This window comes from Chlorocebus sabaeus, chromosome 9 (assembly GCF_047675955.1).
Source record: "Chlorocebus sabaeus isolate Y175 chromosome 9, mChlSab1.0.hap1, whole genome shotgun sequence".
Lineage (NCBI taxonomy): Eukaryota > Metazoa > Chordata > Mammalia > Primates > Cercopithecidae > Chlorocebus > Chlorocebus sabaeus.
The window spans coordinates 108994418-110094400 of NC_132912.1; the positions used below are offsets into that span (position 1 = coordinate 108994418).

At 38.7% G+C, this 1099983-nt stretch overlaps 1 protein-coding gene across 4 annotated transcripts; it reads right to left on the reverse strand.

Moving 5' to 3' along the window:
* Positions 1-375686: 375686 nt before the first annotated feature.
* On the reverse strand, positions 375687-964237 carry SORCS1 (sortilin related VPS10 domain containing receptor 1). Of its 4 annotated transcripts, none has more exons than XM_038009546.2 (27): positions 963482-964237; positions 759721-759788; positions 641833-641932; positions 580155-580313; positions 565138-565211; positions 533362-533426; positions 513378-513496; positions 510718-510807; positions 503344-503523; positions 492290-492436; positions 483668-483770; positions 483327-483403; positions 481390-481481; positions 479087-479194; positions 476940-477057; positions 475302-475432; positions 471752-471865; positions 456863-457034; positions 433231-433417; positions 423684-423817; positions 421411-421534; positions 414515-414627; positions 409782-409913; positions 399356-399455; positions 381124-381229; positions 380846-381006; positions 375687-375971 (listed from the first exon to the last, which is right to left on the reverse strand). In XM_038009546.2, the coding sequence occupies exons 1-27, from the start codon at positions 964037-964039 to the stop codon at positions 375892-375894; spliced, it is 3612 nt and encodes a 1203-aa protein (XP_037865474.1). In that variant the 5' UTR covers positions 964040-964237; the 3' UTR covers positions 375687-375891. The 4 variants fall into 4 exon arrangements, with proteins under 4 accessions (XP_037865474.1, XP_072875418.1, XP_007962244.2 ...); XM_073019317.1 differs by having other exon boundaries at positions 375687-379055; XM_007964053.3 differs by having other exon boundaries at positions 375687-379325.
* Positions 964238-1099983: the final 135746 nt, after the last annotated feature.

Consider the following 1099983-nt stretch of genomic DNA (forward strand, 5'->3'; position numbering starts at 1 on the left):
ATTTTTTTTTAAAGATTAAATAATGTTTTTTAAAGTTTTCCTTTGTTGTTCTTTATTCTTATTTCAAAGTATTCGCTCTTTATAATGAACAATTATGTATTTTTCTCTACGTAACTGTAATACTGTGACTTCTCCCTCTTCAATTCCAACTTATTGATATAATTGTTTAATATTATACCTATCCATTCATAATAGTTTTCTATATACATATAAATGCAAGCGTTTTTCCTTTATTATTTTCTTCTTTTTTTGATAAGGTTAACTTATATGTTTACTTCATTATGGTGAATAATTATGCAGTTTACTATCCAAGAAGGATAGTAAATGGTTGTTTAAATTTACACTCACATCGTCTATGAGAATGCAGCTATTCCTAAGCTTTTTTTTTTTTTTTTAGCACCAACTGAAAATAATCCTTTCCATTTCTCCAATAGAAAAAAATGGCATATCACTGTTTTAATTTGCAGTTATCTATCTACTAGTGAAGTTGGATGTCTTTTCATGGGCTTATTTGATGTTTGCATTTAATTTCTTGTGAATTTCCTACTGAAATTTATTGTCAATGTTCCTTCTTCTGTTCTTTTTAAAAACTATTTATAGATCTTTTTATATTAAAGAAATTAACATTTTGTCCATTTTTTGTGATGTCAATATTTTCTTTTTTTTTTTTTTTTTTTTTTTTTTTTTTTTTTTTTTTTTTTTTTGAGATGGAGTCTCTCTCTGTCATCCAGGCTGGAGTGCAGTGGCGCGATCTCAGCTCACTGAAAGCTTCGCCTCCTGAGTTCAAGTGATTCTCCTGCCTCAGCCTCCCAAGTAGCTGGGACTACAGGTGCCTGCCACCAAGCCCAGCTATTTTTTTTTTTTTTTTTGATTTTTAATAGAGATGGGGTTTCACCATATTAGCCAGGATGGTCTCGATCTCCCGACCTCATGATCCGCCCGCCTCGGCCTCCGAAAGTGCTGGGATTACAGGCATAAGCCCAAATTGAGCCATATAAAAATTTTAAGTACAGTGTCATCTAATCTGTCGGGGTTGTTTGTTTTACTTATTATTTTATGGCTTCTTGGCTTTTTTGCTCCTCTCCACAAAATTACACAAATATTTTCTTCAAAAGTTTTGTTTTTTATATATTATATTTAAAGCTATAACTCATCTAGTGTGTGTGTGTTTGTGTGTGTGTGTGTGTGTGTGGTGCATGTGATATGAGATAAGGTATACTTTTATATTCTTCTAATGGAATAGTTATATCAATCAGGATCCTGGTATGAAAAATATCAAACGGGGTAAAAGTAGACAACTTAATAAAGGTATAATTTATAAGGGAGAGGGCAAGGTTGAGGGAAACCAAGAAATAGTGAAGCATCCTCCTCCTTCATTAGACTTGGAGAGGTAAGAGGAGGATAGATGTGTTATCAGGACCTTGCAGGAGATGGCCACCTAAATGAATTTATTGCCCCAGGAGAGCAATGAAACAAACTCCCAGTCCAACAGAGAGGTATATGGAGGAATACATACAAACATCACTCTCCTTTTATTCTCTAAGTTCATCTCTTTGATGTCTGTCCTTGACTGAATTTAATAAGAAACCAGATAACAAGGGGACTGATCAGTGTAGTCCACAGCTTTGGTTTCAGTGAATGGTGAGGGTTAGAGACAGGATCCAATATGGCAGGCATTAGTTACAGGCAAATTCTGAGTTATTTGAAATGTGGCCAGTCTGGAGATGTTCTGTATGTAGGAAATAAGTACTGGATTTCAAAGACTTAGTAGGAAAAGCAAAGAAAATGAATATGCAATACTCACTTATAATTGTTTATATTCATTGCACTGAAATGGTAATATATTAGATTAAATGAAATATATTAAAATTAATTTCATCTCTTTTTACTTATAATTGTGGCTACCAGTTTGAAATTACATACATGACTTATAGCAGCAATATAGAGGGATAAATGGAAAGTATCTAATTATTCGATGATTAAACAATCTATCCCCTTTCCACTAAATGGCCATCTTTTACATACATTAAATTACTTTATTAAATAAAAATGTTTCCTGAACTTTCTGTTTTCTTCTGCTTATCCACTTCCCTATCCTTATTCTAATCACACATCATTAACATGAAAGGAACTTTCTAATGTGAGGTAGATACAAATGGTTTATCACTATTGACTACATTTTTGTTCCTTTTCTTATTTCCATATATTTATTCTTCTATGTGTAATTACATGTGGGCCTACATTTTCTTGTCTTTGCAAAAAATGTCAGCTGGTGATATGATTCAAAGTATATTTTTAAAAGTATAATTAAATAACCTAATGTAAATATATTTGATAGGAAATGTCATTTTCATGTTAATTCATACCATGTAGTAAAATGATCTGTTATTCTACTTATCAAGATCTTATTTTATGCTCTTCTATAGCATTTTTTAGATTGATTTATATTAGGTGCCATATATATATATCTAAATAAATTCATTTTTAAGTATTTTATATTTTTGTGCTCATTATTGTAAATACTCTTTCATTTTCATTCTTATTTTTGAATAAAGAAAACTTTTTGGATTTCTAGATTTATAATCAAACATCCAATTAACTTATTAATTCCTATATATTGGATTCACTTGGATTTTTCTAAAATACAAACATGCAATCAATTCTTCTAAGCTAATTGTATTTTTTCATGTTATGAAATATTTTGAATTATGTTAATTGGATAAACATCTGTTAAAGTACTGATTAATAGTGACGATATCTATAATGTTAGGATCCAGATTTCAGTGAAAATGACTTTAACATTTAGCTTTTTAAGATGATGCTTGCTATTAGTTTAGGGTTGATAAATAGGATCATATATGGGTAGTTTCCTATTATTTGTATTTTACTTTCATTGAATTTTACTTAGATTGTATTTTTGTTCTTTTACGTTAATCTATGTCTCATTTAATATTGTGTGGATGTTACTTTTTACTTTAATTTAAAGACAGTGTTCACATTTTGATAGATTAACACTGAACATTTTTGGCACTCCTAGAGTAACCCCAACTTGCTGAGAAGTATCTTATTCTGACATATGATTTATTGATATTTTATCTTGGATTTTCACACCTATATTTGTAAATGAGATTTGTCTATAGTGTTTGCACTATCTATTTTAGGTTTTGTTAAGAAAATTTATGCTAACCCATAAAATTAATTGGATTTTTATTTGGTATGGACCTATAAGAATTATAAATCAGCTTTAACTAAATTTTTATGTAACTCCTGCGGAACTAACAAACTTTTTGCACTTTTTTTTTTTTTTTTTTTTTTTTTTGAGAAGGAATTTCACTCTTGTCACCCAGGCTGGAGTGCAATGGCGTGATCTTGGCTCACTGCAACCTCCGCCTCCCAAATTCAAGCAATTCTCCTGCCTCAGCCTACCCAGTAGCTGGGATTACGGGCACCCGCCACCACACCTAGCTAATTTTTGTATTTTTGGTACAGACAGGGTTTCTCTATGCTGGCCAAGCTGGTCTAGAACTCCTGACCGCAGGTGATCCACCCACCTCGGCCTCCCAAAGTGCTGGGATTACAGGTGCGAGCCACTGTGCCCGGCCTTGGTACCTTTTAAGTTACATTTATGTAGGCCAGGCATCGTGGCCCACGCCTGTAATCCCAGCATTTTGGGAGGCCAAGGTGGGCAGATCACTCATGACCAAGAGTTTGAGACCAATCTGACCAACATGGTGAAACCCTGTGTCTACTAAAATACAAAATATTAGCTGGGCGTGGTGGCAGGTGCCTGTGGTTCCAGCTGCTGGGGAGGCTGAGGCATGAGAATTGCTTGAACCCGGGAGGCGGAGGTTGCAATGAGCCAAGACGCCGCCATTGCACTCCAGCCTGGGTAACAGAGTGAGAGTCTCTCTCAAAATAAATAAATAAAATTAAGTTACATTTATTTAACAAATTTCTAAAACTTTCCTTTGATTATTTTTCTGTTAGGGCTTTATAACTTTCTCAAAGTATTATTTATATTTTGTTACAAAATTATCTACTTTTTATAGTTTAAACATATTTTCAAAGAGTTCTACACAACGGCATTTTGTAACTTTCTATAATTTTTACAGAAATCAGGTTAGTTTTCATTCTTAATTTTGGATGCATTTATTTCTTTTCTTTAATCAAACCAACAAATGTTTTGAAAAGTAGATATTTATTGGCTTAGATGTAATTTCTCTACTTCCTTATTTCATTGATTTCTATTTGTATCTTTATTAAAACATTGCTCTCAATATTTTGGTTCATTTTTAGTTTTACTTTACTAGGATCTTGAAAGAAACAATTTATTCACAGGTTTATTTGTTAAATTTAAAAATATTTAGAGGTATGTTTCTGAGTGTAGCTTTAGCCTAAACTCATATTTTGTTATTATTTGTTACTTTGATTCACATCTAGATAATTTATAATTCTGGGTTTAACATCACTTGAATTAGGAAATGTTTAGAATATTGTTTCTTACCTTTGAAGGTGAAAAATTTTGTTTTCTTGATATTTGGAGGTTATATGTTTGTTTCTTTGTTGTTACATAATCTGATTTGACTATGATAAAAGAATTCGTCGTATCAAGTACCCAATATTTGGAAGTTTAGATTTTCTGTTACTATTAGTGGGCTTTTCAGTGAATATTTCATCATTTTAAGAAAACAATATGTATATATGTGATGATCCCTGTGAAAATACTTGATTGTATTTCAAATTTTGACTTTTGACTACTGGATGTATCAAATTCTGTAAAATACCTTCCTTTATGTATTTCCCTGCTTTGAGGTTTGGTACAAGAAGGGAATGACTAGTATATTCCTATAGATTGTATATATTGGAAAAGAAAGCTATTCCTTTATTATTAAATAATGGAGTTATCATTGAATGAAACATTGTTAATAAAGCCAGTTTCTATTTTTGCATTTACATATTACCATATTTATAGTAAATACAAAATATATATTATAAATGAATGCATACATATAAATTTCCTTTATTTTAAATACATGTTTAATTAAAACATAACATTCTTAAGGGGTAAAAATAAAATCATAGTTGGCTAAAATATTATGAAGTGACCATCCTGCTGTAACTACCACCCAAAATAAATGCCATATATTCAGTTTAAAAAAAAACCTCCTTGTGCCCCATTTCAGTAATTTCCCACTATACAACTTTGTATATATAGATGGCAGACAGACTTTTAGGGGCTTCCCCCAAAACCCTACTAATACGGTTTGGCTGTGCCCCACCAAAATCTCAACTTGAATTGTATCTTCCAGAATTCCCATGTGTTGTGGGAGGAACCCAGGGGGAGGTAATTGAATCATGGGCACCGGTCTTTCTCATACTAGTCTCATGATAATGAATAAGTTTCACAAGATCTGATGGGTATATCAGGGGTTTCCGCTTTTGCTTCTCCTTCCTCATTCTCTCTTGCTGCTGCCCTGTAGGAAGCGCCTTTTGCCATCCACCATGATTCTGAGGCCTCCCCAGCCATGTGGAACTGTAAGTCTAATTCAACCTTTTTTCTTCCCAGTCTTGGGTATGTCTTTATCAGTAGTGTGAAAATGGACTAATAGACCTACCAATAACACTGTCTTTTTGCATTCATGCCTTTGTAGAAACCCATCCTACTGAGTATGGGTAGGACTTGTGATTTGCTTCTAACCAAAAGAACACAGTAAAGGTGATGAGATGTCACTCATGCTTAAATTATATTATATATGACTGCATTTGCTAGAAAATTGGCTCTACAGACACTTACTATTGACTTGATGATGTAAGTGATCATGTTGAGGAAACCAGATAGTTAGGAATTGAGGGCAGGAACTGCAGGAAGCCTCTAGGATCTGCGGGCAGCTTCAGGTTAACAGTCAGCAAAAATTGGGATATCTCAATCCTACAATGCCAAGGAAATGAATTCTGCCAACAACCTGGGTGCATTTGGAAAGAAATTCTCAGCCAGACCTCCACGTGACAACTCAACTGAGCAGACACCTTGATTGCTGCTTTGTGAGATCCTACACAGAGGACCCAGCTAAACCATGCCTGACCTCCTAACCCACAGAAATCATGAAATAATAAATGTGTTGTTTTAAGCCTCTAAATTTGTCATAATGTATTATGCAGTGATATACAAGTAATACACCCCTATAATGAATTCTATCACCATAAATTTGTCTATTTAGAATTTTATATTAATAGAATCGTTAAGTGTATGGTCATATATATTTGGCTTAAGTCAATATTATGTGCTCCTGAAGGTTTTTGATGTCTTAATATAAAATTTAAACTTCATCTGTTTTTTTTTCCTTTTTTTTTTTTTTTTTTGAGACAGGGTCTCACTCTGTTGCCCAGGCTGGAGTGCAGTGGGCCAATCACAGCTCACTGCAGCCTTGACCTCTTGGGCTCAAGTGATTCTCCCACCTCAGCCTCCCAAGTAGCTCAGACTATAGGTGTGGGCCACCATGCCTGGCTGATTTTCGTATTTTTTGTCGAGACCTGGTATCACCTGTTGCTCAGACTGGTTTCAAACTCCTAGGCTCCAAGTGAGCTGCCTGCCTGGGCTTCCCAAAGTGATGGGATTACAGGTATGAGCCATCACACTCGGCCTCCATTTGTTTTTATGAGTGTTTTGACCTGTATGTCTGGTACTCCACTAGGCAACTACAGCCAGTTCTAATTATTTAAGGAGTTCAAGTGTCAAGTAGGAAGATGACAAAAGTGCAGATGAGAAACACGTATTTAATCACCCATCTTTCCCAATTCTCCTCCATTCCATTTTATTACTAAATTATACTAAATAACAAATTATTCCTTTTATTTCAAATTTTGTGTTTAACTTTGAAATTACACAGATAGACTTATCTTTAATTTAATTCACAATTCAATATTTTCTTCAGTTATTTTGGGTGAATGCTACTTACTAAATCCTGGTGATGAAAGAGTTTTATTTTGCCACTAGCTAATATGGAGTGTTCTCATAGAGCCATAAATAAGCTCAATATTCATTATGCAAATGAATAGAACCAGACAAAATTAAATGGGTTCAGCTTGGTGGCATCATTTCAGAGATCTAATTTGGGGGTTTCAGTCCTCTAGGCTGAGAGAGCTGTGGAAGCCACATTAAGTTGCTCTTAATAAATAATAAACCATATCAAGCAGAAATTGCATTGAGAGGGGTATGACCTTAGGTAGTTCAGAGGAAGAGTTACAGGGAGATGACAGTAGGTCTGATGATAACTTCATCATACACTGCTCCACGCCTGAAGGTGACTTACTGCGATCAACTCTTAGCTTTAAGGATGAAACATCTATTTTTACTAGCTTCTTTCTGATAATCTAGGAGGTATATAATCTCATCTATTTAACATTTTAAAAGATAGGCAGAGATCAACAAGAAAATTTACCCAATGTGTTGACCTCGAAACTAAATCTAGCTACTATTCTTGGCTCTGCCAAACACACATACTTGCACGCACATGCACACACACACACACACACACACACACACACCTGTATAACTTTGGGTAGATAACTTCAACTTCATGAGTTTTTATTTCCTTGTTGATTAAAACATAATAATAAGGGTGTGGAGGATGGACCAGATAATCTGATAGGGACAACAAAAATGATAGGCAATGTAATTCACAGTCCTTATTTACAGAAGGGTTAAACTGATGCTAGGTAAGAAAATATAGGAACTCATTAGTGAGTAGGTCTCAGCTTTTTAAATTCAATTTCTGATTTTTTTTTTTTTTTTTTACAATGACACTAATTTCTAAGTACATTTGAGCTACAAAAAGTATATACATGATTTCACATTCTTGTCTAGACAACATCAGAGTGTCCATAGACTCTGTAAGATAATTGCCTGCTATGTTGGAAAATACAGCTGAGACTGCTGTGGTGAGAAAAATAATCTCATCGATGAATAACTACTTTCGATTATAGATGATATGCAGATAAATCTATATATTCTGTAGTCTTATTCAACAATGTTAAACCTTGAAGAGGGACATCAGCCCCTGCCCCAAAGAAAAATGGAAGGATAAATTGTAACAATGTGGTCTAATTATGTTAGAGTCAATTCTCATTGTGAAACCTAAATATGGTCTAACAAAACAGATTTCACAATAAAAGTTGACTCTAACATACTAAGTCCACATTGTTACAATTTGTCCTTCCATTTTTCTTTGGGGTAGGGGTTGATGTCTCTCTTCATGGTTCAATATTGTTGAATAAGAATACAGAATGTATAGACCATATTTAGGGTCTAACAAAACAAAGTTTTCACAATGATGATTGACTCCTGGCCAGCTTCAGAAAAAGAAACAAATTCATAATTTTTACCAACTATATTTTGCATTTAAGAAACAAATGAATAGGTAAGAACAATAATAAAATTAGGCTTCATTTGATGGTTAAGAAAATCCTTTATATATGTAATTTGAATCTTCACTGATCATCCCATGAGAAGTAGATATTATTGCCACTGCCAGATACAACAATTCACCTGCATTTTTCAGGTAGAAAATTTGACTTGAATTTTGTAGTATTACCAAGAAAAATAAGGGAGCCCTATAATTGGCTCAGAACATCTAAATAAGCCCAATTCTTCAAAGAGAGCTATAATTACTTTGATGAAGTTATTTAAACATCCAGCCATCCTGTCTTTGAAGGATTAGATTCAGAAGAAGCAGATATTTCTCTAATACTTTCTGCTAATCTCAAATAAATGTTTTCAAATGGGAGGGAAAAGCTCAAATTTTTTTCTTAGAAGCTGCTTTTAAAGTATTATTATAAAATAATTTCAATTTCCAACTAATCAAAGATACGTTTAGGTGCTCAGATAATTTTATATGCAACTCATACTTTCTATCACCAGCCTCATGTATATAATTCCCCAAAATCTATCTGGAAAAAAAATCCCTTTTTCTGCTGGGCACTGAGATTCTGAAATAAAACCCACAAAGCCATTGCCGGCTTAAACCAGTGGCAGGTCACTGAGGAAGGTCTGCATCTGCCAGGTAAGACTCAATCTCTCTCCCTTAGATCTCACTCCTGGTATTCTAACAAATAGCCATTTTCTCTATGCTATGTCTTGTACAGCACCTTCAACAGTCTTAATGCTTACTTGAAGCTGAGTGTTATAGTCATAAGACAGCAGTATCATTTTAATGAGACATTTCCACTCCACCCAAACCTTAATGACTACTTTCAGGTATCTTCTATGAGAATCCTGGGCAGTTGTTTTGAAGATCACATCCAAGAAAATAAAGGTACTATAAGTCAGAGCAGAGTTTGATGGGTTATTGGGATGGATGTCTTATTCTCTTGGGACAAGGAGGAGAAACCAGTGACTAGTGAAGGCTGCAAATTTTCAAGAATAAAAAACAATCCATTTCGAAACAGGAAGAATAGATAATACTTCTGGTATTAATTTTCATCTTATAGGCAATAGAACAGGCTAATAATATTGTCTAATTAGAGTATTATAAATAAATTATTGTCATTTATTTTATAGCAAATGATTCTAAATTCTAAAAAGATAAATGATTTGTTCAAGCCCACATAGCAAACCTTGAGGATCACTCCTACTTAAAAAGATCTTGGGCCGGGTACGGTTGCTCACGCCTATAATCCCAGCACTTTGGGAGGCTGAGACGTGCGGATCACTTGAGGTCAAGAGTTTGAGATCAGCCTGGACAACATAGTGAAACCCCATCTCTACTAAAAGTACAAAAATTAGCCAGGCATGGTGGTGCATGCCTGTAGTTCCAGCTACTCAAGAGGCTGAGACAGGAGAATTGCTTGAACCCTGAAGGCAGAGGTTGTAGTGTGCCAAGATCATGCCACTGCACTCCAGCCTGGGGGACAGGGCAAGACTCTTTCTCGAAAAAAAAAAAAAAAAAGATCTTAGAGTAGAATAGCGTGGAGCAGAATTGTTGCCACGCTGTCTTATAGTCCACTAGTCCACGCCCCCTGTAATTCCTGCCAAACACCTGAAGTTCAACTTTTCTTTCTCTGCTCTTTGCTCTGTGACTTCCTAACATGGCAATGCAGCAAAACCTGATCTTGGCAATACTTCCTTCCTGGATCCTCCTTTATCGAGGCCCAACATCTCATTAGCCTATCGGGTTGGTTTCTTCCCTTCAATGATTAAGGTGTTTTTTCCTTTTACTCTAAAGAAATAACAAACAACTCCTTATCTGCACTTCTTATGAAAAGGCTTTTGCTTAAACACCAGCTTGCTGTATGTGAAGTGTATGTATTTTTGAACCTGAGAGTTAATCATCACCCAATTATCATCTTAGGCATTACTTGAGAACTTTGTTTTTCTTGTTTTCTGTGCACCTGATATATCACGAAGAACAAGCTTCTGTAGGGGAATCAAGGGAAGTAGTTGCCATCTATTTATCAGGATAATTAAAAACAGTATCAAATGGAATCAGGTAATGAATACAAAACAGGCAGATGCTAAATTGATTTTGAAAATAAACTTGAATCTTTGAATCTCTTGAGGTATGGAGTCTCAGGATGAGAAGACACGCTAAATGTCAAAATACCTGACCCCTCAGTCACTCTATGCTTAAAAATGCTAATGATTGGAAACTTACTATTGACAAAGGCAACCCATTCCATTTTTAAGTGCCTCTGACTCTCAACTTGTTTTTGTTATATTTTGTTTTGTTTCTTATATATATGTGCATATATATGTATACATATATGAAATGTATAGTCACAGCAAAATTGAGCAGAAAGTACAAAGAGTTCCTGTGTATTTCCCCCTCCTCTACTCCACCAGCCTTTCCTACCATCAACATCTCCCATGAGAGTGGTACATTTGTTACAGTTGGTGAGCCTGCAATGACGTATAATTATCATATATAGTCTATAGTTGACACTAGGATTCCATCTTGGTGTTTTACATTCTATGAGTTTTGACAAATGTATAATGACATGTATCCACTATTATAGTGTCATAAGGAATAGTTTCAGTGCTCTAAAAAATCTCTAAGCTCTGCTTATTTATCTCTCCATCCACCTCCCCAACCTCTGGCAACTACTGATCTTTTCACTGTTTTGCCTTCTACTGAACGTCTTATCATTGGAACTCTACAGTATGTCTCCCTTAAATGTATATCTACTGGTCCCTGTTCTCTCATTTGGAGCTATACAGAAAGACAGAATAGTTCTTCCTTAGCCCTTCAGCTATTTAAGAAGAACTACCCAGTCCTTTTAGAGTTTATGATTTTTCAGGCCCAAACCTTGTCATTCTACTGATTATCTTAGGATATGCATCTGTGATTCATCTTAAAACCATGAAAGAAAAGTAGTAAGAGGTAATTATTATGAATGACTTGAGTGAAGTAAATGTAAATAAGCTACTAAGTTGGAGACAAAAACCCATTCAGCTTTCAAGGAAAAATCTAACGGGCACTTCTTCCAGGAAGCCATCCATGGTCATCTCAGCCAATAGAGCCCAGACAATTCCCTATGGAATGCCAAGTGGTATCATTTCAGATGCTTATACCTTTATAGAATGGTTGGGATTGATTCCTTTTTCTAGGACGATACCATAGAAAGGAAATCCTAGTAGATCCACAGATTTGGATGCATTCTAGCATACCCTCCATGTAATCCGGGGAAATAATCTCCTTTTAACTTGTTAGCTCAACCATGAACAAGGAATTTGTAATACAACAACAACAATTACCATTATTAAATATCTAATATGCTTTGAAGATATTTTCTTGATATTACAAAAACCTTTTCTTGATATTACAATAACCTATACAAGGAGCAACAATTCAGAGACGTTAAGCCACATGCCCAACATTGCCTAACGTCACCCAACTGATAAGTAATGTGATTTTAAACTCTTCGGTCTGAAGCTAAAATAACAAAATGCTATTGATAAAATTATTAAATTATTAAAATATATAGTCGATATCTCAGTTTACACTCCCACAAAAGCAGAAACAAAGCAAAATCTTACTGAGTTGCTTTGTTATTTTGGAGTGCAACCCCAAGGAGCAGGAGTGAGGGACTAGGATTGCAGAGCAGGAAAGGAGGGTCAGCCTGTGACAAGGATGTGCTATAGAGCTCACAGCTCCAAAGGGCAAGTGATTGCTCCGTCTTGTGATCATCCTCCAAGATGTCATGTAAACTATGTCTGATTGTATGCTCTTCATTTTATCCAGCTCCAATACTGCAGGATGAAATTCCCATTTGTAGTAGGGACAGCATGCTTTGTTTTTCCTTGAAAGGTGAATTACAAACCCCATCTTTCATAGAATCCTATTCAAGGTAAGAACAGACACAATATCTGAAAATATGTAAGCCTAGAAGGCTAGTGAAAAAGCTACCATCCACACTGCTACAGTTTGCGCCAAGACTATCTTTGGTATTTATCATATCTGGTTCCATCATCCATTCTCAATTTCCCTCAGTTTTGGTTAGCACTTCAGTTTATCTGGATGGCTTATCTGGGGGGGTGACCCAGGCACTTATCCCTTCCATATCTGTGTTTTCAATGGTTTTACTTTTTTTAAAGTCAAGGTTTATCAAGAGTTTATTCTTATCACGGGTACAGAAACACAAGGTGCCACAGTGAACCCTGTGCATTCAAAACAAACCTTCTTCTCATCCCCACCTATGTAGAACCAACCTTAGCTCATCGTGGGAATCAGGGTGTGCTACTCCTAAGTCTAGTAACACTTTTTTTTTTTTTTAAACACCTATTCACTAACTTAAGAATCCCAAAGCAACCAGAAAGTAGCTAAAGCCTAAAATTCAACAGAAACGTTAGTGCCTCTAAGAAAAGTATTCTTTCTCTCAGGATCTATGACCACTGACTTGGCAAAGCCTACAGTCAGGGGGACAGAAAACACAAATTCCACAAGCAGATCATTGGGGTAAGGTAAGAAAAGCCAGCCCTACTTCTACTCCTCGGTTCCCAGGCTTATGTATACCAGTTATTGTGAGCACTTTTGGTCCAGCACAGACTGTGTTCTGGTGAGTAGAACCTCAGTGTCTCAGGATGTTGTTCCCTCCCTACCTTTTTAGCTAATCCTTTAACAATGCATTCTACGGCTTCTTCTGGTTGATGGGTTTATGGTAAGAACAATGCATCTGTTATCATGCAATCTTTTTCATAGCTCCTTTGCTGTATAAGAATCCTTTGTTTCAAAATAATGTGTGGGCTACCATGACAATAGGTCAGGCATTTTTAAGTCCTTAAGCTGTGACGGTGAAAACACAGCGGGTAGGGAAGGAAGACCCATATTTGGAGTAGGTGTTGATTCCTGTAAGAAGGAATGCTTTGCCTTCTTAGTGGAAGGGATCCAAATTAATTGACCTGCCACCATGGGACTGGCTGGTCTTCTGGAGGAAGGATGCTGCATGGAGGGGTCACTCTTAGAATGAGCCTGGCTTTCAGTGCATTCTGTGCTACGGCTTCAGAAGATGAAAGTACCCTTCATAGCTGTCCCAGAGGCTCTTTGGCTTTATAGTATGCTTAGAGTTAGCAGTTGGCTGCCCCAAGCCTATCATGTTCTCATTTCAAGTTTTCCAAAAAAGAATAGAACAAAATCACATTTCTTATGATTATCATTTCCCCCACATCATCCAAACCCTCAGCCACTGCAAAACCAGTGGTTCACCTTCTACCTGCCCTTTGTTCTGATTATTCACAATTGAAAACCTTGATGGTTATAACCACCCCAATTATCACCAGCAATGATCTTATTGTCACCAGATCAAAGAGTCATCAAGTTCCAAATTTTCATCTTCTTTCTAGAGCTCTGCCACCTCCCCCGCCCCATACCAACTGTCTTAATCTGCCTTCTGCTACAAAGCAGAGTACAATGCAAAGATGTATAATGTATGGCTTTATTCAGGAATGGCATCCCAGAGAGCAGGATAAAGGTCAGGAAAGTGAAGAAGAAAGCAGGTTTCACTATTATAGTCACAGAGGAATGTCCACTGCATGCAAAGTCCCATGTCAACACAGAAGAACCGGGGCAGGAAGCAAGAAGTACATGGCACAGGTATGAGGCAGACACTGGCAGGTTGAGCCTGAGTGAAGCTGGTCAGAATCCTTTCAGAGTGCATCACTGCAGCCTCTGCCGAAGTAAGACTCAGGTAAAACCGAGAGGCTATGCAGTGGTGCATGAACAGTGCCTGATGCAGTGAATAAGATTGGGAACAAGTTAATGCATTTATGACATACTATGTTCTCCCTAATCACTGAAATCATGTGTCTTAGTCACCCAAACTATTTTATATTACTCCCCCTAATCAAAGGATTGAATGTGCCCCAGCCTTCCTGGTGAATGAGAAAGGCCATGAGATCAGCTATAAAGTCTTCGATTTGTAAGCAGAGTTTCTTCTCCATCTGATTTGTATATGCAGGCATCTCTCCTGTTTATTGCCTGGATAGAAGTGCAAACACAGCAGAGAAACATAATGAATGCTTTATTTTGATTGTCCAAGCTGAAAGTAATGAAAAAGCCAAACTGATAGAAATTAGGAAACATAAATCCAATTTACAAAATTCTGCCAGGGCTAATAAAACAAGGTATAACATCAGTTGCACAACCAAAAGACTGCTATTTTATGGTCATTTTTATGGCATATGATTTTGACATTGACAACATTCTTTTTTATTTTCTAGTGATATGAATATTCTACTCAATGTTTAAATTTAAAAAGCTGCAGAAACAACGCAAAGAGCATAGCTCTCAATGACCAGAAAACTAAGAGGCACTAAATTATAAAGTATGTACAAACAATGATGTATAAAACAAAGAATTTCAGAGGCCATAGAACTACTCCGAACTGCAGCTCAGATATCCTCCTTTCACACTCCCCAGTGCCTTCTACTTCCACCTGGCATCCTATGCATGTCCTAGAATATGCCTTTTACACACTGCTGAAAAGAATGGCCCAAAGAAATTTTCCCACAGTCTCAATCTAAACAAATAATATGGGTGGTCATAAAGTCAATTATTGTGACAAATACATACATGTTTAAAGGTTACTATGTACCAAGTCCTGATCATAAGCAACATAATATTGAATTAAACTGACAAAAATGCCTGCCCACATGAAGATTACATGTTAGATGTGGAAATATGTACTAAACACGGGAGCAAGTAAAACAGAGTATATGGTATGCTGGTTGATGATAAATGCTGTAGATGTGATAAATTAGGGAATACCAGTAGAGAATGAAGGAAAAAGGAAGAGCATTTGCAATTTTAAAAGCGGTGATCAGCCGGGCATGGTGACTCACACCTGTAATCCCAGCACTTTGGGAGGCCGAGGCAGGCAGATCATGAGGTCAAGAGATTGAGACCGTCCTGGCCAACACAGTGAAACCTTGTCTCTGCTAAAAATACAAAAATTAGCTGGGTGTGGTGGTACACACCTGTAGTCCCAGGTACCCAGAAGGCTAAGGCAGGAGAATCACTTGAAACAGGGAAGCAGAGGTTGCAGTGAACCAGGACTGTGCCACTGCACTCCAGCCTGGCAAACTGCACTCCAGCCTGGCAACAGAGTGAGACTTCATTTCAAAAAAAAAAAGGGGGTGTAGTCAAGGTACTCCTAAGAAAGTAACATTTAAAAAACAGACTTGATTGGGAGAGAGGAAGGGAGAGGAAGACGGAGGAGATATTCAGCGATTCAAATGGAAACTATGCTAAAGGGAAGAGACAGCAAGCGTAAAGGCCTGAGCCAAAAGTTAGTGCTTTCCAGGTTCAGAAAGAAGGCCAGTGTGGTTAAAGCCCAGTAAGTGAGAGGAAAAGCAGGTGGAGATGAGGTCAGAGAAGAAACAGTGGCCTCATCCTATAAGCCACATAGCCCATCCTAAGAACTTTGAAAGTTCTGAAGAAAATAGGAAGCCTTTGGAAGGCTTTAAGCAGCAGAGTAAAATTCTGACTTGCTGTCATTGAAAATAGAACAGATTAAACTCAGCATTTATTGAACATTTAAATGTATAAATCACAGTGCTAAAAAATGCCAGTCATTCAGGACCTTAAGACTCAAGTTCTTGAAAAGCACAGTCTGATGTCTCACTCACTAAATAGAAAAATAAGACAGACAACGAGAAGGAGAACGAGAGAGAGACATTTCCTAGACATTAAATAATTCAGAAAAGACTCCAACTCTATCATTTATCACTTTTCTAGAAATTCTCCCACCTCCAAGTACAACATGGTTGAGGTAAGCACAGTCGGATACATACTTTTGCCCCTTGGTCATGAATGTATAATTCGTAGTTAAGTTCTTGGCCCAAAGTGCATAAATGGAAATTTCTTTTAAGCCTTTCTTCCATTTCAAACATTTTCCTGCACATGGGCCAATACAAAAAGAGAAACTTGTCTGTAATACGAAAGGAGAATACAATAGGTCAAAATGAAACAAAAACAAGAGATGGAAATAGAGAACTTCTGCTTCCCTACAACTACATGATACATGATTCCAAACTGTGCCTAAAGTCCAGATATTGTGAGACAGGTAGCTTCTTGTCTACTAATTATTTTTTATGGTTTAACTTAGATTTAATAGGACTCTAATACTTACAAGACAATGAGATTCCTAAAAATCTATTTACGACACATGGCTAAAGGTTATCTCCCAGAAAACTCTAGACTTTGGCCTTTTGAATGATATAATATGTTTGGAGCTATTCAATGCAGCTTTCCAGAACGAGCTTGTTTCCATGTTAGCACAGTGTAGGACAGATTTTAAGGTGGTCTTCATGGTTCCTGACTCCTATCATTCATACCTTTGTGAAATGTCTTACCTTGAGTTGGGGGTGGGATCTAGAACTTGCTTCTAATCTTAGTGTGGCAAAGATTATGGTGATTACATAAGTCTCTAGTACCTGTCTAGGTATTGCTAAAGTCTCTTCCTCTCTGTTTCTTGCCTTGAAAAAGTAAGCTACTGTGTTATAGGAGGACCTGTAGGGAGGGTAATGGGACAGATTTGCAATTGGCCTCTTATTGCTGACAGCAACCCCTGGACAACAGTCAGCAAGAAGCCAAGAACATACACCTTTTAGCCTCAAGGAAATGCATTCTGCCACTGATCTAAGTAGGCTTAGAAGCAGACTCCTCTTCAATCCAGCCTCCAGATGAGAATCCAGCTTGGATGCACTTTGGTTACAGAGTTACGAGACCCTGAGCAGAGAATCTAGCTAAGCTTTACCAAGACTCCTAACCCACAGAACTGTGAGATAATGAATGTGTGTTGTTTTATGCTTCTAAGTGTTTGATAACTTGTTATGCAGTAATAGAAGACTAATACATATAAGAATAAACCATTCAAATTATAATATCAGAATGTGACCGTGACCTGAGTCATTGCAGAGGGATATGATAAACAGTACTAGGGTTAATGGCAGGCAGAGGTTGCACTGAGCCAAGATCGCATCATTGCACTCCAGCCTGGGCAACAGAGCGAAACTCCGTCTCAAGAAGAAAAAGAAAAAAAAAAAAAAAGATTACTAGGTTAAGATCCTCCCTCATTATGTTTTCTTGAGTCACTCCTTATGGAAAACACCAATGTGTTATCTCTTTAAGGTAGACATTTAGAACTACAAGTAAGTTCTTTAAAAAGGAGATATTTGTTTATCATAACCCTGAAGCATTTTTTTGTGGATTCTTCTGAATCTGGGGAAAAAAAAACAACTATGCTTCCTAGAGTTTAGATCAATAACTAATTTGAAAACTAAATCTCTAGGCCTGGTTAGATGGTTTGTAAATGACTGCAGTGACTAAGTGACAAAAGAAATAAATTGTCCAGCTAAGTGTCCACTCACTCAATTGATTCCATTGATGTCACATTTGATTTGTCATAAGTGGACTTATTACAGAAGATACACCCTAAACTTTTATGACTTATTAAAGTGAGCACAATAAAAATAGCAGTTCACTTTTTCTAGGAGACTTCATTGTGCTAGTAGATAAAATTACACAATTGATGCCTCTGTGTGCTTCTTATTAGAAGTGGTACTGAAGTCCTATTGATGGGTTCCAATTCCAGCTTTGTCCTTTATTAACTTTGGAAAACTGGATGAACTACAAAAGTCTCTTAAGCACCTAAAAAAGCTAGTTCAATAATGATCATCTGGCAAAGGTTAACAGTAAGGATACACATTGGTTAGGATCAGGACTTTTGACATCAGACAATACTATGTTTCATTGAGAGCTCTATCTTTTGTTTGTGTCTATGTGACGATCTTAACCTTATAAAACCTCAACTTCTTATGTATAACAAGAGCATTCTAATTCCTATCCCATTCATTTGTTATGACGATTAAGTAACATAATATGCAAAAATTAGATCTAGGGGATGATACGTAGTAAATGTTCAATAAATGTTTTCTATTATTATGACATTTTCTATTATTGCTATTATTATTTAATATTAGTACATAAAATACCTAGCATATCATATAGTCAACATTTAGTTTCTTTTTCCATATACTTTTTATCACCCTTCCCTGTGTCTCACTCCTATGCTGCAATTTAAAAATAATTCTAGGAAGTCCTGGTACTATTTTCTTAAAATAGTTTACTGATTCAAAAAATATAACTATTCTGAGAAAATGTCTCAAATGATATCTCAAATATCACACTATCCCACGGCTGCTATGGTTCTCAAATTAAATACGTAGACACAAAAATGGGAGAGCATGAAAACGAAGAAACTCTCCAGGAAGAGAGACATGTTCTGTGTCTCGGGTTTTGTCCTTGGAGTAGGCAGAAAGCTATTCCTTGGGTAGCACATTGTAGTGAGTCGGAGTATTGTTTGTGCAAAAAGACTCTCTGGGTTCAAATCTTTCCTCTGCTGCTCATGAAATGTATGACCCACCGGCAGATTGCCTGAATCAGTTGCCTCACCTGTAAAATAGGACTAATGTTATTTATCGGTATGGTATGGTCATTGTGAGGATTGAATCCGTTATCTACAGGAATCACTTTGGGCCAGAGGGTTTCCACTAGCCTCCATGGGTTTACACTCCACTTTTCTCCCGTCATTTTGGTGCCTGGGGGGCAGGCTTGTGTACTCTGCTGTGATAAAGTCTCCTTCTCTTCTGGCTTCCCAACAGGTTCAGCAAATGCAAGACACTGCAGGAAGTCGGAGGGCAGGAGGAAAATGAGGGCTGTGTACTTTTCCCTATGGGCCAGCTCCCTGACAGGCCACAGATAGAGAGTGCTGCAGTTGTCTACCAAGACTGAAGTATCGAGTGGCAGACACTGAGTGGCATTCTTCCACACCTACAGTTTTGCCAAGTGCTGTTAACCTCTCCCACCTTTTGCTCCTTCTAGTTTAGAGGTACCTCACCACCTTCTATTGGTTTACCTTAATTCTGCGCATGTTTTTGTGAATAGTTCCTTAATTAAACTCCCAAATACTCCTTTTTGAATATGCCATCTCTTTTCTTTTGGGTTCCCACACACTTAGAACAGTGTCCATCAGGCAGTATCTATTAAATAAATGTTATCTATTATTAAATAAACTGTGGAGGTAAAAGTGGTATTTTTTTCTAAATACAACAATCACCATAATAAAAATAAACATAAACTTTTATAGAGCAAAATAGGGATTCAGAGTTTTCAGAGGGCCAGAACTACTACTACTTCATTCTAGAAGCAGTCCTCAGGAAGACTGCTGTTCGTAAAAGACAAGACAAGTAACAATGATTAAGATATGCAGGAAACGAAAATAAAAAAACCTGTATCCCACTACACTTTTATTTAAATAAAATATACAATACATGAGAAACAAAATATAGAATATCTAAGGGCGAAATTAAAAATTGTTTTTTAAAATGAGCTAAATTAGAAAATAGGCATACTGGAGTAGGGTTAGTTCTTTTTATTTTATTATTTTACTACCCTAACAAACATTATTATTATGATATATCCAGCTAAATAACTCTGCAGTCATATTAGGGGAAATACCATAATACTGAGTAAGTTTGAAATTGAGTCTGATCACAAGGTGAAAACATCATGCCAAGTAACTTAGAGAGCTTATCAAGAAAAAGATTATGTACATAAGTGGTTGCAGAGTTTTTCATCTTTCTTATTTGTGAATTGGAGAAAGGTTGGCACAGTGAATAATAACACTGCGATTTGTGAAGAACAACAAAAGCGATCATAAAAATATTGACAATATGCATTCACGCTTCATCTTATATCCCATATATTTAAATGGCTAATCCATAGCATATGATTGTATAAACTTTAGAAGGTTTATTTACTAGAATTTTTTCTTTCTTTACAAGCAAAGAGGATGCAAGTCCTTTAAAAGTCTTGCCATCTATTTTAATAAGCTGTACAGAATGTTATCAGCAACTTACTTTAGGGACAGTTCCTATAAGTAGAAATAAATGCCAGACCAAACATCGCTGCTGGTTTGTTCTTGTAAGTCTGCCAACAGGATAATATATTTACAAATAGAATGTGTTCTCTTATTATTTTTTTTAGTATTACTGCAGAACTGCAATGATTTTCCATTTAATAGGGGAAAAAAAACACTTCACATTCCTAGGAAATTGTTTCTTAAGGGGAAAAGGGGGGGAAAACAAAGACTATGCCCTTCTCAGCAGAAATCATTGCCAGGCCGTGAAGGTAATATATTTCATCTCCCAGTCTATTATAATTTTAAAGGTTTTATTTTTTTCCTTCTCCTCACTTCTCTTTTCAGCTGCAAGTTGTCTCATCAGCCCTCTGAGCTGATCTGATGTCATGGTTATTTTTCTCTCCCGTTAAAGGTGAGGGATGCTTCTAGGATTTGCCTTTGCTCTTTATATTTGTGGCAAAGGAAATACAAGCAGCTTCTCTTTAATCAAATCGAGTTTAAAGCAAAATAGGGACACAGTTCTACATGCATAGGCAATCAGGAAAATCCAAACAGGATAGATTGCAGGTAGCATTTAAACTTACAGAGACCTGTTTGGCCTGTTTTTATTAGGGCTGTTCAATGAACTGGTAAGCCATCTATGTGCTAAGAATTCTGTGAACTAAAGTAGCCTTTTTATGTTATGCACAATGGGAGGAAAATAACTATATATTCAATGCTAATACAATCTTTATCTGCAAATTGCTGAAATTATGCATTGGATGCCAATGGGAAAAAAAAATCTGGAACCATTCCAATTAGGCAAGCTATTTTAATAAAACAGGAGGAAGGAGCTGTTAGCAAGACACTCACTGAGAAACCATGTTTATTTGTAGGGGCCTGCTCAGTTCTTCTCTGTAACTAATCTCTACTCTATTAGATTCAGATCATTCTCTCAGTGTTTCATATTGAAACTGAGCTTAGACTCAGCATAATGAAGTGAAGAAGGAGATGAACTTCGAGTCTTCCTCCATGAAGGCAGGATAATATTTCCTATACAAACACTTGTAATGAAAAATGACAAGAAAGATCACAGCATGAATCAGAAGGCTTCAGTTAGAACAATTTGCAGGAACAGGCGGAGATAAAGGGTTTGATAATAGATTGGGGGCATCTTAAAATGAGGAAACTAGTGATTAAGAATTCTATTTGGTTTTAAGCACATTACTTTTTTGTCTTATCAGCATGTGAAGTGGTATAGTTGCTGTGAGTCAATCTAGCCATAGTTTAGTGGTTTATACTACGCACTACAGATTTTCAATGTCATCACGTTATGGAGCTTTTCTGTATTTGTGACCAACACATTCCCACATTTTCTCCCGCTCATACCTCCAGGGCAGAAGGAATTCTCTTTTGTTGAAGCCCTGGTGCAGTGAAAGACCTTCAGAACGAGCCAGTGTTCTACCTCATATAAGATTACTATCTCTTATAGATCTAAAGACCCTGTAAGAGCTTTAGGATGAGACAATAAAAGGCTATTAATGGTGATCTAAACTTGAGGGTCACTGAAAAAGTCATGGTATCTGTCAATATTTTTGCTTTTGACTAAATTTCCAACATAAGAAGTCCAATTTCAAGGGAAATACAACTTCACCTGTGAAAGAATTATCTTAATTTGATAAGAGCTTGTAGTTAATTGGAGCAGATATCTGAAAACGTGAAGCTTGGGACATGAGCTATGAGACAGGCACAGAGTGGAATGGGAAATGGGAAATAGGGAACACAAAGAAGAAAAGCATGCATTCATTCAACATCCAACATGCACATACTGAGCAGCTCATATATCAAGCTCTCTGCTGGACAATGAGATAGAGAACAGACATTCACCAACATACACAGGTTTCTCACTCTGGGAGCTTTCATTTTAGTGAGAAAGTACATACAGTAAACACATAGATGGTAAATAAAGGAGATAAGGTCTGATAGTGATAATTGGTGATAAGGGAATAAAATAAGATGGTCAAAAGTACTGAGGGTAGGGGAGAAGGAGAGATACTTGAGATGGAATGCTCAGATATAACCTCTCTGATGAGAAGGCATTTAAAATGAGACTTGAATAAAGAGAAGAAGTTGTGCAAACTGTCAGGGAAACAGAGTTCCAGATAAACAAGCTTCACGTGTAAGGACCTTGATAACTACTTTTTTCCCCAACAAACTTTGTCTGTCAAAGGAATTCAAGTCCCTGTGGATGGCATGTAGTAGGAGCAAAGAGCAGGAGATAAGTTTGGAAAAGTGGAAAGGCCAGATACAGAGTTTCAGAGGTCGTGTTAAGAAGACTCAATTTTATTCGGAACTAAGAGGGGAGTGATAGAGACTTTTAAGAAGGTTTTTACATTGGCTAAGGCTGCCACAACAGAATATCACAGTCTGGGTGACTTATACAACCAAATTTTTTTTCCCCACAGTTCTGGAGGCTGGGAAGTCCAAGATCAAGGTGGCAGCACGACTGGTTTCTGGTGAGGCCTCTCTCCCTGCCTTGCAGATGACTGCCTTATGGCTGCATCCTCACCTGGCCTTTCCTCTGTGCATGCACACTCCTGGTGTCTCTTCCTCTTCTTATAAGGAATCCTATTAGATTAGGATGCCTCCTAATGACTTCATTTAACTCTGATTACTTTTGGAAAGGCCTGTCTTTAAATATAGACATCAGACACTAGAACTTCAACATGTAAATTTGGGGAAACACAACTCAGTCCATTACACAAGTCTAGATGGTATTTGTAAAATGCCCCTTTGGCTGCTATGTGGTGCTTGGATTTGGGGTGGGGTTTGATGATGTAGAAAGAGCAGAGACAATGTTCCTTTTCTGTACTTTATGCTAATGTCTTCCCTGAAATTTCATCAGTGTTAGATGCATGTAAACAGACATTGAAAAACTAGCTAATTCGCTAAGTCAGGGTTCAGTCCAAATAAAAGAATCTTGGATGTGCTAAAAAAACAAACAAACAACAACAACAACAAAAACATAACATTTTTTGTCAGTTTCTATTCTTCCTGTTTTAAAGATTGCAAGGTCATGGGGTTTTCTGTCTATAAATTCCAAGAAAGACACTGTTGTAACATCTGTAGCAACATCAACATAGTAAAAGTCTCATAGATCGTAAAGGTCCTGCCTCCCACACAAGGCAGTTGGCCACTGTTGTTATATGAAACCAGAACGAGTGATTTGTTGGCTGTGCCCCACTTACCAAGGTCTTTTCAGAACTTGGATAATAGCCCTAGACATGTTGAAACAGAAAATTCTTTCCCTTACCTCCATCCAACTGGAGCAGAAAGTAAGAAAAATGGGGATATAATGATGCCTACAAATTTTGAGCCTATAACACATGCCAACTAAGTGCTTTTAAACAGCGTTTTCTTTTGAATAGAGAACAAATACATGAGATGGGTATTTTTAACCCAATTTTAGAAATGAAGAAATGAGGCTCAGGAAGAAGCAACTTGTCCACGCTCTTACTTACATGGTAAGTAAGTGCAGAGCCAAGTTCTGACCCTGCTGACCTTCATAAGCCTTGATTCTAAGCTAAGCGCCATGACACATACCTCTGCACACCAGTGGGGTTTCACTTTTGAAGTTATGCAACACAACAAGCATTAGCAAAAGTCTCCTAGATTGCAACAATCAAAACCTCATCCAGATGTACATTGTACAAAAAGTTCTTGTCCATTCTGATAAAAGATATAATCCTTAAGATATGCACACTTTGCCTCCTAATCAACAATAGTCCTCCCTTTATGCCTGCTAAGTTTGGACTATACACAGCTTGCCACAATAGAACAATGCAGAGGAGTGCAGGTTACGGAATAAGACAGTATTCTTTGAATGCCTGGTTCCCCAATGACCTCTTTTGTGGGCTTGATTCTCAATGAATAGCAAGGTTTGAGTGAGAGATAGGGGGAAAGAAATTCAATTGTTTTCTTGTTGTATGTGGAGTCCCATTTGATCAATCTATGAAATTGCACACACACACACTTAAATAAAATTAGGAGCATACCATGCCTCCTATTCTGTATTATGTCATGCAAATACTTCCATGTTAATATACAATCAACTCTAAGGTAATGCTGTTGTTGTCCCTATTTCTTTCTGCAAAAGCAGGAGGGCAGGTAGGACCAGCAAAGGTCTTGCTAACTAGTACTAATGCAATCTGTCACTTGTTTCCTCTGAACCAGGTATATGTTAGGCTCTTTCTTCTCTGTGGTACTTTGTAAGTTCTTCAGAAACATCTACTCCTGAAGATTTCTTCAGAAACAATTACAGTTCTATTGACTCATAGAAATGTGACTCTACCAGTGGGCAGTTTCAGATTTCCCTTCACCCTCTGGCATTTGGTGGCAACACTTTTAGCACAGGTTTCCTTGCTCCTTTAGGCAGCTCTCTCCAACAATACCGGAGCTGGTCTTTCTCACACGTGGTTCATATCTAGCCAAATGAAAACATGCACTGTTGATCTCTCATCCACAGAAATGAAATTGCTTCACAGATACAACCTCTCCTTTGCTGCCCCAGAACTCTTCATGGGAAAAAATTCGATGCCCTCTTTTAGAGGAGGCTTGAAGTGAGGGAAAAGAACATGCTGACCAAGGCATGCATGGATAGAACCCACAGTACCAACAATTCTCTCCAAATAAATCCTTTATCTAAACTTCAGCATCTTCTTTTTTGGTTTCCTCAGACTTAAAGGATGGAAATGAGTGGCCAATAGCAGAAATTTTATTTCCTTGCTCTTAATCAACTCTTATAAGTTCTCTATAGTTGGTCTATAGACTCACTTTAAAATGTAGAGTTATTGACATTTGGGGCCACAAAAGAATCTGAGAGTATTTATAGTCATAAAACCATATCAGCAAGAATAGATAGCTTGCTATGAATAGTAGTTACATCTAGAGAGTTGATTTATATAAAAGAAACCTTCTGTACTATTTGCATTTCTTCTCATTAAATATTACTTTATAATTATAAAATAAGATGTTTTTATGAAAAAAACCTTCTACCTTATGAATTGCTGTGAGCACTTATAGAAAGGTTTGGAACAGATTAAATTCTGGTTGAATGTAGCTGTTATTGCTATAATTATTATTATACTATAACATGCATTCAGTAGATACTTAGTGAGCATTTCTTTTATGTAAAACACTGCAATTTTCTAGGCATGTAATAGCAAACAGGACAAACCTGTTTTCAGCCTTAATGTCTGTTAAAGAAGACAAAGTAAACGAGTAAATACATACAAATTGTTACAAATTATAATTAGTGATAAGGAAACAAGAAACAATGAGAGACAGAGAAAGAACTAAAATGATTAAAGTAGTCATCCACTTGTCTTAGCATGGTCATGCGAGGCCTCTCTGGGAATGGAAATTTAGACTGAGACCCAAAAGATGAAATAGCTTTCAAGAGAAAAGCCAGTAGAGGGAAATTACCAATAGAGAGAAGAGCATTTCCCAAGGCAAAAAGGAACTTGGTATGTTTTAGGAACTAAAAAGCAAGACCAGAATTGTTGGAATATAACAAGCAAGGGAGACTGTGGTATAAACTTGATGGTGAAAGACAGAAAGGGTCTCCAAATTCATAGCCTTGCAAGCAGCGGCCTGGACTGGATTTCATTTTAAATACATTATGATTGTCTTGCATGGTCCATTATAGCATGCCACACAACATAAACCTGGAGAAAGAGGAGTGACCCACTGAAAGATTTCCTTTGCTTTAAAATCATAAAGATTTATGTTCCTTGTCCTTTAACCAATAAACCCTGTGAAGATAAAGATGGTGACTGTCCTGTTTACTATTGTATATCCAGCGCTTAGAAAACGATCTGGCACAAGATAAGCTGGATTAAATATTTTCCAGATGAATGAATACATGACGTCAATATTACACAGCGGCTAAATGCTTGAGCGTGGAATCTGACAGACCTGTATTTGAATCCTTACTTTCTAAATGTATTGGCTCTATGGCCTTGCACAAATACATTAAATACTTGAGTTAAGGGCTAACTCAGGGAGCCCCTGAAAGATGAGTTTCCTGAAGGATGGCCTCCCAGCAAAACAGTTGGTCTCCTACAGAACAAGGCCATTTGAGAATTGAAAACCGCTCACTGGAAACTGGCCACACCTGGGTGTTTCAGGCAATCAGTCTCTGAGGCAGCAGTGGACTACACTGAAGTTACATCATGTAGTGGAGGGACTTGGGCCTCTCAATAAGAATGTGTTGAGGTTTGGGCAAGACAGAAACATTTCAACAACCCAGCTGCAACCAGTGCATGAATTCTTGCTCCTATTTATGCCAGGAGAGTCACTAGTGCTCCACCAACCCTGGATATCAAGGCACAAGAACAGTGCTTGGAGGCTACTAGTCCACCACATTATAACAAGCCAGCTTCATTTTCATGAAGGAGATCAGTACTGCCCCTAACTTTGCAGCTGGAAAGCCAAAAACCCTTAGCCATGGATCCTTTCTGCGTCTGCCATCTAGTCCTACCTAGATTCCTGTGCACTGCCCAGGGCACAATGGACATTAGGCGATACCTATGTCTACCTCTGAACTTCCAGCAAATGCTCTTCCAAACCTGGGGCTGCAAACTCTCAGGTGATTTGCTCTCTTTTTGTTCTTCATGACTCTAAGCCTCAGGTTTATACTTTTTCTTCTGTTTAAGAATTTTTTAATCACATTTTTCTAGAGAGCGGGTCTCCCCACATTGCTCAAGCTGGTCTTGAATTCCTGAGCTTAAGCAATCCTCCCACCTCAGTCTCCCAAAGCACTAGGATTACAGGCACAAGCCACCATGCTGGGCCTCAGGTTTCTTATCAGTAAAATATGGATAACAATTATACCAACTCTATATGGATGTTTGGGATATTAAACCAGACAATGTAAGCAAAGAGTTTTGTACCTTACTATTAACCCTGCTTTATGTAATAATCTGATATTTTTTCACCATGAAATATTTTGTCTTAATTATGATTTTTTAAAAATACAGCTTTAAAATGTTATTAATTTTGATTACTGACTTTGGCACGTTCCTAAATGTTGCTTCTGAAGTGAGTACCTCCCTTGTTTCACCCTAGTCCCATCCCTGTCTTACCTAATAGATACTAAAACACTAATATTATACATTATTTCTATTATTGTTACTCTTATTATACACACTGTCTTCTCATTCTCTCCTCCTTCATACACATGCATACATGCACATACACATATGCACACCTCAAAAGGCTACTACTATAACTGCATAGTTATTTATTGATATAGAGCTTGCCTTCTAAAAAGTAAAAAAATACAGTGCATGTATATAATATAGCCTTTTAATTTTTAATACTTCCTATCATAACACCCAGCACGCATTGTTTTAGAAAGGATTCTATACTGGAATTGCTGTGTAATGTGGGCTTAAAATGTTCTGCTGTTCTACAAGACTCTCTCATCTAACTGGATCAACAATTTTCACAATTCTAGAATTGTGCCTCAGGAAACAGCAGCCGATTTAGAGTGCAGCACTATTTCTTATAATGCCCAGCAAGAGAAAGTAGCCAAGGATAGGTCTGATCCCCACGGGCCTTTTTAACGTTCTCCTACTCCACTGAAGTAGGACAGTGACCAAATTAGAGAAATACACGTTAGAGAAGGAGCTACAAACAACCTCTCTATGTGATATCAAAAGTGTACACATAGCTAAGGAAATGGCCATCTACTTATTACTGTGATATTAATTTTTTTATATTCTAAAAATTATACAGGCCAGGTGCAGTGGCTCACATCTGTAATTCCAGCACTTTGGGAGGCCAAGGCAGTAGGCTCTTTTGAGCCAAGGAATTCTCGACCAACCTGGGCAACACAGTGAGACCCTGTCTCTACAACAGATTAAAAACAATACAGCTGGGGGTGGTGGTGCATGTCTGTAGTCCTGGCTACCCACGAGGCTGAGGTGGGAGGATCATTTGAGCCCAGGAGGTGGAGGCTGCAGTGAGCCATGATCATGCCACTGCATTCCAGTCTGGGCAACAGGATGAGACCCCGTATCAAACACACATACATACATACACATACACATACACATACACATACACACACACACACACACCCCAAAACAAAACCAAACAAAATAAAAAATAATAGCAATATGTGATTTTCACAGCTATGAGATTTACCTTTCATTCACCTCACAATTGCATGCTAATATTTTCAATATGTGCCGTACTTAACTCTTGACAACATGGCCATTGTAAGAAGAACAGAGAATGGGGAAAAGCTGGAGGAGAAAGTAAGAGGAGTAGAATAGAAGGACAGAGTAATATGGAGGCAGAAATAGATGCTTCCAAATAACAGAGCATTTGAGTGGGAACTCTAAGTTCTGAAAATCAGTTTTCATCTTACAGAGTACAAAGCAAGTCTTAATAATAATAATAAAACATTTGAACATCATAGTAAAAATTGTAAGGAAAATGAAACATAAAATCTATATTATAAATGTGAGTTTTCCTAGATTTTCATACTTCCTGCCCTTCCTGTCAACAAAAGGCTTGTTCCATGATTGATGACAGAATCTGACTATTAACTGAGATCTGATTTTAAAAAAAATACAAAGTTTGGGAATAATTAGGCTAAAGAAACAAAAGACAAGTGGAATCACTTTCAGCCAAATGACCTTCAAAGAGCAAGAATGAGGAGTCATGGATACGCCCCAAAACATCCTGATCATCTTCAAGTAGGTGCTGTCTTGAGAGTGTGTGGAATTAATGAAGTCCCTCGCTGGATGCTTTAAAAATATATCTTTCTATTATCAGCTTCTATAGAATTGGAAAGTGCCAGATGGGACAGAGGCTTTCATGAATGATTAAATAATCAAAGAAAATAAAATGAAGATGAGTTGCAAGCAAACCCTGGAGGGTCATATTATGGGCATAATAAAAGTGACTTGATATAAAATTCTTGGGAGTATTTGCCATTTGGGTTTCCAGATAAGCAGGGGGAAGAATTTATGCGATTCGTTTAGTAACTGACTTTCTCTGGACTTTGCATATGGGCAATCTCTTTGCAGACCGTTCTCTCTTTGTGTGTGTAGAGTCTATTCAGAATAGAACCCTCTTTGTTCGGTGTACTATAAGTCACTATAATGAGTCAGACCATATTTCTCTAGTGAAGGAAATATTTGTAGTTTCATTTTAGGAAAATGCTAAGCACCAGGTTGATTTTTAAAAGTAGAAGGAGGGTCAAAGGGGATTTCACTGCTGTTAAGGAGCGATGTTTTCGCTTCACATTTGTCATCCATAATCTGCATCTTTCTCCCCTGACTCCAAAGTCACAAACTATGCATTATTTCCTTGCTAATAACTGACAGGCATCCTGCATTCTAGCAGACTTGTAATGAAAAATAATTGTTTATGGATGGAAAAACACCTTAGACAAATATTTTAATAAATTAATTCTAGCAATTTGGATAGTGTTACTTACAATTTTAGATTCAATGTTCTGGTAAAAGAAATAGCTAGCTAATGCTAGAACATTTCATCTTTTTTAATATTGAGAGGCATAATATTTTACAGTAAATTAAGTGTCTCGCATAGCCTACATTCTTGGTATATTCTGTGTTACAAATCTTGTGAGATCTAAAAACTCTCCAAATTTGCTGGTGAATAATTCCAAAGAAAATATTCTAGCATATGCCACTTCTAAGTTATTGTTAAAGTATAATGGTAAAAGAACCATTAATGGTTCTTATATAGGCTTCCCATAAAACATGCATAATAAGGTAGTCCCTGAATCTAGTACCCAACTATCAGTAAGACAATAAGGAGCTACTTCCCTATTTGTCATGTAAGTGAGAAAGAATAACCACTTTTATTTTGGTGTGGTTTTGAGTGAACCTGTAGAGTCTTACAAAGTAACTTAGTTAATGGAAGACATAAATTCAATAGTAAAAAAAAAAAAAAAATACAAAGACAATTGAGGCTTCAAGATTAGGAGGAAAATGCTCTAGGCTTGATATTAGAAGGTAGGATCACACGGTCATTTGGAGAAGGACCTATTGCGAACAGTATTATGGAATTACTGCCTGCAATTACAGATGTTCATTGCAGAGCAGGTTTTCTTCATCCGGGTCAACAAACATGTTCTTGGGGAATCAAAACCAAATTGTTTCCCTTATAAAAGTACCCAAAACACAGTGGCATTTGGGTATCATTTTGATGGAATAGTTCCCAAAAGACACGCAAATGAGGAGCTGTTGTTATTTTTGTCCTTTATTTCGTGAGACCTTCAGATGACAGTGAAAAGGAATTGGTGAAACAATAGCCCACACTGACTCTTGTAGCCATCTACTCAGATTCCCCAGAGGATTTTTCTAGGTAACAGAGAGAGCCCATGTTGTGCTGGGACAGGTTTTAAGGTACAGAAGAAGGCAAAATGCAAGCAGCTTTAATAGCATTTATTTATGTCTATCTAAGAGGTTGTGTCTGAGACTCTGTTTCATGGACACATACTTATTAATTTGATACATGGGGACAAAGAGAGCAACGCAATAACACAGGAAGCGATGTTTATCAGAGCTCACTTAACATGCAGAGTGGTGTGCCATCGCTTAACCAAAGAGAAGGGGAACAGAGAAGCCTGCCATTCTGTCAAAATATTTTAGGACACTGGGTCCAACATATTCTTAGGAGATGTGGGTGGGGAGGAGGACTGTTAAAAAGTAAACTGAGGGACAATAAAATTTAAAAGAGTATTTGAGCAAACAGCAATTCATGATTCAGGTAACTCCAAGCCAGAAGTTGTTCAGATGCTCCATCAAGGAAATACAACAAAGAGGCTGATTTGTTTGTTTGTTTGTTTGTTTGGACAAACATGGAAGTAAAGCAAAGAAAATATTTTGATTGGTTATAGTTCTATAGTTGCCTTATTTGATGTGCCCAGTTAGAAAGTCTCTAGTCATATAATTATACATTTGTGACTGCTTCTAACTGGTAGAGCTTAAGTTCTGTTTTCCTTTAATAAAGGAATTTACAAGAAATGGCCCAGGTTAAGTTTCACTTAACCTTAAGGTTAAAGTCACTTATGAGGCTTAATTGGTCTTGTCTGCTCAGGGATTCTTCAAGCCTGGTCTCCATTTTTATTTACTTTAACAGGAGCCAGAAATAAACCAATAGAATTAGCATAGAAAATCCAACTTTGCAAAAAAGCCAGGCACCACAATTAAGACTTTCTTCCTCTAGATTTCAAGGTTTTTTGGTGATGATAACCAAGGATTTCAGTCAATCTGAAAATGATGGAAAAATCAAACTTTCCAAAGTACAACTGTGAGGACATCACTGCTTCACTCATAGACTTTCCACATTGGATCCTCTGCCACTTTGCATTAGTCTAAAATACTTGGCCTGGTATTCAAAACCTAGAAAAACTGATTTTAACTTACATCTCCACTCTAAGTTGTTATCTCTTGGCTATATCATAAGCTTCAATCTTATTGTTCATTCTACATCACTTGGCTTTTTACTCTCTATTCATATTGCATTTTGACTTACAGCCAATTCTGCCCCTCCTTGCCACATGTCCTAATATCACCCAGCTTAAATGCTACCTCTTCCATAAAACTCCACATGATTTCACCCAGTGGGAAGCACTACTTCCTTCTTTGCTGCTTCTCTGTTCTTTGTGCACTCTAGGACAGGCCACATGACAGAGAATGAGAAATACAGGCTATAGAGCTAGAATGAACTGGGTTGGAGAGGATGCCTCAAGGTCCCAAGTGTGTAATCATGGACATTTTTATCTTGCTGCATATCAAATTTCTCATTGCAACGACAGGAATCACAAGAAGATGTGGTAAGGGTGCTAACACTGTGCATTCCTTTCATCCATCCTCTTTTCTCCTTCCCTTATGGAACCCCCTTCAGAATGATAGCTGGTAAAGCTTTACCCCTGTAAATTCATTTCCTCTTTATGTTAAATCTCTGCCTCCATCCTTAGTTTCAATCCAAAATTTTCCTATCTCTGGTGAACCTCACATTCATTATGTCCCAAATGAAACCTCATCACCTCTCTGTTGCTGTCCTCCATGTCTATTTGTCATCTTGCATGCCTATTTCCCAGGGTCTGACCAAAAGAATCACAGGTTATCAGTCAACTAACAGATAAGAAAACTGAACCACAGAGAGGAAATGTAACCTGTGACGTACATACAGTGAGTACAATCAGAACCTGTTGAGTGTCTGCTCATTGAAGGCAAAGACCCAATTTTTCTTGTTGAGTGTTATATCTCTTAGAGTCGGCACAGGGCCTAGGTGCTCAATAAATGTTTTAAAATAAATAAATGGAGAGAAGAAGGAGTATAGAGCCCTTTTTTTTGGCATTTTTTTTTTCATTATATTACGCCATTAGACTTCTCAGAAGCTATTATATGGATATTTATTGTTATTTATTTATTTTTAAAAACAAGGCTTCTCTGGAAAGATGAGGGCAGGAGTTGGCACCATCCTTAAGATATCCTTTCCATCATGAAGTCTGCTCTCTCTCAGTGCCTTCTTGCAATACCAGCACTCTGACATGCTCACTTTTTACCGGTCATACATCAGTGGGTTTAATTAGCTTTTTAAAATAACACTAAATTTTGCTTCCCCAGGACAGAGCATGGACTCTGTTGGCCCACAGCAGAATCAATGTATATGCCTGGATCTGTTATAAAATATATAGCCCCGCACTTTGTCTTTCAGCAAGTGATGTAAATGACTTTCTTTGGGTCTTTAATCATCTCGGGATGATGGCATCTCTTAATCTAGCTATTGCTGAGTTCCCTAGAACTCTGCTAACTATAGAAACTGGTTGTGCAAAAATTTTTCACCCATGGGGTAATGACAAAACTTCTTTATATTAGAAAGATAAAATACAGTAGCTGTACAGTGAGGGCATACCAATTATTTAGTGCATATTCTCATACCAAATAATCTGATATTAAGGATTTCAAATTTATAATAAAAACATGTTATCTTGGTAACATCTATTATCCCAGGCAAGGTGGCAAACCTCCCAAAAGTAGACATATTTGTAAATCCACAATGGGGTGCTTCCAATGTGCCTACGTGCCTTTCTGTCATCTAAAGTCACCACAACAAATGTGCTCTATCCTTCCTTCCTTCTTTAAAATTCTGTTTAATTGGCTGCTTGGAGAAGTCTCACAGGTGCCTCTACTAATCATGAGATGACCAATGTCTGTGCCAAGAGTGCTATATTGTATGTTTCCAGAGTTTGTAGTCCTAGTGTCACGAGATCGACATCAGGTTTCACGCACACGATGAAAAACTGGCCTCATTATGTATAAGCATAACCAACCTAATATACAGGAAAACCCTGTTTAATAGCTCTCATATTAGCTTCAATTTACAGAGATTGAACTGGGGACCAGAAAGATAAACTTTGCAAAGTCACACAGTTAATAAAGTGTTAGAACATGGGTAATATCCCAAGTGACTGGTACTTTGTAAATGGTATCATCTAAATAATATTACTTGCCAGCTATGGTGGTATCCACCTGTAGTCCCAGCTACTTATAAGGCTGAGAATGGAAGGATAGCTTGAGGCCTGAAGTACAAGGCTGCAGTACACGATGATCACGCCTGTGAGTAGCCACTGCACTCCAGCCTGGGCAACATAGAAAGGCCTCGTTTCTAAAACTAAGCAAACAAACGAAACACTGGGTTAAAATCATCTTCAAACTTTAATGATATTCCTGAAAACACATGACATTTGCATCTATCCTCACACACACATTTTTCATTTTTCATACCGTGAGTATAAGCATCAAATTTGAATTTCAATTAATTAGACTCTGGGTCAATGAATAGGGGAGAGAGGGATAAATAGGAGAGACAGAGGAAAAACAAAGAGAGAACAGAATACATAAATTACAAAGACTTTAAATTTATAAAATACCTTCTTGAATCTTTTGCAACCAGATTTTTTTTCGACAGTAGAGAAGGCCCTGAACATGTGGCCAGAAAAATCTGGGTGGTAGCCCTGGCTCTAGATCAGTGTGGTTTAAATCTAGACAAGCCAAAATTAGTTTTGCCTTTAGTTCTTTCATCTGTAGTGGAAAGAAGGGGACATATACTTTTTCTTGTTCCTTATTATAGTGACATTCTATGATGTTATAGGTAATAAAATCGGTAAAATATACATACATATTTATATCACACATACATTCATATATATTTTTTCTTTATCAACACTTCTGGTTGAGGGAAATAGGTATGCTTTTAAGTGCTGAGTAATTTCTTGAAAAACTAATATTACTGATTTAAAAGGTGTAATTAGGTGCTTACACAATAGTTGGAAGGGCAGAGTGGTGCAAGTCAGCCTCCATCTTATTAAATTTAGGAACATTTTGCTGTAGTTACAACCGTGAAGTTAGCAAGTTGCTGCAGCTCCCGCCTTAAAGGCCTCTCACCACTACAATTCTGAAAACTAAACACTAGAGCAAGACATTCAGCTACTGTAAATACTTACTAGCAGGCATCAAGAAGGGCAGAATGATAGATTCTGGAAGGAACTACTCATGGATTTGCAAACATTCTGCTAATATCTTTACCTGATTCATAACTGGACCCAGCTCCCAGGGAGTGTGGGAAGTGTAGTTTTCAGTTTTCAGCCTCTCTAAAGAGAAAATGGATAGAAAGAACGCTAAGAGAGCCAATGCACATGATTTACCACATCTGGTGATTGGGTTCAACAATTATAGGATAAGCTGAAAATTGCTTCAAATGAACACTACCCTTGAGTGTCCTATAAGTTCCACTGAATGACCAGTATTGTATTATCCCTCCCTAAATTGAATATAGCCACATTTACTGCTAGTTTGGATAAAACTGTTGTATTCCAGTTTTGTGATTGGCTTATGTTAAAGACAAGGGCTTTCCAATCATTACAGTCATAGTAAGGGAAACAGAATGCTGAGGCATACAGAGAACAGTGAGCACAGGTGTCCCAATGCCCAAGAAGTGAAATATCAAAAAAAAAAAAAAAAATTGAAAAAATAGCCTAAATCTATGTTCTTAAGGAAAAAAAAAACACTTTTATTCTTTGCTTGTATAGTTGTATTTGCATATGCTGAATGCTTATGTTGTACAATTTCAGCAAACTTATTGTGTATTACGTAGATTTGGTACTATGGTCAGTACTGTGAACATTATCCATATGCGAAAAACAGGGATCCTAACTTCAGGGAGCTAGCATGTGACTGAAAGAGCGAGCATGTTGACATACATGCAAGCTAGAACGAGCTAAGTAAAAGACACAAACAGAAGAGCATTTAGAGAGTTCACAAATCAGGGAGGAGGCCCTCTTGACTGAGAGAAGTTAGCATCTGAGACAAACAAATGAGAGAATATATGAAGCTACACAGCTTTTGCTTCTCTGGATGCAAATAATCTGGTTTCTGTCACTATAACAAAATCTGTAGTCTTGACCTTCCCCTTAAGAGTCCGTGGTAACAGGTTTTTCTGATATTCATTTGGTCAAATACTTAGTCAATTATAATTTTCCTAGTTGCAGCAATTTGAGATATTAGTTTGGTTAAAGCATTTTTCACTTCTTCCCTGTTCTGTGCCCCTCATCCATGCCATGCCAGTCTTAGTGTTTCCTTGTCTCAGGAATTTTATAGGAGTAAATCAAAAGCTTCAAAGTGAAATGTTTCCTTCATGTCTTTAGTAAAAGTTTAAAATCAGGGAAGAGAACATTCTTGGATTACTAGAGAAAAAGAAGGAGAGTATATTAGCCCATGCTGCTGATAAAGACATACCTGAGACTGGATAATTTATAAAGAAAAAGAGGTTTAATGAACTCACAGTTCCACATTCCATGTGGCTGGGGAGGCCTCACAATCATGGCAGAAGGCAAAAGGCATGTCTTACATGGTGGCAGCAAAAGAGAAATGAGAGGCCAGCAGAAGAGGTTTCCCCTTTTAAAACCATCAGATCTTGTGAAACTTATTCACACCACAAGAACAGTACGGGGGAAACTGCCCCCATGATTCAGTTACCTCAAACAACATGTGGGAACTATGGGAGCTACAATTTGAGTGGAGCACAGCTAAACCATATCAGAGAGTCTCTACCTTTGTAGATTATAAGAGGAGAAAAAGAGATTCCTCTGCCCAAATGAGTAGGAGTTGGAGGTCTCTGGGTTTTGCAGGCAGTAGGAACACATTCTCCAATTCCAGACATCACTTCAGCATGCTGGTGAACCATGCAGAGGTTGAAGTTTGGCATGCTTAGGGAGGCTAGCCCCTGGCCCCTGACTCCTGGCTACTCCTGCTTTAGTGAAGAATCATATGCCATTATGTGTCATGGAACCCTAGAGCTTCCAGTCTTCCAGGAAACACATGGACTTGAACAATAAGGCCAGCAGCAACAACCATGACAGGATGGAGACTAGAATTTGCTGGATTTCCCTAAAAGCATGGACATCTCCCATAAATGAGTTAAGTATTAATAGAATTCCTACCCTCCCCCCGGCAAGTGTTCTTTAGCGCACCTGAGTTTGGTAACTGCATCACATCCATCACATGTATCTCTCGTGTGTGTGTGTATGTGTGTGTGTGTGTATATAGAGAGAGATTTGCAGGTCTCTGAAAGAGAACAAAACATTTGTGAAGAGAGTTGTATGGACTAAGAGACGAGGAAAATAAAATTCTGCTGACAGATTTATCTCCAGCTGGTGCCCAGCAGAATGCACTGGACCTGGCCACTTCAGGAAGCAGGCACCTTCTCATCTCATTTTATCTCCAGCCAGTTGTCAGACATCATTTCATTTCTACCAAAATGGGTAGACTTTTATCTGTGGCTGTAAAGTTTCCCTGTAGCCATTCTGCTTTAATCAGAACCATAGTATAGAGAGAAAGGTCAGAGAATGATTGGATCTATGAAGTCCAGCCAGCCCAATGCACAGAGGCGTGATTTTAAGTAACAATCCCACTTTAGAAGTGTGTATGCAGTTCCGAAGCACTGCCGTGAATAGTTTTTAGAAAGTCCAGTGGATTTTTGGCATTCTCCTCTAAAGTAAAAAACACGCAAGGAACATAGTATATATAAAGCAGTTTCTTAAATCATTTTGTACATTAAAGAACTCTTTGGGGAATGCACATTAGATTGAAGAGATCTCAAACAATACTAGTATTGATGACTAAAAATTTGTGGGACAGAAAACTTTAAAAAGAGACTAAAAATTTTAGATTTGTAATTATTCTTTATAGCTGTGAGTGTTAAATACTTTTTAAGCAGCAAACTACAAAGCAGTTGCCGACTACTTGATCTCATCACTGTATATGTAGCAAAACATCACTGTGCACCTCATGAATATATACAATTATTTGTCAAGTAAAAATAAAACTTTCTTAAATGTTAAAAAATTTTAAAACCCAGTATAGTAAGTTGTTCCATCATTCAACCAAATTTTTCTATTTTAAGATGAAATGTTTAAAAGGATTTAAAAAATGGTGTTACCTATTTGCAATTTAGTACCATGTCTAAGAATAAAAATTTTAGGGACAGCCCCATCAGCAGATTCAAAAGTACCATGTATCAAATAATTTAGAAGAAAATAAAGATGATATGCTCCAACAACTGTGTTAGAGGATCCAAAATGTGACTGTAATGATAATGAAAACACTGATGGCAAAGGTGATTTAAAGAATTTAAATAACATTGTTTAATGAAATATGTGAAAATTGTATTACATGTAGATGTTAACATGCATTGGTAACCAAATTAATTAGTAAGTAAAAATCTACTGTAAGAGTTTAAATAATCAAGTATGTAACACAAAGAAAACCTCTTGAAGAATCTTCTCCACTGGGAAATAGCTTATATTTGATGATTTTACATACATAAAAATATATATACATATTATATGCTATATATTTATATTTACATATAAATAAAGCTAAGCTAAAATATATAGCATTGATATATAAACTGTTATTCTATTCTTATAGGACAACATTATAGAGTAAAAATAGTGGCTACCATCACTTGATTTTCTTTTTAATTTTTACTTTTTGAAATAGCTTTAGATGAAGAAAAGCTGCAAAAGTAGTACCTTTATATCCTTTACTTAGCTTCCCCTAATATATACATCTAACATAGTCACACTAAAGTTATAGAAGCCAGGAAATTAACATTTCGCTGTCTTTCATGGCCCTGATGCTTTTAACAGTGATTTTTTCCTGTAAAATGTCCTTCAATGAGGTTTGATGTCTTCTCATTTTTAGAATGAGATTATACAGTTTCAACAAGAGTAACACAGAGGTGGTGTGTCTTTCTCAATGCATCCTATCAGGATATACATTTGTATATCTTATTGCTAATAGTGTTAACCTTGATGACTTGATTAGAGTGCTGTCTGCCAGCTTCCTCCATTGTAAAGTTGCTATTTTTCCTTTGTAATTAATAAGCATATAGTATAGAGTCAATTTGAGCTATGCAAATTTTCTATTTCTCACTGTACTTTTCCCCACTAATTTTATCACTCATCAGTGTTTTTTGCCTGAAATAATTATTTTGATGGTGTTTTATGAATGGTGACTTTCTTTATTGGTTCTATTTGATTATGTAGCTTTTCTTCTTTAGGGATTCTGTTAATATTATTAATCATTATTATTCATTCTCTGCCTTTTATTTCTCCTACCTTTTCTTCTATCATTTTTAAACCGTTTATCTCATTTTCTTTCTCTTGGGTGATTCTCTGACATTCTTCAAAAACTCGTGTGTTAGTTCGTTCTCACATTGCTATAAAGAAACACCTGAGGGGACGGGCGTGGTGGCTCATGCCTGTAATCCGATCACTTTGGGAGGCCAAGGCAGGTGTATCACCTGAGGTCAGGAGTTCGAGACCAACCTAGCTAACATGGTGAAACCCCGTTTCTATTAAAAATACAAAAAATTAGCCAGCTGTGGTGGCTTGTGCTTGTAATCCCAGCTACTCGGGAGGCTGAGGCAGGAGAATCGCTTGAACCTGGGAGGTGGAGGTTGCAGTGAGCTGAGATCACACCATTGCACTCCAGCTTGGGCAACAAGAGCGAAACTCTGTCTCAAAAAAAAAAAAAAAAAAAAGGGTGGGGGGAAGAAAGAAAACAAGAGGATGTGCAATTTATAAGAATAAAGGTTTAATTGGCTCATGGTTCTGCAGGCTGTACAGGAAGCATAGTAAGTGGCATCTGCTTATGGGAAGGCCTAGAAAGCTTCCAGTCATGGCAGCAAGCAAAGTGGGAGCAGGCACATCGCATGTTGAAAGCAGGTGCAAGAGAGCAAGTGGGAGGGTGCTATACAATTTAAAAGACCAGATCTCATGAGAACTCACTCACTATCACAAAGACAGTACCAAGAGGAGCAGTGCTAACCCATTCATGACAAATCTGCCCCCATGATCCAATCATCTTCCACCTGGCCCCACCTCCAACACTAGGGATTACATTACAATGTAAGATTTAGGCAGGGACACACACCCAAACTATATCACCTGGTATTAAATTTTTATTTCAGTCTCTTCTCTCTTGTAATTTATTTTTCATCCTGAAAATAATTTTGTCTTTTCTTCATTTTTTCTTGAGTCCAATCAAGTCTCCTTTTATTTCTCTCTACTTTTTGTCTATTTTGATGTTTAATTTTTGAATTTCTCATTCAATATGGTTTTCATATCCTCAAATGCTTATTTCGGTATATTTAATTCTGTTTGGAGTGTTGGCTTGCAGTTTTCTCTGCTTCCTGGACAATTTTTTGCAGCTTGGAATTTTGTTTTCTGAATTTTTACAATAGCCCTATATGCTTTTGTTAATTTTCCTTTTGTGAATTTTTGTGGTATTGAGGTATTTTACAGGATTTTTAGAGGTACCCTATTCTGTCTACGTAGATAGTAATGGATTTTGTTGTTTATTCTTGTGGTAGGGGAGGATTTAAAATTCTTAGATTCTGTGGCTTGCAGATCCTAAGTTTTATCTTAAAGAGCGAAGTTTTTTTTTTTCTTCTTTCCCCTTCATAATCCAACAATGGGGGTTGTTTCTTACTTTTATTCCCTTTTCCTCCTTCAGAAACTATGCATATCAAAACTGCTGTTCTAAATTATGCATACTTTTAAGTTTCTCCTAATAGTCTATTGTCTGATCTACTTTGACACTTTTTCAGTTTTTTCACACTAATGGCTGTGTCTTTACATTAAACTTAGGCCTCATAGGTAACTGTGCCTTCTCTCTTCAAAATTATTTTCCATCTGTCTTTCTGTGTTACAAAATTTTGCAGGGGGCAGGAGTAGAGGGAGAGCATGAGAGAGTGTAGAGCTAGGATCTGGTGACTTTTCTTCTTTTACTTTAGGTATTTTGAAAATTGAACATGTTATGGTTTTTGAATTATCCAGAGCAATATATATACACACACACACACACACATACACACACACACACACACGTTGCATATACATGTATAATGTTTTATATATGTTAAATATGTTATATATGTTATATATTTATGATATGTTTTTTATATGTATGTAATTCCTCTTTTTACTGTTCTGAATTGTTTTGAGAGGAAATATTGGGTAGGTGGGTTGTCTTCAGCCACCTAGAAAGCTTTCTAAAAGTATTATCTTTTTGTTCCTTTGTTTTCTTTCTAATCTTGTCTCTCTTATTCTTAACTTCCTCCTTCAGGCTATGTGATTAAAATATAAGCTTTAATATTTATGATAGAAATATTTATGCTTGAATTCTTCTTTTCAAAAGAGACAAAATAATTGTGCTATGAAATAGAGTAGAATAGTAGGTTTTCTAATCCATGTGGCGGCCACCTCAGCAAACAGCTGCTCAGGGTTCTAGCATGATGAAACCAAAGTTAAGGCTACACAGCTAACCGAGGTCAGAGAGAAAACAAGTTGGGAGATAGGAATACACAGAACAGAGAGCTCTCTGGAGGCAACAACTGCCAGGATTCCTCAGACGAATCGTGACATCACATCCTTTCCAGTTCAGTCAGGAGCTTCTTTTACTGTTTCTAACTATATAATGAATGCATTTTTCAGACAGGAATGGTAAAGAGGTTTCAACTTGCGCGCTAACTTTAATCCATCAGCTGTGAATCATGGAACTTATATGAGTTGACGAACAGTCTATCCCATTTTGCCTAGGATGTTATTGCCATTTCAGACATTTTATTGAAGCATATTTATTAATAGATTTCACTTTGACTCACAGGAGGGTACTACTTTCAATCATCAATTACATTGTCACCTCCCCTATGAGAAAGACCCTCAGTCTTCCTAAGATTCCATAGAAATATTTTTGATTGATTTGTGATGTCTCCTCAGAGTTACGAATCGTTTAAAACCTGATAGAGATGGCTGCAGAGCTTATATACCTCATGTTTGCCATGTCCATATTAATGTATGAGTCCATTGCAAATATTTTGTTTAGCTAGGAGAGTAAAGGAAGTAGATAAATGGGAGAGTATAACTTGACAATATATTCTATATTGGCATATGTAGCTCACATTAATGACAGTGATGATAGTTAGATTTATCAGTTGATGAGGGTAAGTACTTTATAAAAGTTTTATATCATTGTCTTATTTCCTTGAAAGATGCATATTTTTTCACATTTTATCATTGCTAAATTCAGGAAAAGTCCCATAATTGATGTAGTTTAATTACCAGGATATTCTCTTTTAGTGTCACATAAAACAGTAGTGTGTTGTACAAGCCTTGATTTACTTTCTTTTCCAGTTGTACCTCCATCTCTTTAGGAGGTCTGTCTTTGATAAGAGCTGAAGAGTCTTAGAATTTACCTCTCACTGGAACAACCCTTATTTCTTAAGAGTTATTCTTAGAGTTATTTCTTAATTCTAAAGTGGATCTATATTCTGAAGTATTTCTGCAGGACTTCTCCTGAGATCATATCCTTGCTTTGCTTCCTTCTTGTTGTAGGCAGAATGAGACCTCCCCACAAAAGTTTTCATATCCTAATCCTCAGAACTTGTGAATAAGTATGTTATATGGAAAAAAAAAATTAAGTTCATAGATGAGATTATGATTGTTAAATTGTTAATAAACTGACCTTAGATAGGGAGATTATCCTCAGTTATCCAGGTGGGTCCATTATAATCACACACATCCTTAAAAGTGGAGGAAGTCAGAGTGATGAAAAGTGAAGACTGCACTCACTATTACTGGCTTTGAAGAAGAGGGAAGGGGCCATGAACCAAGACATGTGGGTTGCCTCCAGAGGCCAGAAGAGGCAAGGAAATGGATTCTTCTAGAGCTTCCACGAAGGAACACAGTTCTACCAACACCTTGATTTTCACCCTGGGAGACTTGTGTTGGACCTCTGATCTAGAGAATTCTAAGATCCTAGATCTGTGCTGTTTGAAGCCACTATGTTTGTGCTAGTTGATTACAACAGTGATAGAAAACAAATGCGCTCTCATTTCCTGAACTGCTTAAAGTCATTTGGTGACTTGCTATTGCACTCAAGGGTTATCTAACGTTCCCATTTAGCTTACAAGGTGCTATATGATCAACTTTGTGCCTACATCTGTCAACTCTCTTCTTTCTACAAACTCCTTTCCTGTTCACAGCTTTTGCACATTTTTTTCTTCTCCCTGAGCCGCTCTTTCCACCTCTTTTCTCCTGACCAACTTCCCCTCTTCTTTCAAGTTCTGTTTAGTATTTTTTTAAAGGGAGTCTATAATGATTTTCAGACTTCTAAGCATTTCATTAAAATTTGGTAAACATTTAAGTAAATAATCATTATGCATGATTTAATATTTTACTTTTCTCTCCCCTGCTACATGGTAAATTCCCTGCAAACCTAGATGTTCATCTTGTTCAGCCTTATGAACCAAGACCTGGTACAAAATCTGGCATAAATTATTTCCTGATTGATCAATTTTATGTTGCAAACACAGATGAGATAAACTTGAGAATCAAAGAAAATAATAAATTGCCCAAGGTAACATAGCTGGTAAAAGGCAGATGTAAAATTCATATTAAAGTCTTTTTGGTGTGAAAGTTTGAAGACTTATTATAGAATACTCTCTTATATTGCCTCTTATGGACTTTTAAAAATTAACTTCAGAGTACAATATATAAAATTTAAGGTAGGACTAGGTTTGTAAAAGATATTGAATATGTAAGCAGATAATGCACAAAAAAGATAGTTGGGGGACATGTATGCAAATACATAAAATGAATTTGAGCCAGCAACTGAATAAAGTGGGCAAAGCACTATCATGAAAGAATGACACTCTGCTCTCATCTGAAATGCCAGAATTTTAATCATGAGGAAGCCATTGTTGATTAGGCTTCTGATCGTTTCTCTGATTTTAAGATGCGTCTCAATATAAACAATAACATCAATGATGTGTTGACCCAGCTTTGCAGGTCCCATGGCCCACTGTGATTTTATTAAATGCTATTGGGAAAGTTAATTTCCCTAAATTATTTCAGTTCAACTTCAGTCCCTGAAAACAAAGTTATCCTGCCTAACCACTAATAAATTGACAGAATGTTAAAGAGCACTTTAATTTTGCTTCATTAATGTTCATTAAACAACCAAAAAAGGAAGGAAGTTGATTATGTCAAGCTCACAATTTTTAATTAAAATGGAAAGAAGCTGGAGCTCCTAATTTGCAAACACAGAGCTTCAGACAGCAAACAGATAAAGTTTATTGTGCACTGTGAGAAGAAAAAAAAATTACTAGTTAATTAAAACTTTAGTAGTTTAAAATGTCTCTACTTTAGACATAAATTGCTACTTTGCATCTTCCTATAAACCTTCAAACTCCATGGAAAGCGTCATATACAAAATCTTAAGTATTGATGATGCATTTTGTTATACCTTGAATCACATGTGCTTGAATACTTTATTAGGGAGCACATAGGGGAACAAGGCTTACTAGGAGTCAGAAAATATGATTCTACTTCCAACTTGAGTTTTATCTGATTCATGGCATGATTTGAAATATGTCACTAAATCATCATGTACCTCAGTTTGCTTCATCAGTGAAATGAAATAATACTTGCTCAAGAATTTTTATTGTTTGTTTTGTCATTATTTGTTCATTTGTGTATTGTTACAATAGGTGCTTGGGCTGCATTAAAACTGGGTCCCCAGTTCAATTCAGCATCAGGAAAGAATATTCATAGAGTGGCTTACTTTGTCAGCTTGACCCTTGGGAAATTTGATTCAGATTCAAGGTGGCAACATGTCTACTCAGAGTCTGTCTAAAAACCAGACTTCTTTTCATCTTTCGTGTCTGCAAAGAAAAATGAAATACCCAAACCTATCCATTTTGTTTCCTCCAGCCAAGGAAAGGGAGAAAACTTATGATTCCCTGATAAGTAAATACAAGTGAAATTCACCTTACGTTACATATGTGTTCACAGGGAGAAAAAATATGCAATTTGAATCCTATTTCAAATGTATTTGTAGAACTTGTAATTTAAGAAAACCTGGCAAGGAACATGAAAATAGAAAGCTCCATATATATATGTATGTATACCACATAGTCAATTTCACTTTACTTAAAAAATCTTATCTGTACCTTAGGTACACAGAATTAAATTATTCATGCCCGCTCTTCTGACTCACCCTTACAAAGCTCCCTTTTATTTCGTTACTTTTCCCTTCATTCTCTTTCCTACTGAGATTCTCCCTCTTCTGAAAGATATTCACACTAGTGTGTTTAATATATATTGTTTGTGTTTGTCTGTCTGTTTGAGACGGTGTCTCACTCTGTCACCCAGGTTGGTGTGCAGTGGCAAGATCTTGGTTACTGCAACTTCCGCCTCCCAGGCTCAAGTGATCCTCCTACTTCAGCCTCCCCAGTACCTGGAACTACAGGCAGGCACAACCACGCCCGACTAATTTTTTGTATTTTTTGTTAAGATGGGGTTTCACCATGTTGCCCAAGCTGGTCTCGAACTCCTGGACTTAAGCAATCCCCAAACCTTGGCTTCCCGAAGTCCTAGGATTACATATTTTTACAATGTCCCTTCTTTATACCTATTTAGATATATGTGTATCCTTAAAAAATACATGGTGTTGTTTAGCACCTGTGTTTTTAATTTGCATAAATGGGGCTATAAATTTTATTCTACCTTTTGTTTTGTAACAACATGTTGGTGAGATGTAGCCTATTTACATATATAAACCTGGCTTTTGGCTTCTGACTCTGCATCATATTTTATCTTACTCATACACTATATTTTACTTACCCATTATCCTGAGAATGGACATATAGATTACTTCCAACTACTGAATTCCAGCATCAAATAAAAGTATTGCTATAAAAATTTTGTTTATGTCTCGTAATGAACATATGCAGGCTTTCTCTGGATATAGACCTTGAAATGATGTTTCTTGGTCTTTATGAAATGATATAAACATATATGTGAGGCACTAACAGTGTGTTCCCCACAATGAATGAACAGTTTAATCACATGCCAGTAATAAGCAGGGGTTGATAATATTCTCTTAAGTACATTAATATTTGAAAATGTTGTAATTTTGCCAGTTTCTGTAAAGAAATTATCATTTATTTTTAAATTGTTTTTTCTTATCATAAAATCATGAGGAACTTTATATTTCTTCATATTTTGAGATATTTATATACATTTTCACCATGTAGTCTATTATTACCTACAGTTATATTTTCCAATGTTAAAACATAGTTGCATTTCTGGAATAAACCAATTGATTTGTGATAAATTATTTTTAGCACATTTTTACTAGCTCTGTTAGATTTATTTTATTTAGAATTGCCACATCTATAAGTGAAATTGACCTGTGACTTCTCTTCTTGTATTGCCCTTAACTTGTTTATATATCAACATTATAATTAATTTTGTAAAACAAACTGAATAATTTTACTTTTATTTGATTTGATTCCCAAAATTTCTTATATAAAATTTAGATTATATGCCTCTTGAAAAATTAGCTGAACTCACCTTTGAACAATGCCTGGAATTTTTTGGTAGGAATGAACTTAGAGGTATCATTATGAATTAAATTTGTTGTTGTAGTGTTTTTCAAATTTTTATTCCTTATTTTGCCAATTTTGGCATTTTTTGTTTCTAGAAATGCAGGTTCATATAGATTTTCATATTTACTGATATGTAAATTACTAATACACTTTTTTAAAGATGTAACAAATATAATTATTTACAAACAGAAGAAAATACAAATAAGCAAATAGAAAAAACAGAAAAGAATGAGAAAATGTATATGCCACGTTTGTTGACTAAAGTTCTATCTGGATTATCGTTTTCAAATTGCCTACATATTTTCTTTTTTGTGTTTGCTTAACATCTTACTTTCAGGAAAGAGTATTTTGCATTACTGAACTATAATTGTTTATTTTTTTCTCATATAGTTCTGTCAACTATTAATTATGAATTTTTAAATATTTTCAACAAATATATGTTAACCATCACTTGTATCTTTTTGATACATTTTCCCTTTCATCTACTCTTATAGTAAATTTGGTTTGATTTTAAATGTCCTAACCTGCATTTCTTTTAGATTGTACATTTTTTTCCAAACAAAAATAATCATTTTATATGCATCTTTCCTATAATAATATTAGAGGTTCTTGATTTTTATTCACCTTGACCATTATTGGAACAATGAGTTTAGCCTATTTACAAGCATTATAACAATTCATGTATTAGGATTTATTTCTGAATCTTACTTTTTGTGTTTTCTACTTGCCATATTTACCTTTTGTATTATTCAGGTGGTTCCTTGTATGTACGGATCACAGTAAAAATGCTCCCTATTATCTTCCTAAACTTGAGAATATTTCTGCCTCCAAATTATAGGCACAAACAAGAATCCAACATAATCTCCCCTTCAGTCTCTTTTACCCTTAATATCCTCTACCTACAACACCATATGTAGAATTTTGGGTTGAATTTTGTCCCCCAATTAGTATCAGCCCTACCAATTATTAAGTATTGAACTTCACACAAGAAAATGAAATGCTCCCATGCTGAGTTTCCTCATTAGTAAAATGGACCATTTTACTAACACACTCACCTCACACAACTTCTTGATGAATCACATAATTCTAAAGAAAGGAAGAAGTTCATGCATAGTGATGTACCATATATTAAGACATGTACATTTTAATGCCTGGGGTCATATGTTTCCTAGTGATGTGGAAATATGGCCGATTAGCTTCTGAAAGAAGACAGCAGGCACTTGATAAACAGAGCAAAGATCTATTTTACAATCGTTTACTACTTTCAACCTCGGGTACTGCCTAAGAAGGGAAGCATTACTGTGGCTTATGACAGTTATAGAAAGCATGTAGCACTTTGAATTTGGGAGAGCACCAAAAGAAAAACTTCACCTAATTCATACTTTTCTGTAACCAATATACTAGTTTCTCATTGTATCTTAATCATATCATTAAAACAAAAACATGATGTATGAGCAGCTCTTAGTCTTGACTTACCACATTTTATGAAATCAGGTAATTTCAAACAGACTGCTCCTGACATTTGGAGAACTAGGAACAGAAGCATACATGGATAACTCCCACCTTCTCACTTCACTCCAACTGCCACCCACTGCCGCAGACCTAGCTGGTATGTGTAGAGACATCCATCCAAACATCCACACTTCATACCCACAGGCCCCAGGGCCAGCAGCAATTCTCCTTAAAGGGTTGGTGTGACTTCAGCAGGATTGATTTTGGGAAAAGGTTCTTATAGACCCTGAAACAAACTTAAAACAGCTTGAGCAGAGAAACGTCTGGGTCCCAGACGCCTAAAATGTGTCTGGAGGAGAACATAAATACATATTCCAGTTGTTGACATATTTCATTGACTCCAGTGGAATCCTTGTTCTGGAGAAGGGATGGGCACAGCTAGGAACAGCAAGAGCAGACTCCTGAAAAGCATGGCATCTGGGACAGGGGTCCCAATAGCTCGCATATAAAGAGATTATGCATCCCAGATTTCTCCAGAGTCATATTAGTTGGTAACACCAAGAGGCATCTTCTCCAAAATCATTAAGCCAAGTTTGTCCAACCCACAGCCCACAGCCCACAGCCCACAGGCCACATGCAGCCCAGGATGGCTTTGAATACAGCCCAACACAAATTTGTAAACTTTCTTAAACAATATGAGATTTTCTTTTTTTTTTTTTTTTGCAATTTTCTTTTTTCAGCTCATCAGCTGTTGTTAGTGTTGGTGTATTTATGTGTGGCCCAAGACAATTCTTCTTCCAATGTGGCCCAGGGAAGTCAAAAAATTGGACACCCCTGCACTAAACTTTTATTTTATTGCCTCCTGGGGTAGCTTAGTGAAGAGATTTCCATGTGTAATATAACAGAATAACCCTATGTATTTTGTTAGTTTTTGTTTTTAGACATCATGCGTGGAAATTTTGATCCATGAATTATAAAGTAGAGCTGAGAATATATATCTTTAAGAATCTCATCTGCCTTTTTTTCTTTCTTTTCAGTGTGAGGAGTCATTAGTTAACTAGATTTTTTTCTAATGGAGATGCTAAAAATCTCTGTTCTTATAAGATGTATGACTACCCTAAGGGATAATTCAGAGATCAACAATGTTCAATATGATTATAAGTGATCAGAAATTTAGTGCACTTTATTGAGCACAGCACCTATCAGAACACAGCCTTAAAACTTGTAAGTTGTCAGGAAATGTATAATGTCATATAAGTTTAAAAGGGGCCATTGAGTTAATGGTTAAAAAACAAACAAAAAAATATCAAACCAAGGGTCAGAAGAGTTGAAATATCTAAATTGTAGTCCTAAACCTACCACTAATTGTTGCTTTTTCTGGACGGCTCACTTCCCTTCCTGAACCAAGTTCCTTCTGCAAAATGTTAGGTTTCAACCAAATAATAATTAAGTCTTCCCCTTATCCCTGAAAGTCCATTAATATTTAGACGTATAGTAGTGGAATGAACAGAAGTCTGCAATTTTGTATTACCATCCTGCCAATTGCCACAGCCTTGGTAAGGGTTACAGCAAAGAAAAAAAAAAAAATTGGGGGGGCTTCAGTTTAGAATTAGAAAGGAAGATTATTGGTTGCTATCAACAAATCAGTCTCAAAGGTAAAATTATGCCTGGGAGAAAGTCTAATTATATTTTAATTGTTCTTTCAACCAATTCAATTATACGCATTTAAATTCAATAGCTATCAAGAGCCACCGATGAATGAATTTTAGCATGTTTTTCCTCTCCAGAACTTTTGGTTAGAATTCCATTAGAATTTTGAATTGAATTTTGGATTTTACTAAAGGCAATTGAGGGAATGGTTTTAAGTGGAAATAGGATGAAAAAACAAGAAAAGATGGAGTAAAAGGAACACCAGTGAATCAGAAGCCTAAATTCTCATCCTCCTCTTCATTGCTCAGTGAACAAAGGAAGTTGTTTACCCTGTCTAGGCTTTTGGGTCCTCATCTTTTGAGAAGGGTAAGGTCACTCTATTTGTAAGCAAAGACGTTTTCAGGGAAGATATAATGAGAAATAAAGATAAACAGTTTTGCATTTTTTTGACAGCGCTGTTGACATTTATGCACTAATGATGACATTCTTAAATTCTTAAAATCTGGAAATGGTGGTACTTTAAACCTTTCTATCCTCTTTGAGGAAGGTTAGGCATGTACATGCAGTGAAGTGGAGTGGAGAGAGAAGACAGACAATAAAATGGCACTCATTAGAGTCATTAGGATCACAGCAGTAAAAAAAAAGAAAGAAAGAAAAAAAAAGTCACTGTGAGAGAATAGAAGCATAGGATCAGGTCCATGGCTGTTTTCATTTTCCTAAGACATTCCTGCCATGGTTTTTACCTTTTTCAATGATCAGACATGATTCTTGCTGTCCTATTATTTCTTCAAAGCTATGCTCTGATAGGAGCTACTGAATGGGTAAAGCAAACGTATCCATGTTGGTATGTATTTCTAGAAAATATTAACCCGGCCGGACACAGCGGCTCACGCTTGTCATCCCAGCACTTTGGGAAGCAGAGGTGGGCGGATCACCTGAGGTTGGGAGTTTAAGACCAGCCTGGCCAACATGGTGAAACCCTGTCTCTACTAAAAATACAAAAATTAGCCTGGTGTGGTGGCACATGTCTGTAATCCCAGCTACTCGGGAAGGTGAGGCAGGAGAATCACTTGAACCTGGGAGGTAGAGGTTGAGGTGAGCTGAGATCGTGCAGTTGCACTCCAGCCTGGGCAACAGAGTGAGACTCCATCTCAAAAAAAAAAAAAAAAAAAAAGAAAAGAAAAGAAAATATTAACCCATGTTGTCGGGCGTATTGATGTATCTAGATATATATCTATATACACACACATCTGTCTCTGTATATAGATATATATATATAGATATATACAGATATATCCATATCTAGATATATACACACATCTCTATACACACACATATATCTGTATACACACACACATCTATATACACACATATATATCTGTATATACACTATATATCTATATATACACACATATCTATATACTATACACACATATATCTATATATACACACATATATATCTATATACATACATATATCTATATATGCACATATATCTATATGTATACACATATCTATATATACAAACACATCTATATACACACATATATCCATATATACATGCACATATATCTACATACACACATATATCTGCATACACACATATATCTATATATACACAGATATATCTATATACACACATATATCTACACACATATCTATAGGTACACACACACATATATACACACATATGTCTTTATATATAGAGAGATTCATCTATACGCACACATAATGCACATCTCATGAAATCAAAAATGAATCTGGGTCATATGAAAGTGAAGTTCTGACAAAAGAAAATTAAAGGTATAGAACAGGCATGTGATTTAAATATAAATGTGATATGAGGGATGAAACAATAAAAACACTTTTTATTAAGCATTTATGGTATAATGACTACTGTAGTGGACATGTTTATATATTATTTCATTTTACCCTTCCTATATATTTATAAATTATGATTATGAGACATGCCTAAGGCCATGGAACTATTCCAGTAAACGATGCTAGAACAGAAATTTGACCCAACTCCATCTGCAGTTGAGGACCAGACATTTTTGTCTAGCTATGCTGCCTTCTGAAAGCTATGCTAGTTATCTTCAGTTATGTCCACGCTGTCTCCCTTTGCCTTTTCCCCAACTATCTCCAAGAAGAAAAAGGTATTGGAGGAGGGTGCTGTCCATTTCAGTTACTTTTCTCTACACGTATTTCATTTTGACCCTTTAATTCAATATGATGTTTATCATCACAGACAAGTGATTTGCCCATGTTTCTGCCTCTTGTCAACCCAAGCAGAAAACTTTTGTGACAATTAGGACATTTAGCCACTGAACTCTCATCCCCTGTGAATCATACATTAATTAGTGTCAGATTGGATACAGATTGTCAAAATACCCCAGATGCATTGCACAGATACCCGTGCTAATCAACACCTTATTTTACTTTCAGTCTATTGAACTATAAGGTTAACCACTTTCCATGAGAAATGTACTAATTTAATGTAGCTAATGAACTCACCATCCTATGTACCAAAGAAAGGTATATTTACCCTATTATTTTCAAAAATATTTACATTTGTTTCAGCCAAACTAGCAATAGAGGTACTTCCTCTGTCTCTTTCATATCAGACACAATTCATGCAGTTATCTTTCAGTGCTTTGACTATTTTATCGAAGTATTTCTCTGTTCTTATGGTTATGAGTATATAGATCATATGTTCTATTTCTATTATATATCAGGGCCATTAGGTGTATGAATTGTTTCTGAAATTATGAAAATAGTAAAAAAATAATTCATTAACCATTGTAAAACCATGTTTTTTTACAAAAGTAAAAAGCAGTGCAACCCTTAAAATGTATTATTCTTTCTCTTTCAATAATCTAACAAATACAAATCAGATAATTGATTTTTAGAAAAATGTATAAATTTAAATCATATATCAAATTATCATAAACAGAAATACAGATAACAACTGTGAACAATTATGCGGTTTCCTTGCAATTATGTCTCCAAGTGAGGGATACGTATTAGAAACTAGCAGCAGGAATTTTTCTTGGAAGCAATGAGATTGGACTGATTTGCATTAGAGGTAATTGCATAAAATGCAGATTTAGAGAAAATCCTTCTACTACTCCACCTGTCAAAACAGTATGGCAATATGAGATAGCCACTTCCCACATTTTCACATTTGGGGTGACAGCTGATTTCAAGTACAGATGGCAACACTTTTTTCCATGTATTAAAGTCAGCAGCCACTCCAGCTAGAAGGAAGGCACCTGCCATCTTTTCTGCCAACATCTGACACTGACTTCGCCATATGCTGCAGGAAAGAATTCATAAACTCTCCTCATGTGGTCCAATGGCTCTCATGCCAGATGAAGGGAGAGAAGTGAAGTAGCTGAAGTTGTCTCCCTGCCCTCACCCTCCCCCACCCAGCCATGCACAGTTTGGTGTCATCATAAGGAGGAGTGGCAGTGGAGGAGCAGGGAGAGCCAATGGAAGCATTACTTGGCATCAGGAGAGAGCAGTTATCTCTTTTTCCCTACTCACTTATTCCCTATATCAACATTTGTCAAAATGTGTTTTATGGACTAATAGTTCTAGAAGATATTCAATTTCAAAAAGGATTCCGTGAATATGTACATTTGGGAAACACTTAAAATGTTAACTCTCTTTAAACCTATTTGGGACCCTAGGCTATTAAAAGTACCAAGAACTCATGAATTTCTATGTATCTATATATTTAAAAGTCTATAAAATTTTTTTCCACCAAAGATGCTTAAAGAAATATTATCCTGGTCAGGTGCAGTGGCTCATGCCTATAATCCCAGCACTTTGGGAGGCCGAGGAGGGTGGATTGCCTGAGGTTAGGAGTTTGAGAGTAGCCTGGCTAACATGGCGAAACCCCACCTCTACTAAAAATGCAAAAAGTAGCCAGGTATGATGGTTCACTCCTGTAGTCTGAGCTATTTGGGAGGCTGAGGCAAGAGAACTGCTTGAACCCGGGAGATGGAGGTTGCAGTGGACTGAGATCACACCACTGCCTGGGCAACAGAGCAAGACTTCGTCAAAAAAAAAAAAAAAAAAAAAAAAAGAAAGAAAGAAAGATTATTCTATAAAACTCAAGTATACATTATTTCTAAATACAAATCTCAGGTTACTCATCCAGGGGAATTTGATTCTTCCTTTCACTTTAATTATATAAAGAGATACTTTGCTTCAGATAAGCTCTATGTGAATAGGGATTTGTTTTGCTATTATATCCCCCACTGTTTATTGTAGCTGTAATGTCTAAAGGAGACTCCAACACATAGTGGTCACTTCACAAGTATTTGTTGAATGAGTTATAAGCTCTTCTATTGGCCTTGGTTCCTTATTTATTCTCATCCCTTTTATCTTCCCCATCAGCACTTATAGCTCTCTTGGTCCATGTCAGTTCGCCTGGCTGTGAGCTCTCCTGCGTGTTTGATTTTGGGGTCTTCCTTGTTTTAAGTCGTCTAACTAAATCCTGATCCTCTGTCATGAATCTATTCAGCATCTGTTTTGTCTGATTCGTATTCTGCTCTGACCTCTGATACCCATAAGACCTTTCTGTACTCCGCTTCTTGTTTTCCAGTTCTGACTTTTGTCCTGACAACCCCAATCACCTATGAAAACATATGCCACCATGAGAGAACAAGAATAAAGCCCATCCAAGGAAGACAGACCAGTTGGACATAGTGACACATTTAGACATACTGTGAATCATAAGTTTTCTAAACAGCATACTGGAAGCACCAATGGGACATATTTTTACACAATGGGTCAAACGCCAGAAGTAAATCAGTACCAATGTGCAAATTAGGGAAGCTGGCTATAGAATAAGATAAAAATAAGAAATCAGCATATCCAGAAAAAAAAAAAATAGATTTCAACTCACACAAAAGTTAGCATTTACCTATCATATACAAAATTGTCAGAAGAGCCAATGTGAGTAAAAAAGAGGCACAGGCTGGGCACGGTGGCTCGTGCCTGTAATCCTGGCACTTTGGGAAGCTGAGGTGGAAGGATAGCTTGAGATCAAGAGTTGGAGACAGCCTGGGCAACACAGTGAGACCCTTCCTCTACAATAAGCAAACAAATAAATAGTCAGAAGTGGTGGCTATCACCTGTAGTCTCAGCTACTCAAGAGGCTGAGACAGGAGGATTGCTTAAGCCTAGGAGTCTGAGGTTACAGTGAGCCATTATCATGCCACTGCACTTCAGCCTGAGTGATAGAGTGAAATTGTCATTAAAAAAAAAAGGCACCGATATTGAGATAACTGAATGACTTAGGTTTGACAGTGTCTTAGATGCTTCCTGCCTTCTGGAACAGGAAAACTCTCTTATCATGCATCAACTTTTTGGCCTTGATGTATAACTACAGCACCTTGACTCAATTAATTAGAGAAACATAACAGGTATGCTTTCTGTTATTTTAATTTCTCAGATTTTTCAGATGTTGGTCAAAAGATATATAATCACAATTAGACAGGGGAAATAAATTCTGAGAGGCCTTTTTGCAGCAAGGTGACTATAGTTAATGAGGATACATTATATTCTTGAAAAATGTAAGGAGAATGGATATTATGTTGCTCTCAGCACACACACAAAAGATAGCTATGGAAAGTGAAGAATTAATTAGCTGGATTTAACTACGCCACAATATACATGCACTTCGAAACATCATATTATTGACAAAAACTTATCATGCTATCTGTCATTGTAAAATTAAATAAAGAAAATGCATGGACCAGAAATCCAGAGAGGCCACACTTTATTCCCCAATGCACCCACAGAGACTCTCAGCATCAGACATTGACAAACGCCAGCACAGACTACAGTCAGTAAACAATACTCTGGACAGCGTCTGTGGGAAGGACGCACAGGCAGGGTGAGACAGAGCCTTGAAAGCTTTTCTTTTCTTCTATAATTCAGGCAAACTACATGGTGAAACATAATTAAGGTTCAGCCTCATTTCCGTTCCCTTACAGAACCAAGCTGCAATGAGAGACATGGAAACAAGAATAGAAAGGATGATTGGTACCCTTAGGTGGCATGCATATAATGAATTAATTTCCCTACAGCATTCCTATGATTGAACATGCTGTGCTGAATGTGGTGAGTCTGCGACCAAGTGCCAGTCATTCCGTGACTGCCCTAGCTTTTCAGTGTATTTAAAATAGAGTGACTCCTATGCACATAAAGGCATGTGTACTAGGATGTTTAGTGTTTCATCTGTTTCAGTAGCAAAGGACCACAAACTCACATCCTAAATATATATCAAAAAATAAGAGATGGGGTAAATAAATAGTACATAAATAAAATACTCTGCAATATTAAAAGCAGTTTAACATATTTAAGTGTGATATGGGAGGAAAAGGAAAGCATAGAACAGTCTGCAAAATATGTAAACATTTTTGTGTTTTTAGCATGTGTGCATATGAAATATATGCTTATGTATACATAATTATCTTACAAAGAAACTGGTAATAACTTTAATCTCTGGGACAGAGGAAATATTCACTGCATAACCTTTCCTACCGTTGGTAAATTTTAAATGCGCTTATATTCAGAAAAATACTACCCCTCACACACACATCTAGACACTAAAATCTATATTTCCTCTCAAAACAAAGAAGGGAAGAAAGGAGGTACAGACCATAAATCACAGTTTCATTTTAAAATGTCTAAGATGTATTACCTTTACAATTATTCCAATTTATAATCCACATGGTACTTTCCTCAGCCTGCTATCTAGGTTTATAAAGGATTCATAAAAATTGAATAAAACATTTGAGTATATCTGCATATATCCATTTTCCTTAGGACAGAGTTCATAGCTTCCATCACATTCACAAAATAATCTAAGAACTAAAATGTGTTAAGAAATACTGTTCAGTTTAGGCTGACTTTATAGACAGCTTTTACTAAATTCTGTAAATTCTTTAGATTACATATGATATTATTTGATAAAATAGCCATGTGACATGGTTTGCTTGGCAGGGTAATAAATATTCATCATTTTTAGTGAATACTATGGTATGTAATCTGATCTCAGTTGGATGATATAAATTTACAGCAATGATACCTTACTCTGTGCTTTTTAAATGAGAAAACGTTGACTTCTATGCTACTTTCCAGCTGACTAGAGATTCCTTGAGGCACAGAAAAAATGGAGCACACCTTTTGGGAGTACTGAATTTACTCAGAAATTGTAAAACTTGATTTTATAGTAGAACAAAGTTAGATTGATTATGCAATATTTAAACTTATTTTTGAGACCACATTTGAGATTTTAAAAATTGTGTGCTCCAAGAAAGGATACAATTCTTGGTTATAGGCCCCATAGTCCTAGAATTTGCATTTTCTCTCTGCATACTTTGGTAGAAATATTTGAAAATACCTGCCTTATATTAATACTTTACAAATTACAATGCATTTATACTTTTTTTTACCCCTTTATTCATTCAATATTTGAAGGATCAGTAGGTATTAAAAATCAACATATATATTTCTTGCCCTTTTGGAGCTTATAATCTAATTCAGATACATCATTTCCTTATAACACAGACAGGTATGTAGGTGTAATTCTCTGGTAAAATAACTTACTTCACCTGAACATTAAATGACAAGCAATCAAAAGACAAAACTAGGTCGATTTTTACCATTTGTAGCCTAATAAGGCCTGCTATTATTTACATATACTGAACTTTATTATTTCCTAATGTTTGCTTTTATGGTTGTTCATTCTTCTTCCCTCAAAAAGAAAAATGACATCAAAATGTAGAAATAGGCTTACAGGCTGGCATATAAGAAGGTTTAGGGTCTGCCCTTACAAGTAAAAACTGACCAAAGTGAAAAATCAACTCTTCTTGGATTCATCAGAGAAATGAGATAATAGGGCAAACCACTGCCCCCAAATTAGAGACAGACAGGTGAATACAGAGAACCACAACCTTCCAACTAGAAATCTGTGAGCAGAAATCTCTATAGGAACCAGGACTGGAACAGAAACACCTGAACTGTAATTGATGAATTGCTGGAAGTTCAGCATGGACATCTCTAAGATTTAAAAACTTCATGGAGAAAAAAGTCATAGGGACACTCCACAATATTGTGAGATCTACCTGCAGAAGGTCAACCAGATTCTCACAGTGAATATCAGAGAAAAATCCTCCAGTGTTTCAGGCAGGAGGAGGGGGAAAGTAACCGTTTTGGAATATATCACAATTTTCTGTTCTTAACAAAGACTGACCTCAAGAGAAACTATTTTACCAGAGCCCAAAGAAAAGAAGAGTCTAGGAAAATGAATAAGTGAAGGTAAAACAAAAACTTTTATTTTTATTACTCTTTGTTGATCTAACAGTTAACAGTTTGTTCAAATACCAATAGCAACAATGTGTTTCAGTTTACATATATTTCAAATATATATTTACATGCTTATAGGTAAGTGAAATAAATGACAGCAATGACACAGACATGAGAGGAAAGAATGAGAACTATTTTATTATGATAAAATACTACTGATGAAACAGGATAGTTCTGTTCAAAGGTGGACTTGGATTGGTTATAAATGTATCAGGTGGGTGCCATTACTTTTAATGGCAAAAAACACAATTATGTTTGCACTAACCTGATATATTGAAAACTCCAGGGCAAGCACTAAAATGGTTTTTAAAAAGTATAATTGATAAGCTAAGAAAAGAGAGAATATAGAAACATATACAATGCTTAATTAAAATCACAAGAAGCAATAAAAAAGTATGAAGATAAAAATAGGAAAAATGAATGACAGTGGCAAATAGAAAACAGTAACAAATATGGTCAATATTAATCCACCTATATCAATAAACATCTTAAACTTCAACAGTCTAAATACACAAATCAAAAGGCAAAGATTATCAAAGTATATAAAAAGATGACTTGATTATATATTGTTTACAAATACAAAGACACAAATAGAATAAAATAGAGGGATGGATAAAGGTACGCGATGCTAACATGAGTCAAAAGAAAGCAGGAGTAGCTTTGTTATTTTCAGACAAGGGAAGTTACCAGGGAAAAGTGGAGCATTACATAATGATAAAGGGTCAACTCTCCAAGGAGACATAACATTCCTTATGTGGATGTGCCTAACAACAAAGCATCAAAACATGTGAAGCAAAAAGAGAATATTATTACAAGAAGTGATAAATGGATCCACTATTATAGTTGGAGACCTTAACACCCCCTTATCAAAAATAGATTAATCAGACAGAAAATTTGTAAGGATACAGTTGAAATTAATAGCACCATCAATCCACTGAATAGTTGACATCTATACACTACTTCATCCAGCAATAGTAGATTACACAGTCTTCTCAAACTCACATTGAACATTCATCAAGATAGATCACATTCTAGGCCATAAAGTACACCTCGTCAAATTTAAAATAATAGAAACCATACAACATCTCTTAGATAATAATTAAACTAGAAATCAATAACATAAATACAGCTGGAAAATTCCAAACTATCTGAAGATTAAACAGCAAACTCCTAAATGACACATAGGTCAAAGAAGAAATCTCAAGAAAAATCTAAAAAATATACTGAACTAAATGAAAATAAAAATGCAACTTAATAAAACTTGTGAGATATAGTAAATGTAGTGCTTACAGAAAAATTTATAGTATTAAATACATATATTAGTAAAGAAGAAAAATATAAAATCAATAATATAATATTCTACCTAAAGAAACTAGAAAAAGAAGAGCAAATTAAATCCAAAGTAATCAGAAGCAAAATATAATAAACATTAAAGCAGAAATCAGTAACACTGAAAACAGAAATTCATATAGAAAATTGACAAAAGCAAAAGCTGGTTCTTTGAAAAGACTAATTAAATTGATAAGCCTTTAGCCAGACTAAGAAAAATATTAACAGAATTACTGATAATCTCAAGTGAAAGAGGGAACACCACTAAAGATCCCATGGAAATTAAAATGATAATAAAGAAATATTACAAATAACCCTATGTTCACTGATTAGATAACTTAGTTGAAATGGACCAATTCCTTGAAAGACACAATCTGCCAAAAATCACATATGAAAAAAAAACAATTTAATAGGACTATATCTATTAAGAAATTTGATCAATAATTCATAACCTCCCAAAAAAAGAAAAGCATTAAACCCAGATAGTTTCACTGAGGAATTCTACCCAAAAGATAGAAGTTGAGGGACTACTTCCTAATTTGTTATCTCAGGCCAACCTTATCCTAATTCTAAAACCATATAAAGACATTGATAATATCTCTCACAAACATAGATGCAAAAATCATTACAAAAATTCGCAAATTGAATCCAATAATGAATAAAAAGAATCAGACACAATAACCAAGTGAGATTTATTCCAAACATACAAGGCTGGTTCAATATTTGAAAATCAATTAATGCAATCACCCCATCAAGAAGCCAAAGAAGAAAAATCACATCATTATATCAATAGATGAAGAAAAAGCATTTGGCAAAATTCAACAGCCAGTCATGATAAACACTTTCAGCAAACTAGGAATAGAGGGAAACTTCCTCAGCTTGATAAAAAACATGTACCAAAAAAAACAAAACAAAACAAAAAACAAAAATAAAACAGAAATACAGCTAACACAATTCTTAATGATGAGAAACTGAAGATTTTCTGCTAAGATCAGGAATAAGGCAAGAATGTCAGCTCTCACCATTGCTTTTCAACATTGTACTGAAATTCCTAGATAATGCAATAAGAAGAAAAGGAAATAAAATGTATAAAAATAGGGAAAGAATAAAACTTTTTGTTTATATATGACATGATTACATAGAAAATCTGAAATAATTAAAAACTTCTGGAACTGACAAGTGAATATAACAAGATTTCAAGACACAAGATTAATATATAAAAGGTAATTATTTTCCTATATACAAGCAATGAACAAACAGAATTTGAAATTAAAAACTCATTATTATTTACATTAGCACCCTCAAAAATGAAATATTTGAGTATAAATATTAAAAAATACAAGATCTATATGAGGGAATCTACAAAACTCTGATTAAAGATATCAAATAAGAACTAAGTAAATGAATAGCTATTTCATGTTTATGGATAGAATGATTCACTACTGGCAAGATCTCAGTATTTTCCATCTTGATCAATATATTAAACACAATGCCAATCAAAGTCTCAGCAAGTTATTTTGTGGTTATTGATAAGCTGATTCCAAAATTTATGTGAACAGGCAATAGACCTACCTAGAATAATCAGCTCAATATGGAAGAAAAAGAACAGAGTACTGACACTCCCTGACTTTTTAAGAGTTACTATAAGGCTACAGTAATGATGGGAGTGTGGTACTGGCAAAAAGAAAAGACAAGGAGATCAATGGAACAGAATAGAGAGACCAGAAATTGATATAAATATAACCAAGTGATCTTTGACAAGGCACAATACAATGGAACAAAGATAATTATTTCAACGAATGGTACCGGAACTACTGGACACACACTTGCAAACCAAAGAATCTAGACACATACTTTACACCCTTGACAAACATTAACTCAAAATGGATCACAGATCTAAATGTAAGATGCAAACCTATAAAACTCTTGAACAGTAACAGGAGAAACCTAGGTGGCCTTGGTTTTGGTGAAAACTTTTTAGATGCAACACCAAAGGTGAATATAATCACTGAAAGAAATAACTGGTAAGGTGGACTTCATTAAAATTAAAATTTTCTGCTTTGTGCAAAACAATGACAATCAAAAAAGACAAGTCACAGTCTCTTGGAGAAAGTATTTTCAAAAGACCTATCTGATAAAGGACTGTTATCCAAAATATGCAAAGAATTTTTAACACCTGACAGCAAGACAATGAGCCACCTAATTTAAAAATAGAAAAATGATCTGGAAACCTCCAAAGAAGAAGACATACAGATATGAAGTAAGAATATGAAAAGATGTTCAACATCATATGTCATTAGGGAATTGCACATTGAAATAGGGATAGCATTACATACCTATTAGAATGGCCAAAATCCAAAATGCTGGTATCACCAAATGCTGATGAGAATGTGACACCACAGGAAATCTCATTCACTGCTGTTGGGAATGCAGAACGGTACAAACGCTTTGAAAGACAATTTGGCAGTTTCTTACAAAACTAGACTCTTACTATATGATCCAGAAATCTTGCTCCTTGATATTTACCCAGATGAATTGAAACCTTTACAGATATTTATCTGTAAATAGCAGTTTTATTCATAATTGACAAACCTTGGAAACAACGAAGTTATCCTTCAGTAGATGAGGGCATAAACTGTGGCACATCCTGAAAATGAAATAGTACCTAATGCCAAAAAGAAATCAGCTATCAGGCCATGAAAAGACATGGAAGAGACTTAAATATTTCTAAATGAACAACGCCCATCCATAAAAGCTACAACATATTGCACAGTGCTAACTATATAACATCCTGGACAAGGCAAAAAGATTTATGGCTGCCAGGGGTAGGTGGGGAGGGAGGGATGAATACACAGAGCACAGAGGATTTTTATGGCAACTAAACTAGTATGTATGATACTATAATGAGAGATACATGCAATTATATTTTTGTCAAAACCCATAGAATATACACCACCAATGTCAACTCTAAGGCCAACTGTTGACTGGGGGTTATAATGAAGTGTCAATGTAAGTTCAGAGATTGTAACAAATGTACTACTCTGGTGTGGAATACTGATGGTGGCAGAAACTGTGTTTATCAGGAACATGGAGAATATGGGAACTTTCTGTACTTTCCTCTGAATTTGGGGGTGAATCTAAAATTTCTCTAAGTTTATTAATTTTATTAAAAAGTAATATGAAAATTGCTCTCAGTAAATAAAGACTCTGATCCATTTTTCTATGGGTGTGTGTTTTTTAATCGATAAAAACTTTCATCCTTTCAATCAGAGTTTCTAGTGAAACAAAAGCATTTGGTTAACCACATAGAACTTGGTGGAAATGGATCTATTGATACAAAGTTTTTACTGCTTGCTATAAACAGAGAATCTAGCTAATTATATGCAAATAAGGCTCACTAACAATCACCTAAATAACTCAGCCGTGTCTTCATTAAGCTACAAGATATAGCACATTTCTCAGGGAATTAGACAAGGAGTATTAATCAAAGATGCTTGTAAATCCTAATGAGTTTATTGATTGTTGGCCTCAATGCTACCATCAGCCGCAGCAAACCAAATGACAAGCGTTATTTGAGTAAGCAAATGTTAATCTTCAACATTTAGAATAAAGTTCATTGGTTCATTTTTTAGATATTCTGCTCAAAGCTTCTTTTATGAAACTTCTTTTGTAGAAAGAGAGCCTATATGTAAAGCTCTCTCTCATTGTCTGCTAAATACCAAGAGTCAGGAGCATTTTCTATTTTGCAGCAATCTGGAGAGCATTTGTGGCTGGGAGAGCTGAAAGTTACTCTTTGAAGTAAGGGCGGAGATAAACGGCAGACAACAAATAAAAAGGCAAAAGACTGAAAAGCAAAACTGATTTATTTTTTTTACTAATGGCTGACCTTGAAGCTGATTTCTCCCTTTACTCCCATATTCTCAGATATCAAAAGTTTCTTTTCACTTCCCCTTGGCTAAAGTGACTACTGAGTATATACAGTTGTTAATTGGTCTTAATGTTCCCTAAGAGCTTTCCACTCCATCAGGATCCCCTGAAACATGGCAGCTTTCTGTACAATAGTTTCTTGGTTACTTTTCTGTAATAAAATGCCCCATTCTCTACTGGCTGATGATTCGATCAAAAATTTTAAAGTGTAATTTAGCCCTTGTTATTTTCCATTTTAAACTTCTTCAGTTGGGCATTTATCTCATTCCTTGATATCAGTGATTTATTTCAATTAAGATTCCCCATCTTCAAGCATCACAATTAGCTACCATCATTATTGACTCCCATCCCCAGGGATTTGTTCATGGTCTCAAAGTTGACCATTGACAGGTTAGCACTAGTCCATTGAGATTAAATGAAAAGTGAAGGTAGCAGGACTCTTCTAGCAAAGAACTTCCTTACAATAGCAATAATAATAAGTACAGATACAGTACTTATGCTGTAGTAATGTTATATAAATTTTAAAATTTTATATATTTTAATATTTACTCTTTTAATTCTCACAACAATCCAATAAAGTGGTGCTTTTATTATCTTCATATTGCAGATTAAGGAGCTGTGAAGCACAAAGGTTATTTCCCAATTTGATAGTAAGTGATGGAGCCAGGATCTAAACCAACACAATCCGGCTTTAGAGTCTATGTCCTTTACCAGTACAATCTACAGTCCAAATAACTGATATTATTGAATGAGTGATAATACTTTCATTAATAATAGTTGCCTATTCTGATAAAAAAAAAATCTTCCATCTTTGGTCTCTCTTGGCTCTATAATTCTGTGATTCTTGATTTGTTCCAAGCTTTGAAATTGAACTGAGTGATAATAATCACACATCTAGCTAATGGGTAAATCAGAACCAGAACTTAGGTTCCTTTGATTTTTACTCAACATTCTTTCTGTCACTCTTACTAGGGATGTAGAGGTTGAACTATTCTGATAAATTACTATTTTTGTTTCCCACAACAGTAGTTTTCTTATGGTTCAATCTAATGTGGGAGAATGACAGTAGCTCTTTCTTCCTATAAAGAGATTACATTTTCTGGATAAAATTGATAGTGGCAGGAGGCAGAAAAATTCTAAGGAGGCAGGGGCGATCCTCAGTGAAACTCCACCTTCAAACCAAAGTAGCCTGAAACATGCAGTCCAAAATGAGTACTTCTATTCCTATTTGTCCACTCTCTCCCAATTGTTTTTTCCTGAATAATGTCTTTTTACCAATCAAATGTTGCCTTTTCCGAAACTACCTACCAGCCTGTCCCAATCCTGTGCCTATAAGACCCCAGACTCAGTTGGTAGAGAAGAGAGAGATGGCTGGACTTTGGAGAGGGGAGATGGCTTGACTTCAGGGAAGGGATGGCCTGACTTTGGGGAGAAGACGACCTGACCTCAGGGAAGCCTACCTGCCCTTCTTGTCCCCTCTCCAGCTCCCCACTCCACTGAGAGACATTTCCACCACTCAATACAATTCTCCACCTTCACCATCCTTCAAGTGTCTGTGGAACCTCATTATTCTTGGATGATGGACAAGAGCTTGAGACCCAAAAAGGCTGTTGCACTGGCCTTTTGCACTCACTGGCAGCAGGCAGCCCCCATGCAACAATAGATGGTGGATGGTGGACCTAAGAGAGCACTGTGGATGGTGCTATGCTATGGATGGTGGACCTAAGAGAGCACTGTGAAACTTCCTTTGGGGTTTCGGGGTCACAGGCACCCTCACCTGGGTGCCGATGTGGGCACCGCATGGAGCTTGCTCCCACCAGCACCCAGAGCAGCCAGCCAGATCCCGCACTCACTTGCTCACGCCTAGCCTGGCTATGTGCCCTGCATGGAGCTTGCTCCCACCAGCACCCAGAGCAGCTGGCCATGACCCAGGCTTGCATGCCTACATGCTGCATCATGCAGCGGGTTCAGTGTGGTGGGCCGAGGAAACAGTCACCCCTGCTGGGAGTTCGACAAAAGAGGCCAAGAAAAATCCTGCATCATCTGGGGGCTTGCCAGGGATTCTCACCTCAGGAGGGTGAATAAATGCAGGTCTGACTCTTCACCATTTTTTTTTTCCAAGACTTCTTGTCCTCAGACTTTCTTCTGAAGGCAGATGAAGCGTCGAACCTTTGAGTGGCCAGTTAAGGGCAAATGACACAGCTACAGAGGACAGGATGCAGCCCTGCCAGTTATCTCTTTATTTTGGGTAAAAGGAATGTTGTTGTTGGTTTGTTTCACTTCATGGAGGTCTAGCCATCGTGTGGGACTGGAATCATGTCCTGTAGCAACTGAGGTCATCTGGCTGAGGCCACTCCTCAGCGTTGCTGGAAGGCCCCTAGACTTGGCTCTCTCCCCAACCACCCCTTGGGGCATCAGCCCAGACCCCCAGACTATTTTTATAGTATTTTTCCTTCCTTCTTTCATGGTTTGAAATGGCTTCTACCTCTTCTTTTATAATGTTAAGGATGTTACTCCAAACTGTGAAATATTACTAGGTGGAATGAGCATTTGGCCACACCATCAGATATGCAGTACAGAATAAAGCAATTTCTGTCTGTTCTTAGAGGCAAGGAGGGTACAATGATTAAGAGTCCTTTCCCTGTTGAAGGAACCCACGTGCATAGAGGAAGATGTTTTGTTTTCTCTGACAACTTTCCCCAAACCCCCTACACTTAAGCTGTTTTTTTTTTTTTTTTCTTTTCTCCACCATGTCAGGAGTTTACATAGCCCTGCAAATACAGGGATTTTTTCTATGTGAGAGGGTTTTCTTTCCTACCTTAGCACTCTGCTTATGATAGAGAAGCAACAGAGGAGCGACCCCCACAGCTGCTGGCAGCAAATTTAGTGAGGACGATCTGGGATTTAATTTAAATGAATCCATGCACCCTTGAGAGACCTTTTTGTCCCAAACTCAATTCCAAGCTTTGGGTTGAAGCCCTAGAAAGGAAAACTAGAGGCTGGGCATAGGGGCTCACATCCATAATCCCAGCACTTTAGAGGCCAAGGAGGGTGGATCACGAGGTCAGGAGCTCGAGACCATCCTGGCCAACATGGTGAAACCCCGTCTCTACTAAAAATACAAAAATTAGCTGGGTGTGGTGATGCCTGCTTGGAATCCCAGCTACTCAGGAGGCTGGGGTATGAGAATTGCTTGAACCCAAGACGTGGAAGTTGCAGTGAGCTGAGATCACACTACTGCACTCCAGCCTGGCAACAGAGCGAGACTCCATCTCAAAGGAAAAAAAAAACAGAAGAAAGGAAAACTAGATCTGAGGGATCCAGAGGCAGATGACCACGGAAGCAAAGGGATACAGCATAGGTGGGCAGGACTAATTTCTGCTGCTTAATCCCTCATTTCATGGATAGAGGTCATGTTAGTATCCATGGAATAAATGAAGCCTAGGGAACTCACAGCTTATTGACAGTAGGGAGGATAGAAAGCATAGGTAAGTGAGAATAATCTGCCTTCTAGGCTTCATGCTTCATGGTTGCAGATCCTATTGGCACCCATGGGTGGCATCTGTCTATGTCGCTGGGACTCAGGGATAAAAAGATGGAAGGAAAAAGGGGACACCCTTTTTTTTCTCCCTCACACACCCCACATTTTCACTCAAAGAGAGAAAGGAACTAAGGGATGCCTAGTTCCCTCTCTCTTTCAGATGGGTAACCAGCCATCTTCAGTCTACATTCCTCTGGAGTGTATCCCAAACAACTAGGACAGCTTTGGCCCTCAGACTCTGGAGAAAGGATGTCTCATAGCCCTTTACACAAAGGTCTGGCCAAAGTATGATTTGCAGGAAGGACTTGCTTGGCAGATGGTCCAAGGCCCCATATGTGCAGGTTTTCTTTACCTTGCAGGGTAATATAGATCTTTGCCAACATTGTAGGATTGATCCAACCCTCCTGTTGGCCAGCTCAGACAAGGCTGCAAGGGACAATCTCAGAAAACTAAAGAAACAAAGCCCAGAGGCATCTCCAGCAGGAGAACAAGCTCCCTCCAGCCCTGCTCCTCTGGATCCACCCCAGAGGAGTTTCTTCTCTAGCTTGCCCCCTCCTAGAAATCCCCACTCTGGACAGGCCCCAGTCTCACTTCTGCCCCAATGACAGATGCCTAGTGAATATGGCCCCAGTAACGTCCAGGTCCCCTTCTCTCTACAGGACTTAAGGCAAATTAAGGGGAATCTTGGCAAATTTTCAGATTACCTTGACAGGTATATAGAGGCTTTCCAGAACTTAAACCAAGTGTTTGAACTCTTCTGGGAAGATGTTATGTTACTTTTGAATCAAACCCTGATTAACACCGAGAAGCAGGATGCTCTGCAACTGACAGAAAGATTTGGGGATGAGCTTTGTATCTCATATAGTATCAGGGAAGGAGATGAGCCTTATCCAATTGGAAGAGAAGCAGTACCATTGGATGACCCTAAATGGGGTCCCAATAATGAAATGGGAGAATGGAAGGGGAAATACTTTCAGATGTGCCTACTGAAGGGCTTATGTAGGACTAGATCTAGGCATCTCAACTACTCCAAACTATCCATGATAAACCAGGAATTTGATGGGAATCCCACTGCCTTCCTGGAAAGGCTAAGGGGGTCTTTGGTAAATCACATGTCTCTATCTCCTGATTCAGTCAAGGGATAATTAATTATTACTCAGGGAGGCCCTGATATCAGGAGGAAGCTGCAGAAGCAAGTCATGGGACAAGACAGTGCTCTACAGAACTTCCCGAAAGTGGCAACCAAGGACTTTTACAATAGAGATAAGGAGAAGGCCCAGGAGGGAGAGGAGACACAAGAAAAAGGCAGAGGCTTTAATGGCCTCCTTTCATGCCCACAAGCTCCAGAATTCCTGGAATCTACCTACCAACTGCTACAAATGTGGCAAGTCATGGCCTTTTAGGAAAGACTGTACTGACAGCATGAGGGAGCCACCTCGACCCTGTCCAATCTGTAATGGGGACAACTGAAGGGCCGACTGTCCCTGGAGATGCAGGTCACCAGGTCCAGAGCCAGTCTTACAAATGGTCCAGCAAGACCAACAGGTTCCAGGACTCCTCTCCCTGGCTCCAATGGTCCAGACGACCATTACCATACAGGAGCCCCCAGGTGATTCTGGTAATTGAAGAGAGGAAGGTGGGCCTCATCCTGGACACCAGAGTGGACCTTTCAGTTCTCCTTCTCCAACCAGGGCCCCCCATCCTCTCTTAGCACAACCATGAGGCACGTCTCAGGGAAGCTGTTAACCTGATATTTTCCCCAAACCCCTTAGCTATAAATGGGGAAACCTCTTTTTCACCCATGGCTTTCTAATCATGCTTGAAAGCCCAGCTCCTCTGTTGACCAGGGATATTCTGGCCCATATGCGGACCACATCTTGATGGCCCCAGGACAAACTATTTGTCTCCCCCTAGTGGAGACCGATATTAACTCAGAAGTTCAGGCAATTCAAGGTAAAGTTGGCCAAGCTATAACCACCATACTGGTCCAGATCCACCTTAGGGATCCCACCTCCTTTCCACCAGAGGCAATATCCCCTGAAACCAGAAGTTAGGAAAGGGCTTGAAACCATCACTGATAACTTGAAGATGCAGGGCCTCCTCAAATCCCACAATAGCCCTTGTAATACCCTGATATTAGGGGTACAAAAACCCAACAGGGAATGGAGTCTGGTCCAGAACTTCTGCCTTGTTAACGAGGCTGTGGATCCAATTCACCCAGTGGTTCCCAGTCCGAATACCCTGATAACTCAAATACCTGAGGGAACTAAATGGTTCATAGTCCTGGACATAAAGGATGCCTTTTTCTGCATACCATTACACGCTGACTCCAAGTATTTACATTTGAAGATCCCTCCAACCAGACCACCCAGCTAACCTGGACAGTGTTACCTCAGGGATTCTGAGACAGCCCCCACCTGTTTGGGCAGGCATTGTCCAAAGACCTCTCTGAGTTCCTTTATCCTCAGGTTAAAGTTTCACAATAAGCAGATGATATTCTCCTCTGTGCCCCAACTAAGGAACTCTCTCAGGAGATCAGTAAGGCTCTTCTTAACTTTCTAGCTAACAGAGGACATAGGGTTTCAAAATCTAAAGTTCAGCTCTGTCAGACTTCAGTGAAGTACCTAGGTCTGGTCTTGTCAGTGGGGACTAGAGCATTAGACAAAAAAAGGATTAAGCCCATCTCCTCCTTTACCCTCCCCCAAACCCTTAAGCAACTGAGGGAATTCTTGGGCATTACAGGATTCTGCAGACTATGGATACCTGGGTACAGTGATATGACTCATCCCTTATATCATCTAATAAAGCAGACTCAGGCATCTAAAACTCATTCCCTATCTTGGGAACCAGAGGCTTAAAAGGGCTTTGACCAATTAATACAAGCCTTGCTTGAGGCACCAGTCCTTAGTCTTTCCATAGGGAAGACATTTAATCTTTATGTGTCAGAAAGAAAGGGAATGACCCTGGGAGTTCTAATCCAGGCCTGAGGTCCAGCTTAGCAGCCCATAGGCTAAGTAAGGAGCTTGATTTAGTAGCTAAAGGATGGCTGGCCTGCCTCCGGGCAGTTGCAGTGGTAGCCTTGCTGGTACCAGAGGCTATGAAGTTAATCATGGAGAATAACTTAAGTGTTTATACCCCACATAATGTGGCAGGACTGCTGTCTTCTAAGGGGAGTCTCTGGCTAATGAATAGCTGCTTCCTCAGATATCAAGCTCCACTATTAGAGGGATCTGCAATCCAATTAAGAACGTTCCCTCCCTAAATCCAGTCACCTTCCTCCCAGGGTAAGCTGGGGAGCTTGAATATAACTGCAAACAGATAGCAGTACAAACCTATGTGGCCAGAGAGGACCTTAAGGAAACCCCCTTATATAACCCAGACTGGATTCTCCTTACTGATGGAAGTTCTTTTGTAGAACAAGGGATCCATAGAGCAGGGTATACAATAGTTATGCTGAATGATATTGTTGAGAGCACATCTCCTTCCTTGAGTACAAGCGCTCAATTAGCTGAGCTAATTGCCCAAACAAGAGTGATCAAGTTAAGCAAAAGGAAATAAGTTAACATTTGTAATGATTCTAAGTATGCTTTCCTAGTCCTCCATACCCATGCCACTATCTGGAAAGAGAGGAACTTCCTCACAGCTAATGGGTCTCCCATTAAATGCCATCAGGAAATTAATAGACTCTCATCCTTGGTTTTCTTCCCACAGGAAGTGGCAGTAATACATTGTAAAGGCCACTGAAAGGGGGTTGATGAAATAGCCAAGGGAAATAGGTTGGCAGACCAAGAAGCTAAATCAGCAGTGAGAGGGCCCCAGATTTCTAATCCACTTGAAGCCCTTCTAACTGGGAGGGGTCCATAAGAGAAATAAAACCTCAATATTTCTCTTGCAGAAATAGAATCTCTTGGGGATACATCTTTCAGTCCTCAGCATGGCTGCAATTGGAGGATGGCAAGCTGCAGCTACCAACCAATGGAAATTTCTTAAAATCCTTCACACTCAGGTACACAGGTCCTGACATTCACAGACTGTGTGCAGTATGTTTTGTAAGAAGATTGGCAAGGAGTAGTACTGCTTTGCCAAAACTGTTTTTGGAAAATGATTTAGATAAAGGGAACCCTTGGTAATTGAATGTTAACATTATCTAATTTTTTGGATAAAGTTTTGATGAACATGGAAGTGATAATTAACATGGAAGTAATAGTGAACGTGGAAGTCAATCAATCAAAGGAAACTTTGGATCCTCTTCTGGGTTGACTGACACAACTCTCTCAGTTTCTCAGACCCTTACTACAGTACAATGAATCCCAGAATCTATTCTAGTGGCCTTTCTTGCCATAGGAGTAGAAAGAAGTTAGTACAGTGTAAGGTACTAACCAGGACTTCCACTTTGGTAAGGATAAAACCCTTCAATTGTCCTAGAGATGGTTCTCGGGTGAAAATCTGCTATAGTCAACAGGTCATTAATGCTTGCAAGATTTCCCTTAAAAATCATACCCTCAATGGATGGCTTCTTTCCCCCAGAACCCAAAGGACAAGGTGTTATCTGGGAAAAAACTGGCAAATGGATTTCACCCATATGCCAAAGACGAGAGGCATCCAGTACCTCCTAGTACCTTCACTAACTGGGTAGAAGCATTTCTTTCCATGTCAGTCAGAGAAAGCCTCTGAGTTGATAAAAGTATTAATTAATGAGATAGCTCCTCACTTTGGATTCCTCATGTACTTCCAGAGCACTAGTAGCCCCTCGTTCAAGGTGGCTGTGACCCAGAGAGTCTCAAAGACACCAGGCACACAATACCATCTTCATTGTGCTTGGCGACCACAATCCTCAGGAAAGGTAGGAAAGACAAAGGATATTATCAAAAGGCACATCAGGAAACTGTCTCAGGAGACTCATCTCCCCTAGACTATCTTTCTTCCCATAACCCTAATACATTTTAGAAACACCCCTTCAGAGCTAGATTTAAGTCCCTTTGAAATGATGTATGAATGGCCTTTTCTCACCAGTGATTTCTTGCTAGACCAAGAAATCTCTGATTTAATAAACATATAACTTATTTGGCGCATTTCTAATAGGAACTGAAACAACTGTCAGAGGCGCATTCCTGTGAACTAGGGTCACTTCTATTCGACGCAGGGGACCTAATGCTAGTAAAGGTACTTCCTTCCCTTTCTCCCTCTATAGACCCAGATTGGAAGGCACCTTACACTGTACTAACTTCTTTCTACTCCTATGGCAGGAAAGGCCACTGGAATAGATTCTGGGATTCATTATACTCTAGTAAGGGTCTGAGAAACTGAGAGAGTTGCGTCAGTCAACCCAGAAGAGGACCCAAAAATTTCCTTCGATTGACTGACTTCCACGTTCACTATCACTTCCATATTCATCAAACTTTATCTAAATAATCAGATAATGCTAACATTCAATTACCAAGGGTTCCCTTTATCTAAGTAATTTTCCAAAAATGGTTTTGGCAAAGCAGTACTACTCCTTGCCAATCTTCTTACAAAACATACTGCACACAGTCTGTGAATGTCGGGACCTGTGTACCTGAGTGTGCTCATGCAATTCAAACCTGGAACACACCTGTCCAGAGAAAGTTTTGCTGCTTGAAGGCCTACTTTTTAAAATTCTTTCTTTTTCACATATTCCCACTGGGTGACCAACTAATCATCTGGTTGTTTCATGTAATTCGCTCATAGTTGCCAATACATGTAATGAAGCTATTCGCAGACATATCTGTGTGCCATAGCTCAACCAACTCTTATCATAAACATGGGATACAGCTTCAAGTAGGAAGCACCCATCTTCTCAACTTACAACCAGTTGTTACTCTGATTTCTCTTAGTGACATATATTATCACTCCTCCTATCATCACGTAACACTTCCCTGTTACCCTCATAACTTGTCTCTTGGGCTCTTGCACCACTTGTCTAAACTACTCTGAATACCCCATCTCTTCAATGCACCCATCACACTGTTGCCATAGTAAGGTTCATGACACATTCTCTTTGTTATTTTTCTATTCAGAAAAGATTGACAGTGAGTCTCCGCTGCTAACCAATGAAAATGTTCTGCTTGGCATTCAAGGCCATCTATTCTCATTCACAACATACTTCCCACTTGTATTTTCCCTCCTCTCTTACCTGGGTCAGACCTCTTACCACAACCCTGGTACGTCTATGTTTGCTCACCTCTATTCTTTTGCTTCAACTCTTGCCCTAACCTATTACCATTATATTCACTTGTCAAGGCTTCAGTCAGACGTCACTTGCTATTACATAAATAAAACTGTACCTGATCTCTTATTTCAGAATGATGACTCCTACTCCGAAATCAGTGCATTCTGTGCCTTTCCTAAGGCACTTCCCACATTTTTACATCCTAAAAATCTCTATAAGTTTCTTGAAATAGGAAACTATGTCATTAATCTTTGAACCCTGACAAGTAAAAAAAAAAAATAGTTTAGACATGTTTAATAGCAGTAAATAGTAGTAGAATGAGTGGGTGACAGTCACGTCAATAAACTTTAAAGTCTTCTTTAAGAACTCCTATCCCATGGGCTTTTCTTTCTGAATCTCCCAAAGTTCTCATAACAGCTCCTATATGACATGTGATTTTGCTGTCTTTCATATACGGTGAAGAGAAATCCATAGTAATTGAATGTTAACGTTAGAGATTGGGCCCAATGCAATAAATATCTGTTTTTTAGTTTCTTCTCCAATACTGTTGACCATCATTTATTTTACATAGTATCTACCTGTGGTTATCTGAAAAATCAAACTGTCTCTGTCCTCTTAGCCTGTGTGCAATGCTGCTGCTTATTCCCAGAATGTCTTTTCTCTACTGGACCCTCAGAATAGATTTCAAAACCCAGTTCCAACTTCTCCTCTACAAAATCCACTCTGAGAATTTACTTCCATGTTCATTATTACTTTAGTAATAAACTTCCACGTTTATTATTACTTCCATGTTCATTATTAGCCCTTCATTGTGGCTCTTATCACATGGTATTATGAAAACCATTATTTCATTGTCTTTGTTTCCCACCATACTGTGATTATTTTAGATTAAGAGACAGCTTTGTTTTATTTCTCTATCTGTAATGTCAGCCCAGAAAAGTTTATATATATGTGTGTATGTGTATATATATATGTGTATATATATATCTCTAATGTCAGCCCAGAAAAGTGTGTGTGTGTGTGTGTGTGTGTGTGTGTGTGTGTGTGTGTATCTCCAAATTGGATATAATTTATCCATTATATATCCATGGATATATATATATATCCAAATGAAAACTAGTTAGTACCAAAGTGAGAAATCAAATTCAAGGGGGGAAGACTGACCAGTCCCATTCTCAAGGCAAGTCTCTAAACCAAGAAGAGGGAATGGCTTTAATTTGAATAATATGTTACATTTGCACTTGGACTAACTTGAACTTTTTTATAACCAAATGTGACCATAGGTTTGCAGAGGAAACCTATGCAATCTGCCCAAAATATTGAAAGGATGATTCTATAGAACGTGACTAAGAGATACTATGGGAGTGAAATTGCCTGATGTATGTCATCAAACTCATATCTTTCCAAAAATTCACAATATTAAGATACTTTTATCAAATATGTTAAAAAAAACTTACACATAATTTCTGAGAGCTATTAATCTGCCTAGTATATAAATGACACAATGTAAGTCATTCTCAGGACACACTTAAGAGCAACTGTGGGGATCTTTCCCACAGATGCAAACACAGAATAACTTTTTGTCTTTCCTAATTCGTAATTTAACTTGCTAAGGAGAACTAAATACATAATTGCTCCTTGAAAGTCTATGCTATGAATAATAATTTATAACATCACTTGGTGGAAGTGCTACAGAACAGATTTTATAAAAGGTGTTTTTAAACTGTAAGTTTTTAATGCTTTTCAGCTCTGTTTAAAATGTTTGCAATAGCTCTACAAACCTTTAGATAGTCTTCTGTTTACAATATAAGTGGTTGCTATTTAGAAGATCAAAAATACAGTGGCATTTGAGACTGCTTTGTACGAAGACCTTTTTGGATTTATGGGAGTGTTTTGCATTTATTTATTTATTGTTATGTTTCTTTCTCATATCCTTTAAAAATATCTTTAGAATTCAAGCCAAAAGGCTATTGGTAAGTACAGGCCTGAGAGAGAGTGGTGACGGCTATAATTTGGTTCTTCAAAAGAGTGAATAACAAACTACCTTAATACTCTCTTCATCAGGTAATCATCCATCAGAAATGATACACAGAACCTAGGAATTAGAGGCCCATATTTACAAATTGTGGGCTTTTAATAATGAATCTCCAAATATGTTCATTATTCTTAAGCCCCAAATGCTTAGATGTTTAATATATAAATTCAGAATTTTTTACTGATTTGAACTTGGCTGTATTTTTATTTTTGAATTTCATAAATTATACAGGAATAGATTAAGAGGTCAAAAACCTAGAGATAAAAAATCAAGATTGTTCCACTTGTCTTTGGGAATAGAGTACAGTTAACCAGTTAACCTCCTCTGGTTAGGAGGACAGAATCCAGGGTCTGATTAAGGCTATGTTCAAGTCCTAGTCATCTACTTTAATTAAGCTGAGAGCTGAGCAAATTGCCTAAATGTCCCGAGCCTGTTTTCCACTTTTGTAAAATGAGGATAATATCAGTATTTGACCCACGGTGAGCATAAAGACTATGATATAACCCATGTAAAGGGTTTAGCATAGTACCCAGAGTAAAATAGATTATCAACAGATGCCAACAACTGTTATCTTTCTGACACAAGGTCAATTTGGAGAAATTAGATGGAGCTGGTCAATTTGCTCAACTCCATCTAATTTCTCCCCAGAGTTGTGCCCCAGTTACATAACAGCCAATATTGAAAATGAATATTACATGAAATAACATACATTTTGTTGTGGCTGTTTATCAGTTGTGGGTAACTCAGAATTTGGAGTCCAATACCAGATTGAGAGAATGGTTGTTTTAAGAAAAGGCAGCTACTTTATGAAGAGATCCTATTGCTTAGTATGCTGCTATGTGATTATTCAGAGAAATATACAAAAAGCTAAATTTCTAAACCAGTGTTGCCATACGGTGCTTTCTGTAAGTAGCAAATTAGAAGACTGGCTGTCAGCCCACTTGTAACATGGAGAAATTTATGAAAAAATCTGCCGGTTATTGGGGATGGGTAGTCCTGATTCAAAGCGTGGGGAAACACTAAAAGTAAGTATTACCGTTAAGGGACTGACTCCCTCTGCTGGGTACTAGTTGGTTCTTGTTTTATGTCTCTAGTGTTTAAACGGTGACGGTTTCCTTGTGCTATGACTCTGTTATTAACCTCTCTCTGTGGGATTGGTATGGTTTGGCTCTGTGTCCCCACCAATTTCATATTGAATTGTAATTCCTAATGTTGGGGGAGGAACCTGGTGGGAGGTGATTGGATCACGGGGGCGGACTTTCCCCTTGCTGTTCTGGTGATATTGCATGAGTTTTCAGGAGATCTGGTTGTTTAAAAGTGCGTAGCACTTCCCCCTTCATTCTCTCTCTCTCCTGCCACCATGTAAGGATGTGCCTGCTTCCCCTTCACCCTCTGACCATGACTATAAGTTTCCTGAAGTCTCCCCAGCCATGCCTAACTGTGAGTCAATGAAACCTCTTTTCTTCATAAATTATCTAGTCTCAGGTAGTTCTTTATAGCAATGTGAGAACAGACTAATACAGGGATGTAAAGTAAGTTACATCTGAAGAAAAATATCACTCCTGTGTGCACATGTTCCCCCACATGGAAGACAGAAACTTAGGGTTCTGGATGATTTCAGCCTGGTCTCTTCACTACTGGAGAACACTTAATGGGTCCTGACATGGCAAGACCCCATCACTCGGGTGGGAAATAAGATGTATCATCCCCTCGTGGAGCTCTGACAAGCTGAGAAAGTGGAAGCCCAGGGCAATATCAGAGACTTTGGCAAACATTTGGTAGCAGAACTCTACTAGGTTCATGGGGTGATGGAGGGCAGGGGGATTTGTCTGAAGCCTTATCACATAGATCCTCCTCAGATTCAGACTTCTGGTCTTAGCGTCATGAGAGATTATAAATACACCCATTAGAAACTTATAAAAAGTGCCAATTTCTAATGGAAATGTTAAGTGGAAAATCTAAAGTGTCAATAGGTTAAGTAGATTTTTTACAAAATTTCACAATTTCTGCAACCATTTTTTATTTGATAATGGAATGAGAAACAGAAAGTGAAAGGTGTATACCATGGTCTCTCTTGACTCTGAGAGACTGCGATTATAGGATCAGCAGATGTTCTTTAGAAACTTGTTTCAGTTCTGTTTGTATTTTCTGTTAGTGTTTTTCTCAGTAGTTAATGAAATTCTTTTAAAATGCCAGTGTCTTAGCTTTTCTAAAGAGAACTGGCTAAAAGATTTCCATTCAGACTTAGGCAGGGGAGGCAGGTATGGTGCTGGTGAGAGGGAGAGCTGAAGACCTAAGGCAGGCAAAAGGGTGATAGTAAGTCTCAATCATGAGGACGCCCCTAATACTACTTTTGCCCATTCAAATTTAGGCGACTTGGCATTTCAGTTTTCAAAAGGAAAGCTGCTACTGTACAGTATCCTTCATCTTCTGAGGGCTCTGCTTAGACAAGATCAAATCCAGTCATTTCATTTGGCAGAGATGGGACTGCATCTAAGCTGTCTCTGCTTCTGTGTAACCACAGGGAGCTCAAATCAGTATTACTTCTTACTCTGCCTTTCTTTGTCAATACCCTGTCTCAATTCAAAGGCAATCAGTAAAAACGGCTATTTTCTGTTCCTCCTTTTTGCCTATAACAGAACCATGGTACTGGAACAGACCAAATCTGCATAATATGACATATGTGATTTAGTTCTTCCAAAGGAAGTTTGGAGTGAGCCGTGGAGTCCATTGCTAGTTGTATTGCAACAAGCGTTTCTTTCAGAGGACTGCTAAAAGGTACATGCTAATTGAAATCTGGAGGATGGGGACTGGGTGTCAGTCAACAGATGCGGTCTGGCTTTGGGGAGGCATTTGTCACAGATAACATTGCTGGACACAAAGCTTACATACTGATCCTAGAACAAGCTGAGCACAGAGAAGCTCCCTGTCTCCACGGATACACCAAGGGCTGCTTTCCGCCATGAAGCACTTGGGCTCCAGCTGCTGCGGGATAAAGCAGATCAGATGCTAATGCTTCCTGTCTGTGTAGGATGAGTCTGAACTTGTTGCCAAGGAAGGACGACAGCTTTCAGCTTCGAGAAATCCAGCTTTATCTTCTCGGCTACAGAGTGTCATTAAATGAGTGCCCTTGTTGAAGGTACAAAGGAGGAAGAGTGAGAAGAGAGGGTAGAAGGAGAGACAAACTGATGAATAAAACCTGTTTTCAGACTCAGTGCACAGCATCTGCATATGGTCAGATAAGGTTTTAAAAGTAGGTAGAAAGGTAGCTGCCCCCGGGATAAGTTCCTCACAAGGGAAAGCGTAAGGTATCTCACTAAATTTTATATCCCCAGACTATGAGAGTGAGAGTCAAAAGACCCTCAGATATATATTTGCAAGGAATTTGAGCTAAACTGTTTAATGTTTGTTGAGGGACTGCAGGGATTACTCAAGTCAGTTGCCTTTAAAATCAATGTGCTCAAAATGTGTGCCTTTAACTGAGCGTCTCCATCAGCATCACCTAGACCCCAACTCAGCTCTACTAATCATAATTTCTGGATAAGCAACCCTGCAACACCCAACCCACCTCAGCCCCACCTAATCCCACAGGCCCAGATGAATAATAAACATGCCAATATTTGAGAGATGCATTACCTAGAATTTCCAGAATGGATTTATCACTGAAAAATCAATTTGAACTACCCTTCATCTGAAGCTTCCCTGTCACACCATGCATTTACTCCCAGTTTGTTATCATCTGGTATTGTTTTCATAATTTCTGTATTTTAAAATTGCTTGTTTGCCAAAAAAACACATTAAAATGGACAACAGACAACAATAGGCACTCCTCAAAAGAAGATATGTATGCATCTAACAAATATATGAAACAATGCTCAACATCGCTAATCACTAGAGAAAGGCAAGTCAAAACCACAATGAGATACTATCTTACACCAGTCAGAATGATTATTACTAAAAAGCTGAAAAACAACAGATATAGGTGAGGTTGTGGAGAAAAGGGAAAGCTTATACACTGTTGGTATGAATGTAAAGCAGTTCAGTCACTGTGGAAAGCATTTTGGAGATTTCTCAAAGAATTTAAAACAGAACTACCATTTGATCCAGCAGTACCTTTACTAAGAATATACTTAAAGGAAAATAAATTGCTCTACCAAAAAGACACAAATAAATTGTTCTACCAAAAGACACTTTTATGTGCATCACAGTACTATTCACAATAGCAAAGACACAGAATCAACCTAGATGCCTATTAACATTGGACTGCATAAAGAAAATATGGTACATATACATCATGGAATCCTATGTAACCATACAAAAGCATGAAATAATGTATTTTGCAGCAACATGGACGCAGTTAGAAGCCATTATCCTAAACAAATTAAAGCAGAACAGGAAACCAAATACCACATATTCTCACTTACAAATAGGATCTTAACATTGAGTACACATGGACAAAAAGATGAAAACAACAGACACTGGAGACTAATAGAGGGGTATATTAGTCCTTTTTCATGTTGCTGATAAAGACATACCCAAGACTGGGCAATATACAAAAGAAAGAGGTTTATTGTTCTTACACTTCCACATGGCTGGAGAAGCCTCACAATCACGGTGGAAGGCAAGGAGGAGCAAGTCACATCTTATGCGGATGGCAGCAGGCAAAAAGAGAGCTTGTGCAGAGAAAAACCTATTTTTAAAACCATTAGATCTCATGAGACCCATTCACCACCATGAGAATAGCAGGTGAAAGAATGCCCCCATGATTCAATCATCTCCCACTGGGTCCCTCCCACAACACGTGCAAACTATGGGAGCTACAAGATGAGATTTGGGTCAGGACAGAGAGCCAAACCAGCTCAAGGGGGAAGATTGGAGGGAGACAACGGTTGGAAAGCTAACTATCCGGTATTATGCCCACTAACTGGGTGACGGGATCATTCATACAACAATTAAAAGCAATCTCATGCAACAATTTGTATGCAAATTTACTCACGTAACAAACCTGCACATTTACCCTCGCAACTAAAAGTCAAATGATATATATTATTTGACTTTTAGTATAATATCTATATATCTGTATATACATTTGACTTTCAGTTTTGGGGGTACAATATTTATAACAATATAAATACTTAAATTTATAATGATATTGCTTTATATACATAAAACAATATAACAATAAATATATAATTTCTTGTTTAGATATGGGTATTCTTTCCTGAACTGCTTTCTGCCCTGTTATTACAATTGTGTTCTCCAGCTCTAAGACTAGTCTGTGAATTTCAGTTGTGTCCTTTTGGTGCCCAAGCCACACTCAGTGCTCTCAATAGGACTCTCTTTAAAGCCTGCCCTGACTTATTACTATTATTCCTCTAAGTCTTAAAGGATTTTTTAGTATTAAAGAGTAACTCTACTCTCATTAGAAAGATATCCTCATTACTGGTGAGCAATTTAGCAATATGAATTAAGCAAGATTTTTAACCATACTTACCCAGTAAATAAACAATGATATAGACTAAAAGAGAATGATAAATATTAATTATGGAGTTATTCAACATATAATGGTAAAATTTTGAAGCAATGTAAATGTCTGTGAGATAAGTTTTACACGCTACATGAGGAAAACTATTAATAATATTAAAATGTCCTGGCCATGTAATATGAACAAAAATATTTAAAACAGTATTAAATCAGATCATTCAGTTTGATCTCAATAGATTTTGTCCCGAAAGACTACTTATGCCATTCAAAATTTAAAGTAACCAGAAAAAAAAAAGAAAAAAAAGAAATGGAAGAAAATAAAATTGAGAGTGAGCTGGACTGGGGGAAAAAAGAGAGAGAAAAAGGGAATAAATGAGGAAATAAAATTATTAAAAAGACAAAATAGGAAGAACATGATTATAAAGAGTGCACTAAGCATGGTGAAACCCAGCCTTAGCCTGCTGTCTCCATAGTATTCTCACCAGGTTTAATTTATCAGGGACTCAGTGAAGTCACTGGCACAAGATTGCCAGCCAAGATAAGAGCTCTAAAATTGTGTGAATGTTGCCAAAGGCAGTGGAGTTTTGGAAAAGGAACCTCCCCAAATAAGGAAAAATGCAAGGGAAAAAAAGCAGTTTTGGTTCTTGCCAGATGAAAGCTACCTTTTCCCTGACAAGACACCCTAGTATGATCTTACATATGGGGGAAGCATTAGATAAATAACAGTAGACAATTCAAGTGTAATGAGAATGAATTTTAGGCCACAAACTGAGAGATGCAATGAATCAAAATTCTTTAATTTTTTATTTTGCAACTATATTTCTATTTTAATCCCTTCCTCTGCAAAGGTATTGGAATATTTGATCTATTTCAGTTTATCTACACTTCACAGATTTTTCTCCCTATGCTGACTCTGAATATCAAGGCATGAGAGCTCATCATGCTGTTAGTTCAGCTTTTCATTGTTCAGTCACTCTTTGTGCCCATCCACAAAGCCCCATTCTATTAACCACTTCTTTCTATTAACTTTGTGTCATTTATGGCTACAAAGGAGTCTTCCTGATACTTCTGTGCCTTGCAGAGCCACTGGAAATATCCAATATCTGCAAGACTGTCTAAGGCCTCATTTTTCTAGACACATCACACAGTCACTTCCTCTTTATGGAGCCTTAGTACCTTTCCACAAATTCTTTTCTTCCCTGTATCCATGCATATGCAATGCGACTTAGTTTTTCAATTCCTTCAATATGGCCTTGTAACTTGTTTTAGCCAATGCACATGTACCAACCAAGGTATAAGCAGAAACTTGAAACGTGTCAGCATACTTTTCTCTGACAGGATTGGAAAACTTGAGACCATCCTGAAAACGTGAATAAGCCTGAGCTAGCCTTTGGTCTCCTTAACTCTTTACTCCAAACCAGAGGCTGGTGGGATTTTAGTCCCCTCACTAGACTGCATAAGACGGAGGGTTTAATTTAATTTTTTACATTGTAAATTGTACAGGACAGTTGTGTACTGAGTCACAAAGGTGCAGTACACATGGAAAAAGTGATGATGTTAGAGAAACCAGACATAATAGCAGGAAGTCCTCGAGAAAACAAGCAGCAATGGGGCTTAGAGCCTGAGTGTAAGATCCAGTTAGTAACAGGGGCAGGGATGTCACAATAGCAGTGAGAAAGAATGCTCAAAGTGTGAGTCCAGTTGCACACAGGTTGATAGATTCAATGGTGAAGGAGAATTTTTCTTACTTCCATGGGTTTTTCACTGAGAGTAAAGGTGGTCTGGAGAGAATATGGAGTTTGAAAGAATAACTAAAGTGAGTTCACGAGACAAATGTGGAAGGGTGTCTGGGCACTTCCGAGTGGTCCTGGGTACTCATTTAAAATTTGTTGTTATAAATTAAAATGGAGTCCTAGTGGTAAGGCTGTATGATTCCTCCAGACACTGGGAGCTGAGGGAGACAAGTAGGGAGGACGTTAGGTTTGGGTAGTGCTGGAGTTTTGTGAGACTGTCAGCGAGTGTCAGGGGAAGGTGGAAGGAATTGAAAGTACATTAAACAACTTACTACAATGATGGACCCATGAACCCTAAGTTGGTTAAGAGGGAAAATGAGTACATAAGTCAGGAGAAAGTGGAAAAAGTGTAGTCTAAGTGGGTTGGAAGTTCAAATGGAGTTAAATTGTTGTCATGGATGGAATGGAGTAAACGAGCATAAAATATAGAAAATGGTGATCAGAGAGATTTGAAATTTAGGCTTTGGAAAGATGGTATAGCCAGTACTGATAATGACTAAGCAATTAAGAGAGAATTGGGTAAGGTAAAGTGGTAAAAATATGAGAGCCGTTTACAACGAATTATCCCCATGACTGTTACTGCCCCCAAGAAAGATTACAAGTTAAGGATAAAAAAGTGACTACAGTGCTAAAATTGGAAGAGTAGTAAACAATAACAATGAGAAGGGTGATATGGTTTGGCTGTATCCCACCCAATCTCATCTTGAACTGTAGCTCCCATAATTCCCACATGTCATGGGAGGGACCCGGTGGGCGGTAATTGGAATCATGGGAACGGGTCTTTCCCATGCTGTTCTCATGATACTGAAGAAGTCTCACGAGATTTTATAAAGGGGAGTTCCCCTACACCAGCTCTCTTGCCTGCTGCTGTGTACGACGTAACTTTGCTCATTCGCCTGCAGCCAAGATTGTGAGGACTCCCCAGCCATGTGGAACTGTGAGTCGATTAAACCTCTTTCCTTAATTACCTAGTCTCGGGTATGTTTTTATTAGCAGCATGAGAACAGACTAATACAAAGGGATAGAAAGTGGCCATGTATGACATCAAATAGCAGGGGTTTTTGAGGGAGAAAAGAAGCAACAGCCACATCAAGAAACAATTTTATTTATGGGACTTGTGTTGTAATGATTATGAGTATCAAAAAATAGTGATGACTTCACAGAGCCTCCAGGGAAGCAATGAATTCAGTAGAGATGCAGTGTTCTAATCATGGCAAGGAGAAGAAATAATAACTGAAAACGTTAAAGAGACAGAGAATTTTTGTGATGCTAGATTGTAAGGATTTTGAGGATTCTGAGCGTTTTGGGGGACTAATGAACAGTATAAATCCAATTACAGGATGTACATATTCACGCTGGGGGAAATCCATCTAGGTGTAGAAACAAGGAATTTTAGACTTGTGAAGGTGATTGACATAAGCAAGGACATAGGGAATGATTGGTTCTTTCCAAACTATCTAACAGGGAAAGATAAACAAATTATAAAAATATATTCTCCTTGAGATTGGTTGAAGAGGTGAATCGCAGTCCTTATGATATTGTTTATCAAGGAAGAGCTAGGTAAACACATTATTTCTGACTACATTCTATTTTATAGCCAAGAAGAACATGTAGAAACTTTAGAACTAGACTTTATTCTAGTTCTAAAGAAAGCAAGAAAAAAAAAGGATCATGTTCAAAGCGACTTTACAAGAAAACTTACACGAGGGGAAAGGAACTAGACTTTAGTTCTAAAGTCGCCACATGTTCTTCTTGGCTTTTAAATAGCATGTAGTATAAATTCAGAATGTATTTATTGTTAATAGAGCTTCAAATGCTAGCCCTTCAGAAATGAATATATGGCCATTGTATTTACAAAACTGTCTTAGACTTTGTCAGAGCGCTCAGAGTCTTAATGACGGAGATCAGTTCCTTAACTGGAAATGGCTGAGCTTTACTCTTCCCCACTTGGGATGAGTCTAGTTTCTTGCATTAAGGTAATGCAAAAGGAACCAACCTGGCAATAGCAGGGTGTTTCAGCAAAATGCCTCGGATGTACTTAGTGCAGTCTATGAAATTTGAAAAGGACCTAGGGATGTAGAAGCCTTACATCTCCTTCCCCTCCTACCTAACACATTCATTTTCAAATGTCGATGTTAATACTTTTCCACCTGAACTTGCTAAAATGGTGCAGAATGATTATAACCTTATCAATAAAGTCAGAATTTTTAAAATGGACTGCAAGATTTAATTTGCAGATCCCATGAATTTCTATTGATTTGGGAGTACACAGCCAGGAGTAGTGAGAAAGTAATCTGCAATTTGTATCAAGGATGCCTATTTCAAATGCCTTTGTGTTCCAAAGTTGTTACACTGCAGAAAAATAGGTAACACTGCTGATGAAAAAAACTCATGAAAATCTTCCTAGATATTACATTTTCCTAAATTCAGTTTTAAATGTGAGTAAAAGAGATCATGGTAACCTACTAAATATGTGAACTTACATACCTTAAGCTGTAAAAAAGGATCACATTCAAAATGACCTTACAAGGAAATTTACATGAGGGGAAAGGTTTCTATTGTAATTTTGTCTTAGAATTTGTCTTTTGGACTTTAAAATGCCTGATTATGAGAACAAAATGAGAACAACTAAAAAAATGAAGTATATGAAAAAAGAAATTTGCCTACAGTTATGTCATTGAATATTTCCGTGTGCGCCTAATTTTTCACGTTCAACTAGAATGAAAGTATGAGTAAACTTAGAGAAATAAAAAAGTATTATACAAATATTTCTTCAAAGATGGCAATTATTTGGTTTCCTCTACAATGTCTAATTCAGGTGTCTTTACTTCTAGATCAAGGGCAAAATGAAATGAGTGGAAGCACCGTGAATAGTGATGCTTTCTTACTCACCAGATTTACACAACTAGAGGAATACATAGGTAGCAAAATTATGGTCTATGCCAATAGAGAACTTACTCTGAACTTGCAGACAGAACATTTATTAAATGGTACATATAGAAATCTAAACATTGCTAAGAGTTCCTACAGTTCAACATTGGCCAAGGTAAATTGGAGAAGGTCATGGGCTAGAAGGGAGGTTGCCTTAAATGAAGAGACACGATCTAGAGAGGAGATGGTTTTGAGTGCACGAACATGGACAAAGCAGACTTAGTAAAATACAAACTTCAATATACAGGGATATATCATTATTTTTCCTCAAATTATACATTGTAATATGCCTGGATTTGACAAAATATAAACATTTTTTCATTGATTATATTTTGGAAATGCGTTTTTTTCATTTCAGTTTCCAGATCACATTAGGAAAATCAACATTTCTCTGCAATCTCTTTTTTAAAAAGCAATAATGTCTCTGTGTTTTATTTTATACTCTCGATATATTGAATCCTTTGACCTCCAGAATGCAAAAACACAAACAACTAATATCAATTTTGTATATAGTTCTGGGTAACTATGGATTTACTAAATCACTCCTGGACTTACATACCAGGTTAAAAATTTCTATATTGCTACTCTATAATACATATTTTCTACAATAAAATAAAATATTCACAGTGAAATGGACAGATTCATCTCCCTGGGAATTAACATGCTTGTTTTTGTGAAGAGAGATCTACATTAATTAATATATTGTCTTTCCTTCCAGTAGCTTTCAAATTTTTATGGAGAATATGAGACACAAATTGACAGAATATGTTTAAACTTGCATATGTCCATCACCTAGCTTCAACAATGAACTCATGGTGAATCACATTAAATCTATGACCATTCACCGGTTTTCTCAATTATTTTGAAAAATATTATATACCATGTAATTTTCTTCATAAGTATTTCAATATGCATCTCTAAAAGACAAGGGCTTTGTTAGACATAAAAACAATATCATTATCACGCCAAAAATAATTTAAAAATCATTTTCAATATAATCAAATTTGCAGCTAGTATTCAAATTTCCATTGTCTTACAGAGTTATTTTTAACATTTATTTGAATTAGGATTTAAATACTGCCCCGACATTGGGATTGCTCGATATATGTTCGAAGTCTCTTTTAATCTATATAATCTTTCTGTTTTTTGCTCTATCCCTCTCACAATTTATTAGATAAATAAACGGGGTAATTTTGTTTGTGGACTATTACAAAATGAATATTTTGTTGATTGAATCTCCATAGTAGAATTTAACATGCTCCTCTGTCCTCTGTACTTACTATAAATTGGAAATTAGATATAGAAGCTTGATCTGATTCAGGTCAGATTTTCTTTTTTCAATACTATTTTATAAATGATTTTTTTTCATTAGGAGGCAAAAATTATCTAGCTCTCTCTCTTTTTATGACATACTCAGCCTTTGTTGCTGAATGTCTAGACTTATTTCTTCAGTGGAGATTGAAAATGATTTAACCCCCTTTCCTCACCAAAGTTCCAGTAGACTTCCCAGGGCAGACAGACAGGAAAAAAAAAAAAAAAAAAATCTCCTAAACTGCATAATTCTTTAATACCAGACCTCCTAACCCCATCAAAACAAAACAAGACAAGACAAAACAAACAAACAAACAACAACAACAAAAAACCATCTTGAATTCTACACCTATCAGTCCATTATGGCTCCAGGAATGTAAAAAACCTAATGCCATGAATCACCCTATGAGGAACAGGTGAGGGATAATTTCAAGTTCACTGTGTTTGAAATCTATGCAGGATAATAAATCAGGTGTTTGTTTGTTTCAATAGCTTCTTGATTCTTTAATTTTTGCTAATATTCACTAAAATCCCATCAGTGCTGGAGACTGGTCAGACATTTGCTTATCCCAAGCAGGAGCGAATGGATGCTTTTCAGCACCCATTTAAGTTGCTTTTTCCATTGTTTTCTAAGCAAGTTGATTGATCACAGGATCCTCTAGGATCAGAGTCATGCCTGAGGGCATTCTGAGTCATGCTGGTTCTGCTACTGATATTCCGTACGACCTTATTTTTGGTTTTTGGTTTTGTGTGCAATGAGAGGTGCCAAAGAGTAGATGCTCATTAATTGTTAATCTCCAAGTTGAGACCTTTTTTTTTTTTTTTTTTTTTGAGACGGAGTCTCGCTCTGTCGTCCCAGGCTGGAGTGCAATGGTGCAATCTCGGCTCACTGCAACCTCCGCCTCCCGGATTAAAACGATTCTCCTGCCTCAGCCTCCTGAGTAGCTGGGACTACAGGCACGTGCCACCACGCCCAGCTAATTTTTTTTTTTTTTTTTTTTTTTTTTTTTTTTTTTGAGATGAAGTCTTGCTCTGTTACCCAGGCTGGAGTGCAGTGGCGCGATCTCGGCTCACTGCAAGCTCCACTTCCGGGGTTCACGTCATTCTGCTGCCTCAGCCTCCTAAGTAGCTGAGACTACAGGTGTCTGCCACCACGCCCAGCTAATTTTTTGTATTTTCAGTAGAGACGGGGGTTTCACTGTGTTAGCCAGGATGGTCTCGATCTCTTGACCTCGCGATCTGCCCGCCTTGGCCTCCCAAAGTGCTGGAATTACAGGCGTGAGCCATCACGCCCGGCCTAATTTTTGTACATTTAGTAGAGATGGGGTTTCACCATATTAGCCAGGATGGTCTAGATCTCCTGACCTCATGATCTACCTGCCTCAGACTTCCAAAATGCTGAGATTACAGGCATGAGCCACCGCACCCTGCCTGAGACCTTTCTTAATTCAGACATTTCCACTTCCGAGATTCTCTTAATGGAACACAGAGAAAAGTATATTAGGGAGGAGCCAATGTTAATGGACTCATTTACAACCACAGTACACAATCTGCTTTGCACAATACCTACTACTGGTAGTAAATCATTACTTATTTAGGAAACAAATGAATGAAAATTTTAGCCTGTCTGCCCCTTTTAAAATATACTTTCTAGCAAAATAGATAATCCATGGGATTTTTGTTTTCCAAAACCCATGGGAATTTGTTATAATTATACAAAACAATTTTCCTTCCCTAATCCCTTCTCCCAGTTACCCCATGACCTGGACACATTAAACAATATGCAGTTCCCAGAGATTATCTGATGTTCTTAAATATCTATACCTTTGCAAATTCTGTCATCCTTCGAAAACTTCTCCTAACCTACCTTTTTTCCTGCCCACCTAATTTTTTAGACATGCAGCTAAACAAGCATTTATTAAACGGGCACAGGCACAGTGAGACACAGACGAGAACAGGTTGGACCCCTCAAAAAATCTGTAGCTAAATCAGGGAAACGGACACATAGACAAAACATGTAATGTGTTGTGATGCGTACAATCTAGAGATTGTTCAGTGGTGAAATGAAGGGGGCAAATTTCAGCTTCTGAGGCTCAGGAAAGGGTTTTTGTTTGGTTTTGGTTTTGTTTTTTAAAGAAGGACTAGGTATCCACTAGGCAGATCGTTGTTGGAGGAAGAGAATTATAGTCACAGGCAACAGCATGTGCCAAGGCACAGAGGCTTGAAATAGTATGGCACAATCGAGAATTCAAAGTAGGTTGCTATGACTGAAGAACTAACAGGCATTTTTTAAAAATTTATTTTTAACAAATATCCACAGATGGGCAGAGGCTAGGACAGGGGATACCTTACATACTGTACTAAAGAGTTTGAAATTTATCCTACAGATAAGGGACTAATGAAGTTTTTTTTAAACGTCAGATATGACACTGCTAGATTTGGATTTTAGAATGATCATTTGGTGACAATACATATAATATACTAGAAGTAAATTAAATAGGAGTTTCTGAAATTAATTGGAAAACAATACAGATAATATACTAGAAGTAAATTAAATAGGAGTTTTTGAAATTAATTGGAAAACTGTATGGGAGTAACTAGTTTAACTTCATTTTAAAAGGCTTTTTCTCATCTCCTAGCATAGGTTGAGTAAGGTAGTCATATAACTTATAATCGCAACCAGGATTCTTCTAGGGTGAAATTGGGTGCCAACAATAATTACTGAAGGACATTTGAAGTAAACCAGAATTCTCCCAGGTAAAGTGGGATATAGAGTGATCTTAAGCTTAGGGTCCCTTGAGTGCTCCAGTGGCCCACTTGTTGAATGTTCATATTTCTATGTTTTGCAGTTGTTGTTCTCTTGCCTATTTATCCACATAAACTGTATGGTTTCTGAAGACAGAGCTGTCTCTCACTTTATTTCTAGTCCCTTAGGTTGTACCAGCTAACGGGAGGCTCCCAATAAATGTTTCTTAATTGAGTTTGTGAATGAATTGAAATCCAATTCAAATTCAAATTAGGAGAATTGGTATTGGATTGCATCCCACTAAAAGAGAATTTTTAATGTCAGGATGTTTTCATTCTTGCCCTTGGTTACAGCACATCTCTTCACTAAATGGCCTCAACTTCTCCAAGACCTCAGTTTCCCATCTTTAAAATGGTAGTAGATATTGCTGACTTTCCATATAATACAGAACATCAGATAGGAAAAGAATGTTGTGTAGATATGAGGGTTAATGAATTTTTTCCATCCACTATGTTCCTAGAACTTTGTTTCAGTTTTATTCTCTATAGTCATTTGTACAAATGTAGCAATGCCTTCTGAATATTAAAAATCAAAAAAGCCTTGGGGAAATGTTTTTTTCTGAATTTTGTCCTCCAGCTCCCTACCAATTTTGTATTTTGCTAACATGGCCAGAATGCCTTACATTTTCTTACAACTCTGAAAAACATTAATTCTAAAAACTCCAGGAGCTAAACTTTTTTTTATTTCATCGACACGTATTCAACCAAAACTACAAATTAATAGTGTCATTACTGCTTTTCTCTGGCAGAACCAGAGTTCCGCATACTGTTCTGCTTCACAAATAAAGCATTTGACTTGCAAGGAAGACGACACATGCTGATCCCTGCCCCGCTGTGTTCTCAGACTTTGAGAAACAAAGGTCCCTTTTCAAACCAACTAGTTATTTCTGCTTTTAGAGACCATTTTTTAACATTAGTTTGGGGCTGGGTTTCATAATATCCTAAGGTAGCTTAAATTTGATGGGCCTGATGAGGTTAGTTTGAATGTTAAAAGTATTCCAAATAGACATGAGGAAAAAAGTGTGTATTCACTTAAAGCATGACATCTATATAGAGAATAGAGGATATTTAAAATGGTTATTTTGGCTAATATGGTTTGGCTGTATGTCCCCACCCAAATCTCATGTCAAATGATAACCCTCAATGTTGGAGGAGGGGTCTGGTGGGAGGTGATTGGATCATGGGGGCAGACTTCCCCTTTGCTATTCTTGTGATAGTGAGTTCTCATGAAATCTGGTTGTTTAAAAGTGTGTAGCACTTCCCCCTTAATTCTCTTTTCCCTGCTCTTGCCATGTAGGATGTGCCTCCTTCCTCTTCATCTTCCACCATGATTGTAAGTTTCCTGACACCTCCCCAGCCATACTTTCTGTACAACCTGCAGAACTGCGAGTCAATTAAACCTCTTTTCTTTATATATTACCCAGTCTCAGGTAGTTATTTACAGCAATGGGAGAACAGATTAATACAATCCCCATTTGATATTTTAGTGTGACCTAACATCATATGAGCCAATAGTTTTTCCCACCATATTTTCCAACCTTCAGTTTCGATCTGTTAAAAGATAAACTTTGGCACAATAAAAATGTAAAGAGTTTATTTGGGCATTTGGTGATTCATGAATTGGGCCACACCAATTCAAATGCAAGTGATTCAGCATTCCCCTGGAGATGAGGGGCAGAGAGGGCAAGAAAGTATAAGGTGTTTGCAGAAGCAAGACAAAAAGAAATTTGATTGGTTAAAGTGGAATATCCTAAGTTAGAGGTTAGTTGGAAGTCTCTGATTAGTTAAAGTTAAGTTTCATTTTGTTTTACTGTTTACATTGAGCTTCAGTTTGCTTACATAGGAACCAAGATGCCTAATGGTCTCCCAATTAATTTTTTTTAACAGATCCTTTGCTTATCTTTGGTGATTAAATGTATTTAGATAGCCATAACTTCATGTTATGAGTCAACAAATATTGATTGCACAGAAATCTTGGAAATTAAAGCAATAAAATATATCTTATATGGTGTTGGTTTATTTTGTTTGTTTTGTTTGTTTGTTTCCAATAATAGCTTTTCTGTTTTCTTGGATTTTGGCATCTCTTCATACTTAGGAACTGTACCACTTTTCTTTCCTATTTGGCCAGCTGAAAATGATGCCATAAGAATCTTCTATCTGTTTCTCTTCCTTGCAATATTTACTCCTGTGTGGTGATGATAGTCGTCACCCTCTGAAACTGGCAAAGAAAGGACTGGTCAGCAATAGTACAGCAAATTATTATTTACTAAAAAGGAGGTTGGGTTGGAGATCTCATCTAATCTTAAAATACATCAAAATTGTTCTGATGTTATTGCCAATTAGGTAGCCAGTTCTAAGCAGCTAAGGACTTTGTTTACCTGCAGATCGATTACTTATCAAGGACAAAAGGTTTTGACTCAAAAAATCCTTATAAACTTCAAATACAAGATTGATCTTCGCTTCGTTGTTTTTGTGGCACTTAAGAAGAGGATTAAGTCCTTAAACCCTTCCCCTCTCACAGAACTAAAGATGTGTAAAAGCATAAAAATCCTATCTTACATTTCACAGCAGGAGCAGGGAGAGGAGAAAAGAAAGGAGGAATTTTAAAGGCATCCTTTTAAAAGTATATTTGTATTCATGTGCTCAGATATTCCCTGCCCAGTGCCATAATTTTTTCACATTATCTTATAGGCATGGGTACAGAGGAGAGTGTTAGATATCACAGTCTTCATGATCTTATGCTTTTCCCCACTAACCAGCAATTGCTGAACACTTACACTGAGGAAAGATTTGCACCGCCTAGGAAAAAAATTCCAGTCCCTACTTCATAAAGCTTATGATCATTTGGAGAATGTACACATACACACTTCAGATGCTTTTAAAAACTCATGTTAAAGATAATTCTTAATCAGGTTGTCTTCTAAATTATTTGCATTAAATTGACGTGTAAGTGCTGAAAATCAGTACTTTTCAGCCAATGGAATCACTAAGACAAAGAAGAATATTGAGACCCATAAAGTCTTGATTCTAGCTTCCTTGGCTCTGTCCCAAAATAGCTGTGAGACCTTGGGCCAAGTCAGTTCTCTTCCATGGCCTCAGATTGTTATCTAGAGAAGCATGGCTTGCATTTTTGCTTTCTTTGAATTCTAAAAGTTTATGGTACCAGAGGAAAGATTCATGGTATCAGAGAACAATGGGTATTATCAGTCAATGTCCAGGCTACCACTAAGCATTAAGGTCTTTTTAGGTCACTGATGAGCTCCTTCCCCAAAAGTAGGACTGGTTATAAGAGATTAACTATTCCTTCACAGTTTGGATGTACTTAGGATTTTCTTGCATTCCACAGTATTTCTAGGTGCTTACATTTCAGTTGGTATTAATAAGTAAAATTTCTGACCTCAAAATAACTGGACAAATATTTTAGAACTTAGTCTACATTATTTCTCAGGGGAAGCAAAGACAGGGTCCCATGGGAGAGCTGACCTTGAAATTCATCTCTGCTTAGACAACATTTCAATATTTTAAATAGATCCAAAATGCAAGCAGAAGGAATATTTTCATCTTCCTTTACCATGTGTAAAACCAGACACCTCTTTAAAAAGAAAAAAACTACTTTGAAATCCTGTTTGCTGGCTGTGGATGCTGATTAGCTCTCTGTGGAAGAAACTTTGCTTCAAGTATATGAAAAAAGTGCTTATAGTCACTAATAAGAACTCACAGAAGGGAATGATAAAGATCCCCGTTATATTCTGTCCACAGGCTGCCAAGAGCTCAGGCTGTGTCCTCTGAAGTCAGAGTCTGATATTCCAGACTGAAGCCTGTAGTAATTTAGACAAAGTGTTGGAAAGGATCTCAGCCATTCTAATACAAATGAGTTTAATTGAAGCATTTGGTTATGGGGTGAACGCAAATCAAATATTGTGAGATGTTTCAATTATAGTTATTGGTTCTCTTGAAAGAAAGGTTTCACATGCAATAATTTTATCCTGTGTTCCATTTGCTTTTCTGCGCTCTTGGGAATGCTGATTCAATGTCAAGTTTCTTTACTATCACAAGGGCTAATTAAGGCTTACTTAATGGTAGTGTAGATGACATGCACTATTTCAGTGCAGTAAGTGATTAACTGAGTTATACATGGGGGCAATGGACCAAGCTTTTATCTCTGGTGGTGGTCCTCAACCTGGGAAGCACAAGACAGTTCACTAGTATCAAGGAAGAAAATATTAAAACTAATATATTTGTATTTATATTTACTTTTTAAAAAATGTAAGCTTTACTCATATATACATTGCTTCTGTGGTTATTGTTGTGGTTATTGTTGTTGTGGTTATTTATCATAGTCAATAAAAGATGTTTTGATAGAAAAAGTGACTTTAAAACTCAGAGTTTAATAACTGACACTTCAGTGATACAAGATGATTAGATTCTAGAGATCTATACAGCATCATGGCAAAGTTAACAATTCTGTACTGCACATAAAAATTATTTAAGTGGGTAGATCTCCTGTTAAGTGTTCTTAACACAATAATAATAATTAAAAAGAATAAGTTAGGCAGCCTTACGGGAGCATTAGTGAATACACTAGTGGATCATCACGAATAATAAACTAGGGACTCAAACATAAAAGAAACCCATACATGCATTGGTTACACAAACAAAAAATTAAATTTCAAATGGTTTCTTACTCAAAACTGTTACCCACATATTTTTAGATAAATGTATTGCACAATATGTGCTTACATATAATTTTTAACAATTTGAATTTAATATGTGAAAACACGTTCAATAAAAGAAAGCCAAGGTAATCATTTCTCAGCCTTTTGGCTAAGATCAAGTGTAAAAGAAATTCAAGTTTTTTTTTTTTTTTTTTTTTAAAGAGAATTATTAAGAATATCCTAAAATTATTTTCAACTTTCTACAATTTACATGTGTTCCATTTAACGTGTCTAGTTAAGACAACTGAGAGAAAATATATACTCGTTTTACTAACCTTCACAGAATATCTGCAAAGCTTAAAAAATTAAGAGATAGGCACCATGGATTGAAGACAATATTCCTACTACAAGCAAAAGTAGACAATAAGAAAATGACTAAACTTGTCATAGGTGAGTCCTTCAACAGCTATTGCATAGAAAGAGTATCAGTTAAGTTAGCAGACACTTACAGAAATGATATTTTAATAATGTCATTTTAAAAATAAAAATAATTGGCCTGTAATCCCAGCATTTTGGGAGGCCCAGGCGGGCAGATCACTTGTGGTCAGGAGTTTGAGACAAGCCTGGTCAACATGGTGTTTAGTAGAGACATGGCTGTCTCTACTAAAAATACAAAAATTAGCTGGGTGTAGTGGTGCACATCTGTAATCCCAGCAACTTAGGAGGCTGAGGCAGGAGGATCTTGAACCTGCGAGGCAGAGGTTGCAGTGAGACGATATCATGCCACTGCACTCCAACCTGGGCAATGCAGCAAGACTTCATCTCAAAATAAATAAATAAACACAAATAAAAATAATTATTGAAATTATAGTATTGAATTTCGCTAAAAGTGTTCTGTTGAGAGAGCATTTTGAACATGGATTTTAGAAATATTTTTGTTTGATAATTTTGTTGCAAAAATTAATGTATGTCACTGATAAAATTCTTCTCACCAGTGCATTCTTTCTTAAAAGGTAGAAAACGATCTAATCTACTTAAAAATATCCAAAATATATTTAATGTATTTCAATCATTTGCTTAAAATAATTTGTATTAATTTACTAATAATTAATAGGAATGAATTACCAGGAACCAACAGAGAAAGTGAAAATTTACTAAATTTTGAGAAAAACACATAATTGGTGATTGAGACTAAAAATTGAGAAGCATTTCTTTTAAATGTAAGTTTCACAGGTCCAAGAGCTACAACTGATTTTTTAATATCTGTATTCTTAGGACCTAGGACCAGTCATAAATCCTGCAGGTACTATTAAGTTTAGACTAACTCTGTCTCTTTGCATATTTTAAGTTCAGCCTAAAAATTTCTCCGTACCTAGTAAACCACAACCTAACTGGATATGTAAACAGACTATAAATTACTCTCGTGCCAATCACTGAGTTTCAGCCAATCACAGTCAGTCCACTAATCACACTGTGCTAAAATAAGGCAGATGCCAAGCTGTAGCCAATCTGGCTATTTCTGTACCTCACTTCCATTTTCTGTATGTCACTTATCTTTTTCTATCCCTAAATCTTCTTTCACTATGTGACTGTGCTGGAGTCTCTCTGAATCGATTCTGGTTTGGGGGCTGCCCGACTCACAAATCATTCTTTGCTCAGTTAATCTCTGTTAAATATATTTTATCTAAGATTTTTATTTTAACAATACTCAATAAATATTTGTGAAATGAATGACTATCGCTACACTGGCTAAGTAAAATATAGGACACCCAGTTAAAGTTGAACTTCAGATAAACACCAAGTTGTTGTTGTTGTTGTTGTTTTTTAGTGTACGCCCTATGCAATATTTGAGACATACTTACATGTTAAAAACAATTATTTTTTCTGAAATTTGGATTTGATTTTGTGTCCCATATTCTTATTTGCTGAATCCGACAATGCCATCTCAGAATTTTTTGAAGTTGTATGGGGTGTTTAAAGTAATCTAATGTTACAATTTGACATGAGATTTGGGTGGGGACACAGAACCAAACCATATGAAAGGGTATCAAGTTAATTCCATTTGTATAGACAGTATGAAATTTCTAAACAGATATATTTGTCAAGTCAGCCTTGAAGCACCACCAATCCCTAAATCCCTAAGAATTTGTCACTCTGAAAAACAATACTCTTTTGTTTTCAGTTTTGCTTAGTACCACTCTTAAAACAAAGCAGCAATGTTACTATCACAAAAGAGAAAAAGAAGTTAACTTTTAATTTCCATCTTTAAATAATGTAAAAAACTCAAAGCAGACCGTGCTACTCTGAGCAACTGGATTAAATATGAAGCATATGTAAGAGCATCAAGTTCAGCTATACAGGAAAAAATGCTTCATGTACACATGAGATGAAATTGTGACTTCCTACTCATAGCGCTTGGCACACAGTTGGATACTCATAATCAAAGTTGGACCCTCAAAAGAAAGGAATTAATATTTTGCCTTAAGATATCCCCAAACCTAATACATTATGATACAACCAAAGGTTAAATTCTCAATGAACAACAATGATCCCTAGGCTAGTAGGCTATCAGGTCATTCTCAGATTCTTTCAAAAGAAACCATTACCTCTTTTGTCCTTGGACCTGAAGTCTGAAAAAAAAGTATTTCACCCTAGTCTATATCATCCCATATATAAATTTTCTTTGATGTTCACTTCAAGTGCCATCTTGTCCATGATATCTGAGCTGAAGCTAGAGCAGTGACCATCATTCTCATTCCTTTGCAATATGTATGACCTTATGATAGTTGTTCTTCTGTTATTTAACCTTAAGTGTTTGTGTCTTCTCTCTTCAATTCTGCCATGGAGGATATAAGCTTTGTGTAATCCAACAGAGAACTTTTTGTCCAATAGAACTTTCTGCAATGAAGAAAACAGTTTAAATCTACACTGTCCTATACTTTTTAATGTAAAATGTTTACTATTAAAATTTTTATTTTACTTTATTTAAAACAGTCTAAGTCTAAATACACTCCTGTGTCTAATAGGTATCATATTGGTCAGCCCAGCTCTAGAACATCTGACATAGCTTCCTGAGTATAGTATTTATTTCCTTATTTGTCTTCAAAGACACAGACTCATTCAATTATTCTTCAAGTCTCAATGATGCTCTATTTTACAGTTGGATGCCACTTACTAGTGAATACATTTCCTTACTTGAAAGCTGGTTGGCTGCCAAGGCACTGATCACTTTAGAAGCAAGAAGTCTTACTTTGTCAGGAATATTCTACCATTTTTAGCCCTAAATTTTTCACTATATAGATGACTTAAGGGGAAATGTTTAATTCTAGGTTCTCTTTTGACTCATAATCCTGACTTTCCCCCTCATTTGTTGACCTTGCAAAAACATTTTAATATCGACCACATCAGAAACTTTTAATTAAAAATTAAAATATGGAGCAGCTACATACACACACATTTATATTACAGAGTGAATTTTTTTAAAGACATGACTCAGTGCAGAATACCTGGACCTTTTTCAGGATAATAATGATAGCTACATTGATATTCCCATACCAATTGTCTGTTACCAAAACAAGTTCACATACCAGTGAAACTGGAGAAAGGTGAGAAAGTGCCACAAGCAAGACAGGGTAAAATGGCATTTAATATTCATCATTTTAATTTTCCAAAAGGAGAAAACACACAGATATAGATATTGGCATAGGAAAACTTTGAATATACAAGCATGAATATTTTAACAGTAGTTTTATCTAGATGTTAACATTTTCTACTGGTTCTTTTAACATGTTCATGAATTTTAAGTGAACTAAATTATAAAAATTGAATATACTTTTTGTACAATGAAAACATTCATAAAAATAATGAATTCATCTCTACGTGTTCCAAAAGATTTGGATATTCTGATTTTTTCATTTCACTGATGCTCTGATTTCAAACACTAACACCTGAGACATGTACCTCAAAGAAGCTCAAATACTTTCTGATCATTTGTCTTTAGCAAAGCTTGTCTACTCCTGTGCCTTAGAATCCATCATTTCACCCAATACTGTCAACTGTTTGACCTTTTGCTGTTCTTCATCTCACACTTATGACCATTCCCTGAATTTCCAGGGAGGATAGAAAGAGGATAATATCCCAAATGAAACTCACAGTGAACTAGAACAGGAAAAAATACAAGGAATTAGGGATTCTGAGTACTGGTAATAGCTGTGGCATTAAAAAATACATTAGTCAGTTTACTCACTAAATTACAGAGTGCATGAAAAGTATCCGACATATACTAGGTATCCATGCTGTGATGGTAAGGGGAAAAGACAGTCCCCTGTCACATTGTTTGACCATGAGTAAGTCATTTTACTTTTCTCAACTTTGGCTCTCTCTTCTGCTATTTGAAGGGGTTGGGAGGTTCTCAATGGCCCTCTTTAGCTATACATCTGTGGATTTACAGCTTTTTCCTCTCTGTTAACTTGGAAAGGGGAGAATCTTTCTGTACCCACCCTAAAGCAATCAAACAAAAAAAGATTTTGGAGAAAAGAGAAGGGGAAGAAGAATTAACTGAGAGTTTTTCAGTACTGCTGTGTGCCCTGTGTGAGCTCACCACCATCTCTAGGAATAAATGCAGCAATGGTAATGATATTATTCGGTAAATAACCTCATACATATATTTACTATTTCTTGGAATCCTAGCTATTATTGGATCAATGTATTTTTAAGTATCCCATGCTATTTGGTGTCAGGCTAGGAAAATGGCCAATGATATCTAGGAATGGGACTACGCACCGCATACCGCTTTTGTGCAACTGTCCTTGTATTCCAAGATACAATGGCTTCAGTGACATATACATGTCTCTAAAATCCTATGTCTTTTGTTCACACACTTTCACATGATCTTCCACTTTTATTGCTCAGAATGTCCATGTGATTGAAAGCATGGTTCCCATACAGGTCATTAAATGAGTTTCTCCCTGCTGATAACATTATTAACAGAGCCAGATTGTTTGTATTGCAGTTTTAAGAGTTCATGGTTATAAACACATGTCCCAAGGGATCAAGTCAATGGTGTGAGATGTTAGGATGTTGAGCAAGGTAGGGATTGAGGGGATAGAGTAACACACAAGAAAACAAGTGAGATACTGAAAAGTCTGGTAACCTAGTCCCATTATAAAGGAACTATAGAAAGTACACAATCATAAAATGTAAAAGAAAATGCAATGAGAAAGATCTTCCCATGACTCTTCATAGTTAAGGGTTATATAGTCTTCATACAGCCCTGAAAGGATTAAGGAACCTGCCATCTTTAAGGAATGTGATAAGTAGATCCTTGTGTGCAGACTGGCGACTTTAGTTAATAGAGTTATGTCTTGCAAGACAGCTGTTTCATGGTGGGCATACTTCAGGGAACTTACTGCCTAGAGACAACTTTCAGGACATTTTGGTTTGTGCTGTGTGGTGTAATTTCCCTTAGAAGCCCAATTAAAAAATCTTCAGTAAAGATGTACATGATTTTTTCCAAAGCTTTCAGAGTTGCTATGTACTCCTTTGTATCACTGCGCTGAGACCAGATCATTTCTATGATGAGAGCAAAGCTAGCCAGTTTTACTCAGATTATCCATTAATTTTGGTGAAGTGGAACAATGCAGTAGTTTTCAGTACTGACTAAGTTTAATGTGCAAAGCTTATAAAATATCTTGCCTATTACTCTCAGAGCAGCAGTGATTCTTGATCTGAAATTATATGCAATCAATTCAGAAAACTGATTTTATTATTACCATCTGTTCCTGGGGTGTATTGGAGACTGCTTCTGTGCCCCAAATCTAATGATTTCAAATAATTCTGGACCAGCTTACATATTTCTGTTCACCCTGGGGCACAGAGGGCCAAAGCATCATTATTACTGTCATCATTATTATTTATTAAGTTCAATAGTATAAAATTAAATAATGTAAAATAATAATTAAGAATATTTCATTTCAAGAGAAAGCATAGTTTTGTGCTTTTCAATTTGGGTAAAATAGTTTCAACCTTTGAGGTTATTCAACCAGTTTAGAGGATCTAAAACACACTTTGTCACTTTGCCATTTTGGACTTTTCTTCTATACTAAGTACACCAGTACTTTTGGGAGCCCTTTATTTGGCTCATTGAAGATACATCTTTGCTTATTTTTGGAAGTGATTTTTATAGCCAAGATTTGATATTCTGTGTGTTTTTTTTTTCACCAAATGTCTTAACTATCTGAAAAGTTCTGACACATTTTCCTTAAAACTTTTGTCTTAGGAAGCCATGACAGTGGAAAGATCTCACAGGGGCTTTGGGGTTTTACAGACCTGAGTTGAAATTCTGATTTTAATTTTAAAATATCAGTCGAATTGTTTATCTTCTAAATTATAAAATTGAAGTATATTACTTCACTTCTATAAGGCTCAGTTTTCTTGTAAAACAATGTTTCTTATAAAACTATTTTTAAAATCTTTATTTTTGTGGTAAAGAGTAGGTATATATATGTGTGTGTGTGTATATATATATATATGGGGTACATGAGGTATTTGAAACCATGCATTTCATAAGAATATTAAATACACAAATAGTTGCTTGAGAGGTACATGTGTGTTTATGTGTGTATATCTCAAGAAATGATGTTTCAAGAAACTATGCATATGTTTTGATTGTAAGATCAAGTTTTTTAAATTCCAAATACTTCTCATACTGTTTACAAAAGATAAAATGTTGGTTTGCTGTTTATTTGATTATATGGCAATAAAACTCTAATAAAATTATCACCTTTACAGTCTGGGGGGTATTTCTCTTTCAGTTAAGAAGAATTCGGGGATTCTTTTTCCTTTTGGTAAAAAATTACTCTTCTCCTGAAAAGAAGTTGCACAGATGTCTAATGATCCTGTACTTTATAGTTGTCAATATACACTATTAGCAGCAGAGATACCCTCTATTTTTTTGAGGGTAATGATGTATCCTTCCTGAAGTTTTGTGAGACCACTATATACTGCAAAATAAAAATATATATTTATTACTTGTGTGCACGTGAGGCTATGGGCATGATTCTGATGTAATCCTCTGATGGGGCATTTAATAATACTATTACTTCACTGATCCAGACCAACATGTACCATGGTCAATAAATAAAATGAGGTAAAAATGTCTGCTCCTCTAGTACCTGGTCAGGTTCCTAGTCTGTAATAATCTAGAGCTGAGTAACCAGTTGTCCAAATTAGGACAGGGTTGGGAGAAGGAGCCTAGAGGTGAGTGAGGCATTAAGAGTACAAAAACGAAGGTAACTAATGATGTGTCCAAAGGTAAGGGACAGACAGTTGGAAAGCAAGGACTGGAAGAAGCAGAGAATTGGATCGACTCCCTGAAGCAAACATTCAGATATTCATGATGGCTTTATTTCATAGGTGTCTATGGAGTCTTGGGGGAAAAGTTAAAGAACCTGCGCTAAGCAGACACAGACACTACACAAGCTTAGTAAAGGGGTCTCATCCAATTCTTCATGCTATTCATCTAAGCAAGCATTAATTCAGAGTCTACATAAGGCCCATGGCTACAGATTTCTGCTTTTAGGAAAGCCAGATCCAACAACACAAATATATTTTATATTTATTTCACCAGTGTATAAAGGGAAATCACTGATGATTTGAAGGAGAAGCCACAGATCTTCCATCTTGGCTTGCCTACAAACAACCTCGTATGTACCTTTTTTAGTGGTCTCACACTGACTCCTCTAATGTCTTTTCACCATATTCCTACCTCCTGAAAAATCCCATGGACCGTGGGTCCATGTGCTCAAGTGTAGCAGTTATTTTCTTTTCTTCTGGAGGGATTAAGGGGTAGAGTTTTAAAAGGCAAATAATTAAACAAAAAATGTAATATTATGGTCTGTATTTAAGGAACAATAGTGATGTTCATTTTATAAATTAGAGAAAATAAAATGTAACAAAATCTGTGTAGCTGGGGGAAAGGCAGAGTTTTAGTTGTTCCTGGTAAGTGATGGATGATTACTATATTGGAATCTGGAGAAAGGCTGCATTCTAGCTAAGGTTGAGTTACAATTGGATTAGAAAAATAATCCTGTTAGGATACAAGAAGAGGAAACAGAAAGTTTGCTGGCAGTTTAGTAATCCAACAATAAATGTGCATGCCTCAAGAAAGTACAAATGTTTGTCTTGTGAAGATATAGCCCCCAGGCCCCATCATTAAATCAAAATCCCAATCAGGGCATCACCTGTGCCACCATCTTGTGATGCTTTAGTTAGTTGGTTGACCATTCTTTTTCCCCAAAATGAATCGCCTCTGATAAGAAGGGCCAAAGGCAGTTTTTAAACTGTCAAAAAGTGATTTTTAGTCACTATAAATGTTTTGCTTTAGAATTTAAGAAACCCTTCCCTACTGGCATTAATATACCTGGGCTTGTAGAATCGATGGTGCTAAGGGACAGAAGATGTGCTTTGGGATTCTCTACATCTGGGTTTTAAATCCAGACTCTCCACTATTTCAACCACTGCCAGTTAACTAATGACGTCACCCTGGGCATAGTACTCACATTCTATTGCCTTATTGTTCTTCTGTAAAATGAAGATAAGAATGCCTACCTCAAAAAAATTGAATCATACATGTGATAATAAATGTAACATTGTCCACCTAAAAGAAGGCCTGAAACATACCAGCAGCTCAATAATGTGCTCTCCGATACGGATCTTAAACAATTCTTGGAGGCTAAAAATACTTCATTGGGTTTTAAGGAAACCTATGTGGACAAGCAATGCTAATGAAAAATATATTGAGACAAACTCTTCCTGGAAAAAAGCAATGATAGCACTTTTCATCATTTTTTGTTGATTTATTTAAAATTCCATGAAAAAGAACAAATAAAAGCATCTTTTAGAGTCTTAGGTGACAATACATTTTAGAAAGATTCTGTGATAAATTTTGGAAAGAGAAAGAAAACTCAGGCTAGGAGAAATGCAATAGAAATTAGGAGAACAAATAAACAGAGAAATGGAAACTGAACAATTTTGTAAAAAGGAAGAGAGAGAAGACAAAAAAGCAAAAAAGGGAATAAATGGCAAAGCTAAAATATAAGGTTTAATATCTTTATCAAGCATTAAAAAACAACCTGTGAGTTATAACAACAAATACTAACCTAAAATTCTGGGACCTTTTCCAAGCTACTCTAAAATTAAGAACTTACGGAATTTTGCTCATTATACTTCCTTTGTAAAGTCATTAGTAAGGAAAAATAATATGTTACTATCATTTTTTAATCTCAAAATGAAACATTCAAAAGTGGGTCTCCAAAAATAGATTCTGCTGTCTCAAATTAAACAAGCTACTGAAAATTATTATTTTGAAACCTACTTATGCCCTTGTACCAACTGTTCTGTTATATAAAAAAATATTTAAATTTAGGATAAAATAATTTTGGGGTCTTCTTTGGTTTTTTGAAACCAGGTGGCTCATAGTGTAAAAAATAACATCCGTGTCCAAAGCTCCTTTGAGAATTGCAGAAAAGAACCATAGGATGTTAGTGCGAAAGGGATCTGAGGCACTTGTGTTTTATGGATTAGGTCACTGAAGCCCAAAAAGGCAAACCGTTCTTTCATGTGGGTGCTGTGGTCAAAAAATGTAGCAAAGAGCAGCTATTCAAGGAGGGAAAAAAAAAAAATCCAAATCTGAATCATAGAAAGTAACTTTATCGGAATTATCAACACAATCAGCCTTTGGAAGAACTGTATCTATGCAAATATGTGTCTGAGTATGGGCAGCAGGCATTGTAGATTGAGTGAAAACATTTGCTTCTCTGCATGACTCTGAGTAGAAATAAAGGAAACACTGATTTTTTTTTTCCTCCATAAATGTAGAAAATGCTTGACTAATCTCTGATTGCTATTTTGCCCCCATAGTCTTGCCTATTATTAGGTTTCTTAGCAAATCAGATTCTTTCATTTGCAGTGGCTATAATCACATGAATTACAGGTTTCATTTAGACTCATCTCACCTCTCCCAGTGGGAAGTATCCTTCTATCACTTTCAGCAGACAAAAATAACAGCTGCCAATATGAATGAGGAATCAAGAATGTTCAATTACACAGCTGATCTCTGTTATTTGTGAACATTCGAGGACCTTGTACCTTGCTCAGAGCTGTGTCCTGCTGAAAAAAATTCACTGTGACTGTTTGATTTCTAGAATGTCCTTTTGGGTAATCTGCATGCTGATAGTTATCAAGCCCTGTTATAACCTGCATTCTGTCTGTTATCAGAAACTGCACCTTTTGCTTCTCTAGGCTGTTAATCTTCATGAGACCTTAGAATTTCTGAACACTATTGAAACTTGAAACCAGCCTATAGTGTTTAATGAAGTTTCATTTCCAGTGTATTTCGACAATTCCATTTCAATTCTGCATTCTAAATGTTTACACAAGAAGCTTAAGAAAACACTTTTAGAATCTAACCAGAAAGGTGGACAACATGGAGAAATCACATCTGTACATATATAGGCCATACTCATTAAATTGTTTTGAGGATCAAGGGAAAGAGGAGAGAGGGAAAGGAACATTGATCTGTATAATATATGGCAAGATGGGACTCACCGGTCCTATCTTGACAGTTGAAGAACTTGATTAAGTAACGTAGGGCACAACCGAGGCATCATCTTCTCCAAAACACTGTCCCAAATACCTTCTACTCCAAGCTTTAAACTAGGTTAGGTGCGTCTATTGTTACTGTTCTTTCTTAACAACAATAGTAATAATAATTGTCAGGGAAATAAATAATGAATGTTTCAGGGCTTACTGTATGGTGAGCTCTGTAATTAGCGTATCCCATGTATCATCTTTCTTGGAGCACCCTCTAGAAGTGATGTTGTTTTCAACAAGTTACGGATAAGAAAACTGAGGTGTTGGGAAGTTAAATAATGTCCCAAGATTACAAAAGTGGTAACTGGCTACACTTGGAATTCAAATTCAATTTTAGCCTGGAACAAGTCCTTTTGCCTAATCCTCTCTGATCTGTACATTACACATTCTTAAAAACCCTCTTTCCATTTATTTTTGTATTATTCAAAGTCTGTGAAATGCTTGGCTCATGTGTACTTCATGTTTGCTGAAAGAATAAACAGAATAATTAGAGCAATCTGAAATGCTAACCAAGTCTGTCTCATGCCAGTTTTTCACACTACACACCCTCTAAAATCAATTTTAAAACAGACTTTAAAAAGGGTACATGCTATTCAAATATAAGGTATTAGTAGAAGTTAGAACATTCACATAAAAGGATGCTTCTGAGTTTGGTTATGATTGGATCTTTTCCTCTCTATATTGAGTTAGGGGTTACTTTAGCAAGTTGGATTCTCAACCGTTCTTAAGGGGACAGAACTAAGCGTGGCTGCTCCATATGCATAAATTTGGACTGAAAGATTTAGAGAAAGGTTGTGGTGGAAGATAAAGTATAAGAAAAAAATGAGAAAATATGAATGAGGTGGGTTGTTTTCCTCATGTAACCTGCTACTTGTTTTATTAAGCATAGGTCTTCTGCAATATGAAATCATTCACAAAAGTTTTTAAATAGCCTAAAAATTTAAACATTTAATGATAGATAATTGTTAACCTAAGCCATACTCTAAAACCAAAGAGAAGGGTTCTTTTAGCTTCTAAGACTTTGGAAGCATTGAGAGCTGAACCCTATGGGACAGTACAGAGATTCACATTTTATATCTGCATTTTTACAGATATCCTTAAGGCATGAAAGTTTATCCTTTCACCAGAGACTACAATTAATATTTCAAGGCTGAATTAGATCTGCTCACCTAAAATGGAACAGAAGACCCAAGGAAAACATTGTCAGGAGAAGGGTATGTAAAAAGACAAGTTACTGCCTAAAAATGTACCGTTAAAAAGTATGAAAACCTTCAACTAGAAAGGATAACACTGCTGACTTTTACCTTTAAAAAATGTAATAGAAATTCCTGTCAGGTCTCTTCTGCCTGTGGTGAATATTTAAAATCTAGATACAATATATTCCTTTTGGAGATGGACTATCAAATCACTTGAGTGTCTTTGAATATAAAACACAGAACCAAACAAATCCAAAGCATAATTTAAGACAGTCTTCCGCTACAGCTCAGGTTAGTCTTTCCACATCATCAACTTTACCGAAGGCCCTGGTCCGTAGAAAACAAATCAGATATTTAAATATTGTTCATGAGGAAAAAAACAAAAGAATTTCCCTCCACTCTCCCCTGTAGATAGTAGATTACTAAATGGGGTTCATATATTTAAGAAACATTTCAGAAATAGTTACAGATAGAGAAAGCTCCAGTTATAACCTTGCTATCAAAGAACTAGGTTAAACCATTTTCAGTTGACTATATTGAAACTAAAGTAACCTTTATTGCTATAGTTTAGGTATCTGTCCCCTCCAAATCTTATGTTAAAATTCAATCACTAATGTGGCAGTGTTGGGAGGTAGGACCTAGTGGGAGATGTTTGGATCATGGAGGTTGAACCCTCATGAATAGATTAATGCCCTCCTGGTGGGGTGAGTTTTCGTTATGTTAGTTTCCATGAGAACTGTCTGTTGAAAAGAGCATGGCACTTCTCTCCAAACTCGCTCTGCTCTGTTGCTTCCTTTCTTGCTAGGTGGTCTCTGCACAAACTGGTTCCCCTTCACCCCAAGAGTGGAAGCAGCCTGAGGTTTTCACCAGACACCCGATCTTCTAACCAGATCATCAGCTGAATAAACCTTTTTTCTTGATAAATTACCTAGTCTCAGGTATTCCTTTATAGCAACACAAAATGAACTAAGACATCTAGGTCTTTTTATAATTAGAATCAACGTATTCAGCTATCTGAGCTGGTACTACATCTGTAACTGGTGTTGGTAATCCAAGACCAACGGGCCAAATCTGGCCTGGTAATTGGATATGGCTCTTGAGCAAAGAATTTTTTTTTTTTTTTTTTTTTTTTTTTTTTTTGTGGTTAAATTGCTGAAACGTATTCAAAAAAAAATATTTTATGTTTAAAAATTATGTGAAATTCAAATTTCAGGGCTCTTAAAGTTATGTTGGAACACAGTCATGCTCATTCATTTATGTACTGTCTATGGCTGCTTTCACTCTACAACAGCCAAGCTGTGTAGATAGAATGGTGTTTGGCCCATGGTGCCTAAAATACTTACTACAGCCTTTTTCAGAAAAAGTTTGTGGATCCTCAAGTTATGACATTCCTGATTTTGGGGACAACACCAGTTTCACATATTATCATCTATTATGAGTATATGTGTCCTAATCATTTGAAAAACCTGTACTCTAACTAGAAATCCCCATCTGAATAGTATAAAATGATTCAACTCTCAAAATAATCAAGTCCATGGAATGAAATAGGCACTTGAAACTGGAATGTATTGCTCTTCATTTTTTTTTTTGTTTATTGTTTATTTCTTTTGCTCTCCCAGCTCTTGTTTCTCATTCACAGCCCAGTGAAGAGTCCAGATTTTGGCCATATTTATTTAATACTTGATGATCATAGGATCCTTCACGGCAGAACACCCTTAGGAATAACATGTGGTTCAGCTTATTGGATATGAGCCAGCAGCTGTGTTGAGAATGTCATCGAGGTTCTCTCATGCACATGGGGCTCTGGCAATCCAAAGAAAAATGAGACACAATCCCTGCCCTTCCAACATATAGAAGAACATCACCAAAGCTGGGAAAGCACAGATGTGTTTGCTAAGTAATCTGCTCCTGCAGTTTCTACACCATTATGGTAGTTATCCATAGGTTCTTGGCAATATATTAAAAAAAGAACAAAATCATTAGTGTTTTATAAAGACAAATTGGTTCATTTAAAAAACAATTATTTTTTCCACATTTGTAATCTACGTTTTAAGTTAAAGCCATATTTATTTCATCAGTGATGACACAGTTATAGCAGGTGACACTTGTAGATATTTTAATCCTTTATTGACCTTATTAAGGATATGTCCAAAGCACAGAGCAATAATAATAATAATAATGTGCAAGAAATTCCAAAGTCTGGAAACTGGTTGACTAGACCAAGTAGTGGAATAATGGTTGGAAGAGTTCAAAGGTGAGGTTAGTGTGTTCAAATCACCCAGAGTCATGATTACTAAGTGAAAGAATTTAAATTTAATTTATGAGTCAAAGGGGAGTCATTAAAAGTTTTTGAACTAGAGAATGACATAATTAAAGCTGTGCTTCAGGAAGATTAATCTGGCAGCAGGAAGGATTGGCTGAGGAAGAGACTGAAATCAGGGAGCACATTTTGAAGATTGTTACTTCCAAATGAGATGTAATGAAGTCCTGAAACCAGAAACTGTCACAGTGGGAATGCGGGGAAAAAAAAACAAAAAAAAGAACAGATGGGAGACACACATGTGGGGTCAGACTTGATGGGACGCTGTGACTAATTGGATAAGAGAGGTTAGAGAGCAAAAAGAGTCAAAGAAGCCTCCATGCTTAAGTGCTAGGTGACTGGACCAACTTGGGTTCCATCAACAGAAATAGGAGATGGGGAGAAGGAACACATTTGAGAGTGATTGCAAGATGCAATATTAATTCTAAAATAAAAAGCAAAAGCTAGTCTAGATTTAAGTCACAGTGTATAGCCACTGAAAACAGGAATTTGACTAGGTAAGTGCTTTAACACTTCATGTCATTTTCACTACACTGCTTAGAGCTATGCCTGCCTACGGCACATACAACATAAATCTATAGATCTGTATTTCCAGAGGACTATAAGTTCACCGTATTTTGCAAATCTGAGCAAGCAGATACAGTGAAGGTTAGTCCCCCTTAACCAACAAAGCAACACAGAGGAAAACTACATTGAAACATCTAACATTCTTACAGATTCCTTAGTTTGAAGACACAATAATGGGTCTCCAAAATTTCATAGGAAACCTGCATTGTTTATGTACATTTCCTGGATCCATCAGCTACTAACTTAGCTCAGAAAAACAGCCAGTATGCTACATTGTAAAATTATCACTGCAACTACCTTAGTTACCAGCACCTAGGACCATGGATCATAAATAATTCTAACAATACTAACCTTCAAGAATGTAATGAATTATGAGCTTTTCATCAGAAGACATGAGGATCAATAGAAGCAGAGGGTTTCTAGATAAGCACATTCTATAATTACTGCTTAGGATTGAATAAATCAATTTAATATCACACTTCAGAAAAGTTTTCAAAATGTATTTTCCCCCAGATTTATTAGAGTAATGGTGTGTGTTGGTTCATGGTTCCATCCCATCTCCTTTTTAATATAACCTTTTAAGGAAATTTAATTTCTACTTCAAAAGGAGTTACATAAAACATCAATTTTCTATAACTGTATTTGACACATTTATGTTTTCTTTTTTTTCCCTGGAGGAGATGAATCAATCATTCAGTTACTTCTCAATTTATCTTATTTTTTTCAGTGAGCCAGCAACTTAAATTTATCAGGCTTCTTTAGCAATTAGATAACAAATAGGTATTTAACAATTCTTTACTTGCAATCTAACAGTTCAGGTAATGAGGCTGAAATAGACTGCATGATGCATGTCAAGCTGGCCATTTCTTTCCAATTTAATATTCCTTTTGCAGAATAATTAAAAACACACACTTGCTGATCACCTACACAGTCCAGAAAATTGTAAATAATTGAACACATCAATGCTAAATGCCAATAACTATTGAAAAAATTCATTTTGATTATCTCTGTTGTAAAAAGCAAATTAAAAATTAACACAGGCTATAACACAAATGCTTGTATTTGTTTTGAGGCCTGTGTGTATTAATATAAATGATTAAAAATTTGCTCATCTTTGAAAAAATTGTTTGCAATGGAAATAAGAGGAATGCTTACAGCTCAACATTGTAAACGCCTCAAATATTTAATAACTGATGATGTTTTGAATGTGAATAAAGAATCTTGATAAAACTAATGTCGTCTAGCTCTTCAAGTCTTTCTTAGTGTTCCCGTCAACAAGGTATTGTACTCATGACTTTAAAAACATGTGTTAAATATTCTAAGAAAAAAAATAAGAGATGTGTGAATGTACAACAGAAAAAAAATTAGGCATATAAGAGGAAGCTCTTACAGAAGGCGGACTGTTCGATGTTAAAGGAAGTTACTCTTTAAAGTTCATAGAACTTCTTTTGCTATTGAATTAAGCTGTATTACCCAAATAGCTTCAAGAACTCAAAGTCAAAAGGGAAATAGCAGACCTTGGTGGTCCTGCAAACTTTTCACCCAAACACTTGAAAAGACAAGCAAGTCCCTCTCCCTTCCTCTCTTAGTTCAGAGTGCCCCACGGAGGCACAACGTCCTGAAGCCAGGGTCCCAAGGGCACATCATTATAACTCAACCCCAAGAGTAATCAGGATATTCAGAAGTCAATGAAGGATTTTTTTTTGAGGAGAAGATAATCAATAATTACAAAAGCAGCACTTTTGGAATTCATTTTCAATCAGGGATAATTTTTAAATGAGATGTTGAAAGAAAAATTTAGAGAGATTACCATGCATCTTGATATCATAAAATTTTTCATCCCTGGCATCTTGTGAATCAGTTTCCCTGTCTTCATTTTTTAATCTTTTAAATTCAGCCAAGTAATTTTCAGAAGACAACATTTCTCTTTTTTAAATATTGGTGATTTAAAAATATCTTTCCTTTTGTTTTTAATCGTATACTTAATATGTATAGGGAGCCTGAAAATGGAATGGTGACTGGTCATCTTTTATGAAGTGTTTCTAATATATTGAGGATTTTATATCAAGAATAGTTTTCCCTATTCCTTGAGCAAAGCAAAGTTACAGAATGAGACGCCAGTCTAACCTTGTAAGCATTAACCAGCATTCTAAATTTTTGCTTGATGCCAAAAGTGTCTGATTCCCCAAATCATTGTAATTTGACTTCAGAAATTAAGAACTTGCATTAAACTACTGATAATTCATACAAGTTCTAGCCCCTAAGTAGCACATATATACACAGTACAGTATTATCTCCTTTACTACTGAATATTGGATATGATGATTGTATTAATCTCTGAAAAGGATGCTTAGCAAAGCAACTGAAGCTATCCAAATATAGAGATGACTTTGAATTATCAGTGTCCTAGTGATTAAAGTTGTGACTAGAGTTAATAACCAATTTCTACCCTGAAACACGTGCTAAAATTGTTTTCTTGTCTTGAAAATTCTTCTAAGCATGATTTATAACTGGGGATCTTTTTCAGATACTCAGTTCAAAATTGCATATCCATCCCCTTGTCTGGGCCCTTCTACCAATTGCATAGTTACTTCATGGCAACTTTTCTGCCAATGTTACAAGTGCAACTAATCCTACCAAAGGGAAGATTTGTGTTAAACCTTTTCAGTAAATCAAGTTTCTGTGCCTGCAACATCCCTCTCAGCTACAGTAAACAATCTTTCCAGGGAGAGGGAGGGTGGAGAGAGAAATAGGAAGTTCTTGGCAGATAGTTCCTACACTCCAGACACACTGATCCCTTATTGCATGGCTGCTTTTGACTTTATTTGAATCCCTCCAGAGGATCCAGGATGATGTAGGCATCTAGCTTAGTACATAACCCAGCCAGCTCAGTAACGAAAAGCTCCTGAATAGCAAACATGAAAATCTTTGTAAGTAGTAAACATAGACAGAGACTAGCAGGAGGACAGTAAGTGCTTGATTTCAGACACCATGAAAAATTGCCTCTAGTTCAAGAGTGGAATCACACCCCTTTGGAGCACAGACTTAATAACTAAAATAAGTATCCTTTGCTTTTGGAAGGTACATCAACACTAGCCACAGTTATTTAAAAAAAAAGAGAGAGAGAAAGGAAGAAAATCAAGAGGAAATAAGGAAATGAGAAAGAAAGAAAATGGCAGGTAGATCCTGAAAAAGGCACATTGGTCAAAAAAATTGCAAATAATATTTGTCATTTATACAGAGGATATCCTTTTCAGCAGGCTTTAGGATACTCTCAATGGGAAAACTCCAACCTGTCTATAATGACACCCAATTGTATTTTATCTTACACTCAATATGGAATTGAATCTCAGTCTCTACAAAAAAAAGGTTAAATGAATCCCAATTGTTCTAATTATTTTACAGAAATAAGTATGATCTATATGATCTTGTTTCATAATGTTGAACATATAATGTTTTTGAATTCCTTTTCTACATAGTCTTATCACTATTATAGCGAGCAAAATATATAGTGCAGTAATTAAAACCACTGGTTTAAAGGTCAGAAAAACATCAGTTTGATGCTAAAATCACCTATAAGTTATGATCTTAGGACGGCAATTTGGCCTTTTTATGTCTTAGTTTCTTATTTGTAAAATGATGGTAAAAGTATCTATAAGATATTTGTGGGTATTAAGTGAGATAATATAGATAGCTCCTGGAATATATATAATTCAATATAACTTATTATTATGGTGGCAATGATAAGATTGTTAGCATTGTTGTTGAAAATCATTTATTATTTCACAAAGTAAGTTGACTCCGCTCCCTGGGCTACTTAAAGAATATAGATACATACTTAGCTTCAGGCTTGTATACCATGACTAGCTTAATATTTTTCTCTTCCATCTTGGAAAATAATATTCATGGCTTGGGGAAGTGAATTTCCGTACTATGCCTTTTTCTTATCTGCATCAGAGCACTTTTAATTATCTCTTGCATTGAAATGGAAGAATAAAATGAAGATATACAGCTCAAATTCATCTGGAACAGGATTAGTGAAAAACACTCATTCTAAGTGATAGAGACTAAAAAAATGTAGGTGGCAACTTGACCTTCCTGAGACGGGGTATATTAGGCAGAAAAACAAAAAGCACTGTAAAATTTTGATAAGTAGTCTCTTTTCAAACTTAGTGTATTATTACTAGGACACCAAGAAATATTTTATTCCTAATAAAAATGCCCCATAAAAACCAAAATCCTTGAGCATGAGAAGGTCTTTGTCCAACTCTGAAAGGACATTCAGAATAAATCAATGCCTGTTCTTACAATTTTATTTAAATTGCAAATTCAAATCCCTCGTCACTGGTATTTCTTTTTTTTTCCTGTTTGTTAATATTATCCTTGTTCTAGAAGAATTCACGAGTCAAAAAGCTCTACATGACAAGTAGACAGACCTCCCCAGAGATTACTTGCAACAGGGCCAGTGCAAAATAAATCTGGAAACAATCTATTTGTCAGAAAGATTTGGAGAACCATCTAAAGATTTAGTGTTTGCATGTGCAGGCTCAGATCATTTTTGTTTCACAGTGTGCCTTTGATTGGCAGTAAGGCCACCTCTAAACATGTTCATCTCAAGAAAGAGTAAGTCAGCACAAGGAATTTATCAAGGTAGCAGTTACTTTTAACACCACAGAACTGGAGACCTGAGCAACTTCAAACAGTAAATCCTAAGTGCTGAGAAAGAAACTCTAGACAGTCAAGTCCAATGCTGCAGAGTCAAGAGAATCTATAACCTGTCACAGACCCTGACAGCTTTAATTTCTCACTAACCTCATTTGATAGATTAGGAAAAAGCAGACAGAAATGGACCACAAAGGAGTTCTTGATGATACACAGAAAGAGTAATTGAAATACAGTAATTCATTCATTCATCCAACCATCTAACATTTATTAAAGACCTACAAATCGTATGGCATCCACTGAGATAATTGACTTGTGGAACAGACTTGTAAACATGTAGTTATCATGTAAGAAGATTTTTGTAAGTATAGTTTTTTTTCACTTTATTCATCACAAAACTGTCTTTTTCCCCACATTGGTATGTGGAAAAAAGATAATTTTTTTTTAATCTTTGTTTTTTTTTTTTAATACTTTAAGTTCTGGGATACATGTACAGAATGTGTAGGTTACATAGGTATACATGCACCACAGTGGTTTGCTGCACCCATCAACCTATCATCTATATTAGGTATTTCTCCTAATGCTATCCCTACCCTAGCGCCACCCCCACCCCGACAGGCCCTAGTGTGTGATGTTCCCCTCCTTGTGTCCATGTGTTCTCATTGTTAAACTCTGAGTAAGAACATATGGTGCTTAGTTTTCTTCTGTTTAGTTTGCTGAGATTGATGGTTTCCAGCTTCATCTATGTCCCTGCAAAGGATCTGAACTCATCTTTTTCATGGCTGCATAGTATTCCATGGTGTATATGGGTCAGATTTTCTTTATCCAGTCTATCATTGATGGGCATTTGGGTTGGTTCCAACTCTTTGCTATTGTGAATACTGCTGTAATAAACATACATGTACATATGTCTTTATTGAATGATTTATAATCCTTTGGGTATATACCCAGTAATGGGATTGCTGCGTCAAATGGTATTTCTGGTTCTAGATCCAAGACACTTATGCGGCCAACAAACATATGAAAAAAAGCTCATCATCCCTTGTCACTAGAGAAATGCAAATCAAAACCACAATGAGATACCATCTCACGCCAGTTAGAATGGCAATCATGAAAAGGTCAGGAAACACCAGATGCTGGAGAGGATGTGCAGAAATAGAAACACTTTTACACTGTTGGTGGGAGTGTAAATTAGTTCAACCATTGTGGAAGACAGTGTGGCGATTCCTCAAGGATGTAAGTGTAGTTATTAATTGACTACTGCCTAGGGTTATGACTTCTATTTTTAAAAAATCACATTCACAATAACATTAAAAATAATAAAATTAAGATACACAGAAAAAGAAACAAAAAAATGCACAAGGCTTTACAGAGAAAATTATAAAATAATATTGATGGACATAAAGCCATTAATAAATGCAGAGATATAGTGCAGAGTAAGTACTCACTTAACATCATCAATAGGTTCTTGGAAACTGTTAAGGGAAACAATGTATAAAACAAAACCAATTTTACCATAGACTAACTGATACAAATAATAGTTAAGTTTCTATGGCATATTTCTGGTCATAAAATCACCAAAATTCTAAATAAAGACCCAAAACACTTCTAATATTTATCACTGATATTAATAGGAGTTATATGTATATTTAAGAAAGGTTAAGAAAAACAAGGTAATTATTTACTCAAGCTGAATGCTTTCATGGCACAGTGTTTATTGTCATGCATTTGCATGATTATCTTTATGGAAATTTACTTTCACAATAATTAACATTCATTCATTCACCTTCCAATCTGCTTATTCAAGTTAAGGGAGCCCATCCTGGGAGGCTGTCCCAGCAGCTCAGGGCACAGGACAGGAGCCCACCCTGGATGGGATACCATCCCATTGCATGTTCACACACCCCTCCCCCAAATTCACTCAGACTGGGACGACGTTCATACGCCAGTTCATTTCACGTGCACGTCATTGGGATGTGTAAGGCAAGTGGAATACCCAGAGAAAATTCACACAGACATGGAGCGAACATGCAAGCCACACAGTCAGGGGCCAGTGCTGGAAATCATTCCTATTTTTCTCATCAATGTTATAGTGAAAGATGTTGAACAAAGTCATGTTATTCAAGGACCTGCTATAATCCTAGAATCATGGATGAGAAGATGAAATAGTATAAAGTTACTGGTGTTTTCCTAATTAAAATATTAAACTAAGCTAATGTAAGTTACATTAAAATTGCAGTAGTGTTTTCCATGAAATTTTGAGCATGTATCTATTACTACAAGATCAAGAGCAGTAAAGAAAATTTTAAAGAATAAGAATGAAGGGAGAAAGCTTACCTACTATATGCCAAAATTTATGACATTATAATTAAAATAGTATAACTGGCACATAGACAAATTGACCAGTAATCAGAATAGTAAGTGCAGAAAAACAGACTCATGAATATCTTAAAACTTGATAATGATGGGAACGGCAGGACATCTGGAGTGGCCACTGCCATCACTCAGCTGCAGCGGGGAGGTGTGGGTGCTGGCTGTAGGAGCAGCAGTGGTGGTGGTAGGACCCCTGGGCCCCACATCCCCGATGCAGCTGACTGTATCACTCCCACCCTCGCACAGCTGGGCAGGACCTTCTCCCAAACCCAGAGGCTCCACCATGGCGGGATGAGGGGGGTGCCAACTGGGCTGCTGGTCCTGCAGACTGGGAATTTACTGTGGTTTTCCAGGCCTACCATGGCCACCCATGGAACAACAGGCATGCACTTTCTCCCCTCAGGCCCATAAAAGCCCTGGACTCAGCCAGACTTGGAGATAACAGGACAACCAGCTGCAGAGAGGAGCTACTCTCTCTGCGAAGAGCTAAACACATATTGGGACATCTTGGCTATGAAGAGGAGCTACCCACTGTGGGTCTCCTCTGAGGTGTTCTATTATTCAATAAAGCTCCTCTTCATCTTGCTCACCCTCCAGTTGTCTATGTACCTCATTCTTCCTGGACACAAGACAAGAACTCGGGACCCACCAAATGGCAGGGCTAAAAGAGCTATAACACAAACAAGGCTGAAACACGACCCTTGTACATCACCTTGCAGGTGACAAAAAAGAGAGAAGAGAAGAGCTGCAGCCCTTTGGGGAGCTCAGACCTAGGAGCTCCCTGAGTGAGGGCTGTGACACCCTCTTTAGGGCTCTGTGGTTCCTGGCATGTCCAAGCTTCCAGGTGCCACCACATTCTGCAGTGTCAGTGGAAGCTGTTCATGGTAAGTCTGGTCCAGTCACAGCCTCACAGGGAGCTGACACCCATGTTGGTGTCTGGAGCTGCCCACCCCACCACAGCCGGTGTGTCTGGCTGTGTGCAGTGGACAGAGCCCATGCTTGTTCACACACCCCTTGCTGCTCTGCACCTGGCTTGCCCTTGGCAGTCACGGGATCCAGGCTGGTACTGTGAGCTGAGCACAACCTGCTAGCCCAAGTGGCCAGAATGAGCCCAGCATGCCAGAGCAAAACTCGAGCAAAGGTGCCACTGGCCACAGAGGTTTCCATCTGGTGAGAAGACACCTCAAGGATCCCACAACAGTAACATACCAGAGGTAAAATTAATTAACAATGCTGAAATAATTTGTAATTTATATGCATATGTACTTTATATGGTACACAAAAATAATCTACACACATATTAAGTACCTAATTATAAAAAGCAAACTTTTAAAAACACTTTTCTAAATATATAACAATTTAAATGACCAGAACATTGAGAACAAATTAGACAGTAAAAGCATGAAATATAAGAGCAAAGATGGATTTATTGAAATGGTTATGTAAAAGCAAAACATTTACATAATACACAGATAATAAATAAAAGACTGCAAGTAATATTAAAAGTGATAATAATAGCAATGCACAACACTGCCGATATTTTGTGTTCAAAGTATGTATCTTTCTCCCCTACATCCTATAAACCAATAGGAAATACATACAATAAATGGACAGAGATTATGAATAGACAACTCAAAGATAAAACACAAATAGAAAATAAAAAATGGACATATGCTCAATTTCACTTGAAATATAAAAAATGAAAATATAAACAATAATGTATCACATCATGCTGATGTATCCTTTTCTATGTTTGAAAATAGAGAGAAACTGGAACTCACTTTACTGTGGAGAGGGTAAATTGGTATAGCTTTTATTAATGAGTACTATGGTAATATCTTCTAGAGGGGAAGATGTATAACTTCCTTCCACCAAGAAATTCTATTATTCCTAAAAAGCTCAGAAAAGTGAGCAAGGAGTTATATCAAGGAATATTTTGCACATCATGGTTTGTAATGGTGGAAAATTGGAAACATCTCAATATTCATGATAGGAGAATGGATAAATATACTGTGGTTAAGGCCACACAGTGGATTGCCATAAAGCAGCAATGTAAATGACAGAGCTACAGAGCTACATTCATATCTACACCTAGGTCATTATCTATTGAGCTAGATAAATCTGAAAAAAAAGCGATGTTAAATAAATAAACGAAGTTGCAGATAGAATATATAGTGTGATATTACTCATATAAAATATAATATGGTGATTATAATAGAGTATGGCATATTGTATATAATATATATTCATGCACATAGTTTGCTTCTTATAGCTGCATATATATCATTAACTAGTGTTAAAAAATATTTATGAGGACAGTAAACACATCCAAAATAGTGGTTACCTTTGGAGTAAAGGATGGAATGAGATTGGGAAAGTATCAAAGGCATAACCAGCTGTAGCTGTGAAGAGAGCAGTAACAGGAGAAAAAAAAATGTAATCTAAATATAAAACAGAAAATATAAGATTTGTTAAAATTAGATGGCAGATACAGATGTTAGTAATATTCTCCACATTTTCCTTATATTTAAACTAAAATTATACAAATGTTAAGTTTACTCAAATTAAGAATTTCTAGCCTAAAACGTTTAAGTTTGAACCATTCAACAGGGAGTCCTTGAATGTTTTGAAATCATACAGTAGTAAAATAAAGACCACTTTCTTCAGCTTAGCAGCAACAAAGCCTCACTGACTGCAAATAAATATAATCAACCTTGACCTATTTCTCAAACTCAGATGTATAACCGTCTTTTTACATTTCTACTTGGATGTCCCACATGGTTTCCCTGAACTTCCTTCTTAAATGTGCTATGTCTGCAGTCTTCCCATTCTCAGATAACAATTCCATCTATCCAGTTGGCTTACACACTTTGGAGTCAGCCATGTCATTTTTGTTCACTTGCCATATCCAGTTATCTCTAGATCTTACTGGCTCTATATCGAAATATATTCATGTTTTACCATTTCTCACCACCTCCATTGCTACCATCTCCATCCAAATCACCATTTCTCTTGCGTTACTAAAATGGCCCCTAATGGGGTCCCACTATTTCTATTTGTGATACCCTACATATTCATACAGAAGCCAGAATAATGCTTATGAGACAAGGTAATTTCAACATTTACTTGAAAATTTCCAATACCTCCCCATAGTGAATGCAATAAGGTGTCACTCAGGTATCGTCTAAAGTAAAAGAATACCCATTCCTTAGTCGTTTTGGCTGCTAATAACTGGGTCTCTTTCTAATAATTTTCTTTGGCTGAAGGAAATTGCCTCATCCAAGTTTGTACTTTCTTCCTAGAGGCAGGTCTCAGCCAGTGACTGGCCAGTGCCGTGGTACAAAGGTCCAGGCCACTTTAGACAATCTCTGATGGCTCATCTCAACTCTAAAGCTTCCCATGTGATTTCCGGAGCTTCTGTTGCAACTACATTACAGTCGAACCACTAACACTCTGAGAGAGTAGGAATTGATGCCCACATGGGGAAAAAAAAGTAAGTAAAATATAAGTAATCATAGATCCCTAAATGGGATTCTGCACTTTAGGTAAGGTAAATTTTTATAATAAAGAATCTCCCCTTACTTCCCCAGACAGGAAGAGTGACTTAGTGGAGGTGATTTTTTTTAAGGCCAAGATTAAAGCCATGGGGACAAGGATTGAACAAAAGGGTAGCAGAAGCTTCAAAGTTGTAAAAGTGTAATGAAAGCAAAGATCCAACCTTTGCACAGCATCTCCTTATTAATGCATTGCCTACAGGCCACAAGGTCATCAAAACTTACATTGCTTGCTCAGCGTTGATTTATGTATTCCTTGCAAGAAAAAAAAATACTTCTCTAGAGTCTCTTTGATAAGAAGCTATTATAATATTCTGCATTTTGAATACATTTAATGCATGTTCATACCAATTTTATTATCTAACACCTAACGTAATCTTCACACAAAGCCACTAGTGAAATCAGTAGGACCAGCATTATTCCCAGATGGCATGAAAGGACACTCAAACACAAAGGCTTTGTTAAATACCTAAGATCACACTAAATTCATCAAGGAGTTTGAATCTTTTTGCTAAATATAATCACGCTTTTCTGTTTCCTGCAAGAAACTGCTGTGCCGTGAAAAGGGGACTAAGAAGCTTCAGTGGATAATAACGAAATCTGAGATCAAAAGTGTTTTCAAGTTTTTGTTAGAAACAAATCTGTTAAGAAAATGCAAACTGTAAAGGCACTAAAGTAACACACAGATAAAACATAAGCTCATAGTAAGAAGGAAAAAAAATACCAAAAACCCTTATTTAAAAGGAGATAATTTAGTACAAGTGACATTGTAGTTTATTGCACATCGACAAAGCATATTTCCTTTGTTTCCCTTTTAAATTATGAGGAACATCAATCACTCAGGAGAAAAGAAGCATGTCAGAATATTATAAATCTCTGAAGTTCAATAAAAGCCTTAATTGTCTTGATTCAGAAAAACCCTCCTCTGGGATTTCTTAAAATCTTGTTTCATTATAATTGAAATTTAATCAATATGCAGTTCTGATTACTTATACCCATGAAGGAGTTATTAAGACTCTGCATACAGAATGCCATGACTAGTTGATTAAGGGGAAAGAAAGTCAAACTCATTGTTAGTAGTGCAGAGAAGAAATAACAGTGAATTCACTTAGAATTCCATTTTCAATAATTGTGTAGGTAGAATTTAACTCATTTCACGGTTATATTCACTCATCTGCTTAAGATATGGAATGTTGTAATTTCTTTGTCACAAATGCACTCTACAAATTGAGTTTAAGTTTTCAAGGTATCCTGCAGTGTGAGCCAGGTTGACGGCAAAAGGTCCTCTAATACTTCACCAAATGGTCCATGATTGTTATTTTGTAAGGATTGTATAGGAAAGTGTACAGCAAACTTTGATAAAACTTTGTGGCAAAATAAAAACAATGAAAAATTGAGGAACACTCCTTACAGTGTGCCCTGGAGATATATGTATAGGTCATGGATATCCTGTGAAAGATAAAACAAACATTGTCAAGAGAGGAGAAAAATCTATGATGGGCAAGAAAACACTGGATTTTAGCTGTGTTATTGTGGTAAGTCCAGGCCAACAATTCTTGGCCAGTTAGAAGAATTAGTATACAAATGGGTATAATTTGTATGCTAATTATGCTGCCATAATTCAGTCACCTCCCACCGGGTTCCCCCCATGATACATGGAATTCTGGGAGTTACAATTTGGATGGGGACACAGCCAAACCATATCACTATGTCTTTGCTATTGTGAATAGTGTTGCAGTGAACATATGTATGCATGTATGTTTGTAATAGAATGATTTATATTCCTTTGTGTATATACCCAGTTATGGGATTGCTGGATCAAATGGTATTTCTGGTTCTAGATCTTGAGGAATCCCTACACTGTTTTCACAATGGTTGAACTAATTTACATCCCCACCAACAGTGTAAAAGTGTTGCTACTTCTCTGTAACTTTGCCAGCATCAGTTGTTTCTTGTCTTTTTAATTATAGCCATTCTGACTGGCATGAGATGGTATTTCATTGTGGTTTTGATCTGCATTTTCTCTAATGATCAGTGATGTTTAACTTTTTTCATATGTTTGCTGACTGCATGAATGTCTTCTTTTGAGAAGTGTCTGTTCATGTCCTTTGCCTGCTTTTTGATAGGGCTGTTTGCTTTTTACTTGTAAATTTGTTTAAGTCCCTTGTAGATTCTGGATATTAGACCTTTGTTAGATGGATAGGTTGCAAAAATTTTCTCCCACTCTGTAGGTTGTGTGTTCACTCTGATTATAGTTTCTTTTGCTGTGCAGAAGCTCTTTAGTTTAATTATATCCCATTTGTCAATTTTTGCTTTTGTTGCAATTGCTTTTGGTGATTTCATCATGAAATCTTTCCCAATGACTATGTCTTGAATGGTGTTGCCTAGATTTTCTTCTAGGGTTGTTACAGTTTTGGGTTTTACATTTAAGTCTTTAATCTGTCTTATTTTTTGTATAAGGTGTAAGGAAGGGGTCCAGTTTCAATTTTCTGCATATGGCTAGCCAGTTCTCCCAGTAACATTTATTAAATAGTGAATTCTTTTCCTATTGATTGTTTTTGTCAGGTTTATTGAAGATCAGACAGTTGTAGATGTGCAGTCTTATTTCTGAGTTCCCTATTCCGTTCCATTGGTCTGTGTGTCTGTTTTTGTATCAGTACCATCCTATTTTAATTACTGTAGCCTTTTAGTGTAGTTTGGAGTCTGGTAGCATGATGCCTCTAGCTTTGTTCCTTTTCATTAGGATTGTCTTGGATATGTGAGCTCTTTTGTGGTTCCATATGAATTTTAGAAGTTTATTCTAATTCTGTGAAGAATATCCATTGTCATATTTAATCCTTACAACATTCCTGTAAGTCTTATTAGCCCCATTTTGCAGATGAAAAAACTGAAGCTCAGAAAAATAATCTAAAATTTTCCAAAGCTTTTAATGTTAACTTCTGCTTTCTTTCTGAGAACTCGTTTAACTAAATGTCAGCTGTACATCTTCACTTGGAAGTTCCAAATACCTTAAATTCAATATGGCCATAATTGAACACAATCTTTCCACATATATTTCTTATTTGGTATTGTGTAGTTCAACCTGCAGCCATCTTAGGTCTACATAGACAGAAGCTACTTTTCAGTAAGACAAGGAAATATTGGCCTAATACTAAGCCTAAGTATTAAGTCTAACTGCATGATGCCAGATACATTCCAAACTTCTTGGCTACATGAGCCATGAAATTGTGTTTTCTTGAAGCTAGCTCAAATTGGGCTTATTTGTAATTTTAGATTACTTTTCTGAACTTCAGTTTTTTCATCCGTAAAATGGGGCTAATAATTAGGTTTATTTGTCTTAAATTTCAAAGATCACAACATGGGCAGATTTTAATTTTTCAGATTCTGTGTATATTCTAGCAGCTAGGTTAGAGTCCCAGGCAAATGGAGGCTGGGTTACAGTCCCAGGTTTCTCTGTCAAGAACAGACACTGGTTTAGAGTTCAAGACTCCTGTGTTCAAAGACATAGAGGCTATGTTAGAGTTCTACACTTTTTTGCTTGCAAAATATGATAAGAATGTGGGAGCTTCTCAATTGACTGACATCTCTCAACACCTTTCAGAACCCCCTACTGTCTATATGCTCTGCTACTATGTCACTAATTTTGTCTGCTTCCTCTCTTACTGGCATGATTTCACTAAGGATAATTTGTAAACATGAATGTCTTCCCTAAACAGGCTCCTTTAAGAGCTCTCCCTTCCATTATTTCTGTTCCTCCTTCCTCCTTTTACCATCTTACCACCTTCAATCTTTCCTTAAGTCTCTTTAATCCTTTGATCTGCCCCCCTTCAAACTTCTACCTCTTCTAATCCTCTGTTTATCCCCTGGAGACTTTCTGCTACACATTCCAGCCCCTCAACTCTCTATGGTCACTTGAACTTTAGGCTCCTGTCCCCATTGGGGGTTCTCAAGGAACTCATGAGCCCCCAAAATAAACTAATAGCAGGACAAAATACCTTAAAACTCCTCCACAAACGTTGATAAAAAGAATTATTTTTAATATTGAACACGTTAACCTTAATTTGTCCCATTTGTCAGAAAGAATTAGGATAAAAATAGGAACTGGGGCAAAGACTAGAGCCAACTATTTTATATAAGCCACTGAGTTTCATATTACTATGTTTACCTTATTCATGGCTATAAGATTTCTGCATCTGTCTATATGTTTACGTGGGCATGTAAATGTTATATATATGTGGTATTTTTCTACCTCCAAATGTTATTACCACATAAGTTTATAACATCCTGTAAAGGATCTCTATTCTGATTGGTTTCAAGATCAGTAAGAACTTATGTAAGTTAAATATTTTTTAAATTCCACAAAATATAGAAACTAACCTAAATACTTTTCAAATTTATATAATTTGGGTAAATCTTTGGCCTATAAGACTAGTTTGATATTTTTAAAAAATTATGACAAGTAATTTTGGGCACAGACTTCTTACAGAGTTGCTTATACAACTTTGAGTCAATACTGTTGAATTGATGTAAGAATTTTCAAAACTCTAGTAGAAAAAGTAAGAGGTTCTTGAAACTACTAAACCAAGATCAAGGAGAACAAGAATTAATTACATAGGACTGAATGAACTAATAAAAATGACTTCTTTGTAATGGCTTTTTATGGGGACCATTGCTAGTTCTCTAATTTTTACTTTCTGGATATAAGGGACCCCTTTCTCTTTTCTCTAATTTTATTTGTGTGTGTGTGTGTGTGAGAGAGAGAGACAAAGCCTCACTCTGTTGCCCAGGCTGGAGTGCAGTGGCGTGATCTCATGCCTCAGCCTCCCGAGTAGCTAGGATTACATGTGCCCACCACCACTCCCAGCTAATTTTTGTATTTTTAGTGGAGATGGGGTTTCACCATGTTGGCCAGGCTGGTCTCAAACTCCTGACCTCAGGTGATCCATCCACCTCGGCCTCCCAAAGTGTTGGGATTACAGGCATGAGCTACTGCACCTGGCCTCTCTTTTCTCTTATCTATCGATTATTCACAGCAATTAGATTATACTTTTATAAAGAGAAATAAAATATTTTTCTCCCCTACTGATCTATCTAGAATTCAGAAACTCATATTCAGTGTTCTCATTTTCATGGCAATATAATTATTTGCACAAGAATCTGTCCTCCTTCTAACAAGTCGTAATTGGAAAAACTGGCTATATAACCAAGTATTTGACAAAGTTGTGTTTGAGAATTCCGATGCATTGAATCAGATATAACCAGGCAGTTTTAAAGAACTGAGGTTGAATTTATGAAGCCAACACTTATGAAGCTTTATTAGGCAAACCAGCATTGTACCTTCCTATTCCTATCTAACAGGCGAGTAAACAGGGTGACTTCCTGGCAGGCACAGAAATCTTAGGATATTTTGGGGACATAAAGAAGAGGAATTTACCCAAATCTGTAGGTACTATTGATGAAGTCTAGTGCTGAGTGCATGGCTTGGCCTCCTAACCGTGAGAGACTTTTAAAAGTCTAATCTGAGATTGCTTACGAAATGTTCCAGTAAAGCAAACTTAACAAGGCCTATATTGCCAATTACCATTTTTGATACACTTATGTAAATGATCAGGCCAAATCTAATAAGACCAGATTTGTTTAATAAATGAAAAAATCTCACATTGTTATCTTTAATTAAAAAGAAGAGTGACTATAGAGAGAACTGTTTTGTTTCAGTAGAAAACTATATAGCACACCTTTGTGGGTTGTTAAGATTTAGTTCTGTTCATTGTCTTTGAGCTGTTTTACACCTCTTGTTAAGCTACATTTTGTTTATTCTTTATCTACCATAAATTAGACTGGGTCCTGCTGTTGTGCACATTTTGTCAGTTCTAACCAAATTCTCAATTTTGTATTTTTCTTCAATATTTTTCTACAACACTCCAAGTTACCATTTCCAATTTGTCTCCCATTCTCCTGATTTAGATCTCTGAGAACTAAACCCTGACTGCCCAGAACTTTACTGGGACTCTAAGTTGTCTTGCAGTTGACCTTTCTCCCAAAGATCTAAAGAAACCTTTGAAGGTGAAGCTGCACAGCTTAATATAAGCTTTAAGAGCTCATTACTACAACAAGTTGGGCAAATTTCATGCCTGCTATTGTGCAGGCTGCTCAGGAAATTCACCAAACACCTGCACTTTCCATGCTCCTCTCCCAGAAATAACCACTCTGTCACTGATGTCTATGACATGAAAGACATTCAAACTTCCAACCAAGAAATCTGTCATGTTGCTACCACTGTCCTCACCTGACCACTTAAAGAAGCTTTGGATCTGAAATCCAGACATCTTCACCAGCTGCTCTCCAGAATCAGAAACTGGGTTTGTGGTTGGCTACAATCGTTCATTTTTGTTTTTATTTTGTTGTCATAGAAATGCCTCTCATTGAATACCTGATGGCTCACACCATCCAGCAAATACCCTCTAATACCAAGTCTCAACAGATAGTTCAGCTGTTCCTTAATAGATAAGAGAGGACCAAACGGGCCAGGTGCAGGCACTCATGCCTGTAATCCCAGCATTTTGGGAGACCAAGGTGGACAGGTTACCTGAGCCCAGGAGTTTGAGACCAGAGTGGGCAACGTGGCAAAACTTGAGTCTACAAAAAATACAAAAATTAGCTCAGCTCAGTGACATGCAGCTGTAGTCCCACATACTTGGGAGGCTAAAGCAGGAGAATTGCTTGAATCCAGGAGGCAGAGGTTGCAGTGAGTCAAAATTGTGCCATTGCATTCCAGCCTGAGCAACACAGTCAGACCCTTTCTCAAAAAAAAAAAAAAAAAAAAAAAAAAAAAAAAAAAAAAAAGAAGAAAAAAGTAGACTTATACTGTTCAGAGGAAGACTGTCTCTTGAACAAGCATCTTGTCCTTACTCAAGCATTAGTCAGGCTCCACTGACTCCTCTTTTCAACTAGGCCTTGACCTTGGCACTGTCCTCTCTTTGGATGGCCTAACCTAGCCTCAGCAAGAAACCTGCTAAGACAATTTAGTGAGGATCTCCTCACCCTTGAAATCTGAGGAAGTTGCTCATTCCCTGCCTTTAATTCCCTACCTTTAAGTCCTTGGCTTGCATTCAGCAAGAATCTTGTTAGGTGAGGTTAACAAGAACATTCTACCCTTAATGTCTCATATTAGTGATTTTCTATTCACTGACTCCCTCACCCTGCTCCTTAGTCATAAATCCCCGGCTGTCTTTACTGTATTCAGAGTTGAGTCCATTCTCTCTCCCCTATTGCAATAGCTTTATTGCAATAGTTTGAAGAAAGTCTTCTTTTCCATTTTAAAAAATGTCAGAATAGCTCTTTAACAAAGCAAGCCCCTACCTATAGAATTCAACAGCCTTGCTAAGAAGAATTAAGAAATGGGTAACATGTATTTTAAGTAAACCATAGAAGAGACAATTTAAATATCCCACATAATTGTTTCTCACTGGCAAATGGAAACTATTTAATCCTGTTATAAGAACTACGTACCACAGTTACATAAGTTTAAGATCATAAGTTTTGGATACAATTTTTTTTTGTTGTTTCAATCCTGGTTTTGCCACTTACTAACTGTAGGATTTTGGGAAATTAAAGAGAAACTCTAATCTTCACTACCCCATGAGGTTGTTGTATTGGATGTTTATAGTTAATATGTGTAAAGCATTTACAAAACTACCTGGCACAAAATAAATTTTAACAAGTGTTTGTTATTTTATTCTTGTCGCATCCCTACACAAGTAAGGGTTTCGTATCAATGGGACATTAGATAACTTTCTAATATTTGTATTGTTACATAAAATCCTGCTCAATCCCAGACTGATTGGGTTAACAATTGGGTTAACCCAATTAGACTGAGTTAGGATAGAAAATATTTCATTGGAATAGGCCTCTAGCATGCTATGCTTGGTATAATACAATAAAGATTTTTAGATCCTCATGGTAACAAAATAATAGGATTATTACCACAAATACCCCCCAAAACAGCTCAAGATACTTTATCACACTTCTCATCATCCATGAGCATTACTGATGCATTCTCTGCTGCTCCAAAAATTATCGATGATGTTTTACACTTCTGAAGGGCCAATTATTTCAGGGCGTGGCTAAGAAAAGTACGCTTATAACCAATTTTTGACTTTATTTAGTATAAACACAATGCTTCTTTTTTCAGTAAGTATTCCCATACAGAAAACCAGACTTCAGTAAAGAAAACTTAGTTCAAATTATTATATTAAGGTAACTATCCTTTAAAACAATTCAAAGTACATTTTAGCTTTTGGTAATGTTGCTTAATTTTCTAACCACAATTGCAATTTGCAAACTTCAAAATCCCTGTCAATTATGGACGAGAAGAAAATTTGCCACATAATTACCACTGAACATGAAATAATTTAGTTCACACAAATAGGCATCTTTTATGTATTTTCCCCTTGTCAGTAACAGTCATACGAATAGAAGTTGTAAAGGTCGAGAAGAAAATTATTTCTACCCACAAAGCTCCCAGACCATTATCTGAAATTCTACAATAGATTATATCCATGTTGTTGAGGGAAAGAGGGTGTCAGAAGTTTGTCAAGCTTCTGTGGTCACTGAACCACATGGAAGCATGACACATTCTATTGTTTTGGTGGTCAGAGACCTCTCATGATGCCCAGATGTGCAGAGAGGTATTTGAACCACACTTGGTATTTTTTTGAGCAAATAACAAAGCCCTGTTTTCCAAGGGACCTGTTCCCACTTTCTTATGAGGTTCAACAAAGAGAATATATTTGTTTTATAAAAAAAAAAAAATTGTAGGTAACCAATACCACAAGTTTGTATAAGGAGCATTAAGCTCTCTCTGACTCGTGATATGCAGATGTATGTTTACTCCTCTATTTGTCTTTGCTCTTTTCCAACCTCAAACTAATCTCTCAGATGACAAAAATCACCCACCCTTTATCTTTGCATCTCTCACACTATCAAAGCCTGATTCTTTGTGACCACCGGCAGTGAATAAATGTTATTTTTTTTTAATTTAGTTGATTATTGTTCATCTCTAAAACCAGAAGTTGTGTGTTTACTTAGGGGAAAATGGGCTTTAATGAATTATTTTTTGATTAAAAATAAGCTATTTTACCATCCTAATTGCCATGGACCTGAGAATAGTTTCACAGAGATGACTTTAACATAATTAAAGACAAGAAATAATTGTTTCCTCATTCCCAAATGCCAACATTTTGCAAATTATGTCACAAAACTCACCATAGAAACATGGTTTTTTTCCAAGGGTAATACAGAGGAGGAAGAATACTGTTCAGTTTCTATAGTGAAAGTGGGTAGAATTTGTCCTTAAAAGTCATGATGAAATTGTTTTTAAGGTTTGTGTGACTGTAATTACCCTGGGGCTGAATGTAGTAAATGCCATCTATAAAACAAAAAAAGGCAATACAATTAGCTTCACTCCTTAAATGGTTATGCCTTCTGACTATGGGATGGGGGAGAAGGCATGATTTTTAAAAATCAATTCCTCTTGAATTGTTGAATAGAATAGCCCATTGGAAGGCCTTCTGCTAAAAAGAAATATGTAAATCTTCTGATGACTTCCTAAAGAAAATAAAATTATTAAAAATAAATATTTAAGTGGATTTGTAAACGCTATTCAGGGAAGTAGAATTGGTGTTTCTATGTTCTAATGTGTTTTCTATGATGTTTAAGATTTACCCTATATCCAAATGGTTTCTTCTGGTTAAGACTTTATGTAGGCTGAGCACAGTGCCTCACGCCCATAATCCCAGCACTTTGGGAGGCCAAGGCGGGCAGATCATGAGGTCAAAAGATCTAGATCATCCTGGTCAACATGGTTAAACCCTGTCTCTACTAAAAATACAAAAATTGGCTCATTGTAGTGGTGTTTGCCTTTAGTCTCAGCTACGCGGGGGGCTAAGGCAGGAGAACTGCTTGAACCTGGGAGGCGGAGGTTGCAGTGAGCTGAAATCATGCCACTGCACTCCAGCCTGGTGACAAAGCAAGACTCCGTCTGAAAAAAAACAAATAAAACCCCACAACTTTATGCAACTGTATTTGTACCATAAACTATCAACAATAAACATGCCCTTTGTGCTACAGTCGGACAATGCGATAGAAACCATAGACTGTTCTGAGCTAGCCAAAGAGGTTACCAGTTATCAATCTCTGCCTTATAGGAGATCATCTTCATGAGTCTGAGCCATCCTTACCTATTCAAAATTGAGCTGATTTGGGGGTATACTATTGTAGCACACAAATGCACTAAGTCACAGATACTCATGGAAACAAGGAGGCCTTTTTCCTCTTAAATACAGAGATAAGAAACTACAGTCTGTAATACCAGCCGTGGTTGAGGGTGAACCAGCCTCACTACACTAAAAGAACTTGGAACTATCAGCACATGTTACTAATAGGGCAAAATTATCGGTGCAGAAATGATGAAGGAAATAGAGTATTGTTTCCACTGCAACTAATAAGGGGGTATTTTTCTTCATTACAAAGCCTTGACTTCCTTAGCAATGAACTTGTCTCTTAAGCTAACCCTCACCAAGTCAGTAGTATACAATGAGTTAAAAATATGTCTTAACAGTAATGATTCTAAAATCTATTGTCCAAGGAAACTTAGCCAAACCTCATAGTCTTCCAACCCTCCCACTTCTATAGAACCAAATATCCAGACTTTCTCTGTTCTATTCGTTCATCATTTTGTAAATACTGGGTACCAACTCTTGAGCAGGCACTATGTGTGACACAGGGAATAAAATGATCATTACTCTTTTGTTGCTCAGAATCTTGTAGTACACACACCTAAGAAAAATAATTTTAACACTAGAATGTTGTTATAAGAGTCACACAGCAAGAAGTGTTCATTCTTGGTTGGAAATCCAAGGAAAACTTCAACAACAGGAAGGTAATATGGCATTACAATAAAGTATAAAAAAGAGGAAAGGGTGGTTCATTAAGTTCAATAGTTTAACCCCAGCTTAAAACTATCCACAACTCCATATTGCTCTTAAAATAAACTTTAAAGTCCTTATTGACAAGGTCTTTATGGTCTACATGAGTTGACTTCTGATTAACTGTCCAGCATTATCATTGGGTTTTGTCCACTAGATTTTCAGAATGTGCATTTTTCAAGTATTGACTATATTTCTACCATGAACCAAGCATTGTGCTAGGCCCGGGGAACACAGTTGTAATGACAATTAAAGTCCACATGGGTGAGAAAGACAATAAATTAATAACCAAATAAAATTATGGTATGTAGTAAGAACGATGAAATAAAGAAAGAAGGTGTGGTAACAGAACGATGAAGTAGGAGTTAGTCTGGGGTGGGTTTAGGGCTTACTGAACAAGTGACAGTTAAGAATAGATCTGAGGGGGGCGGAGCAAGATGGCCGAATAGGAACAGCTCCAGTCTCCAACTCCCAGCGCGAGCGACACAGAAGACCGGCGATTTCTGCATGTTCAACTGAGGTACTGGGTTCATCTCACTGGGGAGTGCCAGACGATCGGTGCTGGTCAGCTGCTGCAGCCCGACCAGCGAGAGCTGAAGCAGGGCGAGGCATTGCCTCACCTGGAAAGCGCAAGGGGGAAGGGAATCCCTTTTCCTAGCCAGGGGAACTGAGACACACAACACCTGGAAAATCGGGTAACTCCCACCCCAATACTGCGCTTTAAGCAGACAGGCACACCAGGAGATCATATCCCACACCTGGCCGGGAGTGTCCCACACCCACGGAGCCTCCCTCATTGCTAGCACAGCAGTCTGTGATCTACTGGCAAGGCAGCAGCGAGGCTGGGGGAGGGGCGCCCGCCATTGCTGAGGCTTAAGTAGGTAAACAAAGCTGCTGGGAAGCTCGAACTGGGTGGAGCTCACAGCAGCTCAAGGAAACCTGCCTGTCTCTGTAGACTCCACCTCTGGGGACAGGGCACAGTAAATAATAACAAACGCAGCAGCTCTGCAGACGCAAACGACTCTGTCTGACAGCTTTGAAGAGAGCAGTGGATCTCCCAACACGGAGGTTGAGATCTGAGAAGGGACAGACTCCCTGCTCAAGTGGGTCCCTGACCCCTGAGTAGCCTAACTGGGAGACATCCCCCACTAGGGGCAGTCTGACACCCCACACCTCACAGGGTGGAGTACACCCCTGAGAGGAAGATTCCAAAGCAAGAATCAGACAGGTACACTCGCTCTTCAGAAATATTCTATCTTCTGCAGCCTCTGCTGCTGATACCCAGGCAAACAGGGTCTGGAGTGGACCTCAAGCAATCTCCTACAGCTACAACCTACAGCTGAGGATCCTGACTGTTAGAAGGAAAGCTATCAAACAGGAAGGACACCTACACCAAAACCCCATCAGTACATCACCATCATCAAAGACCAGAGGCAGATAAAACCACAAAGATGGGGAAAAAGCAGGGCAGAAAAGCTGGAAATTCAAAAAATAAGAGCGCATCTCCCCCGGCAAAGGAGCGCAGCTCATCGCCAACAACGGATCAAAGCTGGACGGAGAATGACTTCGACGAGATGAGAGAAGAAGGCTTCAGTCCATCAAATTTCTCAGAGCTAAAGGAGGAATTACGTACCCAGCGCAAAGAAACTAAAAATCTTGAAAAAAAAGTGGAAGAATTGATGGCTAGAGTAATTAATGCAGAGAAGCTCACAAACGAAATGAAAGAGACGAAAACCATGGCACGAGAAATACGTGACAAATGCACAAGCTTCAGTAACCGACTCGATCAACTGGAAGAAAGAATGTCAGCGATGGAGGATCAAATGAATGAAATGAAGCGAGAAGAGAAACCAAAAGAAAAAAGAAGAAAAAGAAATGAACAAAGCCTGCAAGAAGTATGGGATTATGTAAAAAGACCAAATCTACGTCTGATTGGGGTGCCTGAAAGTGAGGGGGAAAATGGAACCAAGTTGGAAAACACTCTTCAGGATATCATCCAGGAGAACTTCCCCAACCTAGTAGGGCAGGCCAACATTCAAATCCAGGAAATACAGAGAACGCCACAAAGATACTCCTCGAGAAGAGCAACTCCAAGACACATAATTGCCAGATTCACCAAAGTTGAAATGAAGGAAAAAATCTTAAGGGCAGCCAGAGAGAAAGGTCGGGTTACCCACAAAGGGAAGCCCATCAGACTAACAGCAGATCTCTCGGCAGAAACTCTTCAAGCCAGAAGAGAGTGGGGGCCAATATTCAACATTCTTAAAGAAAAGAATTTTAAACCCAGAATTTTATATCCAGCCAAACTAAGTTTCATAAGTGAAGGAGAAATAAAATCCTTTACAGATAAGCAAATGCTTAGAGATTTTGTCACCACTAGGCCTGCCTTACAAGAGACCCTGAAGGAAGCACTAAACATGGAAAGGAACAACCGGTACCAGCCATTGCAAAAACATGCCAAAATGTAAAGACCATCAAGGCTAGGAAGAAACTGCATCAACTAACGAGCAAAATAACCAGTTCATATCATAATGGCAGGATCAAGTTCACACATAACAATCTTAACCTTAAATGTAAATGGACTAAATGCTCCAATTAAAAGACACAGACTGGCAAACTGGATAAAGAGTCAAGACCCATCAGTCTGCTGTATTCAGGAGACCCATCTCACACGCAGAGACATACATAGGCTCAAAATAAAGGGATGGAGGAAGATTTACCAAGCAAATGGAGAACACAAAAAAGCGGGGGTTGCAATACTAGTCTCTGATAAAACAGACTTTAAACCATCAAAGATCAAAAGAGACAAAGAAGGCCATTACATAATGGTAAAGGGATCAATTCAACAGGAAGAGCTAACTATCCTAAATATATATGCACCCAATACAGGAGCACCCAGATTCATAAAGCAAGTCCTTAGAGACTTACAAAGAGACTTAGACTCCCATACAATAATAATGGGAGACTTCAACACTCCACTGTCAACATTAGACAGATCAACGAGACAGAAAGTTAACAAGGATATCCAGGAATTGAACTCATCTCTGCAGCAAGCAGACCTAATAGACATCTATAGAACTCTCCACCCCAAATCAACAGAATATACATTCTTCTCAGCACCACATCGTACTTACTCCAAAATTGACCACGTAATCGGAAGTAAAGCACTCCTCAGCAAATGTACAAGAACAGAAATTATAACAAACTGTCTCTCAGACCACAGTGCAATCAAATTAGAACTCAGGACTAAGAAACTCAATCAAAACCGCTCAACTACATGGAAACTGAACAACCTGCTCCTGAATGACTACTGGGTACATAACGAAATGAAGGCAGAAATAAAGATGTTCTTTGAAACCAATGAGAACAAAGATACAACATACCAGAATCTCTGGGACACATTTAAAGCAGTGTGTAGAGGGAAATTTATAGCACTAAATGCCCACAAGAGAAAGCAGGAAAGATCTAAAATTGACACTCTAACATCGCAATTAAAAGAACTAGAGAAGCAAGAGCAAACACATTCAAAAGCTAGCAGAAGGCAAGAAATAACTAAGATCAGAGCAGAACTGAAGGAGATAGAGACACAAAAAACCCTACAAAAAATCAATGAATCCAGGAGTTGGTTTTTTGAAAAGATCAACAAAATTGACAGACCACTAGCAAGACTAATAAAGAAGAAAAGAGAGAAGAATCAAATCGACACAATTAAAAATGATAAAGGGGATATCACCACCGACCCCACAGAAATACAAACTACCATCAGAGAATACTATAAACACCTCTACGCAAATAAACTGGAAAATCTAGAAGAAATGGATAATTTCCTGGACACTTACACTCTTCCAAGACTAAACCAGGAAGAAGTTGAATCCCTGAATAGACCAATAGTAGGCTCTGAAATTGAGGCAATAATTAATAGCCTACCAACCAAAAAAAGTCCAGGACCAGATGGATTCACAGCTGAATTCTACCAGAGGTACAAGGAGGAGCTGGTACCATTCCTTCTGAAACTATTCCAATCAATAGAAAAAGAGGGAATCCTCCCTAACTCATTTTATGAGGCCAACATCATCCTGATACCAAAGCCTGGCAGAGACACAACAAAAAAAGAGAATTTTAGACCAATATCCCTGATGAACATCGATGCAAAAATCCTCAATAAAATACTGGCAAACCGGATTCAGCAGCACATCAAAAAGCTTATCCACCATGATCAAGTGGGCTTCATCCCTGGGATGCAAGGCTGGTTCAACATTCGCAAATCAATAAACATAATCCAGCATATAAACAGAACCAAAGACAAGAACCACATCATTATCTCAATAGATGCAGAAAAGGCTTTTGACAAAATTCAACAGCCCTTCATGCTAAAAACGCTCAATAAATTCGGTATTGATGGAACGTACCTCAAAATCATAAGAGCTATTTATGACAAACCCACAGCCAATATCATACTGAATGGGCAAAAACTGGAAAAATTCCCTTTGAAAACTGGCACAAGACAGGGATGCCCTCTCTCACCACTCCTATTCAACATAGTGTTGGAAGTTCTGGCTAGGGCAATCAGGCAAGAGAAAGAAATAAAGGGGATTCAGTTAGGAAAAGAAGAAGTCAAATTGTCCCTGTTTGCAGACGACATGATTGTATATTTAGAAAACCCCATTGTCTCAGCCCAAAATCTCCTTAAGCTGATCAGCAACTTCAGCAAAGTCTCAGGATACAAAATTAATGTGCAAAAATCACAAGCATTCTTATACACCAGTGACAGTCAAACAGAGAGCCAAATCAGGAATGAACTTCCATTCACAATTGCTTCAAAGAGAATAAAATACCTAGGAATCCAACTTACAAGGGATGTAAAGGACCTCTTCAAGGAGAACTACAAACCACTGCTCAGTGAAATCAAAGAGGACACAAACAAATGGAAGAACATACCATGCTCATGGATAGGAAGAATCAATATCGTGAAAATGGCCATACTGCCCAAGGTAATTTATAGATTCAATGCCATCCCCATCAAGCTACCAATGAGCTTCTTCACAGAATTGGAAAAAACTGCTTTAAAGTTCATATGGAACCAAAAAAGAGCCCGCATCTCCAAGACAATCCTAAGTCAAAAGAACAAAGCTGGAGGCATCACGCTACCTGACTTCAAACTATACTACAAGGCTACAGTAACCAAAACAGCATGGTACTGGTACCAAAACAGAGATATAGACCAATGGAACAGAACAGAGTCCTCAGAAATAATACCACACATCTACAGCCATCTGATCTTTGACAAACCTGAGAGAAACAAGAAATGGGGAAAGGATTCCCTATTTAATAAATGGTGCTGGGAAAACTGGCTAGCCATAAGTAGAAAGCTGAAACTGGATCCTTTCCTTACTCCTTATACGAAAATTAATTCAAGATGGATTAGAGACTTAAATGTTAGACCTAATACCATAAAAATCCTAGAGGAAAACCTAGGTAGTACCATTCAGGACATAGGCATGGGCAAAGACTTCATGTCTAAAACACCAAAAGCAACGGCAACAAAAGCCAAAATTGACAAATGGGATCTCATCAAACTAAAGAGCTTCTGCACAGCAAAAGAAACTACCATCAGAGTGAGCAGGCAACCTACAGAATGGGAGAAAATTTTTGCAATCTACTCATCTGACAAAGGGCTAATATCCAGAACCTACAAAGAACTCAAACAAATTTACAAGAAAAAAACAAACAACCCCATCCAAAAGTGGGCAAAGGATATGAACAGACATTTCTCAAAAGAAGACATTCATACAGCCAACAGACACATGAAAAAATGCTCATCATCACTGGCCATCAGAGAAATGCAAATCAAAACCACAATGAGATACCATCTCACACCAGTTAGAATGGCGATCATTCAAAAGTCAGGAAACAACAGGTGCTGGAGAGGATGTGGAGAAATAGGAACACTTTTACACTGTTGGTGGGATTGTAAACTAGTTCAACCATTATGGAAAACAGTATGGCGATTCCTCAAGGATCTAGAACTAGATGTACCATATGACCCAGCCATCCCATTACTGGGTATATACCCAAAGGATTATAAATTATGCTGCTATAAGGACACATGCACACGTATGTTTATTGCAGCACTATTCACAATAGCAAAGACTTGGAATCAACCCAAATGTCCATCAGTGACAGATTGGATTAAGAAAATGTGGCACATATACACCATGGAATACTATGCAGCCATAAAAAAGGATGAGTTTGTGTCCTTTGTAGGGACATGGATGCAGCTGGAAACCATCATTCTTAGCAAACTATCACAAGAACAGAAAACCAAACACCGCATGTTCTCACTCATAGGTGGGAACTGAACAATGAGATCACTTGGACTCGGGAAGGGGAACATCACACACCGGGGCCTATCATGGGGAGGGGGGAGGGGGGAGGGATTGCATTGGGAGTTATACCTGATGTAAATGACGAGTTGATGGGTGCAGCACACCAACATGGCACAAGTATACATATGTAGCAAACCTGCACGTTGTGCACATGTACCCTACAACTTGAAGTTTAATAATAATAAAAAAATTAAAAAAAAAACAATAGAATACACTTCTTATACTGAGAATATTGAATAAAATATGTATTAAAAACATGAAAAAAAAAAAAAAAAAAAAGAATAGATCTGAAGTTAAAGAAGGAACCCGCCTTATCAAAAGCCTGGAAAAAAATGCGTAGGTCAAGTTAGTGATTGGAGACAGGAGGGCAGAGTCCCTGGCAAGGGCTCCACCTTCAAGTCTAGGCCCGCAGCCCTAAATGAGAACAGCCATTCCTGTTTTCATGCCTGAATGTTGCCCTTTCCAAGACCACTCTGGCCCACCCCACCCCCTATCCTGCGCCCATAAGAACTCCAAACCCCAGGCTCCATGAGCAGAGGAACTGCAAAGTGGCAGAGCAGCAGAGCGACAGGGCAGAGGAGGAGAGAAGAGACAAGCAGCTGAATATTGAGAGGAGAAGAGGTAACGGAGTGTGGGAGATTACATATAGACTCAGCTTAACTTCAGACAGCGCGACTTTGGAGAGGAGCGGCTGGGCTTCAGGGAATGATCGCCGTCTTCCCACTCCTTCCCCTTTCCAGCTCTGCGTCCATCCCACTGAGAGCCACTTCCATCACTCAGTAAAACCTCTGCATTCACCATCCTTCAAGTCCATGTGACCGGATTCTTTCTGGACACCGGACAAGGACCCGAGTACCAAGAGGGCAGGGTTTAAAAGACTTCTCACCTTGACTCGCCACTGAGCTGGTTAACACATAGCCATCTGCAGATGGCAACTGCTAAAAGAGCATTAATTGTAACACACCCGTAGACACTATTGTGGGGCTGGAGCCAAAGCTCACCCCAGTCACCGCACCTGCTTGCCTGGGTGCTTCCCCTCCCATGAGGGGTTTGAGCGCAGTGGCTGAGTAAGCAAGCCACAACCCTGAAGCAAGTCCGGTGAAGGGGTCCAGGGAACTCCTCCGTCTTATTATGGTTCTCCAGAGGGACAGAACTAATAGGATATATTTATATATGAAAGGGAGTTCATTAAGAAGAATTGACTCACATGACCACAAGGTGAAGTCCCACGAGCGTCTGCAAGTTTAGGAGCAAGGAAGCCAGTGGTGCCTCAATCCGAGTTCCAAAAGTAAGGAAGCTGACAGTGCAGCCTGCAGTCTGTGGCCAAAGGCCTAGGAGCCCCTGGCAAACTACTGGTGTAAGTCAGGAGTCCAAAAGCCGAAAAACCCGGAGTCTTGTTGTTCGAGAGCAGGAAGTAGACAGCATGGGATACATACAGAAGGCCGGTAGACACAGCAAGTCAGCTTCTTCTACCTTCCGCCTTTTTCTAGCCACCGTGGCAGCTGATTGGATAGTGCCCACATTGTGGGTGGGTCTTCCAGAAGGTAAGTCTTCCTCCCCCAGTCCGCTGACTCAAATGTTAATCTCTGCTGGTAACACCCAGAAAGAGTCAGGTACAATCCCAACAAGTTGTCGCTTAATATTAACCATCACAGATCATGAAATGGAAAGTAGAGTAATATCATGTCAGGAGGGACAGAGGGGCTTGATGATCCGAGACTTTGCAGGCCCCTTTAAAGGTCTGGATTTTATTCAAGGCACATATAAAATGCATTGAGCTCTCTTTTCACCTCAAGCTTTTGCACATGTGGTCCCTTTTGCCTGATTAACGCTCCTTCTACCTTTTGCACCTGGCTAATTGTTAATCCTATCAGGAAAAAAGTCTGAATTCACTTTTGCATCCTCAAGGATGGCTTCTGTTAGGTGTTTGATGATTGGAGAAAGGAATGAAAATATAGAGACTTTCTTTGCTTAATAAGACATTGATACATTGTGAAATAATCTCTCCTCCATTTCAATGACAAATAGCAAATAAAATTAAGATCTGGTGGAATAGGAATTAATCTTTAAGTTTGAGGAAAGAATCTACTTGCCTCCACTGAAGAGTACATACAAAGTATCGTATGTAATTCTTTACACTGTGTACTCAGAATTCTAAAAGCCATATTTTGGTCTTAATTTGTCTTGTGGCTTTTTTTTTTTTTTTTTTTTTGGCTCTTTTTATTCCGCTTTACACAACTGGTGCTATTTGCATTGAGGGAGGATGATAATTCTGCTAATCAGTTGTGACTGGAAACTAGCCCCTATGAATAGATCTCCTTGCAGGTGAGAAATTCCTCAATAACTAAGATATATATATATATATATATAAAGATATCTATATGTGTGTGTATATATATCATATGTATATACATATCTTACACACACACATCCTAGCTCTCATACAATTATATAGTATGGGCCAGGCACGGGGCTAACGCCAATAATCCCAGCACTTTGGGAGGCTGAGGCAGGAGGATCACCTGAGGTCAGGAGTTTGAGACCAGCCTGGCCAATATGATGAAACCCCATCTCTACTAAAAATACAAAAGTTAGCTGGGTGCCTGTAATCCCAGCTGCTCGGGAGACTGATACAGGAGAATTTCTTGAACCCAGGAGGTGGAGGTTGCAGTAAGCCAAGATGGTGCCACTGCACTCTAGCCTGGGCAACAGAGTGAGACTCCATCTCAAAACAAACAAACAAGCAAACAAAAAAATACATAGTATGAGGGATGGGAAATGCATATATATCCTAGGAGGAACTTCTATGTGGATATAAACACAGTGTTCATACAATTGTGCAAACACACACACAAAAGCAGATGTGAAAGAAATTAGTACATATGTGTATAGCCACACACAGAAAAATGCATATATTCATAATGTTAAAAAATGAACAGTTTTGTATTAGGTCGCCAAGGATATTGAAAAATAAAGAACACCAAGGATGATGCAGGTACAGAGAACACTCAGACTGTCTCTCCTTTGGGAAGACAACTGTCTTTTAACAGAGCTATTGATATATGGACTGTAGCTTACAGGAAGCATGTTGCTAGAACTTTCTAACAATTCTGCCATGGTACTTTCTCATAAGGGGAATGTGGCTATCACTGCTGTTGTTGTCAAGGATATGCTTAACACATCCCATGAATAATTTCTCAGCTGCAAGGGGATCTATTCACAGGGCTAGTTTCCAGTAACAATTGGTTACCAGAAACATCATCCACTCTCAATGCAAATAGCTCCAGTTGTGGAAAGGAAAGAAAAAAAGAGCCAGTTGCTGTGAGTAATGACTAATTAGGAAAATTTTGACAAGGGTGTAATTTTAGTTGGTGATTCGCAGCACTGAGATAATTTCATGCTTTGTGAAAATCATTTGGTGAAAAGTTAATTTGAACCTAAACTTTATTTTTGTAGGAATCCAGTCAAATTGATTTGACATTGGCTAATAGTTTTATAACAAGCAATCAGAATGAAAGGACTTTAGGAAAAAATTTAAAAGCCTCTCTTTTTTGCCATGTGATATCTAAATAGCATCAGAAAGACTCCAACAGCTATCAATATACACCAAAAATGTTTAATTTAGTTTTGGCTAGGTGGGAATGGGAGAGAGAAGTCTGTATATTTATTTAACCACAATAATATAATTTAGGTAACTGGTGATCTCACTGTTCCAAATGCAAAATACTGGCAAATATTTATTTGGCTCAATTTATCTATTTTACAAATCTGTAAACATTTCAGTATGCCACATTCAACACAGTCTTTGAAATTCTTAAGTATGAGATGGATGGACCCTTATAGAATATGACATCCAAAAGTAACACCAAAGCCTATAAAAGTTATCCATTTCTTCAGATTTCTGAAGGGAATCATACTTTTTAAAATACAGCTGGCTAATGTAATTATTATTTCCTTTGTAGTAACTATTTCTCAGTGGTAAACATATCTTTCTAAATCCTTCAATGCTCTGAGGATTTTTATGAATATTTTAAAAATTCACAATCCCACAATGTAATTCATTTTCTATGCTGTAAAATATCCAGAAAGAAGTGTTCTAATCAACAGACCAAATGAATATTAAAGGATTAGTTTATGTACCAATAGAGCAGAGATTGACAAACTTTTTCTGTAAAAAGCCAGATAATAAATATTAGACTTGTGAGCCATATATTCTCTATCACAGCTACTCAACATTGCTATTATAATTAAAAAGCAGTTATAGATAAAATATGTAAAGGGAGTATATCTGTGTTCTAATTAACCCTTTTTTAAAAAAGCAAGTCATGAGCTAAATTTGGGGCATTGTCTATAATTTTTCAATCTCTTCTATAGAGGAATAAGAAACAGTTGATATTGAATATGCATTTTGAAGATAATTCCTTTATCATTGTGTTGAAGCCATCAGCTTTTATATAAGCTACATTAAGGACCAAAAATAACTGAATAATTGTATCTGTATATAAATATGTGTATATATAATTGTTTAATTATTTGTGGCCCTTTGTGAAGCTTGAATTAAATATATAACTGAATTACTCTATAATTTTTTTTTTTTTTGAGACGGAGTCTCGCTCTATCGCCCAGGCTGGAGTGCAGTGGCTGGATCTCAGCTCACTGCAAGCTCCACCTCCCGGGTTTACCCCATTCTCCTGGCTCAGCATCCCGAGTAGCTGGGACTACAGGCGCCCGCCACCTCGTCCGGCTAGTTTTTGTATTTTTTTTAGTAGAGACAGGGTTTCACCGTGTTAGCGCAGGATGGTCTCGATCTCCTGACCTCATGATCCGCCCGTCTCGGCCTCCCAAAGTGTTGGGATTACAGGCTTGAGCCACCGCGCCTGGCCCAAATTACTATATAATTTTATAATATTTATTTATAAATATATATTATTTTCCATACAACTGTAGAAATTTAAATATATAAGTAACTATATGTGCATTTCTATAAATACACACACATATACATATACACATATACACACACATATAGTTAATTATGATTATGATAAAACATATAACTGAATATCATGGACCATCCTTTCCTCTGTTTTTATACTTTATACACACACACACACACACACACACACACACAAAAGCAGGAGTGAAAGAAATTAGTACTACTTTGTAGCTCCTTCTATTAACTCAGTAAAGTATTACTTTAAAATTATTGTAGATTTGAGAAAATTAATAATTCAGATTGTTCCTTATGCACAACAGCCCGAATGGATAGCCAAGTTCCATGCATTCTACTTTCTTGTCTCTCAAATCTGTTTACTTCTCTATATTCCCACAACTGGCCACGTCATCAGTATCATCTCCTTTCTTGACCACAGCAATAGTTTCCTAACTTATGTCCTAAAGTCAATTATCCATCATGTCTTGCAAGCACGTCCACAAATCTCCATTCTGTTGCTGAAAGATCAGTAATAAAGGAAACTCTAATCATGTCTCATTTTCCCTCTTGTTTGAGGCTTCCAAAGCTTCTGACGATGTTTAAGGTAAAGTCTAACGTTTATGTGGCCTACAAAGTCTTGACTTGCTCTTGCCTACACACTTAGGCGCCACTATTCTTTCTTTTCATTTATTGGGGTTTGGGGGGGGTTTTGTTTTGTTTATAGACATTTGTACATACTATTCACTAGAATTCTTTAATAAATAATTGTCTCCCTACCAAGTTTCATGAGGGCAGGTAATATACATTTCAGTATCTAATCTAGTGTTAACATATGGTAGATGATTGATATAGTAAGTGCTCAATAAGCACATGGAAAGCATAAATGAATCAATGAACAAATGAATGGTATCTTAGAAACTATATTTGGACATTTATTGAAAATGTTATGCTTTCATGATGGAAATTGGGCAAAACCATTCATATTACTCTTAACAGTAATTAACTGTATGTATTTCCTTGTTTCCTAGCCTATAACTTTTTCTGTAAAACCTTTCAAGAGCCTCTACCCCTCCCCTCGCCCATGTAGCATTTCAGTCAGCTTTCATTAAATCCAACTGATCAGGTATTATGTTTTTTTCAGATTAGTAACACTAATTATCAAGTAAGAGCTTTCATTCCCCTTAAAGCATTACTAATCTGGGACCCTAGGAGGGACTTCAGAGTAATGGAGAGCTGGAAATGTTCCCAGGTCTTAGATCCAACCTGCTGACAGCTTCTGGTCATAAACCATTCAGAGGAGCAAAGCTGTTAGATCAATTTGTCTTGTAGAAGTTCTAAGACAGCTTGCTCACGCACACTTTCTTTCTGATATGTTCAGCAGTCTACAGCTCTTTTGCTGAGCTGTCAGAAGACGTGACTTTCCAGCTGTTAAAACAGCTGTCATCTTCATCCTTAAGGGAGCACAGCAATTGCTAAAGTTTTGGGGATTTTTTTTTCTTCTGGATAGAATTTGCAAAATGCTTGAGACTTTGTCCTGTGAAAGCTGATCTTCATCATTCGATGTTGCTACAAAACCTCCTGTATATCCGTGAGATGTGCAGGTGGAGGAGGAATTGTGGAGCAAGGGTAGAAAGTCATAAATGGACTCAGCACACAATTTGTAGAGAGAATGTTATTTCTAGATTTGGTGGGCTAAACGGTATCTTTCTTCCAAAATTCAGTTAGTTGGCTCAATATTGAAAGAAGCCTTGCTAGAAATAAATATGAAAGTACCAGAAAGATACTGACATGTGTTAGTCCAAACTGCACCATTTTGTAAGCTCCCTGCTATTTTGCAGACCTTAGTCAAAGTGAAACATTTCACGGGGGTTCGGGCCATGAGAAATGTCCTGCCTAACCACCTGAACACAAGGCAGACAAAGGCCCAACTGAAGAAACATCCCTATCGTTTCTTGCTGGACAAAGATCCAAGGAATACCACGAAGACATCCCGCCGGAACGAGGGCCAGAACCGCCTCATCATGGGAACATCTTATCAGTATCCTGCTGGGCAGCAAGCCATACTGCCCAAACCCCTCCCACCCATACCTCTAAGTACCCCCAGCCTATAAGCAGCAGTGGCCTCTGGCATTAGGCTGGTCCCCCACTTCTGCAGGTTTTATGCTGGGCAGAAAGCCTGCATTTGCTATTGAGTCACCCTCTTTCTGTGTGAGTGTCTTTCTTTAACTCTCACCTTCCCTTCCCAACCTAACAATATGTATCAGGAGCTAAATGTTTCCCCAAATCCCTATGAATGTCTGAATACGTGCAATCATATAAATTCAATATTCTTGATTAGAAATCTAAGTTCTTGCTAATTTTTCATGATTTTAATGTTATATTTGTGATTGTAATAGGGAGGAAAATTGATGTAAATAGATCATATGTATATAATACCATGCATTTCCAAAACTTTTTGGAGAAAATGGAAATCATTTAATCAAAATACATCACTTTGCAGATAAGGAAACTTAAATCAAAGCAACAAAGTTTCAACAACTTGCCCAATATCCCAGAAATAGTGAGAGTTTAAGCCAGCATTCAGATACCCTGACTTGTTTTCAAAAGTACTTTCTATTACATCACACATAATTGTATTACTAAAAAACTCAATTTTATCTGTCATTCTACAAATAAACTTTTTAGTTTAATTAAGATGTATGATTTTATTTTTTAACCATGCTTTAAAATTCACAACTCTAAATTTTATACAAATGAGACTTTTTCCCTCTTGTCTTAAAAAGTGGAATAAGATTCACACATCAGCTTATACTAATTAGGTGCATTTGACATCCAAAGGAATAGAAGCTTTCAAGAAATAAAAAAAAAAAAAAAAAAAAGTAAAGCAAAAGGTTATGCATATTTAATGAACTCTCACATTTTTTTCAGAAGAAATTATTTTTGTATGCTAAATTTGAGTGAACACATTGCAAAATAAGGGCCCTGCTTCCACTAGATTTTTGTCTTCAAATGCAGTTTTAGTCACCCCTCCATTCTGCTCTCCCCAAATCAGAGCAGCTTACTTGCAGTAAACCCAGGTTATCTCCTGAAGCCCCAACTCTTTCATTACTAGTATAAAGTGAACATACATTTCTCCCTTAAGTTTTTTTTCTGTGAAGATATAATGACATAAACGTATGTAAGTTTCATCTCCATAAAGAAGAAAGGTTTCCATATAAGAAGTGATTGATATAATTAGCTATTGTGCTAGCAACTATTAGCTACTGTGATAATAATAACACTAGTACTACTGGTAATAGTTTCTACAATTTTTCCCTTTTTGCCCTAATCAGAAAGAAGCTTTGATGTGCCTATTTGTCATGTGACTCCTGTCCATTAAAACAGATAAAGAAGTTTATTGATCTAAAGGATACTTTGTCACACCATCATACAGTTATCTACTGATTCAAATCCTGAGCCAAAAGAAGTTATCTGCAGACAGGACTCTAGCTTTGTGATCTCCTGAGATAAGAATTCAGCCCCAGCCGGACACGGTGGCTCACGCCTGTAATCCCAGCACTTTGGGAGGCCAAGGCGGGCGGATCGCCAGGTCAGGAGATCGAGACCAGCCTGGCCAACATGGTGAAACCTCGTCTCTACTAAAAATACAAAAATTAGCCAGGCACAGTTGCGGGCGCCTGTAATCTCAGCTACTCGGGAGGCTGAGGCAGGAGAATCGCTTGAACCCGGGAAGTAGAAGTTGCAGTGAGCTGAGATCATGCCATTGCGCTCCGGCCTGGGCAACAGAGTGAGACTCCATCTCAAACAAACAAACAAACAAACAAACCCTCAACCCCAAAGGACATTCAACGTTACATACTGAGCCATTAACCAAACCCATCAGAAACTCTGTCTTAGGGTAGCTGAAGGCAAGATTACATAAATGCAAAAAAAATGCATGACACAGTAGCTGGTATAAGGTGTGTACTAATAAGTGAAATGAGTATTAGAAATTGCTATACAAGTAGACTGGGAAGTGCAGAAGCACAGAAAACCTGAGTAATGAGAATAAGCCAGGCATGGTGGCTCACGCCTGTAATTCCAACACTTAGGGAGGCCAAGGTGGGTGGATCACGAGGTCAGGAGTTCGAAACCCTGTCTACCAAAAATACAAAAATTAGCTGGACGTGGTGGCACACGCCTGTAATCCCAGCTACTCAGGAGGCTGAGGCAGGAGAATCATTTGAACCCGGGAGGTGGAAGATGCAGTGAGCTGAGATCGCATCATTGCACTCCAGCATGGGCAATAGAGTGAGACTGTCACCAAAAAAAAAAAAAAAAAAAAAAAAGTTGAGTGTGGTGGTGCATGCCTGCAATCGCAGCTACTGAGGAGGTTGAGGCATGAGAATCGCTTGAACCCAGGAGGCGGAGGTTGCATTGAGCAGAGATCAGACCACTGCACTCCAGCCTAGCGACAGAGCGAGACTCTGTCTCAAAAAAAAAAAAAAAAGAAAAGAAAAGAAAAGAAAGAAAAGAAAAGAAAAAGACACATTGTTAGAATTGCTATTGCTTTTGGACTACAAGGGTAGTCTGTATGAATTTTTATTTCTCCATAAAAAATCACCAAAAGGTTACTGACATGGCTTTCTGAGCATCCTGACTTCCTCTTATATCCTCAAAATTGATCCCATTCCCTTAGTCAATCTCTATTCTCACCACTTGAAATAGCCTAACTCTATCAAAGTGGCTACCACACATTAGGCACTTTGTATATTTTGTCATACGTAATGGAAGCCATTTAATATGTTTGGGCAAAGGGAACAGTGTCACACTGTCAGCATTTTGTCACCTAACCTTGCTTAGTGAACATGTTAATCACTTTGATGTAACAGAGGCAAATGAATTTCCCTTCATAAATTTCTAGTATTCAGAGGAATGTCTTAATTTAAGGAGCCAATTCAACCTCATGTGCCACACTTCCAATGTGTCTGAATCACCAAGGGATACTTTGAGATGAATGAAAGACTTAAAAAAAACTTAAGAAAACTCAAAACCTAAGAATTAAGTATTGATGGGTCTTTTAAGGATGGACATAGAAATTATTACTGCATTGTTTTTCTTTTCTTTTAGTATTTGTGAACAAAGCTGAAAGGAATAATTAGATACGGTCAAACATCAACATATGCCAATACTTTATGTAATCGAGAAGAAAAGAACAATGCCACTTGGAGGCAAAACTGTAGTGTAAAATGTATCCAAACTGCAGAATGTTGAAATGGTATCAGTGAAGCATGCCGTATTACCAGGAAGTAGCTCTTACTTCCTGAAAATAGTTACGAAAGTTTATCTCCTTGCTTTTTGTTTTGAAAAAGCAAGAGTTGAACTAGAAGAGATGCAGGAAAGTAAAACCATCCATAAATATGTATACGACACTTAAAATGAAGAGATTTCAAATAGAAATTGTAAGAGAGAAAAGAGCTCGTCCAGGCTTAAAGGATTTAAACTCGTGAAAGGCATATAGCAAAATGGTCTCTGTGTGTTTACTCCCCCTCTTTATTTCTCTCTGCATGATTCTAGAAAACCTGAACTGAACGTTACTTTTTCAACTCAAAGACCTAACATTCAGGGAAGTCAAAATAAAAAATTTCTGTAAGCAATGTACATTTCAAAGTTAGTACTGGTAGGTGACCTTGGGCCATGGTAGATATCCAGTGAGTATTTACTGATTTGTAACACTTAATTTTAGAGCCTAAAGGAACTTTAGATTACTATCATTTATTGAGTACATATGATAAACCAGGTATTTTGTTTAGATTATCTCACTTTATCCTCACATCAACCCCTGAGGAGGGACTCTTCTTATCACTATTTTAAAGTTAGGATAAATGAGGGTTGGAGAGGCCAAGTGACTTACGCAAGGTAAGAAGATCTACCCACAGATGGTGAAGCTGAACTTCACATTCAAGGGTGAGAGCCTGTATTTTAGTCTTTGCCTCTGAGTGTCACTTATTCTAACCCCCATTCCTTCAACAAGAAAAAGAAAAGAAAAGGAAAAAAAAAAAACCAGATTTTTGAGAGATTAAATATCTAGACTAAGGTCACATAACAATTCTACACATGGATGGACTTGAAAATGGTCTCAGTGCTATTGGTTCAGAGCACTGACGTTCCTGCCATTCTATGTTCTGGGTTGCTTTTCAGTTTATAGGGGACTGATCTAAAAGTCATGTGGGATTTATCTTCAGCCCACTAGGTGATTTTCGGCAAGCCATTTTCGCTTTTCTGGCTTCTATTTTCTTCATATTTAATATTTGAACCTTAGGCTATCAATCAAGATTCTTTCCATTTCTAAAATATGACAATTCTATCTTTCTGTGACCTATGACTCTACTGGCAAACTATATGGCAAATACCACAGCTACGATCCCAACTTTTGATCAAGCTGATCAGTATAGTATAATTTTCAGAACTGGAATCATGGTCTTAGGAATCAGAAAACCTAGATTCAAATCTCAGCACTATTTCCTAGTGGAGAGACTTTGGGAAATGTATCTAATAGTTCTCCATCTCAGATCTCTCATCTGCAAAATGAAATTAAATATTGCCCCTACTTTAGAAGGTGGTAAGGATTAAGTGACGTCTTACATAAAATCTGAAGAACTGGCAGGGTTGAGCACTCAACAAGTGTTAGATGATGATGACAGTGATGATTAGGATGGTGATGGCATAATAATGGTGATATTGGGAGATGTCCTGTGATTCTAAGATATAAATTTGCTCTCTGCTGTTAAATACAATATAAATTTGTTCTAATAATAATCTTTGATAATGATGTACCATACAGACTAAAATAGAAAAACATAGACGAAGATGAATTATTGCATTTATACTAAAGGCTGATAGTCAGAACTTACACAACTAATGACTAGTCCCTTCCTCTCTCATTTCCCACTCCCTTCCTTCCCAACCCTCCTCACCTTCTCTCTTTTCTACCTTTTCTCTTCTTCTTCCTCTCCCCTAATAAATGTAATTTAAATAGATAATTTCCCTAGCAAGACAATGACAGTGGTTTTATAAGCATATACAATTGCATAAAGGGTATGATGCCAATTTGGTAGAAAATATAAATTAATATATTTAAATTATGTACTTATGCATGAACATATGCATATAAGTATACAGGTGTGTTTTATATGAAAATTTCCCTACATGTTAATATATCTGGATTGTGTGGAATTCTTCGTGATTTTTACTACCTTCTTTATACATTTCTGCCTTTCGTAAATAAGTGTATTACTTGTAGTATAAGAGTGGGAGCCTTTTTAGGTCAAAATCATAGCAAAAATGTTATAAATAAACCTAGTCCATCAGAATCTTATCAATGGTTATTTCTAGGTAGCAGGATTAAAGGTAGTATCAGTTTAACTCTTTATCAGCTACTGTCTTCCCAGTTTTCTAATTAAGTATGCACTAATTTTATAATGTGTTTAAAGATTATTTTAAACCATGTATCAATACTCTAAAATATAGTAGAGAGAGTTATGCCTACTATTTAACCATTTGACTTATGGGCTTAAACAGCTCCACCTGTGAGACAGCTATACCCTCACACTTCAAAAGGTCATAATTCTTTTCACATTGAGCAAGTCCTTTAATTTATACCTCATTTTCTTCTTCCAGATAATGAAAGATAAGTATTTCCCTTGCAGAGTTATCATGAAGATTAAATTGGAAAATGTACATGGAGAGTCTATAACAATGCTTGGCACTTAATCGACCCCAAACTACCATCACCCCCCATGAATCCAACATTGTCTTTTATTTCTACTAATGTCTGCAAGATAAAAAAGATGGAGGCCTCTTGGCCAACAAATTGCTTCTTAATTCTACCTTCCCTTGAGTTCCTAGTATATCTTCACAGTCCCATCACATTGTAATCTGTTAAGAGTTCTGCCAAAGATCATAACCATTAGGATGGCACCACATAATCAAAAATTACTGCCTAATTTAACAAACCCTGTATGAACGTCCAAAGGAGCAAACAGCAAGTTGAATTATGACCCCCGAAGCAAAGAACTGTTCACTACAGTGCTTGTTCATTAGCTAAAATGCAAGACAATTTGTCTACTCAGAGTAGTCTCAATGCACAGTTGTTATCATCAGTACTGGTGCCCTTCTGAAATGATGTGGCTTTGAATGGAATTGCTTTGGATAAAAAAATGTCACTTCAATTCACTGTGCATTTGAATTTCATGCTGCTCACCCGTGGTATCTGACTCACAAACTCTACAACACTGTGTTTACTGACAAGCCAAAAGAGCAGGATAAACTTCAAGGAGACATTTAGATCTGAATCCTCAATGAGAGAAAGTCCTGAGATTTGGTGATCATTTATGGCCTTATGGTATATGCCAGTGTCTGTCAGATCTGAGAAGATGAAAGACGATGGATCACTAACTCCTAGCTAAAAAGGATGGTGTTACTAAATAAGGAAGTACAGCAACTCTTGTGTTAGGTCAAAGGCAAAGCAGACATTTTCCCCATGGATGTTTTTCATGAGCTTCATCAGAGGGTCTGGCACATTGTAGGCATTTTATAAATGTTTATTCCAATAAATTGGTTAATAATAATTTATATTAACTTTTTATCTGCATTCTAGCTTCCTATCGTATACATATCTGTTAGGAATCAGTCTGCTTTATTGAATATCTGAGCTTGATCTTTTAAAATTCATAGCTTCTATTTGTGTGGTAGTGAGACTAGATGCATGGGTACTATAGAGAAGCCGTAAAAGGAATATAGAACCTGGTTACAATGAACAAAAGTAGAATTAAATGATCACTTTCAGGAAATGTGTATGAATCGCTATAATTTACTGCTTATGATAGATCAGGCATTGTAGCGTTTTATTTATGATTTTGTTTAGTCTTCCCAACGCAGTTGTATCACATTGATTAATATTGTTTCTCTTTTGTAGATGGCAGAACAGTTTTATTATTGCTGTTGCTAAGCAAACTATCCCCAAAATATAGTAACTTAAAACTACAAACATTTTATTATGTATTTCATATGTTATAATTTGTGGGGATGACTTTTCTTGGTTCTCCAAAGTCTGAAATCATGTCTGGGAAGGCTTGAAGGCTAGGGTCACTCAAGGATTGAAGGAAGGAATCACCTGCGATCTCCTTTGCTCTCACATTGGGCATCAAGTCAGAAAAGACTTGGAAACGAAGACTGCTGAGTGGATTGCCTTCCTTGCAGTGTGCCCACCTCAGTGTTGTCAGACTTCTGACCTGGTGGCTCAGAGACCCAGGTACAAGTGTTCCAGAGACCACGGCAGAAACTTCATCATCTTCTATGACCATACCTACTTCTGCTGCCCCTATTTTTTTCCAGCTTTACTAAGGATAATTGACAAATAAAAATTGTATATATTCAAGGTATAAGACCTGATGATGTGATAGATGTGTACATGTAATGGTTACCACAATCAAATTAATCAACATCAGCCATAAAAAGGGAGGAAACCTGCCATTTGTGACAACATGGATGAACTTGGAGGATGCTATGCTAAGTGAAATCTGTCATACTCTATTGATTGAAGAGTCCCAAGCCACCCAGTCTCAAAGGGAAGGTACATAGTCCCCACCACTTGATGGGAAGAGGATCAACAAATTTGGGGTAGATGAGACAAAGAAATTAAGAGGCCGGGCGCGGTGGTTCATGCCTGTAGTCCCAGCACTTCGGGAGGCCGAGGTGGGTGGATCACCTGAAGTTGGGAGTTCAAGACCAGCCTGACCAACATGGAGAAACTCCGTCTCTAATAAGAATAAAAAATTAGCCAGGTGTGGTGGCGCATGCCTATAATCCCAACTATTCGGGAGGCTGAGGCAGAAGAATTGCTTGAACCCAGGAGGCGGAGGTTGCAATGAGCCAAGATCGCGCCATTGCACTCCAGCCTGGGCAACAAGAGCGAAACTCCATCTCAAAAAAAAAAAAAAAAAGAGAGAGAGAGAAATTAAGAAACCTGATGAACTTTCAACCCTGCAGTTGGGACCCAGATCTTTTCAATCTAAACAACAGGCCATTAAGTCTTTAATTCAAATGGCAAACTGAGGTTTTCATGGAGAAAATTTTTTGGAATCTTTTTTAACAGCAAACAGAAAATTTGGGGGGAAACATTGTCATTTCCAACTTAATTCATATTTTAAGGAGGTTCAGTTTGTAGGGTAAAATACTTCCCCATAACCATTTTTTCACTATGTACATCTTCAACAAATCCTTTTTTTAAAAAAAAGCAATAATGGTATATTGTAGTCCAGTCTGCCTGAATTGTGGAAAATTTCAAGTTAATGAAGTCTGAACTAATCAAGTTGAATGAAGCAATAATTGTGCAGTCCCAGTGAGAGAAAGAGGAATGGTTATTTAGGGTCTATTTTGCTTTAGAAGAAGAGTCTGTGGCTTTTAAGGTACTTGCTAATTGTTTGTTCAAGTGCACACACAAATCCCTCAACCCAGTGTTTGTCAAGAACACAAATGTGTCATATTCTGGAAGTCTTTCCTTTATAAATTGCATAATAGACTCCAGCTCTAATTAACATTGGAATGTACTCTTACACTGTGGATTGTTTTAACTGATGTAAGAGATCATCCAGTCCAGTAGTTATCAAACTCTATAAGGGACAGAGGGAAAAATCTTTGTCTTTGCAAGCCATTCAGTCTCTGTTGTAACTACCTAACTGCTATGGTAGCCCAAAAATGGCCATGGGCAATACATAAACAAATAGACATGACTACATTTAACAAAAATGTATTTATAAAGACTGACGACAGGTCAGGTTTGGTCCTTGGGCTGTAGTTTTCTGATCTCTGTCCAAACCTTTTATTTTGCAAATGAGAAAACTGAGGCCCAAAGAGAATAGTATATTTTGTTTTTCCACGTGAACCTAAAAGCAATGGCTAGAATTATCTAGATCTAGAAAAAATCCAACAATAAAGACATGTATGCTTGATTTCATGAGTTTTAAACCGTCTTCTGATTCTTAGCATCATTAATATTTATTGACTGCCTCCCTGAGTCTCTAAGTTATGTATACTGCATTTGGCTTGCAAAGTATCCATTTAGCTGAGTTAACATTGATTATACTGTTTCCTCATTATTCTTACCAAAGCTATTTAGAGCCCTTCTGATTTCATAAGTTTTCAACATGCAACTCTGAATGTGCTTAATTTTCTTTTATTGGAGCTTCTAATATTCTTTGCATCTCTTCATTTATCCTTCATTGAGGATCCAGACAACAAAGGATAGTGCCCTGTTAATGATGCCATACCACCTCGCTAATGGCAGTTAGCATTTTTATACTCATATCAAGCATCAGATCTCCCTGTGTGAGCACCCACCAGAGAGAAATGTCTGCAAATGTTCATAGAACAACCTTCTTTCCCCCTTCTCCTGCCTACCTCTATTCTCCTGAGAACCAAGATCTGAAAACACAGCAATTTTAAAGTTTCACTGAGATGTTCCTCTCAGATGCACTTGACCTTGTAGAGCATGAAGTGTCGTTTTGCTTTGCAGGGATTCATTGGATCAAACAATAAAGAAAGACTTTTACTCCAGCTATGTGTGAAGAAAAATTAATATACAAAAGGTGTAGCTGTTTAGAATAGTTCATCTTTTTCATGTTTGGGGCTATGTTGCCTCTCACAATAGCAATTTCAGTTGCACAGAGAAAAAATTTGTTCTTAAGACATAGTTGAATAAATACGTAACTCACATTTTGCATACTCAGGGTTCAAAGGGGTCTTATGTGTCCTTTTGTAGCAGATTACTTGCTGAAACATCTGGTAACCTATTTTTTTCCCATCCGTTGAACAAAGAAAATAACCAAAACTCCTTAGATGGCATTCAAAGTGCCCAACACTCACGCTTCATTCTTCCTTTTCAGCTCTATTGTGCAGAATTTTCCTCTTACAATTTTATATTTATTATGGATTTTCCCCAGTGTTTTATGCTTCCATCTTCAGTGTACCATTGCTCTTGCCTATAGTCTCTTCGTCCTTGCCTAATATCCCTTAATCGCCTTAATTTTGTACCTTTTCTTGGAGGAGCATCCCAAATGCCTATTTCCTCATGGAGTTTTTCTTGATCATGCACCTAGCAATTTCTTGAATATCCAACTCAGAAAACTTGTTATTGCTACCTTTATTATGACACTTAGCACATATTCGTTTGTATTTTAACCATTTATATCTTTCTTCCTCTTTAAGGTTATTTTACTCATCTCTGCATCTTATTCAAACATAAATAGGTTCTTTTACTCCTCATTAAGGGCATTTAGTATTTGTTTAAGGATGAGAGGATGGTTGGATGAATATATTTTTTAAATTGAAATTTTGCATCATTATATTTTGTAATGTCGAGAAAATCTTGATACAGTCTATATGGTATAGATCATGCTGGAAAGATACATGAAATATAATTAATATATATTTTGCAAAATACCTGAACATACTGCTATCATTTAAAAACATAATGAGATCACCTCTCTTAGAAATGAGCTATGTCCTGAAGCACCTACAGAATAAAAGAATTTATATGAAACCTGAAACTATTTACCTTAATGATGTAATATACTATATGCACTATAAAAACATGCTCAGCTATGCCTAATGAATGAAAAAATCATAGAAATTAAATTTTAATGAATTTCTTCTTTCTCCTTTTTCATGTATCATCTCATTTGCTTTTTCTTTTATCCACTTTAAATATACTGAAATTCCTCAAGAAGTTGGCTAATATGTAGTGAATAATAATATTTCTCTCACTATTTTGGAATAATAGTCTAAAGAGTGGATGCTTTAAACCTTTCTCTATAGAACAAATGCATCTTAATTAAAGCCAACAAAATATTTCCCAAAATGGCTGGATTTCAAGTAGATGTTTCCTTGTCCTCAATTGAAACTAAGCCCTTGTCCTCTTTAGCTTAGGATATTCTCAAAATGTCTAGCAATTTTAATGATGATACAGAAGGAATTTTAATTATGATACAACATTTAAGTTCTCCTTTCTCTACTGGTCCACAGGGAAGTTTAAGATGAGTTTTATTGTTGCTTATTTATTTAATAATCAAAAGAAAGTTAAGTGAGAATATAGAGAATAAGGATCATAAGAATCATAAATATTTTAGATCAAGGAAAATTAGACAACTTCAAAAATAAGAATAGGAGAAGACAAATGCAAGGAACTTTAGATACAAAGTTCTTGCTAAAGAAGCTTCAATTCCAAGTGCAGTTTTATCTGAATGATATACAGGACTGAATGTAGTTGACTGTTTTTCACGAAACTAGAGAATACTCCTTGTACTAAATAACTGGGGAAATGGACTGGTTCTTAGATTGCCTGTCAGAGCCATAGCCCCTTTCTGCATGAAACTGTTTCACCCATAGCCCTCATTTGTTGTTTGCAAAACCCTACACAAATCCTACACCCTTGCCCTATCCCCAAGGAATAATAGGATTTAGGGGGACAATGATACCCCCAAAAGTAAATTTTCAGGCTGGTCAGCAACAGTTGAAATGCTAAATCCTGAAAAATAAATCATGGGCTGGGTCAAGTAGATTCTCAGGAATTTAAGCTAAAAAAAACAAACAAAACCAGAAAATTAGGCCATTATCAAAAAGAGGGATGATCAAAAAATACCTTGAAACAGAAATTAATCCATGACAGCTCCTAATATATAAAATTGTGAGTAAACCAAGCTTATGGAAAAGGAGCATCATTGCGGGGGCGGGAATGTCAATTTATAGAATGTGTCAAATAACAAAACAAGGCCAGGTGCAGTGGCTCATGCCTGTAATCCCAGCACTTTGGGAGACTGAGGCAGGCGGATCACTAGGTCAGAAGATCGAGACCATCTTGGCTAACATGGTGAAAATCCATCTCTACTAAAAATACAAACAGTTAGCAGGCACCACACCAGTAGTCTCAGCTACTTCGGAGAATCGCTTGAACCCAGGAGGCGGATGTTGCAGTGAGCTGAAATCGAGCTGCTGCACTCCAGCCTGGATGAGAGAGCAAGACTCCGTCTCAAAAAAGCACTGAAACTTTTCAATAGCCCTGGGATTTCTAGTGATTCTTCCCTCCTGTTGATCTGTCTCATCAGTTGCATTACATTTTACCCAAAATGAATAAAGTTATCATTTCCCTTAAAAATCCTTTGGGAGAATGGCAATATAGACACAAATAATATTTTTTTTCTCCTAGTTTTGCACTAGTTCGTGGTTTCTTTCATTGAGTACTAGATGAAGTGGCTATCTTGTTTTGTAAGAAATTTCATGTGAAAAAAATATATATGTATGCTTCTTTAAACTCTGTAATCCCCCAGGATTTCATGTGATGTTTTCACTAGGAGAGAGAATGACCAAGGAAATAGCAAATTCCCATTTCCCAGCTTACAGTTACTTCTGGAATATGCTAATTGAGTGTGGAATAGTCACAGAAATGTCTCATGCATTTCAAATGTTTCACCTTTCCTCTGTAAAAGCCAGTAAAATGGAATTTCCTTTCCTGTGTAAAAGCCAGTAAAATGGAATTTACACAAATTAAATGTGCCTGTCTCAGAATGTGCCCTGAATCTTTATACATGTGCATCTTCTTAAATAATCACCGATGCTTTAAGTGAAATAAGAAAGCATTAGTCTTTTGCAGCCCAAAGAATCTAAATAGACTGGAAAAATCTGAAAAGTGTACTTTATCACTTTGTTTACAGAGAAATTGGAAAGACAATTGGAAAGTACTAAAATTAGCTCTGTCCAAAAATTATCAAAGAGAATTGTAGCGCATGCAGCTCACAAAAATGTTATATGTCAGAGCTGAAAAATCAATGGACTAACTCATGGTTTTATTAAAAATGATCCATGTTTTTCAAGATGGTCTTTCCCACTATAGACTAATTACCTCACTTTTGTTTGCCTTGTCATTCTCTATTGAATATGCCATGTGCCTTCCCTTCTCCAAACTCTCAACCCACCTTGTCTTCCAAACATTTCTGCAGCAATCGACTTCATACAGGTGTAACTACAAAACTTCTTACCTCAGTGGCAGCATTTTCTATGGCTTTCTGCCCATGTGCCTCTCTGGGTGTGCAGTGGTAGTGTTGAAGAGCTGCTGGAAACCACCCAGCACTCACACATGTTCAAACTAGAAGTGAGAAGGAGTTAGTATGCCAAAGAGTAACCCTTGATCAGTTTGGTGGCATGAAGGGAGACGTCCACAGATACATTCTTCTGTCCCTCTGCTGGCTAATCCTGTGGCACATTCAATTTGCTACTCAGACCACAGGTGATCGCTACAAAAATAAACCATAGAGCACACCTATACACAAGCTTTTCTTCTTTCCCTGATTCCCTCTCTTCAGTCCCTTACTTCTGTTCCCTGGGATCACGTTCCAAAATAAACTACCTGCATGCAAACTCTTCAGAAAATTCTGTTATCCAAGACTCAAATTATCCAAGTGATACTTGAATTATAACATACCCCAAAGTATGGAAAAGAATTATGAAAGCAACTAATATTTATTGGACATAAGCTATGTACCTGGTGATCAGCATGTGCTACCTTGTTTAATCTTCATCCCAGGCTTTTGTTGGCGATTTTGATCCCCTTGTTCCACATTAGATATCTGAGGTTCTTAAAGATAATGAACTAGACAAAGGTTATACAGCTAATAAGAAATAAAATAGGGATTTCAAATCCTGATTGTCTGATTCCAAACCCACCTTCTTTTCACCATACCACAGGGCCTCCCTTTTATAGAAAAGAGCCAAAATTGCCAGAAAAGAGCCAAATTTTTGCCAGAAAAGAGCCAAAGTTGCTCTTTTGCCAAAAGAGCAAAAGAGCCAGATCTTCACATCTGGATGAGACCCATTAGCTTAAAAGCTCTCTGGCACCAAACCCGAATTTTGTATGTCCAGTTGTTTCAACACGGCCATAATAAGCAGATTTTTTTAGCCATTTAGAGCCTGCTTGTTTTGCATACCCCACAAAACTGTGCCAACATCTGCTAGTCATAGGTAAGCTAAGCCCCTGCTCTATACATACCCCATGACACAGATGCCTTTTGCAGCTCTCTGACCCAGAGTCACTCCATGCTGTTGAGGGATATCACGGAGACAGGCGCTCCCTTTCTGATCTGTCTTTCCTTTAGGAGTTCTTTGCCTTCCTGCCTTTCTGGGTGGCACCCCTGTCACGCCCCCTAAATGCAAATTTGTCAAAGGGTCACCTAAAAAAAGCTTGTATTTTCTACTGCCACCTCTTGGCCACATCTTTTTTCTTGCTCAAACTCAAAATCCCTGGAACCTTCTACACTCCCACTCTAGTTTGACTGCTCTTGTAGTCTGTTTATCTGGCTATCATGATAAAAATTTCCCTTAAAAATAAAGAGATCAAAATTGAAGACTAATAAACACAAGACTTGTTGGATAGAACAGGGAATAAATCTATAAAATGCATGACCACAAGAGGTGACAGCATGAAAATATAAATTGATGCCAAGAAAATTCAGATAAATTCAAAAATGTCAAGGTCATACTGGCTTTTTAACATTTTGAGTGTCACATGAACTTAATCTTGCAGATTATGGTCAAAGAAGTTAAAAATTTGAAAGACGGGAACTTTTTTGATTATATAGTTATTCTCCATGGCTACTTAGCATATTGCTTAGTAACTAAAATAGTACGTATTGGATGTTTATGAAAGTAAAAGCAATGCTTTTTTTAAAATATCCCATCCTTCAGTGTTAGTATTATAAGGGTAATCTTCAGCTGAAGACCTCATGAAGCAGACCCAAGGAGATGATTTTAAAGAATTTTTGGCCAATTGTGCTCCAAATATTTAGTATCTGACTCTATTCTAGCTAATGTATTTTATTAATTTGTATAAAGTGCCTGTACTACCAAAGATAAGACTCATTTGATTCAAGGCCACAAGTTGGGAGATTTAAACACTGAACTTTACTAATTTTTGACATTTCTATGGCCATATTTCTAAAATAGTCTCAAATGTTCCTAAGTTTTATAACCTGGCATGTCACAGTCATCCCCAAATTACATATTACAAATAGAACAATTACTGTATGGCTTTAGAATGAGGCAGTAAGGAAACTGAAATATGATTTAAGTTGTTACAATGAATGAAGCATATGACTGGAAACTAGTAGCTATTTTAAACATCCAAAATGAGTAAAAAAGTTTTATCCAGTAAAGACTTTTGCCACACACGACATGACTTTCGAGTACCTCTTGCTTGCAAAGACTTCTTGTTACTTTATTTCTTCATTTCTATATTTTAAAATTTATCCTGGCATGCTTTTCCTATTGCACAAAGCATGATCTTTCCTTCTTGTGTTATTCTCAAGTAAGTCGAGTTGGCTAATAGTAAATCTAACATTAGATTTTATTTGAGCACCTTCTTGTTTAAATTCTACTAACTTCCTGAGATTATTGTATGAATAAGCTTCTGGATTTTTACAAATAAATGCATTTATTATAAGTGGGTTTATTTATTATTATTGTACCTAATATAATCATGCAAAAGTATTCAATATATAAACACATATTATGCCATTATTTTCCTCTTATTCCTCCTTCCTCTTATTTTTCCTCCATATTACATACAAAGTTTTATATTGATTTGCTTGATTTTTGTATTTAATTAGGTTATACTTTTTATGAATATCATTTTGTGAGTAAGTGGAGTATAAAAATATTTGTAACAAAAAGAAGGCTGTTAGACCTGATGGTTATAAAAACTACTTTTTAGACTTTATTAAGAAAGGGTTGTCTCACCTCTTACTGGCTTTGTAGCCTCTAAAAATTAAGTTTTATCACTTAACCTCAGACTTCTCAGGTGTGAACAGAGAATCATAGTACTTGCCTCATAGGAATAGGTTGAGGCTAAAAATGAGATGATGCATGCCAGAGTGCCAGGCTCATATAGATAGCCCTCCATACTCTTATTTACAGTTTGAAATTATACATTAAAAACAGGTGTTCCCTCAAAATCCAGAACACAAACAACCCACATTTTGAAATAGGCAAAAGATCTATACAGTTAATTAAAGAAAATATACAGGTGGGAAATAAGCATACAGGAAGATATTCAAAACTCATCATTAGAGAAATACAAATTAAAACAACAATAAGGTATATTACGTACCTATTAGAGTGGCTCAAATCCAAAAATCTGACAATACCGACTGCTGGGGAGGATGTGGAGCAATAGGAACTCTTAGTCATTGCTGGTGGAAATACAAAATAGTATATCCACTTTGGAAGACAGTTTTGCAGCATCTTAAAAGCTAAACATAGTCCTACCATATGATCCAGCAGTTGCCTTTCTAAGTATTTAACCAACTAATTTGAAAACTCATCCAAACAAAAACCTGTACATGAAAACTTATAGCAGTGTTATCCAAAATCATGCAAAACTGGAAGCAACCAAGATGTTATTCAACAGGTGAATGGATAAACATACTGTAAGATACTGTCCAATGAAATATTATTATTCAGTGGAATACTCATCAGTAGAATAGTATTAACATTTAATGATAAAAAGAAATATGCTATCAAGCCACTAAAAACACAGACGGATCTTAAATGTCATTGTTAAATAAAATAAGCCAGTCTGAAGTGTTACATACTGGATGAATTGATTTAAGTGACATTCTAGAAAATACAAAATTATAGAAATAGTAAGCAGATAAGTTGCTGACAGGTGGTGAGTAGGTGAAGGTTTGAAGAGATGAGGCATAAGGTATTATTACACGTTGGCTGCCAGCTGTCCCGCCTCAATATATGTGGCTTAAAAGTGATGTTATCATGAAGTGTAGAGAAAATGCTTACTCATGAGATGTTCATCGGATCACTTAAGAGTAAAGATGAAATTATACCTTAATTCCAAACTTACTAAAGCACTGTTATTACCCAGTAAGTTGGTATTAATCATCAGTGTATCTCACACAGATCTTCTCATCTATATCAAAACCTCAAAACAATAGTGTAGGCTTTACTGTTTAAACCCACAGCCTATCTTGATATTAGGTCAGACATGCTTCAACTAATCTATTAGGAATCTTTTCTTTAATTTTACCCCTGCCCATCCACATGAGTTCCATTAGAAGGAATTGTCTAATATGAAAGCCACATAAAGTCATCATGAGTCTACATACTTTTGTTTCTCATATGAGAGGGCTAACTTTTAACCTGTAACATTTTAAACCTTTGGAGTCTCCAAAATATATACCGTGGATGCCTCTAAATGTATAACAACAATGTTGTAACCAAACAAAAGTGTGTAAAGGATGAGTGCTAGAGACTATACCTTTCCTTTTGCCCACTAAGAAGAATTTTGGCGTGACTCTTAATATCCTTTCCATCCCTCCTCATCTCTTGCATTTCAAGGATGGGTGTAGAAAAAACAAGAAAGAAAAAAAGAATGGGCATAGGAAAGAAGACAGGAGGATTCTGGGAGAGGATTTAGGAAATTATTGGTGTGATGTACTATTATCACCCTCATGAGGTTCCAAAATGCAAGGAAGAAACTTGAGCCACATTCCTGTAATCCTGGGTCCTATTGTCTTATTTTGAAATGCAACCTTCACTGAAGAGGGAGCTAAGTTCACAAGATCAGACCTTTACTGAGTAGCACAGTCAGGTCTCAGTTCCAGTTTATACTGGTTACAAAATCTGCCCTACTTCCACTATGCCAAAGATTCATGGTTGGCTTAGATTTTAATTCACCTGCCTGGATTCAACTCTCAGCTCCTACATGGCCTGGATTTGAATCCCAATTGTCTGGCCTGTGGCTAAATTGCTTAACATCTCATTGTCTCACATTCCTCATCTGTAAACTGGCGATGGTAATAATGCACATTTGATAGGACTAATTGTGAGGAATAAACTGTATAATCTGTGTAGAGACATACAAATACAAATTGGCACATAGTAAGCATATAATAAATGTTAACCAAGACTCATTTTCCTTTGTATCACTTCTCAGCAACTATGTGAATTGTGTTGTTTTGCTAAATTTTTAAGGAAACAAAATATTTACATTAAATAAATATATTTCCTTTGTCATTAATCCCCATTTATTGGGACAGCAAAATCTTGAAAATCTAGTTAAGATGTTTTAAGAGGTTCTATTGATTATGTTCTTTCCTGCTCATTGCTGGCTACGTAGATGATACATTTTGTATTAAGTTAATTTGAAACCTAAAAGAACTTATTTCCTGAGGACTGCAGTTTTCAGGGATACTTCTTAATTTAAATAAAGTTTTTCCCAAGTCTCCTTGATTTAAAGAAATAATGATATCCATCAAACTGAACACTTATCTATGTTGCTTACTCTTTCCCATGTGGGTTTGTCATTGACACAAAAAGAAAATCAGTTTAAATGGAGCTATCACAGATAGCTTACCCAGACAGCAAGGATACTTTATAAGCTGAAAAATCATCCAATAGGAAAAACACACAAACAACAATGAAAAGGTCTCTTATAATGCAGATATTATTATTATTATTATTAACTTTACAGGAGCAGTTGAACCATATTTTGCATGCAGTCACTAACTTTTTTTCAACCGTATTGAGAATCCTTTCCCCCTACAATCTGCTTTTGCATCCAAATGCTTTTGGGAACCAGTAGACTAAAAACAATATTATTTATGTTCATTGTGCTGTGAACTGCATTAATAAAAAGGCTTAGAAAACATTTGTGATATTATGCTTTTAAAGTCTGTCTATATCTTCACCCTTCGGTGACAACAGCATTTGCACAAATGGTGAAAGATTGAAAAAATAAATTCATATTTTGTGACAAGCTTGCAAATGTGAAGGCAAATATTAATGGCAAAGCATGAACAAATGGAAAGCACTGGATTTTGCAAAAGAGAATTTCAAGTACACCACTGCATCCAAGAATAAGGTTTAAGGGTAAAGCAGGTAAATCATCTACAGGAATTCCTATACCTTGGACTGGAATAATACACCTGCCACAGGTAAAATGAAGGGCCACACTGTGAGTGTTTCAACAAAGGCATTAACAAACATCTATTCTTAATTCAGACAGACAATCAGGAACTCTGACTGGAGAATCTGTCCACATCAGATGTATTAGTGATAGTGGGTCACAGAGAATGGAGGATAGCTTGTTTGTAACATGTTGATACTCTCACTTGAATACCTAGGATTCTACTGTTGGCAGTGGAGTCCATGCATAATATGTGAAAGCACTGTACAAGTGTAAACTTGATTGTTGAATTACAGTGATCTCAATTTAATCTTATCGCAATCTCCATATACGAAAGACAAATATTATCCCTCTACAGATGAGAAAAAAAACTAAAACCAGGGAAGTTGTGATTTGCCCAAAATAATAGGCAACTATTCTTCTACATTAATACAATTGACTTTGTGAGAACACATTGTTTCAGAAAAACGCATGGATTTCCCTAAATCAGGTTTCCCAGGCTGAATTCCATTTCTCCTGTATTGACCATCCAATAAACATCTTACCCACTGAGTGGTGATACTTCTTGCTCTGCACAGTGTGATTTTGGCATCAGAATCTATTATTCATCTAGTGTTGCACAACAATACAACCACACACTTAGAAGCTTAACAATCACGTATTCATTGTCTCACAGTGTCCATGGCTCAGGAATCTGCAAAAAAGGGATAATTATGTGGGTTGCAGTATTATCTGAGGCTCAAGTGAGGAAGTTTCTGCTTTTCAACTTACTCATGTAGTTGGCAGGATTCTGTCTCCTGCAGTGGTAGTAAAGAAAGCTTCAGTTTCTTGCTGACTGTTTCCTGGAGGTTACCCTCAACTCCTAGAGGCCACCTACAATTCCTTACAACACAAGGTTTTCCAACATGGTCACTTGCTTCCTCGAAGTGAGTGAGGGAGAGACTCCAGCAAGTCCAGCACTGCAATGTTATGTAAATTAACCATATAATTGTAGACAAATAATGATGTACATCCTGTCACTTTTGTTGTTATATTGCTTAGAAGCAAATCACAGGTGTCACCCACACTCAGGGGTAGGGATCACATAACAGCATGAACATCAAGAAGCAGGAATCATTAAAGCTCCTGTCTGCCATTGCATGAAATTGATCTGTGCAAAAATTTAACTGCAAGTGGCCTTAGTCACTATTAACGTATACAATCATATTAATAATTTGCTGTATTTTGCCATTCTTATGAAAAGATTAAAAATTTTAAAATGTGCCAATACTAGTAATAACAATTATTAGGCTCACCAATTCAATACAAAACTAGAAATTGTTATATAAATATTCAGTCTCAGTCCGGTGTTATGATAACCTGAAGTAAAAAAAAAAAAAAGAAAAGGAAATTAAGGAACATATAAACAGTCTAAATATATATTGATAATGGCCATATCTAAAAGAAAATTGTGGGCTTTATACTTGGTTGTGGCTCTGTTAAAACACTTCTTATAAAGCGTAAGGGCACAACTAAATTTTGGCACAGATCAGTTTCATGCAATGGCAGATGCATTCACTGTGTGTGAAACTAGGCACCACCTCTGATTAATAAGTGGTCAGTTGGGAGGCCAAGGTGTACCGATTGCTTGAGCCCAGGAATTCAAGACCAGGCTGGACAACATGATGAAACACGGTCTCTACTAAAAGAAATGCCATTTTTTTTTTAAAGGAAAAAAGTCGGGCATGGTGGCTCATACTTGTAATCCCAGAAATTTGAGAGGCGGGTGGATTGCCCGCGCTCAGAAGTTTGAGGCCAGCTTGGGCAACTTAGTGAAACCCTGTATATACACAAAAATACAAAAATTTGCGGGGCATGGTGGCACATGCTTGTAGTCCCAGCTACTACGGAAGTTGAAGTGGGAGGATCGTTTGAACCCAGGAGGTCGAGGTTGCAGTGAACTGAGATTGCACCACTGCACTCCAGCACTCCAGCCTGAGTGACAGAGCAAGACCCTGTCTCAAAAAAAAATAAAAATAAAAATAAAAATAAAGGGGTCAATAACTCAAAAGGAGATTCTTTATTTGTATTCAACTTTTCAAGTTTAACCGTCAAAGATTAAATCTCACTATGGCAATGTCTGCTTAAAATCCTCCAATGCATTTCATTGCACATAAAATAGTCCAAAAAATCATTAACATGGCCTGCAAGGCAGTGTGATCTGATTTCTGCTCACTCTTCCCAACACTCTCTCCCCATACTCTTATCTCCACTACACAAGGCTTGTGTTAGCTTCTCAGACAACCTGCACTCCTCTGTACATATAGCTGTGGCTGCTCTCTATGTTCTTTCACCATTCGTTGACTCTCTGTTCTATTTATTACTAATATTGTAAGTATTTTTTCCTCAGAGAAGACAAACTGTTTTGTAAGTACCTTGTTGAAGATGGAATTTATCTCAGCTTATAATTGCACACTCATTAAAAAACATATACATTATTATGTGATGAGTAACTTTCTATTAGACCAAAAGTGAAATCCAATTATGCATATCTATATGTATAATATCAAAATATGGTACATATTGCTCAGCACCATGCTTCGGACATAGATTTCAATAAATGTGTTTAAAGATGAATCAATTTACCAAAAAACAAGTCAGTCAGAAACGATTACCACTGTTTCTACACAAGAACTTTCATCTCCCATTTCCTAATTCAATCTCACATCATTTGTCTCACTTTCATTTTTTATTTTTGTTTTTATTTTATTTTTTATTTGTTAGTGATGGGTTCTCTCCCTCTCACATAGGCTGGAGTGCAGTGGCATGACCATAGCTCACTGCAGCCTTGACCTCCTGGGATCAAGCAATCCTCCCACCTCAGCCTCCTGAGTAGCTGGGACTATAGATGCATGCTATTGTGCCTCACTTTAACTCATTGACTGTTCTATGTACTTGTAGAAGTAAAATGTAATCCATTTCAACAAGTGAAATTAAATGAGATTTTTGCTTTAGTTTGGATATAGGAATATAATTAAGACATTGAGAATAAAGAATGTAGTACTTTAGGCAAATTATTTTTGCCTTATTTTCAAAGATGAACATGGTATTAAAATTCTGGAGGGAATGAAGGCTTTTATTTTCTTTACAGACAAGTGGGGCCCAATCTTCTCTCTTTTGTAGCTTGTGAGTACTTGGTATATAATTTAAAGTGTGTTTAGGTGTCCATTGAAATCACACACACACACACATAACTTTGATCCTGCAACCTCCCATTTAAGAATCAGTCATAGAGGAGAAATATTAGAAGACACATATATGTAGATCGTTGCTGAGCATTGTTATAAAATCAAACCAGAACTGTCACAAGTGGTGTTTATTAGTAGGAATATGTTTAAATAAAATATGTTATATCCAAAGTATGGAACTATAGTATATACAAATTATTAAAAGAATGGATTCACTGCTTATGGAAAGATGATAATATGTGTTATAAAATTTCATGCAGTTAAAGAGATGGAGAAGACAATATTTCTTTACAGAGATGCTTCTCGACTTATAATGGGATTATGTCCTGATAAAACCATATTAAGTAGAAAATATCATAATGTAATTCTTACATTACATGAAAGTTTGAAAAACTAAAAGAAAACAAATTTTGAACTACAGTCTCAAATATAATCAGCAATTATGTTCAAATTCAGGAGGAAGAAAGAGATTCAAAATGATTCTGAAATAAGTCTTCATGATTTGTCCATTGTTATTTCATTCTGGCCTTGACATGGAGTTAATCTGCTATAATTGTGTTAGAATTAATAAATGCTGATTGTACATAGATTTGGGGTGATCTTTTTCCCCCTCCTGCTTCAGCTAAAAATTTTTCCATTTGCTGGCTCTATAAGGGAACTCCATGGCCTTGCCACTGCATGTTGTTTTGTTGACTGGTCTTCAATAAATGTTTGTTAAAATCAAATGAAGATATCACATGGATCCTTTTGGATATTCCCTCTAATGTCTAAGGAACTTCTACAGAGAAAGCTTGGTTCAACTATATCTATTCGCCCCAAGGTGGATGTTGTGATCAATATTATGAAGAGTGAGCACATCTGCTATTTTAAAGGAGCAGTGGTACATGGAGTATCTGGAGTTAGCCACCCTTTCTCCTACTTCTGCACAGTGGTGGTGGAGTGAGGCTAGTTAGAGCAAGACACCCCATCACCACTACCAAACATTAATGGTATACCCAATCCAAAGAAAGCAAGCTCTTGAAACTTTAAGTCAAACTGCTTGTAACATTGTTTCCTCTACACAAATCATCTCTGCTGAATTTTCCCTATTGTGACACGCCATCTGAGTCCTCAAATCATTTCTTTCCTATCGTTCAAATCTTAGATCATTAATATTATTTGAAGCAAAAATCTGCACTTTAATAACACATTGCAATTATGGCTGAGGTTTATAATGTTTTTGTAAGTAGGTTGAGTTTAGAGCAATCTGGACGTTTTCATAAGGAGGCTTTGTCTTCATTTGTAAGGGCATCAATAAAGCAGACATTTCAAGTTGCCTCTAGTCACGCAACAGAAAGCAGTGGGAAGGCCATTTATCCAGGGCATTCATTCCATGCTGGTTCAACCAAGCTCAAAGCACCTGTTTTCTTTATTAGCACACACACTGCTTGAATTACCCTGATTATTGCCTAAACTCTTCCTTTTACTTTGCCTTTGGGGACAGTCTGCCAACATCCAGGTCTTCAACCAAGAACGACAAGAACCCACAGGAGGCTGCATTTCACTCTTGCAAACAGAGGGAATAACTGGAGCAGAAATACGAGCTAGTCGCCAGGTTTTCCCACTTGATTTCGGTGCTTATCTGTCCTTCTAAAAATACCCACAGGCATTTTTTTATCAGTGTATTATAGATCAAACCACATCATTCACTTCAACTGCCCTCTAAGGCTGCTGTATTTTTTAATGGCATCCAAATATCCAAGCAAATGAGAATTTGCTGGATCAAAATTAACAAGTCTATCAATAAGGTAATGTCAGTTTCAGGATGGAAAAGTTCATCTGAGTTTTAATGAGACATTTATCTTCTGATTATTTTTTGTTAGATTCTAAAAAGAAAAAAAAGTTGATTACCTTCCTGAGAAATCTATGAGCTGAAAACTACGTAGCTCAACAACATCACTTTCATTGATACAGGCAAGTAGATAAAAGAGAGCCCACTGTATCCAAGGCATGATTGGGTTGAGGACAGGTCATAGAGACAGAAAAAAATTTGACCTACCCCTGACCCTTTCTCCACTCCAGGAGAATATAATTTAATTAGGAAAGGAAGAGCTCAACTAAAATTACTAAGTAAGGGATTAAGCCAAAAGAAGAAGAAGAAAGAAAAAAAAGTCTTAAAAGGGGAGCATGGAAAGTGATTTATTATCTGAAGAGAAAGAAACATATTTTTGCCTGTGTCAAGGGGCAAAATAAGAAATCAGGAAGATGTCAGAGGAATGAGTGCATATTTGAAGACTAGATTAGAAAGAAATGGAAAGGAGATGTGTCACAAGCAAAGTCTTCGAACAATCTAGGGTGTCTTTGAACATGATCATCTTTGCTCAGTCATAGTATCAAATAAGTATGTGTTTTCAAAGACTTTACTCAAACAGGGAAGTGGGGATTCCCAAAGATTGTCCAATGCCAATATAACAAGCATCTGTACACAAGAATAGAGTGATTACCAGACCATAAAATCTGAGGAAAGAGTAAACAGAAAGAAGATAACACAAGAAAGAACAAATGCCCAATCTCCAAAAAACTAACATATCTGTTATCTTGCTCTGTGTAACAAGCTATCACTAAACCTAGTAGTTTCAAACAACACACAATTATTATCTCACAGTGTCAGGAGTCGGGGCATAGCATAAATGGGTTCTCTGCTCAGAATCTTACAAGACTGCAATCAAAGTGTCAGCCAGTCTGTGATCTTTTTTGGAGTTGGGCATCATCTTCCAAGCTCATACAGTTGTTGGCAGAATTTAATTCTTTGTGGATGGTAGGACTGAGGCTCTCCTAGAGGCTGTCCCGGTTCTTTGCCATGTGGTCCTCTCCAAAGACTGTTCATAACATAACAGCTTGCTTCTTCAAGACTAGCAGGGAGATTTGTTCTCTCCAGCTTCCTAAGAAGGAATCTTTTACAATATAAGCATCTCATCCTTTTGCCATATAACGTTACCTGATCAAGACAGTAATTTCCAAATACATTTGCAAAAGGCTAATCGTTAGAATTAAGACATGGATCCCATTCATACTCAAGAAAAGGAGAGTATGCAAGGGTGTGGCCATTGGGAGTCACCTTAGGGTGTGTCCATCACACACGGAAACAAATATAAATGTATTAATTAGGCTGGCATAATATTGTTCCAAATATAAACTGGACATTTCTATTTGTGCAACTACAAATTATAACGAATTTTTCTTTTCTTTATGTTTACAAAGGAATAAATCTTACACACAGTATCAACCTTAGGCCTGGGCAACTAGACTGCTGTTACTGGCCCTGTACTGTAGAGGTCCCTGCTATAGCACTCTCCCAGCTGTGTCTCTCCATATAAAGCAAGAAGTAAGTGAGGCCCAGGAAATAACCAAACTAGAGTCCTTCTCTGGATTGAATGTTTCTGTCTCCCCACTCCACAAATATGTATGTTGAAACTTTAATCCCCAAAGTGATGATATTTGTAGGTGGAGGCTTTGGGAAATAATTAGGGTTAGATTAGGTAATGAGTATGGGACACTCTTTCTCTCTTTCTCTCTCTGTCCCTCCCCCCCCCCCCCCCCCCCCGCCGTGGGTGTGTGTGTGTGTGTATATACACACCAAGGAAAGACCATGTGAGAACATAACCAAGAAAAGAGTTTTAACCAAGAACCCAACCATGCTGGCATCTCAGACTTCAAGCCTCCAGAACCACGAGAATTGTGTGCTGTTTAACCCACCCAGTGTACGGTATTTTAATGTAGCAGCCTGAAATGATCAAGGCAAATTCATATACCTCCACTTTTATGTTGCCCTCTGGGTACTCAAGTCTGCAGAACTCTCTGCCCAAATAGCCCCAAATTTGCTGACAGAAGCATGGAGCCCTCTTCCTCAGTCTGTCCTCCCAAAAGCAGAGCATGCCATCATGATGTATGTACCCTTATATCCTGGGAGTAGTTCAAGGGCCAGCTCTTTAAAGAAAGTGTTAGTTGTCAGAGATGGGACTTGTAGTTTGAGGTGTCCACAAACACGCTTCAGGCTGGAAGCAGGGAAAGGAATTTCAGAGTTAGACATTTGACCAAGTATTCCTCACCCATCCTGTTTTCTCAAGTCACACAAATGTTAGAGCTGGGCCTGTTTACATCTAGAAACTCGAAATCCCACTTTGAGCAGATAATTTCATTCATTTTCATGGTCTCAAGTGACAACTCACTCAAATGTTTGCCCTCTTTGCTGAGTGAGGAACAGCCTCTAGAGAAGTCAGAATGCAAAACGCTACCTCATTATAAAAGCAAACAAATTTTTAAAAAATTGACAACCATTCAGGAAAACAGATAGTTATCTGAAGGATAATTGTGACATAACATACCTGATACACAGACGTTTTAAACCACACATTTTTAAGGGCATAAAAAGGTGTGTGAGAAGCAGTTTGTACTCTCATCATGTAATGCATGAGAGATATAATAAAATGTTGGCTGTAAAACTCCAAAGAGCCACTGCGGAAAAAGAAATGAAATTTTTCACACACACAAAATCATTAACTGAAAGCATTGTTCAGAAGATGAGAAGACGACATTTCTGACTTGAGGTTTTAGTGTTGAGCACAAGCACTTTTGTGCATACTCTATTACCAAAAGATCATAAGAGAATCAGGTATTAATACTACCCCTTGGAGGCTGTCCTGTCTGTTTACAATATGGCATTAGAGAGGTTTTGGAACTCAATAGCTTTCTTCCAAGTTTTCATTTTCCAACTTCATGGCCATTGCAGATAAACATCTGTGCTTCATATCGTGTGCTGGGCACATTGCTACTGAACTGATATCAAATGGCTTTTCCTCCATCTGTTGCCTGCTGAGGTAACACTGGGTTAAAATTTTTCAAAAAGCAATTCAGTCAGACCTCAACTTCCACTGTGTTTGACCCTTAAAAGGAAAAAAAAAAAAAAAAATCTGGGTAAAAACTCAGTTAACATTAATAGCAAAATGAATTTACATAGACGGGGCTTTTTGTGGGTTGTTAAAATTTAAGTGTCTTTAGAGGTATGTATCATAACAGACCACAGGTTTCCTCTTGTATATGCATAGTAATGTCTGTAACTTCAGTGGCAGAAATTCATTTAACATAAAGCCCACAAGAATGTGGGTGTATATGGATAATGTTCCAGAAATTTCTGCCCCCTCTTTGATCTAGGCCTTACTTGCCAGTGACACCTTCTTATACATAATATGGCTAGGTCATACCAAAGTACTGTGACGGTCAAGAAGATAAAATCAAACAAGGCTGAATTTACTACTTTAGTCCCATCAGCACTGACTTAACTGCCAATGCTGTTTGCCAAATAGATTTTTTAATAATAAAATAGAAAAAGGATAGTAATTTCCCTCATTGTGTCAATAACTACATGGCATTTACTAAGTACTCTTTAAAATGACTATTGTTTGTTACAAAAGCATATGTAATTGCCATTCAACATTACTCATCTGCATGAAATCATTACTGGTTATTGGAGTAAGTTGCTCTATGTCAAGGCAAGGCAAAAACAAAAAACATTGGTCTTTCGGTGGTCTGAATCTCAGATTTTGAAGTACAGTGTTTTTAAGAGACTATCAACTCTTACTGATCTTGGACCAAAGGTTACGAAGAGCTACTCTTATGAGAGGTGGAGTTTTCATCACACCACTGGAAAATAAGAAAAATTAAACAACGTAGTAAATCTTACATTAAATTGAGCACGTTCATGTTAAGGTATCTTTTATTCTGAAATTATGTTCTTTGCACTGAGTTTTTTAAGTATCATTTTTCCCTACAAAATAATGCTGAAACTGATAGTGCAGGAGCACTGTCATCTTGGACAAGCACGGCCACTTTCAATTCCAGCTCCGTTTCTAGCCTCATGCATCTCAAGAAGATCACTTCTCTTCTAACTACTAGCAGCCAGAAAGAGCAGACAGAAAGACACAGATAAAACAGTTCAGGCACAGAGGAAGGTGGGGGGAAAGTCTCTTAAGTAACTGCCAAACTTTACCCTCATATCATGGGCCCCAGTAAAACAGTGGGCCTTAATAAGCACATTCCTTTCCCTTCAGGTGCACTAAGAAAGGAAAGCTAGAAGCAGACTCTGGGAATATGCCGGCAGCTGCAAAAAGATGTATGGAAGCAGACACACAAATCTCCCTCCCAAATAAGCACAACAAAAAGACACAGAAGCAGTCCCTCTGATAAACTCTCCCACCCCAAATCCTTCAAAACTCTTAGTCTGTAAGAATGTGTGCCTCTGACCTAACTAGGCCAGAAGACGCCACTCAGGTTCGTTTTCTCTAAAATAAATCTGTCCTGACTGGAGAGCCACCTTTTCGTGTTTCTTTCCTTTTTCTTTAATTCCTATGAAACTAAATCCATTTTTTTTTTTTTTTTTTGCTATGATTAATGTTTTTACTTGGGTAAATGAAAACAAGCAACCTTAATTGACACCTAAAAATTATTTTGAAATTTTAATAGTCTTTGAAATCTAAACATCTGAGGAAGAGTGCTGTATCATTAAAAGGTGCTTTTCGGACTTTGTGGAGAATGTCTGAGGTTTTTTTCTAGAAAACATGTTCTTAGCATGTCAAATATTCAAGATCTTTACAGTGCTTTTTGTTAAGAAAGGTGAAGAGTGGCATTTGGCAGCCAAGGCTCAGTTTCTTACTTGAAATCTATAAAGAAATGAAAGTCAAAGCAAAGCAAAGCAAACCTCACACCAGGATAACAAAGAAAGAAAGATCAAATGAAATAAGTTTCCTCATATTCAGATGATTCTTCCACACAACCCCACTTCTACGTCTTCATTTCAACATCTGGGAGGTATCCCAGATTCTGCGTTGCATGTGCATGCTAATCATGTAGATTTCCTTTTATGGATTTAATAGATTTCTATGGAGCATCTGCTATGGAAAGATATTGCTCTAAGCAGCAGAAATATAATGGTCAACATAATGAACAAATTTCATGGCACTAATATTCTTATGGGATATATGTTTCCTCCTGAATTGTTTTCTTGGCAAAAGAATCCTTGCTAAGACCCTTTGGTTATCATCAAAGAAGTCAGAGTTAAACAGAGGTCCATTGAAAAGGTATAAAGGCTGGCTATGCTGGCTCACGCCTGTAACCCTAGCAATTTGGGAGGCTGAGGTGGGCAGATCGCTTGAGTCCAGGAGTTTAAGACCAGCCCAGCTAACATAGTGAAACACCATCTCTACTGAAAATACAAAAGTTAGTCGGGCATGGTGGCAGGTGTCTGTAGTGCCAGCTACTTGGGAGGCTGAGGTGCAAAAATCACTTAAACCCAGGAGACAGGCATTGCAGTGAGCTTGGATTGTGCCACTGCACTCCAGCCTGGGTGACAGTGTGAGATGTTGTCTCCAAAAAAGTGGGGTAGGGGGCTTAAGGTATCCATATAATCCAACTGCAAGAACAAAATACCCGAAAATAATCCTATCTACTTTCCCTGGAACTGCACAGATTTTAGCTTCTGCTCTTCACTGCTCCACAGAAACTAAGAACTCCACAAGCTCTTTGTTTTTTCTCTTTTAATGTCAATATTCTTGTGGTGTTTTCTTTATTTTTTTAACAGGGAGATTTCCTTTACTTTCAAAATTGTGGTAATATGTACACAACATAAAATTTACTATTAACCATTTTTAAGTATTCAGGTCAGTGATGTTAAGTATATTTACATTGGTGGGCAACCATCTCCATTGTCCATCTCTAGACCTTATTACTATATTCCCAAACTGACACTTTGTAGCCATTTAAGTTACAACTTTCCATTCCCTCCTTCCCCCCACCCCTGGTAACTGATATTCCACTTTCTGTCTTTATGAATTTAACTACTCCTGATAACTCATGTAAGTGGAATCATGACAATATTTGTCCTTTTGTGACTGGCTTATTTCACTTCACATAATATCTTCAAGGTTCATCTATGTTGTGGCATGTATCAACATCTCCTTCCTCTTTAAGGTCAAATAATATTCATTTTCATAAGACTAATTCTAGTCTCACTCCAGATAATTTTTTTGATTTCTATGCCCACCAACTACTGCTTGATCATAGTCTTTAGTCTTCACTCAAATTTTCAATAGGCAATTTAATCAACCAATCCATCAATGGATGCCAAGACTGAGTCAGCCATTCATCCACATTCCAATTAACAGTGGCAACTGAGGGCAAGAGCAAGTGTTGCAAAGATATCCCTTGAATGCAATTATTTGTAAAGCAATTTGCAAAACACATGTGTAGAATGCAAATAAGTATGGATGTAATAATCACTGCTTTGTAAGTAAATACAATTATATTCTGAAACCATAACTTAAATTATGCTTCCAGAGGATACAGTAATGCAAAAGGTGCTGGCAATGTTCTTTATTCAAAAATGTGCTGTGTGAGTAGAACTGCTTCATTGCACACAGCAAGGAGGATTTCTGTAGAACACATTAGGACAGACAGGATCTCCACTCCACTCCACTCCACTCCACTCCACTCCACTCAACTCCAAAGGGACACATAGCTTCATATCTTTTTCATCCTCATTCCAGAAGTATGTAGTTGATAAGAAAAATAAAAAGCAAATAACATTTGAAAATCCCATAGCAGTTGCAGACACTACTTTTACCACATGGTATGATGTAGTGTTAGCCTTTCAGTACTTAGACAGCACTTATTTCTCATGGTTAAAGTATATAGAAGTGCATCCGGTGAAGGAATGGGCAAGAAAAAAAAATCAAAAGAAGATCCAAAAGAATGGTATTTGTTGTATAGCCTTTTAGAAGACAGAATTCATAAGCTACTTTGTAAAAATAGGATATGTTCACCTATAATTAGAGAAATGCCCAGTCACATACTAAAAGATAATCTATTAACAACAAAATATTATAAATATGAATACAAAATGTGCAGTGAATTTCCTGGCATATAGATTGCACCATGTTCCTCAGTATGGGCAATATTATCCACAGGAAGTGAAAACTGGTTTTGGGGAGGTGAAAAAAATGTAGAAATTAGGAGGGGTTGTAGCATTCCAAAGGACAGAGTATATAATCAGTTATACAGTATACCGATGACATTAAAAATAATGTTGGGATGCTAATTAGCAAAAAATGTCTACAAATTCTCCTTATAGGAGGATGGTCAATAATTAAAAAAAAAAAAACAGTGAGAAACACTGTCTTATATTCAACACACAGCAGTTATTGTGGCAAGAGTGATAATGTTTCTAACAATAGCACAAGGGAAAGCAACCAGTGTGCAGCTAAATGAAGAGAAAAAGTATAGCAAATACATTTTCCAAGTCAATGTGACATGCTAAATGCTAGTGTACTTGTGGAAGTATTAGGACAAAATGTAAATATGGATGTTGAATCTATGAGAAAAATAAAAGAAATAGACAAGCTTTTCTCTTAAAAAGTAGATTATATGCAAATTTTAAAATGGTCTTCCATATGATCATTATCCCATATTATGAACTTAGATGAAACTGAAAAATTTTTTCACGTAATGTTGAAGCAAGATCAGAGGAAGATAGGAGGAATCCTTTCCATGTAGCTTTTCTGAAGAGTGGTCAAAAGTTGGCAAAATATATGGAAGAGGATCAGACAAAACCCACCAATACACTCCAACATGGAAGGAGGAAGGTAAGAGAGCACCACGGACAAGACAAGGAACACATATGTAGAAACTCACATACCGTGACTGATCAGCATTGTATAAAAGCATCTGCAATGGAAGGACGGAGACTGCATCAAATAAAAAGCCAAGCAGGAGGGAGAATGTATCCTGATCCAGCAGGAATCTTTTCCAAAGTATCTGCTTCAAGAAACTGGACAGAATCATACGGCAGGCAACAATAGGAACCAGATAGAGAGTACACTTGGTGTGATCTCCTGATGTGAGTGCCTGTAACACTAGCTGCTTCTTCATCTCCAACCAGCTGGGCCTTCAGATCGCTGAGTGGACAGTAAAACTTACATCAACTCTCCATCTATCTCTAACTGCACACATTTGAACAATAGGGAAATTAAGGAGAATATAAAAAAAGACTGCAAAGTAAAGAACTCCATAAATTTTTACTCAATCAATCATAAATAAGCAGGCAGAAATAGATGAACGAATGAATGAAACATTCTGCAGCAGAAAAACAAAAGCAAAAAAAAAAGGCACTTAAAATCCAAAGGAAAGATAACTTGGAATAAAGATGTATCACAGAAATAAAAAAAAATTAAGAAAAAAATCATGTTAGAATCAATAACAGTGCTTTAAAGTGATGTTGTATGATGATTATATACTAATAGTTTTTATACCTGCCTTCAGTGATATGCTAAAAACATGTATACACACACCCACACACGTGCGCGCGCGCACACACACACACACACACACACACACACACACAGGAAAAATGTCATTTACAAAATCACTGATATAAAATAACTGGGAACAAATTTTAAAAGTAAGTGCACAATGCCTATGAAATAGCATATTTATCAAAATCCATATGGAAAACTAAATAAATATTTAGGCAAAACAAGGTCATTTTGAAATAGAATAATTATAAAAAGCTTCTTATGCTTTCAAATATTAAAATAGTAATAATAGTGTTAACCAGATTAGTGGAAGAAATTTAACATTTCCCAAAGAGAAGTTAGCATATGACAAAATGGTATTTTTTTAAGTGGGGGAAGGAAGGTTGTTTGTATTCATTGGTGTTTCTAGGACACTGTTAATTTGAAAGGTCCTAAGACCTTGTCTTTTTTGAGCAAAATTTTTTTTTCTTTTTCTTCTCAGTTGACTGAATTCTGTTTTCATCTTAATTTTTTTGTGTGTGTGACTAAAATAGTTATTGCAACAGAGACTACTCTTGGGTTTTTAAGAGCTTTTAAGGAAGAGTGTAGTTTAATTTTATGTTTAATTTGGCTCACATAAAAATAAAAGCATCTCCCTCTAGCACCACCAGACTTTTTCTGTCTGCACCTTATGCTGTAAATTTTGCTATTTGACTTTCACCTGAGTTGTTTCCCTTAATGTACAAATTTAAGACTATTTAGCTGACAACTGCCTAGGGTTGTGAAACAGGTTATCAAGAATCTGAAAGTCTAAGACAGGGAAAAAAAATCTATAAAATGTATTTCCACCATCATGCCTAGTATGTCTTTATATGTATTTACATGTTGTGTACACAGTCTTTCACTACTAAAAATATATTACAGAGCTCTAATTAACTGGCTTAAAGAAAAATAAAAGCATTTAAATCAGATACTATAAAAGAAAAGACTAGTCAAATGCTTTTTCAACTTTATTTAACTTAAGTAAAATCTTTAATAAATAAACTAGCTGTAAAAATTATTGGTAAAGTAATATTAGAAATATCTTGAGTTGCCAGCATATATTTTTGTTTGCATTTATTAATCAAGAGTTGCCAGCATACATTTTTGTTTGCATTTATTAATCAAGCAATTTCATACTTTTCCCTGCCATATACCATAAGGTGTCAAAATTTGGCATAGGGATTACAAAACTCTAAACCCATCCCAAATCAGAATTATCTTTGTTTTTGTAATTTTTAATAAATAAGATATTGATGTATTTTTATTCTTTTCTTGATTTTTTGGTTAGAAAATCTGTATATATATTTTTTGTTTTGTTTTGTTTTGAGACGGAGTCTCACTGTGTTGCCCAGGCTGGACTGCAGTGGCACGATCTTGGCTCACTGCAAACTCCGCCTCCCATGTTCACACCATTCTCCTGCCTCAGCCTCCCGAGTAGCTGGGACTACAGGTGCCCGCCACCATGCCCGGCTCATTTTTTGTGTTTTTTAGTAGAGACGGGGTTTCACCTTGTTAGGCAGGATGGTCTCCATCTCCTGACCTCGTGATCTGCCACTTTGGCCTCCCAAAGTGCTGTGATTACAGGCGTGAGCCACCATGCCCGGCCGAAAAACTGTATACATTTTTAAATTAAGTAGACAAATGTACATCTATGTGTTCTCCAATTATTTTAGCTTCATAGTTTACATTTAATATTTTTAATCCATTTTTTATGTATATCATATTATGAACCCCCAACATTTGAGACAGGTCTAATTTAATTTCGAAAGTTTATTTTGCCAAGGTTGAGAATGCACCCATGACATAGCCTCAGGAAGTTCTGAGGACATTTGCCCAAGATGGTCGGGGCACAGCTTGGTTTAAACATCTTAGGGAGACGTGAGACATCAATCAATATATGTACGAAGTACATTAGTTCTGTCCAGAAAGATGGAGACAACTGATTCCTAAGGATTAGGAAAAGTGATTATTTGTAATTGCAGTTCCTTAGAAATTTTCCTTACGGAAACACTCAGAGGTAGGAGGAAAATTATGTGTAAGATGTTCATTGTAGCACTATTTATAACATCAGAAAATTTTAAATTGTATAAATTTCCAACAATAAAGGACATTTAAAACAAATAATGACACAGCTATACAAAATAATAGTGCAGTCATATTTTATAAATATTTTTAAAAGGAATAATTTAGCATATATTATTTAAAAAGATTATCAACAATATGTACAATACAAATTAAAATAAATAATTTATGCATTAAAAAAGCTTCACAGCACCCTTATCATTATGTTAATTGACATAATCTTTGGGTGACCTGATTATCACTAATTTCTTTGTTTTTTTTTTAAATTCCTATTTACCAAATGTTTAACAGTGATGTGTGAGTTTATATTTCTTTCTAAAATTAAAATAACAATAATAACAGCTTACTATGTACTTATAAACATGGAGAAAGGAGGTTTTAATAAGATATAAATAAGACACTTTGAATCAGTAAAATATGTATCACCTTCAATCATTAAAATATGTATACATGTAAAAGATAAATATACACACATATGATTTGTGTGACCTCACCTTTATCTAGCCATGTAATCTTGGTTAAGACATTTTATCATCAGGACCTTAATCCCCTCATCCATTACCATGGAATAGTCTAATCTTTGTATGAATGTTGTAAGCTATTTTAATGTAAGCATACTTAGTTAGATGCATCCAACACATCACATTTGCTAACTGTGCAGCACAGTGCCCTACTGAGTTTTCCCTCATTGAGCTTACAGGCTATGGAAGCAGAATACATGGAGAAATACAATTTAAAGAAAACAACCACTGAGACCAAAGCATTCATTGGCTTCTCAACCCAGCAAACAATGCATGAGATCAAATATTTCTGCCACTCTGCCCACTGAAACATTATGTTCCATCCATATTAATGCACTAATTCCTAAATTTTTCTAGCTATAGAATCTTTGCATTTGCTGTTCTCTATGCCTGAAACTCTTTTTTCCTCAACTTTTTGTGCAGCTGGTCCCCATCTTTTGTATCTGAGTTTAAATATCATATTCTCAGAAAAGCCTTCCCAGACAACCCTGTCTAAAATATCACTCCCCTACATTTATGCACCAATACATAGCACATACCATAAGCAATAATTGCTTTATTGTATGTGTATCATCTGCTGCACCTCTGGAGCATAACTTTATGTGTGTTTTTTACTAACAGTTTTATCCCTACATTTAGAACCGTGTTTGCTGCATTATAGGACATATTAGTTATCTATTGCTGCAGTACATTAGTATCACAAATGCAATAGCTTAAAACAGCACACACTATTATCTCACAGTTTCTGTGGGCAAGGAATCCAGACAAACCTTAGCTGGGTCATCTGCTTAGGGTTTCACAAGCTTTTAATCAAGGTATAGGCCAGGGCAGCAGCTTCATTTGAGGCTCAATAGGGAAGGATCTATTTCCTAGCTCACTCATGTTGTTGGCAGCGGACACAGTTTCTTGAGAATGTAAGAAAGAGGGCTTCATTTTCTTGCTGACTGTTACCTGGAAGTCCCCTTCAGTTCTAGGGGCTGCCCACGGTTCCTTCCCATGTGAGATTCCCCACTTGCTTCCTCAGAGCCAGCCAGCCAGAGAGAGAGAGGGGGTGGTTATAGCAAGATGGACATTACCATCTTATGAGACATAAACACATGATCACACAATCACGTACATCCCATCACCTTTGCCATATCTATTGAATAAAAGCAAGTTACAGGTTCTTCCTACCCTCAAGAGGAAGGGATCACATAAGGTCATGAACAGGAAGTAAAACTTATGGGGCTCACCTTAATGTCTGTTCCATAGGGGCAGAGTAAATGTTTATTTATTTATTTATGAGACAGAGTCTTGCTCTGTCACCCAGGCTGGAGTGCAGTGGCACGTAGCACTACCTTGGCTCACTGCAACCTCCACCTCCCAGGTTCAAGCAATTCTCCTGCCTCAACCTCCTGAGTAGCTGGGATTACAGGCACCTGCCACCATGCCTGGGTTATTTTTGTATTTTTAGTTGAGACAGGGTTTCACCATGTTGGCCAGGCTGGTCTCGAACTTCTGGCCTCAAGTGGTCTGCCCGCCTTGGCCTCCCAAAGTTAGCCACCTCGCCCAGCCATATTTATTGAATAAATTGAATTAATGTTTCCATAAAAAACTCTGGCATTAAGCAATTTTTCCTTAAGCAGAAAAGTGAAATAGGGTGAGAAGTTTTCTCTTCATTCCACACAAGTCTGGGAAGGAAGGATAGAGTGCAGAGGCATTAAATAAAACATATTAGAACTTTGGTTTAACTGATAAAAAATATATTTTCTAATACATTTTTCCACATTATTTTTATTACTTAATCCTAAGAGAAACAATTGAAAGTGAAAGACTGAGTAACCAAGGTAGTTTATACGGGCTTCTGAGGATTTGCTTCAGTTCCCATTATCTCAGAGCACATCTGTCAACATTTTTGATTTCTTTTAGATGAGGTAGAAAGACCTCTGACATTTCAAATGTATCATGCTATTCAGATTCCTATTCTTTGGAATGATTTCAGAGAATGTATTTCAGGAATAAGAAAAGTCATGAATGTCTAACATTTCAAGCACAATAGACCGACTTGTAGGGAGGGAAACAAGAGGCCAGTTTTAGATCAGGTGGCTTTAAGTTCTTCATGATACAGGTGGGAAATTGTCCATTTATTTTTTGGAGCAAAAGAAAGCATAAATCTAGTCAGGCATTTAGCATCAGGTCTTTGAGTGACATATTTCAGTTTTTGCTATGCTTTAATGACAAGTCCAGAATTGTCTGGGGCAAAGGAGAAAGAAGTTTTATGCATAAAACCTTTCATTGGCCAGAATATATTCTAGGTGTCTGCATATCTTTCCAGACTCCAAATTGTCATGTTCAAGTGATTCCACTTGAGGTATTTAGGCTGAGGATTTCTAGTTTATGGAGCGTGTGACGTTAGGAAAATTTTTTAAACTCCTTTAGACCCTAATTTCACTCAGTGTAAAGTGAGAACACAGGAACATGTCTGTTATTTCCACAGTGAGTCCACTCGTCTGTGTCAGGCTCTTTAGAGTCACTAATTGGGAAGCTTGTATAAAAATACAGATTTCCTGATCCCTCTCCCTGAAGATTCTGATAGAGCAGTCTGGGATGGTCTGGGTCCATGCATTTTAAAAATTTTCCCAGGAGATTACAAAGTATATTTCGAAACTGCTGATGATTAAGCATATTTTGTATCCAACACTCTATGTTTATCCTATCAGAAGAGCTCCAGGTCTTCTGGGTCTTAGGGAGAGATGCTAATCATGACAGCTTGAGCACTAGGTTAATTCTATCTGGACAAGCAAGTCAAGAGGGAAAAATCTGACAATATTTCTAGCTGAAACAGGCTTGGCCTCAACTTTCAATTGTCTCTTTTTTTAGACAGGATCTCACTCTGTCCCTGAGGCTGGAGCGCAGTGGCAGGCTCACAGCTCACTGTAGTCTTTACCACCTCGGCTCAAGCAATCCTCCCACCTCAGCCTCCCTAGTAACTAGGACTACAGGTGTGCACTACCACACCTGGCTAATTTTTGAATTTCTTGTGGATATGGGGTTTCATCCACCCTCCTCGGTTTCCAACAGTGCTAGGGTTACAGGCATGAGCCACTGCGCCCAGCTAACTTTCAACTCTTGTCACATATCATGTGTTGTGGTTGCTCTGATTTCTTTACCCATTTCACTGCCTTAACCTCTGGCCAGTCACCACCATCATTTTTATGGAGGGATGTTTCCTGTGAGCTTCTGCTTTACCCCATGGCTGCATGTTCCTTGTGACTTAGAGCTAATACTTTTATTCCAGGTCTGCTCCTGAGTATTCGAACCCTGGTTTATTTATCTTCAACATTGGTTTAGATCACATGAACAAAGAGGATATTAAAATTCCCATTAGAAAATTTGTCAACGGTAGGATCCTAGTTGCATTGTAAGTAGTAGCACAGGTGCTGAATGATAGTCCCAGGTGCTGAAGAATTGAGTAGATGAAGCAGGAAAGTCAGATCAAAAGGAAAAATAGAAATAAATTTGAAGGTTAGTAAAATGATGGAAACACTTTATTGTGTGTAATGATGATGATGGTGGTGATGATGATCGGAGTTGCTTTATGAAACTAGTTCCTCTTCAACAGCTCCTTCTTCCCTAGAGAAGTAGGGAAAATACCTGTATGCAGTGATTCAAGTTACTCTGCATGTAGCCAATCCATCTGTGGTTGGCAGAATCATGTCTTCCACCCCAAAGATATTCACATCATAATTCCATAACCCGTAAATATGTTACTTAATATGGCAAAAGGGATTTCATTTATGTGATTAAGTTAAAGACCTTGAGATAGGGAGAATTTCTGGATTATTTGTGTATGCAAATCTACTAAAATCAGTTCTTAAAATCAGAATACCTTTGCTGGAAAAAAAGAACCAGAGAGATACAGCATGCGAAGGACTACACCTGTTGTTTCTGGCTTTTAAAATGAAGAAAGAGAGCCCTGAGCCAAGGAATGAAACTTGTCTCTAGAAGCTGCAAAAGGGAAAGAAACAGATTCTTCACTAGAGCCCCAGGGAGAAACACAGAGCTGCCAATGGCTTGATTTTAGCCCAGTGAGGGCTTCCAAACCACATAACCATAGGAACATACATTTGTGCTGTTTTAAGCATTATGTTTGTGGTCATTTGTTAGGGCAGCAATAGACAAGAAATGCAACATCCAAAAAATGTTTATCATTTTCCCTGGACCTTTTTCTCCAGCTGAACTGGTTCACAGACTATACCTCCCTTATATTTTTGCTTTCCAGAATTTTTTGCTTTTGTTCACCATTTTACCACTGGTGAAATTTTCACTCTGCCTTTCTTTCATGTGATCCTACATTTCCTTTAAAGTCCAGGCAACATTCTACCTTCTCTGTTCAGCTTGTTAATGTCACACTAAAAGTTGTGTATATTTTACCCAAACTTTCATAGTATTGTACTCACCATTCATTTACAAGCTTATAGTATTAGTATTTTTTCAGTATTTAACTCTTCAAGCGATACATTGTTTAAATGCAAACATTATTTTACAACAATATAAAATCCCAATTATGTCCTAAAGGGAAATAGTAGCTCTGTATAGTAATTACATATACAACTGCACAGAAATATAATAAAGAAGCAGTGTTTAAATATTTTTAAAAAGAGAGGAAAGTATTTTATGACAGCTACTTCCCCAGAAAGGGGAAGGGATCTCTACTGTCTATAATGTTCTAGTCACAGAACGGAAGTGTAATGGTTAAAGGACTGCTTGCGAGATGGTAAAGGAAATAGCAAGACCTTGACTGGAAATTTTTATCTCCCACAGAGCAATGGAACCAAGTAAGACAGTGGTTCTCAACCAGGATGATTTTCTCACTAACAGGACATTTGACAGTATCTGGAGGCATTGTCCTCACTGGAAAATGGTCCTACTGGCATTTAGTGGATATAACCCATGGATGCTGCTATTAAGCATCCTACAGTGCACGGGAATGCACCCCACAACAGAAGTTATCCAGCCCCAAATTCAATCATGCTGACGTTGAGAAACTCTGCTCAAGGGAAACTCTAACTCCAGCCAAAATAGAACATTGATTAATGAAATAAAAGTGAGAGAACTTCTTAGTGGATTTTGAAATGAAAATTGTGAATAAAATTAACAATATTACTTATTAAGATCTGCCAACTAAAGATGTGAAGTCTGTCTATCAAATAACCAGCATAAACTTTTAGTAGGTAAATTTTAAATATTCAGGTCATAGGAGTGATTCCCTGGCAGATCACACTGAAAGGAAGATGGCTGGAATTATAAATTGCGATTCATAATTGATTGTAAGGTTGTAAGAAATGTAATTTTGACCTTGCAATTGTGAAATACGTCAGTGAGGCAAAAAACAGAAACCAGCATTGTTGCATAAAAAAATTTTTAGGCCAGGCACAGCGGCTCACACCTGTAATCCCAGCACTTTGGGAGGCCAAGGCAGGCGGATCACAAGGTCAGGAGTTCAAGACCAGCCTGGCCAACATAGTGAAACCCCGTCTGTACTAAAAATACAAAAAATTAACCAGACATGGTGGCGGGTGCCTGTAATCCCACTTACTCAGGAGGCTGAAGCAGGAGAGTCGCTTGAACCCAAGAGCCAGAGGTTACAGTGAGCCAAGATTGCATCATTGCACTCCAGCCTGGGTGACACTGCAAGACTCTGTTCTCAAAAAAAAAAAAAAAAAAAAAAAAATTCAATCAGCCCAAATGAGTGAGGAAATATAGAGAGTGTATGAAAAAGGAAATTATGATAAATCATAATGATCACTGTCAGCAAAATTAAAGTGGCTTTGTACAAAGTAATAAAGAAACGAGACTTCCACAAAGAGTCTATTGTTGTAATGCTGTTGTTGACAGATACTAACTTAGGCTATTCAACCCCCACATTTTCTGCTTTCTTTGATGAACAAAAAATGATATGCAATTAATTATGGTAAATGATTACAGAATTCCGGCTGGGTGCAGTGGATCATGCCTGTAATCCCAGCACTTTAGGAGACTGAGGCAGGCAGATCACAAGGTCAGGAGTTCGAGAACAGTCTGGCTAACATGGTGAAACCCTGTCTGTACTAAAAATACAAAAATTAGCTGGACGTGGTGGCATGCGCCTATAATCCCAGTTACTCGGGAGGCTGAGGCAGGAGAATCACTTGAGCCTGGGAGGCAAAGGTTGCAGTGAACCGAGATGGTGCCACTGCACTCCAGCCTGTGTGAAAGAGTGAAACTCCATTTAAAAAAAAAAAAATTACAGATTTCCAACATGAATGAAAAACTGAGACAGAGTATAACAATTCCAGGTTCAACCTGCATACTGGGGTGCTGAGGGAAATTAGTTATCTAAGTCATATCCATCTTCTTGGAAGAATCAGATAAAATGGGAATGATACAAAGACATTAAATATGGGCAAATAAAGGTTTTTTCTAGTCTCAGTATCTAGAAGGCAGATTTTACTAACTTCTGACTGGCAAGTTTTGTGTAGGAAGGCTTCTAGAATGATGTTGCAATGGAGTGATTTGTGGGTTTTAAGAGGATGAAATAGGTTTGCTAAAAACATGAGTAATTTAAAATGGGCAGTATCAAGTGTGTCACATTCCATTTTTGTAGAGTTGAAAGATGGCTAAGTCAGACTGATACACACATGATTTAGTGGGATTGCAGTAAGGCATTTGAAAATCCTTTCCCAATAACTGTATATAAAGTATTAAAATAAGTTTAAGACACTAGTAAAATTCAGTAGATTCATAATTGATTGAAGTATCCTGCCCAAAGAGGAGCAACTAATGAATTGATTCCCTGCAGGGTTTGGTCCCTAGTCTATCTTGATCAATATTTTTGTCAGTGACATTGGTGAAGGTGTTAGAGGCACTGTTTTTCAAATTGGCAGCGACATAAACCTGAAAGTATTCTTGAATAAAATACATAAAAAAATCAGGAACTTAACTAACTGAGATTGTAGGAAAAACCCAATAAATATTCATAGATTTATAGTATATTAGAGTTGCAGGAAATTTTAGTCCAAATCTTCATTTTAAAGGCAAGGAGGCTAGGGGACAGGGTGGTAACTTACACAGCTCACAGATGGGTTTACAGGAAAGTTGCAAACTTATGGGTTTACAGGAAGACTAATATAAAGTTACATGCTGATTATCTCAAGCAATGATCTGAATATTAATAAATTGTAGCACTGGCAAAAAGAAAGAAACAAACAAAACAAATTATCAAAAAGCCATCTCATTCTGAATTAATAAAGCTGTAGTTATTGATGACAAGGAGGTAATAGGTTCCATACTTCTTTCCTCTTACTTCCAGTGTCTTTAAAAAGTATTATACAGCTACTTATAGACACTAAAAAGAGAAATCAGTTTTCTCTCCATGCTGAAATTTCGTGTCTGAAAAATGTCCTACATGGGACTGACTAAACATATAAAGAATGCCTTTATAAGGTAAACTGATGTGCTAAGAAAACAAAACAAGAAAAATGAAATTTCAGAGGCTGCAATATTTATTATAGAAATACAAACATATGTGCAATTCGGAGTTTCTGTGTAATGTCAATTAGCGTATGCACTGGCATAAGAACTTGCTGTTACCGTCATATAAAGTCAGATCAGATGAGGGTATTAATTTATTTTTCTAAATATGTGTCACACTGCTTTAAAATGCAAAACAAAACAAAACAAAAAGTCATATGATGTCGTTGTAAGGACAAGGGAAAGTATTGATTATGGCCTCACTCAAAGGAATGACTGGCACTTTCATGGCTATCCCAGGGAATCTCAAACCAAAGAAAACCCAATGTGCAAACCTATTAAGGTTGGAAAATACAGTTCCTATTACCAGCTCACAGAACTAGGGTTGAGTGGAATTGAATATTAAGGACAGGGGTGATTATATCTATTAATATAATAAAATATTCATTGCAATTACATGGATATCAAAGTTGATGAAATTAATTAAATCATTCATGTATTCCTTCCTGTCTTCATTGAACAAATTTCACTGAATGTTTTATCACATGTCAAGCACAGTGATAAGAACTGGAGATACAAAGATAAATGAAATTCAGCCATTGCACTCAAGAATTTAGTGTTTAGGAGACACATAAATCTCCACCAACATTTTGCAATGAAGCATAATATATGCTATGATAATCAACTCTGTTAGGTAAATAGTGATCTCATGGAGAAGGGGATAAACAGATTAATGGAGTAAAGAAAGTTTACTAATGAAAAGAGAATACAAAACTGGCCATTAATACTCTCAGAAACTTGTTCTGAGTTTTATAGAAAACTCTTCTTAGAATAGAAGAGCTGAGTTGACGTTTTTCCAGGTACAGTGGGCCCTCTCTATTTGTGAGTTCAGTATCCAGGGAATCAACCCACTGCAGATCAAAAATATTTGTAAAAACATGGTTTCATACTAAACATTCACAGAATGTTTTTCCTCATTATTCTCTAAACAGTATAGTATAACAGCTATTTACATAGCATTTAGATTGTATTAGGTATTATAAGTAATCTAGAGATGATTTAAAGTTTATAGGAGGATGTGCACAGGTTATATGCAAATACCGTGTCATTTTATATCAGAGACTTGAGTATCCAGGAATTAGGGTGTCCTAGGGAGGTCCTAGAACTAATCACCCATGGTTACTGGGATGACTGTACTGGAATATTAGTTATTAATCTGTAACTGACTTTCTATTAGGTGGAGCAATAGCCAGAAAATCTAGAAATACTCAAGTCCTATTTCAGAATATATCTCCACCCCCAACTTTCTTAAGAGAACAATATAATCAAGAAATAATGGTACCACAAAGTAGAATAGCAGTGTATCATGATCCCCAAATCATACACTGAAACATGAATCTCAGAAATTACTGCACTCTAGCTAAACACTGGATACACAACCATAGAAGGAGAAAGAGGAGAAAGATAATGGAGAATAAAATCAGATCCACTCCTGGACTGGATCATCTTACCACTCAGGCAACATGGCATACAGAGTGTGAGAAAGCCAGCTACATCTATGCACAATAATTACAGCCATGCAAAAATCAGACAAATCCATAGCAATTTTTCCTTGTGTAGTTTTGGTGGGGATGAAGACAAGTGAGAAACCAAAGACACTGTTCCTGGAAACCCTTCTCTTAAGGGGAACAGTGACCAACTGAGGATGACACGCCAAGTTGTCAATTAAGAATGCACCTTGAAAGTACACTTTCCTTATCCTTTGTCTTACATTGTACATGCATAATACAGTCTACAGAGTAGAAATATAAAGAATTCCATACCTATTTCTAGATTCCTGATCATTAAGAACAGCACTTTGTAAACAGCAGTTCCTAGTGTTATGTCATTACCAGAATAGACTTTTAAAAATTTAATGGCACTCAAAGTTGTTTGCTTTAACAAACAAGTTAGGGCATTAATAAAACATTAACAGTAATAATAACAACCTCTACCAAGTACCATCTCGATATTTTATAAAAGAAGCAATCATTTTAAAGCCAAAAATATAGGAAGGGGAAATATTATAGAACAACCTTTTAAAATGAATAACAATAGCATTAGGAAGAACAGAAAGCATTCTTATTGTGGTACAGACCACTGAAACTGCAACCGTACACTTGTACTGGTCCAAAGATGGGTATGTGGAGAAAATTGCTCTACAAACTTTATACTCACTTACTTATGCTATTTAGAATGAGCACCTTAAGAATTTTGGAAATTGCCACCCCTTAACCTATTGGACATAAGACACATTGGCACATTATCCTTTCTTTGGCAGATGGAATTATTTATTAAAACCCACTACTATTGCTCAAATTGTATGTATTTAAAACATTTCTTGGGTTCATAGATTTACCTCTGCTCATACAAGTCTTCTAAATCTCTTCAAACTTTACCTCCCCAGTCCTCAATGTGAGTGACCATGGTTGGCAGGTAAGGACATAGAGTGTCTGAGGGAGATTTGGGAGAGTGAGCCTGCCTTCAAAGTCCATTAGAACTATTTCAGCTATCAGAGATTGTTTTAATGTTGTCAATATTGAAAATTTTTCCATAGTATGAGAATAGTAAACAGTGTCATACTACCTACAGAATTTGGGGTTTTGCTCAGAATGATGAACCTCAAAACAGTGTTAAAGTCATTAAAAAGAAGTTTTATACATACATGGCACAGAGCTGTCAAATTGAAAATAACTTCTGAAATAAAAAATAAAAGGAAAATAGTTGCTTTAAGAGTTTTATGGCCAATTGCATAATTTAAAGCAAGGCTTTCAAAAGCCACTGTTCCCAGTGAAAGTATTAGCTGAATTAGCTTCCTAGTCACAGCATCCTGTAGGGAATTCACTTCATCAGCATGACTTTATGTGTAACTAAAACAAGGTGGCTTATGAACAAACATTTAAAGAAAGGGTCTAGTTATGAACTTCAACCAGAAAGGTATTTCCTCTGCCCATTCAATCTCCATTCCTGTGCAAGGCTGGCCTTTATTCAGAGTTATGTGGACAGAGCAGATGTTATTTCATCAATGTTTCTCTCCTAAAGAAAAGGAGACAGGATTCTCTCTAGAGAAGTCCCTGTCACATATTCTCTTCAGGCTAAGTTCTAAATATATTTGCTATGTGCAAAAAGGGAATAATTAGATTTAACCACTAAGCACAACATTATGGCCCTAATCACATAACACTGACTTGGTAAAAAGAATCAACTAAGTCTCATTTGAATGTAAAACTTCAAATTGCTGTTCATCCCTTGAAATTAAATAAGACTGGACTGAGTTATGCATTACAGTTTCAGCCTTCATGCTCAGTGTGTGTGTCTTAATGAGTCATCTCTCTTTATAATAGACCTTCAGTATTCTTTGCCACACTTTTTAATATGCAGGTGGATTTTAGAATTGTTAAGGTCTAAATATCTACCTCGCATAACTAGACATTGCTATCTCAATTCTATACTTAACGCAACACCTTTTGTTTCCCCCACACACAAAAATCACATTTATTCCTATTACAACATGCTAGAGTCATTAACTAATCTTCATTAACTCAATGCCTTGTACTCAAATCACTTGGATAACTTGTCCTCATGACTATATAGAAGATTCCTTGGACTGGCCGTGGTGACTCATACCTGTAATCTCAGCACTTTGGGAGGCTGAGGTGGGTGCAGTGGCTCATGCCTGTAATCCCAGCACTTTGAGAGGACAAGGCAGGCAGATCACTTGAGGTCAGTAGTTCAAGATCAACCTGGCCAATATGGTGAAATGCTGTCTCTACCAAAACAAAACAAACAAACAAACAAAAATTAGCCAGGGATGGTGGTGCACGCCTGTAGTACCAGCTACTCCGGAGGTTGTGGTGGGAGAATCCCCTGAACCCAGGAGGTGGAGGGAGGCTGTAGTGAGCCCAGATCACACCACTGCACCCCAGCCTAGGTGATAGGGTGAGATTCCATCTCATTAAAAAAAAAAAAAAAAAAAGTTTAGAGTGCTGAGTTACCCCCTCCTCTCATTCTCTGCCCTGATCTGTGCCTGGAAGGCTTAAGAGAAAGAACTGCATCCCTCCAGCTCCCCTACCCTCTGCCCGCCTGTTGGATTTGGCCAATCATGGTGCAAAAGGGGTTGAGGGAGCCGTTAGTAAGAGAAGGAGAGTGATATGAAAGCATGTGTCCCCCCCACCCTGCTCTCTGCCTGCCTGACTGTGGTTCTAAGCATGGCTTACTTAGTTTCTCAGGTGATCACTGCCACGATAATGACTTTCACTCTGCTCTAATCACTCTATTTCCTTTTTTGCCTGGGGTACTCACGGCATCTGAGGAGTTCAGCTCCTGGTTAAAACCCTGCATGTGCTTTTTCAGGCCTGACCCTAGGCAATGACAAAGGTTTTACCTAAGAGGCCTCATGCGGGACAGCTGGTCTCCCCATGGGCTTGGTGCACAGCCAGTGCAGTGCCGTCTCTAGGATGAGCTGCAGCCAAGGACTCGGGCCCCTCTGGCCAGTCATACTGTAACACAGGTTTGCATTCCCAGCCCCAGCAGCTTCAGTACTAGGTTAGTGTCTCAGGCCTTGGGCAGAGGTCTTCTTCAGGTGCCTCCGACAAGAGCTTCTTATGTGGGGAGACTCAGGAAATCCTGAAGATATTTTTCCACACTCTGATACAGTATCTAATACTTTTCCACTCCTAGCCCTTCTTCACCACTCTACTCCCTACGCAATCAGGGTTCATCAACGGCCAGAATCTTTAGTTTGGGGCTCCCTCAACAGTGTGAATCTGCCCAAATCAGTGCTGATCCACCTGGCCCTTTCCTGGTGCTCTTTTCCATGGGGAAAAATGGAACAGTAGGAGTTGGTGATTTCTGTGGTTTCAGACTCCTGCTTTTATTATTGCAATAAGTGATTAAAGGCTTAACTTTCTGATTTTTGGCTTGTTTTAATTGGCTACACTGACACCTGGCAGTTTAGTTCTCCCTTTCCCAGCTCAGCTGAGTTCCTCACAGCATTTCGCTGCCTGTAGCTCTAGATGCTTCGCCATCCTTTGTTGGTTCCCATAACCCTGCCCACATCTCTATAAGTAGTAACTTTACAAAATTCTCATCATTTATTCTTGAGTATGCTATTGTGTTCTGAGAACCTGTATAATACACTGCCTGAAGAGTTCTAATATGCAGGCAATGTTGAATAGCGTTGATAGCAAACTTATGTGTCATTAGAAGGAAGAAGCACTTGGTTTTTGCATTAGTTTCTTAAGACTTCTCTAATAAAATACCACACATATATAGTCTAGATAACATAGATATATCATCTTACAGTCCTGGAGGCTAAAAGTCTAAAATTCTAGGTGTCAGCAGTGCCATGCTCCCTCTGAAAGTACAAAGAAAGGATCTGATGCCGTCCTCTCTCCTAGCTCCTGGTAGTTTCTTGGCTTGTGACAGCCTAACTCCAATCTTCACGTGGCATTTTCTGTGTCTGTGTGCATGTGTATGTATGTGTGTGTGTGTGTGTGTGTATGTCCAAATTTTCCCTTTTTATAAGGACATTATTAATACTGCAGTGTTATCTGCAGTAACACTACTTCCAAATAAGGTCACATTCTACGGTTTGAGGAGTTAGGAGCTCAACATATACATTTTAGGAAGACACATTTTAACTCAAAACAACCTTGTAAGGGAAGGATTTCATAATGAATTTCTGTGCTTTTTAAATTTTTGCTGTTGTTATTTTATATCTTTTTCTTTGGGAAATGATCCTCCCACACTCGGGAGATGCAGTTTAGGTGGTGCTGACACCACTCACTGGCTCCGGGTAGAACACATGACCCAGATCTGGTTAATCAGAATCCTCCATCTAATTGGCCACATTGATGATAGTTCAGGGATAGGCCAAGAGAAGCCAATGTGAGTAACCCCCATCCCTGTAATTTGACTGAGGCTAATACGATAAAGGTCTATGAAACTTATGCAAGTCTAGGGCTGCCAGTGCCCCTTTTCAAATAGAGAGAAACCGCCTAACAAGAAAACCACCCTGAGAACAGACCCAGGAGCTGCACTGAAACAATGTCTTGATGATGTAATTTGAGATCTAGTGTATGAGCTGCCCATTTTGACTTCTTAGGTAAAAAAGCCAATAAAAATCTGGGTTTAAATTAATGTGAATTAAGTTCCTGACACACACAAACAACGTGATCTTAATATATAAGCCAGTGTGGCATAAATAGGTCCAGACTCTAGGGCAGTGGTTCTCAAGCCTTAGCGGGTATCAGAGTCACCCGGCAGGCGTGATAAAATACAGATTGCTGGACCCCATCCTTGGAGTTTCTCATTCATTAAATTTTAGGTGCAGCTTAAGAATTTCATTTTTAACATGTTTACAGGTGATGCCAAAGGGCTGGTGCTGCTGGTCTGGGAACCACACTTTGAGAACTACTATTTTATTTTTACTTTTTAATGTATAAACTTTTTTTTTTTACTTGCCAGGAAGACATGGGGAGAACTACTATTTTAGAGAGATCATTGAGGTGGCAGTTTGGTGACTGAAGTAATTCTAGCAAGCAGAACTGAAAATTACATTACCTTTGTTGTTCTTATCAGTTTAAAAATTACAATTGACAGAATGAAAATGCTATTTGGTCTCTGGCATCTTATAAGTATTTTTCTTTTTCAGTGACGTCCAAAACAAAGCCAGTTCCCAGGCTCCAGGGCTTCATCTAATTTCCATGCAAATGACTAGATCTGTGGGTTGTTTTCACAATATCAGAAATAATTTGCACACCTCTTTTAGAGAAGTACTTCGTTGCTATTAGACTGATGAAATTGTCCATGGTAGAACTCAAGCTGCAACAATCCCTTGAGGCTAAAGGAATTTATTATTACCTAGCATCAACCACCACCGAAAAATGTAATCACATGTTGCCTGTTCATGTATGATGGATTGATTTTGACACCAAGCACTCACCTACGACCCTTTTAACGTGAAATTATTTCTCCAGGAATGTTCATTTGGATAACAACCTCTCTTGAACCTTGATCAGGTCAAAGTATTTGCTCAGTCAGTGAATGCATTTCTGGATTCAAAGTGAACAGGCTGTCAGGGGTGACAGAGGAGATAGTCTAAATGGCAAAAATTTCAAATTCTCATAGCCACGACAGTCAGTGGCATGGTCTAAAGGGTCTACAGTCTAGAGGCACAATACAGGTCTATGAATCTAGAGACATTGCCTTTAGTCTCCTGGTGTTGGCAAAACTGGTATGAACAACCTTGAAAAGTTATTTAACTTCTCCGAGCTTATCTGAAAAGATAATGGATTAAACTAATTGAACTCTACATTTTATTTCAGCTCCCTGTCTACTGTGCATGTGTGGCTTTGATTTCAACTGAAGAAATGACATTCTGACTTGGAATTCCATCAGATGAAGGGAAAGCACTGTGAGAAAATTCAGAGAAAATCCAACTAGCACTGGATTCAGATACAACTGGCTATGAATCCTGGCTCTGCCACATCATAGTTGTATAGCCCTAGATAGATTTAGTAAATCACTTCAAGTTACAAATTCCTCATCAGTAAAATTTAAGTAAAAATACTTACCTTGAGTGTTCTTATGAGGATTAGAGTTAATATATGCAAAGCACCATGCATCAGTTCTCAATCAAGGGTGGTATAAATCACTTGATGTTTAAAGAATCTCTGAAAGTAAAAGCTTCTGAATGTGGAACAGATTCAAATAACAAGTAAAAATAAAAGCAGCCAGCATCAGGCCCAGCCCAACAGAGTTCTCTCTCAGTGCCCTTTCTTTGCTCCCAATGAAACATCTGATGTGTGCTGGGTTTTGACCCTCATTGGCCTTCAAGCTCCTGCTTCTGTACTGCCCTGAATTACTCTTCAGCTGTGGTTTTACCTTGGCTTTGTTCTGATGTCTCTGTTTTGGCACCTGCTTATCACCTGGCTATCCTCTACTCTCTCCAGCTCTGGACTTGTTCAAGTGAGTGTGTTGATGCCTGCTTCTGGCTTATGACACGGTTGCCATATCCCTGCATTCTGTATTTTGCCTTAATTCTAGTATGCTTATACTGATAAGAGTTTATACAACCAGTATTTCTATAAAAATTAACTACAATGAAACCTTTTGTTTGCAACTTACTTATTCTTGGTACCACCATGAATGTAAATGAGCAATAGCACTGCTATGACAGCAATAGGAGATAATGGAAAATATTGAAAAAGCCCAAGACTGAAAGGGAGTTTTAAAGACAGAGGCACTGGAACCAATGCAAGACAGCATTTTGAGCAATTTTCTATTTCCAAATTTAACAGTGAGACACAGAGGCACAGATCTCAGGGGAAAAGATTATTGCCTGTAATAAACAGTAAGAGACCAACATTACCACACCCTGGTAACCAAGACAAGGACGGATTCTGCAAAATAATTCCAGAGCTGGTAAAACTGTGAATGTCTGAATAGAACAGTCACTCTGGAATCACCAGACCTAATGTTGCATCCCTGATAGCTATAAACAAATTAGATTTATTCAGCAGGGCAATCCAAATGCCTGAGCCACTCCTAAATCGGCCTAGAGGTAGAAGGATGATCTTAATGATGTATGACAAGACTTGTATTACAAAATAATTTCAATTACTGGATGTGTTAAAAAGCCACTTTGCAGCTGTTAGAAAAATTTACAAATAGACTTTAAATACATTGAATGCAAAACAGGCTTTAACTTTCCTGTTTCAATTCTAATTTCACTCTAACCTGTGGAAACCAGCTTACAGGGGATGGATACAGGGATGAGGACAGAATGCTCCCAAGGAAATTTGGATGCAATGAAGCAAAGAAAGCCTTTTTCGAGTTTAGAGGAATCTTCCTTATCAGAGTGTCATCATGGAAGAAGATGCCTCGTTACTTATGTTATTTCAAATTACACCAAAATTCCGACTCAAAAACCTCACTATGTGGGCAACTAGAAGATTGCCTTAAAGACCCCTCTCGAGAATTGTCATCAGGTTCCTCAGGCCAGCTTCGGAGGTTCTCTATCAACTGGTACCACTTAGCCTGTGCAACCCTCAAAAGCACAAACTCTGTAGTAAGATCTGTGGTCCATTTTCCTCATCATTGCACCGCCTATCAGCTGAGTAATGCGGGCTTACAGTTATATAACTGTACAATACCTCAACTTTCTGAACCATAAACTAAAAATAAGGCCTTCTCATGTAAATTTGGTTTTAGATTCCACTAAATCATATTCTGAAAATGACTTACCTGCCACAGTGTAATAAGAATAGCTTGTATTATTAAGGAACATCCGCTGTTCCAATCACCTTGTTTTCCAAAGGCAACAAAATTTTGCTATTTGCCTCTCACCAAAAATAGTCTCTTGAATCCTCTCCAACTACACTGAGCCTGCCTATCCCTTAAGGTTTAATTCAATTCCCTATTACTCCATGAATTCTTCTATGGATACCCCAAACCATAGTCATCTATCCCTTTATCAAACTATTAAATTCAATGTTACCTCCCATTTTCACAACTATAGAAAGCTATTTCCCAATTCAACTGCTTCATATAAGCAATCCTATCCTTCCAGTCAGAAATGTAAGTTGGAGACAAGAAGACCTGGTTTTTAAACCTTTTTGTTACTCACAGTAAGCCCAATGCCATGACATCCACAAAGTAGTGTGCAAAGATAATTATCAATAATATATCCATATTAATAAGTATTTTTGATGTTCAGTCCTCAGAAATATAGTCTGACATAGCCATAGTACCATAAGACAGCCATAAATAAAAACTGGAGATTAATACAAGTCTACATAACTGTGCCATCAAAATCAGGAGTACAGTAAATCTGTTTTCCTGGATCCCAACTTACAAGGCAAGGCAGAAAGGATGACCACACACACCACACATACACACACTCTCTCTCAGAAAACAGGAAACTGAGCCATAAGTTGAACATCTCTCAAGAAGCACTTTCAACACCAAATAACAGAAAATATGACTCAAAATGGAAACGTATTTGTTTACATAACTAAGAAAGCCAGGAATGGGGCCAACTGTAAGTCATACTCTGATTGTTCTCTGTCCCCTGGGCCTGATCAGCTATACTCACACTCTCTTTGGGGTAGCAATATGGTCTAGCACAGTTGTCCCCAATCTCTAGGCCATGGACCAGTATCCGTCTGTGGCCTGTTAGGAACAGGGCCACATGGCAGGAGGTGAGAGGCAGGCAAGCACGTGAAGCTTCATCTGTATTTACAGTCCCTCACCATTACTCACATTACCACCCAAGCTCCGCCTCCTGCCAGATCAGCAGAGGCATTAGATTATCATAGAAGCGCAAACCCTATTGTGAACTCCATGGGCGCGGGATCTAGGTTTCACAATCCTTATCAGGACCAAATGCCTGCTAATCTATCACTGTCTCCCATCACCCCCAAATGGGACCGTCTGGTTGCAGGAAAGCAAGCTCAAGGCTCCCACTGATTCTACATTATGGTGAGTTGTATAATTATTTCATTATATATTACAACATAATAATAGTAGAAATAAAGTGCACAATAAATGTAATGCATTCGATTCATCCTGAGACCATTCGCCTCCCGCTGTCTGTGGAAAAATTATCTTCCACAAAACCGGTCCCTCCTACCAAAAAAGTTGGAGACCTCTGGCCTAGCAGATCTAAGTCCCCATTCTGTCATGATAAGGGAAGGAGAAACAGAAAAGAGTGTTTTTCTGTCAGCAATCCCAACAACAGTCCCATTTCATTGTATTGACTCTGATTATCTGCCTCTCAGTGAACCAATTACCACAGCCAGGGGCATGAGATATTCTGATTGACCAGGCTGAGAAGCATGTCTGCTCCTGGAGTGGTGGCTTAGCTGACTCCACAGAAAACCTGTAAGCTGAAAGTAGGAGAAAGAGGGGTTCCCCCAGGAGAAGCTGAACTGCCATTATCAGGAAAAGGGTGAATAACTTCTAGACAATATAAACAGCACAAACATTTGTGTTCCTGGTAAAAATGACTAGTTGGTTGATATTTAAATCCATAGACATGGAAATCATCTAACTTTTCCACCTCATACACATGTCTTTTTAATTCCTGAAGAATATATCCACGAGTGCAATGTGTAAAACTAAGAGCAGCTCTTTGGAGAACTATAGTTCACTGAGTCTCCTCATTACATAGCCTGTTGATTTCCACAGATTATTCAGTGGTAAAAAGTCTCTTCGCCTAGGCTACTATTAAGGTCATGCATGATATAAAAGGGCAAAGTGCTTATCTAATTTCAATCTTCCTGTAAAGAACCTACCACAGGCCGGGAGTGGTGGCTCGTGCCTGTAATCCCAGCACTTTGGGAGGCTGAGGCAGGGAGATCACTTGAGTTCAGGAGTTTGAGACCAGCCTGGCCAACATGATGAAACCCCATCTCTACTAAAAATACAAAAATTAGCCAGGTGTGGTGGCAGATGCCTGTAATCGCAGCTACTCGGGAGGCTGAGGCAGGAGAATCACTTGAACCTGGGAGGTGGAGGTTGCAGTGAGCCAAGATCACATCACTGCACTCCAACCTGGGCAACAGAGCAAGAGTGTCTCAAAGGAAAAAAAAAAAAAAAAAAAAAAAAAATTCCTACCACAGAGCTTTGGAGGTTTACGGACAGTAAAGAGTAAAGATAATCAGACAGTATAATTTTTTTTTTTCTTTTTCACGAAATGTAAAAACAGGATCCAAAGAACTACGATCATTATAGATTCTCATTCCCACCCCACATTCTCAAAAGCAGATTTATTCCATTCTGGTTAAGTGCATGCTGCCTCCAGAAATATGCAATTTAGGGTTCAGTTTGCTCCTTGCTTTATTTTTAATTGCACTTCTGTATTGTGTCTTAATTACTATAATTCAAATCAAATTGGATGTTGTTCTTTTACTCATTTAGAACACAAAATAAAATAAGTAAATCCCTGCCCTACAGAACGTCAAAGGCTTTGTGCAAAAACAGCAACAACAAATATTTATCAAGCACTTACAGATATAAGACAGGTTCTGTTTCAGTCTCAGGAGATAAGTGCTCTGTGGGTGATGAAAACAGGGCAACATGATAGAAAAGGATCGGATGGTCAGAGGAGGCTTGTTTCAAAAGATAATAGTAAAGTTGAAATGTGAATTACAAGAAAGGTACCCAAGCAAAAATAAAGTATGTTTCAGTACGCTAGTGCAAAGACCCTGAAAGGGACTGACTATTTATGTACCCTCCGAATTACACATGTTGAACCCCTACTCCCCAGTGTGATATATTTAGAGGTGACAATGGTGGGAGGTAATTAGGTTTAGATAAGGTTCCAGGGTGGAGCCCTCAACATGGAAAAATGCTTTTATAAGAAGATACCAGAGAGTTATCCCCACCCTGTTATGTAAAAATCCAACAAGGTGGCCATCTGAAAACCAGGAGAGGGTTCTCATCAGAAACAGAATCTATCAGCACCTCAGTGATGGACTTCCCAGACTGCAAAACGGTGAGAAACATATTTAAACCACCCAGTCTATAGGATTTTTGTATAAGGACCCAAGCTGACTGAGACACACCCTGAAGTGTGAGCAAGCTTGGTGTGTTGGGAACGGAAAGAAGCCACTACACATATGTGAGTGTGGTATATTTGTGGGTGTTTTAGCGGTGGGAGGTAGGGGGACTGGTGATTTTATTTTGTTTTTCTTGATTACAATAAATTCAGGAAAATCTGGTATAAATAATGAGGTTAAGAACAGGTCACAGGCCTGGTCATATAAAATTTTATAAATCAGAGTAAGCAGTTAGATTAAAATCTAAGTTCCACTGGAGGGTTTTATTTCCAGCAGGGGGAGCCAAGTTATTGACTTCAACTTCTTAAAAATTTAACATAAAAGGCATATGGACAAAGGGTTCTATTGACAAAAACTGAAAGCCAAGTATTTGTTAAAGACATCCAGGCAAGTTAGGGTGGTGATTTGAATGACAGCAGTAGGAGCAGAGAGACAGAGAAGTGGGTACATATTTGATGCATTTTGGAAGCAGAGGCAAGAAAAATATGGTAGTGGATCTTATATGGTAAGAGGAGGGGAAAATAAGGTTAAGGATTGCTCTTAGGGGAAAATAAGGTTAAGGATTGCTCTTAGCTTATTGCTATATGCAACTGAGTGAGTGGTTTTACCATTCACTGGAATGGGAAAGAATATAGGAAGAGTTGAGTGAGAATAAGTGGCAGTCAATAGTTCTAGTTTATGTACTACATTTTCTTTATCCATTCATCTGTTGATGGATACCTAGATTGCTTCCAAATTTTGGCTGTGATGGAGTACTCTTCAGCAATAAAAAAGCATGAGATTCTGTCATTTGCATTATATTAAATGAAGTAATCTAGGCACAGACAGAAAAACATCACATGTTATTTGTGATTTTATTCTCACTTATTTGTGGGATCTAAAAATTAAAACAATTGAACTCATGGAGATAGAAAGTAGAAGGATGGTTACCACAGACTGGGAAGGATAGTTGGGGTGGGGGAATAGGTAGGGTTAATGGCTCCAAAAAAATAGAAAGAATAAGACCTAGTATTTGCTAGCACAACTGGGTGATTATAGTCAAAATTATTTAATTGCACATTAAAAAAATCACTGAAAGTATAAATTAAAAAAATAACTAAATAAAATTAAATTAACTAAAATTCAAAATCAAATTAAAAATAACTAAATTTAAAAATTATATATACATTTAAAAATAACTAGAAGAGTATGGATTGTTTGTGATGTAAAGGATAGATGCTTGAGGTGATGGGTAATCACCCATTTACCCTGGTGATTATTACGCATTGCATGATACATCTCATGTAACCTATACATATAGATACCTACTATGTACTCACAAAAAATAAAATAAATAACTCTAGTTCAGATCTCTTAAGTCTACGATATCTATGAGAAATCTAAACCTGTGGTAAGTAGGTAGTTACATACACTGGTGCAGAGCTGTGGGAAGAGGTCATGTTGTGAGTAGCGAACTGCAAGGTGAAGGGCATATGCATGGTATTTATAGGCAGGAGGCTGAGTGAGTTCACCTACGAAGAGTAAGGACTTAGGGAAGAGAAGGGGGTCTAGGACTGAGCCATGGAGCAATGCAATATTTAAAAGCTGAATAGAGGAGAAGCAGTTAGCAAACTAGGCCAAGAAGAAGCCGCCTCAAAGGAGCCTCAAAGTAGGAGACAAGCCAGGGAAGTGTGTTGTTCACAGAAGCCAAGAAAACAGAATGTGAATAGTCATGGAATAAACAGCCACAATCAGAGCTTTTGAACTGAGTTTAAGAGAGTTTAACAGTTTAAGACAGTTTAAGAAAAGAACAGAGACATAATCAGTGTGTTGGCAACGTGGATGTCTTCGATATGAAAAGAGAATAGTCTCAGTGGAGTGGCAGGGACTGAAGTACAATTATAGTGGGTTGATAAGAGAATGCAAGATGATAAGGCGGGAACAGCAACTACAGACCACATTTAAAGAATCTTACAGGAGAATAGGAAAAAAAAAAGTGTTGGCAGTGGAGTCAACAGAATCTATATTAGCATAATATAGATAATAATCTATATTAACATGGTTTAATATGGTGTAGGAACCTAGTTTTTAGATTCCTTCCTGGGCTGGGGTCACCGCGAGAGACCACTCGACACAGAAGTCACAGCGGAGAGATTTATTGCTAGCGCGCTAGGGTCCTATGTCCGAAGTTGGCCACAGGACCCCGAATGCTTGTTACAGACAGTTTATAAAGGCAAAAACTACAAAAATTCACAAAGCTTGAGGCGCAAGATGATTGGAGCAGGTTATGGCCTGAGCAAGATGTCTTACTCTAATTGGTTGGTTTGAACCTGGTTTGAACCCGTGCGGGGTATTTCCCGGACTTGTTCTTCTGTTTGAGTTCCAGGAATATGGGTGGGTGTTTTAGATAACCACACGGACATCAGGCGGGTGCTTTAGATGGCCACCTGGTCGTTGGGTGGGTGCTTTTAGATAGCCACCTGGTGTGGCTTTTCTAAGCTTCTAAGTTTCTAAGTCTCTAAGTCTCTGAGCTTCTAAGTCTATAAGTTTCTAAGCTTCTAAGTCTATAAGTCTCTAAGTTTCTAAGTCTAAAAGTCTAAAGGTTTCTAAGTTTCTAATTCTATTTTCAATGGCAACTTTCAATGTTACACAGAGGGATGCCACTATGCATTTTTCTTTTTAATGAAGAGCTAGTAAAAGTGCTTAGCTGAGTAGAGCTGAGAAAAGAGTCCGTGTTTTGATAGAACCTCACTTTATACTTACTTTCTCCCTCACATCCTATGAGCAAGCACATGGCAGTCAACACTGAACTATTCTTTCCTCATATCATCTTACGAGTTTCAGAAGATTCTTTTTTGTTTTGTTTTTTAGCTTTTTTTTTAAATTTTTTATTTCAATAGGTTTTGGGGGGAACAGGTATTGTTTGGTTATATGAATAATTACATAAATCGAAATAAGTTATTTTGATTTTGAGAAGATTCTTGACACTGTTTATATATTTACACAATGTTAACTTTAAGACTTGGGAATTTCTGTGTTTCAAAATTACAAAAAGCCCAATGCTTAGGTAAGAGAGCAGACCTCATTATAAGGATATAGGACTTTCTCCTAGAACCGTATGTTGGGAAGTAGAGTGAAGTCCAAGGGTAGTTTGAAACCTGGTACTGTAAAGCTCTCAAAAATCAAAGCAGGTGCATAGAAAGGCCTCTCTTTCTAGACATGTAATTTCAACCTTTTTCTTTTTAGGGGGGCATAATTTAAAGGTACTTATTTATCTTTTCAACATCATATTTATTAACCCACCTGCATTTATGTAACATACTTATTCTGACTGTCCTTCTCTTACCATGGCTGAATGTGTTCTTGCTCCTAGATGAGACCAACCCTCCCCTTTTAGTCTCCTGAATCTATCCTTTTCTGTTCAAGGACCTCATGTCTACTTTACACAGAATTATGTTTCCAGAATAATCAATTTATCCTCCTCTGTTGAACAATTCCACTATCACTGTATCCCCTATTGATATCTCAATATTTCCTATCTTAAAGTACATTCTGTTGACTCCACTGCTAACACTTTTATTTTTCCTGTTCTCCTGTAAGATTCTTTAAATGTGGTCTGCAGTTGCTGTTCCCGCCTTATCATCTTGCATTCTCTTATCAACCCACTATAATTGTACTTCAGTCCCTGCCACTCCACTGAGACTATTCTCTTTTCATATCGATGACATCCACGTTGCCAGCACACTGATTATGTCTCTGTTCTTTTCTTAAACTGTCTTAAACTGTTAAACTCTCTTAAACTCAGTTCAAAAGCTCTGATTGTGGCTGTTTATTCCATGACTATTCACATTCTGTTTTCTTGGCTTCTGTGAACAACACACTTCCCTGGCTTGTCTCCTACTTTGAGGCTCCTTTGAGGCGGCTTCTTCTTGGCCTAGTTTGCTAACTGCTTCTCCTCTATTCAGCTTTTAAATATTGCATTGCTCCATGGCTCAGTCCTAGACCCCCTTCTCTTCCCTAAGTACTCACAAAGTGTATATGCTTATTCTATAGCATGGCCTCAATGAGTCTCAATTCATCTTTCTGTTATTTTCATAAATTTCTATACCTAAGATCTCTTCCAGATAAATTAAAGATAAATCATACAACTGAACTGACACCCTGCCTGGCTATTTCAGACAAGATTCGTGTACTCAGTGTGAATTAAAAGACATAAACAATACATCCGAAAAAAAAATATGCTGTTTTAACCATACTTATATCCATCCAGGTGCATTACAAATTGAATTGTAATTAAATATTATGATGAACTATGGCACCCTGGAAGAGCAGTGGGGAGAAAGGACCAAAGGGACTGTCATTGCTGCCAAGTTCTACTATTAATTGAAATTTGCTCTTTGATGTCAGCCTGGATGCCTTGAGGAATGTGTAAAGATCCACAGTATTTTCATCACTAGGTCTCCTGCCAGTTAGCATGCCACCTTCCCAGGTGAGAACAAAAGACAAGACAGACTTATGGAAAAACTCCAGAACATGTATGAGGGAAAAAAATATTTTTTTATTCCAGCATTTCCAATACTTCATCGTTTTGGCTTGTATTCCACTAAGCATCTGTAATAACTTGGAAAAATTTGTCACTTGTTCTTAGTCTAAGTTTAGTGTATTCATCTCTATGTGGATTTAGCTAGTTAATCTTTAATATGTATTTGTGCTTTTATAATTTCTGGCATTAAAAATCAATGTAGACTTTTAATTTCCTTAACTCAAAGTTGGGAATAAAAATATTTACTCTATATCTACCTCAAAGAGTTGTTACATATGAAAGCTATCAGATTGGCACGGTTATATAAGGATTGGCATTTAAGTGAAAGCAGAGCGCTAAGCCTGTATTTCTATTTTAACTATTTTAATGCTTTGTATGAGCCTGAAAATATGGCCTGTTTAATCATTTAGTCAATTTAAAAATCTATACAAGTAAATGAATAATAAATGCCAAGGGCATTATATTGATTCAATTCAATTTGACAAACATTTATTGAGTAATTATTATATGCTGAATCCTGCAATAGGTCCTGACTGTGATATGGTCCCAGATCTTGAGGTGTTCACAACCTTGCAGAAAGAGAGAGTTTTATAAGAAAGGCATATTAAGAAAATGCTGTGGATACTTCAAATAGTAAATTAATATGGATATGCATGTGTGCATTTGTGTGTATTCATATATAATTTCAGATGAAGATAAAGAATGACTAAAAGTAGGTGGATAATGGGCAAAGGAAGTGGAAGTTCTAGCTAGGTGAGTCATATGAGGATTCTCTGAGGTGGTGACATTTGAAAAAGTGGTAAAGAAAGTAAGAGGGGTGAGTGAAATGAAGATGTAGGGGAATAGTATTCCAGGTAGAGGGACAGCATGCTGCTGGTCGGGAATAAAGTTGATGTGCACAAGAAACCACGGGAAAGTCAGTGTGGCTGAAGCAATGAGAGAGAAAAGAAGGGTGGAAGACGATTGGGTCAAAGAGGTAACCTGTGACAAATAAGAAACAGCCTTTTTCAGTCACAGTAAGGATTTCATTCTGAATATGATGGAAGCTCATTGAACAGTTCTGAGCAGATCAGTGGCATGCTCTGACGTGCATTTTTAAAATGTCACCCTGGATGCTGTGTGGAGAGTTGATGTGAGGAAGGCAAGGAAAGAAACAGGGAAACCAGATCAGAGATCAGCATCACTGGCCGGCCCAGAAAGGATGGCAGCTTGGAGTAGGATGGAAAGTAGAAGTGGTCAGATTGGGGATATGTTTTGAAAATAAAGCTGAGAGAATTTGCTGATTACATATAAGGTATAAAAGAAAGAGGAGGATGGAGGAAAACTCACTATTTATTTTTTATTTCAACAATTCATTTAAAAGTAGTGCTTGCAATTATCCAGAAAGTGGAATTCTTTTAATTCCTGCCTGTCTGTGGGGGAGGTATCAGAAGTTCTGCTTGGGGCATGTCACTCTTGCCATGCCTATTAGATGCTCAATAGATGTCAAGAGGGCACCTGGATTTTCATGTGGGCAGCTCAAGAGAGAGGCCAGGGCTAGAGATAAAGCTGGGGCTTCATCAGCAATACATGGTATTTAAAGCCATCAGTCCGAATTAAATCACCTAGTGTGTGAGGGAAGAATGAACATAAAGAATAATGAGTAATGAAGGCTAAGTGACATCATAGATATAAAGCAGAGTTCCTAGAAGCTCAGTCAAAGATGACTTCAGGAACCTTCCCAGAGACAAAAATATGTCTCATGTGGTTTAATAATATTAGAGATCATGGAAGGTACACACATATGCATATTCACAAACACAAGCAAACACACACACCAGAAATTCCCCAGAACCTCACCAGTACAAAATAGTGATCACTTTTTGTACCGTCGTTTGCTATCTTTTTTCATATACCTTTATTTTTTTCAGAATTATAGTAATATTTTAACCTTGTAGTACTCAAATATACATCATAAGCATATGATAGGTAACTGCAGATGTGACATGCTGAGTGGCAGACATGAGAGAAGGGATCGCCGCCCAGTATAATCCGCATGTGATGGAAGGTACCACAGAGAAGGACACAATAAATATTTGTTGAACGAAGTAGTGAGTGAATACCTGTATTCCATAGCTAGCCTCCAAGTCATAAAAATACATTTGTGGATCACTCAGGGGGAAAATGTCCAAATTGGCCCTATGCTCATTTAAGATCCTTAGGAATATTATGGGGGTGATGCTTCCTCTTTCCTTGGGCAAACGAGCCACAAAATCACATAAAGACAAAAAGACTGTGCATTTTCCTATAAGGTTCCTCATGACACACTTCATTAAATGAAAGCATAGCATTATAATGAGACTTCTCCAATCTTTTGTTGTTTGACACTGAATTTTCAAAAATTAGGCCAAATATCAACCAGCTATAAATGATGAAAATGTACACGCCTTGCATTCTTGCTGCTTTCAAAAGGATCATTCTGTGAAAGAAATAAAAAACTGGAAAGTCTTAGGAGGAAAGGATGGGCTTACTCATTAGTGTTAATGATGGTTGCCTGCTGACAAAATTCTGTTTTATCCACAGCTGATTCCATTTCTTTTTCTTATTTCTGTAGAAGAATAAAGTTATACTGAATACCAGGTACTCTAACCAAGACAGTCAGACGGAAACTCCCTTTAGTAATGATATAATGGCAGCTGCCATTTTAAAAGGCTAGGGTTTCCGTAGGTTTAATGCAATATCTTATTTGATCCACATGGCAACCCTATAATATAGGTAAATTATTATCATTGTGCATGTATATGTGCATGTATGCACATACACACAAGGTCATAAAACTTAAAAGAGCTGGTGCCTGAACTAAGATCTGTCTGATGTCAAAGTTGCAATCTTAAGCACTATGCTACAAAAAGGTCCCAGAGACTTCCCGTAGTGGTGATTGGCAGAGAAAGTAATATAGTATAATGTGGATGGGTCTCAGAATTATGTAATTCTCAATTCATATATCAGTTAGCAAATTTCTCAGAGCCTTTTATTGCTCATGTATAGAAATTGAAATAATAATTTGCTTCTCTTGGGACTACTATGAGAATTAAGTAAGAAAATTTATGATAAGTCATGTAGTATTGTATCTGGTATTACTGAATTTCAATCCCCTTGAAAATATGTATTTTATTGTATTGCAAACTCCTAGCAGTGTATATGTGGAAAAAGCTAAATACATATATGGTGAATAAATAGCATACAATAGGCACTGCTACAAAAACAACTGCCTAATTGCCTTGGGATACTGCAAAACAAAGTCAGTGGGTTATATCTTTACCCTGTAGAAAAGAGATAAAGAAGACAGAGTTTACTGCTGTAGCTCTGAAAGAACAAGCCTCCTAAATCAGATATTTTACTTTGTGCCCAGCTCACTGGGTACATCCTAAGGAAACCACAGTGTCCCAGAGTAGTGGAGATCAGCCTGTTTCGGTCTGAGCATTTTCTGGGCAGCAAATTAACATATTTGGCACATAGCCCCACTAAATATTGCTTATTGTAAACTGCTTTTATGAGGAAAAATTAAATGGGAGTCTCCTGGGAACATTATTTTAGAGAAGGATATCCCCTGAGTCATAAGAATACCTAAAAGAAATCCATGGTGCTGCCTCTGACTGATGTCATCCCATTTTCACAACAGATAATTTTCTCTGTAAACCCAGAGGAGAAAGTGTGTGTGTGTGTGTGTTTGTGTGTGTGTGTAACAACTGGTACCAACCAAATGAATGAGAATCAAAGATTGCAATTGTAACACTCAACTGCCTTCCCAAATTAATGGAACTCCATATCTGACATTAATCTCCAACAAAGTAGAAGAATCATAGGGTTACCCACTGAATATAGATAAATAAGGAATGAATCAGGACAATAATGAACATAACACAAGGGGCTTGCCATCCATAACATGTACTGGGAGAGGTTCTGTATACAGAGGCAATAACAAGAAAAGTCTAACCATAGCAGACCAGATAAAGGCCAATATTTTCCTGTTGGTGGGAATTTAGCACAACCTCTATGGAAACCGTTATGGAGATTTTTCACAGAGTTAAAGTAAATCTACCATTCAATTCAGCAATTCCACAACTGGGTATCTACCCAAAGGAAATAAGTCAGTATATGAAAAAGATACATGCACATGTATGTTTATTGTAGCACAATTCACAACTGCAAAGATATGGAAACAACTGAAGTGCCCATCATTCAATGAATGGATTTTTTAAAATATAGTATACATATACGACGTGATAGTTTGGCTGTGTCCCCACCCATATCTCATCTTTAATTGTATCTCCCGGAATTCTCATGTGTTGTGGGAGGAACTCAGGGAGGTAATTGAATCACGGGGACTGGTGTTTCTGGTGCTACCCTCATGATAGTGAATAAGTCCCACGAGATCTGATGGGTTTATCAAGGGCTTCTGCTTATGCTTCTTCCTCATTTTATCTTGTAGCTGCCATGTAAGAAGTACCTTTTGCCTCCCGCCATGATTCTGAGGTCTCCCCAGACAATGTAGAACTGTAGGTCCAATTAAACCTCTTTTTCTTCCCTGTCTCGAGTATGTCTTTGTTACCAGCATGAAAATGGACTAATACACCATGGAATACTACTTGGCCATAAAAAAGAACAAAAATGTCATTTGCATCAACTTTAATGAAACTGAAGGCCATTATCTTTTTTTTTTTTTTTTTTTTTTTTTTGAGACAGAGTCTTCTTGTTCTGTCACCCAGGCTGGAGTGCAGTGGTGAGATCTCGGCTCACTGCAAGCTCTGCCTCCCAGGTTCAAGCCATTCTCCCGCCTCAGCCTCCCGAGTAGCTGGGACTACAGGTGCCCGCCACCAGGCCCAGCTAATATTTTTGTATTTTTAGAAGAGACGGGATTTTCAACGTGTTCACCAGGATGGTCTCGATCTCCTGACCTCGTGATCCGCCCACCTTGGCCTCCCTTAGTAGAGATGGGGTTTCACCGTGTTAGCCAGGATGGTCTTGATCTCCTGACCTTGTGATCCACCTGCCTCGGCCTCCCAAAGTGCTGGGATTACAGGCGTGAGTCACCACGCCCAGCCCTGAAGGCAATTATCTTTAGTGAAGTAACTCAGGAACAGAAAACCAAATGGTATATGTTCTCAATACTGTATGTTTAAGTGAGAGCTAAGCTATGAGTACAATACAGAGTGGTATAATTGATATTGGAGACTCCAAAGGTGGAGGAGGGTCTGGAGAGAGTGAGGGATGAAAAATTACCTATTGGTATTGGGTACAATGTACGCTATTTGGATGACAGGCACACTAAAATCCCAGACTTCACCACGATACAATTCTTTCATGTAACCAAAAGCTACTTGTACCCCTAAAGCTATTGAATTTTTTTTTTAAAGGCCAACATTTTCAGTTTGGTCTTACTAATTTAGGCTATGGAAATCAAGCAAACCTGGGTTTGAGTTCAGCTCTGTCATTTGCTAGTGGAGCAATCTTAGGCAAGTAATTTCTATTCTAAGCTTCAGTTTTGTCATCTATAAGAGGGAACAGTAACAGTACCTATTTTACAGGCTATTAAAAGGTTTAAAAGGAGAATGCTAACATAAATGCTTTACATTTATTAAACACCCAATAAACATTGATGGAGGTTGTGGTAGTAGTTAGTTCTCAAAAAATATTAGTCTTAATATGGATTAAAAACTGGGCTAAATGCATTGAATTCTTATAATAACCCTATAAAATAACTGCAATTATTTTCCTCCTGCAACAAATGAAAAGACGGAGGCAGAGAAGATGATGGAGAAACTTGACTGTGAATATACAGCTGGTATGTGGTAGGAATACAACTGAAACCAAAGCAACGGCTGTAGTGTCTGGGCTCTTACCAGCAATGACAGTAGAAATAGAGGTGGTAATAGCAACACTGTAGAAGTGTAGTAGTATAATTAAAAGTATTAATGTCACCCTTCTTCAATAAATCATTTGGCAATTCATTTATTTATTCATAAAATATGAAATGAGCATTTGCTTCTTGCCAGGTAGTCTGTGACATTTAGAAAGCAGTGACCACCTTCCAGAGAGGCTGAGGAAATGTGTACAGTGTACTCTGAGGTATCAGTCCAGCCCCACTAGTGTTACGTGACATGGGGAATGTTGCCTAATTTTCTCAGCTTATTTGACAAAACTTCATGGGATTCCCATGAAGATTAAAAAGGATAATCATGTAATGTACCTAGAATGTCATGTAGCATTTGATAAATGTTAAACCTACAGTCTTCTCTTCCCTTAAAGTAATTGGGTAGATTTGTATTTACATTTACAAAGTTAGACAAGTAAAAAAAAAGGAGATCAGTGACACTACAATATGTTTCAATATCAAATATGCAGGCAATATCAAATTCCTTTCTTTCTTTCTGTCTACCATTCCTCCTTCCTGTCTTCCTTCTTTCCATCGTGTACTGTGTACTGTATACCCACTAGAGGTTAAAAACCATCTCCAGATCTCAGTTTAAATTTCTATAAAACACACTACATGCCATTCCTTAATAAAAATGAACCAGACAGTAAAGATATGATTAAATGCGATATTTAGCCTTCCAGAGTGATGGCTCTGCTGAAGTGATTAGGAACAGTCTCCCACAGAAGATAAAACCTGAGCTGGCCCTTGAGGATAGAGTATCTAGATAGGAAATAATAACCTAGGAAGGGGCAGAAGCAAAAGGTGAGAAGCTAGAATGTGAGAGATGTTTGGTTTCCAGTAAAGGATATCATTTGGCTAAATATGCTGTTCACAGAGAACAGCCATCTTAATTTCATCACATTTATAGAAACTTTGGTTTTGTTTTCTTTTTTAAGACAAGGTCTTGCTCTGTCACCCAGGCTGGAGTGCAGTGGTATGACCGTACCTCACTGCAGCCTTGACCTCCTGGAAATCAAGCAATCCTTCTATGTCAGCCTCCAGAGTAGCTGGACCACAGGCACATGCCACCACACCTGGCTAATTAAAAAAAAAAAAGAAATTTCAGAGAGGGGGATCTTCCTGTGTTGCCCAGACTGGTCTCAAACTCCTGAGCCCAAGCAATCATCCTGCCTCAGCCTCCCAAAGTGCCAGGAATACAGGCATGAGCCACCATGTCAGCCTATAGAAACTTTTTTTAAAAAACAATAACCTTGCAGTGAAATCCAATGCATATGCCAGATAAACTGGAGGCACTCTGATTGAAGCTGGAGAAGAAAATCCAGAGATCTTCCCACTAGCTTACCTTTTGCCCAAGAGGATCTGCAGAGAATCTTAGCACCTTTGGAGAAAGAAACATAAAATAAAGAAAAACAAGAGCTCCTTTAAAAGAGTAGTGAAAGTTTAAATATTTATCTGGAAGCAGCCTGAGGAGAATTTTGAATACAAGTCTAAGTAAGCCTGTACACAATGGAAATGGAATGAGGAATTAGAGCCCAAAAAACAACATAATTAAAGTTATGTTACGAAAAAATAATCTGACTTAGACGGAGTCTGATTTGGCAGATTAAAATATTGCCTACAAGGTGATTAAATGAATATAACTAGAGTCCAGTTGTAGTGCCCCACAAAGATTCTTATAGGGAAACCAAGATTATGTGAATGGCAGTAAAGATCTAACCACAAATATGGACGTACCTCTGAGTGTTCCCTTCCAAAGAGAAGGAAATGGAGCTCTACTACCTTTTATCAATTTTAGAAGTTTGAATGCTTTTGTATATGAAATCAAATACACATAACTGTTCTTCCTTAGTTATTTTCACAAATCCATGACAAAGTGAACCTACATAAATTGTTTATATCTTTCACAGTAGTCCAAAATCCCAAACAAAGGCAAAATGATACCTGTAAAATAGCATTTGATTTGACTCAAAACATGTCTCACTAAACAATCTTAACATGTTGCATTAGATGAATGGTGCTGATTTACCTCTTGAGGAATGCTCCTAAATAAAACTTCTGAAATGTTTTCCCAAAATTTTTTTCTTTCTATTCTCTATATAGACCATGTGGTAGGTAGAATAATGGACTCCCAAATATATCCATGTCTTTTTTTTTTTTTTCTTTTTTGAGATGGAGTCTTATTCTGTCCCCCAGGCTGGAGTGCAGTGGCGCGATCTCAGCTCAATGCCACCTCTGCCTCCGGGTTCAAGCGATTCCCCTGCCTCAGCCTCCCCAGTAGCTGGAATTACAGGTGTACGCCACCACACCCAGCTAATTTTTGTACTTTTAGTAGAGATGGGTTTTCACCATGTTGGCCAGGCTGGTCTTGAACTCCTGACCTCATGTGATCCACCTGCCTCAGTCCCCTAAATTGCTGGGATTATAGGTGTGAGCCACTATGCCCAGCTGATATCCATGTCTTAATCCCTGGGACCTCTGAATGTGATCTTACATAGCAAAATAGATCTATAAATGTAATTAAGCTAAAGATCTTGAAACAAGAGAGTTTCCTGGATTATCTGGGTGGTCGTATGTAATGCTGAGAGTCCTTATAAATGAAAGAGATAGGAAGAGTCACAGAAGGAGATGTGATGACAAAAGTATAGTCAGAGCGCTGCTATGTGAAAACATTCCACTGGCCATTGCTGTTTTTGAAGATGGAAGCAGGGTCATGAGCCAAAGAGTGTGGGCAACCTCTGGAAGCTAGAAAAACCAAGGAGACAGACTCTTTTCTACAGACCCTACAAGGAATACAGCTCTCTTAACACTTCGATATCAGCTTAGTGAAACCCATTTTGTTCTTTTGACCTTTAGAAATTTAAGATCATAAACTTCCGTTGTTTTAAGCCACCAAGTTTTTTGGTCATTTGTTTTGCAGCAATAGAAAACTAATACAGAACCATTCAAATGACTTGAACGACAGTTTAACTAAGAGAGCATCTTGGAGGTCAAAGAAGTTCATCAACTCATTCACAGAGTAAATTCTTAGAACATTTTTTCTATTGGCCACATCACTCCTCTAAAATTTCGCAGGGACTCTCTATGCCCTCACATTCTCAAATTATCTTGAAAATGCTACTTTAAGACATGAATCAGTTGTGTATTCATGGAAGGTTAAAAAATCATCCCGAGGTCTCAGTTTAAATTTCTGTAAAACAAGATCAATAAAAACACCAATTTTATGGTTTGCTTTTTTGAAGAAGGAAGTGGAAGAGTTAAGCAAAAATTGTATAGTTTAATATGTGTACTTATTAAAAAAAACTGTGTTTGCAAGAAGGATAACTGCTCTGTACTATGCATTTTGTTAAACTCTCAAGATAAAGACATGGCCTCTACCTTCAAAGAGTTTACAGTCTTATACACTTGGTGCTCAGTACAAATTGACTCTACAACATTGGCACATAGTAAACTCTCAATAAGAATGACTTGTAGTAAGTTCTTATGGTGTTCCCATACAGTAAATGTCAGTAAAGATTTACCAACATTGCTTGTAAAGATATGTTTAGCTAATAAAGACATGGTGGGCTACTCAATACTTTTAAGCTGTATTAAATATGTTATATGCATGCAATGATGGTATACAAATATGTATACATTTTCTCCATAACTATATGTAACTTGCTTGATCAGTTATTGGAAATTTGCAACAATATGGCCTGTGAAATATGTCAATTGATAGTAAACCCTAGCATGGTTGTAATTGTCTGCTTAAACTGTCTTGGAAATACTCCTATGTAGTTGTGATGTACTTACGAATTGTCTTTTCTGGTACCTGATGTTAGGGAGAGGCCTGAATATATAAATATTGCACTAAACCTAAAGCTAATGATCTGTGACACCCTGTCCTATATGTCAAATTGACATGAGAAATTTAGCAAAAGCAGGAAAGTTTCCAAGCAAAGAGCAGATTCTTTACTTTTCTCACTTTTGATTTTTCCAATGGCCATGTCTGCCCAGCAACAGCGACATGCATCCTTTAGAAGCTGCCAAATGTAAAAAGGAATACAAATAGAGTGGCACACTGTCACTTAAGTAAATCACACCAGCCTTGAATCCCAGGGAAGGTGACAGGGCAAGCTGAACTTTTTTGAAGACAAGATTAAAGCACAGTTCAGGAAAAAGTCACTGAAATGAATGCTTCATATTCGAAGGCAACATATATTTACAGAAAATGAAATCTTGGTTAAAACATTTTTGAATCATGTCTAAGTGTTTCCTATAAACTAGAAAGATTTTGCTTGATTTACTTGGTTCAATTTCTAGGCTTTTTCCCCCTCCGTGCTAATGGCAAGCTATCAATCATCAAAGCTGCAATCAGATTTTGCAGAAGGCCACCAGCATCATTTTCAATCATTTACACTTTGCCAGCCTGGCTCCCTTCTTTATGAATCACAGAGATTAATGTGAAAGGGTTTTTAAATGCATTTTAGGAAAATTAACAAATTATGATTGTTTCTTCTTTAACTCACAGCTCACCATTTTACCAAACATTATGCATAGTCTTTGTTGTGGCTGCTAACAGTTTTATTACTCTGAGGAAGAAAAATAGTAAAGGCATCCTATACTTAACACTGACATGGCTCTTTGGACAGATAATACATATATTCAAAATAGAAATCTTTAGGGAAAGGTATTTTGGGGAATACGTATTTTACCCCCCAGTTATTTTCCCAGATAAATAGCTTCCAAATAAGGCTTTGGTTCAAAGAGCAACATAAAAATATGACAAGAATTTTGTCTTCAGGTTGATCTGGTCGTGTCTTCAGGCTGGACACATGGTCACACAAAGGTGTGTGTGTGTGTGTGTGTGTGTGTGTGTTTAAGTTTATCATTTAAGATATATTCAACTGTAAAACAGAAGATTCTGAGTGAGCTAGCTAAAGCAATATAGTAAATTAATTCTTTCAAATAGAAAGAAGAGGTAAAGTGGTATCATAATTGACTAATTCAGAATCAATACTCTTTCATCTGCTCTCCTCAGTGTGTACAATTGACCCTACTCATGGTCACACAATGTTGCTATGGCTCCAAATGATGCACACATGCGTGACAGTAATCAACATTACTGTTGATTCATTCTCTCTCACTTTCTCAATTCAGTGAGAAAACTCTTTCCAAGAAGCTCCAGGAGACTTCCTTTATTTCCCCTTAGCCTATGACTTGCTGAAGAGATAAGATGGAACCATCATGTTTAGCCTAAACCAATTACTATTTATTCCCTGAGTTAGGAATGGAATTATTTTCTTTAATTCCGTGACCATGCAGAAGTGAGTGGATATCTCAATAAACTCACATTTACATTAGAATGTTTGGGGCTTGGGGGCTGAGGATGGACAGGGTGTTTGTGAATGGACGTTGGTTAGAGCAGGCATTCCCCAAGCCCACAGTACTGGTCTGTGGCCTGCTAGAAACCAAACTGTACAGCAGGAGGTGAGTGGTGGGTGAGTGAGCATTACCACCGGAGCTCTGCCTCGGATCAGCAGCAGCATTAGATTCTCATAGGACCACAAACCCTATTGTGAACTGCACATGCGAGGGATCCAGAGTAGAACAGTTTCATCCCAAAACCATCTCCCTACCCCCATTCATGGGAAAATTTGTCTTACGTGAAACCAGTCCATGATGCCAAAAAGTTTCGGGAACACTGAGTTAGAGCACTAAAAGTGTCTGCTATATTAGCAACTGATCGTTCTCCAAAATGGAATTGTACTATATATTTTTTCAATTAAAAATATATACCATACTTCAATTAAGTCTCACAATATTTAATTATATGAATAGACAACATTAGCTATTTTGTGCATTTGAAAAGTAACCAACCCCATTTCAAAAAATATTCATTTCCATTGTCCAGAATATATATATATATTATATATATATGTTTAAATACTGATGCTTTTTAAATTAAAATATATTTTTTCAATTAAAAATATATTCCAGACTTCAATTAAGTCTCACAATATTTAATTATATGAATAGATAACATTAGCTATTTTGTGGATTTGAAAAGTATCCCCTTTTCAAAATATTCATTTCCATTGTTTAGAATATTGATATAATATATATCTTTAAATACTGATGCTTTTTTAAATTAAAATATATTTTTTCAATTAAAAATATATAAATATTTAATTATATGAATATACAACATTAGCTATTTTGTGCATTTAAAAAGTGTCCCCTTTTCAAAATATTCATTTCCACTGTTTAGAATATATATATATATATATATATATATATATATATATATGTATACACACACACACACACACACACCCTGATGCTTTTATTTGTTTACAATGAAATATTATTTGTAGGAGTGAAAATTTTAGGTTAAAAGACATGTAATTTTGAAAACAACAAAGGTATTACCAGATCATTTCTCTAAAATGCTGTAACATTTCTATCCTGCCAAGAATATTTAAAACTATTTTTTTCCTCTGCACTACTATCAGAAAAATAAATTTTCATTCTTTGTTTTGCCAACTGGATGGGTGAGCAAATTGTTACTTCAGTTATATTTTAACTTCCACTAACAAAAATAAGTAACTTTTCATGTGTTTTTTGACTATTTGGATTATTACTTTTATAAACCCTCATTGCTTATTTTTAAATAGTTTCCAGACCCATGCCTAAAATCCCTAGCTTGTCATTTATTACCATAAAAATATTAATAATAGCTATTTCAAAAGCAGTATTTGATCATTTCAATATTTGGATTTCCTATCTGCCTGACTTTACTATTTATTTTTTGCCTTGGTTTTTAGTCAGATCTTACCTTCTTATTCATATGATGTCACCAAATAGGAGACAGGGCTAACGTGCAGCTCCTACTTGGATGAACAGAACAGTGTATGGAGATTCACACCATAAACTTTTGCTCCAAGAACCACCACAGGAACATAATAGAAAAACCAAAAGTATTCACAGATCATTTGAAAGCAGCAGCACGCTATTGAAAATTTCACAAGGTTACAGCAGGGGAAGCTTACGCCCTACAGCAAGGTCTGAATGGAGCACTGCAGGAGTGAGACTGGCCTCACCAACTGCGTGGGAGCTAGTGAGGTCTTTCACTGCCAGCTATCCCCCACTTATCTGGTGATCTATATGACAAAGTAGAGGCAGCCATAATCCCCTCTGGAACATAATTCCATTGATCTAAGAACCACCTCCAATCCCCGACGGTAGCTGTGGCAAACAACACCCAAGGAGAGTCTGAGCCCAGACCCACCTAACCCTGCTCCCACCTGATGGTATTTCTTTCCCTGTCCTGGTAGCAGAAAGCAAAGGACATAAACTCTTGGGAACTTTATGGCCCTACCCATCACGGGAGAAATCTGAACACCTACCCTGGCCAACTTAGGGCAAGCTTAGACCCCCTACTACTAACCCATCTGGTGCTCTCTTGAAAGCACCACCTTCTGGCTGGAGGCCAACCAACTCAGGCCATTATAGCAACTAATGACAGAATAACCCTGTTCCCAGGAAAGAGAAAACAAAAGCTAATCCCACTGCCTTCAACATCCTGGCTAACCAGTGGTCCTGAGTCTGTGGACCTCATAACAACATTACTGCTGGCATAACCAGCATTGAGAAAGCCAGCACACCAAACATATCTACAACCAAGGACTCTCACAGAGTCTCCTTCACTCCCCTACCACCTCCACCAGAACAGGTACTGGTGTCTGCTGCTGGGAGTCGGAGTCGTAAAGAAGGATCACATCACAGGACTCTTTGCAGACATTCCCCAGCACCAGCCCAGAGCCTGGTAGCCCCACTGGGTGGCTACACCCCAAAGGACATTAACATCCACTGCAGTCTGACTCTCAGAAAGCCCCATCCTTAGTGGGAGGGGGAGAACAGCGCATCAAGGCATCACCCTGTGGGACAAAAGAATCTAAACAGCAGGTCTTGAGTTCCAAACTTCCACTGAAATAGTCTACGCAAATGAGAAGGAAACAGAGAAGTAATTCTGGAAATATGACAAAACAAGGTTCTATAACACCTCAAAAGATCACACTAACTTTCCAGCAATGGATCCAAACCAAGAAGAAATTTCTGAGTTGCTGGATAAAGAATTAAGAATATTTATTATTAAGTTACTCAAGGAGATACCAGAGAAAAGTGTTAACCAACTTAAAGAAATTTAAAAAACAACACATGATATGGATGAAAAATTTTCCAGAGAAATAGACATCATAAAGTAAAAACAACCCCAACTTCTGGAAATAAAAGACAGATTTAGAGAAATACAAACTGTACTGCAAAATTTCAAAAATATACTAGAACAAGCAGAAAAAAAGAACTTGAGATTTTGAAGACAAGGCTTTCAAATGAACCCAATTGGACAAAAACAAAGAGAAAGTAATTCGAAAAAATGAACAAAGTCTCTAAGAAATGTGGGGTTATGTTAAATGGTTGAACCTAAGAATAACTGGTATTTCTGAGGAAGAAGAGGAATCTAAACGTTTGGAGAACTTATTTGAGGAAATAATTGAGGAAAACTTCCCTGGTCTTGCTACAGATCTAGACATCCAAATACAAGAAGCTCAAAGAATACATGGGAAATTCGTTGCAAAAAGATCATCTCCTAAGCATAGAGTCATTAGGTTATCTAAAGAAGGAAAAATCGTAAGAGCTGTGAGACAAAAGCATCAGGTAATCTACAAAGGAAAACCTATCAGATTAACAGCAGATTACTTAGCAGAAACTTTACAAGCCAGAATGGTTTGGGGTCCTATCTTTAGCATCCTTAAACAAAATAATTATCAGTCAAGAATTTTGCATCAACCAAAACTAAGCTTCGTAAGTGAAAGAGAAATAAAGTTTTTTACAGATAAACAAATGCTGAGATAATTCGCCACTACCAAGCCAGCACTGCTAGAATGCTAAAAGAAGTCTTAAATCTTGAAACAAAACCTTTAAATACACCAAAATAGAACCTTTTTAAGCACAAATCTCTCAGGGCTTATAAAACAATAACACAATGATAAACAAGGTATTTAGGGAACAACTAGTATGATGAATAGAACAGTACCTTACATGTGAATACAAACATTGAATATAGATGGCATAAATGCTCCACTTAAGAGATACAAAATGGGCTTATCCCTGTAATCCCAGCACTTTGGGAGGCAGAGGTCGGCAGATCACCTGAGGTCAGGAGTTCGAGACCAGCCTTGCCAACACGGTGAAATCCCGTCTCTACTAAAAATATAAAAATTAGCTAGGCATGATGGTGGGCACCTGTAATTCCAGCTGCTGAGGGGCTGAGGCAGGAGACTCATTTGAATCTGCGAGGTGGAGGTTACAGTGAGTCAAGATCACACCACTCCAGCCTGGGTGACAGAGCAAGATTCCATCTCAAAATAAATAAATAAGTAAGTAAATAAATAAATAAATAAAACAGAATGGCAAAATGGATAAAAAAAACCACCAATCAAGTATCTTGAACCAAGTATCTTCTGTCTTCAAGAACTCACTTAACACATAAGGACTCACATAAACTTAAGGTAAAAGAATGGAAAAAGATAATCCACTCAAATGGAAACCAAAAGTGTATTAGTCCATAACAAAATACTAGCTATAAAGAACTACCTGAGACTGGGTAATTTATGAAGAAAAAGGTTTAATTGACTCACAGTTCCAAAGGCTGTACAGGAAGCACAACTTGGAAGCCTCAGGAAACTAACAATCATGGTGGAAGGCAAAGGGGAAGCAAGGACATCTTACCATGGTAGAGCAGGAGACACAGTGTGAAGGGGGAAGTGCTACACATTTTCAAACAACCAGGTCTCATGAGAACTCTATCTAGAGACAGCACTAGGGGGACGGTGCTAAATCATTAGAAACCACCCTCATGATTCAGTCACCTCCCACCAGGTCCCTGCCCCAATATTGGAAATTATAGTTCAACATGAGATTTGGGTAGGAATACAGGGTCAAACCATACCAAAAACCAAGCAGGAGTAGTTATTCTTATATAAGATAAAACAGATGTTAAAGCAATCACAGGGGAAAACAAGACAAAGAGGGGCATTAGGATGACATGATACAATAATAAAAGGATTAATCCAACAGAAAAATACCAGAATCCTAAATATATATACACTTAATACTAGAGCTTCCACATTTATAAAACTGTTACTACTAGACCTAAGAAATAAGATAGATGGCAACACAATAACAGTGGGGGAGGTCAATGCCCCACAGACAGCTCTAGATGGGTCATCAAGACAGAAAGTCAACAAAGAAACAATGGACTTAAACTATACCCGAGAACAAAAGGACTTAACATATATTTACAGAACATTCTACCCCAAAACTGCAGAATACACATTCTTTTCATCAGCACATGGAACATTTTCCAAGATAGACCATATAATAGGTCACAAAACAAGTCTTAGTAAAATTTAAGAAAATTAAAATTATGTCAATTGAATATATAATTGTAGAAAACACAATCCTAAAATTCCTATGGAATACACACACACAAGCCTGCATAGCCAAAGCAAGACTAAGTAAAAAGAACAAATCTGGAGGCATCACACTTCAAACTATACTCAAGGCTATAGCTACCAAAGCAGTATGGTACTGGCATAAAAATAGGCACATAGACCAATGGAACAGCATAGAGAACCCAGAAATAAAGCCAAATACTTACATCCAACTGATCTTTGACGAAGCAAACTAAAACGTAAAGTGTGGAAAGGACGACCTATTCAACAAATGGTGCTGGGATAATTGGCAAACCACATATAGAAGAATAAAACTGAATCCTCATCTCTCACCTTATAGAAAAAACTCAAGATGGATCAGACTTAAATCTAAGACCTGAAACCATAAAAATTCTAGAAGATACCATTAGAAAAACTCTTCTAGACATCAGCTTAGGCAAAGAGTTCATGTCTAAGGACACAAAAGCAAATGAAACAAAAACAAAAATAGATAGGCCCTAATTAAACTTAAAAGCTTCTGCACAGCAAAACGAAAACAAACAAACAAAAAACCAGCAGAGTTAGACAACCCAAAGAGTGGGAGAAAATATTCAAAAACTATGTATCCAAAAAAGAACTAATATCCAGAATCTACACGGAACTCAAAGAAATCAGCAAGAAAAAAAACAAATAATCCCATCAAAAAGTGGACAACGAACATGAATAGACAATTCCCAAAACAAGATATATAAATGGCCAACTAATGTATGAAAAAATGCTCAACATCCCTAATTACCAGGGAAATGCATATTAAAACCACAATGGGATACTACGCAAGAGTGGCCATAACAAAATAAAAAAATTAAAATAATAGATGTTGGTATGGATGTGGTGAAAAGGGAACACTTTTACACTGCTGGTGGGAATGTAAACTAGAATAACCACTATGGAAAACAGCATGGAGATTCCTTAAAGATGTAAAAGTAAAACTACCATTTGATCCAGTAATCCCACTACTGGGTATCTACCCAGAGAAAAGTCAATGTGTGAAGAAGACACTTGCAAACTCGTGTTCATAGCAGCAAAAATATGGAACCAGCCTAAATGCCCATCAACCAACAAGTGAATAAAGAAAATGTGATATATGTAGATATATATAGATATATGCAATGAAATATTACTAAATCATAAAACAGAATGAAATATTAGCATTTGCAGCAACCTGAATGGAGTTGGAGACCATTATGCTAAGTGAAGTAAATCAGAAATGGAAAACTGAATATTGTATGTTCTCACTTATAAGTAGGAGCTGAGCTATGAAGCCACAGATGCAAGAGAATAATAAAATGGACTTTGGTGCCTTGCGGGGAAGGGTGGGAGGAAGGTGAGGGATAAAAGGGATACAAGACTACACGTTGGGTACAGTGTACACTGCTTGGGTGACAGGTGTACCAAAATCTCAGAAATCACCACTAAAGAAGTTATCCATGTAACCAAAAACCACCTGTTCCCCCAAAACTATTGAAATAAAAATTAAAAAGAAAAAAATAAAAGATAAGTAAATTTGTAATTAATTTTATATCATAATATAATTGCATATTGTAATTTTACTAAATTAGTATCCATATCTGTACCTCATACTCACAAATCAAGCAAAAATCTCCTCCTCATCCCATTTTTTAACAGAGCATATTTAATGATAACCTGCCTGTGAAATATTTAATGATAACCTGCCTGTGCTAGGGAAATGATAAACATAACAGTCACAGTTCCTGACCTGGTGGAACTTAAAACCTAGTGAGAGAGCCAAAAATCATGCAAATATTTCCCTAAACATTTAAAAACAGAATTGTAGGAAGGATGGGAGGAGTACAAAAATATAGTTAGAAAAAATGAATTACTATTTGATAGCACAATAGGGTGACTGTAGTTAATAAGAATTTAATTGTACATCTTAAAATAATTAAAAGAGTATAACTGGATTGTTTGTAACATAAAAGGTAAATGCTTGAAGGGATAGATAACCTGTTCTCCATGGTGTGACTATTATGCGTTGCATGCATGTATCAAAACATATGATGTACCTCATAAATACATACACTTCCTACACCTCTATGGCAAGTGTTGGAAAGAATAACACCATTTTAAAGCTAAAAGAGAAAGAGAGAAAAAGTTTTAATGGATTATGAGAAAAAGGTAAATACTCTGCTCATCACAGGCAGAAAGCAGTGATGAAAACTAAAAGTAACATCAACATTCTGTTTTTGCACAAGTAGCAAAAAATGCTCATTTGTTATGAATACTCTAACTAAATGCTTTTCACATTTAATGTGATGACATGAAAGATCTACCCAAGGATGGTTTTGTAGAAACAGAAAAATCATTCCTACCAATGCTCTAATCTCCCACTCTCTTAATGTTTTCTGCTATTACTATTATAAATTGCCAGGATGTGTGACTCCTTTCCTCAGACAATACCTCCTCTAAAACAATCTTTCCATATGAAGCGGAAAATGCATAACCTTTATTCATATTTTAACCAGTTGGTTCCTTTCACATATTTGCCATCTCCTGACTTACGTCCTCTCTAGATTTGCAGAGCTGTCTTCTGAAACACTAGTTCTAGAGGACCATGACTTTAACTTGCCAAAATTTCTGCACAGCACCTAGATAAACCTTATGTACTAAACGGTTTTTGATTTGTTGTTTTCTCAGACTCAAAAGACTCCTCAAAGGGCATTTTAAATTTGATGTTAGAATGAAGCGTGCCTTTGAAAAATTAACTTTTATACACACATGTACCATTCGTTCTTGTTCTGAAGCAATATTGAATAAGCATAAAATAATCTTCACTGAATTCTATTAAGACTATATAACATTCTAGACAACTGAAAAGGCTTTTTCCTGGAATTAGATATGGAACATTAAGAGCATTTTTGTCTCCTTGGTTGCAGGGATACATTATATGTTAGGGCCAACACATTTATATCTCAAGAAAGTCGTGAACCAAATCATGTGGAGTTCACAAAGTTGTCTAAACCTGTCAGAGAAGGAATACATTGTAGGCAAAATGTATTTTTTTGTGTGAAGGTTAGCATGCAGGAGCTCATCTATGACATTGGTAGTCTCCAGTGTTCATTTGTTTTAAAGATAAATCTAATGTATTACAAATAGAAATTCAATCCCTTTAGCAGAGTAGATGCTGACAATCTAAAACTAAGTGAAACAAACCAACTCCGATAAATTCATCAGTCAATGATCATTATTCTTTCATTTTATCATTATATTCCCAGATACACAGTTAATATTAATTCAGGGAACAGCAGGAATCTGATGTTAAAAGAATAAAACCAGAAAGAACCTGATTTTGCAGGATATATTATTCACCATAATAAAATGATGAAATGTTCAATACCCAAACCATGAACTGAGCTCAAAACTGGTCACTTGATGAAATTTAAAAGAAAAAAAAGAGAGAAATAGTCTCTTTGTTCACATATTTGCTATTTCAGTAGGAAAAAAAGGAGAGAAAATATTGGCAAAGTATTTTAACGTACTGTTTTAGGTCATTTGTTTTTTTATTTGGAGAGTATATTTTGAAAGCTTGGATCTAATTGATTGAAGCTTTGGAGTCACAAGGAATTCTTACATTTTTAATCTGGAAAAGTTCCTCGCAAAGGAAAGGATTTAATATGGGCTTTGGAGTTCATATATGCTTGGACCAGAAGGAGTTTTCTAAAATGTTCATTTTGTTTACTTGTCAAAATGCCAAATTATCTCCCTATTACTACAGGTCAGATAGTAATCCCAAATGAATTCAGTTTCTTCAGTTTCTTCTTCAGCTTCCCCCAATTAAAATTAGCATATCCAAACATCAAAATTATTTTTTAAATTTCATCAGAAGTTAGATTTTTTGGTAATTTTATCAGCCTTATGATAAGCTAGAGTCAGAAATGGGCCCCTAATGTCATTTATGCAACCGCACTGTTTTGCTTATGAAGAAACTGAAACCCTCAGGCATTTGAAGTCATACAATTAGTCAGTGATCCAATTGGATGGAACCTACGGTTCTCTTATTCTTAGAGCGGGACTTTTTTCATCCTAGCACACATGTTCTCTAGCTCAAACTAGACAAAAATAAAAAATTTCATGCTGAGCCTTCCGGTCTACATTTCTCAGACTCAAGTTTGATCTGCTTTTGAGAAACTATGCTGTTTTGAGATTTTCATGGGCAAAGATAGAAACAGATTAAGTAACTTTGCCTTACAGTTGTATATGATATTTCTCTTAAAACTTGATCTTTATATCTATGTCCCCATTAAATTCTAATAGAGTTGAGTCACGATTTTTAGAAATTAGTTGTTCGAAGATCTTCTGAGTCAAGACAATGGATTGGGATTCAGAGGACTCATGGTACTATCCTGCATTGGTAACCTCTTCCTTCATAGTACTTACATAAGTAAGTACTTACATAAGCACTTACATAAGTAAGTACTTACATAAGTACATAGTACTTACATAAGCACTTACATAAGTAAGTACATAGTGATGTACTTACATCACTGAATCATAATGACTTTTCCAATATACCAAAAAATAGCTAATCATTTCATGTGACATGTCAGCAGATGTTTGAGGGTGGAGGATAGGATATGACTATGACCTAAGAAATGTTCACAGGCTTATGTTATATTCTTGGAAAAGATGTACTTTACTATCTCTATCTATTTTCATTCATAGAGTGCTTAATTTTACTGGAGACAAAAAAAAAGACAATGTGAGAAGAAGAGTTTAGCCATGCATTACTTTTAAAAAAAGAAACTCTGGAAGATTTTTAAGAATAAGATAGCATGAATATTCCTGCTCTATGAAAGCAACAGAACTATTTTCTCTATGACCTCTTATCTAAATTTTACCAGAAGCTTCTGAGGTTAAAGTCAAACTTTATAATTCAATATTTCTTGTCCTTAATTGAAGAAATATTTATAAAATCTTGAGTCCGGCCGGGCGCGGTGGCTCAAGCCTGTAATCCCAGCACTTTGGGAGGCCGAGACGGGCGGATCACGAGGTCAGGAGATCGAGACCATCCTGGCTAATACAGTGAAACCCCGTCTCTACTAAAAAATACAAAAAAATAGCCGGGTGAGGTGGCGGGTGCCTGTAGTCCCAGCTATAGGGAGGCTGAGGCAGGAGAATGGCACAAACCCGGGAGACGGAGCTTGCAGTGAGCTGCGATCCGGCCACTGCACTCCAGCCTGGGCGACAGCGCGAGACTCCCTCTCAAAAAAAAAAAAAAAAAAAAAAAATCTTGAGTCCAAGGCCATAATTTGGAAGTGTGCAAATGTAGCCCACCCTCATTTAAAGTTGATAAGAAAAAATTGAGTTAAAAAAATAGAGATATCCCAAATGACTACAGTTCATTCCTCAATATTAAATAATAGACAAATCCTCACCACTCTACTACAGTTTTGCTGGTTACAGGTGATTAATTCATTAAAATAAACAAATATATATTGTGTCTTTGCCATGGCCCAGGCATGGTTCTCCTGATATTTTAGTGGAAAAGACAGAAATAATGAAATACATGTATCATATTTCAGGTGATGATAAGAGAAGAAGAAAAATTAAGCAGGAAAAAGAATATAGGAAATAACTGTCTAATAGGGTAATGTTTGAGCAGAGATTGGAAAAAAAAATGAATTATGTATATCCCAGGAAGAAGAGCATTCCAAGAAAGGAAAAGAAAAGCTCAAAGCTCATGAGGTGAGAGTGTGGTTAGCATGTTAAAAGAACAACAAAGGAGGCCAGGGTAGCTGAAGAAGAATGATTGACAGGGCAAGTGGTAGGAATTGAGGTAGGAAAGATGATAGCAGTTACATCAAATTGGACTTTGGTTTTTACTCTAAGTGGAAAACCACTGGAGAGTTTTGACCAGAGGGTTAACAAATATTTGCTGCTGTATGCAGGATGGACTGCACGGGGACAAAAAGTAAAAACAGGGAAACAAGAGTCTGCTGAAATGACCCACATGAGAAATATGGCAGCTTGGTCCAGGTGGTAGCTGATGAATGTGTGGTCTTTTTTTTCTTCAGCTCTTGAACATATTCAGTGGGTTCTTTCTAACCTCATAGATACTACCTACTCAGGCAGCCTTCTCTCTGCTGAATCTAGCTAGCATCAAAAGATCACATAATATCTCATAAACATATAACTATTATTTGTTAATTAAAGATAATAGAGATTTTTTAAATTAACAACTAAGAAAGACCTTCTGGAGCTGGCCATATTCTCTTTCTAGCTTCTGGCTAGGTTGATGAGCGTTGTTGCAGATCTACTGATTCTCAACTTTGTGTTCAAACATACGGAGGCTTCCCTAGGGAGGCTGGTGAGGGCAAACTATTAAATTCTTTCTCTTCTCACTATGCAACACATTTCCCTTTTAACTCTGCTTGGGCCTCACATTGTAAGGTAGGGGTCTAGGTGGAAAAACTTCTCCCAGAGTGTGAGGGAAAGCCACTCATTCCCAGAGAGGTAGCTAAGGGTATATGTGGAACAATCCTTCCTACTGCTTTCTCCTCTCTTCCATCATTTTAATCCACACTGGGTTAAAAAGGGTTGGCTTCTTTTAACAGCCTTTGTGTCGTATTGTTCTAGTATTTAGCAGCAAGACTTTGCCTGCATGTAATAGCCAAAAGAACTTTGGAGAAGTCTCTCTGATTACCAAACTGATTGTCTTGCTAAAGAAGTCAAGTAGCTACTTTTCCTTATTTGAGGCAAAAAAAAAAAAAAAAAAAAAAAAAAAAAAAAAAAAAAATACTTGGGAGTTAGGCCTTGGAGATGGAAAGCTACAAGTAAACATGATTTAAGATTAAAATACATCAGTTTGTCATTTGCTAAACATTATCCCTGGAACAGCTATGATAAATGCTGAATATTAGATCAGTGAAGAAAATGATAAATTGTTCAATAAATGGTATATATTAGCTTCCTAGTGCTTCTATAACAATTTATTTAAAAAAAAAACTTTATGGCTTAAAACAACATAAATTTATTCCATTACAGTTCTACAGGTTAAACATCCACAACTAGTCTCAGTAAGCTAAACTCAAGTGTCCATAGGTCAGTGTCCATTTTGGAGGTGCTAGGTTTCCTTTTCCTTGACTTTCACAGCTTTTAGAAATGGGTGGCATTCCTGGGCTTGTAGCTCCTTTACCACCTTCAAAGCACATGACCCCAACTTCTGCTTCTGTTACAGTACAACCTTCTCTGACTTTGCCCCTCTTGCCTCCCTATTATAAAGACCATGATTACATTGAGCAAAGCCAAATAATTTAGAGTAATGTCCCATCTCAAGATCCTTAGCTTAATCACATCTACAAAATTCCTTTTGCCACACAAGGTAACATATTCACAGGTTCAGGAGATTAGGGTCTAGACATCTTTGGGTGGGTTCTATTCATCACATGATGCAAGATAAATTGCCCAACTTTCTTTCTCTTTCTCTCTTTTAACAGTCTTTATGTCATATCATTGAATTGAAATTGATCCATCAATTGAAGTGTGAAGAATTGAAATTGATCCATCAATTGAAGTGTGAAGAATTGTCATCAATTCTTCAGATTGCCATTGATCCATCAATTTCAATTCTATGAATTTCTCAAACTAATTTTTTAAATGCACAAATATATATTGAAGCTAATTTACTGCCATGATTGGTTGCTAATGATTGCTAATGATCATGATTAGTGTGAGAAGTCTATAGATCTGATAGCTATGATTCTCTAAATTTATATTACTGTATACACTAAATATAGTGTGTGTATGTATATAGAGACAGCAATATCTAGATGTAGCAAAATATAGAAATATATCTATATATACACACTATAGATATAGCTCTCTCTGTATCTATAGCTCTCTCTATATCTATAGTGTGTATATCTATATATACACACACACACTCAAACACACCTTATTTAAACTTCACACTTATACCTCAGTAAATTATACAGAGATTAAAATTTGAATGTTAATTATGAGAGCATTATTTATAAAATTTTTCTTCCAGGAAGGGTCATGACAGATAGAGTCAAAACATGACAGAAGGCTCCAGAACAATATAACAACCCATGTTGGTTAATGTTGTGTGTCAATTTTCCTGGACCATGATACCCAGATATGTAGTCAAATATTGTATTGAATATTTTTGTTACGTTATTTTTGAATGAGATTAACTTTAAATTGGTGGAATTTTAATAAAGTAGATAGCCGTCTATGATGCGGGTAGGTTTCATCCAATCAACAAAGGACTGAATACAACAAAAGACTGACCTCCCTGCTAACAAGAGGCAACTCTGCCAGCTGATATTCTTCACACTTGTGCTGCAACATCAGCTCTTCCTGATCTCTATCCTGCCAGTCCTCCCTACAGATTCTGGAATTGCCAGTCTCCTTAATCAAGTAAGCTAATTCCTTAAAATAAATCTCTTTCTATATATACGTCCTATTGGTTCTGTTTCTCTGAAGAATCCAAAAGTAACGTACAACCTTAAAGGCCAAACAAACTATATGTATAGAAAAAAAAGGGTAAATATCCTAAATATATAAAAAGTTTTTGCATATTAATAGGGAAAAAATAACCCCAAATGTTACAGGAAAATGAATAGAAAAATATTGGGGAAAAACTACATCTAAAAGAAAGCAATGGATAAAAATAATTACAGGTGCTCTAGTTTTCAAAGAATTATTGTTTAATAAAGTAAAACAGAAAGATTGGCAAAGATTGAAAAAAGTGGGAACACCCAGTATTGTTTAAAAGGGAAATCAGTATTCACAGCCTATTGCTTAGAATATAAATTGCTATGCTATTTTCTAGGAACATACTAGAAATCTAGTTGTACATATCAAGGGTCTAATAAAAGACATTAAATCCATCAATTTCAATTCTATAAATTTCTCAAGGTAAATTTTCAAATATGCAAGCATATATTGAAGCTAATTTGCTGCCATAATTGGTTACAAACGGTTGCTAATGATTGGGATTAGTGTGGGTCATCAATAGATCTGATAGCTGTGATTCTTTAAATCATAGGAATATAAATGGAATAATACACAACCATTAAAAATGTAAGAATATGTCACATATAGAATATATTTTCTATTAAAAACAAAATAATGAGTTACAGTATAATGTTAGCCGATAAAAATAAGTCTTAATCTATTTAAATGATTGAAGTCATATAGTGTATGTTCTGCTACCATAACAGAATAAACTTAGAAGTGAATAATGTAAGAAAAGTTTGAAAATTCGGGAAAATATGGAAGTTAATACACTCCTAAATAAGCAAGGGGTCCAAAAAGAGATCACAACAAAATCAGAAAACTTATGATAATGAAAACAAAAATACAAAATACTAAAACTTTTTGGATCCAACAAAGACAGTCCTTGAGAAATTTATAAGAAAAAATATAGTAATAAAAATTATAAGAGAAAATTAAAGTCATAAACACCACATTTAAAAAGAAAGTTCTCCAATCAATAACCTATTCCTTCATTTTATGAAACTAGAAAAAGAAAAGTAGACTAATACCCAAAGCAAATAGAGGTAGAAAGTAATAAATATTAGAGAGAAAATAAATAAAACAAGAAATTGAAAAACTAGAGATAACTGACATAACAAAATATTTTAAATAAATTGGCAGAACTGACAAAACTTTTAGCTAGAATAACCAAGAAAATAAGAGAGAATCAAAATTAGAAATGAAAGAGGAGATATTACTATTGACCTTAGAGAAAAAAGAAAGGATTTTAAAGAATTATGTCTTTTTTTATGTCATCAATTAGATAACAGATGAAATGGATAAATTCCTATACATACACAAACTACTAAAACTGATTTTTAACAGTTGAAATTCTGGATAGACATGTAACAAGAGATTGAATTAGTAATTTAAAAAAAAACAACAAAAATTTCCCACAAGTAAAGGTCTAGTACCAAATTCACTGGTAAATTCTGCCATACATGTAAAGAAAAATCAGCACAAAGTCTGCCAACAATTAGACCAGAAGAAAACACTTTTCAACTCATATTATGAGGCCGCTGTTACTCTGATGGGAGACATCAAAGATTTCAAAAGAAAAAAACAGATTAATATTTCTCATGAATATTTATACAAAATCCTCAACAAACAAACTAAATCAAGAAACACATAACATATACCATAACCATGTGGAATTCATCTCAGAAATCCAGGGTTTAGTCCACATATGAAAGTCAACTAATATAATACATCATGTTAAAAAAAAAAATAAAGGACAAAATCTACATTATTAATAAAAGTCAAATACACACATCTCAAAAGGCACAGAAAAATCATTTGATGAAATCTAACATATTTTCATGAGAAAAGCACTAAAAAAAACTAGAAATAGGACATGATAAAGTTTTCTCTGAAAACACACAACTATTAGCCAGGCATGGTGGTGTGTGCCTATAGTCCCAACTACTCAGGAGGTTGAGGCAGGAGAATTGCTTGAACCCAGGAGGCAGAGGTTGCAGTGAGCCAAGATCACACCACTGCACTCCAGCCTGGGTGATACAGTGAGACTCTGTCTCAAAACAAACAAACAAACAAGCAAACAAACAAAGAAAAGAAAACACACAACTGACTTCATACTAAATGGTGAAATACTGAAAACTCTGTTCCTGATCTCTCCAAGATCGAGAACGAGGCATAAATGTCATTCCTCAACACTTCTATTAACATTGTCGCTGGAGGATCTAGTCAGGAAATTAGGCAAGAAAAAGACATAAAAGATATTCATATTGGAAAGGAAAAAAGAAAATTATCTGTATTTGCAAATGGTATAAACTTATATGTACAAAATCCTGAGGAATCCACCAAAAAAATTTTAGAGTTATTGATCAAGTTTGGCAAGTTAGAAAATACAAGATGAATATTGAAAATTCAATTGTAAAAAGCGATGCTTTTACAAAACAGAAAAAAACCTCATTTGTATTTCTAAACACTAGCAACTCATAATCCTAAAATTAAATTAAGAAGATAATTTCACATACAATAGCACTAGAAAGAACAAAGTAGAAATACACTTATCAAGATAAGTGCAGGGCGTATACACTGAAAACTGCAAGTATTGCCTAAAGGAAATAAATGAATATGGAAATAAGTGTTTTCATGACTTAGGAGACTTAATATTGTTAAAATAGCAATATGCCCAACATTGATCTACAGATTTAATGCAATCCCTAATAAAATTCCAACTTCATTTTTGGATGAAGCTCACTAGTTGATCCTAAAATTCATTTGGAAATGCAATGGACCCAAAATAGCCAAAACAATCTTGAAAAAGAAAAAGAACAAGGAGTCACTCTTCCCAATTCCAAAACTTACTACAAAGCTACAGTACTCCGTAAAGCAGTAGTACTGGGATGAGGAGAGATGTACAGATCAATTGAATAAAATTAAGTCCCAAAGATATGTGTGTGTGTGTGTGTGTGTGTGTGTGTGTGTGTGTGTGTGTAGATAAATCTTCACATACTCATTCTCTCACATACCGCTTACATGTATGTGCTAATAATGTGTATCACTGTCAATGTTTTAAAAATGTTATTTTACTATTTTTGAAACAGTTATTTAGTCTATGACTGAGGAACAATGGCCATCTGGTAGAAGTATATTTAAATTTCAATGTTACTCATTTTGTATAAAAGGAAAGCAGCCCTGAGAGGCTATAAGTGCTTCTATGCAATTGGTTAAAAAAATCAACCTAGATCCTGATCCAAATAGAATTCTTGATGAAATTACATTTTTTCCTGTCTTGATATCAATGGACACTTTTTTAAGTATTTTTGTTAGTTTTTATATAGTTACTTCCCAGATTATAATAGAAAATAAAATTAGTAGTATCCTAGTAAATATATAAAGAAACAATTACATTACTTTTTAAGAGCAGTGAAACAGGAAAATATTATTGGACAGAGAAAGCAATGAATACTGTCTAACAGCTGGACTATGTGTATGAAATAATGCAGAGCTTCTTCTTTAGCAACCAATGTGCTTAATTGAATTCCACATCATGTGGGATGCACCCTTTTTTCTATCCACTGATTTGGATTATATTATATCATTGTCCTATTACAAAGATGGAGGTACCTTCCTTGAGCTCTAACAACTGAACAGTGAATAACAAGGTGGATAAATTATCAAGCCCCGGAAGCCCAGCTTCTATAATAAAACCCTTTGTTACCTTTCTAAAGTGATCCTTGAGAAATGCAGATGGGAAACAATACTTTCATTGATGAGAAATGAAGATTACTCTCTTTTCTCCATGATGAAAATTTATGAGAACAAATAGCAAAAAGATAGCATAATGTCAAAGTGTTATAGTGAGAGCAGGTAAGAATATTACAGAAAACTATTTCCACACTGCTCCCCTCCCCTAACCTTTGGTTTCTGGTAGGAATGAGTGAAAGTTCTCCCTTTTATTAGACTCCACTGTCAAGTCAGAGGATCATATATTGTTGCAGATTTCAACTGCAATTTTTCTTAATTACCTGGTTCAGATAAGCAAATGCCAGCTAGGCAAATTTTTTCGTTTAAAAGCCTCCAGGGGGTCTCTGCTTATATTAGTCTTCTATTGCTACATAATAAATGACCACAAAATCAGTGACTTTAAACAAAACACATCTATTTTCTCACACTCTGTGGAAGTCAGAAGTCTAGATGTGGCTTAACTCAGCCTTCTGCTTTTGGTCTTGCAAGGCTATAGTCAATAAGTCAGGTGAGCTGTATTCTCATCTGAAGACTTGACTGCAGAAGCATCAGCTTCTAAGTTTTTTCAGGTTGTTTGCAAATTAATTGTGGTTGTATGACTGATGGGCTCAAGCTTTTTGTTGGCTCTTTGGCTGGAGATTATCTCAACTCCTAGAGGCCACACAGTTCCTAGAGGCCCCCTGCAATTCCTGGATACGTGAGCTTTTCCAACATGACTACTGACTTCATGAACCCCACAGAGTTTCAGTCTGCTTAGGTGGAATCTTATGCAACATGAGGTAAATGGGAGTAATAGCTCATCATCTTTGCTATGTAACATAAACAAACCAGGGGAGTGATACTCATCACCTTTGTCATATGCTATTGTTTTAGTTTAGAAGAAAACTACAGGTCCTGCCTACACTCAAGGAACAGGGATCACATAAGGGTATGTACACTAAAAGCAGGGGCTGGGGGTAATGGGAAGTAGTCCTAGTGACTGTCTACCATACTGCTCTTTGGCTATTTTTGCACTCAGCAACTCACAGACAACACTTTAAAGTTTAAAAACATATCCTTGAAATAAGACAGACATTTTCTGGGGCTCGTTTTGTGCTGCAATAATTAAAGGGCATTGCTTCCTTCAAGAATATCACTGCAATAACAACCAGACAATTGGGACTGAAAGGCTGGAGCTCTACAAGCAAGTTCATCATCAACACCCCATTGGTTATATCCATAAATATCACATCAAAAGCCCTTGCAATAGGAATACAAATGCAACCCTAGACAGAGGCCAATTTTAAAGAGACCAACCATAAGCTGCATTATAATCTCCCATGAAAGGGGGTTGTATGCATCCTTACACCTTGTATTCTGAGACATAACTTTATTTTGCTTCTAAAACTAGTAGGTTCAGCCTTTGGTTCCTTGAGGAGTCAATTAATTGAAGGCCAAAGCACAGAATTTCCTCTTTATTTCTTTTTTTCAACTGCAATTGCCTGAAGTTAAAAACTCATGTATCTGTGGTATTCTAGAGATGAGTGGCCCTGTGTTTGTCAACTGCGCATACCTGTAAGGAGACAACCGTCCCCTTCACGTTCTTGGCTCACTTTAAAAAAAAAAATAGATACTTTGTTTTATTTTATGTTGAGAGAATAAATTATGCATCACACTCAGGTCTCAAATTGATGACAGAATGATTAAAAAGTAAGAGTTTGTTCCTGCTTTTGACCTAGAATTGAATCACTTCCAACGACAACTCTCAATTCTGGAAAAAGTGATCAATTATTAGGAAAGAAAGCACATGGGTCTCCAGTGAAATAATGGCAGTTGTGGATTAAGGGAACAAGTGAGTTTGGGTTGCCAGGAAACAGGCAACATGATTCATAAGTATTTATTTTTCCTTTTAGTTCTTAAAACTACCTTCCATGGTGACCTATTTTAGGCATGCTCAAAGAATTAATTCCCACTACTATGTAAGCCCAGGGAATTAGTTATCTTAGTAATATAAAGCAGTTTTAAAGACTTTGTAAGCTACTTTGCTCATTGAGAAGATAAATAGGATGGTGGAATGAATCATGCTGTAAACACCTCACCACCCATTATCCCTGCCCCGGAGACCTTCCTAGGTGAACTCATTCCAATAGGCATTTCCATAAAAGACAAACTCATAACAACTAAGCGGGAAAAAATTTATGGCAGCAAAAAGAAAGTATCTCCTGGCTTGGGTGGGAGGTGGAGTGGGGTAAGAGAAGGCAAAGGAAATGACTTGAATTAGGGGCCAGAGAGAGACATTTCCAATAATTTTCACGGCTTGAATTTAAAAGGATGTCTATGCAATAGTTCTCAATTCTGGCTGAACACTAGTATCACTTTGGGAGCTTTTAAGAATGCGGATACCAGGGCCTAGTCTAGACTAATTATATGAGCATCTCTAGAGGAGAGGCCTGGCATGCATTTAATTTGAAAGCATCCCAGGTGTTTGTAATGTGCAGCTATGGTTGGAAACCTTTGCCTAAAGCCAGAAAATGACAACTTTTTATGAATGCAAATGCCCACCTCAGTGTTCTTTTGACTACATTTACAAATTGTGAGACACATCCACAAACCAGCATCAAGCCCTCTGGGACAGTGCTCTGAATTATTTAAGTCCTCAAAATGATTATGACGCAGCCCCTTTAGCTGATCCATGGTCCATAGGCTTTTAGGAACCACTGCTCTAGGCTGGTGATTTTGCCTCTTCCTTCTTGTCACCCACTAATGATTGGGGTTTTAGGAGGGACCACTGTGTGTTGGGAAAGTTACCCATTGTTTACTAGATTCACTAATATTTATATCGCTTCTACTTTGGACTTTTATATACAGAGATATATAATCTTCAGTCCTTGTCCACATTTTGCCAACAGTCACGAAAGTTGCACATTTATTAATAAGAGCTGTTCCTACAGGGATTCAAAAAAGGAAGAAATCATGTGGAGTTTGTGAAGGCAGAGAAAACTTCATGGAGTCTGCACACATTAAAGGTAGCTAGAATGAGAATTACCGGTGAAAGAAGTGAGTATGGAGTGAGATATTTCTAGAACTGACATAAACAGAGACATAAAAGGCTAGGCCATGTTTAAGAAATAGTAAACATGGTTTATGGCGAGGAATAGAATGAGATGATACTGAAAATAGAGACCAAGAGAGGATTGAATGCCGGCTTTTAGGGTTTTGTCCTAGAGGCAATAGATCATGGTGTTACATAACAAATTAATGAAGACATTTCGATGTTCATTAAGGCGGAAAAAAAAAAACTCTAACCACAAATAGGCACATTTTGTGATCACTTACTGACAGAGGTATTAACCAATGGTTAAATCAATATTACACGTAATAGACTCTGGGTAAGTAAACTTGACAATTACTCAGAGTCCAGGGTTTGTTCATTTACAGCATTTTTCATCTGCCTCCCCTGTCATATTTTGGCAAAGTAAATACACACATATACATACACATATACATAATATCATACATATGCAAAAACACACATAATCACTCATTTGAAGTGGGAAAAACAATTTTCTTTATGTTACTTGTTCTCTAAAGGAATCACGCAAAGAGTGTGCAATAAAGATATTCAAAACTCAACAGAGACATTGGAGATTTTGTGGAAAGATGAGTGGATTTTTAGATTGCTTTTGCTACTAATTAATAGTGTGAGCATGGGAAAATCACTTCCAACTCAGGGAGTAAATATCTCCAGTGACAGAGAGATAACTAGAGCAAGCCAGTGATTGAGACAGAGAATTAAGTCCTTAATATTTCCAGGGCTATACAGCATGCAGTGTGTGTTTTTAACAAATTAGTAAATGTAGTTGAGAATTTTTCAATAATAAACTTACTTCCCCTCAACAGTAAAGTAGTAAAATATCTACTATAAAGCAAATTATTTGAGTACAAAATGTGGGATCATCTGGCTGACATCAGGATTATTTATAGTTTGCCAAAAATTCAACCTTTACTCTCACTGTGGTCATATTTTCTCTAACACTCTTGCAAAACACTAAGAGGTGCAGGGAAAAAAGGGGAAAGAAGAAATAAATACCATCTGGTCAGAATTGGTCATAACACATTTTCCTAAAGCAAGTCACACACTACCAAATTAAGACCAAACCATTTTCACAACAGTAGGGGTTTCTATAGATTGACTTGGAATTTAAGCAGCATTTACTGCTATCTTTTAAAAATTGTATGAAGCAATAATTAAAATGATTGCTTAGCACAGAGAAATTTTTCAGAGAAAGATTTTTATTCCACACACAGACAGATATATGCATAAACATATCTAAGTATTGGTGAATAAGAAAGAGAACATTAATAGAAACCAAAAATAATTGATGTCTGTTTTTAAAGAAAGACTTTAAGGCTCATTTATAAACAAAAACTCTTTTTGCATCCCTTTCCATGAACTTATTCAGTGGATTATAAATTGGTAGGCAGACCAGGACTATGGATGATTATGGGACAAAAATGTTTTCAATGCGATGGTTTATAAGTAGTCAAATCAAACATTTTCCAGCCACTGAACTTCCCTTTGCCCTCATAAATTATTCTAAATGTGAGAAATACACTTATTTCTAGACATCTAAAACCATTTAGGACATAAGCTTCCTCAACATTGGATAAACTTAAGAGTAAAATTCAGAATGTATTTGCACTACATTCGTTGCAACTCACAACAGTGACTTTTAACTTATACCTAGTAATTCTTTCATTTTCTTCCACATATTGTTTCTCAAACTTAAAAAATAAAAAACCTGTTTTGGTTAAAACATTTGAAATATATACAGAAGTAGAGAGAATATATAATAAACTACCAATACCCATTACCTACTTTCAATAATTACTAACACAGGGCTAATCTGCTATGGGCGTCCTGGGTTCTTGCAGTCTCCCGGAACAGAAACCAGGAAAGGTCTCCAGACATAGCAGCAAAGAAAAAGAGAAAGATTGATTTAGCTTGTGCACAAGGGAAGTCAGCAACAGGAAAGGAAAAAGGTGAACTCCTCTCAGAGGACAGTGTGGGTTAGTTTTATAAAAGTTTCCTATAGGAAGGGATAATGTCGGGGCATGTACAGAAGGGATTTCTCTAGCATTTGCATAGTGGCTTTACATGCTTCAACACATACTGCATGTAACATTAGCATTTTAAATTTCTATGCCTGGGCGTGGTTTTTGTTATTAAAATAAGGAAAAGTTCACTATGAGTTGAAACTTAAGCCTAGCTGCACATATAGGGCCTCATGGACGTCTCTAGCCCCCTAAAGCAGATACATGTGGTTAATAATTTCTTGGGGCCGGGCACAGTGGCTCACGCCTGTAATACTAGCACTTTGGGAGGCCCAGGCCAACGGATCACTTGAGGTCAGGAGGTCAAAACCAGCCTGGCCAACATGGCGAAACCCCGTCTCTACTAAAAATACAAAAAAAAAAAAAAAAAATAGCTGGGCGTGATGGCAGGCGCCTATAATCCCAGCTACTCAGGAGGCTGAGGCAGATGAATCACTTGAACCCAGGAGCCGGAGGTTGCAGTGAGCAGAGATCATACCATCGCACTCCAGCCTGGGTGACAGAGCAAGACTCTGTCTCCAAAAAAAAAAGAAAGAAAGAAAAAAATAGCTTCTTGCGCCTTTGATGCTAATTATCTGGAGATTAAATAAGCTACAGTTTGAGTAAGGGGCTTTTGTTCTTTTTCGCCAGACCACATTCAAACAGGAAATCAGCCAACTTGTTTGTCTCATTCCTCCCTTGAGAGATTTTCTGCTCCTTATTGTTAAGGAGTGAAGATCTTTTCTTCTGGAGCTACTTTCTGCTGAGCAAGGATGTAGTCCCTATATCTGTTCCTAGGCAGAGTAGAAACTTCTTGTGGCTGAAAGGAATGGGCTATATGACTCTTGGATGGCAGTTTCTGGAACAGGCTGGAAGCTTTGCATGACCGTTCACTCGGCATAAAACTGTTTCAGTCCAGAAGACATGAATTTTACCAGAAAGTTAAACCAGCATGGTTCAAAGATTAAAAGAAGAAAGAGAGCTAACACAGGCCCTAAAAAAGGAAGGAACCAAGTTATAAAGGGTAAGGCTGATTTGACAGCATTCCTCACTGAGTCAGCTCTTGGGTCCCCTTTACCAAAAGAGTATAACTACATTGCCTGATTATACATTGCCTGAATGTCAATCTCTACTTGTCCTGTAGTATTTATTTAGGTGGAAGGCCATAAATAAAAGATAATATAGTGATAGCATGACTAGTACTTAAGGCAAAATGTAGGTGGAATCAGTATGTAACCGTTTACCAAAAAAAGCATCCTTTCAATACGGCATGTTATAAAATTTAGTCCACCCAGGTATTTGGGAGTGGAGAGTGTAGGGGCTGGGGACTATAGGATGAATGGGAACAACTGAGACATTTACTGCCTTAAGGTCTTCAACAAAGCAGTATTCCCCAGGCAGTATTGGAGTATTACAAGGGGATTGGCAGGGCTGAATTAGCTCATGCTGTAGAAATTTTTCCAGGAAGGGCCATATCCTCTGTTGGGCTTCTGGCCTGCAAGGATATTGGAGTTTGCATGGGTAGCATATGGCTGGCTTGAGTTTTATTTTAACAGGCTTTGCACTGATGGCCTTTCTGGAGAACTGGTGTCCCATACAGACTTTGTCACTTTAGTATTTTCTCTAGGACAGGGGATGGTTGCTGACTTTGGGGAGCCAAAAGGGCCAGTAAAAGATGGATTTCTTTCTCAGGGGATACTGGCACTTGATGTCTTTCTGTTGGAGGGAGACTGAAGCTTCCAAATTGGATAAAAAGTCATGACCCATTAAAGGAATGGAGCACTCAGAGACATACGGGAAAGAAGGAATGATAGCCTTAGATCTAGTTTCATAAGTCAAAGGAAAGGCCAACATCTTACATTACTATATTATATTTGTTATCATTAATGAACCAACATTGATATTTTATTATTAGCTAGAGTTTATATTTATTTAAATATCCTTAGAGTTTTTCCTAGTATCTTTTACTGTCCCAGAATTTTACTCAAAATACATCATTACATGTAGTCATCATACCTCCTTAGGTTTCTCTGGGCTGTGACTATTTTATAAATTTGTCTTGTTATTGATGACCTTGACAGTTTTGAGGAATACCAGTCAAGTATTTTGTAGAATGTCCCTTTGCTAGAATGGTCTAATGTTTTCTTATAATTAGATTGAGTTGTGGATATTTAAGGGAAAATCCCAGAGATGAGAGATGAAAGGTGTCATGTTTATCATGTCATATCAAAGGTACATCTCTATACAGCTTATCACTATTAATATTAACCTTGATCACCTTGCTGAGGTTGTGTTTGTCAGTTTTCTCCATCTTAACATTATTTTTTTCCTCTTTTTCCATACTTTTTCTTTTGGAAGGAAATCAGCATGTACAGCCCAGACTTAAGGAGTGGATAATCACACTTTCCCTTCTTAAGAAGTGGATAATCATGCTTTACCTTCTTGAATGCAGAGGATCTACAAAGCTAATTTGGAATTCTTTGCATGGAAAATGTGTCATTATTCCCCCACTTACATATTCATTCCATTATTTACTTTTATCAGCATAGACTTATATTTATTTTATACTTTGGGTTATATTCCAGTATACTCTGTTTTGTATTTACAATCCAATACAACTTCATTTTGCTTTTCTAACTGTTTCAGCTGTAGCCCTTGGGAGCTCTTTCAGCAGGCTCTGTGCCCCTTTGATATATACCTTCATCGCTGTATTTTTTTTTTTTTTTTTGAGTATTTCCTTACCTTTTAGCACAACAAGATACTTCAACCTCATCTTGTTATTTTCTGCCACAGAAAATCCACGATTTCTCCAAGTATTTCTTGTTCCTTTATTGGAGAATGGTATTAAAAACTAAGCTACTGGGTGTCATTTCTTTTATGCCTTCTTAGCTGACAGAGCAAAGAAACATATATGCATATATTAAATGCTCTGAATTCACATATCTATAAACATATTTATATGTAACCATCCATGTCTATATTAAGCCAAACATAAATTTATACTGATGTCTCTAACTCAAATTTATTACCACATAAGTCATTCTAGGCACCTCCCCTTTCTTATCTGTAAACTCCCACTTCAACAGTGACAAACCTGGCTCACACCATCTGCCATCCATTTAATTGTTCAATTCCAGGGTACATGTATAATAAAATTAGATATGTTACCTCATATCTCTATGGAAAACAATTTTTTCAACCAGCATATAGTATTTATGCATAGTTTATTTTGCTTTATTTTTATAGACCCCACTAAGTTCCAAAGTTACTTAATCAGCACCTTTTCCACAAATCCTTCAGTGAGCTGTTTCATATATTTATAATGCAGTTATACATTTTGCCAAATTCTGCATTTTATCGTGGGCTTCCACCAGCTTCCTAAGTTATTTTTTTAAATTTGCATACATTAAGTTTTATTCTTTGTGCTATAAAGTTCAATGGGTTTTGACAAATGCATACTATTATATATCAACAATTGTAGTACACAGAATAGTTTAATAAACCTAAAAAGAAATCCTGTATCACCAACTCAACCCTCCTTCCTTCCCAAATTTTCTGGCAAGCCTTGATCTTTTTAATGTCTCTATAGTTTTATCTTTTCCAGATGTTATGTAAGTGGAATCACATAGTATGTAACCTTTTCAGGCAGACTTCTTTCACTTAGAAATGTGAATCTAATATTTTCCCATGGAAAATATTTGCAAACTACCCATCTGATGAGAGATTAATCACCAGAATACATAAGGAGCTCAACCAACCATATAGGAAAAAAATCTAATAAATTAATCAAAAATGCGCAAAAGATCTGAATAGACATTTCTCAAAATAAGACATACAAATAGAAAGCAAGCATATGAAAATGTGCTCAACATCACTCATCATCAAAGAAATGCAAATCAAAACTACAAGGAGATCGCATCTCACCCCAGTTAAAATGACTTATATCTGAAAAAAAACAAACAAAAACAAACAAACAAACAAAAAAAACAGGCAATAACCAATGCTGACAAGGATGTAGAGAAAAAGGAACCCTCATATACTGTTGGTGGGGATGTAAGTTAGTCCAACCACTGTGGAGAACAGTTTAGAGGTTCCTCAAAAATTTAAAAATTGAATGGCTGTATGATTCAGCAATTCCACTGCTTAGCTTATACCCCGAAGAAAAGAAATTTGTATACTGAAGAGACATGTGCTCGCCTATGTTTGTTGCAGCACTGTTCACAATAGCCAAGAATTGGAAGCAACCTCAGGGTCCATCCACGGGTGCACGGATAAACAAAAAGCGGTACATATACACAATTAAGTGCTACTCAGTCATAAAAAAGAATGAGATTCAGTCATTTGCAACAATATGAATGGAACTGGAGATCATTATGTTCAGTTAAATAAGTCAGGCACAGAAAGGCAAACATCACATGTTCTCACTTATTTGTGGGATCTAAAAATCAAAATAATTAAACTCACGGACATGGAGAGTAGAAAGATGGTTACTAGAGTCTGGGAAGGGTAGTAGAGTGATGGAGGGGAGGTGGGGATGGTTAATGGATACAAAAAAACAGGAAGAATGAATAAGGTCATCTATATGGTTGCACAACAGGGTGACTATAATCAATAATAAATGTGCAACTTTATTTGTACATTTGCAGAACATGGCAAAAAATATAACTGCATTATAAATATATGAAACAATTCACTGAATGATATAGTCATAAATGTACAACTTAATTATACGTTTTAAAATAACTATAATTGGATTACTTGTAACACAAAGGATAAATGCTTGAGGAAACGGATACCCCCATTGTCCATGATGTGATTATTATGCATTGCATACCTGTATCAAAACATTTCATGTATCCCGTAAATATATGCACCTGCTATGTACCCACAAAAATTAAAATTTAATTTTTTTTAAAAAATAAAAGTTAATTTTGAAAATTCAGGAAAAATAAACCTAATAATAAAACCTAACATAGTAGAAACAAAAAAGATTTGTTCATGTCATTCCACGGCTTAAGAGCTCATTTATCTTTATCATTGAACAATATTGTTTGCATGTACCACTGTTTTGTTATGCATTCACTTATTTAAGTACATCTTTCAGTTTGGGATGTTTTATGAGTAAAACTGTTATAAGCATTGTTTGCAGGTTTATATGTGCACATAAGTTTTCAAATCAGTTGGGTAAATACCAAGGAGCACAATCACTTCATCATATATGAAGACTTTATTTAGCTTTGTAAGAAAGTGATGAACTGTCTTCCAAAGTGCATGTGTGATAACAGTTGGAAATTCACCAATTACATTCAGCAGAATAAGCCAGGCACAGAAAGACAAATACTTAATCATCTCATTGATATGTGGAATTTTAAAAAGTTGAACTCATAGAAATAGTGAGTAGAATGGTAATTACTAGGAACTAGGGGGTGGGGTGGGGTGGGGAGATCCTGTTAAAAGGATAAAAAATTTCAATTAGGAAGAATAAGAGATCTATTCACAGTCAATAACAATGTACTATATTCTTGAAAATTGCTGAGAGTAAGTTTTAAGTGTTCTCACTTGATATGGTTTGGATATTTTTCCCCTCCAAATCTCATGCTGAAGTGTGATTCCCAGCGTTAGAGGTGGGGCGTGGTAAGGGGGTGACTGAATCACGGGGGTGGATCTCTCACAAATGGCTTAGCACCATCTTCTTGATGATAACTGAGTTCAGACTCAGTTAATTAACTTAAGACCTGGTTGTAAAAAAAGACTCTGAGATCTCGCTTTCTCTCTCTTGCTCCCGCTCTCACCGTGTGACTAATCAGCTCCCCCTTCACCTTCCACAATGAGTAAAACTTTTCTGAGGTCCTGGCTAGACGCGCATGCTGGCGCCACACTTACCGTACAGCCTGCAGAACTGCTAGCCAATTCAACCTTTTTTCTTTATAAATTACAGACTAATACATCACCACAAAAGATAAGTGTATGTGAGATGACATATAGGTTAATTAGCTTGATTTAGTCATTCCATAATGTACACATATTTCAAAACATTATGTTTTACATGATAAGTATATTTAATTTTTAAGTCGATTTAAGGAAAGAAAAGGAAGAAAGGAGGTACAGAAGGAATAAAGGAAGGAAGGCAGGAAGGAGGGGACGGGAGGGGAGGGGAGGGGAGGGGAGAGGAGGGGAGTGGAGTGGAGTGGAGGGGAGGGAGTTCCTGTTGCTTCATATGCTCACCAGCAATTGGTGTTTTACCTCTTGTCTATTTTTTTTTTTTTTTTTTTTGAGACGGAGTCTCACTCTGTCACTAGGCTAGAGTGCAGTGGTGCGATCTCCGCTCACTGCAACCTCCACCTCCCAGGTTCAAATGATTCTCCTGCCTCAGCCTCCCGAGTAGCTGGAACTACAGGCACCCACCACCACACCCAACTAATTTTTGTATTTTTAGTAGAGACGGGGTTTCACCATGTTGCCCAGGATGGTCTTGATCTCTTGACCTCGTGATCCGCCCACCTAGTCCTCCCAAAGTGCTGGGATTACAGCCCTGGGCCACTGCACCCAGCCTCCCTCTTGTCTTTTACTCTATATGTCCCTTTTGTTCCTCTTCTTTTTTTCTTTTCTTGTAGTTAATATTTTAAAGAAACTGAATCTTTGTTTTCTAGACATTTCTATTTTCTTCATTTTTTCTGATTTTCCTTTCCCTGTTTCTCTGTCCCCCATATTGTTTGTATCTGAAAGTTAAATCTAGAAGCATGATCAGATTTAGGTTTAATATTTCAAGATTCAATTTTTTAGACAAGAACACTCTATAGGTGATTTAGTATGTTACCCATTGCATCCCATCCAGGAGCACCTAATTTCTAGTTCCCTCTTTTTGTAATCTTAAGTCTGATATGTAGGCTTAGGTGTGGTCAGTCTGATGCATCACTTACAATGGTGCCTATCAGCTTGTCTTCTAATGGAAGATCTATTCATAGGATTGTCCCTTCTAACTGGTGCCCCAGTGGAAATAACTTATCTTCTGTACCTTCTTACCTGTTCTTAGGATTTGTCCAGTTTATCTTGCTATTACAAAGCAATAGCTTTGTTAACAAGTATTAATAGTTATTATTTATTTATTTATTTATTTGTTTGTTTGTTTATTTTGAGAAAGAGTCTCACCCTGTTGCGCAGGCTGGAGTGCAGTGGCATGACCTCAGCTCACTGCAACTTCTGCCTCCCAGGTTTAAATGATTCGCCTGTCTCAGCTTCCCAAGTAGCTGGGATTACAGGTGTGTACCACCACACCCAGCTAATTTTTATGTTTTTAGTAGAGATGGCATTTCACCACATTGGCTAGGCTGGTCTTGAACTCCTGACCAGCCTCAGGTGATCCAACTGTCTTGGCCTCCCAAACTGCTGGGATTACAGGCATAAGCTACCATGCCTGGCCCCAAGTATTAATTTTTAAATACAAAATAATTGTTTTCAAACTATAGGCTCCTCATTAGATTCTGATGACAACCTACATATGCTCCACTATCACATGATAATTCAATTTCTTCCACTAATTTTACCCAATCTATACTCTAAATAATTTTGCCATTTTATGCTCTTACTTTATCCCTTCTTGACCACATTTATGCCTGACAGAACTCTGTATACACTCCGTCTTACATCATAAATCAATACCTGAAGCTCTTTAATCATTTTCTTTTCTAAACAGTCTCTGATTTATTCATTTGGCATCTTTCGAGCAATATGTTATCCCAAACCCAAAGTCATATTGTGAAGCAATCATTAAAGCTGACATCGATCTCAAATGGCTGTTCTAAGACTAAAGGAAATAACATACATAAAGCCCCATCACATTTTGTCACATAATAAATACTTAAACATTACTCATTCTTAACTCCAATTTTATGTTCTATTCCAGGGAATTTCTAGTGGTGTGTATAAACATTTTATTTTTTCAGGGGGTTGATTAATGCTGAATTGTATTTTCATTGTAGAAACTTGGAAAACTCATTATAAAAAAAGAATATAATGGTCACTTATAATCCTAACATGCAGTAATAATGATTATTATAATTTTAATATATCTCTTTCATTTTTTATGAATATTTTTACATAGTTGAGCAAATGCTATAATATACAGTTTCACATGTTTTCATTTAATGCATCCCATTATTTTATGTCTTTTGAAATACTTGGTGAATATTATGCTTAATGCTACACTATCTTTCATGCAATGCTATGGATGAACTTTTTCTCAATTGCAATTCTTTACTTTTCTGATTCTATTTCATCTTCCCCCTGATACAACCCTCTAAGTCCCACCAATGTAAGTCATATCCTTCCAAACTTAATAACCTCTTTCCAGTCCAGCACTTTGGAAGGCCTAGGCAGGTGGATCACAAAGTCAGGAGATCGAGATTATTCTGGTCAACATGGTGAAACCCCACCTCTACTAAAATACAAAAAAAATTAGCCAGGTGTGGTGGCATGAGCCTGTAGTCCCAGCTACTTGGGAGGCTAAGGCAGGGGAATCACTTGAACCGGGGAGGCGGAAGTTTCTTTGAGCTGAGATGGCGCCACTGCACTCCAGCCTGGCGACAGAGCAAGACTCCATCTCAAAAAATAATAATTAAAAAAAATTAAACAAACAAACAACCTCTTTCCTCTTTTTTGGACCAAATCTTCTCAAGGCAATATCACTTAAGGATTAAATATAGTTAGCCCTCAATTAATGTCGTGCATAGGTTCTTGCAAGACTTGAAGCAAAATAACATTTGATTAAACCAATTTTACCACAGGCTAACGGATGTAAACAAGAATTAAGTTCCTATAGCATATTTCTGGTCACAAAGACATCACCAAACTTCTAAATCGAGAAAGACACAAGACAATTCTAATATCAAACATTAAAATAAATGCAAGTGAAGGAATCTACCAAATTTTTGCTCAGTGAGTGATGGCAATTGTAGTGGTGGTGGGTTAAATCAAGGAACAAATGTTTGCAAAGCAAAAATAAAAGGAACCTCTTCTACCATGCAGTTCCATAACAAACAAGAATAAATATGGCAGGCTTGGCTGAGTGCCTTCATACTATATTTTTTATTGTTGTGCGTCGGTATAAATGTCATATACTTCAAGAAACTTTATTTTAAAATAGTTTTTATTAATTAAACCATTCATGTGCCACTCTGCTTATTCTAGGTGAGGTTAGCAGAAACCTGTCCCAACAGCTCAGGGCCATGGCGGGAATCAGCCTTCGACAGGACATTATCCTACTCTAGGACATACTCACACACACCCACTTTAACTCAGACTGGGACCATTTAGACATGCCAGGTTACCTAAGGGGCACAGCTGTGGGATGTGGGAGAAAACTGGACTGCCCAGAAGAAAACCCACACTGAAATGGGGAGAAAGTGCAAACTCCAGCAGACCGTGGCCCTGGCCAGGAATTGTGTTTTTCCCCCTTATTAATGTTATAATGAAATGAACTTGAACAAAACAACATCACTCAAGGATCTCCTGTATACCCTAAAACTGGAAAACGTCCTTATAAGAAAATTCTCTTTAAAAAAATAGGGGAATACAAAACAGCAGAGAGCCTTCTAAAGCAAAATGCAGTATCTGCAGCTAAATTAAAGTCCAGGATGAAATTGTTTTTCTTAATTTTAGCTACTAGATTGTTCACCTTCAAATTCTATCACCTTCCTACTTCTTATTTATTTTTTCAAGTAAGAGAAAAATGGCCACAGTGTGCTAGTCTCATTGGCATGCATTAATGTCTTATGTTTTTCATTCTTCTAAACTGATAAAAGTTTCTAGCAACAAAATTGTCTCTTTGAGACCTCAAATGAGTTATTAAAATTCAGCTTTACTTTAAATCTAAATGGATCAGAATAGCTTACTCCTCTTCAAACTAGGTATTTTGCTGTTGATTCTTTACTGTTTGAGACCTTAAGTAGTTTTCAAACCACAAGGTGCTATTCATTTTCCAGAAAATTTGAATTGATGTAAATTTCACTAGAGACTATAACATATAATAAAATAAAAACATATTACAATCACTTCCTTTCCATAGTCTATTAATCTGGTAATCCTATCAAAAAGCTGTTAAACTCCATCTGTCACAATTTTTTTCTTTATATACCGATTCTATTCATTGTTCATGATTTTGTTACCTTTGAGAGGCTTTTACAGGTTCTTTTTTAAATAGTTGTTCCGTTACTGAAGGATTTAAGTTATATTCACTGAACCATAATTACCATGATAGCGGTTCTTTCTATCCTGGAAAATTGATACAATGTTGGCATTCCATCCTATCATTTCCCAGTTCTCAGTAAATTTTCATAAATAACCATCAGCAGTAGTTCAGTAAGTTTTTCAACAAAACCCATTAACACCTTAGATGGTAAATCATTCAGACCTGGCATGCTTATTTTGCCCAAGCGTACCCTTACCCGCTTTTAATCAACAGCTATTTTTGAAAGTATTATGTTACACTGAAATCCTAGAGTGAAAATAATGATTTTGGGTAAAACAATTTCTTTCTGTGAAATATAATTCCTATATTCACACCGTACAATAAAGTAGCAATATTCTAAGAAGACAAATATATGCGTCAGTAACACACAGCGTGAAATCTATGTTCAGAGACTATCTCCTCCCTTACTATGAGCACTCGAACTTGTACCTCTTCCTTTTGGTTGCATAGGAGAGACATCCTGTTCATGTCCTGGGACATCTTCTATGGCTTCTGAATGTGAAAATGAATCGTATTTACCTAAGTAAATAATAGACTTTGTACTTGGTTGAATAGTGCATACTTCACACCCCCCACCCCCAGCCATAAAAAAAAGATGCCCATGTCCTAACCTCCAAAACCTGTGAATGTGATCTTGTTTGAGGAAAGTATCCTTGCAGATATTAGTAAGTTAAGGATCTCAAGATGAGATCACCCTGATGTAGAGGTCCTTGTAAGAGAAAGCCAGGGGTAAACTTGTGCATAAAGACACAGAGAGGGGAAAATCATGCAAAGATGGGAGATTAGAGTTATGCTGCTACCAACAAAGAAATGCCAAGGATTGCAGGCCACCAGAAGCTAAGAAAAGAGACATAGAAGAGGCATCCCTGAGAACCTCCAGGAGGAACTAATCCTGCTTACACATTGATCCTGAAGTCTGTCCTCCAACATTATGAGAGAACACATTTCTGTGGTTCTAAGATACCCAACTTGCGGCGATCTCTTACAGCAGCCGTAGGAAACTGGCTCTTGGAGTGGATATGCAAAACTGTAGACAATAATATTTAAATATAAAAATTCTCTACTCTTTCATTCTTTTATAATCAAGTAAAGGAAAAGTGTGAAGTTATCTTTTAATTAGAATCTGCAGAAAGCTATTATTGTTTGTGATGATAGCTTTTAATTTCTTTCAAAGGCAGAGTCCTATCTACAGTGCAATAGTTTTACCTAGAGGGTGAGTTGGAAAAATGGATTTTTGCCTAGAACTGGCTAACATTACTAGTGCTCAGAGTCAATTACTTTAACCATTGAAAAGTAAGATTAGTGAGGGATTTATAAGTTTAGCTATTTGTTCCTCTCACTAGATATTGGCACAATTCTGATTACTAGCCAGCAGGCTTTAATAGAGGTTGACTACAAATGAAGAAAATACTTGTAAAACTTTAAAAGTGACATGATGAAGAAAAAATAAAGGTCTTAGTTGAATGTAATTGCTCTATGAAGAAACTAAAATATTCATAGGTCATGAGTGGCACCTGTTTTACGACAAAATCGTAAAGCAACTCATCCAAAACGATTCTTCCAGGTATTTAAAACATGGTGAATACAATCCCTTCTAAGATCTGCCCTTGATTTATCACAGTGCATTCGGAGCACCATGACAGATAAAGTCGTCTAACTATTTCAAAGTCAAGGCACTTTCTCTGAGCAAACACTTCCTATTCTTTCTTATGGGTGAGGAATCCAATAAACCATGTTCAAACGAATATAGAATATTAAGTAAACCAAAAATGACAATATTCAGAGATGGCGAGGGCACTAGGAAACAGGCTCCCAGGGTAAGTGAAGGAAACAAAAGGAGATCTCTACAGATACCCAATAAAAATTACCATAAATTTTAAAGTGATTAATGGTAGTGATGTCTATCATAACGTATCAACATACTAAAAATACAGATACAGAAAAACATAGTACAATACTTTACTTGGAATTAAGTTTGTGTAGGTAACAGAAAACCTAAAATAATAGTGTTTTAAACAAAATAAAAATCTATCTTGTTGGCAATTCAGGCCTGCAATATGATTTGTTTTACAAAGTCTTTAGAGACCCACATTCCTCTAGTTTTGTACTCCTCTGTCATAAAGGAGTGGCATTCATTCTTATAAGATAGAGTTCCAGCAATTATATTCATATTCCAAATTGTAGAATGAAAAGACTGAGGGAAACAGGCCAAGAATGTCTCATATATATCTCTTAAGAAATTCCTAGAAATTGAAAGATGACATGCTTATATCCCACTGACCAGAAGTGTATCATATAACTGTATTTAGGCTGAACATAGTGTCTTTATTCTAAGAGGTTGTAGGCCAATCAAAAAGTTATATTACAAAAGGGGATAATGGACAAATAGTCATCTCTGCCAAATATATAAATCCTGATATAAGAGAAAATATTTTTTAAGCATCTATGAAACATTTACTAAAAATGACAACATATTTCTTTAAAATACTGATAGATTTTCCAAAATGGAAATAAAAATTATATTCTCTGAATGATATTCAATACAATTAAAACATGATATCGGATGATCAAGTATCAGATAATAGAACTTCTCTTCTAACTTTAAATCAAAATTTTAACTGCAGTAATGAAAACACAATTTCACTGACCAGCTAAAGCAAAGTTTATTGAAGATAGTGTAGCTTTAAATACTTATATTGTTGAATGAATAATAAGAAATACTTTTTGAAATAGTAAAATTTAAAACAAGGAGATAGCTGGAGTGGCTACATTAATATCAGGTAAAGCAGATTTAAAACAGACCTTAAATTGCTGATTTAAGCCTTTTTGCTGATTGATTTGAGAACTTTTCTAATATGAATTTTAGTGCTATAAATGCCCCCCACCCTGCACACACTGCTCAAGCATCTCATAAAATTTTATGTGGTACTTTCATATTTCTTCAGTTAAAAATATTTTCTAATTTCCCTCAAGACTTTCTCATTGGCCCACAGGTTATTTAGAAATATGTTGCTTAATTTCCAAATGTTTGCAGATTTTCTTTTTATCTTTTAGTAACTGATTTCTATATTAATTCTATTATTGTCAGAAAACATATTTTGTATGATTTCAAAACTTGACAAATCTTGATTTTGTTAAGGTTCAGTTTAAGGCCCAGAATATGATTCATCTTGGTGAATGTTTCATTTGCTCTTGGAAAGAATATGTATTCTACTATTGGTTGGAGAATCCTACGTGTCAATTAAATCCAGTTGGTTGATGTTATTGTTCCATTCTTCTATATACTTAATGATTTTCTATGTACTAACTCTATTAATTATACTAAGAGAGAAGTATCAATGTCCAACTATAATTATGAATTTGTCTTTTTTCATCTTCTTTTATGATTTAAACAAAAAACATTTAGGCGTGACTCCAAAAGAATGATGCATTGAACTACTAACTATTGATAAGGCACACTTTCAAAGAATTAAATTTTTTTGCTCTGCAGAAAGATACTGTTAAGAAAATGAAATTACAAATAATCGTTTTTTTGAGAGAGAGAGAGAGAGAGAGAGAGAGAGAGAGAGAGAGAGTCTCACTCTGTTGCCCAGGCTGGAGTGCAGTGGCACGATCTTGGCTCACTGCAACCTCTGCTCCTGAGTTCAAGCAATTCACCTGCCTCAGCCTCCTGAGTAACAGGGCCTACAGGTACCTGCCACCACGCCCAGCTAATTTTTTGTATTTTTAGTAAAGACAGTGTTTCACCGTGTTAGCTGGGATGGTCTTGATCTCCTGACCTCATGATCCACCCGCCTTGGCCTCCCAAAGTGTTGGGATTACAGGCGCGCACCACCATGCCTGGCAATAATAGATTTTTAAAAAAATTATAAACCACTCAAAAGAGATAAAAAATAACCCAGTTAAATAATCAGCAAAATACTTGAACAAATGCTTCACCAAAGAGAATATATGAATGGAGAATAAGCACAAGAAAGAATACTCAATATAATTAGTCATTACAAAAATGAAAATTAAAACCATCCTGAGATATGACTACAAATCTATCAGAACATCTAAAATAAAAAATACTGACAAGACTAAGTGCTGAGAGGATATGATGAAGCAACTGGAATTCTCAAAGATTACTAGTGGGAATCAACCTTTAAGAGAAGCTTTCCAGTTTCTTATAGATTATACATTTACAATGTAGCCCCTGAAGTTTAACTCCTAGGTTTTTAACCTTTGGAAATTAAAACTTAAATTCACACAAAACCTCTGTATAAATCTTTATAGCAGCTCTGTTCCTAATTATCCGGAAATTAGGCCAAACTGGAAATAAGCCAAATTGCCTTTAATGAGTGAATTGATAAACAAACTGTGATATATCTATGTAGTGGAATATTACTCAGGAATGAAAAGAAGTAAACTGTTGATAGATGCAACAACTTGAATACATCTCAAAGGCAGTGTGTTCAGCAAAAGAAGACAGTGTCCAAAGGTTATAGTCTCTTTGATTCCCCTTAGATGACATTCTTAAAAAGACAAAATTATAGTAATTATTTGATCAGTGCTTGCCAGATGAAGAAACTGATCTTTCTACTGACTGTGGTTGTATTAACACAAAAATATTTGCATGCTAATATTCATAAAACTGTATACCAATATAAACTAAATTTTATTCCATATTAATTTAAAAATAAAATAAACAGTTTAACAGAACAAACACAACAGACACACATTCATATATGCATATAAACATTCTGGAAAGGTGCACAAAATGTGCTAACTAATTGAGTTTTTTGGAAGGGTTAAAGTTTACATTTGTATTATATGTACTTTTAAATTATTTTCATATATTAGCATATATGTATAATTATTTCAATAAAAGTAAAATTTAGGAAGCAATATTTGGGATTGGGTCAAAAGATAAAATAAGATTTATAAAATTGTGCAGAAATCTACACATGATGGGTTCTAGATCACTGATACTGTTTCCCATAGTCTCTTCCTCCAGTTCAAACTGAAGTTCTTATCACCCAAAACAGGCAAGATAAAATAATCAGCCTGCATAAAATGTTCTGAAACTGCATATGATCACCAACAAATGTAAACTGGTTGTCCTTGGCTGGATAAGGTCAAGTTAAGAGCTTTGGAAGCATTCGTGAAACAAAAAAAATCAATAGTTATGTGTATTAAATGTCTCCACTGCAAGCAAAGTCAGAGAAGAAAAACAATACCACTTTGTATGTAGTGTTCTACAACCCAGGAGATAAATCCTTTCAAATGATCTGAGTTGGAGGTATACATTATCTGAGAACTGGCAATTTAGCACGAGGTGATAAATCATTTCATTTGACCTAAAAAGTATAGAGAAGATACGATAAAATGGCACCCAGTGCACGCTCTCTTGGCATGCATATTTTACATGGGTGACTGAGGACTTTTTTCACTCCTTTTCCGTATCATAAATCGAATGTACTATTTCAGATATGGGAATCAGAAGTATTTTATTCACGATTCAGCCACACTGAAAGTCTTAAATGTCAACAAGTTGCTTATTTTCTCTTTCCTTTTGTAACAGCAATGCATTTCCACTGTAGTTGGCAAATATCCAAGTAAAATGCCCAGTCACTTCCGGACTTACTTTTTCACATGCAAGTATAGATCTAAACTATTTCAGCAATCAGTATAATCCACAAATTCTAATATACCATCCCTTTACAATATAACTCAAATTTGTGATGTTCTTTATGCCTAACCTTGGTACCTTAATTTGGGTCCTAGACATACTTGCCCTATTCTAGTAAGTGCTTTTTAAGGAATATTTCTAGACGTTATTTTTCAACTCCAGTTTATTATATATATAAATTGCAAAGTTTTCCTTCTAAATCACTGTTCTATTAGCACCAGTCCTTCAAAATTAACAGTTCTCTATTTTTTCAATCAATCATACACACAAAAGCATAACACTTAAAAACCTGCCCCGAGCCTGTTCCATATAAATATATACCCTAAATCTGGCCACACTGGACTCTTTACCATTTCCTGAAGATATATGGTATATTTGCATATGTTGCTCCTATAGTTGTAAAGTTCTCTCCCTTTTAATTTAATCCATATTATTTAGAGCCTTCCTTTTCTTAAGGCAAATTTCATAGGCCATCTTCTTCTATGAAGCCTGCTCTGATTATTTCATAGATGAAGATGATCTTTCAGGTCTTGGAATACTTACTATTTAAGTTCTGTGGTAACCACTGGTCAAATACCACACAGAGTCAAATTCTTGTCCATTTCTTATTTCCCTTAGCAATTAGAAAGGACACAGTATCCTTCCTAGAATCTATAATACTTAGCCCAGCCCTGGCACACAGAAAATATTCAATAAAAACATGTCAAATTATGGAATATAAGATTTACGATTTGTGACTATAACATAGGGTTTGTATACGAGAAAACAAAGTGAATTAATTAAATATAAAGACCCACACTAGAGTGTCTGTGCAGAGGACTTAGGCTCTAGCTGTGGCTACAACATAGGGTTTTTAATCCGTGAAATCAGATTTATAGCATATATCATTTCTTTCCTAACACCTAAAATTCTTCCATTTGATAACGTTTGTTTTAGTACCTTTTCCTCACACATAGAAAAGCATTTTAAAGTACAGATATCTCTCGCAGGGATGAAAGAATAACTTTCTTATATATTACATTGATCAAATTCCTGTCTTTTGACAAAAATTCAGGGTCCCCTATTAGGAGACTACCTTAGACTTGCATGAAAGGGAGGAGGTTTGACTCAAAGTAGAGGGCAGGCTCCGAAGACAAATGTCTCCTGATTTCAACACTCATGAGAACTGTGGTGAGCAACAACGAATGATAATAATTATATAAATTGGATGGGGAGAGGTACAGAGGGATGGAATGTTAATCGATGGAGAAAGGTAACAAAAGTAAGCCTTGAATTCTATGAATGGTCCACTGAGTGAGCATCCTGCCAAAAATGGCTGTGGAGCCTTGAAACAAAAAAGGTCTTTCCAAGAGATATTAGGGAAATGGAAGGAAGTTAAAGAAAGCTAATGTTTACCAAGTTCAAATTATATACTTACATCCATGATCTTCTTTGGTTACCATTTTGAACATCAAAGGTAGATAGTGTGCCCGCCTTGTGTAGAGACAGTGATGTGTATGTACTTTTAAAATCACACACACTTAGAAATCATGTAGCAAGGATTTGAAGATGATTCTGTCTAATATTAATCACATGCTGATTTCAGTACAACATATTGCTCTATCAGAGGTTAGTTTGTCAGGGTATTTTACTTTAGGCGTGATGAACTGTTGGCACATTACAGTTTCCCTCTCCTCATTTTAGCAGACATCAGCAGTTGATAGCAGTACTCTTTGAGCCTAGATTCTATGGTAGCACCTTCCTAACCTAGTGGTCTGAGAGGCCACTAGAAATCAGAGTTCTTTGTCTGAGTTGAAACTTATTAGAAATGCCTAATACCACTGATTTTTATTTGTTAATTCATTTTAGATTTGGGGATACATGTGCAGGTTTGTTACATGGATATATTGTATAATGGTGAGGTTTGGACTTCCGGTTAATCCATTATCCAAACACTGAACAATGTACCCTAAATAGGTAAAAGCTTCAACCCTCACTCCCCTGCTACCCTCCCTCCAATGAAGTCCCCAGGAACTATTATTTCTATCTTTATGTCCATGTGTTTCCATTGTTTAGCTCCCACTTACAATGAGAACACGCAGTATTTGATTGCTGTTTCTGAGTTATTTCACTTAGGATAATGGCCTCCAGTTCCATCCATGTTGCTATAAAGGACATGATTTCCTTCTTTTTTATGGCTTCATAGTTTTCCATGATGTATATATACCAAATATACTTTATCCAGTCAACCAATGATAGACACTTACATTGGTTCCATGACTGCTACTATGAATAGTACTGCAATAAACATACAAGTGCAGGGGCCTTTTTGATAAACCAATTTCTGTTCCTTTGGATAGATACCTAGTTGTGGGATGCTGAGTTGAATTGGTAGTTCTAGTTTTAGTTCTTTGAGAAATCTTCACACTGTTTACCACAGTTTAACTAATTTACATTCCCACCAACAGTGCATAAGCGTTTCCTATTCTCCACATCCTCACCATCTGTTACTTTTTGACATTTTAGTAATAGCCATTCCTACTGATGTGAGATATCCCATTGTAGTTTTAATTTGCATTTCTCTCATGATTAGTGATGATTGTTTTTCCATGTTTGTAGGCCTCTTGTATGAACTATTTTGGAAAATGGCTATTCATGTCCTTTGCCGACTTGTTAATGGGCTTGTTTTTTCTTATTGATTTGAGTTCCTTATAGATTCTGAATATTAGTCGTTTGTCAGATGCTAGTTTGCAAGTATTTTCTCCCATTGCATAGGTTGTCTGCTTACTCTGTTGACTGTTTCTTTTGCTGTGCAGAGCTCTTTAGTTTGATTAAATTCAATTTATCCATTTATGTTTATGTTGCATTTGCCTTTGAGATCTTAGTCATAAATTCTTTGCCTAGGCTAATATCCAGAAGAGTTTTTCCTAGGTTTTCTTCTAGAGTTTTCATATTTTAAGGTCTTACATTTAAGTCTAATAAATTGTAAGTTAATTTTTGTATATGGTGAAACGGGGTCCCGTTTTATTTTTATGCATATGAATAGTCAGATTTCCCAGCACCATTTTAAATAGGGTGTCCTTCCCGCATGGTTTATTTTCTTCAACTTTGTTGATGCTTAGTTGGCTGTAGGTATGTGGCTTTATTATTGGGTTCTCTATTTTGTTCCATGGACCTATGTGTCTATTTTTGTACCAGTATCATACTGTTTTGTTATGATAATCTTGTAGTATAGTTTGGAGTCAGGTAACATATTGTTTTGCTTTGTTCTTTTTGCTTGGGATGCTCTGGCTATTCAAGCTCCAATTTTTGGTTCCATGTGAATTTTAGAACACTTTTTTTCTAATTTTGTGAAAAAATTATGTTGGTAATTTGATAGGAATTACACTGAATCTGTAGATAGCTTGGGCAATATGGTCATTTTAACAATATTGATTTTCCCCACTCATAAGCATGAAATGTTTTTCCATTTGTTTGTGTCATCTACAATTTTCTTGATCAGTACTTTGTAGTTCTTCTTATAGTGGCCTTTTACCTCCTTGGTTAAATGTATTCCTAGATATTTTGTTTTTTGTGTCTTTATTGTAAATGGGATTGAGTTCTTGATTTGGTTGTCAGCTTGAGTGTTGTTGGTGCATAGACATACAACTGAATTTTGTATGTTAATTTTGTAGCCTAAAACCTGACAGAAACCATTTATCAAGTCTACGAGACTTTTGGAAGAATCTTTAGGGATTTTTAGGTATAAGATCATGTCATCAATGAACAGAGATAATTTGACTTCTCTCTTCCTGTTTGGATGTCTTTTATTTCTTTCCCTTGACTGACTGTGCTGGCTAGGACTTCTAGCACTACACTGAATAGAAGTGGTAAGAGTATATATCCTTATGTTGTTCCAGTTCTTATGGGGAATGCCTTCAACTTTTCCCTGTTCAGCATGATCTTGGCTGTTGGTTTTTCATATATGGCTCCTATTTTGTGATATGTTCCTTTGATGCCTAGTTTGTTGAGAAATTTTATCATGAAGGAATGCTGGATTTTACCGAATGCTTTTTCTGCATCTATTGAGATAATATGGTTTCTGTTTTTAATTATGCTTCTTTGGTAAATTACACTTACGATTTGCATATGTTGAATGATCCTTGCATCCCTGAAATAAAACCACTTGATCATGATGGATTATCTTTTTGATGTGCTGTTGGATTTGGTTTGCTAGTATTTTGTGGAAGATTTTTGCATCTATATTGATTAGGAATATTGTCTGGTAGTTTGCTTTTGTTCTTGTGTCCTTGACAGATTTTGATATCAGGATAATACTGGTTTTATAGAACAAGTTAAAGAAGAATCCACCCTTCTTGAATTTTTGAAATAGTTTCAGTAAGATTGATATCAGCTCTTCTTTGTAAATCTGGTATAATTTGACTGTGAATCTGTCTGGTCTGGGGGTTTTTTTTGCTGATAGATTTTTTTCTTACTTATTCAATTTTATTACTAGTTATTGGTCTGATTAAGATTTCTATTTCTTTCTGGTTCAATCATGAGAGATTCTATGTTTCCAGGAATTTATCCATTTCCTATAGGTTTTCTAGTTTGTGTGTTAGAGATGTTCATGGTAGTCTCTGATGACCTTTTGTACTTCTATGGTAATGGTAATGTCCCCTTTATCATTTCTGATTGTGCTTATTTGAATCTCCTCTCTTATTTTCTTGGTTAACCTAGCTAGTAGACTATCAATTTTGTTTATTCTTATAAAAAAAAAACAAACAACTTTTTTTTCATTGAACCTTCGTATACATTTTTTTTGTTTTAATTCCATTTAGTTCTGCTCTGATCTTTCTTATTTCTTTTCTTTGTCTAGCTTAGATTTGGTTTGTTGTTGTTTCTCTAGTTCCTTGAAATGTGACATTATCTTGTTAATTTGAGATCTTTCTTTTTGATGTAGGCATTTATAATTATAAACTTTCCTATTAACCCTGCTTTTGCTAGTTCCCTGAGGCTTGGCATGTTGTGTCTCTATTTCTATTTCTTTCCATTTTTATTTTTATTTCTGTCTTATCATATGTTCAAAAGTCATTCATGAGTAAGTTGTTTAGTTTCTGTGTACTTGTGTGGTTTTGAGAGTTCCTTTTGGTATTGATTTCAAATTTTCAAAACCACTGACCTCTGAACTCATTATAAGAATTCATAATAATAATCACTACCAATTTACGCAGCACATTTGAAGTGCTGAGCATAATACAAGACTTTTAAAATATATGCCTAATAAAATTGAGTGCGTTTGTTTGTAATATTTGCTACTCCTTGATTTCCAGATGAGCACACTTCCTTTTTTTTAATTCTTTTTATTTTTTTGAGACGGAGTCTCCTTCTGTCACCCAGGCTGGAATGCAGTGGTGCAATCTCTGCTCACTGTAACCTCTGCCTCCCGCGTTCAAGCAATTCTCCTGCCTCAGCCTCCCGAGTAGCTGGGATTACGGGCACATGCCACCAGGCCCAGCTAATCTTCTCATTTTTAGTAAAGATAGGGTTTCGCCATGTTGGCCAGGCTGATCTTGAACTCCTGACCTCAGGCGATCTGCTCACTCAAACTCCCAAAGTGCTGGGATTACAGGTGTGAGCCACCACGCAGCAGGGTTCCTTTGACAGATCATTCTGATTACAAAAGTGTTCCTGTCTCTTCAATTTGGTTCCCTGTGTATTTTTCCAAATCTACACATTTGTTTGAAGAAGAGGTGCTTTCCAAATGGAGAAGAATTCTTTGGCCAAAGCTACCTGTCATACACCTGAAATTCCAATAAAGCTTCTTCAAGTTTATTTTTAAGAAATCGAACTAGAGGTCCCATAACAGTCTGTGTAGTACCTGGACCAGCTAAGATTCCATCCCAGAATAGACCATTATTTGGCAATGACAGAATATATGGCAACTAAAAACTAGGCCCATTAGTTGACCAATCATTTTCCTCTTTATCTTTCTTTTCCTAGCAGTATAGATCACATTTATCAATTAATGTTCCTTAAAATATTTCAATGGATTCCTATTTCTCTTAGAACATCCAAAATACAAAATGTTTTCCTGATCTAGCATCCCTCCCACTTCTTCCATATGTCTTTCACCTTTTTGTCACCATTCTTCCCATTGCTCACATTGGCCTCACTTTATCATTTAATCTCTGCTGCCATCCCTCTTGCTGTGAGCCTTCACTTCTTTTTTTTTTTTTTTTTTTGAGACTGAGTCTCACTCTGTCACCCAGGCCAGAGTGCAGTGGTGTGATTTTGGTTCATGGCAACCTCCGCCTCCCAGGTTCAAGCGATTCTCCTACCTCAGCCTCCCAAGTGACTAGGATTACAGGCATGTGCTATTGCACCTGGCTAATTTTTGTATTTTTTTTAGTAGAGACAGGCTCTCGCCATGTTGGCCAGGCTGGTCTTGAACTCCTGACCTCAGGTGATCCACCTGCCTCGCCCTTCCAAAGTGCTAGGATTACAGGTGTGAGCCACGGTGCCTGACCGAGTCTTCACTTCTTATTCTTTCTGCCTGGAATGTTGTGTCCTTATTGCTGCTCAGGTATGGTTTATTCTTCTCCCTTTAGGTCTCAACTCAAATGACAACACCCCTGCCGACTGGTTGTTCTACCTCATTAACTTGTACATCAACTTCAGAGAGGGTTTCACAATTTCTATTTTTAATTGGTTTGTTTACCAGTTTAGAGAATTTTTCTCGAAATACTAACCTACTGTAATTCTTTTACAATAAGAATTTCTTTCTTTCTTCCTTTCGTTATTTCATTAAATATTTGTTGCATACCTTTGAACATACAGGAGTGAACACAAAGTCCTTGCTCTCATAAGTTTATTTTTTATCAGAGGAAAATAAAGAAATAGAAAAACCAGCTATAATCAGTTCTCATAATTTGTGGTAGTTATGTTCTATAAAGTCATTCCAAACACTGAATTAGTGAATACTAGATCATCACTCTTAAGGGAAATACACATTAGTTTCCTGTAGGCCTCTGGTCACAAAATTTTCATCAAGCAATCAATATAAAACTTTGTTTTAAAGTGTGTTTCTGTTTAAAGGCATGTTATTTAATATGTATTGTTGATTTATTAACATTGAACTCATGGCCAGTAACACTTTAACTCATGCCTGATGAAGCCTGTCTAACACACATAGTTTCTCTGGAAGGCATACCACAGCCTTCTTGCACTTAGAAACACTAGACAGTACTTTAGCACCATGTTTGTGGAGGCCCTTTTTAACAGCAAAATCAAGAAGAAAAAGCACAAAGATGGTAAAAATGGGGCATTAAATACACTGAAAAGGACATTTGTTTGCAGTACGGGAGCTGAAAAAAGAAAGCAGAATGTCTCCTTGTTAGACCTCAGCTGAAAATGTACACCTTAGCCTACTCAAATTTTTCACCACTGCCCTTGTCTGTGAATAATGATAAAAGTGCCATGATTATTGATTTTGGGGTTACAAATAAATTTTATTAAGCAAGAAAATTCACAAATATTGAATCCTCAAATAATGAGAATCAACTGTAATGACAGATAACTAGAAGTATAAGACATACTATGAAGAAAGACTTAAAGACAGAGTAAGGAGGGTGGATGTATTATTCTAGATGGCTTGGTCAGGGAAGGTCACTCTGATAAAGTGAAATTTAAATAGAGTGTTAAATAAAATGAAAGAGTCTTGCAGGTATATGAAGAAAAGAACATACCAAGCAAAGACCACAAGCAAAATCTGGGGGAGAAAATGTGCCTGAAATGAAAGGAGCTTGACAGGAAAGCAGGAAATAATGCAGAGTTGGGGGCTAGGGGACTGATATGTACAGACCATTTTGAGCCTTGAAGTTCATTCTTGTGGTGTAGTTTTTTAATCTAGAATGGGATAGAAAATCACTGGAAGGTTTTGAGTAGAAGAGTATCAAGAGCTAACATTTTTTAAAAGGTCCTTCTGGCTGCTTTATGGAAAATAGAATGTATGGGTCGTATGGGTCAGTATTGGCAGCTAAGAGACCAGCTGGAAGTGATCACAATATTCCAGGTAAGAAAACATGGTAGCTTAGATAGGGTAACAGTGGAGATAATATTTAGGAGTCATGGAATTTGGGTTATGTTTCATGGTAGCCATTAAGAAAATTTGGTATAGATTGTATATTAATATATCAAAGTGCAGGAGACAGATGGCAGAGGGAGATATAGGGATAAAAAGAGAGATTATAGACGACTGAAAGATTTTCTGCCAGATTGACTGGAAGAATGAAGTTAGCATTTTGGGTAGAAGGATAGAGAAAGAATAGATTCTCAGAGACGTGGGTGGTGAGAGGAGAATGAGTTCCATTTGAGACAGTTAACTGGAGGTACAAAATAATCATCCCAGTGAAAATGTCAATTAGGGAGTTAGATATATGATTATGAAATTCAAGGGATAAGTCCTAACTAAAGTTAACTGGGGAGCCATTTGTAGGGTTTTGATTTTTATCTAGAATGAGATCAAGAAAATCATTGATATTAAGCTATGAGACAGATGAGCTCAACTAGGGAGTAACTAGAAGTAATGCTGTGAAGAGATCTGAGGACAATAGAATGCACATTTCAAGAGAGCAGGAATTAGGTGGGGCATGGTGGCTCATGCCTGTAATCCCAGCACTTTGGGAGGCAGTGGCTCAGGCCTGTAATCCCAGCACTTTGGGAGGACGAAGTGGGTGGATCACTTAAGCTCAGGAGTTTGAGACCAGCCTGGCCAACAGGGTGAAACCCCATCTGTACTAAAAATACAAAAATTAGCTAGGCGTGGTGGCACACACCTGCAATCCCAGCTACTCAGGAGGCTGAGGTAGAAGAATTGCTTGAACCTGGGAGGTGGAGGTTGCAGTGAGCCAAGATCATGCCACTGATCTCCAGCCTGGTTGACAGAGCAAGACACATCTAAAAAAGAAAGAAAGAAAAGCAGGAGAGCAAGAATAATATCATTTTCAATGTCTGTTCAATGATATCCATAGTAAATAACATTGAATTATTTTGAAGAGAATATTAAAATTTGTATATGGATGAAAATGTGTACTGGGGATTTGTTTTCCTTCTTTTTCAATTAACTTTTAAATATATATTGCATGTGTCTATGGAGCCAGAAAGAATAATTTTTTAATAGCTAAGTACTTTGAATTAGATTTGAGTTTTCCTTTATTTCATTTTATTCAAACAGAATTCTTACCTTATTGGAACTTGCTTGTGATTTTTCAGAGAGAGATTGTTTCTGCAAATCTGAGCTGATGATTAGGGTAAAGAAGAATTGCTCCCAAAATGTCAATCAAACAGAGGAAGTTTATTCTCCAGTTTGACTTTCCACACCCACTTTGAGACTCTCAACTTTCTAAAATAAAAATGATAATTACTGTTGTTGTTACCAATGTTGTGAGCTGGTACAGAACAATTTTTAAATGTTAATTCCTGTGTTGGATCATCAGCATTTCATCTTTCTCTTTCAAAGCTTGCCGTAACACCTAATTGAGCAGCCAACTCAGGAAAATGAGCCCAACTGACTGACTATGCTATAGTCTCAGAGACATTCAAAGGAGAAATGAAAGAGACAAGGCCACACACGGCCCCGTTGTAAGCTTTCCCCTATTGCATTGTGCACATCAGATAACCAAATTTGCAAAAATAAAAATAGGTGATGTAGGCCAGGTGAAGTGACTCACACCTGTAATCCCAGGACTTTGGGAGGCTGAGGCAGGCAGGTCACCTGAGGTCAGGAGTTTGAGACCAAACTTACCAACATGGAGAAACCCCATCTCTACTAAAAATGCAAAATTACCCAGGCATTGTGGTGCATGCCTGTAATCCCAGCTCCTCGGGAGGCTGAGGCAGGAAAATCACTTGAACCCAGAAGGCAGAGGTTGCAGTGAGCCACAATCGCCCCATTGCACTCCAGCCTGGATGATTAGAGCAAAACTCCATCCCCCAAAAAATAAATAAATAAAATAATAAAAATAGGTGTTGTCTTGAAGATTTTGAAACCAAATTTAAATTATAGATCTCCCTGTTCTCATCTCTACATTTGTTTGGGCATTTGGGGACTTTATAGCATAATACATACTTTCATTTAATAACTATATTTCCAAATCAGATCTCCTAACACCATTGAATTATTTCTCTAGGCCCCCTCACTTTGAAGAAAGGTCCCTGTTCAGTACTGGAGACACATGCCAAAGGTTTACTAGTTTCTATATAGCTGCAGAAATACAGACTCCTTTTGTTTTAATCAAATGTGCTCATTACTGTATTATGTGAACTTTGTCTACTTATAAGCTCTTAGTGGACAACAATATTTTGCTCTTCTACCTCTAAAGCTCATGAAAGAACTTCCGAAATGTCAAATAAATAGCTTCAATCATCTATATCATAATGTCACTTTACAGTTTTGAGTTCTTGGGGGAAAAGCGAGTAGTATAGTTACTATTGTCCAGTAATCCTTGGTTAATAGACCAGCTCTCAAGGTATCATGGGAGATCAGCTAACAACTTGAGAAAGATAGGAGATGATGTTTACATGCTATTTCAGTGAGTATTTGAATCGCACCTTGGAGTCACTTCCAAGATGGCCGAATAGGAACAGCTCCAGTCTACAGCTCCCAGCGAGATCGACACAGAAGACGGGTGATTTCTGCATTTCCAACTGAGGTACCTGGTTCATCTCACTGGGACTGGTTGGACAGTGGGTGCAGTCCATGGAGGGCAAGTCGAAGCAGGGCGGGGAGTCACCTCACCCAGGAAGTACAAGGGGTCAGGGGATTTCCCTCTCCTAGCCAAGGGAAGCTGTGAGTGACTATACCTGGAGGAACAGTACACCTCTGCCCAAATACTGCACTTTTCCCATGGTTTCAGCAATCAGGAGACCAGGAGATTCCCTCCCATGCCTGGCTCAGTGGGTCCCACGCACATGGATCCTTGCTCACTGCTAGCACAGCCATCTGAGATAAACCTGGGACACTGGAGCTTGGCAGGGGGAGGGGCATCTGACATTGCTGAGGCTTGAGTAGGCAGTTCTGTGCTCACAGTGTAAACCAAGCAGCAGGGAAGCTCGCAATGGGTGGAGCCCACCACAGCTCAGCAAGGCTACTGCTTCCCTAGATTCTACCTCTGGGGGCAGAGCATATCTGAACAAAAGGCAGCATACAGCTTCTGCAGACTTAAACGTCCCTGCCTGACAGCGCTGAAGAGGGCAGTGGTTCTCCCAGCATGGCATTCGAGCTCCGATAACGGACAGACTGCCTCCTCAAGTGGGTCCCTGACCCCCATGTAACCTGACTAGGAGACACCTCCCAGTAGGGGCCGACAGACACCTCATACAGGTGTGTGTTCCTCTGGGATGAAGCTTCCATAGGAAGGATCAGGCAGCAATATTTGCTGCTCTGAAGCCTCCGCTGGTGATACCCAGGCAAACAGGGTCTGGAGTGGACATCCAGCAAACTCCAACAGACCTGCAGCTGAGGGTACTGTCTGTTAGAAGGAAAACTAACAAACAGAAAGGAATAGCATCAACATAAACAAAAAGGACATCCACACCACAACCCGATCCGTAGGTCACCAATATCAAAGACCAAAGGTAGATAAAACCACAAAGATAGGGAGATACCACAGCAGAAAGGCTGACAATTCTAATACCAGAGCACCTCTTCTCTTCCAAAGGAACATAACTCCTTGCCAGCAAGGGAACAAAACTGGACAGAGAATGAGTTTGACAAGTTGACAGAAGTAGGCTTCAGAAGGTCGGTAATAACAAACGTCTCTGAGCTAAAAAAGTATGTTGTAACCCATTGCAAGGAAGCTAAAAACCTTGAAAAAAAGGTTAGATAAATGGCTAACTGGTATAACTAGTGCAGAGGAGAGCTTACATGATCTGATGGAGCTGAAAACCACAGTACGAGAACTTTGTGAAGCATACACAAGCTTCAATAGCCAATTTAATTAAATGGAAGAAAGGATATCAATGATTGAAGATCAAATTAATGAAATAAAGTGAGAAGACAAGATTAGAGAAAAAAGAGTGAAAAGAAACGAACAAAGCTTCCAAGAAATATGGGACTATGTGAAAAGACCAAATCTATGTTTGATTGTTGTACCTGAAAGTAATGAAGAGAATGGAACCAAGTTAGAAAACACTCCTCAGGATATTATCCAGGAGAACTCCCGAATTCCCCCAACCTAGCAAGACAGGCCAACATTCAAACTCAGAAAATACAGAGAACACCACAAAGATACTCCTCAAGAAGAGCAACCCCAAAGCACATAATTGTCAGATTCACAAAGGTTGAAATGAAGGAAAAAATATTAAGGGCAGCCAGAGAGAAAGGTTGGGTTACCCACAAAGGGAAGCCCATCAGACTAACAGTGGATCTCTCTGCAGAAACCCTAACAGAGAGTGGGGGCCAATAGTCAACATTCTTAAAGAAAAGAATTTTCAACCCAGAATTTCATATCCAGCCAAACTAAGTTTCATAAGTGAAAGAAAAATAAAATCCTTTACAGACAAGCAAATGCTAAGAGATTTTATCACCACCAGGCCTGCCTTACAAGAGCTCCTGAAGGACGCACTAGACATGGAAAGGAACACCCGGTACCAGCCACTGCAAAAACATGTCAAATTGTAAAGACTACTGATGCTATGAAGAAACTGAATCAATTAACAGGCAAAAAAAAACAGCTAGCATCATAATGACAGGATCAAATTCACACATAACAATATTAACCTTAAATGTAAATGGGCTAAATGCCCCAATTAAAAGACACATACTGGCAAATTGGATAAAGAGTCAAGGCCCATTGGTGTGCTGTATTTAGGAGACTCATCTCGAGTACAAAACAACACATAGGCTCAAAATAAAGGGAGGGAGGAAGATCTACCAAGCAAATGGAAAGCAAAAAAATCAGGGGTTGCGATCCTGGTTGCTGATAAAACAGACTTTAAACCAACAATTATCGAAAGAGACAAAGAAGGCCATTACGTAACGGTAAAAGGATCAATTCAACAAGAAGAGTTAGTTATCCTAAATATATATGCACCCAATACAGGAGCACACACATTCATAAAGCAAGTTCTTAGAGACCTACAAAGAGGCTTAGACTCCCACACAATAATAATGGGAGATTTTAACACCACACTGTCAATATTAGACAGATCAAAAAGACAGAAAATTAACAAGGATATCCAGGACTTGAACTCAGCTCTGGACTGAGCAGATCTAATAGACATCTACAGAATTCCCCACCCCAAATCAATAGAATATACATTCTTCTCAGCAGCACATCACACTTATTCTAAAATTGACCACAAAACTCGAAGTAAAACGCTCCTCAGCTAATAAACAGAAATCACAACAAACTGTCTCTTCGACCACAGTGCAATCAAATTAGAACTCAGGATTAAGAAACTCACTCAAAAACCGCACAACTACGTGGAAACTGAACAAACTGCTCCTGAATGACTTTTGGGTAAGTAACAAAATGAAAGCAGAAATAAAGATGTTCTTTGAAACCAGTAAGAACAAAGACATACCAGTATCTCTGGGACACATTTAAAGCAGTGTGTAGAGGGAAATTTATAGCACTAAATGCCCACAGAAGAAAGCAGGAAAGATCTAAAATCGACACCCTAACATCACAATTAAAAGAACTAGAGAAGCAAGAGCAAACAAATTCAAAAGCTAGGAGAAGACAAGAAATAACTAAGATCAGAGCAGAACTGAAGGAGATAGAGACACAAAAGACCCTTCAAAAAATCAATGAATCCAGGAGCTGGTTTTATGAAAATATCAACAAATTAGATAGACTGCTAGCAAAACTAACAAAGAAAAAAAGAGAGAATAATCAAGTCATAAAGGGGATATCACCACCAACCCCACAGAAATACAAACTACCATCAGAGAATACTATAAACACCACTATGCAAATAAACTAGAAAATCTAGAAAAAAACGGATAAATTCCTGGACACATACACCCTCCCAAAACTAAACCAGGAAGAAATTGAATCTCCGAGTACACCAATAACAGGTTCTGAAATTGAGGCAATAATTAGTAGCCTGCTAACCAAAAAAAGTCCAGGACTAGACCGATTTACAGCCGATTTCTACCAGACATACAAAGAGGAACTGGTACCATTCCTTCTGAAACTATTCCAATCAATAGAAAAAGAGGAATCCTCCCTAACCCCTTTTATGAGGCCAGCATCATCCTAATACCAAAGCCTGGCAGAGACACAACAAAAAAAGAGAACTTTAGGCCAATATCCCTGATGAACATCGATGTGAAAATCCTCAATATAATACTGGCAAACTGAATCCAGCAGTCTATTAAAAAGCTTATCCACCATGATCAAGTCAGGTTCATCCCTGTGATGTAAGGCTGGTTCAACATACACAAATCAATAAACATAATCCATCACATAAACAGAACCAAGGACAAAAACCACATGATTATCTCAACAGATGCAGTAGAGGCCTTTGACAAAATCTGACAGCCTTTCATGCTAAAAACTCTCAATAAACTAGTATTGATGGAATGTATCTCAAAATAATAAGAGCTATTTATGACAAACCCACAGCCAATATCATGCTGAATGGGAAAAAACTGGAACCATTCATTTTGAAAACCAGCACAAGACAAGGATGCCCTCTTTCACCACTCCTGTTCAGTACTGAAAGTTCTGGCAAAGGCAATCAAGCAAGAGAAAGAAATAAAAGGTATTCAATTAGGAAAAGAAGAAGCCAAATTGTCTCTGTTTGCAGAGGACATGACTGTATATTTAGAAAACCCCATTGTCTCAGCCCAAAATCTTCTTAAGCTGATAAGCAAATTCAGCAAAGTCTCAGAATACAAAATCAATGTGCAAAAATCACAAGCATTCCTATACACCAAGAACAGACAAACAAAGAGCCAAATCATGAATGAACTCCCATTCACAATTACTACAAAGAGAATAAAATACCTAGGAATTAAACTTACAAGGGATGTGAAGGACCTCTTCAAGCATAACTACAAACCACTGCTCAACGAAATAAAAGAGGACACAAACAAACAGAATAACATTCCAGGCACATGGATAGGAACAATCAGTATCGTGAAAATGGTCATACTGCCCAAGGTATAAATATAAAACTAATTTAGAGTTTCAATGCTATCCCCATCAAGCTACCAATGACTTTCTTCACAGAATTGGAAAAAAAAACTACCTTAAATTTCATATGGAACCAAAACAGAGCCCACATAGCTAAGACAATCCTAAGAAAAAAGAACAAAACTGGAGGCATCACGCTACTTGACTTCAAACTATACTACAAGGCTACAGTAACCAAAACATCACGGTACTGGTACCAAAACAGATACATAGACCAATGGAACAGAATAGAGGCGTCAGAAATAACCTCTAATAACCATACATCTACAACCATCTGATCTTTGACAAACCTGACAAAAACAAGAAATGGGGAAAGGATTCCCTATTTGATAAATGGTGCTGGAAAAACTGGCTAGCCACATGTAGAAAGCTGAAACTGGATCCTTTCCTTACACCTTATACAAAAATTAACTCAAGATGGATTAAAGACTTAAATGCAAGACCTAAAACCATAAAAACCCTAGAAGAAAACCTAGGCAATACTATTCAGGACATAGGCTTGGGCAAAGACTTCATGACTAAAACACCAAAAACAATGGCAACAAAAGCCAAAATTGACAAATGGGATCTAATTCAACTAAAGAGCTTCTGCACAGCAAAAGAAACTATCATCAGAGTGAACAGGCAACCTATAGAATGGGAGAAAACTTTTGCAATCTATCCATCTGACAAAGGGCTAATATCCAGAATCTACAAAGAAGTTAAACAAATTTACAAGAAAAAAACAAACAACCCCATCAAAAAGTGGGCGAAGGATATGAACAGACAGTTCTCAAAAGAAGACATTTATGCAGCCAACAGACACATGAAGAAATGCTGATCATCACTGGTCATCAGAGAAATGCAAATCAAAACCACAATAAGATACCATCTCACACCAGTTAGAATGGTGCTCATTAAAAAGTCAGGAAACCTGTAGTCCCAGCTACTCGGGAGGCTGAGGCAGGAGAATGGCGTAAATCCGGGAGGCGGAGCTTGCAGTGAGCTGAGATCTGGCCACTGCACTCCAGCCTGGGCCACAGAGCGAGACTCCGCCTCAAAAAAAAAAAAAAAAAAAAAAAAAAGTCAGGAAACAACAGATGCTGGAGAAGGTGTAGAGAAATAGGAATGCTTTTACACTGTTGGTGGGAGTGTAAATTAGTTCAACCATTTTGGAACACAGTGTGGTGATTCCTTAAGGATCTAGAACTAGAAATACCATTTGACTGGGTCAAATCCCATTACTGGGTATATAGCCAAAGGATTATAAATCATGTTACTATAAAGACACATGTACTCATATGGTTATTGTGGCACTATTCACAATAGCAAAGACTGGGAACCAACCCAAATATCCATCAATAATAGATTGGATAAAGAAAATGTGGCACATATACACCATGGAATACTATACAGCCATTAAAAAGGATGAGTTCATGTCATTTGCAGGGACATGGATGAAGCTGGAAACCATCATTCTCAGCAAAATACCACAAGGACAGAAAACCAAACACCTCATGTTCTCACTCATAAGTGGGAGTTGAACAATGAGAACACATGGAGACAGGGAGGGGAATATCACACACCGGGGCCTGTTGGAGGGTGGGAGACTGGGGGAGGGATAGTGTTAGGAGAAATACCTAATGTAAATGATGAGTTGATGGGTGCAGCAAACCAACATGGCACATGCATACCTATGTAACAAACCTGCACATTGTGCACATGTATCCTAGAACTTAAAGTATAATAAAAATAAATACATAAATAAAAATAAAATAGCACCTTGGCTATTTTTGACATTAGTCACTTTTTCCCATGTCAAATATAAGATCTGGAATGATATATCACTTTTCCTAGACATAAGTATCCTGAGACAAGAATGTCTTTGAGTGACTCGCAATTACTGAATTTCATTATCTAGTTTTCAACAAATATCTATTGAGTATCATGGATAAGCCTGGGATGTTATGTGTGCAAGTGCTTTGTCATAGGTATTATTATTTTATGGAGAAGGTATCTCTAACCTGTGGTGCTATCATTATGAAGGATTCAACAGAGGTCACTTTCTGTGTAAATACAGGGTCGGCTTATTTGAGATATTAGTATGTCCTTTAAAATCAGCTAAGGATAAGAATGCTCCTTTGAGTAGGAAACCCAAAGGGAGCTGAAGAAGGTCAAGTAGTCAGTAGAGTTAAGATTAGATGTTTATGCTCAAATTAGTTAGAAGTAAAATGAACAACTGACAAACTTTTATGTGGCAGGAAATAAAGTGGAGCAGTCTCACAGGGAAATCCTTTGCCAGGAGGGAAAATAATCCAAGAATGGCCCTATAAAGATGTCCTAAGTTCAAAGGCTACATTGCATTTACAGTAGAAGCAGGACCTTCATACTGTATAAGCTTAACTAATTGTATGACTTCCTCATTTTATATCTTTTCCATTGTTACTTAGCATTAAAAATATTTCATTTTGAAAACAGCAGCCTCTTGTGAATGTGGTAGTAGTAGGACAGAAACGAGCAGGGCATGATGATGGAAATAAAAATCAAAGAGCAAAAAACCCTGTACCTACCTGGGTGGCATGTTACAAATTCATATTCCTAGGCCTCTCTGCAGACATACTAAATCAGAATTCACGGAGACAACCCAGAAATTATTATTTTTAAAAAGCATGCTGAGAGATTCTTTGAAGTCACTAAATGTTGATCCTTCTGCCTAAGCGGACAATGATGACATCTTCATCATCTTCCCTTTCCATTCAGAGTGTCATTACACTAGACATATAACTCTGCCAAGTACTCTAGATTCAATGTTTTCATTACAAAAATATATTTGTTTCCTCCTGTGAGTTTTTCAATGAACTTTAATTTCACCACATTCTTTTAATTAGTAAGGAGAGGTCATTCAAAACATCAGAAAAATAAATTTGTACAACTCTTTATTTAGCCCACATATACTTACCTTTTGACATTCAGTTCAGTTATCAACTTTTCCTGGAATCTTTCCCTTATATCGCAGCCCAGTCCAGTCTAAATTAGGTGTTCTTCTTCTATATATTAGAATACCTTATATTTAACACTGAGACACTCTGGTGGAATTATCTATTTACATGTCTGTTTCTGAAGCCAAACCTTGTTCAAATCAGATTTTGCATTAATTGTCATTCATATTTTTCCAGCATCTCAACCAGGACTTGGAATATGATAAGTACTCAATAGATTTTGGTTGAAAACAAACATGTATGCATGAATAAATGCATGAAAATATGGTTCTGAAAGGAGCATTGAACCAAGCAAACCTGAAACTACAATTTTAGGAACTAAAGTTTCGTAGTTTAGTTGACACTTAAGGACATAGACAGACTTATCTGGGAAACAGTTCAGATTACCTAGTTGTAGAACTTTGAGAAAATGAAACCTAACACTTATCTTGCCACCACATCTATTTCCCAGAGCAGTTGAAGGGAATAGCTAAACCTATTATTTTTTGCGTTGGTTGTAAGGTGACTAATGTCTTCAGCGTTTTACCAACCTCAGCAACTAACAGATGTGTTTTCACTAAATAGGTTTACTATTTGCCATGCAATGTACAGACTGAAAATACAATTAACCAACCTGAAAACTATAGAGAAATGAAAGAACCCAAGAATTGGGGGAAGAAACAGAATTATTAGTCTTTCAAAGGCTATTTGTGCTATTTCAAAGGCTTTCAAATAGCTTTCAAAGGCTATTTGTGCTCTTGGAGCATGATGTCTTGCCAAGTAAGATGGAAAGAAATTTTCCTATCAAGGTGAAATATAAATATATATATATATACACACACACACACACACATATACACATATATCTCACCTGATATATATATACACACAGACATATATATATATTATGTATATAGCAGTACATTTAACTATACATAACACATACATTTAAGAAAAACAAAATATTTTCCCCAGTGCTGAGTTTATTATGTTTGTTTGTTTTTACATGTGTTAGATTGTGCTGTGAGAGAACAAGTTTGCAATGAAAGGACAACTTTTTCAGCTCATTTCCAACGGGTGGCCTCAGAGTCACCAGCTTAGACACTAAAAAGCTCTAGTCTAGTTGCTTTTCCACAAATCACCAATTCAAAGTAGTCTCTCATTGGTCTAAGTGCAACAGAAGACAATAAAACAGATTTCCCAGCACCAATATGCTGAAATAAGTGAGATATAGATTGGCTCATAGTGGTTCCTTGAATAAATTCATAAATAGAGAATGTTTGTGAAGGATCAAAAGGAGAACAACTTATGTTAGCCACCTAGGTAAAGATTGACCTTGAAAGAGTCTAGTTTTTCTGTTTCTATTTTGTGTGTGTGTGTGTGTGTGTGTGTGTTGGGGGGAGGGTATACACACAATTTAAACACTTTCAATCTACACATAGTGTCCCTAGTGTTTCTAGAAAATTGCTTAACAGAAACAATCCAAGGCTTAAGGGACTCTCCCTTTTTCTGCAACTCTAGGTTGAAGAACCAAAATTAACTTATACACTATTAGCTTTAAAACATGTATCCTTCTTCTGAGATTTCCTCCTTAAATTGAAAACTTTTACCCTAACATGAAATGGGATTGCAGCTCCCCATTGGAGCCAATCTGTAGACGTTGGGGTCAGGAAACCTCTTGTTAGTGAAGAGTCTCAGGAGGCCTTCTCTAAACTTTTCTAAACTAATAATGTGAAAATGGGTGCTCTGACATGAATCCATGTCATTAAAAGACCAGGAAGCCATGGAAGTAAGCTAACATTCGCCATACCTGTAAACCACACCATGCAAAGTGTGGTTCATCATACCCCCAAGCAACTCTGGCAGCATCATTGATGAGCCCAATGCCTCCTTCTTCCATAAACATCCCTTTTTTTTTTTTTTTTTTTTTTTTTAAATTTATTTATTATTATTAAACTTCAAGTTGTAGGGTACATGTGCACAACGTACAGGTTTGCTACATATGTATACTTGTGCCATGTTGGTGTGCTGCACCCATCAACTCGTCATTTACATCAGGTATAACTCCCAATGCAATTCCTCCCCCCTCCCCCCTCCCCATGATAGGCCCCGGTGTGTGATGTTCCCCTTCCCGAGTCCAAGTGATCTCATTGTTCAGTTCCCACCTACGAGTGAGAACATGCGGTGTTTGGTTTTCTGTTCTTGTGATAGTTTGCTAAGAATGATGGTTTCCAGCTGCATCCATGTCCCTACAAAGGACACAAACTCATCCTTTTTTATGGCTGCATAGTATTCCATGGTGTATATGTGCCACATTTTCTTAATCCAATCTGTCACTGATGGACATTTGGGTTGATTCCAAGTCTTTGCTATTGTGAATAGTGCTGCAATAAACATACGTGTGCATGTGTCCTTATAGCAGCATAATTTATAATCCTTTGGGTATATACCCAGTAATGGGATGGCTGGGTCATATGGTACATCTAGTTCTAGATCCTTGAGGAATCGCCATACTGTTTTCCATAATGGTTGAACTAGTTTACAATCCCACCAACAGTGTAAAAGTGTTCCTATTTCTCCACATCCTCTCCAGCACCTGTTGTTTCCTGACTTTTGAATGATCGCCATTCTAACTGGTGTGAGATGGTATCTCATTGTGGTTTTGATTTGCATTTCTCTGATGGCCAGTGATGATGAGCATTTTTTCATGTGTCTGTTGGCTGTATGAATGTCTTCTTTTGAGAAATGTCTGTTCATATCCTTTGCCCACTTTTTGATGGGGTTGTTTGTTTTTTTCTTGTAAATTTGTTTGAGTTCTTTGTAGGTTCTGGATATTAGCCCTTTGTCAGATGAGTAGATTGCAAAAATTTTCTCCCATTCTGTAGGTTGCCTGCTCACTCTGATGGTAGTTTCTTTTGCTGTGCAGAAGCTCTTTAGTTTGATGAGATCCCATTTGTCAATTTTGGCTTTTGCTGCCGTTGCTTTTGGTGTTTTAGACATGAAGTCTTTGCCCATGCCTATGTCCTGAATGGTACTACCTAGGTTTTCCTCTAGGATTTTTATGGTATTAGGTCTAACATTTAAGTCTCTAATCCATCTTGAATTAATTTTCGTATAAGGAGTAAGGAAAGGATCCAGTTTCAGCTTTCTACTTATGGCTAGCCAGTTTTCCCAGCACCATTTATTAAATAGGGAATCCTTTCCCCATTTCTTGTTTCTCTCAGGTTTGTCAAAGATCAGATGGCTGTAGATGTGTGGTATTATTTCTGAGGCCTCTGTTCTGTTCCATTGGTCTATATCTCTGTTTTGGTACCAGTACCATGCTGTTTTGGTTACTGTAGCCTTGTAGTATAGTTTGAAGTCAGGTAGCGTGATGCCTCCAGCTTTGTTCTTTTGACTTAGGATTGTCTTGGAGATGCGGGCTCTTTTTTGGTTCCATATGAACTTTAAAGCAGTTTTTTCCAATTCTGTGAAGAAGCTCATTGGTAGCTTGATGGGGATGGCATTGAATCTATAAATTACCTTGGGCAGTATGGCCATTTTCACGATATTGATTCTTCCTATCCATGAGCATGGTATGTTCTTCCATTTGTTTGTGTCCTCTTTGATTTCACTGAGCAGTGGTTTGTAGTTCTCCTTGAAGAGGTCCTTTACATCCCTTGTAAGTTGGATTCCTAGGTATTTTATTCTCTTTGAAGCAATTGTGAATGGAAGTTCATTCCTGATTTGGCTCTCTGTTTGACTGTCACTGGTGTATAAGAATGCTTGTGATTTTTGCACATTAATTTTGTATCCTGAGACTTTGCTGAAGTTGCTGATCAGCTTAAGGAGATTTTGGGCTGAGACAATGGGGTTTTCTAAATATACAATCATGTCATCTGCAAACAGGGACAATTTGACTTCTTCTTTTCCTAACTGAATCCCCTTGATTTCTTTCTCTTGCCTGATTGCCCTAGCCAGAACTTCCAACACTATGTTGAATAGGAGTGGTGAGAGAGGGCATCCCTGTCTTGTGCCAGTTTTCAAAGGGAATTTTTCCAGTTTTTGCCCATTCAGTATGATATTGGCTGTGGGTTTGTCATAAATAGCTCTTATGATTTTGAGGTACGTTCCATCAATACCGAATTTCTTGAGCGTTTTTAGCATGAAGGGCTGTTGAATTTTGTCAAAAGCCTTTTCTGCATCTATTGAGATAATGATGTGGTTCTTGTCTTTGGTTCTGTTTATATGCTGGATTATGTTTATTGATTTGCGAATGTTGAACCAGCCTTGCATCCCAGGGATGAAGCCCACTTGATCATGGTGGATAAGCTTTTTGATGTGCTGCTGAATCCGGTTTGCCAGTATTTTATTGAGGATTTTTGCATCGATGTTCATCAGGGATATTGGTCTAAAATTCTCTTTTTTTGTTGTGTCTCTGCCAGGCTTTGGTATCAGGATGATGTTGGCCTCATAAAATGAGTTAGGGAGGATTCCCTCTTTTTCTATTGATTGGAATAGTTTCAGAAGGAATGGTACCAGCTCCTCCTTGTACCTCTGGTAGAATTCAGCTGTGAATCCATCTGGTCCTGGACTTTTTTTGGTTGGTAGGCTATTAATTATTGCCTCAATTTCAGAGCCTACTATTGGTCTATTCAGGGATTCAACTTCTTCCTGGTTTAGTCTTGGAAGAGTGTAAGTGTCCAGGAAATTATCCATTTCTTCTAGATTTTCCAGTTTATTTGCGTAGAGGTGTTTATAGTATTCTCTGATGGTAGTTTGTATTTCTGTGGGGTCGGTGGTGATATCCCCTTTATCATTTTTAATTGCGTCGATTTGATTCTTCTCTCTTTTCTTCTTTATTAGTCTTGCTAGTGGTCTGTCAATTTTGTTGATCTTTTCAAAAAACCAACTCCTGGATTCATTGATTTTTGGAGGGTTTTTTGTGTCTCTATCTCCTTCAGTTCTGCTCTGATCTTAGTTATTTCTTGCCTTCTGCTAGCTTTCGAATGAAACATCCCTTTCTTTAACATTCAATAGTTACACTGAAAGTTAAAGATGACTTTATTAATAATAGTAATAATAATTATAGGGCTTTTTAATTGTCAGGCATAATGCTAACTTTTATGTATTATTTCATTTAATCTTCTCAAACTATACAACAGAAGCTAGTTTTACTCTCCTGGGTTTTTTTTTTTTTTTCATTTTTTACTTTATTTTTAATTGAAAAAATAATACATGCAAATGATAAAATTTCAAATACAACAAAGAGGAATACAATAAAATATGATGTTTCTTACTCTGTGTTTTCCCACATGACTTCCATAGAGGAACCATTATAACCAATTTCTTGGTCATTCTCTCAGAAATAATCTACATATATAAATCTGCAAGAAAATACATCATTTCTCAAGGCAATGTGTAGATATCATGCACTATCTTATACAACTCTTGTTTTATGCTTAACTGTTCATATTGGACATTTTGCCTTATCGACACATGAAGCCTTACCAGATTCACTTTAATGGTATCATAGAATAGATATACCATGATTTATTTAATCCTCTCCTCTTGATGAATACCCAGCACAGTAATAATTCATGAATAGAAACAACCTAAGTTTTCTGTGTATTAGCTGGTTTAATCCTCATAGTTAGCTCAATGAGATAAGTGTTTTTATTAACTTCATTTTATAGATGGGGAAGCAGAGTCTTAAAAGAGGTTGGCCGTGTGCCTGAGGTGACAGAGCTAGGGTTTAGAACCTGTGTACTTAGCAATAATGCTGACCATCCTTTGATTTGCTTATTTGTTTATTTTGCTTATTTTCTCTCTGTCTCTCCTCTTTTTTATTCTTTTTATCACTTCTACCCATGGCCTCCCAACCACATACAAATACTTCCAGATATTTTCTCTTCGTTCTCCCTTGCTTATTGGTCAAGGACACTGGCAGAGCCCAGTTACATTAAGCTCAGAGTGAATGGACTCACAAATCTCAAAGCAAAAGCTCCTCCTTGAAATGAAACTGTGGTGGTAAAGTTTCCATCACACCTTCCTGAGAAATTATGCTGAAGTACTGTGTTCGCAATGGAAGGAACTGCCTGAATCTACATGGCTGATGTCCACACACACTCCTCTTTCTCCTCCTCCTCTTTTCTTCCCTCTTATTTTTCTTTTATATTCGTCTTCTTGTAACTGTCTTTGGTTCTGGTCAATACTATGTAACAAATAGATATCTTTGATTTATGTAAAAATAAGATACACAACCACGTAAGCATCTTATCAGTATATGTTCAACTTCTCCTTCGTTCCTAATCAAACCATTAAGTTGTTTGTATTGTGTTTTGTTGTTTTGTTTCATTTGTTGGTTAGTTTGTTTTTTCTGAAGATGTCAGGCCCAGTCTGTTCATATCCAAAGCCTTTGCTTTTTACTCTGCCCTGTCATGTCACCATCCTAGCACTACCTGCGACTGGCTGATAACTGGTTTCAATGCTTCCAGAATGGCCCTGCTCTATACACATAGCTGTAAGAAATCTGTGAATCCCATTCTGCATTACACCTCTGATTTTCCTGTCTATGACCTATAGAACAATGTGCTCTCATCAAAGGAGCCAGACTGGACAAGAAGAGTCTGAGTAGAAATCTGGAAATGTGATTAAAGCTTAATATTAACAGCAATAAGAAGGACAGATAGGCCGGGGGCGGTGGCTCAGGCCTGTAATCCCAGCACTTTGGGAAGCTGAGGTAAGCGGATCACGCGAGGTTGGGAGTCTGAGACTAGCCTGACCAACATGGAGAAATCCCATCTCTACAAAAAATACAAAATTAGCCATGTGTGGTGGTGCATGGCTGTAATCCCAGCTACTCGGGAGGCTGAGGCAGGAGAATCACTTGAACCCAGGAGGCGGAGGTTGCTGTGAACCAAGATCATGCCATGCTACTCCAGCCTGGGCAATGAGAGCAAGACTTCATCTCAAAAAGAAAAAAAAAAAATTAAGAAAGACTGATAATGTTGCCCATTGGCTATGTGCTGGAGTATTTACGTGAATGTATTAGTTTACTAGAGATGTCATAACAAAGTGCTATAAACTAGGTGGCCAAACAGCACAAATTCACTGTCTCACAGTTCTAGAGGTTAGAAGTCTAAGATCAACGTATGGGCAGGGTGGGTTCTTTTGAGAGCTGGTGGGAGCAACGTTACCATTTTTCTGTTCTGGCTTTTAGGGGTTTAATGGCAATCTGTAGCATCCCTTGGCTTATGAATACATTACCCTGACCTCTGCCTTCATGTTCATATGTTCCCCCTGTATACCTTTCTCTGTGTCCAAATTTTTCCTTTTTACAAGAACACCAGTTATATTGGATCAGAGTCTGCCTTAATAACTCGCTTTAATTTATTACTTCTGTAAATACTCTATTTCCAAATACAGTCACATTCTGAGGTGTCAGTCTGTGAGGGCTTCAATATCTCTTTTTTCTGGCACACAATTCAATCCATAACAGTGTATTACCTCATTTAATTTTCATCACTGCTGGTCACTATCATGAACTATCACTCAGACTTAAAAAAAAAAAAAGAATATTGAGGCTAAGAGAGTTATATAATTTACTCACATTTGAATCCACAGCCTGAGTCCCTAACCGCCATGCTCTATTGTCTCTATGTATAATTGTTTTATTTAAAACAGAGGTCCCCAAACCCCAGGCCACAGACTGGCACCCATCCATGGTTTGTTAGGAACTGGGTTGCATAGCAGGAGGTGAGTAGCAGGCAAGTGAGTGAAGCATCATCTGTATTTAGAGTTGCTCCCCATCCCTTGCCCGCCTTACTACCTGAGCTCTGCCTCCCATCAGATCAGCAGTGGCATTAGAGTCTCATGGGAACATGAACCCTATTTTGAACTGTGCATGCAAGGCATCTAGGTTGCACATTCCTTGTGAGATTCTAATGCCTGATGATCTATCACTGTTTCCCACTACCCCCAGATGGGACCATCCAGTTACAGGAAAACATGCTCAGGGCTCCCACTGATTCTAGATCTTGGTGAGTTGTATTATTATGTCATTATATATTACAAGGTAGTAATAATAGAAATAAAGTACACAATAATTGAAATGTGCTTGAATGATCCCAAAACCCCCAACCTGGTCCGTGGAAAAATTATTTTCCACGAAACTGGTCCCTGATGCCACAAAGGTTGAGGACCACTGCTTTAAAGCATGGCTTTGACAGTGCTAATGAATAGTTTCTATTACAGTACAAGCAATGATGTCTCTACACCAACTGCATAAATCTCCAGCTAACATAAACACCATGCATTAATCTTATCTATTTATTTCAGAGATAAGATTGTGAGTGATTGCTGCAAAAGGGCATTTGCTCTTATCTACCACAACAGGAGGAAGACTTATGCCTTTTTCTCTAAATGCAAACTGACTTGATGAGCAAAACATTTCACCACTCAATACTATTTTGTGGCAATTGTGTGTCATCTTTGATATGGGTGAGTCTAACGAAAAGCTTCTTGCCAACCTTCCCTTTATTTTTAGGACAAAGTCTCAGGCCCTAAATATGACATCCAAAAATTGGCTTCATTTTCCAGACTCATCTCCAGCACCTAATAATATGTGTGATCTCCATAAATATAATACTGTCCTTTTAACATGGCATTGCCAGAGTCGTTCTCCCACACTATAATGCCTTCTGTATCCTTTGAAGAGCCCAAATCCTAGCTAAAACCTGATCATTTCAGATGGGTCTCAGGTGTTACCTCTTTCAGAATGAATTTCCTGACCATCCCCACACTCCTAAAGCTAGAGTGGGTGCCCTTCCTCAGAACCTACTCTGAGCAGCTCTCACCGTTTATTGACCAGATTCAGGTATCCATCAGTTTTGTTTTTTTTTTTTTTTTTTTTTTTGCATCTTTTACTTGGTTAAAAGGATCTTGAGGGCAGGGTTCATGTTTGGATCTGAGGACCAGGTGTTCTGTATGTAGTAGGAGAACAGTGCTAAATAAATAGTATAAAAACTAGACTGAATTCAAGTTCCTATTGATCCTAGCACCTCCAAAAATGTAAGAATGATTTTACTTTCAAGACGGTAAAAAATACTTGTTGTCTAATCAAGGGAAATGGAAGGTGACTTGACTCTAGTTATAGATTTAGCAAAGGCAAATTTGAGAACAGGAAGAAATGGGGGGATAATTTATGGCAGCTAATCTTAAACTTTATTGTGCATAAAATTCAGATTCCTCATTTTACTGTAGTAGTTCTGAGGTGGAAAAAAGAATTTTGCCATCTTAATAGGTATCAGGTGTGACTCCTAGGAACACTAAAATCTGAGAGTAAGTTCTGTAGGTCTTACAATAAAACCAATAACATGAAAATGTAACAAAATTAATGCCTGGCTTTTTTTCACCACTTTTCAAGACATGGTGTTATTATTTATTTATTTATTTTGAGATGGAGTTTCACTTTTGTTGCCCAGGCTGGAGCACAATGGCGCAACCTCGGCTCACTGCAACCTCTGCCTCCCGGGTTCAAACGATTCTCCTGCCTCAGCCTCCCAAGTAGCTGGGACTACAGGCACATGCCACCACGCCTGGCTAATTTTATATTTTTAGTAGAGATGGGGTTTTACCATGTTGGTCAGGCTGATCTTGAAGTCCTGACCTCAGACAATCCACCTATCTTGGTCTTCCAAAGTGCTGGGATTACAGGCATGAGCCACTGTGCCCGGTTATAGTGTTATAATTTAAAACAAGGGCAAATTCATAAGTCATTGCATCTCCCCAGCTGTCTCTCTGTCACAGGTCTTTTCTTTTCTTTGATTAGAGCCCGGTTAAGTCATTTCTTCCATTTCTTACTCAGTACAAAGCCCTCCCTAAAAATTTGAGTTTCATTATCTAATTACATGTCTTGGGGATGTGACTGAGAAACTCATCTCAGGTCACCTTACTAAGGCTTTTGAAAATAAAGAAGAACTATAGCTGAAGTCATGAAGTTTGTGGCAAAGCAGGAAATTCATGACAGCAACACTCCCCATCTCTAAATACCCCCGTTTCTAAGTTTGCACTTAAAAAAGGAAATTTTAGATTTCCCTTTTTAAAATGCAAACTTATTCTCAACCTTGACTGAAAAATATCATAAGCAAGGATATAAGAGCATTTGTTTAGATAGCACCATGACAAAAAAAGAAATCTGACCTTGTGATGACCAAACTAAGTTTCCACATCTTAAATGCCCTACAAATTCTCTATCTTTCCAGAGCATTAAAATAATCGAATTTATGCCCCGGATGAGAGAGATGGCCATAAAGTGAAAGTGCTGTGTGAAATTTCAGGCCTCAGGGGGCTGCCTGTCTTTTGTGGTGTATTAGTTTTATCATGTTAACAAATCACCTAGTACTTACTCCAGGTCGGTGATATTGTCTGAGAGGAATTTCACATCCATAGAATTTAAGAGAATTTGGAGCTCTAACAACCTTCCTGGCTATATGTCTAAAGTAAAATGAGTGAGCTTTCAGGAGCTGAAAACATCTTTGGCAATGAATATAACCCTGACGAAAGATGAAAGTCTACCTAAAAAATGTTGACCCCATACCCACAGACTTCATAACTACTCCAAGAACTTCTGTCAAAACTCCGGCTCAGCAAGCTGGCTCTGCTCACCCTCTCAAAGCCATGTATTTATCCCTTGATACAGAATGCTGGAGAGCTCTCCATGGTAGATTTGTGGACTCCTACCCACTTAAGACTGAACGAAATGTCATCAAGATTACTAAGACTTATGCCTTGACAGTTGCAATAGTTCTAAAGAACTGAATGTAACCTATACAAAGCAAAAATCAAAACGATGAACATCTGAGTTAGCTGAGTGTAGCAAACAAAGAGACTTCTTAGTAATAAACTACAGGAACAGATCCATTTGTTGTATTGAGCATTTCCTATGTGCCAGATCCTTTCTTTATATGCATTAACTCTCTTAACACTTGGAGGGACCCTAGGAGTGGGCGTTTTCACCAGCCTCCTTTTGCTTCAAGGCTCAACCTGCCGAGCATCACACTAGCAGCAGAACTGTGCATCCTGCCTCTGGTGGGTGCCTCCTTTGCCCCATCTCCTCCACAGTAAAACAACAGTGGAAAGTGAGTCTTGATCATCACGAGATCACTGATGGAAGTTACGAACTGTCCATTCTATTTACAAAACACCCTGAATGAGCTTGAGTTAGGAGTGGAGGTGGGAGAAAAAGAACAACTGCTGTCAAAGTCAGTGTAATCTATTTTGAGCTTTAAAATCATTTGCACTCTTAAAGCTTTTCCTTGCTTCCTATATTCAGAGCAGTATCTTTAGTTGTGAGTTTTGACAGAAGCCCAGCGAGCCAAAATCCTGTTACAGCAGTGACTCTGGAGCCATTTCTACACTGACTGGAACCAGGAGGCACTGAACACAACCTATTCATAAGCAGTGAAAATTGAGCTGTTTATTGTTTAAAATCACCAGTGATACCTTATCAAAATTTGCCATTGTGACACATATGAATGGTATATTTCTAGGTTCCTTAAATTTGATTCCTTGAATTAAAATTCACTAGAGCCTATTCCAAATGCTAATAGTGGGTAGTGAATTGTTTTTTTAAGTAAAATTATTTAAAAAAGAGTAAATGTTCATTATTCTCATCATGTGAGGCAAAGAATGCTAATACCCTCTACATTTCAGATTTTTAATGATGGATAGGTTCATCAAATTGCGACTGTTTCCTTTAAAAATCTGGTATAGGAACTACTCCTAAAGAATTGAAAGGTTTCTCTGTCTATTCTAGTACTGAATAAATGAAACCCAAAGCTTGCTGATATCGATCAGTTTTTCAAATTACAATCAGCAGCAGATAGCTTAAGTCATCTTAAATATCTATTTTATTTTATAATAATTTAAATGGATCTAATTGACTTTTAATTGTTCATTATAGTTTTTGGGAATACTTTGCTCACTAACATTAAGGAGCTATTAAATTTATGTTTAGCCTTCCACTTCCACCAAACATACGTTCCTTCACAAAATTAAAAACTGCATCTTTGTAGTTTGTTTCAGAAAGTATATTGGGAGATTCCAGATTTAAAGACATATGGCTGATTCTCTACAATACATTTGGGTAGAGTAAATCAGAATTTTAAAACTTAAAGAAACATGAAAATGCATCTAATTCAGAGGTAATCAGATGATGTTCAGTGGAGTTCTGGTTGTTTTGTGGAGTGGCCTCAAGTACAAAGCTAATTTACTGAGAAGTGAAGAAACAAAAGATGGAAAGAACATGAATCTTTAATGTCATGGAATTTGCCTTAGGATCACCCTATCTCTTTATTTATTTATTTAAATTACTTATTTATTTTGAGACAGTCTTGCTCTGTTGCCCAGGTTGGAGTGCAGTGGTGCAATCTTGGCTCACTGCAACCTCCGCCTCCCGGGTTCAAATGATTCTCCAGCCTCAGCCTCCCAAGTAGCTGAGATTACAGGTGCTTGCCACCATGCCCAGCTAATTTTATTTTATTTTATTTTATTTTTTATTTTTATTGTATTTATTTATTGCATTTTTAGGAGAGATGGAGTTTCACCCTGTTAGCCGGGAGGGTCTCGATCTCCTGACCTTGTTATCCACCCACCTGGCCCTGGAATTACAAAGTGCTGGAATTACAGGCATGAGCTATCGCGCCCAGTCTCTGTATTTATTTCTTCTCCATTTTGAGTTTCTTCAGTGACCTCATCAAAAGCATTGTAATTGAGATGCCTTCTAAACCTGCATTGTACAATATGGTAGCCACATTCCCCAGATATAAGATGCATTGACCAAAGCTGAAGACATACTTAAACCTAAACCAAAAAAAGCTCCACTTTTCCCTGAAGTGCAGCAGCAAGTCCCAACACACATACACACACACACACACACACACACCCCAAATTTGACTCTTTCCTCCTCTCCCTTGCTGAGAAGTTAAATAAAATTTTATAGGAAAAGACACCAATTATCATTTGAGTTCTGAACCTCAATATAAAGACTGTCAAATTAAAAAACAGAAAATGGAAGCAGAGTAAAGTTTTCCCCAATATATTTCTCAGGCTGATACAAGGATTGGTTATTAGTTCCCTTAACTTGCAATTTAACGTCAATGTCATACAATGTTTTGTTTGTCTTTTCTTTGTCCTAGATCTCTAGTGTGTGTGGGTGGGGGGAAGCCAGGGGGTTCCTTGGGGTTTTTTGTTTGTTTGTTTGTTTTTGTTTTTGTTTTTGTTTTTTTGACATTTTCAACATAAATCTGGTAAAAGCAGGAGCTTCTATATACATTCTCTACTGACATTGTATCTAAGAATGCATATCCCTTTGACCCCTCAGTGAAGTCTTGGAATTTTATTATGAATCCAGTTTCTTTGTAATTATATTCTAACCAGTAATTATACCAGGGCATCATTTAGCTTGCATCAAAATGGCACATCTTTATGAGACAAATTCCAACTCGTACTACTTGTTCTAGTGAAATCTGCCTTCAGAAAGATTAAGAATGTGTGTTTGTGCTAAACTACATCTTGCCATAAGCAAGCATGTAGAAACTTATGCTAAGATCACTGGTTTCTGGTCAAAAAATAGTTCAACGAATTGGTTGAAACCACATAAATCTAGGAAGTTTTATTTATTACTTTGAGTCTTGCATACTCATTCTATTTTGGCCCCATTTGCTAAGACTCTTATGCCCAGAACCTTCTGCTTTTAGACAGTGGTCCACATTCAAAATCCCACTCAATTCAATGCCTGCAACATGCTTTAAATAATACTGGTTAATAGTCAGACTGCACTTCAGTTTTCAAAAACTTTTTCTATGCACTTTGACATTTACAAGTTGTATCTGAGAAGTTATACATGTCAACAAGAAGTGAAAGGATTTTTTTTTTCCTGCTTTTAGTCCTCTAACAATGTAGAATATTCTCTGAATCAGTGTTAAAACGATCCAAAGCCCTTACCTTCAGATTTTCTTCCTATTCTATCCTACTGACTTTTTAAAGCACATTCAATTGTCTTCTTGAAGAGACTGGACAGGCAAATGACCAGTTAGTACATTTAGGCTAAGTAATAGACAATCCAACTCAAAGTATCCTTACTATTAAGGACAATAACTCACAAGAAATCCCAAGTTAGGGTAGCTCCAAACTGATTAGCTTTTATCAGCTCAACAACATCATGGACCCATTGTATGTTAGTCAGGGCTCTCCAGAGAAACAGAACCAACAGGATATATAAAAAGATAAATAGAAAGAGATTTATTGTAAAAGATGAACTCAGATGATTATGGAACTTGTGAGGTCCCGTGATCTGCCATCTGCAAGCTGGAGGGTCCAGGAAAATCCATGGTGTAATTCCAGTCCAAACTCAAAGGCCCAAGAATCAGGGATGCCAATGGTCTAAGTACAAGTTCAAGTCCAAAGGCCTGAAAACCAGGAGCTCCAATGTTTAAATGTAAGAGAAGATGGAATTTTTTGGTTTTTTTTTTAGGTGGAGTCTCACTCTGCTACCCAGGCTGGAGTGTATGGCATGATCTTGGCTCACTGCAATCTCCACCTCCTGGGTTCAGGTGATTCTCCTGCCTCAACCTCCTGAGTAGCTGGGATTACAGGTGCATGCCACCACACCCGGCTAATTTTCGTATTTTTAGTACAGACGGGGTTTTACCATGGTGGCCAGGCTGATCTTGAACCCCTGACTTCAGGCGATCCACCCACCCCCGCCTCCCAAAGTGCTAGGATTACAGGCATGAGCCACTGCACCTGGCCGAGAAGATGGATTTTTTTAGCTCAAGCAGAGAGAAAGCTAATTTACCCCTTTTCTGTGTTTTTCTTCTATTCAAGCCCTCAAGATTGGATGATGATTGGTGAGGGAAATCTTTACGAAGTCTACTGATTCAAATGCTAATCTCTTCTGGAAAAGCCCTCACTCAAACACCAGAAATAACATTACAGCAGCTATCCAGGCATCCGGCATCCCTTAGCCCAGTCAGCTGATGCAAAATTAACCATCATATGTCTGTGATATTGGTCCTTCCTCTTAGCCATTTTCAGCTTGTTGGCTTACCCTTGTGGTCACAAAAAAAAAGGCTTCCACAATTCTAGATATAACTTTCAGATGTAAAAATTTCCGAAAGAGGAAGGACAATTTCTTAGTATATTTAGGGAAAGCTTTCCTAGAAGTCTCCCTGAGAGATTTTTCCCTTGCCTGCATTTGGCCAGAATTATATTGTAAACCAATTCACAAACCATTTACAGAAAGAAGGGGATGAGATTCCTGGGACTGGCTTAGTGAAAAATATGTCCATGCTTAAGAGAGTGGATTGCCCAAACAAAAGTAGTTCTTTTAGACTCTATTTGTAGGCAACTTGCTGTGTCTATGTGTCTATTGTATTATAGGAGAGTGAAGCTGGACACTGTGCTTTCACTAGATAGCACAGGATTCATGTTTTATTGAGAACTTCAGTAAAAACAACAACAAAAAAGAAAAAGTCCCCAAACAACTAAACAAAACAAACAAACAAAAAAAGCCCAGCAACAATGAATGAATCTACCAAGTTTTAAAATCTCACAGAAGAAACAGTTCTGTTTTAACTACTGGAAGATCTGGACAGTCTAAGAAAAATAGGATAAGGTAATTCATTTTACATCTTGCAGGGTTGTGGTCAATATTTTCTTAACACTGCTGTGAGTGAATTCTGGATAAAGATGCCAAGAGCCCAGAATTTCTTGGAAGAAGAGTCAACAGGCAATATTTTACCCAATTACCCAAGGATTATTGTATGTCTCCTTTAGAGCAAGCACAGTCCCTAAGGTGCTGACCATCAGGAATTCAAGATTTCTGAAAAAAAATGCAATTATGACATCTGTAAACCTAAGTAGTGTCAGGTTGAGAAATGGACCTCACCCCTCATCTTATACCTATCTAACATTTAATGTGCCCTGCTCCTAAATTTTCAATATAATTTTTGATCCAATAATAGGTTGGTATAAAATTAACTGCAGACTTACCCACAATTAATTTTTGCACCAGCCTAATACTAAAGTACAAGGGAAAAAATGTGGCTTTCATAAATGTTATAGAACCATTTAAAGAATATTTGCAGCCAGCTGCAGTGGCTCATGCCTGTAATTTCAGCACTTTGTGAGGCCAAGGTGGTGGGATAGCTTGAGCTCAGGAGTTCAACACTAGCCTGGGCAACATAGTAACATTTTGTCTCCAGTTATTAAAAAAAATTTTTTTAAAAAACAAAGAACATTTGGTGTGTCAGAGTTTATTAGTTCTTTAGCATTGCAAGATTTTTATGAATATGGAAAATTAAAACAAAGCACAAATATGACTATCATCTCGTAGAGTTACTTTCTACCCCCCTACTTACATATTGTATAGATACCTAATATTCCTCTTAGTTCTATCAGGTTATGCCTAGGGCTACCCAGTGATTATGGGAAAATAAAGGGGTGCAAAGATAATGTAACGTACTTTTCTTCTTTCCTAATGTGATTTTCCTTGTTTAGAAGAAAGGGAAATGTAATAACCTATAAGCAATCTGTTACATAAAAGAAGCATTTCATAGACTTTCAATTTGTCTTCTGACTTATCAGAAACAGAAATTCTTTAAAAAATTTGTGAGTTAGTTGAGCAATTGTGGGAGGTCCAGATTCTTTAGAGGTTGCAGTACAAGAATTATGATATTTTTTGTAATCTAGGTGGTCTTCATGGGCCAGGAGCAAGAACTGGCTACAGTTGAACAACCCCTCTAGAGTTGATGCTGTGGTTCATTTACTTATGAGTCCAAAGTCCCATCTGAGGAGCATAGTGTGACTCAGACAAAATCCATCCTCAATTTGTTATTTATCATTCTCAAGGCAAACCTCAGACAAGCTCAGAAGCACATATTTTTTTTGGTTTCAAATCTCATTTGTAATCTAAATACTATTGACTTTCCTACTCTTTGCTAAACCAGATCCTGCTTCATTAAGTGATTTTTAGGGGAGGGGGCAACTCTGAGGCACTTGGTCCTAAATCTCCCTAACTGAAAATTTCAACTAAATCTCTGTAGCATCTGGTCTCATAACTGTTACAAGCTTATTACTTAGATACAATTAGAGTTCCTTTTATTTTGGAAACAGTTACCACCAGAATCCTTTACCGTAAGTCAGATAAATGTTGCCCAACATTTATCCAATGAGATATTATTTAATGCTGTTGATATATGGGTGACTTCATTCATTTTAAGGTTGTGGAGGTCTAATATTAATGTCCAGACAAGAGGTCCCAAGCCACGATGTAACGATTTACTTATCCATTACTACTTATTTATTATTTTTACACACAGCAGCTTGGGGAACTTGGGCAAACTGCTTAATGCTTGGGGGCTTTTACTTCACCTATAAAATAAGGGAGTTGCACTAAGTAATCCCAAAGTTCTCTTCTGCCTCTAAAATTTGATGATCATATGATTAAATGATGAACAATAATTGTGTCTACTAATCAAATGAGTCAAAAATTGTTTTAAAAATGATAATGGAAATGATTTAGAATAGTGGGAATACAAGAAATATCAAAATATATCTTCAGGAAGGTCCCTGTATTTGACATCCTCTGAGCCCTCAGAAACTGTAATCACTTAAACACATATACTGTAGGCAGAAAGAACAATAAATTTTACAGGCTGCTTTATAGCTTTACTAAGTGCTTCTATGTCTATTACATTGATGGACTTCTACAATAAACCTCTAGATGGTTATTATTATTATTCCCATTTTACAGATGAGTAAACTTGGCTCAGCTGAAATAAATCATTGACTCAGGGATTGAAGATGGTAACTTGAAACCAGGTTTGAGATTTTGCTGTTTCAACACATTCATAACATCAAGGTTTTTCCTTAACCTTATTGTGGTGTTAGAGACTACATATGGTCCTTTACCTGGGCTGATCTCTAATGTTGCTCTAAACCCCCTTTGTTTGTTAAGTCATTACACAATTTGAAGGATTTGACATTTTACAATGTCATCTACCCATCAAATAACGCAATCTTGTCTCCATTTTTTAATTGTTTTGTCTCTCAATAGAGTTTTAATTTTTCTCCATGTAGGTAGAGTTTTAATTTTTCTCCACAATATATTAATTTATATTTAAACTTTTTAAAAAGCATTATGGGTTTTTCTCTTATAGTTTCTAATTCATTACAAATATTTGAAAAACCCATGTGTTTTGTTTATTCATATATAATTGGTTATTTCAATTAAACATTTTTGTTTTATGTTTAATTTAATTTACTTCATTATGGTTAACCTTTTAAAATTTTGTTTGGCCTTAATTTATTCTACTCTAATAATTTATTCTACTCTTTAATTGAAAAACAGAATAAAACAAATTTCTTGTCTTCTTGTAAATAATTGCATGCTCTTATTAAAATAATACAAATGCTGCAATCAAACAACAAAATAAAAGAATAAAAGCAAATTTAAATCCCACCAGTCAGAAAGAGATAAGCTTGAAAAGCATTGTGGTACATTATAATACAAATTTCTTCGCTTTCAAAAAAAATTGTTTAGAGACAGGGTGGTCTTACTCTTTGCCCAGGCTGGAGTGCAGTGGTATGATCATGGCTCATTGTGGCTTCAAACTCCTAGGCTCAAAGAAACCGCCACCCCCGCCACCTCAGCTTACCAAGCAGCTGGGACCACAGGTGTGTGCCATCATACTCTGCTAGTTGTTTTGTTGTGTTGTGTTTATTTTATTTTATTTTATTTTATTTTATTTTATTTTATTTTATTTTATTTTATTTTTTTGGTAGCAATGGAGGTTACACTATGTTCCTAGGATGGTTCCAAACTGCTGACCTCAAGCAGTCCTCCCACTGTGACCTTCCAAATGTGCTAGGATTACAGGTGTAAGCCACCATGCCTGGCCTTTGTCCTCTTCAAAAAAATCTCTGTTCCGTAGTTTGAATGTCTCCCCCAAACATTCATGTATTGAAAACAACCCCCAGTGCAAGTGTTGAGAGGTAAGGCCTCTCAACACAATGAGGCGATTAGGTCATAAGGACTCTGTTCTCAGGAATGGGTTAATGTCTACCTTTATCTTTGGAACTGGTTAGTTATCACAAGGATGGGCCTGTTATAAAAAATGAGTTCAGCCCCATCTTGCTCCTTTATGGTCTAGTGCTCTCTTGCCCTATTCCCTCCCACTATAGGATGAGACAGAAGGCCCTCATCAGGTGTGGACCCCTTAACATTGGACTTTCCAGCCTTTAGAACTGTAAGAAATAATTTAGTTTTCTTTATAAATTACCCAATCTGTGGTATGCTGGATAGCAACACACAATGGACTAAGATAGGGTGCTCATGAGGTGTTTGTATTTTCTTTTTTTCCTTTAATTTCTTCTTGCAAAATTGGAATAGTTTAGCTTATACAACTATATCTTCCTATGTTTATCATTTTTCCATGACACTCAAATATAACTTTAATGGCTGCATATTTTAGCATATGTATTTACCAAAACACAATAGCTAGAGTGAGTTGAATGGTGACCATGACAAACGATATTTCTAGCTGAGTCCCTGAAACCTGTGAACATTGCCTTATCTGGAAAAAGGGCCTTTACAGATGTAATTAAGTTCAGGATCTTGTGAGAAGAAGATTATCATGGGTCCTAAATCCAATAGATGTCCTTATAAAAGACACACAGAGGAGACAAACAGAGATAAGGAGAAGACAACGAGACCTCAGAGCCAGAGACTGGAATGATGTGGCCACAAAAGTGTGACCAGTTTGAGATGATTTTCAGGGAAGTTGTAGTAATTGCATTTCCAAAAGCCTATGATGAACCCTTCCACTGTCATCTTGCCCACAACATGTATAACAATCTATATAAATGTATAACAATATCATTTTATAGACTTGATAGGAGACAAACACCTTGATATTTGAATTTGGAATATATAGATTAGTGACATATTTGAACATAGTTTCATAAGCTTATCAATTATATTTGTTTTTTGAAATTTTCTTTAAATATACAATTTTTCTTTTGGGTTTATGCAAGAGCTCTTTATGTATTAGTGTACCTTGCCTTTAAAATTTTACAAATTTGCTTTGCTGGTATTTCATTTGCCTTTCCATTTTATCACAATTTGTAATGCATAAATTTTATTTTTCTTCTTAATGTTGTCAAATATTATGTTTCCCTATTACATATATAAAATTATATTCCCCATTTTACATATATAATTATATTTCCCCATTATATATTTACATATTATATATTTCATATATATTATATGAAATATAAATATATTATATATAATATGTAATATATATTTAATAATAATTTAAGAGTAATGTATAAATATATTTTATATAAATATATAATTTATATATTTATATATAAAAATTATATATTTATATAAATATACAAATATATTTAATTTAATAATATATAACTATATTATTGTTATATTTATAATTATAATTATATAATTCTATTCCCTTATATATTAAATATATTATATATTAAATATATATAGCATAAATATATATTTCATATGTACTATATATGTATTTCATATATATTCATATATATTATATATATTAAATATATAATTTATTATATTAAATATATAATTATCATATATATTAAATATACAATATTAGATATCTTAAATTTATATCTATTGTATAATATATATTAATATATAATTTAATATATAATGGGGAATATAATTATATAATATATAATTTAATATATAATTATATATTTACATATAATTATATAATATGTAACATTAATATAATATTAAATTATATATATTATATAATATATAATTTATGTATAATGTAATATTATATATATAATATTATATATAATATTATATATAATATATAATATTAAATTATATATTATATAATTATATTCCCCCATTATATATTAAATTATATATTAAATATATATTATGCTATATATTATAAATTTAAGATATTTGATATAATTATATATTTAATATATAATGGGGAATATAATTATATAATTTATATATTATATAAGTGTTATATAATATATATACATACACATAGATATATATTTTACTTGTTACTATCACATCTTGCTGTTACACATATCTTGATCCCAAAAAGTGAGATTGAAACATAACAGGCAAATATATTAATACAGTAATAGGCTGAAAAATTATACATTTGCATAATAAGCTGGTTTTGGCTGAAAAAGAGGGGAGGAAGTTTATAGGTACTAGGAAGGGGTATGGCAAACCAAATGAGACAGCATATTGTTCACCTTATTCCCAGTCCAGTCATGAGCCCTGTGAAAGGAAGAGTTGCAGCTAACAGCCAGAATTTCTGTTTACATGTAGGTCTTATACTGAGATATGCAAACACAAGTGAAATAGCCTGTGGAAAAGAGATGTTTCTCCATTTGCAGCGTGGAAATTTGCTGCCTCTGGCACCTTGAGAGCCAACTGCTTGGGCACATCAGAAGACAGGTCTCCAGATAGATATGTTGGCATTCTCTAGGATACTGTAGAAATAGTAGCCCTGCTGTGCCATGTTCTAGTGAGTTCTTGGTTATTAGGGATCATCTGAACACAAGGGAATACTGACTGACATCAGAAAGGGAGACAGGAGGATGCCCTGTGAGATTTGTGTTCACAAGCCGTCATCAGTATGTGTCTATGATTTTCAAACATGTCTGTGTGGGATTTTCTAGGAAGCCTGAGTTCCTGTGGAGACAGGGAGAGGCAAGAGCGAACAAAATTTGAGTCAGTATATCCCCATATGAACCCACAAGCTGGTGAGCCCCTAGGAAAACTTGGCCTACATGAACATCATTGCTCCATGGAGTCCTTTCAAACCCCACTGATATGGGGAAAATAGAAGTTTCTCCTGTATTGGCATATACCCTGTAACACTGTCCTAACAAAAGGTGAGGGGTTGGTATTGAACTACTAATATCTCTAATGCCCCCATCCAAAAATAAAGGAAGGACTATAAACGATCCAGGTATAGAAATCTGAGGTCCTGATACAAATACTTACACAGAAAAATGAGTGTTATACCAACTCGTTGAATTTTGGTGGGAGGACAGATAATTCCATATATCAAGGCTTACCTCTCTATACTTTCTTACATGCTTCCTACATTTTACTCAAATTTTATTCAAAAAGGACTAATTTCCTTATGGACCACCTGTGGTAGGCAGAATTCTAAAGAAGTCTTCCCACCCCCACCAAGATTCCTGCCCGCTAGTTATTCAAACACTAATCTAGGTACTTCTGTGAAAAAACTGCAGATGAAATGACAATTACTAGTCATCTGATTTAAAAATAGGGAGATGACCCTGGTTTATCCAGATGAACATAATGTAATCACAGGAGCCCTTAAAAGCGGAATGGGAGGTAAAAGAGGAAGATTCAACACATGAAGCAGACTGAACTCACCAACCCACCACTGCCAGAGGGAGACCATATGACAAGTATGAGATTATTTTTGGAAAGGGGTCCCAATCCAGACCCCAAGAGAGGGTTCTTGGATTTCATGTAAGAAAGAATTTGAGGCAAATCCATAAAGTGAAAGCAAGTTTATCAAGAAAGGAAATGAATAAAAGAATGGCTACTCCATAGGCAGAGCAGCACCATGGGCCACTGGTTGCCCATTTTTACGGTTATTTCTTGATTATATGCTAAACAAGGGGTGGGTTATTTATGAGTTTCCTTGGAAAGGGTTGGACAGTTTCCAGAACTGGGGGTTCCTTCTCTTTTTAGACCATATAGGGTAACTTCCTGAGGTTGCCATGGCATTTGTAAACTGTCATGGTGCTGATGGGAGTGTCTCTTAGCATGCTAATGCATATAATTAGTGTATAATGAGCAGTGAGGAGAACTAGAGATCACTCTCATTGCCATCTTGGTTTTGGTGGGTTTTGACCAGCTTCTTTATGACACAGACTGTTTTATCAGCAAGGTCTCTACCACCTATATCTTGTATTGATCTCCTCTCTCATCCTGTGACTAGGAATGCCTTAACCTCCTGAGAATGCAGCCCAGTAGGTCTTAGACTTACTTTACCCAGTCCCTATTCAAGATGGAGTTGCTCTGGTTCAGACACCTCTGACAAGAGGAATGCAGGCAGCCGCCAAGTGTAAAAACTGGGCCCCACCAGAGTCAGTGTATTAGTCTGTTTTCATGCTGCTGATAAAGACATACCCAAGACTGGGCAATTTACAGAAGAAAGAGGTTTAATTGAACTTACAGTTCTTGTGGCTGGGGAAGCCTCACAATCATGCCAAAAGGCAAGGAGGAGCAAGTCACATCTTATACAGATGGTGACAGGCAAAGAATGAGAAAGCTTGTGCAGGGGAACACCTCTGTTTAAAACCATTAGTTCTCATGAAATTTATTTACAATCAAGAGAACAGCATGGGAAAGACTTGTCCCCATGATTCAATTACCTCCCACTGGGTCCCTCCCATAACACATAGGAATTCAAGATGAGATTTGGGTGGGGACACAGCCAAACCATACCACTCAGCAAGGGAAGAGCAGCCTCGGTCTTACAACTGCAAGTAACTGAATCTGGGCAACAGCCTGAATGAGGCCTGAAGTGGATACAAGCCCAGATCCTCCAGAAAAGAACACACCCCTGCTGACACCTTGCCATTGGCTTTGTAAGACTGTAAGCAGAGTGCCCAGACTCTAAGCTAAGTGATGCTGCATCCAGATTTCTGACCTAACAATTGTGAGGTGATAAACAGGTATTGTTTTACGTCACTAAATCTGTGGTAAGTCGTTATGGCAACAATAGGAATTGAATAGATCGCTCTCATTTATACACTGCTTTATTATTCTCGGTGTATTTTGCTTTGTAAAGCTGGGATACCTCTGCATCTTTCCTTTGCCCCTCCATAGTCTGAGATGGAATAAAAGTGGGACACAACTCCTTTTTCTTTTTTCTTCTTCTCATGTCCCCCTGATCGCAAAATCCACACCACTACCTTACTGATGCTGTAGCCGCTCACACCGAGACTTTAGTCATACATACAAAGAAAAATAGCCGTTCTTCAGTGTTCTTATAGTGTTTTACTTAAACATTTCCAGAAACCGGCCTCAGGAGATTCAAATATGGAACCAAGTTACGGAGTGTCCCACATCCAACAGATGTGCTGAAGAATTCATTGGCAGCCTTATTGCCTCCAGTCAGACCACCAGGTTGTCCATTACCCAATATGACCATGACAACCAGATATGCAAACCTGCATACTCCACCCCTAATGTCAATTCCTGCACTTTGCCTCATATAAAAAGCCCTACATGCTCTTTCTGGGGAGCCAGCCAGAGAATCCTTCCATCTCTGCCATCTCCCGTGCACTCAAGCACACACCCCAAAATAAAGACTTGTCTGGGAAACCTTCTTGGCCTCTTGTTAATTTCAGTCACACGGGAAGCCTAAGAGCCTGTGGTCGGTGACAAATCTACTCAAAGCTCACCTTCCCTTCAAGGCAACACCATTCCTACCACTCTCATAAAGTCTTTATAAACCTGAGACCTCTCACCTCCTCCATGTCCCCTCCTCCCTAAAATACTTTATACTTCTCTCAAAACACTTACTCTATTTAATGAGTAATGTAGTTATTTAAGCACAAACTATTATGTCCCCTCTAAATTAAAACCTTAGGAAGGCAGCCTTAGGAAGGCAGCCTAAATTTCCATATTAGCCCGTTTTTTCTGTGTCACAAAAAATTCCAATATCTTAGTGGCTTATAACATTCAAAGCATTTATTCTTCTGCTCTTGCTCTGCAGGTTAAGCACAAATTAACTGATCTAGTTTGAGCTCTGCTGGGCAGATGTGCCACAGCATGCCCATCCAGCTGTGCTTGGATGCAATCTAAGGGTTGGGCTTAGATGTGCTCCATGTATCTTCCTATTTGGGCAGAAAGGGAAGTACTTAGGCAACCTGCTTTACATGGCAGATCAAGAAATAAAAGAGGGGACTAACCACGGAAGCACATTGTAAGCTTTTGCTTCTATCACATTCATTAACAATGTATTTGCCAAAGGAAGTCTCACGGCCCAGACCAAAGTGAAGGAAGGATACATTCACCCACCACGGATCATAGCAATAGTGTAGACTTATAACTCTGTTACAAGAAAGTGAAAAATTGGAAACTATAATTCAATTCACCTAGGTATTCTTCATGATGATATTCTTATCCTCCCCTTACCTAATGTAAACAAAATGTTTAGCACATTGTCTTCTGTGTGTTAGGTAGTTGGCATGAAATTGATTTACCGTCCCTCCTTGGCCATACTACAGGAGAGTTGTTCCCTTCCTGGTCATTCAAACACATGTTCCCTTTTATCATTCTCATAAATGCACTTGCCTATGTTCAATTTAGCAGTTGGTTCATTTATCATTTTTTAAACATTATTTTCAGCATGTATTTTTTAGCTCCCTGGATAAGTCATGAATTCCTCAAGGAGAAACTACTTCATTTACTTACTCCAAGGCTCCTACACAGTGTTTAGCTGAGGGCTGAACAAAGTAAATGCGCAATAAATGCCAGATGACTGTTATTTCCCATTAAAAATGATAAGACTTCTTCTTTGGGAATTTTCAGAATGTGTTGCCCATCTTTCTATACAGAAAACATCAATAGTGCTCAGCTCATTACAAACCTGAGTGCCAGCCTTAGTTACATTTTATTTAAAGAGGAATAATGGTACATAAATTCTCTCACAGAGCATTGAGAAGCTGATGTATGACATTTTCTGTCAATCTGGGCTTGTTCTATCAGGGTAACTGACACTGTTCTTGAAATTCCTGTGGATAAAGTGCACATCTGTGCTGTTGGGGAATTGAAGGAATTCCTCTTTGTTTGTAACAAGTTATTGTTGATAATCTAAAGCTACTATTTGTGTGGTTGCTGGATACTGGTGTTGAGTGTTTAGAGGAATACAAGGCATGAAGAAGGCTTTGAGGTAGAAAGAGTGCCACTGCTGTACTGGATCACATTCTATAGGATAAAACTGCGGGCAGAGAAAGCTCTTCAAGATACTCTTTTAGCTGTAAGGTAATATCACCTCCTTGACTTCATTATTATTCATAGATGTACCTCTGACAGGTTAACAAACCATTCTAAAAAACTTTGGCATTGTAAGTCATGCTATTAAGAAGAACCATGACATTAGAAATTAGAACAAACAAGTTTCTTAAGAATTTCCAGCTGGTTTTATCCCAGAGTAGTTACAGGAGACTCTGAGGCATGCTCTGGCTTCATCATAAGATCAGTTGACACCAGAGTCATTGGCAAAAATAATCACTTTGGCATGTATACAAAAAACAAATGATTGTCTGTGAACCAGAGGAGCAGAATCACATGGGCTTAATGCTCTCAACGATACTTAAATGCCTTGTGCTCAAACTAACTTAAGTAGACCCTAACACTGTAACATCACTATACAGTCCTACAGCTACTACAGAAACAGAGAGAGAGAGACTTTTAATGAATGACTGCCTGCCTACCAAAGTAAAGACTTCAACATGGCTGAAATTCCACAGCATCATTATTTTTGGAGATTCTAGAAATCATGCTAGAAAGTGTACACAGCCGAAACTGCCTTTGCAAAATTATGACACTAAAAGAAATCTGACATAGTTGACTCCATTTTGCTTCTAACCTCTAAGCTGTCCCTGGTCATTCCTGGGTGTAGAACAAGCTAACTTTGAGAGGAGAAATTTAGTTTACAGTTTAACCTTAATGCAATGATGCTAATAACCTTACCCAAAACTAAACTTCCTGTATAAAACCCATGAAAGGCCACAGGTTAGAATTATGAGAGGGGCCTGAATTCTGCTAAGGTATAGGCACAAAGGATAGCCAGCCGTTGTTCTGCAGGTCACAAAATTTGTAACGTTCCCAATTATTCCTGTAGATAACATCATTATTGTAAAACCTAAGATTGGCCTTTTGAGATGTCTTTTTAGACTTTTGCATTTCTGAAGATCAGCTGACTCTACTCTGGCTGCAACTCCTGACTCAACATGTCCTGTGGCCTCCATCCAGAGGCAGAAGCATCGCACGAGGACCATTTTCCACACTGCCTACAATTTCATTCCCAATAAATCAGCATTTCCCACTCCCTAGCCCCCTGCCCATCAAACTATCCTTGAAAAACCCTAACCTCTGTGCCTTTGTGGGGACTAGTTTAAGTGGTAACTCCATCACCCACGAGGCCAGACTTGCATCAGTTATACTCTTTACTACAAAGCCACAATCTCAGTGAATTGATTTTGTCTATGTAATGGTCAGGAAGAACACATCAGGTGATTACAGGACTTTATATCACAAATATTCCATTTAAGTCATGGCAGTACACTGACTTTAGGCAAATCAGTTTATCTTTTGGGGCCTTCATTGTCTCACCTATAAAATGTAAAACAATTTTACCTACCCTCTTTATTTACTAAAGTTGTTGTGAGGGTTGCATGATATCATATTTTGAAATGGTCCTGTAATTTAGAAATAATCATATAGAAAGAGATCAATGGTTAATATGTTGCATTTATAGGGGAGGCAACAGGGGTTCAGAGAACCTAACTGACTTTCCCAAAGCAATGAGTTATTATCTGTCAGTACTTATGGGATAATGAACATAACAATAGCAATAAACATAGCTAGTACTTACTGAGAATTTACTGTGTGATAACCACTCTTTCAAGCATTCTGTATGTTTATATATGTAGTCCTTTCTGAAACAAACTATGAAGTAGCTACTCTTATTATCCACATTTTTCAGATGAGCAATATCAGAGAGAGAGATTTAAGTAACTTGTCTGAGGTTATACAATTAGCAAACGGTAGGGCCAGTATTTCAACCCAGGAGTCTAGGTTCAGAGTCTATATTTACAGAACAAGTTACAATCATATATATGTTTTTTGCAGATATGAAAGATCTGCTTTCAATCAATTCCCAACAGTTAATTGAGCTTCAATGATGAACATTACGATAATACTTGCCACTTTCTAAAAGCCTCATAAGTAAATGTAATCATTTTCTAATCTTGAGGAAGTTGTTCTTTTTTGTCTAGGTCTTCGTATGGAGATATGGTGATAGTGTTGGTGTTTTACTTTGTTTTATTCTATTTCCTTTATGGTTCTGTCCACCAATTTGTTGTGTATTATATCTGAGCCCCTTGATCTGTGAATCAGCCCAGCTGAACTCTTATGTCTTGTGCCATAACACACTTTAGAAATGAAGTCTCACCCCATGGCTTACATTTCAGTCCTAACTTTAAGTTAACTATCAGGTTAAATTCAGTAACAGTTCTAGCAACTACCCTCATTAAATACATGTATGGGCTTTCTAAGCAAGTCTTGATAATCTGCCCTCGGTGAAAATCATTGTTAGTCTTTTAAAAATGAAAAACTCTGTCTCTCTTTCTGTCTCTTTTTCTCTTTCCCTCTTTCTCTCTCTCACACACAAATATACATGCTCACACAGAGAAAATGTCTAAAGTGTCTTGCCTTTTGATTATAAAAAAATGGACTTTGTCTTACAGACCAAAGTCTAGCTTAGTTATTAAACATTTAAAATATCATATTCTTGGTATTGAATGAAAAGCTCCCAAAATTTAGTCCATGATAGTTCATTGCCAAAATAAAGAAGAGAGAAGGTAAAGCCAGAGTGAAACAGTTCTGCACAGTTGCTTAAAAGCTGAAGATTATCTGGGGATCATTATAGCATTTAGTGTCTGTTTTATCCACACACATATGGATTACACAATTACACATGGATTACAAAAAGTCAACTGCATAGTAATTAATTCCTCTGATGCTGTATTGTTAGGGTTGGTAGTTAGGTAGACATGAGCAGTGTGGGAGAGGGTTTCCCCCACCAGAAATGTCAGGCAACCATCAGGTGATGGCCAGTTAAACTGTCTCTCTAAAATAACTGGTTCCCTGCCAGTGTCAGGGAAAAGAAGTCTCCCAATGGATAGAAAACAGCTGAAGCTGGTGATCAGCAGCTTCCCAATAAGATCTCAGGATTTGGGCAAGTGGGCTCAAGCATGCACACTAAGACACAAAATGGTGGAGTTTAACTGGTATATGCCCTTCCTCTAGGAACACTTGACTGGTAAGGGAAAAACACCTCAAAGGTGTATGCACACAACTTCAGTAAACACACTGTGAATGGGACCCCTCCCAAGTGCAGACCACCTGCTCCAAGGAAAAATCAAGGGAGGAGAGATGCAAAACCCTGAAATCATACCAATATCTAAAACTCCAAGTCAAAGGTCAAACAGGGCACTTGGATCTCTCAACTGGCCCCACTGGCCTCCATGCAAGTGTATTTTGCTTCCTTTTTCCTGCTCCAACATTTTTTAATAAACTTTTACTCCTGTTCAAAAACTTGCCTCAGTCTCTCACTCTGCCTTACACCCCTCAGATGAATTCTTTCCTCTGAAGAGGCGAGAATCAAGTTGCTGCAGACCCGTATGAATTCATTGGTGCCAACAGTATCACAGACTGGGCTCCTGATACATATGTTATGTAACTATATAGAGAGTGAAAGGAATGAGGCACATCCCCCATATATCTCCCAACTTCCTGAGCCCAGCACAAACACATTCCTCCATATTTCTTTCAAACTTCAGAAAAACATCACCTGGGAGATCTCCGATAAGGAATGCTAAATGTATAATGTTAACCAATTGTAATGCAGTAACCAAGAGAACTACCTTGTTCCCTGTAACTTTACATATCCTATTTACATCGGGCTATAAAAAGCAAGCACTCGCATTGTTCGAGGCCCTCTTGTATGCTGTAAAATGGAGGGACCAAGTTCGAACTTGTAGTAAAGATCCTTGCCACTTGGCTTTGACTCTGGACTCTGGTGGTCTTCTTTGGGGAACAAACGGTCTGGGTATAACAAGAGAATTACGTTACATAAATATGACTGTTAATATTTTGTTTGACAAATGGTGAAAACATGTATATCAAAGTGATGCCAAATGGCTACTTTGCAGATTAGCCACAAGAATCCTTTGCATAGGGGCACCATTGTACAGGTACACAAATCTGTAACGTCCTTAGTTTTTAAGTTTCTGTAGAAAGTCCACATATGCCAAGCTTGCTACTATACCTATACCTTGCTGCTATACCTAGCAAGCTTGGCATATGTGGGCTTTCTACAGAAACTGTAGTAAACTGCTGATTTTACAAAGCCAACTTATTTCTCTTTCCTTTTTGCTACAGGATTATAGCTTTTATTTGAGGAATCACCTCTCCCCAGTTGCATGTGGTTTTGGTGCAACTTCTAGCCAGGATGACTTTCATGTATTTTGGTGACATGAGTCAGGCCAGGCTGACTCTTCTTCTCTGAAATTTGTCTCTTCAGAAGAATAATATAAGCACGGGAAATGTGTAGAGCTGAACAGTCCCAGCTGTGGAGATCTCAGTGTACTTTCCATTTTAAGGCTTGTTACCTCTACCTAGATTTTGTCCTTTCTAAAAATAAAAACAGGTATTTAATTAACTATCTTATCTCGCATGTTTTTGCTAAATAAAAAAAAAAAATCCAGATTTAGTAAGGAGAGACTTTATTCAAAATGTTTATTGCAGTGAAGGATAGAGGAAGAGAAGGGGTTGATGTAATATGAGGAGGGACTCTGTTGCAATAAAGAGAAGGCTCTGACCAAAAGATCTGCAAGAATTCTCAAAGGTTAGGAAAAAAAGTTTTTCTTTTAAATGGAGGAGTAAACAAGGTTAAACAACCCAGATACGGGAAAGTAGGGTGAGAGGGTAGCTTGATGAAGAGTAGAAGAGAGAATGTTTTGCCCTGAGGCTAGCCTATTCTTAGAGGTCTATTAAGGAGTTGTTCGCTGCCTTAGGCTGAGGATAGGTCAAACTTCAAGGGGCCTAGGGAAGGAGACAAACTCAACCAGAGTTTGGTTAACAAGCACGTTGTTGAAATTGATCGGTGGGAACAGTTAGTTCAGCTAATTATTCATGAAAGTAAAAAAAAAAAAAAAAAAAAAAAGAAGAAGTAATTTGTAGGTCTATAAAAGGTCTTGCCATAGGTAAACAAGGGGGGTGTCCATGAATCATATTTAAGTCATATGGTGAAGGGTGGTTCCTTGAAGCTGTCTTCCAGAACACAAAAGATTTGGAGGATTTGTTAAACATTGTCATGTTCAGGATCCCAGGGTTTCAGTAAAGTTTAACATTGACCATTTCTATTGCTGGCAACAAAAGAATATGAAATAATGTACCACTTCAATCCCCAAATGGTGTGATCTGAAGCTGCTTTTAACATTATATGTAATCTGATGCACGATGCAAGTAAAAGAAGAAAGAAAGGGAGGAAGGGAGGGAGGAAGGAAGTAAGGAAAGGAGAAAGACAAACAAGCTAACTCTATCCATATCATGAGAACTGGAGAGAATAGCAAGTCCACCCAAAACTCATATAAGAAAAGGGCATACTGCTTATAATCTAAAAACATGCAAACCTGGGTTAAACAGGGTCACAAATGACTGCTCAACATGTTTTATCTTCCCTGTGAAATCTTTGGAGATGTTTTCCCACCTCCCTACTGCATCACAGAGAAAGCCACTAAAGCCTGCCTTGCACACTAAATCTGGTGCAAGAACTGCATACACATGATGTAACGCATTGTCTCAAATGCCTCATCCTCCAAAATAAGAAAAAAAAAAAAAAAAAAAAAAAAAAAAAAAAAAAAAAAAAAAAACATGAAATATGAGCTAGGTTAATAATAAGAAGAATTTTTTTTTTTTCTAGTCTTTGCCATGAAGATTTTCACAGAGTTACTGCAAATTTCTCAGCATCATTTCAAATGTGAGTGCATGCTAGATAACCTCAAAGAATTCCTGATGGGCACACTGCATAATAATCCATAATCACTCCAGGAACAAAACAAAGTCCACTTAAAATGTCCTCTTATTTGAAGTAAAATGTATCACAGTACAACATATTCATTGCAAAAGACAAGAATACGCAAATCTCCTCCCCGTCCCTTTGACCATCATGGTTGATGCCCTTATTACAGCAATTGGTCAGCAAAGAGAAAACTTGGTAGTAATACTCAAAGAACCAACACTAAATACTGTTTTTTAACAGAAAGGAAAATACCGATACTTGACTTGAAATGCCTATAAGTTCCTCATTAGGATCTCAAAAATACATTATAAATTGTCATTTTTCTCCTAGGACATGATTCAGTTCTTTCTGGCTTGTAACTGATCATCACCTCTTTATGCCTATTTTATGGAGTGCCCTCATGAACAGCAATCTGCTTCTCTTAATAGCACCTTCTTTATAGAGCACATCGTTTTCATGTACCTGCTCTTGGACTGTGTGTTAAATCCAACTAAATCAATTTTAACAAGCCCCTTCTTCAATTGTGAAGAGGCAATTAGCACCCAGTGATGTCACCCAAATTCCCGTAATTATGAAGCAAATGTCTTCCATCTTTCTTCATAGTTTTAAAATTCTGACAACTTGGCATTGTCGCTGATCCATGCGCGAATAGAATTTAATTTGTCTTTTTTTAAAACAGTCCCATTTCCCCTAAGTTGCCTGAGTTAGATAAGAAAATATCCTGAAACCCAGAGAAATATCTATGAAATACCTCAGTTTTTATGATGCTCCTGTCTCAGAGGAATTCTCTATTAAGAAAGGGGTTGATTCTAAGAGAATATGGTGTCTAGTTGACAGAAATTTTCTGCTCCTTCTCTCATATTCTACCCTGATCTGTCTGCCTAAGTGTAAAATCTTCTTTTTTTTTTTTTTTTTTTTTTTTTGAGACGGAGTCTCGCTCTGTCTCCCGGGCTAGAGTGCAGTGGCCAGATCTCAGCTCACTGCAAGCTCCACCTCCCGGGTTTACGCCATTCTCCTGCCTCAGCCTCCCGAGTAGCTGGGACTACAGGCGCCCGCCACCTCGCCCGGCTAGTTTTTTGTATTTTTTTAGTAGAGACGGAGTTTCACTGGGTTAGCCAGGATGGTCTCGATCTCCTGACTTCGTAATCCGCCCGTCTCGGCCTCCCAAAGTGCTGGGATTACAGGCTTGAGCCACCGCGCCCGGCCCATTTTTTTTTATCATAGATAAATGACAACATGCCATGGCTTGCTTTCTATGTTTATTTTTATTATTTTCTTTTTTCTTTCCATTTATTGTTTTTATTATTGTTATTATTATTATTATTGAGACAGAGTCTCACTCTGTTGTCCAGGCTGGAGTGCAGGGGCACAATCTTGAAGCGATTCTCCTGCCTCACCTTCCCAAGTAACTGGGATTACAGGCATGTGCCACCACACTTGCCTAATTTTTGTATTTTTAGTAGAGATGAGGTTTCACCATGCTGGCCAGGCTGGTCTCAAACTCCTGACCTCAGGTGATCCACCCATCTTGGCCTCCCAAAGTGCTGGGATTACAGGTGTGAGCCAACATGTCCAGCCTCTTTCTATTTTTAGAATGAGAAATGAAAGCTATCCTTTCTTTTCTTTGTAAAGCAATACTAAAAATATTTCAAATGCTTTGATGCTTAGAAGAAAAGTAGAGAAAATGGTATTGCACATTTAAACATTATTAGACACTGAACACTTATTGTCATATATAAGCTGCAAGATGGAGGGAGGAGTAAAAAATAAGAGTAAGATGACTTAACACTATCCTACCTTCAATGATACAAGTGATCTCATGGGAGAAAAAGAGAAAAACTTAAGAAACAGGATAGAGGTCCTTTTGAAAAACTTAAGAATGTTTAGAAATTCCTTGGGTTAACTAATGAAAGGCAAGGGCAGCTAGCTTGTGAACAATTTCCTGAGCAATGTTGTTCTGCGTGTTTACTAGGCTCCCAAACCTGAAATTGTCTTCCTTCTATACCACCTGAATGTGTTCATTTATCCTCAAACCATCTGAAGTTGTATTAATTAAACAAATTGTGTTAAATAAAAACGGTTCTTAAAAAATAGAAGTGCTATTGGGAGTGTTATCATTCTATCAGTAGCTCTGAATCTTGTGTGAATTATTCAGTTTGCATTTATTTTACAAATAGATAAGACCAGAAGTACCAAGGAGATGGGACATGAAAGGAGGGTGTACTCATGGGGCATGAGACATGGTGGGGTGGAAGATAGGCAAGAGTGGGCCATCAAAGTGGGAGGTTTAAGAACACATAAAAGCGTAGATGACAAGTAGAAAGTAAAAGAAGTAGAAAGACAAAGGAGGCTCCCAAAATAAATCTTTTTCTTCAGTTTGCCTAGAGTCAGCCATCTCCTCTGGAATGGGGAAGAAATGGTGCTACTTTCTTTTCAGACCCTCACACCTTCTTATTCTTTCTCTGTTTTTCTTTTCACCTTATCTTTCACTTTCACTTCATCTTCTCCTCTTACTCTTTATCTTCTCTCCATCTTTTGATTATGTGATTCAAAAATTCAACGACCACACCAGTATGATATATATTTAGTTGCATTACATGTTAAATCAGTTCAGGGATCCTGGTCTGACAAAAGAATTATCATTCTAAAATAAATGTGTTAAGAATTTGCAACAACCAAGTTACACCACATTTTGGAACAAAAACAGCGTTTAAATCAGGTCCAGAATACCATCAGCACGCACACTAAGGCATGGATTACACTGCTTCTGGTTATACTGATCCTTACTGATTTCCCAAGCATAGCCAACTCTGGATAGTGTGGGCCTGCTTCCAGCTCAGATTCGTGACAAACGTGCTGGGAAATGATAGAAACACGGAAGACAAAACTTTTCTTCCCTCCCCCAAAACTACACTTTTTTTTTTTTTTTTTTTTTTTTTTTTTTGTAAGACAGGTTCTGCTCTGTCACTCAGGCTGGAATGCAGTGATGCCATCTCAGCTCACTGCAGCCTCAACCTCCTGGGCTCAAGGGATCCTGCCACCTTAGCCTCCTGAGTAGCTGGGACTACAGGTGTGTGCCACCATACCCGGCTAATTTTTAAATGTTTTTATAGAGATGGGGGTCTCACTATGCTGCCCAGGTTGGTCTTGAACCCTTGGGTTCAAGCAGTTCTTCCACCTTGGCCTCGCAAAGTGCTGGGATTACAGCCTGAGCCACTGCACCCAGCCTGCCACAACTTTGACTGTGCTTCTGTTGGTTATATCCATTCAGAAAGAATCATATTAGTATCACTGTACCATAAATGCTTCCTTGCTTTCATTTTATTGAATATTTTTGGAATCCATCCAAACTACTTTCTATTCTTGATCACTTCATTAAAACCACGAAACAATATGTTGAGGGTAAATGTTGTGCCCTGAGATTTTTTTGTATGAATCTTATGTCCCCATAGTCTGACCAGAGTTGATAGAAATAGATCTTTCCTTTACAGGGAAGGAAATTTTAGTGGACTAGGTCTTTCTTTCTGAATGTAACATTTTCACATGTTGTTTGTTAAGTCACAGATGTATAGCTATTCTTGAGTTTACCATGCGATGTTGGTTAAATCATAACTGAAATCTATTCTCTAGTTTACCAAGGGTCAAAGTCTATTTCATTTAAGCCACGCTTGTACTCATCATACATGGCAAGGTATAAAAAGCCAAAAACTCCAGAATTCAGAAATGTTCTATACTTCTATACACTCATGGATTGATAGATAATTACAGGTGTGGTTCCCTTTGGTAAAGCTACCATCTCCATTACAGATCCACCATTAGGCCAATTCCCGATATCCATAGCGTGTTTTCTCTCAACCTCATTCAGTCTTTCCTACGGCCATTGTGTTTCTATCTACAATTGCAGAGAAAGTCCATCTAAATTCATGATTTCATTTGGGTCACTTATAAATTGCCTATTTTGATTCCCATGAGAACCTGGAATTAAATGATTAAACAGTAGACAGAAGGTGGCATTACTCAAAAAGAGGCCTTAGTAACACAAGAAAATAATGAAACTATGTCTATGGTTTAGTAAATAGAGTCAATATGATAAATTTTAGTGTTGACTTAACATATGAAACAAAATAAACGCACCACCATTTAAGAATAAAATCAGTCCTCCAGAGAGCTAGCAGATGGTTAAGCTTGGATTTAGAGGTCTTAGAATTGTCTTGTTACTTCTATGACCTTCATGATACCCTCTTACCTTCTCATTAGGTGTGTAAGATGCATCCCACCCAAAACATGTGCTTGCAAGTAATGCTTTACAGAGTAACATGAACTTAGACAAGCCTATGGGCCATCTGAATTCAGAATCTTCTTTTAACTGTGGCTACAGAGGTCTATTTACCTCCAATCTCTGGCAGTCTAGTAGAATTAACTCATCCCATTAAGCTGTACCAAAATTATTACAACTCTTCAAAAGAAAAACAAAAACAAAAACAAAAAAAAGCCTTCTGTTTTTGGAGTTCTACCTCTGACGTGTTCTTCCTACTTCACTCTCACAAATTCAGGGCACATTAACTGTTTCTCACCAGGCTAGCTCAGCTTCTATGATGTACTCTCATAGTATGCTAGTATGCTCTTTGTTTCTCTAGTAACATCCACACACACTGTAATAAACTCAGTTTGTGTAACAGTACAATGAGTTTAGAGATGAGACGATATAAGGTTGGCATCTAGAACGAAACAACTTCCCTCAGAGGTCCTCTGAATTCCCTGGGAGTGGCAGCCTGTCAAGCAGCACTGTCTTGATACATTCTGTGGCCATTGCGAAGTTCCCCAAACATTCTGTAACAAAGGTTATAAGATAGTCCTTGATTGGCAAGTGTCAATGGAGAACTTTGCAAAAGAATTTTTTGGAGTTGAGTTCCAGGGTAGACTGGGTACACTAAGGGACCTCAGCCTCGCTGTATAGAAACAATGGAAAAACCCCACGTGGAAAGTCGCTGATTTAACAGCATTGAGGCAGGTTGGATCCCAGGGCCAGAAGAGGAAAGTGATTAAAATAAGATAGGAGATGGTGTCTCCCCATTTCCTTACTAAGACTCTATTTATATCACCTAAAATTCCTCGGATATATGCTTCCTGGTGAAGTGACTCATTCCTTCTCATGACTGTTTTCATGCAGAACACATACTATCTTAGGTAAAGGTAGTAAATATATTTTTAGGTCTGTCACAGAGGGCTGCCATTTTTGCCCTTTGTCACATATGGTATCATCTCGTAGGTACCAAATTAGTTGTTTTTGTTCTCTTTTTTTTTTTTTTTTTTTTTTGAGATGGAGTTTTGCTCTTATTGCCCAGGCTAGAGTACAATGGCACAATCTCGGCTCACCACAACCTCCACCTCCTGGGTTCAAGTGATTCTCCTGCCTCAGCCTCCCAAGTAGCTGGAATTACAGGCATGCATCACCATGCCCAGCTAATTTTTTGTAGTTTTAGTAGAGATGGGTTTTCTCCATGTTGGTCAGGTGATCCACTCACCTCGGCCTCCCAAAGTGCTGGGATTACAGGCGTGGAGCCACCACTCCCAGCCTTTTCTTCTCATTTTTTAGGAATTTACTGGCCACTAAATAATCATGCCAACTAGGCTGTTTTCAACTGGAGGCTTAGGGAAACACCGTGCCAAGAGGAAACAGTCCCAAACTCCTTTTGCTGTAATTTCAATCTTGTTCTTGTTTTATGTGGCTTTCCCTTGTTGTTAGATACTCATATTTCTGGTAGGATCTTTTTCTTCTTCCTTTCTTCTCTACTGCTATTCCAAGGACTTAAATTTCCAGTCAAGTACCTCCTAACCCCACATTTCTTTATGGATTAATCTTACAGTATAATCATACATTTTTAAAGGAAGCCTTTCTACTAAATAATAACTAACATTTGTTGAACTTTTACTATAGACTTGGCACCATTTTAAGCACTTTGTATGTTATTCACCCTTTTGATCTTTATAGTAGCTCTGTGGAGAAAGGTACTCTGTATGCTCTATAAATGAAGCAATTGAGACACAAACATAACTAGTAAATGACAGACTGGGATTCAAACCCAAAGAGTCTAGCTTCAGAGCCCAAATTCTTAGCTACATCATTTTAATACAATTCCAGTGGCATCAATGGGGTTAAATATATGCCAGTCCCATCACAAGATACAGCAAAATAATAGCAAGCACTTCATACAAGGCTAAGATCCAGATGAAAAGTTTGTGCTGAAATCACTAAATTAGCAATTTAAACTGCTGAAACATAAATTGGATTTTAATAGATATCAATGGGAAGTCTTTGTTTAATCTGGGAAAATAATTATAGTCACCAATGGTATGGCACCTGCTATAAATAGCAAAAAGCAGCAGCACAGATCTATTGATGACTGGTACTATCGTATTACTTTGGGAGATATGGATTTAAGCTTGGATCCAAAGCTGATTTTTAAAGGTCTGACCTTTAAAAACCTACTTTTCTAAGGCTCCTTTTCCTCATGTGAAAATGGTGCTGGGAAAAAACATTTTGCTATAAGTCTACTACATGATAAGCTCTCTGTTGATGATGTACATGCATTACTTCATTTAATAGTCTAATAGGTGTTTAGCATCATATCCAATACATAGGTTGAGAACCTGAAGGTCAAAGAAGTTAAATAACCTGACCAGAGACAATAGCTATTCAGTGACACAGCTAGAATTTGAATCTAGTTCTACTTGACTTTAATATCTCTCGAATTGCAGCTGCACCACACTGGCTTATAGAGATAATATACTTGCTTGTAGAGATAATACGCTAGGACAGAATTCTGAGATTTGAATGTAGAAATGTAAAAGAAATATAACTAATGTTATGACATAGCTGGTAAACATTCAATGTTAGCTTAGCAGGGAGACAAACTTGACTTTACAAAAAGTTTCCAAATTTTATATATTGGTTCTCCAAAGCAGAGACATGGTATCATAATCAGCTAAAAAATATTTATTAGTCACATTAAACAGCTTTCAGGATATCTCAGCATCAGAAGAATTGATATGTTATTTTAATTGAGGGGTTCCATGCCAACCATATGATTTACCTAATACCTAATAAAGCCTACATGTCCAGCTCTATAGAAGACACTGTCAGGCCATATAACATGTCACCCAACTCTTTTCTATTTCAGTGTACATGGACTAGAATTTCAACTGCTGGCACACGGATACCTTTGCCATTCACGTCTGTGTTGGGACTCTAGAGCCTCTCTCTGCGTCTCTTCCCTACAGCATGAAGTATCAGGGAATTAATGCCCATTAAGAGCATCCCCCAAATAATGACTGAAGACAATTGGTGTATATATGACCCAATTTCATCATCTCTCCATTGGTATAAGTCTGGGTCCATGTTTCACACTATTTTTTTAGAGTTCCCCAGCTAAACTCACGAGTTACCCTAGTTGTTTACCATGGAAAGTAGCGTAATAACACATTCTTTATTTACCTCCTACCCTTTTCCATCTCCCTTCCCTGATTTCTCTATTAATCTACTTGCAATCAAATATTTGTCTCAGAATCTGCCTCTGTGGGACTGTAAAATATGACAGATTACTTCAGACAATCACATTGATGGAATCTGAAGACACCCAATAAAAACTCCTCTCTCCCTACAGAGTTCTGTATTAATTAAAAGTTGTTGTAAGGGAATAAACCATGTAGAGACCAGAAATATCTTTATTACTCATAAAATCTGTTAAGTATTTGTGGGCAAATGACCATCCTAACAATGACCTTCATAGCAATGCAATAGCCCCTTCAGTATCAGGTATCCCTGGACAGGGTATCTCCTGTCCCTTCCAGGTGAGAGGCAGCGCCCCTTAGGAAATACAGCAGAGAGAGTAGAAGCAAATCATAAGTCTTTGAGTATATTACCCTGATAGAAGGAAGAGAAAGGGGCTGGGTTACACATACCAAGTTTTCTTCTAAACTCACCAATAAGACACCTCTCCATCTTTCTGGGGCAGAGTAAAAATGCAAAGAGAAATGAGAAATACTATACTAGTTGGTATTAATCCACAAGAAAAGAAACATCAAGAGTCGAGAAAACATGCTTCTAATATGTATTCAAACAATTTGAGCCCCCATTTATATGTAAGACAATACTTCGAACTTTGATGCTAAGATTCCTTTTTTCAAAAAAAAAGCTAGATTAGAACTTTTACTATTTTTTATTATTATCATTATTATTATTATTGAGATGGAATTTCACGCTGTCACCTAGGCTGAAGTGCAGTGGTGCAATCTTGGCTCATGGCAACCTTCACCTTCTGGGTTCAAGTATTTTCCTGCCTCAGCCTCCCAAGTAGCTGGGATAATAGATGTCTGCCATCGTACCTGGCTAATTATTGTATTATTATTATTATTATTATTATTATTATTTTTTTTTAGTAGAGATGGGGTTTCACCATGTTAGACAGACTGGTTTCAAACTCCTGAAATCAGTGATCCACCCACCTTGGCCTCCCAAAATGCTGGGATTACAAGTGTGAGCCACCATGCTCAGCCTAGATTAGAACTTTTAATCTAATGTCATTCATAAGGAGCAACTAGCTTTAAGTACAATTTTTTCATCATTAAACATTCCTGCATTTCTTTAATATCGCTGAGAAAATAAGTAAGCACAAAGGAAGATTGTTTGTACTGTTACCTATCCTCTTGTCAGCCCTAGATTCTATAGATAATAGCTAGACCAAGTTTTATAACCTTAGTACAAATCCTAAATTAGTAATGTTCCTATGAAATTTAATTTAGAATTTAATGTTCCTAAATTCTTCCTATTAAAAAAATTGTCAAAGTCAGAAATGGGCAAAACATCACATTTACAGGTTACATTACAATACAAAATATTTCTCTATATCATATTAGATATAGATTATCATTATTAATATATTTTAAAACTTGAAAGTATTATATCATTTAAAAGCAAGCTTATAGCCTTAGCAAATAAAAATTAAGAATATTTTAATAATGATTTATAACTTTACAATTATAAAGTTAGAAAATTTCAAAGTGTTCCAAGATATTGGACTCGGGTAAATTATAGTGAAACAGATGACCTTAATATTATAACAAAAAAATCACTGTGTTTAGTAGTCATTCTCCAAAAAATCAATGACCAATGATAAAAAAAATTTTAATTTTATATCTGTTTAGTATTGGGAATCTAATTGTGATCCAAATCATGCTAATAGGCACCATATATTTTGGAAGTCTCAACATTTCTATTGCAGATCAAACAGCTCTCCTTGTATGCTACACAACTTGCCTCTGCCCACTGGCAAACTCTTACGGCTATTTTCGCCTAATTCATTTACCTATTGCCCCCGAACCCCAAGCCAGCCACCGAAGTCTGTTGAACTACAGTCATTATTGCATTTAACAAACTCTATTATGTTCCTCTACCATATTTTCAGGTTTCTGAGGACAGATGCTATGTGTTATGTCTCACCTGCCTCAAGCACCCTACTCAGAGCCAGACGAGTAACAATCTGTAATTTTTTTCAATGACCATTTGACATGAGACATCTATATAGTTCAGGCCATGAGTGTGAAACACGTACCATTAATATTATCATATAAAAACTACCTTTCCTATATTAAGCAGCACAAAAATCTGTAGTCTCAACTAAATAATTTATCCGGGAAAGAGTAAACTTAATCCCTTTGACTCTCTTATTCCTTTATTTAATCAATAAAGACTAGAAGAGAATATATGAATAAAAATTAAACTTATTCCACCTATACATGTAATACTCCAAAGCATGAATATCTCTCTTTAATCAAAATGGAAAGATAGAGGGCACTTGAGACACTCATCAGATATGTGTATCACAAATTGCCTGTGATACTTTCCTTGCCTAACATTTAGCCCAGCGCATAGGGAAATAACATCCATTATTAGGTCTACTATTTCTCCACTGAGTTATGATACAATGCTTTAAGATAATCACTCTATTATTTAAATACTATGTATATGTCTTAGGAAAGATATAGGCAAAGAAATTGTCACCTATTGAACTTTACATGGGAATTAATACAATAATAAATCCAAAAGTATAAGACATTATTAATTTGAAACACCAGTAGTGCAGAATTCATAAGAGCTATGATAAGAAGTTGATTTGTATTTTTTTTACAAACCATATATAATCACATATAGGTACACATACACAAACGCACACACAAAAGGATAATTTATGTCAAAATTATAGAATTAGAATTAGGTTATGCTAGGCCAAATCGACTCCTTTAGAATTTTTTAAAACCTGATTTTTTTTTTTCGAACGATACAAATAAAACATATCTGCGGTAGAAAACTAGGAAATGTAAGAGATGTCACCCGTATTTACCTTCTGGCAGATTTGACTATTGACATTTTAGTTTACATCCTGGTGTATATACTGAGCTTGAGTCTTTTAAGTCATTTCAGATTTCCTAATAGATTTTCTTTCCTTTTATTTCTTGTATTCCACACTTTTCATTTATTAAGCAAGCAATGATGTAATTACTCTGAAGAGCTTTGGAAGTATGAGGTAAGATATGGTATTTCAATATAGTTGACCGGACATGATTTTTAAAAACACATAAAATGGTATTAAGTTAGCAAGAAAGGATGTTATTAATTAACACAGATAGTAAAGTCAATGATCTATTGAGAGAAGAGAACCCAAGAAGACTTCTTGGAGGAGACAGCAAAGGCTTCCCTCGCCTATTTTATTGTTGATTATACAGAGTAAAGTAAAATCTCTTCATGAATTCTTCTCAGGGAAAAAATAGCCTAGACTCACTATAAGAAAACAAAAAGGCAACCAGAGTCCAATGGTTTAAATCTATGTAAACCAACTGTCATTGCGCCATGAACATCTATTGAGGCTCTACTATTTGGACACTGCTGGAATTCATACAAGACTAAAAAAAACCCTTAATATTTATCTGTCTTTGTCGATCCCACTTTTCAGTGGGAGAGGCAGATGACTAAAAAATAGTAATATCAATTATAATTATGCAACAATGTAGTGAAGGCCATGGTCAAAGTACATTTGAGTACTATGAAATTACCAGGTGGCGAAGGCTTCGCTCTGCCCAAGGACTAAAAGGGGCTTTGTTTTACAAAGGAAGCCAAGAAAACCCATGGGTTAATACATTTCAAAGACTGGTGGATTTTGGAAATTAGTTGTTTGTGTGTGTTTGGCATCCATTTACCCATATACCAGTAACTACAATAGCTACATCCTGATTTTTCAAAGGGAACCCATCCGTCTTCTACTTTCATCCCAAATTTTGGCCCATGCCTAGCCAATTAGATGCACGTTAGGCAATCCAGTTAGAGTAACTGATTCAAAGATGGGCCTAGGACCCCAGCCATTGAAATACATATATGGGGATTGTTTGTTTTGTTCAGCTGATATGTAAAAACCCAGAGCTGCGTATACCATAAGAAGGTAGAAACATGCTTAGAATACAACCCAAGGATAGGACAGAAGTTACATAGAGAGAAACAGACTAATCTCTAATGATATTACTTGAGGTCCTGAGTATAGCTATGCATAGAGCAAACTCCAATACCAGGCTTTATAATGATATGACTTTGAGAAAGGGAGGTGTGCAAAAAAATTCCTACAGCTTAACACCCTTGGAATTAGTTTGCATTCATTTAAAGAGTAGGGAATGTTAAGTGTTCTAAGGAGTTAATGATGAGCATCTTAATCTCAATGCAGTACAAAATATAAGGAGATAATGATAGCACCAAGTGAACAAAGAATAACATTTTTTCTCTAAGAAACAACCTATATTTATAAAATGTTGTCCCCCCAACACCTGTCATGTGACAGGATATTCTGCTTTTATAACACCCCTACCAAGAATAAGAGCCTCTTTATTCCTACTTCTATGAGGCACGATCACCAAACTGCTAGTGTTTGTGCTGATAAAAACCATCCTAGGAACCCTGAATTCTTTGTTTGTTTTGTTTCAGACACAGATTTCCACCCCCCTGCAATTTCTTTTATTGACATGCCAGCAGTGTTAGAGACAGATTGGTGTGATTCCATTCATTGTTACCTTCTGAAATGAAAGCTGCCACAGAATAATTACTGAGAGGGTGCCTGGTTGTGGTGTCACTAGCTGCAGCAAAATAGAGACTGGTTTATTTAATCTCCGCCTCTACAGCAGACTATTTGTCTCATTATGGAATAGGGAAGCTACCTTTTTTTTTTTTTTTTTTTTTTTAAGGGGACAGGATAAAGACAGAGCTAAGTAAAGATTTGCATGTTTTGAGTGATCGTACAATGAGAAATTGCTCCTGAACTGGAAAGCTACCAGAAATGAACAATACTGATTAAAAAAAAATGAATGGAGAAGATAATAGAAGGTGTTTGCTGCTGTCAAACAGAATGTTTTACTTTAACTTGATAATAAATCCTCCTTGTGAAGTATAAGAGTGTCTTTAACTACCAACACAAATCTGGTTAATTCAATTAGGCAACTGATGACATTTAAATTAACTAGATCAATAGTCACTGTTAAAATAAAACTGGTACAAGACATGATTATACTAGGTTATGCAGACAACCATGTTGACATTATTCATTTAAAGAATAATTTTTCAGAAAGGCCAGAGAAGGAAGCTGAATTGAGTATAACTGAAGAAAGTATCAGCTTAATTATCACAATTGAGAAATGTTCTCACTGTACAGAAGGACTAGAGAGAATTACAGGCTAAAAATACTAAGTAACAAAGCCAGCTGAGTATCCCAACAATTGATTACTACCTAGTTATGTGAAACTAATTGTGTAGGAAGACATTCCCTGGCTCTGTGTGTGTGTGTGTGTGTGTGTGTGTGTGTGTGTTTTGGTGAAGGTTTCTTTTGCTGGGAGGATATGGGGCTGTAGTCACAGAACAATGGTGGATTTACTTCCATCATTCTAAACAGTGGTCATCATAAGCAGTACCATCCTACAGCCTACTTAACCACAATCTGTTGTTAGCTGCCATTACATTTCTTAGGCTAGCTGAATGTGTAGGACAAAGCTTAGGAAAAATTGTGGCTTTCCCCAAACAACAACAAAAAAACCCCACTAATTTCTCAATGACATAGGAAGGTGAGATGCAGAAGATTGGGCCACCCAGATATTTTGAGAGGAGAGCATTCCAAAGCCTGTAGTTTTCTAAACTGCTACAGTGATATTAGCAGGCATTGGTTTAGAGAAATTGGCAAGCATGTGGTAGGGAGTCTTGGGTTGTCTGAGATGAAAAATCAAAACAAACATTAAAAATAAAAGAAACAAACAACATCAGAAGATGGTATACGCATTGGATAAAGAGCCTATGGTTTTCTAGCAGCTGTAATGGGTCTGGGAGTTTCTTGCTTCCCACTCCTTGCACAGACACACCCTCCCCTCCCCCAGCCCTCCACCCCCACCCTCCCCTTGGTGATCCTAAGGCAGTGTGGCCCATCAAGTATATGGGATTCCTATTGGGACGAGGACTGACTAGGGAAGTTCTAGCTCCTGTAATGATGCTTCCTAGAAGTTGGATTCGAGAAACTCTCAAGAAACTGGAACTAGGAGTCCACTGGTGGATTATATAATTAGTGTGTCAGCAAAACAAAGGCATGTTCTTTGCAGGTTTCAATCCAACCCTAAAATCAACCCACGCCCTTTTCCTTTCCCCAATCATCCCTTTATGATCATCTCTCCTTTCTCTAAATGTTAACATGTAATGTTCATGTTCAAAGCCCTCCCCATTCCAGAACAAACAACAAAATCGTATCTTCTGCCAGCAATTCTGATGTTTACTAGTACCAGTATTCCTCAGGCTACTCGGGCTTAAAAAAATGTAGTGGCCTTTGATTCATATTTCTCACTGTTGCTTACTTTTATCTAACCATTTGCTAAGCATTATCAGTTCTACTATTGCAATTTTTCATATATTTTTCTATTATTTGCAATCTTATGTACTACTTCAAGAGCTTTCTCACTTATCTATCTCTTTTTAGTCTCTGCTACTGTAATATGGCATAGGTCACACACTTAAAAAAAATATATGGATGTACAAATACTCATCTCAGAAACTTTTTCTGGTTCACAATGCCCCTCAACAATTGCTCCCAATTCATTTAACCTTCTCTCATTTCTACCATTTCTTATGAAACTTTTAATTGACAGCAATTTTTGGACTACATCACTGATGAGCCCACCATTCCCTAGGAAAAACTACAGAGAGCTATGTTTGCTTTTTGCACATTTTCTCATTTGAATTTTTTATGATTGATTGTTTTGACTTCTTCAAATGTTTAGTGTTCATTCTCCTTGAGTAAATTTTTAAAAGCATATAAAGTGTATTAACCATGAGATGAGAAAACAGAAAAAAGAAAACAGATCTGCATTACTATGAAATGCAGATCTCATCGAAGAGGTGTTGAGTAAAATTTGCTTAAGTGGTGATAGGTTGAAAAAAATCTTACCCTAAACATAGTAGTTAGAATAGATTAGGGATTTGCTGGAGTGGATTAGGCTTCATACACAATCAAGTATATGCTTTATCATTTGCTTTGCTGTGACCAAATCTTGAGTCAACAAGAAAGGAAGAGGTAGTTTCCGCACAGAAATTTGTTCATGGCTTTTACGGTTATCCAATTTCTTAAAATACAGGTTCCTCCTTTTTATTCCAACTCCCGAGCACTGAGAATCCCATTTGGTTTTCATTAACTCCCACATTTCCACCTGCCTGCAAGATGGTTCTGTTCTGAATACCTCCAACTGAACACAGTCAAATTCAATTTATCACATCTTCACCATAAATCATCTCGTCCTTGAGAATTCCCAGGTTTTGTGCATGGGTCCTGCCTTTGCTCAAAGCTTTCTGTGGCTCCATTTGCAAAGGTATTAGGTCTAAGTTAAATAATGTGTGAACAGGTTTATTAAACAATATACAAGTATGGCATTGACAGACTCATCACCACCTTTGACTTATTTCCAAGTTTTGGCATGTTTCTTAAAATCAGTTATGAATATAAGATGCACATACATCTATAATCACCTTCTAGGGCGATGTTAAACTAGGCAAAGCAAAAAATATAAAAATAATTTAAATAAAGAAAAATGCTTGACCTTATATGGAACCATAATAATTCCTAACAATTACATGCTACTTGCACTTTGCCAGGTCATTGCTCCAAGAGGCTTACCTATATGAACTCATTTAATCATTCCAACAGTTCTATGTAATGAGTGTAATAAAAGAAAAATACCACAGTTTCCACCCTTTCTAATATATCCACCACTGTCAGATTAATTTTTCCAAATCATAGTTCAGAGCATAGCACTTATCTCTTATAACTTTAAATATGTTTCTACTGATTTATAAATAAGTTCAACTGCCCAAACCTGAAATTCACAGTCCTGCATGTTCTCACTCTAACTTTCCTGCCTGTCACTTTCGACTCCACTACCATAACGCCATACTGCTGGCTTCTATCTATAAACATATCCAGTGCTTTCTAACTTCCACATTTTTCCCCATACTTTTCCTTCCGTTTCTCTTAGATCTGCAAAATGAAATTATACATAGACTTTAGCTATCAGTTTTTGTTACCAGTTTTTTTCCTGAAGATTTTAATTAACCCAGCTGCATATGACCTCCCCATCTATGAAACCTAATATATTGTTGCAAATCTCTTTACATTTACCATATTCCCACTTGAAATGCAGCAATTTATGACTATATTTTTCTACACTACGGTGAAAAAAGAAGAGTATTTGCCACTTTTCTTTTCAGAACAGAATGAAATAAGTTGATGAATAAAAAATGATTAGAACAGTCTCTCACACATGGTAAATGCTCGATGAATAAAAGGCACTATTAGCTAGAGAAACTATTGAATTTTCATGAGAAATCCAGCAGCACTATGGTCCTTTGACTTAAGTGTCATTATTCCCGTTTTAGAAGTGAAGAAGCTGCATCTCAGGCAGGTTAAATGACATTTCCGTATTTTTATATAGCATATAGTGGTAGTACAAGCAAGGTGTTGAACAACATCTTTTTGATCATAAGACTAATGCTTTCTTTAGTATATTTTGCCATCTGTAAACACAGTGGTTCTCATTTATTAAATTCATTACTGGATTCTGAGACTAAAATAAGTATTAATGCGTTGCTAACTTAAATTGTTAATGTCAGGTCAAGTCTGGCTTAGTGCGTCTGGTTGTAAATAAAGTTTTATTGAGATACAACCATATCCATTTGTCTACATACTGTGTATGTTTGTTTGCATTTATGGCAGAGTAGCTGTGACAGAGACCCGCATAGACTAAAATATTTCCCATTTGGTCATTTATAGAAAAAAATTTCTGATCTTTGGTCTATGTCCACAATTCTTAACTCTGATAGACATTTAAAATCACCTACTGTGGAGTCCCACCTCTTGAGTGCTTATTAAATTGATACAGAATGGGAACCTGTGCATTTGTGTTTTTTAAAAAACCTTGCAGCTGATTCTAATGTGCAGTCAGGCTTAAACATCACTGGCAGGGAAATGCCTTTACAAACTGATTGTGATGACAATTGATGCCACTGGATACAAATTTAGAAAATATGGCCAATTCGCAATTCAGCATGATTTACTCAGTGACTGCGTGAGGCTTACAATGTGTAAGCACTAATTTTCTGGATTTGATAACAAAGCCTTTGAAAAGAGGAGAGATTGGCCTCCTGATAAAGGCTGGGATGATTCTAACACCTACTTCATTTCCCTAAACAAAACTACATTTTGTTTCAGAGGATCAAACAAAGGCAGTTAATTAGAAGATTATTTGTGCCTTTATTATAAGCCTCACTTGCTGAAAAAATACAGAATGCCACTTATATTAAACACAATTGAAACAAGTGGAATACAACTTATATGCACTTGTGTTGTCAATTATATACTTAATCAGCTTATAATTGTCACCACTGTTGTCATGACTGTCTCATAATTATCCTTGAGTAAGTGTACGTATACGATCTCCATCCCACATTTAGGTAGGAATGTTTATAAATCATGCCATCACAATTTTTTGGCTGTGTGTGTGAACAACAGAGGAGAACTATCTAAACACTACTAAGATTAAGTTATGTAGCTTGCGTCCTTCTAATTTTATGGCAATGTGATGGTCTCTGTGAATTACGAAAAGAAAGTCAAAAGAGGGCAAAATCTGTAAAAGGAATGTCTCTAGAGTTTTTATACTCACCTAACTCACTAAAGGTACTTCCACCCAATCCTTCCTACAGGGTTTGTGGAGTTCCTAGTGAGGTAGACTACTAGGAAGAATATTCAGAGTATGGAATAACCAGGGTTCAGAGTTTAATATCTGGTGTCATTAGAATGAGTTATGAAAGCCAGAGAGGAATAATGCTAAAGTTATCACCACTGCTTTTCTAACTCAACTCTATGAGTTAGAAACTAAGCCTTTGCCTATAAGATCCTCACAGAGAGCTGAATCTTGTGTCACTGAAAAGAGAGGCCACAATAATAATGTGGAAAATAATGTTAATAGAAATCATTACTTTGCCTCCAGTGTCTGCCAACCTGTATAGGAGGAACTTCTGTATCTCAGCGGTAATGGAAAGAAAGAATCTACCCCTGGTTGCCTCTCTTGGTAGCTTCCTCCCTTTGGAGGGAGTATTAGAGTTCTAATATTATCATCACAGGAATGATTTCTCTGGTTGTTGAAGCTGCCAAAGTACAACTGTCATTGATCTTTATTTCTCTCTTGGGGAGGACTAATATGTTAAAGGCTCAATGTGCCACTTGGGTGGCCTTTCTGCACTTGATAAGCTATGAGGTCAGCTACTATCTTCCATGCAGTCAGCTGGTTAAGTGTGTGCTCTGCAGATCTTGTCTTCTCGCTTGAATTTTAGACTTGGAGAGGAAAGAAGAATGTTTTATTAGGAAGCCTATTCTAAGTTCTCATTCCTGCTATGTTCTTTCATCAAAACAGGCAGAAATGAAGTCTCCTCCACTGATTCAGAATTTGGACAGGAGATACATGTGATTAACAGTTTCAAACCCTCAACAGTAGTTTCTGGCATATTTACCATACTTCATATGATTCAAAGCACAGGCCCTTCATAGTAGCCCTGCGAGGTCACTGAAATTGGTACTTGTTTCAAATCTCTTTTGAAAGTCTCTGACTCTCTCTTCTCCTATTGCACTCATAGTGCTGTAAAAGAATCTACTGCAATTTATTTTTCCATCTGTCCATCCTTCCACCAGATTTGTCCCTTTTGGCAACACACAGGATTGCCCAAAATTTAGGCGTTCCTTCCTTAACAAGCTCCAACGGTCAAATTATCATCCCCAAGAAGTCTTCAATTCCTTAACGAATAATAAAAGTCACAAACCTGATGGTATGGGCACACCTAGATAAAGAGAGTAAAAGAAAGTGGGACTGCCAACCTCATTCTCTAAATAAAAAGTATTGACCTGGTACCATGTGCTAGGCACTGGAGATACAACAGCAAAACAGCAGTAGTCTCTACTTTCAGAGAGTTTACAGTTCCATGGCCAAAGTTTACTGGTACATTATCTTGATTAGCCATTGGATACTCTACAAGCCCCACTTTTATGCATTTGTTTCTTAGTTCTAGTGCTGCCCCAAACCTGTACCATGAAAAGGATACATACTCATAATAATACAGCTACAGGGAAGAAATGACAAAGCTATGAAAAGGCATTTGGGCAATCGTCACTAGAGGGCCTGTTTCTCATTCCTACTCTTCTCAGTTTTGTTTTAAACAAGAACATAAAAGGGATTTTGTGAAACTGGATCCTCTTCTTTCCCAAATCACAAAACCAGAAAACTACGCATCATACGTAAAAAAGCAGCTCATTCATCCCCATGGCACCTCATGATAAAAACAGACTTTTTAATTTAAGGTAGAAATACAGTAGTAGGAATAAACTTTTAAAAGTAAAAATTATGTTTCCATTTAACTGACTTATGGAAGAATTATCAGGGAAAAAAAGATAACAAAAATAAGACAGAGAAAATGGCCAGAATTATTTCAAAACATTATAGAACATTTTTAAAGAGATAGCCCAGAATCATCAAAGACTGTTTAAGATTCAGCAATTAAACAAACACAATTTGTACAACACTCTGAATTATTATTATCTCAGTAATGAGGAACATTTTTCAGAGATTTGTTCTGCATTAATATACTGGAAAACAGATGGTCATAATAATTTTAAGAACATCAAGAGTTAATTTTGACCTCGGCTTGCTTCATACATCACAAATCACAGATCCTTAAAATTTGAGTTTGAGTGCAAATTCTGTCTTTTTATGTTCTTTCCTTTAAAAAAAAAAAAAAAAAAAAAAAAGGCTCCAAGATTTCCTTCTTGAAAGAATTCATCAGTCTCTCATAGTTTGGAGATACAGAAGGAAATTTGGAAGAATTCTAATCAGTTTGGGTATTAAATAATTGCAATGAATATTGCAGTCTTTGCTAACTTAGTCATTATCACTGGTTTGCTTTTCAAACTAAACCAAAATGCAGGTATCAAATTATATAGTTCATAGTATACTGGTATGTTAACAATATATTAGTGCAGTTTTTATATTTTGGGTGGTTGTTTCCTGCATCTAACTTTTATCATGGTGTTCTTCTTATAGTTTCTGAAACCGAAGGTTTGAAACCAATAATGTTCCACTTCAAAGAGCATGCAAAAGAGAAAGCCCTCCTATTTCTCAGCTGAATGTCCTTGACAAAGTTACTTAACTTTGCCGAAGATTTCCCATCTATAAAATAAGTACAAAAGTACCTACCTAAGGCCGGGCGCGGTGGCTCACGCCTGTAATCCCAGCACTTTGGGAGGCTGAAGCTGGTGGATCACGAGGTCAGCAGATCGAGACCATCCTGGCTAACATGGTGAAACCCCGTCTCTAGTAAAAATACAAAAAATTAGCTGAGCATGGTGGCGGGTGCCTGTAGTCCCACCTACTCGGGAGGCTGAGGCAGGAGAATGGCGTGAACCCGGGAGGCGGAGCCCAGAGCTTGCAGTGAGCTGAGATCTTGCCACTGCACTCCAGCCTGGGCGACTCTATATCAAACACACACACACACACACACACACACACACACACACACACACACACACAAATACCTACCTAAAAGTTTAACAAGAAATGAAATAATTTTACAATATTTGTTTTCACTTCTCCAAACAACCCACATCAACTTAGTCATAGCAATGATTCTCATATTCATCATTTTTCCAATTACTCTTTTCTGACATGTATATTACTCTTTATATAAAGAAAGATAATTTTGCTAAAAGGTATTTGGATCCTGAAAAAAATGCTAGAAACAAAATTATCCATGGTTCTGACACTGAGTTCAGGTTTGGACGTGAGATGTGAGTTTTGGCACCAGGTGTGACAATGGTTAATGGCTGCCAAGAAACTGCTGCTGCACTCTAAAAATATTACCATTTGCCCATGTGAATTATCTCCTCATGTTTGTTGAGAGAACAGTGCTTACCTGAAATGCTGCAGTATCATAAAATCATTCTTCAAAAATACATTCTGGTTGAAGGGGAGATATTTCAGTCAGACAAGATTCTCAGGCTGTAAGGTTTAGGTAATTAAGTCAAGTAATCAATGGGTTTTATAGCTCATAATGGATGAATTCATCTTTCACTTAAATAACCTGAGTAGCTAAAAGCTTTTGATAATTTTCTCATTATAAGATTCAGTTGTTTAAAGACAAACTGTTTTCTACAATCGACCAAGCAAATTCTGTAAATCAGGTTTCTGGCACCTTGCTATTACAACCTCATATAAATATCTTCCTTTCTGAAGAAGATTTTGGGTTCATAGAATATTCATTGTGTGCCTGGACACGCTATCAAGCAAAAAAAAATTATACATGATTAAATAGAATATATTATTCTGTCTTATTTGCATAATAAATCAGATCTACAGTGTGGGTCACTGAGTACTAGTTACAGCATCTAACAAGTTGTACCTTAAACCTAACCCTCAATTTTCAAATAGAAATAATGGTAAAGGGATATAAAGTCTTTACATTGTGAAATTACAGATGGATCTTCAAGAGTATGTAGCCTCTTTTAATATAACCGTTGCAGCTATGTGCTGTCATAGCAAATAATTCTATCAATTAAACCGTGTGGGGTTTGACCCACTACACAATGGCTGATATACCTGCTTTTGAGATTACTAAATATTGTGTTAGGAAATTATAGATAAAAACTTTTCTTGCAACCTAACCTCAAATAACAGCAATAGTATGTCTTTGCTTACCCCACTCTGTTTTCTCCCCATTTGCTGTTTGGATAAGAAGATATTAACTGCCCTATCCTCAATGCAGATGTATACCAAGATAACTAGAACCAAATCAATAGTCACCATTAAATATTTAAATTATTAAAGTATTAAAATGGAAAGTAACAATAATCCAAATCTGATTCCCATTGTGATCACTATAATTAACCATTAAGTGCATAATGATACATGAAAAAAATGTGGCCGGGCACAGTGACTCACACCTGTAATCCCAGCATTCTGGGAGGCCAAGACAGGTGGATCACCTGAGGTCAGGAGCTCAAGATTAGCATGACCAACATGGCAAGACCCCATCTCTACTAAAAATACAAAAATTAGCTGGGCATGGTGGTGCGCATCTGTAATCCCAGCTACTTGGGAGGCTGAGGTAGGAGAATCACTTAAACCCAGGAGGCAGAGGTTGCAGTGAGCTGAGCTCACGCCATTGCACTCCAGCCTGGGCAACAACAGTGAAACTTCATCTCAAATAATAACAATATATGAAAAGAACACCATTCAGGCCTTCTGTGAGAATATTACAATTGAAATTTACATGTAGACATGTGTACACAATGGAAAAATAAATTGAATGTAAAATACGTGCACTAATAATGATGCATCTACATAGTAAAGTGGATGCTCCCAAGTTGGAAAGCTAAACTATGTTCTTCTATTATTTCAGATACATCTGAAGACAGGTGATTCAGGTCCTCCAGAAGCCTATTTATATAATAGATCTGGTGGCCTTCTGAGGAATAACTCATCTCAAGAGAAAAGGAAGATGAGGAACACTAAGTTGGTACGTGGACAATAGAACAATGAAGAGGAAGGTCAATCTTGAGTGGAGAAGAGTATTCATCACCCACAGCTGTATCATCCCATCTTTATAAATTTAGGTCTGACAGTTAAGTCCATTAGTTAGAATTCTTTTTTAAAATAAAATCAGTAAAAATAAAAGAGCTGTCTTTACAGAACTTTTTTAAAGCATTGAGGAAATGAGGTAGTTCTATTATGCAACCTAGGTAATAGAATAAGTCAAAAGTAAGGGAGTGAAATATCATCTTTCTTGGCATCATGTATTGGAAAATGTGAAATATGTAAGTTAGTGTGAGCAAAGAGCTAGACCAGAGAAAGAAGGAAATGGCATAGCATATCGAGAAGTCTTTGATGGTCTCAGGAGAAGACACTACAACAGCGGAGGAGAAAAACAAATAAAAACAAGCAAGAGTTCATGAGCACGTGTCATTCTTATGCCTTTGCATCCTCACAGCTTAGCTCCCACATATTGGGTGACTGGTGCACCAAGATCTCAGAAATCTCCACTAAAGAACATACTCATGTAACCAAATACCACCTGTGCCCCAATAAACTACAGAAAAATAACAAAAATGATAAAAAGTAAATACATAAAATAAAAAATATACTTCATAAAGAGAAAAAAGAGTTCAGGAGCATGTAAGATGCCCCTTGGAGACTTCAATAACTATTTGGATTGAGCTACATTTTTGTAACTTTTTAGTCTGATAGTATAAGTGATACATACAGTATAGAAAAAATAGAAAAGGCACAAATTAAGGCAAATATAATTCATGTGTGACCTCATCAAAATAAGGAAGAATTAGAGGAAAGTGGAGTTCTTGCAGGTGAGCACAGCAAACAACTATAACCATAACAAAATTATGTTATTACTGCTATTGTGATCTCAGCTTACCCCCGAACAAGTCTTGTTAATTTTATAAGATCACATTAGTATACCACACATATGAATGTATACCATACATATGGATACATAGGGATGTCTTATGACTCCTTTATTAAATAAGCCATTTTCTCCTAATTCCCACAAGTCAACTTTTCCTGTCACTTGTATACTTGCAAATCTGGGCAATGATATCCCTAGAAACATGGAATCATCAGGCCAGCAAAATATCTAGACAGCATCAGATGTATTTGCTCTTCTCCTAGTTGAGCGCTAATAACTCTTGGCTTACTTTCTGTTTCCTGGAATTTCTTTAATAAATACTATAGCAGTTTACCTCCTTCAGAAACAACCAACACAGTGATTAATATTGACCTATATGGGATATAGTTTCATATCATTAACAGAGTGAAATCAACATCAGTAGCAAAATGATGCATATTTTAAGCACAATTGAGCCCCCATTTTGACAGTATTTAGCATACTATTATAACTGAAGTGTTATCATTTTTTCAGAAAATCGAATGTTCTAGAGTGATACTGCCTGCATTTATTATTGCTTTACCTAATATTCATGTCTACAATGCCATCAGATGGTATCCTAACTGTTGTACCATGACAGTATAATACAACTGAGAAAAGCTTGATGCCATGGTATTAAAGGCAAAATTGATTATAAGACATTACAAAAGAAAGTGTCCTTTATTCAAAAATCTTGAGTACAAATTGATTAGAGATTTGAGTTGAACATTCTGTGACAGAGTCAGCTCCAGATCCTTAATCAGTTTCTGAACATTTGAATCTTAACAAATTGCATATTCCCTGACACATGATAGATATTCAAGAAATGCGTATTGAATAAATGACTGAATGAATCCTCCAGTTTTGAGAATGCAATAGAGCTGCAAATATCTACTTTCCCCAACCTCTGTAAGATGAGCTATGAATAATAGAATCAGATTACTGGAAGTTATTAGGTAACTGCTCTATTGCTAACATTGGTCACATGGGATCTGTCCAGGTGGTCTTCCCGTTCATTCTGTATCTCTCTGTTCAACCTACATATTTAGTCATCATTCTCACCATCTCACTTCTGACTCCTGTTCCCAACGCTCTTCATTCTTACTGTAAGACCTGTGGATTTCCATTTCTTATCCTGATTTTCAAGAGTTTTCATGATCTATGGCCTACTGAAGCTCATTCCCTATTGTTCTCTTTCCCTCATCTTTATCCTGTTTCTGCTGGAAATACTCATGGTTTCCCAATCCATCAACATTCAGCCATCATTTCCACCTTTATGATTTATGCCATCAAGTTCTCCATGCTGCAAATATTCTTTGCTCCCTTCTTCCCTTTCTAATTCCACTCAGTCTTTGATATCTGGACTCAGGCCCTGTTATGGTTTGAATATGTCCCCTCAAAAGCATGTGTTGAAAACTTAGTCCCCAGTGCAACAGTGTTGGAAGATGCTGTCTAATGGGAGCGATCAGGTCATGAAGACTCCACCCTCATGAATAGATTATTGACAATTATCAAAGGGCTTGGTGCTATGAGTTCGATCTCTTGCTCTCTCACTCTCTCTTGCCTTTCTGCCATGAGATGAAGCGAGAAGAAGGCCCTTGCCAGTTGCTGGTACCTTGATATTAGACATTCCAGCCTCCAGAACTGTGACAATTTTCTTTATAAATTACCACGTCTTTGGAATTCTCTTATAGCAACACAAAACAAAGACAGAAATCTGGTACCAGAAATGGGACGGTATCATAAACACCTGTAAATGTGGAAGCAGCTTTGGAACTCGACAATGGGTAATTTGGAGAAGCAGGTTATAAAAAGCCTATACTGTCATGCATGGAACTGTAAGGGCTATTCTGGTGAGGGTTCAGAAGAGATGAGTTGTAGAAACTCTGAAATTTCTTAAAGATTACTTAAGTGATTGGGATCAGAATATTGGTAGAAATACAGATAGTAAGGCCATTCTGATGAGGTCTCAGAAATGAGAAATAAGATATTGGAAACTGGAATAAAGGCCATCCTTGTTATACAGTTGCAAAGAACTTGGAGGAATTGTGTCCACATCCAAGGACTTTGTGAAATGCAGAACTCAACAGTGAACTAGAAGAAATATCTAAGCGGCAAAAAGCATCCAAGATGCTGCATGGCTTCTTTGGCTGCTTACAGAAAAATGTGAGAAAATAGAAATGCCTTAAAGATGGAATTTATAAGGGAAGCAGAGATGAAAGACTTGGAAAATTTGCAGCCTAGTTATGTAAATAATAAAATGATGTGTTTAGGAGAACAAACTATGAGTGTGGTCAAACAAGTTTGCTAAGGAGATTAGTATGGATAGAAGAAAGCTAGATTCCATTTATCAAGAAAACAAGAGAATAACCCTGATAACCCTTCAGAGATTTTTGAGGCAAGCCAGAATCTTGAAGGTAAGGCTTCCAGAGAGGTGCCAGCAGAACCTCAGGATTTGCTGCCCCTGCACCTTCTCATCTCTATTTCCTGCATTCCAGCACAGTGCTTTTCAGCCACCCCAGCCTTGGCTCAATGGGCCTAGATATGGCTTGTGCCACTACTCTAGAAGCAAATCCTTAAACCACGGCAGCATCCACATGGTGCTCACTCTGCAGATGTACTGAATGTACAACCTGTGGGGTCATAGCTGCCTCCATCTGGATTTCAAAAGTCACTGACAGCCTGGGGGGCCCCAGGCAAAAATTTGTCACAGGGGCAGAGCCACTGCCCAAAGGATGTCACTGACAGTCTGAGGGCCCAGGCAAAGACTTGTCACAGAAGCAGAGCCAATGCAAAGATCTCCTACTTGGGTAATGCTGAGCAAAAACATGTGGCCAAGCTGCTACAGAAATTCCCCACTAATGTAATGCCTAGTAGAGCCATGGCAGCAAAGCCTATTTTTCTTGTTGGGTTGTGGACTTACTTGGGATCAGTTATCCCTTTCTTCTTACCTATTTATCACTTTTAGAATGGGAATATCTATCCTATGACTGTCCTGCCATTGTATTTTGGAAGCACACAACTTGTTTTGATTTCACAGGCTCACAGATGAAGAAAATTTGCCTCAGGCTGAATCCTGCCTTGAGGCTTCCCCATATCTGACTTACATGAGACTTTGGACTTTTGAGTGGGCACTGAAATGAGTTAAGACTTTGGGGCTATTGGGATGGAATGAACGTATTTTGCATGTGAGAAGAACATACATTTTGAGTGTCAGGGAAAGAATGCTATGGTTTGAATTACTCAGAAAAGCATGTCAGAAACATAATCCTCAATGCAACTCTAATGGGAGGATTTAGGTCTTGAGGGGTTCACCCTCATAAATAGATTACTACGAATGATAAAAGGGCTTGAGGCTACAAGTTTGATCTCTTGCTTTCTCATTCTGTTTTGCCTTTCTGCCTTCCACCGTGGGATGACGCACCAAGAAGGCCCTCACCAGATGCCTGTACACCGATATTGGACGTCCCAACCCTCAGAACTGTGAAACTAATCCTTTTTCTTTATACATTACACAGTCTGTCTTACTCTGTTATAGCAACACAAAATGGACTAGGACAGGTCTTGTGTGAACTCTTTTCGAACTACTGATCTTTTATTGATCTCTTATTCATTCACTCACTATTAACTTACTATGTACAAGATAAGAAGTCACTAGTTGTCAGAGATGCAAATATTAGTATGACATAGGTCTGGGTTTTTAAATTCTTATATTTCAGAAGAAAAGGTCAACATGTAAATAATTACAATGTGAGGAGATACGCACAAACCTGAGTGTGTACAGACCACTATGGAAATACATTTATAACTCTTATAGTCTTTACCTCATACTTGAGAATGCACTGTACATGTATTGTCTTTATCATTTTCAGATGTTAAGATGTTAAGTAAGTATTCAACACATTTCAGTTTTTCAGCTTTTTCTTAAATGTGTACACAGAACTGAACACATTGCGGAATTTCCATTCCTTGATTACAAAACCGAAGGTCAAACCTTATGATTTCAGTGGCCTTTCAGCCTTTGCGTCTCCCAATTGCAGATGTATTCTCACTTCACTCAGCAAACAAATCCATATTTCTAATCCATAGGCCTCCAAATATTTATGAAAAATGCATCATTTCTGTATCAGTACAAACCAATTAGTAAACAACTTGTTTTTGAAAGGATTATAGCATTATAAAAGCTTACAACCTAAACAGACATATATTGATATAAAGAGAGAATATACATCTCTATGGACCTTTTCCTGTCTAATCTCACTCCATGCTTTCTTCCCCTGGGCTTTGACTTTGACTTTCTTTATGTGAAGAAGACTGTCTCAAAGAGTGGACAGAATTGGGACCCCCTTTGGTCCCAGTCTTACTTCTTTCACTAACTTGGCAAAAGTGGCATCCAGAAGCCACATAATCATTCACTATTTCTATTTCTTCCCTTTAGAAGGAGATGAATTGGATATATCTTGTTGACTTCAGTGAAGATCATGTGTGACTTCTACATGTGATAATAAATATGCAGTGCTTGGTACATAGCTATCATTCAAGTGATAAGTATCATTTTTATGAATACATTGTACATTTTACACTTATGTATTTTTATTCTCTAGTAACTTAGTTTTATTCATTAATCATGTCTTTCTGAATCATCTCTAAGGTCTTAGAGGGCAAGAAAAACAAAAATATGTAAAAATATTTTTATCCTGCAAATGTCTGGGTGCATATTAATAAATACTAAACACATGCTAAGTTTATGAATAAATACAGTGCTTGCTCTGGGTCCCACTTAAATAATGAATAGGTAACACCGAACCTCATGAATCTTATGGGTTAATGGTTCTACAACCATGGATTCTGACTTAATATGAAAATAATAAATTTTATAGAAATCCCTAAGAAAGGCCGGGTGCGGTGGCTCAAGCCTGTAATCCCAGCACTTTGGGAGGCCGAGACGGGTGGATCACGAGGTCAGGAGATCGAGACCATCCTGGCTAACACGGTGAAACCCCGTCTCTAATAAAAAATGCAAAAAACTAGTCGGGTGAGGTGGTGGGTGCCTGTAGTCCCAGCTACTTGGGAGGCTGAGGCAGGAGAATGGCGTAAACCCAGAAGGCGGAGCTTGCAGTGAGCTGAGATCTGGCCACTGCACTCCAGCCTGGGCGACAGAGTGAGACTCAAAGAAAGAAAGAAAGAAAGAAAGAAAGAAAGAAAGAAAGAAAGAAAGAAAGAAAGAAAGAAAGAAAGAAAGAAAGAAAGGAAGGAAGGAAGGAAGGAAGGAAGGAAGGAAGGAAGGAAGGAAGGAAGGAAGGAAGGAAGGAAGGAAGGAAAAGGAAGAGAAAGGAAGAGAGAAAGGAAGAGAGAAAGGAAGAGAGAAAGGAAGAGAGAAAGGAAGAAAGGAAGAAAGAAAGGAAGAAAGGAAGAAAGAAAGGAAGAAAGAAAGGAAGAAAGAGAAAGAAAGAAAGAGAAAGAGAGAGAGAAAGAGAGAAAGAGAGAAAGAAAGAAAGAAGGAAGGAAGGAAGGAAGGAAGGAAGGAAGGAAGGAAGGAAGGAAGGAAAGAAAGAAAGAAAGAAAGAAAGAAAGAAAGAAAGAAAGAAAGAAAGAAAGAAAGAAAGAAAGAAAGAAAGAAAGCCCTAAGAAAATAATTTATTATTAAAGCTAAAATGGAAAGAAATAAGCCAAATAATATTAAGAATTTACTCATTTCACAAAGACTGGATGCTTCTTGATATTGGAATAAAAGACTTTTGCTGATAGAACTCTTTATTAAATACTGTTTCTGAAACTATCAGATTTAGACAAGGTGTTTGAAATTAAGTTTGATATGGAAATAAGAGGAAGTACATTAACCTAGTTAACTCTTTTTCAATTTTATGCTAGAAGAATACAAATTATTTTCAGCAAAATTAATGTTCATAGTACTGGGTCTTTGCTGTCAGTGTCAGCTCAGCTGCCCTCCCAAAGCAGAAAGTCACTGCACAGGTTTGTATTTCCCATTCAATTATCTCTAACAAAGATATATAAAGACGTATTTGCATGAGTCTAAGATATATTTGCACGAGTGTATATCGCTAAGGAAGATATATAAAGATATATTTGCATGAGTCTAAGACACCAGATCAAGGGAAAGAAACTGAGGGCCATCTGCTTGTGAACAATGGGCTTTATTTCATATATGATTCTAGTGGGCAATAGGCTTTAGAATGGCAGCTAATTTCTCATTCTGGTCCACAAGGCACACTTGCTATTAAATGAAAACGGTAAACTGGCATATAAAAAGTATTCAGTGAATCATAGGTAATGTCTTATCTAACCTTAGAATCAGACCTATTTAAGCAGGTGTTATTATTCTTATTTTGCAGATAATGGAATGGAGACTCATATACATCTTATAAATCTGGGGTCATGTAGACTTAGATTGGAAACATGGCTTTGCCAATTTCTAACTCTGTATCTTCGGGTAAAGTGTGTCCTCTCTTTACTACACCATCTGTGCATTCTCCCCTCCAACAGCTAACTTCGGTGGAACTCATATTTTGTGGAACTTCCTCATTCATGATCTGATCTTTATTCTTGGACTATACAGGCTGGATGTTGATTAGTACTGAGCTTTCTTCAGGTTTACTCCTTTCATATCAGATGCATTCTAGCTCTCGCATTGTTTTTTTTTTTTTTTTTTTTTTTTTGACAGAGTCTTGCTCTGTCACCCAGGCTGGAGTGCAGTGGCACGATCTCGGCTCACCTCACTGCAAGCTCTGCCTCCCGGGTTCGCACCATTCTCCTGCCTCAGCCTCCTGAGTAGCCGGGACTACAGGCGCCCGCCACTGAGCCCGGCTAATTTTTTGTATTTTTAGTAGAGACAGGGTTTCACCGTGTTAGCCAGGATGGTCTCGATCTCCTGACCTCGTGATCCTCCTGCCTCGGCCTCCCAATGTGCTGGGATTACAGGCGTGAGTCACCGCGCCTGGCCACCCTCACATTGTTAGTGCCAAGAAGGGAATTTAGAGCTTATTGTTTTGCTTATACATGGTTTAAACTCGTGAGCCAGGGAAGTATTCTAACTTTTCATAAATGATTTGTCTTTTTGATAAAATTTCACTTGGTAATTCAGAAAACTACAGGACACCTTCAGTAGATCAGAGCCCAATACTACACAAACTTTTTTACAGTCTTTTCAGATCATCAGGCTGAATAATAAATCTGAAGTTTCCTGATGTCTTTTTTGCCTTGAAGTTTAAATTAGATGTGATATCCCTTGGGTACCATTCAAAAGAGTTCTAATGACAGTGTAAAAATATTGAAAGAAGCTAAATGAGATTCTCTTATTTAAATATACATAACCATATATGTACTACCTTAACTTCATTGAAATGAAAAGGAAAGAGGTAACTTCAATGTTAATATCATTCTCTCACAGCCTGACTTTATATAGAAATGCCAATAATTTGAAGGTTTTGCAAGATGGATATTTATAATTACTGCAGATTTCATTAGCTAAAAAGCCAACATTAGAAGGCAAAAATTAGATTTTAATGAACGATTAAAAGGATGTCATGAATTGGTATCTGGAGAATATAATTATGACTTAAAAATCAAGTATATTAAATGAGTCCAGGAAAGGACTAGATAGAATAAAGCTTAAAATAACTTCAAAGGCAGGCCCCTCTTGAACCACTCTTCCCAACCCCTGGGGGAAAATAAAGTAGAAAGAAAAGAAATAAGAAAGAATAATAAATGTGTGTTTTAAAAATGTAATTTGTATTTTAATGCTTTATAGTTAATGGGAAATACTTGAGTTGACAATTTTTATAGTTGTGATTTAACACAGTAAATTAAAGGCTTTGGTAGCAAGTAAATAGATTCACAGTGATGGCTGCTGAAATTCAATGGCCTTCCACAGGTTGTTGTCCAAACTCTGCCTTGTCACACTTCATGAATCCAGTGCCATCTTCGGAGCAGTTAATGACCAAGATAAATGGAAGGCATGAGTTTTCCAATGCAGCCTGGGAAGAGATCTGCCACTGATGATGATAGAAATAATAAGAACAAGTAATATTGCTTTTATAGCCAAATGCATAGAGCAGTTTTCCATGCCATGCAGTGTGCTAAACATTATATATACATAAAATGTGTTTACTTGAAGAGATGATTTAGCAGGCAGGTTTAAGAGCCAAAATATAAGAAAAACCTTCCCTCACAGTCTTAGTTTATTTCTAGCAAGTATTGTGTATTGTGTCATAATAGCTTCACATCAGTTCAACCTGCAGGTTCATTTATATTTTTAAAATAATAATTTTAAAAATAAGTAAAAGGAAAAGAATGACCTACCTCTACTTAGTAGTAATCATTAAGTATTAGCATTTTATTGTGGAAGCTAACACTTATAAGAAGTTCTGAAATCACTAGGTCTATCTAAGAGTATTGTGCATGCAATAGATCACAGAGAGCTAGTGCTAGTCTTGCAGGGGAGAAAGAATCATAATTCCGTCGAGGTAGCAGTCCAGTAATTCTCAGTTGACACTTGTGGTCATCCATAACCCCTTCCTTTTGGTTAAAATGTATCTTCCTTTCTATGGTCTCATTCTGAAATATCTCTATCTCCTATGATTTTTATTTTATGAATGACACAAGGATAATTTTTATAGCTCTTTCTTTGTTTACAATTCTGTTGTAGGGGCAACAATAGTAAACATTTCAAAAATGGACTCTGCTCAATTGCTAGAGACATTTTGGTCCTTCTGAAAACTTCATACTAGTTTGCTCTTATTGTTTTTATGAGAATGCCAGTTGTGCATATATGTGTGTGAGAGAAAGAGAAATGATGATTAAGGAATGGACTCATATAATCATAACAGGGAGACCCAGAGAACACACTCACAGGCACATTTAAGGCCTCAGATACTTTTCTATCTTCTTTTTCTCTCGATTCCTCCACAAATCCTAATTGTAGAATAACAAGGCTATTGCCTGTATTTGCTAAAGTATTGTCTCTCCTGCCACAAAATATTTGCTAATACTGACTCTTTACTACCTCCGTCTCTGCCTATTGAAATATATCCTATTTTTTAGGAGTTAGTTGAAATGCCACCATGTTTGTGAAGTCATCCATTATCAAGCTAATCACAATCCCCCCTCTTCTATCAAAAGCCTTAGAAATATCCTATGGAAACCTTTTATATATTGTGATGCTATGTTAGTTATTCATTTTCTCTCTTACTACTTGAAAAATGCTTGAAGACAAGGTCCATGACTTCTGTCTTTATCCTCATTACTGCTCCTTGTTGAAAATTTGGCATTTTGAACAAATTCAATAAATGCTATTGAATGGTATGTACCTGAAATGAAATTTAGGTCCCATAGAATTTTCTCCTTCAAGATCTCATTCAAAAATAGTTCTCGCAAATAAGAAGAATTCATTACTTGGGTATATATACCTTAGGATTATCTTTTCTTTTTTTTTTTTTTTTTTGACCAACTCACTTCAAAGAATATAAACTCTAGGATTAAATGCAAACACTTTGCAATCAGATTACCTAGGTTCAAATCTCAATTCCACTGCTAAATAACAGCTTGAGCAAGTTACTTAACTTCCCTTTCCCTCAGTCTCTTCATCTGCAAAATGGACTTGATTATAATAATGATTATTATTACCAATCTTCTAGGGGCATTGGGATGCTTAAATGTAAGCACATGCAACATAAATATATGTAAAGTGCTTTAAAAGTACCTACTAGCAAGAGTGTATGTTGGGTACATAAATAGTAACTGTATTGCTCTCTGTTAGATAGAAGAGAGATTTCAAACTGACATCCACAGGCTGAACCTATTCTACAATATGTTGTGTTCAGCCTAACACTGTTGGCATACACAATACTTTTGAATTTGTTGTCAATATTTACAGAGGGATATTTTACATAAAATCCAGATTTTCTAGATTCTCTTAGGAAAAAAAAATGGATAAAACAGAGGTCCTTGTTTCTCTAAAGAAAAAAAATTAGCTGGAAGCAAGCAAATGATGCCTGCCTTGTTTAGACAGGACATGTGTTCTCTGGTGTTCTGGGATCCACAGCCACTTGCTGCCTCCCTAATCCAGAGCCCAAATGCCACATGCTGTTTCTCACATCACAGCTTGTCTAACACATTCCTCCAAGCTGTCTAGGTGGATGAGTCTTCTACTGAATGTAGAAATTAAATGTAGAAACTCAAAAAAAAATAAATTAAATTTAACAAATAATAATTCATGAGTATATGATAAGGCTCACCTATAACAAAAGCATACCTAACCTGTATGGTAGGTGGACGAGTCTTCTACTGAAAATTACAAATTATGTTAGTGCTATATTAATTAAAAATATTTTTTCAAGATATATTAAATATAGATAAACTGGATATTGCTTAGAAAAAAAATGAAAAAATTAAAATATTGTAGAGAAATATCTTAGAAACATTCTACTGAATGTAGAAGGCTCTAAAATTAAAAAAATATTAATTCATGAGTATATGATAAGGCTCACCTATAACAAAAGAATACCTAACCTAAATGGTAAAGTCACTATTGCAATGACTATGATCTTGACCACCTCTGTTACTATTAGCCAGTGTTTATTGAGTAAACAGTATTTACCAGGTGCCATAATAAGCACTTTATATAAATTATTTCTAGTACTTAATGAGAAATTTGCAAGTAGGTATTGTCAATTTAGGTATTTTACAAGTGAGGAAACAGAGGTTCAGAGAAATATAGCTACTTGTGCCAGGGTCTGTCCTGCAGACCCCAGCTGTAGGATGGTTGAATAACGTACTCAGACACTGATATTCAATGAAGGAGTGGGCTAGGGGGCCAGGCTGCCAACCGAAAGAGTTGTAGCACATGTCCTTTGTACAGACATGGATGAAGCTGGAAACCATCATTCTCAGCAAACTATTGCAAGGACAAAATACCAAACACCACATGTTCTCACTCATAGGTGGGAATTGAACCATGAGAACACTTTGACACAGTAAGGGGAACATCACACATCCACACTGGGGTCTGTCGTGGGGTTGGGGGAGAGGGAGGAATAGCATTAGGAGAAATACCTAATGTAAATGATGAGTTAATGGGTGCAGCACACCAACATGGCACATGTATACATATGTAACAAACCTGCACGTTGTGCACATGTAGAACTTAAAGTATAATAATAATAATAATAATAATAAAGAGTTGTGGCAGCCACTGCCCAGAAAAGCTGGCCCTGCTGGCCTTTATTCAGCACACATTAAATGACAAAGGCATTGAGTTAACACCACTAGAGGGTAATTAACAAAAGATCAAAGTTTAGTTTTAGGATCACACGAGTAAACAAGCTATTTAGATAAACTCCCTTATATTCCTTTGTACCTACTTTAAGCTATTTACTCAAGGTAAAGATTAGGCTGCCTTCAGCTAGATCTATTACTGAAGCTTATACAACACCCCTGGCCTTCCAAGAAGGTTTGTGACTATTTCTTATAACTATCTTTAAAATGTTTCCCACCAGCCTGCCTGAACTCCCACATACTTGCCCAAAGTCAGTGCTGGTGTCAGCAAGAAAACCCAGTACTATCTGGCTCCACACCCAAAGTTTTTCCATCATGTTGGCTGACCTCCTTGTCAACCTTTCTGGCTTCTCTTACAGAATGCATATCCACATATAGGAGAAAACTGAAAGGGGGTGATTTTAGCTCCATTTTACATATGAGGAATTGAGTATAGACAGACCCCTAAGAAAGAAAATGACAGAGGTGAGGAAGCAAAGTCCTGAAACAAATGCAGACCCTTGCTTATCTATTAGAAATATTATGAAAACATAATTCAGAAAAAAAGATATTGCCCTCATCTATACTACAGCCTGCTCTATTCACAGCTTCTGAAGTGAGACAAAGGCCTTGAAAGATATAATTTTCCAGCTATTGATGCTCAGCTCTCTTTTAGAATATATAAAAACTTATTGTTTGAAAGCTTAACAACCCCTTTCTAATGAGGCAGAGAAACAGTGCAGTTCCATTAACATACAAACTGGTAAGTATATTTCAAGCAAGGGAAAACTCACTGTATGTATATAAATAGTGAAATAAGTACCCATTATTTATTCTCATTAAAACACATAACAAACATTTTCATAATTCTTCTAAGAATTATTTTGCCGTTGCTTGTTAATTTTTGTTTATATTTTTATTGAACTCTTTGGGATGCAAAATACTATTGTTTTGCTGAATCATTTATAATACTGCTAGAAATTATACTTTTTGATGTCTTTTGGGGATAGAGGATCCATTTTTGTAAATCTTGATTATCTTTTCTGATTCTCCAGGAAGCAAAACATTTAATGCAATACTTTAGTTTCAGAATAAATTACTCTGGATGCCCTGAAATTCTGTCTTCTCTCTGTCTTTCTCCAGAAAAAAATAGAAAAGCCATAAATTGCCATAATAATTGTCAGTTCGTTTTGATAGCCAGTGATAAATTGTTAGTGCTATATTAATTAAAAATGTTTTAAGAGATTAAATATAAACTGGATATTGCTTAGAAAGAAAAGAAACAAAAAATTAAAATATTGCAGAGAAATCTCTTAGAAACCAATTCATCTAAGCCCTAGAATTAAATCCAGAGAATGTATAAGCTCTTAAATGTTCACGATCACTCCACTATGGCAGCCACTATGTAAGTTTACCAAAATTATTTAAAAGAAAATGAGCTGTTACCTCAGAAAAGGGGAAAAACTTGTCTCAAAATCCTTTATATTTGTTCAAATTTTTACACTTGCTAGGCCCCAAGCAAGCATTAAGGGCAGAAGGAAGGGAGAAGAATCCTAATAAATAACATATGGGGGAAGAATCTCTTTATCTCAATTTACATTACAATGAGTATTGACAGCCATAAGCAAAGTGACCAAATGACCAATCGCTGGGCTCTATTGGAATTCACCTGAATCTTATTTAGATTTACCAACCCATTCTGTAGTAATTAAGATGTCACAAAAATAATGCCTTCCTTACTGTAATATGAAATTAGCAATTACTGTAAATAAGGAATAATCAAATTCAACTATTTTAACAGTGAACCATCACTATGTTGTTTTAAATCTATATGTACAAAATAATTCGTCATTTATATAGCACCCAATCCCTTGAATATGTCAACACATCAATCTGGCTTTCTGTCTCCCGCAAGTTCTCAATCATCTTTACATGAGCAAACAGTCACATTGTAAGGCGAGCAAACATCCTAATATATTCATGCTATTATTGTTCCTTGGAAAAGATCCAGAGCCTCAATAAGGCAGTGATTGGAAATGCACAAGGTATTTTAATATCCTAATTATTTTGATTTAACTTCCTCTAATAGTTTAAATTGATACTGAATTTATTTAGAACCCATTAGAGGTGTTTTTTTAAATTTTTTCAACAGATTATAAACATAGGCTGAACTTAATCTCAAGACAAAATTAATTATTCACGCTTCAAATTGCCAATACACTTTTCCAAAAACCTGCCACCCCCTTCCACATTCAGGCTTTTATTTTAATTCCCTTTCCATTTTAGGGAAGTAATTACTGGCAATGTGTATGTCATACTGAAGAGCAGTGAGACCTTCTACACACTGATCCAACACAAAACAGACACTCGGAGCTACAGGGAAAGAAGCTGGCGGGCATCATCAACGCAGTATCACCACCACAGGCTACCATTCCCTCGCCACTGAGCTACCAGGGTGAAAAGGACAGAAAGTCACAAGAACCATCTCTCTTGCATTAATGACAAGAGAACCAATCACTAAATTGTCTCCCACACACACAGAAAACTCAAGGCTGTCTTCAAAGAACACAATGCACTTCTTTGTAAGTTAACACTTGCCTTTTTAGTCATTTTACTGAGCGTAAATGGTCGTATTTGAGAGGAATGGGCTTTTGACCAAATGGAAACATTACATATTCGAACTTGTTAGTAACCCACTGTGGCAATGCAAGACCTTTTGATTCTTAGGTTCCCAAACCTGAGTAGGGTTACAGAATAACAGTGATGATTAATCAAAAACCTACCAATGCCACAAATGGTGCTAAGCATGTCACATGTATTAATCCAGTTCAAGTTTCAGAGAGGCTTGTAAGTTCTATCTTAATTAATTTTATAAATTAGAAAGATGAAGCAATTTGCCCCAAATCCTGGAGATGGTAAATAACAGAGACAGGTCTGTATATTGCACCCCACCCCCAACCTTTTTTTTTTTTTTTTTTGTTGAGATAGACTCTCACTCTGGCTCCCAGACTAGAGTGCAGTGGCGCAATCTTGGCTCACAGCAGCCTTCGCTCCTGGGTTCAAGTGATTCTCCTGCCTCAGCCTCTTGAGTAGCTGTAACAATAGGCACATACCACCACACCCAGCTAATTTTTGTATTTTTAGAAGACATGGGGTTCCACCATGTTGGCCAGGCTGGTCTTGATCTCCTGACCTCAAGTGATCTGCCAGCCCTAGCCTCCTAAAGTGCTGGAATTACAGGCAGGGGCCACTGCACCCATCCTGGTCTGTTTATCTCTTAACCTAAGGTTCTTCACCACCATGATGCTACCACTCAGCACCAGTGGCATATGTATATTTATTCCTTCAACACATAAATTAGAACATTGTTGAATAGGGCCTTGGTTTGTTTGAGGCTGTGAAAAGTACTAAGATGGTTAAGACATGATCCCAATACTCAAGAAACTTCTAATATAAGAGGATAGATATATTTAACAAATAAACATTTTGATTATAAAGAATGAAAGCAGCAATTATGATGAAAATTTAATTTTCCTTCAATAAGAGATACCCAAGAATGTATTAAATAAATGGTAATAAAACAGCAAGGATGAACACCTTCTAGGTCAATCAGGTAGAATCTGGAAGACCCGCAGTGTAGCTTAGATCTATCACTAAGTTTGCCTTGGCAAAATCTTTGACTGTCTTTTCCAAGATCCCCCATCTGTGAAGAGGATAGATTATCAGATCAAATACAAAAATAAAATATACCAAAAGTCAATAGAAAATCATACAGAACTATTTAAATGTAAGATGATATTTTCTCCAGTTTCAGACAGACATTTCATCTCTGTCTTCTGATGTCGGGTGACCCACCCGCCTCAGCCTCCCAAAGTGCTGGGATTACATGCCTGAGGCACCGCGCCCGGCCGTCTTTGTCTTTTTCTTCTCTCCAGGCTGATTTTCCTGAGGTGGGAAGGTTTGATTAGTGATGTTACCCAGAACCTTGGGCAGAGGAAATTATGAGATAAAAAACAAATGAGAGGATGGTTCAAGAGGTTTCCCTTTCTTTCATTTTAGTTGAAGGGGCAGATGGAGAGTAGCTCCATAAGTCATCTGTCCCAATAAGGGATGTAATCTATTTCTCCGGTTCCAGGACACAGTATTCCAAACAACCACTGTTCAGTCTTCCTATGTCACACTACCAGCCTGCCAATTAATAATCTCAGTAGATATAATGGCCAAATACATGACAAATTTCTAAACCATAGAGTACTCTGCTCCTTCCCCTTACTCCCTCCAGTGATTTGCCCTTCTTTTTCATACTCATCTACTCAAACTGCAAAGAATCTTTGTTTCATGTCCATACCCTCAATACAGACTTCCTTGGTGAATGCTTGGCAGTTTAATGAAAACCTGTGAAATTGACTTCTGGCTTCAATACTTCATAGCTGTATGAGTTTGATCTAGTTACTTAAAACTTACCAAGGGGTTGGGCACCGTGGCTCATATCTGTAATCCCAGAATTTTGGGAGGCTGATGTAGGAGGATCACTTGAGCCCAGGAGTTCAAGACCAGCCTAGGCAACATTGCAAAACCCCATCTCTACAAAAAGCGGAAAAATTAGTAGTGGTGTGTGCCTGTCCCAGCTATTCCAGAAGCTCAGGTGGGAGGATGGCTTGAGCCTGGGAGATCGAGTCTCCATGAGCCATGATAGTGCCATTGTACTCCAGCCTGGGCAAAACAGCAAGACCCTATTTCAAAAAAGAAAACAAACATAGAAACAAACCCCAAAAGTTTACTAAGGTTTAGCCTACTATAGGAATTTAAATAAGCTAATGGATGTAAAACATTCAGCACAGTGCTTGGCACATAATAAGTGAATGAGAAATGTTAACTTGTATTGCAATTCATAATCCCCAAAGTCTTAATAAACTCTTTCTCTTCAATGTGGAAATTTTACAACATTTTTTTTTCTGTGCCGCTCATTATTTGGTCATTAACATAAACTTTTTTTGTTTTGGGGAGCCCCTCTTTTAGAATTTTTTTAGGTGTGGCTTTCTAATTCAATTTTGGGGAAAAGAATGCATGAGCTATTTGTTTCTGTGTTTTCCATAGCATCTAGCAGAATGCATTGATATGATGGGCACTCAGTCATATTTGTTGTGTGAAAAAATGAATAAATAGGTGACTCACTTGGCTCCTGGAGTGTGGCCTCTGGATATTTCACTTGTTTGTTCTCTGCCCTGACAAGAGGCTAATATTTGCATTATCTCCCAGTCTGTGGACAGCTCCTGCCTTTTTCATATTCTGCTGTATATTCTAGGCAGCCAGCTTTCAGTTCTACACTCCACTGTGGCTTATTAAGAAAAAATAAAACTCACACTGGCAGTGCTGAAGGCAGTTAGACTCCAGGGCACCCAAGCAGAATAGGAGTCTGAATATTTTGTTGATGGACAAGAAAACACATTAAAAATTCAAGAGCAGCTTTGAAGCCAAGTGTGCAAAAACGCACTCACCAGATGGGTACGGTGGCTCATGCCTGTAATCCCAGCACTTTGGGAAGTGAGACGGGTGGATCACTTGAGGTCAGGAGTTCGAGATCAGCCTGGCCCACATGGTAAAACCCAGTCTCTACTAAAAATACAAAAATTAGCTGGGCATGGTGGTGTGTGCCTGTAATCCCAGCTACTCAGGAGGCTGAGACAGCAGACTCTCTTGAACCCGGGAAGCGTAGGTTGCAGTGAGCCGAGATAACGCCATTGCACTCCAGCCTGGGCAACAGAGTGAGACTCCGCCTCAAAAAAAAAAAAAAAAAAAAGAAAGAAAGAAAGAAGAAAGAAAGCACTCACCATTCAAGACATTCTTTCCAGAGAGAACACAGGTGAATTTTCACTTGAAAACAGACCCCATGTCTACTATCTGAGACAGAAGAGTGACACCGAAAATATCTGGGCCTAAAGTGAAAACAGGAAGGATCAGATTCCTCTCAGTCACTCTCTACGTCAGTTTGGGTAAGCAACTTGCCTATGAACCTCAGTTTCCCTTGTGCAAAAGAGAAGGAACCAGATGTCTTCTCACATTCTTTCAAAATGTACAGTTATGTGAATATACAATGTGTCATACATAGAATGAGACATAGTATGGTAAACCAGACCAGCATGAAGGAGTTTGCTTGAAAATAGGAGAAGCATTTTGATGTTCAGTTTAAGAAAATTGAAGCCCCATTTTAGTGGAGCAGGCACATGTAATTTAGCCAACATTTGGCATTATTCAAGATAATCACTTGATTTGGAGTCAGACTATAGACAATAGAGGGAAAGAAGCTAGGTGCCCTGTGATATAACTCAGAACCCCTCCTAGAGCAGTGCTCAATGTAAACAAAAAGCAAGTTATCTTATTTCTTGATTTTTTAAAATGAGTTTGCCTTAAAGTGCATGTTGTTATGAAGGAAAGAGTACACTTTATTTATTTAATTGCATCTTTTAGAAAGTGTGACCCAAGTGAGAGAGACACTATACAATGTGTCCTTACGAGTTCTTGGAGAGAGCAGGTTATGAAAACAGGTAAACAGGTGAGGAGTTTTGTTTGTTTGTTTGTTTGTTTGTTTGCCCATCTTTTCTGTTCCAAGGGAATGTGAATTCAAGGACAGGTGTCTGAATTTAAGGAATTCCTTGTCCTGCAATTCTTAAGATATGCAGATTAGAGACCAAGTGCAGTGGCTCATGCCTGGAATCTTGGCACTTTGGGAGGCAGAGGCAGGCAGAGCGCTTGGGCCCAGAGTTCAAGACCAGCCTGGGCAATATAGCGAGACTCTGTCTCAGTGGGGGAAAAAAAAAAGAATGCAAATTAGAAAAAAAGTCTAAAAATTTCCTACAATCATCCCATGTCCCTCTGACACCTATCATCCCTACACACACACACACACACACACACACACACACACACACACACAGAGAGAGAGAGAGAGAGAGAGAGAGAGAGAGAGAGAGAGAGAGACAGATCCAGTATCAGTGTCTCTCCCAGAGGAGACACTATGGGGGAAAGGGGAGGAAAAGAGAAGGTGATGGAAGAAGTTGTGTGCCATTTCTAACTATTTTCCAACAACCCACAAATGTTCCAAGTTGCTTGGCAAGCATGCTACACATAAAATTAAATCAGAAGTGCTAATTTGGCACAATTTTTTATTCATAACATCAATTCTCAACATTAATTTTGACTTTTTTTTTAAGATTTCCAACTGGAAGTGAAAAATTACTTGGCAAAGTAGTATCTGGTGAGAAATATGATGGCGTTCCTGCTTCTGGCTACAGGTGACTAGTGTTCTTTGGCCCTGCTTGGTAGATGGGAGCTATTTCCTTGCTGGGCCTAGTAGCCAGCTTTTACTTCAACTCTGTGCTATTGACACTGGAGAGCTAATAAATAGAATTTATTTCCCCATTCATGACTTGGTTTGTAAGCTCATAAATCACAGCGAATTCTCTGAAATCCATTTGCTCAAGCCTCCTCTTGATAAACCTGAGACACCTGGTAGAGGTCAGGGGATCAGCTCAGAGATCTGGGCTCTATACTTACCTACTCTGTTTGGGTCACTAGTAAGTCATTGCCATTATTAAAATACTGGCCAGTTGGAACATTTGCCATTGGAGATATAGGTGTGTGCGTGTCTGTTGTCATAACCAGGAAGGAGGTGAGGGTTGTTTGTGCCTGCAACTGAAAGAGAGGAAGTGAGGTGCAGGGTGGCTACATAACATGCCACTGAAAATCACAGTGCTTAAGTTTAGGTAATAAATCTTACTAGCATGTGTCTTGAAGTCATTTTCTCCACCCACAAAATTCAGGCATTTCCATATAATCCTATGATTTTTGCCACATCTGTGTGCTCATATATGAATGAAAATTTTGATTTACCTTGCTTTATCTTCAAGCCAAATCCATTTTAAATTTTGTCTTAAAAATATAATCCATAAAACTGTAGGATTTATTTTCTGCTCATGTAGTTTATAATGCATAATAAAATAAACACAGAAGTTTTAAAAGTTTTAAAAAATTATCTCTGTAGCATCTGAAAAAGTGTTTTCATTGTCAGTAAATTATATAACATACCTAAAAGTACTGCTCTATCAGATTCACCATCAGTGATATTAAAGGTCAGTGCACTCGTGCAAAAAAAAAAAAAGCCAATTTCTTGATGAGAATGTTTTTGCCTATTGTACTTTTCAGATGAAACCAAGCACAGCTGGGGTATGTTGCAGAATTCAGGCTTGTAAGGGAACACTAAAAACCTAAAGTCCACTTGGGAAACCACCCCCATCTATATAAGATAACCAGAGTACATTAGTTAATCCAAAAGAAAATGCTTTATGATTGGAAAGGCAATATACAACACAGAGCAATGCTATCAATTAATGATTTTAGACTAATGAGAGAACAAAGCTCAGCCAAAGTTCTTTTCCCTTTGAGGAAGAGAGATAAACCTAAATGTAGCAATAATCCTGCAAACAAATCTGGGACCAAAATTAACTGTGAAGAACTTTCTAGTAAACCACACTCTATTTAATACATTTAGTTAATCATAAAATGTATCACTTAAATGATAAAGGTAAAGTTTGGTTTACCATCATAGATTTTTTTCAGAGTTAAAGGCACAGCAGAAAGGATCAGGTTCTAATGCTATACTTGGATGTCAGATGTAAGCATTAAGAACTGTGGCTGTCTGGGTAAGTAGGAGCTCCTGAGCTCTAATGATTTGCCTTGTCAATTGTACAGGGCATGGAGGGAGACCAAAGTCCTGGGCAGGCAAGCAGGCACCTTGATCGTGCCCTGTTGGTCCATATCATAACTAGCCTTATATATTAATATAAATGTCAACTTTATCAAAAGCAGAACGGAGAGTAAAATGTAGATAGCTCAGCCCAATTTAGCTTTAATCCTAGGAAAAGTTAGAACTCTTGCTCTAGGATCAGACAGTAAAATGAAGAAATTTTGCTCCTGAAAGTCATAGAGGCCACTAGGACATATTACAAATTTTACTACAAAGACGTGAATGGGCTTTGGCTGCATATATATATTTTATATATGTGTGTATATATATATATATATATATATTTTATGCTTTTGTTGCTTATGCTTCTGGGGCTATAACTACAAATTATTTGTCCAGACCAATGCCATGGACATTTTCCCTTATGTTTTTTTCTGGTTTCAGAGTTTCATGTTTTCTGTTTACATCTCTAATCCATTTTTGAGTTGATTTTATATGTGAGATAAAGGTCTAATTTTACTTTTCTGCATGTGACTATCCATTTCTCCAATACCATTTATTGAAGAAACTGGTTCTTCCCTTATTGTGCATTCTTAGCACCTTTGTCTAAAATCAGTTGGCTGTAAATGCATACATTTATTTCTGGGATCTCTATTCTTTTCCATTGGTCTAAATTTCTGTTTTAGGCCAATATCATCCTGTTTCTGCTATTACAGCCATTTTGTTAATTGTTTTCTAGCTGTTCTGTAAATCCTTTGTTCTTTCTTCCTCTCTTGCTGCCTTTGCTTATGGCTAAGTGATTTTTCTCTACTGATATGTTTTGATTCCTTGCTTTTTATTTTCTTGCTCTTGGTTTTTGCTTTGTCATTACCATGAGGCCTGCAAAAAATATCTCATAGTTATAACAGACTATTTTAAGCTAGTAACAAAGTTGATTGGAAAAAATTCTCTATAATTTTACTCCACCTCCCCCCAAATTTTGAATTTGTGTTGTCAAAATTTATACCTTTTTATATTGCATATCCCTTAACAAATTATTGTAGTTAATACTATTTTTAATATTTTTGTCTTTTAACCTTCATAATAAAGATGTAAGTGATTTACATACCACCATTACAGTATTCTTAATTTGACTGTGTACTTATTTTTATCAGTGGGTTTTATACTTTCAGATGTTTCTTCCACTTTATCTCATCTCTTAGTGACTGGTTGCTATAAAGTTTGCAGAAGCATCCAAAATATAAAAATGTATAAGCCTTACAATAATATTCTTTCTTCCGGTCCTTTGGGCTATTCTTATCATCCTGCATATTTTAACATACATTTTAAAACCCACAATCAATCGTTACTTTTGTGTTAAGCAGTTTATTTTTTAAGACGCTTAAAAATGAGGAAAAATGTCTTTTATATTTAGCATTGGTAATTATCTGCATTTATTTATGTAAATCAAAGTGTCCTTCTGTCGTCACTTCCTTCCACCTGAAGAACTTTTGAAATATTCTCATCGTACAAGTCGGCTGGCAGAAAATTGCTTTAGCACTTGCCTGAAAAGTTTTCTTTTAATTTAATTTTCAAAGAACTTTTCTCCTGGGTATAGAATTCTAGATTATCAGATTTTTCCCCACGAGCACTTTAAAATTTTGCTCCATTATCTTCTGGCTTGCATAGTTTATGTGGTTTCTTTTAATTTTTTTTAATTCTTGTTCCTCTTCATTTGGTGTGTTCTTTTTCTCTGTCATCATTCTTAGCTTTGTTTCTCAGTATTTGACATGTCTTTTATCTCTCAAAGCTTTTACAATTTTTTGGTTACAGATTTTTATCTTTTTGATTATAATGTGCTTTTTTGTGGATTTCTGTAATGTGTGTGTCTATTATTTTCATCAACTTTGAGAAAATGTACTCGTTTATTCAAATATTTTTCTGTTGCTTCCCTTTTTTTCTAGGACTCAGATTATATGTATGCATATTAGATCAATTGATACTATTTTATAGGTCACTTAGGCAGTACTCTTCTAGTTAGTTTAACTTTTTGTCTTTTTGCTCAGTTTGGATAAATTTATTGCTCCATGTTCAAGTTCGATTATATTTTCTTCTGATATTTATCATCTTCTATTCATTTTATGCTTAAGTGTTTAAATTTCGGTTTTTTAAAATTTTTAATTTCTAGGTGCTCGTTCCACTGGTTATTTTTTCTTCTCTCATGTTAATCTTTTAAAACTTTTTCATACTTATAAAAGCTGTTTTAACATCCTTCTGGACTAGTTCTATTATCTCCATCATTTTTGGTTATGGGTTTTCTTTGTTTGTTGTTGTTTTCTCTCTTGAGACAGAGTCTCACTCTGTTGCCCAGGCTGGAGTGCAGTGGCACGATCTCGGCTTACTGCAGCCTCTGCCTCCCAGGTTCAAGTGATTCTCATGCCTTAGTCTCCCTAGTAGCTGGGACTACAGACATGTGCCACCACGCCTGGCTAATTTTTGTATTTTTAGTAGAGATGAGGTTTCATTGTGTTGGCCAGGCTGGTCTCAAACTCCTGACCTCAGGTGATTCACTCACCTTGGCCTCCCAAAGTTCTGGGATTACAGGCGTGAGCTACCACGCCTAGCCACTGGTTGTGTTTTTAATGACTTATCTTTCTGCTGGTTATAAAGTGCATTTACCTGCTTCTTGGCATGTCTGGTAACAGCTCCGTATTGTGAATGTTACATTGTTAGTGCCTAGATTGTGTTGTCTTCCTTTAAAGAACACTGAGCTTTGTTCTGTCAGGCAATTAAATTATGTATGGATTAGTATGATCCTTTTGCCGTTTGTTTATAAGCTTTTCTTAAGTGCATCTAAACTAGAGTAACCATTTCAGGATAGTTCAGCCTCACTCTTGAAGTATCAAACTTTTGGGAAATTTACTAATTATCGTGACAGATCACTGAGGACTGGACTCCGGCTGCTTGAAGTTTCAACCTCTCTTTACTTTCTGTGAGCTTTGGGTCTTGCTCAGCTTATTATTCTGTGGTTCTTACTTTTTCATCCTTGTAAAGTTTCACCCTTTCAAGACCTTACGCAGATATTTAGATATCTTTTTCTACATTGCTTTCTGAGTGTTCTAGCTACACTTGTAGATACTTCAGTCTCCTTGAACTTTGATCTCTATTTTTTTCCATTTAGCAAGATCTCCGGGCCCTTTTTGTTTTTCCCTTTCCTATACCAATGGTTTGAAAACTGTCCCTAGGTAGAGAGTCAGGAAAATCGTAATATTAACTTCATTTATTTTTCATCTCTCAGGTATCATATTCTGGCAATTCCTAGTGTCTGAAGTCTGAATACTGTTAGTCAATCTATTTTGCCAGGCTTTACAGTTGTTTATGGTGGTTTTTCACGCTCTTTTATGTACAAAAATGGAAGGAAACCCCATACTTTCCATATGTATTTTAAATTTTTATAAAGTATACTACGATTGAGCATTTTCACAAGACACTTTGAATTTTCAACTTTCTGAATCTCATATAAAATACTGAATTTTGTATTTCTGTCATGCCAAATAGCTAATAAATCATAGTCTTTCACTTTTTCGTAGAGCAATTCCATTGTAGGAAACAATAAAGGAGATTTTAAAGTTAATCCTTGTATGATGTCTGAACAACGTACAAAATATATACAAATTGGGTATACGTTTTGTCACTCTCCCAAATCAGGATCCATATAGAGCTCATTTTATTAGCTCCCAAAACTTATTGTCATGGGCCAAATTATTAGGAACCTCCAGGTTCCCAAGACTCTTGAATCTTTGAACATTAAAATGGGATGGGAGTGAGGCAAATTATTCACATTGTGTAAACTCAGTGAAAACCTAACATAGCTTAAGTCGCAGATGGGAATTATTCTTGCTGAGTTGTAAATTAGTGACAGAGCAGTTAATGTGCATGAGTGGCTTTTACTAGATCCCTTTACACTCCTTAGAGTAGATAGTGGACGTTTAGAGACAATATGGTCTGTAGTCACTAAATCAGCACCCAGGCTGTGTTGACATGTGCTTGAGTAGAATAAAACAGTGCTGGATACTGCCTTGTCTCTGGTCTGTGTGGTCCCTCCAAAGCCAACCTCTAAACAATCCTGGAGTCCCACTGCTCTTCTTGCATTTTTTTAAATCCCCGTTGTCTCTCTTTTTCTTCAACCCTCCCCCATCCAAAATATCTAGGTTCCAAGTTCGAAAGTTTGTCTTCTATTTTATATTCTTTCAAAAATCTCTTATCTATGCTAAGTTATTCTTATTTCCTTGAGTACTCTTTTTGTTTTTATTTCTGCTATGCCATCTTATAATGGTGAAGAGTGATTTGCTGTCTGGGGGAAAAGGTAAAAGGTAGAAAAAATGTAATGCTTTCAATAAAAAAAAATACAGCTGACTCACAATAAGTCTGTGAAAAGACGCTCAACATGACTAATCATTGGGGAAATGCAAATGAAAACTACTGTGAATGATCACTTCACACTTCTCAGGATGACCACTATAAAAACGAAAAACTCCCACAAACTTCTGGTCATGGTGGCTCACATCTGTAATATCAGCACTTTGGAAGGCTGAGGCAAGGAGGATTATCTGAGCTCAGGCATTTGAGACCAGCCTGGGCAATATGGCGAAATCCCATCTCTACAAAAAGTTAGCCTGGCATGGTGATTCACACCTGTGATCCTGTCAACTCAGGAGGCCAAAGCAAGAGGATCACCTGGGCCCAAGAGGTGAAGACTGCAGTCAGCAGTGATTACACTGCAGCACTCCAGGCTACGTGACAGAGCAAGACCCTGTCTCAACAAACAAACAGCAATAACAACAACAGAAAATAAGAAGGGTTCACAAACATGTGCAGAAATTGTAAGACTTGTGCACTGTTTGTGGGAATACAATGGTTCAGCTACTATGGAAAACTGTATAGAGCTTGCTGAGAAAATTAAAAATAGAATTACCATATGATCTAGCAATGATCTGTTGCAAAATGACATGCATATGACTAACTTAAAAATGGCTAAGATGGTAAATCTTATGTTGTGTACTTCTTACCACAATAAAAACAAATACAGTGGATACATGTAATAAAGGCATTTGACCTTTTTTTACAAGATAGTGCTGAAGGCAAAGAAGGAAGCTCCTGCCCCTCCTAAAGCCAAAGCTTTGAAGTGAAGGCTTTGAAGGCCAAGAAGGCAGTGCTGAAAGGTGTCCACAGCCATAAGAAAAAAGATCTGCAGGTCACCCATCTTCCAACGGCCCAAGACACTGTGACTCCCGAAGCACCCTAAGTATCTTCAAAAGACTCTGCCCCCAGGAGAAACAAGCTTGACCACTGTGCTATCATCAAGTTTCCACTGCCCACTAAGTCTACCATCAAGAAGATATAAGACAACAACACATTTGTGTTCATTGTGGATGTTAAAGCCAACAAGCACCAGATCAGACAGGCTGTGAAGAAGCTCTATAACCCTGATGTGGCCAAGGTCAACACCCTCATCAGGCCTTGTATTAGTCAGGGTTCTCTAGAAGGACAGAACTAATAGGATACGTGTATATATGAAAGGAAGTTTGTTAAGGAGTATTGACTCACACGATCACTAGGTGATGGTCCCTCAATAGGCCGTCTGCAAGCTGAGGAACAAGGAAGCCAGTCCAAGTTCCAAAACCTCAAAAGTAGGAAGCTGACAGTCAGCCTTCAGTAGGTGGCTGAAGGCCCAAGAGTCCCCCGGCAGATCATTGGTATAAGTCCAAGAGTCCAAAAGTTGAAGAACTTGGAGTCTGATGTTTAAGGGCAGAAAGCATCCAGCAAGGGAGAAAGATGAAGCCTGGAAGACTCAGCAAGTCAAGTCCTTCCACATTTGTCTTCCTGCTTTATTCTAGCCATGCTGGAAGCTGATTAGATAGTGCCCACTTAGGTTGAGGGTAGGTCTGCCTCTCTCAGTCCACTGACTCAAATGTTAATCTCCTTTGGCAACACTCTCACAGACACACCCAAGAACAATACTTTGCATCCTTCGATCCAGTCAAGTTGACACTCAATATTAACCATCACAGGTCTGATGAAGAGAAGAAGGTATATATGTTCAACTGGCTCCTGACAACAGTGCTTTGGATGTTGTCACCAAAATTGGAATCATTTAAACTGAGTCTGGCTGGCTAATTCTAAATATATATAGCTTTTCACCAGGAAAGAAAAGAAGAAAGAAAGAGAGAAAGAGAGAGAGGGGAAGGAAGGAAGAAAGGAAGGAAAGAAGGAAGGAAGGAGGGAAGGAAGGAAGGAAGGAGCAAGGAAAGCGGGAAGGAAGGCAGTTGAAACAGTAAGCAAAATTGAAGGTTTCTCCTAGAGCTCATGCCGATATTTTAATTCTGTTGATGCCAGTGCTAGATTTTCCCATCAATGAATATGTCTTAAATAAAATCTCTTTTTCAGAGTGGGAGGCAGAGGGAATAAAAAGAGGGGGTTATAGTAACCATAGTAGGGGCTCTAGAAATGAGGCTACAATTTAGCCACCAAACTAAGGCAGCTAGGTCTGCAGAACCAAAAATGCAAGTTTTACTATTGCAACTACAGTAGCTAGTGCTTTACAAGTTTGAACATTGGATTAAAGTCAACACCTTGACTTGGACTTGGAAACTGAGCCAGTGTAAATTAAAAAGCTAATGTCCTGAGCTGGAAGTCACCCAACTGGCTTCAGAAGAAGCTGCACATTAAATTCAGGCAAAGGAATGCTTCCATGTTCTCCACAAAGTGAGCTGTACCTTGTGAGGTTAACGTTGCTGTGACAAGTCTAAAAGTCACTAAGTATGGCCACACACACACACACACACACACACACAGTTCTATAGTCACATGAGAGGGTTCTGTGGTTTCTGCCCATATGGCATACATTTCTCCCTCATCTCATAAAAGCATCTGATTTTCATGTTGGGGAATCACCAGTCCTAGTTAAAGTGGTTGGGATGGTGCTGACCCACCCTAAGACTGAGCTAGACAGACAACCTAGGTCTTGTCAGAGAATTTCTTCCTGCTAGTCACAGAGATGGATTATCAATTGCACATAATCCAAGCCAGACTTACTTGTGTTATTTATCACTAGGGTTAAGAGAAAGTCCTTTTTATTTTAGCACCAGTGACTAGTAGGGCAGGTAGGAAAATGGACAGTCCATTTAGGAAGGGAATTACTGAGAAAGACACCCTTCTTCTGCTGCAGTTACTAAGCTAAAAGAACTAAGTTTCTAGAAGCCATTCTAGAGTCACAGAGTGAAATAGAACCAAGGGACAGAGTTACTTTCCAGATGATACTTTGCAAAATCCTGGATGCAGATGTGCTCATAAAAACCCTTTGGGCCTAAGTCGGTTTGAATTGGTATTCTATTATTTACAACAGGAAGAAGTCTGAAAATAACACTGTACCCAGTTAAATAATTCTATAGACATTTTCTCTTCTTACTATATGTCTATATCTGATATTCTCACCTAATTTGTAAGTTCCCTGAGACCCCTTCGAAGGACTCAATCTCCTTTGTTATTTATCATAACACGTAGCACTATCCCTGGGACATAATAGATTCTCAATAAATAATTGGTGATTAAGTCCTCTCTCCCTCAACCATCCTCTACCATTTCGGCATTTGGGACTCCAAGGTTCTAAGTGGAGTATATACTAGTGGGTGTATCCAGTAGTTTGTTTGTTTCCTTTTTCATGAAACTGAGTGTGTGTTTTTAGAAAATGTATGAAGTTTTTTTTGGTATTAAAACCAACCCTCCGCTCCCAGACACACACATACACAAGAACAAAAGCAGCCTCTTCAGACATCTCTATGTCTCAGTACGCTCATTAGGAGTGTTTAATTATAAGCTGCTGGGGTTTGAATTATCACTCATTAGCTATGTGACTTGAGTAAAGCATGTCACCTCCCTGTGACTTAGTTTCCTTATATGTAAATTGGATTCATAACAGACTTTACTGCATCACATTATTGTGATGAAGTAATACTTCACATTATTATTGTGACAGTCAAGTGAGTAAATACAGATGAAATATTTAAAACAATCCACAGAGTAGGTTCTCAACAAATGCCAAATTTACATTGTGGATAAATGTAAGGATGAGTGAAGACTTTTCTTCATAGGGAAAGAAAATCCCTCCAAATGGTAGATGTATAGAACAAACAAGCAAAACACAACAACAAATGAAAACATTCTCATTTTCACTCACAGGTGCCATGTTTATTTTTCTCTGATGATTACTTAAAGGAATCGTAGAAGCCATTATTGGTGGAAACTGAATACATTTTTCTCATTGATCAGGTAGCAAAATGGTACTCACAAGGGTTTAGAGAATGTCCTTTTCATTTTAATATGAGTGACTATCAGGACTGATAAGAAAATGGACATCTCATTTAGTCCAGATAGTTACGCCATGAGCGCCAGCTCCATGGCTGGCAACAGACTAGGGAAGAGTCTGTGCCACTCTGAACCTTACTTGGCTCAATCTTGGGCATTGATCATCTATTGCAGTGGAGCTTTGCTGCTGGAACTCATTAAGAAGGAACCACTAAGAAGGAACCAACCTGCCTTTTCCTGAATTGATCCCATCATCATCACTGTCTCTTTCCATTTGACCCCTAAACTTATACTTTCCTTTTTGCTGTCTCCCTACTTGCTTTCAAGGCCAGTGCCTACATTTCAATTACTCTACTGCTCCCCCATTTGTTTTAACAGGAAGAAACCATTTAAAAATTGGAGAAAGAATGAAAGATTTTTCCAAGAGCGACCGTAGAATAGGCAGTAGTGTTCAAACTTAAAAATGGACCACTTATTTTTAAAGGGGAGAAAAAGCTTTCCAAATCTCAGAGAAAATATTTTATATCCTAAAATAAGAATCATTGATTGGTAGGGAAAACTTAGGGATATAAGATTCTTCCAGTTAAAATTATGGCTTTGCTCATTACTTGAGGTACAGCTTTGGGAGAGTGACGTAGCTTCTCTGAGCCTCAAACTCTTGGTTTGTAAAATGAGGATATAGTAAGGACTGTCTGAGAGGATGGTTGTGGTGATCAAATGTGTTAGCATGTGAAGAGGATATGAGTTGCTAGACAAGCAGCAATTTTCTTTTCCCCTCTTTCCTTACACACGTTCTCCTTAGTAAAATATAGTAAGTTACCTAATACCAAATTTGGTTAACTTCAAACTCTGCATTCCATCCTAGAATTCTCCAGAACTTCTAAATGATTTTTTAAAATTTGCACACATTAAGGTTCATTTTTTGTGCAGTAAACTTCAGTGGGTTTGGAAAATTGCATAATGTTATTTATTCACAGTTACAGTGTCACAGAATAGTTCCACTGTCCTATTCAGCTCTTCCTCTGTTTCTTCAGAACCCCTTGCAATCAGTTTTTGATGACAGTGAAATAAACTACTACAAACATTTGTATGCAGGTTTTTGTGAGGACATCAGCTTTCAAATCATGATTGAAATACCTAACAGTATTATTTTCAGACACATGGCAAGACTGTGTAGAGCTTTGTAAGAAACTGACATTCTTCCAAATTGCTGTCTTATCTAGTGGACCCTCCAAGGAGTATATGATTCCATAGGAGGCTGAGTCTTTGAATGACTTTGGCTGCGTGACAGACAGACTCTAAGGTATATCACAATAGTATACACCTCTGGTATTCATGTGTTTGTGTAATTTTTTCCCCTTGAGTAATCATGGATCTGTGACTTTCTTCTACTCTCACTAACAGAATATAACCAAATCAGTGGGATATCACTTCCATAATTACTTCATGTTACATACATCTGTGTCTTGCTAGCAGCCTTGCTCTAGAGGCTCTCCTTGCAGGATTAATGAAGTAAGTGACCATATAATTAAAACTCACATGGGAAGGAATGGGGCTCAGCCTACAGGAACTTCAGGTGATCTTTTGGAGCTAAGGACAGCCTCTAGCTGACAGCCAACAAGAAGCAAGGTCCTCGGTTCTACAATTATAGGAAGGTAATTCTGCTGACAATCTGAGCTTAGAAGTAGGTTCCTCTCTGGTTGATCCTCTATGTGATAACCTAGCCCTAGTTCAACACTGATTGCAGCCTGTTAAGACAACTACACAGAGGAACTAATTATGCCCATATGCCTGGCCCAAGGAAACTGTAAGTGCAATTTTCATTGTCATCTGTCTTAATATCTTAGTGGTTTACTCGTTAATTAATGAGTTAAGTAAAATATTTGACACTTGTTAATTTGATGTTGTATTAGTTAGGATTCTCCAAAGGAACAGAACTGGTAAGATGTGTATAAATATGGAGGGAGGTTTATTATAAGGGGTTGGCTCCTATAACTATAAAGCCCGGAGAGTTGAAAATCTGCAGTATTGGCCAGCAGCCAGAGACCCAGGAGAGTCAGAGGTGCAGTTCCTATCTGAAGGTAGTCTGCTGGATAATTCCCTCTTGCTCAGAGATGCCAGTCCTCTTATTCTACTCAGGCCTTCAACAGATTGAATGAGGGCTGCCCACATTTTGGAGGAGAACCTACTTGCTGAAATTCACGAATTTAAGTGTTAACTTCATTCCAAAACACTCTGCAAGTTGACACATAAAATTAACCGTGACAGATATTTATATGAGACTGAGGATTTTTTCAATAAATTATCTTTTAACAGAAGGGTAAGAAGTGTTAGCAGCCGTGTTGAAGTGTTGCCATTTCAGAAGACTTCACTGAGATAGAAGTAAGAGGACAAGCCCTGTGGAAAATCAGAACATTACAGGAAGAGGTACCAGTGAGTTGCAGGGGCCTGGTGTAAGAGTGTACTTCTCTAAAAACAGGCAGGAGGCAAGTGTGGCTGGCACAGTGAGAGCACAGGACAGAGGAGCAAGGAAGGAGGTTGGAGCTATAACGGAGTGACAGATCATAGGCCACTGAAAAGATGCAGGATGTGGGGTTGTAACTTAGAGTGAAATGGTGAGCCATTTCATGGTATGAACAGAGAAATAATTGCAATATTTTTTTGATATTATTTCAATTCAAATAGGCCTTAATGGCAAAAAGTCAGGTACTATTTCAGGCATGTCCAAGATGCCATTTAAACTGCAGTTCAAAGTATTTACGTGAATTATTGAAGATCACAAAGGTAGCAAGTGAAGGAGACAGATCTGTTTCTCTTTTCTCTATGATATGCTGACATCCTGGTCACTCTCAGCAGGAATCATCAAATTAGTCTAGGTAGGAAAAGACCCAACTCCTCTTTTCTTTTCATTGAGCTCAGGACTAGGATTTGTGTGCAGTGATGAAAGACCACTTCTGCCTCCTACTAATGCTCTTTGGCTTAAAAATGTCAGCTTGTTCATTTTCCCAGATTTCAATCTACTCAGTGATATAACGAAACATGTTTTTTCCCCCTTTCCTCCAGTCAAGAGGATAAGAAATATTTCCCTGGATGATGCTGTTACAATATTCAACAGCAGCTCTCCGGAGAGAAAGGATAATTCAAAATCTTAAATAAGATATTCAATTTGAGATTAGTTAAGTGGTTATTTGGCTGAAAGGGATTTGACAGACAAGAAGCACTTCACTGTCTTCAGGTAAAGGAAATATTCAGTTGGATTTAATTAGCAGTGGGATTTTTAAAAATGAGGATTTTAAGATCAAGTGCAAAATACGGGTCTGTGAGTCCCAAGTATATTTTCTCAGAGATCATAGTTAATATACAGACTGTAGTCATGCATTTTATTAACAGTTATGGTCTCGATCAATTCATTTTAAAATCACACAGCTTTCAAGTCTGGTAATTTTAGGCTTGGAAGAACATATATCATGAATAAATGTTGGCACTGAGTTTCTTTAGAACTCCCCAGTAAGCATATTCAGCCCTGGCATGGCAGAAATACTTGCCGGTTAAAGTAAGCCCTTGTCTTTGGATTGTTTTTGTAAGGATTTCTTCATGGGGCCTGGTGGCTCAAAAACAAGGATACCATTGACCAAAATCTCAATGATGATGAAAAAAATATACAAGTTCTAGCAGTGGGAGACAGTGAGTAGCTAGTTTTGCACTGTGAATTTTTCACATGTTCTAAGTGTGGGAAGACCTACGCTACTTCCTCATTTGTCCTTTTGTCCCCCACTATTCTTATCCCTGGTGTGGAAGAAGGCTTTAAGCATGACATATCAAAATTCTACTCGGAAAGACTGTGGGTATTAGAAAGAAAGAGGCTTGCTTGTTTTTGCAATACTTCATCCATGAAGAATGTGAGCATTTAATGCAAATGATGCATAATGGAAAAATGTAGCAGCTGTGAGGTAAAGTCATCCCCAAGGAAAAAGTGACAGAAAGGAAGAGAGAGACAAAAGAAGGGAAATGTGAACTCTGGATTGCTATGTGAACCCCAGGTGTCCTTGTAACGTTGATGGGAGAGGCAAGAGGATAAGACAAAAAAAGATTTTCTCTGGCTTCTGGAAATTATGGGGTTTATGGAAAGCTTTCTGAGACGCTATCATGCTTTTCCACATTTACAGGACATAAGTGTATGTTAACTTGTTTATTTTTTGTTGTTGTTGCTTTTTGAGATGGAGTCTCACTCTGTTGCCCGAGCTGGAGTGCAGGGGCATGATCTCAGCTCACTGCAACCTCTGCCTCCTGGGTTCAAGCGATTCTCCTGCCTCAGCCTCTTGAGTAGCTGGGATTACAGGTTCCCACCACCATGCCCGGCTAATTTTTGTATTTTTAGCAGAGATGAGGTTTCACTATGTTGGCCAGGCTGGTCTCAAACCTCTGACCTCAGGTGATCCACCTGCCTTGGCCTCCCAAAGTGCTGGGATTGCTGGTGTGAGCCACTGTGCCAGGCCCATTTTTTTTTAAGTTCAAAAGAATGCCTTACATATAATATAAGGCTTAGAAGATGAATATATGCATTTGTCTTTCAATTATTTCAGTGATGTACTGTAGCCAGCGCATAAAGGTTTGTGAGAACTGATGACTGAGTTTTTCTGGAACTTGTGAGGCAGTTATTAACCACAGGTAGCTTGAAATTGGCCAGGGTAGAAATATTTACACACTGGAATCCAGCAAATGGTACACATCAGGGTTTCCACCCACTCAGCCACATGGAGAGCCAGCTGTTAAAACCTCAGCACACTACTGAGGTTTTCCTCTCATTGCTCAACTCCATGTCATGTGTTTTTCTTCACTCCCCATCCTGCTTATAACCTTCCCCTAGATATCACAGACAGCACAATCTCTGAACACACTTACCCCCACACAGTCCAGCTCCTTCCTGACCTCTCACAGCATTTGGCACTGCAAACTGACCTCATCTTCCCTTTCCTCCTGCTATCATGTCGCGTGCAATTCTGAACTATTTTCTTGATTCCTTTCAAAAGTTCTGCTTTCCTCCTTCTTGTAAATGTATCCATTTTTCAAGAGGCTAAACCAAAACATCTTCACTCCTTCCCCTTTGGCCAAGCCATTCCTTGCCTAGTTTATATTATTGCTCATCCCCTATTTTTCATGGTTCAGTTCCAGGTTAATATTTCAACAGCCTGCTAGGTGTTTGCATATGGGAGGCCCACTGATAGTACAAAGTCAGTCTTTCCAGAAGCAAACACATTATCTCTCTGTGTCTCCTCAACAACATGTCCTCTAACTTCTTTATTCTTGCCAATGACGTCATCATCTGACTAGTCCCATCTACCCTATCTGATGATGACAGATAATTTAAAAATAAGAAAATTTTGAATAGTTCTTAACATCTAATTTACTGAAAGTCTTGCTAAAAACAACCCTCATAATTTATCCTCATATATGTTGCTCCTGACATTCCTCTTGTTCAACACATTGCCTTAGCTGAGGTCTGCTTGTTTGGCCTCTTTACCATTGCACCAGACTTTTGTTTTCCTGCCACAAATATCTGTTGGAATGGAAGGCATCAGAGGTAAGATAAAAATCTCTAAGACATTCCAGTGATAAACCATCTATATTAGTCTTATTAATAATTCATGTCCCTAAATTCTTTGCTATCTCCCCCTGCAAGAGTTGGAGCCCAGTTCCTTCCTCTGACTCCTGCCCCTGTCCATGTTTGAGAGTGGGCGGGACTTAGCGATCCACTTTTTCCCCCCGCCCCCCCCCCTTGAGACAGAGTCGTAGTCTCACCCTGTTGCCCAGGTTGGAGTTCAGTGGGCGATCTCGGCTCACTGCAACCTCCGCCTCCTGGATTCAAGCGATTCTTCTGCCTCAGCCCCGCAAGTAGCTGGACTACAGGTGCGCACCATCACACCTGGCTAATTTTTTGTATTTTTAGTAGAGATAGGGTTTCACTGTGATAGCCAGGATGGTCTCAATCTCCTGACCTTATGATCTGCCTGCCTTGGCCTCCCAAACTTCTGGGACTACAGGCGTGAGCCACCACTCCCAGCCAGTGGCCCATTTCTAATAATAGAATAGAGCAGAAGTGACAGGGTGCAACTTCAAGGACTAGGTCATTAAAAGCACAAGGCTTCCTCCTCATTCACTTTCTCTTGGAATGCTCTAGGGGAAGCTATGTCATGAAATGTCATGAAGACGATTAGGCAGCCTGTAGAAAAGCCCATGTGGGGAGGAACTAAATGTTCCAGTAAAAGTCATGAGATTGAGCTATCTTGGGGGATGCTGTAGCCCACTCAAGTCCGCGTATGATTGTAGTACTGGCTGACAGTTTGACCACAGCCTCATAAACCCTGAGTCAGAATCACCTAGTTTACTCACTCCTGGATTTCTACCTCTTTGAAACTGCAGAAATAACAATGTTGTTTTAAGCTGCAAAATTCTGGGGCAATATCTTATGCAGTGATAGATAACTAACACACCATCCATCTTACAATCTGCTCCAAAGTAAACTTTAAAAGCAGAGTTCTGAGTATACCACTTCACTGCTAAAAACTTCTAAAGGCTTTGGAATTGAATTTTCTTCTCAATAAAGACCTATCTTTTCAGTCTGTTAAGGCCTTCCATGATCTATCACCAACCCATCTCTTCAGCTTTATATCCCAGAATATTCTCTATTGCCATTGCTGTTTCAGCCAGTCTGAAAGATGATCTACTCTCTGTTTAATATGCTCTTTCCTATCTTAATCCTGTTCCTAAAAGAAATGTAGTTAACTTTTTCATGATGATCACAGAGGCTTTTATCTTCATCATTATTTAAAACCTTTTTCCTTAAGGAAATACAGACATGAATGCTTCTCTTAAGTACAGCAGAAGGATAGAGACTTAGAATGAAAGATGAAGATAAGAATATATTTTGGGTCAACGGGACACAGTGGCTCACACCTATAATCCCAGCACTTTGGGAGGCCAAGGCAGGTGGATCACTTGAGGTCCAGAGTTTGGGACCAGGCTGGTCAACATGGCGAAACCCCGTCTCTACTGAAAATACAAAAAATTAGCCAGGCGTGGTGGTGCATACCTGTAATCCCAGCTACTCAAGAGGCTGAGGCAGGAGAATCACTTGAACCCAGGAGGTGGATGATGCTGTGAGCCGAGATCACGTGCCACTGCTCTCCAGCCTTTGCAGTAGAGTGAGACTCCATCTCAGAAAAAAAGAATATGTTTTGGGTCATCTGGTATTTCTGCAGATGAGTACACTGGAATAACTGTTTTGGTTGGTCAGGAGTGTGACTCTGTCCTCTTTTCTGCTCTCTCTATTGACTTTGGGCCCACTTCTTCCAGAGCTGCTATTTCTGAACTGTGTCAGGGTGTCCACCACTCTGGCTCTGCTTGACCAGGATGTATATGGAACCTCCCTGATATTAAAAAATTTGTTCTCTATTGCATTCATCACCTGGCTAGAGAAATTTATCTCTAATCCTTTTCTTTCTTCTCCTTTATCTGTTTATCTCTTTTATCTGTTATATGTGAAAGTGCTGTTCTTCATGCTTTTACTTTGAGGAAAGTGTACTTATGCAAAAACAGTTAACATTTTGAATTTTACTTAAAAAAAAAAAAACAAAAAACAAAAAAACAACTCTATCTCAGTCCTTAGGCACTAGTAGCTGCTTTGGCAAAGGCAGAATTTTGATTTCTCCTGCCTGGTGCTTTTGGGTTTACAATGGGGGCATCTCAAGTCCTGTTACACTCTGTCCATTTAATCTTAATTTAGTCATGTGAATAAATTGAGGCCTGTTCTTGCTAGACTCTCCCATGGGAACAGAATAGTTAGGCCTGGGTCAGCCATCTGATATGCCTTTAAAGTAGGCAGTGACTTATAAATGCTTCCATCCTCCTGAGATGCCAAACATCTTTTGATTTTTTTAATCTGGAAGATAAAATAGTTATATTTTCTTTTTCAAGACTGTCATATAATTGTGTGACATATCTTAGACAAGGACAATCTACCAGCTTTCCTATATGAAAAAAAGTTCCATATACATCCTGGTCAAGCAGAGCCAGAGTGGTGGACACCCTGACACAGTTCAGAAATAGCAGCTCTGGAAGAAGAGGGCCCAAAGTCAATAGAGAGACAGAGCAGAAAAGAGGACAGAGTCTGGGGTACTGATGACGTGTGCTGGGTAATTTTGTGTGCCTACTTGACTGGGCAATAGTGCCCAGTTGTTTGGTCAAACACAGTCTAGATGTTGCCATGACAGCATTTTTTTTTTTTTTTTTTTTTTTAAGATCTGAATATCATTTAAATCAGTAGACTTTGAGTAAAGCAGATTACCCTCCATATTGTGGGTAAGCCTCACTCAGTTAAACACCTTAAGAGAAAAGACTGTGCTCCCAGGAGGAAGAATGAATTGTCTTAGGAATCAAGACTGCAACATCAACTCTTGTTGGGATTTGTAGCCTGCCAGCCTGTCCTATGGATTCCAGTCTAAGGCCCCATTATCATGTGAGCCAATTATTTAAAATAAATCTCTCTATATATGTATATATCCTATTGGTCCTGTTTCTCTGAAGAACCCAAACTAATACATGACAATACTGCATTTATGCCATGTTTATCATCTATTAACTTAAACAACCAGGTATAAATATTTGTGCTGTTGTACTGCTACTAGTATTGCTTACTACTGCAACGGCTCCTAACCAGCATTCATTGAATGCTTAGTACATACCAGACCCTTCACTAAATATTTTCTGTAGATTATATTTTTTAAACCACACATTAACCATTTGAATTTGCTGTATATTACATTTTATATAATTGGGTTGAAGGAGAAAAAGAAAAATTTTTTTTAAAAAAAGAGAGAAGAGGAAGGGCCAGGAAAGAAAAGAAAGAAAAGAAAACCTTGTTGGCCTACAACAATCAGCAAGAGGAAGATCTAGGACATTAATTCAGATCCAACTCCAAAAGGCATCTTGGTACTAGTCCCCTGACCTTCGGTGCAGGACAATCCATTAGTAACTTGCGAATTGAGGCTGTGCCATTAGAGACCCCGTGCACACTGATAAAAATCTCCTTTTGTAATTTCATTCACTAGCCTTACTAGAGCAATTTCTAAGTAGCTGGCCATGGTGAGAAATGAGTTAATCCTGAACTGAACAAATAAGAATGGCTAGTTATTACCAAAAGGCAGTCTAGGAACCACATCTCCAGAATGGCCTGATTCTTTAGAATAATTGAAATATAGAAGAGTCACACTCCATTTAGTTTATTTATGTGGCATCATTGGGCCGTTAAGGGTTTTACAAAAATAAGCCTTTTTTTTTTTCATTTAAAAATAACTGAAGCATTTCACTTTAAATGCCAAAAAGCATTTTAATAATTGTCAATGGATCTTTAGAAAATATACTATACTCATGGCTCCTCCCCCTCCAAGAAAAAAAGACTCAACACAATTCAAATGATCTTTCTGAAGTAGAACCACCATTATGACTATAGACCTTTTGTTCATAGAGACACCTTCTAGGCTGCTTACATATTTAAGACTTTTTTATTCCTTCATTAAAGTGCCTTTGATGTCTGGGATTTTATATATTTCTCTGCCTCTTATAACTTTTATTTTTTTGAGACCCAGTTTTACTCTGTCATCCAGGCTAGAGTGCAATGTCGCGATCTAGGCTCACTGCAAGCTGTCTTCCAGCTTCAAGAGATTCTTGCTTCAAGAATCCTGCCTTAGCCTCCCAAGTACCTGAAACTACATGCACATGCCACCACACCTGGCTAATTTTTGTATTTTTAGTAGAGACAAGGTTTTGCTACGTTGGCCAGGCTGGTCTCGAACTCCTGACCTCAAGTGATCCACCTGCCTTGGCCTCCCAAAGTGCTGGGATTACAGGCATCAGCCACTACTCCCAGGCCTCTTACAACATTTTGATTACCTTATGCCATCTGCTGGTACCTCTCACCAATGTTATCAGCAGTCCTTATTGCTTCTGTGCAATGTATTTCAATCCAAAACCATTACGTTTACCAACATCTTCTTTTCAAAGAGAATTGTTATACTTCCGACTCCAAATCTCACATTTAACTCCTCTTTATTTCTGGTTTCTCGTGTTTAACATATTACCAAATTTTCCTGATGTCACTTTCTCCAATTATTCTTTTTTCAAAGTTTTATTTTGTTTTTGACATGTAATTGTACACAATTTAATTAATTCTTATGTGACATATTCGTACATACAATTTTCAGACAAGATTTATTAAAGTGTAAGCATTCCCCTCTCTTCCCTTCATCTAGCTGTTTAAAAGGAACCTTTTGGAATGAAGAATCAGGTGAATAGGTAGAGACTAGACCAGAGATTAGATTTAAGCAGCAATCTAAACTGATTTACACAATAAAGAACCCAGGGAGGTGAGTGTAGGCCTAAGTGGAAGATAAAGAAAAAGCTGGAGGAGTGCAGGTTTGACTGAGAGACTCCCAAGCAGTTGTGAGGGGAAAATTGGGAGGTGTAAAAAAAAAGGTGCTTTTGAGAATTGCTGCTGGAGTTATGAGTCACGTCCCTAGCAATATTCCTTGAAAGATGCGAGTGAGAGTTAGAGATTTTTTTTTATTACTAGTTGATGACTAGATTGCTACTTTTAAAGTTATACACTTCAGAGACTGTCGTGTGAGTCAATATTCAGATTGTGTTTATTGGATGAGTGAATGAATAGACTCATAAAAGCTTTTTCTTTTTCTTTTTCTCTTCCTTTTCACTGATGTATTTATTTTTGAGACAGGGTCTCACTTTGTCACCCAGGCTGGAGTGCAGTGGAGCAATCACAGGTCACTACAGCCTCAGCCTCCCCTGGCTCAGGTGATCCTCCCACTTCAGCCTTCTGAATAGCTCAGACTACAGGCGTGCACCATCACACCTGGCTAACTTTTTCCCAAGACAGGGTTTCGCCAGGTTGCCCAGGCTGGTCTCGAACTCCTGGGCTCAAGCAATCTGCCTTCCTCAGCCTCCCAAAGGGCTAGGATTACAGGCATGAGCCACTGTGCCTGGCCTCAAATGCTTTATTTTTCATGGGTTAAGAGAGACATCTCATGGCTTCAAACCATGGATTTTGTGGAAGTTATTTTTCCCACAGTTCTTGAATTTTTTTCTACTCATTCTAAGAATCTTGGCTGCATTCTGCATAGATGGGGATAGAGGAAGGTGCCATGGAGAAAAGAACCAAGATTAGCAATGTGGGTTAGGAAAGAAGATGCAGGAATCTTTGCTTTGCTGTTAACTTACGTGTTCATGAAGAAATTGTTGAAACTTGATCATATGAGGTGTTGGTCAAGTCGATGGTCTAGCATGATGCATAGCACATAATCAGCACCCAAAAATACCTAGAGAATTACTTCTAATTTCCCTTTGGGCTCTAGAATTCTGTGCATCTACGATTCTACCGAAGCAGTGCTGACTTGATTCTTAATATAGATATCCCCTGAGCTCTGAAAATTTGAACTCACGCTGAATTACTTTCTGCCTCTGCTTCCCAGGAGTGGATGGCAGTCCCATTTGTAATGCCTCTGAAATTATGCAGAGTGGGCTATTGTAATATGCTTAATAAACCATCCTGGCATCACTTCTGTTTTGTTCCTAGAAACTGCCTACCACACATTCTACCAAAAAGAGCACTTCTGCATATATACAAAGTACACAAACCTGCTGGGTTCACCAAAAAGTTTCGTCTGCAAAAGAGTTCAAGGCAACTTGGTTACATGTTCACTCACTTTATTTATTGTTCCCTAAAACTATGCAAAGCTAGGACCAAGTCAATATTGATAACAAAGAAAAAAAGATAATGTGGAGAATGTGGAGGGAAAGAAAGTATAGACAAAAGTTCATTTGAACCTGGTAACAAATGGGTGGTTGCTTTTATTTAGGTGGCCCTTCTTCATGCCAGTTTTGAGGGACTGTCAAGGAAGCTCTGAAACTACTAGATAATCAATCCCCAGAGAATTTGGAGGAACTGGAATCCACTGTGTCCCAGAACCAGTGCCACCAAGGATTAAAGCAAGTTAGGAGTCACCAGTTCAATCTGGGAGGTTAGGATGCTTTTAGATGTGGGTCTGGTATGCCTGAGATTAGCTCTGAACACATATTTTTGGTGAATCTCGGCTATTACTTTGTCTTCACTGCATGGCTTAGACATGCAGACCTGATACCTGGCCTTCGCCTCAGGTTTTGCTGAGACTCCAGATACCTGACAATGACCCCTTGAACCCAGATGCCCTGATTTGTCTCTGCCACTACAGAGTTAGCCTTTGCCTACCTCCCATCCCAGGTCTCTTATTCATAACAGACTGATACTGATTATTGTGGATACCCAGGGACCACCTGGCTTACAACCACCAGCTAGATTGCTGACATAATCACTGATTGGAATCTTGAGGTGTTTCGCCTATGGGCTTGGGCGCAGCACAGCCCATGTTTTGTATGCCTCTTCAGATATTACATTAAATTCAAGAAGCAGTCTCTCTGATGGGTCAGTCCTGCCCCACCAGTCCTCTCCTGTCTTGCTTGCTTATTCCTTCCCACTTGAGTTTCAAATGCCTCATGACTCACCAGGACATCCCAAACCAGTTCTTTGCTATTTGCAATAATACTGTGGGCTCTCATCAGTTAACAAAAACAAAACCAAACATATATATATATATATATATATATATATATATATATATATATATATATATATATATATGAACAAAACCAACTAAACCAAAAAAAAAAAAAAAAAAAGCTAAGTAAAATATAATAGAGCCACAAGGCTTCATTCTGTATTAAAGAAATTTTCCAGTCATGGACCAAAGTGGAGAAGGAAGTTCTTGCCCTACAATGAGGTCACTGAAGAGAAACTTCATGCATGAGCATGGGAATTACGTAGCGGATCCCATCTCTAATAGGTTAAGCCATATCTATATATATGGCTTATATGTAGCACTCTGGGTGCTGTATGAGCTGCTGGGTTTCGGATGACTTAGTGTTGGTATTTGGAAAATACTTACTCTATATCCGTTTGTTTACTGAAGTGAGTAGCAAATATCAGTTCTTTAGTTCAAGAGAGCTTAGATGGCCCACTTCCCCTGTGTACCATATCAACTAAGGTCGAAAGGAGTAAGTCTCTATTTGTGTAACTCAAAGTAGGGCTGAGGCAGAATCTGGCATATGCAGTTAGACAAATAGCTCTTTTCCTCATGTAAACTCTTTCCAACAACCACATTTGGAGCAGAGAACTGCATGAGCATGCAGTTTTGTTGTTTTGAACCACCTCTTATTTGCAGTTTACCTGTAGGAAGACTGGAGGAGTGTATGGGTAGAGTGAAAGAGGATTGGGAATCATGGGTTGAAATTCTGACTTTCCTACTTTACTGGCCATGTGATCTTGGACAAGTGAATTGAACTTTCCAGACTGATGTTTCCACATTATAAAATAACATACCTACCTTAAAGTGTTTGCAGGTTTTAAATCATGTATTATTCCTTTATTACTTACAACATAGTGAATGTACCACAAATCACCAACTTTAACTCTTCTCCTTTCCTATAGCCCATTGCCCTCTACTATGAATCAAACTATTCATTCTTCTGTCTGTCTCAACACTGTTTAGACTATATTTGTGTAAATTCAAGAGGCTAAAAAGAAGATATATTTATAGTACCTTTGGAAATAACATCTAGAATGATGCACTAAACAAAGTAACTTTCTGATTTGCCTGCCATATTAAAACAAACCGAATCTGCCCTCCTAGATATCCTAGCAGCAATGTCAGACTATTTCTATAGAAAAATCCCATCTCAGGTTAATTATTTCCCATGTGCTTGTCAGTGTAGTACTTTAACCAGAGAGAGATTTTATCAACTTACATCTACCCTCCCTCTCCAGATGCCCAGATTCGCTTCCATAAATCCCTAGGGACATCTATTAAATCCCAACCAGGAGAAAAGTTCCGCAGAGCAAGAAGGAAGAATTGAATCTTTTCTGGGCATTCTTCCAGACAGAAACTTGGCCATGCATGTCACTAAGGACGACTGTGTCTGCCTTGCTTTTGTGCCATCTGAAATGCAGCACACTGAAGAATTTGGAAAACAGTCTATGTTGTACTGAGCAGTTTTCTGATTTAATCGAGCACGTACGTGGGCTTTGATATGGAACAGATCCAGTGGAGTTTCTAAGTTTCCCAAGCTTCAGGCCCACCTAGTTTTCAAGTCTTCTTGACCCACTCTTTGAGTTAGCCCAGTCCTTCAATTATTATATGCCCTAAAGATGAGATTGACATATTATTCATCTTTTAGGAAAAAATACAGCACTGAAGAAAAGTGAGCATTTTGGTGTCATACAGACCCGCTACTCCATGATCATGATGAACAACTGAATCATTTCAGTTCTCCAAACTCCACTTTCACCAATGTAAAAGAAGAAAACCATTCCTACTTCGAGTTTGTGTGGATTAAATGAGATAATGGGTACACAGATGACACATTATGTTCAAAATGGTAGCTGCTTTACCTTTACTATATTTTCATCAATACATTTTTCTCTTTTTTTTTTTTTTTTGAGACGGAGTCTTGCTCGTCGCCCAGGCTTGCTCACTGCAAGCTCTGCCTCCTGGGTTCACACCATTCTCCTGCCTCAGCCCCCGAAGTAGCTGGGACTACAGGCTCCCGCTACTATACCTGGCTAATTTTTTTGTATTTTTAGTAGAGACGGGGTTTCACCGTGTTCGCCGGATGATCTCAATCTCCTCACCTTGTGATCCGCCCACCTCGGCCTCCCAAACTGCTGGGATTGCAGGCATGAGCCACTGCGCCTGGCCTCACATCAATATAGTTTTCATTCACAGCTTCCTCATTCTACACTTTCGCTTCATTCACATCTTTCATTTTTAGGTAACTTTGAACTGTGTGCTTGAGAATTAAAATCTTGGTAGCTTTTGCCCCTTTGCACTTAGTATTCACATGTGCTCATACCAGTGTTTGGCCCTGGACTTTTCACTGCGACTTTGGTTCACTCACAACCTCACTATCAGCATTGTTTCTGTGCCCTAGCCTTGGCCAACGAGAACCTCCTGCCTCCAGTTATTCATCAGACACTTGATGAGGCTAGTCCCTGTCATTAGTCAAGTATGTATGTATGTATGTGTGTATGTGCATGTGAGTATTATATCTTGGTGCTATTACTAACTAAGGTTGGCATTCTTCTTGTGACTGAAAGGTGTTAAGGAAAGTGAGTGACTGCTGGTTGGGCAATTAAGAAGGCTGCTACACAAGTTAAAGCAAAAGGGTATCTTCTAGCAGGTTCACATCTTCTCCCCTAGAAATAACTCTTCTGCCTTCACTTCTCTTGCTTACCCCAGTCATGATTACTGAGGAACAACAACATCTTCAGACAGTATTGGTTTGCGATACTCAACACACAGTCAAGCAATGGGTCTAGGCCCATTAATAGCACATGTTTCTGTATGTTTATGACCCATAGTTAACTACCATTACCATATTGCTGTTTTATATCTATGCAAGAATGTTCACTTCTATGTGTATGTGCCCATATCTAAATAATGTTTAGGCTGGGTGTGGTGGCTCACACCTGTAATTCCAGCACTTTGGGAGGCTGAGGCGGGCAGATCACCTAAGGTCGGGAGTTCAAGACCAGCTTGACCAACATGGAGAAACCCTGTCTCTACTAAAAATACAAAATTAGCCAGGCGTGGTAGTGCATGCCTGTAATCCCAGCTACTTGGGAGGCTGAGGCAGGAGAATCACTTGAACCCCGGAGGCGGGGGTTGCAGTGAGCCGAGATCGCCCCATTGCACTCCAGCCTGGGCAACAAGAATGAAATTTCATCTCAAAAATGAATAAATAAAATAAAATAATGTACAAACATGTATGTACACATATTTACCTTATATTTATACCGTAAAATTGTATTAATTACATGCATGTATATATATGTCTGCATTTATGTGTCTGTGTGTACATGTATATATATATACACATAGATCACAAAGTTAAACAGTTCAAAAATTTTAAACATCTGAACTTTCATGAGTTAAACTGCAGGTGCCATAATTGCAAAAAATATTTGTATCTCAATATGAATTTAAATTGATAAACATAAGGTAAAAAATTGTCTTTAGATCTAGAGAAGTTGTTTTTAACTTATTAAAGGAATTTAAGTATATGCTGTCAACAATAATGGATTTTCCTATAACTATTATATATTATTTACAATAATTACATAGTTAACTTAATTAGCAAATATTAGAATATCTTAGAAAATGTATAAACAAAGATGAAGGGAATTAAAACACCCATAGTTTTACGAGTTGGAAATAACTTGTGTTACTATTTTTCATCTCGTTCTGTCCTTATTTTCTGTACAAATTATGATACTATGTAAAGTCTTAAATTCTGCTTTCTCTTAATATCACATGAAAAATTTCTCAAGTCCTTGTTCTTTACAAAAGAGTTTTAACAAAATTATATTTTATTATATTCATATATATTGTTTGTTAACTAGTTTATACATAGTGCTTACTGAATCCTTTTTCTGCATCTACAAGTTGTTATTAATATTTACAGAAACAGAAAGATGTTATGAAGATAAATATAAATGCATATATTGAAATATTTTACTTAGTGTTGTTTATAAAGTGTTTTACGATTATCTAGAGGCCTTGAGTTTATTTTTAAACATTTCAAATCTTCAGCTGTTTTACTTTTCTTCAAATGCTTCATAAATGTCTTTTTCACACCATGTTTTTTGTTGGTTTGCTTTTGGAGAGTCTTGCTCTGTTGCCCAGGCTGGAGGGCAGTGGTACAATCTTGGCTCACTACAACCACCAACCGCCAGGCTCAAGCGATTCTCATGCCTCAGCCTCCTGAATAGCTGGGATTACAGGTGTGCATCACCACACCCAGCTAATTTTTGTATTTTTATTAGAGAAGGGGTTTCCCCATGTTGTGCAGGCTGGTCTCAAACTCCTTGACCTCCCAAAATTCTAGGATTACAGGTGTCAGTCACTGTGCCCGGCCAGCCATGTTTTTCTTTAACAAGGGGTTCTGACCACAGCTTAACATTCCTTGGGCCAAAGCCTGTTTCTAAATATTTGTTGCTGAGGTAGGTGGAAATTGGATGGTGTTCTAAGGTCTGTGTAAATGAATAGGGCTGCTGGTCCCTAAACCGAAAGGTCTTAGGCTTGAGATGACAATTTTAATGAGGATTGGCACTATTTCCGTATCTTTTTCCTCTGCTGTCAAGCAGGGTTTCTTCCCTCCACCTGTACTTTGAAACTACCACCTAAATTATAGTCAGTTCTGCTATCAAGCAGTTTTGAAAATATAAATTTGTTCTACTGTAATTGATATATTAAGGAAGAATTTGAGGATAATTCAAATGCTGTGTTTGCTTATGCATGATTTTGTCAATGAGAAGAACTAGATGAATGCAGAAAACTGCATCCAGCTGAAACCAGCTGTGTAAAAGTACATAGAACGCGCGCGCACACACACACACCCCCCTCAAACCTCTACCAGCCCCGTCCACTTGCCTTGTGTATTACAGTTACATTATCTGTATCTGGTGTTGCACATTTCTGTCAGATTTCAGGTAACTTCCCTCCTACCACTTCACAACAACTCACATGCTGTACACATTCCAACGCCCACTCTCATAAGCAAACTTCAAGTGTTTTTCAAGGTAAGCGTTTTGGGTATTTCTTAACTATTCATTGTGTGTACAACTATGCTACCATTTTAATTCGGTTTGTACCTTTTTAAAAACGTGTCCGGAGACACATTACACTGAGATATGACAAAGTTTTTGTGTGTTGTGCCCCAGCCTCATCTTTTTCCCTAAGCTTTATGGGCTTCATTATGCCATTTGGCATAGAGTGGTAATTTTGGAAACACATATGTTACATGATAGTACAACTGACTGTACAGATCATCTCTGGGAAAGACCCTGCTTGTGTGCAATGGAAAAGTTAATTTTCCCTTAAACTCAAACATTTCTAATCGTTGTTTAGGTTCAAAATTGTTTGTTTTCTGGGCGCGGTTGTTCTAAGGTGGCTTTTGAACATATTGGGACAATGCATTTGTCTAAGTGGCTGTTTCCTTTTTAGCCTTCAGATCCTGAAGAGGTTTTCATTCAGCATCCAGACATTTGTGTTTCCGAGCACCAACTCTCCCCATCTCCCGCCCCCCACCCCTAGTCACTCTGGCCGGCCTGTCACCTATCATGTTTTATTTTTACATTTTGATAGACTGAAATTCTCCTGTATGTTTGATGGCATTGCATATGTTACATTAAATTATATTATTTGTTCATTGTTCCTACTCAGATATTACTTCATAAATGCAGACATGTCATCTGCCTTGTTCGCAGAAGGGTCTCACTGCTTAAAACAGCGTCTGCCACATACTGATCAATAAATATCTCTATGCTGTAAAACACGGGTCCCTTTTCATGTGTTTAACATGAAAACTTTGTAACAGCCATTTGCTTGTATTTGTCCATCTGGAATTATTTTGGACTGCCCTACTATACAAGCCTCAGACTAACATGCATTTTCATAGTACTGTTCACTCGTTGGGGAATAGGTAATCAAATCCAGAAATCAAACTTAGACCTTTGTTTTTTATGCTAGTTTCTAGCCATTTTTTTTTCTTCTTCCTAAACTGCAATTATTTCACTAAATGTCTAAGAATAGCTCCGGGAATACAGCAGCTTGAGTGGTAACAGAGATGGGCAGCGATATGTTGATTCTTGACAAACATCAACTGAACATGTAATTAGAGGTGCTAGCTGGGTTAGAGGAATCGGACTGTGAACCACCTCAGAGATCGCTGAATAAAATGGACTTGCTCACAACACTAAGCTGAAAATCAAGGGCTGAATTCCAGCAAACATTTATCTAGTGCCCCCTAATGGCAATGCCCAGTCCTAAGTGCTGAAATAATAAAATGAAAAAAATAAAATAAAGACGCTTCTTTAAATGAGTGTAGAATTTGGTGAGAAAGGCATAAGTGCCACACATAAACATACAGCCAAGTTCTAAATACGTGATGTTTAAAGAAAAATATGTGAACATAGTCACAGAGAAAGGAACACCTACTATTTATTATTATTATTATTTTTTGAGACAGTCTCACTTCGTCACCCAGGCTGGAGTGCAGTGGCGCAATCCTGGCCCACTGCAACCTCTGCCTCTCGGGTTCAGGTGATTCTTGTGCCTCAGCTTCCAGAGTAGCTGGGATTACAGGCATGCACCACCACACCCAGCTAATTTTTGTATTTTTAGTAGAGACAGGGTTTCACCATGTTGGCCAGTCTGGTCTCCAACTCCTAGCCTCATGTGATCTGCCCACCTCAGCCTCCTAAAGTGCTGGGATTACATATTATTTTTCAGATACAAGGTCCTGCTCTGTTGTCCAGGCTGGAGTGCAGTGGCGTGGTCGTAACTCACTGCAGACTGGAACTTCTGGGCTCAAGCAATCTTCCCCAACCCCTCGCCTTGGCCTCCCAAAGCTCTGGGATTACAGGTGTGAGTTACAGTACCTGGTGCATTTGGGTTGGGGGAGATATATTGGTTATGATAAGGGCTGGCCATGAAAGGGGTGCTGTGCCAGTCACCTGCCTGTGTTCTCTCAAATCCATTTCCCACTCCCTCCCAGTTCACTTTGTATTCCAGAAAACATTTCCCAGGCTCCACTGCCCACTGGCTTGTGGCTGGGTTTGTGCAGTTAAAAGGGTCGGCAACAGCTGAGAGGACCAGACAAGAGAAAAAGCAAGCTACTTCTCCCTACCCCTCTGCTTGGGCAGCATCACAGGACAGGCAGTAGTCACGTCTCCTCCATGGCTCCAGCTCCTGCCAGACAAGTCCTCCACGACTGCAGCTTCAACCTGGTGGTCCTGGCTGCAGGGCCCTGGTAATACCTGGCTCTCTCTAGCACAGGGAAGTGAGAGGCTTCCTATTGAGGCTGATCTTAGGGTTGCCTCACCTGTTCCTATTTGGTATTTCTGTTCGGCCATTAACCCAGCACACATTTTGTGTATTAACTCCCCTCTGTTTGACATGTATAGGGATGCTTGCTGATTGCCTGACACAGGTGATACACTGCTCCTGATAGGAAGGAGGCGCATGGGCTCTGGCCTGGAAAGGAATAAAGATTCAGGAATTTAGTCTGGTGGAAATGGAAAGGTTTAGGGCCACCTAAAGTAACAGGAAGTTTCACACATGCCGACACTGAGCTCATGAGGCAACACCACTCTGCGTCTGGGCCTTCGGGAAGGCTAGGGAGGGTTTTATGCCTGTACAAATGTTTCCGCCAAATATCAACACCCAATGATGTCCAGGGAGAAATGCCACTTACGTAGGTGAGCCACAGGGCTGAAAAGATGGATCCAGTCTATCACGTTATTTCCTGCTAACTTTAAATCAAATAGTTGGGACTCTTGGGGAATGACTCACCCATAGTATTTGGAAAGGCAGAGCTGGAAGGGATCTTCTTCCAAATTATATGCATGAGAGCACTAAAGCTCTTATCTGTTAAAATGATTTGCTCAAGGTCACACAGCTGGCATAGCCAGAGGCGAACTCCTCTTTCCTGATTCCAGGTTCACAGCCGTTTTTACTCATCTGCTGTTTTTTACCACTCCCCATGTTTCAGTTCATTCCATGCAGGTTTGGTCTTTTGGTAATCACAAGGTTATGAACAAATTTGAATGAGTTTATGAGTTTGTTCCCCATCTATAATTTCTAATTCTGAACTAATAATAATAAGCATGTACTCATTCTAAAATAACCAGTTTGGACTAATTTTTAAATCAAAGTAATTTAATAAACATTGTATAGTTAATTGAAATGCAGGTAGAATTCATACATTAGTACATACATTCTGCCTTGTTAGTGAAAAAAAAAACAGCAAAAAACCTCAAGCCTGTGGTGTTTACTATTTCTTATGCAATTAGCCTCTATGAAATCCTATACATGCAACACTTCTATGTTTAGAATGAACACCAAGGGTTTAGGATTAAAAAAAAAATACCTGAGGCAAAGACTTTAGAGACATTATCTGTTTAATAAATATGATTGTAAAAGCAATAAACAAGAGCAATTATACATTACACTACATAGTATTTAACAAAAAATACATCAAAAAAGTCATTTTAAAATTAGAAGTAGTTCCAATACTATAAGAAAACTTTTTTTTTTTTTTTTTTTTAAATTGGCTTCCTATAAAAATAAGTCGGCAAATGAGAGATTTCAATGCTCAGTTGGATTCCTGGAAAACACAGAACAGCTGCCAAGCACCCCATTGCTCTCAAAGTTGCTGTTTGGAACTTCTGAAAAAAAGCAAAGCAAACCTCTGCATTTTGGACAGTGAATCCAATTAAAAATAAGGCAAGGGAGAAAGTGTTGCGTGGGTGGTTCAGGGTAGAACATGCACAGTTTGCCTTCTGGGATTTTGGAAAACATTGCAGTATCGGATTTTTAGCTTGCCCTGAATCTTACCTTCCACATACATTCCTCCCTACACATTCCTCTGACCTTAAGCCCACCAAACTCCTTGTGTGTTTGCACCTGTGATTAGTGAGTAGGTAGGCACTTAGGTCCCTCCCATTTGTAGGCTATCATTACTGCCTTCTCTTTGTGAGTCAGCCGGAATGGCCTAGTACAATGGTTCTCAAACTTTAGTATGTATCACAATCACTGGGAGGGCTCGTTAAAATAGATGGCTGGGCCCACTATCACTTAGCAATAGAGAACACCACTATTCATCCCCTAGAGTTTCTAATTCAGTAGGTATGGAGTACGGATCCAGAATCTGGATCTCTAACAAGTCCAAGTGATGGTGATACTGCTGATTCAGGTACCACACTTTGAGAACAACTGGCCAAGGTCATAAGAACAATGAGGTCCTCCTCTCTGAGCAGCACCTTGCCTCACTAATCTCCTACAGATGGGAGGGAGCTTTGAGGAGAGGCACATGAGGATCCTGGAGATGCTAGATCTCTAGTTGGCCATCTTTGGTCACTTTCCAAAATGCCAGGCATCTCATGTCTACCTCTATTTTTAATTAGGATTTACATTCCATTCTTCCCTATGTCTTTCCATTCATTTATTTCTTCAACAAATAATTTTCATACTACTACTCTAGGCAAGGCACTGTGCTAGAATAGAAGTGTTATTCCTTTTTCATACTTTTCTAATTAAAATGAATTGAACTGCAACTCTGAGGACTCCCTGTGCTGGTCTGAGTGAGCCTCTTTTGGTTTTCCAACACTTTGTCTTCCAGATTAAATTTGGGAGGCTCCAACTGAAGAGGATCAATGAGGATGTTTCCTATGAGATAGGAAGCCTGGCAGGTTGGGGATCAATTGAGTTCTACAAATAGGTGGCTGCCTCAGGCCTAGCCCATTTCCCAGATTCATATGGGGTATCCTCAATACCCCTGCCTGATAAACTTCTGACAGCAGCTTTGCTATTCTTTCTGTGCCTGAACTACATGAAGTCATGGACATCAGGATCTTTAGGACACCCTCATTATCACCAGGGCCTATGTTATACACTGTTGGCTTAGGGACATAGCAAAGAAGGAGGCTGAGCATACTAAGAGGTTTATCAGAACTTCTTTCTCCTATAGTTTACAGTGGTCTCTGCCCAGTTGGTAATACTAAAGGTGCCTCTGCTGAACAGGCTTTTGTCTCCCTCTTTCTCTGGGCCTTCTTTCATTATTACCCTGGGGAAAACTGGGGTTTCTTCATGCTTTGTACCAATCTTTTTTGCCAATCAGCTAACTTTTCTCCTTTATACAGACATAAATCTTTCCTTTAATGATACTACAATACTCAGAGGTCAGAGAGCACACATGAAATCACTGGGATCATCCTAAATAATCAAACTCTCACCCTAATGTAAGATAAGACCCCCATTTATTCTCTCAGACTGTTTGACACTCTTAAACACAAAGTCCATTAACCTGTTTCTCCTTCTAGTTAAAATCAGTTTTATTTCACAGACATTTCTATTCTATTGTGAGTGGAAATACCGGGTAACAGCAACCATCACAGGAGGAAACTGCCCTGCAAAACTGTCACACATTCAAAACATTTCTCACAAGAATCTTCTGGAATCAGATTGCACGAGATTTTCGTTAAGGTGTGAGAACACCACAATTCATCTCTATGCTTTCTTTTCCAAAGTACATGGCCAGGTTTGAATTGCTTTGCATATATCAACTCTTTCACATAAAGTATACGTTTGCAGGTGGGAAAAGGCGGGGATATTTGAAAAAGGCAGGTTCTAGAGGAAAAGACAAAGATACATGAAACTGAACCCTGCTGTGCAGGATGCAGTAAGGTCCATGGGCACAGAAGCTGGCATGCTTGGGAATGTACAAAACTGACAAAGGGCTCAGAAACTTGCGAGTGGTGGAGGCAGGGGCGGCAGAGGCCAGGCCAGTATTTAGGAAACATCAGGGTTAATGTCCAGAATCTAGCAATATGTTTGGGAAGAAAAATTAAGAACAGTTGAAGGACAACTTACTTGGGGTTTGGAAGGAAGACATTCAAAGATATCAACAGATCAGGGTCACACATGGATGACAAACAAATGTGAAGACAGGACAATGGGTAACTAATGGGATTCCATTTCCTACTGCAGTTGGGGCAGGAGTAGGGAAAGCTGCAAGGGGAGGCAATCATGGTGGAAAGAGGTGAACAGGAAACCAAGGTCCGTTTCTGACATGCTTTGCCTCCCTGCCTTCCTTATTCTACCGGCACAAAGGGATCTTCAACTCGCATCTTTGTTCCTGTGGCCACAGAGAGCGCAGAAAGCAGCCTCGTGGCCACTGCTGACCAACAGAGCTACCAAAGCTAACTTAGAAGGGAAATGACAATATGGAAAGTGGAACAGAGAAACAGCTCAGGGTTTCAAACTCCTGTGCATGTCTTTGTGTCTTATGAAAGGAGCTGGGGTAGCTAATCCACCCATCAGCCTTAAATGCTAAAATAGCTGATAATCTGGAGCCAAGAATATTTCCAAAAATACATGCAGATTTCCTTGGCCTATATATGTTATGAATTTTCTACAAACACGACCGATCAGAAAAAAGAGAGAGGAGAAGAAGAAAGAGGGAGAGGGGAGTGTTTTCCATTAAAATAGAGCACCTGTACACTGCCCCTCCAGACATGTTCTCAGAGTATCATCCACATGCACAGGCTTAAAGCTAAAAACCCTTGTTGTCTGTGTCTGAAGAATTAAAAAGTCCCGATGCAGTGAGTGTTTGTTTGTTTGTTTGGATTTTGATTGTTTATATTTTATGTTTTGTTTTTGTTTTGTTTTTTTACTGGCGTCCTCCATTCAAACATTTACATAGGTAGGGATTTCTTTTGTGCTTTGATTCTCAGCAACTATGGAAATACTTCCTGGCAAAACAGGAAACAGAACAACAAAGGAAAGAAAAGAAACACAAAGTTAGTGGTCATGAAGGATGATGTACTTGACAAGAGCGAAATTCTTTCCTGATCAGCAGGTCGCCTGTAGCCTTTGGGGGTTTTCCTTAAATTGCATACTGTGCCCCAGCAGATCCCCGCTTTGGCGTTGAAGGCGGAGTGGCGTGTCTTGCTCTTTGCAATCGGAGAGATGAGTCACCAGGTTGAGTAGAAGGGGAGGGAGGGGAGGGTAAAGCTACTCTCCTAAGAGAAAACGTGTAACACTTACTCATTTAATGACACTGGAAAGGGAAAGGTGTCAGAGACTTTGCAATGTGCTGCGATATCTTCCTGGTGAAGGAGGAATTACTACTTTAATAAAGCAAGTAGAGGCTGTGCTTCATACCCTATGGAAATGCAGCTGAGAACCAAATGATCCCAAAACATGCACTTAGAAGCTTTAGGAATGAGTAGACAGGGTGAATGCCTCTCTGGACTTGAAGACAGAAAAGGCTTTTATTCTTTTTAACCCCAAGCAATTACACATTTATTACCTTGTCTCCTCAAATAAAAGAAAGTGCACTGTGAAAATTGGACACCAGATGTGACTGCAGTTATCATTATCTATGATTGGAACCAGTCACTGCATTTAAATTTCCCCTTAACACAGCCACAGACCTTTCCCATATTCATTTAAAGAGGGTTATGTTTCCATTTACATACTCATTGTTTTCCAAGTAAGATTAAATTGTATGTAAAGGAGGTGGTTTGGCATTATCACATTAGAGTGGAGCATGAATGGTTATATAATAATTTATTCACTGTCGCCAGCAATGCAGGATCTAAATGTAAACATAGAAGGCTTCAACTCCTAACGCCAACAGACAGGAGGAACCAAAGAGAGAAATGGATCAGCAATAGTGGCTTCATGGGTTTGCCTAGCTTCCTGGAAAATTTCTTCTGCAATAAATAGCAGAATGTAGCAAGTGAACGTCAGATTCTCTATACCTCATTGTTGGATTCCCGTGCCTACTTCACAGGCAGAGAGCGCACCACTGAAATATGACAAAGTCCATTTTACAACTTCTGGTAAGGGACAGTCAAAAAAGAGGAAGAAATTTGCTAATCTGCTCTGTAATAGTCTCACCCACCAGTGGTCTCTCTCAGGATTGCTCCACTCCCTGGATGTCTGCAAACTTTATGCCTCTTGTCCTCAATCTTAGGTTCCAAATCTCCTGAGGGAAAGTTCCTAGACTACCAATAGATGTAAAAAAAAAATTCCTCGGATGATCAGGCTGGCCACTCTCATTATGTCACTCCTCTACTGGTGTACCGGAGCAGTCTGACCTCCTTAGGGCTGTATCCAGTTGAGGCTACCACGTTTCATTCTAGTCAATACATACCGTGTCCTGAAACACTGCCCTGCCCTCTGGTCCACCAGCCCTAGCCTCTGAGGCCTCTCCTTCTTATATACTATTAAAGCAAATGCTTTGCTGTTTGCCCATAAACATATAACATTTTAACATTTTAAGCCCAATATTTTAGGGAGGGTTTTGCAAAAGGAGGAATAAACTAATGAGAGAAAAAAACTAGATAGAAGCAAGAGGTTTGTTTGTTTTTCCCCCATCCCAATGAGAGGAAGCAGGGAAAAAGCCATCTTAGCTGTTTCTCTCAGGGCTGTTAGAGCAGAAGAAAGTGGTTAGGTCAAGCCAGAGAGGGGTTAGAGAGAGAGTCAGCCATTGCCTACTCAGCTGAACAGCTGGTGGCTACTGGGAATCATTTACCTATGAGCTGGGATTCCACCTTCTCATCTATAAGCTGGCCAGGCCTCCTTAGTTCAGTCTGAGGGACATTGGGCCTGCTTTCAGAGTGACTGACTGGACTGATCATCTCTTGTTCTTTCTCATTCTGCATCTGGGCATAAACATTAATCCCCGGGATCTTCCTAAAATATTAATAGAAACCATCACTGCTGTGCACATCACTGTAACACAAGCTTCTGAACCTGTCAGGGAGAAGGAAGAGGTCAGGGGTGGGGGGACGTGGAGGGAGGGACACGCACCTTTTAAACTTGTAGATGACGAACACCGCCAGCCCCACAAACACCACTGAGAGCAGCATCAGCATGGCAGATCCACTGTGGGTTGGAGTGAGGTCCACCAGGGGGGCTGGGGAGGGGAAACAGAGCAGAGAAAAATGAGTAGAGAACTGGGCAGGTGAGACGCTATGAGAGGTTCAAATGGTTCACACACAAGCATGGTAAGTCCCGGAAAACCATGTCGGGTATACACACAAGAAGCACGTCACATGACTGACATGGGATGCATCTAAGCCCACCCCTACTCCCACCCCAAATGTTCCTGCTCTGCAGCAAAGCAATGAAAACTACAGACCCCAGGGCCAGGCTGTCTGGATTCAAGTCCCACTCTAAGTAGCTATGTGGTCTTGGGCAAGTTGCTTCACCTTAATGTACCTTATGTGGTAAAATAAAAACAATGGTATACACATCATTGGGTTCTTATGAGGATTAAGTGAGCTAGTGTATGTCAAGCAGTGAGAAAAGTGGCAAGCACATAGTAAGTCACGTAATTACTAGATTTCATTTCTACTGCTGCTAGTGTTATTATCAATCAATATTTATAATAATATAATAATTGTATTTTACTATACTCTGAGTGTAAACTTTTTCCACAAAGCAAAACAGATTGCCAATAAAACCACCTGCAGGAATATATTTGTGAATTCAACCATCCCCTCACCCCTACTCCAGTAGTTGTCATGTGAGAAAAATAATTGGAAAGTTGTTATATGTGAGAGAAAGAAAAGCAAAGTGATGGAGCATGCTTGTATTTCTATACACAGGAAACTAATGGCCAAGTGAATATTTCACAAGGCCAGCCGCTGACATGCTGAAGGAGGGATATGCCACCTGACTGTCTCAACAATTTCCTAAAAGCTCTGACAGCCCTCACCAAGATGCTCCAGCCTCTTAAATACAGTGAGTTTTTCTCCCAGACAAAACAGAAGCCTCTGCCTCCATAAAAGAGTCTCCCTCCCTGAGTTTCGCCTTAAAGCGCAGTCTGGAAAACACTTCTCTCCACCTCTACACCTTCCGCCATCTCACAGTCAAACCTGTTGTACCTGTAGACTTTGCAATTAATTTCTACCCTCTTAAAAGCTGACATTTTGCAAATGTAGCGTAGCTCACGCATAAAAGACAAGCCACATGTACTCCAGGGAAGCCTTGGTGCTGACCTTTACCTTCCATCAACTTAAGCAAACCCTGATACCCAGAAATACAGGTGACCTTTAATCGCCATTTTCTGTGGTTTTCTCTGGTGTGAGCTGAGAGGGCAATGTTCTAGTCACCCAGGTAAAAAAGTTCAAGAATAAGTGACTATAACACTGATGGTCTCAGACAAGATTCTCAGTTGCTTCTGCTCTATGTTTTTCAGGATTACATCTCAGTCACTCTGTATTGATACTGGAAAGCATATTGCATCTAATCACATAGTTTTGGTGAAAAATGAAAATAGTCATTTCAGGAGAGTTGGCTTTCAGGAGGCACTGAATATAAGGAACCCCCCACTATTTTCTCTCCCCTGTAAGTCAAACATCACCTCAGTTTTGAAATGGGAGTACGTGAGTTTGTGTGTAAAAGATGAGGTGGGGGGGATCCCACTGACATGAAACATCCAAGGCAAATTTTCTTTTGGTTCAAAATTAGAAAAGAAAGCTCTCAGTACCATCGGTAGAGAGGTCCAGAAATTCTTCAGAACTCACTGTGCAACTGGTAGGATGTCATCAGGGGAAAAGAACACCTTCCATTTGTCATAGACATTATCACAATTGATTTTCACAAATGGAAGGCAGTGATTATGATCCCATTAAACAGATAGCAATGAAGTTCTCATTGGTTAGCATTGTTTTAAAAGGACTTAGAACTTACTAGTAAACAGAAGAACTAAGACTTGAACCCGAATCATCATATACGCACGTGCACACACACACACACACTTTCTATATACTCAATCCTGGGCTAATTTCAGTAAAATATATATTTCTGAGGATGGGGATTAGGACTAAGACTATAGCACAAGAAGCAAATTAACAACTGGCACAAGTTAAAATATTAAGTTTTAAAAGGAGCAGTAGGAATAATCATGTACTCTTAAGTTTGGAAGACAGGTATATGTACACATATATGCATATGTGTGTATATGTGTATGGATATGTGTGCATGCAACCACACACACACACACACACAGAGAATACAGAAATGAAGCCTCTTGTACCTACCACCCAGCTTCAACAACCATCAACTGACAGCCAATCTTATTTTATCCAGTTCCCACAACCTCCAACCACTGGATTATTTTGAAGTAAATCTTGGAAAACCTATAATTTAACCACCTGTAACTCTAAAAGATCTCTCTCTCTCTCTCTCTCTCATTATTATCACAATACCATCATCACATCAAGGAAATTATATTAGGAAGGTGTTTTAAAGGCAATCTTCTAACGTAAACCCTTCATTTTTCAGGGAACAATGGAGGCTCAAAGAAGGGCCACAGATGATTGGAATGGTTAGAGGTTGAAATAAAGCTAAACTTTTCACTCCTAGCTAAATGCTCTTTCAGCATAACCAGAATACCAGTGATATGAAGCAACTAAGAATACTGAGCTTGCTTGAAAAGTTTGGCATTTGAAATAAATGGAAAACTAAGAGAGAAAATTACTTTGTCCAAGCTGTCAGCAACACAGAAAGCAAACTCACATATGCATGCATGCGTGCGCGCGCGTGCGCACACACACACACACACACACACACACATGAACTTTTTCCCTTCTCTTTCCTTCCTCCTATCTCTCCCTATCCCCAGGTTAAGTCTTTCAATTCTAAATCATTTATACTTAAATCATCATTCTTCAACAAGCAGCATTAACACTGTTAAGTAATTAGCATATTATTCTAGGAAAATGAACTTCCATATCCCAGTTCTAAAATGTGTGTTATCCTTTCGCCCTCCCCATCTCTGCATCAGTCAGTCACTTCTCAGAGGCAGGAAGCAGGAAGCAGGAAGCAGCCAGCAGCAGTGGCCAGAGACTGACTACCACTGCCCTCTGTGTTCTGTGGGTGGCTTCTGTTTGCTGATCTGTGCCTGAATATAAACGGACCTATTATTGCTCCACACAACAGCAGTTGCATTTCTTAGTTTGCCCAACACTTCGGTGCATTTGTGTGTGTTTTGCTGAGGAATGGAAACTTGTGATAAATGGGCTTTAGCTTGTTGTGTGGAATTAGCATACATTAATCCCTTTCCAGTTGCAGCTTAAACAAGATAGACGTGTAGAAAAAGTGCTGAGCAGTTTTTTGCCATTATTCATGCACAAAGTAAAACATGGATATAAGCAGTTCTCCAAGTGACTCAACATTTCTAAGCCTGCGTACTTGCACATATCATTTCTAAAATCCTTTGAGGAGTTTGGAAATGCATTGAATTTTTATATTTTATTCACGAGGACCTGGGATGATAATAACGGGAACACTTACAATAATAACAACAATTTTCTTGTGAAAAGTGATTGCCATGTAGTAAGTGCTAAATAAGTGGTTATAGTAGTATGTATGAGAACAAATTCAAAATTCCACCTTTGGGGTTCAGAAACGATATGATCCCTTTTCAGAATCAGACCTGGCTCCATCACTTATAGATTAAGTGACTTATATTAAATCTCAGTTTCCTCATCTGCAAAATGGAGATGAAACTAGTGTTTGGTCTAGAAAGTCGTGAGATTAAAATGAGATGGAATTTATAAAGCACTGTCATAGTATTTGGGACAGACTACATGCCCAATATTTCTAACCTTGTCATTTTAATGCTATCGTATTTCTGAAAGTGTATTCTTCTACAGAAAAAAAATCCTGAAAACTGATGACAGTTCTATGGTGAGATAATTTGGGGCAATGATACATACAGCATTCCTCATGTGGAGATTCACAATGTACGTCAGTATCTTAAAGGGTCACAGCAGCCCTTGCAGAAAAGAACACATTGAACTTTACCATAGTCTTTCATAAACTCATTTGACCACAGACCCTTTGCAGAACTAGGTTCCATGTAACACTCTAGGAAATGCCTCTCCCCAGGCACTGCTTTCCCTGTTGCTGCAGTTTTTTCGTTTTATTTTGTTTTTAGATGAAATCTTGCTTTGTCACCCAGACTGGAGGGCAGTGGCACAATCTCGATTCACTGCAACCTTCTCCTGTGTTCAATCAATTCCCCTGCCTCAGCCTCTCAAGTAGCTGAGATTTCAGGCACCCGCCACCACGCATGGCTAATATTTTTTTTTTTTGTACTTTTAGTAGAGTTTGGGTTTCACCATGTTGGCCAGCCTGGTCTTGAACCCTAACCTTGAGCGATCCACCCGCTTTGGCCTCCCAAAGTGCTGGGATTACAGGTGTGAGCCATCACACCCTGCCCCCCTTGCTGCAGTTTTTCCCTTTGCTTGGTTTATCTCCAAGTTTTAAGGTCAATAGTATGGTAGCATCACCCAGTGAAGCCATGCAGAATAATCTTATTGTTGTCCAGTGTTCACTTTCATTCTATCAAAAGGACTTTTCTGGAGAACTGCTACTTGCACTATGACCCCGAAACTTTCAACTCTAATTCTAATCCAAGAGAGTTAGTGTTGTCAGGATGTTGCAGAAGTAATTTACCATACCTTGATTTTCTTTTTTCCTCTCCTGACCCCAAAGTAGATCAATTCAGGTTTGAGTTACATGCCTTGAATATCACGAAATCCATGTGGTCTGAAATATTTTTTAAGAATTACAGTGATATGGGAATAGCACAGAGAAAGTTTATGCAGAATGCAGAATGGGCAGAAAGGCTTCTATTTACAGAGAACTCTCAGTTGTCCAATGGGCCTTTCCTCCATTTAGAAACAAATCCACTCACGAGAGTCTTAAAGTTTGCTACGTTATTGGTATAAAGCCACAAGACTTCAGACCAGACCATGTGGGAATTTCCAGGGAAGTCTCTTGTTAAAGTAGCCAATTGGGAAGCCATTAGACTGAGGCACCTCTGGAGTCCTGGATTCCTATGTAAGCAAACCAAAATCCAAGTAAACAGTCATATTCTAGGAAAACGAAACTTAAGCTTAATCAATTAGAAACCACTAACTAAAATGCAATGAGGGACTTTCTACTAGAATGATCCAAAGAAGGCTATTGCTCTGTTTTAACCAATCAAATATTTTCTTTGCCTAGCTTTCACCTTCACCCCATAAAAGCCTCATGCCTTTTAGGGAGCCTTAAATCAACTGTGGTCTGGTGCTAACTGATTAATGAATCATTATTTACTCAAATAAACTCTTTAACATTTTAATGTGTCTCAGTTTATCCTTTAGTAGCTCTAATGACTAGTGAAGCATTGTTTCTGAATTTAAACTGAGGGCGAGTCTTCAGTAATATCCAGTGACAGGGAGTTGAGGTCACTTAGCCAAGTAATGACAAACATCAGTAACTCCAAGAGCAAGCATCATCATAATAGACAAGAAGAGAAGAATGACTTTTGGTTTTCTAGGGTTGGAAGGTGATGATTCCTGGCTATTATGTGAAATATTCCTCAAAGTGTAGTTTATGGACTACCTGAATCAGAATTACTTGGGGCACTTGTGAGAATATTGCTTCCTAGGCTTCACTTGAAAAAAATATGTATAGTCCAAAAAAAATTAGCTGGGCGTGGTGGCAGGCACCTGTAGTCCCAGCTACTCAGGAGGCTGAGGCAGGAGAATAGCATGAACCCGGGAGGTAGAGCTTGCAGTGAGCCGAGATTGCGCCACTGCACTCAAGCCTGGGGGACACAGCGAGAATCTGTCTCAAAAAAAAAAAGAAAAAAAAATGTATAGTCTTTGAGAGTAGGTCTCCAAAATCCATATATGTGACAAGGTACACGGGTAATTATTATGTATAACAGTTTGAGAATACTGCATAGCAGGCCCCAGCTATTCTCACTTATAAAACTTAAAGTCCTGTCTTTAGGGCATGCCTGACTTTTATATTCTCTGGATCACTAAAACAAAGCAAAAATACTGCGCCCCCCCCCCCACCCCGCCAAAACACACATAAATGTGCCCCTTTGCTGTTGATAGTAGCTCAATCTGGTGATGACTCCAGAAGAAAGTTTTTTAAACTACCTAAAAGCATCTCAAATCTCCCCTAAGTGAGCAGTCAGCCTCATGTAGATATGGATTACATTGCTGGCTCAATCCTCTACCCTTCTCTGTGTCTAAGCCTTGTGCAATGAGTTTGAAACTTGTCTCACCAAGAATTAAAATCTGTTTCTTCATGCCTTGAATCTGAGCTATCATTATAATCTGCATGTGGCAATGGAATGCAATGGAAGCAATGGAAGCAATGGTGTGCCTCTGCTTTTTCTCTTGGAATTCTACCACTGCCATGTGTGAGCAAGCCTAGAACAGTCAAAGGATGAAAGGCCATGTAGAAGCCAGGTTAATTATTCTAACCAAGGCATGCTAGAGCAGCCTGCAGGCAGCTGACCCATAACATGTGAGACAGACTAGCCAAGATCAGCAGAGCTCCCTAACCAACAACCCATAGCTGATTGCAGACAGACAAGTGAACATAGATAAGACTAGATGCATGAGCAATAATAAATGCTTACTATTAAGCCACTGAACTTCTAGGTGGTTTGTTACATAGCAATAGCTTATTTACTTTCCTCAAAAGTCTCTTTCAACTGGTTAAACATTCAATTGCCAATTATTACCTTTGGGCTCCACATTAGCCAATTTTTCATATAGACTTCTATCCCCACTCTCAGGGTGGCAGAGTAAAAGTAAGAAGACCCTACATATTATTTTCGAAGATAAGACACTTTAAGAATGAAAGGGGGTGCTATTAAAGCTTACACTGATACAGTATAGATAACCCAGGACAGTCCTGATCACTCTAGGTATAAGAAACTTGGTGTCTAAAGGGTAGCCTGTCCTATGTTCTGGCATCTTCTCTGTATTTTACATGTGTTATCCTTCCCCTTTCTTTTATTTATTTATTTTTTTTATTTTTTACTGATTTCTCTTGACTATCTGCCTTGCCTTCCCCTGGGAAACCATTTCTGATGCATGTTTGTGCCCGTTTCTGTTCATCTGACTGTTCCTTGCTGACCATTCTCTGACCAGGAGTTTCCATACATATTCTCTAGCCTGGCTAACTCAGTCTAGTTACCCTATGGTAATTTCAGCCCCTTTTATGGTCCCCCGTAATCTCAGAAAAAAAAAGAAACGGTGAAGAAATAATTTATTAGAAGCTAGACCAGGCATGGTGGCTCATGCCTGCAATCTCAATGCTTTGGGAGGCTGAAGTGGGTGAATCTCCTAAGGCCAAGAGTTTGAGATCAGCCTGGTCAACATAGCAACACCCTGTCTCTACAGAAAATAAAAATATTAATTGGGTGTGGTGGTGCGTGCCTGTAGTCCTAGCTACTCGAGAGGCTGAGGCAGGCAGATCTCTTGAGCCCAGGAGTTTAAGGCTGTAGTGAGCTATGATGTGCCATTGCTCTCCAGACTGGATCACAGAACTAGATCCTGTGTCTAAAAAAAGCCAACGAGTAACCTCATTGCTGCACCCTGGTAGGTAGATGAAAATATCACATTTAATCATATTGTAGGAAGGGATATATTTAGATATATACCTACATGATAAATCCATTATTGTTTATAACACCATAATGATTAAATAACTATGAAAAGTCACTGGGTCTATGTATCTGTGAAACTACCCAATTACTTGAAGATAAAAAAATATAGGGGGAAAAATAAAAGGAAGAAAACTATTGGTACCACAGCTTTACTTAAAGAAGACTTGTAAATGATTACTATGTAGATAATACGGTGACCAGAAATTAAAGAGACAGATAAACTTCTTGGCTGTGGAAGAATTTCACCAGTACTAATTTCATCCCTAAATGGAAAATGTTATTACAACAATTTACTTCTCTTTACAGTTCAGAGTTCCACAACTCCTATTTGGCATCTGCATCCATAATGTTGTGGCTTAGATTATACTGTAGGTTTCTAAAGCTTCTTGACGAATGGTAATTCTCCCTTCAAGTGGAAAGTCTTTTTCTCAATGTGAAACTGTAGTGCAGAATTCATGATGTATCACGACCTAGGTTGAAATTTGAAGTTTCTTATTCCCTCCCAAATTTACTCATAACACATCCAGTGGTAGCAACCGAAGCCTGGAAATATTAATTCTCTAATATCTCTGTGATAATATCTTTTTATTACACCTGCAAAAGAAATTAAACCAGTCAGCAGCAGCCATAGAGGCCAAGATAACACAAGATAACAGTTTTATTAAAAAACCCACACATACCCTTGACAAAGGACAGTTTTCCTAAACCGAGCAGCTTAAATAAGGCAACTGATAGATAGACAGGAGGGAGTGGAAGCAATGTTCCTGTGTATTTTTTTTTTTGTCATGTTTTTTATTTAACTTGAGGTTTGAGGCACTTCCTTTGATAAATATTAACCCTTTACCATTTTTATCACGTGTATCCAGAACTCCAGATGAATAGTGACCAAACTGGAAAGCCCAGGATAGGGCAACCTCTGAATTCTGAAATATGTACAGAAATAGAGTGAAATGTAGCTGTATCATTTTATGCTCACACTGGCCCATGAACAGCATCTAGATAATATTATTTGTTTAACTCTCATAAAACTCATGGCTGTTCAATTACATCTGCCATTAAGATTCCAGTTCACACTTTAATCACGTTTCAAATGCTTCATGGCCACAGCTCTTGGCTGGCCTTTGTCATTCATCTAGATTATGGATTTAATATGCCCCAGATTCAGGGGTATGTTTCATTTTCTCCCCCTTACTCACTGTCATTTGCCCATTCTGCCAATTAGGTTAGCTCCAAATATTCCAAGAAATTAGATTCTAATGTTTATTACTAATTTCCTCCTGTACTTAACATCACAGGCTCTTCTTGTTTAATTCATGCTTCTGTTTTAGTGGATGCCTTGAGTTGTAAATCAGATTTATTACTGGAGATAGTCGTTCACCTTTCCTTGTTATGCAGATGGATTTCTGTCTGTGAAAGGCTGGTGAACAGTGGTTGTTGAGACTGGTGATGAGGCCACCATCATAAGCATCATTAGGGGGAGCTTGCTAAAAATGAAGATTCCTGGCTCCTTGGGATTCTTCACTCTGTGTGGTGAGGTTTGGAAAATCTCTATTTTTATAAAACGTCCTAAGTTAATTGCAATGTAAAGTCACGTTTGAGAACAACTGTTATTTATAGCAGATATCTCCCATCCTGAGTTGGAAAGAGTGTTCTAACTATGGGATGGGGTTTCATGTATCTCAAATGCTTTGAGGGAACTAGTCAGCTCCCTGACTTTGTACTTTGAGCAGAAGTCCCACCACCCAAATTGCAGTTCATTTGCCCAGTACATAACTCTTACGAAGTGCAAATAATCCCTAAAGGGTTGTTATTTGCTATTCAGGAAGTATCCATCTAGTTAGGCTTTTGCCTTCCCAAATAAAAGGTCAGTGTTGCCCCTTGCTTACCCTCTTTTTACTTTCTGTTCTCATGGAAAACCTTACCTATTCTGCCTTAGAAGAGTCAACAGGTTTTCAGGTCATTTCCCACTCCCTCCTTCTCCCCACAAAATAAAAGGACTAAATTGACTCATGACCCAGGGTTCTCATGAGAACAAAGATACAGGGTTTGATAGAGCTTGAAATATTTCAACCAGCAATTAAGGCTTTAACGTATCACCTGTCAGCAGATTTCCCTCACCTGATTATCTGCTATGACATGGTAAACTAAAGCTCATAGTTGAATGTATATTCTAGTCCTGGTCTTCTCATCTGAGTTTCCACTCCCCATTTCCAGCTTCCTGCTGGGGTTTTTCACGTATATGTTTGAGGGCATCCAACCTAACATGAACCACCGGATATATCTTCTTTGACAACCAAAAAAAAAAAAAAAAAAGCTTCTCCTCCCAGGTCTCTATCTTGACTAAATAAAATTACCATATCTTGCAACTTGAGTTGTAAACATCTGTGTGTAAATACTTTGTTAAAAAGAGAAATGATAATGGAGTTTTACCCAAACCTATTATTAAAGAAAAAAAAAAAACACCAAAATCCTTCTAGCAGCCTTTTTTTTTTTTATTTTCCAAATTCATTATACCTTATCATCTCAAATTTGCATTAATAAAATTTCTTTTTTTTTTCTTTTTCTGTTTGAGATGGAGTCTCGCTCTGTCGCCCAGGCTAGAGTGCAGTGGCGCGATCTCCGCTCACTGCAAGCTCCGCCTCCCGGGTTCATGCCATTCTCCTGCCTCAGCCTCCTGAGTAGCTAGGACTACAGGCACCGTCCACCACGCCTGGCTAATTTTTTTTGTATTTTTAGTAGATACGGGTTTTCACCGTGATGGCCAGGATGGTCCCGAATTCCTGACCTCGTGATCCACCCGCCTTGGCCTCCCAAAGTGCTGGGATTACAGGCATAAGCCACCACACCCAGCATAAAATTTCTTCATTAGCACACAATGGATGATGGAAAACAAAGTTTATAATATACCAGCATATTATTTTTCCTGAATTGTATCCCTCTCCCTCTGCTCATAATTTTACCCTCAGTAAATATACTAATTATGAATATTTGAGGGTTCATATCTAGAAGCCCCAATCCATGTCAGACAACACATAATTTTATACATAAACCATATAATCCCACCTTTTTGTGCCTTTGTGCAACCTGACCTCTCAACCTGCAATGCTTATTTGCTCTCTTTTTGGTGAATTCCTATTCAACCTTAAAGACTCGACTTTATTGAATCTTCTGCATAGAATATCTTTTCATTCTCCTCATGTAGAATTTAGTAAAGTCTCATGCAACTAGTATTTGTGCCTCAGGTCTAGCTAGCTCGGTGTGACTGAGGGCCCTCACTCATCTCATATCCCCTCATAAATTATAGGTTTAAAGGAATAATTGCAAAGTGAGGCATAGAGTCATGTGAAGAATAAGATGATAAATCTGAAATGGATCCTGCCCTTGAGTAAATTTCAAGTTACCAGAGGCAATGAGAAAACTATTGGCATTTTAGGGATATTTTGTTAACAGCTCAGGTTTGTTTTTCCACAAGTAACTACATGAATCAAATGGTTCACAATAGATTCAGAGCCTTCCAGATTCTTGCTAGAAAAACTCTCTCTAAAATGTCATCATAGCTGTTTTATGTTCTTGTTTCTGTTTTGAGATAGAGTCTCAATCTGTATCTCAATCTGTTGCCCAGGCTGGAGTGCAGTGGCACGATCTCAGCTCACTGCGACCTCCGCCTCCTAGGTTGAAGTGATTCTTGTGCCTCAGCCTCCCGAGTAGCTGGGACTAGAGCCGCATGCCACCATGCCTGGCGAATTTTTGTAATTTTGACATAGATGGGATTTCACCATGTTGGTCAGGCTAGTCTCGAACTCCTGACCTCAGGTGATCCACCCACCTCATGCTCCCAAAGTGCTGGTATTACAGGCATGAGCCAGTGCACCCAGCCCATTATTGTTTTTAAGACATATGATATATAAGGCCAGGGCAAATGCATACATGAGAGATGGAGAGGACAAGGGAGGCATCACAAAAGATGTGAAGACGGTTTAGCTGGTTTGTTAAGGTGAAGAGGGTGTAGTCCAAGGTGTGTGACCATGAGCTATGCCATGAAGTGAAGCTGCTCTGATACTGAAACCTTGTCTTCCAGCAGCCACAGCAGTAAGATAAGGACCAGCGATTCAGTCTCTTCTGGTAACAGTCTCCTGCCAGTCCTTCTCCCATTCTCTCTCAGATCTCTCATTCTGGGACACAGAACCCCAGGAAGGATGGGCCCAATTTTCTTTCAACTGCCCACTCCCCACAATGCGTATATAAATAATTACACTGTGTATTTAAAGAACACCTGCCGGGGCCGGGCGCAGTGGCTAGCCTGTAATCCTAGCACTTTGGGAGGCTGAGGTGGGTGGATCACAAGGTCAGGAGACTGAGACAATGGTGAAACCCAGTCTCTACTGAAAATACGTAACATTAGTTGGGCGTGGCGGCAGACGCCTGTAGTCCCAGCTACTCAGGAGGCTGAGGCAGGAGAATGGTGTGAACCCAGAAGGTGGAGTTTGCAGTGAGCTGAGATCGCACCACTGCACTTCAGGCTGGGCGACAGAGTGAGACTCTGTCTCAAAAAACAAAAAACAAACAAACAAACAAAAAACAGAGATTCCCTAGATGCTTATTGTATAAATGAATGCAAATCTCCACTCACCAGTTATTTCAAAAGAAGTAGCATGTCATGGAGACAGGTTCACAAATGAATAAACTGAATAAACTGGATCTGAAAGTTAACTGCAGGAATGGGATTTTAAATATATCTCTGAAAGCTATAAATTATGCATATAATTATTTATAAAAACAATATTTGTTAAGCACCTGATATGTGTAAGTTATTTGTTAGGTATAAGGATGAAGATGATATAAAGATATATGAAGAAGATGATATAAAGATATGATCACAAGAAATTAAATAGGAGTGATTCAAAAGGTGATGGTCATGATCATTATCATCATCAGACAGATAGAGATCCAAAAGTCCATGTGATTTCAGACAAGGGGAAGATGTTGTCTAGGCAAATGTCTCTGGAAAGATGTCATGCAAATGTTGGCATTGAGCTGAGCCTTAAAGTACAGGTAGACAACGGGAAATGGGTGAAGAAGTGGGGAGAAATATTCCAATCCGGAACATCATGAATAGAGGTCCACTTTGGTCAAGACAGCAGTGCTTCCAGTCTAACACTAGCTTGATTGCTTTCTATTCCCTTTTCCAACTCTTTGCATTGTTTTTGCAACATCATAGCCTTTGTTTGCTAAACATGGATGCCAGCTGCCATCAGGTACTAAAAGTCAAAGGGAGCCACTCAGGCCATAACCCTCCCTCAACCTTATGGATAACATGCTTTTCGTTCTCCCTTATTCTCATACAAGGTTAAGTCTCTCCTTTCTGCAAAGAGAATTTCAGAAACATACCTGTCAGGAGTGGTTAGACCCTTAAGAAAAACTGCCTGAAAACCAAGAAGCATAGGAATGGCTAGGAACAAAACGAGGACTACATTCAAAATTTAGCTCAGCTTAGATGCCACAGTTAATGAATTCCCAAATGGAACATGTTGGTGGGTGGGGGGCAAACACACTCCAGTCTCTAATGACATTCAGGTATCTGCAAATGCTTTCCTTGTGTTCCCATAAAAGCAAATAGGGAACTGAATTTGAAAACCAAAATAAGGCTAGTAAATTCTTGAAAAGAGACAGTTCTTTTTCCTTGGAGACAAACCAAATTATGCATTTGCTTCTCTCACCAACAACATACTCTGGCTCAAACATTTTTAAAAGGAGGCTGCTGAACATCTGCTGAGCAATTAATGGGATGCAGCAGCATGTTGTAATGGTCCCTGGGAAGGTATTAGCAATCCTGCTTATGAGACATGAAATGTTGCTAACAATGGTTCTTCCTTTTTCTTTTTCCTTTGAATTTTTATTTTCCCCGGCCTACAGCGGGGATGAGAGAAAGAGAAATAGAGCTGAGGTGGAAGTTCTGCATCTAACACTCCTCTCCACTGTTTCTCTCTCTCTTTTTTTTTTTCAGGCTTCCTTCTCCTTCTCTTCCTAGCCACCCAAATATTAATGTGTTAATTTCAACCTAATAAAAGCAATTGTGGTGGCTCACGCCTGTAATCCCAGCACTTTGGGAGGCTGAGGCAGACAGATCACTTGAGCTCAGGAGTTCGAGACCAGCCTGGGCAACATGGTGAAACCCTGTCTCTACCAAAAACACAAAAAATCTTAGCCAGGCATCGTGGCATGAATCTATGGTCCCAGTTACTTGGGAGGCTGAGGAGGGAGGATGGCTTGAGCCTAGGGGACAGACGTTGCAGTGAGCCGAGATCACACCACTGCACTCCAGCCTGGGGGACTGGGTGAGACCCCATCTCAAAAAAAAAAAAAAAAAAGAAACGAAACTGTGGTAAGTGTCTCAGCCCACTGATACCCTACCAAAGTGCCAAGCTTTCCATGAGTGAAAGGGGAATTCCCTGCACTGTTTTTTGTATATGTAGGGTCTACTACCCTATTCAAATAGTTTTTTTTTCTTTTTTTCTTTTAATCAGGTAGCTAGAGGTAACTTAGGAGCAATCACGAACAGGAAACAGATCCCAGATCCCTCACATATTTTACTTCCTTATCACAATTGTTGTTGCAGTTGACAGGTTTGTCTTTTGCATATGAAAATCGAGCCCTGAGTGACTGTGTTCCTGTGGACACTGCCAGCTCTAATGCGTTATGACCAGCATAGCCAAACTTAGTATAGCAACAGTTTCCAAGACAAAGTTTCCAGTTATTCTATTAACCCAGGAAATTATCTTTGTTTACTTACCAAACTGGAGCTAATTTTCCACATATAAATCTATATCTACTCCAGTTGCTGAACTAGCCATGACAGCAAACTCAATAATTCCAGTTGATCAGGTTTGGAATTACATAGCCGAAAGACCCTACTATCAAAACTAACAGGAAAGATTTCTACAATGGTTGGAAGTCAAATAATTTTCTCACTCTCTCGAAATTGCTCCAGGCTAAGATTGGGCTTTTACTTGGAAATGGACTTTTTTTTTTTTCCTTTGGTGACTTTGTGTTACACACACCTATATTGCAAGGGGATCTTCTTCACATCTCAGTGTGCATATCTGGGTCCCCAAATTATACCTCCCTTTTGCCAGTCCTTCTTCTCAGGAATCTTAGTCCTGCTTCTGAAACTCCTAGTTATATAATAAACTACAAATATGAATTGAAAACATTTTTCAGTTCTTCCAACTTTGCATTATCTTTTGCAATCTGGAGTTTTTACCAGTGGGATTAACATCTCATGGTTATCAGGAATTGACTTCCTTTCCCACAGGGAGCTATAAATCCAAGGACCTTTGGATGCCTTTGCTGTATTCAGTTTCTCTGGCCAAGCCTACTGGCCAAACCAGTCTCAGCTAATTACCCACTTTTTGATCTCAATATTTCAGCTTGATCCCAGCTCTAAACCATTTGTCACTGAAGAAAGTGTTCTTACGTAACATTTAAAATAAGATTTCCATTTTTTTTTTTACAACCCACTTCTCCCTAAAGTTAAATATGGTAACATATCAATCTTTTAAATTGTTTTAAATTCGCACATAACAATTATACATATTCATGGAGTACACAGTGATGCTGAGATACATAAGCATAGTGATCAGATCGGGGTAATTAACACATCCATCATCTCAATCATTTATCATTTCTTTGTGGCGGGAACATTCACTATCTTCCAAAATGATCTGAACCATCATTAGAGCATAATGCAATAATCGTTAAATAAAAACCAGACACAGATGGAAGAGAAGTATGGAAGGAAGAAAAAGAGTGAAATGTGAGTGGCCTCCAGAATTGAAGAATGGGAGAAGTAGGGTTAGTTCCAGGCCTAGCTTGACCTCCAATGCTCTCCTGTTCAACCGAGGGAGGTCTCTGGACTCAAAAAGGCACTGTTTTCTGATACACCAAGCCTAAAGATAGTGTTCATTCAAAGGCTGCTTATGCTGTAAAAGCAAATTTTGCATCACAAAGGATAGACAGGTTGGCCACATCCCTTCAAACCCAGACCTCAGTATGGAATATCAGGCGTAGTTGTTTTAATTTCTAAACTCAAAGGGAACAAGTAGTAGCTGATGAAGTTCAGTCAGCTACCTAAACAATCTAATGGTCTGATTAGATTAAATAAATCAGTGAATCTTTTTAAACCGATGTTCAATGGTTACTTTCTATTCAGTTGACAATATTTGTCAGTGGCTCGGCTATCAGGATGACTATAACTCTTGTTTCTGGAATCATTCTCCCATACAACTAGTCACGTGTACCTCTGCCATGTGCTAACCCCACTCACCAAACACCAAAGCTCAACATTCTGGGTAGGAAAGGGCCAGTCAAGACCATCAAATGCCCTAAATTGGTCTTTTCTTCAGATAATTTTCACCAGCATATGATTCAGAAAGCGGCTTTGACCAACAATAGTAGTTTATGAGGGCAGAGACTCTGTCCCCAGTGTTGACAACATTGCTTGGCCCAGTGTAGGCAGGCACTCAGTAAGTGTCTGTTCAACGGATGTGTTAGGATGACAAGATGCAGAATAGGAATTGAGCCCTACTCAATCCTCCTGCTCCTTACAGTCATCTTTTTCAAGGGATGCTCTGAATCGTCATACTTCTGTTCAAAGGTCTCGATGGCTTCCCAGACCTTTGATGGCTTACTCGCTAAAGTAAGTAAAAACGGCGCACCCTGGCACGTTTTCACCCTCCACACCTCCATATCCTATGCTGAGTAACAGTGACTTTAAATAGTGGGATTGAAAAAACAACAAGAACAATAAAATCTTCCATGAAATCCAATAAAGAAAAAATATAAAATCCAAGAGGGTGAGAGGTCAGTGGTCAGCCTGCTTGGCCTTCCGCTAGACCTAGCAGTGCCTCGTGAAATCTCCAGGAAACCAGAGAATGGTGCTGGTAATAGCTACTTTTTATCCTCATTTATTTATTCAGCATGCCCAGAGCCCTTTAGGCTTTACTTCCTTGGTGCTTAGAATGACCTCCTGCATTTAATCCTATCCATCCTTGAAGGTTCTTCCTCGAAACCACTACTCCATGAAACAATACTGTATCATTTTGACAGGATATAACTCATCTCTGCTTTAAATTTCCTATACAGCTTTAGTTGCTAATAACAATAAAAATGAACTTTAAAGCTATCTTTCAGACACTATCCTAAGTGCATTACCTGAATTAACTTAGTCTTCACACAATCCCACTGGCAGAGATGCTATTACCATCTCTGAGACACACAGAAGTTAAATGTCTTTCCCAGGATTATATAGTCAGTAACAAAGCCAAGATTGAAACCAATGTTCTGACTGGAAAAAAAGAATCCAAGTGCTTAAATATGTTACATAGTCTCTCTCTATATAAGCATGTATGCAGTTTGCTCATTGACTACTCTCCGCTGCCTGTTCTTCCCATCCCACAGTACCACTGCCATTGCTACACCGAACTTCCCCACACCACAACCAGGTTATAAGTTTTATGAAGACGAAGACCACTTTTCACAGGTGTTTGTACTCCATGGAGCACCAGCATGGTACTCTGCAAAAAAAAGTACTCAATAAACATCGTTAATTTATTATTAATATATCACAACAATATCTGTTCCTAAGTGCTTGTGTTATCATTGAAAACTATTCTAAGCTACTTGTGTTATCATCTATTCTAAGTTACTTGTGTTGTCATTGAAAACTCTCCCTCAGCTTAGAAGGAGGATCCGCCATCCTCACCACCACCTTTTCAGGTGAAGAGATGGAAGCTCAATGACATTAAGTAAATTGTAAGATCCTGACCAATTCCAGGTTCAGTTCCTGGGTATGGCCCTGTACCACTCCTAAGTTCCTGCTATCTCTACTGCGTTACATTATCCTGAAACTTAAAGAAAGCAAATGATTTGTAATATGAATATGTTGAAAATAAGACTTTGCAGAAAGACCCCCACAAATGTATTTGTTAATGTTATTTTCAAGATTTCTGATGAGATAAATGAAGCATGCTTTCATGTGAGATGTATCCAAGCGGTTCACTGACAGTTTTTGCCAGAGACTAAGTATAAAATACTACCTTCTCACTGGGTCACCCAAGTTGGAGTGCAGTGGCGTGATCTCGGCTCACTGCAACCTCTGCCTCCCAGGTTCAAGCGATTCTCCTGCCTCAGCCTCTCAAGGAGCTGGGACTACAGGCATGTGCCACCACGCCTGGCTATATTTTGTATTTTTAGTACAGATGGGGTTTTACCATGTTGGTCAGACTGATCTCAAACACCTGACCTCAAGTGATTCACCCACCTCAGTCTCCCAAAGTGCTGGGATCACAGGCGTGAGCCACTGAGCCCAGCCCAAAGTGTCACCTTTTTCTGTTGTTTAACTGGTTCTCCATTGAGGCAGAAACACCAAGCAAGACAACGTTCAAGATCTGATGACTGATCTGATTTCTGACTAGCACTGTTACCATCTAGCCTTTTTATGAGGAAGGAAGCACAGACTGGGATTCCCTTTGCCAGAGCCACCAGCCAGAACCCAGGGACATGGACACTGACCTGCTGTTAAGTGAGCAGCATGGACAAGGACTCGGACTCCCGGCTTCAGCTCAAAGTGTACTGAGTTTTGGTTGAGCTTGTGGATCAGCAATTCTGATATCTGAAAAAAGCAGCATAGTTAGTGCCACCAAAAGTGTTATACAGATTATAAACAAATAAGCTTAGAAATATTTACTATTTTCACTAAGGCATCACAATATTATACTCATGAGTTATATAAATAAGGTTTATATTAATTCCAGAATATGCAGATACAATTATTTTTAAGCATGACCTGTCTTTACGTACTAATTGCTACAAAATAGGAGAAACTATTAGTGAATGAAAATAATTATGCTCTTTAAAAATTACTCTGAATGATCTTAGAAAATTTACCCCCAGTCTTTTGAGAGAACATTTGTTGTGCATAAAGACTTAAAAGAAGTATATACAATTTACACATTGTGATAAGGTTCATATATATTCATTTTACTTCCATTCTATTTCCCAAACCATGTGATTTTCACAAAACGCTTTATGAATATTTATTGTATGGTAAATATAGTTCTGCTAAAATGTACAATTGAAACAAAGTACAGCTATAACGTAAGTAGCAAATTGGCTAACCTTTATTTCATGCTTATAAATGTTATCTAAACTGTACCTCAGGCTGATACACGGGTACTGGGTAGACCCATGGAAGTCTGGACTACGAAATATTTAACCCCAAGCATGGGACAAATAACTTCATTTGGGTAGAAATAGTATAAGGTAAGGTTTTATGGATGAGGTAAACCTGTGCGTCTGTTTAGAGTAGAAAACTGAGCTCCATTTGCTGTTTCCTTTATAATTTTGAGGAATTTCTGAAAAGTTACGGGGATAACAACACCCCTATTATTATTATCATTATTTGAGAGACAGTCTCGCTCTGTCACCAGGCTGGAGTGCAGTGGCACAATCTTGGCTCACTGCAACCTCCGCCTCCCGGGTTCAAGTGATTCTCCTGCCTCAGGCTCCTGAGTAGCTGGGACTACAGGCATAAGCCAACACACCCAGCTAATTTTTGTATTTTTAGTAGAGACGGGATTTCACCATGTTGGCCAGGATGGTCTTGATCTCTTGACCTTGTGATTAGCCCACCTCAGCCTCCCAAAGTGCTAGGATTACAGGTGTGAGCCACCGCACCCGGCCCATTCCTACTATTTTTATCTGGTCTGCTAGCCTTATTTTTAATATTCTAATAATCAATTTAATATTTTACCTAACATGTTATTTAAGTCTGATTAGATGCTTTCTGACCATCATTCTGCTAATTAAATTCTTAATTTTTTCCCTTTTCTATTTGTTGAGTTTTATTTACTCCAGTGAGTTGCCAAAATAACACCTTTAATTCCCTTATTTGTTAAGCAGGGCCTGATGGCTTAGTTTGGAAGCAGAGAGTCATCTGCAGAAGCCCCTGATTGGTGATAGAACTGAACTGCCGCACAGATAAACTTCTCTCCTGAACAACAGGAACAGAGGATGACCATCACTGCCCAGTCGTTGAGCATAGCCTTTCAAATGCTATAATTTAGCAAACAATGCAGAAAAACAAGATTGTGATAAAACTATGCGGAAAACAAAAACAACTTTATTGTGTATATTAGGCTACTTCCTTTCTTGGGTGCTGGGAATCATCCAGAACGATCCAGGTATACAGAAGTGGATTTCTGGCCGGGCACAGTGGCTCACTTTGGGAGGCTGAGGTGTGTGGATCACTTGAGTTCAGGAGTTCGAGACCAGCATGGGCAACATGGTGAAACCCCGTCTCTACTAAAACTACAAAAAATTAGCCAGGCATGGTGGTGCACACCTGTACTCCCAGTTACTCGGGAGGCTAAGGCCGGAAAATCACTTGAACCCAGGAGGCAGACGTTGCAGTGAGCCAAGATCATGCCACTGCACTCCAGCCTGGGAGACAGAGTAAAACTCTGACTCAAAAAAAAAAAAGAGGAGGGGAGGAGGATGAGAAGGAGGAGGAAGGGGAGGAGAAGGAGGGGGAGTGGGAGGGGGAAGGAGAGAGGGAAGGAGAAGCAGAAGCAGAAGGAGAAGGAGAAGTGGAGAAGTGGATTTCTAACACAGATTGCATAGAATGGTTTTCCTCTGTGTTCTTATCTTTTAATTGGCAGAGTCTTTATCGGAATCAGACAGTGGAATTTTTAGAGGTCTATCGCAAAGATTTTAGCTATGAAATACACACACATACATGCACACACACAGATACAGAATTGCAGAAAAATATTTTTTATTCAAATATGAAAGACCTGTCAAAAGTAATTAAGGAATTAGACTGTTTTGCCAAATCTATCATATGGACTAAAGGGAAGTGGGAGAAAGACTCTCTACTTTCAACCAGGTGCAGAGCCATATTTCTTTTCTTTCTTTTTTTTTTTTTTTGAGATGAAGTCGGAGTCTCGCTGTTGTAGCCCAGGCTGGAGTGCAATGGCACGATCTCAGCTCACTGCAACCTCTGCCTCCTGGGTTCAAGTGATTCTCCTGCCTCAGCCTCCTGAGTAGCTGGGATTATGGGTGCTTGCCACCATGCTCAGCTACATTTTTTTTTTTTTTTTTTTTGTATTTTTAGTAGAGGTGGTGTTTCACCATGTTGGCCAGGCTGGTCTCTAACTCCTGACCTCATGTGATCCTGATCTGCCCACCTCGGCCTCCCAAAGTGCTGAGATTACAGGTGTGAGCCACTGCACCTGGCTGCAATATTTGTTTCTTATCACTGAGAATGTTTTCTCTTCAAGTGAGAGATACAAATAGCTAAACCAGAAAATGGAGTTTATCAAAATATATTTTTATTTATAATCTCCAGGAAAGACCCTTGTGAAAATAATTAACTACTTGGCTTTGTTTTGGTTTATAATATTGTTTCATTGGCTCTATCTGTATCACTTACGAAATTTTAAGAAGGAAATTTAAATTTAAAAATTATCTGGTAACAGACAGTACATTTCATATATTTAACTTGCATCAAAGGACATTTAACAATGAACACATGCTTTGTGAGAAAAAATTTGCATAAGAAACAAAACTAAATGAAATTTACATTGCATACAAGAATAATCTCAATTAGAACCATGTGCTTTTCTACTGAAATAAATGAGTATGAAACTGTTGACAGATTTTGACAATATTATGTTTTCCACACCACTTGTACAAGTGTTTATCCTGTGTTTTTTCAAACGATTACAAGTTGTTACGTATATTCTAAAGTGTATTATATATGCTGTGAACACTATTTTGGTAAAGTTGCTTATTTCTTACTAGCTTTTCTAGCAGAGCACATCTGAGGTATCAGTGCTGGCATCTTCATGGAAAGGAACATGGAGCTTAAAGGAAATACCAAAGTTTATTCAGTTAATATTTGAAGAGTTGAGACTAGACTTTAGCTTTGTTTGACTCCTAATCCTAAAGTATCTCCATTAAAAATATTTTCCTTGAACAAGCTGACAGACTTCTCTTGGAGAGAAGTCTGGCAAGATAAGTTTACAAGATGAGAAAATACAGCACTTTTATTAATTATGCTGCCTTCTCTCATTCATCTGTGAAGCACCCGAAGTTAAAACATCAGTTCCAATATCCAGTGACCAATATGGGCTACAGGAGTGGGAATTTCCTAACACCATCCTCAGAGGGGCCACTTTCTGTTCACCAGTTGCATAATTGGGTAACGTTTGAGAGAGTCTTCGGCTATGGAAAGGAGTAGAATAAACTGCATTCTACTGAAAAGTATGGCAACAGCCTAAATGAGAAGAAAAACACTTGCCTGATACAGACTCAAGTGAAATACCGTGTGATTTCTAGGAGGGAGACTGAACCTGCTAAAGCAAATTGAATTTATTTCTTTTTCTTTTTCTGTCTGGTGAAAAGCATGTTGTCTTAACAAATTTCATTTATCCTGTACACAGTCATCCCTCCTCTGCTGCTTTCCAGCACAGTCCATTTTCTATTCCACATCAGCTGAACAATCACCACCATAGAAATAACACATTATTCTTGGTATCTGCCTATTTGGTGAAATATGCCTATTATTCAAGTGCAACCTACATTTCATTTAGAGGACCACTTAAAAGGAAGGTGGAGGCTCAATTTGAATTTTACGAAAGCTACCATCAAAAGGATGTCTTGGGAGGGACCTGCCACAGGGAAAACACCGATGTTCCACATTGTCTTCTTCACAAAAGATGAAGATTGAATGCAACACTCAGAATCAACTAGATATGGCTGTGGTCAGGGCCTTCAATCAAGAAAGGACAATTTTTTGCTCACACATTGCATTCATGGCAGCTACGCAGTGGTGTTGGGCTCACTGTAGTCACACAGGGACACTGGCTGGTGGAGTGGCCATCGCAAATATTTCCATTCACTACATACAGCACAAGAGGGAAAAGGAGCTAGCAAAATTCTACAACGTGCATTTGAACACTTTAGCTTGGAAGTGGCACATATCACTTCTGCTCCCCCAGTCCTGAGGCTCTGCCCTAGCAGAAGAGACTCAGCCCCATCATGTACCCCAAAAGCAGTGGGCTGGAAATATTTAGCCACACAGTGATGATTAACACACAAAGAACATATTCGGCCGGGCACGGTGGCTCACGCCTGTAATCCCAGCACTTTAGGAGGCCGAGACGGGCGGATCACGAGGTCAGGAGATCAAGACCATCCTGGCTAACATGGTGAAACCCCGTCTCTACTAAAAAATACAAAAACTAGCTGGGCGCTATGGCGGGCGCCTGTAGTCCCAGCTACTCGGGAGGCTGAGGCAGGAGAATGGCATAAACCCGGGAGGCGGAGCTTGCAGTGAGCGGAGATCGCACTACCGCACTCCAGCCTGGGCGACAGAGCGAGACTGTGTCTCAAAAACAAAAACAAAAACAAAAACAAAGAACATATTCAATGCCTAAACAATTTACAATGAAACCAAGAGGGAGAAACACTGTCAGATGATCAGAAGCAAAGTGGCAATTCTTGAAACATGAAAAAATAAAAGTTTTAAGGACAGTAGAGTAGTTTATAAATTCATAGGACATGTAACCCAAATAAGTGGTACAAGGTAAAAATACAGATGCAAATGTGCTTAGACAAATTTATTAATGGCAGAGCGACACTGGATCAAAATACTAATATTTATTCTTAAGGTGGTAGGAGGAATGCAAATCTTACTGAACATAATAGCATTCTGGTGCCATGTTTAGAGAGGGTATTGCCTGGGATGACCTGGGAGCTGACTCAGTTGGTCAATCTTGATTCCATCACACTATTAAAGTCTCTTCAAGTAGCAGTTGAGGAATATTCCTTTTGTGTTAAACAGAGGAAGATCTTTCCCAATTCATACATTTTTTGCATTGGAGCTAAATACTAAGCTCTAATTAACAGTAGCTCAGTTTCATTTCTTCATAACACACACACACACACACACACACACACACAAATTTAGCCTGATTAAAGTGCCTAAGAGGTCTCCTGGATAATGGTGCATGAAGAAACAAATCAGTCATAGATACGTGTTTCCTTTGGATTTCCCATCGCCCACTTTAAGCTTCTCTCTACCTCCTCCTGACACATTGGCTCTGGTCCACCTCTTACCTGCTCCACTTTTGGTTATAGCTCTCCTACTTCAGTGACCTTCCTTGTAAATTCCAGAGTACTTTTATAATTCGACTCCCCATGTTAAAAAGATCTAGACTGATAAGCAAAATGTGTGGATATGCAGAAAATAGATATTATTAGTTCCATTTCATAATACATTTCTAATTTCTTAAAAGCTGTCACCCTGTTCCCTGTTCAAATCTGTCTTTCCTTTCTTCCTTAGGTTTCAGGTTCTGCATCTGCCAACTGTGTAGAGTAACAAAAACAGCCAAGGAAGAAATATATATATATATTTGTGGTGGACATTTTTTCCACATCTTTTTTGTTCTTTTTAGATGTTCTAAAGTCCTTTAAGGATCCTGAAAGACAACACACCTAGGCTCCTTATCTCCCCAGCAGAGCATCACAAACAATTGCGATAGAGCATGGTGGTCTTTCCTCCCTACAGGAGAGACAGAAACAACTTTGTTCACCCCTGAGGACGCCGAGGGGAGCAAGGAAATGGGGTGCTTGAGGGGCAGGGCTTGCTCCACATCTGAGCAGCTGGCCTCAGGACAGCAGCATGCGCTACCCTTGATGAGACCCCCAGCTCAGGGCATGAAAGCCTTTTCTCACTCACTCCAGAGATCCTAAATAAAAGCTGGTGGAACCCTCCCAGACAGAGGTCACTTGATTAACCCAGCCCACCTCATCCTGATAACAGAGTCAAGTACTTCTCACTGTGAAGAATTTTCCATTTATTTCACAGACAAGATAGCTCGATCCAAGCCTGCATTGCTGCTCCCCAGGAAGGCTCTCAGAAGAAGCTAAGGAAGGAGGACTGCGAGTCCTTTGCTGGGGCCCTGCCCTCCTATTCTTTAGGACACATCTGCCTAGGATCCCAGTTCTTTCACTGCAGGGGGATCTGCACTGCACCTTTACAAGAAAGGGGCCAAGGCGTGAAATGAGGGCATAAGGACAGCCCGTCTCAAGTTTCAGCTGAGATTTAGAGGACAGCCTTCAAAGCAGGGGGTTCATTTCTGTTGTTTGGGTTTGCTTTGCATTTGTCTTTTTTTTTTTTTTTTTTTTTTTTTTTTGAGACGGAGTCTCGCTCTGTCGCCCAGGCTGGAGTGCAGTGGCCGGATCTCAGCTCACTGCAAGCTCCGCTTCCCAGGTTCCCGTCATTCTCCTGCCTCAGCCTCCCGAATAGCTGGGACTACAGGCGCCCGCCACCTCACCCGGCTAGTTTTTTGTATTTTTTAGTAGAGACGGGGTTTCACCGTGTTAGCCAGGATGGTCTCGATCTCCTGACCTCGTGATCCGCCCGCCTCGGCCTCCCAAAGTGCTGGGATTACAGGCTTGAGCCACCGCGCCCGGCTGCATTTGTCTTAAATTTCTGTATAATTTATGACACCGGAAGTCAGTTGCATTTGCCTCCCAGCATTCCCTCTCCCTTCCCCACATTGTTCTTTGAGGAATCCATGTCCTTGTCTAGTCCTGGTCCATTTGGTTCAGGGAGGGTATAAAACATCTGAGTTGTCACTGACAGCACATTATCCCCATGACTGCAGGGACTAGCTAAGAGATGCCCACTTTAAACAGGTCAGACCAGTGCAAATTGTGAACCTGGAGCTCTCACTGTTGCAATCAGATGAGAGGTACTGTCTTTGGGGTTGATAAACTGATAAATAGACGTTGGGGATGCCTGTGGCCATTCTTGCTTTCCTATGTGTTGGTTTCATTCTCAGGTCAACTTCCCATATGGTAGCCAGGAAAACAGATGGAGGCAGAGGAAGAGAGGGAAGTAATTTGGTGACACTTTTGAGTGGTTCTGAATTCATCTGTCTCAACTGTATCTCTGGACTTCTCAATTAAATGAATTCAAAAACTCCCTTTTTTACCCATAAAGTTAAGTGACTAAGTCAGAGCAGACAATGAAAGGACCCCTCCTGGACTGAAAACTACGGGTCTCCAGGAGACGCCCCTGACTCACAGGGTCTAGACATGTGCCTTGGTTTAATAAGTTCATTTCATGTGCATTTTTCCATCAGGGTAATAATGTCCTCTACAACTAAGACACTAATTTCTAATGTGCTATGTTTGGCATTTGTAAAGCCACTGTGTCTACTTTGCTTTGAGTCCTGGAATAGGCTGATACACTGGCAATTTCCTTGAACAAATTTACAGTCTCTAGCTTGGTACTTTACTTTCTTTTCATGCTATAAATCTGCATAACTCGCATGAGCTCATGTCATTCAGATACATTCTTTCCTTATTGTCCTTATTTTTCTCCATTTTCAGTAATTGCATTCATTAATCTGTTTTCTCTTATTTCCACCATCCTCTCTTCCAATACATGCCCTTGACTATACCAGTCTATTTAATATGCCTAAACTTTTTTTTTTCATTTTCCACATCTCCTCTTATCATATAATGAGCATGAATGTAACCATTATCTCTATACTGCCAGTGAACATTTATAAGGCCAAGTACTTTGCTATATCATTTCTTTAATCCTCTCAGACACCCCATGAGATAAGTGTGACTTTGGCTCAATTTTTCTACTTCTCTTGTCCTCACCTTCCTCATCTGTAAAATGGACATAATAAATATCAGAGGCAAAACTAGAAAATGGTTGATATTTATGTAAACCTGTGTTCTAACAAAATAGATAGACTCCTCTACATGTGTGCCAATTCTAAGTCACACAGCCTTCAAGCAAGATAGTTGGTTTCAGATCTCTGATGACATGGTTCACCGATGACTGATACAGGCTGCCTTGAGGGCCACATTCAGCTCTCTAAGAATGCTTTTGCAGGAAACACGCAGAAGAGATGGAGAATGAAGGAAAACAAGAAGTTTAGAGAAAGCAGATAGTCAAAGCAAGACACATCCGTACATAAATATAAGGAGTTTCACAGAATGGACCCCTCTTCTTTCCAAACTTCCCCTCAAAGGATGAAGTAGAAAATATAACACTTTTAGAAGAAAATATGGAAAGTGTGAGAAATAAAAGTGCACAGACAATGTGGTAACTAGGAAAAAAGGTGACTCTAAATCTGTACCCTCTTCCATACTTGAAAAGATTAAAATCTGGATTTCATGAAAAACCAGTAAGATTTAGAGGAGGTACAACTGCAAATATTCCTATCTAAAGGCTTTGGATAGGGATCTGCTTTCCCTCTAGGTTCTTAACAATGCTGTGATAAGAACTAATCTATTCTTTCTCCCACCAAAATGCAGTGCAGATAATTAATTTGTAGAGTATGATGGGAAGCTGAGGTAGGGAGTGAGGTTAGATGCAAATCTGAGGGGTTACCAGCTGTCCACCCTTCAACTCCACTTCACTAGGAAATGGGGTTCAACAGGGCTTTCTGTGAGAGCTCTGCTCTTCATTACTTGCACACAGAGAAAATTATGCAGGTGAACCTTCTGCCAAGTTAGAAAGTGGCAGCTGAAAAGAGGGTGTGTGCTAGGAGGTGGGCCATGCCATAATTTGGGGTTGTTTCTAACAAGACTATTACAGAAGGTTCTCAAGTCATCCTGGAAGACTAGAGATCATGGGGCTAGAGTATGGGTTTAGTAAACAGAAAATCTCCAAGTACTGGAAGGGAAACAGCCAATATTTACTGAGGAGCTGAGAAGAATCTTATTTTTAATCTATTTACCTGGAAGAACTGAGAAATCGAAATCATTTGGTTTCTAAAAGGGCAACTAGACCAAGACTGATCATTTTAATTGAATGGACAAAGAAGAATAACAACAACATAATAATCCCCACTACAGAGATGGGAGAGTGTTTTAAAGTTAAAAGGAGGAAAGGGAAGAAAAAAGAAGACTAAAGGGGAAAAGAGAAAAAGAGAATCACACACACACACACACACACACACACACACACACACACACACACTCTCTCAAATGCTCCCAGAAGGTAGTGGAGATGAGGAGGAGGTGAACCCCACAGGGCAGTAGAGCTGCTCTGGGGCCAATGTTATTCATTACAAACCCAAATTAGATCATAAAAGGATTCGTTATTTGTATAAAAGTTGTAGCTGTTAAAAAAGATATACATATCATGTCATTTGATTCTCACAGCACTCTTGCGACAAGTAAGATACTGTTTAGTGACTTGCTTTTTTTTTCCACTTGATATCACGGACAATTTTTTGTGTCAGTACACATAGATTAATCTACTTCATTGTAAACTCCACAGAGTATTCCACACTATAAATAATTTAGCCATTCCCTGCTGATATGGTTTGGCTGTGCTCTCACCCAAATCTCATCTTGATCTGCAGTTCCCATAATCCCCACTTGTTATGGGAAGGACCCAGTGGGAGGTAACTGAATCATGGGGGCAGTTACCTCCATGTTGTTCTTGTGATAGTGAGTTCTCGCGAGATCTGATGGTTTTATATGGGGCTTTCCCTGCTTCACTCTACACTTCTCCTTGCTGCCACCATGTGAAGAAGGACAGGTTTGTTTCCCCTTCTGCCATGATTGTAAGTTTCCTGAGGCCTCCCTAGCTATGCTGAACTGTAAGTCAATTAAACCTCCTTTATAAATTACCCAGTCTTGGGTATGTCTTTATTAGCAGCGTGAAAACAGACTAATACACCTACCATGAACGCTCTTGCATGTGCTTTTGGTGAAGCTGTAGTTAGGATCACCAGTTTATGGGTCAGAAACGGAGGCTCAGAAAGTTGAAGACTCCACAAACAGTTGGTGCCCTCACTCTTAAGCCCCAGTTCTCCAGAGACCCCTCAGACTGGCAGTGGGTATGACTTTGACTGCAGAGAGAAGCTGAAAACGCCTCCTTTTTCAAGGGACTCACCTGCTCCAGGTCATCAGCTGACCTTTTGTTTTCTCCCGCTGGATCCTGATAGGGTAGGACAAAGAGTTCAGCAGTGGTGGGTAAGCCGGGAAGCACCGCCACCAGGATGTGTTGACCTGGAACCCCTGTGGCCTAAGGGACAGACACAGGGGCTCATATTAGTGCTGCAGACAAGAAAGCTGAGAAGGGACCAAGTATTTGGTGGAGGGATCAGGGGTAGGCAGAAGACACAATAAGGGGCCTGAAAGCAGAGGTCTGGGTGTATTAGGCAGAGGATGTGAGAGGCAGCACTGGGCTATAGGTCCAGGCTCCAGAGTCAGGCTGTCTATGATTTAATCTCAGCTTCAACACCATGAGACCTTAAGCTCATTGCTCATGTTCTCTATGCCTACATTCCTTTAAATAGAAGATAGGACAGTTGCAGTACTTGCCTTGTGCATGGGTGATTTTGAGGATTAAATGAGTTACACATGAAGCATTTATGGTAGAGCCTGGGGATTCAAATGTTAGCTCTTCTTCCTAGACAGCACCTCCAAGGTGGGGACCACGCCAGTGAAAAGACCTTAACTTTATCATCTGTCCCTCATGCCTTAGTCCTTTCTAACCTAGCTTCCTCCTTCATTATCCCACTGAAGTTACTCTTTAATTAGACCCAATCACATCCTAACCACCTAAGAGGACACCCTCATATCACAACCCTCAGGAGGGCCCTGTTGACTTTTCTGCAGCATCAGACCTGATGACCAACCCTGTTACCTGAAGCACTCTGAGTCCTCCACTTGGCCACACTGATTCTTCTGTTAAAATTACAGATATCACTCAAGGACTTCTTGTTTATCCTAGCTCACTGTTCTCTCTCTTGAGCTTATACCCCAGGGTTTCCCCTGAATTCTCTCTCTAGATGCTTCTAGAATCAATAGCTATAATCCTAGCTTCTCTCTTCAACAGTCCAATTCAGATCATGTTCCCTTGTCCAAAATGCTTGCAAGAATTCCCATTGCCAACAGGATTAAGGACATATTCAAGGCCTTCTGCAATATGGTCCCACGCTTCCTTTCCAAACTAATTAGCCACAACTCTTATGCTCTTGCCAAATGGGATGATGTACAATTTCTCAATATTTCAGCCTTTTCCTGCAAATGTTTCTGTGCATGTTATCTCCACCAGAATGTCTTTTCTCTGCCTTTGCTACTTATCCTTCATGAGTCATCTTAAAGCTTATTTATTTCATTATTTCCCAATTAGGTGATTCTTAGTTTTTGAACTCCACTGTGTTGCATTTTTTTTGAAGTAGCAAGAAATTCCAGGTATTAGGTCCTCACCTAATGTTGTAAGTTACTTAGCACAATGCCAGGTACTTCCTGGGTATATTGTGCTAAGTAACTTATATTATTTTATGCGACCTCCAACAACGTTATTATTATAAGTAACTTATAATATTATTTTATGCAACCTCCAACAACCCTTTGAAGCAAATATGATTATACCTCACTTTGCAGTGAGGACATATCACATGCTGGGGTCCTCAGGAAGCTGACCCTGAGTTTAGAATGCAGGATATTTATTAAGAAGCGCTCTTGGGAACAACACCTATGGGAGCAAACAGAAGGAAACGAACATGGATAAGGGAAAAATTGAGCTGCCACGTAGGCCCATGACAACCTCAAGAGATCCCAAGGGGAGACAGAATGGCCCTTCAGAGTTGTCTTAAATTGGGCTGAGATGTCCAGGACTTTATATAACTGCACCAGCCTGTCATCAGACATGAATCACCCCACGAAGTGACATGACTTGGAACCAGGCTGGTGAAGACTGCCCATAGCTCTTCCAGAAAAGACAGTAAGTGTCTCCCTGAACAGAGGTATGGGTAGTGCATCTCCATTTCCACTCCAGGAAAGATGGTGGCTGTAGGAAGATTAGACAGTGGCTCAAGGCCATCTAGGAAGTGACTGTTGATACTTTTGAAGCCTGGTCTGACTGTGAAGCCTGTGTTGGGACCCAGTGCTCTGTACCTCCCTTCTCCAGACACTGACAACAGCTCCTATGATATATAGCAAACCCCATACTGTTTTACGGCCTTACTAGACTGTAAACTTAGAGATTGTGCCTGAACAATCTTCATTGTACACAAAAATGTTTATAATGACATTCAATTAAAGATTTCATTGTGAAGTGTCAGTAGCAAAAGTCATTTTGATGAAAAAAAGGCAAACAATTTAATACCAAATTTTGTTTCATAATGAATAGGAAGAAAACTGCAAATTAGCTGACTCTCAGTTGTACCTCTTATAGGGTTTATTAGTGTACACTTGGCAATGTGGTCCCTTGGGACTGAAGAAAGTGGTCAAGTGCAATTACTGATCTCAAAGTCAGTGTAAATTGCTAGGAACCAAGCTCTGCATCAGCTGCCTCTTGGGATCAGGTAAGTAGGGAGCCTTGGAAACTAGAAGGTATTAATACCAGCACCACTGCTGATATAACCCTGCCCTGAGGGATATTGAGTCAATCTGTTTATTCTGCATATTCCTGATTATGCTGCACAGCAGGCTAGAAATATTGATGAGCAGTAATTTCTAGCCTAATGGACAGCTGGTAGAAAGGTGGAGGTACACGGCGTCTGATCTCTAGGTAATAAGTGTGAAGAGAAATCAGCCTAGAAGGCTGGACATTGCTGAGCTAATGCTTGGCTGATAAGTCACCTGGGGGAGGACCTATGGGGACGCAAGTCCCTAGAATGCTGCAGATGAGAAGAGATGGGCAGTGGGTTGATTAAAGAGCATAAGTCATCCTTCTTGGACAGCAGAGGACAAAAACCAGTTGTTACCCTAGAGACAGAAGGCTCAGGGCAGAAAGGCCTATTCCTTTTAGGGTTATAGTCCGGTAGTTGTGGCTTCTGCTGGTGATAATGTGTAAGCACCGATCACGTCACAGATGCTGAGAGCCATAGAGACAGAGGTGGGTGGCATTGTCCAGAGGCACATGAAGATACCCCTTCTTTACCCTAGTATTCCATCTATCCCTGTTTCTCCTTGGAATAAGGCAAAGGATGGCCCTAGAGTGGAGTGGTTAGGAAACCACAAAATCAAGATTCAGGCCTTGATGGTTTGACTCCAGAAGCTCATCTTTAAGTGCATGACCTTGGATGAGTAACCTAATATCTCTAAGTTTCATTTCTTCACCTACAGAATGGGAATAATCACAGGTTCAACATCATAAGCTTATCTGGAGGATTAAATGTGTTAAAATAATGCAAAGCACTGAAAAGAGTACCCAGAATATTTTAAGTGCTAACTAAATATTAACAAAGGTAATGAAGACGGGGAAGACCAGCTCCTTGCAAGAGGCTGGATGTAAAATCTGTTTTCTGAGCAGGGGTTATCTGAATGCCTTTATTTCATCATCTTTTTGTGTCCTGTGGCACCATGTGTTGGGAGCAGGAAAGAATGTTCAGCAAACCTAAATTGATTTTCATTCTGAGCTAACAATATACCCTGGGAGTAGATAACTCACTTCTCATTTTCTGCGTTTGCACAATAAGCTCAAGCTGCCCCATGAGCGGCTATCCCATTCCTCTGCTCACTCATGAAAGTAGAATAAGCGGCCGGGCATGGTGGCTCACACCTGTAATCCCAACACTTTGGGAGGCTGGGGCAGGTGGATCACTTGAGGTCAGGAGTTCAAGACCAACCTGGCCAATATGGTGAAACCCCATCTCTACTAAAAATACAAAAAAAAAAAAAAAAAAAAATAGGCATGGTGGCAAGCGCCTGTAATCCCAGCTACTCGGGAGGCTGAGGTGGGAGAAGCACTTGAACTTGGAAGGCGGAGGTAGCAGTGAGACGAGATTGAGCCACTGCACTTCAGCCTGGGTGACAGAGCGAGACTACATCTCATTAAAAAAAAAAAAAAAAAAAAAAGTAGAACAAGGAGGGGGAGATGTGCCTAAAAGAAGGTGTCTTCTCTAATTGCCAGTGACATTTGCTCAGGGAGGGATAAACCACAACCACCCTGTTATTCTCTGAGAAACCTTAGGAAGCTTTGTCAAATGCACAAAAGCCCAGACATTGGACTCAGGTCCTTAATTTCCATTTTGCAGCTTCATCCTCTATTAGATGTGAGAGTTTAGGCAAATGACTTAACCTCTCTAAACCTCAGTTGCCTCATCTACAAAGTGTGGGTAATAATTCCTTTTTGGGGCTGTTACAGTAGAGAAATGTCTTTAAAAAATGGGGGAATAGAAATATGACTAAGTGTCATATACTGAATGCTCACTGCACTGCTATGCTCACAGTAGTGGAAGCTGGAACCTGGGACCACTTTTACTAATTGTATTCACCTGAGGACACTTACATGCTGAGTCCCTTCACTGGCATGGACGGTAGCTGGTTTTATACTCTTCCTAATGGCCTGTGAACTCTGTTACAGAAATGTAGACAAGGGAGTTTAGGATGTCACTGTCCTCCTTCTCTAAGCAGAATAAGCGTCTCAGGGGGCAAGGACCCCATGTTTGTCCATGGTTCCATAGTTGCATCCCCTTTAGTGCCTTTGATGTGTCTGCATGTGTGGGGCTCAGCTATGCAGACATCAGGCCAGTAAACTGAACTTCCCATGGGCTCTAGCTTCTTCCTGCTGGGTTTTTCTTTGTTTGTTTTTTGTACAAAATTCCCCTTTCTGTGAAATTATTCAAGGAGAGAAAATGTACCCAGGCAAGAGAAGAAACTGTGTGCACTCACTTCCACCAGGGATTTTTTGATGACTCGGCCGATGTCCCTCCTCCACTCAGGGATGTCTGGGTTGTAGTCATCCAGGTTTGGAGAAAAGGACAAGCGAAGAGACCGGAATTCCTCTGCGGATATAACAGTAGATAGATTACTATAAGTCAAATAGTCCTGTCAAGACGTTTGTTAGACTTTTTATTTTATACAAAATGGAGGGTCCTTCCCCTTCACACTTACCATAGAGACCTTTCTAGAAGGCAAGTCATTACCCTGTACATATCTCACCAGCCTCTTCTTTTCTTTTTTGTTTTTTTGTTTTAAGGAGCAGAGAGTTTAATAGGCAAGAAACAAGGCAGAAGAAAGAAGGAAGAAGCTCCCCTGTACAGAGACAGAGGGAGGGGGCTCCAAAGTTGAGAGAGGAGAGCCCCCCAATCCCCCTTTTCCCTCTTCCCCCACTTTTCCCCTTCCTCTCCTTTCCCCTCTCTCTGCCTTTCCCTCTTCCCTCCCTTCCCTCTTCTCCCTTCCCCACCTTTCCCACCTCTCCCCCTCCTCTTCCCCCTGCACTCCCCCACCACAGGCAGTGTGGCCTTGGATACCAGCCAGTTATATGAGGAGGCAGTGTCTGATTTGCATAGGGCTCAGGGGATTGGTTTGACCAGGCATGTCATTCATGATGTAGACCAGGAAAAAACTGGCCCTCCCACCCTAGCCTTTTAATATGCAAATGCAACATTGTCCTACACATGTAGGGATGTGTGGGGGCAACCATGTTGCCAGCCACATGTGAGGGCAAGGGCAAGAAGAGGGCGGGGAAGTGCCATGTTTTGTTAGACCCAGTTTCTGATGGCCAGCATTTGCATATCAAAGGTTGCCAGCCAGCTCTAAGAGCTGGCAGCCCTTTATTTTCTAAACCAAACCCCTAACTTTGTTCCATGCCTATCTTTGCAGCCTTTGCCCAGTATTCCTAGTTCTAGGTTCTGTACTCCTGGATAATAAATAATCTGGAGCAACCTGAATGCACGGCAGGTTTATGACCCTGGGCCTTTGCACACACTGTTCTTCTGCCTAGAATGTCCCATTCGCCCCACTGTCCATGAACAAAATATTCAAGCTCTAGTTCAAGCACTCCCTGGCTCATTACCCTCCCCCATCACATTTTAATTTTCTTTTTTATGGCACTACTCTGTTCTGTACATACTTTTATTATTATTATAGAATAATTATTATGATGATTAGATATTTATAATTATCACTGTAATCATTCTATTGCTATGTTTTGTTTGCATGGAAGTTTCATTTAATGGAATTTTATATTATTCAGGGATTTTCTTCATTGTCTCTGTAGCACCTGAGTTAGTTTGGTTCTCTAGGAAGTAAGATGGTGAATACACAGGCAAGGATTATATGAGGGAAATTCTCTGTGAGAGAGGGTGGGCAGGGAGTCACAGGATTCAGGGAGAACCAACAGACCACCGTGCATGCATACAAGAAAGTCAAAGAGAGGAAGAAAGAGTGGGTGACTACTCTGCAGTCTGAGGGAGGTTCAGTAAGCCTGTTCAGGGGTCTTGGAGCCAAAGTCAGCTGACAGAGGAGTCCCCTGCATCCCAGAAATGGTTCAGTCTTAGTATCCCTGCTATACTCTGTCATTGGCAAGGGTAAGTCCCTGGAAGGTGGAGCCCTAGCCCTAGCTTGGTGATAAGCTTCAGAGGATAGCACTGGTGGCCTTGGTCAATTACACTCTCCAGAGCTGGAGGTCTGTGAAGCCCATTCTTGTGGCCTTGACACCCCTAACCCAGCATAGTGTTTGGCACATAATAGATTCAGATCATATGGCTCCCCTAAAACCTGCCAGTGCCTCCACATTGCATTGAGAATAAAATGTAGATTCTTACCACAGCCTTCCTGCCCCCACATAACCTGGTGGGGACTTCCTTTCTTTCCTCCTGTCCTAACTGGCTTTCCTGCACTCTCTGTGCTCCAGGACCTGTACTTCCCTGTGCTCCTCAATTCTGCTGGCTCTGTCCATACCAACTTTCTCTACTTCACTGGACTGCAGCAAACTCCCCTTTCATCATTCAATCTCACCCCAAGAGGTCTTTCCAACCACCCAACCTCAGGTAGCCTCCCTTTCACCATCCCATGCTCCCCTCATCACTGGACGCTCTGCGCCTTTTTCATACTCAGTGCTATTTAAATTATTTTGTTTTCATTGTTGTGTCCTTCAAACTGGAATATAAGCTCAATCAGGATGATGGCTCTGTGTTCCTGACCCTTGGGACAGTGTCTAGCACATGGCAGGTTGTCAGTTACTATCTATGAGTCATTTATAATTAATAAACATTTGTTGAATAAATGTATACTTAACTTATGGTGGAGGCTCCTGGAAATTAATGCATTTATTTATTTAATAAACATTTTTTATGTTAAGCACGCCCTTTTGTTTCATTAGGAGCGCTTAGAAGCGACGTTAGGGATGCCCATTTACCTTCAGGAAGCGTAAAAGCTCACTTGGACATTTCCTAACAATGCTAAGAAGTTATCAAACACATGTTTTGAAGACTCTGACATTGTAAGTTATGTTTTCATGGCAGTTTATATATTCCAAAGAGGTATTGTTCAAAGCTTGACTATTTTATGAGTCACTGATAGCCTATGTGAATATTACCTGATGGAGAACAATGAAATGTACATTAATTAAATAGTGTGGTAAACAGCAGAGCCAAAGAATCACCCATGAAGTCCTCACTTTTTGCTATGAAGATACAAGTTTATGTCATTCTCACTTTCTCTGTACCTCTTACCAAACTGCAGAGACTTCACCTACAAGGGAGAATGTTTATCTTAGTAAAAGGACACAAATGAGAAAATGATGCAGCTCCCTCGGTAATTACTTAGCATACTAAACAGCATGGCAGGGAGGGGACAGGGAAACGTTGTGCTTAAGTTGATTCAAGAAATAGGGGATGGGTGTGGGAGGACTGAAAAGGGTAAACACCAATAATATATATTTTTTGCAGCTGTTGAGAGAGATTCTATACATTTGCATATTTTTATTTACAAGCAAACCTGTGCCCTGGAGCAAATTAGAAGAAACAATGCAAACTAGATTTTCTTTCTTTTAACGTAGAGGACTACGACCGTGCTCACAAACAGGGTGTTAAGGATAAGTCCTGCTCTTGCAAACGAAGCAGGGCATTGGGGGCCTGTTTATATGTAAACATCTTGAAAATCCAGAAAGTCAGGGAAAGGTCAGAAAAACAACAATGTGTCTTGTGACTTGGCAACATTCCACAAACGACTGTATAAAATAAAGCGGAGCGCGCCATTCGAGGCGGCCGCCATGTTTGTCTTGTCTTGTGTTGTCTTGTGTGTTCATTCCTTTGTTTAGGAAACATGCGGACCCCAACATTTTAATTGATTGTGTCGCTTTGGGTAGACAAACCTTCCCCTGTCAATTTCTCAAATGTGATGCTTTTTTCAGTCCTATCATGACAAGTCTTCATGTTCCTGCCAATCTCACTAAACCTCAAACAAGTTTCTGTTTCTTCCTGACTGTAAGCTCCTGGACACGCTTTTCTTAAGAGTATTCTGGAAAACTTACAATTGTAAATTCCTTCTCTGTCCCTTGAGATGTAAATCTTCTACAACTCATGAATGTCCTTCTCAAGGATCTGGGAACCATTCCTTTGAAATAAAATCAAGAAAGATAGCACCCCTCCCTATATCCCTGTCTGTGCTGGAGAGTAGGAGACTGACTTCCTTAAGCAGCGATTAACTCACACAGATGGTCTAATCACATTGAAAACCCACATGCTTCCTAAAGTCCTCCAGTATTTTCCCACTAGCTAACTCCAGTGTTTACAAATCTTCCTGCCTTTTCTTTTAGTTGGGTTCAATCTTTCCTGTTTAACTTTGCCTGGTGCAACTTTTATTTAAGGAGTCACGCCTGTCATTAAAACTTTCTGATCATGGAGCCAGGTGTGGTGACTCATGCCTGTAATCTCAGTACTTTGGGAGGTTGAGGAGGGAGGATCACTTGAGGCCAGGAGTTTGAGACCAGCCTGGGAAACATAGGGAGACCCAATAACTTTCTGATTATGTATATGAATCTCTGGATAACTCATCTGGCCGAAGACAAATTAAGGATGGCTGATGGTGCAGCAATTTGCTTAGAAGAGGAAGACAACCTTGTCCAATCTCTTAATGAAGAGACATATGATAACCTATTTTTAGAAAGACGGATTCGGCCGGGCGCGGTGGCTCAAGCCTGTAATCCCAGCACTTTGGGAGGCCGAGATGGGCGGATCACGAGGTCAGGAGATCAAGACCATCCTGGCGAACACAGTGAAACCCCGTCTCTACTAAAAAAATACAAAAACCTAGCCGGGCGAGGTGGCGGGCGCCTGTAGTCCCAGCTACTTGGGAGGCTGAGGCAGGAGAATGGCGTGAACCCGGGAGGCGGAGCTTGCAGTGAGCCGAGATCCGGCCACTGTACTCCAGCCTGGGCGGCAGAGCGAGACTCCGTCTCAAAAAAAAAAAAAAAAAAAAAGAAAGACGGATTCACCCTTGGGTGATACCTTTAAAGAAATTGTAGAAAGAGGAAGAAGCAAACATAGCAAGGCATGGGAGGTGCTTACAAACATACCCTCTGGATTCAGAATTCTTAGCTCTGTTTATTATACTTATCTCATGTTTTCTCATCTGTAAAATGCATAATTATAGAATATTTCTCATAAATCTGAGCAGACTTAATAAAGCAGATCAAACCAAGTGCTTAGAACAGATGCCAGTGGCTAGTAAAGTCTTCATCAATGTTAATTACTATCACCACCACCATTGTTATTATCATTATCTGTCACCAAACAGCAGAATGACTTTAATCCAGTAATTCCCTATGTCTGGGCCATAATTTCCTATCTATAAAATGTGGGCTGGACGAGATAAGGCCAAGATTTAAGGTTATCTCCATGATTCTAATGACACCACCAACATGCATTACCAAGAGGACATCTGTTGGGCTAATAGGTCAGTGCCCGTTAGAGCAACCTGTGACATCCAAGAGGGAGAGAAAGGAAAAAAAAAAAAAAAATCCAGTGAAAATAAATGAGAGTCAGTTAAGTAGGATAGTTCCAATGCATAGGCCCTGAGTCTAGATGGGTTGGGTTGCAAACCCAGCTGCACCACTTGCTAGCTGGGGCAAGTTATTCACCACTCTGAAAAAATGGGGGTCATAATATCACCTGCTTTACCCTAGTTGTTATGAAGAATAAATGCATTCCCAGCACACAGAAAGGAGATGGAGAAGGGAAGAGAGGCAGACTTTGCCGCACTCTACACAGTCACTGTTTGACTGCCTCGTACCTCGCTAATGGGACATTGGTAGGAAAATCACAGCCCTGGTTTATTTCTTATTATCTGGGCTGATCAAGCCTTTCAGGAGGCAGGGAGAGAGAAGAAATTATAAAATCTAACACCCAGCCATGAAAGGAATAGTGTTAAGGCCTTTTGATCCTTAGATGTGTTCAAAGTTGCTTACAAATTATTTTCTGATTTTGAACGTCAAGTTCACAAGATGAGCATTAACAGAACCTGACTCCTCACAGGACAATCCAGTTCCAAATTATCTCATCAAAATCAATTGATTCTGGAACTGGGCAACTGATAGTATTTGGACCACAAGCTAGGCTGTCTGTCTCTCTCTCGCTCTCTCTCTTTCTGTTTTTCTTTCAAGATGGAGTTTCTCTCTTGTTGCCCAGGTTAGAGGGCAATGGCGCAATCTTGGTTCAGTGCAGCCTCCACCTCCCGGGTTCAAGTGATTCTCCTGCCTCAGCCTCCTGAGTAGCTGGGATTACAGGAATGTGCCACCATGCCCAGCTAAATTTTATATTTTTAGTAGTGATGGGTTTTCACCATGTTGGTCAGACTGGTCTCGAACTCCTGACCTCAGGTGATCCATTGCCTCGGCCTCCCAGTGCTGGGATTACAGACGTGAGCCACCATGCCCAGCCTCTCTTGCTCTCTTTCTCATCCTCCTTCCCTCCTCCCTCCTTCTGCCTCCTCCTCTCTCTGCACAGCATTTCCTTTTCCTATGTAATTTCCACTTCTTAGATTTTAAAAACTAATTTTTCAGGATTCATATGTACCATTTCCATATTAATCATAAACATTTTTGCCATGTACTGGTAACATTTAGTGCATATCTATATGACTATCTTTCTATGCAGAAAGAGATTTACCAAAATGAAATCAATCCATCAAGGGTTTTTTTCTTTCCAGTTTTCAATCAATGACTCCATCTTTTCATTTCAGTACATTTTCATTCCATCTAACACTGTGACCATATTCAATTTCCCCAACTGATCACAAAATTGTTCCGTAGAGCCATTTGTCCAAATATCCAGTCTGTGGCTATGCACGGCATCTAATTGCTATGACTCCTCCATCACCCTTAACCTAGCAGAGAATTTTTTTTTTATGATACAGATTTGTGGAAGAGATTTTTAAAGTATTTAGACAATGGCAGATTTCCCTTATTAATTGAGAATTTTAAAGTTGAACTTAAAAAAAAAGAGATTCAATATTAGCTATTTTATAGCTATTAGTATTCAAATATTACTACCACTCTAAGTGAAATGAGTTAGCCTTACACATCCTAAAATCCACTTTACCCTATGAGTGAGTGAATAGTCACTCTACCTCTAAGAAAACCATTTCTGGATCCCGTCACTGTTTTACCAGTGATTCGAATTTCCCTGCAGGAGGAGATGAGACTTGCCTCAGTTCTTTCTCAACTACTGCCCTCCATTCTCCAGGTAAAAGTCACAGCTGAGGGACGGTCTCGGGAATCATGGTACAAGAGAACCTCCTCTGAGCATGAAGACAGCAGCAGATCCACCGAGATGGGCACTCACCATATACTGCGATGGTCTTTGTGTCTTGTAGGATGGCATTCCCAGCTGAGACCTGCACTGTGATGGTATTCATTCCTTCCGAAGTAAATCTGAAAGATATGCTTCCCTCCAAGGTGATCAAAGGCTAAAATAAACAAGGGCCCAGAGTGAAGGGAAAGCTCTTTAGTTTAGTTGAGATAGCCGCTAACTCTGAGCCAACAATGGGCTGTCTAACCCAGTGGAGGCTCTTCCCGATGGGAATGGCACTGGGTCCCTCTATGCCTCCCCATCATCTCAAGTCCAAAACAGAAAAGAGGCTATCGGAGCAATGACTCCAAGCAAGTCTGCCTATTCATTGTGAATTCCTGATATCACCCTGATTCAGGGCTGGGGAGATGGATAGGTCTTGCTTGCTGGTGGGATATATGTCTCTCTTTATGCATGACCTACTCATATCAAGCAGATCCCTAATACAAGGAAATGATCAAAGCAAATGAGAACGGGGGCTCATATTAATCCAGATGAAAGCAGCAGTCACTGAAAATCTATAAGCTGCCATGTGTTCATCTCCAGGGTGTACGATTTCTGTAGAATTACAATGGAACATGAAGCTGGTACACCAAAACCATACACTAGTTAAACAGCAGTGGCCTTGTGTGCTGGCCCCCTCTGAGAAGCCTCTTCAGCAGTTTCCTGGAAGTAGCTGCTGTGGAAACAAGCACTAATTGGATAGTGGTTTGAGGATTCAAAACAGAAAAAAAAAAAAGAAAAAAAATTTGGAGTGGTGCCTGCAATACAATCGAATGCTGGGGTCCTAGAGGAAAATATATTAGCCTACTGACCTCCCTCGACACACTCCTCACAAACATTTATTTCCCATCTTTTCTTAATTAATTTAAAAATAAAAATTCATTTAATTCCCTGTATGGCAGAAAGAAGACTAAAGCCCAGCATGAGAAGCCTTTTCAATGGGGTCTCTCGAGAATCTGGTTTTCTTTTTAAAGGAAAAATTTCAAAAATAAAAAAAAATAGGAGGTACAAAAGAAAGTTGTTCAGTACATTCACCTTCTAGAACTAGTTTTCAAGGAGATGACATAGATTCCTCCTCTTCCACTATGGATAGAGGGCCCACTATGGGCTGAATTTACACGCATAGTTTCAGATGAAATTAAAAAGGGTCTCTTTTCAGTTTAATTATGTTTGCAGTAGAGGTGAGAGGTTCTTTCCACTGTTTAGGTTCCTCCTGGGCCTGTGCAAAATGACGTCTCCAGCCAAAGCCAACTTTCAGCTCCAGAGTAGAAAAATGTTTTTATTAAAATAAGAGACATCGTATTTGAAGAGCAAAGTCACCAAGTGAAAGAAGCTCTGCAGGAAGATGGAGGGTTTCAGTCCAGAGCAGTTCATCCCAGTGTCCTTTGGGGCCTCAGCTCTATTGCCTTACATTTGGAAGCACTTTAATTTCTGAGAATGGAATGAATTCAAAACTGAAATAGACCATGCAGCCTGGTGCAGAGGCAAGAAAAATTAACGGAGGCATCAGAAGGCCTTAAATTTGGCCTCTTATGAAGCAGCTGGAAGAGATCAAAGCAAACCACTCCAGCTGCATCACCCTCACTTTTCTCATGTGCAAAATGAAAGACTTAGAGTAAATGAGGTGTTAGGTCTCCACTAGATTTAAAATTGCCACTGACTTTTGGGCATAGGGAACATTTGGAAAAACACATAAAAGTTAAAGCTGACCTAAATAAATAAGAGTTTTTATTTAGGGGGAGGAGGCCGTCGGGGGTGGGTTGTAACGGAAATCTGTTGCTTGCACCTGTCCAGCATCCAGTTGCTTTGTTTTCTTTTGGTAATCACTTCTCCCCTTCTGCAGTTCATGCGCTTCTGAGGAGACTGACTTCCTCACCTCTCTCTCCACCCCCAGCACTGTGATCAAGGCCTGGCCAGTAAGACTCAATTTCAGGACTGCTGTTAGAACTTTCAGGAAATAGAGTTTAATTTCTCTGCTAAGCTAAGGCTGCTAAGAGTGGCTGCAAAGACAAGGGCAGCTGGAGAAAAATGTAAACATAGAGGAAGGCAGAGATGAAATGCAGGTGAAGAGGGGCCAGAGAGAGAGAGAGAGAGAACATAATGATGAGATACTTAAGCACCAAGGGAGCTTGTTGTCCTTGAAGCTATGACTGCTTCTACCCTCTTGGGTTCATAAGCCATTTCATTCCCTTCTTTGCTGCAGGCAGCATAATTTGAACTTCTGTCCCTAGACCGCACATGGAACATGTGGAAGGTGAACCCACCTCCGTGTTGTTTCCGTACCACCACACATAGGTGAGGGTGCCCACTTGGCTGGGCCACAGCACCGCTGTTGCATTGACCTCTTTGTTCTTTGTGGTGACAAAGGGAAGAGACAGGTGCACGTGCTCCAAGGGACCTAAGGCACAAGAGAAAGAGAGGCCATGGAGGTGGAAGAGCTTCCTCTGCTCTGTCCTCCCTGCTCTGAAGAGAACACACATTTACTCCTGAAGCCCCCAAAACCTGGCTGCCATATTCCCCAATAGAAGTGTTCAGATGCTTTCCCCACTTTGGAGAAAGAATACATTGAGCACAATTGCACCTTGACATTTTGCACTTACCAATCTTTCTACCAGTTCTAAAACCTGAGTTAGGTGTGTGTAAAAGTTAAAAAAAATTACAGGTAATTTATGAAGTCCTTAAGAACAGGCCTCAGTTGAGATTTCACAAGGCGATGCAGTCTTTCCAAGAAGTTGTATCCTTGGGGGTGAACCAGAGTCGTGAAGACCTCATAGAATCCATGTTGGTGAAGGGTGGGTGGACAAATCTTCAAACCACTCTCCATGTAATTACCCTTTATTGTTTATTGGGTTTTAAAGGTCTGTGTATGTGTGAATGTGTTTGTGCATGTGTCTGCAAAGCTGTCTAGTTAGGTAAGCATGGCGCACATACTGTGTTTGCGGTTGAATTAAGTTTAACAAGGACAGAGGTGTGTGTGTGAGTAGATAGAGAGTTCTATGGTTCTCAGAAGATGCTCACTTACAATATAGAATGATTTTATCTACAGAGGCCTATAAAAACTGGAAACCTTAATTAGATGTACCAACCTCACAAAGATATGAATGCCCTCTTCATAAAGAACCATGAGGACCTTTCCTTTGACCCTTAATCTTCTCTTTGAGTCACTGTTTGCAAGCAAAATGCAGCTTCCTATGCATTTGCCATCCCCATCTTGGTCCCACGAGATGGAGGAGAGAGAGAAATACCTTGGGCCTATTCATTTGGTTTATTACCTCCTCTTCTGCTTGCCCTTTAAATGTGTTTCCCAGAGTTCTGTGTTGAGACTTTTTCACTCTCTGCACACTTTTCTACTAGGCAACACCGTCCGTACCTTAACCTTCAAATGTCAAATGCATGTGAAGGGCTTGAACACCCCTTTCTGGGCTCTAGACTCCTTCTCGGGAGGTCTAGACTTCTTTGGCTCCAGCAGTCAAATGTTCTCAAGGACCCTGTTATTTCCCTCTCCTGTATTCTCTACAGTTTGGTGATTAATGCTGATATTTATCCAGGAGCCCACTACAGAAACAGAAAGTCAATTTCAATTTCTTGTCATTCACGTCCATTTAGGAAACCGACGATTTGGTTCCATAAATATATCTAAGATATTTATCTCACCCTCCCCAATGTGGCGCCCTGGTTCATACTCTAAGCACTTTCTCATTTCTCTTCCAGATTTTCCTGCCTCTAACCTTTCACCACCTGAATCAATCCTCCAAATGGCTGCAACAGTAATTTTTCTAGAAAGCCAAGCTGATCATGTTATTCATACTTGTTCAAAATTAAGATTTCCATGATCCGGCTGGGCATGGTGGCTCACGCCCATAATCCCAACACTTTGTGAGGGCAAGGCAGGTGGATCATGAGGTCAAGAGATCGAAACTATCCTGGCCAATATGGTGAAACCCCATCTCTACTAAAAATACAAAAATTAGCTGGGCGTGGTGGCTTGCACCTGTAGTCCCAGCTACTTGGGAGGCTGAGGCAGGAGAATTGCTTGAATCCAGGAGGCAGAGGTTATGGTAAGCCAAGATCACACCACTGCACTCCAGCCAGGTGACAGAGCAAGATTCCGTCTCAAAAAAAAAAAAAAAAAAAAAAAAAGATTCCCATGATCCATTTATAATAACGACAGCTAACACATTGATTTAAAATTTGTGAGACAGAAGACAGAGGCTGAAAACTTCTTGAGGGTAAGAATTCTTCATATTTGTCTTCATACACAAAGACTAGCAGAGTTTTTAAGACATAATAGATGCTCAAGTATTCACTAGGTAAAACAAATGATATAACTTCCCATGTCTGCCTTTGTTCACGCTACTCCATCTTCAGAGAATGAAAAGTCTGGTGATCAGCATACAGAATCAAACTGATCTTCTGGCTCATAAAGCATATGTTGAGAAGCAATTGATTATAAGCCAGAACAGTTCAATGAAATAATAAAAGGGTAACATTTACTGAGTGATGACCACAACTAAATGTTCTGCTAAGGACTCTGTTTTTCTTATTCTATCCTCATGAAACAATCTTATGAAGTAGGCACTCATATCCTCCCCGTTTAGAGATGAACAAAGTAAGGTGACTTTCCCTAGGTCATACAGCTAGGAAACATCAATTCTAGGATATGAACCAAAGCAGTTTGGTTTCAGAGCCCTTGTTCTGGCCAGAGGACAAGTGTTTGAAAGAACCTTTCCAGCCAAACAAAATAGCTATTAAGAGTTGCTGCTTCCTGATCAGGTAAATATGTCCCAGGCATTGGAAAATGCACTTTCCACCTGGTTTCATTTATTGCACAAGTCTTGCTATTTCCCCATCAGATGGTTTGTTCCAGCAAGCCACGTCCTGTTCCACCCCAGGGCCTTTGATTCTATACACCTTTCTTATGGCACCTGTCAGTCTTCAAGTCTCAGTTCCAGCATCCCCTCCTCTGTGAAATTCTTCCCGAGTCCCTGGATCTGAGTTAAATGAATCCATTAGAATACAATGACTAGATAAGCTATGCTAGAAATGCTAGTTCCATTCTAAAGAGGTTCACTTTGTCTCTTTTTTTTTTTTTTTTTTTTTGAGACGGAGTCTCACTCTGTCACCCAGGCTGGAGTGCAGTGGCACGATCTCGGCTCATTGCAACCTCTGCCTCCCAGGTTCAAGCAATCCTCCTGCCTCAGCCTCCTGAGTAGCTGGGACTACACACACATGCCACCATGCCTGGCTAATTTTTGTATTTTTAGTAGAGACAAGGTTTCACCATGTTAGCCAGACTGGTCTCAAACTCCTGACCTTGTGATCTGCCCACCTCAGCCTCCCAAAGTGCTGGAATTACAGGCGTGAGCCACCACGCCTGGCTGAGCATTTTTTAAAAGTCATAAACCAGAGTAAGAACAATGCTCTATGTCATTGTCTCAATAAAAAAATTCGAATCTTGTTAGTAAAACATGGTAATTCATTCACTCAGTCTTTTTGTGTTGTTTTGTTTTGTTTTGTTGTTGTTTTTGAGACAGAGTCTCCCTCTGTTGCCTAGGCTGGAGTGCAATGGCATGATCTTGGCTCACTGCAACCTCCACCTCACAGGTTCAAGCAATTCTCTTGCCTCAGTATCCCAAGTAGTTGGGATTACATGGGCGTGCCACCAAATCTGGCTAATTTTTGACACCCGGTTAATTTTTGTACTTTCAGTAGATACGGGCTTTCACCATGTTGGCCAGGCTGGTCTCGAACTCCTGACCTTGTGATCTGCCCACCTCAGCCTCCTAAAGTGCTGGGATTACAGGCGTGAGCCACTATGCCCAGCTGAGCATTTTTTAAAAGTCATAAACCAGAGTAAGAACAATACCTATATGTCATTGTCTCAATGAAAAAATTTGAATCTTGTCAGTAAAACATGGTAATTCATTCACTCAGTCTTTTTGTGTTTTTTATTTTGTTTTTTGTTGTTGTTTTTGAGACAGAGTCTCCCTCTGTTGCCTAGGCTGGAGTGCAGTGGCACGACCTTGGCTCACTGCAACCTCCCCCTCTCGGGTTCAAGCAATTCTCCTGCCTCAGCATCCCAAGTAGTTGGGATTACAGGGATGTCCCACCAAATCCGGCTAATTTTTGACACCCGGCTAATTTTTGTATTTTTAGTAGATACGGGCTTTCACCATGTTGGCCAGCCTGGTCTCGAACTCCTGACCTCAAGTGATCTGCCCACCTCGGCCTCTCAAAGTGCTGGGATTATAAGCGTGAGTCACCGCGCCTGGCCCTCACTCAATAGTTTGAGTCCTGTGATCTGTTGGGTATTATTCTAGGTGCTGGGGATACCTGGCATTTGGTGGAGCTTAGGTATTTCTGAGGGAGGAGGGTGCTGGACGCATAAAGCAGAGGTAGGTGATAGGGTGCTATTTTTGAAAGTGTGTTCATAGAAGGCCTCTCAGAGGAGATGGCATTTGAGCAGTGATCTGAATAAAGTGAAAGACAGCACCAAGGATCTATTTGGAAAGTTCCAGGGTGAGGGTAGAATAAGTGAAAAGAACACGAGGAAGAGGGGCGCCTGCCATGTTTGAGAAATGTTCTTTTTTCCTTTTATTTTCACATAACCCCTTTTTGGTCAGTGACGATTTTTATTTTTTATTTTTTATTTTTATTTTTATTTTTTTGAGATGGAGTTCAGTGGCATGATCTTGGCTCACTGCAACCTCTGCCTCCCAGGTTCAAGTGATACACCTGCCTCAGCCTCGCAAGTAGCTGGGATTACAAGGACCCGCTATCATGCCTGGCTAATTTTTGTATTTTTAGTAGAGATGGGGTTTCACCATGTTGGCCAGGCTGGTCTCGAATTCCCAACCTCAGGTGATCTGCCTGACTCAGCCTCCCAAAGGGCTGGGATTACAGGCATGGGCCACCGTGCCCGGCCAGTGATGAATTTTGTAAGAGAAATTCAAGACACATAGTATGTTGGCCTTGTAGGCCCTGAAATACGTATGTGTGTGTTTGTATAAGTTCGCACTTACATGCATATATATTATATATGTATACACATATGAAATTTATCTTTCAGATTCCCACAGCATCTTTTATTCATTTACATTTCACGGGTTTAAAATACCTGGTTCCTGCTATCCAAAAGCCAAAAGCCTATTCTTTGACCATTTCTGTTCATCACCCATTAGGCAGTATGCCCTAATGGAGCCACAGAGGTGAAACTCCAGACCCTGGAGGCCCCTAGCTGGCTGGCTGCATTAAGTAGGGAGCTGAACGGGCAGATACGGCTCCTTCAGACAGGTGCCTGCAATGCACAAAAGGGACAGTAGGTGGCGCTGCATCATTCCATATGAATCTTTCTGGAAAGGTGGTTGAAAGAATTGGGGAATTGTGTGAATTGGGTTTCCCTTCTCTTTTCTTGTTTATAGCCCTCCTGTGCTGCAGGAAACAACTGACTCCTGAGGCTGCACATTGCGTGTGTGTGTGTGTGTGTGTGTGTGTGTGTGTGTGTGTATACCGGCTGCTCTGGCCTGCCTGCAGCATTTATGTTCCGGAGACCTTTGGCCACCTAATTAAATATTGTGCACATATCATATTGCTATTTGTCTGCAATGTTTAAAAAAGCTACTAGAAGAAATAAGAGTGATTCAAACCATAAAGTTGAGATCCTAAAACAGAGTTCCTCAAACTCCAGTGTACATAAAAATCATACTAATCTGTTCAAAGCAGATTATGACGCCATACTTCCAGGAATCCTCATTCAGTGGGTATGGGATAAAACCCAGAACACTACATTTTTATCGTTTAATTTGGGGGCAGGTGGCTCATTAAGCCACACTTTACAAAATCCTAGTCTGACATTTGCTGGTCAATAAAATGATGGTGAGAACAGTTGAAAAACTACATGGGTTTTCAAGCTACACAGATACTTTTACTCTAAGATGGGACCAGAAAGTCATCTGCACATGGCTCCTACATAAGGGAACAGCTAAGGGAAGCGGTTTAGGAAGGACTAGAAGATCCACCTTATCTTTTTTTTTTCCACTTCCTGTTCTGCAAGTTTGCAGTCTTCACTGATTTTTTTTTTTTTTCTGCAAGACTGGCTGCAACAGGGCAGCTTTCTGAGCAGAAATCTGCATGCTCTGTAAATCCTCTGCCCCATCCGACTGAAGGCAACACTGGCTGCAGCACGTGTCTCATTAGTTTGCAAACTAGCAGAGCACAGTGAATACCATCCCCAAGGAATTACCAACTGTTAGGCTACAACAGATTACCAGGCACCCAGCAAGACCGGGCCCACTCCTGAAACACTAGGCAGGAACATCGGCTCCATTTGTTTCAGATGACCTTTGCAAACCCATCTTTTTTTTCAAACCCTCTGGTTTGGAATCAAATCACCTTTCTGCACTGGAGAGTGGTCGGAATGTGTATGTGAGACAGGCAATGGGCTTTCAGGATTGCCCCTGAGGGTAGGAATGGGGGAGGGGAGAGGACAGGCTTGGTGAGCTAAGAGTTGCTGCTAATTCTACTCTCCCTCACAATCCACTAAGTCCAAATGTATATGCTACTTTGTGATGATAGAAAAATCAAGTTTTACTAGGTGCCAGGGTACCACATATTTTGCTTGATGGGACTTTTGGGAATGAGATGCGCATCTGCTTGACAGAGGAGAACATCGAGGCTCAGAGAGACCGAGTGACTTCCCCAGGAGTTTGAACCAAAATCTGGACCTAGTCAGAATGCCCAACTCAGTCCAATGTTTTTTTTTCCCCCTATAAAGCCACCTCTGCACTTTGGCACCTAAGTCACTCATGACACCCTCCAGCTTTAAGATGCTTGAGAGTGTGACTCAGTCATGTTCTTGTTCTGACTTGCTTTGAGCGTAAAGTGATGCCAGAGTCACAGTGCTTCTCCAATCCTTGATTTCTCCATCTGAAAGACAAGGCCAGAAGTCTATTACGGTATAGATGTGAAGATGAGCAAAATGAGTTTGTGTGCATAGCAAAGCACCCCGGATCCTTTAGGAGGGAGGTACTAACTGGGCATGTCAGAATCTGCTGAAACAGTTATGACATGAGTTTATATGTATGTGAGTTAGCTAACAGCTTCAAACATGACCTTGTTTTTAACACAATTAGTACCAAAGAGCCAGGCTTAGAAAAAAGTTCCATTATATGAGGCATGCTTATCCAACCACTTAACCCAAGATGAGTCTACAAAATCAAAATTAGAACACGAAACATTCCATTACAAATTATCTTCCTCTAAGATTAAGGTCAAATATTTTATCCAATCAACTAGGCTAATGAAATGAAAGAATTGCAAGTGAATGAGAAACTGATTTCTTTTAGAAGGGTTTCGGCAGCCCTTAATCTTCAGCAGAGACAATCTCTGTGTGTGTTGTTTTCCTCTCCAGGATTTTGTTAACTAGGGAGGAGTTTTGCAGGGGAGCAGCAGACACCTCAAGGGGTATGATCACACACATAGGAACGAGAAAAAGCCTACAGAGTGACGAAGAGGTGAAGCTATGGAAGATTCAATGGGAGACCCAGAAAATTCAGATCAGAAGCTGATACTGGCTTTTAAATCAGTATTTTCATGTGATTAGACTACGGTAGATGTATAACAAATTTGTGGTATATGGAACACAATTATAATTTGTAAGGAAGCTAGTTCTCTAGCAAAATTACCCCTTATAGAATAAGCTATGAGATATGATATGATCTAGGTAGGAGCCATTCTCGGCAAATGTACTGTCATTTTTTTTTTTTTTTTTTTTTTTTTTGAGGCGGAGTCTCGCTCTGTGCCCCAGGCTGGAGTGCAGTGGCGCAATCTCGGCTCACTGCAAGCTCCACCTCCCGGGTTCACGCCATTCTCCTACCTCAGCCTCCCGAGTAGCTGGGACTACAGGCGCCCGCCACTGCGCCCGGCTAATTTTTTTTCTATTTTTTAGTAGAGACGGGGTTTCACCATGTCAGCCAGGATGGTCTCCATCTCCTGACCTTGTGATCCGCCCGCCTCGGCCTCCCAAAGTGCTGGGATTACAGGCTTGAGCCACCGCGCCCGGCTGTACTGTCATTTTTATTGCAAGTTATTTTTGTTACTAATCATTAATGTTCGTGATGTATTGTTAAATATTTTAGCATGACCATTTCTACGATACCATTGCTATCATTTCCCTACATACTAACATATAGGGGGGTATTATGTCTTAGTGAGTGGCAAGTCCTGAATGTCTATATAGGACGAGTCAGGGATGGCAGTTAGATGGAAAGGATCCCCCGTGGTGAGTCCTGAACTATGTAGTTGTGCAACAAGCACACTGCTTCTATCCAAAATGTTTGTTTCTTCAAGATAATCTGTAAAGAGTAGGGGGTAGATGGTAAAAGCTATGGAGACAGCTCCTCCAATCCCAAGCCACTCTTGGTGCTGACACTGACCTTAGTTATCAAGAGCTAGGATCCTTGCGGCAGCTGGACCTGAGTCTGAAGCATGGTTCTGCTAGGTAGTAGGTCGGCCACTTCAAGCAAGTAACTTAAGCTCTCTGAACCTCAACACTTTTTGTAAATAGGGTTACTAATAGTGTGTACTTCACAGGACTGTTTTGAGAAGTGAGGTAATATACATTAAGAGCCTGTTTAGCACAAAGTCTGGAACATACTGTAAACTGCAGCCAAAAATAGACAGACCGAGTTGGCACACTGAGAATCATGTGTAACTTTGTCTAGACCCAAATAAAGGAGTGCATGTTTCTTTGAAGCACCTCTGCCATGAGAGTACAGGAGACAGAGATCAGAATTACTGACATGTTAGGAAGACTCAACAACCGAAACATCTCTTGGTCATCGCTTAAGTCTTGCTCTCTCACTGGACCACAGCAGCTAAAAAAGAAAATGTTCTAATAGATACTTTCTGTATTCAATTTTGTTCCATGGGCAAGGTGCAGAGGAGAGGCATGGAGTAATGATGCCTGGCCTTCAGACTCTTGACTAAAACTTGATATTTGAACAAGGCCATTCATATAAAGGAGCTACTTTCATTTAAAGGAAACAATTTCATTAGTAATCAACATAAGTCCTATGACTGGGAAACACCTTACACCTAACATATGAATGACACATGAGCACACATAACTTAGAAGTTATTATTGTCTCATCGTACTTACTCACATCTTTAGAATCCTCAATGAGGGAAAAGCTTTAGCATTTCTTGGAACTGTTTTCTACCATAGTTTCCTTAACATTGTTTTTATACTCTTTCTCTCTACACCACCTTCTCTCTAACACCAAGTCATCCCAGATAGAAGCCCAGGAAACACATTTTTTTTAGAAAAGGAGCAAAACTCTAAAAGGATTATTAATAGCAACATATTATGAGAAGATGGAAATAATAAGATGGTGAGAAACTTATTTACTTGGGCTAATTCTCAATGCATTAGATTGAGTGGTGCATGTGGATTGTTTACAACAATTTCCGACCCCCCCCCAAAAACCAAATTTCTTTGTTTCAACCAAATAGCTCTGCAAGTTGCTCAGGCCCAGCCTCCAGATTCAAGTGTCGCATCTTCAAGGCACCTGGGGTAGGCAGGGGAAATGCAATGAGAATTTGAAGCAATCCAGAGAGTCCAGGATTATTCAAATGCTACTCTTTGATATTCTTCTTACTCTTTCCTTATTTTGGTCTCTTAATCATTTCTTCCCCATTCCCCTTCTGCTAATAGATAACTAGTGCACTTCTTCTAGATACAAAATTGTGCATTCGATTTGAAAGGACACAATGTTTAAGATAGGTCATAAACCAACAACAGTAATAACATACAAGTTACATGTAAGTACAGGACGGCGCTGTCAGAACCCAGACTGTTGTCCACCTGCACGGTCACACGGAAAATGCCCACGTTCTGATAGACGTGTTTGATCCCATCTTCCATGGAGCTGAGATTGACGTAAGACACCGCGATACCATCGCCGAAGTCCACTTGGATGAGTGTCCGCTGAACATCACCCTGAAAAACAGCCCAACATCAGAGGGAAGGCGTCAGTGTTCGGCTGCTCCTGCCTAGGGGACTGGGGACTATGGCTTGTCCTAGTCCCTGGCTCAGGCATGACAGCAGCCCTGGCTCACTGCTAGAGCTAGGAGCATCTGCCTGCCTTTGACAGAATCCCTGTGACATTCCCTGGCAGGCAAGAGTTTGCTATGATGGATACACTCCAAATCTGAAGGACAGCAACTACTATAAGTTTCAGGGATTTGAAAATTAATAGTGCTTGATTATCAGCTGCAATGTGATATTCAGTTCCTCCAAAGGCTTTCGTAATAGTCTTAACATCCACAAGGATAAAAGGTGTACCCACACAACTTAAAAAATTTAGCTTACCTAGGTCAGGCGCAGTGGCTCATGCCTGTAATCCCAGCACTTTGGGAGGCTAAGGCAGGCAGATCACAAGGTCAAGAGATCAAGACCATCCTGGCCAATATGGTGACACCCCGTCTCTACTAAAAATACAAAAATTAGCTGGGCATGGTGGCACATGCCTATAGTCCCAGCTACTCGGGGGCCTGAGGCAGGAGAATTGCTTGAATCTGGCAGGCAGAGGTTGCAGTGTGCCAAGATCGAGCCACTGCACTCCAACCTGATGATGGAGTGAGACTCCATCTCAAAAAAAAAAAAAAAAAAAAAAAAAAAAAAAAAAAAAAAAATTTAGCCTTCCTGACTGCCATGGTAATGGACCACTCCACTTCCTGTGTCTTCAGGACCACCCCTCAACCCGAATCCCCCTCGTTATTTCTCGTTCCCTAATTGTATCATAGGAAGGATGGAAGACACTTTGCCTGATATCTGATATGACACTGGACTCAGCCCTGTTATTATTTGAGATAATAATGGTTAATTTTTTTATGCTTCAGCATTTCAAACTATCAAAATGATCTCACGTTATTCTTCACAGATTCTTAGTCTAGTCTGGAGAGAGGAGTAGGCAATCTTTTTTACAGATCTACTTTACAGATGAAGAAGCTGAAGTCAAAAAAGATGTCATCACTTGTTCAAGGTTAACACAGCTAGTCAGCGGTGATCCTGGGATTCTAACCCACCTTTCTGCACTTCCAGGTCATTCATTATAGAGAGAATATAGCACTGTGGGCAATCAAGGCTCTCCTGGGCATGAATTCTCATGTGCCATTAACAAGCTGGAAGGCTTCATGCAAGTCATTCAGTCCCCTTCAGTCTCAGTGACAAATCTATGAACTGGGTATAATAATACCTTACTGTCTTAAAGAGCTGTTGTAAAAAATATGCAGGAAATTAATTACAGATTAATTAGTCATCTGTAAAATGCTACATAAAAATGACTGTAAATCAATGTAGCTGTAAAAGACCTACTATTGTCCCTTTAAAGCTTAATTGAAATTGTGTGATTCCAAATTTCCCATGGGTAGGCAGAAGAAGATAAATTCTGCATTATAAAATCCCAGACCTGTAAAACAAGAAATGACCCTTTGGAACAACAGTTTAGATTCTTAAGGAAAAATGTTGCTTAGACCCCATTGACAAAAACCAGCTTCCTTCACACACAGTCCATCCTTTAACAAATTTCGTTGTTGCTGTTAGCCTTTCCCACTTTCAGGAGAGAAAAAAACAAAAACCTTTGAACTAGAAATGTATTTTCGATTAAGTAAGGTTCATATGGTATCATATATTTTGAAAAGGCCAAGTTTAAAATGTTGACATTTAAAAGATTAATTCACAGGGAAAAGAAAAGTAGTTCAAATCCTATGAATCTGTGTGACCTACTCCTCTGCTCTACGCCCAGCCAAGCATTGTGTGTGGGACTCACAGCAGTGGACTCGCAATAAGTACACAGGCACAAATCCTACCCTAGGGTAAAAAGAGAAATTCCATTCAAAACTACAAAATAAATATCCACAAGCCCAGACATTGTGCACTTACTTGAATTCCCTTCACTAATAAATATAAATGTCAACTATTCTTGTTGACATGTCCTTCATTTAAACAACCAAAGTGGACTGATCAATTTCTCATTCTGTTTCCAGTTAGTTTCCACTCCTAGTTTTTAACAGAGTTGCCAGGAAGACAGCCCTAGGTGTGGGCATGGGGAGAGAGCCCACTTTTGAAGCAAGTATCTGAGGGAAATAGCATGGATATCTGGGGTTATCCACGGAATAAAACAAGGAATGCAGTTTCCACTAGAGAGGGGGAGGATGTGAGGGAAGAGGGAGACAGACAAGTTTACTGCACTTTGTGGCAACAGAGTGAGCATCAGGCAGGGGCCATCATTTGCAAAAGGACAGAGGGGAGATTCACACCTTCAGTTAACTCTACTTCAGCCTCCACTGAGAGAGAGCAGACACACAGGTGGGAAGAATACAACTTTGGCTGCCATTGCTTGAGTCTACCTTGCCTTGCCCTTTCTGTCTGGTCTTCATCACTTCCCTTTTGTTGTCCTGCATCAAGACCAGTTACACAAAAGCCCTCCAATTTCTATCTCTCTTGATGTCTACTGTCTGTCTTGCTGCGTTTTGTTTCATGATAGGATTCTTCATTCTCCATTCATGGAATGTTCTCTGCCTATATAACGGGTGAAAGGATGGAGCTACTCGAAGTTTGGACTAGTGCATTAGTAAGGTTTCCATTACAGAGTCAGGCTACTAGGGTGTTAGGTCAGGTATTTTACATATAATTATATAACAGATCATACTTTAGATGATAGAATCAGGTATTAAGTTTAACATGCACCTGACAGCCCGTGAAGACAAAGGCATGGAATTCTCCAATCAAATGTGAAGTCCCCAGGACCTCCTGATGTTGGGACAGAACTCTGGGCTTGGACTCTGCACTAAGAGATAAGAATGTCAAGGGGCCGTGTATGACAGCAGAAGGCAGCAAATTATATTCCTGCTGTCACTTTCCACTAAAGGTGGACAAACTAGATTCCATGCCTTTTCCTTCAGGAGCTCTCAGGTGAGTGGTAAGACTAATACCACTGTAATAGCTTCATACTGGGGCTCATCTGTCATTAGATTCTGGTGTTCCTGGGCTCAAATGACTGCTGGAAGGAAGGATGCCAGCCACTTTCAGAGAATAAGAAACTGAGCAAAGGGATGGCAGCCCAAATCCTAATAACTATTGACTAGGCATAGTCACCCTACCAGCTCTCTGGTCATTCGTTCACCCAACTGTCAGATACTTATTGAGTGTCTATCTCATGTCAGTCACCAAATGGAAAATGTTATTAAGCAAGCAATAGCCAAATAAACAAAACAAATATGGCCTGGGCTTTCATGAGCTTACAGACCACTAGTGAAACACATGTACTTTAATTAACTAATTATGCAAATAAAAATTATTGCAAGGTGACATGAAGGAAAGGTACATGGAGTTGTAAGCTTTTGCAATACGCAGGACTAGAGAGCTGATCTGATTGGGAATTTCAAAGTAGGCTTCCAAAAGGAAGTGATATCTGAGCTGAGAATATCTGAAAGCAGCAGGTAAATTAACCAAATGGAGGAGATGAATGAATGAGGTACAACTGAGAGAGTGCAGGCCAGGGGAACAGCGGGAACAGATGTGCAAAGGACCTGTGGTACAGGGAGATAGTACGGTTGAAGAAATTAAAAAAGAAGGAGGAAAAAGAGAGAGAGAACAAGAACATGTTACCAAAATGAGGTTAAAGCAGAGAAAAATACCTTTTCGGACTTGTGAGTCAAATTCCTGATTTTTATCTTTTTCCTAAGAGCAATGAGAAGCCACTGAAGTGTTTTAATTTTTAAAATGTTTTTAAAATTTTAATTGATAATAATCACATATATTTATGGGGGCATATGTGATATTTCAATACATGTATATAATGTGCAGTGATCAAATCAGGGTAACTGTGACATCTATAACCTTGAACCTTTTTTATTTCTTTGTGTTGGAAACATTCAAATTCCTTTCCTCTAGCTATTTTGAAATATATGATAAATTATTGTTAATGATAGTTAACACTGTACTGTGTTATAGAACATTAGAACTTATTCCTCCTGTCTAACTGTGATTTTGGACCCATTAACCAATCTCTCCCTACCCAGCCTCTTGTAGCTACCATTCTACTCTCCTATTCTGTGAGATCAACTTAATGATTCAAGTGTTCTAAGTAGAGGTTTAAGGGAAGATGGCATGATGATATTTTTAATTAAAAATGATCACTCTGGCTATGATATGGAGATGAACTGGAAGGGGATCCAAGTGTGCTGGAAAGCCAATTTGGAGGTATTCTAGGATAGATGATAGTAGATTAAACAAAACAAAACAAGATAACAAACAAAAAAGCTCCAGCAGAAAATTATATGCACCTTTCTGTCAAAATTAATTCTCATAGTTTATTGGTTTTGAAATCAGTAATTCTGAGCCTTTGATATCAACATCTCTTTTAGGAGTTTTATTTCTTAATCTTGATGTCCAACTACTACCCAAGATCCAGCACTGTTTTGAGGCCTCTGAGAGGATGCCCAGTCCTGCTGCAGTCTGAGGTCTGTAGCCGATGCTGGGCTGTAGCGAAGGCTGAGGTCCTGTCATTCTGATTGTTGAATATTAGGTCTTCTTGTGGTCGGATTCATCTGAAGATGAACACTACAGCACAAGTTGATGCTATTCTTACTTGGTTTTAATATGATGAAAAAGCTTTACCAGGATGCTTTAGGATTGTAAATACTAAGGTTGTAATAAGGCTGGGAATGGAAAGACTAAACTCATTGTTTGTGGACTGGAGCATAATCGCAAACAAAAGTGTCATAATACATATGCAGTCAAGATTAGCAAACTTCGCTACAAAAATGAGTTGCTGGGTGGTACTAGGATAGACTGTGTGAACTCCACGGGTCTGAGAAGTGTCTGGTTAATGGTTGTATCTTCAGTGCCTTAATGCAACGCCTGCGAATGATCCTTTTTAGTTCCATATAATTTGAAAATTGCACATTTCTATTGTGTTTGTCAAAATTCTTTCTTATATATTATCTCATGTGGATGTTAGGACCCTAGGAGATAGAAAGGATAGATGTTATTTATGCTTGATACACCAGAAAATCTGGAGTACAGAGGGGTTAAGTAAGATGCATAAAGTCACGCAGCTAGTTAGAGACCTACAAAAGGGTTTAAGAAGATCTGTGCTTTGACTTGACCTATTCAGTTCAGTTCTCTTTGAGTTTCTTTAATTGAAATTCCTTGCAATATTTCTCTCAGACCAAGAGGAAGGTGGTAACAAAGATAAAGTATTATTTTCTTTTCTTGCTTGACTGCATTCCTGGCTTTGACTCTTTTCCTCTCTAACAATGATAGGTTGGCATTTACTCAACACTCCGCTTCTGTCTACCCGCTAGTAAAACAGTATCATGTTTAAGCCATAAAGAAGATAGAGAATATGAGAAACAATTGGTATTCATAGTCAGTAGTCAGTAAAGTCATGTGTATAATTAAGTGAAAAATACTTCAATCTAATAAATCAAAAGAAATCATTTCTGAAACTAAATCCAGGCTGGCAAACATCTAGACTATTATAAAATTCTTTAGATCTAATGCTCTTTAGTCACATGTCCTAATACAGACACAGAATTGAGAAGACTAGTTCAAAAGAAGTTCCTGAGAAAGGCACAAAACCCACATGAAATCCACGTGATGATTCTATTCTCCAAGGGCATTGCTGACTTCTAGAATAGAAAAACAAATATATCAAAGGGCCACCAGGAAGCCAATATTAACCTGAGCAATGAAAGGTGTGTGAACCTATCAGTTCCTGTAACACAGATTCAGAGAAGAGTGGGAAAATAAATGCTATGGAAACTCAACACGGACAGCCTCAGTCCAAAAATGAGACTCCAAGATGTCCCTTAAGGCATCAGAGACCCATCGTAGACAGATACCAGGCTCGTATATCAGAACCTGGTCCATGCAAGCACAGCAGTGGCCCTGACTCAAGCTTCGTATGAGCAAATTACATTGCAGAAAAATCACTAGTATAACCTATTTTTAATTAAAAAAAAAGCAACAAATAACACAGTAAATATAATAAATCTGTGTGTGTTTGTGTGAGTACAGAGAAAGGTGATAGCAAAGGTAGCCCAGACTTAATATTGATTACCCTGGAAGTGGAGTGAAGTGAGGGGCAGGAAGGGATCAGCAGGATTAAAAGAAAGGAGTGAATGAGGGGAAATACATATTTCTCCAAATTTAAAAGTGGGTAGAGGACTGTATAACACAAGAAACATTACAAAATACAACATTATACCTCTATTATTACTGTAAATATTTTAATATGGATTATATACATTGGAAATAACCAATGTAACACAGACTTTGTTTTGACTGATGATGGAATATAACCAGCTGGATTTATGTTGTTATTTTTGTGTTCTTTTGACCACAAAGTAAGATTTTTCACACATCATTAAGCAGCATTGAGTGACAGAAAGGAAATCAGATTATTTCGGCCATTTCTTTATATGACTAAGGATATTTAGTCAGAGTAGAGCATATGAAATAAAAGTAACTCACCATTATCCTGCATACCCTACTCTAAGGAGGTAGACTCAGGTTAGCAAGGTCTCAACAAGAAGTGGAAAAGGAAATAACATTTCAATGTACCCTGGTATTCAAAGAAGAGATTTCATCAGCCAGTGTAGTAAATACATGGAGAGAAAAGCTATCCTCCTGTGTTTATTCAGAACAGTGAACTATGGCATGTGACTTTGTACACAAAGTGAGAGTGCAAGTAAGATTGATCTAGTTGGGTGCAGTGGCTTATGACTATAATCTCACTACTTTGGGAGGCTGACGTGAGAGGACCACTTGAGTCCAGGAAGTCAAGGCTGTAGTGAGCCATGATTGCACCACTGCACTCCAGCCTGGATAACAGCGTGAAACACTCTCTCATTAAAGAAAAAAAATAGAAAAGGAAAACAATTGCTCTACAAGATCCCCTGGGTGGTCACTAAGGGAGAAGAGAGAAAACATTTCTTGAAAGTTTACTGTGTCAGGAATAATAGCAACTACTTTCTATATATTATCTTATTTAATCTTTGTATCAGTCTGTTTTCACATTGCTATAAAGAACTGCCTGAGACTGGGTAGTTTATAAAGTAAAGAGGTTTAATTGACTCACAGCTCCACCTGGCTAGGGAAGGCCTCAGGAAACTTACAACCATAGTGTAAGGGAGAGCAGGCATGTCTTGTGTGCTGGCATGTGAGAGACAGTGTGTGTAGGAGGAACTGTCAAATACTTATAAAACCATCAGGTCTCTGAGAATTCACTCATTATCATGAAAACAGCATGGAGGAAACCACCCCTATGATCCAATCACCTCCCACCAGGTCCTTCCCTCAACACTGCAGATTATGAGGATTACATTTCAAGATGAGATTTGGGTGGGGACACAGAGTCAAACCATATCAATCTTCAACCCTAAAAGAACTCAGACCTGTTCAAATTTGCCTAGAGTCATAAGACTAGTTTGAATCAGGCTGTTCTTAACTCTGAGTCCAGCACTCTTACAACTCGTTCACAGAAAACACTCAAACTACTCTGGTGCTCATTCCCAGATGGGTGCTAAAGAATGAATTCACTGATGTGTGAAACCAAAGAACTTTGTAAGCTTCGCTAACTACAACCCTTTAGAGGAATGCCAAAGTGATGTAAGATGATCCCAGTGTAATATGCCAGGCTCTATAAAATACCCCAGAAGCTTCAAAATGTGTTTGTGAGGGTTCCTGGTGGTGTGAGTGTTTGACAAAGTCTAACATGACTAATCAGGAAACAAATGTTGTAACTGTATTGGACCTTCTCGTGTGACATTTTATAATAGTAAACTGAGCTTTTATAGAACAGGAAAAAAACAAGTCTAGGATAAAAGGCAGCTACACACAACCTATCTTCTTTTCCCAAGCAAGTTATTTGTCCTCTCTGACTTCTCTTCCAAGAGGTGCTGCCACTGCTGAAAGCCAAAGTTTCCACACCAGAGCAGCTGGGACAGAGTACTCCCAGGATATCTGGTTTGAATCATGCCCTATAAGTGTTTCTTCAGTTTCAAAACTGAGCTCTGGACAGTGACTTCAAGATGTTCAAATCCCTGCATAATTACAGAGTATTGTCAGCCTTTTCCTCTTGTCTGTTCAAAGATGGTTTTCTAAAGCACATATCTTTCTCCAAATGTGCACACCTCCTGAGCTTCTCTGCAAGCAAAACCTACAGTGAATTTGGATGCTCTGACCTGGGAGATGAAGAGTCACCACTGCAAAGAGGATAGTGCAGAAGGTTTTACATTTTTTCTAGAGAACTCAGATCTGTCAAGGCCAGGAATTCCAGAGAGAGCACACTTTGAAGACACCAAATCATTTGCCTAGATTTATGACATTTCACTTTCTCTCAGATGAAATGAAGATGGTTGTTTTTCGGGCCCTTCTGTGAGGTCTCAGATCCTTGGGACTTGACTAACTAAAAACCCAAATACTTCTGGATCTAATGCCCAGATCAAGACATTCCAATAGCAACATGACAAAGTGGTTTAATCCTTCCCTTGGAAATGGGTCATAGTACCATGTATTTCACTGAATCCCAAATTTCCCTTTTATGTGTTCTGTACTTGGTGTCTGGTTTAAAATGGAACAGAATATATAAGGCAGGAGGAATACTTAGCGTGTGTAAGCAGATAATGACTATGAGCTGGGGCCTCTGTACTCTATCTAGATATTGTGGTATAGAGAGGTTCAGAATCTTGACCCATTGCAGTTTGGAAGCACTTTTTAGATAATAAGGGGCACTGCTATACTGTTAGCACTGCACGGTGGCTGTAGGAATTACATCAGCAGGCTCTGGCTGGAAAACTAGGGGGCTGCCAAATGACATAAATCTTATAAATGTTTTTGAATGACTTTTGAAATTCACTCATAAAGTAAAAACATTCAGCTATGTAATTAGAACAAAATTATATATACTTTAAAAATAGGAGGAAGTTTCCTTTAGGAATAAATCTCTATAGAACCAGGTTTTCCTAGTAGTAAAATATGTAACAGAAATATGTCAGCATGGTTAGAAGAAATTTTAAAAAGAGAGAAAAAAAGGCAGGGTATATTCATTGGTAAAATATAGAAATATATAAAATGATGACAAAGAAAATTAAAATCACCCATAATTATATCACCCACAGATTACCTTGTTAACATATTGGTGAATACCATTTTAATCAATGAGAATGCATGTGGACACAGATACCACTCCTATAACACTGGAATCACTATACTGTTTTTAGCATTATGTGGTCAACATGTTTAAATAGCTTAAATTTTTATACCTAGTATCACTTGGTGGTCTTAACCAAGTCATAAGACCTCTTCTATGAAATGGATATGCAATTTCTTGCCCTGGAAGTCACTTCATCCCCCTTCTAAATTATTAGGTTGTTGTGAAATTCATTTTAAAGAGGTGCTGCATGTGAAAGAGGTGCCCTACAAAAGTTAGGTGGCAACCTGGGAATTAGAAGACTTAGTTTTATGTCCTTCGAAAAACATTGTTTATTTGGACCTCAATTTCTCTACCTGTAAATTAAAGATGGGAAGAGCCGATGATCCTAATTGTTACTTCCAAGTCAGATAATCTGTGATTTTTACAATTCTATTATTCTTGTTCTTAGCATTATTGTGAATCAACACATATATATTCTAACATCAGTTTGTGCTGCTGAGATAAGCTCAGATCTCAGGTAAAGATGCGGAACTTATTCAAGTGCTGCTGTCATAAGGTGGAGACTTTCCACTGCACATTAATGGTAGACCAGCTTGAGGACTGAGCAGCTGAGCAGGGGGTCATAGAGTAACAAATGGCAAAGTGCAAAGCCAGAAGCCTGAGGAAGTTACTCACTCAGAAGAGGATTGCATGGTGTGATGAAACCTTGATTCAGGGCTGGTGACCACCTAGGTGGATGAAGTGGGACATTAGTATTGTCAGGGCCTAAAGTAGGCAGACTAGAAGATTGAAAATTCAAACTGAAGACTATTTCATGACTCCAGCCTCTGGGATGTTTGCTGAACTGGAACTGTCAGTAATGAGCCAGGTATACAAGTCAGACTAAAGTTCTTAGCAAACATCTTTTCATTGAGATCCTAAAGAACAGCAATACTCCAATATAGTTGCATTTGTTTTCAGGGGAGAGAAAAGTGGAGCCTTAGAAAGGGTTGCTGACCAATCCAACTTGAATTTCAGACATTAGACTTCTAGCTAAAGACAACCTATATTGCCTGCCTCATTTACTTCAACAACAACAAGTGAGAAGAAATTAAGTGGCTCAATTTCCTTGCTAGAGTCAAAGAGAATAATGCTGAATGGAGAAAGGAGTAATACACGAGAAAACCTCAAGTCTTCAAGGCTCACTGAAATCAGCTTCCACTCCTTTGTATGGAAGAAGAAAACAGTTGAGGTGTCTATGTCGGAACTAAGCTGGCTTAGAAACTGATACCTGCCTCACAGGGTCAGGAGATCGAGACCATCTTGGCCAACATGGTGAAACCCTGTCTCTACTAAAAATACAAAAATTAGCTGGGCGTGGTGGTGCGTGCCTGTTATCCCAGATACTCGTGAGGTTGAGGGAGGAGAATCACTTGAACGCAGGAGGCGGAGGTTGCAGTGAGCTGAGATCACACCGTTGCACTCTAGCCTGGCAACAGGGTGTGTCTCAAAAAAAAAAAAAAAAAAAAAAAAGAAAGAAAGAAAAGAAACGGACGCCTGCCTGAACATAACACTGCTTATTAACCCTTTGTGCCACCACTAAAGGCTCCAAATAACCTTTTCTCCAGATGAGAAAGTAGGTCAAATTGTCATGAATTCAGATGAGTATCTCGTAGAAATTTTTATCAACAGCCATCTTCTCTACCATCTGATGGTTGACAGCATCCCGCAATATTTATGAAGTGTTATTACACTGTGGGTACTTTAATGCTCCCCTAAGTCTTTCAATGTATATGAAATTATGGATCATTGAAATCTGTCTAACGAGGACACAGTCCTCATGTTTTGGAGTTAAATCTCACAAAAGTGATAATCACGAATTTTCCTTATTAAGTTTCAGTCTATGTATGTAAATTGAAGTATTAAGACAATGAGATACAGATCAAAGTTTTAATTTTCGTCCCTTGCCTTAGATTTAATTTAAAAGTCTTAAATTATGCAGAGAATTGCATCTCTTTACTCTTACAGCTGTTTAAAACAGATTTAATTATCTTCCTTAACACGCAGGTACTACTTCTGCCTACCAGTTCTCTCAAACAAATGCCTCCCAAATCAGTTTTGTTGAGTTCTTTAGACTGATTAGGGCCTTTGCCATCTATCCTATGCCTTCAGGTCCTTGCATTGGATTTCTCTGGGAAGCTGAGTTATTCTGTTGAAAGTCTATAGGCTCATTAGGTTCTCATTAGTGGTCCAGAGGATATCCATCTTGAGTGAGTCTCCAAGCACAGAGATGCCACCTCTCACTGCCTGCTTGAATCTCAGTGCAAAACACCTTCGATCAGTTTCCTAAAAGTCAGGCATAGTTTGAAAATGTTCAGCATCTTAGACTCAACTTTATGGACTTCTCTACTCCTCTTCCAGTTGGTTCTTGGATTAACTGTTCTTTATTTTTAAGGCAATAATGATGCCTAAATGCATTGTGTGTGCTTGTGTGTGTGCGCACGTGTGTTCTTCTTTCATCTGTCACAGTGAGTCTGGGATGGAAGTACAACTGCTCCTTGGCCTTGTGCTGCTAATGAAGGTTCTGTCATGAGAGTACACTTGGAGAGAACCCTAAAAGCAGCAGGAAATGAGGCAGGTGGTATTGATGACATTGGAATTTTTCATCAACCTCAGAAGAGCTATGTGGTTTTCTGAGTAACACATCAGGTGAGCCAAATTGTGGGATTTTGGAGGAATTGTGTTATGGAAGCATTTCTGTCATCTAGGTTTTGAGGGTGACCTCGTATGCTATTTGCAGGAAACAATCCCATTTCTTGCACATATTAAACCTGTAATTTTCTGGCTTGAGCACATACTACTGTATATGAAGTTGCAAACTAGTATCAGTGTACCTAGCCTTTAATTATTTTCTGTCAATAAGAAGTTCTCTTTGCTCTGGTTTTAGCAATGTTTTCATTGATATTCTTATGCTAGAATTAGGACATGCACTAGGAAAGGATTAAGGAAGAGATTTAGATTTCAGATGAAGATTTTACCATGTTTTGACTGGTTTTCAAATGTTAAGAGTCTTTTCCTTTTAAGTTTCAGTTTTATCTCTACGCTTCTTGGGGAAGCCTATCCAAATCCAGATACGTTTATTGAATTACTATCAATATGTTAGGTACATTGTACAGAGATGTGGGAACTGCAGTCAGGAGTGACATGATTCTTACCTTAAACTATACCCCCAGTATAGTTTACTGGGGGATGCCAAAAATATTATTACAAAATAATGCAATAAATTACTGCATTATAATTTATTATATTTAGATAATTTATTATTAATCTTTTTTATTTCCAATAGATATAAGGTATTAGGCACTTTCTACTTCATGTCATTAGATTTTCATTTAAAACTCAATATAACAGAGGTCCTAGTCAAACCAAAACATAAATTCCCACAAACTAAAGTAAGTCCATTAATGAATGAAAAGTACATGATATAAAATTGGCACTTAGTAAAATATTCATCAAAGAACAAATAAATAAACACAAATATCTAACTATTTGCTGAGACAGTTGATGTCTCAGGTCTCTGATGGTTTAGATGAAATGCAAAGGAGATGGAAATTACAAGGAGGGGTTTGTATGCAAGTAACTGGGGCAAAGAAAAGAGGCTTAGATCAGTCCCTAACCCAACCTAGCCCCATAAAAAAAGACAAGACTGTGGGAGAAAGTTGAACCATGATATAAGATGGATAGAGGCACAAGCTTTGGTACTCACATGAAAAAAAAAATACTGTAACAACTTGGGGAGGTGAATCTTTTGCCCTCTCTGCATTAATCACACTGTGATGTCATATCAGAACCTAGCAGAGACCTCTAGGTTTCTTTGGTACCTGGAAGACTTGCTTTTTACAGGCATCAGAAGCATGACTTTAAGATCCCTGTTTTTATAAAGAGTTGGTCCCAGAAATGGGGCAAGAGTCAGGCACTATTTTCAAAGTAAATTCAGAAGGATCAAATTTAAATAAGAAATGCACTCATACAGATTTTGAGGAGAATAAAGACACCATGTATTGCCAGTAGGGGCACATGCCAGGGATTTTTTGTTTTTGTTTTGGATTTAATTAAAAAATATTATAGCCTAATTTATACCCAAGCCTCTGAAGAAATACATGTATTCTAAATTCCTTGGGTGCTGCATTCATATCCTATGTTTTTGCAATATTCTTTAGAATAGATAAACAGTGTCAGGCACACTAGGCATTCAATGAAGGCTTCATTTTCCAAAGAGGGGGAACCCAGAGAGGATTTCGCATCTCTCTTTGCTGAAGTGTTCTTCCACAAATGGATCCCAAGCCATTAGCATTCTCAGAGAAGCCAGGAGGAAAATTTTGGTACATTTATTGATTAGTGTCTAAGAATGAATGTAAGAGCCACAGGCTAAACTGGCTTGGTCATTGATGATTTGGCCTTTTCTTTCTACTCCTTGATCTTTGTGACTACTGATAATCCCAGCCATGGGTTTCTACAGAGGCTTAGGAGCTACATGAAGTTCTTCTTAGAAAATGGTTCCTTCACCATAAAGAAGCAGTAGAAAGACAAGACACCACAGATCCTGGATTAGACCCTAGGCTCTAATACTTAGCAGTTGTGTGATCTCAAGTAAGTTACTTGCCTTTCTGTGCCTCAGCTGTGCCATCTATAAAATGCAATAATGGTAACACCTACTTGCATAGAGTTGCTGTCAGATCTACATAAGATAATTCACGAAAAGCCTCACAAACTGGAACAGTGGTGCTCAATGAATGTTGGATAACCACATTATTATTATTGTGTCAAGTGTCAATTCTCCTCAACTTTTGAGACACTCTGTGTCTCTTCATTCTGCATTGCTAATCACGTGCATCCCCCGTGCCTACATATATAATCCAGAGGGTCACAGAGAAACTGAGGGTCTTTTTCTGCAAGGAGGAGTCTGAATCATCAGCACAGCATCTCACAATCACATGTGAGGTCCCCAGGGTCTCCTGATATGAAGAATGTGCTGTTGGCTTGGTGCTCTGCACCAGGAGAACAGAGAGTCAAGGAGCCAGATCTGACAGCTGGAGGCAGCAGATTTCATCCCTGCTGTTGAAGCTTTGCCCACTCAAGTGGAATGAACTGACTTGTTATCTTTTTTCCTTCTTGTGCCCAGAAGGCATGAATTCACATATCTTCGAACCAGATTCCCCAATCTGTTCCCACATCACTCAACCCAGTGTGAGATGCCTGATGATGATCTTTGTTACATGGAAAGCAGAGTTGAACAGATGAGAACCAGGCCTCTGTCCCTGAAGTGTGTTCCCTATCATTTGCACAAAGATTGGAGCTAATCAGAAGTGAAAGTTCTTGCTTCAGATCTTGCTATATTGTGTTCTTAGAAATGGAAAAGCTCTCTTAACTCTGCCTTAGTATAAACATCTGCTGCTTCAAAAGATGACACTCCTCTGGGTACCGGGATCAGGTGCCTCACGTCTCTGGGAAGAGAACCTTCACATTCACCTTGCACACAGGGTGGAAGTTTGGCCCTAAGCGTACCAGAAAGGTTTTTCTTATTTTTCCTTTTTTTTTTTTTGCCCAAAGACGTAAATATAAAGTACTGTATTTTAAATGGATTTCCAAAATGACTTTTAAGTAAGCTTTTTGTTGAGTAAAATGTACTTAACATTGTACATTACTCAAATTGTACATTAATGTAATGTATTCAATGTACATTAAAAATGTACAAATCACTGAATATACAACTTGAATTTTGCAAAGTGAATGCATCCATTAACTGCTACCCAGATGAACCAGCTGAAAACTGTCAGTATGCCCAAAGTTTTCCAATCACCCTGCCTCCAAAGTTCACAGTAATTCTCCCTTCTATTACATGAATTATTATTATTGAGACGGAGTCTCGCTCTGTCACCCAGGCTGGAGTGCAGTTTTGTGATCTCAGCTCACTGCAACCTCCGTCTCCTAGGTTCAAGCGATTCTCCTGCCTCAGCCTCCCAAGTAGCTGGGGTTACAGGTGCCCACCATCACGCCCAGCTAATTTTTGTACTTTGTAGAGATGGGGTTTCACTGTGATGGCTAGGCTGGTCTCGAACTCCTGACCTTGTGATCTGCCCGCCTCGGCCTCCCAAAGTGCTGGGATTACAAGTGTGAGGCACCACACCTGGCCACCATAAATTATTAATAGCTTTGACTATTTGTGCATTTTAATTAAATGGAATACTGCAACATATATTCTTTTTAGTCTGACTTCTTTAGCTCAATAATGGATATGACATTTATCCAAGTTTTTTGCATATAGCTTTAGTTTGTTCTTTTTCATTGCTGAATGACATTCCATTCTGTAAATATACTATAGTTTATGTATTCTACTACTCATGGATGTTTACATTGTTTCTAGTTACGGCTCTTACAAATACTTTTGCTACGCATATTATCTTACATACATTCTGGTGCGTATGTGTATGCATTTCTGATAAGTATATACTTAAAAGTGGAAACACCGGGTCATAGGTGGCATACATGTTGAGCTAGAGCAGTTAATGTCAAACAAGTCCCAAATGGCAGTATGTATCTACACTCCAAATAGCATTATATGAATGACCAGCTGCTCCACATTCTCAATAACACCTGATATTATTAGTCTTTTTTTTTGTTTTTGTTTTTCTTTGTTTTCAGAGGGAGTCTCACTTTGTCACCCAGGCTGGAGTGTAGTGGTGCAATCTCAGCTTACTGCAGCCTCTACCTCCTGGGTTCAGATGATTCTCCTGCCTCACCTTCCCAAGTAGCTGGGACGACAGGCACGTGCCACCATGCCCAGCTCATTTTTTGTTGTTGTTGTTTTATTTTTGTTTGTTTGTATTTTTTAGTAGAGATGGGGTTTCGTCATGTTGGCCAGGCTGGTCTTGAACTCCTGACTTCCAGTGATCTGCCCACCTTGGCCTCCCAAAGTGCTGGGATTACAGTTGTAAGCCACCACACCCAGCCTATTATTAGTCTTTTTAAATATACATCTTCTGATGGTGCACAGTAATGTATTATTATAAATTAAGTTGCATTATACAGGGATGCTCAGAATTTTTTCATATGCTTATTGGCTATTTGGTTACCCTGAGTTATTTGTGCATTTTCTTTTTCTTTTTTTTTTTTTTTTGAGATGGAGTCTTGCTCTGTTGCCCAGGCTGGAGTGCAGTGGCACGATCTCAGCTCACTGCAAGCTGCAAGCTCCACCTACCGGGTTTACGCCATTCTCCTGCCTCAGCCTTCCAAGTAGCTGGGACTACAGGTGCCCGCCACCACGCCCGGTGAATTTTTTGTATTTTTTTTAGTAGAGATGGGGTTTCACCGTGTTAGCCAGGATGGTCTCGATCTCCTGACCTTGTGATCTGCCTGCCTCAGCCTCCCAAAGTGCTGGGATTACAGGCGTGAGCCACCACACCCAGCCCCATTTGTACATTTCCTGTTGAGTTACCAGTATTTCCCTTATTAATTTGTAGAATTTATTTATACTCTCCTAATTATGATTCCCTCCTTGAAATTGTTTTATTTTGCGTAATAAAAATAAACAATAAAAAACAAATAAAAACAATTTTATTATTTTATTACCGTAATAATACCTTTTCTGTAAGGTATTATTACAAATACTTTTTTCCTTCTAGGGCTTAATTTAATAATAGCTTATTGAAAAGGTATTATTACAGATATCCTTTTCCGCTCTAGGACTTAATTTTTTATTTTCAAAATAATGCCTTAAATAACAGAAATTCTTAATTTTAATGTAGTCCTATTTAAAATTAGTATAATTAGGCTGGGCGTGGTGGCTCATGCCTGTAAATCCCAGCACTTTGGGAAGCTTAGGTGGGCAGTTCACTTGAGGTCAGGAGTTCAAGACCAGCCTAACCAACATGGTGAAACCTTGTCTCTACAAAAAGTACAAAAATTAGATGGGTGTGGTAGCTGGCACCTATAATCCCAGCTACTCAGGAGAGTGAGGCAGGAGAATCGCTTGAACCTGGGAGGTGGAGGTTGCGGTGAGCCAAGGTCATGCCACTTGCACTTCAATCTGGGTGACAAAGGTAGACATCATCTCAAACAAATAACAATAAAAATAAAATTATACAGAAAGTATAATTATAAAGAAAGTATAAAGAATTTGTTAGTATAATTGCTTTATACTTAATGGGTTTTCTTTGCTGTTTTAAAAAAAATCTTTGCATAACACAAGGTCATGAAGATACTCTTCTGTGCTTTCTTTTAGAAATGTTAGTATTGCCGGGCACAGTGGCTCATGCCTGTTATCCCAGCACTTTGGGAGGCCGAGGTGGGTGGATCACTTGAGTTCAGGAGTTTGAGATGAGCCTGACCAACGTGGTGAAACCCTGTCTCTACTAAAAATACAAAAATGAGCTGGGCATGGTGGCATGTGCCTGTAGTCCCAGCTACTTGGAAGGCTGAGGCAGGAGAATCGCTTGAACCTGGGAGGCGGAGATTGCAGTTGAGCCGAGATCTCGCAACTGCACTCCAGCCTGGGTGACAGAGTGAGACTCAAAAAAAAAAAAAAAAAAAAAAAAAAAAAAAAAAAAAAAAAAAAATTTAGTATTAGCTTTCTTTGATTGACAATACAGTTATAATTATGTTTGTATATTATGTGAGATAAAGATTCATGTATTCCCATATGGATATTCAAAATTGTAGCACCCATGTATTGAAAATATTATAATTTCTCTACTGTACTACAGTGTCTCATTTGTCATAGATATGTGTCTATATATATAATACATGTATGTATATGTTTCTTGACTCTCCTTGTTCAGCTTGTGAATGACATACATACATATATGTATATATTGATATACATCCATATATGTGTGTATATACGTGTGTGTGTGTGTGTATATATATGGTAATGTTAGTCATCCAAGTCTGTGAGTCACCTTCAAAAGTATCTTTGCTATTCTTTAGGTCTTGACATTTTGTGTAAATGTTATGATCATATTGTCAATTTTAATACACGAAACATGCTGGAGATTTTTATTCAGACTGCTTTTAATTCAAGTCAATATGAAGAAAATTGATGTCTTTTTATAATATTGAGTCTTCCAATCCATAATCAGGGTGTATCCCTCCATTCATTTAGGTTTTTTTCAAAATTTATTTCCAAATTTGTATTGTTTTCTGGGTAGTGCTATTGAAAATAAGTTTTTAGATTTGATTATAAATATTTGTTGTATTTTGATGCTATTATAAATTTTACACACACACACATAATTTTCTACTTGTGTAGAGGATTTACATGTCCAGGCATCAAGACTCACCCTACCTCTAGTGAAAATATAATGTGTTTGAAATTAGTAATTAACATAGGGTTTGAAATTCACACCAAGGGAACAGAATAGAGCGCCTAGAAATGGAACCACAAATAGACAGTCATTTGATTTATGACTAAAGCTTATAGCAATTTAGTGTGAAATGAATAGTCTGTCAATCGTATTGGGACAACTGGATATGCGTGTGGATGAAATACAGAAACTTGAAACAGTTTTATTCAAGATAAATCATATACATTAATGTGAAACCTAAAGAGAAATCTTGTGGTATGACTGTTTTCACAATGTTGGTTTAGATAAAGATTTCTTAAGCCTGACAAAAAGCACTGAAGTGACAAAAATCACTAATTTTCAAAATGTAATTATTGATACTATTTGAGGATATATCTACCATTTTAAAATTTTAATTTTAATGTGTTTGAGACAGGGTCTCACTCTGTCAGCCAGGCTGGAGTGCAGTGATGTAATTATGGTTGACTGTAGCTTTGAACTCCTGGACTCAAGTGATTCTCTCACCTTAGCCTCCCAAGTAGCTGGGACCACAGACACACGACACCATGCCTGGCTAATTTTTTTCATTATTATTTTTTTTTTTTTTGGTAGTTGTCCAAGCTGGTCTCAAACTCCTGGACTCAAATGATCCTCCCACCTTGGTCTCTCAAAATGTTGGGATCCACCACACCATGCCTATATCTACCATTTTAGTAGATGTTTTCTATTTGTCTCAACTGTATTATGTTCTTTTTTTCTCTTTTACTTGCCTTACTTTGGATTAATGAAACAATTTTAAAGTTACTGTAATTCCCCTGTCAGTAGCTTGATGATAAGATTCTCTTACTACTTCTTCAGTTGTTACTCTAGGTATTGAAGCACACATTCTGGATATGTTGGAGTCTAATATAAATTAGTACTTTTATCTCTTTATAGATGTATCATGAACCTTAAACTACTTTAACTCTATTTAATTCGCTCCACATACTGTGTTATTATTCTAATGTATTTTAATTCTACATATATTTTAAATCCCACAGCTGATTATCATTCTTGGTCTGCACAGTTATTATTAATTTCAATTTACCCACTTTCTTGCTCTTCATTCCTTCCATTATTTTGTGCGTGTTTGTGTGTGTGCCTCTGTCTAGGTCATTTTCTTTATGTGTGAATAATTATTTTTAGTATTTCTTTTTATAGGTGGTGGTTTTTATGAGATATTGCTATGGAAGGAAGTGTTGGGAAGGGAAGGGAATGGTCCCTTTAAATGATACGGAAAAGAGGAAGGTCGTGGTCCCTGGCTAGGGCTCCACCCCTGGGCCTGTGCCTTGGGACCTAGGTGAGGACAGGCACTCCTGCCTTTGCACCCAAATGTTGTGTTTCCCAAGACCATCCTGTGCCTATAAAAACCCCCGACACCCTAGCAAGCAGACACACAGGCAGATGGACGCCGAGAGGAATGCACCGACAGGCACCAGCATGCCAGCAGGCCACCGACCAGCAGAACTACACGAAATTTAGCTGGAGCAGTTGGAGGAGAGCCCAGGCCACTGAGGGGCCCGACTCCAGTGGAAAACCTTCCCACTCCATCCCCTTCTGGCTTCCTCCATCTGCTGAGAGCTACCTCCGCTGAATAAAACTTTGCACTCACTCTCCAAGCCCAGGTGTGATCGATTCTTCCAGTGCACCAAGGTAAGAACCCAGGATACACAAAGCAGCCTCTCCTTGCGACAAGGTAGAGGGTCTAATTGAGCTGGTTAAGACAAGCTGTCTATAGACCGCAAAACAAAAAGAGCACACGTAGCAAACACCCACTGGGGCTTCAGGAGCTGTTGAAGACACTGCCGTGGGGTCAAAGCCCCACAGCCTGCTCCTGTGTGCTCCCCTAGAGATTTCAGTAGTGGGGCACTGAAGAAGCGAGCCACACCCCCATCACGCGCCTGCGAGGGGGACAGGGGAACATTTCCCGTTTCGGTATCTCCATTATTGTTTATCTAAAAAACCATTTGTGTTTTCTGCAGCGCTTCAAAGATGTCATTCCATTTTCTTCTGGACCTTTTAAACACCTCTCTGATTTTAGATTTCAACAGTTTGAATGTAATAGCTCAGTGATTTTTTTTGCACATATTCTCTTGAGTTTGCTGATTCTGTTAAACCTATGGGTTAATATGTTGATATCTTTCATCAGGCTTGGAAAATTCTCAGCCCTTATCTTTACAAAAATGATTCTTGTTCCTTATCTCTCTCCTCTCCTTCTGGGGCTACAGTTGCATCTGTGTTAGACCTTTTTATCATTTTCCATTTGTCTCTTATTATTTTTTCTCCATATTCTATTTCTTTCTTTTTTGCTCTAGATGGTATATTTCCTGCTGTCCTTTCTTCCATTTAACCTCTATTCATATGGGTTCAATTTGCTGTAAACCTAAGTTCTTAGTATCAGTTATTATATCTTTATTTTTACAATTTCTATTTGGTATTTCTTATTGATTACTGCCCTGGGGTTCAATTTTCCACCTTTTCTCACATTCGTGAACATATTAATCACTGTTATTTTACAGGATATCTTAAATAAACACTGTATCTCATCCAACTGTTGTTCTTTTCTGTTTATCCCCCCTGTTGGTCCTGTATCTTGATATAGTTGGATTTTTCTAAATGCCCAACATTTTATATGAAAAATATTGGGTAAACCTGTGGTTTATGTTATTTTCCATTAAAGAAGGTTTACTTTGGTTTCTAATAATCATTTTAGAGTTGAAGAGAATCACTCTAATTGATTCAGAGACTGAAGTGATTTCAGATTGGATTTCTGGGTACAGGGGGCCTGTTCTAATTCAGGTTTGCCTTTACTCCTAGGACAGAGATTTCCAGAAGTTCCAAGAACCAAGTCTTAGCTACTTCACCAGGGCCCTCCTCCTTGATAGGTCTTGAATTCAAATTTTTATTTCCCCGAAGAGCAATACTTCTAAAAACTTTGTTTAACTTCTCAGCCTCTGACTGCTTTCTATGTTTCCTGTGTTACTTAGGTATCATGAAATACCTCAGGGAGGAAAAAGGCCCTGGGTATGTGCTGCTTCCCTGTGCTTTCCTTCTCCCTGGGATATGACCTTATCCCTTCCAACTTCGGAATGTCCTCATAGTACAATTTTTATCTCCCAAGCCTTGAGAGTCTATTAACACCTGTTTAGCCAACACTTTCTAGTTGGCCTTTTACTGGAAATCTGAAATCTGTACTTCCTCTACAGTGTGGCATATGAATTGGTAAAGTTCTCGAAAGGAAAATATAGCAGAAAATGTTGGACTCACTGCAGTGAATTTCCCATTTTTTAAGAAAGGAATTTTAGCTTCTCAATCCTCTTCATAGTTGTCTCAGCTCCTAGTCCTCCTTTTCCTCCTGTTCATTTTTCTTCTTCTTCTCTGTCTCTGTCCCTCTTGCTCTAAATATATATGCATATATTTGGTTTACTGCATGCTAATCTGTCACAGTCTTAAGCAGAAATCCCCAAAGAGTTTATGTGAAAAATGAGCAACTCCAATTTGCCTAAATTGGCCTGTATTTTTCTAGTTCCAACTGAAGAATTTTTGGCACCTTAGTATTTAGAAGATTGAATACAATTGAAAGGCACTCATTAAGGAGATAATCAGGAATGGAGTATTGGGTTACACAGTGGTTCTGTAAATGGCCCTTGGACCAGAGATATGCACACCATTTGAGCTAGAGTTTCAAACTCGTTATTTCAGTTATTTTTCCTATGAGAATTAAAATACTACAAATGTTCATCAAACCTGACAAAGCAATCATAAATGCTTCATCTTTCCACCTTCATGTCACACTCCAGAGTCTCTGACTTCTCTATACCCCTAGCCTTGCCATGGTTTTTGTTTTTCTTGAGCACAATGCACAACCTGTGAACTTGTTAGAAATGTATATTCTTGGGCCTGACTCCAACCTACTGAATCAGAATCTTTAAGGATGTGGCCAAGAGAACTGTGTTTTCACATGCTCTCCAGGTGATTTTCTTATACCTGGTAAAAACTGAGGGTCACTGGACTATCAGCAGAGGAAGCTGGAAGTCAATGTTATATATTTTAATTCTGGTGTCATTGTTAGCCCTTAAAATCCCTTCGTATTTACAGGGCTTTACACAATGGTAACCATAATTAGGTACCCAGAAAACGTGACTGAGGATAGGACTGCTTGGTTTAATAATTGAGATGATTTAATGTCAGTACTTATCCTTTAGAGACCGTTTTCCTCATTTACAAGATGACAGAATTCCTGTGTATATTCTAAAATATATAAGATAAATTTCATCTTATCCACCATATAAATAGACATTTCAGACAACCATAATCTGGCAAATAATAATGCATGCTTTTAATGATACCCCTGAGGTGCTACACAATACACATTCTTAACTGCCAGATAAATTACACTCAATTATGTTTAGATTGGCCTCAGTGCTATATGCATGACCATCATGTTGCCCTTGGAAAATAAAACCCTGCAGGCTGAGAGGGGATGAAAGTATTAGCATCTCTCAGGTTAGTTTAGTATGTGTATATATTAAATTATTTCAGGAATATTATTTATGTATTCTGAGAAAATGGATTTTGCTAAAATTGCCAATAAGGCAAGATTAAATCTGACAGAGCCTCCAAAAGTAAGAGATTAAGTATGAGTGAAAAACAACTTGTGGTGAAATGTATGTAATTAAAGAAATAGATCAGGGAAGGTGAAGTGATAACAACAAAAACCAAGGAAGTAAAAGTAAAATAAAAATTTTTAAATAGCATCTAAAATGGAGAAAGTTGAAAAAGATACGGAAACAAAACCATGGTTTATTAAGAAAAATCACTGGCCATAGAAAGTAGCAGGGAGATAGGAATCAGTCCTACCTCTTCTAATTGCACCATGAGAGTGACGTTGTGTCCTTGTTCCGCTGTCAGCTTTCCATCAGCCGTGACTATCCGCAGCCCCCGCGGGGCTTTCCCTGGGCACTTCTGTGGTTTAGCAGTGTACTGTTCCCTTACTCCATCAGTGCAATTATTGGAAACCACCTTCCTGTACCTAAATGGAAAGAAGCTCAAGTTGTAAGGCAGCTCATTATAATGTGAATCATTCCCACGTTTCTAAATTAGACATAGTGCCTAGCCCTGAGGACCACCAGTAAGCATGTAACCATCTTTCATGCTACTACGAAGAGTAGGGTTAATTCATATAAAGCACCCAATAGAGAGATAATCATGGTCACACGCTGTATCTATTACTAGCATTGTAACTGAGTTTTATTCATCTCTTAAATTAATGAATCACTTCATTGTGGAGTTGTGGGAAATGCGCAGAAATAGAAGATATAGCCCCTACTCTCACTAAGTTTATGAGCTAGTTGGAGAGACATAGATGGCTAATCTAGGAGATAATTCAAAGGCTATATAATTAAGAACTAGAATGAGTAATAAATATTGCAAAGGAATTTACAATTCAGAGAAAGAATAGATTATGATGGATAGGTGACTCAACATTCATAGATCGCGTAGAGGCTGCTACAGTTATGGTGTAGCACAGACAACACTGGCTAAATTTGATATTTCTACTCAATATTTCATGAGAGGTTATACTGGTTAAATGATCAAACCTCACATTAAAGAGACTTTAGTTTTTGCAGATTGATGCTCTTTTGCTTATTTCTTGTTTTAGCTATAATGGGAAAAAATTTATTCTATAAAATTAACCTATATAATTTATCAGATTCATAGTAAATTAAAATTTGCAATTTTAGGATGACAAACCTTTAAGATTTTTGAGGTTCAGTGTTATCTAGCCATTATCATTTTATACTGTTGGGTCCATAGCAACCACTTTATGTATGTATATATTTGATTTCCCAAGTTTACGTGCCTAGAGTTAGTGGTAGAGCCCAAATGAGAAGCAATCAAAGCTTACTTTCCCCTCTTCTAGACCAGAGGTCAGCAAACTTTTTATATAAAGAGCCAGATAGTCAATGTTTCAGTTTTGTAGGTGATGTAGACTTTGTCACAACTACTTAACTCTGCACTTACTGTATGAAGGCGAACACAGACAACACATGAAAGAATGTATGCAGCTGGATTCCAGAAAGCCTTTATTTACAAAACTGGCATAGTTTTCCAATATGTTTAAGTCCAGTGAATGCCCTTTCCTCTGCGAGAAAGTCAAAGGAGATACTGTCTGGAAAAGTATTTTGAACACTATGGATCACTACAATGTCAATTATTAATGCTTAACTCATTTCATATGTTAAATGTAAGAATTAAATGGGTTAATAATGTACACAGAGTACTTAAAAGTATCCTAATACTCTGCAAGTGCTCAAAAAATATTACCAATTATTTCTATTTAATATTATTACTATTTCTCTTCTCTGTTCAAAACCTTTATGGACTTCATATGACCTTAGGATAAGCTGTAAATTCTGTAATCCTGGGCACTAGCTAATTTTATCAGCTCCTAGCTAATTTTATTCTACTTTCCTGGACTCTTTCTCCCTCATAAGCCCATGTCCATTCTGTTTTTAATTTTCTTGAGAGTACTTGTTTTTTCTCCTTTTCTGCTTCAATGTCCTCTTGCATGCCCTATCATCTGCCTAAAATGTGCCCACCCTTTAAGGTACAGCTTACTTCTTGTCTTCTTTAAGACAATTTCTCTGAATATAAGAGTAAAATGGCAGGAATTTCATATTTAGAGAGTGCTTACTATGTCCTAGTTATTGTGCTAAGTTCTTTACATAAATTAACTCATTTATCTTCAAAAGTATCCATAATACGATACTGTAGCTATTCCCAATAAACAGATGGAGGAATTGAGATTCATAGGTGCCAACCGGTTTTCTCAAGAGCCAGGACCCTAGACAATTTGTAGCACACATCCCCTCTTTACTACTGCACTGCTGCTTTAAATGGAGTGAGATTATCCCTTCTCTAAACCCTTAAAAGAATCCTTATGATTTACTTGATAGGAATTCTTTATACCTTGTATGATTTTCTTCCTGGTGTGGCTGTGTGAACTTCAAGCTCGTTGAGGGCCTCCTTGTGTTCCAGACATTCAAAGCTGGTAATCAGGAGGGCCATACCAGTAACTGTACCAGTTTAAATGTGGAAATATCTGCATATTAATTGGTTATTACCACATCCCCAAACCCTCCAAGCATCTCACTCACCAACCCAGCTATGCTGATCCCTGTCCTTAGAGTCCTTGCTTCTCACAATTCAGCAACTTATGGGTTAACACCTAGCCCATGAGGGGGTCACCGAAACTCTGCTCCAGACACAAGATCACTGCTCATGCTGGTTGGTCATTGTTACGTCTAAGCAATTTGAACATCATTCCATCTGATTTTTTTTTTTTTATACAGTCTCGCTCTGTTGCCCAGGCTTTACTTGGCTCACTGCAGCTTTATCGTGGCTCACTGCTGCTTCCACCTCCTGGGTTCCGGCTATTCTCTTGCTCAGCCACCCAAGTAGCTGGGATTACAGGCATGTGCCACCACGAATGGCTAATTTTTGTATTTTTAGTAGAGATGGGGTTTCACCATATTAGCCAGGCTGGACTCAAACTCCTGGCTCCAAGTGATCCGCCCGCCTCAGCCTCCCAAAGTGCTGGGATTAAAGACATGAGCCATCACACCTGGCCCCATCTGATATATTTTTTAAAAACTCCTTTGTAGTTGCTTATGAGTATATGTATATTAAAAAAGAAAATAAGGGCAGGTGAGAGAGAGAAGGAAATAAAACACAAAATGCATACACTGGTGTATGATAGCATCCTGGTACCAGCAATAGTAGCAAGAAAATGACCAGTGATGCCACCCAGGTTAAGTTTGGTATCTCAGTGAGTTTCACTATGCATCAGAGACTGCCTACAGGTTTCAGAGGTGAGGCACTGTACAAACTGAAGTCAGGTTATGATTTTTAATCACTCAGCATCCAAGCACACCTGTGACCCTCTCTTGGTGTGCAGCTATAGAAACATGGGTTCACCATCACCACTAGTATCATCAGCTAGAGAACATTCTTTTGTTTGTCACTGTTCTGATCAATTGTTACCTTAGGCTTTCCTGAATCCTGCAATAACAGGAGTTCTGCTTAAATCCAAAGCACGAATCCATTCCCCTGGGACTATGCCACAGAGAAGGCTGTTGGTAATTTTTTTAAATGCTCATTAAAAACCATTCTGAAACCATTTTATTTCCTGTATGAAAATGGCATCACATTAGCCCTACCAGACCTGTCCCTGAAATTTAGAAGAAAATTGTGCCGTAATACAGAGTTCATTTACTCAAGTAAGCACACACCTGCTTTCTGCATTACAGAATGGTTCTATTTTCATCCCAGCAGCTGTCCCTGGGTCTGAGTTATATAAATGAATAATGCATTTAATATGTTATTAAATGGGGCTGCTACCTCCGTAATAACAAGGCAACTTATGATTATGTTGGACCTGCGCTCTGAATATTACTGGGATGCATTTAGTTGGTAAAGCATTCTTCAATCTGCCAAGAAGAAAAGTGCTTTGTAATGGCAAGGGAGTCTTTGTACAATTACTGAAAAGGAAACATTCTGCAAATGTGCCTTTGATATTACCGATGGTTCATCAGTAGATAGGATTTTATTACTCCAACAACCTCAGTTTCAGCTATTCTCTTCCTCCCTATCTTGATATGCCTCTGTCACATTTTCCTTTTTGTCCCTACCCTCTTTGATTTTGCTTCTTTGCTACCTGGAAGTCTTAAAAAAGATGGAGGCAATAGGCCGCGAGTGGTGGCTCATGCCTGTAATCCCAGCACTTTGGGAGGCTGAGGCAGGCAGATCACGAGGTCAGGAGATTGAGAACATCCTGGCTAACATGGGGAAACCCAATCTCTACTAAAAATACAAAAACAAAATTAGCTGGGTGTGGTGGCGGGCGCCTGTAGTCCCAGCTACTCCGGAGGCTGAGGTGGGAGAATGGCGTGAACCTGGGAGGCGGAGCTTGCAGTGAGCTGAGATTGTGCCACTGCACTCCAGAGCGAGACTCTGTCTTGAAAGAAAAAAAGAAGGCAATATTTTTCTTTGTGAAAGTAAAACTGGAAGAAAGCATTAAAAGTCTTTGTAGCCCGTGACTTTTCTATTTAGTAGATTTTTTTTCTGACATTTTGAGGTGGTGATGGCAAAATACAGATGTTTTTGAGTATTCAATTTATATTAAGGGGACAGTATATTCTAGCTTAGTAGATCTCAACCCTCTCTACCCTTTGGAATTAGCTGGAGGTACCTTTAAAATAGATGGATACCCAGGCTCTGCAACCAGAAATGTTGATTTGAGAATTATGAGGATCAGTGTGTTTTTGTTTTTAAGTTCCCCGGTGATGCTAGTTTGCAGCCAATGTTAAAGACTACAAATTTAAGAAGACAAAAACCAATAGATGTCGGTGTGGATGTGGTGTAAAGGGAATGCTTATATATGGCTGGTAGGAATGTAAATTAGTACAAATTAGTACCATGTCTATGGAAAGCAGAATGGAAATTTCTTAAAGAACTAAAATTAAATTTACCATTCAATCCAGTAATCCCACTACTGGGTATCTACCAAAAGGAAAAGAAGTCATTATATCAAAAAGACATGTGTACATGTATGTTTATCACAGCACAATTCACAATTGCAAAGACATGGAACCAACTTAAGTGCCTATCAGCTGATGAGTGGATAAAGGAAATGTGGTGTATAAACACAATGGAATACTACTCAGTCATAAAAAAGAATGAAATAATGTCCTTTGAAGCAACTTGGATGGAGCTGGAGGCCATTATTCTATATGAAGTAACTCAGGAATGGAAAATCTAATACCACATGTTCTTACGTATAAGTGGGAGCTAAGCTATGGGTACACAAAGACATAGAGAGTGGTATAATGAACTTTGGAGACTCAGAACGGGTGAGGGAAGAAGGAGGGTGAGAGAAAAAACTACGTGTTGGGTACAATGTATGCTACTCAGATGACAGATGCACTAAAATCTCAGACTTCATCACTACACAATCCATCCATGTAACCAAAAACCACCTGTACTCCAAAAGCTATTGAAATAATATGTATATATATATCCCAAAAATATATAACACTATACATCTGTGTGTGTATATTTTTTTCAAAAAAATAAAACACTACTGACCTGAAGGTTAAAACTAGTGTTGTGGAACCAAATTGTCTGAGTTTAAATTCATTCTCTTACTCCATGAATTTAGGCAATTTACCCATCCTCTCTCAAATCTTTGATTCTTTGCCTACAAATTAGGGATAATTATGGAATCTTTTCCTAAAGTTCTAGGGAAGATTAAATGAGACAATGCATTGAAAAGGGCTTAGCATAGATTTTGGCACATTTAGAACTTAATAAATATTAAAATAACAGAAGTTAGAAAAAAGTATTTAAGTATTAAATATTAACTTGCTATGATAGTTCAAGTTCCCCCAAAATAAAACGGATGTACTTATTGCCAAGGTCGTCTTAAGATCAAATCCAGTTATGTCAATTCCTTTCTTAAAATCATTCAAAATTTCCCATAGGCTTATTCTAAAGAGTAACATTCAGGTTTAAAGTAAAGATCCATGACCTGACCTCAACGCATTTTTCTTGCATCAGCTCATTCCACGGCCTGACATGCTCTCTTAGCCAAGTCATTCTGTATACTAAATGCCTTCTTTTGCCTGTGCTGTTCATTCTGCCCAGGATGCTCCTTCCTACTGACAAACTTCTACTCATCCTTTAAAAAAAAAATCAGCTTCAAAATCATGCTTTTTGTGAAACCTCCTCTTCCCTTTTGTCATGGTAGTTATCACATGCAACCAAGGTGAAACTGGAACTCTAGGTCTTCTTGTACCCCAGGGGGTGTTACTGTCATTGAGCAACGGTGTCCCTCATTTGCACTCACAATAAAAAAAAAAAAAAAAAAGTTTAATTTCTTGGCTTGTGCTATGTGCATTTGCTTTCAAGGGAAAATACTGCCTTGTTACAATGACACTAGACTTAATGAAGCAGGAAATGAAGGAAGCCTTGGGGATGGAGAAGGGGGCTAGTTCTGGGTAGAGTATATGGCTAAGACTCAAAATCTTCCAAATCTACCACCTTAGTAATGTGGGTGTGCAATGACAAAACAGCTATTTGTGTATGTTCATGTGTGTAAATTAAAAGAGCTGTGTAACTATAGATCTTTGACATGAAGACACAGGGCTGCGATGGCATGGCTTAGCAATTAGGGTAGAGAGAGATTCTTCTACCCCTGCATCCAGAGAAACTGCTCCTGAAAAAGTAGTAGTGGTGGCAGCCTAGATTTCCTGATCTCCAGTGAATAGGGATTATTTATACCAGACTTCCAGGCTGACAGACCTCATTGGAGGCTGTATGTTAATCACTCTGACTCTTCATCAATAGATACAGGCATCCCCAAAATGGCCCTTTATTCTTTAACTGCGATCCCATGTGACAAGGTATGCTCAGGGGTGGCAATGTGTCCACATATCAACAATAATCTTATGTAGCAGTCATGGCATCAGCAATCAGGAATAGAGTTCCATGGCTGGCTAAGCAGGCTTTCCAAGTTTCTCTCCTCAAGGCAACAGGTCTTTGGACTATTCCCCTCAACGGAGTAAACAGACCTTGGGATTAAGGGACAGGCATAAGACAGAAGACCAGGTAGAAAGAAGAAAGCTTCTCTTGTATTAAGCAGGATGGAAACACACGTCATTTAATTTGAATAGTAATGGGTATGTGACTTCATTTTGAAGATGAGCTTGATGAAATGGTGAAATGGGACGTATGGCCACACACACTTCACTAAATCACTTAATATCGATAATCATACTGATTGAGAATGCCTCACAGAATCCACTGTCTGAGCCCACCAGTTGTACAACTAAGTTATATGAATTTGTCTTCTATCTTTTGAGCACCTACAGTCCAAGGAATTCTAATACTGAATCCTTTCAATTGGTTATGGAAATGTTAAAGCTTGAAGGGGTCTCTAAGATCACCCAATACTATCCTTTTGTTTTTCACATAGGGAAAAGGAAACACAGTTTAGAGAATTGCACCTCACACAGGGGACGAGTAGCATGTCTGGGACTCTGGACTAAGTTTGGTGTTCTCTTGCCACTGTACCATAGCACCTGGGTAAGAATTGTTAATGCCAAGGCCACTGATGTGGGCAAGAATCGCCATGTGAGAAAGCAAGTCTCCATGTACAGTGATATTCACCTTTTCCTTCATTTCCCAATCCCAATGTCATCCATGAAAAGATGGAAAACCTCATTTAAGAAAGGTACTCTGAAGAGTCAGCTCTGTAGCAACCAACAATTACTGAGTGTGTGCAGTGAGGCTGTACGGTTCCTGGCTAGAAAACAGCTACAGAGGCCCCTGCAGCAATGAGTCTGTAAATAATGCAAGTGATTGCCTTTTTTGTGGACTTTAAATACATGCACCAGTTTTAGGGCCAATTATTCTCCTTGATGCACACTGAAAAATATCCTTGAGAGGAGATCAGACCAAACATCAAAACCCCCACAAGGCAACCAAAACACAATCACCTGGAAAAGATCAAAGCCCCCAAAGACACTGGAAATAGCAAATCTAGGAAATGGCAGGTTAGCAGAATTTAAGTGTTTTATGGCTTATGTAGAGAGGAAGTTTTCAAGTTTTTATTTTTAATTGACACATATTAATTATACATATTTATAAGGTACAGTGTGATGTTTTGATACATATATACATTGTGTAATGATTAAATCCATCATATCCATCACCTCAAACATTTATCCTTTGTGGTGAGAATATTCAAAGTTTTCTGGCTATTTTGAAATATACATAATATTATTAACTATAGTCACTCTACTGTGAAATAAAACACCAAAAGTTATTTATAAAAAGCATATTTTAAAACATTCCAAATGTATGTTGATAGTATAAAGGTAACTATTTTGCTAGAATTTATGTGTGTATTTTTTCTTGGACCCACTATATATTTGTAAATAGATACAGAACTTTAACTTTTTAAATGTATGTATTGTATAAATATACCCATTGGAATCTCTTGAACCCGGGAGGCAGAGGTTGCAGTGAGCCGAGATCATGCCATTGCACTCCAGCCTGGCCAACAGAGTGAGCCTCTATCTCAAAAAAAAAAAAAAAAAAAAAATGAAGTCCCCATTGCATATTGAGAAACTAACCCTGAAGAGCAGTAAGAACTGTCTTTGTATCTTCTTCCATGAAGAATTAATGGACCCTATAAAGAAACTCTACAGATAGAAATTTCTATACATACTTTTTAAAGCACATCTAGAAATATCTCAGGTTAATAGCAAGAAGAAATCTTTCCCTTGAGAAGATTATCTCGATTTCTTAGAATAAACCAACCCAATGCCCACTGTATTTTATATTTACAGAATCTTTTACCATTGGCATGAAACAAGCAACATGCTAGTTAATTTGGCAACTTAAATTTTACAGTATGCTCCCTGGTTCCAAAACAGTATAAACAAGATTTAACCATATATAAGTATCACTAAATGAGCTTGTGCTTGTGGATGTGCATACTGAGATATTTATAGATACTGAAAGAGAAACAAAGAGGAATAAATTTTGGGTTATTTCAGCACTAACATGAAACAAAATAAAAATGAATACTGATTTCATTTTATTTGAGCAAAAGGAACTCGTTCAGTAATCAGCTAAACACATTATCTGACCTGACTGGCATAAAGGGACAGACATGTTTTGGTATACACTGCTTTCATCACTTTCTAATTATGTAACTTTATGAGCCTATGTAGGTTCTTATTTTTGTTTTACAAATGAGAAAACAGAGACTTACATTAAATATGTCCCAGATATTAGTACTGCAGTGACAATTAAACATCAAATACATGTCTGGACTGTGGATTCATAATACAAATAAGTTTTTTCCCTTCTTTCTTTACTCTAGAGGAGTCTTCAGACAATAGTTATTGGTGATGGTACATATTTTATAAGGCGATGACTATGTGCTAGGCATTGTGCTACATGCTTTACATACAGCGTCACATTTAATCAAATTCTGAAGGCAAATAACAAAATGTTATAGGTTAAGGAACTAAGGTCAAGGAAACAAAGTCACTTGCAAAACATAACAGTAAATGGCAGAGGTTAGATTGAACATCCTTAATTGTTTCATTCCAATTACTCCCTTTTTCACCAAACAAAACATCCCCACTTGTATTTCACTCTCAATCCATAACAGGCTGAGGCCCCAGTGCCAGCCTCCTTACTTTCCACCTTCATGTAAAATGACACGTAGAAGCTGTGAGGGCAGAGGGTGAAGAGAGGCAGGGATCCAACTGTGGAGAACACAGCAAGCTCCACTGTTCCACTGTGTGGGTATGAGAAACCGTGATGCCACTGGACCAAGGAGCAGGACTGGTGGTTACAGCCACCTGGAGGGACATTCTGCACCGAGTTCACTTCTTATTCCATCCATCCTTTCTAAGTCCTAGCCAACCTCTAAAACAAAAATTGTGCAACCATTCACTTCTACGTAGTGAAGCTGCTAAATACAATAATAACCGATGCCAGGATTTCTCCGTCATGGAGAAGTGGGTAAACCTGAGAACACTGCTATATACACAGGGAAATAAGCTGACAGTGAAAGTAACCATAGACATTTATAAAGTGAGGTATTTAAGAACTTTTTTTAATAAAAGGAAAGTTTTCCTGCACGCTTCCAAGTAAACTCTCAGAAAGGTGATGCTGGGAGGTTTTGTCATTCACCCCACTCAATTCACTTTCCCACTGCATGTCTGTAACATGAGCTATGCTGTAAGAAAAGGGTGAGACAAGTGAGGTGCCCAGGGAGCAACATTTATGAAGGCGCTCACTCTCTGGCCAACCCTACACTTGGGATTCCTTTGTGCTTCATCCCAGCCCCGAGGCTAATACAGATTCTGCATTGACTGAGCATGAGGTGACCATGGATGCCTTAAAATGGCACTGGACACAGGGTTCCCAGTGGCTGTTTAACTCTTTAAGCACGCAGGCATTGGCATCTGGGCTTGTCCTGGAGAAAACTACCACTGTGGCCCTTCCCCAGGATCATCTCTTGTTCTCTTTGCATGAAATGACTTTCCTCACCTTATTAATTTAGCTAAATCCTACTTCTCCTTCCCCTCAGCTTTCCTTTACAGAATTCACTGGCATCTGAATTTTAAAGGAGGATGGCACTTAATACAAATGAATCTCTAATATGTGGGACTCACAGGCAGTCCGTGAGCAGGAAGCTAGTGTTTTAACCCTTACAAGGGAGAAACGTGGCAATGCCTGATACTCAGGTCTGAGACAGAACCAGTTGGCTGAGTGGAATTTGCATTATGAGCTAACAGAAACACCTCCAATTGCCAAAAGAGACTTAATTCTCTTTGTATTATTTGTATAACAAGTATTATAGGATGAGAATATTAACTGCAGCATTATTTATAGTGGCAGAAAAAGCAAAATAACCCAAATGTCCATGGAAGAAGGATGACTGATAATACTATAATAATACTTAATACCATAGAATTAAATAAATGAGAAAGTATCCTTATATATTCTGACTTAGAAAGATGTTTAAGTCATATTTTTAATGAAAAAGGAAAACAGAAGAACAATGTATCTAGTAGGAAATCACATATAAAAACAACCTCCCAAATTAATTTGTGTATTTTCTCCTGGGACCAGTATTTGCTAGCAAATGCAAAGAAAAGTTTTAGAAGCATGCATATCAAACAGATCACAGTTGTGTGGGGAAAGGGGGCCAGGATTGGGGTGATTATGTAAATTGGCTTTTAAACATATAAAACATACACATTTATTTTGTGACTAAATATTTGTAAGTAAAAATCTAAATGTATAGTGGTAGCATTATTAGTGGCTACAACATTATATACTGAATCTGCTTATAAAATACCACTGAATCAACACATAGCCAAATGACATCTGTGGTGAGGGGCTGGAGTGACATTAAGGGAGACAGAAAGTTTTTTTCCAAGTTCACCGACATTTTACCTCTTACCAACTCGTAAGTTGGCTACAGACAATGCAAATGGGAATTCAGTGGTGTGAGGCCTTCTTTGTAGATGATTTCAGGCCTCTGTCCCAGCTAAGGGTCTTCGTGTTCCTAATGCAAAATGTGTAGTTTAGACAACACGCTGATCAGTGGGGTTATTATTGACAACCATTCCCTTGACTTTCCTGTGTAAGGCCCTATTTGCATATTCACTCCTCCACCTATGAGCATCTTACTTATGAGAGCAGAACATTTACCATACCCGCTGATGGCTGGTATTTATCATATGTTCTCTTCACAAACCAGCTTGCTCACCAATGCTGATGCTTTTCTGCAAAATGTTTAAATGGAACAGGCAAAACTGGTGGATGTAGCAACTCAACAAAAATCATTTGGGGTCAGATGCTATCGTGTAATACCCACTGAAATGAACAAGCCCCTGAGAGCGAAGGTGGAGTCCTAGAAGGTAGAGTTGTAATTTTGTGACTACTAAACATAACAACTGCATTGACCAACATTTATACACCTGGACGCTTATTGCTAAGTCACATTTTAATTGACTTTATAATTTTAATTTTATGTGGCATAGATGGTATTCCTTTTGAATATAAAATTACTTAATCATCACTGATGTTTTATTTGATGTTAGTCAGGATTTATAAGATCTCAATGGGCCAGGTGCAGTGGCTCATGCTTATAATCCCAGCACTTTGGGAGGCCAAGGTGGGTGGATCACGAGGTTAGGAGATCCAGACCATCCTGGCTAACATGGTGAAATCCCGTCTCTACTAAAAATACAAGAAATTAGCTGGGCATGGTGGCGGGCACCTGTAGTCCCAACTACTCTGGAGGCTGGGGCAGGAGAATGGCGTGAACCCGGGAGGCAGAGGTTGTAGCGAGCTGAGATGGCGCCACTGCACTCCAGCCTGGGCGACAGAGCGAGACTCCGTCTCAAAAAAAAAAAAAAATTCTCAATGAACTGAAGAGTGAGGGGTCACAGGTGTCATTCAGCCTTGGTCTATGATTGAGTAGCATCTGGAACAATTTGAGCCCTCTGTGTTTCAGCCTCCTATCATTAATACCAAAGACAGACTAATGTAACTTCCTTGACTGATTGAGCTGGTTATTTAAAAAAAAAAAAAAAAAAAAAAACTCTTAAATTAGCCTTGAAGGGCTTCCAATGCCCTTTACAGTGTCTAAACATGCTAGTACCTGCAAGTAATAAAACTCCTGTCTTTTGCATTCCTTCCCCATTAAGTTTAGTGATTTTATCAACCTTTTCATTTTTTTCCCCCATGGTACCATGCTAAGACCTCACTGACCCATTGCTATAAAAATGTTACTTGTATTTCCTTGGATGTTGTGTTACCATTCAAAAAAATCATAGCTTATTCCTTTATTCAAAGGTTCTAGGAATCCCTAACATCAGAAATAGGAATCATTGCAGTCCTTTTCTATGCCTTTCCCTCCTTGAAAAGAATAGTATCTATCATTTTGATAATCTTAAAAAAAATAAACATATTTAACATTTCGAATACAGAGTACATAAATGGAAGTCTCACCTCCTCAAGTGGATTCTCTGTACTGTGGCTGGCTTGAGAAAGGAGAGGGGGTTTTGTCAAGTAGAAATGGCGGATTGGTAAGGCTCCTACCTCCTTATTTCTCCTTTCTCCTTCTTCCTTCCCTTTCTCTCTCTCTCTCTTTTTTTTTCTTTTTCTTTTTCTTTTTTTTTTTTTTTGTAGAGATGGGGGTTCCCCTATGTTATCCAGGGTTTTCTTGAACTCCTGGACTCAAACAATCCTTCCACTTCAGCCTCCTGAGTAGCAGGGATTACAGGCACGTGCTACCACACCAGCTTCTTTTTTAACTTTTTATTATCAGAATTTTCAAATATGTATGAAGAAAAGTAATGTAATCAATTCCCATATGCTCATTACCCATCTCCAAAAAATTATCAATGCTTACCTGTTTTTTAACACTTTAAAACAAAACTCACACAAATATATATCTCTAAAACCAAGGCTTTTTTCTTAGTCTAGCCAAAATGCCTTTATCATGCCTAAATATATAATTCTTTAATATCACTTATGATGGTTAACTTAATATGTCAACTTGACTAGGCCATAGTATGCCCAGATATTTGGTCAAATGTTACACTTCTGTGTGTTTTTAAATGAGATTAACATTTAAGTCAGTAGACTGAGTAAAGCAGATTGACTTCTCTAGTGAGGGTAGACCTCATCCAATCAACTGAAGACTTAAATTCAACCGGCTGACAGTTCCCAAAGTAAGAGAGAATTCCTTCTGCCTGATGGCATTCAAATTGGAACACTGGCTTCTTTTCCTGCCTTCGGTCTTGAACTGAAAGACAGGCTCTTCTGGGTCTCGGTCTGCTGGCCTTTAGACTAGAACTACAACATTGGCTCTTTGATTTCAGGCCTTCAGACTTGAACTAGAACTACACTGTCAGCTCTCCTGGGTCTCCAGTTTGCTGACTTACCCTGCAGATCTTGAGACCCACCTACCTCCATAATCGAATGAGCCAATTCCTTACAATAAATCTCTCTCTTTTTTTTTTGAAACGGAGTCTTACTCGGTCGCCCAGGCTGGAGTGCAGTGGTGCAATCCCGGCTCACTGCAACCTCCACCTCCTGGGTGCAAGTGATTCTCCTGCCTCAGCCTCCTGAGTGTCTGGGACTACAGGCGCACACCACCATGTGTGGCTAATTTTTTTTTTTTTTTTTGTATTTTTAGTAGAGATGGGGTTTCACCATCTTGGCCAGGCTGGTCTCAAACTCCTGACCTCAAGTGATCTGCCTGCCTCAGCCTCCCAAAGTGCAGTGCTGGGACTACAGGCATGAGCCACCATGCCTGGAAAATAAATATCTTTCTAAATAAATATACATCCTACTGGTTTTGTTTCTCTGGAAAGCCCTAACTAATACATTACCCGAATTAGTGTATGTTCAGTTTTCCTCGATGACTCAAATGTGTCTTTTTACAGATCATTTATTTGAATCAGAATTTAAACAGGTTCCACACACTATTTTAAAGTTTATAGATACCAACTACATTTGAGACAAATTTACGAATTTTTTTTCCTTTTTATAGTATTTCTTAAATAATACTGCATAAACCCCATGACATAGAATATTAAACACCAAATTTTAGAATGTGATTCCGGATTTACAAAGGTCAGAATGCATGTTTAAATGTGTCAAGACTGAACATAAAGAGAAAGCAAAATACATTCGTATTAACACTGCTATACTTTTGGAAAGTCAGTGAGTTCCTTTTGTGATTCCAGGTTCCACATCTATAAAACAGGAAATGCAAATATGAAATATGTATTTGGCCTTCCTCATCATGGATATAATGAGGGTAAAGGGTAACTTCACAGGATTAAATAACTTGAAAACAAAGTGTTGAGAAAATGAAGACATTTTTATTTTAATATCATCATTGTGATCTTCATCCAATAAACATTTCTCTTTTTAAAATTTGCAATTGGGATCTTATTCTCACATGAAACTTGCACTATTAGTGCAAAGTTGTGCTTCATTGTTAAAATGAACAAAAGCAATTACGTTGTGCTGTAAGGAAATATGCTTAGTCTTTGATCAGAAGTAATTCTGTCAATATAACACATGCTGAAACGCAGCAAAGGTTAGCCTCTCAAGGTCACTACTCCAGACACTTACCCAGTACTATTGAGGTAACTCTGTCCCAAGCTGCAATCCTTTGACAAAGAGGATGGATTGAACCAAAATGCCGGCAGGCACTGGCCATTGCTGTGTCGCTCATAACCATAGTCGCTGTTAGGAAAGAGCCGAGAAAAACCTTTCAGTAGGTGGCAGAATTACTGAAAACAATTCCATGTCAGTCCACAGCCAAGTTTTACACTAATCAATTAGTCAAAAAAAACCAAAAACAAGACAAAACACACACACACACACACACACACACACACACGCATTCCCTGAATCAATGACTTCTCAAAAATAGAACTTTTTTCATAGAATATCTATCAATTATTCAGGAAAATATCCTACATAGCTGGTCATTCCATTTAAACACTCTTAAGCTGAGCGAGTAGATTGTGTTCTCATTAGAAGGATACACAATATAGATGGCTGGGCCCAGAGAAAGCTGTAATGAGAAAACAGGCAGTGGTGGGACTCAACCCTTGGTGAGAAATTCATCACAGAGTTTAACACGGTCACATGTGGCACAGTCCTCATTACTGGTGATGTCTTTGGGATGCTCTTCCAAGACATCTGGATCTACCAAGTAGAACTGAGCCAGGTCTCTCTGTGTACACTCCATATGCTTCAAAATTACAGCCAAAAAGCAAATGTCCTTCAGGAGTGTCTCGAGCATTTCCCCTAAGGAAATGTTTCATACTAGGCAGTTAGTGCTGCCAGTTGGGACTAACTACTTTAAATCCTCTCTCTACTTTGGAAATAGTCAAAGACTTCCCTCTCAGCCTCCTCTCATTGATGCTTCCAGGGGCCTCTGAGTTGCCTGATATTCTTGGCTTCTGGCAGATGAGCCTGGGCACAGAGAATGACAACAAATTGCACCTCCACATGCACAGACAAATCGCAGGCAGCAATCGGCAAGCATTAGTATGAACTGGCCCATCTGTGTAATGGAGGTGAGATGCTGGCACACAAGGGTCAGGAAGGGAGAAACAGACTCAGCTCAGAGGCCTGTCACCAGGCAGCTGGTACTTAGAATTTTGCACACACCAGCAGGATTTGGTGCTGGTTCAACGCAGCATGGGTAGGAAGACTTCAGAATTGCTGCCTATAGGACAACCAGTGTTCACTTTGGGGAGTTACTTTACAAATGCTGGAGAGGGATAGGCAAGGTCATTTGGGGAACTGTCCAGGAGAAAGCCAAACCAAAGAGAAACACTCAGGGACAATCACCTTTCATTACACTACAGCCAGGTGTAATCACTGAAACTCCAGCTGCTGGTAGAAACCCAACAAGGTCATGATGAGCCTTCCCAAATATTTTCAGAAATCATGCAGTTACAGAAATCCCATTGGATCAGAAAACCTTACAATGGCCTCCTTTGTGATTTATTTCCCACTTCTCAGAATGCATTTCAGCTGGTGGGATGAGTAGCAGATCCAATCACAAACGAATGCAGGGATTGGGCCAAGACTGAGGGGCACAAGGGATGTGGGAGAGGAGAAATCTAATTGCTTTCCTTATCTGGTATTCCTTTCAGTCTGGACTAGCTTACAATTGAAAAAGAAAAACAACAACAACAACAACAACAAAAGATTGGCTTCCTTTGAAGCCTGTAGAAAAGATTCCCAGAGAAGCAAATGTTTTGAGGAGAAATCAGGACATTGGGACATCTCATCTCATTTTTTTTTTTCTCTTTGGTTTTCTATCAGAGAATAAATTTGCCTCCTGCTAAAGAATGGCTGTTTCTTAAGGCAAAAGCTAAACCACTAAGGTAAGACGCTAACTTCCTTTGCAAATCTTCCTTGAACAGGATAGAAGAAGAAGAAGCAGTTGCTTCAGAAAGAGGGATGCGACAAATGACTTAAAATCTCATGGTAGTTTTCCCTGTAAATACATTTCAGGGTGTGAGTCCTGAAGGGTAGTACAAAGATAAAATATTTTTGTCATTGTGATAATATTGCACTAACTAAAACAGAAGTCACAACTGGGGAGGCCCCTGAAGATTTCATTTTGAGCTTCAATGTAACTGAAACTCTGTTGCCCTCTGGCTGAGCCCAAAGAGATATTTCATTGGCTCTTGGCTTGGCGTCCTCACCAACAAGGGGTACAGCTGTGGGTTACTGGTCTGACTGCTGGCTGCCAGTCTTGTCAGACCTTCTCAGTGCTAGAATATCTCCAGATGTCCATCACAAGTGAAGGTTTAATTTTTCTAAGATATGTGATGCATATGTACACAGTATCTCAGTCCAATCACTGATATTTTAATGATTCAGTATGTAACCTGAGATTGCAATACAGCTAGAAATAAATTGTTAAAAAATGACTTTAGTTCTTATGTCGGTCAAGTTAGGTAACACATATGTATACATTTAGTGATTGCGTTCTCTAAATTAAAAACAAACAAATAAAGGAAAAGCAAAAAGAAGAGGGAAGAAAACAATGGAAAATGAGATGGGAAATACCAAGGGAGTTACCACCTACTTGTCCTCAATAATGTGTAAGCCTTACCTGAACAATTAACACTGACAACAAGCCAAAGGCTTCACTGTGCCCACAAGCTAGTTTTCTGCTGAGTAAATGTCTCAAGAAGGACTCTATGGCACTCTATGGCACATTTAGAGTTTAACCTCTAAATGTCTCAGTACTTCTCCAGTTTAAATTAGCTTAATCAGGGTAAAGCAAGAAGTCTCTTTTATCGCTAGGTTCACTGAGTTACAGATTTGCAATGCCATTGAATCCATCCTTGCTCTGAGTTCGGGAATGTCTTCCATGAATCTCATAAGCTGTGGTCAGCTAACTACGACTTGAAAACTTGCAGGGACAGAAAATTTACTGCCCTAAAAGGCTATTATTCCACTACAGGCAATCCTAGATTCTAGAAAGCTTTCATCTAGAACACAAATATGTTTGTTTTGTTTGCTCCCTAAAAAATACACTTACTGTTTCCAGTGTTGCTGTTTGAAGCAGCACAGAAAGAATCTGCTTTTTTTTTTTTTTTTTTTTAAGAGATAGTCTCCCTCTGACACCCATGTTGGAGTGCAGTGGCGCAATCTTGGCTCACTACAACCTCTACCTCCCGGGTTCAAGCGATGCTCTTGCCTTAGCCTCCCGAGTAGTTGGGATTACAGGTGCCTGCCACCATGCCCAGCTAATTTTTGTATTTTTAGTAGGGATGGGGTTTTACCCAGGCTGGTCTCCAACTCCTGACCTCAAGTGATCCACACCCCTCAGCCTCCTGAAGTGCTGGGATTACAGGCATGAGCCATCACGCCCGGCCAAATCTGCTCTCCTTTGGTCCTAGGAATCTAGCAATTATATGAAGATAATTACCAGCCATCTTCTGAGTCCTCTTTCAGTCTAAAGAAACTCTTGATTATCCCACATACACGTGTACATAGCTAGTAAACTATGAGGTAATTTTATAAGAATATGAAGCTTGCCACTTAGCCCTATGTATGTTACTATTATTTCAGTTCTAAGGTTTCATTCAGGCCCATGTGGATTTGATACACCGAATGGCTCCAGGAGATAATTGCACAAGCTCACCAATCAAAATCAGCCTCAGTGCAGACACAGGGTTCAGATTCCATAGCTCCTGCATATTTTCCTTGCATACACTTCCGCTCTGATTTTCGCTTCTTATATATCCTTTTTGCTCCCATGATACATGCTTCCCCCTGTAAGCAGAGGAGGATCACAGATACTTGGGCACATAGTTTGAACTTTCCCTGCTCCAAATGAGTGACGTTTAGGGAGACATTTGCACATCTTAGTGTAATGTGAACTTTGGTAGCCCTCTTTGTGCTAACAACATTTTCCTTTTGCGGTCCAAAGCCCTCTTATACAACCTGACTATAAAGGCAATCCTAACAATCGCTGAGGATTATTAAATAACATCCTCAATTTTGTGTGCACTTATCAAACCTTTATTTGGCAAAGTGTTGGGTGCAGTGCTATGAAGGACACACAGTTAAGTAAGACTCAGTCTGTACCTAGTGCATTGCCAACAAATCTGTAGTAATTAAGTTCAATTCCCCTATAATAAAAGATTTACACAGTTGGTCATTTATGAGAGCATGAAAGAGGAGCATTGCTAAGAAATATAAAGATCCATTTTGCCTCGATTTATTATGCCTCTGCTCACACAACTTTATAGCACAGATTTTAATGCTCCTCTACCAGACAAGCGAGAGAGCTAAATTCAGTGTTTTCCCACAAAATAAATAAAAGTTTTGAATATCACAATGATTGTGCATCCCAAAGGAGAAAATATCAGCAATGTAAATGAGCAATTTTATTGTTTAGCCTCTGAATAGGGTTGTGTTTCCAGATAACGCAGGGCCCACTATCAGACACACTCCTCCTTTTGTGTTTCTGAAAAATCAGAGTAGAATTTTGCTTAATCTACTGAACACCGTCTTTCTTGAGCAAACTCACTTTAACTGGCTTCATTACACATCTACATTTAAATATATTACTTAGTCTAGGTTTGAGGTATATGACGTTTTTCTGCCTGAATATGGTGATGGCTTTGCAGCAGGTACTTCTACCATATCCTTTGAGAGATCTGTGGAATGACTTGTACCTTGGGAAATCAAGGGAGAGACTTCCATCCAAGCATTTTGATATAAGCTGAATAGGTGAGAGGCCAGGACAAATGAAAGTTGCCTATTAATAATTCTGCATTCTCATACCAGGAGTACCTGGCAAGGAGGCAAAAAGTACTATATAGTTCCAAGGAATCGAGGCAAATGGGAAGAAGGATTTCTCTGGCAACACTCACCCAGCATAATTTTGTTATTTTATGTCTCTGTTTGCACTGCTAGATAAAACTGAAGATCTCTTCCTCATCCCCTCCCCCACCATGCAACCATATGACATTCTTAGATGAATTATGTTTGGATCTCAGTGCTGAATTGGTATTTCATTTTGAGTTGTAAGTCTAAGCCAAGCACATTTGAATTTTATCTCATTATATTCTAGCACAATAAAAACAGAAATGACTTCACAACAAGCTATAAATGGTGAGCTTGTTCACTGCTATGGAACACAAAATGTGTAAGTAAACAGTAGATGGACATTTTGGCCTAGATCATCCTAGTTCTTATACCTTAGCAACCAGCTTTCCCCCAACACCACTCATGCTTCCTGCCCAGGCCTTAGTCTCAGTTCTTTTCCTCCTACCTGGCTGTGCAGCTGCCAGGGTCTGTAGTCCTCTTCGGCACACCGTCTATCAAAAATGGACTTGTAGTCTACTTTGACCAGCTGCCATTCAGAGCGGTGGCTGAAGTGTCCAAACACTCTACAGAGTTCATGGTGATAAAAATAATCACAATGATAATAATGCCATGAGTAATAACCACAGAGAGCATTTGTGGAGTGTTCACCCTGAGCTAAGGACATTACATGAATCACATCATTTAATCCTCAAAACACATTCATGAAGAGGGAGTCCTTTTTTTTTTCGACAGCGTCTTGCTCTGTCACCATGCTGCAGGGCAGTGGTGCAATCTCGGCTCACTACAACCTCCGACTCCCTGGTTCAAGCGATTCTCCTGCCTCAGCCTCCTGAGTAGCTGGGATTAGAGGCATGCACCACCACGCTCAGCTAATTTTTTTTAATTTTTAGTAGAGATGGGGTTCCACCATGTTGGCCAGGATGGTCTTGATCTCCTGACCTCGTGATCCGCCCGCCTTGGTCTCCCAAAGTGCTAGGATTACAGGTGTGAGCTACTGCACCTGGCCGAAGAGGGTACTATTACTGGATGCACTTCACAGATAGATAACATGAGGTTCAATGAGTTTTGTTAACATTGCAAAAAACAAAATCAAGTCATAATAATAGGTGGAAGCAGACCCAGAGTGTTTAATTCAAGAGCCCACTTGTACATATTGTGCCACAAGATTGGTTGGGAAAATCTGGTTGAGAAAAACAATCATAAATGCTGTATTCTATGTGGTCCGAGATTAGACTTCTAGGTCAACTTGCTCATGTACATAGTTCCCATGGTTTCCATGCTATTTTACCTTCCCACCAGCCCCTAGCGAAAGTGATCAGCAGAGCCAAGTACTAATGGTTTCCTACATTGCACATTCTATTCTCTTTCCTCAGAGAGACTTAAGTATTTACTGAGATGTTTGAATTACCAATCATAGGTTTGAAGAAAAGCCATGAGGTGGCCTGTTGGGTCAGTTTTTAAAAATCTCTGTTTTGAAAATATAAAAATTGAAGAAAGACAAATTATGGAATGCATTGCTAATTTAGCTATGTTTCTCATTGAGAAAAGTGTAGCTATTAGTCATATTAGATTTTTATTGCTGTTTTCTGCCATTAAAAAGTAGTAGTGGTAGGCCAGGCGCGGTGGCTCATGCCTGTAATCCCAGAACTTTGGGAGGCCAAGGCGGGTGGATCATGAGGTCAGGAGATCGAGATCATCCTGGCTAACATGGTGAAACCCTGTCTCTTCTAAAAAAAAAAAATTAAAAAAAAATTAGCTGGGCATGGTGGTGGGTGCCTGTAGTCCTAGCTACTCGGAAGACTGAGGCAGAATAATGGTATGAACCCAGGAGGCGGAGCTTGTAGTGAGCTGAGATCATGACACTGCACTCCAGCCTGGGCAACACAGTGTGACTCTGTTTCAAAAAAAAAAAAAAAAAAAAGGAGTAGTGGTAGGGGAGAGAATCGGAAAGTTTACTGAGTATTGACTTTGGCTTGAAAGTTTTCATTGATGACAGATCAGCTACTTTACAACCATCCCTATTTTCCATGTCCAATTTTCCAAAGGAATGAATTATTACAGTTTCATACTTGAAATTCAAAGTCCATGTATTGAAGTTCATAGGCAGGGTCATTAATCTTTCACAAATTAATGATCATCACATTCCAGACAAAAATGAGTATAAATGCAATTTCACAAGAACAGACTGTTCTCACGGTTTTCCTCATATGCCTCACAATTGGGTTAGGTAAAGAGCCAGGGAAAAATACAATGCTTTGTGGGATTTTGCTGAAACTCTATGTTCTGACTTAAAGCGAAATCATTCCTATATGCCTGAGATTTTCTACATATGCAGGTTATTATTAAAGTTTTAAATGTATTGAAATTGTCACTTCTAATTTCTCTAAGCGCCTCAGTCTGGGTCTCCTAAAAACTATCAAAGAACCAAGAAAATAGCTGCCCACATTTTTCTTCCCTATTTTCTGTACGCTCTTGCAGTAAGATGCAACAACCTTAACCTAACAGCTGCAAATCAAACAGGCTTAGCCATAAAACATGTTTGTAGACTACTCTTTTCTATGAAGGCTGGACCACATCATAGTTTCAACTTACGTCATGATGAGAGTCTCTTCTCCAGGTTCACCCAGAACCCCATCCACAAAAAGTGGAATAGATGTGAAACTGTATTTGCTCCAAGATCTCCCTTCATCAAAACTCAACCTAATGATATAAAAAATATCAGTCATCAGATCTCCGGAGGAAAAAAAAAAAAAGTCATTTCAAAGGGAAGACACTCTCAACCCAGAGATAATACATTTTAAAAGTAGCTGAGACATTGTCAAAATGGGCCTTTCATATAAATAAGTATTCTTAATTATATCGGAAAATAGAAATACAGTTAGCCAAGCCATGGGGACACAGATGTATTAAAACATCAATAAAGGAACAGCTACATTAAATGGGAATTAACTATAAGTCTTTTACAAAATTTTTGAAAGTTTGGATATTTTTTTATTTCTTAGACCTCAAGCTCTTGACCCTGTCCAAAACCTCTCTACTGTCTAACAAGTCTCACAGGTGATACTGAAGAGTGATGACCTTGTGAGACTTACTTAGATTTCAATCAACTCATCTCTAAGTGACCAAGTCCTCAGTGTGTCCTTCTTACAACTATAAATCCTGGTTGACCTCACTGAATGAATGAGTACAGGATAGGCTCTTGAAAGCAAGAGAAGATAATTCTTCATTCCTGATGGTCACTGGAATGGTCTAAATGCTTGTGTCCTCTCTAAAATTCAAATGTTGAACATCTAATCACCAATGTGACGATATTAGAAGGTGGAAACCTTAGGAGGTGATTAAATCATAAGGGCGGACCACCCATGAAAGGAATTAGTCATCTTATAAAAGAGGCCTCAGAGAACTGCCTTGCCCTTCCACTATGTGAGGACACAGCAAAATGGTGCCATCTATAAACCCAAAAGTGGAGCCTTCATCAGACACTGAATCTGCCAGCACTTTGATCCTGGACATCTCAACCTCCAGAACTACGAGAAATTAGTTTCTGTTGTTTATAAGCCACCCAGTTGACGGTATTTTGTTATAGCAGCCCAAATGAACTATGATGGTCACCCAGGACCCTTTCTTTTGCTCTGCGTTTCTTTATGAATGCCCTTGCTCAAGCTTAGCCTGTTTTTCTTTTCTCTTTTGCAGCTTTCCCTTCTGTCATCAAAATAACTAACAGTAGAAGGAAAACTGGGCTTTTGATTTTGGACAAACTCATATATGGAGAGAACCACTTTCAAAAACACGGATGAAAGAGCCTATCGATAACTCCTCTGGAAGTTAGTCCTTATACATCCATCTGTGGGACATGCACAGGCAGAATTGTGGAATATCACCTCAAAAAAGAAAAACAAGAAAGCAAGATCAGGAGAAATGAGACTGGAGCAGAACTGTGATGAGTTGATCATCTCTGTGTGGAATGCAAAAATAGATATGGATATTAAACTCCAGGAGATGTTATTTGGGAAAGGTGACTGCAAGAAGTCAAGCTATTCAGAGACTATACCTGATCGTGAACATTGTTCTACCTGTAATCTTGTTGAGAGAACAATATACTGGTGAGGGAGTGAGGGTGAAAGTATCATAACATTTGCAAAGTATAATGCAATTTCTCTCTCAGGGAGTAAAACACTCACACACTCTCTCTCTCTCCCCCCCCCCACCACCCCCCACCCCCGCCCCCCATCTGTGTCTCTTTCTCTTTCCTACCACCACTGCTCTAGTAGACCTTGACATTCTGAAACTGGCCCAACTGTCCTATAGAACCGATGTTTATGGTTTCTTTGAATAAACATAGAAATTGATCCTCCCTGTCTTAAAACTTGAGAAAGTTACATTTGTCTTATCTGAGTTCTTTTCTCAGGAAACCAACCATCAGGCCTCCCAGGTAGTATCAAGGAGCTGAAACTTACCAGACAAAGGCATCTGACAATGAGAAGCCAGACAACTTACCCATCATGACTGTCTAATTGCCAACTTGCTTCCTGTGGACCACTTCCTCTTCCTCACCTCCTCTTCTTTATCCCTCCCTAATTCCTGTTTTCCCACACCTGGTTACGTTTCTTCCCTCTATATAAACCCCTAATTTTAGTCATCAGACAGATGGACTTGGGACTGATTGCCCATATCCTTGGCTGCAGCACCCAATTAAAGCTTCCTTTCCTGGCAACATTGTTGTCTCAGTGGATGGGCCTTTTGTGTGGAGAGTAAGAGGACCTGAACCAAACCTCGGCATTTTGGTAACAGATTTACTGCAAAAAACAGACACAGTTCGATAGCCTGACTCCTAGACTGATCTTAGCAGTGCAGAACCATCAGGTGCAGATCACACAGGCAGCAGGTGCCCTTACCAAAGATGTCGAATTGGGAGAGATGTGTGTTTCATAGCAACCAGGACTCCACCTTGATCCAGGTACAAAACGCTGTGCTCTTCTTCAAAGATCTGGATGAGGAAAACACATACATGGACACACATCCACATCCACACATACCCAGGCTTCAAAGAATAAGTCTTCATATGAGAACAAAAATCCTTCCCATGATATAAATAGGTTTCCCTAAATCTTTGGGAAAATAAAGTTATAGAAAAATTCTCCCCAACATAGGCTACTGTACCATTTGTGTTACACAAAATAATTTTAGGTGTGTATAAAATAAATTTGAACAATGAATATTTATGGGTTCATGCTTAGATTCCTTCATTTTCATGATAATTTCTATTGATTCCCAGTTATGATGATGTCAGAATATTGGTTAACTGTCATATATTATACATCTCTAGACAGAGGGAACCTTAGAAATCATTTACTCCAACAGTCTCATGTTCATAAATAAGGAATCTAAGGTTTAGAGAGATGTGGTAACTTGCCTGAGATCATGCATACAGTAATGGACGGAACTTGGACTTGCTGCATTACAGTGCCCTTTCCAGATCTTATTACTCTGAAGTTTCCGACTGTTATCAAAAACTGTTCTTGTTTAATTAATAGATGTTCCACCAAAATCATGGTGAGTTCTGTTGTCATCTTTGGGTACATGTGTCATTGGGTCTTTCTCCAAATGTAGAGAAACAAATTTGAAGTCAAATGGAGACACAATGGAAACAATCTCTAGATCCTTTCTGTATAAGATGCATACTGTTCTCTCAGATTATTAGTATAGGCTTGCCTGGAGTTCCATTACAGACACTCTCCTTCCAATTTGTTTATTTCTTATACCCAAGATGCACCCCAAGACTACAGAAGTAAAAACTTCTTTGCCTTGTTTGGGGTGTTGGAAAGAAGAAAATGGGATCCTAGCTCTCTGTTCTCCAAAGGAAGTTTACTTAGGATAGTCCAAGTTTCTACATACCTCCAAGATCAATTGCTATGGGGTTTCTTATGCAAATTTCTTCCCTTCCTCCTCCGCTCAAAATATCAGAATCCCACTGAGGATCTATAAAGAGTCTGAAGCTAAGAAATGAAAATTGGAACATAATGTGGACACCTCTATCTAAAATGTAAAGCAGAGTGCTCTCATTGCTAAGTGTGATTACCTATGCATTAGATTTCAATTTACAGTGCTAGTTATTGTATGATAATTAAACATCGGTAGGTTATTAAAACATATTTATTGAGGTATAACAACCACGCATTAGGTGCATATCTTGTTAAGATTGCTAAACCTCATTAAATGCCTGTTTTATAAGCTATGGGTACCTAATTTTCATTCAGAAGAAAGGCATGAAGCACTTAAGCTAAACACACTGGTTTAAAGTATTCCATTTCTACTTTCTCTAACATATGCATCCTGATGGTTATTACTCTGTCTTTTGCACATGAGATTTAAACATCTCAGAACACCACCTGGGTAATGGCCATTTCTATATCTGCATTTCTTCCTATTCTGACTTCAAGGCAAGGGGAATTTATGGAGCCAACTCAGCATTAGATATGTAATCTACCCTTAAGGCTGCATATTCCCTATATGATAAACCCTTAGGTATTCTGGTTATCATCTACAGGAAAAAGTTTAGTCAGACTTAATTTGGTTTCGTTGAGACTTATAAATGTCCTTACATACAAGCTCTGAATAAGGAACATCTTTATTAAATGATAAAAAATCTAATTCTATAAATATTTGCTAAATTCCAAGATTTAAGACTTTTATTAAAAAAGGAAAAACAAACATATTCACAGTCGTTAGGATTTATGTGTAGCACTGCTGAAAAAGTTCCCAGATTTGAACCAAGCTGGGCAATTTTTATGTTACTTAAACTTTGGTGATTTGACCCAGGGTATTTTCTTACCTGTCTCCAGGTGTTTCCTGCATCTGAAGAGACAAACATGCTGATGTCAGTGTCTGACAATTCAGAACCTATATTACCTAGAAAGAGAATGATGACATTAGTGAAAAGAACTTTCTGCAAAAGCAACAATGGACTATATTGGCAGGTGCATTGCCTGAGAAAGATTTTGACTGCAAGCATTCTGTCTGTGCAGGAGTTTTCTGCAGACTTGCTTCAGGGCCAATGGCTTAGGTGCCTTTCAAAAATATTTTCAGCTTGCTCATTAAGTTCCAAGTACAGATATCTAGCTTCTTAAAATAAACACTATTTACCACAGCCAGCAAACCAGGCAAGCTTCTTACCTGATGCCACTATGATGCTTGGAGCTGTGTCTTTGCTGGCAATGATTCCTGATGTGTAGGGATTCTCAGAGACCTTCAGGTGAAGGTGTAGTGAGCAATAGGGCTGAAAAGAGAAATAATAAGTGCCACAAAATCGCATAATCAAAATGGTCATTTGAAGCTCAGAATTAGATCATCCATCCATCCATCCATCCATCCATCCATCTAACCAACCATCCCATTTACCATACATCCATGCACCACTCCAACCACCCACTGTACTTATACCTACCCATCATCTTTCACCCCGCAAATATCTTTGTGTCCACTAAGTGTAAAACAGCCTTCAAGTTAGTATAGGCAAGACCACCTTCATTTTAGGTAAAATCTAATTTGGTCTTTGTCATTACAGAGCTTACAGTTTATATAGAGGGCATGAGATCCTTCTATTAATTACCATAAAAGAGAATATTTTCACAGCCATAAAAAATGTAGAGACAAAATAGTATGAGATTGTAGAAGGTGGAGATACTATGCTGAAGTTTGAATCATGAATGACTCCAAAAAGAAAACAGTGCCTGAAGCAAAGATGGATAGGTTATGAACAGTAGGTAGATATTCAAGAGGTTAAAGAATATTTCAGGCCTGAGTAATAGCAACAACAAAGAAAAAGAAGCAGAAAAGGTGAGTAGCACAGTATGTCATCAGGAAAGACTGAAGAGGAGAAATGGGATACGAAGCCAGGAGAGAAGGTCAAGTCAGGTGGGAGGATTTTGAAAAAGTAGGTTGGCAACTCTTAGTCATCCTCCATTTGAGACCTTGGTCTCAGTTGTATAGGAAAAGTATATGAAACTATCCAAACACCTGCCAGACAACTGACCCAGCATCTCTACCAGGATATTATCAGAATCAGAATTATTCAATATAAAAGTCATACTCATAAACAAAATGCACTAGTAGTAAAAATTTAAATGAAAATGTAAGGGACTTGTTTATCTGTGCAGAAACCTCAGTCAAATTATCTGATTGAGATATCAACAGTTTTCAAGAAAAAATGGATAATAAATCTTATATGAATTTTGTTTAAAATAGTTCTTGTACTGAGTTGTCAAAAAACATAAGTTTGTGTTTGAACCCACATTTCTTATCATCTCTCAGGAAGATTACTTTCTAATCTTATCAACTGGAGTTTTTGGAATCACCAATGTATCTCATCTCTGTTATTACTTTTATTCTGCTCTGTAAGTTTCAGCCAGCAGACATTCAGACACCTACAGATGCAATGATTAAATTTATGTAGGATGGAGTAAATGACAAAGTGAAAATGAAACTCAGGAATAAAAGCAGCCAGAACGCTGGTGAAATAAAATAGCAGATCACAATTTTCTTTACTGCCAACAAAGTAAAACTCTCAAGGTACAATAGTAAGAAATGATTGGTTTTGCATAAAAAATTTCATGTAAATCTTTCAAAAAAAGGAGTTTTCATTTTATAATCTTCTACAAGAGTAAAAAAAGACAGCCTCTATTAGAAGAAATATTAGGCTTAGACACTTGGCTTTTATCTGTTCATGAGGAAGACTAGAACAGATATAATTAAATGCGGTGGATGTTCCAGAACAGCATAGCACAACACTCAGATGATGTAAGACAGGATAAACCAGGAGTGCAAAACCAGTTTTCCATGAAAGTCTTCCCGATAACTGCAGCCTATCAGGGTCTCCCCTCCTCTAATCTACAACAATTTATTCACTATGCACAATCTTGTATTATCTATTTCAGGTATATACAATTATATCCCTCTAAGAATATACTCTATAAATAAAGATAACTCATTAAGTAGTGCTTTGCATCTTTTGTGAAACCTAGCATAGAATCTAAACAAGATAATAAATAGAAGCTTGCAATATCAAGTAATGCTTTTTTGTTAGGACATGAAAGATATCACTTCACTATTTTACTCAGAGCAATGCCAGAAGTATATGGGCAGGAATATAAACCACATAATCTGAATAATGTTGTGAGCATCTGTATGGCATTCCAAGAAGCAGACTACTGCTTGGGGATTATCCCTAGACACATGAGCTTAACAGAGGACATTCTGCATCACCAAGGACTTTTTGCAACAGGTGCACCTGGCTCTCCTAGCCAGGAGGGCACCCAACTTGCAATTTTAAGTCAGTTGCTTGCCACGGCTGGAAGATTTTGAAAGTTATTTTCCACTTGACCTAAGGATTATTTGGTAAGGGGCAGTTGCCATTACAAAGGAAAAATGTCAGGCTGTGCATGGTGGCTCAGGCCTGTAATTCCAGCACTTCAGGAGGCAGAGGTGGGTGGATCACTTGAGGTCAGGAGTTGAAGACCAACCTGGCCAACATGGTGAAACACTGTCTCTACTAAAACTACAAAAATTAGCCAGGCATGGTGGCAGGCACCTATAGTCCCAGCTACTCAGGAGGCTGAGGCAGGAGAATCACTTGAACCCAGGAGGCGGAGGTTGCAGTGAGCCGAGATCACATCACTGCACTCCAGCTTGGGTGACAGAGCGAGACTCCATCTCTAATACAAAACCAAACCACACCAAAGCAAAACAAAACAACAACAACAATAAAAAACAAAACTAAAAACAAAGGAAAGATGTCATTTTCCATTGGCTACCTCAGCATGCCTCTGTTGCTATCGCTTTCAGAGGGCTGAGATCTATTAACCTGGGAAAAAAAGACCAGTTCACACAGTAACAGCAACATTAGAAATTATCTTTTGGTGCACTTTTTCCTCCACTCTCACATTTATAGTACTGGATTGCCCCCAGCTGGTACAAGGAGAATATTCTGTGGCTTTTTTTCTTTCATTTTCTTCAAGGCAGTTATAGTTTACACAAATGTTTAAGGAAAAAACAGCGTGAAGTGATTCATCTTCACTTTTTTCAACTTAAGCTGTTGTACTGACCAGTTTTGGACATTTGTCCAAGTCAAGTCATAAACAATTAATATAGTTTATATTAGCATATTTTATTATAATGCTTATCAAACCCCTCCAAGTTCCTGGAGGACACAGGACAAAGCTCTCCAGTTCTTACGTACATTTTGCCCAGGCTGGGAGCACATCATAGGCCCCTCTCTTCCTTTCTCTTGTCTTCCTGCCTTCTTTCCTCTCATTAGCAAATATGTGCTGAGTACCTACACATGCTAATAGTCACAATAGTTGCTTTTTTCTTTCCAGGGTTATCTCCAAGTCAGTAGAGTCAAAGCACAGCCTGTTCCAAAGGCAGTTCTCTATTTTCCTGACTTTTCCACATTCAGAAAATACAGAAATGTACACCCAAACCACCAATGCCAGCAGCTGACCTACAGAGGATAGAATGACTAGCACACAGTATTGGAAGCTGCCCTTTGCATCCTTACACATAGTCACCGGCCATGGCATATCAATTATCCATGGCATACCAATTCTAGGAGCAACTAGATCGTTAGTCTGTAATCTTTTCTGGGTCAGGTACAAACTTTGGGCATCTGATGCAAACTAAAGACCAAGAAAAAGTGCACACAGACAAGTACACAGAGTCTTGCACTTAATTTCAGGGAGTCTGCAAACCCGTGAAACCATAAGTGGACCTCTAGTTACTAGTTACCTTTCTTTGCCTGATTCTTTTATTTTAACCAACAAAGTACTTTGGCTATTGCCAGTGTTCAATAAATGTCTGCTGAATTTAACTGATCCATTATTATTTTATACTTCAAGTATTTATCATTTATTCCTTCTGTCTAACTTAAACATTGTACCCTTTGCCCAATATCTCCCTATTTCCTCCGACTTCTAGCCTCCAGTGACTACCATTCTGTCTCCGCTTCTATAAGTTTGATTGTTTTCGGTTCCAAGTAGAAGAAACACAGACTTGGTCTTTCTGTGCCTGGCTTATTTCACGTAACATAATGTTCTCCAGGTGATCCATAAATTATTTCTAGCATTGCAGATCCCACTGGGGAATTACCATATAATGGAAGACATTTCCCCATCATGTCATAAGTCAACTTTAAAAGCTGTTATATTACTTAAGGGTCAACCAGCTTCAAATCCCAATTCTTTCTCCTCAGGCTCTGTATCAACTGCCTTTAGATCCTTTCTTCATGGTACCTTTATCTCCATGGTATCTAATCTGAATACTGTACTGAAAGGACACATCAGAGCTTTTGTAAAGAACAAGCTCCCAAATAGTATCCCTAACACTCTCCCTCCCGAAATACATACTCATTTGTATAATTTCTTTCTCTGACTTGAAATTCGAATTTATTACATCTTCAATAAAGAGTCAATGGCAAAGAGGAAGGAGGCCCCTGGATCAACTGGCTGGGTATGGGGAATTCAGCTCCAGCCCAAATCAGCAAAATATATGGAGTCACAGACAATGGAAGAAAGGTGAAAACAGATTCTGCTGGGGCAGCTGCCAGATCAGTTCCGATAGAAAACTGCCAGATCGGTTCCAATAGAAAACTGCGCGGTGGCTCACATCTGTAATCCCAGTACTTTGGGAGGCCAAGGTGAGGTGGGTGGATCACAAGGTCAAGAGATTGAGACCATCCCGGCCAACCAACATGGTGAAACCCTGTCTCTACTGAAAATACAAAAATTAGCTGGGCGTAGTGGCACATGCCTGTAATCCCAGCTACTCGGGAGACCGAGGCAGGAGAATCGCTTGAACCCGGGAGGCGGAGGTTGCAGTGAGTCAAGATCGCGCCACTGCACTCCAGCCAGGGCAACAGAGTGAGACTCTGTCTCAAAAAAAAAAAAAAAAAAAAAGAAAAAAGAAAAGCAAAGAAAAGAAAAGAAAACTGCCAGACGAATCCACAAAGTCAGCGCCTCTTTCCACGAAACAGTGTGCTTTCCCTAAGGGCCCAAGGATTTGTCATAGGCTCAGTTCAGCTCACATCTTGCCTCTTGGGAGCCCAATCCTGAGGCTTTGGAGACAGGTGGACCGTGACCTGTAATATTCTCTCTAATTGTACAATTCTGTCTTCAGAGGAAAGAAATCCCAGCTGGGTCCTCCAGGCAATCAGTCTAAAAGTCCTAAAAATATAGCCCAAATTACCCTAGATGTCTTATTTCTATAGCATAGATTTTTGCCAGGAACATTGCATTCGAGCTGTAATTCTGAACTTATTCCACATCTGTAACAGTCCTGCTGGAAAAATCTCTTTTCTAATCACTAGGCTGTGCTTTCAGTGACACTGTCACTTTCCAAGTACTCACAATCTAAAATCACTTTTTATCTCATCTTTGCCACCAGCTCCCAAACCTAAAGAAGGTTTTTAACAGTCTTCGTCTCCTGTAGCTCAAAAATTTCCTTTCCTATTTAGTGCCTTTGGCAGATTTTTGTAAAGTGATTTTGGTCTCTCCTCCCTGCTTCCCTTTGTCATTTTCCCCTTCTCACCTGCAGCTTGCTTTCTGAAGCTCAGGTTAAAACTACATTAAACAACAGGGTTAACAAAGAAGGAAGGCTGGAAGACTCCTGAGCTCCATACATCTGTATCCCAATAATCCATCTTTCTTTCATCTTAATGAGGTTCCTGCTTTTGTTAACTTTGGGTTCCACTTGAGCCCATGAGCTTCAGAAGGTAGACAATGTGACAAATCCTCCAGTGGACTCTCAGAGGGAATGAATGGCTTCCATTAAAATCCAAATGTGAAACTGTCATAACACCTTTCGATGGAGTGCCTACTCCAGACATAGCACCCCTCATGTTGAGCCCCTACCACGTGGCAGGTATGATTCCTAGAGCTGATTCTTTGGAATGGTCAAAAAGACAGGCACCGTCCCTAGGCTCATGAAGCCCACACTTCAGAAGATAAGATGGACAAGAAAATTAAGCAGTACACCTGCTGATTTCAGATAACAGTAAGGACCATGAATAAAATAAAAAGAGTTAAGACAAATACAACTTTAGGGGATGTTCAAGAAAGTTCTCTAAAATTAAGATAATGAAGCAATGATCTGAATGCCAAGAACAAGCCAGACAAAGAGAAGGACATTTTAAGAGAAATAATAACAAATGCAACGACCCTAAGACATACATGAACATGGTGAGTTCACGGTATGGAAAGAAAAACCCCTCCTCCACCTTGGCTTACATATAAGGAAGAAAGGGACAGGGGAGAGGCTGGAGACCAGGGAGGAGAACTACACAGGGACCAGATCACATGAGGTCTCATTGGTCATGATAAAGTATTTTTACTTATTCTACATGTATTAGAAGTCATTAGAAGGTTTAAGGAAAGAAGCGATATGATCTGATTTTTCAAAAGTTCAAGTTGATACCATTTACACACAATTTTAAAAAACAGCAATCTACTATACAGGAAAATAAAGTGGATCATTGGTTGTGCTGGGCTGAGAGTGTGGGTTCTAACTGCAAAGAGGCACAAAGAGGTATTTTTTAGGGCAACAGAAACGTTCTGTCTTGATTGTAGTAATGGTTATATGGGTATATACATCTGTCAAAATTCATTGAACTATACTCTTAAAATTGCAGGTATGTGTATTTTACCTCAAAATAAAGTTGATTTTTTAAAAAATGGTCCCATTGGCTGCTGTCTAGAGAAGGGATTGCCAAGTAAAAGTGGGAGGACCAGTTAGAAGCCTGTCACTGTGGATCAGGTGAGCAACGATGCTGGCTTGGATTGGGGCAGTCCCAGTGGTGATAGGGAAATAAGTTGATACTACATTTATATTTTGGAAGTACAACAATAAGAGTTTCTGACACTGGGTTAGGGGTGAAGCAGGGAATACCTTGCTAAGTGCTTAAAAGCCATTTTTAGTGGTTCATTTATGATGCCAGAGTCCCCAGGCAAGCCCATTTAGGTGACATGGTTAATTCTCTCTCATAATTCTCTCTCATAGGCGTTTAATCTCCAAATTGTGGAGTAGAGACCAGCTTAAGGAACTGGCATATCCCCCGCATCTTTGGTTAAGCAGCACTATGCTCCAACTTGCTATAGCTGAACTAGGAAGGTGATCCTGTTTTTTTAAAATGCCACTGCACTGTGCCTTGCATAGAATAGGTATTCAATAATAGTTGCTACATTTACTTACTCTGTCACTGCCATTACTATAACAACTGGCCTTTTCCCCCTGTAAGTTGCCAGTAATAAGGATAGAAGCTGAGTGGGAAGCTGAATTTTAGACTGCTTCCCTGATGCACAGTGACAACTGTGATATTCTCTGCAACTAATAAGGTCAAGCTATGGCTGCTGGCATCTTCTCAACTAGGAGGGTGACCCGCCTACAGCTGTGAGAGATGAACCTGCAGAGTGACTGTCCAGACTTTACGGGATGGAAGGAAGCAAGTTGAGTGCAGATAACATCAAAGTCAGAACTGCATGAAGAGTGTGAACAACTATATACGTGTAATTCATACACACACACACCCATCCCCTACAAGCCCTTCTTACTCAGATGAAGTGGTCCTCCCTCTAGGCTTACACAATCATCTCTCCTTTTTCTAAATTTAGACACAACTTCTGAAGTGTTTTACAGACACTGATAGTATTAATAATGTTTGCAATTTGCAATTTGTCTCTTCCTCACCTCCTTCTGTATTCACTCAGTACTTATCTGTGTGTCAAAATTGGGGCAGGCATCAGAGCTACTAAGAGGAACGAGATGTGACTCTGTAGTCTTCCATTTATTAATCTAGTCACATTCAAGTAGCCAAGTAGACTGCAAACTCCTTGAAAGCAAGATTCATCTTTGATCCTCCTTTTGGATGCCATCATATATCAAATATATAAATAAATTCATACGAATCTATACACTGCCCAAATGTAAGGCAACTAAAAGGAAGCCATACTTTAAAGTAGGGGTCAGCAAACCCTTGTAAAGGGTCAGGTAATAAATATCAGGCTTTTTTCGTGATACAGAAAATAAATACATTAGCCTTTGCTCACCAAACAGTCTCTCTCATGACTACTCAATTCTGCCTTTGTAGAGTGAAAGCAGCCATCAACAATATGTGAATGAATAAGCATGACTGTGTTCTAATAAAACCCTATTTAGAAAAACAAGTGGTGGGCCATATTTTTCCCACAGGCTATAGTTTGCCAACTTCAGCTTTACAGAATAAGACAAAAATGAACAGAACATATTGTAAAGAATACCAATAAGGGTATAAATCAGTGGTTCTTACCTTTTTTGAGTCATAAACTCCTCTGAAAATATGATTAAACATCTCCACAGGAAAATACACCTACACGACTCTGCATTCAGTTCATCAACTCTACAGCTGAATTTATGTATCATTAGTTCTGTAACAGGTTACTCATGAGCAAGTAGGTTGTTCGGGGTATATCATCACCAGGGATAGAAACTGTCATATTCTCCCTCAAACTACCATTTGAGGCCCTCATCAGAACTTGGGCAGAAACCAAGGATCCTGGAAGAGCACAAGAAACTGCCCATGTTCTCCTATCTCTCTGGCACATCACACTAGGCAGTGCTGTGAGTTTTCTATACCCTTTGCCTTCACGCCCCTCCCCACTCCCTTTTGTTCATGAACTGAGCAAAACTCCCAGAACTATCCTCATCCTCTGTTAAATATCCATTTCTGTCCCTCTACTGTGTGAGGCATTCTGCTTCAATATGAAGACTCACCAGCAAGCAGTGCACGGGGTCCCCCCTTAGATCCGTGTCCGGTGCCTGCAGCAAACGCCAGTCTCTGCCTTTGTTGTATGTGATGAAAGTCTTCACTTGGTTGTCAATCTTCTTGTTAGCCAAGAACATTCCCTTTATCCCTGCTACCTGGGAAAAATTGACATGGCTGAAAAATACATCAATTTGAGAAGCGATATATTTGTTTACTTAAAAAAAAAAGAAGGCTGTCAAAGTCAGCTGAGAGCACTTATCTTGGAGGAAAGAAAAGTTAACGATGGGGGAAGGAGGTGACACTCAAGGTATAATGACTTCCCAGGCTACTGGACAAACAACAACAGATTGGTGATCCTTATCATATGGGGGTCACAATAAGAGTTTGATAGCGGCTTCTTATTACCCCTAACATAGGCTGACAGGAGCCTGCAGTTGCCAAGAGATAAATTCGCATGGTTTCAGCTCTGTTGCTTGGTAAGTAATAACAAATAATTGGGGTTACTTTTATTGTATGCTAGCGTAGCACCCAGAGTCTCAAATACTTGATCTCACTTAATCCTTAAAACAGTCCTCCTTGGTATCATTTATTCTATTTCACAGATGAAGAAAGCTCAGGTTCATCCAAATAAAGTGACTTGCCTAAGGTCACACTGCCCAAAGGAACACAGTAAGTATCAGACTCAGGATTATCAACTCACAACTCTGTGGCTTCACAGCTTATGCTCTTAATGCCTACCTCAATTATCAAGCTATCTGCAGGCTAGGGCAATTGAAAGAGGTCAGTTAAAGCTCCTGATCCAATTACTGTTGCTTTATTTCTGTGTAAGATCTCTCTGTTAAGCCACCAGAATGCACTGAATATAAGAGGACAGCTTTTAAATTTAAATAAATGGTGGTTTTCCTAAATCATCAAATACTCCCTACTTTGTTTTTATAATACCGCTGTTCTCAGCCTAAACAGATGCTCTTAATTATTTGCCTCTGAAACTGATTGTCTCTTCTCTTCTATATGTTAGGCAAGAAGTAATCATTAATAAGTTGTCAAAATCTTGCAAAAGCAAATAATTGTGCATTATATTTTTCTTGTGTTTTGGAGTTTATCGAACACATTCATGCACATTTTACCCTGCTTGCAATTGTAACAACCCAGGAGAACAGGAGGGCAGTGAGGAAAAGGACTGAAACATGTTGAGTAATGCATTCCAATGCTGCATGTACATTACCTCATTTAATCGTCAGAATAACCATGGAATAATTATCATTAGCCACATTTTGAGGATGAGGAAATAGACACTTTGACTTGGTGGCTTTCTGGAACACACCTAGGGAGTAAGTGAGCAGGTAACAAGCATATTTAAGCCTACTTAACTTGGGCCCTTTACAACATGAAAAATTTTTAAGCAGAATAGTGAGGCAATAGCTGTCACCTCTTCAGACCTCACCAAACGCCAAGCACTACGTCCAGTAAATTTATTTATAAAACCTCTAATACTCACTACAAACCTGCACCTGCAGCTTTTACCCCAATTCTACAGATGAAGGAACTGAGATCACACAAAGTTGAGATTCACACCCAAATCTGCCTGACTTCAAATACAGCTTGAATCTGTCAATTCTAAGAGGTTGGGTTTCAATCAATAGAAGACACACATTTTTCCTTTGCTTTTGACAGTCAGACCTCATTAGTGTGTACCCGCTGATCTGGCATCTGCGATAATTTACAGTTGGGCCACATTTGTACTCTTTTGAAACAACAAGTATGTTAAACAATTAAATGGTATAAATGAGTTGTGGAGAGGAATACTTTGAACTATTACACTCAGGAAACACGGTGCATTCTGGGCAATCAATAGCAGCCAGAACAATTTCTTGTGCATTGTCTAACCTCAACAAATGTGGAAGGCAAAAACTCCAGGAGCACTCTACCTCCCAACAGCAGTGTGTTAATTACAAATAATATTTAGTAATTCACTGCACCAGCTCCGCAAGGGCTGCCCACCAGGGAACTCCATATTGGTTTTGCATATGTTCAAGAAGCTGTTACATACTTAAATATGAATATACTGCCAGTTCTTTAAAAAATTAAATTACGTAAATCACAATTTCACAAAGTCATACTGGTCTTTCCTCTATGCCATTCCCAGGAATGAGAAATGACCCTGTCTTAGCCATACAACACTCAAGAGGGTGACAATAAGTGCAGAAGGAATAAAAATGTTACCTATTCCAGTAGTTTCATTGCCCATTTTCCTTCCTGCCCTCTCCCTCTTCTGGCAAGGGTGCCAGTGCAGGGTTATGCATGTTTGGGAGCTGGTTCATTTGATTTGCAGAAGTGGCGACTTTATTGGCCTCCAACTGCTTGGCATTATCAAATGCCACTTGAGCAAAGAGCTGTGCTTTGTAATTCATCTCTGGCAGCTTGGCCTTCAGGTTTATCTTGAGGAATAAAAACTTGGCAAAGTAAAGGGAATGTGTATCAACACAGAATAGAGCTGGAGAGGGTCTGCTTATCGCTTATTTTCCTCTTGCAGCCAAGGCACTTTATCCATTTAAGGTAGGATTTTTTTGTTTTGTTGTTTTCTTTTGCTGCTTTGGCCTGGTCTGCAAAGGTAGTCAACTCTAGTCTTAGGTTTTTGTGCTATTCACTGTTCCTTTCACTCTGAGCTTGAGAAATCCATCTTTCTGTGTGTCTCACGGAAACCCCTAGGCATGCATGAGCCACTTTCTTCCAGTGCTCTATTCTAAAGTCTCATCCTATGTTTCCTGGAACCTCTATCCTCTCACTGTAGGACTTCGGATATCAAGGGGACTAATACCAAGCATGAGTGCCCCAAATGTGGAATGTGCGAGGGTGTACACATGTGTACCTGCCTATGCATGTAGTATATGTCTCTCTCTCTGTGAGTGTAAGGTCTGAGCTTCCACTGAGGATGAGGGGGCATGTTTATGTTTCTAGATAACCTCTCTGTATCCACACTGCATGCATATTTATGGAATAGAGTGGAGCTGAGGGATGGGGTACGGTGGGGTAATGCAGTATTTCCTACGGAAGCCATGTCTTCCCATAGACACAGAATTTCTGATGACAAAACTCCCATGGGAATGGTACATCCCACTGTTGGAAGTCTGTCCTCCTTTGGGAAAAGAATTGTTGCCTTTACTACTTGTCTGAATTCTGCATAAAGATCTTTAAGAATTCTGAGTGTGCTGGAAAGCTACTTTAGTCTTTGCTTCTCATATAGAGAAATGTGCTACCAGATATCTCAAAAGTAATTAATAGTTATTTCTTATTATTTAAGTCAAGATATCATTTTAATTAGACTTTAAATGTGAAGTGTTACAGCTCAAACCTTAAGTCTAACACAAAGTACATTGGTGCATTTCCTGTTGCCAACATGATGGTCTTAGAACACTTTCTTCCCTTCTCTTATCTGACTCTCTTTGTTCACAAAGTCTACACCCAACTCCCTTGGACAACCTCCTGATGTGCCTCTACCTATTCATCCCTCAAGATTCAGCTCATAAACCTTTTCCAGAAACCAGAATCTCTTTTCATCCTGATTATCCCGACACTTCTTCTCTGTTCTTTAATTTGTCTCTCATACAGATGGTTCCTGTATCTTGGCTGTCAACAACTGTGGGATCTTCCTATGGGACTCAATCTTCCCGTAAACATCTCTAGTACTCATTATACTCTTTATCATATATTAATTCCAATTTTTTCATCCCCTGTGACTTCTCACATTATGGTCTCCTACTCTAATACAACCTTCAGATTGTCATTCACTCCACCAAGCTACTCTTTAAAATTAATAATAGTAAAGTAACTTTATACAAAGAACGCTGTTTTTTTTTTTTTATTTTATTTGTTTGTTTGAAACAGAGTCTCTCCCTGGCACCTAAGCTGGAGAGCAGTGGTGTGACCACAGCTCACTGCAGCCACAACCTCCTGGGCTCAAGCGATCCCCCCACCTCAGCCTTCCAAGTAGCTGGGACAACAGTTGCACACCACCATGCCCAGTTAATTTTGGGGGTTTTGTTTGTTTTGTTTTGTTTTGGGTAGAGACAGGGTTTTATCACATTGCCCAGGCTGGTGTCAAACTCCTGGGCTTAAGCAAGCCACCTGCGTCGGCCTCCCAAAGTGCTGAGATTACAGGTGTGAGCCACCGCGCCAGCCCCTGTCTTTGTTCCTACTGAAATAGGCAGTGAGAGTTCTGCATTAGAAGGTATGACACCCAAGCCTCTGGTAACCACGACATGGGAGAAGATGTGAGGAGGAGAAACGGGGAGTGACTACTAATGGTTGTGGAGCTTCTGTACTGGACGATGAAAATGGCCTAAAATTGTGGTGGTGGCCGCACAGCTTTGTGAACATACTAGAAACCATTGGATTTTACATTTTAAGTAGATAAATTGTATGATATGTGAATTATATTTTAATAAAGCTGTTTGGGAGGAAAGATATCACAATAATGGCAACCCAAATTTATTGATCATTAAATTTCAGGTTCCAGAGGTTGAACATCCCTAATCTAAAAATCCAAAATGCTCCAAAACTTAGAATGTTTTAGCACTGACATGATGCCGTAAGTGAAACATTCTACACCTAATCATATGTGATGGATCACAGGCAAAACACAATCAAAACTCTAAAGAAAAGAAAAATATTTAAGGTGATGAATAATCTCAAGTACATTAATATGTTATTTACTAATTATATAAATTACATTATTATATATACCTTGAAAATGTGTGCCTATTATGTACCAATAAAAAATAAAAAATAAATTTCTAGAATACAAAAAACTGTTTCATGCGCAAAATTATTAAACATATTATTTAAAATTAACTTCAGGCTATGTGATAAGGTATGTATGAAACATAAATTAATCCTGTGTGTATACTTGGGTCCCAGTTCCAATATATCTCATTAGATATATGTGAATATTACAAAATCCAAAAATACCTAAAATCTGAAACCCTATTGGTCCCAAGCATTTCAGATAAGGTATCCTCAACCTGTACATGAAAGGCTTTGCAAACAGGAACTTGTGAATATCTGCATGCATTAGAGTTCATATTATCCTCATTTACAGATGAGAAAACTGAAGTTCAGATGTGGCTAATCACTTGCCTAAGGTCATCCCCCTGGAGAATCTTAGATCTGGACTCCGAGTCAGTCTGTCTAACTACAGAGTCTATCTACACCCTTAGGCCTGTGGCTGTGCTGTCTCTTCGAGCTTCTCCTTTTATCCTAGAGTGGCCTGAGAGAAATATCGCATCAGAATGTTCTACTCAAATAAATTGTAGTTTATTCAGTCATTAGTACATTTACTCTAGTCATTCAGTAAATATTTTCTGAGCATCTACTAGGTATCATACGATCTTCTAGGCACTTGCAGATATAATACGTAGAATATCTCAACAACTACATTTTTTGAGAGTTAGAATGTGCTAGGGGCTGGGAATTTCTTTGGTGACTTAAAGAAAAAAACACAGGTATCTCCCTTGTTTTTTAGGTTTACTTTCTGGATGGTTCTGTCCTGTTCTTATGGGAATCAGGAATCTTCCCATAAACATCTCTAGTATTCTTTATACTCTATATCATAAATTAATTCAAAGGAACTCATGTATTTGTGTAAGAAAACCCTTTGTAAGCTCCATGCAGAGGCTAAGTTGGGAAGACTCCTGTGCAGGTGTTTTTGCTTATTTCTGCCTTGAATGCTGACTAAAAGATGAATGCTACCACCCTCTCAGTCTCAGATTTAAATTACAAATCCTAAGTGCCAAAATTTGAAAAAAAAATATTAAAAAGATGAAACAACAACTGTGGCAAGAAAGAGAACACATTCATGGCCACAATTTCTTTGGGCTTTGTGGATGGGATATTTTTCTCTTCTCAAGAGAGGATAGCAGGAAGGGGAAACATGAGGACAGGGGTGCCTTCACAATCAGGGAAACCATTGGCCAAGAAAAACCTAAATGTTCTTTCCTTCTCTGTTGCCCCAACCAAAGAACACTCTCTTCCTCAAACAGCACTCTCCTCCTCAAGAGACAGTAGCCTGAAATAATAGTACATTCTTTTATTTTATTATTATTATTATTATTATTATTATTATTTTTTTTTTTTTTTTTTGAGGAGGAGTCTCGCTCTGTCGCCCAGGCTGGCACTATCTCGGCTCACTGGAACCTCCACCTCAAGGGTTCAAGTGATTCTCCTGCCTCAGCCTCCCAAGTAGCTGGGACTTCACCACACTCGGCTAATTTCTGTATTTTTAGTAGAGACAGGGTTTCGCCATGTTGACCAGGCTGGTCTCAAACTCTTAGCCTCCGGTGATCCTTCTGCCTCCGCCTCCTAAAGTGCTGGGATTACAGGCGTGAGCCACTGTACCTGGCCAATAGTACATTCAACATCCTGTAATAAATAGATCTTCAATAGGAGAGTATTTTTCTTCCCTACGTCCTAACCTAGATTGTAAGAGGCAGTCTTTCTCCAAGAAATCAAGGTGTATGCTATATTATCATAACCGTTGAGTTTTCTCTTTTAAAGAGAGGATACTCATGATGTACAGAAGACACTGTGTGTAACAGAACATGCCCTGGTCACTGGCTGTTCTTCATGACACCCACCAGGGCTCACTCATGTATGCACACATTCTTGCGTATTCTGAATCTGTCAGCCAAGTGGCTTCACTCCCAACACAACCCTTTGCACTCAGCTGGGGTGAACTGTCATTGTCTATTAAGCCAAAGTGCTCTTCATCATCATTAATTAATATTCCCTTCCCAAAGGAGAGAAGGTGTCATCCAAACCTGTCAGACTCCCTCTCATCATCCACACTACACAAATACATCAGGCATCACTCTTCTCAGATACACTCAGCACATTTCTTTTGCTCTGGCCACCATCAGACATGCAGCCTTCCGTTCCCCAACCCACACGATGCCACTGGAACATTCATTCTATTCAGGTGTGATGGAGTTTTAGGACACTTGTTTCCAGGCTTTGCTTACACAAATACATCCACCCGACAAGACTGCGAGCCATGTGTCAATACGGCCTGAACTTAGCTGTAACTCAGCACTTGGTACTAAAGGCGCTGCATAGATAGGTCTCAGGCATTCAAACTTCTGATTCTCTTTACATTGACTTCCATCATTTTCTTCTTCCAGTCTTCTGTGTTCAACTGGTATGCAAAGTCTAACTCTATTTACCCTGCCCTTCTATGTTCTTCAGTCTTAATGCTATCACTCCTTCACAACCAAATACGAGCCTAGATGCGGATCCTTCAGGGAAAACATGACAGTCTATAGTTGAGAGTTTGCACACTCTAGGGTTTAGGTCCTAACTCTGCCACTTACCATCTTTGGGGGCTTGCAAAAGTTGCTGTATTCTCTCTACCTGCATTTACTTATATTTGAAGTGAAAGTGCCAACAGTTCCTACATCATAAAGTTAATGTATGCATTGAATGAGATCGATATGGAAGGTTTTTTACACCATGCCTGGCACAAAGTGGCCCAAAATATTAGACATTATTAATATCAACAAAATCCATTTCTAGTATTTTTGCTCTGAGGCCAACTTTCTTGTCTCTTATTTCTTGGCTTTCTTGAATGGAGTCCAATTCACACTGATGGAAAATTCTGGCATTTCAATAACTAAACCATATAAGGCTGTACCCCCAACACTTTGTCTCTAGCATTTCTCTCTCTCATTCCATATACACACATAGTTCTAGGGTAGAGAACACAGAATCTGTATCCAGGTTCCAACGTATGTGCAAACAAAATGCTTAATTTTAATGAGCACAGTGCTTCCTTCTGCATTTTTTACAAAGACCCATCAGCAGTGCACATCCGTGACGCACAGACCCATCTACATGTTTATACATTATACAGTTCACTTCTGCTAAAATAGCCTGAAGAGCTCACAAATGCAGGAATAGCACATATTGGCATGCAAAAGCAAACAAAGAACAAAGGCCATCCTCAGTTACCCCAAATGTGAGCAGACATGCACTCCATGTATGCTGTCTCTGTAACCCCCACCTCGTGTGTTGCTCATCTTTGCTCCTTAGTAATTCATTTATGGATTTTCTTACTTCTCATTTATCTCTAAGCTCTCATCATTCATTACAATTCTATTGGGAAATTCATGCTGGATGGCTTTCAGCTTCCTGCTAGCCAGAACAATCAGATTTAAGGGAACATTTGTGCCAGGCTCCGTGTCAGCCAATATTCTTTCTATCTAGGTAATCAGCAGATACGGCACTGCCGTTCTGATCACATCAATTTCAATTCAAGTTGCCGTGAACTGTCAGGCTAATAAAACAAAGACTCCTCTCTCCCAGCCCCAGGATGCAGAGCACCTTTACACAATACAGTCATACCACTGCTCAAAATGATGATAATAAGAGCCAGCAGTTTCCCTACAGATAGTCAACTGCAAAACAGGCACAAAGGGGAAGCACAAGATTAACAAAGCAATGTTTGGCATGTCCAGAGGTCGCCTTGTTTCCTCTTTTCATTCCATACCTGTTACTGATGTTTGAATTCAGAAAACTAGTCATGAAAAGAGTTGCAAATAACAAGACATTGCAAAGTCATTCCTGTCTAAACTTGTCATTTTTTCGTCATCAAGGGACCAATTAAAATGGTTTTTATTTCTGGCAGGAAACAAAATTTATCCAGAGAATCAATTCCATATTGACTCAGAAAGAGGGAAGAGGATAATCAGGAAGGGGAAGATGAAACCTGAAAGTCAGAACATGTTTTTGGGAGATCAAGGATAGAATGAGGGCCAGGAAAGAAAACTGGGTGATTAAGCTTGGGCAGGTGCTTTGACTTCATGCCAGTGAATGCTCAGAGCATGCTCAGTGTTGAGTCAAGGCAAGAAAATGCGTGACATTTCAACAAAACACACTTCAAGTTAAAATGTTTATAGTCTATTGTTTATAGTCTATTTATCAATGAAAAAGAAATGTGGTAATTTACACTTGTTTATAAGAAGACAACTACTGTAATCCCAGCACTTTGGGAGGCCAAGGCAGGCGGATCACAAGGTCAGGAGTTTGAGACCAGCCTGGCCAATATGGTGAAACCCTGTCTCTACTAAAAATACAAAAATTAGCTGGGCGTGGTGGTGGGAGTCTCAGCTACTCAGGAGGCTGAGGCAGGAGAATAGCTTGAACCCAGGAGGCAGAGGTTGCAGTGAGCCTAGATCGTGTCACTGTACTCCAGCCTGGGTGACAGAGCGAGACTCCATATCAAAAGAAAAAAAAAAGAAAGACAACTACTTGATATGAAGAATGTCATATGGCTGCACTAATTGCAATATGTGAAGATGTAGGAATCCGAAATAATAAAAATGTTTTGGGCATTTAAATAACGTGGGTAGATGTTAAGGCTATGAGAGTAGAACACTGCAGTGGTGCTTGAACACACTGGAACATAATATTAATGATGCTATCTATAATTTGTTGAGCATTATTGTATTTTAAGCACTGTGCTCCATGCTTTGAAAGGATTAATTCATTTAATCCTTAGAAAAATCACATCTAGTAGGTATCATATTTATCTCCATATTTTAAGCAAGGAAACTGTGGCTCAGAAGTTACTGGATTTGTCTCAAGAATACATACAAGTGGCATTGCTAGGATTTAAGCTTAGGCAACCTAAATCCAAAATCTGTACTCTAAATTAAATTTTATTCAACATGAAGTTGAAACTAAATCATCACAATATGTAAATTTCTTCTAGAATACAGTTTGAGGTTGTCATACATGATACTGTATTTATCTGAAACATGGGCAGAAGAAGAAGTGGAAAAACTTGTGAAAGAATGAAAAAGTTTGTAGTAGAATTTTCTAAACATATACATATAAACTAGACCCTATGCTAGTCTGCCATAATTTCTATTACAAATACCTGGGCTCTAACTTTGGCATACAGTTTACTAATATGCTTTTATACATACCTAAAAGTTTAGATACTAGAAAAAAATCACTAAGAACCTCTGAAGGAGGAGGAAGATAGAACACATTGAAAGGGATTACAATGACAGGTTAAAATTTCTTAAGTGAAGTTAGTTTCTTTCATACTAGATATATCTTTACTTCTTAGACAAACAACCTCTTGACTCACTGTGCTTATTCTTGACTAAATGATAGTGTCATTATGACTGTACATATCTGAATCCATTTTAGATTTTTTTTCAGATAGAATATAGGTATATTGTTGCATTTCCCAAATTCTGAATGTTTTCAAATGGCTTATTATAACCTATTATAAATCTTTCGTAGTGCATGATAAGATTGACGAATGGATAAAATCCATCCCAAGGCAGCAGTTTTCTTTCTAGCTAACTGTGCCTTCAATGGCAATTAAAGCATTGGTATGTATCATGAAAGCTAACCAATCCAACATACATGATTTTCTTTTGAATCTTAGCCATCTTGAGAAAGAAAGAGTCTGCTAAGCTCTATTCTTGTTGTAGTAGCTGTTTATTTTATTTTTCTGGATTTAGGAGACAGACACCTGCTAATCTTATCTCACTCTGTGGCCCTGTGAGAAAAAGGCCATTAGCCGAGAGAGCTTATTTAACCAGAAAGGTCTTCAAGTCCAAATGAAGCGTCTTCTGACTGGATGCAGGAGACCTGATCCCCTTCATTCTTTCTTCTGAGAGACAAGGGAGTGCCATCCACCATCCCTTTACTCACGGCCCTGTCTGCCTTTCAAAACTATGCCCAAACATTGCATGCAGGCCACTCTCGTCAAACCCTGTAATTGGCTGCCTCCCCAGACATTCTGCAAGCCCGCTAAGCCTTCATGTCCTGTGGAGTTTGTCAAAAAAGAATCTCTCCCAGAATCCCTCCCAGAGATGTTCTGTGGATTGCAAATTAACTAATAAAAATGTTCTGCAAATCTCTCCATTTCCCAAGAGAAATGAGGCCACATAAGGAACTGTATTAAAATGACCAGGAAAAGAGTCCATGCGGGGCTTCCATCAGCCAGCTGGGCATTGCTGTGGCTTAGGACCACATATGCCTCGTGACATACCTCATAGAGGTCGATCATGATGTTGCCCTCAGGGCCTCTGCTGCTCTGGACATTCTCCAAGGCCAGGGTGAAGTAGACACCACGTGTGTCTGAGATGTAGAGGTTGTACGTGTCATTCTGGTTCCATTCTTGGACCGCTGCGAACACCTGATTCTCATCGGTGCTGATAACATGCATGTCCTGTGAAAAGACACAAGGTCGTGAAGAGGGAAGAAGAGTTTTACACGTTAACCTGGCAGGCATCCAAAGAGTGTGGCATCAAATGAGGAATACCAGAATGAGTACTTTAATAGAAGGTAGCTTCCTTTTGCATATATAAGAAATAATAATTAGTTAAGCATTAATCATATATTTCCTTTGTCACTTGTGGGGTTAGGCAATAAAGTCATTAAAAAATAGGATGGAGGGATGTTTGATAGATCAGTTTTAAATGCCTCATTACATAATTTGAAAAATGCTTTCTTAAATATGTATGATTTGGAGAATCAAGCATCCTGATATTTTTGCCAAGCACAAATATGATACTTGCTCAGAAGGCATATATGGGGCAGACATGAGGAAAAGCTGGAGGGACAGAGAGAAAATAGACAAACCCTGCATCTCTCAGCGTGGCTCATGGACCAGAAGCAAGGACATCACCTGTAAGCTTGTTAAACACATAGAACATTGGGCCTCACCTGGTGAATCGAAATCTGCATTTTAATAAGATTGCTAAATAATTACCATGCATATTAAAGTTTGAAAAGCACTGCCCTAAGGTTCAGCAACCCCCAGCCAGTCTCCTCTACCCTCAGCCCTAAGAAAATATTCACCAGAGAAACCCAAAGTACTAATCCTCATGTTAATATGTTCAAAGACTGAGCTGCTTATCAAAACCTAAACTGAGAGGTTCTGCAGGAATCCTCCAGTGAAAAAGGGCAAAAGATAGTCTGCATAACTGACGATGTTTTCAGACCCTGGTGGTCCTGGAAGACAGAATTAAAGCAAAGGTAGCATGGAGGCAGTGAGCAAATGCCCCCGGGGTGGGAATTTCAAATTCTTTTTCCCCCTTTCCTAACTCTAGAGAAGAACAATGGAAGCTATCACAGTCCGAAGCTTGCTGACTCAGACCAAAGCCTGCTTTCTTCTTTAGGGGATGTCTGTTAATATGTTCTTGGCTGCATTTTACCCTTTGCCCAAGACAGTAGACATAAAACAACTTCCAAAAACCAAAAATTAAAGCTAAGTAACCAAAACAAAACAAAGGAAAACAAAGATTGCATATAACCACAAAGGTAGAAGAACAACGTAGAACAATTCTTGTTTTTGGCATTGCTTAGTACTCTAATCTTTCCAGATGCACCATACTCTATTTTTGAAAAGCTTTAGGAGATCTGGCAATCTTCCTGTTAACAATTCCAGTGTGGGGAAATTCTACCTAACTACTAACCTAAATTTCTCATTGTCATATATGCCCATGTTCTCAATTAAGCAGCATTTCAGCTCTGACTCTGCTCTAGACGTTTAGGCACAAGATTCCCTCTCCTCTTTACCCTTTATCACAGTAAACTCGATCCCAGAGGGAGAAGTCCATATCCAAAGAGCTTTATATTCCTCACCTCTACTCAGGCTCAATATGACATACTCGAGTTTGGTAACATTTTTGTAGAAAGAACCGCAAGTGGAGAGGCCAAAAAATGAATCCTGCCCATTAATTTAATGTGTGCTTCTATCCACTGAATGTCTGTTTACATTTCTCCTGGTAATTACAGCTCTCTCTAGGTATCTGCAGGGGGATTGGTTCCATGACTGTCCTCAGATACCAAAATCCACAGAAGTTGACATTTCTTATATAAAGTGGTATAAGATTTGCATGTAATCTATGCACATCCTCCTGTACACTTTAAATCATCCCTGGATTACTTACAATACCTAATACGATGTAAAGGCTATGTAAACAGTTGTATCATTTATTTAATTCGTATTACTTTTTATTATATATTTTTTAATATTTTCAATCTGATGCAGAACCTGAGGAGATGCAGGTCCAACTGCACGGATTGATGTTTTTTGAAAATCAGCCACATTCCTCTCAGGTATATTTCTATATTTCATCTAAACTTTTTTCTGCTTTCTTCTACCAGCAGCACAACAAATGAGCTTTTAGAACTGGCATTCAGAATATTCCATTTCTCTGGCAACAGCAACTGAATAGGTGATGGGCAGGTGACCCACATAAAGTCAATATGACATGTTTCTAGAATGACTGTGGAGTCATTAGGGAGAGACAAAATTAGTATCTCACTATTGGTTTGTAAGCAGTAAGAATAAAAGAGAAAATTCCACATCTGCTAGAGACATATCTTGGAGGTAAAGGATGAAACCAATCCTTACGAAAACAGGGTCAGAGGATGGAGAGAGATGGCCCAATCCTGTGACATTTTTTGATCCCTAAATGTGGACATTTAAGCAGCTGATCCCACTGCCAGACTTTTCAGTTAAAGAAGACAGTCTAGCAAAGTGACTGAAGAATGGACTTTCGAGTAAAACTACCTGAGTTCAGATCTTGGCTGTATAACTTAGCCACGTGAACTTGGACACTCTGTGTCTTATAATTTCAACCTGCAAAATAGAGACAAGGATAGTAGGTTCCCCATGGAGTGGTGAGGATGAAATCCATTAATAAGTGTTAAGCACTTCTAATAGTGTCTGGCACTTAGCATATGCTCTAGGTATGTTAGATACTCTCAGTTAAGTGAGCCCTTACATCCCTTTCGTTGATTAATCCAGGTTCATTTGGCCTTTCTGTTTACTGCAAATACTCAAGTCCTAACTACATATACAAGAGGAAGTGGTTCACCCAAGTGTCTTTGTTGTTGTTTAAAATAAAATTTAAAATTCTTTGAACAGGGAGAAGCTACACCCAAGTGTTTGGTTTCTTTCTAACGGAGAGACTTGTCTGTGGAAATTAGCTCCAGAGCTGTTCCTGCATTGATGACCAAACCTTCCATGGCTCTCCATCCTATAGGGCAAAGACCTAAATCTTTACCTTGACATTGAGAAGCATCAAACAACTATTCCCAATTCATCTTCCCTTCCTCGTCAGTAAGATGCAGCATAATCCCTGAAGCCAAGTTAAAATATTTCAACAATAACCTGACCACATAGCTAATTCCCACTTCTGTGATTTACAGTGAATTTCTGCACCTCTGAGTTTCTCACAATAGATATTTGATTAAATAATCCTATGCTGGAAGAGTAAAGTGCATCACCTGTACCGGTCACTTCTCCCAAGCCTTTATTTTGTAGATTTGGAAAGGAAAACACAGATGCATCAAATATTGTGGTCTAGGTCACTTAGAGAACTAATCACACAATGATAACAGATTAAAATGACCATCTCTAGATATGGGCTGAGTTCCAATCCTTCCTTTGTTTCATATAATTATGTCAAACAGCCATTTTCAAATGATATTGGTCTTAAACATTTTAATTGAAAAGTTTAAAATATTTATATACCATCTTTTTTCTCCTTCCCTAAACCCTGTTTCTATTGGGAAAAATGTGCTTTTTCTCCCAATGTGGCACTTTATGTTGAATATTTAACCAAATCACAGAATTTGAGAGCAACTGTGATCTTACAGATTTTGTATTGAAGCATTTCTAAAGTCTGTTCCGTAGGACAACAATGTTGTTAGGATTTTCGAAGACTTGAAAATTCTCAAGTTTCAAGTTTAGAAAACATGAAAAATGTTTTACCACTTTAAAACGGTAAAACATTTTAATTAACGGTGAATTAAAGAGCTTTCTTGCTCATTGGACATTCTAAACCTTCAACATACCAGCGAGCTACTGTTACTCTCTAGGCAAGAAACACAGAATGGAGTTTCTTTCTTTTTTTCAGACATATTTGACCACACCGCCAAATTCTCAGGAAGGATTACTAAGGACATTTTATTCTAAGTAACACACATGAGAAAATATTGTTGTGAATCTAAGCTCCTTATTTAAAAAAAAAAAATGAAGAAAAGAGGCATTGACAAACCAGCCCAAGGTTTCAAAGCAAGTTAGTGACAGATCTGGGTCCCTAATCCAGGTCTCCTGCTGCAAATCAAGCAGCCTTCACATCACCTGCATCCTGGTCCACATCGATCTTCCACCATGGAGACAACTAGATCCATACTAATAATAATATTACCTTGCTTTTATAGAGTATCTGTCCTCCAAAATGCTCAAAGCACTTTCACATGTATTGCCTCATTTATCTCACTTGAGTAGCTCAGAATGGGTTCCGAGCAAGTTAAGGAAGACTGTCACTACGTTTGCCTGTCTGGTGGGCCACGTGCTCTTAACGGCAACGGCAATATTAAAATCTCCCTACCCCCTATCATTCTTTACTATTATATTATTAAACATTTTTTTGAGCACAGCTCAGGGTGACTATGATCTTTCAGGAGCTGATACAATGGTAGTGGGTGATTAAAGAAAATTGAGCATAAAAGTGCTGGTTTGTCTCGATTCCTTTGGTCGGCATGAAGCTTTGTTCATTTCCAGTTGCACCAGCCCTGACTCTGACAGAAGGCCATGAAATACATGCACCTTTGTCGCAGACCACTCCACCCAAGCTGGGGTTTCTTTTCAAAGGTATAATGGGATTATAATAAAGAATCTCATTGCCTTAAATAATAAACACCCACCTGGATCAAATAATACATTCATTTGCTGTACTAGCCCCTATTTTTTCTGGTAACAAGCTAAATTAATCACTGCATTCTACCCTCAGAACCCAGATGAGACTGAGTAATGGAACATGATCTTCTGGGAGAACAGGAGGAAGAAGATAGATGTAAATTCGGGTTCAAAGTAAAACGTTTTCCTTCCATGTTGGCTAGATGCCACTGGGGACAACTGTCAGCAATGATCTGTGAGATGGCTATGAACATGCAATGCAAAGTATCTGTTTCCCCAACCTCCAGCAATGACTCTACAAACGTTTCTTTGATTTTAAAGTATGATTTCTGGGGCTCATTAAGTCAATGGGATTTTCTTCTTAATGCCCCTGACAGTATATGGAATTTTGAGGAGGTGATGATCCTATGCTTTAATAACAGAAGCTATTAATTTACCTTCAAGGTAAGAAAGTATAATATAAAAAATATACTATCTTGAGAGTCAGGAGACTTGAGTTTTAGCCTCAGTTATGCTACAAATAGCATTTGATTTCAACCGAAACTTATGTCACTTAAAGAGTTTATACCTGGCTGGGCGCGGTGGCTCACACCTGTAATCCCAGCACTTTGGGAGGCTGAGGCAGGTGGATCACAAGGTCAGGAGTTCAAGACCAGCCTGATCAATATGGTGAAACCCTGTCTCTACTAAAAATACAAAAATTAGCCAGACTTGGTGGCACGCGCCTGTAGTCCCAGCTACTCGGGAGGCTGAGGCAGGAGAATCACTTGAACCCAGGAGGCAGAGGTTGCAGTGAGCCAAGATTATGCCACTGCACTCCAGCCTGGGTGACACAGCGAGATTCCGTCTCAAAACAAACAAACAAACAAACAAACAAAAAACAGTTTATTCCCAAGAGTACACATAAGATGAGGATATGGTCTCCATTTCCACACCCCTCTTGAACAGCAGCAGCATGTCATTGCATTGAGGATAATTCTTTTTTTTAAGGTGCAAATCCTGCAAGTCAACTACTTCGTTTATTAGTCAATCAAAGAAACAACAATTTATTTCAATGCTCAAGAGGAAAAGAAAAAAGAAAAACCCGGCTCTGTTGTATTTATTGAGTTAACATGTTCATTTCTCTGACAAATCTTCCTAAGAGATTATCAGGGGTAATTTGAACAACACTCAGTTTTCCTTTTACATAGTGATGTTATCCAATTCTTATCTAAGGCACAACTTCAATGTTGTAAATTCGCGTTTTATTGGGAAAAAAAGAAAAACACTTACGCCAAATCAAACAAGAACTTAAATGTATCCAGACACAGACATACATACAGTTCCAGATAATTACCACAGTCATTAATCTCTCAGCGGCTGAAAATAACAACTACAAGCATAGCTATAGTTCTTTGCAGTTAATAGTGCAACTCAATGTGTGTTATTACCTCTAATGGACTGAGGCTTACAGCCCACCTTTCACTATGTTAGGGTTAGGGAAGGGTGGTAGCCAAGAGAGAGAATTCAGTCTGGAGAAGCCAGAACAATCTGTTACCACTAGCTCTCCCGGGAGAGGAGGTCTGTTGTGCCCTTGTGTTATGCCTATTATATGACTTCCTGGGCAGCTATCTGGTGTTGGTTCAAGTCAACATACTACAAAGTCACGGATGAAAATATAAGAGAAAGAGGCATGGAAACTCAATTAAAAAAAAAAAAGTTATGTATGTTCTTTGTGCAACCCAAAGTCTTCCAAGTTGAGCTATAACTCTATTTAAACCTGCAGAGTCCCTTTCTTATAGCCACATACATCTCCCTTGCTCTAAGATTAAGGCACCATACATTTACAGTTCCTAGTCACTTCAAATACATCACAATGGCAGCAAGATCGCAAACACACAGCTCTGAGCTCCCAAGTCAGTTTGACCTCCACTAGGTGGCGCTCCATATTAACGCAGTTCTTCAGCACTTCTGGAAAGACAGCCTGGGGCTGTCAACAGTTGAGGGTCTTTAACTTTTGCTTGTCTCTGTTTTCCAAAGGGTATGCCTTTGGGAAAGTCTAAAAAATTAGCTGCGCCTCAGAACTCTAAAGACAACCAGTCACATAAGTTTACAGAGAGCTGATTGGCTGAGAGAGAAAGCAAAGGCTGGTGCCACGTCACAGCATCGCTGCTCAGTAAACAACTGATAATCAAACCAGACAGAAATGGATTGCAGCTGTTGCACTGATACATAACACATCCAAAAAATATTTTCTGTCTTGTTAGAAAACCAATACATACGGCTTGAAAATCTTTACTACTGAAAATCAAATCAATTATTAAAATTCTTATGAATGCTTCTATAGCAACAATCCCAGAAAGAGAGAGAGAAGAAAGAGAAAAAGAGAAAGTAAGATGAAAGAGAGAAAAAGAAAGAGAAAAGGAGAAAGATGAAAGAAAAGAAAGAATGAGAAAGGAAACAAAGAAAGAAAGAGAAAGAAAAGAGAAGAGAAAAGAAAAAAGAAAAAGAAAAGAGAGAGAGAGAAAGGAAGGGAGGGAGGAAATAAGAGAAGGATAATAAGAATGATCAAAAAGACAGTAGGCAGAGCAAACTTGGGAAACAGAGATGAGAGATGTAAATAAAACATGACTATGAGAGGTTGAAAGAGTCCTTGGGAAAGGGATGGAGGCTGGCTTCTGTGAATGAGAGTCAAGAGTGAAATGAAGAAAGTGATCTAGGCCATACCTTGGGCAAAGCATATTTCGGAAGCTTCATTTGGGCAAATGCATTCCTTCGGTAAGACACGTAGTAATGTGGCCGCCCTCCTGATGTCAGCTGGATCATAAAAACAAGATTGTAAGAAGCTCAAGCTATGATGACAGACACAGGTCACAGAACAGCGACCTGAATGGAAGGAGGTAGCTTCCAACACAACAAATGGCATTAATGTCTACTGCAGACACGTGTAAAGAATTGGCATTCAGTTCAAACACAACTTATAAACAGTATGTGAGCTGGTCAGAGGCCCAAACTGAGCCTACTGGACAAAAATACAATTCTTAAATTTGCACTGTGGCTCAGATGCCAGAAAACATTTTGAGTTATTTTTTTCAAATGATACTAACCTTGGGGTACACTGGCTGATTGCCATCATCAGCCCAGGTCTCTAGACCCAAGTCTATGACCCTACAAGTAGGTAGGTCCCTGTGCCATATCAGAATGAAATGGCCCAAGTCAAACAGTGGCAGAGCTGGAGGCTCACATTTCTGGGCACTGAATTCCAGTTTGATGGTGTTACACTGATGATTATGGGCACATGGCACAGACAGGAGTGCTGGCGTATCAGACACAAAACCAGGCTAGGATTGTCATCCAAATTCAACGTAGGTCTCTTCTATTTAATTTTATTTATTTATTTATTTATTTGAGATTAAGTTTCACTGCTGTTACCCAGGCTGGAGTGCAATGGCACCATCTCAGTTCACTGTAACCTTCACCTCCCAGGTTCAAGTGATTTTCCTGCCTCAGCCTCCTGAGTATCTGGGATTGATTACAAGCCCTTGCCACCACATCCGGCTATGTTTGTATTCTTTTAGTAGAGATGGAGGGTTTCACCATGTTGCCCAAGCTGGTCTCGAACTCCTGACCTCAGGTGATCGACCCACCTCCGCCTCCCAAAGTGCTGGGATTACAGGCATGAGCCACTGCGTCCAGCCTTTTTAAAATTTTTTTAAAGCTAAATCTTACTGTATTGCCCAGGGCTAGAGTGCAGTGGCACAATCATAGCTCACTGCACCCTTCAACTCCTGGGCTCAAGCAGTCCTCCCCAGGAACTGAGACTAAAAGCAGGTGCCACCACAGCCAGCTCCCCTCCAATTTTGTCCAAAGCATGCAGCTCAATGAATCCTGGTGGGTGTGAGAGAAGGCAGGAAGGGGTGTGGTCTCCAGCCCAGCATATGAGCAACCTGCCGGGCACAGTGTCAAGGGCACCACCACCAGTCTCTCTCACTCCTTTGCAGCCACCCTTAAACTCTTTAAAAGCCTGGAGTTTCAATGACAGCTGGAGTTTGCATACCCAGAAGGTCGACAAATGTGCACGTTCATCACATTAGGAATGTGACTTGGAAACTTATCATCTTCACTGTCATGTGGCCAGATCACCTCTTAGGTCTAGTGAGGGGCTACAGGATGTTCATGGGGGCATGGGTAAAGACTGTATGAAATTCCAAATGCAGAATTGATTCTCATTTGTAAGTCATACATGTGGATCACAAACTGTTATTAGAAACCAGAAAAGGTTCCTGGGAGCAGCACTGATAACCGAAATGAATTATTATAGGCAGAACCAATACGTGTAACTATTCGAATGTCCCTTGACAACTTGATGCTGAAATTGAGTATTAATTACTAATTTTCCTGAAGAATAAAGAAATGGGGTGTGTGTGTGTGTCTGTGTGAGATCACATGTGAAACATTTTAAAAGTACACAGGCCAATGGGCACTTAAACAAATGGCTTCCTCGAAGCATGTAATTAAATATTCTAAATTCCAATTTCTTGTCGAAATAAATGTAATACTGTCTAGAATGGGTCTTTATGTATAATTTTATATATACATATAAGCTATTTAGTAATTGTACCTTTGTCATTTTTAACATGGAAGGCGGTAACTGAGTTTTTAAATGCATTGTCCAAACAAGCTTAAATTTCTCCTTGAATGCTGAAAAGCAGTGCAGCATATTTGCTTCTTGTCTCTACTAACAACTCAGGAAACTTCAGCTTCTTAAACCGTTCTCTACTCTCCTGGGGGTGAAAAACCTGGCTGAATATATCTGCTCTGAAGTGTCTTTATTCTAATCACAGTTGGTGCATGACAATAAAAGCTGATTACTCACCCCCTGGCCTCTGCCTCCCACTATCTCCAGCCACCCCACAGCTTCCCTTCCCATTCCTGCTTCTCCACTTTTAAAGTGGGTATTGGGGAGGGGGCTGATTGGCTGACCCTTCCCCAGATAGAAAGAGACTGACATATTTGTTCAGTCCCTTTGATAACTGGAAGCTTCTTTGGAATGCAGGTGTGGGGGACAGATCGTACTGTGTATCATCCTAGAGACAATCTCACTCCTCTCTGTGATGCCTTCATGACCCCACATGGATAAGATCCTCCAGACACAGCCCAAAGAAACTCATTACTATTCTGTTACTATAGAAGATTCCACATTCAGTAATTATCCTTTTGTTGAAAAGATAGTGATTTTCCCCTGTCTCCCTACCTCCTTCCCTCCCTCCCTTCCTCTCTTTTTGACTCTTAATGGAGTGTAAAGCAGGCAAAAGGGACTGCAATAGGGACAGAAACAAGGAAAATAAAGGTTTCTGAGACAATCAACAGAAGTGGATTTTTCATACCTGAACAAACACATAATGATCCTGAACAATCAAAGAGTCTGGGTCAATGTAGCCTGGAAAAGGTTGATTCCTGTTGGCCTCTGTACAGTTCTGCATTCGGCAAGTTAGATAATGTGAATCTGAAAATAAATAAATAAATAAATAAATAAATAAATAAATAAATAAATAACATGGGGTTAAGGGGGATATACAGATAGAGCTTTAGAGTCAGAGTGGACATTTGCTATTTCCCTTACCATTTCCAATTCTTTTTTTTTTTTTTTCTTTCTGAGACAGAGTCTCACTCTGTCGCCCAGGCTGGAGTGCAGTGGTGCCATCTCGGCTCACTGCAAGCTCTGCCTCCCGGATTCACGCCATTCTCCTGCCTCAGCCTCTCGAGTAGCTGGGATTACAAGCTACCACCACCACGCCTGGCTAATTTTTTTGTATTTTTAGTAGAGATGGGGTTTCACTGTGTTAGCCAGGATGGTCTTGATCTCCTGACCTCGAATCCGCCCGCCTTGGCCTTCCAAAGTGCTGGGATTACAAGCATGAGTCACCGCATCCCGCCATCATTTCCAATTCTCTAAACAAGTCTCACAATCTTTGTTAAATACGTTATTGTCATTGTTATTATTATTTAAATTATTATCATTATTATTTTACTCACTTGCTCTCAATACCACCTACAACATCTCCTGGTGCTTCCATCAAGTCTTGATATCCTAGAATACTAAATTCTTGCTAATTATTTTTTTCCCTCCCAAACCCAAATGAAAATATTTTCAAAACACTGGCAATAATACTTGTGATTTCATGGTCAATTTTTTCTCATTAGTAGGTTTCACCTTCACACTTTGATCTCTGACAAACAGGAAAACACACATACATCTAATCATTCATCATCTAATGATAAAATGATGTTGTTATAAGATTCTAGGTTAAGATAAGGGTTTTTCTTTCATAATTCATTTGAAGTAAAACAGAGCTGGGCACTGTGGCTCATGCCTATAATCCCAGCACTCTGGGAGGCCAAAGCAGGCGGATCATGAGGTCTGAAGCTCACAACCAGCCTGGTCTATATGGTGAAACCCCGTTTCTACTAAAAATACAAAAATCAGCTGGGCGCGGTGGCAGGCGCCTGCAATCCCAGCTACTTGGGAAGCTGAGGCAAAAGCACCACTTGAACCCAGGGGACGGAGGTTGCAGTGGGCCAAGATCACGCCACTGCACTCCAGCCTGGATGACAGAGTAAGAGTCTGTCTCAAAACAAAAACAAAAACAAAAAAAAAACAAACAAAAAACCAAAAACAAACAAACAAAAAAAAAACGGAATTGGGAGGAGTTCCTTGAGTCAAGACTTTGCTTTTATTTTACAATTGGATCTATTGAGACCCTGGATCTCACCCGATCATCTGATGATAAATACAGTATCAGTAATGAGAACTCTTACATCAGTTTGATCTCTATTACTGGAAATATATTTTATGAAGGAGGCTATTCCTGTTTTTTGAGCACACTATCCTGGTCCTGGTCTCTATCTAATCAGATTATGTTACTCCCTTACGTAAAATGCATTTTGCCTCATTGCCTTGAGAATAAATTCAAACTCTCCACCACCCACCACGCCAACCCTCCAACCTCCCCCACTTCTCACCATGCTAATCTCTTCTTCTCTCTCTGTAATTCTTCTAATCCACCCTACTTTATGTTCAGGAAGTTGGCCAAACCTTCTACCACTTTAAAGACTCTTTATTTGTATTCCCTCTACCTAAAATGCTTCTCCCCAGGCTGTTCTCAAAGCAGGTTCTAGATTTCAGCTAGCTCACTGTTACATCTGAGGATCTTCCATGATTATTCTTTATCATGCACCATCCCATTAATTCTCTCTATGGAATTTATCACAATATAAAATTACCTTGTTATTTCTTTCTTACTGAGCCCTGCTCCCATTAGAATGTAATCTCCATAAAGACAAATGCCTTTTTTGTTTTGGTTGTTGCTGTTATTCACTGTCGTGCCCACCAGATCCTAATACTGTTGCCGGCACACAGTAGCCAATAAATGAGTATTTGTCGGAACATGCCACTTATTGAAATATATCCTTTAGAGTATAAAAAAGAAGTTATTTTAGTTGTTTTTGATGCTTAATGAGTAGGTGGGTTCGATTTTAAGATATCAGAGACTTATGTAGAAATCCACTTTTCCAAATGAAAATATCAGAAGATGATTATTTACAGGAAATTGAGGTGGGGAATAGTATGTCGAGACAGATAAGCTAGATAGAAGGATTCAGTAAAGATTTCTCTTAAGAAAACTAGGAAGGCGAAGTTGTCCAGGACCACCTTTATTTACTTAAGGAACTTGTGTGTACCTGTATTCTGCAAAGAGTGCCACTAGGGGTCGGCATGCACTCTTGCTCCCTCTGAGCAATGACTGATGGGGTTTCTGATAAACTCTCAGGAGACAATGGAGAGCCTTACACACCATCTTCCTTCACCTCGCTGCCATTTCCCAAGATGGGGATAGCTCTCAAGTGCTTTAACCTGTCTAGTCCTGGTGTGAAGCCACCTCCAAAATTAAATTAGAGTCCTCTATTCTTCCTTCCTCATCTTCTTTTTCAGGCATTCTTGTAATTTCATGTTAGAGCAGAACACAGGATCTTTTTAAAGACAGTTTCTGGGACTCATCCCTTCCCAGAACGATCCTCCCACTAGCACACAAAATCTTTACCTCACAATTTTACACTCTGCCAGACCATTTTACAGCTTTTAAGTGACTTCTGTTTTCCAAAATGTAGCTTGGGGGTCATAGAAACAATGGAGATTTATGACAATAAGAACTGGGCTTGAATTCTGGTGTGGTTTATTTATTAGCTGTGTAGTTCATAGGAAATCCTTTCATCTTCCTGAGGCTTGCTGTTACTGCAGTGCTAACCAATGTTCCGTCTTGGTTTTTCTGTTCATGGTACAGAAAGCTAATCACTGAGACAATGAGTATTGCTAAGGAAGAAGACTTGAATTAGGTGCCACAGTTGAGGAAATGGAAGATCAGTCTCAAATCTATCTCCCTGACAAACTAAAATTAGGAGTTTATACAGCAGGGAAGAAATGTAACCATGTGTGGGAAAATAGGAATTAGGGGGTGTAAGGAAGAAGAGCTGGTCAACAGGAAGCAAGTTGTCAGTTAGGCAATCAGGATGGGTGAGGGGTCTGGTGTCTTATTGTCTAGATGCAGTGATCTGGTAAGCTTAAGTTCCTTGATGATATCTGGGAGGCCTGATGGTTGGTTTCCTGATAAAGCAACTCAGATGAGAACTCGGATAAAACAAATGTAACTTTCTCAAGTTTGAAGACTGGGAGGATCAATTTCTGTGTTCATTCAAAAGAAAGCATAAACATCATGTTCTATGGGACAACTGGGCCAGTTTCACTGCTTCCTTCATCTATTAAAGGAGGATGCCAATATCAATTATCTTATACTTTAGCTGTAAGAATTAAAATAACATATATGCTCAATGTTTTGAAACTCAAACTCATACAGATGTTAGTTATGATTAAGAATGATAATACTTCTGTTTTCTGTTTTGCTACCTTTCATAATGATGAGAGCTTTGGGAACACACTTAAAAAGACTAGTTAAGCCAAATTTAAATATTCCAGTTATATTTCTGAATCAGGTACTTTGGCGAGCTGCTGAACACCCATTTTTCTCTGCCTTTTTGCTGAAATATCCAATATTGGATCTGTCAGCTCATCTTTTCTCCATGTGACTCAGAAGTTCCCATATGCAGGAATGAATGTTGTCACTCTAAACCCACTCAAGCCTTCCTTCTCCACTTGCCATTGGTTGTTTTAGAAGAGGCCATTTAAACCTAGTGTTGGTACATGAGAAGTGAGGAGAGAGCTTTTAAGAGGAAGCTGAGAGATATCAGGAGATACAGCAGAAGATCTTCTGCCTCTGTAAACACTGTGTCTCAATGTGAATGGCTCTAGGCTTCTGGTTGCCCAAAGGAGCCAGTCTTACAGTCAAGCTTACACAATGAGTATGACAACTAGATGGAAAGTACCCATTCCCTAATGACATCATTGAGCTGTTGATGGTACTGAGCCTCAAGCTGCCCAACCTCTGTGCCTCTTGTTATGTGAGATAATGAATAAAAAACAATGGCTAAACACAATAAGAACTTGATTAGGAGGTCTTGAGCTTCTAATTACAAATACAATTTCCAACTAGAACTTCTAAGACTGACACCTAATGAGGACTTGATGCATACACAATTCTTGTTTTATTTGTATTAATGTCTGATGGCTCTTTTCTTTTCCTTAAGACCTAAATCTCCTCTTCAGAGGTCCCTGTACAAACATAAGATGGAAAATAATAACATACTCCTTTCATGTTTCTAACTCGTCTACATAGAAATTATTATCTAAGGGATTTTAGGGAGAAAACAAAGATGGAATCTAACATTTGTTAATCATCTATGAGCCAGGCAGTCTGAAACATGTTCACATAGCTATAGTACATTTAATATTCACAACACTACAGAGTATATCAACTGATTTTGCAGATAAAGAAAATGAAGCTAAAAATTAGTGATTTGTAGAAATGGCAGTATGTGGTTGAAACATGGTTAGACTGACTCCAACTTTGGTTTATTTCTACTATACTATGTTACATGAAAAATCCCAGTGAGTTTGGGGCCAATCTTTGTTAAGTCTGGCTTCTATCTAAGGTTCACCCCTAGATACAAAACATGAACACTTTTAACATTTTTGAGTGGTAATTTGGCAATATGAATCAAGATACTTAAAAATGTGGGACCAGCCTGACCAACATAGTGAAACTCCATCTCTACTAAAAAAAAAAAAACCACAACAATTAGCCAGGCATGGTGGCATGTGCCTGTAATCCCAGCTACTTGGCTGGGAGTCTGAGGCAGCAGAATCACTTGAACTCAGGAGGTGGAGGTTGCAGTAAGCCGCGATCATGGCACTGCACTCCAGCCTGGCAACAAGAGTGAACTCTGTCAAAAAAAAAAAAAAAAAAAAAAAGAGATACCCTTTGATCTAGGGTTTATTTCTGAGAATTCTATGTAAGGAAAAAGTCAAAGATCAATGCAAAGATTTAACAACTAAGATATTTATTAGTGTTATGTATAATAAAAAATTTTGGAGAAAACATAATGGTCAACAATAGAAAAAGAACTTAATAAACTATGGAACATTTAGAGTTTGCTATTAAAATCTTGCTTTTATGAGGGAATGCTGAATATATCTTATATTATAGAATTAGGTTACCAATTAGTAATATTATTCCAATGTTAATTTCCTAGCTTTGGAAAATATACCATGGTTACGTAAAACGTTAACATTAGAGGAAGCTGGGTATAAAGTACATGTATTCTGTACTATCTTGGGTACCTTTTCTGTGTATCTAAAATTATTCCAAAATAAAAGTTTTTAAAAAGTAGGTTACCAAAATATGTGCATTATGGACCTGAGGTTTTTTTGCAGGTTGTATATATAGATATCTATAAATGTATGTTTGCACAGGAAAAATGAATAAAAGATATATATGAGATGTCAACAACAGCGGAGAGGCACTAACGTGAAAGAGTTGGCAATCTGTACAACAAATCCCTAGTCCAGCCCCTCTATAGCCAGGCAAGTAGGGGAGCGGGGAGTCAAGATGGGCTGTGAGATCAACTGTCTCTCTCTGCTTGTTCTTTCTCTACTTCCCATGCCGCATATTGCTATTGAGCTGTGCAATAAGCCTACCTTTGGTCTGAGAATTACCAAGTGTAAAAGTAGGGACACAAGAAAAGCCCCGGAAGAGGTCTTCAAACCACTTCTTCCTCTGAGTGGCTCAAAGTGAAATTTGTAAGCTGAAGGGGAAATGATCCATTTTGAACAGTCTGCCCGTGGTAAAGTGTTCCTGGTTTGTTCCCTTTCTCCTCCTAATGGAAACAGAAAGAAATTGGCTGCACTTCATAATGAGGGACCAATCACTCTTATTTCCCCTGGGGCTTGCTGTAATAGCATTAAGTATGATGAACTCTTTCCATATTCAATTCTGGTGAGTGTATGATGTGATTCCATAGGAAGTATCTTGTAATTTGGCATTAATTAATGTCAATTAATGCATGCAACTGCTAGACATTAGAATTAATTTCATTACTTTTCCTACACAGATGTTTTCCTTGCCATAGGTAATTAGGACACTATGCTGTTCTTTTCAAGCATCTTCACCCTCCGCAACAGCTGCTGCTTAGAATAATGCAATCCCCATCCACCCAAAACCTATGCTGTTCTAGAAAAGGGAAGCTGCTTTTAAAAAGGTAGGCTTTGAACAGAGGATCAGAGGTTTAAATGCAGGCTCAAGGCCTGCCAGCTTAGTAAATGACTCCACATCTCCAAACTCTGATCTACAAAATGGGAATAAACAATATCCATCTTGCCAGAAGTTATGACATTTGATTGCCTTCGTCCTGAAATGTGTTGAGTCTAGCACCAGGTTAGACTGTACTCACATAATAGTAGCTGTAGTTGGTATTTAAGTCCTCTCTCTTCAATCACCAATACTGCTCACTGTGTCTCAAGCTAACCACCTGTAAAGTACTAAGCATATTTCTTTTCTTTTTTTTTTTTTTTTTATTTGAGACGGAGTCTCGCTCTGTCGCCCAGGTTGGAGTGCAGTGGCCGGATCTCAGCTCACTGCAAGCTCCGCCTCCCGGGTTTACGCCGTTCTCCTGCCTCAGCCTCCTTAGTAGCTGGGACTACAGGAGCCCGCCACCTCACCCGGCTAGTTTTTTGTATTTTTTTAGTAGAGACGGGGTTTCACTGTGTTAGCCAGGATGGTCTCGATCTCCTGACCTCGTGATCCACCCGTCTCGGCCTCCCAAAGTGCTGGGATTACAGGCTTGAGCCACCGCACCCGGCCAGTACTAAGCATATTTCTACCTAAGGCAGCTCCTCTCCTCTCCTCTCCCCTCCCCTACCGTCCCCTGCCTTCCCCTCCTTTCCTTTCCTTTCTTGACAGAGTCTCACTCTGTCACCCAGGCTGGAATACAGTGGCAGCAATCTTGGGTCACTGCAACCCCCTGAGTTCAAGCGATTCTCCTGCCCCAGCCTCCCAAGTAGCTGGGACTACAGGTGCATGCCACCATGCCCAGCTAATTTTTATATTTCTAGTAGAGATGGGGTTTCACCATGTTGGTCAGGCTGGTCTCAAACTCCTGACCTCGTCATTCATCTGCCTCGACCTCCTGGGATTACAGGAGTGAGCCACCACACCTGGCCACTTCTTTCTTTTTATATTCAATTTTTGTTTGGGTTAAAGATTTTTTTCTTTTAAGTATGTTTTTCAAAACACCATGAAAAAATATTCTCCTTGTATAATAATTAATACAAATACAAATCTTCTGCATAGGCAGTACAGTGTGTGGTAGTGGTTAGCAGACAGCACTGCAAAATAAGTAGGGCTACAAGGAGAATGTGGAAGTCACCTCTGCACCAAACACACAGGGCCAATCAGTGGGTACGGCAGGTGTTCCATCTTCCTGTTGGAGGGATCTTCGAGGTCCTAGTTCCATCTCCAGCATGGCGTGTGACTCTGAGAAGGTCATTGACCACGCTCGGTTTTAGACTCTTTCTTTCCATAATGAGAGTTATTAGAAGCTTAGAAACAAAAAGGATGCTAAAAATCAGACTATGACTTTAAGATCCAATAAATCTTTACCATAAATTATCCACTGAAACCTGTTTCCTTCCCACTGCTGCCAAAACAAAACAAAGCTCTGTGATGTTGCTGGCAAGTCCCTGTCTTGAGGGCTTCTGCTATTTCTAAACGGCATGCTTATTCCTGGCTGACTCCCTATGTTCAGAGAGTTCTGCTGGTTTCAACTGTCTTTTCCTTTCCTGTTACTCAGGCCAAATACTTCCTGGACCTTCTTCTGTGAAGTTTTTCCTGGGGCTTAGACAAACCTTTCCATCCCCAGAATGTCATTGATAACAGCAGCAGCAGCATTAACCTCCAAAATAACCAGAGCAACCTTTCCTCGGGGTCAGGAACTGTGCTAAGTGGATCACATGATTTTTTCTCTCTTAAACTTTGTTTAAAATCCAGGCTCGGCTCGGTGGTTCACACTTGTAATCCCCAAACGTTGGGAGGCCGAGGCAGGTGGATCACTTGAGGTCAGGAGTTCGAGACAAGCCTGACCAACAGAGCAAAAAAATATATTACAGATCTCTGGGACTCTATCCATCCATTCTATCATTCAACACATATTTATTTAGCACCAAATACTTTAATTTTCCCTAATATTGCAGAAGTTTAATTATAAACAGAGCTAGAAACGATGCACGCAAGCATAAGCACTTTAAAAGTGACCTATTTGTCATTGTTTCCACTTGGAAACAATTTAAATCAGCAATTTAAGCAATCTGTTTAAAAGCAGAACAGATTTTAAAGCCCATACAAGTGCATGTAACTTTTCCTTTTATTCTACTGCTCTATTACTTGTTTTGAAACTTTTGTATTAAATGTACTCACTCATCTCACACACACACACACACACACACACACAAGTCAACACGCTGCTGTTCATATATATTTAATTCCTATCATTATTCTAGTGCCCTCTGTCACATGTACCAGCTAGAAATTGAGAATGTCAAAAGTGAGATTCTAGTCTTGGCTGCAGAAAGTCTACACAGAGGACAAGCTACTTCTGTAAAAATTATAAACTGACATCAGATGTTCTAGCTTGGCATGATGAGTTTGTGATTTAGCATTGCTTTCTTCTGTGAAATTTCTTGATTTGGGACCAGTGTAATTGACTAAATATCATATTTTATTGTTGGCCTTTAGGCATTCAGGAGGCCATGACTACTACAGGGAAAATTCTGGGATCATAAAATTTAGCCAAGTGTGAGACTAAAAACTGGGAACATGAGAGAGAAAGCGAAAAGCATACTATTAGGTTGGTGCAAAGAGTAACTGTGGTAATTGCCAAAAACTGCAATTACCTTTGCATCAATCTGATAACATAAATACAGAAAGTTCACTGTCCAATTACAGTGCAGCATGATGAGTGCATCCTAGGAGGAATGGAAGTGCTATGGGCTTGCTGGTGAGACATTCAGTCCTCCTAAGACAGATGTTTTGCTCTGTGCTAGAAACTCTTCCTGTGACTCTGAATTTATTTCACTTTGTATCACACAGAGCTGTGGACTTGTTATTCCTCCATGGCCTATTTAGTCCTCGTTAGGCTAGAGACTATTTTACTATTCAGTCTATGTTACAGAGGGAATTACTTTTGTCAGGGATGGGGACATTATGGAAGAGCTGAGGGAAAGCCTAGAAGGCTGCCTGGAATGATGACAAGGATAACTCATCATTCTAGAAAGAAGGAGCACTGGGCAGGAGCACAGAGGCATGAGAGAATGAGAGATGTGTTTGGGGAGCACTGGCTGTGTGTTTCGCAAGAAAGTCCTACTGGAAACCCACACTAGAACCTAGTTTAGTTGGATAAAGACAGAAAATTATACACAAGGTCACACTCAATCATGGAGAACTGAGAAGCATATCACATAACTTTCCAAATTAAGTTTACAAAGACAGTAGGGGGCAAGGGAAGGAGTTAAAGAGAGACAGAGAGAGAAGGATTAAAAAGCAGGAAAAAAAGAAGAAAGCAAGCAGGAATGAAAGTGGAAAGCGGGCAGGAAGAAATAAAACTGTTTAGCTCATGGAGGAGAAAGCATACAGTTTCCAGTTTCTTCTCCAGGTGTTTTATTTTTATTTTTGGAAGGGGGAGAGAGGGGAGAGGGTGTGCACATTTATTTAGATGTGTCTACATGCTATAAGATTAATTTCAGAACAGAGAGACACTGCCTTTAAGACACGTGGACACATTCAATCAACAATTTCTTCTTTTCTCTTCTTTCTCTTTCTTTCTTTCTTTTCTTTTTTTTTTTTTTTTTTTTTTTTTTTGTTTGTTTGTTTGTTTGTTTTAGATGGAGTCTCTCTCTGTCGCCAGGCTGGAATACAGTGGCACCATCTCGGCTCACTGCAACGTCTGTCTCCCAGGTTCAAGCGATTCTCCTACCTCAGCCTCCCAAGTAGCTGGGACTATAGACAAGTACCACCACGCCCAGCTAATTTTTGTATTTTTAGTAGAGACGGGATTTCACCATGTTGGCCAGGATGGTCTCGATCTCTTGACCTCATGATCCAGCAGCTTCAGCCTTCCAAAGTGCTTGGATTACAGGCGTGAGCCACTGCACCCGGCCTCAATGAACAATTTCTTAATTATTTTTATCACCCTCCATACCAGCTATCATACCTGAAACACAGGAGATGCTCAACAAAGAACAGTATGGCACAGTCCTTGTCTCAGTGGAATAAAGACAGATGACACGTTTGACCGCCTCTCCCTCTTTTCCAGCCACCTGGCCTTCTGTTATGCCTCAGTCATGCTAAGTATGCTCATGTCCACATCCTTTGCATGTACTCTTCCCTCTGTCTGGAATGCTCTTCCAGCAGGCAGACACACAGCTCTCTCCCATATTTCCATATAGACTTGGCTTAAATACCAAATGCCACCTTATCCGAGATTTCTTCCTTGATGGCCCTCTTTCTCTGATCACTCTCTATTCTCCCCACTCCGTTTTTCTCATACATTTGTAGCTCCACTTCTCATACAAATGCTTCATACATTTTTTATGACATCTCCCCTACCTAGAAGGTAAACTTTATGAGAGCAGAGGCTTTGCATCCATTCCTAATCATCCCTCATTCATGCCTAGAAGAGCATCTGATGTAGTGTAGATGTCCAACAATATTTTTTGAATGAATGAATAATAGGTCCAGAGTGAAACAGACCTGGCTTTAAATCCTAACTCTGAAACAATGGAAAACACACTTAAATCTTTGTACGCCCCATTTCCCCATCATTAAAATGAGGAAAATAAGAATAGTATCTACCTCCAAGGGTTGCTATAAGTAAGGCAGCTGAAAAGTACCTAGTGTGCTCACACCAGATAAGTGATAGGAATATAATGCATGATCCTAGCATCACTGTTGCTTGAGAATTTAGAGGACAAAGGAAGAAAATATGTGAGTAAATGCCAGGGTCTTTATGATGCTACTTTTTTTAAGCAGGAGTCAGAAACATTAGAAATTTTTCAACACGTGGGGATTGCCACATCTGCATCTTGTATAGAGTGCTGCTATAGTATTCCGAGGGATCCCAAGGACCCAACAGACGCCTAGATCTTTGTCCTAAAGTTAAGGTCTGTGAGTGAAAAGTTTTTTGTGCACCTTTGTTCTCTCAGCCTCAGCATGGAATATAAGGGCACAGACCTTCATGCATGTGGGTGGGCACCTGGGAAGCAGAGGAAGTGGCATATAATGGCTACAAAGAACCCAATTTGAAAGCTGCCCAGCAGAGCCTGTTGTTGCACTGTCACTATCAGGCTTTTCAATGCTGTGCTAGGAGGCCCGTGTTATCTTATTTCATGCTTTTCTGGTTGGTTGTTAGGGCTGTCTTCAGGTTACTAAATCAGAGAGGTCAAGGGGATGTCACTAGTCATTGAAATCAAGAGCCTTTTGCAATATGAAATATGGGTTCAGAGTAACACTGCTAGAAAAAAAAAAAAAAGGCATAGTACTAGATTCTGGCTATACCAGCTAAACCTTGTTGCTTTATTTGGGGATAGAAGAGAGGTGAGAATGTGAATTTTCTCAGCATGCTGGGAAGTGGTTAGGATCTGTCAGAATCTGAAGCTGACCAGAAATGGAAACGTCTAACCTCTTCCAAGCTCTACCTTGGAAGTTATTAATAAATTGACTAAAAAAGAAGACAAAGGAAGACTATGAAATGCGGGGTCTAATAATGGCAACTGTTGTGCTAGCGTTGGAACTTTGGCCAAAGTGGGGGGTGCCAATTTGATATTTTTAAATGTGCCTAACAATACCAAAGGTTTCATCTTTTCTATTCAAAAGATTTGATTTTTTAAAAGTTCACTGAAGAAGAAACAAAGGTAGTGAAGAAAAACAAAAAAATTCTCAACCTCACTCCTAATTAAATAAATACAGATTAAAACAATAAGGAGATGCCTTTTTAAAATTTGCTCTCAGATGGGTTATATTTGAAAAGTCTTCAATAATGTCCAAGATGGTTGAGGGCTTGCAAACACAGGCATTCTCATACTGAGAGTCTATTCATTGTTGCAAATATTTCAGGAGGAAATTTGACAATGTCTACAAAACTTTGAAATGTATATACTCTCTGACCCAGGAATTTTCCTTCATCAAATTCTCTTTCAGTAGTGTTTGCTGCTTACGCGAGCTTGAATGCTTACTAACCAAATAAATAATATGTGTGTATGTGTATATATTTGCATTATTTGAAATAGCTAGAAGTCTCTATATCTACAAAGGTCTCTATAATTTAGTAATTACTAAATATAGTTGACTTTATAATGGGGTTCTATATATCAATTAACCATGAAGTTGCTAAATGTATATGCACTGATACGAAAAGATTTTTAAGTTGCATTTGTATTCACAAACACTAAATTTGCCACAATTGCTCAACAAGAACACTTGTGTAAGTATATGTGTGTGTATACATATACATAATCATCTGTATAAGCCTAAACAATTTCTGGAGAAATATAGCATATATATATATATGCTATATTTCATATGTGTTATATATGTATATACACATACATATATAACCTCTTAGCTTTTTATTGTTATCATTGCTATTTTTGTTGGTATAAAAGTAATCTATTTTCATAGTAAAACCATGCTATAGCTGAGATATTGAAGACTTTGAGAACTGAGGTCTCTATTACCTCCCCAGAGCATTTCAGCAGCACTTACCTTATCCAAATTTTGACACACTTACTGTTCAATATGGAAACTAGGTTGGAAAGCTGGCGGATAGAATACAGAAAATGAGATTTCCAGTTCTCACCCAAGACCAGAATTAGTGGGATGCATAGTTATATAAAGTTGTGAGTTTCTTTTATTTTATTTCTGCCTGTTAAAATGCTAGTTTGAGGCTCATTTCACAGAGTTCTCGGGCAGTCATTTTCACAGCTGGTTAAAAGGGCCAAGGTTTGTTGTTCCCCAGTGAATAAGATTAGTCCTTGGGAAACTTGTTATGAGGTTACTCACTCATGCAAATAAACACTGAGACCAATAATTGTCCCCTGTCCCCTGTCCCTGCTGGCACAGATCACCACCAGTATAGAAACATTCAAGTTGAGGGTTGGGCCTTTTATTTCAGAAGTAAAAGGGAGAAGCAATAATGCCAAAGATGGTACTGCAGGTTCTCTTACAGATGACCACAATATACAACTATATATCCATGTGAAATTGCCATGTGAAAAATTCTGATAAAAGTTATGTTATTTTCCTCCAAAATCAAATATGCATAAAATGTGGCACCCAGTTTCAGGGAGTTAGTAAGTCTCTTGCATTCATCTGTTAGTGCTACAGGGCTCCACAGACCGAGTGGTTAAAGATCCCTCTTTCAGTAGATATATCTAAACAGTGACACACTAATATATTTATTAATTCAACAAATATTAAATGTTTCATCCGGGTATGGTGGCTCATGCCTATCCCAGCACTTTGGGAGGTCAAGGCAGGAGGATCACTTGAGCCCAGGAGTTTAAGACCAGCCTGGGCAACATGGTGAGACCTTATCTCTACTAAAAAAGTAAAATAAAATAACAATAAAAATAAATGTTTTGGGCTCTAAGTTATATTTTGGACATAGAACGGAGATTAAATAAGATACAACTTTTCACACAGCTTTCAATCCAACAGTTTGGTCAATGTTTTCTCTTTAATTACATGCATGACACACACACATACACAAATGCACCTATGTTAGGTAAATCAATAGAATGTAGGTTTCCTTTTTAGTATTTTAATGTACTGGGCTCCTACAATGTACACACACACACACACACACACACACACACACACACAGAATATTTAAACAATAAAATATTTGCTTCCTGGATGAGAACCTGTCAATTTGTCCGCTTTGAACTCGGGCCAACAATAAATGCCACATCCAATAAATATGTTCAAAACTTTCAATACATCCTGTGATTGACTGTAGTTGAGCCTGCTCTTTTCAGCTCACCTCCCAAGGCAGAAAGTAACACAAGAGAGAATAACATCCTTGTCACAGATGTAAACTACAAGATATCGACATATAAGAGGATAGTTGGTAAGAAACATCACTGCCAACCATAGATTCTCACAGTACAAAAGCTTTCTAGAGGATCTAAGATAAAGTACTAGTTTATACAAATAACCACACATTCCTATGCAGATACTTGTTTTGGGGGCAAAGTTTCAGAATCTGTGCTATGGACCCCATCAGTAATCTGAGAAAGCCTGTGGACCCATTTTTTCAGAATGTTTTTAATGCATAAAATAAATTACCCAGAATAAACAAACAATAATTCAATTAAATTTAAATAAAGTTATTAAAAGATTAAAAAACAAGTATTTAAGACCCTTGTATGTACTTTTTAAATTAATATATTATATATCAAGATCTACTGGCAGGTCTGATAACTACTACAATTTTGAGGAAAGAATGAACATAAATAATATTTTCATATATAATGACTGCATTATTATATAAAAATTTCTGTGATTTCTATTGCAACAAAGTTGCTTATTTTGCTAAAACTACTGCAGTTTATTTCCAACCCTTATAATTGAAAGTAATCTTGTAAGTTATAAGGTTCGTAAAAATAAAGATATAATTCTTTTTTCTCATGTAAAAAACTAAAGCTTTCCAGAGTTCACCTCCCCTCAAATATGGGAACTTCAATAGAAACAGAAATTACGTATAACACATAATCTAGGGATATCTGAAATAGACCAAGAGTAAATTTTGAATAACAAACCCAGATAAGGATTCACAACACACTCCATGGGGAAGAGCCAAACTGGCAAGTGAGGGATTTTTCCTGTGTCAAATGTCTCAATATCTTGACTACAAAATATGTGAACACACTAAGGTCAGAAAATAACTTCTTGTTCAAAGTCAAAAACATGATGGCCAGGTGTGGTGGCTCATGCCTGTAATCTCAGCACTTTAGGAGGCCAACGTGGGTGGCTCACTTGAGGTCAGGTGTTTGAGATCAGTCTGACCAACATGGCGAAAACCCATCTCTACCAAAAATACAAAAATCAGCCGGGCATGATGGTAGGTGCTTGTAATCCTAGCTACTGCAGAGGCTGCGGCAGGAGAATCACTTGAATCCAGGAGGCAGAGGTTGCAGTGAGCTGAGATTGCACCACTGCACTCCAGGCTGGGCAACAGATGAGCCTTCATCTCAAAAAAACAAAACAAAAAAACCATTACATTATTGTAGAGTATATTTGGCATATACTCTACAAGATGTACAACCTAGAATAAAAACAATGGGTTCCATATATGTAAACAACGAATGGGGTCTAGCACAGTGGCTCATGCCTATAATCACAGCACTTTGAAAGGCCAAGGCGGGTGGGTCACTTGAGGTCAGGAGTTCCAGACCAGCCCAGCCAACATAGTAAAACACCGTCTCTGCTAAAAATGCAAAAAATCAGCTGGACGGTGGCGGGCATCTATAATCCCAGCTACTCAGGAGGCTAAGGCAGGAGAATCACTTGAACCCGGGAGGAGGAGGTTGCAGTGAGCTGAGACCACGCCATTACACTCCAGCCTGGACAACAAGAGCAGAACTCCATCACACACACACAAAGAAACTAATAATAATAATAATGATAATGATAATAATAATAATAATAAATGGATGGAGAAAAAACGAGGATTTCAATCAGGAAATGAGAAAGAGGCCGGCCATGGTGGCTCACGCTTGTAATCCCAGCACTTCAGGAGGGAGAGGCAAGTGGATAGCTTGAGGTCAGGAGTTCGAGACCAGCTTAGCCAACATGGCAAAACCCCATCTCTACCAAAAATACAAAAATTAGCCTGGCATGGTGGCGCATGCCTGCAGTCCCAGCTTCGCAGGAGGCTGAGGCAGGAGGATGACTTGAACCTGGGGGGCAGAGGTTGCAGTGAGCCGAGATGGCACCACTGTACTCCAGACTGGGTGACAGAGTGAGACTCTGTCTCAGGAAAAAAAAAAAAAAAAAGGAAATGAGAAAGAGATAACAGAGATATGGAATTCTTAGCGCAGCTGATGAGACTGTAACCTGATTTTGATAAACACACTGTCAAACTGTGGCTGCCACATTTGCTAACACCTGGCTACCCTGACCTCTCTGTGCTATTTACTTCCAACCTCCTCCTCTCTGTTTGTTGTTGTTGTTGTTGTTTTAACTGGAGCCTTGGTTATTGAGAAAATCTCGTTCTCTTTTTCTCTCTCTCTTTTTTTTTTTTTTTAACACCGTGACAGGTCAGGTGTTATGCTTAGACCCTTTAAATCAATTGGTAGGTTTTTTTTTTTTTTTTTTTTTTTCCTGTTTTGTTTTGACAGGGCTAACTTTTCAAATTAAATCCTTTTATTGAATTTTCACCCTTGGATAGTTTCTGAAGATGCTGCCTTTGCAAAAAAAAAAGTAAAGTAAAATAAATAAAATTAGAACTGATATATTTCATGCCTTGTGAAAGCTAAGCCTGAGATGACAATTTGGCATTATCAACCGCCATGCCTTCAGGGAGCACAGGAATAATGCTGGGTGTAAGAAAATGTGCAGATCACAGAGAGTGATAGCCTCATTGTTTTTAGGATACAGTGTCATGCGCATTGGATGCCACAAGCCAGAAAGCAGCAGCATATGCCCAAAAGCTTGAAAATGAAAGCAATCCGGGATGCTACCAATTCCATCCAGAGTTTCCTAAACTAGGGGTGCGATCATGGGAGACAGACCCTCAAGCTCTTTCACTAATTTTCTTAAAATTAGTGAAAGGTTGTGGAACTTTGCTACTCAAGCATGTTTCACAGACCCGCAGCATGAATATCATCCAGGAGCTTGTGAGAAATGCAGACTCTCAGGCCCCTACTGAATCACAATGCAGATCTTAACAAGGTCCCTAGGTGGGTAGCATACATGCTAAGGTTTAAGATGCGAGGCTCTGACATTTTCAGACAACTTGGTAAGTGAGATGAGATAGCCAACTGGTAGCCCCGCCAACTGGTCAGTCAGGTGTGCGGTCACTCAACATATGCTTAGTGAGATCTCTCTACGTGCAGATGCTGTGGCATGTGCTGGAGACATAATGTGTTTGTTTTGAGATGGGATCTCACTGTGTTGCCCAGGCTGGAGTGAAGTTGCTATTCACAGGTGTGTTCATAGTGCACTACAGTCTTGAACTCCTGGGCTCAAATGATCCTCCTGCCTCAGCCTCCTCAGTAACTGGGACTACAGATGTGTGCTACCATTCTTGGCTCTGGAGATACAATATTGAATATAACATACATGGTCCCTGCTCTCATAAAACTTACAGACTGGTGGGGAGAAACGGTTGTGATCGAATAATTATGTAAATAGAAAGTATAATTTCAAACAGAGAAGAACGTGATAAAAAAAAACAAAACATAGTTGTATAAAAGCAATCAAAATAAAAAACTCATTTAGATTCAGAGTTTACGAAAGGCTTTTCTAAGAAATAGGCGAGAAACCTGAGGTCTGAACCATCCACAGTAATCAATTATGCTTGATTGGTCAGGGTACGGGCAAGAGAGCAGGATATTCCAGATAGAGAAAACAGCAAGTATCAAGGCTTTATGGCAAGACACATACCCCTGTATGTTCCAAGAATTGAAAACACGCCTAAAGGCCTGCAGACAAGGAGCGAGGAAAGGGCAGAGTAAAATTACGCTAAGGGAATGGCCAGGCACAGGTTATGTTGGAGCTATAGGTCAAGATGAGAATTTAGCTCTGTATGATCAAAGAAATGGGAAGTCAGCAAGACCTTTTTTTTTTTTTTTTTTTTTTTTGAGATGGAGTCTTGCTCTGTCGCCAAGCTGGAGTGCAGTGGCGCAATCTCAGCTCACTGCACACTGCAACCTCCGCCCCCCGCGTTCGCGTGAGTCTCCTGCCTACGCCTCCCAAGTAGCTGGGACAACAGGCATGTACCACCACAGCCAGCTAATTTTTGTATTTTAAGTAGAGATGGGGTCTCATCGTGTTGGCCAGGATGGTCTCTATCTCTAGTAAGCAAGACTTTTAAACAATGATGTGTTTACTTTTGCATTAAGAAAATATTGATCTCTGTTATGTAGCAAGAACTGAACCTTGGAGTCCAAGATAACATCACCTGCTCCAGGGAAACGGAGAGGTCACCACCAGAGTGAGCCCACTGAGGAGGTGGGAAAGCTGCTCTGACCTGTTGAGCTCATTCTGTGTCAGGCACAGTGCTGGGCATGTCACACACGGCAGCTTTGCCTGGGTTACAGAGGAGGATGGTCAGCCTTGACCCCTGACCTGTACCCCTACTGACTCTGTCAAAAAATATATTCACTCCCCCCAAAAAGGTAAACAAAACTGTTAGAGATGAGAAATCTCATGGTACATGTATAGTAATACAAAAAAAATGTGTGGTTTCTGGGGAGTTTGGGTTGTAGGGGTGACCTGCTTTGTTTGGCTATAAGCTGGTAAAGTGCAGGGTCTTCTGTCTTTGTGTTCAGAAGAGCTAAGGACTGGTAGACAGGCACAAATGGCAGTGATTAGGGTGCTTTTGAATTGTGAGGGATATTTTAGAAACTGGGAATGTCTTGGAAATGAGATGATCCCTCTTTGGGCCAGCGCTGGGCAGCCTACACCAGCCTCATTGCTCTGTGGTAATTGTGGATAGTCCATTCTCCTCTCCTCTACATCTGAGACCTCTTTCTTTCTCCCTATCTTTTCTTCTCTCACCCTCTTCTATCTATAGTTTTCCCCTTTTCTCATTTTCTTTTACCCCTCTCACCGGGAGTGCTCTATCCTAGGTCTAGCAGTACCCTCTCAAATGCTTAGCCCTTCTGAGGATCCTCCGTGCCAGAGAAGGGGAAGGAAACATTCATCGCTGGTGTTAGTAGGTCAGGCACTGTGTGAAGTATTTTATGTGCATGGGTTTCTCGAATTCTCACCTGGATGGGCTTTGTGAGACAGACATCACTGTCCTCTACTTATTTACCATAGCAGCTTATGTATATTATTACTTAAGCTTTCTATGCCTTTGTTTCTTCATATGGGAAATGAGAAAAACAATCTACAACATTGTCATGAGGCCAAGAGGTATAGTCCTGTCCTTCACTGCAGCATAACCACCCGGAGTTGATGAGAACTACTGACGGGTGAGCAATTCACTCAACTGACTCTCCTCCTGCTGCCTCTGATGGGGACACACAGAAAAATTCTCTCTCTCTCTTTTTTTTTAAAATTCTTTCCAAGTGTTTTGTGAATCTCCGAACAAGACAGTGAGGGATGGCCTGGATGGTATCTGACAAAATAAGGAGACTGAAGAAACAATTCAACACAAAACAGTAGCAGCAGCAACAACAACAAAACACTTCAGGAATCAAGAGTTTGGAGGTATTCTCTTTACCTGGAAAGATACTTTGATTGGATGAGAGGACTGTGCTGGTGTCACCACTATCCAAATATACATATTTCTGGATAACGTATATATTTATAAATATATACGAAAATATAGATTTATGAGAAACTATTAAGACTACTTTGCATTACTGAAGACAGGAAATGTCTTCATGCCCAAATCACACAATTATTGCCACTGTGCCATTGTACCTACCTACCTATCCTTAGCTCTTCTGAACAAAAGATACCCGTACTTTACTAGCTTAGAGTCAAAAGAAGCAGGTCACCCCTGCAACCCCAAATCCCCAGAAACCACACATCCATTATTACTCTGCATACACCATGAGATTATCACACAGACTCAGTTCATGACAGAGTCATAGAACTAATATTACTAAGAATACTGTGGCAAAGTTGATTTACTTACGACCATCCACAGTTCTGGCCTCAAGATGCACAAGGTCTGGTTCTTTATTTGACCCCATCACAGACCTAAAAAATGGGGAAACATGAAAAGAAACATCCATATTAATGACTTCACATGTGCCTTAGAGGAACTCGGCAGAGCCCCAGACTACTAATATCCACGGGCATCTAAACCCACAATCTTTAGAATATATCTACTCAATTTATTTATACAGCCTGACAGTAAAATTTCCACTTAAAATAAAAATGATAATGAAAACTTCACTTGATGAAAGGCAGGCTGCATTTTAGCAAAGATGTTGTGTGTTATTGGCTGGGACTTGCATACAGGTCCTACACATGCTGCGTGCGTACTCTAGCAACAACCCCAGTGACAGTGTATTAAACTTTCAAACCTTATGAGGCAGATGCCAGGCATGCTGCTTCAGCCGGGTGACTTGAACAGTGATTTCCATAGCACATTGATCTAATTAATTTTTTCACTGAAATTTGCCAAACCACCTACTACTGCCCTGTGAACAAACCCTGTGACGCAACCCATGCAGCAGCAGTTACAGCAGAGTGATGATTCTCTGTATTGCCGAACCCGTGTGAAGAGAAATAGATGCACCTCACTTTCTGAAACGTGCCTGAAACTGTACGTGTAAGCAAAATAAAAGCTTATTTAAAACGCCTTGGAGACACATATTATTTTGTGTAATCTTGCAGTAAGCTATATTAAATAGAAAATAATTATTATTCTGTAACATAAATAATATGGGCAATCACGCTTTATCTCTATGATTTTTATACAATGAGATTAATTAGACTTGGGAACATCTGCACTTTTTTAAAAAAAATCAGGCTTTGCAGAACTTTAATTCATTCCATTTCGACACAGAAAACAGCAAAATGCCTCCAAACTGGTCCCCAGCCACTCAGCCCAGCCACTCAATCAAGGCTAGAAAATGCAAATGTTAAAACTACTTATCCAGGGCCAGGCCAAGCGTGGTGGCTCACGCCTATGATCCCAGCACTTTGGGAGGCCGAGGCGGGTGGATCACGAGGTCAGGTGATCGAGACCATCCTGGCTAACACGGGGAAATCCCATCTCTACTAAAAATATAAACAATTAGCCAGGCATAGTGGCGGGCGCCTGTAGTCCCAGCTACCCTGGAGGCTGAGGCAGGAGAATGGCGTGAACCCGGGAGGTGGAGCTTGCAGTGAGCCGAGATGGCGCCACTGCACTCCAGTCTGGGCGACCGAGTGAGACTCCATCTCCAAAACAAAACAAAACAAAAGTACTTATCCCTCCAGAGCTTAGTGTGGTATCCATGACCCTACACAGACTGGGTGCATCTCACTTTTGCTGCCTTATCTCCTGCCACACTGAAAGATGTTGCCATTGCCTGAAAGTGCCACATTCAATTCCTCCCCCACCTCTGTGAGCCTCTGTAAGCTTCTGCCTTCAGCTTAAGATGCTCTTCTCCAGCTTCACCTAACCCCTGAATCGTAGTTTAAGACACAACTGAAAATTCACTTCCTCTGTTAAATATGTCTCATTTACAACAGGGAAAGCCTTTTCCTCCTATCAGCAAGTGTTTGTTATAAATCCTGTAAGATCCTTATCGGAGTTTGTTATAAAGAATGATTTTTGTGTTTTTCCAATGTGAAGGCATCCCCTTCCCCCGAGAGAGACACACAAACACCCAAATACAAAAGAACACACACAGAGATACTCAATGAAGCTACTGGAAGGTCTTCTCTTTACACGCTTTCTATTCATAGTATAGTTCCTGGTCTATAACAGACAGTCAAATGTGAAACGAAAGAAGGAAGGAATGAAGGAAAGACTAAAGAAACGGAAAGAAGTTAGGAGGAAAGGCAGGGAGGACAAGAGGAAGGAGATAAAGAGAAAGAAAGCAAAGGAGCTATAAAGGTCTGTGGGTTTTCTGAAGTAAGTACATTAATCATTGTCCTAGGGGCATTCCCAGAACTCTATTCATTTAAACTCATTTTCCCAGCTCAAAGAATCTAAGGGCTACCTGGCTTAATCACTCTTCATCTGGAGAAAAGAAGTCTCCTTAAGGCCCTGTTATTGCTGTCAATAAGTTTTCTCTGATTGATACATGGCCTGAAATTCAGAGCCTATGCTTGAAACATTAAATCCTACTTTCTTCTTCCACTAGGAAGCAGATATTTCCTAAAAAGGGTTTCATAATTTCCCTCATATAGACGTGGGACGTGCATTTGGACATTTTAATCAATGGAATCTGCTTGAATCCAGGCAGAAAGTGACCCTTTCATCAGCATTTCAGTTAAGTACTGCAGCGACTACTAGGCTTTGGGTGGTGACTCTCCCCACACTGAAGCATTAACTGGATCCACAGGTGACCTCTTCTGACAAGACCAGTCACGAGCATTAAAAAAGAAAATGAGTTGCTTGACAAGCCTAAATCCAGAAAGCTCAGCAGTTAACTGTTTTATTTCAAAATGGGCCATTACATGTTGTTCAACTGTCCACCTTGTTTTAAGTTTCATCCTTGAAATGACTACCACCATTTATTCCCAGGAGAAACCCAGCACCCCAGAAACACAGGGTTAAAACTAGCATGCAAACCTATCTGCTCGGCTTATGGCTAGTGTCAACGGGAGGCAAAATAATTACCCTGGATTCAGTGTAGCTTTCCACGTGCTTATGGCCTCAAATAAATAGTAGCAGGTTTTTTAAAAATCTTGTATTATCTTTAATGGCAAAGCTGTTGTTTCCAGTGACATCCCCTACTGCCTTATCAACAAACAAAAAAAGAGGCAAGGTCAGGTGCGGTGGTTCATGTCTGTAATCCCAGCACTTTGTGAGGCTAAGGCAGGCGGATAATGAGTCCAGTGATTGAGATCATCCTGGCCAACACGGTGAAATCCCGTCTCTACTAAAAACACAGAAATTAGCTGGGTGTGGTGGTGGGTGCCTGTAGTTCCAGCTACTCGGGAGGCTGAGGCAGGAAAATCCCTTGAACCTGGGAGGCAGAGGTTGCAGTGAGCCAAGATCACACTACTGCACTCTAGCCTGGGCAACAAAGTGAGACTCTATCTCAAAAAAAAAAAAAAAAAAAAAAAAAAAAAAAAGAAAAGAAAAGAAAAGAAAAGAAAAGAAAAAAGAGGCAAGAGCAAAACAGAGTTCTTTGTTCTCCCCAAATCTACTGTGGCTAACAAACCTCCTTATTCTGCCTAAGTGTTTTCTCATCTAAAGTAAAACGATTACAAACTACAAAACAAAACTTTACATATGAAAGTCAAACCACAGTGTTTCCAATCATTTTAATCTGATGATGTCCTCATTCCTAGACCTGTGGTCCAAGAGTCTCTCTAGTAGTCATAGATGATAAAAAATTATTGCTGCTTTTACTTTATGGCCCTAGTGAGTTCTTAATTGCTGAGGCCAATCAATGCTAAATGTCTGTGTAAGTGCTGATTTTAACAGTCCTGTCACTGACCAGATACCTTGGAAAAGCATATCACTGCAGCTGACCGAAATGATATTACTCTAGCCTACATATGCTCCTAAATTTTAGCTGGAGCTATGGAGTTAGGAGGTATTCTGTGTGTTTTGAGACCAACTATGGGTGTCATCATCATCCTCATCATTAAACATCACCATCATCATCATTATAATCATCAAAGAAAAACAGCATCAACATAGAATTTAATACAAAATGAACTCCTCATGGTCTTACTTGCAGAATGAGATCTTGAGACTGATACTCAAGCATCTCTATCCAAAGACGTTGGCAAATCTGACTTTTAGTACTAAGCATAAGAGATTGGGCACCTTTGCTTTATGCCTCTAGGTTATCCAGCACATATCACTGTCATAGTTCATAATGATTTGCTACATGTCTGCATAAATGACTCTCTTACTACACTGGACTCCCAAAGGCAAATGTTCTGTCTTTTATCACTGAACTCTCTACGCTTACCAAAGTACAGAGAAGCAAGTTTTCTCAGTAAATATAATACAACATTTTTGTACCAGTCAGTATTTACTAATGTCCAATATAGGATGTTATTCATTTCTGGGACTCAGAACCTCTCTATAAATATACAATAAAAAATTTGTCTAGGATATTTTAATTATAAAAAAAGGTAATAGGTAGATGTATCTTGTATACCTTTATATTGCCTTTATGTTGAACCAGGAAAATGAACTCCCTTCTTGAACTGAATTTTATGGAAGGGAAAGGGAGTCTTTCTGTGCACATCCTGGTGTCTGCCTGGGATCTCCTCTCATCCTTCTTCTGCCTTCATAACTCTTATTGCTATGGCTCAGCTGCAGATGACTGAAGTTGAAAATAGGCTTCTCAGCAGGGGTGCCACTTAAGCCAAGTTGGTTATCCTTTCTGAGACTTTCAGAATGATGAACATACTTTTGCACAGAAAAAATTAGGCCATGTTACAACTGGTGAGTCATTTGTCAATCTCCTTTATTGACAGACTAAAACCTTTCTGTATCTCTGTGCTAGGCACCTGCACGCCACAGATAGATTATCAAAAAGCATTAACTGAATGGTTTTTGAGAAAAGAGAAGTGCACAAACCAGCCATATCAGCATGTATTGATTTATCTGTATATGTAACTTTCGTTAAGTGAGTTAACAGCTGTGCTGTCACTTTTTTAGTCTTTAAAATAAGTTAACATAATTTTTCCTATATTTTTCCTATAATATACATCTTTAAGTACCTAGAAGATTACTGGCACACAGCTAGGGCTCAGGAAAAATAGTCAATTTATTTATTCTCTTTTTCCCCCTTTTTATTTCAAGAAATGGGTGGGGGAATATTAATACCTAAGAAATTAAAAATTTATGTTGGTATTAAACAATTCTTGGCCAGGCACAGTGGCTCACACCTGTAATCCGTAGATCACCTGAGGTCAGGAGTTTGAGACCAGACTGGCCAACATGGTGAAACCCTGTCTCTACTAAAAGTACAAAAATTAGCTGGTTGTGGTGGCGGGTGCCTGTAATCCCAGCTACTCAGGAGGCTGAAGCAGGAGAATCGCTTGAACCCAGGAGGTGGAGGTTGCAGTGAGCCGAGATCGTGCCACTGCACTCCAGCCTGGGCAACAAGAGCAAGAATCTGTCTCAAAAAAAAAAAAAAAAAAAAAAAAAAAAAAAAAAAAAAAAAAAAAAAAATTCTTGACATATCATGGATGCCTAACAGAAATGATTTATCAAAATTATTTATTGTCATAAGTCAATAGACAAAAAATGAGTCAATGGTTCAGAGATCAATTATATGAATATATAAAATTCCATTATTCATTCATTTATTTAGTCAGTGAAACATTCCAAACCCCTACTATGGAATAAGAATGAGAGCTCCATAATTACTGCATTTAAGAGCTTTAGAACTACAGAAGAGGCTACAGAAGAGTAACCCAATGAAGCAAGGGTTCTAACATTCAAGGTGCTATTTGAAGCCACAGGAGGAATGACCTTTCACCTGCGTATGGAAACCCGGAGGAAAAGCAAGGTCCAGGAACCCTTTGGAGTAAATGAATCAAATCTTCAAGTATATGCAGGAATAGGATCAATGGACAGAAGGGGTGAACAGCATTCTAATTACAGACAAATAGCAGGCACTGGGGCCCTAGTTCAAAGAGAGGATGATCCATATAGGCATCTATTGTAAGTCAATAGGCTGGATCCAGTGTTCCCAAAGTAGATTAGTAAAAGAAAACTGGAAAGATACCAGGGTTCCAATCAAAAAGCACCTTTTGCATAATGCTAAGGTTTTGTATTTGATCCTGAAAGCCATGAGATGGCACTAAAGAAAGGTAAGCATATACATTTATAAACAGGTGAAAAGAACTCCAGTCCTGGTCTACGTGTGGTCCTCGCTATTGAGGGAGTATGAGGTGAAGTTGCATGGGTCATCTAGCTGAGTTTTGTTGATGAAAACAAGACAAAGCCCATTGCAGCCTCCTGCATCTACGCTTCCAGTATCTTAAGTAGGTGTTCACATTTAGGAGCTATTTTGAAACAAAGCCTAAAGATCACTGAAGACAAGAATATGAAGAAAAATAAATCACACCCTGAAATAGTATACCAGTGATGTGAGCAATGCAACATCAGCCTTCTGAAATACAATCGGCCAAATGCAGCCTGTGTAGACATTTTCTACAGAGAAACTCAGAAATGTCACTAGTTTATCATTTGCCTGGCATTTTGTCCAAGTTTATACCAGCTTAATAGAGTGCCTAATAAATGCTGCAGAGCCACAAAATGTCCTGATGTAGACAACTGCAGAGCAAGTATTACAAAATAAATATCATGATATGATAGCACCTATTTATTCAGATTCAGAATTGCAGTTAATGGTATATGGGAAGGAACGAGGAGGGACCTGCAGAGGAACAGGAGCTGGAAGGATAGAGACCCCTGCCTTCCTCTTCATGTTCCCACAGCCCCTCTTCAGAAACAAAGCCCATGAGGGCAAGAGGTCCTGTCTGCTACCAAAGTGCCTGGCAGGTATTGGCAGTGAGATACCTTGGTTTCCTCTCCTACAGGCAAGGGTTTCCCCGTCACCTGCCACCATAATTAGCCCTCAGACAAACATCTTCAAGATAATCCTGGTTAAGGCCACAGCTTTTGTTTTTGAATACAGCATCTTAGCCTGAGGTCTCATCTGCTGTCCAACAAGGGCAAATGGGCCAGATAATCTACAAAGCAGCCTAAGGTGCCATTTAACCTCCCCCTTAAGCCTAAGAAACATGTCTGCTTTCTGCTTTTATTCCTCTGGCCCCCCACACTGTCACATTGGTTCCCCAGAACCAAAGGTACCTACTAAAAAGAACAAATACATAGATCAGTAAATAAACAGACAGATAAAAATGATGCTTAATCTCCTCAATGCATAATGGCCTACTGAGACTCAGCATTGCCAGCATCCTGAAGCCCTCTATATGCTGCATTTTGTCATCTTTACTGCCCAAACCAGAAGCCCAAGTGTTTATTTCGATGATGTCTGCAGCAAAGTGTGTGGGTGTGTGTGTGCATGTGACTGTGTGTGTGTAGGTGTAGGGGAGCAAAGTGAGGCATGCAAGTCTGACCTGGAATGAAGAAATACATAAAGCTCAGGAGGGCAGTGAGGAGGTGAACATGTTTATTGAGCAAAGGGCTTGGTAAATAGGACTAAAAGTTTAAACAACAGTGACTTTGCTTTTTCCATCAATGTTTGCATTTTTGTGTTTCCTTCTTATTTCTCCACTTTTATGCTTCCCTCTCTTTGTTGTTTCTTAAAATATATATACACACACATAAATATATATATATATACACATAAAAAAAATATATATATTTTTAAATATATATATATACACATAAAAAAATATATATATATTTTTAAATATATATATATATATTTTTTTTTTTTTTAAAGAGGAAGATGGTGCAGGCATGGTGGCTTACACACTTTAGGAGGCCGAGGCAGGTGGATTACTTGAGGTTGGAAGTTCGAGATGAGCCTGGTCAATATGATGAAACTCCATCTCTACTAAAAATACAAAAATTAGCCAGGTATGGTGGCACATGTCTGTAATCCCAGCTACTCAGGAGGCTGAGGCAGGTGGATCACTTGAACCCTGAACCCGGGAGGTGGAGGTTGCAGTGAGCTGAAATCATGCCACTGGACTCAAAAAAAAAAAAAAAAAAAAAAAACGATAAAAGTATGTGGGGGTCCAGAGAGGGACCATGCCCAGATCAGTGCTCCTGATCCCCACACAAAAATCACAGTGCCAATGAGATACAGAGAAATGCATTTCAACTGATCAAAGAGCATGAGATTAAGGTAAAGGAAAAGCTTAAAATATTTTTAATAAGGTTTCTTTTTATCTTTTTAAACTTTAGCGGTATCATACCCTGCGTATTTTTAGCAACTTGTTAAATGTACTCAATAATATATCTTAGAGATGGTTCCATACCAGAACATAAAATTAATGAGATAAATCTCTATTTTATTGCAACCTATTAAATGAAAATATCCAATTTATTCAGTCATTGTCTATTGATGGACCCAAAGAAAATATATACATAAATAGGAAAAATAACTGGAGATACACATTAAAAATTCATAATTGGAGTCACTTTTGGTAGAGTTTGGGGGTTGTGGGTAATAGTCAAAGGGATCCTTATCCTTACCAGTAATTTAAGAATTTTTATAAGGAAGATGTATATATGCAATACTCTAATAATTAATACATCTGTACTATTAATAAAAAGAAAATATTCTCCATCTGGAAAATAAAGTCTAAGTGGGTAGTAAATGTGCACAAATCACAAAGGGAGAGAAAAAAGGATGAGTGGTGTTTCCGTAGGGAGGAGACCTGGGATTTTCTTAAATCTTGAATACTTACAAGTCTGACACCATCTTAGTAAGAGGGCCAGGAAGGTGAAAGCCTGGAAGAGTTCTGGTCAGAGAAGCAGTGCTAAGGACCTCCTGGAGGGGCATGCTTGTGTTGACGTTAAATTCAGCGGAAGAAAGGAGGCTGGAGACCCTGCGTGGGGCCAGAGGGTCCACAGTAACAGAAGACAGGGAGAAGAGAGAACCTCTCCACTTCTCCTCTCTTTATCCATTTCTGTTAAGGACAAAGAACTTCAGACTAGAGGGTAGAGCAAATGTAAGTTTAAAGGAATTGCTCAGCGCAGTGGCTCACACCTGTAATCCCTGTATTTTGGGAGGCTGAGAGGGGAGGATTGCTTGAGTCCAGGAGTTTGAGACCAGCCTGGGCAACAAAACCAGACCCCATCTCTATTAAAAAGTTTTTAAAAGTCCAGGCACAGTGGCTCACGTCTGTAATCCCAGGATCTCACTATACTGCCCCAGCTGGTCTTGAACTCCTGGACTCAAGCAGTCCTTCCACTTTGGCCTCCCAAAGCACTGAGATTACAGGCGTGAGCTGCTGTGGCCAGTCAGGGACTGTTTTAAAAGGCAAGGTTAGTGGACTAGGTATTTGAACTATACACTCACTATGGATAACCAAAAAGGTTGGGTAAATATTTAAAGTAATAAGAGATCTACCAAGGAAATAAAAGAATTATGAGGCCAAAAACTGAGAGATGGAAATTCAGAGAAGAAAGTCCAGAGTTTGGCCCACTTTTCCCCTGGGGAAAACTGCCGTTGTCTTGGCTACGCATGGTGGCTCACGTCTGTAATCCCAGCACTTTGGGAGTCCAAGGCAGGCGGATCACTTGAGGTCAGGAGTTTGAGACCAGCCTGGCCAACATGGTGAAACCTCGTCTCACTAAAAATACAAAAGCTATCCTGGCGTGGTGGCACATACCTGCAATCCCAGCTACTCGGGAGGCTGAGGAAGGAGAATCGCTTGAACCCGAGAGGCAGAGGCTGCAGCGAGCCAAGACTGCTCTACTACACTCCAGTCTGGGCGACAGAGAGACACTCTGTCTCAAAAAAAAAGAAAAAAAAAAGGAATTGAAAATGTAAACAATGCCGGGCGTGGTGGCTCAACCCTGTAATCCCAGCACTTTGGGAGGCCGAGGCAGGTGGATCATGAGGTCAGAAGACCGAGACCATCCTGGCTAAGACGGTGAAACCCTGTCTCTACTAAAATTAGAAAAACAAAATTAGGCGGGCGTAGTATCGGGCGACTGTAGTCCCAGCTACTCGGGAGGCTGAGGCAGGAGAATGGCGTCAACCCGGGAGGCGGAGCTTGCAGTGAGCCGCGATTGAGCCACTGAGCTCCAACTGGGCAACACAGCGTGACTCCATCTCAAAAATAAATAAATAAATAAATAAATAAATAAATAAATAAATAAAAGAAAAGAAAATTTAAACCTGAGCATTTTGTTGCTGGAGATAACCTGACCCCATGGAAATAATATTCCATAAGAGAATTCCAGAACAGCTATCTCCACACGTTTTGTTTGAACACCTCAAGCAAGTGGGGGAAAGTAGGCACACCCACCACATGATGGTTTCTTAGATGTACGTTGTGGAAATGCAGTATAGTACTTACATACTAACTTTAGAAAATATACACAAAATAGAAACTAAAATAGGAGCAAAGAATAATCAGAAAGTATCTTTTCCCCACACCTCAGTAAATCACCAATTACCCCGCTAGGGTACGGGTGTAGGTAAGTCACCATGGAGACTATTGCTCTAAACTGAGGATTCCTGGGATATCCTTAATATTTAACACCAGGCATGGCAGATGGTTGATTCTGAATTAATTTTTTAATGAATAAATGAATAAATTTTTGAATATGTTTACTGAGTAACTACAAATGCTAGATGTAGTTCTAGACATTAGGGGTTTAGCACTGAATAAAACAGAACAATCCCTGTACCTCATGAAGCTTACAATTCAATAGGAAAGACAGGAAAATTAAAAATAAACATGTCAGGTAATGCTCACAATACTTCTCGAAAGCTGTGTTAGGAAAAATATATAAAATACAAAGCATTTTGCTGTATCAGGAAACAAAACAAAACAAAGCAAAACAAAACAGAACAAAACAAAAAAACAAAAAAAACCATTGTTCCATGGTATCAATCAATGGCTGGTTTCCATCTATTAAGTGTGAGATTGATGTCACATAGGGCCCCAAGGCTATGCTCTTGTCGGTGTCCTGCTCATCAATTGTCAACAACTTGGATGAAAATACATGTTGTGTGCCTAGAAAATTCACACATGACACAAATTCAGGAAAAATAATGACAAGATAAGAGAAAGACAGTGTTATCTCTGAAAGTAATTTACTTGCCTAAGGGCATACGGCTAATAAAAGATACAATCAGACTGGAACCTAGGCATTCTAATTTCTCTAAGGCTCCATATATCACCTGTTAAAAGGGTAGAGATAATAGTACCGAATAATACGATTGTTGTGAAAGGTAAAAGACAAAATATGTGTAGCTACTACTGCTGTCAACAGTATGAATTAAGGAATCCTTTAGAGACAGAAAGTCTGTTAGAGGGTAGCTAGTTCAAACACCTCCTGTAAGAAAGCCCAGGCTTCCAGAGAGCAAATACCACATCCAAAGTCACACCACTCAGAGTGTATCAAGGTTGGAATTACTAACCCAGGTCCTTAACTCATCTCAATAATTCTTTTCATGGAAAAAAAAAAAATTGCCCCTTAGTGTCTGAGGCAAGACGGTGTTAACTAGGAAGGTAATGTGTGTGTCTTACACACTAAAAAGATAAGGAGAAGCTGGACATGGTGACTCACATCTGTAATTCTAGCACTTTGAGAGGCTAAGGCAGGTGGACTGCTTGAAGCCAGGAGTTCGAGACCAGCCTGGTCAACATGGCGAAACCTTGTCTCTATTAAAAATACAAAAATTAGCTGGGCATGGTGGCATGCACCTGTAATCCCAGCTACTTGGGAGGCTGAGGCAGGAGAATCACCTGAACCCAGGAAGCAGAGAGGTTGCAGTAAACCGAGATCGTGTCACAGCAATCCTGCCTGGGTGACAGAGTGAGACTCTTTGTCTCAAAAAAAAAAAAATTATATGTATACATATGTGTATGTATACATATATACATACTATATACTCTCTATATATATCTATATCTATAGATATATATACATAGAGAGAGAGAAATAATGGAAAATCCTGACATTCCAACATCCTGCAAGCATTATATGTATTGGAAGTCATGAGCCTGGACATATTTGAGGGGTCCCATGTCCCAGAGATTGGAAACAGACTAGATATTAATTTCTTCAGCTTAGATGTTAAATAGCAGGGTTTCTAAGTTTCAAGGTGTCTTTTTTGCAGTCACTTGCAAAATGACTAATAAATTCTCTCCCTTCTCAGAAAACACAGTGTCAGTGTTTACATGGACAGTCAGTGCCTGGCCTGTAGGTAAGGCTGGTTTAGCTATCCTTATAGTCACTTTTCCATACTTCATCAGATTATTATGACACAAAGCCTTCTCTTGCTTTATTGTTGGGTATTGGTACTTCTGCAAAAATACACTAAGAGGCTATTGCCCTCAAATTCTTCAGTTGAGAAGGAAAAGAGATCTAGTCAGTAAAGCTTGGAAGGGAGTAAGAACAGAATTGGGTTAGATATAGGAGGAAATTAGATTGATCTTCATCGCAGAGGCAATTTCTGGGGTGTGAAATGGCAGCTGCTCTCCTTAGTAGAGGTTGAGCATCCCTTATCTGAAGTACTTGGGACCAGAAGGTTTCAGATTTTGGCTTTTATTTTTCAGATTTTAGAATTTCTGCATATACATACTGAGATATCTTAGAGATGGAACCCAAGTCTAAACACAAAATCTATTTATGTTTTATAACACCTTGTACATATAACCAGAAGATAATTTTATACCTTTTTTTTTTTTTTTTTTGAGATGGAATCTAGCTCTGTCTCCCAGGCTGGAGTGCAGTGGCAAAATCTTGGCTCACTGCAGCCTCTGTCTTCTAGGTTCAAGTGATTCTCATGCCTCAGCCTCCCAAATGGCTGGGACTATAGGCACATGTCACCACACTCGGCTAATTTTTGTATTTTTAGTGGAAATGAGGTTTCACCATGTTGGCTGGGTTGGTCTCAAACTCCTGACCTCAAGTGATCCGCCTGCCTCAGCCTCCCACAGTGCTGGGATTACAGGTGTGAGTCACCATGCCTGGCCAATTTTATACAATATGTTTAGTAGTTTTGTGCATAAAACCAAGTTGTGACTGCATTTCGACCCAGAACCTATGGCACGAAGTATGGTATGAAATTTCCCACTTCTGACATTATGTTGTCACTCAAAAAGTGTCAGATTTTGGAGCATTTAGGGTTGGGATTTTCAAATTAGGGATGTACTACCTGTACTTTGTTTGTTGATGAATAATTCCTGGAGTTCTGAGTACAAGGTGTGAAGGGATTTGGGCCTGGGCAAACACAGGGAAGCTATTTTGTGAAAATACTTTGAAGGCTGTGCCAGGTTGCTTGTGCACTCATATTAATTGCTTGGCCAAGGAAATCAGTGTGCTGACAAAAAATGAAAAACATACCTTTTCATTTATCTCATTTTTGGGTCTGTTTTTAAATCAGTAGTCCACTATGAATTCCTAAAGCTGGTTTTGAAAATATCTCAAGGTGACGAAGAAAAGAGAGAAGGGGAGGAGGGAAAGGGAAGGAGAGGGAGTAAAAGAGAACATGGAAAACAGAGAATAGGAGAATGAGAAGAGCAAATGAAGGCATTGGAGATGGAATGAGGATAGAAAGGGAGGAAAGAGAAGCCAGAGAGAGGAGACTTTCTTCACTGTGACTATTCCACAGGGGTCACCATGGCCTCCTGCTGCCTGGCTGCCACCAATCCCACCACAGCACCATCCATCTGGAAATATGCTTGACTGCTTTATTATTATCATTATTTGTTTATTTTATTTTACTTTACTTTACTATTTTATTTTATTTTTTATTTTATTTTATCGAAAAGGAGTCTCATTCTGTCATCCAGACTGGAGTGCAGAGTGCAATGGTGCGATCTCAGCTCATTGCAACCTCTGCCTCCCAGGTTCAAGCAATTCTCCTGCCTCAGTCTCCTGAGTAGCTGGAACTACAGGCATGCACCACCATGCCCAGCTAAGTTTTGTATTTTTAGTGGAGACGGGGTTTCACCATGTTGGTCAGACTGGTCTTGAACTCCTGACCTCAAATGATCCACCCATCCTGGCCTCCTAAAGTGCTGGGATGATAGGTGTGAGCCACTGCACCCGGCCTGTGTAATTTATTTAAATAGCACGCTTTAAAAATAACACCGCTTTGAAAAATCTGACTGCAAAAGGAGTATATATATTCATTGAAAATATAATATTAAGTATACAGAAGTATAAAAAGGAAAGTAAAACATTCTTACAATCCCTCCATCTAGAATTAACCACCTTTAATATTTTGCTGTTGATCCTTCAGTACTTTTTCAGTGTTTGTGTAGGCACTCCTTTTTCTTTTTAAGACTTTTGCATCATATCATGAACAGAGCATAACACATAATGTAATATTAGAATGCACTGTTTTGCCAGCTGTACAATATTATATAGTTGACTTAGTTTTCTGATCACAGAATATTGGTAATATCTATCGTTTTTCATTTATTTATTTATTTATTTGAGATGGAGTCTCACTCTGTTGCCCAGGTTGGAGTGCAGTGGCACGATCTCTGCTTACTGCAAGCTCCGCCTCCCGGATTCATGCCATTCTCCTGCCTCAGCCTCCCGAGTACAGGCACCTGCCACCACGCCCGGTTAATTTTTTGTATTTTTAGTAGAGACGGGGTTTCACCATGTTAGCCAGGATGGTCTCAGTCTCCTGACCTCGTGATCTGCCTGCCACGGCCTCCCAAAGTGCTGGGATTACAGGCTTGAGCCACCGTGCTCGGCCATCATTTTACTTTTAGACATGATGCTGCACTGATGATCTTTGTAGGTAAATATCTGTATGTGTCTCTCATCTCTCTCGTTTTTCAACAGGAAGAACTGTTATAGGAGGAAATATTGCAATCTTCCCTTATTCATAAGGTTTAAGTCCATAAGGTATAAGAGTGCTTAAAATGTTTAGAATATTTACCTTATTACTATACTGTATTTCTCACGTATTTTTTAATCTGTCAATTTAGAACCTTCATTCTTTGTTTTGGGAATTAAAATGACTTAAACACAGAGGTTAGTACCCTTCTTACAGGTCTGTTTTGTTTCTCGGGAGCAGCCAGGCTTGCTTTTTTCCTTGGCTAAGACAGAGGAGAGACAGGAAAAGGTAAAATAGAGTGTGACTGTGAGTGTGTGCGTGCGTGTGTGTGTGTGTATGTGTATAACATCTTCCTTTTGGAAAAGATGTGTGAGTTGGCCAACTGAACAGACAAGAGAGCTCAGAACTATTGGGAGAGAACCCCACCTCCATGGTCAACCAAGAAAATCAGTCACAGAGAAAGTGCATTTTCTTCTGACACCTCCGTTTCAGGTCAGACTCTAAAACGCTCCTTAAAAAAAGACAAACAAAAACTTTATTAACCCAAAAGTCTTGCCCTTAATTAGTAGGTCAACAGGGATCCTCTGGACAACGGCTCAGAGCCAGGGCAGAGGGACACCTAAAGTGAGAAAGGGACATTAGTAACAACAAAGGCCAGGTACGGTAGCTCACGCTGTAATCCCAGCACTTTGGGAGGCCGAGGCAGGCAGATCACGAAGTCAGGAGATCAAGACCATCCTGGCTAACACGGTGAAACCCCATCTTTACTAAAAATAGAAAAATTAGCCAGGCATGGTGGCGGCCACCTGTAGTCCCAGCTACTTGGGAGGCTGAGGCAGGAGAATGGCATGAACCCGGGAGGTGGAGCTTGCAGCAAGCTGAGATCGCGCCACTGTACTCCAGCCTGGGCAACAGGGCGAGACTCCATCTCAAAAAAGAAAAAGAAAAAAAAAAAGAAAGAAAGAAAGAAACAACAAAACACAATCCAGAATTGAGCTTATTCACCATTTTTGTTGGTCTCTTCATTGACTGAGCAACTGAACAAACGTATAATAAATAAAAGGTCAAGGAGGAACAATTATTCCTTCCAGAACAATTCCAGTTAGTAGAAAGAAATGATAAAAATAAAGACAAACTTCATTAGCACACTATAGTAATAATTGCTGTAGGCAAGATTGGCGAATACTAAAGTTAGTGGCCAAACGCATGTTCTCAAAGTATCTCTCCAAAATCTTAATCAATTTTCTGGTTATATTAACATACGTTCACACACTTTTTGATAATTATCCTGCCAGGAGTTAGAGCTTAATTCTCCTTCCCTTGAGTGTGGGCTGAACTTAGTTACTTGCTTCCAACAGAGTATGGGACAAGAAAAAGAGTAACTTTCCAATGGAGAAATCTGGGAGTTTCCAACAAATAAGAACATGGGACAAGAAAAAGAGTAACTTTGCAATGGAGAAACCTGGCAGATGCCACCTTCACCACGTGATCAAAGTTAATATCATCAGTAATAAGACATATTGTCATCTTGTACTCCTTGATATGAGGTGATGACCAGGGTACATCATTTCTGTGATATTCTTCCCAACAATCTATAACCCTGTAATCATGAGAAAATATCAGACTAACCCAATTTGAGAGGCATTCTACAAAATACCTGACTAGTACTTTTCAAAACTGGCCAGGTCATCAGAGACAAGGAAAGACGGAGGAACTCTCATGGATTTGAAGAGACTAAAAAGACATGAAAAATAAATGCAGTTTGGGATTCTGGATTGTATCCTGGATCAGGAAAAAAGAAAAGCTGGGGGTGGGGGGTGGTATTGTAGAAAACCTGGAGAAATCCAGACAGTCTCTATTTTAGTTCATTGTTTTCTACCAATGTTAATTTTTTAATGGTGAACACTGCACCATGGTAATGTAAGATGTTAACATTAGGTAAAGCTGGGTGACTAGCATATGGGAACTCTCTGTATTATCTTTGTAATTGTTTTGTAATTCTAAAATTATTTTTAAATAAAGGAGGAAAAAAATCCTATGCCCAAATCTTATTAAGGACATGAATTAGAGCAAAGCCACAATTTCCTTCAGAGAGGAGAGTAATCTGTTTAGTAAGTCAGCCTCATCACATGGAATGGACTGGGCATGCTGTCATTAAAGCAAGTAAACAACTGTATCACTTCAGCTGTCCTATATTTATGATTCAGGCATTTCAACAATCACAAAAAAATAAAGCTACTTCATTTTTCAAAAAAAGGTTAAGGTTGTTATAGTGGCTCTTATTTCTGGGATGTTCTTATTTTTCATTTATTCATAAGAAGAAAACAATGCTGACACCCATAGTTCTTATTTATTCTAGGGCTTCCCTGGTTACCACAGAAAGAACCTGATAGCAGATGACAGCCTAAAGATGTTGGGTCCAGGAACTGCTGAAATGTGAGGTCAAATGTGAGGCTTATGCCTGATGTGGTTGTCTGCTATGTCTCTTTTGGATTCCTCTCTCTTCAGCATCTTGCTTTCCTTGGCTACTGAATTACTCAGGAAGGCCAACTGATCATAGAAGGCAATGGAAGAGCTGGTTTGTTCTCTTGGATGTTGAAGCAGAAGCTATCCCAGGCGCATAAATATTCTAACAAGTTTCATCTGTCACAATAGAGTCATAAAGTTGCTCTGCTGAGCACATGATAATGGCTTTGTAATTCAATTATTGGTAGTATTTGTCTTCTAGGATTTATCTGCCTTAAACTTCAGCACTCATGTAAAACCCTTTACCATCAATCTCATAAATGCAGGTTCTGTCCCCCACCCCAGGGCACATCTTGCTATGCCTGTGAAAACCTTGACAGCTTTCTCTAAATTATGTAATTGTTCTCTTTAGAGGTGTTGATGTTTTAAGTGCCAAAGTCAACAATAAAAAATAGTAGGACAGATCCATTTCCTCTAGTGTAGAGGAAGAGATTCTTTAGAGGAAGAGAATCCTGACAGACCAAGTTCCATTCTCAAACTAAAACGATATTTTCATCCATTTCTCTAGCATTTTTTAGAAGAGATTCCTGCAAGTTATAGGAGGTCAGATGAGATGTCTTCTAAGTTCTATTTGATCCTGAGATTCCGATGCCTAAATACATCAGGGCTTGTCACCTACATAGGTTCACTAGTCTTACAGTTGGTTTTAGAATTTTCCTCTGTCTAGTCTGCCTTTCTTTTCTGCTCAGTCAAGTAAGTCAACCTTCAGTTTTTGGGTCTTCTCTACTCTTCCGTCTTGAATTTAGCATTCCATATCTCAGTAGTTATCTACTATGACAACCCTATTTAACCTTCAATTTGAAAATGTACTTAAAGATACAAAATGACACCTAGATAGGAAGAATAAGTGCTCTTGTTCTGTAGCACAACAGGATGACTACAGTTAACAATAATATTATATATTTTCAAACAGCAAGAAGAGAGGATATAGAGTGATCCCAGCCCAAAGAAATAAATGTTTGAGAAGATGGATATGCTAATCACTCTGATCTGGTAACTATATATTATATGTATCCCATAAATATGTACTATTCTGTGTCAATTGAAATATTAAAATAAATAAAATGAATAAATAATGCTACCTCATCCCCATTATCTGTCCTACATTTTTCACTCACTCAGAAAATATTTATTGAGCACCTCTTCCATCCATTCCAAAATGTTATTTTTTCCTCATTTTAACATCTTGTACATCAGCAAGTATCTTATGATTGCTAAAATGTTATACAGGCATACTCGCATACTTTCATTACACTTTATGTTATTGCTCTTCACAGATATTGAGGTTTTTGTTTGTTTGTTTCTTTCTTTCTTTTTTACAAATTGAAGGTTTGTGGCAACTCTTCATGCAGCAATTCTATCAGTGTCATTCTTCCAAAAGTACGTGCTCATTTCATATCTCCATGCCACATTTTGGTAATTTTTGCAATATTTCATACTTTTTCATTATTATAACACCTGCTACGGTGATGTGTGATCAGCGATCTTTGATGTGACTATTGTGATTGTTTTGGAGTGCCACAAACAACCATGTAAGACTGCAAACTTAATTGATAAATGGCATGTGTGTTCTGATGACTCCACAGATCACAGATTCCCCCATCTCTCTCCCTCTCCTCAGGCCTCCCTATTCCCTGAGATGCAGAATATTGCAACATTCACTTCTTTGTGGAATGGAACTCACAATATATCTTAGATACACCTATAGTTTAATTGGCAGCATTTTTTTTTTTTTTTGCTGATACATAAAATAATTCATCTTCATTTGATGAATATTTAGACTTTATGATACACAGTACTTGCCACCACTGTTCTAGGGACTTTGCTGTCTCCTCTCTGTGGTCAATTTCTTCTTACGTGTGTGTGTGTGTAAGAATCCTTTCCTTTTGTCTTCTTCTCTCACATTTACCTATGTTTTCTGCATAAAATATGTCAATATTGATTATATTGATTAATCCTACATCTCAGTATTTCTATGCTTTCAGGATATAGAAAGGGGAAGCATGATTCAATGAGAGGAGGAATATTACCCAAATATACATAATGTGGCATACCCAAATGTTCTCATTTTGAGGGAAGTTATTTATCACATTTAAGTTATGGAGGAGCAGAAATGCCATCATGCTAGGTAGAAGCATAATTTTGCTTTTGTTTTTTATTTGAGAGTTATACATGGTTTCAAAATACCTGCACAGGTGACAAGCTTTCAAAGGGTAGACTGTGATTTACTTCTACCTGAACTACATTTCTCAGAGTCTCTGTGTGATTTCATATTAGAATTCGCCAAAAGGAAATAGGAGATTTGGAAGGCAGGAAAGGAGCGGCAGTCAATTCCTTCCAGGACACATTTTAGTTAGAGGTAGTGAGAGGCAGATGCAGATGTCCCGACAGGTTCTAGTTTGTCCTTGTTCTTCTCTTCCCAATTCCATGCCCAGTTTTACTTGAGACTGCCCACCTGTGACCTCAGGTCCCAAACCTGCTTGGCTGCAAAGTCACTGAGCAGTAGCTATGCAGCGGAAATATCCTTCCGTATGGCATTCTCTTTGCAGTCCTACCTAAGCAGTTGCAAGCCCCTTTGTAGAAGGGACTGTGTTTCCTACATCTTTGCGGACAGAATTTGGCTTGTAAAATCACTCCATTGATATTAATTAAATGAGTTGGATAATATAAAACTGAGAAGCTACAGGGCCGGGCGCGGTGGCTCACGCCTGTAATCCCAGCACTGTGGGAGGCTGAGGAGGGCGGATCACGAGGTCAGGAGATCGAGACCATCCTGGCTAACACGGTGAAACCCCATCTCTACTAAAAATACAAAAAAAATTAGCTGGGCGTGGTGGGAGGTGCCTGTAGGCCTAGCTACTCAGGAGGCTGAGGCAGGAGAATGGCGTGAACCCGGGAGGTGGTGCTTGCAGTGAGCGGGGATCATGCCACTGCACTCCAGCCTGGGTGACACAGCAAGACTCCGTCTCAAAAAAAAAAAAAAAAAAAAGAAAAGAAAAAAATTGAGAAGCTACAAATAAAACCTTCAGCTGATTTTCTATCCATGGTTCCTGATTCTGGGCAACAAAGAAGTAAAATACATGCACACACTAAAAATTCCCATTGAAAATATAAATTATTCAATCGAATCAAAATGAGATTGCCACATTTCAGAAACACATTAATACCCAACTCTTCCCTATTCCTCTTTTTAGCAGTAGTTAGCATTAACTCATCATATATGTAACCAACCTGAATGATCTCATTTTAATCCTTACAATGAGTATACGAGGAAGACACTCTTATGAGGACTATTTTACTGATGAATACTGTAAGGGTTAAAGAAGTTAATTAAAGAGCTCAATGTCAGGCCCCTTGAAAACAGGATTCTGGCAAAGGTACTCTGACTCCAGAACTCTCATTTTTACACGTTAAACACCATCTCCTATTGACTAAAGGCAACATTCAAAGTTGATGATTGAATGAACAAGGATAACCATACAAAGATAGGATGCAAACCTAGAAGCCCTTAATTTGAAAGCTAAGTGAGATGTGATCACTAGGGCCAAGTCAATTCCTTCTAACAAAATTTTAAATTAAGAAGACACAATTATAAGGATATTTTTTCCCTCTTACCCTCATTCATGGCAATCACTCGCATTCTGCCATCATAATTCTTAGTGAAGTCTTGAGAAGTGACTGAATTTCTATTGTTCAAAGATAGAGAAGCTGCAGTCTGTGGGGACAGGTATCATCAAGATAAGGATGACAGGAATCAATGATGGCCATTAGTGAATGAAGGTCACATGAAAAGTGATGGGCTCACACTGCAGCAGGGGAAATTTATCTTAATTTGAAGGGAAAAACTTGCTAATCACAGGAAAAGATTGAGAAGTGGAGGAGGGGCCAGGTGCAGTGGCTCACGCCTGTAATCCCAGCACTTTGGGAGGCCAAGGTGGGCAGATCACAAGGTCAGGAGATCGAGACCATCCTGGCTAACACGGTGAAACCCTGTCTCTAATAAAACTACAAAAAATTAGCCGGGCATGGTGGTGGGCGTCTGTGGTCCCAGCTACTCGGAAAGCTGAGGCAGGAGAATGGCGTGAACCTGGGTGGTGGAGTTTTCAGTGAGCTGAGATTGCGTCACTGCACTCCAGCCTGGTGACAGAGCGGAGTAATAGTAACAAGAAGAAAAAAAAAAAAGTGGAGGAGTTGCAAAAGGGTTAGCAAACAGCATTTATGTGGAGATCATCAACAATAAAAAAAAGAAGAAGAAATACCACGCCTCTCAAGGTAATAAAAATTTTCTTAGCTAGCACTAATAGTGCAGGCACTAGAAATGCCTCAGTACAGACCTTGGGAAGGGATCTCAGGGAAGATTCTCTGCCACTTCTCCCTGCTCCTTATCCAAACCATACAAGATTCTACTGAGAGGGCAGAGGCTCAGAATCAGAAGAGACTGCCTGGGAGAATAAGGGAAAGTGTAAAAGAAGAGTGAATAACATCCATTCTCAAAGAAAAGGGCTTTCTGAGTTCTCCTGAACTCCATATTCTGAAACGTATCAAGACCTGTCAACATCAGCAGTAAAGGACAGGCTCACACTGTGAGAGCAGTCTAGGATGAGTCTTTCTGGTTTTGCTTGAATTTCTCTGGTTACAGGGATCTGATTACTCCATAGGACAGCCTAAGGAGTTAATAAATCACCTAGTGCATAGAAAAGTGTGACTTTTATGGATCTAAAATTTTCCTTCCTTCAATATACACTTCAGTGATTTAGAATTCTGGCATTTTCATGCTAGAGGGAAATACAGAGGTTACCTATTATGGCTCTCTAATTTAACTAATGAGGTCTACTCAAGATATTTCAATCTGTGTGTTGATGGATTTATATGTGTGCACGTACAAGCATGTGTAAATCTGATGAGTTTTAGCACCCTGTATGTGTGTATGCACAAGTTTCTGCTGCTCTATTTACTGTAGTACACAAGATAGAAATAAGCTAAAGGCAGAGTCTTGAACCTTAAAAAACTTATCTTCTGGAAGGAAATGAAAAGAAGACAATAAAGAAATATATATGGAGAACACACTAAGTGCTAAGTTACTTAATGGTAATAATGATAATATGTCATTTTTAATTCTAAAAACAAGACTTTGTAGCAGGAAATTGAAGCTTGGGCAGATGAAATTGTTTCTTGGAATCACCTAGTTAGTTAATAGTAAAGCTGGAAATTTACACCTGAATATGTTCATCCTAAATCCATGCTTTTCCTACCAATCACATATATAGACCTGCAATCCAGTACGTGGTATGATATATTACATTTTATCTGTGACATCATCACATTTAAATTCAGAGACGAAAGAGATTTATTTTGCCCCCAAAAGCAGAGAGAACCAAAGGAGGCTCCATGGCAGAGGTGGGCTTTGGTATAAGGCCATAAAGATCCACTGTGATCCTAATAATAACAAAAATCCTCAGACAGCACCTTTGTATTCAAAGACTAAAACTGTCCTGGCTCATAATAGATGTAAAAATTAATCATTGCTAAAATAAATAAGGACAGATGTAAGAAGTATTGACAGATCCATAGACTTACTAGTGCTTACTATTACTTACCTGGCCTCCTGGAATTTAGCATACAGAACTGGAGTGGGTAGTAGGTCAGATAAAGGACATTTGAGCCCACATTGGCAAGAACCTAGTTAGATTCTTCCTCTTCAATTTATGTTGCAAACAATGAGGAATGAGACAAATATTTGATTGGGTAGACACGGGAGTCCTTAGGCAGTGATATAGGAAGATGAATGGAGAGGCTTTTTCATTATTTCTCGGTAGGGTATTGGTGGTGGAGCTAAACCAGGGTAATACTAAAGGAGAATGGGAGAGGAAGTGGGCAGGGATAATATTATGAGGGAAGAACTGATGCAACTTGGAAATCCACATTTTTAAGAAGAGGTAAGAGAGCAGAGATAAATATGACCCAAAAGTGGTTAGGCTGCGATATGAGGAATAAGGAAATATGGAAGCCTATTTTTAAAAAGCTGATTCTAAATGGTAAGATATTCCACTGCAACCTCAACATAAAATTGAAAGTAAGTGATGGTATTCATTTCGAAGTTTTCTGCAGACAGTGCCCTGCTTCATAGCTTTGAGTAAGAGATGAGGTAGAGTATCTTGGAGACAAAAAAAAAAAAAAAATGCCATACCCCCTTCCTAATCTATTATCGGTATATCTGGTCATTTTTATCTGACAGAGTTTTACGCTCTTTCTCTCCGTTTTTTGTAACCTTATTAGACTTCATCCCATTTCCAGTTTGCAGAACCTGGAGAAGGAAAAATGCAGAGGCTCAGTCTCTTGTTACTGAATCCACTAAATTCACTGCAGGGTGGGAAGAGGGAAGAGTTACAGCCACCTTGCGCCACATTCTCTAAGCATCTTTGGTGTGGGTGGCTTACAGAAGTCTTGGGGGCGCTGTGCTGAATGACTGGTATATATGAAGGAGGAAGAGAAATGGCCATAGTGACCTCGTGCATATAAACCAAACTATCAAACCACAATAAGAGGGATAAAAATCTGAAGTTGACTTGGCGGCAATATTCAACAAGGCCTTGAGAATGAATGGTAATGATATGAGTCAGAATCAGAGAGAGAGAGAGGCTATTTTATATTCCGGAGTGTTTTCTGATCATGGACAGGTGTGTCAGCAAAAGTTTATGAAGCTGCCTCTTTTGTGTCAGCCTTGATACTCAAGGTTAGAGGAGTAAATTTGGGGCAGCGAGAATAGGACAGGTATACAAAAAAAAAGTCACTTCAAGGACTAGCAGTGAGGACCAGTGGATGTGGATAAAGTATCTGCCAACGTAGGAGTTTTACGTAAGAAGAGAGCTCAAGCTCAAGCCAGACTTTACTGGTTCATGGCACAGTGGGAGCCATGAAGATGCCCTGGAGGTAGATTATAGCATGGTGTGCAGATAACACAGGCTCTCTAGCCAGACATACCTGGGTTTGAATTTCATTACTATTGTCTACTAGTGTGAGACATTAGGCAAAATTATATAAGATAGTGTTTGTTTTTTTATTTATTTACCTTATTTATTTCTCATCTGAAAAAGAAGACTGAAACATCTCTGGATAATGGGTACCTCTTGTTGATGCCTTCCCATTATCCTCTCCACTTCTTTTGATAAAAGCACCTTAGTCTCTCCCCAGGCATCATGTTCCTTATTTTCTGTCCATGTGGTTTACTAAAGTTGATTCTAGCCCCAGGTCTATCTATGGCCATTTTACCTAATCAGATCCCATAAGATTTAATCCTAGGAGTTTTTCTGGAACAAGCAAGAAGTACTTTTCTTTTACATTAGAGTGAACTGGGAAGACAGAAGCTTCTAGAGGCCACTGCAAAGAGAAATTTTGCCCAAGTGAAGCTAAAATAGAGAAAAGGAGAGTGGAATGATGGGGAGAGATCAAGATCTGATGCATTCAAGAAGCCTATGGATGTAGTGGAGTCTAATAAAGTTCCTTCTGACTTCTCAGATCCATAAGCCAATATCTCTTTAAAAATTTTTTTCTTCTTAAAACAGGATGCATTTTTCTATCACGTATCTAGAAAGAGTCTTGATCAATAAACTATTTCACATCAATTATTTGAGGGAGGACTGATTTAAACAATATGTGCAAAAGACTTAGCACAAGTCTTGGCACACAGTAAATGCTCAACAAATGGGACTTGTTGAAAAAGATGTGGAATGGGAAGTCATTCACATTGCCTGGCATGGAACTGTGGGAAAGAATGAGAATGGGTATACATGCTGAAGTGCACTGAGTATAGCATAAGGATAAACATTTATCCTTCTGCTATGTAATACAGATGTCATATAAGCCCCAGAGGGACATCACTGAAACATAGCTGGCATTCCAAAATAACAAAGGTTCATTGCTGAGCCAACTCTTCATTTTCCATGTGTGAATTAGTCACAGAAAATATGTATCACCGTTCAGCTGTCCCTATGTCAAGTCAGCTGTCTGTATGTCAGAGTAACATAATCAATAAGATAAGGCTGAACCTATTTCTAATTAAGTGAAACAGCCCCGAGATTGCCTTGTCTTTTGCATAATTAATAGATTGCTGAAGAGTTTCTAATGAGAAATGCCTTCCATTGCTTTATACTAAACTTGACTCAGATCCTAACAAACCACATTCACTGTCCTTGAGTAGAGAATTTAGCTTTTGGCAGGAGCTTTCCTTATTTAAAGCATTTGGATGCCATTGATTGTCCACCACCATGTTCTTTGTTCAGTGTCAAATGCAGCACCTTAGCTTTTACCTACTGAAGTGCTAAACTAAAATCAATTAAAATAAAATTTTAGCATTTAAAGTTTTTTCTCCTGTCTTTTATTGGAGGATGAGAAGGGAATAAGTCTTGAATTTGAGCTGATCTTTCAAAACCTGGCTGTAACAAATTATGTGTTATGTTGGATAAACTACATCACTTCACTTTTCTGTTTCATCAAAATGGGAATACTAACCACTACCATATAATCTTGTTAAGAGGATCAAATAGCATGATTATCATGTGGCTACACCAATGTAGTTACTCAACAAATACAAATCCCCTGTTAGAATTTTATCCTTATGACACTCAGTTCTCCCATCTATATATATTTTCCCTAATAAGAAAACCCATCTTCCCTTACAGTAGCATAATCTTTTTTTTTTGGTCTTTCTATTCCCTTTTTAGGAATTACATTTCCTTCAACCTTGAACCATGCAGTTTGATTAGGTCTCAACCGCAGATCGTATTTCAGTTATCGGGGTAGATATGTGTCTGATCTACATGAGTAATGAATCATCTTGTATGTCCTTGATCCAAGCCACGCCTCTCAGATTCAATCCCTGGAAACAGAGAAAAAGAGACAGACTGGCTTGATGGGATTTCCAAGCTGTTAAAATGTAAGCCTAGGCCGGGCGCAGTGGCTCACACCTGTAATCCTAGCACTTTGGGAGGCTGAGGCAGGTGGACTGCCTGAACTCAGGAGTTCAAGACCAGCCTGGGCAACACGGTGAAACTCCGTCTCTACTAAAATACAAAATATTAGCCAGGTGTGGTGGCATGCGCCTGTAGTCCCAGATACTCAGGGAGGCTGAGGCAGGAGAATCTCTTGATCCCAGGAGGCAGAGGTTACAGTGAGCCGAGATCACGCCACTGCACTCCAGCCTAGGTGACAGAGCGAGACAATGTCAAAAAAAAAAAAAAAAAAAAAAAGTAAGCCTAAAGCTACTAGTGTCCACTGCCGTCACAAAATGGGAAAAGCAAACCTGATAATGACGACAACACAAAGAAAAACAAAATTAGTAGAGATAGAAAGGTGGCTATTATGAATAATATTAACACTGTTAGCCAGTGGGCATTCAAGATGATTCTTAGGCACAAGGCATGTAACTAACTCACAAGAAGCATCTCATTTGATGAAGTAGGTATTAATTATTTTACAGGGGGAAAAAACTGAGTCGCACAGAAATTATGTAACTTCCCCATGAATTTTTTTACTTAGTAAATGGCAAAGCTAGAAATTAAACCTCAGTGTCCTTGAACCCCTTGACCTGCAAGTTGTACTGCCTCCCAATATAATTGGTTTCCAGCATAGGAAAGAACAAGACCACTGTTGCTGTCAGTTAAATTAAAAGGACACCTATTCTATTAATGGTAATATTATTCTGTCTCTTACATGATGTTCTATATACGTAAATAAGTTTTAGAAATAATCTGAACTCCTTGGAGGAAAGTTTATATTTATGGTTGCTATGGTAGTATTAATAAAACCAGCTCAATACTCCCATACACTGTTCTTTTAGATAAACATAGAAATTGACCCTTCTGCTGTTAAAGCTTGAAACCTGTATTTGTTTTATCTGAGTTCCTTCCTCAGGAAAGGATCTTCAAGCCTCTCAAAAAAAAAAAGTATAAAAGAACTGAAACTCATCAGACCATGAACCAGATGTCTCCTTTCCCCTCCCTAGTTCCTGTTTTACACCCTGTTACATTGATTTCCTGCTAAAAAAAAGAAAATCCCATACTTTTAGCCAGGGAGATGGATTTGAGACTGAGCCCCCATCTCCTTGGCTGCAGCACCTGATTAAAGCCTTCTTCCTTGGCAATACTTGCTGTCTCAGTGACTGGCTTTTTGTGCAGTAGGGTCTTGATCAAATCTCTAGTGCTTTGGTAACATTATCAGAAACCACTGGGATAACATAAGAATAAGTTGTTACAGGCTGGGCATGGTGGCTCACGCCTGTAATCCCAGCACTTTGGGAGGCCAAGGCAAGTGGATCACAAGGTCAAGAGATCGAGATCTTCCTGGCCAACATGGTGAAACCCTGTCTGTACTAAAAAAAAAAAAAAAAAAAAAAGAATAAGTTGTTACATGCCATAATTATTTCACAATTGCTATTTATTACTTCCAGGGGTGGCATGACCATTGCTACCAGAAATAAAAATAATTATCAATGTGTTCGGTGATGAGGAAAAAATATGAATTGGTCTTCATTTCTTCTTTAGGGAAATTCTATGTTATTACCCATGGTAACTTAACAATTTGATTTAACACTAGAGAAATCTCCCTCAGTCCCATACACACTCCCAGTAGCCAGGTTCCAAGCAGAAATCATTAAAGGAGGTTTATTTTAACTATACTTTGCTGAATTATCCTAGATAGCCCCATAGTTCCTACATAATTTGAAGTAACTGGTTTCGAGAAGTGAGTCTAATAAATATTGCTTTGACTGACAACTTTTCTGTCAGCTTAAGGTAGCTGCTCAGAGTTAGAAAATACAGACTATGTGGGCAGAGACCGAGATTTTCATCAACAGTCATGGTACTATGCAATTTACGAGTTCCCATGCCTTCTCTAGAAAAATCAACCAAGCTTAAGGAACCCATGTGAGCCATTTGCCAAGCACAGTTGGCACTGTGGTCAAAAGAACTCTGGGTTCTCACCATTCATATGTCTGAGGGGGCTAGATTTCCAGGGCTCACAGTCCAAGACAAGAACATAAGGCTAAGAGGCAGAGACAACAGCATTTGTTGATTTAGTAGAGCACAGACTTCAGTGACAGACAGCCTTCACTCAAATTCTGGCTCTGGCACTTTCCAGCTGTGTGACTTTACCTAAATTACTTACCTTCTCTATACCATAGGTTCCCTATCTGTTAATGATGATAATCAAAAGCTTACTTCAGAAGGTTGTTATGAGGATTAAATAGCTTAAGTTTAAGTAGTGCTTGTTGCACTATTAAGACTTGAATGGGCAAGATGTGTCTCTGTTTTCAAAAACAAAAGAAGGAGGTTTTATTTCTTTTACTTAACAGATCAATTCGAATTCATATACAATAACGCGTAATGTTTTTATAAAGATAATTTTATGGCTTTTGATTAGAAGAGCTTTGCTAATCAAGCTTTCACAGAAAAGATTCCTTCTTCAAGGAATAGGCAAGAAAATATTGCAATTAGCACTGGTGGAAGCAGTGGTGAGGTCTGTTCAGGTTACAATAATGCATATATAAGACCTCTGGTGACATAGAAAACACTGTATATATATACCACTTAATCTCAGTTCCTTTTTCTTGCCCATCCTGTCCATATTTTTCACTGTTTCTTTTGGTAGGAACCAACTTCTGCCAAGTCCTCTGAATGGCTACTTCCTACCCTATAGTTCTAGGCACCATGAGCAGATATTTGCAGTCACTTGAAAGTAGGACTTGAGAAAAGATTTGTCCCTCATGCTTTTTCATTAGCAAAGCAGCAACTGCATTTCCAGGATAAACTAGGAGGACAACATTCATTTATTTCAGTCCTTTATTTGCTTATTTTCTGAGGCCTTTCTACGTACCCAAAAAGGGAGAGAATGAAAGAAAAAGACATGAACCCTGTCTTCCATAAACTAACTTTATACTTTATAGACAAAACACACAGAGATGAAGGTTTCTCATGAGTACGACATAAAATTAGTAAGAGAGGGAGAAAAAAACGCTGACCAGAGAAAGGAGATTCAGTAAGAGACAGAGTTGAGTTCCTGGAGACAGGAGATGTCAGTTTGGACTTTAAAAGCAAGGCTTACACCATCCTGAACAAGAGCACCAGAGGGAGAGAGGTAAATAAGCTTCTGTGCAACAAAAACCTCCTTTAGTTACAAATGTCTCGTTTTGATAGGGGTAAAAGTGGTATCTTGCCATATAGAAGTCCTTGTGTTATTATCTCAGAGCCAGTTTGTTTGCAAATGGCCTAACTTTTTCAGGCAGTTTTGCTAGCTTTTTAAGAGATTTCTCTAATGTAGTTCTCTGGCTTTCAACTCCCACAGGGGTTTTAGGGTAGTGTTTGAAAATGAGAAAGATAAAAATGCATTCCTCTTAGAAGTTCATATAAAAGCAAAAGAATTGGAGTGGAGGTGGGAAGCTATTATGTACCTTGGTGATCTATTCTGCCTGTAACTCTAAAGGCTGATGAGAGGCAGTGTGATTTCAAGAGGAATCAAGAGGAGATACTTTCACTGCCCTCATTGCAGGGAGCTCATTGGCTCCTAAAAGGTCACTGTCACAGTGATTCTGAATGACATGAATAAAGGATATTTAAACTCCCGTCTGAGCTAGATCCTTGTTACACAGTTTATAGTAGTAAAAATCTTGAAACAACCTGAATGTCTTTTCCACAGGCAGATTAGAGAAATTAGGGTAAGGTAGAATCACATCTTTTGGCAGGAGGTAGGATGTATATTCAAAGGTATTGATAAATATTAACATCAAAATCACACTAGAATGTTCTGTGCTTTGTTCTTACTTTGCCAGAATCTAAGACCTTGGAAAGTTAAAAGCGAAAGTTAACTTCTGATATTTTCCTTGTTTTCAATTTTACCCACCCATTCCCATGGACAGAGCCACGTCTAGTTTAACTAGGGGGATGAACTGAGGCGGTTAAAGAAAGGAATGCTATTTCCTTTGTCCCTTTCTTTTTCTTGCTGCCCCCGTCTCTCTTTCTCTTCACGTATTTCTCTTTTCCCATATATATATCCCACTAACATATATAGTTTATGTTTTGCATTAATTAGGCATAAGATTTACCTCCAATCTATATTCTTAGAGCAAAATGATATGTAGTCAACTAAAAATAATGATGTATGCATAATAAACTGCATCCCTGCAAAAAAAAACCAAAAAACAAACAAAAAAAAAAACCAAGGTATAGAACAGTGTGCACAGCTACCATTTATGTAAATATGGGTATCTCTATCTATATATGTTAGGGACTGAATATTTTTGTCTCCTCAAAATTCATATGTTGAAACCCTAACCCACAATGATGTGACGGTATTTGCAAATAGGGTCTTTAAGAAGTGATTAGGTTTAACTTAGGTCATGAGGATAGGGTCCTCATGATGGGATTAATGCCCTGATAAAAAAAAAAAAAAAGGAAGAGGTGTGGTGGCTCACACCTGTAATCCCAACACTTTGGGAGGTTGAGGCTGGGGGATCATGAGGTCAGGAGAGTGAGATCATCCTGGCTAGCACGGTGAAACCCCCTCTCTACTAAAAACACAAAAAATTAGCCAGGTGTGGTGGGCACCTATAGTCCCAGCTACTGGGGAGGCTGAGGCAGGCATCTCAAAAAAAAAAAAAAAAAAAAGAGGAAGAGAGATCAGAGCTCTCTCTTTCTACCATGTATGGACACAGACAGAAGGGAGCCATCTGCAAGCCAGGAAGGGAGTCTTCAGCAGGAACCAAATCTGCCAGCACCTTGAACTCCCCAGCCTTGAACAATGAAGAATAAATATCTGTTGTTTAAGTTACCCAGTCTATGGTATTCTGTTACTGCAGCCCAAGCAAAGTAAGACTACACACACACACACACACACACACACACACACACACACACACACACACACCACACGTTTGGCAATTCACAGAACATTTCTAAAAAGATAATTGAGAAACTAGTAATAGCAACTGTGTCCCACATGACAAGGAGAAGGCTGGCCAGGCACGGTGACTCAAGCCTATAATCCCAGTACTTTGGGAGGCCGAGGTGGGCAGATCACTTGAGGTCAGGAGTTCAAGACCAGCCTGGCCAACATAGTGAAACCCCATGTCTACTAAAAATCCAAAAAGTAGCCAGCCATGGTGGCGTGCACCTGTAGTCCAAGCTACTGGGAAGACTAAAGCAGGAGAATTGTTTGAACCCAGCAGGCGGAAGTTGCAGTGAGCTGAGACCACACCACTGCACTAGAGCCTGGGCGACAGAGTGAGACTGTCTAAAATAAATAAATAAACAAATAAATAAATAAATAAATAAATGACAAGGAGAAGGCTTACAAGATCTAAAATCAGGAATGAGAGGAAGATCTACTTTTAGACTAAATAAAACCTACTTCTTTAGACTGAAAATCTTCATTTGAATATGTGATATATGTGTATATAATGCTTTTAATAATAAAAAGTCACTATTAGATTTTTTTAAATGTCTCTCTCCACGGTTCCACCAAAATATAACAAAGCAATTCTCATAAAGCCCTTGCAGTTCACTAACCTCCATAATCCATTTGGGGTTTTCCAAAAAGACTGTGATAGATTTTTTAACATTCTCTTAAAGTGTTTCTTACTCTAATGTCACATCCTGCCCTGAGGAGATGTGGGCATGTCCCAATAAGAATAGACCTTATGTGAGGGCACTGGTGAGAACAAGATTCTAATGGTCATTTACTAGGTCATAACTGACTAGATCATATCTTAATGTGCTACAAGATAAAGTGAGACTTACCAGTAGAACCTGTTTGGTACAACCCCTTCTTGGATAAGCTGCCACCTTCTCCCAAATTCAGCAGAGCTGTATAACTGTAAAGAACAGAAGTTACTCAACACTATGGTTCTATAGTACATCACATACACAAGCATCAGTTCATTGGATCAATAGTAATAATAATACCTAACATTTATTGAACACCTGCCATACACAAGGTGAGTGCTCCACATGTACCACCTCCATTTCTTATACAAGCTCTGCAAGGCAGATTAATATCTTCATTTTACAGTTGAGGAAACTGAAGCTTAGAAGGATTAACTGACTTATTAGAAATTACATGTCAAGTCAGTAGTTGAATGAACTGGAATGCACACCCTGTTCTGCCTGGCGATAAAGTCAGCTGTGCCACTTGACCTAGCATGTGCCGAGAACTGTGGGGAATGCAAAGAAGTGCAAAATCTAGACAAGGTTCTGAAAGAGCACACAATGTAACCAGAACCTGGCTCACATAATGAGAAATGCACGAGGCAGCCAGTGATAAAACAATGCAGAAGACAGGAGCCAATTTAGGGATGCTTCCCAGATGCTGTGGTGAAACAGCTGGGACCTGAATGAATGACAGTATTCAAATGGCTAAAAATAGTATTATTCACAAAGGAATAGCGTGAGTCAAAGTGGTAAGATAGACAGGGACAACATAAAAATAAGCCAACTTATCTATGTAAGCTTATCTAAGTAATAATTACACATTATTCAGGCATCCAGTCAAGGAGAATCTGTACCTTTTTCTTTCTAAGTCTTTTTAATTATTCTTTTGTTTTTGCTTTTGTTTTTTTGAGATGGAGTCTCACTCTGTTGCCCAGGCTGGAGTGCAGTGGTGTGATCTCGGCTCACTGCAAGCTCTGCCTCCCGGGTTCACACCATTCTCCTGCCTCAGCCTCCTGAGCAGCTGGAACTACAGGTGCCTGCCACCACCCCTGGCTATTTATTTTACTATGATTTTTAACAGAGATGGGGTTTCACTGTGTTAGTCAGGATGGTCTCAATCTCCTGACCTCGTGATCTGCCCATTCCAGCCTCCCAAAGTGCTGGGATTACAGGTGTGAGCCACCATGCCCAGCCTATTATTCATTCTTTGGCCACGCCTGAGGGAGACTGGTTTCCGGGGTACATTTCATGTTTGATATATTTCATAAGTGCCAAGGAGAGACGGGTGACAACTCCTCTCATAGAGATAACAGAAGATGGGACAGGTCACACTGTCTTAACTGAGAACCCAAACAGGCAGTGTATGCATGGCCTGCTTCTTGTTCCCAGCATGTCCTGAACACCCGGTATTTCACCACTGAGAATTGTACAACAGCAGCAGGCACCCAACCCGAGAGTATCCACTTCTCTCTCTCTCCCCTTTGTCTTCTTTTCTTCTTTTTTTTTTTTTTAGCCTAGAGCTCTACTTCTTTCTGTAAGTTTAAAGGGAGCAGAGTTCATACCATTGTGGTGTGCCTATGTCAAACAGATATATCTATATTTAGTAACATACAAAGATTAATGCAAATGTAAAAGTATCAGGACAGTTCAAAATAATATGTCTGGGTAACAGGCTGAACTCATATACATGCTGCAAGAATAATACATAAACTCTGTGTGCTCCTACGGCTACACCAAAGGATTGCTATTCCCGTTCCCACAGAGAATTCATCTCTATGAGGAATTGTGGGGCGCCAGCATTTGTGGTTCTTTTTTTCTGTTTGTAAATTTATCCCCTAAGCTTGAATCTGGAGCCTGTGGACCACTCAGGTATGTCCCAAGACATTTGTTTATATCTTCAAAGAGCAACTTCATTATTTGTGAGCATGTAGAGGCCCCTCAAGCAGTGGGTATACAAAACAATCCAATAAACCAAGCCTCTCGCATTCAGCTCAGTGAGATTCTTTCAATTTACTCTCTCCTAAGGTACCTTTTGGTCCTGGTGGGCTGGCCCTGTCACCTTCCCACACGCGCCTTGCTGTGCCTTCACTGAGGCTGCCCACTCTGGCAAAAGTGGCTTCAAGACTTTCCTTCTTCAATGCCAGTCTTGTTTTCAGAGCCAGATGAAAGGCCACCTCCTCTATGAACCCTCCTCTACCTACTAAGATTCCTACCGGTCTCATCTCCAAAGAACTGTGGAACAAGAGCAGATGCTATCAAACTACCAGCCACGTATTTATATTTCATTCTCTTAACAGCCTTTCAAGAGAATCATTCATGAATGCAAGGCAGAAATTCCTTTCTATCTAAAATTACTCTAAAATTTCTAAGACCACTTCCTGCCTCTTTAATGAGATTGCGAAGCTTTTAGATGTTGGAAATCCTATCCTTCTACATGTACAGGTGCCTCAAACAGTAGATGATAAATGAAAAAGATAATGATTTGGCACCACGTGAATTTCCTAGTCATGTTTCTACCTAATAAAGCACCCAGGTTTCACAATTGGTGGACAAAGAAAATTTATCAGAGGAATATATTTTAGTTCCATGGATTTATAACTAGAGGCATATACCTAAAAAACAAACAAAACACACATCCACAAAACCCTATAAATATCAAGGATTTGAAAGCAGAGTCTTGAATATTCACTTTTAGACAAAACTGCTCTGTATTCTCCACCTACTACTTCAGACATTTTCTCCCTAAAAAGTTAATTGTCCAGTCTGGTGTTATACTGACTAAAAAGAAAACAACAACTCAGCCATTCAAGTTAACGTGTTAATTAAACCTACAGAGTCTGGCAGCAAAGCGCTCCTCCACAAAGAAGGGAATGGTATCAAAGCATTTTACCCAATGACTGTCTCAGCCACCAGTGGAAGGCTTTCCCTGTAGAATGAGTCAATGTCCTTTAATAAAATTCATAGTGTTGGCAGCACCTAAATAAGATTTATTTCCCTGCCTGCCTGTCTCTGGCTCCAAGGTTTGACCGTCAGAACACAGAACTGAGAACTAGCATTACTATCTGTCACATCAGAGAAAGCAGCAGCAGCTTTCTCTAGCTATGCCAAGCTTAGAGAAAGACAGAAAGATTAAGAAAAGGATGGAAGAGTACTTAATCTAGTTTTAGGAGGCCATTGTGCCTCTACTAGTGCCGTGTCATGAACTTAAAATTGCCATTCTTAGAGGGTTTGATTTTGTTTAGCTAACATCACTATAAATGTTGAACAAGAACTGAAGGAGCAGAAATGTTAGAGAACAAGGAAAGATTCTAGTTATATCTGCAATGCAACACAGAAAATCCTTCCTGTCTAAAATCATTCTAAAGTATCTGTGACTACATCCTTGTATTAGTAAACACAACTTAATGAGCACAAACCCAGCACTCACCTGTGCTCAAGATCTATCAGCAGCCTTAAGGCCTAACCCTCCAGACTGTCATTATGCTGGTCTGGAGCTATTAGCACTTCTCTCTCTTTCCTGACATGTTCCTCTCCTGAAAGGTTTTTTTTTTTTTTTTAAAGACATCTTTCACATTGGCTTGTTTCCTTGCCATCTGTCTTTGTTTGCTTTAAGAAGAATGCAGATAAAAATACACTTAATTCCAAAGGATGAAATCGCCAGGGTTAGTTTCGTTGACAGCTTTGAGCCAACTCTTAGGCATCTCTGGCACCTTCCTCTGGATCTCTTTGGTGCTGCAAGTTGTATGGTGGGCACCGGCTATAAGGAATGATAAAGAGGGATGCCACAGCAGGACAAAATAAACTGGGGGAGGGGAAGAATGGGATGCACTGGTTTTGCTCAAGATTCCTAGTCTACAGCAGATAAAGATGGGATAAGAGAAGGGGAGCAGCCATTTCCAACTTTCATTTCCACCTTAACATTCACATTTTGGTTAAATCCCTAGAAGAGTGACAACTTGCTACAAGATAAGAAACTCAGCTCCTTGTGGTGATACACAAGCTTGCAACTGTCAGTGTCCTTAAAAAGTCTTTTCAATATTTCTAAATCGGATCAACGTATCCTCTCTTTGCAGATTGTTAGACATGTGCACGTGATGGAATTCTCTTCTGCAGCTGGGAAATGCGTGAAAGAGCATCCATTCCACAGAAATTTGTGCTAGGAGAATTCCATAGAAGCTAAGAGTTGTGATAACGTTTTAAGTCTTTGGTTCATGGGACCAGATGTTGTTCACCACAAAGCTTCCCACGGCGGCTTCCCCGGTCAGGGGGCAGTTTCCTGGGGCTCCTCCACACAGGCTCCTTAGAAGGCGTCTGCGTTGGCGGAAAACATCCTGCTGTCGGCTCTTTTCAAGGTTGCCTGCCCACTCCTCTTTCCTTCTCTCCTCTTAACATTTTGGAAGCAGGGGGCCTGCAAATTGTACTTCTTGAAAAGGCTAACAGAAAATCCTGCCAGTTCTATTTTATTTGCCTCATCCTAATATTGCCCTGGGGATGGCCTGGGTACAAAGCACTCATCCACCTCATGACTCTCTGATTCTCACAGCTATTCCTGCATCCTTTTTAGCAAGAAAGAGATGGTACCTTAAGGACTTCATATAAATTCCTAATGCCAGGCCTGAGGCATCACAAATATCAAGTTCTTTTTTCCATCACCCTCAATAAGAAGAAAGAGAATCAGTCCAGAGAAAAATGCTGTCCTCAGAAGTATGTTCTGATGCTCTCGTTCCACGGCATAGGAGGGGGCCAGAACCCACACTAAGGGGAACCAAAATCTGCAACACTTAAAAGGATTCTGCAAACTTCACTAAGAGCTGATACGAGTCTTTACCTTGGCTGTTCAGTACAGAGAGCAGATAGTGAGAGAGCCATGATGCCCAATCCAGACCTCACACCCAACCCTGACCCCATAGTTTCTCAAAGAAAATGTTAGTGTATTAGTGGTATCACAACCTACAGTAATGTCTAATATTTTGTGTACAGTGTTGTAGTGACCTGTGTTGTAGTGGCCTATGTTTTAGAGGAAAAGTTTAGAATTTGCAAAATAATTCATAGTGGGCTTTGTAGTACAATTAACATGTCTTAGAATGAAGATATGCAGAAACAGTGTTCCAGCGGAATGGGTCAGTCTGTGCAAATAAACAGAGCAGCATAACTCAGGGTGGTGTTCTCACATTTCTTTGGTCAATAGCAAGAGACCCAGTTTGGCTGGGATGCATAACAGAGTGAAGTGGAAGCTGGGGCTATAAAGAAAGCCTGGAACCAGGCTGGGTAGATGCAATCTTACCAATACTTGTGGGGAACTGATGTAGACTGGATCCAAATGTCATTAAAGTCAAAAGATAAGAGTATCAAAGCTGAGCAGTCAGGCTTTGCTGATAAAGGCTGGGAATGATGGCCTATTGCTGGTTCCATCAATCTCTCCTGCAGTTGGATTTATCAGATTTGTCACTGTCCACTCCCTAGATGTCACTGAAGTCTGTCACAAGCCCTACAGTTGAGGGTGGTGCTCTGAAGCTTAGAAGATTAGACTACGGAACTGGAGCCGGTTGGGAAGGGCGGGTCAATATACGACTGTGGGCGAGTTTGATTTGTGAACACCTCCTGTGCATCCAGGTCTAGAGGTATATAGGAACATGATAAGATAAAATCTTGGCCTTAAAGATTCTTATTTATTTACTTATTTTTATTTATTTTTTTGAGACAGAGTTTCACTCTGTTGTTCAGGTTGGAGTACAGTGATGCTATCTCGGCTCACTGCAACCTCTGCCTCCAGGGTTCAAGTGATTCCCCTGCCTCAGCCTCCCCATTAGCTAGGATCACAGGCATACACCACCACACCCAGCCAATTTTTGTATTTTTAGTAGAGCCGGGGGGTGGGGGGGGGGCAGGTGTCAACATGTTGGCCAGGCTGGTCTTGAACTCATGACCTCAAATGATCTGCTCACCTTGGCCTCCTAAAGTGCTGAGATTACAGGCATGAGCCACCACGCCCGGCCCCTTAAACGTTCTTAAAGCCAAGTGTTGGTGGCATAGAACAGATGAAGAACTAGCCAAAAATTTGGACATACAAATACCTCTCTTTCAAAGCCTACAAAACTATCAAATAGCACAATTGTGCCTGTTCACATCTTAAACAAATTGTTTTAAAATGTTCATTTCTCCTTATTCTTGGAGCTCTGTTTTTTTTTTTTTTTCCCAAATCATTAGAAACAGGCAGATCAAAGGTAGCAATTGAAAAATAATGATACAACCTGTTTAAACATGGTATCTAAGGTGAACGCAGGCCTTCCTTGTTTGCATAGGATGGCATTTCAGCTTGAGAATTTGTTTTATAAACAAGTGTTGGGGTTGACATTTAGCGAGCTCCCTGGTTTCCACTCTAATTGCCAGTTTTGTACTTGGATACTTAAATTACTTACATATTCATGAGATTAGAAATCAGCTCTGACATTGGGAAATTTCAAGCACATGAAAATCCTGCCAAACCAGCATGGTATATACCGCTCAACATATTTTTTATAAAAAACTGAGTGCCTTTTAACTTAATGCAGTGCCTTGGGGAAACATGATGACATTAGGTAGATATCAGTTTCCTAACTGTTTGTGCTTGTGCAGAAATCATTTGAATATCCCCAGGGGGTTGAATTTCAAGGCTCAATTTGTCTTTATCTCAACTCACCCTTTTGACATTAAGGGACTGCTAGGTCTATTCAAAAGCAAATAGAGTTAATGTAAAGATAAATACTTTAATATTTAATGGTGTTCTATTATTATAATCAATAATATTTCTAAGTACCGTATATCCATCTGTCCTGTTCCATTCATTCTGCTTTCACAGGACCTTTTAGTGATTGTCTAAAAAGGCATTTAAATTAAATTGATTAAAGTGCCTGTAGCTCTACGTACTGGAAAGACACTGGGGTAAGACAGCCTCTGACTAAGACAGGCTTTCTCTAATTCCAGCTGCACCACACCGGAAGTGCTATTTTTCAGGTCTTTGGATAATACAGTGGCTGGTATCTATGCCGTTTTTGCTATGTGCCAGGCTCTGTGTTTATATTTTGCATGCCTTATCTCAGTATCATCAAATAGCCCCAGGAGCCAGATACTCTTATTATTATTTCCACTTTACAGTTGGAGAAACTACATTTAAATGACCTGTTGAAGGTCACAGAGCAGGGGTAGGACCTGACAGAACAGACAGCTGATCCTCTTACCAGCTCACTCTACTGTCAGTCAATGGTGAGAAACCTAAATATGACTGAGATTTTGAAAGCACTGGCATCTGTTTTCTTATTAAGCCTTCATTATTTCCCAGGGAATGTTCGCCATTCAAAGCAGCCATGATAAGTATCTCCCTTCCGTGAGGGCTCACTCAGGAAAAGAAAGGAATGATTGGCTAGGCGCAGTGGCTCACGCTTGTAATCCCAGCACTTTGGGAGGCCGAGGCAGGCAGATCACGAGGTCAGGAGTTCGAGACCAGCCTGGTCAAGACAGTGAAGCCGCGCCTCTACTAAAAAATACAAAAATTAGCCGGGCATGGTGGCAAGTGCCTGTAATCTCAGCTACTCGGGAGGCTGAGGCAGGAGAATCGCTTGAACCCGGAAGGTGGAGGTTGCAGTGAGCTGAGATCACACCATTGCACTCCAGCCTGGGTGATAGAGCTAGACTCTGTCTCAAAAAAAAAAAAAAAAAAAAAAAAAGAAAGAAAGAAAGAAAAAGAAAGGAATGATTAAAAGGAATAAAGAGAAGATTTTTTTTGTTTATAGATATGTTTATAGATATACATGTAGAATAGATATGAAACTTTAAAAACATTGCAGGACTGGTAGAGAGAGAGAAGGCAGAGAACTAAAATTAGTTCTTTTTTAATAAAATTCACTTTTATGCATGTTACTAAAATTCTGTCATTGGCTGTTCATCACATTGGCAGTCCATTTTTCCTTTTCTATCAACATCTGATTTTAACTGAAAGTCAGTTTTCATTTATGGAGAGAATGCTGACTGTTAATATTTAAGGTTTCCAGCCGGGCACAGGGCTCACGCCTGTAATATCAGCATTTTGGGAGGCCGAGGCAGATCACTTGAGGCCAGGAGTTCAAGACCAGCCTGGCCAACATGGTCAAACTGCGTCTCTACTAAAAAAATACAAAAATTAGCCAGGCATGGTGGAAGGTGCCTGTAATCCCAGCTATTCGGGAAGCTGAGGCAGGAGAATCGCTGGAACCCGGGAGGTAGAGGTTGCAGTGAGCCAAGATCACATCACTGCACTCTAGCCTGGGTAAGACAGCAAGACTATGTCCCAAAAAAAAGAAAAAAAAATAGATTTTCCATTATTTGTAAACAGAATCTCCCTATCAAAGCCTATTTTCTGCCTTTAAAAGAATGTTTTGGTGTCTGACACATATGTACCAAAAAATGTTGGAAGGGAAGGCCAACATACAGGCCTTAGGATTTTCTGTTTATTTCATAAACTGTGATCCTTTGGAATTTAAAGAAGATCAGGAATGAAGCAAGTTTTCTACATGTTCTTACTTGGAATGTGGACTCACAGAGCTCCAAAATAAGCGAGTCAATATAAACTTACAAATATTCTAGAACTGCCACAAAATAAAGGGTGGCCCACCAAACTGTCCTAAAGGTTTTATTCTCCCTCGATAAAACCAATCATTTATTTGAATGCACTTTTTTCAAAAAAATTGCAAAAAAAAAAATAATAATAACATCTTCTCAAATAAAATCAAAAGGGAAAGCCATGAACAAAGTAAAACAAAGATAATGGGAAAGAAGAAAGGACAACCACAGGGCAGCAGATGAGGTTTATTCGTCCTATGCAGTGCTTCTTTTGAAATTTTTGAGGTCATTGTTACACACATAAAAATAAGAAAATTTCACATTGAAAACAAAGCAGAATTACTTCTCTCAAAAAAAGAAAGAATTCTGAAGGTCTGGTGACATTGAACCCACCTTCCTACATGGCAAGAAGAGCAGGCTAGAGCTTGATAGCCTCCCTCCCTCCTTCTAAATGAACACCTGCTCTCCAACTTCCCACAGTCTGGACCCAGCCTGTTTTGTTCAATTGTACTTCTTGCCTGTTTGTGTAGGAACTGCGTTCATGCTCTAGGTGGTCTTGGATGCCCACGAGGGTGTGGACTGCACAGGACAGAAGAAGAACAGCCCTTCCTGCTCTTGGTCAGGGGCAGCAGCCCTTCTCTGGAGCTACCTGAAGAAGAGGTCTGGATAAGGACAGCAAGGGGCCTCTGCTCTCCAGCTGCTCAGCAGCCAGAGTCCTGACCGTGTTCATGCTGGTTTCACAATATGGCACTCCACTTTACAAATACTTCTCCATTGCAAATCCTAACAGAGGCACCAAGAGCCCTTGCCCCGGCATAGACAGCAAAGTTGAAGTATACACAGAATCTTATACTTCTCTCCGGGTTTTTTCTTTTTTTTTCAATTTCCTTACAGTCACATCTGCTCTTTGTTTTCTCTCCTTTCAAATGTTTCCCAACACATCATGTTTAGTGAGGTGTTTAAGACAGACTGAGAGATGCCGTTGGAGGCAATGTTTTATAGCACAGTTTGTACACTAGTTTATTGCCAAATTAAAATAAAGATGTAATCTGGCAGACTCAGCCTTCTGCTAAGCCTTCCTTGGGTGGTTTCCTGTATTGAGGCAAGAAAGTCAGTTAGCAATGAAGTAAAGGACTATATCTCCTTTCTCTTATCAGCTCAGTTTCCAAATACAAAGAAATTTTTTTAAATGGGTAGAATGCTTGGTTTGGCTACTGTTTTATAGAAATAAAAAATAAGTTAATAAAAGAAAGCAAGATTTTGGTGCTCCTATAATAAATGCCATGGAATTCTTCATACTTTCCACAAGGATTCATTATTTTAAAACTGTGAGGGGTGGGATTTTATACACCAAGTAGCCTCCTGTCCATTTGAAACCGAATCTCTAGAATTCTATCTATAATGTTCCTTTTTCTGAAAATTTCAGGGCTTTCCAAAGGCACATCCTCACATAGGCCCTTCAGAGGCCAAGTCCAGCTCCTATATCTTTACTCAGTAAGTCTCAGGGCAGGGTTTCCTATGTACCCAGACTATTTATTTAAGAATTACAATGGGTAAAAGGCTCCACACCTTTTCCTTTCAGTCATTCTAGTGGTGCCTGGATAGCCACATCCCCAGACAAGATAGCATTTACCTCTTGGCAACTATGGTGATGGTTAATTTTATGTGTCAACTTGACTTGGCTAAGAGATGCCCAAAGAGCTGATAAAACTTATATGGGTGTATCTGTAAGGGATTTTCTAGAAGACATTAGTGTCTGAATCAGTAGGCTGAGAAAATCCACCCTCTCCAGTGTGGGCCAGCATCATCCAATCCTTGGAGGTGTTGAATAGAAAAGGCAGAGGGAGGGTGAATTCCCTTTTTCTTTTTGAGCTGGGATATCCATCTGTCTCCCCTGGCCCTCGGACATCAGAGTTCCTGTTCTCAGGACTTTGGACTCAGACCAGGACTTACACCATTGGTTCCACCCCCACCCAATTCTCAGGGCTTCCAACTTGGACTGAATTATACCACTGGCATTCTTGGTTGTCCAGCTTGCAGAAGGCAGATCTTGGGACTTAGGCGCCTCCATAATTGCATGAGTAAATTCCATAATCAATCAATCTCTCTCTCTCCCCCCCCTCCCCCCACCCCAATCTCTCTCTCTCTCCCTCTTTCTTTCTCTCTCCCCTCCCCTTATTGCTTCTGTTTCTTTGGAGAACCCTGAATAATACAACTACCTAGATGCTGAATATCACACACAGATTTCTCTAAGTGAAAAGAAAAAATATCAAAAACCTTGGTTTTGTGGATTCTGAGGACATTTGGCCATACATATTTTTCCCTGATTAAAACCACCTTTTTAAATCTTAATATGACTTCCCATAGAACTGATATGCAGTAAAATTCTACCTTGGGCCAGAAAGGAACGTCTGTTCAACAAAACTCTTTGAGTCCCTTATAATGTCCACATCAAAAAGCCTCCACTGGGATTCAGGCACCCAAGATGAAACACAGTTACAGCAGGGTATCACAGCTCATTTGGGGTCTATCCTGCAGGCCGGAGCTCCAAACTGTCCTTAGGAGCTTAAAAGTTGCATTCATTCACTGAAGGAGAGAAGCAGCAATGTCAGGGAGATAAAGGAAAAATAAATGCGGCTATGTGTTCAAAAGACAGAGAGTATGCCTTAAATAAACAAAGAAGCCAGCAAATAAAGAAAAAGAGAAAAGAGGAAGACCCTGTTCATAGGAGTTGCCACCTCAATAAGGCATTTTCTTTCTTTCTTTCTTTCTTTTTTTTTTTTGAGACGGAGTCTCGCTCTGTCGCCCAGGCTGGAGTGCAGTGGCGCGATCTCGGCTCACTGCAAGTTCCGCCCCCCAGGTTCGCGCCATTCTCCTGCCTCAGCCTCCCGTGTAGCTGGGACTATAGGCGCCCACCACCACGCCCGGCTAAATTTTTTTTTTTTTTTTTGTAGTTTTTTTTTTTAGTACAGACGGGGTTTCACCGTGTTAGCCAGGATGGTCTTGATCTCCTGACCTCGTGATCCGCCCGTCTCGGCCTCCCAAAGTGCTGGGATTACAGGCGTAAGCCACTGCACCCGGCCAATAAGGCATTTTCTAAGGGATTGTTCACCACAATTTGATGTAAAACAGCATCCAGCAGAGAGAATACTGACTAAGATCCTAGCTGGGAGATCTACAGCAGGGATATCAGCAGCTGTCACAGAAAAACTGATGGGCAATACTTACTTGAAAGAATAAATGTTCCTGTTTCCTGGACAAGTGCAATCACTGGCCAGCCAACACCAGCACATGGTCCTCCTTGCTGCCACATCTCATCAGTGCTAAAAGCTCCATGACCCATGCGTGACTGTCAGCTTTTATTTCCATATTACTGACCCACCTGAGTGGCCACAGACCCTCTCAACTTGACTTCCAGCCGATACCATCAGCTAACAGCTGCAGCTCTCTCCCTTCAGCGAATGCCCCACTCCCTATTCTGTGATTCAAGCCTTGAGATATGGAGGTCTTCTCTGATTCCTACTTGTATAGCTGGCTATCCACAATGTGTCTTTTCCAGTATGATTTATCCTTCATCCTTTCTTAAAGAAACAGAGAAGTCAGTAGAAAGGCTGGCTTTTACCCATCTGTTCATCTCAAAATATCACCTTCAAAAATGAGAACCCTGGTCAGGTGTGGAGGCTCACGCCTGTAATCCCAGCATTTTGGGAGGCCGAGGCGGGCAAATCACAAGGTCGGGAGTTCGAGACCACCCTGGCTAACAAGGCGAAACCCTGTCTCTACTAAAGATACAAAAAATTAGCCAGGCGTGGTGGCACACACCTGTAATCCCAGCCACTCGGAAGGTTAAGGCAGGAGAATCGCCTGAACCCTGGAGGCGGAGGTTGCAGTGAGCCCAGATTGCGCCACTGCACTCCAGCCTGGGTGACAGAGTGAGACTGCATCTCAAAAAAAAAAAAAAAAAAAAAAAAAGCATGAGAACCCTATCAAATGTCAGGTAGCCCCTTACCCCAATTGTAGAATATCCACATGTGATGTTAATTAGTGATTTTTCTCTTTGAGAAAATTTGTTAACCTTTTAGATATTTAGATTCTTAGCCTCATACAGAAAAAAACCCAGCAACAACAAACAGATGAAGACTGCGTCCAACTCTAAAATGACAGGATTCATTGGGTCTGTGGTCACAAAGGATACCTTTTGGTTCTTACCCTGAGCATCTGATGCCAGGACTGCTGTAATATCATCCCAACCGGTCTTGTTTTTGACCTCATATTACCACAGTTTATACTCATAATTACTACCGATTAACCCTTGAAATCTATAGCTCTAAATATATCATTCTCTGGACCCAAATTTCTGAAGGCTCCTAAGTAAGGAAACAAAAATTAGTTTTCCTAAAAATCAAACAGCCAAAACAGTGAAAAATAGTAAAGATTAGGTTCCAAAGTGTGCGTGTGTGTGTAAATTATAACTAGCTGTAACAAATTTTAGTTTCAGCCAAATAGAAAATTTTGCTATTTTGTACACATGATTTTTACAATTTCACGTATGTGACATTCCTTTTGTAAAAAAATTGGCCTCCCCTACTATCACAACAGAAATCCAACATACCCATTAAAGTCCAACTGAAGTCATTCTGTAAGACCTCTGGAGTAGATGGATCACCAGAGCTCCATCTCCTGAACTTTGGGCTACCAATTTAATGTAATTCATCCAGTCACTTGTATATAATATTCAGTGACAGCACTGCCTTTGTGGCCTCTCTTAAACTATTGACCAACTCATATGTGTGAATCATCTATCTCCAGATGGACAGAATATTGTTATTTTATATCAACACTGTATCATGCATGGCACTTAAAAGAGATGTGGCATCTAATATTTGTTTCTTTTTAAATCACTTTGGAAGGGTACCTACAATTATAATTATCCATACAAACACAGTTTAATGCAAAGGAAACCAACGCTAAATACTGTTGACCGTTAACTTGCTGGGTTGAAGTCACAGCCCAGGCGTCCTGACTGGTCTCTTATCATCCACTCTGCCACAGTGACCACGGGAGGCACTCTTTGAAGTGCTGGGACCGAAAGAGTTACATATTTGGGCATCTCCTCCAGCACAATTGCAAAGATGCAGAGTTTTTACTTAGGCAGGTAAATCTGGCCCTCGTTGTGCCTCTGGCATCGGGGGGAAAAATTAACCAACTGTCGAATAAAATATAACAACCCTGTGGATTAAATGACTAATACTCTGTCTGAGCTGGTCAGGCTTTGCCTCTGTTAACTGCACCATCCTGGACCAAATGCACTGTGGCTTGACTCCAGAAACAAAATTGTACATTCTGCTGAAAGGGTAGCCAGGCTGCTCAAGAGGAAAAAAAAAAATGAATTGTAAATTCTTTCTATTTTTAGGCTTAATGTGCATTTTATTTGGCAGTAGGGGCAGTATGAATAAAACTCCAATCTTAAGAATTTTAATTTGCTTCCTTTAAAATGCTCCTGTCAGTAGAGACCTTGGGAAGTTGCTTGTACCATGCTCCTACCTTCAAAAATACCACACATCTATGTAAACCCAGACAAATAAAACCCCAGAATATTCCCCTCACTTAGTTAAGTCCAGTATTTCTTTAAATATATGTAATTTCTAATTCATGATTCCTCTAAGGAGAATACTCAGAATGACTTCACTGAATAATGCATTTCACAAGGAGTATTCTAGTATTTCACCAATTATCCCTCTGGCTTTTATGGCCAGAGTTTCTCTCACATTTGCCTGTGTAAATGCTACTTCTTTTTCATTTTAACTTGATTTTATTAGCTATTGCTAGCCTTTTATTCTACCCGAGAATACAAGTTTCCTTAAAGGCAGGGACCATATGTATGTTATAGTATATATGCCGTATAGAATACATAATATATATTATAGGATGACATTTTATGGGATGTATGCACACATACACACACCTAATATCATGAGCTCATTTAATCCTTTCTCACGAAGTGACTTCTTCAACCTTACTACCAAGTGAAGAAAAGTTCTGAGATGACTAGGTTCTGCATAAGGTTACCTACATACATCATTATTTTTCCTCTGGCCATTTCTCTCAGTGTTTCAGCAAAACCTTACTTCCTGTTCTTAACCTTTTCAGGGTTATGCTTCCCTTTAAGAATCTGAGAAAAGCCATGGGTCCTTTGCCAAGAGAAATGATCACCAATCCACTAAGACACTGTCTCCCACTCAGTGGGGGTCAGAGACTCCTGACTGTCTTAAGCATCTATGCTAAGAACTGCTTCTCCACCGCGTCTCACTTAGTACACCTAATCTTTATTTGGTAAGTGGTTTCAGATATTTACATGATTTAAACAAGCAACCTGAGACTCTCCTTGCTTTCCCTTGTCCCAGTAGCACAGAGGTCAGGCTACTGCTGAGAACAAAAATGATCATTGAGGTGAAATGAAGAGATAATTAAATTAGCACTATTTTCCCTGGAGAACCATGATTCACTGTCTCAAACAAGGTAAGCATGCTCACCTTTTGGTCTTGACTGTATGCCAGAATCCAGTCTTCTTGCTTGGGATGGAAAAGCAAGCTTTGAATGTAGAAGTTCAGCCGGTACTTTTGATAAGTTGCGCCTTCATCTGAGCTGATCAGTAAGCTGCTCTCAATCTCCGGGTCTGTGAGTAACATTATCTGCAGCAAAGAATTGTTGGAGAAAGAAACAACAGAAAATTAAGTTTACAAATTTGCAAAACTTGAAAATTAGCTAAATTTTGACAAGGGAAGGACAGGGGCAGGTAAATAATGCTTGGCCAAACAGGGACCTTGGCTCTGTCAGGCTTATTCTTCCATCTTGGATCAGTGCTACAAAAATATTTCTACAAAGAAATGAAGGGAGTAGGAGAAGCTGAAAGAATGAGGGATGAAATAGGTAACTGTATACTCTTCTCTTTTAGGGGACTCCTTGTTTTATTTCCAAGGTTGTTTCCTAAACCTGGCACACTTACCCTTCTTCCCTTCTTCCTACTGTGCCTTATGTACTTTCCATTTTGGGGGACTAAAAGACTGGTTATAGTCTGTTGTGGGAAAGGTGGAAGAGAAAGAGGATGGAGTCCATTGTTTTTCTTCCCTACCTCAAATCCTTTCATTCCACTTCAATGATATCCTATGTCATCCTAACTTAGCCTGATTTTCTGAGTCTTAAGTCAAAGTGTAGGCTCTGAAGCTTTCTCTAGGAATTTTACAAAGGCTATGTTACCCCACCACCCCCATCACCTTCTAGCCTACTACATAATTTACTTATTTATTTTGTTTCTTGTCTGCATATCCTCTACTAAAAAATAAACCCTGTGACAATAGAGATAGCTGTCAATAGAGTTCACAGATGTATTTTCAGCAGCTAGACTAAGGTCCGGTATGTATGGTACACTGATAAATATTTGTCAAATGAATGAATGAATAGATGAGTACATAGAAAGATGCCCAGAACACTCTGAGATATGGATGGAAGCTTCACAACTTCTAAGTCCACATGAGTCTCTAAAACTCTCTGCAAGAAAAGTTGGTTGCTCTTCACAACCTGCACCACAGAAGAAGCTACAAATATGTAAATATTCACAGCTTCAGATGTTTTACACTGTCTCACTGGGATGCCCAATTTTGTCCAGAGGAATGGGATCAATCACAATAGCAGCAAGACGGAGGAGCTGCCCTCAAAACTATCTTAAATCCTCTCGTTTTATGCCTCCAGGAATCTGTGATAAATTACTTCATTCCCAACTCTCTGTGGGTCTCCTTTCACTCACTCAAAGTGTGCACCTAGTGTCTCCAGGCAGGTGGCCTTAATGCTACCCATTGGCCTCTTCCCCATCAACTTATTAATTGGCACTTTCTGAATTTGGTTCAGGAAAGCATGAAATATGTGCTTAATGTGTTGCTGTATGAAGAGAAATCACTGCAGCCCAGGGTTTAAAGATTACAAGCTGAGGATGCTGCACTTCCAAGAAAGAGAGAGAGAAGGGGGAATAGAGTCATATCTTAAAAGAGCAGAGTGCCAGGCAAACACATGAAGCTTTCTCAAGCATTTGGAGGCAATCATATTAAAGCCTCTGAACAGTTAGTGTCATCTTTGAAAGTGGTGTCCTGTCTCTGTAAATGACACAAAAGGATCGCATGTCAGACACTCTGCCCAAACTCTGTTTATGTTATCCAGTACGAATTTAAGGTTCCTTGCTGTTCTTTCAACATCCCCTTCTTGAAGAGGAGAAAAGGGATGTAATGGGGTGAAGGCAATGCTGTTGCTGTCAGCCACACTCCCGACAAGATGAAAAGTGCACACAAAATTGAAGACTAATTGCCTCTTGTACCATGTTCCAGGAAAGCCACTGCTCACCAACCATAAATTCTGACAAAGTTATGGATTTCTCTGTCTCACGTTCACCAAGCAGACAGCGTTCCCTCATCAGATGGCTGACAAGGAGCCATCAGGTAATCTACTAAGTACAAACTTATATGGCTTCATTAAAATCTAGTGTATGCATTAAGCAAGTATATTTAGATGGCTCCTAATTCACAGGAATATTTCCAGATGAGTTCATATTTATGGGCACATAAAAGCTGTCATTTTTTGAATAACAAATAAGCCATCAAATGATCATATTGCTTTGTGTCTCTAACCACAATTAACAATAATGTAAAAAAACCTTTTTGCACTACTGCCAAAAAGTCATTTCCATGATAATATGAAGAGGCTCAATTTTATAGAACATCTACTGTCTCAGGCAAGGTGATTCCCTCCCCTACTCTGATTTTCTAGTTCCCTGTTAGCCAGAATATGCTTTCCTCTTTTTCCATGAGAACAGATCTCCCCACCTGCTTCTCCTGGCAGAATACTTAATCAAAATAAAATTAAACACAATTATAAACTAGGCCTACAGAATATTCCCAAAGCAAGCTGATTTTTATCAATCACTTTAAAATATTGTTGATACTCATTTATACTCCACATGATCAGACTGCATAAGGCATCTCACATCAGGTAATCTTGGGTGCGAGTGGCAGAGTAATGCACATATTTCCCAACAGATGGAAACTTAATGTTATAAAAATAAAGCGACTCATATCCTTGGCTTTTTTTCTGGATATTGAAAATAGGCAGACCAAAATGCCACCTTCTCTATGCAGCCCTCAGCTAAAACTCTCCATTTGAGAATTTGACATTTTGGAAATAATGGGAAATAGTGAGAAATTTCCCAGTGAGCTTTATAGGTATGTCTGTACTACAGAAACATTCCAGTGGTTTCTCTCTCAAATTTCTGCTCAATTCTACCCAAAATGAACAGGTCAATCTGGATCCATTTTTCATTAGTTATTTTTCTTATTGCAGAAACAACTCCATAAGACCTCCAGTAGAATTCAAAAGGAAAAAAAAAAAATTATGACCCTAGGTTTGTATTTCTTTCTACTTCTTTATCCACATCTCTATATCCTATTGTTGATTGAGAATTGATGATGTTTTCTTTTTTTTTTTTAAGTTTGACATTATGACCCAATTTTTTTCTTTTATTTTTTGAGACAGAGTATCCCTCTGTCACCCAAGCTGTAATGCAGTGACACAATCTTCGTTCCCTGCCACCTCTGCCCTCTGCCTCCTGGCTAAATTTTGTATTTTTAGTAGAGTTGGGGTTCGCCATGTTGGCCAGGCCGGTCTTGAACTCCTGACCTCAAGTGATCCACCCACCTCAGCCTCCCAAAATGATGGGATTACAGGTGTAAGACACTGTGCCTGGACCCCCAAATATTCATTTGTAACTGAGCCATAAACACACAAATGCACACACATTAACACACATGACTGTAAAATCTACTCCAATTAATCACAACCTTCAAATTAATTAAATTATGATTGTTGTAATGGCTGAAACATAGTATGTACCTAATTATTAATTGAATAAGTAAAACCTTATTTAGTCTTAAATTCAAATTCTTTAATAATTTTGCTTCAAGTGAATTGATGTTTGTCCTATCATTTTATCAGTCATAAAATATAAATAAGCTAATAAGTAAAAAATTTAATGAGATCTAAATAAAAAAGGCTTAACATACTTGAGAAACAAATACTGTAAATAAGAAATGTGATCCAGTCTTTAGACATAGATGATATTTTTCATAAATGAATAAGTCATCTCTTCTCACAAGATTTTCTACTTGGAAATATTTTCAAAATAGTAAGTTCAAATTAGCAAATACTCTTCAAAAACAATAGATTACATTTCTTAAAGATGCCTAACAATCCCTATTTTTGCTAGTTTAGAATGACTCTTTATCCCCTTCTGACTTTTCATGTAACTGAACAAATAATGTTTTGTTGTGTTTACTTCTCTGTATTCTGGAGTATGTTCCGGACAACAGAATTTTAGGAGGCCTTTCTAAAAGGCAGGAATCCAAGCTTTGCAGATTCCTAAAGCAAGCTCTCTAAAAAAGAGAGGTCATTGTTTGCCTGGAACAAAGCTTGTTCCATAGTAGGTCCACATATCACTGTAAATGAATAAAGGAATGGACTAATGAATGAATGAGTCCTTTTCATTCCTGCCTTCTGCTGCCTGGAGGCCAGGGACCCCTGTCACATTGGGAGTTCCAGTCCCGTTGAGCAAATCCTCGCTGTTCTACTTGAGGCAAGGAGGGTGAAGATAAGAGAAAGAGACTGCCTTTAACAGGAAAGTAATTATTCTCTGTTCAGATCCACCCATGAGTGATTACAGTCAGTTTACTTATGCCTTGCAGGGTGTGCCGACGCTGCACTGACTGCACCTGCAGATGAATTGTTTCCACAGAAGGTCAATAATGGCAACACAGGATCCTGCCACCCAACTCCAAGCAATCATTCATCACCCACTTCCAGGAGGAGGAAGAAACTTTATTTGCTTTTCCTAGAGCAGACAAATGAACATGAAATGCAATTTACAGATTTCAAATACGTCACTTCTCTCTCTCTCTCTTTTTTTTTTTTTTTTGGTATTAGTCCTTCTGACAGCTCGGTGCTATCAAAAATTAAACGTACTTTCACTGTCTTTGACTTGCGCCAGATTCAACATATGGCTACAGGAAGTAATTCTACAAAAGGTTGGCAGGCAGCTTTCTGATCCTTCCAAGTTGTCGTCTACTGTGGACCTTCTTCCCAGAGGAATGCTGCTACTATCTAATTTTCCAAATTATTTTCCTAGATATGTTGTTCTTGGAATTCACCATTTACTGGTTTATGTGGCATGGAGTTAATAAAGAGTTCTTCAGTACCTCTGGTCAATTCTACCATTTCCGTACCATTTCTTTGGTCTTAATGGAAAAAGTATTTATTTCATGTGTTGTTCATTATTTGTTTGCTCATTTGTCTACTCCTTGTCATAAATGGGCTGGAATCAAGCAGAGGTAATGGGCTGCTGTGTGGATATCTCTCTTGCTTTACTCAGAGCTTAATTCAGCTCCAGATGCCCATATCACAGGTGCATAATAAATGCTTTTCATAATGATAATGACAACAGCAAAACAAAATAGCAACAGCAGCAATTAGGCACTCCAGTTATCTACTGCTACCCACTTTACTCAAACAGAAATATTTCTCTCTATAAACAGCATGGAAGTCTATTTGCAAACCTCTGACCTCAAAACTGAAAACAAATTAAGCAAAATGTAATCAGAGAAAGTAAGTCATCTGCTGACCAATGAGGGTGGAAAAGCTACCTATTCTCAATGCGGGCTGAGCACTTATCTTTCCCAGATGAGCTGAGAGAAACAGCAGTAAGTGCTTATCAATTGGCAACTATTTGGAGGACAGTGTTGGGGAAAGTTGAACACGATCCCAGAATGATCCACGGAAAGAAAATCACAGAAATACAAACAATGAAGGAAGGGGAGGAAGAGGATTAAAAAGAAAAAAGCTCAAATGAAGCACACACTGATAGAAATGAGTCTGCAAGAAGATGGAAATGCCACAACCAATTTTCCTAAATCCCACCCTTCCAAACTTAATGAAGCTTACCTATATACCATCTTTGTTTATTAGCACAAAATCGCGCCATTCAATACTAAGAGATGAACAGAACATTTGGGCAACAGACCGTCTACTTGTGACCTGGAAAGTGACTCAGTGAAATGACTAGGAAACTATGGCATTGTATTTTAAAGAGTTTATTCTGTCCTTTTGCTTTCAAACTGGTTTTCTAGTGAGGATCCACAGACTTAGATTTTTTTTAAGGGAAAAAAACAAGCATAAAATAATTTTTTAAAGACAAGATCTTGCTCTGTCGCCCAGGCTGGAGTGCAGTTGTATGATCACAGCCTCAAACTCCTAGGCTTAAGGGATTCTCCCATCTCGGCCTCCAAGAACACTCAGATTATAGGCATGAGCCACCATGCAAGGATGGGAAGAAACATTTTTTTAAGGAGCATGTAATTTCAGTCCTTTATATGTGTGTTAATTGCCTTGCCAGGAGACCCAACCCATTAATGATTATTTGTAACAATAATGAGGAGTTATTCAGTACCTCTTGCCCAATTCCATAGAGTACATAGGAGATGAGTAAGGCTTACCAGCAATGACAACATGTGAGTTATAGTCCTTGGAAGATGATTCAAAAAACAAAACGTATAGGACATCTCTTCTTATTTCACTTGGGACTACTGAACAGTCTTCTCCTTTGAGACAATTTAGAGAAACCCAAACTTACAAACACTATTTTACTGTAGGAATCTGCTTCCACCACTGTGAATGGCACTGAACTTCTGTAAGGAAATATCTGTCCATGTATATATTTCCATGGAGGGCTGATCTGCCGGGCTGAGCATGGGGCTAGTGCACCACTGACTTGTGTTCCACTGGAAGAGCCATAACCTAATCCTAAACTTGGCTCTAGTCAATGTCTCCATGAATGTGTACTTTTCCTCACAAAAGAGAAAAGAAGGGAGTGTGCTTAGTGAAGGTTATTCACACCATGAGAAGAAGGGTACAGTACAATCACAAGAAATAGCAGGGGGCCTGGGTTTAAAAACTTGGATTTGAATTTCTTCTCTGCCATTATCAGTTGTGCCACTTTGAATGCCTTATAGCTCATTTAATCCTTTTTTGAGTCTCAGTTTCCTCATTGAAGATAGTAGTGATACCATAAACAAGTTGCCATTTATTGAGCTGTTGTGTATCAGGCTCTCTGCTAAAGCTTTAAACTAAATTATTCCATTAAACCGTTTATGAAAACTACTTGAGGTAGATATCATTATGTCCATTTGATATCGGGCTTAGAGAGATGAGGCAATTTGCTCAAGGTTGCACAGCTAGTCAGTGATAAGGTTATCTATGTCACGCCCTGCATAGATTTGGGTGAAGATCAAATAAGATTCTCTGTGCAAAAACACTGTTAGGTTTTGTGCAAATATTACTACGTTTACCCCACAAAGGATGGCATATTTAGCACTTTGTGTTCTGCTAAAATATGATAGTTGAATGCCAAAAAAGAGAGGGAGAGACATATAAATCTGGCATTTCAAATATCTCATAAAAATATTGCCTAGATTAAAAAAAAAAGAGGCAGCAAGAATAAATGGGGTGCAAGATAATGGAGAATTTCAGTAACAAGTGTTACTAATACACTACATTCTTGAATAAACAAAAATAATTTCTTGGTTTTAAATATACAGTCAGAGATCAAAATAGCCAGTCATGATTCATACCCCAGATTTTTTACAATGGCTCTGACTTCCTTTACCTTGTCCTTCCAGCATGATTCTCCCATAGGTTGGATTTTATGTTTTATCATAAAAATGGATGGGAAAATATAATAGAAATGGGCAAAAATCTCTGATGTAATGTTCTTATTGGTGGAGAAACAAACATTTTCCCACATGCTAGTTCCCAAATAATTGTATGCTAAAGCAAATAAGAACTATTACAGTGTAACTGTTTTCCTAATCAATGCATCCCATGCTTAATTGTCATTTTAAAAAAACAGACTCATTTTGCTGGAGAAATAGCTATTATTAATATCATACTGAGGTGATAGTGGGGAATATGGAATGTTAACTAATGCTTAGCATTGGGTCATCTGGTTTAAAAAACTAAACATGGGGCCGGGTGCAGTGGCTCACGCCTGTAATCCCAGCACTTTGGGAGGCTGAGGCGGGTGGATCATGAGGTCAGGAGATCGGACCATCCTGGCTAACACAGTGAAACCCCATCTCTACTAAAAATACAAACAGTTAGCCAGGTGTGGTGGCAGGCACCTGTAGTCCTAGCTACTCGGGAGGCTGCGGCAGGAGAATGGCATGAACCCGGGAGGCAGAGTATGCAGTGAGCTGAGATCACACCACTGCACTCCAGCTTAGGTGACGGAGCGAGACTCCGTCTCAAAACAAACAAACAAAGAAAGAAACAAACAAACAAAACTAAACATGGTATTTCAGAAGGAAAGAATGATGTACACATTCAAACAATGTTTTTATTATTGTAATCACTATGAGAACGGATTAAATACCTTGAGAATATTTGAGCCACCTTAAAAATCTCATCATTATCCCCTAGTCTCTGCTCCAACCCAATCAAAACACACTTCCATCGCCATTGCAAGTCCCAAAGTAACTTCTCTCTTAAATCCCTAAAGATCTATAAATGCCAAAAGGTTACATCATTTTAAAATGTTAGCTGCTATCAGAAGGAGCCATGATGCTAAGAGAAACGGACATTCATCTTCTTTGCTCATGGGAAACTTTACAAGAAACGATGTTCATTTAATGATAAGAAATCTCTTTATTCTGATAAGAAATCTCTTTATTCCACAAGAAATGATAAAGAAACTCAAGTGAGAAGGAAGAGAGAGCAGGAAAGAGAAGCTATCAGTATACTTTAACATTGATTTAAGTGAGGGAAATCCATTTTTCGTAAAATCTGAAAGTTGTGTACTTGATTTTAGAGTCTGAATAAGTGTCAAGTTGAAAGTCAGGAAAGTAAAATGAAAAATCCATAGACATTAATCCACTCTAAAAATCAGTGAACAGGATTCACCCACATTCTTCATCCCTTGCTGTATTTGTATCATCATCCTAATGAAGGAGTTCAGGAAATGCCACCCCAAAAGATGCTGCTTTGGTATACTTAGTACTTCAAACTGAGGGCACTTGGGGAACAGAGAAAGCTCAGAGGAGCTTTCTCTGAGCTCTCCTTATCTGTCTAAAGACTGATCCTCCTAAAATAACTCAATTGTCATAAATTCCTTCCCCAGGAATCTCATCAACCAAAGATGAACTCAGATTACAGAAGAGACTAGAAGTTGACAATACACCTAGACTGGCTATCACCTGTTCTTCTGAGGGCCAACTGGTCTTTCCCAAAATTCATTTACTTTTCCCTAAATTGCCTACATCCCTCCTCTCCTCCCTCCTATGAAGTGGGCATATAAGCCTTTAGATCTCACTGAGTTTTTGGTATTCACTTTTCTTTCATGTGATGCCCCTGTACATGTAATACATTTGTTTACCTTTTCTCTTATTAATCTGTCCAGTGATGGTTGATGGTTTATTTCACAAACTCAATTATAAAGCACTCAGAGGGTAGAGGGAAATGTTTCCCTTTCCTACACTAACAAGTATGTTTTAATTTTACTTGCTTATATTAATGCTTCACGATAAACTGGCAAATATACTAGGGTATACTGGGGAAGATTAATGAAATCTCAGCCGCAAGAGACCTTGCTAATGTACTTGCCTATTAAAGCTTTCCTGAAAAGACTATGCAGACTACGAGGGATTTCTCTTATACAGGATTTGCAGATTAGTGAAGTAAGAAGAGCCTGGTGCAGCTCTACTGCAGAGCTCTTTGGAAGATGGGCCTAGAGGGGGTCATCTAGGAAGAAGTCTCTCATGTTAACAATGAGGTCCATTTCATGCAATATTTTCCTTTCTTCTTCAGTTATTTAATAACAAACATTGATCATCTCAAGTTGTTATTCAGAGGTGGAAAAGGGTCAATGTGCTTAATTGACATGCTAGAGCATAATTACATCATCTGCTGCTTTCTTCTCTCTTTTTTGATTTCAGTCACAGCAGGAAAGATAGTAGTGTGGTGTTTTATGCAGATTATTTTTTTCATGACTACATATTCTAGGTTTAATTTCATCTTAATATACATACCTCAGAAGCAGTAGAACTGACATAGTATATTAAAGAGAAAAGGAGTTTTTTTGCACTTATGTATTGTAGAACAATCTATCTCAGAACAGTGGCTTCAAACAAGCATTTTGTTTTAAGATTTTGTGGGGCAGGACTTTTGGAAAAGCTGAGCTAAGTAGGTAGTCTCAAATCCACATGATGTCAACTGTGGTGGCCAGAGTTGGATATTTCACTTCCAAGATGGCTCCTTCATTCCTGTATCTGGCTTAACCTCTCTCGTTCTCCCTGCATGGCTTCTCATCCTCCAGGACTCACCATGTGGCTGAATATCACATAACATGGCAGTTTCATAATAGTTGAATTTCTTATATAGTAGTGGTTTCCTTCAGTGTGAATGTCCCAAGATCAAGTGTTCCAAAGGGCTAAAGTGGAAGGTGCAAAGCTTTGCATGACCCATCCTTAGAAGACCCAGGACATCAACTTTGCCATGTGTTATTGGTCAAAGAATTCTGAGTCAGATTTAATGTGAGGAAAAAATAGACTTCACCTCTTAAGAAAAGCATGCACACGCACACACATGCAAACATAAACACATACACACACAGAAGGCAAGCCATATTGAAGATACGTAACCACAACTATCTTCTGTAAAACTTGTCACTTATAATTTTTAAAAGTATATGTTTTATATATGATATGATATAATAGATATGATAAAGAGTTATAATTATTATGTTCAATATGAATTAAAAAGTCCCCATAATCATAGTATTTCTGGGATATAGATATCTTGAAGTTGCCAGATTTTTCATTGGGTTTTAGCTATGAAAGAGCTCTTACCTTAAACTTTTGAAGACTGAAAATTTCTAATCTGTTATCAGTTTAAGGTGAGTATATTTATCGAAGACCAAGTGAATTGCATTGTTTAGTCCCTCTCAGGGACATTAAGGGACCCAAGGTTGAATAATTTCGGTGTGTGAATTTTCAGGGTACATAAATTACCCATATTAACTTATAGATGAATAGACAAGTTCAATGTTCATTAAAGTGTGTATAAGTAAGTCTAATAAGAGAATCTACATCTAGGCATTATAATCCCCTATTTAATTAAGGATCTGATACTATGAAATATGGGTTTCTTAAAAGCAAAGTAGTCCTTGTTCCTGTATGCTCACAGGAAAAGCACAAATATCATTTACAACATAAATCGGAAACTGAAAATAGGATACTTAGTGTTCCCTTCAGTTTGAAAAATGGATCTTAAAATAAACCTACTGATCAAGCCTGTAATCCCAGCACTTTGGGAGGCCGAGACGGGCGGATCACGAGGTCAGGAGATCGAGACCATCCTGGCTAACACGGTGAAACCCCGTCTCTACTAAAAAATACAAAAAACTAGCCGGGCGTGGTGGCGGCGCCTGTAGTCCCAGCTACTCGGGAGGCTGAGGCAGGAGAATGGCGTAAACCCGGGAGGCGGAGCTTGCAGTGAGCTGAGATCCGGCCACTGCACTCCATCCTGGGCGACAGAGCCAGACTCCGTCTCAAAAAAAAAAAAATAAAAAAAAATAAAAAATAAAAAAAAAAAAATAAACCTACTGATTTTTAGGTAGCCTTGGGCTAACAACAACAAAAGGCCGTTTAGGTCTGAAAGTGAATGGTAAGTGTATTCTAGAAACACACAGAAAGTTCAATTTTTATTATGCCCAGGCCCACATAAAACCATCTAAAATTTTTATTTTATATTTTTAAAAATTGTATTTGCATCCTGCTGCATAGCTCAATTCCTACTGCTGCTATGCCAACCCTATAAAACATTCATCTGCTCCAAGTTATTACCAACAGGGAATCCACACTTTAAGAAAATAACCACAAAATCAGCTCTCTTGACTTCAGTGGTATTTCTCAACATCCCAAAAGTAGTTTATATTCAAAGGGAACAAAAATGTTGCCTTCTTTAAATCTTTTCAAAAAACACGATCTTTTTATGGATCTGGGCTAGTAACTTTTATACAGCTAGTCACCACAACTGCTTATAGGTTAGGATCCTCATCAATCAGAATAATTCCTAATCAAGGGGCTACCATGAAGTCCAATTATAAAAGCTCCAATTCTGTTTTGTGACTATACAAAAGCCATTTTCAGACCCAAGTTCATATTCATGATAAGTTGAATAAGCTCATGAAGATATTATCATTTTAAAAGTTGGCTGATCTTGATTCAAGAGCTGCCTTGATCATATGAAATACAGTTCATAGGTAGTTTGACTTTCTTCGAATGTGTCATGAATAGGGTGAACATACATTACATGTTAACTTTGAAAGTCGTGGCTTATTCCTATGGCACCATCATAAATATTATTACTGACATTCAGATATGACTTGGATGATAAATTAACTCATCAAAAAGTTATAAAACCAACAGATCTCATGAGAACTCATTCACTATCATGAGAACAGCATGAGGGGAACCACCCTCATGATCAAGGTCTCTCTCTCAACACCTGGGGATCACAATTCAAGATAAGATTTGGGTAAAGGACATAAAGCCTAACCACATCATTCCACCCCTGGCCCCTCACAAATCTCATGTCTTTTCATATTTAGTAACCAATCATGCCTTCCAAACAGTCCCCCAAAGTCTCAACTCATTTCAGTATTAACCTGAAAATCCACAGTCCAAAGTCTCATCTGAGACAAGGTAAGTCCCTTCCACCTCTGAGTCTCTAAAATCAAAAGCAACTTAGATACTTCCAAAATACAATGGAGGTACAGGTATTGGGTAAATGCTCCCACCAAATGGGAGAAATTGGCCAAAATAAAGGGGCTACAGGCCTCACACAAGTCTGAAATCCGGCGGGGAAATCATTAAGTCTTTTTTTTTTTTTTTTTTTTTGAGACGGAGTCTCGCTCTGTCACCAGGCTGGAGTGCAGTGGCCGGATCTCACTTCATTGCAAGCTCCACCTCCTGGGTTTACGCCACTCTCCTGCCTCAGTCTCCTGAGTAGCTGGGACTACAGGCACCCGCCACCTCGCCCGGCTAGTTTTTTGTATTTTTTTAGTAGAGACGGGGTTTCACTGTGTTAGCCAGGATGGTCTCGATCTCCTGACCTCGTTATCTGCCTATCTTGGCCTCCCAAAGTGCTGGGATTACAGGCTTGAGCCACCGCGCCCGGCCCAATCATTAAATCTTAAAGCTCCAAAATGATCTCCTTTGACTCTCTGTCTCAAATCCAGGTCATACTGATGCAGGACGTGGGCTCCCATAGTCTTGGGCAGCTCTCTTGCTATGGCTTTGGAGGGTACAGTACCCCCTTCCACACCAGCTGCTTTCTTGGGCTGGTGTTGAGTGTCTGTGGCTTTTCCAGGGGAACAGTGCAAGCTATCAGTGGATCTACCACTTTGGGGTCTGGAGGATGGTGGCCCTCTTCTTACAGCTACACTAGGCAGTGCCCCAGTGGGCACTCTGTGTGGGGGCACTGACCCATTTCCCTTCTGCACTGCCCTAGTAGAGGTTCTCCATGAGGCCTCCGCCCCTGTCTCAAACTTCTGCCAAGACATCTAGGCATTTCCATACATCCTCTAAAATCTAGGTGGAGGTTCCCAAACGTTAACTCTTGACTTTGTGCACCTGCAGGCCCAACACCATGTGAAAGCCACCAAGACTTGGGGCTTGCACCCTCCAAAGCAATAGCCTGAGCTGTATGGTGGTCCCTTATAGCCATGCCTGTGACGGGGGCACCAAGTCCCTAGGCTGCACAGAGAAGCAGCAGTGTCCTGGGCCTGGCCCACAAAACCATTTTTCCCTGCTATGCCTCCAAGTGTCTGATGAGAGGGACAGCTGTGAAGTCCTCTGACATTTGGAGACTGGAGACATTTTCCCCATTGTCTTGGCAATTAACATTTGGCTCCCTGCTACTTAGGCAAATTTCTACAGGCAGCTTGAATTCCTCACAGAAAATGGGTTTTTCTTTTCTATTGCATTGTCAGACTGTAAATTTTTCAAATTTATGCTCTGCTTCCTCCTGGATGCTTTGCTGCTTAGAAATTTCTTCAGCCAGATACCGTAAATCATCTCTCTCAAGTTCAAAGTTCCACAGATCTCTAGGGCAGGGGCAAAATGCCACCAGTCTCTTTGCTACAGCATAGCAAAAGTGATCTTTGCTCCAGTTCCCAACAAATTCCTCATTTCTATCTGAGACCACCTCAGCCTGGACTTCACTGTCTATATCACTAATCAGAATTTTGGTCAAAACCATTCACCAATCTCTAGGAAATTCCAAACTTTCCCACATCTTCCTGTCTTCTGATTCCTCAAAACTGTTCTAACCTCTGCCTGTTATGCAGTTTCAATTTATATCAGTACTCCACTCTCTGCAGTACCAATTCACTGTATTAGTCTGTTCTCACACTGCTCTAAAGAACCGCCCAAGATTAGGTAATTTATAAAGCAAAGAAGTTTAATTGACTCACAGTTCTGCATGGCTGGGGAGGCCACAGGAAACTGACAATGATGACAGAAGGCACCTCTTCACAGGGTGGCAGGAGAGAGAAAAGGTGAGCAAGAGAGGAACTACCAAACACAAAACCATCAGATCTCTTGAGAACTCACTCACTATAATGAGAACAGTTTGAGGGGGGGCAGGGACCATCCCCATGATCCAGATCTCTCCCTCAACACCTGAGGATAACAATTCAAGATGAGATTTGGGTGGGGACACAAAGCCTAACCACATTATGGTGTCTCCTCAATTCATAAACAATTGATACTAGACTTAATTCCTTCAATTTGTTACTGTAACACCAGAGGTTTGGTCTAAGTCCTGATACTCACCACACAGAAAGCCAATCACTGAGATGATGAGTATTACCAACGAAAAAGGCTTTAATCAGGTGTTGCAGCCAACGAGCTGGGAGTTCAGCCTCAAATCCATCTCCCTGACTGACTGAAACTAGGGGTTTATATAGCAGGGAAGACATGTAATCCTGTGTAAGAAAACAGAAACTAAGGAAGGGCAAGGAAGCAATCAAAGTGAAAGAGGGGTCTAAGCTTCTCATTGTCAGGATGTGGTAATCTGGTGAGTTTCAGTTATTTGATACATTTTTTTTTTTTTTTGAGAGGCTTGAAGGTCCTTTCCTAAGGAAGGAACTCGGATAAAACAAATGTAAGCTTCAAGCTTGAATTGACCAGAAAGGTCAATTTCTATGTTTATCCAAAAGGACAGTCTATGGGACTATTGGGTTGGCTTCAAATTCAGAATAAAAGAATGAAGACAGAGTGCTCCTAGTGATGTCAGGACAGGTTTTTAAGCTACTTGTCCGATGTCTAGCTCTTGCTAGGTATGAATCTTTGTGTCAAAGATACAATAATTTTGTTTCTTTTTTAGTTATATTATTTGCTTTAAAGTTTAGGTATTGTGTTCAAATATGAACAAGAAAAAATATTAATTACAGACATTTTTGAAAAACGTCCCCAAAAACATACTCAGAATAAAAGAACAATCACTTAAGCCTCACTATACAGAGATTATTATCACTGACACTTTGATATTTGTTTTCACAATCTTTGTTTTATGCATATATAGATATACACACATATACATAAATGTTTGTGGGTGTCAGAAAGAGACACAAAGTGAGAGAAAGGGAAATTTATATAGCAAGAGGGTGTCACATGACACCTTCTGCTTTTTAACCTGCTTTTCCCACTTTAAAGCCACACTGCAAAGATTTTCTACAGTATTCAATATTCTTCCATGTTATCATTTTTATTGGTAATATAGTATTGATTATACAAATATACCACTATGTAATTAATCTATTATTTACAAGGTTTCCAATTTTCACTGATATTATGATTAATGTAGATTAATATTTCTGTATGTCAATTACTATTTCCTCAAGTAATTTCCTAGTAGTGAAATTTATGAATAAAGAATATGAATTTTAGGCCGGGCACAGTGGCTCATGCTTGTAATCCCAGAACTTTGGGAAGCCAAGGCAGGCAGATGGATCATGAGGTCAAAAGATTGAGACCATTCTGGCCAACACTGTGAAACTGTCTCTATTAAAAATACAAAATTAGCTGGGCGTGGTGGTGCATGTCTGTAGTCCTAGCTACTTGGGAGGCTGAGGCAAGAGAATTGCTTGAACCCAGGAAGCAGAGGTTTCAGTGAGCTGAGGTCACACCACTGCACTCCAGCCTGGTGACAGAGTGAGACACCATCTCAACAACAACAACAAAAAAAGAGAATATGACTTTTGTAACCACTTTGATACATACTACCAAATGTTTCTCAGAAGAGTATACCAATTTATAGTTCCTTGGTTGGGACATTGTAAATGCCTATCACAACACTAGATTTGTCTGTCTTTTTATATTGTTTTCTAAGAAGACTGGAGAAAAAGATGTCTTTTGTGTCAATACATACCACTTTCATTCCTAATGACAGTGAATTTTTTCATTCCTTTTTCTCTCCCTTTATCCTTTTGTCATTTATGTTTACTCACTTGAAATCCTCATTTGATATACTGGTCATATTTTTCTCCATTTAAAATTATGGGTATGTCTCTTTTTCTTATTGATTTATATACATTGTCATTCTTACTTCATAGTCTGTTTACAAGTCTGCTTATGCACACTTTCTATCTTCATCTACATTTCTGGAAAAAGACAATACAGTAGCATTCTGCACATATTATAACACATAGACATGGGTGATCCCAAGTGCATATTTCAAGCTCGAAGGCAATTAAGAAATTAGAAACTCTAAACTGCATATTTCAGTAATTGTGTTCCCTAAATAAAGGAGCTGTAGAAAAACATTATTTCTCCTTTTTTTTTTTTTTTTTACTATGTCATCAATTCCCAGCCAAACCTTTCTGGTTATCCTTTTATCATAAATTATAAGATGTTAAGAAATAGCTCACTGCACGAGAAACTCAAATTTGTTAAACTGCTATTTTAAAAGATTTTATACTCACATGATGTTTTTCATTTAAGCATTACACAGCACTTCACAAATGTTAATTAGGATATTCCAACTGGAAATTGAAGCAAACCTCAAGAGAGCGAAATTAGGCATGGAGAGGCACAATCATTCCTCCAAGATTATTCTAGAGCATCCTTGGCATTTCCATGGCTCACACCCAAGTACCCGGTTTCCCAGGCCTGCATTTTAACCATTAGAGCACATAATAAGCAGGTCTTCTGAAGGGTAAGCATGGGCTTATCGAGTAGCTAACCAACATTTTAAAATTTGTCTAAAACATAAGTGAAAATGTGAAATAGTAGAAAGTGTCTCTGACACACATTACACTCAATTCATAAGTGATACACTAAATGGAACCTTATAATTTTCCTTGTCTATAAAATATTTTAATGAATATATATAAATACTCAAAAACATTAAAATTATTAGAATTCTTTTTTAGGCTTTTCAAGAACAAATAGAAAAACAAGACTTTTGGAAAAACATGACTTTTTTGAGAGGAAACTTTCATTCTTTGTGGGATGAGCAGATGTTCGTCATTCAACCATTCATTTCATATTTTTTAATCTAATTTAAGAAGTTTCTGGAACCAAGTGACAGTCCCTGTGCTTAAGACTTAGGATTAAATTATGAAAAAGACACTAAACACCTTATTACAACAGATAACACAAAAATAACAGATAAAGGAAAGCACAGTTGCAAAGCTATTGACGTACAAAATTTTACTAGAACACGGAAAAGCATCTTTTTTTTTTCTGTTGCTGGAATAAGAGATGGAACCACAGAATATCTGACACTAAAATTAGTTTTGAAGGAAGTACAGGTGTTTAATAGAATGAGTAGGAAAGATGGCAGGGGAATCATGTATGCAAAAACAGAGGAATGCAGGCATGCATTACATGTTTTGGTAATGGCAAGTTCCTCAGTTTGGCGAAAGTTAGGCAAAGCCGTCTACAGCCAAGTTGAAAGAGTCTTACTTCCCAAGTAAAGGGATTTTGACTTAAATAGCAACAGAACCTATTTATTCTAGGACATACATACAGAATCAAGATTTTTAAACAGGGGAATAGAAAGAGTATAGCTCATTCAGAATGATCACTTTGGAGGTAATACAGAGATTGTGTTAAAGACAAGAGAATGAGGGGGCAGGAAGTTCAAGCTAAGAGGTTATTACATTGGTTCAGCTGAGAGGAGTGTTTCAGCAACACACAATAACAGTGTTAGGCAAAATAAAAATACTCTTAAATCCAGGCAGATGACCAGTTAAGCATTACCTAAAATATGTCCACCAGGATTCCAAGCATACTTTATAGTTATTTCCAGCCAAATGTATAAGTACTGGCAATTCTGAAAATACTTTTCCAAAACACACTACTTACAAAGCTACTGCTGAGCCTGACAACCAATCCTCTTTAAGGATCTAACAGGAAGAGAGAATAAACAAAACATATGTCTCCCCAATTTAACACTTGCCAACAATGTAAATGAGCACATGTGCCTTTTCAATGTTCAGCAAATTCCTCAAGCCACAGAACGTAGAACTGCCACAAAGGAAACTATCAGGCTACAAAGAATGATTTCAGTGAGAGACTTTTTTTCTTTGGCAAGTAGCATAGTGAAATGCAAATATTAGAACCCCATAGTCCACAGACTGACTCTGATCAGCACCCAAGTTCTGTTTGATGTAGATAATATTGGCCCAAAGAGCACTGTTTAACAGATTTTCCAACAATGTTCAGATGTCCTGGACATTATTCCCATATGGCCATATTCTACAAGAGCTCTAGAACTGCTATCCCCTATAGAGAGGTCATAAGCTTTCCAGGTTACCACCGCCTACATCATCTTTTGTTATCTTGCTAAAACTAAAAGCAGGTCTCCGTTGGCATTTCTTACTGATACAAGGGGAAAAAAGCATACATTCTTAGCCAAAACAAAGTACTCTATCCTTCTGGCTATTCAAACAGAACAACAAACAGATTTAGCGGGCAAGAGCACAATAAACACTGGAAATACTCCTCACTTCCGACAACGTCCTATGCTCACTCTCATTGCTTCCTTTTCTTTTCTTATTTTTTTTGAGAGGAAGTCTCGCACTATCGCCCCAGCCAGAGTGCAGTGGCGCGATCTCGGCTCACTGCAAGCTCCGCCTTGGGGTTCACGCCATTCTCCTGCCTCAGCCTCCCGAGTAGCTGGGACTACAGGCGCCCGCCACCACTCCCGGCTAATTTTTTTAAATTTTATTTTAGTAGAGACGGGGTTTCACCATGTTAGCCAGGATGGTCTCGATCTCCTGACCTCATGACCCACCCATCTCGGCCTCCCAAAGGGCTGGGATTACAGGCGTGAGCCACCGCGCCCGGCCCTCATTGTTTCCTTTTCTTAAAATAAAGTTTCTGTATTCATAGAATCCCTAGTCACTCCATTCATCTACAATGACCTGTGCAAGTCAATAGGTATTTGAGTTGAGCCTCCTGTAGGAGCTAAGATCAAATAAACTTAACCAGGGGTACCAATTCTGCTCATTCACATGACCTTAGAAATCACTTATTATGTCTGATCTTTTACTTCTGTAGCTATGAGATGAGGCTAACAATACCCAATTCACAGAATGGGTGTTCATTATGATTTGATGGAGTTAACACAATGAATGTAGCATTTTCTAAGTGAAATTAAAAGTTATAACACCATAAGAATTCAACAGCCATGTAAATTTGAGGGACATCAGAATACAGAAAACAAAACAGGTTTCTTTGGTTTATTACAGTCTTTGGAAAGTGCATCCTGCAGCAAGAAGAGTCGAAGATAATTTGCCAAATGTATTCAAAGAAATAATCTAGTTCCCCCCCCAAGGAAGCTTCTAGAGAACTAAGGTTCTGAGAAACATACTTTGGGATACTAGTGATTGGTTAGTATCCTTTTTTGGCAAATAGCAGATACTTAAGAGTCACTAATTCATTATTAGAACTGGATCTAGAATTTCTGTAAGGTTTAGATCAAATGCAGTTTTTTCAAGTTTATCTTTGAAAACAAGATGCAAAACAGGAACACTAGGAACACTGAGGACTAGACCACGTGATGTGGGGTTGCTGGCTAAAAGAGGGGTAAGAAGCTCTGGCTATAATGATCCTTCCTGCTTCGGGAGATATCAAAACCACATCATTCTGAGCCATTAGAATAATGGGTGTTCGTGTGATCGTCGGTATTTATAGGGATCAAGGTATTTGCTACATATTCTGAAGTTATCCAATATAATGAAGGAAATTTGCTACAACTCTTGAATTAAAAGAGATTCAATGGGAACATTCTGTAAAGGTGGGTCAACCTCTAAGAGACAGCAGGGGGAGGCAGTGTGCCGTGGAATGAGATACGGGGTCCATCTCTGCCACTGCCTAGTTCTAAGACACTGGGAGAAAACCAGCTAACATCTGTGAGCCCAAATTTCATCATTGTCAAATGCTGAGTTAGAAGAGAAAGTTTCTAGTGATCTTCCAGTTCAAATATCATGTGGTTTTTCTGGGGTGAGAGATACATGCTAGCGAGGTTATGAGCAAATCAAATTTTAGTGAATCCAATCTTATATACCTATACATTGACATTAAATTTTCCAAAAATGCCATTTCTCACCATTAGTTGATCTTCTTGTGGCACTGTTAGCATTTGAGTCTTAAGTTTTGTCCTTGTTTAGCAAAACGTACAAGGACTGCCTGCTATTTTTTAAAATGTCTGAGCTGCTGCTTTGTGTAAAGTGAAGAATTTCTACATTTACATGTTGATAGTTCAGATTTTCTAAAATCAAGGTAAACCCAGGGTGCCAAGGACACAGCAGACAGAAAGTCTGTGCTAAATGGAAGCTTTAAATTGTAGAACTTCAGCATGTTTCTAAATCTAAGATCAGAAATTTTTAAGAAGATGTAGATCTTCTTGACATACAACGTTTCTCATCAGTCCCTTTATCAAATTTGTTTTTTTCCCTGAAGGTAAATTCTTCCAGTGCTGCATTATACTCATAAGTCCCATCCCAGCAAGCCTCACTTGCCAATGATACTTATAAGATTATATTTACTTATTTGAGCTAAAATGTAAAGGTCATTTTCTGTATTAAAACTTAGCCTTTAGGCTAAATATCTTTCTTCCCTTTTCCTGGGAAAGAGTGAGAGAGACAAAGATTGACAGGGACAGGGACATTCGGGGGTGGGGAGAAAGAGAGCAAGCAGAGTTTGGGAAATAGAAACTTTTACCAATGGATTTGAAACTGGTTCCCTGGATCCTAACCAAATTTAATTTGTCTCTTCCATAGTTTAACTAGAGTTTCCACTCAAACCAAAAGTAAATCTTACCTAGAAAAGAATGTACCTGGCCGGGCGCAGTGGCTCACGCCTATAATCCCAGCACTTTGGGAGGCCGAGGCGGGTGGATCACGAGGTTAGGAGATTGAGACCATCCTGGTCAACATGGTGAAACCCCGTCTCTACTAAAAATACAAAAATTAGCCGGGTGTGGTAGCGTGCACCTGTAGTCCCAGCCACTGGGGAGGCTGACGTAGGAGAATCACTTGAACCTGGGAGGCAAAGGTTGCAGTGAGCCGAGATCACACCACTGCACTCCAGCATGGGCGACAGAGCAAGACTCAGTCTAAAGAAAATAATAACAACAAAAATAAAAGAATGTACCTTTCTCAGACAGGATAACAACCACTTTTTTACTTATCTTTCATCTTTATTCTAAGAGATTCAGTACGATTCTTTACTGGAAAAACATTGTCATTTTGCTCTGGCTCTTTTCATCTGCATCAAAGTGTTTCAAAAATCTCTGAGCATTTTGGAATTCCTAGACAATGGCATTTAACCCAAATATCTATTTTTTTTTTTTTCAAATATATCATTTGGCTAAATTTCTCTAAGACTGAAAAGTAAACTACATGATGCTGTTAATTCTTGGAAATCTTGACCCCAACATCTATACTTAGGTGATTTTCATGAAAACCACATAGATTTTCTTCTAAACTCTGAATACAATCCCTTTCCAATTTAGACTCTTGCTGAGGAGTTTTTTTAGCTGTGCCAGAATACGTGAAAAACAGGGTAGAAACAACCAACCAGGTGCATTCATGAATTTTTAAACCAAGTCTGCTGAAAAACATGCAAAACAAAACCTCTCCAAGCACCCTTGGGGTAAAACATCAATCTGAATATTATCCAGTATCATCTCTGTGTCTATACCAGCCCCAGCAGATGGCCAATTTGCTTTTACCACCTTCAGTCCCTGCAGCCAGATGCTCCCAGATGATGGCTTTTTCAGACTGCATCTCTGATTGTGCAGTCCAGGCGCCCAGGGAGCAGGGCAACCCCAGAGTGGCACACAGATGTAAAAAGTAAAAATAACCACGTAATCCTCTAAAATATGTTTTTAAAACTACCAGTAGGCAGAGATGGACTAAGATATAAAGCAATCTGACACAGAAAGTTTACTGGACCTTTCCTTGAAATATGAGGTACCATTTCTTATGGGTCCTGATATGGTTTGGCTGTATCCCCACCCAATCTCATCTTGAATTCCCACATATTGTGGGAGGGACCTGGTGGAAGGTAACTGAATCCTGGGGGGCAGATCTTTTCCATGCTGTTCTTGTGATAGTGAATAAGTCTCACGAGATCTGATGGCTTTATAAAGCAGAGTTTCCCTTCATAAGCTCTGTTCTCTTATCTGCAGCCATGGGAGACGTGCCTTTCACCTTCTGCCATGACTGTGAGGCCTCCCCAGCCCCATGGAATTTTAAGTCCATTAAACATCTTTCTTTTGTAAACTGCCCAGTCTTGAGTATGTCTTTATCAGCAGCATGAAAACGGACTAAAACAGGTCCTTAGAGGGCAACTGTCTTCTGTCACTTTATTCTTCAATTTCCTGCAAGAAGCCTAGGATGCCTAGATTCAGAAGTGACTGAAAGCAGAACTATTATATGCATTGCCACAAACGTAACATTTGGTTATAAAGATCAAACAGGACCTATTACAGGGGGTCAGAATTGTCTGCCTGCCCTATTTTTCTACAACTTAGACCAGGCTCTTGATTTTGATGCATTACTACAACTGGATATGCTGTCTCATTTATAATTGACCTATAGAGGGTGATACCTTGTAACACTAGCTCTAATCTCTCAAGAAAAAAAAAAAAATCCATTAATAAATAATTAAATGCACCAGTAGGGCTCACCCATCATGTAAAGCAATTGGTCATGTCCATTAATCATTTTGAAAAATAAAATAGTATATGCTAAGTGATACTTACATAAAACCTACATATGACTGTAATACTTCCTAAGGGTTGATATCTCTGTTTAACAGAACACTTCTAGGATTGTGTACAATACTATATACAAGGGATTTCTGTGCCTGTGTGTTATAGTTCACAAACATACCATCAACAGCAGAGATTGAGGGGCCAAAAGACACATAGGTTCTAGGTAAATATTTTATTTTATTTTATTTTATTTTATTTTATTTTATTTTATTTTACTTTATTTATTTTTTGAGATAGAGTGAGTCTTGCTCTGTCACCCAGGCTGGAGTGCAGCGGCGTGATCTCGGCTCACTGCAAGCTCTGCCTCCGGGGTTCACGCCATTCTCCTGCCTCAGCCTCCGCAGCAGCTGGGACCAGTTAATTTCTTTTCTTTTTCTTTTTTTTTTTTAGTAGAGACGGGGTTTCACCATTTTAGCCAGGATGGTCTCGATCTCCTGACCTTGTGATCCGCCCGCCTCGGCCTCCCAAAGTGCTGGGATTGCAGGCATGAGCCACCGCGCCCGGCTGGTTCTAGGTGAATCTTAAAAAGAAACAGAATCTCCTAGGCCTTCAGTGGGCTGGATTAGGTGACCTTCCTCTGTCCTTCAAAAGCATCCTGGGGTTGATGCTAACCCCAAATCAATTCTACTTTGTTGTTATTTCCTTATTTGTGTATCTCCTCTTCCAGACTGGACTATCAATACCACAATATCATCGTCTTTTGTTCAGTATCTCTAGGGTCTCTACATAGTAAGCTGTTAATCAATGTCTGATGATTGAATGGACAAACAAAATATTTTTTAAATTTTATAATATTTATTCATAAATTAACTCATTATTTATATGAACACCTAATTTTCACATACTGTCATATTAAATATGTACTATTTATAATTTTAAGGAAAGTAGGAGGGACAAGGGAATAAACAGAAGAAAACAGGGAAGGAATAAAGGAAAGAGAAGGAAGGAGAAAGTTTCTAAATAGTATGGTTTGGGGAATTAAGAAAAATTTCTAAATGTGCTTTATATATTAACTATAATTGGTCTATTTTTAAAAATAATTTATAAAACATCACAATAATAGCAAACACTTAATAGCCCTTACTATGTGCTAGGCTCATTTTAAGGGATTTGCACATATTAACTCATGTAAACCCATAAATCTATTGGGCAGAAACTATTAGTATAGCCATTTTTTCTTTCTTTTTTTTTTTTTTTTTGAGACAGAGTCTCACTCTATCACCCAGGCTGGAGCAAAATAGTGCGATCTCGGCTTACTGCAAGCTCCACCTCCTGGGTTCACACCATTCTCCTGCCTCAGCCTCCCAAGTAGCTGGGACTACAGGTGCCCGCCACCATGCCCGGCTAATTTTTTGTATTTTTAGTAGAGACGGGGTTTCACCGTGTTAGCCAGGATGGTCTTGATCTCCTGACCTCATGATCCATCCATCTCGGCCTCCCAAAGTGCTGGGATTACAGGCGTGAGCCACCGCACCCGGCTAGTATAGCCATTTTACAGATTAATACACTGAGGCAAAGAAAAGTTTCATGACTAGCCCAAGATCACATAGATGATAAATGGCCAAATCAGGACTGAATGTAGTTAGTTTAGCTCTAGTGTCAATGTTTTCACCCATTATGCTATGCGGCTCCCTCTTGAATTTGCAAGCATTTATTGAGCACTTTCCTTCTCAAAGTTCATGCCATTTGGTCAGGCACAGGAGGGATATACACGTCTAAGCCACTGCTTTATATTATCAGTTTCTTTACCAAGTACCTGTCATATCTTCTAAGATAGAAAGTAGCATATGGAGAGTAAAGACCAAGTCCCAAAAAGAGCATACACACTGTAGGAGTACAGAGTCAGAAGAAATGTTTAAGGATGATGGAGTCATAGAAAGTATTATGAGGGCGATAAGGTGAACTTGGCTTCAGGGAAGATTTGTATACACAGAAGGCAGAGAAACATATGTATAATGGGCCGCTTAGCAAAATTTGACTTTACACTTTTTTTCTTTTTCTTTTCTTTTTTTTTTTTTTGAGACAGAGTCTCACTCTGTCACCCAGGCTGGAGTGCAGTGACACGATCACAGCTCACCGCAACCTCTGTCTCCTGGGTTCAAGCAATTCTTCTGCCTAAGCCTCTGGAGTAGCCAGGATTACAGGCATGAGTCACTAAACCTGGCTAATTTTTTTTTTTTTTTTTTTTTTTTTTGAGACGGAGTTTACCTCTTTTTGCCCAGGCTGGAGTGCAGTGGCAAGATTTTGGTTCACTGTAATCTCTGCCTCCCGAGTTCAAGTGATTCTCCTGCCTCAGCCTCCCACGTAGCTGGGGTAACAGGCACGCCCCACCATGCCTGGCTAATTTTCGCATTTTTAGTAGATACAGGGTTTTACCATGTTGGCCAGGCTGGTTTCGAACTCCTGACATCTGGTGATCTGCCCTCCTCAGCCTCCCAAAGTGCTGGAATTACAGGCATGAGCCACTGTGCCCAGCCTAATTTTTGTATTTTTAGTAGAGACAGGGTTTCACCATGTTGGCTAGGCTGGTCTCAAACTCCTGACCTCAGGTAATCCTCCCGCCTCAGCCTCCCAAAAGGGATTACAGGCGTCAGCCACCATGACCGGCCTGACTTTACACTATTTTTAAAAACTTCATTAAAATGTTGGTTTAATGCAAATTATGACAGAAAGGAAAGAACTATCCTTTACTCAGGAATGATCTTCTCCCTTCTGACTACGGAGACTGGGCTACTTCTCTTTCACTTGATCACATGTGATCATCTCAATAGTCTGTCACATATGTTGACACGACACCAACCTAGAACGCAGACCTTGGGCCCAAAGCCCTGCTCACTAGACCAAAATCAGCCAGCTTGCAATATTTATAAGAAGCTTAACCAATGTACCAATAAATGAAAACGGTGGTTCAAGGATGAGGGTAGTATTCTTGATGAAACAGATTTACGGTAACACAATTATTCATCTAAATACCCATATCTTTACAAAGAAGTATATTTTGCATTACAAAAGGGACACACACTTATAGGGAAAACATACCAGGGCACCTAACCACACTTACGAGAGTATTCATTGTAAAAGGCTAGTTTTTATCGAATCATTCACCTACGCAGAAGCTTTGATGCCCAGCACTAGTTTTCATTCTCACAATACTTTGTATATTTGAGTGATTAGATTCTGTCCTCTCGATAGCATGGCTGAAGCTTGTTCGTCAGACTCCAATCTGTTCTGGGTACTGGTCATACTCAGTATCTTCTCTCCAACATCTATCAGCTCTTTAGGTCTCGTTATCTCAGTGACACATTTTGGTATCTCTCCAGCTTATATATTGTTTTGTTGACTGATGCAAATAATGTAAGGAGAGTAGAACATTCTTTGAAAGTTATGAACAACTGATAAAAGAGTTTCTGAATGTAGTGTCTATCAGAATTGTTACAGCCAAGGGATGCAATGAGATAGATTACTGTGCATCTTCTCCCTGGCTCCCAATCTAGGCTTGCAGCAGAGAATTGCTGGGAACTATTTCCTATTACAGTTGATTTCTGCAAGGACATTTTTCATATCAAAATCTCCAAACATCTATTTTTTCATATCAAAATCTCCAAATATCTACTGTACAGACGACTCATGTGAACAAAAGTGACATGCGACTATTTAAGCATCAGCCTATTTTACAGGTTAAATTCCAGGAGAACATGGGGCCAATTTTGGGGGACAGCATCTGAAAAAGAAAGGAATTTCAAAACTTGAGTGTTTCATTAGAAAGAGGAAGTCAGTTGGGCAAGCCACAGGTGATCTAAACAAATTGATGGGAGTGAAAAAGTACTCATCATAATTATTGTATCAAAGAAAATCTCTTTATTATCAAAAATGAGGACAGTGTGCTTGGGGACAAATTTGGCTACTTGCCATATCAGCTGCAGCTTGGAAACATAATTAACAACTGTGTAAGGAAATAATTAATCTTGTGCTCTTGGGGAAAATTTATAGTGAAATGTTGTTTTTCAGAACAGACAACTGAGGATTATGTTGTGGAATTTGGACATCTGTAAACATTGGTTGGGAAGGAGAAACTTCTAGGTTAGTGATATCATGAATCCGGTTTGCATATTTCTTGGGTGTCTTCTTGGACAAGAGATGGACAAATGTATTCTAGCAACACACATCCAAAAACCATGAAAGAACTCGGTACTAAAGAGCAAAACAGGCCAGGCACAGTGGCTTACACCTCTAATCCCAGCACTTTGGGAAGCCGAAGCGGGTAGATCACAAGGTCAGGAGTTCAAGATCTGCCTGGCCAAGATGGTGAAACCCCGTCTCTACTAAAAATACAAAAATTAGCTGGGCATGGTAGCTGGCACTTGTAATCCCAGCTATTAAGGAGGCTGAGGCAGAGAATTGCTTGAACCCCGGAGGTGGAGATTGCTGTGAGCTGAGATCGTACCACGGCACTCAGCCTGGGCGAAAGAGCAAGACTCTGTCTTAAAAAAAAAAAAAAAAAAAAAGAAAAAAAGAAAAAGCAAAACATCCAGAGAGATCCCTGAAATCCCTCTGAAACCTAAGGTCAAGTAATATTATTCTTAAATGTAGAGGACTTTGGGTTTAAATCACCAAAGCCAAATCCTTTCACAGAAGTCTCTGAGTAAACTTTAGGTATTTTAAGAGTTTTATCAATGGGAAGAAGGATGCTTACCTCAGTCTCTACATAGTAACTTAGGAACGTGGGAATTCTTTGGGAATTCTTTAAATTCTTGGGTGTAGATTCCATCTGCTCTTAGCATCTTACACCAGGACATTACTGATATGAAAAATTTGATATTTTATTTTTTATTTTCATAAACTTTAAATTTTCATATTGTAATATGCTTGACTTATCCTTTTTTTTGAGACGGAATCTCACTCTGTCATCCAGGCTAGAGTGCAGAGGCATGATCTTGGCTCACTGCAGCCTCCGCCTCCCAGGTTCCAGCGATTCTCCTGCTTCAGCCTCCTGAGTAGCTGGGATTACAGGTGCACACCACCACACCTGGCTAAGTTTTGTATTTTTAGTAGAGTCGGGTTTCACCATGTTGGCCAGGCTGCTCTCCAACTCCTGACCTCAGGTGATCCACCTGTCTCTGCCTCCCAAAGTGCTGGGATTACGGGCATCAGCTATCACGTCGGACTTGACGTACACTTTCTGATCAACTCTCTTGTTTCAACCCTACAACTTCCATTACAGATATGTCTTTGTGTCTTATTCATGATGAATAATGTAGATCTTATGTTTCTACTAGGTAGCAGGTTTCCTTTGCTAATTTCTTTCACTCAAAGTCAGCTGCCTGGTAAATAGAAATGTATCCTCTCTTTCAGAGGTTGCTGCATCAGGCTCCTAAATATTTGCACTGCCTCCACTCCTGCTCCTCTCTGACTTTCCAAAATGGACATTTAGTTCATTTTCTGCTTAAGATTTCCAATGCATTCTAGTCTTTTTCAGCATAATATTCAAACCCCTCAGCAGGCTGGTACACAAAATCTTTTATGCTCTTACTCCTGCCTCCCTCCTCAGCTACTCATAACTCTACTTCTTATATCCACAACTCCAGGTTCCCTGCTCATGAACAGTCTGTGAGCCTGAGGATTCTCTTTCTCATTGCTGTTTGCTCAACCAGACATACTATTTTATCCCCCCTTGAAAACAGCTGAATTCTTCTTTATTTTCTTAATCTTATCCAGAGATTATTCCCCTTGGAATCTTTCCCAACTGTCGGCCTATCTCAAATCTGGGCCAGGTACTTGTCTCATGGACTTTTAAGGAACCCTTTCTCTTACTTGTCATAACCCCTGGAAGTTAAACATTTACCACATAATATGCATTTTCCTCTATGTTGAAAACTATAGAGAAGATGTACCTGTCCATCTTACCCCATACCTAGGATACTGTCTCACATATAGTAGATATTCCATAAGTGCTGGTTGAATCAATTAAAGAGCATGACCTTGTTGGAGACAGAGCTGGGAGCTCAGCACAGGACCATACAATTTTGGTAAATATTGCTGAGTGGCCTGAAAGTAATCTGAAAACACATGATGTAATTTGGCCCCCTCTTCAGATATATTTTGTATTGCTCTTTGAAATCCTTTCACTCCTATCCCAGAGTGAAAACCACAAGTCACCTGGTCCATTGTCACTGGTGCAGGGATGAGATGTGAGATTAGGTCATGTTCCTTCTTCAACAGAAAACTCTTATCCAGCCCAGGAATGTCACACTGATAGAGGCAAGGTCCGTCGCTGTGAGGCTCTGCCATTCACTTTGGAGGTAAAGGTGGGGATGAAAGTAGGCACAGGAAGATGGTTCCTTGTCTCTTTTTTTTAATCAGAAGTGAGAAGGTACCTATTTATTTTCTCTGCTTCAGGTATATTGAGCTACTGTCCTCTGAAAATCCAATATGAAACTTCAAATATAGATACTACTCTGGCAATTTCTGCATCCTAGAAATTTGGGTGTATCAAGCTACAGTTTCACAGGTGAGGCAACAGGTGAGGAGCAATACCACCATCCAAAAGTGTTATGAGATGGGAGTCAAAAGTAAGGCAGGGAAAATGTACAACATTTAATAAGAATGACCCTCCTTAATACAGAGAAGTACAGGTGTGGATGGAAGGCACTTGTTTAGAGGTCCACAGAATTATTTCACTTTAATCAGAGGCCAATTCAAAATGTAATTGTTTCAAATTAAGTATTTATAAAACATTTGTTTCTAACTTCAGATTTTAAAATTCCTTGTTAAAAGTACCAAAATGAGGCTATGAAGTATGGTATGAAGGCTCACACCAACCTAGAACACAGACCTTGGGCCCAAACCTCTGCTCACCAAACCAGAATCAGCCAGCTTGCAATATTTATAAGAAGCTTAACCAATGTACCAATAAATGAAAATCATGGTTCAGGAATGAGAGTAGTGTTCTTGATGTAATGGCAGCACTTTGAAAGGCCAAGGTAGGAGGATCACTTGAGTTCAGGGGTTTGAAACCAGCCGGGGCCACATTCTGTTTCTACAAAAAAATTTTTAAAAATCAGCCAGGCATGGTGGTCTGCACTTGTGGCTCCAGCTACTTGGGAGGATGAGGTGGGAGATCACTTGAGCCTGGAAAGTCAAGGCTGCAGTGATCCATGATTACACCACTGCACTCTAGACTGGCTACAGAGTGAAACTCCACCTCTGAAGAGAAAATAAATAAAATAAAATAAAATAAACCTAACAAATTGAAAATCTTAACAATTTAGTTATAAGAATAATCCTTCTACATGGTAAACAGAAGCAAGAAACATCGCTTAACCACAACAAAAAATAAAACAAACACACACAAATTAAATGAAGTAAAAAGAAGTGATAAATATATACCAGAACCATTACAAAGAACAAAAACATATTTAAAATTCATAAAAGAAATGCCAAATATAAGATACTTGAAAAAGGAAGGTGAGAATGTAATCTAATTTTGAAATATTTTTAAGTAGAAGATAAGCTTCAGTTATCTAGGAAATCCACTTAAATTGAGCATAGAAATTTCCTAGCATGGTGCACTCACAGCGACAGTGAAATATATGGACCTCTTAATGAACATATATGACAGCAACTCCTGGTACAGAAGTGTACTCAGAATTAAAGCAGGTGGTCCCAGAAAGAATATCATTGTTTCTAAAGATAGATAACCCATTACATAGGATATAAGTGCACTAAGAAAATGGTATTCATTCATATTTACTTTTGCAAACTAGCTCCTGGTTATTCAATATTTTCAGCATGACCATTCACTGATGCCCTAAGATTATGTGCAAACTATAAATATGAGAAAGTGAATTTCAAAACCATTTGTATCAACCTCAGACCCCAATTGTCATAACCTTTGAAGCCTTCCTGAACACTACAGATTTATCACTCCCCAGGCCTTCCAAAGGATTTTATCTCAATATACAGCAGTTAAGTTCATTTACTGGAATCACTTGCTAATGGACATCATAGCTGCAAATTAAACTAAAATGGTGTTTAGAGATAACAAATCAATGAGTTAGATTAAAGGATATGATCAAACAAGTAGCAGAGAACCTGATAAGGATGGTAAGAAACTAACTAGGGAGATTTGAAAGGATTAACTTACTCCTTGAAGAGGTACCTCTGATGTTGTGGGGCTTGGAATCTATTACCTTTGGGGCCCCTGTGCAGAAAGCCAGCAGCTGCAAATTACTACTTAGTTTTACAAAGTAAAGGTCAAGTAAAGAGAGCAGACTGCAGTAGACATCAAAGGAACTACAATATGTTAAGTAGAAAGGACCTCATGACATTTATAGGAGATCTTAAGGTTACTATCCATTTAACTCATTTAAAAAAGATCCTATGATGCTAAGTGCTTTATTCCCAATGCCAGGAAGATTAGACAAGTTGTCCAAGGCCACCCTGCCTGTTGACTCACTTGCCATCTATAGCTTCCAATATTGAGCTCATGCCATGAGAGAAATGATTTATTTGCCTATAAGGTATCTGGATGTGATATTTATTAATTTTTTTCTGGATATATACATATACATCATAATGATCTAAAGGAAATAGATTTAAAAAAAAAAATCATAAGAGGCCGGGCGCGGTGGCTCATGCCTGTAATCCCAGCACATTGGGAGGCTGAGGCGGGCTGATCACAAGGTCAGGAGATCAAGACCATGGTGAAACTCCATCTCTACTAAAAATACAAAAAATTAGCTGAGTGCGGTGGCGGGTGCCTGTAGTTCCAGCTACTCAGGAGGCCGAGGCAGGAGAATGGTGTGAACCCAAGAGGCAGAGCTTGCAGTGAGTCAACATCGCGCCACTGCACTCCAGCCTGGGAGACAGAGCAAGAGACTCCCTCTCACAAAAAAAAAAAAAAAAAAAAAAAAAAAAAAAAAAAAAAAAAGTCATAGAGTAGGCTGGGTGCAGTATCTCATACCTGTAATCCCAGCACTTTGGGAGGCTGAGGTGGGGGGATCACGAGGTCAAGAGATCAAGGCCATCCTGGCCAACATGGTGAAACCCCGTCTCTACTAAAAGTACAAAAATTAGCCAGGCATGGTGGCGGGCACCTATAGTCCCAGCTACTCAGGAGGCTGAGGCAGGAGAATCGCTTGAAACTGGGAGGGAGAGGTTGCAGTGAGCCGAGATCGCGCTATTGTGCTCCAGCCTGGAGACAGAGCAAGACTCGTCTCAAAACAAAACAAAACAAAACAAAATGTCATGGAGTAGCCTCTGCCCATGGGAGTAAATCCTGAGGGACTACAACCCATCTGATGAGAGAGGAAGCCTTTCCTTTTTTTTTTTTTTTTCTTTTTCTTTTTAAGATGGAGTCTCGTTCTGTGGCCCAGGCTAGAGCGCAGTGGCGTGATCTCGGCTCACTGCAAGCTCCGCCTCCCGGGTTCACGCCATTCTCCTGCCTCAGCCTCCGGAGTTGCTGGGACTACAGGCGCCCGCCACCACGCCCAACTATTGTGTGTGTGTGTGTGTGTGTGTGTGTATTTTTAGTGGAGATGTGGTTTCACCATGTTGGCCAGGATGGTCTTGATCTCCTGACTTCGTGATCCGCCCGCCTCGGCCTCCCAAAGTGCTGGGATTATAGGTGTGAGCCACCGCGCCCTGCGGAGAGGAAGCCTTTCAAATAAAGAAAACTCCACCTTCCCTATTATTCATGACAAATGCATAATTGCTTGGCTCTTTTCAACATCCCGCCTTACTCACATACTATCATGCTATAAGTGGAGCTGAGATTGTGTATTTTAATTCCCATAGTCCTGACACAATATCAATAAAGGCATGCGGAAAAAAAGCACATATGTTCACCATCCTACTTCTCGTCATAATTTAGTATAAGATTAATTCAGGGAAACCCAACTAGTTTTCCCTTTGTCTTTCTCTTTAGATTACTTCTCGAAATACTTAGCTTGTACTGCAGTGTTGGTCAATGACACTATCAAACGTTTCCTGCCAACATAACAATCTGCTCTGAAGAAGGGAGGGAGGGAGGGAGGAAGGGAGGGAGGGACGGAGGCAGGGAGGAAGGGAGGGAGGGAGGGAGGGAGAGAAGCAGAGAGAGGGAATCTCAGTCGGAGAATGCAAGGACTGCAGATAAAGAACTTTCTCCTCCTAATGTTTGTGTTTAAACAGAGACCACATAGCAGCACTGAATGATAAACTGTCTTTTTTAAAACTTTAAACTTCTGTTTAAATGGCATTTAAGACATGATAAAATAAATTGTTTCATTCACTAAGCACGGGAACTCCCGATTACATCTCTCCTGGAAGAGCCCCAAGGCCCTATTGCCTGCCTCTGCTTTTTGAGCTCAGATGTTTGTAGATCCATGCAAGAAAAGTAATTTCTCTTGGTTGGTGATTTCTGGCTGTGGTTTTGCAGGTTTTTCACTGAGATGTAAAACAAAGGCCCTGACGACTCAGTCATTTAAGGAAGACTCCCTGGAAATTTTCTGCAAAAGGTAGTAATATTAACAGCAATTGCCCTGGCCAGAATCCATTCCAAGTAATTGCATTCCACCAGGTAGTTCGTAACAAAAGCCTCTTCCCATGCAGTCTTCTGCATCTTTGCCAAGAATACAGCAGCAGCTAAGCTCTAACTATGTTTGGGTCAAAACTGTTTCTGGAGTGAAGTCATTTAAAGAATACATACAGTGGGTCCCAACTGCCATAGGCTCCTTTGTCATCTGCAATGATTGCTGTATTAGTTTGCAGCGTCAGTGCATTCTTTACATCTTCCCATTTGCCAAGATTCAGCCCAAACCTCTCTTCCAAAGACTCCTTCAAAAGCCTCTCAGATTGAGAGCAATTGCACCCTTTTCTGAGTTTCTTCTTCTTCTTTTTTTCTTTTTTTTTTTTGAGTCGGAGCCTCGCTCTGTCGCCCAAGCTGTAGTGCAGTGGCACGATATCGGCTCACTGCAAGCTCCACCTCCCGGGTTCACGCCATTCTCCTGCCTCGTCTCCCGAGTAGCTGGGTCTACAGCTGCCCGCCACCACGTCCGGCTAATTTTTTGTATTTTTAGTAGAGACAGGGTTTCACCATGTTAGCTAGGATAGTCTTGATCTCCTGACCCGTGATCTACCTGCCTCGGCCTCCCAAAGTGCTGGGATTACAGGCATGAGCCACCGAACCCGGCCCGAGTTTCTTCTTCTTCGTCACTAATACTAATAAAGGTATTAGTGCCTTTATTTTTTTATTTATTTATTTTTATTTTTTATTTTTGATGGAGATTCATTCTTATTGCCCAGGCTGGAGTGCCATGGCATGATCTCGGCTCACCACAACCTCTGCTCCTGGGTTCAAGCAATTTTCCTGCCTCAGCCTCCCGAGTAGCTGGGATTACAGGCATGCACCACCACGCCCGGCTAATTTTGTATTTTTAGGAGAGATGGGGTTTCTCCATGTTGGTCAGGCGGGTCTCGAACTCCTGACCTCAGGTGATCCGCTCAATAAATGCACATCCTTTTGTGTTTGTGACCTCCTGACCCTCACTCCCATGCAATGAACTAACAGAATATGTATTATTGTCAGTATTTGGAGATAAAGAAAGAATGGTACTCAAAGCTCTGTGGTTTTGTGTGCATAACAGAAAAGAGTATATTTAAAGCAAAGTGACTGAATGTCTTTTGTTAGCTGGAGCGGTAATCAAAACCAGAGGACTTCACTGCCTTCATCCCATGTAGAGATCTTTGTTCTTATTCTGAAACGCCCTCCACTCTAGAGGTGGCAATTTCTTTGCATGTGTTTGAATAAACCAAGTCAAAATAATAACTTCAAGGTATAAGCCTCCAGGAATCAGGAAGCAGTTGTCTCTTTAACCGCCAGTTGTAAAGTAAACAAGACATGGGACTCAAGCCAAGTCATCAGACTCAGATTCAGTCTTTGCATGATGATTTTATTTTTTCTTCTTTTTTTGTTTTGTTTTGTTTTGCTTTTGTTTTTGTGGTTGGGGGGCAGGGGTGAGAATGGGGAGTAATAGGTACACAGTTAAAAAAAAAAAAAAAAAAAAAAACTCCCAGCATAAAAGTCTCCAAGTTCTTAGACATTGGAAATGAAGTTGACCTTGGGCTTGGCACAGGGACAGAAGATGCCAGGGATGGAGGAGCTCACTCTTCTCTTGGCTTAGATGCTCTGCAGCCAGGCTGCCCTTTTGAGAAGATGGCATGATCCAATCTGTACTGGACTCCCAGGAAGGCTCTCTCATCATGCCAGCATCCCCCTGCTAGCCCTGTACAATTCCACTCCTCACGGCAGGATCTTGAAAGACATGACAGCCGAAATGCAAAATGGAGATGAGTGACAGCCCAGCTTTGGCAGCACTGGGCAGAGGAAGGCTGAGCTCCTGAGTACAAAGGAAGGGGCTAGGAAAGGGGACATCTGGTGGTATCTGGACCATTTATTCTTCCATTAGTTCTACAGCCTTCATAGACTCCCCTTCACTATATATATATACACATATATATACACACACGTATATATATACACACATATATACACATACACGTATATATACACACATATATATATACATATATATATATATATATATATACCCGTGTGTGTATATATATATATAAAATCTCCAGAATCTGTTTGTAAGCTGATATGAGCACCTGGTGCTCTATTAAAATGAAAGAACCCTCTTCTGTGTATTTGTGTCTGTCTCTTTTCAAACAACAGTCCTCTCCTTCCCTTGTGTTTTGTTATTTCACTTTAAGGCACATCTACTGTTTGTGGATGGCAGAAGGGAGGCACTACAGTATTGGAATGAAACATGTCCGTGATTAATAGCATCTTTCTGTGGGGAGGTGAAAAATGTTTAAGTTAGCCGAAAGCAGTGCCCACGCCTGTAATCCCAGCACTTCAGAAGGCAGAAGCGGGCAGATCACCTGTGGTCAGGAGTTCAAGACCAGCCTGGCCAACATGGCAAAAGCCCATCTCTACTACAAATACAAAAATTAGCCAAGTGTGGTGGCGCCTGCCTGTAATCCCAACTACCTGGGAGGCTGAGGCAGGCGAATTACTTGAACCTGGGAGGCAGAGGTTGCAGTGAGCCGAGATCATGCCACTACATTCCAGCCTGGGAGATACAGTGAGACTCTGTCTCGAAAGAAAAGAAACAAAAAATGTTTAAGTTCAGTTACAGGCAATAGCCCACTAGTCCAAGCTGTCTTAAAACTACATCAGTCCAAACTGAAAGCAATGATAACCCCCTCTCTACTCATCTTGCAGGCAATGACACATGTTAGAATTTTTACCCAAATTTGTTTTTTAAAAAATACCTGCAATGTTTTTAAAAATGTTTTGCTTTTAAGGACTCTTTGAACAGCAGTTTGTATCTAATAAGCCTGTGTGGGATGCCTGTGTTTCATACCAAGACAGAGTCACTTGCTGTGCTAAGGAATAAAGTTAGAACTCTGGAATAATGGAGTGGAACTTTCAAAAAACAAAATTCCAAGACGCTCCCCTCCCTGGGCTTAACAAATATCTTTGAATGCACCATAAAAGTGGCCTCCCAGGGCTTTGGAAAGTTCAATTGCTCGTAAGCATTCTATGCCATGAAGTAACTAAGAATTATGAATTCCAGTTCCTACTTCATTCCTAGGTGGAAGAGCAGAGGGGAAAGAGCTACCTGCTCACTGTGCTGTCCTAATGCACTCCTAAAAGTTGTGGCTACCCAGATCCTTAAATTTCAAAGATAATCTGAGCATGTCTATGTACTCTCTTTCACCCATCCAGCAGCCAAATGCAAAATACAGCTGTCTTTCTAGGAGAGAAATCATGAGGCCAGTTTTTATGTAAAATGGACAAATGGAAAAAAAGGGTATAATTTCTCTTTTTCCCTTTTTTTTTTTTTTTTTTTTTTTTGAGATGGAGTCTCACTCTGTTGCCCAGGCTGGAGTGCAGTGGTACGATCTCGGCTCACAGCAACCTCCACCTCTAGGGTTCAAGCAATTGTCTGCCTCAGCCTCCTGAATAGCTGGGATTACAGGCGCCAGCGACCATGTCCAGCTAATTTTTGTATTTTTAGTAGAGAGAGGGTTTCACCATCTTGGTCAGGCTGGTCTTGATCTCCTGACCTCGTGATCCACCTGCCTTGGCCTCCCAAAATGCTGGGATTATAGGCGTGAGCCACTAGAAGTTTTAAAATAAAAACTTCCACTGTCCAGCAGAGGACAACTAGTTTCAAATACATACCTTCAATATTTTATCCTTGCATCACCAATAGCAACAGCCTTTTCATAAAGAAAAAATGTAACCAAGAGTTTCACTGAAAAAGAATACCTTCCTGTTGGCACAGCTGACCTCTGTTTAGTAAAGTGTAGTACTTGGTCTATGTGCAACAGAACTGTAGAGAGATGGAAAAGTGGCACATGCTTGTTAAAATGCATATTCTCAGAACTAATAACCTAGAATTTCTGAGAAATAGGCCCCCAGATCTGCAGTTTAACAAGTTTCCTAGATGATTTTCATATATGCGGAGGTTTAAGAACCTCAGTAGTAATTTAGCCACTTCATCCCACTAATCCCTTGAAAGGCAACTGGCCATATCTTTAGGATTTTCATTTACATTGGGAAAAGCAAAAGATATCAAAACATTCAAGCAGCAGCACTCTGCTATAAATGGCTAAGAAATAGAAATTACTGTTACTGCTTGCTTCATTGAGCAGTTGCTATTAACTCCCATGCACCCTTGGGGAAATAATTGTGGCCCTAGGGAGATTATACTCTTTAGTTACTATGTGGAGAATGTGAAAGTTAACCAAAAAGCTGGAGAAAATCTCCAGGTTGCCATATCCTTACATGGTTACCAGCTACATGACCTGGACAATCCACTCATTGAACCTTCATTTCTTCAACTTGAAAATGGAGTTTATCGCACTTACCTTGATGGTTTCAGAGTTTTGTTTTGTTTCTGCATCCACTACCACCATACGTGGGAATGTTCTCAGTACATTTCACATATGCATGTCTTAGAGCTTACAGTTTATTATAATCACTGATTTGAGAAGCCAGAGCCATTGCTGTTCTATTTCTTCTTTAAAACGTGTGAGTGTGGGTTACTTTAAATACCACTTAGCTCAAAAGGCAAAGGCAGATTTCTAGTTCCAATTTAGGTCTAGTTGTAAACAGCTTTCTTTCTAATATTTTTCTTTATATCTTTCCCTGTGGTAGTTTTATTAGTTTCTTTTATAAATCTGATACAGAAAAAGTGCCTGTCACTGAAAAAGTGGGGGAGAGTTATTCACTAGGGTTCATGTGTTCAATGTTTAATAGAGCAAATGCAACATATATGTATGCATATATGTGTATTATGTGTATGTTAATAGCTATTTATACTACAGAGGAAATTTAATGGAAAAACAGGATCTCTCTTTTCTAGGGAGCTGAGAAAGACTAGTAGTTCCTAAAGAAAAAGCAAGTGCCTACAGATTTAATGGTAGTATACCTCAAAGGTTAAAGGTAACAATAGAGCCACAAGATTTGATCAGAGCCCATGAATAAAGCTGTACAAGGGAAAGAACAAGCTCTGCTCAGCATGCACATGCAATAATGTAATAACCATTTCTCAGCTATGGCTTCTCCAAGGAGCATCATTTAGGGCAATGGAATCTAAGCAGATCCTTGCACCAAACATCAGCGAATTGTATTGTCCATCATGACACTGGCCATAGACAGGTGAGTAGGACAGGCCCATTTCTTTGTTTCTTTCTTTTTCTTTTTTTTTTGAAATGGAGTCTTGCACTGTCGCCCTGGATGGAGTGCAATAGTGAGATCTTGGCTCACTGTAACGCCCGCCTCCCAGGTTCAAACGATTCTCCTGCCTCAGCCTCCTGAGTAGCTGAAATTACAGGCACCCGCCCCAATGCCTGGCTAATTTTTTGTATTTTTAGTAGAGACAGGGTCTCACTATGTTGGCCAGGCTGGTCTCGAACTCCTGACCTCGTGGTACTACCTACTTCAGCCTCCCAAAGAACTGGGATTACAGATGTGAGCCACCACGCCCGGCCTGACAGGCGCATTTCTGAAAAGCATTCCCTCCAACGGAGAAAAGAAACCAGAGTAAATGAATGTACATTGTGAGTAAAGAGAAGCAGCTGCAGGCCACCAGGAAATCTTAAAGTTAGAACAAGAAATATTGTCTTGTTAGAGAAATGGCATGACATCTCCCTGCCATTGAAAATCTATCTTGATTATTGTTGGCAACTCTAATCTTAGAAATATCAAGGGCCAGGCAGAGTGGGCTTGCGCCTGCAATCCCAAAGCTTTGGGAGGCTGAAGCAGGAGCCCAGGAGTTAGAGACCAGCCTGGGCAACATAGGGAGACCATGTCCCTACAAAAAAAAATTTTCTTTTAATTAGCTGGCAGAGGGAACAGTGGGTAGTGTCATGTGCCTGTCATCCCTACTTACAGTGGAGGCTGGAGTGGGAGGATTGCTTGAGCCCAGGAATTCAAGGCTGCAGTGAGCTATGATCACACCACCTGCACTCCAGCTGAGGCTACAGAGTGAGACCTTGTCTCAAAACAAAAACAAAAGAAATACCAAGGAGAAAATCCATCAACTTCCTTTTATCTATTATATTCATTCATCCATGCATGTATTTACTCATTGACTTATTGGCAAGTATTTACTGAGTCCTTCCTAGAAACCAGTACTGAGACATGGAGTTACAAGGTTTTCTTGGGATCCTCGATATAGAATCCTTTTCAGACTTCTAAAAGCATCAAGCTTATCCTATAAATCTGTCAAGGCTGTTATCCAGAAATGACAAGCAGGAGGCTGAATTATTTTACATAAGGCAACTTAAAAATATGACATATGGTTTGCCTTTACATTTTCTCTGTGCTTTGTATTTTATCTGAGATTATATAATTCGTATTTAAAACGTGAAATTTATTGAAGATCTACAGAGGAATCAGCCTGAAGAACACTAGTAAAAACTAAACTTACAGACAAGAAAACTAGAGCGATGTTTGGAAAACAGTAAACTATGACAGAAGAACATAGACCAGAAATGCAAAGATCGGGGTTCCAGTTAAAGGCAACCAGTCACTAACTAGGCCTCACATATCAAACAGCACTGCCTTAACCTCTCCTACCCACCTCACGGTATTTTTATAAGGATGCGATGATTACACATTCACACACACGGTTCTGTAATAATTCTGAAAATATAATATGTTGTAAATACACAAGGTGATCTTATATTCTGTCCTTTTATGTAAGTTTTATTTTTTGAGATGGAGTCTCACTCTGTTGCCTAAGCTGGAGTGCAGTGGCGCGACCTCGGCTCCCTGCAACCACCGCCTCCCGGGTTCAAGCAATTCTCCTGCCTCAGCCTCCCAAGTAGCTGGGATTACAGGTACATGCCACCACACGCAGCTAATTTTTGTATTTTTAGTAGAGATGGGGTTTCTCCATGTTGGTCAGGCTGGTCTTGATCTCCTGACCTCATGATCTGCCCACCTTGGCCTCCCAAAGTGCTAAGGTTACAGGCGTGAGCCACCCTGCCTGGCCTCTGTCCTTCAAATAAATGATACTTGGCAAAGAAAAAAGTAAGGAATAAAGGGAGGGAGAGAGGGAAGAAAATAAATGATAGAAGCAACAAACTAAGCAGTTGTAGATAGGTAATATCCAATTTCAGCAAGGCCCTCTCCCACGTATTTCAGTGTTTTTTGTAACTCCCCCGAGTTAGGTATGTATGGGAGAAACCTAATGAACAATGGTTTCTATTTGTAATAATTGAATATTTGTAACAATGGTTTGTATTTGTAATAATTGAAGCCAAATGGTTTGGGTTTGATAATCTTCTGGGCTTTATCAAATGAGCTTGATCAGTTTCCATTGGTACCTGGGTAAGAGAATGCTGACTTGGGTCTCCAGGGAGCCAGATGGCCTCCTACTCATCATATTATACTCCCAGTCTAGACCATGAAGGCCTGTGGGGTGGGATAAGTGAGATGCTATGGCTCTTGGGAATTTTTAAGCCCCTCATGTAACTATAATCTTCACAAGTCTATAAAATTTCACATAGTAAATAGAGGGGAAGAGAAGGGAAATATAACTGCAGAAACCACTTCCTCCACAGATCAAATAATTAATTGCATTTTCTGCATGTGGTTGTTAGCACTAAAAGTGCAAGGAGGAAGTGGGAGGAAGAGGCTATCTCTACAGGAAGTGGCCAGTTCTTTCTGTCAAGCTTTAACTTGCTTAGATCTGGAATTTTAAATCAAACAGGGAAAGGCAAATTTCAAGCTCCATTTACTTTTTAGCAAATCGGGACTTCTTGTCTCAATCTGAGTATATTCAGACTTCTTTCTGGGCCACTGTGTTTATATTACGGCCATTTCTACCAAAATAACTTGGTTGATAGAATTTGGCTTCGAATCCCATTAAAATGTCAGCAGCCTCACACCCTTAGCACAACAGAAGGTAGTGGAAATAGAAAAGTGAAAAAAGTTACAATGGGAATTATAAATGTTTCAATACTTTTCCATTTTTATTTCTCTAAATTAGCATATCTTTAAGGCTACTGGTCAGTCAGAAGTATCACTCTTGCTACAATGAACATCTGTGATTTCAGACAAACTAGTTCTGGCTCTAAATGCCCTAATCCTAAATTTGATTATAGAAAGAAACTTACGTTTATCTAAGAGGCTACCAGCCTAGCAGTGTGTTGGTAACTCATATTATTTGACAGGTAGAGGGCTCAGTGCCTGATGTCCCACATGCTGGGACTTTGGTCTCTCTGTCAGCTTGCCATAGAGCATACCCAGCTATGCCTAGGGCAGAATAGCCCTGCAATTAGCAACAAATCATCATCAGGAAGTAATTAGAGAGCTCTGCTGTTTTTTGAAGCTGGGATAATCCCACAGGCAACTTCCCAATTTTTTCCTAATTATTTATTTAGGGTCATTATTTATGTTGACACAAAAGGTCATTTAATTGAAAATGATTGGTAATTCTGGTGGTCTGACCCTTCTTTTAAAGAAAGCATACATTTTCATTTGCAGGTCTCTCTCTTCTTGTTTGAAAAAAATAACAATAATAAAAAGAAGACTAAAATGAATGCATCCCACCAGTTGCACTGGGCATCGAGCCAGAATTACAGCAAGCACTGGCACTGCAGGGGTAAGAAGCAATGGATTTTAATTGGTGCCTAGGGGCAAAGGTCAGCTCTCTTGGAACAATGGGCATCTATGGTAGTAATTGACTGAGTCCTCAGTGGGAGTCTGTAAATGTCAGCAATGTACTTCCAAATAGAAGCACAAAGGGCTTGGGCCCAAGGAACAAAGACAGTATTAGCCAGTGGAGAAAATATGTAAATCAGCTGGTTAAATAATGCACTAATAAAGTAAAAGTGGTGGACGCACACAAACACACATCACAGAGATTCAAAAGAAAGCAGACTACTTTAATATCAAATACATGCCTTCCTGTAAGATCCAGTCTGTCTTTCCCCAGCACAGGTTCAGCTGTTTTCCTAGACAGCCTTGAATCCAAACACTTTAATTATTTGCGTCAAGTTGGATGGGTTTGGCTCCTAAGAAAAGTTACATCCATCCCAGCAAAATCTGGATGCTGATGGGGATAGCATCTGCATTTAAAGTTGTAGTTATTCTTGTTCAAGGGAATTTGGGCCCTTTTTAGACAGTAGTAGAGAAAAAGATGAAGTACTAATCATTGGAACACCACGTCCCTCCTGCTTCCCCACAAATGCTTGGCTGTTTCTTTTATTGCTATGTTTTACTCCATTTTTCTCATTTCCTCATCGTTCCCAATATTCACCCATTCCTGTGATCCAGGCCACCTCCTCAGGGTCCAATAAGTTTAGAGAGACTGTATTCTCCACATCAACAATTTACATAAACGATCCATCAAAGGAACATTTTATAAGCTTTAGGAGGCAAAAGAGTAGAATGTGTAACATATAACTTCAAATTCTTAAGATTCTAGAGAATGAAAGATATAGTACCTTTACCAGTATAAACTTGATGCTCATTTCCAACTACATACTTCTCCCTTCCTTCTGTGAGCTCTCTGCAGACAGGGCCCTGTGTTATGCATGTTTGTTTCCCTACTGCCTGGCAGTCAATAAATATTGGTTCAACTAAATGGTATTTTTCTGTTGTGAATGTCATGACTTTGTGTTATGCTGATCTGCTTCATTGGTCAGCTTAAGCCCTTTTATGCTGCTTCCCTGACTATGTGAGATTACAGCCCTCTCTAAACTCCTAAAGCCTTTGTCATCTGTACGACCCACTCTACTGCCTTATGTTATTTAATTGCATCCCTGAACTGGGATGGTAAACTCTGTAAGAGCATAGCAATGTTCATGCTTCTTTTATATTCACCTTCATTTTGGCAGAGAACAAGGCACAACTCAGGTGTTCAATAAAACACGTCAATTAATTTCTTCTTAATATTATACCTCCAAATTTCATCAATAGTTCTGACTAGCCAATAATACTTAAGATACATGCTGAATATGTCAAATCTATAATAAGGTGAATTTTAGTTCTATTAATTCAATATTAATAACGTCACCACTGCCCAAATATTGATTTTATAAGCAAGACGGAAAAAAATTTATTGCAACTGAAAATAAATTACACTATTATATAAAAACTGTAATTCAAATGGGTCATGAGGATTTTTGTTTTGTTTTGTTTTTTGAGATGGGGTCGCATTCTGTCACCAGGCTGGAGTGCAGTGGCAAGATCTTGGCTCACTGCAACCTCTGCCTCCTGGGTTCAAGCGATCCTCCTGCCTCAGCCTCCCGAGTAGCTTGGACTACAGGCATGCACCACCACGCCCAGCAAATTTTTGTATTTTTAGTGGAGCCAGGGTTTCACCATGTTGGCCAGGATGGTCTCCATCTCTTGACCTGTGATCCACCAGCCTCACCTCCCACAGTGCTGGAATTACAGGCGTGAGTCACCGCCCCCAGCCGGACATTTTAAGCATTTACTTAGTATAGTCAGGTATCAGTGGAAATTAACATGCTTTAAGAATCAAAATAGACACTCTTAATCATTTAAATCTCAAAACTATTCCAAGATATGCATTGTGCGCTTGTACTATGGGAAACTATAGTTTCCCATACACTGGGAGTACATACACTGAAAGAGTGTTTTCATTTTCCTTTCCCCTTCTCCTTTGACACATATTTGCATCTCTGTGAAACCTTCCTGGTCTCCAAAGATAGAGTTCTATGTACATAGCTATCATGATACGTAAGTACTGTGCTGTAAGAGATTGTTTATACATTCATCTCCTCTACCAGATTGTGCAATCATTAAGAGGAAGAACAATGTCTTATATTTCCATTTTCCAGTTCTTAAAAAAGATCTGGAACAAAATAGGCATTTAATACCTTCTGGATGAGTTGACAAAAGACAGCATAAAGGCATGGCCATATAATTTCAAACAGTTAAGAAGAGTAACAATGAGACTAATATTTGTTGAATGCTTGCTAGGTCTCAGGCACTGTTCTTTGCTAGTTTTGACTCTTTATTTCCCATAACTACCTTAGGATGTTGACACAATCATTATATTTTAGTTTGGAGAGGAGGAAACTGTGTCATGGACGGTTTTACAACAAACAAACCAACAAATAACATGTTGTCTAAGGGCACAGAATTAGTACGTAGCTTAGCTGGAATTTAAGGCCAGGCCACCTTGCTCCAGGGTTCATTATATTAAACATTGTTCCACAACTAAGGACGCCCCTGAGCAAAAATTCATAATGACCACTTTCAAATAACAAAGTGTAGCTCCGCAGTGAGAGGAAATACGTGCTGAGTTGGTATACGTGAGGAGTACAGAAAATACAAGGTATACATATAAATACAAGAGATCAATGCACAGTGGTATGAGGGAGTAGCTAAGAGAAAGAGCATTAAAAGGACAAAAATTCATTAAGTGTAGGCAGCAGCGATGATATTTGAATCTGCTGCAGGGGAGCTAGGGAACCTAGATCTAGGCCTGCCACACCCCCACACTTGAGTCATAATTGTGTTTTCCTTCCTGGCAAAACCAATTTCAACCACAGCCATGAACCTAGATCTAGGCCTGCCACACCCCCACACTTGAGTCATAATTGTGTTTTCCTTCCTGGCAAAACCAATTTCAACCACAGCCATCAACATCTTTTACCCCTTTGAAACCACTCAGGAAGAACAGAAAGATAAGGGTAAATTGTACTCCCTCTGAAAGCCTTAATAAGTTCCTGGTAAATTAGCTCTCCTCTCTCTGAGAGATCTCAAGAGATTCTTAAACTTCTACTGCTGAAAATATTTACAATTTTATTGTTTTTTTCTTCTACCCTCTGTGTTCATTGTGCTCTTTGTATTAGCATTCTCTCATTACTCTGTTTACTTTAAATTCTTCATAGTAATCTCTGTTGTCTTCCGTCTCTTGGCTTTACCTCTATATCCTTCCCTCTATGCCTCTTATCTGTGAGAGGCTGTGTATTCCAGATGTTTTCTTTTTACATATCTTTTGTTTTTTGGATTCATACACATGGTCATTTTCTCCACTACAAGCATGTTCATTTTCTGATGCCAGATGCTGTCAATCAAGGTAACACTTAGTATTCTACTCCCCAAACACTGCCCTAAGCAGTCAGGAAAAGATTTTTACTCCCAGCTCTTGCATCGTATATATCCCATATGGCAGGCCTTTTCACCTATGAGCATCTAAGGCTACTTGTTACCTACGAGCTATAGTTTTTGTTCTGCAAAACTTAATTTAAGTAGTTGACTTGAAAGGTTATAAAACAAGACGCATATTAGAGGTCAAGGACCCGGTAAAATAGGGAAGCGATGCTTTGAGGAACAAAAGGACAAAACCATGAAAACAAGATTTGGTCAAGGGAAAGGTCGGTCAGCAAAAGAAACATTTCACTAGAAACAATTTAGCCCTTGAGGCTGGTGGTGTACTCTTAATTTCTCCAGGGGAGAAATAGTGGTTTTATTAAAGATTCATCCACATTGACTTTGTTTTCATGACAGCACCAGGAGAAAGCTTGGGGCATTTCTGATACATTGGAGTGAAACATCTCCACCCTAGTAAATATGGCAAATTTCCTGTAGCGGCCAGCATTCATCTCCATCCATCATAAGAGCAGCACAGACTATTCACTAGAAACAAATGTTCTAGATACAGTATGTCAAACACAAGATGATGGAAACCCCTGAGAAACCACAGGGAGTGTGCTGGAAGCAAACTGATCAGAATGTTGAAAAGACCTCTGACCATTTTCCACATCAGAGCATAACTTGGAACCAATGAGAAACAATGCATTTGACCTTCATGAAAGGGTAATGGATGGGCACTTAATATTTGGCCAGCCAGACCTCAGAAAACAAGAGCTCTAATAAGGACAGATGATGAGACAAAAATAAATAAATAAATAAATAAATAAATAAATAAATAAGTAGATAGATAACTTTAAAAACAAATTGTTCTCAAAGAAGATTACACAGATAGTCTATTATGCTTACTTTGAAGAACGGTCAGCTTCCAAAAGGTTTCCTTTTGTATTTGAGAATTTCTGATCACTTGGCCACAGAGGCAACCTATTTTCCAAGAACCACTCGGTCATATAAAAAATGTGCAGTTTCCAGATCAATGTTCATAATATTTAGAGAGAAATTCAGGCTATTACTACCTTGATTAATTTCATTTGTCAAAAAGGTATAAAACCAAAAGACAGAGTTCTACTTTTTAATGAAAAAAAGCATTATCTAAACTTAGAAGAGATTTATAGGTGGACCTATCTATTACCTTTCTACCTAGTTATTTATTGAGCTAGCTAACTACCTGTATCTTTTAAAAATACATAAATGTAGCTAATACAATTTTGAATTAAAATGTCTATAACATATAAACTTGATCATCATACAGATATAACTTAGTTTTTAAAGTCACCAATTCATGATTAATATGTAATATATTAGATTCTTCTTATATGTGATAGACATAACACCTTACAAATGAAGAATAACAAATGTGTTATGTTAATTAAGCAGGAAGCTTCTTTCTATCAAAAAAGTACTTCGTACTAGGCCACGCGCAGTGACACACGCCTGCAATCCCAGCACTTTGGGAGACCGAGGCAGGCAGATCATGAGGTCAGGAGATCAAGACCATCCTGGCTAACACTGTGAAACCCCGTCTCTACTAAAAATACAAAAAAAAAAAATAGCTGAGTGTGGTGGCAGGTCCCAGCAACTCGGGAGGCTGAGGCAGGAGAATGGGGTGATCCCAGGAGGCAGAGCGTGCAGTGAGCCGAGATTGAGCTATCGCACTCCAGCCTGGGCGACAGGGCAAGACCTCATCTCAAGAAAAAAAAAAAAAAGTACTTAGTACTACTTAATACTGCATGAAGTAAAATAGTAAACCACCAGTTAACCTGATCAGTTCTGAGAACCAGGCAAATGAGCAGATACGGGGGACAAGAAAAGATACGAGGAAGGAAAAAGTAAGTTTTAGAATGTATTCATTGATAAGAATTTATTGCCTAAACCTGATTTATCATTAATTTATTTGTTTTTTACAACCTCAGTGTAAGAGAGATACAGATAATATCCCAGAAAAATCAACTAGGTACTTACTGTGTACTGTAACATATTGTATTAAAATTTAAGAGTTAGTTTTATTAGCATTTTTAAATTTATGAATGTTATAGTAGGTGCTTTGATTTATATAAACTAATACAGGATATATAGCAATTTCAGGTATAGGTCAGTGTACAGAGAGAAGAGTGTCTTAGATCAGTGCTGTTTTTCTCTATGTTCCAAAGTGCCCACGAGTTCCAGAGGCTTACGCAGGGACTTCTTGGAGTGACAAGGGGTTGTCTAGTGGGCACTGCTCCTGGCACTCCAACCCTGTTTCAAAGAGAGCATTCTGCACTTATTATTCTGTAGCTCGTTTGAAACCCAGGGGATAACTGTTGGAAAATCACTCCGAGTAAAAAGACAGATGCAGCATGCTTTCTTGGATTTTAGATTTTTAATGCTCAGGAAGGAAACAGAACAACGCTTCATGGACTGAAACAGTATAAACACTCAGCTGTACCCAAAAAGGAACAAAGGAGAGGACATTTCCCTTTGGCTGTCATTCCTCAGGTTAAGTGTAGGGAAGTAAGGATTTATTTACTACAAGTCACTTTTATTGAAGTTTGGAAAATGCCACTTCCACTATGTCTCTAAATTCATGCATGGCTTTTTTTTTTTTTTTTTTTTTTTTTGCCGGGTCTCACTCTGTCGCACCCAAGCTGGAGGGCAGTGGTAGGATCTCGGCTCACTGCAACCTCTGCCTCCCGGGTTCAAGGGATTCTCCCACCTCAGTCTCCCAAGTAGCTGGGATTACAGGCACCCGCCACCACACCTGGCTAATTTCTTGTATTTTTAGTAGAGACAGTTTCAGCATAGTGGCCAGACTGGTCTCAAAGTCCTGACCTCAGGTGATCCACCCACCTCGGCCTCTCAAAGTGGTGGGATTACAGGTGTGAGCCACAGCACCTGGTCCATTTCTTTATCAATGAAACATACATTCTTTTTAAAAAGATTAGAGGCAAATGGATGATCTGTGTACAAAGGGACAGATGAAAGAGTTAGGGTGGAATGAGTAAGTGTTGCTTGTCCGCCAAGGGAATGTCACGTACCCGCTTTGATGTATTATACAATACGCTAGCTCCTTTTGGCCTCGCTAGATAATGTCAAGTGAGTGCTATGCAAAGTCCTGGTATTTTAAATATTAATCATGTTCTTCTTGGTTAGAACAGACAAAATTATACATTATGACCTAGAAATGACTAAAACCTACAGAGGTTCTTTACTGTTCTTGTTTACTCACTTGAAATAATTAAATTTATAGTTAGAGAAAATAAACGAGTCAAAGCTGATTTCACAGAGCATTTCATTTAAGTTTCAGCCTAGGAGTCCAAAAGCAAACCAAAGTTCAACTCAAACACTCAGTCATGTTTTGGACACCTACTGTATACCAAAATCCTATGCTCAGCACATTAAAGAATACATAGCTGATTAAGGCACTTTATGCCATCTAGGACCTTGCATTCTAAAGGAAGGATTAGACATGGTCAAGAACTATAATCGGAAGTGAGAGTAAAGTGCTAGAAAAAAAGAAAACAGATGTCTTGGAGATAAGAGGGAGTGAGCAAGTCTCATCAGGGAAATTGATTAAATTTTATGGAAGATGTGGCATTTAAGATTTACTTTCAAGGTCTAATGATCTTGGCTTATCATTCCCCAGCTGCATGTAACTTCAGACAAGTCATTAAACTCTCTGGGACTCAGTTTCCATATCTGTTAAAGAAAAGAGTAGACTTTTAATATCCCCAAAATCTTTTAGGTTCAGATTTAATGAGTATAAATACATGATTCTTCCTAAGAGAAGGTGGATCCTATCAACCATTTATTCCTCTTTGCTGTCCTCAAAAGTTACACACACGGGACTGGCGTGGTGGCTCATGCTTGTAATCCCAGCACTTTGGGAGGCCGAGGAGGGTGTATCACCTCAGGTCAGGAGTTCGAGACCAGCCTGGCTAACATGGTGAAACCCTGTCTCTACCAAAAATACAAAAATTAGCTTGGTGTGGTGGTGCATGCCTTTAGTTCCAGCTACTCAGGAGGCTGGGCAGGAGGATCGCTTCAACCCAGGAGGCGGAGGTTGCAGTCATGTCACTGCATTCCAGCCTAGGCAACAGAGCAAGATTCCATCTCAAAAAAAAAAAAAAAAAAAAAAAAAAAAAAGGCCAAGTGTGGTGGCTCACGCCTGTAATCCCATCACTTTGGGAGGCCGAGGTGGGTGGATCACGAGGTCAGGAATTCAAGATCAGCCTGACCAAGATGGTGAAATCCCATCTCTACTAAAAATATGAAAAATAGCTGGGCATAGTGGTGGACACCTGTAATCCCAGCTGCTCAGGAGGCTGAGGCAGAAAATTGCTTGAACCCAGGAGGCTGGGTTCAAGGTGGCAGTGAGCCAAGATTGTGCCACTGCACTCCAGCCTGGGCAACAGAGTGAGACTCCATCTCAAAAAAAAAAAAAAAAAAAAAAAAGTCACTTACAGGATACACAAAACACTCAACCAAATGACAAGAGGAATTAAACATGCTCAGATTTAAAGAGACAAGAAGTCAATAATCAAGCCCTCATTTAGAAAGTGTCACATACAATAGGGTAACTAAAACTTAAACATCTGGAGAAAACGCGAACAGTGTGTAATGCTGGTACGTACCAAGAGACGCGTAGGAATGACCAATGTGTTCTGAGGAGCGAGGGTCCTCTTTATAGAATGAAAGTCTTGGAAGTCTCTCAGCAGGAATGATGTAAATTAAGTGGTGATAACACAGAAATGAGAAAAAATAGAGTGTGAAGGGGGTGCAGAAAACATAAAGAACAAATACTGTCTACGTTTTTTTCTTCGCTAGAATATAACTGTGCTGAGACCACAAGGATAAAACAACTAAAAGAATTGGCTTTTCCAAGTGAAAAACCAAAACAAAACACTTCTTTTTTTCTTTCATTCCCTAGTGAATTCTACTAGTGGTTTTATATTCTTTAATCCTTGAAGATGTTACACGATCCCTTGTGAAAGGAGAACAGCTCAGGTTGGTTGGGGGTGATGGGAAAGGTATGGCTGATAAAGACACACAGCGTATATAGAAGTTTTCTTTTCAGGCAGAAAACACGTCAACTCAGAGAGAATTTGAGAGTAAAACAGAGATTTCAACTTTTTTTTTTTTTTGAGACGGAGCCTCACTCTGTCGCCCAGGCTGGTGTGCAGGCGCGCGATCTCAGCTCACTGCAAGCTCCGCGTCCCAGGTTTACGCCATTCTCCTGCTTCAGCTTCCGGAGTAGCTGGGACTACAGGCACCCACCACCATGCCCAGCTACTTTTTTGTATTTTTAGTAGAGATGGGGTTTCACCGTGTTAGCCAGGATGGTCTCAATCTCCTGCCCTCGTGATCCTCCTGCCTCGGCCTTCCAAAGTGCTGGGATTACAGGCGTGAGTCACGGTGCCCTACCAACTTTTTTTTTGTTTTTTAATTTGCTACATTTGTATTAGTTCTTCCCATCACCTTCTGCATCCCAGCTGTTCCTTTCCGGTACAGGTTAAATTATCTTTTCTTATAGCAGACTGTAGGTGACCAGTAAACCTCTGCTGACACAAACAAGCCTTGGGATTTATCATGAATTGGGGTGGGGGGAACTGTTCTCCCTCTGAGACATGGTGACAGCCAGGCTGCCTTTCCTCTGGCACTAGGACCACTCAGCCTTTACTTTTGGGCCAGCCTCATATATCAGCAGCCAGATGTAGGTCTCCTTTAAAAGACAGTATGCACGATCTAGGCTAATACCTAGGACCCCTCTTTCTATCTCTTAGTCAAGATTTCTTACACTGATGTATGTTGAGATTACAGTTTTTACTGTAACAGACCTAGCCAAGAAAAGCTGCTGTAATTTACAGCAGGCTTGCAGGGAAACAGCCAATGGATGATCATTAATTTAAACTGTAAATAAGATCCTGCTTTATCCTGGACTCTGATCTCCGGTAGTGCCCCTAACAAGCTGCCTGCAAAGCCAAGGCATGAAGCCTGCTGTTTCCAACATGATGATTGAAGAACTGCTCTTGTCCACACAAACAGCTAAAAATAGCTATAAGAATGTGAAGGCAAAAAACAGGTTTCGGGGAATGCAGAGAGTTACCCTGATGTGGTCAGTTTTATTCCAGTTGCTCCCACTAGTGTGAAAAGCAGAGAGAAGTATCTGATACAAAAGGTTTTTACTTGCTAGATAGCACCCTGGAGATCTGAGAGAATTAATACAACTTTTTAAAGGAGTCTGCCCTTTTCACTGGAGGATAGCATAAGTCCTAGAAGAATTGGAGCACATTTGAGCACTGCCTTTGTTCTGCATAATTAACAGAGCCTGAAATTTCGTTTTTCTTTTTGTTTTAACATAAATTCTCATTGACTGGAGAAGATACATTCACACTTTAAAATGTTGTGCAAGTACTATCTCTTTGATTCCAATATGTCCTTTGAGTGGGCGGAATACATATTTCATGGTAATAAATTCACCTCACAAGTAGAAAAACTGTGCACAAATATACTGCTATGTCAACTTTATTGATTTGTGTACCATTGTTAAGACCTTCATCGTCCTCCAATATTTCTTAAATCTATCGGCATCTCAGAAAGTGACTATAGGGGCCTCATTTATCTATAGAGGAAAAGATCCCTTCCTTTAGGTACATTCATAACATTGTGATTTAAACAGCTCAGGACCACCTCTGCTCTGAAGGGTAACAGTCCCAGAGAAAGCCATTCCCTCATAGTCATGCACAGGGACTTCTCTTTTTCTAGAACTAGAGAGTGTCAAGTCTTAAGATCAGTAAAATGCCCATGGCTAACTGCGCCTTTAAACGTCCTTCAGGTAACTATGGACTAATTACGCAGCCTGATTCACGGTATATTGACGTGAGTGGATTCGATGGTTAGCCTTGTTGCTGTATTATTACCTCTCTGCTTCCCTTCCAGTCTTAGCAGCTACATCTGGACTTGAGCATCTCACTCCTTAAGTCCTGCTCCTGAAAACAGTCCTGGAGTTTCTGGATCATCATCATATATTCTGCAGCTACAGAAAAGCCTATAGTCAGATTCGATATTTGGCAACTTTTTTTTTTTTTTTTTTTTTCCATGTTTTCCTCTAACAGCATCAATGAAACAGAGAGTATCATTGATTATTCTGAGGTCTCTTCCAGGCATAAATTTATTCCGTTTTTCTATATTTCTTTACAAATGGAGAAAATGTAAATGATTCACCCAGAGTCACCTGTTAGGTGGAAGTAGATTCAAGGCAGGGATTTAGATTCCTGAATCTTAGTTCAGGGATCTTTGAATTACAAAACGTCATGCCACATCTAGTACTAGAACATAGGACCTCTGAGGATGAGTTGCTGGCTTATTTCTCTTTATATCCTACAGTGCATAGCACATTGCCTAACATACAGTTTGCTGATTGTTAAATTAAATTTGCTAAAAATGTGAACTAAAGAAAAATCAACAGAGATTACAAAAATCGATACAAAGCCAACAAACAACTAAATCTCATCATAAAAATAAAAGATATAAGTTCAGTTCCTCAATTTGGGACTGCATACAGCAGATCAAAATTCTTGATTACTTAATGAAGTAACCAGCCAATAAAGGGAAGATAGGAATGTTTGGGGTATAGTTCTAATTTGTGAGGTTGACATTATTGGTTGTGTGGTACTGTGGCCATCAGCCACACATGGCTATCTCAATTTAAATTAATTAAAATTAAATGAAATTTAAAATCCAATTACTCAGTTACACTAGCCATATTTCAAATACTCAACAGCCATAAATTGTTAATGTCTAAAGTACAGAAGAGCTTAGAAGAAAATTTCTATCATCACAGAAAGTTCTGCTGGACACTGCAGGAAGAAAAAAGAATGAAATGCAGAGAAAACATTAATTAAGCTTTTACTATTCTGTGCTAAGCACTTGAAATGCCTAATTTCATATAATCCTCACAACTTCCCGCATGAGGTAGGTACTATAACTGTCCCCCTTTTAAACTGAATCCCACTGTGCTTGGAGAGATTAAGTAAACCACCATGCTTATATACTTGGTAATCGGTTTAGCTGGGTTTTCTTTCTTCTTACTCCAGAGTCTATGCTCAACTGAAAAGTTATGCTGTCTCTACTGAAGAACTTGAAATGCTTACAGCCAGAGTGAACATTACACTTTATATTAGTAGTTCTTAATCCTAGATACCTATCAGAAGCATCTGGGGAGCTTTACCAAGATATAGTTACCTAAACCCTAATCCAGAGCAACAGTGGTGGTGAGAGGTGACAACGTGCTAGCAGCCCTAGCTTGGTCTCGGCGCCTCCTCAGCCTCGGCACACACTCTGGCACTGCTTGAGGAGCCCTTCAGCCTGCCGCTGCACTGTGGGAGTCCCTCTCTGGGCTGAACGAGGGGGGAGCCGGCTCCCTCTGCTTGCCAGAGGTGTGGAGGGGGAGGCACGGGTGGGAACTGGGCCAGCACGAGTTCCAGGTGGATGCAGGGTTGGTGGTCTCTGTACTCGGAGCAGCCGGCCAGCACCGCCAGCACGGGGAAATGAGAGGCTTAGCACCCGGGCCAGCAGCTGGGAAGGATGCCCTGGGTCCCCCAGCACTGCTGGCCCGCCTGCGCTGTGCTGGAATTCTAGTCAGGCCTCAGCCACCTCCCTGTGGGGCAAGGCTGGGGACCTGCAGCCTACCATGCCTGAGCCCCGCCCCCTGCCTTGATGGTCTCCCACGTGGCCCAAGCCTCCGGGATGGGCGCCACCCCCTGCTCTGCAGGGCCCAGTCCCATCCACTGCCCAAGGGCTGAGGAGTGCAGGTGTGCAGCCCGGGACTGGCAGGCAGTTCTGCCCAGGGCCAGGCACGGGATCTACTAGGCAAAGCCAGCTGGGCTCCTGAGTTGGGTGGGGACTAGGAGAACTTTTCTGTCTAAAAGATTGTAAATGCACCAATTAGCACTCTGTGTCTAGCTCAAGGTTTGTAAATGCACCTATCAGCACCCTGTCAAAATGGACCAATCAGCTCTCTGTAAAATGGACCAATCAGCAGGATGTCAGTGGGGTCAGATAAGAGAATAAAAGCAGGCTGCTGGAGCCAGCAGTGGCAACCCACTCCAGTCCCCTTCTATGCTGTGGAAGCTTTGTACTTTCGCTCTTCACAATAAATCTTGCTGCTGCTCACTCTTTGGGTCTGCGCCACCTTTATGAGCTGTAACACTCACCGTGAAGGTCTGCAGCTTCACTCCTGAAGCCAGCAAGACCACAAACCTACCGGAAGGGACGAACAACTCCGGACAGGAGGAATGAACAACTCTAGACGCATCGCCTTAAGAGCTGTAACACTCACTTAGAAGGTCTGCAGCTTCACTCCTGAAGCCGGTGAGACCACGAACCCACCAGAAAGAAGAAACTCCAGACACATCTGAACATTTGAAGGAACAAATTCCAGATACACCATCTTTAAGAACTGTAACACCGTAAGGGTCCATGGCTTCATTCTTGAAGTCAGCGAGACCAAGAACCCACCAATTCCAAACACATTTTGGTGATCATGAAGGGACTATTGCCTATCGCCAAGCAGTGAGACCATTGCCTATCGCCAAGCAGTGAGTACCACTGGATCCTTTTCACTTGCTATTCTGTCCTATTTTTCCTTAGAATTCAGGCACTAAATACTGGGCACCTGTCGGCCAGTTAAAAGCAACTAGTGCGGCCACTGAACTGAAGACATGGGTGTCAGGCTTTCTGGGAAAGGGCTCTCTAACAACCCCCGACTCTTTGGAGTTGGGAGCATTGGTTTGCCTGGAACCAGATTCCATTTTTCCTCTACTTCTGGGCTGAGCCGAGGGTCGACAGAAAGGAAAGCCATTGAGCTCTGGGTCCTGACAACAGGTTAGTTGACCCTGCAGCCATGAGGGGAACTCTCAAAGTCATGTCGCCCAAGAAAGACTCCCCCATCTATTCTACCTATCCTGACCCTTGTCTCCTGGATCCTAATGCCTGTCAGACAAACTGCCTCTTGCCTCTCTACTCCGAGGCTAGTCCCGCTTCTAAAAATTGCTCCCTGTCTCTGGTGCTTTACTAGTTTCTCCTATAAGAATGATTTCTAGTATAAACTCCAGGACTCTGTTACGTTCTCTAGGCACCTGGGCTCACCAATCAGAAAGACATAATTTTTGCCCAAAGTCCCATTGTAGGGGGACTATCTGGAATTTTAGGATCCCACCTCAGACTAGCAGGCCTAACAAAAGCTATTCCTGAAGCTACAATATGGGGAGTCTCAGAAATTGTATCCTTCCTATTCATATAAGTGAGGACAAAAGGTGTCACTCTTCCAACTCAAGATCCCTTCCCTCCATCAGGGTATGGCCCTCCACTTCATTTTGGGGGCATAACATCTTTACAGGACAGGGGTAATGTCCCAATACTAACAGGAGAATGCTTAGGACTCTAACAAGTTTTCAAGAATGCGTCAGTAAGGGCCACTAAATCCGACCTTCCTCGGTCCTCCTTGTGGTCGGGGAGGAAAACTAGTGTTTCTGCTGCTGTCAGTGAGCGCAACTATTCCAATCAGCAGCGTCCAGGGATCACTGCGGGTTCTTGGGCAGGGGTTGTTTCTGCTGCCGCATCGGTGAGGCCAACTATTCCGATCAGTAGGGTCCAGGGACCGCTGTGGATTCTTGAGCAGGGGGAGAAACAAAACAAACCAAAACCATGGGCAGTTTTGTCTTTCAGATGGGAAACACTCAGGCATCAACAGGCTCACCCTTGAAATGCATCCTAAGCCATTGAGACCAGTTTGACCCACAAACCCTGAAAAAGAGGCAGCTCATTTTTTTCTACACTCAGGCTTGGCCCCAATATTCTCTCTCTGATGGGAAAAAATGACCACCTGAGGGAACTACAAATTACAATACTACTCTGCAGCTTGACCGTTTCTGTAAGAGGGAAGGCAAATGGAGTGAAATACCTTATGTCCAAGCTTTCTTTTCATTGAAGGAGAATACACAGCTAGGCAAAGCTTGCAATTTACATCCCACAGGAGGAACTTTCAGCTTACCCCCAAATGCTAGCTTCCCTATAGCTCCCCTTCCTATTAATGATAATCCCCCTCTAATCTCCCCTGCCCAGAAGAAAATAATCAAAGAAATCTCTAAAGCACCAAAAAACACCAGGCTATTGGTTATATCCCCTTCAAGCTGTAGGGGGAGGAGAATTTGGCCCAACCCAGGTACATGTCCCTTTCTCTCTCTCTGATTTGAAGCAGATCAAGGTAGACCTGGGGAAGTTTTCAGATGATCCTGATAGGTACACAGATGTCCTACAGGGCTTAGGGCAAACCTTCGACCTCGCTTGGAGAGATATCATGTTACTGTTAGATCAAACCCTGGCCTTTAATTTAGCTGCAGCCCGAGAGTTTGGAGATACTTGATATGTTAGTGACGTAAATGATAGAATGATAGCCGGAAAAAGGGACAAATTCCCTACTAGTCAGCAAGCCGTCCCCAGTACGGCTTTCCACTGGGACCTCGACTCAGATCATGGGGACTGGAGTCATAAACATCTGTTGACCTGTGTTCTAGAAGGACTAAGGAGAATTAGGAAAAAGTCCATGAATTATTCAATGATGTCTACCACAACTCAGGGAAAGGAAGAAAATCCTTCTGCCTTCCTCAAGCGGCTATGGGAGGCCTTAAGAAAATATACTCCCCTGTCACCTGAATCACTCAAGGGTCAACTGGTTCTAAAAGGTAAGTTTATTACCCAATCAGCCACAGATATCAGGAGAAAGCTCCAAAAGCAAGCCCTTGGGCTCTGAACAAAATGTGGAGGAGTTATTAAACCTGGCAGCCTCGGTGTTCTATAATAGGGACCAAGAGGAACAAGTCCAAAAGGAAAAGTGAGATCAGAGAAAGGCCGCAGGCTTAGTCATGGCCCTTAGACAAACAAATCTTGGTGGTTCAGAGAGGACAGAAAATGGAGCAGGCCAATCACCCGGTAGGGCTTGTTATCAGTGTGGTTTACAAGGACACTTTAAAAAACACTGTCCAGTGAGAAACGAGCTGCCCCCTTGTCCATATTCACTATGCCAAGGCAACCACTGGAAGGTGCACTGCCCCAGAGGATGAAGGTTCTCTGGGACAGAAGCCCCCAACCAGATGATCCAACAACAGGACTGACAGTGCCTGGGACAAGCACCAGCTCATGTCATTACCCTTACTGAGCCCTGGGTATGCTTAACCATTGAGGGCCAGGAAATTGACTTCTTCCTGGACACTGGCGCAACCTTCTCAGTGTTGATCTCCTTTCCTGGACGACTGTCCCCAAAGTCTGTTACCATCCAAAGAATTATGGGACAGCCTGTAACCACGTATTTCTCCTACCTCCTCAGTTGTAATTGGGAGACTTTGCTCTTTTCACATGCCTTTCTTGTTATGCCTGAAAGTCTCACACCCTTATTAGGGAGGGATATATTAGCCAAAGCTGGAGCTATTATCTACATGAATATGGGGAAAAAGTTACCCATTTGTTGTCCCCTACTTGAAGAGGAAATCAACCTTCAAGTCTGGGCATTGGAAGGACAATTTGGAAGGGCAAAAAATGCCCACCCAGTCCAAATCAGGTTAAAGGATCCCACCACTTTTCCTTATCGAAGGCAATATCCCTTAAGGCCTGAAGCTCATAACGGTTTACAGGATATTGTTAAACATTTAAAAGCTCAAGGCTTAGTAAGGAAATGCAGCAGTCCCTGCAATACCCCAACTCTAGAAGTATAAAAACCGAATGGTCAGTGTAGACTAGTGCAAGACCTTAGGCTCATCAATGAGGCAGTAACTCCTCTATATCCAGTTGTACCCAACCCCTGTACTCTGCTCTCTCAAATACCAGAGGAAGCAGAATGGCGCACAGTTCTGGACCTCAAGGATGCCTTCTTCTATATTCCCCTGCACTCTGACTCCCAGTTTCTCTTTGTCTTTGAGGATCCCACAGACCACACATTCCAACTTATGTGGACGGTCTTGGCCCAGGGGTTTAGGGATAGCCCTCATCTGTTTGGTCAGGCACTGGCCCAAGATCTAGAGCCATACAACTAATACCCCTACTTATAGGGTGAGGAATGGCTACTGCTATAGGAACCGGAATAGCCAGTTCATCTACTTCATTATCCTACTACCACACACTCTCAAATGATTTCTCAGACAGTTTGCAAGAGATAACAAAATCTATCCTTACTCTATAATCCCAAATAGACTCTTTGGCAGCAGTGACTCTCCAGAACCACTGAGGCCTAGACCTCCTCACTGTGGAGAAAGGAGGACTCTACACCTTCTTAGGGGAGGAGTGTTGTTTTTATACTAACCAGTCAGCGATAGTAGGAGATGCTGCCCGGCATTTACAGGAAAAGGCTTCTGAAATCAGGCAACGCCTTTCAAATTCTTATACCAACCTCTGGAGTTGGGCAACATGGCTTCTCCCCTTTCTAGGTCCCATGGCAGCCATCTTGCTGTTACTCACCTTTGGACCCTGTATTTTTAACCTCCTTGTTAAACTTGTTTCCTCTAGAATCCAGGCCATCAAGCTACAGATGGTCTTACAAATGGAACCCCAAATGAGTTCAACTAATAACTTCTACTGAGGACCCCTGGACTGATCTGCTGGTCCTTTCACTGGCCTAAAGAGTTCCTCTCTGGAGAATACTACAACCACAGGGTCCCTTCATCGCCCCTATCCAGCAGGAAGTAGCTAGAGCAGTCATTGGCCAAATTCCCAACAGTAGTTGGGGTGTCCTGTTTAGAGGGGGGATTGAGAGGTGACAATGTGCTAACAGCCCTTGCTCACTCTCCGCCTCCTTGACTTCGGCATCCACTCTAGCCGCACTTGAGGAGCCCTTCATCCTACCACTGCACTGTGGGAACCCCTCTCTGGACTTGCCAAGGCCAGAGCTGGCTCCCTCTGCTTGTGGGGAGGTGTGGAGGGAGAGGCGCAGATGGAAACGGGGGCTGTGTGTGGCGCTCTCAGGCCAGTGCGAGCTCCAGGTGGGTGTGGGCTTGGCCGCGCGCATTCAGAGCGGCTGTCCGGCGCCTCCGGCCCTGGGCATAGAGGGGCTTAGCACCGGGGCCAGCCACTGTGAAGGGTGCACCAGGTCTCCCAGCACTGCCGGCCCACCCATGCAGCACTCAAATTCTTGCAGGGCCTCAGCCACCTCCCCGTGGGCCATGCCTGAGCCCCTCCCCCACCCTAGTGGGCTCCCACGTGGCACAAGCCTCCCTGAGGAGCACCACCCTCTGCTCCATGGGGCTGAGGAATGCAGGCGCGCAGTGCGGGACTGGCAGGCAGCTCCTCCCCCAGTCCCGGCACAGGATCCACTAGATAAAGCCAGCTGGGCTCCTGGGTCAGGTGGGGATTTGGAGAACTTTTATGTCTAGCTAAAGGATTGTAAATGCACCATTCAACACTGTGTCTAGCTCAAGGTTTGTAAACGCACCAATCAGCACCCTGTCAAAAGAGACTAATCAGCTCTCTGTAAAATGGACCCATCAGCTCTCTGTAAAATGGACCAATCAGCAGGATGTGGGTGGGATCAGATAAGGGCATAAAAGCAGGCTGCCCGAGCCAGCTGTGGCAAGCTGCTCGGGTCTCCTTCCCTGCTGTGGAAGCTTTGTTCTTTCGCTCTTCACAATAAACCTTGCTGCTGCTCACTCTTTGGGTCTGCGCTGCCTTTGTAAGCTGTAACACTCTCCGTGAAGGTCTGCAGCTTCACTCCTGAAGCCGGCGAGACCACGAACCCACTAGAAGGAAGAATCTCCAGACACATCTGAATATCTGAAGGAAAAACTCTGGACACACCATCTTTAAGAACTGTAACACTCACCGCGAGGGTCCGTGGCTTCATTCTTGAAGTCAGCGAGACCAAGAACCCACCAATTCCGGACACAGTGGGGCTAAGGCTTGCAAATTTGGGGACCACTTTTGACATGCAGCCAGAATTGAGAGTGATTGCTTAAGAGATATTTTCATCACCTTCCATAGTCCAGATGGCAAAATGCAGACCCTACCCAAGGTCACTAACAGTAGCTAATGAAAAATCTGAGATGAGAACATAGACATCAGTGCTACCTTCATAACACATTACGGTTTAGGGTATGTTAATTAATGGCACGTTTCTATTTCCTGATTAATACTATTAGTTCATGTAACCTATGTACTACTTATCAATTGTATGTCAGAATTCAGAATTTAATAATGCAAGTTTATAAAAACAAAGGTACAGATGTAATACCACTCTCCTTCTGGGACAAATAAATGTCTTTCTCATTTAAAAGCAATATTTTCTTCCTAAAAAATGACATATCCGAGCAGTAGATAAACTCTCTTAATAGGAGACGTATGACATAGTGGAAAAAGTATGACTGCTAACTAAGACGCCTTAATTCTAGTCCTAATTATGGCCATAACTCTGCAATGGGCACAATCTATTTCTTTCCTCTGAATCTCAGTTTTCTTATCTGTAAAATAAGGGTGTTGTATATGATGATCTCCAAGGTTTCTTGCAGCTAAGATCCATGCTCAGAAGGGTCTAATCTTATCACTCTTTCCAAGCTACTCTATTCTGCTAAATGCATTGCATTCATCCTGACATTTGTGTGCAGACTGAACAAACTTTAAAAATGAAACTTCCTATCTGCTGTAGGACAATGCATTCACTTAAATTCTAGTTAATCTATTTGTTCCATGTCGAGGAAAAACTGGGCCATCAGATGAAAATCCATCTTTTCTGCTGTCTTGTCAAGACTCGTTCTGATTCTTGTGATTGACTGGTCAGAACTCTTACTAGAGAGTCAGCAGCATCCACCCAACAAGACTCATTCTTTGTAGCTGCCTTTGGGAAATGGTTATGATCTACCCATCCCTCGCCCTTTTACATTCACAGCTGCTGATCTGAAAATTATGATGTGTCACACATTTTACAACCTTAACATCCATCAACTCATCTTTACATTTCTAATCCCAGCTTAACTACAATGGATTTTTAGGTAGCTAGAGATGTTAGCCAATCAAGACAGAAGTCACATCACAAAGGAGTAGCATACTGAATATACACTTCTTACCTTACGCTTGTTGGTAGGACACACATAGAGATAGCTCAAAATGGTTTTCAAACCAACTTTATCATTCAGCTTCTCATAGGTTGTTCCATAATCGGTTGACCTGTAATTCAAAAAGAGCATTAATGAGGATAGAAGTAGACGTCATTTGACTGCTTGTCAGTATAATGCATGTTTTACATAGTAGAATGGCTCTCAGGAGGTTTCTCAATGATTCATGTAGTATATAATGATGCTTAATGATGTACACAGTAGCATCATGTGAGTGGTTAAAATCTGCATTTAAATTGAATTGGTAAAATTAAAACTCCATCTCTCTACTGCTCCTTAATATATGCACATTGCATAAAGAATGTGGTTAATTTAAAAATAATAAGAGATGAGGGTGCCCCTTGATTTGACCAAATAATTAAAGAGTTTTTAGTTAGATATGACATTTCCAAGCTTTTACTTTATGTTTGGCACAGTAGAAAAGCAGGTTCTCGTGATTTATCTACAAATTGTGTTTTCTTTCATGAGTCAGGGAATATGTGGTGGATCAGTCCCTTCAAAGGTCAGTCAGTCTTATTATTTAAGGGCAAGAAAATGTCTCAATAATAAGTGAGATTTCACTAATTTCTTACTCCATGGCCTTTTCCAGTGTTAAGCAATCTGAAGTCAGGAGGCCATGACTTCTTGACACTGACTCTGTTTTTCCTATAGAGTCTCTCAACTTTAGCCATTGGTCAACAAATTATTCATGCAGATTAAATAAATTGCTTTTCATTACCTTCTCTATGAAGGTCTACTCTATTTCAGAATTTTCATCTTATTGTATCATCATGACAGCTATGTAAAGCAGGGATTATTATTTGTATTTGATGACAATGGCTGAGAGAACTTCAGTAACTTGTTCAAAGAAATTTAACAATTTTCCTGATAAATGGGCAGCTAGAAATTGAATTCAGGTATTTTAGCCTAAGCCCCATGTTGCTTTCATTATACCTCAATTTTTTTTTCCTTTTTTTCTTTTCTTTTCTTTTTTTTTTTAATTTAAAGAAGATAGGGCTGGGCACAGTGGCTCACGCCTGTAATCCCAGCACTTTGGGAAACCAAGATGGGTCAATCACTTGAGGTCAGGAATTACAGACTAGCCTGGCTAACATGGTGAAACTCATTCTATACCAAAAATACAAAAATTAGCCTGGTGTGATGGCACGCACCTGTAGTCCGAGCTACTTGGGAGGCTGAGGCACAAGAATCACTTGAAACCAGGAGGCAGAGGTTGTAGTGAGCCGAGATCATACCATTGCACTCCAGCCTGGGCCAAGGGGCAAGACTCTATCTCAAAACAAAACAAAAAAAGGCCAGGCGTGGTGGCTTACACCTGTAATCCCAGCACTTTGGGAGGCTGAGGCGGGCAGTTCATGAGGTCAGGAGTTTGAGACCAGCCTGGCCAATATGGTGAAACCCTGTCTCTACTAAAAATACAAAAATTAGCCAAGCATGGTGACAGGCGCCTATAATCTCAGCTACTCAGGGGGCAAAGGCAGGAGAATTGATTGAACCCGGGAGGTCGAGGTTGCAGTGAGCCAAGACAGTGCCACTGCACTCCAGACTGGGTAGAGTCTTGTCCAGAGCAAGACTCCATCTCAAAAAAAAAAAAAAAAAAAAGAAGAAGAAGATAGATATAAAATGATATAAAATTTCCTTTCAGCTTTCTTACTTAGGAGATTGTTGATAAAATTCATTCATTCATTCACGTTTGTAGTGCTCCTAAGGCGTACCAGTGTTGCTAAGTGCAAGGACACAGCACACAGCCTCTACACTCAAGTATGTCACATTTTTATTTGAAAGAAATATAAACAAATATTTAGAATATGTTAAGTGCAAAGACAGAGATATGAGTTAACAATGCTTAGAAATTAAAGTTGATTTAATTAGAAAAACACAAAATTTTTAACCATCTTAATTAATTTCTGATACTGGTAAAAGTTACAAATTCTTACAGGCCACAACGACTAAGTAGAAATGTGTGTTAACAACCTCACTACAGTCCGTTCAGTATATATGGTGGACCAAACACTGGAGCAAGAAAGCTGTATAAAAGTGATCCTGGAGCTAGGAATTTAGGATTTATTCTGGCTGGAGATTCAAGATATTTCTTCCTAAAATTTATACATAGATGGCGAACAGAAAAGGGTCTACAATTTAGAGGATTGAGATGCCATTCCTAATTGCTGAGGAATAAAGTACTATGCAAAACTTCTTGAAATAACTATGAACCTCAAAAATGGGTAAGTTTAGAAAACAAAACTAGAGCATCACAGACTAGATGTTACCTTTGTAACAAAAATATATACCTGGCTTATTTCAGGACCAGTCTCTGCACTATTATAATCAAACACACATTAGCTTAATAGTCAAGAATATTTGAGGAGCATTCTAGAACTATTTCACAGGATATCTCATTAATGAATCACAACAAAACTTCTTAAAATCTTCCTTTCAAATCTATATTTTTCTCGAAAATTCATAGCTTACTTGAGGGAATTTCCTGGTATTCTCTAAGAAATGTCTAAGATTTCTTCCCTAGCCCAGTCCACTCTTTTTTTTTTTTCTTTTTTGAGATGGAGTCTCACTCTGTCACCCAGGCTGGAGTGCAGTGGGGTGATCTCGGCTCACGGCAACCTCCACCTTCTGGGTTCAAACGATTCTCCTGCCTCAGCCTCCCGAGTAGCTGGGATTACAGGCACACATCACCACACCGGACTAATTTTTGTATTTTTAGTAGAGATGGGGTTTCACCATGTTGGCCAGGTTGGCCTTGAACTCCTAACCTTAGGTGGTCCACCCACCTCAGTCTCCCAAAGTGTTGGGATTACTGGCATGAGTCAAGGCACCCAGCCCCTAGTCCACTCTTGGTGTTTTGTCTTTTTTTCCATTCTTATCTTAATCTCCTGAGTCAACATTCTCTTTCTAGAAGGTCTTGTGTGTCTCTCACATGTTGCTAGCCTTATTCTACCTCCTTTTATTGTACAGTTGTTTTTTTCTATTCATTATTCTGAACAATACTCCCAAGTTCTAGAACCAAAAAAAAAAAAAAAAAAACAGATGCAAAATCTACCTGGGGGGTGGCGGGAAAAGAATGAAATGTGTAAATACTGCTACATTAATAAATTTAGCCTGATGATAGGTGGAAATCAGTAAGACTACATTAAAGACGAGAGAATGGTTCAATTTTCCTAGTGGAATAATGAGAAAAAGAGACTACAAAAGTAGGAACTAGTCTATAGAGAGTGTGACGTGTTTCTTATAATTTCTATTAACTTGATCCTGGAGCTATTCGACGAACACTTCTACATTTAAAAAAACAAGGCATAGAAAGGCAAATGAGGATTATAAGGATGCTACATACAATCATCCTTATTTGCATGTGTGTGTGTCTGTGTGGGTGGGTGAGTGGGTGCATATTAAACTCTAATCCTAATGTGACAAGATGACAATTGAGTGACTTAGTCAGATTTACATTAGCAACATTTTTTTTCAGGAAGCTTACACTACGTTATTGGACATTTTTATCTTATTGTAACATAATTCATCCAGCAATCCAGATGCTTCAAGGTATCCATCATTTTTTGGTGCCATCTCTTGTTTCTTGATTTTACAAAGCTTGAAAGTTAACCCAAATTTTGATAATTCTCCACTCGAGCAGAATTGCATATTTAAGCATCATGGCTTTGTAATAAGCAATTGATAGAAAATGATGCATTTTCACATATCCAAGTGGTATAGATTAGCGGTTGTCCAAGGGTGTCCCACAGAACTAGAATTAGATAGAGTGTTGATAAGTTTCATTGGCAGAACCAACAATCAGCTGGTGTACATTGGTATGGCAGTACAGAAGTAAAAATAGTAAATACTTTCAAACCAGTTGATAAATAGTTACTGCACCAAGTTCTCTGAGTAGTTTTTCCTGTGAGCCTTTTCACCATGGTCTCCCACTCAGGGGCCTTTCAAGTTTCCTCACAGTATAGCAAACAAAAGATTGAGGCCTGGCACGGCAGAGATCCTCAACAAACTTGCTCCAGCACCAACACCCGTGCTGATCTGTCAAGGCCTTTGCCAATCAGGCTGCACCCCAGTGGGGGACTCAGTGACCTTGGGTTGGCATTGCCATCACGGAAGGCAATTTCTAGTGCCCATCTGTAAGCCCTGATTCACAGCTAAGAGATGCTTCCAGCTCTACTCGCACATTTATGGGAGCTGTAGTCTCCTATAGACATGAGCTCCAAAAGATCAGAGGATGCTTTTTACCTAACAAAGAGTTGAGTCGATGTGCTGGTTAAATATTTTAACTATCAACCCTAGGTATGGAAGAGGAGGACATTTTCCAAGAACAAAAAATATTGAGAAATGTGTGATTAGGCAACATTTAATATTCCTTTACTTCATAACTTTTCACAAAATATATTATTCTAATATACATTGAACCTCTTAAGAGCATATTTCATACAACATTTTCCAAACATATTTGATGATAGGATCCATTCTTGAGGGATATCTAATGAGATTAGTGTTCTGAGCAACACACTTTGGGAAGCATAAGATCAAAGACAAAGAAAGGAAAAGAAAGGTATGGATCTTAATTTCATAAGAAAGAGGACTATAAAAGTATCTCAAATGAAAATTGCAAACAGAAATACCAGCCTGTACTAACCATAAAGTGACTACTGTTGTAATAGAAAAACAAAAAAAACAACAAAAAAGGAAAGGATCTTAAAACGTGTATCTTAAACACTCATAATTAAGATGCGACATATGTAGCCTTGAATTCTTCGCTTGTACCACTTTTAAAAAATCATTTCAAGCAAGTATTTTTATTTTCAGGCTTTGTTTACAAGTTGACTTATCTATAAATGAAAAAGAGAGCTTCTGTCAACACCTATACTGTGCCAAAAGAGGCTAAAAGCTTAACAAAATAAGCATTCCATGAAAATAAATATGCGAGTGAATAAATTAAGGCTTACTTTCTTCTGCTTTTGATCTTTAATCCTTACACTACTGTTTTTACAAATATATCTCAGTGGCTTTTAGGACATTTGAAAGTATGTCTCTATTTAATTATTTACTATGTACATAGAGCTGAAATAAGTTGCTCTGTGGCGTTCAGAAACCACCATCTGAGGCACCCCACCCACCTTCCAAGAGGTTACGATCTTTTTGAGGTGGCAAAATCTCCTATCACACTTGAAAAAAAGGATCAGCATAGGATACAGCTAGTTTTGATATGAGTTGCAGAAATGCAATGTGTGACTGGATTTCCTTCACGATAATCTTATGCCATCAAATGGGATACTAAATAAACACAGAATCATTGTAATCTAAATTAACCCATAAGCACAATGATTGGCACATAAGCAAACTATAAATGATAGCTTTTGTGACTCATTTTCTAACATTTTTTTCTTGATTGTTTTTGGTGTTCTTTGCTCAATACTTACTAAAAACCTACAACATGAATCCTCAAGGAAAACCCCAATCACTAAACATAATTTTGACTTAGGTTGCTTAGAAGGAAGGATATTCATAAAGCAATTACAACATGTAAAAATGTAGCATAATTTAGTCTATCATGTCTTGAAGGATATGTGCTAGTAGTTTTACTTGGTGCTTGCATCACAGAGTTAATAGCAAGAACTGAAATATAAGAATTAAAGATTCCACACTCCGCTTTTATAATAATTATGTCAGGATTCCATTGGTGAATAGACCATTATGCTTAAAAATCCTAACAGAAGTGGGGCGTGATGGCTCATGTCTGTAATCCCAGCACTTTGGGAGGCTGAGGTGGGCAGATCACCTGAGGTCGGGAGTTCAAGACAAACCTGACCGACATGGAGAAGTCCCATCTCTACTAAAAATACAAAGTTAGTCGGACGTGGTGGCTCACGCCTGTAATCCCAGTTACTCAGGGGGTTGAGGCAGGAAAATTGCTTGAACCCGGAAGGCGGAGGTTGCGGTGAGTTGAGATCGCGCCATTGCACACTAGCCTGGGCAACAAGAGCGAAACTCTGTCTTAAAAAAAAAAAAAAAAAAAAAAAAAAATTCTAACAGATATCATAAAAATGAATACTTCTTGGGTACCTACAATGTTATCTGAGCTCTTCACATGCAGAATCTCATGAGATGGACACTGATATTAATATCACATGTTACAAATAAGGAAGACTAAAAAGTGTAACCAGCCTGCTTAAAACTAAAGAACTTGGGAGGTGTGCCAGGTGCAGTGGCTCACACCTGTAATCCCAGCACTTTGGGAGGCCGAGGCGGGCGGATCAGGAGGTCAGGACATTGAGACCATCCTGGCCAACACGGTGAAACCCCATCTCTACTAAGAATACAAAAAATTAGCCGGGTGTGGTGGCGGGCGCCTGTAGTCCCAGCTACTCGGGAGGCTGAGGCAGCAGAATGGCGTGCAACCGGGAGGCAGAGCTGGCAGTGAGCCGAGACTGCATCACTGCACTCCAGCCTGGGCGACAGAGCAAGACTCCATCTAAAAAAAAAAAAAAAAAACCTTGGAGGTGCTGAGTGCGCACTGGCCGGCAACCTTAACTCCATACTGCTGTGCCTCTATTAAAAGCCACCAGGAGAAATTTGCAGTTAAGGAGATGTATTCAGAAAATTTAGTTAAGCATTCTTTAGTGGAAAAAAAACATTAACTAAAACTCTTTGAGGTTGTATATGGTGTAGACCAAAGTCTGGCTTTTCTTTATACCTACTAAAGGGCAGGCCTGCCAGGGAAAACTGATTTTTTTTTAAACAAGTATAAGCAGAAACTCTCACAAGGATCTATGAGGAAAAGACGATATATCCTTTATCTGATCCAGCCTGGCTCCTGTGAAAGCTGAAACCATGCACAAAGTGATTGGGGCCAACCAGTTAATGACTTGATGATGCCTCATTAAGATTAGCAAGATGTCTCAGTCTAATAGAAAAAGCAAGTTCTTAGAGCAAAACACAACTGGAATCAGTCACTCACTGTTACACCCATTGCAGTGCCTACACGACTTAGTTGGACTCCTAGCCCACTTATGTTGCCCAGTGCAATGCCAATATGTCAAAACTAGATTCCTATTCAGCTTTAATTCTGCTTATTTTTAGCAAACAGGATGTCTGTGGTCAGAAGTTTCTTCTTAGAAATAAACCAGCTGAAGTTAGCAAAATCCACAACTGCAACTTACTCAACCTCTGAAGAACTTCTAGCTTCATTATAATCCAATTTCCATGCGGAATGACACTCCCACCAGTACCATGACAGTTGACAGTCACCATGACAATGACTGGAGGAGACCAAGAAAAAACAGAAAAGATGTAGCGCCTTGATTCCAGGAAAGTCTCAGTCCCTTCAAAAGAAAAGCATAAATATTGCTCCCCTTGTTCTTCAACCCAACCCCCTACGTTAAAGACGCCCTGTATTTGTAACTGCCTGGTTCTCAGGAGCTGAGAAATTAATTTGTGAGCTATGTTCCCACTTCTCCAATTCCATGATGATTGAATAAAGACAGTGCTGCTTGACACTCACTTTCACTTTTGTGTATTGGCTTTGCAACACCAAACAGGAAAAAGTCCCCTCTGGGGTAACTGAGACCCCCAATAACATCACTAACTAGTAGGCAGTCAGTGCCCTGGTTTCTACAACAAATAAATTTCTCAGTACTCCACAGAATTTCATATATAATTTGCATTCCAATTGTCACCTAATAGGATTGCAATATAATTGTGAGCTGCCTGATACCCAATCTCTCTCTTTTCTCTGCCTCCTCCCCACTCCACTCCCATTCCAGCCTTGTCCCTTCACTTGGAAAGCTCTTCTCCCAGATACCTAATAGATAACTGTCTTACTGCTTTCTGAACAATGCTCATGTTATATGAAGTAATAGCCTCCCTCACCCACCCCTCAGCACACTCTGCCCTTCCTAGGTGCTTCTATTTTCTGTTCACAGTATTTATCCCCATAGGATAGATTTTTACTTATTTTTACCGTGTCTTTCTCCATGGGAACTGGGCTGATGTCTGTTTTGTTCACAGACGTCTTCCTAGCACTCAGAACAGCACCCTGGGCACAGTAGGCACTATTCGTTTTTGACTACTTGCTAGCCTGATGGATGCTTGCTTTTCTTGTGTTACCTAGTGGACTTCCATGAAATAAAATCTGAGAAGCTCATATGGTTTGGCAAGGACTTTTGGCTACAATAGCCCCTGCTGTTAGAAGATACAATCAGCTGTGCGGAAAGAAGGGAGACTAGGGTGGTGACTAGGTTCTATGCCCTCTACTTATTTAAAATTAACAACCTTGATTTTTAGAGCAGTTTCAGGTTCACAGCAAAACAGAGTAGAAAATAAGGAGTTCTCATATAGCCCACCCCCACACATGCATAGCTTCCCCCATTAGCAGTATCCTCCTTCAGAGTGTTACATTTGTTACAATCAAAGAACCTACAACAAAGCATAAGTATCACTCAAAGTCCACAGTTTACATTAGGGTATACTCTTGGTGTTATACATTCCATGGGTTCTGACAAATGCATAATGATATGTATCCACCACTTGATATCACAGAGAATAGTTTCACTATGTCAAAAATGCTTGGTCCTCTTCCTATCCCCCTAACCCATAATAACCACTGATCTATTTACCCTCTTCATAGTTTTGCCCTTTCTAGAATGTCATATATAGGTATACCTTGTTTTATTGCACTTCACTTTATTTCACTTTGCAAATACTACATTTTTTACAAATTGGAATTTTGTGGCATCCTGCAGGGAGCAAGTCTGTTGGTCCCATTTTTCCAACAGCATGTGCTCACTATCTGTGCCACGTTTTGGTAGTTCTTGCAATATTTCAAACGTTTCCATTATTATTATATCTGTTATGGTGATCTGTGATCAGGGATCTTTGATGTTTCTATTATAATCATTTTGGGGTGCCCTGAGCCGTGCCCATGTAAGATGGCAAACTTAATAAATATTATGTATGTCTTGACTGCTCCACCCACCAGCCATTCCCTACCCCCTTTTCCCTCGTTTTCTTTCCTCCCACCCCTCAGGCCTCCCTGTTACCTGAGATAAATGATATTGAAATTAGGCCAGTGAATAACTCTACGGTGTCTTCTAAGTGTTCAAGTGAAAGGGGGAGCTGCACATCTCTCACATTAAATAAAAAGCTAGAAATGATTAAACTTGGTGAGGAAGGCATGTCAAAAGGCAAGATGGCAAAAGCTGGGCCTCTTGTGCCAAAGAGTTAGTCAAGCTGTGACTGCAAAGGAAAAGTTGTTGAAGAAAATTAAAGGTGTTACTCCACTGAATACAAGAATAAGAAAGTCAAACAGGTTTATTGTTGATATAGAGAAAGTATTAGTGGTCTGGCTAGAAGATCAAACCAGCTACAACATTTCCTTAAGCCAAAACATAATCCAGAGCAAGGCCATAATTTTCCTCAACTCTATGAAGGCCAAGAGCTGAAGAAGCTGTGGAAGAAAAGTTTCAAGCTAGCAGAATTTGGTTCATGAGGCTTAAGGAAAAAAGTCTTCTCTATAATGTGTAAGTGCAAACTGAAGCAGCAAGTGCTGATACAGACACTGTATACAGAAAATCTAGCTAAGATCATTGATGAAGGTGGCTACAATAAACCACAGATATTCAAGGTAGAGGAAACAACATTCAATCAAAAGATGATTTCATATAGAATTTCAAAGCTAGAGAGAAGTAATCAATGCTGGCTTCAGAGCTTTGAGGGACAAGCTGACTTTCTTGTTGGGGGCTAATGCAATTGGTGACTTTCAGTTGAAGTCAATGCTCTTTTATCTTTCTGAAAATCCTCGAGTCTATAAGAATTATCCTAAGTCTATTCTCCTTGTGCTCTATACATGCAACAATGAAGTCTGAACGACAGCACATCTGTTTACAGCATGGATTACTGGATATTTTAAGCCCACTATTGAGACCTATTGCTAAGATAAAAAGATTCCTTTCAAAATATTACTGCTCACTGATAATGTACCTAGTCATCCATGAACTCTGATGGAGATGTACAAGGAAACGAATGTTGCTTTCATGCCTGCTAACACAACATCCATTCCGTAGTCCATGGATCAAAGAGTAATTTTAATTTTTAAGTATTATTATTTAAGAAATACACTTTGCAAGGCTACAACTTCCATAGACAGTGATTCATCTGACAGATCTGGGGGCAAAATAATTGAAAATCTTTTGGAAGGGATTCACTGTTCTAGAAGCTATTAAGAACATTCATGATTTATGGGAGGAAATGAAAATACCAACATTCACAGGAATTTGGAAGAAGTTAATTTCAAAACTTGTGGATGACTTCGAGGGGTTTGAGACTTAAGTGGAGAAAGTAACTGTACATGTGGTGATCATAACAAAAGAATTAGAAGTGGAGCTTGAAGATGTGAGTGAATTGCTGTAATCTCATGATCAAACTTGAACCAATGAGGAGTGGCTTCTTACAGATAAGCAAAGAATGTGGTTTCCTAAGATGGAATCTATTCCTGGTGAATGTGGTGTAAACATTGTTGAAATGATAACAAAGAGTTTAGAATATTAAATAAACTTAGTTGATAAAGTAATGACAGGATGTGAGAGAATGAACTCCAATTTTCAAAGAAGCCCTACCATGTGTACAATGATATCAAAACAGTATTGCATGCTACAGAGAAATTTTTCATGAAAGGAAGAGTCAATTCATGTAGGACACTGTATTGTTTTCTTATTTTAAGAAATTGTCAGAGCCACCTTAATCTTCGGCAAACATTACTGTGATTAGCCAGCAGCCACCAACATCAAGGCAAGACCCTCCACCAGCAAAAAGATTATAATTAACTGAAGGCTCAGATAATTATTCACCTTTTTTTAGTTATATATATATATATATATATTTTGGACGGAGTCTTGCTCTATCGCCAGGCTGGAGTGCAGTGGCATGATCTCGGCTCACTGCAACTTTCACCTTCCAGGTTCAAGCGATTCCCCTACCTCAGCCTCCAAAGTAGCTGGGACTACAGGCACACGCCACCATGCCCCGCAATTTTTTTTTTTTTTTTTTTTTTTTTTTTTTTTTTGAGACGGAGTCTCACTCTGTTGCCTGGGCTGGAGTGCAGTGGCCAGATCTCAGCTCACTGCAAGCTCCACCTCCCGAGTTTATGCCATTCTCCTGCCTCAGCCTCCCGAGTAGCTGGGACTACAGCCTCCTGCCTCCTCGCCCAGCTAGTTTTTTTGTATTTTTCAGTAGAGACGGGGTTTCACCGTGTTCGCCAGGATGGTCTCGATCTCTTGACCTCGTGATCCGCCTGCCTTGGCCTCCTAAAGTGCTGGGATTACAGGCATGAGCCACCACGCCCGGACATAAAATATTTTTGATTAAGATATGTACATTGGTGGTCAGGTGCAGTGGCTCACGCCTGTAATGCCAGCACTTTGGGAGGGTGAGGAGGGTGGATCACTTGAGGTCAGGAGTTTGAGACCAGCCTGGCCAACATGGTAAAACCCCATATGTACATATACATACACACACATTGTTTTTCTAGACATAATGCTATTACACACTTAATAGACTGTAGTGTAGTATAAACATAACTTTTATATACACTGAGAAACCAAAATTTCATTCACTTGCTTTATTGTGATATTTGGTTTATTGTAGTTGTCTGGAGTCAAATCCACAGTATCGGAGGTATGCCTGTAGTTGACATGATGCAGCCTCTAGCCTGTTCAGACTGGCTTCTTTCATTTAGTGATATACATCTCAGATTCCTCCATGCCTTTTCATGGCTTGATAGCTTTTTTTCTAAGTGCTGAATAATGTCCCATTGTCTGGGTGCACCACAGTTTCCAGTCACCTACTGATTTCAGTAAATCTCAGTTGCTTCCAAGTTTCGATAATTATAAATAAAACTTCTATAAACATCCATGTACAGAATTTTGTGTAAACATGTTTTCAACTCCTTTGTGTAAATAACAAGGCATGTGATTGCTGGATTGTATATTGAGTGTATTTGTTCTATAAGAAACTGCCAAACTGTCTCCCAAAGTGACTGTATCATTTTGCATTCTGACCAGCAATGAATCAGAGTTCCTGTTGCTTCACATCCTTCTTGGTATTTGGTGTTCTCAGTGTTTTAGATTTTGCCCATTTTAATAGGTGTATAGCAGTATATCATTTTTTAAAATTTGTAATTCCCTAAAGACATATGAGGTTTAACATATTTTATATGCTTACTGGACATCTGTATATGTTATTTTATTAATTTATTTTTGTTTTTTGAGACAGTCTCACCTTGTCACCCAGGTTGGAATGCAATGGCATGACCTTGGCTCACTGCAACTGCCACTTCCCAGGTTCAAGTGATTCTCCTACCTCAGGCTCCTAAGTAGCTGGGAGTACCCTTGTGCACCACCAGGCCCAGCTAATTTTTGTATTTTTAGTAAAGACAGGGTTTCGCCATGTTGGCCAGGCCGGTCTCGAACTTCTGACTTCAGGTGATCTGCCCACCTCGGCCTCCCAAAGTGCTGGAATTATAGGCGTGAGCCATCGTATCTGGCCTATTCTTTCATGAAATGTCTGTTCAGGCTCTTTGTCATTTTTTTTTAAATGGCTTTAAATATAAATTTCTTAACATTAAGTTTTGTTTTGTTTTGTTTTTGAGTTTTGCTCTTGTTTCCCAGGCTGGAGTGCAATGGTGCGATCTCAGCTCACTGCAACCTCTGCCTCCCAGTTTCAAGTGATTCTCCTGCCTCTGCTTCCTGAGTAGCTGGGATTATAGGAATGTGTCACCATGCCCAGGGATCATTCTGTATTTTAAGTAGAGACGGGGTTTCACCATGTAGGCCAGGCTGGTCTCAAACTCCTGATCTCAGGTGATCTGCCCACCTCAGCCTTCCAAAGTGCTGGGATCACAGGCATGACCACTGCGCCTGGCCCTGACTGTTGAGTTTTAAGAGTTATGTGCTTGTGTGTGTGTGTGTGTATTTCCCCAATTTACTGATATGATTGACAAATGTAATTGTATTTAAGGTATACAACATAATGTTTTCATATAGGTATACATTTTGAAATAATTACCACAATCTGCTTAATTATATGTCTATTACCTCGAACATTAACTGTCTGTATATGCAGTGAGAACACTTGAGTTCTCTAGCAGCGTATTTCAAATATGCATTGCATTAACTAGAGTTACTATGTTGTAAATGAAGTATCCTGAACTTATTCATCGAATAATGAAAAGTTTTTATGCTTTGACTCATATTTCCACTTTCTCCCAACCCCCAGCCACTAGTAAGCACCACTCTACTCTCTGTTACTATGAGTCTGGCTCTTTTATAGATTCCACATGTAAGTGAGATCATACATCATTTGTCTTCCTATGTCTGGCTTATTTCACTTAGCATAATGTTTTCCAAGTTAATTCATGTTGTGGTAAAAGGCAGGATTTCCTTTTTTTTTTTTTTTTTTTTTTTTTGAGACGGAGTCTTGCTCTGTTGCCCAGGCTGGAGTGCAGTGGTGTGATCTTGGCTCACTGCAAGCTCCGCCACCCAGATTCATGCCATTCTCCCACCTCAGCCTCCCAAGTAGCTGGGACTACAGGCATCCACCACCACCCCAGCTAATTGTTTTTGTATTTTAGTAGAGACAGGATTTCACCATTAGCCAGGATGGTCTCCATCTCCTGACCTCATGATCTGCCCACCTTGGCCTCCCAAAGTGCTGGGATTACAGGTGTGAGCCACTGCGCCTGGCCAGGATTTCCTTTTTTTAAGGTTGAATCATATTCCACTGTATATATAATACATTTTCTTTATCTACTGATTTCTCAAACACCTAGGTTGTTTCCATAACTTGGCTATTGTGAATAATGTTGCAATGAACACAGAAGTACAGCTATCTCAAGATAGTGATTTTATTTCCTTTGGATATGCATCCAGGAATAAAATTGCTGGATCTATATGGAGCATGTTTAATTTTTTAGGAACCACCATGTTGTTTTCCATAGTGGCTACCTACTTACATTCCCACCAAAAGTGTACAAGGGTTCCCCTTTCTCCACATTACTTCTTATCTTTTGACATTTTGATAAAAACCATCCTAACCGTTGTAAGGTGATATTTCATTGTGGTTTTAAATTGCATTTCCCTGATGATTAGTGATGTTGAACATCTTTTCATACACTATTGACTTTTTGTATGCCAGCTTTGTATGCCATTCAGGTCGTTTGCCCATTTTTAATCAGGTTTTTGGTTTAATTTTGCTATTTACTTGTATAAGTTTCTTATAAACTGTGATGATTGTTTCCTTTGCTGTGCAGAAACGTTTTTGATTAATATATTCCCACATTTTGCTTTTGGTGTCAAATTAAAATAAAATCATTTCTAAGACCAATAATGAGAAGCTTTTCTTCTATGTTTTCTTCTAGGAGTTTCATGGTTTCAGGTCTTATGTTTACATTTTTAATCAATTTTTAATTGATTTTCATGTATGATATAAAATAAGGATACAATTTCATTCTTTTGCAGGTGAATGTCCAGTTTCTCCAACACCATTTGCTGAATGTCTTTGTGTGTTTGTGTGTGTGTGTGTGTGTATATATACATATATATATATATATATATATATATATATATATATATATACTTTTTTTTTTTTTGAGATGGAGTCTCACTCTGTCACCCAGGCTGGAGTGCAGTGGCACAATCTTGGCTCACTGCAAGCTCCACCTTCCGGGTTCACGCCATTCTCCTGCCTCAACCTCCTGAGTAGCTGGGACTACAGGCGCCCACAATCACACCCGGCTAATTTTTTTGTATTTTTAGTAGAGACAGGGTTTCACCGTGCTAGCCAGGATGATCTCGATCTCCTGACCTCGTGATCCACCTGTCTCGGCCTCCCAAAGTGCTGGGATTACAGGCGTGAGCCACCGCGCCCAGCCTTCTTTGTATATTTTATATGACAGGCCTTCATCAGATAGGTCTTTTATAATTTTTTCCCAGTCTGTGGCTTGTCTTCTCGTTCTATTGATATTGTCATTCTCAGAGTTTTAAAATTTAATGAAGTCTGGATTATCCATTTTTTTGCATAGATTGTGACTTTGGTCTTGTATGTAAAAGGTCATGTAGGTTTTCTTCTAGTTATCTTTAGGAGTTTTATAGTTCTGCAGTTTACATTTAAGTCTGTAATACATTTTGAATTAATTTTTGTGAGGTCTATAAGGTCTGTGTTGCAACTTCCTTTTATTTGTATTTATTTATTTTTGCCTGTAGGTGTCCAGTTGTTTTAGCACCATTTGTTGAAAAGACTTTCTTTTCCTCATTGTATGGGCTTTGGTCTTTTGTCAAAGATCAGTTGACTATATTTATATTGCTCTATGTCTGGGCTCTCTAATCTGTTCCATTGATCCATTTGTCTATTCCTTCACACAGTAACAAACTGTCTTGATTATTACAGGTTTATAGTAAGTCTGGAAGTCAGGTAGTGGTGCTCCAATTTTGTTTCCTTCCCTCGCTACTCAATTGACTATTCTAGGTCTCCTACATCTCCATATGAACTTTAGAATTATTTGTCAACATCCACAAAATAACTTGCTACATTTTAATTGAGATTGGTTGAATCTATAGATCAAGTTTAAAAGAACTGACATCTTGGCAATATGGAGTCTTTCTGTCGATGGATATGGAATATCTTTTCATTTACTCGGCTTTTTACTATCTTTTATCAGAGCTTCATAGTTTTCTTCATACAGATCTTGTGTGCATATGTTGTTAAATGTATGTCTATTTTCTTTTTTGGTGTGTTAACATAAATGGTAATGTGTTTTTAATTTCAAATTCTGTTTGTTCGTTACTAGTATATATTACTTTTGTATTTTAACTACAATCTTGCTACAATTACTTATTAGTTTTTTTCATTGTTGTTGATTCTCTAAGATTTTATACATAGATGCGTATGTCTCTGCAACAAAGATAGTTTTATTTCTTCTTTTTCAATCTGTATAACTTTTATTACCTTTTCTTGTCTTATTGTATTAGCTAGGACTTCCAGCTGAAAATCAGTGGTGAGGAGATATTCTTGCCTTGTTCTGATCTTAGTGGGAAAACTTTGAGTTTCTCACCACTAAGTAAGATGATAGCTGAAGGTATTTTGTAGATGTTTCTTGTCAATTTAAGAAAGTTCCCTTGGTCGGGTGCAGTGGCTCACACCTGTAATCCCAGCACTTTGGGAGGCCGAGGCAGGTGGATCATAAGGTCAAGAGGTCGAGACCATCCTGGTCAAAATGGTGAAACCCCATCTCTACTGAAAATATAAACATTAGCTGGGCGTGGTGTTGCGTGCCTGTAGCCCAGTTATTCAGGAGGCTGAGGCAGGAGAATTACTTGAACCTGGGAGGTGGAGTTTGCAGTGAGCTGAGATTGCACCACTGCACTCCAGTCTGGCGACAGAGCGAGACTTTGTCAAAAAGAAAAAAAAAAAAAAAAGAGAGAGAGAAAAAGAAAGTTCCCTCTATTCCTAGGCTGCTGAGAGTTTTTGCCATGAATTGGTATCAAGCTTTGTTATTTTCCCTCATCTCTTGGTATATTATGTGATTTTTTTTTTAGCCTGTTGAAGTGATAATTACATTAATTGGTTTTTGAATATTAAACCAGCTTTACATACCTTGGATAAAGCCCACTTGGTCATGATGCACAATTTTTTTCAAACATTATTGGATTGAGGGGTTTTGCATCTTTGTTCATGAGAGATAACTGTAAGTTTGCTTTTTTCTCCTAATGTCATTGTCTGGTTTTTGATATTGGAATAATACCAGCATCATAAAATGAGCTGAGAAGTATTCCCTCTGCTTCTGTATTTTGCAACAGGTTGTAGAAAATTGGCATAATTTATCTCTGAAATGTATGGGAGAATTCACCAGTGAACTGATTGTGCCTGGTGCTTTCTGTTTTGGAAGATTATTAATTATTGATTCAATTTCTTTAATAGTTACAAGCCTATTCAGATTTCTACATCTTCTTATGTGAGTTTTGACAGATTGTGTCTTTCAAGAAATTGGTCCACTTCATCTATGTTATTAAATCTGTGGGTAGAAGTGTTTACAGTAGTTCTTTACTATCTTTTTAGTATCCATAGGATCTGTAGTGTTCTCTCCTTTTTCATTTCTGACATTAGTAATTTGTGCCACCTCTCTTTTTTCTTAGCCTGACTAGAGGCTTATCCATTTTATTGATTTTTTTTCCCCCAAAAAACAGGTTTTCGTTTTGTTGATTATCTATTTTCAGTTTTGTTGATTTAGGCTCTTTTTTATTACTTCTTTTCTTCTGCTCATTATAAATTTAATTTGCTCATTTTTTCCCTAATTTTCTGAGGTAGACGTTTAAATTATTGATTTTATATTTTTTTCTTTTTAAATATATACTTTCAACATTGTAAATTCCCCTCTAAGCATGGCTTTTACGGCATCTCACAGACTTTAATAAGTTATATTTTCAACTTCCTTTACTTCCAATTATAGTTTAATTTCTCTTGAGATTTTTTTCTTTGATCTATTTGATATTTAGAAACATGTTGTTTAATCTCCACTTATTTTGAAAATTTTCAGCTATTTCTTTTATTGATTTCTAGTTTAATTTCATTGTGGTTGAAGAACAGACATATAATTTCTATTTGTTTCAGTTTATTAAGGTGTGTTTTATGGTTCAGAAAGTGGTCTGTCTTATTAAATGTTCCATGTGAGCTTGAGAAGAATGGGTAATCTGTTGGTGCCGGGTGATATTGTCTAGAGATATCAATTTTACCCTGTTGGTTGATGGTGTTGTCGAGTTCAAATATGTCCTTATAATTTTTGCCTAGTAGATCTGTCCATTGTTGAAACACGATGTTAAGGTCTCCAACTATAATAATGAATTCGTCTTTACACTTGCAGTTCTAATCAGTTTTTGCTTCATGTATTTGGACACACTATTGTTAGGCATGTGTATATTAAGGACTTATATGTCTTCTTGGCATATTGACTCCCCTTTATCATTATGTAATGCCCCTCTTTACCTTGATAATTTTCTTTGCTCTAAAATCTGCCCTGTTTAAAATTAATATAATGACTCCAAAGACCTTTTAATTAGTGTTAGTATGGTATATCATTCTGTATCCATTTACTTTTAATTTGAATATATCTTAATATTTGAAGTGGGTTTCTTGTAGACAACATAGAGTTAGGGCTTGTTTTTCTGATCCACTCCGTCAATCTATGTCTTAATTGGTATATTTAGATCACTGACATTTAAAGTGATTATTAACATAGTTGGATTATTACCTATCACATTTTTACTATTTTCTCTTTGTTTCCTTCATTCTTTGTTCCTATTATCTTTCACATGTTTTCTGCCTTTTGTGGTTTTAATTGAGTATTCTATATGAATTTTTCTCTCCTTTCTCAGCCTATTTTGTTTTTCTTTTCTGACTCATTTTAGTGCTTGCTGTAGAGTTTGCAATACATATTTACTACTAATGAAGTTCACTTCTAATAACAACACACTACTTCATGGGTAGTGCAAGCACTCTGTCATAACAACATATTCCTAATTCTCCTCCCCAATCCTTGTATTATTGATGTCATTCATTTCACCTGTACATAAGCATACCTAAGTATGTATGTGTGTATGTGTGTGTGTGTGTGTGTGTGTGTGTATATGAGCATACATAATTGAATACATTGTTGCTATTATTTTGAACAAAGTGGTATCTGTGAGATTATTATTCAGAAGAATAAAGGTTTTTGTAGTACACTCACTTATTCATTCTGATGCTCTTCTTTTCCTTACATAGATTTGAGTTTCTGTCCTATATTCATTTTCCTTCTCTCTGAAGAACTTCTTTTAACATTTATTTCAAAGAAGGTCTACCAGTAACAAATTTCTTCAATTTTTGTCCGTCTGAGAAAAGTCTTTATCTCTCCTTCACTTTTGAAAGATAATTTTGCAGGGCACAGAATTCTTGGTGTTTTTCATTATTTTTTCCTCTCAACACTTTAAATATTTCATCCCGCTCTCTTCTTGCCTGTATAGATCTGAGAAATCAGATGTATTTTTCATCTTTGCTTCTTTACAGGTAGGTGTTTCTCCTTCTGCCTTAAAAACAGTTGTTTTAAAAAAATCTTTGATTGTCTGAATTTTGAATATGATATACCTAGGTGGGGTTATGGTGGTTTTTGTGGTTGTTGTTTGGTTTTTTTGACATTTATCCTGATTAGTGTTCTCTGAGTTTTCTAGATCTGAGGTTTGGGACATTATTTTGCAGAAATTCTCAGTTATCATTGCTTCATACATTGCTTGTTTCTTTCTCTCTTTCTTCCCCTTCCGTTATTTCCATTATACATATATTACACTTTTGTAGTTGCCCCACAGTTATTGTTCTGTATTTGCACTTTGATGGTCTTTTTTTAAGTTTTGGAAGTTTCTGTTGAGGTATCGTCAATTTCAGAGATTCTTTTCTCAGTCATGTCCAGTCTACTAATGAGCTCATCGAAGGCACTCTTCATTTCTATTAGATGGTTTTGATCCCTAGCATTTCTTCTTGATCTTTTCTTAGAATTTCCATCTCTCTGATGACATTATCCATCTGTTCTTCCATGTTGTCTGCTTTTTTTGTTAAAGCCCTTAGCATGTTGATCACACATTTATAAAAATTATCGGTTTTTCTAATTCCAACATTCCTATCATATATGACTCTGGTTCTGATGCTTGTTTAATCTTTAGAAACTGGATTGTTTGCCTCTTAGAATGCCTGAACAGCTGATATGAGGTACTAGGTAAAAGGAACCATAGTCAATAGGCTTTTAGTTGTGTGGTGGTAATATGGGGAGGTGAACAGGGAGGCCCTGTCTGGAGTGCAGTGGTGCGATCTCGGCTCACTGCAACCTCAGCCTCTCTGGTTCAAGTCATTCTCCAGCCTCAGCCTCCCGAGTAGCTGGGATTACAGGCATGCGTCACCGCGTGCAGCTAATTTTTGTACTTTTAGTAGAGACAGGGTTTCACCATATTGGCCAGGCTGATTTCAAACTCCTGATTTCAGGTGATCTGCCCACCTCAGCCTCCCAAAGTGCTGGGATTACAGGCGTGAGCCACCCCGCCCAGCCAGGTAAAACACTCTTTAGTTCTATGATAAACTCTCAGATTTTTGGGGAGCCTTTGCCCCTGGAACGTGAACTTTACCAGTGCTTCTCAGATTTCTTCCCTGCTTAGGTGGAACATAATAGCTAGAAGTTGTTGCAGTTGCTTACTTCCCTTCCCTCTAGTCAGTTATAGTCTGATAGATCCCCAGCAGGTGAGGTTCTGTTAACTAGTTTCTCCTGAGGGCAGGTCTTGTTAAGACAGAATGCTCTGGCATATTTCAAAATGGTTACTTTTGCCCCCTCCCTGCTGGAAGTACAAAGGTAAGTTCCCCCATCAATTGTCACTGTGGGGAGCTGGAAAAGCTCCTGGAGGTAGAACTCACAAAAGTATGAGGGCCCCTCTGACTAGATCCCCGCGAAGTTCTTAACTCTCAGACATATCCACACTGAGCTTCCAGCAAACCATTAACTACTGTTTAAGTTTTTGTAACTTGGCACTGGTTCCTGTGGAAGTTGCTGCTTGGGAGTTTCTCTCAGGTAAATTGTGATTTTCTGTGTCTGCCTGTTGGTCTTTCCAATTCGGGGGACGGCATTTGTCCCGTGACTTCACTTGTAGGATGATCGGAACAGAGTTGTCAATTGTTCAGTTTCTACAGCTTTTAACTTGCTAGGAAAATGGACAAACTGTGAACTTCTTACATGCTGGACCAGAAACCAGGAGTTCCCCTCTCTTCCTTTTAATCAGAAAATCTCTGCCTGGCACCCATTTCCTGATTAAGTGCCCTGAAAGCAGTCAACATACCTTTGTTCACCCCCAGATCCCCAGTCCCCAGGACAGTGCTGGCACAATCAGGTGCCTTCTCCACATGAAGGGTGAATGAATGCCTAACGGGCACATACTGAACCAGGGATGAGCCAAGCTGCTCCTTCAGTAAGGCTTTAGAAGCATACAAATATCCTGACCATCTCCTTCCCTACCCAAAACCCCACAGAGGGAAGATCCCTTGTTTCAGACACACAGAGCCATACTGCCAAGGTCACAAAGCAGACTCAGGCTATAGAGGGAAGCTTGGGCACAGGAAGCATCAGGGCATTACTCAAATCACTGCCTATGAGATGTCCTGAAAGCGGAACAGTGTTCACCTCTAAATCAAGCAGCTGCTGCGTCTGTGTTTTGTTTTTTTCCTAAAATCATTAAGAGCAGCCACTTTCATTGCTCCTAGGGCATTTGGCGGCATAAAAATAGCTCTGAAAGCCAAGGGCGCATTGGCTGCATCACAGACTCTGTTCCTTAATAACTTAGGATGCATGAGGTTAAAGCAGTGAGAATAATTTAGGGTTTGGAAAATGTTTGCGAGTGAGTCGACATTTAAATAACTTCATTATCATTCATTGACAGATTATTTTTAACCTGTCAGTGCAATTGATATTTCTATTACCATGTTATAACAAACCCCTGCACATTTTAAATACAGTCACTGGATTCCATTCGTCTACCCACTGTCAAGAAAATATCTTCAAATCCATTTTTCATAATACCTCAAGAATATAATAGGCAATCTACATCAAACGATGACGTGGAGCTGAAGGAAACTGTCTCCTGCTTTCTAAGGATTCTGCCCTGAAATACGTTTGCCTGTCAGCCTAAACATATAATTTAAATATGCTGCCGAGACATTATGGTGTATCCTGAGCTGAATGAGCTTCCCTCTCTTTCCTGGATTCCCTGAACCTTTCAGGTTAACTTGTAGAATTAGTTAAGCGAATTAAATAGTAGGTTAAGGGGAAGTCATGTAAAATTGACATAAAAATATTTCTATTCTGTCATATGTCACAGAATTTTTAATATCATATCGAAAGCTTTTATTGTTTAAATATAAGTTACTTTTGTGTTAGTAAGTGACAGAAGTTCTCATCTATCTAGCAGTCTGTTCCATTTTTCTTCTCCTAATTATATCTTTATTCTGTGTTCTTGATGTTTCTAGTCATACAGAGCTGGTGAGATAAGAAATTTGGGTGCATTTGGCTGGGCGCGGTGGCTCACGTCTGTAATCCCAGCACTTTGGGAGGCTGAGGCGGGAGGATCACAAGGTCAAGAGATCGAGACCATCCTGGCTAACACGGTGAAACCCTGTCTCTACTAAAAATATAAAAAATTAGCCGGGCGTGAACCTGGGAGGCGGAGCCTGCAGTGAGCCGAGATCGCACCACTGCACTCCAGCCTGGGCAACAGAACAACACTTCTTCTCAAAAAAAAAAAAAAAAAAAAAAAAAAGAAAGAAAGAAAAAGAAATTTCAGTGCATTTGATTGGGGTTGTATGCAGACAGTGACTTTTCTGCTGTAGGTTACCCTTACCATTTACACTGCTGGTTTATTTTTGAGTATAAAAGTAACCTACATTGGCCCTGATACCTGGATCTCTATTTTGCATAAGAAAGAAAGGGCAAAGTAATTTAAGCAGAGGTCTCCTGTTCATCTTTTTAGGAGCAAATCGGAGTACTATCCTTCACTAGATAATGTCCATGACATCTTTCTTATACAAACACACAGTTGTCTGTGCCCAGTGTATCCAATATGTACCCTCCACTCTAGTTCTACTGCCATTCCTAGGGCAGGCCATTACTATTTGTGCCATGGCTAGAACTTGTTGCAGTAGTCCAGGTAAATTTACTAGCAGCTCCCTCTCAGAGATGCGACCTCTCTCATACCTCCATGTCTTTGCAAATGCTATATCCACTGCTAAGCAGACAAGCTAGTACTGGCGAGGAGGGCAGAGGGCACGTATTCCTTCTCATCTTTTAACATTCTGCTCCACAGTTTTCTTCCAAGGGATGCCACTCCTGACCATGCCAATCAACTAGCAGTCAGCCTTTGTTCTTTCTTCCATGACGCCCCAGATTCCCTGGCATTGTATCGTCGTCGTCAATGCTCACAGCTGTCTGTGCTAATAGATTGCATTTTCTAAAGGCAGGGATAGATAATATTTATCCATTCCCTCTTGTTTCAGTTGATCAGAATTCATTCATATACTTCAAGGCTGGACTCAAATATCCCTTCTTTTTTTTGAGACGGGATCTCGCTCTGTCTCCAGACTGGAGTGCAGTGGCACGATGTTGGCTCACTGCAACCTCTGCCTCCCGGGTTCAAGCGATTCTCCTGCCTCAGTTCCCAGAGTAGCTGGGACTACAGGCACATGCCACCATGCCCAGGTAATTTCTGTATTTTTAGTAGAGACGGGTTTTACCATGTTGGCCAGGCTGGTCTTGAACTTCTGGTCTCAACTGATCTGCCCGCTTCAGCCTCCCAAAGTGCTGGGATTACAGGCATGAGCCACTGTGCCTGGCCAATATCCCTTCTTCCATTGAACCTTTTCACATCCCTCTGCTGAATGGAATGCCTCTCTCCTTTATACCACATGTGATTCTTTGAATCTCTCCTTATTGGCCTTTATATGCTGCCATGTATTACATTTACATGGGTCTGATCTCAGTTACCAGATGGCCATCTACTAGGAGCAAAATGCATTTATGCTTACTCTTCTGCATCTCTCTCCATCATTTAGCTGCTTCTTACAATCCAGAAGGTGCTCAGTGTTGCTACATTGAACTGAACACACTATCCTGTAAAGTTCTCCTTTATCACCAGAAAATTTAGTTTGAAAAATTTCACATTTGGGGTTTGCATTTCTTTTTGGAGGGTTTGGGAGCAAGAAAACTTCAGGGCTTCCAACTGAGTTTGTGTTGGGTAGGAATAATTACGAGACATAAATATAAGAGAGATTAGTGACTCACTAAGGAAGAACTCAAATGCATATGCAAAATGTATTATATATCAGTTTGTTTAAATGTCTATAAATATAGCTATGGAAAATAAAATATCCATTTGTCAGTTATAGGGGTAAAGATAAATTAGGAAGGAGAGGACCATATCTTTTCAGCTTTGTGACATGTTCTATCTTTTGATACAACCCCAATCTCCAGGTAATTCTAGTCTGACAGCTAGAGCATCCTTCATCACACTGGGGTCAAATCTTCATAAGCTACATTACCCTACACTCCTAAATTATGTGGTTTATGAATAATAGTGAATATTTATTGAATGCTGAACATACCACACACTGGGCTAAGCACTTCACAAGGATTACCTCACTGAATTCTCTAACATCGCACAAGTACTGGTATGATCCACATTTTACAGATGAGGAGACCAAGACTTAAGGAAGATGATCAGCTTGTGCGGTGCCACATAGGCCATATTCATCAATATGGCCTAGATTCAAGCTCAGGCAGTTAGGCTCCGAAGTCAGTATGTCTAATACAGAGATATGGTGACTTGTCCATTTAGATATGGTAGTGTTCATAGAATGATGGCAGTGTGTCTGAAAAAGAAAAGATTTTTTCCAGTGGCGCTCCCAGAACTCACATCACCTGCCTTCCAAACAAGAAACCACCGCTGTTTGTAATCTTGGTGAGTTGTCATCCTCAATTCAATCTTTTATTAGAATGAGGATCCCTAATCCAAGCTTCTAGTAAACTAGGAGTTCAACTGTATTGAAGGTAATAGGGATTACTGCGGACTTCTCCCCCAGTTGTGAATGCACCATACTTGAAATGAAATGGCATACATATACATGTCTTTTATCTTAAAGCCCTTGTTAGAAAATGAATTGGAGCTCCACCTGCCCATTATCATGTGCTGTTTCTGCCAGCGTGTTTCACTCTCCTCTCACATGGTACTCGGTTGGCTGAAGATGCAATGTTATTGTCCTGCCTTAAGAATATGCAAAAATAGGCTGGGCGCAGTGGCTCACACCTGTAATCCCAGAACTTTGGGAGGCCGAGGTGGGCGGATTGCCTGAGCACAGGAGTTCGCAACCAGCCTAGGCAACAAGGTGAAACCGTGTCTCTACTAAAATACAAAAAAATTAGCCAGGCGTGGTGGCGTGCACATGTAGTCCCAGCTACTTGGGAGGCTGATGCAGGAGAACTGTTTGAACCCGGGAGGCAGAGGTTGCAGTGAGCCAAGATTGCACCACCACACTCTAGCCTGGGCAACAGAGTGAGACTCTGTCTTAAAAAATAAATAAATAAAAGAAAATAATATGCAAAAATAAAGAAAATACTTACCAAATGAAGTCAGCGTTACTTGGCTCTCCTAGCTTTTCCATCAAATTCCATCAAAACATACATATGCAAATTATGAAAATGTATTCTAGAAGGACAAGCTACTAAACATATAGCAGTGACAATGGAATTTACTAGATCCCTTAAATTTAAAATGATTTAAAAATCCTCAATTGACTGGGCACGGTGGCTCACGCCTGTAATCCCAGCACTTTGGGATGCCAAGGCAGGTGGATCACGAGGTCAAGAGATCAAGACCATCCTGGCCAACATGGTGAAACTTCATCTCTATTAAAATATAAAAATTAGCCAGGCATGGGGGCGTGCACCTGTAGTCCCAGCTACTTGGGAGGCTGAGGCAGGAGAATCACTGGAACCGGGGAGGTGGAGGTTGCAGTGAGCCGAGATCATGCCACTGCACTCCAGCCTGGGCAACAGAGTGAGACTCTATCTCAAAAAAAGTGTAAGCTATTCTCTAGTTGTCATAGTCTAAGGTCAACTTGTTAGTTTTCTTTTTTTTTTTTTCCACCATAGATGATGGGATTTTCAGTCTCATAAGATACATGTTTAACTGAGCTTTTGCTACCTTTAGTTTTCTAAAGGTTGAATGTGATGAAAAGTAAGTAAATCACTTCCTCATCTGTGATGGGAGATGACTGGACCAGCTGATCTCTAGCTTTGACTCTAGCATTTAAGAATTCCAATATCAATGAGTTTTAGGGAACTGAACATCTATAATGAAACCTATTACACATGTGAGAAGTTAAGCTTATGGATAAATATCATCCCCCAAATCACTGGAGACATTCAGCGTCGGAGTGTCAAGGTGGACGTACATCTTTTTTTGTGTATTACATCCTGTCTATTTTCTGCTTAATTTCTTGAAGGCTGAAATAATTGATGCTATCCAGAAAACATGGTTTGCCTATTTGTGCATATCATTACAATGTCTTTTAATATCACCATTTATTTTATCCCTACCCATTACTTTGAGGAAATCTAAAAATCCTAGAAAATTACAGCTTAAATGATGTTTTAGAAATAATCTCATCTCTCTTCATCTTTTTTTTTAAGTGGCAGAAGTATTTAAACCCAAGTCTAGTCCTCATTAAAACACTTGTTCTCCATTTCACCCCCACACCAACACACACAGTTTACCTTCCTTATTAACTGTTTAACATTTTCATACCATTTCATAGGATCAGTAAAATACAGTTTTCATATAATAAAGTAAGTTTCAGCATTCTGAAGTAGCTGAGATTAGATTAAAGCAAGTCAAGCATTTAGTCAAGACCAAAGTCATGAAAAGAATCCAGGTTTTCTGATTCTCATGGTAAGATATTTCTTAGAATTATACATTATCAAATATGCAAAGGCAATTTCAACTCATCATTTAAAAAATTTTTGTAAAGTTTATCCATTTTAGAATTAGCTAATGCTGTAAGAAAAAATGTGATAATATTTCCGTAGAAGCTGATTTTCCCCCAAACAAACAAACAGAAACAAACAAAGAGGTCTACAAATGTAAAAAACTGTGTCCTGCTATACTTCAGAATCACACCCAACTGAAAATTTTAGTTACATTTGGGAAAGAGGCAAGGTCTAAGAGGATATTAAAAATAAAATATTATATAAAATGCTTACAGAGGGCTGGGCACGGTGGCTCATGCCTGTAATCCCAGCACTTTGGGATGCCAAGGCGGGGCAGGGGTGGCCACGGATCCCTTGAGGTCAGGAGTTTGAGACCAGCCTGGCCAACATGGTGAAACCCTGTCTCTAGTAAAAGTACAAAAATTAGCCAGGTGTGGTGGTACGCACCTGTAATCCCAGCTACTCGGGAGGCTGAGGCAGGAGAATCGCCTGAACTCAAGAGGCAGAGGTTGTAGTGAGCTGAGATCGCACCACTGCACTCCAGCTTGGGCTACAGAGCATGACTCCATTTCAAAAAACAAATGCTTACAGAGAATGCATTCTAGCATCCCTCATGAAATAGAGATGATTTCTTTTTTTTTTTTTGCCAAGATACCCTTCAGTCACTGATCTCTATTCCTCCAGTCTGCATGCAGTGATTCCCAACTAACTCACAGGCAATATTTGTTTCACAAAATCTGGATGGTACAGCTGACAGGGGGTGGAGCTCTAACATGCACCATCATACTAGACACACTGACATTTGCCCACAAGCCCCAGGAGAATTGCCAGATTCCCACTGCCTTCAGATTTTCCAAAAACAAAGCAAAGTAATACAGGTAAAGCTGCCAGGCCTGTCTCACAATCTTTCCAGAGTCCCTTCCCTGGATTCTTAAATGCTTTGAGATGAACACAGTGTAGACAAAAACACTCAGATTCTTCTTGGCTTGGGTTCTTTCTGCGGCAAAGGCAAGACCTTTGAATAGCCAGTAACAGATGCTGCAAAATGTTCACACAAAGCCCAAGACTTTGATTCTTCACAACCAGCACAATATGTAGCCTGTGGGAAGTTAATCCAATTATTAGAAACTTAGTATAGAAAAAAATCAAAAGTTGGCTCATTAGAAGCAGTTAGCGTGCCTGGCTGTCATGAAGAAAAACGAAAGTAGTGAGTAAATACAACATCTTCAACTGAAACAAGCAGGTGCTCACATTGGGACTAATCAAGAAAACAACTCGACCCACGGAGAACAGAGAAAAGCAAGGCAGAATGACGGCCCACTGGGGAGCAACACAAAGCCAGGGTAACCTCCCCCACCCAGGGAAGCAGTGAGTGAATGTGTGGCTCTGGGAACCCACGCTTCTCCTGTGGATATTTGCAACCCTCGAGTCAGGAGATCCCCATGTGAACCCACTCCACCATGGCCTTTAGTCTAACTCAGAGAGCTAAGTGGAGGCTTGGCAGAGCAGCCAATCGGGCACATGCAGAGATGCAGGAGCTTAAATACTCGGGCTTTCTGAACTTCCTGGAGAAAGCAGCAGAAACTCTGGCAAAGCAGGAGGTTAGACTCTCATATACACTCTTAGGAAAAGGCTGAATCCAGGGGAATGAGTAGCATCCGTTTGCAGGCCCCACTCCCACAACACCTCAGGAGAAGACCTGCTGATGTGGAACTCCAGCCGGCCACTGGTAGCAACAATTGCACCTCACTGAGCTGGAGCTCCTAGGGTTGGGGGATGGGGGTAGGGGATGCCATGTTGGCTGTTTGGCAGACTTAGCTTTTTCAGCCTTCAGGCTTCGGAAAGACCTAGGTAACCAGGGGCTGAAGTGGACCTCCAGAACAGCACAACTGCTCTATGAAAACGTGACTAGACTGCTTTTTAAAGAAGGTCCCTGATCCTGTTCCTCCTCACTGGGTGGGACCTCCTAAACCAGGATCTGCAGCCACCCTCAATGGTGTTCACTGGCCAACAGAGGTTTCAAACCTCCCTGAGACAGCTCCCAGAGGGAGGGGTGGGCCACCAACCTTGCTGTTTTGGTGACTTCGCTGTCCTGCCCTTTGGGCTTTGGAGAGACATAGGTGACCAGGGGCTGAAGCAGACCCCTGGGCACAGCACAGCTGCTATACAAAAACATGGCCAGACTGCTTTTGAAGCGGGTCCCTGATCCAGTTCCTCTCCACTGTGTGGGGCCTCCCAACCTGGATCTCCAGCTACCTCCTACAGGGGCATTTGAGCTGGCAATGGGTCCATAACTTCCTGGGACAGAGCTCCCAGAGGGAGGGGCAGGCAGCCATGTTTGCTATTTCACAGGCTTCACTGTTGATCCCTCCAGGTACTGGAAAACCCATGGTGACTAGGAACTGAAGCAGACCCCCAACATACCAGAGCAGCCCTATTAAAAAGTGGCCAAACTGGGCCGGGCACGGTGGCTTATGCCTGTAATCCTAGCACTTTGGGAGGCCTAGGTGGGTGAATTGCCTGAGCTCAGTAATTCAAGACCAGCCTGGGGAACAAGGTGAAACCCCATATCTACTAAAAATAAAAAAATTAGCCAGACTTGGCAGGGGGCACCTGTAATCCCAGCTACTTGGGAGACTGAGGCAGGAAAACTGCTTGAACCTGGGAGGCGGAGGTTGCAGTGAGCCACGATTGCGCCATTTCACTCCAGCCTGGGCAAGAGAGTGAGATTCCATCTCAAAAATAAATAATAAATAAAATAAAATAAATCAATAAAAAGTGGCCAGACTGGGCAGCCCAGGCAGGCAGATCACCTCAGGTCAGGAGTTCAAGACCAGCCTGGCCAATGTGGTGAAACCCTGTCTCTACTAAAAATACAAAAATTGACCAGGCATGGTGGCACGCACCTGTAATCCCAGCTACTCGGGAAGCTGAGGCAGGAGAATCGCTTGAACCTGGAAGGGGGAAGTTGCAGTGAGCTGAGATCACACCACTGCACTCCAACCGGGGTGACAGAATGAGACTCTGTCTCAAAAAAAAAAAAAAAAAAAAAAGTGTCCAGACTACGTGGATGCCTCTTCCCATATCTCCTCACTGGGTCCTCTAGCCACCCCCTACTAGAGCTATTGAGCCAATAGCAGCTCTGTAACTTCCTGGACAGAGCCCCCAGGGGTAACTGAAAGCCTCTCTGTCACTGACTCTGCAGTGGAACTGCCCTTGCTACCCTCCAACAAACAAAAGAGCAAAGACCCTAAGTGTCTTATCCACACCTCCAACAAGCTGCAGTCAACCCAAGAGGAGGAGGTCACTCCATCTCCCGTGGATCCCTTTCAACCCCAGTCATTACCAGACAGGGAACCTACAGCTTGGGCCCATAGCACAGACCCTCCATCCAGGGCTGATTACACTGAGCGACTGCTGACATGCATCTCTCTGGGGTGGAGTCCCCAGGAGACATGCAAAAGATCTTTGGCCACACCACTACTAAGGTCTCTTCCTCTGCTATCTCCAAGTTGGGGAAGAAACATAAACACTGAGATTCCCCAGAGCTGCAGTGGACAGCCCAAGAGTGCCAAGCCACGATCTACAGCCAGAACTCAAGGGGGAGAAAAGCCCACACTCTCAGAGCACTGAGAGGGAACAAGTGCAACTGAGAGGAAACATGGGGGAGCCACACAACTGAGCAAGGGTCTACCAACTGACAAATACACCTAAGCACCACCTACTGGATCATACCTCAAAGCCTCAGCACCAAAAATATCTTGCTAAAAACCCCACTGTGAAACCAAAAACAAGAAGTCAGCTTCAAATGAAAACGCTGCAGAAAACCTCGACCTTGTGAGAGCATTTAGAAAAGACATCTATTGACTGTACTTAATCTACACTGCAGTTAAACGAACACCCACATGCAGAGTTACCAATGCAAAACCTCTGGTAACTCAAATGGCCAGAGTGTCATATGTCCTACAAATGACCACACCACTTCTCCTACAAATGACCACACCAGTGCTCCAACAAGAGTTCTTAACCAGGCTGAGTTAGCTGAAATGGCAGAAATAGAATTCAGAATATAAACAGAAATGATCATTGAGATTCAGGAGAAAGACAAAACCCAATCCAAGGAAACCAAGAATCACTATAAAACAATACAGGAGCTAAAGGAGGGAACAGCTGATACAAAAATACCCTAATATATCTGACAGAGCTGAAAAACAAAATACAAGAATTTTACAATGCAATCACAAATACTAACAGCAGAATAGAACAAGTTGAGGAAAGACTCTTGGAACTTGAAGACTGGTTATCTGCAATACGACAGTAAGACAAAAAGAAAAAATAATGAAGAAGATTATTAAAAAAAAAAACACTCCAATAAATGTGGGATTATGTAAAGAGGCCAAATCTATGAATCACTGGCATCTCTGAAGGGGAGGGGGGGAAAGCAAGCAATTTGAAAAACATAGTTCAGGTTATTGTCCATGAAAACTTCCCCAACTTTGCCAGAGAGGCCAATAGTCAAATTCAGAAAATACAGAGAATCCCTGCAAGATTCTACACAAGAAGGTCATCCACAAAACACATAATCGTCTGATTTTCCAAGGTCAAAATATAAAAAAAAAGAATGTTAAAGGCAGCCAGAGAAAAAGGGTAGGTCACCTACAAAGGGAATCCCATGAGGCTAACAGCAGACCTCTCAGTTAAAACCTTATTAGCTAGGACAGATTGGAAGCTTATATTCAACAATCTTAAAGAAACAAAAAGTCTTTATCAAAGATTTCATATCTGGCTGAACTAACTTCCTCAGTAAAGGAGAAATAAGTTCCTTTTCAAATAAGTAAATGTTGAGTGAGTAACTGGACACTAAGTGTAGAAAGGAAAGACTACTACCAGCTAATACAAAAACACACTTAAATACACAGACCAGTAACAGTATAAAGCAACCACAAAAACACCAGCATAATAACCAGCTAACAACACACAATGACAGGATGAAATCCACACATATCCATACTAACCTTGAATGCAAACTGACTAAATGCCCCACTTTAAAGGCACAGAGTATCAAACTGGATGAAAAAGCAAGATCCAATGAAATGCTGTCTTCAAGAGACCCATCTCACGTGTAATGACACCTATAGGCTCAAAATAAAGAAATGGAGGAAAATCAAATAGAAAAGAGAAAAAAGCAGATGTTGCCATCCTAATTTCAGACAAAATAGATTTTAAACCAACAAAGATCAAAAAAAGACAAAGAAGGATATTACATCATGGTAAAGGGTTCAATTCAATAAGAAGACCTAACTATCCTAAATATATACACACCTAACACAAGAGCACCCAGATTTATAAAGCAAGTTGTTAGATATCTACAAAGAAACATAGACTCCCACATAATAATAATGGGAGACTTCAACACTCCACTGACAGTAGTAGATCATTAAGGGAGAAAATTAACAAAGATATGCAGAACCTGAACTCAATATTGGACCAAATCAATCTGAAAGACTGCTACAGAACTCTCTACCCAAAAACAACAGAATATACATTCTTCTCATCGTCATATGGCACATAACTCTAAAATCGACCACATAATTGGACATAAAACAATCCCTGGCAAATGGGAAAGCACCAAATTCATACCAAACATACTCTCAGGCCACAGTGCAAAAAATGTAGAAGACTAAGAAAATTGCTCAAAACCATGAAATCACTTGGAAATTATGCAACATGCTCCTGAATCACTTTGGGGTAAACAATGAAATTAAGGCAGAAATGAAGATGTTCTTTGAAACTAATGAGAACAAAGATACCACATACCAGAATCTTTGTGATACAGCTAGGGTAGTGTTAAGAAAGACATTAATTTCTGCATTAAATGCCCACATCAAAAACTTAGAAAGATCTCTAACATCACAACTGAAAGAGAAGCAAGAACAAATCAACCATAAAGCTAGCAGAAGGCAAGAAATAACCAAAATCAGAGCTAAACCAAAGAAAATCAAGACATGAAAAACTTCAAAAGATGAGTCCAGGAGCTTGTTTTTTGAAAACATTAATAAGACAGATATGCCACTAGCTCGACTAATAGAGATGAAAGGAGAGAAGATCCAAATATACAAAATGAGAAATGATGAGGGAGGTGCTACCACTGACCCCACAGAAATAAAAGTAACGATCAGAAACTACTATGACCACCTCTATGTATACAAACTAGAAATCCTAGAAGTGATGGATAAATTTGTGGACACAGACACCCTCCTAAGACTGAACCGGAAATAAATTGATTCCCTGAACAGAGCAATAATGAGCTCTGATACTGAATCAGTAATAAACAGCCTACCAACCAATAAAAACCTAGGAACAGATGGATCCACAACCAAATTCTACCACATATAAAGTAAGAGCTGGTACCATTCCTACTGAAACATCTCCAAAAAATTGAGGAGAAGGGACTGCTTCCCAACTCATTCCATGACACTAATATCATCCTGATACCAAAACCTAGCAGAGACACAACAACAAAAAAGAAAATTTCAGACCAATAACTTTGATGAATATCAATGGAAAAATCCTCAACAAAATACCTGCAAACTGAATCCAGCAGCACATCAAAAACTAATCCACCATGATCAAGTAGGCTTCACGTCCAGGATACAAGGTTGGTTCAATATAGGCAAATCAATAAATGTGATTCATGACATAAACAGAACTAAAGACAAAAACCACAGGATTATCTCAACAGATGCAGAAAAGGCTTTTGGTAAGATTCAACATCCTCTATGCTAAAAACTCTCAATAAACTAGGTATTGAAGGAACATATCTCAAAATAATAAGAGTTATATATGAAAAACCCACAATCAACATCATACTGAATGGGAAACAGCTGAAAACATTCCCCTTGTAAACCAGCACAAGACAAGGATGCCCTCTCTCACTATTCTTATTCAACATGTTATTGGATGTCCTAGCCAGAGAAATCAGGCATTGGAAAGAAACAGAGGGCATCTAAATAGGAAAAGAGGGAGTCAAACTATCCCTGTTTGCAGATGACAGATTCTATATGTAGAAAACCCCATAATTTTGGCCCCAAAGCTCCTTCAGCTGATAAACAACTTCAGCAAAATTTCAGGATACAAAATCAATGTACAAAAATCACTAGCATTCCTATACACTAACAACAACCAAGCCGAGAGCCAAATCAGGAGCACAATTAAATTCACAACTGCCACAAAAATAATAAAATACCTAGAAATACAGCTAATCAAGGAGGTGAAAGATTTCTAGAATGAGAATTACAAAATACTACTCAAAGAAATCAGAAAAGACACAAACAAATGGAAAAACAACCCATGCTCATGGATAGGAAGAATCAACATCTTTGAAATGGCCATGCTGGCCAAAGCAACCTACAGATTCAACGTTATTCCTATCAAACTACCAAAGATATTCTTCATAGAAAATACTATTTTAAAATTCATATGGAACCCAAAAAACGGGCTCAAATAGCCAAGGCAATCTTAAGCAAAAAGAACAAAGCTGGAGGCACCACATTTCCTGGCTTCAAACTATACCACAGGGCTACAGTAACCAAAACAGTGTGGTACTGGTACAAAAACAGGCACATAGACAAATAGAAAAGAATAGAGAACCCAGAAATAAAGCCACACAACTACGACCATATGATCCTCAACAAAGTTGACTAAAACAAACAATGGGGAAAAACAAACAATGGGGGTTTGACTAAAACAAACAATGGGGACTTTGTATTCAATAAATGGTGCTGGAATAACTGGCTAGCCATATGCAGAAGATTGAAGCTGGACCCCTTCCTTATACCGTATATAAAAATCAACTTGAGATGGATTAAAGACTCATATGAACAACCCAAAGCTATAAAAATCCTGAAAGACGACCTAGGCAATACTATCCTAGACATAGGAACAGGCAACGACTGCATGACAAAGACATCAAAAGCTATTGCAACCAGAGAAACCATTGACAAACTGAATCTAACCATACTCAAGAGCTTCTTCACAGCAAAAAAGAAAAGAAAGAAAAAACTATCAATAGAATAAACAGATAACCTACAGAATAGGAGAACATATTTGCAAACTATGCTTGTGACAAAGATCTAAAATCCATTATCTACAAGAAACTTAAGTGTATAAGAGAAAAACAATCCCATTAAAAAGTGGGAAAAGGACATGAATGGACACTTCTCAAAAGAAGACATATATGTAGCCAGCAAGCATATGGAGAAAGATCAATATCATTGATCATTAGAAAAATACAAATCAAAACCACAATGAGATACCATCTCACACCAGTTAGAATGGCTATTATGACAAAGTCAACAAATAACAGATGCTGACAATGTTGCAAAGACAAGGGAACGCTTACACACTACTGGTGGTAGTGTAAACTAGTTCAACCGTGTGGAAAGCAGTATGGCGATTCCTCAAAGAGCTAAAAATAGAACTACCATTCCACTCATCCTTAAGGAGCTAAAAACAGAACTACCATTCCACCCAGCAATCCCATTACTGGTAATCCCATTACTGGAGGAATATAAATCATTCTAGCATAAAGACATATGCATGTGAATGTTCATTACAGCACAATTCACAATAGCAAAGACATGGAATCAACCTAAATGCCCACCAACTACAGACTGGATAAAGAAAACGTGGTAGATATACACCATTAAATGCTATAGAGCCATCAAAAAGGATAAGATCATGTATTTTAGGGGAACGTGAATACAGATGGAGGCTATCATTCTCAGGGAACTAAGAGAAGAACAGAAAACCAAATACCCTATGTTCCCATTCATAAGTGGGAGCTAAATGATGAGCACTCATGAACACCAACAAGGGAATAATAGACTCTGGGGTCTACTTGAAGGTGGAGTGTGGGATGAGGGAGAGGAACAGAAAAAACAACTATTGCCTACTTGGCTTAATATCTGGGTGATGAAATAATCTGTACAACAAACCCCCATGACATGAGTTTACGTATGCAACAAAGCTTCACATGTATCCCCCAACCTAAAATTACAGTAAAAAAACAAAAAAAAAAAAACAAACAAAAAAACAAAACAAAACAAAAAAAACTTGGTGTAGCAATGTAGTGTGATAGTTCACTTATTTATTCAACAATTATTTATGGAGAGTCTCCCATGTTCCATGACTTGTTCTGGCCACTGACAATAAAACAAATAAAGAAAATAAAATACAAAATTGATGTCCTCATTGGAACTTAAATTCTAGTGGAAATAGAGTATGAACAATAAGCAAACGTATAAATAATTTTTAAAGGGATGGTACATACCATGAAGAAAAAGAAAGCAGTTATGGAAAACAGATAGTTAAAATGGAATGTACTACTTTATACAGCATAGCCAAAGAAGGCCTCCCTGAAATGGCATTTGAGGATAAATCTGAATGACATAATTGGGCCAGGTGCATGTGTTGAGGAAGTATATAACAGGCAGAGAGAAGATCAAGTTCAAGGACACCAAGTCAGACCAAGCTCAGGATATCTGACTTACGACCAGGTGGTGAGCATATTTGAGGCAAAGTCTGTAAGTGAGGAAGAGAGTTGTAGCAAAGATGATTGTTCACCACGATAACTGTGCCTAAACCACAATAAGCCTTGAAGACCATGTGAAGTCACTGGAGGGTTCTGAGAAAGGGGAGAAGAAGATTTTACTAAGATTTTAATAGAATAATGGCTCTGGAGTTACACTTGGGAGCTCTGCTCCCAAATGCAAAATAGGGATAGGCATGCCTATTCTCATAAGAATGTTGGAAAAGTTAAATGAGATACTCCCTAGAAAGTTTTCAGCATGTAGTAAGCATTTACCAAAATAAGCAGCTACCACTGTGATTGCAATGGTTAGTCATAATAATTTGCTTCCAGGGAACACAGAAGATATAATCTGAGGTACCAAAAGACAAAATTGGATAGGACAGAGATGTATCACTATCTTGAATCTATTTATCTTAAATCTCAAGGGAAGAAACAAACATAAAGAAAAAAAGAAAGGAATGGAAAGTAAAGATGCATCATGTTTTCTTAAAATTAACATAATTTCCTTGGCCAGGTGCAGTGGCTCATGCATGTAATCCCAGCACCTTGGGAGGCTGAGGTGGGCAGATCACAACGTCAGGAGTTTGAGACCAGCCTGGCCAATATGGTGAAACTCCGTCTCTACTAAAAATACAAAAAAATTAGCCAGGCGTGGTGGTGGGTGGCTATAGTCCCAGCTACTTGGGAGGCTGAGGCAGAAGAATCACTTGAACCCAGGAGGCAAAGGTTGCAATGAGCCGAGATTGCACCACTGCACCACTGCACTCCAGCCTGGGCAACAGAGTGAGACGCAATCTTCAAAAAAAAAAAAAAAAGGCCTGGTGTGGTGGCTCATGCCTGTAATCTTAGCACTTTGGGAGGCCGAGGCAGGCAGATCATCTGAGGTTGGGAGTTCGAGACCAGCCTGACCAACATGGAGAAACCCCATCTCTACTAAAAATACAAAATTAGCTGGGTGTGATGGCGCATGCCTGTAATCCCAGCTGCTCAGGAAGGCTGAGGCAGAAGAACTGCTTGAACCCGGGAGTCAGAGATTGTGGTGGGCCGAGATCGCACCACTGCACTCCAGCCTGGGCAACAAGAGCAAAACTCGGTCTCAAAAAAAAAAAAAAAAAAAAGAATAATTTCCTTGATATATATATTCCTAGAGGATATTTAGCAGGGCATGAAACTAATAGTGGGGCCTACGTAATTTGCATGTTGGGCTTCAAGGACTGAAATACTCCATACTTGAAACCAGTTATCATTTTCACAAAACTTCAGAAAACACTGCTTGAGGAAGGTGAATTGGTGGCATATAATGTTAGAGAACAGACTTTCTGATACCATGGCCTACATAAACTTTTCCTAAACCATTTTGGCCCTATGACTTATTTATTACCCCTGCCAAAGTCACCTACTTTAATTTTCTACATACATTCCTGCTTTTTGGATTCCTATTTTTCAAACTATATTTCTCTAATTCTCTCAAAAAATAATATATCCTCCAATTCACCTCCATTAGGCAGCATTTTCAATTTTCAATAGCTGGCTCCAATTTCTAATTGCACCAATAACTCCTTCACCTCAAGGCCTTTGTACTTCTCTCACTTCAGAACATTTAGTGTTTATATGCCTACCTTACAAGAAAAGCAATTAGGGGTCACCCTTCCAAAGAGAGTCAGTGCCAGGGCTTGTCACAGTAATGGGCTCTGAAGTCGCCAGTGCTGGTTTTGCCAATGACCTGCTGAGTGACATTGGGCAAGCTGCCCAACCTCTCTGGGCTGTGCTTTAAAAATGATGATTGACCTCACAAGGTTGCTGGGAGGAATTACTACTAATCAACCTGATTGTGAAACATTTAGTCAATATAGAGTACTTTAAAAATATTTACTAATATACAATGAGGTCACTGCATCTAAGAGCCAGGAGATTTGCATAGCCACAGAAAACTCTGTCTGGACCCCACAATAACAATCAATATTGTGCCTGAAATTTTTTTTAAATCTTATATATTATCAGCATTCTGGGATGATTTCGGTTTCTTATCCTAAGTGAGGAGAATGAATTAGATCAGGGAAGCTTTAGAAGTCACTTACAAGTCAAAGAAAACAATGATTCTAGTCCATTAAAGTGGCATAATTATATGCAAAAAAGAAATTATTATGACACTCATAATATAGTGTGTGTACAACCGAGCTTATCACTCAACAAACCAAGTGAACTAAGGACAATATACGACAGACACTGTTTTGGTTACTTCAGATAAAATACTCAATAAAACAAGTAAGGATCCTACTCTTACCGCTGGGCGCGGTGGCTCACGCCTGTAATCCCAGCACTTTGGGAGGCCGAGGCGGGCGGATCACAAGGTCAGGAAATCGAGACCATGGTGAAACCCCGTCTCTACTAAAAAATAGAAAAAAATTAGCCGGGCGCAGTGGCAGGCGCCTGTAGTCCCAGCTACTCGGGCGGCTGAGGCAGGAGAATGGCGTGAACCCGGGAGGCGGAGCTTGCAGTGAGCCGAGATTGCGCCACTGCACTCCAGCCTGGGCGACAGAGCGAGACTCCGTCTCAAAAAAAAAAAAAAAAAAAAAAAGGATCCTACTCTTCAAGAGCTTGCAATTTAGCATAAGAGACGATCAATCCAACCAATGTATTGACATTTTCTTGTTTACGTAAGTACTCAGATGAAAACAAAACCATGTTGCAGTAAGAAGTGACAGTACTTTACACTGGATGACCTTGGAAAACTTCTCCTAGCAGATGACATAAGCTGGGAGGCACATGGCTGTGCACTGGAAACAGAACTAACTACAAGTGCAAATGCCTCTAAGATGTATTAGAGGAACCACGACAGAGTCATATGCTTATAGTTCAGAGGGTGATGAATAGAAAGAGGCAGGCAGTTGCTAGATCATGTATGGCCTTTATTAGAGTATAAGACATTTAGATTTTATTATGTGTAAAGTAAGAAATATCAGGGATTTCAGCAAAGACATGTCATGAACTGACAACATTTTTGTGTTTTTTCTGCTTGTTTTGCTTTGTTTGTATTTTTTACTGTATTATTTTATTTAAATAGCTTTTGGGGTAAAAGTGATTTCTGGTTACATGGATGAATTACATAGTGGTGAATTCTGAGATTTTAGTGCACCCGTCACCTGGGTAGTGTACACTGTACCCAACATGTAGTTTTTATCCCACATCCCCCTTCTACTCTCCTCCTCCTGAGTCTCCAAGGTCCATTATGTCACTGTGTGTGTCTTTGCTTACTCATAGCTAAGCTCCCACTTCTAAGTGAGAACAAATGGTATTTGATTTTCCATTCCTGAGTTGCTTCACTTAGAATAATGGCTTCCAGTTCTATTCAAGTTGCCACAAAAGATACTGTTTCCTTCCTTTTTATGGCTGAATGGTATCCCAGGATATATATATATACATTTTCTTTATCCATTCATTGGTCAATGGGCACTTATGTTGGTTCCATATCTTTGCAATTGTGAATTGGGCTGCAATAAACATACATGTTCAGGTGTCTTTTTCATATAATGACTTATTTTCCTTTGGGTAGATACTCAGTAGTGGGATTGCTGGATTGAATGGTAGATTTACTCTCAGTTCTTTAAGGAATCTCCATACTGTTTTCCATAGAGGTTGTACTAATTTACATTCCCACCAGCAGTGTATAAGCATTCCCCCTTCGCCATATTCACACTAACATCTATTGTTTTTTGACTTTTTAATACTGGCCATTGTTGCAGGAGTAAGGTGGTATCTGACTGTGGCTGTAATTTGCGTTTGCCTGATGATTAGTGATGTTGAGCATTTCCTCATATGTTTATTGGCTATTTGTATGTCTTCTTTTGAGAAATGTCTGTCCATGTCATTTGCCCACTTTTTGATGGGATTATTTCTGACAACATTTTTGAAGGATAATTTTGGCTGCTGAATAAAATACAGAGTGACAGAAGCAGAAAAAGTAGGGAGGCCAGTTAAGTGACACTGATGGCTTGGACGAGGAACTTATGCTAGGAGTCACTTCTGGGCTTTATTCTTCAGTTAGGAATATAGGCTATGATCAGTTATCATTTGCCTCAAAATGTCATTTATAATAAGTTTGATTTATAAATCGAAATAATTTGTATTTATTATTTATATGATTTTTTAGCTATGACTTTTAATATTTCTTCAATTTAAGCTCTTCTTCAGCATAATTCTGACTCAGTGCCTGAAACTTCCTTTTCACTTAGAACCAGGCGATTCCTGAAGCATTCTGGTTAAAGATACACTGCAAGGAATGCAGCTTCTCTGACATTGAGGGTGCGGTTTTTATAATCAACATGAATAATTCAGCAGTGCATTATTTGTGCTTTATTATCGTTTACTTCAACTTGAAGTTATGGACTTTTTTTAATCAGCAGAAGCTCATCCATCACTCTGCACCCCTCGCATCTACCAGGTTATAAAATTCGCTATTTATAGCAACAATTGCGATGTGAAATGAGAATCAGTATTTTGTTCCTCTGACATCTAACCTTAGGTCAAGCACAGGATCTAGAGATGGATTTTTACAGGAAGTGAAATGAAAGCACATTGCTGGAGATTAATGCCAGTCTGGGTGCTCAAGGGAATGCCCTCTCTGGCTGCTTCCCAGAAGAAAAATGGTAAGTAATGTGGATTGTGTGTCAAATCTACAGAGTGGGTGGCAGTGGAATGCCGGACAGGGTGCCCGAGTGATCTGGCATCAGAGTTCATGAGGCTAATTTTCTCAAATTGAGTTATGATCTCCTAAAATCCTGTTCAGAGCTTGCTTGGGAAAGAAGTCTCCAGGACTCATTACTTACTTCGTTCAGTCTTCAGCTCTTTATTATATCATTTATGTGGTTAGCTCTGCTCTAAAATTCTTTCCCACGTCACAATATAACTTCTCGTGTCTCTTGCAAATACTACCAACATGAACAGCCACTGTAATCAGTCCTTCTCTTCTGACAACTGAAGATGCGGCATTCTCATGTCATTAAGAGGGTTTTCCAGAATAAGCTTCTGGAGGACAAAGACTGTGCCTATACTGTTTCCTTTGTAAAGTGCCTAGCATAAAGTCTTTACTAATTAGACATTTACCTAATGATTCTGATAATGATGAGGCTAATGAGAATCACCGGCTATTTTTATATCTCAGAAAACATTTCAACTCTTTTGTGCTTTAAAATGTTTGAAAACCTTTGGAGAGAACTTTTCTTTTGCCACAGCTTGATTTTTATACAAATTATGAATAATACAAAATCTTCTCAAAAATTCAGGGATCAAACTCAGGCTGGTTAATGGGCTGTAAGAGAAAATTCAAGTATGAGTCTACTTTTGAACAAGTAGAATTCTATTCAAAGAATAAAATGGGGATGGATGCAATAGCTCATGCCTATATTCCTAGCAGTTTGGGAGGTCGAGGAGAGAGGATTGCTTGAGGCTAGGAGTTCCAGATCAACCTACACAACATAGAAAGACCCTGTTTCTACAAAAAAGTAAAAAAAAAAAAAATTAGTTGGGCATGGTGGTGCATGCCTGTAGTTCCAGTTTCTCAGTGAGTTATGACTGTGTCACTGCACTCCAGTCAGGGTGACAGAGTGAGTCCATCTCAAAACAAAATAAAACAAAAACTGAATATAGGCCCAGCAGAAACATGGGTAATGTTTGATGACAGGTGGGAAATAAAATGAATATTTGATCTATGTATCCAGGATTTGTGGGATTCGAATTCTAGATTAGAACTTGGGAATACGCAGGTCCTGGCAGAATCCAGTCCCTCTGGGAAGCCACACTCAATGTGCAGCTTCAGGGAGGAATTACTCCCAAAGATGAATCACCTTTGAAACGCAGAACCGTGTTCTGGTTCTGTGGTGCAGAGAAGAGAGGCAATGGGAGGAGACATGCCACAAAAAAGCAGGAAGATTCTCCCAAAATACCTGGCAGAGTATTCTTACAGACATAGTGTCCTACTTTTCAGAGGGTGGAAACAACCTCAGAGTAGTAAGGGGGGTTCCAAATGTCAGTGTGTCTGACTCCAAGTCCTTAGTCATAATCTCTACCCGATACTATCTCTCTAACATACTATCCAAGAGTGAACTGAATATTGCTGGTTTCCCTACTCCTACTCCATGAATGTCCCCATGATATAAATGGCCAGGTCACACCATACATGACTTCAGGTCTCTGTTTCTGGCAAGGTAGTAAATTTTTAGAAGCAGACCAAGAGCAGACAGGGCTTGCTTTTTTTTTTTTTTTTTTTAATCCAGATACTACAAAATTCCCTCACTTTGCCACTGTTTCTCAGCTGGGGCACCACTGTCTTCTGGGGGACTCCATGTGGGAGGTTATAAACTTGTCACAGTAATTAGGGATATATACCACAGGGGGCCTGGGGATATGCTATGTTCTGAATGTTTGTGTTCCCTCTAAAATTCGTATGTTGAAACCTAATTACCAATATAATGGTATCAGGAGCTGGTGGCCTTGGGGAGGTGATTAGGTTATAAGGGCAGAGACCTCATTACTAACACCCTTATTAAGTGGCTGCCTTGCCCCTTTCTGCCATGTGAGGACATCATCTATGAACCCCAAAAGGAGCCTTTGCCAGACACCAAATCTGCCAATGCCTTGATCTTAAACTTCCCAGCCTCCAAAACTGAGAAATAAATTTGCTTTTTATAAACTACCTAGTGTGTATATATATGTATTTTTATAGCAGCCTGAATGGACTAAGACAGGAAGTTGATGTCATCATACATAATTTTTATATGTTCCTCTAGGTTTTTGTGTAATTTTGTGTAAAATTTGTATGTAATTTTACATATAAAATTCTTCAGGATTTTTGCATTTTTTACATACACTAATGTTTACAGAATGTGACTCCCATGTAAGTGAGGAAATACTTGTATTCTTTTTTCAAAAATTTCCCTGGGCACGGTGAGTCATACCTGTAATCCCAGCACTTTGGGAGGCTGAGGCTGGCAGATCACAAGGTCAGGAGATCGAGACCATCCTGGCTAACACGGTGAAACCCTGTCTCTACTAAAAAAATTAATCGGACGTGGTGGTGGGCACCTGTAGTCCCAACTACTCAGGAGGCTGAGGCAGGAGAATGGCGTGAACCTGGGAAGCAGAGCGTACAGTGAGCCAAGATGGCGCCACTGCACTCCAGCCTGGGCGACAGAGTGAGACTCTGTCCAAAAAAAAAAAAAATTCACTGATAACTTATCAAGAGTGAGCAATGGTGAGCAAGTCATTTATGAAAGTCACATAACTGATGACCATACTGCTCACAGAACTTGCCAACCCAACTCACTTGTATCAGTTGTCACAGCTCTTCTGACAACTTTATTACTTTTGGCAGTGTAATGTCTAAACACTCACATTCTAAAATACATTTTTAATCCATTCAGTTATTATATATTACACTCCTTTTATCTCTACATTGTATTACAATTAGGGGATTATTTGGTTATTTTTAATCACATGTGTAGGTGAGTGTAACTAGGCAGAATTTTCCCTCCTCCTCCCCTGAAGATGTTCTTCCCTAATGAATATGTTAAGATGACATGACAAAAGGGACTTTGTAGATGTAAGTGTGGTTACTGATCAGTTGTCCTTAAAATCAGGAGATTATCCTGGATTATCCAGGCAGACCTGATATAATCTCATGTGCTCCTACAGGCAGAAGAAAAAGAGAGATTTAAAGTGTGAGAAGGACAGCCCCTGCCATTGCTGAAGATGGAGAGGGCCGAGTGAGGAGAGCTGTGGGTGGTGCGCAGGAGCAGAGAACAAGCCTTAGCTGTCAGTCAGCGAAGGCACAGTGAACTCAGACCTACAGCCTTAGGACCTGGATGTGCCAATAATCGGAATGAGCACAGAAGAGAATGCTTCCCCAGAGTTCCAGATGGGAGTCCAGCCAGCTAATACCTTAACATCAGCCTTGTGAAACCCTAAGCAGTGAGCAAGCTGAGCTCATCTGGACTTCTGATCTACAGAATTGTGTGAGGTAATACATGGATATACTTTTAAGATGTTAAATTTATGGTAATTTGTTAGGAAGCAATAGAAACCTAATATGGTTTCATGTGAGATATTAGTTCTGATAAAGCTAATGACAGCACAAGGTGGTTGGTGGCTAAGGTGGCTGGAATGCAAAGTGTTCACAGTATCATTATTTGGTACCTGGGACAGATATTGATCAGGCTCTAGTAATAGTTCAAAATGAAGTCTTTAGGTATGAGAGTTCCATTTTACTTGTTGAATAAGCATGCTCTGTTCTTCCTGAGAGTCAAAGGTACAAAAAGAATTGTTGCACCTCAGTCTTACTACGTTTAAAGATACTATGAAATAAAGACTAGCTTTGGTGCTAAAAAACTATAAAATCATCTTTTTTTGTGTTAAAAGAAAAAATGCCTAGAACATACTTAGGAAAACAAAATTTTTCAGTTGAAGAGTTCCTAAATATGTCACTGAAGGACACTAAAGGGCCAATTTTCTAAAGGACAGTCTATCTGACATTTATGAAGCGGGGAGAAGGATGCAGTCTGTTAAAAATTCAGATTCATGGGTTTCTTTCCCAAAGTTTCTAAGCCAACAGGTCCTGGAAGTGTTCAGAAATCTATATATAGTTCAATAAGCTTCCTAGAATTAGTACAGTCTACTTTGAGAAAAGGTTTAGGTAAGGGAATTATGTGAAAAGTGTTTGAAACTCCATAGGATAAACAAATAGGCTAAAAATAACCTAACAAACAATGAAGTAGAAGAGAAATGGAACAAGAATATCAATATACCTGTTTGTGCAAACTCAGCTACTACCCTAAGAAACAAGCAGTAGGCCCAGTTTCAAAAGCACAATAAGCCGGGTGTGGTGGCTCACGCCTGTAATCCCAGCACTTTGGGAGGCTGAGGCAGGTGGTCATGAGGTCGGGAGATCAAGACCATCCTGGCTGACACGGTGAAACCCCTGTCTCTACTAAAAATACAAAAAAAATAGCTGGGCATGGTGGCCGGCCCCTGTAGTCCCAGCTACTCAGGAGAATGGCGTGAACCTGGGAGGTGGAGCTTGTGATGAGCCGAGATTGCACCACTGCACTCCAGCCTGGGCAACAGAGCAAGATTCTCAAAAAAAAAAAAAAAAAAAAAAAGCAGAATAAATCTACTCAAAAGACATGACAAAGAGGAGCAATGACTTTTGAACAGAAAGGCTATGCGGTCCAGTAAAATGACTTTGGGCTTTAGGGACAGCTAGACCTTCATTAACATCCTTACAGGTTCACTCACAAGGTAACTACAGGAATTTCTCCATCTTTGTATGTCCTCCTCTGCAAAATAGGAACAGCAGTGCCTAATCCTTAAGTTTAAGTGTTGAAGATTAAAATAACTATTGTCATTTTGGCAAACTGTAGCTATTTAATAAATATCTATTCTTTTGTCTGTTCTCTGTTAGAAACAAAAGCTCCAAAGGTGATAAATATATTCCAAATTGACTAATCCCACTCCTGGTCTTTAACCTTTTCAGAGAAAAAAGCTTGCATCTCATTATGTTTTAAAGGCCAGAAAAGGAAATTCATTAACATCTCTTAGTCATTTGTTCCAGTAACATCATTTATACCAGAAATGCATTCTTCAAATCCCACCTAATAAAACTCAAATCTATTATCTATCTACAACATGTATTCATGAAGTAGAGAAGAAATTAAAATGAGACAGCTAATGTCGCTAGAGACCAATGGGCTTAACAGCAAGAGCTGAGAAGATTCAAATTTGTTGCCACATTACTAAGCCACCATTTTTAGAATAGATTTCTTAGCCGGTATCCTATTTATCCCCTGGGAATTGGTAATAATTATGGTAACAATCCCCCTTTGATATGCTTGTATTTATTCAACCAACATGTACTGAACATTCTATTGTATGCCATAGGCCCTGCAAAATACTGTGGGCACAGAAATGAATAGAAGTTGGTTGGTTGCTCCCTAGGATCTCTGAGGGCAAGTTTAGCTAAAGTGAAATCTAAGTTACTACCTCTTTCAGATGCCCCACAGAGGCAATAAATACCTAAGTTCTCTGCCTCTGGATTTAGTACAGTTGCTTCTGAGTTATTTAGTTGTCATTCCCAGTTTCACCCAAGATACTTGGAGAATGAACTACAATTCCCCTGGTTCCACCATTATGCTGTGAATCTGAGCATACTGTTGGGAATATGGTCTACCACGGGTGTCCAATCTTTTGGCTTCCCTGGGCCACATTGGACGAAGAAGAATTGTCTTGGGCCACACATAAAATACACTAAAACTAACGATAGCTGATGAGCTTAAAAAAAAAAAAAATCACCAAAAACTCTCAAGTTTTAAGAAAGTTTATGAATTTGTGTTGGGCTGCATTCAGAACTGTTCTGGGTTGTTAGTTGGACAAGCTTGGTCTAGGTCAACATCTGGCAAACTTTTCTCTGTAAAGGTCCAGGCACTACATATTCTTGGCTTTGTGGGTCATAGAGTCTCAGTTGCAATTTTTCAACTCTCCCATTAGAATATGGACAACATGTAAACAGATAGGTGCAGCTGTGTTCCAATAAAACTTTATTTATAATCAAGTGGTAGACAGAATTTGGCTGTTGTTGACCCTTTTTTTTTTTTTTTTTTTTTGAGACGGAGTCTGTATCGCCCAGGCTGGAGTGCAGCCGCACGATCGTGGCTCACTGCAAGCTCTGCCTCCTGGGTTCATACCATTTTCCTGCCTCAGCCTCCTGCATAGCTGGGACTATAGGCACCCGCCACCCGGCTAATTTTGTTGTTATATTCTTAGTAGAGAAGGGGTTTCACCATGTTAGCCAGGATAGTATCGATCTCCCGACCTCCTGATCCGCCCACCTCAGCCTCCCAGAGTGCTGGGATTACAGACATGAGCCACCGCATCTGGCCTGCAAATATATTAACCAATGGTCCTAGTTGTATATCTATTGCCAGCTCTACTCATTTCTTTGACTTAAGTTTCTCTGACTCACCAGGAAAAAGAAAACGATGATGTTTCTGATCTTGCACAGGTAAGTTGACCTTTCATACAGTGTCATAGCAGGAAGAACCTGGCTTGTTCACTATTTTTATATGTTGGCATCTGCAGTCCAGTACAGAGTCTTGCTCAAAATTCATAATGCATCCATAGCTGGAGTTCTGAGCCAATAGATTGTTATTTTATTTTATTTTTATTTTTTTGCTGAGAACACAAGTCATATCTCAAGCCATAATATACATCTACAACCTTGCTTCCTCTCCCTAATTCTGTAAAACTACTTAGCATTTAGAAAAGTTGTAAAAACTTACTCTGTCCTCTCTTATTTCCTCTTTTCCTCTCTCCTTCTTTCTTTCTCTCATTTGAACTATATTCATGACACTCCTACAATGTGCTGTGAGAGCTAAGGCTCTTGGATTCCAGTGATATGAAAATTTAAGCATTACATTCCTTTTTATAAGATTTTGAATAGTCTAGCCACAGCCTATGGTGGAAAAAACAACTTCCCCTCAAATAGAGTGCTGAGATAATGTAAGATTATCTAAGCCATAACCACCTTTCTCTGGAAGCATCAAAGATTGTCTTTTGTCTTATATTCTGGAAAAGCTTTCCCACTCAGCAGATGAGGCACCTTAACCTTCACATTCTATTTTTTTTTTCTTTTAAATTTATAGACACCATTTAGGGAGATTTCAATTCCCATTAATAATATGTGCAATTGATCTACATTTAAGAGAATTTAATCGTGTCTTGGTGACAAATTTAGCTTAAAGCAGAGCTTCACTTAGAACTTCCAAGTAAATTTCCATTGAAAAGGTCAATTTCTAACATTTGTCAGTTAAAGCCCATACCAGACAAATTAAATTCTCCTCCACTTGTCTGCAGCATGGACACTTTCAATGTTGAATATCACCAGTGGTTGTCAATTAGGAAAACTGCCACCCTACCCAAAAAAAACATCATAATTGAGAAATTTTTAAAAGAAGACCTGAATATTTATTTATTTAAGAGTTAGAATATTTTCTCTTACTAAAAAGTGATCTATCTCATGGTGGCAATGAAAAAACAAAATAAAACACTGTTACTGGATACTCAAAATCAGTTCAATGGTATAAGTATGTGAACATCTACTACTGAGGAAAGAAGTCAGGGCAGGGCCTAAACCTCTACTGAAGTTTATGAGTTTCACTGGGATACAAAAGCACCTGAGCAATTAGAAATTAACATGTAATCATCAAGGATAAAGCTTGATAAAATCATGAATCACTTGTTATACTGAAGACAGTGTATGATTTTAGATACTAGAAAAGCTATGTTGTTTAGAATTTCTGTGGAAGGCTTTATAAAACAAGAAGGATATTTGTAAATAGCCAATTTAGACAGATTAATAGAGACTAAGAGCTACGACAATAATATAATTTTTTTCCTCTTGCTTCTCTGTATTTTCTTATTTTCAACCATATGTATTATTTTTCATTAGAAATATAATAAAGTTTTTAAGGAGAAAGTTGGTGAGGGGAAACTGAAGAAAAGTAAAAGAAAAAATTGGTTTTCAATTTCCTCTAGTTGCCCTCAGATCAAATAGAACTGAATGTTCTGGTTTTTCTCCTTTTTGGATCTCAATTATTGAGTGCTTCAAAATTTAGTCTGAAGAAAAGAATTCATGGCCAAATATCTAAAAATGGTTTTTGCCCATGAAGTCAGCCTCAAAGGAAAGAGATTTGGCAGGTCTTACAAGAACGCTTCTTTCATTGTTGCAGGAAATGTGAGCAACTAACAAGGCTATCTGGAGGACAGTGAAGGAACACGCAGCCTCAGAGTAGGGGAAGCAAGGATGCTCACTGTATAATTTTCATGCTTATCTTCTAACATAGTGGAAGAAAAGGTAATGGTAGCCATGTGATATGGTTTGGCTATGTCCCCACCCAAATCTCATCTTGATTTGTAGCTCCTATAATTCCCATGTCTTATGGGAGGGACTAGGTGGGAGATTAATTGAATGATGGGAATGGTTTCCCCCATACTGTTCTTGTGGTAGTGGGTAAGTCTCACGAGAACTGACGGCTTTATAAGAGGAAAGGGGTTTTGCTTGGCTCTCATTCCCTTTTTGCCTGTCACCACATAAGATGTGCTTTTCACCTTCCCTCATGATTGTGAGGCCTCTCTAGCCATGTGGAACTGTGAGTCCATTAAACCTCTTTTTCTTGGCCAGGTGCGCTGGCTCATTCCTGTAATCCCAGCACTTTGGGAGGCCAAGGCAGGCGGATCACCTGAGGCCAAGAGTTCCAGACCAGCCTGGCCAATATGGCAAAACCTCATTTCTACTAAAAGTACAAAAATTAGCCTGGCGTGGTGGCAGGCACCTGTAATCCCAGCTACTCAGGAGGCTGAGGCAGGAGAATCGCTTGAACCTGGGAGATGGAGGTTGCAGTGAGCCGAGATCACAGCACTGCACTACAGCCTGGGCGACAAGAGTGAGACTCCGTTTCAAAACAACAACAATAACAACAACAAAACCCAAAACTGTCTTTTTCTGTATTGATTACCCAGTCTCGAGTATGTTTTATCAGCAGCAAAAAACGGACTAATACACCATGGTGTGAATTATTTTCTACATTTTTTTTGTGGATTTTTTCTTAGTAATTCTTTGAATCAAACATCACACACACACACACGCACACACTCTGTCATCTTGGGTTGAGTGACAACGCTAACTAAGCTGTCCCAAGATTACAGAGGAGGCTGTCTTTCCAAGTACCCTGTGATTACTATCGATCTGTTCAGCTCATTGCAACTCAACCTTACCAGGCTGGTCATGAAAGAAGGAAGAAGGATGGATGTTATTAAAGATCCTGAATACCTACTCTGCAGGTATCATTCATTAGAAGTAAACTAAATGTACCAACATTCATGCATACGGAAAAATTATGCAGCAGATCCATTCTCTTTCTAGAATCCAGACCCTATAATGACATAAAATTCAGACAGATGTAAGTGGAAGTTTCTACTGTGAAAGTGTAATATGGAAGCTAAAATGTATTAGATGATACAAATAACTGAGCAAAGCAAAGGCTACAGTAGTTGTCTTCAGCAACTAGCAGTTATTTATTAAGTTATCATGTGCCCAGGACTATGCCAGGCACTAAGCAGAGAATGTTTAGAAAAAGATGACCAGGGACTGTGACCTTGAAAATATAATGCACTTCATAAATGAGAGTTTATGGCTTCTGAAACAGAGTAGAAATATCAGTTATAACAAGTCTTACCAACAGATTCACAAACACCAACAGAGTACCAATGAAAACACACATCAGTCACATGAGACAGTATTAATATATTATTACTAATTAATATTAATATATTGTTTAACAACTGGCCGTAATTGTGCTATTTCAATACATGTAATAACATTCAACGAATTGTTAAAACTAAGCAACTGTTGATACATTGAAATGAAAATGACATTTAAAATATGTTAATGAATACTATTTTGAAATAATATCACTATTTGAACTTAGCAATAATTCACATCATCTTTATAATATTTTGGGTGAAAAAACAGAGACCAAGATGGCAAAATCTTGCCTGACATTCAGTAATCTTAGATGGATTAGAGAGTTATCAGAAAATGAAAAATGTTATTACTTTAGCACAGAAACTATAAATTTAAATATAACCTTGGGAGGCTGAGGCAGGAGAATCACTTCAACCCAGGAGGCGGAGGTTGCAGTGAGCCGAGATCGCATCACTATACTCCAGCCTACACGATGGAGCAAGACTCTATCTCAAAAATAGATAAATAAATATAACCTCCCAATAAAGAAGCACATATATTGTGCTTAGAAAATAGCCTTTCAATAAGTGGTAATTATTAGCAGTAAGACAAATAATTAGCTTAAAACATACTCATGCACTAACAGTTACAGAATCACTCTTAAAAGGATCTAGTATTAAAGACTTTAGAGATTTGCTTTCTTAAACTACATTCTGTAATGTCTACATGACTAATATTTTTCATTACAAATGCATTGTTTTCTAACATATGGGCAACGTATTGATATACGTCACATTCTGTATTCTTTCTGTTGCATACACATACACTCTAACTGAAGATGGAGTGGCTACATAGACAAAGCTGTAAACTGCATGCTCACCTGGACAGGTTTTTACTCTTGCCTCTATCATTGACTTAATGTGTAACATGAAGCAAATTCCCAATTCCCAACTCCTTGGGCCTTAGTCTTGCCAACTATAAATGGGGACAGTGCTGGCTCCTCTCTGCGATCCATGTCATACAGATAAGTGAAATAGAATCTGAGAATGTTCTTTGGGTTTTTATAGAAAAATATGGAACACAAACTATTCTTCCATTCTTCAGAAGCTGGTTTGAGGTAGTAGACAGTTTAGAGAATAGATGGAAAAGAAAAAAAAGTAAAATATTATTGGCCAAATACAGAAGTTAAGTCTCAGGCCTTCTAACTTCATAGTCTCCTTAGTAAGATCAAACTGACCGACGCTGCTCAACAATTGGAAGGTATTTGGTGCTGGTGCCTGTAAAGAGGTTAGTGCCTTTAAAAAAATTTTCATGGTAGAAACAGCACTGGAAAAGAAGAAAATATCAAGACTATCATCAACATAAGCAGAAGAACTAAGACAGCCCTATTTACCACAAAAGTAGGGTCAGTATTTTGCTAAGTACCTGGAAACCATAGATGACCATAAATATTTCTTGAATGAAAGTCTTCAATCCTGGTTTTACTAGTGGGAAATCAATTAGCCTTGGTTACATTACATAAAATGAGGGTAGTAATAATGTGCCTTGTTGGCTTCACAAGTTTCTATTCCATGACCAATTTAAGTGTCACTTCGATGACCATCTCAAATGGAAATAACCTACTCACCGACTGGACTGAATATCCTACTTGCATGTCAAAAAATAAATATAACCAACAATGCAAAGCATGAAATATGTTATATCCTCAAATAGATTGTAAGCTGGTAAGAGTAGCAGAATCTATGTCCTAGACCTTGCTCCAAACATTGTGCCAGCCACTGCAGAAATGGAACAGAGCTTACACTGGATAAACTAATTAACCACAGATGTGAAAGCATCTGTAAAATGTGAAAGTATTTAAAATCACAAGTGCGGTTTTAGAAAGGTTTATGTGACACAAAAAAGTACTGGGAATAAAGATGTGAAAAACATCAAGGTCATTCCAATAAATACTGTTTTTCAATAGGAGGTAAAATTTTTTGTAGAAAGAATACTTGTCTTTACTCAAAAGTATTCAGAAATTAGAAACAATTTTCTATAGTTTCAGAGAAACACGGGGAAAGGCAAGTTGTTACTTTTTGAGATACTAGGTTAAGCATCCTCTTCTCTGGTTCCCCAGGCAGCTAGAAGCTTGGCAGAAAGCCCAATCTCCTTGCCTCAAGACACTTAGTGCCCTAATGGACAGACAACCCAGCCACTGCCCCTGCCAACTCTCTTTACAGCACAGCACCAAGGAACCAAGAAAAACACACAGCAGTTATAGGGCTTTACCACCCCAAATGTGTCCCACTGCCCAGCAACAATGGCGTCACCCAGGAGCGCGTTAGGAGTATAGACTCTCACACCATACACTATACACCATACACCATCCATAAGAAAAGAGAGCCCCAGGTAATGTGTGTGTCCATTAAGGTATAAAAAGCACTTCCTGGCCGGGCGCGGTGACTCACATCTGTAATTCCAGCACTTTGGGAGGCCGAGGCGGGTGGATCACGAGGTCAGATCAAGACCATCCCGGCTAATACAGGTGAAACCCTGTCTCTACTAAAAACACAAAAAAAAAATTAGCCAGGCATGGTGGCAGGCACCTGTAGTCCCAGGTACTCGGGAGGCTGAGGCAGGAGAATGGCGTGAACCCAGGAGGCGGAGCTTTCAATAATAAGCCGAGATAGCGCCACTGCACTCCAGCCTGGGCGACAGAACAATACTGAGTCTCAAAAAAATAAAAAATAAAAAATTAAAAAAAAACAGCACTTCCCTAGACCCAGCTTGATATTAGGACATCCTGCTCTTCTGATGACTTTACACTACTGTTTCTCAAAGTGCAGCAGGCAATGGAACAAACTAAGGGTAAATTATCTGGGGTGTTTGTAAACATACAGACTTCTGGGTTCTACCACATACCTACTAAAGTTACTGGGATGGCGAGCAGAAGTCTGCATTTTAAATAATCACTCAAGGTGATTCCGATGCACAATTAATTTTGTGCACTATTCTTTGTTAGTGATTGAAAACCCTTAGCTATTTCCCTCGCATTTCCCTTTCTCACTTGGAGCTCTGAGATTTCAGGTTGTCTTTCTCTCCCTCTCCCCACTCACCATTTACACAGATTGAACCTTTTTTTCTATCTCTAAATAATCTAGGAATTGTTTTCCTCTAATAAAATGGCTACACTCTTGATTAAGAAATGTGATAAGCCTGCCATCAATTACTTAATTGATCTTACAACCTGATTATACCTAGAAAGGGGAAAATTTCCTCAGTGAAGCCTTATTAAAAAGGAGAAAACAAAACAAAGGTCTGTGTAATTAAAATGTGATCGCGATGAGTGTGTAAAATCAGCCCTGAGGGGCATTAGTGATGAGAAAACTTTTCTAAATGACATCTTAGGAAGACAAAGGAACACAAATGGGTCAAATAAATCAGTGGGCTACTAGGGGAGAATGCTGAATAGAAACACAAGGGACTCTTCTCAATTCTTAAGTTATCAGAAGTTCTGAAATTAACAAATCCACTGTTGGTTTATGATGTAGAGAGCCCTAACGCTGGCCCTGTTTGTACCTCTATGAACCAAAGTAGAATGTCAGTTATTGGCACCATTTGTGGTTTTACATTTATATACATATATTTTTTTTTCTGGAAAATCATGCTAAAAGTAAAAGCTTGAGACCACATCTCAATAAGAATTGAATAAATAATCCTATGAAGCAGAGTTCAGAGCATCGATTCTACTTTATAGTAACCATGACAGCTCCAGCAAAAAGGGCAGCACTCAACATGTGTTCCTGATTCAAGGATAATTTCTCTAGTAGTCTTTATGATACATTTTCTTCTCTGACTCATTCTTAGTGGAACATATCTTCTGAATTTATCCTGTACTTGAGTAACCCCCAGGCCTTCAAGAACAGGAAAGCAATATGGTTCCCTTATTACTTTACATAGCAAAAATATCTAGGTCCTAAAAGGGCTAACAAACAGATATTATTAATTAGGATGAAGTGTCACACTGGAGTGCTTGATTAAATTAATTAAGTTGATGATTGGTCTGGAGGTGATAGGAAGCTGTTTTTATAGTGCACCTGTAAATTGTGCTAATAACCGGTGGCCCCATAGGAAAGAAAAGATATTTTTAGATGAATAAGTTAGCAAAAAGTTGATAGAGTGATCAGAATGAATGAAAATGCCTCTTGTACAGTAAGTATCAAGTAGGTATCAAATATATGAATGAATGGACAGATTTGAGTTTCCTGCTTTCTTCACCTATATCAAGACAACAAAATAATCAGAAGTTTCCATTGGAATTCTTTTTTTTTTTTTTGAGACAAGACCTTGCTCTGTTGCCCTGGCTGAAGTGCAGTGGCATCACCATAGCTCACTATAACCTCGAATTCCTGGGCTCAAGTGATCCTCCTACTTTGGCCTTCTAAGTCACTGAGATTACAGGCATGAGCCATGGCGCCCTGCCACGGATCCTTTTTAAACTGAGTATAACAGTCCTCTTTGACAATTACAAAGAATAAAGATTAAAACAGACCAAAGGAAATCAACATCAAAGAAGCTTTTTGTCTTAATTTAGGGCTTCAACTAAACCAATCCATTTTTCCTTTATTAAAGACATACAGGAGAATTAATAGGTCTGTAGTTTTGACAGTCTACTCACATGCCTAAATCACTTAAGCAATGTACTGTTCTTTCATTTTGTGTGAGGGTCCAGGGTCGGGGAGCAGGAGGTAAACCATTCCTTCTACTACCACAGTGTTCTCAATTGGGTAAGCATCAAAATGGCCTTAATTCGGACCAATTCACTCCAAATGTAACATGCTACGCCAGACTACATTTGCATGTGACCCTGAATATGCTTCACACAAAGCCTTCTCCATGTCTCAGAGCAAAGGTTCCTGGCATTTTATAACCTACATGAGTTTGCTACCAGGCTGATCTGCAGATGTGAAATTGAATGAAATGGACCAAGATTTCCCTTGAAGGCAAATCAAATGGGAACATGTGTCAACAAGTCACCAACACTCCCTGGTGACCCTAGAGTTAAACAAGAGTTCAAATAGGACTGCAACTGCAATCTACTTCTCTTATTCGTAAACAACATTTTATCCTAAGTCACCTGGAGTTTGACTTAGTTTAAACAGATGTGGTTATTTACCTACTTCAAGTAGTCTCTGGACAATGCCTTCCATCACAGCATATTAACCAGAAAGCTCAGCGACTATGTAGTTTTTATGCTCCACAGAATACCTAGCACATTTCACAAGTGCAGGCACTTACCAATTTTTTTTTTTCACAGTTCAAAGCTTTAAATTTGAATAACAAAGTTGTACATAAATATACTGGGACTTTATCAAGACTCCATGATTTATCCACCCATTTATTCATTCATTTATGCACTCATTCTACTTATTTCACAATTTTTCATGGAGTCTTCTTTAGGCAAGAAATAAATGTAAATGAGGATAGTTCAACCCTGCCAGAGTTCATAGTGGGTAGGATTATTGGCCAAATAAAGAAGTCTCCAGCCTTCTAACATCTACACGTCTCCAGATAAATTAAACTCCATTTACCAAAATAGATTATCTAAGAACTACACATTTCAAATAAAAAACTTTAACTGTATTTTTATAGTGTCTAAAACTCACTCAATAAAATCACAGAAATAAAAGGGAGCATTTTGAAAGCTTTTTTTTTTTTTTTTTTTTGAGATGGAGTTTTGCTTTTTTTGCCCAGACTAGAGTGCAATGGCATGATCTCAGGTCACTGCCACCTCCATCTCCCTGGTTCAAGCCTCCCGAGTAGCTTTACATGTGCCCGCCACCACACCCAGCTAGTTTTTTGTACTTTTTCTTTTTAAGTAGAGATGGGATTTCACCATGTTGGCCAGGCTGGTCTCGAACTCCTGACCTCAGGTGATCCACCCACCTCAGCCTCCCAAAGTGCTGGGAATACAGGTGTGAGCCACCGCGCCCAGCCTTGAAAACTTTTATCAATTGCCATTCCCCTATCATTACCAAAGCATAGGGCTTTTGGTCACTTTCAATAAATACTTTCAAAAATAATAATAGATGAAGCCAACAAAAGGAATGAGAAACATTTGTTTTGATCTAAAACATTTAGTTTAGCTCAGATATTATAACAACACATACATTTAACTATATTTATTTTTTATTGTTTTTTCCCTATTAGCCTATAAGCTCCCTGAAGGCAGGGGCTATGTACTTCTGATAATTCATGTATTATCTGTACCTAGCACAATTCCTGGCATATATTACATGCAATAATTATGGAATAAATAAGTTAATGATGAAATAAATCAATGCGGTATAATTTTACACACTGAAAATCATAAACATCTCTAAATAGCTTTCAAATTAAAACATGATGTTGCCACATGTTGCATGCAAAAAAATTATTAGAAGATTATTGCAGATCATTTCAGTGCACCAGGAAAGGTAATTTCCTTTTTTCTTTTGTAGAAGATTCACAGGAAAAAAAAAAAAAAAAAATGCAAGTGGAAAAAAAAATAGGAGAAAGAGTGGAGTTCAGCTCAAATGACAAACTAAACATTTTTATTCAATACTTCATAGCCTTCAAAAATGGATAATTATCTCTCCAGCTCTTTGGGCCAGCAGCATGAGGTTGAATACATCATCAGTCCTGATATTAAAACATGAGTTTGCAAGTAAACAGGAAGTTTATCTTATAAAATGGAGCTTTTTATTTGCACAGAAGTTTTTCATTAATAACAGAGATGGACTTTCAGCTACTTACTACAGCTGTGGCTCTCTCCCTGACATATGGAGCTTCTTAAAAGAAAAAAAAAACACACAAATTAGGAGGATTTTTCAGCAAATTCAATTCCTTTTCTCTCCCAGAGGGGTGGGTGGAAGCAGCAGGTGGCAAATTCATTTTTATCTAATAACATTTGATCATGTGACATTTTATTTCCACAGTTGATGTAACTTAATGAACAGCAAATTGGGAAAATCCGTCAGCATGTAGGAAGTTAGCGGCGCATGTGTGCATGCATGTGTGTGTGTGTGTAGGGAGAATAGAAAGGCCTCTGTGGTGGAGATAAGGGGAAAAGATTGCTGTTACATGTTCTGGGTAGAAAACTTTTTTTTCTTTTTTTTTAAGACATTAGTTCCAATCAATGTTGACAGCAGTCTAAAGGAATTATAAGGGCTGGAGAGACCATCTTTATTAAATGAGATCTGGTGATGTCAGGCAAGTCCTAAAAGAAGTAGATATACAAAAATAAGCCCCAAGACTGACAGCAGAAATGCTGGAGACCTCCATGGTAGAGTTACAAGTGCTATGTGGAATAAACCTGTGTAGCCAATGAAGGAAGATGAGTAACTGAGGGAGTCATCAATCTGACCGTTTCCACTAAGAAAAGCAGATGCTCATGAGTTTCAACCAAAGTTATACTTAGCTTTAGGTACATGTAATACCAGAAAAACAGCCTTTCTAAACAGGTAAAATAAAAGAAAGGCTTGTTATTTTATCACATTACTGACATTGCCAAGGATCCTAAGTTCTAGAAGAAAGCCAAGAGTTCCGGCTATTTCAGAAACACTCAATATAATCTTGAGTAAACAGTTTTGTCACAAGCCTTGGCTTTCTCAACTGATGGAATGGGGATAATGAGAGTACATACCTTATTTGGCATTTGAGAGGATTACATGAGTCTTTTTTTGTAAGTACCCCAACATATTAGCTTTTTTCATGATTGATATAAACCAGATGTCAACTGGGAGAATTCCTGATGAAGAAAACCAGGTAAATTTGGCCTGGTCAAGCTTTCATACTGTACTCACCCTACTTCATTTGTCAGATCAGTGTTAAGACCTCAAAGTTAGATGATTTCCTGCTCACCTTCCTCAAGTCCGTTTTGTGCTTTCTCTGTCCCTTCCCTTTGCAGCAGGGGTTTTGAAACATCTGGAATTCTCAGGAAATGATATTAAACAGTTGTGTTAGAGGTCCTCACTTACCCTAGACCCTCATTAATTCTGTGCATGACCTGTGACTTTTAGGTTTTGTTTAAAAGGTAAAAATAAATTGGAGATGACCAGGTGCAGTGGCTCATGCCTATAATCCCAGCACTTTGGGAGGCCGAGGTGGGCAGATCACCTGAAGTCAGGAGTTCAAGACCAGCCTGACAAACATGGTGAAACCCCATCTCTACTAAACACACAAAAACTAGCCAGGCATGGTGGCATGCACCTGTAGTCCTAGCTACTCGGGAGGCTGAGGCAGATGAGTCACTTGAACCTGGGAGGCAGAGGTTGCAGTGAGCTGAGATTGTACCACTGCACTCCAGCCTGGGAGACAGAGTCTTCCAGAGACTCTGTCTCAATAATAATAATGATGATGATAATAATAATAATAAATTGGAGAGGATGTGGAACACTGGAACACTTGCATAATGTTGGTGGGATTACAAAATGGTACAACCACTATGGAAAATGGTATGGAGGTTCCTTTAAAAATTAAAAATAGAATTGCCATTTGATCCAATAATCCCCCTCTTAGGTGTATGTCCAAACCGAGTCTCAAAGGGATATTTGCACACCCATGTTTATAACAACACTATTCACAATAGCCAACAATAGCAACCCAACTGCTCACTGATTAAATGGACAAAATGTTATCATACATATATATGTACACAAACATATATATATACACACGTACATATGCCTACACAAATATAATACTTAGCCTTAAAAATGAAGAAAATTCTGAAACATGTTAGAACATAGATGGAACTTGGGGACATTATGCTAAGTGAAATAAACCAGTTATACAAAGACAAACACTGTGTGATTCTACTTCTATGAGGTATCTAAAGTAGTTAAACTCATAGAAATGAAAAAGTAGAGGCCAGGTGCAGTGGCTCATGCCTTTAATTCCAGCACTTTGGGATGCCAAGGTGGGTGGGATCACCTGAGGTCAGGAGTTTGAGACCAGCCTGACCAACATGGTGAAACCTCATCTCTACTAAAAATACAAAAATTAGCTCAGTGTGGTGGCAGGTGCCTGTAATCCTAGCTACTTGGGAGGCTGAGGTACGAGAATTGCTTGAACCCAGGAAGCTGGGGTTGCAGTGAGTCGAGATCATGCCACTGCACTCCAGCCTGGGTGACAGAGTGAGTCTTTGTCTCAAAAAAACAAAAAACAAAAAACAAACAACAACAACAACAACAAAAAAAACAACGAAAAGTAGAACAGTGGCTACCAGGGGGATGGGGATAGGGGAGAAAACACAGTTGCTTAATGTATACAGAGTTTGAAATTTACAAGATGAAAATTTTTTGAAGATCTGCTTCAAAACATTGCGAATATATGTAACACTAGTGAATTGTACAGTTAGAAATAGATAAGATGAAATTAAGATGCTTAATTTTAGGTTATATGTTTTTTACATTTTTTTACAAAGCAGATTAAAATGAACTTTGAAAACACACTAGATCCACTCTCCCTGGAAACTTTCCCCAACTAAAGCACAAAACCCCTAACATATTACAAATATTAACAGTTTATATAACTGAAGCTCAGTGTTAAGAGTTCATAGGGAGAGATGAAATGACTCAAGGTCACAAGTTCAGATGTTCTTACACATTACTCACCTATTTCCATAATCTATGACCCAAATACTGTTTTTGTTTGTTTTTTAAAGGCAGGGTCTTGCTCTGTTGCCCAGGCTGGAGTGCAGTGGTGTCATCATAGTTCACTAGGCTCAAGCAATCCTCCTGCCTCAGCCTCCCAAAGTGCTGCGATTACAGGCATAAGCCACCACACCTGGCCCCCAAAACTGTTTAATGTATGTGCATTGGTCCAGATACGACAAAGGTTTTTAGAATTTATTGTCCATGATCAATTTGCTGTTGCTGTTTATGATCCTCTGTCTTTTCAGTTTATCCTTAACGCATGTCCTACATTAAAAAAAGATGTACCTTTTCTATTCACTTCTCCTTGTCCTGAAATCTTAATATTTTACAATCTCATCATGAAAACATCAGCTTTTGTGGTTGGGTTTTCCCAAAAACCTCCATACCATTCCCACATTGGAAATTCGCCTGTGTGTGTGTACTGTATGTGTGCTTGTGTATGTGACTCAAAACTCATTATTCCTTCCCAACATTCAAGTTTCCTTTCAGGAAATTCACCTCTCTATCACTAAAAAAAATATCATGAATAGGATGGTTAAAAGCAGGGGTCGGAACTAAAGGGGCCAAAATCCTTGTCCTTCCACTATGCGGAGTCACAGAGTGAGACTGTAACCAATGCTTAGTCAGTGGGATATATGAGCTCAGGACTTTGAACTTTGAGAAACATAAGAATGGAACAAACATTCGGCATTTGGGCATTTGCTAAACAGCAACCTGACTTGTTAAGTTTCCTATTTTTCAGTCCTCTGGTGCAGCCTTGGCCACTGGTCATTCCTTCACTGGGACCCACGGCGATTCTGTGAACACCAGTTATCCTGCACATACATTCCCCTTCAGTGAAAACAGTCACAGGTGGTTGTTTTTGCTTTCAACTAGAAAACATTGCCTGACAATGTTTATTTCCACAGCTCTTTCAAAAGAGCAATGCCGTGGTTGTAATCTCAAGCTCCTAGGGCAATGTGAAATATCCCTATTCTCCTGGTTCTATACGGAAAGGTTTTGAAAATATCTCCATGTTTCTAATTCCAGTCTTGTCATTTTGCTCTTCAGATTTCTTTAACTCCATGCTGATCAGATACTGTTCTGCCCAATGATGTCCTAAAAATGTCTATTAAAATAAACCCACTTACAGCAGAGCCTGCTAATCACCCTCCCACCTAATTAGATATTTGACAGCCAACTTCAGCAGGATTGCTGTCCTTCTGCTGAGCTTTCTATGCACGAGTTTTACAGGTACATTAGGAACCAGTTAACCACCTACAACATAATCTTCTGCCTCTGCTTACTCATGAAAAGACAACCATTTCAACCATTCCGAAATGAGCATGGCACTGGAAACCTCCCAGCCTCAAACAAATGGCCACTGTCACTGATCAAAAGATAATTTTTGCGTAGGGGGTCAGGGGTAGCTGTCAGGGTGCAAATCTAGGATACACTGCTGAGAAGATGTAGGTGGTGTGGCTGACAGCAGTCGGAGCCAGACTTGTGGGGGAGTGGAAGACACGGGGCTGCCAGCCTGATTACATCATTCTTCTTATTCCTTCTTGGGTTTTCCTTATTTTTTGCCAAAGAAATGGCTCCTAATTGTAATGATCAATTGTGACGGTTCTTCTTCCGTTCTAAGCCATTCATTGTTGCCTTTATCTTTATTATCACGTTTTCCCACAAACCCAAAGCCCCATTTATTTATACTCTGTCCCCAGCTCCTAAGTAAAGGAACTCACTGCCTGATCTTGACTTCTCTGGTCAGAATAGTGCTGGGTTTGGCCTAATTTCTTTCTCTAGTTTACAGATTAATTGATTTTAGATTTACACGGTCCTTAGTGGTTTACCAGGAGGATTCTTACTCCATAAATCATTCATTTCTCACAATAATCTTTCCAGGTAGTGAAGGACCCATTCCAAAGTCCTACTGGTAGAATGTGGTACTGCTGAGAACACAGAACCAAGTCATATTTTTTCTGTAATAGCTATAAGCCAACCCTATTCTAACGCATTTGCTTTTCCTGTCAGTCTACACACGAACCCAAGTGGCAGGCATGAAGTTCCCTCTCTGAGTTCCTCACTAAGCTCTGGGGATTTAACGATACGGGTTTGGCAAGAAAAGTAAAAATTCTCTATGTAGACTGAAAACTAAACTAGGCATTAACAGAAGAAGAATGAGGGAAGGAATGGTGGATCCTAAAGAAAGATAAATAAGCAACATCCTGCCCTCTTACATGTCCCAGTCCTCTCCCCTCAAAACCAGCCAACTCTCTCTCCAGCACCCCGTGTGGACGAGCTGCAGGAGTACGAAGTCAGTTGTCTAGTCTGAAGTTCTAAAAATCACCCAGGGCTGCGCCATCTCACTCACTTCCTTTTCATTCCACCTGTTTAGTATTACTTAAATCCATTCTGCCTCCGGGGCTTCCTTTTTTTTTTTTTGACAAAATTTTTACAGTAGCCTCTGAACTGGTCTCTATGCTTCCAGGGTTGCATTTCCAAAGGTATCTTCCAAATGTCACTTGAAGATCTTACTGTGTAGAGTCTTTTAATGACTCCCAAGGGCTTTCAAGATAGATTCAAAATCCCTTAACTTCCTTCATAAGGTCCTGGCACCAGCATGGATCTTTAGATTCTACAATTAGCCACTTGCCCAAATGAATGCTTCCTTCCAAGTATATAGGGTTACATGTAAAGAGCAGAATAAGCCATGTTATTTCACTATTCTATCCTTTTGCACTCTTCCTCTCTATATAATATATATGTATATGTATATGTGGATCTACACACAAATACACACACATATTTCTTTTTCCTCCATGAGATAGCCATCTCTTCCTTCTCTGCAAGGCTATTATCTACTCCTCAAACCTCAAAGAAGAAGCTCAAGGGACATCTCTCTTGGAACTATCCTTCCCAAACTGCACACTAAATAGGCATATTTTCCATCATGAATTCTCATGATTGCTCTTCCTATGAATTTTCATCACATCCTGTTTTTGCATTTGAAACAGTGTGCACTTACCACAATGTTGGCTTACTCTTCTGTTTGTAAAAACAAAACTATGAGCTACTTGAGTTCAGAGCCCATGTCTCAGTCATTATATCCCCAGTACCTTTCCCTGTGTCTGGTAACAATGCCTGTTGAATAGATTTGAAATCAAAAGCTATATTGCTTTTGATTATACAACATACAATATCCACTTATATCCTATTAATAGCCCTACTGCTCTCTGTGGCTCTTCTCTAGTTGCAAGAGTCTCCCTCCCCTTCAGTGATAACAGTCAGGCAGTACATGCAGGTGAATTAACACTCATTGTAGCAGTCCTCAACCAGTGGCCAAAAAGAGGTTATATAAATACATCCCTCACATAGGATAACTCAGAAGTGTGCCCTACACTGACTCCTACACTCTCCCAGTGAGATTAAGCTTCAGTCATCCCCAGTGGTGAATGGCTCCGATGGCTCCGTAACATTGGCTGACTTTCCATCCCTAACTTTCCCATCCTCCAAACTTTATTTTCAGGGGTTGTATTGCAAATAAATGACTTATACTAGAATCTTACCTTCAGAATCTGTTTCTGGTTGAACTCAACTAAGACAGTATCCAATACTATGTTTTTAAGTTTAGAAACCATTATATAAGTCAGTGAAGTAGGAATTCATATCATCCTTATCACACAGATGAGGAAGCTGAGGAACAGAGAGGTTAAAGTTCGGTAAATTTAGAGCATGTCATTGAAGGGACAATCTATCATAAATGGGTCTGCACATTTTGGTTTTGGTTTGTGCGTGTGGGTGTGCTTTTTTCCCACCAACTTTCTTCTTCTGATCTCTTTAGCATCGTTAATGAAAATGCTCACATACCAGTGGCTGATGGTGCCCCTGATTCAAAAGGCAGCCCTCTGGAGAAGGATTATAGCCCAGCACCTAAAATAGCGGAGCCTGGCAACTCAGTAGAGTGGTAAACTAAACCTCTCCCTAAAATAACACAGAGATCACCCAAGGGAGTCGCAGGAACACAGTTGCCATTGTGATTACCCAGGATAGGAGGGATTAATTCGCAGGTATTAGAAAGCAGCCCAATGCACAAAGCAAAAGTATATTTCTAGAGTTTTGTTTTGTTTTGTTTTGAGATGGAGTCTCAATCTGTTGCTCAGGCTGGCATGCAGTGCCGCGATCTCCACTCACTGCAAGCTCTGCCTACCGGGTTCACGCCACCTCCTGCCTCAGTCTCCCGAGTAGCTGGGACTATAGGCACCCGCCACCACGTCTTGCTAATTTTTTGTATTTTTTTTCTTTTTTTTAGTAGAGACGGGGTTTCACCATGTTAGCCAGGATGGTCTCGATCTCCTGACCTCATGATCCGCCCGCCTCGGCCTCCCAAAGTGCTGGAATTACAGGCGTGAGCCACCGCACCCAGCCTTGTTTTGTAATTTTTATGCAAACCAGACATGGTAGAAAGCTATGTAAGAGACAAAAATTTATCTACAACATAAATAATGGAGAGGAAAACACATCAAAGTGTTCAACTTCATAAAAATTAAGTTATACAGCTTTTTGGTTTTGTTTTTGAGACAAAGTCTCACTTTGTCACCCAGGCTGGAGTGGAGTGGCATGATCTTGGCTCACTGCAGCTTCAAACTACTGGGTTCAAATGATCCTCCTGCCTCAGCCTCCCAAAGTACCTGAGACTACAGGCATGTACCACCATGCCTGGCTAATTGTTTTGTATTTTTTTAGAGATGGAGTTTCACCATGTTCCCCAGGCTGGTCTCTGACTCCTGAGCTCAAGCCATCTACTCACCTTGGCCTCCGAAAGTGGTAGGATTACAGGTATGAGCCACTTTCCTTGGCCACAAAGTTTAAAAAATTAGATAATACCGGCCGGGCGTGGTGGCTTAGGCCTGTAATCCCAGCACTTTGGGAGGCTGAGGTGGGTGGGTCACGAGGTCAGGAGATGGAGACCATCTTGACTAACACGGTGAAACCCCATCTCTACTAAATATACAAAAAATTAGCTGGGCGTGGTAGCGGGCCCCTGTAGTTCCATCTACTCGGGAGGTTGAGGCAGAAGAATGGCGTAAACCCAGGAGGCAGAGTTTGCGGTGAGCCGAGATTGCGCCACTGCACTCCAGCCTGGGCCACAGAGTGAGACTCTGTCTCAAAAAAAAAAAGAATTAGATTTTACTATTCTGTCACAATCTTAGCAAAGATTAAAAGTGATAAAGCACAATGCTCATGTAATTAGTAAAATAGGCACTCTGGTATAATATCAATGAGGATACAAATTGGTGAAATCTATTTGAAAATGCATTTGACATTTTATAATAGGTTTCTTGATACAGACCCTAAACTTGACCTAGCAATTTTTAGAATAGTCCCTAAGCTTTAGTCCAGTATTTTGTCCCCATGGATTTGCCTTAAGAATACAACTCACACCCTGCTGGGCGTGATGGCTCAGGCCTGTAATCCCAGCACTTTGGGAGGCCAAGGTGGGCGGATCACGAGGTCAGGAGATCGAGACCATCCTGGCGAACACGGTGAAACCCCGTCTCTACTAAAAATACAAAAAATTAGCCAGGCGTGGTGGCGGGCGCCTGTAGTCCCAGGTACTAGGGAGGCTGAGGCAAGAGAATGGCATGAACCTGGCAGGCGGAGCTTGCAGTGAGCCGAGATTGCGCCACTGCACTCCAGCCTGGGTGACAGAGTGAGACTCCATCTCAAAAAAAAAAAAAAAAAAAAAAGAAGACAACTCACACCCATGTATACTTACATACAACAAAAATTTGTCTTGAAAATCATCAATTATTTATAATAGCTACTTTAAAAAAATCACCTACATGCCCACTAAGACAAAAAATAAATAAATGATTTATCCATACATTAGAATACTTAAACATTAAAGTTTGAGATTTTGAAAACTATAAAATGGCATGAGAAAATAATATAGAGAACATTAAAAATGCAAGGCTTATAATTTCATATATGGCATGAACTTATTTTAAATGTTAATAAATCAAGATAAAAGAAAATCACATGAAAAGATTCAGTTATAACTGGTGGTGGTCTTATGGGTTACTTTTTAATTTACATTTATAAAATATGCATGAATTTTTTTATATTTATAGGAAGTTATTTTAAAATATGAATTTGCTATACTTAGGAAGTAAACCTATAGTTGGTTATTCCTGCATAAAAAGACACCAGGGATTAAATTAAAATTACTGGGCAGGGCACAATGGCTCATGCCTATAATCCCAGCACTTTGGGACGCCGAGGTGGGTGGGTCACAAGGTCAGGAGATTGAGACCATCCTGGCTAACACGGTGAAACCGCTCCTCTATTAAAAATACAAAAAATTATCTGGGTGTGGTGGCAGGCACCTATAATCCCAGCTACTGAGGAGGCTGAGTTAGGATAATCGCTTGATCTCAGGAGGTGGAGGCTGCAGTGAGTGGAGATTGCGCCACTGCACTCCAGCCTGGGTGAGAGAGCAAGATTCTGTCTCAAAAATAATAATAATAATAATAATAATAATAATAATAATAAAAAAATAACTAGCTGATAAAACAAAATAATTTATATAGTACTCTCTTTGCCTAATTCATTCTTCAAACCTGGAGGGTTCATGCTTCCTTTCTCCTTCCATTTTAATGTTTCCAACCGTAACATCCACCATTGGAGAATCTTGTGGTTGATGGGCATGTGCTAATTCTAAGGGTTCATGGACTCTATGAAAGCATTTGTTTTTGCGGTTTCCATTAAGGTGGCAATTGACAAGTATACAAAGCAGTAAAGCCAAGGCCATACATCTGGTAATGAATTGCTTTCCTCACTGAGAAAAAAGAGGTTTACTATGAGTGCCAGTTGCTTCTTGTCCTCTCCAAGAGTTGCAGCAGAACAAATGTTACAGAATATAAAACCACAAGACAATCCTGTTGTTACTTGGCTCTGTGTTAATTTCCGATACCATCATCTCTCCATAATCAACAAATTTGCCTGAAATTTTGTAAAGTAACGAACATTGTTTGTTTTGGAAGATCAAACTGACTCAGCAGGACTTTTTCAGAGAAAAGAAAGAGTGAAGATTTTGAAGGGAAAGCAACAATAAACCAAATGTATTTTTAATTACCTTTAAATTACATTAATAACAACATTCTCAGTAGGACAAAGGGATCAAATTATACTTACTATGAGATTTTGCATTAGCTTGGGAAAAGGTTTTCTTTCTGCTTTGGATGGTTCTGCTTTAGGGACTAGTCTATAAATATTTGCAAATCTCATAATTTATGTCCATGCTTGTATGCATGGGACAAAATAGTTGTATTTGCCTGTTTATTATGGTCTCTCTAAAACAAATGGTAGGTTGCATCATTACCACTGCTTTCCTTATAATGACTTAGAAAAATCATCCTTCTTCCCTCAATCCTCATTTAGAATCCAGCAATCAGAACTCTTACCTCTTGAAAAACACAGCTGTTTTTGTGCTTATAGATGAAACAGATAAATTAATTGGCATTGCCTAAATTTATGAAGTTGCTACTGAAATCATAGACATAGTCCAGCTCCTTTTAATTTCTCTCCAGAATACTTTCAGTAGTAGATACCAGGGAAATCCTCAGTATACAGATCTATTATTACTATCTATCTTATAGGTGGTCATGGAATTTGCCAAATTAAGCAGATTCATACCAAATTTAAAAGTTAGACTTGGTCTAAACATTTATTTAACAAACCTTTATTTAGTGCTTATTATGGTCATGGTATATCCTCAGCTCTAATCAAGACACATAAGGGCCTCCTAGGAATTTACCTTCTAATGGAGAAAAGGAAATAAACATATCAACGGCTCAGCCCCAACAAGAGGATAAACAAAAAGTGCCACAGAGAGGAATGCATGTAAGTACCATGGGTATTAACTGATGGGAAAAAAAATCACAGCTCTGGGTGTGTGAGGATTGGAGAGGATTGCTGAGGAGAGCAAGCCTGGTGCCTAAACGGAGACTTGGAATAGATCATTAACCATCAGGGCATCCAGATCTCCATCTTATACTTTGGACAAACCCACAAAGTCATAAAAAGATGCACAGCCATGGGGCGTAATGCAGCTAAACTATCTAAGTAAGATTTTAGCTAAACTATGCCATATTTAGAAAATTCTTGCCTAATTATCCTGCAAATGAATCCAAGTGATAGACCTGTTTTGGCCCATTTGTACTGAGATATTCCATCTAGACTAAGAGGAAAAGTTGGGACCGAGGACTTCTGTACTGAGCAATGTTAACTTGCTAACTTCAAGAAGTAAAATTACATAATTAACACATTTTAAATAAAAACAATGTTATACTCAGAAATCAAAAATGCCCTACAAAAAGTATTGAGTGAAGGAGGAAATAACTGCAATTATAGACTAATTAGAAAATAATGAAAAGGCAAACACTGCTGTCAAAAACGGAATATAACACAACTCTACTGTGTAGATGAATAAATGTTTAACTTTAAATACTTTCATAATTAAACAAAGTTAAAAAGTAAGTATTTAATTGAAGAAAGTAGAGAAATAACTGCAATTCTAAAATAGCAGGAGGAAGGAAATAAAAGTAAAGGCAGAAAAGGTTGACTTAGAGAAGGAAAAATAAAAGAAAAACATTAAATTGCTCAATATATCCAAGGGTTGTTTCTCAGGAAGACATAATTAGTATATTATATTAAGCATTAATGTATGAACCTGGTGAATTTATTTAGAAAATTAAGTTGGAGAAGGAAAAGATAAACGCACAATCTTTAAATCAGAAATAGATTCCTCTTTCCAATTCCATGTTGATATATTTGGAAATCTAGGTGGAATAAATACATTTCTAAGAAAATAGATATTATCAAAATAAAGAAAAATTTTAAATGTTACCAGAATTATGGAGCAAGATTATAAAACTATTCTTGTCCCATAATTAGAAAACTATTCTTTCCTTCTCCCTACATCGCCCTGTTCAAGAAAAGTTTGTAGTGGATGGCTATTTTGCAAGTGATTTAAACATATATAAATCTAATTTTCACTCCAGGTAATTTTCTAATTAAAATAGTTATAATGGAAAAGAAAACATATTTGCAAAACAAACTGAGAGGGTTAGGGCTGGTTTTCCAATACTACATCATTTGACTTTGGTCAAATCTCCACTTCTGTGAGTCTCACCTTCTCCTCCATCAATAGCACAGGCTATTGTCTAGGTGGAATCTCTCAATACCAATAGAGGGTGCATGTTTACACACGTGTGCCTGTATGCTTTTGTGTGTATATCAGAACGATATACACACAGAATGATAAATGTTATTGCATGTCTTGCATGTCCGCTCACTCTATCAAACATTGAAACACTGAATTTTAGAATTAAAAGGCTCTAATTAGCTTTAAAACAATCCCACAATGTATTATCAGTCTCTCCAATAATCTGCAAACTTTTTATACTATCTGAGGTCATAACTCACTTAATTTCTATCCTCTTATAACTCAATCTCATCTACCTCACATCAACACTGTTCTCCACTTTGGGAAAACTTTTCGGTTTAACCACTTGTATAACTCCATTTTCATGCTGCTGATAAAGACATGCCCAAGACTGGGAAGAAAAAGAGAAGAAGAGGATTTTGTTTCTTTATTTGTTTGTTTCGAGACAGAGTCTCATTCTGTTGCCCAGGCTGGAATACACTGGCATGCTCTCAGCTCACTGCAACCTCAGCCACCTGGGTTCAAGCAATTCTCCTGTCTCAGCCTCCCGAGTAGCTGGGATTACAGGTGCCCACCATGATGTCTGGCTAATTTTTGTATTTTTAGAAGAGACAGGATTTTGCCATGTTGGCCAGGCTGGTCTTGAACTCCTGACCTCAGGTGATCTGCCCGCCTTGGCCTCCCAAAGTGCTGGGATTACAGGTGTGAGCCACCGTGGCTGGCCAGAAAAAGAGGTTTAATTAGACTTACAGTTCCACATGACTGAGGAGGCTTCAGTCAGAATCATGGTGGGAGGTGAAAGGCACTTCTTACATGGCAGCAGCAAGAGAAAATGAGGAAGAGCAAAAGCAGAAACACCTAATAAACCCATCAGATCTCATTAGACTTATTCACTATCACCAGAATAGCACAGGAAAGACTGGCCCCCATGATTGAATTATCTCCCCCTGGGTCCCTCCCACAACATGTGGGAATTCTGGGAGATACAAATCAAGTTGAGATTTGGATGGGGACACAGCCAAACGATATCATGACTATAACTTAATTAGAATAATAACAGTTAAGTCTGGTTTCAAATACAAACCTGAGAATCCAGATACATAAATTCAATGTCCTACTTGGATCATAAATTCAATGCCCTACTTGGATCCCAAAGTATCTGTCATCAATAAAGTATGGGATGTTCAGCTGTAACACCCAGGAGAAGGGGCTGAGTACTTGGTTGAGGAAATGTGTCATGGACTAAGCTGCTGTAATATCAAAGAATCAGCATCCAGACACAATAAAGGTATTATAGACCTAAAACAATGCTATTTCACCGTGCTTTTTCTTCCAAGCTAACATATTGACAAAGATTGAAAAAGAATGATAATACCCATTGCTGCCAAGTGTATGGGGAAACAGGCACCCAAATAACTTGCCAGTAGATGCATATTTAGTGCAACTGCTCTAGAGAGTAACTGTGTACATGATTTTGCTTGAATCTTTGCAAGATTTTCTTACTATTTCGTAGCAGTGACTTTGCTAGGTCAATGGGTTTTATTCCAGTATTACATACAATAATAACACACTGGAAAGACTCTAATGTCTAATTATAGGAAAACCAATAAATATTGTATGACATATCCATTAAATATTGTGACATATTAAAATAATATGGATTCATATTGACTGACATAAAAATATGATTAGTACACACTGAAAGAAGAAATAAAGGACACAGTTGAAATACATTGTCATTAAAATAGCTATTTGTGTCCATACATACAGAAAAAAAGAAGTATATATACCTAATAAAGATGAACAGTTTTTTAATCTGAAGGTGCTAAGATTATAGTGAATTTTATGTTATTTCAATTATTTTAATATTGAAATCTTAAAAATAATTAAATATTACTCTGATAATCAGCAAAATAGTAAATATGTTCTTATTTTGATAACAAAAATGAGTATCCATGAATAAGGTTTAAAAAATTACATCATGGCTGGGAGCAGTGGCTCATGCCTGTAATCCCAACACTTTGGGAGGCTGAGGCGGGTGGATCGCCAGAAGTCAGGAGTTCGAGATCAGCCCGACCAATATGGGGAAACCCCGTCTCTACTAAAAATACAAAAATTAGCCAGGCATGGTGGCGTGCACCATGTAGTCCAGCTACTCAGGAGGCTGAGGCAGGAGAATCACTTGAACCTGGGAGGTGGAGGTTGCAGTGAGCTGAGATCACACCACTGCACTCAAAAAAAAAAAAAAAAAAAAAAAAAAAATTATGTCACATATACAGAAACTCTATTAATACGGAAATTACAGTCCTATTTCCAAATTTCTTGGGAGAGTTTTATTAACAGCCACAGACCATGATGCTTTCTCTGAAATCTTAAAAGTATCCATCATTTGGCCAGGCGTGGTGGCTCACGCCTGTAATCCCAGCACTCTGGGAGGCTGAGGCAGGCGGATCACGAGGTCAAGAGATCGAGACCAATCTGGCTAACACCATGGAACTCCGTCTCCACTAAAAAATACAAAAAAGAAAATGAGCCAGACGTGGTGGCGGACACCTGTAGTCCCAGCTACTCAGGAGGCTGAGGCAGGAAAATGGTGTGAACCTGGGAGGTGGAGCTTGCAGTGAGCCGAGATCATGCCACTGCACTCCAGCCTGGGTGACAGAGTGATACTCCATCTCAAAAAAAAAAAAAAAAAAAAATTATCCATCGTTTGCCACTCAGCATATGTTGCCTTAAGTTCTCACTGACCATTTTTCTGGGTAGAGGTCTCTCTACACAGGTCAGGACTATACGTCATTATTTATATGTATGTATTTATATATCCCTCTATGTATTTGAATCCCTGGCTTCTAAATGGCATTTGAGATAGCATCACACTCAAGTATTTTCATTTTTTCCCCTAATGTTGTCGGGTAACAGTTCCACGGGTTATGAGCTGTGGGCATATGCCAGCATCCCTTGTCCTAACTTCCTAACTGGCATATGTCTTAAATACGGGTTAGGAGTTTTTATTATTGAGCTGTACTAAGAAGTTTCATGAGCACATAATTACGTAGAATATAGATATCAAACTTGAAGCTGATGTAATCGCCTATCAACACTGATGGTTTCCAGGAGCCTTCCACCGAATCCTCTTTTATTCTAATGAGCATTTATGTCCCTTCTCTGGGCTGGAATGAATGACTTCTGTCCCCTCTCTGGGCTGGTGTGGATGACAGAACCTTCTCTGATTCAGCCACAGCTGAAGAGAGCTATGGCTGAAGCTCTGCTTGGGCGGATGTGTCCCCTGCAAGGCCCAAGCTGGATGCATCTTCAGTGGGATTCATTATCCATTCTGTCCATTCTTTCCCTGGAGCCTAGTAGCCCTTACACACAGCATGCCCTGAACAACAGAGGAAGCCTGCCACAGAATGGTGCTCTTTGAGGCAATGGAAACTACCCGAGGTGAGCAGACTGCACAGCTCCGCTTTTCCCAGTCAGCCGCTGAGCAGTTCATTTGTGACTTCAAGAATGACACCAACCTACATCTAGGGAAGACATTAAAATCTGCCCTAGGCATCTTCAGCCTCCACCACCTGATTTCTGTTTCTTCAGCCATCTTTAAACTGTCCATTTGGCCGGGCGCGGTGGCTCAAGCCTGTAATCCCAGCACTGTGGGAGGCCGAGACGGGCGGATCACGAGGTCAGGAGATCGAGACCATCCTGGCTAACACGGTGAAACCCCGTCTCTACTAAAAATACAAAAAACTAGCCGGGCGCGGTGGCGGGCGCCTGTAGTCCCAGCTGCTCCGGAGGCTGAGGCAGGAGAATAGCGTAAACCCGGGAGGCGGAGCTTGCAGTGAGCTGAGATCTGGCCACTGCACTCCAGCCTGGGCGACAGAGCGAGACTCCGTCTCAAAAAAAAAAAATAAAAAATAAAAAATAAACTGTCCATTTAATCCATTTTTTATCTTCATGGTACTTGTATCCTCCCTGTCTTCTCTGCTTCTTCAGATGCTTTGGAAGAAATGTTTGCCTATCTTCCAAGGTCAGCTCTTTCTTCAGATGCACACCTCAGCTAACCACACAACAGCCACTAGGCAGGCAAGCAGTGCCTTGCCCTCCCCACCCTTTTCCTTCACCGGGTGCAGTATCCCAGGCTCCCTGATGTTTGGGAGAGAGGTTCTGACACAGGCTTTTGAAAATACACAGAACATATGGTCTTTGAGGACTGCATTCAATTTCTCCCGGCTGCCTGGCTGCCTTGCTTGCCCTCAATATATTGCTCTCATGCTGAGGACCCTTGCTGATTTCACTGGGGTGAAAAGAATGCATTTCCTTTTGTCACAAGTCACCATCTTTTCCTTGCAAAGTAGCTATAGGTATAGAGTGGAAGGAGAATACAAATGACAGAGAGAAAGAGAGAGACAGAGAGAGAAGAACATACTCAGGAATAGAAATTGAGAGGTAGAAATGCAGATTCACACCCAGATGGTTACAGAGAGAGGGATTGTTTGCCCCCAGAGCATGCATCAGACCAACTCTAAAATTCACATTCTCATTTCTCTACTTAACCTCTGCAAAACAGCATATGGGCATGCCTTTCCTAGTTACTATGCATTACTGTCTAAGTAGGGGGTGGTGGTGTGTGCTTATCTATCCAGTTGACAGCTTAAAATCCCTTTATCCCACATCCTTCCCAAGAGTTTTGTGCATTCTGTGAATGATTAATTTTTAAAATTATTTTTGGCTCCAACCTGGTTTCTCCATCTCTTTTACAAATCACTTCCAGTGGACCTCCACTGTCCATGGAATTTATTCTCCTTTCCTTAATATCTATGCACATACACACACACATATATATGCACTGACCAAATGATACGTATCCACCCAATATGATTGCAGGTATTGCTACACATGTGGTTGCTGATGTGGGGGGAATGGTTAAGTCTCCAGAGCTGGTCACAGTGGGGAAGAATCCATGTTGTATATCATGGCAAAAAAAATGACTTTAAAAGCTGTCTAGCAATTTTCACTGACTCTTACCTACATACTGGAATTTTTTTAATAGCCATGCCTCTGTTTCAGCAAGGCAAAATAACTTATCTAAATCTATAATGCAAAGCAATTCTATTTTCTGTGGCTTCTACCTCTAAACTAACACCTGATTTTGCTCCCCTTGGCAATGCAACAAGTTTTAAATATAGTTGAGGTGGAAGAAAGTAGTTGATAATTGGGCTCTAGATACAAGAAGCCTGATTTCCTACTGATGTGAAATTTAGGGTATTCTACTTAACAATTCTGTGCCTCCATCTCTTTACATTAAGTGTATATGTGTGTGTATGTATCTATATATACATATACATATATAGAGAAAGAGAGAGCTCACAAGTGAGAGACAGCATGCCACATTTCATATAGTTAATGACAGTATCATATTATGGGGTTGCATGAAGCTTAAATGAGAGGAAAACATGTTCATTTGGCACAGAGTTAATCCTCTTAAATGTTTGCCTTAGACAGGGGGACATGCAAGAGGTCTCATCCCATCAGTCACTGAAGAAATGTATAGTATACAGATAGATTATTACCAATGATATCAGTTAATATAACCCTCTCTCACAGAAGGCAGAAACAGCTCTAGTAATTTGACAGTTGTTTTTCAATAGCACAGTTTTCCTCCACTGAACATATCAAATTATTATCCACTGAACAAAGATACACATACAATGATGGTGTGACCAGAGCAGTATTGCCGAACCATGATCCTTCGGTGTGCTGCCAGCAGGATTCTACCTGATCCTGGACCATGGCATGTGCTATTGTTCACTTTTTATTTTTTTTTTCTTTAAATCAATGATATTTCTTTGTTCTAAGATAATAACTATGACATCATAGGTCTAATGAGCTGTTAATCATTGCTTAATGTGCATAAGTAGCAATAACTAACATTTTAAATCTGTCTATCCACGTTTCAACTAGGATAATTACCTGGATTTGGAAGCAGAATAGTAAGACTTGAATTACCATCCCATCTAAATCTTATATATTTCTGATGCCTGTTCTTGGATAAATCACTTAAACTCTCTAAGCTCCAGGTACTTCATTTGGTCCAGTTCACAGACCTCTTGTAAAGATCAAGGAAGAAAATGCATGTCAAAGTATTTTGTAAACTGTAAAGCACTGGGCAAGTGCATGGTGTTAATTTTCAGTAAATGTCCAAGAACTCTTTGTTGCAGCTGATGACACCAGTAGATTAGCTTTCAACAACAGAAAAGCTGGCTTTTCAAAGGGAAGTGAACGTCCTTTATTCATAAGCTCCCTGGTTGATGTGTCTCACTCAGGATTTATAGCAGAGTGTACCACCATCCAGTGACACATTGGGACTCCCTTCTGTAGTAGCAGTGGGGTCACTGCCGGTACAGATAACACCACCCTCGTGTCCATTGAGGAGAACAAAACCTGCAAATGTCCTTTTCTTCTCTTAAATTTTGTTTTCTTCAGTCACACAGCCTCAGCCCTATCCTATTTATAGATTAGCTGCATGCATCAGTACCACAGAGCCAGGATCATGAACTCAGTATTGGGCAGTGTAGTCCCCACAGGCGATGCCACTGACCCCACTAAATACTGTCAGCACCTGCAGTCACAGCATCGGCATTTGGCATTTCTCAGCTGGTCCAAGAACTCCTGTGGCTTTGCAGAGTACTTACACCAGTGGTTCTCAATCCTGGTTGTCCATTAGAGTCACATGGGGAGATTTTTTTCAATGTCAATAACTGGGAACCATCCCAAACCAATTTAATTAGGATCTGCTGGTACAAGTGGGGAACTCAGGCATCAGTTTATATTAAAAGCTGCTCAGAAGTAAAGGCTTCTGCTGCTGCTTTAGGTTAACTGTGGCCAGACGGTAAGGCTGCACCTACTGAGCATAGAGAAAAATAAGAATGAAATCGAATTATAGTGCTTAGTTTGGCCAAATCCTGTAAGTCCGAATAACCGAACATGAAACAAAACAAAACGAAGCAAAACACAATAGTGGCCACCCGACAGTCCACCTGTATCGCTTTTTCTTATGAAATGATCCTTTTATTTCTCACATGGGAAGATCTTGTTAAAGTGTGAATTTCTGATTCTCACTCCCAACCTAAAGGAATCAGAATCTCTGTTTGCCAGGGGATTTGCATTTCAATAGGTACCCCAGAGGACCTAAGCCCACAAAAGTCTCGGACCACTGCTTTCTAAGTGATTGCATTAAGGATCCTTGTATAATCCTTCTGAGGTTTTCTGCCCTGGTTGCAAAACAAGAAATATAAAATATAGATTCCTGGTTCTACTCCACGCATTCTGATGTAGTACCTGCATTACTGTTTTTGTTTGTTTGTTTGTTTTAATGGAGTCTCGCTCTGTCACCCAGGCTGGAGTGCATTGGTGCAATCTTGGCTCACTGCAAGCTCTGTCTCCTGGGTTCCAGTGAGTCTCCTGCCTCAGCCTCCCGAGTAGCTGGGACTACAGGTGCACACCACCACACCCAACTAATTTTTGTATTTTTTAGTAGAGATGGGGGTTTCACCATATTGGCCAGGCTGGTCTCAAACTCCTGACCTCGTGATCCACCAGCCTCAGCCTCCCAAAGTGCTGGGATTACAGGCATGAGCCACTGCGCCTGACCGGGCATTGCTGAATTTTTTTAAAGATTCATATAGAGTTCTGATTAAAAGCCGGATTGTGAGCCTGTGTGATAATGGCAACGCCACTGGACTGCAAAGAAAAAAAACTGCAAGGCTTACATTGCTAAAGTGTCTTTTCTTTGACCAGGTGTCATTTCCAAAACAAACTCCTCCATGTCAATTATCTTCAGAGTAAGAAAAAGTCTCTTTCTTGTCCATTTGCCTTTTGCACACAGAAAGGGACACAAATTTAGAAAGTATTTAAAGCAGTGGGCACTTCGAATGTTCATTATTCAATGCCGGAACCAAAAGCTCCCCAGGCATTATTAAACACACTGATGAACACTGTGGCTGGATTTAGAGAGAAGAAAGATGCTGCTGGAACTGCAATACACCAATTCTTCATTTAAATGTCTTGTAAGTAAAGACCCAGGAACTGACTTCATGGATTTTCATGTGGAGGCGATAGTATTTACATCTCAAAAGCCTACTCTACAGCTTTCTCAGTTATGCTGGCTGTTGGGGCTGCCTGAATGAGCACAGGATGAAACGCAACATAATTCTATCTATTAAGGAGAGAGGGGTTTCGTAGCTGGGTGCTGTGTATGGTGAGGAGGTTATTATGGCATGAACAAATGCAAACTCAAGCCAATTATGGCTTCAACTGCCTGGTGTGCTTTTCAGTAGGACTTTAAGGCATGCAAAATGGAGTACTAGTTCTTGTCTCAGCTCATAACTTCACACAGAAAGATCATTTTTCCTGTAAATGTTGAAGGCAGAGTGAAGCCCCCAGAGCAGGCCACTCAAATCTCACTCAGTAGGTGGCCATTGGAACTGGGCATCTGAGGGATAGAAGCTTAAGAAATGTCCTCGAGTTGCCACATTCTTTTAGGAGGCAAAAGCGAAAAAAAAGAGCCACCTGCCACTCACAGAGAAAAGAAAATACAAGTTGAGTCCCTTATGTGCGTGGAGGTCCTCCCCAAACCAAACCAAACCAACCAATACACACATCCAGCCAGTGGGAAGATGGCTGTGAAGCTCCCGTCTCTCCCAAGTCTGTGATTGACTTCAAAACACTGTCGTCTCATCCTAATAAGCACTTAAAAAGTAAATCAAAGGCTATTAAAACACTTTTGACATTGAGCTTGCTTCCTCAAGCAAACCATAAATGCCTAGAATTTACAACATTTGCTGAAGGGAGGGAGGAGGATGCTGGGTTTTAAAAACAAATTTATTAGCTTGTTTCTTATGCTGTTTTTTTTTCTCCTTTCTCCCCTTGGGACAGTGATAAACTAAAACTGCTAGATGTTGTTACAGACTGTTAAATTCGTAGTTAAGGTTCATATCATTATCCAAGCTATCCTGGATTTCTGGGGGGTGATTTATAAGTATGTGCTATCAAAAAGCCACAAAACACTGTCTCTTTTAACTAAAGGGGTCTGGGGCTATATGACCAACATCTATATACAAAGTGCCAGGCAGTAAAATAATACTGTATGTCACTCCCCTCACATTCAAAATACTGGACAGAACCAAGAAAGACTGAGATCAATGGCAGCCATGATCTGGCATTATTGTGCATGGTGACTCTGGATAAGTCATTTATCCTCTCTGGACCTCAATTTCAACTGAAAAAGGCATGGATTGATCAACTGTTAAGTCCTATCCCAAGCTACAGTCCTATTATCAAATTATCCAATTAGCTGATCAGCAAGTACAATATTAATCAGTTACCTCAGGGCTTACATGAATGACTAGTGTGGGACCTTAATTCTCACCTCTCCAAATTATGGCAGGTGGAAGTGGTGCCCCCTCATGCTGACAAATCTGATTTCTAGCCTTTCACTTTCTCCGTTCAACACATGCTCAACATTGATCTTGGATTTATACTCCCATTGGCTCCTTGCTCAGTTTCCAATCAGTCGTGCTGACAGCAGGATGTACCCATTTCAAGCACGTGGAGTAACAGATAAGAGACTGTGACTGGGGCAAGACAACATCCACTAACAGAGGGACGAGCGACAGCTTTTCATTAAGCAGGAGCACAGTGGTTGCTTATTTTCAGCTCAGTTCCAGACCTGCATTTGGTAACTACACTTAAGTGTCTCAAAATGACCTCAAAGTCAACTTTTCTAACCTGAACTTGTGATATTCCCCTCCAAAATGGGTCCTGTTCTAGAGTTTCCTCTCTCAGTGAATGGTACCACTATCTGTCCTGTTAGGCATGCTAGGCACCTAGCCGTCATCTTTCACACCTCTATCCCTTTCATTGGTTCATCCCCAAGCCCTATCATTTACTCCTTGAGAATTTCTTAAATAGAAACAAACCAATGCATTTCTACCAATGCCATCTTAGCTTATGCATTATCTCTCCCCTGTTTCTATAATATTTTCCTACATGATTTGGCAGCACTTCCTCTTCGACCTTTCAAAATACAGCATTTGGCCACTCCTTCCCCTCCCCATACCACTCCACTGCCATCCTGCCCACCTCCCTCCTCATCCTCCCTACCCCTGTGGTCTCATTTCACACTGCGTGCTCCCAGGCCCACTCTACTCTAGTCACATTGGAGCCATTTCCATTCCTCTTTCTTGTCGTGCTTCTTGGAAAAATGGCAATTTCCCAGAGAACTTGATATGCATGATATATTTGGAGAACATAGTAGACTCATACTGAAAAAAAGCTGAAAACTGAGGCTGCGTGGCTAACTTTTTTAAGTGAGGAAGAGTGGCTTCATTACAGATGTCTGACTTCCAATACTTTATCGCCCCCTTCCAGTTTGCTGCACTTTCAGAGTGTTTCGGGACACATGGATCAAGTGAGAGCCACAAAGTGCGAAGAGTGATCCATAACCTATTTTGAAGAGACCTGGCTCCAAATCTTCCTCCAGGAGGAGTAATGGAAACTTCTAGGAGAAAGCCAATTGATAAGAAAGTTGCAGGAAAAGATTGCTTGCAATGAAAGGTATCCTAAAAACCTCTATTCCTCTATCAAGACTTCCTTCTGACCTACTTCACCTGGTCAATGTCTACACACCTCTTGCTCATTACTTTGCTGAAAAAATCTTCCCTGTCACTCTTGCCTAGGTAGAATCCTCTAGCATAGGCTTTCATAAAGATAAAGATCTGCACATCCCAGTACTTAACTATGTGAATACTTTATTCAATTAATTATTTTTTTAGTTTAGTGCATTCCCTTTCATTAAAATGTAAACATTCTAAAAGCTGAAATCATTTCTGCTTTTGGTCACTAATATGTTTCCAAGGTCTAGTACATCAAAGGCACTCAAACTATTTATTTAATGAATGAATAAAGTAGAAAGTTAACTGATGGCAATACATTTTTTTTTCCATTATACTACTTGCTATTCCAGGTCCCATTTTTTGTTTCTAATTGTGTAGGGGTGTGTGTGTATACACATACACATGATTATAAATATACGATTATATATTATGTATATATGTATTATGTATATTAAAAACATACAATTATGTACATAATTATGTATTACATATAATTGTATATGTACACACACACACATATGCACAATTAGAAATGAGAAATTGGACCTGGAGAAAACATATACACAATAATAAATTGTATAAATATATATATACATATTCCCATTAGTGATATCTTCTACATAAAGTTGCTAATATCAGTTAAACAAAGAAGAGGGTTTACTTTCCAGTTTTTCTTTTATGTTTTTGAGACAGAGTCCCACTCTGTCGGCCAGGCTGGAGTGCAGTGGTATGATCTCAGCTCACTGCAACCTCCATCTCCCAGGCTCAAGCAATTCTCCTTCCCAGCCTCCCAAGTATCTGGGATTACAGGCATATGCCACCACACATTTTTGTATTTTTAGTAGAGACAGGGTTTCACCATGTTGGCCAGGATGGTCTCGAACTCCTTATCTCAGGTAATCTGCCTACCTCAGCCTCCCAAAGTGCTGTGATTACAGGTGTGAGCCACCGCACTCAGCCTACTTTCCAATTTTTCTTTTTTATCCTGTCATTTTTCACCTGGCCAGCTCTTTCTCAGCTGAAGTATGATGTTCTTGGAGAGGTGTTCCCAGACCATCCAATCTAACAAAATTGTTAATCTCTCTCAGGACAGCTCTAATTTTCCATTCCAAATATGATTACCCCAATATACAGCAAATTTTGTGATTCTCTTTTTAACATTTGTGTTTCTTGATAAACTCTAAGCTTCTTGAGGATGGGCACTACATCTATTTTGCTATAATTGTAATTAATACTGAAACGTTGCAGAGTTCCTGGTACATAGTTGGTGCTCAGTAAGTACTGTTGGCTGAAAAATTACTTCCACTAAATGGCCTATAGCTTTGGTATCCTCTGCATCCAGACTCTATATCTCTTGAGGACAGACATGATATGTTTGCTTGTTTAGTATCCCCCTTGGTACTAAACTCACAGTTAGATTAGGGCCGGGGATTAATCCTGGAGGACAGATGATTGCTTTTCATGCAGTACATGCCCCGTGTACTACAGCATGTTTAGCAATATCCCTGGCCTCCAGATGCCAGTAGCATCTCCCACACCCTATTGTGACAACCAAAAATGTTTCCAGACACTGCCAAATACCCTATGTGGGCAAAATCTGCCCCTGACACCCTGCTGAGCAGCAGTGGATTAAGTGATTAATTTAATCAATGTTGGTGAATAGACTGCAACGTGGCTTGGCAATCTCTGGGTTCTAAAGAGTCCCTCAGACTCTGAGACGAATTGTTCCACTACAGCCAAGGTATAGAACAAATATCTAAAAATATCTGTCAGCTCCTATGAGTAGTGCTCACTTCAAGTGCTTGAAACGGATGCCAATTTGGCCAGGAGCCTATGCTAACTTCTTCTTTAGTAATTGTTTTCTCAATAGCTACAGCTCATTTTGAACATCCTTGGAACAGTACATAAATTTTTATCTTATTTACTATTCCCTGAACTCACCAATTAAGTTTCCATCATTGTAACTTAAAAAAAATCTTCCCGTCCAGGACATCTTCCTGAGGGTAAGAATATGCACCAGTTTCACTGCAGTGCCTTCTGCCAGACAGCAGAGAACTCAAGCAAAGATGTTTCTTTTCTTTTTTTTCTTTTTTTTTTTGAGATGGAGTCTTGCCCAGGCTGGAGTGCAGTGGCGCAATCTTGGTTCACTGCAAGCTCCGCCTCCTGGGTTCATGCCATTCTCCTGCCTCAGCTTCCCAAGTAGCTGGGACTACAGGCACCTGCCACCACGCCCGGCTAATTTTTTTATATTTTTAGTTGAGACAGGGTTTCACCGTGTTAGCCAGGATGGTCTTGATCCCCTGACCTCATGATCCACCTGCCTCGGCCTCCCAAAGTGCTGGGATTACAGGTGTGAGACACAGCGCCTGACCAAAGATGTTTCTTAATAGCAAATATTCTGGTTGAACTTTGTCATTTGCTACATACTCTCACATACAATGTCTCACTGAACAGTATGCATACTGAAGAGAGGGGAGACAGGGAGAGAGGCAAGAGGAAAAGAGGGAGAGGAGGAGAGGGAGAAAGGGGAGAAGGGGAGAGAGAGATGGGGGAGTATTCAGTGGTCAAAAAAGTGAAAAACAAGCAATTATCTCACCCCCAGAAGTTTCAACATCTGGGCTCAGATGAACAGAATAGGCAAGGCTGAAAAAGTTTTATACCTAATTTTACTGAAAAATTAACTACCAGGAGCTTTCATAATAACTTCCTGTTGTATAATTGCAAAATAATTGAAAATTGTATAGCACACTATACTTTTTTTTTTCTTTTTTCTTGAGACAGTCTCGTTCTGTTGCTCAGGCTAGAGTGCAGTGGCATGATCTCGGCTCACTGCAGTTTTGACCTCCTGGGATCAAGCAATCCTCCTGCCTCAGCCTCCCCAGTAGTTGGGACCACAGATGTGCACCACCACACCCAGCAAATTTTTGTATCTTTTTGTAGAGATGGAGCTTGCCACATTGCCCAGGCTGGTCTCGAACTCCTGGTCTCAAGTGACTCACCAACTTTGGCCTCTCATAGTGATGGAATTATTGGCATGAACCACTATGCCCGGTCTGCATAGTGTACATTTTAATGTCTTCTACAGTATTGACCGCTTAAACACTTCTATATAAAGAGGTGATGGTATGATAGCTATGCCCTTTTCACTGAAGAAAGGTAAAATATTTGCCAAACGTCACCCAGTATCAGTGTGAGGTACTTAAACCCAGGTCTTCTGATTTTAAATTGTATGGGGTTTTCCCCCTTTTGATCCCAGTGACTCTTAAATGGAAAACATCTAATACTACTGATTTCCCATTTTCTATGCTGCGAGTTGTAGTCTTTTTCTCTCTCTTACTCTGGAATGTGGTCTGCCTGGGAAGAGGATGTTTACTGGGACCCCTGTCCAGGAACATGTAAGGATTCCTGAAGAGATACACATTGCTTCCTTATCAGATACGGTGGTTTAAGTGTCTTGGCTGGATTCTGATAGGTATGTGTGTAACCCACAATACCATAGAGCATGAAGTGAACAAAATGGAAATTCCCTGAGTTACTAGGTTCAGGGGATACCTAATGGTACTACATAGTAAATGTCATGAAGCTACTGAAAAGCAGGGTATGTTTTCAGTTCTTACTTCTAGCAAAAAAATAAAAATACATAAATAAAGTCATGCTTTTTTCTATAGATTGGGAGCAACAGAATATGAGTGGAGTGACCATGTATGTCCTGATTTGCTCAGGACAATTCTAATTTATTCCCATTGTTTCAATATGAATATTTATAATACCCATTCTTAAAAGGATTCTAGTTTGATCAAGATAAATGATACAGTCATGCTAAATACAGCTTGAGTTTCACAACATACCTGATTGGTTTAACATATTATCAGGTTTCAGGTTTAGTCACTTTTAAAGGGGGTATGCTTCCTCCTCAGAGGTTGTTGATGATGTTAGAAAGGTTTTAGGGAGTAGGTGGTAAATGCCTCCTCCTTTCAAAGTTATATTATCACTTCCCAAAACAAGCAGCTTTGGACAGCCACCACTGTTACCCCGGTCACCACTTAATGCCAGAACAGTGACCCCAGCAAAGAGAAAAGCAGACAGTGAGCAAGAGCTGCAGGGAGCCACCACCCAGCCACTAGGACTCAAGGCCAACATCCACATCCAAACCTGTGTCTGTAACCACAATGGTAAGCAAACATGACTAGTGACTTAAAGCATGGTCTTGGTTTCTTTTTTTCTTTTTTGTGAGATGGAGTCTCGCTCTGTCCCCAAGGCTGGAGTGCAGTGGTGCAATCTCAGCTCACTGCAAGCTCTGCCTCCCGGGTTCACGCCATTCTCCTGCCTTAGCCTCCCGAGTAGCTGGGACTACAGGCGCCCACCACCACGCCCGGCTACTTTTTTGTATTTTTTAGTAGATATGGGGTTTCACCGTGTTAGCCAGGATGCTCTCGATCTCCTGACCTCGTGATCCGCCCGCCTCAGCCTCCCAAAGTGCTGGGATTACAGGCATGAGCCACCATGCCCAGCCGTTTCTTTCTTTAGGTTTTATTCTTCGGGAGCAATCTCCCTTGCTCCTGCATATAATCTCTGGCAGGCCCCCGGGCTTTCTATTTATTCTTTTATAAAAGATAGTCCCAGAGTCACTTTAAATCACATGCACAGTCTTAATTCTGTAAATAAAATGTCTGGCTGAAGATAGTCATCAAAATCCAGTATACAACTGTATTAAATCCATCCCTTCTCCCTCCCATGTCCTCATCCCCACACCCACCCTGTCCCTGAATTCCCCCGCCTTTTCAGGCTGACACTTGCACTGCAGAAAGGGTATGTGGTCATCTGCTCTTTAAGGAGCCTAACGGAGTTTCTTGACTCAACTCGCTACCTTGCTCCAGGAAAGTAGGAGAGAAAAGCGTGTAGGAAGTGAGGGCTGTTCTTTTGTGGCTGGGTAGTTTCCAGCACTCTGGGCCTGGCAGATGGTGAAAGTGACTCTTTTTGTTTGGCATGCTCTTTAGAATCTCTTGCTGGATCTCTGCCTTGTGGTCTTATGACCTGGAAGGATGCATCTCCAGTCCAAATAGTGCATAGAGACACCCTCCCCACGTGCTTTGTCACCTGGCAGCTCAACTCCAGCTCTTTTCACCATGAGGCCTACTCATCCCTCCAGAGAAGTTTGCTGAACAAGACCTAAGAGGACCCCAGCAACATTCTCCATTGTATGCTCCTGGGAAAACAATCCCATTTTTCCAGCTCCAAGGAACCACGGCAAGAACATCTCTAGCTCATCATCTTGCAGGTGGTCAGCTCTTGACTCTCCCTCTCGATTTCCCTGGCAGGCATCAGATCTCAATCTACAAACCACTTTGATTATCTCAGTCAAGTGTTATGTTCCAGTTTTTATAGCCCCAAATTTGGAGAGATACAGGTGAAGCTCTCTTGAAGCCCATACATTCATGTGGCTCAGAGTGAGGGGAAGACTCCTCCTACCCCTATGTGGTGGGGAAAGAAAATAGCCCAGAACTCTGATGACTCTTTCTCAAGAAGTTCACTTCACTCAGCTCCTTACATAGAAGACCTACAGAATGCCTCTGCTTCCCTGATCCTTATCAGGCTCCACTGATGCCACCGGAACCAAATTCCTGAAATAGGGAAAATGGATTCAGAGAATAACTTCATCTGGATATATCAGACTTCGAATACTCTCTCACCTTCTCCTCTCTTGATCCATTTCAATATTGTTTGTCTGACTCCTCTATTTGACTGAAGAGTGCAAATGTTATTAAACAGGTTCCATTTGCCTAATAAATATAAGGCATTTTTCCATTGCCTAAAAAATAATCATTTGCCTAATAAATCAGCAAAAGGGACACGGGGAGTGGTGAGAATAGAGAAAGTCTATCTCACACACGCCTTGGAACCATGACATCCATTGCATTGCTACCCCTGTAGAAACTATAAGGACTCAGTAAAAACAATAAGAAACTATAAACCCTCTGTGGGTATTAATGCTAAGGGTCTGGTGCCCCAAAAGGCAAAACCAGGTAAGCAAGCAGACATCTATCCTCCTCCTATTGCAAATTCAATCTGAACAATGCTTATTTCTTTACTATGTTGCCTGTGTTTCCAGAAAAGCCCTCTCTAGGGTCTGACCTCATTTAATTCACGCACCTTATTCCCATAAGGGAAATCGAAGAAATTGCTTTCCATTGTGCTGCATCTCATACCGAGCTGAGAAATCCCCTCTGATCTGCTGAACTTTTGAAGTCCCAGAAGTAGGAAAACATTAAGAAATAGAAGAAAGGTCAAAACTCTGAAAATGCCACTTGTAAATGGACAGTCTTATTGAGTAGACAGGTCTCCTCAGGTGGTGAACAAAGCTTACATTAGAGTTTAGGAAAGAATGAAAGGGATAAGTTTCTTTCAGCACTTTAATTTTGAGCCAAGGACAAAGTTATGAATTTCAGAGGCGGGTTCCAGGTGACATACGCTAAACATACAACTACCACTGAGCACTGACATAGAACCTCAACAGAGTAAGAAATTACAGGGTTGCCTTGCTAGGGATGTGGGAGATAAGACCAGCTGACTTCTCAACATGAAGACTACAGCAGACTCTGGCACCTGGATAGATCTTCTGTCATCCCCTGAAGGGCTTCCAACAATAAACAAACAACGCAAATAGACAAAGAAAAAAAAAAAAAGCCTGTTGATAATAAAGTCAAAACTTTGATACCATCAAATAACAAACTATTCAAAGACATTTGGGGCATTTTTTTATTAGGCCTTTTTTAAGGGTAGCTTTAGGTTCACAGTAAATTTAAGTGAAAGTACAGAGAGTTCCCATATGATTCCTATCTCCCTCCCTTGTACACACACAGCCTCCCCTGCTATCAACATCTACTCCAGAGTGGTACATTTGTTGCAACTGATGAAACAACACTGACAAATTACTATGGCCCAAATCCACAGTTTACATTAGGGTTCATCTTAGATGTATACATTCTACAAGTCTGGACTAATGTATAATAACAATGTGTCCACCATTTTAGTATCATATAGAATAGTTTCACTACCCTGGAAGTCCTCTGTGTTTGATCTATTCATCCCTCCCTTCTTGCAATGCATGACAATCAGGCAGTCTTTTTTTTTTTTTTTTTTTTTTTGAGACGAGGTTTCATTCTGTCGCCAGGCTGGAGTGCAGTGGCACGATCTCGGCTCCCTCAAACCTCCACCTCCTGGGTTCAAGCAATCCCCTGCTTCAGCCTCCCAAGTAGCTGGGATTACAGGTGCACACGCCACCATACCCAGCTAATTTTTGTACTTTTAGTAGAGACGGGGCTTCACCATGTTGGCCAGGATGGTCTCGATCTCTTGACCTCATGATCCGCCCGCCTCGGCCTTCCAAAGTGCTGGGATTACAGGTGTGAGCCACTATGCCCGGCCAAATGATGGATATTTTTAAGATGTCAGAGAAAGGATAATGGTCTGTGGCTCAAGATACAGTATCTAAACCTGATATGAAAGCCCTGTAAGAAATTAGCTAGGCCCAGCCGGGCGCAGTGACTCATGCCTGTAATCCCAGCACTTTGGGAGGCTGAGGTGTGTGCTTAGTAATATGCATTTTGCTCTACGTCTTTTTATGGCTTAATAGCTCATTTCTTTTTAGCTGAATAATATTCCATTGTATGGATGTACCAAAATCCATTCACTTACTAAAGGACATCTTAGTTGCATTCAGGTTTTGAATGAACTTTGTGTGAATATATGTTTTCATCAATTCAGTTGGGTAAAGGCAGCTTGATTGTTGGATCTTAAGGTAAGATTATGTTTAGTTTTATAAGAAACTGTGAAACTGTTTTCCAAAGTGGCTGATCCACTCTGCATTTCCACCAGTAATGAGAATGAGAGTTGCTGTTGCTCCACAGCCTCACCAGCATTTGGTGGTGTCAGTGTCTTGGATTTTAGCCACCCTAATAAGTGTTAGTGGCAAATCGTTGTTTTCATTTGCAATTCTCTTACATGGTGTTGAACATCTTTCCCCATGTTTATTTGTCATCTGCATATCTTATTCGGCCAGTTATCTGTTCAGATCTTCTGCCCGTTTTTGTTTGTTTGCATGTTTGTTTGTGTTTGATTTTTTAAAGAGAGTTCTTTTTATTATTGAGTTGTAACAGTGCTTGTACAGTGTGGATAACAGTTGTCTATCAGATATGTCTTTTGCAAATATTTTCTCCCAATCTGTGCACTGTCTTCTCATTCTTTTGACAAATGACTTTAAAATAATAATCTGCCGGGAGCAGTGGCTCATGTCTGTAATTCCAGCACTTTGGGAGGCTGAGGTGGGCAGATCACCTGAGGTCGGGAGTTCGAGACCAGCCTGACCAACATGGAGAGACCCTATCTCTACTAAAAATATAAAATTTGCCAGGCGTGTAGGTGCATGCTTGCAATCCCGGCTACTTGAGAGGCTGAGACAGGAGAATTGCTTGAACCGGGAGGTGGAGGTTGCAGTGAGGCAAAACCGCGCCACTGTATTCCAGCCTGGGCAACAAGAGCAAAACTCCATCTCAAAAAACAAAACAAAACAAACAAACAAAAAATCTACTTTTTAATTAAAAACAAGTTGCTTTAGTGAGAAATGCATGATAATGATAGTGTCTGAGGAATTGCTCAGGAATCGAAAGGAACATTTTATTGTATTAGATAAATGATATGGTAAAAATAAAGCAAAGCAAAATTAAAACAAGCAAATAAAATTTTGCCAATTTTTAGTATTATGAAAATTCCACAGTTATCTATCTATCTATCTATCTATCTATCTATCTATCTATCTATCTATCTATCTAATTTGCATTGGGCAGGAGCTACTCCAAAACATACGGAGGTAAAAGGCAAAAGGAAATTGAAAAGAAAGGAAGCGTAAGAACAAGAGGATAGGTATTTATGGAAGGACTTTGTCAAAAATAACTTTCCACCATCCTCACTTTCTGTTTTTACAGATGTTGGTGCTGCTGCTAGTGAGCCTGGAGAAACAGATTAACAGGGATTCCCCAAGTCTTTTTTTTTTACTTTTAATTTTTACATTTAACTGCATGGATTTGTTTTGTTTTTATGTTAAGGCAACCTGATTGCAGTGTGAATTAATGCTTTTTATTTTGACAAGAACGGAAAAGCAAGATGTAGTCCTTGTGTAACTTTCGTAAGTATCTCGGGTTTATATATTTTCATTCTGTTTTCAACAAACTTCAGATGTTCTGATCTATGCAAAATGACAATTCTTTTCCTCACTCACAAGATATATTTACATTAAAGAAACACATGTTTTCTAAACCATATCTACTTCAAAAATTATTTTTAAAATAGTACTTTTATATGCTATATTATATATCATATCTTATGTACTTAAAAATCATTTTGTAATGATTGAGTATTTGCAAATTAAAATATCAAAGCTCTGGCAGTATTGCTCATTTGGAGAAGAGGAAGACTCACAATTCTGCATAAGTGATTGTCTTCTCTATTTTTTTTTTTTTTGGTACAGCAGAAAGGCCCTTCCCCTATCCTATTTGCCTCCACCAGGGGCCAGAGCAGCCTCAGATTTTCCTCCAGGGCCCTTTGTGGGCCAGCACTCAGGCTGCCCTCTCTGCATGATTAGTGCTGCACAAGGTATAGCATTCACTCCATGCTTCTGGATTCCTGGATGGGACCCACACTTCACTGGCTGTCCCTGCAGCAGAAACTTACCCAAATTATACTGGTTCCCTGCTTAGCATGAAATTAGTTTGAAATACAGAGGCTAAGAGGCAGCCCCTCCTGATGGCCTCAAGCTTGCTTACTGATACGTAACCTCTTCATATCCCAAGACAAAGTCAGATTGAGTGTCTCCAAACCCAGCAGCAATCTCTTCCCTCATTGTTCCCTCCACTTAACAACTGCTTTGGAGAAGTGAGAATATTTTAGCTCAAACAACAAGTTTTTATTTTTGTATCTAGATAATCTAAAATTTGTTCATGCAGCATTTTACATATAGTTGCTTCAAGTGTATTTCTGTGTTTTTATGATGAAATTGTACCTTCCCAGCAAAACAACACAATAGAGAACAATTACACTGTATATTTGATGGTAACACTAGAGCCCAAGGGAGGGTCCATTCCATGGAGAGGTAAAGGCAATGATTTTGGTAAGACTTGGTGAGGGGCTGCAATGAAAGGTTTATTGGGCTCTCTATGTGTTCCTGGACAACTGTGTATAAACAACCTACGAAAAATAAATAATGTTTTATAGACTTTACCAGAAATTTGATATTTAAACAATTCTAAATATTGACTACATTGGAACTATAAAATGGCAATTTTATGTGCCTCATCCTAATAACAGTAAATGTTCAATAAAATGTAACTTTAAAATAGGCTAAGCACTTCAAGGGTATTATCTCATTTAATTCTCACAGCAGCCCATGCAGGTCATTACTTTTTTAAATCCCCACTTTTCAGATGAGATAGTTGAGGCTCAGGAAGATCAAGAGATGAGTTCAGTATTAAATAGCTGGTTAGGAAGCAAGCTACTATTAAAACTCGGTTATTTTTGACTTTAGTCTTTTTATTCAAGGCACACAATTATTTAAAAAGCACATTCTAAAATAAGACGCTTTGAAAGAAAAAAACAGACTGAAAAATAATTTCCTAGATGGTAAATCACGAGACATATACCAAATATTACCCATCAATGCACAACACAGGAGTAGACCAAGATACTGCAAGTCCATTTAATCCCAGCTAAAGCATAGAGCTATTGTATCCTTAGAGTTATGTTTATCACAGCATTCTTTGTTGTAATGGAAGAACAGAAACAACCTAAATGATAATCAGGGGTTTAATATTTTTAAGATAAAAATAAAGTAAATCCATATGAGCCATTATGCAGCCATTAAGAACATGTGCTTTTTAAATAAATACCCCACAAAAGCAAAGCCACATGTGAGCATGCAACCTCACATCTCACATAGACTATGGGCAGAGGTGTCCCATTCTCCTGGGAAGGGAGAAAGAGAAGTAGGAAAAAGAAAGGCTAAAAGGTATCTCAAAAGGGGAAAGGGAATTAACAGCTTCTGAACACCTACCCAATACCTATTTTTTATCTATCTATTTTTTGCCTTTTAGCAAATAAACTTTCCATAGTTTTCTAATTTTTTCAGTGAAAATATATATACCTATACACATACATTCACTGAATTATAAAATTAAAATTAAATATATAATTTTATAGGAAAAAAGAACAAATCTTTTAAAAATTGCAGTTACATGCAATTAAAGCATACTGATGGTGAGATATATGAAATCATCCATAAGAAATGCACAGGCTCTCATAGGTATGAAAGCAATGGCTCCTTCTATGTCAATTTGTCTCCATGAATATGCTTCAGTAGTTAAAAACTGCTTCATGTTCAAGGGTGGCTTAGCCTTAGAGGAGAGACTTAGAAGGGGATTATACTTTTAGATCAGAAGAGAATGAATTTTTTCCCCAGAACAAATGATCTCTAAAACCCTTAGAAATTGTACATTAATTACTCATCCTTTTTCCATCTTCTTTCCACTATACATTTTATGTGGGTATCCCTGTGGCAGTTAATAGAAAAATTCAAATCACAAAAGGAAAGAAAGAAAGAAGAAAAAAGACCTGGGGTATCAGAATTAAAGAGAGATGTGAATTGGCCCATTAGAGAAAACTGAGATCTACAGAAATATGGCTTATGTTTACTTTCCCTCCCTACTAACATGGACTTTCATAAAAAGAAAAGCTCTGTCTCTTTTCTTTTTCCCTCTCTAACAATGAAGCCACACTGAGACAGATTAGAGTGCTAATCAGCTTCTGGAAAAGCAGATCAACCAAAAAAGCCTACATTGCAGGCTTTCTGGTTCATTTTCCCTCCATTGTTTTAGTAGCCTGAGTTTATGGGAAACCAAACTTTGTCAACTTAAGCTGCTGTTCCTGGCTGAATTTTGGAGTAGTCAGCAAGGTTCCTGTAACAAACAAATGACCACACACAACTGTGAGGGCACACACATGCACACACACACACACGAGTATTAATCAGAGCACTCAGTTGCTGAGATCCCAGCAAGAAAGAAATGGAGTATGGGCTAAAATTCCTAAACTAATATTTTGAATATGGCATAAAACGAATGACTGTTAACAGAGAAGGGATGGAAGGACCTCTTTTGCTTAAGAAAATTAATTAATTAAAGGGTTAAGACAGATTGGTTACAAAATCACCAGGAATGGTCACTCATAACAGAGTCATTATGCTTAGGGTAAACAGTCATCAGCTACCCTGAAAAATAAGTGGCAGAGCTGCTGTATATAAACACAAATTATTTGCAGAACCCTCAGCTATCCTTGCTTCATTTTGCTACTAGGGATACATGGAAGCTGGCATTGTATGTTCATGTGTGTATTTATGTATTTGAGCATCTCATTATAAATTATTATCTTCACATTAAAGAAAATAGCCAGCTCACAGGCACAACACCAACAAAGGAGGGCTTTATATATCACATGGTTGAATGAATTTTGTTTCATCTTGCTTTGTTTTGGTTTTTTCTTCAGAATTTGGAAAGATATGATGGTTCTTAGGAGTCAGGACTTTTTCTTTGTTTTTTGTTTTTTGTTTTTTGTTTTTTTAATATGGTTAGTCAGATAAGGTTTCTAGGTGAAACTTCCATCAAAAGTCCAGGGAATCTAGTGTTCTAATGCTTCCCCACTAACTCCTTCAGAAACCACATCTGCTCAAAGCCTTCTCAATCAAGATATGGGGAATCTGCCCTTCCAAGCAAAGGTAATTTCAGCAGATCTCAGGGGAGTTCTGCAAGCAGAGTTTCCTAAGATACAACTGTGGTGGAACTGGCTATGAAATATATTAATGCAGATACTGTGGTTTTATAATCCCCACCAATTACCACAAATTATAGCTGTGTGATTCTGGAAAAGCCACATGCTGTGGAGTTAAATCCTAGAAAAATACACACTGGTTGTCTAATTTCCTTCCTAATTTTAAGAAGACTCATAAAAATCCTTGCCCTATCCTTCTTCTCCTAGAAGACTCTCAGGGAGCAAAAATACTTGAGAGGTGTTTGTACTTAAATCCTATGTAGGGAGCTCCAGAAATAATTTTTTTTGGCTGTTAATTAATGAATTTAATGGTGATAAGCCTACTTAATGTACACTCCAGTAAACTAGTGACATAAAAAGAAACGTGGTCCTACCATCAAGGGGTTTACAGTAGCAGTGGGACAGAAAAGTGATGAAATATAGTCAACACAATGGAGCTAAAAAAAACAACTGCAAGAGCAGAATCTCAGAAGGCAGAACCTACTGAGAAGAGCATGGAAGCGGGTAGGGAGCATAATTGGTAATAAGGACAGAAAACTGTTTCACCACGCTGGCCTTCAGTGTCAAGTCCTCTGAAAGCTAGCAGTCTCCCCAAGTGCACAAATACAGATGTTTGCTCGTTTGTGACTCCTGAACTGGAGAGCCACTAGCTCAGAGGCATCATCATGGGAAACCCCCTGCAGTTTTCAGAGCTGGTGCCTTATGAATAATGGAAACTTTCAAGAATGATTTTGGTTTAAGAACAAGGATAAGTCCTTTTTTTTAGGGTTGGGTATGTCAGCACTCTGCCCTGGTAAATTATCTGCAGACAGCATAGTCTATCAAAATGAACTCACGGCTGCTCATTTTTCCTTCCTGCCATGCTGTTTATTAACTACTATCTATTATTTTAAAAACATTTCTGGAATCAAAGGTAAGAGCAAAAAGAAAAACAAAAGGGTGATAGGAGATAAATGCACTGCAAATGCTGGTCATATGTGCTAGTAAGATAGGAAAAATATCTCATGGGGAAAAACAAAAGCCAATTTTTTCATAACAGCAATATTCACAGGCTTGCATGCTTCCAGGAAGCTTAGGAAAGCACAGGGTTTGGGGGCGTTGACAGCTATACCCTGGGGATGTTCTCATGAGGAAAGGTTGTGTTAAGCAGATTAGTCAATCTGATGCCCCATTTACAAAGCACTGATGTTATGTGAATTTTCACCCCCTTCCATACACACTGGTAGAAGCATACTAAAGTATTAATATAGTCTACAAATATATTATTATTTTTGAGAATTACATGATTTTTTTGATATATTTGAGTATATCCTGAAATTTTGTAAAAAACAAAGTAGAAAGCATTGTCTCGAGTAAAAATAACTTCACATCTGGCTGCTGATAGCTCCCCTGATACTATTCATTTGGCATCGAATCCTCCTTTCCTGAAGCAGCTCACAGCACTGCTGTCACTTGTGTTCTTACTGGAATCTTAAGTTATTATTTAACTTTGTCACTGGTGACAAAGCAAAGGTATACGTTGCTGCCTTAGGATCATAGTGATCTTTCTCCCCAGTTCCCAACACGTGTGTATGCCTGTCTCCAGCACAACTTATGCTTGCTTCTTGGACAAAATGACACCTCAGCAAGACTCAGGAAAATGAAAATGTTAACTATCCCAGAGAAGCAAAGCACCATAATTCCAAGAAATGTAGATGAAGTTTTGTTCTAAGGACACCCCTAAAAAACACGCAAAGTGAGCTTGTCTCCTCTGCCTTCTGTAGAATCAGAAGCACCTTCAAGGTGAGCACTCCCCTCGCAGCAATGGTAAATTTTAGCTGGTTTGTGCCAACACAGTTGCAAGCTAAATGTTTAAGTGGGGATTAGACTCCAATTCAAACCACTTTCCAGGCACTGCCTCCTCACTTTATAATGTTATAGAATGATAACCAATAGCTGTGATTCCAAAACTAATCTGAGATCTGGGCCTCTGCAATTTAAAGCATATCAGTGATCTTTGTCAACATTCATTTTCCCCATCCTAATTTACGTTTCTTTCACACCACAAAGGGATCTAAGTGTATGATTTACATGGACAGCACGATTGTGTTCAGGTCTAAAAGCAAAGGAGATTACATGTGCATGATGAATTGGCATCCTTGTAAATGCAGAATATTTTAGCCATGACAAATGGCAAGATGGGAGAAGATGTTCACTGAAACTAGGAAGCCCGGAAGTAAGGTATCAGCAACATTAATGAACAGGACAGTCAAGCAAACCCCAGAAAAATAACGAGCCAAAGTTCGTCAGTTCCATGTATTTTCCAGATTAAAATCACTTGGGTAGCTTTTAAACTACCTGTGTCCTGGGCTCAGTCCCAGAGATTCTGATTCAATTGGTCTTGGGTGGGGCCACATATACACTATTTTAAAATATTCCCCAGAAGATTTTAACGTTTACAGGATTGACAGCCACTGAGTATAAAATGTATTTAGCATATTTCCAGGCTTAGGATCAATAGAACGGTAGCTAAAATACAATCAATGATTTATTAATTCATTGATTTATTAAACAACTAGTTAATGAGTACCCACTATGTGGTAACTCTGGTGCTACAAGGCCAAGAAGTTGCAAACTGAACACTTACTCTCAAGGAGTCCAATAGCGAAACACAATGATATCTGAACAGACAGTTGTATCCAGGATGCCCCCCTCACCCCCAGCTATGGCAGAGGAAAGCACAAAGTCCAAGTTTTACCTGCTCCAGCTCCCATGTAAGGATAGCTAACAATCACAGAGTACTCTACAACTTGTAGAGCACACGGACCATCATTAACTTTACCAGGTATTAATAGCAACTTTGACTATGAAAAACATTTTTGGATGGGAGTGGCTCATGCTTGTAATCCTAGTACTTTGGGAGGCCAAGGCAGATGGATCACCTGAGGTCAGGAGTTCAAGATCAGCCTGGCCAACATGGCGAAACCACATTTCTATTAAAAATACAAAAATTAGCCAAGCACTGTGATGCACGCCTGTAATCCCAGCTACTTGGGAGGCTGAGGCAGAAGAATCACTTAAACCCAGGAGGCAGAGGTTGCAGTGAGTCGAGATCATACCACTGCACTCCCACCTGGTTAATAGAGCGAGACTCCATCTCAAAAAAAAAAAAAAAAAAAAAAAAAAAAAGCCAAAATATAATAGACATTGGCGTGGATGTGGTGAAAAGGAAATGTCTATACACCGCTTATGGGAATGTAAATTAGTACAACCTCTTGGGAAAACAGTATGGAGATTTTTTATTTTTTATTTTGTTTATTTATTTATTTATTTAGACAGAGTCTCACACTGTCGCCCAGACTGGAGTCCAGTGGCGTCATCTCGACTCACTACAAGCTCGGCCTCCTGGGTTCACGCCATTCACCTGCCTTAGCCTCCTGTGTAGTTGGGACTACAGGCGCCCACCACCACGCTTGGCTAATTTTTTTTTTTTTTTTTAATTTTTAGTAGAGACGGGGTTTCACCATGTTAGTCAGGATGGTCTGTATCTCCTGACTTCATGATCCGCCCGCCTCGGCCTCCCCAAGTGCTGGGATTACAGGCGTGAGCCACCGCGCCCAGCCAGTATGGAGATTTTTTTTAAAGAACTAAAAGTAGATTTACCATTCAATCCAGGAACCCACTACTGGGTATCCCAATTCACAATTGCAAAGATATGAAACCAACCAAAATACACATCAACCATTGAGTGGATAAAGAAAATGTGGTATATATACACCATAGAATACTACTCAGCCATAAAAAAGAAAAAAATAATGTCTTTTGCAGCAACTCGGATGGTGCTGGAAGCCGTTATTTTAAGTGAAGTAACTCAGGAATGGAAAACCAATTACCATATGTTCTCACTTAATAAGCAGGAGCTAAGCTATGGATACATAAAGGCATACAGAGTGACATAATGGACACTGCAAACTCAGAAAAGGGAGGGTGAAAGGGGGAGTAAGGGATAAAAAATGACATATTGGGTCAATGTACACTACTCAGGTGATGGGTGCACTAAAATCTCAGACTTCATCACTATAAAATTCATCCATGTAATCAAAAACCACATGTACCCCAAAACTATTGAAATTAAAAAATATTTACAAATAAAAAAAGAAAAGAATTCTTGGAATACCCACTTACAAATGAGGAAACTGAGACTCAGAAGCATTTAGGTATTTTATAGTTAGTTCTTTTCCCAGTTTGCTTTTACTATCAGAAGACCTGAATTTCAGTTATGTTTCTACCTCTTAGAATGTGCCTAGCGAGTCCTTAAAATATTTTATTTACTCTTCACTGTAACCTAATTGATTAAATTATTATTTTCCCTAATATAGAATATAGAAATAAATGTCCAAAGAGATATGGAAACTTGGTGGAGATAATATTCTAATATTTACCATTTTAAGTCCTCTAATTTAGTAGTCATGAAATACCTGGCTTCCTACCTGCAAAACGATAGTGGGTTGACCTGTCTGGGTCTACCAGTAGTCAACCAATAATGAGTTATAATGGATACATTTTTTAAAAAAATTCCTAGAAGAAATAGGAGTAGCAATGTTTTATCATTAACATTCTAAAATACACAAGGACACCTGCTGTAAACAAGGCAAATAGTTTGGGCAGCAATTATTAGAAATATAGAATGTTAGAGCTGGGATGAAAATCAGTCTGTCTAGTACGAAGTTTCGGTCTTAAAAATGAGAAGACCAAGATTCTATGAAATAAAACAATTTGCCCAAGATCACACAATTAGTGGCAGTGCTAAGTTTAGAACACAGGACATGCTCACACCTACTCTCAATATGCACAGAACATACTATTTATTTTTCACAGCATTCATCAAAGTGATAATGTCACTTTTTACTGTTTTGATTGTCTGCAAAAGTTTGAGGGAAATTCAAGTAGGTGAAGCTATTTCAATTTGCATTTAGAATTTCTAACATTTCTAGAAAGTACTTTGAAACTTGAGAATTAAATTTAAGAACTGGTAGCCTGTAAACTCAAATTACCCCTATTATCATCTGATTGGAGCATATCTGAATGTTAACTATTCTTTACTGCCTCCTGAAAATCTGCAAGAGTGATCTTTGTAGTATGGTGCAGGAAGCTATCTATTCTTAAATACTGACTAATTGTTGGAAATCTCACTTTCCCTTTTCTCTAATTTTTGACTTGGCCTCAAGCCATCAGTTGGGCTTAGACTTTGGGACACAGCCCTTCGCCAATCTTTTTCCCTCCTGTTTCCATTTACATCCTGACCAGTATCTCATGGGCACTCACTTGCATAATCTTCTAAGGCAAGCAACAAGATGGTTGCTAACTATTCCACGGAATCCTGTTCCCAGAAACAGCACAAAACTGAGACGAAATCCAGTGAAGAGCTACTCAAGTCCAAGACAGGAACATAGATTTGGTTAGACAATCTCAGAGCAGGCTTTTTCTTAACCCTAGTGCATGTTTCAGTGGACCAACACCAATACCTTCTGGCATCAAGAAGAGAAGAATGTATGGAACATGCCACTAATGGAGGGAACTCACATTTAGTGAGATTCTGCTATTCATCTGGAGTTTCAAATATCTTCTTCCTTGCAATAAGTCTATATGAGACATATATGTGAGGGAATAAGTTTTTGTGAATGTTGGGAAGCTGGAAGCAGAGCTACTGTTCAGGAATTTCCTGAACTCTGATTTCCTCCAAAGATCAGGTATGGCCTTGATGATGAGAAGTTTGGCATAAAGCCCTAAGAAAAGTTGTATCTTCATTCCCCTAAGAGGAAGCATCAACTGCAAACACTGTTCTTGAATATAATGCAAGGTTCAACTCTAAAGGGATAATGGAAAACAAAATAGTTGACTTCTCAGATATGGTAGGAAACTATTCTTCAAGGACAAAATTACTAGCAATTCTTGGTGACCACTCTACTTCTGAAAAATTTACGCTGTGGTTAAATACTATAAACTCAACCTAATCTTAAACTAGCATATATGTGTCCACTCCAGTCTAAAATGCGGAAGTACTAATAACCTCATTTACCAGATGATATGGTTTGGCTGTGTCCCTACCCAAATCTCATCTTGAATTGTAGCTCCCATAATCCCACGTGTCATGCGAAGCACTCATTGGGAGGTAACTGAATCATGGGGGTGGGTTTTTTCCATTGCTGTTCTCATTACAGTGAATAAGTCTCACAAGATCTGATTTTTTTTTTTTTTTTTTGAGATAGAGTCTTGCTCTGTTGCCCAGGCTTGGATGCAGTGACACAGTCTCAGTTCATGTCTCCCAGGTTCATGCAATTCTCCTGCCTCAGCCTCCTGAGTAGCTGGGAATTATAGGTGCCCACCACCATGCTCAGCTACTTTTTTTTGTTTTTTTGTTTTTTGTTTTTTTTAGTAGTAGGAGAGGGTTTCACCATGTTGGCTAGAGTGGTTTTGAACTCCTGATCTCAAGTGATCTGCCCTCATCGGCCTCCCAAAGTGCTAGAATTACAGGCATGAGTCACTGTGCCTGGCAGATCTGATGGTTTTTATAAAGGGCAGTTCCCTTGCACATGCTCTCTTGCCTGCTGCCATGTAAGACATGCCTTTGCTCCTCCTTCACCTTCTGCCATGATTGTGAAGCCTCCCCAGCCATGTGGAACTGTGAGTCCATTAAACTTCTTGCTCTTTATAAATTACCCAGTCTCAGGCATTTCTTCATAGCAGTATGAAAATGGCCTAGGCTGGGCACGGTGGCTCACGCCTGTAATCCCAGCAATTTGGGAGGCCATGGCGGGAGGATGACCTGAGGTCAGGAGTTCATGACCAGATTGGCCAACATGGTGAAATCCTGTCTCTACTAAAAATACAAAAATTAGCTGAACATGGTGGCAGGCGCCTGTAATCCCCACTACTTGGGAGGCTGAGGCAGGAGAATTGCTTGACCTCGGTAGGCAGAGGTTGCAGTGAGCCAAGATCAAGCCACTACACACCAGCGTGGGCAACAGAGCAAGTCTCTTGTCTAAAAAAAAAAAAAAAAGAAAATGGTCTAATATACCAGATGAGGAAAATGAGGTCCAGAGAGTGCATCATTAACCCTAGCTTGGACAGGTTAAGTATCCATCTCAACTCTATCTTCTTTACAAGGATAAATAATTCAGAAGAGAAGAGGATATAGAAACTAGGGCCTGGCAGGGAGTGTCAAATCAATGAAGAAAGCAGGCCCAGGAAGTAGAGAGAAAAGGAATCAAAATTCACAGTCCCAATCTGCTCTAGTGTATAAGCCTATTTCAGGAACTTAGCACATCAAGTTGATGTTTGTCATTACACACCAGCTTCATACCTGTACCTTGATCTTTGCCCTACTACAATGAGTCTAATAAGAAAAATAGCCTGAAGATATTTTCGGTCTGATGACATCCTGTAGAGTTTTATGTTCGGAGAGATGGGGAACATGGATGAATTAGTTCCCAAGAGCAGAAGTGGCAAATTGATGGACCTCAGGCCACCACGCTAGCTAGTAAAGCTAAGCTAATCAGGACCAGCATGGATACAGCCATTGCAGATGCACCCTGCGTCCTACACTCCAGACAGTAGCTGATCTCACTATTCATTCCTCCTTCCCACATGCTTCCTGGAGACATGAGGAGCGATTGTATCACGTGATTAGACGGCCCAAAGAATAAGTAGGCAGCGACCCCATTTTAAGTAACAGTCTTGCCGTTCTGCAGATTCTGTAAAACCACTCAAATAAACAAACAAAGTGGTTATTCTTAGCAGAGTCCACAAATTCCTATGTCATATCTGCATCAGAACATCAACCTCTGACCTCTGGGGAGCTGGCAAAATGGGAACTCAGAGGCCAGACCTCTATTAATAGTGCAGCACTTGGTGTCAGCAAAACTGACTGCAGAGGTTACTGTAGGCTGGGACCTCCTGCTGCCTAGCAAAAGTACAGCCTCCATGTTGTAACATTAATTTGTTAAGTTTTGAAGAGACAGATTGTTGGGACTGTTTTTTTGTAACCCTAAAGAGAAAATGTCCCATGTAATGTAGAAGGAAGAGAATAGTGTAAATTCTGACTCTTTTTTGAGGTTGGAAGTGATAAATTCCTAATTGGGAGAAGGGCAATACCAAATTTAAGAAAAATGAGCTAGGAAACTGACAGATGATGGCAGAATAAGAAAGAAAACTGACATCACAATAAATACCAATCAAGTTCCAAAGATTTCTGGACCACATTTTCCTTGCCCCAGCAAAAAGAACGTATTCATCAACCTGCAGGCATGGCTAATTCAAGTCTTTGATTATTTCAAAGGGTATATGTTTGGAATAATGCAATGAGTATAAATTTCCCAATTAATTTGTTTGAGGGTTGGAGATGGGAAAGACAAACTTGTGAAGTCATCTTATTTCTTTCAAACTTAGATAGTTAAAGCGAAGTTCACACTGGCCTGACTCAATGTTCTCATTCCAAAGGGGCGATGACGCAGGACATTCAAAGATAAATTCCTTTCAAAAGTCTTTTTAAAGTTTTGGTCCCCAGAAGTGATGGCAGAAATAAATATACATTTCTGAAAGAAAACGCAGTCCTGTGCCTTTCAGGAATTGATTGCATCTCCTGCTTCTGCAAGCTAAGAAGTCATAATCCTCTGCAATCACAGATTGTTTGAAGCCAATAAACCAAAGGTGATGACCTTGCTAATATATCCCAGCAGGAGAAAGAAATAAAGCCGTGCTGAGGAATAACTCTTCAGCACACCATTTCCCTTTGGAAGGAGGAGAAGAGTTGAAAGCGCCCCAGCCTGATTTATGGATGAGCAGTACTGTATTTTGGAAACTTCACCTGAAATAAGAAACAGGTTTTTCTAAAGTTCTCCAGTACTGCTGCGCTCATCCTCCTTGTCCTACGATATACAGAACAATGCCCCCTGAGCCATGGATACTCGCTTCAGTGCCACACATAGCTCTAGTGGCCTTTGCTCAAAGTTGAGCCAGGTCCATAGTGGGGTCCTGTGTCCTGTTTCCTAAAGTGAATTGTCGGGAGACAGCACAAGGTGCAGCCCTTGGAACTGGGAATTCAATGGGCCAGACGTTACATTTGTATTTGAAAAAACGTACCTCCGCATTACCATTAGATTAACTACAGCACTCATGAAGCATCATTACAGACATTCAGCATAGCAGTGTCAAGTTACATGCTGAAATTAGATTAATATCTGTCACCTCCCTCAAGTGTAATTACAATAGATTAGAGCAAAACATGACATTTGAGTAAACTATCTTCTGTTAACCATTGATTACTTGTGCTACATAATATGGGACACGCTTTATATGAATTAAACCCACAGATGACACAGATAATATATGTTTTTAAAAAATCTCCTCTCCTCATTACATTTAACCTGTTGCTTCTTGTTACTGAACATACTACTATGCACTAAGGTCTGTACTTGGTGTTGGGTATGCAAAAATGAAGAAGGTAGCATGTGTCCTTCAAAATGTTCCTGGTAAAGGTAAGAGATTAATAGAAAGTGCTTACAACTTAAATCAATACATTCAAAAGGAAAAATATGTACAACAGAAAGAGCACATGAGCAGTAATTTATTCTCTGTGTGGGTCGGGCGTGGTGGCTCATGTCTGTAATCCCGGCACTTTGGGAGGCTGAGGCAGGCGGATCACCTGAGGTCAGGAGTTCAAGACCAACCTGGCCAACATGATGAAACCCCATCTCAACTAAAAATACAAAAATTAGCTGGATGTGGTGGCACATGCCTGTAATCCCAGCTACTCGGGAGACTGAAGCAGGAGAACTGCTTGAACCCGAGAGGTGGCGGTTGCAGTGAGCTTAAATTATTCCACTGCACTCCAGCCTGGGTGACAAGAACAAAACTCCATCTGAAAAAATAATAATAAAAAAATTATTCTCTGTGTAGATAGAGATGGCTAGGGAAGGATTCTACAAAAGATGGTCCTTGTGGGGTTCAAAGCCTGGGCTCTGGAGCTAGACTGGGTTCAGATCTCTTCTTTACTGCTTAGTATCCTAATGACCCTGTTTGGGTTACTGCCCTATGCCTCAGTTTCCACATCTACAAAAAGGGTGTAACGATAGTATCAATCTCATAAAATTATTTTGGGAATTTGTTCAGTCAATACATATAAAGCACTTGAAGGCATGCCTGGCATATAGTAAAATGTCAGTATAAATGGCTAGCAGAATTATTTTTTAGGCAAATTGAATAGAAGGGGAAAGGCATTTCCAGCAAAGACCCAAGAGGTACAAAATCCAAGATTTGTGTTTGTCTGTTATTGTTGTATTATTAATGTATGTTTATTAGGTGACCCACACTCAACATCAGTGTCACCACAAGCCTATTAGATAAGTATACTTTTTCTGATGAGGAAATGAAGCAGAGAGACTTTAAAAAAATCTCCCACAGTCTCAGAGCTAGTAAATGGACAGAGCCGGGATTCCTGCCCAGACAGCCCAAGGTCAAAGCCCACGTGCTGACCCATGACATGGATGGCCTTCCAAGAGCACATGTTGCCTTGGCAGAACCTATAAGTAGTTCACCATGGCTAGAACACACAATACCCTTCCTTTATTGAGAATTTTTGTAAGTGAAATGAACGATACCAAGGAATGCGGCTCCCAGTAGGAGAGGGATTGGAGAAGCCAAAGTAAAGTCAACTTAGACTCCAGAAAACTAAACTCTAAAGAATACATTTTTAAATATAAAAGGAAAGGAAATTTTGGAATGGGCTTCAGAGTAAGTAGCAGGGTGAAAAATGGTGACTAGCAAGAAAATCAGTATTACTTCAATCTCACATCTGAGCGACTCGCTCTGTGTTGACAATGGTATATCTCCCATAGAGAAGGCTTCTTAGTGTTCCCCAAAGGTGTGGAGGTGGGTTGTCACTCACAAATAACTCAGGGATGTGGGGGGAATTGACAAGTAGATCTAGTTGTTCCATATACATGCAGAAAAATAACAGCTCCTTCTCCTAGAGAGTTGAGTGGATTTCTTAAGAGTAGCTTTTATAAAAGGCTTTTCTGATTAACTCCACCTGCTCTGACCAGTTCCCATTCACGGAGTTCCCTGGGGACAAGATATGTTCCAAGTTTTATAATACAAAAATTCACACTCCTCTGGGTAATATTTTTTTTTAAGTGTTCTTTAGGCTCTTAAATATGAATAGATCGGAGGTCCTACTGTGTCACTGTTTGTTCTCCTCCCACCTCCGGCTTCCCTTTCTTCTTTCTCTATTTAGTCGAGACCTCTTATCTACCACTCAAGCCCATCAGCTCCCCCAACCTCTTGTCTTTCCTCCTGGAATCATAAACAAATGCCTTCTTGTGTGTTACACAAGGCTCACTGGAACAAAAGCACAGCCATGCTGACCCCAGAGTGTAGCCTCATCTGGATCTCAGCATTATTCAGTGCAGTGCAAGCCAGCCCCTGAGCTGTCCCTCTCCTGTATTCTCAGTGGCTCTTCCAAAATGTCAAGTCCCATCTCACGTCCATCTCCCACTCAACATACAACCAAATGGCAGGACACCCCCCAACCCACATCACTCAGGAAAACTGATTTGTGGGAGTCCCTATCCTGGCCTCCTTGCCTCCTTGCTTGGTAAAAGGAAAGCTCCCCTCGGTCCACCCCTTGCCCTCCCTGATGTACTATGGCTGGATATTTCCTCTACCTGACCTTGGATTCCATACCTTCTCTACCACTCAATTCTCTAACAGTTCTCTATCAGTTCTATTCTCCACTATTTTTTTTTTTATATTTTCAATCTCTTTTCACTGATTTCTCCCTGGAAAATGCAAACATGGCCAGGTTTGTTCTCATTTAAAGAAAGAAAAATGTTCCTTTTGTCTGTCACCTCCTTTCTGCAAACTCACGTCTCTTCCTTTTATTTCCCTTCACAGCTCCTTCTTGAGAGAGCTGTCTTCATATCCTGTCCCCATTCCCTGACTGCTCATCCACTAGTCAGAGGTGCTCAGTAGGCATCACCAGGATAGATAGATGCACCTTCTCAGCCCCCTGTAACCCAACTTTCCCTCCCCCACTTCTGTTGAGCCAATGTCTTCTGAATTGACAAATTTGGTGGCTATTTCACACATATTTTTCTTACTTATCTGTGATGTTTAATGTTCTTCTCACTTGTTCCTCTGCCTAATTTTTCTTCCAACTTTCAAGCAGCAACTCCTCCAACTCCTCCTCAGACTTCTGTTTGTCTAGGAACTGGGGATCTTCTCAGTTTTTCTCTGATTTTCTTCTGCACACTCTCCCTAGGCTCCTATGAACACAGCTTCTACTGCTCAAGTTCATGCCTTCCAAATATGTCTTCGCATCAGTCCTTCTGTCTGGACTCCAAGGCCATGTATACTTTAATTAGTTGAAAATTTCCATTTGAGTTGTCTAACTCTACCTCAACCTCAATCTGTTAAAAAGTAAATTAATAAGCCAGGCGTGGTGCCTCATGCTGTAATCCCAGCACTTTGGGAGGTTGAGGTGGGCGGATCATGAGGTCAGGAGATCGAGACCATCCTGGCTAACACGGTGAAACCCCGTCTGTACTAGAAACACACAAAAAAGTTAGCCGGACATGGTGGCAGGCGCCTATAGTCCCAGCTACTTGGGAGGCTGAGGCAGGAGAATGGCGTGAACTCAGGAGGTGGAGCTTGCAGTGAGCCAAGATCATGCCACTGGACTCCAGCCTGGGCAACAGAGCGAGACTCCATCTCAAAAAAAATAAAAAATAAAATTAATTAATAAATTAATTAATATTCTCTTCACCTCATCCCCATCTCCCATTCTAAAATTGTCTTCCTCCATCTTCTCCTAGAAAATAATCTCACCATCCTCTGGAATGTCCAAGACAAAACTGAGAAAGTCATTGCAGATATGTCTCTCTCTTTCACCTTCGTACTCACCAAACAACTGGTCCTGTTCATCTTTCCCTTACAAAATCTATTGAAATCACCCCTACCCTCTATACATTGAACTCTATTTTTTCACTCTCTGAAAAGGTTGGCCCCTTCTCATCTCTTACTTCTCACTTCATTGACTACTTTGTTCATGGTCACCAATTTTGTTCTTTGCCAGGTGAATCCACAACATGACACCAAGGTAATTTTTTTTGGGAAATTCACATCTCATCAACCGTTTTACTTGTCCCAGACCTTTCCAAGATGCATTACTTCCTCTGGGATAAATGTCAGAATACTTAGCAAAGAACTGACCCATTGCACACACAGACTGTATTGTGATTTGGTGCAATTTCCTCAATATGCCATGCTGCCAGCACCTAGAGGTGCCTGAAATATGGGAGGTACTCACTAAATAATCAGCCTCCCTTACTAGTCTAATTCCTACTCCTTCTTTGAGATTCAGTTCAGGTCTCTTCTCCTCCAGGAAGCTCTTCCTTCCCCATCCAGAGAACCTATGGTACTTCTACTATGGCACTTGACATACATACTGATGTAATCTCTCATTTATCTATCTGTCTCCCCAACAGACTGCAAATTGCTTAAGGACAACAATCTGATCTTATTTATATCTGGATTTACACCAGTTAGCATGGGTCCATGTATGTAGGTATTTACATATTCAATTAATTTGCCAAATCTCACTTGAATACCTTTGTGCTAGGCAATTTCCTGGACACCGAAAATAAGACAGACAAGGTCTCTGCCCTTAGGGAGTTTATATTTTAATGGTGGCATCAGACAATAGACAAGTAATAAATAAAATCATTCTAGATCATGACACATGCAGTGAATGAAAAAAACAAAGAGCTATGGTAGAAAGAAGCAAGAGCCTTTTTTTTTTTTTTGAGATGGAGTCTCACTGTGTCACTCAGGCTGACGTGCAATGATGTGATCTTGGCTCACTGCAATCTCTGCCTCCAGGGTCCAAGCAATTCTCCTGCCTCAACCTCCCGAGTGGCTGGGATTACAGGCTCCAGCCACCACACCCAGCTAATTTTTAGTAGAGACAAGGTTTCACCATGTTGGCTAGGCTGGTCTCGAACTCCTGGCCTCAAGTGATCCACTCGCCTTGGCATCCCAAAACGCTGGGATTACAGGAGTGAGCTACCATGTCCAGCCAAGTCTACTTTTAATAGTATAGATATGAATGGCTTCTTAAAAAGAAGTTGGTATTTGGACTATGACCTGAAAAATATGGAGGATCTAGTCATGCTGAAGGAATAAAGAGACTCTGTCTTCCTAGAAGGTATGAAATTGTGTTCTGAGGATCTTCTGACTTTCTTTGTACCCAATACAGGACACTATACTCAAATAGCACTTAATTTCCATTGTTTGATTGCTTATTAATAAGCTTAAATTTTAACATAAAAGGATAATCCAAAACAGTGAATACATAGGAAAGCCTTCTGAGGAACTGTGAGGATGTGGAAGGTAACTGGATGGTGGTGATCTGTATCTCAAGGGACTTCACAGATGTAGAATTTTACCATGTGGTGTTCATATCAATGTACTAAAATGGGAATATTCTAAATACTTCCAGAAATATATAAACAGGTTTGATAGCAGAATGTCAGTTGCTTTGTTTTCTCTAGTAAAATTTTTTGCCTTTGCTTTCTCAGCTTATATTGGCAAAGTTATTAGGACCTCAGGACAGTGTTGCTTTACTGTGTATTTCATCTATTACTTGCTAAAAGGAGAAGTGGGGAACTCAGCAGGGTGTCAATCACGGAGGCAAACAAGGAGAGCAGGGGTGCAAGCTGAGACCAGACTCACAGACAGTCTCACAGATCTCAGGAAGGTCTACAGCATCTTTTGGATGAATACATGTAGATCCTTGCAGAACCAGCTTTTATGTGGTGAGTTCTAACGTTTTGTTAAAATCAAGGGGGCTGAACAGGAATGCCTAGAGTTCTATGGAAATAACAGATTCCTGACTTGAATCACTGGGCTTTTCCCACTTGGCACTGGTTATGCTCTTCTTCTCTGACTGCAATGTCATGGAATTTCACGAGGTCATGTAGCACATTATTCAGAACTGTATCGCCTACACATAAGACAGTAGGTTAAAAATTTAGGATAGAAATAAGTATATGATGTAGGCCTGGCTTTCAGTGACACTAAATCATTTCATAACATACTGCTTCAAAGCAAAAAGCATTTAATGATGCTTAATAAGACCAGTTCTATTTTGGGTGTGAACCAAATGAAAATAAGACATGGTCATAGTCTTTGGAATTCCAGGTTAGTATGAGATATGGCTTGGCTGTGTCTCTACCCAAATCTCATCTTGAATTTCAGCTCCCATAATTCCCACATATCAAGGGAAGGACTTGGTGGGAGGTAACTGAGTCATGGGGGCGAGTCTTCCTCTATACTGTTTTCGTGTTAGTGTGCAAGTCTCACGAGATCTGATGGTTTTGTAAATGGGAGTTCCCCTGCACAAACTCTCTTGCCTGTTGCCATGTAAGACGTGGCTTTGCTCTTCCATCATTTTACACTATGATTGTGGGGCCTCCCCAGCACTGTGGAACTGTGAGTCAATTAAACCTCTTTCCTTTATAAATTACCCAGTATCGGGTATGTCTTTATTAGCAGCATGGGAACAGACTAACACAGTATGGAAACAGACAAACATCACAATAACTTATGCATACATTTTACCCTGCATTTAGCACACTTCTGTAACTATCCACTGAAAGTCTGCTCTTCACTAGATTTGGGGTTTCTGTAGCACAGGAACAATTATTTATTTATATGCTTATTCCCACTGACTACCTGGTACACTGCTTGGCATGGCATACAGGTAGGTCTAAGAGATGTTTGTTGAACAAAATAAATATACATCTGATAACCATTGTAAATCAAAGATACATAATTCACTACAAGATTAATGAGGAAGAAGCAATTATTTTTGCCGGAGGAGTGAGGGAAAAAGAGAGGTCCACAGTGCCACAGACCAATACACATATGAAAAGATGCTCACTATCACTTGTGGTCAGGAAAATACCCATTAAAATACACGGAGATCAAGACATCATTTTCATCCAAAAGACTGATTTAAAAGTTATGTATTGAAAATTCCAGTCCTGATGAAAGCCTGGGGAAATCCGCAAACTATTATTGCTTGCATGTGTATGATTTGTTGCAGCCTTCTTGGAATGTAATCTCGAGTATCATTTACAATATAAATGCATTCATTTTTGATACAACAATATCATCTTAAGAATTCTATTGTACTTTATAAAGGTAAAATTACCAAAGTAAAAGGATGTGTTTATAGATATGTCTATCAGAGCACTATGTGTAATAACAACTCTTGAGGAAATGAACTAAAGATCCATCAGAAAGGTAATGGAGAAGCAGTGTAGCACAGGCATTCAGAGAATACTCAGGAGTCAGCTCTATCTGACTAGCTGGCTGTCAGACCATTGAACATGCTACTAAATCTTTCTAAGTCTTACTTCTCTCATCTAGAAACTGGAGCTACAGGCTAGGTGTGGTGGCTCATGCCTGTAATCCCAGCACTTTGGGAGGCCAAGGCAGGCGGATCACCTGAGGAGTTCGAGACTAGCCTGGCCAACGGGGTGAAACCCTGTATCTACTAAAAATGCAAAAAGATTAGCTGGGTATGGTGGCAGGCACCTGCATTCCCAGCTACTCAGGAGGCTGAGGCAGGAGAATTGCTTGAGCCAGAGGGAGGCAGAGATTGCAGTGAGTCGAGAACATGCCATCACTCTTCACGAGAGTGAAACTCCATCTCAAAAAAAAAAAAAAAAAAAAAAAAAAAAGAAACTAGAGCTACAAACAGTGCCTATTTTGTGGGGTTGTTAAAAGGATGAAAGCACTGAAAACACTTCTTGGCATGTAGGAAGCAATACATAAGTTAATTAAGCATGCAGTTGTTTAATTCAATATACTGTACAATATGCATACTCTGGGATGCTTATAAGCCTGGACCATTTTTTTCAATGCATTCATCTGGACAAACACCCACGAGTCATTGTTAAGGGAAATAAATCAGGTTGTCATAGTCGAGTGAATAGTATACTTCTGTTTTCTTAAACAAATGAAAAAGTAGACCTACGGTATGTATATATCTGTTGGCACTTTTTAGTTGAGTCATAAAGATATGAAGAGAAAAAAACAATAACTCAACATCACAGATATCAGGAAAACTCGATCTAGGTGGTATGTAAGAAACTATTCACAGTTTTTAAAAAATACATATACCTGTATTTTTTTCTGGCTCATTGTAATGAGCACACATTTGTGATTTTTTAAAAAATAACAAGGTTTACTAAAATAAATGTCGGCAGGGTGGAGTGACTCACACCTGTAATCCCAGTGCTTAAGGAGGCTGAGTTAAGGGGATTGCTCAAAGCCAGGGGTCCAAGACCAATCTGGGCAACAAATTGAGGCCTCGTCCCTACAAAAAAATTTAAAAATTAATCTGGCGCAGTGGCGTGTACCTGTAGCACCAGCTACTTGGGAGGCTGAGGCTGGAGGATTGCTTGTGGCTGCAGTGAGCTGATTGTTCCATTGCCTGAGTGCCAGAGCAAGACCCTGTTTCTTTAAAACATAAAAAAAAAAAAAAAAAAAAAAAAAAAAAAATTAACCGTAGGCCGAGCACAGTGGCTTACGCCTGTAATCCCAACACTTTGGGAGGCTGAAACAGGCAGATCATAAGGTCAGGAGATTGAGACCATCCTGGCTAACACGGTGAAACCCTGTCTCTACTAAAAATACAAAAAATATATTAGCCAGGCGCGGTGGCGGGCGCCTGTAGTCCCAGCTACTGAGGAAGCTGAAGCAGGAGAAGGGCGTGAACCCGGGAGGCAGAGCTTTCAGTGAGCTCAGATCGCGCCACTGCACTCCACCCTGGGTGACACAGCAAGACTCCATCTCAAAAAAAAAAAAATTAATTGTATAAGTTCAGGAACCACAAGCAACTCCAAGTGACACAAATATGGAATGGGAGTTACAAAACACAAAAGAATCGAGACTCCAAAGAGCCACAATCCAGAACACTTCCGGATCCTGCCTGGGAGCTTGACTAGCTCCCTTGGACCTTGGAGAGGTACTAAACATTTGTACGCACAGGTGTGAATTGCATCATTAAATCTGTGTGGCATGAAGACTTCTCTTGCTTGGAAGTTATCACACTCTGGTTTTATTATTATTATTATTAATATTAATATTTTAGGATGTGCATATAGCCTTGTGTTTATAGCGGCGTGAAACCTGGATTTGGTAGCAAAACATCCTTCAAAGCAGGGACTAACAATCTCACCCAAGCCACCCACTCTTCTTGCCCTGGATGTGGTGTGGGAGTAGAAGGGAGGCGTTGGGACTCACCCACAGGGCCGGCAGAGGGCTCACAGCACACAGATGAGTGCCCTTCAGCCTGAACCCAAGGAGTTCTTCAGAGAGCACAGGCTGCCCTCATCACCACACAGTCTCTGTCTCAAGGCTATTATTCACAAACACTACTGGGGAACTTCTCTTGATAATCACGATGTGTAATGCCCAAGAAAATGTGTCTCCTGAGAAAATGGGACAGGGTTGGCTGCCAATACAGAATCACATCAAAAGCCTAACACATTCTCTGTCCTTAAACTGCACTTGCTTTGTGCCCCTCCAAAAGCAGGTTTTGCTGTTTGAGAAGTGCATACTTTTGGAGACCCAGTTAGAAGCCTGCTTGTGTCCCATGTGGATCTGAGAATAGGACACTGCATTTGAGATGTCAGCCATGTCAGGCAAACTCCAAGACAGACAGGTACTGCAGGCTGTGTGCTGCTTTAAGAGAGTAGACTTTCAGCTCCTTCCAGAATTGCCTAGGGCTTTCTCACAAGCTAAGCCTCTCTCAACAGACTGCTGATTTCCCTAGTATAACAGGGAAAAAAAGATGAATATATTTCTTCTCAGAAGTACTATATTCAAGATTTTGACATTTTATTTTTCTCAACCTTTAAGTTTATCTTGCGCCAATATGGTAAAACCAACACGCTCTCCAATTCACAAAGCTTAATCCACTATAAAGTGAAGACAATTTTAAGGTGCAGTTAATTGTTCTGCATCAAATCATCCCCTCTTCCTCTCAGTTTGACTCCCTGAGTGAAGAACAACACAAAATGAAACAGAAATCACCAACTTGCTCCAAGATTAAGGTGTAATCAATGACAAGACCAACTGGGAGCAAAAGCTCATTAATTTGGTACAGTGATGTCTCGCTCTGTCTTCCCTGGTTTGTTAATATCCAGCAAGGCTTACAGCCCTAGGACATCACTGTAAGGTCAACAGCCTCTTGGCCTCTTGCCTACCCTACCACCTCAAGGACATTTGCCAGTTGCCCCTTTCTGACTCTTTAGCTGCTAAAACTTGTAAAGAATAAGGGCTCAATTGAAAACTGCATGCATCTATTTGTTGGACAAGAAGCCATTTCTCTGTCGCCCACTATTTTCAGGAGTAAGACAACTGCTGCTCAGAATGTTACAGCACATAGAAAACCCTATTCGCTCTGTATATAGCGTTTGTATGTGTGTGTGTGTCTATGTGTGTGTGTGTGTGTGTATATACACAACACATATACAGATAATATATAATAATATACACATATATTTCTATAAAATAGTCTGTTGATTTGTTTGGGTATAGAAAGATCCACCAGAAGGCAGAGCTCTGGAAGACAGATAAGCAATGAACAGATGGAGTTCAGTAACATGTCTGTAAGTCTGTAGGCTACTATTTCCTAGTTGTGTGACATTGGGCACACCATAAAAATGAATTAAGAGGATGTAATAACATATGTTTAACATTCAGCACCATGTCTGACACATAGTGAATAACCAATAAAAGTTTTCAGTATTGTCATTATTACCGTTATCATCATTATCACTAAACCAGCAAGGTGCTGGGTTCAAGGACTCAAAGATGAGTTAAGAAGAGAAAATATCCACATGAGCAAAGTAAAGAAGCAACACTTATCTCATATTCTTATTACAACACTTACGGTTGTGTGAGAGTCTATTTACATTATATCTATCTTATTCTGGGATCTGGCATTTCTGGGCGGCTGCTTCAATAACTTATTCTATACAATTACATAAGGAGGGATACACGCAAGTGTATTTTCCTCTCACCTTGACTGTCCACAGATCTTTGTCCCCCTCTAAAAAGGAACACCTGGAAGACAGAGCCTATCTGCTGTTGATCTAGGCACACACATACCTTCCCCTTGCTAGGACCAGATCATTCCAAGGCATAAAGGAGTTAATCAATACAACATTGTTGAGTAAATAAAAGAAATAAAATACAATATAATAAAATAATATTTGGATGACCATTCAGTTTGTTGTGTTCACTGCTCTGTTTAAAAACAGAGTTACTGAGTACTAGCTTATATGCTAACTCCTGTACTCAGGGCCATGGGTACCTTGCAGATGTCTAAGACTTGCCTGAGGTCATAGTCCCCAATTTTTGGCATAGGCAGGTTTTCTGAACATAAAGTACTGAAACCGCCCCAATAGTCCCATACACATTTCTTTTGGATAAAAATAGGAATTGGCCCTTCCTGTCTTAAAGCTTGAAACTTAACATTTGTTTCATCTGAGTTCCTTCCTCAGGAAAGGCCCTGGAAGCCTCTCAAAAAGTATCAAAGAACTAAAACTCACCAGCTCATTGCATTCAGACAATGAGATTCCAGGCCCCTCATTTCGTTTCCTTACCCTTCCCTAGTTCCTGAGTTCCAACACACTGTTACATTTCTATCCCACTATATTAAACCCCTAAGTTTATTGAGTCAGGGAGATGGATTTGAGACTGATCGCCCGTCTCCTCAGCTCCAGCACCCGATTAAAGCCTTCTTCCTTGGCAACAATCGTTGTCTCGGTGATTGGCTTTCTGTGCAGTGAGCAGTAGGGCTGAGACTGGATCCTTGGTGTTTTGGTAACAGTATGAGCTGGTGCAGGAGAAAGTCAGTTTGTGCTAGGCCATCTAGTTTCCCTCCAGAAAGTATGTGCCAGACAACTCAGAACCATGAGGCTTTCTCTTCCTGACCCCTGTCGTCTACCCACCCAGGCCTGTCCCGCTCCTCCTCTGTATTAACGTACCTACAGAGGTTCCCTAAACTCTCAGTATGGGCACCGTGAGCTGTTCAAAAGTCCTACTGAGGTTTTATATATGACATATTATACATTATAATATGAAGTATTATACATATTTTCCACCTTATTCTCTCTTTTCTAAATTATATTTTCAGTAAGGAACGTGCCATTCCTATTAAAGTACTAAAATGACCAGGCGTGGTGGCTCATGCCTGTAATCCTGAAAGTTTGGGAGGCTGAGGTGGGAGAGTTACTTGAACCCAGGAGTTCAAGGCCAGTTTGAGTAACAAAATGGGACCCTGTCTCTATAAAAATAATTTAATAAAAATTAGCCTAGGGTAGTGGCAAATACTTGTAGTCCCAGCTACTTGGGAGGTGGAGGTGGGAAGATCGCTTTTATCTGGGTGTTTGAGGCTGTAGTAAGCTGTGATCATGCCCCTGCACTCTAGCCTGGGTGACAGGGTGAGACTCTTTCCCAAATAATAATAATAATAATTTAAAATAAATAAAATTACCAGCTTCTAATATATCACATACCTGCAGTAGTCACACCAGTATATGACATATGGCAAATGACTATTGGGGTATATTTTACAAATATGTATCTATGCGTTTAGTGTGTGGGCGTATACACATGGTCATCTCGCAGAATCTGGAGGAGACTGTTTCCAGAACCCCCCATGAATACTAAAATCCACAGATGCTCAAATTCCTGACAGAAGATGGTGTAGTATTTGCATATGATTTACTGATCTTCTCCCTAGTATATTTAAAATCATTCCCAGATTACTTGTAACACCAAATACAATATAAATATTATGTAAACAGTTGTTGTGCTGTATTTTTTACTTGTATTAGTGACAGTGTTGTTTTTAAATTTTTTCCCCCAACAGTTTTGATCCAAGATGGGTTGAATTAACAGACCTAAAACCCAGAGAAAGAAGGCTGACTATATGTGTATCTACAGTCACGTATCACTTAATGAGGTGGATACATTCTGAGAAACATGACCTTAGGTGAGTTTCTCATCGTGTGAACATCATACAGTATACTTACACAAACCTAGAGGGTGTAGCGTACTACATATCTAGGCTGTAAGGTATACCCTATTGTTCCAAGACTGCAAATTCATACAGCATGTTACTGTATTGAACACTGTGGGCAACTGTAACATCATGGTATTTGTGTACCTAAACATATCTAAACAAAAGAGGTACAGGAAAAACACAGTATAATTTTATGGGACCACTGTTGTATATGGTGTCGTTGACTAAAATGTCATTATGCAGTGCATGACAGTATATATCCTTCAGTGAAATTCATCTTAAGATTCAGAAGCCAGCAGGTCATTCTTGCCACACTTTCCCAGACTTCACCCAAGTAGACTGTTTCTTCAGAAGGGAAGCCTGATACTAATGGAATGTGATGTCATTTTTTAAATTAACCCTTTCCACTAAGTTTGAAAAGGACATTCTTCCTAGACTGGACGTCAGTAACAATGCCCCATCATGGAGAGAAAAGCATACTGAACCTGAGCTTCTACAGTCTAGGGCAATCAGCTCCTCAGGCCCCACAAGCATGCTCTTTCCACTATGCAGGTGGAGAGTTACGACTGCTAAAAGTCTCTGTCCCAGTGAGACAAAACTGCATTATCTATTAAATTTCTAATATGCAGACTATATTTTATATGGCAGATACACTGCAGAAAAAAATGCTGGCTTTTACTCTTATACATGGAGATCTATTAGAGAAATCTATCAGGGAAGTACGAAGTTGATCAGAGTCACAGAGATTCTGATGAAGGGTTACAGAATTGAAGCAATATAGTAGATGCTGGCTCCTTAATGCACTAAAAAATTACACTTTTCATTAAGGCCCCTACCAAACTTCCCACACTTTCAGTTACATCCCTGTAACTAGGAACTATACCCAGAAGTGGCAGCTTGGTTTTCAGGCTTCAGGCTGTCTTGTGGCTTGAAGGTTGTGATTCACTGGGTGCTTGCCCCTATCTGCCTAGGAATTTATCTGCCTTCTACCACTATCACAATAATTTTTCAAATGAATAGGTACAAATCCCTTAGCATAGAGGAGCTCCTTGAATCCCAGCATGACTGGGCAGTTGGGCTACCAAGGGTCTAAAATCATGGTTGGGAAACTCTCCGAGACCCAATATGTTTTTTTCTTTCTACCTATGGCTTGCACCTCCCCAGTTTTGAGCCTATAAAAACCCTGGCCTCAGCCACACGTTGGGACTACCCGCCTTCTGGTAGGGACTACACGCTTTGGGTCTCCTCTCCACTGGGAGCTGTTCCATCACTCAATAAAACTCTTCTCTGCCTGGATCACTCTCCAGTTGTCCGTATAACCTCATTCTTCTTGGATGCAGGACAAGAACCTGGGACCCCCCAAAGAACGAGTGAGGAAGGAGTTGTAACACTGTAGCCTTCCTGTCCTCTGTTGGTGCCAGGCAGCTGCCCCACACAACAGGAAGTAGCAGTGGGGCCGGGCCAGCCTAGGAGCCATGGGCTAGAGCAGAGCAGTGGGACTGAACAAGCTGTAACACGAACGAGCTGAAAACCACCCCCACCCCATTTGCTACACTGTGGTTGGTGAGAAGGAGAGAAGAGCTGTGACCCTTCCGGGAACCCAGACCTCAGCTCCCCAAGCCAGGGCTGTGTGCCATGCTGTAATACCCACTTTGGAGTTCTGTGATTGCTGGTGTCTCCGAGGTTTTAGGGCGCCACCGCATTCCCCTCAACCAGACACCAGCGCCCAAGGCAGAAGCCCCTGGCCGTACACCTGGTCTAGCCACAGCCCTGCACAGAGCCAATGCCTGGAGCTGCCCACCCCACCACAGCAGCTGGTGCGCCTGGCTTGCCCTTGGCGGGCATGAGATATAGACCAGTTGTATGAGCTGAGTGCAGCCTGATGGGCCAAGTGGGCAGAGCAAGCCCTGTGGGCACAAGCAAAACTCAAGCACAGGCACTGCCGGCTGCAGAGGTCTCTGGCTGGCAAAGAGGCACTGAAAAAATCCTGTATCATTTCCACACTCTATATGTGTGAAGCAATACAGTGTGTATCCTAAGGATAAGGGTGTGCATGAGTGTGGGTATGTATGCCTGTGCTGCTGGTGAGCTGCAGGACCATCATGGAAGGGAAGTTAGTAAAAGAATGTTGCTCTGGGCTAGGCACAGCGGCTCATGCCTGTAATCCCAGCACTTTGGGAGGCCGAGGCTGCAGATCACCTGAGGTCAGAAGTTCAAGAGCAGCCTGACCAACATGGAGAAACCCAGTCTCTATCAAAAATAGAAAAAATTAGCCAGGTGTGGTGGTGCATGCCTGTAATCCCAACTACTCAGGAGGCCGAGGCAGGAGAATCGCTTGAACCCGGGAGGTAGAGATTGTGCTGAGCCGAGATCGTGCCATTGAACTCCAGCCTGGGCAACAAGAGCAAAACTCGGTCTCAAAAAAATAAAAAAAGTTTCCCTGGTAGAGCGTCACATTCTACAGACCAAGAGGCTGTGCTGAGTCCTTCTGCAAAGAGACTTCCACTCTCACTTCTGATCCAATAAACTTACAGGTCAGTGAGATGGTGCATAAACACAACCCATTGTACAGGTTAGCAAAAGAATCTGACTGACTAAAAGAAGGCATCTATAAAGAAGGTAAAGCTCTGGCCTGCCTGGAGATAAACCCCAGCGCATCACTAAAGAGAGAAAGCAAGTACACATTACCAGGAACCATCCTGCCAGGAAAAAGTGGGTAGGACAGCAGTAGCAGGCATCATGCTTAAATAACAAGGTAATTATTAGCTCCATTTATCTACATACCTCCAAAGTGAGCTCTCGGTGATGCTCCCCAGGTTATAGTCATAGAGCTTTGTCAAAATGAGAATCACCTGAAGGCAAAAGAAGAAATCATGGTTAGTCTCAAACAATTACAATCTCTTAGAACTGAAATGGCCCAAGGGAGGGCTTAGAATTCCTTTAATAGGCGCTTAGCATAATTGAATGAATTGTTACAGCATTTGCCGCACTGACTGGAAAAGGGTTGGCATACCTTTCTGCCTTTCCACTGAACTGCTTAGGCCTAACCTCTCCCCACCTTTCTCCCTGTCACCCTGCAGCAAGGGTTAACTGCTCCTCCAGGCGTTTCTTTCCCTAGTGGGTTTAACGCTTTTAGGGAAGGCTGGCAGAACTGCCAAATATGAACACAACTCAGGTACTCACTGAGCTGTGGAAGAAAGGAAGGTTAATGATTAGTTTCCAGCCCTAGTAGCTGGGCACATTGAGGTTACCCAACTGAGGTTACCCAATGTGCCCAGCTACCATCTTTTTGGGAGACAGCAAAGAATTCTTTGAAAGAATGTCAGTATGCCCATTTATTAAGGGAGATGAAGAGTAATGCTATCTCCCAAAAAGAATTGTTGTTTGAAGTTAAATTAGGAAATAAGTACAAATTACATATCAATTAGCATGATGGTTTATCTTTTTTGTTGTTTTTTTTTTTTGAGATGGAGTTTCGCTCGTATCGCCCGCGTTGGAGTGCAATGGCGCAATCTCAGCCCACTGCAACCTCTGCCTCCCAGGTTCAAGAGATTTTCCTGCCTCAGCCTCCCAAGTAGCTGGGATTACAGGAGCCCGCCACCATGCCTGGCTAATTTTTTGCATTTTTAGAGATCGGGTTTCGCCATGTTGGTCTGGCTGGTCTCGAACACCTGACCTCAGGTGATCCGCTAACCTTGGCCTCCCAGAGTGCTGGGATTACAGGCATGAACCACCGCGCCTGGCCTAGCATGGGATTCTTAAATGTCAGCTCCTTCCCTTTGCCCTATGTGAGCTTGGCTTTAACTTTCTTCTGACTTCCAATTTCTAGGAAAGCTATAAAACAGAAGCCACATTGGCAGGGCTAAACAACAGCATTTTAACAGGAGCAAATCTATTTCAAGGGGTCCAGATAATTACTGTGTAATCCGTTTCTTATGGAACCCTCCATAAGAAACAGATAAAATCAAAAATTAGGAACAGGCCTCAGGAAAGAAGCCGTAGAATTGCAGAAGGCTAAATTTAAGCCATATTCGCTTCACAGCAAATCCTCCTCTGACATCGAAAGCAGCACTATTTTCAACTTTACCCAGAGGAACCTAAACCATTTCATTCTTTCAGAATTCAACAAACATATATTAAACATTTATTAGGAGCCCAGGATTTTGTCTGATGCCAGAAGAGAACACAAAGAAAAACAGATTCAGTCTACAAGTCCGTGATCCGGTTAGGACAGAAACGCTCATGAAAGAAAAGGGAAGTTGATGAAGAGCTATATATCCCTACTCAGTCACACCGAAACTCTTCCCATCACAGCTGCTCCAGAAGACAGCTTCTCTTGGTGTCTGAAACAATGAACACAGTCCACTTGGTTACTTGAAATACATGAGCCCAAGGACACTTGAGAAGATTCCACAGAGCAGTGTGTGTTCCTAACCACTGATTTCTCCACCTTTACTTGCTCTTCTTACGTTAGGGAAAAACATTATGGGTTTGCTCAGTTTTCTGTCGAAGTTTGTATTTTCCTCCTGGTACTCATAACCTAGAACATTTGGCTCAGCCCAGCTGTTTCCAACTCAGCAGAAACATGTTGACATTGATCCTGAATTCTTCTCTGAAGGCCAAGGGATCAGTTCTAGCCACAGTGAGCAGAGAACATTCCAACCTTAAATTCCGGGCCTGCAAGCTGCTGAGGAATGCTGAATCCAAGTTCCACTCTACTAGCACAGCGTTTGATTTACTGAAGGCACAAGCATCAATGAACACATTCTTAACTTCTTTAATTTCACAGCAAGTAAACTGGAACTCCCTGACCTTAGGTTTGTTCTGAGTTCAAGGGGAAAAAAAAAAAAAATTACAGTAACTTAAAAACAGGCAGAGATCCCTAAGTACCTGTCATCTAAGGCCACCCCTCTCCTAAACTACAGCACAGCTTCCTTCCTTCCAGGTCCTGTTCAAAACTTGCTTCTTTAGCAAAACGTGAGCATGTGTGAGGTGTGGGACACCCTATGGGCACATCAGATGGCATGCCTGTGGTGGGGGCATATGCTTAACAGATCCATGTGCCAATTAAGTTGCGCTCAGTGCTAAATTTCAATCACTGCCATCCCAGGAACAGTGATCAGTGGCAGCAGGGTGGCTGTTTGTTTGAAGACACAGAATGATGTTGCTACTCCACCTCAGTACAATTTTGCCGAATAAGCCTATAAATCCCCCACCAAGAAAACAGGGGTGTGGGCATACAGCATTTCTAGGTAGTTGCTCTGCTGATACAATACCGCAGTAAACTAAATAATGAAGTTCAGCTGGTCACAGGCTGTGTCTCCCATTCATGTGATGAGGGAATTCAAAGGCACCCCGGAGAAGGAACCCTTTAACCCAGCATGTAATGGTGTGGAGCCACTCGCACAAGCACACATAGAAATTGTTTAAGCAATCCCAGGGCAAGCAGGCAGGGAGGCAGAAACCGCTCCCTGCCTCTTCTTGCAGAGCTAGTAAAACTGAAATGCCAGTGATACACTCAGGCAGTTTATCAATACAGCACCAGAAGAGGAGTCCTTTATGACATTTGAAAGCATATCTGCTTGAATCAATCTATTTAATCTTTCTGTTTTCATAACGAGAGCAAGAAAGAAGGGAGAACTGCTAACCTTTAGTTATGTTTTCAATCGATTATTTGAGATTTCTTTTTCTTTTTTCCCTTTACTGCCTCTGTGCATTATTTACCATCTTATTCCTGAACAATGATGCATCCTTATGTTAGGTATGTTTTGTTGTTTGTTTGTTTGCTTTTCTGTTATGCCAATACTATTTAACAAAGCAGTTTCTGTTAAGGGAACCAGAGCCAAAACCACTACATTTAAATGAGAAAATGTCAAAAAATGCAATTGCCTCCTTACTCTGGTCTTATTCTCTGTTGTTTTTGTGTATTTTTCAAACTCAAAATGGAACACAATGGAGCTGTTTTGTTTGCTTTCATTTTTGTTTGGAGATGGGAGTCCCGCTCTATTGCTCAGGCTTGTCTCAACTTCCGGGCTCAAGGGATCCTCCCACTTTAACCTCCCTAGTAGCTGGGAGTAAGGTGTAGCACACTGCATCCAGCTTTCAGTGGAACTTTTTAATTAAGTGAAATGTTGTATGTGCTTAAGTAATATACACATAATTTATTTTTATTCATTCAGCACACAATTTTCATGTATAGAAAAACTCTAAGTGTATAGCATTCAATTATAACTTCAATCAAAAAGCAAGGCTATTTTGATGAACACATATACATCTCAAAATGCATATGAACACATATACCCCCACACAAAGTGGCATATCCATCAGCATCCCATTTATTTCTGTATTTTGTTTTCATTATATAGTGTTAAAACATCCCCAATTCAATTGGTCACCACATGGTACTAGTTTTTTAAGGTTCCTCTCTAAATCTTAGGATATTATCTTTAACTAGCTATAACCCAAATTATCTAAGACTTGATAACCTCCACCTGTGCCGTACCAGGACCTCAGCATCCAATTATTTCTGGGACTTTCCACAGTAACATGTTTCAAGTATGCCTCTCGCCAGTCTAGGACTTGCTGTCACCACATGACATCTGCACTTCAGCTTTCTCTGTGTGACTCCTTCTTGCCACATCTATTGCTTACAAAACTTTTGGGAGGAACTTCACTTGGTCCATATGTTTTCTTTTCTTTTTTTTTGAGACGGAGTCTTGCTCTGTCGCCAGGCTGGAGTGCAGTGGCGCAATCTCGGCTCACTGCAAGCTCTGCTTCCTGGGTTCAAGCGATTCTCCTGCCTCAGCCTCCTGAGCAGCTGGGACTACAGGCACGCACCACCACAGCCAGCTAATTTTTGTACTTTTAGTAGAGACAGGTTTCACTATGTTGGCCAGAATGGTCTCAATCTCCTGACCTCGTGATCCACCTGCCTCAGCCTCCCAAAGTGCTGGGATTACAGGTGTGAGCCACCGCACCCAGCTGGTACATAGAGAGAGGATGCTGGTGCCCACTCGCCAAGCTACTGTTCTCAAATCACCCATTCCTTGGAGGGTAGAAGGGTGCCAGAAACAGTAACAGGTCAGGTTCTGTGCAGGAATGGGAGAGGGTCCAAGGGAGGGCTTCTCCCACAGCACTGAGCCACATTTTCATAACCCAGGCTCCCAAACTATTAGTGACCCTTTGCTCAGGCCCTTACAAAGCTCCTACTGAATAATTCCATCAACTCTAGCCCTCACTCCCTCTGGACAAGGAGTTGAGAAACCATCACAAAGGACTTTCCTCTCACAAAGGACTCTGTGAGAGGAAAATGTCAATTCATTCCTCCCTTCTGGCCCCAACCTCTTTCTGCACTGGGTTACAGAACAAAAACATTCACAAACAGATGCTGGTATGTGGATGACTAATAAGACTGTTCTACTGTAAATTACCAAAAGTCAGTGAAAAATATTCTGTTATATCAAAATGGTAGGGCAAGCTTATTTACAGGTATGCATTGAAACGAATTAACCTGCCAGGAGCATAAGACAGGCCGTCTCTACCATGCCAATTATCAGTCATGTAACACCTTTGACTATGACAGCATGGTTTTTATTATTAACATAACATATAATTTAGAAATGAAACCCCAAACATTGAAGGAACCTGAGAACACCTTCCTGGTAATCTGGTTCTACACACAGCAACTTTTGAAAACTTGTGCATTAACTAAGTAGTAGATTGTAGAGAACCAAAATTTTTCTATGCTTTTCTAAATAGAAGCATAGGAATTTTCCATTTCTTTTCTTAAAAACAAAAACATACTATCTTCCTCCTTTTATTTACTAAAGAATTCACCCCACAGAAAGTGGGATGGAAGTGAGGCAGGAGACTGGAGGAACTTAATTCCTGGTCTCGGCAGGGTGAAATGAAGAAACCTGCAGAACTAGCAGATGGCACCAAAGGCAATCTCTAGTTGCCCTTGCTGCTCCTCAGGGTAAGACACTCCCACCAGTGCCATGACAGTTGAGAAATTCCATAGCAACACCTGGAAGTTACCACTCCTTTTCTAGAGATTTGTGAATAGCTCACCCCCTAATTTGCATGTAATTAAAAGTGGTTATAAATATTGCTAGCAAACAGCCCATACGCTGCTACTCTGGGCACACTGCCTATGGGTTACTCCTGCTCTGGAAGGAGTAGCCACTCTGCTATACATTGCCACTTAATAAACCTGCTTTCTTCTACCATCAGTTCACTCTTGAATTCTTTCCTGAATGAAGTGAAGAACGCTCCCAGGCTAAGCCCCAATTGTGGGGTTCACTTGCTCTGCATCAGGAGGTTGGGGGGGTGTCAGTGGATTTGTAAGGATACTTCGCCTGGCTACTGCTCACCTCAAGGACATCTTAGAAAATGGGGGCATACCAGGGCTGGGCTCAGTGGCTCATGCCTATAATCCCAGCACTTTGGGAGGCTGAGGTGGGAGGATCACCTGAGGTCAGGAGTTGGAGACAAGCCTGACCAACATGGAGAAACCCCATTTCCGCTAAAAATACAAAATTAGCTGGGTGTGGTGGCACATGCCTGTAATCCCAGCTACTTGGGAGGCTGAGGCAGGAGAATTGCTCGAACTCAGGAGGTGGAGGTTCCGGTGAGCCAAGATCACAAAATTGCACTCCAGCCTGGGTAACGAGCAAAACACCATCTCAAAAAAAAAACAAAGAAAAGAAAAGAAAAAGGAAAAAGAAAAAAGAAGAGAAGAGGAAGAAAAAGAAAAAGGGGACATATCTCTTCACTCTTCAATTAATAATAATTTGCATTCCTGTTTTCCTCTATGCCCAACTGTGGAAGCAGTATCAAATCTCAAAAGAAGCAAAAGTATGGGCTTAGGATTAGGGCACAAGATCCTAACATTTCTTTCATTCCTTATGGTCTCTATTTCCAAATCCTGAATAATGTAGATGACGACTAGGTCCTAGTCTATAAAACAACACTATTTATTTTGTATTCCTCTCAACCACTGGTGATTCAGGGATGGCATGGGCAGGTTCTTCTTGTAACACATGGGAAGACTCGACAGTGCTTAGCCATACTAATGGTCATAATTGCTCTTGCCTGGGGTGGGCCATAGACTGGCTTGGATGAGCAAGGGAACAACAATATTGAAGATGCCAGCAGGTTGGGCGGTGCTGATGCTGGCTACCTTTGTCCTGTCCCCACCATCTTCCAGTAGGCCTTAGTGTTTTTTCATGGTCCAAGCTCAGATAGCCACCTCTCTGCTTATTTCAGCAGCTTGCTAGAGACCATTTGTTTAGATGTATTTACAGATCCTGATGAAAGCAAATATGGCGGAAGAGAATAATAAGGAGCCTGAAGAGATCTGCAGTAATCTTTCATGAGAATCAAAGAGTTGGATAAAACAAGAGGGGAGTGTTCAATGGCCAGAGATTTCTTTTTGATTGTTTTCTTTGCACTCCAATTACAGGGAAAAGAAGCCAACTCACACTAGTTTTCCTTAAGATATGCATGTTCCAGATTGTGTATCTTTGGCTCAGTAAGCATTTATTTGACTTTCCAACTTAAACAGAGGTTCTCATTCTTATGGGGATCCAAGAATCCTTTAAGAATACTATCTGATACAATTTATGGGCATAAAACAATAAATACAAGTTTAATAATATTACTCATCTCTTGAATCCTGAGCGGAGGGGTCATACATCCAAGAATAAGAACCTCTATAATCCTCAGAAAATAAGAGCTTTCTTTAGAAGAACTTTCAGCTCCAAAATTCTGCAGATTTAATTTAATAAACATTTATTAAGCTGTGTTAAAAGTCAATAATTTTTCAATACATGTTGTGAGGATACAAAGAAAGGAATGATGTTTGATATGAGTCTCTAAAAGCTCAGTCTTGTGGTGGAGAGGCAGACTCGCACACAGATACTTACAAAATTTGAGGAAAAAAGATGTGAAGCAGGAGGAAAGTGTTTCTTTTTTCTTTTCTTTTTCTTTTTTTTTTTTTGAGGCGGAGTCTTGCTCTGTCGTCCAGGCTGGAGTGCAGTGGTGCTATCTTGGCTCACTGCAAACTCCACCTCCTGGGTTCACACCATTCTCCTGCCTCAGCCTTCCGACTAGCTGGGACTGCAGTCACCTGCCATGACGCCTGGCTAATTTTTTGTATTTTTAGTAGAGACGGGGTTTCACCATGTTAGCCAGGATGGTCTCGATCTCCTGACCTTGTGATCCACCCGCCTCAGCCTCCCAAAGTGCTAGGATTACAGGCATGAGCTACCGCGCCTGACCAAGTATTTCTATCTTTCAAGGAGCTAGTAAGAGAGGTGTAATTGGGAGACAATTCTTAGAAAAGGATGCATTTAAGACAAACCCCAGAAGATGAGTGTGATTCTGATGAAGATGAGAAGTATACAAAGGGTACTGTAAGGAAAGGAACTGAGGGAGAAAGCTCAGAAAGCATTAAGAAAAGGTCAAGTCTTCTGGTTTACCTAAAGGTTAGAGGATGAGTAAGGATCCACACAATATCAGAATACAGAGATAGGCTTTGGCACTATTGTGGAGGACCTTAAATATTAGGCTGGTAGTGTGCTCTGCTCAAAACAGAAAAGGCTTTGGAACCAGAAGATGGCCAGATTTTGATTTTTAATTAATTAATTTTTTTACAGGCAAGGTCTTACTCTGTCACCCAGGCTACAGTGCAGTGATACAGTCATAGCTCACTGCAGCCTTGAACTCCTGAGCTCAAGTGATCCTCCTGCCTCAGTTTCCTGGGTAGATGGCACTACAGGCACACACCACTATGCCTGGCTATTTTATTTTATTTTATTTTTATTTTATTTTATTTTATTTTTTTGAGATGGAGTCTCACCCTGTCGCCCAGGCTGGAGTGCAGTGGCGTGATCTCGGCTCACTGCAACCTCTGCCTCCCGGGTTCACGCCATTCGCCTGCCTCAGCCTCCTGAGTAGCTGGAACTACAGGTGTTCACCACCATGCCTGGCTAATTTTTTTCATTTTTTTTTTTTTTTTTTTTTTTGAGATGGGGTCTTGCTCTGTCGCCCAGGCTGGAGTGCAGTGGCACGATCTCAGCTCACTGCAAGCTCCGCCTCCCAAGTTTATGCCGTTCTAACTCAGCCTTCCGAGTAGCTGGGACTACAGTCACCTGACACCACACCTGGCTATTTTTTTGTATTTTTAGTAGAGATGAGGTTTCACCGTGTTAGCCAGGATGGTCTTGATCTTCTGACCTCGTGATCCACCCCCCTCAGCCTCCCAAAGTGCTGGGATTACAGGCGTGAGCCACCGCACCTGGCCAGATATAGGGTCTTGCTATGTTGCCCAGGCTGGACTCTAACTCTTGGCCTGAAGTGATCCTCATGCCTCAGCCCCACAAAGTGCTAAGATTACAGGTGTGAGCCACCATGCCAAGACCAGATTTTGAGTCTTGGTTTAGCCACCAGATCTATCAGAATGCTGTTTGCAGCAAAAACCAGAATGCTAATAGTGACTCAAGCAATAAGTGGTTCAATATGTCAAATAGCAGGAAGTCCAGAGTTTACGCAGTTCCAGGACTAATTTAGCCCAACAATATCATCAAGGACCCAAGCAATGTCCATGTGTCCTCTCTGACAGTGTCAGTGCTACTTACCCTCATGTTTGCAAAGCGATCGTAACACTTCTTTTCATCACCTGAAGATGTGGTTATATTCAGCAGAGTAAAGAAGGGCCTCTGGTGTATACATGGGTTTTTGTTGTTTTTTCTACCTAGGGAAGAAACTCTTTCCCAAAAGCCCTGCCAGTAAACTCCCTTTACCCTCACCAACCAGGATTCTGCCCCATGCCCACCTGCGGTTGCAATAAAGATGGAGAAAACAAGGAACTGGTATTTCCACTTGACATTTACTATGATCAGAGGTGGGTTCTGCCAGCAAAGAAAGAGTGGGGAACGGCCGCTGAGTAGCAAATACTAGGGTGCACCACTGTGTGATTTTCAGTAAGTCACCTGAATCCTGAGCTAACAACTAGCGTTTATTTGATGTCTACTCTGTGTGCCAGATATCATAATTAAGAAATGTCAATTATCTCATTGTTTCCTGATGATGAAATTGAGCCAGAGAGAAGCTAAGGAAGTTAAATTACTGAGCTAGTAATCTGAAGTCTAACTCACATCACATGTGGAATCCTAATCACTGTGCTAAACTTTCCTCTCTGGTATCCCGTCTAACATGGGTATGATGATGACTACAGGCAAGGCAGAACCAGTGAAACGCCCTCACTTTCCGTTCATTTCAAAAACATGGATTGAAGCCCTGTTACCTGTCAGACATGGTACTTAGTCACAAACTCTTCTCTCACTCTGCCTTCTTCTAGACATTGCTGGAATATATTTTCCTGATCATAGGCATGCTTGAGTTTTTACTCTTTACTGACCTCAAGTCAATGGCATTTTGGGGTCATTTTAAAATTTAATTATTACATTTTTAAAGTTTTGAACCCTGGTAAAATCCTCTTCAGGAATTGATCCTTCCATTTAAATTACTGGAGAACTTGGCTGCTGCCAGATCAGGGGTTCCTGACAGCGAATGCCAACGCAGCTAACTGCAGATTTCCACAGATGGTTTTACAGTATCATCATTTAGATTTAAGTGAATGCATAATTACACTCTTTTTGAGTTAACAAAGGGGAAAGAAGTCAATAATGGCTAAGCTGGATCATGGTGCTCCAGAGGAGAGTTGAAAGGCAGATGGAGATACATGTGCACGTACACACCACACACACTCACACACATGAACATTTGAAGTCATCAGACAAAAGTAATCTGGTATAGACAAACATACTTGAGGAAATGAAAAAACAGTAAGAACAGTGGACTAATTTGGGGTACAAGAAAGCATCCAGAAAGCAGTTAGTATATTTTTGCCTCTGAAAAGTATTTAATCCCTAAATGCTCTTTATATTTTGTAGCAGCCCACACAAAATTTAATGTCATGTATGTTTATGTAAAATCCTCTGCATGGGACTGAAATTGAGTGAGTGAAACAGCCACTGCATCCCCCCTGGGGAAATTAAAAGGCAAGTCAACCAACAGTGATGCAGACAGAGTTAGGGACATACAGATAATCGAATCGACATTAGACACAGCAAATTGTAGCACATGGAAAGCCGTCCTGAAGAGCAAAAAACTTTTTGGTAAATTTGCTATATCCTCCTGACTCAGTTTCCCCACAGAGCCAGAGGTCATTTGTAGCTAAGACATAAAATCTGCACCTGAGTTGCAGGAGTCTTCCTGTCCCAGGACCTGCTATGTGAGAAATACTGCAGCTGTCACTCAAGGGAACTCACGTGTTTTCTCCCTTTGCTGAAAGCTAAGTTCCTTCCTGTTAGTAACAAGCAAAAAAACAAAAAAACAAAAAAACACCTTATAATAAGGCTAAACTATCAGCCTCTAGTCACAGAGCCAGGTCTTTATATTTAGTAAACAAAACTAAACTTGTCAAATCCACTAGACTTAAGTTGCTTTTTGATGCAAATCTTGAAAACACAATCTTTAACCTTTGACAGGTTCTTCTATTTTCCAAGTTCAGAGATGATATCCACTGGGAAAAAAAAAAAAAATGCACTCCCTCCAAAATCTATTAATTTCACTTTGCCAGACCAGAGAGACTGAGGACACTTGTCCTGTTTCCTCCTCTGCCACCTCCTTCTCCTGTTCATTTTTATTTTGAATAATAAAAAGAGGATAATTCTTAAAATACATATCCATATACAGTACATAGCTGACCACTGCATATTCTTCTTCCTCTTGGTAAATTATTCTGCCCCAAATGATTTTGACTTTCTTTTACACTAAACCAGGAAAATAAGGGAGATGCTAAATTAAATATTTTTTCTAGAAAAAAACCAAATAGCTGCACCAATGCAATCCCAAAAGAGTACCAAGATGAGATAATTATACAAAATGTGAGGAAAATGCATATTCAAGACAAGATCTTTCTACATATGGATAGTAAAATAGAAAAACGAAACAGACCTAGAGACCAAAAGCCAAAGCTTCAAGACCTGAAATTAACTGGGGGCTAGGGAATAGGGGGAGAAGCTGGTAACTTAGTGTGGTTGCCTCCAGAGCTGCAGTTGGAGGAAAGCACCTAGCATATCTTGTGCAAGTCCACTGTTTTATAGCTAAAGAAACAAACTATAAACCCTGTTCTCATTCCCCTCCAATGCTTAGAAGGGAAGAGAGATTATAACCAACCATCTTCAAGCTAGTATCTACTCAAATTAGCTCACCTGATACACAGCTGCACAAACACAGACAATGCACAGAATTCTCAGTTTACAGCTGTAAAACAGTAAGAAAATATGTACTGTATTATCTTCTCTCTGAAAGTCTATTAAAAAAAAAGACAAAAAAAGAGAAAAGATGTGCCAGGTACTTAAGAGGGATACAAGCCAGGTTTTGTAGGAGCGAGATGGAAGGGAAGTAAGGGCTGGAGAAATTCTCTTCCAACTTCCCTGAGGTGATGATCTGAGAAAGACAGATTTCCATGCTCTCAAATCAGTATCTGTCTGAATTACAGACACTATCTAAATCTTAAGACTCTTCCTATGTGAGAACCCGCACACAAAGTGAACACACCATTAAGCAGCAAACTGTGTGTTAACGATGAGGGGCCCTTCTGTTCCTAAGCCTTTATATATTTAGCTTCAATAGGAAGAAATGAAGCAAGTCTTTCCGTTTCCACTTCGCCATCTTGTTTTTTTATGCTGTTTATTCACAGGTCTGAAGAAGTCAACTCAACTCTAAAAAGTATTATTTTTCAAGGTTAACACGAGATACTTGCAGGAAGCTAATAAATAATGCGATGCATATTATCGCGTTCCAAGTGTCAAAACATAAACCTCAATAAGAAACTGGAATAAAAACTGAAAAGAATGCAAGCTTTTAACTTTTTTTCTCATTGTCTCCTCTCATTTACCATAAAGTACAACTAACAAAAGCAACAAGAATAAAACACCAGAGATAGTCAATAAGCAAGTGTCAGATCTTATCTTTTACTATGAGAAAGTCTTAATGTAGGCAAGGGAGGAAGAAAAACATTTTACTCTCTTAAGAAATTATAATCAATCAACAATAACATCTGACTTGTCTATTAGCAGATCTTTTGTTTGCCTTGTCTGAGTGCTAAGGTGTGGTGAGACACAATTTGCCTAAAAGGAAATTCAAAGCTTAAAAAAATCTGGCTTGAAACTAAAATTTAAGTAACATCTTAAAATTCCAAGTAAAATGTGTTAATAAATAACAAGACTTTCTGTTAGGGAAAAATCCCACAGAGGTTAAGTGATTTTTATATATTCCTTGTCTTTTAGTCACAGAACCAAAATGTTTCCATGTGATTCTAGTTCTAATTCTTTACAATGGCATGGCTAGTGGGTGGGTATAAAAATTTAGAATTTTGTTATTCTTTTAAAAGAAACTTAAAATTGGAAGGGACTGGAAAGATTATCTAACTCCAACCACCTCATTTCACAAATAGTGTAGGTTATACTTTTAGAAGAACCAGTTCTTGAATAAGGAATATCTGAGAGCAAAAAATAATCTTAATATACCATTTGCTGATTTTGTCCCTGAAGCAGGCCTAGCTAGGTACAGAAGGAAGGACTGGATTGGGCCAGTTCTGAGATGGAAGAGTTGGGAGAAGTAGATCCAGGATCAGGACTAGACCCAGGTTTTGTGGGGATGAAAGTTATCTAATGTTGAGTTTCTCTTTATGAAAAATAATACAAAGTCATAAATAAAATGAGATCTAAAACTTCATATTTACTAGCCCAAGAAATTAGATCACAAGAAATTAATAGTGCTTTAGAGATAGATATACTTTTGTTCTGAGATGCCTTCAGGTGGTTCAGCAGAAATAAGTATACAGAAATGCTTTCTGATTGCACCCTGGCTTCCTCTCTCCACCTGGAACAACTGACAACTCCCCAAACTCCCAACATTCATAGCAGCCAGTGCCCATAAAGGCCCTGAATCTTAAGCTTCATTAGCTTCACTGTAAATTCACCTTTGGATAGGATTCCCCATTAGATGCTCATTAAGTCTTTTCAATGAAACTATCCATTTTAGCAGTCCTAGGCTATGAATCAGGAGATATGGACCTGAGCCCACGCTCTGCTGCCAATACTCTGTGACACTAAGAAAGTCAATATACTCTACGGCCATACCACCCCGAACGCACCCGTTCTCGTCTGATCTCGGAAGCTAAGCAGGGTCAGGCCTGGTTAGTTCTTGGATGGGAGAAAGTCAACATACTTCTTTGGGCTTCAGTTTCCTCCATGGCTGCACTACATGTTTGCCAGGGTCTCTTCTGATTACAGTACCATTCAGTGCGGAATACCTTGGCCTACTCTATCTCCAGTGTTGCCAGTCTTAGTAAGTACTATTGTCATTGTTCAAACTAAGAATTCTGAGTCTTCCCTGACTCTATTATCCCCTTCTTCCCTCCAAATGTAACCAATCTCTCTTTTATTTTTGGAGATGGAGTTTCACTCTTGTCTCCCATGCTGGAGTGCAATGGCGTGATCCCTGCCCACTGCAACCTCTGCCTTCTGGGTTCAAGTGATTCTCCTGCCTCAGCCTCCCGAGTAGCTGGGATTACAGAGGTGTGACACCACATCCGGTTTATTTTTTAAATTTTAGTAGAGATGACAGGGTTTCGCCTTGTTGGCCAGGCTGGTCTTGGAATCCTGATCTCAGGTGATCTGCCTGCCTTGGCCTCCCAAAGTGCTGGGATGACAAGCATGAGCCACCACACCCGACCAGTCTCTAAGTTTTATATACCTCTACCATCTAACCTCACCTCAACTGACCTAGGCTACATCAACCAGAAGACCACAATGCTTCCAACAACTTTTTTTTTTTTTTTTTTTGAGACTGAGTTGCGCTCTTATTGCCCAGGCTGGAGTGCAATGGCGTGATCCCAGCTCACTGTAGCCTCCACCTCCCGGGTTCAAGCAATTCTCCTGCCTCAGCCTCCCAAGTAGCTGTGATTACAGGCCCCCGCCACCATGCCCAGCTAATTTTTAAATTTTTTTTATTTTTTATTTTTTCAATTTTCAGTAGAAATGGGGTTTCACCATGTTGGCCAGGCTCATGTCAAACTCCTGACCTCAGGTGGTCTACCTGTCTCGGTCTCCCAAAGTGCCGGGATTACAGGTGTGAGCCACCAAGACAAGCCTGCTTCTAACAATTTTTACAGCGTCTCATCTTGCTTTCCTCAGGTCACCCTTTACACTGTTGCCACCACAAGAGTTTAAAAAATAGCAGTCTAAACATCTTTCCCCACTCCTTAAAACACGTCTGTGGCTCTCACTGATCTTAAAGTTTAAATTTCAAAATATGACCTCTAAGAATGGCCTGGCTCCTGTGCTCATGTTCAAATCAGCATCACGCCAGTGCCCCATATCCTCTCACAATTCCATGTGAACTAATACGTAATATCCTCTCACTGACCTAAGGAATGTCAGTATTTGTTGACTGAATGACTGTGGTTATATTGATGATGGGCCTTTCCAGGCATTAACAACATGTTTCAGTTACATGAGCAATTATTGTAACTAGCCTCTTGAGTTGAGTCACATCACAATACCCTGAGAAACTGCAATCTACCAGCATTGCCATTTTATCAAATTCCAATTTTAGGAATGACATTGCAAATACTTTGGATTTCCTCTTGAAAGCTTAGGCTGATTAAAGGATTAAATGTTACACATAATTCAATGCTGTGTAACTCTTTTGTGAGGGCTGAGTAGTTGTAAAACATGTCTATGATCTAATCCAAAGGTTTATTGATTTTCCTGTCCTTTCATTCAAGAGTGTTAGCTTTCATGCACAGCTCTGTGGGATTTTTGAAGGTTGGCCAGGACACTGTAGAGATCCACTTCCCATTCTGTCAGTTTCTTCTATCTAGGAAAAGACAGTCCTGGGTCAGTGCAAATATAACAGGGTGCAGATTTTGAATCAAAGTCTGAATTCCAGATTTTTCAACTGTTTCCTTTGAGACTCTCAAAGTCTCTTCCTCTGTGTAATAGCAGCAAGGCCAAATAGAGTGTGTATGGTGGCAGGGCGAGGGCTAATGCAAGAGGTTGAAAGGGCCAGATTCTGGTTACAGAGCCAATACTAACACCTTGTATGACTTTAGTTAATTCATTTAACCTCTTTTTATTATTAAAGGGGAATGATAAAATTAGAATTCCCCAGGCTGGATGTAGGGGCTCATGCTGGTAATTAATCATGCCTGTAATCCCAGCACTTTGGGAGGCTGAGGCAGGTGGATCATCAGAGATCAGGAGTTCGAGACCAGCCTGATCAATATGGTGAAACCCCATCTGTACTAAAAATACAAAAATTAGCCAGGCATGGTGGTGTGCACCTGCAATCCCAGCTACTCAGGAGGCTGAGGCAGGAGAATCACTTGAACCCAGGAGGCAGAGGTTGCAGTGAGCTGAGATTGCACCACTGCACTCCAGCCTGGGTGACACAGTGAGACTCTAAAAAAAAAAAAAAAAAATTAGAATTCCCCTTCTAACTGGATTATCACTGACTTTATTTTTTATTGGTGTCATTCTCCTAAGCATTTTGAATAACATAATCTATACACCTTCTCAACTATCCTTTAAAGCAATATTTCTTACTTTTTTCTTGACCATAAAGTTTGAGTGACTTGCCCAAGATCAGCTAGGTTGAGGGGGCTGAGATCTGAACCTGAACAGTCTTGAGTCCAAAGCTCAGTGCTGTAGACAAGAGTAAACAGATGCCTGCTCTCATTACCCCTCATAGCTGTGTAGAGACATACCGAGCTGACAGGTTTGAGTTGAATGCTTTAGAGATGAATTACTATGGAAATAAAGAGAAGCAGACAATCTCTAGCTACAGGCAGGTAGGGACCTTTTCAAGCTCTTACAACCAGCTAGGCGCTTTACACACAGTATGTCATTTAATCCATCCTACAGCACTGGGGAGATTTTTGTTGTTGTTGTTGTTGCTCTCTTACAGAAGATAAAAATTGGCTGGGGCTTGAGTATTATACATATTTAATCCTGGATCTTCTTGGCTTCTGATCTGGAAGTAGGGCCTTGAAGGATGGCTTGTGCCAGTTCTTCTACCATTGGGGCTGAGGGGTCATCTTTGTATCACATTCACTGAGATCTTGGTGGATTCCACAGGCAGAGAGCACAAGCCCTTGCTCGCCCCTCAGCAGGTATAAAACATGAAGGGGTCATGTTCAGAAAAGAAGAGTGAAGCTTCCCAAGAATTTACAAGACCATCTGTCTTCTCCTCTGCTAAGAGAAGACTTTCCTAAACTGAAAATCACTCCAATGTCTTCAGTTCAAAGAGAGGCGATTTCTAGTAAAGAAGGTTAAGGAAGGCTAGAAACAAATGATACCTCTATTCCAAGCTGAAAAACAGTTGCAGGAATGGGTATGTCCCTGTTGCTTCTTTCACTTTATAATCCCTTAATCCGAAATCAAGACACCAGTGAAATTTAGAAACCCAACACCCTGTCTGCCCCAGAAAATGCAAATCTCCCAGGAAAGAACCCACTTGTTTCCTGCCCTTGTGACAGGGCTTGGGGCCACTGTGAATCACTCCTTGCAAAGAAAAAGAGCCACTGTTCACAACATGGAATAAGAGTGCAAGTGGGTCTTGCAGGTAACTCACAGAGCCCCTGGGGACAGGAGAGACAAGCATGTCTGCTAGAACTGCTGCTGCTGGTGGCTCTAGAAAAAAAAAATTCTGTTTTCTTGAAAATGAAACCTCTTCTTTAGGTTTCCTTCAATTTTTCCCTCCTTAAATCGTCCAAGATTAATGTGGCAAAAATAAAATGCCCCACAGGCTGCTTATTTTGACGCTTACTACATCACATAAAAGTGAAGAATTAGCATGGAATGAATAATTTATTTAGTGTTTTACGTTGTTTTAAACAAATCACTTCCATGAAAGCAATGTGTATTCAAGCAATAAATCACTGTTTAGCACTCTGTCAGGAGGAAAGATACCACTTGGCAGAATTATTGAATGGTAGTGCCTGGCAGGGAGGCAGGCACAATAAAGATAAAGGTGATGTCCTTGCATAACAGAAATTTGTTGGATCTGGAGTAGGATAAGTTGGAGTGAGAGTCAGTCATGAGGCTTTTTCTTCCATTTACAAGGGTTAAATGAGCATCTACTTGTGCTACTACATTTGATGTTATGACTAGCACAGAGTAACTTGCTATGACATCATAGCTATTGTTATTTATTTTATGATTGCAATTACTGTGGGCCAAACATGGGGACTAAGTGATGGCGATATTCCATTGCAACAACACAATGAGTTCTATGCTCTTAAATTGATCTTTGGGGTCTTCAGACAACTTTATATAATGTGATAAGTATTATGATAGAAGTGTATGCAAAATGCCTAGTAGGGGGATGGAAATCTGGAAAGTTTTATAAACACGGTTTCACTGTATCCAGGTCTATTTAGCCAAAGTGCGGGAAAATGTGAAGCACGTTCAATACAGAAGTCTTTGTGAGACCAGAGGAATGCAAATGTGAAGCCCAGAGATGTTTGGGTGGAGAGTGAGTATGGTGATGTGGTACAACTCAGTGACGGTGAGGACGGCAATGAGAGAAGGGTGGCAGAAGCTTAACGAGAGATCCACAAGGATGCAGGGTGACCTTCACAGGCTCTAGAGACTGTGGCCCCTGGATAAATCGGCCCTAGACACCAGAAGCCAAAACCAGACTCAGTCTCCAAACCAAGGTTTTGAAGCTGTTATTTACCAGCCTTGCTAATTACCAAGTCTGTCTCCAGCAGAACTACAGTAGGAGAAACTGGTTCAGGTTAAAAGAAAGAAGGACCCCGGTACTCTTCTTAAAATCAAGTCAAAGGTAGAGCTGCTCTATTACCCCAGTTTTATGCAGTTTTGAGAATGAAAATGCAATCCAAGGTTTTGTTGAGGATGGAAACAAAACAGTTCCTTGGGAGTTCAACTACCTCAAATGACAAATTTCAAAATGTCTCTTCTTTGTAAATTGTCAATGCCACAAAGAAAACCTGAGGTCTAACACATCAGCAATGCCTGCAGCCCTCCATCGCTCCTGGCAGCTCCTGACAATTAGTACAGGCTGATAATTCCTACCTCCTACCGCTTACAACACAGAAGGCCAAAGGCTTGGGTTTTACACATCTGGAGGAAAAGCAAAACCCTCCCATTCTATCAACTGCTTCAGGGAGTTTCTCGATTATCTCATTTCCCTCTGATTTAAATAATAATAGTAACTGCCTGTCTCCCTCAGAGTTGAGAGACCCACCATTTCCCAACCTTACCTTACAAGTGGTTTAAATGAGAACAAACTTCCAGTTTCTTTTAGGTAGTTTCAACTTTGCTAACATTTTGCTGAAAGCTGAAAACAACACTTCTGGCTACTAGAATGAAGGTGACAGGCACTGAGAAATGTCATGAATCTGACGCTTCTCATCACCTTAACAATATTTGCTGCTTTTTAAAAAACTATGTTGGTGTCAGCATTTTATCGGGCTCAGAGAAAACTCAAAATGTTGTTGGCTACCAGCCAGCCAGAAACGCTTCACCCTCAGGAAGAAATTAATCAATAAACAACTATCTACTGAAGGTTTACTATGTTCAAGGAAAAGCTGGTAGACCCCGTGGGAGAAAAAGAAATGCACAAAATGTAATTTCTGCCATGCAGGAATTTACAATCTAGGTAGTAGGTAGAAGCTGATTGCCTCTCTACTCTTCAGAAACACTGAAGGTTTTTATTATTTCCGGTTTCTAGATCCTTGAGGAATCACCACACTGTCTTCCACAATGGGTGAGATAATTTACACTCCCACCAACAGTGTAAACCCGTTCCTATTTCTCCACAGCCTTGTTAGCATCTATTGTCTCTTGACTTTTCAATAATCGCCATTCTAACTGGCATGAGATGGTATCTCATTGTGGTTTGGATTTGCATTTCTCTAATGATCCATGATGATGAGCTTTTTTTTCATATGTTTCTTGGCCACATAAATGTCTTCTTTTGAGAAGCGTCTGCTCATATCCTTTGCCCACTTTTTGATGGTGTTGTTTTATTCTTGTAAATTTGTTTAAGTTCCTTATAGATTCGGGATATTAGACTTTTGTCAGATGGGTAGATTGCAAAAATTTTCTCCCATTCTGCAGGTTGTCTGTTCATCAGAGTGAATAGACAATCATCTGTGCTTCTTTAGTATCATGTTTCTATTATGACTGAAGCAAATTACTTTCATTATTTGTTTAACCTGTGTCATTCACTGGATTGTGAATTTGTTCCTCTTGAATTTTGTTTTGTTTTGATAATTTCTTGTGCAAGGACAGAACCTGACATAAAGAAAGCACCAGTATATTGTCAGTGAATAATTATACAATATACAAATATGCATCTTTTACATATGAGCCAATATGGGACAAATGAGATTATTTGTGCTGGAACACCAGCAACCTTGACACATAGTAGGGTTTCAATAATAACTTGTTTAATCCAAATCATAAATGTCCACTGAATATCATAAAGACTGTCGAACAGCAAATTACTTTGCAGAATGGTAGCACATTCTCAAAATGTCAGAGTTCGAGTGAGCATGATATGTTTGTGGTTCATCGTTTTCTTTTTTTGAGACAGAGTTCCGCTCTTGTTGCCCAAACTGGAGTGCAATGGCACGATCTCCGCTCACTACAACCTCTTTTATTGTTTTGTATTTTTAGTAGAGACAGCGTTTCACCATGTTAGCCAGGACGGTGGCGAACCCCTGCCCACAGGTTATCCACCCGCCTCGACCTCCCACAGTGCTGGAATTACAGGCATGGGCCACTGTGCCTGACCTGTGGTTAAACATTTTAACCAGCCAGGATGGAGATCAGAATGATGTTAGAAAATATGACTGAAAAGATACAAGATGGCCTTTGTGAATGGTCTCTAATTCCAGACTAAGTAATCCCTAGGAGTCTTTATGTATATAATAAAGTATGGAAAATGATCACAAATTTTTGAGCACAGAGGTGATACATACAGTACTAGAAATAGAAAGTTTAATCTGACAGCTATGTAAGGAATGGATTAGCAGGTATTAAAGTTTTTCTTAAAAGACTAAATAGTGGCTGGGCATGGTGGCTCACGCCTGTAATCCAAGCACTTTGGGAGGCTGAGATAGGCAGATCATGAGGTCAGGAGTTCGAGACCAGCCTGACCAACATGATGTAACTCCACCTATGCTAAAAATACAAAAATTAGCCGGGCATGGTGGTGTGCGCCTGTAATCCCAGCTACTCAGGAGGCTGAGGCAGGAGAATCGCTTGAACCCAGGAGGTGGAGGTAGCAGTGAACGGAAATAGTGTCACTGTACTCCAGCCTAGGCGACAGAGCAAGACTCCATCTCAAAAAAAAAAAAAAAAAAAAAAAAAAAAAAAAAAAAAAAAAAAAAAGACTAAATAGTAAGTATTTTTGGTTTGTGGACCACAAAATGTCATAACTACTCAATGCTGCAGTTGTATCACAAAAGCAGCAATAGACAATATGTCAACAAATGGGCATGGCTGTGTTCCAATAAAACTTTATTTACAAAACAGGCAATAAGCCAGACTTGTTTCTCAGGCTGTAGTTTGCCAACTCCTGGTCTAGAAAAATAAGTGGTAGAGAAGACATTTAAGAGTCTATTCAAATGTACTGGTATAAAATTTTGGAGGTTTGGCTCAGGGTGGTGGGAGTTGAAACGGAGCCAAAAAACAAAAGATGTTCCAGGGAAAAAGAGGGTGAATAATTGCATACTTTATGGGAAAACATACAATATCTTTTCATGGTTTTAAACAAGGTGAACTGGGAGCGTAAAGGTACCTTTGACAGGCAAAGTCTTCTTAGTTACCCACTCCAGAAAAACTTCCTCAGGAAGTTCGGAAGACAGCAATTTGAAAAGATACGCATGTGGAGCCCAGAGTCAAGATAATCACAGAATTCTAGAGAATTTTGGTGCTACAAGGGGATTTAGAGATTATTTAGTTCATTTTATATTGTATCAGATGACCTGAACAGCAAACAGCAGTGGCCTCAAATCATGTTTGGTTTGTCCTACACAGTATTAGCCCTCAGTATGTTTGTAAAACAAAGTGGCTCAGTTCTCAGCATTGAAAAATACCAGACTGGAGTTTTTGCTTCTCTTAAAAAAGCACACAAACAAACAAAAACCTGGAAGATCTGGAAGTACTGGGTTTATGTTCCCACATAACAAAATTAGTTGGAAGAGTGTAGCAGCTACCTGCTGCTTGAAGGATGTGGGCCCTCCATTCAGTCACCGGTGCCCTCTACCATCACTCGTGTGGCCCTCTCAGGCATTTAAGTTTGCATAGGCTGATTTCAATGCACAGGCTGTGGAGTCAGACTGCCAGGATGGTACCCTGACCCTTGCACTGTGGGAGGTAACTTAACCTCTAGATGCTCTGGTTTCCTCATCATGAAGGTATAGAAGATTATCAGCTCCTACCTCATAGGATGATGATGATAATTAAGTGAAATACTATATGTGAAGCCTGGCCATTCAAATGTTAGATATTGTGATTATCATCATTATGATGAATGAAAGCTTTTAAAAAGTTAAATAAATTGCCCAAGTCCACATTGGCAGTTGGTGGCAGAACCACTGACTCTAGCAATTTCCAAAACTCTGAGCACATTCCACCACAAATACATTGAGGATTATTTGTAGGATCTAACAAACATCTGCCCTGAACCAAGAAGGGAAACAACAACAAAAAAAAGCGAATCAGAGATGATTCTGGGCCAAAGGGTCTAACCATTTCCATGGGTTATGTCCAAATGCAGCACATTGAAATAGACATATAATAATTGTACGTCTGTGAGCTACTGTTTTGCCAAAGCCACATAAAGGAATTATAAACATTTATTCTACCATTGGTAACAGAGAGTAAAAACCAGGCCACATGTTAAACCAAGTTTGGCAACTTTTAGTTGCATTCTATCCTGGAGAACAATAGTAGCTAGAAACACTGGCAAAAACACCCTGGAGCAACTCTGTCCTGTTTATAAATTCTCAGTCCCTGCCTGTTTCAAAAGTGGAGGAGAAAAAGTGCTAAGTCAACCAACTTTTGCTAATTAGTTCTTTCTATCTGGTGACTGTAAATCAATGACAAGCAAACTTCTCATACCTTCACCCTGGCTGAGAAATTTTCTGCCACTCACCATCTATCACTCTGCCTGTAATGGCCTTGCTGAGCTCTGTCTAAATAGTATCCAGTGCTCCTGTTATACATATTCTCTCTTTTCTGCAGTCTACAAGAAAATATGCTGGTGGTAGCTGTTTGTAATAAGCTGAAAGCTTCACAAGACCAACTGTAATGCAAAGGTCATATTTTCTAAGCTTCATAGATTGCAATTTGTAAGGTTATAATGTCACATGCTGTCAATAATTCAAAGTGGAGAATTACAACTGTTAACAGGTCATCAATTCTTCATTCTTCTCCTTCAACACTCATCCCCAGAGGGCTTTAATTTATTTCATTTAAGCTTGATTCCTTGAACTTTGAACTGAAGGTTTCATCTGTTTATGAGGAAAACAAACAACTGGGTGACACAATGCAAGCAATTCCTTAAGTTTCAAGGGATCTGAACCAGTAAAAAGATCACAATTTAGATAGGAATGACTCAGAAAGTCTATTTTCCAGGAGTGTAGTGTTCTAGAAAATGTGTTTAGGTTGTCAGTATGCAAGAGGCTCAACACTTACCCCTCCCTCCAGATAAATAAATAAATAAAACAGGAAGGAAATGTTGCTGAAAACACTGAATACTGAAAGCTGAAGGAGTTTCAATCTGTTTGCCAGAATGCATTTGTGGTAATTGTGTGCCACCAGGAGTCTGTCCAAATGCTTTCTTTGGGAGAGTAATTAAATCTGAATTCCAGTGCAATTGTGAGTGCAGAGCTTGTTGCACCTGGCTCTTTTTTGAGGTTAAAAACTTTTTTGAGTGCCTGATGAGAGCGATGGATGTGACATACACCTCTTCTAATAAACACCAACTACAAACAAAATGCTGGGACAACCTTCTGAAGTTCATTTATTTAACTCTAGGTAAAGAACTTCAATTATAGAGATGCAGATGATCTTTCTCATACAACCAACATTCTTTCAAAATAGAGCACCGAGGTAGATGATGTAATCACTTCCCTTGGGTACTTATATTCTCAGAGGACTCAAAAGAATAGCTGCATTTTTCATCTTTAAGAATTTTCTTTCTCATCTCCAACAATAGCCTGAGGCATACTAAAAAATGGCCGCGCTCAGGAAAATAACCAATATCCAAAAGAAAAAAGCAGGACAAGGCTCCTCATCACATTGCCAAGGAGCATATAACAGACTGTTTTGTTGTTTATCTTCCTGTCCCTCTTTCCTGTGAATGCCCTCCCAACTACTCGATGCTTCTGGTGTCTATTAGGGTTTGAAGTTTTCATGGATCTCCTATGAGAAACCCACGAAATGGTTTAAGGACAAAACATCCAATGTGGGTTCCTGAGTTTCTGACCCCAAGATCCATTGAAACGTATCGACTTTCATTGTTTTTGTGGAGTTCCAAGTTCCAGGTCACCAAGAATCAGGCATCAATACATTAGCCAAGGCACAGTAATTATTTCTGTTAAGGATTTGGTACCTAGGAGTTCTCAGGTATAATTTTAAAAACTGGAACATAGTCTTCGATGAGATTGTGTAGAAAAGGTTCAATTAGATCCTTTAACCACAAGAAAGGCCATTACTGAAACCTAGTCAAAGAAAATATAATCTTTAGACTCAACCAAGACTTGATGCCTACGATTTTCACTGTGCCGACTTGTAAGGATAATATTAATTTGTATGTGTGTATATATACATATAGCTAAGTAAATATTGACATAGAGAAATTGCTAACAAAATTGTACTTCTGCCTTCCATGGTAAGGATCATACTTTTTCAACATACTGTATATTCATTAGCCAAGACAGCTTAGCTTGAGATTTCACAGTATGTTAGTCCGTGAAATGCAGAAATGTAAACAGAGAACTGTGCCCAGTTTCAAGGATGACAAGCTGATTTAGATTTTAGGGGGGAGAGGGGGTACACATCTTTCATCAAACTATTACCATTTCCAGAAATGTATTTGAACTCAACATTTAAGAACAATATCTTTTCAAGGCATTCAACTGTTAAGACAAACTCTCTGTTGCCTTTACTTTCTTATGGATTATGGATTTGCCCTCAGTTTCTTAAAGGGATCAGTATCACAGGCAAAAGATACAGCCAGGATAATTAAATATTCTAGAAACAACAAAGCTTTGGCTTGCTGATTGCAGTTTACTAAAACTGCATTCCAAAATTATCAGAATATTATCAGTTTAAAATTCACCCATTAATATGTTGCTCCCCTAGTGTTAATTTCTAAGAATAGGAAAATAACCAAATAAAGAACATTTGATTAGTCCTGAAGGCAGCCTATTGAGAGCTTTTTGATACCAGAGATCTTATTATATTCACATTATATCACAAGTGCCTAGTTTCCTGGAACAGAGATTTAATAACTGTTGATCAAACGAGTGAAATACCAAAGGTGCAAAAAAAAAAAAAAAAAAAAAAAAAAAAAAAAAGACATGCAAATGAGTGATTTTTAAATATTTATTTTGGCATCAATATACAGTTTATATCCTCATTATCTCAGAGGAGGTTATATATATATTTCTCTATATAAATAAATATACATAAGTATTTCTATTCTTAGAAATTAACACTAGGGGAGCAACATATTAATGGGTGAATTTTAAACTGATAATATTCTGATATATATATAGTTGATTGTATTATTTAGAGTTACACTCTAGTATTATTTTCTTATATACTGTACCTCATAGGTAGTAGACAACCTAATGTGTAGAATTCTAAAATCAGAGGAAATGGTTCTTCTCTTTCCATAGGCCAATGAGGACCCTATCAACATTGCTTTTATTCTGTGATACAGTAATTGAAGAGTCAGCTATCTAAGTAAGAAGTGCTTCCTATTTCCCAAGGAGCTATTTGTCTTTGCTTCACTACTAGAGGTCCCGTAAGCAACACTGCCCATGGTCTCTGAAACCAGATTTTGCCCCTATTCATAACCATTCTAGGAATAGTGTTCCCTGGTAAAGATTTAAGTTCATACATACATTGCCATCTCTGCATCTGATTTTACTACAAAACACTAAATTGAAGAACTTAACACAGAACAGCGGCAACAGTAAAACTGAAGCCTAAATCACCTAAACCATAGCAATTGCAGGCAATTTTCTAGCAGGAGGACCAAAGACTATAATTCTTGTTACCTTTAAGTTGTCTAGGGCCTTAATGGCAGCTTGTAAAGGTCATATCTAACTTGGTATTCATAAGTAGGGTGATAATTAATAAGAAAGCTGGTGAAATATTTTAAAGAAAAGCCAGTTATTAAAAAACTGTAAATGCAGAAACTAATGGCTTTTATCAATTCCTGGGTTAATGGAAATTAACAATACACATTATGTATCACAGGACTTGGACCACATATTTTAAAAGGTTGACGTATTTTAGTCAATTATAAAAGGGAACCATAAAGACAAGGACGTACTACTGAAGTTTATCTCAATAATCAGAAAGTCATATTTTAGGAACATAGCATGGCATCTTATAGGTAAGACTGATTAATTTATATTTTTTTACGTATTTCTCCCAGGGACACAAGCTTATTCACTAACTCACATGTAAATTGCCCAACAGATATCAAAAGCATTGCTGATACCTTTGCAAGACTTTAGACAGAGCTAAACTTAATTTCTCAGAAATTAAATAGTGATTACCATTCTTAATTGTAAAAGTTACTATTATCACCATCGTTCATGTAGTAGTAAAGGGCATGAAATTAAATTTTCTCTTTATAGACACACATTTATATATTTATTTCACAGTTTATTTCAATCTTGAAACCTCATAGACACAGGAATATGATGAAACATTAGTAAACATGAACCACCTTCTCATTAAGTTGTTGAAAAATATAGGGCAAGCAGGCCAGGTGCCATGGCTCACACCTGTAATCCCAGCACTTTGGGAGGCCAAGGTGGCCGGATCACCTGAGACCAGCCTGACCAACATGGTGAAACCCCGTCTCTACTAAAATTACAAAGTTAGCTGGACATGGTGGTGCACACCTGTAATCCCAGCTACTCAGGAGGCTGAGGCAGGAGAATCGCTCAAACCTGGAAGGTGGAGGTTGCAGTGAGCCAAGATCGTGTCATTGCACTCCAGCCGGGGCAAGACTGAAACTCCATCTCAATAAATAAATAAATAAATAGGGCAAGCAAATCATGTAGTCATAGTTCTATGAGTGTCATGCAAGTCCTCCAATGACTTGTGAGTGGAAACATTACATAAAATACGTTATAAATCAAGTTGAAGGTATCAGAGGCCTTTGATTTGAAATTGCGAAGTGTATTTTTTCTCTTATGAAACATATCCTCATGTCTTATGCTACACAGAAAACCCAGAATTATGCTAAAAAGCACTCTAAATGCCTTGAAGAAAAGAATGGAAAGAGGAAAGGAAATGAATGTCTACAGAGTGTCACCTATGTTCAAGACAACACATGAAGTCTGTTCATGTATTATTATTTCACTTAAGCTTTTTTTTTGAAAGGGAGTCTCACCCTGTCACCAGGCTGGAGTGCAGTGGCACGATCTCGGCTCACTGCAACCTCTTACTCCCAGGTTCAAGCGATTCTCCTGCCTCAGCTTCCTGAGTAGCTGGGATTACAGGCATGCACCACTACACCCAGCTAATTTTTGTATTTTTAGAGACAGGGTTTCACAATGTTGGCCAGGATGGTCTCCATCTCCTGAAATTGTGATCCTCCTGCCTTGGTCTCCCAAAGTGCTGGGATTACAGGCGTGAGCCACCACGCCTGGACTCATTTAAGCTTTCACAACAACCCTATGGTTACTGGCAATCTTACAGATGATGAATATGTGACACAGCGTGCCCCTTTCCCCAAGGGTTCAGTCATTAAGCAAAAGACACAGGACCCAATCCTTGTCTATCTCTTCATAAATCTAGTAAGCTCCTTCCATATGCTTGTGTTCTAGTGGTGATCATGATGTAACAATTTAAAGAATCAACCTCATATCAGGTAACAGTCATGTCTAAAATGAATTTTGAAACAATACTGTGTTTTAGCAGTTTGATTATGATATGGCTAAATGTGAGTTCCTTTACATCTATCTTAAATGTGTAAATTTTTAAAAAACAAATTTGGAACTTTTAACATATACATGATATATACATACATATAGCATGTATATTCATACATGTATAACCTATATATACACATACATATGCAGAGCAAATATATATACAAACACACATGTAAAAAATACATGCTGAAAATCTCCAAATTTGGTTTAAAAAACTTACATATTTAAGAAGCTCAACAAACCCAAAGTAGGCTGGATATAAAGGAAACCATACTTAGCCATATCATAATCAAACTGCTAAAAAAAAGTATTCATTATTTCCATAATTTATTTTAGACAAGACTGTTACCTAATATGAAGTTGATTCTTAAGAATATATATACAATGGTGTGTGTGTGTGTGTGTGTGCGCGTGTGTGTGTGTATGTGTGTGTGTAACTTTTTTATATCCCATCTCTCTTTCCTCTCTGGTACTCTATGTACACAGATTGTAAATTGCTTGATATTTTCTCACAAGTACTAAAGCTCTGGTTGTTTATTTTTTGAGACTTATTCTTTCTCTTTGTTCCTCAGATTGGATAATTTCTATTCGTCTATCTTCAAGTTTAATGACCTTTCCTTACACAGTCTCCACTCTGCAAATTCAATACATCTTTTCATTTTAGATAGTATGTTTTCACTTCTGGAATTTTTATTTTGCTTTTTTCATGATAGTTGCCACTTCTCTTCTGTGACCCCCGTCTGTTCTCTCAATGTTTTTCTTTAAGCCCTTAAACATATTTGCAATAGTTGTTTTAAGTCTTTGTTGTTAGCTCTAACAACTGGGATATCTTCAGGTTGGTTTCTCTTGGTTGCTTTTTTCCTTGACACTGGGTAACATTTTCCACTTTCTCTGTATGACTAGTAATTTCTGATTGTTCATCGAACCTTATGGTTGATGTTGCAGGAACTGGATCTTATCTTCTTCTGAAGAATTTTTTCACTCCTAACAGGCTTTTAAAAAATTACTGGCTGATAAACTGGAACATGTAGAGGCTTAGCTTTACATTTTCTTTGGATGAGACTCTTTGGATTTTCACTTAGGTTTCTGGAAAATTCCTTTATTCTGGTACATAGTCTTTATTTGTAAGGTGTGTTTTCATGAAAGGTTCAGCTACTTACTAAGCTCCTTGAAGATGGCAGAATTCAAACTCCAAAGTCTGTTCCCCCCCAGAGACCAGAAACTGAAATCCTTTCTCAGTTCTTTCAGTCTTAACAGCAGTTTCTATTTGCTCCTTGGAATTCAGGAATCAGCAAGTATTTGACACAGATTTTGGGACTCTAACTTCCGTGGCTTCTTCATTCTTGGAACTTCTCCACAATCTCTAGCTACTCTGGAAGCCCCAAGTTCTACCCACGGACACCTTGTGTGCAGCAGCTCTCTTCTTGGCACATAGCCAGCCAATGCCTTATGGACTGGGTGGTGTCCTCAGGGAATAAACTGTATAAACATAGCTCCCGCCTACTGAGGTTGTCCTCTTTCATGGGGTAAAACCCATTCAGAGTTTCTGTCTGTTGTTGATCCCTCTCCAGTGCCCTCAAACATTTTTTCTTCTTCTTCCTCAGAATTTATAATTATTATCTGCAGAAAACCTAGTAATAAGCTGTTCCACCATCACTCTGGGGCTCCTTCTTAAAATAACAACCCCGTCTTTTTCAAGTGCTGTCTACTTTCTTAACCCTATTGTAAATAAGATAATAATTGTTATTATATTACAAAATCACTTGTTCACTTATGTTCTACGAAGATTTTTATTTTCTTTTCTGAATTTATCCAAGGCGAATTCCCTCAGGGCCAACTTTAACAAAAAGTGATAAAAACAGAAATATACTGATCCTGTTATAGTAAAGACCATTTCACCAGACTCATCTTCCTCTCTCTCACTATATTACAGAAGAATATGGGAAGCTATCAATCTGCCATTTCTTTCCATACCCTGTGACTTTTCTGTATTGTGTCCAATTAAGCCATCAACAGAAGTAGTGGGAAAGGCAGACATTGATCTCTAGCTCACCTGCCAACTTTGGACAGCACCTTTATTCTATAAATTAAGAGTCATATCATACTTACTTTCACCCAGGGAACAAAGGAATGTAGCCACTTACTTCCAAGTTCTAAAATGGTGGTGCTTTAAAATTGTTATTTTTTCCAGATGCGTAACCAGAGCAAGGACAGCATTCATATCTCAGCTGATAAGAAGGCTGGTAGATGAAAAATATATTATCTCTGACTACCACTGGCTAAGGTAAGACTGCTTAACATTAGTTGGAATTAGAGGGTTGAGAATTACACCAGTCTGTCAGTTGGACATCTTAGCATCTGAAAAAATCTGCTTCCTTCTGGAGAGAATCCCTTATCTAGGAAGCTACTGGGTCAAAAAGTGAGTAAATAATCTTACTTTTTTTTTTTTTTTTTTTTAGAATTCTGCAAGAAGGTCACCTTTTAAGGCTAATGTGGGACAGCTCCTAGAAATCTTTTGACTGCCTCTCCAGAATTATACACTTGCAGGATGCCTGGGAATTGGTAGACTAGGAAAAATGCATTAATATTTAACACTCATATAGCACTATAAATGGTTGCAATGCTCTACAATAAATAAAAAATCAGGTCTCAAAATGTGCCTTTTTAACACAGTTGTAACACTGAAATATCTTCAGAATTTGTAATAACCTCCCAAGAGAAAAAGCCAGAAGTCCCATCACTTAAAACTACAATATACTAAGCAAAGTGTTGGAGAATATTCTATAAAGTAGAATCTCATACTGATGAGACAAGGATCAAACGTCCCTAGGAGGGGCTTTTCTCCTCTAATGTAAATGGTGTTAGAATACTGCAAGTGCCTGCCAGGCACAGTGGCTCACGCCTGTAATCCCAGCACTTTGGGAGGCTGAGGCAGGTGGATCACAAGGTCAGGAGTTTGAGACCAGCTTGACCAACATAGTGAAACCCTGCCTCTGCTAAAATACAAAAAAAAAAAAAAAAAAATTCAGCTGGTCGTGGTGGCAGGCACCTGTAATCTCAGCTACTCAGGAGGCTGAGGCAGGAGAATCGCTTGAACCTGGGAGGCAGAAGATGCAGTGAGCTGAGATTGTGCCACCACACTCCAGCCTGGACATCAGTGCAAGACTCCATCTGGGGAAAGAAAAAAAAAAGAATACTGCAAGTGCCTTCCCTAAAATTTCCTTAGAGGCTATCTATATCCCTTGGCAGTACCCTGATTCTACCAGGTCCACTAACAGCAGTAACCTTGATGTATGGGAACTTAACTCTCACTCCTTTTCTCTACTACCCATCTTCAAGCATGATCTGTTCCTTGTTTCCATTCAGCAGGGCACTTTTGACATTTTAAGGCCCACTCACAATGTAATTTTCCCAGGAGTCTTTCTACTTTCGAATCCTCATCCTCTCCCCCTTCTTGCATAGGGCTTTCTGGTTGTAGCAAGAGGCACTGTGCCCCTTCATTTATATAACCGTTCCAAAGCAAAACTTCTCTTTATATACTCATGTTTTCTTTTCTTTTTTTTTTTTTTTTCTTGAAACGGAGTCTTGCTCTGTCGCCCAGGCTGGAGTGCAGTGGCGCCATCTCGGCTCACTGCAAGCTCCGCCTCCTGGGTTCACGCCATTCTTCTGCCTCAGCCTCCCAAGTGGCTGGGAATACAGGGGCCCACCACCACGCCCAGCTAATTTTTTGTATTTTTAGTAGAGACAGGGTTTCACCATGTTGGCCAGGCTGGTCTCGAACTCCTGACCTCAAGTGATCTGCCTGCCTCAGCCTCCCAAAGTGCTGGGATTTCAGGCGCGAGCCACCACACCCAGCCAAGTTTTTCTTTCTTCAGAACGAATGCTGCTCCTTTTGTCATGATGTATGATAGTACAAATTACAAGGGCAAATGGGGACCAAACATTAGTAATTAAGAATGACAGGACTTGAGGAGATCAGAGAATGTAGACTTTCATCTGCTATTTTCCATTTCTACCTGCATCTCATTTATTTAGTTAATGCATATGGTCTACTTCTGAAAAATTGTGAGTACACTGTTAAATAGACAAAAACCACCAATTAAAATCTCATTAAAAGAGGTTGTAACTTAAGAAAATGTATAAACACTTCTTTTAATTGAGGCACAGTATCCTTTTGCAAAATGAATAATGACTTAAAATTTGTGCTTTTCACAGTTAGGACAGTGGCTAAAATAATCTTGCTTAAAGGGACCCTCATGCCTAGCCATTGGTTACTGGAGCTCAGTTCTTCTACATCATGTTGAAAAGAAAGCTGCCACTTTTTCGCCTGTTCAGTATTCCATGAGACTAACTAATCTGACTTATGCTTATGTTCACCCATTTGTCAAATACCAGGTACAGCATAGAACTTTATGTTCCATTGCCTTTGACTTACATTTTATATTTGACATGGAAGGCCCTCGGGATACAGGAGAGTTTCCCATCTACACCAATGCCTGTTCAGCACGTGTTCTAGCAGCCAGAGTGTTATTTCAGCTTTCATGTTTTCTGGTTGCAGAAGTCAAATGGCTCAATAATTCTCCCCACAGTGACATGTTTCACAAGCTGGACAGGAAGATGACACCCACATCCTGGCCTTTCTATTCCTCAAATAAATGAAACTAAAACATACAACAATGAGAACACTTCTAGTTGGATTTAACTGGTGAGCTGGGCTGAGATGCTTGAAAGTGCACAGATCTTAATTATAGTGGGCAATTCTTACTTGAAAATTGATTTTCTCTGAACAGATCTTCTCCGTGTGAGTCCTCTACTTGTGCCTGTCAGTTTCACTGACAAAAGTAGTTATGCCTTTTGAAACAGAGTCAACAGAACCAAGAATAGGTAAATCCATGATTTTTTGGCTTTGAGTATCACTAATAATTATCTATTTTTGATTTAAAAAGTCTTACTCCTGGAGCAGAGCTGGAGTTTAACTCCTAGGTACATTACAAAAATCATTAGAAGGGGGAAAGGGAAAAGAATAGGGAGAAAGAGAGTAAAAAGACAGACAGGGAAAGAGGAGAGACAAGAAGAGGGAGGACGAAGTTGAAGTTGTATAAAGTCATTTTTGTATTTTTTCTTTTGTAGCTTCATTTTAAAACTATGTAAACGTCTCATTAATTTCTACATTTAGAATCTGATTCTGAGAGTAAAAGTAAATTACTCTTTCGGGTCTTTTTTATCTCCACTTCCACCTGTGACAGATCTGAAAAAGATGAAATGTTTCATGCAATTAAACTTTGCATGTTATAATGTGACTCATTGTGAATATTGCTTCAAAATCTTAGCAGTGAACAGAGATATAGAAAATAAAAAGGTGAAGACTGAGCAATCAACACAGGATCACAGCAGACAGGCTGTTGGATGCTTGTTTGTATTTACTTCTCGGTACACACCACTCTCAAGCAGTGTTTGGCATGAGTTTAAAAGCACAGGCATGGACAAAGGAGCCCCTGACTTCTGTATATTCATCCCAATAGTCGCAGTGCTCAGACTTCCTCTCCTAGTCATGATAATGAGGAATTGGAGTGGTCTTCTGGATAAGTTCAAGCCAGGAAAATAGAGGCTGATTTTGGACTTAAAAGCAATAGATCATGATAGAGTACAAAAATACCACACATTTACTAAAATTTTTTCCAAGATGGAAAACCTATAGGTAGTTCCTAATGATCTGTATTGCAGACCTATTGCAGACCCCCCTTTTCTAGTCAACTCTAAAATCCAGCTAATTCCTTTTCTTTTCTTTTAGGAGATGGAGTCTTGCTCTGTTGCTTAACATACTGGAGTGCAGTGGCACAATCACAGCTCACTGCAGCCTTGAACTTCTGGGCGCCAGTGTTCCTCCCATCTAAACTTCCCTAGTAGCTAAGACTATAGGTGTACACCACCACACCTAGCTAATTAAAAAAAAAAAAAAAAAAAAAATTGTAGAGATGGGATCTTGCTATGATGCCCAGGTTGGTCTGGAACTCTTGACTTCAAGCAATCCTCCATCTCAGCTTCTCAAAGTGCTGGCATTACAGGTATGCACCACTGCACCGGGCCTAGCTAATTTCTTTTCTTCTTCTTTTTTTTTTTTTTTTGAGACAGAGTCTCACTGTGTTGCCAGGCTGAAGCACAGTGGCGTGATCTAGGCTCATTGCAACTTCCGCCTCCCTGGTTCAAGCAATTCTGCCTCAACCTCCCGAGTAGCTGGGATTACAGGCATAAGTCACCACGTCCAGCTAATTTTTGTATTTTTAGTAGAGACGGGGTTTCACCATGTTGGCCAGGATGGTCTCGATCTCCTGAGCTCGTGATCTGCCCGCCTCGGCCTCCCAAAGTGCTGGGATTACAGGCATGAGTCACTGCGCCCGGCTGGGCCTACCTAATTTCTTACAGGGCTTTCATGTCAGGTTTAGATACTATATTTTGAGCCAACATTCTAAGCACCTCTTTAGATGCCCAAGTAGGGCTGGAAACCCTACCCATACATGTCTTTTCAGGAAACCTTTGTGCATGGTCCCTGACAGTAGACTCCTCACTTGTTTCAGTTTGTGACATCAGCTTTACACAAAGCTGCACTGGTGGTTTTTATTACATCTCAGTGCAAACTATACTCACACTTGAATACTACTCTCAAAGCAGCCGTTACTTTTCTCAGTCCCGTTTTACAGGTGAGAAAATTGAGGCGCACAGAGATAAATGACTTAACTCTCAAGGACACAAAAGAAATGATAGAGGCTAACCTCTGAATTAGAATTTTTGACTTCTAGAAGAGTATGCAGGAATTTCTTTTTAAAAAGATATTTTCTTGAAGTTAAAAACCGGGCCCGGTGTGGTGGCTCACGCCTGTAATCCCAGCACTTTGGGAGGCTGAGGCAGGTGGATCACGAGGTCAGGAGATCGACCTCATCCTGGCTAACATGGTGAAACCCTGTCTGTACTAAAAACACACACACAAAAAAAAATTAGCCGGGCGTGGTGGCAGGCGCCTGTAGTCCCAGCTACTCGGGAGGCTGAGGCAGGAGAATGGCATGAACCCGGGAGGCGAAGCTTGCAGTGAGCCGAGATTGCACCACTGCACTCCAGCCTGGGTGACAGAGTGAGACTCCGTCTTAAAAGGAAAAAAAAAAAAAAAAAAAAAAAGCTAAGAACTGGATAGTACTTTATTCATTCTATAACAAGTATTAGCTCAAATCTGGCACAGTATCATGACCCAATGTTCACAGCTGAAACTGTTAACACTTTGTTTGAATGTACATATAAGGAAAAAAAAATACTCCTTTAAAAGTTGAAAAGCAACTAAGTAAATTTTATTTTTCCAAGGTTGTAACATAAAGAAGGGAAATTTTCATATGTAGAAGGGAAAATGAGGCCAGGTGCGATAGTTCACGCCTGTAATCCCACCACTTTGGGAGGCTGAGGTGGGGGGATTGATTGAACTCAGGAGTTTGAGATCAGCCTGGACAACACGGTGAAACCCCATCTCTACCAAAAGTGGCAAAAATTAGCCAGGCAATGTGGCACATGCCTGTAGCCCCAGTTACGTGGGAGGATCACTTGAGCCTGGGAGGTGGACACTGCAGTGAGCCAAGACTGTGCCACTGCACTCCAGCCTGGGTGACAGAGCAGGACCTCATCTCAAAAAAAAAAAAAAAAAAAAAAGAGAGAGAGAGAAAATGAGAAGCAAATTCGTAATTCATAGTCTTAGTGAAAACAATAAACCCACTTTGCTATTAATACAAGCCTATTAAAACTAATCAGATCTAGTCCCAAGGACTTTCAGGAAACCTGCATGATACTGAAATTCTCCTACCTACAAAATTGATTTTTGGGGGGTCAGCTCTTTATGTAAAATGACTACAGCATGACAAAAATCTGTCTGGAATATGCTGAATGTCTTAAAAATTAAGAGTCAAAGAAAGTAATATAATCAGGTATCCGTTTCTCTACCAGTATATGTTACTATTCAGTATGTAATTCAGTGCTAAGTAATCTGGGAATTGAAAAAATAGGATTATACCATAGAAGTATCAAATAAGGATGGCATAGATACAGTTATAGCAATTGACCCATATTTCAGCCAACAGACAGTTTGGAAAAGGACTCTGAAACCATTTTTTTTCTTGAAAATGCTATCAATGTAAATGGCAATTTTGATTTTAGCAGCTGATTAAAACTATTTCAGACAGAAGTATATGCCACTGAGCTGTTTTTGCCCTGAAGTAAAAGTAATGGTTCAGATTCAATTTACATTTTGCTGGCAAACGTGCTATTTAGCATTACTTGAAAGTGAAAATACTGGTGAAGGTTTAACAACTCAGGATATAACATTCTGAAATGGTGCTGAATATTTTTGAAGAGAAGGAGAAGATGAAGAGGCAATAACTCATTGACAGCAAACTGGCTTAAGAGCTGACATTTCCTAGAGGCAGGCACCAAAATGTATTTTGCCCTTGCTGTCCACCCTTTCTGCATAGAAAGCAAAGTGAATCTATTCGTTTCTCTCATAAAAGTTAAATGAAAACCTTCTCAACAGAATGACTATTAGCAATAACTGGAAGAGGGAAAATAAAACACATATAGGAGAGTGGACATTAGCAGTTAAAAAGTAAGAACAGCCGGCTGGGCGTGGTGGCTCACACCTGTAATCCCAGCACTTTGGAAGGCCAAGGTGGGCAGATCATGGGGTCAGGAGATCGAGACCATCCTGGCCAACATGGTGAAACCCTGTCTCTACTAAAAAAAAAAAATACAAAAAATTAGCTGGGAGTGATGGCAGGTGCCTGTAGTCCCAGCTACTGGGTAGGCTGAGGCAGGAGAATGGCGTGAACCCGGGAGGCGGAGCTTGCAGTGAGCGGAGATGGTGCCACTGCACTCCAGCCTGGGCGACAGAGCAAGACTCCGTCTCAAAAAAAAAAAAAAGTAAGAACAGGGTAACAGAGAATAGAAGAACAGCCTTAGAAATGAGTTTGAATCAAAAGGTACTGCATCTGTCTGTATGGGCAGGAAAACCAACGGGATTTGTTCAGGAGGTTGTATTGCTTTGTTTTTTCCTGCTATGCTCTGGCATGTATTATCAAAGTGAAGCTACTACCAGGTTATCCTACAAGTTGGGAAGGTATGGGGAAAAAAAAATTCTGGTGTGGGTGTGGAATTTCGCCTTCACTTCACTGGATGAGATATATGTTCATAAATGGTATCTGAAGTGTTGCTTTTCTAACGCATCAAATTGCTCTTTTCTTCCTTCCTAAGTTAGGGCTACATAGGAAGTTGAGCACTGATATTGCTCAAAAAATATTAGTCATGGTAGAAACAGTAAGCAATTGCAGCAGCAGTGGTAGTGACAGTAACAGCAACAATAATACAATGCTAAGCGATAATTTTCAAAAAAAAAAGGCAAAATCATGATTTTCATACATGCATAAAAAGGATATGGGTTGAAGATTTTACTCTACTTATAACAAGGGAACCTGGCAAATGTTATGACCAGTCAAAGGAGAAATTCAAAAAGCACCACTTTTTACAGATTAAAAGAACGTAGAAATGAGGCCAGGTGCGGCGGCTCATGCCTGTAATCCCAGCACTTTGGGAGGCCGAAGTGGGTAGATCATGACCACTCTGTGATCGTGTTCAAGTTCAAGACCAGCCCGGCCAAGATGGTGAAACCCTGTCTCTACTAAAAATACAAAAATTAGTCAGATTTGGTGGCCTGTAATCCCAACTACTAGAAAGGCTGAGGCAGAGAACTGTTCGAACCAGGGAGGCTGCAGTGAGCCAAGATTGCGCCACTACACTCCAGCCTGGGCGACAGAGCAAAACACTGTATCAAAACAACAACAACAACAACAACAACAACAACAAAAACAAACAGAATGTAGAATTGAATGCACAAATGCTGGCAAAACTACTTGGGGTCAGGGGAGTCAACTGAGCCTCTATACAATGGAACAGAATTTGCTTGTCTATAGCTAACAATTTTGCACTGCTATCATTCATCTACAATTTAAATAATTATAAAATAGCTTTCATAGAATCAGATAACTACCAGAAGGGTATACTAAAGACAAAATGCGTATTTTTCTGCCGAGGCACATTTTTCTCCCTATACCAGTGAATTATTTGAGCTCAACCTTGGCCACTAGGATCCTTAGAAATCAGTTACAACCCCACATGAAAGTCACATGCACAAGTTCTCTCAGACATTATCCTGACCACCGCTTGCCTTTTGCTGTACGAAAAAAATCAGAAGCATATCGTTTTTAGCCCTACAATTTTCCCATTTGCAAATGAGGCATCCTAGTGAAACCACAGCAGGCACGAAAAGTGCTGATCGTTCTGGATGATATGACCAGAGTGTGTCGCCTGCATAATGTGATTAGTGCTGGTACTCTTTGGAAGGATGAGAAAGCCCAATTTGTAAGGGACTTAAACTCAATGTTTCCAATACTCAGGAAACCTTGCTTAGTGCCTATCTTGCAGTTATAAAGTAATATCCATGTTTTTTCTAAAAATGAAAGGAAATATGTTTAAAATCACAAGAGAAACATATGGGACTCAATTTCCATTGCTATTTTTTTTTCTTGGATTTTCTTTTCATTTAGGGAAAAGGAAAGAGGTAGGAGGAATGCATAACATTCTCTTTTACATCCTTTTTTTTTTTTTTCTCTTTATAAAACTGCACCAGATTAGCCTGGTCCTTTAAGCCCTTACATATAGCACTGCCAGTGCAAGGCAGGTAGCACATTAAACTATTCTCTGATGTTCTTTCTCCTGGTAATTTTAACTCCCCTGAAGGCAAGAACTATCCATTACTTACCTTTAGACTCAGCACCTTGTCTGGCCCACAGTGGGTGTCTTATAAATAGCTGGTGAACTCCGCCTGTCCCCTGAGCCACTCACTATGTGCCTGTCCTCACCTCTGTGTCTCTGCTCTATCCCTGACTGTCACTGCCTCTGAACTTACAACTCATTTTTCCACGCTTGCAGCTTTGATATGCTTCTAACACTTCACTGCTGCCACAGATTCTGTTATTTTGACCAACTGCTTTTCTCTTTGACTACATCTAGACTATACTAAATTACTTATGCTGCCACAGAATAATTCTCCCCAACTCAGCCTCAGTAAAATATTGCCCAATTCATCTCATCTCTAAGCATGTTACACTCATCCACACAGAAGTCATGTTCCAAGTCATCTGTAGGAAAACCACAAACAAGAGAAGACAGAGAGCTTCCTTTACTTAGGAAACCTTTCAAAGTGGCATCATAAATGAGAGAAATACATATTCCTCTACTAATGGCTTTCCTGAAATAAACATGTTTATACAGACACTGTGGTTTAAAGGGTAAGAGTATAACCTTGCCATTTTGCAGAACAACAACTACAAAAAAAGACAGTAAAAAAATTCAAAACCATGCTTCTCCTTGGTGAACCACCTCTCTCCAACATACTAAGCAGCATTCTTTCTCCACTGTCTCCCAAGATCCTTCTCCACTACCTCCCAGGAACCGCCCTCTCAAATGGCCACTTCCCCTAGTGGGAAGTGCATGGGTAGGCAGGCGAAAGAGGAAAGACTTTGCATTCGTGACCATATATTCTGGTTGCTTCTCAGATTCAGCAGATATGTTCACTGTCTTCTTCTAATTAAGAAGACCTCAGTTAAATGCAACAGATGAGTAGCCTTGCAAATAGAAGAACAGAAGCTTAATGTACAAAGCCTCTTTATGTGAATGTCAGGCCTCATAATTTCATAAACATATTCTAATACATACATTCACATGTTTATATCTGCTGCTTTTACATAATTCGTTGGCCTCTTATTTAAAAGTGACTGAGCTAAGGCTAGTGTGGAACTATTCATGCAAAACAATAGCTACAAGAATAAGCTCAGCTTCTGAAAGTCCATGCCTTTGCAGTGTCAAAGTAACAGCACTCATAAAGCTGGCTTGGTTACCTGAACTACTGGGGTCATTCACGATGGCCTTTCTTGTCACCAGGATTCCAACCTCTGACTTCTTTCACGTTTTTAATGTTCAATTAAGAAACACGTTTTGTTTTTGCAAGGAGACCTGGGTAGGGGTGGGATAATGGAGCAAATGGCACAATTTCATCTCACACTCCTTTTATTCTTAAAGGTGCACTTTAATATGACAGCCAGTCTTAAACTATTTTAAAGATAACTTGACCTGGAACAAAAATAAGCTGTATCAGATACTTTCAGACATACAGTTAATGCGAAACCACTATTATCTTTTTTTACATTGAGAAGGGCAGAATGCTATCCCCTTTCATTTCTCCAGTAAATCAAACTGAATTATTCATCAGCACAAAATGTTTCCAATCCACCCCCTACCACATACACACACCATTACCTCATTTTAAATAACTGGTGGTTTTCTCTCTTCTAAAAATAACCTCTCTGATACACTGAGCTCCAAAAGTTTAGGACTTTGCAAAGATTAATTTCTGTGGTCAGTAAAGCTAACGTCTCTAGAGTAGAATCAGACTGCAAAGACAATAAAGGAGCAATTAAGAAGTATGTCCTTGTATTATTTTTGAGTTCTCCCATTTGTTGCTGACTATAGAAGTTAGGTGCTGAATAATTCTTGGAATCTGAGGTTGGTTAGAGGTGACTCTAAGTAAATTCTTCAGAAATAAGTAGTAAGAAAGCGTCTAAAGTACCACATTTTGTAAAATGAGGACAGGTCCTAAAATGCTTTTCCAAGAGCCTGCATTAAAATTTAGATTTACATAATTCAGGTTTAACGAAAAAAAAAAAAAAAAACAGGTAATGCCCAGTACTTCTAACCACTACACACACACACACACACACACACACACACACACACACAGACACACACACAATCATACACACACACAAACTGGCAAATACGCACACACACACCACTGCCACCACCAAACATACATACACACACAGACATGCACACACAAATAGGCAAACATCATTAGTCTTCTCTAAGATCAGATCTCTGGGCACTGAAGTCTGTATTTCACGTGGAATTCCATTTTCCGTCTTCTACTCTGACAATTTTGCATCTGCTGTGTCCTGTTTCATTAACAGGAGCTCATCAGAGCCACATCAAAAAGTGAAGATGCATGGTTTCTATTACCATTTATAGCACCATTTGTTTCATTTAAGAAAATGTACTTAGTCCCTGGCCTTAAATTACACAGAAGAAACAGGATTCTGGAGTTCAGGGTACATATTTATTCTCTCATCTCTTCACTTTGTCAGAGAAATCACTTTGAGTTGACTTACAAGACAAACTGTTTCCATTTGCACCAGCAGAAGCTTGGCTCTGGCAAACAATAATTTAGCTTCAGGGACTTCTGAGCCATTCTTGTTTCCAAATCAGGCACTAGCCTCCAGATTATACCTCCTTAATTCAGGCTTTACAAATTCAGCTAAGGGCTGAGCTCAAATTTACTTCCTCATGATGAAAATGGGATTTCTCAAGTGTAATAGCATAGGGGGAAATTTTATTATCTTAACTGATACCAAAATTCTTCTTAAGAGTAACACTGGATTTGGTTGAAAATACACCTGGATCATGGTTTGTTGTTTGAAAAAAAAAAAAAAATCTCAGCAGATGTCAGCTGGGCCAGGCATCACAGGAGACAAAGTATGGGGTTTCTAGGGGCAAGCTAGAAAGAAGCAGGTGAGGAGGGAAGCAGAGAAGGGGAGAAAGGGGAAAAGCCACTTATGACAGGGCAGAAAACTGTACTCCCAGTGACACCACAGCACCCTCTCCCCATCAGCAATTAAGTGTGCAGAATTAACAATGATTTGAAATAAGTTTTAAAAATGTTGTTATTGTAAAAAACAGAGAAAAGTTTGTACCTTCTTGTGTGCAATGCACACCCAGCAGCTGATATCAAAGTAGTCCTGAGAACATGCTCCCATCTTTCCTCCACAAACTGACTGAAATGTTGGGAAGATCTTTAGGTATAAGAGTCCATTTGGGCCGGGCGCTGTGGCTCACGCCTGTAATCCCAGTACTCTGGGAGGCCGAGGTGGGAGGATCACGAGGTCAGGAGATCGAGACCATCCTGGTCAACACGGTGAAACCCCGTCTCTACTAAAAATACAAAAAATTAGCCGGGCGCGGTGGCGGGCGCCTGTAGTCCCAGCTACTCGGGAGGCTGAGGCAGGAGAATGGCGTGAACCCGGGAGGCGGAGCTTGCAGTGAGCTGAGATCCGGCCACTGCACTCCAGCCTGGGCGACAGAGCGAGACTCCGTCTCAGAAAAAAAAAAAAGAAAAAGAGTCCATTTGGCTGGGCGCGATGGCTCATGCCTGTAATCCTAGCACTTTGGGAGTCTCAGGCAGGTACATCACAAGGTCAAGAGTTTGAGATCATCCTGGCCAACATGGTGAAACCCCGTCTCTACTAAAAGACACACACACATTATGCAGGCATGGTGGCGGGCGCCTGTAGTCCCAGCTACTCAGGAGGCTGAGGCAGGGGAATTGCTTGAACCTGGGAGGCAGAGGTTACAGTGAGCCAAGATCGTGCTAATGCACTCCAGCCTGGCAACAGAGCAAGACTCCATCTTAGAAAAAATAGTCAATTTTACCTCAAACCTGAATTTCTGTATGCTTCAAGCTAACACCTGGCTTACACAAAATAAAGATTTCAATTAGTTTGTACAGGCAAGAAGACTGAACAAATAAATACAAGATAATAAGTTATATTCATATATCTAAGATACTCTTCAACACATGGGCTCAAATACATATAATATGATGCCAAGTATGAAGTGTGAGACTGGGGGTGAGGGGAAGGGGCAATGCCAGTTTAGGGAAGGGTAGGAAAGGAAGATACCAGCGATTATTTTGAGAGAATATTAGAAGATGGATGTTATTTGTAGAAGCCACAATAGTGGGAGATGGAATAGAGATCATGTTATTAAGAGTTTTTTTGTACAAATTTCTTGACATCTTGCCACATTGGATTGAAAGACAATAAAAATGTTTTCCTAATGACTACCCATCTAGTCTCTGGAATGACTAGCCCAAATCTTGAACACAGGAGCTCCTTAACGTCTAATTGAATACCAAAATGAAGCTCAGCATAAAAACAGGCAGAGAGGCAGGAAGGGGCAGAGTGTAGACAAGGCATTTCTAAACGTGTAGTTTGCCTAGAATTTAAGATGTGTGACGGGGAATGTTGCAAAGGAAATATGGTTATGTTGGGCTGGTGCCAGATGTAAAGGTCTCTAAAATGAAACGTCATTACCTCTTTAGGCAGTGGGGAGCGCAATGGGAGGACTCTTAGCCAGGGAAATGTAGGATGAGGCACATTTCAGACCAATTACTTCAACATCATATACAGAACAGAGGGGGGTCAAATTTGCTGGTGTAGAAGCCTGGTAGAAGCCTTTTTAGTAATCTCCTTACAAGCAAAGACATGGGGGTTCAATCTGGGATAGGAGTAATAGGAAGGAAAGAAGTAGGACATTGTAAGAGATAGAAATAAACAATTTATTTATTTTATTTTTATTTTTTTGAGATGGAGGCTCCCTCTGTCGCCCAGCCTGGAGTGCAGCAGCGTGATTTTAGCTCACTGCAACCTCCGTCTCCTGGGTTCAAGTGATTCTCCTGCCTCAGCCTCCCACGTAGCTGGAATTACAGGCACGTGCCACCACACCCGGCTAATTTTTGTATTTTTAGCAGAGACAGGGTTTCACCGTGTTGGTCAGGCTGGTCTGGAACTCCTGACCTCAGGTGATCTGCCCGCCTTAACCTCCCAAAGTGCTGGGATTGCAGAGGTAAGCCACTGTACCGGCTGAAATAAACTGTTTATAAGCAGGTATTTGCTTCAAGTCAGCTTAACAGCTATGTATTAAGCATCTCCTATGTTCTCTGGCAAAGACAGTTAAACCTGGCTCTAAAAGGATTCACACCAATCTGTTATTATTGGTTATATGTGAGATTTGAATTGAAAGAGAAGGAATTTATTAACTTTTCTTTCTTCATATACTTTCTTTTCCTTTGTCTTCTTATAGTAGTAATGTGTCACGTTTATGATTCTAAAGGAAAAAAAATCCAAGAAAATGTAAATTTAAAAAAATGTGTTACACAGCAAATGAACACAGTGAAGACCACTGAATTTGTATGCCTAGGACAAGAACGGCCCTGAGCAAATTAAAAATCATCCTAATCTCATCATGAAAGCACGCCCAGGAGCATCACCACAAAAGGTGTTAAGCTATTAGTTTGTGGTTTTGAATATAGCCCCAAGTAATAAAGCCATGTTTCAATTTAAAATGTTACATTTTTCATGCTTCTCATTAAGCCAAACTAATATCTCTCTCAATAATTCTGAATTAGTAAGGTCAGACCATATTGGAACTAAAAATAATTATGGAATGAGTGAATCTTCCCAGTCTCCTTTAATTATTGTGTCAGACCAGGAGCCTGGGAAAGCTCCTACCTGAGACTAATTTAGGAAGCTTTGAGAAACAGCCACTCTTTTGGGCTATTAGATGCCTTGTCTCTCTCACTGTGAACAACTGTCTCCAGCCCACATAGCACGTAGTGAAGCAGAAACTATAGCTAATGAGTTCTCATTTCTATAGCTCCAAAAACCTGGGAGAATGTAAGAAAACAGCATAGCTTTCCTGAATATGCTATATTACATGAATTGTATGTTTGCTGGAATTGCATACTCGCAAACTAAGATAATTATGCCTAGAAAATCCAGGCTGCATTCCATACAGAGAATGTCATCTGTGTCTACCAAGAGGCAAGCAGGAGGTTCCACAATTGTCTCTTCATAATGGAACAAGTCTGATTTTAAAACCTAGAGGAGATAACTAGGGTTATTTTTAAACACAGGTGTAAAAGTGCCAAATACCTTTTGTCCTACTAATTGCTGACATGCATCATTCAAGGTGGGGATTGTTACTGAGATGCCATTAGGGGACTGGCGGTCTTACAGAAATCAGCTTTAGTCTGTAGCACTGGGCTCACTCATTACTATAAGAAGTTGTTCTACACAGGGCGTGGTGGCTCACACCTGTAATCCCAGCACTTTGGGAGACCAAGGCAGGCAGATCACCTGCGGTCAGGAGGTCGAGACCAGCCTGGCCAACATGGTGAAAGCTGTCTCTACTAAAAATACAAAAATTAGCCAGGCATGGTGGTGGGGGCCTGTAATCCTGGCTACCTGTGAGGCTGAGGCAGAAGAATCACCTGAACCTGGGAGGCGGAGCTCACGCCACTGCATTCCAGCCTAGGCCACAGAGCAAGACTCCATCTCAAAAAAAAAAAATAAATAAATAAAAGTTGTTCTACAATAGGTACTTAGCAGCATAAGTAATACATTTGCAGCTAATATCAGCATCCTTCCAATGGGATAGCAATATAAGAATATGACGTATATTTATGTATAGCCAAAGTATGCATGTGTTGTGTATACAGACAGAATGAAAAATTCTCATAAGTGTGTGTGTATGTGTGTGTGTAGTAATCCAGAGACTCACTTCCTCTTAGCTATCTCATACAACAAGAATATTAATCTTTTAAATAAATGCCCAAGGCAGAATATTAGATCTAATGCATTCTTAGTGTCTATTTCAGCTCTAAAAATCTAGCCATAAAAATGCACCATCATGTTGTACTATAATCCTTAGGGTAATGACATTATCTGCAGTGTCGGTCTAATTCTGGATGGAGTCTCTGGCCTTGCGAAGGAGGCTGCCTGAGATGAAGGCATCTCACAGAGAAGATCCTACCTCTGGCTCAGGACTAGTGTGCCTCTCATTACATCATTAACATGGCCCTGAATAGCTGGGAAGAAGGAAGGGGGAAGAGAATATCATAACAGAAACTCATAATTCAAAAGCAATCCATAGCAAGTCCCTTTTTAAAGCAGAGACTACTACTGACATTGTATGTAATAACTCCCGATATCCAAGTTTGGATTTTTAAACGGGTCTCTACAGTCATTTTTCAGTTCCCTTCTTTGGTAATTCCTGTATTAGTCTGTTATCACACTGATAACGAAGACATACCCAAGACTGGGTGACTTACAAAGAAAAAGTGGTTCATGGACTCACAGTTCCACATGGTGGAGAAGGCCTCATAATCACGGCGGAGACAAAAAGAGCAAAAGGACGTCTTCCATGGTGGCAGGCGAGAGAGCTTGTGCAGGGGAACTCCCATTTATAAAACCACCAGATCTCATGAGACTTATTCACGATGATGAGAACAGTATGGGGGAAACCACCCCCAGCAGTCAATTATCTCCGCTTGACCCCCACCTTTGACTTGTGGGGATTATTACAATTCAAGGTGAGATTTGGGTGGGGACACAGCCACACTATATCATTTCCTGATTAAACTTCATGATTTACCAGAAGTGGCTACTCTCCTGGGAAGCCCTCCTTACAATACTCTTCTATAGGTCCATACTTTGGGTTGCAGGCTGGCATCATTAAAAATATAAAACTTTTCATCTGCATTGTAGTTGGGGCATTTTTAAAGGACAAAATTATAAATTCCCATAAATATGCCGGTATGTGTGTGGGTGGGCCTGTGCGTGTATGTGAAAGTGAATTTCTAAAGATAGCCAAAGCAGTGACCCAACAAAACAAAACAAAAACAGCAAGTCATCCAGTCCTGATTAAAGTTTCTCCAGTTGCCTGCCAATATGGAAAGATATTTTAATACAAACCACTGAAAAGCAATATGCCTATACAGAGTAAGAGCCCTGGGATGGTCACAGCTAAGAAAATTCCAGCTACAGCAATCAATTCTAAGGAAATAATTGAGATATGGTCAAAGATCTCTGCATAAGGGAATCCTATCACGGCATTATTTATAATAGAAAATGAAAAGCCAAGACAGGTGTGGTTGCTCACACCTATAATCCAGGCACTTTGGGAGGCTGGGGTGAGAGATCACTTGAGCCCAAGAGTTTGAAGCTGCAGTGAGCTATGATGGCGCCACTGTATTCCAGGCTTGGTGAGACAGAATGAGACTTTGTCTCTTTCGGCGGGGGGTGGAGAAAAAGCTGAACACCATGTAAACTTTAAAAACTAGAGATTGCTCTAAATACAGAAATTTTAAATGTGGAATAATATAGATATGATAAATTATGGTATTTGTGAAAACTATTTCACTAATAAAGGCTGAAGATAAAAATTTAACTGAAAGACATAGGATTTTTAAAACTGCACAGGCATTATGTTCTAAAAATTGTATTTCCTCCTTTTTTCCATATGAATACCTACATATTATGAATGGTTTATAATAAATGTTAACATAATTATCTCTTGGTAAAATTCAGCACAGTTTATTTTCCTTTTTCGTACTTTTCTGTACCCTATGTATTTTCTACAATAAGATTATTTTACTGTTGTAATCCTGGGGAAATTTTATTTAATGAGTGGGACCATACAATATTTTAAAATGACAAAAATAGGCATATGATTCTCACATATTTTCTGACATTAAAATTACATGAAGATTTCGGTCCCATTTTTATTCAAGTTTGTTAACACCTAACTATAACCATCTAAATGAGGACCTAGAATGATTTGGAATCAATAAATATTTCAATTTCTATACCACTGTGATGGAAAATTATATCAATTGCCCAATCTTGATTTTGTGGTAATTTGTTCAGGGCTGAGGCATGTCATCTTTAGGCTGCACTTTAACCTACCTCCCCTTCATATTTCCCTGCATTGTCCAATTTAATACTTAGCACAGCAGCTTTAATTATTTCTTTATTTCTCTCCTATTAGATTTTGAGTTATTTGAAGACTGAACTCTCATTCTCGTACTCAACACATACTTATTGACACCTTGATACCATAAACCCTATACTAGGTCCTCCTAGTAGAACATTGCAGCAGGGGGGAGTGAGGTGTGGAGGACAAAAAGCTCTTAACTTATATCCTTGTATGTCTGTATCCCAGCTAGCCCTGTGCTTAGCACCTGGCAAGTACTAGAAAAGCAGCTCTTCAATGAAAGAAAGGAGGAAGACAGGGAGGAAAAACAGGTGTATTAAATCAGAGCAACAAAAGAATAAATGGCACAGGGAGACACTATTTAATATAAGTAATGAACAAGTGAAAAAAACCCAGGAGGGTAAAAAGTAGGAACTCAGAACTGTTTCTTTCTGGAAGGCAAAAGAAATTGGACTTTGAAAGAAAAGAACATGAAAATAGTAACTTTTGGCCGGGTGCAGTGGCTCACGCCTGTAATCCAGGCACTTTGGGAGGCCAAGGCAGGCAGATCACAAAGTCAGGAGTTCGAGACCATCCTGGCTAATGCAGTGAAACTCCAACTCTACTAAAAATACAAAAAATTAGCCGGATGTGGTGGCGGGTGCCTGTAGTCCCAGCTACTTGGGAGGCCGAGGCAGGAGAATGGCATGAACCCGGGAGGCGGAGCTTGCAGTGAGCCAAGATTGCGTCACTGCACTTCACCCTGGGTGGCAGAGCAAGACTCTGTCTCAAACTTACATACTCAAATGCACTTACAGCAAATCTTAACATTCCAGAGACAAAGTGTTAATTTTTTCGAGGTTAAGTCATTTTCCTTGTATCTCTATGTCCTGACTAGACCTATGCTTAGCATCTAGTTTGTTCTCAATTTTGTAGTAGTTTTTGTGTTAACCTTGGTCTAAAACTTCCTGGCAATCCCTGTGTAATCATTTGAAATTTCTTCAAAAGGTTCATTGACCATGAAGGTGGTAACTGTGTGTGGTGACCAAAGACAATCACACATTCTTTGGCCTCCTCCCAAGGCAGAGGGGGGTCTTTGATTGTCCCTTTGAACTGGTGCAGGATCTTCTTTTGACAATGGACCATAGCAGAAGTTGACACTGTGCCATTTTCCAGATTAGGCATTAACAAACTGTTAGCTTCCACTTGTCTTTTGGAACACTCTGCCTTAAAACCGAGATGCCATGCTGTGAGGAAGCCCAAGGAACCCTTTGAAGAGACCCTAATGGAGCAGAAAGAAGTCCCCTGGCTGAGTTTCCAGGCAACAGCCAGCACCATCTTACCAGTCATGTGGGTAAGCCATCTTGAAAACAAATCCTCCAGCCCCCGTTGACCCTCTCGAGTTCACTCCTCATACAACTGCCACTGGCAAGTCCTGCCCAAAGTGAAGATTCATGACCAAAATAAAGAAATGTTGGGGTTGTAGGCCCTAAAGTTTTAGGGTGGTTGGTAACACAGAAATAAGTAAGTAGAACATTCTGGATGAATCTTTAGAAAACATTGTAAAAACTCAGACCTGTGTTTGTCCTTCACACATGAGCCTTCTAGTAGAGAATACACCAACTACATTTCAGCAGCTCTATGCCACATCCCACTGAATACCATGCAAGGCTCAGGCCCACGTTACACTTACTTGATAGCTGTGCGATAACAAATGAATATGGCCAGGCATGGTGGCTCACGCCTGTAATCCCAGCACTTTGGGAGGCCGAGGCGGGCAGATCACGAGGTCAGGAGATTGAGACCATCCTGGCTAACACAGTGAAACCCCGTCTCTACTAAAAATAGAAAAAAGTAGTCGGGCGTGGTGGCAGGTGACTGTAGTCCCAGCTACTCTGGAGGCTGAGGCAAGAGAATGGTGTGAACCTGGGAGGTGCGGCTTGCAGTGAGCCGAGATCACGCCACTGCACTCCAGCCTGGGCGACAGAGCAAGATTCCATCTCAAAAAAAAAAAAAAAAAAAAAAGAATATACAACATATTCTTCACTCTCTCTTCATCAAAAGACCAAGAAGTGATGAATATACACAACGTATTCTTGTAGAATTTCAGTGCTGATCTAAATTTTAGCTCCTCCCATGATAATATTAGAAAGTGCTGTGTATGTTATCTAAAACTAAGATTTATTTGTTTATTGTAGGTTAAGTAATTATCCACATTAGAAGTGTAGTATTAGTTTTAAAAATTTAATTAAAAAGGCTGTGATAACATCAATTAGATTCAAAATGAGAGTTTTTTCTATACTAACATCATATGATTCTTCATCTAGTGCCAGTGACAACTTCAACAGTATATAAAATAGTAGTGTTGCCAGTATTTTTCATAAAGTCACTCAAAAAGACAGTACAATTTCACTGGTTTCCATTTTTAAGGTGATATAAGTCCAAGCCCTCAATGTAATTTATGCAGTATGATTTTGCAAAATAGTGTTCCAGCCAAGTCACAAGGTCATTTTTATATAAAACACAAATACACATTCTAAATTTTCTCTGGGACAACTAAACATGTAAATGTTATTTAAAAGAGCATGCAAAGATAAGTCAAATATGTTGATTAAAATGCAGTTGTAGTATTTAAGATAAATTGCTTCATAACATGAAAGATGTTCCCACAACAGACAAAAAGTTAATGCCTCTAATATTGTCATTGCAATAAGTAGATTGAAGAATAGGTTGCGTTGAATGGTACAATTAGAAACAATATTTGATAATGTAATTCAGAGATAGAGTTAAGAAAGTACATTCTGCATACTGGATAAATTTGCTTAAGTCTGGGTTATATGAGACCATCAGAATTCAATAGCACTTAAAAATGGTTATTATATGGGCCGGGTATGGTGGCTCATGCCTGTAATCCCAGCACTTTGGGAGGCCGAGGTGGGTGGATCACGAGGTCAAGAGATCGAGATCATCCTAGCCAACATGGTGAAACCCCATCTCTCCTAAAAATACAAAAAATCAGCTGGGTGTAGTGGCGAGTGCCTGTAGTCCCAGTTATTCAGGCCGCTGAGGCAGGGGAATCACTTGAACCTGAGAGGTAGAGGCTGCAGTGAGACGAGATTGTGCCACTGCACTCCAGCATGGTGACAGAGTGAGACCCCATCTCAAAAAAACAAAACAAAACAAATGGTTATTTTAACTCTCTATTTTGTTTGCTTTGGTAAGTTGTGGTTATACAGCGATACCAGAAAGATTTGTTGTTTGGTTAAATTATTCCACATTGATACAAAAAGAAATCTGAATTTCTGGATCATTTTTTAAAAATACATGATCAAGTACTGCAAAAATGCAATATCTGTGTACAGATGTTGAAAAAGCAACAATAGGAAAAACTGTAAAATGTTGTGACCCTTGTAAAAGCTATTCCCTAAATATTATCAGGTTGTTTTTGTGTGTTGCATGGAGTAGCACCACTTTTTCAGATGCCATCTTCAATTGCTTAGATATACAATGTATACTGTTCATAAATTACAGACATTTCAGACTTATTTGGGCAGAGAGTTCCAGATTTTTATTTTTTAACGGAAGTGATCAGCTCTTCTGATCAACACAAAGGGCAAGTATAGATGTTTAAATTGAGAAGAGAAATTACTACTTTTTTATTTCTCCCTAATTGAATACAGTTTTTAGTACGCAAAATAAGCATAACACAGGACACAATGTTATGGAGTTTAGGACTATGGATAAAGTGACTGGAATGACATCCAAAGTCAAATTTCTACTCAACATATAAAGCAAAATAAATTCTTCTGTTTCATGTACTTGCTGAGATAGGCACCAAAATATGCAAGATTTAAATATACATATATGATTGAAAATATCACAATCTCATAATATGCACAAAAGTATTTTCTGATGCAAATGTTAGACTTACTAAGAACCTGTTTTTTGACTTCCTTTAAATTGCTATTTCACCTATTGAGAGATGCAAATAATTATTATCAGAGCGACAAAGAATAGATGCATAGGGAGACACTATGTAATGTAAATAATGAAGTAAAAGAAACCCAGGAGGGTCACAAGTAGGAACTCAGAAGTGTATGTGGTACTGATTCAGTATCGAAAGAAGACTAGTAGAAAAGCTGAAGTATATCTTAAGATTGAAATTTGAGCTGTTGAAAAACTTGTGATGTGGAACTATGTATGGAAGCCAGTATAGTCTCAATTCTGAAAAAAGAATCTAATCACTGCATCAAACATATTTCTAAAATTAGTAACATTCATCCACAACATTTTCAAATGTTTGTTCATCAAAATAACTTCAATATTTGAGGCTATGGAGTTTGTAAGCACATGAACTTATATATTTGTTAAATGAAACGCTGTTTTAATCTTTTCTGAAGGATGGAATAGGGGAGATTTCACAAAAGATTTCATTTATAAAATTGGTTCCCTGCTAAATAAGTTTGAAAACCCACTGGGCCAGAAAATGTTTCAAACAGTTGCTCTGCAGGACAGAATATGAAAGAAAATCCCAGCTATGCTTAATCATGCTCCACTGAGTTGAGGCCTAGTTACTTGCTCACAAGGCATCACACTTTTTTTTTTTTTTTTCATAGTTTCTCTGAATGAGTTCTTCCATTTTATTGGAAAGAAAATGCCATTCAGTTAAACACCCTGTGTCGGTGAACATCCGTCACTCAGTTCATCTCCCCTGCTGATGTGTTTCTCCACAGCTTTGTGACGTCAAGCTGTATCAGGCTTTTGCCTTATCCACAAAGCACAAAACTTAGACCATCAGCCCAACTCAGGAAAGTTAAGTAGGAGCTGGTAGAATAACTGAGCTAGCCATGGGGGCTGTGGTCATTTTGAGATGTCACAGATCTCTGAATAAGGTGACTGTCCCCTTCCTTTTGTAAGACAGAGTTCATAAGCAGCTTTCAATGGAGATAACGGGCAATCGCAGTGTCTATTGGTAGAGCTGTCCTGCATGGCTTCTTTTCCGCTATAGTGAACATGTCTTGCAGATAATTTTAGTTTCTCTCACGGAGCTTTCAAACCAGGTATCACCCCACTGAGACAGGAAGATGATGATTTTTTCACATGCCCCACCAGAAAATGCATAAGTCAACTGAACCACATGGAGCCAGGCCTTGTGATTCTTCAACATGCTGTAAGATCTACCTAGACAGATGAGGGCAATTCCCTCAGACTGGGATGAGGAGGAGGACAGGAACCTCAGGAGGAAAGAAAATAATAATAATTTTTCCCTAATCACCAAGTAATGCTGACAGGTGACTGATAAATAGCAGCTTCCTTTATGGACCTCTTAACTTTTTGGCTGTGGAGAAAATAAAGCCCTCTTTCTTGGGTCTGTTTCAGACCCACTCTCCCTTTCACAGAGCATTATCCACAGCATGAAAAACTTGTCAGTTCATATTTCTCAAACCACTCTTCACTTCTTATGCCAATGCCGTCTCCTATGGGGGAGTAATTGAAAGTCTGCAATGGAATGTAGTGATTAAACTCATCAAGAGCAGATGATCAGAAACAAGACCTTCCACAAAGAAGGGAGAAAAGCATGTTTGTCTCCTTAGTACACATTCATGCAAGCCTCAGACAATTGCTCTCCTTCTCTTGTAAATGCTATGTCTTTGCTTCTGCCCTGCAAGTTACCCAGTGACCACTCCATGAGATGCTACATGGACTCTTGTTCAATCGTTGTAGCCACAAGGTTTACCTCATGGCTATCCACAACTCCTTGCAGAATTCCAATGCTCCAAAGAACTTGACAAGGTACCTCTTGCAAAACTGGAGACCAATGAGATGCCTAGAGATTTGTCAGATAATACAGGAGAACAGACAGAATGTTTCACCTTCTCCTTAAAAATCTCCTATTTTTAACTTCCCCAAACACCAAAAGCCACTGACTGTATGTGGGGTTCTCTATCCCCAGGCTGTTTTACTGTATACCATGGAGGTCCTAAGTAAAGAACCAGCTAATTCGCCATACCTGGAATATTCTGGGTTATAGAGCACTAGATCACAGGGTTGTCTGTTTAAATATTGAGATATCACAATTTTATATTTACAAGGACTGGTGAAATAAGGAGATCTTCATTTCTAAAAGAAAAGAAAAGCCCACAAATATGTTTACTGTTGTATCATTTTTTAGTAATTTTTAACATCAGAAGCAGTTCTCTGAAGATAGCTTGTTTAAATGTGCCCAGACAACAGGTAGAATCAACTATTATTGCAGCAGATTTTGATTTCGTGAGTTCTTCCGAGACTTTGTCTAAGACTGAAATGTGGACATTTTTGCTTAGTTGCAATTTCACGCTTTCCTTCCATTTTTCCAAGTTGTGGTTTAGCCTCAAGGAATAGCCTTGGGTATCAATCCAGTCTCATCCCTCGCACCTTCTTCCCATCTTTATGGCTGGACATTTGAGATATGTCAGCAGAGGCTTGCAGAACTGCAGTGTAGTATTAACAATTAAAAGCCAAAGTCCTAGAGTTGAACGGGCTTGAGAAAAACAATTCAAACAGGGATGCTCACAGCTCATAGGGTTTTGGTGGGAATAATGGAGATGATACATAAGTGTTTGATAATAACAAATAATAATAGCTAGTATTCACTTAGCTTTTATTATGCTAGCACTTTCTATATATTTAACTTCTTTTGTTTTCACCATAGCTATGAGAAAGATAGTATCATCATCCTCATTTTACAGGTGACGATTGAGACGTGACGAGGTGAAGGAACCTGCATAGAGAGGTTAAGTTACTTGTCCAGTGTCATAGAACTAGTTCATGGAACAATCAAAATTGGAACTCAGGTAATCTGCCTGTAGTGTCCACATGCTCCACCACTACTTTATAAACAGAACCTGGTACAGAAAGACTTAACTCACTGTGACCCTTTTCCTCCATTGCTTTCTTAATCCTACAGTTCCCCACAGATACCATAGGATTTATCATCTTTACACTTTTATTTATAACACTGTGCATGTTTTGGCAAGCTCCTCTCTTCCGCCCTTTCCTTAACTCTTATCAAATATGAAGGATGCATCCTAAGCTATCAGCTCCACTGAGATGCCTGCACTTGTCTCTTCCAGGCTGAGTTGCTTGTTTCTCTTCTATACCTCCTTAATGTCACTTCATGTCTTGGCCTCCTATTATCTGTCAATGTGTCCAATTTTCTCCCTTGATCGAGTTCCTTAAGGTCGGGGAAATAGCATTCAATTCCATATCCCTAGGGACTTGTAGAGTACCTGGTACACAGTTGGTAGCTAATTAATGTTGAATAAATAAACAAATAGAAGTCTGAACACTGCCCCTTGGCTTTTGGCAGGCCCTCTTCACAAAACTAAAATTCACCTGCCTTAAGTGTATTTGGAAGAGGTAGCGCAAGGGATCAAACTACTAGGAAAAGTTGGGTAATGTGGGTCACATTTGACTGAGTCCAGGTTTCACTGAAATACAGCAAGAAACCTTGCAGAAGTTAAAATAAATGGTGTGGAAAGGTTTCAGATCTAGCCAGGAACTCCACTGAGCACTGAGATGGAACCTGCCACCAACTAGAAGGTAATCAGATCTGGGTTAACCTGGAGTCACACACAGACGGCCAGCAGGAGACTCACTTTTTCTTTGAGTACGCTAATAAGAGGCCATTATCCATCGTATTTTATTTCATTACTATTCTCTCCCTTCCTGCAGTATCAATAGGATTAACATCAATAATGGGGCTGTCTTTGTATTTACACATTGTAATTAAGCCTAGATGAAACATAAAGAGCTCTTTAGGGATATTTATTAGCATGCAGAACCACCTCAGCTTGTAGGCTACCTTTGGCCAGTGGTTGGAAGACAGAATTAAATAAAACATCCACTGTGCAATGACACCATAAATTTCCTCCAGGACTCCTCCTGCCAGCATGCCTGACCTCCTCATACTACAAGGATACAGAACCAGGTTGCTGAAGATTTTCTTTCTAACAAGCTTATCACGGTTAAAAAGTCTATAAAAATGAGTCACCCATGTGACTCTTGACCCTAGTCCTCTAGATTGCCACAGAGAAGGCCCATCCAGTTATTTCTGTCTACCCTTGGAGGTGGCTTAAAAAGAGAGAGAAAAGGCCAGGCACAGTTGCTCATGCCTGTAATCCCAGGACTCTGGGAGGCTGAGGCAAGCAGATCACAAGGACAAGAGATCGAGACCATCCTGGCCAACATGGTGAAACCCCGTCTCTACCAAAAATACAAAAATTAGCTGGGTGTGGTGGCGCATGCCTGTAGTCCCAGATACTTGGGAGGCTGAGGCAGGAGAATTGCTTGAACCTGGAGGCAGAGGTTGCGGTGAGCCAAGATCATGCCACTGCACTCCAGCCTGGACAACAGAGGGAGACTCTGTCGCAAAAAAAAAAAAAAAAACACAAAGAGAGAGAGAAAGTAACAAACTAGGGGAGGAGGAAGAAAACATCTTCCAGCATTTTTGTGGCCTTTGCTTAGTGTTGCAGGGCATCAGTCCTCTTGTGAAGGCCACTGACCATTTTCGTGGATACTTTAGAGCTGTTTAAATGTTTCAAGGTGTCAAAAGTTTGCAAAGTTTTCTGTGGCAAAATGAGAAACTAGGAATTGCCAAAATGCTTCTTTCCTCCTACAGGTCACAGCCAAAATGGAACTGAAGTCCCTTGCTTTCTGTTATCTTACAGCAGCAGTTCTCAAATTGTGGCCCCTGGACCTACAGCATCTGCATAACCTGGGAAACTGTTAGAATTGCAAATTGTCTGGTCCAATACCAAAATTTAAAAATACTGGAGGTGGAGCCCAGCAGTCTGTGTTTTAACAAGCCCTCCAAGTAATTCCGATAGACATTCAAGTTTGAAGATATTTTACAGAATTTCTAGAGAATAAACAAGTTTTACTTTTTAAAATTTATCTTTTCACCACATAAACTTATTGCATACAATTTGATGAGTTTGGATATGCACATATTCTTAAACCACATTCTTTTCTCCCTCTGAGGATGCTGATACGAATTCCTAAAGGAACGAATAGCCAATTGTGGTTGGAATACGGTCAGGATCACCTTCCCTTGCAACTACTAAGAGAATATATTACTGAATCAATATCCCATGCTTAGGGTCAGGATGAATTCTTTGCAAGGAGGTTCCTCAGACCCTCATGAACACTAACTTCTCAAGGGCAGCTACACCCTTTTGCCAGAGTGTACCCTATGTCTAAATCACAGGTAGAGGCAGATTACACTTAACCCTATGATTTCAAGAAGGAAATCATTCATTCAACGCATTCTACAAATATGTGTTGAGCACCTACTGTGTACAAGGTACTGTTCTTCCCTGGGGATATGTTAGCCAACAAAGCCAAGACCTCTGCTGTTGTGGAGAGACAGAAAATAGATGGGCCTTACTCAGTAAGTACATTGTATGGTATGTCAGAAGGTGACTTGTGTTACTGCCATCACACTCACACACACAAATAGAGCAGGGCAAGGAGGTTTAAAGTGATGTTCTTAGGTCTCCTTCAGAAGGTGGTATTTGAGCAAAGAGCTGACAAAGGTGAGGGAGTTAGGCATGCCAGTAACTGAGGGAAAAGCATTCAAGGCATCAGGACAGTGAGTACAAAGGCTCAAAAGCAGAAACATCCCAGTCTTGGACAGTGGCAGTTCTTCTGGAATTAAAATACTGAGAATTGATGTGCTGTATATGAAAACAATATCCATACTCACAAATAATTTCAAAATGGAAACTATAATAATACAATATCATGTAACACATGGCCTCCTGGCTCTCTCAATGATCTATAGTCTTCAACAATGAGGACAGATGTGTTGTGAGGAATCTTTCTCCATTATTTCCTTGAGAACATTTCATGAATTAGAAGAGTTTATTTGTATAATTTTGAGTAAAGGTGACAGATCTGTAAAGGTCTCAAAGAAGCAACTTTCGAATAGAAAATGCCTAAGTCAAAATAGACTATAAGAACTACATATTGGGTGTAATGTAAATGACTTGGATGATGGGGACACTAACATCTCTGACTTTATCACTATGCATTTCACCTGTGTAATCAAAAGCCACTTATACCACAAACCTACTGAAATAAAACAAATATTTAAAAATAGACAATTAGCAATCAATTATAAATTAGTATGAAAAGACAATTGGCCAAGCAGGTTTAAGAATGTCGTAAATAATAAAAATTTGAGAGAGTTACACTACCAGATATGAATATTTTTAATCTATAAGGTAGTATGGAAGAAGAGACAAATTGACAAACATGGAAGAACAGAGAATGCAGAAATAGGCGCACAAGATACAGGTGTATAATATATGACAAAGGCTGCACTGCAGAATAGTCAGAAAATATGGCCTTTTCTATAAATGGCACTGGGTCAACTGGATACGTCCATATGGGAAAACAAAAAATGAATCCTGACCCTTAAGTTACACTACACACAAAAATCAATTCAATTAGCTGGGCACAGTGCTGCACACCTGTAATCCCCACTACTCGGGGTGCTAAGGCATGAGAATCGCTTGAAGGCGGGAGGCAGAGGCTGCAGTGAGATAAGATCGTGCCACTGCACTCCAGCCTGGACAACAAAATGAGACTCTGTCTCAAAAAAAGAAAAAAAAAAATCAATTCTAGGTGGATATTTAAGTGTATAAGGCAACAAAATGAGATTTCTAGAAGATCATATAAAAGAAAATCTTTGTGACCCTGGAGTAAATAAGAAGTTAATAGGACACTTAAGCACTAACCATAAAAGCAAAAACAAAGCAAATTGACTATTTTAAAATTGGAAACCATTACCCATCAAAAGAAAACCACTATCAAAGTGAAAAGGGAAGGTATCCAGTAGGAGAAGATATCTGCAATCCATATAAATAATAAATGACCTATACCATAAATATATAAAGAATTCTCCAATCCAAAGAAAATATAGTCTAACAGTAAAAAAAAGAGGGAGAACACGAACAAGAAATTCACAGAAGAGGAGAGCTAAACAGCTAATAATCATTTTTTAAATGTTTAATTTCATTATTCTTTAGGAAAACACAAAAGAAAATCACAGTGATATTCTATACATACCCGTGAGACTAGCAAAGAATAGAAAGACATGAAAATATTGACTTGGTGAAATGTGGAGCCACTGGAACTCTCCTACACAGCTGATGGAAGTGTAAATTGCATTAACTACTTTGCAAAAGTGTTTGACAGTCTATCAACAGTAAGTCATGCTTACTCTACAACCCAGAAATTCCACTTCAAGATATAACCAGCAAAAATGCATATATTTGAGCCTAAAACACATGCAAGAATGTTTGTATCAGCAATATTTGCAGCAAGTAAAAACTGGAAACAATTCACATGCCCATAAACCATGAAACTGATAAATTAACTCAGGAATATTTATACAATAGAAATTACAAAGCAATGAAATGAGCAAACTACTGCTACATGAAATAAACAATATAAATAAATATCAGAATCACAAGTCTGTGCAAATAAAACAAAAAACGGACACAAAATAATAGTGTGTATAATTCTATTTACAAATGGAACAAAAACAGGCAACATTAATACATGGAGTTGAAGTCAGGAGTGTAGTTAGCTTTGACAGAAAAGGCAGTGATGAGGTTCAGGATTCACTACTCCAAAATATGGTACCTTGACATTTGAGGAAACAATAAAAGCAGGAAGTCACTCTCTAATCTTCTATTGCCTTCTTCCCCAAAGCAGACCACAGAAGAATTGTTTTTAAGTTTTAAATTTTTAATTTTTATATAGTTTTTGAGACAGCATCTCACTCTGTTACCCAGGCTGGAGTGCATTAGCACAATCTCAGCTCACTGCAACCTCCACTTCCCTGGGTCAGACGATTCTCCTGACTCAGCCTCCTGAGTAGCTGGGATTACAAGTGCGCAAGTGCGCAAGTGCGTGCCACCATGCCCAGCTGTTTTTTTGTTTTTGTTATTTCGGTTTTTTTGTGTGTGTGTGGTTTTTTTTTTTTGGTAGAGAAGATGTTTCACCATGTTAGTCAGGCTGGTCTTGAACTGATCTCAAGTGATCCACCAGCCTTGGCCTCCCAAAGTGCTGGGATTACAGACGTGAGCCACGACGCCCTGGCACAAAAAAATTTTCTGACCTTCCTCTGAAGCAGGTCATAAGGCTCTCATGAGACAGGTGCCCACCCTATACTCAGAGGAAAGGCATGTCCTTATCTCTAAAGACACAGGGGCACAGAGAAGAAACTGAACAGACTGGTCTTGCTAAATTCTCCCTAGTTGATTTCCATTAGATCACATGTCCTTTGTCCAAGCACACTTCTCCACAACTCCATTCTTAATTAAACCTAAGCATAAAAATACAAAGGGTTCCCTGTTTCTCTGAGTTTTCATTGCTGAAGGCTCCTATGTCATATAAAACTTACATTAAACTTGTATGCTTTTCATCTGTTAATCAATTTTTTGTTATAAGTGCCTCAGCCACGAACCTAGCAATAGGTAAAGAAATAAAAACAAAACAAAACTTTCCTCTCCAACAGCAGGCAGCAGGACAAGATTTTCTGGAGTTCTAGGAAGTTCTGCCTCTTGATAGCAATGATGGTTTTATAGAAATGTTTCTTTTATAATAAATAACTTGAACAATGACTTCATGATTTGTGCATTTTTCTGTATATACATTACAGTTTAATAAGAAAGAATATTTTTAAAACCGAAAGAAAAATAATCCAGGCTTTTAACAGTGCAGTTTGGTGGAAGCAACACTAAACCAAGTAACTTGAAGTTCCAGCTTCTAGGCTCAGCTCTGCTATTCAATAGCCATATAATTTTAGGAACTCACTTTACCAATCTAAGTCTCGTTTTTTTGCACCTGTGAGGAGGATCCCAGCTCATATCTCAGCTGTAAATATTAAATGAGATTACAATTGAGAACTGTTTTGTAAACGCCTCAGCATCACATAAATATATGATGCAGACTAGTGGGTAAATTGTATTTGTAGATTGTAGATCTAGTCTGTAGCCATTATATATGGCCTGTATTTTTTTTAAAAAAATAAACATTTTTGAAAAATCAGATTTGTCATAAATATTAGTTTTCAAATTACTATTAAATATTAGACAATCATGCAGTCTTTGGCTCAAATTCCTGATGGCAATAGCTAAGTAAAGGTTGAGTAGTATCTATTTTTCAATGGACCATGTACTCTGGCTCACTGTAGTCCCTATCATTCATTTTTATTGATAGAATGATTACTACAGATGTATGAGTTTGGGATCCACAGAAAATGTTATTGCTAGGATATTTGAAAACTTGTCTAAATTAGAAAACTCAATCAGATTGCAAAGTTCCAGACTGAACCTTTGGTTTAGGATCTGTTGAGAGAGAAAGAGAGCCCATTCACTCTGCCATTTCTTTCCTGTGATGCATAGTCCAGTCTCTGCAGGCTCCTTCTAGAAGGCAACCCATTTAATGCCCTAACCGTCCAAGCAGAGGAAATGCCATTCAATCAAAATGTATAACTAGAATTTCAGAAATGCCAAAGGCATGCTCAGATGGGCTGTGCATTTATTTCCAACAGCAGGTATCTGTCAGACATGCACTTCGTGAGGTGTGCTGTACTGAGCCCATTGGGGCATGACTATCTCTGCCCTTTTGAAACTTACAATCTACTTAGGGAGGCGGCTACTGCACAGAAGTCTGTTAGATAGACAAGGAAAGTAAATGCCAGAACAAGAGCTGCAAACAGAGTGAGTGCTCTGGGGCCCCAAGGAAAGAACAATCATTGTGAACTACAGAAAATCTGACAAGGCGTTTTAGAAGCAATGAAATCATTAAACATATGGACCTAAAATTCAATGAGCCAAGGCCATCCCACTCCCTCTTCCTAGGCAGTGACCACAAAAGCAATGACCACTGAGATGAAGTCAATTTGGGATAAGTGCTTTTACCTCAAATTATCCAAGTCACTCTGCCCACACAAGAATGATAAAAACAAGATATGAATAGGACAAATGTCTTTACCTTTTATGCTAACCAAATGCACAGCCTCTAATCTTAGGACTTCACTAATGGCCTTTACAATAAAAAATGTTCCTTTCTTTAGAATTGCATGTAGTAAATGGACTGCAGTATAGGATCAGAACAAACTCAAAATGAGTAGGCCTGTAGGATTCTGTTCAAATCTGATACCCAAAAGTGTTATCTGGAATATCTGTCCTTTTCACTGCTTGGGGAAGGAAGAAAGAGGAATGTTGGTATCCATAAGTTTGAAGACTTTAACTTTTGTTCGTATAGATGTTAGCATACTAAAGACACAAAACAAAGCTTTAGGGAAGAAAATCTGCTTAATTTGGCATTTCTGAATGTTTTTTGATTAAACATAATCTATTAACAGTGATCAATATGCCTCAAAAGGCGCTTTCAGGGAATTCTGTTTGGGGATTTATTTTTTGAACCTAAGCCCTCAAGCAGTGTGGGAAAATAAATGAGCTGAATTTGTGTGTCCTGTTTTTCTTCCTGTTATAGCTTCCCCTACTCATCAAGAAACAGACCTTTCTAAAGAATTCTGGAGGCTATGAAAAACTTCAGACTTGATTGGGTGGTTTATTCAGAGGATGTTATTTTGAGGAATTTTGGACAACACAGAGCAGCAATCCCTAAACTTTCTAAGCAAAATTTTTTTCTTTTTTTCCACAGCACTAAATTCTCAACTTAATCAACTTCACTTTTCCTATCTCTACATACATTATACACACTTATAAGATATAGAGCATTCATTTCGGTAATTGAAGTTTCTTCACTTTTTTTAATAAAGAAGTAAGCAATTTTAAAAAGAGAGAAAGTCTTGCTATTTATTGAATGTCAATTTTATTCCAGATATTTCGCATACAGACAGGCATAGGGTTTGGGTGCACACATGAATATACTACATGAAGCAACAGCCTTGCATTTGAGATCATAGTATAAATGCAAACTGTGTGTGTGTGTCCCTATAGTAGCTACACCTGGGAAGGAAGACTGGCTATGTGGAAAAACCGTTTGTGAATTTAAGAATACACATATTTATCCCAATTCCTCCTCCCAAATGCAGGGCAGTTTTAGAGATTTCACATTTGTGAACTTCTTGATCTAAAAATTGATTAAGAGTAAGTATATTAGAGTCAGGTAGGTTTAGTCTTGACACCTAATTCTATCATTTCAAACTGTTATAGGCAATTGATAAAGTATCTTCCCTAAGAGTTAAAATATCTTTCAGTGAAATTTCATGAACTCTTTCACTAGCCTGATCAATTATTTACATGGCTTCCTGAAGTTCCATATTAACCACCTTTCGCTTTGGTTTAAGCAAATATCATCTTCTATTCTACTTTATGTGATTGGCGAAACTGTTTCTTATAAATATTTTATATTAAGATTTTTTAATAAGATGTAGTGATTTAACCACCAGAGAAACGATATTGTCGCAAACATGGAATCAGAATAGCTCTGCCAACTCCCACTTGTGGAGATCACTTTGATCTCCAATATTGAGCAATTAACATTTGAGTTATCTTTCCATGAGAAGTTTTGATGAAATTTTAATGGCCCTCTCCCTCATTTCCAGGATAGAGGAGGACTGCAGAAGCTCAAGGGAAGGAATATGGAGGTTTCAGAACCCACAAGCAAGTGGTTCTTGGCATACCCTCTGCCATATGCAAATTTTGGGCATTTCTTCTCTCTTTTGTTTAGGATGTTCACTTCTTCCAAAGAACTTTGGTGAAGGCTGGGTTAATTAACTTGCATTCTCATTAGAATAACACAAATTATGATACACACTGGTCCAGAGTCCAGACCAATCTTAAATCAAGACTTTAAGTGGAACCATGACTGAGGTCCAGCGGCAGCTGTAAAGGACAAATGAAAGATTATTTAGCAGAATTTCCGAATGTTAGCTTTAGAAACAACCCTTAATTAATGATCATTGAGGTCCCTTATATGCTAGGTCCCATATGCTGGACATAAGAGATCCTTAAGGCCAGCTCCTTGGACTCAAGGAGTTTACAAAGTAGTGAGCTCAAAGATCTCCTATAGTCATTAGCACGTCTAACACCTCCACTGACACAATAAGGCAGTGGACACAGGTGATACAGCAGTACCAAATAAGTGACTTAACTCTGTAGTCAAGGTTAAACACTGGTGATTAGATAGTTCAACTCCACCTTCATTTTGCCTGTGGGTTAACTGTGGTCTATAGAAGTGCATAGTAAATTGACCAGTCAGAACAACAACACAGCAGTGGTTTAGGGTAAAGAAAGCACTTGAATCACTTTTTAAAGTGCGGATTTCTAGGTCTTACCTCCAAGATTTTGATTCAAGGTGTAGGATGGGAGGAGCTGAAACGCAGCAGGTAATCCTCCCTCTGGTACAGCACAACACACTTGAGGTACTGTTCAATAGAGTAAAACCCCAGTAATGAAAGGCTTTGGCTGCAGAGTGGGAGGCCTGGATCTGAATCCTGATGTGACACATGTTCAGAGAGGATAAGTGGTCAGTTCAAGTTCACAGTGCAGTGTGTGTTCAGTAGAAAGGGAGTCATAATAACTACTTGCAGTGCTATTGTGAGAGTTACATCAGATAATGCACATAAATTGCTGAGTCCAGAGTCTGGACATATATAATTCTAGCATCATTAGCTGCTGGCCATATGGTGCGCTATCGCAGAATCAGGACCCGGGTAAACCCCAGGTCTTTTGATTCTCAGTACACTGCTCTTACACTGCCACATGAGGATTTCCAGGAAACACTGACCTTCCTGCATCAAACTGAAATGATCAAGTCCTCTCCCTCTCAGGCTAATAATTTTTCTTTCATTTTCTGCCACTCTGTCCCCAAACCACTTCTCTGGGGATTTTAATTGGTTGTATTCATTTTAGCACTTCATAATTTTAGGCAATATATACCCTTATTTTTCATGCACCAACTTTAACCCCATAAACATGTGCTAGAGGGCGCAGGTACCCAAAAAACACAAAGCATAGCTTGTGACATGAGAATTTTTATACTCTTAGAAAAATAACACAAATTCAAACTAATAATTCAAGATAGTACATGATTATATATTAATACATAGTAGAGACCAGAAGGACTAATGAAGTTTAAAACAAGGAGAGGTCAATTTGTCCTAAAATGGGAGGAAAAGACCTCAAAAAGGTCATGGAACCTCAGTCAAGCAAGGAAAAATAGAGGAATTTGCTGTTATTTTGAAAAATTTCAAATATTTACAAATTAAGAGAAACTAATTCTTACTTCCTAAAGCTTTCAAATGTGTGGTCAGAGATCAGCCACATCAGTGTCACCTGGAATATCTTAGTTAATTTGTGTTGAAGGAAAGGAAAGGAAAAAGGAAAGGGAAAAGAAAAAAGAAAAAAAATAAAAAATAAAACCTAAGGCTGGGTGACTCATAAAGAAGAGAGGTTTATTTGGCCCGTGGTTCTGAAGGCTGTGCAGGAAGTATGACACCAGCACCTTCATCTGATAAGAGAATCAGGCTGCTTTCATTCATGGCAGAAGGGTAAGGGCTGGTGTGTGCAGATCCCATGGCAAGAGAGGGGGCGAGAGAGTGAGAGGAGAGTTACCAGGCTGTTTTTAACAACCAGATCTCACGGAAACTAATGAGTGAAGACTCATTATTATCAAGATGGCATCAAGACATTCATGAGGAATCTGCCCCCATGATCCAGATATGTCCCATTAGGTCCCACTTCCAACACTGGGGGTCAAATATCTAAACTGCAGCATGGGAATTTGGTAGAAATACAGAATTCCATGCCAACTCTAGATTTCTGTAACAGGAATCTAAATTTTAATAAGATCACATGATTTGTGTGTAGGTTTTGAGAGGCAGTAGCATAATGAGCACAAAAGTACCTATCACCCAATTTGAACAATTACCAATACCTGGTCAATCTTGTTCTATTTGTACCTCTGCCCATTTTCTCCCCTTATTTTTGGATTATTTTAAAGGAAATCCCATATACTCTATCACTTCATTGGTAATTGTTTCACAGAGTACATCTTTAAAAGTCCTTTAAAAAAAAATGACTGCAAAACATTTACTGCACCTAAATATAGTAATTCATGACTATTATAAAATATTACGGAAAGATTTAGACAGGTAAGGGAGAAGATACTCTATTTTGGAAGAACTAGCAAGATTTAACTAGCCGGCTTGGGGCTAAGGGTTAGTATTGTCAGTACTAGGGTGTTGTGAAGCTAAATAAACAACCACAAAGTCACCTGATGTGAAACACAGTGTGTTATCAGTAATATTAATTATGTCCAATGACTTCTGTCAGGTGTTATATCAAGGGTCACACATGAAAATCTAAAAAAATGAAAGGCACAGTCTTATAAATAGGTTGCTTAGGGAGTAAAAGATACTGAAAATGTTAAAACCTTTAACCCTGCAAATGGTTCGTCTATAAAGAAAAATAAATTTCTAACACTCCTGCTGAAAGTTCTAGCTAAAACAGAATTAGAACTGTAAGCCTGTCAAAGTCTAAAAGAAGGAATCAACCCCAATAAATGCTAGCTTGGGTATAAACAGTTCTTAAAGGCTCAAGCAGACTCCAGCTAAACCTTGTAACCTCTGTGGGCTTTCATGGATAGTGTCTCTCTTTTGAATCAGGTGACTGAAATTACAATGGAAGCCTGGACATGAAATAAACTATCCTGGAAGCTATTTGGGGGCATTAAAGGAGGGCCAGGTGTGGTGGTATTGTTTCATGATGTTTAGTGTATTTGCATATAGAGAAGATGAAGTAAAGCAGATACATTGGATACAAGACCCAAAACAAAATAACTGATTACAGGGTAAAATAAAATGGTCAATTTCTGTTTCAAGGGTACTCCAAGGAGAATTTTAAAACTTTGACATGTTTCAGGAAGATAAATCCAGATGGTCAGGCAAAAGTTAATTTCTAGAGGACCCTTGATGTCAGGCTGAGGAGCTGGAACTTAATTCCACGGGCGGGAGGAACCACGGGAGTCTTTGACGGGATAAAAACAGCCCTTCAGGAAGGTGCATCTGACAACAGCAGTCAGCAAGCGTGAGAGCCCACAGGTGGGAGGACCAGCAAAGGGATTGCTGAAATAATCTTGGCATGAAGAGATAAGCCCTGGAATGGTTGAAGAAGGTCAATTGAATGTCAGCCTTGAGAGTAACATCAGCCTGTCTTCACACAACACAAAAGCTCTTGTCTCCCCCATCCAGGACCCCATGAATTCCAACCTGAAAATCCACCATATGTTGTAGGATTGAGATCCCCCCCAACACACGTCAAAAGGAAATCACAGGCATGGAGGTAAGGAATAAATGACCCAAATCTGCAGACTTTCAAATGAGTTTGGGTTAAATTTCCTTTACACACTGGAATGTTTCAGACAGTTTAAGTATAACAAGACGGAGAAAAAATGTTGTTCACCTGGATTTCTTTAGGTGAGCAGAAAAAAGCATTTATTTAGAGGAATAAATTTATTTGAAAGAGATGCCCTGATTAAAGATTGTGGTAGAGGCTACTCCTAAAAGAAAGTTTTTGGGTTTTGTTAAAGAGAAAGAGACACGGAGAAAGACAGAAGAAGAAAAAAGAGGAGAGCAAGTGTCATGGGGGAAGAGGAGCTGTGCAGAGTGTGATGTGACACCCTGCCATGCCATGACCCTTCACATTGACAGTAAAGCCACCAAATTATAAGATAATTGACATGGGTCAACTTGTACATCTCTGGGTATAAACCAATTAAAGAGCTGATTGTTAACAAACCTGAAACCTAGCCTACATGTGTAATTAAATTTCTGTAAGTCAAATATGAGAGCATTTCTTTAAGGAACTCTCTAATGAGTCTTTAAAAATATGAATAAATCATGACCCAATTTATCTAGCTGGTAATTAAGGTGCTTGACTATCAGGTTTTATATATATATAAAATAGAGTGGTCCTGTAACTCCTCTCTGAAGGCATGACAAGAAAGAGAAAGCCTGGTTATGTGATTTGTAAAATATTCACTGGTTAAAATAGAGTCGGGGGATGAGATAGGGAAGGAAGATTTGGAAGCCTTCCAGGATCTGGCTGAGTGATGTGCCTCCTCTCACCTGGATAATGATGTTGTTAGGGGCTGACTGAGGGATGAGTGGGGTGATGGTAGCTCTCCATTCCTCACTAATGTCCCCATCCGAGCATCCATTTTCTCATTTATAATCTCCTTGACACCGACTCTATTTACATGACATCGGGATTAATCAGCCAGGAGTTTTTTAGCTGCAGGAATCAGGCAATCCGTGTAACTCAGCGTGGCAGCGTGACATTATCACCAGCTAAGCAATATTCGTTCTGTATGATCACCATCTCCAGGGAACTTGCTGTGTGATAGGACTTCAGGTGCTGAAGTCATAAACCATTACACTCATCCCCAAGCAGCTGTATGACACCTTTCCTCAAGGACAGCCATGGAAAGCCACACTCTGGATCCAGCCTGATTTATTAGCAGGATCAGCAAGGGCACTGCAGAAGTTTCAGTCACCAACTGCTGCAGGGAAAGATACCCTTTCTCCACTTCTGTGGCAGGTCCATATATACAGAATTACTTGAGACTCCAAACACAAACCATTATCTCTGTGGCAAATGGATTTCTGTCAAGGTACCCCTAGCATCGCATCACAATTACTCGTTGGCCTGCCTGTCAGCCCCCAGTGAGAATGTGAACACTTTGATAGGAAGAACAGTATTCACAGTTCTCTACCTGGTGTCCGGCACAAGAGAAGTCCTCAAAATATGTATGGTGAGTGAGTGAAAGAATGAATGAGTGAGTTTTGGTGAATGAGATAATGGTTATTTTATCAAAGAAAGAAAACAGAAGTTGGTGTTAAATTTGCTTCTCTTCTTATTTTATCTCTCATGAATTGAACTAATGAACAGCTCTTAATAGGAAGGAGGTGATTTCTAGATTGACTTCTGCCTGGTAAATCAGAGGCCACTGTATCTTAATCTGGTAAGGCTACTCAGATGGTTCAAGAGAATTAATTCCAGGGTTTACGCTAACATATATTGGAAGAAAGCATTAAATAGTTTCTCATAAGACTACCCTTAAATGCTCAATTCCCCATCCTTCTCCTCATGTGAAACAGGCTCAGGGAAGAGAAAGAGGCTTATATGCAAACACACTTGGGTTAGACTCCCATCTGCACCACTTCCTATTTCTGTAACCTTGGCAGATTTGGTTTCCCAAGAGCCTCCGTTTCCTTATCTGTAAAACCAGAGTAGTAATCTAGACCACACGCCATATTAGTCACTACAATACAGTGTAAGTGAAATGCTGAGTGTAAAGTTTCTAACATATTTCCTGGGATTTCATAGGTGCTCATTAGTAAGAAGACATCACTTTAATCAATCAATTCTCTTTAGAGAGATTAGCAATCTTCGGTTTGTGTGAGTAATGGGTAATATTGGTTAAATCCTCAGGAACCCCTTCATAATTCAATCAGGCACTGTTGTCGAAACCAACCAACAATCCAACCATGGAAACAGCGTTTTAATTATGCGTTACATCTGCTGGTGTACCCCAAGGTTCTCATCTGTAAGAAATTCATTCTCTCATTTTCTCTCTCCTTTTCACTGAAGGGCAACATAGATTGCATATGCTTACTTCTAAATCAAGGAAGAAGGAAGTAGATGTGTGACTCCTGCAAGCCACTTAACCTCACTTGACTTCTCTTTGTTCATCATGAAGATGAGTCAGATGGACTAGACAATCTCTCAGGTCTTTTGGCTCAATGGTTTGTGATTATAGGAAAAGAGCACTCATAGTTCCTAGATACCAAATCAATTAAGTCAGTCCAGTTAAAAAAATATTAAACCAACTGAAGCCAAATAATTTTCTTAAGTTTGCTTTAGTGGGAAGATTACTATATAGTAATCCCATAACATGTACTGATACTTTGCTAGATGCTCTTATGGAATGTCAATCAATAGTTATATTTTCTTTTAAGCAAATTCCTAGACAAACCTGACTTTATGTTTGTTTTTATGAGAGGATGTTTTGGTCATTCACTGGCAAACCAGCATCATTCTGTAGCACTGAGAGGATACCATAAAGGCATTTGCATGATGGCCAATATTCTCTTTCCCTAGTCAGAAGAATGGGTTTACCTGTTTTGGAGCACATTCGTCAGAAGAATTCCCACTAAATCTACTTATGTGGGAGCTCATATCCTCCTCACCATACACTTCTCATTCACGCATTCAACTGCAAATATCAGTCTTGGTATTCCTTATCCTGCAATTCTCCATAACCATAGTATGTAGCAAACATTCAGTAAAATGTTAGCTCTCTCCCTTCCAGCAAAATCCTAAGAGCGAAAGGAGAGCCACTTCATTTTAAGTCTATTGCCTAAATTCTCAATGCATCATTCAATTAATCCAACAGATATATATTGAAACTTTATTTTGGTAAGAATTAAGTAATCTAGATATGGGAGAAGGTAAAAAAAAAAAATTAGGCCATTGATACTTTAGACCTTACAATTAAGAATGGGGAACAGACACTAACCAAATACACCCACACATACCTGCATGTATATATGCATAAAAACTCATTCTATTTTCTCACTCCTATCCAAGTTTTAGGTTGGCAGCCAGGCCCTTTTTCTTGTATTATGGACTTACTAGAGTTGAAAACAAAAGCCACATTCTAGGTAGAGGGAACAGCTTACGTGACATCTCTGAGTCAGCAAGGAACATCACAGTAATGAAAGAGTTGATGGAAGATGTGTTTGGAAAGCAGGGAGTGGAAAGTAGAGGAGCCTAAAGTGAGCCTTGGAGGGACACACACATGCAGCAAGCAGTGCCATGTCGCACAATAATTCAGAAGTTCTAAAAGTATTTTAACCGTTTTTCTACTTGAAAAAAACTAAAGACATCGAGAGTGGTCTACTCCGTGTTGCCTTTTTTTTTTTTTTTTTTTTTTTTTTTAGTTTTAAGAACATCTCTTTTGTTGGGTCAAGTGCCAATCTCCACATTCAATACTTAAGTACCAGGTGACCGCAGAGAAGCATAATAATAGCACTATTAAAAGTAATGGCTATCATTTATTGAGAATGCCTAAAGTTCTGAGCTAAGTACTCTATATCCACCACATAATACTCATCTTCTATCTACACCCTGAGGTAGGCATTATTTTTGTCCCTAAGTGACAGAAAATAAAATGCAGTTAAATATCTTGCCTGCGGTCAATTTGTAAACCCCAATTTGTACGATTCTAACTTCTCTTTGCTTTTGCCTGTGTCCCACACTTTGTGTCTCAGTTCTCCACACCCATAGTTCTGCTGTCTGGACAAAGGAAAATCACAAATATAACATGTGTAGGCACATATTCATAAGAGGTCTTAAAGCTGAATTTCACAGAAGTAAAAAAGCAATTTAATTTGGTGTTTTCTTTATTTGGAGGCATATTGAAAAGTTAATGTAAAAACACAATAGTGGCAAAACTCACTTGATTTTGAACAGGAATAAAACTTTTCTCAATTAAAACAAGTCATCATTTTAAAGGCAGACCTCATTTTTACATTATGCTGAGTTTAAAACTGAAAAGATTTTTTAAAAACCAAAGAAAGCGAGATGGAAATAAAGGGGAAAGCTATACAAGAAGGAAAAATGATTGGATGACAACTAAGAAAACGACAAAATCACAAGGACAAAAAAGAAACAGGACAAAGAGCAGAAGAATGAATGAAAAGGGTCACACTGTAGAGGGTGCAAGAGATGCCAAATCTGCAATTCACCCAAATCTCAGAATTTCATGCTTCCCATTACTGTTCTTAGAGAAACAATTAGATTAAAAACTACTGCTCACAGTTCTCAAACTGTTCTTTTCTCAGAAACTGGTTTGTTTCTGAAGGGACAGCTCAGCTTATGTGGAGGGTATTCATGCAGACAGAAGCAGAGGTCTAAACATGAAATTAGACAAAAAACTCAGAAGTTTCTCATCTCGGTTTGAAAATATTGATAGAACAACCTCTTTTTTTCTAACCCCTGGACCATGAGCCTTATTAAATGTGTCAATAGCTTCTTCTTTCATTTATAGCTAAGCAAGTTCATTTGGTTTCATCAAAAAGTAACTTTCCAGTGATCTTTTTCAACCCTTGCCAGATTTTTTTTTCCATTTCTAATGCATTTTTTTTTCTAGCCATGGCCCATAATAATCATCAAATTAGCAATCTGAAAGCAATTGATCATGCCTATAGTCATTTCAAGAATCAATGCCTAGGGCTTGGAGGCACAGAGTAACATCACTTGGCAAACTGCCTTGAATGACTTTATTTCCATTCTTATTGAAAAAAGACTGACTTTTCTGCAAGGTTTCTGTGATGTTAGTAGAAAAGAAAAACATTGCATTAATAGCCTCAAAATGTGAATGACAACCAATTTGTATCTCTTTTTTTTTTTTGGTGGGGGGGAACAGGGTCTCACTTTGTCACCCAGGCTGGAGTGTAGCAACACTATCATACAGCACTATAGGCTGGAACTCCTGAACTTAAACAGTCCTCCCTCCTCACCCTCCCAAAGTGCTGGGATTACAGGCGTAAGCCACCATGCCTGGCCAAAATGACATCCTCTCTGAGCTTACCTCTAACATTTCAAACCATATTTGTGTTCCATACTAAACTCAGCATCTTATATGCTTCTCTTTAGCCCCTATTCCCAACTTTTCTTCACTAGGACCCTGTGTTTCTGTTTTCCAAAGCCAGAAATCTGAACTAACATTGACATGTTATTCTTCTCCCTATGTTAATCCATCATGTTTAGAATCCCAGACATATGCATAGTCCGGTGTATCCATGGAGTGAAAAGAGTACCCATAGGAATCAGTGGTAGCATTTGCAACCTTTTGATAGAGCCAAGAATGGAGAGCCTTGCTGCTTCTCTGTGGGACTAAGATTCTGAAGGACTGCAGTTTGAATTGGATCTGTTGCCCTAAGCTGCATTCCATATATATAAATAAACATGAGCACATAGACACACATGTTCATTAGTAAGAACTCTTGCTGCAACAATTAACAGGCATCAGCTGGGACTAATTTAAGCAAGAAACGACAAATAACGGGAAAGTTATTACATTTCTAAAGAAGCATGGCATGGATCAAAAGCCTTGAGGGTTGAAATTAGGACATAAAAACCATCAAGATCCCTGTAGTGCTCATTGTCCATGTTTTTCCTTGATTTCTCTCTGCTTATCTGCAATTTTTCCTTTCTTTCACTCTTCAGGTCACATTCTGGGTAGACTATGTCCACCTAGAACTCCTAGAGTTTCTGTTTTCTGTCCATTACAGAAACGGCCGCTGCCCCTCAATTCTACCTCTAGTTTCCTGGAATGGGAAATCTGATATCAACCAGCAATGAGTTAGGAGAGCTGAATCACTTACTATAAATAAGCATGCTGGGAACCTCCCCTTGTTGCCCTATGGATATGTGCAGATGTCTCCAGAAAAGAGGAGTCTTGTGAGTTGGACGGTTCTCCACAGCATCTAATGCCGCAGGGTGAATGACAACAGAGCTGTTATTGCTGAAACCGTTCACTGAGAGAGGCAATCATTCAGGGCTGAAAGAACACAATTAAGGCTCCTTCCCACCCTCTTCTCTTTACTCAGCACACCTTAAACTACATGATACCCTCACACTTACTGCTGCAGTCATCAACCTAGAAACAAGAATTGACTACTGGAAGGATTTTTGCCACAATCACCACTGAACCTGTCCACCCTGAAATCTGCCTGTACAACAAGCTCACCATCTTCTTTTTTAAAGGAAGGCATATGTATTTAGTCTGTTCTTACACTGCTATAAAGAACTACCTGAGACTAGATAATTCGTGAAGAAAAGAGGCTTCATTGACTCACAGTTCTGCAGGTTATACAGGAGGGCTGGTTGGTGAGGCCTCAGGAAACTTACAATCACGGTGGAAGGCAAAGGAAAAACAAGCACATATTCTCACAGCCAGTAGGAAAGAGAATGTGCGCAGAGGGAAAGTGCCACACACTTTTAAATCAGCAGATCTCGTGAGAACTCACTCACCATCCCGAGAACAGCAAGGGGGAAACCCACCCCCATGATCCAATCACCTTCTACCAGGCCCCTCCTCCAACACTGAGGATCACAACGCGAAATGAGATTTGAGTGGGGACGCAGAGCCAAACTATATCAGCATGTTTCTAAAAACCAGTATAATGTGCTATGCTTTCCCAATCTTATTTTTCATAAAGCCTCAGTCTCACAGCTACAGAAAGACAATAGTATGATTCTTGGCAGGGGCATAGCATAGGCTGAGTAAAGTGTCTGATCTCTATAGCAAACAGGTGATGATAGAGAACTGGAACAAAAACACATTCACCTAAAAGTAAACACCAATTTCTATATGCCAACAACTATGCTAAGCTCTTACTCCAATTAAGTTAGCAAATTACCACATAACAGTTCAATAAGATAGAGATTCTGTCATTTTACAGACTACAGATCAGAGAGATTAAATACTCCCATTAACAGTATAAAGAAAGTCACTAGAGTTTAGCTAGCTAGTTGTTTTCCCCTCCTGGAGGCTTATCGAAGTTTCTGCTGCTTTTCTTAAATCCTCACCCCTATTCTCTTATTTTCACCATTCTGCCATCTCTAGCACAAGTAAGTGGGTTTCTGCTTCCAGGAGAACTTGCCAGCCATGTGGGGTGAGGGAGCCTGGAGCCGGTGAGCCTCCAGATAAAGAAATACAGAGTTAAGCAAGGCAGCTGCATGTGGCACATTAATCACTCCTGATGCCTTGGGAGAAGTGAGATACAATTATAAGCCAGTTAATCCCCTAGTTCATTGGTAGTGGGGTGGGAAAACTGTTAATCAGTATCACAAACACATTTGGAAAGAGGTTTCCAAGAGACAGCTTGGAGAGAACAGACATAGGCAGATCAATTCAACAGGAAAATCTCTTATTTGTCACATCTGGAAGCACCCTGGTTAAGTCTTAATTAGATTGTGTAGTAAAGAAGATCTCATAAACAGAAATAGTGTGGAGGGGTAGAGAGGGAGCTGCAGGCTAGCAAGTCAATACAGTTGACCATGCTCCAAGTATCAGAAAAGAGCCCAGAGTCAGGAGCACACACACTGCTTCATCAGGGAAATGTAAATGAGAGGCATTTGTGCGCTTTCCACCTTTCTTTGTTTTATACACCAATTAAAACTAACACTAATAGGCCGGGCGTCGTGGCTCACACCTGTAATCCCAGCACTTTGGGAGGCTGAGGCGGGCAGATCACCTGAGGCCAGGAGTTTGAAACCAGCCTGGCCAACATGGTGAAACCCCGTCTCTATTAAAAATACAAAAATTAGCCCGGTGTGGTGGCAGGAGCCTGTAATTCCAGCTACTTGGGAGGCTGAGGCAGGAGAATTGCTTGAACCCGGGAGGCACAAATTGCAGTGAGCCGAGATCTCGCCATTGCACTCCAGCCTGGGAAACATGAGTAAAACTCCATCTCAAAAAAAAAAAAAATGTTCATAGAAGAAACAAAGCCTCTCTGCAGCTCCATCTAAAACCTAAAGAATGAAAGAACCATCTCTCCCAGCAGGATGAGTTAGTTGGACATTGACTCCCAGCCTTTTCCACCAGAACTCCTTTTACAAGTTTTCCCCATAAACAGCATGTTTTATTTTTGTACTGAAATATAAAATAATTTAATCTATTCACTCATTTTTAACTAAATTATATAAGAATGCTAACCTCATCTCTGGATCATGGTGATATAATCAATGTAATCATCATCCAGCTGAAGAAATATATCTAAAAGCTGGAATGACTTCGCTATTCTATATAATCAAGAACACAAATGCATGTACAATTTTAATTGGGCATCTATAACATTTAAAAAGCTTCATATATTCATTACCACCTTTTCTTTTTAATCCCAAGCAATTTCTAGATTAGATGGAATACACTGACCCAGATCCAGATGATTTCCAGGCCCTCGACATCTTTTTAGATGTGGAGACTTACATTGTAAGCCAGCGTTTTTCTAAGGCAACTTAGAGCATTTGGTCCAGTGAATCTTCAAAAAAAAAAAAAACTCTAAAACTTCACATGTAACATTATGCATGGTTCTCTTTGGAGGAAAGCATAGTGAGTCAGGTGCTGTGCTTCTCATCAAAAATCTCTCTTCCCATTACATGATTAAATGAGAGTACCTTCACCTGAACCCAGCAGTTTAGAGCCCTACCATTCAAGCAACACCATACCAGCAGAACCATGCTTTTGCAGAATGGAGAGAAAAAGAATCTCATATTTATCATTAGTAATAGAGTAAAAGTTAATCAGGGAACTATGCATAGTGTTAAATCATCTGGAGCTCCACGGTCAATCAGATTTTCTACAGATGAGGCACAGGGCTCACTGATTGATTGCAAACATCACCTACAATTTGGGCTTTTCCTCTTCTAACTTGCCTCGCCTATCAATGGAAAAGCTCATATCTCCCTTAAAAGCTATTTCACATTTGAGGATCATTAAATCACTAATGTGTTTTAGAACAGACTAATAGGTAAAGGGACAGCACTTCTAGAATACTTACACTCTTAAGTGCTTTACTTGGTTGGTCTCCTTTAATCCTCACAAATATCCTATGAAATCAACCTTATAAGTATAGATCTCCCATTTTATGTCTCAATATTATACATTACAAACAATATATAAAAATATATTATATGTTTATAACATATATTATATGTAATATATATAGTTTGTAAATAATACATATATTGCTTATAAGTGCAGAATCAGGATTTGAACCCAGACAGTGTGATTCTTGAGCCTACATATTTCCAGTATCCCGTAACGTTATATTTGCTAGGAGTAGAGTGAAATTAAAAGCCCATCTGTATGTATAGTTTCATTTAATCTAGGCTGCATGAAGATGGAAATGTTTAATACTTAATACTTTGGTCATAAGAAAGAAATGCTGAATTATTAGATCCTTTCATTTTGATACAGCAATAAAAATATGAATAAAAATAGTATAACAACTATTGTCATAGAATTTACATTGTAGTAGGCATTCTAAGTAATCTACAGATAATTTGATGTAATGTGCGTAGGTTTTACGCAAATAGTACAGCATTTATATAAGGACTTGAGCATCTGCAGATTTTGGTATTCATGGAGTCCAGGAACCAATCTCTCATGGATACTGAGGGATAACTGCATTCATGAGGTAGAAATGAGGAGATTTGAACCAGTGCCAGCATTCTCTATGTTCCCAGACACATATAATACAGACCTATAACACATTGAGGAGAGAGTTGATGACACTGGCATAAGTGAACTTAAGTCCTCTGCCCACCAAGCCCAGAGGTGACCTCATCAAGCTATTTGGATTGACTGGCTCAAAGAGTCATTGCATCTCCCTGAGCTGGCTCCATGGGACTGTTCTTAATGGAGATTTCAACACGTGAGAGCTATTCCTGATAGCTACTACCTGAGATCCAAAGCACTGAGACCTCTTTAAGCAGCGCTTCCTTCTCATCCTGCATCTCATGAATATGCTCTGTGAAAATATCTGTACCCAGACCACCACCCAACTCTCATTTGAGTGAAGGAAATCTCGTGGTTAAGAAAATGCCAAATTCTGAAACATTTAATTGAGTGCTATAATCATCCTCCTTATCATTCAGGCTTCTATTTATAAAGAAGGCTCCATTCTTGCTGGTTTTCTATGTGATCATTTATGTTTTAAATTAGGAACCAGGCTGGGCGCGGTGGCTCACGCCTGTAATTGCAACACTTTGGGAGGCCGAGACAGGTGGATCATTTGAGGTCGGGAGTTTGAGACCAGCCTGGCCAACATGGTGCAACCCCTACTCTATTAAAAATACAAAAATTAGCTGGGCGCAGTGGAACACACCTGTAATCCCAGCTATTCAAGAAGTTAAGGAGGGAGAATTGCTTTAACCTGGGAGGCAGAGGTTGCAGTGAGTTGAGATTGTGCCACTGCACTCCAGCCTGGGCGACAGACTGAGACTGTCTCAAGAAACAAAACAAAACATTAGGAACCAAATATATGAAGTCAGTCTACCAAAAGGCTCAGTGATGGCAAGATGCTTCCATGGTTACACAACTTATGTTACTGGCTGTGAAGTGCGCGAGGGCAGGCTACCGCAAGCTCCTGGGGAGAAGCAATAGGCCAATGTACTCATTTCAGAACTGCATACAGCCCTGATAGCTCAATAAGAATCAAACAACCATAATATGTTTGCATTTCTATGTGGCTCCCGGACTCAAAGAAACTTGAATAAATATTGGCACATTTTATAAATGAGCTGTGGGAGTGGGGAAACCCAGCATCTTTCTCATATAAAATCAGTTTCAGGCAAAATCATGGAGAAACTTGGTGCAATTTTCAGAATAATGAACATTATATTGTTTTTCCTGCAAATGACTCATCCAATTCTTATAATATCCCTTTGAGGTAAACACCAGAAAAGGATCATTAGTCCCAGTTGCTTCAGCTAGAGAGGCTAATAGGAGAAACTTGCTCATTAAGAGCCAAACCAAATTTCAAAGGGAGAAACTTTCTATGTGCTTTGTTTTGAGGTCACTTTATTGATTTTTATTTATTTATTTATTTTCAGACAAGGACTCACTCTGTTGCCCAGGCTGGAGTGTAGTGGCATGATCTTGGCTCATTGCAGCCTCTGCCTCCCAGGTTCAAGCGATTCTTGTGCCTCAGCCCTCTGAGTAGCTGGGATTACAGGCGTGCACCACCAGGCCCTGCTAATTTTTGTATTTTTAGTAGAGACGGGGTTTCACCATGTTAGGCTGGTCGCAAACTCCCGGCCTCAGGTGACCCACCGGCCTCAGCCTCCCAGTGTGCTAGGATTACAGGCGTGAGCCACTGCACCCGGCCCTTTATTTGTTTTTAATTTCTCCATTTAGTTATTTACAGCCAGGTGTCACCAAACAAAGCTATAGAGGAAAAACGGGGAGATTCATCAAAGCCTGAATTGAAACTTCATAAGCTTCCCTAGATGGGGAAAACAAAAAGGAAAAGAAAAACAAATTTCTCCTACAGCTGTAGAAAACATGTAGGAAAAAATGTAGGGAGAAGAAGCTGAGAAGGAAAAGCAAGCAAGCACTTAGCCATGTAATGTACAGGAGTCCTAAAATCAGACAGAGGTGACTTCCAGCTCTGAATCGGCTGCCTAGCAGCTATGTGGTCTCCGGCAAACTGCTTAAATTCTCTTTGTTTTAAACTGGTAAAACGGGGATAAAGAGGAAAGCAGACACTGTTCACCCCACCCCCACCCCACCACCGGGGGGAGGGTAGTGAGGATTAAATGAGATAATACACATTTAATATTCAATATTATACTCTGTCTTTTAATCCCTGCTTATAGGTCAGCAACAATTAGTTATTTTTTGGAGACTAACAGAAAAGTTACCAAAACCGAACTTTAACCAAAGCTTAAGGCATGACAGTCTTTCAATCCTGAATGCTAATAAAAATGCCAAGGAAACGCCTTTAGAGTTAATGCAAAATAAAGAGGAGTCATTTACAAAGCAAAACATAAACAAACTACTAAGCACAATTAAGCTAAATAATATGAACGTAATCTAAAAAGTGTAAAATAAAAAAAGGATGACTTTCTTTGTTCCAGGTAAACAAAAAGAAAAAGGAAATCACAACTGTATTCCCAGCACTTTGGGAGGCCGAGGTGGGCAGATCACAAGGTCGGGAAATCGAGACCATCCTGGCTAACAAGGTGAAACCCCGTCTCTACTAAAAATACAAAAAATTAGCCAGGCATGGTGGCGGGTGCCTGTAATCCCAGCTACTTGGGAGGCTGAGGCATGAACTGGGGAGGCAGAGTTTGCAGTGAGCCTAGATGGTGCTACTGCACTCCAGCCTGGGCAACAGAGCGAGACTCTGTATGAAAAAAAAAAAAATGACAAACTTCTGAAAATATGCCAAACTAACTGAAAATTCTGGCCCTATATAATGCTGTCCTCTTGTTTGTCCTGTAGAAACTTCTAAAATGTAAATGTGCCAAGAATATTTTAATATTCTTTAGCATGAGCCAAAGTCACTTAAATGTTCTGGTCTGATTCTTTCCTGCTTCTCAGAATAACTGAGCTCAGCCCAATCTTTCTGGAAAAGCAGCATGAAGAAGCATCCTTCTTTCCTCTCTGGCTCCCCTGCGGGTTCAGCTGGAAGGGATGGGGGGCCTCTCAGTCTCAGCAGTCACCAATTAACCACCTCCTAAGAGCTCAGCAGCTGATCTGTTTTTTAAAGAGACTAGACATCTTCCACCACTGCAATCTATGTTAAATAGAACTAGACATCTGACCACAATAACTGAAAGTTAAATAAACACATTTCTTCACAGGATATAGTAAAATAAGGCTACTTACTAACAACTAAGGCCCTGGAACAGTGGCTCACGTCTATAATCTCAACACTTTGGGAGGCTGAGGTGGGAGGATCACTCGAGGCCAGGAGTTCAAGACCAGTCTGGACAACGTAGTGAGGCCCCATTTCTACCTAAAAAGAAAAAAATTAGCCAGGCTCCTGCTTAAGTCCAGGAGTTGAGGCTGCCATGAGGCAGAATCACAACACTGCAGTCTAGCCTGGGTGACAGGGTGAGACCCCATCTCTAATAAATATAAACAAGTAACCACTAAACCTATTAAGCCAGCGGCAAAATGATAACATTTATATCCTTCCAGGATTCCCAAGCCACTGCTATCACCACACTAACCATGCTACACAATAGCCAATGACTCCAAAGAGAAACACCCTACTCTACAATACAAGTGTTGCTTTAACTAATGGCCCAGGGTTTTGGGGGCTTTTTCAGTTTTCTCCTTGTCATGTTAATTGTCTCTGGGGTCTTATGCTCAGATCAGTAGGAACTTTAGCAGCAATTTTCTCTTATTGACTTTGGGTTGCACTCCACATTTAATTATGCCAGCTAATAACTGCAGAAATACTATATGCAATCCAAATCACATATCCAGAACCCAGGGACAGAACATTTGTGAACTCACCCCTTAATCATATTTGGCCCAAGACTCAAGGACAAATTTCTTCACTGAGCAGCTGGGATGTCACAAGTAAAATACCCTCTCACTTTAGTATGTAAAGCCAATCTCTAGTTTATAAAGACAAGAAAAGCACCTTTCTGAATTTAGGCCAGTGACAAGAACGCTCTAAGCCTCAGTGTCCCCTTCTGCAAAATGATCATGTCCCCTAACCTGATTAGGGTTGTTGTAAGGATTATATAAGATGATGTATATAGAACACTTAGCATAGTACCTGGCAGAGCAGCCAAAAGGATTTGGTAGCAGCAGTAGCATCATTAGCATTTAAAAACCTAATGAGACTGGTGAAACTCTCTGAAAGTTAGATGGTATTTACCAGTGTTGGAAATGCCAAAACCTTTTAACCCAGCAAATCTCTCTCCGGTATCTATCCTAGAGTAAGAATCTCATACACAGCCCAAGGAGCATGTAAAAGGCTGTTAATAAAATACATTGTTTGCTACAACAACAACAACAACAAATCCTCAAACAACTTAAATGCCCATTATTGGCAAAATCATTAAATAATATTCTATCTGTACAATGTAATATTATGCAATAAGAATAAGGTAGATTTACACGTATTGACACATACAAAAATCTCTAAGATGTATTATAGCTAAGCAGGAAGAAAAATACAACTTCAGAACAAATGTGTAATAGGAAATAATTTGAATTTAGGGGAAAAAAACAGTAAAATACAATACATTTTACCACATATATTCCCACATAGTGATTTACCCAGGACAGCACACTGGAAACAGGGGCTCTCTTGCTGCTGCAGGTAAGCATTTCATGATGTTGTTTCTCTCTGCCACGTTCTGAAACATCTTGGCCAAGAATGAAATATATTTAGATAAACGTTGAGTTGAAAAGCAAGAAAGGACAACTTCTAAAGGGGATTACTTAAAAAAAAGAAAGAAAGAAAGAAAGAAAAGTGAGAAAGGAGATTTCTGATAACTTCAGCATTAGGATCCAAGGGGGCCTGAAGCTAGGTCTGTCAGCTTGACATATTATTACAGGAGCAATAATTCCTCTAGTTATGGAGTCAGTTTTAGTCTCACACGTGATTTTTAACTTGCAATTGAAATACACTCAAACTCCCAGCTTTTTATCCTTCCCCTACACCCATGGTTTTTAAACATTTTTGTTCCTATATTCAATAGAATTTTATATAGAAGCCCAGTATGTAAATCCAGCTATCTAGCGAAAGGTGAGGAAGTGAGAACACAGACCTCAGAACCCTTAGATAGGTCCGACGGAGGGGCTAAGGCACTACGGTTCAAACAAGGCTTTCAGATCATGTGTCTCTGTTTCCTAGACAAAGCAATTAGTGTTAAAGTGCCTCGATTTCTTTATCCCAAATGAGAATAATAATATGTTCCCTATCGATCTTTTAGGCTTTGATAACATGAAAAACACAGCTCTTAAGGCATTTTGGAAAAATGCAAATCTTTCTTAAATTAAAAATTCTTGTTCCAGTTTCAAATCTGAGTCCATAATAAAGATTTCATTAACCTTAAAATGCACTATTTTAAGCAAAGAGATGGTAGCCTTGAAAACTTCACAGTGCTGTCAACCCTAAAGTACAGCAAACTCTTAAGCACATCTCCTGTAATTATGCTTGAAATAATCACAGTAAATAAAAGCTGATGACAAATCAGACAGCCACACATCTCCTGTTGTGATTTAGAACTTGTATCTATAAATTTCATTCCGTGAGCCCGGTGTAATCATTTCTGGCATTGTAGAATTATCCAGCAGCTTAACAAAAACAAGAACTATGGAACGACAGTAATAACGATGAATAGCTCTATCCTGGCAGGAAAGGGCCCGGCATTTACCAAATTCTAAAACAGAAATCTCGAAGAGAGTCACATTATCTAGTTATAAAGATCTTTGGAGAGCATCTAGAATCAGGCTGGTAAATAAGTTTTCTCTCTTATGCTAACTCGGATCTGTTGGGTGGTGACTACTTGTTAAGGCCATCCTACTTCCACATGAATGTGTTGTGACAGATGGGCAGTATCTTCCTTTCACATGGAAAAATAGAGGGGTGGTTCTCATGCTGTGTACAGGGAACCCCTGATTTAGCTCAGGCTTCCATTTTACCAGCGGGGAAGTGAACTTTTTTTTTTTTTTCAGACAGAGTTTCACTCTTGTTGCCAAAGCTGGAGTGCAGAGGTGCAATCTTAGCTCACTGCAACCTCCGCCTCCTGGATTCTAGCAATTCTCCTGCCTCAGCCTCCCAAGTAGCTGGGATTGCAGGTGTCTGCCACCACACCTGGCTGATGGTTGTATTTTTAGTAGAGATGAGGTTTCACCATGTTGACCAGGCTGGTCTGGAACTCCTGACCTTAAGTGATCCACCTGCTTCAGCCTCCCAATGTGCTGGGATTACAAGTGTGAGCCACCACGCCTGGCCAGAAGTGAACTGTTAAACACCGACACAGTTTTATGGGCAAGAAGGCCACGTTGGAGCTTCTGTGGCTATCCCAAGAATAAATTTATTTGTTAAGTTATTTAAACTAGATTTCTCAATTTATCCCAAAGATCCCAGGCTTCTAATTCATTCTTTTTCATGCTCTGTCACCCTTCAAACACACTATTAAATTAAGCTAAAAAAAAAAATTGTCAGAAGGAAAATATAAGAAAAGAGAATCCTGTGAGACAAACCTTTTTAATCGTAAGAAAATATTTCCAGGGAAATGTTAAGATCTCTCTCTGGATCCTCAGTCATTAAGATCTAGGCTGAGTAAAAAACTGGAAAGCATCTAAGGAAAAAGAAAACCCCTGTTTACCCCATGTCTTCAGAGAGGAGGACACAGCAATGGGAATTTTAACAAGACTTTTCTGTCACGGGTTTTCATTCAGCCTGCAGGTTTTATGTTGGAAGGTAAGTCTTACAATGCTGATTCTGCCAATTGAATGATTCATGTTCTCCCTTGCCAGATAAAACAATGCTCTTTTTATGGAGACATAAGGGAAACACACAATAACCACACTGAGTTTCAGGAAGAACAGCTCTCCAGCAAACAAAGCAATACAGGTTTTCTGATTTTCTTTAACATTATTTAACAAGTTAACGAATCTTGGTACTTATTGTGGTGGGCTCCTTCCCTTCCTGTCAAGCTTGCTAAGTGTCTAATTTCTCTATTGTCTTCAGCTGTTCAAGGTCATCGTGGCCCCCAAGCCACTCTCCTCCCTGACACAATCTGGCCCTGTCCTATCCCTTCAGCCTCACATTTCACCACCACCAGCCCCTTCTGCCAGCCCTTCCACAGGAAACTGTCTATGATACCTACTAAAGTTGGCAATGGAGTGTTTAATTGTGGGATTTCATGATTAATGCCTGTCTACCCCACTAAGATAAAAAGCTTCATAAAGGAAGATCCGTGTCTATGTTCAACAAATAGTCATTGAATTGAACCAAATCATCTTTTCGAAAGCCCTGCTCACTTCACGTCTAGATCTTTGGTAATGTTCCATACAAGGAGGACTTCCACAGCTTGTCCACACTGATATTCTCCTGGCGGGGTGTGACTTTCCTTGCTGGTGTTCCCATTCTTGTTCACTCGAACAACAGGTCGCCTACAACCATCAATGTCAATTCTTTTCTACTTTTTCTCTTCTTTATCCTGCTGGAAACAACAACAAAAGCCTGCGATGGAGAACTATGTATAATGACATCAGGAGATCTTTCTTTTTAACCATTTGTTTTCAATATTTTTCTGGTGATCTTCACCCTGATTCTCAATCTCAACCTTATCTAACCAAATAAATACCTAGTCATCTCCTCATTAAACAATAAAACAAGGAAAAAGAAAAGAAAGAAGTCAAGATATCCTGCATGACTAACATTGGCCAAATTCTGTGTTTAGCCTTAAGGATCCAAAATATAAATAAATACATAGGGCCGGGCGTGGTGGCTCACACCTGTAATCCCAGCACTTTGGGAGGCCGAGGCGGGCGGATCACGAGGTCAGGAGATCAAGACCATCCTGGCTAATACGGTGAAACCCCATCTCTACTATACAAAAAATTAGCCGGCATGGCGGGTGCCTGTAGTCCCAGCTACTCAGGAGGCTGAGACAGGAGAATGGCGTGAACCCAGGAGGCGGAGCTTGCAGTGAACCAAGATTGCGCCACTGCACTCCAGCCTGGGTGACAGAGCGAGACTCTGTTTCAAAAAATAAATAAATACATACATACATACATAAACACATAAATACATAAACACACATGCTTTCCCCCACAAAAGAAAACTCACAAATAAATAAGAAATGTGGCCTAATTTAAAAAAACAAGCATTGTAATTTATGAAATAAACAAATTTTTTTTTTTTTTTTAACCATATGTCCATATCAGTGGACATATTGATCATAGCCTTTAATCAGAACTGTCATATGCACATAAAAGTTTTGGTAAAAAGTTCCCTAAGTTTACATGCCAGTTAGCTTGTATGCGTGAGATGGTATGTGACTGCATATTTATGGTAGGGATTATAGAAAGTGAAATAAAAGTTAAGAAATCATTGAGAGATTCAGAGGACCCATAGGAACGCATATATTCTTAAAGTATCATAATTAATAAAATATATTAAAATTGGAAATAAACAAATTTTAAAAATGATTATTCTAACTTGTAAAAAAAAAAAAAAAGTCAGCTGGGCATGGTGGCTCACACCCGTAATCTTAGCACTTTGGGAGGCCAAGGTGGGTGGATCACAAGGTCAGAAGTTCGAGACCAGACTGGCTAACATGGTGAAACCCCGTCTCTACTGAAAATACAAAAAATTAGCCGGGTGTTGGGGCGGGCATCTGTAGTCCCAGCGACTTGGGAGGCTGAGGCAGGAGAACGGCATGAAGCCGGGAGGCGGAGGTTGCAGTGAGCCAAGATGGTGCCACTGCATTCCAACCTGGGAGACAGAGCGAGACTGTGTCTCAAAAAAAAAAAAAAAAAAAAAAAAAAGTGACAGCTAAACAAATGCAATGATGTATTATAGGTGCTGTATCAGATAGATGGAAAGGGGGGTCAGTTTTATATTGAAGGGCTAACACATGCTGCAGGAGATGGATGGCATTTGATATAAGGCATATGAAACTGACAGTGCCCTGAAAGATCGGGAGTTTAGGCCAAAAGAGAAGGATGAGCATTTGAGTAAGTTCAGATCCTTCAGTCTGGGGTATCAGGCCTTGAGAGACCAGGACCGTATTATGAAGGACCATCAATGCCAGGTTAAAGAGTTGCACTTTATTCTGCAATGGGGAACTGCTAAAGGGGAATAATCCAGTCAGATTTTTGTTTTAGGACAGTGGTTATAAGCATAAGTGTGCGTAAGATTTACATACATCAAACACTGAGATTCTGATTCAAAATACTTGATTTCATTATAAGGGTCCTAGGAAGCTGAATTGTAATGAACCCTGGTGGTTTTCATGTAAGTACTCTGAGGTCCATACTTTTCCTAAATTTGCTGCAAATAGGAAATTGCAGCTGCCAATATTGACCAGAATGTAAAGGTCAGTAAAATGAATCTGACCTTTCCCAATGTTCCTACTGTACAACTGGGAGGTCTTTTCAGGGTATGTAATATCTGACTTGAACTTCATATCTGTAGAGTGTTATAGAGCATGGACAACTTGGGCCCAGCCATGCATTCTGGTTTTCAATTCAGCTCATCACCAATTCTCCACAGAAAGGGAAAAGAGTCAACCTATCCATTAGGCAGAGTTTTCAGAATGCCTAAGACACACAATAGTTTTAAGGGGCCATGCCAATGTTTTAATTTATTTTAAAGTCAGGAAAAAAACTTTTGAGAAAAATATTTAAACAAATAACATGTATATATATTCGTGTGCGTGTGTGTGTGCGCGCGCACGCGTGTGTGTGTATTCTGTGTATATATATCTTCTTTTTTTTTTTTTTCAGTTGGGGTCTTACTCTGTCACCCAGGCTGGAATACAGTGACATGACAACAACTCACTACAACTTTGAACTCCTGAACTTAAGCAATCCTTCCCACCTCAGTTTCCCAAGTAGGTGGGACTACAGTGGTTGCCACCATCCCTGGCTAATTTTTTTTTTTTTTTTTTTTTTGAGACGAAGTCTTGCTCTGTCATCAGGCTGGAGTGCACTGGCATGATCTCAGCTCACTGCAACCTCTGCCTCCCAGATTCAAGTGATTCTCCTGCCTCAGTCTCCTGAGTAGCTGGGACTACAGGCATGTGCCACCATACCCAGCTACTTTTTGTATTTTTAGTAGAGACAGGGTTTTACCATGTTGGCCAGATGGTCTCGATCTCTTGAATTTGTGATCTTCCCGACTCGGCCTCCCAGAGTGCTGGAGTTACAGGTATGAGCCACCGTGCCTGGCCACCTGGCTAATGTTTAAGTTTTTTGACTCATTATTTTGCCCAGGTTGGTCTTGAACTCCTGGCCTCAAGCAATCCTCCTGCCTTGGCCTCTAAAAGTACTGAGGTTACAGGCATGAGCAACTGCATCTGGCCACATTAATATATTTATCAATAAACATATTTAACATATTTATGTTTATCGATAAATATATTTAATATATTATATATTTCTATACTACTAAAAATATATCTATATAAATACAATCAAAATATATTTTTATGGATAAAGAGACCTCAAAGGCAAAAGTGTCTAATGTCTACATAAATCAACAGACAACCCAGAACCGATGGGTGAGAAAATGCAAATATTTAAAAACTCTTTACACATTGGGCAGTGACATGAGCCCCATGTATGTCAGAGGGTGGGAAAAGAAGCATATTTTTGATATAAACAGGAAGCAAAGAATCTACAAGGAGGAAGGGCTTTGATTCCAAACAAGGGATTATTTGGCTTTCTAAATTCCAAATAATTTAGGTGAAATCTAAACACCTCCCAGAAAAATGCAATCTTGAATTAGGATAAGCCTCTCATGAGGACCCAAAACACTCTGGGTCTACCAGTTAGAGTAGAAGGCACGAAACAGCATAAAGCAAAGAAGGCTTGATATTTCATAAACAGTCCCTCGATCACGATGGTGGCTACATATTTGGATTTCATAAAGTTTCCAGGAAAGGATCATCTGACATTCTGTTTTGTTTTGTTGTATTTTATTTTATTTATTTATTTTTTGAGATGGAGTCTCGCTCTATTGTCCAGGCCAGAGTGCAGTGGCACGATCTCAGCTCACCACAACCTCTGCCTCTCAGGTTCAAGCCATTCTCCTCCTTGGCCTCCCAAGTAGCTGGGATTACAGGTATGCACCACCACACCTGGCTAATTTTTGTATTTTTAGTAGAGACAGGGTTTCACCATGTTGGCCAGCCTGGTCTTGAACTCCTGACCTCAAGTGATCTGCCCACCTCAGCCTCCCAAAGTGCTGGGATTCCAGGCATGAGCCACCATGCCCAGCCAGCATTCTGTTTTATTTTAGATAAAGTCCAGGTGTCAGTAGAACAAATCATTAAAAACAAAACTACCATAGTGGATGCCCATAAGCCCACATGACATTGTGCAACCCTTTCCACTTTAAGATTGTCTATACAGCCCTGATAGGTTATTATTTTGTTACTATAGCCTTAACTCACTTTTCTATCAGAAATCATATTATTAGGCACGGTATCTATTTTACGTAATGAAAATGGGTTCTGATTATCAGAAAAAGTACTTTACATATTTTTGTTAAAGTTGCTCTTATATTCAAACTTCTCACTTTGGCATTCAAAGCCCTTCAACACTTGGCTACAAGCTAACTTCACACTCTGTTCTCTCAATAGTATCCTGCCTTTACTGCATGCTAGCCAAAATGGACCATTTGTTACTGTCGTGCATTGCCAATATTTTCCCAATGTTATGTCCTTCTGCCAGTTGTTCCCTGAGAATGGAGTCCCATCTTTACCCAAGCCCATCTCTTATGCCCCTGTTTAGGACACTTGCCGGGTGCGCTGGCTCACACCTATAATCCCAGCACTTTGGGAGGCAGAGGCGGGCAGATTGCCTAAACTCAGGAGTTCAAGACCAGTCTGGGCAATGTGGCGAAACCCTGTCCCTTAAAAAAATACAAAAAATAACCAGGTGTAGTGGCGCATGTCTGTAGTCACAGCTACTCAGGAGGCAGAGGTGGGAGGATCACCTGAGCCCACGAAGTCAAGGCTGCAGTGAGCCGAGCTGCGATCATGCCACTGCACTCTTAGGCGACAGAATGAGACCATGTCTCCAACAACAACAGTAACAACAACAACAAAAAGCCTTTACTCTCTGGCTACCTGGATGGGGTCTTTCCTTCTTTCTAAGTCTTTTGATACTGTTTTGTACTTTTCTTATTGCCTCAATCATTTTGACATTGTATTTTATTTAGGATTAGGTATTTTCTATCTTGATTATCGGACTGAAAGAAAGTGCATTACAGAGAGTGAGCTTTAGTATACAGCACTACATATAAGTGGTGCTCAGTAATGCCTGACAAGGTCTTTGTAACAACATAAATTACCTTAGCATATCATCTCACTGTCTTTCTACTTTGCCTCATTTTTCGTCATGGTACTTAACACTACTTTAAATCCTATACTCTACATTTATTTGTTAATTTGTCTTTCAATTAGGGTATAAGTTCCATGAAAGTAGGAGGGCATTGTTTTGTTCACTGCTGTAGCCCCAATGCCTAGAACTTTCCAGGGATGTGATATTTGCAAAGTAAATATTTTTCAATGAATTATTTAATAATATCTAATAAGTACTTATAAATAAATATTTTATAGAGTATGTGAAGATGGAAAATATCTCATGACCTTCAGAGTTGAGCTATCTCCTCTATGGAAGCTTACCTTAAGTGTAACTTTTCACACCCATTCACATCGTAAGTGACAACATTTTTTGGATGAAGTAGAAAAGCAATCTGTATTCAGACCAAAGGAAAAATCATAGAAGGGACAGAACCAGAAACAGAAGGATGGCTTTTATGAAGGAGTTATTTTGACACAGTCACATGACACTAAGGCCATGTTTAATGACAGTAGCAGTAACTGTGTGTTTCGGAAACCCATACTAAGGACCCTTTAAAAGGAGAATAGCAACACATCGAGGGCAAAAGAGGGTGTCTGAGAGAGAAGCAGACGATATACACCCCAGGGCAAGTAGTGAGCTCTGCTGGCTGAACCCAAAATTTCAGCCATCTAAGAAAATATTTTGTCTGCTACATGCTTGGGTTGGGACCTGTCACAAGTTTAAGTGCAAAAACTTACTCATTGTTACATTTCTATTACTAGGAAACTCCGGCTTCTTTAAATAAGAAAACTTTCCCTTTTGTTTTTCACTTAGCATTGAAGTTTATCTTTAATGTATTATTCGGGTTTGGGCAATGATTAATTAATCAGAACTCTTTTGTACTGAGAGAATAGAACTAGGCTCTTGGCTAAATAACACCAGATGCTCCAAATTAGATTCTGTCAAGTGGATGACAGTGTCAAACATTATTGTTAATTATGCAGTAAAAATTACAAGAGGCTAAAGATGAATTTGGATTTTTAGGAATAAAAATTTTCCTGGTGTCTTGGGTATAAGTACAACGCTACCAAAATTCCACCTTTGGCTAATGTCTTGTGTGAAGACAGAATAATCAATAAACAAAATGTAATATACCTCAGCTTAGAATTTTGGCTTCAAGCCCATTTAATGAGGGATACCAGTGTATAAAATTACTTCTTCCACAACTGTACACGCATATCCCAAGTGTTTCAAGGAATCTGGCCCACTAAAACATGACCCTGTGAGAAAAGGTCTAATCAGTCAGAAACCTTAACCCTTAACTTTAAAAATTAGCCTAAGGGGGAGAGTCAGTCAAAACAGATATATTTGTTAGTTGTATTTCTGAATCTTAGGTATTAGCGGATTCAGTTTAATAGCTGATGCTTACATATAACGGTTAGATTTCTTTCTCTCTCTCTCTCTCTTTTTTTTTCCTGCAACTTAACTATCTAGGGCTGACAGGTTTTTACAGAAAATGGTCACTTTTAAACACTTGACAGAGAAAAATCACATGTGAGAAATGAATCAATCAAAGAACAGGAGTGTATGCTTCAGACATAAGGAAAATTCCTTTTCCACAATCAGAAGCAGTTGACTCCTGTGAGAAGAATCTAAGACATTGCTTTCTGATTCTGAAGGATGTATTTTGATTGTAGAACACCTCAATAGAAACCCCGGCGAGAATAATGGCACTCTATTTAGGCTTTATTTCCAGAACCTTCTAGTCCTGCTAAAAGTAGGCACAAAATGGCTTTAGTGGCACCTCTCCTCAAAACAGAATTCTTGATAGAATTTAATATACCACAAGTCCATCTTGTCAGCAGTTGAACCAAAGCTCCTGTGTACTTCCAAGAAATGGATCAATGGACACTTCAGTCCATTTTCTTTTTAGAACCAAAAGTATCAATCAGAACTTCTTAAGTATATATATGGTTTTGCAGGCTGGAGTGTGAAGCTCTCTACTATGTCAAAGAAGAGCGGGCTGAATTTTCCCATTGCTCAGGCATCATCCCTCCCTCCACATCTTTATAACAATCTAGATGAGTCTTCCTTATTCATTCATATATCCTTTCAGTCTTTTATTCATTAAATCCTTTAATATATAGTATGAGCCAGGTTCTGTGTGACATGAAGTTCCTTTCTTCCTTCTTTCCTTCCTTTTTCTCTCCCTCCCTCCTTCCCTCCCTTCCTTCAACAATTAAAAATTGAGCACCTACAATGGATCAGGCACTCTTTTAAGTATTAGGCATACAGCAGTAAGCAAGAAAGTCTAGAATATTGTTCTCAAGGAGCTTATAGTGTAGTGGATGGCAGCACACAAGTAAATAGAAACCATAAATGAGAACATTTCAAATTTCAGATAGCCACGTGCTATCAGGATAAGAAAACAAGGCACTGGGATACAGAGTGCCTAAAGTTGATGTAATACTTTAGATCTTTCCAAAGAGCTGAAATCTTACCAGCCATAAAAATATGTAGTAGATGAGCAATTGTCCAGGCTCTGAGTTGAGAATCATTTTGTCAAGTCCATGGTACAGAAAGCTCAGTATGTGTCTAGAATATTGAATTGGAACTTGAAAGATGTTTACAATCCAGTGCAGAGGTTCACGTTTCTAGTTGTCAACACCAATGGATATATGAAGAAACTGTAGCCACTTTCTCCAGAAAAACGCCCATCCATGCTTCTAGGCACACACTAAGTATTTAGTATATTATCTCAGAGGGTTCATGGATCTTTTGAAGACCATTTGTATAAGCCCTGGAGATTCATGGACTCTTGTCAGAGTGGTAGCATGATTTTTGGTGTTACGATGCTGCTCTTAAAATAAGATTGAACTACTTCATACTGGGTTGCAAGTCTGTGCCAAGCATTTTCAGATACATTAATAATTTAACATTTATAAAATGAAACCAAGAATTCCAGAGATGCAGTGAGTTGCTTAAGACATGCTAATTCATGAAAGGGCTGGTATTTGAACCCAACTTTTTCTATGCTAATCGTACCTTGCCGATATCCTCTTCCTGACTTAGGGACCAAGAAAATTGTTGGCACAGACTTTTCAGTGACATAAATTATCTCCTATGTCCTACCCTACCTTGGTCTTATGGACTACTGGTGTTGCACAGAACTGCTTTACAAAGTCACCCTAAATGGACTTTTACGGTCTAGCCTCAGCCTAGACTTGGATCTTTTGTTATTCATGCTTCAATTGCTGCTACCCACACCTAAGAATTTAGAATTCAGTGTCATCTGCAGGTTTCATTAGCAAGCTGCTTATTACAGCTCTTCCAGGTCATTAATGAAGCTGCTAAGCATGTCTGGTTCTGGACCTCCCTGTGGAGGCCTGCTGGCTACTTATAAGAGACTCATTTATCATTTCTCAGCGCTGGGAATCTATGGACAGCCTCAGACTTGGGGATGACACTCCAGTCCAAATCAAGGATCATTTTCAGATTTCAAGATCTGTCTAATCAACTTGCATCTCAGGTAACTGAACCTTGAGAGGTATCACTCACTGCTTCTAAGAAAAGTAACCATATAAATTATCAACCTACTGAGATTTTTTTAAAGTTAAAGGGGGTATAATTACTCAAGACAACAAATGTGATGAAACCCTACAGGATAAATCAGGCTGAATGTCACCTTAGTTCTTTACATCTTCAGATTCAAGTATTCTTTACTGAGCACCTACTACTTGGTAAGCACATTTATAAGTATCAGCATTTTAAAGGATAATGCAAAGACATAAGTTAAATTCCAGACTCCATGGTCACAGAAACACTTTCAGAATAACAACATTACAGAAATCTTAAATCTGCTTCTGGACTCCCAAGGATTTATTTTCCTCTTCTCATATATCTCTGTGAGTTCTTATTCTGCTACCTGTCAACTTCTGTTCTATAATGGGAATTTTTTTTTCATTGAAATTTGTAAATTATATTCTAGTGAAATAGGCCCTTAATAGAACATTAGTGATAGAAAAAGGCCTGAAATCAGTATTTGTAGAAGATGATCCTTTCTTTTTCATTGAATTCTACAGAAGATTCACAGCAATCAAAGGAACTCTTCTCTTTTTCTTGTCACCATTTTTACTGAAAGCCATGTGGCTCACTATTATTTTAAGGATGTAATCCATACAAATCAAATATCAGCTACTTTCTGAATATGGCAAAACCATGAGGCAATGATACATCTAACTTCGGAATACATTTTCTATGTGTAAATCAAAAGCCTACAGGCAAAAATCATGCTTTTCCCTCGCTCACAGCCACTCAATTATTTCACTCCACTGCCTAAGAAACCCTGTCCCAAGCCAAATTCTCCTGTTTAAACTCTTTAATTGTGATTTCCACTAGCAGAGTACTGATGCATTAGTCGCTCCAAATATGTACCCCCCACTTAAACTTTAAAATGCATACCTCCGGGGAAATCCACTTTACACATTTATGATTTATTATATTGAAATAAGAACAGCTTTTAGCAGGCTTTTTGCCATTACTGGAAGCCTTTAAAATCTTTAGTTCGAAAAAAAAAAACAATCCACAGGTCACAATTTGCCACAAGTAAATGATGATAGACAGGCAAAGATTAGGTAGGTAGTTGTATATAAACTACAGAGTGAGCCAAACATGAAAATTTATTTTTCACCAGTTGTATGTTTTTTCTCCAATTAGAATTTTTAGTCAATTGAAAAAAAAAGTCTCCAACTGGAAAAGAGGGTTGACTTGTATCTTTGAAGAGTTACAATATTTGAAACTCACATATGCATAGCAATACAAATTTTTCACATTGAGTTCACTGAAAATGCTTGCAAAAACCTGCCTGGGGCAAAAGAAGAGGCAAATCAAATGATTCAGAAGCAAAATAGGTTTCATTATAAATACAAATAAGCAGAAGCCCTGGTGTCTTGTAAAGATTTTGCTTTCTTACCTTCACTGCTAGGGGTTTCCAAGAGCTCCTTCAATCATATAGTTTACCTCCTACTGCACATACCTTGTCTGCATTTCTGAAATGCACACACCCGTCTGGCAAACAGCATTGGTTTCTATACAGAGTCCCTATGGGGGTACAATCACCATTGAAGTCAGTAGCTCTCAACCTTTGTTGCACACTTTAGAATCCTCTATGGGAATAAAAAACTGCTGATACCTGGAACCCATCCCAAACAGATTCCGATTTAATTGATCAGTAGGACCCAACTACAAGAATTTTTAAAAGCTCTCCAGGTGAATCTAATATGTATCAAGTGTTGAAGTTTACTGATTTAGATGAAATTTATTTTTAAATGACTCAAGTGGTTGAAAACGAATATGCAATATGATTCAGAGAGGGGAGGCTAGAAGTAAAAATCTTCGCAACAGAGGTGATGCAAGTGAAAATGTGAACAACAATGCAAATCTTTTTAACATTTTTACTGTGATAGGTTGGTGAGGCAGACCATGGAACAATGGAGAATTCTAACTGTAATAACTTTTTTTTTTTTTTAAAGTTATATGTAATAATTGGGAGCTTTTGTTGGCAGTGGGCAGCGGGGGACGGGAGGGGGGTGGCGGTGGCAGTGGGTTTCCTGAGGAAGCTTCAGCTGACATCTAAAGAATGGGAAAAAAACGGACCAGGTAAAGAGAGAAAAAGTCCAAGCAGAGAGATTTCCCATGTATATATCAACTTTATCACAGAAAATAGCTGGACACGTTTGGTGGACAGAAAGAAGGAAAGTCTGGCTGGAACCGAGTGCAAAAGGGCTAGAATTTTAACAGGGAGTCAAGGATAACCAGGAAAATGTCACATTCAGAGCCTTGCTGAAAGTCTAACTTGACAGTCTGGGGCAGGAAGTGAAATGGGTCATCCAAATGCTGTGAACTCTACTCCCTGGGACATCCATTAATCAATAGCCAAGCAGCGAATCACAGGGCATGGGCTATGCTAGTCAACAACCGGAGTTGTCTGAGTTCTGAAATTCAGCCCCAACATCTATTTTGATCAGACTGGAACAAATTATTTACCATCTCTTTGTTGCATCTGTATAATGCAATTAATAGTGAACTTTCCTCCTCGGGCTTACTAGGTAAAGATAAAGTGATATCATATTTATTAAGCCCTTGTCAATACGACATGCCTAATAAGTGTTAGCCACTCTTATTAGAACTTAGGAGAACCCATCAGATAGTCAGAGACACAGACATGAACACAGATGCTTCTGAATCAACAGAGAATGTGCTGAGGACCATGGGGAACTGAAATATAATGCTGGAAGAGCACAGAGTGGAAGGGATTAATTTTGAATCATGGGACCAGGGAGGCCTTCATGGGGAGAGAAGGAGGTGTCTGAGAGAAGCCTTGAAAAGCACACCACATCACCTTCCTAGTTTCTTCCGGTTTATTTTGCCTACATCAACAACTCTTTTATCCCTGTTACTTTCTGTGCTCTAAACAGCATCAAACTCAACATCAAATTACTAGTAATCTCTCATGTTAAGCCAGAATTTAGAAGTGAAGCAGAGATCTGGCACAGGGGAAAGAGGCATTGATGTAAAGGAGTAGATAGTGAGTTTAAGTTACATAGGCAGGACTTAATACATGTCCAGAGATTTCCTAGGTTACTTGCCATGAAGATGACTTTGGTACATTTGTATATCTTATAGAAAAATAATTTTAAAAACCACTTTTAAAAAACAAAGCCAGTCTTGTATTTTTACCCTTCACCAGTGGGCAGAAAATATTGCTCCGAGCATATGAGTGCTGTTGTAAGTGTGCTCTGCAGGATCTGAGCAGGTGATGGAACTCGTCCATTAATATACAAAGTTCTGCACATTTTTTCCTACCAGGCAGCAGCAATAGCCATTTGATTCACAGGGAAGGGAGACCCATCAGTGTGACAGGAGACTAGAAAAATAATACAGCTGAACGTTTCTAATTAACACCTGGAGTTACCTTGTGGTTTCTTCAGAAACAGAGATGAGATCAGGATATACCAGGCACCAGTCTGCTAAGAGCACAGACTAGCTCAGCATGAGCCATGTCAAGACAGAAACAAGGAGACATATTCTGTTCAAGGGAGTTTCTATCAGAGCCAGTCCATAACTACCTTTTTTTCTTCTGAAGACTGAAGTCACCTAAGGGGATTGCTTTGAGAGATTGCCCTTCTTTACAGACCCTCCTTTGACAATTTGAGCTCCAGCCATGAAGAAACAAAGCTATTTAATTTCAGAACCCAGTAGTTTCTTTATGACATTTGGCAGAAAAAAAGTGAGAAGTTGTGGAATGAGCTGCTGGTAGACATTGGTTGTTACAGGGTAAAGTGTCGGGGGCGCTTTGATCACAATAAACATCCCATCAACCATTATAAATAATGTGCTCAGGAATGAGAAAGGACCTCCGAAAGGAGCCTAGATGAAGCAATGTACTTTTATGGTTTAGTAAGCTGAGCAATAGGCCAGGACTCTAGAGATTCTAAACTATCACTATGTCCTGAAAGAACAAGTCACTTACTGAACTCTGCTCTCTTGCCTCATTGGGAAAGCATGAAGCACGATCACTGCCCCACCTTGCAGGGTGACGCAGAAGGAGAGCTAGGAGCCATCCATCTGCAAGACATAGATATAACATCCTTTTCTTGCCACTGAGTTTTCCTTTTAATTGTTCCCTGCCAATTTCTGAGAAAGAGAATGATGTGCCATGTATTCTGGAGGCGCAGAAACTTGGCTTTGCAGAAGGCAGCAACTTATGAGGACAAGGGAAAACTGTCTCTTATCATATAATTAGGACATAACCATCGATAGCTAATTCAAAGACTTATGGAAAGCAAAATACCATTTCTCTTTCTCACTCAACCATTTATAAGTGATAAAAAGCAAGAGGACAAGAAACGGGGAGATAAGTTAATTCAATTTGCAGACGCCATGGTAAAACGTGTTCTCTGCTCACCCAAACTTCTTCCAGGACAGAGAAAGTCAGAGTTCTGTGTCTAACTTTACTATAGTTTTACAGTAAATAACCCTAACCCAACAAAGTAGGAGAGTTTCATGTCACCAAAAAGCCAGATAATTGATATATTTCAAACAAGACAATTTAAGCTGAGTTTATGTTTATTTCCTATTTATGCCTATCCCCCTTTCAGCATGCCGGGGGTGGCTTTCTTGTCACCATGTGCATGGAGACTTTCCTGATTGGCTTTAGCATCCAGTTCCCGCTTTTATTTATTTATTTATTTTTATTATACTTTAAGTTCTAGGGTACATGTGCACAACGTGCAGGTTTGTTATGTATGTATACATGTGCCATGTTGGTGTGCTGCACCCATTAACTCCTCATTTACGTTAGGTATATCTCCTAATGCTATACCTCCTCCTCCCCCCACCCCACGACAGGCCCCATTGTGTGATGTTCCCCTTCCTGTGTCCAAGTGATCTCATTGTTCAATTCCCACCTATGAGTGAGAACATGCGGTGTTTGGTTTTCTGTCCCTGCGATAGTTTGCTGAGAATGATGGTTTCCAGCTGCATCCATATCCCCACAAAGGACATGAACTCATCCTTTTTTTATGGCTGCATAGTATTCCACAGTGTATATGTGCCACATTTTCTTAATCCAGTCTGTCATTGATGGACATTTGGGTTGGTTCCAAGTCTTTGCTATTGTGAATAGTGCCGCAATAAGCATACATGTGCATGTGCCTTTATAGCAACATGACTTATAATCCTTTGGGTATATACTCAGTAATGGGATAGCTGGGTCAAATGGTATTTCTAGTTCTAGATCCTTGAGGAATCGCCACATTGTCTTCCACAATGGTTAAACTAGTTTCTCCACATCCTCTCCAGCTCCAGTACTTGTTGTTTCTGCTTTCTAAATCCTCAATCGCTTGACCACTGACCTTTCCCTGTCCTGAGTGTTATCACTAAAACCTCAAAGAGCATGACTAGGACACACAAAGAAGTAAAAAACACACCACTAGAGCACGAAAGACTAGAAAAGAATGAAATCAGCACTGTTGATTCTTAAATTATCAGTGGATAACCACTTTATGAGAGATCCATCCCCAGAAAAAAATTATTCATAGAATGAGTTTCTTGAACACAAATCTTACTTACAAGGGGTCATCACTATAAATTCAGAAAATGTATTATTTCTTATACACACAGAAACACACAGCTCAATATCTAGGCTTAGTTCTTAGAGAAAGGAATTTATTAAGATAAAGCCCTGTTCTTTCTATACCCGGCATTATAAAATGCTATCAGTCTCTGTCTCTTGGGAGTCATATCCTCAAACATGGGGCTCACTTTTCCCAATCTGTACCTCTGCAAACAAGGGCCCAATTGCATTCAACTCCAAAGCCAAACCAAGTAATTATCTCTTATGTTAAACTGAGCCAGATGAAGAGTTTCCACACATGAGCTGTCATTGGGTGTCCTCTCTCTTCTGCCTTCTTTCCTTTTCTCTCCCTCTTTCCTGCCCTTTCTAAATCTGGCTTCTAACAATGTCTAATAGAAATGCATTATTTGATTTACCGAGCATTTTTGTTGCTGTTGATGGAAAAAGAACACATATATCCTTTTCACAACGCAACTATCAAAGAACAGAAATAACAACCTTCCTATAGTGGAAATATGTCCATGGACCTTGTGTTTTGTTTGCTTGTTTAGAGAGGAGTCTCACCATTCTCCCCAGGCTGGAGTACAGTGGCTATTCACAGGCATGGCCACCGCACTTCATAGCCTCAAATCCCTGGCTTCAAACAATCCTCCAGCTGCAGCCTCCCAAGAAACTGGGACTACAGGCATGAGCCACTGTGCCTGGCCTTACTGGCCTTGTTTTAAAATTATCTAAGAGACCTAAAATCAACTTTTATTCAACATGACAGAGAACTAGGGATTTCTGGTTAATATACATTCTGGCTAATATATAATTTTTATTTAAATAGCCAACATGGATTGTCATTCAAAAAAAAAAAAAAACAGAATGTGTTAGTATATTATTAACAATGAAATTACCTTGACTATAATTTTCTTCGATGATTCAGAAGGCACTCCAGGCTGTCTTACTGTCTCAGGAAGTGTGCAGAATGGCTGAGTTGGAATCCCAGCCCTGGCACCCACCTGTATGGTCCTGAGCAAGTTACTCACCACTTTTATGCTTCAGTTTCCTTATCAGTTAAATGGGACAATAATACTTATCTCATAGGGTGGTGAGTTAGAATATAGACCTATGCCCGTCACATGGAATCCAAAAAATAAATGTTAGCAATCACAAATACTAGAATTACTAAATACGATTATATGAAAGTACTGGCTGACATAAAATTTTGGTTCATAGTTCCAGTTACTTAAGATTTTATTTTCAAAAAATACAACTTAAAGCATTTCAAATTTTACTCTGTTTGAATATCAAATGGCAATACGGTAAACATAATTTTGTAACTTTTTCGAGAAAACTAGGGACATCACCAACTAAAAAAGCACATTGCTAATAGCGCCACACCGGGTTTTGATCATGTGCCAAAACTCTTCCCTATAATGCATATAGTGATTGAAAACCAATACACAATTTTTATATTTTCATTGATCTGAATTTGTTTCTATGATTAGTATTCATATAAAAATTCCTTAGCATAATCTAAATCATCTCTAACACAAGACATAAAAACCTGTCTGTTGTTTTCTCATTGGAACCTAGGGTTACAAGCAGGCCAGCCAACAAGCTCAAAACAAGGGACTTCACTCCACAGAACCAGAATGAGGCCAAAAGCAAATCCCACGCACACATTATAAAGACACTCTTTCAGCAAAAGTGACAAATGCAAGCAGTCTAGTTTCGCTGAAACTGTGACATGATATGGCTATAGTTTCCTACACAATCTTATTTTTCAATGTTCTCTATTTCAAGATAAGGACCTTAAAACAAAAGCAATTACTTTGCTTTGTTTTACACTGTTCAAAGGCATTATCTCTGGTTGAGACAAAGGCTCTGTGCTGCCTGGTAACTGCTCAGATAACAGAAGAGATGCACAAAATCCCAGTAAAACAAGAAGCCCAGATTTCCTGTGAGGTCATAAGTGACAAGAAAAGAAAAAGCCACTGAAACGCTGTGGATGTCAGGTTCAAGGACCTGCAGCTCTGCTCTTGTAAAGAATCCAAGAGATTCTGTATAAAGGATGGGCCTGTTTAGGGCTTTGACTATGAGCTTTATTATGAAAGAACCTTTGGAGCAATAGGAGATGAGACAGTAATGAATTCTGTAAAATGAAAGGGACCTCAGAAGTCCGTCTGGCCCATCCTTCTACCATCAAGCAGGCTTATGATCCACAATCCAGACAGTAGAGACCCTACTTTATTTTACGCTGTTGGATGTTAAAAACAAAAGCAGATTAAAAAAATTAAAAACCTCAGTAATCTACTCACAGACTTGAGAGTAGACATTCTACTAAATGAAATAAAAATTGAATTACAAAGTACATTAGAATGCCAGAGATTTGATTATTATGAGGGTCAAAGAATGCTTCTGACAGATGACACAGTGATCTTTAATCTACCATTTGTCCTCATACACAGAATCCTTATCATTGATAGCACATAGCTGTACTCTAGCTGACAAATCTCCTGCCAGACCTCATCACACACACACACACACACACACACACACACACGCATACAGTATCCCATATCAGATATGTACACATGCACACTGAAATGTTAAAATGTAGACAGAAGGATGGAAATGACGTTAAGGATCAGAAGTTTACATGCTGTCTTCAGAATGTTTTATCCATCTGATTTTCAATCATTTATAACACATCCAATAATCTGTTTTCCCCTCATCTGTAAAAGTGGGGTACTAGTACTGAGGAGGGTTCTTGTGAGGTTAAAATTCATTAATAGATGGGAAAGTCATTTGAGGATAGCAAAACGTACACTGAGGCAAATTTCTTTGTTATAATTTTTTTTATTATCATGTACTTAATGAAGTCTCAGACATAGCGAACCTAAAAATGGAAGCTTCCAGACCTTCTCTACCCTCCGCTCAGATAGGATAGTTCAGTCCTCATATTTCCCAACATCCCCTCAGGCCTCAAGGACCCTCCTTGGGATCAAAGGCATTTTTCTGTGATCAGAAAGAGGAGCTGCCCAGTCTATATCTTTGCCAGTAACCCTTTTCCTTTACTTTGTGATATTTGTGACCATGAGTCTCCAGCTCACAGGTTTCTCCTCTCTTGACATTTGCAGTCATGTTTACTCTTAGACAATATCTTTTTACATGAAAACAAGTACTAAATGTAACTCATTTTAGCACTTCCTTCATTATCTCATATCATATCTTTCTTTTCAATGAGATTTTTAAGGAGCTTTAAATATCATATTTTAGTTAATTTTATTGAATCACAAGCTTCTAAACTAATGTCTTAAAAATTCTCAATCAATGTGTACTGAATGAAGTCCTCACATTTTCAAATATCTTTTCCCTTTCTCTTTCCAAATTAAATAAAAAAATTACTTTCTGTTTCCACTTCAGCCAGATATATCTATGAGCAAAAAATAACAGTAATTTTGCCTGACAAGTATAAGAGCCATGCTAGTGATGTATTCCATCAAGAAAAAGGAAAGACAATTTTAAAGAAAATTAGACATAAAAATGAACCAGTTCACTCTCTGCAAAGTAATCTGATGGTGTTTAACAAGAATTTTTGCCATTTCTTATCATCTGTATCAGGGAAGAACCTATACAAATAAAAGATAAAGGATAAAAGAAAAATAACTTGTTCAAAAACATCCATAATGAATACTTATAACATGAAAACTAAAAGGAATAAATTCCCAAGCAAACATTAGTATGGCATCATAACAAAAAACAACCTATCTCATTAAAATGCTTATTTCCAGTGTATGAAAGAAAAAAATGACTATTTTCCTAGTAATAGTTTAAAAAATTTAGAACACACTATTTTTTAGTAAAGTGAAGGTACCATCCGTCAGGTTTTTCGACATTTCTTATGTAAAGGCCAACGCAATACATCCCATTTATACTACAGTACAAGAGAAAAAAACTCTACATTTAAAAAGCCAACATTCTTCCCCTTTTAAGATGATAGTAAAAGCTCCATAACTCATTATGTTTTTCTTTTTGCCTTTTGTGAACAAGTCAGAACAAAATGTAAGGCTCCAATATAATAGATCTTGAGTTCCGGTCTAATTATTCTTTCACTCCTTTCATTATTTGCTTGCTTTATTTCTCACATAACTTCTGGCTTCATTTTATCTCTCTCACATAATGTTAAAATAACTTAAAATTATTTGGGAAATAAGCAGGGCATACTAAACACATGACTCATTAAAAATTGCAAATATGCTGATTACATGGCAATAGAGAAATACATTAACAGAACAAGGTTAAGTGGATAATATATGTGAAATAAATATTAGAAGCTAATCTGAGTGTACATATTGGTAGCTAGCCTTTATTGAGATTTTACTCTGCATTAGACACTGTTAAATGTATGTCACACTTTATTATATCAATTAATCTTCACAGCCACCCTTGGGGGTAGGTATTGGCACCCCACCCCTAAGTACCTCATCTTCAGATGAGGAGACACACAAAGAAGTTCAGTGATCTTTCCAAATTCATGCAGCTAGCAAGCTACCTGTATAAAATATTATATGTAGAGTTCATTTTCTTAACTTAAAAGAGCTTAAATTTATAGGAATAATCGTTATTTATAAGGAGAATTGACATTGAATTTAATCTCTTCTAAATTTCATGGAAAAATACAAGCTATCCCTTTGATCTTCAGCATATTTTGCTAACATTAACATTTTTAATTTATTAATATTTCAATAGTATTGTTTTCTAGTATTTCAACCACAACATGGCAGAGGAATGAGTGGATGAAATTAGTTTGGGTGGTGGCATATTTAGGTTATAATTACAGTTACTTTAATTATAATTATAATTATAAGCATAATTATAATTAAGGCACCTTTTTAATTAAAATACTCATGAAAATAGAAGGAGATGTAATGTTAAATCACCACAGGAAGCTAGAACTCTTGATCACCCACCTACCATAGCTAAAGATAATTAATGCAGCCTAGCTGGGACATGAGGTCAGAATTTCAGAGCCGAGAAACTAGAAGTTAGCTGCTCAAACACCCCAGAGAGACTTTGCCACAAAAGAGAATGCAACTGCTCTATTGTGATCGGATTTGCAAAGCATCTGGGTTTATGACATGCCTTTATCACCTCCTTTCCTCTTACATCAGTATCTCTTTTCCCATAACTCAACAAGATCAAGGATACTGCATCCTGAAATGTGAAGTCAGTGGTAAGGATGTGTGAAGACACAGGTGTTTTTTTTTTTTTTTACAGTGGTTCAGTCTGCTGTTTTGTTTTTGTTTCTTCAAATAATTCTTTATGCCAAGAGGAAAAATCCATATTGCCTATTTCAAATTACCCAGGAATAAATACGCTTCTATAAAGCCAATCAGCTAGGGGAAGGTTATGACCTTTCCTTGACTCATAAGACACTTACTAGGCTCTGTGAGAGGTTCTGTGATGAATGACTGTGAGACACCACAAAGTTAGCTAGGAGAGGAATATGTGCTAGTGTAATTATATTCCTACATACATGCTTATTCACATCTGTAAAATATGCATAAATAAATATAAATGTAAACGGGTATGGGCAGGTAAAGAAAAGCATCAACATACAAGGAGTTACTTCTGATTAGTGGAATATGGGAGTCTTTGTTTTCTTCTGTAGTTGATTTTCCATTTTCATATTTTCTAAAATAGATAGTAGTTTTAAAATAAAACTTTTAGAAAAAGTTTCAGAAGAACTGGGGATGCTTGAATACTTGTATATTACTATTTCTATGGGAGAAGAGCACTCCAAGCTTATGGACAGCTGACAAAGTTCTGCAGGACAAATCATTTAAAATCATTTAAAAGCTGGTGGCTTTTTCCATTCTGGTTAATAAAATGTAACCATGTGTACAATATCCAGAAAATCAATTCTCAAGCACTAGGATGTCTGACACTAGAAGATGTTTAATACGATTTAATATCCTATTTGATAATTTGAAAGGCAATTCAAAATCTCATGGTTCCTCATTGTCATCATAATAAACACAAATTGTCACTGACTATGAGTCTAAGATAAGCCTGTTTATTTGAGTTTTCATTTTTGTGTTCTTCCTGAAAGGGACTTAACTTTATATGTTTATCAGTTAATATAAGCACATGTGGGAGCAGATGGTAAGATTGTGACATCAATCCTTAGCTGTCTGATACCAAAGTTACATAGCTGAATGAATTTGCAACTTCTTCCTCATTCCTCCATATTCCCAATGAGAAATGGAGAGTTCATGACAGTAACTCTCTGGCTGCACTGAAATCTGAGTGCATTTTAAAATACTTGAAATGGACATAGAACGGGAAGAACAGTAAAGGTATCTAACTTAAAATGTTCAGTAGAATTCAACTCTTTCCAGGACTCATTATGTCGAAAGACATTAATCAACCATCTTCATTATTTATACCCCTATTCTATCCCCACTCCTTTCACTAATAGTTTTTGTTCACAAATCTTTAAAATCCTTTTAGACAGCAATCTGTGGTTTTCCATTCTCCTTTCGAAAGGGGTTGAAGTCATTTCTACTTTAACATTTAAACATTTTTTCTTGGCTAGGGATAGAAAAGATTGAATACTATACCAGCAGCTGGGCCTTACCTTCTTAGAATCCTAAACTCTGATCTGGAAGGAACATTAGACATGATTTACCCTTATTTGTCCCACCCTTGTCTCCTCCCACACCCACAATCAATTAATGCATTTGGCTTAATTAATTCTAAGTCTTCAACAACCTGACACTCAAAGATATACTTTTCCTACCTGGGAGAAATGGTGAGGAGAAGCAATTCCACTCCAGCTCACAGGTCCAGCTGTTCCCAAGGAAACATTGTTTGGGGGCCAGAGGTCATAACCAGTAAAGTGACTGCTCTACAAAGCCTTTGCTCCAGTCTGCTTCCCATCATGCTCCAGTTAATGCAGGCAATCTTGTATACTGACCTGCATTTATATGCTGGAGTTTTATTCATACTTAATCCTCTGAAGGTGTATTTTTGAACATCTATCCAGAAGTAAGATCTACTAAATTCTTTCCTTCTCTTCTCTTGCAGACAACAACCTGTTTTGGTGGTGATATACTGTATTATATTTTTGTGTAATTATACCATCTCTGTAAGCTCTACAAGACTTTCTTATACATGCCTAGTGGTCCAGGAACAGATTAAAAGAAGTAACTATCTTTGCAAATAGCTTCCATCTCTACGATCTCCATACATCTTCCAGAAAACCACTAAGGGTCAGTTACTGTGGTTCTTATTTAATAGAGGAAGAAAGTGAATTTCAGGGTTTGTGTAAGGACACAATCTAAGTAGTGGCAGAGTAGAGAACCTGAAGGAAGGCAACTCCGGTCCCCAAGCACTGTTTCCCTGGGAACAGCTGGAACTGTGAGCTCGAGTGGATTTGGTTCTCCTCACCATTTCCCTCAGGTAGGAAAAGTATGTCATTGACTGACAGGTTGTTGAAGACTGGGAATTAATCAAGCCAAATACATTAATTGATTGAGGGTAGGGGGAGGCAAGGATGGGACGGATAACGGTAAATCATTTCTAATATCTCTTCCAGTTCAGAAATCCAAGAAATGTCTGTAACATGAATGAGCATTCACTTTCCCTACCAACCCCACAGAGCCTAAGAGACTCTGCACACACTCGGTATCCTTAAGTAATGTTTTGGCTCAGTCAAGAGAATGCAGCAAATCACACTTAATAAAAAGAGCCATGGTTAACACTGAGTGCTTCAAAACTTCTAATATTATGCTGAACATTGTCTTTCTTTCTCCCTCCCTCCCTCCCTCCTTCCCTCCCTTCTTCCTCCCTCCTTCCTTCCTTCCTTCCTTCCTTCCTTCCTTCCTTCCTTCCTTCCTTCCTTCCTCCCTCCCTCCCTCCCTCCCTCCCTCCCTCCCTTACTTTCTCTTCTTTCTTTTTCCTTTTTCCTTTTTTTTTCCAGGGTCTGGCTCTGTCACCCAGGCTACAGTGCAGTGGCTTAATCTCAACTCACTGCAACTTTCGCCTCCAGGGCTCAAGCGATCCTCCCACCTCAGCTCCCCAAGTAGCTGGGACTATAGGTGCACCACCATGCCCAGATAATTGGGTTTTTTTGTTTGCTTGCTTTGCTTTTGTTTTATATTTTTTTGTAGAGATGGGGTTTCTCTACGTTGCTCAGCCTGGTCTCGAATGCCTGAGCTCAAGAGATTCACTGGCCTCCGTCTCCCAAAATGCTGAGACTACAGGCATGAGCCATCACTCCCAGCCCTATGCTGAACATTTCATCAATAATCCCATTGAATCCTGCCAGAAATGCTACGGATGAGTACTATAATTTCCCTCATTTTATAGATTAAAAAGTTGAGGCTCAAACTCCCAAGTTCAGTGAGTAGCAAGAAACAGGATTCAAAACCAGCCTGTTTGATTCTAGCATCAATGGCTTAACCAATACCTTCTCATTCTAATAAAAACATATTTCTAAATCTTCATAAAGTAAGCGCTCAGTCTCTACAGAGACTGAATCTTTGACGAGAGGTGGAACTCTTAATGGTCACTAATGTTTTTATGACTTTTTCCAGTGTTAAGTTTGCAGCAAATTAATCTACCTGACTCCTTTTCTCATTTGGTCTGGAACAGAGAGGGCAGTTGTAGCTCTGAGTCCATGCTTGGGGTTTCAGGCATAATGATCACTTTCTATTGCCATTTATTCATGAAATATCTTCTACATTTAACCCTGGAGTTGTCACTGTACTTTGATCCAAGAGCCTCTAATCCCTTCAGGCGGAAAACTACTCTGTGAGCTGCTACCATGTTCATTATCCTTCATCTGCTTTACCAAATAAAAATGTTTTTGAGTGAAATGGGGATGTGTTATGCAAGCCGAAAGGAAATCTAGAAATATTACTTAGTATCTTTAGTCTTCCTTTTCAAATATGATATCTATCTGAAAGCGAAAAGCCAGCCATCTGCTACAAGGCTCTACAAACGAGTCTATTGCACTAGACACTGGAAACCCAAGGCTAGTGAGGAACGAAGTACAATGATCAAGAATCACTGAGTTAATTATTGTTAAGCTTTGATTTAAATGCCTACTTTGTTGTTGTAATTTCAACATTTCTATCATTATTTTTCTAACACTGTCCAAATCCTTTTAGGAAAAACTCAAAATGGGACTGAGTTCTCTAAAAAAAAGATTGAGAGCTATAAAAGGAAGGAGAATAAATACTGTGTTCCCAACCATATAAATGGAAGGAAAGGAGAATTGACAACTGTTGACTTGTCATCTTGGGATATGGAAAATCATCTTTCTGGCCATAGTTGGGCCCTCTGTAGTATAATCTTGCTTACCTAATTAGTCAACCCTAATACTAGAGGTAGTATTATCATAGAGAAGTTCTAGCCCTATTGTGACAATCACAGCTCTTTGCTAGTTGGGAAACAACTCAGAAATTTAAAAAATGGCGAATGTGGGAGGGGTACAATAAAACCACAAAGAGTTTATTTGTAGGGTAGCATTGTTTTATGGGAGCTGGCTGAAACTCAAACTCATATTGGAGATGAAGCAGCTCCAGAGATTTCAGTTGTGGGATTCTGATGTCATTTTTCCTGAGTTCTGGCATTCGCGGACTCACCTGCTTTCTAAATGCGTACTATCACTTCTTCTTACTCTACTTACTGACATATTAATAGTTTCCCTGGATTCAAATCCAAACGTTAGGAAAAAGAGTAGCTAGTTAGTTCAACTTTACTTTTTTTTTCTCTCACAGGTTGCTGGGCAGTTTGCAGACACTTCTCTGGGTAACCATCTCCTAATCCTTGTGTGTATCTGGGAAAAGATCATATTGGCCTCATAGACTTGTTCCTGCTGCAAAACTGCAGGCAGGAACAGTCCCTTCGAAATAGAAAATAAATTAGTCCAGAACCCCAAAACATCCCGGTGTAATTTTTGTATGCATATAACTATATTGATAAGATATATGGGATGCTGTGTGCTTTTTAGGAAGAGTAAGCATGAAATTCAGCCCATAAATACAGCTTTTTAGAAACTGCTACTTTCATGATTTTATATAAAAAGATTTAATTTATCATTAAGAGAGGCATGCAACAGCATGTAAAAGCAACTGGAATCGGACTGAGTTCAAATACCTGTTTTTACAATTATTAACTGTGGGATCTTGAATAACTCACTTTACCTCTCTGATTCTCATTTAGTTTCCTCATTAGTGAAATGGAGATGATAAACAGTACCAACCTCCCGTGAATTTTTGTGAGGATTACATATTTGTTGAATAAATAAATATATGCTAGTACTCAGAAAGTGCCTGGCACATTAAGAGTGCTATCTCAAGTGTTACCATTAATGATGATGATGACTCAAAGCTCCTATCTCACAAAGGTGTCAAGAGGAACAAGAAAGAAAAATAAAAAGAAACGCTGCTTCCATGGCAAGCTTGGTATAGAATAGTTTTGTTAGCCCTCTTAAGAGTCCCTCTCTCATTCTTTCTCCAAGGTTTTGCTTGCCCCTACCAAAGAGATGTTACTGAGAGGCATGAGAATTGCTTTCAGTAATCATCATCCTCCTTCTCCTCCCTAGCTTGGAGGAATTCTTTCTAATCTGCTTTGGGGAAGCCTTTTACTACAAATCTAGAATCCACTCAAGATCTGGACTTTTGGAAAGAAAGCCTTGAAAGATCTGTCAATGACAACCACTGTTTTTCTTACCAATTTCCTCACTGAGGCAACTGAACTCCCAGCACACTACCTGCTGGTATTTGGTGAAGCAGTGGATGATAACAAGGGGGAACAACAGATTAATTCCTCAGGATATTATGGAGCCACACATGCCTTACACCAGTTAAACCTCACGACAAATCACCAGGAACCAGGTACTAAACATGGTTAGTCTTTTTCTGAAGGTTCAGTGACCAGTAAGTATTTGAACTAACATTATTTCAGGCATAAGTCAGCCTGACTCTAAACCTCAAGAATTATAATCCATTTCAGAAAGTTCACCATGATCTGGCTGGGTGTGGTGGCTCATGCCTGTAATCTCAGCACTTTGGGAGGCCAAGGCAGGCGGATCACGAGGTCAGGAGATTGAGACCATCCTGGCTAATATGACGAAACCCCATCTCTACTAAAAATACAAAAACAAAATTAGCTGGGCGTGGTGGGCATGGTGCCGGGTGCCTGTAGTCCCAGATACTCGGGAGGCTGAGGCAGGAGAATGGCGTGAACCTGGGAGGCGGAGCTTTCAGTGAGCTAAGATAGCGCCACTGCACTCCAGCCTGGGCAAGAGAGCGAGACTCCGTCTCAAAAAAAAAAAAAAAAAAAAAACCAAAACAAAACAAAAAAACAAAAAAGAAAGCTCACCATGGTCTTTTTTTTCTTGGGGCAGAAGGTGGCATCACCCAAGTACAATAAGCAATTATATATGAAACCTAACTGGTGAGAGATAGCATATCACTGAAAGATTCCCAATCGTGCTTCAACACATACTTGCTATTTTGTTGTTGCAGTTGGTTATTTCATCCATCTTTGTGACTATAAACTGAGTTCTCAATCCAAAAGGTGTCTTGAATTTATTCTGAAATTAAGGGTATACTGTTGATTGAATAAGCACTTCCAGAGGAGTGCAGCATCCTCCAGCTAAGGTGATCATCCACTACATGCACTGAGAGATCTATGACCCAGAGAAGAGGGGATGTGATCACAAAACTGACATCTGTGCTGACCCTATCAGCACCTCTAGAGCTGAATTCACCTCTATTATTTCCGTATTTCTGAAATTCTATTGCAGACTAAATTTTAAAAATCACAAGCCTATTTTCTTTTCTTTTCTTTTTTTTTTTTTTTTAGACAGTTTCACTCTTGTTGCCCAAGCTGGAGTGCAGTGGTGCCACGTCGGCTCACCGCAACCTCTGCCTCCCATGTTCGAGCGATTCTCCCCACTCAGCCTCCCGAGTAGCTGAGATTACAGGCACCCACCACCACGCCTGGTTAATTTTTGTATTTTTAGTAGAGATGGAGTTTCACCATGTTGGCCATGCTGGTTTCGACCTCCGGACCTCAGGTGATCCACCTGCCTCGGCCTCCAAAAGTGCTGGGATTAGAGGCGTGAGTCACCTCGCCTGGCCCATGTGCCTATTTTTAAAAACCACCTTTGAATTAGATAAATTAGTCTTTGAAAGAAGTAGTATAGAATCCAAACAATGTCTTCTGAAATGATTATCACCTTCAATGCCAAGAACGAATATTTACCAGCTGCCTCTTTAAAAAATAAGATATAATTCACGTATCCTAAATGTTACTATGTAAAAGCATGCAATTCAGTGCTTTTTAGTATATTCAAAGATTTGTGTGACCATCATCACAATCTAACTGCAAAACATTTTCATCAAACCAAAAGAAACCCCATAGTAGTAACTTCCCACTATCCTAATTCCTCAGCCCCTGAAAACCATTAATCTACTTTCTGTCTGTATTATTTGCGGAAGTGTCTACTCAGAACATTTCATATAAATGGAATCATATAATATGTGACTTCGTGCCTGACTTCTTTCATTTAGCATAATGTGTTCAAGGTTTATTCATGCTGTAGTATGTATCAATACTTCATTTTTATGGCTGAGTAATATCCCATTATCAGTTTATTTATTCTCAGGTTGTTTCCACATTTTTCCTAGTGCAAATAATGCTGCTATGACCGTTTGTAAACAGTGTTTTTGTGTGTGGATATATGTTTTCAGTTCTTTGGTGTATATAGCTAGGAGTAAAATTATTGGATAATATGTTAACTCTACACTTAATTTTTTGCTATCAAATTGTTTTTCACAGTAGCTGCATAGTTTTATACTTCCACTTACTGGCCTCTTTCTGCACTCTGAGAGAAAAAGAGTTAATGAAAAATAACAGAACAAAATTGCAGAATTTAAAAGCTAAGTGTCACGCACTTATCCTCCATTTAAAGCATCTTTCCCTAGGCCTCCTACTATGATTTGGTGGCTACAAAATCAGAGTTTCAAGAAAGACAAATAATTTACTTTCATCATTTAAAAAAATCCATTTCTTTTATTCTTTAAATCCACTCTGCTGGCTCTCATAGAACACAAGTAATACAGACAAATAATACCTCATTTGTGATTGAACTGTAGCGAAATTTCACAATAAAATTTCAAAAAGCAAAAATTTCAAAACAAAAGTTGTGATTATCACTTACTGAATGACTATGTTACTGAATATTCTTTTGGAGAATCTAATTCATGTACACAGACACACACACACATATATAATTTTCCTATGAATAGCAATGCTATATAAAGAGATTTGTATAAATCTCTCTCCCAATAATTATTGTAATAGAAGGTAAGATATGTAAAAAAAAAAAAAAAAAAAAAAAATATGTCCCATAAACAAGGCTTGCTACTGACCTCAGTCAGTAACCAGGAAGCTTTCATGTGGCATCTACTAGGTGCTTGACACTCAAAATGCAAAATGCAAAATGTAAACATTTGCTTTGGCTATATCCAGTCTGAGGCTGGGCACACGGCAATGACCAGCAGGAGTCAGAGTCACAGCCCATCTGCCTCAGAGTCAAGTTGCCAAAAGAAGGAGCATGGACCTTGGCAGAGAAAACTGGTTGTCCTTCGCAGCACCAGCCTTTACAGCAGAAAAAATGCTGGTATTTTTTTAAGTGGTTATTTTTATTTATGTTCACTCTCCAAATAATTCTCAAGCCTTTTCTTCTTTTTCTATCCATCTATATTTCCTTTCCTACCATAACAGAGTTGAAGTTTTTATGGGCCAGGGCTCCACTGAAAACTTAACAAAAAGAAAACTTCTCTTTTGAAAAGTGTCTGTGTACTCAACTTTTACACAGAGTTGCAAGAGCTTATGTGAATCCCCTGAAGCCAACCCATGAACCTCTTCAAGGACACCTGCCTGCATTACAGTGAGTCATTTCACCCCTGGAGCCCTTGCAATGTGAACAAGGATGTCCTCCTACAGGTGTTCTGATGATAAATGTGATCTTTTCTTTGTTGAATTGTCACTAGGGGCACCATATCCCTGGAAAATCATCCCTCTAGATTAATCCACTTCCTTGGATCTAGGAACTTTACTTAGTAAAGCACCCCTCAATTAGCTTTCTGCCAATTGGCACTATTAACAAAGACAGGTCCTAACACTCACACGACTCAGTGTAGTCAGCGGACAGAAAACACGTCACTTACTTAAACAGAGAGAGTTTAAATGGAAGAATTGTTAACTACTATACTATTGTTAACTAGATACTTGAAGATGTAAAAAGAGAACTTGAAGATATTACAGAGGAAGCAACTGTAGAAAGCAGCTACCCCAGGGCTGAGGGAAAAATGGAAAGAGGGTGGCAATATGAAAACTCAGAAATACAGAGGAGAGACCCAATGAGTTAAAACTCTGAAAACGGGATGCAGCATATCTCCTCTGGCATCTCTGGTGGAACACCATGCAATTTGTTCCTGGAGTGTTGGAAAAATTGCAAACTGGATGCAGCTGCAGCTACAGGAAAGAACTCCTGCAGCCCAAGTGAAGATGCATTGCCGGGATGAAGCTCAGGGTAACAGGAAGGAGACAGGGAGCAAAGCAGGAACCAGCCCTGACCCCCTCCTCCAACCCTGCAGTCTTCCTGAAGCACCCTCTGCTTGCAGAGCTTAACACGGAGCCTGCAGGCAAAGCAGGAAGGCTGCAGAGGCCTCTCCAGCTTCCCAAAGCAGAGTGCAGAGGGGTAGGTTTGGAGCTAATAATAACTGGCACGCAAATTATCTCAATGAAAAGTCTCTAGATTTTGTTAAATTCTGAAATCAGCAATTGAAAAAGTTTCATCTACATAATAGACGCCTTGGAACGGCTAATAACACTGCCACCTGCACTGAGCACTCTCTATGTTCCAGAGTGTAACGATTTAGTTAATATAATCTGTAGTTTCACTTAATCTTCATAACACAAATTCCCTGCTCTCTGAATATACACACATACATGTATGCATACATATATCTATATATACTTATATATATTTATATATACATACACACACATATATACACACATATATAGACATATGGCGAGAGGGAGAGAACGAGAACACTTGCATTATTTGGGTTAACTCTAGAGATCTAGTGTAATATTTATTCCTAAACAGAACAAAATAAATAAACAAACAAAAAAAGGAACCACCAAGATAACAAGATTGGGAATGTTTGAATAATTGCCCAGAACCTATATGCAATCTGACCTCTAACCCTGTGCTCTTAATTGCTCTATATTACTATGCACAGCCAGCTCGGGACACCAGATCTCCTTCTAAAAGGCCACTTTCCTGGTAGGGCACTCAGTGATATTCAATGACACTGAAACAAAGGCCCCTTATGCCCTAACGCTGCAGGGTTACTAGAGTTCACTGGGCTAGGAAAGCACCAGGACACTGCCTGGGTGATGTCTGCTGTGTTCCTATTAAAACCCATTCACTGTCTGGTCTCAATTACTTTTAATTACAATGAGCTACAGCTTCAATTGCATATAGCACAAATATTCTCATATAATTCTTTCCTCATGATACTACTTTAAACATAGAAAAGGATTTGGAGAGATGGGATCAGCCAAGGTGGAAAGACCATGAATAAAAGCATAAAGAGATGCAACTAATTTTCTAAGGAGCATTCAGCTGACTTTTACAATTCTTTAAAAACACTTTTTAAAAATACAGCAAAATTCTATGAGAAAAATCTCCATAGGCATTCATTTAATGCATTTCTTCAATAAAAATATTTATCCAGCACCTATAATTTGCCAAATAGAGGTGATTCAGATATGGCCACTGCCCTCAAGGATTCTGCCCTCTAATTGAGGGGATTCTACCCTCTAATTGAGTTTACCCTCAATTAGTCATGAATTCAATAACAACTACTAAGTATTGAATACTAATGCTGGCCAGTCACTGTTCAAAATGTCTGATATGTATTAAATTACTAAATGCTCACAACAATCTATAAGGCAGAAAAGTCTTAGTATCCCTATTTTATAGATAAAGAAAGCGAGGCTCAGAGAATTTAAGCTATTTTAGCCAAGTCACATAGCTAATAAATGCCGGAGGCAGAATTTAATTCCAAGTACTCTGACTCCCAAACCTCTGTGTTTACCTAGGCCATGTTGCCTCCCATAAAAACAACAAAGAAATGCTAAATGTCATGTAGCACTGTGGACACCCATACTGTATGGTTGGGAAATCAAAGAAGGTTACTTTGAGAAAATGACATTTCACCTGAGCTTGGATTTTTTTTTTTTAACACAGACTTTATTTTTCAGAGCAGTTTTAGGTTGAATGGAAGGTACAGAGATTTCCTACATATTCCCTGCTCCCACACATTTACAGCTTCCTCTATTATCAATATCTCACACCAGAATGGTACATTCATTACAACTGATGAACCCACATCGACACATTATCATCACCCAGAGTACAAAGTTTACCTTAAGGTTCATTCTTGGTCTTGTCCATTCTATGCATTTGGACAAATTTATAATGACATGTATCCACCATTATAATATATGAAGTAGTTTCACTGCTCTAAGAACCATCTGTGCTCCTCCTATTCATCTCCTGCACTCCCCCAACACCTGGCAACCACTCATCTTTTTACTATCTCCATAGTTTGGTATTTTCCAGGATGTCATACGTATTTGGAATCACACATTATGTAGCCTTTTCAGATTGGCTGTCTTCATTTAGTAGTATGTGTTCAAATTTACTCCATGTCTCTTCATGACTTGATAGCTCATTTCTGATTAGGGCTGAACAATACTCCATTTTCTGGATGATGTCACAGTTTCTTTGTCCATTCACCTACCAAAAGGCATTTTGGTTGCTACTAAGCTTCAGCAATTATAAACAAAGCTGCTTTAAACAGCGGTGTGCAAGTTTTCATGTGGACATAAGTTTTCAACTCCTGTGGATAAATTCCAAGGAGTGCAATTGTTGGATCATTTGGTAAGAGTATGATTCGTCTGTGAGAAACCACCAAACTGTTTTCCAAAGTGGCTGTACTATTTTCCATTCCTAATAGCAATGAAGAAGAGTTCTTGTTGCTCCACATCCTTGTCAACTTTTGGTGTTGTCAGTGTTCTCAATTTTGGCCGTTCTCATAGATGTGTAGTGGTATCTTATTGTTGTTTTAATTTGCATTTCCCAAATGAAATATGATGTGGAGCATTTTTTCATATCCTTATTTGTCATCTGTATAACTTCTTTAGTGACATGTCTGTTAAGTTTTTATTGTTAAGTTTTAAGAGTTCTTTGTAAACGTTTTTTAAATAAAGTATATTATCTGACTGTTTTCATCGATAACAGTAACTCACCTTTATTGATAAGTGTTTATTGTTTGTTAGATAGCAGATATTCAAGGCACATCTATCCAAAGTGGGATGATCTACATCTCCATCAATCAGCCTTACTGATTTGACATTTCAATAAGTATATTTGCAAGGAATAAACTTCAACATATTCTTTGGGAATTTTGTAAACTGGGCAGTTTGGTTTTATAACTATTCAGAATATATCGAATTTGAATTTTATATGTTAAAATTGAGAACTTGAGGTAATGATAGCACAAGCCAGAAATGGTGGCTCCATAATTAATCCCAATTTAAAAAGTCATTTGCTTATTAGAAAACAGCATGATGCAGTGAAGAGAGTTTGGAATTAGACTGACTTTGCTTTCCAACTTTTGTATGATGAAAGGGATTGAAAGCAAAGCTTAATGCAAGCAAAAGTCTTGTATGATGCAGTTTAAGTGCCTTCTGAATCATGTTTCCTCATCTGTGAAGTTGACATCATGCTTTCTTTAGAATAAATGTTCTAGGCACAGAAGATGGCCGAGGGTATTTGATAAACATTATCCTATAGAAGCAGAATTGTTGATACTGTCACAGAAAAAATCATGAAGACTATCAGGAATTCCCAAATTCACAAACACAGAAACGTATGTTTGGGCTCCTGAATTTCTCCATTCATATGCTTCTAAAATTACACGTTTCCTATGCATAGATTCACAGAGAAACTGTCTAACTTTGTACCTTTCAATAAATTTTTAAAAATACATATATGGGTAGCAACTTTTGCAGTAGCTGGGGAACTCAGTGAAATCTATTCTTCAATCATTCTTTCTTGTTTCCATACAAATTACATGGTGGGTGTGTTCCCATCAAGAAAAGCTACAGCTGAATTCAATTTTCTGCTCTTTAATATATCTACACTTTCCATTTTCAGGCAACGATTTTCTTAGGGAGCTTCACATTCATTTTATTATTGTCACCAGCCATATCAGCTGACTTTCTTCTGAGGTCCTTTTGCAAAAAGAAACAAAACTTTATTACTTCAAAAGGGTGACACCACCAAAAAAAAAAAAAAAAAAAAAAAAATCAAGAATATAGGGAATAGCTACTAATTAAGTGACTTTCTGCACAGTGCTTGAAATTCAAACACTAACTTTGACAAAATTGCCAATTATCTCAGACCATGGACTTCTGAGAGCCAGCTGCCCACAAGTTAGTGATGCTGTGAATACTGAAGCCTGTTGCTAGGTTTTCGGCACTGTATTTGCTAGAACATTAGTGCTGTGAGATTGTATCTAAATATTTATGCTATAGTGAAATAAACTTAGCAATATAGCCTTCTTGGTGATTCATAGAGCATATTAGCATATTAAAGTCTCCAAAGTCCTACAGTCAAGGAATCTACTTAATATTGTATAAGCCAGCATAGCCCAAACATATTCGACTTTGGAAGCTTTTTTAACATTTTGGTTAATACCTATTAATATTTTGCAGCACTGGTATTTCTCATAGTAATCTCTTCTAAACTATATGTACAATACACCAGCGAGCATAAACAGTAACACACAATATTTGAACAAAACTATAACACACAATGTTTAAACAAATTTTAATTAATTCATCCAACAAACATTTCCTAGTAATTACTAATATATGAAAGCAAGTTGTTTATTCACATGGTTCATAAGCATAATTCACTGGTCTGCTGTGAGTCAACATTTAATGAGCCCAGGGATGGGCTTTTGAGAGAACAACACGTAGCTCTTTGTGGGTAAATTAAGGTACATATTTTATTTTAGCTCCCATTGAGGTGAACATCACGGTGAGGTGGACTCTCCTAGGTGTTCCCTGGAGTTTACTTTTCTGAGGTTCTGATGGTGGTTGTTATTCCACTATATCCCCGGAGCCACATTTTACAATGTTGTAGGTGGAGTCTGGGACATTGGAATGAATAAAACATTTTTATCATGAGAATAGTTAGCGTGTTGATTCAATACATTTAACTCCCTTGTGAAAAATCTTATATTGCAGTGCTCACATTTGATATGTACACTTTACCTGTTATGTTTTTCAAGATGAAAGCAGCTTGATTATTTGCATGTGTTACTTCTAATGACTCTACCTCTGAGGGATCTGCTCTATTTTTTCACAACCAATCATTTTTATCTTCCTTCATACTTTCAGACTGTTTCTATTGACCTAAAGTTTCACATGTTTCTATTTTATTTTTCCCCTCTAATGTGTTACTAGCTTTTCTCCTGTGGTGTCTCTGAGGTCTTGTACATAGTTTAGCCATTTTTCTTGTTCTGAAAGTAAGTATTTAATTAAGAAATCAAATCCTCAATATTGAATACCATTTAATAACTATTTTCAGTCCAATTAGGTGGCACATTTAAGGCTACCTGTTGTATACATTCTAAACTCAGTCTCAAAAATGCTTAAGAAATACATCCTATAAACTCTTGCTATTCTTATAAAACTGCTACTACTTATCTACCACCAGTTATTTTCAAATTCATAAATTTAAAGGCACAATTTTTCTGTGTTTTTTCAGATGTTTACATAGAACAAGTGTAGGATGAAACTCAGGAAAACATACATATTTTATACAGACAGTTAATAATTAGTGATGTCTATTTAATAGTTGTTATATAGTAAACCCTGTATTAAGCATTTCACATACTGGATCTCATTTAATCCTCATAAAAATCTCTTACATTGATTTTACAGTTAAAAGAACTGAAATGCAGAGTTGAGTACCTGGATCAAGGCCATTCCGCTGTGAAACACACAAGCAGGTCTCAACACTGGATCTCTCTGACTCCAGAGCTTTCCCTATTAACCACTATGCTTTGCCACCTCCAGAAAAGGACAATCTACTCTAAATAATGCTACATATAGCAATGCAAAAGAAGAGATTTAGATGAGAATGTGATAATTAGAAGAGAAAGGAACATTTAGGAAGAAAGTTAGGCAAGTGTTTAGGAAGAGAATTAGGGTGAGAATTTTAAAAATCAGGAAAATCCTTTTCACTGATTTTGCAATTCCAAACCATCATTTAATGTCTGGGAAATTCGTGGTCCTCATCTGTTAAATGGAATTGTTATTTCCTAATCACTTACAATGAATATACAGTGTTAGGTGAGTAAAGAGAAATTAGAAAATTTTGAAGAACACTCAACATTAGTTTCAAAGTGTCTTTCCAAGGTAATGTACAACATTAAATACTGTGTAAAATACTTTGGGACAGTGGGTCTATTTTCAGTAATTCACCAATAAAAATATTTTACTATAGCAATTTAAAATGTTCTAAGACCATTGTGTTAAATAACTTATACTGAGTAAAAGGAAGTTCCATGCTGGAGTAGAAGTGTTTGGGACAAAAACATAAAATAAAATAAATAGATTACTCATTCAATTTAGCCTAGTTCTAGCTCAGCTTCCAGATAATTCAAAATAAGATTAGAAATGAGAAGCTAATTTATCATTCAAGGGACAGGAGCCTGTTTGTGGACACTGAATTATGGGATAGGGATTTTGCACGTGAACGCTTTTGACATAGCTTCCTTCCCAGATCTCAGGCTGAAGTATTCTCTCGTGATGAAAACAATTCCAAAAACAATGAATGCCTTTGTTCCGGACACACCTCTTCCATTCAGTTGTGTTCTCTATCTCTCCCTCAGTATCAGGTCTTCTCTTCATTTTTCTCCCATTTATGCCCAGGGACCCTTCATATTTTGAATTATCTAAAGCTTTGTACTTGATCATTTCTTCAGAACCATCACTGAACTTGACTTACCAACACCCCTCTCCTCTTCTGAGAAAACTACATCCCATATTTCCTAATTTAGCACTTAACAATATTAAGGCCACTTACTGTTTCACTGTGGTTGTATGTGTGTAAAGTACTCTGCAACTAGCTTGAAATCCTCTGAGGTCAGTTGTCACATTTTATGTTACTATATTTTTCAAATTATACAAAACATACTCAAGGAGTTAACTGCTTAAAAATGGTGTTGAGATCGGCCGGGCATGGTGGCTCACGCCTGTAATCCCAGCACTTTGGGAGGCCGAGGCAGGCAGATCACAAGGTCAGGAGATCGAGACCGTCCTGGCTAACACAGTGAAACCATGTCTCTACTAAAAATCCCAAAAAATTAGCCGGGCATGGTGGTGTACGACTGTAGTCCCAGCTACTTGGGAAGCTGAGGCAGGAGAATGACGTGAACCTGGGAAGCAGAGCTTGCAGTGAGCTGAGAGCACGCCACTGCACTCCAGCCTGGGCAACAGAGCAAGACTCCATTTCAAAAAAAAAAAAAAAAAATGGTGTTGAGATCATAAAGAAAGACTCTGAAAGACATGATCCCTCTCACTAAATGCAGGAATTTTACCATTCGTTGGAAGAGTTCCATGGATGTGCCAATACAGACCCTTTCAGGAATTAGGCCATTATTGTTAAGTGACTACACACTACACATGTTTAAAATGGCCACATTCTACATTGTTTGTAATAGTGGAGGGTTGGTATTGGTGCTTCCCCTGATCCCAGTACTGATTCCTGAAGAAGATAGGAAAGAAGAGAACAATCACCACTTGCTCTAGGAACCACCACTGCTAACAATTTTTTGCTACATCTTGCCAGTGTAAGGCAAAGAGCCAGAACACAGAAAGGCTGCTAGAGGCTGGGATATCAGCTAATTAACCCTTGGAAGAAACTTTGCACCCCAATTCTGAAAAATGGGTGATAAAAATTTGAGGCCACAGATACTTCAGAAGCAAACCAGGATGGCCCAGGTGAGAAAACTCAAACAACCTGACTAGAACCCTAGAAAACTGACAGCTCTGTGGAAGTCAGTACACATGCCACAGAAACATCACTAAAAGGAGAACTTCAAGCTAACACAGAAGCCAGGATTTACTGGCCAATAATTAAGGTATCTTGGATGGACCCCAGCTCTTGCCTTTGGCTGGCTTACAACCTTCCTCATGTGCAGCTCCCACCTAAAAGATTCACAAAATAAAATGTATGATAAAAAACAAGAGAGATTTAGCTTTCAAATTGTAACATAATTATGCTCATGCAATCCAAATAATTCTCAGCAGTCTGAAATTCCTCAGAGACCCAACTGAATATATTACAAACACTCTGGTCATAAAGCCCATGTTTCCCAGCAATAAAATTGCTGCAATAAACATTTGGGTTCTTTTCCATTTTTAGGATCATTTTGAACAACCTGCTTCTAATGTATTTTATTAGCTTCCTCAAAGTCTTCCAATGAATGACAAAACCCCCAGTGCTTTGTCTGAGTGGCTGACATTAAGCCATAATGTTGTTTTGCAGTGTGTAGTCTTCTCACTGCCAAGCAAGGGTTTTCTGTTATGTTCCCCTGCATTAAATCTCTCCCAGAAATACTGTCTGCAACCTGTAGGCAACTAGTAAAATGAGATTATCTCCCTTGACCCCAAATCATTCCAGCATTAGCCAGAAGGGACTGTGAACACTAATAATACTTTCAATTTAGAGACAATTTTTTTTCTTAGGTTAAAAAAATCATGTAGTTTAGTCTTTGAACAACCACCCACAAACTCTTCTCTGAGTCACTGTGTGATCTAGTAACAACATATTTATTGATAAGGTTTTCCGCTGAGTAATCAGTGCATCATTTTATAAAGAGCTTTGTATGTGAAAGGCCTTCAGCAGTTCTGTAACCAACACATTAAGAAAGTATTGTACTTCCATCAGAGGCATTTTACATACAAGAGCTAAAAGTTGCTCCACTGCTATGATATTTCAAAAAGCAATTTTTAACAAGTTCTGCTCTTTTTCATCCTTAAAACCCAGTTATTAAAACTATAATAACAATCTCTTAAATGAATTTTAACCTCATGTTGTCAACTGATCTCAATAAAATCTTATAGGAAACTCAAAACGTATGTATTGTTCCCAGAGTGTCAGTCCTCACCAGGACCCTTCTTTCTATTCTGCATTTTCTGTCTTTAGTGATTATAACTAATATATTTCTTAAGAGTTACTGTGTTAAGTATATTACATTTATCATAACACTTAGTCACACCACCATAAAAAGATATATCATTGCTACTCCCATTTTATACATGAGTCAACAGAAGTTCAGAGAAGTCAACCAACTTGGTCATAAGCTAGTGAGTACCATAACTACAGTTCAGTTTCAGATCCAATCCTAAAAGCTGTATCTCTAAATACTCTGCTGAACTATCTCTTTCATCTTTCCCTATCTGTACGAGAAGAATCCAATCTCATCAAACTTTACAACTCAATGGATAATGGTAAAATAAGAAGACATCTGAAAATTTTTCCTGAAGTACATCTCAGGTCACTACACCACAGGCTAACCCCAAATAAAATTATCTAATAGAAATCCACCATGAATTTCTTCACAGGGAATGTTCCATAATTCATTGAAATAGAAGAAAGTTGACTTGATTGCTTTTTATACATAATGTGAACATATCTATCACTATACTACACCATTGTTACATAGACCCACAAGACTTTCCATTTAGAGAACTGTTCTCAATCACCCCTCAAGTCTGCCTCCTGTGAGTGAGAGACTTGAGAACTTAGATCCTTGAATGCTGCTTTCTTTCTTTGCATTCCATAGCAATTAATTCTCTCCTTTTTCTGAAAAAGGTACTAATAGTTCATGTATTGTTGCTTATGGCTATCACTTAGTCTATTTATAAATGCAGCAGGTTTTTGAGACAATAAATATACAAAGACACAAAGAAAAAGAGTGAAAAAAATGTATGATCAGAAGAAAAACAGAATAAGGAAGTAACTGCATGAATAGCATCAACCGAAAATGCAAGAACAACTCAAAGATCATTGGCCCTTCCTGTGGCTATCTCAGTCATAAGTTATTAGCATGAACCAGAAAACCACAGAGAAGAATTCACAAAGGAAACGATTGCTGTGAGCTACATGAACTAGCGGGAAAGTGCTAGAAAAATCCTCTCTTTGTCTTTGGACTCACAGCAAAGATAACATGCAGAATATTGTGTTTGTATGTCTGGGTAGAAAGAAAATCACTATAAAACTGATAAAAGAGACTTCCCCCAAAGAGACAGTGGCAGTTTCCCGTTTGGCATGTTTGAAGCAATAGTGCCATTTCTTAATTGTCCAATTTGTTGTGAATAGCCTAGTTTTCCTTCCATTTAATTTCAGGGTTTGTTTGATTTTTAATCACTTCTGCACTTTTGGAAACTCTCATAGCAAAGATTTTTCCGTCCTCAAGGCATGGTTTCCCACCTGTCAGAACAGGGCCTTGTCTGCCCTCAGAGGCTCTGAGGTGGAAATGAAATGGCCTCAAATGTTCGGAACTTTGCTTTCCCTACTCTTTAAGAGATTTTTGTTTGGTTGGGTTTCATTTTATTTTGTTTTGCTTTTAAAGTTTTTTGTTATTGTTGTTTATACTACTTTTTATATATGATGTATATATACTATATATGTACTACATATATACATCATATACACACATATACACACATATATACATCATATATATGTATATATGTGACATATATATACTACTTAATTATCATTTTAATTCACACACAGTGCTGTCCAAAGGTGGACTTTTGTTTTATTTTGTTTACTACCCCAAAGAAGTGGTGTTTCTTTTTTGTTTTTTTTTAGAGACAGAGTCACACTCTGTTGCACAAACTGGAGTGCAGTGGTGCGATCTCAGCTCACTGCAACTTCCACCTCCTGGGTTCAAGCAATTCTGCCTCACTCAGCCTCCAAAGTAGCTGGGATTATGGGTGTGTGCCACCACGGCTGGCTACTTTTTGTATTTTTGGTAGATACAGGTTTTCACCACGTTGGCCAGTCTCGAACTCCTGAGCTCAGGTGATTTGCTCACCTTGGCCTCCCAAAGTTCTGGGATTACAGGTGTGAGCCAGCGCGCCTGGCCTGGTGTTTCATTTTGTTTTGTTTTTACAAATAAGTCCTTTAAGTCCAAAGTCCAAGAGCCAGATTTCTTGATGTGAGAAGAAATCTGTGAAAGCCAACTGCTTGGTGGATCACGAGGTCAGGAGATTGAGACCATTCTGGCCAACACGGTGAAACCCCGTCTCTACTAAAAATACAAAAAAAAATTAACTGGGCGTGGTGGTGGGCGCCTGTAGTCCCAGCTACTCAGGAGGCTGAGGCAGGAGAATGGTGTGAACTTGGAAGGCAGAGCTTGCAGTGAGCTGAGATCACACCACTACACTCCAGCCTGGGAGACAGAGCCAGACTCCACTCAAAAAAAAAAAAAAAAAAAAAGGCTACTGCTTGAAAACAGTATTTGAAAGGGTTTATTATTATTACCAAAGGAAAAGTAACAACATGAAGATAGAGGTTTTCTCTCCTGGCTCATTGCCTCTGACTCTGAGGAGAACTAGGAACTGTGGTAAGCCGATTTGAAAAGAAGAATACTTAAATCTAAAGCAACATCCTATGTGGTAAAAGCATTGTGTACTGTCAATCTTATAGCTCATATATTTCAAATTAGACTTCTGGTTGTGTTTTATTTCATTTTTTCCATTTGATTTTCAAATGATTTTGATTGTTGGTATTGTTTTTCATATTATTATTCCAATCCCATTTTACTAAACACGTTTTTAAGTTAAAACCCTTGATGACTAAGACACAACCACTTAAAGGAAAAGACTGTCATGGATCATACTTTTTTCTTTATCTTTAGAAAGCTAAAGTGTGGCAATTAGTACTTTGTGAACCCAAGGAATTCTTCAGACCAATTACTTCCACAATTCTAAGAAATAAGACCCTACATCTTCAGAAGATTCTTAATCTACTCCTAGCCTTATAGGTGAGCAGAGCTATTCTAAGTGAAAACCTTTCTTCTTCACAAAGAACTCACAGCTTTAAAGGAAAGAGGGCAGGAGGATGAGGGCTGCATATGAGCACTCTAAAAGGAGGCCCTTGAGGGGAGTGGGATGACTCATGCCAATCTATTAAAATTCTGACTGGAATGGGGTTATATGAAGGGTTTGAACATGACACCAAGGCTTTAGCATGGGCCTCTCAACCTGTTGTAAAGGTGAAATGTATGGAATGCTGTTGGATATTCATTCAGGCTTGGATGACTATGACATATCCTTCCATTTTCTACCTAATATAACTTTCTCAATTGTATTCATCTAAAACTAACAGAATATTACCTAGAGCTGATGTGAATGTCCACAGTAGGGGAAAAGGTGGGTTTTTTTGTTTGGTTAGTTGGTTGGTTTTTGTTTGTTTGGTTTTTTTGAGATGGAGTCTTGCTCTGTCACCCAGGCTGGAGTGCAGAGGCACGATCTCAATTCACTGCAAGCTCCACCTCCTGGGTTCATGCCATTCTCCTGCCTCAGCCTCCCAAGTAGCTGGGACTACAGGCACCTGCCACCACACCTAGCTAATTTTTTTGTTTTTTTTGTATTTTTAGTAGAGACAGGGTTTCACCGTAGCCAAGGTGGTCTCGATATGCTGACCTCGTGATCCGCCCATCTTGGCCTCCCAAAGTGCAGGATTACAGGCGTGAGCCACCGTGCCCTGCCGAGAAACGGTTTTAAATGGACAAGGACTATACTATTTCTTAGTCTCAGAAGACAAATCTCTGTTTAAGCCTCAGTATGTATAAAGACCACAGATGTGTTTGTGTATGTATATGTATGGGAAGAGAAAAGAGGGGAGAGAGAAGAGAGAATAGTGAATTTCCCAGCATTAAAAAAATAGAACATGAAAAAATAAAAGGTAATTTTATTTTTATTTATTTATGAATGCTTAATAACAGTCCACAATAGTTACAAATGCAAGCTAATCAAATCCACACTTTGACTTCTCCATCTGAAAGGTAGAGGTACAGTAATGCATTCCTTGATGCATTTCTCAACTAACTCCTGACCCATAATGAGACGAAGTAAATTCTACAAAACCACAAGTAAAATTATTCAAAAGTTACTGTGAGTTTATTTTAAAAAACTACAGCTTTCAAGATTATCTGAGACTCTAATCTATCCCATTTCCTGAAAAACACTAGAATCAATCGTTCATGAGACTCTGATTACAAGCTTACTAAAACATTGATGATCCACCAGATATAAACTCTAGGGCATGCAAAATTTCAGAAGCACAGCTTCTGAAACCAGTATCTGGTCTTGATGAGCATTCACAGCAGTGTGAAGCCCTCAACGCTTTTGTTTTATTGAAGAGATCTTGGGTTCCAGATTCATAAAATCTTAAAAGCACAAGTACCTTAGCCTATTCACAATGGAAGAGAAAGAGACGGAGGGACAGAGAAAGACAGAGATAGATGCAGATAGACAGAGATGTCACTAAATATTTCTTCTGCCTCTAGGTTTCTCTAAATCATTCTGTCTCGAAGACTCTGAAAACTACACTGTCTTTTTAGAAAAGCCTGATTTGTCCTTCGGTAATACCATTTAAACACAACAAACAAAAATTGGCCAGAGTATCAACATATAATATCTCTACTGACTTAACATGTTTCTCCTCAAATTGGGGTGACTTATCATTAAGACTGAAAATGGTTAGTTTTATGTAAATACATGTGAAATCTACTTCCAAAACAGAAAAACATGATTAAAGCTCATTTTGCAGCTTGCCTTTTATGGACAATCATGATGTGCTTTATTTTATTAAACCCTTAAATAATTTATTTACTATCAAATAACATCCTCGTTAAAAGCTACAATAAGGGAGATAGATGTCACTCTGAAGACATATGGGATAAACAAAATGCCAAGGGCAGTTTTGAAGAGAACTGGGTAAGTAAAACAAGTTCCTGAGAGCATTTACTCCAGCTCAGAAAATACAGAAGTTTGTTGACACCCAAACATATGTGACACATTGCAGATGGATGTTTAAAAATCCTACTTGGCTGAACACTATAGAATTATATGAAGAATACTTTTTAACAACCACACAATGTTTTTCTCAAGAAGACTAGACAATGAGCATTTTGTATTATGCCGAGGCAACTGCATTAAAGACACTAGCTCTATATTCTACAATCACTCACAAAGCAATTGGAATTTGACAATAAAACAAACCAAGGCCTTTTCCCCATTACCAAACAAATTTCCAAGCCGTATTGTTGAAAAGAATGCAGTTGAATAAAGAAGTCCAATGCCTGGAAGTGACTTGAGGTTTAAAGCACTTCATAAATGCTGTCAAAATAAGGATTTTCAAAGCTTGTTTTCACAGTGAAGAGAATTCGGGCAATGGAGAAGCATCTGTGTAATCTCATCTAAGCACACTACCTAGAGGGCTCATTGCTTTCCAGAGACATGGAACCATTTAATAGGTTCACAATTCAAACAGAAGTCCTAATCCATTGTATATTATAGTAAAACCCAGCTAAGACTACAAAAAATGTGAACATACAGATGCAAAATTAATCCACTTCTCAAAGCTTGGAAGTGAGCAGATGATGCATTTTATGACACAGGTGGATTATTTTGGGAGGTTAGGGGCAGATACTTGACCTCATTTAAAGACCAGTTTTTAATAACTAAGGGAAGTTACTACACAACAGCTTAAAATATTGAGATATCCTAAAATTATCCTATATTGTTTATACTTCAAATAATAAATTTATCAAACTATAAATAATATGGCATATTGGAAAGACCATGAATTATGAGTCAAGTAGGTCTAGATTCAACATTTTCAATATTTTCGCTTTGCCACTTATAGCTGTGGACTTTAGGTACATCAGAATTATCTCTTGGGTTATATGGTTCTCTTTTTTTAAAGCAACTGGAAGAACACATACATCATATAGTCATTAGTTGTATTAAGAGACCTACCAGCATGGTTTGGGAACACAGCATTCTGTTAGTCACACTATTTAATTCCACCTAGAAAATATTACCAGACACAGGCTGTACACAGTGGCTCACACCTGTAATCCCAGCACTTTGGGAGGCCAAGGCAGGCGGATCACAAGGTCAGGAGATCAAGACCATCCTGGCTAACACAGTGAAACCCCATCTCTACTAAAAATACAAAAAATTAGCCTGGAATTGTGGCAGGCACCTGGAGTCCCAGCTACTCAGGAGGCTGAGGCAGGAGAATGGAGTGAACCTGGGAGGCGGAGCTTGCAGTAAGCCAAGATCACACCACTGCACTCCAGCCTGGGCGACAGAGAGAGACTCTGTCTCAAAAAATAATAATAATACACACACACACACACACACACACACAGAAATAACACTAGATTGAGGATTTCAATTTTAGATTTTATTTTTATTCTTCTGTGGCTTCATCTCTTTTACTTTAAATCAGTCTTGGGGTTGTCTTTGGTGAGATGAAATAATTGTCCCCTACAAAATAGAAGAAACTCACTACATTTCACCTGTCACCATTTGGCTTGGCTGTCCCCTCAAACATGGAGCCTTATTGGGGGGTAAAACAATCCTTCTTGCTTTTTTTCCTACAAATCACGCTATTACACAGTGGCTCTAGCCAGTCCAGTCTTATGAATTAGCTTTATCCTTGATCCATATGTCTAGTTTTCCTGGAGAAACATGTTTTCATTTAATAAATAAAAGACAATGTAATATAATGGAAAGTTCCTGATACATCTATGCTGATTGGTTCTATTACTTCCCAGCAGTAATATTACACAGTTTTAACCTATCGGAATAGTCACTAGCTCCTCTCTAAATAATACCAATATCTTGAGTCATTGTAAAGACTGAATAAGAATGTATGTAACATACCAAGTCAATTTCCTACCACCTGGTCAATGCTCAATACACAGCAATAGGGAAGATAAAGAAGGTGACAAGTAGCACAAGATTAATTGGAAAGTTTCTAGAACCTTATATTGGGATGGCCATGAGAAGTCAAGCGTTTGAAGAACAAAGGTAACATGTATTATGAAGACATGGCAAAGATGGAATTAATAGTAAAGGAGGGAAAATAAATATCGGCTTAGGCCTCCTAACTCTCTGCAGAAACCTTCCCATAGCCCCTGCCTGTTTCCCTTTTGTTTGATAGAGTTTCTCAATTGCTGTGGGTTGGGTAATTTGTCTAACCAGCTGATATTTTATTTATTTTATCTTATCTTATCTTACGTTATCTTATCTTATCTTATTTTTGAGACAAAGTCACCGAGGCTGGAGTGCAGTGGTGCAATCTCAGCTCACTGCAAGCTCTGCCTCCCGGGTTCACACCATTCTCCTGCCTCAGCCTCCCCAGCAGCTGGGACTACAGGCACCTGCCACCACGCCCAGCTAACTTTTTGTATTCTTACTAGAGACGGGGTTTCACCATGTTAGCCAGGATGGTCTCGATCTCCTGACCTCGTGATCCACCCGCCTCGGCCTCCCAAAATGCTGGGATTACAGGCGTGAGCCACCGCGCCCGGCATGAATTTATTTTTTTTAAAGGCTTGATTTTGTTGTTGTTGTTGTTGTTGTTGTTCCCACCCTTTCCCCTGAATACTCTACACAGTTACACTGGAAGTAGTTAAATTCACCATTTTATCCATAGATCTCAGAATTGTGAGACAAAATTAAGATAAACATTAGGGAGGCAAGCACCTCACCCAGGAAACGCAATGACTGACAAGCAGCTTTTACTCAATGCATTGCATCTGGAGGCAGCCCCTGGGTGGGACTGTGGGATTTCCCTGATTGGGTGGGGCATGGTAGGCACTCTGTCTGATGTCTGTGACTGCTTTTCGTATTCTAGAGTTATCTCCAGTTCACTGGGGAAGTAATGCAAACAGACATGACAGGCCCACGATGTAACAAAGTAGGCATATTATTCAATTGTTCCACCCACCTTTTCTCAGGGTCAGCTCTGACAGCTACTGCTGGATAATCAGCAGCTTTTTGCCTTTACTCTCTGAGCACAGATCACTGGAAGAGATATGGACAACCGAACCAAACTGGGACAGTTAGCATGCGTCTCCTACTCATCTGTAATTTAGATGCAGAGTGTGAGTTACATAAATGGTAGGGCCTTACAATAAAATTTCAAGAACTTCTATTGTAGCCCCTGAAATTGTCACGGTTCCTCCATTTCCCAGAAACTTCCTGTTCAGCTTTTCCTAGAATTTTAAGTATCTGTGTACTTTCCAGTCAGTGTCTCCTCTAAGCTAATTTCCACAAGTTATTATTTCTTATTACTATTATTTATATTATTAATTCTATTACTAATATTAATAGATACATTAATCTAATTCAGATTGCCATTACCATCTGACTTAGAATCTTGTGATATACAAATGACATTCATGGAAAATAGACTGGATCGATCAACTGCTAACTTCTAAAACATCAATAATAATCACCCAAAGCCAAATTCCTTTATTTTTCATTTAGGTACATGAGAAATCTTTTTTTTTTTTTTTTTTTTTAGAATTTTACTTTTTAATTTTGTTTTGCTCGTGTCTTTGTTAAGGCAAACTAAAAGTTAAAGCCAATGTTTTCATAACATTAACAAATATTAGTAGTAAAGCTGATATTATTTGACATGAACTAAAAAATGTTTATTGGGGTAAACAAAAAGCGGCACAGATATTCTAGTTATTATGTGATTCCCATCCAACACATATGAGTAGTGTACATAGCCTATCTTTCTGACCTTCAGAAAAGACAAGTTTAAATTATCCTAGACACCTGAAAATCTATCTTGTCTTTAAAAATTTGCAGAAATTAAAACATCTTTTCCACGTGCTTTAATATCATCTAAGAGATACTATTTCTGGGGAGTCAGAAAATATCTTTCTTTCTCACTGCTGTATCCTCATCACTTAGCACAGAGCCAAACCTTGAACAGGGGACTCAAACTAGTTCTTACACAAATAATGAAGGAATACACAAATGAAAAAGAGGTAAAATAACTCAATAAAAAGACAAAAGGATTTAAGTCTGATGCTGTCAGACAAAGGCAAACAAGTTATTCCAGGTCTTAAATGAATACAATGATATTTGTCACATCTATATTTTCCCAAACCCCATCTTTAACCACATAAAGCACTAAACTCAAGAAAAATGGCACAAAACTAGATTCAAGTTACTGTAAGTTCTTAAAGTCTTAAAATGAACTCACCCATGTCTAGCAATACTTATTCCATCCATCGTTACAATTTTTAAAAGGGCTCTCAGATTGCTGCAGCTGTTTTCAGACTTAATTGTGAAGAGGGCAGTAAGAAGAATGACCCATTGACCCGCCAAATCCCTTAAGCCTGTGTTTATTTCACTTTGCAACTCACCCAACAATGACATAGAGGCATTATAGAATGAAAGAATGTGGAGAGCCTGATGGTTTCCACGCAGAGAGGCTCAGGTCTCTCTCTGGGATGAATAAGCCTTCTTAATCTCTTCCCACTCACTCGCAATTCCTTGTACAGGGGGCAGGAATATTGTGAGCACTTTCCCCAACAGTGGTCTGTCCTAGTTTACGCATCCCTAAAGAGAACCCTGGAGAAGCATAGGCCTAATTGGACACCATGAGAGAGGAAGTAAAAGAGAAAGGAAAATGGAATGGGACATGGCAGCCTCCAGTTACCATGTAAGTTGTGGAGGAATCAAATGTTTCCCTTACGTGACTAATCATTTTTAGCATTGTCCCTGTAGGAAGAGAGCACAGAGTAGTTTGGACTTGTAATTTGGGTTGGGTCACTGCTTCATGAACATTACCTTTCTCGTGAGTAAAATGATGATAGTACTAATGATGACAATTATGACTGATAACAATAAAAATTCATTTCTATCTTCCAATATTTTTGGAGATATTAAATGACAGAAGGTAATTACTTTGTAAAATTTAAAGCTACAGATAGATGTCAGCTATTATTTTTCAACTGTGCAGAACCTTCCAACACTAAGCCTAGATGCTTAGCTGGGGTTGGGAGATTCTGGGCATGATAGAGATGGTAAAATTAGAAATAATAGCCTCATTGACTGCACACATAATTTGAACCAAAGCCCTTATTTTGATAAACAGAGTTCTGGAAGGGTTAGCCAGTAAGATTCTGAGCTGGGATGTAGAACCCAGGTTATTTCCAGTGGAACTGATATGGAAAGAGACACTGTCAGAAGCAACACTGGATCTAGAATGTACTGTCCAAAACAATACGGCCAGGTATCTATTCTAAAGCACATACGTACGTACACACACACACACACACACACACACACACGTACACACACAATTGGTGAGTGAAATGAAAGAAAAGATAGCCAGTGACCTATAAGAGAGTAAACACATGGGAAAGAAAAGCTCTATCTCCATGAGGTGTCTGGAGGAAAAAGTAAAAGCAAGGGAGACCCAAGCCCTCTGTTATGGTTCATCATGGGAAAATACCAACAAAGCAGTTAATGCAGCATCCTTTACCACATTTTGTCACAAATCTCATCACGCAGCTGCTGCTGACATGACTCTTCTACTAATCCCTTCCTGCGTATGTCACAGAGCTGGTGAGTAGCCCCATTTGAGCCTTCCCTGATAAATCCCATAATCCTCACCACCTGCTTATGAGTTCTCCAGCATCGGTGACGACTGACGCCTTAGGATTCAAAGCAAATGCTGCTGTTCTCTCTCCCTTTTCTATGAGTCAGCCTTCTGATGATAACAATCCATTGTTTCATCATTTAATGTGGTCATATAAACAGGAGGAGGATGGCTGAGATTAAGATGGGACATTAATTTCCATTTCCTGGAGGATAACTCTTCTGATGTTTCTAAACTTGTGCCTCTGGCCTCCTGACAGTCCCATAAACTTGGGAAGATGAATGGAGTGTCTGTTTTAAAGTCATCTTTAACATTTTATGCATGGGCATGAACTTCAGACTCCAGAGACTGAGTTCATTTGCTGCTACATTAAGGATCCAGGTAGAGGAGAATAAGCCACTGAGATTCAATCGTCTTTTGAAATATTGCTTACCTGAGAGTAGTCCCTTCAAGATATAGTAACTGCTGGAGACCCCCATGTGCCTCTAACAGCTGGACTTTGGTCCTTCAAAGCCTAAATGATCCATTTGGCTACATTTTATTTTCTTCAACTCATTTCACTCTTTCAGATGGTAAAATGCAAAAATCTTAATATTCCACAATGGCCAAGTAGCTGCCACACAGTTTCATGACCCATCACTCACTTTCTGATTATCCTGTCTTTCCTGTCTTTACGTATGAATGAGCTCCTACCTAATGCCATCAGAGCACACGACACTGCACATCAGTACCTATCAGAGTACCTACAGGACCAAAAGAGGCCAGTAAATCTAAGAGATTTCTGAGAAGAGCTGCATAGGTGATTTAAGAATATTGAAAGTTGATTTATGAAGGAAGATAAAAAGATCGCTTGCTTAAGCCAACTATGAAAATGTGGTAAAGCAGGTACATCCATACATCTAAAGTTCAGAAATGCTTCTAAGCAGGAGGATTGGAAGCCATACTAAAGGCAACCACAAAATTGGAGCTCAGGAAATAGAGACTCTCAAACTGCATGATACACTCTCTGTGTGATTCTAAGATGCCAAGAACGCTTCAAGAGCTGATGTTACCGAAGACTGACATGAGCTCTTTCTGCAGTGAAAACCAGGATGAGAGATAAGAATTCTTCAGGAGATCGTCGTTTATGGTTATGGAAGCTGAGTAGTATTGAGAGATAATATCATCCATATTGCATGGTGAGAGGCAATGCAAGCATAGGGCTTGGCACACACTTAAGTGCTGAATGCATGACAGCTAGTGCTGCTCTACTCTCAATAGTATCATTCTCCCTGCCTTGCACATGACAAGGCTGCAGTCCAATATGCCTGCCAGTCAGATGCTGGGCTCCCTCATTCTTCTTACTGAGCTCCCCATTCAGGAATCAAACACGTACTACAGATTAGCAAAGAACAGGCTTAAGAACTAAGCAACCTGCTGTGAGAGAGCTATCACAACTTTATTTTTACACCCTTTTCTCAATAACCATAAGATGCCAAGTATATCTTGTGGCTTTTCACTGGAAAACCAAGTGCAGGACTTGAGAAACAGAAGGCTTTATATTTTACTTCTAAGTACCTATGCCAGACAAATCCTGAAAGCACTTTCAGCTTTTTGGAAAATATTCCCAGGTTCACGGGCTAAAAGAAGACCATGAAAAAAAAAAAAAAAAACAAAACAAAACAAAAAAAAACCCTAACTGCTTCATGATTCCAACTTTTCTCAAGTTCAATAAGAAAAGAAACCATGGCAATAATAATGCCAGGTGATGATTTAAGTTTTATGAGCTAAGGAGCTTTCTTTGGTACTTTTCAGTCATTTCTCATTTAATCCTTACAAAAGCCTCATGCGGCTTATGCTTTAGTGGAATTCTTCAAGATTCCATTGCTAGTAAGTGCTCAAACTACAATTTGAACTCAAGCCGCCTGACTGCAGAGCCATGATTTTTTTTAAACCATGATGCAGTACTGGTTCCCAAAACGTATGACTGATTTCCACATACATACCCAGCACATACACACGCCCTCCAACCAACAGTGCTGCATCCCTGGTCTGAAACATTTCTATCACTTGCTTCCATTTCTGAAATAGCGTCCTGAATGGCATCTCCTCATTACACCCTTTCCTCTTCAATCTATTCTCAACTAGAGCAACTGACTTACAAAGTGAGTCTTTCGGCCAGGCGCGGAGGCTCCAGGCTCTAACCCCAGCACTTTGTAAGGCCGAGGTAGGTGGATCATGAGGTCATGAGATAGGAACCATCCTGGCCAACACGGTGAAACCCCATCTCTACTAAAAATACAAAAATTATCTGGGCATGGTGGCAGGTGCCTGTAGTCCCAGCAACTCAGGATGCTGAGGCAGGAGAATTGCTTGAATCCAGGAGGAGGAGGTTGCAGGGAGCCGAGATCACATCACTGCGCTCCAGCCTGGGCGACAGAGCAAGACTCTGTCTCAAAAAAAAAAAAAAAAAAAAAAAAAGTGAGTCTTTCATATCACTCCCTGTTTAAAATCTCCCTCAGAATAAAAGCCACATTCCCTGTGACGGATGGAAAAGCCTTACATAACCTGCCTATCACTTCCTCTTCCACCATGATCTCTCTGGCCTCATCCCTTTAGGTTCTCTGCCTCCTTCACTCTGCTCCAGCTCTTGTAACTTTATCTTCTTGCTGTTTCTGGAACACAGCGGGGTCATTTCAGCCTCAGGAACTTTTTAGTCACCATTCCTACGCCTGAACCGCTATCCCTATGAAGCAGCAGACATAGCTCACTCCTTCGCTACCTCGAGATTTTCCAATTCTTATCACTCTATTTAAAACCTCAAAAGCCCCACTTCTCCCAGACTTTCTAACATTCTCCCTTACTTTATTTTCTCCATAACAGTGACGATCATATGATGCCCTTCATATTTCACTAATGTATACATTTTCTCTTTTTTTAATCAAGGACATAAGATCTATGAGGGCAAACATTTTAGTTTTTTTTTTTTTATTCTCTGCTACATCCCCAGCACTCAGTGTCATATGGTAATTATCATATGAATGTATAATATATCATCTTTAATATTCTAAGAAACATCCTTCAATCAAATAGAGAACCTAAAATCACAGGGAAATCCTTTCTGTTAAGTATTCTTCCAAACTGACATTAAGAAACTCCAATTTATTACTGCAGTTGAAAAACATTTCTAAATATTACTGAAATCATATTTCTGCTTCATGATATATTTCCTTAAGCACTTTGTTCTCACTAATAGGCTATGAAGGTGAGGTATATAATTTCAAAAAAGGGGGAATGACAGATATAAACTATAGGATGAAAAGTATTCACCTGTAACTTTCAAAAAATGGTTTTCATTCAAGGTCACAGATCCTACAACAGATTTAGAGCCCAAGACATTTTGATTGGCAATAATTAGATACAAGAAATAGAAGTGGCTTTTGTTTAGAATTTTTTTAAAAAAGGCTCCATATATCAGTAGTTGGTAGTATCAGAGAGGACAATATGTGTTGAATAGGGAATGATAAGGATATAGTTTGCCAGACCAAAAGAAAGAGTAGCACTTGACTTGGTGGGAGGACCCCTAAGAACGAGAGAAGCAATATGGTTCGATGTAAGCATGGTCCCTGACACAGCCAGCCCCTTCACTCTTCGCAGTGGAAACCTTCGTTTGGGAAAGTAATAGAAGCGTCATAGACAGGTTTGATGATCTGTCGGCAAGGGAAACTCATTGCATGATCTTCTGGAACATGACAGAAGGCAGTCTTGCAGAGTGTCTCTCACCAACCTGTGATAGCTCTACGCTGCTAACAAGATGTGAAAATTCCCCCTGGCCTAGTGTAGGACACAGATACACTGGCTGGTCATTAAGGCAAGAGGTAAAGTGACTGTGGAGGAGAAAGAGTTAGGGTAAATGGCCCAAGCTAGGAATTAAGTGGCAGTCACAGCTAGTCTTGGGAAAAAATATAGCACCCGCAAGCATTATGATGGGGATTTAGTCTATCAGAGGGCTGATGCCAATGCATAATACAGACAAGGAAACACAAGGCAATCTGTCTCATCTGCAGTTGCATCAGACACAGAGTCAATATGAAAGGCCAAGGGGCAACATTCTTTAGTGGGAGCCTGCAACAACCGAAGGGTACACATTGACCTGATGCCACTTCCCCACCTCATCATGCCACATGTAGTTATGAAACTCATAGTCTCCCTGAAACCAAGCAAAGAAGAAAGAGCAGAGGAAAAAAACCGCTCAAAGTTTAAGTGTCTGTTCTAAAGAGTTGGATTTCTCCAAAAGGCGATGGATTTTAACTGAAAGTCAGTAAGATAAATTCAAGTGGCATGTAAGTATTCCTTCCTTAAGCAGAAATGGGTGCTGGTGAGCAAGCAGTATTCAGTTATGAAGAAATAAAGTTATATTTCTACCCACCTCAGTCACAGTGTATAAATTTTAAATCCACTCTATATGTAAGGGCCAGTGATTTATCAGTGCTGAGTTTTACAGTAAAATAAAAATTTAAAAAGTTACCAATGGCTAAGTATAGGGCAGAAATCATGACGAATATTAAAAAACAAAAGTTACCTCCCATCCAAGGAGAAACACGGTAAAAGGTGATTCAGCTAAAATATTGTAAAGCTAAATATGAAAAATATTTTATGCCCTGCTTACAATAAACCTATAATATAGCCTCAACACAGTTATTTCCAATTGGTGAGTGGAATTCAATTTGCATTAAAAAAAAAACAAGAATAAAGATACACTAACCCCGTCTCTACTAAAAATACAAAAAACTAGCCGGGCGCGGTTGCGGGCGCCTGTAGTCCCAGCTACTCAGGAGGCTGAGGCAGGAGAATGGCGTGAACCCGGGAGGCGGAGCTTGCAGTGAGCTGAGATCCGGCCACTGCACTCTAGCCTGGGCTACAGAGCAAGACTCCGTCTCAAAAAAAATAAAATAAAATAAAGATACACTTTACAACTTATCCAGGAATTTTCCTCTTGTATATATGAAACCCTCCCTGTCTGTTCTCTATTTCCATCCAGTTGGAAACAACCATATCCATTATAAAATATACAGCACTAAGTTGACACGGTTACTTATGGTTTGCTAATAGATGAATTGCATTTTATCCAGTGTTTGCAGTCACCATAAATGCAGATAATGTATGGCTAAGTTATTGTTGCAAGAAGCAAGAAACAGTCGAAGTTATGTTTGACTGGCATTCAATAAATGAGGAATAAGATGTTGAAGCCTTTTTGCTTTGCTTTAACAAGTTTTAAAAGGTAAAAGGGACTGGCTATGAGGTAAATGGATTACTAGATGTGAAATCATGTTTTACCACATACTATTAATATGACTTTCAACTTCTTTCAGCTTGAAAAGGTTAAGCAGTTACCTGTAGGGAACACAGAGATCATGTACATGAAGACTTCGCTTCAGCAAAACAACTTACCATATCATATGCCCTCAGTAAAGCTTTGCTATAACTATCAATATGTTTATTATTTTATTTATTTATTTTGAGACGAAGTCTCTTTCTGTCACCAGGCTGGGGTGGAGTGACGCAATCTCAGCTGACTGCAAGCTCCGCCTCCCGGGTTCAAGCGATTGTCCTGCCTCAGCCTCCTGAGTAGTTGGGACTACAGACACCCACCACCACACCCGGCTAATTTTTGTATTTTTAGTAGAGACGGGGTTTCACCATGTTGGCCAGGCTGGTCTCGAACTCCTGACCTCAGGTGATCCACCCGCCTTGGCCTCCCAAAGTGCTGGGATTACAGGTGTGAGCCACTGCATCCGGCCCTATCAATATTGTTAAAGGCCAAATTCCTAACAAAACGGATCATCAACTCACTCTTTACCCAAGATTTTCTCCAGAAGCTCCTTTTTCCTAGTTTCCATTTAGATTGACCATCTCATTTCCCTATTCACTTCTCTATGCTATTCCAACACTAGTTTTCTCCAATCTTCAATTGTTTTTAACAACAGTTAATGTGCTTTAAGGAGAATAACCTCTCTCAGTATGGAGATCTTTTCGCAAAGTCACAGAAACACACACACTCACTTTTACCATGTCCAATTGTGATGAATGCAAGGTTCTGGGAAACGTCTGGCCAGTGTTAGGACACAGTTTTCAATAAAGGAACTGAATAAAAACTTCTGTGCTCAGGGAATGAAATCCAGGAGCACAGCCCAATTTGTGATGTATTTTTAACAAGTGAATGAGAAATGAAGAAATTAAAAGACACATTTTTGGAATCAGAAATCTTTCATATGGTTTCTTTGTAGCATGCCTTTAAGCAAATTATTTATTTGTTCTGGGCCTCAATTTCCCTATTTGTAAAATAAAGGCAACAAAACTGGCTGGATCATTTCCATTTGCCTTCCAGGTCCTTTCCTACTTTCCGTCTCCCTACTGTGTATCATAGGATGCCAATTTTGGTGCTATAACAACTGGGCCTGCAAGGTGTCCATTTGAGTTCATGGGAGCAACTGGCTAGGGTTCCAAAGCTGGAATGAGAGAAAGACCAAAGTCTTTATACTCTATTCCACCATCCCACTCCACCCCTAGCCCAGCCTCTCTGCCAGGCCACACATTAGCAGGGGCCATATTCTTCTTACCTGTGCCTGCAGCTCTCCTCATCTATGCTCTCCCTGCTCTTAGGGTTCCCTCTCAATTCTGCTCACCAAACGCTCAGCCTCTTTAGGACTAGAGGTGATAGTTGCACACCGGCTAGTGCCTGGGTGCTTTCTTACTGCTTACAGCTTTCCTTTAGTTCTGACTTTTAAATAGTCCCTTCGTTAAGTTATCTTTAATTTCTAATTTCCATCTGAGTGTGCCATCTCTTTTCTGCCAGAATCCTAACTCACACAAAAATCTACATCCTTGAGCTATTATAAAAACATGAGACAATGTAATATAGGTAAAAATGCCCCATTTTATGCCTGTTATACAGTAGGGTGATTGATGAATATCTGGCAATTCTTACTTATAAAACAGTTACTTTTTTTTTTTTTTTTTTTTTTTTTTTTGAGACGGAGTCTTGCTCTGTCGCCCGGGCTGGAGTGCAGTGGCCGGATCTCAGCTCACTGCAAGCTCCGCCTCCCGGGTTTACGCCGTTCTCCTGCCTCAGCCTCCCGAGTAGCGGGTACTACAGGCGCCCACCACCTCGCCCGGCTAGTTTTTTGTGTTTTTAGTAGAGACGGGGTTTCACCGTGTTAGCCAGGATGGTCTCGATCTCCTGACCTCGTGATCCACCCATCTCGGCCTCCCAAAGTGCTGGGATTACAGGCTTGAGCCACCGCGCCCGGCCAAAACAGTTACTTTTTGCAAAGCACTATTGTGATAAGCATTCTCCTTGTGCAGGTCGTGTCTTAGTCATATGTAGACAATCACTAGGTAAGCTGCAGAGCGGCCAAGTTTTGTAATATCTGGTTTTTGTTGTTGTTTATGTCAGGCATAATATCCAGGTTGCCATGTATTACTAGGGCTATCATGATGTTTCTCAGTATGTCTTTCTTTACCAACTTATCTATATTTAGGTCTTTTATCTTTCCTCCCAAGTGAATCCAACTTAGCTCTTTAGTCTTATACCTCTTTGCCGAACATCTAGCACATCACTAAGTAGACAATAAGAGGTCCAGAAACAACTATTGTTTCTGAGGGCGACTTGCCATAGTGAAGGGGTAGTCAGTTTTCCTAATGCAGACTGGTGAGCTGTCTCTATCGTCTAAATCAATAATTATATTGTCTAAATCAATAATCTAAATCAATAATTTTGTTTTGTTTTGTTTTCCCCCACCATTCAGCATTTAGGCTATCTCCAGCAAAGATCTGGTGAGTGCGTATGTATCACGTGTCAGGATTGCATATCAAATTGAGAATTTACTGTTTTCTGTCTGGGCTCAGCCAACATCTCGTTGTTAAAGATGACACTATTTTATAAGGGAAGAGGAAATTTAATTAATGCCTTTGTGGCATAACTTCTAACAATTTTGGAATGACTTCTTTCTGGAATTGAAATTAGTTCCTTGAAGATATTGTTCTAAAGCTCCATATTGACGATAATTAGATTTATTTTTGGTAATCTTTACACATGCATGACTTCTCCCATGTGGCCCTCAGGCATTACTCTTGGAAAACACATATTAATATTCCCATTTTAAGAATAAGAAAACTGTAACTTAGAGGTGTTAAATTCCAGGCACAAGGTCACTAGGCAAATAGCAGACACAGGACTAGAACTCAAATCTTTGGACTCCAAATTTCATTCTTCACTCAATAACTCTTCATGAACAACCAACAATGTGTACAGTACTGAATTAGTCCCAGGACGAGCTTCTGCACAAAAGTAAGACATAGTGTCCATTAATTCAGGAAGTTTAAGTTGCTCTGTAAACAATCTATAGTGAAGGCATATATAGTGTTAAAGATATTGACAAAATTCTACGGCATTCCAGAGGATGTAAAGAAGAAACAATTCTGAGAGTAGTAAAGTTGGGTTCAGTCTTGACTGGCAGATAAAAGTTTTTCAGGGCAGCCTGATACAGGATATTTTCTTTCTCTAATAACTGTATAATATATAATTCTCTTTATGTTAACTCAAATTCAATTCTCATGGACTCTTGATTGAGAAGATTTTTGAGTGTGAGACCACCAGAAAATACAAGAAGTCTACATGTCCATCTCTTAATATGTGAGCCTTCCAATGAGCATTTCCAAATACTGACCTAATCAACAGTTAAACAAGATTCCCTAAAGGAGTGGTCTATGCGCTATGCATAGACCTTTAGCCATTAGCCACATGTAACTATGTAAATGTAAATTAAATCAAATTAAAATTAAATTTAAAATTAAGATTCTCAGCCATACTAATCACACTTAATAGTCTATTAATAGTCTCATGTGGCTGGTGGCTACAGTATTGAACAAAGCAGGTATTCCATCACTGCAGAAGTGTATATTAAACAATGCTGGTATGCATTTGAAATTTGTTTCCTTAAAATTACTGAACCAAGGAGCTATAGGTTCATCTAATAAAACCATAAAGAAGACAATAAAATATTACAAGTAAAAGTGATCTAAATTCACTCTTTCATTTGTTTTGTATGGATTTAGCACATACATATTAAGTGCCTACTAAGTGCCAGGCATTGTACTTGAAGTAAGAGATTAATTAGCAAAATATACATGATTTCTGACCTCATTGATCTTAAAACCTGGAGGGAACACAGATAACATAACAAGTAGTTTCAACAGAATGTGATTATTTGCTATTACCTCTAATTTTGTCACAATCACAATAAGTGGAGACTCTTTTACATTTGCACATGCAGAAAGGAGCAGACATGTCTGTCCCTGAGAAGCCACAATCTTTCTGGGTCACATAAACCATCATGCTAACTAAAGGAAAGTTTCCTTCCAGAAATTTCTGTAGGTTTTTGAGATGTGAATTTAACAGCCAGCATTTAAATGTTTTCACCTCACATATATTCAAGTATGAGTTTTTCAAACATGAGAACATTTTTTAAATTGTAATAATTAAGTAAATAGGCTGGGTGCGGTGGCTCACACCTGTAATCTCAGCACTTTGGGAGGCCCAGGCAGGCAGATCACGAGGTCAGGAGATCGACACCATCCTGGCTAACACGGTGAAACCCCATCTCTACTAAAAATACAAAAAAATTAGCTGGGCGTGGTTGTGGGTGCCTGTAGTCCCAGCTATTGGGGAGGCTGAGGCAGGAGAATGGCGTGAACCTGGTGGGTGGAGCTTGCAGTGAGCTGAGATCTCACCACTGCACTCCAGCCTGGGCAACAGAGTGAGACTCAGCCTCGGGGGGAAAAAAAAAAAAAGTAAGTAAATAGTCTTTTAGGCAGCCTTTATGATACAGTCAAAGCTCTCTTGTGTCTAGGGACTTCAGAGAAAAGATCAGGTATTGAAAATCTCAAAGAAAGAGCTTGAAAATCAGCCTTTGGTTGGGTAAGTTTGAAAGTTGGTGGGAGAATAGTTCTTATCTTCAGCTGTTTGAGCTGAACAATCCTCAGAGGAGGGAGCACCAGTTCTAACCAAGGACTCTGGTGGTTAGTGGGCTGGATCTTGATTACTCTCTCCTGACATTATTTTAAGATCTAACTCCTACAGACAGTTCGGGAGAAAGAACAAGGGAATACCCACATAAAAGCAAAAGTTTGTCTGTCAAGATTCTTAATGTTACTTTAAACTTCTCCCTCTTTAAGAAAATAATAATTCTTTCTGCTGAGAAATAATGGACATGTATTTTTAAAATTATTTTTCTAGAGACAGGGTCTTGCTCTGCAACCCAGGGCTACAGAACAGTGATGCAACCATATAGCTCACTATAACTTGGAACTCCTGGACTCAAGAGATCCTCCCTCCTTAGCCTCCTGAGTAGTTAGGAGTACAGGCATGCACCACCACACTTAGCTTTTTTAAATATTTATTTATTTTATTTATTTATTTTTTTGAGACCAAGTTTCACTCTTGTTGCCCAGGCTGGAGTGCAATGGCGCGATCTCGGCTCACTGCAACCTCCACCTCCCGGTCTCAAGCAATTCTCTGCCTCTGCCTCCCAAGTAGCTGGGATTACAGGAGCCCACCACCACACCTGGCTGACAGTTTATATTTTTAGTAGAGATGGGGTTTCACCATGTTGACCAGGCTGCTCTTGAACTCCTGACCTTCAGATGATCCACCCACCTTGGCCTCCCAAAGTGCTGGGATTACAGGCGTGAGCCACCGTGCCCTGTCAACTTTTTTATATTTTGTAGAAACATGGTCTTACTATGTTACAACCAATGAACCAACACTGACATGTCTATATTAACCAAAATCCATAGTTTACATTAAGGTTCACTGTGTTTAAACTCTATGGGTTTTGACAAATGTATGATGTCATGTAACTACCATTATAGGCTCATACAGAATAGTTTCCCTAAAGTAAAATTCCCCTGTACTTCACCTAGGCAGCCCTCCCTCCTGGTCTCAAATTCCTGTCCTCAAGTGATCTTCCCATCTTGGTCTCTCAAACTGCTGGCATTATAGGAATGAGCCAATGCACCAGGGCTGAATATACTTGAATAAAAAATAGTAACCTAAAATTTAAGTATGCTAACATTTCCAGAAACAAGTCTTCCATGGGCTAATTGTGTGTGTGTGTGTGTGCGCGCGCGCGTGTGTGTGTGTTTCTGTTTGGGGAGAGTTGACTCAATATTCTTTATAATAAAAATAACTGAAATGTCTTTAAGTATGACATTTTTCAGTTAGCTATAAATTCTATCATGCTTTATCAACTGTCATTTGGCCCAGTTACATTTGTATCTATATGTAACCTGCATGGCCCATTTAGTCTTTCAGTTTGCAATCTCTGATCTATAATGACTCTGCCTATCACCTTAGTTTATTTCTATAGAATATTCAGTGTGTGTTTTCAGTATGGCCTGGATCAAAGATAAGGGAGTTTTCTAGACCTTATGAAACAGTATCTACTTGGTCATCATTTCCCCCTAATGACTAGCATAATGCAATACATAATATGTATTTGCTACATCAATAAGTGAAGAATGAACAAATGCATGTTTAGTAATAGTCATTGCATTTTAAGCACTTGTCATTACCGCACCTTCATTATTTAATCTTATTATTCATTTAGACACTGTGGAGCTGGTTCTGATATGAGAGGGTTTGAAGTACAGAAAGGAAAACGTATGGCCCTTCTCATGCAAGCCAAGCTGTATGGCTCACTGTCCTGAAGCTGGATTTGAGAAGACCTCTGGATATAGGGGAGTCATGCGAAATGTCATGGTGTTGGGATCTGGATCAGGATATAAAGAACAAACAGGTGTTACCAAGTGAAGACTGGTTTCCAGCAGCGGCAAGATATTGGATTGTCAGTGGTTGACATTTTTAATGGCACCAATTCTTTGAGTTACATATAAAAAGGGAATCTAACTAGGATTTGTTAAAGGTGCTTTATTTTGCTTCCTGCGCTCAGTGGGCAATTAGTTAGCATTTTATTTAAGCACTACAAAGAAGAAAGGAGGAAAAAGCCTTGCAAAACCAGAAGACTCTGAGCATCTACGTCTTAGATGCAAAGCTATAAACTGTGGTTCTTCGGCTTAACTCAGCCTTTTCTATTCTGATAACTAAAAAGGCTAAAAATGTACACACAATTAGAGGGGCAGGTATTTTAAAGAGTATATGTTGTAATATATTATAAAATATAATGTAAAAATCTGTACATTTTGGGAACAGAAAAATGTCCTACAATCCCTGTCCACAATATTTTATTAGCATTATGCTTACCCTACTGAGGAGTCACAAAAATTGCTGTAATATTGCTTCCAATTGCTTGCTATCAATCTTCCCTCTTCAGTGAAATAGCACCAAAATAATGCAGATAACATTTTCTGCCTTTCTAATTCGTTCTACCCCCATACCTTTCTCCTTACAACACTCCTGCCCGAGTAGTTGCCCATGGTCACAATAAACTCAGAAGAATATGACCAGAAAGCATGGTGTAATTTTTATAAATTTTTGAATTATTACACCTTGACATAGTTTCATAATTTAGACTTGGGCATTTTTATTTAAACGGATCACAAGCAAAGAAAGAGTTGGATCTGCTCTGCAATTAATCATCTCTGCATTACATTTCCCACAAAACAATATAAGAAACAAAGGAACACAAGCCACAGCTAACCCAGTCCTTGATGTGCAAATAATTGGCCTGGCCTGGCTTTTGTCATTGTAGATGGCAGTGGCCCCGACTAAGGTTTATTAATATATGCTCTCTAGACAAACAGAACATTGGAAGTCCTGCCCATCCCCAAGCCCTGTGAAATTCACAAAGCAGGCCTCAGCTTTTCTTGCTCATTGCTTTTCAATGCAGTTTTCTCAACATAAGATCTCTTTGTCCAAAAATACTGATTTTGATCTTCCTACTTTTAAATACTGTAGAGTGCCTAAGGCTTGAAAACTACACATTTCTTTGCTCTTGGTTCAATATGCTCAGTGGGAGAAATTTATCATCGGAGTTGTTGCTGTTGGAGAAATACAGAGATCTCCTTTCCCCTCAGTCCCCAAAGCATCTGTTGCCTGGACTTTTGTTTGTATTAATGAAATATGCCATCTGCATTGTGCAGGCATTTACATTTCAGTAGGAAGCAGAGAAGGGAATCCCAAAGAGGAATCTAGTAGCCATTATAAAACCCCTTTGTGCTCCTTCGTGTAAAACTCAAAGACCAAATCCTCCTAAGCATCCGTGGCCACTGCCATGGGATCCATTTTAGAGCCAGGAAATGTCAAATTATAACAGACCATCATTTTACTGAGAGTTGCCTCAAAGGCCACTCTTCTATTTGGACAAAAGATGGCACACATCATTTTTCTCCTGCCTTAATGGATGGCAGATTCGACAGAACCTTTTTGGACACAAATGATAGAAACTCAACTGTATGAAACTTCAACAACAAAGAGAATGTACTGCCAGTGCAACTACGAAATTTAAGGAATTGTACTGGAAATTCAAGGAAATGTACTGCCATTGCAACTGAGAAATTCAAGGAATGAATCCCCAGGTCTGACTGCCTCAGGGCGCTAAGTGATACTGTTAGGAATTAGTCTCTCCCTACCTCTCAGATCAGCTTTCCTTGCTTTGGGTATATTCAAGCACATTCTCACCAAGTTTAATCCTCTTCCACTCAATTTTACCTCTCCTGCTTTGCAGCCCTAGTTTGAAAGAAGTTCCTATTATCCAATAGTTCTAAAAGGAGTTTGGAAACTGAATATATTTGGCTTGAAAGGTCTGGCTTTGGTCACCTTCCTTCTCCTGAAACAGTGTTTCTGGCCTCACTGGCAGACAAGGGCCACCTGTAACCTCAGAATCTGGAGTGTGGGAACCACTCTACTGTACACACGTGGACTGAGACTGGAGAACAGTAAAGGAACATAAGCGTGATGTTCCCAGGAGAAAAAAAAAAGCATGACTACCAGGCCAGGGCCAGAGATGTCCATTCCAGAGAGGAATGGCTGAAAGACCTTCCAGGATTTGGCCATTTGGAAAAGTACTTAGCCTCACATGATCCTAGTATGAAAGAGCTCCCTTTTTTGCTCTGCCATCCTTTACCAAATTCCCTAAGGAGTGCAGGAAAGTTATGTCTAAATCCACATGTACTGCTTATCTTTTTCAGAGACATGTGAGGTTCTAAGTTATAGGAAAGAACAGGTCAGGAGTTTACTGCCAGAGCTAAGAAACAAAGAACTGGCAAGTGTGAAACAACCTTAGTTGTGTGGGAGACAGGATCTGGAAGAGCTGAACTAGAGGAGCCAAGAGTGATCTGAATGCCTGTGGTATATTCAGAAGAATCAACAGGAAAAAAAAAAAAAAACACTGGCCAGAAAGTCTAATTTTATTTCTCAATAATCATCATATATTTGAAAAGTGCATGATAATTGTAATACTGATAATACTGATACTGATCATAACACTCAAACAGTTAACATGCATTCAGCGAGTAGTGAGTTAATAACTGTGTTTAGCACTTAACATATCTCACCTAAATGAGGAAATGAGTTCTGGGGGCAAACACAGACGTGGCTCCAGTGAACTGTCTGGAGGGTCAGGAGAGCCTTAGGACAGAACATGATGTCTCATTAAGAACTAAAGGGCAAGTAGAAGTCAGAGTGTAAGGAAGGCTGATCTACAGGCAAACAGAGTGTATCAGGGTTCTCCATAGGGACAGCACTAATAGGATAGATATATATATGAAGGAAGTTTATTAAGGAGTATTGACTCACATGATCACAAGGTGAAGTCCCACAACAGGCCCTCTGCAAGCTGAGGAGCAAGAAAGCTAGTCCCAGTCCCAAAATGTCAGAAGTCGAGAAGCCAACAGTGCAGCTTTCAGTCTGTGGCTGAAGGCCAGAGACCCCCTGGCAAATCACTGGTGTAAGTCCAAGAGTCCAAAAGCTGAAGAACTTGGAGTTTGATGTTCAAGGGCAGGATACACCCAGCATGGGAGAAAGATGGAGGCCGGAAGACTCAGCCAGTCTACACCTTCCACATTCCTCTGCCTGCTTTTATCCTAGCCACGCTGGCAGCTGATTAGATGGTGCCCACCCAGATTGAGGGTGGGTCTGCCTCTCTCATCCACTGACTCAAATGTTAATCTCCGTTGGCAACACCCTCACAGACACACCCAGGAACAATACTTTGCATCTTTCAATCCAAACAAGTTGACACTCAATATTAACCATCACACAGAGCATACACAAAGTGCTTGTGGTAGGTCTGAGAATGTAGTGATTAGGAAGGAAAGGGTAATTCTTGATGGCTGAAGCACCACATGAGAAGGGTGCAAAAAGGGGAGAGAAGCACAAAAAAGAGTTCAGGAAGTTAGAAAGGCAGAAAACACATTCATAAGCTAGACCAGATCTGGACTTCCATGGACCTCCCAGAGCTGATCAAAGGAAAACATGGTTATATCTCTGCTGGTTATGTGCAGAAAATGAGAAATTTGGATGACGATCTCCTTGTCAAATATTCTCAAAAATCTGAATACTAGGTACATTCAGATGATATAAATGAGACTCACTCTTAAGATAGTATTATACTGAAAAGATTTGACCATCATTCCACATTTGGCAAAAGCAAGATGCTTTTCCCCAATAGTAATCATGCAATAAGTTAATCAATTTAGCTACAGGATGAGTACCTCATTCTGGTATTTCCCAAATGTAGAACAGTGCCCGCATATCACAAGCTCACTACATGTTTGTTAAATAGATGTTATAAACAGATGAGTTTTAAATGCCTATTATTTTGGGTCAAACCAGACTTGACAACTACCTATTTATTCTGCATTTATTTATCTCCTGAAGAAGAGCTGTTCTTCTACAAACTATATATCTAAATATTGAATTGCATTATAACAAAAAACTATTATATCTATTAAATATCTTTGGGGATGGCTTTTGTAGAATCACCAAGGGAAAAAAAATCACACTCAGCTCTCAGTATCAGGAATAAAGATTCTCCTTTTCAACCATATTTTCAGTCAAATTAAAATTATCAATCCTAGGAATATATGTGTACTATATAGACTATGCCCTCCCCTCCAAAATTCATATATTTAAGGCTTATACCTGGCATGATGGTGTTTAGAGGCAGGGCCTTGAGGAGGTCATCAGGTCTTGAGGGCAGAACCCTCATAAATGGGATTAGTACCCTGACAAAAGAAGCCCCAGAGATCTCTCTCATCCCTTCTGCCATGTGAGGATACAAAGAGAGAATGGCCATTTATGTACAAGGACACAGGCCCTCACCAGATACCTAATTACTAGTGAAGCGATTTGGGGCTCAAGATTCCAGTCTCCAGAACTTCGAGAAATAAATTTTTGTTGTTTAAAAGCCACTCAGTGATGGCATTCTGTTATAGTAGCCCAAATAGACTAAGATAGGAAATTGGTACCCAGAACTAGGAGTGCTGCTATCCCAAACACCTAACAATGTCCAAGTGACTTTGAAACTGGGCAATGGGTAGAGGCTAGAAGTGTTTTGAAGTGTCTGCTAGAAAAAGCCTACATTGCTGTAAAGAACCTTTAAAAGTGATTCTGTGTAGGTCTCAGAAAAAAAGAAGAGATGCAGAGAAAGCCTCAATCTTAGAAAATACCTATGTAACCCTGAAATTAGGAATATGAATGGCAAAGGTCATTCTGATGAGGTCTCAGACAGAAATAAGGAACATGTTAGTAGACAATGGAGGAAGGTAATATTTGTTATAAAGTGGCAGATAACTTGGATGAACTGTTTTTGTGTTTCAGTGCTTTGTGGAAGGTAGAATTTGTGAGCAAGGCAATTGGATACTAGGCTGAGGAAATCTTTAAACAAAGCACTGAAGGGTGGTTTAGTTCCTCCTGACTGTTTATAGTTAAGTGTGAAAGAAATGAGGTAACATCAGCAAAATAGTGGGATAAGAGCTCATCTAATTGTATCTCCCACAGCAACAATAATTTTTCAGCCATCCATAGACAAAATAGCCTTTGTAGGAGCCTTGGATTAATTTAGGAGGTTGTGAAATTCCAGGGGAGCCCGATATTTAGTAGGGCCATTTTGAGAGGGTCGACTCATGCCCAGATGGCAGACTTGTGGACCATGGTCCTGGCTACAGACCTGGAAATAGCTTTGTCCTCTTGTGGACTCAGCTATGGGCCCATTTTGTCTTGGTCTGATTATAACAATCATCAGCAAAGAGGCCCAGAAAAATTCACGCACACTAGTATGTTGGCTGACAGGCCAGCCAAAGTTTAGTCTGGATGTAGACCCTGAAACAGCTCTGAAACTCAGTTTTAGACACTCTTAGCTGTGGACTGAGAGTAGGCCTTCTCAACTAGGAACCCAGAGGGAGAAATGCCTGCCTGAGTCTCCTGGGTAGGCTTGCCAAACTCAGCGCTACAGCAGATTCTGAAATTCAGCTACAACCTCTCTGAGCTGTAGCCTGTGAGCAATCCAACATGCCCAGGCATCTGGAGGGAAACACACTTATCTATGATCCTAGAGACAGGACTGCAGACTTTAGTCTCAGTTGTATATCCTGAAGCATCCTTGTGTTTATTGGGCTGTTCTTACATTCCTATAAAGAAGTACCTGAGACTGGATAATTTAGAAAAGATGTTTAATTGGCTCACTGTTCTGCAGGCTTTGCAGAAAGCATGGTGATGGCATCTGCTTGGATTCTGGCGAAGCCTCAAGGAGCTTTCAATCATGGTAGAAGGCAAAGGAGGAACATGCATATCACATGGCAAAGGGAGGAGCAAACAAGAGAGTAGTGGGGAGGTGCCAAACACTTTTAAATGACCAGATCTCAAAAGAACTCACTCATTACCATGAAGACAGCACTAAGCCATGAAGAATCTACCCTTACGACTCAAACACCTCCCACCAGGCCCCACCTCAAACATTGGGGATTACAATTCAACATGAGATTTGGGCACGAAAAAAAATCCCCACACTATATCATTCCACCCCAGTCCCTCTCAAATCTCATGTCCTTCTCCTATTGCAAAATATGATCATGTCTTCATAACAGTCCCCCTGTCTTAACTCATTCTAGCATCAACTCAAAAGTCCAAAACCCAAAGTCTTATCTGAGACAAAGGAAATCCCTTCTACCTATGAGCCGGTAAAATAATAATAATAAAAAAATTAGTTACTTCCAAGATTCAATGAGCATATAGGCATTGGATAAACATTCCCATTCCAAAAGAGAGAAGTCAGCCAAAAGAAAGGGGCTACAGGCTTTATGCAAGTTTGAAACCAACACGGCAGTCATTAAATCTTAAAGCTCCAAAATAATCTACTTTCACTCCATGTCTCACATCCACGGGGGTGATGGTGCAACTGGTGAGCTTCCAAAACCTTGGGCAGCTCTGCCCTTGTGGCTTTGCAGGGTTCAGCACGAGACTGCTCTCACAGCGTGTTGAGTGCCTGAGACTTTTCCAGGTGCATGGTGCAAGCTGCCAGTGGATCAAACATTCTGGGGTCTGGTAGGTGGTGGGCCCTTATCACAGATCCACTAGGCAGTGCCACAGTAAGGACCCTGTGTGGGGCCTCTAACCACAGATTTCCCCTCTGTGCTGCCCTAGTAGTGGTTCTCTGTGAGAGTTATACCCCTGCAGCAGGCTTCAACATGGGCACCTAGGCTTTCTCATACATCCTCTGAAACCTAGATGGAGGCCAAGCCTCCTTTACTCATATACTCTGAATCTGTAGGCTTAACACTACATGGAAGCTACCGAGGCTTATGACTTGCACGCTTTGAAGCAGTAGCCTGAGCTACATCTGGGGCCCTTTGAGCCAAGGTTGGAGCCAGAGGGGCTGGGATGTGGGGAGCAGCATCCCAAGGCTATAGAGGGCAGTGAGGCCCTGGGCCCTGCCCCTGAAACCATTCTTTCTGCTTAGACCTCTGGGCCTATGATGAGAGAGGCTGCCACAAAGGTCTCTGAAATACCTTTCCTCCATTCTCTGGGATATTAACACTTGGCTCCCTTTTAGTTATGCAAGTTTCTCTAGCAAGTGGTTGCTACACAGCCTGCTTGAATTCCTCTCCTGAAAAAGCTTTTCCTTTCTCTGTCACACGGCTAGGATGCAGATTTTCTAAACTTTTACATTCTGTCTCCTGCTTAAATATAACATCCAAGTTTAAGTCATTTATTTGCACCTGCATCTGATAAGTAGACTGTTAAAAGCAGCCGGGACATATCTTGAGCACTTTGCTGCTTAGAAATTTCTTCTGCCAGATATCCTAGGTCATCACCCTCTATTCCAAACTTCCATAGATCTTTAGGACATAGATCACAATATAGCCAACTTCTTTGACAAGGTATAACAAGAGTTCAGTTTATTTGCTCCAATTCCCAATAAGCTCCTAATTTCCATATGAGACCTCAGCAGCCTGAACTTCACTGTCCATATCACTATCAGCATTTTGTTTACAACCATTTAAATAGTCTGTAGGAAATTCCAAAATTTCCCTCATCTTTCTTTTTTATTCTAAGCCCTCAAAATTCTTTCAATCTCTGTTAGTTACCCAGTTTCAAAATTGCTTCTAGATTTTCAGGTATCTTTATAACAATACCCAACTCTGTAGTATCAATTTTCTATATTAGGCCATTTTTACATTGCTATAAAGAAATACCTGAGACAGGGTAATTTATAAATAAAAAAGGTTTAATTTGCTCACAGTTCTTCACACTTAATAGAAAGTATGGTGCAGGCATTTGCTCAGTTTCTGGTGAAGCCTCAGGGAGTTTTCAATCATGGTGGAAGACAAAGGGGGAATAGGCATGTCACATGGCAAACACAAGAGCAAGCTAGAGAGTGGGGAAGGAGGGGCCACACACTTTTAAATGACTAGATCTCATGAGAACTCACTCATTATCACAAAGATAGCATCAAGTCATGAAGGATCCACCCTCATAACCAAAACCTCCCAGCAACTCCTCCCACCCCCACCCCCACCACTGCATTGGGGATTACAATTCAACATGAGGTTTCAGTGGGGACAAATACCTAAACTATATCATTGTGGCTTGGTTTTAGTCCCTTTAAGCCACGGTTAGGGTCAGGACTGCCTACCCAGGTATATATTCAGTGACCTAGTAGGAGCCCTCCCAGGGACCTGGAGGAAGTTGCTCCCATTTGTGCAACTGGTAACAGGCCTGCTGTCTGCATACCTTCAAGCAGTTCTTCATCCCAGTGCAAGCTCTACTGGACAAGGTACTAATGGTGTTTGGTCCACCAAGAGGTCAGACAAAAGCCATGCCTACTAGAGACACTGGTAACAGGCCTGTCAACTGTGGGTCCCCTCATGGACTCATGTGATCCAGCTCAATTGCCACAAGACTGCAATCCTATAGGCAATCCCATCAGCTCAGAGACTCAACATGAGAAGGCTTTTCCTGCCAAAACTAGTCTGTAAAGATTAGAAGTGGTATTTGCTCCTTCAAATGCATAGCCATCAATGCAAAGCTACAGAGATAACAACAAATCAGGCAAACATGATACCACTAAAGGAAACTATGAACATTCTATAATTGACTCCAAAGAAATAGAGATCTAGAAATTTCCTAAAAAAAAAGAATAAAAAATAATCATCTTAAAGAAGCTCAGTGAAATATAAGAAAACACAATTTGATGAAATTAGAACAATGCATGAACAAAATAAAAAGTTTAATAAAGAAATATAAACCATAATAAAGAACCAACAATATGCTACCTAAACTAGACTTGCTTAAGCCTTAAGGGCAAACATAGACTGAAAGTAAAAAAAAATAATAAAAGGTATTCTATGAAAAATGGCAACCAAAAGAGAGCATGGGTGCCTATACTTATATCAGACAAAATAGATTTTCAGTCATAATCTGTTAGAAGAGACAAAAAAGGTAGCTACACGATAACAATTGTAAATATATATGCACTCAACATTGAAGCACCTAAACATATATAAGGCAAATATTTCAGAAATGAAGGGAGAAATAGACAGCAATGAAATAATAATAGGGGACTTCAATACCCCATTTGCAACAATGGACAGATCATCCAGACAGAAAATTAATACAGAAACAGCAGGCTTGAACAACACTATAAACCAAATGGACTTACCAGACTTACAGCAAACATTCCAACCAACAGCAACAACTACACATTCTTCTCAAATGCACATGGAACTTTCTCCATGATAGATTACACTTTGGGCCACAAAACAATTCCTAACAAATTTAAGAAGACTGAGATCAACCCACGTATATTTTCTGACCACAGTGGTATAAAACTATAAATTAATATGAGAAAAATTATGAAAAACTCACCAACATGTGGAAATTAAACAACATACTGTTGAACAATCAATGGTTCAAAGAAAAAAATCAAAATAGAAATGAAAAGCATTTGAGACAAGTGAAAGTAAAATATAAGATACCAAAATTTCTGAGATGCAGCAAAACCAGTGCTGAGAGAAGTGTATAGTGATAAATGACTACATCAAACTGAACAAAGAGGCCAGGTACGGTAGCTCACGTCTGTAATCCCAGGACTTTGGGAGCCTTAGGCGGATGGATCACGAGGTCAAAAGATCGAGACCATCCTGGCCAACATGGTGAAATCCTGTCTCTACTAAAAATACAAAAATTAGCCAGGTGTGTTGGCGTGCGCCTGTGGTACCAGCTACTTGGGAGGCTGAGGCAGGAGTATCACTTGAACCCAGGAGGCGGAGGTTACAGTAAGCCAAGATCGCACCACTGCACTTCAGCCTGGGTGACAGAGCAAGACTTTGTCTCAGAAAAAACAAAAAGAAGAAGAAGAAAGAACTCAAACAACCTATTATTACACCTCAAGGAACTAGGAAAATAATAAACTAGGTCCAAAGTCAGCAGAAATAAAGACATAGTAAAGACCAGAGCTGAAATAAATGAAATAGAGACTAAGAAGAAGAGATCAACAAAACTAAGAGTTGTGTTTTTTTGAAAAGATGTAAATAGACAAAGCTTTAACTAAGTTAATCAGAAATTAAAGAGAGCTCAAATAAATAAAACTAAAATTATAAAGGAGACTTAAAACTGATAATACAAAAATACAAAGGATCAAAAGAGACTACTTGAGTACAATTATTCACCAACAAATTGGATAACTTAGAGGAAATAAATTCCTAGAAACATGCAACCTACTAAGATGAATCATGAAGAACTAGGTAATCTGAATAGACAAATAACAAGTGAGAAGATTGAATCAGTAATCAAAAACCTCTAAACAAAAACATTTCAGGGTCAATTATACCAAATGTTTAAATAATTAATGCCCATCCTTCTCAAAGTCTTTCAAAAAATTAAAGAGAAGAGGACATCTTCAAACTAATTTTACGAGGCCAGCATAACCTTCAAACCAAAGCCAGGTAAGGATAATACCAGAAAATAAATTACAGGCCAGAAACCTTGATGAACAAAGAGAGATGCAAAAATCCTCAACAAAATACTAGTGAAACAAACTCAGCAATGCATTAAAAGGATCATACACCATGTCAAGTTGGAAGAATGATTCAACATATGCAAATCAATAAATGTGATGCACTACTTTAAAAGAACAAAGGACAAAAATCATATGATAGTCTCAATATACGCAGAAAAAGCATCTGACAAAATTCAATGATCACTATAAAAACTTTCAACAAATGATATATAGAAGGAATTTACTTCAACATGTTAAAGGCCATACCTGACAGGCTTCTGGGTAGTATAATATTCAATGGTGAAAAAATTAAAGCTTTTCCTCAAGATCAGGAATAAGACAAGCATACACACTCTCATCACTTATACTCAACATAGTATTGGAAGTCCTAGCCAGAAACACTGTGTGATAATAAGAAAGAAAAGGCATTCAAATTGGAAATGAAACAGTTAAACCATCTCTGTTTGCAGAAGTCATAATAATATATACAGAAAAACTTAAACATTCTACCAAAAACCTGTCAGAACTAATAAATAAATTCAGTAAAGTTGCAGGAAATAATATCGACATACACATGTCAGTTGCATTTCTATCACCTAACAAAGAACTATATCCTAATTGAGATATAGAAATTGAGATTCCATTTACAACAGCATCAAAAATAAGACACCTAAGATAAATTTGGCCAAGCCGGAGAAAGATACCTACACTAAAAACTATAAAACACTGATGAAGGATATCAAAGAAGGCATAAACTAATAAAAACATATCCTGTGTTTATGGATTGAAGAATTAATATTGTTTAAATGTCCATATTGCCAAAAGTGATCTACAAAGTCAGTGTGATCTCTCTCAACATTCCAATGACATTTTTCAGGAAAATAAAAAAAAAAAATCCTAAAGTTCATATAGAACTACAAAAGACCTGAAATAGCCAAAGCAATTCTGAAGAAAAAGAACAAAGCTAGAGGCATCACACTGCCTGAATTTAAAGTATATTACAAAGTCATGTTATCAAAACTGTATGGTATTGGCATAAAAACAGAGACACTGACCAATGGAACAAAATAGAGATTGCAGAAATAAGCACACACATATGTCATCAACTAATCTTTGATGAGAGTGCCAAGAATATACAGTAGGGAAAAAAATCACTTCAATAAATGATGCTTGGAAAACAATATCCATAAGCAGAAAAACAGAATTCTTTTAGTTACACCACACATAAAAATTAACTCAAAATGGATTAAAGGCTTCAACGTAAGATCTGAAACTATAAAACTCATAGAAGAAAACATAGTTTAAAAGCTCTCTGACATTGGCTTTGGCAATGATTTTTTGGATATGATAACAAAAGAACAGGCAATAAAAGCAAACACAAACAAATGGGAGTACATAAAACCAAAAAGCTTCTGCACAACAAAGAAAATAACCTACATAGTGAAAAGGCAGCCCATGGAATGAGAGAGAATGTTTGCAAGCTATCTGTATAATGAAGGGTTAATATCCAAAATGTTTAAGAAACTCATACAGCTCAATAGCAAAAAAGGCAAATCCCTGATTAAAAAATGTACAAAGGGCCTAAGTAGTCATTTTTATTCAAAGAAAACACATAAATGGCTATTTGTATGTTTTCTTTGAAAAATATGAATAGGTGCTCAACATCACTATTAATCAGAGAAATGAAAAATGAAACCACAATGAGATGCCACTTCATACATATTAGGATGGCCATTATCAAAAAGACAAAAGGGAATTATTGGTGAAGGTGGGAAAAAATGAAATGCTTGTCCACTGTTGATTGGAATGTAAATTGGTATAGCCATTATATAAAATAGTAGGAAGGCTCTTAAAAAATTAAACGTAGAACATTATATGATCCAGCAATTTCACCCTGGGACTATCTCCAAAGGAAATGAAATAAGTGTCTTAAAGAGATACCAGAATCTCTATATTCATTGCAGCATTACTCATAACAGCTAAGACATGGAATGAATCAAAGTGTCCATTGCTGGAAAAATGGATAAAGAAAATTATATATACACATACATACATATATATAATGCATTATACATAACATACACACATATGTACATACACGAGCAATGGAATATTATACAGCTTTAAAAAGGAAATCCTGCCATATATAAAAACACAGATGAACTCAGAGGACATTATGCTAAGTGAAGTAAGCCAGACACATAAGGGCAAATACCATATAATTTCATTTACATGTAGAATCACACTCATAGAAACAGGAAGTTACCAGGGACTAGGGGATGCAATAAAGTGGGAAATGTTGATCTAAGGGTACTAAATGTCAATCTGAAGATGAACAAATTCCAGGGATCAAATTTACAGCATGGGTGGTAATGGGTTTAATTAATTAATGTGGTATAATCATTATGCAGAGTATACACATATCAAATCTTCACGTTGTACACATTGAGTACATATGATTTTTATTTGCCAATTAACTATTTAAAATATGAAAAGAAATAATCTTGCTATCAACAGATTAACTGCCTTGGTTTAATTTTATTCTAAGAGCTTGGTGTTAATGAATAATCATAGAAACTATATATAAACTGATACACTACAGAGTAACACAATTATTGTTGATACCCAAATTTGTCAGAATTAAAATTCAATTTTCAGTATGAAAAAGAAAATGAGAGAAATTAGTTAAACAGGGAATTGTTAAGCAGAAGGGAAGGATAACTTAAAGATTTGAAAAATTCTTAGCCTATCCCTATTGCAAAAAGTGAAAAAGCATGGTCAACTGCCTATTTGAAAAATATTAATATGGGTGTGAACTATGAACTTAATCCACCACCCAAACAGGAAAACTGCCAGTTAGAACTGAAAAGAAAAGAAACAAAAAGTAATGAAGGAAAGCTATCCAGGCTTTCTTGTTTTTGCAACATGGAGCCAGAGAGTTATATTATCTGAGAACAGACATTATTCTTCAAGACAAGAACAATGACCCTGGGAGGCAATTCAGAGACCCTCAGGCCTGCTTTCTCAGTTTCAAAATGGGGGATCATTGCTTTGCTTTCAACAGGCCAGAAAGCCTCTCTCAAAGCTGTAAGATCAGGGCCCCCCAGAACTGTGAGGGCATGAGTACCCAGGAAAGCACTGCGGGTGAGAACCCTGCAGAGTAGAGTTTCAAGTACAGGACTTCTTCCTTGGTGGGCCTAGAAGGTGAAATATTAGCTCCAGTGGACTTGGAGGCACAGCATGGAGCCATAGCATGTAGCCACAGTTCTTGAGCCTTAATTCCCCCCCTTCTCAAGATCTCATGAAGTTTGCCTTGTAGTTTCAACTTACTTGGCTTCTGTTACTCCCTTTCTTCTTTCTTATTTCTCCCTTTTGAAATGAAAATGTCTAGCCTATGCCTGTCACACGATTGTATTTTGGAAGCACATAATATGTTTTGTTTCAAAGGTTCACAGCTTTAGAGGATTTTGCCTCACAATGACTCATACCTCGAGTCTCACCCATACCTAATTTAGAAGAGAGTTAGAAGAGACTTGGGACTTATAGACTTTACAGTTGATGCTAGGATGAATTAAGATATTTGTGGCTAATGGAATGGAATGAATGTATTTTGCATGTAAGAAAGACATGAATTTCGAGGGGCTATGGGCAGAATGCTATAGACTGAATGTTTATGTCCCCCCAAAATTCATATGTTGAAACCTTATCCCCAGTGCAATTATATTTAAAGGTGGGGCCTATAGGAGGTGTATAGGTCATGAGGGCAGGACCTCATGAATGGGATTAGTGTCCTTAAGAAAGAGACTCTATAGATACGATTCCTTCTACCTTCTACCATGTGAGGACACAGCCATCTAAGAACCAGGAAGTTGGCTCTCGCCAGACACCAAATCTGTTGCTGCCTTGATCTTGGACTTCCCAGCCTTCAAAATGGTGAGAAATAAATTTCTGTTGTTTATAAGCCACTCAGGTTATGGTATTGTTAGAGCAGCCAAAACTGACTAAGACAATGTGTTTGTGTTTTCTTTAGCTACTAGAAAGTTTGCAGTAAACCTGGGGAAAAATCCATCAGTTGAATGGGACCATATCATATGCATATGCCAATGACACATTTATCCTTGGGCTTTATTATTTCCTCCACTTTTTTATCTAACATCCAATGTCCTTTGATTTAAAAATTAACTCTATCTCACTTCACAAGTCTGTGAGGGACTTTGCAAAAAATTATATGAAAGGATAAACAGATCAGTGGGTACATGCCGATGAAATGATATCTAGGTAAATAATATCTATTCAGGTCTTTGCAACCTTATCCATTTCCACTTCCTTTCAGTCTTTGAGGATATCTGCAGTAGTAACCACATTTTTTTCTTGTCAAAATAACCATATACTATGTCAGCATTTTGGTTGTCTCTTCTATTTCTAGGTACCATGAAATAACATATAACTATATCTGAGCAATGGATACAGACAAGACATGACACGTGTAACTTTCAGGTCAGAATACTTACAATGTGAAGTCCTCCACGGCTCTCTTTTCCAATCTCAAGAACCAGCAATGCCACAATTGGTGGACTCTTTAACACTTGGGTCCCTGAGTGATAATGATGCAGATGAGAGCTCCCACATGACTCACACTGGTCATATTGTTCTTTGCTGCAGCATCAGCTAATCTATCCTGACGGCTATATACCACAATGAAATGAGTACAGAGCCAGTGAAATGGAAGTGGTGGACAAGCCTCCAAAGTAGCTGAATTGGTAGTATAGGAAGCGAAGGGAAAAGGCAAAATATCAAAATTTAACAGCAGATTTAGAAGTACACTTTCAAAACTGCAAAAGAATTGGTAAGGGTTTAGAGATGAATCATGAAAGTGACTAGGATAGACATAGATACAGCAAAGAAATATTAAATGTGCTTTTATTATTTACCTACAGAATGGTGGTACTTTGTACATTTCATACACTCAGCTGAGGTATTGCAACTAGTTTTAAAGAAAGGCTATGGTTTATATATAAGGGTTGCATTTCAAGAGTCTCTAGCAGTAATCCAATTTAACCCTTCAAGGGAATAATAAAAACATGTGCTTTGATTTTTCAGAAATATCTTACTGTGGCTGAGGCTTTGAAAATGTTACTTTGCTTTGCTTGGCCTTGATTTTTATTACAAAAATGGAGATTATTACACCTATATACGGTGTTGATTAGAGAATCATATCAAATAATCCAAGAGAATCTTTGGTGAGGGAAAAAGTTCAATTATTGTTAGAAGCCTTCTAATGTTTTATTTTACAGTAGGAAGTCTAATCCACAGAGAGATTAACCTAGTTGTCCATGTCAAGGAGCTAAGAAAAATGTCTTCTAACCTATAGAATTTGGGTATTTTTCATATCTCCTGAGGACTAAACAAGTAGATAGGTCACAAGCTAAGTCAAAATTAATTTCAGATAGATGAAAGCGTGAGTGTATTTATCATCCAAAAAATGGAATGGTAGAAAATGAAGGAGGCCTGAGAGTCTCTATCTATGGAGCAAAGACTGATCACAGCTAACTGCAAATCTGCCCTCACTTAGAAAATCAGTCCACGGTTTCTTCCAGTTAATTCCTGTATGTATTAATATCTTTTCAGAGCACAAAGCACATGACATCTAGGATGACTACCAGGCTTTCCAGCATGGCCTGCCTTATAATATATCTCCTGTGTTATTATCGTTATTACTGTTTATTAGACTTCAAATTGGTTTTACCTTTGCAAGTGAATATACTTAATGTCAGAAATAATTAGAAGTCAAGATTTTTTAGGGTAAGTATTGAATGAATGTTAACTACTTGGCACCTTCATATATCATATATAAATGTATCATACATTATACATCAATACAGCATAAAGCATCTCTTACAGTGCTATGCACATAGCAGGCAGGTAATTTGTATTTGCTGTATGAATAAATAAATACATGAATAAAGAAAGTAATAAAAAAATTCACTGCCTGTAGGAAAGTACCTGGAAGACATGATTGTACAGTATTATATTATTCTATTCTCTGATGGCAAGAGCTGGATTTAGAGTAGAACATTCAAAACAAGTAAGAGGACATTGAGACTAAGCAAATCACAGCAGTGATACTTATTAGTTCATAGACAGAGACCAAAGACTTATAAGATGGGTCACTTTAAATAAGGATAAAGCAAAGAGCCAGGAAATTCACAGAAGTGGGCAAGCTCATGCACAGGATAACCTAATAGATCTTTCCACCTGTTATTCCTCTAAGGGAGGAATCTTTCCATGAAACCAAAGATGACTGACTTGAGAGGCAAAACACGATTGCTTAAACCAGTCATGCATCACTGGTACCAAATGGCTACAACTGAAAATGCGGACAGCAGGCTATCCACATCCAAGCAAACCCATTTAATTTCCATACGACATCCCTTCTTGTAACATGCTTCTCATAGGGGAGACCACAGTGGGGAATCCCTAGGTTCTATGTTTCAGGTCTCAAGTGAAAAGAAGCAAGAAAAAATGATCTATGCTAAGGAGAAGAGAGAGATGGGGATATGAAGGCTTTGCTTAGGGTCTATATGTCAAAATGCAGAGGATAAAGAGAAAAGTGACCAGCACTTCAAACGTGAGATTCATGTTAGAAGGTAATATGGCACAGTGAAAATCACAGGTGTCTTTGGAGCTGAAGTCTTTACATTTATAACATGCTACTTAGTGTCTACAATCTCCAGCAGTTTGTTGCATTTTTCCAAGCTTCAGTTTCCCTTATGGATTGCGGACAGTACCACCTGTTTCTCAGGGTTGCCATAGGATGCCATGTGATTATTCATGAGATTGTCTGGAATACAGTAGCTCAGTAAAATATAATCCCTCTCTGTCAATCCTGAGAGCCATTTCTGACAAAACAAAAATGTTCAGAATGTTGAGAGGATCCATAAGATGCATGGACCTAGGCAAAGCAGGAGCTCAGAGCTAGAGCTGGTTATACGAGCAGGAGCAGCATCCCCACTGCTCTCAATCAAAGACTTGGGTTCTTTCTCCAGGACAAAATTCATACAATGACATCTTTGGGACCATCCCTTCTAAGCTTTTAAGTTGTTTAAAGGAAAGTACAACAAAGGCTAGATGGTGCCTGTTATCACATGATTGTTAAGACTGGAGGGAAATGCATTAAATGTAAAATGGCTAACTGTGATTTAACAACATTATCAAACACAATTCTACAGAAAAAAAAAAAAATCACAGGGTATTAAGTAACATCATATCAATTCCCCAGGGAAGATCATTTAGAGAAAAGATAAAACTGGCATAACAATACATACAGTTATACACTTGGAAAATTGTTATGATAAGGGACAAAAACATTATTTTCTTGTGTATGCATCTCTACGCATAACAAATAAAAAATGTCTGAAAGAAATACATACTGGTTCCTTTTGACACAAGGACTATCTGTGGTTTGGGCGTGGGGAGAAGGGCTATCAAAGGAAACCAGTATTTTTACCTACTATTTTCACCTTTTAATACAAAAATGTATTTATTGTATAATAATAAAAATGAAGAAAAAGATAAAAGGAGGCAAGCACATCTACCTCCAAAAATTAGTTTGGTGGACAGGGAGTGCCCCAAGAGAAAAAGCATCAGCCACACCATCAGCTGTGAATGTAGATGTAACCCTCCGTACTTAGTGCCAGTCTTGAGAAGTGCTACGAACACTGGTTTTGGTTTTATCTATTCCAGAGGGCACGAAGAGGTCACCTCATAAGGGAAAATATCCTTTCAAATGACATTCTTATTTCTGTCTCTCTGTTCTCACAACTAAGCACAATACAAGCAAGTGCCTGCCATTCCTGACCTTGGTCAACCCTGGTATTTCTTTCATGTACTATTTATTCCATGTACTTTTCCTTCAAGTAAAACCATTGGAAGTCTGATTTTCATTTCCTTCCTTCTTTTCCCATTCAAAAGAGAAGTGCCGAGGAGTAAGTAGGAAGAGTTCCACTCCAGCATCAGGGTTCTGTGGCTCTTGCCTCTCTGATCACTTAACCAGGAAAGGTAAGGAAGAAGCTACTCAAACTAATTGGAGATAAAAATAGCATGGCATTTGAGTGTCTGTGCTTTTATCTGAAGAAGGAAATAAGGTAAGACTCTAATCTTAAATTATGCATATACGAATAGCTGTAGCATTTAGTTATTTTTATGGATAAAATAGGTTTTTACGTTAATTTTCTTTAACTTTGACACCGATGGCACAATAGCATGATGGCACCTCTGTGTCATTATAAAATATCTATCATCTCCTTATGGACTAAAAGCAGGAAAGAAAAAAATAGTCCTGTTTCAGGCTCCAAAGTGAGGCACCAATTTAGCACTTGTCTTCTCTTCTGAATTTGCAGCTGGAGATAAGCTAAGAATTGGGCATGAAGAGGAAAAGGAAGGAAAACTCAAGTTGAAATAATGACAAGCAAATGCTCAGAGTTGTTGATGTCATCCTAGACATTGTTAGAGAGGCAAAGACAATATCAGTCATTTTGACAAGCCCCTTCTGTTCACTGTTACTGCTTTCCCAGGGAGGTTTTCTTTCACATGTAAGATGAGAAATCATATTCCTCTCCACCCACAATTTCCCCTTTCTTTTTTTCACTTTGTTGAAACATCTAAAAATCATGAGGCAGAGACAAACTGGCAAAAAAAAAAAAAAAAAAGAAAGAAAGAAAGAAAAGGAAGAAAATGAACAAACACAACAAAACTGAATGAAGCCCAAAGGGTCTCAAGAGCCAAAGCGACTCCCAACTTACAAGGGGGTATGTGGTAAATAAACATGCTCAATAACGTTGCATGTCCCCAATAAATAATAAAATAATTGGTACTTGTATTCACAGTTTTACCCACATCTGATATTGAAAGCTTAGACTAGATGAACTAATATGCATATGTAATGAAGCAATATAGAAGACAACCATACTGTTCAATAAACAGTAAAAGAAGCTAAAATGTACCGGAAATATTTGAATGTTAATTCCTGAAAGTAAGCTCAATTACAGAACCTTGCAGTGGATAGATGGGAAGTCACAAGACAGAAGCCTTTGAAAGCAGGGAATGTGTCAAAATTAGCCCAGTACTTAGCACAAGAGAGAAACACAATACATATAATGTATTATAAGTTAACGCTGCAAATATAAACAAGAAACTGAGATGTGTCCAGAGTTGAAGATGATACACTGGATAATTTTTAGAACGCTTAATTTAACTCAAAATGTGAGGATTTTCTTTTACCTACATGATATAGCTTAGTGTTTAAATTTGCAGGCCCTGGAGACAGAAAATAGTCTAAATCTATGCTTTGTCATTTACTAGCTAGGGGACTTGAAGGTATTACCTACTGGAAGCTTCAGTTAGCTCATTTGAAAATGGAGACAATGTTGCCAGGCGCAGTGGCTCATGCCTGTAATCCCAGCACTTTGGGAGGCCCAGACTGGCGGATCAGGAGGTCAGGAGATCGAGACCATCCTGGTTAACATGGTGAAACCCCGTGTCTACTAAAAATACAAAAAAAAAAAAAAAAAAATTAGCCAGGCATGGTGGCAGGTGCCTGTAGTCCCAGCTACTCGTGAGGCTGAGGCAGGAGAATGGCATGAACCCAGGAGGTGGAGCTTGCAGTGAGATCGTGCCACTGCACTCCAGCCTGGGCAACAGAGCGAGACTCTGTCTCAAAAAAAAAAAAAAAAAAGAAAAGAAAAGAAAAAGAAAATGGAGACAATGCAGCCTGTGAAGGTTAGAGTGAGAATTAAATAATACATGAAAACTTTTTGTACCATGCTTCAGTGCTAGTGTGTCTATAGGTACGCGCTGTCATTGTTCTTGCTGAGCACAGGAACCCCAGGAACAGAGAGGTGTTCAGCTGGCCTCCAAGTTCATGACTCGTTCCAAAATTAGGTCCTAATTTTGACCACTGCCTGCAATTGAGATAAATCCATCTGAAATGTATTTAAGGCTTGTTCCCTTTGCAATCCTGGTTCCAATGTTAGAATTAGGTATGTAATTAGAAACCTGTCAGATAGGTAACATAAAATGGAATCAGGACCAGTCAGGTTTTAATTTTTCCTGTTTTCCCCCCAAACTGGTGACTATGAATACTAGCTCCAAAATGCTCTTAACTGAGCACAGAAAACTGAAAAGGAAGGTAAACGAACCATTAAGGGCATCAATTCTTCCCTGCAAACTTTCCTGGGAACTGGTGGTCTATGTGATGTGAGCACTAGTGGAGCAGCACAAAAAAAAAGATAAAAGAAAAACAGGTAATCTGAGTCTGTGAGTCAATGATCCATCAACTTGAGGACTCATATAAGAACAAAATCAAAAGTGAAAAACAAACAAAACGAAAAACAGAAAACCAGCCAAACCTGATAAATAAGCGACCGTGTATGAAACGTGTAATTTTCTCTTTACAAAACTCACAGAGCAGACAGCATCTCTCCAATTTGATCAAGGAAGTGTCAGCAAAATGCAATTGTGGAAAGCTGAATTCTACTTCACTGCCCACTCTGCTCAACTTTCTTTCCTTTCTCTCTTTCTTTTTCTTTCTTTTTTTTTTTTTCAGATGGAGTCTTGCTCTTTTGCCAGGCTGGAGTGCAGTGGTGCAATCTCAGCTCACTGCAACCTCTGCCTCCCAGGTTCAAGGGATTCCCCTGCCTCAGCCCCCCATGTAGCTGGGACTACAGGCATGCACTAACACGCCCAGCTAATTTTTATATTTTTAGTAGAGATGAGGTTTCACCATGTTCGCCAGGATGGTCTCAATCTCCTGATCTCCTGATTTGCACGCCTCAGCCTCACAAAGTGCTGGGATTACAGGCATGAGCCACTGTGCCCGGCCCCGCTCAGCTTTCTTAAAGCAAAAATGCCCATTTTCTTTATTTCAGAAAGGCCTGGAAGCGTCACAAATTTGCTCAGCTAGACATTTTCAAGGATTGTAATGATATTTGACTACTCCAACATGAAAACTGCTTTGGATTTACCATTGGAAGTTGGGAACAGCTTAAAGCATTCTGCCTGGATGTGCTTGGTCTGACCAGGAAGGCTGTCTTAGAAAAGTCAGGAGCGAGGATATTCACTCAGTCACTACTCACTCATCTTATTAGTGGTGGCTATATAATTTTTGCATACAGAAGACATTGCTTCATGCATTTGCATATGGGAAAAATTTCTGAAAGTGTGGCTTTTGGGACTGCATCAGAAGGCCGGGAAGCAAATCATGAAGGTGAAATAAAGGGGAAAACACGCTTTTAGCCAACTTGAAAATCAGTATTTCTTGGTCATAACGGGAAAACTAATTCAGTACCACCGACACCTGGTGGTTTGTGTTTTAATTGAATCATTCAGGTCTTTTTTTCCCCCTCTGCTACTAATAACGGAAGTTTAATAGGATTTTAACATTTCCAGCAAAGTGGCACATATCCCTAGCTCTCTCAGAAGAGGTAATTGACCACAATTGTATTAAACCATCATAATGGGAAATGCTTCAGGTCCCAGAAGAAATGCTACCAATGCTTGTAAATTGGAATGTTCTTCCTTCCTTTGTCCCTAAGGTGATTTTCCAGTAAGCTAACATGTTGGGCAAATGTCTGTAACACGTGATTAAACATGATTCAATCTAATTAAATACTTATTTAAGGTCACATTTATCTCTGCTTGACTTTATTACCTCCTTTTTGACCTTGTTCCTTTTCTCTCCTTCCTGAATAAGTCTTTGCGTTGGAAGCGTCCCTTGAGTGACAATAGTCCTTTTCATTTTAGGCTCACTTTAAGCCTAATCTCTTCTAAGAAAACCAACAATCACTTCATCCTATCTAAAACAAACAAACAACAACACACTCTCCAATGTCTGCTCCTAATTTTTAAAGTTACAATTAAACACTTAGATCACCAGCCTAGAAAAATGTGACTTACCAAGAGTTCCAAGACATACAGTCAGCATCTTTGAAAACTGGCCTGCACCACCCAGAAAACTATGATTCATAAACAAGAAAAACATCTTTGATAGACAGGTATCTACCTTATTAAAATTCTTAGATTTAAATTGACTAATTTTAATGAAAAATAAAAATAATCTGGCTTCCTGTTGACCTTTAAAAGAGAAGACCTTTGTGATATTCTGTATTCCATTAAGTTAATCTAAACCATTTCCAGCCTTTGGGATGAAGTCAGAAATCCTCATTAGGGACCTTTCTCTGCATATTTGTGGAGAGCCTGTCTCCATGTCATCAGCTCATTATGAAACACTAAGGAGAGGGGACACAACAGTTCTGCTCATTGCAGAGGCACTTCTTTTGATGGATGTGGATTTTATCTCCTTTAATTGTGGGCATTTCCCTGCATCCCAGTTGAGAGGGAGGATTGGTGACCTCAACAAAATTGTATTAATGAATCAGTTCCAAGCAGAAGGGACACAGTCTGTCCATGACAGAAAAATGAGCCTAAAAGATATGTTAGGAACTAATGAGCAAATTGGGAGAATACTTGTAAGCACTCTGTTTGCCATAAATAGCAACAGCAAGGGAACAGCATACAACTTAGCGCCACAGGCAAGTAGCCTTTCCACCCCAGCCCACTTGCTTGAGCCCAGCAGTGGTTAACGTGATTTACAGATCTTTGATGGCTTTGGAAGTAAATGAGATACCAACCCCAATCTTGTTTGTGGCAGGCTGATTATTCAAAGATATGTAATTGAAAAAAAAAAAAAAAAAAAAAAAAAAAAAAGCTCATGTTCAAGGAGGTTTGCTGATAAAGAGCCAGATCTTGACATTAGGAAGAGAGATTCTAGATGAAAACTAATTGATTCAGGATTCTATGCTGCCATTTGGGGCATTTCTTATTCTTATGTGGCTGGAACCAATGAATGCACTTCTGCTTAAACATAGCTCCCTTAGTTTCAGCACCATAGTTGAAATTCCAATTTTCCAGGATATATCTGTTTAGGCCTCCATAGGTCTGGACTCCTCCACTACTTTGATTTCCTTAGAAAACAGGTTGTGTATAGGGGATTCTATGTCATTGGCATGTCTTTCCATTCATTTTCTTAAGTATTCTTGCATCCTTTTTGTGCGTCTTCCCCACAGGCATAACTTTGTCTATGATTTGGTTAATTCTTAGGACAGTAGGGAAATGGGATCATGTTCTTGAAGATAGCAGAGGAGCTTAAACAAACAATTGGCTCTAGTCAAGTCCTCTATGTGCATCTCATGCCTTTTCTGATTTTGCATCACCTCACTTGTGCTTCCGTCCTGTATAGACAGCTTTCCCCTTCTGCCCTCCTGCTCAAAGGCTGCCTTTCCATCTGGCTCTATTCAGAGGCATACAGCCTTACCAGATTTCTTCCACCTGGTAGGTAGGGCCCACCTCCACCTCTGAATGTGAGGCACACTGAAAGAGTGGGGTGAATGTGGCAATAAAGGCTGGTTTTGGAGTCAGGCATACCTGGCTTTAAATCTTGTCTCTTTCCTTTACTAGCTGTGTGAACTTTGGCCAATAACATATCATCCTGGAACCTCAGATTCTTCATTGTAAATTGGTCACACTAATAGTGATTTCAGCTATTTCATAGATAGAATACAAGTATTTCTGCAAAATAGCTATGAAAGGGACTGGAACTCAGGAGGATCTCAACACATGATTTTATTTTCCTTCCAATATTTCTACTTACTACTAGTATACTCTTCAAGATAAGTATAAGGTCTTACAATCTTCATAGGCAGGAAACATATTCCATAGCACTTCCATTTCTACTTAGGAAATTTAAGTCATCCTTTTCTCCAGATAAATAGAAGCCCTACTTCCAGACAGAAACAAACTAAGCCTAAATCACGTTCTTCATGAGAAAGAATCTACACAAAAGAAACAAGAGATTAAAGTGTCCTTTGGGTGAACACAACAATGTGTTGCATGAAGTCCCGTCTTACTCTCACAGTTAGGGAAGTTGCAAATCTCAAGAGTGACCTTTCACAGTCACCAGGCAAGGAAGAAAGGCAGAAGGGGCAATGGAGTCTAGATTATGAAATCATCATTCCTGTAAGAGTTTGACTCCATCACTGTCATTTACCAGCTGTTGGCTTTGGATAAGTGTCTGAACTTTTTTTCTCGTTTTTAAAATGGAAGTAACAACAGTACTTTGTGATGATTAAATATAAGGAAACAAATCCATGGAATGTGCTTAGCAAAAACACACACACACACGAACCACAGCATAGGGAACTGCTGAAGAACTGCTACCATTAGTTTCTTAAGGAACATTTTCCTAGCTGGGACTTCATTAATTCTAATAGCCCTGTATCATAGAGATGGAGCATTTCTTCTATTTTCTCCTTGCTTCATAATGCTGAGGCGTGATGTGGATTAACATTAGTTCTTTGGCATTTCTCCCCACTTCCCTTTAGCTATGATCTCAATCTCCAATAAGGTGTCCTGGGTCTTATACTCCCAAGTCGTGCCACTATCCCTGGTGATGAGACTCTGATAAAAATACATTAAATTCTGCAAACTTCTTAATAACAGGGCTGCCTAAAAACATATAATGCTCATCTGAAGTCCTTTTAAACCAATAAATTATTTGCAAAAAGATGCTCTTTCTCAACAACAGTCTCTGAGCACGAACTCATACAAATAACACGGTAATAACAAAAGTTTCCGTTCAGATTCAAGACACCAAGTACAAGTCTTGCTGAAGCAGGCTTCTTCAGCTGGTTGCTATTGACAGCAGACTGGGTGAAACTGTTCTGAAGTACCACATGCATGATAATAGCTGTCTAGATACAGCAAATAGATATAAGCAAATGAATGGTCTTGGAAGTGTCTGCTGTCATTCATTTAAAAGAGAATCTCTTGGAGGCTGACTACCTTTGTTCAAAAATAAATTTAACTAGAATTTAGTTGCCGTGGGACGAAAGAACATAGAATAAATCCATCAGGCTCAAGCGAGAGCTGCCAGTTCCTTCAACGTTAAGAGAAATACAATGATTGGGCTCAATTGCTCACTGGCATAAAAAGAAGGGCGAAAAAAGAATGTACAAATAACTCTGTTGTTATCAAAGGCTGCACATGAGCCTGAACAATAACATAATTGCCTTTGTTCATTAGGGAGAAACCAGGTGGAGACGGTTTAATGTATTAATTAGGAAAATATTTCAACACGAGCATAATTTAAGTTTTAAATTTTACCCACACTTCCCAATTTGTCATTTAACTTGAAAATGGGAGTATGTTCTTGCCATCTTACATTCCAAAGGCTTCTTCGAAACAAACCTCTTCAAAGGAAGATCTTTAAGACCCTTTCCAACTGCTCTTCTAATTCTCCTTTCTCACTGCCCCTAATAACCTCTTTGATGGCTTGGATGAAATCTCTTTTTACTTATTGATTTTAGCTACCCCATCACTCACTATATTGCTATTGTTGGATTCTATGTGAGAGACCATTGATCATATCCTTAACTTCACAAAAGCTTTGCTTTGCTCAAGAGGGAGTTTCTGTGCTTGTTGATGTCCGTTTATCCATTAGGAATGAAATCATGTTGCTCTGCATTACAGAGGAGGATTCACCTCATCTAACTTGAGCAGACTTAATAATGTCTTCAGCATGTCCAAATGTTCTATATATTCTAGAGAAAAAGAACAAACTATCAAGGAAGAAAAAATGTTTCACATGCAATAAAGGACCATCCAACTGGAGGGAATCACTGTTTTCCAGTCCTAATTTTGAGACTTCATTGTAAGTTAAGAGAACCCAAACTTTCTCAGTCAAACCACCAATAATGAGAAAATCTGGATAACCTAGTCACTCAAGCATCCTTATGTAGAAGCAGAGAAAAATTTCTTAAAAAATAAGTTTCTTATCTTATGGCTACTTGTATTTGCATAAGGAACAAGGGGACTCTGCTATACAGTTACAAACTGCAGAGCAACAAATAATCAGCATTTCTCAAAATCAAAGCTTCATACTTATAATAGTTTTAAAGTAGAAAACATATTACAAAAGCAGTAACAGATGTTAAATCATTTTGAGAGGTAAACTAGGTATAAATGATTAATCAAAAACTTTCCCAAATCTACCCATAAGAGCAAAGGCTGGGAGCAACTTACTTAGAGTTATAAGAGGAGTTCAACATCATAACAACGGCCTCATACAGCTGACAAGAACTTTTGTGCAGCAGACAGGCAATGGATGGGAGCACAAAAATGTGAAGTCTTTCGACTTAGAATCTCTCTAACATCTTTTGCTCCCACTTTGGCCCTTATCCTACTTGAAGGTGAACAGATTTCCCTATGGACCCTGGGCCCCAGAGCTCCTTCCTCGAAGAAAGTTATTATTTTTTTTAATCCTAGATTAAAGGCTAGATTACTCTTTCAATTGGAATTTAAAAATACATAAATGAAATGTACTATCTTAACCATTTTTCAATGTATAATCCAGTGGTGGTAAGTACCTTCAAAATGCAACCATCACCACCGTCTATTTCCAGAATGTTTCCATCATCCCCAAACAGAAACCTTGGAGTTAAGCAGTAACTCCACGTTCCTCCCTTCCAATCCCCCAGTAACTTCTAGTCTACTTTCTTCCATCTTTACAAATTTGCCTATTCTGTGTAACTCGTATAAGTGATAAAGGCTGGAATTTGAACTCACTTTTCACAGCCTCCTTGTTGCAAACACCACATGTAGGTGTCCAGGCCCTATATACACTCTCCTGCTCTTTATACTACCTGTCCTTAGTTCTGAGCATTCTTGCATTTGGGCTTCTTTTGTATTTCTCTTAACGTTTGTCCCCTGGTGTTGACACAGACATTATTATTGGTATGTCCTCTTCCCAGGGCTCTGACTTAGATCTTTCACATCACATTTCTGCCTTATCCTCTGACCCAACTCCTGATCCTCCAAGTCTTACCTCTTTTCTTAAATCTATCAACTATAGAGGCTCCCTCAAAAACTGCTGCTCTCACAGTCTAGCTGCAGACCACCTCTTGGATGTTGCAGCATTTTGGATGAAAGTCTCTCTCTTTCAGCCCTATGCAGTGCCTCATGCCTTTAATCCCAGCACTTTGGGAGGCCAAGGCGGGTGGATTACCTGAGGTGAGGAATTTGAGACCAGACTGGCCAACATGGCGAAACCCCCCATCTCTACTAAAAATACAAAAATTAGCATGGTGTGGTGGCAGGTGCCTGTAGTTCCAGCTACTCAAGAGGCACAAGAATCTCCTGAACCGAGGAGGTAGAGGTTGCAGTAAGCCTAGATCGCAGTATGGCACTCCAGCCTGGGCCACAAAGCAAGACTGTCTCAAACAAAAGTCTCTTTCTTTTACACTTTAGGATAATGCTAGGAAGAGCCTGTTACACAGAGGATGCTATCATGGAAATCCTCTGTGACTGAGTTATTGCCAATCCACTTTACAGACTGAGCAGCCGAGGCAAAATGATGGGTTGGAAAAATTTTATCTTCCTTGTCCACTTCCTTCTTGTTCACTGCCCTCAGCCTCCTTCTACCATGAACCACTGCTACTGGTTGAAAACTAGAGAATTTGTTTTCCATCAATGTTTCCTTCTTTGAGAAGAAAGTAGCAAAGAAAAACCTAGAAAGTTAAACTTTTCCGACTCAACTAAGAACTTGTGATAATTCTCTTTTGCCTAGCATTTAAAGGCATCCAGTACAGGTCAATTTCCCTCTCTCTCACCCTCCCTCCCTTTCTCTATCTCTCCCCTTCCCCTCTTCTTTCTCCTCTCTCTCATCTTTCCCACCCATTATCCTTATCTCCTCAAGACATTCAGGTTTTACAAACTCCAGGTAATCCCATTATTTATTCCTATACCCAAGCTTTACCTATGAATAGACAACTGCACATGTTTCCTATCCAAACCCACCTATTCTTAAAAATTCAGTGAGAGCCCCTTTTGTTTAGCACTGTCCCACCCACTCTGCTGCTCTTAATTCCGGTGCCACATGTTAATTTACACAACATAGCACTTAATTTTCCAATCAGTAGTTTCTTAGTTCTAGACTCAAGCTCCTTGAAAACCGGAGTTATGATATTATTTATACCATGTACCCATCATGGTGGCAAGCAACTTTTAGCACACTAACAGCAGACAACAAATACTTGTTGCTTGATTCAGTAATTCAGTCACAGCTGGGCTGAAGTTTATCTCCGTACTGTCAATGAAATAAAGGGCTGGCTAAGCAAATTAACACTGTAAACATAGAGAATTTGGCCTACTTTATGTGAAAATCAACACACTATTTTAAGCAGCACTTCCGTGCCTACTTCCATTCAAAGAATCAATGTGCTGATTGTGATTATTGTCTGTTTGTTAAAGCATTAACCAGATTCACTAAGATTACCACGTTCAACAGCCCCATTGTTACTCTATGTGTATAACCATATTTTATTTCAAGAATAAAATCAAGAAAAATGAGACCGTGCACAACTAACTCAACATACACACAAGTTTTTCCCTCCCTTTGAAACAACAATCACACTTTTGGAAGAGTCAGAGCAATTTTGTTTTATCCCTCTTATCAGTGTGGGGACAAAGGGACCTTTCCTTACATGCGCTGAAGGTTCAATCTCTGGAATAAACTAGACAGGAGAAAAGACATACAAATTTATTACGTTCATATTCACGGAGTCCAACAAAATATGAGACTCAAAGAAAGGCCAGATTGGTTGAATCTTAAATAGCACTTTGAACTACAGAAATAAATAGGGGCTTGAAGGTTCCTGCAGACAAACAATGAGAAGGTGAGGGGAGGAACTGCACTGTGAACAAAGGTTGCCTTATAGGGTGGATATGGTTTTACAGGCAGCAGTCTTCAGAAGAACAGGATCCATGGACCTTTGGTCTCCTTTCCAGTGAGCTATTCTTTTGTTTGATATTATAGGGAGGGGGCTCAAGACAACTGCATTCCTTCTGGAGAAACTTCCCTTACTCAGATAAGGGAACTTCAGAGACAGCCCCTCCCTGTGTTTCAGGAGGGAAGGGTAGAGTGCCAGAGAAGGTCAGAGAGACCTTGATTCTGAGGCTATTTCTGAAGCCTTTCAACATCCTTTATTTCAGAGTACTCAGTGTGCTGAAGCAGTACATTTGGGGATATCATTTTCTGAGTCCCAATATCAGGTACAAAAGATGTTTTTATAGGAGTTAGAAACCTAGGCTGCTGGAAGGCCTTTGTGGGAAGAACCCACAACTCAGTCTAGTTGCATTTCTTATTTTCTTCCCTTGTGTCTCTTTCACCAGCCTTGGTGCATGTATGTAACTGCTGGCACTTGGAGACAACTGTTGCAGTTTTCTAACATTCAGAACTTTAGAAATTTGTCAACCAAAAACAAATCTAGCTATATCCGTGAAATGAATGGAAGTCCAACAGATCCCCAGCTTTCAACTTCAGATTTTCTTGTCTTTTCTGTCTCTCTAACAAACATAAATAACTTACTAAAGCAATCCTTTACACTGTGTCAAAAGACTGCTGAACGAAGAAAACATATGCAGAACTATAGCTTCCAACAAACTTTGCCACAAATTGCTGACATTTTGTATGAGTCAGAATTCTCTCCCTATGCACTGCTACTGTTGCTATTACTACTACTAGTAGTAGTAGCAGTACTGATAGTACTGGTGACAATAAAGGAGTCAGAGGTCTTCCTGGCCCTGGGTAAAGTAACTGGCATACTTTCACTCTAATGGGTTGGGGACCAGGGAGAGTTAGAAACTGACATCAGAAAGGAAAAAAGGAATTGTGTGGCCACAATTAATTCCATGAAGAAGTAACTATCACTTTACTACAAATATTTCACAACTCTTTAAACTTTACACTTTTAACTCCTACAGACCAGCCTCCCGTCTTTCCACTTCTGACTAAAGTGAATAATTTAAGACTTACATTCCATCGGCCAGGTGCAATGGCTCACACCTGTAATCCCAGAACTTTGGGAGGCTGAGCCAGTGGATCACGAAGTCAGGAGATCAAGACCATCCTGGCTAACATGGTGAAACCTCGTCTCTACTAAAAATACAAAAAAAATTAGCTGGACGTGGTGGCACACGCCTATAGTCCCAGTTACTTGGGAGGCTGAGGCAGGAGAATGGCTTAAACCTGGGAGGCAGAGGTTGCAGTGAGCCAAGATCGCACCACTGCACTCCAGCCTGGGCATCAGAGCGATACTCCATCCCTCCCCCGAAAAAAGACTTACATTCCATCATTCCACAGTAGCTTAGTATAACTGGAACACAATGTAAGGGTTGGGGCGGGATGAGAAATGGGACAAGTCAGCAGAGGAAAAGTCGTTATTGTTCCCAGATACACTATAGGGAACCCTGAAGGATTTTAAGCAGAGTAACACAATCGAATGCGTCTTTCAGAAACTTAGCTCTAGTTGTTCAGCTGATGTCTTGGGCCCTTAGCTGAGTGACCATGGCTTTGCCTGTGATAAGAAACACACAAGAAAGAGATTTGGAAAGGAGAAAAAGGTGCTGTGGGAATCACATTCATGCTTTTCTGCAGGTAACTATGTACAAATACATCTTTCCCAAGAACTCCACGTGGGTGAGGATCTGTCCTGTTTACCACTGTAAACCCAGGGCTGAACACAGGGCCTAACATGTAATAGGAGCTTCCTATATGTTTGTGAATTGAATTCAAATAGTCAAAAGGGGACTGTGGGAAAGAACTAATATACGGGTAATTATTTGTTATGGTAAATAATTTATTATGGTAAGATCATTAGTTTCTTTTAATGATTGTATGTCCTTTCTAAAACAATTGGAAAATTATTTGCATTATTCACATATGTGCCTCTCTCCCCTATTGAAATATGAAGTCCAGAAGGCTGAAGACTATTTTTACTTTCCCACATGGCACTGAGTAGAGTGCTTTGCACATAGTACATGCAAAATTAAATGCACTGAAGTATAAAAATGGCCAATATCCTCTTCTCATTAAGCATTAAAGAGGCAAAAGTATCACACACACACAGATCAGAATTCCCTTTAACAAATAAAAAATATACCCAGACAATTATGTCACCAAACATAACTTTAATTGTATCAAATAAACACAAGTTGCTGGAAAAATTATGAAACGGCATTGATCAAGCTAACCTCCTTAACCAGCACCTGCCAATCCAGAAGGGTGCTCCTTATAGAAGCTCTGATATAGAATATACATTTGAAGTTTCCTAATGACTCCAACTATCAGTGTATCTGATTAACACTGTATTGTCCAGAAAGCAATTATGTCCAAGCATTATACTCTACAGTTTCGTGGAAGAGAATATTATAATGAAACGACATATATTAAATACCCAGTAAAGTGCCTGGCCAGTAGGAGACCCACAATGCCCGACGGCCATTGTTGCATTTATGTTTCTTTTTTAAAGTATTATTAAAATCACATGTCCTTTCATAAAATAATCCCAGGTGATTTCTAGAATCAAAAGCCAGAAGACAGATTAGAGAAGCTACTAAAAGCAAAGAGGGAAGAAAATACAGATATTATATATGGTTGTTATAGCAACTGAAAGCAGCCTCTGATCTCTCTCTCATTCTTTCCCACCCCTCACCATGATCCTATTTTCAAATAAATAACCTCTGGTTTTTCGTTTAAGTTGTTCATCAAGATGAAAGGAAAAGGTGGCCTTTGTTTAGTAGTAAAGACTGCAGTTATAGAAAAAGAAATTTAGCAAGAAACAAAAAAAGGATGAAAAGAAAAGATAACTTAAAATCAAGGAGGCAACATCGAGAAATTCATTTACGCAAAACTTAGGAGGACATTTTTCATCGAAGACTTTTCACAGGAGTGACTCTGGAACCCATACACAGGGGAGAGGACAAAAGTCCTGGCTTGCTTCATACAAGTGATCTGCTGAAATCTTAAAAACCAAAAAGAATGAGAGAACAGAGCTCAGACAAGAAGTCTTTATTTTTCTGAGCCAAATTAGGGGTTCCACATAGCCTGCAACAAAAACAAAATGCATCACGTTCAGATTGCATGCCATCAAAGCCTGAAAGCAGCGGGTTTTGCTAGACCACTTTGGGCCTGTAATTGTCAATGCTAGGAGCACACAAAACATATTTGTGTACTGAGCTGTGTGATCAAATCATTTAGTTTTGGGGAATCATAAATGTTGCAGTAGTCAAGTGTCTTGGAAACCTCAGAGTTTCAGTGCAGAAAAAAAAATGAGGCTTAGAGAGGGAAAATGACTCGTCCAAAGTCATAACTGGTAAGTGAGGTGCCCAGTTAACCATAATACCTAACACTTACAAGGTGCTTAGGTACAGCAGATGCTGTTTTAACTGCCTCACATATACCATTAGATCTTCATAAACACATTGATTATAAAGTGCAGGTTAAATATGAGAATGGAGGCACAGGGAGGTGAAACATCATGGCCAGATCACCCAGCTAGTAAGCAGGAGCACCAGGTTTCAAGCACACGCTATGTGACCTCTGGTTTCATATTCGTAGCTAGTTCAGTGTACACCAACAGCCTCCCTGCACTCCACCAAAACTCCCCTCCGTCCCCTGCTTCCTTTTGCAAATTTGAGAGGACCAGTCAGTTCCACCTAACTCTATCTGGGAACAAATTATCTTCAAATCACTCTAACTTAGACAGGTATAAGACCACAGTCTAGCCCCTACTCTAGATAAAATCTTGCCCAGTGTTCCATTTTGGAAAGGAAATGTTTCACCAACATAAGAATCTGGGACTCTGTGGCCAGAAGGCTCCCCAAAGGCCCTTTAACTCTTGGTTCACATAAGGGTATCTCTTATGTAGTTACCAGCCTGGAGACACAGCCATCATTCCTCCAGCCGGGAAGCCAGGCACTAGAGAATGCTGAGAGGTAGGAATGGCAGAGTATGAAGCAGACCTTGGGTGTTACGTAGACACTGGATGACACAGGTGCCAGGGCATTCCTCGGCCAACTGTACTGATCCCACTGGGTCCCAGCCTCTTTTGACCTACAGGAACACTTTAATCCAATCTCATCCTGTCCTGGATGTCAGCATACAGTATTCCATTCTTTCTGACCAGACTCTGCACCCCCTACCCGCCCCCCCCAACTCAAATTTCAACTCCTTGAACTTTTTTTACTGCCCTATCAGATTAGGTTAAATCCCCTTGATGTGTACTCGAATGTATCAAAAGTGCTGCAATACTGTCAGTTATAAGAATATTCATAGCAAAAATATCTGGCCCAAAACGGAAAACGACTCAAGTATGCACCATTGGGAGAATAAGGCCAGGCGTGGTGGCTCATACCTGTAATCTCAGCACTTTGGGAGGCCAAGGCGGGCGGATCACCTGAAGTCGGGAGTTCGAGACCAGTCTGACCAACATGGAGAAACCCCATCTCTACTAAAAATACAAAATTAGCTGGGCGTGGTGACGTATGCCTGTAATCCCAGCTACTTGGGAGGTTGAAGCAGGAAAATTGCTTGAACCCAGGAGGTAGAGGTTGCAGCAAGCCAAGACCACACCATTGCACTCCAGCCTGGGCAACAAGAGCAAAACTCCGTCTCAATAATAATAATAATAATAATAATAATAATACTGTTATTTATTTTATATCCTTTTTTACCTACTAAATTCCAAGTTCCATGAAGACAGAAGCCATGTGTATTCTGTTCATTACAGGATCTCTGACACCTATTATTATGTTCCTGAAATATAATAAGCCTTCTATATGTGTTAAATAAGTTACTGAGTGGATAAATTTCCATTATTTTCACAGTAATCATAGTCAAAATAATTTCTCTTATATTTCATTTCTGCAAATGGTATGGTGACTAGCACATAGTAGGTGGTCAATTAATATTTTTTAAAATAAAACAATGAATCCTCTGTCTCCTAAATGATCTCTCCACCCCTCAAATCCTTTCTGAATTTCGTGACTAACCATTCTTATTTTCATGTGACTTCCCTTAGTTCATTCTTTACTTGAAATATTTACTGGCTCCTCACTTGTCCATAAGAGAAAGACAATAGTTAATGACTAGGATCCAAACTATCTTTGCAGATTCATTGTTTATTATTCTTTACGAGGGTCCATCTGTCCAAAGAGAATTGTTTTCTTACTGCATCCTTTTCATACACAGTTTTTCCCCTCCTATTTTTCCTTGCTTGCTCCAACCCTGAGTAATCCTACCTTCTGGTAAACTGTGCCCAGGGTTGATGGTCTACACCACTCATCAATCTTTTACCCATTCTTCTTTTAAGATAGGCAGACAGAGACATCAGTTGGTATTTTCATTTTATTTATCATGTAAATTATCCACACTTTGAGGACAAAATATCTTCTATCAGGCTTAGAAATTATTTTTAAGAGTAAAGATTTTCAGGGCAATTTAATTGTTCATAAGTGCACATCAACATGTGCAGAGTACATCTTAAAATTTTGGGAGATTTCTCACTGAAGCCAAATAACATATTTTGAGGAAAAAAATGTATGTGCCAGGCCCCTGGGTAAGTGAAGCCTCAGTGCCTCTATGCGGTCCATACTTTCTGCTGTCTCTCCCTGCAGACTGACCCCCAAGAGCAGGCTGGAACAAGCGTTCGTTGCTTCAAGATTTCATCCTGGGGACAAACATATTCCTTTCCTAGACTTTTCACTCTTTTCCTCTTCTCTAGCCACATAAGATGGAGTTTTGTGTGAGAAATTCCTCTGGTGCCAACCAAATGAGGGTAAACAAAATCCATCTCCCCTGGCAAAGTTTCTCCAATCTAATTTGTGTAATTACCTATCTCCCTAATGATGTGCTTGTTTACAGATTAAAGCTATGAATCTAAGCACGAAAATAAGATTAAATCTGATGAATTAAATTCCCATTTGCTTAAATCATCTGGATATTATTTCTTTAAAAAGAAATTCCAGGTAGAAAAGAAGATAAGTCACTAGTCTCGGAAAGCCAGAAACACACTTTTTAAAAACAGGAACCAAGCTAGTAACAGGCAGAGTTGTGCACTTAGTTTTAGCCATGCTGATATAAGATTGGCTTATTTGGAAAATCTGAAGACAAAAAAGTCAAGACAAAATGCAATTTCTATTACTATTTATCTGTCTAAAATCTTTCTAAATGAAATAAAGACACTGCCACCTAGACCCTGTGATCTGGTCCTGCAATCAATTGGTGACTGCAGCGAGCACCTAGCAAATCCTAGGGGATGCCAGGGAGATTGGGAAGAGAGAGGGGGAGAGAAAGAGAAAAGGAAAGACAGAGGGAAAAAAACAGAGAGTAGATTCTTAAAGGTATAGTCAGGCCCTGACACATATACACAATCAGCAGAGATTGGTGACGCTCGTATACATGAGGCAGTTTCATCACCAAATGGCTGCTATGATGCTCCCCATATTTCACAAGACAGAATGTAGCCAAACCATATCATCTAGTCTTTTGGCAAGCTCTTCACTGAACTATTTATAGCGATTGCACAGTCCTTTCCGAGAAACCTGGTGTGACCAACACATAATAATAATAACCCAGACATAGCTAATAACTGGCTCACATTCAGCAGCTCCATGCACCTGGCCAAGCACTAAGTGCTTCACGTATGTCCTCACCACACTCCTATGGAGTTGCTATCATCAGTCCCATTTTGCATTTGGTGAAATTGAGACCTAGAGTGTTTAAGTAATTTCTCTGAAGTCACTTGGCTAGCAAAAAGTGGAGAAAGACTCAAACCCAGGTTCATGGGCCTCCAGTGATTCTCTAAAGTATGACATTCCACTCCTCCATCACAGCAAAGCTAACACTGCAACAACATTCAAATTAAATCCAGTAATAAAATAATCTCCATCTTGACCTCACAGCCAGTCATGTGTTTGTTATCTACCGTTCAAAAAGAAAATATATGTGTGTCTATGTTTATATAATGTATGTTTATGTGAACATACATTAAATATCTCAAGTTTCAGCTACCAAACTTTCCTTGCAGAATCTATGAAGTTGAGTTCACCACCACATCACAATTATTCTTGCATACTGATTCCAGCAATACAAGGCTTCAAAAACTTCTAAAAGTATGCTATGTTAAAAGTTGTTAAAATTCAAACTTCTTATTTCATGACATATGCAGTTTTACTGTCAGCAATAATTCCACAATATCGTTTTTGTGGTTTGCTTCTTTGTGACTGACTTGTAAATGTTGAGTTTTCAAACAAATGAACAAACATTTGTTCTTATTGGCCCACGTTGTCACAGACTGAGCTAAAATTCCACATGTTTACCGTGAATGCCTATAATGTTTTTTAAGTGAAATGCATTCTACTACCTGCCTTTAGTAGAAGATTCTTACATTATGAAGGCCAGCCGTCTTACCAACCATTGTGATAAATAATCAATATTATCTATCTATCTATCTATCTATCTATCTATATCCTTGCATACACCTATACATCGTCCCATAAGAAACTGCTTTCAAGATATCTATAGCTATATTGTCTCAAGACATCACTTGATATCCCAACATATGACACACATGGTAATTCTGGTTGATCATTGGACAAAACTCTTTATAAGCATGATCTCTTGTCATACTCAGGTTGACCCTATTAGTTGTCACAATATTAGTTTCATTTTATGAATGATGAAATGATCTTGGAAAAATTAAATGACTCATCAAATATTTACCAACTAGTAAATGGCAGAACCAGGAATTCAAACGCAGTCTTCAACCATCACATTACACTGCCAGTGTTTTGAACGCTTTATGAAAAGCAAGGGCATCCACACTCTGAAGTCCTTCACAGCATATTTAGTTCAGTCTCTACAGTCCTCAGATTTCTCACCTGTAAAATGAGGACACTGGAGAAAATGACCTCAGAGATCTTTCTTCTTCATAAGCGACCCAAGTTAACTACACTCAATTACCAAAATCAGACTGGTGGAAACGCAAGGAATGAAAGGTGTCTGGCAAAATCCCATGTGCGCTCAAGTGGAGTTCATAAGATTCTGGACTAAGCAACCCCTTGGGCCAAGTTTTATCTTGGCCACTTTTGTAGAGAGGAACTCCATGGTGGGGAGGGGCACACACACATTATTTAATACTGAAATCAATTAAAATTATTATTGTTTCCTCCATCTAATAACATAAACTTCAGCATTTCCTTCCAGAGCCTATTGTTAACATGGTGCATACTCTCCAAGCTGAGGAAGTATGCAGTGAGCCCAGTGGGGATTACTGGACTATTTTTCAAAAAGGTGGTAGTTATGTAACACAGACTTGCTCTGGGGCAGTGCTCAGATCACTGGCTCAAAATTGTTCCCGGCTCATTATCATGTAATAAAAAGAAGTTATTATTACTGTTCCTAGTCTGTGTGTATGCAGAAGTCCCACGCACAGTGCAGTGGTATCGGGCATGGGGCAGAGGAATCCCTTGGGTTTCCAGTTAAGGCCCTAATTGGGTCTATTTTAAAGGCTGCCTGTAACAAGGAGTTTTTGCCTTTGATCATGACTCCCCAGATGCCTGGCTTCGTGTTGCACTCAGGAGCTTCCCCCACCACAGTCCCAGCAGCAGGTCCTGCACCCAGGGAACTATGCTGAGGCAGCAGAGTGATTTTCTGTCTGTGGCACTAGCCCTCCACTTCACTGAATATTGCACAATCAAAAGCACCAGCACTCACCTTGTAAAATAGTCTCATTCCTTCACCTATACTTGCGCTGCTATGGGAAAGTAGTTCTTGGCAGCTTAAAACACACCTGAATCTCCTTCATTCTAAGGAGTGGGAAGATAAAGTGGAGGAGGAAAAGAGATTGGGGCACCTTGAATTATCCTCCCCAACCAATTTAATCACTTTAATCTCCCATGGCTTTCCTATTCAATTCTAGGGAAATGGACCCTGGCTTGGCCCCCTCATTTGCTACTTCCCAGGGGCCATTCTCTATTTACTTGTGGTTTCCAAGTGCAGCCTTTGGCAGAGGTTTGGGAGGAGGAAATGATATTAAAATGTGCACCCAGGAGATGCAGATTCTAGCAGAGTTCCTGCTGGTGATTGATTTTTACGAACACCAGCTTGTGGTGGGGAGCTTGGATTTTGTGGCACAGAGAACCCGTGCTGCAAGAAGCTGCTGAAACCACAAGTGCTCTTCTTGCCTAAGTGTTCAGCTACACTCAAAAATGTTTTAAATCCTCTTCGTTAAGTGATATTTCTCAAATACTAGCGGGAGAAAGGCACTGTGTTAGGCATAGTGATGAAGAAAGTAGATGTCCTCTATTCCTTAAAGCTACTTAGTATTCACTTTGGATATTTATTAAACATCACCCATATGCTCAGAAGATTTATCCACAGCCTAAATTTATATATTTTATTTGTGCACTAGTCTATATTAAAATGTCTTAGTATGGCTCAAATGTATACTTTCTATTCCTAGAAAGTCCTCTCAATCATTAGTACCTCAGTGTATGTCCAGTTTCACCTGTGGTTCTTCTCCCAGCTCTTCTTTAATGCCATCATCACTAGGTCATAGGTAGGGTGACACTGACAGGGTTTTGGAACAGATAAGGCCTTGGTTATTGTCCAGTCTGGCATTTTCATTTTGGAATGAAGGAAATAATCCAGAGAACTAAAATTACTATCATTAGATACACAGGAAATTTGTGGTGCAACTGGGGCCAAGACCAAGGTGTACTGACTCCTAGCACAGGCATCCCTGTATCTAGCTTCCAAAATTGCTAAAGTCACATATGTTATACATCCAAAAGCAAAGGATGAAGTAGTATAAAACAGAAAAAGGATATCACCCTTGATCATACATATTTTGTGACAGACTGTGTGCACTGGCCCTGCCCTCTATAGTGTTATCTTGAGAAAGTAGGTGTAAAAATCACAAGCACCATCAATATCCATGGTCAGGTACTCACACAATGCCCTGAAAATGAGTTCAATGGATGAATGACTCCTAAAAGTAGCTTTGCAACTGGTCTCCCTTTTTCCTATGTTTCACCCATCCAATTTATTTTTGCTATACATGTTTTTCTTCCCAACTAAAATGCTGATTATGTCACTCCTTAATACCTTCACAATAAAGTCCAAGCTCTGGGATTATGGGCGTGAGCCACTGCGCCCGGCCTAATTTTTCTATTTTTTGTAGAGATGGGGCTTCACTATATTACCCAGGCTGCTGGTCTCAAGTGATCCACCCACCTCACCCTCCTAACATGCTGGAATTACAGGTATGAACCACCGCACCCAGCCCCAAACTCTTTCAATCTAGTTTGCAAGGCCCTTTTTGATGTGATGCCAGTTTTTCTCTCCAGCTTCATCTCCCATCCCATCTTCCACTCTGTATTATCCCTTCCTTTCATGGACTGTTTCCTTTTGTACTCTGAGGGGCCTCACATGCTTATCCTTCCCCGTTAGAGCTTGCTTTTCTCATGTTTTCATCTGGAAAATCCTATTTATCTTTTATGTGATATCTTCTTCAAAATATTTGCTGATACCCTCCCCTTACTCCACTCTTATTTGGCTAGATTCTCCTCCTCTGTACATACCTGTGTATTGCACATACCAAATTATATTTCAACTATTTATTTCTCCTCTTAGACTTTGAACTACTTGAGAAGAGGACTATCTGTGTGTTCTTAGCCCTGCCAGAAAGTTAAGCACATGATAGGTTTAATAATACTAAAACAAAGATGAAGAGTTAGTAAACAAAACTCAAAACTGTTGGGTACCTGTGTCCATATTTTTAACCATTACTATCTTCTTCCTCCTGTAACTCTTTGCTGACCACAGATGATGTGCCTGAGTATCAAAATGGTCATCCAGAGAGCTAGGCACACAACTCCCCCATCTCATCATATACAAGGCATATCCCTGTGGAACATCACCTGGGTTTAAAGAAAAAGCATGACTCTGCAGCTAGCTGGCCTCTGCCAAACAAACAAGAGCCCACAGCCTTGCCATATTGGGCACTCCGTAGTGAGCAGCTGAGCCCCAACTGAAAAGTCAGGTTCAGCACTGTCTCATAGGGAACAGCTCCACCTGCTGAACTCTTTGACATTCCTCTCCGCCTTCAGCACAGCTTTGCTAGAACCTATCTATATAAGAGCGGTCACAATTTTGAGAAATGACAGCATCACGGTAGGGACAGAAAGACATTTTGCGTTTCATCACTTGCCTGCATTTTTTACAGGATTATAAGGATATATGTGTGACAAATCTCCACATCATGCTGTTAAAAGAAGGGGGGGGAAGAATAGTTATGTCAATATACCAAGGCTTTCTGCAGTGTCTCCTTTAAAGAATTAAGCCATCAGGATGCATGGTGCTATTTAATCTATCTCCCTTTTCAACAAGGTGGCAATAATCTCTATCTTCCAGTGGATGCAGGGGGAGGTGTAAAAGCATTTACATTTCTCTGCTCATATCCATCAGCAAACAATGTGATAAACACCAAGGTAGGTGGTAGTGGGATATGAGATGGGGCAAGCAATGAATAAAGCAGAGTGTTTGGTAGGAAAGTCTTAGGCAAACATATTTGGCATTTCCTGATGGTACAAGTTAGTTAAACTACCAGGAATTCTGGAAAAAGCAAATGTGACTGAATTAAATGACCAAAAGAAGAAAATGAGGAGCCTGGAGAAAGTCCAGAGGCCAGCAACTTCTGGGAAGGAAACATTTCATCAGTCATCCCAGACTGGCAGATTACAAAAATGGTTTTGTCTAAAATATGCAAAAACCATTTATTATCCTGGTTTTTTCTTGATGTTGGTCCAAATACTGCACTTTAAGAACATCTGTCCTACTCTAAATCACTGTGCAGGAAATTTACCCACATGCACGAAGTGTTTTAACAAGAAATAAAATAAAATAAAATTACAAACTCATGATGTTGAAAACAATTGAGCATAAATAAAATTTAAGCAGATCTAAAAATAATAAAGTCCGTTAAAAATACAAACAAGTTGGCTACAGGGAAGTTTTAATAATAAATCAAGGTCAGACCATTCAAATTTGTTCTGATTGAATTAAGGCAACTTAAATATTAGGGTGAAATATAGCAAGTGAGCAAATGAACACACACAATCTAACTAAAACAGTTTCTGATTTGGGAGAAAAAAAGGACAACTTTTAAATAGAGAGAAGCATTTTCCAGGTGAGAGAAGAAATTATTATAAAAAGAAAGGAGCCCAAATTATTTACAAAATGACTATCGTTTTAGCTCTATTTTTAAGTCAGTGCCTTATTTCACTATTATTGAACTTTAAACAATTTCACCATTTTGTCATGTACACATAAATTGATTGTTTAATCATACCACAGAAGCAAGCATCCTGGTTTTCACAGGGAAGTAGCTCTACAGTTTTATTGCATCCTTATATAACAGAATTTGCCTCAAAATTTGAAGACAAAGCAGAGACACTGGATGAGATTATCCAGTTTCAGGTATAAGTATAGCTTATAATATAGGTGTAGAAGCAGAAGCAGAGACACGTGTGTCTGTATAAATGTCCATCACATACACCCACACACACAAATACTAACTCACCAATGTCCATGATAAGAAGAACCATAAGCGTCTGTCTCTTTAGATATAGATTTCTGTAAATGCATTTTTACAGTATTTAAACCATGACAACTACCACTCCACCTATTGCCTAAAAATGTTCATCTCATTTCAAAAAATGTTTCCTCTAAATGTTTTCAATTAACTCCCAACGAATGAGTTAGCTTTGGGAGTTTTGAAATGTCTACTTCCCAAAAAGAATCCTGGATCATAATGTCTCAAAGCCTACAGAGCGTAAGCAGATGCCCCATGCTCTCAGCTTATGGAGGATGGAGGCTATGACTGGTTTTGATCATGAATAAATCCCCAGCACCTGGTGTATGCCTGCCATACACCAGGTATCCAATTAACAATCACTAAATACAGGAAAATCTTGAGGCTACTTGAAGATGATCTGTTATAGTGTTCTAAATGCAGTAGAATATAGTGGTTAAGGGTTGAGCTTTTCAGACCCCAACTGCATGGGGTCTAAACTGTCTGGTGTTTTTAGACCCCAACTTCACAACTCCCAATTCTACCATCTGCTTTCTATGTGACCTTGGGTGAGTTATTTAGTCTCTCATCCTAGGTTAAGTAGCTTAACCTAGACTTTAATTTAGAGAACAATGATGGTGACTACTTCCTGTTGTACTGGGAATAGTACAATTCCTTGTACTCATGTCTAGGAAATCATAACAGTACCTACTTCCTATTGTTGCAGATATGTGTTTCCCCTCAAATAGTGCCTGGCACATAGCAAAAACCCAGTAAGTGTTAGTTATTATTACATTAACTATCACCCAAGCCCTAAGTCCTTACCTACCTTTAACTGAAATTCTATTATGCCCAAACTCACTTGATAACCTCAGCAACTCAATTTACCCCTTCAGGTAAATGTGCCTGAAGAAAATGTAAGTTTAACCTGCAATTCTTTTTCTTATTGTCATAGTGCTCTCAGTTCAGTCCATTATCACAAATGCAATTTTATCTTTCTCATAATGCAATACGTCCTCATCATTTTTCAAACATTCTTGCGTGGCTGAGACTTTGCATCATGGGTGCTGGTTCTCAGTTCAGATCCTTAAACAAAGAGCACGAAGCTATGTTCTTCCTCAGGTCTTTGGCAGTCCTAGCCCCGACTAGACAGCCATCAGCCCATCCTATCCACTGGAGCAGCATGCTTTATCAAAGTGCACCCCTGCCCTCCCTGCCACAAGGGAGCTGTGGCCTCCAATGCTTCTGATTTGATCTGAATCTATGCTTCTTTCTCTCTCTCTCACTGTCTCTCTTTCTCTCTCCCCTCTCTCTCTTCCTGTGTCAAATTTTTGGCCACTTTTGGAGAACAATTTGGATGAAACAACTCAGAGAGTTTATACTTCAAGAATCAGGACAGTGAAAACTATCCAGGCAGCCATTCTTTATGGTATATCAATGCTGAACATTTATCTTCTATACCAAGAGAGGTAAATAAAAAGATTCTATATTGCTTTAGTGTCCTGAAAAAAACATGCTTATTGCAAACCATCTATGTGCCAAATACTGGCATATAAAAATGAATGAAATGAAGCCTTGCCCTTGAGAAACTCACTATTAATTGGAGCACACACTACGTGATGCTTAGTGCTTGGAGGGAGGCATAGAGAGAGTGACCTGGCACATAAGAGCAGATCTTTTCTTCATGATATTCAGGCTTCCCTTCTTTTTTAAAGTGTTGGAGAAATCCTCAGAAAGGAGGTGATATCCAAATGAGGACTTAAATAATGGAAAGGATTTAAGTGGACACAGACATGGCAGATTGAGTTTTTAAACAGAGGCAGCAAAGTTTTGGGCAGCTTGAGCGAAGGGGCAGGGACGGAAAAGAAATGATCCCTTTTGTGACTGGAAGTCTGCAATGGTTAGGAGTGTGTATGCCTTTGAGGCAGGAAAACCAAGGGTCCAAAAAACACTCTCAGGTTGGCATGCAGATGACAACCACAGGACCTTTGCTGTGCCTCACTGCTTACGTTCTCTCCAATCTCCTAAATCAGGCCTGGGCAAACCTTCCTTCCTGTAAAGGGTCAGAGAGTAAATATTTTAGGTTTGTGAGCTATACACTTTCTGTCACAACTATTCAACTTTGTTGTTGTAGCAGGAAAGCAGCCATAGACAATATGTCAATGAATGAGTGTGGCCATGATCCAATAAAATTTTATATCAAATAATTTTCACATCATGAAATATCATTCTTCTCTAGATTTTCCAGTCATTTAAAAGTGTAGTAACTGTCTTTAGCTTGCAGTCTATACAAAACAGGTGGCAGGACAGATATAGCCCATGGGCTATAATTTGGCAACCCCTATGTTAAACTACATCAAATCCTACCTGCAACAAAATATAAATTATATCTTTCCCTCTAATGGGGAATGCAAGCATTTCTTTAAAGATATTTTCAACACCTGGATTTAAGTTGAGTAAGAGGTACTAGGGTACTTATAAAGTTGGTGAGTTTTCAAGGCAGATATAATTTTCCCTTCTCCCTGCCCTAAGATTTTAATCTAAATTAAATGAAGGTCAAGGAAACTTTCATAGAGGGTGTTAAACCAAGGATTAGGTGATTGGAAGGGAGCTAATTCCTGCTCTCTGGGGATAGTCATTTATTTGTCTCAGGGCATATTTGGGACTGCTGAAAAGCTCTTTCTTAACTAATTCTTGTCTTAAAATGATGAAACTCCTAAAATTGATTCTCTACTACGTAGCTTAAAAAAACATGCTAGGCAAAAATTTCTATAGTCACAACACCCTAAAGGCAGATCGGGACCTTGTAACATCATCTCAAACAGCAGACTGCTGAGACTTATGTGCAAGGAAAGGAGGGAACTGAAAGACCACAAAGGTACCTCTTCAACTACTCACTGGATGGTAAGCCAGCCCTGAGAGCACATACTCCCTCTGTCTCTGACTATACATACATTTCCTCCCCAGCTTCATCCTTTCTGTTCTTTTTTTTCTTTTATTTAGAAGGTAGACAAGAAGAATGGAAAGGGCCAACCAATTAAAAGCTAACTTCACTTTCTGGGACTTTTCCATGTATTTAGTGTACATACACTGTCTCCAGTTGGCAAGGCATAACTAAGTATGGCTAACACTGGAGTGGAATATTCTACTACATTTTCTTACTGCTGTAAAAAAAAAAATCATGCTTTAATCATAAGTGGTAACCATCCAATTCATCCCAATATACTCGTCTCTAATACTGATTTGGGCAGTATGTTCAAGAACATACCAAAAACAACCACTTTTAAGTCTTTAAAAGCAGAAGTATACAGAATAACCAATAGAAAATCCCATCACCATTGTGCTAATCAGATTTAACTGTGAAGAGAGAAAACGGCGATGCTTTAAAATGGTTTTGTGTATGTGCACATGTGTGTGCATTCTTGATTGCATGTGTTGGTTGGATGAAGATTTAGGGGAGCAATTTATCTCTGAGAAAATCAGATTCCTTTGTCCAGTTTGAGGACAAGAACAGGACATTCTAAGATGTGGAATCTAATCTGATATTTTAAAACACTGTTAGCCTTGGTTCCAAATATCTTAGACATTGAGACGATGAAGAAAGTTTATTCCAGTCACAGCTTGGTGATTGTACTAACAACCTAAGATCAACCCAAGACTCAAGATATGGAGAGTTAAAAACAGGCACAAATGACCTTTTCTCCTACCCTGCCCTATTCTGTCTGCAAAATTCTTAATCTTCTATAAAGACCTAGCTTAAATGTCACTTCCCTTTAAAACCTTGCCTCCCACCCTCAGGCAAAATTAGCTGTCCCCCACTCATCTTTGCTCCCATAGCACTTTACACAAAACTCTATTACGGCTATTATGCACTTATCACAATAAATTGCAATTTATCTGTTTATGGGTCTATTTCGACCAGAATATGCACCCTTAAGGGTAAAGATCAGATCTTATTCATCTTTGTACTTCCAGTGCTCAGCACAGTGCTGACACAACAGCCACTTAAAACATGTTTTAGTATTTTTATTATTAAAGAAATGCATGCCCATGTTAAAAATTCAGAACAGCATAACTGGTATAAAAGGAAAGGTTAAAAGTTGTCTTTCCAACATTCAGAACATCAGTCCCACTTCCAAAACAAAATCACTCGTAAAAGATTCTTAATGCATAAATACTACATGAACCCCTTCCACTCACACCCATCTGACCAACATACGGCTTCAAAGCCATCACACATGCAGGAGTTGCTGCCTGTGCTAACCATCTGACATGGTTGGGAGTAAAATCACTCAAAGCAAGAGGCAAGTGAAGTATTGTGCTTTTGGAAGGGCAGTGTTCTTAGGACCCAAGTTATTCTATGCCCTTGATTTGATTATAAGTTCTTCTCACTCACTGATATGGTTTGGCTGTGTCTCCACCCAAATCTCATCTTAAATTGTAGTTCCCATAATCCCCATGTGCCGTGGGAGGGACTTGGTGGGAGAAAACTGAACCATGGCAGCAGTTACCTCCGTGCTGTTCTCGTGATAGTGAGTGAGTTCTCACAAGAGCTGATGGTTTTACAAGAGGTTTTTCCCCGTCTTCACTCTACACCTTTCTCTTCTGCTGCCATGTGAAGAAGGAGGTGTTTGCATCCCCTTCTGCCATGATTGTAAGTTTCCTGAGGCTTCCCCAGCCATGCTGAACTGTGAGTCAATTAAACCTCTTTCCTTTATACATTACCCAGTCCCGGGAATATCTTTATTAGCAGCATGAGAATGAACCAATACAGTAAATTAGTACTGAGGAGTGGGGCACTGCTGTAAAGATACCCAAAAATGTGAAAACAACTCTGGAACTGGGTAGCAGGCAGAAGTTGGAACAGTTTGGAGGGCTCAGAAGAAGACAGGAAAATATTAGAAAGTCTGGAACTTCCTAGAGAACTAGAGGGCTCAGAATAAGAAAGGAAAATCTGGGAAAGTTTGGAGCTTCCTAGAGAATTGGAGGGCTCAGAGACAGGACGGTGTGGGAAAATTTGGAACTTCCTAGAAACTAGTTGAATGACTTTAAGCAAAATGCTGATAGTTACATGGACAATGAAGTCCAGTCTGAGGTGGTCTCAGATAGAGATGAGAAACTTGTTGCAAACTGGAGTAAAGGTAGCTCTTTTTATTAGTTTGTTTTCATGCTGCTGATAAAGACATACCTGAGACTGGGAAGAAAAAGAGGTTTAATTGGACTTACAGTTACACATGGCTGGGGAGATCTCAGAATCACGGTGGGAGGTAAAAGGCACTTTTGGTGGCAGCAAGAGAAAATGAGGAAGAAGCAAAAGTGGAAACCCCTGATAAACCCATCAGATTTCATGAAACTTATTAACTATGACAAGAAAAGCACAGGAAAGACTGACCCCCATGATTCCATTGCCTTGCCCTGGGTCCCTCCCACAATAATTGAGAATTCTGGGAGATCCAATTCAAGTGGAGATTTCGATGGAGACACATATCATTCTTGCTATGCAAAGAGACTGGCATCATTTTGCTCCTGCCCCAGACATCTGTGAAACTCTGAACTTGAGATAAATGATTTAGGATATCTGGTGGAAGAAATTTCTAAGCGGCAAAGCATTCAAGGGGAAGCAGATAAATTTTGGGAGGAAAAATTCAAGCTTGCTGGAGAAATTGGCATAAGTAACAAGGAGCCAAACATTAATCACAAAGACAATGGGGAAAATGTCTCCAGGACATCTCAGAGACCTTCACAACAGGCCCTTCCATCACAGACCCACAGGCCTAGGAGGGAAAAATGCTTTAGTGGACCCGGTCCACAACCCACTGCTCTGTGCAGCCTTGGGATATGGTGCCTTGCATCCCAACTGCTTCAGCTCTAGCTGCGGCTAAAAGGGGCCAATGTACAGCTCAGGCCATTGCTTCAGAGAGTGCAAACCCTAAGCCTTGGCAGCTTTCATGTGGTGTTAGCCCTGTGGGTGTGTGGAAGACAAGAACTGAGGTTTGTGAATCTAGACTTCAGAGGATGTACGGAAATGCCTGGATGTCCAGGCAGAAGTTTGCTGCAGGGGTGGAGCCCTCATGGAGAACCTCTGCTAGGACAAAGCAGAAGGGAAATGTGAGGTTGGGGTCTCCACACAGTGTCCCCATGGGGCACTGTCTAGTGGAGCTATGAGAAGAGAACCACTATCCTCCATATCCCAGAATGGTAGATCCACTGACAGCTTGCACCATGCATTTGGAAAAGCTACAGACACTCAATGCCAGCCCAGGTAAGCAGCCTGGATGGGGGCCCCACACATGGGACCTACTGGGAGGTAACTGAATCATGGGAGTGGTTACCTCCATGCTGTTCTCATAATAGTGAGTGAGCTCTCACGAGATCTGATGGTTTTCTAAGGGGCTTTCCCTCCCCTTCACTCTGCACCCCTCTCTTCTGTTGTCATGTGAAGAAGGATTTGTTTGTTTCCCCTTCTGCCATGATTGTAAAATTCTGGAGGCCTCCCTGGCCATGCTGAACTGTGAGTCAATTAAACCTCTTTCCTTTAAAAATCACCCAGTCATGTGTATGTCTTTATTAGCAGTGTGAGAATGGACTAATACACTTACTGACACTTTTGCCTTTTATTTTCACCTCTTACTCTCTTGTTGTGATTCTCCTGCTTTGTTTATATGCCTCCATCAGCTCTGTCTTTGTCTTCCAAGATGACTTTCTTTGCCTGTGGTCTCTCCGTGTCTCTTTGTCTCTCATCTTTCCTTTTTCCTCCTCTTCTCAATCTGCCTCTACTCTCTGGCCTTCCTTCTGTCTCTCTCTGCCTTTGTCATGCACTTATGTTCTTTCTCTTCCCATCTCCCTCCCTCTCCCTGCTTCATTTTATCCCTTTCTCTTTTCTTCTCTCTCTTATTCATTTTCTGTCTTCCATATATCTGCTATTGACATCTCTCTGTCTCCTTCTCTCTGTTTTTTGGTTTTTTTTAATCTCTCCTTGTTCTAGAGCTCTCTTTCCAATCAGCATTCACAATCAGTAAACATCCTTACTGTGGCCTTATGATACTAATATTTCATTTTTAAGAGTGGAGACTTAAACATTGTACATTGGTGCTTATGTTGCTGTGAATGTATACAGACATACAAGAGTGCACATATTTATTATGTATATATTTACATGTACTTACATGACATGGAGATGGATAGCAAAATCAAGACAGAAATTGAGATTTAAACTGAAATATATGTTGTTTTATTGGGTGAATGGAGGTCACTGGAATTTCTGGGATATATAATCAGGTTGCTGAAACTACCATGAATCATTCTCTCTGGAATCAACAAAGGTGATGATAAACAAAAGGCCTGGTAGCACATGCTGCTGCATACCCAGGAGACAGACACAGAGTGATCTTACTCTTTTGCAAAAAGCCTGGACACCAGACTGTCTCCCAACAATAGTGATTAAAAGGGAAACAGGCAACTTGAATGTGAGCTCTTGTACAATTGTTACCCGGAATTCAGTTTTAATGAGGCCAAGTTCACAAACTCGTTTGCTCTCTCTTTCATTTATTTTCATTTTAAAATAACTTTTAAAAATAACTCAAGCAATACACATTTATTAAGAAACGACAAAAAGAATGAACAAACACAAGAAACTTGCATAGAATCCTAACATGCACCATAATCACTGGCAAACATTTTGAGTCGTATCCTTCCTGCTTTTTTTCCACAAAAGTTTAATTTTACAGTACATAATAATTGAAAAAAAAAAAACTGTCTCAAACCCTTACTATTTCCAGGTTTTTTTTTTTTTTGAGATGGAGTCTCACTCTGTCACCTAGGCTGGAGTGCAGTGGCACCATCTTGGCTCACTGCAACCTCCACCTCCCAGGTTCAAGCAATTCTCCTGCCTCAGCCTCCCAAGTAGCTGGGATTATAGGTACCTGCCACCACGCCTGGCTAATTTCTGTATTTTAATAGAGATGGGGTTTTTCCATGTTGGCCAGGCTGGTCTCGAACTCCTGACCTCAAGTGATCTACCTGCCTCAGCCTCCCAAAGTGTTGGGATTACAGGTATGAGCCACTGTGCCTGGCCTCCAGGTATATTTCTAGGGACTTGGGATATATGAGAGAACAACACAGACAAAAAACTCTGACTTAATGGGTTCATGTTTGTACTATTTTGTAATATTTTATTCTGATATTTTGTGGACAGTTTCCCAATTCAAAATATATATTTACATAATCAACCTTTTAATAACTTCATTATTCCACAACACACAGGTACAAAGTTATAGGTCATCCATAACACATGGGAAAAGAAAAAAAAAAAAAACTTTCCCAAGGAAATAGCAAATAAAATTGCAAATATTTAGTAAGCAAGTATTAAGTGGAAACAGCTAGAGATGCTGAGAGGGATGCTAACAGGATTAGGACAGTGCCCTAACCTTCAATATAAGGAAATTTAACTGGAGCGAGAGAACCTACATGCAGAAACAGAAACAACATCACGAATGTCATATTACAAACATATTTTAATAGGCCATACTGAAGCACTATTAATATCAATGAAACTGTAATAACAGCTAACCCTTATTGATGATTTGGTATATGCCAGATGTTCCGTTAAGAAGTTATATTATCTCTGTTAACCATCAAGCCATCATATAAGAAATATACCATTAGTATCCTCATTTTACAGATATGGGAACTAAGGACAGAGGTAAAGTTAATTGCACAAGTTCACACATCTAGTAGATAGTAGGGTCGGCAATTAATCCAATAAATTATACTTTAAATCATGTGTACTTTTTGCCATTTAAGACATATTTTGTCCATGGTTACGTGGACAGCCATGGAAGATAGTTTTTTAGTATACACTGAATGACAGAAATTTCACCTGGGTGGCACTGTACTGTCCAGTGTGATTTATAGAGCCTTCCATTCCACCATGTCTTTGTTGCGCATGGTTTCCATTGAGAAGCTGATAAACACTGTGGGCTGCATCTCTCCATGGGAAAAAGTAAAGCATATTAACACAAAATTATGCAGATAATGGAAGAAGTCCACGGACTCTTAAACTTATGTGCAAATCTTAAGGAAATGATTTTCAAACTTGAGTGTTCCCAAGAATCTCCTGGGGAGTTTGTAAAATATACAGATTCCTGGTCCCTTCTCCCCATCAGGGCATTCAAAAGCAGGACCCATGAGGACAGTACTTTGAGAAATGCTGCCCCAGGCACCTATGAGTGAGCCCATGCCTGCCCAGTTAAGAGTTCTTCTATCGTTTCAGCAAAATGCAAGTCAGGGCAAGCAGGGCTGCAGACGATAAATTTCTAAACCAGGGTGCTGAATGTGCCTAAAATAGCCTTTCTCCCTTTAATGATTATAATCAAGAATGTACAGTGGGAATTGCTGAGGTAAGGAGAAAATCTTTCACTTTTAATCTGCCCCCCCAGCCACCCACCACCCAGCCCCAAACCACCAAAGGCCCTGGAGCAGAAGGATTGATAGCCCATGATTTTGTGTCTCAACAGCTCCCGTTACTCTGGTTAGGGAAAGATGACTAGAGGCATCAATCTATTGGTTCCAGGGCACAACATGATTAGTTGGTTGTCTGATAACATGATTCTTATTAGCACTTTCTTTAAAAAGTGTACACGTTGTACACACTGTAACTGTGGGGTCATTAGTCAGTAGGGAGAAACCAAACAGCCCATCCCAAACATCCTTCCAGGACAACAAGATGACACACATTAATAACCCCCAGAAGCCACTTGTGGGGATGGACAGAGGTGAGGGTTTCAACCCAAACTGCATCATGGAGCGAGTTATTGCCAAGTAAAGTGTCAGTGACCTGACAATGGGGTGAAGTGAAAGGGAGACCCCCAAGAAAAGTCGTTCATATCAAGAGTTCCCCTATCACCCCATCTGCACTGAATTGTGGAGTTCTTTAAAAATTAGCTGGGCATGGTGGCAGGCACCTGTAGTCCCAGCTACTTGGGAGGCTGAGGCAAGAGAATGGCGTGAGCCCAGGAGGCAGAGCTTGCAGTGAGCAGAGATCGCACCACTACACTCCAGCCTGTGTGACAGAGCAAGATTCTGTCTCAAAAAAAAAAAAAGAAAGAAAGAAAGAAAGAAAGAAAAAAAAAAGAAACTCAAAAATAAACCCATTCAAAAATGAACTTATATAAAAATAAACCCATACAAAGCATGATTTAGCAGAAAGAGCTTTGGTGCCAGGAAGGGCAAAAATCAAATCCCAGCTCTGCCACCTGCTAGCTGGGTAACCTTTGGCAAGTTGCTTATGCTTGACTTCTACAGCTTTAGAATGAGGACAACAATATGTAGTTCATAAAGGTGTTGTGAGAATCAAGAGAAATCATGTGGTGATGTTCTAGAACATATTTCTGGGGAAGCTGTTCACTAAATTGGTGGTTATTCATATTAATATTATTAAAGGAGACTTCTGTTATAATCAATATGTCTTATGTAGATAGAGTTATCCCTGATGTTCAGCAAACTTTCCTTTGCTCTCTTCTTCCACTCTCACCCCAAAAGTTAGAAGTAGAAAAAGCTATAGCTGGTAACTCAATTATAATCCTTGAGCAAGTAAAACCCATTAGCATCAACAAGCAGTCCTTCAGCTTAGCTACTGCTGCTCTAAAATGTTGATTAATACTCTAGGTTTCCTATATGGGAAGACATAGTGAGACCACCTTTAATATTATTTTTAACTAGCTTTTATCTGAATAAGAAAATTAAACAGAGGAAGAGGTACCTCCTTTCTACCCCAAGCCACTATTGCAATAAACCCAGTCATAAGTAGTCTCATCTCTGAAGTTCATCAGCAGTGGAATATATATGGCAGACAGGTTATTACTAGGAACCTAACTTACAGAAGGTCCCATCATCACTCTTCCAGAAGGTCCCATCATCACTCTTTAAGGGAACTTCAGAGGTTTAAACAATGCCAAGAGCATGATTTTTCATGAGGCTACTTGTTTTGAAGCCCAAGACGAACAACTTGAAAAGCTGAACCTAGAACTCAGGAGCTCTATGGCCATTATTCACTCCTCTTCCCACAATGGAAAACCTTATGGACACAGGTGCATAGGCTTCGGACAAACCACAAGGCTAGGGTGCAGCTGTGTTCTAACTCTTGCCTGTGGCAAGCCAGCAGTGGGCCAAACCAAGAATCACTCCTACAGTGTGACCAAATGTTATTTGACCTTCTTCTTCCACTAACTGACCTACTTAATAGGAACATCTTGGTTTCTTTATCTGAGAGTGTAGATGACATTTGTCTTTCCTATCTTACAGAATTGTGGTGAGAAAAAATACCTTAAGTAATGGAAGTAATGTGTCGATCTTTGAAAACTGAATCGTTTTGCAAAGAGAAAAAAGGGCTATAACTGATGGAAAGTGGTATAAAAACATTCAGGAGTGCTATAGAAATAGACACAATATCTTTCATATGTGTGTAAAATCTCACATAGGATTTCCGACAGAACATCCACGTCCTTTTTTTATTCCTATCTACATTCTAGGATAAGCTCTGTTCTTTCATTCTAAACGTTGCACAGTAAGATTCCACCTTTGCTTCTTGCCAAATGTTTGCTTACTCCATCCATACAATCGGAGCAGAGTTTGAGCTCCTTAACAGGAACCACTGCACTTTTATGGAGCCTGGGCTCACCTCGCAATGAGCACATCTTCTCTGCCATCCCCTTTAGCCACTGCAGAGACGCTGTTTGGCAGTTTCCCCTCCAGGAGACACAAGTGCCTTCTCTACACCTTTTAGCCACAAAATAAGGGACAGTAATTGAGACATACACAAAAACAGGACAAATATTTTACATACATTTAGTGACTGAAGATAAGCTGGCAGGGAGCCAAATCAATTTATCCTCAAGGCAGCCTAAACAGTGATCTCTCTCATCAGCAACTTAAACAAAAGGAAGTCCTTTAGTGAAAACTCTGTGTGGAAAATGTCAAGGTAAAAATGAAATGATGATGACTCCAGCTAAGATTTAATGTGCAAATAAGGGCAGTCATGTCTCTCAGTGACCATAAAGGTTTTTATTTTCCTACTGGGCTTGGAATGTACCCAAATTTACTACAAGATTGATGTGTATATTTTTTGCTTAATTCATATTTTTCAATCATTCCTAAGGTTAAAACTTTAGTTAAACATAGTTTTTAAATAAAGTAATTTAAATTCCTGGATATAAAGAGGAAGGTTTACATCTCTCAACCTTTAGTCATGACATCCATTCAGCTAAAAATATCCTTGTAATAATCTCCAACTGTTACTTTCAATCTTCTCTACATTTCAAGGTTTGTCTGAAGTACATTCTCTACAATCCAGTTTGAAGGCCACCCCAGCCAGAAGATGTCCAACTCTCCTCTGACCTCCTACAGCATGTTCTCTCCTCAGAGAATGCACATCTCCTGCTGTCTCTTAAGAAGTTTCTTTGTGTACAAGACCAAGAGCTCATTGAGGGCAGGAATTATTTCTTTTCATCTTGTGTAGCACTTCACAAATATCTACATGCCAGTGAATGACAAATATTAGGAACTCAATAAATACTTGTTGAATTAAAACTAAATATAATAATTTGTGTAAGCCTCTTAGCATAATGCTGACACATAGCAATTACTCCTAAATGGGAGCAATCATTACTCTCGTATACAAATGTGATTGGTGTACCTGCTTTTTTGCCCTATCCTATGAATTTCTAAGGTGTCTCTTTTAAACATTGTGGATATAGTTCTGAGAGTCAACATTCATGTCAATGATCGCTAGAAAATCCCATTCAATAACTAAGAGATTTTTACTTTCCAATTTCACATTAGGGCATTTTTTGGGGGGTGGGGAGGTCCAAAGATAGCAAGTTCCTTAACATGAAGACGTAATACAACAAACCTAATAAACTACGTTTTGCTGCAAACCAGGTGCCCAGATTGAAATGAAGGCCTGCTGGGATCTCAAATTACTTGATTTTCCTTAAATAGATATGCATATGAACTGAGGAAAAAGGAAGAACCTTGTGAAATAAAAGGTTTGTTCCCTTACAGGTCAAGGGTATAGGTCTTTGTGTCATTTCTGCATCCCCAATACTCCTAGTGTACTTTACTTAGTAAATGCAGTAGGTACACAGTATCTGTATGAACAAACTATTAAATTAGTTTTGACCTGTAAAGGATTTTAGTCTATTAGCACCATTTTACAGAGGATGAAATTGAGGCCACAACATTTCAACATGCTATGACTACATATATAATTTTTGTATACAGCCAGGATTATAACTCACAATTCTTAATTCCCAGTAGAGAACTCTTTCTTCCCATAAGAAAAGTAAGTAGCATTTATTGAGCATTTACTATGAACAAAGCAGTTTGTATCCACGATGTCGCCTCTTTAGCACAAAGCCTCCAAAAGATACACTATCCCCACATTTTAGATGGGAGACTGAGGCTCGAAGAATTTAAGTGACTTACTTAAGGCAATGTGCTGATTTAGCAGGACAACTAAGATTCAAACTCAAATCTGTCTGATTTCAAACCCACTGCCTTCCAAATCACACCACATTAGCATTCATATAGCATTAAGTACTAAGAGAAGGAATTATGTAGGCTTGGTAGATAAAGCTAAAATCTTTTATCATTTTACTTTTTAAAAGGTCAGCATCCCTCCCACCAAAAAAAAAAAAAAAAAAACTGTATCAAAATGTATAGCCAAGTCAAGCATTCATAGCCAACATGTCTATAATATCACATTTGTCATTACACTCGAAAAGGAATCTATTCCTGAAGAACAACTGAGCTGCAAGATGAAAGATCGCAGGTTACCTCTTGCTCACTGAATCACCAGGTGCAGATTCCACGTCTCACTGAAGATGAAGAGGTGGGTGGATGAGAGAACAACCAAATCACTACTTAAGGTAAAGAGTGCAATGTGACAGGCACGTGTTAATGTCCTCGCTTTTCTACAAGAAGATGGAGCTTCCAGCTAAGAGTACATCCTCCTCCACCATCATCAGAAATCAACTCAAGATAGGATTATCTAAAATATAGATTCCAAAAGGTCTGAGTTTTTCTGTTCTATTTTAAAGTCCATTGTACAAGCGACCTTCTGTGCAGTTTGGGCACAGGATCACCCTGGGTGACAGTCTCTGTTCTGCCATTGACCCCCTGTGTCTATTTGGCAATTCATTTAGCCTTCTGGAACCTCAGTTTCCTCCTGTATGTAATGACAATAATAACACCTACTCATGACATTTCTGTGAAAAATTAAGTGAGATGATGAATGTAAGGCATCTATCTCAGAAGTTGGCCCAGATTTGGACTCAATTTATTCACTAATGTTGGAGGGTAAATGTCAAATCCCAGAACAACTAGAAGCAAAGGGGTACACAGAAATCAAGCAGTCCATCACGTGCTATGAGAAATGTAACATTAAAGATGTCATCATGGCAAAATAGAAGTCAAGTAAAACCCTCTGTTAACACATCTTGTAATATAATTGCCAGTGAGAAAGGGGCAGAGTGGTGAATTGAAATACTAAACTTAACTCTGGCATAAAAACATGAAAAAGAGATATTAACACTCATCATCTACTTACTAGCTACAAAGAATTTTATAAAGATTAATGCTACAGCACTTTAAAATCCCTTAGAAATAAGGAATAAACACATACACCATTATGCATACATATAAAGGCAAATATATATTTTAACACTCTAAGGATTACTATATAAATTTAGATCAGGGCACAGCATGCCTGGGATGAGTAGGGTGGGAACAATATGTTCTTGCTTACGACACCAAGCTCATGACAAATGATTCATACCCAGCACCTTTCATGCCAGAAGATCCCCCCAGGTGTTCCACCAACTCTAGCAACAGTTTCCATCAATCGAGACTGCAGTACAGAGGAATCATATCACACCCACAGACGAGGCAAAACAGACATGTCTTTATACAACTGCTCAAGTCCAACAGCTGAGGGGGCAGGAAAGAGAAGGGAAGGAGGTGAGTGAACCATCCAGAATTCTTCACCAGATTGACAGGCAGCCTATAATTACCATGCATTTGCACCTTGAATGCAGGTGTTGTCATAATCAGAGACTCTTCTTAGCAAAGGCTTTTTGCTAAAGGTGAGAGGGGTTCACAGGATGTGTGTTGCCTGTGGCCCTGAATGGGTTTGGAGGCAGATTTATAGGGGAGGACATCTAAATGTGAAAAGATAAGAGTCCCCCATGCCCCCCACTACTCCAATCTGGCCCTCAGGTTTAAATGAGTGGATTTCCCACTCTGGGGTAAAGTGAAGTGCTGTTCAGAGTCCCAAACAAGTGTATGAGGCTTTAAAGTCACCCTGCCCTCTTAGGTATACCCTGGCTCCTAATTCTCTCTAGTTAATCTGACTGGCATAGCCTCCACTTTAGAGATGGAAAAATCCACAATTTGCCTCGGTCTAACCACAAATAAGCAGAACTAGAATTCAGGTCTCCACTCTGCTTTGCATTCTACAAAACTGCCAAAAAAAAAAAAAAAAAAGTTTATTTATGCTTTCTTTCCTTTAAAAAATATTTTAAACTTTCTCTGAGTCTGGTCCAGATACGTAGGACTAGCTTTGTTTTGGAGGACACAGATAAAGACTATTTCTCTTTCTCCACTATCTGTATGTCTACACTTACAAAAGAAAAAGAAGAAACACCATTGTGTGTGATGACCAGAGCAGGGACTGGGTCAGAAGAGGTCTTTATGGAATAAGAGACTTCAGAGGGCAGAAATCTCACCTCATTAGTTAACATGATTTGAGTGATCAAAACTTTAATACTTATCACCTTATTTCCTACATTATCTCAGACTCGCCTGCATGTTCAATGCCCTGACCCTAACAAGCCCTACTAGAATTATAAGCAGCATTTATTATTATTTTTTAATGCTGGCAGTGCTTGGCGCCATTTCCTAAATGGAGGTTAAAAATTTGCCAAAGATGTATTCTACTTTTCTCTTTCTTTCCAAGATCTTTCAAGAGATGAGCTAAAAAAAAAAAAGAGGTCTAATGGGTGAGTGATATTTTACAGCCTGAATTACATTAAAAGCCAGAAACATTTTGAGTCCAAGGTCTTTTACTTTTAATACAAGAGCTAACATGTTTGATGTGTTCAAAATCTCCCCTCAAAGCCAGAAGCTTTGAGTTAATCACTTAAAGCAGTGTGAAAGTTATTCAATCAGTTTAAGAAGATTTGAGTTCAAATTAGAGGATTAATTTTAGTGGCTATGATATGAAAGATAAAATAGTTAAGGTAAGGAATGAGGGCAAGGGTCTCCAGAACTTGAATGGAAAGAATTTCAGCTTCATTTATTTGATCAAACCACTCCTGAGAACCATGTAAAACCACAGCTTCTGTCATGAAGGAGGAATTGTGGGGAAAACCCTGCTACCGCTCTCAGGACAGATACATCAATCAATACTAACTATTATCTATCATGATTTGCCTTAATACAATTTATATCTATGTACCCAAGAAATCCATGATGACAGACTAGCATTTTAAAATGTTCACAACTCTCATTTAAAAGCTGACAATGAGCACAACTCACTAAAGTGGCACTTCTCTGGGAAGGTTTCTGGGAATTACATCACAATGGAAAACGTTTTGAAAGGTACCAGAATGTGTAGATTGTGCATATTACAAACACTACAATCTCAATTACCTGGTTGAAGCTGTAAAACTTGAAAATTTTTGTCCCATTTTACCCATCCTTGGTTTTTATGTTCTTGTCTACGCCTGGAGAAGTTTCCACACTTTAAAATCATCGTTAGTTATTAGAATCAAAGCTGGTTCTTTATTATTTCAACTCACTGAAGTTTCCAGGTTCCATTTAAATGGGAATAGCTCCCTCAGATTGCAGACAAGTAAGCTTTTCTGAAAATCTAAAACCTTTCCTGATATGACCAAAGCTCATGGACTTGCATCCTAAGTCCCCTGGAATCCAGCCTCCTGGAATTGAGCAATCCCTTTCCTGCCTTCATAAAGGGAATGTTAAGTCTTTATTTGTGCTCTTCATTAGAGGAGGTCAGGCAATGGGGGAGAACAGGGAGTTGTTGTCACTGGGATATATCTGATTTTCCTGAGACTGACCATGCCAGAGAACAACCGCTCATTCACAGGCTGGAAAGCCCCAGTTCTCAAAACACACTCGCTTAGTGCTGTTAGAAGATGCTGGAGAGTTCCTGTCCTGAAACTTGCATCCACTTGGTCCCCTAAAGCAGAGGATACACTAAAGAACACCTTATACTCTCCACTGCGGTTCTCCCTTGTGGGGAAGAAGGGGTTAGGAGCTCTGCATGAAATTAAAATGAAATAAAATAAAACGCCTACATACATGGGTCTTCTTAATCTTCCTTGAGCCAGTACATAAGTCTGGCAAGTAAAGGGAAAGTCACTTGAGGGGATGTCAGCCTGCCTGGAAATTTAACCCTTTCGTCTCTGTATTAGGAGAACTTTAACCCCTCTGTTTGCCTGGTCTTCAGTTCCACATACCAATGCGACCAAGGCAACAAGAAACAGGGATTTGACTCCTCAGTTTGAAACTGTGGCATCTGGAGAGGACTCTGATGGTGTTCGTGGAGAGATGGGGAGGCTGGTCTCCTAGTAGGTGATGTTAACTCTTGGGGGAAGTGGGCAAAGACCAGTTTGCAGCATCTCCCAAGTCCAGAAACCCTATTTCCCCCCAATTCTCCACCAGATCACACAGCCGACTTTAATCCTTTCCATCTTTCCACCCCTTTGCCCTCAGTCCCATTCGACTCACGCTGCTGTTGTGGCCAGACCAGTGGACCATGGCTTGGTTGTGTGCTGAGTCTCCCGTCAGAGCAAACGTGGTGCTGGTCAGCCTCAGCTCCTCCATCCGGAAGCGGGTGGCTTTGTCCGGGTCCCGCTCCCGAGTACCAGGCTCCTGCTGCCCTCCATCTCTTAGCACTCCCCGGGGGCTCCGACTCGCGCCTTCTCCCCGTTCTGCCTTCTCCTGATCCGCACCGCTCCGTCTCCTCCGGCCGGAGCGTGTAGCAACCGCCACGGATGCCCCAGTGCCCCGAGCCCGCTCCAGGGACAGCGCTCGGTCCCCGGGGGCCACTGAGAACAGGGGGCGCACTACGAGGGGCAGGGGCGTGGCAGGAGCCCTGCCTGGCGGCCCCTGGTGAGAAAAACCCCTAGGGGTCGAGGTCGAGCGTGGGGCTGAGCTAGGGTGCGGCGGGGGGCAGCAGGAGCCGCCGCCGAAGACGCCCGGGACGCAGAGGACCAAGAGCCCCGCGCCGGCTAGGAGCGCGCTCAGCCGGGCTTGGAAGCCGCCGCCGGCGCCAACTTTTCCCATCGCGGGAGCGAAGAGCAGCGGAGAGAGGGTCCCGGACCGAAGGTGGCGGCGCGGCGCTCGGCGCTGGCGGCTGTGGGGGGCCGGCGCTCAGGACCCCAACTCCATCCAAGTTGGGCCGCGGTGGGGGCGGGCGGAGGCGGCGCCAGGCAGGTGGCGGCCGCTCGCCCGGGCTGGGCTTGTGCCGAGCGCGGGTCCGGACGGAGCGAGCCGCCGCCGCGCGGGGGTGGAGCTGAGCTGAAGTCACTGGCGGAGCGGGCGCGGGCGCTGGCGGGCGACGCGGGAGGGAGGGGGGGGCGCTGCCGGGGCTCCGGGCGCCGCGTCCCGCGGCCGAGCTGCGCTGCGCACCGGGTCTCCGGGCGCTGGAGGCGCCTCTGGCGACCTCCCCTCGGCCTCGCAGGCGCTGCCGCCGCCTCTCCCGCCGCCCACTCTGCGCCCCCGCGGCCGCGGGTCCCAACGATGAGTCCGCGCACCCTGTCCGCGGGGGCGGTCGACCCCGGGCTCCCGGAGCAGTCGCTGTGTCGGGAGCTTCCTATTCCTGCTTTATTGTTTCTATCAGTCTGTGTTGCTGTTTCCTTTTTTCTCCGTCTTTCTCGTCTTTGCTAGTTGAGGAGATACAGATGGGTGGGCTTCTGCTCTTCCCCTCTCTTATGCTTCCTGAGTTGGCATCTTGACCTTACCCGGAGCACAGGCTGTGTGTCCCAGCCTGGGGGAGATCTCGGAAAGGCAGCAGCAGAGAGTGATGTAATTAAATGATCTCGTGTGTGTGTGTTGTGTGTGTGTGTGTGTGTGTGTGTGTGTGTGTGTGTTAGTTTGGGGGATTTTTTTCCCATCAATTACAACGCTTAGATTTCTCTCCTAACCTCCTAAAAGCATTCATTGATTTTGAACCCAATCTTCGTGCATGCAATCATATTTAAGAAAACGCTTTCCACTAGGCGTTTTTTAAGCGGATATATCTTGGTTTCCCTAAGAGACTGCAAACTCACTGAGGACAGGAAGACCAAATTTAGAGCAACTTGGAGGAAGTGATCTGGTTTTTGTTTATCATTTTCCTCAGTACATGGCACAGTATCCTACATGGGAGGAAATCTGCCAGTCATTCGTTCAAAAAATGTGTATTGTGAGTCTAACGCATATCTGCATAACAAATAAATACAGGAAAGGACGCATAGTGCTTATAGTTATTCTGTGTCATTCGGTGCCTGATCCAGTGCTACTGTCACATGCTTTGAGATCCCTGTTAGAAAGTCTGTGATGGTGCTCTGCAGTGGTTTGCTTTGGGACCTCAGACAAATCACAATCTCTTAGCTTCCTAAACTTTAAAATTAAATGGTCACATTAGATGACCTTTAAAATCCCTACCGCTCCTAAAATTCTTTAATTGTGTGATTATAGTATCTGCCCAGCCTAGCACCTCTGCTACTGTTCATAAGTTCAGATGAAGATTTATAGCAGGTGAATGGGCTTTGAAAATGGCAAAGAATTTCTCAAAATCCAATCCTTTTTAAAGTAGTTTGCTTCTAAGGGTTGAAATGGGTTCAGAGTTCTTTGCAGGCTTCATATACGTAATATTCTCTTATGTACATGGTAGTTATTACATTATTTAATGAATATTTACTGATTGAATGAATGAATGACACAACAAAATAGTACCAATTCCAGTTTCTAGTTAACATTTTTGTTCATTTTCACACTTCGAATGATAACGTCACTGAAAAATCTGTATACTGTGTTTGCGATGAGGCCAAGTTCAAAGTAATACAGAGGGACAATTACTCTTCAATTAATTAAATTCTTTCTAATGTCCAAGAAAATGTCTGTTATATCAATCCAATCCAGAGAGGTGTTGTAAAATATCGACCTAAGTTATTGTTCTTATGACCAGTGCAGGAAAACTGCAAATGCAAGGAGGGCAGGCTTCTCAGCCATTACACTTGAGTACCTAAAACGAGAAAAGAATGTTCCATTTGTTGTTAAAGAAGAAATACAAGCAAAAACACCTTTATGCCTGGATCTTCAAAAACAGAAAGGCTGTCTGGCAGGCTATGGCCTCTAGATGGAGGAGAGGAGAGCCAGAGGTCCTCTCTCCTCCCCAAATTGCAAATGTTCTTTGTCAAAACCCAGAGCGGTCGTTTTTTCTTTCCTCAGAAAGGTTTTTAGAGCTTTGCAGGATCATTTACTTAATGACTTCTTTCTATGCCCTGCTAACCTCCTTTCCAGTCTGGATAAGTACGTGGGAATTCCTCCAAGAAAGGAAAACCAGATTAAAGAATCAGAACCCAAATAAATTCTCATCCAAATATAGACTGGAAGAAGCAAAATGGAAAAGAAGACATTAGTAGATTCAGATTTCCTGGCCTTAGTCTATTATTGCCCTACCAAAATTTATGTTATTTTGGTTTCAAAATGGAAGAGCATGCTGAAGAATGCTGGTACAAGTAGAGTTGATTTTTCCTTCCCAGAATTTACAACCTCTTTTCGAACACACCTGTCAGAATGATCCCTTTAAAGTGAAAGCATTTGCAGTCCATTTGCTGGGAGTTCATAGAGAGCAGGCAAGTTTTTAATGCCGGATTTTAATTATTCATTTGAGACAGAAGTTACACAAGTGTGGATGAAATTGGCTGCAAGTTGTATTGTTCTTATGTAGATAGATAGACTCATTTTATTTTTTATGGCTCTGCTCCCCATTTACTTCTGCCAACAAATAGAAGAGGAAAGTACCAGTAATTTCCTAAATTATTCCCCTTTTCCAGAAGACTACAATAAATAGGCTAATCATGGAGGGAAGTCTATTTCAAGATGTTTTCAGTCCAACAACCCACTAAGCAATCCAATAGATTTTTAATAATATAATATAATATAATAAGAATGAGTCACTTGTTAGGAAAGTAATTGATATCAAAGGCTAGTAGAGAACATAAATCTGTAATTCCAATAAGGAGTCTTTTCATTGTGAACGTGACAAATATGCCACGACTTAGTCTAAGTTATCATCATTTCTCATCTGGACTACCACAACAGCCTCTTCCTGCTCACTCTACTCCATAATTGCACTATTCCATTCCTTCTCTCCAATAGTCATCTCCAAAGATGGCATCAGTACAAGGGCACAAGCACACATAGATAATCCATTTTTGTGCACAATGAAAATAGTAATTTGGTGATATATTTAGTTTTAATCAGAAGGATTAAAATTTAGCCTTGCTAAAATATTTATTGATGAATATACCTATGTTATATATAGCTTTATATACAATATAAACATGTATATGTATGCATATATATGTATAAAGAGAGAGAGAGGCAGATAGAGAAAGAAGCAGAGGCAGAAAGAAAATGAATATGAACATTTAGTCATTGTATACTGATTGGTGTGCACAATCAAAAAAGTGTGGACACTCTGACCTACAAAGCAGCAAAAGTAGTCTTTCAAAAGTATCAAAAATATAATTTATTATAACTGCTTAATACTTCCTGCCAGCTTACCATCACACACAGAATAATATCCAAACTCCTTACCATGGCTGACCAAGTACTCACTCCTCAATCACACTTGGCAGGATTCTCTACCCTCATTCTAAAACGCCAACCATTAGGGGCTATCCTTTCCTCTGACGTGCCCGGTTTTTTCCAGTTCGTGACTTTGCCCATGCTGTTCCACCTGCCTAGAACATCCACCCTGCAACCCACTTCACAAGGCTGACTCCTCTTCTTTGAGACCTTCACTTTAAATATACAACCTTAGAGAGACCTTTCCTGAACCTCTGCCTAAAGAAGAAATTTATTCTACATTTTCTGTGTCAGTCTCTTGCCAGAACTTTCTAAGTGTGTATTACAACATTTAATTACTTTACTTAAACCTGTTTTTTGTTAATAACTTCCAAAAAAATCTACATGTGGATAAAGGCCATATCCTCCTTATTAACCTCATTTCAACATTTCTTTACTGACTAACTTATTAAGTGCCCAGGAAATAATGGCTGGCTAGCTAGGCGGTACCAGTATAACAAGTCTAGGAGCACAACTCTTAGTAACTAATATTTCGTAAATCATATATATACTCTCTGCCAGAAACTATGCTATGGAGTTTAAATGTACCAGCTCATGCCTTTTTTTGTTACAAAGCTTATCTCAGATAAGTACTATCATTTCCCCCACTTCACAGATGATATTAAGTAACTATCTAGGGTCACACAGCAATTAGTGCAAAGACAAGGCTTCTGCAATAGGCATTCTTATTCCTAGTATGTTCTTAGTTTTATGAAATACTGTTTTACTCCAAATCCAACTAATAACAGATAACACTTATTGATGATATTCTATGTGTCAGGCTCTCTAATTAGCTTGAATCATTTTTAGTAATGTTGAGCAAGCAATTTTGGGAACAAGTGAACACTTTTTTCAGGCTGAGGGGAATGTATATATACTTGCCATTTCTATTTGCTTTTATTTTGTGTGTGGAGAGTAATGTTAAAGAGAGTGGTATAACTACTCCCCACATAATCTTACAGCATAAGCTACAGGTTAACTGTCTCACTGGTTTTTTGTCTTTCCTCTTTCCTAAGTCTCTTGATTTCTGATGGCTACTTTGGCTTCAGTTTGCACTAAATCACATTATACACCTCATCATTGGAACAATGTCTTTTAATAGTTCTCAAAATACTTGGCTCCCCTTGGATACCATTGAGACAAGGTGTCTTGTCTCGCATTTCAGATCAATTTCATGAAGAACCACAGAAAGAAAACTGGGGAGAATAATATGCAGGCTATTCTCATTGCCTGCCAACAGAATGATGGGATTTTTAAAAATCTGCTCCTTAAAATACTTTCAGATATCAACAAATACAGACCTAGCTCTGAATCCAATAATTGTATCCCTTCTCATACACCCAATCTAAGTGGTGCTAGTAGGAGAACATAAGCCCTCTTATCTTTAAAAATAGGGCTAAGATTATCTACCTAACTCATAAGGATGTTATGAAAGTTAATTCTACTTTGGACACCCCTTGGAGATAACAAAACTGTCTTGGATTTGTGTACCCTCTATCTCATCACACCTCTAAACAGCTTTTGTTTTGCCTTTTTCCCCCTAGTTTAATAAATCTTGCAGCAGCTCCAAAAGATAGATAGGGGGCAGTTTTTGCCTGTATCTTACAGAATACAAAGAAATTTATCTAAGGTCACAGACTTAGAGACAAGACTTAGAACAGATTGTCTTTTTATCCTTTTCCCCCCTATTTTGTCCAATTCTGTTCCCAATTTGTATATTCATGAATTAAAATTCCACATTATTTTTATGTAGCTATTATGCAGTACTTATACAATCGTTTCAGGTTTCAAAGGATAGTTTGCATAATTAAATAGGAAAAGAGAAGCATGAAATAATATCACTGTCATTATGTAAACTCACATATGTATATATATTTTTCCAATTTTAATATTCATACTTAAAGTGAAATAGATAAAAATATACTATGATTAAATAAGTTTATTTAAAGATTGTATTATTAGATTTTTGAAAATATACCTTTACCAAAAAGTCTGAGAATGCATTAACATAACTTTATTATAGTCTTAAAATGATCTGAAAACTGTATAATGTAACTTCTGTGATTTCTTTTCTGTCTTTCTCTAGCCTGTAAGTCTAACATAAAAAGACTTTGATGTACTAAATCACGAAACCAACTTCATAACACGTTTTCTGGTCCAACTTCCCTAGAAATACAAATAGGAAAAATAAACTCAGTTTATTTTAAACTAAAGTTGGAGCTACATTTTACTTTTGTTGCTTCAGGAATACTGACTGGAGGAGAGAGGACAAAGGAAACAGAACGCTACCTCAAAAAACTCTTTAAAGGCCAATGATTACACAACCAAAAGCTTCTATATGATAAGAAGTCTTTGGTTATTTTTGTCCCCTTTAACGAGAACCTATCCAAAGATGAACAAGGTTAATATAAAGTCAAATTCAGTAGACTTCTGGGGCATAATATCCCAGCAGAATACAACTCTATAAAATGTACAGTAGCCACTGACAAACAAGATCTTTGGGACTCTCACTCAGAGCAAAGAGTATCTTGCAGAAGAAGGAGAAAACAAACCAAAGAATCAGTAGCACAGTTGAACAGACATTAACTATTTTATGCTGCTTTGCATTTCTCTGTTTGATCTAGACCAAGAGCAGACCTCCAGTCCAGATATTCCCAACAGTATGCTAAGCTCTGGTAGTGGCACAGAGGGACGCCAAAGAGGAAAAGAAGAGAGGCGGTCAAAGGCACAAAGTCTGTTGTGTCTGTCTGTCTCGTGCTGAGAAGCAGAACAGTGTGTGGCTTAAAATCCTAAACTTGGAAGTCAAAATCCTGCTTTTAAATCCCGTGCACATCACTCACTGACTGTACATTATCATTTGACTTTTGGAATCCCTGTTCCTTAATCTGCAAAATGTAGGTTATATCACCTTCCTCATGTAAGACTAATTTACCTGAGACAGAGTGAACACTCAATATATGGTAGCTGTTAAAGTTGCTTCATACTTCAAATACCAACTTCAGTTTGACACTGTTCTTCAACACGCTTCTCTAGATGGGAGATAAGGAGTTAAAATCCATTCAGTTTTTTTAAAAAATCAACTTATTTCCAGTTAGGGTAAAAATACAATTTAAAGACCATCATACCCCAGAAGATATAAAAAGAAGAGTAGAGAACAGGTGTTGGAACGCAGAAGTTTCACTCTGGAAGCAAATTGAAAGGATGGGATAAACTACTGCCTTCTTAGTTATTGCCAAGCCGGTCTTCTACGTGAAACACTGTACCATCAATCTGCATCTTTGCAAGCTTCTAGGATGTCAACAGTAGATTGGGCAAGAGACTGAGCTTTTAACTATGCACTTGAATTATCCTTTGCAGCTTGAGAAATTAACTTTAGAAAAGGTCCAAGGAAATCCCTTTTTTTTTTTTTTTTTTTTTTGGACACAGAGTGTAACTCTGTCTCCCAGGCTGGAGTGCATTGGTGCTATCTTGGCTCACTGCAACCTCTGCCTCCTAGGTTCAAGCAATTCTCCTACATCAGCCCCCAAGGTATCTGGGATTACAGGCTTTGCCACCATGCCTGGCTAATTTTTGTAGTTTTAGTAGAGACAGGCTTTCACCATGTTGTCCTGACCTCAAAGGATCTACCTGCCTTGGCCTCCCAAAGTGCTGGAATTACAGGCGTGAGCCACCACACCCAGCCAGGGAATCCCTTAATATATCCCTTATTCAACACATGCAATTTATCTTGTGGAGCTACTATAGAGTGTGAAGATATGAATGAACTTTAATAAACTGCCTAGATGTAGATCCATGATTGTTGAAGAACTGTTATTAGGATCCACTCAACTACCTTTACCTGCTCAGTTACTATCACCAGGTATATCTCTATGACGTACATTATTAGCTGAGGCCTGTTCTTTTTCTAAAAGGAGTTGTGGTTCTCCAGGGGTGGTTTAATGAACCCCTATCTAAGAAGTCAATCGGTTCATTGTTAAACTGGTATTTTATGCCTGCTATCCAAAGGCCCAACTTCTGTAGAGGCCTGTGGCCAAAATCTTTTTCTCCATTTCTCCATCTCTCATCCAACTCACTGATATTTCTAGATTTTAGTAGCTTTATCTACTTAGACTTACATTAACTACTTTTATTTCTTTGATATCTGCTACCATAGATTTAACCCCAAATTGATGGCCTCCTTCTTTCAAGCACAATTCTTGGTCTGTGACTGCCACCCCCTGTGCCATCATCTGCTAGATCTTGGCATGATATTAGGAAATGTTTGAAATTTATCCACAGACTTTTAAAGGTTCTCATTATGGAGATCATCTTATAATGTACTTTGTGGTTCTGTTGTTGTAGTGCTAAGTAGGTAAACAGTATCTTTTTTTTCTGTATTCTCTTGGCACTCTGTGCCTATTCTGACATTGTACTTTTTTATTCTCATCTTCTAAGTTAGCCATCTCCTCCATTAGACTGCAAACTCCTATAGCTTAGGGGTTGTGTCATCTATCTCTTAACCTCAGTCCATAACCTAATGCAGGCACAGAGAAGACAGTGTTTCTTGAATGAGAATAACAAAGCTAATGTTCCCATATCTTTAATAGCCTTTCTTAATGTTGTCAGATGATCAGCACTAGGATGAATCATAAACACCCACCACAAATGTCACATAAAGCTAAATTTACACCTAAGAGAAAACTTGAATCAATGAGTATGGCAATTTAAGGCAAAACATCATCAACTGAAAATGTTCCTCTTTTCTAACCTATGGCTATTAGCTGAAGTTAGTTTAAAGAGAACCCTGCCCGGTAACATTGACAAGGTTTGTTAGCATTTTTTAAATATTTGAAAATTATATTAAAATTTAACCCACGTGAATAAGACTGTCAAAATCTTAATTATATATTGCTTCTGTGATTTTATTTTTATGCACAAATGCAACCACAAAGATGAAGATAGAACTCTTTCTCAGCCAGGCACGGTGGCTTACGCCTGTAATCCCAGCACTTTGGGAGACTGAGGCAGGCGGATCACAAGATCAGGAGATCAAGGCCATCCTGGCTAACACGGTGAAACCCTGTCTCTACTAAAAATACAAAAAATTAGCCGGGCGTCGTGGCGGGCGCCTGTAGTTCCAGCTACTAGGGAGGCTGAGGCAGGAGAATGGCGTGAACCCGGGAGGCAGAGCTTGCAGTAAGCCGAGATAGCACCATTGCACTCCAGCCTGGGAGACGGAGCAAGACTCCATCTCAGAAAAAAGAAATATTTCTTAGCATACGAACAGGATCCTGTACCTTCTCAGTCAATAACGCCCATGTGCATCCACCCCGACAAAAGTAATGCCGATTCTGACTTCTATAACTATACATTAATTTTGCTGTTCTTGAACTTATTCAATTAAATCAAACAGTTTGTACTCTTGTGTCTAGCAGTGCAGGGGGTGTTAAATGAGTAGATGTAGGTCACAGAGTACAAAGTTACAGTTATATAGGATGAATAAGTCTAGAATCTAATATACAGTGAGGATTATAGTTATTAATATTGTATTATATACTGGAAATGTGCTAAGATAGTAGATTTTAAGTGCTCTTGCCACACCAAAAAAAGTGGTAGGGGAAGGAAGAGTAGCCATGTGAGGTGATGGATATGTTAATTTGTTTAACTTTAGTAATGATTTTACTATGTATACATACCTTAAAACATGTTATACATCATAAATATATTCAATAAGGGCTAAAAGGGAAAAGAAGTTCTTAATATGATTTAATCCAATTGATCAATTACTTCAAACCTTTTCTTTATGGCTCATGCTTTTTATTTTCAGTTTAATAAATATTTTCCTACCTCATGTTTGTGAAACTTTTTCTAGAAGATGTATTGTTTTATCACTTTTATCTATAATCCATCTGGAATTTCTTTGTATGTATACGGCATGAAGTAAGGTTGAAGGTTCATGTTGTGTTATGTGGATATGAATGAACCCAGCACCATTAATTTAAAATTTAAAAATCCTTTTCCTGTTGTATTGCTGTGGTACATTTACTGAAGTCAACTGACTGCATGTGTGTGTGTGATTGCTTCTGAATTTTCTATCCTTCCTATTGCATGAAGTTTGTTAAATTTTGTGCTAAAATACACTTCTTAATTATTGCAACATCATAATACATCATACAACCTGATATGAAGTCCCTTAGTTCTTCCAGCATGTTCTAGAATCTCATTGTCAACTTCTAAGAATGACGGACTTTTTAATAGGATTGCATTGTATGTATAGATCAGTTATGGATAAATTAGTATTTTAAAAGCATTGAGTCCTCCCATCCATGAATATATTACTTTTCTGCATTTATTCCGATCTTTAAATTCTCTTAGCAATATTTGTTAGTTTTCCAATATGGAAATCCTGCACATATTTCAATACATTTATTTTCAGTTACTTAAGGTATTTGGTGGCATTGTGACTATGATCTCTTTATCTTAATTTTCAATTCATTATTGCTAGAATATAAAAACAAAATTAATTTTATATTGACTTCATATCTGGTGAAATTGTTACTTATACTTATTAATTTTAATAATTTTAGGGCCCTTTAATTTTTATGTACTTAAGGATATGTGCATATTAAAATTCTACTTCTCTATTTGAAATATATCTACCGTTGATTGATTGGTTGATGATTATTTGGCTAGGAAGATGAACATGATATTGAATAGAAATGGTAATAATTTACAATATTGTATGAGGAAAATTAGCTCAAAAGAGCAGGGGGAAAGGTTTTATTATTTCACTATGAAGTATGTTGTTTACTGGAGTTTTTCTTGCAAATGACTTTATCATATTAATTTTTAAAATTCTTAATTTGCTGACTTTTTAACAACATGAATAGGTTTTGAATTTTATTGTATGCCTTTCCACATCTTGCGATATGGTCACGTTTTTGTCCTCTGTTCTGCCAATATTAACTAATTATCCAATGTGAAGCTAATTTTACATTCCTAGAACAAATGCCACTTGATTAAAACATTTTATTTTATTACAGTGTTGAATCTGATTTGTTTATATTTTGTTTAGGATTTTTGCAAGTATATTCGTGAGATATCCTGTCTTTTAATTCCCTTTTGTATAATGTCCTTAATGGATTTTGAAATCAAGGTTAGGGTGGTGGCACCATAAAGCAAGCCGATAAGAGTTCACACTTTCTCTATATTCTGGGGGAGTTCGTGTAAGATTAGTGTTATTTCTTCCTTATTTCTTTGAATGAAATAACCTCTGACATTACTTGGATCTGGAGTTTACTTTATGGGAAGCTTTATTGACTATTTATCAACCTATTTAGATTTCTTTCTTTCTTTCTTTTTTTAGATGGAGTCTCGCTCTGTCACCCAGGCTCGAGTGCAGTAGCAAGATCTCGGCTCACTGCAACCTCTGCCTCCCAGGTTCAAGTGATTCTCCCTGTCAGCTTCCCGAGTAGCTGGGATTACAGGTGTGGGCCACCATGCCTGGTTAATTTTTGTATTTTTGATAGAGATGGGTTTTCACCATGTTAACCAGGCTGGTCTTGAACTCCTGATCTCAAGAGATACGCCCGTCTTGGTCTCCCAAAGTCCTGGGATTATAGGTGTGAGCCATCCTGCCTGGTCAATTTATTTCTTTTTGTGTTTGTTTTGGTACATTGTGTTTTTCAAGTACTTTATTCATTGCATCTTAATTCTCAAATCTATTGATATAAATTTGTTTTATTATTCTATTACTCTTACCATTTTGCTATTTGTTAGATCTACATTAATGTCCTCTTCTTGATTTCTGATATGGGTAATTTTTGTTCCTTTCATTTTCCTTGATCAAACTTACTAGAAGTTTATCAGTTTTATTAATTGTTAAAAGCAAATTTGAGTTATTCTTGTTTTGTATATTTTGCTTTAATTTATTTCTGCTTATATACACACATACATATGTGTACATATATTTGAAACTTTTTATTCCCCTATAATCACTGCTTTAGCTACATCTCACAAGTTTTGATATGACCCACTCATTACCACTTAGTTTAACTTTTAAAATATCTCCATTGTTATTTCTTTTTTGATTCATGAATTATTAAAATACTATATGTAATCTTTCCTTCCTTCCTTCCTTCCTTCCTTCCTTCCTTCCTTCCTTCCTTCCTTCCTTCCTTCCTTCCTTCCTTCCTCCCTCTCTCTGTTCATTCGTTCTCTTTCTCTCTCTCTCTCTCTCTCTCTCTCTCTCTCTCTCTCTTTTTGTTTGTTTGTAACAGGGTCTCCTTTTGTCGCCCAGGCTGGAGTGCAGTGCAGTGGTGTGATCACTTCTCACAGCAGCTTTGACCTTCTGGGCTCAAGTGATCATCCCATCTCAGTCTCCTAAGTAACTGGGGCTACATATGGGCACTATTACACCTGGCTAATTTTTTTCATTTTTTTTTGGAGATGGGGTCCCAGTATGTTGCTGCCTAGGCTGGTCTTCAACTCCTGGTCTCAAGCGATCCTCCCAGTTTGGCCTCCCAAAGTGCTGGGATTACAGCTGTGAGCCACTGCACCTAGACAAGTATTGCTAATTATGTTTTTTAAAATTTCTAGTTTTCTTTCATTGCAATCAGAAAGAATATTGTATAAATTCAGTTATGTGAAATTTGTTGAAACTTGCTTAATGGCCTTTGCTATGATCAATAATGGTAAATGTTCCGAGCACACTTGGATTACTGTGTATTCTGCATTATTTACACTTAGTGTTTTATATATGTTCATTAGGTCAAGTTTGTTCATTATGTTTTTCAAATATTCTATAATTTTATTAATTTTTTGGCTTAATTTGCAGTTACGAAGAGAGGTGTATCAAAATTGCCAATCATATGTGTGTGATTGGTTTTCAATTTGTTATTGATATTCTGAAGGTGTGTTATTAGGGTCAAATATATTTAGAACTGCCATATCATCTTTTAAAATTCATTCTTTCATTATAATGAATTCCTCTTTATATTATTTTTGCCTTAAAATTGACTTTGTATATTCATATAGTTTTGCCTTTTTAATATGTACTGTATTTTCATTTTTTTATTTCAATCTACCCTGAAGTCTATCTTTTAAAATACTATATTGTTTCTTTCTGCCTGCCATCCTTTGTCTTTTTTATAAATTCAACTTTTTCTTTTGAGATAATTGCAGATTCACAGTAGTGGTGATAAATAAATACAGGGTATTCCCATGTAATGTTTAGCCAGTTTCCCCCTGTGGTAACATCTTGCAGAATTACAACCAGGATATTGATATTATGACATCTTGACATAAAGTCACAATATGAAATATTCTCATCACCACAAAGATCTTTATGTTGTCCTTTAAAATATATATTTTTTAATTGACAAATAATAATTGTATATATTTATAGGATCTGTTGCACAATGTGGTCATTATAGTTGATAATAATATACAGTATATTTCAAAATTGCTAAAAGAATTTATTTTTTTACTTTAAAAAGATTTATTTATATATTAATTGTGCCTATTTATGGTAGACGTGAGATTTTGATACACTCTTATAATATGTAATGATCAGATCAGGGTATTTAAAATATCCATCACCTTGAATGTTTATCATTTCTTTGTGTTGGGAACATTTTGAATATTCTCTTCTAGCTATTTTGAAATTTGCAGTAGATGGTACATATAACTGTGGAATACTATGCAGTCATAAAAAGAAACAAAATCATTTCTTTGCAGGGACATGGATGGAGCTGAAAGCTATTATTCTCAGCAAACAAACATAGGAACAGAAAAGCAAGTACCACCTGTTCTCACTTATAAGTGGGAGCGGAATGATGAGAACACATGGACACATGGAGGGGGAACAACATGTGGGGCCTGTTGGAGCATTGAGGGTGGGAGGAGGGACAGCAGGAAGAATAGCTAATGATGGGCTTAATATCTAGGTGATGGGATGATCTCTGCAGCAAATCACCATGGCACACTTTTACCTGTGTAACAAACCTGCACATCCTGTGCATGTACCCCAAAACTTAAAAGTTGAAAATAAAAAAAGGAAATTTACAGTATATTTGTTAACTGTAGTCACCTTACTATGCTAGCAAACACTAGAACTTACTCCTGTGTAATCGTATATTTGTATCCATTAACCAAGCTCACTTCATCCCTGTCACCCTTCCTAGCCTCTGATAACTATCATTCTACTCTCTACTATCATGAGATTAATTTTTTAAGCTCCCACAAATGAGTATGAACATGCGATATTTGTCTTTCTGGGCCTGGCTTATTTCACTTAACATATATATATATTTTTTTTAAGACAGAGTCTCACTCTGTCACCCAGGCTGGAATGTCACCCAGTGGCATGATTTAGGCTCACTAAAACCTCTGCTTCCTGGGTTCAAGCAATTCTCCTACCGAGTAGCTAGGACTATAGGTGCATGCCATCCCACCCAGCTAATTTTTGCATTTTTAGTAGAGACAGAGTTTCGCATTGTTGGCCAGGCTGGTCTCAAACTCCTGACCTCAAGTGATTTGCCCATCTTGGCCTCCCAAAGTGCTGGGATTACCAGCATGAACCACCATGCCAGGCTTTCATTCTTTTTTTTTTATGACTGAATGACAATATTTACATTGTGTATATATACCACATTTAAAAAAATCCATTCACTCATTGACGGACACTTAATTTGATTCCTTATCTCAACTATCATGAATAGTGCTGCAATAAACATGAGGGTGCAGGTATTCCTTTGATATACTGATTTTCTTCCCTTTGAATAAAGACCCAGTAGTGGGATCTCTGGATCATATGGTAGTTCTATTTTTAGTTTTCTGCAGAGTCTGTATACTGTTGTCCATGATGGCTGTACTACTTTACATCCCACCTACAGCCTATGAGAGCTCCCTTTTCTCTGTATCCTCGGCAGCATTTCTTATTTTGTGTCTTTTTGATAATAGCCATTCTAACTTCAGTAAGATGATCTCTCACTGTGGCTTTGACTTGCATTTCCCTGATGATTAGTGATGTTGAGCATGTTTTCATATACCTGTTGGTCTTTTGAATGCCTTAAAATAATTTATTTTTATTGTTTTCACTACAAAGAAAAGTACGTGAGGCAATAGATATGTTAATTAGCCTGATTTAATCATTCTACAATGCATATATGTATCATATTGCCCTTGTATAGACACCACATACTCTCCTTAATTTCTAGAAATCATTAATTTGTTCTCCATTTATATAACTGTATCATTTCAAGAATGTTATGTAAAAAATTGTACAATATAAAACTCTTGAGAATGGTTTTTTTACTTTGCATGATTCTGTGGAAATTAATTCAGATCATTGTGTGTATTCAGCACTGTAATCCAATTCCTCTGCATATTTGCCAGCATTTGATGTTGTCACTATTTTTAATTTGGGCCATTATAATAGGTGTACAGTGACCTCACATTATGAGTTAAATTTGCATTTCTATTATGGATAATAACTGTAAGCATTTTTTGAAATCTGTGTATCTTCAGTGAAATGACTTTTCGTGTCTCTTGCCCATGTTCTAATTAAATTGTTTGATTTTATATTGTTGAGTTTTGAGTGTTCTTTAACATATTTTAGATACTAGTCCTTTGTCAGATATATGGTTAGCAAATATGTTTTCCCACTCTTCAGCGTGTATTTTTATCCTCTTAACAGGGCCTTTCACAAAATGGACTTTTATTTTTTTTATTTTTATTTTTTAGACAGGGTCTTTCTCTGTTGCCCAGGCAAGAGTGCAGTGGTGTGATCACAGCTCGCTGCAGCCTCAACCTCCTGGGTTCAAGCAATCATCCCACCTCAGCTTCCTGAGTAGCTGGGACCACAGATGTCTGCCACCATGCCTAGATAACTGGTCATTTTTTATAGAGATGAGGTCTCACTATGTTGCTCAGACTATTCTCAAACTCCTGGGCTCAAGCGATCTCCTGCCTTGGCCTACCAAAGTGCTAGGATGACAGGTGTGAGCCACTGAGACTGACTTGAACAAGCATCTTTAGTCTTCTGGAAATGTGATTTGGTGTCAATTCTAATAACTCTTTGCCTAATCCTGGAGTCCCAAGATTTTCTTTTCTCCTATTCTTTGAAAAAGTATTATAACTTTACACTTTACATTTATGTTCATGACTTATTTTGAGTTAATTTTTGCCAAAGGTGTTGGGCTTAGGTCAAAGTTATTTCATTTTGGCTGGGCATGGTGGCTCACGCCTGTAATCCCAGCATTTTGGGAGGCCGAGGCGGGCGGATCACAAGGTCAGGAGATCGAGACCATCCTGGCTAACATGGTGAAACCCCGTCTCTACTAAAAATACAAAAAATTAGCTGGGCGTGGTGGCGGGTGCCTGTAGTCCCAGCTACTCGGGAGGCTGAGGCAGGACAATGACATGAACTCGGGAGGCAGAGCTTGCAGTGAGTCGAGATCGCGTCACTGCACTCCAGCCTGGGCGACAGAGTGAGACTCTGTCTCAAAAAAAAAAAAAAAAAAAAAAAAAAAAAGTTATTTCATTTTATTTGTATTTTTATGGATATTCAGTTGCTCCAGAACTATTAGTTGAAAGGCTCTGACCTTTGCTTTATTTCTGATATTGATAATGTATGGCTTTTCTCTTTTTTTCCTTTGTTAGTCTTCCTATGGGTTGTCAATTTCTTTTATATTTTCAAAGAACCAGCTCTTTGTTTCATTAGTGTTTTCTACCATTTTCTGTTTTCAACTTCATTGATTTCTGCTCTTATATTTATCATTTACATATTTATTCTTACTTTGAGTTTATTTTTCTGTTCTGTTTCTAGGTTTGTGAGATAAGAGTTTAGATTTTGATTTGTGATTTTTCCTTTTTTCGAACACAGTCATGCAACACTTAATGGTGGGGATAGGTTCTGAGAAATGCTTCCTTAGGCTATTTTGTAGTTGCGCACACATCTAGGCACAAGCCTAGATGGTATTGCCTACTACACACCTAGGCTATGTGGCATAGCCTATTACTCCTAGGCTACAGACCTATACAGCATGTTACTGTACTGAATACTGTAGGCAATTCTAACACAATGGCAAGTATTTGTCTATCTAAACATATTTAAAAATAGAAAAGGTGCAGTAAAAATACTGTATAAATTATTATAAAATAGCATAACTGAGTGGGGCACTTACCATGAAGGAGGCTTACAGGACTGGAACTCGTTTAGGTGAATCAGTGAGTGTGTGTTAAGTGAATGTGAAGTCCTACGACATTGCTATACACTACTGTAGATTTTACAAATACTGTACGTTAAACATGTTTTTCTTTCTTCAATAAGAATTAACCTTAGCTGACTGTATTTTTTTAACTTTATAAATGTTTTAACTTATTTAACTTTTTGACTATTGTAATAGCACTTAGCTTAAAACATAAACACATTGTACAGCTGTAGACAAGTGTTTGCTTCTCTTGTGTCCTTATTCTATAAGCTTTTTTCTCTTTTTAACTTTTTAACTTTAAAAAGTTTTTGGTAAAAACTAAGACGTAAATGCATATATTAGCCTAGGTCTACACAGGGTCAGGATCCTCAGTATTACTGTCTTCCACCTCCACATCTTGTCCCACTGAAAGGTCTTCAGGAGCAATAATACCTATGGAGCTGTCATCTCCTATAATAGCAATGCCTTATTTCTGACAGGACTGCCTGAGGCAGTTTTACAGTTAACTTTTTTTTTTTTTTAATAAGTAGAGGAAGTACACTCTAAAATAATGATGAAATATACAATGGAATATTATTCAGCCATAAAAAGAATGAAATCCTGTCATTTGCAACAATATGAGTAGAACTATAGGACATTATGTGAAGTAAAATAAGCCAGGCACAGAAAGATAAATTTTGCATATTCTCATTCACAGGTGGGAGCTAAAATTTAAAGCAGTTGAACTCACAAAGGTAGAGAGTAGAATGACTGTTACCAGTGGCTGAGAAGGGTAACAGAGACCCGGGCGGCATGGAGTGGGGATGGTTAATGGGTGCAAAAATACAGTTAGAAAGAATGAATAAGATTTACTATTTGATAGCATAACAGGATAACTACACTCAACAATAATTTATTCTATATTTTTAAATAGTGAAAATAGTAGAATTGGAATGTTCCTCACACACAAAAAAAATAGATGCTTGAGGTGGTGAATACCTCAATTACCCTGATGTGACTATATTACACATTGTATGCCTCTATCAAAATATCATGTGTCCTCTATAAATATATATACCTATTATATACTCATACTAAATAAAATAATAAAATTAATTTCAAAAAATGGGCAAAATACTTGAATAGACATATCCCCAAAGAAGAAATACAAATGATCAACAAGTAAATTAAGAAAATACTCTATGTCCTTAATCATTAGGTAAATGCAAATCAAAACCACAGTAAAGATGGTCAATCCACATTTAAGAATTGTTATTATTGTGAAATTAAGATTAAAAGGTGTTGATGAGGATGAAGGAATATTGGAACCCTTGTACACTGTCATGAGGAATATAAAATGGTGCAACAAGTATGGAAAATAGAGGTTCCTCAAAAAATTAACAATAGACTACCATATGTTTCCGCTATCCCACTTCTGGACAGGTATCCAAAAGAATTGAAATCAGAATCCAGAAGAGATATTTGCACTCCCATGTTCCCTTTATCATTTTTCATAATAGCCAAGATGTGAAAACAACTTAATGAAGAAATGGGTTAAAAAAATATTGTATAAACTGAAAGAATTAGAGATGCAAATAAACCAACCCCAAAGCTAGCAGAAAACAAGAAATGACCAAAATCAGAACAGAATAAAATTAAGATACAAAAATACCATTGAAAAGATCAATTAATCCAAGAGTTGGCTTTTTGAAAAAAAATCAATAAGATAGGCTGCTGGTTAGACTAATAAAGAAACAAAGAGAAAAGATTGAAAAAACCCAATTAAAAATGACAAAAGGGATGTTACCACTGACCCCACAGAAGCGCAAATAACCATCAGAAACTACTATGAACATCTCTATGCACACAATCTAGAAAACCTAGAAGAGATGGATAAATTCCTGGACACAGATAACTTCCCCAGACTGAAACAGAAAGAAACTGATTCCGCGAACAGACCAATAATAAGCTCTGAAACTGAATCAATAATAAATAGCCTACTAACCAAAACAAGCCTGGGATCAGATGGATTCACAGCTGCATTCTACCAGATGTACAAAGAAGGGATGGTATCATTCCTATTTAAACTATTCCAAAATATTGAGGAGGAGGGACTTTTCTCCAACTCACTCTGTGAGGCCAGCATCATGTTGATACCAAAACCTGGCAGAGACACAACCAAAATAGAAAATTTTAGGACAATATTCTTGATGAACATTGATGCAAAAAATTTCAACAAAATACTTGTAAACCAAATTCAGCAACACATCAAAAAGGTAATTCACCATGGTCAAGTAGGCTTCATCCACAGGATGCAAGGTTGGTTCGACATATGCAGATCAATAAATATGATTCATCACATAAACAGAGCTAAAGACAAAAAAGCACACGATTATCTCAATAGACACAGAAAAGACTTTCAATAAAATTCAATATCTCTTCATGTTTAACACCCTCAATCAACTAGATATTGGAGAAACATACTTCAAAATAATAAGAGCCATCTATGACAAACAAACCCACAGCCAACATCATACTAAATGGGAAAAAGCTGGAAACATTCCCCTTGAAAACCAGCACAAGATAAGGATGCTCTCTTTACCACTCCTATTCAGTGTAGTATTGGAAACCCTGGCCATAGCAATAACATAATAGAAAGAAATAAAGGACATCCAAATAGGAAGAGAGGAAGTCAAATTATCCCTGCTTGCAGATGATATGATTTTATATCTAGAAAACCCCATAGTTTTGCCCCAAAAGCTCCTTCAGCTGATAAACAACTTCAGCAAAGTTTCAGGATACAAAATCAATGTACAAAAGTCACTACTATTCTTATACACTGACAGCAGCCAAGTCAAAAGCCAAATCAAGAATGCAACTATATTCACAAATGTCACAAAAATAATAAAATACCCAGGAATACGGCTAATCAGGGAACTGAAAGTCCTCTACAAGAAGAACTACAAAACACTGTTCAAATAAATCAAAGATGACACAAACAAATGGAAAAACATCCCATGCTCATGAATAAGAAGAATCAATATCTTTAAAATGGCCATACCACCCAAAGCAATTTATAGATTCAATGCCATTCCTATCACACTACGATGGATATGCTTCACATAACTAGAAAAAAACTATTTAAAAATTCACATGGGACCAAAAAAGACCCCAAATAGCCAAGGCAATCCTAAACAAAAATAACAAAGCTGGAAGCATCACGTTACCTGAAACGTACTTGATCATGGTGAATTAGCTTTATGATGTGCCGCTGAATTCAGTTTACAAGTATTTTGTTGAAAATTTTTTGCATCAGTGTTCAATGGCAAACTATAATACAGGGTTGCAATAACCAAAACAGCATGGTGCTGTTACAAAAACAGACATATAGACCAATAGAATACAATAGAGAACCCAGAAATAAGGCCACTGACTATCTGATCTTCAACAAAGCTTACAAAAACAAGCAATGGGAAAGGACTCTCTCTATTCAATAAAAGGTGCCGGGGTAACTGGCTAACCATATGTGAAAGATTGAAACTAGACCCCTTCCTTACACCATATGAAAAATTAACTCAAGATGGATTAAAGACTTAAATGTGAATCCCAAAACTATAAAAACCCTGAAAGGCAACCTAGGCAAAACCATTTAGGATATAGGCACAGGCAAAGATTTCATGACAAAGATGCTGAAAGCAATTGCAACAAAAGCAAATATCGACAAATGGGTTCTAATTAAACTTAAGAGTTTCTGCACAGCAAAAGAAACTATCAACAGAGTAAACAGACAACCTAAAGAATGGAAGAAAATATTTGCAAACTATGCATCTGACTGAGGTTCAATATCCAGCATTTATAAGATACCTAAACAAATTTATAAGAGAAAAACAAACAATGCGATTAAAAAGTGGGCAAAGGACATGAACAGACACTTTTCAAAAGAAAACCTACATGCAGCCAACAAGCTTATGAAAAAAGCTCAATATCATTAGAGAAATGCAAATCAAAACCATGGGCTATCATCTCACACCAGTCAGAATGGCTATCAATAAAAAGTCAAAATATAACATGCTGGCAATGTTGCAGAGAAAAGGGAACACTTATACACTGAAGGTGGGAGTGTAAATTAGTTAAACTGTTGTGGAAAGCAGTGTGGCAGTTACTCAAAGCTAAAAACAGAACTACCATTCAACCCAGCAGTCCCATTACTGGGTATGTACTCAGAGGAATATAAATTGTTCTATCATAAAGACACAAGCATGCATGTGTTCTTTGCAGTGCTATTCACAATAGCAAAGACATCAAATACACCTAAATGTCCATCAATGACTAATTGGATAAAGAAAATGTAGTACATATACACCATGGAATACTATACAGCCATAAAAAAGAAGATCATGTCTTTTGCAGGAACATGGATGAAGCTGTAGGCCATTATCCTTAGCAAACTAATAGAGGAAGAGAAAACCAAATACCACATGTTGTCACTGATAAGTGGGAGCTAAATAAAGAGAACTCACAAACACAAAGAAGGGAACAACAAACACTGAGAACCCCTTGAGGGTGGAGGCTGAGAGGTGGGAGAGGAGCAGAAAAAATAAGTATTGGGTATGGAGCTTAGTACCTGGTTGATGAAATAATCTGTACAAAATCCTCAGTGACATGAGTTCACCTATATAACAAACCTGCATATGTACCTCTGATCCTAAAATAAAAGTTAAAAAAAAAGAAGATATGGTATACACATATAATGAAACATTACTCAGCTTTTTTAAAAAAGTAAATTTTGCTATATACAGCAACATAGGTGAGCCTTGAAGACATTATGTTAAGTGAAATATACCAGTCATAGAAGGCAACTACTGCATGAATCCACTTATATGAGGTATCCAATGCAGTCATATTCAAGCAGAGTAGAATGTTGGCTCCCTGGGCCTGGGAGCAGGGGTAACTGGGGAGTTGCTATTCGGTACATATAAAGTTTCAGTTATTCAAGATGAACAAATTTGAGAGATCTGCTGTGAAAGATGGTGCCTATAGTTAACAATACTGTACCATACACTGAAAAATTTAAGAGGGTAGATTTCAGGGTGTTCTTGTAACAATTTTTTAAAAAGCAACAGGAAAGATATTTAAAAACTTTTTGAGTGTGTTTAGTTTCAAAAGTTGATGATACTGTGTCTTGGTGTGGATTTTCATTTTTTTTCTTCATATTCACTTGGGTTTTGACTCTCAGTTTCTTGCCAAATTTGTAATGTTTTCAGCCATTATTTGTTTGAATTTTTTATTTCTTCTCTTTCTCTTCTCCTTCTGAGACGCTGATGACACAAAAGTTAGATCTTTAGCTGTAGTCCCTCTGGTCCCTAAAGCTGTGCTCAGCTTTTTTCATCACTTTTCCTGTTTGTTTTTCAGATTGTTTAATTTCCATTGCTTCTCTTTCAGATTGCTGCTTTTTTCTTCTGTCCTCTCCATTCTGTTCTTGAGTCTATCTATTGAGTTTTGTGTTTTAGTTATTTAATTTTTCAGCTCTAAAATTTCCTTTTAGTTCTTTCTATGTTCCCTTTCTTTTCTGTGCCTTTCTATTGCTTTGTTGAGACTTTGTGTTTTTACTTTGGTTCAAGACTGATCATAATTGTTCATTGAAATATTTTTTAATGGCCACCTTAAAATTGTATTCAGATAATTCTAACATTTCTGTTACCTTGGCGTATGCATTGATTGCTTGTCATTTTTTTTCATTGAGATTGAGATTTTTCAGGTTCTTGGTATACTGAGAGATTCTTGGTTGAAACCAGGCCTCTTATTTAAGCTTTCTGTTTCAGTTACTTTTTCCCAAAAAAGGAAAGAATAGGGGTGGGGAGTGGGCTGCCTCATTACTGACAGAAGAGGTAATAATTCCATATTCACCTCTCAGTCTTTCTGACAGAGGCAGGGGTGTCTTCCTCAATACTTGTGGTTGGAGTGGGAGTTCTGGTGCTTCACTAGGCCAGCACTGTTTCCTCCCTGACTGGCAGGAGTTTGGTACGGTTTGGATGTTTATCTCCTCCAAATTGCGTGTTGAAATACGACCTCCAATGTTGGAGATGGGCCTAGTAGGAGATGTTTGGGTCATGAGGGTGTATCCCTCATGAATTGCTTGGTGCTGTCCTTGTAGTAATGAGTGCATTCTCACTCTGTTTGCACGAGAGCTGGTTGTTTAAAGAGCCTGGCGCCTGCTACGTCTCTATCTTACTCATCTCTGTGCCATGTGACTTGATGGCTTCACATCACTTTCTGCCCGGAGTGTAAGCTTCCTGAGACCTCACCAGAAGCAGAGGCCAGCACCATGCTTCCTGTAAAGTCTGCAAAACCATGAGCCAGTTAAACCTTTGCTATTTATGAATTACCCAGCCTCAGGTATTGCTTTATAGCATTGCAAGAATGGACTAACCTGGAGAGTCTTGTATTTCTCCTTGCATAGCCTTCAATAACACCCAAGTGAGAGTGGCCCTTGATACCAACAGGCACCAGTGAATGTTCCAACTCCTCACTGTCTCCAGTCCAGGATTTCCACATGATCTCTACTACAGGAAGAGAAGGGCTTCTTTACTGCCTAGTGGAAATGAAAATCCTGGCTTCCTACATTGTCTTCTCTGGTCGGGGGTGCTTCGCGCACTGTGTTAGAGCATGAAAAAGATGAAAGTTTGGTCTCTCCACTTGGTATTAGCTGATATGGGTGGGAGGGGGCTACAGTTTTTCTTTCTGTGATATTTGGCTTGAGTAGCACAGTTGCTGAGTAAAAGTTTTGTGTCTTGCTAGCCTGCATCTTTTCTAGTCCTTTGGCTGGAGAGACCTGGCTTTCATTAGGATTTTGTGTGTGTGTCTGTTGGCATTACTAGGTTGCCAACTTTTTCAAATCCATAACTGTAATATATGAGGTAACAAGAAAACAAGGGAATTTACCACTATGTCTTCACTTGTGCTTCAAGGCCCCTAGCTGATCTCCCATCTTGTTTGTACCTTTCAAAGTCATTTTACGTTTGCTTAATATATAATGGCTTAAGTTCTTAAATGTATCACTACCATGAATATGGAGAAGTATGTCTACTCCATCTTCCCAGAAACCAGTTAGTCTTTGTCTTTTAACTGGAGAATTTAGTATTTTATATTGTTTGCTGTCGCTGCATAGTGCTGCATAAGAAATCACTTTTCAAACCACTAATTTAAAGCTGAAATCACAAACAATAGTCTTTTATTCATATTCATCCATCTGTAGGTTGGCTGAGGCTGGTTACTTTTGCTCAATTTAGCAGGAAGTGGCCAAAGGTGAAAGACTGTTCACACAAGTGGTCTATATGTGTATCATCTCCCTTGGATCAGCAGGCTCTCTGAAGTATTTTCTTCTCGTGATGATGGCAGAAGACACAGAGAGCAAGCATGACTATCAAAGTGTATTTCAAGTTTCTTCTGTGTCTTATATGCTATCATCTCATTAGCCTAAGCACGTTGCATGATGGAGCCCAAACCCAAAGATCTAAAAAGCTCACTCTATGCTCCACAAGAACAAAGTAAGTCACACAACTAAACTAAGACCCCAAAATTCTAATTAACTAATGATACCAGTCTACAAGTTCATGATTACGCTTTCTTTATTCATTCTTGATGCTTTATTTCACTGTTTTGTCAGTTTTAGAAAATTATTCGCTATTACTTCTTCAAATGTTGCTTCAGAATCTTTTCGCCTCTCCACTCTTTCTAGACTGCAATTAGAAGTGCAATAAAACTGTTATGCTCTTTTACGTATTTCCATCCTTTTGATTACAGCACTCTGACATAATTTCCAGTGAAACAATGTTTTTTCTTCTATTACATTCTGTTAAATTCTTAGGTTCAAATTACAATTTTTTTCAGTGGTAAAATTTATAATTGACTTTTTTAGGGCTTGCAGCCTTTCTTTCTTTTTCTTTCTTCTTTCTTTCTCTTTCTTTCTTCTCTTGTATTTCTCTCTTCTCTTTCTTCTCTTTCTCTCTTTCTTTCACAGAGTTTTGCTCTGTCACCCAGGCTGTAATGCAGTGGTGTGATTACAACTCACTGCAGCCTGGACCTCCTGGGCTCAAGCAAACCTCCCACCTCAGCCTCCAGAGTAGCTGGAACCACAGGCACGCATCACCACACCTGGCTAATATTTTTATGTTTTGTAGAGATGAGGTCTTGCCATGTTACCCAGGCTGGTATCAAACTCCTGGGCTCAAGTGATCCGTCCACCTTGGTCTCCCGAAGTGCTGGGATTACAGGCGTAAGCCACAGCACCCAGCCTTTTCCTATATTTTCTGGAACATATTAATTGTAATTATCATAAAGTACCTGTCTATGTGAAATGTGAATCATCTGTGTATCTGTTTCTATTGTCTATTTCACATGCTGTCTCTGTCTCTGTTTTTTGTCCTGTTTTGTTCTGTGCTTGTACTTTTATTTGGGCCCTAGACAAAACACTAATATTTAGAGGCTGTAAATGATGTTATCTCTATTATAATTGTATAAATATTTCTTCTGGATGAAGGATAGAGTACACAACCTTTATCTGGGTGAGATTTGGCATTAGAGTTTGTTAGAGCTGCTGTATGTTCTGGGGTCTGAAACAAAACTATGAAAGGGGCTGTTCTACTTCAAAGGGCCTTGAATTTCAACTTTTTTTGTATGTCTCTAGTACGAAATCACTGTGGCTCTCAACTCTTTAATATTCCAGCAGCTGCTAATTTCTGCTACTTTTCTTGAAGTTTTATCCTGCAATATGCAAATCTTGAATTGCAAACAACTCAAGGGCAGATTACATGCGTATTTTATACTCAGTTACACATTTCCTTTATTTGGAATATTTGCCCTTAAAGTCCTAGCTGCTTTGTCCACTCTAAACTCAAGCTTCTGTCTCCTTGGCCCAATGTGCTTGTTCCTTTTAATTAGGAAAATTTTCTTCCATGCAGGAGTTGACAGATTCAGGAATAAAACCTTGGGAACATGGAGCTTAACTCATTTTGTGAATTGTAGCCCCCTGAGTCCTCTAGGCATAGTTTATTTTCAAGGCATTTTAAGCAGTTATTTTATGTTCTTGCCTAAGTTTTCAGGTGTTTTCAACAGGAGGATTGGTCTGATTCAAGCTGTTACATATCGATTATAACCAGGAGTCCAAAATATCAAAATGCTCTTTTGTTTTCATGTGACCCCTTTAAATACATCACTGGATTTCAGTCATTGCCAAAAATGTATGACATTTTCATGCTGGACATTTATTTTTATTGACAGGATAATAGAAATTCTTGTCCATCCCTGTCACCTATAGCCCTTAACTTGATTTTGAAACAGCTAATTGGAGGAAAGAAAATAATGAGGAAAAAAAAGATTGCAATTATAATGATCTGTGAACTCTGTAGTTTTTTTTGACATTAAAGATATATGTTCTGTGCTGCTAAAATATCACTCATTTTCAACCATCAGCAAAAATTTCAAGATGATTCAGATGGAGACTTTCACTGTTAAAGAGATATATTTTTCCCTTACTTTGAAAACTGTAAAGAGTAAACAGAAATGAGTAATACTGTAAGACAATTTAGAAGTATCTACCCACATTTGTTCAGCAACAATTGGTAAACTGTTAGAGACATAAATTCTCATGCCCATTCTGGACCTACTAGATTATAAACTCTGGGGACGGAGCCCAGTCCTCTGTGCTTTTCAAGCCCTCCAAGTGATTCTGATGCATGCGAAAGACTGAGAACCACTTTACTCATGCTGGTGGTCCAGAGACTATACTTCGAGAAACACTGTCCCAGAGGAATGATACCTGGCATGCAATAGGTATTAATAGATGTTTATTGATTAGTTAAATAAATAGATGGGATTGATAAGCAAAATTTATGCATGCTGCTATTTTGTGTCACTTGCAAGTTGGAAGCAAAGTTTCTAACTCAAAATAGCATTAGGATCACAGATGTTGGTTGGACGGGTTACATTTATTGAATCTTACATAAGAACTTCACACTCATAAATGTTCTATTTTCTTAAGTGTTAGGCAAGTCCAAAAACGGTACCAAATGAGAGCTACCCTTCCATTTTGTTGCCCTATAGCAGTGGGATTTAATGTGTGGTTTCTGAACCAGCAGCATCAACATCACCTGTGCACTTGTTAGAAATGTAAATTATTTGTCCTCAACTAAACTCATGGAATCAGAAAGTTTAAAAGCTTTGCAGAGGATTATGATGCACACAAAAGTTGGAGAGGCACTTCTCTAGGATATGTATTTTTTAAAATTGGCAATGAATCACACAGAAAAGCTAATTAAAGGTGATATTCTAACTAGGCATCAAGGTACAAGAGACGAAAACCTCTAAAGTTACTTTCCAAACTAATTCATGGAAATGTTCAAAGGAAATTCTTTAAACCAGTTCCACAAATTTTGAAACTCTTAGCTAGATTATACATATATATACACACAACCCTCTCTGTGTATTTATATCAATAGCTATATGCATTTGCATGTTTGTGCCTGTCTGTATGAGTGTATGAGTGTGCATGTGCATATGTACACATTACACACATATATACATATCAAAGAAAGGATTTTGTAAGAGAGAACAAGCAATTCTGGAAGAAGGGTACTCTCATTCCTTTACACAAATCCTTGCTAAGTAGCCATTCCTGAAACAACACAAGAAACTTAATACATGACTTCTGTGACCAAATGTCACAGTCTAACTCCCATTAATGAAATACAGATAGTTGTGGGAGGGCCATTTTGTAGTTATCTTGCAATAAGCATGTACCTCCAAAATTGGTTAATGCAAAGGATCTGCAGGGTTTTCTCTTGGACCAGAAGTGGACATATGGAAGAGTAATATTCAGCCTGGGTTCACTGTGACTCCAGTCCAGTAGTGCCAACAAGAGGTTTCAGGAATAAGAGTTTCAACTCCTAGCAGCAAAAACTAAAGTGCATCCCTGGATATCTAGGGGCTGCTGAGGTTAGGGTTAAGCCCCTACCCACAAATTGATCCTGAGGGTATATGATCTACCGACTGAGGGGTCAGCAAAGAAACTCCAGAGAGTCTCTGAGGACATCCAAAGAAAACGATTCAGCTCTAAATAGTTGCCAAGTGTACACGGAGCAGAAAACTAGCTTATGGAACTATCTTTTAAAATAAAAGATTCCATTTTTCTTTTCTGCTCCACCCTCACCCTGTTCCAGCTATGTAGGAGTCAGAAACTATCTAGCAAGGTGGGGTGGTGAAGGAGTGAAAGCACTAGGTAATGAAATGAAAAATAAGTGAACGCCTCGCCTCTTTTCCACTGCATCCTTCCAGGAGATGCAGGCTTCTGTAGACTGGGGAGATGAGAGCATTTTAATGCTAAATCAAATTCAAAGTCTGCAGTAATGATTTGGACTGGACATTCTAAGTTCTGAATTGGGACCAGTTTGTTACTTAAAGTAGCTCCAGGCTATTTTATTACCAGAAAAAAATGAATAAAAATATCATGGACTTGAAGTTTTCTTCCAGGGGCAGAAAAACTATCAGAACTGAAGAATGGCGAGAGACAAAAATAAAGTTGTGTTTTGATTATGTCAGGAGTCGTGCTTGTTCAACATACTGGTTACACACATATTGAGCCTTAAACAATTTGATTCGAGTCCAGGAATTCTAAAAACATCAGAGCTGAACCAGTTCTCTGCATGTGAAGCCTGTCCTACAGCAAGTCCACATGCGGACACGTGCCCAGATGCTTAAAGGGATGTTGACTGTGAATTTTATGTTTAAAACAATTTATAAAAATATGAGACAATTTTGTAGAGGCAAAGTGGTGTAATAAACATGGAGATTCTGCTTTTGTTTCTGGTCCTTTCTTTGAAAACTAGGTCTCTCACTCACTGGCACTGATCTGGAAGAAAGCCGACATTCTTTAGGTCTCATTTCCTCCTTTGTGTAATGAAGAAGTAGGCTAGGTAATTTTTAAATGTTGGCAGTTATGATTTCATGACATCAGTATAAAAACAAATTAACATCTGAAATGTGCATTTTGTTCAGGCTCTGGCAATTTACTTGAGGTGTGATTTTTAGCAAGTTTCCTAACTTCTCTATGTTACAATTGCCTTACCCATAAAATGCCTGGCTTGCATTTCTACAGGTGGCTGTGCATCTCACCAAGATTATGAGTGTTCTGATAATCAGAATGATGGCCTCCAAAAATGGCTTTGCCCTCATCTCTGGAACATGTGAATATATATTACCTTACATAGGAAAAGGGGCTTTGCATGTGTGATTAAATTAAAACACAGAGAGAAGTAGGTTATACAGGATTATTCAGGTAGGGCTAATCTAATCACACAGCTCCTTAAAATATGATAGCCATCCCCAGGTGTGGTCAGTGGGAGACATAATCATAGAAGAATGGTCAGAGAAATGCAAAGTTGCTGGCTTTAAATATGGAGAGATGGAGCCACAAGCCAAGGAATGTAGATGGCCTCTAAGGCTAAAAATGGCAAGAAAAGAGATTTTCCCCCATGGCTTCCAGGAGCGAACACAGTATTGCCAATCCCCTGATTTTCATCTAGTGAAACCCAATCAGACTTTTAAGACTTCTAAGTTTGTATTGCTTAAGCTAATAAATTTGTGGGAATTTATTATGGCAGCCACAGAAAACTAATGCAAGTATGAACATTATTAAAAGTTCAAAACTCTATATAAACTCAGGCTCCACTGGTGGTCAAGATAGATATTCTAAAATGATGTGACACCTACATTGATTTAAAAAAAATACCAGAATACTACCAAAATGCAGAAGAAACTAAAGGTTATCTAGAGACCTTGTTTCTTTCACTGCTCATTGCTTCTTTCACTTCTTTGATCCAGATGGCATATTCTGCTCTTAAATACTTCATGCATAGAAATTCAGCAAATACTTTTAGTCACCAATTCCAAAATATCACAATTTTTATTATGGTAAAATTCATTTTATTTTAATAGGGACAGATTTCATAAAGCACCTAATTAATTTATACTTAGTTGGGCTAGCATGAAGAATAACAAAGTTTTCTCTATACATTAATGTGGGAATCTATTCCCACATTCAGTGAGTTTTGAGCTAATGCCAAAATTTAGTCCCTTATTCTTGTTTTTTGGTAACATCTGCAATTTATTTGGATATTGGGATTATTTCCATTTTTCAAAGTTTGGTGATTGTCAAGGTAGTGCCTCTTTTTTAAAATAAAAAACCCACCCTTTTATACCGTGCTCTATGATACTGGGCCTGGGACTGTGAAAATTACATTTCTCCTCTGTGGGCTGGCTTGCTGTTAGGCTCAACCAACAAGGAAAGCCAGATAGAATTTGTAAGACTGGGAATGACAAACAAATTTGCTCCTGTTTGTGTCACCACAGAAACTGCTCTTCATCCTGGCTGTGGTGGCTGGTTTCTGTATCAGTGGCTGATGACCGTTTGTCGTTCTTTCACAATACAGAACTGGTCCCTTACTGTTGCTTCAGACATCTCAGCATGTCTTGCTTAGAGGTTTGAGGTCCACCTTGATGGGGGTATGTTTCTGAGATTCTGAGACACTAGTTCCAGCCTACCAGACCCTCCTCTTCCAGGGCTGAGTCTCAGCTCTGTGGGGTTCCCTTCTCTTCCACCTTTTTCCATTTTTTCTCCCCACCCTCGGGGTCATAGCTATTTGCTCTGTGATCTCCTTTTGCCTTTTCACTTATCTAATATCTGCTTAATTAAATTTGCTTTGTTAAAATTTTGGTCAGTTGCTCTTTATTCTTGACTGGAACCTGAATAATATGGAAATGGATAACAAGAATGGTTCTAGGAACAAACCCTTAAAGATAGGAATTATACATTGGTTTGTCTACGTCTTTGGGATTCAATGCAGTGCTGTACTCCTTGATATTGGTAGGCAGGACTGGAAGGCTAGTAACCCATAGCATTTAGTGAAATGACAATTAGTTAAGTGATCATCCTGGCTGTTTGTGATTCAGTGACCTCGTGCCATAATGGCACAAAGGATGCTAACAAGGACTTTGGTGTGGAATAACTGCTTCTGAGAGGTGTGGAGTGCTTAAAGAAAGAAATCATAGGCACAGGCTATAGTTAAGGAACCAAAAGACTTCTGTGGTTGCCTCCCAAAAGAATGTCTTATTCTTGTAGCCACAGGGTTAAATTTAATGATCCAGACACAGAGATTAATTGTGAAAGTTGCAAAATTTCAGTTTACATTGGATTCACAGCTTTGCCAAGGATCTCATGTGAAAGGGCATTTATTGAAAAGTACTGGGGCTATAAAATTAAGATTGGGAGTATGTAAGTAGACTGAGATAAGGCTGAAAATCTTGAAATTTCCATTTATTTTGAATCCTTTTCTTTTAATAGAAACAATCTATTCTCTTGTGTCTGAAGAGTCTATGTATCTCTTTCTTGAAGACATTATAATAACTGCCTGGAGAGGAAGGTATCTTACAGGAGAATGCCTATTCTTCTCATTCCCACCATATACACACCCTTATTGCCACTAGGGTCATAAATTAGAATCCTAGAGTAGTCACATCTTAGAATCCTTTAGGAGAACAAGCACAAACTATAATCCAGAAGAAAATAGCAAATATTCTAAACAGTTTCCAAGATTTTGTTAATTTTTTTTCCTTGTACTCCTCTTTTTTTAAATTTATTTATTATTATTATACTTTAAGTTGTAGGGTACATGTGCACAACGTGCAGGTTTGTTACATATGTATACTTGTGCCATGTTGGTGTGCTGCACCCATCAAAGATTTTGTTAATTTACACCAACAGAAACCTGGGAAATATATATGAGAATGGATTTTTTTTTTTTTTGAGATGGAGCCTCACTCTGTTGCCCTGTTGCCAGGCTGGAGTGCGGTGGCAAGATCTCAGCTCACTGCAACCTCTGCCTCCCAGGTTCAAGCGATTCCGCTGCCTCCGCCTCCCAAGTAGCTGGGACTACAGGAGCACACCACCACACCCGGCTAATTTTTTGTATTTTGGTACAGACAGGGTTTCACCATGTTGGTCAGTATGGTTTCAATCTCTTGACCTCATGATCTGCCCACCTCAGCCTCCCAGAGTGCTGGGATTACAGGCATGAGCCACCGCACCTGTCTGAGAATGGATTTTAACAGTGTCTTTGGTAGCCCCTTAAAGATAAAGCAGGATAAAATATACTGTAGAATGAATATTTCTGTCCCCCTCCCACAAATTCTTAAAGTCATATGTTGAAAAGCTTAAGTCCTGTGAAATGACTTTCGGAGATATGGGACTGGGGAGTTAATGAGGCCATGAGGCTAGAGCCCTGATGATTGGATTAGTGCCCTTATGAGAGGAGACATAATAGAGCACTAGCTCTCCTGCCCTCTCTAGACCATGTGAAGCTACAGTGAGAAGGTGGTTGTCTGCAAGGCAGAAAGCAGGCCTTCCCTCACCAGACATCTGATCTTGGACTTCCCAGCCTCCAGAACTGTGAGAAATAAATGGAACTTTTTTAAGCTACCCAGTCTGTGTTTTCATTATAGCAGCCCAAACTAACTAAGACTGAATATAATCCTTGATTAGTCCAAGTATTTGATGCACGCACATTTATCACAAATACTAGACTTAACTTTCACTAATCTAGAAGAGCTGACGAGTTTTGTTGGTTGACTAAAACTAGAACATAATGGTTTCCCTTGTTTCATGTAATTGAGATGCCCAACTTCCCTGAAATAACATAAAGGAAAGAATTCAAAGTTTCAGGAAGATGGAAATGTGGAATGTAATTAGTATTTGAGGCTTGGATATTCATCATCCCCACGACATCCCTTAAGGGTGCCCAGAAGACGATTGGTTTACTAAGACATTGAGATATACATTAGTAATGAGAGTACTAGTGTCCTTGATAAGCTCTGTGGTCGCTTTCCTATCTAGGCTGCATATGAAGATGAGCAAGAACTCCCTTATGTCAAAGGAGATGATAGGATCCCAGAAGAACAAAAGACAATTGGCAGCACATAACTGTCTTGGACAACGTGGGAATATTTACCATAATGAGCTGTAAGGATGTGGTGGAAATCACAGTATTTGGACCTATAAGGAAATTTTGAGGTTTGCTAATTGATGAAAATGCTCTAGGAATAAATGGTTGGCCTAATAGATACTACTTGAGCAACATAAAACAAGCAAGCAAGCAAGCAAACAAAACTTCTAATTTTGGTGGGTTAATTGCTATCATTGAGAATCCTGGACACTCACCTCGTTTTTCTTTCACAGTCAGTTAACAGACCTGCAGTCACTTGTTTAATGGAGGAATCTCTTCTCCTTAAGGATGGGACCTACTGTGTAGCCACAAGTATATATGTAAATATTCCTTCACCTTCCCCAAAGGGTATGAGCACTTTAACAAAGGAAATAGAAATACTTAGAATTTATCAGGCTCAATAGACATTATATTTGATCTGTGTATTGGTGTGTTCTCCCACTACTATAAAGAAATACCTGAAATTGGGTAATTTATAAATAAGAGGTTTAATTGGCTCACGGATCCACAGGCTCTTCTTGAAGCATGGCAGGGGAGACCTCAGAAAACTTACAATCATGGCAGAAGGTAAAGGGGAAGCAGATACCTCTTACATGGCCGGAAAAGGAGGAACGGGTTGGGGGAGGTGCTACATGCTTTTAATTAACAACCAGATCTCGTGAGAACTCACTTGCTGTCATGAGAACAGCAAGGGGGAAATACGCCCCCATAATCCAATCACTTCCCATAAGGCCCCTCCTCTGACATTGGGGATTACAATTTTACATGAGATTTGGGTGCGACACAGACCCAAACCATTTCAATCTGACAATAATTCCTAGGAATCCATAATATGACAGTGGTCTTCAAGTTCATTAGAGGACAATGGAGTTTAGGCAATAGATGGAGTTTTGGTATAAGTTTGAATTACAGTAGATTCCGTAGTTTAATCCACACCCTGTGTATATTTGTATATTTCCTCAGTTCCCGAATGAGGAATTCTAATAGACAGACTTTTAAAATATCAGAAGGCACATATTGTCTCTCTGACCCATAGATTTACTGCTATTGTGAAAGGAAAAGCCAAGTGGAAGCCCCTGGAATTTATCTTCTCCTACCATAATACCAAAGGAAAAACCATACCATATCCTTATAGATTGCAAAGGTTAGTGCTACCACTAAAACCTTGAAATATTTGTAAGTGTGGATACCTATTGTATCTCATTTAGTATTCCTATTTAGCCTATGATAAAGGGAGATGGAACTTTAAGAACAAATGTGAGTATCATACACACAATCAGGTCACCACTATAATGGTAGCTGCTGCTACAGATATGGTAAGGTGACTCGAGAAGCAAATCAGCACAGCCACCGGCAACTGTAACATATCTCTTCAGCTAGAACATGCTTTTATTCTCTATTTCAGTTTGCAAGATCTATCCATCAGAGGCAGTTCAATTTCACCCCATGATTCATCTTCACAAACTTGCTTCCTGGCAACATCAAATCTTTTGCTGTCACTCATAGGCTGCAGAAATTTTGAATGCCTTAAGAATGGCCACTATGCTGAGGGTATTGTGCCGATCAAACCAGATGAGCACAAAATATCAATTACTTCAGTTGCTTTAGTAAGACACCTGCAAGCCAGATGATGGGAGATGAACTTTATGAAACTTCAGTGACACACCATCTTTGGGCAATTTCTTAATGTCTGATGGTCTGAAGTTTGTTGAGATATCCCCTTCAAGGTGCAAGACAAGTTGCTTCATCATGCACTGTTACTATTAAATGGGAGGCACATTTAATAGTAACTGGTGAGGCTGTTTAAATCTTGCAGGCAGTTTAGATACATTTTAGTGTACTATTCTGACTCTTTTACTGAGAAATCCATTGGGCTAGAGAGACATCAGCTGTCCAGCATGCTGCCTTCCATGGCTTGAGTTTCAGCTCCACAAAACTTGACCTCCAAGCTCCTTAGCTACTGCTTTAGCAATAGTTCCTCATCAGTGGTCCCAGTCCTGGCTCTGAATGAGCTCCTCTGAGTTTTTGGGGTACAAGTACCAGACAAATAACAGACCCTTCTCAAAGACCTGAGTGCCCAGCTTTCTGTAGCTACTTCTAGCCTGTACACTTAATAAGCCCAACTCCCTCCCTTCCTCCACCCAGTTTCAGAGGTAGTAACTGTTTCCTCTGCCTCTGTGATGATACCTCCAGTTCCTATTTTTCATTTTTTCAGTTCTCTCATACCAAGTAACAATACATTCTATTGGATTCTTTCCATTAAAATAGGAGATTTTGTTTCCACCTTCTGGCTGGAACCTGACTGACACTTAAATGGAAATATGTTTGTGAAATTGACTTTGCTAATGTTTCCTGACCATTTAGTACTGAGAAATTGAAGGAGGAAAATGTTTCCAAAGAACAAAGTGGGATGATTTTCTATTCAGAGAATTAAAATAAACAAACAACTAATAGTGATACTACATGTACAAAAGTCTCTCACTTAACATCTTAGATTATGTAACTACAATTTTCACAAACAAACAATGGCTTAGCTAATTTACATTTTATTTGGTTCTATGATTTGCTCTAAAGTTCCCTTCAACCATTCCTAAATTTAGAAATATAAACATTTATTCTCTAGAATTTTGACACAGCTGGGTCTCCTTTCTCCCTTGCTTCTGTGACTTCAGATTCTTTTAACCAATAAACAATAATATTTTCATCATCTGAATTGTCCTCTTGTAGCTTCCAGGCTAGAAAAATAAAATATGATAGTGAATGCATTTGGTTTTATGGTTTAGACTATCTCTCAGAAGGTCCTACGTTTTATTCAATCTTAGGATGTTTCAGATTTTGGGGGTTGATCATGGTGATTGGTAGTTGGTCAAAAAATTTTAATTAGATCCAGAGGGGATTTTGGCATGTCTGTGTGGTATAATGTTAGAATGATTGTTTGTTTAGTGCTCTTGATACTGTGATTTATAAAATATGAGGGTACACTTGGTTGCCTAGTTTTCAGCTTCCCTTGTTTTTCCCATGGTTCTCTTGCCGCCTTCTCGTGGAAAGGAGATGCTGCCATCCACTGAAAGATGTGAAGTCAGCAGAGACTTAGCATTTCCCAGACCTTTCTTGCAGACTTGAGCCTCCATGCTAAGAAGCCTTCTCTACCTCTAGCACCAAAAGTTCTGGCAATAATTTTGGGAAAGCACCCAGAGAATTCAGAGGATATAATTATCAATCTGGGGACCACCTGCTTCATGGAGTCACTATTTTAAAGAGAAAAGTGTGTAATGAGACACAAAGTCTCCTTTAAAAAGGGCGGGGGGGGGTTGCCTCAGATATTCAGAAATGCTACTCTTTCCAGATTTGCTTTTAAAGGAAAAAAGAAAATGATTTCATAAAAAATGAAAATATTACTTTCAACAAATAAAAAGGGAAGTGTTACAAAGGAATCTCAATGGGGACAAAATCTAAGTAGTCTAGGAGAATCATTTTATGTACTTTTCACACATCCTTTAATTTTAATTCAATTTAGTGGAAGTGTGTCAGTGTCTGAGAAGCTTTGACTACTTTAGCACAATGAAGGGCAAAAGGAGCTGAGTTCGAAGTTGGATTGGGGTTACTGAAACTATGGGAATGTGTGCTTTCTCTTACACGAGACAGAATACACAGTGACCAATGGTAAGAAATGTTCTCCATAGCACTTAGGAAAACAGGATTTGGTGGTTCAGTGTTTAAATGTTAAAGTCAGACAGACAAAGTTCAAAATTTTAGCACAAATTCTCCAAAAGTGGTTCCCATTCAACATTTTTCAAGTTCATAGTTTGTTAAGATGACTGTCAAGACTTTGGTAACAAGATATTAGCATAAGACCTATCTTGATCTAACACTAAACAACTACTCTTACATAAAAGCTGTTTTTACTGCACAGATGAACTGTAATAACAGGCTCCACACTAAAAAGAATGGTTAACTCAACTTTCTGCTTCTGGGATCCAAAAGAAAAAAAAAATTCCCTTGTTATAACTCTAGTTTATTTATCTGGAAAGTGGAGATTATAATATTGCCTTTACTATAAAATTTATGTGTGAATTAATAGTAATCATTCTCTTAATTCATGATGTACTATGTGTGCCATGCCTGGTTTAGAGTAAAGGTTCAATAAACATTAGCTATCACTATTATTATTTTTAGAGAAAACACATACTTAAACCTTTTTTGTTGTTGTTGAGATAACAACAGCTTGTCTCCCAAGCTGGAGTGCAGTGGCATATCAAGATTCACTTCACCCTCGACCTTCTGGGCTCAGGCAATCCTCCCAGGTCAGCCTCTCAAGTAGCTGGGACTACAGGTGTGTGCCACCATGCTCAGCTAATTTTTATGTTTTTTGTAGAGATAGATTTTGCCATATTGCCCAGGCTGGTCTCAAACTCCTAGGCTTAAGCAATCCCCCCAAAGTGTTGGGATTACAGGCGTGAGTCACTGAGCCTGGCCCCTGATCAAATTAGGAAATAAGAATGCCAGACTGGGATAGGAGCACAAACACATTTTGCTGGGGTGGTGAAAATGTAGGCATTTTTAACAATTCTTCAATTTCACACCTAAAATTTGTGAATTTCATTGTATGAATGTTTTACCAAAAACGGGAGTGGGGGCAGGGGAAGAGCCATAAACACTGATCTCTAGCTAGTATGTTTATTTTTGTCATGGTGTGTTTGCTGTTGCAAGGCTGCCTTCATGTATTGTGGGATTGAGGAAGTGAATATGGAAATTAAGAACAGCAACAGTTCTCATTGTTGGAGAAGGGAGTTACAAATATAAAATGGGAGAATGTCACAATAAATGGTATTGTGTTGAATTAGAATTGAAAATATCAATATAAATATACTGATATTTCCAACTACGCACACATATACTGTAGTCCCCCTCTTACTTGCAGTTTGGCTTTCTGAGGTTTCAGTTACCTGTGGTCAATCACAGTCCAAAAATATTAAATGAAAAATTTTAGAAATAAACAATTCATAAGTTTTAAATTACATGCCATTCTAAGCAGTGTGATGAAGTTTCATGACAGCCACTCCATCCTGCCCAGGACTTGAATCATCACTTTATCCAGAGTATCCACGCTGTCTACACTATTTGCCCAGTAGTCACTTAAGTCACTCAATCGCCATCTTGGTTATCGAATCACGGTCATAGAATCACAGTGCTTCTATTCAACGAAACCTTATTTTACTTAGTCATAGCACCAAAGCACAAGAATAATGATGCTTACATAGTGTTATAATTATTCTATTTTATTTTAGTTATTGCTGTTAATCTCTTACTATGCCTAATTTATAAATTTAACATTATCATAGGTATGTATGAATAGGAAAAAAACGTAGTACTTAGTACATAGTACCTACAGCTTAGTACTATTCGCTATTTCAGGTATCCACTGAGGGTCTTGGAGTGTATACCCCATGAATAAGGGGGGACTACTGCATACACACACACACACACACACACACACACGGATATCCAGTAGTCTTCCCCAGCATGAGTCCAGAATGCCAGATGTGATTCTTCTGCAACTTTGCTGCCTCAGTCTTTTAATAACCACTCTGCAGTTCTCTAGAAATAGAAGCAAAACCACCTGTGAAGTTGCCTGCTAGCAGCCTACCTGTGACCTGGGTGGTCCCACAGATCTGCAAGCCCCCATGGCCTGCATGCTCTGATGACCTCCTACCTCTGTCACCTCTCTACAGAATGGCATCTATTGCTTGCCCACCTACTCCAAACCAGCTCTAGCTTGGCCAAACCTGCAAACTTTTCTGCTATCTGGTGGGCTGAACCACAAAAGGGGCCTGAACTCCTTTTAATTTTGTGCTTCCTTGGCTACCCTCCCTCAGCCCTAAGATACCATAGAATGTCTCCTTATATCTTATAATTGCTCTTTCATTGCAGTTAATAATGCTTTATGTTAAGCTTCTCCTATTTAATCTCCTGGTACCTTCTGTCTCTTGGTTAAACTCACACTGCTACATGACCACATAACTAACATAACCATTGTTAGAACTAATTTGCATTTTGTGTTCTTTGATATGCTGTGCTCAGACAAAGAATGTCTTCCTCCATATTTCTGTGATAACTATATAGCCTGAACTTTATCACCAGAAAACACTGGACAACCAAGTTGAGCAGCAAACTAAAACATGATTGATTTGTACTGCTCAAAAATGTCAAGGTCAAAGAAGAATTAGAAATCTTAAGAAATTGTATAGATTAAAGAAAGCTAAAGAAACTTGATTGGCATCTATGCATAATTCTTAATCCTTTATTAGATCTTGTACCTGGTGAAAATATTTATAGAAGATGATATTGGGCCATTTGACATAATTTGAATATCATCTTTTGAATTAGATAAGAATATTGTATGATGCTACACTGATCATTAGAGAAATGCAAATCAAAACCATGATGAGATATCATCTCACGCCAGTCAGAATGGCAATTATTAAGAAGTCAAGAAATAACAGATGCTGGTGAGGTTGCAGAGGAAAAGGATCTCTTTCAAACTGTTGGTGGGAATGTAAATTAGTTCAACAGTTGTGGAAGACAGTGTGGTGATTCCTCAAAGAGTTGGAACCAGAAATAACATTTGACCCAGCAATCCCATTACTGGGTATATACACAAAGGAATATAAATCATCCTATTATAAAGACACATACACAAGTGGGTTCATTGCAGCGCTATTTACAATAGCAATGACATAGAATCAACCGAAATGCCCATCAATGACAGACTAGATAAAGAAAATGTGGTATGTATACACCATGGAATATTGTGCAGGGATGTGGATGAAACTAACAGCCATTATCCTCAGCAAACTACAACAGGAACAGAAAACCAAACACTACATGTTCTCACTTACATGTGGGAGCTGAACAATGAGAACACAGGGACATAGGGAGGGGAACAACACACACTGGGGCCTGTCGGAGGAGGGTGGGGGGTGGTGGGGAAGGGCATTAGGAAAAAGAGCTAACGTATGCCAGGCTTAATATCTAGGTAATGGGTAGACAGGTGCAGCAAAACACCATGAAAGGTGTTTACCTATGTAACAAACCTGCATATTCTTCACGTGTACCCTGGAACTTAAAAATTTTTTTAAAGTATTTATCATGTTAGATTTCCTGATTTTGAAAATTATACCATGATAATGTAAGAGAATGGCCTCCTTCTTGGGAAATATATATTGCATAATTTTGGATAAAGGGGCATAATCCTTCCAATTTGCCTTCAAGCAGTTCTGGAGAAATACGTGTGTGTATACACACATGCACACAGATAGAACAAATTTGTCGATGTGTTAAAAATTGGAGAATTTAGATTAAACATATATAAATATATCTTGAAATATTCTTTCAAGCATCCTGCTTGAAATTACATCAAAATTTATAATATTTTATTTTATTTTATTTTATTTTATTTTTTTTGAGACGGAGTCTTGCTCTGTCGCCCGGGCTGGAGTGCAGTGGCCGGATCTCAGCTCACTGCAAGCTCCGCCTCTCGGGTTTACGCCATTCTCCTGCCTCAGCCTCCCGAGTAGCAGGGACTACAGGCGCCCGCCACCTCGCCCGGCTAGTTTTTTTTTGTGTGTTTTTTTTTTAGTAGAGACGGGGTTTCACCGTGTTAGCCAGGATGGTCTCGATCTCCTGACCTCGTGATCCGCCCGTCTCAGCCTCCCAAAGTGCTGGGATTACAGGCTTGAGCCACCGCGCCCGGCCTAAAATTTATAATATTTTAAAAAGATAAGTAAGTGAGTGAGTCCAGAGTCTGGCATGATGTCTCAAACCACTGAACCTCCCACTGCCTCCGCTGGAGGGTGTCCTCTGCATTCTGCCTCCAGAGGGAGTAATATCTTCACTAGACACTAGACTTGGCCCTACTCCTGCTTTTTAAAATCCCCTATGCCATTCTCTCTTTTCTACCTGGAATAACCTTCTCCCTTCCCTCTGATGGTCTAAATCCTTATTTCCAAAGCCGAACTCTGGTTCATATTACTGACATTAGTTAAAGAGGCCTCCCCAACTTTTTAGTTTAGATCACACTGATTTCTCTTCCCTAAAAATGTATTACACTTTCTACTTCATGTCTTCAAATAACAGCTCTAAAGTATTTTGGAAGTGCTTTTATCTCCTTTCTTTCGGAAGGGCTAATGCTTCACTACATAATGTAGTGGAGTTTGTCGGGTTTTTTTGTTTTTGTTTTTGTTTTTGTTTTTGTGAGACAGAGTTTTGCTCTTATTGCCCAAGCTGGAGTGCAATGGCGTGATCTCAGCTCACCACAACCTCCGCCTCGCAGGTTCAAGCAATTCTCTTGCCTCAGCCACCCGAGTACCTGGCCATGCCCAGCTAATTTTGTATTTTTAGTAGAGACGGGGTTTCTCCATATTGGTCAGGCTGGTCTCGAACTCCTGACCTCAGGTGATCTGCCCGCCTCAGCTTCCCAAAGTGCTGGGATTACAGGCATGAACCACCACACCCAGCCTAGTTTATCAGTTTTTTGAATTGCCTCTCTCAGCTACACAATTCATTATCTGTATTACCTTGTGGAGGTTGCCTCTCTGTACTGTCTATACAATGGGGATAACAATAGAACCATACTCGTAGTGTTATTGGAGGATGAAAAAGCTTGATTTATGATGTAATGTCCAAATAGCACGGAGAACAGTGCCCTCCATGTAGTAAGTGCAACCCACTTTTTTAAAAGAGCCATTACAAGTCCTAATGCAGGGAAAAGATATTTATTAAACACTTGTTAACAGGTTGATTGACTTACATAGTCTTTATTTTTCTCCATATTGTGAAATTTTAAAGTCCATATCACAACCCCTTTATATTAGTTCTTCATAGCAACTATTATTCTAGACATAAATATTTTCTTATGAAGGTAATGAAACAAGCAAACCAACAACCAATCAACTAATAAAAGCAAGCCCCCCTCCTCATATGGTTACTGTAAGCAGTGTTACAGTGTTACTGTAAGAAGAACAAAACACTAACTGCTAAAAAAGAAAAAGAAATGAATAAAGAAATCCATTATACACAGTAATTGACACTCATTGCTATTTTTGGCTATTTTCACACATTTTAACGCTTGGGATTGAAATCATTTCAGCTAAAAAGCTTCTCTGAGTTGAGAAGCTTGGATTGACATTTATTATTTGCTTGGCAGCAAGGAGACCTGGCCCGGCTTTAAAACAAGGGAGCTTATTTTCCCACTGAGTCACGGTAACGTGGGAGGACACTGCCTCGAGTTTAGGGATCTCAGAGACTCTCCTGAAATTTGTGAAAATTAAATCAATATACGAAGCATTTATAACATGATGCACTAAATTCTTCTGGGGCCAAATCTCTAAGTCCGTTAACATTATAATATGTGTGGATTACTGTTATAGAGGGCAACATGACATAATTCACAAGAGGCAAAAGGATTTGTGAATTCACGGGAAACAATCCTCAGAGCCACCCGAGGAATAGTGCTTAGCAAAAACTCGACAGATGTGGTATTGTAGGAAGCATGACCTTGAAGACTGGGTGGGATTTCAACTTTGAAGAAAAGGGTGAGGAAATACTAGTGAGTTGTGTTTGGATTCACGAATATGTCAGAACTGGCAAACAATGAGACACTATCCTCAGGCGGTAGTCTGTTCAGTTTAATTAGAAAGATAGAAATTAATAGTAGTAGACTCAAATGTTTAATTAGAATGCCTTTGGTACATAGAGAGGACTCCTAACTAAATTATAATACATTCATCTCATAAACCATGAAAAAGTGATTAAAATCACCAGTAAGGTAAAATCCTTATTTATCAACCTATATAACATAACAGACAGTTCTGTAGCATGAGCTAGGAGTTTAGAACTCCACTGAGTACCATTCGTATTGATTCCCCAGATGGTAAGCGAATGGGCCATTCTTTCTTTACAAAATAATGCCTTTGGCTTATGCTCAATAAATCATATACTCTGAGATTCTGCAGGGGTGGTAGCACTCGGCCAGCTGGTCCTCTTGTGACAATGACCCACATTCACATAAGGGTCATCGTAGTAGGAAGTCTGGAGCACAACAACAATGTGAAACTGGCCAGCCCATGAGGTCATGGGGCTGCCCACCAGATGGCCTCTGAGCTCCAATCTCCAGCTGAAGCTGAATGAAATAATTAATGACCACTGACATGAGCATCACACTTTCAAATCTCTGGCAACATAATGATGACCTTTTTCTCCATTGTCTTTTTCATTGTTATTTTCTCTGAAAAGATAATACCTCTGAAGGCCAAAAGGTCAGAACAAGAGGTCAGGCTGGCAAGGATAAACGTGGAATTGATTAGAAATGGGCTCTTCCTTTAGGATTAGAAATGGCAATTTAGCATGATGGTTGGCACATATTAAGAGATAAGTAAATGAGCCTGTATTAAAATTATTAAAATCATTTGCTTAATATTTCCTTCTTCTGATTTTACACTTCTGCCTTTCTTCTTTTGTACCATGGTCTTCACAAATTTCCACATTGGTTTTGAAACCCAAAACACTGATTTTGAAATCTAAACTGATTATGTCACCCCTCTGCTTAGCCTCCTTCAAGGATTTCCCACAATTCTTAAAGACCCTATAGCATGAGTTACAAGCATGACCTCATGTCTCCCTTCTTCTGTAGCCTTATCTCGTCATATTTTCTGTAAGTCTTTTTGCTCTAGTTCCACAAAAAGAGGTTTCTTTCAGCTGCAGTAACTTCCCACATAGGCCTTTGCATGCACAGTTCTCGATGCTTGGAATGCCTAGCTCCTCTCTTCTTTACCTGATCACCTACTCATCCTGCAGATCTCAGCTGAAGTATAGTTTATCAGAACAGCTCATCTCAGACCTTCCTGATAAGCTGTCATAAACACTCATATCATCACTTGCCTTTCTTGCTCAGCATTTACCACAGCTGTAATTGTCCATTTATTTCCATGATGAGTTACTAAGGTCCACATTTCCCACTAGATTATATGCTCCATGAGAGCAGGAAAAAATGTCATCTTTTTCAGGATTGCATCCCAGAACCTGGCACCATATTTTGTACACAGTGGTTTTCACAAATAATGTTCTGTTCATTAAATAAATATTTATTGAGCACTACAAACTAGATTCATGACAATTGCTTAAAATGTAAATGATGAGTTAATGGGTGCAGCACACCAACATGGCACATGTATACATATGTAACAAACCTGCAGGTTGTGCACATGTACCCTAGAACTTAAAGTATAATTAGAAAAATGAAAAGAGAAAAGAAAGAATAATGGTCATGGAACCATAACATAAAATCAATATAGTATTAAAAAGGAAATGTATAAAGGATAAACGTTACTACAACAAGTTCAGTCTTCTACAATGGAAAGTTTTCTTGTATGACTCATTTGTGTGTGTGTGTATGTGTCCCTTTTGTCATAAGCTTCTGGTTTCCTAGGGACAACACACTCATGCATAAAGCCAGGACTACTTTTGAGATACCAAATCGGTAGTAAAGGATTGTTTAGAGATCTGGGCAAATCAGCTCATTGAAAATAATTTTATAAATATTTAAGATAATTATATACAGATAGTTTTTAAAATTCACTTAAAAGTATCTATTTAAATTATGTGTCATGGAGTAACAATATCTGGTGAAGAATAGCTAGATCATCTTATATGCATAGAAATGGTAGATCAGCACCATAAAACAGTGAGAAAAGTCCAAAAATAAAATTAAAAAAAAAAAAAAAAGAAATGATAGAACCAAGACACTGACTGTTGACTGAAAGATAATTTTACAGGCTAAGCTTACTTATGTCACTTCAGAAGTGTCTAGACAACAGCATTTTTCAGAATAAAAAATAATAATTTCCAAAAACAAACTAACTTTTAAGGAAAGGTTTGTTTTCACTTACCCTTGAAAGCATCTGTTTGAGTGTTTGTATCCATAATTTACTGAACGGTAGAAAAAATATACTATATGACATCTGCCTGAGGCTTTGGACTGTAAATATTTCATGGCTTTATAAATGTACCATGATTAAGTATGTTTTAGTAGTCAACTGAATAATGTTTTACAGCATCAAAATGAAAAATTTCTCTTTTTTATCTTTATCTGGGAGTTTTGAAAATACATCACAAAGTTCATTTTATTTTTGATATATTAGGACAAAAACCAAAGTTCTCCCAGTAATTCCAAAGAGAGAAGGAAAAGTAGTTCTGAGTCTTGGTACACAATTCTCCCTTCCTTTTCCTTTTCTTTTCTTTCTTTTTTTTTTTTTATTTTTAGGAGAAAATGTTTTGAAAAATTCTAATTACAAATTTTCAGTTAGACCACAAATTTGTTCTTATATCTGTGGTATGCATATTAATATCCCCAAAAGTGTCCAACTCCTAACCCCTAACCCCTAGATATGTAAATATATCATTGTACATGGCAAAGAGACTTTGCAAATGTGATTAAATTAAAGATCTTGAGATGGGATGTGACCATGGAATTAGGGATGATAATTAGAGGGAGAGGTTGGAAGATGATACACTACAGGCTTGAAAATGGAGGAAGAGGCCACATACTAACGAATGCAGGCAAGTTCTAGAAGCTGGAAAAGAAAAGGAAAGCGATTGTCCTCTAGTACCTTAAGAAGGAATGCAGCCCTGCCAACACCTCAATTTTAGTCCAGTAAAATCCATTTCAGACTTCTGACCTCCAGGACTGTAAGATATTGCTTGCTTTCTTTTAAGCCACTAAGTCTGTGGTAATTAGTGACAACCATAATAGGAAACTAATATACTATGAAATGACATATATTTGGTACTTAGAGTTTAAATTAAATACATTAATAATGAGTGAAAGAAATTAAATGTTAAATGGGCCTCAAACCAATCAATGAAACAAAATTGAAAACATTTTTGAACACATTATCTTACAATGTCTTTGGTAGTCAAACATATCTAATCAGACCACCCCTTGGTCTTCTGAAAACTTGGAACAATAGACAAGTTTGCTCTGAACCCCTAATTCCATGTTCTGTTGAAGTACAAAACTTTCTAGCCCTGAAATAATACAGCATTTAATAGGAGTAGATAAGGCAAGTTCAGGAATGGTTATAATACAGCAGATAAATAGTATAGCCACAGATTTTTAGAGGGGGAGGAGAGAGGAGGGGGGGGGGGGAGAGAGAGAGAGAGAGAGAGAGAGAGAGAGAGAGAATAACCAGTTGAGAGAACCAGGGTTTGTTTGTTAAAAAGATAGCAGTTTTAGTCACGTAAAGGTGAATACTTTTATAGGCAAAGGAAATAGTGTGAGTGAAAATGTGATGTTAGGAAACAATGAGGCAGAAACAGAGAAAATTTGCAGTTGTGAGGGAAGAATGTAATTGGTAGTTTGACAGGAATAGCATTGAATCTGTAGATTGCTTTGGGTAACATGGCCATTTTAACAATATTCATTCTTCCTATCCATGAGCATGGGATGTTTTTCTACTTGCTTGTATTGTCTTTGATTTCTTTTATCAGTATTTGGCAGTTCTCATTGCAGGGATCTTTCACCTCCTTGGTTAGCTGTATTTCTAGGTATTTTATTTTTTTGTGGCTATTGTGAATGGGATTGTGTTTATGATTTGGCTAGCAGCTTGGACATTATTGGTGTATAGAAATGCCACTGAATTCTGTACATTGCTTTTGCATCCTGAAACTTGTCTGAAGCTGTTTCTCAGATCTAGGAGCCTTTGAGCAGAGAAGATGGAGTTTTCTAGGTATAGAATCACATCATCTGCAAAGAGAGATAGTCTGACTTCCTCTCTTCCTATATGAATGCTTTTTATTTCCTTCTCTTGTCTGATGGCTCTGGTTAGGTCTTCTAGTACTACGTTAAATAGAAGTGGTGATAGTGGGCATCCTTATCTTGTTCTAGTTTTCAAGGGCAGGGCAATGTTTCCAGCTTTTGCCCATTTCATATGATGTTGGGTTTGTCATAGATGGCTCTTAAAATTCTGATGCCTAGTTTGTTGAAGATTTTTAACATGAAGGTATGTTGAATTTTATCAAAAGTTTTTTTTTTTTTATCTATTGAGATGATCTGTGTTTTTTGTCTTTAGTTCTGTTTATGTGACAAATCACATTTATTGATTTGTATATATTGAACCAAACTTGTATCCCTGGAATAAAGCCTACTTGATTGTGGTGGATTAGCTTTTTGCTGTGCTTCTGGAATCAGTTTGCTGATATTTTGCTGAATATTTTTGAATCTAAGTTCACTAAGAATATTAAGCTGTCATCTTCTTTTTGTTGTGTCTCTGCCAGGTTTTGGTATCAGAATGATGCTGGCCTCATAGAATAAGTTAGGGAGGAGTCCCTCCTCCTCAATTTTTTTGGTAATAGTTTTAGTAGGATTGGTACCAGCTCTTTTTTACACACCTTGTAGAATTTTTCTGTGAATCCATCTACTCAAGGGCTTTTTCTGGTTGGTAAGATTTTTATTAGATTAAATTTTAGGACTCAATATTGATCTGTTCAAGGTTTCAATTTCCTGCTGGTTAAACCTTTGGAGGTTGTATGTTTCCAGGAATTTATCCATTTCTTTTATGTTTTCCACTTTGTGCACATACAAGTATTTGTAATAGTCTCTGAGGGTTTTGTTTTGTATTCCTGTAGGATCAGTGTTAGTGGCCCCTTTGTCATTTCTGATTGTCTTTATTTGGATCATCTCTCTTTTTTTCTTAATTATTCTTGCTAGTGCTCTATCAATCTTATTCTTTCAGATAAACAACTTTTGGTTGCATTGATCTTTTGAATGGTTTTTATGTCTTGGTTTCATTCAGTTCAGTTCTGATTTTGGTTAGTTCTTGTGTTCTGCTAGCTTTGGGGCTGCTTTGCTTTCGTTTTTCTAGTTCCTCTGAGTGTAATGATAGGTTGTTAATTTGAGACCTTTCTAACTTTTTGATATGGGCATGTAGTGCTGTAAATTTTCCCCTTAACACTGCTTTTGCTGTGTCCCAGACACAGTGTTGAGTTTAGGTCCTGAATATGTTTCTTTAGTTTTGTTCCTTGATGATCTGTCCAATATTGTCAGTGGAATGTTGAAGTCTCCCCACTGTTATTGTGTGGTTATCTAAGTCTCTTTGTAAGTCTCTAAAAATTTGTTTTATGAACCTGGGTGCTCCAGTGTTAGGTGCATATATATTTAGGATAGTTAAGTTTTCTTACTGAATTTGACCCTTTAACATTATGTAATTCCCTTGTCATTTTTTATCATTGTTGATTTAAAGTCTGTTTTGTGTGAAATTAGAATAGCAATCAGTCCTTTATTTGATTTTCCATTTGCTTAGTAGATTTTTCTCTGTCCCTTTACTGTGAGCCTATTGGTGTCATTGCAAGTGAGATGGGTCCCTTTTAAACAGTGTTGGGTCTAGCTTCCTTAACCAACTTGCCACTCTATGTCTTTTAAGTGGGCATTTAGCCCATTTACATTCAGAGTTAATATTGATATGTGCAGATTTGATCCTGTTATCACGTTTTTAGCTGATTATTATATAGACTTCATTGTGCAGTCGCCTTATAGTGTCAATGTTCTATGTGCTTAACTGTGTTATTGTGGTGGCTGGTGATGGTCTTTCATTTCTGTGTTTAGCACTCCTTTAAGGACCTCTTTAAGGTAGGGCTGGCAGTAATGGATTCCCTTAGAGTTTGCTTATCTGAAATGGATTTTATTTATCCTTCACATATGAAGCTTAGTTTGGCTGGATATAAAATTCCTGATTGGAATGTATTTTCTTCAAGAATGCTGGGCCAGGCATGGTAGCTCATGCCTATAATCCCAGCACTTTGGGAGGCAGAGGCGGGTGAATCACTTGAGGTCAGGAGTTTGAGACCAGCCTGGCCAACATGGTGAAACACTGTTCTACTAAAAATACAAAAAAAAAAAAAAAATTAATCTAGCATGGTGGTGTATGCCTGTAATCCCAGCTACTTGGGAGGCTGCAGCATGAGAATCACTTGAACCTGGAAGGCAGAGGTTGCAGTGAGCCATGACACTGCACTCCAGCCTGGGCGACAGAGTGAGACTCCATCTCAGGAAAAAATAAATAAATAAATAATGTTGAATATAGGGCTCCAAGGTCTTCTGGTTTGTAGAGATTCTGCTGAAAGGTACACTGTTAGCTTGATGGGGTTTCTTTTGTAGGTGGTCTGCCCCTTTTCTCTGGCTGCCTTTAATATTTTTTTCTTTTATATTGTCTTTGGAGAGTCTGATGACTATGTGTCTTGAGGATGGTCTTCTTATATAGTATTTCACTCCCTCTCTTTCAGGGACGCCAATGAGCTGTAGGTTTAGTCTCTTTACATAATCCCATATTTCTTGGAGGTTTTGTTCATTCTTGTTTGTACTTTTTTCTTTACTTTTGTCTGACTGAGTTGATTTGAGGAACTGGTCTTTGCTCTGAGGTTCTTTCCTTAGCTAGGTCTATTCTGCTGATAATATTTCTGATGGTACACTAAAATTCTTGTAGTGAGTTTTTCAGTTCTACCAATCAGTTTTATTCTTTCTTAAAAATAGCTATTTTGTCTTTCATCTCTTGTATCATTTTACCATATTCCTTAGATTCCTTCGACTGGGTTTCAACTTTCTCCTAAATCTCAGTGATCTTCATTGCCATCGAGATTCTGAATTCTAAGTCTGTCATTTTAGCCATTTTACCTGGTGAAAAACCATTACTGAGGAGCTAGAGCAGTCATTTGCAGGAAAGAAGACACTCTAGCTTTTTGAGTTGCCAGTTCTTGTACTGGTTCTTTCTCATCTATGTGGTCTAATTGTTCTTTAATTTTGGAAGTTGCTGTCTTTTGGATGGGTCTTATTGCTATTATATTCTCTGAGGTCCTTGAGGTTTTGATTGTGGTATTAGTTGGGTTCAATGGACTGGCTTCACTTCTGAATGATTTCTGGGGACCCAGGCTCAGCTCACCACTCCTGGGCTTCATGCTCTAACCCTGGGGTGCTGGGACCAGGCTTGTTCTCTGGACCTCAAGGTTAAGCACCAGCCGCACTGGAATGTCTGAGGTGTTCCTGGTCTACTGACAATAAACTCGGATTGCGGAGTGTCAGCAAAAACATTTCACTGGGGGCAGTGGCATTTAGGTCCACATTTGAACATGTGCGCCAGTAGGAGCTGGGTAGTGGTGTGGCTGGGTCTATGTGAGCATGTGTGCCAGCAGCAGGGCAGCAGTGTGGCAGGAGCAATGGGGCAACAGCACTGTGGGGTTCATGTGCTTGCCTTGGTGGCAGTGGGGCAGTGGAGTCTGTGTATGTGTGCACTCACAGGGTGGGGCTGTGGTGGCAGAGTCTGCACAGGAAAGCACACCAGCAAATTGGTGGGGGTAGGCTGTGATGAGTGCACATCAGTAACAAGGTGGGAGTAGTCTACAGGCAAGTTGCAGTGGAAAGGCAGCTGGGGGAAGCTGTGGGCAGGTAAATGTCAGTAGGGACCCATCTGCTAAAGCTCGCTGGTAGTTAGGTGGGATCTGCCAGTGAAGGAGCTATGATGGCAGATTCCAGGAAGTGTCCCCAGTAGAATTCAAAGTTGTAATGCAAGTGGGCGTGACCAAGGAGGGGGCCCAGAAGAGGATGGCCAACAGTGGGGTGCTCAGATTAGACTGGCCCCATCCCATGTGCAAGATAGTACTGCGCTATCCAGGTCTGACAGTCAATAAAGGCCAAAGACACATAGAAGAGCATGGCAGGCTTTGCGGGATGGATGTCCCTGGCTGTGCTCCACTGCAGCCATTCCTACACAAAACATTCTGGGCTCCACGCAGGGTGGTGTACTGTCCCTGTCACTTCTTCAAGTACCTCTCCCTGCCAGCTCAATTATCCACGGAGGTTGTGGAGTCTCCTTCAGCTAGGATTCTGGAGGTCCGTGGTGAGAATGGGCCACTCCCTGCCTACTTAACTCACTCTTTCCCCAGGAGCCACTGAGGGCTGGGAATGATTCTTGGTACTTGGCAGCTCTGTGCAGGGCTCCAAGCTTCCCCACTCCCCTTCAGCCCAGGGTCTGTGTCCTCCCTCCATCCACTCTCAATGTCTTCCTTCCAAAGATCTGCACAGAGTGGGCAGGTCTTCTTGATGGGTTGGTCTCTCAGGGGGAGTTGATCTTCCTGGCTGCATCTAGTCAGCCATCTTGGCTCCTGAGGCTCATGTTTAATTTTTACATATATTATTTCTTGCTTCAACTTGTCTTGAAGAAAGTAAAGTTTAAGTAGTTACACAATATATTTTGAAATGTCTTATGTGACTACATAAATATTCATGATATTCATTTCCTCCCCACACAATATAATGACAGAATTATTTGCTTAAAAGACCTTGGTAGTTCCCTTTGACTGACTTTTTTTGTTGTTGTTGACCCACAATTATCCATCCTCTCCTTGTTAAAAATAAGGTTTTTTATCTAACATGGGGCCCTTCCACTAAACACTTCATTTCCCTTTCTCCCCTATACTTTGGTGTCACCAGGAGACTGACTGAATGTCCAGACCTGGACAGTCAAGTAGACTCAGATCTATTTGAATGATCAATGAAAGAAAAAAAATCATATATTTTCTCCATTGAATGGCAGTGTGAGAGGAAAGAAAAGGCATGTGACTTTAAGTCATGAGGGCTGGAACTATATTTAACAACTTTAGCCAGTTATGGGTCATTTGCCTAGGCTAGCTTCAGTTTACTGAACTATAAAATTGGGATAATAGTATCTGCTCTTCATCCCTCTCTGGTTGTCAGTGGTCAACTGGTGTAGTCAGGTATTTCATATGTATTAAGGATTACTGATACTGACCAATAATAAAATTTAAGCCAGAAAGGACTTTTAGAAATTCAGTGCTGTCTTTTCACAGGTCAAAAAACCAACCAAACAAGCAACAACAACAACAACAGAAATGGAATGTACCCAAACTGTACCAAAAATCTCTGAGGTCCAGGAAGTTGAATGACTTGTCCAAAGTCACATGATCCTTAGAAGCTGGGTCAGAAAAAAAGCCTTTTCATCTCTGACTTTGGGCCTGAGAATTTTCAATTACACCACCCTCAGCCCATATTTTGAGGCTCAATGCAAACCTTTGTTCTTTCTCCTCTTATTGGGAAACAACAGCAAAAACTGTACCTCTGAGTCATTCATTGAGCCAGTTGAGTTCCTATTTATCTCCAGAGCCTGACTGCTTTGTGACCTTTCCTGTATTCCATTTTTTAGGCACAAGAAGGAAAGCAGTCCTCACCAGATCCACTGGTTAGCATGATTGAGAAGTCTCTTATTTGTATTCCTGCCAATGTCAATTGAACGCAGGAAAGCCTGTGTTTAAGATAATAACTGGTCTGAAGAGTATGAAACAAGATTGATATCAGCTTCATAAAACTCAGGCAAAAACAGTATCTTTTCTACATCTTGCTATGCCTTTCATTCTAGGAACCTTTATACTTGGTGACTACTGAAAAATGTTGTAATTAGTAAAAATAAAGGCAAAAATAAAAATAACAATTGGAATTATCTTCCAAGAGCCGTAATTTTTGCTAATGTTCTGAACTTCTTTATTGATTTAATGACAAGGCAGGATATACTTACTACTTTCTCTAGTTCCAACTTTATGTTCTCTCTTTTAAAGAAAGTGAAAACTTCTGAGTATGTGCTTAAATGTCAACACGTTTAAAAAGTACCTAGCTTGTTTATGCATTGGAGATTTGGACAGCTAAAATGCATGGCCACAGCTAAATCCTCAAAGTTAGGGTTGTTAGACAGACATAATTTTTGTGAAATGCAAACTTCTGGAAAATAAGTTAATTATACAGCTTTCTAGAAGTCTATCCCACTTCATCTATTCATTTTTGCTCATAAATACAAAAAGCTTGTGACAAATGTAGGGATTTGGTATTTAAAGATAGTCTCATCTCTCATGATTTGGTACCACTCACACTTGGCCTTTTCTTTCACTTCTCTAGTTCACAAGCATGATACATTAATCAAATTAACAAGTCATTATTTCCAACACACATACTTTCACTCTTCTTAACTATTGAGAGTCTACTATGTGTGATGTCCAATTTTAGGCGTTTTAGCTAAGAAATAACACCACTTGATTTATCTTTGTTAAATTTTACTCCAGATTAACAAAAATGTATTGACGGCCTATTGTGATCCAGTCTGCATGACAGGCACTTGGAAGCAAGATGGTAATTAATGGCCCTCACCTCTGAAGAGCTTTCAGCCTAGTTGAGGATTTGACATGGTAAATATTATGATGGCTGCAAGCAGTGACGGGTTGGGAGACAGACTAACAAGAGATAGTTTCCTAGAGGACATAGCCCTGGGATGACTCTTAAAGAATGATGGGCTTAAAAAAAAAAGATTAATGGCATTGAGAGTTGAAACAGTTCAAAGAAGGTAAAGAACGAATCAGACTTCAGTGTTCGTTGGTGGAATGCAAAACTTAGCAGAGTTTCTCATTTCTCAAATGTCTTCAAGCTTCAATCTTGAGTTCTCACGTGCATATTCTTCATGCTCTATTCTTTATTAAAATACTTGATCAAAATGCTGCCTACTCCAAGAAGCATTTACTGATGCCCAAAGAAAAAACTTATTTATGTTTAATTGTGTATCTAATTGTCTCTAAATAGACCGGACGACTTTTCCATTGGCATCTATACCTATTTTATATGTCTCCATTGTATTTTGTAACGTGCACATAGCCAACAAATTTTTCATCACCAATTCAATTTTATTCACACAAACTCAAACACTGTTTCGACAAGTTCTGCCTCACAGACATTCTTCTACATTTACTAGGTTGCCATAACTTCTATTTGTTACATACCTTTATTACTGACCACTTTTGGAGTAACCAATGTCACAACTTTCCTTTATTTACACTTGCATGCCTATTATTTTGTACCAATAGTCTTAGACCTGATAGAGAGCTCCAAATTCATCTATAATTTTCAAGCTTGGTTGAATGTTAAAATAAAAATGAGACCACTGGGCCGTGCACGGTGGCTCCTGCCTGTAATCCTAGCACTTTGGGAGGCCAAGGCAGCAGATTGACTGAGCTCAGGAGTTCGAGACCAGCCTGGGCAACATGACGAAACCCCCTCTTTACTAAAAATATGAAAAAGTAGGTATTGTGTATGGTATGGTGGCACACGCCTGTAGTCCGGGCTACTCAGGAGGCTGAGGCATGAGAACCACTTGAACCTGGGAGATGGAGGGTGAAGTGAGCTGTGAGCCAAGATCACACCACTTCACTCCAGCCTGGGTGACAGAGCAAGACTCTGTCTCTAAAATCAAACAAACAAATAAAACAAACCAAAAAACAAAATGAGACCACTGAAATGCAATGGAAAAACAATCATCTTGTATATACATAGGGTTGGCTCAATTAGACATCCATATAGAAAAAAAGTATCTTTGATCCTTTCTTCATACCATATGCAAAAATTAGACATAAGGCCTAAACATGAAAAATAAATTTAAATCTTCTAAATGAAAATGTAGGGGAACAAAAATGTTGAAGTAGGAAAAATTTCTTTAGCATAACACCACAAGCACAAGTCATAGAATAAAAGATTTATGATTTGGATACTGAGGTGGACATAGAGATGTGATACCCAGATACCCCTTTAAGGAAAAAGCTGTTGCCCAGCTGCTGGGACGGCTATCAGTAGACAGTATTCAGCCATCATCTCACTTTAGGGATTGTCTTCAGGGCAGTGAGTACATTTGTTCAAGGCTGTGTTTTTCCAGAGAGAGCTATAATCAGAAACTGATTGAGACAGAGTTATAAATTTCTGTCATTTTCGCCCAATGCAGGACAATTCTAAGAGGTTATATGTGCTCCAGAGCTTTCTTTGCATAGGTGAGACTAACGGGCCTGAATCGTTGCCCAACTTCTCCCTTTCTCATTTCTTTCTGTAAGTCTTGATCCAAAGGGTGGTCTCTATAACTGTCAGGAGCACCAGAATCTCTAAAATACCTCTTGTCTGGAGAGCCCAAACTGCATTAGAAGTCATTCAAATTAAGAACTTATGTTCTTCAACATATTAAGAGAACAAAAAGGTAAACTACTGCCTGGGAGAAGTTATTTGCAACACAGGTGGCTGGGCAGCTGGGCGCAGTAGCTCACACCTGTAACCTAGCACTTTCAGAGGCCAAGTTGGGAGGATAACTTGAGGCCAGGAGTTAGAGACAAGCCTGGGCAACATAGCAAGATCCCATCTCTACAAAAAAGAGAATTTAAAAATTATCCTGACATGGTGGTGTGTACCTGTAGTTCTAGCTGCTCGGGAGGCTGAGGCAGGAAGATCCCCAGATCCCAGAAGTTTGAGACTGCAGTGAGCTATGATCATGCCACTGTACTCCAGCCTGGGCAAAAAAGTGAGACCCTGTCTCTAAAATTAAAAAAAAAAATTTATATTTGCAACACATATATCTGAAAGTTGTTTTGCATCTAGAATAAAGAACTTCTACAAATCTATAGGAAGATGACCATTATATTAAAAATAAAGAAAAGGATTAATCAGGTACTTTACAAATAGAATATCTAGATGGTCTATAGGCAATTCACTCATCAGTGAGATTATGAAAAATAAAACAAAAACCCAAACCAATGTAATACCACTATACACACACTAGAAGTTCAAAGATTATAATAATTGACAGTGCTAAGTACTGATAAGGACATGGAGCAACTGGATAACTCATATCTTGCTGATGGAAGTGAAATCTGTTCAACTACTTTGAAAAATGTTTTGGTAATAGCTACTGAATGTAAATATACAGCTACCCTATGCCTCAACCATTCTACTTTTGGGTATATACCCAGGAGAATCAATCTAAGAAATCTGAATACGAATTATGAACAGCAGGAAAAAAATAAAAAAGAATGCCCCTTCCATGGAACAGTTTATGACTTTGTTGCAAAGTCAATATTAGTTACTAGACTTTACACAATTAGAAGACTGATTCAAGCAGTGTGATATGGTTTGGCTATATCCCCACCCAAATCTCATCTTGGATTGTAGTTCCCATAATTCCCTGCTGTTGTGGGAAGGACCCAGTGGGAGATAATTGAATCATGATATTTATATCAATTTTAATGACATGCTAATTAAGGGATGGGGTTTTCAGGAATAGAAAATGGGCAGTAACTTCCAGTTGTTGCCATGGCAATGGTCAACTGTAATGGCACTGGTAGGCACGTCTTATGGAGAGGGGCTTTCTATGCCTCTACCCAGTTTCAGTTAGTCCTCAATTTGGTCCCGAGTCGAGTCCCACCTGCCTGCTAATTCAGCCTGATTCCCCTATAACAGGCTCTCAGGAAGCGAGACAGGACAGATTTAAGAACCGCAATCAACCTCCAGTAGGAAAAATACAGAGAAAGTCATACCAAGCCACATCATAATTAGATTTTTGATGATCTGGGAAAAAGAGAGGATTTCAGAAGCATCCTGGGAACAAGAAAAAAAAGGCTAAATTAAGTGTATATGAGATAGGACTTACTGTACATTACTGGTAAAATACTAGGCAAGCAAGAAATTCTTAAAGGAAAAATATTCTATAGAATATAGACTGGCTTGAATATCTTTCATGGCATTTAAATGGACCCTCATCTTCTGTAGCTAAAAGACTAATTGGCTTAATTTTAAGAGAGTTATAGGGAAGGTGAATTTTTATTCTCAGCAATCTGCAATAGCAAAGTCAGGAAAAATATCTCTCAATCATGAAGGCAAAGTAATAACTGTTTTAGAGGAAAAAGTAGCTGAGAAAATGTGTTACCAGTAGACCTGTAATAAAATAAATAATTAAAAGAGTTCTTTTATAAGAAGGAAATAATACTAGATGGAAATTTAGATTTACACAAAGGAAGGGGCAATAGAAATTGTTACTATGTGATTAAATATTGAAAACAAATTTTATCTTCTTTAAAAATTTTTTGAACGGATTATTGATTGTTTGAACTAAAAATAATTCTATGTAATTTACAACAGCTATAGAAGTAAAATTTATGTTTCAAATAATTGAAAAACTGGAGAGTAATGAAATTGTACATTTGAAAGTTCTCAAAATATACATGAAATAGATTAATATCATGTGAAAGTTTACAAATATGTGTATAGGAAACACTAGAGCAGCATTTATAAAAACAAATAAAACAAAGCATAGCTGAAAAGCCATTAGTACAGTTAAAAAATACAGAGTAAAAATCAACAATTTAAAAGAATTTAGGGCAGAAAAATAATGAACAAATAATAGGTGAAATAAGTAGTTAAACAAATAACAATATGGCAAATCCAATCACATTAATAACTGTTTTAAATATAAATGTTCTAAACATCTGAATTGTAAGGTAGATTTTGTTATACTAGAAAAGAAAAGATTTCCTTTGTGTAAATCTAAATTTCCATCTAGTATTATTTCTTTCTTATAAAAGAACTCTTTTAATTATTTATTTTATTGCAGGTCTACTGCAATTGTAAGGTAGATTTTGTCATACTAGATAACAAAAACAAGAACCAACTATGTAATCTCTTTAAGAGATACATTTTAAATATAAGAACATTGGTAGGTTTGAATTAAAAGGCTTTAAAACAGTGAAACATACAAACACAGTACCTTTCTTGTGGGCTATGGCTATATTATTATCAGATAACGTCTCTTCAGGACAAGGGAGATTCTCAGGAATAAGGAGAGATATTGTAATTGATATATAAATATATATTCTCTATATATATTCAGGGTATATATACACATTCAGTGTGCGTGTGTGTGTGTATATATATACACACGCATGTTATATACATATATATAACATTCAACAAAACAATGAACCAACTTAACCTAAGTGATATTAAGAGAACATTCAATGTTAAACAACAGAATACATACTACTTTAATGTGCACAAATAGCATTCACCCTGAGAGATCATATTCTTGGCCATATGATAAGTCTCATAATAAATTTAAAAGGATTGAGACCATACAAAGCACGGTCTCTGACTACAATGTAATTAAATTTGGAATTAATAAAGGAACAACATGTTGCATATCTCAAAATATTTAGAAATTGAGCAACAAACTCATGAAATATCCCTCAATCAAAGAAAACAGAAGAAGAGGGTTTTTTTGTTTTTTTGTTTTTTAAAATGAGTGGCTGGGTGTGGTGGCTCACACCTGTAATCCCAGCACTTTGGGAGGCCAAGGCAGGCAGATCCCAAGGTCAGGGGTTCAAGACCAGCCTGGCAAATATGGTGAAACCCTGTCTCTACTAAAACTACAAAAAAAATTAGCCAGGCATGGTGGTGGGCACTTATAGTCCCAGCTACTCGGAAGGCTGAGGCAGGAAAATCGCTTGAACCTGGGAGGCGTGGGTTGCAGTGTGCCGAGATAGTGTCACTGCACTTCAGCCTGGGTGACAGAGCAAGACTCTGTCTCAAGAAAAAAAAAAAAAAATAATGAAATAAATAAATAATGAGCTTTGTGAAAATTAAAACAGAACATAATTTTTGTGTGATGAAGCCAAAAAAGTGCTTAGATTCAAAGCAAAAATGGGCAAATGGGATCACATCAAGTTAAAAACCTTCTGCAGAGCAAAGGAAACAATTAACAAAGTGAAGAGACAACCCACCAAATGGGAGGAAATATTTGCAAACTGCCCATCTAACAAGGGATTAATAATTGGAATATATAAGGAACTCAAACAACTCTACAGGAAAAAGTCTCATAATCTGATCAAAAAATGGGCCAAATATTTGAATAGACATTTCTCCAGAGAAGACATACAAATGGTCAACAGTCATATGAAAAGGCCTTCAACATAATTGACCGTCAGAGAAATGCAAATTAAAACTATAATGAGATATCATCTCACTACAGTGAAAATGGCCTATATCCAAAACAGGCAATAACAAATGCTGGTGAGAATGTGGAGAAAAGGAAACCCTTTTCTAACTATATTCTCACCAAATGCAAATTAGTACAACCACTATGGAGAACAGTTTGAAGGTTCCTCAAAAATCTAAAAATAGAGTTACCACATGATCCAGCAATCCCACTTCTGGGTATATTCAGCACCATTTACAATGGCTGCAGCACTGTTTATTTATTGAAGCACTGTTCACAGCAGCTGGTTTTTTTAAGCAACCTAAGTATCCATCAATGGATAAAGAAAGTGTGGTGCATCTACACCATGGAGTACTATTCAGCCCTAAAAAAGAATGAGATCTTGTCATTTGCAACAACTTGGATGGAACTGGAGATTATTACATAAAGTAAAATAAGCCAGACACAAAAAGACACATATCACATGTTCCCACTTATTTGTGAGAGCTAAACATCAAAACAGTTGAACTCATGGACATAGAGAGTAGAAGGTTGGTTACCAGAGACTGGGAATGGTAGTGCAAGAGAGTTGAGGGGAGATGGGGTGGTTAATGGGTATAAGAAAATATAGTTAGAGGCGGGGCATGGTGGCTCAAGCCTGTAATCCCAGCACTTTGGGAGGCCGAGGTGGGTGGATCACGAGGTCAGGAAATCGAGACCATCCTGGCTAACACGGTGAAACCACTTCTTTACTAAAAATACAAAAAAAATTAGCCGGGGGTGGTGGCAGGCGCTTGTAGTCCCAGCTGCTCCAGAGGCTGAGGCAGGAGAATGGTGTGAACCCAGGAGGCAGAGCTTGCAGTGAGCCGAGATCATGCCACTGCACTCCAGCCTGGGCGACAGAGCAAGACTCTGTCTCAGAATAAAAAAAAAAAAAAGAAAATATAAAAATATAGTTAGAAAGAATGAATAAGACATACTACTTGTTCGCACAATGGGGTGACTATAGTCAACAATAACTTAATTGCACATTTTAAGATAACTAAATGGGTGTAATTAGATTGCTTGTAATGCAAAGGATAAATGCTTGAGGGGTTGGATATCCCATTCTCCATGATATATCACCTTGTATGCCTATATCAAAAAGTATCTAATGTACCCCACAAATATATATACCTACTAGGTACTCACAGAAAGTAAAATTTAAAATTTTTAAAAGTGCTTAAAATGAAACTCATAACCTTCAATGCTTAAAGGCTCAGATGGCTTTCCTGGTGCCTTCACTGGTGGATTCTATTAAATATTTAAGAAAAAAATAATAACAATGTTACATAAAGTTTCTCAGGTAATTCAACAATTTCCAGATCATGTTATGGGCCCAGCTTTTACCTGATAATAAACCAATCAAAGTCATTAAAGTAAAAGAATCTATATACCAATATCCTCCAGCGACATAGAAGCAAAAGTTCTTAACAAAACCAAATTCACTATAAAAAGGTTAATTCATCATAATGAAATTAAGTATTCTAGGAATGCAAGGTTGACTTAACATTTGAAAATCATATAATGTAATGCACTACATTTAAAAAAATATAAAGATGTGCAGGAAAAGCACTTAATATATAAAGACGTGCAGAAAATGCTCTTGACAAAAATCAACATATATTTACGATCAAACTTTCAGTAACATAAAAACAAAATGAAATTTTCTCAAAGGGCAACTTAAAAGCCTACAGATAACATGCTTAAGGTACAAAGACAGATTTCCTGTCCTAAACTCTGGGGATAAGTTACAGCTATCTACTCTCACCACTTCTATTCAATATAATATTAACGGTCCTAGTCACTACAATGAAATGAGTAAAACAAATAAAAAACCAAAAACCTTGGAAAGAAACAAGTAAAATTGAATTTATTCTCAGACATGATGAAAAGTACTATATAATATTTAAAAATTGTAAAGCTAATAAATGAACTTATCAAATTTAGAAGATAAAAGAAGATCCATACATAAAGTCAATTGAATGTATATGCAGTAGTAAGGAACAATCGCAAAGTGACATTAAAAAACAATATCACTCATAATAGTATCAAAATATGAAACAATTAGGCATAATTTGATAAACTAGGTGTAAAAGCTATGCACTGAAAACTAAACTAAAACTGAAATTCGGAGAGAAGGAGAAGAAACCCTGAATAAATAGAAACGTGCTATGTTCATGAATCTGAAGTCTCAATATTATTCACATATCAGTGTCTCTCAATTTGATCTATAGACTGAACATAAAACAAATGAATATTACAGCAGGCTGTTACAAATAAAATTGACAAGATGATTCTAAAATTTTTAAGCAATTATAAAAGAGGTAGCCTAAAGGATTTGGAAAAAGAAGTTGTAACAATATTTTTGAGGCTTAATTATACAGTAACAGTCATCAAGAAGGTGTCCTATTTATGCAAGGACAAAAATAGTTCAATGGGGCTGAATTGAGTCCAGAAATATATCCTTACACACAAGACCACTGAATGAAGTCTCCATGATGATAGAGACGAAGGCTATGCATAGATGCAATAGCATGGCTTCCTTTCACCAAGGCCACTAAGTACTGCTGCTGACGGACATGCAACCTCAGCATCAAAGGCAAACCCTGACCACTTGACATGATACTATCTCATAAGTATACCAACCAACTTCTTGAGGGTTGGCTAATTTTGTCGGTCCTCTTCAGCTTGAAAAGGGCAACTATTTATTCTGACCAGGAGTCACACAGGTTGTGAGTAATGGTTTGCTTTTCGTGATTGTGGTGGCTAGCATCATTATCCAAGGGTTCATGCATTGCTTGAATCAATAACATTGTACAGTGGATACTATCACCTCAAACAAAGTTACCATTTTATGGCAAGAAAAGTGCAGTTATAGCCACTGACCAGGGTATCCACTGTTCTATTATACACTGTATCACATACTATATTCACTGTGTATTTACTGTGAAGTCTATTAACATCGTTCCCTTTTTTATATTAATTTTTTTATTTATATAATAGAAACAAACAGCTGGGCGTGGTGGCACACACCTGTAATCCCAGCATTTTGGGAGGCCGAGATAGAGAGGTCACCTGAGGTCTGGAGTTTGAGACCAGCCTGGCCAACATCGAGAAACCCTGTCTCTACTAAAAATACAAAATTAGCTGGATGTGGTCGCGCATGCCTATAATCCCAACTACTTGGGAGGCTGAGGCAGGAGAATCGCTCAAACCCAAAAGACGGAGATTGCAGTGAGTGGAGATTGCACCATTGCACTCCAGCCTGGGCAACGAGAGCAAAATTCCGTCTCAAAAAAAAAAAAAAAAGAAAAGAAAAGAAAAAGAAACAAACAGCATCTTCATTTTGCTCGACCTCAGTAAATTACAACTGCCATTCAATATGAAATTGACAACACAGTTTCTTTCAGTTTCTCAGGTGATACATCAGGCATTTCTTGCTACTTCCTTGAAAATGTTTCCCCTGAAATCAGTAATTACACTAGACATGGTCAAAAATGTGGATGGTAACCCAGGGTTCAGATGCCTCAGTCATTAAGTTCTGTATGATGCCACCCGGCAACTCACTTGAACCAACAGAAGTCAAATAATACAAAATTTCGGTTAGATAGGAGGAAGACATTCAAGAGATCTATTGTGTAACATAGGGAATATAGTTAATAACATCTTATATTCTTACAAAGTGCTAAGAGAGTGATGTAAAATGTTCTTATCACAAAAATGATAATAACTATGGGACGCAATGGATTTGTTAATTAGTTAGATTTAACCATTCCACAATGTACATGCATTTCAAAACGTCACGTTGTAAACTATCGATACGCACAATTCTATATGATACGCACAATTCTATATGTTAAAGAAAGAAATAAAAGAAGAATGACCAAAACAAACAAAACAAAACACCAAGAAGATTAAAAAAAGAAGTACAGCCAGAGGTAAGTGGAATGTGGTAGAACGGGTCAGCTATTTTTTGGAGAGAGGAAGATGAAGACCAGTTACATCCTGGAGATTACAGCAAGGGAGACTATAGTTCATCTGGCTAAACTTTCTCTTGAAGTTTTCTCTCAGAAATTGTGCCCAGTGATAATACTGGGTATATACCCAAAGGATTATAAATCATGCTGCTATAAAGACACATGCACACATATGTTTATTGCAGCACTATTCACAATAGCAAAGACTTGGAACCAACCCAAATGTCCATCAGTGACAGACTGGATTAAGAAAATGTGGCACATATACACCATGGAATACTACGCAGCCATAAAAAAGGATGAGTTTGTGTCCTTTGTAGGGACATGGATGCAGCTGGAAACCATCATTCTTAGCAAACTATCACAAGAACAGAAAACCAAATACCACATGTTCTCACTCATAGGTGGGAACTGAAAAATGAGATCACTTGGACACAGGAAGGGGAACATCACACACTGGGGCCTATCATGGGGAGGGGGAAGGGGGGAGGGATTGCATTGGGAGTTATACCTGATGTAAATGACGAGTTGATGGGTGCTGACGAGTTGATGGGTGCAGCACAGCAACATGGCACAAGTATACATATGTAACAAACCTGCACGTTATGCACATGTACCCTAGAACTTAAAGTATAATAATAATAAAAAATTTAAAAAAAATGTATCACAGCATGCAGTAAATGTAATGTGAGAGGCCGGGCGCGGTGGCTCAAGCCTGTAATCCCAGCACTTTGGGAGGCCGAGATGGGTGGATCACGAGGTCAGGAGATCGAGACCATCCTGGCTAACACGGTGAAACCCCATCTCTACTAAAAAATACAAAAAACTAGCCGGGCGAGGTGGCGGGCGCCTGTAGTCCCAGCTACTCGGGAGGCTGAGGCAGGAGAATGGCGTAAACCTGGGAAGCGGAGCTTGCAGTGAGCTGAGATCCGGCCACTGCACCCCAGCCCGGGCAACAGAGCAAGACTCCGTCTCAAAAAAAAAAAAAAAAAAAAAAAAAAAATTGTAATGTGAGAAGCAAGTGGATATCAGTGGCGCCAGTGGTAGACTAGAGGGGGTGCTGGTGCTGTCTTGCTCCAACTGCCTCAGAGCCATTTTACTGTTTCTATGAGCCCACTCCCAGTTTCTATGTGCTTTGCTATGTCTCATCCTTGTGACTTTCTCCAGAAGACTGATCTTGGGCTACTAGAGCCTCCTCACCTGTAGGTTCATATTAGAGGCTCCTGGAAACTTTTATCTGACTGGCATCTCAGCTACTGACTGAAAGGTCAATGAAATCTCAACTCCTTTGCCTGAAAGTGGGGCAAACCCTGAGTTGTAGATTTCTATTCTGGAGTGCCCAATAAGATAAGGCTGATGTTGTATTTTGTTTAGATTTTTTTTTTTTTTGGCCAATCATCACATCTTTTCCTGGCTTTCTCCTCTTCTCTGATGTGCTATTATCCCACTCTTTCTTCCGATTTCTCCTGGGAGCATGCACTTAACAAGTCACTTGCACACTAATCCTCATCTCAGGGTCTGTTTCTGGAGAATCCAATGTAGGACACATACACACAACCTCTATTTTCATTTTTTCACACCTCTTTGATTAACACTCTCTGTGATATGTGCATATTACACCTTTAAAAAAAAAACCAATTTAGTTAGAAATAACTGACAAAAGTCCCTCCTTTGGAGGTGTCCTTTTAGTCCTATTTTTGAATAGGCCACCACTAGAGAGCTGGTGCAGGTGGAAAGGTCAGGATTAATTTATTTTTCTCTGAAGAAACAATAACTTAAGATCGTGTGCGTGTGTGTGTGTGTACATACATATAGAGGTAGAGACAGAGAGGGAGAAGCAGAGGAGAGAGAGAATGAGCTAGAGAGAAGGACAATCAGCAGTCACACAGGGGTGTACAGACAGCATCTCTTCTTTCAATGCATTTCAACATACATTTATTCACTCTCTAACATATGTGTAGGATAATAATGAATATGTCACTCTGTCTTCTGAGAGCTCATGGTCTAATGGAGAAAAGATATGTAACCTTTGGTAATTGTAAGCCCGGCTCTTTGTAATCCAGGGCGCTCTGAGAAAAGTGTACTAATGAAGGTGAATATTCCCTGGTACCTGTGATGATGGAGAAATAGTAGTCAATGTGTGCTGTCTGGAGGATCCTTGGGGAAGAGGAATTTAATATGACCTTGAATTCCAAAGCAAGGTTTTTTTTCCCCCAAGAGTAAGGCTGTAAAGGCCCTAAAAGCTGTGGTTCTATACTTACCACATGTCAAGTAAAAACTTTTATGGAGTTCTTATTTGCAGTGATATTTCATAATAGCTTGTGTGAAGATTTATCAAGATTGTTGAGTCATTTCCTGAGTTTGTGGTATGACTGTAAAATAATGACATTGATTTATTTAAAAACATAGGCTATGATTTGTGTAAAAATAGGTATTTCCTGTGCATAAAAATTCTTAATCTCTTGGATTGTTCCTGTCTCCTCTGTAAAATGGGGGCTATAATACCTTGCTTGCAAATATTGGAGCTGCGCTTTACTTAAAATTCCTATCGCAATCCCTGTATAAAAGATTCTCAGTAAATTTTCCCTGTGATTCCATTATGAGGTATACCATTCCCAGGGTTAATGAACAGTAAGTTACTTTTTAGGGAATTATCAAGAAATAAAACCAATTTATACACATCAACGATGTGCCAAGCCATATGCCTGAGGCAAAAGAAAAAGCCAGTAATATGGATCCTGTGTCCATTTAAAATTTTTATATATTATTCAACATTGATTGTTTTTGCATTAATGTTGATTTAAAAGCATTGGATTAAGACATGATTTCTTTTGATTATTGGCTTTTTTGGAAGTTTCTAAAATTTGCCCCTGAGACAAGTGCCTCACTCCCAGTGTCAAATACATTCTCATTCTCTTATTGATGTTTCTGCTCTTATATTGGATGTTGTGTTGTGCTGCCTAGATTTCCCTGGCTAAGGGTTAGAGTGGCCAGTCCCACAGAGGCCAAGAGCTACTGGCATCTCATACTGGTGCTGAGTCCCTTCCAGAGATCGCCCTTAACTAATGGTAGCTGCCTTGTCTCAATCACATTGCCCTTCCCGGGGCATCCACATACAATGACTGGTAGCTGTGGGACCAAAAGGTCCAGTCCCCTTGTCCCAGTTTCAGAAGACTCTAAAGGGTTATCAAAAGTCCTTGGAGGATTGTTTGAGGCTTTTGTTGTGGCTGCGTCCCAGCACAACTTCTCCCTCTGCTCAGTCTTATTTCCTTCACTTTCCCATGGGAGTTGACTCTAAGAACATTCTCCAATACGTTTCCTGGCACCCCAATATCCATCCCAGAAATCTGACTCCCAGGAACAAAACTTATGACAGTTGTGGCCAGGAGTGGTCTGAAAGAGGAGATCTTAAGATGGGATTTCAGAGCTGAAGCACCCACCGGCAGGCTGACAGTGAGGACCCCATCACTGGTGTTATGTGCAGCATACATAGGCCGTGGCACAAGATAGCAATACAACGTTATGCGTTTTACCAGTAGGGAACTGAGATCATACACCTGTGAAAAGAAGTGTACCAGAAGGTGCAATATATCTGATACTTGAGAAATACTGGGAAATACAAATTAGAAGAACACTGTTACTGGATGCAATAGATACTTTGAAGAAGATAGTAAGACCCAGTGCGGTGGCTCACACCTATAATCTCAGCACTTTGGGAGGCTAAGGTAGGTGGATCATGAGGTCAAGAGTTTGAGACCAGCCTGACCAACAATGGGGAAACCCCATCTCTACTAAAAATAGAAAAAAATTAGCCAGGCATGGTGGCACGTGTCTGTAATCCCAGCTACTCAGGAGGCTGAGGCAGGAGAATCACTTGAACCTAGGAGGTGGAGGTTGCAATGAGCCGAGATTGCACCACTGCACTCCAGCCTGGGTGACAAAGCAAGACTCTGTCTCAAAACAAACAAACAAACAAAAAAACAAAAAAACACAAGATAATAAAAGGCTGGGGGCAGTTCATCAGTAATTAAAAATTGGAAATGAAAGCCAGAGGACCTCCTTGTAAACATTTATAGGATTCACATATCCTGCAACTAGAAGGCAAAAAAAGAGGAGGACAGTCATAGGACTTACTTAGAAGGCTAACAGAGCTTCAAAGAGGACTAACAGAGCTTCAAAGAGGGTGTGGGGTTTTCAGTTCTGGTAGGTCTGCTAAGCCAAGCTCAGGATCCTAATTGGGAAGAAATAGGACTTCGAGGAATAGGATTAGGTTGATGAGCAAAAACATGTTGATTCACTAGATTCCCTTGAATTCTCTATGCTTAGAGAAGTGTACTACTTTTCCCTATTACTCCACACCTCCACCCTTTTCACTGAAGATTATGCAAAAGCCTCTGCTTTGCTTGATATGGTTTGGCTGTGTCTCTACCCAAATCTCATCTTGAATTGTAACTCCTACAATTACCACGTGTCATGGGAGGAACCTCATGGGAGGTGATTAAATTATGGGGCTGGGTCTTTCCTGCACTGTTCTCCTGATAGTGAATGAGTCTTGTGAGATCTGATGGTTTTAAAAAATGGGAGTTTCCCTGCACAAGCTCTTCTCTTGTCTGCTGCCATGTAGGATGTGCCTTTCACCTTCCACCATGATTGTGAGGCCTCCTTGGCCATGTGGAACTGTAAGTCCACTAAACCTCTTTCTTTTGTAAATTGTCCAGTCTCAGGTATATCTTTATCAGGAGCGTGAAAATGGACTAATGTAGTGCTAGACAGTACTTCCATTCTTGGCCACTAGATCAATAGCCAGGGTTAATGCACAATAATAATATAGCATGCAATTTCTGGGGTTGTTGAGGAAGGGACTATAAAAATAACTGCAAGACCTAGCAAACATATATAGACAGAATTTGGGAGAGTATACTTGGAACCAGATTCTGAGGGTGTGGAATAAAGTGTGGTAGAATATAGAGTTAGATTTGGGAGAGTTTCTTGACATGAACCTTCTTTCTTGGGATTTGAAGAAAGTGAGGCGCCTCACTGAATGAAGAAGAAATGCCAGAAGTTTTATGGAAGAAGGTAGATGAAGGAATAAAAAGACATAGAGAAGTGTACTTAGAGTTACATACCACATAAGTCTTGAAAATCCACTAGATGAATGTTCTTCCATGGGAAGACTTGAAAGACCACCCACTTATCAAAGCAATGAGGAATGTGCTGCTGAACAGAAAACCAGTGTCACTGAGAGGCTCAGAGGTCACTATCCTCTCCTGGTCCTGGTTACTATATAGTCTGAAGAGATGCAGGCCACCTGGGCATCCCACAGAGCATCACAGTAACGAATTTATTGATGATATCATGCTAATCAGACCAGATAAGAAGTGACAAGTTCACTAGCGGACTTGGTAAAAGACATGCACTTCAGAGAGTGGGATATAAAACCCATGAATATTTGGAAACTTGCTACATCAGTAAATTATTTAGGGATCCAATGAGCCATGCCAGGAAATCACCTCCAAAGTAGAGGACACTATTTCATCTCACAATGTCTGAAGAAGCTGCACATGAAGAAGGAAGCACAATGGTTAGGAGACTTTTTTGACTTTTGAAGGCAGCAGCTGTATCTTGGGAACACTGTACTGACACGCATATCAGGGCACATGAAAAGCATCAGGAAAAGGCTCTGTAGTAGAACCAGGCTCTGATACAAGCAGCCCTGCTGCTTGTTCTATGTGACATGTAAGGTCCTGTGTATTAGAAATGGCTGTGTTTGGAAAAGATACACCAGGAATTTCTAGCAAGGCTAAGTAGGAGACTCACAATGTGATACTGTAGTGTTCTGGAGCATGACCAGGTAATCTGCAGTAATGTATTAAGCTTCTAAAAACAGCCCTTGGCAGGCAACTGAACCCTAATAGATACAGGATATTTGATAATGAGAAATTAAAGTCCGTTCAGGCAGAAGTGTTCACCATGAGCTGGGTTCAGGTACACCCTCCAAGCCACAAGGGCATGAAGGCCTAGCAATAATGCACACTAAGATGGAAATGGTACATCCAAAGTCAGGCATGAGCAGAGCTAGAGGGCACAGGTAAACTGCAGGTGGCCTAGACTCCTGTATTATTCACCACCATTGCCCCGGTGACTTTCTACCAGTACCTGCTTGTGGCTGCATGAAAGGTCCTCATAATTCTCTGATAAAGAAGCATGAAATTCAAGCTTAGTTATTCTAAACAATTAAGCAGACTAAATGACTTGGTCAACGGATATCAGTCAGCCTCTGTAATTGGCCACCCCAGTGCTATCACAATAAACTCCTGAGTCAAGTAGCTATGGTGGCAGGCATGGAAGCAATGTTTGGGGCCAACAGCTTGAGCTCCCATTTACAATGTCTGTTCTAACTAACCTAGACACTGAATGCCCAACTATCCAGATAGAGACAGTACTGAGTAGGACACCATCCTTTGAGAATAACTACCTACCTACCTGGTGCCAAGTGTGCCAATTTATCCTCTTCCATTCTGTAAAGGGTAGTAGGTCCTTTTGATGTGAATAGGTATTTTTTTCAAATTCAAGGAATAAGTTTAATTTTGGGGTTAACGGACCCTCCCTTAGCCAGTGCTACTACAATAAGTCTTACAAAATCTATGATTCACCACTGTGGACTTCCATACGAGATTGCATTAGAGGAAGTGTCCTACTTTTCAGCAAAGGAGGTGCAGCAGCGCATATATGACCATGCTGTCCATTGCTTCAATTACAAACACACCACCCAGAAGCTGCTGACTTGCCAAAGTGAAGAAACAGCTTGTAGAGGGTACAACTAAATCCCCAGCTTGGAGTGGACACCTCGTGAGGGTAGGTACCAACTTCTAAGATGACGTATATCCTCTAAATCAACGCTTTTTATCTTGTACTATGTCTCTAACAGCTAGAGTCCATGAATCTGGTAAGTAAGGGGTAGAAATAGTGGTAGTCTACCATGAAATCACTCCCAATGACCCACTCGGAACGATTTGTTTTCTGTCTTCCCAATCCTGGACTCTGCAGGTTTAAAAGACTTGGCTCTCAGAGAATGAATGCATCAAAAAGGGATACACTAAGAGAACCATTAAATCATAAGCTATGACTACATCCCCATTACTTTGGGCTGCATGAACTGAAGGACCAGCAGGAAAGGGAAGGTGTTGTCATCACAGCAAGAGTAATGAATATGATCATTGGGAGGAAGCAGAGATAATTTTCTACATGAAGATGAAGAAAACTATGATCCACAATTTTGTCTCTTGATACCAATGTGGGCAGTTAATAGACAAGAGCAACAGCCACAGCCTGACAAGCATCTCAAGCTCTTAGGAATACAGATCTGAGTTTCCTCACTAGCAAGCAATCTAGACAAGCAAAGAGGAATCTAGAATGCATAGTATAAAAAGGAGGTGATGGCCAGTCATGGTGGCCCATGCCTGTAATCCCAACACATTGGGAGGCCAAGGCAGAAGGATCACTTGAGGCCAGGAGTTCAAGACGAGACTGGGTAACACAGCAAGACCCTGTCTCTTAACAAAAAAAAAAAAAAAAAAAAAAAGACAAAACGAAATGAAAGGAGGTGATGAGTGTAGTTGGGGCCTCAAGACAAGAGGCAGTGGCAGGGGTAATTTTTCCTATACTTCCTCTTGTAAGTTTACTTTAATGAAAGATGTCACCTGAATCCTGAAGAAGTGGCTTCCAGAACATATATGAAGCAAGTGAATCCAAGTGACTCATGGGAAAAGCTGCTATGGATGCTGTGTGGTACCTTCCAATCCCCCCACTTCAGAACTGAAGCTCTTATTCCTCCAACTGCACATGGTTTTGGAGACTAATATTTTACAGGTATACCCTCCAGATCTTGCCTTCGGCTGAAGAGAAACACCTTGCTCAACATCATACCCTCTTCTCTGCGGGCAAATGTGGAAATATAGAGGCTCAACACAGCTGTACCCAAATTTAGAAAAATTTCAGAGAGTCTTTCCAATCTCAGGGTTCCTCTTAAGATCAGCTGAGCCCTTTGTTATGACTGCATCTGAATTTCTCCTTAACAATTCTACTTCCTTCACTTCTTCTATGGGCGTTGATCCTGAGACCTTTCCTTAAAATTGTTCCGAGTCTACTTCCTGGGTACCCTGATTTTTGACAGCTTCCCTCCCCAAACTGCACCATCCCTACCTTAAAAGTCACTCTTCTACTGTCCCCTAACATATTTGCATACAGGTTGAATTATCTAAAACTCCTAATTTTATTCACTGCTTTCCTACTAAGTGGAGATTTGTTTTTAATCTGTGGTGCTGATTTTGCTATCTCTGTTCAGTAAACTCGCCCTTTGCAATTAATTCCAAGGTTGTAGTCCCTGTGTCCAAGTGAAAGTAAAAACATGGTATGCATTATTTGCCCGTTTCAATAATGTCAAACCTCTTGCACCTGATGTGTTTGATGGATTCTAAATTGAGAAGCATTTGAAATGAGAAGACCTGAGCCTTGTAAATGTACTTGTCACTGCTGAGACATCATCCTCAAAGACAGCATGAGCTGAGGATGCACAGAGGGCACACCACCTAAGTAAGATGAACATGAAGAGGCATCTTGGAATTCTGTTTTATGCATTAGCAAATAAATAAGCCCAGTTCAACCTATATGGGAGAAATCAGGGATAAAGAGGCAAAGGATAGCCTGAAGTCTTTACTCACAGGGGTCACTCCCAGGGCTTTTCATCTTGATTTTTTTTTTTTTTTTTTTAATAACTATTAATTTTCTCCAGCAGTCTCTTGCTGTCACCCAGGGCGGGAATACCAGCCATCATGGCTGACATCTTTTCTCTTATGGTATTTAGTAAAATTAAACTGCCAGTCTTCATTTCTCCTGATGGCTTCAGTACTGTACACTTTTCTCATTGAGGTTTTTTTTCCCCTTCTTTTCATTAATTTTAAAGAAGGTCTTGGTGGGTTTAAAGCCCTTATGTTCAGATTGGCATCTCGAGATGAGACCTAGGATACTGGAGGTAAAGACATCAGGACAAATGAAGGTTGGCAGCATAAAAGAAGAACACATTTTCTCCATTTAACGACTTGACATTCTCTGAGGATAGAAAGCTTGGGCGAGTTCTAAGCCCAAAGATGGCTTCATTGTTGCTGAGGGATAGACCTGTGAACTGTGTCCCAGGATAACATCAGACTGGAGATGAGGAGTGATCTTCACGCCAGACAGGTAGGGTTGCTAGCAGGACAAGTATTCACTCATCCAGGTGATCACATCTCCAAACTGCTCCACCAGGGACATCCCTGGAGGTGGCATTGTGTCACCCTTCTTATTGGTTCCTTTGCTGGAGCTACATCACAGTATATTTCATGGATTCAGGACCTGATACAGCCCTCGAATCAACTGGACTCTCCAAATTTAGCAACATGGTATAGAAATTCTTGAAGCTGCCATTGCACTCACTCACCTTCTTACATCAAATCACCCACCCAGCTCGATTTTGATTAAATCATTCATTAGGTTAGTTTGCTGTGGAGGGTCTTCTCATTCAATTTCTTGGTCTTTTCTTATCTCTCATTTTCTCATTTACATAGACTCCTAAAGCACTCATGCTGCATTCCTTAGGCCCAGCCCAGATTCACATTCTGTTCTTTCTCTAATATTATTATTCTCAATTCAAACCCATATCCCTTCACCCTCCTAATAGCTAAATTTACATTCCCTAATTATGTTCAGAAAGTTCTATGGCTATCAATCAGTTATACCTCCTTAGAAACCAGTTTACTTAGCTAAGAGTTAGAGGAAAGCAAACTAATAAAAGAGGTTCAGTTGGAGATAAGAATGAAGTTTCATCACTTATGGAAAATTTACCTTTTAAAGGAGAGTACATACTAACCCAAGCCTACATTCCCTAAAAACATACTTGGGTCTTATCCATGTTTCTGTGTTCCTCCATATTTTCCGTAGTGCATGAATAAATGGAGAGTTCCAATAAATGTTGAATTCACTGCAATCAAATGGAATTAATGTTACTGAATGCAACTTTATGGAACATATTCCATGTAGCTGCTTATCTTTGTAGTTAAAATCAGAAAGTCTCAGAATCTGATTTTAGCAATCATATAGTTGGGGAAGTGTGTATTTGGGGTAAATAATGCCACACTCCTGTTTCAATTTCCTCATTTACAAAATAGGCATAATAATATTACCTATCTCATTGGATTGATGTGGGGATTGTATGAGATATTCGCTATGTGTTCTGCATGTAACGTTCACATAGGTAATGCATGCTAATAATAATAACAATAATAGGAATAATAATACAAATAGTTATTTCCATCTCTTGTGACTGTGGACTTAGGGTCAATTTAGTGGGTCAATCTTCAACTATTTCTTTGATGCCTTTGAAGTGCAAGAAAAATAGAATTTCTAATACGTAAAATTCCATTATTATTTCTAAAAATAATACAAAAGAGTGAGATCATTGTGTCTGAATCTTGTTAAAATAGAGAAGTCGGCAAACTTTTTCTGTAAAGACCTAGACAGTAAATAATTTAGGTTTTGAAGAGAACACATAGCCTCTGTCATAAATATTCAACTCTGCCATTGAACCATAAATGAATGGGCATGGCTGTATTCCAATAAAACTTTATTTACAACAACAGGAAGTGACCTGAAGGAAGTGAAGCCAAAGGAAAGTACTGAGTTAGTGAAATTCACCATTGAGTGATGCCTCATTTGAGTGACTTTCAAGGGCTTGTTTTCCATCCAGCATCCAGGAGACACCACTCTATCCTTATAATAAACTGTACATATGTGCTCAACAACAACAAACTACACACACACACACACACACAGACACACACACACGCACGCAGGTGTGGATTTGGTCCCTGGGTTACAGTTTGCATAGCGCATCTGAGGTCACAGTGGAATAGATGAATCAAAGTTGATTCACTATAATTTCCATTAACAGCTGACATGTGGAACTCTAGAAAAGGCCATCCTCTTCCCACACAGAGATGACCTAGTTATATCAAGAAGTATACGCTTGGCATAGAGGCTAGTGAGATATAAATTGCAAGACAATCATAGGACATGAAGCCAAGGTAAATGGATTCAACAACTAACTTCAGCATGTCAATCTAGTGTTTTCAGGTTATGTTTCTTTGTTGGGAAAATGCTTCATTAGAAAATTAGTGACCGTACTGGGCCTCCAGTTTTAGTCCATTGGACTTTAAATGAAAAAGAAAGAGTAGAAATGATGTGCTGTTTTCTCTTCACATACACATGAGTGAGAATCCAGGGTGGAAAATATTAAGTCTTCGATTTTTGATGTGCATTGTCTCATACCCAGAATGTCTTCTTTCATTAGGCTATTTATAGGATGTGTTCACAGCTGACTTAATTATGATACAAAATCAGTGACTGGGAGAGGCTTACCCCACTGAGAAAGAGAGGAAGACTAGAAGAGAGGGAAACCTGAACTTTAACCAGGTTACTACTGAAAGGTTAAATGGGAGAGCTCTGGCCATGCCACCAATCTCCCTGATTTTTTCCTCCAGCCTTTCAGTCTAAGTAAAAACAATGCAGACTTCAAAACAAGTCTAGTAGCCCCCACTTCTGAGGAGACTCCATACTTTAAAAAAAGAGAAATTTAATGGCAGAAACTGTCACCAATTAAGATAATTAAAATGATCAAGCAACCAGAATAGAATCATCAATATTGGACAATATTCTACAGCCTCTGATCAGCCTCAACAAAACAACAAAAGTATCAAATTTTTTTAAAAATCACTTCCCAATGATTATTCATATATAAAGTTATACTAGTTCAATCTGAGTCTGATAATAGATCAAACATAATTATAAATTGCTCATGCTTCATGAGCACACCCCTAGCTTAATTTGTGTATGGCCAGATGACAATATGTGGATTTTTTTTTTTCCTTTTAAAATTTGAGGCTGTGGTTGGAAATACAAATTGCCAAACAAAACCAAATTACTGAAGGCAGTCTATCACAGCTTTCAGAAAATCATAAGGTACATTAAACTTGAATGAATATTGCAATAGCTAAAACTCAGCTTGAATTGATGCATGTTCATTTCAATTGCATTTGATTATTCTTGTTATGTTATTACTATGTTCATAACTGTTGTGATATTTCAGTACAGAGTGATTTCTTCCCAAATGTAATGTGGCTTGAAATCAAGAATGCCAGCAGTGGTTTGTGTTGAGCACCCATTTTAGAGGCAATTCCTCAGGCAGTAGTTCATTCTGGAAGCTCAAAGCAATTCGTTGGTCAGAGCTTCAACACTTGTAATTAGAGAGAAAGATCCTTTGGAAAAAAACATCAAATTTAAGCCTGAGCATTATCTTTAATAACTGCATCTTCATGTGCTGGTGCTGCTTACTACATAATGTACCAGGCCTTCCGACAAAGTGCTATCTCTGTTGTAAATGCCTCCCTCCCTTTAGTCTTCCTGGTAAATTCTTCCTCTTCGTTCAAGTTTCACCTCTAGTAGACATCCCCTTTTATTTCTCCATGTAGGGTTGATTCTAAAAAATGTATAAATAATAATGTTAACTTAAAACACTTATTGTTTTCATGTATGTAAAATTATAGGGTTTATCTATAATATGTTGCATTTTAATGCAAATTAAAATATGGATTTTAATCTTCTGTTTACATACCCATCCTCTGCAACAGACTTAATTTCTCAAGAGGGGAAATGTGCTTTGCTCAACTTTGTATTTGCAGTATTCAACAAGTGATGACACTGAATAGACACAATAAATATTAATTGAGTAGATTTCTACCTCTGTGAAATGAGGTTAACGGTATCTGTGCTTTCCATCTTATGGATTTGTTGTAAGAATCAAGTGAAATAATGTGTATGAAAGTTCTGTGTTGACTAAAACATACTCTGCACATATCAGAAGTTCTGCTAATCTCTCAACTAGACAAATATCATCTGTATTAGCAATCACAGAGATCCTTGTTAATACAGCTGGAATCTAAGTGTTGTGAGAACCCAAGCTCCTTTCCTCCTCAGCTGCTCAATAAGAATAGAAAAATCTAACTCATCCTACGTTAAAAAGCAGAAGTGTTCCTTGTGGTTTTTCTGAGGAAAATGTAGACTCTAGAGAAATGTAGGGTGTGGCAAGATGATGAGATGTTTTGAATTTAAAATCCCATTAAATATTTATTCACAGATATTCTTCTGCAGTGTACACTCTGTTGAACAGGTTTGCCTCAGAAATGCAAAGTCTTTCCCCTCCTCTGAAGGAGTTAGTTGAAGAGAGAAAGGTTATATGGCACTCTCTGCTTCATCATGATGCATGAGAATGTGCATCAGCCCAAATGTTTACCCACAATGAATTAAAAAATGAATTGTGTATATGGGTGCAGGGAACTGCTATAGAGCAGTTAAAATGAACTGTTACTAATGCCATAACTTGAGTGATTCACATAGGCATGCTATTAAGCAAAACAGCCAGTGCTTTAACAGAAAACACACTATATGATTCCACATAAGTGAAGTTAAAGAATAGACAAACGTAGTATGTGGTGATGGAAGTCAAAATAGTGGTAAATTCTGGATCAGTTTTTGATTGAGAAAGAGACTGAGAGACCTCAAAGGAACTGGAAATGTTCTATATAGATGGGAAAGTTATTGAGCTGACCGTTTAAGATTTACGCACCTCACTCTATGTACGTAATTTCTCAATAAAAAGTGTGACATAACAAAGGAAGGTAAACCTGCTCTTGGGGGATGAGGTCCATGAGGAAAACATATGAGGAGAGACACAGATTCACTCTTCTCTCTTCCTAGATTAGACTGGTTGTCCCTAGAGGCAAGAGATGATGGCTGGCTTACCTGGCTCTGTATCTCCGTTAACATGCTCATTCTTTTGTTGCAAATACATTTTGGGCTGCTTTCCATTTGTGCTATGATGAATAAAGCTGCTCTCACATAAGTTACATGTCTTTTTCATGGTTATCTGTACCAATTTCTTTTGGGTTTATACTTAGCTGTAAAATCATATGTGGCACCTAATATGTGATTAATAACCATTCGTTAAATAAAAATGAACATATGAGGAAATTAATGAATAAATAATCTTAAAAATGATTCATGCAGAGTGCAGGGACTTGGCTTCTAACGTTACAAAAGGCTGGAGCTGGGATGGGAAGGGAGGAGATCCGGTTCGTAAAGCAAGACCTGATACCATTTACCCAGGGGCTGATTTCAATCCAGAAGGGACACATATAGTGACTCTGCCCTGAGATGCAGGCTACAGCAAGTGGGGTCAGGTAGCGTCTGCTATGTGGGTGTGCTCAGCAATCACTGGTATGGCCCCTGTCCCTTTGTGTGAATCACTGGAGGGGTCCAGGAGGAGGAGAGAGAGGTACACAGCTCCGGCTCTGCTTATAGACAACACTCTATCATCTGGATAAGTCACTTCAGTTTTCTCAAAATTAGTGAAAAGGCAGAACACTGCACTTCTCTGACATTCCTGACGGCAGAGGAGAGTGATGGCAGCTGCTTGTGGGTTCTGGCACAAACTAAGCAACTTACAATAGCCAGTAAAAATCTTTTGCAGTATTGACATTCAGTTTTCAAATTTGTACAAATTTTCTCATTTGAATATATAATGCACCTATGTATTTTATTATAAAATAAAGTTTATTTACGAAGGCTTCTAAAGGCATAGAAATCTGAAACCCAAGTCATGTTTAAGTTTTGATTTCCAAGGTCTCTTGGCATTATTATCACATACTCTGGATGTTGATGAATTCAGTACCAGATCATCTGCAAAGCGATTTCCTCAAGTTCAAGAAGACAGTCCTCTTTCCACCCCTCTCAAAAATCAATTGGCAATTAGCTATCTTCTATTTCTTTTCTTTTCTTTTTTTTTTTTTTTTGAGATGGAGTCTTGCTCTGTCACCCAGGCTGGAGTGCAGTGGCGTAATCTCGGCTCACTGCAAGCTCCGCCGCCTGGGTTCTAGCAATTCTCCTGCCTCAGCCTCCCAAGTAGCTGGGACTCCAGGTGCCCGATACCACACCTGGCTAATTTTTTGTATTTTTAGTAGAGATGGGGTTTCACGGTGTTAGCCGGGATGGTCTCGATGTCCTGACCTCCTGATCCGCCCGCCTCGACCTCCCAAAGTGCTGGGATTACAGGCATGAGCCACTGCACCTGGCCCTGTTATCTTCTATTTCATAGTAGTCTAGCCTGAAAATAGTTTTTTGTCTAGTAATTTATGAGCCAGCAAACTTATATAGGTTTCTTCATCATATCTTTGAACTCAATCATTCTTTATTAACTGATAAACTCTTGTCTTTATAGTTATCCTACATTTCCAAATCTGTGATCAAGTAAGATAGACATCAAGTGAAAAGTTACTCCAGTTTCTAGAAAATCTTGCCATGACCATTTCTTAATGCCTGCGAAAGTCAGTCCACTTACTTCCTGACAATAAGCTGTTGAAAAACTTCATTTAGAATTTGTATTCATTATTTTCATGTTTTCTTTCTCTTAGTAATTAGATTTATAATTGCAAGACTTGCTCTGACGGTAGTAAACAACTGTGTTTACCATTTAAGAAGAATGCCTGTGCTTCTGAGAATTAATAGATGATGACAAGTGCCAGGATTGTCTAGCAAATTAATATAATATATTCTAATATGAAAGTTGCTAGGGAGACTTTGCCAACTTTCCTCCTCCTGCTGTCTCATACTCAGCGAAAGCCTGTGAGAGGCCAAAGGGAAATTCTGCCTAGGCTGCAGCCCTTGGGAGAACATTTCCACAATGCACATGGAGAAATTATAGAACCCTTAAATCGGAAGGCTGTCTCCACTCCTTGAAACAGGAAGAGAGGAGCCCCAGTCCCAAGTAGGTAAATTTGCTTTAAAAAAAAATTTTTTTTCAAGTAAGGATACAATTCTCAGTTTGAAAGATCATGCCAAAGGCACATCTCTCAGACATCACAAGTAACAACTGCATGCCATAGAAAATAATTTTTCAGCCTTAGAATGCCAAATCATCAATATGTTGTCTTTTGAGAGAATTCCACATATGAAATAGGAATTAATCTGAAGAGGAAAAAATGTGCTGCTGCCTTTACAACAGACTCTTTATTTACATTTGACAATACATGTCATAATTATGTGTATTGAAACAGATCCCTGAAACCAACTTGTGTCTCATGTAACAGTAATTCATATTTATGGATCATTGCTGACCTAGTCTTTCCAACCACACAGATGATAGAAACTCCCTTGCTGAATGAAACAGCCTCTTGGAATCAGCATCATATATTTTTTTGCTTGAGCTGAATGAAAGTAAATAAAACAGGAAATGGGCATCAATTATCCCTGATCTTCTAAAAATTTAGAAAATAATGCCCAAAAATGAACCAAGAGAGACTGATGTCTTGGTTTATCTTTATAAAAACAGACATTTTAATTTTATTTAAAGATTAAAATGAGAATTATTTTGTGATAAATAAATGTGAGGGTTATCTTCAAGAAGCAAGTTATTTGCTTCCAACTGCAGTTGAATTCATATTTAAAATAACTATATTTATACACACATACATATGTTATATATAATACATATGTATGTACATACACACATGTATGTAATGTATATAATATATGTGTATAGTTAAAAAAATGCATTCAGGGAAGCTTGCATACATCCAAAGTGTACAGCTTAGCATCCCAGATCAAAACTCAGATCATTACCCATACTCCAGAATCCTACCCACATATTCTCTCTCAGTCTTTATTGCCGCCCCCCTCCCTGAATGTCTATTCTTACTTCTATTAACATAGTTTAGTTTTGCTTCTTTGGGAATTTATATAAATAAACTATCTATGAGTATCTACTCTTTTATATCTGTCTTCTTTGGTTGAACATTGTGTGTATGAGATCCAGCCACACTTCTGTATGTAGTTGTAATTTACTCTTATTGTATATATTATCAATTTTGTAAATATACTACAAAGCTTTCTTCTATTGTTGATTGATATTTGAGAAGTTTTCTTAGATTCATTTTAAATGATGTTTGAGTGAACTTTTGATAAGTCTATAATTGAAATACATATTATATGAGATACAAAATAATATAATAAACCGTAATTTGGGAGAACAAACAAATAGGTGTCAAAGAAAAATTGTATCAGACAGAACTGAACAGTCAAGGAAGACTTTAATCAAGAATATTGCAATAGGCGAAGGAGACTAAAGTCAACTCCACTGAAACAAAAGGCAGGTTAAATTTTAATCACTGGAATGAGCTAGCGGGATAGTCCTGGAGGACATTAGGGTGGAGATTAGCTTGGTCTATGTGATTAGCCCCTCTGTTTGCTAATTGGCTCTTACTGGAGTTAGTTTGTACTTTCCTACAGAGACAGGAGTTAGGGACACTATCTTACTTGATGATTACGTTTCAAAGATACAACTCCCAGGTTCTTAATAAAGACTTTGGTTATAAAACTGGCAAGTGGCAAGGAGAAGACTTACATCTCAAAAAGGCAGAGAAAGAATTTATAATTGCAAGTTTTCTAAAGTAAATGCTCTAGGAAAAAGGAGGGGAGGGGCCTATGGTGAGGAAGAAACAAGTTTAAAGTTTATTAAACTAAGGGGAACGCTAAGATAATATTGATCATTGGAAATATGTTAAAATATTACCAGATAACACCATTGCTGGTTGATTTATTTTTCATTGCATTTATTCCATTCTGAAATTTTTAATTTTTTTCTATCTGTAATAAATATTTTAATTAGTCTCATTATAGATTATTGCCATCTGCTAATAACTGAAAACTTACCATGTGCAACCAATGGTGCAGAACAAAACAAGGCTTCTTTGAGTAACATGCCCCAGAGGGAAAAAGGAAAAATGAGGTCAGTGAACAAAGGATTTATGTTAAAGTCTACTGATCACCCTGAGTTCATGTCAGAGAAGAAAAGCAAACCAGCCCTCCAATCCTCCAATCCTTTTGATGACCTGTACAAGCAGAAAAATATACGGTTTCCAAAGAAATGTGTCCAAGTAGAGACACATTTTGATGTCAACTATGTGATCATCATAATTTAAAATATGAGGGAAAAGAGGCAGACAAAGATGACAACAGCACAAAACTAGGATTGTATTAAAATGTTATGCTATGTAGCCCTAGAGGCCCTTCATCTCAAGGAATAGTGTCAAAACTGTACTTGGATTAATTCCCCATAACTCTTATGTTTCATGAGAATTCAACGTGTATCTCTACACTGCACATCATTATTTCTGCCTCTCCTGTGCCCAACTTTTCCTTACTCTTAGATAATTAATTCCATTCTGAAGCCCTATTTTAGAGAATGTATATAAATATCAGAAATATGACATAACCAACTTTTTAGGAAACTTTCCCACTTATGACCTCACAGGTTTGTTTACATCTGTACCAGCGGACTGCAATTGTATTGCAGAAACACCACTGCTGAGCACCATCTCTTTGGGGGAGAAAGTTTGAAAAAACTGGGTTAGATTAATTAAAAAAAAAAAAACGGTTTCTGTACATAAGCATTTCTTGGAGCCTTGAGTCAATTGTGATGCTTCAAGGGAGTGAGAATTTATTATGGAACATTTCTAACTATTTTTGACTAAGTAATTATTTGTGTGTTTATGTAATTGTGTGTGTACATGTGCATATGTAAAAACTATTTATCATACATGGAATATGCAACACCTTGATGCACACTGATGACTAAGCTCTGATTTTTTTTATCTTGCCCAAATTCCTATCTAAGAGGTCTATGGAGTCATGCCCTACAAACCACAAATTCTCATCAGATGAGTTTTATCTAACCCCATATATCATGACTTTCCAATTTGACTTGACTCTGGCATAACATTATGTGACAAGGAAGAAAGTCAAAGTATTTTACCCCAAAACATGTTCCTTTGCCATATTTTGAAATGGCCCTGAAAAGCTGTCCTTTGTGGCAGGAAATTTGCATTTGTAAAGAATCTCTATTAACATAGCTAGATCCTTTTCTTCCAGGCCCTCTCGATCCTGAAGAGATTATTTTAGAATCTAGCACCTTTTAAAGGTCTGTATAGCTAACATTTGTCGTCTATTATTTCTAAGGGCAGTCACTATAACACTCCAAAAGACCCTTGGTCTCCACAATCTTTTATCTTAACCCAAATATTTCCTTTCTATTGATCCCAACTCTTTAGACAAACTCACTCAATTGTTAGCCAGAAAATGTTTAAATTTACCTGTACCCTGGAGGCACCCCCACCCCCACCCACCCCCACTTTGAGTTGTTCTACCTTTCTGGACCAAACCAATGCATTTCTTAAATGTGTTTGATTGATGTCTCATGCTTCCCTAAAATGTACAAAACCAAGCTGCACCCTGACCATCTGGGGCACATGTTCTTAGGACCTCCTGAGGGCTGTGTCACCGGCCACGGTCACTCATATTTAGCTCAGAATAAATCTCTTCAAATATTTTACGGACTTTGCCTCTCTGTCGACAACACTGATTAGAATCTCAAAACTCAAGTGCCTACAAGGATAAGACATCTATTGCAAATGAGTAAAGGAGACAAGATAGGGACTTTCACAAACTGGGAAGAACATGTTCATAAAAAGTAAGCAGCCACTGCTCTGCTCCCGCTGATTGCTGCCATGCAGAAATTTCACCATAGTATTTTCAGATCTTTTGTTTTTCCAAGAGAAGAGAATAATCCAGTTATTCATGTGAAATCTTCCTATTTTTGGATATTAGCAAATAACTTGGGGGTTTTTAGAACACTGTATAGGTGAAACAAAAGAACCTGTCACACAGATTGAATCCACAAGCTGCCAATGTGTAACCTCTGAATAGCATGCATCTGCCACTTTGTGACATCTTTTGCAAACGATAGTCTTATAAGGATATTTAAATCACGAATTTTATTATGCAAATTTTATGCACAGAAAGAAAATATTAATTCTTTTATCGAACATTACTTAACAGGCACTGTTTTGAGCACTCAAACCTATAATATTTCATTTAATCTTTACTTTGGGAAGAAATACATGGTTATCTCTAATTTTTAGACCACAAAATAGAGGCTTTTAAAAAGATGAAGTAGCCAGGACAGGTCATAATATTATTAAGTAAAAGAGGTAGGATGGAGGGTATGCCTTACATTAAGTCTTGATGCCTGACCATTAATGCTATGCTGCATAACTCTTCTCTTCTATGAATCAGTGTATACATAATGTATGTCCAATTACTGTCTCTTTAGTTTATATGGTTGAATGTAAACTTGTTGAGGACAGGAAGCATGCTGCATATATATATTTTTCCTCACACCCTAACATTTTGTTAGACATGTAAGATTTTTTAGCAAATGTTGATTTAATGAATTGATGTTTGGCTATGGGTCTGTTTAGTTTTTCTTGCTGTACTACAAGAAACAATACATAAAGCTGAGCATTTTGTTGGCTCTCAATAGTTAAAGTCATGTATATTTTTAGAGTAATATTAAAGTAGTATAGGGTGATGGACAAGACAATGCACTTGTCTTCCTGTCAACAACCTTGAATTTGATGCAAGTTTATCACTAACTAGTCATTGTAGACCTTAGTCTTTTCATTTCTAAATTTAAAAAAACATAGATTAAAAATCCCTAATTTCAATACCTGTGTGGTCAGTTCATATTGTTGGGAGATCAAGCTTGAAAATTAAAGAATGCACTGACTCTCAGACTTAAAGTTCCGACTTAGGGCTGGTTTCAGATGCGGCTTGAATCATGTGACCAGGATCCCCTCCTCTCCATCTCTTAATTCAGCGTTGCTTTTCATTTTTTTGGCTTTATTCTCAAATGGCTTTCTCTTTGTAATGTGACTGCAGAAAATCCATGTCTTATATCATTTTATCTTGAGGTCCAGCTGAATAGAGGAAGCTTCCTCTTCGTTAGGCCTTGGCAGTTGTGCAGCTCCAGGCCCTCATTGACTTCAATGAGGTTGAATTCCTATCTGTGAACCAATCACTATCACTAGGGAGATTAGATCTGTTTACAAGCTTATACCATAAGTATAAGAGTTTACATTAGAATCTCCTGAGGAGCTTTGAAAAATACTTACACTGTTTCCCACCCTAGAGAAATTAACTTAGAATATCTAGGAGTGAGAGTCAGGCATTTTTTTAAAAAAGCTCCCTTTGTGATTCCAATGTGAATCCTGGTTTGACAAAGTCCAGTTCAAATAATTTAGGACCCAAACCTGAAGTTGTGACTAAGGCAAGCTCATTTCAAACACATGACCTGAGCCTTGGTAAAGGGTGATTCTTCAAATGAATTTTGGGCAACTCTTTAGCAGAAGATGTTTAATGCATACTGAATTTTAAAAATCTTGGGCTCCACTATTTTGAACAAAACAAATGTGAACTTCTTTCTTCCTATTATGCATCCCTTTTTCCTTCCTGTCATAAAGTGAGAGGTAAGATTCCCCTGGGCTCCCACAGTCATGTGGTCTGGCATATCAAGTAGCCTGAGCACTGGGAGTTAAAACCTGAAGACATTCATATCTCCCTTTCAAGAAGTTATAGTCTATACATTGGTCATCAATGGATGCATTAAGGCCTCCCCCAGAGATGGCTCCTTAAAACACTGCCCTATTCTGCAAATTTACCTATGACTTCCATCCACAGTATTCACATCATTCTTATGCTCTCTTGAGAGTTAATTCTTCTTATAATTAACTGACATGTTCTCCTGAAGAAAAATGTATTCCCAGATTCATGAAAATGTAAATTAGGATTTTTAACTACAAGCTCAATAGGCTGAACTCATTCTCCGGCAATAAAGCATGTCAGAGCAATATAAAACATCTAGAAAAAACAAGCCGGGCCTTAAAATAATACCCAGCCACCTGACTGCATCTTCCAGAAAATAGAGACTTTAGCTGAGGTCCATGCATCAGAATCTCAGAAATTCTGAAATGCTCTCAATTCTAGGGAACTCATCAACATCCTTTCAGTGCTATAGCAGGTACCTTCTATGCAAAATAATCTCTTTCATAGTCCAAAAAGCTAAACGTATTATACCTAAATACACTTCCCTCCTAGGCATTTCCACCTCTGGCTTCTCTATCATTCCTTGCACAGGGGTCCAGCCTGTTCACCATGTTCTCTACAAAGATCTTCAGAGGTGTAACCAATGTTGATACAAAGAGAACATAAATTCATACCTATGTTATGACAGGCACTGCCTCAGTTCTGCATACTAAATGCTTTCCCTACAGCCGTATGAGTCAAGGAGCCTTCTAATTCGCTTCCAAAGGTGACAAACCTGAGAACCAGAGAAGTTAAGCAACTGGTTTTGATTTTACACAACTACTAAGTTGAAAAGTTAGGTTTGGAACTAGGGACATTTTATTATACCAAACCTTAAGTGTTAACCTATCAAGGAATCTAATTTAGTTTCCACAAGGAAACAGTGTCTGAGGTTTTGAACTTTTTAAGAGTAGTGCCTTGTTCATTGTAGAGTGCCCTGGACCTCGTCCAATGCTTGGCACAGACTGGGTGCTCATTAAAGAATGGTTGAATGAAAGAGTTAGGCAGGTGGGGGGTGGTCATGATGCATTTGGCTGTGAAAGAATGTTTCAACCTCTTACTCTTTTAACTCATACTCAAATTTGACAGCTCTTTGACCAACTAAGTCTGTTATCCTCAAGGAAATAGAAGTTTCCATATTCTTCCTGGCAGGTTTGGGGTACCAGATTATTAGATTATTTCTTTCTTTCTTTCTTTCTTTTTTTTTTTTTTTTGAGCTGGAGTCTGGCTCTGTTGCCCAGGCTGGAGGGCAATGGCGTGATCTCGGCTCACTGCAAGCTCCGCCTCCCAAGTTCAAGGGATTCTCCTGGCTCCACCTCCTGAGTAGTTGGAATTTCAGGCACGTGCTACCTTGTGTTCTGCCCACCTCAGCCTTCTAAAATGCTGGGATTACAGGCATGAGCCACTGTGCTCGGCTATTTATTTCTTTTTACTTGTTCTCAGGCCAAAGAAGTAGCAAATACTTTTCTGAACTGTATAACTGCTTCTTCCTTCCTATTTCATCTGATGTCTCTGTTTTGACCTTATAGCTAAATCAGTGCATATAAGAAAATGTATAGTTTTAAATACATATAAAGGACAAAAAGAATAATCCAAAAAAATAAGTGATTGAGAATGTTACCTGTGAAGATGGAAAAAGGAGAAAAAATTAAACAATAGGAAGGAAATCATATAAATGTAGAAATCAGTAGTTCCCAAAAATAGAGAAAATTCAATAAAATTAATATATGTATCTTTGAAAATAATAACATTAGTAATTCTGTAGGTAGACTGATGAAGTACAAATAAAGAACAAACAAATTACCAATAGGATAATGAGAAAGGAGGATATTACTATAAATCCTATAGTCATTGGTAATACAATAAATAAAGTCATTCCACTTCTGGAAAGGTTATGTGAGAAGATCTGTAGACCTACTCCCTAGTGAAACCAACATATCTTGTTAATATTATTAGAAAGCAACAGCAACAATTTAAATTTTCTGGAAATTATCCCATGGGCATACCATGAAGAAACATTTACTCAAGAAATCTACTAAATCTTAGAAAGAACAGTGAATTTATGACACTTGATCTGTGACCTGGTCCCTCCCTCCACCTTCCCTAGTGCAGCATGGTGCACCACTCTAGATAGGGAGGGCCAGAAAGATAATGGTCCCTCTATCCTCAATTCTCAGTCAAAGGATGTGACTTTTCACTGGGATGGACATGTGCCGCATATTTCACATCGCCCCTCAGCTGCAAATTGCAGAGACTAGATTCCTGGAAAGGGTGGCTGAGAAGTCAGGGAATCCCTTCCTGTACTCAGTCCCTGGTCATGGTGTGGAGGTTCTACCTTAGGTACAACAGGCCTAGAACGCTGAGCCTTTATTGGTCTTACTCCAGCTTGCTTGTAAACTGGAGATTCTATGCTGGGAAAGCCAAGCCAAGAACATCAGAAGCTACTGACCCTGCACAATTCTCTACTTACGAAGTTGAAGTGTCATTTTGAGAGAGGCAGACTTTATATTCTTGTCCACAGGGTTGGAGCTGTGTTTTGGGAATGTTCCCAAGGAGAGAAGCTGAAGCTGTACATGAGAAAGAGCTCCAAAGCTTTCTCTGAATGAATTGATTTCATTTGAAAAAGAGGGTGGAGTAGTTGAAACTAAAGCCACTCTTGAAAATAATGGGGATTTTGGTGATAAATGATGAAAGGCAGGCTGATAGAAGAAACCATCAGCAAAAGTGAAGATAGACTAGTAGAGATTATACAATCTGAGAAGAGAAAGGAAAGAGAATGAAGGAAAATGAACAGAGCCTCAGAGAAACATGGGCTACCATTAAGTACACTAACATATACATTATGAGAATGACTGAAGGAGAGGAGAGAGAAGAAACAGAAAAGAAATAATAGTTGAAAACTTTTCAATTTTGATGAGAACACTAATAATTCAAAATTTCAACAAAATCCAAGTAGGATAAATACAAACAGACCCACACCAAGACACATCATAGTAAAAATACTGAAAGACAAAGAGAAAAATCTTCAAAAAGTTAAAAGAAAAAAAAGGAAGAAACACTTTCAGAATAATTATATGAGGCCATATTATTCTGACACCAAAAGTAGGAAAAACCATGAAATAAGAAGAAAATTTCAGTCTAATATCCTTATGAATATAAATGCAAAATCTATAACAAAATACTAGTAAACCATATGTAGCAACATATGAAAAAGGATGATAGACTGTGATCTAGTTGTATTTATCCCAAGAATATATGGATTCTTTAACATATAAAAATAAATTTATATGTTAAAGATAAATCATTGTACAAAATTTAACACTCCTTCATGATAAATAACTTAACAAGCCAGGCATAGAAGAGCTCTTCTATAACCCGATAAAAGACTTCTATGAAAAGTCCCCAGCTAAGATCAGACTTAATGGCAAAAGACTGAATGCTCTTCCCCTAAGATCAGGGAAAAAACAAGAATGACTTCTCTCTCCACTTCTATTCAACTTTGTACTGTGGGTTCTATACAGATAAATTAGGTACTATATGTAAATAAGTAGCATCAGATCAGAAAACAACAACTGTCTCAATTTGCAGATAATATCATCTTGTATACAGAAAATCCTAAGGAATACACGAAAAATTATTAGAGCTAGTAAACAAGTTCAGTAAGGTTAGAGGATTACAAGGTCAATATAAAGAAATCAGTTGTTTTTCTATACACTTGCAATGAATAATCCAAAATTGAAATTAAGAAAGCAACCACATTTATAATAACAAGAAAAAGAATAAAGAGCAATACATATAACATAAAAAGCAAAAAATTACACTCTAAATCTACAAACACTGATAAAAATTAAGGTACATGACAACTAAGTTCATGAAAGACATTTCATGTTTATTGACCAGGAGACTCGATATTTTTAGGATGTAAATACTTTACAAGTTGATTTAAAAATTCAATGCAATCTCTTTCAGAATCCCAGCTGTCTTTTTAGTAGACATTCATATACTAATTTCAAAATCTCTAAGCAAATTCAAGGGTCCTAGAGGAGGTAAACCAAACCTAAGAATAATAGGTGTTCCCAAAGGAGAAAAGAAATCTAAAAGTTTGGAAAATATATTTGAGGGAATAATCGAAGAAAACTTCCCTGACCTTGCTAGAGAGCTATATAGAACTATCCAAATACAAGAAGCTTAAAGAACACCTGGGAAATTCATTGCACAAAGTTTATCACCTAGGCACATAGTCATCAGGTTATCTAAAATCAAAATGATGGAAAGAATCTTAAGGACTGTGAGGCAAAAGCATCAGGTAACCTATAAAGGAAAACCTTTCAGAGTAACAGCAGATTTCTCACCTGAAACTCTACAGACTAAATGGGATTGGTGTCCCATTTTTAGCCTCCTTAAACAAAACAATTATCAGCCAAGAATTCTGCATCCAGAGAAGCTGCATAAATGAAGGAAAGATACAATCCTTTTCCGGCAAACAAATGCTGAGAGAATTCACCACTACCAACCCAGCACTACAAGAACTGCTAAAAGGAGCTCTAAATCTTGAAAGAAATCCTTGAAATACACCAAAATTAAATCTCTCCTTAAAGCATAAATCTCACAGGACCTATAAAACAACAACATAATGAAAAAAAAAAGGTATTTAGGCAACATATAGTATGATGAAAAAAGATATTCCATGCAAATGAACACCCCAAACAAGCAGGAGTAGCTTCATCAGACAAAACAAACTTTAAAACAACAGCAATTTAAAAAAAAAAAAAAACAGGGACAGTATATAATGATAAAAGGACTAGTCCAATGGGAAAATATCACAATTCTAAATATATACGCACGTAACAATGAAGCTCCCCAATTTATAAAACAATTACTACTAGACCTAAGAAATGAGATAGACAGCAACACAGTAATAGTGGGGGACTTCAATACTCCACTGACAGCTCTAGACAGGTCATCAAGACAAAAGGTCAACCAACAAACAATGGACTTAAACTATACCCTAGAACAGATGGACTTAACCAATATTTACAGAACATTCTACACAAAAACTGCAGAATATACACTTTATTCATCAGAACATGGAATATTCTCCAAGATAGACCATATGATAAGCCACAAAACAAGTCTTACAAATTTAAGAAAATTAAGATTATAGCAAGTACTCTCTCAGACCATAGTGGAATAAAATTGGAAATCAACTCCAAAAGAAACCCTCAAAATCATGCAAATATATGGAAATTAAATAACTTATTCCTGAACTATCATTCGGTCAACAACGAAATCAAGATGGAAATTAAATAATTATGTGAACCGAATGATAATAGTGACAAACTATCAAAACCTCTGGGATACAGCAAAGGTGGTGCCAAGAGGAAACGTCATAGCATTAAATACCTACCTCAAAAAGTCTGAAAGAGCACAAATAGACAATCTAAGGTCACACCTCAAGAAGCTAGAGAAACAAGAGAAAAACCAAACCTAAATCCAGCAGAAGAAAAGAAATAACCAAGATCAGAGCAGAACTAAATAAAATTGAAACAAACAAAACAATATAAAAGATAAATGAAACAAAAAGCTGGTTCTTTGAAAAGAGAAATAAAATTGATAGATCATGGGAGAGATTAATCAAGTAAAGAAGAGAGAAAATTCAAATAAGCTCAGCTAGAAACAAAACAGGAGATACTACAACATAAATATATGTTTCAAGGCTACTATGAATACCCTTACGTGCATAAATTAGAAAACCTAGAGGAGATGAATACATTCCTGAAAATATACAACCGTCCTAGACTAAACCAGGAAGAAATAGAGACTCTGAACAGAACAATAACAAGCAGCAAGATTGAAATGGTAATTAAAAAGTACAACAAATAAAAGTTCAGGGCCAAATGGATTCACAGCCGAATTCTATCAGACAGTCAAAGAATTGGTACCAATCCTATCGACACTAAAAATAGAGAACGAGGGAATCCCCTCTAAATCATTTTCTGGAGGCAGTATGATCCTAATACCAAAATCAGGAAAGGACATAACAAAAAAGAAAACTACAGACCAATATCACTGATGAATATAGACACAAAAAACCTCAACAAAATACTAGCTAATTGAATCCAACAGCATATCAAAAAGGTAATTCACCATGATCAAGTGGGTTTCATACCAGGGATGTAGAAATAGTTTAACATATACCAGTCAATAAATGTGACAAACTGCATAAAGAGAATTAAAAACAAAAATCAATGATCATCTCAACAGATGCAGAAAAATCATTTGACGAAATCCAGATCGCTTTATAATTAAACACTCAGCAAAATCAGCATAGAAGGGACATACCTTAAGAAAAGCCATCTATGACAAGCTGATAGTCAACATTATACTGAACAGGGAAAAGTTGAAAGCATTCCCTCTGAGAACTGGAACAAAACAAGGATGGCCACTCGCACCACTCCTATTCAACGGACTACTGGAATGTCTAGCCAGAACAATCAGACAAGAGAAAGAAATAAACAACATTCAGATCAGCAAGGAGGAAGTCAAACTGTTCGTGTTTGCTAATGACATGATTGTATACCTAGAAAACCCTAAAGTCTCATCCAGAAAGCTCCCACTGGTAATGAATTCAGCAAAGTTTCAGGATACAAATTAATGTACACAGATCAGTAGCCCTGCTATACATCAACAGTAACCAAGCTGAGAATCAAATCAAGAACTCAACCCTTTTTAAAATAGCAGAAAAAAGTAAAAAATAAAATAATAAAATAATACCTAACCAAAGAAGTGAAAGACCTTGCAAGGAAAACTATAAAACACTGCTGAAAAAAATCATAGATGACACAAACAAGTGGAAACACATCCCATGCTCATGAATGGGTAGAATGAATATTGTGAAAATGACCGTACTGCCAAAAGCAATCTACAAATTCAATCAAATGCCCATCAAAACACCACCATCATTCTTCACAGAACTAGAAAAAACAATCCTAAAATTCACATGAAACCAAAAAAGAGCCCATATAGCCAAAGCAAGACTAAGCAAAAAGAATAAATCTGGACTATACGATAAGGCTATAGTCACTAAAATAGCATGGTACTGGTATAAAAACAGGCATATACATCAGTGGAACAGAACACAGAACCCAGAAATAAAGCCGAATACTTACAGCCAACTGATCTTCAACAAAGCAAACACAAACATAAAGTGTGAGGACACTCTATTCAACAAATGGTACAAGGATAATTGGCAAGTCACATGTAGAAGAATGAAACTGGATCCTCATCTCTCACCTTAAACAAAAATCAACTCATGATGGATCAAAGACTTAAATCTAAGACCTGAAACCGTAAAAATTCTAGAAGACAATATCAGAAAAACCCTTCTAGACATGGGCTTAACCAAAGACTTCATGATCAAGAACCCAAAAGCAAATGCAAAAACAAAAAACAAAAAACAAACAACAAAAAAAAACCGAAGATAAACAAATGGGACTTAATTAAACTAAAAAGCTTTTGCACAGCAAAAGAAATAATCAGCAGAGTAAACAGACAACCCACAGAGTGGGAGAAAATCTTTGCAATCTATACATCTGACAAAGGATAAATATCCATAACCTACAAGGAACTTGAAAAAACCAAACAACCCCATCAAAAAGTGTGCTAAGGACATGAATAGACAATTTTCAAAAGAAGATACACAAATAGCTAACAAACATGAAAAAAATGCTCAGCATCAATAATTATCAGGGAAATGCAAATCAACACCACAATGCAATACCACTTCACTCCTTTAAGAATGGCCATTAAAAAAAACCAAACAGATGTTGGCATAGATGTGGTGAAAAAGGAACACTTTCACACTGTTTGTGGAAATGTAAACTAGTACAACCACTATGGAAAACTGTGTGGAGATTCCTTAAACAACTAAAGGTAAATCTGCCATCTGATCCAGCAATCCCACTCCTGGGTATCTACCTAGAGGAAAAGAAGTCATTGTATGAAAAAGATAATTGCACATGCATGTTTATAGCAGCACAGTTTGCGGTTGCAATAATATGGAACCAGCCTAAACGCCCTTCAATGAGTGGATAAGAAAATATAGTGTGTGTGTGTATATATATATAGTGTACATACACGCACACACACACACACCATGGAATACTACTTAGTCATAAAAGGAACAAAATAATGGTAATTGCAATAACCTGGATCAAATTGAAAACCATTATTCTAAGTGAAGTAACTCAAGAATGGAAAACCAAACATCAAATATTCTCACTCATAAGTGGAAGCTAAGCCATGAGGAGGCAAAGGCATAAGAATGATACAAAGTATTTTGGGGCCTGGGGGAAAGGGTGGGAGAAGGGTGAGAGATAAAAGTCTACACACTGGGTAGGTACAGTGTATACTGCTCGGGTGATAGGTGCATCAAAATCTCAGTAAAAACCACTACAGAACTTATTCATGTAACCAACACCAGCTGTTCTCCAAAAACCTATTGAAATAAAAAAAGTTATATTTTCACTATACTGTAGTCTTAATGTGCAATAGCATTATGTCCAAAGAAATGCACAGATCTTAATTAAATACTTGATTGCTTAAAAAAAGCTATAGATGAAGATGGCTTTACTGGTCAATTCTACCAACCATATTAAGGGGAAAATAATATGAATATAATACGAATTGGACACGAATGCTTTCAGAACGTGGAGGAGAAACAAACATTTCCAAACACATTTTCTGAGACCACATTTATCCTGATAGCAAACCAGATAAATACATTATAAGGAATAAAAATTACCAACCATTTCCCACATGAATATAGACAAAAATAATCTTTATGATAGTATTAGAAAATCAAATCTAAATTGTGGAAAAATGATAGTATATTATAGCTGATGGATATTTATTTCAAGAATGCCAGATTGATTTAACTCCTGAGCAACAATCAATTTTATTCATCATGTTAATAAAATGAAAAGAAAACCCATGTGATTATCTCAATATATGCTGAAAAAGTATTTGACAAAAGTCAACGTATATTCATTACCAAAAAACGGAACAAACAAGGAATAGAAAAGAACTTCCTCAGTCTGATAAAGGACATTTGTGAAAAACCACAGCTAAAATCATACTTACAGATGAAAGAATAAACATTATCTGGTTAAGATGGGAATAATACAAGGCTATATATTCTCAGCAATTCTATTCAATATTGTACTGGAGATCCTAGTCAGTTTCATGATGGCAAAAGATTAAAGGCATAAAGACTAGAAAGGAATATGTCAGTAAGTTCTTAAAAAGTTCTTAAAAAATCTAGTAGACTAAAAAGTGAATGTAGCAAGGTCATGTGATACAAGTTTCATACTCTTGAATTAATTATATTCCCATATACTAGCAATAAACAATTAAAAATGAAATTACAAAAGCAATAACATTTATAATCACATCAAAACATGAACCACTTAGATATAAACAGAGCAAACAGGGTAAAATATTGCATGGTCAGAAGACCAAAAATTAGTGACAACTAAAACTAATATTTCTACAAGAAATGTTAAAAGACCTAACTAATTGGAGATGCATGCCATAGTTATGGACTGAAGACTTAATCCTATTAAAATGTCAGTTCTGTCCAAATGTATCTATGTGTTCAATACAAACCATGTCAAAATCTGAGTGGTAGTTCTAAAAATAGATACAATCTGATATTAATATTTTTCATTGTAAATCATTTAAAATATTCAAAATAATTTTGAAAAGAGCAAGTTGGACAAACATAACACCTGATTTAAATATTACTGTAAACGTAGATATGACAATATCATATTTCCATTGAAAATAGATACAGAAATAAAAGGAATAGAACAGTAAGATCAGAGGAATTGTGTGTGTGTGTGTGTGTGTATGCAATTGATTTACAGCAAAAGTGTCAGGGTAATTCAACATGTGAAAGAATAACCTTTTCAAGAAATGAAGCTGGAACAACTGGTTATCCATTTGCACAAAAAAATAACCTAGAGCCTTACACTGTATAAAAAAATTTACTCAAATAGATCATATAACTAAACTGAAACCATACAATATTAAGCAATAATAGGAGAAAATCTCCATAATCATTAAGGAATCCCAATTTTCCTCAATAGGCCCTAAAAAGCAAGAACCACAAAAGAAAAAAAAAATTGATTAAGTGGACTTCATAAGATTTATCTTTTGGCTAGGCATGGTGGTTCACGCCTGTAATCCCAGCACTTTGGGAGGCCGAGGTGGGCAGGTCACCTGAGGTCAGGAGTTTGAGACCAGCCTGTACAACATGTTGAAACACCACCTCTACAAAAAAAAAAAAAAAAAAAAAAAAAAGAACAGAAAAGAAAAGAAAAATTAGCCGGGCATGGTGGCGTGCACCTGTCATCCCAGCTACTTGAGAAGTTGAGGCAAGAGAACCACTTGATCCTGGTAGGCGGAGGTTGCAGTGAGCTGAGATTGAACCACTGCAATTCAGCTTGGGTGACAGAGCAAGACTATGTCTCAAAAAAAAAAAAAAAAAAACTTAGCATAAGTTTAAAAGTTAGCATAGACTATCTTCATTGAAATGAGGGTGGTATTAATAGCTACTTTGAAGGGGTATTGTAAATGTGAAGGGCCCATGGTAGAGGCTTCTACAGTGTTGTCCATGATTCCTGGGGCTGTATAGCACGTTTCCATAAAGATACAAACATTTTAGATTCAATTCCCCCATCCTTCACAATGCATTTACTGTATTGATAGCTTTAAATATTATGTGTCTATTTTTTAATTGCATGTTTAGAAAGTCTGGGGGTTTACAACTCAATAGTTTTCATAGTCCTGCTTATGAGAGCTGATTAGTCAAAGGGAGGCAAGAAACATTCTTGGTAAACTTGTAAACATGACTATTACTTGTTATTCACATAATTACTGCCCTTGCAATCGTGATTATATTCAAAACCAACAGAGTTCTGCAAGGTATTTTAAACAGCTAATATACTTAGGCACTGTGCTAACTACTTTATACCTATTGTCTCATGTTATCTTTATGGAAACCTTGTGAGGCAGGTAATATCCTAAATTTACAGATAAAGAAACTGAGGGTTAACTAGGGCCACTCACTTGTGATGTGAGTCACTCCATGTCTGATTCCACATCACCCTCATTCAATACTGTACAATTAGCTGACTAAATGCACTCATGTTCATTCATAATCTAGATGTGATCAAATAGGTGTCCTGTGACAGTAGCAGTGGCAATGAACCAGGCCTATCTCATTCTTACAACGTTTCAAGGTTATGTAAAACACCTGTTCCTTCTTGAAAAATCTTTGGCATATCTTCCTGAAATATCTTTGATCACAGAATCACAAAACTAGTTAGCTAGAGGCAAAGTGAAAATATTTCAATTCAACTCCTTCCTGTTTGAGATGCCTCGAAGTATAAGATGCCTTGCTCAAAGTCACGTTGGAAGACTAGAGGCTTAGCTTGCCAAATTCCCAATTCTATCCTTTTGCAGTGATTCCAACTGTCTCCAATAATATGCTAGATACAAAATCTGGGGAGGATGAGAACGCACCGTGAATCAGAGGAAAACAGGCAATCCTGTGGCTTTCCTTACCACATACCAAGAAGGATGATGAGGATGTAATAGAAGCCGGCAGCGAGTCTCCCGGAGCCGGTGGTGTGGAGGAGGTGGGTGAGCCAGAAGGCAAATATCATCATCTTCAGACGCGGGACAGACAGCTTATTGATTTTCTTTTTACTTTAGTCACGACGCAAGTCGGTAAATAGCAGATCATGTCGTGGGAGCCAAGCTGGAACCTGGCAACATCAAGAAGAAGCGAAACATTGAAGGGAAGGCTGACTCTTGCCGCAAACATCTCACATCCATCAGTCTCTCGTGTGCAACTCTTTAGGTTGGAGGTGGTAACTAATTATGGCATTCTGCCAAGTACTGCAAGGTGCCATAGTTTCCTGCCCGGAGCCCTAGAGTTCTTTGTAATGTTCACATTTAGATGAGAGGAACAAGGAAGCTTGATTGTTTCCTTCCTGGGAGGAGGCTGGTACAGGTACCTCCATTACCATGTGGTGGTAGATGAGGCGTGAAAGCACGGGATGGGTGGAGCCTCTGTTTATGACCCAGCGTCTGCTGAGAAAAACCTATTCCGAGTTAAGTTCAGAGGTCTTAACTTCCAGACAGCGAGGGCGCAACTAAATTACAAACTGTAACTGTCACCTAAACATTTTTAGTGCGTCAACCCATCAGCTGATGAAAGGGGTCATGGGCTGTGATCACCAGGAAGATCTAAGGCTACTGTTACAAAATGGGTCAGGAAAGCATATGTTTAGCCCCTAAACGATCTGCATGGGAGTCTCTTGGCCAGCATCAGTGGCAAATGAACAAAAGCAGCAGCTTCATCCAGAGAAAGGCCTGCTAACTTAACTGGGGATGAGGGTCTGTGTCTCGCCACCAGGAAGTTTACCTATATCAGCAGTGGCCCCGGGATAGAGAGAATATAAAATCGATGGTAAAAAAAAGAAAATAAGTTATCTGTTTAGGCCTAGAAACCAGCTGTGGTAGTAAGGGTTCTAGTTAATATCACACATCTTCTCCTTATACATTTCATCCAGGAAAAAAAAAAAAGGGGGGGTAGCCTGCCAGAATCCTAAAAAATCTTCCAGAAATAATATAAGCAGATCAAAGTGCCCCTAAGAGGCCCAAGAGGCAGATTGCAGCAGAGTGTTGCACTGCCCATATAATCCCTTTAGGATTAGCACACCCATTGTCTCAGCTGCCCGTAGGTAAATAGCCAGTAACTCAAAACCTGGTTGCCCTTCTTAGCATTCGCACTGGAGTGAAGAGCCATTTATCCCAGATTGGGCAGGCCTCATCAGTGAGTGGGAGATAAGAGGGTAGATCGGCTTGGAGGATCAGTGGAGGCCTTTGTTGTCACTGTACAGCAGTCAAATTTATTCCTATGCCCATCCTGCTTCCTTTAATTCCCAAAGGTGTTGATTCTGACAGTAACCCACTGTGTACTTCCTGTATACATCCCGGGGAGTTAGCCTGTGACCTTTTCTCTGTCTTGCACCTTTCATGCATTGCTGTAGTTTTGTACTTAACACCTGGGATAATTACTCTTAAGCTTTTAGTATGTTTTGTAGGCAGATATATGGGCAATAGATTCTTCCCAGTTAGTTAATCTGAAAATGCCTATACATTGCTGTAAACTGTGGGACATAGTCTCTCACGAAAAAAATTCTAGAATGGAAATTTTTTCTTCTCCTTTTGGCACTTTAACTAGATCCTTTACTTTGCTTTTTGTTTTTAATTACTCACATGATTAAATCAGCCCGAAGGCTATTATTGTTTTCTTAAAGGTAATGCATCCCCCCACCCAACACCCCCACCTCTGGACGCTCTTATCATTTTGTTGTTTTTTAAATTATTGCTTACATGTGATTTGCTTAGTTAGCGCTTTCTTTGTAATTTTTCTTCCTTGGGATTCTTAAATATGATTGAATCTTGTCAGTTAAAAATGGTATTTCTTCAAATTTTTTCTTCTGAAATGTCTTACTTCATGCGTTGTATATCTTTTAAATGTATCTCATGAGTTTTTTATAGTCTTCTTTTTTTTCTATTTTCTATCATTTTTGGTCTCTGCATTAAATTTAGATATTTTCTACAGGCTTTCTGCTATTTCAAATCTGACATTATATATACCCAATACTTAATTGTAGTGATTGAATTTTTCATTTCTAAAATTTTTGTTTTGACACATTTTCATGTATTAAGTCTTTGTTGAGAAATTCCCTCCTTTCCTCTATTTTTTGAATATATGAATTATAATTATTTTAAAGTTCCTGTCTGGAAAGTCTAACTTTTTTTGAATTTTCCTCTTTTTTTCCCCATTTATTTGGTGGGTGTCACTTAGTCTTTGTTTTTGACATATATTATAATGTATTGATTGAATGATGGACTTATAAATGAAAGAAAGTTGGGAACCTTGATGATGCTTTCTTCCTGCAAAGATGCTTAAATTTTGTCAGGCAAGTCATGTTGCAGCAAGTAAGCTTTATTCTCTCAAGAATGCTTCTAGGTTTTATCGATCTACTTCAGTATTGTGTTTAATTCTGGAGAATGGTCCCGACTCCTAAAGCTAAGCCTTTTTGGGATAGCGAAGTGATCCCAGGGTGTTTATTAAGGCCCTTCTTGGCAATATTTGAACTCCAATTTTTATCGCCCCAGCATTGAATGACTGCTGGTATCTCTGCTCCTTAGATTATATTTTGTGCTGCATTTCATGGAGTTTTCCTAGTACATGAAGAATTTTGGAGATGCTCAATGAGAATAAAAATGAGAATATTTGTATGGATATTTTTGGACTTCCATGTGATTCTCTTTCAAGACTTTGTCTCTTATAGTTCTGCTGTCTGGTGGTTCTGGAATGTAATCTGACACTTAAGATTCTTAAATCCACTGAAATTGGTATTTAGTACTTGGAGATATGTTCCCTGCACTGCACAGTGGAAAATGCCCTCAGAAAAAAGTCAAAAGTCATGTGTTGCTCACCTGTGTATCTTCCTTGTCTCTCATATTATGGCCCCTCAGGCACTGTTTGAGTTGGTTGCTCTTCAATGCAAACATATAACCATATATATCATATATGTATGTATGTGTGTATACGTGCGGTTAGCCCTCCATATCCATGGTTCCACATCCATGGATTCAACCTACTGTGGATTAAAAATATTTTTAAAATATTGCATCTGCACTGAACATGTACAGACTTTTTCCCCCTGTCATTTTCCCCCTAAAAACACAGTATAGCAACTGTTTATATAGCATTTACATGGTGTTGGTTTTATGTGTAATCTAGAGACGATTTAAAGTGTGCAGGAAAATGTACAGAGGTTATATGCAACCATACACCACTTCATATAAGGGACTTGAGCCTCTGCAGATTCTGGTATTCTTAGGAGGTCCTGGAACCAATCCTCCACAGATACCAAGGGAGGACTATATTGATAATTATTTTTAGTGGGAGAGTTCATCTAATCCAATTTATAAGCTGGATCTCTGCCTTTGCTGCTAACTTTATTCATTTATCTTTTACTTCAATGTGGCTTACACTTTAGTGTACTAAAATTTTTGTTATTCTCTGCACACTGCTTTCTCTTATGCCTTTGTTTTTACATATGGTATTTTGTCATTTTTCAATAATTTTCCTTCCCTTATTGACTTTGTAGGGGTCTGTTTATTCTTTAAGTTAGTACTCAGCCATCTTTTTTTTTTTTAAGATGGAGCTTTGCTCTTGTCGCCCAGGCTGGAGTACAATGGCGGGATCTCAGCTCCCTGCAACAACCACCTCCTGGATTCAGGTGATTCTCCTGCCTCAGCCTCCCAAGTAGCTGGGATTACAGGCAGGTGCTACCATGCCAGGAAAATTTTTGTATTTTTAGTAGAGGGGGGTTTCACCATGTTGGCTAGGATGGTGTCAAACTCCTGACCTCAGGTGATCCACCCGCCTCGGCCTCCCAAAGTGCTGGGTTTATAGGCATGAGCCACCGCGCCTGGCCAACCTTTCTTTTCTCCCATTAGGACGAATTAGTTGATTTTCCAATATGATACCTACAATTTCTGTTGACTGCTTCCATAAATAGAGGAGTTTAATTCTCTATTATAATCAGATGTTTATTTTTATGTGTTCTTCTCCAGACTGTGAGGTGTTTTTTTAATTAAGAGTGACTCTTTTGTACCTTTCAATATCTTCAGAGCCTACTATTATAGTGCTTGACACATGACACGTGCTAGATCATTTTGTAGTTGGTTTATCAATGAATAGTTTTGCTTCTGTCACTATAGATTGTGTCTTCAAAGAGACTGCTTGAAAGAGGTGATCTTTGAGCCCTATTATTCGTTGAAGAGAAGGACTTGACGAGATGGTAAGTCTCTTCTGTCACTAGCAGTCTGGGAATTTCCCAATAGACAACAGGTACTAATTCCAGGCTTTCAAGTTGGTTGAATTATTTGGACATATTAATTATAGTAAGATTACTAATCCCAACACCACTTTCCCTCTTTAATTCACATTTCCTTCTTACCTCACCTGTACATCCTCATAAAATGCAACACATTCATTCTACCTTGACTAATACTCTTTAGCCTTACATATTTCTCCTTTTCCCCATACTTTGAGAAATTCAATGGATCCTTCAAGGGTCAGGCTGTATTTCCTCCATTTCACGAAATTTCCCTAACCACTCCATGCTTCACTGTTTCCTTATGTCTCTGAATATATATCATTAGGCTTTCTGAGATTCATACTATTAATTGCCCATTTTTTTCTGTGGATTTTATTCTGTCCCCATAATAGATGCTGCTTGAGGAGAGGTAGTAGGGGTTTTATCTGTCTCTTATTTTTTCAACACTCAATAAATCAGCAACTTGGTGAGCTTACAAGGGAATCATAAGAAATATTGTCCAATTAAATGTTTTGTCATATGTCTTTCCTGGCTGGGAATGTTGCAATTATATTTTCTAATCAAATGGTACCCCTACTTTAAGCAATATTATCGCAAGAGCTTAGTGACTTTGACCTTATCCAGTTTCCCATACCTTTACCACTATTTTGTTTACTTAGTGTTCTTCCTTATATTGACTTTAAATTCTGTCAACACTACTCACCTATGCACATTTAGCCTCATCCCAAACATAAAATCATTAGTTAAATGGCTTCCTTAAGCTTTATTTCTTCCTGATATCTGCAAAAACTGTTATTTTAAATAATTTGTTTCTGTACCACCCAAATTCTCCTGCATGTTACTATGGCTGTACTGAACATATGGGGATTAGGGCAGTCTGATCTTCTTTCTACTTTGTCTTCTTGAGTTGCAGAAATACACTGTACTGCAATCAGATAACATTCCTGGTGTGAGGCAGCTTGGGTAATTAATCCAAGCTCTACTACTTACCTTTTGTTCCAACCTTGGCTTTTACCTGATTGGATTAATTTCCATATTATTAGCTTTGAATACAGATTTGTTCTTTCTGTCTTAACCGTTTAGACTGAAAACTTAGTTTAGTAGTCTGCCTGGCCTTGTAATTGGACTGCTCCTCATTTTGACCATGCTTCTCCATCTGCTTCCATTTAACCCAGTTCTTGTGAATTGTAGTAATGGTTACAAGATGAGATGGAATCAGACACATGTAGTTAAAGGAAGTCACTAACGATGAGAGCTAGTCATGCACTCTAACTCTGCCAAGGAGTAGTGGAAAGAGTATTCACTTATGCATCAAACCCAGGTCTGTCTGCAAGTGATCCTCAGAAATGCATTTCATTTCTTTAAAGCTCAATTTTCTCCTCTGAGAAAAATGTGTGAATATTAATATGTGCCTGCTGGGGTTTATGTGATGATTAAGTGAGAACAGAAATTAAATCTTTTCATTATTCCTACCAAAAGAAATACTCAATAACAATATGGCATTATTATTATTGTAATGTTATTATTATGCTTATTGCTATATCAGTACCACTATTTACAATGGGCCCAAGTAATTGGACCAACTCCAGATATTTCGTTTCTTGGCTTCTTGGCAACTTTTAGAGAATTCAGAGAGTGTTGCCTGCTGACTCACTCTGGCCTGGCATCTGGGACTCCAGCTCTATTGGCTGCTTGTGGAGGCAGCTGTTTCCTACAAAGGCAAGTCTTTTCTCAGGGAACCATGAGAGCAGAGAAACACAAAACAAAAATTGAAACAAGTAATTCTGTTTATTATTTTTTTCTGAGATGAATATTTGCTAAGAATTAGAAGGCAGGACCTAAGAATATAGGAATTATTCAATGGAAAAAGATATACAGTAGATTAGGAAAACACGTATTAGTTTTGGCAGGTGACAGCATAGCACCCTTCCTGTCAGGGAGAAAAGAGAAGTGAATGTTGAGTAGTTCACCTTCGAAGGGCAACCGAGCAGAGGTCTGATTAATTTCTTTATTGAGGCACATTTTTCTCTGGAGAAAAATTCACTATATTTAGAGCATTAATTCCACATCCACCAGTTTGCTACTTTTGCACTTGTCATCCATTAGGCCAGAGTTTTGAAGTTTTTGATGGTTATTTATCATTCGCCAAAGGAACCCATCAGCCGCAGAAGAGAGCAAGCTCTTGCCCATGACAGTGGGGTAATAAACATTGCTTGGCCTCTTTGCTAATTTTAATCAACAGTAAGTAGTTGCTACCCACACATGCTGCTTGCTGAAAGCACATGGAGAGGTATTTAAGTGCCCTGGTCCATGGTGGTGGAGGTTGAGTTGATAAGGAAGCCAGGGATCAGACAACCCTGCAAAGTGACCATGGTGATGATCAGGTGCAGGGTGAATTGTCTTCATCCCAGTGACATATAATCCAAGATAGTTTCCATGAGCATTTTCCTGTGCATGAAAATCAATTGCAAGTAGATAAGAAGCTGTTGCTTCTGGAGATACTGATTAAAACATTGTATGTACATGTAGTTATTTGGCCAGATATCTCAGTCCATTTGGGCTGATGTTACAAAATTCTATGAACAAAGTGGTTTATAAACAACATAGGTTTATTTCTCACAGTTCTGGAGCATGAAAAGACTAAAATCAAAATGCTGGGAAGCTCAGTGCTGGTGAACTTCCTGGTTCATAGGTGGTTGTGTTCTTGCTGTGTTCTCACATGGCAGAAGGAGAAGCAAACTCTCTGGGGTCTCTTTTATGAGGACATTAATCCCATTCAAGAGGTCTCTGTCATCATGACCTAATCACCCTCCAAATATTACCACATTGAGGATTAGGCTTTAACATATAAAGTGAGGGAGGAACCATATCAACAATCTGGAGCACCAGACATTTATCGAGTACTGGGTTGAGAGGCACTAGTATTTAGTCATGCGAGTCATCTGTTTTTGAGTCCGAGGTCTCAAAAACACTGGAAAACTCAGAGGATATAAGAGAAAGAGGACAATCACATCTACCTGTGCTTGAGTTCCAGCTCTACTTCTTATAGCTATGAAACATTGAGCAAACGATTTCCCCTTGCTGGGCTTCAGGTAAAACGGACAAATGAAAGCTCAGAAATGGGAAGTAATTTTTTTAAATCAAGTTAGTGATAATAATAATACCTGCCTCAAGAAACTGTTTTGAGGATGAAATGAAAAGGTGTTTGTGAAAGAGTTTGTATTAGTTTATTATAGCTGCTGTAAAAAGTTACCGCAACTTGGTGGCTTAAAACAACACAAATTTATTATCTTACTGTGCTGCTGGATGGAAGGGCAATGCAGTGCCAGTGGGCTAAAATCAAGCTGTTGGAAAGTCTGCATTCCTTCCTGCAGGCTCCAGGAGACAACCTGCTTCTTTGCCCTATCTAGTTCCTAGAGCCTATCTGCATACTTTGGGTCAAGGCCCTCTTCCTCCATCTTCAAGGCCAGGAATTGTGGGTCAAATCCTTTTTCATCACGTCACTCTGAACGCCTCTTCTGCTTCCTTCTTCCACGTTTAAGAACTCTTGTGATTACATTGGGTCCACCTAGCTAATCCAGGATCCTCTCTCATTCTTAAGGTCCTTGGCTTAATCTGATCTGTTGAGATCTGTTTGTCATGAAAGGGGGTTCAATGATTAGAATGCAGTCATTTTTAGGGCAAATATTATTTTGTCTACTACAGAGCCCCAAACATATGGGAGCTCTGCAGATGGTGCTATTGGCTTGTTAGAACATAGTGGGTTTTTATTGAAAAGTTGTAGAGAGATGTCAGGTATGTTTATCTCACTTTCACCGTTGTCTTAGAAGCCACTTCACCTTTCCTGGGGCCTAGTATGTTAAGAGGTAGGGTGGTTCATTTATCTCCATGCCTTGATAGGTCTATTTAAAACATTTTGTGCTTAAAAGGTTTGCCATAATATCTTGGAAGGCTGCTGTCAAGCTGCCAGATGTGGGAACAATGAGCCAAATTGAAAGTTATCAGTCAAGCCCTTATTCCCTGAGACAGTGCATGCAAGAGGCAAATGAAAAAATAGGTTCTAGATCCTCAGTGTTTCACTTTTCCGCATGGAATGGTACCAGGCTAGGATTGGATGACATGCAGTGCAGATGAAGGAGTCGCCTCACTGCTGAGAAGCCACGAAGAAAAGGCTTTTGCCTTTTTCTGCACCCAGGGGGCCAGATGAAGGGATTGGGGGAAAAGGCAGGAGTGGAAAAATATTTTATTTTCAATTGTCAGATACTATTCATTAGATTTATGGGGTACAGTGTGATGTTGCAAAACATGTATACATTATGGAATGTTCAAATCAGGTTAATTGACATATTGATTCCTTAAATACTTATCTTTTTTTTTTTCGTGGTGATAACATTTAAAATCTGTTCTTTTAGCTGTTGTGAAATATACATTATTATTAATAGTTACCATGTTGTACAATAGAACACCAGAACTTATTCCTGCAGGCTAACTGAAACGTTGTACCCTTTGACCAACTTCTCTCCTTTCCCAGTCCACAAACCCCACCTAAAGCCCCTCGTAACCACCATTCTACTCTACTTCCATGAGTTCAACATTTTTAGATTTCACATGGAAGTGAGATTATGCAGTGTTTTCCTCTGTGCCTGGCTTATCTGACTTAGCATCATGTCTTCTAGATTTATCCATGTTGTTGCAAATGACAGAATTTCCTGTTTTTAAGGGCTGCATGGTGTATTCCACTGTGTTTAATACCAATTTTTAAAAATCCATCTGTTGATACACACTTCAATTGTTTCCATATCTTGGCTATTGTGAGTAATGCTGTAATGAACAAGGGAGGGCCGATATCTCTTCTACATACTGATTTTAATTCCTTTGGATATATACCCAGTAGTGGAATTACTGGATCCTATGTTAATTCTAATTTTTGTTTTTTTTGGGAAACCTCTATACTATTTTCTGAAATGACTATACTAATTGATAGTACCACCACCAGTGTATAAAGGTTTCCTTTTCACCACAGAAGTGAAATAACTTTGAGTCAGAGTGAAGAAAAGTTAAGGTTTTGGGAGAGGCTCCTGTGAAGTGCCTTGGAGCCTCCAATATGGAAGCCTTTAAATGGACTTGGCTAAGCCTGAGTTCTTGGGTGCAATTCCCTTCAGAGAACTGCAGTGCACTGACTATGTACTAGGTCTCGTTTGGCAAGTACAGGTTACACCCATAAGGCCTGTCAGGCAAAGCCCTGTAATTGCCTATGGTCAGGCCTGAAAGATCACACATAGGATTTTGGCTTGGGCCAGACTCGGCAGGTGGGATGCATTAAAAAACAACAACAACAAAAAAAATATTAATTGACCACAGAGTAATTGCTATGATACTTTGCCGTTGTAAATGGTACTTTCTTATGGAAAAAAGCATTAGTCATTTGTGGGTAGAAATGACACTTAGAATTGCAGGAAGTGATGTATATAAGTACACATGTTTGTCATGAAATGTTGCATACCTTTCCCCATGCAATTTGCACAGAATTGCTATAGCATCAGGCCTGGAATTAGAACTTGAATCCTAAAACCCAAGTCCAGATTTTCGCCTGTGAATTTAGGCTGCTTCTTGGTAATTGAAGTGGGAATAATTCTTTTCTTTTTTTTCCCCCCCTAGTTTAATGTATGTGGTAGCAGAAAAAGCAAGGAATATTTTGGTCTATACATGTAGCCGATTTTAGTATGATGTATAGATTTTAGCCTAGAGAAAGATGGAGCTGAGGCTAGCAATCTTTTATGATCATTTTCTTCATTCCCACTTGGCTGAAGCTGGAACATTTCTGGTGGCACATCTTCCATGACTTTGTCCAGTTGGGTTTTAAATAATTCAGATGATTGCCCTCCTACTATTTTTCCTGGAATCTTATTCCACCATGTAATGAAGCTATTAAGGAGTTCTTGACATGATATTCTTACGTTCAATTCTGGAGAAATTTTCTTTTAGTCAATTTAACCTCAATAAGGAGATCAATAAGTATAAAAATTAAAAAGCAAGAAAAGAAAGTGGTAGCAAAAAGCACAGGGTAAGGGAGTAGCATTTTGTTTGTTGGGTTGGTTTTGTTTTGGCTGGAGGGGAGGAAGGAATATAGACAGGTAGTGCCAAGACACATTAAAGGAAAGGATGCGTTGAGGAGAGAGAAATAAAGCATGTCTCTCCGAATGGATCTGAGGAGGCACTAGCAGCCAAGAATCAATAGCAAATTCTCTGTCTAATTTCTTCAGTCTCCATGTGAAATGAACCTCAAGGTGCTGATTTTCGTAATTTCTGTGGATATGGTCGAGTCTCAGGTTGTTAACTTCAAATTGATATTTAACCAGTTAAAAATCCATTTGTACCCATGTTAATCTGCCTAACAAATCTGGAACATTAGCTCTGGAGAGTTTGGGGAATGCAGCAAGAAAGGCAGTTTTGAACGAGATTTATCTCTTCCAAATTTAAAATTGTAACATGTCTGTTGCTTTTTTCGCCCACAACCACTTCACTCCCTTCCCCAACCCCTGAAAATTCCCTCCTATTCTCAGTTTTGAAACTGTGAGTTCTCAAGGTACTAAATGTCTTCAACTAATAGGAGGCTAGCAGGTAGCACTTGAGAAGGCTCTGTCATTTCCAGAGATTACAAAAAGCACCAGATTCTTTCCCACTGTTCCCAGTAGGGTAGTGGGAAGCAGAGTTTCCAGGTGGGTGCCACAAAGGGTAAAGGCATCTGATGGCATTCTTAGGGTTTGCTTGTAAAAAGATACTCAGGTGTAGGAGTGATGCTCAATGAAATATTTCTTTATGTCACCCCAAAGCAGCAATGTTTTAAGAGAAATCAAGACGTGTTTCATCTTATCCATTTGATGTCAGTTTTGTTAATGGTGGAAGGTGTCCAGGTTCTTGGCATTTTGAACAAAGAATTGGACAAAATGCACAACCCAAGCAAGGAAGGAATGAAGGGATTTATTGAAAAGTGAAAGTACACTCCAAGGTGGGAGCAGGCCCAAGCATAGGAGCTCAAAAGCCCTGTTACATGTTACAGAATTTTGGGGAGTTTACTCCCTAGAGGATTCCATCAGTTACTTGGTATATGCCTTGTGTAAACGGAGAGGATGAAGTAAAGTTACAAAGTCATTTACTTGGTCTACGCCCTATGGAGAGGATATTTCCTGTCACAGTGGAAGTGTGAATCGATTGGCCTTATGTTCCCTGCCTCCAGTCCCTATTTTCCTGCCTTTTACTCTCCCGTTAACCCTCCCTCCATCTCCTAGCACAACTAATGTCGTTTTTGGAATAAAATTCAAAATCTTTAACAGCAGACCCTGACTGATCTGGCCCTTGCTTGTCTCTCCAGCCTCATCTCTGGCCATCTTCCCTGCATCCCGTCCACACTGGCCATGACCTACGTTCTAAAGAGTGGCGCATGCCTCCACACCTCAGAGGCCTCCACATGCTGTAGTTTCCTTGGATTTTACTGTGTTATCCAATACCATCCTCTTTCTCCAATGAAACCCCACTTACTTTTTGTATTATTGCTTAATTATCACATCCTCAGAGAAAAGTTCTCTGACCACCCTTACTCCCATACTAGATCAGTTTTTCTGTCACAAATTCTCATAAGATCCTATACGTTTCCCCCAAAGCAATTCTAGTTAATCACACAATTGCATAGCTAAACACGCAGATGTATTTTTTCCTATTGGAAAGAAATCTTTATGAAGACAGAATCCTGTCTATTTCACTGTCTGGTACCACTGGTCCTTAGGGCCATGCTGCTACAGAGTACATAATGTACAGCTTTTTGTTGGATTAGTCACTGTATGTTACAACCATATCAGAGAATGAATGGAGAGCAACTGCCCAAATTCAAAGACCTTTGTGAGACCATTAAAAATAATTGAATTGAGAAAACAAAGCATTTTCCACATGGAAGCATGTTTGCTGCCTTTTTAAGTCATCAAAGAAATATTCCAACTGTGTGCAAGTATATTGTTATAATTCCCGTTCATACAACAGAACACTCACACTCCACTTCAAACACGTAGAATATCTCTATTTAATAGTTACCTCTTCTATTGTGGATTGTGGACATTTTCTCCTGTGCTTCTGTATCTTTTCATATATGTGTCTGTGTGTTTGTATTTGCATATGTGTGTATTTTTTATTTCTAATTCAATCTGTAAACGGACTAAAAAGAATATATTTACTTTTTACAGCAGAAAGTGCATTGTTAAGTAAACTCTCTTCAGTGGTGTGCTGAAGCTAGGTTACATTGGCTTGTGACTGTGTGCTCTGTTTAACTTTGTTCAATCATGTCAAATATGTAATGTGAGGTCAGAAATGGTGGGAGTATTTACACCATGAAAATTGGCCAACACTAGAAATCAGGGCTATTTTTTATGAGAGTCTGTTGCTAAGCATTTACCAGTGAAAAATGATTATAATACTAGTTAAGGTTAACAATAATTGCCTATATCTTGAGAAAATTAATAGTTTCTCAGAGTAGTCTATAGTTAGTGGATTGCTAACTGTGATATATCAATTAAGAGATTCAAATTCTATAGATGTACATACTGGATTAGAAGAGATTCCCTGTTAGAGATAGGAAAAATTTTTCCACATTCAGAAACTGAATCATTCAAAGATGTGAATACAGAGAACTGGTAAATTTAAAATGCAGCATGTACAGGTGTCAATTTTAAAAAGAAGCAATGCTAGTAATTTTAGGAGGAGAAATCTATTCCAGAGTTATTGCTGGGATAAAAGGACATGGGTATTTGTAAAAATATGAGGGAGTAAAAAATATTTGATGAGCTTTTTTATAGGAAGACTGAGGAACTTGAAAATTATGTAAGCAGAAGCATAAAAATTGCTTAAAAATAGTTATTGTACTAAGTCTGCATTGGTGAAGGGCATTCCACACAAAGTGGTAGAGACAGCTGAAAACAATGAATCTATTTCAGAAATAAGGTTTTATAATCACAATTTTTAGAAAGTGTATGAGTTGGAATTGAAAGTTTAGCCAAGCATGATACTGTAACAACCTAAATTAAATGGCCAAAGATCCAATAAAAGATGACCAGAGATGACGTACAGACTCCGCTCAAATCTGTGTGATCTGGGGGATCCCAGTTTCCTGTGATGTCCTCAACCCTTGTCATTTCCTTTCACCTAGACTCTGCTGTATTCACTCCCTGTTTTACCCAAAAGACAGTGAGATTTTGATGCTTCTGATAGTCATTATCTTCAGAATGGAGCATCTTTAGCTATTCTCTTTGCTTTTTTTGCGCATAGCATAAAACATGGCTGAAAGATATGTCAAGTGTGAAAACAGTCATTCTCTGCATCTAAGTCACATTTTATTATTCTCACCTCCAGTACTAATAATCTCTAGGCACATCCTACCGACACCTCTTATATATTTTGGTCCTACTGCTGAACAGGCTTAAAGTTTCAGGCCTGGCTAATTTATACAGACACCCTCTCATGGGATGTTAAAGTAACCACAACATAGCTCTCCCGGGACTAACTAAAACAATGGGATTTTTTGTTTTGTTTTGTTTTGTTTAAATCAAATAGGTCTCAGCCATGCAGGTGGTCCAGCTTTGTTCACTGCTGTGTGTTTTAACTAAGCTTGTTTTTGAGTCATACTGTAGGTTTCCTGCTGAGTGTTCCTGGGTCCTAAGTTTGTGGGGCTTCTGAGAGGGCCTCTATCTTCTGTTATTGGACTCTGTGGTGGACTCTTCAAAGACTATTGATTTTTAAGGTATTTGGTTTTTACAGACTGATTTAGTTCACACTAATTTCTGAAATCCACCCAAAGTTATTTGTGTTTCTGTCTTCTGCTTGTGAAACCTTAGTTTTAATATATAAGCAAATAATCTGGAGCTAAGAATAAGTAGAAAAAATAGACCTTTTTCATTTCATTATTTTGTTATTTTTTTTTTTGTGTTGTGGTTTTAGCTTAAAAATTGCAGGGAGCTAACCAGAGAAACTTGCGACTTTGTTTTTAGACATTAGGTTGGATGGCAGAGTGAAATGTGGTCTAGAATAGAGTCTAATCTCTGTGTTGCTGCCACCTAGCTGAACGACCTTGAGCAAGCTACTTCATCCTTTCAGGTGTCTCTTTCTTCATCGGTAAAATAAATAACTCTAAATCTCCTTTTTCTCTAATATTCTATGAAGACATAGAAGTCAGAATACCTTAGAGAGTCTGGAGAGGGAGACAGCTACTCTAGTCCAGTGAATACACATATAAGGCTGAAGGAAAGATCAATAGATATTAAACTGTCAAAAGGTAATGCCTTTATTTTCTCCTAAAAAGGTGTATCATCCATACTGTATCCATATATAATGTTACTGCAACAAGGCAAGATAAGAGGAAATAGCAGGGGAGATAAAAACAAATCTTACTATTTGTCAGACACTGTGCTGAATGCTTTGCACATATCATCTTCTTATAATACTATAGCTTCATGAGGCAGGCATTATTATCTCCACCTTACACATGAGTCTTAAAGAGGTTAAGTAATTTGCTTAATGTCATGTCACTAGTAAATTATATATATTGTATTCCAATCCAGCTCACTGTGATGTAAATAATACCGCCACCCCAAGAGGGAAGGAGACTGGTGCCACTCTGTATTTTTTGTTAAGTGGCTGGATCTAACACCTGGATAAGTTGATTCTGGATAACTCTCTAGTCCAACTCTACAGATTCTGGAGAACTCTATAGTCCATCTCAGTACAGACTGAAGGATATTTTGTTCTGGGCTGTATGAAGGAACCTGGAACTCACATGTATCTTTCAGTAGTGTAGCTCTATGACTAAATAAGAAAAATAAATCTTGCTCATATCAGACTGTTGCTATCTGTCCTTTGGGGGAGACAGCATCTCTGTCATGTTCATCAGCAATGTCTCCAAGGCCACGATCCTTCAACTTATCATCCAGTTTTGTGAGGAAGTGGAGAGTGAGTGAAGTTGATTGATTGAATGATCCTGTGTCTAGAAAACAACAAAGCAATTTTAACCCCGAGCCATGTTCTACACTCAGCTCATTGCTAACTGCAAAGACATTCATCTATAAGGTAAACTCACTGTGCTCTTTATTCCTTGATTTATTGTGTATTTGTGTGTGTGTGTGCATTAAAATGACAATAAGCTGGAGTCAATGTGCTTACTCTGAACCCAGAAAGAAGATACTCAGTGGATACTTAGGTAATCTTTATGCTGTACCAGAAGGGTATACATGGGTATACACGCTTTGAGTTGTCTGTGAAACACTGAAGTATGTTAAATTATCCACCTATTTTTGGAGTGGTATTCAATTAGTAGGCAACCCTTGCTAATGTGATGAAGGCATAGATTCTCCATGTCAGCCAAATCGCTCAAGGGAACACCCTCTAGAACTTCTAAGCTAAAAGTGACCTGAGGAACACTCTAGTCTAGTTTTACACTGGCCAGGGCTGAGATATTGTGCCCAATGAGAATCTAATACAGGACTTTGACCTCAGTAACAGATATCCTTCTGTATTCATTGGTATTTAGTTTTAAGTTGTAGGAAAACCTCTTGAGCTAGTTTAAGATTAAAATTAAAATATACTTAGAGGTTAAGAGAAGGTCTCAATGAGGCAGAAGACAGGTTCTGAGTCTCAGGAAGGAATGAAAGCAGAAAAGGGAAAGGTATTAGGCATGTAGGGAGCTCCCTGGGCCTCTCACATTTCTGCTTTATATGATCATTTTTGTCTTTCACTGGAGACTAGCTTTTCCCCTACACGTACACTTAATTACATGGTGGAAAGGGCTGTTCTTTGTCTGTGTAGAACAAGAGTAGTTGTTCAATATCAATGAAAGTTTTTCGATTGGCCCAACTTTGTGTTGGATGTTATGGTAGACTAAATTATTGGTTCTAATTTGTCACTTCCTTGTAGAAGAACAATAGCATTCACATTGTTGTTATGCCTTTATGTTGGGTGGATACTATCCTTTGGGCATTGGCATGTGATTTGCTTTACTTTGGCTAATGGACTTTAAATGGATATGGCAGAAGCAAAAGTTTTAACTGTGCTCAGACGCTTGTCCTTTTATGCTCCAGTGATCTGCCAATAGAAGAATGTACTCTACATTGCCTCTGTTCCTTCAGCCTGGACCTCGGAGTAAACATACATGGAGTAGACATAAACCAAATTTGCAACCTGGAACTAAGCCAGTTTACATAATCCAGACTAAAGTCCTTTTGCAGACCCATAAAATATGAATAAGTACTTCTTGTAATCTTTTGATACTTTGGCATGATGTAGTATGTAATGTTATTGTGCAATAGTTGATTGATAAAGAAATTGATACTGAAAGTGGAGTGTTAACATAACAGATGTCTAAAATCTTGTTTTTAGGACTCATGGTAATTGGTGAGAAAACACTGATATGAAGCTAGGAAAAGTGGAAATCCATTTTATGTGGTGGCAACATATTTGGTAAATCTGTCTCTCACCTGTGGTAAATTGGAAGACAGAAAATATTCTTAATAAAGTTGAATATTCTGCCAGGCGGTTTAGAAGCTTTATATTGAAAATGTTAGTTGATGGCTACTAGGTGAATTTGATAAGTTACATTAAGAAAAAAACTGAAATCAGGAAAACAATTTGCAAATATAATTGATGAGGAATATATACAGTCCATATATTCCAAGAATTACAAAGTTAAAAAATAAATCTCTTTATAATTTCAAATATTTGGACATTAAAATACAAAGTTTTAGGATGAATTCCAAATTGTGGATATTGTCTTTAAGACATAGATTAAGGGCAAAAGAAAGTTCATGATATGGTTGTCATACTCTTTGTTAAGAACCTCTGGAATGGGTGTTGAATTTTATCCAAGACCTTTTCTGCATCTTTTGAGATAATCATGTAGTTTTTGTCATTGGTTCTGTTTATGTGATGGATTACGTTTATTAATTTGTGTATGTTGAACCAGCCTTGCATCCCAGGGATGAAGCCGACTTCATTGTGGTGGATAAGCTTTATAGATGTGCTGTTGGATTTGGTTTGCCAGTATTTTACTGAGGATTTTCATATCAATGTTTATCAGGGATATTGACCTGAAATTTCCTTTTTTGTTGTTGTGTTTCTGCCAGGTTTTGGTATCAGGATGATGCTGACCTCATAAAATGAGTAAGAGAGGAGTCCCTCTTTTTCTATTGTTTGGAATAGTTTCAGAAGGAATGGTACCAGCTCCTTTCTGTACCTCTGGTAGAATCTGGCTGTGAATCTGTCTGGTTCTAGGCTTTTTTGGTTGGTAGGCTATTGATTACTCTCTCAATTTTAGAATTTGTTATTGGTCTACTCAGGGATTCGATTTCTTCCTGGTTTAGTCTTGGGAGAGTTTATGTGTCCAGGAATTTATCCTTTTCTTCTAGATTTTCTAGTGTATTTGCTTAGAGGTGTTTATAGTATTCTCTGATGGTAGTTTGTATTTCTGTGGGATCAGTGGTGAAATCCCCTTTATCGTTTTTTATTGTGTCTATTTGATTCTTCTCTCTTAAACTAGGTATTGATGGAATGTATCTCAAAATAATAAGAGCTATTTATGAAAAACCCACAGCCAATATCTTACTGAATGGGCAAAAACTGCAAGCATTCCCTTTGGAAATCAGCACAAGACAAAAATACCCTCTCTCACCACTCCTTTTCAACATAGTATTGGAAGTTCTGGCCAGGGCAATCAGGCAAGAGAAAGAAATAAAGGTATGCAAATAGGAAGAGAGGAAGTCATATTGTCTCTGTTTCCAGATGATATGATTGTATACTTAGAAAACTCCATCATCTCAGCCCAAAATCTCTTTAAACTGGTAAACAACTTCAGCAAAGTCTCTGGATATAAACTCAACGCGCAAAAATCACAAGCATTCCTATATACCAATAACAGACAAACAGAAAATCAAATCATGAGTGAACTCCCATTCACAATTGCTACAAAGAGCATAAAATACTCAGGAATATAATTTACAAGGGATGTGAAGGACCTCTTCAAGGAGAACTACAAACCACTGCTCTAGGAAATAAGAGAGGACAAAAACAAATGGAAAAACATTCCATGTTAATGGATAGGAAGAATCAATATCGTGAAAATGGTCATACTGCCCAAAGTAATTTATAGATTCAATGCTATCCCCATCAATCTACCACTGACTTTCTTCACAGAATTAGAAAACACTACTTTAAATTTCACATGGAACCAAAAAAGAGCCTGTATAGCCAAGACAATCCTAAGCAAAAAGAACAAAGCTGGAGGCATCACACTACCTGATTTCAAACTATAATACAAGGCTACAGTAAACAAAACAGCATGGTACTGGTATCAAAAGAGATATATAGACCAACGGAACAGAACAGAGGCCTCAGAAATAATGCCACACATCTACAACCATCTGATCTTTGACAAGTTGGATCTAACTAAACCTGATAAAAACAAGCAATAAGGAAAGGATTCCCTATTTAATAAATGGTGCTGGGAAAACTGACTAGCCATATGCATGAAACTGAAAATGGACCCCTTCCTTACACCTTAAGAAAAATTGATTCCAGACAGATTAAAGACTTAAATGTAAGACCTAAATCCATAAAAACTCTAGAACAAAACTTAGGCAATACCATTCATGACATAGGCATGGGCAAAGTCTTCATGACTAAAACACCAAAAGGAATGGAAACAAAAGCCAAAATTGACAAATTGGATCTAACTAAACTAAAGAGCTTCCACACAGCAAAAGAAACTATTATCAGATTGAATAGGCAACCTACAGGATGGAAGAAAATTTTTGCCATCTATCTATCTGACAAAAGGCTAATATCCAGAATCTACAAAGAACTTAAACAAATTTACAAGAAAAAAAACCAAACAACCCCATGAAAAAGTGAGTGATGGATATAAACAGAGACTTCTCAAAAGAAGACATTTATGTGGCCAACAAACATGAAAAAAAGCTCTTTATCACTGGTCATTAGAGAAATGCAAATCAAAACCACAATGAGATACTATCTCACTTCAGTTAGAATGGCAATCATTAAAAAGTCAGTAAATAACAGATGCTGGAGAGGATGTGGAGAAATAAGAACACTTCTATACTGTTGGTGGGAGTGTACATTAGTTCAACCAATGTGGAAGACAGTGTGATGGTTCCTTAAGGATCTAGAACCAGAAATACCATTTGACCCAGCAATCCCATTACTGAGTATATACCCAGAGGCATACAAATCATTCTACTATAAAGACACATGCACACATATGTATATTGCAGCACTATTCACAATAGCAAAGACTTGGAACCAACCCAAATGTCCATCAACGATAGATTGGATAAAAAAATCTGGCACATATACACCATGGAATACTATGCCGCCATAAAAAAGGATGAGTTCATGTCCTTTGCAGGGACATGGTTGAAGCTGGAAACCATCATTTTCAGCAAAGTAACACAGGAACAGAAAACAAAATAGACTGCATGTTCTCACTCATAAGTGGGAGTTGAACAATGAGAACACATGGACACAGGAAGGAGAATATCACACACTGGGGCCTGTAAGGTGGTAGAGGGCTAGAGGATGGACAGCATTAGGAGAAATACCTAATGTAGAAGACAGGTTGGTGGTGCAGCAAACCACCATGGCAGGTGTATACCTATGTAACAGGTAGATATGTATATATGTATATATATTTGTGTATATATATGTATACACACACACACACACACATACCCCTCAAGAACCTCTGGAAGGATTAAGAAGATACAATGGTATACTTTTGGCTGGAGAAAAAACATTCAGAAGTGTAAAAGGCATGACAGCATAGAAACCCGATAAACCCAATGTTTTCTTAATCGCAGATTGAAAATTTTTCTATACAGAGAGAAAATGGGAATCTCAAAATTACAAATGGCAAAAGGATTTCAAGTGATGTATAAAGGTTCTTTATTTACCAGCTTTCTCCAGCCTTGCTTCCATCAAGTTTGACCTGTGTTTCTCTGACCCAGAAAACCTGAAAACACAGTTGGATTTCTTGTCCTAGGCCACCTAGTCAAAATCTACACCTTGCTTGATGTCTTTCTCTTAGGCCTGAATAGATGGTAATACAGTGAGACAAAGAACAGCTGAGATGAGTCACCCACAAGCTTTCAAGAAGGAGATGGCTGTCAGACAGAGGAGACAGAATGCCTCAGCATTTTATTGTATTCATGAAAACTGTCAGAACACCTAGAAAGACATTTAAAGAATAATGAGTTCTGGTCAACCCAATGAAAAACAAAAGAAATCTGAGTATCTTTCTTTTCCTTTCTCTTTAATCATTAAATTTGAAACACACAGAAACGTGTAGCATTATTGAGAAGGGTCTCATCAAAGTTTTATTTTTCCAAGTCAATTCCACACTTGATAAAGACATGCTTGGGGACCAGAGCAATTTGGATATAAAGCATAGGCAACAGAATGCTCATGTCTTCATGCCAAGGCTCCACTGGCTTGTAACTCAGACAAAAGTCAGATGCCAATGCTTACATCTTACTGTAGGTATACATATTCCTTTTATCTCCAAGAGAAAAAAAAGGGATTCATTAAGCTAATCAGAATGAAAATGGTTAGCCACATATAGCGTGCTAGACTTGGAGTCAAAAGACCTGTGCTGTGGGACAAATATAATCTAGCCTATGTAACACACACATACTCTTAAATTTTACTGTGTTTTCTCCATTGGTAAAATGAGGAATAATGGGAGGTAAAACAAAATGCTTCTGTATTAATCTAACACAAGAAAGAATTTCTCATCTTTTATTGCTTCATTTCCCCTATGACCCTTTCATACTTATTCTGGTTTTACAGTGTAAGATGCAGCTTATGCTTGACCCATGTCTATTGATATGACATTCTAGATGCAAAAAAGGCACATCTTCTGGTTCTCCTGTGCTAGATGAGTGAGCAAAGCAGCCTGTGCTGAAGTCCTCATAGGGGAGGTAAGGATAGACTGAGGAGATAGACTTCTTCCTATAGTGTATGTTTTCCAGAAAAACAATCTAAAATCCACCTGTTAGAAATTATATTATCCTAAAAGATATTTTTGTTCAATCTTCCACCAGGGACAAGACTAGAATATTCCAGCATGCCTCTTCATTTCTTCTTTTTCTTTTCATCTTCTTCTACTGTCTGTCAGCCACACATTTTCTTACTTGACCTAATAAAACAGTCCAGTGACTATGTTTGTTAACTTGGAGGCTTTCCTTCAAGCCAAGAAATACTCCTCTAAGAAATTTTTTGGTGAATAACATTTTCCCCATTCCATTTCATTCCATTCCATTCCCCATCCCAGAACTTCTGTTTAAGGGATCCAGGACTGATGACCTTGCTAAACACACATCAAAACAAAGCCCCTGTTTTCTTATTTTAAAAAAGACTTTTTAATCCTGTTATTGATACTTTTGGATGATTTTTCTTAAAATTGTTCACAAAATTTTGTTAGCTTAGACCCCAAAAAACCTAAATTCAACTCTGCCTTCCTCCTATATATAACCTCTTCTAGAATGACTGACCAGAAGTCTGGAAATGCATCCATGAGGATGTCCACTTGGTTTTCGCTCCATGCGAAAATACTTCCATGCTGCTCAAACTTTGCTCAAGGCAAGAGGGGCACTATAACAGAAAAAGGAAATCAGATGACTGTTGTCAATGTCCCAGGGTCTCACAGGTTCAATTGCAGCATTGCCCATCAAATATGAGAGATAGAGGAACAAAAGATGGGTAGCATTAAAAAAATTGTTTTTACTTTTTGTGGTACATAGTAGGTGTGTATATTTTGGGGTACACAAGATGTTTTGGTACAGGCATGCAATACATAGTTATCACATCATGGAAAATGAGGTATCCATTCCCTCAATTATTTATCCTTTGTGTTATAAACAATCAAATTATACTCTTATTTATTTAAACATGGACAATTAAATTATTATTGCCTATAGTCACCCTGTTATGCTATCAAATACTATGTTGTGTTATCAAATACTATTCATTGTTTGTAACTATTTTGTTGTACCCATTAACCATCTCAACCTCCTCTCAGCCCCTTACTACCCTTCCAGTCTCTAACAACTACCCCTCAAGCATCTCCATAAGTTCAATTATTTTGATTTTTATATTCCACAAACAAGTAAGAACATGTGATGTTTGTCTTTCTGTGCCTGGTTTATTTCACTTAGCATAACAACTTCTGGTTCCAACCATACAGTTGCAAATGACAGGATCTTATTCTTTTTAATGGTTGAAAAGTACTTCATTGTGTATATGTACCACATTTTCTTTATCCACTTGTCTGTCGATAGACATTTAGGTTGCTTCCAAGTCTTGGCTATTGTGAATAGTGCTGCAACAGACATATGGGAGAGCAGATATCTCTTTGTTATACTGATTTCCTTTGTTTTGGGTATATATCCAGGAGTGGGATTGCTGGATCGTATTATTTTTAGTTTTTTGAGGCACCTCCAAAGTGTTCTTCTTAGTGGTTGTACTAATTTACTTTCCCACCAACAGTGTATAGAAGTTCCCTTTTCTCCACATTCTCACCAGCATTTGTTATTGCTTGTCTTTTGGATATACACCATTTTAACTGAGGTGAGATGACATCTCATCGTAGCTTTGATTTGTATTTCTCTGATCAATGATGTTGGTCATTTGTGTGTCTTCTTTTGAGAAATATCTATTCAAATCTTTTGGCCATTTTAAAATAAGACTGTTAGATTTTTTCCTATAGAGTTGTTTGATCTGCTTTTATATTCTAGTTATTAATTCCTAGTAAGATGGATAGTTTGCAAATATTTTTCTCCTACTCTGTGGGTTGTCTCTTCACTCTTTTGATTGTTTTCTTGCTGGGCAGAAGCTTTTTAACTTGATGTGATCCCACTTGTCCATTTTTGGTTTGGTTGCCTGTGCTTGTGGGGTTTAATTTAAGGAACTTTTGCCCAGACCAATGTCCTGTAGAGATTCCCCAATGTTTTCTTGCAGAATTCATAGCTTGAGGTCTTACATTTAAGTCTTTATTGCATTTGTATTTGATGTCTGTGTATGGCAAGCGATAAGGGTCTGGTTTCATTCTTCTGCATATGGATATCAGGTTTTCCCAGCACAATTTTTTGAAGAGACTGTCTTTTTACCCAGTGTATGTTTTTGGCAACTTTGTCTAAAATGAGTTCACTGTAGTGTGTGAATTTGTTTCTGGGTTCTCTATTCTATTCTATTGGTTGATATGTCTATTTTTATGCCAGTACAATGTGGTTTTAGTTATGATAGCTCTGTAGTATAATTTGAAGTCAGGTAATATGATTCCTTGAGTTTTGTTCTTTTTGCTTAGGATAACTTTGGCTGTTTTGGGTCTTCCATGGTTTCAAAAATTTTAAGATTTTTTTTTTCTATTGCTGTGAATAATGTCATTGGTATTTTGATGGAGATTGCATTGAATCTATACATTGCTTTGCATAACATGGACATTTTAACAATATTTGCTCTTCCAGTTCATGAATGCAGAACCTCTTTCCATTTTTTTTTTTTTTTTTTTTTGGTATCTTCTTCAATTTCTTTCATCAACGGTTTATAGTTTTCATTATAAGTATCTTTCACTTATTTGGTTAGGTTTATTAATAGGTATTTAATTTTATCTGTGACTATTATAATTAAAATTACTTTTGATTTCTTTTTCAGATTGTTCACTATTAACATATAAAATGCTACTAATTTTTATATGTTGATTTTGTATTCTGCAACTTAACTGAATTTGTTTATCAGCTCAAACACATTTTTTGGACAGTCTTTAGGATATATATATATATTTAATTTAAGCTCATATCATCTGCAAACAAGGCTAATCTGACTTCTTCGTTCCCAATTAAGATTTCCTTTATTTATTTCTCTTGTCTGATTGTTTTAGGTAGAACCTCCAGAATGTGGTGAATAACTGTGGCAAAAGTGGGCATCCTTGTCATGCTCCAGATCTAACCCACAGCTAGTATAATATTAGCTGTGGGTTTATTATATATGGCTTTTATTATGGTGAGATATGTTACTTCTATCCCCAGTTTTTTGAGGCTTTTCATCATGAAGAAACGTTGAATTTTTATCAAATGCTTTTTCAGCATCAGTTGAAAAATTAATATGGTTTTTGTCCTTCATTCTATTTTTTTTTTTTTTTTTTTTTTTTTTTTTTTTTTTTTTTTTTTTTTTTTTTGAGACGGAGTCTCGCTTTGTCGCCCAGGCTGGAGTGCAGTGGCGCAATCTCGGCTCACTGCAAGCTCCGCCTCCCGGGTTCACGCCATTCTCCTGCCTCAGCCTCCCGAGTAGCTGGGACTACAGGCGCCCGCCACTGCGCCCGGCTAATTTTTTCTATTTTTAGTAGAGACGGGGTTTCACCATGGTCTCGATCTCCTGACCTTGTGATCCGCCCGCCTCAGCCTCCCAAAGTGCTGGGATTACAGGGGTGAGCCACCGCGCCCGGCCATTCTATTGATACAATGTATCACATTGATTGATTTGTATACGTTGAACCGTCTTGGCCTCCTTCGTTTTTTGGTAATACTTTGAGTAGGACTGGTATTAATTCTTCTTTAAATGTTTCATAGAATTCAGCAGTGAAGACATCGAGTTCTGGGCTTTTTAATTATGGCTTTGATCTCATTACTTCTTATTGGACTATTCAAGTTTTAGATTTCTTCCTAGTTCAATCTTCATAGGTTGCGTGTGTCTAGGAATTTGTCCATTTCTTCTAGATTTTCTAACTTATTGGCATATTGTTGCTTATAGTAGCCATTAATGATACTTTGCATTTCTGCAGTATTGGTTGTAATGTCTCCCTTTCCATCTCTGATTTTATTTATTTGCATCTGCTCTCTTTTTTTTAGTCTGGCAAAAGGTTTTTCAATTTTGTTTAAATTTTCAAAAAACCAATTTCTTGTTTTATTGATCTTTTGTATTTTCTTCATTTTAATTTTATTTATTTCTGCTCTGATCTTTTTCTTTTACTAACTTTAGGTTCAATTTGCTCTAGCATTTTCAGTTCTTTAAGATGCATCCTTAGGTTGTTTATTTGAAGTTTTTCTTCTTTTTTTTTTTTTGATGTAGGCACTTATAGGTATACATTTTCCTCTTAGTACTGGTTTTGCTGTATCCCATACATTTTGGTATGCTGTATTTCTATTATCATTTTTTTCAAGAAATTTTCCAATTTCCTTTTTAATTTCTTCATTGACCCACTGGTTATTCAGGAGCATGTTAATTTCAATGTAATTGTATACTTTCTAAAATTCCTTTAATTAATAATTTCTAGTTTTAGTCCATTGTGGTCAGAAAAGATGCTTAAAATTATTTCAATTATTGTGAATGTTTTCAGACTTGTTTTGTGACCTAACATATTGTCTATTTTTGAGAATGATCCATGTGTTGAAGAAAAGAATGTGTATTCTGCAGCTGTTGGATAAAATGTTCTGTAAATATCTATTATGTCCATTTGTTCTGTTGCTGCTTTTAGGATGCTTTCTTTATCCTTGCACTTTAGGAGTTTTATTAAATGCCTTGAAGTAATCTTCTTTGGGTTAAATCTGCATGGTGTTCTATAATCTTCTTGTACTTGAATATTGATATATTTCTCTAGATTTGGGAAATTCTGTTATCTTTTACAAAACTTTCTACCCCATCTCTCTGTCTCTCTCTCTCTCTCTCTTTTTTTTTTTTTTTTTTTTTTTGAGATGGAGTCTCACTTTGTCACCCAGGCTTGAGTGCAGCGGCATGATCTCAGCTCACTGCAACTTCTGTCTCCTGGGTTCAAGAAATTCTCCTGTCTCAGCCTCCTGAGTAGCTGCGATTACAGGAGTGCACTATCATGCTTAGCTAATTTTTGTATTTTTAGTACAGATGGGGTTTCACCATGTTGACCAGGCTGGTCTCAAACTCCAGACCTCAGGCAATCTGCCCACCTCGGCCTTTCAGAGTGCTGAAATTACAGGTGTGAGCCACCCTATCTCTTTTTTACCTCTTCTTTTTAGGCCAATAACTCTTTAGTTTCTCCCTTTTAGGCTATATTCTAGATCCTATAGACATGCTTGTTTCATTTTTTTAAAATTCTTATTTCTTTTGTCTTCTCTGGCCATGTATGTTCAAATAGTCTGCCTTCAAGTTCACCAATTCTTTCTTCTGCTTGATCAATTCTGCTGTTAAAAGATTCTAATGCGTTCTTCATTGTGTCAATTGCAATTTTTACCTCTAGAATTTCTGCTTGATTCTTTTCAATTATTTTAAGCACTTTGTTAAATTTATCTGATAGAATTCTGAATTCCTTCTCTGTGTTATCTTGAACTTCTTTGAGTTTCCTATTTTGAATTCTCTGTATTAAAGGTCACATATCTCTATTTCTCCTGGATTGATCCCTGGTGCTTTATTTAGTTCATTTGGTGAGGTCATGTTTTCTGGGATGTTGTGGACACTCGTAGATGTTTATTTGTTTTGGGGCATTGAAGAGTTAGGTATTTATTGTAGTCTTTGTAGTTTGGACTTGTTTGTACCTGTCCTTGGGAAGGCTTTCCAGATATTCAAAAGAACTTCACTGTTGTTATCTAAGGAGTATCTGCTTTAGGTGGCACCTCAAACCCTGAAATTCTATGGTTCTTGCAGACGCATGGAGGTATCACCTTGATGGTCTTTGAAGAGATCCAGAAAACTTGTCTGGATTATGAGGCAGAGTCTCTTGTTCCCTACTGTTACTGTCTTCCAAACAAACAGAGTTTCTCTCTATTCTGAGCCACCTGGATCTGTGGATAGAGTGACACAAGCACCCCTGTGACCACTACCACTATGTCTGTGCTTGGTCAGACCTGAAGCCAACTCAGCACTGGGTGTCACCCAAGGTCTGCTGTAACCAATCCCTGGTTGGTTTAAGGCCCAGGGGCTCTACAATCAGCCAGTGGCAATGTCAGCCAGACCTGTGTCCTTCTCTTCAGGAGGGTGGGTTCCCTTAGACCCTGGATGGGTCTGGAGGTGCTGTTCAGGAGCCAGGGACTAAAGTAAAATACCTTAGAAGTCCATGTGTTGTTCTATTGTACTGTAGCTTGGCTGGCACTCAGAGCATAAGACATAGTCCTTCCCACTTTTTCCTCCCCTTTCCAAAGGCAGAGGAGCACCCATGTACACCACCACCACAGGCCCATGTGGAGTATTGCTAGACTACTGTTTGTGTTCCCTTAAGGTCCAAGAGCACTTTACTCACCTTGTGGGGAATGCTGCCTGGCCTGGGACTCACCTTTCAGGGCTGTGGTCTCCCCTCTAGCTCAGAGCAGGTCTAAAAATGCCATTTAAGAGCCAAGTCCTGGAATCAGGGACCCCAAGAGTCTGCTTTGTGCTCTACCCACTGTGGCTGAACTGGTACCTAAGGTGAAAGATAGGGTCCCCCTTACTTTTCCCTTCACTTTCCTCAAGCAGAAGAAGTAGGAGCTAGAAACGTGCTGAGTCTCTCACTTGAAGCCAGCAAGTCACAGAATCTCACCCAAGGCCCACTATGTACTACCCGTGTATTGTTAATGGTTATTCAGGGCCCAAAGATTCTTCAGTTAGCAGTTGATGAGTCCTGCCAGAACTGGGTCCTTCCCTTCAATGCAGTGGTTTCCCTTCTGGACGAGGGTGTATCTGGAAATGTGCTGGAGCTATGGTCTCATGACTCCGACTGGTGCCCTATCCTGTTGTGGCTGAACTGGTATTTAGGATGCAAGACAAAGTCCTTCCCACTTTTCCCTCTCCACCTCAAGCAGAAGGAAGGGGTCTCTTTTGGAGCCACAAATTGTGCAGCGTAGGGTTAGGGCAGGGGTAATGCCAACATTCCCTTGGCTACCCTGGCTGTTGTGTTAGTAGGTCACATGCATCTCTTCCTATCCACTGGCTCTGGACCAGTTCGCACTACGACTCATCTAGGAGTTATAGTCCTTGTGGCGTAGACTGCCATTCAAGTTATTTGGGGTCCCACAGTACTTTAGCCTGCAGTTCCAAGGCTTGCAGGAACTCAGCTTCTGATCACTAGGATCAACAATTCCCCTCTGGCTAGGGCTGGCTTAAATGCTTCCTCCATGTGTGGACATCAGCTGATTTCGGTCCAGTTTTGCTTTCTGCTATAACAGGACAGTGGTGAGTTCAATGTCTCACAATTTCTGTGCTGTCCTGCTTCCCAAAGCATAGACTCACTCTCTGAACCAAGTTACTGCTACTGGAGGATGGGAGAGGAGTGTTGTTGGTGATTCAAGATTGTTTTTCCTTCGTCTTTAGTGGCCCTTTCAGCCATATGAAGTTAAAACAAGGTACTGTGAGTTCTTACCTGATTCTTGGTTCTTATGAAGGTGTGTAGACAGTTGCTAAATTGGTGTCTTTGTTGGTGGGGGATACAATAGATGGAATCTTGTATTCCACCATCTTGCTCCACCTCAAGTCCAAAATTCTTTAGAAAGGATATTATTTTGGCACTAGTAGGAAGTAAAATAGGGGTATTAGACCTTAAACATGGGTTTGGAGTTAATAAAATTACTTTATGGAGAAATCCTAAAATCCATAGAAAAGAAAACTAATAATTCACTATGTAGGGTCACTGAAGACTTTTAAAATGGGCAGTAGGGCTGCACATACTATTTTAAATTGCTAACCTTGTCTTTTTTAGAAGTTGTCACAAAGTAAAATGGAAGTTTTTTTTTTTTTTTTTTTTTTTTTTTTTTTTTTTTTTTTTTTTTCAGGATTTCAAAGAAAAATGCGTTTCAAAGGAAACAGCTAACAGAGTGTTTAAAATCACCGGGTATATTCCAAGAGAGAAATTTGAAAGCAAAACTATCAATTTTAAGTGACGGGATGAAGCAAGGAAGTAAAGACTTTCTGATGCTGTATGAGATGTGTTTATTAATGATAGTAGAATCTTTTCAAAATGCCCCAGTAGGTCATGTATTGTGGCTGTTTTACAATATAAATTCAAAACAAATACCTGTTGCTTCTTGGACCTCACTGCCTGTTGTCTAACCAATACCACATTTTTTTCCTCTTATTAACCATGAGGCTGAAGTCTCATTTCTGCAAAATAAATAAAACTACTGCAAAATATCAGAAAAAGGAACAGTCTTCACACCAACCTCTCTTACTATAAGCACTTTGTATTCCTGTGTGTTTGTAAGGTTTTTCTGAATGTTTCAGTGGGTTTACATTGCTTTTTTTTTCTACTTTCCCATAAGGTTGCCAGGTACATTTAAGGAAGAGATAAGAATTCTATTTCTAACATGGTCTTTAAAAATTAAATTCAGAGAAATAAATATTTAGGATTATTTCTGAATTGTTGTGTTGTATATTTATTATATCCCCATAATGTTAAAATTTTCAGGTATTTTGTTGTTGTCTTACCAACATGATGATTATTTGAACAAAAAAACTATTAAGTTTTAGGCACTTTGAGGGATGCAGGGTTGATTAGGTTGTAGCCAATGCTTTCACAGAAGTTTCAGGTGAAGAAAAATAATACAAGAGAAAAACAATTATAACATATGTCAAGTTATTTACTTTATCTAAAGTTGCTTAAAATGCCCAAATTTGAGCATACAGGTCTATCTGCCCAATAACAGCAAATATAGCATCTGCACCTTTATAGTCTCTTACATCGAGAATAGTACTTGGCATAGAGTAGATGTCCAGTTATGTGTATAATCTTTAGAATTATCAGAGAGATAGTTCTACAGCCATACAGAATGCAATTGGGCAGCTAAAAATGCATTAGACACTTTACTATCAGGGTGATGCTGGCTGCACAAAATGAGTTTGGAAGTATTTTCTGTAATTCTATTATTTGGAAGAGTTAACAAGTAGTGGTACTAACTCTTCTTTGAATGTTTGGAATAATTCAGCTGTGTAGCCATCTAGTCCTTGGGTTTTCTTTCTTAGGAGTTTTTTTTGTGTATTACTACTGCAATCCTTTCATTTGCTATTGGTCTGTTTGGAGTTTCTATTTTTTCTTGATTCAGTCTTGGATGGTGTATGTTTCTAGGAATTCATCTATTTCCTCTAGGTTCTCCAATTTATTGGTATTATAATTGTTCATAACCGTTCCTTATGATCCTTTTACTTATGATCCTATTTATTCTATTATGCTGCCTCTTTCATTTCTGGTGTTATTTATTTGGTTTTTTTTTCTTCTTCTTCTTCTTCTTTGTTAGTCTAGCTAAGCAGTTGTCCATTTTGTTTATTTTTTTCAAATAACCAATCATAGTTTGATTGATTTTTTCTGTAGTTTAAAAATTCTCAATTTATCTCTGCTCTAATATTTATTATCTTCTTCCTTCTGCTAACTTTGGGTTTAGTTTGTTCTTTTTTCTTATTTCTTTGAGGTATAAAGGTAGCTTGTTTACATAAGCTCGTTCTTTTTTCTTTTTCTTTTCTTTTTTTTTTTAAGAGACAGGTCTTGCTCTGTCACTCAGGCTAGAGTGCATGAGCATGATCATAGCTCACTGCAGCCTTGATCTCCTGGGCTCAAGCAATACTCCTACCTTAGTCCCATGAGTAGCTGGGACTGCAGGCACACATAACTACTCTTGGCTAACTTTTTAATTTTTGATAGAGACAAGGTCTCACTATGTTGCACAGGCTAGTCTCAAACTTCTGGCTTTAAGCGATCCTCTTGCCTCTGCTTCCTACAGTGATGGAATTATAGTCTTTCTCTCTCTTTTTTTAATGTAGCTGTTTATTGTTATAAACATCCATTTTATTATTGCTTTTGTTGCATCCCATCATTTTTTTCTAAATACTGTTTTAATTTTTATTTGTCTCTAGATATTTTTAAAATTCTCTTTTGATTTCCTCTTTGACCCAGCGGTTGTTCAAGAGTGTGTTATTTAGTTTTTACTTGTTGATCAATTTTCCCATGTTCTTGCTGTTACTGATTTCTACTTTTATTCAACTGATTAAAGACCTAAATATAAGACCCAAGACTGTAAAACTATTAAAAGAAATAAAAACTATTAAAAGGGAAATGGTCCTTGATATTCGCCCTGGCAATGACTATTTGGATATTACAGCCAAAGCTCAGATAACAAAAGTAAAAACAAACATGTGGGATTGAATCAAACTAAAAGCTTCTGCACAGTAAAGGAAACAAACCACAAAATTAAAAAGGCAACCTTTGCTAGCCACATGAGAACATTGAAATTGGACCCTTACTTTCACCATATATAAAAATTAACTCAAGATGAATTAAATATTTAAATGTAAGACCTAAAACTATAAAATTCTTAGAAGAAAACTAGAAAAATCTCTTCTCCACATTGGCCTTCTCCACATAATTTAAGACTAAGACCTCAAAAGCAAATGCAACAGAAACAAAAATTGACAATTGGGACATAATTTAATTAAAAAGCTTCTGCACAGCAAAATAAACTATCAACAGCATAAACACAGCCTATAGAATGGGAGAAAATATTTGCAAACTACACATCTGACAAAGGACTAATACTCAAAATCTATAAGGAACTTAAACAAAGCAACAAGAAAAATCAAATAACCCCATTAAAAAGTGGGCAAATAACATGAACAGACACTTCTCAAAAGAAGACATACAAGCAGCCAACAAACATATGAAATAATGCCCAATGGCACTAATCATTAGAGAAATGAAAATTGAAACCACAATGAGATACCATCTCACACCAGTCAGAATGAATATATTAAAAAGTAAAAAATAACAGTAAGCATGCAGAGAAAAGGGAACATTTGTATACTATTGATGGGAAAGTAAATGAATTCAATCCCTGTGGAAAGCAGTTTGCAGATTTCTTAAATAACTAAAACTAGACCTATTATTTGGCCCCAGGAATCCCATTACTGGGTATTTGCCTAAAGGAAAAGAAGTCATTCTACCAAAAAGACACGTGCACTCATATGTTTATCACAATAGTATTCACAATAGCAAAGTTGTAGAACCAACCTAGGTGTGAATCAATAGTGGATTAGATAAAGAAAATGTAGTACATATACATCATGGAATACTACACAGTCATAAAAAAGAAACAAAATTATGTCCTTTGCAGCAACAGAGATGCAGCAGGAGGCCATTATCTTAAGTGAATTAATGCAGAAACAGAAAATAAAATACTGCATATTTTCACTTATAAATGGAAGCTATATAAGGAGAACACATGGACACAAAGATGGAAACAATAGACACTGGGGACTCCAAACTGGGGGAGGGAGTGAGGGAGGGGGCAAGAGTTGAAAACCTACCTATTGGGTACTGTGTTCGCTATGTGGTGATAAGTTCAATAGAAGCCCAAATCCCAGCATTATGCAATACATCCATGTAACAACCCTGTACATGTATCCCTTGAACCTAAAATTTTAAAAAACGCAGCCTTTGGATTAGGAGAAAATATTTGCAAACCATATATCTTATAAGGGGTTAATATCCAAAATGTATAAGTAGCTCACACAACTCAAGAGTGAAAAAACCAAATAAACTGATTTTTAAAATGCAAAGAATCTGAATAGACATTTCTTAAAAGAAGAATTCCGTATGACCAATAGGTATATGAAAAGGTGCTCAGCATAAGTAATCATCAGGGAAATGCAAATTAAAACCACGATGAGAAATTATCTAGTACCATTTAAGATAGCTGCTGTCTAAAAGACAAAAAATAAATATTGGCAAGGAAGTAAAGAAAATAAAACCCTTGGATATTTTTGGTGGAAATGTAAATTGGTATAGGCAGTATGGAGATTTCTCAAAAAATTACAAGTAGAACTGCCTGATGACCCAGGAATCCCCCTGTTGCCTATATGTCCAAAGGAAATTAAATTAGCACCTTATAAAGATATCTGCACGCTCATGTTTATTGCAGCATTATTTACAATTGCTAAGGTATAGAAATAATCTGTGCCTATCAACAAATGACCAAATTAAAAACATATGTTATATACATTTATGCAACAGAATATTATTTAGCCTTAAAAAAGAGATACCACCATTTGCAACAATATGGATGAACCCAGAGGACATTATGCTAAGTGAAATAAGCCAGGCATAGAAAGAAAAATACTATTCGATTTCACACATATATGGAATCTAAAAACTGGTGTTGAATAAATAGAAACAGAGAGTAGAAGTATGGTTACCAGGGGCAGGCAGGGGAAAAAAATGGTTAGAAGTAGGTTACTACTATTATCATTATTGCCTTATATATTCTACTTTAGTACAAAGATCTGTTGTATAGCATGAGGACAATAGTTAATAATATTGTATTGCATACAGAAAATTTGCTAAGATAATAGATTTTAAGTGTTCTTACCACAGATAAAAGGGTACTACGGAAGGTGATGGATATATTAATTTGTTTGACATGTAATAGCAATTTATAAGCTATGTATATAAACTATATAAAACTATCAAAACATCATGTGGATACCTTCTATATATACAATACAATAAATTTTTAAAAGAAGAATAAGACACAATCACTCAACTCACTAGAGGTGGTGAGATGATTCATAAAGAACAATGTAACACTTAAAAAGTAAGTCGTTACAAAGGACATGGACAGACACTTCTCAAAAGAAGACATCCATGCAGCCAACAAACATATGAAAAAAAGCTCAACATCACTTATCATTAGAGAAATGCAAATCAAAACCACGATGAGATACCATTTCACTCCAGTCAGAACGGCCATTATTAAAGTCAAGAAACAACAGATGCTAGTAAGGTTGTGGAGAAATAGGAACAATTTATACTGTTGGTGGGAGCATAAATTAGTTCAACCATTGTGGAAGATGGTGTGGCAATTCCTCAAAGATCTAGAACCAGAAATACCATTTGACCCAGCAATCCCATTACTGGGTATATACCCAAAGGAATATAAATCATTCTATTACAAAGATATATGCACATGTATGTTCATTGCAGCACTATTCACAATAGTAAAGACATTTGAATCAACCCAAATGCCCATCAATGATAAACTGGATAAAGAAAATGTGGTAGATATACGCCATGGAATACTATGCAGCCATGAAAAGAAATGAGACCATGTCCTTTGCAGGGACAGGGATGAAGCCAGAAGCCATTATCCTCAGCAAACTAATACAGGAACAGAAAACCAAACACCACATGTCCCCACTTATAAGTGGGAACTGAACAATGAGAACATATGGACACAGGTAGGAGAACAACATACCCTGGGGACTCTCAGCAGGTGGGGTTGGGGGAGGGTGAGTATTAGGAAAAATATCTAATGCATTCTGGGCTAAATATCTATGTGATGGGTTGATAGGTGCAGCAAACCACCATGGCACACTTTTACTTATGTAAAAAACATGCACATCTGCACATGTACCCCAGAACTAAAAATAAAAAATTTTTAAACAATTAATTCTTAACTGACAGCTTCTTGAAGGTAACAATGTTACCTAATCTGCAGCACATTATTCAGTGTTTCTCACACAAATACTTCTCAATCATACCATGGATGAAAGAACAAAGTTTACATAGAAACTTAAGACTCCTATTAACAATACATGTTTAGTGGAATGTAAAACTGTGGCTTTAATTTATGCATTTATAAATTTCTCTTTTAAGGATGTTACATATTAAGTCTTGCATAAACAGAGCTACATGCATTTCAATATCCTCACTCACGTGAATACATATAAAAATACCATGTGACTCACAGGCATTTTCCTTTCCTCTTGTTTTCCCTGATGTATTTGCTTTGTTGAATAAAAATGGGAAAAGTATCAAATGTTACAGTGTTCTAAAAGATATCACAAAACCCACTCAAAAAGTCACAGTGGCTGTATTAAAAAATAGCTGATATAAAAAGCAAGGAAGCAGAGTCATTATTGCCACAATATCTTCACATGTGTATATTATGGACTTTCCAATGCAAGGCCCTAAAAACTATAAAAGGTAATGTAGCTTTCTAAAATAGGTGCCTTCCTATTTCAAACTAAAGTGGCATTTCTTTTCAGTTTCTAACTATGCCACATGGTACCAGGGCCCACAAACTGACTCTTTTTCCAGCAGCAATTGATGTGATGGCAGAGCCGTTGTTCTCATTATCCTTCGAGCAAGGACTGGCCTCACCTGGTCTAACTCTCCAGCCTAATTTTCTGTGGCTTCTTTACACGTTGTGCACCATTTTAATTTCAGTCTTGGTTAAGATCCCACTGATTCATGAGTAACCTATACATGTCCTATCCTCCATCCCTCGGACTTTTAATCAATGATGATTCAAAGCCTAAGATAAGTAATACCTAATTTATCCTTCTGAGCTCTTGTGCCATTTTGTACACACTGTAAAACATTTTAATGGCCTCCCATAAAATCCAAAGTCTTGACTATGTTCTACGATGTTCTATATGGTAGATCTCTGCTTACCTCTCATCGGTCAGTTCCTGTTTTTCTCCTAACCCACCAAGCTCTGGCCACACTGACCTTCTTTCAGTTTCTGAGAAGCTAAGTATCAGGGCTTTTGACAATTTCATTCTTACAACACACAACTAGCACAAGCGTCTTTCTATTCTTCACTTGTCCACTTTCTACTTATCCATGGGTTATCAGCTTCAGTTAGACATAGAAGCAGCCTATGAGAGTGTTTAATAGTTTATACTCTGTTGAAAACATGACAATTTTATATCTGAATTCTTTCTCTTACTGGAGATTTGACCTTGAAAAAATTGCTTAACCTCTAAAGCCTTAGTCTCCTCTTCCATAAAGTGAAAATAATAATTTAAATAGCTAGAGGACTATGGAAAAAATAAGATAGTCCAATAAATTTCTTGAAAATGGAAATGATAGTATGATTTAAAAATCTTTCCAATGGCCCATAAAGTTGGGTAGTGTCTATATAAGAACAAACCCACAAACAAACTATACAACCACCTTGGAAAACATCTGTGTTAACACTGGTTAAAATATTTTCAACAAGAACCACAAAATACAGGAATATGGGGATAAAACCATCATCAGCCACAATAACGATGGTATTATAATATTTACTGGGTTACACAATGCAAAAACTAGTTTTCTACTATTGATAATCCCCAATACAAACAAAAAAAGATACATGAATAAAAATGTGCTCACTGGAGCCTCACAGCCAACTTGAAAGCAACTACAGAAGCCTAGAGGCTTTGCAAACTCCAAAAGTGAGTGACTGCAGGGGGTTGGTATAAGTCCTAAAGAGGATGAATTCTCTGAGTTACACAACTTCTCAAAGTCAATCATTCAAAGTGCCCTTTCATTAAAATCTCCACACTGAGGAGTGGTACAATCGAGACAAAAGAAAGTCTTAAAAAAAAGTGAGAGAGAGAAACACGATTCAGAGCCATCAGGAAATAAGGAAGCATAGTTTGAACATCACACCAAAATAACAGAAAAGGATACTCTAGAGCCACAAAACATATAAAAATGAATTTCTTATATAATGAATAACAAAAGAATTTTGAAAATCATATAAAAGTTCTTATAAGAAAAAGAGAATAAGTAGTAGAATAATATTTCTACCTCAGTGAAAGCATGCCAGAAAAAGATGAGAATTATATATCAATGAAAGATAAATTATGTAAAGATAATGATGCAACATATATAACATAAGTCATAATTAGAAACTCTTGGACATGTCTTAGATCTCAGTAAAGAATTATCAATAAAATTTAAACAATTATTTTACAATTAAAATTAACTATGAAGGAATAGAGAGTGAATAATAATACAAAAACAAAGATGAAGAAACATAAAAAGGATTTGAGAGGAAGTAGTAAACATATGCAAGAAGATTCAGCATTATATAATAGGTGTCTCAGAAGAATGACAAAAATTATAGAAACAGATTAAAGAGTAAAAACTATAATTCTAAGTATTGTTTTCTGAAAAAAAAGGTTTAAAATTATGTGTTAAAAAGGCTAGCTGCATACTTAAGGAAAATTGACCTTGAATGACCAATACTGAGATATATTTAGTAAAATTCGTAGACTTTAAAGAAGAAGAAAAAGTAAAACAAACAAACAAAAACACTTCTGGGTATCCCAGCAAAGTTGCTACAACACTTATAAGTAAATGAAAATGAAAATCAGTTTATCATCAGTCTTTTCTACAACACTTTAAGAAGTGTTGTTTCCAGAAGAAAATGCAGTGATATTTTTAATATTCCCAAGGAAAGAAAGATGGAATCAAAGGATTTTTTAATCCAGACAAACGGACTTCCAAATATAAAGATGGAAAATAATTATTATATATAACATATAACTTAGGGAATATTGTTTCTATGAGTTCTTCTAGGGATTTCTACTAGAAAACAAACCATAGAGCATCAAAAACAAATAATATAAAGAGACAATAACATAAGGACATGAATATAGAAAATAAAATAATTTTGATCATTTTTATAAACAAACACTGTGTGTGTGTGTGTGTGTGTGTGTGTGGTGTGAATATGCTTGATTCTTGATAGGAAAGTTGGGAGGGCTTAGAGGACTGCCTTAGTGGGAGTAAATAAAAGATGAAAATGAGTTGTGACGGATGTGGGCCTGGAAGGTAAACAGCCTTGTGGGTAGCAGGGATGGTACTCAATTCGAAAGGAACAAAACAGTCAGGTAGAATCACCAGAGCAGTCATGAAGGAACATATTCCCGAATATTGGGAGAAGATAGAGTGGAGATGGGGGTCAATTAGAGATTTCTCATAGAAAGACTACAGAGGTAGTTCTTCCCCCGAGCTGGAGTGCCGCTTAGTTAGAGGTTGAGATCCAAGAGGCTGACTGGAGTGGACAATTCCAGGCTGGAGGCAGGACTCCAAATGGATGATTGAACAAAGAACAAAGAGTTTAAGAATCAAGCAAGACAGCAGCAAACAGAAAGTGATCTCGAAAGATTTTCACAAACAGCATTGGAGAGTTTTTAACTCTCCTTTACTTGTGAGTGTATACGTAGGCCACAGCAGTATCAAGTTGTTTTAAAATTTCAGAATTAGCTTCAAAACTGTGGGTTGATGGGCATCTAAAAAGAGGGAGAGGCATCTGTATTAGTTATGATTCTTCAGAGAAACAGAATCAATAGAATGTGTATACAGAGAGGGAGATCTATTTTAAGGAATTGGCACACACGATTGTGGAGGCTGGCAAGTCCAAAATCTGCAGAATACACCATCAGGCTGGAGAGAGTCTGAGGACAGTTGGCTGGCAGAATTCAGGCTTGCTTGGGAGAGTTCAGTCTTTTTCTATTAAGGCTTTTATGTGATTGGATGAGGCCCATTCATATTATAGAGGGTAATCTGCTTTACTCAAAGTGCACTGATTTAAATGTCAATCTCATCTAAAAAATACCTTCATAGAAACATCTATACTAAGTTGGTCTAAGTATCTGGGCATCATAGCCTAACCAAATTGAGGCATAAAAGTAGCCATTATAGCTAATTAGCAATTATAGCCAAAATTAGCCACTATAGCATCCTAGATTATAACAACACCTCACCTTAGTCAAGAATTGAGGTTGGAAATATACTGGACATGTATATCCTGAAATGGTGGTTTCTGACTCCTGAATTACATACAATGACCACTGCTTCCTGTCCTTCCATATCACTGGGAGGAATTAATAAAATACCACTTCCACTTTGCCAATTATACAACTCATTGTGGTTGTCAATTTTTTGATGTTATTTTTTCACTTTCTTTACTCTTCTTATGTCCTACACACCACTTTTACCCTGTCAGTATGGTCTATTATACTGTGTCATAAAAACATGAAGTATCCAACCTCTCTCTCTTCATTGTTTTTGAATGGAAAAATTCAAATCTGGTTAGACCTCTCTTTATGTCAATTACTGCCAAATATCTATTTCCAGCTCTGACTCTTACTAACAATTTTACCTGATTCCTTAGCATTTTCACATGGAAAAAGGCACTGAAAACATAAAATGGCCAAAATATAACAATTGATTCCCTCCATAAACTGTTCTTCTTCCATCTTCTCCTTGTCAATAAAACCACTATTTGCTACCCAATTGCTCCACCTAAAAATCTTAATTTCTTGATTTTTCTTTTCCCCTCAACCACCACAACAAAATATCACACATAGTACCAAATCCATTGAACTTTTTTTTACAACAAATGTGTTGAATTTATCTACTCCTCTGTACCTCTACTACCATCATTCTGCACAGGCCATAATCATCTCTTACCTGGATTACTACAATAGTCTCCTAACTAGTTTCCCTTATCCTAGTATTGCCCCTAACTCTTCCTTACCCGTTTTTCACTGGGTAGCTACAGGGATCATTAAAAGTATAAATCAATGTGGTTGTCATACTTAAACTCTCCAGTTCAATGTCTCATGCATTGATGGTGCAAATGTAAAATGGAATAGCCACTTTGGAATATGGTTTAGTAGTTTCTTATAAAGGTAGACACATATTTCTCACAAAACAAGCAATTGCACTCCTAGGTAATTATCATAGAGAAGTGAAAACTTATATTCACATAAAAACATTTATACAAATGCTCATAGAAGCTATCTTTGTAATAGCCAAAAGCTAGAAATAACCAAACATCTTTTAATGGGT

Bases quoted from the DNA above. Each gene is read 5' to 3' on its own strand.
- SORCS1 (XM_038009546.2), bottom strand. From the start codon at position 964,039: ATGGGAAAAGTTGGCGCCGGCGGCGGCTTCCAAGCCCGGCTGAGCGCG. The intron at 381,007-381,123 runs GTGCGTGTCCCT...TTAATATTTTAG, and splicing joins GTCATCTACAAGTTTAAAAG to GAAGATCCCGGGGATTAATG. The intron at 375,972-380,845 runs GTAAATGATTCC...GCTTTTTTTCAG, and splicing joins GGTGGAATCCCAGCTCATAG to AAGTTCCAAACAGCAACTTT.